The sequence below is a fragment of the Eumetopias jubatus genome, unplaced genomic scaffold, assembly GCF_037043125.1.
Source record: "Eumetopias jubatus isolate StellerSeaLion01/CBP00866 unplaced genomic scaffold, mEumJub1_p1.0 scaffold_9, whole genome shotgun sequence".
In the NCBI taxonomy this organism is placed as follows: Eukaryota; Metazoa; Chordata; class Mammalia; order Carnivora; family Otariidae; genus Eumetopias; species Eumetopias jubatus.
The window spans coordinates 49,474,016-50,622,335 of record NW_028274815.1 but is presented as its reverse complement, the minus strand read 5'-3'; the positions used below and the strand labels follow the sequence as shown (position 1 = coordinate 50,622,335).

The 1,148,320-nt window shown below is 45.3% G+C and overlaps 24 protein-coding genes, 2 long non-coding RNA genes and 2 pseudogenes across 66 annotated transcripts in view; 15 read left to right on the top strand and 13 right to left on the bottom strand.

Moving 5' to 3' along the window:
- Positions 1 to 6,195, bottom strand: part of EXOC6B (exocyst complex component 6B) — a 609,012-nt gene extending 602,817 nt beyond the window's left edge. For all 4 annotated transcript variants that reach the window (XM_028116269.2, XM_088026464.1, XM_028116270.2 and 1 more), the window contains exon 1: positions 5,982 to 6,195. In XM_028116269.2, the coding sequence (XP_027972070.1) occupies positions 5,982 to 6,094 (113 nt within the window). In that variant the 5' untranslated portion in view covers positions 6,095 to 6,195. The remainder of the gene's footprint in view (positions 1 to 5,981) is intronic.
- Positions 6,196 to 41,093: 34,898 nt separating this feature from the next.
- On the top strand, positions 41,094 to 46,531 carry SPR (sepiapterin reductase). Of its 2 annotated transcripts, XM_028116356.2 has the most exons (4): positions 41,094 to 41,493; positions 42,079 to 42,369; positions 42,684 to 42,728; positions 45,753 to 45,832. In XM_028116356.2, the coding sequence occupies exons 1-3, from the start codon at positions 41,172 to 41,174 to the stop codon at positions 42,725 to 42,727; spliced, it is 657 nt and encodes a 218-aa protein (XP_027972157.1). In that variant the 5' UTR covers positions 41,094 to 41,171; the 3' UTR covers position 42,728; positions 45,753 to 45,832. The 2 variants fall into 2 exon arrangements, with proteins under 2 accessions (XP_027972157.1, XP_027972156.1); XM_028116355.2 differs by lacking the exon at positions 42,684 to 42,728 and having other exon boundaries at positions 41,103 to 41,493; positions 45,753 to 46,531.
- Positions 46,532 to 74,157: 27,626 nt separating this feature from the next.
- Positions 74,158 to 90,085, top strand: EMX1 (empty spiracles homeobox 1). Of its 2 annotated transcripts, none has more exons than XM_028116371.1 (3): positions 74,158 to 74,692; positions 80,440 to 80,624; positions 89,918 to 90,085. In XM_028116371.1, the coding sequence occupies exons 1-3, from the start codon at positions 74,158 to 74,160 to the stop codon at positions 90,083 to 90,085; spliced, it is 888 nt and encodes a 295-aa protein (XP_027972172.1). The 2 variants fall into 2 exon arrangements, with proteins under 2 accessions (XP_027972172.1, XP_027972173.1); XM_028116372.1 differs by having other exon boundaries at positions 74,257 to 74,696; positions 80,444 to 80,624.
- Positions 90,086 to 95,660: 5,575 nt separating this feature from the next.
- SFXN5 (sideroflexin 5) lies at positions 95,661 to 210,640 on the bottom strand. 12 transcript variants are annotated; one of them, XM_028116166.2, is made up of 16 exons: positions 210,538 to 210,639; positions 199,174 to 199,242; positions 198,963 to 199,062; positions 187,516 to 187,593; positions 174,046 to 174,072; positions 173,487 to 173,541; positions 171,592 to 171,617; positions 153,193 to 153,246; positions 152,306 to 152,362; positions 150,863 to 150,928; positions 139,624 to 139,714; positions 125,253 to 125,368; positions 123,147 to 123,232; positions 117,194 to 117,311; positions 97,417 to 97,537; positions 95,690 to 97,302 (listed from the first exon to the last, which is right to left on the bottom strand). In XM_028116166.2, exons 1-16 carry the CDS (start codon positions 210,576 to 210,578, stop codon positions 97,295 to 97,297), a joined length of 1,113 nt encoding a protein of 370 aa, XP_027971967.1. In that variant the 5' UTR covers positions 210,579 to 210,639; the 3' UTR covers positions 95,690 to 97,294. The 12 variants fall into 12 exon arrangements, with proteins under 12 accessions (XP_027971977.1, XP_027971967.1, XP_027971965.1 ...); XM_028116167.2 differs by having other exon boundaries at positions 95,701 to 95,782; XM_028116176.2 differs by lacking the exon at positions 97,417 to 97,537 and having other exon boundaries at positions 95,661 to 95,782.
- Positions 210,641 to 212,275: 1,635 nt separating this feature from the next.
- Positions 212,276 to 248,585, bottom strand: RAB11FIP5 (RAB11 family interacting protein 5). 2 transcript variants are annotated; one of them, XM_028116275.2, is made up of 6 exons: positions 248,059 to 248,585; positions 228,265 to 228,701; positions 227,450 to 228,149; positions 218,372 to 220,048; positions 214,794 to 214,983; positions 212,276 to 214,533 (listed from the first exon to the last, which is right to left on the bottom strand). In XM_028116275.2, exons 1-6 carry the CDS (start codon positions 248,487 to 248,489, stop codon positions 214,330 to 214,332), a joined length of 3,639 nt encoding a protein of 1,212 aa, XP_027972076.1. In that variant the 5' UTR covers positions 248,490 to 248,585; the 3' UTR covers positions 212,276 to 214,329. The 2 variants fall into 2 exon arrangements, with proteins under 2 accessions (XP_027972076.1, XP_027972077.1); XM_028116276.2 differs by lacking the exon at positions 218,372 to 220,048.
- Positions 248,586 to 325,909: 77,324 nt separating this feature from the next.
- On the top strand, positions 325,910 to 329,889 carry NOTO (notochord homeobox). Its single transcript, XM_028116137.1, has 3 exons — positions 325,910 to 326,288; positions 327,561 to 327,775; positions 329,731 to 329,889. Exons 1-3 carry the CDS (start codon positions 325,910 to 325,912, stop codon positions 329,887 to 329,889), a joined length of 753 nt encoding a protein of 250 aa, XP_027971938.1.
- Positions 329,890 to 331,921: 2,032 nt separating this feature from the next.
- On the top strand, positions 331,922 to 344,969 carry SMYD5 (SMYD family member 5). Its single transcript, XM_028116331.2, has 13 exons — positions 331,922 to 332,023; positions 336,870 to 336,978; positions 337,726 to 337,865; positions 338,321 to 338,442; positions 338,816 to 338,885; positions 339,479 to 339,583; positions 340,607 to 340,669; positions 340,887 to 340,957; positions 341,273 to 341,379; positions 341,748 to 341,804; positions 342,605 to 342,699; positions 343,314 to 343,384; positions 343,490 to 344,969. The coding sequence occupies exons 1-13, from the start codon at positions 331,928 to 331,930 to the stop codon at positions 343,638 to 343,640; spliced, it is 1,257 nt and encodes a 418-aa protein (XP_027972132.1). The 5' UTR covers positions 331,922 to 331,927; the 3' UTR covers positions 343,641 to 344,969.
- A 509-nt stretch (positions 344,970 to 345,478) lies between these two features.
- Positions 345,479 to 349,597, bottom strand: PRADC1 (protease associated domain containing 1). Its single transcript, XM_028116330.2, has 5 exons — positions 349,423 to 349,597; positions 347,345 to 347,445; positions 346,699 to 346,808; positions 346,280 to 346,447; positions 345,479 to 346,023 (listed from the first exon to the last, which is right to left on the bottom strand). Exons 1-5 carry the CDS (start codon positions 349,487 to 349,489, stop codon positions 345,903 to 345,905), a joined length of 567 nt encoding a protein of 188 aa, XP_027972131.1. The 5' UTR covers positions 349,490 to 349,597; the 3' UTR covers positions 345,479 to 345,902.
- Positions 349,598 to 350,638: 1,041 nt separating this feature from the next.
- CCT7 (chaperonin containing TCP1 subunit 7) lies at positions 350,639 to 367,738 on the top strand. Its single transcript, XM_028116299.2, has 12 exons — positions 350,639 to 350,775; positions 356,024 to 356,177; positions 356,803 to 356,909; positions 358,483 to 358,608; positions 359,587 to 359,639; positions 359,994 to 360,165; positions 363,406 to 363,570; positions 364,386 to 364,574; positions 365,196 to 365,293; positions 365,674 to 365,806; positions 366,255 to 366,461; positions 367,365 to 367,738. The coding sequence occupies exons 1-12, from the start codon at positions 350,770 to 350,772 to the stop codon at positions 367,584 to 367,586; spliced, it is 1,632 nt and encodes a 543-aa protein (XP_027972100.2). The 5' UTR covers positions 350,639 to 350,769; the 3' UTR covers positions 367,587 to 367,738.
- Positions 367,739 to 373,316: 5,578 nt separating this feature from the next.
- FBXO41 (F-box protein 41) lies at positions 373,317 to 382,766 on the bottom strand. The gene is made up of 12 exons (XM_028116104.2): positions 381,862 to 382,766; positions 380,040 to 380,265; positions 379,489 to 379,562; positions 378,865 to 379,223; positions 377,789 to 378,030; positions 377,477 to 377,592; positions 377,191 to 377,343; positions 376,937 to 377,032; positions 375,433 to 375,551; positions 375,096 to 375,254; positions 373,513 to 373,628; positions 373,317 to 373,379 (listed from the first exon to the last, which is right to left on the bottom strand). The coding sequence occupies exons 1-12, from the start codon at positions 382,764 to 382,766 to the stop codon at positions 373,317 to 373,319; spliced, it is 2,628 nt and encodes an 875-aa protein (XP_027971905.1).
- A 20,181-nt stretch (positions 382,767 to 402,947) lies between these two features.
- EGR4 (early growth response 4) lies at positions 402,948 to 405,112 on the bottom strand. Of its 2 annotated transcripts, none has more exons than XM_028116105.2 (2): positions 404,668 to 405,112; positions 402,948 to 404,266 (listed from the first exon to the last, which is right to left on the bottom strand). In XM_028116105.2, the coding sequence occupies exons 1-2, from the start codon at positions 405,110 to 405,112 to the stop codon at positions 402,948 to 402,950; spliced, it is 1,764 nt and encodes a 587-aa protein (XP_027971906.2). The 2 variants fall into 2 exon arrangements, with proteins under 2 accessions (XP_027971906.2, XP_027971907.2); XM_028116106.2 differs by having other exon boundaries at positions 402,948 to 404,263.
- A 61,414-nt stretch (positions 405,113 to 466,526) lies between these two features.
- Positions 466,527 to 675,151, top strand: ALMS1 (ALMS1 centrosome and basal body associated protein). 4 transcript variants are annotated; one of them, XM_028116263.2, is made up of 23 exons: positions 466,527 to 466,836; positions 493,371 to 493,496; positions 502,542 to 502,737; positions 512,900 to 513,017; positions 514,016 to 516,158; positions 516,277 to 516,426; positions 521,590 to 521,749; positions 530,530 to 536,820; positions 538,061 to 538,194; positions 571,679 to 573,522; positions 595,085 to 595,326; positions 599,733 to 599,858; positions 615,011 to 615,181; positions 618,043 to 618,180; positions 621,363 to 621,533; positions 636,666 to 637,828; positions 665,557 to 665,677; positions 667,802 to 668,005; positions 668,298 to 668,524; positions 669,234 to 669,417; positions 670,347 to 670,410; positions 673,828 to 673,927; positions 674,998 to 675,151. In XM_028116263.2, exons 1-23 carry the CDS (start codon positions 466,537 to 466,539, stop codon positions 675,040 to 675,042), a joined length of 14,418 nt encoding a protein of 4,805 aa, XP_027972064.2. In that variant the 5' UTR covers positions 466,527 to 466,536; the 3' UTR covers positions 675,043 to 675,151. The 4 variants fall into 4 exon arrangements, with proteins under 4 accessions (XP_027972064.2, XP_087882585.1, XP_087882584.1 ...); XM_088026459.1 differs by lacking the exon at positions 615,011 to 615,181; XM_088026458.1 differs by lacking the exon at positions 674,998 to 675,151 and having other exon boundaries at positions 673,628 to 673,920.
- On the bottom strand, positions 619,645 to 620,438 carry LOC114218967 (aurora kinase A pseudogene; annotated as a pseudogene).
- A 15,889-nt stretch (positions 675,152 to 691,040) lies between the features above and the next one.
- NAT8 (N-acetyltransferase 8 (putative)) lies at positions 691,041 to 692,005 on the bottom strand. The gene has a single exon (XM_028116342.2). The coding sequence runs from the start codon at positions 691,961 to 691,963 to the stop codon at positions 691,421 to 691,423; it is 543 nt and encodes a 180-aa protein (XP_027972143.2). The 5' UTR covers positions 691,964 to 692,005; the 3' UTR covers positions 691,041 to 691,420.
- Positions 692,006 to 693,768: 1,763 nt separating this feature from the next.
- On the top strand, positions 693,769 to 702,869 carry LOC114218896 (uncharacterized). 3 transcript variants are annotated; one of them, XR_003611263.2, is made up of 5 exons: positions 693,769 to 693,946; positions 695,556 to 695,690; positions 697,211 to 697,279; positions 701,738 to 701,811; positions 701,902 to 702,869. It is a non-coding gene; the product is annotated as an uncharacterized LOC114218896 (long non-coding RNA). The 3 variants fall into 3 exon arrangements; XR_003611262.2 differs by lacking the exon at positions 693,769 to 693,946 and having other exon boundaries at positions 694,435 to 695,690; XR_003611264.2 differs by lacking the exons at positions 693,769 to 693,946; positions 697,211 to 697,279 and having other exon boundaries at positions 694,435 to 695,690.
- TPRKB (TP53RK binding protein) lies at positions 699,254 to 705,683 on the bottom strand. Of its 3 annotated transcripts, XM_028116161.2 has the most exons (6): positions 705,444 to 705,521; positions 704,796 to 704,874; positions 703,398 to 703,555; positions 701,836 to 701,958; positions 700,311 to 700,487; positions 699,254 to 699,561 (listed from the first exon to the last, which is right to left on the bottom strand). In XM_028116161.2, exons 3-6 carry the CDS (start codon positions 703,536 to 703,538, stop codon positions 699,475 to 699,477), a joined length of 528 nt encoding a protein of 175 aa, XP_027971962.1. In that variant the 5' UTR covers positions 703,539 to 703,555; positions 704,796 to 704,874; positions 705,444 to 705,521; the 3' UTR covers positions 699,254 to 699,474. The 3 variants fall into 3 exon arrangements, with proteins under 3 accessions (XP_027971962.1, XP_027971961.1, XP_027971964.1); XM_028116160.2 differs by lacking the exon at positions 704,796 to 704,874 and having other exon boundaries at positions 705,444 to 705,683; XM_028116163.2 differs by lacking the exon at positions 704,796 to 704,874 and having other exon boundaries at positions 703,398 to 703,497.
- A 9,152-nt stretch (positions 705,684 to 714,835) lies between these two features.
- DUSP11 (dual specificity phosphatase 11) lies at positions 714,836 to 732,424 on the bottom strand. Its single transcript, XM_028116159.2, has 9 exons — positions 732,222 to 732,424; positions 730,519 to 730,594; positions 726,269 to 726,400; positions 723,115 to 723,238; positions 719,238 to 719,298; positions 716,983 to 717,029; positions 716,632 to 716,707; positions 716,221 to 716,406; positions 714,836 to 715,313 (listed from the first exon to the last, which is right to left on the bottom strand). Exons 1-9 carry the CDS (start codon positions 732,320 to 732,322, stop codon positions 715,118 to 715,120), a joined length of 999 nt encoding a protein of 332 aa, XP_027971960.1. The 5' UTR covers positions 732,323 to 732,424; the 3' UTR covers positions 714,836 to 715,117.
- Positions 732,425 to 735,855: 3,431 nt separating this feature from the next.
- On the top strand, positions 735,856 to 742,982 carry CUNH2orf78 (chromosome unknown C2orf78 homolog). The gene is made up of 3 exons (XM_028116182.1): positions 735,856 to 735,955; positions 739,440 to 740,201; positions 741,073 to 742,982. The coding sequence occupies exons 1-3, from the start codon at positions 735,856 to 735,858 to the stop codon at positions 742,980 to 742,982; spliced, it is 2,772 nt and encodes a 923-aa protein (XP_027971983.1).
- Positions 742,983 to 755,520: 12,538 nt separating this feature from the next.
- On the top strand, positions 755,521 to 798,499 carry STAMBP (STAM binding protein). Of its 7 annotated transcripts, none has more exons than XR_003611258.2 (11): positions 755,521 to 755,583; positions 757,468 to 757,685; positions 767,304 to 767,379; positions 767,667 to 767,762; positions 769,071 to 769,437; positions 771,381 to 771,505; positions 772,382 to 772,519; positions 777,428 to 777,540; positions 778,150 to 778,249; positions 779,597 to 779,762; positions 798,356 to 798,443. XR_003611258.2 is itself a non-coding variant. In XM_028116110.1 (10 exons), the coding sequence occupies exons 2-10, from the start codon at positions 757,483 to 757,485 to the stop codon at positions 779,651 to 779,653; spliced, it is 1,275 nt and encodes a 424-aa protein (XP_027971911.1). In that variant the 5' UTR covers positions 755,521 to 755,583; positions 757,468 to 757,482; the 3' UTR covers positions 779,654 to 780,256. The 7 variants fall into 7 exon arrangements, 5 of the variants coding, with proteins under 5 accessions (XP_027971911.1, XP_087882581.1, XP_027971912.1 ...); XR_003611259.2 differs by lacking the exon at positions 798,356 to 798,443 and adding an exon at positions 785,154 to 785,243; XM_028116110.1 differs by lacking the exon at positions 798,356 to 798,443 and having other exon boundaries at positions 779,597 to 780,256.
- A 39-nt stretch (positions 798,500 to 798,538) lies between these two features.
- On the top strand, positions 798,539 to 831,058 carry ACTG2 (actin gamma 2, smooth muscle). Of its 6 annotated transcripts, XM_028116115.2 has the most exons (11): positions 798,539 to 798,625; positions 804,945 to 807,377; positions 809,802 to 810,039; positions 816,437 to 816,598; positions 817,620 to 817,748; positions 823,159 to 823,269; positions 823,519 to 823,603; positions 825,066 to 825,227; positions 825,995 to 826,186; positions 828,096 to 828,277; positions 830,837 to 831,058. In XM_028116115.2, exons 4-11 carry the CDS (start codon positions 816,473 to 816,475, stop codon positions 830,978 to 830,980), a joined length of 1,131 nt encoding a protein of 376 aa, XP_027971916.1. In that variant the 5' UTR covers positions 798,539 to 798,625; positions 804,945 to 807,377; positions 809,802 to 810,039; positions 816,437 to 816,472; the 3' UTR covers positions 830,981 to 831,058. The 6 variants fall into 6 exon arrangements, with proteins under 6 accessions (XP_027971916.1, XP_087882583.1, XP_027971920.1 ...); XM_088026457.1 differs by lacking the exon at positions 809,802 to 810,039; XM_028116119.2 differs by lacking the exons at positions 798,539 to 798,625; positions 809,802 to 810,039 and having other exon boundaries at positions 805,470 to 805,545; positions 807,270 to 807,377.
- A 4,867-nt stretch (positions 831,059 to 835,925) lies between these two features.
- Positions 835,926 to 864,945, top strand: DGUOK (deoxyguanosine kinase). 3 transcript variants are annotated; one of them, XM_028116287.2, is made up of 7 exons: positions 835,926 to 836,132; positions 847,024 to 847,136; positions 855,522 to 855,709; positions 858,889 to 859,036; positions 863,477 to 863,592; positions 864,172 to 864,271; positions 864,703 to 864,945. In XM_028116287.2, the coding sequence occupies exons 1-7, from the start codon at positions 835,949 to 835,951 to the stop codon at positions 864,727 to 864,729; spliced, it is 876 nt and encodes a 291-aa protein (XP_027972088.1). In that variant the 5' UTR covers positions 835,926 to 835,948; the 3' UTR covers positions 864,730 to 864,945. The 3 variants fall into 3 exon arrangements, with proteins under 3 accessions (XP_027972088.1, XP_087882580.1, XP_027972089.1); XM_088026454.1 differs by lacking the exon at positions 863,477 to 863,592 and having other exon boundaries at positions 858,905 to 859,036; XM_028116288.2 differs by lacking the exon at positions 847,024 to 847,136 and having other exon boundaries at positions 836,051 to 836,132.
- Positions 864,946 to 879,026: 14,081 nt separating this feature from the next.
- Positions 879,027 to 882,853, top strand: LOC114218976 (uncharacterized). 2 transcript variants are annotated; one of them, XR_003611281.2, is made up of 2 exons: positions 879,027 to 880,677; positions 882,588 to 882,853. It is a non-coding gene; the product is annotated as an uncharacterized LOC114218976 (long non-coding RNA). The 2 variants fall into 2 exon arrangements; XR_003611282.2 differs by having other exon boundaries at positions 879,027 to 880,699.
- A 4,958-nt stretch (positions 882,854 to 887,811) lies between these two features.
- Positions 887,812 to 986,692, top strand: TET3 (tet methylcytosine dioxygenase 3). 2 transcript variants are annotated; one of them, XM_088026452.1, is made up of 12 exons: positions 887,812 to 887,930; positions 888,781 to 889,497; positions 903,685 to 903,741; positions 938,831 to 940,964; positions 957,091 to 957,181; positions 963,433 to 963,526; positions 968,760 to 968,968; positions 970,266 to 970,416; positions 972,987 to 973,076; positions 973,562 to 973,699; positions 978,042 to 978,378; positions 978,908 to 986,692. In XM_088026452.1, the coding sequence occupies exons 2-12, from the start codon at positions 889,195 to 889,197 to the stop codon at positions 980,683 to 980,685; spliced, it is 5,382 nt and encodes a 1,793-aa protein (XP_087882578.1). In that variant the 5' UTR covers positions 887,812 to 887,930; positions 888,781 to 889,194; the 3' UTR covers positions 980,686 to 986,692. The 2 variants fall into 2 exon arrangements, with proteins under 2 accessions (XP_087882578.1, XP_087882579.1); XM_088026453.1 differs by lacking the exons at positions 887,812 to 887,930; positions 888,781 to 889,497 and having other exon boundaries at positions 903,688 to 903,741; positions 938,835 to 940,964.
- Positions 986,693 to 993,362: 6,670 nt separating this feature from the next.
- On the top strand, positions 993,363 to 1,005,773 carry LOC114218879 (formin-binding protein 1-like; annotated as a pseudogene).
- A 2,032-nt stretch (positions 1,005,774 to 1,007,805) lies between these two features.
- Positions 1,007,806 to 1,017,455, bottom strand: BOLA3 (bolA family member 3). Its single transcript, XM_028116126.2, has 4 exons — positions 1,017,364 to 1,017,455; positions 1,014,878 to 1,015,001; positions 1,013,000 to 1,013,088; positions 1,007,806 to 1,008,051 (listed from the first exon to the last, which is right to left on the bottom strand). The coding sequence occupies exons 1-4, from the start codon at positions 1,017,415 to 1,017,417 to the stop codon at positions 1,007,986 to 1,007,988; spliced, it is 333 nt and encodes a 110-aa protein (XP_027971927.1). The 5' UTR covers positions 1,017,418 to 1,017,455; the 3' UTR covers positions 1,007,806 to 1,007,985.
- Positions 1,017,456 to 1,025,290: 7,835 nt separating this feature from the next.
- On the bottom strand, positions 1,025,291 to 1,043,373 carry MOB1A (MOB kinase activator 1A). The gene is made up of 6 exons (XM_028116122.2): positions 1,043,153 to 1,043,373; positions 1,038,655 to 1,038,821; positions 1,034,805 to 1,034,898; positions 1,032,994 to 1,033,127; positions 1,028,726 to 1,028,889; positions 1,025,291 to 1,027,451 (listed from the first exon to the last, which is right to left on the bottom strand). The coding sequence occupies exons 1-6, from the start codon at positions 1,043,164 to 1,043,166 to the stop codon at positions 1,027,374 to 1,027,376; spliced, it is 651 nt and encodes a 216-aa protein (XP_027971923.1). The 5' UTR covers positions 1,043,167 to 1,043,373; the 3' UTR covers positions 1,025,291 to 1,027,373.
- Positions 1,043,374 to 1,056,464: 13,091 nt separating this feature from the next.
- MTHFD2 (methylenetetrahydrofolate dehydrogenase (NADP+ dependent) 2, methenyltetrahydrofolate cyclohydrolase) lies at positions 1,056,465 to 1,069,539 on the top strand. Its single transcript, XM_028116313.2, has 8 exons — positions 1,056,465 to 1,056,601; positions 1,062,326 to 1,062,510; positions 1,063,843 to 1,063,965; positions 1,064,406 to 1,064,558; positions 1,065,000 to 1,065,107; positions 1,066,548 to 1,066,640; positions 1,067,046 to 1,067,171; positions 1,068,341 to 1,069,539. Exons 1-8 carry the CDS (start codon positions 1,056,501 to 1,056,503, stop codon positions 1,068,502 to 1,068,504), a joined length of 1,053 nt encoding a protein of 350 aa, XP_027972114.1. The 5' UTR covers positions 1,056,465 to 1,056,500; the 3' UTR covers positions 1,068,505 to 1,069,539.
- An 871-nt stretch (positions 1,069,540 to 1,070,410) lies between these two features.
- Positions 1,070,411 to 1,147,928, bottom strand: SLC4A5 (solute carrier family 4 member 5). The gene is made up of 25 exons (XM_088026451.1): positions 1,147,850 to 1,147,928; positions 1,141,667 to 1,141,858; positions 1,129,786 to 1,129,915; positions 1,108,297 to 1,108,457; positions 1,107,409 to 1,107,564; positions 1,106,024 to 1,106,119; positions 1,103,972 to 1,104,027; positions 1,103,150 to 1,103,307; positions 1,102,622 to 1,102,709; positions 1,101,527 to 1,101,681; positions 1,100,848 to 1,101,036; positions 1,099,028 to 1,099,202; positions 1,098,185 to 1,098,318; positions 1,097,225 to 1,097,496; positions 1,094,167 to 1,094,225; positions 1,091,604 to 1,091,804; positions 1,088,435 to 1,088,548; positions 1,086,990 to 1,087,151; positions 1,086,024 to 1,086,202; positions 1,084,711 to 1,084,783; positions 1,080,000 to 1,080,068; positions 1,079,155 to 1,079,328; positions 1,077,058 to 1,077,210; positions 1,074,081 to 1,074,148; positions 1,070,411 to 1,072,161 (listed from the first exon to the last, which is right to left on the bottom strand). Exons 1-25 carry the CDS (start codon positions 1,147,926 to 1,147,928, stop codon positions 1,071,996 to 1,071,998), a joined length of 3,459 nt encoding a protein of 1,152 aa, XP_087882577.1. The 3' UTR covers positions 1,070,411 to 1,071,995.
- Between the last annotated feature and the right edge of the window lie 392 nt (positions 1,147,929 to 1,148,320).

The window sequence follows — 1,148,320 nt, the reverse complement described above, 5'->3', positions numbered from 1 at the left end:
TGCAGCTCTGCCTACTTGTGCTCTCTATCTCTCTCTTTCAAATAAATAAATAAAATCTTTTTTAAAAAAGGGGGGAGCTCTTGTTAAAAATAAGCAATCAGCAATGAGAGATCATTTCTTTCCCTTCCTTGATTGTCAAGGAGGATTATATCAGAATCACTGGAGGGGCTTTTATAACTGTGTCCTAATCTCCTCCATTCTCCACTCCATCCCAAAATAATTATTTGATAGGTCTGACTACTGATGAATATTATATCCCTCAAATAGGTGAGTAAAGAAAAAAACAAAAACAAAAAAAAAAGGTGAAGAACCACTAAACCAACATAACTCCCAAAACAGAAATATTTAAGTCCACAGAGCAAACTCAAAGGTAACAGGGCAGAAGACGACTCACACTGAGTAACTACTACACAGCAGGTACCGTGAAGAATGCTTTGTCTCTCTTTTTTTTAAATACTGTTCCTATAACGTACATGGTATCATCCCCATTTTAACAGAAGAGAAAAATTTGCCCACTCAAGTGCTAAGTTCCTTATAAAAATAATTAATAGCTTAAAGAGGTCCACGCATGTGCCAATAATGACAACGTCATGAACCAAGGATTCTGCTTAACTGGTTTCTGTACAACTTAGGTAATAGGGGACGCAGAGGATGGAAAACAAAGCCATGTGGCCAAAGGCACAAAAGTAATAAATGCAGAAAACAGATCCCTATATTTAATTATCAAATGACATTGCACAAAACAGCAATTGAAAACATCCCAATTTGTTTTCTGTAAGAGACAGCTTTACAAACAACTTAGTTAAATAAGCAAGATAAAAAACCGTCCCTACACCAATAGTACAGGTTTGTAACAACAAAATATATAAAGCAACAGTCTAAAAGGAAAGCACAAGCAAAAAAAATATTTTTAAGACAGACTGGACTACAAAAAATTAAACTTCTGTGCAGAAAATGATACCATCAATAAAATGAAAAAACAACTCACAGAATGGAAGAAACGATTTGCAAATCATATATCAGGTAAGAGACTTATATCCAGAATATGTAAAGAACTCCTACAACTCAACAATAGAAAGACAACCCAATTAAAAATTGAGCAAAGGATCTGAATAGACTTTTCTCCAAAGAAGATAAACAAATGACTAATAAGCACGTGAAAAGATTAGCCATTAGAGAAATGCAAATCAACACTACAGTGAATTGCAGCTTCAAACCCACTAAGATAGGTAATATTAAAAAAAAAATCATAAGCAGTGATGACAAGAATGTGGAGAAACTGGAACCCTCAGGCATTGCTGGTGGGAACGTAAAATGGTGCTGACATTTTAGAAAACAGTTTGGCAGGGGCGCCTGGGTGGCTCAGTTGGTTAAGCGTTCAACTCTTGGTTTCACCTCAGGACATGATCTCAGGGTCATGAGACCGAGCCCGTAGTGGGCTCCATGCTAGATGGAAACTGGTTGCTTACCTAGAAATTCTACTCCTATGTATATACCCAAGAGAAATGAATACATATGTCCACACAAAAATTAGTACAATCATGTTCATAGAAGCAGTGTTCTAACAACCCCAAATGGTAACAACCCAAATGTCAATCAACTCATGAATAAATAAAATGTGGTATATCCATACAATGGAATACTACACAACAATAAAAAGAATTGAAGTACTGACACAAGCTACCACATGGATGAGCCCTGAAAATATTATGCTAAGTCAAACACACACACACACACACACACACACACACACACACACACAACCCCACACTGTACAGTTCCGTTTATATGAAATGTCCAAAAGAGGCAACTGCATAAAGACAGAAAGTTGTGATTGCCTGGGGAGTAGACTACTAATGGATGCTGAAGTGACAAAAATGTTCTCAAATTAAATTATGATAATGGTTATACAATTCTGTGAATATACTAAAAACCAGTGAATTATATACTTTAAAGGGGTGAACTGTTTGGTGTATTAATTATATCTCAATAAAGCTATATTTTTTTAAGAATTTTATTTTTTATTATTTTTAAGATTTTATTCATTTATTTGAGAGAGAGAGAATGAGAAACAGAGAGCATAAGAGGGAGGAAGGTCAAAGGGAGAAGCAGACTCCCTACTGAGCAGGGAGCCCAATGCAGGGCTCGATCCCAGGACTCCAAGACCATGACCTGAGCCGAAGGCAGTCGCTTAACCAACTGAGCCACCCAGGCACCCCTCAATAAAGCTATATTTTTAAAGGCTGTATATTTCACTGTTAAATTTAAAAGCTTAAAAACAAAGTCTTCAATAGCATAAAAGACTGAATGTTAATTGCTAGTACCCAAAGAGCAAAATGAGGAAATGACTTCTACTGAATAGTGATATGAAAGACCAGAAATAAGTGATGGGATTTGAAAAATGAAAATATGGAGCTATTGTTCATGAGTGATTTCTGATCAATATTTTACTATTAGCATTACAGAGCAAGAATCAATATTATTTTAAAAACAAGACAGGCCCTGGGGTGCATGGGTAGCGCAGTCGATTGAGTGTCCAACTCTTGATTTCGGCTCAGGTCATGATCTCGGTTGTGAGATCGAGCTCCGTGATGGGCTTAGCACTCAGCACAGAGTCTGCCTGAGTTTCTCTCCCTCTGCCACCCCCTGCTCATGCATGCGTTCTCTCTCAAATAAATAAATAAATCTTTTTCAAAAAGAAATTAAAAATAAAAATTAAAAAAAAAGACAGGCCCTAATATCTTATGGGTCTCTTTCCTCATCTGCAAAATTAGGACTTGCAGCTAACAAAATAATTTTTAAGATGAAGACAGAGAAGAAAGAGATGGCTGCTTTCCCAAAAGAATTTGTTAGGCAACAGCCTCTATATGCGTGGATATGCTTGGGCCTTTCAGAATACAGTGAAACAGGAGAGGCACTCCCTTTTGATATATGGCAATTGACTACCATTGCATGCACTGTTCAAGATTAAAATAAGGAGAGCTATACAATGAAAAAGTCAAGCCACTGTGGCTCCTCAAACAAAAAGGGGTAAGACTGGAAGACTAATTTGGTATCCCAGAAGGGAAAGAAAGCAAGTAATGATTCACAAGCAACAGCCGGCAAAGGAAAGACTGGTTAGGCAATAAGAGCAGATATTGTGGGGATGGGTATACTACTCTTACATTTACCACAACTTACTGTTCTCTTCTTTAGTTCCTCTTCAGTTACAAAACCCAGCTCAGGAACAGCTAAGAATCTGGTGCTTTAGAAATGCTACTTCAAAAGATGGAAGAAACAAAAAGGACTATGAAGAGCGGTAGAGGATTTGAGATTTACAGTTGAGGGGAAAGTTAAGGAAGAGAGCCTAATGCCTTAATCAAACCTATGTAATGACTGTGATGGAAAAACAGAGGGGATAGTAATGATGGAGGGGCATCCAGGGTAAGGCGTGGGCTCTGAAACATCAAGTCTGCGCAAGCTGCTGCCTCTGAATGGGATAAGGGAAAACGGTGAGATCATCCCCTATGAATATGGGCAGAAACCACCTAGACGAAAGACCAAAACAGTGGGTACTAGTACTTGCATTATAGGATGTTCAAGTGCTTGAATCTTGGGGATGATAGTAAGATTTAGGGTTACCTGCTAAACACAGGATGAGGCCAAAAATTAAGAGCCCCTAATAATGATCCAGGGAGTCAAGAAAAGCAATTAAAACTGGTAGGATAGGGGCAGTAGTTCTCAAACCCTTTTTTTTTTTTAACCATGTCCCCTTAGGGCAAAAGATCCCATAATCTACCTACCCCTACAAAACCCCACCTTCTAGGGAAAAAAGAACTCGGTGACAACAATGAAGCAAATTTTAGGGAGAATGGGTAACATATTTTAACCATAATGCATATATCCTAAGTCAAGACACTAGAAAATTATAGGCCAAAATTCAGTTGAACAGATATGCATTATGATTCAATGGAGGGTTAACATAATAAATCACAACAAACTACACTGATAACACTAAACTGAAGTCACTTATCATATAAACCAAGAACGATAGCAATTGAAAACCACAACCAACTCAAGACAATATTGATGGTGTTCTGATAAAGAATCCTTCCTAGGGCGCCTGGGTAGCTCAGTTGGTCAAGCAACTGCCTTCGGCTCAGGTCATGATCCTGGAGTCCCGGGATCGAGTCCCCGGTCGGGCTCCCTGCTGAGCAGGGAGTCTGCTTCTCCCTCTGACCCTCCCCCTCTCATGCTCTCTCTATCTCATTCTCTCTCCCAAATAAATAAATAAAATCTTTTAAAAAAAAAAAAGAATCTTTCCTAAAAACTGGTAATCCCAACTGCTCTAGTGGGAACTTTGCTTGACTGCGAACTGCAGCTCAGTAGCCAAATTTCTTAGTAAAATACTGAAACAGCAACCTCAGTAACTCCAGTAACATTTTGTGCTATAAAAACCCAATGTTAATAACCATTAATAATGCACTTAGACTACTAGTAAGTAGTCTGTAGTTTTTATAAAAGATAATGAAATAAGGATCATTCACCCTTTAAAGCTCAAGAAAATGGGAAAAGAAAGGAGTATGACGGTCATGATCCCAATACAATAAAGGGACAAAGGCAGACTACTCAGGATGGTCATGACCAGAGAGGGCACAGAGGGAAGTAGGCTAACAATGTGCCCGAGAGACGAAAGATGTGTAGGTGGAGATGAGGAATAAAGCCTCCAGCCTGCTCCTCCTTCATTCAAACACTCTTTCATAAGGCAACTCTCCCTATGGGGGGAAAAAAAAAGTAGTGAGTAATAACTCCTTTTTTGAAGGGAGGAACAGTGTCCCAAGACTGTACAAGGTGGGTAGGAGAATTATCTATCTACTGACTGCATGGAGATCAGGAGGTACAAGAGAAAGAATGAAGATGAGTTAGTTCCAGGGCACTAGTAAACAGAGGGGAAAGGGAAAGGTGACTCGAAATTGAATTTGGTGAGTAATTAACAGGACGTACAGAGAGATGATAATCACCAATTGAGACATAACAGAGATTAAGAATGCAGACCCTGGATCCAGGCAGCCTGAGGAGGAAACACCACTCCCCCACTTTCTGTGTGACCTTGGGCAAGTCACTTAACATCTCTGTGCCTCATCTGTAAAATGAGGGGAATAATAATACCCACCTAATAGGATTGTTCTGCGATTGAAATAAGTTTCATTTGTAAATTGCTTAATACAATGTCTTGCACTGTACATAGTAAGTGGTGCCTGAGTTTTGATAAATACACGAAGTTGAGGTAGGTGGAGGTTTGTTTTGACATCTACAAATAAAATGGGGGTGAGGGAGCAAAGTAAGAGTATAAGGGGGTAGGCAGAAGGGGTAATAACTTTTTCTCAACGATGAGACTACCATGAGGCTGCACCTTTGGAAAAGGTCTTCCTACTAACAGGATTCAGCAAGTACCCGGTCCCAGGAGAGGGGCGCGGGTTGGAAACTTCCTTCCTTCCAGGCCTAAGATTTTCAGAAACTCGTTTCTGAGAAGTGGCTGTGATTTTAAGGAGGCACGAGTTTAACTTCCGATCATCAGACCGTGGGTGAATTTGTTTTGTCTGTTAAGCAGGACTTATGTCTAGGACAGGATGGGGTTTGAGTCGGAGGGAAAGGGTGATGTCCCCAAGGGGAAAATCTGCTAAGAGCCACCATCTGCCGGGCGCGCTCTAGTCGCCCAGCTCCGTGCTAGCCTCGGAGGGAGAACCAAGACTGCCCCAGCCTGGAGGAAAGCAAGAGCCTCCAGAGTAACTGGGAGGTGGGCGCCGGCGGTCGAGGAGGGACCCATGTCCGGGCTGTGGAGGGAGACCCGCCTCGCCGAGGGTGGAGGTCGCTCGCTGGGATACTCGAAGGGAGGGGCCGTTGCTGGCGCTGCGGGCGGCCGGCCGAGCGCACAGCCCTAAAGGAGCCTGGCCCCTGTCCCGCCCGTGCCCGCCCATCGGTGGCCCCGGTCCCCGGGGTACCTGAGGGTGGGCCCGATGCAGGCCGTGTCGGTGCTCTCGATCTCTCGCAGGATCCGCTCGTGCTCCGCGGCTGTCTCCAGGCTCTCCGCCTCCGCCATCTTACCCCGCTCCATAGACTGGGGGCGCCCGGCAGCGCGTCCCCTCCTTCAGCTCCCCTCACCTTTCGCTCCTTCTCTCACCCTAGGTTCCAGAGCCTCCCCAGCCTCCGGCTACCCGCAGGACAACCCCTCCCTCGGGCTCGGCACGCCCCCTTGCATCACCGCGTCCGCCGACGTTCCGCGCAACGCCTGCTGGGACCTGTAGTTCTCTGGGCAATGACCGACTGGGTCCTGCTCATTTATTTTTTGAATCCACAAATGCGTGTAGAAAACGCCACTATAAGCCAGGAACAGTTAACGACACCGCATGTGCAACGGTAACCAAGTCAGGCAATGGCACTGATTCCACAAATTCTTGTTTAAGACCCTTGCCACAAAGTGCACAAGGCTCTGTACACGCAAAAAATAAGAAAGGACAAACTGGGTTTCTGCAGATAGTGATCTTCCAAGCTCTCAGGGGGAGAAAGCTGGAGAATCCCCAAACTAAGAAATAAGACAGAATATGGCTGTGAGCCAGTTCTGAGAACAGAGTTCAGGGATCACTTCTGGCTGTGAAGGATTCATAGAAAGACGGCCTGGTAGTTTAAAAGGTGTGATTGGAAGGTGTTAGGAGCGTCCAGAAAGCCAACAAAAACTTCATATGCGCTGGCGTGTAGAGAAGTAGTAGTAAAAGATGGGGCTGCAAAGGTACCCTGAAGAGAAATACTGGGCTGAGAAATTTGTATTTGATTCTAATGGTTCCACTGGTCCAACAACTGACTGCATCAGAAGCACTTGGAAACGTTTTTTTAATGCAGACTAAAGGTCCTAAACCATCTAGACTTTCTGATCCAGGCATTTGCATTTCCCCAAATTAGAATTTCAAAATCATATTTATTGATCATTGCTTGAGTTTTTACATAATACAGTGAATGGAAATCCACTGGAGGTTTTTAAGAGTGACACAATCAGAACCTTGGCATAAAACTTGATCAAGAGCAAGTATCTGACATCTGCAGAGATAGAAAATTTGGAGACGGCTGAACGCTATAAGAATTTTAAGGCCTAAACCAGGAAAGGAGCAATGAGAATGAAAGAGAATGGAGAAATGGAAAAAAGCAGAATTGGCATGACTTACTAGATATGGGAATGGAGGACCTTGGGTATCCCTCCAAGGTTGGTTCAGAGTGACTGGGAGAATAATTTGCCATCAACAAAAAGGCGTGTAAGAACCAAACTGGAAGTTGAGGGTGAATCATTTCTGCTCCAGCCACATACCATGGATTATTTATTACACAATCATTAAAGAGAAAAAGAAAACACTCTATATTCAGATACGAAACCGTCTCCAAATTGTAGGGTTGAGCGGGAAAAAGCAAGGCATGAAACAGTAGACAGAATATGTTTTCGTTTTTTTTAAAGAATATTTATATATATGCTTATATATACTTGAAATATAACATAGAATATTTCTGAAAAGATACCCAAGGGGCGCCTGGGTGGCTAAGCGTCTGACTCTTGCTTTTGGCTGAGGTCATGATCTCAGGGTCCTGGGATCGAGCCCCGCATTGGGCTTTAGGCTCAGCATAGAGTCTGCTTGAGATTCTCTTTCCCTCTCCCTCAGCCCCTCCCGTTCATGCTCTCTCTCTCTCTCTCTCTCTCTCTTAAATAAATAAATAAATCTTAAAAATATATATATAGATAGCCAAGAAATTGTTAACAGTAGTGGCAGCCAGAAGCAGGATTGGAAGGAAGGGACCTGAAGTAAGAGAAAGGTCATTTTTAATTATGTATGCACTTTTGGAATTCTTTCCCTTGTGCATATACTGCTTTTTTCAATAAAAATAGTAGTTATTAACTGAAAACACATTTTAAAAATAAACAAACCAACAGTGAGGAGAATGAGTTACAAGTCCTGGTGTTTGCCAAGAACTGAGTAAGTTGCTAAACCTGTTTCTCGATAATCTCTGGCTGTCCTCATTTTATTTAATTACTCATGCTTAAACAATCCCAGACAGATGTAGGAGAGGCAGGGAAAGTATGGAGCCTTTCATATTTCTAAAGATCTCTTGAAATACATGACAGAGGGTCCCTTCAGACATGCATTTTAACATCTCACTCAGCAAAAAACTTTTTGTCCATTACAGGAAGCAGACTGATATGTAGATCAGATATGTATAGTAGTGATTAAAGTAGCTTCTGCTGCTGTCAGCAGCTTTTCTGAGCTCTCGCAGAATCCAGAAATCTCATACATTACCAACAAGGGTGTCTGGAGTGATGAGTGTACAAAGCTACAGTGAAGACAGCCTGCCTAATGTGAATGCCCTCTAAATAGAGAGAACGTTAGGACAGTGTGGAATGACCAGACAAGCACTCAACTAAGAGTCAGGGGGCCTTTAATTCAGTTCCAGCACTGTAGCTAAACTGCATCGAGCACTTTCTGTGTGCCAGGCACAATACACAAAGTAAGTGCTTCACGTACATCATTGAATTCTTACATTAATCCTTTGCAGTAGATACTGTGTATCCCATTTTATAGATGAGAAAGCTGGGAAATTATAAAGCTGAGGTAATACCTCAAGTCTCACAGCTAGTAAATGATGAAACTGATATTTGAACTGAGGTCCATCAGATTCTACTGCCCATTTCCTGACCATTCGGCCATACCATCCCACCCATACCCTCCACTGCCGTGAATTGACTGTGAGAGCTTACACGAATCATTCTGTCTCTCCGCATCTGCGTCCATGTTACTGTCATGGATTATGTAATTTCTCAGCCCCCTTCCAAATCACCTTAAAGACCTCTTCACAGAGCTACCTCCAGGGAAATGCAAATCAACCATTACATGGCTTGGCTGAGAGTTTTCTCAAATCGTCACAGAACAGCAGACCTCTCCTAATAAATGTATTGAAAAACATCCGCAGAGAAGTGGACCTGCAAGGTTCAAAGCCATGTTGTTCAAGGGTCTACCGTGTTAATACATGACTCTACCTTGTTTCCGTCACACGGTGTGATCTTGAGCAGTAGCAGTAATGACCCTACTGGTCATTAAATGCCTGCGGGGCTCCAGGATAGGCTTTCCCTCACTCAGGCTTCACCATCATCCTGCTGTGAGACAAAAATGGTTTTCTCCATTTTAATGATGAAAAACTGAGGCCCGTTGTGGTCCAGTAACTTGTTAAAGGTCAGATGGCAAATAGCTTGACAGACTGAGCTCAGTAGCCAGGCCCAACCTCAAAGCTCATACACTTTCTTTGACTGTTTTGACTGTTCAAGTCTGTCTCTCCAGCTGTACCGTGAGCTCCTTGGGGGCAGGGGCTTGCCCCAGCAGAGGGCTGGCCCAGTAAGACCCGACCTGTCCTAGGTGCAGAGAATCATGCTCCTTCCATAGTCTCTCTCCATAGTCCTGAGGTAGGATTCCATGCTGGCGGGAGGGTGAAGGAGAAGAACAATCATTGAACAGCACATGAAAGCAGCTCAGCCCCCAGGGTTCTCTTTGTCACGTTTGCTGCTCCAGCCTCTTTAGGGCCTGTGAGGAGGCCTCCCTGGAGTCTGAGCTCACTGGGTCCCCTGGGCGGTGATGTCAGCCTCCTGCTCTGTCAGACCCTTGAGGCCACAATCACACTGACATCACCCATGTTTCCGTGGCACTTAGTAAGGAACTGAGACCCCGTCCACAGGCCCCTGCCTGAGACAACTTCTGTAATCATGATTTTGGGGGTCCTTTCCTCTGCCCAGAGGCCTCATTTCATGTGTGAGCAGTTTCTCTTGCCATCTCTCACCCTAATTTGCCAGTCCCTGAAAACGGTAAGCTTCGCTCATTACTTCACTCTACACATACACTGCCTGGAATCTCTGACACACCAACATAAATCAGGAAACACAGGGAATTAAAAAAAAAAAAAATCTCCCTCAATGATCTGGTCAGACTGGAGAAGGGAGAAGTGAAGCAAGAGGAAATTAGGACAACTTGTCAACTTTTCCAGGACCTGACCGTCGCAGGGCTGCTCCACTTTAAAATGGTTGGGAGGGCGCCTGGGTGGCTCAGTTGGCTAAGCGACTGCCGTCGGCTCAGGTCATGATCCTGGAGTTCCAGGATCGAGTCCCGCATCGGGCTCCCTGCTCAGCAGGGAGTCTGCTTCTCCCTCTGACCCTCTCTCCTCTCATGTGCGCTCTCTCTCTCTCTCAAATAAATAAATAAATAAACTTTAAAATGGTTGGGAACTTGTAAGGGCTTCAGCCCTGCACTTTTGGGTTTTTAACTTGTCAGTCTTTGTTAGCCATAAAGAAGCCATCTCTATAGATGGCTTCTCCGCTCCATTTTGGCAAAGTAGTCATCAAACAACCAAATAGTCGCTTACCCAAATACCTGGCACTATGGGATATGGCTGAAAATACAAATTAGACAGATATTCCTCAGCTTAAAATCCTCACATCATTCCCATTGCACTTAGAACAAAATCCAAACTTCAACCATGGTCCTGTGCACCTTCCCCCCCGACCACCCCGGCTTCATCTCGCACCGCTCTTCCTGGGTTGGCCCCCTCTGGCCACATCAGCCATCTTACAGACCGGCAAACACACCAAAATCTTGACCACTTTAGGCTTCACAATTTACGTTTCTGTTGAGGGCTGCAGGATGAATGGGAGTTAGTAGGTCTTAGGTGAGTTAGGTCAGTTATCCCCTGAGAGACAGTGACAAACAGAACGTGACTGATGTGACTAATGACTTGAGCATGGTGTTTGAAGTATTAAAAGTCCACATTGAAAAGACCTGGCAGGGGGTGCCTAGGTGACTCGGTTGGGTACTTGCCTTTGGCTCAGGTCATGATCCTAGGGTACTGGGATGGAGCCCCGCGTCGGGCTCCCTGCTCAGCAAGGGGTCTGCTTCTCCCTTTCCTCTGCCCCTCACCCTCCCCCTGCTCCTTCTCTCTCTGTCTCTAGCAATCTCTCTCTCTAATAAATAAATAAAATCTTAACAAAGAAAGAAGGAAAGAAGAAAGAAAAAAGAAAGAAAGAAAGAAAGGAAGAAAGAAAGAGAAAAAAAGAAAGAAAGAAAGAAAGAAAGAAAGAAAGAGAAAGAAAGAAAGAAAAGGAAGGAAGGAAGGAAGGAAGGAAGGAAGGAAGGAAGGAAGGAAGGAAGGAAGGAAGGAAGGAAGAAAGAAAGAAAGAAAGAAAGAAAGAAAGAAAGAAAGAAAGAAAGAAAGAAAGAAAGAAAGAAAGAAAGAAAGAAAGAAAGAAAAAGAAAGAAAGAAAGAAAAAAAGAAAGAAAAGGTCTGGCAGGCCTGACCATAAGAGAAGTAATGATCAAGCCAGGGACCTTGGGGGGCACCTGGGTGGCTCAGTTGTTAAGCGTCTGCCTTTGGCTCAGGTCGTGATCCCGGGGTTCTGGAGCCCCACATCGGGCTCCCTGCTCAGCGGGAAGCCTGCCTCTCCTGCTCCCACTCCCTCTACTTGTGTTCCCTCTCTTGCTGTGTCTCTCTCTGTCATATAAATAAAATCTTAAAAAAAAAAAAGCCAGGGACCTTGGGATTTGGTCAAGGTGCTGCTCCCATAGAGGAGGGAAGACAGGGGCTGAGTTAGTGCACTAAGTTCCTCTGCGGTCACAGCACTGGCTTAGGGTGAGAAACTTGGCTGCGAAGATGAAGACCCCATTCTCTTCCTTCATAGCATTCATCCCAACTTATAATCATATACTTGTTGTTTGTTTCTTTGTTTCTTTCTCCCTCACTGTAAATCTAATGGTGCAGGGACCATGTCTGAGTTGTTTAAAATATACCCAGTATCTAGATCAGTGCCTGGTATACAGTAGGTCCTTAATAAATCTTTATTGACCAAATGAGTAATAAAGAGTGATCCCTGCATTTAGAGAGTGTCTTGTCTCATCTAGGGAAGCCAACTAGCACACACAAAGCAGTTATAAATTTTGCTTTATAAACTGGAAATGCAAGAAATGGTGCATTACTTTAATTCTCTTCAATCAAATTGAATCTATCTCAACCTTCTGGTGAGCAGAGATTTAGTCTCAATCCAGGCTTGGGCAAAGGCCCAGAGGGCTTTCCTGAAGCACAACATTCGAGGGGTGCTCTTCAGCTATCATGTTCATTGAACCAGCCCTGGGCGGGGGGTGGGGGTTGGGGGGGGTCCACAGCCTCCAAACCACCCTTCCCCTTAGGAAGCATTGTGGGGTCGGTAACCCTGGTGTCTGGGGTGCATTAATTGGCCATTCCTTTCTCCTGTCTCACCATTTCCATAGGGCATCCCAAGGGGACAGGCCAGGGTTCCCACATGCTTGAGAACCCCTAAATCACCCCCAAATCTTGGAGAACTCTTCCCTCCCTTTACCCTCTCCACTTCAGCCTTATCCCTTCAGACACTGGCATGTTCTCTCTCCCGATACCCTAGGGTGAACCCACTGAGGAACTCAGACTTCCCTGAGTTCTGACTACTTTCATTTCTGTCTTGCTATTGCAAATGGCTCTGAGACAATGGTATCCGAAGCCAGACTGCCTCCCTGGAATGGGGGAAGGAAATCAGGAGAGTGAAAGACAATGTAGAAGCTCAAGACATTATTCTGCTCTACACCAAATAGGAAACGTCACAAAGACAATACAATCAAGTGCTCCATTGAAAACAGCCAAGTCCCAAAGTATATGGTGTGATCACAGGTGTTTGGGATTAGTTTTTCCTTCATCTCCCCAAGTCTGTCTTAAACTCCCTCTCACAACCCGTGTGCCCATCCTAGACAATCTCATTTTCCTGTACCCTAGAGAGACATTCCTGAATACACATTTACACCATGAAGTCTTGTCAATGATTCTCCTTCCACGGTGTCTTGGATTTCCCCACCCTTGGTCTAGCACCACAGCTACCATCAGAAGTTAAGGTTTAACATCCTGTGCTGGGACTTCTATAATAGTCTACCAACTCATTTTCCTAAAATCCTCCTTCCCCATCATTCATTCCTTTGCTCTTCTATTCCAAAATCATTTTTTGAGCAACCACAATGACACTCACTGTGTAACCCTATGCAAATTTCCCAGGCCTCAATTACCTGTAAATCAGGATGATAATGGTAATAAGAATACCTCTCTTCTAGGATTGGTATATTGTTATAAAACAGTGCCTGGGGGGCACCTGGGTGGCTCAGTCATTAAGCATCATGGTCCCAGGGTCCTGGGATCGAGCCCCGCATCGGGTTCCCTGCTCTGCGGGAAACCTGCTTCTCCCTCTCCCACTCCCCCTGCTTGTGTTCCCTCTCTCACTGTATCTCTCTGTTAAATAAATAAATAAAATCTTAAAAAAAAAAAAAAACAGTGCCTGGCACATAATAAGTGCTGGATCGATGTTGGCTATTATACTGTGGCTACTGTCATTACGGTTGTTGTGGCTTGCTAGGCACTCTCAGGTGCTAGAGACATAGTGGTAACAAGAGAGACAAAAATCCCCATCCTGGGGCACCTGGGTGGCTCAGTCAGTTAAGCATCCCACTCAATTTCGGCTCAGGTCATGATCTCAGGGTTTTGAGATCAAGCCCTGCATGGGACTGCATACTGGGTGTGGAGTTTCTTAAGATTTTCTCTCTCCCGGGGCGCCTGGGTGGCTCAGTTGGTTAATCGACTGCCTTCGGCTCAGGTCATGATCCTGGAGTCCCGGGATCGAGTCCCACATCGGGCTCCCTGCTGAGCAGGGAGTCTGCTTCTCCCTCTGAACCTCTTGCCTCTCATGCTCTCTATCTCATTCTCTCTCTCTCTCTCTCAAATAAATAAATAAATAAATAAATAAATAAATAAAGATTTTCTCTCTCCCGGGCGCCTGGGTGGCTCAGTTGGTTAAGCGACTGCCATCGGCTCAGGTCATGATCCTGGAGTCCTAGGATCGAGTCCCACATCGGGCTCCCTGCTCAGCGGGGAGTCTGCTTCTCCCTCTGACCCTCTTCCCTCTCATGCTCTCTGTCATTCTCTCTTTCTCAAATAGGTGAATAAAATCTTTAAAAAGAAAAAAAGATTTTATTAAAAAAAATTTTTCTCTCTCCCTCTTCTTCTCCCTCTGTTATTCCCCCACCTCCCTCTCTTAAAAAAAAAAAAAAAATTCGTGTTCTTACAGAGCTTACAGCATAGGTGGAGAACAATAAAAATGTGTGTGTTTGTGTTTGTGTATGTGTGTGTCTGTGTGTGTTTAAAAATCTCAGCTAGTTACAGGGGTTATTTACAGAATTAAAATGGAGTTTATTTCACCCATTAGGATAGTTATTACAAAAAATTTTAAAAAAAGCCCAGAAAATAGCAAGGGGTTGGTGTGGATATGGAGAAATTAGAACACTAATGACTACTGGGTGCAGCCACTGTGGAAACCAGTATGGCAGTTCCTCAAAAAATTAAGCACTGAATCATCATATGATCCAGCAATTCCACTCCTGGGTATATACCCAAAAGAACTGAAACCAGGGACTCGAACAGATACTTGTACCCCAGTATTCATTATAGCGTTATTCACAATAGCCAAAAGATGGAAACTAGCCAAAAGATGGAAACTACCCAAATGTCCATTCATCTGTATGTATGAGTGTGTGTATATATTATAATATATAATATGGTAATGTATATTACATATATGTGAATATTATTCAGCCTTAAAAAGAATGGACTTCTGACTAAAGACATAATGCTAAAATAAGCTAGATACAGGGCACCTGGGTGGCTCAGTTGGTTAAGCAACTGCCTTCGGCTCAGGTCATGATCCTGCAGTCCCAGGATCGAGTCCCACCATCGGGTTCCCTGCTCGGCAGGGAGTCTGCTTCTCCCTCTGACCCTCCCCCCTCTCATGTGCTCTCTTTCTCTCAAATAAATAAATAAAATCTTTTAAAAAATAAAAAATAAAATAAGCTAGATGCAAAAGGACAAATATTGTGTGACTCCACTTCTGTGAGGTACCTTGAAGAGACAAATTCTTAAAGTCAGAAATTAAATAATGGTTGGCAGGGGCTGGAGGTGCAGAGGAGATGAGAGGTGTTGTTCAATGGATATATACAGTCTAAGTTTGGAAAGATGGAAAAGTTCTGGAGATGGGTGGTGGTGATGGTTACACAACACTGTGAATGTACTCAATGCCACTGAATTATACACTTGAAATTATTAAGATGGTAAATTTTGTGCTATGTATATTTTGCCACAATAAAAATACATAAACACTTTTTTAAAAAGCAGAGTGACATAATAGTGCCTGCACATGTAATTTCTAGGTTGATGATCAGAGAAGATGTCTCTCTGAATGACAAGAAGAAGCCAGCCATGTGAAGATGGCAGGTGAAGGGGAAGCAGTCAAGACAAAGGGTAGAGACAGTGCAAAGCCCTGAGGCAGAAACACGTTTGAAGTGTTCTGGAAACCTAAAGAAGGCTCATGTAGTAGGAGCATATGGGGCAACGGGGGTGGGGGGAGAATGGCTGGAGTGGAAGGTAAAGGGTGAATCCAATAACCACTGACAACTCTCTCAAGAAGTTTTTCTATAAAGGGAAACAGAAATGGGGGAGATGTTAAAGGGGCCTGTGGGGAGATTTTTAGTTTAGTTTAGTTTTTAAGATGGAATGATCCAGCAGAGAGAAAGAATTGACAAGGCTAAAAGAGAGAGGCAACGTTGTAGGACATTCTTGAGTAAAGAGAAGGAACCAGGTCCAGACCACTAAGTAGAGTTTCTGGTGAATGGCGATGCCAGCCTAAGTCCCCAATCCTGTATTTCTCAATTCTGGAACTGGGCATACCTTCCTGTCCTTGTGTTAAACAATACTGAAATCCAGTAATGGTAATTTAGCTGGTGGCTCCAGGAAAGACCTGCTCCTGGGAGAGAAGACTGTGACCCAACTAAAATGACTTACTCATCAAGACTCCTTTAGACCTTCACCTCACTGAAGACTTCACCTCATGCTCACCATTCCAAAAGTGTTATACACTTGCTCAATCCTACCCAGCTCTCCTCCTGGCAGGAGGCACCTTAAAATCACCCAGCCCTAGCCCTACGACACCCTGTCCTCATGACACCCTTGGAGACACTGCTAAGACTCCAGCAAGTGCTGTTCTCCCTTTTTTCAGCAAGTCTAACAAACTAAGCTTACCTTGATGAACAAATTTTACTGTTGGTCTTTGGGGAGTTAACACTGGCTTTTGATGGGGGCTGGGGTGTTCATCCATTGGAAAAGGAAGGAGGGTATAGATGCAAGTGCTTGGAGGGTTAGGTGGTGGAGAGGTGATGGAGCCATCTTTCTAAAATACAGAAATTATACCACGACTACCATGTATTAGTTCCCTATTGCTGCTGTCACAAATTCCCACATAGTGGCCTAAAACAGTACAAATGTATCATCTTACAGTTCTGTAGGTCAGAAGTCTGAAGGGGGTCTCACTGGGCTAAAATCAAGGTGTCCACAGGGCTGCGTTCCTTCCGGAGGATCCAGGGGAGAATCCATCTCCTTGTCTTGCACAGTTTCTCCCTGCTAATTGTGGTCCTTTTAAAGCCACCACTTCTGTCACTCTGCCCTCTACTTCTGTCATTACGACTCCTTTTCTCACCCAGACATTCCTGGACCCCTCCTTAACTCAGAAAGGCCCTTATAAGCCTGCTCACGTTGGGCCCACCTAGAACATTCTGGACAAACCCAAATCAAGATCCTAAATCACATCTGCAAAGTCCCTTTTGTCAGGTAACATATTCATCATTTCTAGAGATTGGAACACAGAATTCTTTGGGGGCCACTATTCTGCCTACCACATACTATTATAAACCTATGATAGTGTCGTTTATAAGAAATATATATGTTTTGTCTTCAACCATAGTTCCTGGCTCACAGCTCCCAAAACCCTTGGAATTTCCCAAGGGATGAGAGCGATGGGATCATCTTTTGTTATAACATTTTAACTTTTATCCTCAGTTCCTGAGTGGAAAAGATAAAATGGGTGTCTTGTTATTCATAACAAGCCCCCTCAACCACACATAAGTTGATGTTAATAAGGTTACTTTTGCAAAGCCCCTAGGCAACCTAAGGACAGAAGCTGGTTGCCAGGGAAACCAGCCAGGTGATTAGAGGTTTGGAACTTTCAGCTCCATCCTCTAAACTCCAGGCAGGAAAGAGGGGCTAGAGATTGAGTTCTTCTGTTTGTTTGTTTGTTTTATTTGTTTGAGAGTGAGAGAGAGCACAAACAGGGGTCGGTGGGGAGAGGCAGAGGGAGAAACAGACTCCCCTCCAAGGGGGGAGCCTAATGCAGGACTCGATCCCGGGACTCTGGGATCATGACCCAGACCAAAGGCAGACACTTAACTGACTGAGCCACCCAGGCGACACCAGATTGAATTCAATGGGTCAATGAAGTTCACTAGGTCAATGGTTTTGGTTTTGGTTTTTAATTTTATTTATTTATTCATGAGAGACAGAGAGAGAGAAGCAGAGGCAGAGGGAGAAGCAGACTCCCTGCTGAGCAGGGAGCCCAATGCAGGACTCGATCCCAGGACCCCGGGATCATGGCCTGAGCCGAAGGCAGATGCTTAACCGACTGAGCCACCCAGGTACCCTAGTGGTCAATGGTTTAACCAGTCATACCTACATAATGAGGCTCCACAAAAATCCTTGAGTCTGGGGTTTGGAGAGCTTCCAGGTTGTGAAACCAGAATGCATCCTGTGCCAGGAAGGGGGTGCCCCCCCAAATGCACTGGGAGAGAAGCTCCTGCATTCAGATCCCTTCCAGACAAACCCTGATAGATCTCTTTGTCTGGCTGTCCATTTTGTCTGGCTGTCCATTTGCACCCTTTAATATCCTTTGTATAAACTGGTAACCTAATAAGCAAACTGCTTTCCTTAGTTCTGTGAGCTCCCTAGCAAATTAACCAAACCCAAAGAGGGGTGCATTGGGTCTATAGATGGTTTGATTATAACCGATGCTCGAAGGGTGTGGGGAAAGAGTCATTTCCTACGTGGCTGGTGGAAGTATAAATTGGTTCAACCTCTAGGGAAGGCAATTTGGCAGTACTGGTCAAAATAAGTGTCAATATTTTTTAATCCAACTGTACTTCCAGAAATTTATTCTACAGATATTCTTGCACATGTATAAATGACATCATCCATGCACCACTGTTTGTAATAGCGAAAAGATTGGAAACAACCTAAATATCCATCAGTAGAGAAATGGTTCAATAAATTACAGGCATACCATGGAGATATTGTAGGTTCAGTTCCAGGCCACTGCAATAAAGCAAGTATTACAATAAAGTGAGTTAAATGAGTTTTTTTGTTTCCCAGTACATATCAAAGTTGTTTAAACTACACTGTAGTCTATTAAGTGTGCAACAGCATTATGTCAAAAAACCTACAATGTTTATATCTTAATTAAAAAAAACTTTATTGCTAAAAAATGCTAACCATCATCTGAGCTTTCAGTGAGTTGTAATCACTGACCACAGATTGTATAACAAATACAACAGTGAAAAAGTTTGAAATATTATGAGAATTACCAAAATGTGACCTAGAGACATGAGGTGAAAAAATGCTGTTGGAAAAACAATGCTGATATACTCACGTGCCAGATGCTTGCCAGAAACTTTCAATTTGTAAAAAAAAAAAAAAAACAGTACCTGTGAAGCACAAGAAAGTGAAGTGCAGTAAAATGAGGTATGTCTGAATGGTAAATCCATACAATGAAGTAAGACACTGTGGTAGAACAAATAGGAAAGCTCCCTGTGTACTGAATCAATGATCTCCTAGATATGTTATTTTTTGTTAAGATTTTTTTTTTTTTACTTACTTGACAGAGAGAGACACAGCGAGAGAGGGAACACAAGTGGGGGAGAGGGAGAAGCAGGCCTCCCACCGAGCACGGAGCCCGAAGCGGGGCTCGATCCCAAGACCTGGGGATCATGACCTGAGCCGAAGGCAGACACTTAACGATTGAGCCACCCAGGCACCCCTAGATATGTTATTTTTAATAAGCCTGTTATTTGGCATAATTTTAGATTTAGAGAAAAATTGTGAAAATAGTATAGTACAGAGACTTCCTGTACACCCGTCAGCCAGTTCAGTCTCCCCTTATCCGCTTATATTACATGTGTGAAAGGGACCCGATCTAAAATGGAACTGGAGGACATGAACTGGAGAATCTCTTGCATGTACCCTCAAAGGAATGGAACTTAAGAACTGAAAGACTGGGGCGTCTGGGTGGCTCGGTCGGTTAAGCATCTGCCTTTGGCTCAGGTCAGGATCCTGGAGTCCCCGGATGGAGGCCTGCACTGGGCTCCTGGCTCAGTGGGGAGCCTGCTTCTCCCTCTCCTCCCAGCTCATGCGCTCTCTTGCTATCTCTGTCTCTCTCAAATAAATAAAATCTTAAAAAAAATTTCCTATAAATGCCCAATTTACAGAAGACTGAGACTTATCTCCTGACCAATGAACATCTGCCAAGAAGTTCTCCCCAGTCCCAAGCTAGTGAACTTACTGCTTGGACTCTGGCTGGACTTGCCCCTCTCTGCACTCCTCACCCATAAATCAGCCTGCCCCAAACCCTCAGAAGACCCGCCTGAGGCTTGCTATAGCACTCATTTCCCAAAATGCAATCCCTCCGCTATTTTCTGACTGAACCCAGTTTCTGGTAGTTTCAGCTTGCCTCGGTTTACCTCTTTATTTAGGTCTACACGTGATACATTGTCAAAACTAAAAAAACAAATATGGGGACATTTCTGCTAAATAAACTCTAGACTTCATTCGAATTTCACTGGATTTTTCCATTAATGTCCTCTTTCTCCTCCAGGATCCAATCCAGGATCTCCAGTCTGTGGCAACTTTTTAGGTTTTCCTTGTTTTTCACAACTTTAGTGAATTCCTTGAGCCATACTGGCCAGGTATTTCATAGGATACCACTCAATTTTGGTTTGACTGACACTTTTCTCAGGACTAGACTGGGGCCCTGAGTTTCTGGAAAGAATACCACCGCAGTGGGGCGCCTGGGTGGCTCAGTTGGTTCAGCGACTGCCTTCGGCTCAGGTCATGATCCTGGAGTCCCGGGATCGAGTCCCGCATCGGGCTCCCTGCTCAGCGGGGAGTCTGCTTCTCTCTCTGACCCTCCCCCCTCTCGTGCTCTCTCTCTCTCACTCTCTCTCTCTCAAATAAATAAATAAAATCTTTAAAAAAAAAAAAGAATACCACCACGGTGAAGTGGCTTCTCCTGGAGTCATAGTAGGTGACATGCAAATCCATACTCATCACTGGTAACGCTTACCTTGATCACATGGTTAAGGTGCTGTTTGCCAGGTTTCTCCACTGCAATATTACTATTTATGCCTTTCCAAACTCTATTCTTTGGAATCCAGCCACTAGGGCAAGTCTATTCTCATGTGTAAAAAGGAAACTAAGTTCCACCTCTTAGAGGGAATATCTACGTACGTTAAATGAAATTTGGGGGAAAGGAAGATCCCCCCCCACCACCACCATTTATTTACTTACTTATTCAAATGTCAATTTTTATTTTATGTTTTGGATAATAATGCAATACTACATTATTTTATTGCTCAAATTGTTCCAGCTTTGGGAGCTCCTTCAGGTTGGTTCCTGCTTCCTTCCCATAGGCTTCAATCCTGTCATTTCTTTGAGCATTTCCTCACTTTTGATTATTGCCTGGAGGCCAGCCGTTACCCCTCTCTCTCAGCACCTGCTCCTTCCTCTGTGGCTTCTGGTATTTCCTCCCCTGAGGCCTGGAGCCCCGCTATGCTTTCGCTTGGCCTGGGCTACACTAGCCCTTTGTGGAGGGCTGAAGTCAGAAACACCACACCTCAGCTGCATCTGTCCTCAAGACAATTAAGAGGCCCTGCGTGAAAGCCCAGGGGTCCCGCTCCCAAACCTCCTTCCACCTGTGGTGCACTGAGTCCTCGGGGCATGGAGGTGGGGGCCACGTCTCTCATGGGACCACCATCACCATGGCACTGTGGTGCAGCTTCTCCAGGGACCAGGACCCAGGGAGCCAGGTCTGCAGGGGAGTAGCCTTTCTCCAGAGTTCTCAGGGAGTACCTGGTGAGATGAAGTCACAGCTTTGTTGAGCTCCAGTGACCCACGCCTTGGGATCTCACTCTTCTCCGCTCTCCTATCCAAAGTTTATCCCCTAATACAAAGGTACTGAGTCCGAGTTTTCCTTCTGAGATGACTGACAGAGAAAACTTTCCCTCCGAGGATACGGACAGAGAAAGAACTGCAGGGATGTGGGCCTCTGTTGGTATCCGTGCATTCCGCTAAGCACCAAGGGGCAGGGGAAGGTGGGGTGCAAGTGTGAACGGAGGTGTGAGTGGGCACAGAAGGGTGAGCGTGACCTCACCCTTGAGCTGTAGGTGCATCTTTCATTCCTTGCTCCCAGATTCTAAATAGGTCTTCTCTCCATGCCCATTGCCAATACCCTCATGCTGCCATCCCCTCTCACTTAGACCCTAGCTATACCCTAGTAATACCATGCTTATCAGGGCGCCTGGGTGGCTCAGTCGTTAAACGTCTGCCTTCAGCTCAGGTCATGATCCCAGAGTCCTGGGATCGAGCCCCGCATCGGGCTCCCTGCTCGGCGGGAAGCCTGCTTCTCCCTCTCCCACTCCCCCTGCTTGTGTTCCCTCTCTCCCTGTGTCTCTCTCTGTCGAAATAAATAAATAAAATCTTTAAAAAAAAAAAAATAAAGACCATGCTTATTCTGCTCCAAGTCATAGCACAGACAGATTTGTTTTAGAACACAGATCACGGGGCGCCTGGGTGGCTCAGTCAGTTAAGCGTCTGCCTTCGACTCATGTCATGATCCCAGGGTCCTGGGATAGAGCCCCACTTCAGGCTCCTGGCTTAGTGGGGAGCCTGCTTCTTCCCTCTCCCTGTTGCTCCCCCTGCTTGTGTTCCCTCTTTTCCTGTATCTCTGTGTCTCAAATGGATAAATAAACTCTTAAAAAAAAAAAACACAGATCACGTTATATCACTAACCTGTTTCAAAGGCCTTGAATGGCTCTTCATTGCTATCATGATAAAGACCGTCAACCCCTCACTTTACCTTGTACCACTCCCCCCTCACCATCCAAAGTGCAGCCACCTTGGCTGTCTTTGACACTGGCCCTTTACCCTGGGTCCTCTTCCCTCCCCTGCAAACCCCATCCCTTCACTCCCATTCCCCTTCATCCTTCAGACATAGGGGTCTGGTAAGTGAATGTTACTCTTTGGGGTCATTTCCCTCAACTGCCAAATACAGAGGTGAAAAACCCTAAAGGCTTGTCAGGGTGTGGGACACCTGGCTATAGGGAGATGATGGGGGGGCAGAGGCCATCTCAGCGGTGGCCCCCAACCTTCACAGTGGGGTCTCCGGGTGCCAAGGCAGGTCACATCCTCTCTCTAGCTCGTACTGCAAGAGCAGAAGTTCCCAAATGTCTGAGACTTCATGAGACAGCAGCTGTAGCGACAACAAGGACCTTTGTGAGGTGGGGGCTTCACCCGGCTGTGGTCGCACAGCTTGGTCAGAAGCACGGACCCAAGGGAGCCCTGGTCAGTAAGACCACCACAGAAGAGAAGGAGCCACAAGGAGACTCCCCATCCCCCTCAGTCATGACTGAACATAAGAGAAGCGGACAGAATTTTCTGAGGCAGTCTAGATCACCTTTCTGGCTTTCTTCCTCCGGGGCTACACTCCTGCGAGTCTTTTCCAGAGCCACAGACACTGATTACCTAGCCAGACCTCCCTTGCTTTCCTAAGAAGGATGAGACGTGAGCGTGGTGGCAAGGGATGGAAGGAGAGGGAAGGTTTCCACTGCCCCGGGGCCAGCTCCAGGAACCTCCAAATTCAGTAACTGGTTGTTCCACAGGACTTTCACAGATTCACCCCAACCGTGTTTTGAGAGGATGTTCTGGCTAACAGTCCTCAACGCAACTCCTTTCACCTTCCCAGCAAAGCGCCCACACAACACAGAACAAAAAGGAAAGGCAAAAACCATGGCAAGCGTACACCAGAACTCAGAAAAGCTGCTGATAATAATTGTAGGCAGACAGAGCCAGGTCAAGCAAACCTTAGTGACACCGAGGCAGTTTTAGGAATTTTAGTCTTCTCACCCTTGGGATGCTCTCCCAATGCTTGGATTTAGCAAGGTCTAGGGAGTTCATGGATTTTGCTTAAGACTGGATGCCAAAATGGGGGGGGGGGGGAACTGATGATGTGGCAGATCAGGAAAACCTTATAGTATTAACAAATCAAAACAAATGCTCTGTGAAAAAATAACTAAATTTCAATAACAGTCTAAGGTAGTCATTTTATATGTTATATCTTGAATCGGACTCAAGAACAGAAAAATCACTGCGTATTAGCAACTGTGGTGTTTTAATGCCGGCCAGCACCATGTTTGCTCATTTGTGAGAAGCAGCATGGGAGAAGGACGAAAAGCAGATTCTGAGGCCAAACTAGAGACCGAGGGATTATGAGAACAAGGAGGTCTTCCCACTGGGGCAGATTCTTGCAGGGCAAAGGGTCTGGACTTTATGCACATGAAAAACCTACAAATTCTGCAGCCACCTTTCGGAGGTCATATCACAGTACAGTGTCCCACGCTCTGGCTGTACGGGGACCCCTGATTCGGGTCACACCTACGGCGGAAAAAGACGAAGGCAGACATGCATACTATGTTTTATATGCATCCAACAAGAGTGGAGAAAAAATACTTTTCAAAGCATCGGGGAAAAATACTTTAAAAATAATTTTAAAATACCTTTATTATAAAAAAAGTATTATACTTTTTATAGCAAAATGATAAGACCAGCATCTTGGGAGCCATACAAACCTTACTGAGGGTCAGCATTGGGATAGGTGTGTGATGCAGGGCAAATCACTTTAACCCTTCTGAGCCCTAGCTATCTCTTGGTGGGAATGATAATAGCATGTCCTACATAATGAAAGGTTAACTGAGATAATGACTGTTTGGCACTGAGTCCCTGGTATACAGTGCTGATATTACAGATGATTGATACAGGTGGACAAGAAAATCAAAGTAGTTCCCTTCTGGTTGTTCCTTTGGGGTGGGGTGCACAATTTGAATTCATTGAAATCCTTGGTTTATAATACATGCCTATCAGTGGTTGTAGAGCACATAAAAAATGTACTTCTGTGTTGGGATTGGATGCTTAGAGAACATCTGGATTCAACAATTCAGAATAATTCAAGGACTGAAAGAAAACAACATACCTCCCACACTTGTACACACCCCCCACACTTGCATGTACCCACGCCACACTTGTATACACACACACTTGTACACACCCCCCACACTTGCACACCCATACTTGAACACACATACCTATGTGCAGCCTTACACTTGTACGTACACACATACACACACACAAGTATAAGCACTTTACAACTGGCCAGTGACTCATACCAACCTATCATCCTCAAAAGGGACATTCCCAATCTCGCCCTGGCCATGTAAGTGTGGGAACTTCAGGATTTTGAAGGTTATGTCAGATCTTATAGCAGGGGGCTCTAACCTTCGAGGGAGGGTGTATAGTGACTCTCCTTAGAGGGGCACGGTGGGCAAATTGGGGGGAAGGTAGGGCCCACTGCTCAGACAGATGGCTAAGTACTTTCTGAAGGACAAGGTAAGTAAGAGATGTATATTTTGCATTTTCTCTTAGTGTAATTTGTCTATTCATTTTTTAAAAATAACTAGCTCTACTCTCTTTTCTAATTAATTTATCTCTGCAGTTATTTCTTTACTCCTATCTTAAGGATTTGTTGTTTCTCGGGGCACCTGGGTGGCTCAGTCAGTTAAGCGTCTGCCTTAGGTTCAGGTCATGATCCTGGAGTCCTGGGATTGAGCCCTGCATCGGGCTCCCTGCCAGAAGAGTCTGTTTCTCCCTTTCCCTCTGCTCCTCCCCACCCCGTCCCCTGGCTTATGCTCAATTTCTCTGTCTCCCTTTCAAATAAATAAATAAATATCTTTTTTTTAAAAAAAGATTTTTTTTTCCTAAAATTCTAAGTGAAGTATTCGGTTGATTAAATTCTCTTTGTCTCAGTTAACAAAAGCATTTAAAGCTATGAGTTTATATCTGAAAACACATCTTTGTCCATATACCTGAGCATTGATATGTTGTGTTTTCTTATTTATTCTTTTTCTAAAGATTCTGGTATTCTAATCTTGATTTCTCTGACTCTAGCGCTATTTAGAATACTCCGCCCCCGACTTTATGATTTCCAAGTGGCTGGGTTTTCTTGCTTTGACATATTTATTGGTTATAATGTGGCTACACAATATAGTCAGTACAATTTCTACTTTTTGGAATTTATTAAGGTTTCTTATATGCAATCAATTTTTACAAATATTTGTAGCTGATGTGCATTTCACAGGCCAAGATCTAAGGTTTGGTAAAACAAAATGTAACTCCTACTGTACATTAAAACAATAAAACCCATCAGCCACCCACAAATACTAGTTACTTCCAGGCAAACTTAGCTATTTCTGTTTTTTCAGGAGTTTTCCAGTCAGTTGGGGTTTCCCCCTTCCCACCTTCCCACAGCGGGTTGCATCTAAGTTGGGGGGACCTTTTTTTTTTAAAGATTTTATTTATTTATTTGAGAGAGAGAATGTGAGAGAGAGCACATGAGGGGGGGAGGGTCAGAGGGAGAAGCAGACTCCCCGCTGAGCAGGGAGCCCGATGTGGGACTCGATCCCAGGACTCCAGGATCATGACCTGAGCCAAAGGCAGTCGCTTAACCAACTGAGCCACCCAGGCACCCTTGGGGGGACCTTTGTAGCATTAAGGGAAGGTCATCTGAATGCTCTGTGGTCCTTTCCTGCCCACCGTGGCATCCCTGGAGATCATCTTCTACCCCCAGGCCTGTCCCCTGCCAGGGCGTACGTATGCAGACATTAGCTTTGTGGCCTGTCTCCCTCACTTCCTGGCTTGGGACTCCAAGGCCACTTCCACTCTCCCACCCTCTTCCGCCCACCTTTGTGAAAACTTCCCATCCTCAGGTCCTCCAGTCCTGGTACAATCCTGACACCTCTCCAGGCTGCCTGCCTGTCCTCCCCAGAGAATCTCCACTTTTGGGCCTCACGTCCCTAACTGGGGTTAGGTAGGGGGCAGAGGGCAGGGCCCCTTCTCAAGAGTCGCATGCAGGGGCTGATCCTCAGGCTTCCACAGCTTCTCCAGGCTGAGGCGACAGGACGCCAATCCCCCGGGTCTCGGCTGCGCTTTGGCGCCACCTGGTGGCGACTGGACTGCTCGGGCGTAAACCCGGCCTGGGGTCCTGGTGCTGTTGCAGGTGATCCTCCACCCTGCCACGACTCCCAAGAGAGCCCCCCCTTTGCAGAGTCCTGCCTTGTTAGGTGACTGGAGGATACTGGGCAGCGCCTGGTTTGTTCGGTCATCTGGGGATACCGGGCAGCGAGAATACCGAGGACAACACTTTCTGCGGCCTGGTTTCTAAAAATAAGGTGACCTGTGTTTTCACTGCTCGGCCTCCCCACCGCCCCCCCAACCCCCCCACCCCCGCCAACAAAAACGAGTAACTTTAATTCTCACCTCAGCCCGTAGAGAATAGAAAACAGTCACCACGAGCGGCAGCGGAATTCATAGGGTAGTGCAGGTCTGTTTCTGGCAGTTTTGACTCATTATCCCTCCCCATGTGTTATGAGCACTTGAAAGGCGGTAATAACCCCACTCTGTAAATGTCTGATTCCCCCTTCCCTGACAAGTGAGGATCGGGGATGCTGAGTGCTGGGGTCAGACGGGGCGGGAACCAAGGCGGCAGCAGAGGAGGGAGACCCAGTCCCAAACCAGCCCACCCAGCCAGGACACCAAAGCAAAGGGAAGGAGGTGGGAGAGGGGAATCGATTCCCTACTTTCTGAAAGTATAGTTTGTGCATTCCTAGAACCCCTTTCCTAAACCGAAATGGCATAAAGTAAAGAAGCAATGACTAGGTCCTAAAAGCAAAAATCCTCTTCAGATTTCCTTCCATCAGCAAAAATAGGTACTGATGTGGGTCATTTGTAAAAGTGAAATGGGATAAAGCAAACTACCAGATTGGAGGGCAAGGAGACACCCACACCTGAAGGAGGTAGAAAGAACCCTCAAGAGCGGGGGCATTCAAAGTAGCCAGCAAACAGGAGACACAGCTGGAGGGGTTTCCTGAGTTGCAGTGGCTAGCATTCTGGCCCCAAACTGCCTGTGAGAATATGGACACATTTAAATTTTTTTTTTTTTTGCTTAAATTTTATTTTGTCTGACATTAAATTTACTAGCCTTACTAACCTGAGCAGAAGGCAGACGCTTAACGACTGAGTCACCCAGGCGCCCTGTAGACCCACATTTTTAAACAGTAAGCTTTGTTGTGAGAAAATAAGGTAATTTTGGGAAAATAAACTTTATATATTGGCTCTATCCATCTACCTATAGAGATTGCTCTTATTTGTGTGTGTGTATATATATATACACACAGACATATATATAAATATTTCTGTTGTTTTAAGCCACCTAGTTTGTGATAATTTGTTACAAACTAGGTGGCTTAAAACAACATAAATTTGGGTGCCTGGGTGGCTCAGTCGTTAGGCGTCTGCCTTCGGCTCAGGTCATGATCCCAGAGTCCTGGGATCGAGCCCCGCATCGGGCTCCCTGCTCAGCAGGAGGCCTGCTTCTCCCTCTCCCACTCCCCCTGCTTGTGTTCCCTCTCTCACTGTGTCTCTCTCTGTCAAATAAATAAAATCTTAAAAAAAAACCCACAAATTTATTCTCTCACAGTTATGGTGAGCAAAAGTCTAAAATCAAGCTGTCAGGAGGGCTACATTCCCGTCAAAGCCTCTAGAAGAGATTCATTTCTTGCCTCTTCCAGCTTCTGGTGGCTTTAGACATTCCTTGGCTTGTGGCTTCTTTCTCTGTCTTCATATGGCTGTGGCCTTCTCAGCAGTTTGTGTCTTCTCTCCTGCCTCTTACAAGGACACTGGTCATTGGATTTAGGACCCATGAGGATAATAGAGGATGATCTCATTTCAAGATCATTAATTACTTTTACATCTACAAATATCTCTTTTCCAAATAAGGTCATATTAACAAGTTCAGGTGTTAGGATGTAGATACACACATACTACATTTTTGTGCATTCTCTTCAGGTGTTGGTTATATGCATAAATAAAACTTTTAAAACTAAATTTAATTCTACATCAAAAACTAATGATGTAATGTATGGTGATTAACATAACAATAAAAATTTAAAGAAGAAAACTAGATTTAATTCATAGACTCTATACAGTTTATATTCAATTTTTCCATAGACAGTTTCTCAACCTTTAAATATCGATCCAAAACACAATTAGTAATGGCTGCATCATAGACCATCTTAAACGTGCTATATTTTATTTAACTGTTCAGTTAGTACTGAGCACTTATAATTTTTGGTACTATAGGTAAATGCTATAGCGAACAGCCTCACAAAAATCTAGCTTCTAAAGGTGTGTAACGGATGATTTGTTGTTTTTGCCAGTCTGTATCCATTGACCCTTCTTCTTATAAATTACCCCAGTTTTTCCTGTGGAACTAACACTTCCCTATTGGCCAGGGGTTTGGTGAAACCATCAATGAAGAAGCACGAAACTTTTCTAGATTAAAAAATAGACATGAAACCTGACCTAGGTTAATTTTATGCTCTCTCCATGGCAACTAAATCTTAAGCAAAATAATAAGACCTAAAGGAGCTGTAGCTGATTCATCCTGTAGCTGATTCATTGCTTTCTGTGACCTGGTTCAGAAAGCAACCCCAGAGCCACCTGGGGCTTCTGCCCTTTTTGGACCTGTTTTCACCTTCCTCTTTCAGGGATGTAAATCAAATCAAAAATATATTTTTTTCTGTTTTATCTTGTCTGAATTGATTTCTGGTTTTTGTAAATATCCTTAACACATATAAGGTGGACACTTGATTCATTTCTGTCTTTTTTGCTTTCTAATAATAAATATTTTATAATATAAATTTTCCTCAGAGCAGAGTTCCGTTGGTGTATAAAGTAGTGCTCTCCCCATTATTACTTCATGAATGGATTTATAGTTCTTCTTTGAACTGAGTTATTTGGAAATGTGGTTTCAGAATTTCAAGTGTTTTTTTAGAAAATCATTGCTTTTTTTTCATTTTGTTAAGAGAATTTTGGAGATTTATAGAGATCACTATGTAAAGATGAATTTTTGTAAGTGTTCTTTAGGTCATTAAAAAATAGATATTGTCTATTTGTGGATAAAAAATACCCCCCTTTCTCTCTTTTCACACACACACACACACACACACACGTACACATACGCACATACACGTACACATACGCACAAATGTTATAGCTAAAAACTGAATTCAGCAAAGTTGCAGGATACAAAATCAACAGATTTTGTACTAAAAGCTACAAAACATCGCTGAAAGAAATTCAAGGAGACCTAAGTAAATGGGGAAATATCCCATGTTCATAGATTGGAAATATACAGATTCAATGCAATCCCTATCAAAATCCCAATGGCATTTTTTTTTGGTCTTTTTTCTATCCCGAAATGTTAAAGCTCATCCTAAAATTTATATGATGTTTCAAAGGACTCTGAATAGCCAAAACAATCTTGAGAAAAAAGAACAAAGTTGAAGGACTCACAATTCCCAATTTAAAAACCTTACTACAAAGCTATAGTCACAAAAACAGTGTAGTATTGGCATTAGGATAGACATATAGATCAACAGAATAAAATCAAAAACCCAGAAATAAATCCTCACATCTCTGGTCAATTGATTTTTGACAGGTCAATGAGGAAAAGGTCAGTCTACTCAACAAAGTATTTTAAGAAAACAGGATATCCACAGGCAAAAATAGTTGGACCTTTACCTCATACCATATACAAATTAATCCAGAATGGATCAAAAACTTAATTTAAGAGCAAAAACTATAAAACGCAGCTGTGCAATGATCATCACAATCATTTTAGAACACTTCTATCACCCCCAAATAGTTCCCTCATGCCTACTGGCAGCTAATTCTTGCTTCCATTCTTGGTCTTGAATAACCATTGATTTGCATTGTCTCTATTGTTTTGGTCTTTTTAAAAATGTCATACAAATAGAATCATACAAAATGTAGTCATTTGTGTCTGGCTGCTTTCATGAGGTTCACCTATGTTGTAGCATGGATCAGGACTTTGTTCCTTTTCATTGCTGAGTAGTATTCCATTGTGTAGATATACCACATTTATGTTATCCATTCACCAGTTGCTGGACACTGAAATTGCTTCTAGCTTTGGGTATTGTGAATAATGCTACTATGAACGTTTGCAAACAAGTCATTATGGAGACACAGGTTTTCATTTCTCTCGGATAGATACCTAGGAGTGGAAGTGCTGGGTCGACCACCTAGATTTTACTATTGACAACTACTATATTTGCTTTAGCATATGTCTATCCACCTAGTCAGCCCTCTATTCTTCCATTAACTCATCTAATTTTTTGGATGCATTTTTTTTAAGATTTATTTATTTGAGAGAAAGAGAGAGAGCACGAGCAGGGGGAAGGGCAAAGGGAGAGGGAGAGAACCTCAAGCAGACTCCCCGCTGAGCATGTAGCCTATCTCAGGGCTCAATCCCACAACCCTGAGATCATGACCTGAACCAAAACCAAGAGCCAGATGCTCAACTGACTGAGCTACCCAGGTGTCCCTTTTTGGATACATTTTAAAGTAAACTCAGAAATAAGAACATATCTATCTAAATTCAGGTAATTCTTTAAAAGAAATTATGGGTTAATAAGTGGATCATTATTTTTTTAGAATAGTTTTAGATTTACAGAAAAACTGTGGGCTGTGAAGCCCACATCCAGCTTCCCCTATTATCAATATTTTACATTAATGTGGTACATTTGCTTACAGCTAGTGAACAAATTATCACTATTTCCTAAAGTCAACACTTTATTCAGATTTCTTTAGTTTTTACCTAATAATCATTTTCTGTCCCAGGATCCCATCCAAGATCCCATATTAGTCACTACATCTCCTTAGTGTCCTTTTGACAATGACAGCTCCTCAGGCTTTCCTTATTTTTGATAACCTTGCCATTTTTAAGGAGTACTGACCCAGTATTTGGTAGAATGTCTTCAATTTGGGTTTGCCCGATGTCTTTCTCCTGATTATACTGGGATATGGGTTTTGGAGAGGAAGACCACAGAGTAAAGTGACATTCCTATCACATCATATCAAAGGTACATGGTATCAACGTGATTCATCAGTGTTGATGTTGACCTTGATCTCCAGGCTGAGGTAGTTTTTGTCAGGTTTCTCCACTATAATGTTACTTTTTCACCCCTTTACATACCATACAATTTGGGAGGAATTCACTACGCCCAGCCTACACATAAGAAGTGAGGAGTTATGCTCCGCCATCTTGAGGTGAAGCATAAGATGGAGCACAAATACTCCCTTGAGGTATGTACGTAAATTGTTTAGAGTTCTTCTGTATGGGAGATTTGTCTATTCTGCTCCATATATTCTTTTATTTACTTAATCATTTATTTATAGCTTGTGGACTCATGGATAATTATTTTATACTTTGGGTTATAATCCAATACTACTTGGTTTTATTGCTCAATTTGCCCTGCTTTGGCCACTGGGAGCACTTTCAGTTGCATCTTGTGTCTCTTTGACATACTCCTATCATTTTAGGTGTTTTATTTTTTAAGCATTTTTTTACTTTCAGGCACTACAAGTTGCTCCAGGTTATTTTCTATACCAGTTTTAGAATCAGCCATTTTCCAAGGAGCCCTGGTTCTTTTTATTGGAGAATGGTATGAGAAATGAAGATCTGGGCACTGGGTATGCTCATTGCTACTGGGGTGTCTGCTTCTTGACCCTCTCAAAGGGCAGAGCTTGGAAATATATGTAGACACTATCTATAATTATTTGTCTATTTATCTCTCTGGATCTATATTAAGCTAAATGAGTTCATATTGATGTCTGCAATGTGAATCCATCATCACATGATTTATTCTAGCCTCCTCCCTGGTCTTGTTTATCTGTAAATTCCCATTCCCACTCCCACAACAAGTTTCACGAATGGAAGTGAACACTGAGTTGATTACTTCTTCAGCAGTTTCCAGCAAATAAACTTTACCCAAGCTCCCGTGACTGTTAGAAAATCCTGCTCTGCTGCTATTGTTCTCTGCAAAGTAAAATGTCAAGGCTTTCTTCTGGTCAACCAGCCCTCTTAATGCTAAAACTGCTATTATTACCTTGTTTGAACATCTTGGGTAAGTACATGACAATGCAGTTCCAAAGTACCATGTGTATCATATAGTGTGCTTTGGTTGGAGAATATGGAAAAGGTCTACAGTTTATTGCCAACAATCCATGATGTTGTCTTATTTTTAAAAAGACTTCTGCTTGGGGAGCCTGGGTGGCTCAGATGGTTGATCGTCTGTCTTTGGCTCAGGTCATGATCCTGGGGTCCTGGGATCGAGTCCCACATCAGGCTTCTGGCTCAGCGGGGAGCCTGCTTCTCCCTCTCCCTCTGCCTCTCCCCCTGCTCATGTTCTCTCTCTCTCTGTATCTCTGTGTCTCAAATGAATAAATAAAATCTTAAAAAAAAAAAAAGACTTCTGCTTGCTTCTGCATATTCAAGTGTCTGAGGTACAGAATACAGAAGTAGCATATTTAATAATATTATTAAACTTCATATACAGCAGACTTTAACTGTAAAAACTGTTTTTAGTAACATATTTTATAGAAGGAAATTTGTATCTTCATCAGATGTCAAAAATCCTTCATCTTCTACCACTAAAAATAGTTGGCAGTCCATGGTAATAATTTTGTCAAGCTTTCTGTTCCAATTTTTTTTTTTAAAGATTTTTATTTATTGGGGCACCTGGGTGGCTCAGTCGTTAAGCGTCTGCCTTCAGCTCAGGTCATGATCCCAGGGTCCTGGGATCGAGCCCCGCATCGGGCTCTCTGCTCCGCGGGAAGCCTGCTTCTCCCTCTCCCACTCTCCCTGCTTGTGTTCCCTCTCTCGCTGTGTCTCTCTCTGTCAAACAAATAAATAAAATCTTAAAAAAAAAGATTTTTATTTATTGAGAGAGAGAGAGAGAATGGTAGAGAGAGAGCATGAGAGGGAAGAAGGTCAGAGGGAGAGGCAGACTCCCTGCTGAGCAGGGAGCCCGATGCGGGACTCGATCCTGGGACTCCAGGATCATGACCTGAGCCGAAGGCAGTCGCTTAACCAACTGAGCCACCCAGGCACCCTCTGTTCCAATTTTTTGTCTCAAAAGTAGAAGAGACTATACTCCTGAAATATTTTTATAAAGTCTGTTGTTGTGTAATTTGATTCGTAAGAACAGAAAGGGTTTAGGGTGTCTCATTTTTCTCTGAAACTTTCTCCTTTTATTCATAGTCTGTATTCTTAGTTATATGTGGGTCAAAGTTGTTTCAGCATGGATGTTCTTTACAAAATTTTAGAGTTTTCCACCTCATGAACTTTTGGGGTTGCAGAGTTGATGTTCTCCTTGCAAGTTATCCTTGCAAGATGTGAAGAATTCCCAAAGGGAACTTTTTCTTGAAAGACTCAAAGCTAAATACAATTAAATAGCAAAAATTAAATATAGTTCTTTTTTTAATTTTTTTCTTTTTAGATTTTATTTATTTATTTGAGAGAGACAGAGATAGTGAGAGAGTGCACAAGTGGGGAGGAGAGGGAAAAAGCAGGCTCCCCGCAGAGCAAGGAGCCCGATGCGGGGCTTGATCCCAGGACCCTGGGATCATGACCTGAGCCGAAGGCAGACGCTTAACCAACTGAGTCACCCAGGCGCCCTTAAATATAGTTCTTAAACATCAATTTGTTTAATGTTATGAACGCTAAAATGCCCAGCAAGTCTACAATGATTAAAATTCTGATATAATCTGTCCTTATTTTTTCCTAGTACATTTATGTATTCATTTAAGAATCTATTTTATTGGGCACCTGGGTGGCTCAGTTGGTTAAGTGACTGCCTCCGGCTCGGGTCATGATCCTGGAGTCCCAGGATCCAGGCCCGCATCAGGCTCTCTGCTCAGCAGGGAGTCTGCTTCTCCCTCTAACCCTCCCCCCTCTCATGCTCTCTCTCTCTCTCTCTCATTCTCTCTCAAATAAAATCTTTTTTAAAAAGAATCTATTTTATTTATTTTTGCATAGAGAATACATTGACATGGCTTTGAAAAGTCAAAATAATACAAATACAAGTGTGTACATTCACTTCCACCCCAATCCCCTCTCCCTCCTCTATAGAGTTAACAAGTTTTATAATTTATTGGGGATTTTTCTAGTATTTAATATGTGAGTGTAAGAAAATTTAAGTATATATATATTTTATGCCCCCTTTTTACTGTGCAAAGGTAACAGTATATAATTTTTTCCTATTCTTCACTTTGCCATTTTCATTCAATTTTTCACATCAGTATACAGAGAAATTTTCATTCACTTTTACATTGAAATAGATGTACCACAGTGTATTTAACCAGGTCCCTCTTTCAAAAGCAAAACACAGGTAGGACTACACCCAACTACATGGTCAATTAATCTTTGACAAAGCAGGAAAGAATATCCAATGGGAAAAAGGCAGTCTGTCTCTTCAACAAATGGTGTTGGGAAAACTGGACAGCAACATGCAAAAGAAACTGGACCATTTTCTTACAGCATACAAAAAAAACAAACTCAAAATGGATTAAAGACCTAAATGTGAGACCTGAAACCATAAAAATCCTAGAAGAGAACACAGGCAGTAACCTCTTCGACATTGGCCATAGCAACTTTTTTCTAGATCTTTCCTGAGGCAAGGGAAACAAAAGCAAAAATAAACCATTGGGATCACATCAAAATGAAAAGCTTCTGCACAGTGAAGGAAACAATCAACAAAAGTAAAACACATCCTATGGAATGGGAGAAGATATATGCTAATGACATATCTGATAAAGGGTTAATATCCAAAAGACATAAAGAACTTCTAAAACTCAATACCCGAAACCAAATAATCCAATTTAAAAATGGGCAGAAGACATAAACAGACATTCTTCCAAAGAGGACATACAGATGGCTAACAGACACATGAAAAGATGCTCAACATCACTGGTCATCAGGGAAATGCAAATCAAAACCACAATGAGTTTTTACCTCACACCTATCAGAATGGACAAAATCAACAACACAGGAAAAAACAGGTATTGGTGAGGATGTGGAAAAAAAGGTACAATTGTGCACTGCTGGTTAGGAATGCAAACGGGCACAGCCACTGTGGAAAAAAGTACGGAAGTTCCTCAAAAAGTTAAAGATAGAACTACCCTATGATCCAGCCATTGCACTACTGGGTATTTACCCAAAGAATACAAAAACACTAATTCAAAGGGATATATGCACCTTTATGTTATAGCAGCATTATTACAATAGCCAAGATATGAAAGCAGCCCAAGTGTCCATCAATTGATGAACGGATAAAGAAGATGTGGTATGTATACACCATGGAATGAAATATTGCCATTTGCAAGAAAATGGATGGAGCTAGAGAGTATAATGCTAAACGAAGTAAGTCAGAGAAAGAAATATACCACATGATTTCACTCACATTTGGAATTTAAGAAACAAAACAAATGAGCAAAGGGATAAAAGAGAGAGAGACAAATCAAAAAACAGACTCTAAATTATAGAGAACAAACTGATGGTTCCCAGAGGGCAGGTGGGTGAGGAATGGGTTAAATAGGCAATGGGGATCAAGGAGTGCACGTGCCATGATGAGCACTGGATGTTGTATGGAAGTGTTGAATCACTATATTGTACACCTGAAACTAATATAACACAGTATGTTAACTAACTGAATTAAAATAAAAACTTGAAAAGCCAAAGACAAAAAACAAAACGGGTAGCACTATATCAAACCAAGAAGCTTCTACACAGCAAAGAAAAGGCAACCTAGTGAGTGGGAGAAAATAGTTGCAAATCATATATCTGATAAGGGGTTAATATCCAAAATATATGAAGAAATCATACAACTCAATAGCAAAACAAAAAAACAAAAAAACAAAAACAAAAACAAACAAAACAAAACCAAAACAAAACATCAAAACAATCTAATTTAAAAATGGGCAGGAGACCTGAATAGGCATTTTTCTAAAGAAGACATATAGATGGCCAACAGGTACAAGAAAAGATGCTCCGTGTCATTAATCATCAGGGAAATGCAAATCAAAACCACAATGAGCTATCACCTCACACCCGTCAGAATGGCTATCATCAAAAGACAAGAAATAGCAGGTGTTAATAACAAGAGTGAGGATGTGGAGAAAAGAGAACCCTGTGCACTGCTGGTGGGAATGTAAATTGGTGCAACCACTATGGAAAACAGTGTGGGGGTTCCTCAAAAAATTAAAAATAAAACTACCATATCATCCAGTAATTCCACTTCTGGGTATTTATGCAAAGAAAACAAAAATACCAACTGGAATAGATATCTGCACCCCCATGTTCACTGCAACATTATTTACAATAGCCAAGATACGGTAACAACCTAAATGTCCATAGATGAATGAATGGATAAATATTATTCAACCATAAAAAAAAAGAATGAAATCTTTCCATTTGCAACAACATGAATGGACCTCAAGGACGCTATGCTAAGTGAAGTAAGTCAGACCGAGAAGATAAATACGGTATGATCTCTCTTATATGTGAAATCTAAACAAACAAACAAACAAAAATAAACAGAACAGATTGGTGGTTACAAGAGATGGAGGTTGGGAGAAATGGGTGAATTCTTTTCTTCTCTCTCTCTCTCTTTTTTTAGTTTAAGTAACTTGAACAAAAATTTAATTACAAAATTCCTAAGTCCAGGCCTGTGGGACACAGGCATCAAGTGTTTTTGTAGTTCTGCAGTGACTCCAATGTACACACAAATTTGGGAACCATTGTGCTATTATAAAGGGATTCTATGGGTTGTGTTGCCCCTGAAATATTGCTTGAAATAAGACTGGTAGGGGCGCCTGGGTGGCTCAGTCGGTTAAGCGTCTGCCTTCGGCTCAGGTCATGATCTCAGGGTCCTGGGATCGAGCCCCACATCACGCACCCCACTCAGTGGGGAGTCTGCTTCTCTCTCTCCCTCTTCCTCTCCCTTTGCCTTCCCCCTGCTCATGCTCTCCCTCTCTTTCTCAAATAAATAAATAAATAAAATCTTAAAAAAAAAAAAAAAGACTGGCAGTGTGCGTGTCAGGGCGGCAGATAATCAACTTTGTTAGAAAAGGAAGATTTTTCCAGGCCTTCTCCTAGTCCAGGTAAACCACACTGTCCTTGGGGGCTGTTTTCAAACAGGTCCTTCTGGAACAGCTAGGTTTAGAAGAAGCGAGGTCTGAAGATATTGGGGAGCCTCAAGGTACTGTTAGCTGTGGCAGAGTCTCCGTTACGTGAATGGATTCCCCATGGAAGAGTCACGTGAGGATCCGCACTCAGACACAGCCGGGAGGAAGGTAGCAGGCACAAAGCCGTTTATTAAGGAGAGGACACTGTCAAGAAGGGAGCGTGCGCAGGCCCAGAGGAAGCAACTGCACAGGGATTAGGGGCGTCTTTTCGTTTTATGTTTGCATAGGTTATTGGTCAACCTCTGACTGAGGTTGTTTCCCATCATCTAAGGGATGCCTCCTACCGGTTGGGAGGGGTAGTTTTGGCCCTACAAGATTCCTCTGGAACTGTAATGGCCCTCTTCCCCTACAGGGCCTGTAACTATAACGTAAATATATTACAGTGAAGCTAGAGGTTACCCTGAGGCAGAGGTAGAAGAGGAGAGGGCATACTCTGCACCTGTGGTTCTTGGTCTGTTGGTCTTGGAAGCCACAAAGTCAGGATGTTGTGCCCCCGGCCTTCTAAGACTTCTAATGTGTAACCTCTTTATCACCATCCTTGCCTCCAGCTCACTTCTAACTAATTGCTTACTTTATCGATAACACTTAAAATAGGCATCCCATTCTTTTTTTTTTTTTTCTTTTAAGGAGCAATGGCTTTCTAATTTAATTTTGAGTAAAATAGGCTTAGGGAGATCAAAAGTTCCCCATTATGGCCATTGGAGGTCTAAATTACTTTTGGTTAAGTCAGTCCATTTAGTTATAAATGTGTAGGCAGAGGGACCATAGTTTTTAAACACAAAGCCAGCCAGAGTCCCAGTAAGGGCGGGGAGGGGGGCAGTACCCTCAAAGCATTTTGATGACTGTGATCCCATTTTATAGAGGTTTTACTCTAGGGCAAAGAGAAAAATTCCTGAACAGCACAGTTGCATCGGGAACAGCCTGGTTCCAGAAGGAATCAGACTAAAGGCCAGCACAGTTCCAACAGGAACAGTCTGGTTCCAGACAGGAGTCTGATGGAAGGCTAGTGCTGGTCCAACAGGCACAGTTCCAAAAGGAACAGGAACAGTCCCCAAAAGAAGTCTGACCAAAAGCCAAATGAGCACTCTCAGAGAAAAAAACAAAAAAACAAACAGCAAGGCCTTTTAAAACATCCTAATAAAGCCTGGAGAGTGCAAACACAAAGCACGGAGCTCAAAATCCAGGAGAAAACTTACCTCAAACTCCAGGGTCAGCCAGAAAGCAGTAGGCGCCCAGTTGGCTCTGTGGGTGCTGACATGTTTCTTCACCAGCCTCTGAGTTGTTGGGGGTCTTCTTTGCATCCCACTTCTGATCACCAAGTAACATTAACCTTAAAAAACAAAACTGCCAGTTATTTTACCAGCAAAAATGGGTTTATTTGGGAATAGCAGAGAATCACAACCCAGAGGATGCATTCCCCCACAGAAGAGAGGAATTCTTTTTTTATAGAGGAAAAGGGGAAGTTGGGAAGTTATACATAGAAAGTCCATTGGAGTAGACTGGGAGTTCAAAGTATATAGTGGCCATGACAGTTCCAGCAAGAACTTTGTAGGGCCAATGGCTTTTCATTGACTGAGTTGTTGCAGTCTCTCATTGGCTGGGCTGTTGCCACAGCAGGAGAAAAGCCTTTCTTCCTCCTGCTGGAATAGTAAAGCAGTATCCATGTGTGAGGTCCCTCTCTTCCCTTGGATCTGTGTGTAACTGATAAGTGATAGGGCATGAGAGCTCACCCTGAGGCCCTCCCAATTCCATTCTAAAGGAGATTTTCTTTTTTTTTTCTTTAAAGGAGATTTCCTTTTATTAATTTTCACAGGGCATCCTCTAATCTCTGCCATTATTGCAGGAAGAAGTCTTAAAAAGGTTAGTCATAGATACTGGAGAACCAACATACCCAGAAGAGGAAAAACATGGTTTTAGTGTTATCGAATAATAGTAAAAGTAGTTGCAATAAATATACAATTTTCTGGCTTCCAATTCAAATTCAATTTTACAGACTTTTCCCTTAATTTCCTTCAATTTACACCTGGTCTCTTTAACACTGAAAATTTGGGCTCCTAACAACATTAGCATAACTACTTTTTTTTTTTTTGGTCCTACTTTTCATCAAATACTTTCAAAATAATACTGTGCATATTGACAATAAATCTACTAAATGATGTTTAAGATTTCTTTGCAGTTTCATTTGTTGTTAGAGTATGTTCCATGGTGCAATCTGAACTGCACATTTTACAAAAAGTTTGCAGTAAGGAAACCCACGCTGACCAGTAAAAACCTTCCCAAGTTGTTTTGGTGTTGATATGATAGCCCACACAGCAGAAGGAAGCAAAACACATTTTTTTCCTGGAGCCTGTAAAGGCAACTTTGCAGTCTGTCCACTCGGAGAGAGAGAACAGCCCTGTGAGGACTTGGGCTGAGTTATCAGAAGTTACTTACCACCCTTGCTAAACTCTGAAGTCTCCATGTTCAGATTTGAAGCTGTCTCCCCGACCTTATCTTCCCTCTCTCCTTGAAAAAAATCGGAAATGTGGGTTTTCTGAAGTACAGGTCTGGATTTACAGATTCAGCTGATTGCGTAAACTTGAAGTGTAGCCAGGGCACAGGGGTGCAAGGACACTTGGCTCAGAGGGTCCCAAACAGACCAGGTTTGGCCATTCACAGCTGACAAAATCCAAAGGCAGAGAGCAGAGTGGCAGTGAAACCAGAAAGGAATTTATTTCACTGGGAAGACAGCAGACTAACGTCTCAAAGACTGCCTTCAAATTGCCACAAATACTTCCAGGTTTATATTAGGGAAATGTGGGACACAGGTCGGTGGGTACTGCAGATAGGCAGTGAAGGTCAAACCAACCATTGTATCACACCGGGTCTTGCTGGCGTGGGAGCAGTCCCTATTGCTTGAGGGGTTGCTTGAGGGGATAGGTTCGGTGGCCTGAGTTCAGAGATAAGCTAGAAAGAACTTAAATCAGAAAGTTGAAAGACAAAATGGAAGTAATTGCAGTCCTCTTTCAGAAGTTGGGAGTAGGTGCAACTGACCGCTCGGAAACGTGTAGCGTTGAGTGGGTGCAGAAATCGGGGTAACACAGACCTGTAAAAGCAGGAGACCCCAAAATCTCAGAGGAAGGGGAACTGGCTGGAGCACAGCGTTGCCCTGAGTCTAGAAAGGGAGAAGAGGTTTTTACACCACTTGGAGGAGCCACTGTGGTGCTCCCAGAGGTAGCTCCCGTTAAGCTGAGAGCGATGAGTTCCCAGAGCCCTAAAGTGGCATGCGCCGCATTCTGGGCTTTTGCTGGCCGCTTACAGGGATGCCCAGCACGGAGCCGGATGGCCTGGCCTGGAGGAGGTCTCTTGTGCGAGGAGGTGGGGTGTGAACTTGGGAGGCGGATGCGGCCCTGCGGGGGAATGAACGTGCGGAAGTGCGGGGAGGGGTGCGGTTGTGGTGGTGGTAGTAGAATGAGGCCAGGCCCAGAACTGGGTTAGGATTCCGGGTGGAGGCGGTTCCTCCCGGCCCCTTAGGTGTAGCCCCTTCCCGCAGACTGGGACCGCGCAGGCGCCTGCACTTGCGCCCGCCGCGGCCAGGAAAAGCGGCGCCTCTCAGTCGCGGCCGAAGCTTTCGGTTCCGCCCCCTCTGGCCAGGCCTCCGCCTACTCCAACCGCGGCCGCCCCGCCCCCCTGCCACTCCCGGGTCGCCGCGCGATAGGTTGCGGGTCGCCGGCATGCAGGGTGGCAGGGACAGGGACGGCGGCCTGGGACGCGCCGTGTGCGTGCTGACCGGGGCCTCCCGTGGCTTCGGCCGGGCCTTGGCTCCGCTCCTGGCCCGGCTGCTGTCGCCCGGCTCCGTGTTGGTCCTAAGCGCCCGCAACGACGAGGCGCTGCGGCAGCTGGAGGCGGAGCTGGACGCTGGGCGGCCCGGCCTGCGCGTGGTGCGGGTGCCCGCCGACTTGGGCGTCGAGGCCGGTTTGCAGCAGCTGCTCGGGGCCCTGCGCGAGCTCCCCAGGCCCGAGGGCTTGCAGCGGGTGCTGCTCATCAACAATGCGGGTAAGGCGCCCGCCGGCGGCGGCGGACTCCCCGTGGGAGCCCTAGGAATACTGCTTAGCGCCCCTAGCTCTTCTTCCTCCTTCTCACTTTCCCCACCCCTAGGAACTTTAAAGGTCACTCTTAGGAGTCAGAAAAGATGCCTGAAAATCCGAGCTGTTTCAGCAAGGTACGGAGGGAGACTCGCTGCCATCGGTGCGGCTCATTCTTCCCCTACCCCCGCCCCCCCATTTCTGGGCAAATTTTCCAAAATACCTGTAGAACTTTCCCGATCGCCTAGCTCCGCGCCCTCTGGCGGAGGCCTGAGGTCTTCCAGCAAAAGTAAATACCGTCTTTTCCAAATGGCCTCCTGCGTTCTCCCCCCAGGCCCAGAGCAGGACATGCACACTTTCAGTTTGCAACTTGGGATGAGTGAACAACCCCAGGTGTGTCTGTCTGTCTGCAGAGCTGGGAAGAGGGAGGCGTCTTCAGAAGCGCTAGAGATACTCCTCTAGGTTTGAATGGGAAGGGGGTGTCTAGAAATTGGAGAGGGCTGGGGGAAGAGAAAACCCATCTGCACAGAGTGATTCTTCAGGTCTGGTTTTTCAGGCACTCTTGGGGACGTGTCCAAAGGCTTCGTGGACCTGGCCGACCCAGCTGAAGTGAACAACTACTGGGCTCTCAACTTGACCTCCATGCTCTGTCTGACTTCTAGTATCCTGAAGGCCTTTCCAGACAGTCCTGGCCTCAGCAGGACTGTGGTTAACATCTCCTCCCTCTGTGCTCTGCAGCCCTTCAAGGGCTGGGGATTGTACTGTGCAGGGAAGGCTGCCCGTGACATGATGTTCCAGGTTCTAGCCGCAGAGGAACCTAGTGTTAGGGTGCTGAGCTATGCCCCAGGTAGGTGGGACTTTACTGCCATCCCTGTCACCCAGAACTGGCTGGTTCCCCTCTGGGGGTGGGGAAAGGGCCTAGTCTGTCCCCTCCAAGAAAGAAGCCACAGAGTTTATTGTCCCTCAATCATTAACCATCACTCCTTTAGGGAAATACAGGCTCCAGAAGTCAGAGCTGCCTGGGATAGGGAGTGTAGTTAGAAGATAAGGGGAGAGACGGGGGAGTTGCCAGGCCTGGAGGGTGGGGCCAGAAAGTCTGAGATACTAGAGTTGAGAGGGTTTGAATTTCAGGCCTGTACCATATTTCCTTATGTGAACCAGGGAAGATGCGACCTGTCTACGGTGCAGTTGGGAGGACTGAATGAGGTAATATACATGAAAATGATCCCTAGCTGTGAAGTGCTATCTGACTGCTAGCACTTCTTAATGTTAGATAGAACTTACCACACTGTATCCTCTTCAAATCTGTGTTTCTTTCTCCTGGTAGGAAAACCCTGAAGGCAGGAACTGTGCACTGTGCACCCGTATGTCCCCAGCACCTAGCGAAGCACCTCACTTGGTCAGTCCTCAGGAAACGTTAGTTGAAGGAAGAGCAGAGAGACATTGTGAAGTGCTGGCCACCCCAGGCTAAGTTGTGCCAGAACACCGTGGGGATGCTGGGGTAAATAAGAGAGAGCCCTGTCTTCACAAAAGTTAAACAGTAAGGGGTCTTGTGACACTTGGTCTGCTAACATGTCCGTACTACCCAAATCTATCTATAGATTCAGTGCAATCCCTATCAAAACTCCAATGGCATTTTTCATAGAAATGGAACAAACAATCCTAAAATTTGTATGAAACCTCAAAAGATTCGCAAATAACCAAAGCAATTTTGAGAAAGGAAAACAAACCTGGAAGCATCACGCTCCCTGATTTCAAACTACATCACAAAGGAATAGTAATGAAAACACACACAGTTTACCAGTGAAATCTCATAGGCCTGGTGTCTTGAAGAAGATAACTTTGGGTTGAAATTTTGCCGTGACCTATTAGCTCCATGAGCTTGGATATACAAATCTTTCCGCAGATTTGGGAAGTTCTCAGCCATTATTTCTCTGGGGTTCCAATAATGTGTAGATTATCTCTTCTGATGGTATCCCTCAAATCATCTAGTCTTTTTTGTTCTTTTTTCTTTTTGCTCTTCTGACTAGATGATGTCTAATGACCTGTCTTCTGATTCACTCATTTCTTCTGTTTGGTTGAGTCTGCTGTTGACTTCTCTTGAATTCTTTAGTTTAGTAATTTTATTCTTCAAGTCTAGGATTTCGGTTTGTTGTGTTTTTTTTAAAGTGGTTTCTATTTCTTTGTTGAACTTCTCATTCTGTTCATGCACTGTTTTCCTAATTTCATTTAGTTGTCTATCTGCATTTTTTTTAAGATTTTATTTATTTTATTTATTTTATTTTTTTTAAGATTTTATTTATTTATTTGAGAGAGAGAGAATGAGAGATAGCACGAGAGGGAAGAGGGTCAGAGGGAGAAGCAGACTCCCTGCCGAGCAGGGAGCCTGATGCGGGACTCGATCCCGGGACTCCAGGATCATGACCTGAGCCGAAGGCAGTCGCTTAACCAACTGAGCCACCCAGGCGCCCAAGATTTTATTTATTTTAGAGAGAGAGAGAGCACATGTGAGTGGGGAGAAGGGGAAAAGGGCAGAGGGGGAGAGAGAGGGAAAGGGAGGGAATCTCAAGCAGACTCCACGCTGAGCACAGAGCCTGATGTGGGGCTTAATCCCATGACCCTGAGATCCTGACCTGAGCTGAAACCCGGAGTCAGATGCTTAACCAACTGAGCCACCTGGGCACCCCATCTATCTGCATTTTCTTACAGTTCACTGAATTTCTTTAAGAGGATTATTTTGAATTATTCATACATCTTATTTCTTTAGGGTCAGTCATTGGAGTTTTATAGGTTTCCTTTGGTGGTGTCACATGTCCTTGATTATTCATGATCCTTGTGGCCCCCTGTTGGTGTCTGTGCATGGAGGAAGGAGGCACCTCTCCCAGTCTTTACAGGCTGACTTCAGTAGGCAAAACCCTTTACCAGTCAACCCATGCAGTGATTCTGGGTGAACCATCTGGTGATGTCTGTAGCAGGCTTGCTGCAGGAGTCTATGGACAGCCTGTTGCTGGGGTGGGTTGAAAGCCTGGGTCCATGGTAGTGAGTCTGGTGCTGGGCCTGGCGGGGAGCCTGGGTTTACAGGCACTGATTGCAAGCTTGGAGGCATCTAGGGCCACAGGAGCTGGCTGGAATGTGCCAGGTACCTATGTTCATGGGAGCTTGTCAGGAGCCTGATGCCATGGGAGCAACCCCAGGCCACAAGGGCCAGCTGATACTGGAATGGATTGGGGGCCTGGGTTTTTGGGGCTTTCTGGGAGCTTGGAGCTGGCTGGAACCAGCAGGCACGAGAGTGACCCTGGGGCCTAGGTTTGTGGGAACCTGTGCCATAGGAGCTGCCTGGGGCTGCTGAGGCACTGGATCTGGCAGGCAGTGGGGTTAGCTGGGGGCCTGGGTTCATGGGGGCCCAGAGGGAGACACCTAGGGCCATGGAAGTTGGCCTGGTGCTAGGGTGGGCTGGCTCTGGGATCCCCTGTGAAGTCGGGTGCTTACTTCACTCTCTTCCCACGGGGAGGGTGTCTCTACACTGGGATGCCCAGGCTTGGGGGCAGATGATAAGGGTAATACACATCTATATTTCCTACCTTCCTCAATGCATCCTTTCTTATTTCTGTGCTTCACCCAGGCAGTGTAATCCCTTACCCGGAATCCTTGGCTTTTGTGAAGGTAATTTCATGGGCAGCTAATAGTTCATATTGATATTTCTTCAGAAAAGTGCTAGAAACTCCTATGCCACCCCTTTGCCGACCCCAATGATATTTTAGCAAGATGCATTTAGCAGAGGGCTACAGAAGGAGCTGAAGCAGAGAGAGAACCAGGGCTGTATAAAGGGCCGCATCGTCAGGGTATGTAGAAGCAGAAAGGTCCGTCCTACTTGATGACTCGTTGGTTGTGGTAAGAGAGTGGAGAGGGAAGAGCCGGGGATGGAAGTTTTGAGTTTGGGAGAAGAGTATTTCATTAATAGAAATGGAAAAGTCAGGAGGAGGAGGTACCAGTTGGACTGGACAGGAGGTGAAAAGCTTGGTTCTAGATACAGTGGTCTGGAGATACCATGTTCACTGGGGCATCGGGATTTGAGTCTGGAGCTCAAAAGTGACAGAATGACCCTGACCACACTTGTCAGCCAGGGTGAGGTATTGCCAGTGGCCAGACCTGCCTCCACCATACTCCACACACACATCAGGGGCTCTGCCTTGGCCCATGTCCCCTCAACTTCAGCTCTTCATGTCCTAGGTCCCCTGGACACAGACATGCAGCAGTTGGCCCGGGAGACCTCGATGGACCCAGACTTACGAAAAAGGCTGCAGGACCTGAAGACAAAAGGGGAGCTTGTGGATTGTAAGATGTCAGCCCAGAAACTGCTAAGCTTGGTGCAAAAGGACACGTTCAAGTCTGGAGCCCATGTTGACTTCTATGATAATTAAGCCAGTGTCCTTGGCTTTCTGGGGCTTTCTTCCCCCCTCTCTCAGGCACACCCAGGAGCCCTGTGCCACCCCCCATTCTGCCACAGGGGCACCGCCAACCTTGCCTTACCCAGATAAGCACTCATACCTACTGTCCTGCCCTCAGAACCAGCCGGCAGTGAGGGCTTCGGGTCACTGGAATCCCAGTTCTCAGGAGTCTGTTGACTGCCCTGAGTTAGGGGGAACTTGGAAGAGAGAAATTATGGCTGTTGGTAGTCTGTTTCCCCAGAAATAGAATTTTAGGGATGGGATAATCAGAACAAGAAGCTGCAACCCTGAAGAGAAGAGGTTGGGGGCTCTCATGGCCAGTCCCTGGCTGAGCTAATGTCAAACAGGAGGGCCCATGTAGATTCACAGCCCACAGGGGAGGGAGGACAGTGCAAGTATGGCACACAAGGATGCCCCATGCTCATGGTAGCAGGACCTTGCATTGAACTTCGTGTCCTTATTCAGATGCCTCCTCCCTCCAGAACCTACCATCTGTCCCCCAGATGGGGGGGAGGGGCCCCTGAGAATTTATGTACAAATAAAAAGCAGATACAAATAAAATGTAGATTGTCCTTTATTCACCCCTGCCTTCTCTGACACAGGGCCCATGACTCCTGACTCGCTGGGTCCAGAGGTGTTCCTTAATGCAATTAACCCAAACTTGGGGAGTTACCCATATTTCCAGGGGTGTTATCTTGGGGTTGTCTGCCTTTTCTCACAGAGCCCTACCCAGTGGCAAGCTCGGGTTCAGAGTTGGCCAAGATGGACATACCCAGCTGCCTGTTCCTCCAGATGCCTATGCTGACCCCAGTCTTTATTACCCTTTCCCCATCCTTGACCTATTCAAAGAGTATTTAGGCTTCAGAGCCTGACTCCCAGCCTCCCTGGCCTGCTTGGACTCCCAATTCTACCCTTTGCCCACATGGCAGTGTTCTGGATGCTTCTCCTCAAGGGACAGTCTGTCATGGGCCCCCCTGATAAAGTCCATGTGGCACATGGTCCTGGTCCTCAGTGGGGTAGGCTCAGGACCAACATGCCTTTGGGGGAGGTGGACAATATTCCAAGAGAAGGAAGCCCCAAGAATCCAGGTATGTAAACAAACTCATCCTTCTGCTGTCGGCAGATTCGGCAGAGCTGGGAGCTCCACAGTGGTGGTGGTCTGCAGCTAGTCAACCGGCCCTTTGCCCCTGTGCCTTATTTAGGAGGAGAGACCATGGTCCCTGCTAGCCAACTCTCCAGGACTCAGCCTTGCATCTGAGCGTATAGGAGGGAACTCTTTGTTCCTTCTCATGCACAGCAGAGGGCGCACTGAGGCCGTTCTGGGGAGAACCCGGGGCTGCTCAGCTCCGGAGGCAGGCTCTGGGTTGGAGCTGCCCCCAGGAAGGAGCAAGTAATTCATGCTCTTTCGTTACCCAGCAGAGCATTTACCCTCACTGGAGTCAGAAGCACTGCACTCATATCCCGGCTCTGCCATTTGCCAGCTCGTAACCCAGCGTAAATTGCTTCTCTGTGTTTCGGTTTCCTTATCTGAAAAATGGAACCTCCCTCTGAGGGTCATTGGGGGCATTAAGTGACCTAATGTTTGTAAATGTTTAGCACAGTCCTAGTATTGCAGTAGGTGCCCAGAGATTCAGATATTATTGCCTTTTAATATCAAGATCCAGATCAACCTGGAGCCCCACTTGCAGCCCAGATGCCCTCCCCGCTTGCTGACCTACAGCAAGAACTCTTCACTCTGCCACTCCTACTTGGGGCCTCAGGGGGACTGGAGTTCAGTCTAGACAGATTGTTCTGGATTCACCAGACCCACAGGACAATGCATGAGCCTCGAAGTTGGGAACCCTTGGTTCCACTTACCTCTGTAACAGAGATGTTGTGGGGTCTTGCACAGGGCCCTCCTCCCTCTGGGCTCAGTTTCCTTAGAACTTAGAGGAGCTCTGAGATTCCTTCCTGCAGGTGGGGCTGGGCCAGGGGGGCTGCCCCTTGTGTCTGGTGAGTGTTAGGTGGATTTCCTCACCTGGCCTCCTGCCCCAGCAGGAGTGTGAGAGAAGTCTGAGCCAGTACAACCCCAGGCTGGCTGGTCAGGATTGTTTTCCTCTCCCTGCCAGGCTGGTTGGCCAGGACTTAGTGAGGAGTACCACATGTCCCCACCAGGTGGCGAGGCCCTCCCATGCCTGACACCTGTCCTCTCCGGAGCCGAGGGATTGAAGAGCCATGGAAACAACCCCCGTCTTTTTTCTCTCTGCACTCTAGGATTGAGAACCCTCGGGAGCTCCCCAGGGAGCTGGAGAGGACCAAAGGGCTGGGATTACTCTCCCTGACAGGCCCAAGGCCTCCTTAGTGACCCCTGGGCTCGGGCCACAAGGATTTTCCAGACCTTGCTCCTTGGCCGGGACTCAGCCTCCCCAGGTCCCCTACCACTGGGGCAGGGAGATTTTCTTGCTAACCATCTGTGTTCCCAGGGTGCACGGCCCGGCGTTGGCCACCACACACATGAACACACGTGAGCACATACACAATACATGCCTGCACATGCCCAGAGTCCAGCTGCAGGGTCGAGCAGGGCCTCAGATTAGCCAAAAGACAAACAAGGTTTCTCTTTGTCTTTGATGAGAGCAAGTTGGGCAGTTTTTTGGTTTTGTGTTTAATACCCTGAGCTGGAGGCCAGCAGCTGGCCTGTAAGGAGCAGGGGAGGGGAATATTCCAGGCCCACCCCAGGGACATCCAGCACCTCTGTCCATGAACATGACCAGCTGGGACTAGGCTGTTTAGGAGCATCCTCCCGAACCCCCCCCCCCCGCCAATTCTTGTCCTTCATCCCCTTAGTACAATGCAGGCTGTTGCCTGAGTCCACTGTTAGCCAAGCCTGGAGGTGCCTGGTGGCTCCTACCTCCCATTCAGAACCAAAACGGGGGGACATGCGCCATCTGAGCATCTCCCCATGTCTCACTTTAGGGGCTGGGCTCTGGGATACTGCCTCTGGTCTCCTTCACCCACAGTCTCTCCCCACGGAACATGGCCTCCTGTGCCAACGTGTGTTTGCCGTAATTCACACTCACGTACACGGGTACACACCCCTGCTTACCAGGGTGGCCGGCATGTTCCTTCACCATTGGGGTCCTGTGTGGTGACAGAGAGGTGAGTGGAGAGCACTTCCAGGCTCTGGAGTGGAGATCCCACAGGGTGACACCTCTCCAGCTCCCACAGCATCTCTGCCACCCAGGGTTTCAGGGAAGAGCCACTAGGCAGCAGGCTAGGAAGGTAGCTGAGGATACACTCTGAGACCCTGAGACCAGCTGGGGGGAGGGTTAAAGGGTGGCTGAGGAGCCATTCTTGCTCTGCCAGCCCAGTCCTGAGCTCTTCTGCCTACAGGGCTGGGAGGTAGGGTTGAAGCTGGATGTTCCCTCAGACTTTTAAAGTAGGGCCCACCTCCCCATTCTCACCCTAGAATGATTGTTCTTCCCAGCAAGACTTCCTTACCTCACCCTTTTCCCCCACATTTTATCCATCATGCACTCCCCTTCGGCCCTTACTGTGAACTGAGAGAGCCCTGGATTTCTATTTTCAGGGAGAGGTTGGGGAAAAGGAGGCAGGGAGAAAGGGAGGGAGAAGGAAGTTCCTTCTTTTTCTTTGGGAGATCCACGTCTCAGGTCCACCCACCAGCTGACCCCAGAGACTCAGCATGATTCCTCAGTTGACTAACCTGGAAGCTACCCGGTGGTCTCTTAGCCCTCAGGCCCATGTCCCCTGTCCCCAACCCAAGGGGAAGGGAAGAGAGGGGCCTGTCTCCCACTCCCCAGGCCTGGTGTCTCCTCTTAGAGCTGTAGGAATCTATCTGGCCCATACTCTGGTTCAGGTCTTTGTCCCCCTGCTGCAGAGGCCTTTCCTGCCCCCACCCTGCCCTTCCAAACCCTAGCTTGACCCCAGGGATCAGTCTCAAAAGGCTGTGTGTAGGGGCACCTGGGTGGCTCAGTCATTAAACATCTGCCTTCGGCTCGGGTCATGATCTCGGGGTCCTGCGATCAAGCCCCGCATCAGGCTCCCTGCTCCTTGGGAAGCCTGCTTCTCCCTGCCCCACTCCCCCTGCTTGTGTTCCCTCTCTTGCTGTGTCTCTCTCTGTCAAATAAATAATAAAATCTTTAAAAAAAAAAAAAAAAAAGGCTGTGTGTATTCTGCAGACCTTACCCAGACCTAACCCAGTGATGCCTTTTAGAGTGAGGAATGAATGAATGAATGAATGAATGAATGAGTGAGTGAGTGAAGAGAGTGAGCAAGCAAGTGAGCCGGTGAATGCTGGAGTGGCTCACTGCCAGGTGTACAGTGAAGCATTTGAAATGGCTCAGGTGTGTTGATGGTGCCTGCGAGTCAGGTCTCTGCAGACCAACTCCCACCAGCCCAGGCATCCCTATGTGGGGGTTCAAACCCACCTTGGATTCCTCCTTGGAATCCCTAAAGGAAAGCCCAAGGGTGTGTATTATGAAGTGGGTGGGGCTGTCCTATGTCAGAATCCACCTGGGCAGTTTAAAAAAAAAAAGGCCTTTCCCATTGCTCCTCCTTCACCCCAGATTCCAATTCACTGGCTCTGGGTGTGTCCCCACATGCCCTAGAACACTGAAGAGTGAGCTGTGAGAAATGGCTAATTCATGAATTTAAAAAGCGTGCTGTGAACCTCGCAAACCCACGTGGCATTAGCAGAGATCAAAGAAGACTGCTGCCCAGAGAAAGGAAGTTTAGGGGACAGAGTCAGGGTTAGGGGTTGGGGCTAGTCTGAGCTCAGAATTAAGGACCAGTATATGGCCAGGTCAGGGTCACTGTGAGTCCAGATTTGGGCTCAGCACAGGGCCAGGGCTAGGCTTAGTCTGTGTTGGGGGTTGGGACTGTCAGGGTGAGCTGGCTCATTAGGAAAAGAAGGCCAGGCCCAAAGACCAAGGTTGAGGGGCTGCTCTCTCCAGCCCAGGAGAGCCCCAGATCTGCCCACCCTGTCCCCCTGTGCAGGAGCCCTGTGCACAGGGCAGAGACATTATCTGGAACAAAATGGGCTTTAAGAGTCCATCCTTGTGGCCAGCCTAGGTGGGATGGGAAAAGGAGCCGGGGCAAAGGGAAGAACTTGAGAAGAGGAGAGCCTTCTGTCCTCTCTGGAGCATCCAGGCCACAAGAATAGACACAGCAGGGCACGGCGAGACTGAGGTAGGGTGAGCAGGACCGTGACAGGGAGCCGAGCAATGCGGAGAGGAGCACAGACACAGAAAGACTTGAAAACATAGTGAGATTTAGATGGAGGGAGAGAGATTGAGAGAAGCTTCGCACTCACACACACTCATACGCTCTCTCTCATACACACACTCACACACTCACACACACTGGGCCGTGTGCTCACGTAGCCACCCTGAGCCTTACTGGAAATAATCCCACTCGCGACGCCGGGGCCTCAGCTGCACAGGCGGTGCCGAGCTGTTACCTTGCACATCTGTCAGCTCCAAATGTAGAAGCTGTCATAGGGGTGTGTGTGTGTGAGAAAGAGAGAGAGAGAGTGCGTGTGTGTGTGCTGGTTTCTCCCAGAGAGTTCTGAGGGCTTACTTACCCCAGCAGAGGGAGATTCCCCAAGGGCCCAGAGGCTCTCCTGGAGGTCCACACCTCAGGAAGCAAGGCTGCCTCTCTTCCCATCCCGCCCAGGGAGAGGCCTGCGGGCTGCCCAGCTTTAGGCCATAGCCCCCTGGACTTGGCTCCTGTGGCCTGGGGTGGCCACTTACAGCCATGAGGTCCCGGGCAATCAAAGCAGCTGGGTCTCCTCGTCTGTCAGGTGGGCCTGTAAAGTAGCCAAGCCCTCTGGATCGTGGAGGGGCAGTGATGAGCGCCTGGCCTCCTGTGCACCCACTCCTGGGTCACATCCCCCACTCCCTGGGACTTCAGGGATGCTTTTCAGCCTGTTTGTTATAACTGGGAATTCCTTCTGTGGCTGATTCCCGACTTCCAGGGATGTACCTAGCACACAGGTTCCTTGGGGGGGCACTAAGGACATGTCCCTGCTCCGGCCTGCTCCTCTCCCAGCTGTTTCCCAGGCTCAGACCCGAGGATGCGCCTAGAGCACCAACTCTGGACTGCAGAGGGCTGAGAACCTCTGACCCAAAGCCTCCAGGAGCAGAGAGTGTTGGCACAAAACCCAGGGACATGGGGATACTTAACCCTTTCTTATAATGATCCTTAGGCAGAATCATGTGCTCTTTCTCTCTGGCGACACTTTCCAGGTTTTTGCCGCCCCCCCCCCGCCCCCTTTCCCCATGTGTCAGAAAGTTCTTTTTTGTGTCTGCACTCTGCCCCGCTTATCATAAACGGATTTTACAGCAATGAGGAAAAGGCCCCAGACACCATCCAGAAGGCAGGGCAGCCTTTTCACTTTTTTTTTTTTTTAAGATTTTATTTATTTATTTGACAGAGAGAGAGAGAGTGAGCACAAATGGGGGGAGCTGCAGAGGGAGAGGGAGAAGCGGGCTCTGGATCCCAGGACCTCGGGATCATGACCTGAGCTGAAGGCAGACGCCCCAGCCTTTTCATTCTTAGTAGAAGAAAACAGGGCCGTTGGCTGCAGGGCCCAGTCCCTGTGTCAGAGCTCTTCCAAAGTGCGATGCCCACTCAGGCTAGACCTCCCCAGTCCCACAGGACTGACACTCTGGAGAGAGAGAGAGAATACACAGCCCAGCCACTCCTCCCACCAGCTGGCAGCCTTACTGTTGACCTGCCCCATCAAAGCCCACCCTGACCCCTGGGGCCTTATCTCCCTCTTTCCTCAGATCCACCATCCTTTCTGCCCAAAGTTTGGATGGAACATCATAGGTAGGCTGTGGGTGCTCATGTTGCTCAAGCTGGGGCTTCTGAGAGAAGACCGAGTCTAAGGCTTTGTATCCGTGGCTCTAGCCCTGTTTTTTCAGGAAGTCGAGAGGCCATTATCTGGGGTGTGTTCTCTCCCGGGGCCAGGGTGTCTGTGTGCAGGTATCTGAAGTCATATGAACCACACGTGGGCCTGCTCTGGGCCCCGGCCACGTGTGTGGAACTGTTTGCCACCTTAGTGTTAATATTAGTCGTACAGGCGCTTGAACATTTGGCTTTGCTTCTGCGTGCTGCGGGGCTGTGTAATTGTGTGTGTACCTGTATACAAGCGCTTTGCTATAAAACTTGCCAGAGAACAGCGTATGCGCGCCAGTGTAGGTTCGGGTGTGGGACCATATGCACACCCCTGGGAGGCGACCGCGAGTGTACGTGTGAACTACTGGCAGCGCACACCCGCATTTATACCTGGATGACAGTGGGTTTGTATGTTTAAAGCATGCGTGCGTACTGGGGTGTGCACACACACGTAGGCACACATGCGGTTGCCTGCGATCGTGGGAGGGCCCATGTTGTGTCCCTGGGTTGCTCTCGGCGTACAAGGGGGCGCACATGCGTACACGTGCGACAGGGTGTGACCTTGCCGGCAGGAACCTGTGCGAAGCCGAGGGTGAGATTTAACCGGCACGTGTGTATGCGTGCGCGTGCCTGGGTGTGACTCTGACATGGTGCAGGCGGTCCCGGAGACGTGGGTGTGTTCCGGCCTGTGACTGAGGAACAACAATTGTGTGTTGACAAACTCCAGCCACCCCTTAAGCCATGTCCAGTGAGAAGGAAACGTGTAAATGTGCTTGTTAAATACAAAACAGAGCAGCCACAAAAGGCCAGGTCCGCCGTGGTAGGAGTGAATCGGGAAGTCGCTCTCCCTCTCCCTCCCTCGCCCGCTTCTCGCCCCTCGCCCCTCGCCGGCGCTGGCGCTGGCGTCCTTCCCTCACACCTAAGCCCAGTGGTGTTTTGCAGTCTTTCAGCTGTTACCTCAGTCCCTCCTCGCCTCATTCCCGATTCACTCCGTTGCTATAGGTATGTTTGAAACCCCAGCGTGGTAGATTTTAATTAGTCTTCCTACAGATGGCCAATTAACATTCATTACTTTTGCCTTGAGCGATTAATTATGAGTTTGGATAGAAAAGGAGAGAAGAGGAGAGAAGATGGGCAGGTGAATGAAAGGAGAAAAGAGAAGGGGTTTGATTGGAGTCTGGGATTTTTACACAGAGCAGGCTGCTGGGGGAGAGGGTGGGAAAGAGCTGTTTGAATCCCCTCACTCCCAGCGGCCTCCCTCGGCCCACAGCTGCTCCGGGGGCCCCTAATCGGCTTGGCTGGCCCAGCCCTCCAGGAAAATAGAGCTCACACCCTTGTTGGGCGTCCCTAAGCCTTTGGTGTTCCCTGACCCCAGCCCCTTTCATAATACCGGCCCTCTTGTCTTTCGCGCCAGAGCTGGGTGGGAACTATGTCAGGAATTGTCTAAAATGCAGCAGATGACCCAGAAGCAAGGCTCCGCTGACAATCACCCGGTCCTAGAATTGTAGCAGCTCATTGTACAGATGAGGAAACTGAGGCTGGACAGGAAATGACCCCCACCTCACGCATCTCAGGAGGAGAGTCCAGCTCTGTTGACCCCCGGCCCCGTTCTCATTCTGCTGCAACCAGGGTGTTCATAAAGACTCTGAGCACCGTTTGATGCTACCATCTGGAACATACTCCCTGCATTAGACAGCAGCGTTCTTCAAGGTTGCGAACGTAACTCACATCCTCCAGTGTGCACCCAACTGCCGAATGCTCATGTGATTTCCCAGCTCATTAAAACACCTCCTGGGTGATGTTGCCCAATTTAAGAGCCGTGGCCATGTTCCTAATCCTAAATTCATTCCAGGAATGGAGGAGAGACTCCTAAATGTAAACATTGGCTTTTTGGGTGGTAGGATTACAAATGGCTTTTTTTTCCCCCCCCTCTTTAAAATCATCTGTACTTTTCACTTTCTCTAGCCCAAATATATCACTTGAACAATATTAGGTATATAAAGTACGAATACATGTTACTTGAAATTTTCCCAAAATATATTTGTAGAAAGAAGCAAAAAAGGAGTCCATGTTACTTTATGATCTTCTTTAAAAGACCATAAAGATCATACAGCAAAATTTTAACACTGGCTGAACTTGAGTTAGTTATCACCTGCCTGGATTCAAGTTGCAATTCTGCCACTTGCTTAAATTGTGTCTCAGTTTCCTCATCTGTCAGGTGGAGTAAAAAGAGTACCCATCTCACAGGGTTGAGAAGATTAAATAACATCATGCATGGAAAATCTTAGAACAGTGTGTTGTGACTAGAAAGAGCTCAGTAAATATTAGCTATTATTAATATTAATAACAGTATGATTTTCAAACATGATCTCTGGGGTTAGGATTTTGAAGAATTTTTTTTGCCCTTTTTGCTTTTCTTTACTTTCAAATTTTTCCATAGTGAATGCACATTACCTTGGCAATAAGAAGAAAGTAATAAGAAAAAGAGAGAAGTAAAGAAAGAGAGAAGGAAGGAAAGGAAGGAAGGAAGAAGGAAAGAAGGGAGGAAGGAAGGAAAGGCAGTTGTATTTATTCTGCTCAAAGCAAATGTATTTCTGCTATTTTAAATTTCAATTAAATTTGTCCTGTCTGACTCATGCTGTGGCGAATGCAACTGTATGGCCTGTGTCCCCTGGAGGTCTCACTCACACAGTGACAAACCCTTCCCTCCAAGAAAGGCCCTCCTTCACCTCTCCTGGGTAGCTAAGTCTTCCTCATCCCCCCATTCCTGGCAACCTTTCTTGGCCTATCCCTCTCCTTGCTCAAGCCTGGCCCAGGGGTCTGTCTGATTGGGTCTCCTTTGTTTGGGGATTGTGTGGGTCCCCTGTCCAGGTGCCTGGTGAGCAGGAATGGGAGCCCCTCGCCTTCCCCTCAGGGACCCACCGTGTGTGTCTGCCGGTCAGCCCCCTCCTCCCTGTCTTTGTTCCCTTGGGACTTCAGCAGCGAGCACATAGCAACTTCCCTCTGCATCTCTTACTCACATTTCTGAGGGTGAGCCCCTTTATAGGTCGCTGGCCAGGACATGGATGGGGCCCTGCGGATTGCATGTCCATCCTTGATCCAACAAACTGTGGAGCGGTGGGCCCTGGACAGCAGGTTCTGCCAGAATATATCTGTTTGGGCCAGAGTTTCCTAAGATGGAGGTTTGGGTGGAACAAGAGATGGTTGTCATCTTTGATATTGTACTCCTGCCAAAGGCTCCCCAAAACGGCTCCTGCCACCACATGACACCATTCACACGATACCATCAATGTCTGGTCACTTGTGCTACTCCACCATGCCCCATGCTAAGCTCCAAGAGAGGGGCAACCATGTTTGTCTTGCTCACTGCTTTGTCCTCAGCACTGAGTACAATGCTTGGCACATAGTAAGTGTTTTGTTAAATACTTGTTGAATACTGAGAAAGTACATCATATAATCACACCATTCTATATATTTATAAAGGTCTTATAGAAATGCAAAAGGTGAACACATGTTATAGAATCATTTGTGAGCTTTAGACTTCTCTGGAGAGACTTGGCAGGGCCAGGTGATTTAAATTTAGTGTAGTCAGGGAAGGCTTCCTGGAGGAAAAGCAAATTGCACTGAAGGAAGTGAGATGGAGCTTCCACTGCAGCAAGAGAAAGCTTGGCTAAGCATGCTCGAGCCTTTCTTGTTATTCATGTCTGAACTGCCAATCACAGTGTCAACACTGAGGACATGAGACCAGTCAGGGCCTGGCGTTGGGCTCCCAGAAAACAGGGAACGGGAGCAGCACGACTGAGGCCTGAGCTGCAGGTGACAACAGGGTGGAAAGGGCGAAACAAATCCATCAGTGCAACGGAGGGGACAAAGTCTGATCTCTGGAGAAAGAAGACGATCTCCAGAAAAGCTGCCAGGCAGCTCATTAGGATAACGAGAGACTTGCCCCAGCTTACCGAGAATCCCGGGCTCACCACACCTGAGCACTAATGTGCTCATTAAAGTATAGTTGGCTACCAGGGGCTGGGCTGGGGGCCCCGGCTGATGCTGCAGCATGGGGCAGAGACAGGGGTGTCCCTCGGCTGGGTAGGGGTGAATGGGAGGGCTGCAGCCTGGGAGAAGCATCTCTGTGCCTTTGTGGAGGCTGGAGAGAGAACAGCTAAAACCAGAGGTCCCCTGGACACAAGACGAGGAGTTCTGGAAACCTGGACAGGGTGTGGGAGAAAGGAACCTCTCCTGGCTCTCCTTTCTCTTTGGGGCCATGGAGTGAGGCAAAACGGGGGTGATGGGGGGCCAGAATTTCTGGTGTGGGAACCAAGGGCAGAGGCTGCCTTGTTCTTGTCATGCCATAGTCCCAGAGAGTCCTAGGCTCCTGCGGCAGCCTTTCCTAAGCTACACAAATGCAAGTGTAAGTGGTGGTCTGAAGACGCCAAAGGGCAATCTTTAGGGGAGGGAACGCGGGGAGGGCTGCCTGGAAGAAGTGAGACCAGAACAGGCCTTGCAGGTTGCACAGGATTGGCACTGGTGGTGAGGAAGAAGTCATGCTATGTGGCAGAAGTCTCATAAGCAAAAGCAAGGAGGGGGACGGGGGATGAGCGTGAGCATGGTGTGGGGGACAAGGACACAAATTGGCTGGGTGGCCCATGGTCTATTAGAGGGAAGTGGATGAGGCCAGGTGACAGATGTCTTGGAGGTACCCCAGCTGAGAATTTGGTGCTTACATGAGCTGCCCTCCTGGGGATGACTATCCATATTATCGGGCCCCATCCTCAACACCAAGCTCCTGAGTCTTCCCAGGGCTCTCTCGCGCTCTTCCTCCAGGCCTCTCCCCAGCAACTACCACCACCTACATACTCTGGCCACCTTCCAGGGGGTCCAGTAAGAGGCTGACAGTCCTCTCTTGCACTGCCTTCCACACTCATTACATCTGGCCGATTTCCTACCTGTCCTTTTATCTTACTGAATCCGTTTCTTGAGGCCTGGTGAACATGTACTGTGGGGAAAAATGACATAACAGACATAAGGAAAGCTCTCAAGCACTTAAGAGCTGCTCAGGGGAGACAGACATGGGTCAACCAGTTCCACGATAAAGGCTGTGCTCTGGACTTTCAGCATAACAGGCCTTTGGATTGACACCAGGGTGTGGCCTCTCCACAGGGACTGAGCCCGGGGCTCCCACTGAGGCCCAGCCCTCAGGGGGGTTCCAGGCCCTGTTCCCACCTCCCTGGTTTGCTCTACTCTCTGCCTCTCTGCCCACTACCAAGTGTCATTGCCCTCTGGGTCACTTAGTTCAAAGGCCTGAGGAAGAAGCTCATTGTTTAAGCCCGCCCCAAATCAAGGTTCCCAGCAAACTCACAGTGACCACCTCAATCCAATCAGCTGTGGTCAGCAGGATGGCCATGCAGTTCACCAGGGACAGTCGGGTGTGTGTGGAGGCGTGGGCCATGGTAGGCAGGCACATGGAAAATTCTGGCACGTGTTCTGCTGTTTTTTCATGGATTATACTGTTCCACAAAACAGTGTTTCTGAAACTTCTGTCATGTTGCTGTGACTGGCTTTTGAAAACACAAATTTAGTAATATGGTTACTATTTATTGGAAAAATGTTTGTTTCCAGTATGTATTATAAATTGCTTTTCTGATGTAGTAGGGGAAAGATACTACCTGAATTATTATGAACTTTTTTCCTTCAATTTTCTTTTTTTTTTTAAGATTTTATTTATTTATTTGAGAGAGAGACAGAGAGAGTGAGAGAGAGAGAACACAAGTGGGGGTGAGGGGCAGAGGGAGAAGCAAGAGTCCCCGCTGAGCAGGGAGCCCGATGCGGGGCTTGATCCCAGTACTCGGGGATCATGACCTGGGCCGAAGGCAGACGCTCAACCGATTGAGCCACCCAGGCACCCCAAACAATTTTTTTTTCTACTTAGGAAACTTTGGGGATTACTTTTTGGCATAATTTCTCTGTTCTGTCCCAAACGGCTTTGAAATATCTATCACTTCTCTCAAATGATAAACCATGAAATTTTGCTTCTAATTTTGATGGCAAAGAGAAAAACGTCTGCTAGAAGCTCTTTAGGGGGAAAAAAAATGCCCACAATGCTTTGCCCATTGTTTAAAATTTGTGAAAATTTGTAAACAAAAGGTGAATTCAAACTTGGAAACCAAAGTCAGCCAAAGACCTCCTTGCACCAGCCACCCTCGCCTTTCAAGAATAGCTTGACACAACTTCCCATGTTTGAGTAATCTGTAGAAGTTCCTCAGTCGCAACCAACAATCCAACATGTTTTCAACAACCTTGGAGCTTCCTGTATGTTATGCCTTCACTCAGCTTACAAATGTTTTGAAAATTTGCCAGCTTTTCAGAGATGCATGAATAATGTCATACAAAGAATTGACAGGACTGAGATCACTGTGGAGCTCTTTCAGATCCCAACAAATTCCAACACCATTAAACCCCCAAGACATGCGTGACAATGTGTATATAAAGCTCTTGGCTCATCCTCGGTAAACGTTGTAGCAACAACATTAAATCTTTCACTCGTGTCAAGCTCCTGTGTAGACATAACTCTGCATTTTATTCAAATCAGCTTTCATAATAATTCGGTACAAGAGCCTCCAGGTGATCTTAACCATACCGATGGCACCCATGAGTATCTGCTTAATTAAGACAGTTTGGGACGTTTTCTGTAGGAACCTTGCACAAGCTGAGAACACCATCATCTTTATCGTATCTCATAAGTCATTCATGGAAACATCGTCCACCTTTATGATTTTATTTATAATTCTAAGTGATTACTATGTGCCAGGCACTATTTTAAGCACTTTACTCATTGAGTAAATATGCTCATTGAGTCCTCTCAACTAACTATACAGTAAGTTCTATGATTTATTCCTATTTTTCAGAAAAGGAAATTGGCACGAAAAGGTTAAGTAACTGGCCCAAGTTTCACAGAATGTTCGCATTATTTGTAAAAACCAATTTAGAATTAGTTGTAAGTTCTCTTTCTATTTCTCTTTGAGTTCCAATTCAAAATACATACCCTTGGGCGCCTGGGTGGCTCAGTCGGTTAAGCGACTGTCTTCGGCTCAGGTCATGATCCTGGAGTCCCGTCGGGCTCCCTGCTCAGCAGGGAGTCTCCTTCTCCCTCTGACCCTCCCCCCTCTTATGTGCTCTCTCTCTCTCTCATTCTCGCTCTCTCAGATAAATAAATAAAAATCTTAAAATAAAAAAACAAAAACAAAAACAAAATACGTACCCTTGGTCACACATTAGATTCCCTATGCCCTTGGTAGACACGGTTTTTCCAGAAATAAAATATTTTCAACTTTAGGTACATTCTACTTTATTCTTTAGGATTTTCAAGTAATCAGATAATAGGTTTTTTTGAATTTTTTTTAAAGATTTTATTTATTTGAGAGAGAGAGAAAGAGAGAAACAGCATGAGAGGGGAGAGGGTCAGAGGGAGAAGCAGGCTCCCCAGTGAGCTGGGAGCCCGGTGTGGGACTCGATCCTGGGACTCTGGGATCATGACCTGAGCTGAAGGCAGTCACTTAACCAACTGAGCCACCCAGGTGCCCCCAGATGATAGTTTATAAAAGACAATGACACCAAAACATAGATATTTATGACAAAACTACACCAATGCAAAAGTATGCATTTCCCATTTTTGTGGTTTCCTGAAATTTTCTAGTAACTTTTTTCAAGTTTTAGTTGTTTTTTCATTCCTGAATTTTTTGTTAGCAGAACAGCTGGGATGGGCACCAGAATAAAACATCTTTTATAATGCTTTGTTCCATCCGTCGACAATCGGACTGCAATGGTTTTAAAAGAATATTTTAATTCCTTTGAAGTTTTCATACTTTGAGGGTAGCTTTGGATCCATAAGGCCTCTTGCTTTCTTTCATAAATTTCAAACCATGTACAGAATCTTGGCTTAAAAAGTGTTACTGCCTGCATCAACCCATCAACCCTGATTAACTCTTGAGACTGAAATACTCGATTACCCCTCACAATACTATTGGCATCATAATCTGATGGGAAACTCTTAGAAATTTTTGTGAAAAACAGAAAATCAAACTTTTGTTTTGACATCACTTTTTGAATTCCTGTGATTTCAGTATTTATTTAGAATTGCTCAGTGATTGTGCTCCATCTCCAAGAAGAGAATGCCAGTGACAGATTCTCTAACACTTCTTGTTATGACACTTTCCATGTTCTCTCAGTTATTTTCCAACAGGATTAATGTCCCAAAGCAGGGCTCTTGCAGCCTCGTGGCGTACCACCGTTAGAGCCTAGAAACCACAGATTTCAGACTTTTCTACTGACGACAGTTCTTATTAAGAAACTGCTTTATTGTTATTTAATTATCTTTCATCCTGAATTTTTAAAAATTCTATTTTTTTTCCTCTTTTACTAATTTGGAAGTAATACTCTGTTCCTATTCCTTTGGTGATTACCCTAGACATTTTATCAGGCATATTTAATTTCCAAAACCTAAAGTTAATCACTATCTTTACCTTCCTTCAGAAAAATACATCATCCAAATATGCTTTAAATTGGTCACCACTCCGCCCCATTTATGTGCTACTGTTGTGCAGTATTTAGTTCTATGTTTTTAGTCCTACAAATTATATGGGAAGCTTAAGGTTTTATACAGTCGATATTTATATTTGGGAGAGGGGGTGTCGCTGTTTATATTTTGCCAAAAAGATGTATTTTAAGAGACACACACTACTTGCTACTGTCAGTGTTTTGTTTATTTATGTGTTTATTTTTTAACTTATTTTTTTATTGTGTAAAATACACATAACATAAAATTTACTGTCTTAATGATGTTTAAAATTTTTTTAAGATTTTATTTATTTATTAGAGAGAGAGAGCACGAGCCAGGGGAGGGGTAGACAAAGAAGGAGAAGCAGACTCCCCGCAGAGCAGGGAGCCTGATGCGGGGCTCGATCCCAGGACCCCGGGATCATGACCTGAGCCTAAGGCAGCCACTTGACTGACTAAGCCACCCAGGCGCCCCTATCTTAATGATTTTTAAACATATATTTCAGTGGTATTAAGTACATCCATATTGTTAAGCAACCATCACCTATCCAGTTCTAGAATTCTTTTCATCTTGCAAAACTAAAACTCTATATCCACTAAACAGTAAGTCCCCATTTCCCTTTCCCCCACAGCCCCTGGTGACCACCATTCTATATTCTGTCTTTATGATTTTCACTATTCTAAGTACATCATGTAAGTGGAATCATACAGTATTTGTCTTTTTGTGATTGGTTTGTTTAGCACAATGTCCTCAAGATTCATCCATATTGTAGCATAGTGCAAAATTCCCTCCCTTTTTAAGGCTGAATAAAATTCCACTGTATGCTTATACCACATTCTGCTTATCCATTCGTCTGTTGATGGATACTTGGATTGCTTCCACATTTTAGCTATTGTGGAAAATGCTGCAATGACCATAACATGGATGTACAAAAATCTCCTCAAAACTCTGCTTTCAGTTCTTTTGAGTATATATCCAGAAGTGGAATTGCTGGATCATGTGGTACTTCTAGTTTGAAGTTTTTGAGGTGTCCCTATGCTGTTTTCCACAGTGGCGGCACCATCTTACATTCTCGCCAACAGTGCACAAGGGCTCCAGTTTCTTTACATCCTTGCCAACACTTGTTATTTTCTGTTTTGCTGATAGTAGCCATATTAATGGGTGTGAGGGGTGTCTCACTGTAATTTTGATGTGCCTTTCCCCAGTGATTAGTGATATTAAGCATCTGTTCATGTGCTCATTGGCCATTTCTGTATCTTCAAAGAAGTGTCCATTTGAGTCTCTGCCCATTTTGAATCAGTCAGTACTCATCAACTTTACCCACCATTCATCCTTTCATCTCAGACTTTCCTTCCGCAATCATTTTCCTTCTGCCTGAAATTCCTTCAGCGAGTGTTGGTTGGTAGAAATGTTCATTTTTTGCTTGCCTTATTCTGTCGTTATTTCACTCTTATTCTTGAAAGACCATTTTTGCTAGAGATACAGTTCTGGGTTGTAAGCGATTTTCTCTCAGTGCTTTGAAGATATATATCCCATTCTCGCCTGGCATCCATTGTTTAAGAGCCTACAGTCACCAGTTTGTGTCTGACTTTTTTTGTCTAATCTGTCTTCTCTCTCTCTGGCTACTTTTAAGATCCCCTTTCCTTAGGTGTTCTGCAATTCCATTGTCTATGTGCAGATTTCTTTTATTGATCATGCTGGAATTCGATGGGCATCCCTAATCCAAGGATTGGTGTCACTCATCAATTTTGAAAAATTCTTAGCCATTAGCTCTTCAAATGAAGCCTCTGTGCATTACCACTATTCCCTGTTTCTAGAATCCTGATAAGATATAATCTTTTTTTTTTTTTAAGTAGGCTCCATGCCCAACATGGGGCCCAGTTAGGAGCTTGAACTCACGACCCTGAAATCAAGACCTGAGCTGAGATCAAGAGTCGGTCGCTTAATGGACCGAGCCACCCAGGTGCCCTTAGAAATAATTTTTTATACACAACCCTCCATATCACTTGCTAAGCCTCTCCATCATTTTTACGTCTGTTGTCTCTCCTTGTGCTGCATTTCTTCAACTCTTCAGATCTTTCAGTTCATAAGTTCTCTCTTCTGCTATGTCTAATCTGATAATTTCTTACAAATTGAGTTTCTAATTTTAGTGATTATAGTTTAGATTTCTCTTTGGTACCTTTCCAAATTGGCTGGGTCCTATATATATATATCCTATATATACATATATATATGTACATATATATATGTACTGAAGTATAATTTACATATTGTGAAATACATCGATCTTAATTGTACATCACAATGAATTTTTACATATGTGTACATCTGTGATAACACCACCCATGTCAAAATATAGAACATCTCTAAGATTTCAGAACTTCCATTATGCCACTTTCCAGTCAATAATCCCTCAGAGGTAATGATTATTCTGACATCTGTCAACCCAATAATGTATCTGATATCTACCCATGGTGTTACATGCATCCATTATTCATTTTTATTGCTTTCCGTTGTATGAATCTAATAATTTACTTGTCCTACTGTTGATGGGCATGCATATTGTTTCAAGATTTTGGTGATTATGAATAAAGTCTTTGTGTGGACATATGCACTCATTTCTCTTGAATATATACTCAGGAGTAGAATGACTGAATGGGTATATTTTAACTTTATTTAAAACTGTCAAATTATTTTCCAAAGTTGTATCACTTTCCACGTGCATGCTAGGTTCTTTTAAATACTATTTTTTTGGTTTTAAAATACAGTAAATATAAGTATTTTATATTCTACATGTGATAATTCTAATACATGCTGTCTCTGCAGGTCTGATTCTGCAGTTTGTAGTTTCTACTAATTCTCATGGTGGTTTATATCCCTGTGTATTTTGTGATTTTTGATTGTGAGTTCATCTTCCTTGGAACTTTGGGGAAGTTATTTGAAGTTTGGCTTTCAAGTACATTCCTCTAAAAAAGGAGGATAAATATACTTATTTGCTTCTGCCAGTGGATACTAAATTCTCAGCTTGGAATCTTTTAGGGCCTCCTGAAATTTCTGGCCCTAAATCCAAGTAAAGTGAGGCTGTGGTTAGGAACTCTCAAGAAAATATGTTTTCTTTTTCTCCCTTCCACACAGAGCCAAAGCTAAGCCAGACACATATGTCCACCACCTCCCTTTGTAGGGCTGGAATTTTTTTCTCATTCACTCAGAAAAGATGTCACTTTTCAGGGGTCTCTGATGGGACTTCCTGTCTCAAACTTTGTCCCCTGTCCCTCTCACTTGTGGCCCTTTAAAACCCAAGCTCTGTGCCACCACCGAACTGGAGTTTGTTCCAACACAAACTCCAGCTTCACAATCCACTTCCTTGTCTCAGTTCAAGCTTTCTATAATTTCTGGGCATTTGAGGATTTTTCCTTATTTTTGTGCCAGCTCAGCCATCATTCAAAAAGATGTTTTTAAGACTGGCAAAAGATTGATCATTGAAGCTGAGCGATAAACATGTGGAGATTCATTATACCATTCTCTCTGCAAAGCATGTTTGGAATTTCACATAATAAAAAGTCCTGGGTTGCTTTTTTTTTAAAGATATTTATTTGTGTGTGTGTGTGTGTGTGTGTGTGTGTGTGTGAGAGAGAGAGAGAGAGAGAGAGAGAGAGAGAGATAGAGAGAGAGAGAGAGCACGAGCTGGGGGAGGGGCGAGGGAGAGGGACAAGCCCACTCCCTGCTAAGTGCAGAGACCATCACAGGCTGATCTCAGGATCCTGAGATCATGACCTGAGCTGAGATCAGTTGCTTAACCTACTGAGCCACTCAGGTGCCCCCCAAAGTCCTGTTTTTTAAAAAAAGAATTCTCCATAGAGATTCAAAATGAGATATTTAGGGATAAAATATCACAATGGTTGTAGTTCACTTTAAAGTACTTCAGAAAGGGGACGCCTGGGTGGCTCAGTCGGTTGTCTGCCTTCAGCTCAGGTCATGATCCCAGGGTCCTGGGATTGAGCCCTGTGTCAGGCCCCCTGCTCAACGGGAAGCCTGCTTCTCCCTCTCCCACTCCCCCTGCTTGTGTTCACTCTCTTGCTGTCTCTCTCTGTCAAATAAATAAATAAATAAAATCTTTAAAAAAATAAAATACTTCAGAAGGAAAGGGATAAGGCAAAATGGAAAAATGTTAATACTTATAAAGGTTTTGGTGATTATGGTGACAGGTGTGACAGGGTATATGGGTTTTCATCATACTATTTTGTCTACTTTTAATTATGCTTTCATCATACTATTTTGTCTACTTTTAATTATGCTTTTAATTTATAATACAAAGTCAAAATATGATAAAAAGAATTCTTAGGTGTTCTGTACTGGGTGGGGTCCCTGGACATCTAGTCTACCACATTATTAGAAACAAATATGACATCATATTCAATGATTGTACTTAAAAAGAAAGAATCCACAAATGACCCCGGCCAGATCGTTGAACAACTGAAGGAAAGGAAGAAATGTATGTGCAGTGTTGCAAAGCTGTTCAGATCCAAATTTGAACAAACTTGTGTGAGTGGACACCTAGGGAAGCAGGAAGGTGAACAGGTTGGCAGAACACCAATCAAGTAGGGATGGGCCTGCCAATATGTCTTCACATTGAGCTATACCACAGGGCTTAGTTTTCATAAGTTATCTGCTAGTTGATAGCCCCATCCAATTCATAGCAGGACCTAGCTTACCCTTCCCATGGGTCTAGCCTCCCTGGTTTGGGGGAGGAGGGATTGTCACCCAGCTCCAGCCCAAATCTCACCTGCTCTCTAAGTGCCCCCATTCTAGCCCATTCTTCTGCCTTACAGGATGCCTATGAATCATCATGTCCATTCCAAAACTCCCAGGGGCTGGTCTTGTCTGGAGCCCCACTGGGACAATCCACTACTACATAATCATCTGACATGAGTACATTTCCCAAAGCCTGGGAACTCCTTCTGGACTGAAACCCTAAGTGAGCATTCAGCAGAATAAATACCTCAGGGTGGCTTTGGCAACTCTGGTCAAGACCCCTTGACCAGTGGGAAGTAAAGATAGAGGCACTGCTCCCTTCATTTTCCACTTCTATGGAGAACTATTTGAATGAGAACACATCCGCACTGTCAAGAAAGAGCCCCAATTTTCAGGGACAGAGCAGCCTAAACCCATATGTTGAAAAGAAACATTTCCTTCAAGTAATAGTAATCTGCAAAGATAACATCTCATTATAGAGAAGACATTGATATTGTTATGCAAAACACTGAGACACTGAGCCAGGGGCTCTTTAATTGCTCCATTTAGGAATTAAGTCTTTGATTTATCTTTGCAAAAACAAGGCATCCATTGATCCAGAGGAAAGAGATATTTGCTCCAGTTCACACATCTTACTGTGTAGAGAGACAGTGGAAAGTTTTAGAGTTCTCCCCACCCAAGAGTTTAGCCAATTACTGGATGGGGGTTCAACTTCAAAGTGTGTGGGTTTCCTTTCCCATCAATCAGAGGCTCTGCCAGAGAAATCCTTCAAGGTGAGGCCTAGCTCCAATTCTTCTTTCATGGCAAACCTCACAGGGCATGGACAGTCTCTTTTTTGTATCCTATTGTGATGCAATTTTACATTATTACACTGTCTCAGAACAATCTTTTAAAAAATTTTTTTTAATATTTATTTATTTTGAGAGAGAGAGAGAAGGAGCAGACCTGCTTGTGAGCAGAGGGAGGGGCAGAGGGAGAGGAGAAAGAGAATCTCCAGCAGACTCTGCCCTGAGCACAGAGCCCGACCTGGGCCTCCATCCCAAGACCCTGAGATCATGACCTGAGCCAAAATCAAGAGCCAGTTGCTCAACTGACTGAGCCACACAGGCACCCCAGAACAAACATAATTTTAAATCATGTCTCTTACATTCATATGTCAATTGACAAATCTTTAATGAGCAGCTATTATATGCCAGGCAATTATGCCAGTGTTGGGAACACAGCAGCAAAAAAAATGAAGTTCTCATGATGTTAGCATTCTATGTAGTTGACTTCGTGTGCTTCTGCCATGTAATTTTGCCAATTTCCTTCCTCTCCGAAGTTGGACTGACACATGCTGTAATGTTTTTGAGCAAGGTTTGAAGGGGAAGTGTGTAGGGCATGCACAGAGAGGCACAGAGTGCTAGGAATCTCTGGATGAACAGCCTGGGTGGTGGCAGTGTTGCTACAGTGGGGGCTACCCACGGGTGAGTAGAGGACATGAGGCTAGAAAGGTAGGCACTTGCTCATGGAAGGCCTCGAATGTCAAGATGAGAGTTTGAACTTTACTGGAAATAGTGACTCTAACAGAGCTTACTGAGTTCGCACTCTATGCACTAAGAGCTATTAACGAATCGCCTCATTTCAGGTCTCTCAACGACTCTCCAGGTACTATTATTATCTCCAGATTACAGATGAAAAACTGAGTCACAGAGAGGTGAAGAAACTGCCCCTGGGTCCCACAGTTGTGTGAAAACATTTTTACATGGAGCTGTGTTGTGGAAATCTGGCAGCTGCAAGTCAGATGAATTGCAGAGAGGAGAGACCACAAATGGTTATGATAAGAGAGGCACCAGAGAAAGGTAACAAGAGCCTGAAGTCGAATACCAGCAGAGGGAATGGCAAGAAAGGAATGGATCTGAAGACTGAGTGGATGTGCTGGGCAGTGGCAGAGGGGAAGGTATCACAGATGCCTCTCAGCTACTGAGACCAGATGTCCTGGGTGGGTAGGTCTGTCCTCAGAAGACGCTGAGCCAGGGAGAGGCACGGATTTGGGGGGAAGATGTGGAGCTCAGTTTTGGGGTATAGTGAATGCCTAAGGAGACTGTGGGGACCCACCCCCCCAGGAAGGTTATCTCACAAGCACTGAAAACTAGCGACTTGATCTGTGGAAAAATAGTTAAGAGTTTGCATCTAGGTATTGCTTGAAACTGTGGGAGTAAAGATAGATGATGGATGATTAGATAGATAGATAGATAGATAGATAGATAGATAGATAGATAGGAAGGGTAGACTAGACAAAGGTGCTTAGTAGACATCCACGTTAGGAAAAGAAAGGGGAGCCCATGGAGGAGCAATTCTCAGAGGTGGCAGAGCCAGGTAGGTACCTTGTTAAGAAAAAGAAGGGAAGAGAGAGTTTCCAAGCAAAGGGAGTTGAAGTCAAATGCTGAAAAACCCACAGACAATTATGACTTAAAAAACCAGGAATTTCAAAATAAGAGTCCTGATGAGCATTTCAGAGAATGAAGGGAACCCCTTAAACTCTGCTCATGGGGGAGTACATGGGTACATTTCCAGAGACCAAACTGGCAATATGGATCAGAAGAGTTAAATACTGCATATCTGGAAATTATACTTCTAGAAATTATACCTCTAGAAATGTATATAGAAAAGGAATACTCTTGAAGATGCAGTAAGATGGAGCTATGGGGCTGTTGGTCAAAATTTTGTTTAAAATAGTGAAGGGGCGTCTGGGTGCTCAGTCAGTTAAGCATCTGCCTTGGGCTCAAGGCAGGTTGTGATCCTGCGGTCCAGGGAGCCTGTGTCAGGCTCCCTGCTCAGCAGGGAGTCTGCTTCTCCCTCTGCCCCTTCCCCTTCCCCTGCTCATGCTCTTTCCCTCAAATAAACAAATGAAATCTTAAAAAAATAAAATAGTGCAAATTTGTCAACAGCACAAATGTCCGACAATAGGGAATATTTAATGTGTACAAAGAGGACTGTGATTGGTAATAAAGGTAAAGAAGCAGGTTACAAAAACTGTGTATGTTTCTCCCACTGCACCCCACCCCACCCCTTTTAAAGGAAGGCAATATAGAGAAAGAACTGGAAGAATATAGTGCAAGAATCTCATGATGGTTGTTTCTGGATGGTAGGATATGATAATTATAAGATCTCTGTTTTTCCTTTCTGCACACCCATTTACCCTCCCTCCCTCCTTTGGATTACCTGTGTCTTCTATACTGACCCTGTCCAATAGAAATATAATGTGAGCCACATATATAATTTTAAACATTCTAGGAACTACATTTAAAAAATAAACAGATAAAATAACCTTAATAATATATTTTTAACCCCAATATTTCAATGTTATCATTATAATATGTAATCAACACAAGAAAATATTAATGATATCCTAGATTTTTCAAAACACTCAGCCTTCCAAATCTGGTATGTATTTTACATTTACAGAATATTTCAGTTTGGGCCATCCACATTTTAAGCACCCAATGGCCATATGGCTTCCGTATTGGACAGCAAAGCTGTATAAAATTAATAGCTAACATTTATCAAGTGCTTACTATGTGCTAGGCACTCTGTAAACCCATTGGGTGGGGATTATAACTCTTTCAATCTCACGGTAACTCCTTAAGGTTGTTATGATTATTATTGCCTCCATAAGCGCATGTTGCTATTGTAATAACACCATGGTAAAAGTTTTGGAGCTTTTTTGCAAGTCATTTCCCCGATGGGATGGGGGTGGAAGCCGAGTTGCAAAGGTTTATTGATTCAAGGGGAACTGAGGGAGTTAGAGATTAAACCTTATTCAAAACGTTTGATGGTGAAGAGAAGTTAGCAGAAACATGAGGACCAAAGGCTTTTTGTGGGGTGGGGAGACCTGAAGGTGAAGTGGGCTAAAGAGGAGGGAGGAGGATGAGAGGTAAAAGGGAAATGGCCAGAGATGTCCTCAGACCCAGCGCTCAAGGAGGACAACAAGGGCTCCGTTGGATAAACATGGCCTGGCCAGTGCTGGGGGGCATGATGGAGGCCACCGCTCCCCAGCTGGGGGTGGAGGTGGGGGTCATAGCGTGGGAGGCGGGGGGGGGGGGGCAGACACAGGTGACTCCATCCTGCACGTGAATGCTGGGACAGAGTGGGGGTGGGGGGGTGGGGGGGGAGTTGAACTGAGTGGTGAAGAATGAAGTTAGCCAGCAAAGAATCAAAAAGGGAGGGGATATAGGCTTGAGAAGTACTTGATTACAAGACCAGATGACTGGATGAGGAAGATGAGAGAGCGAGGATCTGAGGACAATTCCCAAGTTTCCTGCATGAGCCAAGTCAGAGACCGTAAGGTTTACTGAGCGCCTCCCTGGAGTCACACATTGGTCCTGTGCACCACATACTAATCTCACTCATCCTCACAGAGGACCCACATAATGCTTCCCCTTCCACAGATGTGCAAGCTGAGGCAAGATTATTGGCCCCACGTCTCACCATTAGTAAGTGGAAGAGTCAGGATTTGAGCCCAGAGTATTCCAGAGATGGAGGGAAGGAGGAGAAAAATGTCGAGGGTCCAGAGCTAGGATCGGGGATCCAGGGGGGTGGGGGGTGGGGTGCAAGCAGGCGCTGAATGAAAAGGAAGCAGCTGTGTGCGATGGGAGGGCCCTCCAGCCTGAGGAAAGCAGGATCAGTCTTTGGGCAGAACTCAGCAACCTGGAAGGGAGGACAGGCAGGTGGAAAGGCAGGGTTGGGGAACAGAGGTGAGAGAAGGGGCAACAGGTTTGGTGTAAGGTGGGCTGCTGTCCACTGGTGAAGAAGAGGAGGCATTTGTGTACCCGATCAGCTGGGGGGCGGCAGAGGCAGAGACTGGCTGAGTGAAAAGGCCCAGGAAGAGATGGGGGCCAGGTGGGGAGCACTGATGCTAGATCCAGAACACAGTGGCAGGCTTAGAGGTGACAAGTTCTTCTATTAACCTACTGCAGAAAAAGTGACAATAGAGGAAGAGGCCCTAAGAGGAGCAGAAATAGAGGAAACTGGGTAAGGGATCAATATCTATAGAGGGAGGGAAAGGATGGAGAGAGGTTAGAGAGTCACAGGAGAGGAAAGCCAGAGAAAGGAGGCTGGGGAGAGGGAAAGGGGAGGGAGGATGAAGGTAGAACCACCATCACCTGGAGTACCCAGTGCTCCCAGCACCCTAACCCTGTGACTGCCTGTCTGGAGAGTTAGCTGCAGCTGCGGGGGGGGGGGGGGGGGTGCGGGTGGAATGAGGATGGAACCTGAGCCAGACCAGGATCACTGAGCTGTCCCAGCTCAATCCAGACTGCGACCAGACTCAAGTCACGGGTCCTGTGGACTCTGTTTCTTCATGACAGCTAGATGTCAAAGTATTTCGCACGCACCACCACAAGGGAAGGTGTTATTATAAAGATCTATCAAGTTAATACGAATATGTATCCCCAGAACCACGCAGATGAAAACAGATGTGGCTGGTGTAGATGCAAGTCCAGAAATGGCCCGGTAGGTGGCCGGCTCTTCTACCTGCCCAGTTTAGCGAGTTCGTGGCCAATGTTCAGCCTCGCGGTGGGGTAGGAGGTGAGGGCCTGCGGCTGGACAGATGGTTCATCTCCGGCTGGGGGCGCAAGGCCCTGGGCAGGGTTAAACTTGCTCGGGCTCCTGTCTTCTCCGTGGCAGCCCCCTGTCGCCGCTGAGCACAGGCCCAGGCAATACTTATCCAACTGAATCCGCGTCCCCGTGGGGATCTTGCTCCAACAAAATACCCAGTCATCTCCTTCTATATAAAGCGAAAATCTCAAGCTGTGCCTTTGCCCAGCTCCGCACCCTCGCCCCCTTAGTGCTGTGGCCTGCTTAGGTCTCCACTCGGAGGAGCTCTCCCTTTCCAGGACTGAGGCTGAAGCAAAGGAGGAGGGGGAAGAAATAAATGAAAAGTCGGGGTGGGGGGTGGAGCAGCGAGACAGGGAGGGGGAACAGCCAGCCTGAGACGGAAACCGGGGGGAGAGAAAGACAGAGAGAGAGAGAGAGAGAGAGAGAGGCCAGCCAGTATAGAGAGCCAAAAAGAGCCGGAGAGGTCGCAAAAGAGGCACAGGCGCTGGCCGCGGATTCGGTAACGATTCCTTCCGCAGGCGTTTCTGCCGCGGCTCCGCAGCGCTCGGCCCCGGGCTGCCCTGGACGCGCAGGGCTGCAGGGTGCGGTCGCCTCACCTCCCCCCTCTCACCGCCCCCTCCCCACCTCGCCCAAGGGGGCCGGAACGGCGTCGGCGCGCGGGGGCTTTTCGGAGCAGTCGAGTGGAAAATAGACTTTAACCCGCTTTGTGGCGACGAGGGCGCCCGAAGCGCTCTCCCGGACCAGGGCTCCCGGCGCTCAGGCGGGCCACTCCCAAGACCCGGCCTGGAGTCCCTGCAGAGTCACGCGGCACGCGGAACCCCTGGCCTCGGGGCGCCGGCAGGCCCGGCCCGGATCTGCGCACCCGGCCGCGGCCGGGCCGCCCCAACTGACCCCGGCGGCGGCGAGGAAGCGGAGCGCGCTGCGGTCCCCTCCTTGCAGTGCGCTGGCAGGGTCCGTGTCTCAGCCTCCCCACCACCGCCCAGCGCCCTCCTAGGCCTCGGTGCGGTGTTTCCTGCGGCCTGGAAGGCCCGGGTGAAAAAGTTTGCGGAGTACTGGTTCTCCTCACCCTCTCACCCCCAGGAAATTATTGCAAGAAATGGAAACCTGACGGAGCAGAGTCGTCCGCTGCTCCGCGGTCGCAGGTGGAAGGTGAGGGTCAGGGGAAGCCAGGCGGCCGCTGCGTTCCCGGGATGGCTGGTGTGTGTATTCTTGGAGGAAGGGTCGACTTGCTCGGCCAGCTCCAAGTTAGGGCCCGAGGCCCGGGCCCGGCCTGGCCCGCCTGCACCTGACCCCCACGACGAGAGAAGGCGAGGAAAGCAGCAAATCGCCCTGCGCTGAGGCCCGCCGTCCCGGTGCGAGGAGAGCGCGGCCGCCGTGGCTGGGCCAAGGAGGTGCTTCCGAACCCGGATTTGCGGCTTGAGGTCTGCAAAGTGACCACTCCGGCGGCTCCTCTCGCGCTGTCCCCGGCCTGGCCCCTTGTGCAAAGAACTGGGCGTCCCCTTTCTGGAGCTGCCCCTCGCAACACTCAGAAAACGCGAAACCTCACGAACAAGGCCGCGGCCCAGGAGACAGACGGTGGGTGAGCGGGAGGGCCCGGGAGGCCAGGGGAGCAGTGCCCTGGTTATCGGAGAACGTATTTACTAGGCAAAAAACACCCTCCCTCCACTCGGATCCAAGTTGTCTGAGAACTGAAACGACATCCCAGGATGAATTGGAGAGGGTTCAACTGAGTTACACATCGGGAAGTGGGGCTGGAGTTTCTTCCAAGCCCCAGGCCCCTCGGACGCCTTCTTCGGCTCCCGCGTGGGCTGAGACGGTTGGGGAGGTCGCCAGACTCAGCTAAAAGGGCAGAGACGCGAAGAGAAGCCTGTGGCGAGGGGCGGGTGGGGGGTGGGGGGGAGGCCTAGATAGCCCGGCAAAGGCTCCAGTCCGCTTTTTGCCTCCGACTGCTGGCTCCTTCCCCACCCGCCGTCCCTCGCCCCGCCCCGCCCCGCCCCCCACCTTGGGGCAGGTGAGCGGCGGCCAATGGGCGAGCGCGGGGCAGGTGCCGGCTAACTCGCGCCTCGCAGCGCAGCGGCCGAGGCTGAGCTGGGCAGTGCTGGGAGGACCAGGGGCGGGGGTCTGTCCTGGCTGGACTCGGGAGGGAGGGGGCCGGGCTCAGCCCCCAGGCCGTAGAGGCAGCTCGCAGCATCGCACGGAACCCGCGCCAGTGCCCGCGCCCGGAGCTGCCCGCTCGGCCCCAGAGGCCGGCGCGCCTAGCTGCGCGCCGTGGCCCGACTCAGCGTTCTCTAGCTCTCACGCCCCTCGCCTCTCCGCGCCTGGCTCGCCGGCAGGGTCTGAGCGCGGGCGGGCGGGCGGGGGAGGTGAGGGGTGCTGGTGTGTGTGCATGTGCCTGGCTGGGTGCACACCCCGCACGGCGGCGGCGCCAGGACGCGGAGCGCTCCCCGGAGCCCGGCTGCCTCGCTCGGCTCTGGCGACCGCGACCATGTTCCAGCCCACAGCCAAGCGCGGCTTTACCATCGAGTCCTTGGTAGCCAAGGACGGCGGCACCGGCGGGGGCTCTGGCGGCGGGGGCGCCGGCTCCCATCCCCTGGCGGCGGCCGCCTCGGAGGAGCCACTCCGGCCCACGGCGCTCAATTACCCTCACCCCGGCGCGGCCGAGGCGGCCTTCGTGAGCGGCTTCCCCGCCGCCGCCGCCGCCGCCGCCGCCGCCGCGGGCGCCGGTCGCTCGCTATACGGTGGGCCCGAGCTTGTGTTCCCCGAGGCCATGAACCACCCCGCGCTGACCGTGCACCCGGCGCACCAGCTGGGTGCCTCCCCGCTGCAGCCCCCGCACTCCTTCTTCGGCGCCCAGCACCGGGACCCTCTGCACTTCTACCCCTGGGTCCTGCGGAACCGCTTCTTCGGCCACCGCTTCCAGGGTGAGTGCCCATGCTGTGCCCGCTTAGGCGGCCGGCGAGCGCCGGCGCTGCCGTGGCGCGTGGGAGGCTCGGGGGAGTGCGGGGCTGTTCAGAAGTTGTTGAAAGAAGGCTGTGGGGTCCGCAGAGGCCGACTCCCAAACCGGGAAGAGCCGCGCCGGATCCATATGCGCTTCTGGGGCGTTGGGTTCGCTCGCAGAGAGCCAGGTTGGGACCGCCAGGCTTGCCCAGAAACGGTGCGGGTTCGGACGCCAAGCCCGGGCGCCTCCATGGATCCTCCCCGCGGCCTGCCAGAATCTCTCTGGGCTGAGCCAGTCCCAGCCCAGGGAGCGCAGCGCCCGCCGCCCCCTCCCTCTGCCGGGACTGGACCTGAGACCCTACTTCGCTCGCACATCCACCACCAATTCCCAGATATCCGCCCTCGCTGGCGCGTCCGAGCAGGGCAAAGTCCACCCGCGTGCCCCGGGTCTGCGGAGAGAAGGGGCAGCAGGAAGGGCAAACTGGAGAGTTAATGTTCAGTTTGGAGTGCTCCACCGTCTTGGGGTGTTTCTCACCAACCTCGACCCGACTTCTTCAAGTCACAAGTGCCTCTCGGACCCAGGGCCGGGAAGGGTTGCAATAGCAACCGGCTTCCTTCGCCTTGCGCCTACCCGGCTGCTGCGGGACCGACGGCAGTCCTCCCAGGCAGGGGGCGGGGGCAAAGGGCTTATAAGGTCGTAGGCTAACCGAGCTCCCACGTCTTCACTGGGCAATAGGTTTGCTAATGAAGATCCCCCACTGGCCTTACAAACGCACACACATGTTTCAATTATCTGACTTTCCTGAAGGAAAGAGAGTTGCATTTGCTGGAGTTCGTTTTCTTCCTTGAATTTGTTAAAGTTTGTTTCTCTTTTCTTGTCTTTTTTTTTTTTAAGAGTGGCCTTAATTTATGCAGTAATTGCTTTAGTTTCCAGTTTTATTTTGTTAGTGTAGACGGGACTGGACCTCAGCCTTTTGAGGTTCCATAACTCAGAGCAAGGTAACCCGGCTTTTAGTGAAACAAATGAAAAGGATATGGCTAGAGCTTCGGCTGCCAACCTAATCTGAGAATAAACCGCGGTCTACACAAAGTAAACCAGATGCTTGGTACCATTATTTAGATAACAGAAGAAAAATGATCTTTTGAAGCTTTGGCTATAGCTACTGAGCTGTTTCACGGAAAGCCACTTTCCTGGTCCAGTTTGTCAATTTGCTTAGTCCCATCTGACCAGTAGATACTGACCCAGCAGATCCCACAATATAAAAGACTGTAATTGCTTGAATAAGAATTTTTGTGGGCAGACTTGTCTCCCCTGCGATTTCAAAGATTTGCCCAAATCATGGGGTGAGGGAGGGAGCCTATGGTGTCAGCTGCTTTGGGCATGAGACCTGTCAATTATAACCATTGTTTACTGCTATAAATGAATGAAGTTTTATTCAAAACTGAGTAAACCGCCTCGGTGCTCCTTGGGCCCGGCCCAGCCTGGGTCTCAAAACCTGGCACCCATGAGCCGACCTGAGAGTCTCGGCTATTTCTGAACCGTCGGACCCGGGCAGTAGGGGGACCCGTGGTTAAGAGGCTGGTGCAGAGACAGGGGCTCTGAGGAGAGGGCAGAGCCGGTCCTAAGCCCTGCGGTCTCTGCTTATCCGGGGATGGCCTCCCTGGCGGCCCCGGCGGCGCCCTCGGCTTCGGACCCGGCGCCCCACGCCCTCCTCGCTGCTTTTCCCGCCTCTGGCCTCGTCCCCGCGGGCGCGGGCGCCGAGGGCCGGGGACACCTCGCGACAGATCCAGCTCCGGCTCTGAGCATTCCCAGCCAAGCGAGGCCAGATGAATTCTCCGAAAAAACCTTCTCAGAAATTGCCGCCGTTCTCTGAGCCATCAGTCCCGGCGGGCACGTTGTCGAGTTGCAAAAACGGTTGGATTTTTCTCTCAAGAGCCGTGTCTGGACGCGGAGATGGAGCCATGTGTGGCCGCATTTTTGAACTCGGAAATCCGTTGGACACGGAAGCACTTTTCCGACCCTGAGACGTTTCGGCTTTGGGTCCGGTCTTCGTCGCCGGTGGGGGACGGTGCGCGCCCCGGCAGCTGTGAGCCTGGCGGTCGCAGCGGGGCCTCGGGGCTGCGGGCCGAGCCGTCCCAGGCCCTCCGGCGCCGCGTTTTCTAGAGAACCGGGTCTCTGCGATGCTCATTTCAGCCCCGTTTTAATGCAAGAAACGAAACCCTACACGAACGAAAAGGAACATGTCTGCGCTCCGTGCGCAGCGCCCTCCGGCAGCGCGGGCCGGCGGGTGGGGAAGCGGCTTCTCCGCTGAGCTAGGCGGTGGAAGAGGAAGAGCCCACGCGGGAGGGTCTGGATCAGGCGGCGGCGTCCTGAAGCCGGTGGCCTTCGAGGCCTGAAGGGGAGGAGCCGGCGGAGACCGGGAGTTAGCCGCACTTCGGTGCCATTTCCCGGACTCAGGAACTTTCCAGACCGGGAACGGCGTCTGGAGGGGGCCCGCGAAGCCCCAACCCTCAGGGATCCGCGCTGGTAATGGGCCGGTGCTTCAAAGGGCGCCTTTGTTCCAGCAGGAGGAGGGGGAATGAGGTTACCTCCGCAGCTCGGCCAGCCTCGCCCACTCGTCGCCCCAGGCTCCTCCGCCCAGCCGGCCGGCCGTGGCCTCTCCAGAAGGGAGTGCAGGGGAGAGCGCCCGCACTCGGGATCGCTAGCTCCCACCTCCGGCCACCTCAGTCCTGGGAGTCTGTACTGCCAGTCTTTGCCTTGAAAGGGCCTGCATCGCGAGGCTGGAGGAAAACGGGGTGGGGTTCAGTTCCTCCCGGCTCCCGGGAAGGCTAAGTCAGCCTCCTTCCACTTTCCCACCTCTCCTTGTCTGAAACGGACAGCCCACTGCCCCAGGCGAGAACTACTGCATAGAAACAGGCCACACTGGCCCCAGCCCCAAGCTTGTTCCCCTCTTGTGGTCCAGTTAAGGGAACCTGAAGCTGTGGTAGGGATGCTGAGGCCCCCTACCCATAATGAGAGGGGCGCAGGAATATCGGCCCCCAAAGCATCACCCTGTCCTTACAGAAAGGTAGAGCTATCGATCAGTTTGTCCGGATAGTTAGTTTTGCACTAAACCCCCTCTTTCTTACAGGAAAAAAAAGCCTTGCTTCTTTTGAAATTCTATCTGTGATCACTTTTCAGTATCTTGAGTCATTTTCCTGCCCCTCGCTTCTTCATGGTTGGGTCAGAAGGACCCCTATATTTCTGCCCCTACATGTAGACATAGACTGAAGGATACATTCTATCTGCCCCAACAGGACATGACAGTAAACCAAGCAACCTAGCTTTTTCTAAAATAGCCAGACTTGAGGCAAAGGGATGTGTGTATGTCAGAAGGACAGAGTAAGCTTGTTGCTTCCATCCTCCAGTTTAGGTTTATAAAGACAAACACAGAGAACACCACGCAAGGGACCAACACATACTCTCGGAATTACAAAAGAGCCATCAAGTCATACACACCAAGGCAGACTGCAGTCCTGCTTTCTCAGCCACAGACTATCCTTGACACCCCTGCACCCCATTCACTCCCATCTACAGGGTCTCTCCAGGCTGCCACCTCACTTTTGACCAGCCTGGGCCAGTTGAGCTGCTGAGGCCAACCCTGTGAACTCTGGGATAAGCGAGGCCTTCTCCCTGTCCAGCTCACCTGTCCAGAGGAAAAACCACTGTTGGGACTTCACCCAGGCTCAGAGTAATGCCATTTTTTGAAGCAGTTTAACATCAGCAAGAAGTGTCTGCTTCCCACCTACCTCTCCCACCTTTCTGTGGCCTATCACACTGGTACCCACCTGAGACTTTCTCATTCCTACTTGGATCAGGCTCCTCTTTTCATTCCTTCTTTCCCTTCTCTGCCAGACCACCTCCCCTGATCATCTATTACCTCCATCACCAGCAGTTAAACTTCCTCCAGTCAGGCCTAACAGCCCTGGGCCTGCCTCCACCTTGAAGGGCACTGGGCAGAGTGTCCCCCTCCATCTCCCCAGGATGTGATGTCACTCCCTTTTGTAGCTGCACAGATCCAGCCACCTTTGAAACGGGAAAGTGATTGTCAGGGGACTTTACCTCCCCTCTGGTAACCTTGTTCCAGAGAAGACCCCAGCAATACAGTTCACCTGTGTAAACCTCCAAAGCCCAAGGACTTGGCAAAAGAAATGCCAGTCAGTTTCCACCAGCAGAGGGACATGAACAGTTACCTGGAGAGTTTTAGCAATAGCATCTCAATTATGCGCCCTTACTTCACTTACAGAGGTTATTTCCAGAGATGGAAGATGTCACTTGAGATCCAAACAATTGCCTTAAACAAAACAACAGGTCAAATTGGGTAGAACCAGTGGGCCATTTCTGAAGAAATTAAGTGGATCAGTCAATCTCAACAGCTAACTGTGTGAAAACATTCCTTCTAGGGCTCTTCCTTGTCAGTGGGTCAGGGGTACTGATATGTGCCACTGCATGAGAATCCACGGGTGATGTCAGGGCCTGTTTCACATCTGAGAGCATGTGTAACCAAGCCAGAGATTGTGTGAAGGCCTACTGGGGGGGAGGGGGTATTGAGCATGGGGCTGTGGGTGGAAGTTTATTTTGGCTTTTGTAGTTCCTGACCTCACCACCCTGGCCTTGTCCAACCCAGTGTCAACCCCTCCTCCTGCATGTAGGAGCTGAGTTCCCATGATGGCCAACATTTGCCAAGGGACAATCACACTCTTTGAAAATCCTGTATGGTAGATGGGAGAAAAAGACAGTAGGGAGGCTGGAGCATATATTTACACACGCCCATGCAGAAACCAATATATCTATATCTATATATATTAGAGAGAAAGATGACATCTAGATATTTATACACGTGTTTCTTCAGCACGGGACTATTCAGGGATGAAGCAAGGCCTTTTCCCACCAGAGAGCAGTAGGAGTCTCCTGGGGGGAGTGGGCTTTACCTGAAGGCCTGGGGGAGAGGCCCCGGGAAGGGGGAGGAAGAAGCCTGACCTTGGACCTTCAGGTGTTGCCTGGACACTGACTTAGTGGCTAGCCTATTTTTACCACTTGCAAGGTAGAGCCTGGGCCTGTTGGCAGGAATTTTCAAAGGGCTAGCAGCCTGAGCATTTTTAGCTGCATGGGTGGTTTTAACAGGTGTGAAAAGAGAGTGCCTTGGGTCCCTTCTAGTTCCTGAAAATGTTTGGCATGAGGGTGCTTAGCAGCCTCACTGTTCCCCTTATCACCTTCCTGACACTCAGCTCTGTCCCTACTCTTGTTGAGGGAGATAAGACAGGGTCAGGGGACAAAGAGAGCTAGGGGACTTCTCACATCTCCCGGCCCCGTCCGCTGCTCCAGGCGGTGTGGATTTGGGCCGGCTGGCGCCTCGCTAGGCCGGGGCCCTCCTCCTGGCCCAAAGAGTGATCCGCTGCTCGGCTCCTCCAGGCCTCCGGCGACCGACGGGGTAGCTCTGGAACCCTAGGGAAGTATTGGGGGAGGCGAGAGGAGTGGACTTAAGGAAGGAGCGGCACAAGGGAAAGGGGAGAAGTGGGGGTGGGAGTCCAGGATTGGAGAGGGTAACGGAGCGCCGAGGGCGTTTGCGAGCGGGGCCAGAGGGCCGAGCTTGGCCGGCTCCCGCGGGCGGCCCGGCGGCCGGGCTGCGGCTCACGGCGCCCCTTCTCTCTGTCTGTACCTGATGTGTTGCCGTCGGCGGCGCGGCCGCAGCGAGCGACGTGCCCCAGGACGGGCTGCTGCTGCACGGCCCCTTCGCGCGCAAGCCCAAGCGGATCCGCACGGCCTTCTCGCCCTCGCAGCTCCTGCGGCTGGAGCGCGCCTTCGAGAAGAACCACTACGTGGTGGGCGCCGAGCGGAAGCAGCTGGCCGGCAGCCTCAGCCTCTCGGAGACGCAGGTAATAATCACCCGGCCGGCGCGCGCTCGGCCCGCGAGCCCAGGTGGAGGTGGGGGCGGGCAGGTGCAGAGGGGCCCAGTCTCACGCCCCCGCCTTCCCCGGAGCCCTGTCCCACCCGGTTCCACAAGCCACCCTCCCCGCCCCCCCCCCCCCCCGCCGCGGCCCTCCCGCAAAGCCCATCTGGAGAGCCCCTTCCCACCCTCTGCGTTTGGCCTCATGGAGGCCGCAGGACTTCTGTCAAGCTCTAAGGACCCACCAGGAGGTTGGAAGCAAACCCCAACCCAGCGTGCTCTCAAAGCCCATGGGAGGTGCCAGGTTCTCAGGAGGAGGCAGGGCGTGGAGGCCCACGCCGCAGTCACTCCCGAGCTGTCCCGGTGTCCACTGGAGCCGTCTCAGCCCTGTGGTGGCGGCCGCTCTTCTCCCGCCACTCCTCGGGGGTGCCCACGGCTCTGCGGGAGGCCCGGGCCTTTCCCCGCCCCGGCTTTGCGGCTGTTCATGGGCAGAGTTGGCGGGGGCCTCGGCTGCCCACCAGCGGATGTGGTGTGGGGAGAAAGCCCGCGTGCCGTCAGGCTATGAACATCAGAAGCAGAGGAATTAGCCAGACAGGGGCCAGCCCTGCTTGGGGTCCGTGGGTGGCGCTGATCTCTGCGCAGGCAGACTGGTGGGGCTCTGGAAACTGGTGTTTGGGGCACGCAGACATGTGAGGCACCTGGGAATGGTGGGAAAGTAGATGCAGGGACTCAGGGACTGTGTTCACACGCTTGAAGGGCTGTTGAGTTGGGGAGGGAACGAACTCTAATGGCGTTGGAGAGGTTTTGACCTGGGTGAAATTACAGTAACCGAGTAGTATTTTTGTAATTGATAATTAAGAAAAGAAAATTTTAAAGAACTAGATTGGAGTTATAGGGAGGCAGATTTGGGTTTATTGTAAAGACTGCCATAAATAATTGCTGCCTGGAAACACCACCTAAGCTCCTGGTCCCTGGGAGTAGCCGCCACGCGCTGTAGGGGCCGGTTGCTGCCCTGGAGGCCGATTTCCGTGTCTGGATGGGCCTCGGGAGACCTTCTTCCCTCAAGTCCCTCACAGCTCCCAGATGTGCAAATGAGGGGGTTCTGCTCGCTGCCCAGCGGCTCCCACCCCGCCGGCTTTTTATCACCCTCTCCCCTTTCTTGCTGCTCTGGCCCCTACTACCTGCCATCCTAGTCCCGTGAGGAAGCGTCTGGGGGGAAGGGGGCAGCCTGGGGTCTCTGGGGATTAGTGAAGCTAGGAAGGGGGCCCAGTGGGGGAGTCCAGACCCTAAGTGCCTCCCCAGCTCCCCCAGCAGACATCACTCGCTGGTCCTCGCATCCTCTTTTGGTTTCTATTGTCAAGACGTCTTATCTGTCCAATGCCCCATTTAATCACATATTGCTCTCCTCTCCACTGTAGGACCCATGCTTTTTGGGCTGTTTTAACTGCAGAGATAAAGCGTACAAAACAACAGAGTTAATTTTTAAAATGTTTTAAAGAAATACATACTAAAAAAACAAGTTAATAAAATAATACCCTCGTTCCCTCCTGGCAAACAGTGTTTTAAAATTGTTGTCTAAAACAAGGTGTCAATTTAAGAATCGTGTTTATAGTTAATATCATTTAAAAAGTATTAGGTATTAAATTTTAATTGCAGAAGTGTAAGAAAACAAAATGGTTTATAATCCTCCCACCCACAGATTTAACACTTGTTGAAATAATGTCATTGTTTTTTAAACTTTCAATTTTTTAGCTCAGCGAGAGCATTTTTAATTAACTTTCTTTCAAACTGAATCTAGCTGCCTATTTGCTCCCAACAATGCCAGTTAGTAAATGTAATGATTGTTTCCTTCATTTTTATTATGTTTCAAACATATTTAAAACAAAACCAAATAGAATAATATAGTATATCCAGCTCAACTATCAAAACTCATGTCTAATCTTGTTCTATCTATAGATGAGCTGGTTTTAGCATATGGAACAAGAAAAAAAAAACACAATAGAACTATGGGAGGTTTGAGCCTGAGAAACCATCCTGTAGAGGCTCGTCTTTTCAGGTGAGGACTCTGAGATGGAGAGATGGACTGGGCAGAGCTCCCTAGGCGAGCAGATTGGATTTCATTATCTGCCTCCTTGCTGATTGACTGTGTGACCTTGTGTGAGTTACCCAACCTCTCTGAGCTCTGATTTTCTCATCTGGAAAATAGATTGTTTAAGGACTAAAGGCACCTAATAGGAACTGAAATAATATTAATTCTCATCCCCAGTCCTTCCCTTCCCTCTGTTTAAAGTAGTATGTATATCAAGTTAGTGTTACAGTAAGCCCCTCACCTGGGAGTCCTGACTTGGCCTAGTGTTTCTTCTGCCATAGCTGGTCTCCTCCATCACAGCTGTCTTTCTGTCCCTCGTGTAACTTACCATTAATTATCCATCTGTCAGTACTTACTGGGCAAGCCTACCTGTCATTTCCAACTATTGGCTATTTGTCAGGCGTCTGTCTCTACCATCAGTCCCCTACCATCTATTTCTGTCAGTATCTACATTTGTCTCACAGAGCTCTCCAGTCCGTCCTGCACAGATAGCTGTTTTGTATCTAGCCACGTACTTCTGTCTGATCTCATTCAACTGCCTCTCCAAAGCTGGTTGACTTATATTTCCTATTTTCTATTAATTACGGTCTTCTTCTTCCTAACAATAGCTCTCAGTTACCCAACTGCTGATTATTTCCTTATTCTCTATTCTGTTTCGTCTTCTGTGTATCTACCATCCATCTCAAGTCTCCATCTCTCTAGATCTAGGTAGCTACCGACAGATAGCATATTCGTATGCCTGCAAGTGCTTGCCTATCATGTCATCAGCTCTGCCTTTGTCTTCTTTCTGGGCCTCCATTGCTGTATCTGTAAGATTTGATGAAATGAACTCTGTGGTTCTTCCCAGCTCCGAGTTTCTGGCTCATCTATATTCTGCTTCTCTGTGTTTCTATATGATGCTTCCTCCAAGTTCTCAGAGCTCATAGTACATCTCCCGTATATCATAATACACATAGGACTTTGCTGCTGTGAAATTATCCACCGTGTCCACATGTCACTCTGTAGACTGGCTAGATGGATCTCTCAAGAAAATCTTAAAATACAGATTCCCAGGCCCCATTCGGGAGATTCTCTTAGGAGTTCCAGGATAGGTTCCAGGAAGTGTTTTTAAAACAGCTCTCTGGGTGATTCTGATGAACAACAGGCCAGCTTGGGAGCCAGAGGTCAAGCCTTCCTGTTTCCCTCTATACCCTAAGGTCCAGCTCAGTGACGAGCAAGGAGTCGATACCCCGTAAACACGTATTGAATGAATAGGCAAATTTCTTTTGATTGTACACATATCCATGTGTTAACTTTATCAGTCATTTCCCTTGCTTTCTGTAGTCACTGACCCCTCCCTGTCCCTCTGTTTTCTATTTTTCCCTTGCACTTTATTTTAGATGATCTAGTTTTATCCACCAGTTCATGGATAAAACTCCTGGTAGGGTTAAGGAAATCAGTGTGTGGGTCTTCATCCAGGGCCCAGGGGTCTCTGTATGCTCAAAGCTTTAGTATGGAGTGTTGGGAGGTGGGCCACCCAAACTTCTTTGTTGGGGCAGGTTAGTATGTTTGGTTGAGAGTTGGGTATTTATGCTGGGATGGCCACAGGTCAATCCAGGAAGTGGAGGGAGTGGTCCCGGGAAAGGGTTAGTTCTCCTTTCTGGCTCTGATTACTTTCTCCTCACTGCTATGGTGCAGCCTCAGAGTCTGACCCGGATGACTGGATGATGCCCATCTAAGCTTCAGTCCTGGTGGGGCAGACCCGGATTTGGGTCAGATCAGAGCTGTGAGTGGAAGTGTGAATGTGTGTGTGTGTGTGTGTGTGTGTGTGTGTGTGTAATGGGTGTGTGTAACATGTATGTACTACAATGTGGGGCACGTACAGACAGTGTGATTGATGCCCAAAGGTCAGGTGATATCATATATACACATGGCGTAGAATGCAGCTCGGGTGCTTCTGTGCATGCGTGGGGGTGGCACATTAGTGTTATGGGGAATGAGAGAAAGCATTTGGTTGCTCCAGGCTGATCAATTGGTCAGTGTTTCCAGCTGCCCGTTCTGCTCTGAACAGTTTAGCAGGTGTTTCTTCACCTTCTCTGGCTTTGAGTTCAGTTGAGCCGTGAGGGAAAGGGGTGTGGAAATGGAGTCCTTAGCCTTGGAGATTCCTCCTTTAGTGATGGGGGCAAAATGTAAAGTGTGCACACTTGTAGAATATGCACAATGAGTGACTGGAGTCTCCTTGAAGTCACAGCTGTGGGCTGAGGGAAGTGAGGGGAGACCTGCATGGGTGGAAGTTTCCCAGAAGACTTCAGGCCCAGAAGGCTTGGAGGGATGCATAGGATTCTAGGTTGGTGGGAAGGAAGGGGAGGGTTTGAAGTAGGTGGATTAAGACAGAGCAGGAGGTGTCAAGTCTGGCCACCATCTTGGGGCCCAAGAACAGGTGGGGAGGTCTTAGAAGGAAGGAGTGTATTGTTACCTGCCTATGGGTTCCCCCCCACAGGGGAATTGATAAGGAGACTTCTTGGGGTCCATTCCTGCTCTGAAAAACTCTGTTTTTTAAGGGATAGATGAGAAGGAGATATCCAAATGACTTGAATTTTAGGGAAAGGTCAAGAGGCCTTTGTTACTAGCTCGCTGTCGGTTCTGAGATGGACTCATCTCTTCTCCAAGCCTTGGCTCTTCTCCAAGAATTTCTGCATCACTTAAGGTCCAGAGTCCAGTGGGAAGCAGGACAGGGCAGGGGAGGTAGGGAGACTGGAGTGGGTCCCTAGGGCCTAGTCCTGAAGAGGCAGATGACTCTGTGATGTCTCTCTGAGAGTGAGGGCAAGCATCCAGGATGGCCTGGTAGAGGAGGAGACAAGGCTTAGGATGAGTTGGGCTATAGTTGATGGGGAGTCAGAGGTGGCCTCCGTTTGGTGGGTCTAGCATGGCATTGGGCTTGACCCTGAGAGTGGGAGGAGCTCATATGATCAAGTAATAAGAAATAGATCCCCAGCAGAGGGGGGTATTACCTTGATAGGGTGTTTGAACTCCTTGAGGACAAGTATTCTCCTGAAAGTATGCAGGCAGGAGCTATAGACTCTTCCATTTGGGATGGGCTAAACTTGGGGACCAGTGGAAATGAAGGGATCCAAATCTGGGTCATTCAAATAGCAGGTTATTCAAAAGTAAAGTCTGAAATAATTGGCTGGAGCTGTAGTTTGCTTGTGTGTTAGTTCCTTTGTCCATTCATTTGCCCATTAATACGTGCACACCTTCATTAATGTATACATGCATCAGTCAGTCCTCTAATGCATTAACGCATGCATGCATTCATTCATTCATCCACAACACCTTCCTCATCCTGTTTGATTCATGCTGACCCTTGTGCCTCCCAACAATAAGTCTCCCTCCCTGCCCCAGATTCTCCCTAGGAGTGGTTAATCCAATCCACAACATGGAGAATTAAGAATTGACCCTTTTGGAGAAGTGTCCACTGGACTATGCCTAAAATCTCTCCAGCAATTGCACTTCCCAAACCCCTTTTCTGATTAGACCTCAATCCCTCCATTGTTGATTATCTTGGGCTCTCCAGTTCTGGCCTAGGCACCTCTTACCAATAGCACAGTGCGAGGTACTTCACCTGTGCCCAACTTGCTGAACAGAGTGGAACATGCCCACTGGGACTCCAGCGTAGACTACTACACTGCTTTGGTTCTCCAGGTTCCCACGGCCTGATGAGGAGACAGAGGTTCGAGCAGTAAATGAACCCACTGCTCGGGTCACTGTTGCTGAGACAGGGAAAACTAAGGAAGCACAGACAGGCAGTGGGGCACGTCCAGCCCAGGTACATCTGAGCAGGATTCTAAAGGCTAAGTAAGAGTACTCCAGGTGGGGTAACTCAGGCAAAAGTGGAGAATCTTGGAAGGATCTGGCTTTTCTGAAAAACTGAGACATTCAGTGAGGCGGGGACTTGGGAGGCCACAAGGAACCTCTCTCCAAACCCAGAGGAGTCACAGATGGGGGAGGGGTTCCTTCAGCCAATATCCCAGCTGTGCCTTCGGGGGCTAGTGTGCAGGTATGGTGGAGAGGCAGGTGCAGAATAAAGACAGCCTCGCAAAGCTAGCTCCCACAGAGCTGGGAGCCACTGCATGACCTGGTTCCTTTCTAGGGCCTCTGTCCTCCAGGGAAAGGGCTCTGGGGTGACCCCAGATTGCCCTGCTGGGTTCCGGAGGTGTCACTCTTGCCTCTTACTACACTCAGAGCCCAATTCTTTTTCTTTTTTCTAAATAAAAAATAACTATTAATTGTTATCAGTGATGCATTAAAGAAAAGTGGAAAGAAGAAAGAAAGGTCACCCCACACGTTAAGTACATTTCCTTCTAGTCTTTTTTCCCCATGCATAGATTTTGTTTTCCCATGGTTGTGATCACACTGTGCCCAAACTGTATCCTGCCCTTTTCACTGATATCATTAAGTCATAAGCATCCCCCTGTTATTACAGTCTTTGTAAACAGCATCTGGTCATTCAGCCTAAGGCTGTTCACAAGATAGCCAGTCTGCTTAGGGAGACAGTTTACCTCCCTGTTTCTAGAAAGCTGCCTCCTTGACCCCGGTTGTTTTCATGAAGAAAATATTCAGGATCACCTTTCATTTGGGTGTGCCAGGAAAGCTGGCCCTTGCCTGAAAACATAACCTGTGCCTGGAGCTCCACCACTGATAACTTTCCTTCTTTGGGCCAGTGTTGTGGGGCAGGGTAGCAGGCTGGGTCCATCCCACTGTAGATAAGTCTCCTTCCTGAAAGGAGACTTGGAGTGTGTGTGAGAGGGAGAAGGTGCAGAAAGGGGCCAGCTGTCCTGGTGTTGCCCAGAGCTTCCCGGGGTTGCCCCATCACTAGGCTGGGCACTTAGGCCAGCCCCTTGGCCTCTGAAGAATGCTGCTCCAGCCCTGTATCCAGGCCTGAGTCACACACATGCCTTGCATAGGCACTCACCCACCGACTGGCTGGCATAGTGTCAGTGGGCTCTAGGATAAGGGGCCGGGGCTGGGCAGGGGCCAGACGTGGTTGTGCTGAGAACCACCCAGAGCCCAGCCTGCCCTGTACCCAAGGAAAGATGGTTATGGGATCTAGAAGTTTTGAACCCAGAGTATCTACCGTTTTCCTTTGTCTGTCTGAGGTGAGACATGCAGGCGATGGGTTTGCACCCTGCCTTAGAGAAGAGGGAAGAAGATCCTCCTCTTACACCATCCACTGAGGCCAGGTGCCTCATTTCTTCCTGTCTCTGGATGGCTGCCCCCACCATCCAGTGCTCTAAAATTAAGGGCAGGGCAGACCCTGGGGAGGAGGTGCTATTAGGGGAAGCCTTGGATTGGGTGGGCTCCATGAAGCGGACAGGGGGTGGTGTCTGGGAAGGCAAAGGTAGAGCGCCCTGGGCAGGAAAGTGCTCCCTGGGCCCTGATGCTGGGCCTGCTTTTGGCCGCCACTGCCTAGCTCTATGGCTACGGCCTGTGCCTTTCCGCCATTCTCAGGGACTAGCAGCTGCACTAAGGGTTGTCTTCCGAGGACTGCCCCTGGCCCCACCCAGGGTTCAAGGATCTTCCCTCAGCAGTCACTGATGCTGCCAAAACCAAGGTGCTCACCGTCATTCCACACACACAACTTCCCACTCACCACTGGCAAGGACACCAGGGGTCACCCAGCAGCAGCCGACAGCACCTACTGGCTTTGCAAATGAGCTGTCGATTTCAGGAAACCATCCACGTCTCGTAACCCTGCCATCTCTGTGTCACCTGCCCCAGGGACCCTCTGGAGCAAAAGCCCAGGAGGTGCCCCGGAGCTGCAAGGCCCCCAGAAAACATCTCTCCTACAGATGAAGGACTTAAGCAGAGCAGGGAAGGAACTTAGCAAAGGATCAGCACCCAGGCCCACTTTTACCAACTCTGAGGATGGGGTGGGGCGATGGCCTGGCTTTGCAAGGCCAAGTAAAGAACCGCAAGGTCAGGAGGAGCTGACAGATGAGTGAGGCTTCCTCCACAGTCCTCGAACACTAAGTCTAGTTAGGGAGCAGGGATAGCCCTCCTTGATCATGCATAAGAGGACATTTTAAAGGCTGTATCCTGGACACGGAGCAAATGCTGGGGGAGGCGGGAGAAGTGAGGGGTGATGAGAGATACGGCTAAATCTGGGGAGGCTTCCTGGAGGAGGTGAGCTTAGCATTGTTGACCTGTCCCTCCAAGCCCCCACCACCCATCACAGAAGACAGTTGTCTGCTTTTGAACCCTCCCCTTGTCAGGACTCTCACTGCCTGACACAGAAGCAGGGAGCCCTCTCTGTTTAAAGAGGAGCTCACTGCGATTTCTCCTATGGAACCTGTTCCCATATCTGGATGGGCTGTAGAGGCCAGCACTTTGGGGGCAGGAAGTTTAGAGCACTGCTCCAGGTGGGGCTGCAGACACCCCTCTGTCTGAGAAGGAGGAGGCCTCACTGGTGGGTTTCAGACTACCCTGAGTAGCTGCCCCCTGAGGGACCAGCCTTCCCACCTGCCCAGCTCAACCTCTGATGTGGGATGGGGGGAATTCCACCTGCTCACAGGGTCCCCTGGAGAAAAACTGACTGACCTGGATGGTGTGTGAGTTGGAACCTTGAGTGGTACGGGTCTGTGACCCTAGGAGTGCTCTGGCTGTCCTGGGCAGTGCTCTTGGTGTGGAGGGTTAGGTAGCCATGCCCGCTCTGCCTCTTTGGGCTGCAAAGAGCATAGGGTGGCCGGGGGTGGGCGGCACATCAGGCCCACAGGGTGCTCATCAGGACTCATGCGATGGCTTTTCATACGTTCGCCTACTTACTGTTTACCTCACCTCGTGAAGGAGAGCTTATTATCTCTTCTCTAGAAGGCGGTAGGGACCTGGGTCTGCTGGGCTCCTGAGCCTGTATGCCTCCCCTCTACTGTGCTGTGGCTACAGGATGCTCGGCAGCTCCGTGATGGCTCCCTTTCCTCTCTGAGAGGGACTGGAAGATGGCCCCTCTTGGCCCTCACTCTGCCCTCTCCCTGCCCCACCTCACTGACATCTGGAAGAGTAGTCTTTCAGACCCAGCAGGTGTCGCGTGGCCAGAGGAGAGGCCCTTGGCCTTGGTTTCCCCATCTGGCTCCCAGCTCAGCCTGGGTGCTGAGACCCCAGTAGCTGCTCTGGGGGCCTCCTGGGTGTTTCTTACTTCTGCCCCTCCCTCCCCGGCCCAGGTGAAGGTGTGGTTCCAGAACCGGAGGACAAAGTACAAGCGGCAGAAGCTGGAAGAAGAGGGGCCTGAGTCCGAGCAGAAGAAGAAGGGCTCCCACCACATCAATCGGTGGCGCATTGCCACGAAGCAGGCCAATGGGGAGGACATCGATGTCACCTCCAATGACTAGGGTGGGCAGCCACGGATCCACGAGGGCAGAGCATCTGCTCGCTGCTGGCCAGGACCCCGGGTGGGCCCTGCTGGACTCTGGCCGCTCCCCCGCCAGGCTTTGGGGAGGCCTCGAGTCACGGCCCCACAGGGCTCGGAGCCTGGGGCCACCACTGACAGAGGGACAAGAAATGGGCTGGCTGAGGCCTGGGACTCCTCCACCTTTTCCTCAGAGAGCCCGCCTGCGTGGGCAGGCCGCCCGCCACAGCCACTCTCCACTTCTCTTATCTCCTGCGTTTCTGTTTTAATTTATTTTCCAGGCACCCGCTGTAGTTCTTAGTGATCCCCCTGTATCTCCCTTCCCTATGGGAATAATAAAAGTCTCTCTCTTAATGACATGGGCATCCAGCTCCACCCCTGGAGCCTGTGAGCCCCGGGGTGGGGGTGGGGTATTCCGGCTCTGGGGACCAGAGGGGACTGGCAGAGCAAGCTTGTACAGCGCCTGGGAGCCTGGGGTGGGGCCTGGGAGACTCAACTCTGTTGGTGGTCCACCCTGGTCTCTAGCTCCAGCTCTAGAGCAAGGGAAACAGGCTAGACATGGGGAAGGACCACCCTGTGTCTTAAGGGAGGCTATCTATGCTCTGGTCTTTCCAAGCTTATTGAGCGGTGGGAAACGCCCATGTGGGTCAGGGGAGAGACCGAACATGCCCACTTCTGCATGCTGAGAGACTCTGGTGGCTCCTCTTGGCCCTCACTCTGAGGAGAATTGAGGAGAAACTAGAAGAAAAAGGGAGTATTGGGAGCTGGGGGCAGAGCACCATTCACAGAAGTTGACCATCCCAGCCCCAGGTCCTGGCCCCACCGGGATGCTCATCCATCCCCGGAGAACCCCCCCGCCCCGTGCAGATGAAAACTTCTGAGTTGGGGTGTAAGGCTGGAGCCTACAACCGGTCCCCAAGGACGCAAGGCCTCTAGCCGGGAAAGAATAACAAGGCAGGGCTCGACTGAGCTCTTTAGTTCATCTGCCCTTCTGCTCATCCACTTGCCTTTCCTGCTGTCACACATCAAGGTTTCCTTCATCCTTAAAAAGCAAGACCTGTCTTCCTAACGTTTCTCTTACGACGTCCAGACCTGTCTCCACTTCTTCACCTCCCATGTGCTCCCCAACCCTCTCACCAATCACCAATTCCCGCCACCCGTGGGGGCCAAACTCAGCTGCTGCCCGTTTGGCTTCACCTATAGCCCGCTCTTCCGGCCATTCCCTCCTTGACTCCCACACCCCCCTCTTCCTTCATTCCGGTGCCTCTGACACCGTCACCTGCCTCTCCAGGTCTTCCCGTCTTATCCTGGCCTCGTCGCCCCTGTCCACTGCAGGGCCAGCCCTTGCGCCTCCTGCCTCTTCACTGTGCCCTCCACCTGGGGCTTCACATCCATGTGCAGGACTTCTCCTGGCGCCCTGGGCTCCCTGCAGGCAACCTCTGCCAAGCTGCAGACCCACGAAGCCCGCCGCCCACATCTGCTGCACTCCAGGCCTCCCGGCACCTCGAACCCAACACGTTCACAGCTGACTCATCTCCCCACCTGTTCTCCTCCAGGATTGCCCACCTCGGCAAATGGCCAAGATTTCTTCTACCTTGGGAAGCAGTGTACATGGCTCCTGGGGGGTGGGGAGGGGAGGGAAGGGAAGGAGTGGTATGTGTAATAATGTGTGGATGTCAGAGATGAGGCCCCTCCATACTGTGGCTAGGGTTCTCTTCCTTGAGCCCACAAGGACTGTGTCACACTCATCCTAAGCCCCCCACCCTACCCCCATTTCTTTCCCAGCCTTGGCCTCTGCTACCTCACTCCTGGTGCCCTCTGCTTCAGTCTCGCCCATGTCATCCCTGACCCCCTGTGAGCCATGGGTTTTGCCTGTGCTGTGCCTTTACTCATGTTTCTCTTGGCTCCTGGAATGTGCTGGGGGCTTGATCCACGTTGACGTCAATGTTGAAGACTTGCCTGGGGCACGTGCAGGGATCCAAGCACGGAAGGTCCTTTTGCTGGGACCGTCAGCATCTCACTTGGGTCCGGTCAATGCTAGAAACCAAAGGGCTTTTTCCCATCCCAATGGCCCTCCCCACCCCATCAACCAGGAAACACATTCCCCACATCTTGAAAGTCCTAACCTCAAAGCGCATTGTCTCACTGCCAAGCAGGTGGATAACCTCTGGGGAGCATGTACCCACAAGTGGGCTGAGGTGGAGAAGGGGAGGTGTCCTTCTGGCACTGGTGGGGGCAGAGGAACGGGTGAGCTGTTCCTCTCAAGAGTCTCTCACTTGGTGGGGGAGGGGGCGCAGGAGGATCCCAACAGAGTAGCCCCTGTCATCCAGATAAAGGGCTGGAAAGGACCCAAGGAAACCTGCCAGTCTTCCTAGGCCAGGCCTGCGTGGGGCGGGGCGGGAGTCCCCACTGCACTCCCTCCACCCCCCCCCCCCCGTGTTGTGCCTCTCCCTGCAGACGGTAAATATTGGTGTTGTGACTTCATTAATAAAGGCTTCTGTGAGCCTGAAAAACATGGAATCAGGATGAACTATTTTCTGAGCTGCCGGCTTGCCAGGTTTGCTAATTTGGGAGTTTTTGGGCCCTCTCCAGGGAACAAACCAAAGTTTCTCTTGAAGAGACACAGATGCAGCCGGGAAGGGGAGAAGAAGCTGAGGAATGATGCTCCCGTCCCTCCTTTGACTGCTCCTTCCTCTTGGAGATCGGGGCCCTGCAGGTGGACGGGTGGACAAGGGCTGCTTGGCCAGGCGTTCCCCAAATGAGCCTGGCGATGTCATGTCCCCCCCCCCGCCCCCCCAGCTGGGCTGGCCTCCCAGGCCCTGCAGAGTCAGACGGCTGCGGTACTGATGACAAGAGACAACCCCACGCTGCATGTGGCTTAAGTGGAGGGAACACGGTACGGGGCAGCTGTTCTTAACTCCCGTGGCCCAAGCCATGTGCCTTAGCTTCGGGGAATGATCTTCATGCTCCTCTCGTCCATGGAACTTCCTGAGATTAGTCCCCACAACTCTGTAGCTGCATGGCTTGTGATCTTAGCATCTCTGCACTTGGTTTTCACCAACTCCTCCTCAGGGGTGCTGTGACTGCTTCCCATGGGGCTTCACGGAACCCGTGCCTAGTGAACTGGGTTCCGCCCAGGAGGGAGCCAGGTGGGGGCCGGCAGGCCTCTGCTGGAGCCCCTGCTCCCGGGCAGCCATGCAGGGGGAGGGGCAGGGAGGCCAGCAGGCTGAGTGGTGCAGGCCCAGCCAGCTTTCCTGTCAGACAGGCGCTGCCAATGCGGAGCCAGACATCGGGAACAGGTTTAACCAATTACCCGAGCGCCCCATCTGCTGTCTGGGGTGTGTGTGAGGGTGAGTGCATGTGAGGGTGTCTGGGAGTGTCTGGGAGGGCTGTGGGCGTGTGCGCGCGACTGTGACTGTGTGGGTGTGTGTGGGCGTGCGGCGGGGCACGTGGGCGGGGTGTGCCGCCTGTCCCCGTCATACCCCCTCATTTGTCAGGCTGTGGCCACCAGCTTAGGGTCTTCCTGTCTCCCCAAGACCCGGGGGTCTCCATGAACAACCCACCCAGCGTCCCAGGCCCCCATTCCCCACTCCCCTCCTCACCACTCTCACCCCCAGGGCTTAACGAGAGCCCGGAATCACGCCTTCTTCCAAATCGCACATTCAGATGTCTTTTCCTATCAGACCACACGTTCTTCCCGCTCACTCGCTCAATTTCCTGCTACATCCACGCTTTGACCTCCTCACAGGCTGCTCCTGGCCACAGGCCCCTCTGTTCTCTCTCCCACATCCCCTGGTCCCACTGCTCCTTGGTTGCACCTGCCCGGCAAAATCACAAACTTGCTCGAACCTGTTTCCTCATCTGCCCTTGCAGCTGAGTCTGTGAGGACATCAGACAAGCGTGCTGGATGGCACCCCTTGAAGTCCAAGGTCCCAGCCTCAGTTTAGGTTGATAAATCCACTCCTGTTCTCCACAGGGGATGTCTCAAACAGTCACCCTTCTCCCCAAACCGCTTTCCCTGCTTACCCGCAACAGAAGACCTTATTTCCATCTCCAGAGGGAAATGAGAAGCTCTGGAAGAGAACACCTTCATATCAACCGGGGGACGGGAAGAAAGAGATAGTTTCTTCAAATGGGGCAGTCTGAGGAGGGTTGGATAAAGGAGCAGTTCACAAATTTTGGGACCCCAAGAAGAGCTGTTGTAGTGCCCCAAGCTAACAACAGTGGCCCACAGCCCTGGGGCCTGAAGAGGCAGGGGCAGGAGCAGTTACCAGAACCTGAGAGGACAGATGGATGGAGATGGCCCCAGATAGGAGCTGTGGCCTTCAGTAGCAGGGGGCCCAAGGAGGCAGGGGAGGCCAGGGGAATGAATCGGCCAGTGTCACTCTCCTCAAATCCTTCACTGGAGACTCCCAATCCCAGGAGCCAGACGGCAAGTCCATACGAGTCAGCCTCCCGGGACAGAGAGCGGGTAGAGAATGGTGCAGAATGGATCTGGGGGCCCCAGGCAAGCTAGCCTCTCACCCTCCCAACCTCCCACCCTCAAACCCACACCACCTCCGTCCTGTTACCCCGAGACCCTCCTCTCCTTCTGGCCTGCCCCTCTCCTCTCTGGGGACCTCACTTCTCTTTCCTGCCTCCTCAGGCTCCTCCCTCTCACCCGTTACTGTCCACATGCCCGAGTGTTCCTTCTGACGCCTTCCCTTAGCCCCACATGGTGCTGCAGCCATTGTCATGTCCCAACGCCCAGCTCACAACCCAATGTCTTGGAAACTCTTTGTTTTACAAGTTAAGGTACACGGGCGGCCAGTCAGAGTCCTACTAACTTCCCAGCCCATGGAGATCTGGCTTTTGCCTGACCACACTCCACTGAGACTATTCTCTCCAGGTCCTTCCAGGGGACATGCTGTGTGTCCCATCTTCCTCACCTCCCAGCACCTGTTCAGTATGTGGACAACCTCCCCTACCGGAAGCATCCTCGTCTCTTGTCTACCCCGTTCTCCTCATCTTCCTCTTACCCCTGGCATTAAAGTGCTGGGGCCGTCAGGACAAACACCACAGACGGGGCAGCTTAAGCGACAGGGATTTATTTTCTCACAGTTCCGGAGGCTAGACGTCCGAGCTCAAAGTGCCAGCAGGGCTGATCTCTCCTGAAGCTTCTCTTCGTGGCTTGAAGGTGGCTGTCTTCATGTTCACATGGTGTTTCCCCTCTATGGATGTCTGTGTCCAAATTTCCACTTCTTATACGGTGACCAGTCATACTGGATGAAGACCTGCCCTCATGAGCTTGTTTTACCTTAATGACCTCTTTAAAGACCCTACCTCCGAATACAGTTGCATTCTGAGGTCCTGGGGGTTGGGACTTCAACATTTGAATTTAGGGGGACACAGTTCAGCCCATAATACCCTTCTTGTGGCGGAGCTTCTTAGTAGCCTCCTGTCTCTGGCCAGGCCTCAGAGATGGGGGCTCCTAGAGGTTCCATCCCAGGTCTCCCTCTTCTCACCCCACAGACTCCCCCTGGGTGGTGGCTGCCGGTCCTTTAGCGCCAGGTGCTCTCAATAAATGGATAACACGCCAAGCTCCGTATCTAGTTCCCACCCGCCTCCTGAGCTCCCGACAAGCACACCCAGTCGTCCCCTGACATCATGACTTGGGTCTCTCACAGGAACCTCTAATAACCTGTAAAACAGAATGCATTACCTTCTCTGTAGATTTGTTCTTCCTTTTCTGTCCCTTAGCCCTGAGAGATGGCACCACCATCTCTGTCCTCAGCTGCCCAAGCCAGGAACCTGGGGCCATCTCTTGACCTCCCTTTGCCACCTCTCCACCATCAATCACCAGGAGCTGAGCAGTCCCGATCTCTTCGTTCTCTCCATCCCCATTCCACCACCTGGTCTAGGCGCCGTCTTCCCCCAACTTGACTCTCTCCTGGTCTCCCCAGCAGTCTTGCCTGTGTCCACCATACACTCTACTCTGTTGCCAGATGAATCCACTTCCCTACTTAAAGCTTCCGGTGGCTGCCAGCTGAGCCACTTCCATCTCCGGTGTCTCGTCTTGCCCCCTATTCCCTAACACTGAGCTTCTTGCCGTTCACCCCTGGACTGAGTGAGGGCCCTGATGTGCTGTCCCTCCCTCTGCCACTCTTACCTGTGGAGAGGAGGGGAACCAGCGCAGGTGGCCAGGGACTGATAGCAGCCTCCTTCCCTCACTTCCTCATTGGATGTGTATGGGGTCCTTGAGGGGGGGCACCTGGTGCCTCTGTCACCCATTTGTCTACCTTCTCTTTCTCTTTCCTTCTCTTTACCCTCCCACAAGTCCCAGGGAACTGGGGTGAGGTGGGGCCCCAGACTCTGAGAAGATGTCCTTGTCAGGAAGGAGCCAGGCTCTGAGCTTAGACAAGGTTGCCAACAGCTACGTTGGAGTGGGGCGTGAGAAGTGAATGAACATTTTTCAGCCACTGCCCTGAGAGACACCTGGTACTGCAGGGAAGCAAGGGCACATGGGGGTTAGGCCTTTTGGGAGTGGCTGAGACCTTGCTGTTTAAGGGGCTAATCAGCAGCAGGGCTTGTGGGTGAGATGGCAGGAGCGGCAGCAGCTCTGGGAGGCTGAGGGAGCTCCATTCTGAAAATGACCCCGGGCCTTGAGAAAGGGTCACTCATCACTGTCTTCATCCCCTAGCATTCTGACCCTCCTTCTAACCATGGCCTGAGTGGGAGGAGGGAGGCCTTAGGGGCCAGTGGGTGGGGATGGGGCCAGGGGAAGCCACATTCCTGGAGTGTTAATGATCTCCGGGCTGGGCAGGAGCTGAGCCCCCAAACCAGCTAAAAACAACAAACAGCTCCTAGGAGGGATTTGTGTCTGTCCTGAGAGTCAAAGATTTCCGCCCGGATGGGGGCTGTGGCCAGTGGGGCTCTTCCACAAAGAAATTCCCCCGAGACCAGAAGCCCCATGACCTAGAAGTATCGCTTGAGAACAGACCCCATCCCCATCCTTTTTCCTCCCCCCACTCTCCTAGGGAGGCCCAGTGCCCAGGTAAGGGGAGGCAGCAGCCCTCCTGACACATGGGAGGCATGAGAAGAGTCTGTGTGCTCCTCACCTGGTCTCTCCAGTCCTCACACCAGCCCAGCAAGTGATGCTGCTCTTGACATTTTATAGCTAAAGACACCATGGCCCTGCTAGAGAAGGTGCTCCTTAAACATCTGAGGGAATTAAGGGGTGCATAAAGGAAATGACTGGCTGGAAGTCACAGAGTCATGCTGGGGCCAAGCTGGGACTGGAACCCGGGTTGGCCTGACCCCAACCATGGACCTCACCTCTACTACGTGGTCTCCCTGGCAATGGGAGGCCATCAGCTGCTCCCTGCAGGGGTGGAAGAGGCTTGGAGGTCCGGGAGAAGAGTTTAGGCCTCACTCCCTCAGGAATTCTGGGGGCTGCCTAGAGGAAGAAGAGCCAGCATTGTCAGAAGGTGGCTGAGGCCTGGCCGAGGGACTGTGGAGCAGCTAGGAAGGGGCAGAGTTCCTGGGGCTAGTACCATGCACCGCTGCAGACATGGCAACCTTTCCACTTGGCTCAAACCTTGCCTCCCTATGAAGCCTCTCTGGGCTCCCAGGCAGTCCAGAACTACCCTCCCCCTGCACTCCCCCTCCCAGTCCCCTGGAGATCAACAGTACGAGGATCTACCCAAATCCCTGTCTGCTCAAGTTCCTTGCAGTGGGGCCCTTAGTAAAGGGGAGGGGCCTTCTGCAGAGTTCAGCCCACCCCTCTGTCCCGCTTCCTGCCCTCACATGCTCTTCCATCCTTTCCTCTCCCTTTCCTTCTGGGCCTCCCGGTGAGCCTGACTCCTCCCGGAGCCCCGGTCTGCCCCTTCCTCGGGGGCCTTCCCACAAAACCCTCAGGCAGCCCTGGCTTGTCCTCACTGTGCTTCCGTACCCCTCTCGCTCCCACCCACAATCCACAAAGCCAAGCCCCGAGGCTTTAAATCCATCATTTATTGCCCACAGCTCATTAGTATTACATAAATCAGAGACTGAGAAATTTTCTGAGAAGGTTAAAAAGACACTGCAAAGTCTCCTTGGTGTGGCTAAGGCACGTGTGCTGGTGCCTCACTCACACCCAGCCCGGGGCTGGAAAACCACCTTGCCTCTGGTCTTTCTTCTCTCAGGGACCCCCCACCCTGCTCCCAGGCCAGGGGCTCAGGACGGAAAACAAGCCAGCTCACAATCAGGAAGTAGAAAGGGGCTGTCAGGCACCTTGCCCCAGCCGCCGTCTAGACATCTTGGGCTTCTGGTCCCCGCACCATCGGATTGTTCTCTGGAAATGGGAGAAGTGTGTCCCCGAGTCTGAGGGAATGTCTGAAGTGACCAGGAGAAGGTGGACCAGTACACCAGGCCTAGAGAACCGGGGTGGCAGGGGTGCCCTGTGTTCTGACACAGCTGGGCCAGCTACCCCCTAACTGTGGGGCCCGGCTCAGCCTCCTCCCCAGTCATGAGCCAGTCTGTCCGCCATGTCCCTTCCTCTGGCCTCGGCTGAGTGGGGGATGGATGTTGGCAGAAAGTTTTCCCTCGTGGTGTTTTCCACAGCCAAGCCAGGGCTTATCTTAGCAGCATGGCCCACTGGACCCCCACCATCACCCTGAGCTATACAGATCCTTTGCCAATCCCCTCCCCAAAGAGGAGTCCCCCTAGCTCACCTGGAATTGCATTTGGGGGCATGACCAGAAATCATCCAGGAGACAAAGTAAGTCGGTTATGAGATGCCAAGGCCGCAGGGCCGGGGCTGGGGTGGGGCTGGGCGAGGGCAGCCAGCACAGAGACGGAGTCGGAGAGACCCCATCTCTTCCAGGCCTCCAGAGGGGGTGGGAGTGGGGCTGGGGTGTGCAGTTTTGGTCTCAAGGTAAAGTGAAAGAAGAAGACAAGAACAAGACCCATAGAGAGGTGGGGCAGGGTGAGCTAGAAGAGAGCTTTTCAAAAGGGGACCCAGACGTGCCCAGCCTGTCATTGGCACAGTCATATTATGGCAGGATTAGCTCAAAAATACTTGACCCTCTCACACTGTGGCAACCTTTCCCTCCACTGTTTTGTTCTCCCTACTTGCTCTGCTTTCACCCTTTCCTGATTGGTCAGGGGCAGGGGGTGCCGCTCCTGAGGGCACTGGGAGGGGGTCCCTCAGGGCAGCATCCTGCAGAAATAGCAGGGCCTGGCTGGCAAGTGAGGGCAGCAGGGGCTTCTGAGGGGGCGCCTGGTGTCCATGCCTGTGGAAGACCCACGTTACCACAAGCACCCCTGCACTGAGGATGGTGAAAGCCGCCCGTGGCCACACCCTCGCTGCCCTGCACTAGCCTTCTCCTGCACCTGTGTCACCACCAGCCACGTGTCTCCCAGCTGGCGTGTCTCCCCAGGTGGAGTCACCAGGGGAAGGGAGGCCCTGAGGCTGCAATGTTGAGGACTCCAGTCCAGTTGGGGCCAGGAGAGGGGTCCAATGAGGCCCACGCTTCCTCTTTGTTTGCCCCGTTCCCCCTCCCTCTGCAGAGCCCCTGCCGACCTCTCCTCTTCCCAGCCCACAGGTGGGAGAAGACAGGAGCCAGCAGCACGTGGCCCCGGAGGCCAGTGCACGGTAAGAGGTGGCATGTGGGTGTGGGGCCCCACATAGGCACAGCCACCCACGCTATCTCCTCCTTCAGAACTGCAAAGTGTCTGGCAAAGGTCAAGTGTTCCCGGGATGTGGGCTCACATACAGAAAGGCAAGGTCCAGGTTCTGAGGCCAACTGCTGGCTGTTCCCAGAGGGGCCTGCCCCTTTCCCAGTCCAGTGTCCACACTGGGGGATGTGCCTGGGCTGGCCAGCATCCGAGCAGGACAGGCGAAGACGAGGTCCTGCTGGAAGAGCCTGTGGGAACCCCTTGCTCCAGTCCTCTGGTTCCGGACAGGGAGTAGAGGCTCAGAGAGGGGAGTGGACTTCTCCAAGGTCACACAGCCCCTTTGTACTACAGCCAGGGCCTGCAGTTTCTGGCTCGAGGCTGACTCTCAGAGTCAGGTGCCTGGAAACCTGGCCTCCGCCCTCAGGCAGAAGACCCTCCCACTCGGGAAGCGGTAGGATGGGGCAGACAGCCCCAGGGGGCCTGGAGAGGCGCCCCCCAGATGGCAGTCAGCCCTGCTCCAGCTCCAGCCCCACCCTTGGCCCAACTTCCAGCCTGGTAACTACAAGGAGGATCTTCCTGTAGAGGTCAGAAGTGCAGGCCCACAATTCCAACCAAACATCATTCCTTCTTGGGGCTTCTTGCCTGGAGCTGGGGTCATTTCAGGGGCCTCGAATGGATCAGCAGGGTTCCATGAAGGGTGACCCCAGCCCCAGGCACTGGGCTTCATGCAGAGGGATTGGTTCTGCAGCTTGTGCGTGGATGAGGGCCAGCCACGCTAAGAGCCAACTGCCCACAAAATCTTTCAGAGGCTGCCAGTGCTCCTGACTCCCTGGGCCCCCTCCTGAGGACCTTGGTCATAGCTGCTGGTTCATCCTGTGAGATGTAGACTGCCCCCCCAGCCCCCGCCCCCGCCCCAGCCCAGCCCAGCCCAGCCTGGGGAGCCACTGGGCCTGGCCACCAGAATATCCTGAATCTATCAGGCCCGCTGCCAAACCCACCAGCCCCCAGGCCCACTCGTATGGCCACCGCCGGCAGCTGCTGCATCTGGGCAGCGGCAACCAAGGCTCAGACTTGATTCTGATAAAAAAGAAAAAGAAAAAAGAAAAGCAAAGTATAAAAGGATCCTAATTCTACCCTGTGGGCACTGTACAAATATTCAGCTTCACACATAATTGTGCTGAGTAGAGTTCTGACAACCCCACCTAAGGCCCAGAAATGCACTTGATTATTTTTTATAGGAAATGTGTCAGAATTCCTCTCCCGTATGTTAACATGTGAATAGATTAGTCTCCCTTCCTCTGCGGGGGGGGGGGGGGGGGGGGCTCAGGACCGGTGGGGTTAGCTTGCCCCTCCCCGCAGGTGCAGCCCCAGAGACTCCGTCCCCTCCCCCAACTGCCCGGCCTGGATCAAGCTCCAGCCCCAGGCCGGCGGGCCACCACTCACAGCCCCTTGTTGTACACCACTGTCCGACTACTTGTGGCCTGGGCAATCTCAGGCTCTAACTGGGATGTCTCAATCTGCGGAGAGAGCAAGAACAGAGAAGACAGGTTGTGGGGGGCAGGAGGGAAGGGGTGAGCGTGGAAGCTGGGAATAGCATTAGGAGCACCCTAGTGCCCACAGTTCTCCCTCTCCGCCACCTATGGACACATCCTTCTTTACCACCCTCCTGCCAAGGGGCTCAGAGTATCCCTTCCTGTCTAGGTCTTGTCTCTTCCTCTGGCGGCATGTCTGTGTGGGTGAGCATCCTATACTCTGACCTCCGAGTTGTGTCTTCCTCATCTCCAAGGGCCTTGTCCGCTGCACCGCACCACAGCCTGGGCCTGGTCACCACCCAAGGCTGCCTCACCCACACTCCGGAAATCCCAACTCCACCCTCTTGGACTCCACAGTCCCCTAGCCTTCCAGTACCCACCCCCCAACTCTCCCTATCCGTTTTTAGACCACGAAGACCTCAGGCCCCAGACTCCTGACAGCTCAGTCTTCACTCCCTCCCCCTCCTACCCGGACTCCAGGGGCCATCACTCCAGCTAATCCCTAGCCCAAAAAGTCCTTCCAGCCCCAAATGGCAGAAGCCCAGCTTTGGAGGAACTCCAACAGGCATCCACCTTCTCTCCACTTGAACTTTGACCACCTGTTGGAGACCACTCAACATTCACAGCTGGACCCCCACAGTGACCAGCAAACTTCTCCCTGCCGACCACTTCACCCAGTCGGCTCCTTCTCCCATTCTCCACAGACAGCCACCTTAAACCATCTCCACCCTCCTCAGCCACCCCACCCTCAGCCCCCCACTTATCCTGAGCATAAGAGCCTTCCTTCTACTTCAGAGAAAAAGCCAAAGACAACAGAAGGAGCCTCCCAGCATCCCACCATCAAACCCTACCTGTCCACAATCGGTCCACACGGCTCCACGCCTGCCCTCCGGCCACCCCTCCCCTCAGAAGGCAGCACCTCCTGGGGCCCACCGCCCCCCACGCCCACTCTGGGAGCCCCCTCCCGGTCTGTCCTCCTCGTCCCCCACCTTTGCAGCCCACTGACTCTTGACCATCAGCATTTCAACACTGACAAGAACCTCCCATCTGATAAGACGTCCCGTTAACCCCATGTCACGCTCCAGCTACCGCCTGGTCTCTCTCCTCCTCAGCAACCGCATTTCTCTAAAGCACTGTCTCAACTGGCCTTTTCCACCTCCTCACCTCCCACTGACTTTTCAACCCACAGCAAATCTGGCTTCTCTTCCCACCATACTCCACAAAAATCCTTCTCTCCAAGTTCACTGCCGCCCCCAGGCTTTGTGACATCCATTGGACACTTGTCAGGGTCGCTGGGGCCCAGCTTGGCTGGGCCCTCTTCCCTGCACAACCCCCCGGGGGTGAGTCAACCCTCCCGGGGACTCCCAGATCTGAGGGGGCTCCCGCCATGTTTCTGCCCTGAGTCATGGGCCTGCAGGGACTGCCTACTAGACCTTCTCATGGACATCTCACAGGCACTTGAACTCAACCCTAAAATCTAAATCACAGCTGAGGTCACCGTCTCCCCCTGCCCCACCCCAGCTCCCCACACCACCACCCAGTGGTGCCCTGGGCCTGCTTCGCCTCCTCTTTGCTTCCTTTCCCCTCGAGTCCCAGCCGCCCCAGTCCACCCCTACCTCAGACACTGTGAACCTTCCCAACCACAAGCTGGGCCACCCCTCTGTTCCCTATAAAGTGGATCAATGACCCCACTGCCCTCAGGGACCCAGTCTAGACTCCCGGGCTGTCTGTCCCCTGCCTAGCTCTACCCTGCCCCTTGGACCGAAGACACCACACGCACCTACTTATTTCAGGGCCTCAGATCCACTGGGCTTTCCCCAGCCTGACTCTTTGCCTGAGCCAGCCCCTCTGTCACCACCTCTCCTCCTCCCCCTCCCCACTCTCCCTGTTCTTCCTGGGGGCTTATGGTCCAGGAGGTCCAGGAGGCAGCTTTAGACATCTTCCCTCCTCCGGCCTGGGTGTGGCCACTTCCCTGGGCCCCCAAAGCTCCTGGCACTTCTTAATCCCAGTTGTATCACTTGTTGCTGAGGTTGACTGTCCACTCGTCTGCCCCTCTCCACTTTAAACAAGCTCCATGAGGCAGCAAACATGATGTGCGATCGATGGTGTTCATCCCTGCATCCTCGAGGCCTAGGGCCAATACACAGGAGGTATTCAGTAAGTGTTGAATAAATGAATGGGAAGAAGGGAGGCAGAAGGCGCCGGGAGGAGAGCATTCCCCTGGAGGCTCTATGGCAGCCCAGGTGTTGGTTTGCAGCTCCAGGGACTAAGCCGGTAGGGATGCCTGAGCCCCTCCCCCGCCCCCCCCCCCCCCCCCCCCCGCCGCCCGAGGGAGCTGGAAAGGGAGGTGCTACCTCAGTGAGGGGGGCCTGGGCCTGATCTCCACCCTAGGTAGCGTCAAGGAAGTGCGGGGCCTTTGTGGCTTAGTTCAGCTGACCCTGCTCCCAGGTACGTGCTCTATGTCAAGGCAGGGCAGCCCCGAAGAGTAAGGCAGAAGGTGCCATAGACCAGCCCTGCCTTCAAAGAGCTCAGTCACGCCCGGGGCCTGGCACATCAGAAGCCAGGCAAGAGGGAGCACAGTGTGGACCGGAGCTGCTGGGCCTGGTGGAGTTCCGGGGCAAGGGGGACCCTTCCCCTGTAGTCCATGGTTCCCTGATACCCAGGCTCTAGCCACTGGAGAGGGCCAAAGAGCCAAGAGCTAGGCTCAGGGCCCAGGCCTCTTCCCCACCCCCTCTCCTCCAGCCACCTCTTCCCTCCCCACCCCTGCCGGCCTCTGAGTCCCCTCCACCCTACCAGTTCCCCTCGTCCCCATGCTGCCACTGACACAATGCACAGCGCCCACGCTTAAAAATCTAAATGCTTTTGAAAATGTTTAACCTAGTTAGACAAATTAGCAAAAATTTGTGCAAAACAATTTAGGTATTTAAAATATTCAATGTTTTTAAAAAACTGGAAAACTGTTCTTAGCTTTCAGCTGCAAAAACCAACAAAATATAACATCCCAGCAATCTTACCATGAGGTGTAACATAACCCTTCGGGAAAGCTGTTAAACAGCTACTGAGGCATCCTGGGAAATAGCACTTCATTTATTCAAATGCACATATGTCAGGCTTTTGCACCATATGTCATTCCAAGCTATTTACAGTAATAATTAAATCTTAATCAACGTTTAACCTCTGTAAAATGTTTGAAGAATCCTAATCACCCTTCAGACTGCACTAATGAAGGAGAAATATATAAACATAAAAGGAAAATGATGCACAGATATCACACTGGAAAGAACAGTAATTGCAAAATTGTATTTCTTTTAAATATAATCAGTAAATGATGTAAAGTAAGCCAAGGAGTATTTTAAGTTAAGACATCTTGGATGTCAGAGGTGTGAGCAGCTAATTTTGTTCTGCTACCCATAACAGATGTAGCATATTTTATTTTAGTGCCATTATTAGCAACTTCCCATCCCGGCTTTCACCGAAGCACTGAGGCCCGCATTAAAATCGGAGAGGCTGCTCACCACCATGGTGGAGGACCACAGGCCAGGGCCACGGCCCACTTGACCCACTCGACCCACTCCCTGGAGAGTGCTGGCCCGGGTGCAGACTGAGGTCTCATCCTCCCAGCGGGGCGCTGTCACAGACCCAGCCCCCGCCCCCCCCCTCCAGGCTCCCCGTGGTGCTGAGGGCAGCAGGTAGGAGGGAGGCAGGGGGGAGATTCTGGCAGAGGAAAGGCTCTGGGGAGGGGAAGGTGGCTGAGGTACTCAGAAGCAGAGGCTTGGGGACAGAGTGGCATTCAAGGCTTTTTCTCTCGTTTCAATTTAATCAGCCCTCAAGTCAGATGTTTATGGCTGCCAACGCCATCCACCAGGGCTGGGCACACAGAGATGGACAGGGGATCTCCTCCACGCCCTTGAGAAGCTCAGAGTCTAGGGGAGGAGTCACACATGAAAGCACATGGATCCCAGAGAGACGAGGTGCCATGGAAACTGGGGAGGGGGTGGGGGTTACCATGTATTGATGAAGGAACAGGGAAGAAAGACTTCTCAGAGGAGGTAGGCCAGGAAGAAAATGGAGGATTTTGATTCGAGAGGGCAGGAAAAGCTGGGTGGATGAAGGGAGAAGCATCGGCTGGCCAGCATTGTTTGGCGCATGTGGGGAACGTGGCAGGAAATGGAGGTGGGGTTAGGACAGGCAGGCCCCTGTAGGCCACACGAATGTGTCAGTGGGGGCCATGGGGAGCCATGGGAGGATTCGGAGCAGGGGCGGGCCATGATCCAGACTCTGCTTTAGAAATGTTTCTCCGGTGGCAGTGGATGTGGAGGATGGACTGGAGGGTAAGTGGGGGAGCAGCTGTGGGAATGAGAGGTGCCAGGTCCTGCCCTATGATGCTGCCCGGGGGGCTGTGGGGACGGTGGCACTGGGATCCTCTCTGGAGAGAAATCCATAGGAGCTGATGACCAATCCCATGTGGGGGTGAGAGGGAGGTGTCGAGGATGACTGTGCGTTGGATGACTCCTAATTCTAGCTCAGGAGCTGGGGTGGCTGGTGACGCTGTTCTGAGGCAGGGAATGCGGGAGGGGGCGGCTCAGGCTGGGCCATGTTGAGACCCCGGGGTGCAGAGGCCTGGGAGGCAGACAGGGCGTGGGTTCTGGAGCTCTGGGCAGGGGTCTGGGTGGGAGAGGGAGCCTGGGATGTGTAAGCACAGCCGGAGCCCCCAGAGTGGGGGAGCTTGCCCAGGAGAGCAGATGGAAAGGGAGGGCGCCAGGCCTGGAGAACAGGCACATTTGAGGGGTGGGTGAAGGGAACAAACCCATGATGGTGGCCTTGAGGGACCAGCCCAGGAAGCAGGAGCAGTGACAGAGGGTGCCACAGCATCAGGCAACATGGATGCCAGGCCAACAGTTTTCTGAGTGGTCCCAATGAGGACTGAAAGGCTTCGGCCTTCGCAACGGGATTTGGTGACCTCCGGAGTCCAGATTTCTTACCCCCAACTCAGCGCCGGCCCTAGGCACAGACCCTGGCCTCCATCCTGGGCCAACAACTGGCTGTTCATTTAGACTCCTCTAGCCTTGGCTGGGGCTTGGGCAATGGCGGCTCTCATGGGTGTCGGGACCATTGGGGGAGGACCCCAGGCTGCTTGAAGATCACCCCTCTGAGGTGTGGGGGTGCTGGGTCTCCCCCACAGAAATCACATCTGGGCTCTGCTGATAAATGGATGTGATTCAGCTACTGGGTAAGGGCACCAGAACACCCTGCTGCTGCCTCAACCAGGGACAGAGACAGACGGCTGTGCTGTTGTCCTGGGGCACCCCTGCTGCTACGGGGGCTGACGGATAAGCAGCAGAAGCTGGCTTTATGTGCCATGGAGGCCGCAGAACACATGGCGTGGTGGTCACAGAAGCTCATGGGTGGCTTGTGGAGTGAGGGAGGTGCCAAGACCCAGTAAGCGGAGTGGGTGCAGCAAGCGGGGATGGGGGGGCACCAGTAGCAGCCCAGTAAAGGCTAGAGGCCCCCAGGTAGTGGGCTGAGGGCAGGGGCTTGGTTCTGACTGCAGACAAGCTCTGACGGGCCTCCTCTAGGGAGAGAGTGATGAGGAGAGAGGGGGCTGGGCAAGGAGTGGCCACAGGCGCAAGGGGTGACCCAGCCCCGGGTGGGCAGCGGTGGGTAGGCGGGAACCCATAGGTCCCTCCGTTCACCTGGCAGACACCTCCCCAGGCACCTGACAGTCGGTCAGCAGGGGATGGGGAGCCAGAGCCCCAGAGAGTGGGGGCTACTGGGCCCAGTGAGGAAGCTGTGGGCCTGCTGGGGACATGTGTCCCCCCCGCCACCATGAGAAAAGCAGTGTCGCCCAGCTAACATTTCCTGCCCCCCCCACATCCAAGCCCCAACCCCGTCCTCCACACTCAGCCAGACACTGCTGCCCCTCACAGCAGACAAACCCCAACTTTTGGTTGCTTCTCAGTTGGTTAAGCAGCTGCCTTCGGCTCAGGTCATGATCCTGGAGTCCCGGGATCGAGTGCCGCATCGGGCTCCCTGCTCAGCAGGGAGCCTGCTTCTCCCTCTCCCTCTGCCTGCCTCTCTGCCTACTTGTTCTTTCTCTCTCTCTCTGTCAAATAAATAAATAAAATCTTAAAAAAAAAAAGAACATAGAAGCTATTTGCAATCCTAGTAAAAAGACAACCTAATTTAAAGAAATAAATAAATAAAGTCAGTGGCAGAAAACACAAAGCACCATGTCCAGTAATCGCAGCCTCCCCCGAGCGCCCCAAGGCCCAGCTGGCCCCAGAGTCCCCTACAGCAAGGCCTTCCTTGGTGGTGTGGGAAGGGTTAACCCCGGGCTAGCCTCCTCGCGGGCTCATTAGGGTGGGGGGCCAGAGTCAGGAATGCCTGTGGGGCCTCCTCTGCCCCCCAGCCTGGGAGCACACACACCTGCAGCCAGCGGCCAGTGGATAGTTTACATATTTGAACCTGGAGCTAAGGTGCCGAGACATAAACAGGAAACTGGATCCCTGGCCTGTGCCCCAATCTCAGGGGCTTTTACCTACTACAAAGAACTTCCTCCTCTTTGCCTTTCTTCTGGTGGCTTTTCTGCCTCCTTTTCAAAGGCATAGGGCTGGGGGGGGGGCGGGTGTGGGCTGTTCAGTGTGACCCTGTGACATGGCTCAAAGCAGCCTCCTGCTCCTGGCCAGGGTTCTGCACTTCTGAGCATCTGCAGGTGGTGGTGACATTGACATGGGGTCCAAGGCCCAGGCCGGCACCTGACAGACCCTGTGGGCCTGAGGCCCCTTTCAGGCCTGGAACCTGCTGGGCAGCACTCCCCACCCTCTCTCTCTGGGGCTGAGCCGGCCTCAGGTCCTGCTCAGACACGTAAGTCCAGGCCCCATCTTTGGGGAAGCCGTCCCAAGGGTCCTGGAGGGCAGGGGTGTTAGGACAGGGCTGGGGAGCAGCTGAGGCCTGAGCCCGGTCCCCCTGGGTCAGGCCTCTGATGCCGGCTCTGGGCTCCCACTGCCTTCCCGATGAATGTCAGATTCCTTGGCTGGACCCCTAAGGCCTTCTGGGACCTTCTCCAGGTTCCTCACCTACTGGCGGCTCTCCATTTCCAGTACATTGTATGTTTAGCCTTTGAGGCCTGAGTCCACCGATAGCCTAATCTCTAAGGCTGCCTCCTCCAGGAAGTCCCCCCTGACCTTCTCAAACCAAATCCACTGCTACTGCCTCTGGTGCCCCTGGCACTGATTTCCATCTCCTTCACATCCCGAGTCCCAGGCAATTCGTTCACTAACCGTCTGTTAATATAGCAGTCCCCCACCTCACCCCATTTCAAGCCGGTAGGTCCTTGATAAAAGTCTAATCAAATTGAACCAAAGCTCCCCAAGTGCAGGAATCCCGTCTTACACTCTTCCACCTCCCCTGTGCAATGTGCACCCAGGGAAGGCTCAGACCCCCTCCCCATTTTGGAGCTTTGTACTGCTCCTGGGTGCCCCCTGGTGGACCAATCTCAGAATCATTCTCTGTCCTCCATCTTTTGGGCTTCGAGGCCTCAGTTTCCCTGTATGTGCGGTGGGAAGATTTTCTACTTCTGGGGCCTGAGATGAGGATAATATCAAGAAACCGGTGAGAGGGCCCCGTGGAAGCTTGGAAAACCTGTGTGACGCTGCATAAGGAAGGCCGGACTCCCATGGCTATCTTAGGGCCCAGGTACGGTCTTGCTCGCCGGCATCTCCTCAGGGTTCACAAGGCTGAGCCCTTGCTTGTGGGCCAGGCCTGTCCTATGCTGCTTCGCACATACTGATGCTTTTAATCCTCTCAGCAGGAGCTTTGCAAAACCAAGCCTCCTCCCTCCCTGTCCTGAATTCAGCGAGGCTTTCAAGAAGGTCCTGAAAAGAACCAGGAGGGACAGGCTGAGAGGTGGCCCCGCTGAGGCCTGTCACTAGGGCATGTGTGGGCCTGTGTGCACGCGCAGGTTTGGGCCGGGGGTGTGGGGAACAGGCAACATGACAGGTGGCGTTGGTGTTCCTGGGCTCTGAGTGGCTCTGCCATTCCCATCCATCCCTCCTGGGGGGTCCTGTGGGCAAACTCCAAGAAAGCAGCGGGCGGGGAGGCGGCAGATTTCTGACGGCAAAAATAGCCCGCTTTGGAGTTCAGTAGAGACTGATTAAACCAGTAAATGAGAAAAACCCCAAACAAACATCTCCAAGCAAAGTGGGAGATGGATTTGAGATTAGAGGGGAAGAGGCCCCTGCTCTGGGAGAAGGTGAACATCTGTGGACTCAGGAGGGACACAATGCCCTCTAGACTTTGCCTCTGGCCTCACATCAGGACTGGAAGAGCAGGAGAAGCGGGAACCAACAAATACAACCAACATGCTCTGGACTAGGTGTTGATAAGAGTGCTAATTCTCAGCCTTAGGGACACCTATGCACTGAGGGAGGGAGAAAGGACTATTGACCCGAGGAGGTAGATGGGACATAGGAAACACACATCACCAGAGTCTACATGTGTGAGGTGAGACAGATCCTAGTGGGGCTCATCAGAGAGGACTTCCTGGAGGAGGAGTCATTTCTAGAACAGCTTGAATGTAGAACTGAGCTCATTCCCAACTCTTCCCCATTCTTGGTTGGGAGTTCAAATGCCTTCTCAGAGAAAGAGAGCCTCTCACAGCTTCCAGCCAAGCTGGCTCATCAAAGCTACCATTTTCCTCAGAGCTGGTGATGGGGAGTGAGATGGAAGAGGTTCTGGTGCCCACTGAGGTTACCCATATTCTTTTCCCATAGAGGGAGGACATGCCTCTTTGTTTCTTAACTCTTAAAGCTGGAAGGGGGACCAAGGATGGGTAGGGGGTAGGGAATGAGAAGGGGGTGGCTGAACTTGACCCTCAGGTACCTCATCTACAGCATGGATGTGGCCTCTAAGAGCCACCCTCTGGGGCCAGGGTGAAATGTGGCTTGTGGGTAGGTGTGAGGACGTGATGAGGGCCTTGGTCTTCTTCCAATCATGCTTTCTAGTGCCCTGGACCCTGTAAGGCTGAGGTGAGGAGATGCTAGGCTGGGGTGTGGGGTGGGGTTGGCAGGGTTGACACGGGAGGCTCTGAGCAGGAAGCCCTGGGGGCCTCTGATGATGTCTTTTCTTCCAGTCAAGGTATTTGGCAGAAGCTGGAGGGGCAGAGGGAGGGTGAGGGAGGGGGTCCCCAGCTGAGTTGTCAGGGAAGGCCAACAAACCAACAGCTGCAGGGCAGACCAACAGAGCAAACAGGCCCGACAGGATACAGCCCTAGCTACCAGTGAACCTGACTCCTTGCCTCCCACTTGGCACCTGCAAAGCCAGTGCAGAGAGGAGGGACACATACACTTAGACAGCCCCTAGCCCTATAGAAGCAGCCCAGAGCTCTCTCCTCCACCTGCAGCCAGCCAGAGCACAGAGCCCCTCTTTCCTGTGCCCCCATTCCAGTCCCTATTGCTGCTGGGAGGCCAGAAGAGCAGAGGGAGGGTCCAGGGGCTACCAGGCATGTCCCCAGGAAGGTGAGGCTCTGCCCATTAACGGTTTGGCAGCATTCTCAAGTCATGCCAGACCCCAGGAGGTGGCTCTCAGAGGGCATACCCCTGCTGCAGACAAGACACCTGAAGGTCAGCATCTGACTTAAGATCACACAGCCTGCTGTCAGCCCTTCCAACTCTAGAACTCGGCCCTGGTCTTGCGGTTTCACTTCTAGAATCCTAACGGGCAGAGCCAGGAAGAAACGTAGTTCTACCACCTTAAGGCGGGGGAAACTGAGGTCTCTGAGGTTAAGACCAAGTCACATGGATAGCTGAGGCTGAGGGATGCCAGCCAGAGGGGAGGAGGGTGGGCCTGGGGGATGAGGGGTGACCCCAGCCCCAATCCCACCTTCGGACAGGGCAGAGCCCTCAGTGGCCCCCTCTCTCTCTCCCCTCACCCACGCCTCCCTCATCCACAGAAAAGCCCCACCTTCTCCTGTGGACACATTTCAACCTCACCAAATCAGCTAATTATTGACAGTTGGTGAAGAGGAGATTTCACTTTTTCCTCCTGTTAAACTGCTCCTAATTAGTTCCCTGTTACCGCGGCTGGCTCGCCCGCCCGCCCGCCGCCGCCCGTTCGCGCAGTAATCCCGCTGCACAGTGCCTCATTAACCTTTCGCTCCTCTCCTGCCGCCTGCCAACAAGATGAAGACAAAAACAGATTGTCAAACAATGGCTCCGGCTTGTATGTGCAGCCCTGTTCCCCAGCCCCAGAGCTCCCGGGGGGATAGTGGGGAAAACAGAGGGGGAGCCCGAGAGGAATCAAGGAAGGGAGAAAGAGGCACAAAGACAGACAGAAGCAGGGAGGGACACGGGCAGAGGACTTGGCCAAGGTGCTGCTTCTTGCTCCAAGGAGACATGAGGTTCATTAGACGGGACTGGAAGCGCTCCCAGGTGGGGAACGCTGCTGTCAAGAGTTGGAGGGACATTCGCCATCCCCTGGTCCAGCCTCCCGTGGCAGCCAAGCCTGTGAGCATGAAGACTGGACCCTGGACATCTCCCTCCAGGGACCTGGAGCGCAGTGTGTGTGTGTGTGTGTGTGTGTGTGTGTGTGTGTGTCCGTGTCCGTGTGTATCTGGGGGAGGACAGAGATGACCACATTTGCTGGAACCCAGGGCCCCAATCTCCAGAGAGAGCATGGCCAGAAAGGCCACTACAAATCAGGTCCCACATGCCACGGAGGCCTCCACAATCCATGAATCACCCCTGGGCAAACCCCAGCACAGCCCTCCACTTTATTTTCATGTTACTACACCAGCACCTGACATTTCTTGTTCATTGGGTTTCTGTCCATCCCCTCAGAACGGAGGCTCTCTGAGACCAGGGGCTGTGACATGGCCCTCCCAGGTACAAGAAGGGGAAAGCAACCCAGCATCCCTGGGGTGGGGAACAGAATCTAGTTGTGGATGGGTCCGTGCCTGGGCCCAGCCTGACTGAGCCGGCCTTGGCCAATGCCCCCACAGCCTTAACCTGCAGGTCACACAGGGTCTGCTAGGGCAGACCCGACGCTCCCTGCATGGTGACGGGCCTGGGGTCTGGAAGAAGGCCAGCCCATACGCCCCTGTTCTCACACCCAACATCCTAAGGAGCTTCCCTGCCCCACCTGCTGGCCCACTAGACAACACCTCCCCCACCCCCAGCTCTGGGTTATAGATTAAAGGCACAGACACCTACTCCAGAAGGTCCCTGTGAACAATGGTCTCCCTGAAGGGCAGGAGGGCTGGCTGAAGGTGCTGGAATGTTCCTATGGATACATCAGCAGGGAGCCATCTGGGGCTCAGACCCAGGCCTTCTCATTTTATAGTGAGGTGGAGGTGGGCTGGGGAGAGGTATAAAATCCTTCTATGATTATAGAGCCGACTCCATCATTACCAACTTTGGACCTTGGGCAAAACATGCCTCATTTGTTTCCTCATTTGTAAATAGGGAATAATATTGGTGCCTATTTCATAGGACGGTCATGTTCTGGACCCCCATTTCCCTTCCCCAAACAAGTGGGCTGCTCTACTTACTGGACCAGGGCCATGCCTTTCTGTCCTGAGCTATGTGCATCCCTTCCTGTGCATTCATCTCCATACTGCCCCTCTCCAGGCTCCCATCCCCATTTCATGGAACACCCAGGGAGTGAAACTTTCTTTGCTGTTCTCTAGCGGTTTCCCATCCATGAGCTTACTTCCCTGAACACAGAGAAACTTGACTACCATACGCCTCCTAGACTGCTTTGCCTACTACACCCACCCCCGGCTGCTAATCTCAGCTCCTGGTCCCCCTTACGGTAGCTCACTCTGTAGAGAGCCCCTCCTCCTTGAAACGCCCTTGTCCTCAGGGTCCATGAAGGCACTCCATCAGCGTCCTCCCCCTGCCCCTGTCTGCTCCTGTCTTTTCCTGATGCCTTTCCTTCCTCCCACAATGACCTCATCCCTCCCTTGGCTTCAGTTCCCCCCATGCACCAAAGGTTCCACATCTCCAGCCAAAACCTCTCCCCCGAGTCTGAGATGCAGACATCTAACGGTTTAGGTAACATCCATTAAGAGTCACTGACACCTTGGACGTGAAGGGCATGGGGAGGACTTAATACAACAAGGCACACACAGTCACCAGCACACTGGCTGGCCCAGGAGACGCTTAGCAAGTGGTCGCTAGTGTTATTATTTGCAATTTTCATTTTAAAATTAGCACCCTTTTAATAGGCAGAAATACGAATTTGAAAAGAGCAAACAAAACTCTCTCCCGGGGATTGAAGGGAGGATGGCAGTTCTTTCCTCAACCTCTGGGGTTAGTGGGTTGGAAACTCCACACCGATCACTGTAGGCCAGCCATTCTAGAAACAAGTTCCTAAACTCTATCTCCAAGTCCCCTAGTTAATTAATTCGTGTTCCAGCTATTATTCCTGTTGACAACCTTGGTGGCTCTTGGCAAGGATGGGTCAGCCCAAGCAAGTCCAGACGTATTGTGGCAAATCCCACTGGCTTCTGGGATGTGAGACAGGATCCCCATAAGGCAGGAGCAGTACCTCGTTAGAGAGGATCAACTGGGAGGATGAACGGGGGAATGAGGTCCTCTCAGCCAACTGGCCGATGGCCTTGGTGCCGTAGGTCACAGATAGGCCTCAAAACACCCCTATGGGCCAGGCCGGCCCGCATCCTGGTGGGGGCTGACGCAGGTGGGGAGGGGGCACTGAAGGCCACGTCCTTACCCTCCTTTCTCAGAGAACACACTTCTCATGCAATGATGACATTCTTCCCAGCCTAGAAAAAAGCCTTGGGTTTCAATGACAGGGACTTTGGTTAGACACTCGGAAGAACTAATTTCCATGCCTATCTGAGGTAGGCATGAGGGAAGAGAGGCGCCTGGACCTTGACAGGGAGCCTCGGTGAGGCCAGGCCCGCTCACGGAGACCACCTCCTGCAGCTACAGCCAGAGGCTCAGGTGGGTGGACTGTGGTCAGCTCTCCACTGTTTGCCCCAGAGCGACACCTGCTGAAGGCCCACAGCACTCCAAGACCCTTCCTCCCCGGCCCCCACAGGAGCCTCCACCCCCCTCCTCTCTCCACTAGCCCAGGGCAGGCAAAGTGGTTGAGGGAGGAGAGAAAATCCTGTAGAACAAACAGATGCAGCATTTCCCGGGAGCTCTGGCCTGGGAGTGAGCCTCTGGGGTTTCCTCTCATATCGGCATCTGGCTTCTGTGACTTTGGGCTGGTGCCTGGGCTGCTCTGGGCCTCCGTTTCCCCAGCAGAGCCTGGAGGATGGTAAACTGGATGACCCTGAGCGATCCTTCCAACACGTCAGTCCCCGATTCTGTACCGTGAGGCTTCTCCGCCCTGGGTCCCTCCCCCCGCAGACGGGTAGAGCTTCTGAACACGGTGGTGCCTCCAGGCACCTCTGACCCTCACCTAGAGCTGCACACTTAGCCTGACTGTACAGAGAGATGCCGCCGCTTTGGGGAGTGCTGGGCGCAGCCCTTCCAAGACGGGGATGCCAAGACCACCAGGAAGTGCCCTCCCTCCCATCCTCACAACTTCCAGGCAATCTGGAGCCCTTGGCTCCATTCAGAGTCCCCAGACATCAGGTAACAGCTCTTCAGCTTTCGTGGGGGGAGAGGTACCCCTGGCTTCCCGGGAAGGCTGGGCACCGTGGGCAGGAGGGATCTCCCGGCACATATCACACACCAGGTTCCCCACCCCAGTGTGCCTTGGCCCCCCAAGACAGCAGCCCCTCCCGGCCCCCGTTTCCTGCTAAATCTCTGGGGCTCCATGGAGGGAAGTGACTCCAGTCCTCACATTCCCAGGATCTTGGGGCCTGGAGGCTGGCTCACCACCTCCTACTTAGGACCCTGTGTCTTCCTACTTAGGACCCTGCGTCTTCAGTCCCCACAGTCCAGGCCCCTCCTTTTCACATTTCCGACTTCCCTCCAGGAACGTGCCCCCCATCAAACCTTGCTATCCCCACTCAGCTCACTCGTCCATCTTCATCCCCACCCAGCTAAGATTCTGGGGCTCCCTGCTCCTCCCAATGGCTTACTCCCCGAATGCCCCATCCAGCCGGATAAAACCTGCTGGGTGAACCCTATGACTCTTGCAGCCCCAAGAACCTCTAGAGAGCCGGGCCCTGGCCACGCCCACAGAGCTGTGTCCTCCCGCAGCCACCCCCTCCGCAGACCCCCTTCCACTGCCCACCAGGCTCCTCTGACTTCCTTGGTCAGCTGTCTCTCCCATTCTCCCCTCTGAATGGCTCCACGGTCCTCAAACCTCTCACCTCCCCCTCCTGCACCCTCCTCCTTCTTCTCTGCTTGATCATGAGCTCACAGAAGCCATCAGAACAGCTTCCTTAACCTCCCCACCCCCAAACACCATCCCCAACTGCATCTGCCTCCCTGCTGCTGAAGTGGGGAAGCAGGCTCTCTGCAGCCAAGGCGAATCCCTAGAATCTCGGGTCTGTGCTCTGCCTCGTGCCCATGTCCCGGACTTTGCTCTCCCCGTCTTCCTCCTCCCTGTGTCCTCGCCTTCTCCCCTGGTGCCTTCCCTTTTGCATTTTCACAAGCTCCAGCCTCTCTCATTTAAAAAAGGCAAAAATAAGCAAATAAAAGCCTCTCTTGATCCCACCTCTTGTTCCGGATGCAGGTCTATTTCTCTGTTTTCTCTTGGGGCACCAAGCCTCTGGCCAGAGTGGTCAGTCCTGCCTCCCCATTTCCTCACCCCTCAGCTGTGTCCACCCCTGGGGAGAGGGTTTGCCTTCACTGCCGGGGACCCCAGTGGACACTCTTCAGCTTTGTGGAGTTCAGCCTATCAGGAGTGTCTGCCCTGTGCATGGCCCCCCTCCTCCTGGCCCCACTTGGCTCTGTCCTCGCCACCCTGGCCTCCGGTCTGCGGACACCACCCCACTGCGGGACCTCTTTTCTCCACATGCTCCCTGGCTGCCACGACTGTTTTTATACTGGTGACCTTACTTCTGTCCCTCTAGCTGAGGCCTCTCTCCTGGATTCCAGCCCCAGAGCCCACTTCCCACAGGACGGCCCCATTCGCACATTCCACAGGCTCCTCGGACCCCGCCCCACGTGTCTGTCAAACTCCACACTGCACGCCATCCGCCCTCAAACCGCCCCTCCTCAGGTCTCCATCTTGCTCAGTAGCGCCTCCATCTGCCTGGTTGCTCAAAAGCAGCAAGCTGGGTGCACAGCGTGCCGGCTCCCTCCCCCACCTGCAGTTCCTCATAATCCTAACTCTCCCTTAAAGGACCCACTTCTCGATGCCCACTGCCAGGAGCCTGGTCCAAGCTGCCACCATCTCTTGCTGGACACCCGCCACCACCTCCTGATGGCTCCTTCTCCTCCAGAGCTCCAGACAGGCTCACAGTCAGGAATCTGCAGTCCTCCATTGCCTAGCCCTTCGGAGGATACCTACCCTCTCTGCTTTGGCCTCCCAGTTCCCAGCTCCACCTGCCCTGGCCTACCTCACTCTGCTCATTCTCTGCTTGTGATGCGGATTTTCCTCAGCTCCATTGCTGTGTGATCCCTCTCCTGAGAACCTTTACCCCGGGTGACCACAGCCCGACGTGTCCCCTCAGGCCAGGTCCAGCTCCTCCTCCAGGCCCCATGAAATGCCACTTCCCTCTAGGCTGGGTCTGGGGCCCTCTACTGCCTCGTCCCACATCCAGCTGCACTCCTCCGCTCCTTGGCCTCGCCCTTCAGTTGCTGGTCCCTGTTTAATTGTCACGCTCACTGCTCGGCCCTCAGCTCAGGAGAGGTCAGAGCCTGGACCTGTCTCATTCATGGTTCTAACCCCAATGCCTAGCTCCGGGCTAAGAGGCTGGCCCTGAATAAGTGTTTGTTAATAAACGGCCAAGCCGCACCCCTCCCTGCCCTGCCCCCCACACCGACCCTCCCCACACTGACCTCTGACATCTGCGGGAAGAGGCTGATGGCCAGTGGCAGGGCCAGGCCGAAGGCCGCCAGGCATACAAGGCTTTGCACTGGGAGGAGGAGCCGGGGACGTGCCTGCAGGAGAGCCGTCCTGTAGGAGGGAGGAGGGAGCTCCATGAGACCAGAAGACAGGCTGAGCTGGCTGCCAGCCACCATGCGGTGTCCCACCCAGAGTCCCAGGACCCGGGCAGCGTGGTCCTGGGCCACAGCGTGGTCCTGGGCCACGGCCAGCCCACAGCTAAATAGTTGTGGTGGCATTCTGTCTTTGGGGCCTTCCCCAGTTGGCACCCTTTCCCCCAGGCCCTGCCCTGAAGGACAGTGCTGCTTGAATCCTCAATCACACATCACAAGTGAGTACTTGGGGGCACCCATCCCACCCTGTGTCCAGCCTTGTGCAACGAAGGCCACATGTGGGGGAGACACAAAAGGTGGCTGTCGGCCCCCGCCCCTGGGGAGACACACAGCAGAGAAGGATGGTCCTCAAAGGCAGCACATAAGAAAATACTGAACAAACCAGAGTAGAAGCCAGGTCCAGGGGAGGAGACAAATGGCACCCACACACACGCACGCACGCACGCACACACGCATACGCACAGCCGAGTACGGGAACAGAACACACCCTGCTGACCACCTGGTCTGCTTTGATCCAAGAGCCACAGAGGGCAGGGACTTGCCCCAGGCCACAGCCACGTCTGCAGGAGGCAGGCCGGACTGCGGTCTGCAAGTGCCACCGCCCCGCGCCGCTCCCAGCTCCTGTCTTCAGAACCCTTTGCCAGTGTTGACACCCACCCCCCTTGACAGGATTCCTGGGCAGGAGAAGTACACGAAGAGACTCCCTCCAGGCCCTGGGCCCCTCAGCTCCATGATAAAGCAGCTCTCCAGACAGAGTGGGGCCGTGCCCACTGGCGAATATACCTTCACTGTGTTGCCCATCAGAGCTTTATGTTTTGTGTACTTCAGCAGGCCCCGTGGCGGAGACCACCAAGCATTCTACCTGGGGAGGCCTGGGGTAGCCGTGCCAGCAGGATGGGCGACTGGACGATTTGCCAGAGGATGTTGGGTGGGCACCAAGTCTGACCTCAGTAACTGTGTCGGCCCCCTCATGAGTGGGACTGGCTCCTGGGATGAAGAGGATATCATCAGGCTCCGGCCCCTCCTGCTGGAACCGGGCTGGCTGTGGCCACCGGCAGGTGAGAGGCCCTTTTGGGGGCAGGGCCTCAGTGTGGGCGACAGGCAAACCCCACCCCACCTTCACCTCCCGGGACAAGAATCCCAAGAGCACCTGGCCCTGCGCAGACAGCAAAATTGGGAGCCACAGTTCTCAAATTTTGGTGTCTAGGCATCTGCTTCCCAAGGCAGACCCCCAAGGGCCCCTTACCCCAGTGAGATCCCCGTTCGGTTGGTACTATGACTGGGACTCTGCATTTCAAACAAGCCTCCGTGAGTCTAAAACAGGTGATCCCCAGACCACACTTCTGAGAAACCCTGGCCCAGGAGGTTCCTGCTAGGGTACCAAAAAAGCTCCAATTATTTATAAATTCTATGCAAATAAAAGGCCTGGAGCACAGTAAGTGCTCCGTAATTGTGGGTTACTGTTGCTGTTTTTGCTCTTGTTAGTGCAAGAAGGAGGGAGGATCCTGGTGACACTGTCCTCTAGCCCTTCCCATGGCCCAGACCCCAGGACCTGGCCGGCTGTTGAATTAAGCCTGGAGAGGGCAGTGTCACAGGATTAAGAGCAGCAGGGCAAAGGTGCCTAGACCAAGCTCGAACCCATCTGACCTTCCCCTCAGCCTAGTCCAGTGCCCCCACCCTCTTCCCATCCTCCAGGTGAGCCTCACCTCCCCCCCCCCCCCCCCCCCGCCAGCCCCAGGGCCTCCTGGCTTCCCTGGGAGTCACAGATGCTTGAAATGGGCTCTGAGACCTTTTCACCTGAGATCAACTTCTCCGGCAGGGCAAGGAGGTGGGGTATCCAGCCTCACTCTCCAGACCTTCCTAGGAGTCCCCCTGCCCTCAAGAGGCTGTGGAGGGCGGGGCTACCCTCCTGGTCGGTTGTGGCAGTGACTGAGCCCTCAGTCCCTGGTGGGGAATCAGAGGAGGGGAATGGGATAGGAGGGTGTGAAGTCCCGAGCACTACAGACTGGAGGGTCACCAAGGGCAAAGAGGGGGACAGGGAGAAAGAGTGAAGCTCCCTCCCTAGCAGGGGAGGGGCGGGCCACGGGCTCCATCCTTGGTCGCTCCTGGGAGGAACCACGGACAGCCTCCTTCCCCGTGGGGCTGTGACCCTGGCCCCTCTCTCAGGGGTGGCTGGCCAGAATCTGCACTGGAAAAGGGGTCCAGGAAGCCCCAGGCCTGTGCCCCTGACTCAGGCAGCAGGCAGCCCCAAGACTTCAGCCAAACAGGAACCCCTGAAGTCCCAGCCCTGAGCAGGGAGAGTGAACACAGCAGGACGGGGGAGGGGAGGAGGAGAGGGAAATGGCAGGGAGGGATCGGAAAGGCAGCTGGGGGAGTTGAAATATGCAGATGGAGAGATGTGCGTGTGCAAATGCCTGGAGAAAGGAAAGACCCGGAGCCCAGGGAAGGAGGGAGGCTGGGGAGCGGCCTCAGGAACCACGGGGGGGGGGGGGGGGGGGCGGGGGGGGGAGGATGTGGCCCGAAGCCCTGCCCCGCTGAGACCCCACAGGCTGGAAGGCGCTGGAAGGTGACCTCCAGGGCGAGGGATGCAGGGCTGGGGGGGGGGGGGCGCGGGGAGAGAGCCGATGCACCTGCCTCTGAGTTGGAGGCATTATGGGGAGGATGGATCTCCCAGGCCCGGGACCAACACCAGCTTCCTCCTTAGGAGGGTAAAGCTGGAGGGGGAGCCCTCAGCCCCAGGGAAGGTGCAGTGTGTGTGCTGGAGGGGGGGTACACCCTCCGTGTTCCCCCAGGGCTCTGGGCTGGGGGTGGAGGCTCCTCTGCTTCTGACTTGAGACTCTTTCCATTTCGGTCTCGGGGACGGGGACACCTGGACATGCTGGGCTCCCTCCCACCTCTCTTCTGCTAGCAGGGACCCCAGGGACCGTGTCTCCCAGTGCTCCCTCCATGAGGAGCTGAGGCCAGAGGCAGAGCCAGGCGGCTGCTGCACCGCACAACAGCTTGTCTCCCCACGGCCGCGCATTCCCTCAGCACTTGGTGCAATCTTAGTTGGCACTCCATTAATTTGCAAGTAGGCTGCTTTGTACGTGTTCTTTTGTCTTTTCCCCCTGGCTGTCCTGACTCCCTCACCCGACTGGGCTCTCAGAGGGGAGGAGCGGCCACCCCCATCAGCCATCTCGGCAGAGGCCCTGCCACCAGCACCCCTGCGGGGAAGGCTGAAAGGTGCTCGGTGGAGCCCCAGCAAGGCAGAGACTCCTCCTGGAGGGCGCGAAATGCAAAGGCCTGCCGAAAGAGCCGGTGAAGAGGGCTGTGTCCCCGTTCCCCAGGGGGGAAACTGAGGCCGAGGGAGTCTCCTCGACTACCCTGGCCTAAAAAGTGCTGGAGCGGGAACCCTGGGTTCGTGTTCTTACCAGGAGTCTCAGCTGGCGCTGCTACACGACCCTGCCCCTCCCGTCACCCAGTCGCGCGTTCCTGGACAGACGTGAGGTTAGTAAGTCTTCGAGGGCACAGATTGGGTCTCGAGAGTACTCAGGCATCCTGACCTGGGCTCCTTCTCTTCCTCAGAGACCCTCTCAGGCACGTCAGACAAGGACTGACCGAATACCGGGCGGCCAGAACCAAATGGCCCACCTGTCTCCGCCTACCTGAGGGCCTTCTTCAGACTCTGAGCTGAGCCAGACACATGGCAGCCGAGACTCTGGGCAGATCCCAGGCCGGGAGGTTCAGAACTAGAACAATCCCACACAACTTCCCCAAGCTATTTAAGTCCCCAAACTAACCATCACTCCACGCCACTTTCGGCAAACCCAACTCCGATGCCAACTGGAAAGGCATCACAGCAAACTCCAGGCCCAGAATTCAGTAGCCTTGAAGACAGAAGCCCTACCTTCCTCATTTGCCTGGTGGTCTCCTCATGTGTACTTGCAGTCACTGGTGTTTGGGGAAAGCCTCAGTTCACGAGGCAGCTACGGACACAAGGGCCGGGACCACCAAAACAATTTCTCCCCCAGGATCTCCCACATGAGATTGGTTTTCCTGAATCCTGGTACTCAACATGCCACACCGTTGCTCAGGTCCCTCCCATGACCCCGCCTTTTCCGTGGTGAGGAAGGGACCATCTCCTTGGCTGGACTCAGGGCCCCTCATCCGCCGGCCCCAGTGAGCACACTTTGCTTCTGTCTGGCTAGATTCCTCAATTCCCCACACGATGGACCCACACCCTGCCCAGAGAGCCGGCCTTCCACAGAAATCCTCCCTTGCTCTCAGAGTCAGCGGCAGCCCTTCTCCAGTCTAGTGTTCCCTCCCCTCAAGGTCACCTTGGGCCTGTTTACATACTGCCCAGTCCCACCTGCAGCTGACTCATGTATGGGTCATGCCCATCTCTCTTATCAAAATACAGGCTTCCTGAAACCAGGACCCCAAGTCTGCTCCTGTCTTGTCTCCATGCAGGCCAAGACCCAAAGACATGCTGATTACGTGATGTGATCTGAAGACCTGAGGCAGTCTGCGTGGTAGGAAGAGCCCAGCTTTGCAGCTCCTGGCTCACTCCTGGCTCTGATATTTCCTACTGGCTTACTATAGGCAGAAGATATAACCTCTTTTTGCCTTGTTTTCCTCATCTGTGAAACGGGAATATTATACTTACCTCACCATGCTGTTGTGATGGTTAAATGAGATCACTTATTCAACCAACAAACACTACGCATCTACTATGTGCCAGGAATTGTGCTAGATGCTGTGCAGGGCAAGAGATAAAAAGAATGTACTTGCCTCCATGGAGATGGCATTCTAGTGGACCAGACGGATAACAGACAACTAGATAGAGTCTCTGATGTTGCTAAGTGCTACGAATACAAATAAGGCAATGGAGGGAAGAGGGAGTCATGGGGTTATCTCGATGGGGTGGTCAGGGAGGGACTCTCTGAAGGGCTGGCATTTGGGCAGAGACCCGGCTGACAGAGGACTGGCAGGTAGTAAGCGCTTAATAAATGTTAGCTGTTATTATAATTTGTACTGTGGGAATAAGAAAGTCCCACTTCCGAGCCTCAGGTGGAGCGCCCCTGACCTTGTCCTTATGCCTTGAGGTGCCCCCTCCCAGGCTGGGCCGCCAGGAGGGAGGGAGCGCTCACCGCCTGCCCAAACCTACATGAAGGTCAGCTCTGGTTCCTCCCTTTGGCCCCTCACCTGCCCTTCTAGCAGCATGTCTTCTTCATGTTTCAACCTCACGCTCACTAATTAACAGGATCACTCCATCGTCATTCTTACTATTGTGTTCCCTTCCATCTTTACAGTCATGACAAATATGCGTTCTCAGAACATGCTTCGGAGGAAGGCAGGGAGGTGAGTACCGCTTGTATGTTATAATTGAGAAACTGAGGCTCAGTGAGGTAGTGGGTTGCCTCGTGGCTGGATGCCTGAAGAGGGTGGCCCTGGCCCCCAATCTAGTCTTCCTACTATAATCCTCACACTTTCTCTTCACAACAGGTCTTGCTCTGTGCGCTAGTAGAGAACACGCGTGCACACCCACACGCACACCCCGGCACTGTCAGCCCCTCCGGGCAGGGCCCGCGCTGTCCGTCTGGATACCCTTCCTAGCACCTTGCACGGGATCCTGCTTAGTACAAGTCTGGGATTACTCACAGCACCGTTCCAGTAACACTGCCTGGAGTGTCTGAACAAGAGTAGGGCAGGCTCCCAGCCGCTCCCCCGTCCCCTGCCCTGGGCCGGCTGGTCCCCCCTCCCTCCAACCCCCCTCCCCAGCAGTGGCCCCTCTCTCCCGGCTGCCCCAACTCACTTCTCCAGCATGGACATGACGATAGGGGGGAGCACCAGGATGGGCATGGGGAGGACCACCCGCGTCAGCGCCGTCTCGAGCAGGGCCTGAGGGGCAAGCAGAGGCTGTGATGAGCAGAGCTCCCAGGGTTGGGGGGCAGCCACCTGGCAGTGAACCCCTCTCTGGAGCCCCTAGGTGTGCGTACTGCTGCTAAGCACATCTGGCGGAATGGAATTAATTCATGGAATTGCTCATGAAGCCTTATTCCAAACACCAGAAAAAAGCCACCCCCATCTTCCCACCACACAGATTTGAAAAGAGCAGATCCCTGTCACCTGCCACGTGTGGGGGAGGGGTGGCAACACAGAAGCGGCCCCAGGAAGGGGCTTGTGCCCAGGGACATGCCTGGGTGGCGGGCGCAGGGTCTGGGGAGGAAGCATATGGAGGACTCGAGATGCTCTAAAAACAAAGCAGGCTCTGGGAGGACCGGAGCAAACAGCTGGGGCCTGCTGAGCCGCGTGAGGCTCTTGGTGCTGAAGGAAGACAGAGATTCTGGGATTTACTTTTTTTTTTTTTCCTTTTTGACACCCCTTAAAGACAACGATTTAGAAGATCTTGCATCTCCTGGCTCTGGATGAGAGCCTTTCTTAGTGACAAGAGGTCGGCTTTGTAAGCAGGAAATGCTTCTGCTCAGTGTTTGCTGTGTCTCCATATGGGGTTGCCTGGGTCCTTGCTCTGGGAGCTCCCTCAGGATTCCTAGGGAGTGGGGGCATGGTGAAGGCACAGCTCAGAGGCTGTTCTGCACTCTGATGGTCACTGTGGGGAGTTCCTTCAAGTCCATGGGCTCCTGGCCCTCAGAGAAGGCTTGAGGAATGGCTCATAGCTCCCAGGCCCCGCCAAGAGCCTTCCCCTAGACAGCAAGGGGCTGACCCGGCCAAGCTGAGGGAAGCCCAGGGCTGCAAAAGAGCCTGGGGATCCCTGCTGTTGGCACCATAAGGAGAGTTACTATGATTGGCCTCCTTCTCAGCACATCAGGGGCAACACTAGGGTTGGATGCGAGGTTAGGATCGGGTAGGAAATTGAGACTGAATCGCCTTCAAGGATAGATAGGTTCAGAGCTGAAAATTTCTCCCAGGAACGTGGGTCCTTCATGATCAGACTCTGGAAGGCCTGGGAGAAGGTCCCTCCAGTCTGCTAAACAGGCGTGGGAATGATGGGGGTGCCCAGAGCCAGCACAGGAAGCAGAAGACGCAGCACGGGCCCTGGTGTCCCCAAGCCCCTCACAAGCCTTGGATGGGCACCCACTTTCTCTGAGACCAGTGGGGTGGGGAGTGCTGGCTCCCCCCAGCAGGGGGTTACAGAGAAGTCCTTGCTGACGGAGGTGAGGCTTGGGGCGCGTCATGGGAGCCGATGATGGACAGTGGCTGGGGCAGCAGTGAATGCTCAGCTATCACGGCTGACCCCCCATGCCAGCACTCAGAGGCCAGAGAAGGACAAGCCACTCATCACCACTTGGGCAAAGGCTGGGAAAGCATGGGGAGATATGCCAACGGACTAGAATTTTCTAAAAAAATTACGGTTGCTGGAGCGGGCGAGGCCAATGAAATGAGAGGTGAAAGGGGGCCTTCTTGCAGCAAGCCGTTCTTCCCCAGACACCCCCTCAGCCACACGGGGTCCCTCATGAAGTAGCACCTGCAGAAGCGCCTATTAGCACCAGATGGCAAGCCACCCGTTCCAACGCTTCCTCCTCTGGCCCAAGAGGCCGTGAAGGCCCAGGGAACAGTGCCCTAGGTCCCGGGGTGGGGGAAAGAAAGCTCTGGGCGTCTCCTCTGCCCTTTCCAATTAACAGATCGGAGAAGTCAGGTCCTGAGGGGCTGGGACAAGAGATGGGATGTCTTGCAGTGGCGATGCGGGATGGAGAGAAGGGAGGACTATGCAGGGACAGGTGTGGCTGGGGCCAGACCTGGAGGCCCAGGGCTCATGCAGATGGGAGGCAGGGTGGCGCAAGGAGGGCGGAAGCAGAGGACAAACAAAGCAAAGGCGCTGTGCACAGAAGCCCCTGAGGAATGAACCCCTCTCCTAGCTGCTGGCCTCCCCACTGGGCCCCTGAGCCCCCAGATGACCCACATGTCTGGCTGCAATCTTGGAGGAGCCCACGAGGTTGCCATCACCATCCAGGACATCGATGCCTTCCTCCAGCTCCCCATACCGCATCAGGACCACGTTGCAGATGTTGGCACTGGCTGGAGAGAGGGGAGGGGGGGAGTCAGGGGGCACAAATATGAGGGGAGGATGCCGTTCTAGCTGGTGGAGAAAGCCACTGGGCTGCACCCAAGCCTCCCTGCCTCCTCTAGCAGCAACGGTCCCAGCAGCAAGCGTCGAGTCTGCGTTCAGACGCAGTGGGTGAAGGTATGGTTCTGCTGCCCATCTGCCCCCCAGCCTGCTGAAGGATTCGGGCGCCCTGGAGAACCTGGTGAGCAAAGGCGGAAAATAACCAGTGCGAGGGAGGAAGGGGACAGGGTTCAGGAGCTAGAGAGCGACCAGTTATCAAGGGAGCTGCTTGCCTGTCCCCGGGGGCTGGGCCTGGCAGGCAGGCGAAGTGAACGCCCATCTGCCAGGGCTCCCTGGCTTGAAGACGCCCCGGCAGTGCCCCATGTTCCGTCATCAGCAACTCAGTCCCTCGGGCTGCCTTTCTGGGCATTTTCCCGAGGTGGCAGCCCCTCACATTCAGCCCTTTGCTCCTCAGAGCCACTCAAGTTCCCAGAGATTTGCTTCTCTGACAGCAGGTGCCAGAGCAGGCAGGAACCTCAGTGCTCACCCAGCATCGCCCCCTCATCATATGGATGGAAAAGTGAGGCTCAGGGGAGGGGGGTGACTTATCTGAGGTCACACAGTGAAGTGGAACAGAGCCAGCCCTTTGGGTACCTGGGAGATGGGAGGGTTCGGGGATGGGGGTCAGGGGGAGGGCTCAGGCAGAGCTAAAGGCCAACCTTCTACAGTCTCACTTCAGATGGTTGGGTTCCCTCCCTTGACTATGAGATCATGACAGATCCTGGCTCCTTAGTTAAACACTGGATGCCAGAGTTTGGGGGGCCACCCATCAGCTGGTGGCTAGCCCCAGTAGTCTCCCTCTGCTTCTCTCACCTGGATCCGGCGGGACTGGGTCCGGGGCCTGGGGCAGGGTGGCTGCAGCGCTGACCTCCCCCGACCTCCTCCAACCTTGCTCCAGGATAAAAGTGGGGGGACTTGAGGGTGGTGGGCGGGTGGGGAGTGGGGGGGGTGACAAATGTGGAGGCCGCCTGCTTCACTCCTCCCCCAAAAGCGCCTTGCTGTGTTTAAAGTTTTAATTTTTGCTAATTAATGTCAATTAATTTTGTATAATGAGTGTTTAATTTTGGGGAGTGTGTGAGCCTGGGAGCGACTGCAGTTCTGGGCTGCGAACGCTGATTAGCATCAACACCTGCTGCTTCCCCACTCCCTCCAGTGGGGGGGCACTAGGGTTTGGGGAGCTGCAGGGCTGCAGGGCCTAGTGGGCAGGTGGAGTGGGAGGAGGGCCACAGATGCTCCTGGTGCCTGAGCCAAGGCTGGGGTGCAGGCGGCGAGGGCGCCTGCAGCTGGGGGACGGGGGGCTGCAGGTGAGGGGTGGCTTGAGACCCTGGGGGTCTCTGAGCCTCAGTCTCCCATTTCAATACAGTGGAGAGAGAGGTGGAATGAACAGAGGGGAAGACCAAGACGCTCTGCAGTCTTTGGAGAAGAAAAGCAGGAGACCAAATACAGTGCTAAAATGTATTTACAGCACATACGCCATCTTTGAGTAGCTCTTGTGTTTCCACACGACACTCAGCCGCCGTGGTAGCCATAGGCAGACCTCTTTGGCACCGGATCCCTCCTGCCCTCACAGCAGCCGCTCACCTGCCTTACACAGCCAGGGGCGAGCTTGTGAGGCATCTGGCAAGGTTTGGAGACATTTTTGATGATCACAACCTGGCGTGGGGGAGTGGGTGGGGGGTGGCCACTGTCATCTAGTGTGGAGAGACCAGAGGTGCTGCTAAACAACCTACAAGGCACAGCCCCCACCACAAAGAATTATCTGGTCCAAAATGTAAGTAGTGCTGACGTTGAGAAACCCTTGTATTCCACAGAGACTGACAGAAGGCGGAAGGTGAAGCTGAGGTAAGAAAGGAGAGGTTGGGAGCCCGGATTTGGGGTCAGCTGGGCTTGAGTCACAGTCCTGGCTCTGAATCTCCCCCTCTTCATCCCCAGAGGTGAGCTCCTGCCAGCCCTGGGCGCCTGCCGCCCAGGGTTTAGGGTCCAGAAGGGCCCCCAGAGTGGCCTTGGGTCGTGGACACCTGGCCTGCGTGTTAGTGCCTCGCCCTCTAGTGGCGGCAGGACCACTCTGCATCCCTCACACCTCGGGGGCTGCCAGGCCCTTGGTTCCCAGGAGACCCAACAAAACCACTGGAGAGGGTATTGGGGTTTTCTGCCCTGAAAGGCATTGATCTCTGCCCTCTGAGAACCCCTTACATCACTGCCACACCAGCACCACACCAGCACCCCTGCTGCAGGAAAGGCAAAGCTAAAGGAATGTGGTCCAGGTGATGAGCATCTGCCTGAAGTCAGGAGTCACCAGCTCATTCTGCAACCCAAAGCATCCACCCTTACCAGGCTTCTCTGGATATAAAAGGAGGGGCTGCATTTAGCATCTCTATGGGCTCTCTGGGCACTGGCTGAGCTCACATGGAATGTCAGCTTCTGCACCCAAGCCCCCACCAGGTTAGGGAAAGCCAGGGACAACTGAAACATCTCTCGCCCTGTGTTGCATGCACATGTGTGTGTGTGCACACACAGGTGCAAGAGACAAAGAAGAGAGTATTTAGAGGTGGTGGTCAACCAGTCCCAGACTCATGATGGCATCTTGCTTGCTCTCTGCAATTTCCAAATGTAAAATGTAGCCACAGCAGACAGAGTAGGACTTTGGTTCAAACACAAAACCACTTGGGATGAAACACACAGCAGGAAAAGAAGTGAAAACCCAGAGTCCTTCCCCTCAGCCCCTCCAGGACAATTTAGGCATGAGAAAGCCCTCTCCTCATCTAGCTGCCTGGATGGAAAAAAAGACAGAAGAACCCTAAAAGCCACCCTAAAATGATGGCACTCCCCCCCAGCTCCCTCCCTCAGAACGCCCCCAGTTCTTCCTGCCTACTCAAACGGCACACGCCCTGTAATATCTTCTGTTGGCCGTATACACTGGTGGTCCACTTTATTGAGCACCTGCTGGATGCACAGGTTCCTAGCCATCCCTGTCTTTGAGCAGTGAGAACATGAGATGGTTTCCATGATTTCATTTCCATGATCTCCTCCAGAACATTCATTTCTGCCATATTCCTTTCAAGCCTCCCTGGTCCCTCCTAGCCCACTCCTGGCAAGTCCAGCTCCCAAGTCACGAGCACTGAGAGCCTCAGCAAATGAAAAAGAGAGAGAGAAAGAGAGACCAACTGTGGGCCATGGGTCTCCTTTCTAGCACACCAGCAAGATCTATTATTGACAGTATCAGCAGGTTAATTAAGCAGTCTGTTAGTGATCATGTTAAGAAAGCTGGCACATTTTCAACTCGGATTGACGCCATTCAAGATTCAGGCACAACTGATGTTAGAGAAGCTATGCTGAGATGTCACAAGATGAGAGAGGGAGATCGCTTCACACTGATGGCAAGCTCAGTGTCAAGTCCTGAGGAAAATATGCTCTTGACTGCTGCAGATGTTCTCACATCAGACCCATCATGATGCAAAATCATGCAGATTGTGAACAGCTAATGAAGCACCCCGTGTAAAAGGGACAGTGTGGGGAAGAAGAAAGAGCAGTAGACAGAAAGGCAAATGTGCAAAAAGAGTCCTCAAGAAGAAGGCGACGGGGGAGCTTGCCCCCTGATCCACCACAGGAACCGACGTGCAGACCGGCGGAGTTAGGAGTCCAGAAACACACCCACCCGTAGGGGGAAAGGAGTCTGTGGTAAAGCAGTGACATCAGCTCCCAGGAAAGGACCATTCAAACGCGAAAGCAAAGCGATGGGCTATGGGGCTATTCCTTTGGGGAAAACAAAATATCTTCACTCCTTGGTTCTAAGATGCATTTCCCCACATTTTAATGTTTCAAAAGTCATGATGTGCCTAACAACGGACGGCGGGGGGGTAGAGGAAACCTGTGCATGTGTAAACTTTGCCACGTGTAGAGGTTCATTCAAGTGTCACCTCAGCTACCCAGAGCAGTCTGCACAGAATCTGAACTTAAACTTAGATTCCTAATTGTTGCCTAAAACATCTTTTTAGAACTTACACTATAATGGAGCACGGACATGAAAAGTTATTGTACATGCAGGAGATCGTCTGCCAGATACCAGGCAATGCAATTAAAGACAGCAGAAATTGCCAAACCATAGATAGCTACCCTAAAGAAATGCTTGCCCATATGCACAAAGAGACATTTACAAGGATGTTAATTATAGCACTGTTTGTAAGAGCAAATAATTAGAAACAACCTAAATGTCCACCATTAGGGACTCACATGGGAAGATCTCCAAAACAAACTTATATGAAAAAAGCTACTGAGTATGTACAGGATGATTTACTACATGTAAAACCCCATAACTGGGAGGCACATACTGTGGGCCCATAAATCCACAGGTAACGTTTTGGAAGGTTCACACCTCATGCAGTGATCCCCTTGGGAAGGGAACTAAATTTAGGAATTAGGGGTTGTTGAAAGACTTCTACGTTTTTTTACCCTATTTTTCTAAATACCGTTTGAATTTTTACAATGAGAATATAATCGTGCTTTACTTGTCTAAGAAGTGAAAAGAAATTGCCAAACTTCCTAAAGTAGATCATAAACATTTGAAAGCCAGCAGGGATTGCTATGACCTTCTCACGGTTCCTACATATCTGTGGCTATAGGTGGGAAACTTCCTAAAGAAGCTGATTAACTTCAGGAATAGTTTTTCCTTCAGGTGAAGAAAAAAATGAAACCACAAATATAACCAAGTAGGAAATGCAGACAAAAAGAAAAATTCCCAAATTCTTTTATATGCTTTGAAATTATACTGTTGGTTTTAAAGGGGCCAAAAGGGTCAAGACTAGAAACAGGGTGACAGAAAGCAGTGGTGGGCCGTGATGCTGTGTTTAACAACCGAAGTCCAAAAGAGAAGTGGAAAAGGTAAGCAGGACTCAGACTCAAACTCCATGATCTTGAAGAAAGTGGCTCAGATTGGATGTGTAGTGAAGGCTTGTTTACTCCTTCGCGTGAGCAGGAAATACAGTCCTCTCCCCTTCTGAAAGGCTACTGTATTGATGCCCCTTTTAACTGAGGCATCTGAGCATTGAGAAATATGGCATCTGAATCTGTGAATCATATTTTAAGACATGGGGAGCTGGGAAAATATATTTTATGTGACAAAGAGCCGCTACTACTCATCAGCAGAGGGTCATGGTGACTGACTCCCAACAGCTATGCTACCCCCAGAGGATGAGTCTTAACTAATTGTAACAAATCCCTCCCTTGCCAGTGATGGACTGAGGAGGGGACATGTGACCAGCCCAAGCCAACGAGGGATGTCTGCAGGGGACTTCTGGAAAAGGTCTCCTCTCATTGAAGGAGCAGGTGCAGGCAGACGTCTGGGCAGGTGGTGGGTCTGCTTGTGGTGCTTGGAGGTGCTGCTGCCATTTTGGGACATAAAAGGGGCCAGTCTGCAGCTGAAGCCCCTGGCAGACCACAGAGGTGGAAGGAAAGGCCCCGGGTGCCTCACTCGGCACTTGACCTTTGTGAAGTAATACATTCATTTCTTACTTAAGCCAGTGTGAGTCTGGTACTTTTGGCCAAAAACATTCATAAAATGTATAAAGAGCTTTAACAGTTATTAAGAAAAAGGTACAGTTATCAAAATCACCAAAATATTCGAGTAGGAATTCTTAAAAGAAATAGTAAAAATTCAATGAATATGAACTCAATCTTACTAAAAGTCAAGGATAGAGTTTTTAATCTAGAGAAAAATCTATCTGCAGGTGTTCTTTCGATGTGTTGGAGACTGATCCTCATTGGTTAAGTGGTTTACGAATAGTGTGTGGCTCGTTTTCTCACTTTGTTGATGGAGACTTCTGGCATATGGTGTAACATGTCATCAAATAAGCAATCCTTTCCCCTCTGGTATGCACTTTTTGTGTCATCAAGAAACTCTGCCCCTCCCCAGTGTTCATCTCTATTTTCTTCTAGAAGCTTTAACATTGTACTTTTCATATTTAGGTCTTTAATCTCTCTGGAATTTATTTTTGTGTATGGTATGAAATAGGGATCTCCTTCTCTCTCTCTCTTTTTTAAGATTTTATTTATTTATTTGACAGAGAGAGAGAGAGAGAGTACAAGCAAGGGGAGCAGCAGGCAGAGGGAGAGGGAGCCCAACACAGGGCTTGATCCCAGGACCCTGGGATCATGACCTGAGCCAAAGGCAGATGCTTAACAGACTGAGCCACCCATGTGCCCCCTTTTTCTCTCTTTTCTATTTGAAAACCCAAAAGCCCAATAAAGTTAAGAAAAATTTCTCAACCATTCTGGGAATTGGAAAAATGCAAATTAAAAAGAGAAAAGAACCATTTCAGATAGACAAAAATTTTTCAAGATTGATAACACCAAATGTGGGGAAACCAAAATGTAACCCTTGCAGGCGGAGTAAAAAGCCAGTATGCTCATTTGGCAATACTTAGCAAAGCTAGATGTCCATGTGCCCTCTTACGTGGCCATTCCATTTCTAGGTACCAAGGCTCAACTGGTGACCCTCAACACTGGCTGCACACCTGAAATGAAATCTGAGGGATGGTCCAGATTTCTGCATTTTTTAAAGCCCCCCTAGGGGGCTGTTTGAAAACCTCCACCCTGGAGAAGCTCCTACTTATGTGCACAGGGACACACATACAAGGTTGTGTAGTATGGTACTATTGCAGCTCTTAGAATACATTAAGATTTGGGGCACCTGGGTGGCTCAGTCGTTGAGTGTCTGCCTTCAGCTCAGGTCATGGTCCCAGGGTCCTGGGATCGAGCCCCACGTCGGGCTCCCTGCTCAGCAGGAAGCCTGCTTCTCCCTCTCCCACTCCACTCCCCCTGCTTATGTTCCCTCTCTCGCTGTGTCTCTATCAAATAAATAAATAAAATCTTTAAAAAAAAAAGATACATTGAAATTTTAGGACAGCCCTATAAAGGCATCTAAAACTTATTGAGGTTAAAATGCAGTTTACAGAACAGTACACATGGTATGATCTCACTTACATTAAATATCTATTTATATAGGCATATTTATGTTATGTAGAGATACAATAAATAGAGATTGCTACATTTTTAGATGTTTACTCAAATTTGGAGGGATATACACAGACTTACCCTGGAGAGCAAAGTAGGATTGTTACTTTAGAAAACAATCATATTATCAGGAGAAAAAAATAGAACCATTTTTATTAAAACAAAAAAACATTCCAATGGCAACCAGGAGACAAGCTCCCATCTTGGGTCCTGAGTGACACTGGACAAAGTTATCCGCAAAGTAGTTCTCTACTTCCTCTCTTTCTCTCTCTCTCTCTCTCTCCTATTTGGTGGGTTGTATGTGCACACAGTAAATAATTCAAATTGTGTAGAAGGGTAAATAATAAAACCAGTCTCCTTCCAACCTTTGACCCTTAGCTTCCCCCACACCCTCTCCAGAGGCAACCACTCTAGCCAGGCTCTCATGTCCCTGCCAGACACAGTCGATGTATTTACAAGTGGACACGGGGGGACATCACCACCTGAAACACACATACACACACACTCACGTGAGTCACACCGGAATACAGCCCCAGCCCTGCCTTTAGAGGAGGGATGATTATCAAATAGGGACGTGCACCCTAACATTTGCGTGATGTCATGATATTCCCTAATATTCCACCCAAAAGGCAGTGGTATATGACACAGATTTTCTTTTAAATAGCTTGAGAATTGGGAGAGTTTCACAACCCATACTAAAGTGTCACAAACTCAGGACTGGTAATTTCGGGACTGAAAAATCAGCCAGTAAATTTAGGTGTAGGCTGACTCTGAAGTTCAGGATCTCTTCATAAAAGATTCCTGCTAACACATTCATCTTCTGGAAAACTCCCTTTTATCACAGCTGCTCCTGAGCTTAAAATTCAGCAGTTCCCTATTAACCATAGGATAAAGCTCCAACTCCAAGCTAACGCCCAAGGCCCCAGTGGCCCTCTGCCCTGGCTCTTCCCCCACAGGCCCGGCCCATCCCGGCCCCCCTATTCTTCCTGCATTTATAACCCCGTCCCCTGCCTTGGGCTTCCCACCTTCTCTGCTTCTGGATTTGTCTGCTATCTGGATTTCGGTCATTATAAAATCTCTGACCCGGAAGGCCATTCATTCAATAAGCATTCACTGAGCGCCTACTGTATGCCAGGTCCTGGGCCTGGAACAGGTGCCTAGGAACAGGTGACTTGATCACACGGGAGTGCCCCTCACAGCTTTTTGGACCAGGCTGCTACTTGGATGCTTCCCTAACTGGGGGGTCAGGCAGCTCACTGCAATAACAGGCTGTCAGTTTTTCAGAAGATCCTGCTGCTACTGCTGGGCTCCTACTTATGTGTGGAGCATCTCTTGAGGGGTGGAGTCCAGAACTAAACAGACTCCTTTGTTCTGGGGTCTCTGTTTCTAGTAATACAGCTGAAGTCAGAGTGAGCCTCCTCAGAGCCATACACCACACTGCAGACCTATTCTGAGCACACAGTCCACAAAATCCCTGGATCTTCATCCTAAGCACTCTGGCCAAGTCAGGTCTCGGGCAAGCCTACACTTGTGTAGCTACATTTTTTTTGAACAGCAAGCCTTACATCAAAACTTGCAATCTTAGATCCTGCACCTCTTGCCCACGAATTCACAATCACTGCCAAGTTGCTGTGCCTGTTCCTTGAATGTGACCAATGCAGTTCTAACGGAAAGGGACAAGACTGAAGACAGAGCCCTAGGACACACCACTAGAGACTCCCCTCTGGCTAACGTGGCCTTCCTACCCACGGGCTCTTGGGCCCTGACACCATGGGCCCGGACCCCATACCTGGGGTCCATGTCAGCTCTAGGGCTGCTGATGCTTACAACACCCAGCCCAGCCCACCGATCCTTCCAGATCCAACCCAGAAAGGTTGGAGAATGTGACCTGGATGACCTGGTAAAGTAGCTCATTGGTCATCCACCCTAGGCTTGCCAACTGAAAGTGTGAATGATGGTGTTAGAGAAAACTTACATAAGAAAATAGAACAGTCAAAAAAAAATTTTTTTAATGAAAAAAAAAAAAAAACCCAGAATGAATGTCCAAGCAGCCATAGAATGTGGCCACCAATGTCATCATGGTGGGGTTTCACGATGAGTACCCAACTTCAAAGCGTTTCTGCCCAAGCACTCATTTCATCACTGAACAAACCCACACTGAACACTGTGTTTCAAGCACAGGGTGAGCCTGGGGGTTGGGGATGAATGAGAGCCAGTCCTTGTCTTGGGGAGCTCACAGGCTGATGAAGGAGGCAAACTCAGGAACAAAATGGGCAGGTCTGGGTTACACACAGGCACACACAGGGTGCTGTGGCCTAACCCTAACTGGGGCTACCAGGGAGGGCTTCTTGGAGGAGGTGGTGTCTGAGCTGAGAAACAAAGGCCTGACAGTCAAGAGAAGGCAGAAGATGGGGCTGAGGTAATGGGAAGAGCAAGGATTCCAGACAAACAGGGCACATGTGCAAAGGTCAAGGAAGGGACCAAGGAGCCTCAGGGCTGTGGACGCCACATTATCACTGACCTGGATGGAAGGAACGCATGTCATGAGGCCCAGCTGATACAGGTGCACGCTGCTGTCCTCTAACCACAGGGAATGAGGGATGGAGGGGGTCAGGACTAACCCTTGCGGCTTGGACACACAGCCATGGCTACCTCCCAGACAAGGCAAGCCAGGCGGCTTGAAAACCAAGCGAGGAGCCGGGAAGGGGAAATCAATGGTGACGCCGGCTGCCTGGGGATGAAGGGAGCAAGCAGATGCGGTGGGTCAGATGTATGGACAGAAGACCTTCTCCCAAAGACTGCCCAGACATCCTGAGGAGCGGACCCCCTGGTGAATGCAGAGATTTTTTTTTCCTGGTGATGAAATAAGCGGTGACATTTAATGTAAGGGCCTGCTGCGGACAGCGCAGGAAGAAGTCATTTCCCGGCAAAGGGAAGATGAGGCTGGCATTTTGGCCCATTCAGGAAGGTTAGTCCCTGTGCAGGGAGCCAGCTGGCTGGGGCTGAGGCTCAGGCCTCCCCTGAGGGAGCTCAAAGCCCACATGGGGGTCTTTCTTAGCACCCGATACAGCCTGTCCCCTGCTTGGTATGGATGCGCCAGGCAGCCGGGGGTGGGGGTGACCTTCAGGGCTTCCTTCCTTCCCTCACCCCTGCGTGCACATACGCAGAGCCTGGTTCAGAGATGTGCTGGCCTGGGGACACCTGGGGATCCCCACCTCTGGGCCTCTGGCTAAAGGCCCTGCCCCATGCATGCCTCTCCCTCTCACCAGTGCCCCTTCATGGCACCTGCGACCTCGCATTCCTCCCGCTGGTCACTCCTGCCAGCTCCCAGCCCAAGGCCTCACGAGAAGGCTGTTTGCGGGGCCTGTCTCTCCCGGAATGGACTCTTGCTCGTGGAGACTGGCAGTTGGACCTGGGGAGGGGAGGGTGTTTTTCCAATGCCTCCTCGACTGACCTTTCATTACACTGTTTGCCCAGCTCCCCAAACCATTAACTCCCACCTCACAGCACCCATCAATTAATGGAGGGCCTGCTCTGAGCTCAAGCTCCTGAACACAATTAAGCGTGACAGTCCACAAATAAGAAAGAACTGGAGAATTAATTAAGGTCTAAACAAATTAATTACCAGTCCCCAATCGATTCTGATGCCAGCACACATGCTCCTGGGCTCACCGTCTTTCCTAACATCCATGTATAAATAGAAACGAAGATTTCCCACATGATTGCTGCTCTGGACCAGGGCACAGCAAGGCTCTGAAACCACCATGAGGGACAGAAGGGCTCAGTGAGCGTCCTCAGGGCTTCTCAGTACTCAGCACACGTGTGTGCATGCACATACATAGAACCCCGGCTGAAAAACCAGGGGCAGCCTGGAGGTGGGGTGCCCCTCGTGGGGCGCCTCTGGACCACATCCCTCAGTTTCTCAGCTACGTGGGTGAGGGGTTATCCACGTGGGCTGGAAGTAGTCTGGGCCGGGCCTTTGAGGCCCAGGCTGTAGCCAACGCAGGATAACTTTCAGTCTGAAAATGTTTATTCTTCTATAAAATGGGGATGCCTCGCCGCCCTGCCTTGGGTCATCCCAGAGAGACAATGTGGGGAATGAGGGGGAACGAAGGCCTGCTGGGGAAAACATGGAGAGCGGTGGGGCCCCTGCAGACCCAGGGGAGGCCTGCAGTCTGTCACAGACATCCCAGTGGGGAGGGGCTGAACTGGGGTCTGGTCCAAGGCCAGAGAGGGGGTAAAGGCAGTGGAGTGAGGTGGGGGAACGAGGTGTCCTGAGCCCAGAGTCTCAGATCTCTCTCTTGGGCAGCATGTGGGGCCCAGTGAAGGGAGGTGTCCTCCTATCTCCCAGACTGCAGGCTGGAGCAGGGCAGAACTCGCTGGGCAGGGCAGAGGGAAGAAGCAACAGACCCTGGGAGCCTCCTCCTTCCCTGAACCTGAGTTCCCAGTCTGGCCAGGAGGGAGGGAGTGGGGAGGCCCTTTCAGGGCCCTTGCCTAACTAAGATCCCCTTCTGCTCTACACTCACCCCCCACCCTGAGCCCCCACACACATCCCAACAACTAGGGCTTAATCCTATCACTTCAACCTACTCCCTGTGAGCATGCATGGCTCCGTGAGTCCTGTCTCCCCATCATGCCAGGGGTCTGAAGGGACAACGGACCCTCTACCAGCCAGAGCAAGTCCTGGGCAAGCTTCTTGGTGGCCCTGATGTTGGCGTGGCGTGGCGTGGCCTGGTCTAGCCTGCCATGGAAAGCAAGGTGAATGCCTGGAGGGACCGAGGCCCTGCCAGCATGCAGTGAGGCCTAGAGAAGCTGTCTAAGCCTGAGAACAAGGTGAAGGGTAGCCAAGTGCAGGGGCTATATGACAGCCTGAGAGAACAAGGGGCCCCAAAGCGGGTGGGGGGCATGCTTGTTCATCCTGCACACCACTGTGTTGGCATCTACCAGGGGAGTCAGCAGGTGCTATTTGCAGACGGGCCTGGGAGGACATCAAGGGCCCGGGAGGTAGAAGCCTCCATGTGGGTGAGGAGAGACCGGGGCTAGGGGTGGAAGGGAGGCAGGCACACAGCCAGGACTCGGGCAGCAGGCCTGAGGAAGCAGCCAAAGAGGATCTGCTGCTCTCAGGATCCTGGCAAACCAGGACTATCAGGACTACAAACCACATTGTGTGCAACCTGTGCAACTGGCTAGGATATGTGGGATCTCGAGACCCCTCAGCAGTGGCTGGACCTGCAGGTTCCTCTCGGATAAGACAGGAGGAGGATCAGGCTGGAGACCAAAGAGGGACAGGTCAGAAAGTCTCAGGTGGGGATGGCAGACAGGGTCAAACCTGAAGGCGGGGCCTTTCCTCCTGAAGGAGCTCCAGAGGTTAGGACAAGCCCCAAGGTCATACAGCAAGACAGCCGGCAGAGCAAGGCTAGAACGGACCCCCCTGGCAAAGTCCTTGTCTGCATAGCTTGTCTCAAGGACAGATTACATCTCAGCCAAGTCCCAGATCCAGTCCAGTGCAGCTAAGAGCTGCCACCTTCTGAGGCTGCAACTGACCCTCCAGCCCAGGAGAGTGAGGAACGCAGGATCGGCAGCCTTGTTCGCTCAATTAGGTCCCTTAACAAAGTCAGATCTAAAGAGTTATTCCATTAGTGGCCCATGCCAGAAATAGCTGAGAGTTCATTAAAAGTGTGGAGTTGCTATAGCAATTATCTGGGTCAGCTGAGGCTCACCCAGGCAGCTGGTCCTGGGAGTTCATTAGCCTCTGGCCATTAAGGAGGTGGGGCTGCCAGGTAATGATCTCCCACCTTCTCGCAGGGGCTTTGCAGGTGCTCCCAAGCACTATCCTATGAATGGAATCCAGTCTGTGGTCTCGTTTGATCCTCCCATGGCTCTGGGTTGTAGGAAGGTAGGTACCCGAGCTCCCATTTTACAGGTGGGGAAGTTGAGCCCTAAAGGTGAAGCATGAGATTGGGACCAGGAACCTGGATCTGACTCTGGCTCTTCAGACTGAGCCTTGGCACACGGGAGGTCACAGGACCTCACACCGCTCCTGGGCTGGCCCCCATCTTTGTCCTCTGGCATCAAATGGGGAGCTTGGTGTCATGGTTCAAGTGTATACTTCTCTTTTGATGACCAATCACGTACTGCCTCATGCTTCTGTCAATGTTGTTTCTTTTTCAGTTTAAAAACTTTTACTGCAGCGCCCTCTTCCCAAGCAAGGTGGGGGGTTCTCAAGAGCCAGGCTGGGCTTGATGGGATGCCTCAAGGCATCTCCTGGGAGCTCAGAGGCTCCAAGACCAGCAAAGTCTCGGCTGAAGGCAGCGAAATCCCCCCCCCAACACACACACGCATGCACATGCTCCACAATTACCTGACTATGAATGGAGGCCTCCAGAACCTCAACGGTCCACAATACCTAAGGGCTCGGAACACTAGACTAGAAGGAGCTTTGGGCCTTCTTTTGTGCCAGGAATCCCTGTGATGGTCACAGGCCAGGAGATACCTATGAGCCCCCCTCCAAATAATGTCCCCAAATGCGTGAAACAAAACATACAGGATTATAAAGGGATTATATTGGAATACATGATCAAAATATTTTTTCATTGTGGTATAGTAACAGGTGTTCTCTTTAATTAACGAATTAAAAAACAAGACCTACCAGTGGATTGAATAAATATCCTAATTTTGAGTTAGTGTTGCATATAAACAATATTTTAGAATCCCTGTAACAACTGTAATGAGATGTGAAAATATCTATGATTTCTATGGGTGAAAAAGCCACGGCTCTTGCTTGTTACTGGGCTTGCTGCCTACATTCACAATGGAAGGATATGTTAAATTTCAGGTAGAGGCTAGTGTAGACATTTTCCCCAGCCAAGTTCACAGGATCCACTGCATTCTATCTACTAGCCTTTGGGTGGCCGGGGGCTAATGCCACTGCTAAAAGCAGGATCTTGGTCACAGGGCTTGTCAGCAGGGGCCCCCGTCACCCTTACTTCTGTCCACCCATGTTTTGCTCTAGTCGCCCACACCAGGAGACCCCCGATGTCAGAAGCGGTCTGGAAAGGCAGTCTAGCTCCCCAAGAGCCCTGCAACCCCGCACACGCAGGTGTGACACTCACATGCCTGTCCACGTGCAGGGGCACCTCGGCGCAGGTGCAGGTCTTACCTACAGCGGGGAACGGCACAAATCTCTGGACAAGAAGGCGGGTGGCCGGGGTGAACTTGTTGGCTTTCTGAACCAGGACATTAAGGCCCACCTTAGGAAGAGAGAAGAGAACGTGCATGCGTGGTGCTGCAGGGGCCTGGCAGGCTGGGGCAGGAGCAGAGTGAGCGGCACCGTCTGCCCCAGACCCCAAATCCTCAGCGTCGCCTGTTCCAGTGCCACTATGCACAGCATAACACGGCCCAGTCATCCCAGTTAGCCAGCCCGTGAGGGAGGCGGAGGGGAAAGCCTCAGCCACACACATACCCGCACACACACACACACACAACCTGTCTGAGGAGGGGAAAAAGGAAAGGCCGCTGTTAGAAGAACACAGAATCGGCAAGTAAATGAAGCGTGGGAACCCTCACTCCCACCTCAGCCTCTAAGCACCCCCTTTCTCAGGCCCCACTGTGGGCTCAGGCACAGGCCTAACCACCAGGGCTCAGGAGGAGATCCACACACCTGCCCACAGGTGACCACCGAGCTAAGCAGAGCAGCCCAGAGCAGGACAGGGGGTGCAGTGCACATCCTGGGCTCACGTCCTCTTCTCTTAGACCCCAGCCCCCCTCACTTGGCCTGGGACACTGGGGCCCCCTTGCCTTTACCTTGGGCACTCCCTACTCCATTCCGTCCCCCATGCTGTCTCTTGTCCTTCTAGAACACAGGTCCAACCACGTCTACCACGACCAGCTCCTCCCATGACTTGTGTGAAAAGGTGCAATCTCCTTCACGTGGCTCCCCTACTCCCCTAACACCCTACCTTCTCCTTCCTTCCAGGAATCCACCTGACTGCTCACCAGATGCTATGGGAGCTTTCCCACCTTGGGGCCTTTGCCCATGCTGGTCCCGATGCCCCAAATGCCTTCCTTCTCTACCCAGTCCACAGCTGTTCTGTAAGGCCCACCTCTGAGCTCTCCCTCCAGTGACTTTCTAAGAGTGGGAGTCACTGAACCTTGCCCTGCCTCAGTTTCCTTATCTGTAAAAAGGGACGGTAATATCTACAGCATCCCAGGGCTGCTATAAGAACGTATGTAAAGTGTTTAGCATGAGCTTGGGGCGTAAGAGACCTCAGTAAATGAAGCTACATACGAATGTCGCCTCTCCCAGGCAGGAAGCTGCTTCCTCACACGTCCCCAGTCCCTCCTCCCCAGCACTCAGTTCACCGCTCATGATCTGATGCCCCTGCAGGACTGGGAGGCAGGACCACGCCTTTCTCCTCTTTGTATGACTGGCACTCAGGACAGTGGATGGCATGTTTACTTGCTCAGTAAACTGGGGACTGAGGAATCCGTGCATGGACCAACAAACAGATGAATGGATGGAGATCCGCAAAGGCTGGAAAGGGAGTTTCTTGGAGGAGGGAAAGGTGGGGTTAGGCAGGGCAGAAGAAAAAGAATCGTGGCGGGGAACACAGCACAGGCACAGGCGTAGAGGGAGAAAAGGCGAGGCTGCATGTGGCCAGACCGGAGACGGGGGTAGAGAGGCCACCACTCCCCCAGACGGAGGCCGGAGCCAGCCCCTGCCCCATAGATCCTTCCTGGGAGGAGGGGCAGCAGGGGCCACTGCAGGACTGCTGGCCTACGGGGGCCTGGGGCAGCCTGCTCTCGGCTCTGGCTCACCTGGTAGCTAGCAGGCCACCCTGCACCTGCAGCCCCGCCTCTGGCCTCGACCTTCTGGGTCGATGGAGAAGATGCAGAGCCTGGGGAAGGCCTCTGGGGTGTCAGGGCGACTGCAGCAGTCAAAGTAAGAATGGTGCTGCGACCTGGGCAGACAGGAAGTGCCACCCTGTCAGGCCCTGGGCAGCCCAGGGCCCCACGGAGTCACAGTGAGGCCAGGCAAACCCAGCGTGGGCTCTTGGGGGTTTGGTCTAGATTGGAAGCCTCAAGCTGATCCTCAGAGTCCAATTCTTGTTCTTTCTGCTTGCTCCAGGGAAGGCTGGGAGGCAGGGACATGTGTGGCGGCTCCGACACACTTCACTGGGACGGCAGGGCAGGCCAGGGAGCTGCCAGCCCGCACTAGGTCCTGCTGCCCTGCTTCCAGGCTGCCCTGACTCACAGATGGAGCTCATCGAGTCCCGAGCTCCCCAGCTCTCGGCAGCCAGTGACTGCCTATTTCTGTGGCCCCCTCCCCCAGATGCCAGGGCACATGCTCCTACAGAGTGCAGAGAAGGCAAGTACAGAGAGAGGCAGGAGGACACACAGGCAGGTGTTGGTGGTGGGAGGAGAGGAGGAAAGGGGCACGGGGAGGTGCTAGGCCATGAGCTGAGCACGTCACATTAAATGTCTGAATTAAATCCCCACTACTACAAGACTTCTAGATAGGGCATGTTGCTCTTTTTTACAGATTCAAAGAAGTTCAGACAGGTTCAGAGAAGTTAAGGAACTTTACCTAAGGACACACAGCTATTATGAGGCATGTAAAGTTAGGGTTTGAACCCAGGGGTCTGCTAATTCCAAAGGTTTGCTCTTAACTGTTGCTATTTACTTTCCAAGTGCCTTCCATCTCAATGAGGGATGCTTTAATGTCTAATGTGCCATTTAAAACTGGCTGTTTGCATAACAAAGCTGCCCTGAAAAGACCAGCTTGAGGCTGTGGCCCAGATGAATGGAAAGCAGTCCCAGTCAGGGTAGATAGGGCCCTTGATCCAGCCCTGCCTGCATCCCACCCCAGCTATAAAACAGAAGATCTGGGTTCAAACCCCAGCCCCACCCCCTACATTCTTTTAGAAAAAGCAGGAGCCCTCCAGGGGGCCAGCAGGCAGCTGGGACTTTCCCCTGGCAGCCTCTTGGGGATGAGCAGGGCTGGAGTGTAATGGAAGGACGAGGAACAGTGGCCGCTGGTTGTAGCAAATACTCAGACTTGTCCTCAAGCCTCCCTGACTGGCTGTTCTTCCCTCTGGCTAGGACTAGCACAGTCCACAGTGAGTGTCCCAGCCTGTCTCCCCAACTCTGGGTGGGAGGCCATGGTAGGGGGGAGGAAAGAAGAGAAAACAATGCCCAGGTCCCAGATCTCCTCTGGCCCGCCCTTCCCTGAAGCCCACTGGGGTCCTCCCAACATGCTCATTCCTGAGCATGGCCAGCATGCCTGAGCCAGGGAAGGGGCTGGGGACCAGCAAAGTGGGGAGACTAGGAGCTGGTGAGGTCACCCTGCCCACCCAACTGATGATGAGCCAGAGAGCAGGAAGGTGCAAATACAGGGGAGGCAGATGGCCACGTCCCCCACTCCTGCCACAGCCCCGAACTTGGGCCTTCCTGTCCCAGCGGCTAGGGCGGCTGCAGCCTGGGAAGGCACTGGGCTGGGCGGCAGAGCGGGGTTGGGAGCCCGTCTGTGCTGATTCCTCAGGGGCCCTTTGGCCTGGAACATTTGGTGGAGCCCATTAAAATTAAAACGCCAAGTGGCTGGTGGCTCCGAATGCCGGCCCATTTTCCCTGGCACGGAGGGTCCTGTTTAAGGGAACCAGCTGGCATTAATGGCACACAGCTCATCGCCAACAGCAGCTAGCGATCAGAAAAATCTGAGCTAATAATCGGGTTCGGGAAAGATAATGAGATATGGAACAATCACCGCTGAGGGTCCCCCAGGGTCTGTTTTAACAGCCTCCAAATAAGCCACAAAATAGAAATTAATCAAACAGGGGCTCCATTTTGGCGGAGAGGAAAACAAACAGGGTGTGGATTTTGCACACGATAGTCCCCTTGTGGTCTGCAGACAGGGGTCCTGGGAGAAGCAAGGGCCCAGGACTCATGGGACATCAGCAGTGGCCTGAGGAAGCAGTGGACCCTCTCTGGCCACTTCTCTCCAAGCTCCGGCTCCCAGGCCAGTGAATTTGCCATGGGCAGTGGACAGGAGCAGAGGAGGAAAGATAGCTTCCTGAGAATCCCCGAGGTGGGGTAAGTGCTGACCAGCACCAAGAACCAGGCTGGGGAGGGGGCTTAGTGACACAAGGTCTCCAGGGTCACGAGCTAGCTAATAGCTGTCTCCTTAGGCACCAAGGTCCCTCCCAGGCCAACAGCAGCCTCCCTTCTGTGAGGCCAGCGAGGAGACACGGGATGGGGCTTGAGCAAAGCATGCAGGCTGCATCCTCAACTTCAGCTCATACCTGCAAACCCCTGCAGGATGCCTTTATCTGGAGCGGCTTCGGGCACTCCACCTTCACACTCCCCAAATCAAGGTTGCCTTGCTCTTCCTCACCCACCCCCTGTCCTCTCCCACTCCCAGGAGCTCCTCATGCCCGAAACCCAGGAGTCTTCCTGGACAGGAGCCTCTCCCTCCCCACCTGCAGCCCAGCATGCAGAGCTACCTGTCCTGTCCCCCAGGTATTCTGAATGTGACAACTTCTCTCTGCTCTGGCCGCTTACCTTCAAGCACACCCATCTCTTCTCCGTGGACAACTGCCCACTTCCTAACTTGGCTCCCCGATTCCGCTCTTGCTCCCTCCAGTCCACTCCCTACACAGCAGCCAGAACGATCTTCTAAAGATGGGTATCAGTTTGCTTTAGACTTCCAGGGGCTTCTCACTGCACTTAGAGATCTGCAGCGCCCTGCCTGCAAGGCTCCAGCCACCTTGCCTGGCCCCACTCCCCCCATGAGCCAATTCTCTCTCTCCTTCCCTCCCTCCCTCCCCCCCTCCCTCCCTCGCACCCCCCATCGCCTCTCCTCCCAGGGCCTTCAAGCATTGCCCCCCTTGGCCTCCTCACTTTTCAGTTTAAATATCAGAGAGACCCCCTCTTCACTCGGGGCTCCCTTTTCAGTTTCTCACAGAACCCAGACCTCTTCGTTCCCTGTCCCTATGACAGTCTCGAAGTATATATTTATTTACCTCCTCAAAATGCTGGGAGTAATATGTGTATATTATTTAAAAAAACTGAATAGTGCAGAAATATTTTTACCTGTGGCCTCTTTACTAAATATCCATCCCTCCCAGTAGGCCCTAAGCGCTGGGCGCAGGGCCCGTGGCTCTCTTACTCCTCCCTTAATTCCTGGTGCTTGGGGAAATGAGTCGGTGCTTAATACATATTCTAGAATAAGTCAAGTGCATGATTTCTGAGACAGGAGAAAAAGGGCCACAAAGATCTATCTTGTGCACCCCCAGCTGTCCACCTTAGCAAACACAGCTCTACGGGGCTAGACGCTGCACACACAGGTCCAACTCCACCTGTGAGCGGACGTCGCATCCCTCTGCCTTGAGGGGGCGGCCCCAAGGCTATGAAGGGTTCCGAGAAAGGGCAAGCCTGACTGAGTCCTGAAGGGTAAATGGGAGGTGTAGCCGGATAAGAAGGCTCAGTAGAACTTCCGAAGCGTGAAATACCAGGGAGTCTGTAGCCAGCTGTGGACTTCACTAGCACCTGTAATGAGGGGATCCGAGGGGCCCTGGAGAACAATGGGGAAGGGAACATGCCTGAAAGGAGAGATGGCATGAGGTTCAGAAATTAGAGCTACTCTTGGGTGGTGGGTAATAATGGAAGCAGATGGTTAGGAGTTTGTGTGAGCCTTGGTGGGGCAAAGGCTGGGGCAGTTCGAAGAATCTTTGAGGTGCCAAAAATGCCCAGCAGATGGCGCCAGTTGTAGAATAAACTCTTCGTAATCAAGGGGACCCCATGACCCTCTGTGGAGGTCAATTGTCCTCCACAGGCAAAGGGCCAAGGTGGCTGGGACAGAGTCATATACAGGCTAAAATGCCAATCAGCTTCAGCTGCAGATGAGTGTCCTGTTAGCTAGCAACAGTGACCAATTCTGACCCCTGAACCATGTCCTGCAGGGACCTGCTGGCCACCTGCTAGAAAACCAGTTACATCAGACTCCTTGCATGTAGGAGGGGACAACTTGTCCTCCCCAGAATAGATGTAGAACCGATATTCATGTCAGACTCACCACTGCCAATATCACCATCTGCAGGCTTCTGGAAAACTTCAGATTCTGCTACAGGGTCCATGCAATGGGCCCTCCAACCCGAAAGCCAATCATAGTGAAAGCAGCGAGACAACAGTTTGGCCTGAGATTCTCAGGCTAATGGCTCCTACCTCCATTAGGCCCAGAGAAGGACAGCAGGGCCAGAAGTACACCCTTGATCACAGAGAGCACTCTGAAGTACACCTTGGATCACAGAAAACACTCAAGGTACACCCTCAACCACAGAGAACACTCTGAGATACACCTTGGATAACAGAGAACACCCTGAGGAACACCTCTATGCTTCTGCTTCTATGCTTCCTAGATCACAGAGAACATTCAAGGTACACCTTCAACCACAGAGAACACTCCTAGGTATACCTTGGGTCACAGGGTATACTCTGAGGTACACCCTCAACCACAGAGAACACCCTGAGGTATACCCTTGACCACAGAGAATACTCTGAAGAACATCTTTGATCACAAAGAACACCTTGAGGTATACCCTTGAACACAGAGAACACCCTGAGGTACACCCTGGATCACAGAGAACACCCTGAGGTACACCCTCAACCACAGAGAACACCCTGAGGTACACCTTGGATAACAGAGAACGCCCTGTGGTACACCCTAGATCACAGAGAACACTCAAGGTACACCTTCAACCACAGAGAACACTCTGAGATATACCTTGGGTCACAGGGTATACTCTGAGGTACACCCTCAACCACAGAGAACACCCTGAGGTATACCCTTGACCACAGAGAACACTCTGAGGAACACCCTTGATCACAAAGAACACCCTGAGGTATACCCTTGAACTCAGAGAACACCCTGGATCACAGAGAACACCATGAGGTACACCTTCAACCACAGAGAACACTCTGAGGTACACCCTCAACCATAGAGAACACTCTGAGGTACACCTTAGATCACAGGGAACACTCTGAGGTACACCCTGGATCACAGAGAACACCCTGAGGTACCACAGAACCACCCTCGACCACAGAACCAGCCAGACATGGTCTTGCAGGAGGCAGGGCATGCTCCAGACCAGGGACAAATATACGCTGCTGACCCAACCTTAGCCAGAAAACACAGGTGCAGAAACCAAGTATGAAGTTGGATAGAGGGTCTAACCCCATTACACCTAAAGAGCCTCTCAAAAGTTTCCTTTCCCCGCTGTTCTCAGGGTACCTGGGGGCTGACTTAACTGCCAGGAGGCATGGTAACAGTTCCTCTAAACTGGAAGCCAAGAACACTGTTTAGCTTTTCCCTCCTCCTCAGGCCACAGTGGGAGCAGGAAGAAAAAGGGGTCTTTGTATTAGCAGAATAGCATGTGATCAAGCCTGTGTTTGAATCCCAGTTCTGGGATTTCACCTCTATGCTTCTGTTTCCTCATCTGTAAAAATCAAGAGGAGCACCTGAGCAGTACCTGGCACACTGAAGACACTCCAGAAATGTTAGCCCTTATGATTATTGTGATTATTTGCTACTTTAATACTGGGACTTGGAGTGGCCAGTGGGCAATGAGAACTGGGAGGGGTAGGGGTTCAAGCCCAGGGACCCCCCGGGACACCTCCTTGTACTCCAGTATCTAGTAAAGGTTAACAGACAATCACTGTATCCTATACAGAAAGGACCCCTCAGGGCCCAGACCCTTTGGGAATGGAGATCAGCAATGCCCCAACGGGGAAAGACCTCAGCCACCTACGACCTGGCTGCACGTGAGGGGTCTGAGGATCAGGTATAAAGTGTCTCTCATACTCTGGATCCACCAACCAGCTCCTGACCAGCATGTAGGACTTTAGTCCTGAGCCTTTCTCTGCAGCCACAGGTCCATTCTCATCCAGGACCTGGTGTCCATGAGGGAGGTCATCTGCTGGGCCTGCCACCCCACCATGACTTCTCCCCCAGCCCACTCTGCCTGCACCCCCTGTGACGCCCCCGCTCCCTGAGTTGAGACAGGGTGGCTGGCGTGGCCCCCTAACTCCTGGGTAGGCCCTGTGAGTGCTTCACGAGCGGCCCTGCTCCTCCCCAGTTCCCCATCACCTCATCCCCATCACTCGTCCCACGGTGGCCGCACTCATTTCCCCACCACTCTGGAGTCTGTCACATTCTCTTGCGGGCCTCTCCACGTGCTGTGCCCCCTCTACCTGGATCCCCCAATCCAGCTCTCTCTGCTCTATCCTGGAAGAGTTGGCCCCGTGTGACTGAGGGGCCCCTTCCCTAGTTCCCACCACACCCAAGGGTCACCTTCATCATGATTCTGGTTCTACCACAGAGAATCCTCAGCTTTTCCTCTCTGCATCTTGAAGGACACACCAATCTGTGTGACCCACCCCCCCAGTACCTGCCAAATGCCTGGCACAAACACACCCCTGAAGGGAGGGCATGGGTCTCACGCTTGGGTAGCCAGGGCCTAGGGAGGCTGACCACAGAAGTGCTCAACATTAACCCCCAAACTCAAATACACTGAGGACTGACAGAGGCTTCCTTTGTTAAAAGACAGCAAACTGTTAGATTTCAAAAATAACTTAAGACAAAATTTCTTTTTTATTCTTGAGCAAGAAGCCAGACATTGCCAAATCTATTTAGAGAGTTCACCAAAAGGCTGCTACCCCTGCACTGGGGGTCCCGGGCCACCGTGAGACTTCATTCAGGGGGCCAGGCAAACTGGGGGTCCTTGATTCTGGGGGTGGCTGGCCAAGGTCAGGGCTCTGGCTTTTCTGAGGGAGAGAAAAGGTCCAGGGAGAAGGCTGGCCTCTCAGGGCCTGGCCTCCAGGCCAGCTTGTCCCCAGTCCCTGAGATTTGCCCTCAGCCTGTCAGCCCCCCGCCCCATCCACACCGCCTGCTTGTAGGGACTCGTTTAATTAATGCCAGAGCTGGGCCAACCACTGGGGCCGTGACACTTGTTTGCAGGTCATCTCTTCCTAACAGGTTCTCCCTGGGAGGGGATTTGTCACTAATTGAAGCAGAGATCAGTTAATGAGGCCGCGGGCCCAGGGTTCCAGAGAACAAGGGAAAGGAAAATAAAATAAAGCCTCTTTCTTTGGAGGTTTTGTGATTTACACACACAAAAGAAAAGCAAGCAAGCTGCAGATTTTCCAAGTCAGAAACTCCGCTCCATCTGCCAGAGTTAGACCCTCACTGTGTGAAGACGTCAGGCAGAGGGACGCCGCCACCGCTGAGCCCGAGGATCGAGGCGGAGAGGGGCCTCCTGAGGCCGGCAATCTATCAGCAACCTAATTAACAAGTATTTATGGAGCAGTGCTTGCGCCCCCTCTGTGGGGGAGAAGACACAGGGCCTGTCCCTGGTTAACTTGTAATCCAGTGGAACAATGACAGGACAGGACACAGGGTGTAACTGAATGTGTGGGAAGGACAGAAGTTTCTAGGACTTGGGGGTGGGGGACAGTTTGGGCTGGTGTGGTCAGGAAAAGTCTCTGAGCGCTCTGCAGCTAGGCAGGGAGTTGGAAGGAGAGTGTCCCCAGCACAGGCACAGTCCCTGAGGGCTGTGGCAGCCCAGCGTGAGGCCCCCAGTCCTTGAGGGTAAGACCCTGGCTCTGAGGGCCCGGAGGGTCCCCAGTAACTGCGGCTTGCGCATCAGAGCCCCCACCCCACAACCTGGGCTAGCTCTGATCCTAGGAAGTGGTAGGGATGGAATGACCAAGGGCCCCTTGCGTGGGACAGTGAGGAATGGGGGTGCAGAGAGCCTGGAGCGCCATGCCTGCAGGAGGAGGACGTCCCAGCAGGACGGTGGTCCCCTTCACTCAAGCCCCTCCCAGTCAGGGCTGCTCAGTGTTATCCGTCGGGGCTTCCTCCTCCCAGCTCCGCCCCACCTCACCCTTCATCTCCAAGAAGGAAAATGGGATTTTCAAGCTGCTGAACCAGGTAGGGCCATCAGCTCCTCTTGTCAGGAAGAGCAAGGAGGAGGCAACAGAGCCCCTTTCCCTCCCTCACAAGAGCCCTGACCTCTGCCAGTAGCCCCCCAGAATCAGGGACTGCCAATTTGTATGACCCCAAATGAAGTCTCTGCTGGGTTGAGGACCACCAGGGTGGGGTCTGCAGTCTCTTGGCAAGTCATCTGAATAGACTTGGCAATGTCCGGCTTCTTGCTTGGGGTAAGACAAGGATTCAGGGAGGGAGCTCGATCTTGGGCACGAAATGGGGATCACTCCCCAACAGGGCATTTGGAGAGGATGTGGTCTACATGGGAGCGGAGTAAATGAAGCCATCTCAAAACAATCCCAAATCCCTACCTTCCCAGAACAGTGAAATCAATGATGGTGTGTGGTACAGTGGTTTAGAACATAGTTGTGAACAATTATTATACTTAACGACATGAGAAAGATGAGGAAAGCGGGACTTACAAAAAGATTATTATATGTGAATTCTTTCATTATATGTGAATTTCTAAATTTGAATTTTCTAAGTGTTTTCTTACCAACTGCGTGTATTTATTGTGTGATGAATAAAATAACGAAGTTGTGAAGTGACTCTTACCCTCTGGAGTCAGCTATAGGAGACCACCCAGCCAGGATCTAGACAGTACAGACGGAGGTGCAAGGAGGGTTCCAGAGTGGGATGAGTGTACCCAAGGTCCTGGGAACTTGAGCTTCCACTCTGGTTCTGGCCCAGGCCCCTCGCTGTGTCACCTGCACTCAGCCCTCATCTGGGATCCAGCCTTATGCTCACATAGGCAGTTTACAAACCTAGCCTACTTCTATTCTGCTCTATTCTCAAAGTCCTGTGGGATTCAAATGAACCTATCGCCCCCATCCTGAGGAGCTTATCGGCCTCCGGGAGGAAGTGGACATGTGACCACTTGACCAAGGCCTCCGAGGGGGGACAACAGTGCCCTGGGAGCTCAGGCAGAGAGCAAAGGGGAGCCAGCATGTGGCCCAGCTTTACCACTGTTCCTGAGCCCCTTGCTTCCTGCATCAGCCCCATTACCGAGAGTGAAGAGCGGCTCCTCCGGGGAGGGTGCTAGGTAAACACAGACCCCTCTAGCAACAGACCCCCTGCCCTCAGCTGGAGTATGCAGCCCTTTGTGTCACTCATGGGCACCACCTCCCCTCCCCACCTGCTCTCCAAAATCTGCAGCACTGTCTCTATTCAAGTTCATGCCTATTAAAGCATCACCAGAATCTTCTCTGCCTAGAAAGCCTGCCCTGGCGGCCCACCCACACGACCCTCTGTCTCCCACACCCTCACCTGGCCCTGATCTCAGACAGGTCTGGCCAGAGCTGCTGAGGAGGGGGGCAGCCGCAGAGCAGCAGGACAGAAAAGTAGGGATAGAGTTACTCACGGCGATGGAGACGGCACTGATGACAGCTCCCAGGTAGCCCTGGATGAACTTGGACGCAGGAGAAGGCTGGAAGGCAGAGAGACAGAGTTCCAGGCCCACTGGGTGCCCAAAGCTGCCATACCCCGCCCTTGCCAACAGCCCCAGCCTGCAAGAGACGTTCCCGCCCACCACCAGGTGAGAAGGCAAAGGTCCCTCTGGAAGCCAAAGGGATCCGGGCCTCCCTCAGCACAGCTCCAGACATGGAAATACAGGGCAGCAATGTCCCAGGAGAAGCCAATGGGCCTGCTGTACTTTCGTCCTGTTCTCTAGAGCTCACTGGCAGACCCTGCTGGCTGAAGGTAGACAACGGCAAGGGCCAAAATGGGTCATTCATGGCTAGGGCAAGCAGAGCCAGGGGAGGAGGACCGAATGCTGGACGTGGGCTGCTGGTACCTGGAGGACCACCCAGGTGGAAATGGCTGGCTACACCTGGCTGGCTCTCCCGCGCCTTGTCAACCCGGGCGGCAACCGGGCTGCCAGGCCAACAGATGATAGTTGCTCAGCGTTTCTACAGAGACATGCAACCCAGGTTGCAACGGATAGCAAGAGAAGGAGCTGAGGAACTTGCCTTTAACTGTGCTCTGACGGCAGTTTTGGAGATGTTTGGTTTAAGGCAAACAGGAGCCATCCAAGCAGGGGTATACACATGTGGGTCGCATGCGCGAGATGCAGATGGAAGCGGGGCGTCCTCAGAGTTTCAGGCCAGGAAGTTTCTACCACCCAGGCCAGCCCCTAGCTCTCCCCTCTCTGCCCCAGGGTTAGAGAATGCCCACACCTTCCCCTCCCCAAGCGACAGCCCCCCAAGGGGACCTGGACTCCTCCTCCCCTCTCCCTGCCTTGGGACAGAAGTGCAGGACAGACAGCCTTGCCAGTGAAGCAGGGACCCAGCTGCTTCCTAGAAGAGGGAAGGGCGACAGGGCCTCCACCGAGAGCTTGTCCCAGGAGCGCAGGGGACTTGGGGGGAGGGGGGCCGGTCCCCTCAGACCCCTCACCCCTCAAGAGCAGCCCTTCAGCTCTACAGCCGATCGTGTGGGGGCACCAAGACAGCTCCCAGGCAAGCTTGGAGGAAGCTTTAGGGGAATTTGGTCCCCATGTGGCTGATGCCATCCTAATCCAAGATCTGGGGATAAGAGCTGCCCAAGGAGGATGCTGAAGCCAACAGAGCTCCTCCCTCTCACCGCCTCCACTCTATTTCCATTTTATGGGCCTTCTTCACTTCATGTGAGCAGCCCCTCCCCAGCGGGGCCGTTCTAGAAGGGTTGGCAGTTTAAATCAGGTGCTTAAAGGAGCACAAGACTTAACTCAGAGGAAGCAGCCCCCGATGGTGGCATGCCACACTGAAGGGAGGATGAGGGTGCCCCCCGGCCTGCTCCCCACCACTGCACAGTGGTCTGTGGTGCTCACCTTGGTAGCGTTGCGGTTTGCATAGTTGACACAAGCGTTATGGCTCTGGTTCAGCCACTGAAAGGCAACGGGGCCGGGGGGGGGGGCGGGAGGGAAGAGACATCAGGGAAGGGGAGGATGCCGGGCCTGGACCCCAGGTGGCCACAGCCTCCAGAAGGACACGGGATGCTGTCTCCAGCTCACAGGTGGTTCTGTCCATCCCACGGGTCAGCAGGACCAACTGTTCCCGTTTGCCCGGCATTGCGCCAGTGGCAGCATGGAAACCCCAGGAAACCCCTCCGTTGCTGGCAAACCAGGACAGGGGTCCTGCCCCTGCGGGCAGTTCTTCCCAACCTGGGGACCGTCCCCTCTCCCAGAATCATGGTGCTCACGGCCCCAAACGGGCCTCACTGCCTTTGACATCATCCTTGTTATATTACTTATTGGACAGAAAGTGGACATTTAGCCCCTGGAATTACGAACAGCCCTGAACCTCTTTCAAAAATATCCCAGCCCAGTGTCTTGCACCAAACACTCACTACCTTGGGGTTGGTGATGGATTTACCTTCCCCGCAGATCTAAGTGAGGCTTATATCGAAACAAGGCTGAGGGCCTCGAGGTCACAGGCCTTGGGACAAACAGCCAAGGAGCAGGAGGGAGCACAAACAAGCCCTCATCCCCTTGTGCAAAAATGAGAGTCACATAAAATGGCCTAGGTGTGGGCTGCTGGGACCTGCTCAGCAGAATCCGAAGTCCTGGGCTTCCCCCAGTGGCTACAGGGCAGGGAGGGGCGGAAAGTGGGGTGACTTTCCCTGAGCGGCCTGGAGGGGAGACACTGAGACAGGGAGTTCTAACGAGCACGTGTTGGGTCCTTCCTTCAGGAGCCCTCTGTTGCCAGGGACTGTTACCTGCCAGAAGACAGTGGATGCCAGTGTCTGGTTGGGCAAGAGAAGACCAACTACCTGCGAGAGAGAAAGAGAGGAAAGCCTGGATAAAGCAAAAGAAACATCCTACACGTTTGCCAAGAAAAATGACACAGCCACGAACCAAAGTAAACTGGATCTGTACAAACTGAGGTGGATGATGTATACATATAAACTGTTGGCCACAGTGGGATGGTGCCCGATGCACGTGAACCAGGCTGCGGAATTCTATCACAGCACAATCCCACTTTTGTAAAGAAATCACATCGTATGTATAACCATATACACAAACATAGGCATATACCTCTCTCCAAGCAAAAGCCTATAGCCCAGCATGTAGATGTCTCTGGAGGTCAGGTGACACAGTACTTTCTCAGTCTTCTCAAATATTCCTATATTCTTTTAAACATTGGACATGTATCATTTCCAAAACTGGGGGCAGGGGACAATACAAAGAAGCAAACCAAAGGAACATCTTTACTTCCACTCAGCTAACCCGGGTCTTTCATGTCCTGGCCACCCCATAGGATTTTTTGTGAGGATTAAAATATGATGATGGGGGGGCGCCTGGGTGGCTCAGTCGTTAAGCATCTGCCTTCAGCTCAGGTCATGATCCCAGGGTCCTGGGATCGAGCCCCGCATCAGGCTCCCTGCTCCGCGGGATGCCTGCTTCTCCCTCCCCCACTCCCCCTGCTTGTGTTCCTGCTCTTGCTATCTCTCTCTGTCAAATAAATAAAATCTTTAAAAAAAAATATGATGATAGGGATGCCTGGGTGGCTCAGTTAGTGAAGCAGCTGCCTTCGGCTCAGGTCATGACCCCAGGGTCCTGGGATGGAGCTCCTGCTGTGGGCTCCCTGATCAGTGGGGAGTCTGTTTCTCCCTCTGCCCCTCCCCCAGCTCATGCTCTCTCTCTCTCAAATAAATAAATAAAACCTTTAAAAAAAGTAAAATAAAATGATGATAAAAATTATTTTTTAAAAAGATTTTATTTATTTTTCAGAGAGAGTGAGAGAGCGAGCACAGGCAGGGGGGAGCGGCAGAGGCAGAGGGAGAAGCAGTCTCCCCACTGAGCAAGGAGCCCGATGTGGGATTCAATCCCAGGACTCTGGGATCATGACCTGGGTGGAAGGCCGACGCTTAACCGGCTGAGACACCCAGGCATCCCAGATAAAAATCATTTTGAGTACCAGTAGCTAGGTGTGAATTCATTATTCCCAAAACCCAAATGTCACCTAAGAGCTAGACTTGCTGACTTTGTTTTTTTGGTTTAAGTCAAGATTAACTGTCTCATCTTGACAACTGGCCAAACTTTGGACTTCAGGGATCCATGTGTCTCTCTCAAGTTTACCTTTTGAATGCTGTGTGCAAAATAATGTCTACCAAATACCACTGCATATGGGAAAAATGTGCACAACCATCCACATATTGACTTATTTATTATTCCTGTAGATAAAATGGCTCTTTGGCAAGAATTTCTGTAAGGAGTAAGTATAAACATTCAATACTATGCAGTAAATCAAATTCTAGACATCCTCAGCAGCATTTGTAAATCATGTTTTAAACATTAAAATGTTTTAAGACAGCAAACACACACACACATTTATATTTATTGGCCCATATCAGTTTGAATAAAATTATGTAATGTAAAGCCATTCCATCGCTCCAATGAGGAATTATCTTATGAGATTTTTCTCCCCAAAATGAGATCCCAGCTTGATTTTTCTCTGCAGCAACAGCTTAGGGCACTGGAGTGAGAATCAGGAGAGCTTAGAGCTCAGCCTCAGCCCCATGCCTGTGTGATCTCCGGCCAACAGTGTCTCCAACAGAATACAGTGCCCTTGGGGCTCTAGCTTTCTTACCAATAGAGTGAAGGGGTTAAGCTTGGAGGTCCTACCTTGGTTTAAAATTCTATTCTTGGGTTCCAAGTAGCAGGTATGAAGTCAACTGAGATTGCCCCATTGCCTGTAAAGGGAATCCCTCCTCACCCAGCCCAGAAGAGAAATATCGCTGGGAACCCAGGGTCTCCTCCTAGTCAGGCTCCAGCCACCAGGAGCCAGACCACAGAGAGGAAGCTGAGTCTAGAGAGGCCTGAAATTGGGAGGCGACAATGCGATCCAGCAAGTGTGTGTGTGCACGCGTGCATACACGTGTGGATGTCTGTGTACCCTTGTGCATGTCTGACCGCCTCCCAAAGCCTGGAGAGATAAAAGCTGTTCTTCACTGTTGGGAACTCAGCAATTCATTCCCCTAATCTGTTGGTTTATAGAGCATGGGTATATTATGGACCACATTGTCCTCTCCTCCTCAATCCCCCTTACACCCCCTGCACTGAGCTTGGGCCATCAGAAGTGTCATAAGATACAGCCCCTTGGGACTCGCTGTATTTACCAGACAACCATTGTCCAGGACACTCATTGCTCCTTCCATCGCAGAGTCCCGTTTATGAATCCTCCTGGAGGAAATTTTTCTACTCTCGGGCTCAGAAATTTATACTTCTGAGCATCCGGTTTGCATCTGTCTTGCAGACATTGAGCATTTAACCATGTCTCTCTTTGCACTGACTGTCAAGGAGGTCAGGCCAGATCTCCATGGCTCACATCTGTCCAGTGCACAGACCCTCACTGAATGCATTTTGTGCCCAAACTTTACTCCTAGCTTCTTCCCCTTCCTAAACTTCTCTCTCATTTTTGTCTTCACTTGTATTTTCTGGTGTCAGGCATTTTTTTTTAATGTGACATCAAGTCTCTTTCAGAATAAACCACAGCCTAAACTAAACTGAAATAGTACCTAGGCTGTGTAACACACACACACACACACACACACACACACACACACACACACACACACACACACACCTTGTAACCTGTGAGCTTTTCTCCTTGTTGCCCAAAGCTGGCCAGCTTCCTGTCCCAACCTCCTGCTCTAACCATGCTGGGCACCTCTGACTCCTTATGTGTTCATAAAGAGATTGATTGATTGATTTTGCTAACCATTTCCCCTGTGTCACTTACCATGATCCTTATCAGAACTCTGGGGCTCAGACAAAATAAAGATTACTTTCTATATTTTACAAATGGGGAAACTGAGGCTTAGAGAAATTCCGTGATTTGCCCGAGGCTTCCCAGCAAGCTAGAGAGTCAGAAAGGTCTCCTGATTCCTGGTTTGAGGGCCCCAACTCTCTGATTTGAGGGGTTCCTTTTCCAGCTCATTCACCTGAGCACAAAGGAAGAATCACACTCCATCATCCCACGCCCATTTCCAAGCATCTTCTATGCACCAGGTTCCATGGTGCTCTCAACGGAGAGAATACGGGAAGAGAGGAATATACGGCATCTAACCACAATAAACACAAAGACCAAACAGGAAAATGTATAAGAAGATCCATAATATCCGGACATGGAAATGACCAGACGGTTTAATCAGGTACTTGGGTATGTCAAGTTGATAAATGCGAACACCCAAACCAGCGCTCCGGAAGGAGAGATCAGTGTGCTCTGACTGCGGAAGGAGGTGGTGGGATGGAGCTGAGATGTGCGTGCACGTGCGTGGAGCGGGGCAAGAGTGCACGCTCATGGGAGCAGGAACAGTCAGGAGACTGGTCTCATTAAAGGAGGAGGTTTGAAGAATCAGCAGACCTGCGGAGGGTGAGGTTAGAGGCAGCGGAAAGCCATGCTGCATTCTGCCCCCAAACGGGGCCCAAGGGAACCATCTGAGGCTGAGGCAAGGGGAACAGGGATCCCACTTTGCAGGTCCTACAGTCAGGCTGCTGGGGCCAGGAGCACATGGGTGCCAGCCCCATTCCCTATTAGGCAACACGCAGCACCATCTGCACAGTCCCAGGAGCAAGAGCAGATATTTTATAACTTCCTTTTTTCTTTTTAAGTCGAAATTAAAAATAAATGTTCCTTCAGTTCTCAGATGTATATCTCTGGTGCAACCTGCCCACATTCCCCCACGCTGCCCTTTCCAGAACATGGCAGGGGAAAGGAGGAAAGAGATGGATAGAGAGAGGGAGCCAGTCCACCCGGCTTCAATGCCAGTGGATTGCACCTCTTCCAAGAGGGAAACGCTTCAGGCGTGGCCGCGCAGACGGGTGGAGAGAGCCCAGAAAGCGGCTGGTACCAGGGAGAGTGGAAGGAGAGCCAACAGCCAGAATTTCCAGCCCAGCCTCCACCCTCTCTTGCTGCAGGACCTTGGCCAAATCGCACATCCTATCTTTGCTCCCATTTATAGTTCATAACACGGCTGGGGTCCCCTCCGCAGCTCCCACCCCCTGGCAGCTGTCCTCTTCACACATCTGTCCACTTTTGCTGCCCACTTCCCCTCAAGTCGCCGGCCATGGGTCCTGGTGATTAACCAGAGCCTTCTGGTCACAGGAAGAGCTGCACCCAAATCCTGGTTCTAGTATTTACCAACCATGTGACCGCGCACAAATCGCTTGAGCTCTTTGTGCCTCCATTTTTTTTTTCCTTGTCTGTTAAATGGCGACACCCCTGGGACCTCTCTGGATGGCCATGGGGGAGGCAGGGCATGGAAAGAATCTGGTCCAGTGTCTGGCTGGCAGCAAGTACTCATTAGGTGTAAAGTGTCAGTATCGTTCCTCTCCTCCTATCTCACTCTCTTCTAGTTTTTGCTGGTCTCTCCTTTCTCTGAACTCTACAATCTGCATTACATAATTGAGCATCATCTTGCCCCCATCTTGTCTTTGAGCACAGGCCTCATGCCTCAAAGGATAGCGAGCTCCTGAAGGTAGAATCAGGGCTTATCTCTCTGATGTCGCCCAGAGTACTCAGCACAAAGCTGCACCCACACTGTATTGTATGTCCTAGAAGAATATTGCTAATTCATTATTAAGAACATTAAATCTTGGGGGCGCCTGGATGGCTCAGTCGGTTAAGAATCCGACTCTTGATTTCAGCTCAGGTCATGACCTCAGGGTCCTGGGATGGAGCCCCTCATCGGGCTCCATGCTCAGTGTGGAGTCGGCTTCTCCCTCTCCCTCTTCCTGTCCTGCCCCCACTTCTAAAATAAACAAATAAAATCTTAAAAAGAGAGAGAGAGAACATGAATTCTTGGTCAGAGAAAAGATCTACGATGGACCAAGACCATGACCACCACCGCCCGTTTCTTCCTTACTCCTTTTACTAAGGTCCAAATTGCACGGGAGGGGGGGGTGGGCCTTTGGAGAGAGGGGCAGATTGAGTGTTTGGTCCCGATTCTTCACTCCTCCCTGCATTCAGACCCTTGCCATGGGAAGAATGTATTTCCATGCTCTGGGCGTTGCTTGGCTAGACATCTTGCCATGGCCAGGTGCCTGTGGGATGAGGTGGCAGTGTGCCAGCCCAGAGCCCAGGCCTCAGAGGGCATACGTGTTTCTGCTGGCCATCCTGTGCATCTACCATGGCCATGAGGGGATGCGCCCTGACTGGCGTCCCTGTCCAAGGAGGGTGAGAGGCACAGGAAGCAAAGGACAGCCTGTGGCGGCTGACTCCCAGCTGACCCCAGACCCGCAGTGAGATGCAGGACTGCCTCGATCAAGCACAGTGTAGACCACCTGAACTCCAGTTAATCACAGACCCCTAAGACCAAATGCTTATGGCTGCCATGGAAATGCTGTGGGTGTTTGTTACACAGCACTGTCTTAGCAATAGCTGTTTCAGACAGGGGTTGCCATATATGAAGAGTGACTATGCTGTGCTTTGTGGTCCAAAATTCTGCACCATTACAGTGCACCTGAACTGTCTTCACTAGTGATGTTGGTTCCGGAGCAGCCTAGCTTGTCATTCCACCTGGTGACCAACAGCCCAACTCTGGGGCTGCCCCAGCCAGTCTAGGAAGAAGGGCACTTTGTGCCCGAGCCTCATCTCAGGACAGAATCCAGAATGGGGCCAATGGCACCCATATGGCAATTAGCCCACAAGAAAAATCACATCTTCCCTTCGAGACTCGTCCTTTGGAGTATTCTAACCTCTGCAGAGAGATAAGGTCTCGATCGGGGAGAGGGCCACCACCAAATACCCCGAGCTGCTTGGCCAGAGGTGGGCTGTGAACAGCAGAAGATGAGGACAGGGGAGCAAGGCTGCTGGTCACAATCCTATGTCCTATGATACTGGGGATCAGAAAGAGAGAACTGAGCAGCCCCCACTTCCCTGACGGCCGCCCATGCAAAACCGATTCAAGGGATAGGAGAAAGATGTTTTAAAAGTATAGAAAATCCAGAGGAAACAGTGTGTGTCAGAAAAATGGGGTGCTGAAACCCAAGTCAGGGGATGAGTACAGAGTACAGCACAGGGTCCAGCAACTGTCCCTGTCTCTTCCACCCCAGCTCCACGTGGCTAATCCCTCCTCATCCTCCAGGTTTCAGCTTAGTTGTCATTTCCTCCAGGAAGCTCTCCCTGGCCCTCAAGATGAGTTAGGTCCCCTGTCCCACGCTCCCCCAGCACCCTGCCTGCCTTCTTTGCTAAGTATTCATCTCAGTAGTACAAACCTGCTGAAAGTCTTTCTCGAGAGCTCCCAGAAGCTTCGGAGGGGTGAGAACCTCAGCATTCACTTACCACATACCTGGGAGTCCTCAGTGGTACAGCGACACTCCCCTGGCTCATACCCGCTTCCTCCACACTGACTCACTCAATTCTAAAATGCTCCTCTTCATTTTTCAAAGACCTGCCACGGGCCCCAGGACTCAACAATTTGCCTGTTTTTTTCCTTCTACTTTGTCTCCATCTTCTGATTTATGTGGCTAACGATCTGAAAAGTAACACTTCAGTGCATGAGGGGTGCTATTTAAAGGATCCCAACCAGTTAAAGAGAGTATCTTTTGTCAAATAAATGTTTGTCCCTGACCGCTCGATTCTAGCTTAACCGAGCAACACCTCTTGTAGGGTATAAACCGGGCCCAACTGACTGGTGGCAGGTTACAATGGAGGTAGGCCAGGAAGAAATTGTGACTGGCATTTAAATGTGTGAAAAAGCAGAGTCTGGGATGAGGAGGGTTGGGAGACACCAGGAAGGCTCTGGGACACAGCCAAATCCTCACTTGAAGTGAACCCTCTGTGGGCTACCCCCCCGCCCCCCGAGACGAAGTGACCCACACCAGCACCTTCTGAGGTTTCTAAGTCCACGCACACACCTGCGGTGTTAAAACCCACAGGGTTCAGCATGGAGAATCCCAGCTCTGAATGTCCCAGGACAGGGATCCGGTTTGGATGTAATGCAGGGCCCCCGGATTCACTGACGGGATGCTCCAGTCTGCCATCCTCGGTCTCCCAGCTGGATATGGGGGTTTGGGGCCTTGAGTTTTGACGGTTCAAAAATGTCAGGGGCAAGGGAGAGGAGGACAGCAGTGTCACAGGGAGCTCAGGGCAGAGGAGGGAGGCGCAAGAGCACCTGGGAGCAGCTCAGGCCCACAAGAGAAACCCAGTTCCTGGCATGTGAGACATTCTGGTAGCCAAGGGTGCAGGGTCCAGGCTGGCTGGCGGGGAAATGCAGAGACGATAGGACGGGGACCACCACAGTGGCCCTGCCTCCCCCCAGCCACGTGTGCATGGAAGGGACAGCGCTGCACACCGCTTAGTGGAAACCTGGGAACAGAACTGCCAGTTACAAGCAACCACGGTTGGCGGGGTTCTTTTGGGAAGGTACCCGAAGAAGAGGTGCCATGAACCGCACTCGCCTCAGGAACAGCCTCGGTGCACTGGCTTAGCCACCATGCTTATGTATAAATTGGGATCTCTTTGCCACACACCGAAGGGGGAAAAGTTCCCATCTTCAAATGTTAAGCTTAAAATAAGACACTACATGGGTGCCAGTGGATCTGTGAAATCTGCTGACTAAACTGGCACCAGCCTCTGGGAGAAAACCAGCTCGTTTCTCCTGAGCTCTGGAGAGTGAGCAGGGTGGGGGCGGGGTTACTCTCAGGCAAGGCGGGAACCACAGGGGGGTCGCGCCCGGGATGCTCACCTAGGCAGGAAGCGGGGATGTTGTTTCCAGAAGCATCTCAGTTGCGGCATCTGCCAGACTTAATCACCTCTTCCCTTCATCACTCAGGGACCCAGTTCCTAGCACATTCGCCAGCACCCCATTTCTATTTTGGTAAGCACTTTAGTGGCTTCTGCATGTATATAATTCTTACGCACTCTATCACACCAGGGGCTTCCCTAAGGTGTGGACTGGAACCTTCAGTCCCCTTCAGACCAGGCTTTTGCTGAGATGTTCAGTGCTACCAGGCGACGGCGGGGGCCTTAGGGGAGCTGATGTGGCCAGTGGGAGCCAGGCTCTGGTAGAAGGACTAGAACAGCCACGGTGCTCCTTCCATGCGAGGCCAGGCCGTGGCCCAGGAAGGAATGGGACCATGAGCCCTCTGATTGCTTATCTGAGTCAAAGTGCCAAGATAGAAGGCCACCGGTTCTCTTTGTCCAATGACTCCTCGCAGGCCCTGGCCTCTGGGCCAGCTATTCTGAAACCTGGAATATGAATATTTGGGACTAGGAAGTGGGGTTAGGTGAGCATTGTCATTTTGGCTCCAGCCACCACTGAGACCTGCTCGGAGATGTCCCAGCTCATGCTGCCCATTCTCCGCCGTCAAGTGTTCATACAGGATCTCAGGGCCAGCGCACCCTATTTTCATACCTTACACATTTATTCACAGAGGGATATTTGCTCCAGGCTGGGAGAGGATTGGTCCTCAGAGGACATTCACAGCATCTGTTTCAGCAGTAAACCCCTGAACCACACACAAGTGGAGAGCACCCAAGTTCCCAGGATGCCTGCAAGGCTCGAGTGACCTTGGAATAACTGACTCGTCTTGGGTAGGAAGAAGAGAGTAGAAAATGATGGGGTGTCATTAAAAAAAAAAAAATAACACCTTGTGAACCAGAGACAGTGCTGGTGTCCCTTGGGTTAGCTACTTCATCCCAGTTAATGGTAGCCATTAATTGTATAAGTAAGGGTCCACTGGGCCTCTTATGGGGAAATGAGCCCCGAATTCAACTTCTCTGGTTTGGTAAAGAGATGATATTGCTAAATGATATATCTTTCTTTCTCAAGTGTTGATGGAATATTTATTAAAATTATTATGGCACATTCTTTTTGCCTATATATTAACCATTCTTCCCTTCTTTCTTAGTAACAGAATCCCTATAGTTGGGGGATTCTACACGAAATGTGAACAGAACTGTTGTGTGAGACTTTGAAGAAGTCTCCTTAAAGGGAACTGACCCACTGGGAAGTACATCCTTTTACTCCTCCCATCTTTCTCCTCCCTGTAATATAGATGTGATGGCTGGAACTCTGACAACCATACTGGGTTATGAGGTAATTTTGATGACAGAAGCCAACACTGAGAATGGTGTAGAAAAATGAAAGTCTAGGTTCCTGGTAGCATTATGGGGATCCACCTATCTCTAAACTTCTTTGACATAAGAGAGTTATAAATTATTTTATTTAAGCCACTGTTATTTTGAACTTTTTAATATGCAGATGGTCCTAATCCCAGCTGGTCTAATCATATAGTATGCTACAATGAAAACCAAGATACATCTCAAATGGCAGAACTGTAGAGGTCATAACAAAATACAACAAAGTAGAAAATAATGACAAAAGAATACATCTTAAAGAGGCCAATCACTTGTGATTAAAAATGTGTTCTTCTGGGGGCACCTGGATGGCTCCGTCAGTTAAGCGTCTGACTCCTGATTTTGGCTCAGGTCATGATCTCAGGTTCGTGAGATCGAGCCCCATGTCTGGCTCTGCGCTCAGCCTGCAGTCTGCTTGAGAGTCTCTCTCTCCCTCTCCCTCTGCCCCTCCCCACTGCTCTCGCTCGCTCTCTAAATAAATAAATAAAATCTTTTAAAAAATAAAATGAAATGTGTTCTTCTGACTATCTAACTGATTAAAGATGATTCAAAACCATAATTTCAAACTCATTTAGAAAATAAAAACAGATCACCCTATACTACCACATATTAGATACAGCCAGGTATTAGATATACTCAGAAGCAAATTCACAGCCCTAAGCACTTTTTGTTTTTTTAAGATTTTATTTATTTATTTGACAGAGAGAGACACAGAGAGAGAAGGAACACAAGCAGGGGGAGTGGGAGAGGGAGAAGCAGGCTTCCCGCGGAGCAGGGAGCCCGATGCGGGGCTTGATCCCAGGACCCTGGGATCATGACCTGAGCTGAAGGCAGACGCTTAAGGACTGAGCCACCCAGGCGCCCCGCCCTAAGCACTTTTATTAGAAAGAAAGAATGAGAATAAATATTCAAGGTAAAAAAACCAAACCAAAACAACAACAACAAAAAACCCCCACAAACACACCAAAGAGGAAAAAAAAGGATATTATAAAAACAAAAGCAGAAATGAATAAATTAGAAAATGGAAACAGAAGAATTGATAAATGCATCCAAGAGCTGATTCCTGGACATGACTCTCACAAATCTGCTTATTTTAATAAAGGAGATGGAGGTGAAAAGGTGGACCAGGACTCAAACCCAACCCAAGGCAAGGTCATTATATATTTTTAAGAGATCTTCTTTATTTATTTTCTTTAATTTTTTCAAAGATTTTATTTATTTGTCAGAGAGAGCGTGCACAAGCATGGGGAGCGGCAGGCAGAAGGAGAAGCAGACACCCCGCTGCTCAAGGAGCCCAATGTGGAACTGGATCCCAGGATGCTGGGATCCTGACTTGAGCAGAAGGCAGACAATTAACCAACTGAGCCACCCAGGCATCCCTTATTTATTTATTTTAGAGAAAAAGAGAGAGCATGGGGAGCGGCAGAGGGAGAGAGAGAACGCCAAGCAAACTCTGAGCTGAGCTCGGAGTCCGACGTGGGGCTCAATCTCAGGACCCTGAAATCATGACAGGAGCTGAAATCGAGTCAGACGCTCAACTGACTGAGCCACCCAGGTGCCCCAAAAAGATCATTATATTTAAAAACATCAATATTTAAAACTTTCCACAACAAAGACACCAAAGAGTGAAGGGGAAATAGCTGGGAGAAGAGATTTGCAATGTATATAATTCAAAGGATTATTATCCAAATTTATAAAGAACTCTTACAAATCAATTAGGAAAATACAACTAATGGAAGAATGGACAAAGAATGTAAACAGGTAAGTCACAGAAGAGGAAATATAAATGGTAAATAAATAGATGAAAAGAAGCACAATCTTTTTGGTATTCCGGGAAATAAAAATTAAAACCATAGTGAGATGCTACCTTTCTCCCATCAGGTTGGTGTACAAAAAAGTCTAAAAATAGGAATACCAATGTTACTAAGGTGTAGTGAAATATAGCCTTCCTGAAAGGTAATTTGGCAATAGCTGTCAAAAATGCAAATGGTCATAGCCATTTACACAGCAAATTCACTTTCTAGAATGGGCCTCTGAGCAGTCTTCATACTTGTACAAAAAGAAGTTCACAAGGATTTTTCACACAAGCACTATTATTTCCAATAGCAAATAATCAGAAACAACCGAAATCCATCACTAGGGGAGAGAATACTACTCAGCAGGAAGAAACAAATGAATGAAGCAGATCTTTATGTAGGCAAACTGCTAAGTGTAATAAGGTATTGCAGATAATTAAGTACACTGTTATATTTTTAATGGAAAAAATACAAAACAGAAAAGAATGTTTAAATGATTATTCCTATATATGCAAATGCCTAGAAAAAAGCCTGAAAGTTCACATCAAAGTTCTAGCAGAGATTACTTCTGGGAGCAGATTTGGGGTTGAGCTTCGTCAGGGGAATTTCTACGTTTTTTGTATTGTTTGAATTCTGAGCTGAGAGAACATATTCATGTATTACTTGTATAACTTTTAAAATATTCTTTAAAAAAGTCTTGGTGGTATTTTTGAATTCCAAAGAACATATTCATGTATTACTTGTATAATTTTATAAAATATACAGAGAAGATTTTTTTTTTTTAATCCTGAGGATATTTCAGAACTCCAAAGATAAAAGAGAAAAAAATACCAAAGGATCCCAAGGGGAGTGGGGGAGGTTTACCTACAAAGGAAAAGAGAATCAGGCCAACTATTGTTCATGTATGAGAGAGAAAAAAAAGACATTTCCAGATATGCAAGGACTCAAAAAGTATATTGCCCACACACTCTGAATATTATTCAAAGAAGTGCTCCGGCCAAACATAGAATACACACACACACACACACACACACACACACACACACACACACACACACACACAGCCTAAGTAATTGAGAAGTTTCATACAGGTGTTAATTAAGCAAGGATTCAAAAAATCTGATGAAATTTCAAATTATTTCCAGAATCTTGGCAGGTGTGTATGGGTAAAATGGTAGCGGGTGGAGTAAAATGGTATGTTAAAAGTCTCTTCCTGGGGCACCCGGGTGGCTCAGTCAGTTAAGCATCCAGCTCAGGTCATGATCTCATGGGTTATGGGAATGCACCCTGAGTAGCACTCTGCACTCAGCGGGGAGTCTGCTTGAAGTTTCTCTCCCTCCACCCCTCCCCCGACGCACGTGCGCACGCTCTCTCTAAAATAAACAAATGACTCTTTTAAAAAAAGTCTCTTCTTATATGGGGAGGGTTGAGAAGGTCATATTTATTATTCAATTATTGATATTGATAGGGTAAATATAATGGAACCAGTATGTAAAATATTACAGATGAATAGTAATTAGAGAAAAGTAGGCGGTTTCCCTTTCCAAACTACTTAAGAAACCAAAGGACAACTGAAAAGATCATTCTAGCACAAATCAGGAAAAGAAGTGGAAACAACAGCAAAGTTTAGTGAACCAACCAACCAACCAACCAACCAACTGCCTGATGTCTGGGATAAGTGGTCACAATAACCAGTGGCAGAAAAAATATGAACTTATTATTAAAATTAAAGACCGTGTTTCTCAAACTGGGCGAAGAAGTAAAATTCAGCTATAGTTTGTCAGGAGCCATATAATACAAAACGACACAGAAATTAAATGTCACTCATACAAAGGTGTAGGCAATGACTTACAGGGCAAATAAAACGAGAATAGAAATATTGATATGAGATGAAGTAGAATTCAAGACAGTATTCACTGAAACAGGGATACTTTGTGCATGTGTGAGAGAGAGAGATGCTACTATTTGTCACCATCAACACTATGACAATACCATTGACTATATTCCCTATGCTGTACCTTTTATTCCCATGACTTACTCATTCCATAACTGGAAGCCTGAATCTCCCACTCCCCTTCACCCCATTTTGTCCATTCCCCTACACCCCTCCCCTCTGGTTAATAATCAGTTTGTTCTCTATATTTATAGGTCTGCTTCTGCTGTTTGATTATTCATTTGTTTTGTTTTTTAGATTCCACATATAAGTGAAATCGTATGGTATTTGTCTTTCTCTGTCTGACTTATTTCACTTAGCATAATACTTTCTAGGTCCATCCATATTGTCACAAATGGCAAGATCTCATCCTTTTTATGGCTGAGTAATGTTCCATGGTATACATATATACCACATCTTCCTGACCCATTCATCATCTATGGATGGACCCTTGAATCGCTCCTATATCTTGGCTATTGTAAATAATGCTGCAATAAACATAGGACTGCATGTATCTTTTTGAATTAGTGTTTTCATTTTCTTTGGGTAAATAGAATTCCTGGATCATATGCTAATTCTATCTCTAATTTTTTGAGGAACCTCCACACCGATTTCTGCACTGGCTGTACCAGTCTACATTCCCACCAACAGTGCATGAGGGTTCCTTTTTTTCCACATCCTCGCCAACACTTGTTATTTCATCTTTTTGATTCTAGCCATTCTGACAGGTGTGAGGTGATATCTCATTGTGGTTTTGATTTGCATTTCCCTGATGATGAGTGATGTTGAGCATCTTTTCACGCGTCTGTTGGCCATCTGCATGTCTTCTTTAGAAAAATGTCTATTCAGGTCCTCTGCCCATTTTTTAATTGGATTATTTGGTTTTTGGTGTTGCGTCATGTAAGTGCTTTATATATTTTGGATATTAACACCTTATCGGATGTATCATTTACAAATATCTTCTCCCATTTGGTAGTTTTGTCAATTTTAGTTTTGTTGATTTCCTCCACTGTGCAGAAGCTTTTTATTTTGATGTAGTCCCAGTGGTTTATTTTCGCTTGTTTCCCTTGTCTCAGGAGACATACCTAGAAAAATGCTGCCACTGTACCTTATAGTTTTAAGGGCTATTATAAATGCTATCTTTTTAAAAAATATATCATATTCTAAATGTTTTTTATAGGTTCATGGGCCTCCAACAATTTTTTTATACTGGTCTTACAACCAGACATCTTCTAAAAATAGTAGCTCCAATAGTTTGTCTATCTTCATGAATGATTTTGTTTCCTCCTTTCCAATCCTATTACTACTTATTTATTTTTTCATATCTTATTGTACTTGCTGGTCTTCTAGGAAAGACTAGCAACATCTCCTTCCAGGAAAATGTTGGATATCAGGTATTCTTACCCTGTTCCAGACATTAAGAATTTACCTTTACCTGTTTCATCTTTAGGAATGGTGCTTGCTTTGGGGTTGGGATTTTATTTTATTTTATTTTACAGATTTTATTTATTTATTTGACAGAGAGAGACACAGCAAGAGAGGGAACACAAGCAGGGGGAGTGGGAGAGGGAGAAGCAGGCTTCCTGCAGAGCAAGGAGCCCGATGAGGGGCTCGATCCTAGGACCCCGGGATCATGACCTGAGCCGAAGGCAGACGTCCAACAACTGAGCCACCTAGGCGCCCTGGGATTTTATTTTTTTGATAGACTTCAATAAGTTAACAAACTTCCCTTCTGAATCTAATCCACTTTTTTTTTTAAAAGTCATAAATGGAGTTGTTTCATTTTATCAAATGATTTTTCTAAATCTACCAAGATTATCACATTTCTCCTTCAATTTGTTAATGTGATGAACTATATTAATACATTCTCTATGTTACGATTCTTGGTAAAAATTATTTGGTGATGACATGTTTTAATGCATTGCTGGATTCAACTTATTATTTCACTTAGACTTCTAGATGTAATTTCCTAAGTGATATTAGCCTATAATTTTTCTTTCTTCCATTTACTTCTTGGTATTTGTCTCAAAGTGTCTCATGGATGAATTGGGGGACATTTCCTCTTTTTTATTCTCTTTTAGGAGTTAAGCGAAAATTGAGTTTGGTTATTCTCTTGAGAGTAGTCACCTGGAAGACTGTGGGAGTCTAGGGGCGCCTGGGTGGCTCAGAGGGTTAAGCGTCTGCCTTCGGCTCAGGTCATGATCCCAGGTCCTGGGATCAAGCCCCACATTGGGCTCCTGGCTCAGTGGGGAGCCTGCTTCTCCCTCTGCCTCTCTCCCTGCTTATGCTCTCTCTCTCTCTCTCTCTCTCTCTGTATCTCTGTGTCTCAAATGAATAAATAAAATCTTTAAAAAAAAAAAGATTGTGGGAGTCTATTGGTGATGTTTTGTTTCTTTGTTCTTTGGTGCATATATTTGAAAAACTGATTTAATTTCTCTCTATTCATAGTCTATTCAAATTCTATATGTCCTCTTGGCGATCTCTGGGAAGCTGTACTTTCTCAGAAATGTGTCCTGTTCTTCCAGGTCTTCAAATTTATTACCCCAGATCGTTCAATGTACTCTGATCTTTTAAACTTCTTATTGTATCTATAATTATGGTACCTTTTATTCCTACTATGTGTATCTGCATCTTTTTTCTTGCTCAGTGTTTCCAGAAATGTCTATTTAATTAGCCTTTCACAGAAGTTAGAAATTTACCCTCAAGATACATCTCTAACAGTATCAAAACAACATGCATAGGATTACCCATTCTGGCGTTCTTCATAATAGCAAAACAGTGGAAATAGTCTAAATGCCCACATGCAGGAAATTAGCTGAATAAATTATGATACTTCTACACAGCAGACTACCATATAGCTATTAAAAAGAAAGAATGAGGAAGACCTCTGTAAACTGATGGGCCATGATTTCCAGAATATGTCATTAAGTGGAAAAAAACATTGTGCAAAGAGTATATGTAGAATGCGACCTTTTGTATAAGAAAAAAAGGGAAATATGTTTGTATTTGCTTATTTTTACAAAAAGAAATAAGAAAGATAAAATTGTTTACCTACAGAGGATGGGTGGGCAGGACATAGAAGGGATACGGAGGGGAATGGGATTTGTATCGTGCCTTTTTTATAGAGCTTTGACTTCTGAACGATGTTAACATTTTACAAGTTTCAAAAAACAAGTCAATAAGAACGGGGAAGCAACTAAAACTGAATGCCAACAACGACAAATAAACCTAACTGTATATCAAACAAATAACAACTACACATTAATTCAAATAACTTTTGAACACAATTCTCTGCATACTCTCAGTAGGATATATTCTAAGAACTTCAAAGAAATCTTGAGTTTCACTTAATACACTTATGCGGAGTAGGGCTGATGTAGTAATTCTGAAATTCTTTCATTCATGTATAAGATTTGGTAAGAGAGTACGTATATGGCTATTGGATTCTCATTCAGGGAGAAGGGAGATATAAATATGAAATGCGAGGAGTGCAAGACCTCTAAGATGCTGGATTGGAATTATTGGCATGAACCCATCATTCTGAAGTTGTATCTCCTAGCTCTGAATGCTAAAAGGGCCTAGAAACAATGACTCTCTAGTAACAGTGAGCACACCTCGCATTCAGATCTTGGTATCCAAATACCATTCTCTGAACGGAATGAGAGCTCTTTGGAGAAATGCACGATTCCAGGACTGGGGCACAGAAACTACAAGATGAGTCTGGAATATCCATATATTGTGCCCAAAAGTTTTGAAGTTCTCAAAGGATACGGAGGACACATCAGATGGACAGAGAAACTGCTTTAAAGGGTTCCTCTTCATCACATTTGGCACAATTTATATATCAAAATGAATAATAACAGAAGTAAATTGTTACTGAATACAAAAAATGCACTGACCATACTGATCATTTAAAAAACATTAAAGGGGGAGGCAGAAGGGGGAAAAGCTCTTATTCACAGGAGGGGGCCTGCAAATAAATATAAAAAGGAATGATATCTATGAAATACATAGGAAACTTTGAGAGTGGGTAATGACTCTGTTCCCAATCAGGTTTTCACTCATGGTTTTAGCATCTGTTGGTCACTCTTTTCTTTTTTTCAGTTTTAGGCTAATATGAAGAAAGCGACTATAAACATTTGTGAATGTATTCATTTCTCTTGAAGTAAGTGCCTAAAAGCACAGTTGCTGGCTCACACTGGATGTAAGTGTATGTTTCACTTTACAAGAGACCACATACCATTTCACACACACCCATCCCGATCCTGGCTCTAGGATCACGCGCTGCCTTTCATTGTTCTCTCTTTAACCTTGGGTTATCAGCCAGGAGAAATGAGGGGAAACATCCTCTAAAGGACTTGTACAATCATGTGCAAAGCCACACTGTTTTTTGTGAACTCCAAACCAGAACCAGCCCAAATGTTCACCAAAAGTAGGATGGATAAATAAATTTTGATACAGTTATAACAATGGGGATATGATGCAGTCAGCAAGGAGAAAAGAACCAATTAATACCACATGCAACAATATGGATGAGTCTCACCAACAATTTTGAGTGAAAGAAGCCAGACCAAAACAGGTACATCCTGATGATTCCATTCATATAAAATTCAGTAATAGGCCAAACTGGAACACAGTGAAGGAAGTCAGAAAAGTGATTTCCTGTAGGACTGAGGTGTGCAGGAGAGGTTCCTGACATGCTGCCAATACTCTAAATCTACCTAAGTGTGCATTACTTGGATGTGCTTGCTTTGTGAAAACTTACCAGGCTGTACATTTATGATGAATGTGCCTTTCTGTACATTAGTTTTGCTCATATATATATATATTTTTTAAATATATATAAAAATAAATTTATATTTATATATATATATATATTTTTTTTTAAAAGAGCCAACTTAACCCTGATGCCAAAACTAAGCAAAAAGAATAATGAATCCTTTCTGAATTCATTTTAAACTTTAGGTTTCAGAAGGTGTGCTTATTTTCTGACTTCCTAAGCTTTTGGGGAAAACTTCCCTGTGACTAGCACATCCTAGTGACAATACTCGGGAGGGGAGCGTACAGGGAGAAAGGCACTCCGAGGCTCCGTGTTGGGTGCACATCGGCCCGCACGTCTTTATGGAAAGAAATTTGACAATACACATCTAGAGAATTAAAAAGACTTACACACCACTTTATCTGATAATTCCCCTCCAGGAATGCATCCTAAATCAACATCTCAAATATTTATGAACAATGATGTAAAGTTATACAATAAAAAATGTTTTAGAAAAGAAAAACCTTTGAAGGTAATACTTACAATTGGCGTTCCAAAAGGAATGTAACCTGCGAGGCGAGAGAAGAGGGTCAGGTCTTCCAGTCCCACCCCACTCCACCCCAACCACCTCTCAACAGAGACAGTGGGAGAGACCTCCGGGTTTTGTCTTGTCAATGGCCCTGATGGGGCACCTCCACCCGCAGACCTTTTCCTGACTCAGCCCTCCAGGATAGAAGGCTCCCCTGTGTCCCTCCACCGCCCTCTCTCTGTCCCCCTTTAGCCAGACACTTCTCACTTGCCTCCAAAACTCCGAGGCCCATTGCTGAGGGCAGGGCTGCCCACTGCTGGGGGGCCACCATGCTACACTCAGCGCTCCTCCCATGATTTCCTCCATGAGGTACGACGTCCCCAGCCCACACTCACTACACACACTACGCTGTCTTCACAGGCCCTGAAATGCCCTCCTTCTCTCACCTTGCCTTTCGAGCACACATCTTTACTTCCCCGGCATCATGACCGATTCTGGAAAGGGAACTCCCCACGCACTTGAGATGTGTACCTCGACGTGCCACAGGTCCTCTGTAACTTTCTCGTACCCTGGCTGGACATCCTCAGTAGGGCAGGAGAGAGCACCCCACCCTGCTGTCAGTGGGCGGCCTTGTGTCCCTGACTCTGACTTACGGCAGCCAGTCAGACGGTGGTGGGACAGTGGACAACCACGCTTATCTGAGTTCTCTAAAGCAAAGGTTCATGTCCAGAGTGTGTAACTGTGCATGCACATGAGCCGTCATGTCACTCTACCGCCCACATTCCTCTGGAGACAGACCCAAGGTTTGCCTGGACAGTGACAAGAGAATCCAGGCCCCAAGTGAGAACCTGCTGTGGCCACGTGCAGGGACTGGGAGCACCTACAGCCATGGCTACAAGACGATCCGGCCTTTGTGCCTGGGAGTTCCTCACGGCCAAGCAAGGAGGATCCCCGGGCACGCAGGGCCTCAGTTGGCACAGCGATGAAACATGGTTGTTTTTTCTCTCACCCACATGAGGTCAGGCTCTCTAGGGGTGGGGATCCTGACTGACCCAGCTGGGAACAGCCCCCGACAGAGACCCTTTCTCCCCTCCCCTGAGGACCTTCCAAGGCAGTAGCCAGGAGCCCTCCACCCAACCCTGCAAGAGTGCCCCAGTGCACTGAGAAATGGCAGGGAGGAGGCATCAGCACTCTGCCGTGGGACTCTGCACAAGGCCTGCAACCTCTCAGAACTACAGGTAGGACAGACACACTAGCCCCAGGCACGGTGCGTGCAAGCGCTTTCTAGGCTACTAAGCTCATGCATACAGAGCTATCCCTCCAGTGACCACAGGGCAGGGACTTCCTGGCCGCAGGGATCTTATGGCCACTCTCCCACCCCACCTCCTCTGCCACTGGTCTCCACAGAATGGGGATCCACCTCCCATGTGGGCACTCATGCAAATGCAGTGCATGCTTTCTGGAGTAGAGGGGAGCCTGGGGCTTAATTGCCTTTAAGGGAACATGGTTTGGAAGGAAAAAGCAGAGTGTGCACAGGTAGGTAAGGGAGGAGTGACTCACAGAAGGCAGGGCTTGCCCGAATCCGGGAGTCACCCCTGAGGCTGCCGCTCAGTGAGTACTGTATAACCGGGCGGGGAGCGCCACATTCCCCTGTGGAGGCCTCCGCCCCACCCCCACTGCTCAGGCAGAAAAAGCAGACAGGCACATTTTTTCTAAAGCCACATAGGTGATTCTGAGGCCTGGCCAGAGGTCTGTCAGGTTGAGCCAAGGTGAATATGCAGGTGCAAATGTGGCCACGTGTGTCACAGGTTCTGCCCTTCCTCAGCTTGCTGCATCTGGATGCTCCCGGAGCTGTGACCATGGTAAGTGCCTGAGGCTAGGCAGAATCAGAAGGGTCCCACCGGCTTACCTGACATTCTAAAGGGCATGAAGATCTTCTCATTGGTATCTGGGTGTAGAATAGCCTGGCAAGAGCAGGAAACAAGGCACAGGGTGACTGTGGGGAGCGGTGGGGGAGCCGACAAGGGGACAGGAGAGGGAGGAAGGAGGGAAAGGAGAGCTCCTCCAGAAGGACTGGGCAGTCAATCCTTTCCCATCATTCCAGGCAAGAGAAAACCAAAACATGGGCCACCAACAGGGCTTTCCCTGACTCACGCTTAAAGCTGAACGCAGGGGAATGGGACTGCATCTACCTTGCAGGTCCTCTGTCCCCCATGCCTGGTATTTAGTAGGCATGTAAGAAGGATTTCGTAGAAGGACCCCACAGGGAAGGAGCTCAGGGGCCCAGGGAAAGGCAAGGGGCCGAGCTCCGGCAGTCAGAAACTCAGGCCCCGGTATTAGGGAGGAAGGAAGGGTGAGGCAGCTGGGCTGGCAGCTGGGGGCTAATGGGAGGGGAAAGGCTGAGCCGCACAGCCGTGAATCCCGACAGGGCAGGGCGAAGGAAGGAAACAAATCCAAAACTGAATTACCTGCTTGATTTTCTGTGCACTCCAGAGCTGCAAGGAAGGAAGGATGGGAGAGAGAGGAAAAAGAAAAAGAAAAGAAACAAAAATTAAAAGCATTTATCAATTTAAGATCTCATAAGCCACATTTTTTTAACCAAGAGACCCAGCTCCAAAGGGCGTTAAGAGGCTCAGGTTGTCCTGGTGCCCCCAGGCCTGGTAGCTTCCCTGGGACTGTGGCATCAGGCATCCCAGGACAGCAGAACCAGGGGATCTCATGCAGACCATCCAAACCAGGGGTTCTCTATTCTGGCTACGCTGTAAAATTACTTGAAAAATTCTTCCAGCAATTTTCTAGTTAATTCTAAGGTTTCAGTGAAGACACTTGAGTACGTCTCCCGGAATCACTAGAAGCAGCAAAGCATGGATTTTTCAAAGCTGGACAGACTGCCTGGATTCCTGGCTTTGCCCCTCCTTCCTCTGAACCTCCATTTCCTCACTTGTACAATGCGGGTAATAGCAGTGTCTCCACCATCGTGGAAGAGGTGTAGGAAAGGTGCCTGGAGCAGTGCTGGGCACAGAGTAGGTGCTTCACCGCTGCTGACTGCTGTGGGTATTATTATCCCTATTGTTGTAGTTGTTATAAGAAGGTTACAAGGAGAAGAAAGTTGCTTTCAAATAAGCGGTGAGGTTTTCTCTCCAGCACAGTGTGGGAGACAGGCTGGACGGACAGAACCATTGCCAATTCCTTCAAATGATATAAACACTGCATCTCATTGAGTCTAAGATATCAGCGACCCTAAGATGCACTATCATGTGCCACCAAGAAGGAAAACTATAACATAATCCCAAGACCTCCGTCCATTAAAAGACTCATCCCATTTGAGAGACGTTAAAATGTGGTAAGAGAAACTTTTGGAACCAAGAAAACATAGTAAATAAAAATGTACATGTGGGCAAAGCAAAGGCAGTGCGTTTTTAAAGGAGCAAGAAAGTATGAGGTGAGAGGGGGAGGTGGCCAGCAGTTGATGTTAGTTTTACAACAGAATGGTTCAGTTATGCTTCAGTTATGTGGCACTGTTGTCATCTGGAACATAAATTAGGCTGCAGGGGGCGCCTGGCTGGCTCAGTCATTGGCGGGTCTGCCTTCGGCTCAGGTTATGATCCTGGGGTCCTGGGATCGAGCCCCACATTGGGGGCTCCCTGCTTAGCAGGAAGCCTGCTTCTCTCTCCCCCACTCCCCCTGCTTGTGTTCCCTCTCTCTCTGTCTCTCTCTCTGTCAAATAAATAAATAAATAATCTTAAAAAATAAAAAATAAATAAATTAGGCTGCAGAAGGCCATCAGGTAGCAGAAACAGAAGCATAAGATTGATGAATTCACATTTATGCATTTTACTCACATCAGAGTCCTTCAACCCTTAATTCACAGCCTAATTACCCTTATTTTAGATACATTTCACATATTTGATTGTTTGCGATTCCAGACCCACAAAGATTGAAGTGGTCGATTTTTTTAAAATAATAATTATGGGAAAAGGGGACTGAAGGGAGAAAAACCAAATGCAGAATTGCTGTTGGCCAAAGAAGGTAAGTCAGAGCGTAACAGCAAAGAGGTAAAACAAAGTGATAAAAGGCTGATCCCCTTTGCTCAGAAAGTGCCTCCAATCCCAGCACCAACTTCGGTGCGACCCCAGGCCCTGTGCACAGACTCCTGACACCCCGTATTTCCCACCCAGGATCAGAATCTCCTATTTCTAGGTCCAGCTCCTTGGAGGCAGGAGCTTGTCTTCCAAGGCTGTCACCCAGCATCTCCCACAGTGCTCGGCACACAGAAAATCCAAAGCTATTCTAAAATTAAATTTTATTTAAAAAAACCATGCAGATCTCTTCATACAATTCAGAAGGAAGGAAGGAAGGAAAGAAGGAAGGAAGGAAGGAAGGCAGGATCCAGTGGAGGCTGGTGGGGCAGCAAAGCCATGAGGTGAAGGAGCCCAGGCCCTGGACGATGGCCTGTGCCCAGTTCCCGAGCAGCACTGGACTCAGACATGAGAAAGAAACAGACCTTAGTGTGTAAGTTCCTGAAATCTGGGGTTGTTTGTTACAGTGCTTGGCTCACCCTGACTAACACAGAGGTTTAAATGAGATGTGTATATCTAAAATACTCAGCCTATAGAACATGCTCCATGAATGCCTAAAACAGAGAAGTCATTCAAATGAGCAATATATTTTTTAACAGACTTGATTATTTTTCAAAGCAACTTCATCTCTATTGTCTTACTGCTACAACACGCCTGTGAGGTGGACAGATTATTTTCAGACAAGCAAACTCATCTCAGAGAGACTAAGTAATTCAGCAGGGTCCTAGGAGCTGGTGGCAGGATGGAGATGGGCCGCCAGGCCTCCTGGCCTCCAGGCTCGTGTTCTCCCTACTCTCCAGGGGCCTCTGAAGCAGATCGATGTCTGGTCTGGCTGGAGTGACTGCCAGGCCTGAGGCGCGAGAAGAGGAAGAGGGTTAGCTGACATCTTCCTGGGGTCCCAGAAACTCCTCCTTGCAGCCCAGGGGCTAATGCCCCTCGCCAGTACCTGCTGCTCCCCTCCTGCCCAAGTCCAGCTGAATAGCACAGTGCTGGCAACCCATGGGCACATCCAAGCCCCTCAGGTTGAAGGACTGCCCCCTCCACCCCCACCCCCCAGGAGCAGGGATGGGAAAAGTAGGCGGATGCTGCTCATCCGCAAAGGCAGAAGTTCAGCAAGGGTGTCACCAGGCCAGGCCAGGGACCCAGAGCTACAGAGGTGTTCCCCACCCTGCAATGACACCACCACACCCACGGCCCCGGGCAGGCCCGTGCCACGGAGACAAGGCGACGACAAAGCCTCACACGCTAATTCCATGCTTCTCCCTTTGGCTGAGCACCTTTCCGCCCATTATCTGATTTTCACCCTCGGAAACCTGTTCTACAGGCCAGATGAGGAAACCACAGCTCAGAGTTACCTCCAAGGTGTCAGGCAGAGCCAGAACGAGAGCTCATGACCTCTCGGATTCATTCATCCTCACTCATTCATTCACATTTAGCGAACAAGCGCCGTGTGTCGGACGTCCTTCTGAGGGCTTTGTACATACTGACTTATCTAATCTCCTCAACAACCCCATGAGGCAGGAGATAGTCTATCCCCCACTTTGTTGATACGGAGACTGAGGCACAGACAACGGACATGACTTGCCCACAGTCCCACAGCAGCACTGGGATCTGAACCCTAGCAGTCTGGTTCCCGAATCCCCACTCTCGACCGCCACCTGCACCTGTCTCTAAATGTTAGCACACTGGTGCTGGTTGGTCTGTCCCTTTAGGCATCTACATGTTGTAGAGATCTTTCCATATCGGGGGGCAGAGAGCAGCCCTCTGCTTCCTAACAGAAACCTTGAATGAATATATTGTAAACTGTACCCTATGAGTGGACTTTTAGGCTATTCTCCATCTTTTTTTTTTCTTGTGGAAAAATATACATAACTGAACATTTACCATCCTAACCATTTTTAAGTGGCAGCTCCATGGCATTAAGTACACTCACACCAGTGTACCGCCATCCATCATCCACCTCCTTTTCACACACCCCATCTGGAACTCCGTACCCAATAAGTCCTAACACTTTATTCCTCCCTCCCCCAGCTCCCCGCACCCACCATCCTCCTCTCTGTGAATCTGACCGCTCTAGCTATTTCCTATAAGTAGAATCATCTGGCATTTGTCCTTTAGTGACTGTCCCATCTTTTACTATTATGACCATGCTCCAGTGACTTTCCCTGAACTTGTCATTATCATACCATCAGCATATAAAGAAAAAGGATAAATGTATGCAGATATCTCTGGCAGGATACAGAAGAAACTAAAGGTTACTCTAGGGAGAGGAAGGGGAGCAATTGGGGAAACTTATTTTTTATCCTCTACTCGTTTTATAGCTTAGAAGTTTATAGATTGTTCGTATGTTCACCATTCAAAATAATCGGTAAAAAATTAAGAGTAATCACTAGAAAAAGGGAAATAGGGTGCACAACTTCTAAACTCTTTATTGACCTCTATGGCACAGACTGTTAAGTGTCCAACAAAATCTATGTCCCCTTCTTCCAAAATAATAGAACAGTGGTGGGCAGGTGGCCGACCTACCGCGCTGTATTTCCCAGCCTCCTCTGCAGTTAGGCTCATCCATGTGCCTGAGTCGCCCAGTGGCATCTGAGGGGAAGAAAGATGGGCTTCTCCCTGGCCAGCACCTGCCACCCCCCAACCATGCTTTTTGCCCCCTTCCTGCGAGCCAGAGCACGTGCGTGGCTGCAGCCTGGGCTGGAAAGACAGCCCAAGGAGATGGGGGAGAAACATGATGGAAGGAGGCTGGGGTCCCTGAGTGATCCTGTGGAGCTGAGCCATCTGCCCACCTGGAACTTGAACTGTTTGATGGGAGAGAAAGAAACTTCCTAACTTACTTGAGCTGGTACATTTTGAGATCTTTTTGTTACAGCAGTTAGTATAACCCTAACTAAGATAAGCCATTTGGGATTATAGGAAATCGCCTCCCATGATACAGAAGAAGGAATGAAACCAAAAGTAGTGTCTGTGACATCCAGCAATGCTCCCAGCTCAGCAGGCAGGTGAGATGGGAGGAACATCTCCATTTTAAACTAAAATTCCTAGTCATGACCTGATCTTGTTTGGGCTCATCCATCTCTAGGCTGCAACAACAACAGTTAGTCATGGATTTCGGTTTTGGCTCAGCCACTAATGTGCATGGTCTCCTGTGCAAGCCATTGCACACCTTAGGCTTAGGTTTTTTTTTTTTTTTTTTTAATTAATCAGGCAGGAAAAAGGGGAGGAAGGGCCCGTTCCTGTGTGATGATGCCAGACCCAGCCCTTACAGAGAACAGGACAAGGACTCAGGTCTGACACCTTGGGTCTGGGCTTTTCCCTGGAACCCACTGGACCTATGAGTCAGATGCTGGAGGCAGGAATGGCAGCAGAACCCCAAGCCAAGAGCTGCTTGCTAGCTTGACGTTTCACAAGCCAGTCCTGCACACAGGTTACAGGAGAGGATCATCCTGGGCTGTAAAGCATTTGATGGGAAGCAAAACAGGGGCAGTGGACAGTCCAATCACACTGAGAATCTAGGACAGAGTCCTGGCATCTCTTCAGCCTGGGAAGCAGCTGCACTTTAACCTGCAAATTCCTCGACATGGCATGTCTCCTCTGGGCTCAGCCCATGTCCCTCCGTGCCCCTTGCGGAACATAAAAATGTGTGGCCCCAATCCTTTGGACCTTACTCACTGCAGCAACAAACCAGTGTGGACGTGAGATGTTGGACCTTGCTTGGTTTCTCAGCGTGGGCAATGAGGACAGAGTGGGGGCAGGGGGAGCAGTCTGGGTGAGAGGTTACTGGAACAATGCAGAAGTTGGCTGCTTTCAGAAATGGCCAGTGCTTCAGCAGAGCTGCCATCTCAACCTATTAGAACCCCAGTGTAGAGGCCAGGGGAGGGGCAGAGGCTGGGCCCCAAACATGCTACAGAAGGAAAAGCCCCGCCTTCTGGGGGCGGAGCAGGGCATACCCCCAGCACCCAGACCCCAGATGGAGGAGCAACCGCCCCCAGTCTGGCTCACTCCCCTTCCCCTCTGCCTCCTTCCAAGCTGCTTCTCCAAACCTCTAAAGGCAGCAGAGACAGAGCCTATTTAAAACAACCTCCAGAAGGTAATTAAACGGAGCCCGAAGGGGATCCTTCTGTAAAGCAAAGGATGCCTCCATAAAACAAACAAAAAAAAAAACCTTCCTAATTTATCATTTGGGCCAATCCCATTACTCCTTACCATTAATTTTGTTGCCATGGTGACTCCCAGGTAATACGTACATATGCAAGTCTATGTGGGGTGAAGGCACCCCTCCAATCCTACAGATTCCTAAAAGGAGAAAGAACATTTCCCCCCTAGTTCAGCAGCACTCATTTCTCCTGTATATATGCAGCTTCTCTAAGAGGGCAGACCTGGGAGTCAACCCCTCGTTTGAATTCCAGATCCCCCACTTACTGGCCATGTGATTTGGGGTGATTTGGGGATTTACTTAATCCTTTTGCAACTCCACTTCCTCATTTGTAATATGGGAATATGAATACTTACTTTCAAGGTTACTGTGAATATTAAAGAAAATTCATTCACTTATTCAACAAATATTTACTGAGCACCTATTATGTGCTGGGCTCTACTCTAGGCACTAAGAACCCATCAACGTACAAAAAAGACCAAAAATCTCTGCTTTCATGGAGCTTATATTCTAGTGGCAACAGACAATAAACTAAAAATAATATAAATACTAGGTAAATTCTCTGCTATGTTAGAAGGGTGGGTGCTTCAGGAAACATGGGAAAGTGGAACAGGGCAAAGATAGAGGATGCATGTGTGGTGGCAGTGGAGAGGAGGGTACAGCAGCAGGGAAGGGGGTCAGGGTAGTTTTCATTCAGGTAACACTGGAGGAAATACTTGAAGGACAGAGTGAGTCATGCAGATATCTGGTGGGAGACTGTTCTGGCAGCCAGAACAGCCAGTGCAAAGGCCATGAGGCAGCAGTGGGCATGCCCAGGATGTTTGAGGGATAGCACAGGAGGCCAGTGTTGACTGGCATGGACTGAATACAGGGAGAGTAGTAGGAGATAAGATCACAGAGGAATGGCCCTTCTAAGGACTGTGGCTTTTACTCTGAGTGGAAAGCAGGGACACTACATAGTTTCTGGAGCAGTGGTTCTTACAGAAGGGTGATTTTGCACCCAGGGGACATTTGGCAATGTGTGGTTGTCATGACTTGGGGGGTGGGGTGCTACTGACATCTAGTTCGTAGAAGCCATGGATGGTGCTAACCATCCTAGGGCACAGAATAGCCCCTACAACAAAGCATTATCGGGCTCCAGATGCCAATAGTACCAAGGCTGAGAAACCCTGGAACCAAGGAGCAAATAAAATAATGTATATGTTCACAGATGACTCTGGGTGCTATACTGGAAGTACATAGAGGGGCCCAGGTAAAATAGGGAGACCCCCCAGGAGGCCACCGCAGTGCACTGGCCCAGAGATGCATCCACAGCACCCGGTGCAACATCTAGCACATCCTACACATGCTTCAGCTACGATTGCCCACTGGCCTGTCCTATGCTGACCATAAGGGCCAGAATGTGGCTAGCCCAGAGGGGTGGGTTCCTGACCAGGATCCCAGAAGCCTGAGGCCAGGGGTCAGGGTAAGGAAGGGGAGATGTCAGCCAAGCCTTCCTTTCAGCCAGCTGCTGGCACCCAGAGAAGATTTGGGGGTGCAAGTATTTTTAACTCTTTGGTATTTTCTCTGCTATTTTCAGCAAAGCCCAAACACAGCTGACCCCACTTCCACTCTGCCAGAGGAGGAGATTGCAGGATCTCTGACACTACCTGCCCTTTCTCCTTGGCAGGTTGTTGGCAGAATCCACCCTTCGTGGGGCCCCTGGGCGACCAATAGGTTATGCTGGGTGCAGAGTAGGCACTTAATAAGGTGAGCTGGCCCCCGGCTCCTGGGGAATGTGAAATGATGGGCAAGAACTGCACTCAGAAGCCTACAGGGGCTCCCAGAGACCTGCTCAACACATTCGTGCCCACTCCAGGAGTTCCCAAGCTGATTTCCCTAACGGCACTTACCCTCCTGCAACCAGCTGGCCCTCAGACCAGTGCAATCCCAGGACGCATTCAGGCTACTCCCTTGCTCAAGAGCTTCCCGTAGCTTCCCCTTGCCCCATACAGCACATCGAGCAACTCTACCTGGGTCTCAAACACTTTTGCAATCTGTAACTTCCCAATTGCCTCTCCAGCTTCCTCTCTCTGGTCCCATCTGCCCTCCCTGCTTCTCTCCCTTCCCCGACCCCATCTCTCTCTCCACTCCACTCCACTTCTCCCTCTGGTCCCATTCACTGCAGCAGGTCTCTGTCTACACACTATACCAACCACTTGTGTCCCCTCCATGAGGCCTTCCTCACCCCCTGCATTCTCAAGACTCTCTCCCTGCTGGACTCCTACCTGCCTCGGCATGAACTTCACACGGCCTACCCTCCAGCCTAGCCCCTAGCGCCCACCTCTGTGTGGTGACCTCATCTGTGCTGGGAGCTGGCTGCGGGAGGGCAGCAACGGGGTATGCTCATCTCCCCCTCGGGCTCACCACCCGCAGCACCTACTACATACAGGATGCTCAGCAGATGCCCGGGGTGTGCACTGTGTATGAACCGCACAGGTGTAACTGGGCTACAGACCTTCACAAATGCCAAGCTCCTCTGCCTCCCGGTTTGCACATATTAGTCCACTCCACAGAGTATTCCCTTCCCTTCCAAATCCACCTTCAAGTACTAGGTAAAAGATGGGCATTGGATCTACCTGGCTATGGGAACTTAGATAAGAAATGTAACCTCTCTGAGACTCAGTTTTCTTTCCTGTAAAATGGGGTTAATACAGGCACCTACCAAAGAGAGTTCCTGTGAATATTAACTGAAATACGTGTAAAGCATTAATACTTAGGGCAATGCCTGGAACTCGGTAAGCACCAAGTGAGTGGTGGCTCGTTACCGTAAGGGGGTCTCTCACCTTTAACCCCACCCATCTCCATGCACACCCAACCATCGCAGCAAAACTCCGGTGTATAAAGCCCACAGCAGAGTCAATATCCAGAAATCTAGTCCAGCTGCCTATGCTTACACTTTTGCTCTCATCTATGGCTTTGTCGTATAACTGAGAGCTACAGTCTTTATTGGGGATCCCAGCACATCAAATTTCTACTTGTCAAGCCCAAAGGGTAAATTCTACTTATTTTTATTTTATCCTAAGGACAATTTTTCACTAGTATAGCAACCTTTTAACAAGTTAACAGTCTCTGGAGGAGATATCAGCCACCCACTAACAGAAGACCAAACAAAGGCCATCAGGTGTGAACAGACTAGCAATCCACTTGTGTATACCCGCTGGTGAGATGGCATAACCGGAGGCTGGGTTAGATAACAAACTGGTAGGCAGGTTATCCAGTGCTGCCCGTGACATGGGGACAGGCCCGCAGGCATCAGGAGGCAGCCACAGGCTTCTGATCCACACGCCTGCAAAAGGACGTCGGAGCAGGCACAGAGCCCAGGGTAGATGAGGCAGCTGTCCAGGCTGAGATCAAGAGCTACCCTGGGCCTGGACATGACTCGTGAGCAGGGCCAGCCTGGATCAGGAATGGGGGGACCACCGTTAACTCTAGACTGCTGAGGCTTCCCCAAACCCTCGGCTTAAATGCCATCACCCACCCATCCGGTTCCTGTCTGTGGAGGCCAGAGGGGGTGCAGCTTTGTAGAGGAGGCCCAAGTGGGGGAAGCATTGTAATCCGAGTCCATATAGTCCAATCCCTGATGATCTGGAGAGCCAGGAGGACCAGAAAGGGAGGGAGAGGGAGGATCTGATTAGTAAGGGGGCCGAGCAGCAGGCTCACACCTAGAGCACTGTGCTACCCACCCACCAGATGGACACTGCAGGCATCACCAACAGGAGCCAGAATTGGGAAGCACGGCTAGTGCCAAGATCCGCCCCCCCCAACCGCCCCTCCTCCCAGCTCCCTGGAGGCACATAGGGGCTTTCAGCACAAAAAACAAAAGAGGCCCAGGAAACAGGACAGGCAACTTTAAGCTACTGAAGGGAGTAGAGAGGAGAAACGTGGCCTCATTTGCCAAACTCTGGATGCTGGAGGGAGTCCCAAGAGGCCAACCTCAGCTAGAGGGAGCTTGGGTTGGGAGCCGCCGCAGGGTGAAGGGCCGGGGGGCTGAACTCACCCCTGACAGGTCCAAGAGGAACTGCAGAGGTTTGAGCACCACTTTGGTCTAAGGAGGGCATGTCAGGTCATGCCATCCAGGCTCCTCAGTGCCAATGCCAGAGGGAAGTACTGTGCTCAGGGATGATTTGGTCACAGCCTGTCCTTCCTAATGGCAGCACAGATGCCTAAAGACAGACGCTGTCTAGCCAGCACTGTCCCATCTCCCATCACCCCCCAGGGCCCTGCACAAGGACGTCTGGCCAAGGTGCTCCATCAGCTCACACATTTGCCCTCCTTTCAAGTGGCCAAGTCGAGCACATTCATCTGGACTTCCCCTGGAGGGGCCTGCTGTCTCTGCTCATGATGTGCCTCCTCACTGGACAGCTCCTATCCACGGCGTCTCCTGGCCAGCCCCTTCTCATCCCTCAAATCTCAGGCAAGAATCTCTTCCAAACAGTTTGGGCAGGTTACACCTTCCTCTGCTCTCCTACAGTATCATGGCTTTTCACAATCATTCCCTAGATTCTGGGGGTCCATGAAGCAAGATTCTCGTCTACTTTGTTCCTTGTTCTCTCCCCCAGGCTCCAGCACCAAAACTGGCCTGCAGGTGCTCCATAAATACATAAATACATATTAAATGAATTGGGCTGGGGAGAGCTGATGGCTAAGCCACTTACTCCAGGAACATCCAGCCAAGCACTACTAGTGTGTCATGTTGGCAGCCCAGAGCCTCAGCATGGGCTTTGCACCTAAGGGTGTTAGAAGGCAAGGGAAGTGCCTCATAGAGTTACCAAAAGAATGGAAGAGGAGACAACAGCAGAGGAAGGACAACAACATGGTTTTGGATGGAAAATAAGTAGAGTTTTAGTAACTGATCCAGTAGAGAGGAAGAAACCATCCCCTAAGTGCCTGCAGAGCCCATGCTTAAAGAACCAGTCAACTGCCCTCAAAACACCAGCAGAGCTCAAGACTTAGAGGGACCAGGTACCTTAGGAAAAAGGGCTAATCATAAGGCTAAACACAGGGAATTGGTTAAAAGTCTGTCCTCAAAGCAGTAAGATCCCAAGGTCTTTGCTATATAGCAAGGTGACTTTTACCACTCTCACCTGTGTTCCCCAGATACTGGAGGTTTATCAACCTTCTGGAGAAACTGAACCCAAGTGATCTCAGACTTGGGAACACCAGCACAGTGGAGGATGGGAGTAGGTGAGATTCAAAGCAGGGAAATTAATGAAAGTCTGCAAAGCGAATATTGGGACTCCAGCCTCCTCTCCCTACGTGGCTTCCAGAATGCAGAGAGATAAGATGGCTACTGTATTCACAAAACAGGAAAAGAATTCTATTAAGAATAATTTTAAAAATAAACAATCAAAGAGCTCTTAGAAATTAAAATTATACTAGCTGAAGTTAAAATTTTAGTCAATATGCTGAAAATAAACTCAGGGAAATTTCTTTTAAAGCCACACAGAATGACAAAGTGATGGAAGAGAAGAGAAAAAAATATAAGACAATCTAAGTATCAATCTAAAATGTTGAATATTTGACTAATAGGAACTGCAGAATAAGAAGAAATTATCAAAGAAACAGTATAAGAAAATTTGCCAGAACTGACAGTAGGGGGTCTTCAGATTAAAAGGGGTCACCAGGAACCCAAAATAGTGAATTTTAAAAGAGATGGCATTGTGGAATTTCTGAAATAAATTTAATAGAAAACATACTAAAGATTTCCAAAGAGGGAAAATGGGTTACTTGCAAAGAATCAGAAATGAAATGTATCAGATTTCCAAAAGCTATACTGACGTGAGAGACAATAGAGCAATGTCTTCAAAATTCTGAAAGAAAATATCTGTCAACCTAGAATTTTCTTCTCAGCCAAATGTCAATTAAGACTGAGTGCAGTGGTGCCTGGGTGGCTCAGTCGGTTGGCGTCTGCCTCTTTATTTCTGCTCAGGTCATGAACTCGGGATTGTGGGATCAAGCCCCGCATCGGGCTCTGTACTGGGCATGGAACCTGTTTAAGATTCTCTCTCTACCCCTTCCCCATTCTCTCTCTCTCTCCCCCCCCCAAAAAAAAGCCTTAAAAAGAAAAACACTGAGTGCAGAATTAATTTTCAGACATAAAAGGACTCACAATTTTCTTCCCATTTACTCTTTTTTTAGGAAGCTACTAAAAGAGGTCATCCACCAAAATGAAAGTGTACACCAACAGGAAGGCCTGGAGCTGGAGGAGCTGGATACCAGAAAGGAAAATTTCGGAGGGGAAAAGGGAACTGAAGGACAGGAGTCTTCAGATTGAAAGGAGGCACTGAAAATATCGAAAGGCTGCTAGAGGATGTAGTAAGAGGTAGAGACGGTATAAAGAAAACCATGCCATTGTGAAAAACTAAGGCAATCATTAACTCCAGGTAAAACATAAAGTTGAACAAGAGAGAAAACAAAAATTAGTAAATGCTATTTATATCATTGTAATAATGTGACTTGTGAATACCCATAAACCCCCAAATCCATAATAACTATTTTGGGAGAGTGAGGAGGATGGGGAAGAGATGTGTGTTTTTTAATGGGGGTAAATAACAAGACAGTTGAATCCAGCTGAATACAAAATAACTAGGTGAAAAATAGGACTATAGATAAGCATATTAGTTTGACATCGATTTCTGTCTGAAGAAGTGGCTAAAAGTATTTGTTTCTGGAGAAAAGGAATGGGAATTGAGGAGGGATGGGGGCAGCATACTATTTTTCCTTCAGATATTTTAGTACTATTTGATTTTTTGAACTATGCACACATATTACTTTTGTGGGTTTTTTTAAAGATTTTATGTATTGAATTATTTGAGAGAGAGAGCAAGCAAGAGAGCACAAGCAGGGGGTTCCCTGTTGAACAGGGAGCCCAACTCAGGGCTCAATCCCAGGACCCTGGGATCATGACCTGAGCCAAAGGCAAATGCTTAACCGACTGAGCCACCCAGGTGCCCCTGAGCACATATTATTTTGAAAAAAAAAAAAAAAAAAGTACGAAATTAATTTTTTAAAAGATTTTGAAATAAAATTTGTAAACAAAAAGAAAAACTTTGGCATGTTAAACCTCAGTCCCTATAATCATTAAAGTAGCCCTACAGTCCATCCCTCTACCTTTCCTTCAAACCAAACACAACCATTAACATTTCACTTAGCTCTAATTCAGGTTCCTACCTGATATAAAAAAAGAAAAATGAAATTAGTGTTCTAGCCTAATCCCCACTAATCCTCCCCTGTCTTTCCCATCCTCAACCTGAACTTTTGAGTAGTGGTATACTAGTAAATGTTTAAAAATCAGTTCTTTTGGGAAGAAAGTCCTGATTTGATGCATTTGCTAATTTCCATGGTAGAAATATTCCCACATGGCTGATTTCAAGCTACCACTGTGATGTCACTGAATGTGGAAGTGGGAAGAGATATACACATCAGCTCCAGGAAACTACTGCCTTTGGGTCTCACTTGCCTTATCAGCCTCCATGCTTCCCACGAGACCCAGGGTATGGGAGAGAACTGAATGTCTCCTCCAAAAAGCCAGAAGTCCACATGGCTATGTAATAGCATAGAAGTGGATAATGAAGGAAAGAGAGTGGTTCTGGCTGCAGGGAAGGGGATGTGACTTTGCTGCCTTCCTGCCCCCTCCCCCCCACTTCCAGCAGAATTACCTGTTCATTGGTGACGCCTGGGCGCAGGGTCCCATGCTTGTAGTCCTCCAGCAGCTGCACAGCCTCTCTGAGACGTCTCTGCAGAGGAAAGAAAAAAGACATCGAGGGGCACAGATCCAGGGCTCCTGCAACTTTTTCCCTTGCAAACAATAAAGGATACAATTTAAGTGTCCTTCTATAGGAAAATGGTTAAATGACAGTGGTCTGATAATACTGTGGAATATTATTGGGCAGTTTAAAAAGTGAAATAGATCTGCATGTGATTCCATCTCCAACATATTTTTTTGAGTGAGAAAGTAAATTGCAGAGCCGTATGATGCCATTCATTATACCAAACAAAGCCCACACACACATAGAAAACAATATTTTCTATGAGAATATTTATGTGTATAAATGCATCAAAAAACCTCTAGAAGGAGATGCACCAAATTAGTGACAGGAGTTACCTTGGGGTAGGAGGAAAGGGTCCAGATTTGGCAAGGGGTGTCAGGAGGAAATTTAATCTTAATTGTAATATTGAAAGTTTTTATAAAGATAACATATTTCTGTAATACTCATATAATTTTTTTTCAACATTTTAAAAACACTAGCAGAGATTTACATACTAAAGTGCATATGGTTACAGTAACTGATGGGGAGAGAGAGGGAAAAGAAGAAGATAGAATTGTATCATGTGTAAAATCTTAAAAGCTAAAGAGACAGCAACAGTGACAGAAGGCAGCCTTTGTCCACCAAAATATTTGTATAAGAATATTTATAGCAGCACATTCAGTGGGGCCTGGGTGGCTCAGTCAGTTAGGTGTCTGCCTTTGGCTCAGGTCATGAACCCAGGGTCCTGGGATCAAGCCCCACATCAGGCTCCCTGTTCTGCAGGGAGCCTGCTTCTCCCTCTCCCTCTGCTGCTCCCCCTGCTTGTGCTCTCTCTCTCTCTGTCAAATAAATAAATAAAATCTTTAAAAAAAAAAAAGAATATTCATAGCAGCACTATTCAAATAGCTGCAAAGTGCAAACAATCCAAATGTCCATAGTGGACTGGATAGGTAAATCGTAGTATATGTACACAATGAAATATTACACAACAACTTAAAAAACAAACTACAAAGACACGTTATAACATGGATGAATCTCACAGACATAATGTGGCAAAATGTATTTTCCAAAGATGGACACTCCAATATCTGCCATGCCCCATTCTCTTCTAGAACATTCCTACATCCCCCTCAAGAGGTAGAGTCCATGTGTCCTCCCGCTGATCCTGGGCAGGCCTTCATGACTGTCTCAACAAATAGAGTACAGCTGAAGTGAGGCTATGTGACCTCTGAGGCTATGTCACAAAAATGCCTTGCATTTCCACCTTGTTCTCTTGGGATGGTCACTCTTTTGGAACTCAGCCATCATACTGTAAGGAAGCCCAAGCAGCATATGGAGAGACCCACCTGGACAGGAACCGAGGCGCTGGCCCATGGCTACAGTTGCGCTATCAGCTGACAGTCCGTACCAACTCGCCCACCATGCAAGTGAGCTATCTTGAAATGGACTTTCCCTGCCCCCCATCAAACCACCCTAGCAGACACCGCATGAAACAGCAATGAACCATCCCCTATGAGCCCTGCCCAAACTGAAAACCAGTGAGCAAAAGAACTGAATAGTGTTTGAAGCCTCTATATTTCGGGGTGATCTGTTACATAGCAATGAAAGGCTGATATACATAATGAAGTCAGATGCCAAAGAGTATGTATAAAGTTCAAAAACAGGCAAAGCTAATCTAACTAACATGGTGGAGGTCATGATAGTGTTACTTTGTGGGGGGGTGGAGCAGAGTGCTGACTTGGAAAGGGCATGAGGGAACCCTTTGAGGTAATGGAAATGTCCAATGTCTTCATCTGAGTGGTGGTTACATGGGTATAACATAAGTCAAAATGTATTAAGCCATAAACTTGGGATTTGTGCATTTTATCGTATGTATGCTATACCTCAAAAAATTAACAAGAAACAGACAACAGCCATAGAAGGCAGCCTATGTCAAGGTTAGACGAGGGACCCAGACATCAGTGTTGTCCGGTGTGGGTAAAGAAACCCAGTGAAGCTGCCCTGTTCCCCCCTCTTTTTTTTTTTTTCCCCTTTTGATAGAAGGACAAGGCTAGCTGAGGATGGAAATGCAGAGACCTCAACAGAAGCCCCCTGGTCTGAAGGCAGGATGCAACACCAGGAAGGGCTTCCAGGGGGCAGACAGGGTGTTTGCTGAGCCCGCGGATGGGGCAGTCCGGTAGGATGGGAAGGAACAGCCGGACTCTCTGCAGGCCCAGACAAGCCAGTCAGACCACGTGACCCATCAGGCCAGCAGGTGAAGTACCTGTGGACACTGGTTTAATCTAGCGCATCAGGGAGCAGAGAAACTTCTTACTTACGAGCAGCCTGACTGCAGGAGAGTACTGCCCCTCCCCCTTCAAAGGTTTGCATATCAATTCCAAAATTCCAGAGTCTCTTCCCAGAATCTGTTTCCAAAGTGGAGATAGCTTGGTGGGATTTTTTTGGCAGGGGTGGGGTGGGGGTGGGGCAACTAACCCATGCTGTTTAGAGAGAATGTCAGAAAACAATAGATAAGCACAAAAGATTGTTTTAAATCCCTCAGCAACACACTACTGAGATAACCACCGCAGAAGTGAGAATGGTTTAAACAGAGTGAGGATGATTTTCCTCCTGGATTTAATGCATTTGTTTTTCAACAAAATGGGATCGTGTTGATTGTTTTAACTTCTTTAAGGTCACATGGCCACAACATGAGAAGTTTAGTTTTTGTACCCAGAGTTTAGTCAGACCCTTGCTGTGTGCCCCCAGCCCGCCCCCCCCGCCCCCCTAAGGCCTCGCAGTGATGCGGCAAGCTCCCCACCCCAAGCCTGCTTCCTCCCACGCCACAGCCTCTGCCATGGGACAATGAATGCTCTACTTTCCAGCGCTGAATGGTGAATGGCCCCGTGTTCTCATTATTTTCCCACTCCAGGGATTCTCCCGAGTTCCTATAACAACCTGGCCAGGCTCCATCTCATTTGACACAGTCATCAAAGGGAGGCCTCCTGCCACAAGAATAAGTTCCAAAGAGCCTGATCTTGGCATGGGTTGAGGGAGAACTAAATCCAAAGTTCCTGAAGACAAGTCTGAGAAATTAGGACTGGAGGAAGCTAGAACATGCTTTTCTGTTGCTGGGCCTTACTAAGCCTCAGCCAGGCCCCTCTGTCAGAGGCAGAGCGGCTGGGGCTCCAGGCCCCTCTGTGGGACAGCCAAAGCCCCAGGACACTCGCTTTAAGAGGTCCCTAAGACCTGACTGCTCTGGGGGCTGGGCTCTTAACATCAGAGAACGGGGTCATTACCGGGGAGCCCTGAGGGATGGGAGGAGGGTTTCCCTGCTTTAAATCCTTCTCTCAATCCTGTGCATTGTGAGGCTTGATGGAAGAGCCCTCGGCACTGGAGAGGTCCAGACAGCTGGAGGTCCATGGCAGTGAACTTTGCAGGAAGTCTTTTCAACCAGGAACAAACAGGCAGCCAGGCCCTGAATGCAAAGGCAGCAAGGAGCGGATGAAAGGCTCCTCTTAGAGCCTTGGGCCAGGAGGAGAGTCGGCCCATGTTGCTTCCCAGACTCCCTCATTGGCTTGCCTGTCTCTAGCTCACCTGCCAGAAAGTGTCACCTTGAGGTTATCTCCTGTATTTGATGGGGGCATGGTCTCTAGAAGGTCCTTCTGGAAACACTGGCACCTGGGAGGTCTGCTCCAGGGCAGAGAATTTGAACAGAGGAGAAGCCTGGCCTCAAGGGTCCTGCCCCAAAGCCCTGAGGGGTAGGAGAAGGAAGCAAAGGGGCAGACATGGAGTGTTAGGGTGGTGGCCAGAGAGGGCGGGAGACCATGCTGGACAGGAACAGGGACAGAGGGACCCAGAAAGGGAAGGACACAAAAAGGAAATCTGGAGAAAGAGTCATCAAAAAGTCCCTCGATGGTGATGCTCGTCTGACAATCCCAGAATTACAAGAGACTGCCCTATTCACACAGGATGTGGATAAGAACACCCCTTTGCGGGTATCTATCATAGAACCATCTAGGCCACGCCCTCTCTGAACTAACTGCGGCCAGAAAAGGAAGGGCATTTCCATGCCCAGGGTCCCAAAGTGGGTGGGAGGCAACCCAGAAATCCCCTCAATCCCAGTTCTGGGCCATTTCCACAAAACATCAGCATGGAAGACCGTCCTGTCCTCGTAACAGTAACTGAAAGGGTGGTCTCCCGGTGATTTCAAAGCAATGCCTACATCCCCCAAAGCTGATGCCTACGGTACAGGGCACCTCGGGTAAGAAAAGGAAGGGTCTTCTTTACCCTCATTCAAAGCCAGGACTTACCTGACACAGAAACTGGAGCATTCAAACTTTAGGCAAAGTGGAGAATTTGGGAGTCCCAAAGCTTGCAGAACTTAAAAAAGAGAGAGAAAGAAAAGCAGCACCAGAGGCAGGGAGAATGAATTGGCAATGGAGTGTTCGTGAGAGAACGAAGCAGGGATGGCTGATGGGAGGCAGGGGGAGGGGAGGGCAGCCGCCTAGGTCACATCATGCCTTGATTGCTCAGTATCTGATTGTTCTCACCTGGGTCAGTTTTGTACCTGCCCAAGGCACAGCCGTGCACTCTCACCTTGCCCACAATGCCTGCTTGAGCCATTTTTACTGTGGCCCCAAACGCTGGGACTTGGGGCTAGAGGATAACGATATATATGCAGAGTCCCAAGCCCTTCTCTTGTCTTCCCTCAGCCTTCTTAAGCCCCCTTCTTGTTCCCTCTCAGCAGTCCTGGGACCCCCAGGATTAAACGTCTGTGCTGAGATTGGTCCTTGGCTCCCTGAAGCCCCAGGCCACCGGAGGCCCCAAGGGAAGAGGAAACCAGGGACACATGGGGAGGGTCCTTCCCTGTGGCTGACCTCTGGTCACCTTCAGGGGGCCCACGCGAGGCAAACAGAACTCGGGCAGCATGACAGGAAGTCCAACCCTTTAGAAAAGAAATCTGTCCAGCTAGCCCAAGAACTTTAGAAACATTCAGCCCTCCAGCCTGGATAGCCTACTCTTGAGAATTTATTCTAGAAAATAAATGTAGCAGAAGTGAAAAGTGATAGGTCCAACACTATGTTTCTTAGAAAAGCAAAAGATAGGAAACCACCTATGTGTTAGATCTAAGCATCTAACTTTTAGACTTTAAAACTTGACTTTAGGGCGCGTGGGTGGCTCAGTTGGTTAAGTGACTGCCTTCGGCTCAGGTCATGATCCTGGAGTCCCGGGATAGAGTCCCACATTGGGCTCCCTGCTCAGCGGGGCGTCTGCTTCTCCCTCTGACCCTCCCCCCTCTCATGCTCTCTCTCTCTCTCTCTCTCTCATTCTCTCTCTCAAATAAATAAATAATAAAATCTTTAAAAAAATAAAATAAAATAAAACTTGACTTTAAAAAAGTATAAAGGGGGAGCCTGGGTGGCACATTTGGTTAAGCATCTGACTCTTGGTTTCAGCTCAGGTCGTGATCACAGGCTCCTGGGATAGAGCTCCACATCGGGCTCCTCGCTCAGCGGGTAGTCTGCTTGGGGACTCTCTCTCCCTCTCTCTCTGCCCCTCCTGCTCATGCTCTCTCTCTCTTTAAAAAATAAATTAAAAATTATAAAGACCTGGATGGGGTGGCTGGGTGATGGACATTGGGGAGGGTATGTGCTATGGTCAGTGCTGTGAATTGTGTAAGACTATTGAATCACAGACCTGTATCCCTGAAACAAATAATACATTATATGTTATCAAGTTAAAAAAAATTATAAAGACTTGGAAATGAATGAAAAAAGCAAACAAAAAGTGTTCAGTGTAAAAGTACGCCAATAATGCATGCAGATAGACAAGAACTTGAAGTGTATAAAGCTACTGACATTTGAGTATTTTATGTTAAAAATTCCATTAAAGATTTTAAAATTAGAATATCAGATGCTGTCTAGAAGGCATTTAAATGGACATTCTCAAAGGGATTAAGAGTATATTTATCATGATGAGCACTGAGTAATGTATAGAATTGCTGAATTGCTATATTGTATACCTGAAACTAAGATGTATATTGATTATACTGAAATTTTTTAAAAGTGTAGAGAAACATTATAATTAAAAAGTATTTAGTTGAGGGGTACCTGGGTGGCTCAGTTGGTTAAGCATCTGACTCTTGATCTTGGCTCAGGTCTTGATCTCAGGATCGTGAGTTCAAGCCCCATGTTGAGCTCCATGCCCAGCATGAAGCCTACTTAAAAAAAAGTTTAGTCAATGAAAAATTAAAAAATAAAAATAAATAGGACATCCTCACTCACTATTACTGAGACTATAAACTGATATAATCTTGATACAGGTTGGTATAATCTACAGGGCAATTTGGCAATATATATCAAATGCCTTAAAATGTCTTTCATTCAGAAATTCCACTTCTAGGAATTTATCCAAAGAAAATAAAGAGAAATATGGGGAGATTTAACATACTATCTATAATGGCAAAAGATGTAAACCACCCAAGTGGGTCACAATAGAGAAAATTATTTGGTACATTATAGAATAATCATATGATGGATTACTATGTAGTTATTAAATATATCTTGAAATAACATTTAATAACAAGGAAAAATGCTCATAATATGCTACATGGAAAAAAGTATATATCATGTATACATGTTATGTAAATGTAAACATATATCATATGATTCTCTCTGTACATATTCTATATAAAGAGATAGGTATATATATATTATACATATTCTATAAATCATCCCAATTTTGGATATATCCATACACCAAAATGTCAATGGTGACTATTTCTGGCAGGTGGGATTATGGGTTGCTTTTTTTTTTTTTTAAGATTTTATTTATTTATTTGACAGAGAGAGCAAGACAGCAAGAGAGGGAACACAAGCAGGGCAGCAGGAGAGGGAGAAGCAGGCTTCCCGCTGAGCAGGGAGCCCGATGCGGGGCTCAATCCCAGGACCCTGAATCATGACCTGAGCTGAAGGCAGACGCTTAATGACTGTGCTACCCAGGCGCCCCTATGGGTTGCTTTTATTTTCTTCTTTAGGCTTTCATATATTCCAGTATTTAGGGATTACTACCAGAATCATATCACATCAGAAGGCACACAAAGTCAGGTTTTTTTTTTTTTTATGGCTAGTGATGCTAAGTTTGGCCACCTGGTTAAAGTGGGTTCCTCCAAGCTCTTCACTCTAAAGGGAACTTTTCCCCTTTGCTAACTAATCTTTAGGGTGAGGCTTATTTGAGAGAAGATGCATCTCCTATTTCCCTACAACTTGTTACTCTATGCAAGCAGCATCCACTATGATCCTGCCAGAGGCAGTTAGTTCATTGAGGGTTACACCATGGTTATTTTCTTCTACATTTATCAGCTGACATTCTTCGGTGAAGATGAGCTTCCCTCTCCCACACTTTTAGTATTACTATGGATTCATGGATTTCTCTTCCTCCTTCATGTTACCGCTATTATTGACTCGCAGATGTATTATTATTACTATTATGATTATTTAGTGTGTTACAACCATTGCCTGTACTCTTCTTAATGTTCAAACTCTCCCAAATATGACTGCTGGGTTTCCCTTCAAGCCAGTTACTGTGTCTCCATCACTCTTTGAACACCCTCCTACTTTCTGTAGCAGCTCGCCTTGTCCCAGATGTGGATTTGGCCACCTCTCCAAGAAGTTCCAGTTTCTTTTAGCAGGTTGTGGTATATAGAAACCAAGATCTGAGTGCTAAGTGTGTTCACTGTCACCAGGTTCATTGCTTCTAGGTCCTTTCAATGAACAGAGTCAGGAAACTGGGAAATATAAACATAAATGCGCGCGCGCGTGCGTGCGTGCGTGCGTGTGTGTGTGTGTGACGAGCTCATATCCATACCTCCAATTCAATACAATATCACGTAGTTCTTTGTCCTTTCCCCTACTCCAGATCTGTATCCACCTACCTCCATGGTGAGAACCCTGGTTCCCAACTTCAATATAATTCCTTATCTATTCTATCCTATAATACACCCCAAACAGTTTCAGATTATGACACCAATACTCATATGGAGTCTCTGTTATTAACACTAATATTTCAGCTAGTTTTCTCTGCCCTTCAGGCTGATAACCTGTCAACCATTCATTTCCTTAAATAATTATTGAATTTAGAAGAGCAAATTCCTTTCATCTTCAGTCCATAATTAAAAGTAACTTCGATGTCAGCTGGTACAACTTTGCCCTTAGAGATCTAGATCTAATTCCATGACCTAGGTGCAAAGCCAAAGCTGGGACTTCTGCCAACTCCTGGTGGTTTGCTTCCTCAGGTCTGATCCTGCACACACTGCACCGTGACAGGAGACTTACAGCCTCTCAAGATCCGCCCCCCAAATAGTCTACTCTTGCAGAGATTTCAAGAACCAGGCGGACTTTACTGGCAACTTGCCAGGAATGATGGCGAAGGGGACAACAGTACAACACGTCAACTTTCACAACTCAGTAGGCATGACCAGTCTCAAGAAAGCCCCAGCCACTGGCCTCTCAGCTCTTCCCAGATGCTTGCTCTCCTTCCCACTGTTACTCCCTCTTCCTTTTCTCTCCTCTCGGCAGGATCAAAAAGCACCATTCTTCCCCCTCTCTCAAGCAGACCAACCTCCTCCCCTGAAGCCTTGCTCAAGACATTCTTATGACAAAGACAGCCTTCCTCCTAAGAGAAATTACAGTGAATGAAATTTCCTCCACCTCTTTACACATACAAGGGTTGGAATCTTTTTAAAGCTTGGTCAGTTATAAATGACAAACAAATTGCTGCAAAACTCTCTCAAGATGAGCCTATCCATCGACTCAGTGAATGCCTCTCAGAACCAGGTCCCCACCAGATGGCTCAAGCTGCCCAGCATCTTTCGACCTCAAGAACCTCCGGCTTCCAGACCCACCTCCTCATGTCTCCACAAACCTATCCCCCACACAGGCAAAATGGGCTGTCCAGATCTCTTCCAGTGGGATGTCCACCACCCCACACTCCCTCCCAGAATACCAGCCAAGGACCCTGAGAGAGACACAGTGCTCTATAGACATGAGTCTGCAGTCTCAGTCTGTGGACTGAGCCCAGCAGAAGGGGAACCCGGCCCTCCTGGCAGTGCCACAGTTCACTGGGGAGAGCCTCAGGTAACAGACTCTCTTCTCCACTTCTAATTTCTCCTTGCTTCCCCGCCGATGGCCTTGCTAAGTAACCTGCCTGGACTAGAACCAGTGAGTCATGGCCCTTCCTGAGTTTTTAGGGCTCAGATGATGATCTTCTATGGGCAAAAACTTTCCAAAAGGCCAGCATGTAGCGCTGGAAACAATCCCCAACCAGGGTGCGGGGCGGGGGCGGGGGGGGAAGGTATGGGTCTTTCCAGGAAGCCTATCCAAATCACTGATGAGGGGAGGGGACATGAGAAATTTGAAAAATATTCCAAAATTGCTGTTGTATTGGTGATTTTTCTAGCCAGTGTATCGTTCAGGTGCTTTGACGTGTCAATTGCCGGTAGGAGACACAGGTCAAAATGGTTTAGTGATGTACAAGAATATTGGGGCCATTCAAAATGCAAGAGAGATGTGGTACAAGGAGAATAGGAAATGAAAGGGTCTGGGAATGAGAAGAGGGTGGACGAGGGAGGCCCCCTGGGACCACTGGCGCACTGCCCTGTAGCTGCCCATCCATCCTCAAAGCCCCTGCCTGCTCGTGGTAATCTGGGGAGCACTGAAGTACCTCCCGACCCTCTGTCCCCCTCCATCATTTCCCAACATGCCTCAAAACCACCATCTGCACCTATCCTCTGAGTTAAGCACTGGCTTCTGTGGTCTTCTCCATCAAGCAGGTGGCATTTCTGTTGGGATTGATGTTACAATTTTATCTAGTTTTGCACCATTCTGGAGCTTTCTTTAAAAAGATACATAACCTAGGCTAGGTAAGTAGTTTCTCTAGCGTGGTGCTTTTCCAAATTTTTATGCAGTCACATTGATTACTCCTCAGGAGAATCCAGAGCCCAGAGCACAGCAGCCTTGCCCTTAAGAGGTGGTAGACCCAGAGGGACAGGTGAAGTCGGCCAGTACAACACCTGTGCCCTTTGTCCTCGCTGAGATGCGGTAGGAAGCCACATATCAGGGTAATTCCGACATTTCCCATCACTGGGCTGCTCTCCCATGCCCAGTGGGGATTGTTCTCGGCCCAGGCGCCCAGAAGGCCTTGTGCTTCTTTCCATCATGGCTCAATGACTTTCCTTGGGATAGGTGGGGGCCCAGCACAGGAGCTCAGGCCCTCTGCCCGCTGAGTAATCTTGGGATTGTTACCTGAACAGGATGCAAACTGGCTAAGAACAAGGGTTCTGGAAACAAGCTTACCTGCGTCACACAGACTCCACCCCTGGCCAGCACCATGTGCATGAGACTTACGTTCTGTCTGTTTCCTCGTCTGTAAGACGGAGCTTAGAATAATCTCTACCTCGTAGGGTTGCTTTGAGTTAATCTGATGAGCTAATGCATGTAAAATGCTTACGACACTGCCTTGCTCACAGAAGGTGCTTAATAAAGATCTGCGATTTTATACGTGCATGCATTGCTCTACACATACAAAGGCTATCAAGACATACTTCTTAGGATGGCTGAAATAAGTTTGGCAATAAAGTTAAATGTGACGATACCACATGTTGGTGAGGATGTGGAGCAACTAGAACACTGCAGATGGGAATGTTAAATGGAGAGCCACTCTGAACAATGGTTTGGCAGCTTCCAATGAAGTTAAACACACTTTACCACAGTTACCATATGAGCTAGTGATCCATTCCTAGTTATTTACTCAAGAGAAATGAAAACATACGTCCACACAAAGAATGCTCATAGCGTTTTATTTATCATAACCCCAAACTGGAAACAGTCCAGGTGTTCATCGACAAGTAGAGGGAAAAACAAATTCTGGAACATCCTTTCAACGGAATACGACTCAGCAGAGAGAAGTCACCAACTCCCGATACATGCAGCAACATGGATGAATCTCAAAAGCATAATGCTAAGGAAAAGAAGCCAGATGCACAAGACCACGTACTGTAGGATTCCATTTCTATGACATTTCAACCAGGAGAACAGGAGGGGCAGAGAACGGATGAGTGGTGGCCAGCGGCTGGCAGGAGCAGGGAAGGAACTGTCTAACTGAGCCTGAGCGAACACTGTAGGGTGATGGATGGAAGTGTCCTACAGCCTCGTGGTGCTGGTGGCTACATGACCGCATATGTTTGTCAGAACTCGGAACAGCACACGTACCAAAGGTAAACTCTACCTTAGGAAATCTAATATTACCTACGAGAGGAGGGAATTGGGTAGGGGGAGTATATAAAGGATACTTTTTTATTCCACTTAAACACACCGTACCACTTGAACTTTTGTCGTGAGTGTGTCATTCAGGTCCTGGGTAATAACTTCATTAGAGTATGAAGTCATAATGATGCTATATATCCACTTTGAAGGGATGCTGTAAGATGCAAATGGAATGAGATAATGTGTATACAGCATGTGCACAGACGACCCATGAATCTTCTAAAGTGACAAGGGGCCTCCACTGAGAGTGACACCCACAACTTACCTCAGTGACAAAGAGTGTACGAGGATCGATAATATCCAAGAAGTGCCTGAATCGACCGTAGAAGGATGTCTGGAGAAGGGGGTGGGAGAGGAGAGCAGATCAGCTGCTGTAGACCATCCTCCAGCCCCCGTGGACCACACCCCACAGCTTACCCTTTTCACTGGGGTCCCACCACCCCCAGGACTCCCCACGTGATGAATGCCAGTGAGGCCTCGCTTCTCAGTCACCTGAGGGCAGCTTTCCAAGGTCTGAAGTCTTCTTAAAGTCAACTCATAAAGACCATTAAGATACTCGGTGACTGTCCCGGGTCCTCTTCAGGCTGCCTCCCATTTTCCTCCTTCTTCCCCCAATTCCCCGAGACCCCCTCCAGCCTTCCACAGTGCCCCAGCACCAGTGAGCACACAGGCTGAAGGAGAGGCCTGGGCCCAGCCCTCTCCCAGCCTTCCTTGTGCACCACAGCCTCCCTTGCCTTGCTTTGGACCTCTCAAGTATAGGGAGGGCCCGCCTCCAAGGTCCAGCTCAAGCATGACGGCACCCAGCTCACAGCCCTCAAGCCCTCCTTTACCCATAGCCCTGGAGCGGCTGTGAGGCTCAGTACAGGGGCCTGCTTGCCCTGGCCTTGCCAGGGTCCCCAGAAAAGGAGGGCTTTGTGCAAAGCAGGCCACAGGCATTAGCCCACAATGAAGGGAAATGGAGCAATGAGCAACACTGCTACTGGGCCCTCTGCCCTAGGGAAAAAGCCAAGCTCAAGGAGGTAAGAAGGTGCCAAGCTAGAGGACAAAGGGGAAGCTGCACACACTGGGGGTTCATGCCTCGCTACACTCCGGGCTTTGCCCCAAGTCCTCCCTAGAGCCCCACAGCTCTCCCCGCACCATCCTCTGCACAGGGAAGGAAGCAGAAGCCTCCACACTGCCCCCACCCCCCCGGCCCCTTGCTCATTAGGACGCCAGACCCTACAGCCACGGTCTGCTGCTTTCTCTTCCCAATAACGACCCTGCAATAGTTCCCTGAAAGCCCCCTGTGCATACCAGGCCCCATGCTGCTCTGCTCACCAGGACACCCCCTGCATGGAGCACCCACCCTCTCCACCCCTCCCTCCACCCCTTGAGGTACTGCCATTCACAGACCAGATCAAGCTTCGGCACTATTCCTTAACTAAAACTGTTGCTTCTCTAAGTGCTTGTAACTCAAAGGGCCTAAACCATTTCCCCACTTATACATAATGCTCACACTGCTGTCCTGGCAAAATTTCCCCTCTAAGTATTTAGTCTAAGGAAGCAACCAGAGACGTTCAGAGGTGTGGTCAGATGTACATGCTGATGATGCTCACCGCTGCATTATTTACGAAGGTGGATGGTTCGGTAAATAATGGTCCACTCATATGACTGAACACTATGCATCCATCTAAAATCATGTTTTCAGACATTTATGACATGAAAAAATGCTTATGATTTTGTGAAATGCATACTTACAGGGTAATGCCAACTTAAAAAAAACGAGATAGATGGACAGTAAGTGGATAGCAAAGACACACAATGACATCCAGACCCTGGTCTACTAGAACGAACTGGGGGTCCTTAGAGAAGTGGCTGATTCCAGGGCTGGGGAAGGGAAAGGACAAGACGAAACTGGTCCACCTTGTTAGGACAGAAAGTAATGAAGCTGCCAGCCCACAGAATGATGGGGACATGTTAAAGGGACTGATGAGGGGCAGATGGACATGGTGTGCCTCTGGATGGGACACCCTGAGAAATTCATGGCATCACTCAAATAGTATTCTGGAGGGACTGACGCTAATCATGAGTAGACATCGGCACACCCAAACTAAGGTGCGTTCCATAAAATGACCAGCCTTGTTCATCGAAGATGTCAACGTCATCAAGACAAAAACTGAGGAATGGGGCCGCATGAAAGGAAGCTAAAGAAACAAGACAACTACACATATCTGTGATTCTGGACTGTCTCATGGAAGGATGCTCTCAAGGACATTACTGAGAGAACTGACAAAACTGGAATAGGGATCATGGATTAATAAAAGTCTTCGATCCGTTAGATTTCTGAGGGTCATAACTATACTTGAGGTTATTCCTAGACACTGAATGTGGGTGCCCCTCCCCAAATTCACATGTTAACCTGACACCCCATGTAGTGGTATTTCGAGGTGGGGCCTTCTGGAAAGCAGTTAGATGAAGGCAGAATGACATCAGTGCCCTTGTAAGAGTCCCCGGAGGGCCCCTGGTCCTTCCACCATGTAAGAACCCAGAAGACGGATGTCCATGAACCAGGAATCAAGCTGTCACCAGACAGTGAATCTGCCAGGGCCTTGAGCTTAGACTGCCCAGGCTCCTGAACTGTGAGAAATTCATTTTTGTTGTTTATAAGCCACCTAAGTCTATGGGATTTTTGTTATAGCGGCCCAAATGGACGAAGACAGAAATGTCAGAATGCCCTCGTTCTTATGATACACGAAAGTAGTCAAGGGATAAATGAATATAACCTACTCTCAAATGGCTGAGAAAAAATAACATGTGTAAATACAGAGGGCAACGATGCAATCTGGAAATGTGGGTACTTCTGGTTTCTTTACAGACTGAAGACGTCCTTGGTGATATCATGTATATTTGCTACGTTCCTGGACGTGTGTGTGTGTGTGTGTGTGTGTGTGTGTGTGTGTGTGTGTGTGTGTGTGTGTGTGTGTGTGTGTGTGTGTGTTTCTGGGCTTTCTGATCCCCTGTAGACAAAAAGAATAATAAAGGAAGTGCGACAAAAATGTTAAAAACCAGTGGATCTAGACAAAGGGTATATGAAAGTTCTCTTTATTCTTTTTTTAAAAAAGATTTTATTTATTCATTTAAGAGAGAGACAGAGCACAAGCAGGAGCAGAGGGAGAAGGAAAAGCAGATTCCTTTCTGAGCAGGGAGCCCGACATGGGGCTTGATCCCAGGACCCCAAGATCACGACCTGAGCCAAAGGCAGACACTTAACCATCTGAGTCACCCAGGTACCTCAAGGTCTCTTTATTCTTATTGCAACTTTTCTGTAAGATTGAAACTGCTTCAAAATAGAAAGTACAAAATTATTTCTTTTAAGTTAGATGAAAATATATTAAAATGTTAACAGAGATTGACTCTGGGTAATAAGAATATGGGTGATTTTTATTTCTTTTTAAAATGAAAAAAAAAAAAGAACAAGCGTTCTGTGTAATACACAGAAGTAATATTCTATTTTAAAAATAACTTAATTTAAAATACTATCTAATATAGTACTTGATTACAAGCTCCTGAAGGAGGTAGGCTGTTGGGTGTTCCTTCCATAGCCTCACCCTCCCTGGCTCCTAGTTTCCTGTCTCACACCTAGAAGGGTCCCCAGCAACATCCCTGCCACAAGAATGAATGAGTGGGCAGGTGAGCAGCCTATGGCCTGGAGGGGATGGAGCCCAGGCAGGGCTTCCAAGGGAGACTAGGACTTGAAAGGGACAATAGCGTGGCAGTTAGTGGCCCAAGGAGGGAAGAGGAGCGGCAGGGGCAGAGATGGGGGCCTGGAAAGAGAAAAGTCCCCTTTGTCATTTGACACCACGGCCACTGAGAGAGTGGGCCTTGGTGAAACACGTTGTTCCATAGTTACTTACCCTCACCCACTTCTGAGCTGGGCTCAGGGAACACCACAGTGAACAAGCGTTAGAGAAGCCGAGTCCATCAAGAAAGACAAGTAAACAAGTAACTACAAAATACGGTGATCAGAGCTTAAATGAAGCATCATGAAGCACAGTGAGGACACAGATGATTTCTTCCTAGTGAGTCAAGGAGGCTTCCCAGAGGCACTGGGATGGGTGGATGGATGAGTTTACCAAGCAGAGAGGGGTATCCACAAGGACTCTGATGCATGAAGGCTGGACTCAGAAACTGCACCACTGTCAGCCAAAGGAGGGACTGAAGTATGACAAAAGACATTTTAGAAAAAAAGGCCAAGAACAGATAGGGTCTGCCTGGAATACTCTGATAATTTTTTAAAAACGACTTATTAGTGCCCTGGGGAACTAGTTGTATTACTATATTCAGGCAATCTATATGCATTAAATACCTACTATGTCCAAATAACTGAAATGAGAAGGGCAAGGCAAACACGATAAAGATCCATCCCCAGCCCTACACAATCTTATCACCTAGTAGAAAATTTCAAAAATTAAAAGAAGAGCAACTGCACCAGACTTCTGCGGTTTTATTCATTCATTCACGAAATAGCTACTGAGGACCTACTGTGTGCCGACCACTGCGCTGGGTCCTGGGGTACAGCAAGGGGCTGCCTGACAGGGGGAATGAGGAAGAACAGAATGTGGATAATGCCTTGATTTCTAGTTAGATCCTAAGGCCTATTTATCGGGACAGGGCCAGGGGAAACAAGAAGTATACGACTTAGTGGCAGGGAAGACAAAAGTTCTGGATTGGTCATGTGAGTTTGAAATACTTAAAGGGCCTTGCAGATGTAACATTTCAATAAGCACTGCAAACAGAGACCTGAGATTCAAGAAAGGGGTTCTGAGTTGTAAATGCTAAGCATAGATGATAGTGTACTAATCCAATCAGCCTAAGACCCCCCCCCCCCCGGGGGACAAAGTCACGTCTACTGACTCACTACAGTGAGGGAGGCCACACAACAGAGGAACTGTGGGGCACATCACCAAACAAAGGGAAAATTCAAGTTAGTATAGAATTCTGGGCAAACTTCGGCTCAGGTCATGATCCCGGGGTCCTGGGATCGAGCCCCGCATCGGGCTCCCTGCTCAGTGGGGAGCCTGCTTCTCCCTCTCCCACTCCCCCTGCTTGTGTTCCCTCTCTCGCTGTGTCTCTCTCTGTCAAATAAATAAATAAAATCTTTTAAAAAAAATATTCTGGGCAAAGTTGGAGGAAAATTTAAATGACGTGATGCTTTAATAGGCTCAAAGCAAAGCTATGAGGCAAAGGAGTCCATCTAGGTCTGGACTGAGAAATAGCCACAGGGTCTTGTTTCCTTAGAAACTATAAGATTAAGATCAATGTGGAAGGTTGTGTCCAGAAACTGCTTATTTGAAGCACTGCACTTGGGTTAATCTCTGAGTCAAAGTGACTTTAGGCCCACCTCTCAAGAGGGGGATGTTTCATTCCTACTGATATTATTTTAAACAGCAAAGTTTCTGGCAGCCTATGGTCTTGGAGAATGTGACTTCTCAGTGTGTACGGAGGAGTGGTCACTCAAAGAAGTCACTGGGACACTTCGCAGCTGCAGGGGGTCCTTGGGAGAACCACTGATTCTTTGTAGGGAGGGGGTTTCTCTGTCATTCCAGACTGAAAAATGGCAAAGAAGGGTTTCACTTTTTCAGTTTGGGTTAATTTTTGTTTTCTCAAAAGTTTTAAGTGTATGGCCTTCCCCCCCCCTCCAAAATTCAGCCCCCATCTTTACCCATCAAAGAGTGAGTCAGCCAAGTGATTCCTACCCTTTCCCTTCACAAGAAAGGTGAGTCAGCTCATTCTCAGCAGGACCTGCAGCACAATAGTCCCACCTCAACAGCCCCTGGGGAGAGCAGGTCTTGGGAGCAGCCGCCAAGGGCCAAGGCCTGAAAGAAACTGGCAGCCCTCCAATAAATATATACCTGTACCAGACCTCTAAGTCACGGCTCTTCCAGATCAAGAATAAAATATGCCCTGAACCTATAGCCTGAAGGCAGAAAGGCTGGGCCAGCTCCGTAGTCCTTAGCCAGTCTGTACAAGGAAACACCTGGGCATCCCCAAATGAGGTCTTCCACCCAGGGATTCAAATTCTGTTGGCTGGGGTGGGCTCCAGGCAGCACTGTCCATGTAAAACCCTGCCTGAGTGATAGTAATGTGCAGCAGGGGTTGAAAGCCACTGGACTAGAAGGTGTTGACCTTGTCCACAGCACAAACTAGCTCCAGGACCAGCCTGGGAAACAGTCACTCTCCAGCCTATGGGATGTGAATGATTAAAACACGTAACACATAATGCAGGGCATTTTCATTCTGGAACTTGAGTTCAGGCAAACTATATAAGAAACCTCCCTACCACAGCCTCCCAACTCTGAGCCCACACACAGCTTCATCCTGGGAGTGAAGAGTGCACTTTCCTGTTCCAGCCAGCTCCCCCTCCCCCAAGGGAGCCCCGTGCAACCCACCTGTTCTGCTGTCTCAGTTGGTTTCAGAACTTGCCATGCATACACAAAGCACACCCACACCCCCAGTTAGCCTCGCAGCTAAGTAAGTGACTCTCCCGAAGGAACAAGGAAGTTTAAAAACAAAACAAAACAACTTATTTCTCGGTAGACTGAAACACAAATGGGAAGAAACACATGTGTTTGCTCCCTGTCCTGGGATCCAACTTGCCAAAAATGGTGTCTGGGCCCAAAGCTAGTTCAGGAGAGCAAATGAGCAAAAAGGAGGAAAAGGAGTACAGTCGGGTCACAGAGCTTCCCCAGGAGCTCCCTCAAATAAATAAATAAATCTTTAAAAAAAAGTATGGACTTAAAGTCTATAGGAACCACAGGGGACAGAAGAACATGTTAAATAATACCACAAAATTGCCATTGGCCATATTCGGAATGAGGGAAACAAACAACACAGCTTCTTCAACAAATAGAGAAAAAAAAAGAGAGTAGGAGGACCAATAGATTAGAAGAGACTTATCAGTCAAATATAACATGTGGGACCTCCGGGTTCCTGATTCAAACAAACCAATTATTTAAAAAATGATGTGATGGGGCGCCTGGGTGGCTCAGATGGTCAAGTGTCTGCCTTTGGCTCAGGTCATGATCTCCAGGTCCTGGGATCGAACCCCATGTCCAGCTCCCAGCTCAGCAGGGAGTCTGATTCTCCCTCTCTCTCTGCCTTTCCCCCTGCTTGTGCTTTCTCTGTCTCTGTCTCTGTCTCTCAAATGAATAAATAAAATCTTAAAAAAAAAAATATGACAATCATGGAAATGTGAATAGTGCAATGGACTGGATGTTTGTGTCCCCCCCAAAGTCATATGTTGACTCTTAACTTCCAGTGTGAGGTTAAGTGATGGTATTCGGTGGTGGGGCCTTTGGAAGGTACCCTCATGAATGGGATTAGTGCCCTTATAAAAGAGAGCCCAGAAAGATCTTTCCACTCTTCTGCCATGTGATGCTATAGCTAGAAGGCGTAGTCTATGAACCAGAAAGCTGGCTTTCATCACAGTTTGCCAGCACCTTGATCTTAAACTTCCAGCTTCCAGAACCATGAAAAGTAAATTTCTGTTATTCGTATGCTACCCCATCTATGGTGTTCTGTTATAGCAGCCCAAACAGACTAAGACAAATTGTGACTGGTTTGATGATATTAAGAAATAATTATTTTAGGTGTGTTAATGGTATCGTGGTTATATTAAAACAAATCAAAAAACCCTCTGATACCATGTGAGAAAGAAGGCACTTCACCTCTGTGATATTCTTCCCCCAAAATGCATAACCCCAATCTAACCATGAGAGACACTAGACAAACCCAAATTGAGAGATATCCTACAAAATACCCGACCAGTACCCCTCAAAACTGTCAAGGTCATCAAAAACAAGGGAAGTCTGAGAAGCTGTCACAGACCGGAGGAGGCTAAGGAGACATGACAACTAAATATAACGTGGGATCATGGATGGGATCCTGGAACAGAAAAAGAACATTCGTATAAAAAATAGTGAAATCCAATAAAGTCTGGATGTATAGTTAATAGTAATGTTCCAACGTTGGTTTCTTAGTTTTGACAACTGTACCAGGGTCATATGAAATGATACTATTCGGGGAAACAGGGTGAGGGTTACATAGGAATTCTGTTATCTTTTTGTCTTCTGTAAGTCAAGTAAAAAAATTTATTTTAAAAAAGTCCTTATTTTCTAGAGATACCTACTAGCAGGTACAACAAAATGATGGGCTGTCTGGGCATTGTTTTAAAATAATTATTTGGTTGGAGGCACCTGGGTGGCTCAGGTTATGATGTCAGGTTTGGGCTCAGGTTATGATCTCAGGTTCCTGGGTTGGACACCTGCATGGGGCAACCTGCTCAGGGCTCCCTGCTCCGCGGGAAATCTGCTTCTCCCTCTCCCTCTGCCCCACCCCGCTTATGCTCTCTCTCTCTCTCAAATAAATAAAATCTTAAAAAGATAAATAAAATAATTCATTGGTTGGGATTGGGGGCATACAGATGAAATGAAGCTGGTCTCACAGTGGCAAATGTTGATGCTCGGCTGGATCTTTCTTTGACAACTGTCTCCACTTCTGAATGTCTGAAAACCTTAATAAAACAAACAAGAACCCTGGAGCCATACTGACTAGGAAGTGAGTTAATCTGTCTGTGTGCTACAGGTTCCTCATCTATCATATATGGTGTAATTGTATCTGCCTCACAGAGTTGTTGTGAAAATTCAGTAAGTCAATATGCCAAAGGCTGGAACAATGCTTGGCTATTATCATCATCGTATGGAAAGAAAGATGGTCACAGACCAAAGCCCAGCAAGGCAAGTCATCTTTCTCCACCCTCTGACACTGCTCATTGTCCTTTCTCCCCCAGCCTTCCTGCACAGAGATCCATGAAGGATGGAAGGAAGAAGGGCTCTAGGGCAACACTAGGGAGTAAGGAAAGACCTCTGCTCCCAGTCTTGCAGAAAGTGATGAGATGTTGGGGCCTGAGGGTGGTGTCCCTGGCGTGGGCTCTGGGAATTGGACCCTGGATTATGAGACACTCAGGGTTCAAGTGGCTGAAGGCAGCTAGCGTGGTGGAAAGGAGGGTTGGGGGAGGGGGTCTGATTTCAGGAAGTAGAGGTCAGCAGGGCTGGGCTCTGTGGGCCTTTGAGGCCCCTCCAAAAGTGAGGTCCTTATCTCAGAAGCAGGGTAAGCCACTGGAGAGTGTTCAAGTGTGTGGTGGGGGTGGGGAGAGGAAGGAGTCACCTGATCAGACCTGCATTGTTGAGAAAACCAAGTGGAAGAAGGAAGCATTGGAAGGGGGCCAGAGTGGAAGCAGGGAGACCTGTTAGGCTTCCACAGTGGCTCGGGACATAGATCACGGGGGCTTGGTCTAGGATTCCAGCAGGGGAGATCAGTGGATTTGAGAGCTGCTGTGAGAGATGAGCACACTGGGCCTCTGGTTGTATTTGGAGGGTGAGGGAGAGAAAGAGAAGTCTGCAGGGGACTTGCAGGTTTCTTGGGAGTCAACTGGGTGGAAGTTGGGCTGCCGGCACAGCAGGGAGTGGTGTGGGAGGAGCAGGAGGTGGGGGCAGGGAGCGGAGAGAAGTTCCTTAACAGGGACAATCACCTCCACTGTGCTTTATGCAAGTCACTATGCCGGAGAAGGGAAGCTTCCAAAGCAAACAAACACTTTCACCGCCCTCAAGAGCGGTGCCAGAAAGAATACCAGCAAGGGCTGAGTGGAGGAATCTCAAATGTGCGTTTATGGCTCCGGCAGTGATCACAGCAAAGGCCTCAGGCATTAAAGCCACTGAGAAGTCCTCAGTAAATGTGTGTGTGACTGAATGTCCCAGCACAGGTACCAGAAAAAAGGACAACCCACAAACCTTTATTCAGCACATTACCATGTGTCTAGCCCCACCTCGGGGTAAGATGGAGACGAGGAAGGGCAAGATCAGCCCCTTCTCTCAAAAGATGCACACAAGGGTTGAGGAGAACAAGTAACCACACAGAAGTGTTAGAGGAAAATAGGACAGACGGTCACTAAAGGCTGACCTAAAAGGATCCCTCTTGGGGTGGCCAAAGAGGGGCTTAGGAGAGAATCGGTGACCTGGTCTAACCAGGGTAATATCACACGGAAGAAGGGAATTCAGGGGGGTGGTGCCTGATCCTTGAAGAGTGAGTTGAATGTGTGTGGAGGGCTGGGAAAGGGGGACAGCCAATAAAGGGTCACTCGAGTCCAGGGAGAGGCACCCCTAACAGTCTCACCCTAGGTGGCACCCTCCACTGGCAGGAAGATGCCAGTCTTGCCTCGGACATCTACATGCTGAGATGGTTTATTTTTTTAAAGTACTTAAAAGTCCTGTTTTAAAACAGTGAGGACATTCTCTCAGAAGGCTCAGGGGGGCAGTTCCTTAATTATCAGCGAAGCTCGGTGCACCACTTTCCTGGAACCAGTCCCTCTCCCACACAAGCACCACCACCAAGAAAACAAAAACACAAAACACAAAAAACCACCGCACCGACCTTTGTACAATTTCCTTTCTTCCTGCAAACTTCTTTCTGTCCGCCTCCGCTGCCCCCCACCCAAGGCAAGCCCGGTTCGCTTCAGCGGAGCCTCTCGGCCCTTTTCCTAATAAAGTCCACCTCCTCGGCGCTGGAGGCAGTAGAGGACGGAGGGTACGAGGCGGCCCGAAGCGTGGGTACGGCCCCTCCAAGCCTTCAGCCCTCGCCGCACGTCCGGGCTGTGGGTTCGATCCCCGTCTCCGCGGCCGAGGGCGAGTTAGCGACGCCCTGTCGGGGGTCCCCGAGTAAAAGGGCCACTGTCACCGTGCTCCGAAGAGACCGACCGGGTCGGACAGAGCCGAGAGCTCGGTCGCGCCAGGGCCCGGGTGCCAGAGACCCGTCTCGGAGGTCGCACCGGGGGAGGGGGCTGAGGCGGGCTCCCGGGGACGCGGACTCTCTCTACAGCCCGCGGCCCCAGGAGATGACACAGCGTTTCCTCCGCACCCCGGCTCTCCCCGCATGTCCTCGTTCCATCCCCGGCAAGGCACCAGCCGGCGACTCGCTGCGTCAGCGAATCCCCCGCTGGAAGGGACAGGGGTCGCCGGGCTGCGAGAACCCCTCGGCTCGTGGCCCTAAACCATCGCGCACTGCGGACCCGGCTTGGGGGTCGAGGGCTGGGAGCATGACCGCGGGGTGCGGACGCTGCCCGGGAGCCCCGCCAGCAGCTCGCAAGGAATGTCAGTCCCCACCCAGGGAAAGTTAGAAGGCATCTCCGTCACGCCAACTTGTCATCCAGAGCCGAAGTCGAACTTTCCGCCGGGAGTGGCTGGCTGCACAGCCCAAAGCGACCCTGCAGAAGCCGCTGGGACCCGGGCACCCCAGATCCCCGGCCGCGACCGACCGTGACCAATCATCAAGCGCCTCAGGCGGGAAAGGCTGGAGGGCGCGGGCAGCCGAGGAGTGACGGCACCGGCGGCCAATAGGGAGCCAAGGTGGGAGTCCACGCCCATCCTGCTCACCAATGGGAGAGGGTTGGCTGGGGCCGCGGTCCCCGAGGCAATAGCTGCAAGGCTCCCCAGTGGCCGCGGGTCGCAGACCCTAGGACTAAAGGGGATTTTGGAGAAGAGTTTGCTCGCCCACCCTGTGCTACCCGCCGACCCTCAGACCATAGCCCGGTCCTCACCTGCTGGAAGCGGGGTTTACCCAGCTGGAAAGGAGGTGCATCGGTCGAGGTGTTAGCGGCACTAGCCGCCGCCGCCGATGCTGTAGTCGCTGTATCCGCCATAGCCACTGACGCCTGCAATCTCCGGCCCTTTTAAAATGTCCCTCCTCGGCCCCCGCCACAGCTGCTTCTCCCGATTGGCCATAAGCAACCGCAGCGAGCCCGAGGCGCAAGGGGTTGTGGGGAGCGTAGTTTTTCTAGTCACGGCGCTTGACAACCCTAGACTGCGGAGAGTTGCACCGACTCAGACCCGGTCTCGGTTCCTGCCGCCAGCTCTGCAAGGCTCGGCAGTGTGGGAAGAGTGTGCGTGTACGACTCTAAGGTCCCAACAGTGGGCCATCGGGCTACCCCTCGCCGGTTACCCTAGAAGTTTGAGTTGCTGCGGAGGGCATCGCTCCTGGGGCTCTAGCCCAGAAGAGCCCTACTCAAGCGGGCCTGACCTGGGACTAGATGGGCAAGGACTCCAGGAGGGATAGGGTTAATCCCGGAAAGCTTTCTGCAAGGACTGGCACTGCGGAATCTTCATGCGGTTTCTTCTGTCGCTACCCTGCCCCTCCCCTTGTGCTCTCCAGCCCTCCTGACGCTCGGTTCCAAGAGCACGCTGGGCGCTCCTCGCCCCTGACCCTTGAACTTTCCATACCCAGAAAACTCCGTAACTTTTTATCTTTACCTGACTCTGGATCTCCTGACCTCAGCCTACACATTGCATTTCCCGATCCATCACCCTACTTCCACAAAATCCACTTATGCTCCTATAGTACCCAGTACCTTTTCTGCAGCCCGCGCGTACTTACAGTTATTATGGTTTTGCATGTGTTTCCTACTGTAAGGTCCACGGGACAAGAGGTGTTTTACTGCTAAGTCCTCAGTGCCAGGCTTGGCAGGGCTCGCAACAAGGACTCAGATATTTGCTGACTGTGTGAGGTAAACAGTGGGAGCTTCAGAGCCTCGGTGGGTTCCACTTCCTTTGTCCAACTAAGGAAGATCCCTCCCCAGCCTAATTCCCCAGCAGGAAGAGAACTGGGAGTGGGGTTCAGTCGTGTTTATTAAGCACTACAAGGACTTTAGGTGAGAGAGAGGAGCGTATATCATAGAGCAAGACACCAGCAAGGATAATAAACACACTTGTGCAGTACAGAGTAGAAGGTTCCCCAGCTGAATTATCTGGTCAGTGAGCCAGGCTCGGGGGAGGGGAGGGAAGCTGCCTGTTTCACCCAAAAGGACAGGAGAAATAATTCTGACCTTAGGGAGCCCCACTTTAGGTCTCCTTCGTCTCACTGTGAGATGCAGTGTTGGCTCACGCCTGCTCATGTCCTTCTGGACAATGCATGATCTATAGCCGTCAGTTCCTCATCCATCAACAAGAACCACAAGAAACAGACTATTCCTAAAGCCAGAGAAGAGGTGCTAACTAGCCATGAAGAATCATTTGTATCCTGGATTTGTATCTTTCCCAACTAGACTAAGCGGTTTCAGAGTAAGAATCAGGTCTTTTACCCTCTGTATTCTCCCACAGTACTCAATGAATGTGGGTCTATTGGCAAAGAAAAGACTGAGTCCAGGCCACTGGGCAATGCTGTGCTGCTGCCCCTGGTGTTAGGACAGAGGCAGTGACATCCCAAAACCCCATCATCTGCCTTCTCCCCGCTGGAAGCCTCCTTTCATACATTTATCAAGACAGGAACACCATAGAGCCACCTGCAGTATGTGAACTTTTTATTCTTCATAAAGTGCTCAAAACATGAAGAACAAGCTCTTTATAAACAGGAGTAACAACTAGGAAGACAAACAGCAAAGCAAAACTGTGCCTGCTCTCTGCCCACCCCACCTGCAACTCTCCAAGTTGTGGCCAGGAGCAGAAACATCCAACGGGAACCTTGGGCTTCAACTCAAAACTCTTCTGAAGACATCCTTGCCCTGGGCATTTTGAAGGCCCAGTCAAGAACGAGCAGAAGATCAGGGTCAGGGCTGGTAATGAGTAGAGCCCAGAAGAATATGTAGTGGAAGAGTGCTCCCCTTCCCCCAGAAGAGATACCTACCCAACCCCCAATGACCCCCAAAAAACATGACCCAAGACCTGGATACCTGTGGACACTCCTCAGCTTTGATGAGTGATCCTTAGGGTAGATAACATTACAGGGGCTTTCCCCTCGTGCGTGGGGCTCCTCTGCTTCATCCTGGCAGAAGACATCACCCATAGAGCACATCTCCTTCCAGGGCTTTTAGAGAGATCCCACAGGCCCCCTCAGGAAGAAGAGGAGGTCCCAGAGGAGCTCTCACCTCCTTGCTGGGCCAAAAGTATCCTCCTTCAGCACCTCACCCCAAAACCTTTGCTAAAGCAGGGTACCCCAAGTCACTAAAGGTTCCCTGCAGATGCCATGGGAAGCCTGCCATGTTTTCTGCAAGCAAACCAGGGGCTGGGCCAAAGGACAGACACTTCATTTCAAAGTGCACTGCAGCCAAGCCAGGCAAGGCCATGGGGCCGAAGGGACAGGCTGAGAGAGCAGCTAGTAGATGACAGGAGGGCAACAAAGGCTTTTTCCTAAGTATAGGCAGAACGGGACCTCCTACTTCCCGAATGTAGTTGTTATCCCAGGAAGCCTCTCGGTTGGGGTTGAGGGAGGAGGAGAAGGTGGCAGGAAAGTTAAAGGAGCAGTGCCAGCTTCACCAAACCCTTAACTGAAATTAACTCTAGGGGAGGGGTACAGGAGCACAGCAAGGCTGACCCATCCTCCTTTCCCATTTCCAGGGCCTGACAGATCAGGCCCCATGTGCTCAACAGGGAGGGAGGGGGACACCAAACAGAGGGAGAGGTCTACATCCAGAGGCTCTTGACCCCACCCACAAAAGGCACATTTTAATTGGTTTCCAAAAGTTCAAACCCCACAGCAGCACAGAGTTTTGGCATCTGGACAGGCAACAAAAACAAAGATGGAGGCTTGATCCCCAAACATAAGCAGCCCAAAGCCCTGAGGCCTGTGGAGGGGCCCACAGCTTGGAGGTGCGCAAAGAGGTGCTCTCCTCACCCTTGCCCCAGCTCTCCACACATTCACACGTGACGCTCAATGGGAAGATCAGAGGAGGAGGGCACGGGGGGGGGCGGGGGGAGAGAACACACATCTCCCTCCATCCACATGGCCCTCGCTTTGCAAACTGCTGGAAACACACAAAATCAGGACACAGCACAGAGAAGACCAAACCATACAGGCTCCTTGCTCTCAAGGGAACAGACATGAGGCTCAGTTACCCATAACTGCAGACCAGGCAGCTTGGTTCTTGCCACAGCCCCAGGGATGCTAGGAGCCCTCTAGGGGCTGGAGACAGATGAGGGGGACAAGGGTTTAGCCTTGGATGAAATGACTGACAGTTGTTGTGGGGTAATAAAGTATGTCCCAGATACCACATCAAATTGCAGCTCACCCTTGCTCTGACTTGAGGGCTGAATTCTTTGTTTCAATTCTCTGGAGCCCCCAAAACTAAGGGATACAAAAACAGGCAGGTGGGAAAGACCCAGGGAGGGCTCCCAAAGACACACAAGTTGTACATGGAACCTGATGCCTCCAATGGGAGTCCCAAGGGCCCCCCTTCCAGCAACCCCCATGGAGGCAGGAGGGAGGGGGAGCAGGGAGTGACAACGGAGGACAGACAGCAGCCTGCCCAGCTGAGAGTGAGTACAGCGGGAAGGAGGGCAGCGCAGGCCCAGTTTGGGCAGTGGGCTCACGCCCACCCTCCCGGGGGCAGGGGCGAGGAGGGCTACTTGGAGGGGTCCGGGGGGATCTGCAGCAGTGTGGGTGAGGTCTCCATGATCCGCACCAGCAGCCGGTCAATGTAGCTCTCCAGCTCCCGCACGTGCTCATCCCGCTGGCTCAGCTCCCGCTCCCGCTGCAAGAGCAGGCTGATGAGCTCGTCGTGGGTCAGGTGGTAGTACTTGGCCGACTGGTCCAGCACACCTGAGTCCTGAGGCCAGGAATGAGAGTGAGCAGGGCGGTCTCAGGCCTACCTGCCCATCCGCCCACCAACACCCAGATTTCACCCCTACCGGCCCCTGGAGCGGCCTCCGTCTCCAATGCAAGAGACCGCCTAACCGGCTTCAGGGGCCTGGCGTGGGGGGATCGGGCCTGCCCTTTGGTCCACCCTGCCCAGCACCCCGCTCCTGACCTCGGGGCGCCTGACCTCTCTCCACAGCACCACACGTCTGGCATCCTGTCGGGCCTCACCTTCAGCCTCTTGGTGTCCAGAGTCTGGCCAACTTGGGGGGCTGGAGCCACAGGCTGCACGCTGCCCGATGTGACAGTTTTGAGCTTCTCCAGCCCACTGCTCAGAGCTGTGCTCAGACTGGAGCGGGACTGCTTCCTGTCTGGGCTGCCCTCCACAGGGGCAGCACTAAGTGGCTTCACAGGGTGGGGACTGTGGAGACAGAAAGGAGATGCGTTATGGTGGGGGGGGGAGCGCCACGAAAACACGGGGCCACCTTGTCTGCCGGACCAGCAGCTCTGCTGGCCAGGAATCAGCACTTGGTGGTGGCTGCCCCTGCACAGCCAAGGCCTTGGGGTGGCTGCAACCAGCGCTCCTCAGCAAGCCTTCCCTCCTCCTCCCTCGCTGCTCTCCTCACTCCTCAATCCCACCGCCTGCCCCCTCTCCATTTTACTCCCTCAGAAGGCCTGCCCCTTCACAGGAACAGCAGAGGCCGGCCCACAACCTTCTCTGCACCTACAGCCAGTCGTTACCAGGGCCACCCCCTCCTTCTTCCCTCCCGCTTCTATACTGTAACCTTTCTCTGGGGGACTGACTGACCCTCCCAGTGTCCCCATTTTCCCAGGACTGGGGACTCCCGGGCTGTGAGGCTTTCAGTGCTAAAACCAGGAAAGACCCGGGCAAACTGGGACACTTTGCCCACCTCTCTAACTGGTTGCTTCCCATCAGCATTTACACCAGCCTGAGAAACCCACCCAGCTATCCGCCCTCAGTCATGCTCCAGCTCCCCTTCCTCCTCACCCAGCCCCACCAGAGCATGCAGACTGCATTCTGTCCCTAGAAGTTCTTACCTTTCATTGATTCCTCAACCCATCAGAATGGGGATGTTGGCCCTGTCAGCCCATCACAAGTGCTCCTGCTGAGTCCTCCAACCCCTCAGCCCTCAACTCACTGACCTCTCTGTGGAGTTGACTCTTGGACCTCTCCGTCCTTTGGCCTGCTCTCCCTCATCCCCTGCCCCCGAGACCTCCCTCTGGTTTTCTGACCTCTGGCAGTCTCTTCTCAGTCTTAACTGCTAGCCTGCCCTTGGATCCCTCCCTTCCCCGCCTGGGCCCCCACCCCCCCTAATGTCCATCTCCAGCCTGGACCTCAGCCCTGAGCTCTGGGCCCACACAGACTTGGAGGCTGGCTCGCTCCACTCCGGGTCCAGCTTGGGCGCATCACACTCACCTCCACACCTATCCTCTCCTGCGCCCCTCCCAGCAGTGTATGGCTCCAGCCAGACCCCTGGGAATCCTTCTGATTCCTGTGCCTCAGCTCCAGGGCTAACAAACATCAAACCCTGTTGCCTCTCACCTTCTCTCCCACCGTCCCCTTCTCTCCAAGCCAGTGCTAGCTAAACTGCCTTCAGCTATACCTGCTAACTCATCTCCTCAGAGGGAGTCTTGCCCACCTCCATCCACCCGTCTGTTCTGCTATGGGATGGTGATCTCAGCCTCTCCAATATTTAAGCTCTTTACTGGCTCCCTATCAGATTAGAAAACACAGTCTCTAACAGAATTGGGCCCTACCCTTTCTTCCTGGGCCTCTACTCCACACACTGCAGCAAACCAGGAAAAGTGCTCTTTCTCACCTTGCAGGCTCTCACAAAAGCTGTCCCTCTGCAGAACACACTGGCCCTTCACCTGCTGGCCTGCTAACTCCTACTCATGTTTCAAAGCCGTGCAAGGCCACTTCCTCTAGGATAAATTTCCCTGATTCCCCTAAGCTGACTACAGTGACCCCGCTCTGGGATCCCTCAGCACCCTGGACCTGTGACAGCTATGCAAACTGCAAGCATCAGGCCCCCGAATCAATTAGCCTTTCCCCAAGGGACCTCTTAAAAATCTATGCTTACTTCACAGAGGATTTGGACCATTCAGAAGTAAGGAGCAAAATGGTTTAGCCCAAGGCCCTGAACTCCATCGGAGGAGGGCTAGCCCAGACCCAGAGAAGCCAGCTCTGTTACTCAGGATAGGGCCGTGGATTCAGTCCCACAACCTGGAAAGACTGGCAGAGAGCCCAGGCAGGGGGACAGGCAACAGGGAAAACAACTTATTTCTCCCACCTAGGAGTTTGCATTAGGGATGGGAGCTTGAAACCTGCTCTGATGCTGCCCACGGACTGTGCCTGGGGAGGGGAGGAATAGCCGGGGGGCATAAAGGAACCCTGAACGGGGCCTGGGCTCTCAATCTGATTGCCCCCCATACATCGGAGGGACTCTGGACCCCAGAGCTCTCAAGACCCCCATTTCCTCCTCTGAGAAATGGGGATAGCTCTATTTGGCCCATCTACTTCAAGATGTAAGGGACATGCTGAATTCAGACATGAAGCCAACTCTGAAGGGAATAAAGCTTCCCAAAGGGAGTGAGTATAATCGGAAGTGAGGCTGGAATGCAGCAGGGCCAGCTGAGGACGCTGTCCTCACAGCAAGGAAGCTGTAACCACCTCCTCTCCCTCCCCTCTGGGAACGGCTTCACCCCCCCACCCCCCCACTGGCACAGCAGCCTCGGGTAGCCTGACTCCTTCCCTCCCACTTCTCATGTATCAGCACGGGCGCCCTGGGCCAGCTCCCCATGGGTGCACTTCTGTCTTCCTCACTGGACTGGGAACTGTCCAGGCATACCTACCGCGGGGACAATGTCCTTCCTCTCTATGCGGCACCTGACACACAGTGGATGTGCAGTGAATCTGGATGACTACATGGATGAGCTGGTGGGTGGAGGCTCCAATCCAGAATCCTCACCCTGCCCTGCTCAGCAGAAAAAGCAGCCCCCTCTGCTCCCCCCACTTCTTCACTCAGGGCTCCTAGGGTACTGCATCCTTCTGGACTTCACTGCCCCCATCAACCCCAAGTGACCTGTGTCTCCTGACCTCAGCTCTGGTCAGCCCTCACCAGTCAACCCGGTGAGGTCACAGCCTCATCATTCTTCCCAAACAGACCAATGCCACGCTGACCATAATCACAGAGGCATCCAGCTCCCAGCCACAGTCCTAAGCACCTCGGGACCACCCCCTGAAAAGGCGCAGACGCAAACCAATGAGGCGCCGGATGGGGCTACAGACCCTTTTTTCTGGGGGCAGGGGCGAAGTCATTTCATTTTTCTTTTTGTCCTCTAAACAGCTCTTGGGCTTTCTCTCCCACTGACCTCAGTACCAGTCCCTCCTCTGGCTCTCTGCCTTCCACAGCCCACTCCCCTGTGGCCCCCACACTGCCCCCGGCACCCAACGCCCCTTGCAGCTGAGTGCCTGAGCTCTCCTCCCCCCTCCCCTGCCAACCTACACCGGCTCTGTCCACTCCATTCCTCACTCCCTTCACCTCAAACCCCTGGTTTGTGGGGCACTCTGCTTGTCCAAGGGCCCAAAGAGGACACAGTTTCAGGGCCAGTACCACAGAAGGGCTCCTTTCTTCAAAGCCTCCCCTCTCCTGCCTCAGGGGGAAGGAGCCCTTCATCTGCCCCTGGAAGGGCTGAGGCTGGAATGTGAACACCTCAGCCCCTGGGCTGCTTTGCCCCCCTCCTCCCACCTCCTCCTGCAGAGTATTCTCAGGGTGACAGCTCACCTGGCACTGGACTGTGGCTCCTCAGCTGGTCGTGTCTCCAAGGGCAGAAGCACAAGCGGGGAGGCTGGGGTGGTTGCAGCGTGGTCCTCCCCAGGTGGGGCAGGGGAGCCCCCAGGGGAGGCAGCTGGCTCCCCAGGGGTTGGGGAGGAAGAAATCAGGGGCTGAGCTCCAGGCAGAGAACATGGAGGGCTGGGGCCCCCATGGCGGTGGCTGGCCCAGGGCGGGAGAGGGGGTGGTGGAAAAGCAGGCTCTGGGGGAGTGGGCAGCTCTTCTGGACCAGAGAGGATGGAAGATTCCCTGGACCCTGGAGGGGATGTGGACGGGAGACTGGGGGGGTCCTGGCTCCCCTGAGACAAGAAGGGGTTCAGGGCATCCTCCTCTGAGGCCCAGAGGTCAGTGTGTTGGGAGCCATCTGGCAGGGGCCCAAGCCCCTCTCCTACTGGTCCCTGGCTCTGGGCCTCAGGACCCTCAGGGCTTTCTCCTTTCTCCGGAGCCCCCCAGATCTGCTGACTCTGAGGAGCCAAGCTCTTTGAGTAACAGGTTATGGGTGTAGGACCCTCAGGGCAGCTGGTGGGCAGGGATAAGGAGGGCCCAGATACAGGAGGGCTGGCACCCTCCACTACATCTTCCAGGCCTGGCCCACCCAGCAGGGTTCCAGAAGAATGGCTGTCAGACTCTGACCCAGGTGTCTCGCCCTCCTCCTCGGCCTCCTGTGGCCCAGCAACCAGCGAACTTGGCAGGTTGTCTTCTCCTCCTGTCTCCGCCCCCTTGCTTCTCAGCCCCCCTGCAGCCGCCGCCATAGCTGCTGCCTCCTCCTCCTTCTCCTGGGAATCTGAGGGCGTGAAGAGGCGTGGTGGCTTGGGAGGTGGCCTGCTGGGCTCTGGTCCCTGGTCCGACACCTGCTCAGGTTTGGGCTCTGGCTCAGGCTCCGGCTCCAGGTCCAGGTGGGGAGGCTCCTCACTCCCCCCGGGGCTCACAGGTTCTGGTGACTCTGGCTGCATCTGGGGAGGAGGCAGCTCATCAGACTCTCCCCGCAGGACTGGTGAGGACGTCTCAGCTGCAGGAGAAATGGTGACCACATCCCAAGGCCATGAGTCGTCGACTGTATTGAGCTCGTGCAAAAGCTGGCCTTTGCCTTGGGAGGCCGCCTCCTGGCCCTCAGGGGTGTCGTCTGGGCCAGGCAGCCTTTCCCACACACTGATCACTTCAGGGGAGCTAAACAGAGACGTCGCGCTGTCTGCCGGACTCTGCCCTGCTTCCCCTCCTGGGGCTGGCGACCCCCTGTCTGCTTCAGAGTCTGAGGCTCTCAGGTGCAGCTGGGTGGATGTAGAGGGCAGGCCGGCCCCTACCGACCCCAGGGGACCCGGGTCAGCCACACTGGTGCTCTGGCGGTCCAGTCCCAAGTCCAGAGGAACCCTGGGCTCCAGCCACATGCCGCTCCCGCCTCTTCCTCCTCCCCCAGGGGCCCCCCGGGGCTCAGCTGCCTTCACTGTCATGGCCCCGCGGCCTTGCTCTTGCAGCCCAGTCACCTCCAGCCCCACTCCTCCTGCAGGGGCCAGGCTCTTGCTTCTGGCCTCTGGACGCAGCCTGCTGGCAGCAAAGACGTTGAAGGTGTCGTCCCACTCAGGCGGGGCTTTCCCAGGGGAGGCCAGGGGAGTGGGGCTGTCCCTCGAGGCACTGGGGAGAGAGGGAGCAGGTGAAGGACAGTTTAGTGCTATGTCGGCTATGAGTTCCTCGAAGAAAGGGTTGCTCTGCATGGAGGTGAGGAACGGGTTGGTGAGACCCAAGAATCCAGATGGGGCGGCTTCAGGGGCGGCTGAGGCAGCAGTGACAGAGGCGGGGGAGGCGGCTGCAAAAAGGTTAGTGCTTAGCATGGGAGCAGCGGTGGGAGCAGGAGTGGGGAGGGCCGGAGCACAGGGGGAGCAGGGGAGGTGCTGAGGAAGAGCAGCTGGGTCAGGTTCTACCTGAGGAGACACGTCCAGGCTGTGGAGGGAGACAAAACCGTGAGCCTCCTGGTTAATGCCAAGACCGGAAACGGCCCTGCTGAACATCACTCGCCTGCCCCCCACCTGCCTGGGGCCAGGTACCACAGGCCACACTCACACGGGCTGCGTTCAGGCCGCTGGGCCAGGGGGCCAAGGGACGACCCCAACACGTAATATCATTAGGGGCTGCCCAAGGAGGAAGATTCTGGACAGAGCTCATTTAATCCCATTTACAGGCAGGATCCCAGCCCAAGCCAAGTGTTCTTCCACGGGCCCAGAGGCTGAAGACCTCTACTCAACAGCAGACTTACGTCCACAGAACCAATCAGAAAGTCTCTTATATCCCTTTAAGGACCAAGAGAGGAAAGAAATACTAGCTGCTGGGAGGGGATAGAGGCCAGAGAAAGGCCAGGCCCAGAGATCCAGCTGGGCAAAGCCAGCGCGAATAGAACCCAGCAGGGCCCCTGGGATTCTGACCACAGGAACAGATGGGTTCTACCGACCCCTTGCAGAAACACGAGGTAAGGACTGGGCAGGCATCAGACACGACAAGGTGTCAAACAAAAAGAACCCACCTCTCTAGTTTCTTGGAGGGAGTACCATCACATGCCCAGATGGACAGCAAGACCCTGCCGAAGCTATCTCCTGCCAGGCGCCCACCAGAGGGTGCCCCTCCCCCAGGGCACCCGCGGGCCAGCCTCGAAAGCAGCCCTGCGTGGGAGACGAAGCCTGGAGTGTATCAGCAGCGGCGACTCCGGAGGTCACCAGGGGCCTCTTGGGCCCCCCCGACAGACTGACCGCTGGCTCCCCTGGGAAAGCCATCCCATGGCAGTGGACCCACACTCCCACAGACACTGGAGAACACTCACTGACCGCTGGGGGAGGGGGCATCCCCTGCGCTTACACCTCAACTATGGGGCACAGCTGACTTGTGGGCATGAGCAGACTCTGAAACTAGAGCTCTTGGCTTCCCCAGGACAACCCCAGGAGACAGAAAACCGGGAAGACAGTGCAGGTAAAAAGAGGGACCCCATGCCCCAGTTTTAGCACTCTGGCAGTGGTTGGCAGCTGTCTTGAGGCTGAGCCCACCTGTCAGGCCCAGACCTGGGTGGCCTCACCTGCTGCCTGCTTCACATCTTCCAGCCCCCACTCTACGCCAGGAGACCCACATTCCTTGATCCCTGCCCAGGTGAGCGTCCTGACGACTCCTATGCCTTCATCTTCTCCACTCAAGCTCAAGCTGCTGCGTCTCACAGGGAAACACCAGGGGCAAGCCCAGGGGTGGCAGAAGCCAGGCTTTATAGCCAGCCAGTGAGGAATGCAGATTTGGGTTGTGGCGGGTGGGGGGGGGGGGCACCTATGGAAGGAGACCAGGAAGGCTGGAGCTCACCAGGATTTTTCTGGGTACCAGGGCCCAGACAGAGCAGGCCACACACAGAGCTGGGCAGAGTCTGGGCTAGCTTGTCTAGAAACACTGGGGGCGGGGGGGGGGGGTTGGAGGGAGGGGCAGGCAACGGGAAGGGGTCCAGTTCAACCAGCGGCAAAGGTGGGCTTCCCAAGATAGTCTCTGAGTCAGTGATCCCAGCCTCACAGGCAGGGCACAGCCAGGTCCCAAAGCCTGGGTTTCTCTTAAGAATCCAGCTTCCCAGAGACTCTCCTGACTCTTTTGCCATATGACTCCCCATCCAAGGGTGACTTCTCAGCCTCATACTACCTCCTAGAGATTGTGGTGTGGGGGTGGGCGAGAAGGTAAGAGAGTCCTGTTGACTCCTACTCCACCAGGCTTCCCAGCATTTCTCTGCCTCTGTGGTCCTAACATGGTGAAGATACCGAAAGAGGTCAAATCCTGGGCCCAGAGTCCCAACCCCCCCAAACATCCCTTCCCCCTTTACTCCAAGTTGGCTACAGGCAGACCCAGGCATACGTGCCTACCTCGGGAACCAAGGAGAGCAATGGACCACCACCACGTGGGTCAAGGCCCTGCCCCCGGCCTGCCCCCCCAACCCCACTGGAGCACCCATACCGGACCACAGCTCAACCCTGCCAGCAGGACTCAGCCCCCAGGAACAGGGCTACTCTGAGCCACCTCTCTCTCCAGTTCCCTTTGTGACAAGTGACCAGAGGGGTCTGAAGGAAGAGAACTCCATCAACATTAAACAGCACCTGGCTTAGCTCTGCACACTCCCCCCTCCCTGCTTAGCCTTGGCCTGGCCCCACTCACCCTTGTGGTCAGACAACAATCTGGCTGGCCGTCAGGACGGCAGGGCAGGAGAGCGGCAGGGAAGTAGGCCGGGAGCCCCAGGCAAGGCTAGCACCCTCCCCTCCACTGGCTCCCCAGAGGTACACACAAACCCGTTGGTATGCAACCAGCCAAGGGCTCTCCCTAGAGGAAGACATTCCAGGTTCCAGGCCCTGCAGACTCCCACCTCTGAGAGCATCCTGCCCATCCCTCCGACCCAGTGACATCCCCCCCACCCCTGCCTCCCCCCACACCTCCCCTGCCCTGGCTCCACACCAGGCGCACACTTGAAGGTTCTCACTTTAAAATATCCCCTACCTACCAGTCCATCTGGCACAGATCAGAGACCATTCCCATATGGGGATATTTTACCATCTGCAGGTTATGCTCGGAGGACAGGGCCCACTGTGCCAGCTAGCACAGTGCCATCCCCCCACCATGCAGAGGGGACTTTAGCATATACGGACTTGGCTTCTCTTTTAGGAACAAAGTTGGGGGAAGAAATGAGAAGTCCAAATGTCTCTGCCCCTGCAACCTGACGGAATAAAACTTTAGGGCCTGCAGGAACCTTAGGACAACTGGTAGGACCTGCCCCTTAATGCAGGAATCACCCCTTCTCTCTGACAGCCCCCACCGCTTAAACATTGCCATGGCTGGGCGACTGACAGCATCACACCAGGCTACCTCTGTAGCTGGAAGCCAGGTTCCACTGGTGGACAGCTCTTCCTTAGGCTGACATGAGCTGTGTGTCCTTGTCATTCCCATGCACTGGTCCCAGAGGTGGCATGTGGATCTGCAAAGGCTCTCCACGAGGCAGTCCCCCAAGAGGCCAAAGCCAGCCTTTGAGGCCTACGCCCCCAGCCAACATGCCCTTCAGCCAACCCTCCAAAGGCAGGAGCTCCGGCTGCCCTCCTGAGATGGGCCTGACGCCCAGGAAAGGTGTCCAGGAAACTGGACATATCCTCCCCCATCATCTGGGCACAATGAGGTGACAGAGAGGGGCCCAGGAAGCTCTAAGTAGGGATACCACATAATTTACCTTCCAAACCAGGATATTTTTAATATGGTAAAAGGGCAATATTAACTATAGCAGGAAAATAGGCACAAACAGGATGGATGGCCACACTAACTCGAGGTCACCGGGCATATGTCATGTCCCTCATTGACCCCACGGGGAATGCCACTGAGACTCTGAGCTTTCAGCAGCCACTGCACAGTCCAGGCTCCGTGGGACCTCGATGTCCTACTTCTGGTGAGGGGCTGGGATAGATGCACAGACCACCAAAGGCCACCACAATACACCCGCCCCCATGTTGTACCACACTTACCCCAATTAAAAAATATTTGCATCCCACACTTGGTCCCCTATTGTACAGGGTTCTATGGTTAGCGTGAAGAGGATGTGGCAGGCAAGCTCTGGTGGCCTGCCCGCAGGGAGCTTCTTCTCCAAAAGGGTCAGAGAGGGATAGACACAAAGGTAACCCTGTTTGGCTCTGGTGGGGTTAACACGCTTGGTCTTGACAGTCCTCACACAGTACGTAGCTCGTGCTGCAGCTCAGGATGCATGGCTCACAGTGGGCTGGTGAGCAGGGCCGAGTCCCGGGGCCCAGACCCTAGTCTCAACTACAGCCGCCCCTCCCCCACCCAGGCACACACACAGCCATGGGACGCAGCCGACAAGGGCCAGGTCAGGACGAAAATAAGGACCATCTTTTCTGCCCTGCATACCCTGGTTCCTTGTCTCCCAGCCACTGGCTTCTCCAAAAGCAGCAGCTTTTTTTCTGGATACCGCGCACCCAACACATAGTGCTTCAGGCCTCTCTGTGGGGTACCAGTGCCATGTGGGAGCACTAGAGGGCGCCGCTGCCCTTTCCAGTGAGGAACACCCAGCAATCCACACTGGTAGCCCCGGGGGGCACAGGCACCCAGAACCTCTGGCCTGTGGACAGATGCTGGAGCCCCAGCAGGGGCCTGCAACTACCTTCAGTCACTCCGGTTCTGGGTGTCTGACCTACAGCTTCCTGCCGTGAATTAGCTCACTTCTCTTTCTCGCCTCAAAAGCCCAGAGCATGCCTTCTGGGCCAGGACCAACAGTCATTTGTTCTTGGCCATCTTCCTGGCTCTGTCAAGGCCCAGCGCCTGGGCGATGCCAACGGGATCAATGACCAGGTCTCACGCCTGTCTAGGCCGCCCACTTTACCCCAAGAACTCTTGCCCCTGCGGCCTACGCCCTCAGATGAACCCCAGGGAGGGCAGAGATCCCTGGATGCCCTCCATCCTGCTGAGGACAAGCTCAGAATTCAAGGAGAAGGGCAAAAACCTCAGCTTCCTTATGTCCCTCAGTGACCCAGCCTGACTCTGAAGGGCAGCTGGGAGATATGGAGACACAGGAGAGGAAAACAGGAGCTGTAAGCAGGAATGAGGACAGTCCCAACATCACTCAAAGTAATGGCTCACCGGGGTCTGAGCCCAGAGCCTGCGCACATGCACAGAAATGACCCCACGAGAGATGTCCCCCAGCGTCTGTCTGTCCTGGAGAAGGCCCTGAGATGATCCCTAGACAACAGCCCTGAGCCCGTGGTCTGCATTCCACCTGACCCAGGCCCCCCAGCTCCTCCCAGCAAATGCCCTATCCAGGTCTCCTGCCACCTCCCTCCATAGCACTACCCACAAATCTCAACTGTCACAGGGCCACGGGCCCATCCCCTCTCCCCCCATCTTCCCTCGGCTGCAGGTGGCCAGCAGTTCCCCTGGGGTCTGGCGAGTAGGGGCAGGGCGGCAGGGACAGAAGCTGGTGTACCTAGCCAGGGAGGCAGAGGGCGGCATCACCCGGAGGCTGACCCGCCCCCCCTGCCCATCTGTGAGGTGTAGGGGCAGGAGAGGGCTGCCAGGTGGCCCAGCCTGAACCCAGAAAGGCCTGGCATTTCTCTCCCCAAACGCTCTCAGTGGATTCGAATTCCACAGGGAAAGAGAAGAACCAGGACCACGGGATCCTCTCCGCTCTCCTGGGGAGGGGCTGTAGGAGCCTCTCTCGGCTCTTCTGCACCGTGCCCGGCCTCCGTACCCCACCTCCTGCCCACAGACCCGTCAACAGGGGAGGGGCAGGCTCACTGAGAGCAGAAACTGTCACCCGGCCAAACCGGCAAGGGCCGCCACAGACACTGCCTGTCCACTGCCGGCCCCAGGCCCTTGGGAAGCAGGGACATCTGCTCCTAGGACCTACACCTGGTGGCCCTCCCTGCACCCTGCTGGACAATGCAGCAGCCTCCGATGGTCAGAGTTAGGAGGAGACCAAGGGCCAGGGTGGGGGGCCAGGGCTGCGATACTGCGATTCGGTCATCTGAAAGACCAAAGGTATATTTCTCGTATGTATGTGGTCTTCGTCCACAGTTTCTGGCTCACAGGTTCCAAAACCCTTGGAATTTCCTGAGCAATAAGAGCATCTTTTAATATTTGGTCTCTTGTCCTCACTTCCTGAAATGCTTCAGAGCCAGAAAAGTGAAATGGGCATCTTGTTATTCATAACAAGCCCCTTCCCACCACAATTGGGGTTTGTGTTGATGAGGTGACTTTTTAAAAAGCCCCAAATGACCTGAAGGATGGAGGCTGGTTGCCAGGGGAACCAACCGTGAATAGAAGAGTGGAACTTTCAGTCCCACCCTGATTTCTGCAGAGGAGACGGGCTGGAAGTTGAACCGACCACCAATGGCCAATGATTTAATCACTCGTACCTGTGTGAGGAAGTCTCCATAAGAACTCCCAAGGATGGGGTCTGGGAGCTTCGGGGTTGATGAACACGTGGAGATACAGGGGGAGTGGAGTGCCTGGAGAGAGTACGGAAGCCCTGTGCCCTTTTCCCAGACCTTGTCCTGTGCATCTCTTCCATCAGGCTGTTCCTGAGTTACAGACTTTTATAATAAACCAGCGTAAGCAAAATGTTTCCAAGTTCTATGAGCCACGCTAGCAAATGAATCAAACTCAAGGAAGGAGGGGGGTCACCGGAACCTCCACTCTATAGCCGGTTGGTCAGTAGCAATGTGACGACCTGACTTCCGGTAGGCATCTGAAGTGGCCGGTGGGGTTGGGGCTCAATCCTGTAGCCCTGAGCCTATGTGGGGTCTGATGCATCTCTGGGTCAATGGGTCAGCATTGAGTTGAATTGTACGGCATCCAGCTGGTGTCAGAGAACGGCTTGGGCATGTGGGAAACCAATCCCCACAGTGGAACTGGGTGCAGAATCCTAATTAGTATCAGAACTCTCTTGAGAACTTTCCCAGGGCCTGAGAGCTCCAGGACTCCTGCACCCCTTCCGTGGGTGGGACTCAGCACATGAAGAGAGGGGTGGGGGCATCAATGACTTGACGGCCATCTCTCAGGGGAAAGAGGTCACAGAGCCAGCTGGGGCAGCTGGGGTGGGGATGGAGGGTTTGAGGTAGAGGCCCCATCCCACCTCCCCACCTGCCAAGGCTTCCTGACCTTGAGGCCAGAGGGCAAGGGGTGGAGCTGGGAAGCAAAGAATTCACACAAATGGCCTTCCCTGCTTTTCTCCCCTTCCTCTCCCTCCCTCAGGGGATAGGCGTGCCAACTCAGGAAGGGAAACCTATGAGGAGACTGGACTCCTCAATCCACAGGGCCCCCAGAGCGCCGCGCCCTTGCAACTTACCTGTGTCCATGTGCCAACAACGAGCCTTGCCTTGGGGAAGTAGTACCCCCCACCATTCAACCATGCAAAGCCAGAGCCCCAGCAGCCTGCCCAAGGGCCCCATCTGCTCCATCCTCTCTGCCCCAGGATCCAGGCTGCAAATGCCCCAGCATGCTCCCCGGGGAGCAAAGCTGGTTCGGCCAGGGACGTACCTGGGTTTCTGAGTTGGTTCCTTGGCTTCTCTCAAGCCAAACCAGCTACTCTTGGCCTTTTCCTCCCCGCTGGATGGGTGGTGCGGGGAGGCCCCCAGGGCGGGACCCCCCTTCTCCCCCAGAGAGCCGCGGCGCCCCAACTCGCTCCGACTCAGTCCCTGGTGGTGATGGTGGAAGAGGCCCATCCGGGGCTTCCGCTCCTCCTTCCGGGCTCCCTCCTTCTCGGCCACAGCCTCAGAGGAGGCCACCATGGGTGTGGCGATCTGTACCGGCTTGGCCTCGGGGAGCCGGGCCCCCTCCTCCTCTCCAGAGCGGCTGGCGCCAGGGACCAACACTTGGGCCTGAGAGCTGGGCTCCTCCTGTCCGGGCGGCACCTCTGAGCTGCTGGTGCTGCGGCTGCCTCCGCCCCCCGAGTCATCTGCGGCCCGAGGCCCCTCCTCGGCAGGCCTGGAAGACCCGCCGTGCAGGGAGCCGGAGGGTGGAAATGGGCCCGAGATGGAGCTGCGGTGCCGCAGGGGGGCCTGGGGCTCCTCATTGTAAATGTGGCTCCCATTGACGCAGAGTGAGGAGCGGGAGGCAGTTTCCAGGTGGCCCTGGAGGTCCAGAAGGGATCGGGGTGGAGCCACTCGCATCTGGCTGGCCTCATCGCTGTAGGTCCTTTTGTGGGTCAGCAACTTGGGGGACTGGGTGGAGTCCCTGCCTGAAAAGGAAGCACCCATGGAGTTAGCAGCAGGAAGAGCAGCCTGTTTCCAAGGCCCAGGGCCACCCCCAACCCCCGTCTGCCCCCCAGGGGGGCAGGGCCCTCACTCACTCACCCCCTTCGCTGGACAACCAGCTGCTGCGGCTAGGCGAGCGAGTAAGGAGCTCAGCGCCCGGGCCCTGGTAGGCCAGGCTCCCACTGGCCGAGGACAGTGTGCTGTCCGAGCCCAGTGAGGTGTTGGACTGCGTCAGAGAGGACTTGCGCAGCTTGTTGCGGAGGAAGAAGCCTTTGGCTTTGCCCATCTTGCCCAGGCTGCCCAGCTCGGGGTCCTCCAGGGCGCTGCTTGGCAGGATGGCGGAGGCAGATTCCAGCTCAAACTTCTTCTTGCCCTTCATCTTGTCCTTGATCTTGCTGAAAGGGGACCGCGGCTTGTCCTTCATGGACAGGTCAAACATGCTGGCGCTCAAGTTGTTGCGAGTGAACTGGATTGTGACTTGGATCTCCCCACGTTCTTTCTCCTTCTTGCCGGCCTTGGAGTGCAGCTTGTACCACCTGCGAGAAGGGGGGTGGGGTGGAGCTCCGGCCACAGGCCCGGGGAGCCCGCCATCCCCTGGTACGGGGCACCTCCCACAGCCTCTCCCACAGGTTGCTGCCCTGACCTGACACACAGGCCCAGCCCTCCGAGCCACAGGCATAGCCCAGAAACTATCTACAACTTGTCCATTGGGATGAAAACCACATCCTGAGTAGGGGAGTCCCCTCGGTGCTACCGAGCAGGGCAGCAGTTACCACTCATGCCACCTTCCCATCCCCCTTCCCGGGAGCTCGCAGACCTCCCCTCTGCCCCTCCCCACTCCGTCTGAAACTCTGAGGCCCAACGGGGTGAGGCTGGGTGTGGGAGGAGCTCATAACCATCCAGGCCCCTGGGGCACACAGACCTACCCACATTTCTCCTCGGGCTTGTCCCAGCCAAAGCTCTGCTCTGAGCCACCAGCAAGCCCAGAAAAGAACAGCTCATCCAGAGGCCCAGGGCCAGGAACACGAGGACACACACGTACACACACCTCACTCCCTGACTCATCCAGACCCCACCAGAACACCTCTGCACACAATGGCACACAGGGGCCTCAAGCCCGAGACCCAAGGGAGGGCAAGAGCGCTAGCATCCGTTGAGCTGCTCATGTGTGGCACAATGGACTACACGGGTTTTCAGCTCACTCCCATGTACACCTTACAACAAGACTGGGGTGTCGGGGCCACTACCCTGATTTTATACAACAGGAGGTCAAGGCTCAGAGGTAAAGTAACTCATCCACAAACAAGCAGACAGGAAGGAGAGAGGAAACAGACAGCTGGTTTTCATCACTCCAGAGGCCATGTTCTTCCCACTACACACTCCCAGAAAGACCCCTAACACACACGACCACTGCACAGAGTGGCTGGAGCCCGCCCTCCAGGGGAGGCGTGTGCACGGAGCTCTTCTTTCCTCTGCTGCCTGACCAGACTCCTGGCCAGCAGCAGCATACAGCGTCTGTGTGGAGCAGCTAGACACCCCCCACCCGGGTCCCCTCCCATTCTATTCAGCAGGCCACACCCCACCCCATCTCCTACAGATGTGAGCACAGAGATTCCGCAGAGAAACTGAACCAGAAGTGGCTGAAAATTGGTCCCCTTTCTCACACCAACACCCAGAATGTGTAACCTCCCTTGCACGTTAGAGCTTAATAAAACACTCAAAGGATGTGTTGGAGGAAATCCCCCAGAAAGTAGAAGGGCAAAGATGAGGTGATGATAGGAGGTCAGTCCAAGGAGGTCTATCACCAAATAACTGGAAAGTCAAGAAAGAGAAAGGAGTCTGCTCCCATGTGTGAGGGACTTGGGAGGCTCTCTCCCATCCACAAAACAAGAAAAAAGCTGAGCAAAGCTGAAAATCAACAACTCACAGGGGATTTTTAGGGCAGTGAAACTATTCTGTAGGATACTGTAATAGTAAATACGTGCCATTATATACTTGGCAGTACCCACAGAATATAAAACACAAGGAGTGAACTCTAATATAAACTATATGCTCTAATTAATAATGATGCATTGGGATTGGTTCATCAGTTGTAACCAATGTGCCACACTAATGTGAGATGTTAATAAAAAAAGAAAAGATGGGGTGGGGGGAAGGAGGAGGGCCAGAGCTAGGGAGTATATGTGAACTCTCTGTACCTTCCATTTGTTTTTCTGTTAACCTAAAGCTGCTCTTTAAAAAAATAAATAAATAAATAAATAAATAAATAAATAAATAAATAAATAAAACCTCTATTAATTTAAAAATAGGAGAGGGGATAGGGGAGAGGGAAGGGAACAGAGAGCACCAGGAGGAAGAAACTGGGCAAGAAATAATACAAGAAAGTTTTCCTGACCTGAAGGACATGAGCACCAGCCCAGAAGGGCCACATGCATTGCAGCACAAGGGACAAAGAAAGACCCGGCCAACAGGTCTCACTCTCAGGTTCCAGAATACCAGGCAGAAGAAGGAGACCCGAAAGCTTCCAAACAGGGGACACAGGTTCGTAAGTTCAGGAATTAGAATAACATTGGATCTTCACTCACAACACTGGGTACCCTATGGAGTCATGCCTTCAAAATTGTGAGGGAAAAGTTTTCCGGCCTAGAATTCTAGACCCAGCCAATAAAGAATGCAGGTGGAACAAGGCCTGGTGGAGATGGTCAGATTGGTCACTGAAGGGCTCAAAGTCCCTCAGTACATACACACACCACACCCACATATACCCCCTACTACCCACCCTCCCACACACAACCACCCCCAGCACTGCACACTATACCACACACACACACACACACACACACACACACACACCCCCCCCACACACGCTACACCACACCTCCCACACACTACACCACGCCCCCACATGCCTCAGTCTGTGCTATGGTGGTCACTGCCCAACCCTGAGATCTGCCCACCCCACAGCACCGGCTCCCTGAGCTTCCCAGGTGTAAACAGATTGGGAGTGGGAGATCTTTTGTATGAAAAAAAGTCTTCCCAGGGGCACATGCAGTTGCACCCATTTGGGAGTGTCCATCAAGACTGCACCCTCATGTGCCCATTATGGGCTATGCGCCTGGCCTCTCCTGGGCGACCCACATCATGGCCCGAGAGAGCGAGCCAGGGCTGCTGGTTTTCCCTCCTAGACCTGAGAGACCATCTACTGGGCAGGCTGCGGCAGGACAGACAGCACAACCAGGGAGGGTGAAGGGCCGTGCTCCAAGTGTGGGTGCACTTCTCTGTGGCTCTCATAGTAAGCAGGGGCAGGGGGAGGGTGGGAAGAGTGCAGGGAGAAGAGAGAGAGCTAAGAGAGACAGATTGAAGGCATGGGTGAGAGGATGTGTCACATGGGGGGGGAAGGGAAGAAGGAGGGGAGATTTACTAGAAAAACGAACCAGCTTGCATCGACATCCTCACACCCCTACTTTCTCAAGCCAATGCCCACCCTGGGCCTGACACTCAACTCTTTAAAGGCCGAGCCCTAGTCACTTTCCCCAAACCTAGACTAGGCCCTATGTAGCACAGGAAAATCCTGGGAGGTGGAGAAAAAGAGAAGTGTATGGATTCCACCCCAGCCCACTAGGCTCTGGGTAACTGGAATGGGCAAGCACACACATCCTTTGCTGGGGCATGAAGGTCAGGGGCCCTCAGTTCCCAGCTGCTCACTTCGCACGTCACAGCATTAACAGTCACTATCTGGGGGACTGGGGGGGGGGGCGGTGAAGCTGCAGGGAACAATGACTGCCTACATAGAATATTTCTGTCCAGTCTGAATTTTTTATAAGGAGCACACATTTCTGTCGCAATAGGGAAAAGAGACAAAAGAAAACGCCTGCTCCTATCTTATCTCCTCAGTTGCTTGAGCCACAGAATAGGCTGCTGGCCTCTCCCTCCCACCCCCTCAGCTGAAGGGAGGGTGCATCATTAGCCCACGGTGACACTCAGGTCCTCTGCCCAGAGGATCCTTGCCCCCTCCCCCTCCCCACGCTCTTCCCTATAAGGCCTTCTCTGTTTCTCTGCTTCTCCTGCTCTTCCCCAGGGAATTTGGGTCTGTCTGTCTGTCTCTCTCTCTCTCTCTGACCTGCTTTTCAGGAAGGCTGGAGTGAAGAGAAAAGACTTTCCTTACCATTTTCTGATACTCCCCTATCCAGAGCAGAGTTAGGCTTAGAATGGCATCTGGACCCCAGCCGCTGTCACCTATCTACCTCCCTACCAGTCGAGGGCAGGACTGAACTGGACCCTGCTAGGCACCTCGGGTGCCCTAGGACTCAACCAGAGCAGGCCTTCTCCCAGGAGTGTGACCCACACAGGCTGGGATGGCAAGGCCCCACAACCACCAGCTCCCAGACAAAGGCTACAACCCTCCCCTCGACCCTTTGCTCCTGCTTCCTCCCGCCTGTCTAGATGGCCCCCTAAGAGATCTGGGACCTGCCAGGCACTGTAGCACACTGGAGTCCACTGGAGGCTAGAAAGCCACAGACATGGCCGGCGTGGGCTGATGATCCCTCCGTGAAGCGATGGAGACTTTCTCTTTACAGAGCCCCACGTGCAGCAGATTCCAGAGCAAATAGGCACTGGGCATCCCATCCCCACAAACTGGGGCTCCCACGGGGAATGTGACTGCAGTATCCTATAGCCCAGCCCAAGTCCCACTTCCTCTGGGAAGATCTCACAGCAGCACCATCCTGGCCTGGCCCAATCCCTCCTTCTGACCAGGCACACGCACTCTGAACCAGACTCACTCTACAACCAGACCTGGCTGCACTCTGCTCCATGGTGGCCACCTGGGACTGTCATTCTCTGGGTGCCCAGGGTCTCCCTAGCTGGACTGGGTTTCCTACAGATGCTTACTGAGTATCCCCCAGGGTACAGAGCTACAAAATAAATGAACAGTGCATGGCAGGAAATCCTGGGATGTTACAAGGCCTCCATGACTCCCTGCCCGCATTCCCTCTCGCTTCCCTCTTGCTCTGCCCATTCCTTGTTTGGAGCTCCCATCCAGATGCCCGTGGCAGCAAAGCACGGTGACTAAGAGCTGGGCTCTGCATCCTGAGTGCACACCCTGGCCCCGTCACTTACCAGGTTACTTCCCTAAACCTCTGTTTCCTCAGCCATCCAGTGGGAAACCATCCTCTTGGGGCCTCTGGTCAGCACAGCGCCAACACTTCCTATTTCCTCTCAGATGGTGTGAGAGTCGTGGTAGGTGGGGCACCTGAACGCTCCAAGGCGCAGGCAGCACGCACTCAGGAGACAAGGGTTTGACAAAGAAGATTATTATCTGGGACTTGTCCCAGGTGTGTCGGCAATCAAGCCAAGATGGGCACCAACAGGAAAGGAGGAGTAAGAGAAAATCCCTTGCTCCTGAAGAGGTATGCACAGCTTTGGAGGCTGCTCTTCCCAAGTGTCTCCCAAACTGCAAAGCGCAAAAGGGTCACTGGATCTGGTTAAAATGCAGATCTGCGGCCGTGGGCATCTAAGAGGCTCCATTTCCACCCAGCTTCCAGGGGATGCCTGCCCTGCTGCGGACCACACATGGGGGCGGGGGGGGGGGGGGCACGTGATGGGGCTAGAGAACTGGCAGAGCTAGCCTTCCGGCACACTCGCGTCCCAGGCTCTGTACCCCCTTTACTATCCACACAGTCCAGGAGGTCAGGCCCACTATCCCCATTCTGTGCTTGAGGAAACTAACCTACAAAGGTTTGTCACTTACCCAAGTCACCTTTAAAAAAAAAAAAAGATGTAGCATTTCTCATATGGCTGAATGCAAACACCCAGGCCTCTGGACACCCCGAGGGTACAGAGGCTGGAAAAGGCCTAGATGTACACCACAGATGCTGACAAAATCCCAGGAAGATGCAGCCCTGAAAGGTCACTGAGGGAACCCTGGGGTTTTGTCCTGTTCCCAGGCCATTAAAACCTTGTCTGAGGGCAGCCCAGCCTTCCCCAGTGGCCATCAGAGTCAGAATTCCTGGGGGCGCAGAACCATGGAGAAGCCTTCATGGCCACCTGTTCATCAGCCAAACCTCCCCCAAGCTCCCAAGGCAGCTGACAAAAGTTCAGCAGGCCCAGCTTGGACTTAGGACTCAGCCCTTAGCCTCTTCCCCTGCTAGACACCCCCCTATACCCCGAGGGCAGAGGACAAAGGCAGGATGGAAGGGGTGGGGGGCTAGGTGACCCACCTGTTACCAAGATTACGGCCTTAGATACTCCTCCGCCCACCACCTCCACCTGTCTCTCAGGGAACAACGCAGCTGGGCTAACAGATGCCACACACCATAACTGACCTAGGGCCCGAGGTCAAACTCACATGTGCCAGAGCCAGAGTGGCTCCCATAAGAGACCAGGGGCAGTAGGGGCTGTGACACACGGGCCGGGGCACACCTGGCTCATCCCCAATTTTTTACCAGTCCCAAATTCAGCCTATGATCCAAATAATGGCGCCCCTTCTTAGCCCCCACACACCATTTGTTTCAGTCCCCAAACCCAGGAACCATCTTTGTCTCTTTTCCCTGCATCTAAACTTTGAACTCTGTTGGCTTTATGTGCAAATTCTATCTGGAATTCTCCCCCTTTCACCCCTGTCACCCTACAGTCCAGTCCACCACCATCTCCCTTCTGGATGTGACAATCCCCTGCTTCCCTGCTCCACCAGCAAACAGGAACACCACACCCTGCTCCTCAGAATGGTGGCAGGGTCCCATCTTTTGAGTCCCGGCTCTTCTGACTCTCTGAGTCACTCACCCCACTTCTTGATGTCCCTGAACCTGTCAGGCTTGTTGCCACCCCAAAGCCACCACACTTGCTTCTCCCTCTGCCTGACACACAGGCCCGGATCTCACTCACTCACTCACATCAGGTGTCAGTTCATCTGAACCTCCTCAGTCTTTCCTGAGTCCCTCCACTGCCAGTGTTCCTTGCCTTATTTTGTTTCTTCAGCATGCTTAACACTACTTGACATTGTGTGTGTGTGCGCACGCACATCCTACATAGGACAACGATGTATGGCTTATTCATGGCTATGTGACGTCTGTCTTCCCCTGCTCTACAGGCAGCAACTGCATTCTGCTCCTCTCTGCATCCCCAGCACTTAAAATAGCAGACCCTCAAACATTTGTTCAATGAACTAACAAACTAATCTAGAAATTGACTCAGGAATTTGTCCATCCCTGTTCACAACTCAACAACTGTATAACGTTTCTCTCATTACAAACCCCCATGAGACCAGGAGCTCCCAAAAAGCAAAGAGAATGCCCCTAGCTTACCACCCCCAACAGGAACCCTCTGAGGGCAGGAGCCCCAAGTGCCAGGCTTAAAGAGGACAGTTCCAAAAGGGGGCCTTCTTTAATCCTGACAGCCTCATCTCCCATCTCTGACTAAAGAGTCTCACTCACTTCCCTGAGAGAGAAGGCACCCAGCCAGATCTGGGAAGTGCCCAGCCCGGTGAATGGAGGTCGATGAAGGGAGGTTAGGTGTTGACCCCACTCTAGCCCATCACTAGGACACGAATCTTTTTTTTTTTTAAGATTTTATTTATTTATTTGACAGAGAGAGTGCGTGTGCATGTGCGCGTGCACACAACGGGGGGGGGGGTTTGAGGGAGAAGCAGGCTCCTGCTGAGCAGGGAGCCCGATGCAGGGCTCAATTCCAGGACTGCGGGATCATGACCTGAGCCTAAGGCAGACTCTTAACCAATGGAGTCACCCAGGCGCCCCCAAATCTTATCACCATTAACAGCTACATCTCTCCTTTATCACTTATTATATGCTGGGCACTATACGAAGCACTCACCACACCGGGTATCTTACTAATCCTCGTAACAACCCTGTGAGGTGGGTGTGGGAGGCAGACCTTGAGGGTGGCTACAGCATGGACTCTGGAGCCAGGCTGCCTGGTTTAAGCCCCAGCCCCACCACCTGTATGACCTTGGGCAGGTCACTTAACCTCTCTGTACCTCTGTTTCCACCCCTATCTATAATGGGGGGGGGGGACACGTGTCCACTCTCCTCACAGGACCACTATGAGGACGAAGTGGGCTATCTGTGTTGCACTCAGAGAAGGGGGCCCGGCACACGAGAAATGCCACACGAGTGTCAGCTCACATATTTTTGCCGAAGCAGACTCAGGGGCACAGAGAAGTCGGCTGCGTTAAGTCACACACTTCTTATCAGTAAGCAGGAAAGCCAGGATGTGAACTCAAGCTCCCTGACTCCAGAGCCCCTGACCTTCATCACTGCACTAGACTGCCCCTCTCTGCAAGTACAACACACACATACACACACACACACACACACACACACACACAGGCAAGAAACCCCATGTCCCTGCCCAACCAAGGAATCCAAAGTCACCCCTTTATTTCTCTAGGGCAGGAGTATGTGTTAGATGGAAGACAAGTTACATCTTTATTTCTCCTAACCTCTAACTGAAATTTAGCATTTCTGCCAATTATGAGTTTCTGCAACAGTGACAGTATGGCAGAAGTACCTGTGTGTCACTAAGAGAATCCAGACAGCTTCATATCCTATTACAGCTGTGGCAGATGTCACAGAATATGGTTTCTACTCAGCAGTACTCTGAACTTTAACGTTATTAGACAACCCCTGGACTGCATCACTTAGTACAGGGATAAGGACATGTTACTGTAGCAAATGTTTTCATGTATCGATAAATGAACTTCAATGCCATTGGTGTACTTTGTAATCCTACACATCTAAAGATCTTCTTCTGAGAAGGGGCCTACAGGCTTCAACCAGAGACCAAAGCGGTCCACGGCACAAAAAGCGCTAAGAATATCTGCTCTAGAGTAGGGAGGGAACAAAGGCAGCAGCAGAAAGGCAGGTCTCCTCCTCCCGCCCCACCGCATGGCACCCAGGCTGAGATTTCAAAGCAGAGGAGAGGCACTGCTCCCCACTTCCTACCCAGGGGCATGGGAGGGCCTGGCCAGGGGCCAGAAGCTGGCTCAAGGCCCTGAGTCTCGCCTGCGTCACGCTACAGTGCTCAGTCTAACCCTCAGATACCCTGCATGCCAGTGAAGGTGACTCCAGAAAAACAAAAACAGGCAAGTGAGCCTGCTAGCTAGGGAGCAGGCAAGTGTGTTTTGCTCATACCCCAAAACCCCAATCTCTCACGTCCCGGGGGTGGCTCCTCACCTGATCCTCACCTGCTACAGCTATAACCCATCAGGGGTGCAGTTTCTCCCTGATGGCTACGGATGCCACCCCGGCCTCTCCAGAGACAGGTCCCACCTCAGTCTACTGAACGGCTACCGCCAGGCTGGCGATAAGGGGGCTCTTCAAAGCTGACAGTTGCCGGCATCAGACCCCAACCCCCGAGGCAAATGAAGCTAAGAGGCCTGATGTCCTGGCTGGAGAATCTTCCGGAAGGGAAAGTGAGGAGCCAGCACAAAGGAGAGAAAGATACACTGACCCAGTTCTCCTTCCTGGCCTCACCCTCCCCATCCGGAGTTAGTACGAATGAGGGGCTGCGGGGCTCTGGAGTGAGGAGGAGATGCGACCCAAAAAGTAGATGTTGGGGAAAACTGCAGGAGAAAACACCAAAAGATCTATCCTTCACATTATCTGCCCCCGTATTCCTACTCCAGGCCAGCCATCCGCCATTTCAAGCGACGTTGTACAGAGCATATCATTTGCCCTCAAGATCCCTGCTGCCCCAGAGACGAGTTACCTTTTCCCACGGTCCCCAGGCTCACGAGGCCCTGCGATCTCTGCTCTGGCAGGAAACTCCTGCAGTGTAAAGAACTAGTATCAGGCACACCATCATGGGGCAAGGTGGATTTTTAATTTGAAAGTCATCACTAATGGAAAAATAATGGCAAAGAACTGCCATTCCTGGTATTCCTCAGTGAACGGCACCATCCTGCCCATTCCTACACAGAGTGACCAAAGAGTTGAGCAGGAGAGCTCTTCCTTCGGCCAGGTTCCTGACAGATACGGAGGAAAAGGCAGAACTGGGGACCACGGCAGCGCTCATCCGTGAATGCTAAAACCACGGTGATGGCCAACTTCACAATGGCTGCATTGGGGCAACAGGACCCGCTGCTCCACCTGGCCTCACTGACAGCGAGGCCGGGGAGCGGCATCGGCTGCCCTGCCCCGCCCCACACGGAAAGACTCTTGCCTGCAGGCGGGGTGTGGGGACCCGGCCTTGCAGACCCAGCAACTGGTGCTCAGGGGCTGGAGAACCGGGGTGAGGAGCAGCAGAAGGAGCTCCTCAGCCTGGGCCACAGTGTCAGACAGCCTCAAGGACAAGTGACCCAGCTCCTCCATCCAGGGGGTAGGGGTCTGAGACAAAGACTGTCATCCTGGGAGGCCTAACCAGGCACAGGATGGGCGCCCTGTCCGGATGCTGCCTCAACAAACCACCTATGAAGAGAGAGTTCTGGTATCAGGGGAAACTGCATGTGGACTGGACACTGGAGGATTATTAAGGAACTGTTGATTTTGTGTGTGATAAGGACATTATGGTTATGTTAGGGAGCACTGACTCATTGACACTCTCCTTCTGGTCCCACTTGGGACTAACAGTGCAGTTTCCATTAGACCCCAGAGGTCGGGGCGGGGGGGTAGCCTTAGGCCAGGACACAGGCTTTTTCTCCTTGTCCTAGGACTGAGCCCTGGTCTCTGAACCTTGTGCTGACTGGTGAGTTCAGTCCTGCCCACTCATCGCCACACCCCAGCACAGGGCCTGGCGCTCGATGCCAACACCATCCCTCTTAGAGGCACAGGGCTCTCGCCCATGAAATCCACCCAACCATGGGAGGCCTCGACTAGGCCTCCACTCAAAACATTTCCCAAGTATGTGCCAGGAATAAGAAGGGAGAGTCCTTGAGAAGCTCACATCTTGGTGGGGAAATAAGATAGCCACACAAATCAGGAAAGCGATTGACACCGCAACAATGCACAAACTGCGTAAGCGAATTAAAGTAGTAAGATGATTTCGGAATGGGTGGTGAAGGACACGACATTGATACCGGGCCTTGAGCAAAGCTGAGCGAAGAGGCAAGAAGTTGGGTAGGAAGCCATTCCAGGTGGAAGGAATAAAATATGCAGATGCGAGGGCTGACAGGGAAAGGCAGGCAGAAAGGTGCCCTGGGGCGGGTAGGAGCCGGCCTCAAACACTATTCTGGGCCCCAAAGAGCGCTACAGGGTACAAACAGGGACAGGGCCTGCTGGACAGGAAGAGCGCAGGACAGCAGGGAGAGGGACAGCTCCAAGGTAAGGCAGGGTGACAGGCATGAGCCGACACAAGCCAGGGAAAGTCCCCTGGCTGGGCCGGCCTGAACAATTCCTTACGCCTCTGCAGGTATAATAATTTCTCATCATAAATTAATAAACTGGCATTCTGGTTTAAAAAAAGGCAGCAGCAGTTATGATAAGAGTCCAGAACAGGAATTTAAAAAAAAAAAAAAAAAAAAGAATCCTAAATGAGGACAGGAGCAACGGGGCAGGTGGGAGGGGCCCCTTTCCTCCAGCAGCGACCTCGGCCCTGCACTCTCCCTCCTTAGCGACAGCAGGGACTGCGACTCACCTTTTCTCCCCCAAACCCAGGGGCGGGGCCTGATATATGGAACACCTTCCAATACCTGCTGGATAAAGGAGATGGCATTGGCAAGGGCTCAGCGAGTCCCAAAAATAAGTTGAAAAAAAATTATTTTAAGGGCATAGCGGGAAGACAAGAGACCAGGTTCTAGTTCATGGATCTGACTTACTAAGAGGGTTTAAAGCCGCCATTTCAGCCCTGGAAAAGTGGGGCGATAAGACAAGCCAGTGAGGGGCAGGGAGAAGTGACAACGAAGACTGTGAGCACTCAGGGATCAGGGGGGACAGCTGGAAAACCCCCTCCCCAGAGTCTCCTCCATCGGACACCTTCACTCCTCTCCAAATCCCCACCCAAGCCTTCCTCCTAGTGCGCTATCAGACAGGAGGCCTGCGGGGCCTCAGGCCAATCTTCTTCTGGCTCCCCACACCCACAATCAAACCCACCCTTTGATTTGGTCTCTACAGCAAAACTGCAAGCCAGACCCAGTCCTCGGGCAAGATATTGCCTCTTATCTGGCCAGGAGATGCCTGTTATCACCTACTCGAGCATCATCGTTGGAGCCCAGAACCAGCACTTCATGAGCCACCCCAGCCTCTGTGAGCATGGCTTGCTTAACTCACCTCAGAACCCAGCCAGGTCCAGCTTCCCTCCCTCCTAGGCACAAACACCTCAGCCAATCCTCCTGCCCCCTCCTGCCCCCTCCTGCTGTGGGCTCCGAAGGCCTGTCGCTGTCAGCTGGCCCCAGACTGGCCGGCGACCATACTCACTCAGCAGAGATAAAGCTATTAAAATGCCTAGAGACAAGTCTAACCACCCTCATAGCAGCAGAAAATATGTAACAGCCAAAAGCACGAAGTAGGGGAAAAAGCACGGCACTTAGGAGTCAGAAATCTGGCTGCAGGAGCTGGTCACATAAGTCATGTGATCTTGGACAAGTCATTTCACCTCCTGAGACCCCAGTCTCCACATCTGTAAAAAATGGGGGTCACCTTGTCTGCCCTCAGGGAAGAATGAAATGAGGTGATGCCAGGAAAGCACTCTGAAAAATAGGCCAAACCACACATACAGATTTGGGTTCACTGTCTATCAAGGGCCTTTTATAAGCTGTCATCAGCCCCATGGGAGCACAGTGGCCCAGGACCAACCAGTGACGACCCTGCCCAGGGAGAAGGAACCAGCAAGATGACCTCTCCCAGGTGGTCTTGGTGAGATGGGGTGTGGGGAGTAGGAGGAAAGTCTACTTAATCGCATCCCCTCCCCAGTTTGCTCCTAACCCCACATTTACCCAAAACAAGAGTCTTGGGTCACAGAGGACAAAACTAAGTAGTGCCTGGCCCCTCAGCCAAGGTCTCGGTTTAGACACACAACAGGCAGAGACAAACAATAAACGAGCATCCTGTGTGGGAAAGTCAAGCTGATCAGAGGTATAACCTATGCACAGAGAACACTGCATTTCTGCAAACCAACGCTAAATGCGTAGAATAACTTTGGATGGATACCCAAGAACTGGCAATACTGGTTCCCTCTGAAGAGAGGAGCTGGATGGTCAGGGCAAGGGAGATTTTTCGTTGCATACCTTCTGTACCTTAAGAAGTTGAACCAGGTGAACTACTCAAAAAAAAAAAAAAAAAAAAGTCAAGTCAGGCTGTTTTGCTGAGAGAGGCATAGGGGAATGTAAGATTGGCTCCCCTCCACTCCCTCTCCTGGCCCAGCCCCAAAACACTCACTTCCCCTTCCGGAGACAGTCTCCCTCTCTGAACCTCTCCCAGTCTCCATCACAGCTTTGGCTGTGGATCCAGGACCTGCTTCCCCCAGGATGCCCACCCTGATCACTCCAACCCTGCTGAGTTTTCTCCTGATCCTTTCCTTCTCTCACACTTATATAAGCTGTTCTGTAGGTTAATCATCCTTCCTGGATAAGTCTTGTCTCAGACATATTTTTGCCCTTCTAGGGAAAGGGCTATACGTTTCTTTCTCTTGTTTTCTCCAAAGCCCTGACCTAGGCACAGTGGTTGCCTCCTAATTGCTTCCTAGATATTGAAGAAAAGGAAAAAAAAAAAAAAAAAGCAAATGACGGCATCACTGTAAGGCCCTAGATGGCTCAGAGCATTCTGTCACAGTAAAACAAGCATGTGATTCTTGAGAAAGGTCAGGAAGTCTTGTATCTGCTGATGCTACCAAGCTCTGCTCTACTGCACAAGCCAATGGGAGCAAATCTCCCCCCGGGGGAGGGGGTGCCCAGGGCCAAGGTAGAGCTTCCCAGGCCTCCCCCCAGCTCCTGAGACACACTCTGGTGGCACTGATACCCTCCTTCCCCAAGTACCCTGCAACAACCCCCTCCCCAGGAGACAGACATGACGGGATTCGGGGCTGCAGCTCAAACACATTTACCCCAGTCAGCCAAGGCCTCACAGGAGAAGCCGGCCATGCTTACAGAGCCATGGGGCTAACCACAGAGATGGGCTTTGGGGAGGACAGCGGAACCCTCAGGAGGGCAGCGGCCGAGCCCTGGTCCTATGCAGAGCTAGCTCATGGAAGAAGATATGGGGGGAAACTGAGGTTGGGCAGCCCAGAGTGGTGGTGAAGAGCACTGAATCTGAAGCTCGGGTGGCTGGGTCCAAATCCTGACTCTGCCTTCTACTGTGTGCCTTTAGAAAAGTCACTTCACCCCTCTGTGCCTTTGTTTCTCCATCCGTTAAACCCAGTAACAGTACCTATACCTCAAGGGGTTCCCGTGAGCTAAGGTAAGTCCTTAGGACAGTGGCAGCACAGAAAAAGGGCTTCATCGATGGTATGCCTCGCTAACGAGGCAATAACAGCCCCCCAAGACAGAGTGCTACGTGCTGCCAGGGTGGTGTATGTCTCTTCCTCAAGGAGGCGCCCCTGACCACAGCTAAGCCCGGTAGCTCTGTCTGTTCTGAACCTCTCCAGGGCTCCCTGGCAAGGCCTGAAATTACAGCACTTGCCTACGGCCCTTCCTCCAAATGTGGGGTTCACCCTCCTAGCAAAGCCACACCTTCTGGGCATGCAGGGTGGGATATCCACGTTCTCCCCTCCTCTGAACCCACCCCACCCAGTGACCCCTGTAGGCCTCTGCCCAGGCTCCCCAGAAAAGCCTTTGGATGAGACTGCCCCTCCAGGTCCACAGACAAGCCCCAAGGCCCACTCCCCTATCCCAGCAGAAACGTCCCTCTCTCTAAAACCCCACAGGCACTTCCACAGAAACCCGGGGATGCACACAGGGCCCCAAATGCCATCTCTCCCTTACCCTAAATCCTACAGCGTTGTGGGCTGCCAGGGCCTAACAGAGACCACACAGAGCCCCACCCCTCTCCAGCCTCAGTCCCCACAGGGCTAAGTTCTCTGCTAGCTCGGACATTAGAATTCCATGAGCAAGGGCTGTGCTACCCCCTCCACCAACCCCCACCCCAACCCCTGGGTCAGCTGAAGGTCGAGGTGGCCTGTGACAAAGCCCCTCCCCTGAGCAGCTCCTCTGGTTCTTGCGGAGTCCCTGCTTGAGTCCCGGCTTGCTTACCGCTCACTAGGGAGAGGCCTGGGCCCAGCCCCACAGCCAGGCCTCAGCCCAACCTGCCACACTCAGCTCCCCTCACTGGCTGCCATCCTTCCTGAGGGAAGAAATAACCTAAGGGGTTCTTGGCCAGCTCAGGAAGAGCAAAGCCATTAGACTCTTTCCCTGGCAGGACTGCCAGGTGTATAAAGGACCCACAGTGTGGACTTTTTTTTTTTTTTTTTACTTGGCTGTTGGTAAAGGGCAAAGCTTCTTCATGACGATACCATTTTGCAGAGGATTGGCCGTGTACAAGGAAAAAATAGATCCTAATTCCCAGAGAGCACAGAGAGCTCCTGTCATTGTGTTAATTATCTGTCCCAGCGCAGGGTGGGAAGGGCAGGGGAAACATCTGGACAAGGCCAGACTAGTCATTTGGCATCGGCAAGAGCGTCACAGCACCTGGGAAGCAGCAATAACAAGTGGAGCAGGCAGCCCCCATCAGAGGAAAGGACAGCCCTCGTGGTCACCTGGGGCAGGATCTGCTGAGGTAGGCCTATTCCTGGCTGGCTACAGGGAGAGGAGACTAGGGCAGAGATGGGGTTCCCACCAGGGAAAGATGCAGAGGGAAGACGAAGCTGCTGTGCCAACCAGGAGCCGCCCTGTCTGACTGAGGAGTCACTTCCTACCCCTCCCCTCTCCCCCAGCCACTGCTGCTCAAGCAACCCCAAATAAAAACTACCTCATAACTAAGGGAGTTGGAGCCTCCTGCATCCTAATGACTGACTTTTAAATATGGCCACACCCTCCCCCCCCCCCCCGCCCCCAACACATACAGCCAAAGCAGACTTCCCCAGCAGCCCCACAGGTCTGGGGTTGGAGCCGGAGCCGAACCTTAGGGTTGGAACGAGGACCCTTATAGCCTCAGCTGCTTCCTGAGGAGCAGTCACATCTGGAAACCAGCAGAGAGAGGGTGTGGGGGTCACATGCACAGGAATGTACACACTGTCTGGAGGCTGAGAGATGAATGGAAACCCTCAAAAACCATCCCAAACTTAAGCCAGGAGGCCGCATTTTCCCTCAGGTGCCTCTCCCAGTGCCCCCAAACCCAACATCCTCCAGGGGATCTCAGGCCACCATGATGAGTCAGGCAGAAGACTACAGTCTCAAACCTCAGTGGTCCTGGGCCACAGGCCTCCTGGAAGCCCTCCATAAAATCAATGGCACAGCTGTGATCGGGGTCGACAAAGCCTCTCAGGATGCCACAGTTAGCAGCCTGCCCGACAGCTTTACTCTTTGGGATGGCAAAAGACAAACTGGTCCCGATCCAAATTAAGCCCAGACTCAGGCTTCCCGAGGGCTCTAACCATCAACCTGATGGGCCCAGGATGGGGGTTCTTTACAGCAGGGACTCTTTTACCCACACATAACACCCCCTCCACACAAAGTACCCACCAAGGGTACTACTGGAGATAAAAACCAGAAAGGAAATAGTGGAGAAAGAAGCATCTTGGGATTTTCAGACCCATGATGATCCATATATGGCTTAACTGAGGGGAGACGGTTATAATGAGTTTCTTCATGTATTATGTTAAGTTTTGTTTTGAGAATTTCCTCTTCACTAATTTGGAAGCCTCTGGTGAAATCCCTCACCTCAAAGAGCACCCCTTGACAAAGGAGTATCAGGGGCTGTTGAAGTGCCTCGCACCATCCACCCCACCACCATCATCGTGCAAAGCAGGGTCCTCAGAGTAACCACAGCACCCACACTTTGAAGGCTTGCTCTAGGTCTGGAACTATACTAAGGCCTTTACAGACACGGTCTTATTTAATCTTATAATTCCATAATTATTATTGGTGGCCTTTGTAGAAAGGAGGAAACAGGTTAAGTAACTTGCCTGCTAGTAAGTCACAGAACTGGGAATGAAAGCCATCTCCACTTTCAGAGACACTGGGCGGTCCTGCGTTCCCAAGAGGGCAGGGGCAGCTCCAGCCCAAGCTGCTGCAGAGGGCTGCAAGCTGACCCAAGCCTGGCTTGAGCACTGAGAGGCCTCCCAAGCCCAGCCCTAGCTCTCAAACCTCTAGCAGCCAAGAGAATGGAGGCCTGCAAAGGGCCGGCCTATTTTGTCAGGAGCTCTCCTACTCCTGCATGTACTTTGCCACCCACAGTCCTGGGGCTTTCCCAGACTCAGGCTCTAAGTTCTGTATTGTCTCCCCCCGCCCCCCCCCCCCCATCACATGAGAGGCTCTTCAAGGGTAGGGGACATCTTCCTGACCAGAGCTACCAGACACTGTTACCAAAACCTCCCTCCGCTATCACTGCTATTCAGTGACCAGCAGCCATGCCTAGGTGCTTTAACTGCATTCTCATTTCAGGCCTTACATCAATCTTGTAACACTAGCCCCATTTGACAGATGAGAAAACTGAGGCACCAAGAGTTTACCTGACTCACCACAAGGTGGCAAGTTTGAGACCGGAATCTATTTCTTGCAACTCCACAGCCCCCTCCTCGTAACCATGAAGCTGCCCTTCCCCAGTCAGATTCTGTCTTGGTGACATAGGGCTGCCATCTGTCTTCCCAGAGACCACCACAGCTGGCTCCTGGCATTAGAGTGAATACTGTTCTTTTCCACCATTATCCAAAGCTGAGGCGGGTACACCCTGGTCCTCTCCATCTTGCCCTCTCTCCACTGGGTAATGTGTAGACTCACTATCTTAGTAGCTCACACCAGGGTGCTCCCAGGAAATATCACCAGGAGTGGCCATTAAAATCAGAGGTGGGAGGTGGGGACCCATGTGGGAGCAGCAGCCCCCACCCTCTGCCAGTTGGTACACTGTGAGGTCCTGAAAGATCAGGCAGATTTCACCGACTTTTCCTCTGCCCACCAGGAGTGCCCCTCTCCTCTCCTGCCCCCTCCAGATTCTAGAAATTACCCAGGTCAATGAAACAGAGGAAAGTAGCGGGTAGGTGCGGAAACATCCTGGTGGGAAAGATGACTTCTATAAAGTAAATTAAGGCTCCCCTTCAAATCAAGGGGTGGCAAGTCAAATTCTCCAAGAGGGACTGTTCTTGGCTGAAAATAGGCCCACCTGAGCCTACAAGCACTGACAGTTCAACTAAGTAAGATCCAAAGGCCAAGAAGAAAGCAAGGGCAGAAACTGAAAAAAAAAATCAGAGCTCCCCGCCACCCTAAGTCACTGACTTCACAGAGGCCTTTCCCCACAAGCCTAGAGACTCTCTGTCTTCCCCATCCCTCAGCCACCAGGGGTGTCATCTACCAGTCTGGGCAGATTGGCTGAGTGGTGGAGACTGGAGAACTAGGAAGGAAAGGGGTGGGATAAATTTGGGGACAGGAGCCGCTCTGGGAAAAGAAAGGGCTAATAGACCCAGAGGAGAGCTTTCTGCCCCACCCCCAGCCCCTTGGCTTCCCTCAGCCAGAAAGGAAGGAGAGGACAGAAAAGGGGAGGGGAAAAAAACAAAACAAGGGCCAAACTATACCACAGGATTCCACACCCAGCAACCAAACAGCAAGTCAGGAAACGAGAAGAGGAGAAGGCCAGGGGAGGGGGAGATGGAGACAGGTCACAGCCCTGCCTGGAACCTGCCCTGCGCTAACCAGCTTCTCACTCCAGGCAGCAGAGCCACCAAGGCCCTTTTCAACACATGTTTTGAAAAATGTTCAAGGTCAGATCCTTTCTAACCAAATCCTGCTCTCTTATGGGTCTGCACCAGGCTCACCCTTCTCCTCCAACAAGCCTTCCTAGATTTATTCAGATGCCATTCCACATGGGCAAACATTTCCAGCACCTGTCCCCACCTAGGGCATGCCCTTGCCCCCATCCCCTTACCCTTCCCATCCTGGGCCCACTGGGTCCAGGGGAGGTGTCACCCCAGTTAACCCCTTAAATGATCCACAGCAGGTGGTCAGCCCTGGGGACTGGCTTTCAGATCCTGCCCAAGTCCAAACAGGAAATGGGGCTCCAAGTCTGAAACCTTGATCTTAACACCAGCAAGGTTAAACACTGCCAAGATAAATGATTAAAAAACGCACCAGCCCCTCAAGGTGGAAGTGGCTGGGAGATTATCCCCTGCTGTGCATTAACCATGACCGCTGCCTTCACCTCAAGCAGGACAGGCAGGACACTTGAAGGCTGACTGAAGGGTTTCCTTCCTTTAGTTAGGAGGCTCTCCTGCTTTCAGAACAGGGACACAGAGGGGCAGGGTTCCAGAGGCGTCTGTCTCTAGGTGGCAGAGGGCATCCAAATACCAGGCAAGAAGCAGATGCTCTCTGCAGTCTCCAGATTTGGTGGGGCATCTCCGGTCAATCTCGCCCTCAAGTAGAACACTGCACCTTCCTTCCCCCACTCCCCTGCGGCCCATCTTGGGGCAGGCGGCTGCAGTGCCCCTCCCCTTCCAGGAAAGGGAGACACGCCCGGAGGCCCTAAGAATGGCCCCAAAATTTTCCTTCTTGAGGTTTCCACAGTCCAAGGGCCTCTGGATCCCACTCCTAACTTTACTTGGCAATCCACTCCTAAAGCTAGGCCACCAATCATACCTCCCCCTAGGCTTCTCAAGGACACACCAGCAACCAAGCACAGACCGTCGCAAGGAAGGCGATCAGAAGGGGACCCAAAATGCAAAAGAGCAACTGGTCGGTTTACGCCCTTGAGCTCGCGGCAAAGGGCGCACCGCCCCAGCCAGAGGTTCGGGGTCCCGCTCCCCCGCCAGCCCCGCCCAGCGAGCTCTCCTTTAACCGTTTCCGCGCCCTCGGCGCCCCTCACTCACTGCGTATGCTGGGCGCGGCCTGCGCCGAAGACCTCGTCCAGCGCCACCGTGGCCTGGCCCAGGAACTTGTCAACGCCGATGAGCGAGCGGTGCATGGTGGTGAGCACCAGCTGGCAGGCGGCGGCGGAGCCCGCGGCCCAGGGAGCTGGGCCCGCATCGGCCTCCTGCGCCCGCAGCAGGCCGTCCAGGGCACCCGGCGGCAGCTCGAAAGAGCACTCCTCGCGCCACTCCGGGCAGCCCGGCGTCTTCTCCACCACCGACGTGCTGTACTTCTCGCGGCCCACCTGGATCACCGTGTACGCGTCGCTGGTGCTGCCCGCTCCCGAGCTCTTGCCCCGCAGCCCGCGGGCCCGCAGCACAGTCACCTGGACGTGCGTGGGTAGCCAGCGGGAGGGCCCCGCCGCGGGCTCGGCGCCCCGCACCAGGGCCATGGCGGAGGAGGCGGCGGCGGACGAGCCGGCAGACGCGGGCACAGACCCGGGGACCGTGAGAGGAGCCGGGCAGCGGCGGAGGGCGGTCAGGAGCCGGCTCCGAGCGCCGCCGCCGCCGCCGCCGCCACCGGGCCGCCGCAGCTGCGGGCTGGGCAGGGCCGAGCTGGCAGCCACCTCCCCGCCTCCCCGGCCACCGGCCGCGCCGCGACGTCAGCGCCCCGCCTCCAGCCCTGCCCCGCCCCGCGACCCAGCCCCGCGAGGCGGTGCAGCAGTGCGGCGGGGGCGCTAGCTGTCGCGCCCCGGTACCCGCCTCCGCACACCCGCCTGCAGCTGGAGAGGGCGACGGGGACCAAGGGGTGGGGCGTGCGGCCTCCGCAGAGGGGTGGGCGGGGCTCCGGCGTTGGCCCCGCCCCGGGCTGGGGGCGCCCGCAGAACCCCGCCTCGCTTGCGGGAGCTCTGCACCCTCTCCCGGGTATGAAAAGCCCGCTCCGCGTCTCCTGGCCAATCCCACGTCTTTCTTCGAGATGTCCCTGCTCCGAAAGCCCTGCCCTAAAACTGTCCCGACCCGCCCCTCCTGGGATGGCCATCCCCTTGGCGCGGGCAAGTGGGTGTGGGACGGGGCCCCGCTACCCCCCTCATCTCGAGCCGCGCTCCGGGTCCTCCAGGCCGCCCCTGCCCGGGAAGATGCTGCGTGAAACCAGAACTGAGTCCCCCTCCGGCACGTGACAGTCCCGCATCAGCGAGCTGGAAGCCGGTGAGCTGCCGCCTCTTCCAACCTCCGCGCGCTTCAGGGTCCCAATGATGTGGTGAGACCGCGGCCGCGGGAGGCCGGAGGGCTGGGCTCGCCCTCAGCGGACACTGCGGTGGAGAGCCGGGTGATGAATAAATAAGTAACCACAACATTTAAGCTGGGGCTCCTGCGTCACCGGTTGGCGGAAATTATAGGCTCAGGAGGGAGGGTTTTGAAACAATCCCTTCCACCCATTAAGTGCCTACTATGTGCCTGTCTGCAAAGCGCAGGGTCTTATTTGAATGCTTGGTTTATTATTAATAATGATAGCAATGTTTAGTAGTTATAGATGCTGAATTTCGGCCAGTGCTGGTCCATGTACTTTATATACATTACCTCACTTTATCCTCAGAGCAACCCTCTGGGTGAGTGTGATTTTTATTCCTGCTTTCCGGAAGATTAAATTGCAGCTTAGAGAGGCTAAACTGCCCAAGATCCAAAATTGGCAAAGGTTGTATGGGAATCCACGCAGATGACCCCATAGCCTGTACTTTTAAAATCATAATTTTTAAATAAAATATAACACATACAGCTAAAAATATTCAAATAGGACAGAAGCACTTATGATGAAAAGCAAAAGTCTCCCTCTCATCCCTGGATCCAAAGAAAATCCACTTATGGCCATTGGTGTTTTCAAGTCGGGTGGGTACCTCCATCACTCTACCTAAAATGCTTACATAGATGGATTTAGCAGGACGGCCATTATCTATTGCCTTCCTGCTATGATAGATGGTATGTCTCACACCCACTTCCCTCCCTCCATCTTGTGTGGTTATCCTATTATTTTTACTTCCTCTATTGGATACCTTTGTGGTGGCAACCTGTGTTTCTTCTTGGGAAGATTCTCTGCAGTACCCCCCTTGACTTCCTGTGCAGTGAGAGAGGAAAAATCCCAATTCTGCTGGCCATGTTCTCCAGCAGAATATGGATGGAGGGAACCAGTCACTGGGGATCCAGGGGTACACACCCACCACAGGCCCAATTCTGACAGCCTGCCACCTTGCCCCTGCTTTCTGAAAACTGGGGTGGAGGGGTCCTGGGCACTGAGCCCCACGGTCCAACAGGCCTGTGCACGGCACCTATCTTTAAGACGGCCAGATCTGCCTATGGACCGTGGCTGTCTGCCACTTAGCAGCAATAAGACCTGAAGATTAAACCAGTTCTCTAATCTCTACCAGCCTCATTTCCTCATCTAGAAAATAGGGATAATGATGCCTACTTCAAGCAGTGGCTGAAAAGATTGTGTGAGAAAATATGGTCAAAGATTTTAATGCAGTGGAGACCATCACAAATGATCTCAAGGCATGTGAACATCATACACAGCTTTTCTTTTGATTATAAAAGTAACTTGGAAAAGACAGAAAAATATAAAGGAAAAACAAATAGATCATAACCTCGCCATCCAGAAATAAACACTGTTAACAGTTTGTTGTGTTTCTATCGAACCTTTTCCCTACACTCTGCTGTTGATTTGTATGCATTATGGTTGTGAGTCAACTGTGATGGGCTTTGGAGTCCTGGTTCTACCGTTTACATGTATTGTTTCATTGACCCCTAAAGACAAACATTTAAGGCAAGTGCTATTGCTACCCTCATTTTCACTGATGAAGAAACTAAAGTGGAGAGAGCTTGGGTGACTTCCTCCAAGTTTCTAACTGGCAAATCACAGAGCATGGACTTAAGTCTGAATGATTACTGCCTGTGGCTCTCTGCTCTCACACTAGCTTTGTTGGTCGTATAGGCACTACATCATTTGGGGTTGATAAAGCAGGAAATGTTGTCATACCTTCACAGATGAAGAAATTGAGATATAAAAAATGTTAACTGACTTAACCAGGGTTGCACTCAGGCTGAAGCCCCAACTTTAAGAACGGATTCCCCAAGGGCTGTGCAAATGAAGACATCCTTACCAAACTGCAACTAACATATATTAGTCACCCTTCTTTAATGGTTCCATTTCATCTGCTTCCTAGTTTTCTAACATGACTCGGCGACTAGGCGGCTGCCTCCTCCCCCCTCCCCCCCACCTCCCCCATGGAGTAGCAAGGCTTCAGGAAAGGGCAAAAGAGAACTCAGATGGGCTACTCCCGCTGGCCTTCCTCCTGCCCTGGCCCACACAGTTTGGCAAGCTCAGGCTTCCTGCTGGCCTGGGATTGCAGCCATAGGAGGGCAGTGAAGCCAGGCAGGGCTCCCCTGCAGGTCACTTGGCCCTAGGAGGAAGGGGCAGGGTCTTTTAGCTATCTGTGGTTGAGAAAAGAGCAGAAAACTCTGAAGACACTAAAGTATTGACCACCCAGGGGTGTTTCCTCCTCAAAAAATGAGACCACCAACACCCCCATCCCCTGCAGCCTGCCATGAGGGTTAGTCAGAGGACCCTTTGGCTTCCTCTGTCTCCCTAGGGCTGGGTGTGCTCATGCTTTCCTGGGCCTCTCTAGTCCATTAGGGATAGTTCTTGCTATAAAAAAAAAATGCTCCTTTGTGTAATTTCCACTTGTTGCTTCTCTCTGCAGTACCATAAAAGTCCATTCACCCTTCCACATAGGTACTTCAAATATCTTTGCCTGGCTCTTCAGGCTACATTTCTTCCCATTCTTTACCTCTCCTTTCCAGCATCTGTTTTCTAGGCCCCTCATCATAATAGAGTCACACAACCCAGGTTCAGATTCTAATGCCACCACTCCCCAGCATTATAAACTTAGGAAAATCACTAAACTCCACTGAGTCTCAGTTTCCACATCTATACAATGGGCCTAATAACAGAAGTCGACTCATAGGGTTAATATGAGAGCCATCTCAACACACACTAAGCAGTAATGAGTATTATCACCATAGAAATCTCGGCCGAAAGCAAAAGCTTGTACATCCTTGTTTCTTTTGCATTCCTCTGATTGCCAATGAGATTGAACATTTTTTCAGTTATTAGTCATTTATATTTCCTTTTACTGAATTATCTGTTCTCTGGATTGTCTATCTTCCATGCTCATTTTTCTTTGAAGTCTTAATTTCCTATTAATTTATATTAATTTATATTAACGCTTTCTATGTTAAGAATAACACTTTGTCTTGGGCGCCTGGGTGGCTCAGTCAGTTAAGTGTCTGCCTTCGGCTCAGGTCATGGTCTCAGGGTCCTAGGATCAAGCCCCGCATTATCCGGCTCCCTGCTCAGCGGGGAGTCTGCTTCTCCCTCTGGCTCCGCCTCTCCCCCTGCTCACGCTGTCTCTCTCAAATAAATAAATAAATATCTTTTTTTAAAGAAATGAGTAACACTTTGTCTTTTATATTTTTTGCAAATAAGTTTGACAAAGTAAATTATGTCGTCAAATCCTTGAATTTCCTCTATTGTTTCAAGGTTAAGTTCTTCCACACTCACCGGTCCAATAATATCCACTCATATTTTCTCTCGCTTTTAAGTTGTTTGTCTTTTTCTTTGTTCTTTCATTATCTTTAAATTTTTCTACATACTATTTTAGTGAAGGAGTTGAAAATCTAACCCTCCCTCCCTCAACAACAGTCCATGCCTCCCAATACTTATTGCAAAGCACTATCCCTTTGCCATTGGTTTTTCTCATATACATTCATATATATATTTTAGACAGAGTCTGAACTTTGTATTCTATTCCACTGAGATTTCTATCTCGCTGCCAGTGCCATTCTGTTTTAATTGTCATTGCCTTTTTAATGCATTATTACAATAGAAGAGCAAATCTTCACTCATTTCTTTTTTTCAAAGATTTTATTGCTACTTTCACACATCTTAGGTGGATGTGTATTCATCCACCTAAGATCTAAAGCTTTTTGGAATTGTAAGAGAAATTGTTATGAGAAAAATTGGCATCGTTACAAACAGTAACCATTTAAAATCATGGTATACTCCCTAAAATTTGGAATAAGATAAGGATGTCCTCTCTCCACTTCTATTCAACATTATGCTAGAGGTTGTAGCGAGGACAACTAGGCAAGAAAAATAAATAAAAGCTATCCAGATTGGAAAGGAAGGATAAAGCTATCTCTATTTGCAGATTATCTTATAAATAGACAATCCTAAGGAATCCGCTAAGAAACTATTAGAACTAATAAATGGGCTCAGCAAGGTGACAGGATACTGGGTGAAAATATTAAAATCAATTGTATTTCTACACACTAGCAATAAATAATTGAAAATAAAACTAAGAAAACAATTCCAGGGGTTTCTGGGTAGCATATTCAGTTAAGCCTCTGACTCTTGGTTTCAGCTCAGGTAGTGATGTCAGGGTCCTGGGATTGAGCCCCACATAGTGCTCCACACCTAGCATGGAGTCTGCTTGGGGTTCTCTCTCCCCTCTCCCTCTGCCCCTCCCCCCCCACCCCTGCCATGGCGCTCTCCCTCTCTCTAAATCTTTTAAAAAAATCCATTTATAAGAGCATCAAAAAATAAAATACTAAAAAATGAATTTAACAAAAGAAGTGTAAAACTTGTACACTGAAAACTATAAAACATCATTGAAAGAAATTAACAAATAAATGGAAAGACATTCCATGTTCATGGATGGAAGGCAACATTGTTAAGATAGCAATACTCCTCCAAATGATCTACAGATTCAACACATTCCCCAACAAAACCCCAGTTGCTATTTTTGTAGAAAGTGACAAGCTGGTCCTAAAAAACATATGGAAATGCAAGGTACCCAGAATTGCCAAATAAATCTTGAAAAAGTTGGGGGATTCATACTTCCTGATTTCAACACTTAATTATAAATCAGGACAGTATGGTACTGGCATAAGGATAGACATATAGAGTAGTGGAATAGAATTGAGATTCCAGGGCGCCTGGGTGGCTCAGTCATTAAGCGACTGCCTTCGGCTCAGGTCACGATCCCGGAGCGCTGGGATGGAGCCCCGCATCAGGCTCCTGGCTCAGCAGGGAGCCTGCTTCTCCCTCTCCCACTCCCCCTGCTTGTGTTCCCTCTCTCGCTGTCTCTCTGTCAAAAAATAAATTAAAAAATTAAAAAAAAAAAAAAAGAATTGAGAGTCCAGAAATAAACCCTTACATTTATGGCCGATTCATTTTTCAACAAAGGTGCCAAGACCTTTGATGAGCCTTTTCAACAACTGGTGCTGGGACAGCTAGAAATTCACATGCAAAAGAATTAAGTTGAACCCCTTCCTTACACCATACACAAAAATTAACTCAAAATAGATCATAGACCTAAATGGAAGCACTAAAACAATAAAACCCTCAGAAGAAAAAGAAGTAAATCTTCATGACCTTGGGTTAGGCAAAGCCTTCTTAGAGAGAACACCAAAAGCACAAGCGACCAAAGAAAAAAAATAGATAGAAAATAAAAAACTACACTTCATCAAAACTAAAAGCTTTTGTGCTTCAAAGAGCACCATTAAGAAAGTAAAAAGACAATTTGCGGGATGGGAGAAAATATTTGTAAATCATACATCTGATAAGAGACTAGTATCCGGAATATATAAAGAAGTCTCACAGTTCAACAATAGAAAGATAACCCAACTTAAAAAAAGGGCAAATGATTTGAATAGACATTCCCTAAAGAGGATGGACAAATGGCCAATATGCGTATGAAAAGAAACCAAAAACATTAGCCAGGAGGAAATGTAAATTAAAACCTCAATGAGATACCACTTCATACCCACTAGAATGGATATAACAAAAAGGACAGATAATAACAAGTGTTGTCAGGATGTGGAGACACTGGAGCCCTCATACACTGCTGGTGGGAATGCAAAAGGTTGTAGCTGCTTTGCAAAACAGTTTGGCGGTTCCTCGAATAGTTAAATATGGGAGTTATCATATGACCCAGCAATTTCAACAGAATAGAAATACACAGATACACACCCAGCAGAAATGAAAACAGGTATCCACATAAAAAGTTGTGCATGAATGTTCATTCCCAGATTCCTACCCCAAACCTACAAACCAATCACCACCTATATTTCTCCCATCTCGGAGGAAGAGGTGTTCCTATGTGCTTACTTTCCCTCTCTCCACCTTGGGGCAGTCCAGTTTCCATTTCCTCCTTCCTTTTGGTATTTCTCATCCAGTGGCTCCTTCCTCTCATCATATAAATATGCTCAAGTCCCTCCCAAGAAAAACAGAGAAAACTCCCTCTCACTATCAGCCTCTGTCATGTCCTCCTCTCCATCAGGTTTCCGGGAGATGATTTACCCTCCTAGTCTCTCTCCCCTCACTTCTCCATTCACACCCCAAACCACTGCAGCTGCCTATCCATGCTACCACCCATTCCTAACTGCAAAATCCCAAGGCCTTCCTTCAGTCCTTATCTTACTTAACCTCTCTTTGGCATTCAGTAGTCAAGCACTGCCTTCTCCAAACTCCCTCAACCCCACTCTCTGCCTCAGGCTCCATTCTTCCATGCTTTTGCTCCTGCCTCCCGCTCAACCCACTACCTCTGGGTCTCCTTCAAGGGCTTCTCTTCCCCACTTCTTAACGCTGGTTTATTTCTCAGCCTTCCCTTTCTTCACTCTTCAGACTCTCCCTGGAGATTCACCTCTACACACATGGTTTTATCCACCCTGTATGTGTTCCCAACTCCCACATGTCTATTTCCAGCCCAGTCCTCTTTCCTGAACCCCAGATCCACACTTACAACTGCCAAGCAACATCCACAGATGCTTCCAACTCAACAAGTTCAGATGAATTTGGTGAGGCTGCCATAACAAAATGCCACAGACTGGGTGGTTTAAACCACACAAACTGGGACGCCTGGGTGGCTCAGTTGTTAAGCGTCTGCCTTCGGCTCAGGTCATGGTCCCAGGGTCCTGGGATCGAGCCCCACATCGGGCTCCCTGCTCAGCGGGAAGCCTGCTTCTCCCTCTCCCACTCCCCCTGCTTGTGTTCCCTCTCTCGCTGTGTCTCTCTCTGTCAAATAAATAAATAAAAATCTTTAGAAATAAACAAATAAATAAAAATAAACCACACAAACTTATTTTCTCACAATTCTGGAGGCTAGAAGTCCGAGATCAAGGTGCTGACAAGTTAGTTTCTTCCAAGACCTCTCTCCTTGGCGTGCAGGTGGCCGTTTCCTTGCTGCATTCTCACATGGCTGTCCGTCCGTTGGTCTATGTGTTGTCTGTGTCCTAATCTTCTACACTCATAAAGGACACCAGTCACTTTGGATTTGGTAGGACCCATCCATATGACTTCATTTTCACCTTAATTACCTCTGTAAAGGCCCTATCTCCAAATACAGTCACAATCTGAGGTACTGGGAGTAAGGACTTCAACATAGGAATTTGTGAGGAACACAATTCAGCTCACGACAAAGTTAAAAGTTGTACTCATCATCTTCCCCGCCTCCAGCAGTTCCTTCTTCTGTAGTCCCTATTTGGTGAACCCCTCAAGGCTTTAACCAGAAACCTAGAAAGTACAGTGTTTCCTCTTCAAAGGTGGGCCTAAGCAGAGGTGCTCTCACCAAACCTAGAGGCTGCAGAGGGCATCTGCCTCTTGCCTGCTTCCCAGATGCCATATGGGAGGAAAGCCATTAAATACTACTAGGATTGTCAGAAAGGACTCAGAAGCCAACTTGAGAAGCTGCCACTGGCCAAAGGTACAATAAATAGAGCGAGGGTACAAAGGTACAATAAACGACCAAGGATAATAATCCATGGATTGAAATATATTAAATATATTTAAATCCACGATTTCATGATGATTTTTTAAAGTTAAATCTCTCATCATGAGAAGATGCTAAGAAAAAATTTTTGGAGGTTCTAGCACAGCTATTCACACAGCCTTGACAGAAGGATGGTCCTTCTCTGTCAGGGAAGGTTATCCTCTTCTACTGAGGGACCAAGTGCACGGCTTCAGAAGGCACACACAGGAGTGGTCTGGGAGGAAGGGGACACCCATCTAGCTGGCCAGATTAGACAAATCAACCCTGGTGATCAATGGGGTGACAAATGTTGCTTTATTTTGAAAACTGCTAAATAAAGGGAAAGAATCCTGCCCCTTCCGTAGGAACTGTAACATTAGGTAACAAAATAGTAAAGGAGAAGCCTCTCTTTATAGAAGTGTTCCAGCAAATGAATGAAGAAGAAATGATTGAATTGGAGTGTCACCATCTCCAGCCCCTAATGAATAAATAGATCCAGGCAGTGATTATCAATGGCCGCTGAATCACACCAAAAGAAATAACCAGGAATTATATGCCTCCTAATAGAAGAACACACCACCAACTATGAAGTAGTCTTGTCCAAAAAGTCTAACCAGAATCTGATCAAGCCTCTTTACAGGAACTATATGGACAGAGAAAAATGTGAACGACTCAGAGGTACAATCAGCAAAAACCAGGCTGCTGGAAACCACAGGATAAACAATCCAGTCTTTTCAAAAAGAACATTGCAAGGAAAAAAGAGCTAGAAGAGGAACCTAGAAACAAGAAAAATACATTTTAAAAAATAAGTAAACATGGGGCGCCTGGGTGCCCCAGTCAGTTAAGCATCCGGCTCTTGGTTTCGGCTCAGGTCATGATCTCGGGGTTGTGAGATAGAGCCCCGCGTCGGGCTCTGTGCTCAGCACGGAGTCTGCTTGTCCCTCTCCCTCTGCTCCTCCCCCTGCTCGATCTCTCTCTCTCAAAAATAAATAAATAAAATCTTTAAAAAAAATTAGTAAACACACCAATAGCAATGAGCACATCCACCACCCAGATCATGGTTTCTAAGTATGATTGTTTAGGAAAAAGAACAAGACTCCTTTGAGAAATGATTCCGGGACTAGGGCAATTAAAAATCATGAAGGTGGTACATGCATGAGAACAGTTTGCTTATTTTACAGAAGACTAAAACCAAGGCAAGGAAGAGTTTTGCTCAAGGGCCTACAGCTTGAGAGTGGCCAAGCATGAATGAAGCCTCTGACCACCTTGGCCTCCTGCTGGAGAAATTCCTAGGTTTCATTCCTAGCTCCTGGTGGCTAGAGAGAACAGACTAGATCGTAGGAATTTGGATGTGGGCACCAGGTGGCCTGTTTGGAGTCATAGAGGAGTGTGGGAAAGAAGGAAGAAACCAAATGGAACAGAGAAGCCTGGAGTGTGATAATAAGCCTTCAATTCAGTCTGGGCTGCCAATGGCTTAAAATTTGGTTTTAAATTTTGGGATAATACCAGATTTTACAGAAAAGTTGCAAAGATAAACCAGAGAGTTCCCGTACACTCTTCACCTAGCTTCCATTAATGTTAACATTTTACAAATACATTTGTCCAAATTAAGAAACCAATAGAAACCAACAATATCATTAACTAGGCTACAAACTTTATTCAGATTTCACCAATTTTTCCGTTAACATAATTTCTTCTGTCCCAGGTTCTAGTCCAGGATCCCACACTGCATTTGGTCATCATGTTTCATTCATCTCCTCCCTCCTGTGATGTTTACTTGATAGTAATTCATTAAAAGGTATATTTGCTTTATTTGATTTTCAGAATTTGTGTTATATTTAATAATAATAAATTAAAAATAAAACAAAACAAAATTGTAATGGTTTCTCATTGCTTTTCGAACAAGGGCAGCCATCCTCAGTCTGGCCAGCAAGACCCACATGAGCTGATGCCAACCCACAGCCTCTCCTTGCTTCATAGTGGTCTAGTCAAGCAGTCCTCCTTCCAGTCTCTTGTATTTTACCTTGCTCCCTTCTGCCACAGGGCCTTTGCAACTGCTGTTTCTTCTGCCTGGCACACTCTCCTCTCCTCTTTGCCAAAGTAGCTCCTACTCTTCTGTTGATATCATTCCAGCATCCCTCCGTCAATCCAGCTTTGCCTGGCCTCCCTAGCTGGGTAGAATCTCCTTACCACAGGCTCTCATTATTGTCCCCAAGGGCAACGCTATACTGGTTTGGGTGGCTATTTGCTTTCACATCTCTCTCCCTGCTTGACCATAAGGTCCATGAGAGCAGGAACCACACTGTCTAATTCATCTCCATCCTCAGCTTCCTCCACAGTGCCTGACATGTAGTAGGTGCTCGATAATATTTGTTGATTTCAAAATGAACAAAAAGCATAAAACATGCCCAAGAGGTAGGGGAGTAAGGGAGAGACAAAAGGGGAATTTCCACAGTATTTGTAGCTTACTTATTTCTTTTTCATGGAGATGGGCATGAAAGCCAATAGATGGTGGTTGTGTGTGAAGTTGCCACTAAAAACTTCTTAGAAGGGCAGATCCCAGTTAAGTCAGAAGATGACCCTTTTGTTTCTGCTGGGTACCTGGAGGAGTTCCAGATGAAGAAGTTGGCCTAGGAGCTAAGTTTTTTAGGAGACCCGGAGAACCTGAATTGCTGTGTAGAGTGAGAATTTCAAGTTTCCCAGAGTCATCTACCAATCCAGGAGGGAAGGGCAGGTAGGACAGATCTGAGGGGGACAGCAGAGTGAGCAAAATTGCAAGAGGCATGTGCTTTTAAGCCTTACTTTTGTTATTAATTTATAATTTTGTGCATTACGGGCAGATGACATTACCGGTATGTAATTATTCTGTGAAATTTATTACAGCTCCTATTATGGCCAGTGCAAATGTTCTTCCTGTGCTCAAAAAGAATATGAATTCTCTCTTGGGTGTGGAATTGCATTATACCTAATACATCAAATGTAGTAGTTATATTTTTAGATCCTCAATATCTCTATTTTTTGTCTGCTTGCTGTCTTGGTTTCTGAGAGGAGTGACTCTCCTCTCCTCTTTGCAGTTATACAGGCTTAAGGATATTTATTTAAAAGTTAAAAAATGAAGATTAATATTTAAAAGTTATATATTTTTCAAATTTTGAGGGGTAGGGAGAAACAATAAAGAAAACAGACCAGAAAGCAAATGATGGAAAGCAGCAAGGGCATATTAAAAAACAATCTGAAATTATAAAAGATGACAAGAGAAAATCTATCTATCTTTATAACAATAGCTGAATAGGAGAAACTGGCCGACTCAAAGAAATACTTTCAGATACGGTTTAAAAATGCAAAAATATACTATCAATAAAAGATATACCTAAAACAAAGTTGCTCAAGGAGTTTGAGAGTAGAAGAAACGAAAATCTCAGTCAGTTTTAAAATAACATTATTGACTCTAAAGTATATTCAAAAGAATAGATGTAGAGTAACAAGTATTTGTTGAGAGCCTACCAGGTACCAGGCATGTGTTATAAAGCTGCAATGATTAAGACAATGTGGGGTGGAGCCAGAAGCAGGCAAATGGTCAGCAGGAACAGAATAGAGTCTGGAAACAGTCTTACACTTGTGTAAAGAATTTAATCTGTGATAAAGATGGTATTTCAAATATGTAGGAAAAGGACAACTTTAATTTCCATCTGTAAAAAACAATAGTAATAGGGGCACCTGGCTGGCTCAGTCGGTAGAGCATGCAACTCTTGATCTTGGGGTTGTGAGTTCAAGTCCCACATTGGGTATAGAGATTACTTAAAAATAAAGAAGTATATAAACTTTAAAAAATAATAGTAATAAATATTAAACACAAAGTTAGAGTTCCAATTCATAAAAAAAATGATGCTTGATAGGTTAAAGATCCGGACATTAAAACCTCACTCAAGTAATAGAATAAAATATAGGAGTTTTTTTGTTTTTTGTTTTTTGTTTTTTTATGTTCAGGGCTCTAGCTGAACTGCTCATAGAATTTGAATAAACAGTTCACAGGGGAAATACAAAGGGCAACTAAACATATGAAAAAACACTTAACCTCACTACTAGTTTAAAATTACAAATTAGCACAACAGTGGTATCCAGCGTGGGGGGCCAAAGGACACCCTTGGTGTGAGTCTGAACTGGTACAGACTTCTTGAGGATCAGTTCAGCAGTACCCATCAACAATTTAAAATGGGTCATCCCTTTAATCTGGCAATTCCATTTCTAGGAATTTACCCTGTGGAAATCCTCACACAAGTGTTCAAAGATCTGGGGTGCCTGGATGGCTCAGTCGGTTAAGCATCTGACTCTCAGTTTCGGTTGGGGTCATGATCTCAGGGTCATGAGATCCAGCCCCATGTCAGGCTGCACACTCAGCGCAGAGTCTGCTCGAGAGTCTCTCTCTCTCTCCCTCTGCCCCTCCCCCTGCTCTCTCTCTCTGTCCCTAAAATAAATAAATTAAAAACAAAAAAAAACAAAAAACAAGTGTTCAAAGATCTTTGTATAAGGATGTTCATTTCCGGATGATTAAAAACAGCAAACCACTTGGGGTGGAGCCGGAATACCCATTAACAGAGATGAAGAGGTCATATAGCACATGAGAGAAGGCCAGGAATTCTGTGGGTTGCTGAGGAAAGGGGAGCTGTGTGTTCAGCGTCCCTCATCTCAGAGCCGGCCTCCCCACCCTGGGCCCTGTGCTGAGGAAAACTTCCCTCTGCAGAGACCTTAGCCTCAGAGTCCCAGAGGACTCAGCCCGTCAGTCCCCATCCGGAAGGAGCTATGGGACTTCCTTGTGTTCCTGGACATCACCTCTGCTGACTGACTTCACCTTTATTTTGAGAAAAACCCTTAAGCCTTGGGCCTTTTGGTTTGGCAAATTATAAAGATACGTCCAACATCCTATTTTAAATACAAAGGTTCAAAACAGTAAGAAGCCCTTCGTATTTTAAATTGTTGGGAATGGAGGGGGAGAAAGCATCTTTGTAAATGGTTCCCTTTTGTTCATTTATTGATTCAACAAATGTGGGACAGACGACACAGCCTCTCAGGAAGCTCCTCCCGTGAGGAGAGGAACTCTCAGGAGGGAGACAATAACTACATAACACCAAACATATAAAACTGCAAATGACAAGGGACAGCAGAGGATTATGGGAGTCTGTAGTATAGGGTTCTATGTGGGGAACTATACAGGGGAACTTCAGTCAGGTTGGGAGGTCAGGGAAGGATTCCCTGAGGAAATTACATTAGGCAAGACCAGAGAAAGACGAGAAGAGGAAAAGAATCCCAGGAGAATTTGCATAAAGAAGAAAGGGTTTGTGCAAAGGCCCAAGACAGGGAATAGCTGGAGTGTTTATGCCATTATGAGTATTAAGGCTGGTGTGGCCTGAGCACTGAGTGGGACGGCAAGAGAGAAAGGCAGAAGCTACCCTGCCAGGATCTGTAGGCCACTTTAATGACATGGAATTTTCTATGAAGGGCAATACAAAACTATTTATGGATTAGGAAAATGTTTCTTTTTAACAAATAATATTCACACCGGGCAGGGTCTGCAGCCATGTTTTGGGCAAGGGGGTGGCTATACCCTGGTCAAAGCAGTTACCACAGGACATTGGGAGGAGAGCCAGGGAGGCAGCCAAAGTGTCCTGAGGCGAATTTCCTCTTCAGAATGGAGACCCCTGAGCGGCCTCCACTGGAGGTGCCGAAGCCTTTGTGGGGTGGTTTTACGAGGCTGTGCACAAGCTACAGTCCAGATGCTGGGAAGTGCTCTGACGAGGCCTAGGGTGTTCTTGGGTAGGGCAGGGGTGTGGCAGATGGGTAGGTTTCTGGAAAGCTGTGAGTCTTTCTGGAAGGGGCCAGGTCAGAGTGTGGAAAGACCGACATTAGCATCTGACCTGAGAAAGGTCTGCCTGAGCCCAGGCCTTCATGGTGTTGGGCTTTGCTGTCCGTCTCACCTTCTGGAGGGATAGGAGAGCGGGAGTGCCCAGAAAGGAGCTCAAGTGGAGGCACTTGGCTTTTGAATACTGGAGCATTCTAATACCCACTTTTAAGATTTCTTTCTCATGCCTTGTAATTCACCCAGGATTTCAGCGGAGTCTGCCAACCTCTCACCTGTGCAGAAGTGAATCACCAAAAGGGTCTGTGTTCACATCTCAGACTCAAGAACAGCTTCCCCAGTGGCCCCCTCCTGCCTCCCTTCAGAGGCCTCTAAGATGCTAACGGCACCTTTCAAGAGAGGGTAAATCGATCAGTGGAAAAAACAAGCCAAGTGTGAATGTGAGAGACTCCCCCACCCTTTCTATTCTAGAAAGGCCCGAAGCTTGACAGACAAAACGAGTCCTTGTGATAATGCGAACAAGGGCTTTTCAGTCAGCAGATGCTCTAAGTGACACAGGATGAACTAATTAGGCAGCTTCATAAGTGACCCCTCTTTCCTTCTTGACCTTCTCAAAAAGGAGATCATTCTAATCTATGCTAGTGAGGAAGATGCTGCATTCAGGGCCATGTCCTCAGATGCAGAAAGCTATGGTAACCAGTCCGAAGTAGGAGGCACCACTCTCCTATGCCTATAGGAGCCAGGCAGACAGAGGGGCAAGCAGATCATGGGAAGACAGCGAAGCCGATGGAACATGACCCAGTTCGGGGGGATCACTATTACGTTGATGGGGAAGATCTATGCTGCCTCATTTTCCCATTAAAAAAAAACACACACACACATAAATCCAGATATAATGTGAAATTTAAAAGTTTTTGTTTTTCCGACTAATTCAAAATTTATAAAATATATACTAAATCCGTTTGAGGTTGGCTATCATATGGTTTCCTATGGCACTGTAACAATTTACCACAAACGTGGGGGCCTGAAGCAGCACAAACGTATTCCCTTACTGTTCTCGAGGCCAGGAGTTCACCATCAGTTTCACTGGCTAAAGTCAGGGCGTCAGCAGGGCTGTACTCCTTCTGGAGGCCCTAGGGGAGAATCCACTTCCTTGCATTTCCTAACTTCTGGAGGAAGCTTGCGTTCCGGGGCTCATGACTCCTTCCTCGGCCTCTTGCTTCCAAATTCTCAGCTCTTACGTCCCCATACCTCCATCTTACAAGGGCACTTGTGATTACATGGAGGGCCTACTGATGTGGATAATCCAGAACCTTCCCATTTCTAGACCTTTAACTTAATCATACCTGCAAAGTCTCTTTTGCCATTTAAGATTATACTCACAGGTTCCAGGGATCAGGGTCTGAATATCTTTGGAGTCATTGTTCAGCCCATCACAGGTTTGCAGGTGGGTATAACCCTCAGATTTGAACCTACCACAGGGTTTCCCCCAGCTAGAATAAAATATCCTAAATTTTCCTGATCCTCTGGTACCTGAACCTATGAGCCTTTTTTTTTTTTAAATAGCTTTATTGGAGTTTATTTTTTTTAATTAACATATAATGTATTATTTGTTTTAGGGGTACAGGTCTGTGAGTCATCGGTCTTATATAACACCCAGGGCTCATTTTACAACAAGTGCCCTCCCCAGTGTCCGTCAGCCAGCCACCTCATCCCTCGAACCCCCTCCCCTCCAGCAACCCTCAGTTTGTTTCCTGAGATTAAGAGTCTCTTATGGTTTGTCTCCCTCTCTGGTTTCACTTTGTTTCATTTTTTTCCTCTCTTCCCCTATGATCCTCTGCCTTGTTTCTTAAATTCCACATATCAATGAGGTCATATGATACTTGTCTTTCTCTGATTGACTTATTTCCCTTAGCATAATACCCTCTAGTTCCATCCACATCGTTGCAAATGGCAAGATTTCATTTTTGATGGCTGCGTAATATTCCAGTGTGTATATGTGTGTGTGTGTGTACACACATACCACATCTTGTTTATCCATTCACCTGTCGACGGACATCTGGGCTCTTTCCACAGTTTGGCTATTGTGGACATTGCTGCTATAAACATTGGGGTGCAGGTGCCCCTTCAGATCACTACATTTGTATCTTTGTGGTAAATACCCAGTGGTACAACTGCTGGGCCGTGTGGTAGTTCTATCTTCAACTTTTTGAGGAACCTCCATACTGTTTTCCAGAGTGGCTGCACCAGCTTGCATTCCCACCAACGGTGTAGGAGGGTTCCCCTTTCTCCGCATCCTCACCAACATCTGTTGTTTCCAGACTTTGCCATTCTGACTGGTGTGAGGTGGTATCTCATTGTGGTTTTGATTTGTACTTCCCTGACGCTGAGCAGTGTTGAGCACTTTTTCATGTGTCTGTTGCCCATCTGTATGTCTTCTTTGCAGAAATGTCTGTTCGTGTCTTCTGCCCATTTCTTGCTTGGATTATTTGTTCTTTGGGTGTTGAGTTTAATAAATTCTTTATAGATTTTGGATACTAGCCCTTTATCTGATATGTCATTTGCAAATACCTTCTCCCATTCTGTCGGTTGTCTTTTGATTTTGTTGACTTTCTTTTGCTGTGCAAAAGCTTTTTATCTTGATGAAGTCCCAGTAGTTCATTTTTGTCTTTGTTTCCCTTGCCTTTAGAGACATGTTTTGCGAGAAGTTGCTGCAGCCGAAGTTGAAGAAGTTGCTGCCTGTGTTCTCCTCAAGGATTTTGATGGATTCCTGTCTCACATTTAGGTCTTTCATACATTTTGAGTCTATTTTTGTGTGTGGTGTAAGTTTCATTCTTCTGCATATGGTTGTCCCATTTTCCCAACACCATTTGTTGAAGAGACTGTCTTTTTTCCGTCGGATATTCCTTCCTGCTTTATCAAAGATTAGTTGACCATAGAGTTGAGGGCCCATTTCTGGGCTCTCTATTCTGTTCCATTGATCTATGTGTCTGTTTTTGTGCCAGTACCAGACCGTCTTGATGATGACAGCTTCGTAATAGAGCTTGAAATCCAGAATTATGATGCCAGCAGGTTTGGTTTTCTTTTTCAACATTCTTTTGGCTATTTGGGGTCTTTTCTGTTTCCATACAAATTTTAGGGTTATTTGTTCCAGCTCTGTGAAAAAAGTTGATGGTATTTTGATGGGGATTGCATTGAATGTGTAGATTGCTCTAGGTAGCATAGACATTTTCACAATATTTGTTCTTCTAATCCATGAGCACGGAACTTTTTTTTTCATTTCTTTGTGTCTTCCTCAATTTCTTTCATGAGTATTCTATAGTTTTTTTAAGTACAGATCGTTTGTCTCTTTGGTTAGGTTTATTTCTAGGTATCTTATGGTTTTGGGTGCAACTGTAAACGGGTTGGACTCCTTAATTTCACTTTCTCTGTCTCATTGTTGGTGTATAGAAATGCAACTGATTTCTGTGCATTGATTTTATATCCTGCCACTTTGCTGAATTCCTATATGAGTTCTAACAATTTTGGGGTGGAGTCTTTTGGGTTTTCCACATAGAGTATCATGTCATCTGCAGAGTGAGAGTTTGACTCCTTCTTTGCCAATTTGGATGCCTTTTATTTCTTTTTGTTGTCTGATTGCTGAGGCTAGGACTTCTAGTACTATGATCAAAAGCACTGGTGGTCGTGCACATCCCTGCCGTGTTCCCGACCTCAGGGGAAAAGTTTTGTTTTTCCCCATTGAGAATGATATTCACTGTGGGCTTTTTGTATAAGGCTTTTATGTTATTGAGGTATGTTCCCTCTACCCCTACACTGTGAAGAGTTTTAATCAAGAAAGGATGCTGCACTTTGTCAAATGCTTTTTCTGCATCTATTGAGAGGATTACATGGTTCTTGTCCTTTCTTTTATTAATATAGTGCATCACGTTGATTGATTTGTAGGTGTTGAACCACCTTTGCAGCCCAGGAATAAATCCCACCTGGTCATGGTGAATAATCCTTGTAATGTACTATTGGATCCTTTTGGCTAGCATTTTGGTGAGAATTTTTGCATCCATGTTCATCAGGGAAATTGGTCTGTAATTCTCCTTTTTGATGGGGTCTTTGATTTTGGGATCAAGTAATGCTGGCTTCATAGAAAGAGTTTGGAAGTTTTCCTTCCATTTCGATTTTTTGTTGGAACAGCTTCAGAATTAATTCTTCTTTAAATGTTTGGTAGAATTCCTCTGGGAAGCCATCTGGACCTGGGCTCTTGTTCGTTGGGAGATTTTCAATTACAGCTTCAATTTCCTTGCTGGTTATGGGTCTGTTCAGCTTTTATATTTCTTCCTGGTTCAGTCTTGGTAGTTTATATGTCTCTAGAAATGCATCCATTTCTTCCAGATTGCCTAATTTGTTGGCATATAGTGGCTCATAATATGTTCTTTTAATTGTATTTCTTCTGTGTTGTTGGTTGTGATCTCTCCCCTTTCATTTATGATTTTATTTATTTGGGTCCTTTCTCTTTTCTTTTTGATAAGTCTCACCAGGGGTTTATCAATCTTATTAATTCTTTCAAAGAACCAGCTCCTAATTTCGTTGATCTGTTCTGCTGTTTTTTGGTTTCTATTTAATTGATTTCTGTTCTAATCTTTATTAATTCTCTTCTCCTGCTGGGTTAGGCTTTATTTGCTGTTCTTTCTCCAGCTTCTTTAGGTGTAGGGTTAGGTTGTATATTTGAGATCTTTCTTGTTTCTTGAGAAAGAGTTGTGATGCTATATACTTCTCTCTTAAGACCCCCTTTGCTACATCCCAAAGATTTTGAACAGTTGTATTTTCATTTTCATTTGTTTCCATAAATTTTTTTTTCAAGATTTCATTTATTTATTTGACAGAGAGAGACACAGCAAGAGAGGGAACACAAGCAAAGGGAGTGGGAGAGGGAGAAGCAGGCTTCCTGCTGAGCAGGGAGCCCAATGCGGGGCTTGATCCCAGGACCCTGGGATCATGACCTGAGCCGAAGGCAGATGCTTAACAACCGAACCACCCAGGTGCCCCTCCATGAATTTTTTAAATTCTTCTTTAATTTCCTGATTAACCCATTCATTCTTTAGTAGGATACTCTTTAGCCTCCATGTGTTTGAGGTCTTTCCAACTTTCCTCTTGTGATTGAGTTCTAGTTTCAAAGCATTGTGGTCTGAAAATATGCCAGGAAAGATCCCAATCTTTTGGTACCAGTTGAGACCTGATTCGTGACCCAGTATGTGATCTATTCTGGAGAATGTTCCATGTACACTCTAAAAGAATGTGTATTCTGTTGCTTTGGGATGGGAATGTTCTGAATATATCTGTAAAGTCCATCTGGTCCAGTATGTCATTCAAAGCCCTTATTTCTTTGTTGATCTTCCTCTTAGATGATCTGTCCATTGCAATGCGGGGGGTGTTAAAGTTTCCTCTTATTATTCTATTATATCAAGATGTTTCTTTGATTTTGTTATTAACTGGCTTATAATTCGCTGCTCGCTTTATTGGAGTTTAATGTATATATCAAAAAATAACATATTCACCTATTGCAAGTATACAATTCAATCATTTTTAGTAAATTTATAGAGTTGTGCAATTATCCAACAATACAGATTTAGAACATTTCCATCATCCCCAAAACTCCCTTGTGCTCATTTGCAGTCAGTTCCTACTCCCAGATCCAGATCAGGCAACTGCTGATCTACTTCTATCTGTATAGATTTGCCTTTTCTGTGTATTTCATATAAATGGGATTATACAATATATAGTCTTTTGTGTCTAGCTTTCATTTAGTATAATGTTTTTGAGGTTCATCTAGGTCATGTGTGTATCAGTACTCAGTAATTATTCCTTTTTATTGCTGAGTAGTGTTCCAGTGTGAATACACCACATCTGGTTTATCCATTAACCTGTTGATGGACATTTGGATTGATTCCTGGTTTTGGTATGATGAATAATGCTGCTATGAATATTCATGTACAAGTCTTTGTGTGGACATGTTTTCATTTCTCTCAGTAGATACCTAGGAATGGAATTGCTAGGTCAAAGGGTAGATTTATTTTTAACTTTTTTAGAAACTGCCCAACTGTTCTCCAAAGTGGCTGTACCATTTTACACTCCTATCAGGAATGTATGAGGGATCCAGTTTCTCCACATCCTTGCCAGTACTTGTATAGAACATCTTTCCCATTGAATATCCTTGTCACCTCTACCAAAAATAAATTAACCTTACATGTGAGGGCTTATTTCTGACTCTCAATTCTAGTCCATTGGTCTATACATCCATCTTACTACCCACACCACATTGTTTTGATTACTGTAGTTTTGTAGTAAGTTTTGCACTCAGAAAGTGTGAGTCCTCCAACTTAGTTCTTTTTCAAAAATTTTTTAGCTATTCTGGATCCTTTGTATTTACACATTGGTTATAGAATTAGTTTGTCAATTTCTACAAAAAAGGCAGCTGGGACTTCGTTAGGGATTGCGTTAAATTTGTAGATCAATGTGGGCAGTATTACCATCCTAACAATTGTAGTTTTTTGTGAATTTCTTAGGATTTTCTATATACAGGACCATGTCATCTGTGAATATAGTTTTATTTCTTTTCCAATGTGGATAACTTTTTTTTATTTTTTTACTTTTTGGCCTTGCCACACTGTCTAAAACCTCCGGTATAATGTTGATAAAAGTGGCAAAAGCACACATCCTTGCCTTGTTCCTATGGAGAAACATTCAGTCTTTCACCATTATATATAATGTTGACTGTAGGTTTTGGTTAGATATACTTTATCAAGTTGAGAAAGTCCTCTTTCATTCCTAGCTTAAGAGCTTTTATCATTAATGGATGTTGGACTTTGTCGAATGTTTTTTTCTACATCTATTGAGATGATCATATGGTTTTTGTCCCTTATTTTATTAATATGGTGATTTACCAGGGCGCCTGGGTGGCTCAGTTGTTCAGCGTCTGCCTTTGGCCCGGGTCATGGTCCTGGGGTCCTGGGATCGAGCCCCGCATCGGGCTCCCTGCTCCATGGGAGGCCTTCTTCTCCCTCTTCTGCTCCCCCTGATTGTGTTCCCTCTCTTGCTGTGTCTCTCTCTGTCAAGTAAGTAAATAAAATCTTTTAAAAAAAATTGTGATTTACCTTAATTGATTTTCAGATGTTAAACGGACCTTACACTCTTGGGATAAAGGCCACTTGGTCATGATATAGAATTCTTTTTATATATTCCTGAATTTTATTTGCTAATATTGTGTTAAAGACTTTTGTATCTACATTCATAAGGAACATACAGTTTCATACAGTGAGTTGGGAAGTATTTTCTTCTGCTCCACTTTATAAAAGAATTTGTGAAAGATGGGTACTATGTCATCTTTAAATATCTGATAGAATTCACCAGTGAAATATTCTGGAAATGATCTTTTTTTAACAGGAAGATTTTAAGTACGTACTATTCTTTACTTGCTATAGATCTATTCAGATTTTCTATTTCTTCTTGATTCAATTTTCATAATCTATATCTTGCTAGGAATTTGTCCATTTCAACCAAGTTATTGAATTTGTAATGTTCCCTTACATTATTTTTATTTCTGTAGGATCAGTAATGATTTTGTAATTTATATTTTCTTCTTTTTTTTATCTTGGTCAGCCTAACTAAAGATCTGTCAATTTTGTTAATCTTTTTCAAAAAATCCCAACTTTTTGTTTTATCGATTTTTGTCTCTGTTGTTTTTCTGTTTCACTTATTTATACTCTAATCTTTATTTTCCTCGTTCTCCTTGCTTTGGATTTAATTGGCTCCTTTTTTCCAGGTTCTTAAAGTGGAAGCTTAAGTTATTGATATGAGACCATTTTTCTTTTCGAATATAGGTGTTTAAAGCTATACATTTCCCTATAAATGCTTCTTTTGCTGCATCTCATAAATTTTGTTCGATATGTCAAATTTTCTTTTTTATTCAGCTCAGAAGATTAATAATTTTCCTTGTGGTTTCCTCTTTGACCCATGGGTTATATCAAAACGTGTTGTTTAATTTCCAAGTACTTGAGGATTTTCCAAATTTCTAGCTATACTTCCAATCCACTATCAATTCAGTGTTGTCTAGAATATTAATTTGGGACTATCGTGAATGTACTTCCTCTTTTTCCTTTTTTTAATCTTAAGTTGTTGTTGTTGCTATTGTTTAGATGACAGAAAATTTTACCAATGTATCAAATCACTCTTACTCTATATATTTCTTGCAAAGTCTCCTGGATTTGTGTCTCTTCTTATTTGTGTATTGCCTCCAAAATGTTTTAAACCTTTTTTTACTATGAAAGTTTCCAAATTTCCAGAAAAGTAGAAACGATAGTACAATGAACAGCAATATATCCCTCCACTTACATTTAACAATTGTTAATGTCTTTTGAACAGTTTGCTTTATATATTAGTTTAAACCATCGGAAATCACTCCATTTATCTTTTCATGTGTCCTTGCGCCCCCCCCCCCCCCGCGTTGTTTTTTGATGTGGGTCTTCTTATGGTGAGCATTTTGAGGTCTGGCTGCCTGAGAATTTTTTTCACATATGAATGACAACATGGCTGGATGTAAAACTGTAAGTTCAAAATTATTTTATTTGAGTACTTAAATATTATTCCACACTCTTCTTACACCTCGTGTTGCTGCTGAGAGATCTAATGTCAATCTAATACTTTTAGAGTTTTCTCTTTGGTGTTTTTAGATTTTACCATCTGGTATCTTGTGTGGGTTTTCCCTTCTCTCCTTTATTTTCCACTCTACAGCCCTTTCAACCTGAGGTCATTCATCCTTTTTATTTTTTTTAATTGTATTTATTTATTTGATCATTTGTCCTTTTTAAACCTGAAAAATGTGCCTGTTGTTTCTTCAAATATACTCTTCTATCCCTTTTCATTTTTTTCCTTCTGAATTCCTGCTATGGATGTAGGCTTTCTACCTCTACCTTCCTTATCCTAACTTTCAGTTTTTATCTCCTCAGTCTTTAATGCATCCTTCTTGGAGTGTTTCTCAATATGATAATCTCAAAATAATTTAGTTTTCATCTGTTATATATCTCACTTATTGTGTTCTTTATTTCATTATTATCTTCTTCATACCTAATATTTTCACTTAGTTCTTTTAAATTTTTCTTGTTTTTGTTTTATACTGCTAATCTTACTTTTGTATATTTATAGAGCTGATACGAAATCCTTGGTCCACGTGTACTAACACTCCTGCCTTCATCCTCCTGTTTCTGATGTTACACCTGGTGCATTTTATTTTCCTTTGGTTTAATTTTATGCTTTGAGTGTCCCACTAGTTAGGCTTGTGAGCCCTTATTCCCTGAGGGTATTGTCTACTCGGCTCCATACTGCCTTTTGGGGAAGGACAGAAGGCCACTCAGTATCTGTTAGGCTGTCAAGTTCAAGGAGAGAACAGGGACTCAGATCTGGAGTGAAGCACCGCAGGTATCACGCAATCACATGGCATCCCTTCTGCTTGTCTTCACCTGGCCAAAAACTCCTTGGGTCTTGCTTTTACTTTCCACCCTGCCCTGGAAGGAAGCTGCCTCCAGGGTTTGGAAGGGCCAGCCTGGATATTTAGAAGGCAAAGGGTGAAGGAGTGAGGATATACTCAAAAACAGTTGTTCCCCTAATTTATCAATTCTTGACCCTGACCGGGCTTTCATGCGGCTCTGAGTTCCTCCCCATGGACACCCTGACCAGTGGCCTAAGCCACTGCCTCTGCAGTTCTGCAGTGAAAGGCAAGCCATGTCTGTCCAATGCAAAGGTGTGGGAGAAGCAAGAGGTGAAAGTCCATCATTTTTCTTCTATCCTTATGATCACTGTCACCGCTGCCTCAGGCTGCAGCTACTCTACACACACACACACACACACACACACGCAGACACACACACAAACCACAAACACATGCAATCTAGTTCTAAACAGCCTTTTAGCTCCCCAGGCATTTCGTCTTTGTTGTTACTATTTCCTGGATTTCGCATTGCCCTCTATAATTCCTCCTGTGTTTAGTTTGGGGAGGAAGCCAGCAGCCTAAATGAATTCTCATTTTGGCAGGAACTGGAGCAGCCAAGAGATGCCTATTAGTCAACTCAAAGGAGAGATAAACTAGACCTTTGGATAGATAAGGAAGAGAATAGACTGGGCCTAGAGATACATATTTGAGAGTCGTCAGGGCATATGTGCTTTTTCAAGCCATGAGCCTGGATGAGATCTCCTGGGGAAGGATTGTAGATATACGAGGCACCTTTTGAAAAATATACCCCTTACTGTAAATAAAAATTTAGATCTGGCTTGTGTATCAATCTCTTATCAGTGTGGTCAGTGTGAATCAGTCCTGGTGAGACTGTTCACTTTGGGGACCCCACAAAATTCAAGTGTCTGGTCCAGCAAATCTAAAGCTCAGACTCTGACCTCTAGGGTCTCCATGGTCATGTACCATCTCCTGTCTCCACCACCAGACTCCCTCTGCTGATATTTCCTGTAAAATTTTAACTTCCTGAGATAATGTGAGTAGAAAAAAGGGTGTTTATGAAAAAGTTTTGGCAAGTCACAGGTTCTAAACAACTGTAAAATACTAATCATTCTAACTCTCTCTCTGAGCAGGGGAATAGGTGCTCCCATCATCACAAGAAACTCAAGGACTTCAGGAACAGCCCACTCACAGGCTGAAGAGCTAGGAATCCGGGGATGGCAGACGGAGGAGCAGTGCCTGTGTGTTCTAAGTGATTGGGGGTGGGGGTGCCCAGGAGTTCAGGCACTCTCCAACTCAGCCAGGAAGTTAACCGAAGGGTGAGGGAAGGCAGAGGGAAAGGAGAATGTACAAAGACCAGTGAGTAGGGAGGCCAGAGACAAAAGCCGAGAATAGCTGAGACCTGGTAGGAAAGGGAGGACACTCCAAATCTTAAGATCTCCCAACATAAACCTTCACTACTCTGTGATTTCCTAAACAGACCTTGTCCCCCAACCCACACCATCAAGCCCTAGCTGAGTTTTGGTCATGATCAAAACCAACCCACTGTTGAAATCACAACCTCTCAATATCCCACTTGACCTCCTACCCCTCCAGTTTTTACACCCTTTGTCTCACAACACTTGCTCTTCAATCTTACTGAGGCTTCTAACCCCTTGATGACAGTGCACAAGTACTGATAGAGCATCTACTATGTGCCAGGCATGGTATCAGGTGCTTTCTTTCCTCATTCCCTCCCTTATTCAACTAGACTCAACTGGACTCCAAGTGGCATCACTTTACCTGTCTCTGCCCACCCTCTCAACCTGGCCCCTCAACCTCCTCTGCACCTGCCCCAAACAAGGGAGCAACATTCAACCACAACGATCCTGCACTGCAAGGCTCATTTACCAACACACACAAGGCATCACACATAAGCACACACACTCAGATAAATGAGCCACTAATGTCCTGGAAGAATATTCACAGGCTGCTTCCTGAACAAATCATCCTGACCCATCTACCGTTCTCAACCTGTTCCTGATCCTTCAGACTCTGTCTCTAGTTTCCTGTTTTCCTGTTCAGAACCACAACTCACCCTTCACACCTGGTTCAGGCAGATAGCTTCACTCCAAAACACCATCTTATTTAGAACCTTTACTCACCTGCTCCTATTTGCTGTCTTCTCTGCCCACCTGCCCCTCTTCACAGGTGCCCTTCCCATCTCGATGCTCCTTCTGGCCCTCTCCTCACCCCTGTAGCCTGCCATCCACCTCACCAGCAGCTCTTCCTAAAGTCACCAATAGCCTCTGGTTGCCAAATTCAGTGGACTCTGCAGTCCTGCTGTGGCCTCTCTGAGGCATTTGACACTGTAGACAACTTCCTTTTTAACAGGGAATTTACAGAAGTCATATGTAAGTATATTCTCATTGTACCAGAAAAAAAGAAGAAATCAAACCATACCAATGTATATAAAGAGTAAAACTCAGCCTTAGCCCTCACCCCTACTTGAGCTTCCTCCTGCCCCCAGACGTTAACTATTATTAACAGATTGCTGGGGACTCTTTAAGGCCTGTTTCTATTTATTTGCCTCCATATATATTGACTTGGACTATTTCTTTTCTTTTTTTTTTTTAAAGATTTTATTTATTTATTCATTTTAGAGAGCGCACGAGCACACCAGCGGGTTGGGGAGCTGGCGGGGGCGGGGAGGGAGAGGGAGAATCTCAAGCAGACTCCCTGCTGAGCGCAGATCCCAATGCAGGCTTGATCCTACAACCATGAGATCATGACCTGAGCCGAAACCAAGAGTCGGACGCTCAACTGAGTCACCCAGGCACCCCTTGACTTGGACTTTTTCTAACATATAAATTGGATCGTGCCACATAGAGTTCTAGCTTGCTGTATTCATTTAACTGTAGTAGCAATTTTCCATGTCATTACACGTAGATCCATCTGTTCTTGATTTAAACTATTCCATAGTGTGCCATTGTACCGATAATCCATCGTTCATTAAATTGTTGCCCTACCAATGAACATTCAAGTTGTTCCACATCTGAATTCTACAAATTGTGCTGCAGGCTCCCACTTGCAGGAGTATAGCCTCCTAGATACTGAAGAAGGGCCCTCCCACTACTAAATAATGAGAGGCCACACAAGACATGATGTTTTTGCTGGGCTCACCGGAAAGGAGAAAAATCTCGAAAAAGAAAAAAGAAAACAAATAGAAATATCAGTTATATACATACTCTTCTCTCAATTACATATAAATTAGGCACAGAAATAAAAGTGTAATCCAGTGTCAGTGGAAGAGATCAGAAAAATAGAGAAGACTGCAGCCCATGCAACACACTTGAGCAGGGAGAAGCAAGCCATAGAGCTACCACAAACCAGCATGAACAAATCTCATGACTGTGAAAAAGCAAACTGCAGAAAAACACCTTCAGTGTGACTTATAGAAAAGTCAAAATTAAATAAAACAACATATTGCTTAGGAATGGGTACCAGGTTGGACCATATGAAACCACTTAATACGTATATGGTAAACTCTAAAGAAAAGTAAAGAAGTGAAAACACAAAAGCCCAAACACCTTAATGTCCTTGGGAATGAAAGGGGCTGGGATCTGGAAAGAGCAGCAAGGATTTCAAAAGCTGTGCTTTACTAACTGGGTGGTGGATCCTCTGATGTTCATTTTGCTTTTATTCCTTGCATTTTACACATATGTAATACATATTCTTCTGTATTTAGTCAGTATTTAATAAGGCCATATATTTAAAAGAATGAAAGGAAATATATTTCAGTGATATTCGGTGCTGCATTATGGGCATTTTGACTAAATGTGATTTTTCTCCCTCGTCTATATTTTTATACGTCATAAACGTTTTGTACAGTGAACATACATCACTGTTATCACATATATCAGAAAAATGTCTCCTAGCCGAGTTGGAAAGTTGGCAGCAAAAGGATTAATGTTTTCAGAAATGAGCCTCATATTGGAATATTAAAAAAAAAGAAAATTTAGGTGAGATGTTTTACTAGCCTTCATATAGAAGAAGGCAGCATGTTTTGTTTTGTTTTGTGTGAGGGTGATGATATCTACTACCTACATTATTGCAGTGATCCCAAAGTGATGACGCTTTGAAAATCTTACATAGTATTTATAAGTATTGATTATTACTATGAGAAATGAATAAAAAAGACTAAGCAAAAATTGTTCAGACAGAATTTATTGAGCATTCTATAACAGTAAGACTTGGGAGATTTTGTAGATATTAACAGGATATAGTATAATACCCTCCTCTAAAGACTTAAAAATAATTTATTATGGACAATTTCAAACATACCCACAGAGCACATGGGTGGCTCAGTCATGAAGCGTCTGCCTTTGGCTCAGGTCATGATCCCAGGGTCCTGGGATCGAGAGCCGCATTAGGTTCCCTGCTCTGCCGGAGGCCTGCTTCTCCCTCTCCCTCTCCCCCTGCTTGTGCTCCCTCTCTTGCTGTGTCTCTCTCTGTCAAATAAATAAAATCTTAAAAAAAAAACAACCCAAAAAGTGGGGAGAACAGTTTAATGAATTCCCATATGACTATTACCCAGATTCAACAATTACCAAAATTTTGTCAAACTTGCATCATCTTTTCCTTGTGTGTGTGGTATATTTTGCTGCTGCTGAAGTATTTTAAATAAATTCTACACTTAATGCATTCTAAAATATGTAATGTTTTCTTATATAGACATAATTCCATTATCACATTTAACAAAATTAACAATAATTCCTTGGAATTCCCTAATACTAGAGTCATATTCAAATTTTCCCAGTTGTCTCAAAAAGTCTTTTGGGAGGGGCACCTGGGTGGCTCAGTCAGTTAAGCATCTGACTCTTAATTTCGGCTCAGGTCATGATCTCAGGGTTGTGAGATTGAGCCCTACATTGGGTTCCACGCTCAGCAGGGAGCCTGCTTAAGACCCTCTCTTCCTCCCCATCTGCCTCTTCCCCCACTTCCTCTCTTTAAAAAAATGTATTTTTTGGTAGTTGGTCTATTTGCATTAGGACCCACATAATGCATTTGGTAATTGTGTCTCTTAAATTTCTCTTAGTGTGGAGCAATCTCTCTTTTTTTTGTTGTTTTTGTTTATACATTGGTTTTTAAAAAAGATTTTATTTATTTATTTGTCAGAGAGAGAGAAAGAGCACAAACACAAGCAGGGCGGGAGTGGCAGGCAGAGGGAGAAGCAGACTCCCCGCTGAGCAAGGAGCTTGATGTGGGACTCGATCCCAGCACCCTGGGATCATAACCTGGGCCAAAGGCAGATGCTTAGCTGACTGAGCCACCCAGGTGTCCCTGTGCATTATTTTTTTAACTTTATAAATACCATGAGAAAGACTTCATCGTATTCATTTTATGTGCATAAAATAATTTACTTAAGCATTCAGGGTATGATGAAGTGTAATCTTCCTCCAGTTTTTCATTGATAAACACCGCAATAAAAAAGACACTTCATTGAGTACATTGAATATTAAACACAGATTAGAAACAGCTTAAAAGAGAAATAGTAAAGAAAGAGCTGAAGGAATTACTTTAAACACAGCAAAGAGAAACAGGAGAAGAAAAATGTGGCAGAAGATGTAAGAGCTATGGAGCACAGAATCAAAGAGCCTGTCATTTGTCTAATTGAAATCGCAGGGGGGCATTATGCAAAGAATGCAGTAGAAGCAATATATGAAGAGAAAAAGGAAGAGTATTTCAGAACTGATGAAATAAATGAACTCACAATACAGGATGTACCATATAATAGCAAACAGGATAAATAAAAAGAAGTCTGCCCCAAATGCTTATAAGGAAACTGAAGAATACTAAAGACAAAGGGAGAGTTGTAAAAAGCAGCCAGAGATTAAAAATTCTTTTAAGTTCAGTTAAAAACCTTTGTAATCTTAAAATTAAATTGGAAACATCAATATGAACTCATGGCTTACTTTTCTTTCTAAATAATAGGTATAATAAGTATTTTCTAGCTCTGTTCTCTGTAGAAATGACAACCCAGTAGCAATAAGTACCCTCAACAACCAAAGTTTGCTCTTTAAATACCATTTCTCACTAAAAGGAACGAGGGCTCCCTGGAGAAATGGCTGATGCCAGTTCTAGGACAGGAAATATACAAGATGAACCTGGGAGATTTCACTAACTTATAAAGTAATAAAGTTGTCAATGACTAGCAGAGTAATGTTAAAAGGACACAGGAGCCAACCTGAAGGAATACTGGCTAAAGATGGGATAATCTCAGCATCAAAAATAATAATAAATAATAATGACTGCATATTAAGCACATGAAATATACAAACTTCCATAATTTGATAATCTCACACACACCCCCTCATTAATTACCTTGATACATCAACTGCATTTCAATCAAGCAGTTGATGAAAAGTTTCTAACAGGTTAATTCCATCTAGTAAATGGAGGAGGAATGATAGAATTAGAAGGAAATCACAATTTCACACCCTCTAATTCAGTAATGGATGCATTTAACATCAAAGCTCAATAACCCAAACACATGTGCCTCTTAGCATAATGCAATAGGAGTGCCAGCTATGACAGCATTTTGCCAAAATAATTTAACCTAAATCTAATCAAGGATCTAGATAGAACTACCAATTTATGGGAAATACAGGAGCTAGAGGAACAAGTGAGATGACATCATGAGGAAACAATCAGATAAATCCTGACTCTTGGGATATTCCAGAACACAAGTGGCCTATTTTTATCAGCAAATGAACGGCACAAAAAAGGAGGTGGAGTGGGGCTGTGATCAATGAAAAGAGACTTAGCAGACATACCAACCAAATGCACAGTGTGGATTTTGTTTGGATGCTGAGTCAAACAAACCAACTGTAAAAAGACCTTTCTGGAACCATCAGAGAAATTTGAACATGCCCCCCGTGAGGAATTAGATGATATTAAGAGATTAACATAGAAATAAAGCAAAAGGTCCTTAGCTATCAATGACACAATATGATCTGTATATATATCTGGAATTTGCTTTCTTTTTTTAACTTTTTTAAGTAATCTCTACACCCAACGTGGTGCTTGAACTCACAACCCTGAAATCAAGAGTAACATGTTCTACCAGCTGAGCCAGCCAGGCACCCATGGAATTTGCTTTAACCAGCTGAGCCACCCAGGCGCCCTATTTTTTTTTTTTTAAAGACATGGAATTTGCTTTAAAGGCTCCAGCAAAAACAAAACCAAAAAATGCCCCAGGGAAGGGGAGGTAGACTAGAGGAAACACTGTTGACAAAATATTGTTAACTGTTGATGCCAGGTGCTGGGAATGTGGAAGTTCATTAAACTCTTTTCTCTACTTTGGGGTACGTTTGAAATTCTCCATAAAAAAAAAAAAACTTTTTAAAGGCCATCAGAAAGGAAAGTCATATCACCTACAAATAAACAACAATTAAGCTGACAAAGTTTTGTCAACAGCGAGAGTGGAATAGAGAAGATAGCAAAATAATATACTAAAGGATTAAGAGGAAATAACGGTCACGATAGAATTATATATTCAGCAAAACTACCTTTGAAGAACTAGGTGAATATAACAAAAACTGAGTTTAGCACTAGTAAATCTGTACTGTGGGACTGCTAAAGAATGTTCTTTCAGGAAGAAGGAAAATAATCCTAGAAGGAAATCCAGAGACTCAAGAAGGAAAGGTGAACAGAGAAATTGGTAAACATGTAGGTAATGGGGCCTGTATAAAATAATTCTAGTAATGCCTAGTTCATGGGGTGTAAAAACAGACTTAAAATACCGAACAATTAACAGCATCTGGGAACATGGGGTGTCTCTTCATTTATTTTGCTTTTCTTCTTTTCTTCTTTTAAGCATTGCTTAAGAGTTGTCTTCATATGGGTGGTGCACTTTTTTTTTAAGATTTTATTTATTTATTTGAGAGATAGAGAGAGAGAGAATGAGAGATAGAGAGCACGAGAGGGAAGAGGGTCAGAGGGAGAAGCCGACTCCCTGCTGAGCAGGGAGCCGATGCGGAACTCGAACCCGGGACTCCAGGATCATGACCTGAGCCGAAGGCAGTCGCTTAACCAACTGAGCCACCCAGGCGCCCCAGGGTGGTGCACTTTTCAAAAACTTAATTTAAATCCTATAGTATTTCTTATTTTTTATTGTATAAAATATACACAACATAAAATACCATTTTAACTATTTTAAGTGTAAAAGTACTGTATTTTATAGTTTCTAGTTGCTATTGGAAATAGCATATTTTGATTGACATTTATGTTTTTAATCACTTACTACTGGTATGTGGGAGAACTGTTGATTTTTGTATGTTGATTTTACATTAGCCACTTAATTCTCTTGTTATAACAGTTTTTCAGGGACATCTCTTTTCTAGCGACATAATAACAACAACTGCAAATAATGATATTCCGGTTTCTTCCTTTCCAAAAATTACACTTTCTTTTTGTCTTGTCAAAGTAGCACAACAATGCTGAAAAATGGCAGCAATAAAGGACATTTTTGTCTTGGTCTTATATTTTATAGGACTGCCTTCAACATTTTACCATTAAGTTTGCTGTTGATTTCTGGGAATTTCCTTTTGTTAAGGAAGTTTGGGTTTTTTTTTTTTTAATGTGTTGTCTTTCTTTCTTTCTTTCTTTCTTTCTTTCTTTCTTTCTTTCTTTCTTTCTTTTCTTTTCTTTTTTTAAGATTTTGTTTATTTATTTGACAGAGAGAGACACAGCGAGAGAGGGAACACAAGCAGGGGGAGTGGGAGAGGGAGAAGCAGGCTTCCCGTGGAGCAGGGAGCCCGATGCGGGGCTCGATCCCAGGACCCTGGGACCATGACCTGAGCCGAAGGCAGGCGCTTAACGACTGAACCACCCAGGCGCCACCTTGTGTTGTTTCTATTAAGTACTTATTAGCACCTCTCTAGCTAAGGGCCCCACCGTCCCCCCAGCCTCTTGGTTTTGTCTCTCTTTTCCCACTCTCTGGACCATACATCATAAAGATCCTGGGACCAGGCTGGCAAAGTCTCTTCTTTAGAGGGTTGGCAACAGGGACACTCCTACACTTTAAAATTCCCCCATCCCTTGCATCCACCACACTGTCCCTTGGTTATTCTACAATCTCTCTGAATATGTCCACTCTCTCTTTTCCCAGCCCCTTAAAAAACCCTGACCCTCCCCAGACCTCTGCCTTTGGTCTGCCTCTTGCTCGTGCTCTCTGGACAATCTCAGCTACTTCAGGCATTTGCACCATTGCGATGTGACCCCAGATCTGCGTATTTAACCCCAATCTTCCCCATAGCTCCAGAACTGTATACTACTAGTTGCCCAGTCAGTACACATCTCCCGCAGGATGTCCCTCCGACCTCACAATCCACAGGTTCAAACTCCACTCGCTTTCCCTGACCATCACCGCACCTCTCCTCTCCTGTATTCCTGAGTTTGGGATGTCATACATGAGAGAAGCGTGGAAGTCAGCTCATTTCTCCCTCATACTTGCTCCCCACATTCTGTAGCTTCTGCGAACCTTCCCCTCAGAGCTTACTTCACACTCCCCGCCCCGCACGGAGCAGAGCCGAGCTGAGCGCGCCCCCTGCCGGTAATTTTCAGAACTACAAGCCCTTCTAGCGGCTGCTCTCCCAGAGTGGCTGGCCTGAACAGGGCTTCTTGGACTCTAGTGTTTCGGCGGGATAAGGTAGATTTGCCCCAATCAGCAAGGCTGCCCTTTGGGGAGGTCGGCGAGCAGCGAGGATATTAGTCATCCCCTCCTCTCCCAGACGCTGGCCATCCTCATTGCCCCCATATTTCCACACAGCCCCTCCACCCCTTTCCCTCCACTACTCTTCCCTCCTGTCCGGGTTCACAGCCAGGATGGGATCTCAGGAAGGCAGGAGCCCCTCTTCTCTTGGGCTCAGCTGTCCCGAGCCAATGTAAGGTAGACGTGCATCCTGCTGGACCAGACACTGGACAGGGATGGATCTCATCTTGCTTTTCAGTGTTTACAAAGAAGTGCCCCTTCCAATGCAGCCCTGAGGATATGCAGCTTCAAAGGCACCCCTTCCCCCTGAATGGAGGAGGGTGGGGCTGCAGCTCTGAGAGGGGAAGCCCTGTGCCAGTTTGAGAGCAGGCTGGACTTCAGGCTCCCTAGCATGTTGTTAAGGTGTCCTGGGTTCACAGCTCTACCGCCTCCGAGGTCCCACAGAGTAATGGAGAAACAGAAATAACAGATAACAGAAGCTGGTGGAGGGAGGCCAACAGTTTGAGTATCGTTCAGAAAGTGGGATCAACCGGGCACGGTGGTTGGTTAAAGTCATTAAATTAACATGAATTGAATGCTCCCGAGTGTCCAGCACTTTGCAGAGTCCGAGGAAGAGAGGGAAGTAACTCCCAAGTTCTTCATGTGTGAGAAACTGCAGTGGGGACAGGGAAGAAGAGACTGAAGGGACTAGGGGAGGGAGATGATGGGCCTTGCGTGGACAAGCCGGGGGGAGCGAATGCGTCATCCAAGTGAGAGGCCCGGAAGGGAGCTGACACGCGCGTGGGAGCTCAGGCTCAGCCTCAGACAGCTGAGGAGACCTGGTGGGAGCCCTCAACATACAGGGGTAACTGCAGCCGAGGGTTGCGTGAGCGCCTCAGGGAGGGGGTGTCGAGTGAGGAGAGAAGAGGACCAAGGAGAGAGAAGCCCCAGGAGCACTGGCTCTGAAGGGGCCACAGAGGAGCAGGCAGACGGGGAGAAGGGGAGGAAGTGTGTGGAAACCCAGAAGAGAGAGGGAAGGGGCACCAGCAGGAAGTCCTAGGGCAATAAAGGACCCAAGAAGTGTCTACTAGACTTAGCCACAGGAGATGGGCAACACTTTTGCTGAACGGACGCCAGCAGAAGGTGTACTACAGTGGACCAAGAGTTTGGGGGTGAGGAAAGGGAAGCTATAAATGTAGGCATTGTTGGGGAAAGAAGAGGGTTGTTTGTTTTAATGGGAAAAACCAGAGCAAGGTTTGGGAAGGACTCAAGGAGTAGAGGTTGAAGATAAAGCACAACAGGGAGGGATAGAATAGGAAAGATAACAGGTGGCCCCAAACAATTTGAGCAAAAGTAATCTGGCTTGAGATGGGATGGAATCACTTAAATAATCAAAAAAAGGATTGGTTATGTCATATAAATGTCTAACAATATGGGATTTATTGCAAAATAATTGTCCAATAATAGGTAACTAATTGGAACAAACACAACCTTTAACAACATAATTTTAAATGTTTTGTTGTGTTTTCTTATCATAAAGTAATACATACTTATTTCAGGAGAAATCAGAATATACCACCAAATAAAGGCTCTTAAAAAACACCCATAATTCCACTCACCCAAAGTCACTTATACTGGTATTTTTGGTCCCAAATCCTTTTCTATGCACATATCATCATTCTGCAAGAACTCGGATCATAGCATGCGTATTAGGGTGTTTTATATATCTCCTGCTGTGGAGCAAATTATCCCAGTTCTTAGTGGCCTAAAACAACAGATATTTACAGTTAATCCTCATTATTCATGTATTCTGTATTTGTGAACTTACCCACTTGCTAAAATTAATTTATAAGCCCAAAATCAATACTTCAAATGCTTTTGTGGTCATTTGCAGACAGGTGCAGAGCAAGGAGAAATTTAAGTTGCCCTATACTCACGTTCCCAGCTGAGACTGAACAAGGTGATGCTCCCCCTTCTTGTTTCAGCTCTCATACTGTAAACAGGTATCCTGTCACAGTCTGTTTAGTGCCATGTTTGTCACATTTTTGTACTCTTTATTGATTTCCAACAAAATAGCCCCCAAGTGCAGTGCTTAAGTGCCACCTAATGGTCTTCAGCACAGGAAAGCTTATAGAGAAAATATATGTTAGATAACCTTCGTTCAGACATAAGTTATAGTGCCGTTGGCCATGAATTCAATATTAACAAATCAACAATGTATATTAATGTATATTAAATATGGTGTTCTTACACATAAAACAAGGTTATGTACTGATCAGTTAAAAATGTGCCCAGAGGCTAGCAAGAACCTAACTGTGTATGTCCCCTGGGAGTAAAAGTTTCACTATTTGAGAAGTCAGTGTTCTTGGTGACTTCATGGAACCTAACTGCTGGGAAAACAAGCATCAACTGTGTTATCTCACAATTTCTTTAGGCCAGAATTTGAGAAGAGCTCAGTGGGGGAGGTTTTGGCTCCTGGTAACTCACGAGGTTGCAGTCAAATGTCAGTGGGCACTGTGATTTATCTGAAGGCTTGTCTGAGCCTGGAGGCTCTGCTTCCAGGATGGCTCCCTCGCGTGGCTCCTGGTAGGAGGCCTCAGTTCCTTGTCTCTCCAGAGGGCTACTTGAGTGTCCTTGTGACGTGGCAGCTCGATTGCACCATGAGAGCGGGGGGGGGGGGGTGGCCTGCAATGCCATTTATGCCCTAGTCCTGGAAGTCTACCCAACACCACAAGCAAGTCCCAAAGTCCAACCCACACTCAAGGGAGAAGAAAGTCCCACCACAAAATAGATCTGAAAAAAATACAGAAGACACTAATAGTGTTCGTTTCCGGTGAGGACAAGAACTGGGTGGCTGGGAGATGGGAAGTGGAGGGGGGGTTTACTTTGTATCCTTTTTATCCTTAGAATGTTTAACAATGTAAACCTATTCATTACGCAAACACAAAGAAATTGAATTTTAAATGAATTCTGGACTATTCTTTTTTTTTTTTAATAAAATAGTTATTCTGTTCAGCTTGATTTTGGCCAAACTGGTTTCAGTCGAGCATAGTTTCTACAATGAGGTCTCTGGGAAGACAGGACTAGCCGGAGTGAGAGCAGAGGCTGAAATTCATGCTAAAGAGGAGGGAAGAAGTTTTGGGGCAAGCGTTGAGGGTATTCCCTTTTTAAGGTAGTATTTTCTCTGCGATGTGGAGGACTTTGGAGGAGGTGGCATTTACCTTAGCCATAGAGGACGGGATAGATGTGCCATGGTTGAGATAAGGGGCGATGGCACCCCCAGCAAGGGAATGTGTGAGCCAAGACGGACATGTGGGAATGAGAAGACACACCAGAACAGCTGGAGGTTTGCGTGCACATGGGGTGGGGAGGGGATGGGCACGTTGGGCCCAGTGTGTGGAGGGCCTTGAATGGCAAGCCTGGCATCAGGCTCTATGTAGAGGCAATGAAGTCATTTGTTTGATCAGAGCTGTGGTGTAATTAGAGCAATATTTTAGGAAGATCAGTCTGTGAGCTGAGTGACAGTTGGATTTGGTAAGGTCTGGGGGCCAGATGATCTATAATAAGACAATCTCAGTGAGTAAGGAGGTATAGTGGTGCAGTCACAAGCACAGACTCTAGACTGCTGGGGACCAAACCCTGGGTCCACCACTTCCTAGACGTGTTACTGAATCTGAGCTTTAAAAGGCTAATGGCATCTTTCTTATAAGGCTGTGCGAGGTGTACACTGGATCGGTAATTCTTGCACAATGCCTGGCACATTGCTATGGGAAGCACAGACCTGGGGCATGATTGATCTTGAGCTTAGAAGAGGAAGAACGATGAGAAGGGCAACTTTTGGTGACTAATTAATGGAAGAAAAGAGTGAGGGGATACCGTGTATGTCTGTGCATGAGAGGGGGACACAAGGTCTCCCAGTTTCCTAGCAGCATGGCAGACCCATAAATAAAGCCAGGGCAGGCAGGTGAGGACAAGCTTTGGAGGGTAGTGAGATGCTATGTTAGGTTTGGGGTGTCGGTTTCACAGTGTGGGCAGGATTTGACAACTGAGAACAGAGGTCAGGACCGCAGATGTAAAGAGGGAGCCACCTGGAAGCAAGTGCGGCTGAAGATGTTGGGGGGCAGGAGAGAGCCAAGTGGATCCTGCTGAATGACTGCAGCAGGGCCGGGTGGGGGTGGGGAGTGGAAAGAGGAAAGAGACCATGGGAGAGGTGGGGAACCAAGAGAGACCAGAAGCCCTGGAAAGGAATATTTCAAACAGAAAGATGGGGGTCAGGAACACTGCCCGTCTTAGAGAATCTGGGAGGATGAGGGGTGAAGGGCCAGTGGTGGCCTTGGGGAGAGCAATTTCCCTGGTGGGGTGGGGGCACAAGCCATAATGCTATGGGTCAAGGAGGAGGGGAGGAAGGGAGCAACCAGTGATTGGGGTGCATAGTATTCTTTTAAGAACCCCACCTGGGAGTTATCCTGTAGTTGCGCTCAACACTGGCACAAGAAGCATAATCATGGATGTTCATGACAACATGGTAATTTCAAGAAAATCAGAAGTCCATATGTGTTTGCTAAAAAAAAAGTATGGTACATCCATGTATGGAATGCTATGTAGCTACAGAAGAGAATGAGGCAGAAGTATATGAATTAAGAGGGTATAATCCTCAAGATCCATTAAACAAAAAAGGCAAAAGCAAATTATGTGTATTATCTGATCATTTGTGTTTTTTTTTTAAGATTATATGTTCTCTCTCTCTCTCTCTCTCTCTCTCTCTCTCTCATACATGCACTCACACGCACACACACACACACCCTTTCGGAAAAACACAAAGAAAAAGGTAAGGGAGGTTGCCCGGAGAGCCCGAAGACTGGGAAGGAGATTTGCTGTCTTTATTTTTAAATAAATTGCATATGACCTAGCAACCCCACTCCTAGGTATTTACCCAAGAGAAGTGAAAATTTATGCTTTTGCAAAAACCTGTACACAGATGTCCAAATAGCAACTTTTTAAATTATAGCCACCAGCCAGAGAGTGTCCAAATATCTATCAACCTCTAAGGGATATGCAAGCTGTGGTCCACCCATGCGGTAGAATTCGACTTAATGGTCAAAAGGAAAAAACTGTTAACACATGCAACAACATGAATGAACCTCCCATGCATTCTGCTGAGTGCAAGAACACAGATTTCAAAGGCTACGCATGCTCTAGCATTCTAAATACACAACATTTCTGGAAAAGGTAAAACTTCAGGGAAGAAGTACAAAGGAGTGATTATTAAGGGGTTGGGTGTAGGGGAAGCTGATTAAAAAGAGACAGGAGGAAATTTTGTAGGGTGATGGGAGTGTTCTATATCTTGGCTTTGGTGGTGGTTACAGGGCTCTCTGCATTTGTCAAAACTCATAAAACTATATACCAAAAAGTATCAATTTACTGTATACTGTATTTGTTCTGCCCTTTTGTTTGTCTCAACTGACCTAATTCCAAAAGAAGAAACACGGCCATTCAGGTTACTTTTAATACTTCTGGATGCATTTTCAGGTTTCTAAATAGACAGCACCATGCCCTGGTATTTGGCATCGGCCCAGTGGTGGCTGAGATAGGCCTGGCTTGGGGTGTGCGTAGGAATGCAGGTCACAGAAAGGGCTTTCGGGAGGGACAGGGGTGCATCAAGGGGCCTTTAGCTGCGCTGGAGAGGGGAGGAGGGAGGCTGGCCAGAGCCCCACACCCGCTGCAGGGGAGGAGGGCCCAGGTGCGGACGGACGAGGCGAGAGGCGGGAGCCCCACTTTCACGGGGGGGGGGGGGGGGGCGGGGTGTTTGAGAGGGCAGGGTGAGCTGTTCTGGAATCCACTGCGGGTGTGTCTCCCACCCCGCCCATTGAGGTCAGGGGGCGGGTGGGCCTGGCTTGGGGGCCCATGATGGCACAGATAGGCCTGGCTCTGGGGGTGTGTGGGAGTGGGGAGTCGGGGGCAGCGGCCAAGGCCCCAGGGCACAGTCACAAGGGAGTGGGAGTCGTGGCTTATCAGCCCCATCAGAGCCCTCCACATTCCAACTCCCCTCACCCCCACTGCTCCAGCTCACTGCCCCCCAAGGGGAGAGGGTGGAAATGGGCTCTCCCAGATTTCATTCATTTCTGCAGGCAATTGACCTCTAAAGCACTTCCCACTGGCCCCACCTCCATAGCGGGAGCAGTCAAGAGGGAAAGCGGAATAGTAAAAGCCTACACTTAACCACTGGCACTGTTCTTAGGGCTCTGTAGGTATTAAACCATTTGATCTTTACAGTTTGAGGGAAGGAGGTATTTTTATCTATGCCCATTTTACAGATGAAGAGACTGAAAGGCAGAGAGATTAAGAAACTTGTCCAAGGCCACACAGCTAGCCGTGAGGACTTGGGTTTTGAACTTGGGTAGGATTTGATTTCCATCTTTAAGATTGGCTTATTCCAGTGGAGGAGGTCTCGCTTGTGGAATTTTTTGGTTCTCCCTTCCCTTCCTTCCTCCCTCCCTCCCTTCCCTTCCTTCCTCCCTCCCGCCCTTATTTCTTCCTGTTTTTCTTGGGTGGGTAGTAGGCAATGGTTCAGTTCTGGTTCATAATGGTTCAGTTCTGGTTCATAATGGTTTAATTCTGGTTCATAATGGTTCCAAGACAGAACTGTGGGCTGGTAGCAAGTGCGGCCAATGCTGCCTTCCCATGGTCCTGCCAGTGAAGAAAATCTCTCCCTGGGGGAAGCGGTGCCTGAGGGCTTGATGGCCAAGCCTTTCCTAAGAGACCCATCAGTTTAGGCAGTGTTTTCCAAACTAGCTTGGAACCCATTAATACTCATGAAACCTATTTGGAGGATCACAACTAGTATTTTTAAAGGAAAATTAGAAAAGAATAGAAAATACTAAGGTGCAGGATATGTACCAAATGCAAATATCATTTTGTGGAATTTCTATTTCAAATATATATACATGTACTGGGATCTGCTGAAAATCAACTTCTCATTATGACAGGAAGCCAAAATGATTGGAAAATACTGACTCAAGAATCTATTCCCTAGGGTTAAGAATCTATTTTCTTCAATTTATCATAACTCCTACATCCCCCTCTGTGCCATTTCTTTAAACATAGCTATTTTTTTAATTTCTAACAGTATTCACTACATTTTTTTGTTTTATTTTTATTATAGAAGTGATAGAAGAATACATTCTGGTTGTCCAGCATTTCAGGAGTGCAGAGTAATAGAACACTCGCCTCTCCTCACTCCACTCGGGGCACAGGGCTCACCCCTGGGAGCAGTCTGGTGTGCTTCCTTCTGGTCTTCTTTCATAGATGTGCAGGTACATGCATTCACGTGCATGTTATTTTCACTTATACTAAGTTAAACTATATGCACTGGTATTGGCATTTTTTTTCCACTTATCATATCTTGGAGATCTTTTGCTGTCCATTCCACATAAACTTATTTCATTTCTTTTAAGGACTGAGTGATATCCCACAGTATGAATGAACCATAACATACTTAGCCTCTCCCCTGTAGGCACCTTACTCCATGGCCTACCGCCCCTCCTATGAGCTTCAACTTCCCTATTATATGCACCCTCCTGTCCTTCCCTCCCCAGGGCACGTGTCTCCCTCATCCGGGCCTGGAAACACGGGGCAGCACCCCCAGCCTCCTGGTTCCTCCCTCCAGCCCCTTCTGTGTGGGTATTGGCCAGGCCCCGGCTGGCAGCAGCCACGGCCTGGCATGAGGAAGCCTCCAGGACTGGAAGACATTTGCTAAGGATGCTTAGCAACACTCTGAGTTAATTATTTAATTGGGTGAAACATCCATTAGGGAGGATTCTCACTTTCCAGACAGCCTGTGAGTAAACATGTCGAGAAGAGAAGAGAAGAGTGAGGTGTTGGCGAAAGCTGCCATTCACCCTGGCTCCTCCCCCACCCCCCACTCCCCAGCGGGGGAACGGGACCCTGAAGGACTCTGCCCAGATGTTTCCCCTGGCTGGGCCAGGGCAGGCTGGCCTCTGAGACAGCCTGTGTCCATTAGGAGGGAAGATGTGGCTCAGGGCCCCACTACTGGCACGGCCCGTATGGGGAAGGTAGTGTCTGGAAACCCACTCACACCAGGTAGCTCCGTCCACTGGGGATTTAATTTGAGAACCCAGTTACAGGAATGTTGGGAGAACGGAAAAGGGGAAGGTGAGGCAACTTCAAGGCAAATACTTGCAAGAAGCTTCTCCCCCCCGACCCCGGAGCCGGGCAGTGGACCTCCAGGTCAGAGCTATCACTTGGAGGGGCCAACAGCTGGGAGCTGGGGCCATCTGTGGGCAGTGTCTGGCAGAAGCCAGTGGCACAGATTAGATGCCACTGTGAGCAAAGAGAGAGAAGACAAGGAGAAATACTCTGGCCTTTCCTTCTTCCTGCCCTCCAGTGCCTTGCCCTGGCTGAACCCCACAGGAAACCAGTGGGCAGGGCAGCCTGAGACATATGACCCACAGCGGGGGCTCCCTGCATGCAGAACAGAGAAGGGGAAGGGCAGGAAGTGAGTGCCAGTGCAAACAGGCAGTGACCGGCACAGGAGCTGGGCAGCTCAGAGGCCGATCGTGGTGCTGGCTCTGCTGGTGTGAAGAAGCTTTCTTTAGGAGAAGGAGATGTAGGTTAGGGGCTACGCTGTGGGTGTCTAGGAGAAAAAGAAGGCCTGGCTTGCACTGGTGCCCATCAAGGCTCTGTGTAGAAAACCCCTCTGGGCATTTTAACCAAGGAGATATCCAATACAGAGAATCAGGCGCTTTCAAAATTGTTGGAGGGGCCAGAATAGCAGGCTCTAACCTGAACATCCAGGAATGATTTCCAGAAGGATTCTGAACTGACCCCGGTGGCACTACCCCCTCTGAAACCATCCCTTGAACTATGGATTTGAAGCCACTGTATCTGCAATACAGAGATCACAAAGCCAGAGTTGAGCCACTACTGCCATTGTCACCCCTGTCTTTGCCTTGTGACACCCAGAAGCTAGAGGATGGATCCTGGGAAGTTGCTGCAGAAAACAAACAAACAAAGAACTAGAAACAACCAGAGGCAGGAAATAGCCTCGGCCTCATACCTCCCTTCCAAATATCATGGTATAACTGACGGGTGGAATCCTTTTCACGTCCAGAACCCTAGCTGCAAGGGATTCTGGGAAATGCAGTTTTTCATTTTCCAACCTCTCCAGCCAAAAAGGAGGTGGCGTGGGAGGCTGAGGGAGCCCATCATCAGCGTCCACCACACCACTTGGGGAAAACTCAGCCAGGTGGAAGAAATGGTAGAAGACTGTGGGGCCCCATACATGTTGGGGACTCCAAATGGCACAACAGTTCTGAGAGGGACAGCTCACCCTTTGGGCTCCCAGAGTGGTAAGCTAACACATGCACATTTTAGAGGGCTGGCCGCCTGTGCCAGATCATTCTGCCCTCCCATGCACCTCAGGGGACAGGGCTGAGTACGTCCCCATTAACTCACAGAGAAACGGAGGCTCAGAAATAACCTGCTCAAGAGCACACGCCCGTAAAGGGCAGAGCTGGGCAGAGAGCCAGGCTGCTTGACAGCAAAGCTCTTTGGCTGGGTATGAAGAGAGGGATGGAAACAGAGTAGATGGGGGGGGAAATGGGGGGGTGGCAGGAGGGGGCTGAAGGAAGAGCCTCCAGGTGAGGATCCCAGCACGAACAGACACACTGAAGGGTTTGGGCATAGTGAACATGGCCCACTGGGAGCAGGCGGTGTGGTGGCGAGTGGGTATTTTGAGGAGGAGGGCAGAGAAGGGACAGGCCATGTGTGGGAGGAGGCTTCCTGCTGCATAACACCATGAGGGACACTCAGTGGCCACAGAGGGAAGGGGAGCTGCAGGGCCTGGTACAGGGGCAGGAGCCCATGGGAAAGGGGCCGGAATGCGGAGGCAGGCACTGGTGAAGGAAAGAGCAAGGCCAAGGCCAGAGGAGAAAGCTGAGGCTCAGGTGAGCACCAGAGCACGGAGGGTCCCTTGTCCAGCTGGGAGCTGTTTTCTCCACCACCAAGTAAACATCATTTCTGGGCTGGAGAACAGCCACCATCAAGGGGGAGCACCGCTGTGCCGACAGCTATCCAGGAACTGAGGGTTCCTGCCTCATTCCTCCTCCAGAAAGCCTGCTTAGATTACCTCCACCCCGCAGTCCTGGAACCAGGGCCAGTGGTATGGGTGTATGGCCTGCACAGTTGCCCAGGCCCCATGCTCAGAAGGCTCTCATGTTTGGTTTAATGCTCTGCCATCCCCATCTGGAAATTCTCAAAAATTTTTTAACCAGGGGCCCTGCATTTTCATTTTGCACTGGTCCCTGCAAACTATGAAGTTAGTCCTGCCTGGAATGAAGAATAATTTAAGAAAGGTGTCCATGCATGATTCCTGGGGATGGGCAGTAGGAAGCTCCCTCTGGACCTTGCAGGGAGGGTGGGTTGAAGGCCTTGAAAGGAATTCCTCCTGTTGTTTGGATTTCATGTCTATACCCGATTCCTGCACCTCACACACACCAGGCATAATCCTTTATAAACCTGTGTGATTTCCCCATATCCTGGGCCCAGCCCTGCTGTAAGCTCTGAGAAGCAGGGCCTGTGTCATCCATCTGTTTAGTGGGTGTCGCCCCCACCCTTGACCCCTCTGACTCCGCAAAGGGCCATGCACATAGTGGGTGCTCCATGGGGCTTGCTGAGCTGATCGGAAGGCCAGGCTGGGATCCCGGGTGGACAGACAGGCCATCTCCCATGGTCCTCTTCAGCAGCCTAGGCAGGAGCACAGGGAAGTAGGGAGGGAGAGTGTGTGTGTGTGTGTGTGTGTGTGTGTGAGAGAGAGAGAGAGAGAGAGAGAGAAGGAGGGGGCGCATAAAACAGAAACAAATAAAGAGTTCAAATGTGAAACGATTAAAAAAAAATAAATCGAAGGGAGTGAGATAAGGCAGTGGAGCCCCTGCTCCCTAGTTAACATTCATTGGATTGAATAATCAGCCTTCATTATCTCAAATTGTCTGCATATTTGCCCTCAAAATGCTAATTTACAGTTGGCTGGGAGCAGTCTCGGCCTATTTTGACTAAAATATTATTTCACTTTATTGAGCATTGTTCTTAGCTGTCGGGCATCTTGCTTTGCGAGGGAAAGGAGGGGAAGAAATAGAGGGAGAGAGGAAAACATTTTCTATCAAAGCTCTGCCCCGCTCAAGTCTGATTATGGGCTCCCTGTTTTGCGTAGAAATGGCATTTCTAAGCCTCCAAGTAAAATTAGAGTCTTTATCATTTTCTTTTAGGGGACAGACAGTTTATCACTAATCTCAGAGAAGGAAATAGGAGAAATAATTTTTTTGTTTGTTTTACTGAAGGGGTGAAAACTCCTGCTCATCACTCCCCCGCCCCCCGCCCCCTCCCCCCCCCCGCCGCCCAGTGCTGAGGCAGCCACGTCCTCCTCCATGTTCTTCTGACCTCCAAAGGCCTGAATTCTCTGCCTCTTGCCCTTCTCTATCCTCCAGGCCCCAGGGACCAAAACAATGGTCACAGGCTACTCCTCACAACAGCTCTGGAGTTTGGCTGGAGTTTCCCAGAATCTCAGCTCTGAAAGTCTATAGATGTCAGCTCCATATTTAATTCTAGAATTTAGTTAGAAAGGCATAGGCTTCCTTGGAGCTAAAAGTCCATAATAGTCCTTTCAAGTCTTTGTTCACACACGAGCACAGTGTTCCAGACGGCAAGATGGGGCTCTGGGCTGGGTTTTCAGTGTAGGGATGGGCTGCACTGAGCCATCCACATTCTCCACCCCCACCCCCACCCCAGTGTCCCTGTGAATGGGGACAGGAACTAGCATGACCCTCATCTGGGTCAGCCCAAGGCTGGGCCAGTTCTGTGTTAGAGTCATGGGGAAAAGAACCTTAAAATCATTTTATCCCAACCCCCTGAATTGGATGACAAAACTGAGACCAGGAAGAAGTTAGTAGTCAGAGGTTACAAATCTAGTTCTGGGTCATCTTGGTGACTCGGATTACTGTTTGGAGGCTTCTCTCCTCTACCAGACTCCTTTCTGAATGCTCTTTTTGGTCAGCCATCTTTCTACTTTTTTTTGTAGTCTCTTCCCTGTCATAGTTCTTCTGTGGGCAGTGAATGGCCATTCTGGCACTCTGTGAAGCGATAAGTTTACAGATTGCTGGTACCTTCTACCCTGCTTTCACTGTGAAGGCTAGCCCAGAAGACAGTATGCCCAGCCAGCAGGCCTCCAGCTATCCTGCTCCAAAGCCATCCCCACCCCAGTCAGTCAAGCCTTCCCTCTCCTCCAAAGCCCAAGGAGGACATCCTCTTTTTAGCCCCTGAAGAAGCAGAAGTTGCAGGTTCCCAGGCCAAGGCCCAGGGTCACTGTGTACAGTTGGGCAGGTTGTACATTGCACAAGGGTACCTGGCCAGGTGGGGAGAGGGGCTGAGATCCAGCTCTTGCTTTCTTTACTGAGTCCTGCACCCAGCAAGACATGGAGCTGACTCTGCCCGGAAGGATGCCAGTGGGGCCAGCCATAGAGAGCTGGCTCACTTCTCTGCCCCGCCTGCCCAACCAGCTGAGCTCAGCCTTCTCCCAGCACTCTCTCCTTCTGAATTGTGCTGAGACTGAATGTGTTGCCTGGATTGAGATCCAGACTTGACATGTCCTGTCCCCTCCCCTGCCTGGGATCTGTGTGGTGCAGGGGGCCTTGCCCTCTGTGTTCAATAGGATTGAGACGTCCAGGCGCTGCCTCTGTCCACTCACGGCAGCCAGCACTTGTCCCAGTCTGGGTTTCCCCGCGCCCTGGTCATAACAGTTACTGCTGTCCTTCGGCTTCCTGACCTCCTGAGTCACTGGACTCCCAGGCCCTCCGTGCATGTCTCCCTAGCCAGCCCACGCATGGGACAGCAGCCTCTGCCCAGGCATAGGTTAACTGGTCAGGGAATATCATCAGGCATTTTACACAGAAGTTTTCGGAAGGCAGCATCACAATACAGCCTACAGGCACAACAGCCACCCACATGCACACAGAGCAGACATCACATACATACATCCCAGCCGGCACTGCACACACTGTGCAGACACACCCCACAGATACCACTTACCCTCACCCTTAGCAAACACTACAAACACACAGACAGAACCCAAGAGATACTACTTACACGCCCACACTCAGCAGACACACACAGCCAACACCCCCCGCCATACCAACCTACACTCATATCCAACAGAATCCACACACACCCTCCACTGACACCACATACACACACCTCCCCAGGCACACACACATCCATACACAGCAGACTCCACACACGCACCCCCAGCAGATATCACATACACGCCCACCCATTCGCACGTGCTCTGTCACATTCACTGGAGTTGGTGGCCATGCACCTGGTATGATATGAGAAAGCTGAGAAGCCCCCCCAGCCTACACCTACACGCACGAGGCAGGACTGCACCCTCATAATTTGCCTGATGCGGTTACTAACCATGAGGAGGAGAGTCCCCTGCTTCCAGGACGCAGGCCCCGGGCTTCAGCCCAGCTCTATCACGGTAGAGACATGTGACCTGGATCACCCTCGCCTCAACCAGAAATAAGGCATGAGGACTTGTCCAGTCTTCAGACGGGCGTGAGGGCCCCGGGTGCTCACCGTATCACATACATTGGGTGCCACCCTGGGCTGAGTGCTGCAGGCCAGATAAGGAATTCCAGGCCAGCCTTGCGCCCTGTCCTCAGGGAGACCGCGTCTGGCTGGAGAGAGACGCAGGGCTTAGTAACAGAGGATGTGAGAACAAACATACACCAGTTGTGCAAATTCACGCTCAGACAGAAGGCCGGAGGATTAAATGGGGTTCAAGGTAAAGCAAGCAACCCCGGGGTGGCCACTGCAGCTGGCCATGTCCAGAGGGAAAAATACGGACTTGGGGGGAGGAGGGTGGAAGATCCTGGGTCATTTATTCATTCATCAGCAAATTATTTATTCCGCATACACTGTCTACCTGGGCACTGTCTTGGAGGAGTGAGATCCCTGCCTTGGGCAGCTCTATCCCAGCTGGGAGAGAGTTGGGACCAACCAGGCAACGAGTGAGGGTGATGTCAAGGTGGTGTCAGGCTAGGAGGCAAATCAGCAGGTAATGGGCAGTGACTGGGGCTCCCTTTGGCCGGGGCAGGGCTCCCTTAGGGCAATGAGGGCAGGCATGAGTCCAGGGTGAGGCAAGGAGGCCCTCCCTCTTGGGTGCTGACCCTGCTTTTGAACAACGTTGAGAGGGAGCGTCTCCTTAAATCTGTACCCTCTGTGGTGGTGCTTCACTTGCCTCACCCCAGTCGCAGCCCTGTGCAAGGGTGTTAACAGGAGGGGAGGCATGTAGGCATGAGGTGCTAGGTCACTGTCCAGCCCTCTTACCCTGATTTCTCTCCTCCATCTCTGCTTCTGTGTTCATTCCTGCAGCCCTCTATTTACCCTGGCCTGGCCTCTGCCGGCAGCCCTAGCTTTCCCTCCCTGGGCCTCAGGGTGTGGAGGAGGCCCCGCTCCCTGAATCCCCTAAGGACTACAGCAGCAAGACTTGCCCCCACACAGAGAAGCCAAGCTTTGAACTGTCAGCTTAGGTCCAGGGAAGTCACTCAGAAGGCCAAGCCTCAGTTTTCCTGGCCTGGAGTGGCTGTTCTGGGAGAGAAAGAGGTGCATCCTGGAGGCCTGCATGGGAGGCTGGGAAGTGAAAGGGAAGAAAACTCACCCCAGCTGAGAACAGTCTTTCCCTGGGGGGGGCCATCACGCAGGCTTCAGTGGGTTGCCCCCAAAGGCTCCCATATTACCCTATTTCTCTCTTCCCCTGCACTGGCCTTTCTCATTAGGGATTTGTAGAATAGGCCATGTCTATTTCAGCTTGGAGCACTTGGGGCTCTGCACTCCATCTCTACCACCATGTTCAGTGAATGAATGACGGAATGAAGCCACTGCGGGGCCCCGGCCCCTGTGGACGAACCACAGAAAGCGGGCCCTGGCCCCCGCAGAAGCACTGGGAACCTGACAGTGGTTTGGGGTACATAGGGACTTCCCAACTCCCAGCTCCACAGCGGGCTCTCAGGGGGTCAAGTCCAGCCAGTCCCCTGTGGATCCTCCCTCACCAAGCTTAGAACAGGATGGTCTGGGGGTCTCGCTTCCCCAGCCTGGGGTGTGCCTGGGCAAGTTTGCAGCTGTTCCCCTCCTCTCTCTCTCTCCCCTGGCAACCATCGATGCCCTTTCCAGGGACGTTCTCCGCCTCCAATCCAGACGGCCCCGCTGGAGAGGGGCTCCGGGGATGCGGGGAGGGACGGGCGGGGAGAGGGTCCTGACTGCCTCCTAGGCCCAGGGTGCGGAGCGGGGCGCCCCTCCCGGGACTGGGCTGAGCCCTGGGCTTCGGCGCTAATCAATGGGCCGCAGCCGGCGGGAGGGGCTGGGCAGGAGGATTAGGGGCGGAGAAGGGCAATTACCCCCGATAGGCCGCGCTCCGGCTTTCCTCCCGCGGTGCGGCTCAAATGCCACATTTCGGATGCAGCGCCGCGCTCGGCCTGTTTGCTCGGGTAGCCGGGGCCCCGGGGCAGGAAACCAACTCGCAAGTGTATCGGAGATTAGGGCCCGCGGCGGCGGGGGCGGACGCTGGGCAAACACGCGGCGGCCGCCTCAATCCCCCGTCCTCGATTCCGCCCGCGGCAGTGCCGGCCGGGCCGTGACTCGGCTGCGTGCGGCTGGGTGGCGGAGAGGAGGTGGGGAGACCTTTGCGCCCGCCCCAGGAGAGGCCTCGCCGCTCCGAGGAGACGGGCACCGGGCGAGGGAGCAAGGCATTTTTTTCTTCCTTCCAATGTTAAGAATTTTGCACCCTTTCCTTAATGAGCGCACACGTGGAGGACCAACTCCCGTAAAAGCTGGCTTGGTACAAAAGGTCATGGTGCGAGGAAGGAGAGAGAGGGCACGGGAGGGAGAGCAGGCCGGAGAGGGGTCACGAGGCAAGGAAAGGGCGGAGGAAGGGGAAGAGGGAAGGCGAGAGGGGGAAACCTAGGCACGGACGCCTTTAGTCCCTCTGACCCTCCTCGATTAGCCTCCCAGGACCGGTTCTGACCCTCCCCTCTCCCTGCACCCCTAGTTCACCGTCTGCTTGCTGGGGTGAGGAACCCCTGGTTGGGTTTGGGGAAGGAAAAAGAGCCAAAGGTGGGGTTGTGAAGACGAGAGTGATGGGCCCCTCACCCGGGGGCTGGCCGCTTGGCGGCAGTGCCAGTGGTCCCAGGGCGGAGCAGCCCGGGGCCCGCGCAGGGCGGGACGGCGCCCCCTGGTGTCCAGGGGACGGCGCTGCTTGGCGGTGACCGCCGCCCCAACAGGCTTCCAGCAGCCCCAGGGGACATGTCCAGAATCTTAAGCCAGATCTTCCGGGGCCGCAGAGGTTGGAAGGACAATCTAGGACTCCCGAGCAAATCCTCTCCTGGGGTCCATAGGACACCCCCACACCAGCCTCTGCTACATCCCCAGCTAGAGCTCCTCCTGCCCTGCCCACCCAACTCACCCTCAATCTGTACTCTTTCCTGTTGCCTGAACAGACTGATCATTCCTACAAATGCCTTTGCTCAGGCTTCTCAGAGGGTCCAAATCCTGCCCACTTACCAAGGCGCGAGTATGTTCCAACCCTTTCCTCCAGAAAGCCCTCCAGGGCTTCTCCAGCTCAGAGGCTCTTTGAACCAGTTCAGCATCTGATTTGGTCTTAGGATCCCTCTGTGAGGGCCCTTAGCCATCTGTCTTCTCCTTGAAAGACAGGTTATACGTTCTGTTGGAACTGGGGATAGAATTTCCCTCCACCTCCAGACAGATGCTGGAGCTTGAAAAAACAGTGGACAGTCCCTGAGGCATCTGTGTCCACATGGGCCACCTGCCCTCAAGAGTGACACAGTTCCCCTCCCAGGAACCCTCACTGGTGCCTCACTCCAATGACTGGCTCCTCTGCCTCCAGGCCCAAACTGCTTTGGAATCGCTGCTCTTCTTGGAGGTTATGAAGTCCTTTCTCATGCCGTTGACATTTCTGAATCGAACAAACAAATCCTCTTCCCTGACCTATGTGCCCCTTTCTCTTCACCCTCCCCTAAGGTTTCTTAGTGACCTGCTGGGACCTCCAGAAGTGACCAGTCAGGCAACTACCAGTTCCAAGAGTTGAAGTGTTCTAGCCTCACCTCCAGAGAGGCTGTGGCTAAACCCACCAGGAACTAGCCCTCACTGTGGGTGGACATTCCAGCCAGGTAATCAACTTGTGGAGTGCAGTGCAGCAACATCAGCCAACATTCACATGAGCCTCTCTCTCATCCCAGAAGGTGCACATTTAAGAATCTCTCCTAACGAGTAACTTGCAGGGAGCACAGCGCCCGTAAGGATGCTTGTCATGAGGTGAAATGGAAAACCATTGTAAGGTCCATCAGTGGTGGGCTGGCTCAGTTAAGTATCTCAGTACGCTGTACAATCATTTATTAAAAGTGGGCCAGAGCTGGGGCACCTGGGTGGCTCATTCGGTTGAGCATCCAACTTTTTTTTTTTTAAAGATTTTATTTATTTATTTGAGAGAGAGAATGAGATAGAGAGCATGAGAGGGGGGAGGGTCAGAGGGAGAAGCAGACTCCCTGCCGAGCAGGGAGCCTGATGTGGGACTCAATCCCGGGACTCCAGGATCATGACCCGAGCCGAAGGCAGTAGCCCAACCAACTGAGCCACCCAGGCACCCCGAGCAACCAACTCTTGATTCAGCTCAGGTCATGATCTCAGGGTCATGAGATCGAGACAGCATCAGGTTTTTCACTGGGTGTGGAGCCTGCTTAAGATTCTCTCTCTCCCTCTGCCCCTCCCCCGGCGTTCTCTATCATAATAAATAAATAAGGCAGAGTTTTATATATTATATATGTATATATATATATGGACACTTAGTATGTCCAATGCATACTAAGTGAGAAATAAAGTAAGTTGAAGAATAGTGCTATTGTTTGAGTCAATGATTTCTGTAAAGTCATTGTAATAAATATGTGTGTTAGTTTATGTACAGAATAGAAATAAACTTGAAAAGTGATTATGGGAGGGCTTTCATTTTCTTAATGGTAATTTCAGTATTGCTTTTTTTTATGCAACATGTATATATTAGTTTTAGAATCAGAAGAGAACCTATACTGTCAGGACAGAGGGACCTTGGACACTTGAGGCTGGCAAGGGTTGTGGTCTGGGAGCAGGAAAATGGGTCCCCTATGGGGCACTGCCACTTCCCAGCTGGGACTGTGTAGGGTAGGGGGAGGGTTGCTTTCCCTGTCTGCACCCCTCCAGAGTCCAGAGAGGAATAAGACGAAAAATGAGGTCTTTTTCTTGACATTTGGGGATCTCCTGCAGTTGACTATACATTACACTCTTTCGCCTGGGAGGTGGGGGATGCTTGTTTCTCCCCCGCAGTTAGAAAGTGTTGCCGCCACCAGCAAGAGAGCAGCGGTGGTCGGCGCCCACACTGCATCCCTTCTTCCCCTCCCCACCCATACTCTACTGCCCCAGCGGGACACAGAGCCGTGCCCCTCCTCCTCGACTCAGGCTTCATTTCCTGGAGCTTCTGAGGGGTCTGCAGACCAAACTGATCCTAACGTTTAGGCTCCTATATAAGGGGCCTTGCCGCGTCCCGCGCCCTTTCCCCGGCTGCCCAGACACCAGAGGTCGGGGTGCCACTGGCAGCCAAGGCACTGGCCGTCCGCATCACACGGTCTGCGCGCGCCCCCTGCTGCCTGCCGCGAGAGACGACACTTTCCGTCTGCCCCGCCCTTCAGTCCGTAGGTTCCAGGAGCCCCCCACTCTCTCACGTCGTGGGGCGTTCTCGAAGCCTCGCTGGGACCATGCCCAGGAGGGACAGGCACTTAAAAAGCAAAATGGTGCCTCCATGAATGGGATCAGCACCCCCTGAGGCTATCATCTCATTTCACAAGAGGCCTAAGTGACTTTCCTGGGTCTTGTCACACAGCAAGTTAGATATAGGACCTGACCAGAGTCTAGGTTTCCTGACAGCAAGTCCAGGCCCCTACAAGCTACTGCCGGGACGGAGAGCTTAAATTCTCCAGGGCACTGTACGAGGAGCTCCGCAGAGACTGAGAAAACTGGGTCCTGCTTCCCACGAGCCTCTAGCCCCAGAGTAGGTGCAGGTGCACAAACAGCCCAGTGACCAGCATCGTGCACCTATCTGTTCTGTCTCTGGGCTGAGCCTACTCAGGCAGTGAGCATTGACAGGACCCTCCCCAGCACCAAGTCCAGGTGTGGTCCCAGCCCGCAGAAACACCAGCCCAAGAAAGCTCTAGACACACCCCCAACCCCAGGACTGAGGCTGTGAGTTACCTGAGGTCAAGGCCAGAGGAGCTTGGAGGCAGGAAAGAGCGCCCCTCTCTTCGGTCATGTACTAGCTGCATCATCTGGATAAGTGGCTTACCCTCCTTTCTGAGCCTTGTGTTCCCTATTTGTAAAGAAGTATTGATTTTTCACGGGTTGTGATAAGGATTCCCTGCTATGATTTTGCCATATCCAGCACATAGCAGATGCTCCATACATCCCTGAAGGATCTCCAGTCAGTCCCCAGAATGACCTCAGTGTGGCCATTAACCCAGAACAGCAGTCCTTTGCAGGACTGTTTGAATAACCAAAAACTGGACACAACCCAAATGTCCTTCAACAGTATAAATGGAAAAATTGTAGTACCTTCGTCTTTGGAATACTCTACAGCAATGAAGAGTAACAAACCAGGGCTACATACACAAAACTTACAACCATAGTGCTGCGTGAAAGGGACAAGCTGAAGAATGATAAGTACGGTATGATGCTACATATCTTAAGTTTAGAAGCATGCAAAACACCTCATGCTATATGTTGCTTACATATAGCAACACTTACATAAGTAACTGTGGAGCAACTGCATGAGACCATGAATGGAAACGATAACCCCAACTGGAATGGTAGTTAACTCCAGGGAATGGGACTGGAGAGAGGCTCAAAGGGGTTGTGTATGTGTCTACAGACACATGTGCTTTAAAAAAGAAAAACTGAAGTAAGTGTGGCAGGAGCTACAGTAAAAAAAGTTGGATGGTGGCCTCTTAGGTATTTATCGTGTTTTTATCCATAATTTTCTTAGAGTTTGAAATATTTTATTATAATTTTGTAAATGGAGGGGAGGAAAACAATTGCTTACCTAAAATTAAGCCCTCTGATAACCTGCTTTCAGGAGCTCAGCCTGCTCATCTCCGCACTTGACCGTTCTCCTCCATCTTTCATCTCATGCACTGATGTTTTTCTTTTCCAACTAGAATCCACATGCATGTGACCCCCAAATCTACGTCCAGCCCAGGCACCTTCTTCGATCCAACACATTGTCCGGTGTCTCCACTGGCCTGTGTTTCTCAGACACCTCATTTTCAAGACATCCAAAACTCTCCCCTCCAATTGCAGGTTGCCCCACAGCTATAAAGACATGTGGAGAGAAAATACACACCCAAGCATCTTGTTGAGACTTTTGAATGCTGATGATAAGGAAACAATCTTCCAAGCTTTTTCAACAACAGAGGTTTTCTACAAATAAAAATTAACCTGACAACAGACTTTCATCCACAATGTGAAATTCTAGAAAACGGCTATTAGAAACAATGAAACTTCTGCACATACAGCACCAAAGAGAGACCTTTAAAATAGTTTTGAGTAGAAAAAGAAGAAAAGGAAGGGAGGGAGGGAGGGAGGAATATATACACAACACTCTTTATATAAATTTAAAACATATATACAAAACCACCCTACATGTTTCACATGGATCCATAAATAATAACAAATAGCAAATACATGAGAGAGAGGCTGATCGGGGTGGGGGGGAGCTGGCAAGAGACAAAAAGAGGAATGGGGTCTGGATGGACCTCTGAGGGTAATGGCCATGAAGGAGTAGGAGAGTCAGCTCTCTGCTTCTGAGGTCTAAAAGCAAAAAAGAATCATTAAAAAAATATTTTTTGAAAAATGATATTAAATGCAGAAAAAAGATTGAGAATCATTGGATTAAATGATAATGCGAAGTGACAGTAGGGAGAGCTTGTAAGAACTTGAATTCAGGTACGTAATTTTGCTTAGAAAAGTGATGTTTCAAGTGATATGTGATGTGTTTGGCCCAAATCAATCCCTACCCAGAATTCCCAAGGAAAAAGCTGACACCCTGGTGATCTTGAACCAGAAACTCAAGCTCATGGCAGCCTACCTGGCTCCTTTTTTTGTTCTTTTTTTTTTTTTTTTAAGATTTTATTTATTTATTTGAGAGAGAAAGATAGTGAAAAAGAGAGAGAGCGGGGGGGGGGCGGCATGGAGGAGCAGAGGGAGAGGGACAAGAAGACTCCACACTGAGCACGGAGCCCCATCCCACAAACCCGAGATCATGACCCCCGCTGAAATCAAGAGTCGAATGCTTAACCAACTGAGCCACCCAGGTGCCCCTACCTGGTTCCTTAGGGGCCCTGAGAGGAGCACCTAGCCAACGGGGAAGACACTAATCAGGCTGATGAGCTGTTTCTTGCCCTGCTCACATCTCCTTCCTGATACCCAACGTATGTGTGCACAAGCCTCTGTTCTATGCCAGGAGCTGTATCTTTATTACTCATTTTAGATTTCACTAAATCCAACAAAGTGGGCTGTATTAGGTGAAGCTGATATCAGTTACATTCATTCATTTGGTTTATTCATTTAACAAATATTTGTGGACTGATCATTCTGTGCCAAGCTCAGTTTCAGGCACAAAGAGAAAAAGCAGTAAACAAAGCAGATAATCTGTGTCCTTGAAGAGCTTATATTCTTGTTGAGAGAGATAATAAAAATAAGTTAGTAAAATACACGTTTGCTGGATGGTGATAAGTACTACAAAGAAAAATCAAGCAGTACAAGGAAATAAGGAATATAGGACAAGGCAGAGAGAGTCAGGTCAGGGAAGACCTCATTAAAAAGGTGACATTTCAGCAAGGACCTTAAGAAGATAGGGAATGGGGACGCCTGGGTGGCTCAGTCATTAAGCGTCTGCCTTCAGCTCAGGTCATGATCCCAGGGTCCTGGGATCAAGCCCCGCATCCGGCTCCCTACTCCGCGGGAAGCCTGCTTCTCCCTCTCCCACTCCCCCTGCTTGTGTTCCCTCTCTCGCTGTGTCTCTCTCTGTCAAATTAATAAAATCTTAAAAAAAAAAAAAAAAAGGAAGATGGGGAATGCGCCCTACAGATATCTGGAGGACAAGTGTTCCAGGCAGAGAGAACAGAAGTGCAAAGGCCCTGAGGCAGGAGTATATTTGGCCAAGGGAAAGCCAGAGGCCGGTGTGGTTGGAGCAGAGTGTGTGCGTGCATATGGGGAGGGGGGTATTGAAGAGTAGTGGATGAGATTAGAGAAGTAAGAGTTGTCAAGGGCCTTGTCAGCCCCTACCTGGAATGACCTGGGGAGTCACTGGAGGATACTGAGCAAAGAAGTGACATACTCTAACCCGATTTACCAGAACTACGCTAGCTGCTGGGTTGAAGACTGGAGAGGGGCAAGAAAACAGCCAGGTAGCTACTGTAGTGATCCTAGCCAGAAACATGAAGCTTGGCCCACTGTAGCATCAGTGAAGGTGGTTGGATAAAGTCAGACTCCGGGTCTATTTGGAAGGTAGAGTCTTATGAGAATGACGCTGATGGATTGGATGTGAGGATGAGAGAAAGACTGGACCCAAAGCTGGCTGCATTTTTTCGCCTGAGCAGCTAGAAGGAAGAAGTTGCCACTTTCAGGGATGGGAAAAGCCACAAGGGGAGCAGGATGAGAACAGATGAGGAGGCTCCCTCTGTGACTGTGCACATGCCTGATGGACGCCTAGGTCTGTCTGACTTGCAAGCCCTTTCTTCTTTTGCTCCCCCACACTGCCTCCCCTGAGAAAAGGCAAAGCAAGCAGGGTCTGTCCTTGCCTCCTCTGCCTTCCCCCAGGTCAGCATATTCTGGGGAAATCATGCCTTCAAACACTGGGCTGTAGTTAGTTTTTAACCTGCTGTGGTCTGTAAGTTGGCTGCATCGTCAAAGATTCGTCCATTTAGTGAACAAGCATTATGAGCTGTCATTGTTCTTAGCCCGAAGTCTGGCCTGCCACTCCCCTCCCGTCACAGCTCTCCCATCCTGAGAAAGAGGCCACGGGATGTGTTTTGTCATCTGCTGTCATGTAGCTAACCACTCCCAAACTTGGTGGTTCAAAACAACAACTACTGTATTTGCTCACAACGCTGGGGGTCGGGAATTTGGGCAGAGCCCAGCTGTGATGTTCTGCTTCATGTGGTGTCAGCTAGGATTTCTTAGGAGGTTGCAATCGGGCTGGCTCCACAAGCGTAGGACCTAGGCAGCTGCACCAGGCCCCACACTCAGAGAGGCCCTGGGGTTGATCTAATGCTCTGCTGTTGCTATTCTTGAAATTCATAATCGTTTTTGAACAAGGGACCCTATGTTTTCATTTTACAGTGGGCTTCACAAATTGTGAAGCTGGTCTGGATTGCTATCAGATGCCTGGGACTGGAGCATTCTGGATAGCTCCATTCACAAATCTAGGGTCTTGGCAGGATTGGCTGGAAGGCTGGAACCTCTCTAAAACTCTCCACATGGCTAGTTTGGACTTCTTCAATGGAAGCTGGATCCCACAAGTGAGCATCCCGAATGGCAACGGGAAGACTTCAGATCATAAGGCCCAACCTCAGAAGTTCCACAGTCACTTTCCCCACATTCTATAGGCCAAAACAAGCCAGAGGGCTAGCCTCGATCCAAGAAGAGTGGCTGGGGACATGGCAAGGCCTCCTTATAACAGATTATGTGGGAAGAAAGTATTATGACACCCATCTTTAGGAATATACCCTACCATAAGATATGTGTGTCCTGTCTGCCCAACAGGCCAGAGGAGGATGTGTTTTCTGCTTCCGCTCCTGCCCTCTCCCTCCCTGTGCCACACTCCCAACTGGAGCTAGCTGAATTGGTTTGTCTTAGATAGGGCAGGGATCTGTTTGGTCCACTTAGACCCTGAAAATGACTAGAGGACTGGCCTGGGCCAGAGAGTCTTTGAGGCCTGTTGATTACTTACCAAGTAAGGTAGTGGGAAAACGGTGGGCTGGGTGAACAGGTGCAGGAAGCTTGGGTTCATGGTTCTACCCCTTTCCCTCTGAGCAATGAGGACAATTGGAAGGAGGAGTCCAAAGCAAGTATAGAGTCTTGCTACTCCAAATATGGTCCCCAGACCAGCAGCACGAGCTTCACCTGGGGGTGTGTTAGAAACGCAGAAGCTAAGGAACCAACTCGGGCCTACTGAGTCAGATCTACAATTTAACGAGACCCCAAGGTGACCTGTATACATGTTAAGGTGTGAGGAGCTGATAGACTCTGGAACAGCAGTTCTCACCTTGGCTGCCCAGTTGGAATCGCCTGGGAAGGTTTTATAAGTCCTGATGGCCTGGCCGCACCCCAGACCAACTAAATCAGCATCTCAAAGTGGAACCTGCATTAAGATGTTTTGCTCCTCACTAGACAGTTTCCGTGGGGAGTGAGGAAGCCAAACTCCAAGCCCTTCCTGAGTCAGGACTCCGATATGCCTCTTCTCTGGAAAGCAAGAAGTCAGGGCTGAGCTTCCTGTGAGGTCCAACCCTCCCTCTCCTCACCAGGAGCTGTAGACGTTCATTTTCCCAGATTATACTCCAGACCCTGCAGGCTCTGGGTTCTGCCCATGTTCCCCCTTCCCACGGCTATCCCTATGTGTGAAGCCAGGACTCTAAGGGGCAGCTCTCCATGTAAGTGTGAACAGCAAACAAATCAGTCTGGACACAAACAAGGCACTTCCTAACAGGAACCTCAGTTCAGTGCTGAACAAACAGGCAACCAGAGCCCCCGCCCCACTCCCAGACCTCCAGCTGGCAGCAAGGCTCAGCCTCTGCACCTGGCCTGGAACGTGAGCTTTCCTGGGACTTCCAATGCTCCCTCCCACCCAGTTCTCTCCCAACCTGTCCCCAACCCTGGACTCAACCTCCCCCAGCCTTAGTAGGGTGTGGCAAAAGCTTGATGACAACCCCAGAAACCCACCTGTATGGATGAGGGGAGATCTGGGCTGGTACTGCAGAGCCTGTGACAAGTCTGTTTTCTCCCTGCCCGACACCACCCAACATCTACCTGAAGACTCACACCATCACATCTCCATTTTCCTTTCTTCTGAGCACAGAAACCTCTTTCTAGATGGTTCTCTCATCCTCTCCCCTCTCCAACTGCATTGGCTTACAAGACACTTGGAGAGGTCACACACACTATAATCCAGTTCTTTTTATGTCTTTCCATTTCAACAATGCCCCTGAGTTTCTCCATCCTCAGATTGGGTTCTAATGCCCATGATGCAGAGAGGCGCTAAAGACATGGGCGGTGACTTTAAGAAAAAGAACCAATACCTTTGTTTGGTGTTGGAAGTTCCATCAGTTATGAGCAGTTAAAGCAAGGTAGTCCTTAAAAGAATTTATCCTCTTTCACACTCTTCCACTACAACGCTATCCCCCATTCACCCCAAAGGAAAAAGAAAAAAATCTCACCCCAAGGGCTATGGGCAGGGAACAGAAATCAATTCAATGAAACTTGATTTCAACCATTTACATTGACACCCTCATCACGGAATTTAGAGTCAGATGGACCTGGGTTTGAGTTCAGGCAGTTCACTAGCTGTAAAACAGACCACCTAACTCTCCAAGATGCAGTTTCCTCCTCTGTAAAGTGGGAATAACAGCATGGCTGTGGGGATCAAGAAGGCAGCATCAAGGGGCGCCTGGGTGGCTCAGTTGTTAAGTGTCTGTGTCTGCCTTTGGCTCAGGTCATGATCCCAGGGTCCTGGGATGGAGCCCCACATCGGGCTCCCTGCTCCGCGGGAAGCCTGCTTCTCCCTCTTCCACTCCCCATGCTTGTGTTCCCTCTCTCGCTGTGTCTCTCTCTGTCAAAGAAATAAAAACCTTGAAAGAAGAAAGAAAGAAAGAAAGAAAGAAAGAAAGAAAGAAAGAAAGAAAGAAAGAAAGAAAGAAAGAAAGAGAAAGAAAAAGAAAGAAAGAAAGAAAGAAAGAAAGAAAGAAAGAAAGAAAGAAAGAAAGAAAGAAAGAAAGGAAAGAAAGACAGCATCAATATGCACCCTGCACAGAGCCTGTGGTAGCACAAGATCTGATAGAGGACCATCCCTCTTTCTTGGCCATTTCTTCAGAAACTGGAGGAATAAGGAAGATACAGAATTCAGTTCAGCAAATAGGTTTGTGCTTACTACGTGCTAGGCACTGTGGCAGGCATGGCTGCTGGCCAGAATGGCAGTGGAGATGCTGACTTGGGTCTTGGGTTGTCACGGGGGGTCACAGGGGCATGGTGTAGCACGAGCTGGAGCCTGAGTCCTGGACCCAGTTTTCCCTTTTGTGCAAATCACTTCCCCCTTGTTTGGGCCTCACTGTCCTTCCTTTTCAGTACAAGAAAGGGCTTTGGCTAGTTTGCTGCTAAGCGCCCAGCTCTAAAGTACTCTAAGCGGGTAGAAAACATACTAGTATCACCGCATGAGGCTTGTTTGCCCCAGTCCTCATCCTTCCTCTCTGATAGTTCCTTCTTCCCTCTGTCTTCACCCATCCTTAAAGCTGGGAGGCCCCAAGAGGCCCCTACTAGCTAGCCCTTCTCTCTTCTCTCCCAGCATTTTCTGTCTGCCTAATCTCACCTACTCCTTGCCTTCATAAGCTTCCCTCTCTTTGAAGGTTATCTGCAGAGGAAAGTTTCCTCCAAGGAGCCTTCCTGGATCTCTGAAGTTATAACTACTCTCCATCCTTCCTACTCCCATAGAATCTGCCCCTTTAGTCTGACGGTTGTGAATCACCCCGCCCCCCGCCCCCGTCATGAGATTGTGAGTTCCCAATGGGAAGAAACTGCATTCTTCATTCCTTTGTACCCCTCATTAACCCAGCACATAAAAAAGGCCTCAAACAAATAGATGTTTGTTAACTTCAGTCTAATTGAAGAGCCTAGGATTTCAGAGAAAGTCTTAAAAGCAGCATACATAAGAAAAAGTTAGGAAACAGTAGGTAACTGCAAAGTGCAATGTGTGCTGTCCGCATACACAGCGCCTCCCCTGTGTCACTGTGCATCCCGGCGAGAGAGGAACAAACAACCTTGTTTGCTCTTGATCTGTCAGGAGCAAGGGGATGCAGGAGGGGCAGAACAGGTGTGGGCTGGAGGGGAGGCAGCGGGGCAGGGGGAGGGGGTGTGGGGTTTCCCTACGGTAGCCCCAGGCCCTCTCATCCTGTGGGCTGGGCTTCCCTCGGGCCTGATGTGCGCGGGCCCTGCATCGCAGCTCCAAAGACCTGCGCTTGCCCCACTTAGCACCTTTCTCCGGGATGCAAAAGCCACGCTTCGGAAAGATAAGAGAGGTGGAGAGACACCCTGCAGAAGAGAGGGCAAAAAGGAGAAAAGGAACAAGAATTCTTGAGGGTGTTGGGAGAAAGGGCAGCAAAGGGGCCCCCACAACACATCTTCTCCAACTTCCTAGGTGCCAGTGGCTCTAGGACCCTGACTAGGGTGCAGAATGTTGGTGTCTACAACTGTGCTTTCCCCCTCAATCCGGAGCAAGAAACCTGTTCTCTACCTAAGTGACATAATCCAAGGGCCAAGCCTAGCGGTCAGTAAACATCAGCAATTAGTGTTATTACCCTTTTCCCTCCTTTTCCTCCTTCTACACTTCAAACCTATAGGCAAGTATAGAGAATAACAAAAAGAATATCCATATGCCCACCACTGCATACTTTATCAAACATCTATACTACAGTTGTTTTAAGAAATTAAATGTCACAGGGGTGCCTGGGTGGCTCCATCAGTTAAGTGTCTGACTCTTGATCTCAACTCAGGTCTTGATCTCAGGGTCATGAGTTCAAGCCCTGAGTTGGGCTCTGCGCTGGGGAGAGAGAAAAAGAGAGAAAGAGAGAAAGAGAGAAAGAGAAAGAAAGAGAGAAAGAGAAAGAAAGAGAAAGAAAGAAAGAAAGAAAGAAAGAAAGAAAGAAAGAAAGAAAGAAAGAAAGAAAGAAAGAAAGAAAGGAAGGAAGGAAGGAAGGAAGGAAGGAAGGAAGGAAGGAAGGAAGGAAGGAAGAAAGAAAGAAAGAAAGAAAGGCGGGCAGGAGGAAGGAAGGAAGGAAGGAGAGAAAGAAAGGAAAGGAGACAAAGGAAAGAGAGAAAAGAAAAAAGAAATAAACTGTCATAGAAAATGGGCAGCCTATGTGCCCTTCCTAGTCCTTTTCCCTTCTTCCTCCTCAGAGCTCATCCTTATTTTTTTAAGATTTTTATTTATTTGAGAGACAGAGACAGGGAGAGAGGGCGAGCACAAGCAAGGAGCAGCAGAAGGAGAGGGAGAAGCAGACTCTCCGCTGAGCAGGGAGCCCGATGTGGGGTCAATCCCAGGACCCTGGGATCATGACCTGAGCCGAAGGCAGACGCCCAACACAGAGCCGCCCAGGCGCCCCTCATCCTTATTTTAATTGCCATAGTTTTCCTGCTCAGCAATCTTTATATGCTTATATCACATATTTATGCCTTAGGTTATCCATGTTTTAAACCTTTTTATGAAGAGTGTAGTGGCTTTGTAGTGTGTCAGCTTAGCTAAGCTAGGACTACATTTCCTGGAATTTCCTTCGGTGCATGGCTGTGGGCTAGGGCTGGCCACAGGAGAAATCTGCAGGATACTTGGCAACAGGAGTGAAGCCGCAGCTGCCTAGCTGCCTGTTTACACCGCGTAAGGCAGGCCCTGGGGTGGCTCGTGCATCATGACAGGTTTGCTGGCTCACCTTGCTGATGGGGGAGGTGGGGGGAAAGCAGCTGGGCACAAAGCTCCTTTATTTCCCATCAGAGCCTCTTCAGTTTCCCCAACTCGGGCGCGAGGTGCGGATTTAGTTCTAAAACAAAGGACCAGACTCTTCTGCAGGTCACCTGCATGAACAAAGCTAGAGGCTTACAGATAGTGTGAGACTGAGGCAGTTTCCAGCTCTCTCTTGCTCTTGCTCCTGGGTTCCAATTTGTCCTTGCTCCCCCACTTCACATCCATCCTTCCTTGCCAACTGCCTGTCCCTGGATTTAGTCCCCAGCCCCAGACAAAGAAGTAACAATCTTATATAACCAGCTCCCATAATTGGGTACAAATTCCCATGATAAAGTCCTTATTCTTTGTCATTCCTAGTCATCCTGCTTCTCAGATCAGATCCTGACTAATCCAGAATATGCTCCCAGACATGGTTTCCAAGAAGAACAGAACCTTAGTGAGTGGTGGGTTCTCTGAATTTGGTCTGGATTATAGAATTGATTCTGTGATCTAAATAGATTTAAAGGCATAAATGAGGGCGCCTGGGAGGCTCAGTCAGTTAAGTGTCTGCCTTCGGCTCAGGTCATGATCCCAGGGTCCTGGGATCGAGCCCCACATCAGGTACCCTGCTCAGCAGGGAGTCTGCTTCTCCCTCTCCCTCTGCCCCTCCCCCTTGTTCGTACGCACTCTCTCCCTCTCTCAAAATAAATAAATATTTTTTAAAAAATAAAGGCATAAATGACCCCTTACCAAGGATTACCAAGGGTTACCAGGGGTACAGGGATCATTGGTACTCCATGTCATAGAACGGGAGAAAAATGTTCTTTAAGTGATCACCTGTAGACAATTGTAATTTGGTGCATATTGAAGTCAGTGTTTTGATTGACTATTTGCTTGAATATAATTACAATAAGATTGGTGGATTGTTAAAATGCCCTGAAGAATTTGGGGAAAGAATATGATGAGTCAGGGCTTTAAATTCCCATCTCAAGGTCTGTGTAAGGGACCTGAAAGTTTCTATGGCTCACCAAAGAATTCCTTTTACAGCAAATGAGGAGCAACAATGGGCTCAGGCTCGTGGAATTTACTGGTCTTACCATGTTCCTCATCACCCTGAAGCAGCTGGCCTGAGGGAACAGTAGAATGGCCTTTTGAAGCCTCGGTTATGGTACCACCTGGGTGGCAACACCTTGCAGGGCTTGGGTCATGTCCTTCGAGATGCAAGATATTCTCTCAGTCAGCAACTGACATATGTTGCTGTTTTCCCCAAAACAGGGATTCATGGATCAGGAAGCAGAGGTTAGAAATGAGAACAGCTTCCCTCAATATAACACGTGGGAAAAAATGCTGCTGTCTCTGAAATGTTGGGTTCTGCTGATCTAGAGGTATTAGTTCCCCAAAAAGAAATATTTCCACGGGGAACACAGAAGTGGTTCCACTGAGCTGGACGTTGACACTGGACTTGCTACTTTGGACTTGTCTTGCCAGTGAATCAACAGGCAAAGAAGGTTATTATCCTGCCTGGAGTGACTGTCTTGACTTCCAAAGGGGAGAATGGGGAGTCTCTTGGTATTCCCATTCCTGTGATTAAAGTCAATAGCAAAACTACCACAACGCAATATAGGAAGAAGTGTTAGGGGTCCAGACCAGAAGCCAAGGTCACCTCACCAGGCAGGGAGTATGAAATGGGAAGCGGAAGAGTATTTATAAATACCAGCTAAAACAGTTGCGGAAGTGAGGATGAAACTTTCCTTCTTATTTCAATGTAAATATTTTTCTGTTTTAATAAAAATATGTCCTTCCCCTCCCCATTCTTCTTAAAAATAATTTTTTAAGATTATTTGTCAGTAATTAAGTTACAGGATATCACAGCAGAAATGTGACTCAGCTAGAAGAGAAATGAACATCACCAAAGTGTGAATCAAGAGACTTTGTAAAAAAAAAAAAAAGAGAGAGGGAGAGACTTTGTATCTTCTCTGGGTGGGGAGCATTAAGAATACTTTTTCTTTCTCCATATGGATAACCAGTTGATCTCACACGTTTTCATTGTGCAAGGGATAGATGCATCATGTTAAGCAGAAGTGCAAGTTTGCTATTGTTTGCTTTCAAACTTTATTTCAAAGTTAAGCATAGTGAAAACGGGTATTTGTGGATGCCAAGTTGACCAAGGATGGACTATGGTGGCTTTGTATAGTGTCAACTTAGCTAAGTTGAATCTCACTTCCTAGAATTCCCTTTCCTGTATGGTTCTGGGCTAGAGTTGGCCACAGAAGAAATTTGCGTGACATTTGAAAAGTAGAAGTGAAGCAGCCATGTTTATTCTTGGAAGGTAACTATAGGGTCAGGGCTCTCCATTCTGTTCCACTGACCCATTAATAATCTATCATTATTCTGATATCACACCATGTTTATCACTCTAGCTTTATAAGAAGTGTTGATATTGGGTAAGGAGAGTTTCTTCATCTTAATTCATTTTATTCATACTGTCCTAGATATTCTTGGTGCTTCAGTATATAGTTTTTGAATCAGTTTGCCAAGTTGTGCAATTCCATAAATTTTAAAAATTCTACTTGCATTTAATTTTAAGATAATTTTGGGAAGAACTGTCATCTTTTGACATTGAGTCTTCCCATCCATATATTCAGATCTTATTCTAAGTCCTTCAATATTGCTAATCTTCTCTTTAAGCATTTTACACATCTCTTAAGTGTATTCCTGTGTATTTTATAGTTTATGATGCAGTTACAAAAGAGAGATATTTTCAATTACATTTGTTAATAATATTTACCTTTACCAATTCTTATATATTGATCACATTTCCAGAAATCTTTCTCTGTGGATTTGCTTAATTTCTCTGTAGATAATCATATTGTCTACAAATTCTTCCAACTCTTATATCTTTCTTTTTGTGGCTTATTGTATTGGCTAAGATTACCAGTACAATGATAAATAGACACTGTGGTAATGGATATACATGTCTTATTCCTGACTTTAATTGGCACTGCTTCTGAAGTCTTATTTTTTTTTAAAGATTTTGTTTTTATTTATGAGAGAGAGAGAGAACACAAGCAGGAGGAGGGGCAGAGGGAGAAGCAGACTCCCCGCTGAGCAGGGAGCCCGATGTGGGGCTCGATCCCAGGACCCCGGGATCATGACCTGAGCTGAAGGCAGATGCTTAACGACTGAGCCACTCAGACGCCCCTGAAGTCTTATTTTTAAATATGATCCTTGCTATAGGTTTTTCTTTTTTTTTAAGATTTCTTTATTTATTTGACAGAGAGAGACAGAGAGAGCACAGGTAGGGGGAGTGGCAGGCAGAGGGAGAGGAAGAAGCAGGCTCCCAACAGAGCAGGGAGCCCAACATGGGGCTCAATCCCAGGAACCTGGGATCATGACCTGAGCTGAAGGCAGACGCTTAACCGACTGAGCCACCCAGGCGCCCCTTGCTATAGGTTTTTTATGACTATCCTTTACCCTTTAGTTTGGTAAAAGGTGTACTTTTTAAATGAGTTGAATTTTATAAAATGTTTTCTGTACCTATTTAGATTATTATATTTTTTCTTCAATTGTTTATACAGAATACTACTTTGATGACTACCTTTACCCTTAAATTTACTAAAACTTTACTTTTTTTTAAAGATAAAACTTTACATTTTTAAATTATTGTAGAAATTGATCAAATGTTTCTTCTGTATCTATTTTTTTCCTTCTGTAGCTATTAAAAGTGTTATATATTTTTCTTTAATCTGTTAATATGGTATATTCCTTAAAAGATTTTATGATGTTGGGGTGCCTGGGTGGCTCAGTCATTAAGCGTCTGCCTTCCGCTCAGGTGGTGGTCCCAGGGTCCTGGGATCGAGCTCCACATTGGGCTCCCTGCTCCACAGGAAGCCTGCTAAGCAATCCGTCTCCCACTCCCCCTGCTTGTGTTCCCTCTCTTGCTGTGTCTCTGTCAAATAAATAAAATCTTAAAAAAAAAAAAAAAGACTTTATGATGTTGAAGTTCCTTACCTTTCCAGGACAAACCCTATTTGAACATGACTAATTATTTTTATATAAACTGCCAAATTTGAATTGCTAACATTTTATTTAGCATTTTAGCACCTTAGTATTTTGGATAATTGGTTTATGATTTTAATCTTGTAAACCATTTTTTCTGGTTTGAATATCAAACTTAACACTATCCTTAAAAATGATTTAAGTTAAAAAAATGATTTGGGTAGCCTTCCCTTTTTTCAACTCTCTGAAAGAGCATAAAATCAGGACTACTTGTTTTATAAAACTATTGGAACTGGATTATTTTTTGGGAGGAGGGGAAGTGGTTCATAAAATGTTAATTACTAATGAACAGTTAGTGGTATATTGTTTTCTATTTTTTCTAAAGTCAATTTTGACAATTTATATTTTTTTAGAAAATTACCTTTTTCATATAAGTTTTCAAGTGTATTGACAATGCTATTCATAATTGCTTACAATGAAATAATCTTTGTTTACCACCTTACGTCATCATTCCTTATAATTTTTATTATGCCTTTTCTCTTTTTACTCTTGATAAATCTTGATAGTGGTTTGCTGATTATATTATCTTTTCCAAAGAACCATTTTGGATTTTGTTCATCTTCTCCACTCTACTGTCTTTTTCTATTAACTGTATCAATTTTTTCTATTTCATTACTTTTTGTTTTTATCTGCATTTTTCTTCTATTTTTTTAAAGATTTTATTTATTTATTTGAGAGAGAATGAGATAGAGAGAGAGCATGAGAGGGGAGAGGGTCAGAGGGAGAAGCAGACTCCTTGCTGAGCAGGGAGCCCAATGCGGGACTCGATCCCGGGACTCCAGGATCATGACCTGAGCCGAAGGCAGTCGCTTAACCAACTGAGCCACCCAGGCACCCTTTCTTCTATTTTCTTTAACTTTTTCCCCTCTTGGTTTTTTCCCCACCTACTTATGTTGAACAGAATTCATTTTTTGCTACTCATTATTTTTATTGTTGCTTTTTGTTACAGAAAATTTTTTTAAAGATTTTTATTTATTTATTTGACAGAGAGAGACACAGTGAGAGAGGGAACACAGGCAGGCTTTCCGCGGAGGGAGAAGCAGGTTTCCCCCAGAGCAGGGAGCCCCATGCAAGGCTCAATCCCAGGATGCTGGGATCATGACCTTAGTGGAAGGCAGACTATTAACAACTGAGTCATCCAGGTGCCCTGTTACAGAAATTTTTAAATATAAACAAAAGCATAAAAGAGTACTATAATGAAACTCCATGCACTCATCAGCCAACTTCAACAATTTCGATTCATTGTCAGTTTTGTGTTGGTCAATCACCCACCCCAGATTATTTTGAAGCAAATTCTGACACCCTATATTTTCATGTATAAATAGTACAGCAGGTTTTTCTAAAACATATGGTATTATATTTAACCTAAAAAATCATTATCATACCTTAAAAAAATACCATTATAATGCCTAAAAAAATACACCAATAGTCTTTATTTTTTTTTAAAGATTTTATTTATTTATTTGAGAGAGAGAGCACATGAGAGGGGGGAGGGTCAGAGGGTGAAGCCGACTCCCCACCGAGCAGGGAGCCTGATGCGGGACTCGATCCAGGGACTCCAGGATCATGACCTGAGCCAAAGGCAGTCGCCCAACCAACGGAGCCACCCAGGCGCCCACACCAATAGTCTTTAATGTCATTCAGTTTCCAAGACTCAAATTTCCTCAATTACCTCATAAATACTTATGAAGAGACATAAATAATATGTCTCTTATGACCCTTAAACTATAGGTTCTCTCTTCATCTTTGTTTTCCTTCCACTTTATTTATTGATGAAGATGGACAGTATGTCAAACGGACTGTCCCATGGTCTGGATTCAGCTGATTGCATCCCCGCGGGGTTTAACATGCTGCTCCGGCCACCATATTTCCTGTGAATTGGGAGTTAGAGCTAAAGACTTGATCAGATTGAGATTTGTGATGTTAAGGACCACAGATGATCAGGGCCACTATACCTTATGTGGTTGCTCTCTGTCCTGTCATTTTGGTTGTCTGAAGTTTTTTCTCTAGCAGATTCTTCAAGCAGAGATTGTGGGAACAGTATTTTCGTATTTTTTTTTCAGCCCGTCACGAAAACATCTTTAAGAGCAAATTCAAGAACCACGAAGTTGGGAAAGCTAACCTGGCCTACCATCCCCTTCTGGTTTAGAAGCACTCATCTCATTTAAACATTGGCTAAGGTTCACTTCTATGTCTACAGAAATGATAAAACTTTCCACATATATACTGCCCCCCTTTTAAAATCCTTTGCTGGTTTGGGGGCGCCTGGGTGGCTCAGTCAGTTAAGTATATGACCCTTGATTTGGGCTCAGGTCATGAGCTCAGGGTTGTGAGATCGAGCCCCACATCAGGCTCCATGCTGGGTGTGGAGCCTGCTTGGGATTCTCTCCCTCCCTTTCCCTCTACCCACCCATCCCTGTCTAAAAAAAAAAAAAAATAAAACCACAAAAAAATAAAACACAAAAAAACTTTGCTGGTTTGGAAGCATGGATCGTATTAGTCTTTGTCCATGAACTTTTAAAAAGATTTTATTTTATTTGAGAGAGACAGAGAGAGCATGAACGGGAGAAGCAGATTCCCCACTGAGCAGGGAGTCCGATGCGGGGCTCAATCCCAGGACCCCAAGATCATGACCTGAGACAAAGACAGAGGCTTAACCAACTGAGCCACCCAGGTGCCCCCATAAATTTTTAATATACAATCTTAACTGTTATTTTTGCCTACTAATAAATAAAATTAGTCAATCACCTTAACAGGCCGCTGTTTAATATGCTCAATTTTATTATTGCTGTTGAAAGTTTAGTTTTCTAATTTAAAAAAATAATAATTGATAGTTGATGAAAATTTATTGCCAAATTAATAGATCTCTATGCTTATTTTTCTTGTGCCTCCTGAATTTTGTTTTTTCTTGCTAACCTACTCTTTAATATGCCTCTTATAAGGAAGGGTCTTTGGGTAGCCAACCAAGGCTGAATACTATTCCACTGTGTGTGTATAACCACATTTTGCTAATCCATTCATCCATTGATGGGTACCTGAGTTGTTTCCATGCTTTAGCTATTGTGAATAACACTGCTGTGAACACAGATGTACAAATCTCTCTTCCAGACTCTGCTGTCAGTTCTTTTGGGCATAAACCCAGAAGTGGAATTGCTAGGTCATATGGTAATTCTATTTTTGAATTTTTGAGGAACTGCCATACCGTTTTCCACAGCAGCTTTACCTTTTACATTCCCATCAATGGGGCACAAGGGTTCCAATGTGTTGACATTCTTGCCAGCACTTACTGTTTTCTGGTTTTTTTGGTAGTAGCCATCCTACTGGGTATGAGGTAGTATCTCATTGTAGTTTTGATTTGCATTTCCCTAATGTTTAATGATGTTGAACATCTTTTCATGTGGTAATTGGCCATTTGTACATCTATGGTGAAATGTCTATTCAGATCCTTTGCCTATTTTTTAACGGGGTTGTCTTTTTATTATTGAATTGTAATAGTTCTTTATATATTCTGGCTATAATTGGCTTATCAGATATGTGATTTGCAAATATTTTCTCCCATTCTGTGGGTTGTCTTTTTACTGTGTTGATAGTGTCTTTTTTTTTAAGTTTTCATTTACATTCCTGTTAGTTAAAATACAGTGTAATATTAGTTTCAGGTGTACAACATAGTGATTCAGTACTTCCATACAATACCCGGTGCTCATCATGACAAGTGCATGTTGATAGTGTCTTTTAATGTGCAAAAATTTTTTAATTTTTAAATTTTAAAGTCCAATTTGTCTATTTTTCCTTTTGTCACCTGTACCTGTAGTGTTATATCCAGGAAGTCACTGCCAAATCCAATGTTGTGAAGCTTTTGAATCATGTTTTCTTTTTTTTTTTTTAAGATTTTATTTATTTATTTGACAGAGAGAGAGAGAGTACAAGCGGGGGAGCGCCAGGCAGGGGGAGAGGGAGAAGCAGGTTCCCCGCTGAGCAGGGAGCTCAACATGGGGCCTGATTCCAGGACTCTGGGATCATGACCTGAGCTGAAGGCAGACGCTTAATGACTGAGCCACCCAGGTGCCCCATAAATAACATGTTTAAAACAAAAACAAAACAAAATCAAGAGTTGGATACTTAACCAACTGTACCACCTAAGTACCCCAGAGAGCTTTCTTGTTCCTGAACGTAAGTGTTATATAACTATAAATTTTCCCCTTAGTAGCATTTTCACTGAGTCCCATGAGGTTTGGTATGTTGTGTTTCATTTTTTTCATCTCTAAGTATATTCTTATATCCCTTGTGATTTCCTTTTTGATCTATTGTTTGTTTAAAAGTCTGTTACTTAGTTTCCACAATTTTGTGAATTTTCCAGTTTCCCTTTTGTTATTGATTTCTAATTTCATCCAATTGTCGTTGGAAGAGATGATTTGTTAGGGATCTATCTTTTAAAATTCATTGAGACTTAATTTGTGGCCTAACATACGGTCTAACCTAGAAAATGTCCCATGTGCATTTGAGGGAAAAAAAATGTGTATTCTGTTGTTGGGTAGAATGTTCTGTATATGTCTGTTAGATCTAGTAGTTTTATTGTGTTGAGTCCTCTGTTTCCCTACTTATCTTCTGTCTGGTTGTTCTATCCATTATTGTGACTGGGGTACTGAAATCTCCAACATTTATTGTAAAACTGTGTATTTCTCCTTTCATTTCTATCAGTTTTTGCTTCATATATTTTGATGGTCATTAGGTAAATAACTGTTTGCATTAAAATTCTTGCCATATTGAAATTTGTATTAATTTAGAATGTCCTTCTTTGTCTCTTGTAACCTTTTTTGATTTAAAATCTATTTTGCCTGATATTAGTATAGCCACACCTGCTCTCTTGGTTAATATTTGCATGGAATATCTTTTTCCATTGTTTCACTTCCAATCTGTTTGTGTCTTTGGATCTCCAGTGATTGTCTTATAAACATAATATATTTGGATAATTTGCTTTTATCCATTTGTAAACCTCTGCCCTTTTTTCCCCTACATATACAGTAATACTTTAATCTTCAGGCACCAGGCCAAAGTGAAGAGGAGTTTTGCAAAAGACTAGGCACTTCTATTCCCCTACCCTTTGGGATAACAAATATGAGAACCATCCTTGTGAGGTGGTATCTCCTGATGGAGGGGACAGAAGTTGCTTTCACCTCTACTTTCAGCAAAGGGTACTTGTAGCTTCGGATGGCAGGTGTCAAATTCTGTAATACTTAACTTTATTTTATAAATACAACAAATGTAAAACTAAATAATGATGATATGGTATTTTAACCCAACCCAAATAGAAATTTCACAATTTGATAAGTCTGACTGAAATAAATGTTCAATACAGATAATACAAACTAATAAAAAGATCTGCCAGCAGTGAAATGGATAATAATAGAACAGAACATTACATTTATTTACACTGAAATCAAAGGACAGCAAATTTACAAAGGATACAGAGAATATGTAGATCTCACCTCTACAAAGAAGTAAACTAAGACTCAAATGATTAAGTGATGGAAATAGCTTAACGCAGAGAAAAGCTTGTGTCAAACCCTAGTTTTGTCTTTTCCCAGCTGCATGATCTTGGCTCTTGTTAATTAACTTCTCAGAGTTTTAATTTCTTCACCTGTACAAGGTAAATGTATTATCTAATTTACAAAGTGGCTATTAAGATTAAATATGATAAAATACCCAGCTCAATTTCTCAAAGCCTAATAACTGCTCAGTAATTATTATAATCTTATCCAAAGTCACAAAACCTACTGGTAGAGCTGGTACTAGAACCCAGGTGTCCTGTTGGTTAATGTGCTGCCTTTTCCAAGGTTGCACTGTTTCAGGGCTTACATTTAAGTCATTTTATTTTTTTTTAATTTATTTATTCATCTGAGAGAAAGAGCTCTTGTGGTGGGGAGGGACAGAGGGAGAGGGAGAGAATCTCAAACAGACTCTGTGCCAAGTGCATAGCCTGAAGCAGGGCTCCATCCCATGGCCAGGAGATCATGACCTGAGCCAAAACCAAGAGTTGGTCGCTTACCCCACTAAGCCACCCAGGCATCCTTAAGTCATTTTAATTTTTTTTTAAGATTTTTATTTATTTGACAGAGACACAGCGAGAGAGGGAACACAAGCAGGGGGGCAGTGGGAGAGGGAGAAGCAGGCTTCCCACCGAGCAGGGAGCTCGATGCTGTGGTTGATCCCAGGACCTTGGGATCATGACCTGAGCTGAAGGCAGACGCTTAACAACTGAGCCACCCAAGCGCCCCATCCCTAAGTCATTTTAAAACTAAGGTTCAATTCCATTGGTATACATATGGATGGACACATGCATATGACTTCAACCTATTTGTATTCTCTCTGGAGGACATAACTAGATTAATTTCAAAGTTGACCTTTGATAATTAGTATTATGTTCATACATGAAGTACAGCACATTAATAGATCATTATATCAGTGAATTTGTGAGTCTCAAACAAGAAGTAAGGGAGATCCTATGAAGAAATGCTCATGTGGTGCTCTCCTCCCTACATAGTACCCACCCCCCCTTAATAAAAAAAAAAAAAGTTGCTTTTCTCCAGTTAGACATGGTAGACCATATTCAGTGGAGTATGTCTGACTATCCTTGGGGTAAAAACAAAGAAGTTCTTTCTCATTGGATGGGATACACTCTCTGTCTTTTGGTTGGAGAGTTTAATCCATTTATATTTAAAGTAATCACCAATAAGGAGGGACTGAGGTCTGTCATTGTGCTATGTGCTTTCTATATGCCTTATAGCTTTTTTGCCCTCATTTCCATCACTACTGTCTTATTTTATGTTTGGTTTTTTTGGTTAGTGAAATGTTTAAATTCATTTCTCATTTCCTTTGATGTATATTTTATAACTATTTTCTTTATGGTTACCATAAGGATTACATTTATTTATTTATTTATTTTTAGATTTTTTATTTATTTATTTGAGAGAGAGAGAGAGAGAGAGCACAAGCAAGGGGAATGGCAGGCAGAAGCAGAAGGAGAAGCAGGCTCCCTACAGAGCAGGGGGAGCCTGATGCGGGACTTGATCCCGGGACCCCGGGATCATGACCTGAGCCAAAGGCAGTCGCTCAACCAACTGAGCCACCCAGGCGCCCGAGGATTACATTTAACATCCTAAAGTTATAACATTCTAATTTGAATTTATACCAGCTTAACTTCAATAGTATAACAAAAACTCTGCTCCTTTACAACTTCATCTCTTTCAGTTGTTGTCACAAAATTACATCTTTATGCGTTGTGTGCCCAAAAACATATTTTATTTTATTTTATTTTTTTAAAGATTTTATTTATTTGAGAGAGAGAGAATGAGAGATAAAGAGCACGAGAGGGAGGAGGGTGAGAGGAAGAAGCAGACTCCCTGCTGAGTGGGGAGCCCGGTGGGGGACTTGATCCCGGGATTCCAGGATCATGACCTGAGCCGAAGGCAGTCGCTTAACCAACTGAGCCACCCAGGCGCCCCCAAAACATAAATATTTTAAATACATTAGTTTCTTAAGTTATGTAGAAAGCAAGATTTGGAGTTGCAAACCAAAATTACAAAAATACTAGCTTTTACATAAAATAATTGTTTTTTCTTTAAATGTATCTATCTCTTAAATCGTGTAGAAAACAAAAAGTACAGGTACAAACCATTGTTACAATTAATTTTTAAATTTTTCTGTTTTTTAATCAATCAATACTTTCCTTTATAGCTTCAGATTTTGACTCATCCTTTAAATATCTTTTCCCTAACACCTACACAAAAATAAATTCCAGACCTAAATGGAAAAGCTAAAATAACAAAGAATTAAAAAAATAATAACAGAATATCTTCATAACTGGGGCAGGCAAAAGTTTCTTTTTAAAGGACCAAAAACAGATCATTAAACTTAATTAAAATTAGTAATTTCTGTTCATAAAAAAACCCAGCAACAAAGAATGAAAAGGCAGGCCACAGAATGGGAGAAGATATTTGCTTCTCTGTATATTGCAACAAGGAACTTGATCCCAAAATATCTATATCTATCTATATGTAAGTCATCTTACAAATAAAAGATAGTAACCCAACACAAAAATAAGCAAACTACTTGAACAGGCACTTCACATAAAAGAGGATATCCAAGTGGTTGATAAGTTTATGAAAAGATGCTGAACATAAATAGTATTCAGGGAAATAAATTCAAATTAAAACCACATTTTGCTAAACTCACAAAGCTAGCAACTTTGCTAACCTCTCTTGCTCTATTTACTTATGTTTAAATTGGGAATATTAATGTCTATCCTCAGGAATTTACAGTCTGAGGAGGAATAAGTGAAATAACAGAAAACAGATAACTATGTACTGAAATACAGTGAATCATGGACTGAAAATCCAGAGCTAGAGGGGTGCCTGGGTGGCTTAGTCAGTTAAGCATCTGCCTTCGACTCAGGTCATGATCCCAGGGTCCTGGGATTGAGCCCTCTGTCAGGCTCCCTGCTCAGCAGGGGAGTCTGCTTCTCCCTCTGCCTCTCCCTCTGCCCCTGCTCATGTGCTCTCTCTCACTCACTCTCCCAAATAAGTAAATAAAATCTTAAAAAAAAAAAAAGAAAATCCAGAGCTAGAGATACAGCGACTATATTCTTTACCAAAAAATCAACACAAATAGACTTAAAATGTTCTTAAGCCTTCCATCTTAAAAGTTTTATCTTATTCTTTGTCAACTCCCCCTAATTCCAGGGTGCTTGCTCCTGCCAGATTAGCGCATTGCGAGTCTCAGTGCATAAAGTGACATAGCACTTTATCTTGGCCTTATAAATCTGTTCCCATCCTTTCACCTAACCCTTTTAAGAAGCTTAGCCCAGCTCATCTACTAATGTAAATAGCCTCTCTCCTCCTCGTAATGGTTACCATTTAGCTAAAAACACCATCTCATTTACAATCCCATCAGGTGAGTATTATTTTCTCACCGGAGAGATCATTCCCATTTTACAAGACATTGGAGGCTTGGAGTGAATAATCCACTTATCTGAAGTTACAGAAATGTTCAGTGACAAAGCTGAGATTTAAAGACAGGTTTATCCAACTTCAAAATCTACGTTTTCTATCAGTGTGCTCCACTGACCTCCAACAGCATGAGCTGTTACTGTCTTTGTAAGTCTGAAGAGGTGGGTCCTCGCATCCCTCCTAAGAGGCATGCTGTTGGCACCTAGGCACTGCCATCTGCAGCAGGGGGTCCTCGGGGTGGCACAGCCCCACCCTCTTAGAGGAAAAGCTCCTTAAAAAGAAATATGTTGGGGTGCCTGGGGGGCTCAGTTGGTTAGGTGTCTGCCTTTGGCTGGGGTCATGGTCTCGGGGTCCTGGGATCGAGCCCTGCATTGGGCACCCTGCTCCGTGGGGAGTCTGCTTCTCCTTCTGCCTGCCGCTCCCCCTGCTTGTGCTCTCTCTCACACTCTCGCTCTCAAATAAGTGGGAAAGGAAAGGGAAAGGAAAGGAAAGGAAAAGGAAAGGGAAATATGTTGAGAAATGGAGTGGTGTGTGTAGGATTTGGGAGTCAACTTTCACTTGATCCCCCCAGTGGCTCCTCTTCTGAGTTTGCATCCCACCCACACCCGTTCCCCAGAGCTGTCACTGGTGTCTCCTCATCTCTGACCCAGCACCCCCTGGGCAGACCATAGTAATCCTAGACCTAGGACTAGCTGGGCCACCCACTGATGATTTCACCCACAATCTCAGGTTCCAGGCTGCCTGGGGGGTTTGTCCAGAAGGTGGGGCCAGTATTTGTTGAAGTGGGAAGGAAGGCAGGGCAGGAGGCTGCTTTACCTCAGCCAGATTCCTCTAGTCCCTACCTGGCAGAGCAGACAGGGGCATGTTGTGTCCCAAACAGCTGATGCCTATTGACAATGGCATGGAACTGCCCTCGACCCGATTGAGTAGTTTCAATGTTAGCAATTAATGTGACGAGGCAGAATGCAATAGGAGCCTGGGAAGCAAGAATCCCTCTGAGCGCCACAACCACAGCACAAGGCTCACCATGCACCAGGCTAATTATAAAGGCTTTACATGCGTTAACTCACGTAATCTAATCCGCACAGCAACTCCACGAGGTAGCTACTAGTATCACCCACTTAACCGGTAGGGAAATACAAACAGTAACTTGTAGTTTGCCCAAGAACAGCTAGTAAGTACTAATTATTCATCTGTAAAACAGGGATACAAATGCCGGCCCTAAACCTACACAACTCAAGTTTTGTACACAACTCCTATGCATTGGTAATAAAGAGTATTTCTTAATCTGGAACCGTTACTGTTTTTCCCCCTTCCACCTTTTGGGATATAGGAAAGATTTTTTTCCAGTGGGGCCCAGGTAACGTGGGTGCAGAAAGTTCCTGTAAAAAATCCAAAAGAAATTGGTAACCATGTTGGTGTCTCCAGGCAGGGGAAACTGAGTGGCTGGGCGGGGGAAATTTACTTTTCACTGTATTTATCAAGATATTTGATAATTAAATAATACATTTTTTTTTTAAAAAAAAAAGGTCTGCTTAGTCCCAGGTGCATCTGGCCGGGGCTTCTGCTTCAAAGATGGCGCAAGGATAAGGCCAGGCCTGACGGCGCCCAGTGGTGGCGTAGCTCGCCCAAGATCACCAGCGAGCCACAGCGAGCTCAGGATCCTTTCCTGACCGCACCAGGGTGGGCATTTTAAACGCGGAGGGACGAAGGGAGGGAGAGAGTGCCCACCTTGACTTGGTGGCGCACACGGGCTCTGGAGGGTCGGGGCCCAGCCGCACGCCGGAGGCCCCCCTCTGCGCGGCTGGAATGAAAGGCCGGCCCCCCGCCCCGCCCCTCCGCTCCCCGCCAAATTTAAGAGCCCTCGCCCAGCGCTGGGGCTGTTCCTGGCCAACAAGTCTCTCTCCCTTAGTGCGGGGTGCTCCCCCTCGCCTCTCGCGCTCCCCGCACGGCTGCCCACAGGCCCTGGCTCCTCTCCCTGGGCCCGTCCGGGCGGGGGCCGAGCCATGCCCAGCCCGGCGCCGCGAGGCCGCCGGCCGCCCACTCCCCCTGGCGCTCGGGACCAGCCCCCGCGCTCAGGCGGTTACCCCGCGCCCCAGCACCGCCCGGCCGGCCCAGGCACACCCCGCGCTCCCGGGCGCCTCGAGTCGTCCTTCTCCGTCGAGGCCATCCTGGCCAGACCCGCCCGCCCCGCGCCCGCCGTCGCCGCCCCGCTGTCGGTTCCGGCCGGCGCCGCGGTAAGGCTCGGCACGGCTCCCTCCCGGTTTCCCGCGACGTGGCTGCCAGCCTACCTGGGCGTGGGTCTCTACCAGCCGTGCCCCCAGCCGCCCGGGCCGGGGCTCCGCGTGGCTCACTTCTGCGGCCTCCAGGGCCTCGGTGTCACAGGTACGAGGTGCCCGGGCGCACACGACCTGGGAACTGGGCGGGGCGGCTGTAGCGTGCGGCAGTGGGTACAGGGTAGAGAAGTCCCTGAGTTTGAGAACCACGCACGGTCGGAGTGGGAAGGGGCCCTATGACCCTTGACCTTGCCGTGGAATCCGAGGCCGGAGGGGGACTGGCAGAGACCAGACCGCCGCCGCACGAGGCTTCCGCCGCACGAGGCTTCCCCCGCACGCACGCTGCGGAGGACGGCCGAGGTGTGTGTGAGCGCGGGTGCGGAGCGGGACGTGCGGGTCGGTCAGAGGGGGCTTCGGTAGGCCCGGCCCGGGGGCTGGGGCTGCAGCGCGTCCCCTCAGAAGGGATTTATAGAGTCTCTCGCCCCCTCCACACCCGATTCGGATAACGCTTGGTAGCGCAGACTCCTCGCCAAAGCAGCTCTCTTCCCAAACGAATGGCCCCGTCTTAGCTGGGAGAAGCGGCTCCTGCGGTGGTGAGGCTCAGCGAGGAGCCGTTAAGGAGCTGACAAATGCCCAGACCCCGGTGCCGCCCGCACGGCTCACGTCCGTGGAGCTTAGGCTCCACACTGAACTGCTCTGAGCCTGCTTGCATATAGCGCTCTTAGAAGGGGAACCTCGGGCTGTGGGGCGCAGGCACTTAAATCCCAATGAGAATTTAACTGTTGACCTAACCTCCTCTAGCATTAACACCCACCTACGGGAGTTTTGGCCATTTTTGGCAATCTGATTCATGCTTCCCCACCTCCCCTTGAGGAAAACAGGAGCAAAGTTAGTGCAAGCCTCCAAGATCGATGTAGCACAGTCTTACTTGGTGCTTACTCCCTGGGCTCTCTCCCTTCTGCATTTCCATCCCTTTCTGCTGGGCATTCTCCACCCCACCCCACCCCCATTCTAGGCTCTCAACCCCATCTGAATTCTGCCCACTGCATCTGAGCGATATGCGCATAGCTCCAAGCCAATTTTCCCTAACTTCCTCAGACAGCTGAGCTCTGAATTGCAGTTTACTGCTTTATATTACAGTGATCTCATTTTCAAGTTAGTTTTTGCATAGTTATTACATTCATACAGTTGAAACTTCAAAATGTTTATGAAGTTAGATGGAGAAGAGTTTCCCATAACATTCCTGTCTCCCAGTCACCTGGTTAACCCCATCCCCCAAGCAGCCAATGATACCAGTCTCTTTATTCTTGCAGAGATATTTTATGCATTTGTGTGTGTGTGTGTGTGTGTGTGTGTGTGTGTGTACACATATGCTCTTTAGGCTTAGAGCTGGCTCACTGCTCAGGCCTCTGGGGCATCTCAGACTGGGCTCCAGCAGAGGAACTTCAGGACACTGAGAGACCCCAAAAGAGGGTTCGGACTATGTTTAACTTGAAGCAGCTGGAAGAGTTGGAGAACGTGTTTACAAAGCAGCACAATCTTGTGGGGAAGAAGAGAGCTCAGCTGGCGGCCCAGCTCAACCTTACGGAGAATCAGGTGGGAGCAGGGACTCCTGTGGGACTAGGGCTATACGTGGGGGCCAACGCTGCTCTCCAGAAGGCCCTGGGTGAGGTTGGGGGGAAGACATGGGCCTTCTTCCTCTGTGCCAGGCCACTGGGGGAGACAAGCCCTAATCACTAACACACTCCCTACATGAATGAGGAAAATAGTCCCATTTGAAACCACATTATGGGAACAACACACATTAATCCAGATATTAATCTAGAACTTTGTTTGCATGTTAAAAAAGGAGGTGATGAAATTCTGTTCAAGGGACTAAATTTTTTTTTAAGATTTTATTTATTTGACAGAGATAGCAAGAGCAGGAACGCAAGCAGGGGGAGTGGGAGAGGGAGAAGCAGGCTTCCTGCTGAGCAGGGAGCCCAATGTGGGGCTCGATCCCAGGACCCCAAGATCATGACCTGAGCCAAAGACAGATGCTTAATGACTGAGCCACGCAGGCGCCCCTAAATATTAAAAATAATAAACATTCACTTGACCTCCATATTCTCCTCCAGCCACTACACCACTTTTCTGCTCTTTTCATGGGCAGACTTCCCAAGAACTTGTTATAGCCCCTGTCTCCATGTCCTCACTTTCCATCTATGTACTCATTCCAATATGAATTCTTTCCCTCCCATTCCATCAGAACTTCTCAGGATCTCTTAATGACCTCCATGTTTGCCAAAGTCAGCAGATGCTTTCCTTTCCTTATCTTACTCCCCACTTAGTACAGTTGACTACTCCTTCTCTTATTGACACGCACTTCTCTTGGCTTCTGGACACTGCATTCTTGGTTTTCCAGCTCTCTGGCCACTTCTTTGTCACCTCTGTTGTAGGGTACTCTTTGTGACCTCATATTTGTCCACCCCTCCAGCTGATCTCATTTAATCCCATGGTTTTAAATACCATTTATAAGCCAACAACTCCCAGGTTTGTACCTTAGCTCACTCCCTTTTTTTTTTTCCTCCCCTCTCTCACATGTACATCTACCTAACTTCTTGAGGTCTCCACTTGGATGTCTTCTGGGTAGGCATTTCAAACTTAAGTCTAAACCTCAGTTCTTGACTTTTTTTCTCTCTAGATCTGTTCCTTTCCCTACTCACAGCCCCACCATCCGTCCGGTTGCTCAAAATACCAAGTCATCCTAGATTCCTCCTCTCCCACTTCCAATCCATCACCAAGCCTTGTCACTTGTACTCAAATACAGCTGGGATCGCTTCATTTTTCTCCATTGCCCCTAGTTCATCCCGGTCCCAGCTCTTTTTGGATCATCGCAATAACCTCCCAGCTGTCTCTCTGCATCCCCTTTCATCCATTCTTCACAAAGCAGCCTGGTACGCAATTCACTTGAGGTGCAAACAGGACTATGTCACATCCCACTTAAGAGCCTCAAAGCTGATACTCCTTACCCATAGCCTCCATGGTCCTGGGTGATCTGGCCCCTGCTGACTTCTGTCCCTTTCTTCCCCATCTCACTCTCAGATACCTCAGCCTCTTTTCTGGTCCTCAAACACCCCAAGCTTTCCTACAAGTTGTCTCCTGATCCAGCCTGCTTTTCTCTGTCCGCATTAAACTGGTCTCTTACCCTTTGAGCCTCAGCTTAAGTGCTGGTTCCTCAGGGAGGTTCAAACCCCCATTTGTGTTTTTGTTTCCATGTTTGTTATTTGTCTCTCTCTTATTTGTAAGTTCCATGAGGTCAGGGACCATACCTCTACTGCTCACCCCGTATCACCATCACCTAGGATGGTGCCTAGTACATAATAGGAGCTCAATAAATATTTGGGTGAACAAATGGTGTCTGAAATTCTAGGGAAGGGTGTCTTGGAGGAGATGCTTCTTTTAGAAGAAAGAACAAATGTGGGCCCACAGAGCAGTGGGCACTGTGGAATAGGGGAAACCGTGGGACTGCTGGTCACATTCTAATCTCTGATCATTGCCTCTGATTGTAGGTGAGGGTCTGGTTCCAAAACCGCAGGGTCAAGTATCAGAAGCAGCAACGGCTGAAGCTGCCAGCTGTGTCTGCCATGGCTGCCTTCCAGGATGAGCCCTCCAGGAGCTCTGACGACAGCATCCAGAGAGAAGACACTGAGTCAGGAGTGGACAGCTAAGGACTGGGACAGAGGCTCAACCTAGGCTGTCTGGGAGCTAGTTCTTCTTGGGGGACTCACTAAAACTGAGCCTTTTTTCTTCATCTGTATAATGGGTGCACTGACAACTTCGTCCTCCCAGAGCTGACAGGATGTCTGTAAAGTTGTTACAGTGTGCCAGGCCCAGGCCTAAGTGTTCAGCAAGTGTTAAGGTTTGTAGGACTCACCTAGAGGTGGGTCCTGTGGGTGTGGTGCTTGCACCAGCACTGGCCTCTCCAGGGATTAATCTTTTCCTGGTCTGTGGAGAAGAGGCCTCCTTGAATCAGTGTCTGGACCTAGAAGCCTCCTCCCCACCAGAGATGGTGAAGTTGAGAGCAAAGAGGGGGGAAAGGTAAACCAGTTAGCCTCCTACCCCTCAGAGTTTCCCAAAGTTTTGTTTTGTCTGAACTGTTACCATTTTCAGGAGCTCAGCCCCAGCTGCCTACTTAGGAGCAGAGATGCTACCCTGACTACCATCTTTTTCCCTCTAGCTACCCACCTTGGCACCTCTCCATCATTACATAAAATAGAGCACTTTGGCTCTGTCTTTGTCAAGGCAGGCATTTTGTCACAGACTCCTGTATTTCCATGAGATAGTTATAATTTCTCCCCCTTCAAGACCCTAACTCATGGTTCCCTTTCCTTCCCAGGAAGCTGCTCAGTTTCTAAGAAGCCTGCTGATAGCCTACTCCTGTGAGGCCAGTCACCAGCAATTCCAGAGCTGATTTTCTTTAATGCTCTACATTCCTGGGCAGGCCTCTGTTGACGGTATTGATAATCTAGAATGGCTTCTGGGTACTGAAGTGAGCTAGTGAAAGAGGTCTGCCCTGCCACCTGGTGGTGGGAAAAGGCACGGTCCCCACTGCTGTCTGCAGTGTTCTGAGGGAGAGAAAGGCAGGGAGCAGAGGTGGCCTTGGAAAAACCACATGCCTCCAAGTGGTGGTAGACCATCCTCTCCCAGACACTAGGCCACGGGCTTGAGGGAGGGCGGGGTCCAGCTTCAAGAGCCCTTCTCTCTCCCAGTCTTCAGGGAAATCCTTCCTAATGCTGGACCCAAAGTCAACTGTTAATCAAAGGGATCCAGCTGCATCTGCCTCTTCCAGCACCTGCCTCTTCAATTGACTCACTTTTTAAAAATAAAACAGTTAAGCTATTCAGCAGTTACTGGACTCTACCCAATCCCCCGATGTCTCCGTGAGACCATAACAGAAGCAGATACATGTCCTTTTTCAAGTAGCACAAAATCCATTGGCGGGCAAGGAAGCAAGGCATGGTGGTCAGGCTTGGCTGTGGGGACAGATGCTAAAAGTCAGTGGTTTCAGCTATGTGGGGTCCTGAATGAACAAGCCCCTCTCCTGTTCCCAGGACAATGTACACATGCACACTCCTGCATACAATTTCAGGGGTCCTCAGACTTGAGGTCCACCGTGTACCCCCTAACACCACCCCTAGGCTGCAAGGTCCCTATGCCCCTGAAGGGTCTGAGAGAAGCACAAGTCCAGCTTGAAGGCCCAAGGAAAGGGGAATTCTTGCACCCGACCGAGAAGGATGGATAGGTGCAGTAAGCTAGTCCCTCCTTTCTGGTAGATCAGAGAGGGTAGAAGTCGGCCGGCTGCTGTCCCCACCCCAACCTCCGCCCCGACACACACACACCCCGCCCCCGCCTCGGCTGGGTCCAAAGAGTGCTTGACTCAAAACGGGCCAATGGGTGGACAGAGACAACAGGGCACATAAACACGAAGTGGACAAAGATACATCAAAACTATACACACACCCATAGGCTATGATACACAGGTATGTACGAAGACACGAAAAACCGCACAGATGTAAAAACACAAAGGCAGACCCAGCTGCATCCAGCCACCGAACCAATCGACCTAAACATGTAGATTAGATTCGGACTCGCTAGGGCGCAAACCCTCAAAACCTCAGACACACACGCCGGGGGCGGGGCCGGGAAGGGGCGGGGCCTCCTGGGTCGAGGCGGGGTCAAGGGTCAAAAGGCGGAGGCGTGCCCAAGATGGCGGCCTCCATGTGCGACGTGTTCTCCTTCTGCGTGGGCGTGGCGGGCAGGGCCCGGGTCGCCGTGGAAGTCCGCTTCGTAAACAGCTCTAAGGTGAGGCTAAGGCGGACCCGCCGGGAGCCCCCTACCCTGTCCGGCCTTGGAGACAGCCCCACGGGATCCCAGGCCCGAAGCCTAGAAACTCCTCTGCAGCTCGGACTCTGCGGCTCGGTCCCTACTCGCGGCCCGGGGGCTCCCTGTCTGTCCCCGCGCGCAGGCTTCCGGGGAGGTCACGCGGTGGACCGGGGGCTCCGAAGTCTCCGTGCGCGCGCCCCCTTCCCGCGGGACCCGGCGCGGCAGCCGGGAGCCCTGCACCCGTTGCTCCAGGCGGGGCCGGGGCGGGGCCGAGGGGAGGGTGGTGCCGGGCTTTTCGGGCGGTGCTGGGGGACTTTGCTGCGGGGCCGCAGGTATGGTGGGCGGGGATACGCTGAGCAGAGGGAACTGAGGTACAAAAAGGCCTGGGTCCTCAGGGAACTTTCGGAGTGAGATTTGGAAATGGGGTGTGGAGAGAGGCTAGGACCCTTCACGAAAGGCCTCGGAATGGTAAGGAATTTGAAACAGAGCTCGAAGCCCGTGGGAGCATTTGAAGCGTTTGAACAGAGGAGTGACATGATTTTGTCGTTATACTATTTTTGTTTTGTTTTGTTTTGGGTTTTTTTGTCGTTATAGTATTATGTTTTAAAAGTTAATTGTAGAAAAATGCTAAAAATGCATGTAAGGAAAGAGAAGGTAAGAATCACTCATAATCCTATACTTATGCAAATATGTGGACATTAAAATTACAATTTTAGAAATCGCTGTTTGATGCAGCAGTAAATCAACGTCAATAAACCTATTTCTAAATATTTTTAAGAGCTGTTTCAGGGGATGGCCACAGCGCATTCAACCAACTGCTTATTTATGGACTTTTATGTTGTATTTTATTTTTCATCCCTGAGGTAAAAGGTCTTGGAGCTCAATTTCTGTGCACACATCCTTTTGTTCTCTCCAGCAGAGTATTTTTTTTCCTAGTTCGCTTTGCCAAATTATATGTGCAAAATGGTATTGCTTTGTTTTCATTTACATTTCTTTGTTTCCTGAGGAGTTTGAATAATTTATCATGTGTAATGGCTGTGTGTATCCCTGGTCCCCCCCACAAGATGTCAGCCTTCTAGTCAGTCATCTGCTTCCTGCTCTCCCCAACCCAAGCCTTCTTTCCACTCCAGACACATCTGGAGCATTCCTCTCCTTCCATGATAAAGCAGCTCCCCTTTATCCTTGGCCTCCTCAGCCGCTCACATCTCTATCTGCACACAGGCCTCTGGTGTTCTTGATCTGCTCATAGTTTGATGGTGTCGGGGTTCCATCACTCCTAGCACGCAGAGATAGTCACCTTCCCATGCACTGCACCCCCTATCTCTCAGCCCCTCCTCTCTTCCCTTCTTCCTCTCACTTCATCCCTTCAGCCCCTCTGCTTGCCCAATTGTCCTGTCCCAGCCTTCTATCAAACCCCACCTCTGGAAGAACGAGCTGGCCAGCCTCTCCATGCCCACATCTGATCTGAAGCTGGAGAAGATCACATACCCACTTAGACATGGTGACAAGATGGATTGTCCCAGGCTTTTTGCATCTGTATTCATCAAGTGAGACTGGGTCTGTAGGTTTTTTCTTTGTGCTATCTTCCTCAGGTTACCACATCAGAATTATGCTTGTTTTTTGGTAAAATGGAGAAGCTTTCCATTTTTTTCTCTGTTACTGAATAGTTTAAATAGCATGAGAATTACTTATTCTTTGGCTTGAGAGAGGTGGCTCATGAACCATATGGACTAGGGGCCTCACATGGTTGTTTGGACTATTTTCTCTATTGCTTCTCTGGATATTGGCAGGAGTGATCTTTCAAAAATTTACCAACTACTGTGCCAGGGACAGGACCAATCAGAACATGATAGTGTCTGACCAAAGAGGATGGATGCCAACCAGAATGCCATACTGGTGTGGGTCAGGCATATATCGGCACTGCTTCTTTCTCTAGGCTTTCTTCCTTTTGAATTCAGTTCTGGTAATTTATATTTTCCTAGAAAATCATCCATTTAGTAAAGCTTTTAAAATTTACTACATAGTCTTAGAATTTTGCACAAACTTTTTTCTAAAACTTATTTTTCAAGTTGGAACTATCTTTGCAAGTTTATGCCCTTTGCATTCAGGTTCACTTCTTTCCAAGCCTCTTGGTAATATTAATGAGAGCTGCTCTTCTTGAAACACTCTTATGTTTGGGGGATGAGTGGTTTTATAAAGGAACCAGCTCTGATTCTGTTCCCTTTGTTTTTGATTACTAAATATTTTCTGCATTTCGTCCTCTGGAAAGAGAAAGACATCGTTGTTTACCCAGCGTTGAGATTTGAGATTGTCCGGGATAATGTGGGTCCATGATCATCTCCCTTTGTCCCATAGAGGAAGGCTATCTTTTCGTTTTGCTAGATTGGGTCCAGTGCTAAAAGGCATGGAGGTGGGGTTCCAAGAAGACACCCAAGGGTACATCAACGGCTCTGCCCAGGGGTTTTGTTCCAGCTGTCCCACTCTGTGGTTGGAGCTCCCAAAGTTGTTCAGGGTTGAGATCTGTAGCTCATGGGTTGCTCAGGGCCATCCTGGTCTACACATCGCTGCTTCTCTGACTTTGGGAGGTGCTGCTATCTAGCCACAGTGCCAGTGCTAGAAGGAAACAGGGAGCTACCTGAGAGGCCACATGACGGGATGATTTACCGCTGTGTCAATCAATCCATCCCTCCCTCCCTCTCCTTCCTTCCTCTTTCTTTCTTTCTCTTCTTTCTTTCTTCTTCTTTCTTTCTTTCTTTCTTTCTTTCTTTCTTTCTTTCTTTCTTATTCTTCTTTTCTTTCTTTCTTTCTTTCTTTCTTTCCTTTCTTTCTTTCTTTCTTTCTTTCTTTCTTTCTTTCTTTCTTTTCTTTCTTTTCTTTCTTTCTTTCTCTCTTTCTTTCTTTCTTTCTTTCTTTCTTTCTCTCTTTCTTTCTTTCTTTCTTTCTTTCTTTCTTTCTTTCTTTCTTTCTTTCTTTTCTCTCTTTCTTTCTTTCTTTCTTTCTTTCTTTTCTCTCTTTCTTTCTTTCTTTCTTTCTTTCTTTCTTTCTTTCTTTCTTTCTTTCTTTCTTTCTTTCTTTCTTTCTTCTTTCTTTCTTTCTTTCTTTCTTTCTTTCTTTCTTTCTTTCTTTCTTTCTTTCTTTCTTTCTTTCTTTCTTTCTTTCTTTCTTTCTTTCTTTCTTTCTTTCTTTCTTTCTTTCTTTCTTTCTTTCTTTCTTTCTTTCTTTCTTTCTTTCTTTCTTTCTTTCTTTCTTTCTTTCTTTCTTTCTTTCTTTCTTTCTTTCTTTCTTTCTTTCTTTCTTTCTTTCTTTCTTTCTTTCTTTCTTTCTTTCTTTCTTTCTTTCTTTCTTTCTTTTTCTTTCTTTCTTTCTTTCTTTCTTTCTTTCTTTCTTTCTTTCTTTTCTTTCTTTCTTTCTTTCTTTCTTTCTTTCTTTCTTTCTTTCTTTCTTTCTTTCTTTCTTTCTTTCTTTCTTTCTTTCTTTCTTTCTTTCTTTCTTTCTTTCTTTCTTTCTTTCTTTCTTTCTTTCTTTCTTTCTTTCTTTCTTTCTTTCTTTCTTTCTTTCTTTCTTTCTTTCTTTCTTTCTTTCTTTCTTTCTTTCTTTCTTTCTTTCTTTCTTTCTTTCTTTCTTTCTTTCTTTCTTTCTTTCTTTCTTTCTTTCTTTCTTTCTTTCTTTCTTTCTTTCTTTCTTTCTTTCTTTCTTTCTTTCTTTCTTTCTTTCTTTCTTTCTTTCTTTCTTTCTTTCTTTCTTTCTTTCTTTCTTTCTTTCTTTCTTTCTTTTCTTTTCTTTTCTTTCTCCTTTTGTGACAGTTCAGTGCTTGCAAGGGCAGCAACCCTCTTCTCTAAGTGAACCGTGGGAGTAAGTGCCCCAGAGGGCCAGTAACTGCCTGGGTCCTGAAGCTGTCTCCTGAGTCCCTCTGCACCTCTTCATGTCTTATGTGATGTGTACAGTGCTTTAGACCAGAGCTCCTCAGACTTTAATGTGCATGTGAATCACCTGGGCATCTTGTTAAAATGCACATTCTGCTTCAGCAGGTCTGTTTGAGGGGGGTGGGGAAGGGGGGCTGAGATTCTGCATTTCTAACAGTCTTCCAGATGATGCCCATGCTGCCCATCCATCACGTCATTTTGAGTAGTAAGGAGCTAAAGCTCATAAGGTACATTCACCTGGGCTGAGGTGCATCCTGGAAACTACCTGGTAGGTATTACGATAATATTTTTCATATACAAAACAGATGCAAAGAAACAATTGGCTCCAAGGTCACAGCAGGTAGTATTAGGGTTGGTGCTAGGATTCGTCATTCCTTTCAGTCATTCCTTTCCCTAACACTGAAAACTGGCTGGGTCCTGTGAGTACCCCACGGACCAGAGAAATACGGCACGTTCTCCCCCAAATTAGGCCTCCCTCTTCTGTGGTACAGGAGCCTTCTGCAACCCTGAGCAGCAGCCTCACTGCCAGGATCTTGGAGGGGCACATGGGTGACACCAAGAAGACTGCCCTGTCGTTACCAGCTCCCGGTACAGGAGCCTCGGCGCTCCTGCGGCCATTCCAAAAATTCTGCTCCTCTGGCTGACAATGGTGGCTCCCTCCCCATCCCAGTCCCTCTGCTCTGAACAGGCTGAAAGAAGTGTGGCTGAAAGTAGGTCAGAGCTGCACTTCCAGAGGAGGCAGTTATGGAGGGTGCTGACTTTGCTCCATGAACCCTCCCAAGGCAGAGGCCTCTCCTGAGAGGGAGGCGTGTGGGGGGTGATGCTGGGCAGCCCTCCGGGAGCCCTTGGAACTGGGTCCTTTCTCCCCTTATGGCCATCCTGTTCCTTCTGTGCCCTGGTAGGGAAAAGGGCTGTTTGCCACACAGCTGATCCGGAAGGGGGACACCGTCTTTGTAGAACGGCCCGTGGTGGCTGCGCAGTTTCTCTGGAATGCACTTTATCGCTACCGAGGTAAGCACATCTCATCCACTCCTCTGGCTGCTGGGCCCAGCTGCCTTTGTGCATGGAAGACAGTTACATTAGCTGATGGCCCTGGGACTTCAGGTGTTGGGAGAAAAGTTCATCTTCCCTTGGAGAACCATGCCTGAGAACCATGCTTCTCTCTAGTCTCAAGGCATTTGGGGCTGGGAGTGAGCGGTAGAGGGGCTCTTCCAGCCTGCTCCCTCGGGGGGCTGTCGCTCAGGTGGAACTCAGTCTGAGCCAGAGTATAAGGGCCTGGGTGTCATGCTGAAGGGCTCTGTGCCGAAGTGCAGCCCTCCACCAAGAGGAGGCCACGTGGGGTCAGAAGCAAGTAGGATGCCCTTAGCTTTTCCAGCCGCATGCTTTTTTCACACAAGCTTAAGGCTAGAGACAAATATGAAAGGAGGGTCATTTGGCTGCAGAATGTGGGGAAAGTGCAGTCTGGGGGCTAGGAGAGAAGCCCCACAGACTAAGCCCCACTGGGAAAGGGGGGAGTGCCTGACAGAAGGGGTGGGACTCCAGAGAGGGAAGAAAACCAGTCTGCCTTGGAATGCATGTGAAATCATTCACTCATTCTCTTCTTTAACACAGTCGTTCATTCACTTACTTCCCAAATGTTCGTTGAGCACCTGTGTGCCAGCCACTATTTTTAGCCCTGGGGATACTGCTGCGAACAAGACAAAACATGGCCCCTTCTCTAAAGACACTCACATTGTCCTGTGTGGCTCTCTCCCTCAGCCTGTGATCACTGCCTTCGGGCACTGGAGAAGGCAGAGGAGAATGCCCAGAGGCTGACTGGGAAGCCAGGCCAGGTTCTGCCTCACCCTGAGCTGTGTGCCGTGCGCAAGGACCTCCACCAGAACTGTCCCCAGTGTCAGGTGAGCATCCCTGGGGAGTGCACCTGGAAGGGGGCAGGGGGAGGGGTCTTAGCCGAAGTTCTCTGTGAGGAGACGGGAATGACAACAGACCTGCTCATGGCCCCTGTGAGCCATGATGGAGGGGAAGACACTCAGAAGGCTCCGTTACTGTTCCGTTGTTCTGTCCTTCCTGTCCCAGTCCCACTGTCTAGAAAATAGGTCTGGTGGGAACTTACCCTCTTCCCGGGAGCCTGGCAGGGGCTCTTCCCTCTACCTGAAAGCTCTCTCCATCCCATAGTTTAACAAGGCTGGGTGCCCCTCTCACCTGGTGCACTGTGTGCCTTCTGCTTTCGTGATGCCACTGAGCTACTGCTCAGAGAGGGAACGCAGTTAGCGGAGGCGAGCACCACTGAGGGACATCTGCGCCTGCCCCCATGGCCAGATCCTAGGGTGCTGACCTCCACCCACTCCACCAGGTGGTGTACTGCAGTGCAGAATGTCGACTGGCAGCTGCTGAGCAATACCATCAGGTCCTGTGCCCAGGGCCCTCCCAGGATGACCCCCTGCATCCTCTCAATAAGCTGCAGGAGGCCTGGAGGTAGGTACCATTTCATTTCTTCTTCCCTTTATCTTCCCTCTCTGCCTGCCTGCCTGAGACCAGCAGACGCAGTCATCTTTCTGAAATTGCCGTCCCGCAGGTTTTTCCTCCATCTTAGGGTTAAACAGAGGTCACATCACCTTCAGTGTGAGCCGCCAGTCCCACCACCCTCAGCATTTTACACACTCCCAGGAAGAGCCCCATTGCGCCCATAGGGATGTAAAGGCCTAACCACGTCCTTGCCAATGACTTCCTCTCTTTGGTTATGAAGGGAGTGGGCTGGAAGGATTCTCTGTAGCAGTCAGACTGGGCTTCCCTGAACGCAGCTACTAGGGAGGGAATTTCTAGGCGAAATCTTTTTCTTTCTCCCCAGGAGTGTTCACTACCCCCCTGAGACGGCAAGCATCATGTTGATGGCCCGGATGGTGGCCACGGTGAAGCAGGTGAGCCCACCCGGCCCTGCCAGGGAGGCCGGTTCTGACTTCGTCTGCCCCTTGGCCTCAGTCTCCCCCTCACCTCGAGAGGGAGTATTGCTTGGATGCAGAGCTCCCCCTGGACTGTGGAAATATCAGTAGCAGCTAACCATAGGTCTGGCAGGAGACTCTGATCTAGGAGAGGGCGTCCTGTGCGGTAGCAGGTCACGCACTCAGCTTCCAGGTGCCACTTTCTCAGGATCGTGCCTCGTGTGTCAAGTGAGAGGAACCGCTCCAACCCCTTCTATTAACATTGAAGCTCCGCAGCCTCATCCTCCTGTTTCTGCGAGTGGTGTTGAACCGGCTAGCCTGGCCCAGCTGGGGAGATGGTTGGGTGCGGGTTTGGGGGGCGGGAGGGAGTCTCCAGGCCGAGGAAGGGTCTATCGAGAAGCTCATGTGTGCTGGTGTTTCCCTGATGGCCGGGGCTTCAGAATCACAGGCTATCCTCCCACCTGGGCACAAGGGGCAGCAAGGAGGCGGGTGTCCCTGAGTCCACGCGTGCACATGTATGCACGCACGGGCATAAATGAATGTGACTTTGAAGTATATTTGTTCTGCTGCAGGCCAAGGATAAAGATCGTTGGATCAGGCTCTTCTCCCAGTTCTGTAATAAAACAGCCAATGAGGAGGAGGAAATTGTCCACAAACTCCTGGGGGACAAATTCAAGGTTAGGCTTCTCCTGTGATTCCCCCACCCCCAACAGCCTTGGATGTTCTGTGGCTGCCTGACAGGAGCTCCACATTTGGTCCCTTCCCACCACAGGAAGAGGTTAGAGCCTGGGGCCAAAAATCTATTCAGAGGGCCTATATTCCTGCCACTGTTTAACTTAGTGACCTAATATGGACCAAGAGTTGAGAAGTGGGGTGATGACAGAGGAAGGAGAGGTTGGGTGCCCTGACATGGTAAGGCGGAATCTCATGATAGGATAGCAACGGGCAAGTCAGTTATAATGGAAAACAGAGGGCTGGGGGTCCACAGGGTGAGGGAGCAGCGTGAAACAGGATTTTAGCTGCCAATGTGCTGAGTACCCGCTCCCACCCAAAGATAACACGTTCTCACTGAAGACAGCAGACTTCCATGCAGAAGCTGCCTGAAGGTACAGGCAGGGTTTTCAGGGCAGCTGGGGTGGGCCTTCCTACATTCATTCTGAGGAGAGGAGGCGGGGGGTCAAGCTGGTCCAGAGGCCAGGTCAGGGAGCCTAGAAGATGGCGGTGAGGACAGACCTTTCAAGCCACATTGCCTCAGCCCTCCTGGTACAAGCGCTGGAAAATAGGGAGCAGGGGCGCCTGGGTGGCTCAGTCCTGAGGCGTCTGCCTTCAGCTCGGGTCGTGATCCCAGGGTCGTGGGGTCGGGCCCCGCATCGGGCTCCCTCCTCCGCGGGAAGCCTGCTTCTCCCTCTCCCACTCCCCCTGCTTGTGTTCCCTCTCTCGCTGTGTCTCTCTCTGTCAAATAAATAAATAAAATCTTTAAAAAAAAAACAGGGAGGAATTTGGGGTTCGCCACCCTGGGTTGGAACAATCCACCAGAGTGCTAAGGTTCTTTGGAAATAAAGACTCTGTGGGCTTCCTTTGCCTTCAGGGAAAGTTCTTCTACAGAGCTGGCCCTTTTTCCTTCCCTCACCTGGTCTTCTGGGCCCTGCCTGGGTGCTAATGGCAAACCCCCACGTCTCTCCCTGCTTCCCCTAAACTAGGGCCAGCTGGAACTTCTGCGGAGACTCTTCACAGAGGCCCTTTATGAGGAGGCGCTTAGCCAGGTAAGTGTGGGGAAGGTGGGACCAATGGCCTTCTACTCATTCCAGTTCTCCAGGAGCAAGCAGGTCAGCACCTCCTACTTGGAGAACTGAGCCAGAGCTGACTTGGTATGAAGTTTGGATGGGACTGACTCACAGAAGACTTCCCGAACAGAGAGTTGTATCAGGAAGAAAAGCGAGTGGTTATAACCCGAGCACTCATTTTTCTTTCTCCCCACAGTGGTTCACACCAGATGGATTCCGGTCTCTCTTTGCTCTTGTTGGGACCAATGGCCAAGGAATTGGGACCAGGTTAGGAGAGAATGTTCCAAAGCTATTGAACTTGTCCCTCAGGGCTGGGGTGGGAGATTGACAGAGGAAGGTAGCACACCTCCTTTCAGGATTAGGATGGGGTAAGGTATGATTCTGTGGCCAGAGAGCTGGACTGGACACAGTGGTGGGAGTCAGAAGGACTGAGGTGGTAGAATTTGCTCTTGGGAGCCCTTGGTCTTTTGGGGAAGATGGGCCCCTTCCCTGGAGAAAGACGTGGGCGTAACTTGCCTGGAGGTGGAGAGCCCTGTGAGCCAGGCCTCCTCCTCTCCACCCATGGATGCCTGGGACCCCCAGCTCCCTGAGCCAGTGGGTCCATGCCTGTGACGCTCTGGAGCTGAAGCCTCGGGACCGAGAGCAGCTGGACGCCTTCATTGACCAGCTGTACAAGGACATCGAGGCAGGTTGGTGAGATGGAGCCTTGGTCTCACCCAACCTCGGATGCCCCCCAGTCAGACACACGGTCTTCCCCTGAGGGAGTTCTGACCTAATGGATGGGGAAGATAATCTCTCTGGACCTATGGGAAGCTTCAGATCTATCCACAGGACATGTAGATAAGCCATGACCCTGAGATCCATACAGAGGCTCGATGCTGGGGGTGGGGGTGCTGGATGAGTAGGGTAATATCATGTACAGAAAAGCTCGTGCCTCCAAGAAGCGAGTTCAGGTGAACTGGTAGTGACCAGGTGGCAAGACAATAGAGCCAGTGCTACCCTCATAAGCCTAGGTTCCTTTGCCCCCCAATAACATCTGCATATTACTGTCTTACAGCAACTGGCGAGTTTCTTAACTGTGAAGGATCTGGCCTCTTTGTGCTTCAGAGCTGCTGTGAGTCCCGGTATTGAGGAGGGGTGGCCCCTTGTAGGCTGATGGAGAGGAGTCTGGGAGCAGGATTAGGTCTGAGCTTCCTTGGGGATTCTCCTGGTCCTTTTCGTGCCATCATTTTCTCATTCATTCATTCACTGGACTTAATATATGTGTATACCTAAAACCTTCTAGTGGGCCAGGCCCTGTGCTAAGGCAGGACACAGAGTTTTGATTATTGCAAACGGAAGCCTTGGTTTTGCACCACCATTGCCCTGTCAGGTTTGGGAGGGGAGCGTTGTGAGGGCCTGGGAGGGCTAGAAGGCAAGTCTCCTTAGCACCTGACAGGGAGGGGCAGAGCCAGCTCACACCATTGTCTTTTCCAGATCTCAGCCTCTCCCACTCTGGTTTCCTCACTGTAAGCCCCCCTCCCAGGCCATGGGGCCACTCTGCCCCTCCCAAACTGGGCTTGCAAAGGGCCTGGCTCAGCTGTGGCAGGACTGAGTTCAGTGGTCAGGCATGGCCATTCCTTTCACAGCCCCATCCCTCCCTTTGTGGGATACTGGAAACAATGGAGAATCAAGTTGCCCAGGGCCAAGGACAGCAGGGGCAGGGATGGCAGGTGGGAGGGGGTGGGAAGAGGGAGTGCATTTGTGCCTGTGGTCTTCAGGAAAGAGCACTGGACGGGGAGTTGGGAAACTTGGGGCCAGGACCTGCATGGCCCTAGCAGGGGTCAGAGAACAAGGAAGGATGGGAGCCGGTGCTCTGCAAGGCTGTTATTTTTGTTAGTCAACAGTCCTTATGACTTGCCTCTCATGACCCAGGTAACCACAGCTGTGTCCCCAATGCAGAGACCTCCTTCCCAGAAAACAACTTCCTTTTGCATGTCACTGCCTTGGAGGATATCAAGCCAGGAGAGGTGAGGGGGCTAGGACCTGTGGGGGGTGGGGGGGCGCTGGGAGCAGCAGTGGCTAGAGCCCCAAGTTCTGGCTGTTTGGTTGATCCCCACGTGCCCCAGGGCAGGCATCTTTTTACCCATGATTATGCTCTAGCCCCACCCTACCCCCCAGTTCTTCAAAAAATAACCAGAAAGCCTCAGAGCAGTGATAGAGAGACTATATGCCCAGCTTCTTCTTCCTAGCCACCTTTCAATAAATCCACAGCTTCTAAGAAAGCAAGAGATGGCTCTTTGTGGCTTAGGCTATGGTGTATGTGCGTGTTTGGGGGCTGTTAGCACAGTGCACAGAGCCTTGGTTGACTCTTCTTCCAGGGCAGGTAGCACCCTGTCAAGATAACCTCTGACCCCAGCCACAGACCTTGGCCATTGACTGCCTGTAACCATGGCCTGAGGCTACCCACAGTCCCCTCTCCGTCTCAGACACAAGTGGTTTGAGCCTCTTGGCGGTGTGCTGAGGGCACAGGGAAATGGATGAGGGCCTGGCTCCTGGGAGGTGGGGCAGCAGGTGGGGAGACCCTATTCCCATGTAAGGGAGAGCACAGGCCATCAGACCCCACCTCTTCTGTGCCCCCCAGGAAATCTGCATCAGCTACTTAGACTGCTGTCAGCGCGAGCGCAGCCGTCACAGCCGCCACAGGATCCTCAGGTGCCGGCCGGGGCTGCGGTGGGCGGCTGGGCGGCTGGGCTCCCGGAGGCTCCATCCTTGTGGCTGCCTGACTTCGCCCTCCCCACCCTCTCCTGTCCCCTGCAGAGAGAACTATCTGTTTGTCTGTTCCTGCCCCAAATGCCTGGCAGAGGCTGATGAGCCCAATGTGACCTCGGAGGAGGAGGAGGAGGATGAAGAGGAGGAGGAAGGAGAGCCAGAAGATGCAGAGCTGGGGGATGAGATGACTGATGTGTGATGTCACCCTGCCTGGAAGGGGCCCCTGCCCCAGACCCTGCAGGAAAAGGGGGCCTCCCCGCAGAGAGGAGGCTCGGAAGGAACTCCCCACTCCCCTTGCCTGCTTTCTCCACACCCCCCTCCCCCACCCCCCGTTCCAGCTCTGTTTCTGCCGGAGAGTAGGACGGAGGCTGGACCCTAGGCCCTAGGCACTCACCTCCCACCAGACCTCATGCCCTGGACACTGCTGCTGAGTGGCTCAGGCCCTGCGCTGTCCCCGAGCCTCTCAGAACTGCCCCCGCACAACACGCGTGCGCGCACACACACACACTCCAGGTGTGAGCAGCTGCAGCCAAGGTCAGGCCCTAAGAGCGTTTCTTCCCCTTGGCCCCATGGCCATGCTTACCTGTCCACCTGAGGCTTCACCCCTTTCAGCCTGCTACAGACGGGATAACAAAAGGGCAATCTGAGGACAGCCTGCCCGCACTGAAGTGAAAGGAGGGGGGTGACCTGCCTCTACCTTCTTCCCCGCCTCCCACCGTTGCAGCTGCTAAGGCAGCTGCCTCCTGCTAGCACTGCTGGGAGAGGCAGGAAGGAGCAACCTGGCCTCCAGAGCACCTCTCCTGAGGCTCTGTGCCAGGGACACTGAACCAAGGGGATACTTCCTTCTGCCCACCTCCTCCCCCCCACTATTTGGACATCTGGGGGAGCGGAGATTAACCCCTTCCCCAGACTCCAGAATCTCTGTACCTTGTGCCTTGCCTCTCAGGCCCTGGCACAGTGGCTGGCCACATGGGGTGTGAAGAGGCCTCTGCCTCCCTCAGGAGGGGTATGTGGGGGATCATCATCCCTTCCTCAACACTTTCCCACCGAGGACTCCAGCAGCTTGGCTGACACTGGGGCATGACAAGCCTGCGCTCCTTGTTTGGATGCTCAAAAGGCTTCCCTGGGACCAGTTTAACATAGGACAGTGAGGGGCTCTCCTGGCCTCAATCTCCATCTTTAGGGTCTCCAGAGAGGAACATTGAAGTCTTCCAGAAACCTAGAGGAGCTGGGCTGGATATTTTGACTTAAGCCCTGACTGTGTCACCCTCACTCCCCCCACCCCGCCCCCGATTAGCACCACCCCCCACTCTTGGGTTGGATGCTATGAGAATTAAAGCCCATCACTTGCAATTTCGTCGCCTACCTTCCCTGGGGGGGGGGGCGCCGCATCCCCCTGCTGAGGGATCTCTGGGAGGGCAGGTGCCCAGCCCATAGGCTGTCTTAGATCATGATTGGGTGGCGCCCCACCTGTGCGAGGCCTATCCCGGGTTCTTACTCCTTCACAGCAGTCAGCACCCCCTCCCACCCCCGCCTGCCCACTGTCCTCAATAAAGTGTGAGTGGTGATAGGCCTCTGCGGGAATGCTTTGTGGAGAAGGATTCGACAAGCTGCCTGGGGCCTGCAATAGTCACGTAGGTGGTGCAGAGGCACGTAGTTTTAGACCAGGTGATGGCAGGAGATGGGAGCTGCAGCTCCTCAGTTTGGGCTCCTCTCTGCACTCTGTGCCTACATTCTGCTGCGCAAATGTTTCTAAATGCCAGGAGCAAGGGTCTTTTGCAGTCTAGTGTGGATCCCCAGGAGCCGGCTATCAGAGGAGTCTTCTCGGGACTGACCCATGGCTTCCTGAGTTCTTGAGCAGGAAGCAGGCTGTACTGGGATCCAAGATTAGCAGCAGCCCAAGCACTGGTCCTAAAGGACCTTGGGTAAGTCATTTACCCTCTGTGGGCCTCAGTTTCCTCCCCCTCAAAATAAGGGCATAGGACCAGATGAGTATGAAGGCCCCTCCCACCCATGTGCTCTTATTCTAGGACACAGTTGTGACCCTGATGAGAGGCTTTATTGCTAAAAAATCAGTGAGGGTTTATTAATTCCTCAAACACCAGCAACTGCTGTGAAGTACACTGAGGAGACCCTGGGAAGGGGAAGCTGGAGCAGGTGGGAATGTGACAGGTCACAGGTGGCTCTCAGGCCACCTGCCTTTAGCCCCTTTTGTTCCAGATTCTAGCCAAGAAGCTCTGGGGCCTCTTACTCTTCCCATAGCATGAGATGTTTGGGGGCCCTGAGGAAGGGAAGGCCCATGCATGGCGTGGCTTTTAGCATAGCCAAGGCCTAAGCCTTTTTCCTCTACCCAGCTCCACCTGTCCCCAAGTGCTCTCCCCAAATCCCAAAGAGCAGAATTCCTGGATTTTCCTTTCCCAGCCCAGAGTTGTTTTAAGGCTGGTATGTGGGACCAACTCTTCTACCAGAAGGTCCAGGGTGGTTGCAGCAGCTCAAAGGTGGGGATGCTGGTGACATTGACTGGGATGGAAATGATGGCCCATGGCAGCCCATGCTGTTCCAGGGAGCGGCGGATCATGTAGCTGGGAGGGCATGAAGAGAGGTAGGTGGTGATGGTCACTTTCTCAGCACCCCATCATGCCCCACTGTCCCCATCACTCTGGGAGTTCTAGAGCCCAAGGACTAGGCCCTCCAGCTGGGGCCCTCCAACTTGTTTGGCCCAAGGACTCTTGGCCCTCCAACTGAGGCTTGTGGGAAGGGACTGGTGATTTCCCTTGACCTCCCCAAGTCATGGCACCCAGCCTGGTGCTGATACAGCCAGAGACAAGGAGCCCTCACCCATCTCGGCCGAGCAGGAAGAGGGCAGGGATGTCAGCTGTGCGCTGGGTACTGTCCTGGATCATCTCCACGTAGAAGCTGTCATTGTCAACTGCATTGTCAGAGATGATCACTGCCCGCCCGCCGTGCTCCTGCACCACTCGCGTCTTGGAGAGGAAGGAGCAGCCCCTGGAAGAGGTGATGATGAGAACAAAGGAAAGGCAAGGTGCTAGCTAGCCCTCCTCCAGACTGTCAACACTGGAAGGATGAAAGAAGGACCAAGGAGAATTTCTGATAAATGGCCAAAAGGCATGGATCATCTTAAGACGTTTCTTAAAGACCATTAATAACAGCTATTTCAGAGCACCACCACCAACACTGATCTCAGAATCTGCCCTATACCTGCCCTCCTCTGGTGCCTGTCTCTGTCCGCTCCTTACCCTCTCTCCACCAGAGCGATCTGGTCCTGGATGAAGAAACCGTTGCTGAGCTCCCCACAGGCCTCCGAAGGTTCTGCAGGGACAAGGTGAATCTGCTCATACCTTGTGTGCTGAAAGACATTTAGATAAGTCAGAGTGAGGAGACATGCCAGTTTTAAGACTAGGCTGATAGCCCCATTCTCTTGGTTCCTCACAAAGTGTGAAGGGAACACGGAGTGGTTTCTGTATGCTGGGCACTGAGGTATTTTTTACTAAATTCTCACAAAGCCTTATCTAGTTGTCCCCCTCTACCCTTCCTTTCTATGAGATACGTAGGGGAGTTGCTACGGACCCAGAAAGGGGAAGTAACCTGCCTTAAGTCACATAGTGCAGACAGAGCTACCCCTTGGTTTCTCACTGTTTCATGACCCCAAAGAAGACAGTTAGTCTCCCTGTCTGGTGCCCAAGTCTGTATTACATCCAGAAGGGTAGCTAGCTGGAAACCCTTTCTCCCTGCACAGCAGCCCCAGGACAGAGCTGCATTCTGCACCCTTCCCTGTCCCAGCACTCAAGTATTGGTTGAAGGGAGGAGAGGGTCACCTTACTTAGTCGGATGGAGGTGGAGACGGAGACAAGATCAGAGAGAAAAGGGTCTCCCTGAACTTACAAAGATACCACCAAAGTCCTTGGCAGGTGTGGCTGTGAATATGTATCGAATGTCTCCAGGACTCAGCACTTGGAAGTACAAATAATCATGGATGCGTAAGCCTGAAAGATAAAGAGTACAGGTGAGAAGCTTCCAGGGAACAAGCTGGTTCAAGTTCAAATCATGGACCCCTTGTCTTCAATGGGGCTGGCTATAGTCTGGCCTCAGGGACCTAGCTTCAGCCAAGTGAGTCCTCCAGGTGGGTGAGACAGATGGTCTCTGCCCTGGGGAGGACAGAGCTGATGCAGAGAGAGTTAGTAACCCCAGAGAGATCAGCTGCAGCTGCTGCTGCACAGGGGGGCCAGGAAGATGACAGCCTTTGTGTTCTCTCTCTCAGGATGAATCCATCTTTGCTCTGAAGTGGACCTGAGAGTTTCAAGGTGGAGCTGTGGTGGCTTGAGTATAAAACGATTCTCACTAGAACTTCAAAAGTTCACTCCGGTTCCATTGCCATGCCCCCTGTCCAGCCACTATCATTTCTTGTCTTCACAGGTCCAGCTTCTTAACTGGTCTATCTGCCTCCATTCTTGCTCTCTACCATCCATTCCCCCAAACAACAGCCAGGGGGCTTCTTAAAATATCGTAAAGCAAATATGACGAGGTCACCAGGCTCCAGTACCCTTCAACAACTACCCTTTGTGCTAAAAATAAAATCTGAAGTTTTAACTGTGGCCTGCAGGATCCTCTTCCATCTGGCCCTTGGCTGCTACAAGCTCATCTACTCCTCCCTGGCCTCCTTTCAGTTTCTTCACTTCTCTGAGTCTTCTTGCAACTGTTCCCTCTACGTGGGAGGCCTCTTCCCCTTACCCCACCCCAGCTCTACCCCTTCACCTGGCTCACTCCTACTCATTGGTTAGACCTAGCTGACATGTCACTTCCTAGAGAAACCTTCTGCCCTGTCACTGCTCTCCCCCATGCCCCTTCAAAATCAGCTTTTTCTCCATTGACACTTTCAACATAATTTGTAATTATACAGTATGCGTAATTTTTTTTAATGTCTGTCTCCTCCACTAAGGCAAGAACCACAGTTTTGTAGCTTAGTTTAATGCTGTATCCACATTATGTAACAGAGGCTAGGATATGTGGGTGCTCAATAAAGGTTGTTGAAGGAATGAACAACTATTTTCAGCTCCATTGCACTGAGGAAGAGAATTTTCAGAACAACCAGATTTTTCTGGGGTTTGAGATCTTCTCTTCAGCACCAAAGTTTAATATTTACCTGGATTTGAATCCCTGGTTTCCTTCAGCCCAGAGAGATTGAGGAATGTGGAAGTGTGGAAGCTGCTGCCACAGGTCAAGCAGTCAGTCAACAAACTATCAAGCCGCTACTGTGTGTCAGGGTTAGGACTGCCTGTGGCTTTAGCTGTCCTTGTCTCTTGCCCAAACACAGCCACCATATAGAGTCCCACTGGCTTGGCACTGGACTCTATAGCCTTTTATCCTGGGAGTGGGGACTTCCCATCAGATTCAGATACGTTCCCAAGAAGCCTTAACACTAAAATCCTCCTCCTTCCCACACACTTCTTTGCCTGGCCTTTGCATCTGCTGATCTGTGTAAACCAAGTGTGGGTATACCTATGTGCCCATGTGTGTGTATGGGTGTGTATGTTTATGTGCCCCTTCAGGTGCAAACAAGTTGTGTGTGTACGTGTGTGCCTGTACATGTGAGCCCACGTGTAAGAATGTGTGCTCCTGTATGCGTACGTGAGTGCTCACATACGTATCTCCAGCTTGTAATATCTCTAGCTGTCCCTTGTTCCTTCTGGTCGCTCCTTCAGCCATCTGGGTCGGCGCTACTGGGGGCGTGGAGAGGAGTCTTGCTTCGACGTGGGGAGCTGAGGACTGAGTCCAGCGTCAGGCCATGCCCTGCTCATGTCGCTGGGGACCAGCAACACACGCAGTCCAGTCGCCTATCCCCAGACCTGCCCTGCCCCGAACTCGCGGGGTCCCCAAGGTGACCCGTGACTCCCGGCCCAACACGAGAGCGAGCTAGAGGGCCAGCCCCGCCCCGCCCCGCAGCCCCGCCCGTTGCCGCTCACCGTGGGCCGCGACGCACGCGGGGAGCCAGAGCACGAGACAACACCAGCCCGCGGCGCCGGGGACCATCTCCAGGACCCGGCCCGGCGCTGCGCTTCCTCCAGCCGCCCCACCGCGCTGGCTCGCTGGACTTCAGCCTGACAGCTGCTCCGGCCTCCAGCCCCCAGACCCGCTCTTACCGCTGGTTGGCGGACGGGACCGAGGCCCATGGCTGATTGGCTCTGATGCCTGTTCGTGTAGCTACACTTTCCGCCTCTGCGCCTTAGCCCACTTCCTATTGGTCGAGAGAAGTGGGGCCGAGGGCTGATTGGTCTAAACTCTTAACAGCAACTGCCGCCCCTTCCCCCCCACCCCGCCGGCAACCCAGCCCCAGCATTTCTTAGTTTGGATTCGATTGCAGGGTCGCGCGGGCTGGGGGGCGGGCGGGGGAGGAAAGCGAACTGGAAGTGGGCACCCCTCTGGACTCGCTTCAGCCGCTGCAAGTCGGGGCCGTCAGCTGATGCGATCTCGGCCGGATCTTCCCTGCGGCCGCCTAGCAAGACGACGATTTGCTTCTCCCAACTGTGCTTTACTCTTCCTCACCACCTCTTTGGGAAGGGCGTTCGTCTGGCGCCCAGGTGGTCTCCCGCGACCTCCGCTCCTCTCGTCCTCTGCCCGGTTCCACAGTGCCTGCACGCTCTCTGTCGGTAGGCGCTGGGGACGCGGCTTAGTGATCCCCTCCCTCGAGGAGGCTGTGGCCAGCGCAAAGCCAGAAAACGGGCATTGGGGCCAGGTGTCGGGTGTCCACGCCGGCTTCTCTACTACTTAGCGTACAACTGTGACCTTGGACACCTTCGTAACCTCTCAGCCTCAGTTGCTTCATCTATAAAATGGGGATGATAACAGTACCAACTCGATAGAATTGGAAGGGCTTATGAGATCTCTCACCAGGTGCTTATTTAACGTAAGCCTATCCCATCGTCAGCGTTTAATAAATGCTTGTTTATTGTATTCCTCGGTCTGGCGTTCGGGGTGAGGGGGGATGGAATGAGGGTTAGTGGGTAACGCGGGCTCAACAAGGATTCTACATATTCAAAGAGGAAAGCACAACCAAAATCCGGCAACCCTTAGGTAACCAACACTTATCGCTAGAGCGCCCTACGACGCCCAGCCTCTGGTCCTTCTAGCCGTGTCGACTTTGTGGTAGCAAGCCATAGAGTGGCGGAAGTGGCTCCTCCCCTTCCTCTCTCGAGCCAACGGCTTGGCGAAGCTTCTGGGGACTTCTGTGGCGCGGGGGATTGTGGGGCTGCTGGGCCGCCCGGACGCGGAGAAGGCAGGAGGAGTGGCCGGCCGCTGAATAAGCTTTCAAGATGATGGTGAGTGGCGTTTCGCCTATCTGTCGCCATCCGCTGCTATCCGGTCCGTCGCTGGCGCCGCCCGGCCGGGGTCGGTCCCATAGGGCCCTCCGCTGCTTATTGACTCTGTCTTTGCCTGGACCTCCTGTCTACGGACGACCCCGGCCCGCAGCGGCCTGGCTCGGCCCCAGCACGGAACTGGGGCCCTGGGCGAGGGCTTCGTGGGGCCGGAGAGAAGGCTTTGGTCTGGCCGGCTGGGGACTACAAGTCCCAGGCTGCTTCGGGTCCGCGAGCCTGCTTAGGGGACCGGATATTTGGAGCCCCCCACAATCATAACCTGTGTTAAACGAGTGCGACTTGAGCGTGCATGCATACTGGTCAGCGGGTGCGTTGGGAAGCGTGGGATGTAAAAACGTGTGTTTCGTAGAACGGGCTGAGGCAGCATGGGGCTCAGCCATGGTTGCTCGCGGGTCCCCCAGCCCGCCTGCTGTTGCGTACTGGAAACAGACTTGGCTTGTACTTTAACACTCAGTCGTTCATTCCTTAAGGAATGCCTACTGAATGTCATGTAATGCCAGCTGGTTGTTGGGGGTGCAGCTCCTCAGCCGGGAGAGTGGACAGGGCACATGGGGACACTACTTCAGAGGTGGGAAGACCCGGGCTCTGACTCCGACCTTGTCTGCCCTTCCGGATTTGGCAGCAGACCAGGCTTTTCTAGTTGGCCATCTAACTCTGGGTCTCCTTCTCTTGAATTAGGGGTGTTGATGAATCCCGGAGGCCCCCTGTAGCCCTTCTGCATTATCCCTTTCTGCCACCTCAGAGCTGTAGATGCCTTCCATAGATCCCAAGCCTGTTGCTGTCTCTTGAGTTGCTGTTGAACAGGGCCAGCTTTTAAGGGGGTGTCTGAGGCAAGACCCTGACTAAGATACTGCTCCCGGTGGTGCACTTGGCAGTTCACTCATTCATTTCGGTCTGTCAATCGGAGGAAGTCCTCTGTTCTTTTCTGGTCTTCTGCTGCTGCTTCCTGTCCCAGTAGATGTCAAACTGACACCTATGAGGTGTTCATTCTGTTACCAGATGCCCCGTGAATCCAATGGTACCCACGATAGAAGGAACCTAGAATTTATCTGTACTCTTTCTCCCCTTCACACCTCTAGTACTGCCCTTTATTCAGTCCCTCTTCGGCATTACCTATTCTTGAAGTCGCCTTCATCTTCTGTTTAGAGGCAGCAGAGCCCTTGAGGGTAAGGGCTCTGGAGCACACTGGATGCCTAGGTTTGTAAATAAGCTGGGCCACCTACTAGGTGTGTGACTTTGAGCACGTTATTAAATGTCCCGCCCTCTGTATTAAGGGGATTCTTTGCGCTAATACATATAAAGCGTCCAGCATGTAGTAAGCACTCAGCAAATGTTAGCTGTTCTGCTAGGTGGTGGTTGTTTGCTTCCTTTCCTCCCTGTAATCTGTCATGCTGACAAGGCTACCTAAGAGTTTTGGTGGGTATTCAAAGAACTGAGGATCACAACCAAGGTTCTTCTGTCTGGTGATAAAACCCTTCACCGAGGGGCTCCACCACACTTGGGTTTTTCCTTAACTGACCCCTGCTCTGTTTCCTTGCTGTGTAAGTTTTTAGGGAGGATGAAGATGAAGATCATTAAGCTGAAATTCCAGAGCCTTCCATGAAACCCTTGGCAGATTACTGGTTCCACTATTGTTTCTTTACTTGAGTAAAAATGAGTGAGATTGAAAAGTAACTTAGAAAAGAAGCTGGACTTTCCATGGCAATGCATGCCCTTTGGGAGCTAATAGAAGAGGACCCATCCTGCTTGACCGGGCTTGGCTCAGTCCAGCTCTGCCACCTTTCCCTTCCTTTAGGATCCCTCCTCTATTCAGCCTGCCATCTCTATAAGGCCTGCAAAGCATAGGGAACGTGGGGACTATGATCAGCTGCTTCTGAGCCCTACTTTGTACTGAAGAATTCTCTGTGGATTTAGTGTGACCATACTGCGAGTACTTTTCCAAAAATTGGAAGCCAGTGCTATATCATGGCTTGTATCAGACACTTACAAGTATATATAAAGTTGAATTTTCAGTATCAAAAGCATATTGCATATTGCTTCATATGTGGCCAAAGCTAGGCACTCCACAAATTGAGACAACTATAATCCTTACCTTTGGGAAGCTCATACTTCAAGATGGCTGGTGGTATAAAAGTTGTACACAAGAGGAAGCAGAGGGAATTATGGAATCCTCTGTTCAGGGTGCCCCTAGTAGCTGCTGTTGAAAAACATCTTGGAAGAATTGGGGCTTTGATGAATTGCTCTTCTGGTAAGAAAGTGTTTTGTTTTGTTTTTTACTTTTTTAAAATATCTTCATACACACACACACACACACATTTCATTAAGTAAACTCTGCAGCCAACATAAGACTCAAACTCATGACCTTGAGATCAAGAGACACATGCTCTACCATCTGAGCCATGGTAGGGGCACTTGAGTGGCTCAGCCATTTGGGCATCTGACTCTTGGTTTCAGCTCAGGTCATGATCTCAGGGTCCTAAGAGAGCTCTCTGTCTGCTCCCCCGGCCCCTGTGTACACGCGCGTGCATTCTCTCTCTCTCTCTCTCTCTCTCTCATGTAAATAAATAAAATCTTAGAAAAAAAAATGGGGCGCCTGGGTGGCTCAGTCAGTTAAGCCTCTGCCTTTGGCTCAGGTCATGATCCCAGGGTCCTGGGATGGGTGCCCTCCCCCCACCGTGGGGATCCCCACTCAGCGGAGAGTCTGCTTCTCTCTCTGCCCCTCCCTCTGCTCATGCGCATGCTATCTCTCTCAAATAAATAAAATCTTTAAAGAAAAAAAAAAAAGGAAAGTGCCAGGGTAGCTCTTGGAAATAAGCATACAGTTTGTGGAGGTGGAGGTAAGAACAAGCCTTCACAAGCATTGTTAAGTTATCCTACCCTGGTGGTAGGAGAGGTTGGAGAGGTAGGAGGTTTGAGAGGTCAAAATTTGTTGAAGGCAACAGGAAGAGCTTGAGATCCCAAAGTTAGTTTTTGGTTTGAAGTGTAAGACTATCCATGGCAAGGATGAACCGAAGAAGCTTGGGGGCTGCCATGAGGAATAATTTAGCAGGACTGGGAGAGTGTGGGGCCTTTGGCGGGACACCTTTTTCCTTACAGAAGGTGTAGGAGGCCTGAAAGAATGCTGGGAGTGTAAAGAAGCCATTTCTTGCTGCCAGACCTGGGACACTTCTGTGAAAGGGAAGGAATTTTCCCTCTGGCCCATGCCTAACCCCGGATTTAGGGGGTTACCTGACAGGTATTCTTTTTTTTTTAAAAGATTTTATTTATTTATTTGAGAGAGAGAGAATGAGAGAGAGAGAGCATGAGAGGGAAGAGGGTCGGAGGGAGAAGCAGACTCCCTGCCGAGCAGGGAGCCCGATGCGGGACTCGATCCCGGGACTCTGACCTGAGCCGAAGGCAGTTGCCCAACCAACTGAGCCACCCAGGCGCCCTGACAGGTATTCTTAAAAAAAAAAAAAAAAAAAAAAAGTAACGTATATGTTTATTGGGAAAACATTGAAACAATATAGAAAATACACAGTACAAAGCATCAAAACCCCCTTTACTCCCACTCTCTTATTCATTAGAGTTTGTTGCGCATCTTTCCAGCCCCCTTTTATGCATTTACATATTATATCCTGCCTCCTGCTTTCTCTCTCTTTATATTTTACCTAGATAAAGTGTGAATCAGAACATGCCATTCCTCTGCTAAAAGTTTTTCCAGGGCTTCCTTTTGTAGGAATAAAATCCAAACTCCTTACCATGGTCTACAATTGAGTATGCGATCTGGTTCTTGCCTGCCTCTTCAGCTCTATTCCAATCTTCCTCCTGCCCACTACCGTCCAGCCTCACTGGCCAAAGGCGTTGCCTTTATCAGGAATTGCCCAGCAAATACGGAGTCAGCCTCATGGGTCGCTAGACTTTCTGGTGTGTGAATCCTTGACTCCTTATTGTTGGATCGAGATCTCCCTGTGCTTTTGTTTCCTTTGTCTTTCCTGCTCAGACACCTGTAGTACCTGTAGGGGTGGACTGGGGCAGTGGCTTTCAAACTTCATATTGCAATCCGGGGTAAGAAATAAATTTGAAGTCATAGCCTAATAGTGCACACATAGCATAACAAGTTTTGAAACAGCACCCTTACCATATTCAGTTTCACACATACAAAATAAACTCACAAACACAGGGAAGACTGATTCTGGTTTATGAGCTCATCTCTGAAGGCACAGGTTTTGATGGAAACTCTGGTTTGCTAACATGAAGAATTACTGTCTGCTAATAATGGTCACTGAAGCAAAGGTCTCTAAGCAGGCTTTTAAAATAGGCAAGGATCCCTGTTTTCCCAGAGGTTCTAAGGCAGGTCTGCAAATTAAGCCTCTGTAGGAATAGTGACTGTTCTGGAGGCTAGCATGCAAAATAGAGAAAAATTTCTGTGGGACATTTGATTGGAGACTGGTCACAGGGAAGCGCTCTGGAACTAGCATGAGAGATGGAAACACTGTTGTATGAATCAGATTTGTTGTCATTTTGTGAAAAGGCTGTTTCTTGGCCTGGCTCCTTCCATACACTCCAGCTAAGCATAGTTAGTAAGGCTGCTTGCCTGGGCATCTCCAGGACACCACCTGAAGCTGTTGGTGCCTCGTGTTTTGCATCAGTGCTCCATCAACTTCTCTAGGATTGAGTTGTAATGCAGATAAGTGGTGGTTTTGCTGGAGGGTGAACACTGAGCTTCTTCCTCCTGTGCTGTGACCTAATTCTTCAACACAGGGAATAGTGTCAGAAGTTGAAAAGGGTATGCTTATTCCGCTGAGCACTGGAGAACACAGTATTTGATTTGTTCTTTTAGACTAAATCATGCTCCTCATACCATTTTCTAGCACACCTGCAGGGTATGCTGTGGTCTTGGCAGTATCTCTGGATATAGGGGCTGGTTAAGGAATCAGTGTGGTAGATAGTGGGAATATGGTTTTAAAAAGCCTCCAGAGGGTTGTGAGATCAAGCCCTGCATCAGGCTCCGTGCTCAGCAGGGGGTCTGCTTCTCTCCCTCTGTACCCCTCCTCAGGTGCATGTGCGCACTTGGCGCTCACTCTCTCTTTCCAGTCTTTAAAAGACTTACATATATTTCTGTTATGGGAAAGTATCCTTTCTCCTCCCTCCTTGAAATTCATTGTAATAGATGATTATTAAAAGCGGTCCATTGCTCTTTCTTCTCCAGCCCACACCAGTTATCCTGTTGAAAGAGGGGACTGACAGTTCCCAAGGCATCCCCCAGCTTGTAAGTAACATCAGTGCCTGCCAGGTGATTGCGGAGGCTGTAAGAACCACCCTGGGCCCTCGTGGCATGGACAAGCTGATTGTAGATGGCCGAGGTAAGTCTGCAGGGTTCCTCAGGCCACGGTGCAGGAGAGGAGACTCCTGGGGAATGTTTGGGGCTAGCAGAGGTTGGCATCACAAATGCCACTGCTTTTAAGATCTCTGAGGGATTGTTCGCTGTGAAACAGTTCCATTTCATACTTTGTCCTGAATGCTGAACCCTATGGGAATATATGGGAGAAGTTGGGCTCAGGAGTCTGTTGCTTCTTAGAGGCAGCCTGGAAACATGAAATAGAACCATATGAGTTGCCTGTGGTCGTTCCCATTGTATCATGTCCCCAAGACAGAATTCCCCCTCATGTTGCAGTGTATTAGCTGACATGTGAGATGTTAGGGTATCAACTGTGTCAAGAATATCTAAACGGTTTCTCATTCTCATTTAATTAATAGTTCCTACGTTCAGTTTGAGGTGTGCTAAATGCAGTTCAGAGAAAATCAGGAGCTCGTGATCTTTGGAAGCTTGTGATTTTAGGTGGCCCTTTGTGCACAGAGCTAAGTCTATAAAAAGATCAGTTCGCATGTGCCATGATCTCTCTCCCACCCCCATAAAGTATGCGTGGGCTCCCAAGTCCAGCTGGGAAAGGGGTCTTTAAATTTTTACTTTTTGTTTTTCCTTTTAAGGCAAAGCAACAATTTCTAATGATGGGGCCACAATTCTGAAACTCCTTGATGTTGTCCATCCTGCAGCAAAGACTTTAGTGGACATTGCCAAATCCCAAGATGCTGAGGTGGGAAAATCAAGCATATGTGTTTAAATAAAGGTTGAAATACATGCTTGCTTGCTCCTTTGCTTTTCTGTCTTAAATTTTTTTTATTTTAACTCTGAAATTATGATTTCACAAGTAATACATACTTGTAAAATATTTAGATGGAATTGACAGTCTTAAAATTTATACTATTTCACTGCATGTAGCTGAGATCTTAGGACCAGGCTCATGTACTGTCATTCATATCACTGACACAGTAAATAATTTAATCTCTCATGTGTTAGTCACCTTATGAGATGGGCCTGGAAACTGTAACGTTTCCAGTTTACCTGTTGTTGTTTTTTCCATGCTGGTAAAATATAGATAACATAAAAATTTATCACCTCAGCCATTTTCAAGTGTACAATAGGATGGCATTAATCAGTCTGTCTTAAAACATTTCTAACATTAGGGGTGCCTGGGTGGCTCAGTCCATTAAGCATCTGCCTTCGGCGGGTCATGATCCCAGGGTCCTAGGGTTGATCCCTGCATCAGGCTCCTTACTCAGTGGGAAGCCTGCTTCTCCCTCTCCCTCTGCCTGATTCTGCCTGTCACTCGTCCACTTGTGCACTTTCTCTCACTATATTTCTCTCTGTCAAATAAATAAAATCTCCTAACACTAGAATCTTGATAATAAATGTTGAGAGGAAACAGGCTTGCATTTTAGAGTATTACAAAGATGTTCTGAAGTTATATAAAAAGGTTTATTAGGACCCAGTAATGTATGGAACAGTATTGCTTGTATAAAATTAAAGTGAGAGTAGTCTGGATTTGACCTGTTACTGTCTTCAACAAGGGACTAATACCTTTCTGGCCAGGAATTTGGCAGCTTAAACCTTTTACCACAGTAACACTTTTCCCCCCTTGAAAATCCCTCACATTACACAATGGACATAAGTGAGTTGAAAGTAAATTTCTGCCAAATCAGAGGTGAGCTGGTTTTAGCTCTTATTCTTTTTCTCCCTCATTAAAAATAGGGTTTAGATCCCATTGTAGAAAATGACTATGTTAGAAAGGTTAGCATACTAGTGATCTGCCTATTCCAAACTGTTTAAAATGTAAAGGACTTTGGCTGGTCCTGGAAGGTTTGTTTTAGTGGGATTTGGCTGGAAATTATCTTTTTGTAAACTCTTATAGTACTTTGTACTCCTTAAAGAATATTTGTCTCATGTCTCTTACTACCATGGTTACTTAAGACGTGTAAGCATTTTATTATAAGTGTGACTGAGACTATCTTATTCATCACGCCTATGTGCAATAAATAAGTTCTTGGTTAATCTGCTTATGTGATTTATATCCTGAGGAACTTTGAGTGTCCAAATCAGCCCTCTTTGAAGAATGGGCCTGGCTGGGGAATTAATACCGTAGCCCAAAGCCATTTGATGGGATGGATACCTAACTACCATCACCTTCCTTGTACTTGTTGCCATCACCTCTGCTTCCAAAAAACACATTTCACACCCGTTTAAACAGTCCCGTAGGTTGCCTAAAAATGGCGTTTCAGGCTTTATCTCTAAACATGAGAAAATGTGAATTTCCTGTCATCCTCTTCCAGGTCGGTGATGGTACCACCTCAGTGACCCTGCTGGCTGCAGAGTTTCTGAAGCAAGTGAAACCCTACGTGGAGGAAGGTTTGCACCCACAGATCATCATCCGAGCTTTCCGCACTGCCACCCAGTTGGTATGGGAATATTGGCTACCTTGGCCTTGTGCCTGGGTACCTTCATGTTTCTCTTAGGATACCTTTAGCGGGGTATAGGGAGACTGGTAATACGGTTTCTTGGACGTTTTCTGACTTCTCCCTACGAATCTCAGTTCTACCATTCAGTAGCTATCTCTTTAAGCCTCAGGTTTCCTGATGGGCTCAGTAAGTGAGAGCTGGTGTTGATTTTTTTATCAAGTTCCTCATGGCACACATCTTGAGACCCTGCTTTTATTGATCTTTGACCTTCATTCTGTGATCTTGGGCAAGTCAATCCCTCTAGGCTTCACTTTCTCCCTTTACTGTCTCTGTTTCGGGGGCATGTGGGTGCCTCAGTTAAGTGTCAGACTCATGATTTCAGCTCAAGTCATGATCTCGGGTTTGTGGGATCAAGCACTGGGTCAGGCTCCACGCTCAGTGGGGGGGTCTGCTTGAGATTCTCTGCCCCCCCCCCCCCAAAAAGTTATTTACTATCTATTTCAGGTTGGTAACTTTAAAATGAGATCATATATGAGAAGTGCTTTTGAAAAGATACTAAGTTTAACATACAAATATGTTGCATAACACATCTAATTAATATATAAAGCGCTAGAAGTTGTCATGGGTGTTTTCCATAAGCCAGAAGGTTTGGCCCAATCTAGCGTCCTAGGTTGTTTCCACTCATTTAATTTAGTGTGTTCCCTGCATATTCAGAATTAAATCCTGGAAATACCCTGAGGATTCTTCAGAACTATACTATACCATACCTCTGCCTATACCTGTTTGTCACTGGGAGTTTTCTAAACTGTAAAGATGTGTGTTTCCGGGCAGCTACAAGACTTAGAAGTGTTGTTTCAGCTGCAGAATGGGAATGTTTAAGATTTGGGAGTAAACAATAGAGAGTGGCATGAGAGACTGGGACCACCTCTCCAGTTTGCCTCTGACACCAGAGACTTACTCGGCTTCTATTGTTGGCAGGCAGTTAACAAGATCAAAGAGATCGCTGTGACCGTGAAGAAGGAAGATAAAGTGTAAGTTTTCGGTGGGCTTTGTCAACCTTGACTTTCTGTGGCCAAATTGGACGTAGAAGTGTGTTGCCACCCTGTATGGGCCTGGGGCTGTTTGGCTCTTGCCAGACCCTTGGTTGTGCCCCAGCTCACATAGCACAAAAGGGGCTGTACACTGTAGTTTTAAAGTTGTCACACATGAGGTCTCTGACTGCAGTCACCATCTGTCAGAGAGAATCTGTCCTAAAGATGTGGAAGATGAAGTTGGTGTGGGCTGAGTTTAGAGACCAGAACAGACACCTGCTCCACATTGCAGTAGACTCAGACAAGAGGGGCTTTCCGGGCCTGACGCAGGTCCCACCCGTCCTTATGTCCCAGGGAGCAGAGGAAGCTGCTGGAGAAGTGTGCCATGACCGCTCTGAGCTCCAAGCTGATTTCTCAGCAGAAAGCCTTCTTCGCTAAGATGGTGGTGGATGCGGTGATAATGCTCGACGATTTGTTGCAGCTTAAAATGATTGGAATCAAGAAGGTGCAAGGTGGTGCCCTAGAGGTAAGCCTGCTGCCGCCTCCCTAGGGAGGCTCCTGCTTTCACATGGATTCTCCAGACAGGTTGGTATAGGAGGTAAACACACGTTCCAGGTGTTGAGAGAATGCATGTTGGGCTGGAAGTCAGACTTGAGTTGTAGTCCCCATGCTTTCGCTACAGCCTGTCACTACATACATTTTGTAATTTCTCTGGACCTCTGTTTACTTGGCACAAGAGCAGATTGAACTCGTTGATTTTTAGGATCTCAGTGTGATGTGGAAGGGGGTAGCGCTAGCTCCACCTGATAAATTACTTATGACCCTCTCAGTTAATCAATCTGAGAAGTACTTCTCAGTCCACTCTTTTCCAAGGGACGCGCCAAGCTCTCCTTTTTATTCATTTATTTTGAATAGGTGATACATAGTTCTAAATGTATAAAGGGGCCTAAAGATAAAAATAAATGTCCCCTGTATGGTTCCTGCCCCAGATACAACCACTATTAAGTGCGTGTGTGCGCGCACGCGCGTGTGTGTACACACATAGCGTGCAGGTGCTTCCCGAGTTATTCTATGAATTTCTAAGTATATATGTAAATAGTGCTTTTCTAAACACAAGCATTCATTTATAATACACAGTGTTGTAACTCACTTTTGTCCATTGAACAACATATTTTAGAATTTGATCCATATTAGCATGTGGGGCTTTTAATTCAGTGCTGCATGATAGAACTGTCTGCGATGGTGGGACTGTTAGATGTCTGTGCTGTCCATTTTATGGTAGCCATTAGCCATATGTAGCTACCAAGCCCTTGAAATGCAATTAGTACAACTGAGGAACTAAGTTTTTAATTTAACTTTTATTTATTTAAATGGAAGTAGCTTTTATTTATTTAAATGGCTCATGGCTACTGCATTGCCCAGCATAACTGTAACTTGTTCTTTTGTAACACAGTGGTATCTGTCTGGAAGCCTTTTTTGATGTTGTTATCTCCGTGCCCTTTTGGCCCTTCTCCACTCTGGCCTGCCCTACTTCTTTACTCCACCTTCGTGACCTGTGATATAGACAGGGCAAGACCGGCCTGAAATATTATATGCTGGCCTGGCCCTTCAGTTTTTTTCTTTGACTTTTACCCTTCCAGATTACATCCCCACTCTGTTCTCCTTCCTCCTGTCTTGGCACATGTCAGTAGACTGAGGTTCTCTCTCTTCTGTAATAAAGCTGTGAGAAATCTGAAGGTCATCTGAGCAACTCCCTTGTCTTTGGCTCCTGTACTGCTCCTTTCTCAGCCCACCATGGTTTACTGACTTTGTCTCTACCCACTGCTTTGGTAGCAGTCGCCCATCTTCTCATGGGCCTTCCTATTCCCCTAGACTTTTGAGATTAGATTGGCATTCACTCAACTAAGGATCAAAATAATAATTTTATCTGGTGAGAAAGCCAAGGGCTCCAGCCTACTTTTTCCTTAGGCTGTCCCATATTTCTTAAGTGCATATAAAACCTGACACACAGAATTCAATAAATGGTGGTAGTAATTATTTACTTATTCTCAGGATTAACTGAGAACTTCCTGATCTGTATCTTCAGTCCTTACCTCCCCTTTGAGCCTCATGCTCTTGTATCCAACTGGTGCTGAATGCCTCATCTCAGTGCCCCAGACCTGTAGCACTTTCTGTGTTCCTTGACATAGTTGGTGTCTCCACCATTGACTCAGTCACTCACACACCAGAAATCCAGGGTCATCTTTACAACTCCTCAAAAAATAAAAATGAAAAAACTTTCTCCGAAAATCTTTACAACTCCTCACAACCTGTCAGTCACCATTGTCTCATCTTGCCTGCCAGTTTACTATTTACTTCTGCGAACTCTCTTTCACTTACTCTCAAGACCATTGTCCTGGCAGTGGCCACCCTTCTTCCAGTCTTGGATCCCCTCAGTCAGCCCTATTTTCTGTTATTAAGGTGAAGTTCCACAATTTACTACCCTGTGGAAAGCCTGTTGGGGTTCCACATTGTATACAGGATGAGAGGCAGGCTTTAGCAGAGCCTGTAAGATTCTCCTGCACTGACCCCTGCCCTCTGCTTTATATTCCTGCAGCTGCCAATGGCTTTGCATTCTCTGACATCACCACACTGCCTCTGTGGAACATCTTTCCCTTTTTCTGTTTGATTTCTGCTTATCCATCTTTTTTTTTTTTTAAAGATTTTATTTATTTATTTGAGAGAGAGAATGAGATAGAGAGCATGAGAGGGGAGAGGGTCAGAGGGAGAAGCAGACTCCTTGCTGAGCAGGGAGCCCGATGCCGGACTTGATCCCAGGACTACAGGATCATGACCTGAGCTGAAGGCAGTCGCTTAACCAACTCAGCCACCCAGGCGCCCTTCTGCTTATCCATCTTGATTAAGCTGAGGCATCACCCCCGTTAGGATGCTGTGGATTTAAGTGATGCACAAACATGTTCACTGGTTACTGCAGTATTAGAGATTAGCGCTGGCAGAGAACAGAGAGGTCACTGAGCTGAATATACTCTTTTTTATCTAGTGGGAAATGACTTGGTCGTTTAGTAAGAAAGAGATCTGGGTTCTGAACCCAAGTCTTTTGATAGTGCTGAAGTCAGTCCCAAGTGCAGCATGCTTTCTTGCTATTCCCTACTATTAAATCCAACCCACAGGAAGCTCATGTTCTGAGGGACTGAAATGTAGGACGCCACAGTTGTAGCTAGGGAACTGTACAGGGAGTTTCTGACCCTTTGCATCCTGGGAAGTGGAAGCACCTAGGCTCCTGCACACAGGTCCCAGTGTGTGTGCGCGCGTATGCAGGGCAGATACAGAGGGCTGTGGGGAGGGCGTCCAGTAGAAGACTGGGTGGGGGGTTGAGTTGGGATTGAAGGGGGAGGCATCGGGCAGCCTGTGCCTTATTCATAAACGCCCAGTCCCATTCCTGGCACTGGAGGCTTGCATTCAGCATTCTCGCTTGGCTCCTGCTTTGGAGGTCAGGCTCAGAGGATGGCCCATACAGCCCTTTACCATGCTTAGTCTCTGCAAAGGATTGATTTCTTTCTACTGGAGGGACAACCAAAATACGTTTTGAATTTTTCCCAGCTTTTATGTAAATGAAAAGGCTTTGTTGTAACAGCAAAGTAAAGACACATGGTTAACTCTTTCAGGTTCAGGGGAATGGACACACGTTAGCCTAGTACACCACTGGCTTGATTTCCTTTCATGCCAGTACCGAACTGTTGACTGTTTGTTTGTTTTTTTTAAACAGGAGTCCCAGCTGGTAGCTGGCGTCGCATTCAAGAAGACTTTCTCTTATGCTGGGTTTGAAATGCAGCCCAAAAAGTACAATAATCCAATGATTGCCCTTTTAAATGTTGAGCTTGAGCTGAAAGCTGAGAAAGATAATGCTGAAATCAGAGTCCACACGGTTGAGGTAGGCCCCATCAGTTGGCAGTGGCTGGGGAACGGTCAGCTTTCTGGGCTAAAGCCTTGGGTCTTTGTGGCCATCTTGGGCCCAGCTCTGTTTCTCAGGCTCCCTGTGAACTCCATTCTCCTCCTGGCCCCCTGAATATGCTGCTGTCCAAGTACCAGGCCCACTTCTTTTCCCACTCTACTCTCAGAGTGACCTGAACCTGAAGAGATTTGGATAGGGAAGGCCTGCTGAAATATTGTTCTCTGGCCCCAGGGAAGGGGCTGGCGGTGGCCTTCCACCTGTACACCGAGCCCAGGATTTTGAGTCCTCTTATTTGAGCAGATAAAGGCTCTCCTTCTACACTGGGTCCCACGCTATAGGGACAGGTGTGTTCCCATCACTGATAATACCAAGGCTGTCTCTGGAAGTAGCCATGTCACCCAGCTATAAGCAGGTGCTATTAGGTAATGTGCCCCCAACACGGAATGGCCTCTGGGGGAAGGGGTCTTGTCGTTGGGAATTCCATGGGAACAGCTTCTCAGAGGAATCTAGAACTCTGTGAAGCTAAACTATTTCTTAAACCTTGGCATGCCGGCTCTGGAGGAACGCCCGGTCCTGGGGTTATTTTCTGTTTTGGTGTTTGAAAGTTTTAGGTGGTTCCTAAGTTACCGTATGGGGTCCTTGTTTAGTTGGACTGAGGAGAGGCGATTCTGGTTACCCTTGTTAATTCCCAGATAAATCAGCATATTTGACTTCTGCGGGGAGGTATAGTTTAGCCTACCATCTATGCTAATCTCTCTCCAAAAGCATCCTCATCCTTTCCTGGGTCTCTTCAGGATTATCAGGCAATTGTTGATGCTGAATGGAACATTCTCTATGACAAGTTAGAGAGGATCCATCATTCTGGAGCCAAAGTCGTGTTGTCCAAACTCCCAATCGGGGACGTGGCCACCCAGTACTTTGCCGACAGGGACATGTTCTGTGCTGGTCGAGTGCCGGAGGAGGATCTGAAGAGGACGATGATGGTAACCAAACATTCGTGTGCTGCTCCTTGCCCTTTGTGGGCCCAGAGGGGTTTTCATTTACTCCCGGTATACTGGAGTGCACTCTCAGGTTGGCATGTGACTCTAGGCCTGTCTTTGCTTTTTTTGGCCTTGAAGCACTCCAGTCCCCGTGTGTCACGTGCTCAGTGTAACTGAAACGAGTCAGGAAATCTAATTTGTGAGGGTACCTAGTAGTAATGCCATGATCAGCCATATAAACTCAAGTATTGGTGTTTCCAGCCAGGTTTCCTCCTTTCCTTTTTGAGCATCTCACCAAAGACGTGTTAGGTCCAAAGCACCGATCCTAACTAGTTGTTCAGCCCAAGGCACGCTAGTTTGGGGGAGTGGGTTTTGGGTGAAGTAAAGGGTCCTCATCTCCTTTTAACTAGGCCTGCTTGCCTGTCATTTGTCTTTGTTCTGTTTTATTTTCCCCTCTTCCAGGGGGTAAGGGTGAGAGTGGGTTATCCAGGGCAGGGGGCTCTGGGGCACTGTGGCAGGATTTAGCATGAGAATTGGCTTTTGAGGCTAGATGGCACAAAGCTCTCTTCAGGCTTCACGTGAGCCTTAACTGCCAGATGATCTCACCGCCTTGTGCTCATTCAGGCCTGCGGAGGCTCCATCCAAACAAGTGTGAATGCTCTGTCGTCAGATGTGCTGGGCCACTGCCAGGTTTTTGAAGAGACCCAGATTGGAGGCGAGAGGTAAGCCATAGGCCTGAGCTGCCTCTTGGCCGAGCTCACGGGACCTGCCTGAGTCTGGCCTTCTGCCATCTTTTGGGGGGTGGTAGACAGCATGTGCTACTCTTTTTTGAGGTCTCACCTTTTGGGGTATAAATAACTCAGATACGAAGTATTTCGAGAGGGAAGGAGGTCAAGTTGGGTGTAAAGTCTGACTCCACATTATTTTATGCCCCAGGGTTACAGCCCCAAACCTTCCCCAAAACATGTCTATGAGAGTGGGATTAGAAAGCCCTAGGGAGGAACAGAAGAGCAGCTACTGAGCTGGGAGGATGTGGTGAGGTCAGATGCAGCAGGTTGGCAGCAGAAAGAAGTTGACATGTATGATTTGATCCTGGGTGTAGGTACAATTTCTTCACTGGCTGCCCCAAGGCCAAGACTTGCACGATCATCCTTCGTGGTGGTGCTGAGCAGTTTATGGAGGAGACAGAGCGGTCCCTGCATGACGCCATCATGATTGTCAGGAGGGCCATCAAGGTACTAGGCTGGGGGTGTCCTGCCTCCCCAGCTGATAAGACCCTGGATTTGTGTGGTGATTTCTTCCCTGTATAACCTGTCTTCCCTAAGTTGCCTCACAAGTCATAAGGAAATAGCCTCTCAAAATAGGTCAGGCCACCTTAAAGGCTATGACTTGTGAGCCAGCGGGGAAGCTGCTGTTGTCAGCCATCCCAGGGACTGTACCAGTGCCCTCAAACTACAAGGTGACCTCAAAGATGGTGAGGAACCAGAAGGTTCACTGGATTGTAGTTGGGATGTGCTAGATGAGAGCTGCATCTAGGCTTCCTGGGTTTTGGGATGTGGGAGGAATGAGGAATCACTCCGTTTCTGTGCTAGAGGGCCTGCTGACTGGCTGGTCCAGCTTGGCTGTGGCTGGAGCTTGGACCAGGGGCCTCTTAGCACTGAGAGGTGGGTCTGGTCTCTGCAGAACGATTCAGTGGTGGCTGGTGGCGGGGCCATTGAGATGGAGCTCTCCAAGTACCTGCGGGATTACTCAAGGACCATTCCAGGAAAACAGCAGCTGTTGATTGGGGCATATGCCAAGGCCTTGGAAATTATCCCACGCCAGCTGTGTGACAACGCTGGCTTTGATGCCACAAACATCCTCAACAAGCTGCGGGCTCGGCATGCGCAGGTGAGTCCCTCTCCTTGGGGTCCAGGGATGGGGTGCGTGGGGATAAATGTTCGGTGTGTGCCGCGCCTACTCAAGCTCTGCGTGTTGGGCCCCAGTGACAGGGCTGGAAATGAACCCCGTACCAGCTAACTGGGCCTCTGAGGGCAGAGAGAAAGCTGCGGTGCCAGGACTGGAGCTTCCAGGGCTTTCTTCAGTGCCTGTACCGAGAGTATGGTCCCGCTCCTCGCAGTGCCATAGGAGGAACCAGGGGGACCCTGCTGCCGCCTCCCTGGAAGCACACGCTGACCCCATGTATGGCTTCCCCAGGGTGGGGGTGAAGCGGGCCGGAGCCCTGCCAACCAGCGGCCCAGCCACAGCTCTACCGCCTCTAGGTTGGGCTCTCTCTGCGAGCTTAATTTGTTATTTGCTGCTTAGCAAGTATTTGTTGAGAGGGATTTGTTAAGTGCTCGGCACTGTGACAAAAGCACTCAGTGAGTGATCTTGTTTGTGACTTGTGTGTGAGGGCTTGAAGCACCTCCATTTCCTCATCTGAAATGGAGACTGACGGAAGCAGTGAGCTTAGTAAGGGATTAGAAAGTGTTCCTCTTGAGAAATACACAGTCCTTAGGGTGACCTGAGGACGGGGCCTCCCCAAAACACAGCACATTGCCCGGAAGAGGGCCCAGAGCTCTTTTGTGAGCAGCATGTTTAGGGTTTGAAGGGGTGGGTGTGAGGGGCATGGGTGGGAAGACGCACACGCCCAGGTTCCTGGTGTGACACCAGGCAGACGCCATCTTCCTTGGGGAAACGCAGGCAAGTTCAGGAGAGTGAGGTTTCCTAACGCCCGGAGTCTTTTGGAGGATACGCGAGAAGAAATTTGAGAGCAGTTGCCTATTAACCTCCCCTCTTTTCCTGTTCTGTCAGGGGGGCGTGTGGTACGGAGTGGACATCAACAACGAGGACATTGCTGACAACTTCGGGGCCTTCGTGTGGGAGCCAGCCATGGTGCGCATCAATGCCCTGACCGCAGCCTCTGAGGCCGCCTGCCTTATCGTGTCAGTAGATGAAACCATCAGAAACCCTCGCTCAACCGTGGACGCTCCCCCAGCTGCGGGCCGGGGCCGGGGCCGGGGCCGCCCACATTGAGAGGCATCTGCCCCTCATGCGAGTGGCTGGCAGGCTGGCCGCAGGGTACACTTACTTTCCCTGTCTTGGTCCGTTGGTATTACGAGGAAAGGGTAGTGATTGGTCCACTCTGTTCTCATTGGAGGTTATTTAAATAAACGTAAGACTTAGAATTCACTTTGCAAATTACTTGGGCACGGGAGTTCTACTTGGAAATGCCTTGACTCCAGCTCAGGATTTTACTTTTGTATGTACTCACCCACAGATAGAAAAATTTTCTTCTTTTCTGTTGGGCTCAGTCATCAACAGCCTCTGGTTGTTATGGCAGAGTATGGGTCTGCTCTGCAGGTGGGGAGCTCCACTTGAGGGGCCTCCATCCAGAAGTTTCAGTTTGGGGGTTTTCTTTGTCCCAGAAGTGGCTAGGAGATGTGGAGTTCCTTCTTTTTCTGATGTCATCTTATTTAGCCCTGGCCTCACCAGGCACTGCTTCCAGGGTTTCTATGGGTTTGAGTAGATGTGTTACATTACCTTGTTTGCTCCTTCCACTTCCATACTCTTGGCTCAGTCTTTGGTCTCTTCTTTTTCAGGATCTCATGGTTGAGGGCTCTTGGAGGAATGTTCTAAAGAGGTCACATCCTCTTGAAATTCTGTGGTGATTCCTTAGAAGTCCATTGAGGAGGTGGCTGAAGGAGCACCCACCTGGTCTTGGTTCAACCACTAATGGTCTTGGGGGTTCCTTTTGCTTTCTTCTGACCAGTGGAGGTTTGGAGTGGCCAGCACAGATAAAGTGGAAGTCAGCAGGATCTGACTGCCATCTCGTTCACACTAGTCCTGAGAGCCGGCCTGTAGCTAGCTATCGTTAGTAATTGTTGAAGCTGGAGGTGTGACTTTCTGACCTTCAGCCATGGAAGCTTTAGTTGCTTGACACTGGGAGGTGATTAAAAAGAAAATGTCTTGAGTTTGGCCCACTCTTGGTTAGAGGGACTCAAGCAGGATGGGGTGGTGGGCAGGTCCAGACTGTGGAGTCTGGCATCCCTTCTAACTTGACAGTCTCTGGGTAAACTAACTTTTCTGAACCTCAGCTGCCCTGCCTGTGTGGGGAACATAAGAACAGTTGGCTCAGAGTTGTGGGGATGAATATTCATCTTTTTGATGCTAAAACCACATGCAATTTAAGCCCAAGCATCTGGTCTTTTTTCCAGACCTGAGTAATCTAAACAACAGGGCAACCTCATTTGGCAAAATGGGGGAGTTGAGGCCAGAAAGAGCTTCCTACGGAGGTAGCCAAGCCACTGAGGGGCCAGGCAGTGCCTGGTGCTCCTGCTGGACTTGCCCTGGGGTTGTCCTTAAAGATGGCCTCCCTGGTTGAGAGTCAAAAATGACAACCTAAGGCTTTTTTGTCTTTGTGCAGACACCAAAAGAGTGAGCTCTGGCAGGGACAGCGATGTCTACAGCCCTGAGACAGGTCTTCCTAATGCTTTATTCACTGTTGATGCCGTTGAGGTCATCCACCCACTTCCTGCCTCAGTGCACTTGAACTGCAGAAAGGCTTGGTGACACAGACAGACAAAAATATGGCCATCTACCATTTACTTCCCTGGCAGATAATCCAGTTTCACCATCTTTTATTGGATACAAAGTCATAAATTCTCTGATGCCCATGTGAGTCCTTTTAAATACATACACTCAGGTACATTCGGCAGAGGGCATCTATGGGTGAGGTGGAGCAAAGTGCTGGGATGGTGACGCCTGGTTGGGGGGGAGAGAAGTGGGGCCAGGGAAGGCCCCCTGGGGGCTGGAGGTACAGGCACCACTTCAGAAACAAAACCAAAAAAAAAACGCTCTCCACCCCTCCGCCTGCTGTGCTTGGGGTGGGGGAAGCTACCCTCACGGCTCAGGCCCATTGCAGCCTGGCTGTGCAGGGAAGGCAGGCCTAGGGGCCGGTTGAGGAGGTCCCTACTAGCAGTGCCCACGAGAGCCAAGCCTCCTGGTGCCAGTCATGAGGCAAGCCTCAAGGTTGCCTCGGGCCTCTGCACTTGAATGCAAGACCCCGCCAGGGCAGAGTTGAGGCCAGGCCAAGCCCCACTGGAACTATGCCAGCAACGGCAGACAAGGCTTGGGCTTGTGGTGGGGAAGCCTGCCTGATTGTCAGGGCAGTCTTGGGACTGGCCAGGGTCCCGGGGGGTTAGGGAAGGAATAGGAGCTGGTTGCCCTGGTATTCCGGTCTTCACCCAATCCTAAACCTTACCCTCAGGCAAAAGCTGCAGATGAATACACTTGTCCGGGAATAAATACATACACACGATACACAGCAGTATATACAGAAATGCAGGCCTGGAACAAGGCTGGGTGAGAAAGCATAACTACCAGGGTTAAAGAGAGAAGTGCCAGGCCCCTGGAGGAGGGACTGATAGGCTGGACAGATCAGTTTGAGTTAACTCCTCTGGGCAGGGGAGGACCTGCCCCCACTCGCCATCTCTGCTGTCTTCATCCCAAGCCCCCAAGGAATTGGGTCTTTGGCACCAATAGTCCCTCTGGGAAGGTCTTCAGCCTAGCACCTTAAAGGGACTAGGGCCTGGGCCGCTTCCCACCCGTGGCCCAAAGGACCAGGGCAATAGGCGGGACCCAACGGCAAAGGATGGAGCCAAACCTTGGAGCAGCAGGCCTTGGGAGGGAAGTGGCTTTTTGTTTTTGAAGCGCTTCTTGAGGGGCTGGCTCAAACCGCTCTCACGGGACCAGGAAGTCCTGGGCTGCCTTGGTCCCTAGGTGGTTTCTTGGCCAGTGGAAAGCCACAGTTCTGGGCAGCACCCTTCCTCTCTCCCAGGGGTCAGATGTATACAGCGTCTCCTTCGTTCCCTGCTAGTGCCATGGGGAAGCAGCCCAAAGCCTGATGAAGTGCTCAAGCTGAGTGTGCCAAGCCTCCCAGATGCTGGGTCCAGGCCATATTGCCGGGAGAGGTGTAGGGACACCCGAGTGCTGGTGCCCATGGGACCTCTACATGTGCCTGGGACCCCTAGAGCAGGGCCTGCTTCGATTTGCTCTCAGATACTCCTCTCCTTCGCATCTTACTAGGTGTGAGATACAGAGGTGGAAGCTCCTTTGAGTGAATGAAGGATCAGGTGCTTCAGGAATGGCCAGACCCTCCATCCCCGTTACCCATCCTCAGCCATGCTCTGTGGTTGCCAGAGAAGTGAACAAATGGAGCATCCCTGCAAACAAGCTCCCTGTACAGCAGCAGGGCTCATCCCCCTGTGAGTCAAAAAATAGCTTCGAGTTGGGGGACAAGGGGCCCACACCCTGCCACTTCTAGGCATGCATGAAGTCCAGCCTGCGTGAGTCTGTGAGTCCCCGTCAGCAGGGGCTGGGGCCGATGCCATATGTACTCCTACACATCCTTCACACACTCAGCTGGGAGGTACAGGGTGGGGACTTCTGGCCAAACTTCCTACCAGTGGGGGGGGGGGGTGGCCTGTTCACTCTTCTGCCCTCAGTGCTGGTGGTGCTCAGGGCTGTTGCACCAATGAATGACTGAATGAATGAATGACTGGGTGAATGAACCTACTCCTAGAATCAGTCCTTTCAGCACTGCCTTTCTCCCACTCTAGCTCACTGCCCGTGCACCCTGACCTCCTTTTCCAGGACTGATGCCAGACATTCCAGTGGGTACCCACCCAGGGAGAAATTGCCCAAAGTCTTGTGTTTAGGGATGGAAGCTTTCTGGGGCAAAAATCCCTCAGTAAGGCAGGCTCAGGCCAAGCAGGGCATCCCTTTGTGCTTTGTCCAGGAGATGGGGAGGGCAGCACCTCTGATCCTAGGGTCTTGAGCAGGAGCTGTAGAGGGTATAGTTGGCAAGGCAAGACAGATGTACCCAGGGCACCCCCATATCCCTTCCAGGCCCCTGGAGGACAGAGAGAAGTTGTGCTTCTTCCTGCAACTCCTGGGGACAGGGCCAGGGAGGTGGAAGCCAGTGGGGCCAGCTGCTCTGTGGGGGGGGGGTGCCACTCAGCCAAAGCTTTGTGCAGGACTGGACAGGGAGTTGCCAACAGGACACCCTTGGTATTTGGGGTCTTCAAAGGGCGAGGCCAGAAGGAGCTGGGACAGAGCTGCATGTGGAGTTAGGGGAGCTGGATACTGAGCCTGTGGGGTCTCAGTCTGAAGGACTCATTACAGGGTAACCCAGGGCTGGGTCTTGATGTCCAGGATGTAGCAGAAAGGTCCCTGGAAAGGGCTGAGAAACGAGAAGTCCAGCCCCAGCCAGGACCAGCAGCCTAATGGTTAGGGCAGAACTGGCCCCTGTATAGGAAATTAGGAAACCCTAAGATGGATCAAGGTTAATGTTTGAAAGAATTTTCCAAGTGAATGTTAGTGGGACCCAAGGCCTCTACACCACTATGGGAGTTCTGAGAGGAGGAACTGCAGAGACCTGAGTCTTTGGAGCCTTAGTGCCAGAACCTGGTTTTACCAGAACTGTGCAAGAGTCAGTGAAAAACCCCATTTGCATTCTGTGGTTTCTAAGCCAAGTGGCTCTGGCTCAGGCCCCAGCACCGTGCCTAGGCAGAAGCACTCCAGCAGAGCCCACAGCCCATGGGGCCCGTGAAGACTGAGGAGGGAGGCAAGTCTGATGAGGCTGCTCTTCCTCTTCTTTGGCTTCATGGGTGTGGTTCCCTACCAAGACCACGTTCTTCAAGCAAGCTAGCCAGACAAGGAAGCAAACCAAATTCCCTCCTGGCTTCCTCCAGGCCCCAGCACAGAAGGCAGTGACTCCCTGCCACCCACAGTCCTAGGGACCCAGAGGCCATTAGATTCCTGCCCAAGCACCAGAAAGACATTTCTTGAGGACAGGAACTGCTGCTCACTGCTGCTAAGGTTTCCCAGAGCTAGGACCTTACCCCTCCAGAGGCTCAGGATCGGTGGAAGGTATAGAAACATGCACCTTTTACCTCTGAACTTAGCTCTGGTGTGTCATGAGGGTTGTGGTGGCTGAGAGGAAGGGTCTTGTTTCTACAGCAATAAAAACTAGGTTTTCTCTACTTGGCAATTTCCCCCCTTTGAGAGTGGTGGTTTCAATATCCTGGGGAAAAGTTCTGGATGAATGTTTTGCCATTCCAAGCCCATTCCCACTACCTTGCTGCACCCCCGCCCCCCACTTTTGGCTGACCACATTCCCAGACCCATAGGCTTATCTGTGTTACCTCTGGGGAACGTGGACCCAGAGCCTAGGCAGGATGTCTGAAGGGGATGCCCCACAGAGGGCTGGAACAGGGCAGGAGGAAAAGAGCCCTCCTTGCCAAGTCTGAGCTGCTTTGGGGAGCCCCCTCTGGCTGGGGCCTAGCAGAGGCCCCTGACCGGGAGGCTGGGCCTCAGGAAGGGGGGGCCGGCCCCGGTAGCCTGAGCAACCGAGGAGCCACTCCGTGGTTGCAGGTCCTGAGGGCGATGACACCAGGTGCTGGTGGTGACTCAGCTCCTTGCTGGCGGTGCCCAGAAGGATGCTCCAGTGGGGGTGGGGTGGGGGGTGTGGAGTGGGGGTCGGAGGGCAGCTTCTGTCCAAGCCCCTGCCCTGAAGAGGCAGTGCCCAGGGTCAGGCCTGTTGCTCCACGGTCCCAGGAGGAGGACAGGAAACTCAACCCTTCCCTGGAAACCAGGGATAACACTAGGCCTCTGAAGGTCTAGTCCAAATCAGGGTCCCTCTGGAGGTCCAAAGAGAGTGCCCTGGTGTGGGGCTGGCAGGGGCCCTGCCGCCCCCCGCCCGGGTTAGCAGCCGCCGTCCACCTTGATGTGCAGGATCTTAGAGAAGCCGGGCCTCCGTCGTAGGGCCTGTAGACCGAACCCTGGGTTAGTTCCCCTTGGGGTCAGGCAAGTGGGGCCCTCCCATTACACACCCAGGTCACCAACTCCAGCCTAGGGATGTCACCTAGGGTCTTGGGTGGCCTAAGAGCCAACTCCTCACCTGGAGTTTTGTCACCATATCCTCAAACAGCTTCTGGGCCTCGGGACTGCTGGGCTCTTTGAAATAATCAGCAATCCCAATCTGGACCACAATGGACTTGAGGTTCCGGCAAATGCCTGAGAAAAGGTGGGTAATAAGGTGATGGCTGGGCAATGGGACTGCTGCTTCTCCTATTACTACTTAATGAAACCAGAACCCTACAGAGAGATGGCCACGTGCCAGGCACTGGGCACCACGTAGAGGAGAGCAGGCCTGTGGCACCCAGAGGGTCAACCAGATGGGGGTTGGGGCCGGGGGAGGAGGGCAAGGTCATACAGCAGAGGCTGCAGTGGACTCTGGGACGATGAGTGGGCAACAGCCAATTGTGCAGAGGCTCTAGGAGCTTCCCTGGCAGAGGGGACAGTTGTACCATGGCCTGGCCATCTGGAAATGAATTCAAGGACAGAGTGGCTGGAGTGAGGCTATTGGGTCTTCTCTGGAACATGGAATAGGGGAGACAGGCAGCAAACAAGTTGGGAGCAGAGGGCTTAAGGGACCAGATGTTGCCATGAAGGCAGTGGAGGAGGAGGAAAGTCAGGAGGCTGAGAGGGTTCTGGAGGTCATGATTTTGGAGGCTGAGCAGTTAGTCTGGTGGTCAGTCCAGGGCCAGGCCATGAGGCTGAAGGGGAGGGAAGAAGAGGGTCCTGGAAACAATGAGATTGTCAAGGAATCTGCAGGGCTCAGGACTTAGGTGTGACCAGGGCCTCAGGAAGGGGGGGCCTGCCCCAGTAGCCTGAGCAACTGAGGAGCCACTCTGTGGTTACTGCAGGTCCTGAGGGCGATGACACCAGGTGCTGGTGGTGACTCAGCTCCTTGCTGGCTGTGCCCAGAAGGATGCTCCAGTTGGGGGGGTGGAGCGGGGTTCGGAGGGCAGCTTCCTGAAGGAGTGTGAGCAGCCCCAGCTGGGCGCCCATGTCCTCAGGGAAGGTGGAAGAATGGTCAGGAGTGGGGCAGGTGGCTAGGGGTTGGTGGGGTCAGAGGAGGCATGTTGGAGTCTACAGTAGCACGGAGAGAGGGGTCTTCACCCTGAGAATGGTCCTGGCAGGGCTCATATACATTATCTCATTTAACCCTCCCACCCATTCCAGAAGGTCCGCTTAGAAGATGGGGATACAGAAGCCAGAGAAGTAGAGTAACTTGCCCAGTCACACAGCTAATAAGCAGTAGAGCCAACATCGAGACCTACATCAGTCCAGCTCCAGGACCTGTATTCCTAACCCGTCTGTTCTGCCCCTGCCCTTGGCCAGAGGCTCACGAGGAACAGGTCATATCTCGTATCTCCCATGGGGGTTGAGCAAAGGGCAATAAAGATCTGTGGAACTGAACCATTTGGACCAGTGCTAGCAGGCCTCGAATGCCACACTGGCCTCAGAAGACCCTGGTGGCGAGGCTAGGATTAGCACCCTGGTCAGTCTGTCCCCCACGTCCACCCATGCTGGTGCTTGCTGACGAGAACAGGGAATTGCATATGCTACTTGCTGACAAGGCATGGTAAGAGGGGACAGTGGACACCCCCCCCCGCCGGCCGCATTCCCATTGCTCACTGTTGAAATGCAGCAGGGCCTTGGGGGTGACGGGGGTGGCCGTGAGCACCAACATCTCCAGTCCCTTCAGACCTTCCCGGCAGACCTCAGCTGCCACCTCCTGGGTGATCTCCGACACATGGTCCAGCTCCAGGACCTGCAGCCGCATGCAGTTTCTTGCTAGGAAGAGAAGGAAGAGGGGAGGTCCTGCTGACAAACTCCCCAGGTCGCCTCCGGCCCGGTGCCTCCGAGCTCCTGCCACCACCCAGGCCGCAGCCTCAAGCCCCTCTGGGATTCCGGTGTCGCACCCACGCCTGCTTCCCACCACCCTCCGCCCCAGTCCCAAGGAAAGACTCACCAAGTGACGCCAGGCCCTGCACCCCACAGCCAGCACCCCCAACCCCCAGGGCCCGAAGGTGCGGCCAACAGCGACCAATCATCTGCAGGCAGCGGTTACTGAAGCGCGTGGGCTGCTGGCTGGAGAATGGGGCAGAGAGAGGGCTGTCAAGGAAGCTTCTGGTTGCACGGCACCCCGAACCTGCTCCTCTTTCATGTCCCTTGCTCAGGCTGGGGCCCCACCAACCACCCAGCTGCTCAAGTTAGAAACCTGGGATCATCCCTGACCCTTCCTTACCACCTGCCGAGACCTACAGATTCTGATTCCTGAATAAGTTCAAAGCACAGTTCACACCACCATCCATATTCATGTGGATTCATCTAGTCTCTGTGCCAATTCAACCGGCACGGTGCTGACAGCGAGCCACTCATTCTATGTTCTCTCCCTCAGTCATTCAACAAATGGGCCTCAAGTGTCTACTAGCGCCAAGAATAACCGAGCTGGGCCCCGGGGACACAGTGGTGACAGTATAGACGTGGTCCGTGCCCTCAACGAGGGGGGCGGGGGAGGACACAACATAACCAGTCTGATGTGATCCTGTCTTTAAGATCAGAAATACTGCAAAGGCTTCCCGAGCACTTCCTAAGTAAAATGCAAAAATCTGACCCCCTTACGCAGGACCTTCCTAACCTTGCCCCCACCTTCCTCTCCACACTCATTGCTCCACCCTGCCCATCACTCACACCAACCCGGCCATTTCCCTGAACACCTCGTTCCTCAACATTCGCCCAGGCAGTGGGTTCCTGGTGTCTGCCACGCACCTGGTACCAGGGATATGGGAACGGACATTCACAGCCCCAACATGGAGAACTGCTAGTACCGCGGAGACTCAGATATTATTGCAAAACAAACTACAGCAGGTGTCAAAAAGAGCGGAGGCACCACAGGAATGGGGGCAGGGGAGCAGGGACAGATTCCGCCAGGTGGCAGGGAAGGACATGGGATGCCCCGAGAGGAGCTGTCGTGCGGAGAGAGGGCTTGGAGGACAGAGTGCAGGGACAAAGAAGTCTGGTTTGAGGAACACCAAGTTGTGAATGAATGATCTGGATTCTCCGACAACCAGCTCTTTTGTGTATGCTACATCGACCTCCCTGAACGGCCTTTCACGTGCCAAACAAACGTGGCTATTTCTAGCTAGTGTTGACTGAACACTTATATATACTCTTTATAGACACATCTCATCTGAGCCAGCTACGGTCCCACTAAGGCTGAAAAATCTCGAATATCACCTTCACTTTGCAGTAGAGAAACTGAGGCATGACTGGATTGCTCTCCGTCACACTGCCAGTGAGCCAGGACATCACCCCAAGCCTGATTTTGAAGCTCTGCTCCCAACAGCTAAATACACAGACTGATGAATGTGAATCTGTCTCCCCAGCCAGCTTTTGGAATGGCCCAGATCTGCTCAGTCCTCAGCCAGCCCCGGCTCAACCCCTGGCCCCTCCCAACCCCTGCTGGGGCTCACCAAGGGTGAAGTGGCGCCACCTGGAGGGAGACAATCTCTCTGCAGCCTGCGCCCAGGGCCCAAATGACCTCATGGCCCACGGGGTCTGTGGCGCTCCTGTTGAAAAGAAAGAGCTGGGACCGCCCACCCTGGTGGCTTCTGCTCCCTGCCCTTGGACCAGAGGACTCTTAGGTCCCCTTGCCTGAGAGCCCTGGGGGAAAAGTATGCAGACCCCAGGGACCCGCTCGGCCGGAGGTCCAGAGGGTGTGGACTACCTGTAGGTGACCGCCTGCAGGGCGCGGCAGTAGCAGCTGGCCAGCCAGAGGGAGCGGTCGGTGAGAATGTTGGGACAGTGGGAGATGCGCAGGATCAGCAGATTCCCCCCCGCCGCCTTCAACAGGGACTCCAGCCCCGCCTCGAGGCAGCCCCTGGGGATGGCCAAGAGGTCAGGGCACCGCTTGTGGCCACTCCCTCCCCGGGGAAGCACCGTCCCCCCCAGAACTCCAGGTGTGCACGCAGTAAGACCCCCCCCCCCCCCCGGCCCACCCACCACCGCCTCACCGGGTGCTCCGCGCGTACTCTTCCTTGCTCTCCTTCTTGCCCCGCTGCCGGGGCTTCAAGTTCTGCAGGGTCAGCGAGTGCGCCTGGGTGCACCACTGAGCCAGCATGGCCAGGAACTGCAGGGAAAGAGGGGTTGCCTGCCGATGAAGGGGCCTGAGCTTGGCTGGCTGGAGGGAGACCCCATGAGAGCATTTGGGGGAGCGAGGCTGAAGCTAGGGTGTTGGAAGGGGCGCAAGGGCCAGACCTCGAGGGCCCAGATTCTGCTGGGAGAAAGGTGGGTTCACAGCAGGGGCGGTGGGCGGGGACAGGCACCTTGGAACAGACGCGGGCGTTCTCGAGCAGCACCCGTGTCCAGACCGCGGGGTGGCGAGCCACGAAGCGCCAGTCCCGGCAGACCTCGGCCGCGTGCAGCAGCGTGCGTGTGTCCAGGTAGGTGAAGATGCAGAACAGGGCGGCTCGCATCTTGAGGATCTCCGGGCTGATGACCTCGTTGGAGCAGGAGGGGCTGCCCCTCTCCGCTCGCCGACCCCGCCCACTGCCTCCCTCAGGGCGGGCTGCACGGTACCAGAGGGTCAGAGATCAGTGTGGAGGGTCAAAGGCCAATGTGGGGGTGTGGGTGGGGAGGTGGGGTGGGGTAGGAGCCACAGAAGGGACAAGTATGAAAGACCCATGCTGGGGGACTGGTGACTTGGGAGGAAGGACAAGGGGCCTTTGCTTCCCCCTCCTCTGCACACCCCATCTCTAATTATACACATTAGAAAAAGGTGAGCCTTCCTCAAGTAAACTGTCTTTTTAAGATCATACATCCTCACATTGTCCAAACTCAGCCCCTAGGCAAAGCAACTGAGTCAAGTCTAGGAAAGGCAAGGGTTTGGAGGGTGAGGGTACAGATGGATAGAAACCCAGCCTCTGTGAAGAGAAGGCCAGGGCGAGGCTGCCCAGAACGGTCACTCAAGAGCAGCCATGCACCTGACCTGAGCCCTCTAACCTCCTGACCCTGACCCACCCACATATGCACATGGCCTTGTGCATATACAGAAGGGGGCTCTCCCTGCTGTTCCAGGGACTTCAGTCTGCAGTTAACACTCAGCTACTCTCCCGTAAATGTCAACAACGAGCCATGTGAATGGACCCCCTGAGATGTGGCATCCTTGTGCAGTCCCCACCATGAGCACCCCTGTGCTGCAGCACTGCTCTGTCTCATGAGTTCCTTGCCCAGGCTCCCAGGGCACTTGTAGGAGAGTTTGTCATCCTCACAGCAGGAAGTCTGGGACAAGGGGAAACAGGTGCAGGAGCCCAAGAGATCTACTGCCCCAGCCCTGTGTCCCCTTAGAGGGCCCAGCGCCAAAGAAAGACTGGCCCCTCTGGCCTACCCTTCCAGGACTCACCTGAGAGCCGGCAGCTGCTCAGTGGCCCAGCCAGAGCAGGCCCAGGGCGGGGGGCATCTGAGGGGCCCTCAGCCTCTGACTCCGTGGTTCGGGAGCCCACGTCCGAGACATCACCCTCCTCCCCCTCCGTGCTGTGTCGGCGGGGTCTGCGCTGCCAGTTCTGGATGGCCTGGCGCCGCAGGCCTGAGCTGCGAGGGGCCTGGGTGCGCTCCGAGCCACCGTTGGCAGCCTGGGCCCGTGTGCCCAAGCCCCCAGGGCCACTGTCCTCGGGGGCCCCCTCTTCTGGCCGGGGTAGCTCCAGACTGTCACTGTCATAGCAGCCTGAGCTCTGGGATGCAGCGGGGACACGGCTGGAGGCCCTGGGGTGGGGTGGACCAGACGGTGAGGAGTGAGGGGCACCAGGTCTGCCCAAAGTCCCCAGGCCACCCCTACCGAGGGCAACCCCCCCGCCCTACTTTCCAAGAGCCCCCTTCCAAGAGTGTGGAAAGGCAGACGGAGGTGACCCGAGGAGTATGGGGAAAGGAGAAGGAGCCAAGGCCCCAGATGGGCCAGCCGTCCAGGGGGCCGGTGGGTCTTTCCAAGGTGAGGGTGGGCTGTGTGGGACGGGCCAGGCCCGAGGCTTACCCTGTGCTGGGAGAGGAGCCATGCCTCGACACGGCGTATGTGCTAGGCATGGCCAGGCCCGCGTGGTGTTCTCGCTGTGGGCCCCCAGAGCGGGAGGGAAAGGCGGGGCATGGGGGGCAGCAGAGGAAGCAAGAAGATGAGAAGGAGCAGGAGAAACAGGGCACAAGATGGAGAGAAGAGAGGAGGGAGAGGAGAGAGAAGGAAAAAAGTTGGGAAAGATGGACAAATAGACAGACAGACAGCCCAGAAAGGCAGGCTCACCAGCCCCCTCCCCACACCCACCCAGCACCCCAGACCCTGGCCTGTGGCTCCTGGGCTCTCATTTGGGCAGAGAAGGGCCCCTGAGCACCAGGGGGGCTGGATCACACCTCACTGGCTCACGGCCTCAGGGGCCCTTCTGCCCAATCAGAGGGGCACCCCTGTTCCTGGACCCCTCCTTCAGGCCCAGAGTCTGCTCGTGGGGAAGAGCCAAAGAAGGGAAGCATGGAGCATAACAGGGGGACGCTAGGCCGTGTGCGCGGTGGGACTGGAGGGGGCAGGTGGGCGCTCACCATTCTGCCGGGGCCCCGGGTAACAGGCCCAGCGCCACTTCCTCCCCCTCCGCGGCCCAGGCTGGCACTCGGGGTGCTGCCACAGCTGCTGCTGATGACCTGCAGCTGCCGCTCGGCGCGGTCCGCACGCTCCAGCAGCTCCTCGATGAACTGCTGCAGCCGCAGCTTGGCACTGGCCTCCCGCGCCGCCGTCTCCTTCAGGAACTGGTCAATCTGCACCACCTCCCTGGGCCCGGAGCAGTCTTTCAGCCCCGTGCCTGGCTGCCCACCCACCCTCTGGAGGAAACCCTGAGCGGGAGGGAGAGACACGGGCACAGCTGCCCGGGCTGTCTGCTCACGCCCACGTGGGTGCCCGCAGATGTACAGGCCCGGGCACAAGGCCCCCCACCAAGGCACACACAGAAATGCAACCGTACACCCACCCCGAGTCACACACTCATGCCCCACTGACCCAGGCCCGACGCTCCTGCCAGGCACCTGTACTCCCCATGGAAACACTCTGTCATACGCAGTCACACTCAGAGCCGCCTTCTCCGTCCAGATACACTCTTGGGCACACAGCCACACACACTCATGTACACGTGCTCATGTCATGTTCACTTGCAGGCATACACACAGTCTGAGCCAGGTACAGTTCTGCTCACACATTCCAACACACACACACACACACACACACACACACACTTTCAGAAACATTCTCAGATGCAGAAATCTCAGGGAAGTACACACAGCACACTTCAGAGTCACTTGAGCATTTACTCCCAAATGTATTCACATTCAACATTCACTGAGCACCTTCCAGGTGTCAGGCACTGTTCTAGGGATTTAGGGATACAGCTGTGGATAGACTGAGGAAAGCTCCTGCCCCCATGGAGCCTATATCACAATAGGGGGTAGATAAATACCATCCATATATTTCACCATTCTACATTTAAAGACCAGGGAAATAAGAAGCCAGCAAAGAACGCTGAGAAGGAGCAGACAAAAAGGAGAGTGTCCTGGAAGTCAAGTGAAGAAAGTGTTTCAGGGATCAGCTGTGTCAAATGCTGCTGATAGGCTGAGGTGATGATGAGTGGGCCTTGGTGACATGAAGGTCATTGGTGACGTGGAGGACAGTGGTGGTGGTGGACATCTCTCTAATCAGAGGGGATTCAAGAGAGAAAGTGGAGAAAGAAATTGGAGACAAGGAGTATAAATTTTCATAGAGTTGTTCTGGAAGGAGAGAAAAGAGGCAGTAGCCCAAGGGGGCACTGGGGTTATGGTGGATGGGAGAAACAACCTCCTGTTTGGTGGCTTTCAGGAATGATACAGTTGGGGCGCCTGGGTGGCTCGGTTCTGCTTCTCCCTCTCCCACTCCCCCTGCTTGTGTTCCCTCTCTCGCTGTGTCTCTCTCTGTCAAATAAATAAAATCTTAAAAAAAAAAAAAGGAATGATACAGATGACAAGGAAAATCTGATGATGGCAAAGAGGAGAGCAGAATTGTGCCACGTCTTTGAGTAGGCAAAAGAGCAGAGGATCTGCTGCCACAATGCAGGGGCTGGCCTTGGCTAGGGAAAGAGTTTTCACCGGCAGGCATGCGAGCATACTTGCATGTCTTCACAGTCCCAAACACATACCGTCATGACGCTCTTGGCCCCACACACACCACCATCACATGCTTTTGGCCACAGATGCCACAGTACAAAGCCACGGCCACACAGACACACACACACAGCCACACTCAGTCCCACTCAAGGTGGGGGCAGCGGCAGCGACACACACGGTCACTCAATCGGGAACATTCACGGGCACACCCGCCCACAGGGCCCTGCGGGCCACTCACTGCTGCTTGCGGCTCAGCTCCTGTTCCTTGTGCACCAGGTCCTGCTTGAGCGAGGCCAGCAGCTCCACGCTCACGTCCACCTGGCGCGAGAGCTCGGATGCCCGCTCCTCCAGCTCCTCCTTCTCGCGCCCCAGGCGGGCGCTCTCCTGCCGCGCCGTCTCCAGCTCCGCCGCCTTGCGCTCCAGCTCGGCCTGCAGCCGACCCACCTGGCCCGCGATCTTCTGCTCCACCTCCTCGCTCAGCCGCTCCAGCCGCCGGTCCACCTCCAGCTTCTCCAGCGCGCGGATCTTGAGGCGCGCCAGGCCCTCCTCGTAAGCCACATCGGCCGGCGAGGGGGACGCGGGCGAGGCGGAGGCGGGCCCGGGGCCCGGCCCCGGCGGCGGCGTCGAGCAAGCCGAGGAGGCCACGGACTTGCGCGCGAACAGCTCCCCCAGCGGGATCTCGATCTCGCGCAGCGCGTAGCGCGCGGCGGCGGCGGCGGCGGCTGCTGGCACGAGGCCCGGCTCGGCCAGCTCCTCGCACGGCAGGCTGGCGGGCACGAGGTCGCCGGCGAAGTGGGCGAGGGGCGCGTGGTGGTGATGGTGGTGCAGCAGGTGCGGCGCGGCGGGCGATGGGCCGGCCGCCTGCTCCTTGCCCTGGAAGGACGTGCTCTCGAAGACCTCGCGCCGAGCGCCGGGCACGGCCAGCAGGGCGGCGGGCTCGGGCGTCAGCGGGAAGCCCGAGGCGGCGGCGGCGGCGGCGGCCGCGGCCGCGGCGCCGTCGCAGATGCTGTTGGTCTTGGAGAGGATGTAGAGCGTCTCGTACGTGTGGCTGTACTCCAGGTGAGCACGCAGCGACGACAGGCTCCGGAAGCGCTTGTGCTCCCCGCAGCGGGGGCAGCGGTATGGCAGGTCCAGCGAGGCCATGGCCCCGCCGCCCCCGCGGCGCCCCGGCTCCACCGCGGCCGACCCCGCCGGTCAGCCGGGCGCGCTCATGGGGGGCCGCGGGCGAGCCCCCCTGCGCGGTCAGGAAGGCTCAGGGCGCCGGCGGCCAGAGGCGAGGAGGCTGGAAGAGAGGGAGTAAGCCTTAGGAGGGTGGTCTCCCCCGCGCGTGAGGAAACTGAGTTCCCCAGGAAACTCGCGCCCATAATGGAGGGGCGAGGGGATCCCAGTGGCTTGACCTCCCAGAGGGGGCTGGCCTGCTCTGGTACCTGCGGGAGGGCCTGTACATGTACGACAATGAGAAAGAATGAGAATTCTTTAAGGGGGGAAAAAGCATTCATTATACTTATAATACTTCCAACCTATATTCCAACTAGACATAACCCAAGTGCCCATCACCAGTAGACTGGATGAATTGTGATATGTCCGTAGTGGAATTTTATCCAGCAATAAGGAAAGGAAGCACTGGGACATGCAACAACATGGATGAATCCATTCAATATTACGCTGCATAAAAGAAGCCAGAGCAGAGTGCACACTGTAGGATTCCATACATACGGAGTTCAAGAACAGACTAAATTGATCATGACATAAGTCAGAATAGAGGTTACCCCCTGGAGACTATAAACTGAGAAGGGACAGGAGGGAACCTTTTGTGATGCTGAAAATGTTCTAGATCTTGATCCGAGTGGTGGTTATACATGTGAATACATATGTAAACAATCAAGCGATATATGTAAGGCTAGTGTACCATATGTATTTGGCTGTATGTATCTTACATCTGAAAAAAATCCTTAAAGGAAGATGCTTACTTCCATGTCATGCAAACCATACCCATCAGACAGACTGGACTGTTGGTACCATGTTGCAGTGACTAAATTGTCACCTCACCAGATGATACCCGTGTGCGTGTCACTGTTTATTCCTGTCCTGCTTCTGTACCTTCCCATCACTGCCACTCTAGGCAGGTAGGTCCTTTTTTAGAGTCCTTTGCTAGGTCGATCTCCAGTAAGCGCCCTGCCCCTTTGTTCCAAGGGCCACCATATTTGTCCTCTTCAGGCCCCTTCTAGCACAAACTACCACCCTTCCTGACATCCTACCCCCAGTCACCCTCAACTTCCACTGCCCCTCCTCCCTCATCTCTGGCTTCTGGTCACACCTCCTCTGCCTCGTGGAATCTCTACCCCATTCATCCCTACCCTCCTCCTCCTAACTGCCAGCCACCCTCCGCTGTCACGGTGCTCCTCTGGGTCACAGACCACCTGCTTATCAATCCAGTTGTCATCAAGACTCTTCACCCAGTTGGTCCCTTGGCTGATACTACTGACCACTCCATCTTCCCAGGCTGCCATGAAGCCGCCTGTTTGGGTTCTCCAACCTCGTCTTCCTACTGCCTTCTGAATCTTCCCGATGAGAGGTCCACCCTGACACCCTCTTTGCGTCTGCCCTCTCCCTGGCAGTCTGGTTTGCTCCCACATGTTCACTCCCAGCTTTAAGCCATTGACTCTCAGCTCTGCCTCACCATCCTGACCTGCTCTGGAGTTTCCTTTGCCTTCAGGCATTTCCACGTGGAGGTATGGGTGACTGTTCCCTTTACCAGCCCAGCACCCAGTCCTTCTCCTGGTAAAATCACTCTGCTTTGACCTTGGAGAACCATTCTTCCTTCCCCACTTTCTCAGTCCACATGGCCTGAGTGGGGGTTGATGGTCCACCCCGGCTCTAGGGGTAAGAAAGTGATACAGACCTGACCAAACAGAGTCCTGGGATGGGCAGAGATCACCCAAGTTGAGTCCGTGAGGCATTCCTCCCTCCAGGACTTCTCTGAACCACTGGGGAAAAGCATCCTCTTTGGGCTCAGGTTCTAAGCTAATGGGGCAGGCTAGAGCTGCAAGTGCTATCTTTGCCTCTTTGGGGAGGAACCTCCTGGGAATGAAGCCAATGCAGAGAAGCAGAACTGATATGGAGACAGAGATTTCTCACAGACACTGTTTGAGATCCTGGTCTAGTGCGTGAACCAATCCATTCTCTTCATTGCTTAAGCCATTTGGAGTTGGGTCTGTGGTACCTGCACTAGAAAAAAGTCCTAACCCAGAAATTAGAATAAGAAATGGACTTTTTTAAAAGGAATAGACCCTAAGGAGGAATAAGCTAAACTAGGAGGGGAAGTAAGATGGTACCACCTCCCCCCTCAGAAGTTGGTGAGCCCTGCTACCCAGCAGCAAAGCAGCCGATGAAACTCTCCCCCGGTCTCTGGAGCTCAGATGATGTTCCTACCTGGAACTTTAGGGGGCCTGTAGAAAAATGTCACCATGTTGGGGTGTGGCGTCCCCCATGGCCTCAGTAAGGCCCAACAAGAAAGAGACACACTCCGGCTGAAAGGGGCACCTCTGAAAGCAGAGAGGAAGAAAATGCTGCTTTGCTTAGAGAGGCGCTTTCTGCCTGAGGCCAGTAATCCAATATGGCTGAGAGATAATTAAGAGCCAGTTCTCTGCTTCCAGCTAAAGTCAGCTCAAGCAAAGACAGGGAGGCTGGAAACACAGAGAGAGACAAACCTGGGCCTTGACAGGCTCTTGACTCCTCAGGCCCTTCAAGAACCCCTCCTGCTGTGCCCTCCCAGCTCGACAGAAGCAACCATTGCTTTCACCAAAACAGCCTTCCACTGCCTTCCACTGGGGTGCAGCTTGAGTGGGAGGGGGCAATGAACTCTGCCTCCCACCCTAGACGAAGGGTTTGCATTGCCCTGCGGCAGAAGCCTAGCCAGAAGCAACAGAACCATGGGCTCCTGGGATGGGCAGAGCACCAAGGGCTGCTGCTAAGAGACAACCCCTGCTCCCCCCCGCCCCCCCCCCCAGCCCCGAACACTGTCACCAGGGACTTGATTCAAGAATTACAACTTCCAATGAGGTCTCTAGTTTGGTTAATGGCTCTGGGGATAACTGAACGTAAATTGACTGAAAGCTTCCTAATGATTAAGGGGATCGTATTGCCAGAAAAACCCACAAACCTGGAAAACAAAGGCCAGGGATTACTCAGGATTACTCATTACTCCTAATGTTCCCCACCCCTTAAACCTGCACCAGTGGGAGGTGAGCCCCCAATGCCCCTTTTCTGCATGGCACAGAGCATGAAGGACAAGGGAGGCTCTTGGAAATGGCAGAACCAAAGCAGCCAGAAACAGGAGTCAGGGAACCCCGTCCTCACCAACTAGTCAAGCATGTGGACCACATATGGGTCTGTGACCACTGACTGTTTCTCCTCATCTCCCCTCTTCACCTGGGAGGGTTTTGTACGTTCAGCTATCCGATCTTTCCTCCATCATAGTGTGGCCATAAGCTGAAAGACCATGAGGGGCTAGCTCAGTACCCTCCCAAAGAGACAGCCCATCACCAAGATCTTGAATTGGGGCTGGACGTGCTAAGTGGATGAGAAGTTGGAACATCTCCTTCGGGAGATGGGACAAGTGTATTTTAAGTTTTGTGAGGGACAGTTGTGTTATGATAAACAGAAGCACTTTAAAAATTGTACAAGCAGCAGGATCTGTGTAGATCTTGTTCAGGGGTGGGATGCAGTAGACATTTATTCATTTTTGCTGTTCAGCTCCAGTCCCCCTTTGTGGCTAGACCCGGTTTTCCTTTGGAGAACTATTCCCCCCACTTTGGGTTGGGCTCGGAGGGGAGTGCCTATAACCTCAGCCTGTTCATCAGTCACAGCGATCACTCATCCTGGGCACATTTCCCACTCGAGGCCGGTACAGCCCCTCCAGGACCTGTGCCCAGCTGGTAGAATGTGAGCCTGGAGCGGCTCGTGGCCATTTCTGTCCTCCTTGGGCAAGAAGAACACAAAGACTCCTGATGACCTCTCTTGAACATCCAGATCCAGATGTGCCTGAAACTTCAATCCAGGACTTGTCACTTGTGAGAGGCAGCAAATTCTTTTTGTAGCCCAAATCGTTTGACTTGGTTGCCAGTCACCAGTAATGCAACTCTAGACTAACACAATGACCGCCGGTGTCAAAAAGCAAATCTTGGACTCGCCCTCACCCACTCCCTCCCCAGGATCCATCCCTGTTTTCCTTCAACGGTGCCACTGTCCTCCCAGTCACACCACACCACTGGCCATCCGGACTTCGCTCTCCGCTCACCAGCAAGGCCTGTTGACTTTTTTCTTCAGCGGTTCTCCTCTCCTGCTCTGTGCTCTTCCTCACACCCAGAGAGCTGGCCCGGGCTTCAGCTCGGGGCCCTCTTCTGTCCCCTATTAGGCACCAGACTCCTCTGTCTACAGACCACTCCTGCTCCTGCTCTTTCAGTGGCTCCCAGCATCTCCCAACTGCAGCCCAACTCAGCCTCACCTTTGGCCTCACTGGACTCTTGCCAAGTTGAGAGTAAAACGTGTCCTGGCTGTTTTACTGGCCTTTCTCTGATTACTATAGCTGGATATATTTTTTACACATTTAGCAGTCGTTTACATTTCTTTGGTGACTTTGCCTATGCACTATTTTGCTCACTTTTATATTGAACATTCATATTTTCTGAGTGACTTTCAAAGGCTTTTCCTAATATCGATCCCTTGTCATTTATATGCTACAAATGGTGTTCTCCAGTGTGTTGATTGGCTTATTTACAGTCTTTACTGGTACAATAAAGCTGATAGTTTGCTTCAGTAAAAATCTTTAGGATTTCTGATTTTGTTATCATGCTTAGTAAGTCCAGCCCTACCTGAAGACTATATAAACAGTTATATATGTTTTCTTTTTGTACCTTGCGATTACCTTTTTTTAAAAGTCTAGAACAATTTTTTAAATTAAGGGCCTTAAACAAATAACCATAACACCATAAAGTGACAGTGACTTGGTAGCATGCAAATACTTCAAGCTGTATGGTTTCCTTTTATACGGTGGAGTTTTAAAATCCAAAAATTTTTGGTATGCATGGTGAGACAAGGATTTAAAAAAACACAACTTTTTGTTATGGACATTTTCACACATATTCAGAAATACAATATGATGCTAAACTCCTATGTACCCATGATCCAACTTCAGCAGTGACCAACTTACGACAATTCTGTTTCATCTGTACACCTGACCCCCTGCCTTGCACTTCCCCCACCCCCACCACTGGATAATTTCAAGCAAATCCAAAATTTTGTATTATTTTACCCAAAAAGTACTTTAGTACCTATAAGAAAGGACTTAAATTTCTTTTTAAAAAAATACTTAGTCACTATTTTAACATCACCATCATTTAGGTATATTAAAACCAAAAAGTAGCCTCAAGAGGTAAATCCAGAAGACAGTTCTCTGAAAAGACCAACAAAATAAATTCTGGCAAATCTGTTCAAAGTGCAAAAAAAAAAGAAAGAAAACAAATACATAACACTATGAATGAGAAAAGGGATACAACCACTCACAGAGATTTTTTTTTTTAATTACTAAAATGCGACCAGGTACAACTCTTGGCCCAAATTTTTGAAAATCTGGATGAACTGAATATTTTTCTAGGAAAATATGAATTATCAAAATTGACTCAAGAAGAAAGGGAAAACCTGAATAGATTAATAACTATAGATAAAATTGAAGAAGTTGGCAAAGTAACCAGAGATGTTATAAATAGAATTCAGCTCACACACACATAACTGTTCAGGAACTGTTCTGTAACGTACGGTCAGCCTGGTATCAGGGCACCTGTGTGTACCTACCCATTCCAACTAAGTGCTGGTCCCTTCTGTGGGGGCACTTTCAGGGCATCAGAACTGGCCAGCCTTTCCCCTCCACATAATACTTTTGAAGCATCTTTTTCCTGCCCAGCACCCTGCTAGCCAGGCTCTGAGAAAGGGGAAAGTCTGTGTGTGGATGTGCAAGGTAGAAGAAGGAAGGGGCTTCTCAGGTCCAGGTGGCTCTTCACCTGAAGCCAGCCTGCCCCACAGTTTCCCTCCATAGGCTGGAGCAGAGGAATGACTATGATTCATTCTTAGGAATATTTTTGCCTAGATGTATACACTTACTCAGCATGAGCATAAGCTTTGCTCGAATGCAGGCAAGAAGGTGATAGAGGGAGGGGGAGGCAGAAGAGGAAGAAAAAGAAAAATAGAAGTGTTGCCTGTTCAAATTCGATCACAGTCCTGTATTATTAGTATCATGATAAAACAGTTGGTGATTTTCCTTTGCATTCTAGTCTCCCCAAATCAGCAACCTCTAAGACCAGCCCTAAGACCAGCTTCCTTTTTCAGCCAGGACCTTCCCTCTTCTGAAATGCCTATCTCATGTCTCCTTTCTTCTAAGTCCAGCTGAAGGTTTTCATTGGGTAGAAGGATTCTCCAGGCTGAACCAGAGGTATTGACTTTTTTTTTTTTTTTAAGGTTTTCAGGTCTGTGAGTCTCATCTCCTCAAACAAGGCCAACCATCTCAAGATGTGTGTCTTCTCTGGCTCCTGTCTACTGTCACATTCTCATGGACTCTGCCAGAAACACAGAGAATCTTGCGCTTTCATGGCTTCCACTACCACATAGGCCCTGAGAATTCCTGCAGTGGACATTCGTATTTTTATCTGCTCGGCAAGCCTTCTTCACCTTCCAGTGATACAACATCTCATTCTTTCTCTGGTAAGCTGCCCCTCTCCACTCCCTGTTTCTGACAGGGCTGCATGACCCAAGCCTGGCCAGTCCTGGCGCCCCCATCTCTTTGGCCACAATGAATGACCCCAGAAGGGACACATTCCTCAAGCTGAGCCAACAGAGAATGTAAGTGAAAGATTGAGGAGTCTCTTGTTCCTCTGGGATCCCATGCTAGGATGATGAAGCTGTCTATGGCTTTGTGTACCCTCCACCTACCACATGGAGAAAGCCCATGTGTGGTGGGGGAAAAATTATGGCAATAGAGTGAAGCTGAGCCAAGAGCTGGAAAGAGTCCTCACCACATTTTTGAGAACCCAAGTATGGTCATGTCCCCAACCCACTCATCCCCCTTCTTTCCAATTATTTAAGTTGGTATACATCCCTTTTTGCAGGAAGTAATTTGAATGGGATTTCTGTCCCTTGTGAGCAAAAGTCCTAACATTCTCGCAAATTGGTATTTCTAGCCTAGAATTCTCCCGAGCTTTACTAAAGCATGAATTCATTCATGTTACATTTATTGAGTCCCTGCTCTGTGCCATGAACTGTATCAGGTGCCATGCTGGGTATGTTGAGGACACGCAGACCAACAAGATCCAGATCTTGCCTTCAAACAGCTTGTGGTCTCCCGGGACAGACTGAGGTATTAGATGATACAGTCATGAAATTAATGCTATGTAAGAACATGGGATTCGACACTCAGCTTGAGGAATTGCGGGACTGGGGAGCCCCCAGAGGTGGTAGCATCTAGGATGACTCTGGAAGAGCAAAGTAGAGTCAGGGGAGGACGTGTAATTATGAGGTTGGGGGAGGGGAAGAAAGGAGAGTATCATGATAAAACAGTTGGTGATTTTCTGAGCATGGAGAACAGGATCCACAAGGACAAAAAAGCATGCCCCCCTCTGGGAACTAAAACATAAGCTCTGTCCCAGTCACTGCTACTTTCCCAGCATTTCCAACACTGTGTGGCATGGGGTAGCTGCTCAGGTAAGTGTTTGCGGAATGAAGGAACTGCCAGGACTTAATCAGAGGTACAACTGAGAGAACAGCCTACCGAGGGTCAAGGTCAGGAAGAAGGCTGTTGGAAGTAGAAACTGTTAGCCAAGGCAGTGGGAGCTCAATGAGGAGAAGAATGGATATGGGAGCAGCATAGGAAGGGGAGTCGAGAAGGCGTGGTGACAGAATGATTGTGGCTGGTATTAAGTGGAGTGAGGATCAAACTCAGGTTTGGGTTTTGAGCATCTAAGTAGATGGGGCTGTGGTTCAGTTAGGAGGAAAAGTGAAGCAAGGCAAGTTTGGGGGAGAGATCAATTTGGTTGTAGATTCCATGAGTTTGAGGTTCCAGTGGGCCCTGGAAGTAGAGACAGTCAGTACATAGTTTGTGACACGGAGCCAAAAATACAGTTTTGGCACCTTAAGCATAAAAGTGGATGAGTAGGATCAGGGAGAGGGTGCAGAGAAAGGAGAGCAGCGGAGAGGTGAATCCTCAGAGAGGTGGAGGAAGGAGAAAGAACCAAGAAGTTCCTAAGAACCAGCAGAAGCAATGGCAATTGTGGCGGGAAACCTTTGGGAAGAGGGGATGTCAAGGAGGGAAGGAGTGGGCCGTAGCGTAAACAACAGGAGTTGACAACACAAGTCAGAGAAGAGGAGCAAAGAGTCCACTGGGGACTTCAGGGAGCCCCGCTTTGATGAGCCTGGCCGATGGGGTTGAGGGGAGAGTGAGGCAGAGACAGTGAGTGGACACAGGAAGCTCAACTGTGAAGTGGGAAGAGGCAGTGTGAGAGATTCCAAAAGGAGCGTTCAAGATGAGAGACACCTGAACACATTTAAATGCTGCTTAGAGATAACCTAATTCTAATCTATACCGTCACTTCCACTAGCTCGAGGCACACATAACCCAATGCCTTAGACCTGACATTTAGAGCAATTCTTTTTTTTTTTTTCTTTTTTAAGTGCTCCTAACAAGCAGCCTGTAGAGAGGGAGAGGATGAAAAGGTTGATATTTTAATGTAGGTGGCTCAGAGCTTAATATGGCTAATAATGAACTCACAATACCACGATATTCACCTTCAAGACTGCTTCTTTCTCCTGTTTCCCATCTTAACCAACATCTTCATTATCTACTCTGCACCTTGGATGCAACCCCCCAAGGCATCTCTGAATTCTCAAAGTCCCCCTCAGACCTCATCAATCACTACTTTTTGTAATATTGCCTTCTAAATATTTGATTCTATTGCCTCTAGTCCCTACCCCAGACCATAATTACCCCCTTCTATCTGGTCTGCTGACATTATTGCTAACTGTAGTCTCTAACTCCGCCAGCTTTCAATTCTCATGTTTTCTGCAAATACAGATCCAGTCTTACCACTCTTCTTCTCAAATAAATCTCTGAGGGCAGGCCATTTTCTGGGAGGTAAAGTCCACCGTGCTTTGACTGCCCCCAAGGTGGGCCAGGACCCAACCACCACTCAGCCTTGCCAGCCTAGCGTTTGCATCTGCTTCCCATGTGCATCCTTAATGGGCGCTGTGGGGCTTAGCTTCCCCGAGAAGTGCCATGTGCTGTCACACTCTTAAGTCTTGGCTCATGCTGGTCCCTCTTACTGGGATTCCTTTCTCCGAACTGTGAATTCTGCAGGCCCAGCTCAAATGCTAGCCATTCCATGAAGCCTTCTTCTACTCCCTCCTTCAGCTCAAATCACATCCCAGCATGAATCACTCCTTATCACAGCTCTTCACATATGGTAACAGGTGTCACATGCTGGATGGTCATGGACCTGTTTGCACATCAGATCCCACCCTATGCAGACACTGGAGGGCAAGGACAATGTAAATGATTCACCTTCACACCTTCCTCCCACACAGAAGACATCAGTATATCATTCTTAGAGGAATCACACTGAATAATGGATGAACTGATTGATTTCATGTAGCCAAAGTGATTTCTACCACTCATTGTCATGGAACTGGATGAATCTGGTTATAATTAAGTCAATCTAAGAATCACCTGGAATAACAAGTGCTTCCCTGGCTCTGCTTACTTCCCACCCACTGGGAAGTAAGAACCTGCTGTGTCTTCTTGACTCTGTCACTCTAGCAGAGCTCCACAGTTTAGGGCTTCTCTGCTTCATTCTAGTTTATCCAACCAGCAGAAAGATGTCAAACAGGGGCACCTGGGTGGCTCAGTCGGTTACGACTTGATTTTGGCACAGGTCATGATGTCAGGGTCGTGAGACCAAGCCCCTCTATGGGCTCCACTCAGCGGGGAGTCTGCTTGAGATTCTCTCCCTCTCCCTCTGCTGCTCCCCCTGCTTGTGTGTGCTCGCTCTCTTCTCTCACAAATAAATAAAATCTTAAAAAAAAAAAAAAGATGTCAAACACAAGGGTCATGCCAGCCACTGGAGACACAAAGATGAATAAGGCAGTCACACCCTCAAGATGCTTACAGTCTAATAATCTGAACAGTGAACATTTACCTACTAATTATTCTGGTCAGATACCACGTTTCTCGTTTAATCCTCAGTGCTGCCACGTAGGTGGTATTGTCTCTATTTTAGAAGGAGGAAAGTGAGGCTCAGAGTGGCCAAATCACTTGCCCAAGGCCAGGAAGTGACTGTAACAGACTGTTGCTTTGATGGCGTCCCTGGAACCATGCCTCCCAGGATTCTTGCCCTTATGGGGTCCCCTCCCATACTGACTCAGAGCTTGGCCGTGTGACTTGTTTTGGCCAATGGGACATTAGCAAGCCTGATGCAGGCAGAGGCTTGATAAGCAATTGTACCAGAGGGCTTGTCCTCTTGGAATACTTCCATTTGGGATTCAGCTGCCATATAAAAAACAGGCTAAATTACTGACTGATTAGATGCCACATGTAGAGAGACCCTGGAGGTTGAAAGGCCATCCTGACGTTCCCTTTCAGCCAGTCCCTCAACTGAATGCTGCTGAGAGGTGCCGTGTGAGCCCACAGCCACAGCCACAGTCATGGCCAACCCACAGACCATGAAAAATAATACATCACTGTTGTCTTAAGCCCCTAAATTCTGGGGTGGTTTGTTACACACCAGTGAATGAGTGGATAGGCTAGGATTTGAACCAAGTACTACCTGACTGACTTCAAAACCCATGCTCTCAGTCTTAACATATGTTCCTTCTGATTGGGAGTAGAATGTCACACCGACTCTACTCTCTGGCCCACAGTAGCGCTCAATAAATACTTGTTGAATGAATGAATGAAGGTAGTGGTGGGCTTCCAGAGAGGCAGGAAAAGTCCAGGGAACTCAAAGGCAGGATGGTAATTACCTTTCAACAACCATAACCCCCTTCCAGCCACAAATATTCCAAAAACAAAAATATGCTAGGCATCCCTAAATCTAGAAACAAGTGTGTGGATATCACAAAACTTCCTCTCTGTCTCTCTGTCTCTTTCTCTATTAAATTCAGGTCAGGCAAAATTGAGAAGTTAGCAGAGTTTGGTTTTTGATGGTCATTCTCCCTGCCTCTCAGGTCCTCCTCTACCTCTCACTTGGCCTTCTGGGACCAACAGCTCTTTCTCCCTCTTTGCATAAAAAACCACATGCAGGAAAGAAGCAGAGAAGGTGGAACTTACAGAAATGGGGTAGAAAGATTTGGTTGTTAATAGATGGCTTTACAGGCAAAAGAAATGAAGCTCTAAGCTTGGTGCTTTCAGGAGACATCTGCCAGCAGGTGGAGGAGGTGTTCTAAGGATAGGGAGACAGCTGGAAGTGTCCCTGTGGATGGAGAATAAAGGAATGCCCCCTGACTCTCTAAATCCCTCCAAATCCCCCAAGAAGGAGGGGCTTCTGGCTCTCCGCACCTGGGGTTGTGGCCACATGTGTACCTCCCAGAGCAGTCACTATAGCCTATAGCTTATAGTGAAGACCCTACAGGGGTCAGTGCATCCAGTTCCCTGCTTCCTGGCAGCCCTGACTGCCTTTTCTGTTCTAAGCTCCCCTTCACTCTTGTGCTCCTGCAAACGCGCACACACCTCCCAAGGTCACACACACATGGCTCCAGCACCTGGATCCCACACCCAGAAAACCATCTGGGCCCCTCCTCACCGCACATTCAACCTAAGGAGAGAGCAGGCCCCACTCCTACTCACAGGCACACCATGGCAAGTGCACACAGGCGCCGTGTCACACACCCATGCAAAGCAATGCAGTGAGGAGCACACATCCAGACCACTGTGGACAGTCACCAACGGAGGCACTGGGAGATGAGGAGAGAGAAACATGCGTGCACACACATGCACACCTCCTGATCGTCCAGACTATCACACGTGCACACCGGCACGCACACAGACACCCAAAGCCTCCCACCCTCAGACTCCCGCACAGGTGCCCAGCCAGGCCTCAACACCAAGCCCCTCCCCCACCCCTTTTCAGAAGCAGGTGGAGAGGGCTGGGTTTTAGGGCTCTCCCCTTCCTCCTCCCTCCCTCTGGCCCTGCTCTCTAAGGTCCAGAGTCCCAGGGGGGTCTGGAGCCCGCCCCCGCCCTCCAACCTGGCTCGGGGAGCGACTGGCGAGAAGAGGGGGATGGGAAGCCTGGTCTCCAAAACGTTCTGATTTTAATTCCTTAAATTAACCCCTTCCTTGCCTCTGGCCTGGCCTGCCCAGAATCCCTCCCGGTCCGGCAGCGTCGTGGGCCTCCCGAGGGCTGTGGGGGAGAAGCAAGAGGAGGAGGCAGCGGCTGGGGTCCTCCCTGCCTTCTCTCTCCAGGAGCGGTCCCGCAGCGCGCCCATGACTCTGCCCTTACCTCCTCCACCCCGCGGCGAGGCCAGGCCCCGCAGCCCTCGGCTGGGGGTGCACAGGCAGCCCCCGCGTGCCGGGTCCAGATGCAGGGCCGCCCTGGGGCCTCGGATCTCGTTCCCCTCCGCAGCCTCGGGTGGCCGCCGCGGCTTGCGCCCCCGCCTCCCTCTCGGGGCGGGGGCGGCCGAGCCTCCCAGCCAGTCGCAGCGGGAGGGGCACACAAACCGGGTGGGGGAAGGATGGAGGAGGAGGAGGAGGGAGGAGGAGGGGGCTCGCGGCCCGAGGAAAGGAAGAGAAGGGGGAGGGAGGCAGCGAGGAGGTGGGGCGGAGCCGGCCCCTCCTTCGGGGCGGGCTCTCCTGCGAGCTGGGGAGCGGCAGATGCCGCCAGAAGCGGCTGCGCCGGGACCCCACGTTTTCCGCTGAAGGTGGCTTCGATGGGGGAGGGGTCCGCGGCGCCGTCCTGGGGGTGCAGGGACCGCTGGGCCGCACTCCTCCTGGGTCCGGGTCTTCCAGACTCCCGGCACCGCCCAGTGCACTCTCCCTGCCCCAGGCACCTCTTCTGCCCACCTTTAATTCAAATCTCTCAGCCCTAGCCCTACCACCCCGACTGGGCCTGCTTCCACTCAGGGCAGATCCCGGGGGCGTTGCGGGGGGGCGCTTCTGTGGGTCAGGAAGAGGGCGGGGGCGCTGCACTGCTCCTGGGATATGCGCCACGGTCACTAAACAGCCTCATGGGCCGCGCCCTAGGTTGTGCACTCAGCGACCTGGATCCAGCCAGATGCTTGGTCTCCGCCAAGACTGCTTGAGTCAATACCCTCTGGGCATCCCTAGGGAACCAGGAAAGCTGAGAGTGGTTGCTTTGCCAGGACTCAATTTTGCCCTTGAGGATACCATCGAGGAGAACTTGTCCCCATCACAAATCCCATCCCGGACCTAGAGCGGGAGAAAAGAGGCAGAGAGACAGTGGCCTGTGGCTTTGGTTCCTTCCCACCCCCACCCCCCACCACACCCCGACTCCCACCTCCCAACCCCCCTACCCTGCCTTGAACTTGGTTAGGAGAGAAGCCCAGCTCCCTATGACTTGAGCATCTAGAGGGCTAGAGGGCCCTTGGCTTAAGGCCTATCTAGCCACTGAAGCAGGAACAATCTAGCTGTCCTAGGCTTGGAGGAAGTTCACAGGGCTGCAGTGGGGCCTGAGAAATCAGATATGGCCTTAGGGCTATCAAGCCCAGGGCTGCGCTGGGCTTTGGAGGAGGAAAAGGGGAGATGGAATTTCAGGCTGTGGATAGTACTTGGGCAAAGGCACAGAGATGAGCTCCCGCAAGGCCTGAGCACCAAGGCTATGAGGGGCAGTCTGGCTGCCACAGCACAGAAATCCAACATAACCCGAGGATTCTCCAATAAATGAGGCTGACAGGGACTTTTCTTGACCCCATCCTTCTCCTACTAATACAAAGGCATTGAACATTTACTATCAGGAAAGATAATTTGTAGACTTGTCTGGTGGCTTTGGGGGACAGGCAAATTTAATAAGGACTGAGGCGGGCACCTGGGTGGCTCAGTTGGTTAAGTGACTGCCTTTAGCTCAGATCATGATCCCGGGGTCCTGGGATCGAGTCCCACATCAGGCTCCCCCTGCTCTGCGGGGAGCCTGCTTCTCCCTCTGCCTCTGCCTGCCACTCCCCCTGCTTGTGCTCTCTCTCTGTCAAATAAATAAATAAAATCTTAAAAAAAAAAAAATAAGGACTGAGGCAAAATAAGCCAGTCAGGTCAAACTACCCTTCTCCCAACATCTTCTCTTCTGTCCCTGAGCTCCTGAATTTTTTTCCTCCTCCGGAAAGTCTTCTTTGATTGAGCAAGTGAGAAATCAATTCCTCTAAGACCTAAATGATAACAGCTTCTATTAGCCAAGTGCCAAGCATCATACTAATCATTTAATGTATATCATTCAGTTGTCCTAATAAATCTATCAAGTAATATTATGATTATTCCTACTTTGCAGATGAGGAAGCTAAAGTTCAGAGCCCAGTGAATGGCACAGTCAGGATGTGAACTCAAGTCAATGAACTCCGAAGTCTGCACTTAAACACAGTGCCCTCCTGCAGCCCCTTTGCTGTATTAAGCCTACTGAACCCTCACAGATTCTCCAAATCCACCTGCTTTTGCAGAGAACCAAAAATGTCCATATATTGTCTGGATTCTACCTTTGTTCAGATGATGTTTGTCTGTCCTCACTCTGTGCTTCCTATGAATATGCAAAAACAACCCAGGGCATGCCTGTGTGTGTGTGTGTGTGTATGTATGTATGTGCTTTTGTGCATACGTGTATGCATGCAGGTACATAGCTGTGCATGCGCACATGTGTGCGTGTGTGTGAGCCCATGCATAGGTGAATGCATGCGTGTACACATGTGGGCATACAGTGTGCATGTGTGAATGTGTCTATTAGTGAATACACGTGTATGTATGTGGGTGTGTATACATGTGTGGGGGGATATGCACGTGTATGTGCACATGCGCATATGTGTATATGCACGTGTGCATGTGCGCATGTGTGCTCATGCTACATCTCACAGACAACAGTTCCTGCTTGGTTGTTATGGGAACCACAGTTCTAAAAATGTTAAACTGAATCCCACTCCATGTGGGCCAGAGAAACCAAAAGAGAGAGAGAACTGAGTGGCAGACACATCTGGGGGCCCAGAGCTGAGGTACAGAATCATGGGCTCAGCAAGAATTGGACAGGCACAGACCAGCCAGACGTGTGGTCCCACTCAGGAGACCCCCATGGCTTGGATCAGGACCTCAGTCCTGCTTCTGCCCATCTCTCCCTCCTGATCTTTTCTCAGCTTCATGCTCTCCAAATACCTTCCTTCCTTCCTCGTTCCCCCTTTCTTTTCCTTTCTCCTTTTAGCACTTTAGACCTTTATGGGGGGCCAACCAGTCCACACAATAATTAAGCACTTAAGTGTGCTGGGTAGTAGGCATGATGATATGGAGTCCACACACATGGATCAGACATGGTCTCTGCTCTTCAAGGAGCTCAAGGGTGGGAGGATTTGGATAATACACAAGGGGAGAGGAGAGGAGAGGAGAGAGCCGAGGGAGAGAAGGCAGAGGAGGGTGGAAGATGAATCTGGATCAGATATGGAAGGCTTTAACGGCAGTGCGTATTTTTTTGTAGGAAAGTGGAAGCTGTGGTCATTTTGGGATACGACACCATGAATAATGTTTTAGGGAAGTTGTATCAGTAGTGAGGCACAATGTGGAATGGAGGGAGAGAGACCACAGGAAGCAGTTTGGTACAGTGCAGGCTTGTCTCAAACAGGGCACAGGGGCTGGGGGGATGAGGGAAGAAATAGCAGGCATTCTGGGTTGCTTTGTCAAACTCTCCCCTGTATCCCACTTCATCAAGATTCTTACTACTCTTCCCTGTATCTCCATGGTCAAAGTCAGGACTAGAGTGACCTTTGTTACTGATGTACGTATTGAATTCTTCAAGTATACTGGAAAGGAAACAAGTTGGGAACCACCGGCCTAGCATATGGTAGGTGCTCAATAATACTTGTGGAACAACTAGATATGGGGATACATGCTGGTCTTGGAACTGGAAGGCCCAGGTTCAAGGCCCACTTGAGTCTCTCATTCTCCGTGTGCCCTTAAGAAAATCCCCAAATCTCTTGGGCCTCAGTTTCTTTCTCTATACATTGAGGGGTCAGAAAGGATGTCCTTATAAATTCCTTCCAACCACATGTTACGTGATTCTACGTGATCATCATAGCCACGGGGTTAGTGTATGTGCGGGCAGTGACACGGACCGAGAGGTGCTGGCAATAGGCACAGAGAAGATAAGCATGGGAAATATTTTAAGAGAGGAACCAACGTGTTCTAACTTAATTTTTTTAAAAAGATTTTTATTTATTTATTTGACCAAGAGAGACACAGTGAGAGAGGGAACACAAGCAGGGGAGTGGGAGAGGGAGAAGCAGGCTTCCCGCTGAGCAGAGAGCCCGATGTGGGGCTCGATCCCAGGACCCTGGGACCATGACCTGAGCCGAAGGCAGATGCTTAACGACTGAGCCACCCAGGCGCCCCATTCTGGCTTCATTTTTAATTAGTATTGTGGAATAGATAAACCAAAGACCTTCCTGCTACAGAATATGTGCACTGACTCACAACATATAACAGACCTCTGAAATGCTTAACCAAAAATGCAATAAAGGAAAGAAAACCTGGGGCACCTGGGTGGCTCAGTCGTTAAGCATCTGCCTTCGGCTCAGGTCATGATCCCAGGGTTCTGAGATCGAGCCCCGCATTGGGCTCCCTGCTCAGCTGGAAGCCTGCTTCTCCCTCTCCCACTCCCCCTGCTTGTGTTCCCTCTCTCACTGTCTCTCTCTCTCTCTCGGTCAATAAATAAATAAAATCTTTAACAACAACAAAAAAAAGGAAAAAAAATCTATATGGGCCAAAACTGGGCATAGAACTGGGAGACCAAGAAATGTAAGCATGGGATGTGCTGTGACTAACCCCAGGAGGTATGGGGAGGGAGGCTTATTGCTTGTCTGTGTTGACCTGGGCCCTGGTTGGGTGAGTTCCCTTGAGAATGTATAACTATATGAGTTAGAGTTTGAACTACATGATACAGGAAACCCAGGTTAAGAAATTAACATCGAGACTGATCTCCATTAGTTGGTACTCTTGAGATGCACGGCATGAGCAAACACAAAACTGCTCAGGAAAAACATACCCTCAACCCAGGCCACAGAGTATTATTGCCCAGGTAAACCCCCACTGAAGTTGAGATCACAGGCTAAAAATTACAATACATAAAAGGAAACAATGTACCATAGATGAGAGTAGATAAGATCCTGAAGAACTTCAGTAAGATCCAACCATTCTGAGTGAAGCCTGGATATAGGGGAAGGAAGGGTCAAGGGTGAATCCCACAGAAGAACTGTAAGTTATTTAGTGAGTCTAGGGGCCCAAACAAATGATAGTCATCATTAGCAGAAATTGAGCATATAGAAGAATGATACGGTTTTAGACAGATATATTTTATATGGCAGTGAGACACCCACATGGAGCTGTTCATTTATCTGACCAAGGAAGGAGCTACAGCTGGGGCAGATACTCGGGCTGGCTGGCTTAGAAGTCATTTATGCAGCAGTGATCGCTAAAGGCCTGGAAATGAATGTGCTTTCCAAGAAGAGTGTTGAAATGGGGAAGGTGAGAGCTAGGAACCATGTCTGGGAAAACACCCCCATTTCGAGGGCCAGATGAAAAAGAGGAGCAAGTAAGGAAGGAGCTCTCTCTTTGTCCCTGATTCTGCATGGGTCTTGGGTTTGGGTAGATTTTCTGATTATTTGATTTAAATTCTTCCCATCTCTGGCCTAACATTCTCTTCCCTCACAATCCCTAGGGGAAGCTCCAGGAAATGGAACAATTTCCCTTGGGAGTACTACGAGGGACTTTTCAGCTGTGAATTTTAGAACTAGGCTGGGCTCTGGCACCAGCACCACGACTAAGTCACTTCTGTTCAATTTTCCCGTCTGTGATATTTAGGCCGAGGTGTGTGTGTGAGGACAAGATGGGGCACAATAGAGCTGACAGTAGTTGATAGAATGATGTTAAAGGGGGTAAGGGTGGCATGGTTATACAGCACCTACCCACAGCTGTCTGCCCTTCTTTCTTTGCTTAGGTTGTATGGTTTGCAGCCAGTTGCTTGAAATCTGGGCCTTTGTGCTCTTTCTTACCCTACTCTGCATGAAAAGTGAAGTCAGGTGGTTCATGCCTATAAATGAAAGGTGTGGTCATTTAAATAGTAAGCTAATGAAAATCATCATTATCTTGTGTCTCTGTGAATCTACTGCTTACCTATTATGCCTGATGGTCCGGCATTTGAGCCTTTTTACAGGGTTAAACATTGCCCTCTGCAGGCTACTTTGAAAAGGTTAACTCTTCTAGAAGAGGTAATGTGGAGTCCTTTACCACAAATTGGTTTATTAGATAGAAGATACTCAGTCACATGAAAGCACTTAACACCTGGGGAGAGAAATGGGTGGAATTCTCTGACTTGATAATTTTGTCTCTGGTCAATTGGACTGTAGGGTGGAGGGTGAGCCTGTCTGACAATGAAGGAACAAAGAAGCCAAAGGATCAGAAGCCAGGTTGATCTGGCATCACAGGGCTGTAAGGCACTCTTAGCTCAAGAACAGCTCAGCCTGAAAGCGAAAAGAATGAAGCCTACAGACAGGCCCTATCCTTTCCTTAGCAGAGAGAAGTTACTGGGGAGGAGAGAGATAGGGTGCACAGCAGTTGGCTTGAGTCTGCTCAAGGTGGCCAGAAAAGCTTTTGAGTTGGGAGTTCAGGGAGTAAAGGGGGACCAAGTTGCATCCATTCCCCATCTTCCCCATCACAAGATCATGCTTTCTTCCCTTCTAGCTCCAAACCCCCTCCCCAAGCCATGAAGGGTTCACCTGGAAGGAGAGCTAGGGAAAAGCGACTGTGGCAGGTGCATGGCTGGATAGTAAATGGGCTGCTGCCATCTGAACAAGATCCTTTGTGGGCAACTAACACGACTGTGAGAATCTGGCAAGCACCTTGCGTGGCTTGGCTCTGTCCATCCATGGTCTAGCTGAATGTTGAGTCCCATTTGGCCATGACAGCTTGTGCTTCTCATAAGGATGCATGGGCACTGGCTGGAGCCTCTGTGATACCCAGTACTCTGGGTGTTCCACAAACAGCACTGCCATACTTCAGTCTTCTGTTGCCGTGGCTACCGCCTGGGGCTCCCTCTAGTTGCCGAACCTATTTCACTTCTTGATAGGAAGCTTTTCCAAACGGTGCTATTAAGCTGAGGTGCCACCATTCTGGGGTTGGTAAAAGAGTACTGGCTTTGAAGCCAGACAGATCTGAGTTTGACCCTGTCTGTTCCTAGTCAGGTTATCCAATAAGTTACCTATTTTGCTCCCTCATCTTTGGAAATGGAATATACGCTGCTATTTAGGATTGTGAGGATTAAGGATAATATACGCCCAATGTTTAACACTTAATCATCTCAGTCACTCTCAAGTTTCAGAAACACTTTGAGCTTTTAGGTCAGTTGTGATTAAATGCATTTGTTAATTCAGTACATATTTATTGAATGCCTACTATGTGCCACAGTGCCTGACAGTAGCTGCCTAGTGATTTCTTCTGGCACATATTCCCCTGGGGGAGTGGCTGGGGGGAATGGGTCAGAAGCTTATAATGGCAGATTCAGTAAGCTTTTAGCACAATAATTTTAATTGCAAAAATAAACAGTTTTGTCAACTGCTCGAGAGTAGCGTCTGCTTTACAAAAATTAACAACAACAAAAGGAAATAACCCCAAAGCAAAACGTTACATCCAATGGCTGCTGGAAACGACATTGCTGTACAAAATCCCGCGCGAGACCGGCTCGGCGCTGCCCCAGCCTGCCTCTGGGGGGAGGGGGTCTAATGAGGGGCATGGGGCGTGCGCCAAGCCAGTTACAAAAGACTACCTTGAGTCCCAAGGAAGGGCCTACTCAGTGGGTGGCCTGAGAGGACTTCCCTCAAAGCGCGGCTGACGCGGGAGTCAGCGCCGGGGAACCGCAGGAGCTGTCCACGGAGCTGGTGCTGAACGAGGCGTGAACGGCGGGCACTTCAAGGGAACTGGAAGCCGGACCAGAAGCCGGCCCCGGGACGTGCCGGGAAGGGGGGTGGGGTGGGGGGGCGGGCCAGGTCGCCTCTTTCGTGCCGGGCGGCGGCGCCTCAATCTACAAACGCATTTCCCTCTCACAGGGCTGCGAAAGAGAGGCCCAAAGAGTAAAAGCCAAGGCCCTTGAGCCGCTCCTCGGCGCGCGCCTTCTGCTTGAGGTGCACCTTGCTGTGCCTTTTCTTCTCGTCACTGCGCGCGAAGCGGCGGCCGCACACGTCGCAGGCAAAGGGTTTCTCACCCGTGTGAGTGCGCACGTGTGTGGTAAGGTGGTCGCTTCGGCTGAAGTTGCGGAGGCAGATGCGGCACTGGAAGGGCTTGTGGCCCGTGTGGATGCGCAGGTGGCGGTTGAGCTCGTCGGAGCGCGCAAAGCTGCGCACACAGCTCTCCACTGGGCAAGCAAAGGCCTTGGCATGCGGCCGCGGGCAGAAGCAACGCGCGCTGCACTTGCCACCCCGGCGCCCCTTGCGCCGCGCCTTAGTGGGGGGGAATGGGGCCGGCGGCGGTGGCCCAGGAGGCTCAGGCACGCCACTGCTCCCAGGGATGTCTGCCACCAGAGGTTTCGGGAAGTCCGCCGCGGTGCTGCGGAGGCCCAGGGGAGAAACCTGAGCCTGAGTACCCGCCAGAAACTCTCTGCCGTCGCCGCTACTCCCCCCATCCCCACTAGGAGGGGTCAGGAGACCCGGGAGGCCCTCGGCCACCTCCCCTAAGTCACCTGCGGCCAGCGGGAAAGCGTCGTAAGACCCCGTGGGGTAGAGTCTGTTGGCGGGACCGGCCGGCAGCTCCGCTGGGCAGCTGATGGACAGCAGGTCTTCAATCTTGGCCCCCATCGAGGGGAAACGGGCGTCGGGGGCGGCCTGGTAACCTCCCTGTGACCCACAGCTCCCTGGGGCTCCAGCTGAGAGCAGCTCCCAGGAAGCGTAGGGGCCTTTGAAGGCCGAGGCAGTGTCCAGCGCGGGAGAGGCCGGAGGCGCCCGGAGGCCTGGCTTGACGTCGGGCGGGGAGAGCTGAGGCTCATACAGGCACTGTGAGGGGGCGCCTGCCGAGGGTGAGACCTCCCAGAACGCGTCTGGGAAGGCGGCAGCGCCCAGATCCGGGGAGTAAAGGTCCGGTGGACCCGGCAGCAAGGCGTCGGGGCCTGCGGGAAAAGAGGCGTCCAGCGGAGACCGGGATGCTGCCGCCTCAGGGCCGGGGAAAGGTGCCAGACCCAGGATGCCCGACATGAGGTTGAAGAGTGCCTCCGGGTCGTGCGGGTGTTCGGGTACTGCTTGGATGAAGAAGCTACCGCTGTAGCTGAGGCCAGGAGGGGGCGTGGGTGCAGGCCCCTCCAGGAAGCAGGAATCGGCTAAGTCCCCCCCGGCGCCGCAGCTGCTCAAAGCCCAGCTCAAGAAGTCGCCTGCTGAGGAGGGAGCAGGAATCAGCTCCGGGCACATCAAAGGGCGCGCCTCTGGAGTCTGCAAGCCCCTACCCACGAAACCCTTGGGGCGCACTGACACATAAAAGGTGCCTTTTGCACATTCTGATCCAGCCGGAGCCCGCATACGCCCCAAGACACACACACAAACATGCACACGCAAAACACACGTGCACAGGCAAAAGGACGCCCTGATAAACCCACAGGTTCCTGCGGAGGCGCTGGCGGCACAGTAGGGCTGGGGATGGGGGTGCGCACCCCAGGACCCCCAAGCCTCCTACCACCCCTACCCCCACAGCTCTATCGTCCCAGTCCCTGCCTGTTCTCAGGCACCATGCGCCCCCGCGCTGCGCCGCCGTCTGAGGACCCTCCGCCGCTCTCCTTACCTCCGGGGTAGCCGGCGGTAGCCGGCGCGTCCCTGCCGGGCAGCCGGGACAATTCGGTGCTGGGTTCCGCGCAACAGCCCTCGGTGGACTTGACCAGGAGCGCGTCGGGGCCGGAAAACTCGCTAAGGTGGAGCATGGCGCGGCGGCGGCTGCGGGGCGCCGGGGGCCTCGCCCGCTGAGCTTGGCTGCGAGCGGGTGACGGGGAGGCCAGCAGTTGGGGTGCCCTGCGCCTCACAGACCCAAGCACCCGGGCTCCTGGCTCCAGGCGCTCGCCACTGGGAAATGGGTCCGGGGGCCGAGGCGCCCTTGCTCGCCGGGACCGGCCTCGGGCGGCGGCTCCTCGCTTCTCCAAAGCGCAGCCGGGCTCCCCCGCTCCGCGGCCCCCCCACTTATATAGCAGCGTCCGCGCTGGCTCCGGGCTTCCGACTCCCCGGGCCACTGCCATTTCGGGAGGCCCCGGCCCTGCCGCCGTGACGTAAATGCCCAAACATGGACACAGGATGTGTGCCGGGGACTCCCGAAAAGGAAAGCTCGGGCTGTGACGTCGCCGCCGCCGCCGCCGGGCCCGCGCCGCTGCGTGCGCGCGCGCTCCCCGAGCGTGGAACCCCGTGCGCGCCGGAGCCGCCGGTGCGCCTAGCTGGGGTGCTGCGCTGCGTGGCGCCCGGCGTTCGGTTAGCGCCCTTCCCGCCTGCAGGCAGAGGCCCGCGGTCGGCGAGGAAAAGCCGCGCGGGCGTTGGGGGTCCACAGTGAGGGATTCGAATCCGCTCTGGGCCACTTCCTACCTGTGTCACTTAATCTCCCTGAATGGTCAATTTCCTCACCTGTGAAATGGAGCCACGTATATCTAACTTCATAAGTTTACTGTAAAGAGTAATTGGGTTAGCGCACATTAAATTCTATGCATGAGCACACAGTAAACTACAGAGATTCTTGCCATTATTCACTATTTGCTCCCACTTGTGTGGGGTTTTTTTTCTCCATTTTCTTAATAGTTTTTTTTCTTTAGTTTGTTCTAGGAAAAATAACTTAATTCAATAAAAAAAGACCATAACACTTGCTACTGATGAGAGAAAAAGTCAGTACAGAAGGGTATATTCTAAACCGAAAGTAGGTTTCTTTTTCCTACCCCTCTACGTCTTGAGGTAGCAACATCTAAGTTTCTTGTGTATTCTTTCAGAAAAATAATGCATATGCAAGCATACACTCTGTCTTGCAATATAATTTTTTCCCATTTATAATAGTTGAGAGATTGCTCCATGTCTGAACATAAAGAGCTGGGCCATTCTTTTCTAAGGCTACATAGTACTCCACTGTGAGGAAGGTCAGTTTGTCCTCTATCCATGAGCATGTAGAAAGCTTCCAACCTCTGGTTTTTACCAATGTTGTACTCAGCGTTCTTAATTATATAAATGTGATTATATCTGTGGGATAAATTCCACTGAGTGTAATTCTCGGTCAAGGGTATGTAAAATTTTGAGAGGCAACTGGCAAATTGTCCTCCATAGAAGTAGGGCCAATTCCTGCTCCTTTCTCCCTCGCCTACAGGGTATGAGATGCTTCTGTAGACTTTCTTTCTGCCTTTATATAAATGGCTTTTACTCTAAGGATGTTGCTCCCAGCAACACACAGAGAATCCACAGGATATATTTCCCTGGAATCAGCACCTGGAATAATTGGGCTTCTTATGGGGGGGAAAAAAATCCCTATTCTTAAGGAGGCTGTGAATCTTGGCTGCAGCAGGTCAGTCGACTCCAGCAAAGAAGACTGCCTGCTCTCCTGATCTCATCTCCCTTCCGCTGTGGTTTTCATTCTGTCTTATTTTCTTATTCTCTTTAAAAATCTTCCATTTAATTTTGTGTTATAGCTCATTTGCTTCCTTTCTGGAACAAAATTAGGGGATTAAATAAATACATGGGATAGCACGTTTTTCTTTACAAAGAGCATCAATTCTTGGGAGCTGGAAAGTGGGGAGGGCAGAGCTGGGGTTCCCTTTTCTTCCTCTGCTTTTGTGGGAATGGAAACAAAGCCATTCAGGGGTGATGGGCTACAGCATGATTTGCAGTGTATCTCCCAGCCTCCCTTGCCCACTGGTACTCTCCTTTTAGAGAGAGTGCCAAGAATGTCCCAACCCCACCAAATTCTCAGTTCTTTTACCCTGTGTTCATTATCCAAAAATTCATTCATTGACTTTCTCAGTGTTCATTCACACAGTATTCATTCCTTAAGTGCTTACTAAAGGCCAGAAGGTAGATTTTGGTTTTGAGTCTACCAGGACCCTAAGACCCATCTCCATCCCTAGCTGTCCCAACCCCACCCTACAATGACCCTGTAAGTGTGTTTACAGAATATGTCATCACATAATCACCTGCAAAACCTGTGCTGATACGCTTGCGTTCATCTTCTCCCCACGTCTGGAAATCATACAAAACTTTTCAAGAGTCATGCATGTGCAGCATTTCCTAACAAATGCCACAGATATAATAATTCTGTGTTCACTACACATATGTTTACATGTAGGAAATGAAGAAACCCAGCACATGTCTGTAAGGATGAAGCACACAGAGCACTATTTCCATTATACTCTAATTCAGAACTGGGGATTGATTGTAATCCAAATGCATTGCCAAGGCCAGGTGAGCCCACACCAGACACACAGGGCACACATGTCTCAAATCCATTCTGGCATCTTGCTGCCTGGGAGGGAGGAGGAGTGGAGGGGTTTGGCTAGGCTGGTGTCCAGGGCTCCCCATGTTGCCCCGTCGGGCCAGATTGGCCAGCCCCAGGTTCCCCATCCCTTCTGCTGTTCTTCCCTCTGCCACAGCATTCCTCCTCCTTCTTAGTCATAGATAATTCCCCTACTCCTTTGGCAAGTACCCAGGCCTTTGTTACACTCTGCCAAGGGCTATTGGGCTAGGTCTGTGTTAAGATGAGGGTCCAAGTCACCCCAACTTCTTGTTACAGGCCAGGCCTGGGGGCAGAGCTGCAGAGGGAAGACTGAGTAGGAGAGGAAATGGGGAACACAGCTTGTGCTCTGGGTGTGGGCTGACCCACACCCCCATCTCTGAGCCACTCACCTTCACTAGACACACATACACACACTCTCCCATGTGGGATGGTTACCTCTGGAGGGTAATTGCATCTGCATTTGGTTCCTTGAGGAGGGGGAGGGAATATAAAGAGAAAGGGCATTTTGTAGCCCTTCCCAGCTCAATCCCTCTTACCCCTAAATTTTAATAGCTCTAAGAGAGATTCTGGGCCCAGATCGAATAAAGGTCTTTGGGAGGGGATGGAAGAAAGAGGAGCTTAGACCTGTGAGTTCTATTTTAATTCATGCTTTAAATATAAAAACACAAACAGGACGGGAAAAAAGGAAAATCGCACACTTTGAGTACTTTACAAACTTATCATTTAATCATCCCGAAGCTCTATGGAATAAGGAATTGGAGACCTATTTCACAGATGAAAAAACAGACTAGATAAGGTTAAATAACTTGCTCAAGACCACACTTTTTTTTTTAAAGATTTGGTTTATTCTTTTTTTTTTTCTGAGATTTATTTATTTGACAGAGAGAGCGCACAAGCAGGGGGAGTGGCAGGCAGAGGGAGAGGGAGAAGCAGGCTTCCCACGGAGCAGGGAGCCCGATGCGGGGCTCCATCCCAGGACCCTGGGATCATGACCTGAGCCAAAGGCAGATGCTTAACGACTGAGCCACCCAGGTGTCTCTAAGGGCCACACTTCTATTCAGTGGTAAGACTGAGAGGCAAGCCCAGTCTAGTCTACTCCACAAGATAACTTAGGAAAACATTATTCATTTTACAAAAGGATTCCATCTGGGATTCCAAAATCCTTCCAAAAGGATTCCATCCTCCATCTGGGATAGCCTAGATGGAGGATCTCCCTCCAGCTTTTCAAGGAGGGTAGGAAGTATAAGTTTGATCTGGCTGGTGTCCTTCCCTGCAAGGGTTCCCTGGAGGGACCATCGTGGACAGAAACACTGTGGGTCACATCAGACATGTGCTCAGAAGGAGCACATGCAAGGTCCTTGGGAATTATTGTGGAAGTTGGTGGTGGTTGTGGGAGTGTGTGTGTGTGTGTGTGTGTGTGTGTCCACGCACACATGTGGCCTTGGGGAAGGTGAGAAGAAATTTCCGATTTCCATGGGAAAAAGCTGGGGAAGGAGAGTTTACCTTCTGGATAAGCATGGAACAGACAATTACTGAATGAATTAATGAATGAAAAAATTCATTCATCAAATGTTCATTGAGCACAGCCCTGTGCCAGGCGCTGCGCAGGCCCTCGGGACACTGATGCTGATGCTGCAGTGGGGAAGACTGGAAGCTCTGGATCCAGGGCAGGAGGAGGGAGGAGAGGGGGGTAGGGAGGAGTAAGCCTCCCTTTTCTCTCTTCTGGGAAGGGCCCAGCCCCGGTCATCATTTTGGCAATGCTACTGCCCCCTCCTCCACCCCCACCTTGATCTTTCTGCTCTAAATATCATTGTGTTCAAATAATAGTGTATATATTTAAAAAGACTCCAAGAAGACAGCTGCCTCAGAGTATTAATCATGAAGAGGCCAGCACTCAGTCTCCATGGCGACTCCTGACAGAGCTGAGGAGCAGCTCCACGTCCCACTTCCTGGGGCCATGGAGATGCGGGGACACAGCATCTCTCACCCTTCCCTTTCCTCTCTGCCTCTCCTCTCTCCCTCCTTCCTCCCCTTTCTTCTCTCCTCACCCTCCCTCTCCACTCACTCCCTTTTTCTCTTCCTAAAAGATTTATTTAAAAGCTGGGACAGAAGCAGGATCCAGCCATCAGACTAACAAGGAACAAGGCCAATGAGGCTGCAGCGGAGATGAACTTTGCCTCCAACTACCACCTCTGCAGAACACATGTCCCCTCCCCAAGGCCCCTGCAGCGCCCCTTAAGCTACACTGACCACAAGGACAGAAGGAGTCTGGTCATCTGTCCCTGAGGCAAGGGACCCACTGTCAGGGTCCTTCTCTGTCCCCCCCCTTCCCTGCCCTTGGCCAGTCATTGGTTTATGGTTTCTGTCTTTACTATTTTTTTAATGCCCACAAAATAACATAGGCTCATTGTAAAAAGATAAACATGTTAAAATGAAAGTATCTCTCCCAATTCTATACCCGGATATATACATTTAAAGAGTTTCAAGTTGATTCCTATAGATTTTTCTTCATCCGACATTCGTCTATTCAACCGTAGCACTACAGTCATCATCATCATTTGTACCAATGTTGTCACACTAACATACTCTTGTAATTAACATTATCCCTTGAATGGTTTTTCTTTTCCCCATCATGATACAGATTAATCTGTAGTGTTGTTAACAACTGCTCCAGGGTATTCCATCATGTACATGTGTGTAAGCTTTTAACTCTATAGTTTCCTGTTTTTCACTATGATATAAGGAATCTGGCTGTGTGCAGCCTTGTATGTGTGCCTTGTGCACTGATGGGGCTAATAATAATAAGAATGCTAGTTAACATTTGTACAGCACTGACTATGGGAACTATTCATAAGGTATTGAGAGTTTTACACACACTCACCATTTAATCCTCACAACTTGATGAGCACTATTATTATCTCTGTTTCATAGATGGGGAAATTGAGGCCCCCATGCTTCACCCCAAGGTCAAGAAACTTGCCCAAGCTTACAAGGCTAGTATATGATGGTGCCAGAGTCTGAACCTACGATAAAACCATAGGGTAGATTCCAAAGCCTGGAATCCCTAGGTCAAAGGTACAAACATTCAAAATTATATAATGTCAAATGTTCCTCTAAGAAAATTGTTTCGATTTTGGAGCCAGACAGCAGCATGAGAGTCAACTGGTAAGCACAAAGAGGCATCCCAGTGACATTTTAATTTTCATTGTAAATTTGATTTGCATTGTAAACATTATCAGAATCTTTCCGTGATCCAGGGGAACCTTCCTAATATTCTTCACATCCTCACAGTGGGCAGTGGAGATGAGGCTGTTCCGTTCTGACATTGACCAGAGTAGGGTGTGGGGTGTGGGGGCTTCTGTACCCTCCTTCCTTTTGTTCTTTCTAGTTTGGGTCATGGGGGAGGTAGAGAAGAGGAGAACAAGGTGACTGTGAACCATTTAGGGAAAGCTTCCTAACTCTTCCAAGGCAGCTTCTAGCTGTTCTCTCATGGGAGAGAGGGAGGTTATTCTTTCTCCTGTCTTCCATTCTACATCCTTCCTTAGGCGAAGTCAACTTTGGACAGAGCTGAGAGGTAGATGATCACAGAAGAGGTGTGACTGGGATGGGTTCCAGGAGGGTCAGAGGCAAGGCGGGGGGCACTCAGTGACTTCTCCACACTGCTACCCACCTTGGGATTTGGAATCATCCTTCCACCACCCCTTTATATCTAAGTCTGGTCCCCCCTTTGTGGGTACTGATGGCCTTGAACCTTGATAGATGTTTTTATTTGATTAGGTAATGGTGTTCAGAGCATTGATTTTCAATTTATGAGTCAAGAAGGTGAAAAAGAGGCTGACAGCGTGGCCTGAGAGATTGTAGCTCTAGAACAGAATTAGAATCAGAAACAGGCCTGCAACACCTTCCTGGTGTATTTCTCTCCTCCCTGGCCTTTCCTGATTCCTCTCCCCTGACTTCATCTCATTGTCTTCTATCCTCTCTCCTCCCCCATCTCACAATAGTTCTCTTTAAAGTAGCTTGGTCAATGTACCGGGATCTGACAGCAAAACTCCAAAATACCCAGGCAGTTTAGCCACAGATGGGCCACTGAGTCATAGCCCTAGTCCTCTGTGTGTCCCCAAACCCTGACGACCACCAGTAGGCCAGGCTTCTGGTTGCAAGTGACAGAAATGCAACCTGACTTAGTTTAGGCCAAATAAATTAATTACCCCCCAAATTGAAATTTATCAGCTCACAGAATCCAAAGAAGTATCAATCAACCAACCAACTAACCAACTGACAAGGGGGTAGAGATACAGCTGCATATCATGAACTAGTGGAATCAGGGGCTAAGAATTCTTCAAAAGCTCTCAGCTCTTTTTCCTTTCTCTCACTGATGACTGAAAACCTGGCCATGAGCAAATCTGGTGTTCTCCATGTGAGCCTGCTGTGATAAATGGATTCTTGTTCTCAGTCCCAGGTAAGAAATCCCAGGAAAGACCTCTGCTATCCTCCCTAGGAAAATTATCTGGCTAGGGGGCAGGGTAATAGATGGCTGATAAGACCACAAGGAGCTTGTGCTTGTGTTTTGAGGGCCTTTTCCAAAAAAGAGGAAACCACTGGGACCCAGAAAGCCTTCCGAGAGACCTCTGCCTCAGGCCCTGAGGGCAGGAGCAAGGCAGCAATGGGCTCTGGCATGTTCTTATAACAGGGGCAGAAATGGATGGTTCCCTCGGCTTCACAGTGCCCCTGGAGCAAGTCGCCTACTCCATCTGTCTGCCGGCTCCAAGGAACACTGCCCAAAATAAAAATCCCTAATTAGCAATTCCTGCAATCCAGAGCAAAACAATGTATTTATTTCCTAGAATAATCCGGAGCCATATTCGGCTTGGCAACCAGTGGGTCCCACACATTCATGCGGTGCGCCATGTGAAGACTCCAGCAGGGGCCTGTACTCAGTCAGGGTCTGAGGGGGAGGGCTGCAGGGGTCCCCTGCCCAGGCAGCAGCAAACAGGGGCCCAGAACAGAACTGGCTTTGTAATGATCTACAGCAGGTTTCTGGTACAGGGTAGGTAGGGAATGAAAGGAGCTTCAACAGGATTTCTAAACACCAGTTCCCATAAAGGGCAGACTGGGGACACATGTCTTACAGGGTCACAGAGAATCCCATTATGGAGTAGTGACCTCAAGCCTGGGAGTTTGGGGAACCGATTCCAACCCAGCTCTGCCATTAGCTTGTCCTGTGACTTTGAGCAAATTACCAATGCCTTCTGTGCTTGCATTTTTCTCACCTGTGAAATGGGGTATGTTATTTGCTCACCTACAGTCTGAGGATTAAGATCTAGAATCAACAAATTTGGCAGTTGAAGGATGAGCACTTACTATAAAATTGAGAGATATCCAGTTAAGAAATAGTGGATAACCCTGCCCACCCCAAATGTGCTCCCTGTTTTCTAAGGACCTCTTCATATGGGGGTGGGATTGGTCACCGTGACCAGAATTTTGTGACTAGCTTCCCACCCCCAGTCTTCGCTCTCATTCATTCACTTATTTGTTCATTTAAATCTTTATTGAGGAATTAATGAATCAGCCACTTCAAGAAATTATTACAGAAAGGTGTGATGCACGTGACAGGGGGAAGGACAGGATGGTTTGAGATCATACAATGAGGCAGCAGATAGTTATCTAGTTAAGAATTTCAGGGGACAGGCAGCTGGGTGGCTCAGCTGGTTAAGCATCTGACTCCTGATTTCAGCTCAGGTCATGATCTCAGAATTGTAGGATAGAGCCGCACATCAGGCTCCATGCTCAGTGGGGAGCCTGCTTGTCCCTCTCCCTCTGTTCTTCCCCCTGTTTTTGCACATGCGTGCTCTCTCAAATAAATAAATAAATAAAGTCTTAAATAAATTTTAAAAAACCCAGAATTTCGGGGAGGCTTCCCTCGAGGAAGCAACATTTCATGCAAGACCAGAAGGTTGAGTAAAAGCCATGAAGAAAGGACAGGTTGAGTGGGGAGAATGTTCTAGGCTGGAAAGAGAGAGAGAGGGAGGACTGGGGGAGAGAGGATTCAGGGAACTGCAGGAAGTCCATGATGGCTGGAGCATAAGGAATAAAAGAAGCTAGAAAGGAAGGAGAAGTGGAGTCAAGCGGGTGAGAAGGGCAAGCTCAGGGTCACAGAGGACCTTTTAAAGCATGTTCAGGCATCTGGACTGTATCCTTAGGGTGGCAATAAGATGTCTTTGAAGAGGTTTAAGCTGTGTAGGACGTGCAGTTTTTAATTTAGGAAGACCAGTCTGTCTACTGTATGGAAGGTGACCCTGAGGGGAGATCAGTTAGGATACTGCAGCAAATCAGGTGAGAGAAGCTCCTGAGGCCTGAGCCCCCATGGTAGTAATGGGAAAGGAGAAGCTTTCAGAGTCAACAGCCAGTTAGGAGCGAGTATATAATGGACATACATGGGTGATTAGCTATGCATGGGGCAGAAGGGAGAGAAGGAATCAGGGTTGACTCTCAGACTCTGGGTTTGACATTGGGGTAATCATTTATTTAGGTGGAGAACCAGCAGGAAAAGCAGAGTCCTCCAACCAAACACACTGTGTTTTATTTCTGGAGCTATAATTTGCATACAGTAAAAGGAGCAAATCTTAAGTGTACAGTTTGATGACTTTTTACCCAAATCAAGATAGAGAACATTTACATCCCCCGGAAAGTTCCCTTGTGCCCATTTCTAGTCAACAGACACCCCTCTTTGAAGCAACTACTTTTCTTTTTTAACTAATTAAGTTAATTAAGTAGAGAGACAGAGTGAGGAGGGTGAGAGAGAGGAAGGGGGAAAGAATCCCAAGCAGACTCCACACTGAGCAGGAAGCCCCATGCGGGGTTCAATCTCACAACCCTGAGTTAATGACCTGAGCCGAAACCAAGAGTAGGATGCCCAACGAACTGAGCCTCCCAGGCACCCCTAGGTAACCACATTTTTCAGTGTTATCCCTATTGATTAGTTTTGCCTGTTTTTGAACTTCATATACCTGGAATAATTCGGTATGTAGTTTTTGTGTTTGGCTTCTTTGGCTCAACATAAAGTCTATAAGTTTATTCACTCCATATTTTGCATGTGTCAGTAGTTTGTTCTTTTTTTTAAATCACTGATTAATATTCCATTGTTTGAATATACCATAGTTTATTTATCCATTCTCCTAGTGGTGGAAGTAGGTTTTTGTTGTTGTTGTTTGCCTTTATGTTTGTTTGTTTTGAGAAAGCCAAAAGAAAAATGATTAAGGGGCACCTGGGTGGTGCAGTTGTTTAAGCGTCTGACTCTTGGTTTTGGCTCAGGTCGTGATCTCAGGGTTGTGAGATCCAGCTCTGCGTCAGGTTCCACGCTCAGTGCAGAATCTGCTTAAGATTCTCTTCTCCCTCTGCCCCTTCCCCCCACTCTCTCTCTCACTCTCTCTCTCTAAGATAAAACCTTAAAAAAAGAAAAATGACTTAGAAATGAATGATAATGAAAAGATGTAACAGTTATAAATCCTTATGACCTACTACATAGTTTTAAAATATATAGAGTATAAATAAGAGCTCTCATTTACTTAAGCAAAAAAAAGAAAAACTTTAAACAATTTAGAATACTGAAAACTGTGCAAGATGAATAAGAAGAAAACTATAACATTTTCCTGAAGAACATTAAAAAATATGACTAAGTGAGGAGATATGTTTTCTTGGATGGAAAGGCTCACTACTATAAATATGTCAATGTTTCAGTGTCAGTGGATTTTCTGTGAAGCAGACATTGAGATGGAGTCAGGGGTATAAGGGGCTTATTTGGGAGTGATACATGCGAGAGATAAAAGCAGGATTGGGCAGGAGAGCCTTAGCCTGCAATGCATATCTGATAAAGTCTCAGGCAACCCAGTGATGAATTTTAGAGCAAAAATTGCCCATTAGAAAAATCTTGTACTGAGAAGAAATGGCCTGTCCCATAGTACCCCCTCTGTACTCAGTCATTGGTAAGGGCTTTCCTGGAAAAAACATGGCATTGGCTTGAAAGCTGAGGTGAGCCTGAAGGGTGCTAACAGCTGGAGGCTCTGCTCTAACTGCATGCCTTGCAGCTGGATGGCACTTCCTGTCTTGAAGCGGGGCTCCACAGCTGCTAGTCAGTTCTCTCCAAATTAATCTGGAAATTTAATGTAATTCCAATAAAAATGCACAGATGATATGATTATGTACAGAGAAAAATCTAAAGGAAGAAACAGATTATGAGAAATCATGAGAGAGTTTGTAAAAGTTTCTTGATGCTAAGTCAACATATAAAAATCGATTTTTTCTATGTATCAGCAACAATGAGTCAGAAAATGAAATATAAAAGAAAAAGAAAACAAAGCAGAATCTTAAAAATTCTATCATTTTGGGGCACCTGGGTGGTGCAGTGGGTTAAGCGTCTGACTCTTGATTTTGGCTCAGGTCATGATCTCAGGGTCATGAGATCCAGGCCTGCGTTGGGCTCGGTCCTCAGTGGGGGGTCTGCTTTGGCTTCTCTTCCTCTCCCTCCTCCCTCTGTCCCTCCCCCTGCTCACGAGGATGCTTGTGTTCTCTCTCTCTCTCGCAAATAAATAAATAAAACCTTTTTAAAAAAGATTGGCAAGTTTGTCTATGTAAAAATTTTAAATGTTTTTTTTTTTGAGGTTTTATTTATTTATTTGACTGAGAGAGAGACACAGAGAGAGAGGGAACACAAGCAGGGGGAGCAAGAGAGGGAGATGCAGGCTTCCTGTTGAGCAGGGAGCCCAATGTGGGGCTCGATCCCAGGACCCTGGGATCATGACCTGAGCTGAAGGCAGATGCTTAATGACTGAGCCACCCAGGCACCCCAAAAATTTTAAATGTTTTTTTAAGATTTTATTTTATTTTATTTTATTTTATTTATTTGACATAGAGAGCACAAACAAGGGGAGCAGCAGAAGGAGAGGGAGAAGTAGGCTTCCCTCTGAAGCGCTGGATCCCAGGACCCCAGGATCATGACCTGAGCTGCATGCAGAGGCTTAACCCACTGAGCCACCCAGGCACCCCTTAAATGTTGTTTGACAAAAGCCATAATAAAATTTAAAACAAAGTACAATTTAGGAGAAAAAATAAATCTCTCTACATATAATAGACATGGCTTAATATGGAAAGAGTACAAATAACTTGAGAAAAGAGTTGTTTATGATAATGCTTATTATTACACATTTTATTTTATTATACTGTTAGGTTTAAAAGCGACACAGAACAATAAACATAAAATGATCCCATTTTTTGAAAAAAAAATTATATATGTACTTGTCTATGTATAGATGAAGGCCTTGAAGGACATACATTAAACTGTTGAATGTTTAATTCTGGGGAAGTGTATGTGGAGGGATTTCTGTATTTCACTTTACATAACCCCTTGTTTGAATTTTTAAACAATATGAATGCATTTAAACATAAAGAAAAACAAGAATTCCCTTTGATTCAACAGCTACACTTCCAGAATCTGTTCCAAAAAACTTCCCACAATTTGGCTGTGAATGAAGATTCCTTATAGCATTGATTATAATAGAAAAACATTTGAAACAAATTATATGTCAATCAGGAGAAGATTAGTTAAATAATTACAGTAATTCTTGCCATTGAAAAAACTTGTAGCTGTTAAAAATGAGATAGTATAGCTCATATATATACTGTTATATATAATACATATCTCATATATACTGTTAGGTGTTTTGATACATTACAACATAACAAAAATTGCAGAACAGTATAGATGCCGAGCCCATTACATTTTTGTGAGTATAAAAATATTGATGTTATTAATTAGGAGAGGCCAGACGGGTCCTGTAAGGGCACCTGGGTGCAGAAGGCTCAGATCGCCCCTGTGTGGAGGATGCACACTCCTCAGTGCGATCATTATTTAAATCCATTAACTCTGCTAGCCAATATAAAAACAAATAATGAAGAGCAAGGTAATAAAGATGGAGAAGAGAAGAAAAGGAGATGAAAATGAAGTAAAAAGTTTGAAGAGATAAACATTGTCGTCCTCATTTGGGCAGGTGGTCCACAAGGCTACCTTGGGCTGATTCCTCAGTCTCTACTTGCCCTTGTTTCTAAGGGCTTCCCTATATTGCAGAGGCTACAAAGCTGAAAACTAGTTCTGAGACTCCTTTGCAGCTAGAATTCAGAAAGCAAGTTAGGTACTGCCAAGTAGTGTTGTGAGATTTGGAAGGCGGGAATGTGGCAGAGGACATCTTCCTGCCTCTTTGGGTTGCTTCTCTGCTGCCAAGTCACGTCAAGGAGACACAAGGTTTTCCCACAACAGTGCTCTAGGGTCCGCTCCCTCCCTGGCCTCTCAGGTGTTGAAAGGGGGTTGTGTTGGCCAGTTGACACTTCCTAGTTCCTTCCTAGATTCCATCTATTGCAGTGTGCTTTGGAGCTCAATAATTTACATTCTGAGGCTCATTCCAACCCTTCTCAACATCTTGTTAAGTACCCAATACCCTCTAATAAGCCTCTTCCTCTTTAAAATCCGTAAGGTCATTTCCATTTCTTTGTTTTGGTTATTTTATTGCTACATAACAAACCACCCAAAACTTAGTGGTTTAAAATGGCAACAATCATTTATTTGGCTCACAGATCTGTGATTCGGGCAAGGCTGGGCAGGGACAGCTCATCTCTGTTCCATACCTTACAAATTGGAGGGGCTCTCTTGAAGGCTGGATGTCTAGTTCCAGAAGGGCAAAGTGATGCTGGCTGTCAGCTGAGTTGCTTGCTTCCCAGCCTCTCCTCACTGCATAGTGGCTGGGTTCCAAGGTCGAGTTTGTGTGTGTGTGTGTGTGTGTGTGTGTGTGTGTGTGTGTGTGTGTGTGTGTGTGTATGATCATCTTTATTACTTCCCTTCAGAAGTCCGGTATCATCACTTCTACCATACTACCATAGACAGTCACAAAGACTCAGCCGGGTTCAAGGAAAGGGGACTTAGATGCCTCCTCTTGATGGAAGAGCAGCAAAGTTCTGGAAGAGCATGTGGGATGAAAATATTGTGGCCTTTTTTAGGAAGTACAATCTGCCACATTCCTGCTCTGAAACATAATTGATACAGTTAATAATAGCTTTTTTAAAAAAGCTTTAAGAATAAAACATTTGGCTAAAACTAAATGCAATAGAAAGTATTAAATCTGTAAATATCTAAATAAGTAATGTTTTAAAGGAATATACAAAAAATAAAGAAAAGGCAGATTTTTTAAAGATTCAAAAGTGTGCATAGAAAAGCTACAATATAGAAGCAAATAATTTTCTAAAGAATAAAGTGTAGTACCTAGGATGTGAAGGTAAGGGGAAGTAATAGAGAGAAGGTAGAATGAGAAGACTGAAAATTAGAAAAAGAAGCAATAAAATAAGGATAAGGATAGAAAAAGAAGAACCCACATCAAGACAACAAAATATGTTTAAATAGCACTGACACAAAGGTCTATTAAATCAAATATATCTTTGTTAAAATGAGAAGAAAAAAAAGTGACTGGAGGTCAGTTCAAGGTGGGTTTTGGCCCTAGACAGAAAGAGTCTCTCTCTCCAGAGCCCCCTTGTGACCAGGATTACTTTTCAGGGCTGGCGCTGAATCCCTGCCCCATCCTGGCTTTGGAGGTCCCATCTCTTTGGCCAATCTCTCTCTCTTGTTCCCCCTCTCTCTCTCTCTCTTTCTCTTGATGGGTCTCTCTTAACCATTTCTTTTTCATGTTAATTTTAGACTTCTTTCAAAGCAAATCTTTTTGGACTTGGCTGCCTATATCCAGGTCTTTCCTGGTTCTTGTGGCCATCACAACAGGGTCATCATCCTGGAGAGGAGAGAACAGAGCCCCATTGAGGTACTTCTTGTGGGCAAGTTTTCGTGAGGACCCGGCAGCCCAGTGTATCTTTGTAAATGCATCCTGTCAGTACATGCATTCCTTAATTGATCTTGTTTAAGCTACCATTTGTCTTATGATTGCTTTGTTTTAATGACAGTGATTAAGAGGAGAGCCAGTCCTCATCCCAAGCGCACGTTTTCCATTTCCATATGGGATAATCTGGGCTGATTCACTTCCCTGGATGGTGCTTTTGTGCTGTCTCCTTCCACTCTCATGTCCCTGTCTCCGCTGGGTGGCTATTATTTCCACCACCCTCCACCCCCGTGGAAGACCCAGGTTTCCTCCAGGGCTGTTTGCGAAACACACGTGAGCAGAATTCACCCAGCTATTGGGCACCAGCCACAAATCCTCCAAAGCAGCCCCACACCGAGCAGGAGCCGGGCTGGGGGTGGAGGTGTGAGAGGTGAGCCTGGCAGGCTTCAATTACGTTGCTAAGTTCTGAGTTGCTCGTTTCCTGCACGGCTGTGTCAGCTCACCCTGGAAACAGTCATTTCCCTGGCAGCTCCATATTTAGGCTGCAGGCTGCCTGCTGCCGGCACCTTTGCCTCAGAGCTCCTGAGCTGCCCGGTGACTCTGCTGCCTTCGAGAAGAGCCTTGTGTCTCTTGTGTTATCAGAGGCTGAGCCTTTCTCCAGAGCAGTAGGAGTGTCAAGACTCTCTTCTTTGGGGTGTCAGATTTCTGGGAGGGGAGGGAGGAGATGGGAAGGTGGGTGGGAAAAAGAGGGACTGAAACCTGTGATTGAAAGTATTTCCTCTCTCCCTATCTTAGAGAATTAAAGAATGGTGGGAATGGTGAGGTCCAGAGTGATTGTTTTCAATGGGGAGATAAGGTCCCTGCTCACTCCTGCTCTCCTTACAGGGTCCCTGATGACAAAGGGCACCTGCTTTCCAATGGCTGACCCTGGCCACCTGCCAGGATGGGGTCAGTGCTGGGAAGTGCTTCATCTTTCGTATAGAACTAAGAAGCATCATTAATGGATCCATAGAGAGAGACTGAGCTCCAGGCTCTCCACTGGCCTCAGTAGTCCACATTTTGGCCAATTGAATGAATTGGCCCTGAATTAAAATGGAATGGATTTTTGAAAAAAAAAATCATTAAGGATAGAGAAGATAAGGTGGGCACTCATGTCAAATGACTAGAGAATAATCCTAACTAACATCAATGATTGCTAACTATGTGCTATTCTTTATACTTGTCAACTCATTTCCTGCTCATCACAGCTTTAAGAGGTGGGTGATTTCATCATGCACATTTTACAGATGAGCAATCTGAGGAACAGGGTTTATGTTTTTTTAAATTTTTAAAAAGATTTTATTTATTAAAGAAAGAGAGGGTGCAGGGGGAGGGGCAGAGGGAGAGGGAGAGGGAGAGAGAATCCCAAGCAGATTCCATGCCTAGCACAAAGCCAGAGGCAGGTCTAGATCCAATGACCCGGAGACCAGACCCGGAGACCAGAGCCAAGCCAAAAATCTAAGAATCTGCATCCCAACTGACTGAGCCACGGAGGTGCCCCAAGTGTTTATGTTTCAACCCAATATTAAGGGACTAAGAAGTGGGGATCTACCCTTCCTTGTGCCCTTTGTCCTTGCTCCTTCTCACCCCCCCTTTCTGAGCCGTCAAGCATACAGTATCCCTGTCTCTTCTCTAAGCCTGTTGTCACTGAGCGATGTGTCCAGGGATGCTCTGCCTGGCTCTTCCTCCAGGTCCCAGCACAAGGTGACACAAAGTCCCAGACTATTCAAATCTTCCCTTTCTTACTCGACATTCTTGGCTCACCCCTTTCCCCTGCTATTTTTGAAATCTAAGTCAGATTTTGTGTTTTTGTATAAAATAGCTACTGGCATACAGGCCTATCTCCCCGAGGAGACTCCCAACTCCTTGAGGGCAGGCACTGGTCCTTACTCCTTTGTGCAGCCCTTTAAGCAGCCGGGCCAGGGCTCGGTGCTTAATGCACAGGGACGCAGCGTGTGTCTGTCCACACCACCTGCAGGCGGGGCCCAGATTACGTCTGGCCCCACAGTTTACTCACCACCCATTAAATGTTCTTCACCTTTTTCTTTCTTTTTTCTTTTCTTTTCTTTTCTCTTCTCTTCTTTTCCTTTTCTTTTCATTTATTCTTTCTCCTTTCCTTCTTTTTTTAAAAAAAGATATTTATTTATTTCTTTATTTGAGAGAGAGCAAGAGACATGACAGGGGGAGAGGGAGAAGCAGACTCCCCACTGAGCAGGGAGCCTGACACAGGACTCAATCCCCGGACTCCGAGATCATGACCTGAGCCAAAGGCAGATGCTTAACCGACTGAACCAGGTGCCCATCTTTTTACTTACTTACTTTCTTTCTTTCTTTCGCTTGAACCAAATGAAAGTGACCTTCTTTACCTCCATGTATTTATTTAATAACTGGTGTTCCAGTCTTTCCTAATCATATCTAGATTGCAAGTTCATGGAAGTTCCAGATTCTGGGTCTGTTCACTTTGATCATCACTTAAATTCATACCATGGCAAGTCTATATGTATAAACACTTTTTAAAATTTTAAAGGGAGGGGCACCTGGGTGGCTCAGTTGTTAAGCGTCTGCCTTCGGCTCAGGTCATGATCCCGGGGTCCCGGGATCGAGCCCCACATTGGGCTCCCTGCTCCGCGGGAAGCCTGCTTCTCCCTCTCTCACTCCTCCTGCTTGTGTTCCCTCTCTCGCTATCTCTCTCTCTGCCAAATAAATAAATAAAATCTTAAAAAAAAAAGATTTTAAAGGGAGGGCGCCCGGCTGGCTCAGTTGGCAGAGCATGTGACGTTTGATCTTGGGGTTGTGGGTTTGAGCCCCACGTTGGGTTGTAGAGATTACTTAAAAATAAAATCTTTAAAAAAGAGAGATTTTATTTTATTTTATTTTTAAAGATTTTTAAAGATTTTATTTATTCATTTGAGAGAAAGACACACAGAGAGAGAACATGAGCAGGGGGAGCGGCAGGCAGAGGGAGAAGCAGGCTCCCGGCTGAGCCAAGAGCCCGATGAGGGGCCTGATCCCAGGACCCTGGGATCATGACCCGAGCTGAAGGCAGACGCTCAACCATCTGAGCCACCCAGGTGCCCCAAAAGAGAGAGATTTTAAGGAGATATTTTCACCAAGTGGACTGACAGAGTTGAGGAAGCTGAAGATCTCCCTATTATATGGTCATTCTGTAAGTTAGGAAGTACCTGCCCCAAACCTACTGAGAACTCCCGGACTTGCAGGGGTGGGGGAGAGACATTTATAATCTCCATATACGAAACATGATAAGATTATGGAGATATTTATTCTTTTGTGAATCCAGTATTTTCTTTTTTTTTTTTAAGATTTTATTTATTTATTTGATAGAGAGTGAGAGAGCACAAGCAGGGGGAGCAGTAGAGGGAGAGGGAGAAGCAGACTCCCCGCGGAGCAGGGAGCCCGATGTGGGGCTTGATCCCAGGACCCTGGGATCACTACCCGAGCCGAAGGCAGACGCTTAACCATCTGAGCCACCCAGGCGCCCCTGAATCCAGTATTTTCTAAGCCTTAAAAAAATATCCTACTTAAAAGATAGGAACCTGGAGCTGCTGAGGACTCTTCTGTCCCACCCCCATCCTCATTTATAACTTACTTTTATTTAGTTGCTTTTAATAATGTAATAGCACCCACAAACTCACCACTCAGAACAAAACTAGGCCCTTGGCAGTAATTCATATTTAATTGTGTGGTCCCCCGTGTCATCCCTTCATCTTGCTCCCCCCAAGATGACTTTCCATGCTGTACCCATATCAGGTTTGGAGTCAGAAGCCTGTCCTGTTATAACACTTTCTCATCTGCCCTCATTGTCACTGATAGGGCCAATCTGCGTTGGTGGGCTTAACATTTTCCAAAACATCCTTAAATGGCCTCAGTTGGCAGAGACTAAAGCTGAGATTAAATGCTATTTCTTGCAGCATAACTTTCTATGTTTAAGAGGAGCTCAAATATAGCTGAGATATTATTCATCTTGAAGCCATCCCCCACCAATTTGGATATAACTTCCTTTGTCACCTTACAGAATTTCTTTCTTCTAGGATAGGATCAGGGTGGCTGACTAAGAGATCCCCACCCCACACTCCCTACCCACCTCCTCTCCAATACTGATTAGTGTTTTTCCCTCAGCCTCTGCCATGAAGCAGAATGGCTGGTGAGTGACATTCTCCTTTGAGGCTCATAATTTAGAGGCTGCTGCGTGGAGTGACACATGCTGCCATGAGTCACTCCTCCCAGTGGAGTTGGTATCTGTGTCTCCCAGTTCCAGATAGCAAGTAGGAGTCATAAGATACTTGCCCAGACTTGGAGATAAAAAGCGATATGTGCTGTGGAAACCCCTTAGTCCCTGTCCCCCCTTGTTGGGGAGAAGGTCCCTAGAATAAAAATGAATTGTGGGAAGCAAGTTGAATTAGCAGAACAAAGGTCTGTCTTGTAAATGTTTTACTCTGAAGAATCTGCAAGATCTATAATTATCTGGACTTCAAGTACTATAAGAAGGCTTTACCTGTCACCAAGACAATGTAGTCTCTAAGACACTGACCACCAGTGCCTCTGTCAGAACGGAACCTGAAGTCTGAAGCCTCGGGTAGGGTGAAGGCATGGACGGGGTGGGTAGGTGTGAGCAGAAGAGCAGAAATGAGGAGGCAGCCAAGGGAAGAAGGACTTGGGACTTCTCACCAAAGGCTGATTTGGTCTATAGGAGGAGACCTGGTCCAGGCTGGGCCAGTTGTATTCTGTCTTCTAGGAGGGTCTAGAATATGGAACCAAAAGAATATGGGTCATTCAGTTGGTTAAGCATCTGCCTTTGGCTTGGGTCCTGGGATGGAGTCCCACATCAGGCTCCATGCTCAGCGGGGAGTCTGTCCCTCCCTCTCCCTCTGCCCCTCCCCACTGCTCAGGCTCTCTCTCTCTCTCAAGTAAATAAATAAAATCTTTTAATAAATAAATAAATAAACAAATAAATTATGGAACCAAAACACACATGGACTGGAGTCCCTAGAATGGAGTCTTATCAATGTTGATGTTCTGGAGGGAAGTGGACCCTCCAGCCTCAGTCAGGCTTTCAGGCCAACATCTTGACTCTAACTTCATGAGGCTTTCACCAGAGCCAGAACTACCCACTTAAGCTGGATTCCCAACCCATAGAAACTGCATGAGATAAATGTTTTTTTGTTGTTGTTGTTTTAAGTTGCTAAGTTTTGGGAGTTATTTGTTATACAGCAATAAATAACTAACACTAACATATATACATCTCAGGGATAGCAATTAGCAATGTTTTTGGCAGTAAGCAACAGAACACCTGGCCACAGTCATAGATCTTGAGGACAGTTAATGCTATATTAGTTTCCTAAGGCTGCCATCACAAAGTGGAGGCCAGAGTCTGAAATCGAGGTGTCAGCAGGGCCATACTCCCTCTGAAGGAAGTAGGGAAGGATCTGTCCAGGCCTTTCTTCTAGCTTCTGGTAGCCTCAGGCATCCCTTGGCTTGTAGGGGGCTGTATTCTCCCTGTGTTCTCCTCCTATTGTCTTACCCCTAGGCATGTGTCTGTCTCTATGTCCAAATTTTCCCTTTTTATAAGGACAACAGTCAAATTGGATTAGGGCTCACCCTGATGACCTGACAGTCTCCTAAGAACTAAGTATTTGTACCTGCTTTCCAGATGAGAAATGGACTCAGAGAAGTTAAGGATTTAAGGTCCCCTGGCTGGTGAGTTAGGAGCAGAGCTGGGGCAAGAATCCAGGGCACCTGACTTCCAGGCAAGGGCTATTTACTTAGAAATGGAGAGGGTTCTGGAGGAGAAGATAGTGTGGCTCAAAGGGGGAAGGAGAATACGGAAGGAAGGACTCTTGAAGTAGAACTCAAAGGAGGAGAGAAGAGGTGGTTTCCCTGCCCTGCCTCTCATTCACTGCTGCCCAATCGGAAAATGGGCCTCTTTTTTTCCAATCACATCCTTTTTATGGTCAGAGCCGCATGGGCTCATCATAACTGATTTAATCAGAGAGTAACATGAAAACTCCCCTGCTCTGGCCCATCTCAAGAACTCTCTCAGAATGTCTCAAGAGTTTCTGGATTAGTGCTGTCATCCTTTCCATAGTCCCTAGCAGGGATCATATAGTCTTAAAATGCTTGTGAGGGTAGGCCCCATATCCCCTATTTCAATTCGGGGTGTCTGAATTATAGTTTGTGTTCCCTGTCTATTTTGAGGTTCCCTCAGCTATACACAGAAGTGGGAAATACAGCATCACGTAATTAATAGTGCACAAATAGAGGTCACCTGCCAAAGGTAGGGTTTCTCTGGGCTGGAGCATGAGGCTTAGTTCTGAAAGTCTAGGAGATGTTTCCTATGCCATCTCTTCCGAACTGAGGATAACTCCCGCAGAGTCTACACACACCCCTCCGCCCCATAGGTCCAGGCAGGGAAGACAGAACAAGGGAGTTGACCAGAAGGACAGTCAAACCTGCTCTACTCAGTGCAGGGAGGCAGGGAGTAAAAGAACAGAGCTCAAACTCTTACCTGGTACAAGTTCCAGTGGCTCTATCCACCCGTGCAACATGGTTCAGGAATGTTCTAGGCTTTGAGCAACTCCTCCTCTCTCAGAAAGGACCAATAATGTGGTATTCCCTTCCTTAGGGGGAAAAATGGACATATGAGTAAAGTAGTAGAAATATCCCTGCCTTACGTATAACTGAAGTGTCCCTGATTAGAATCACACCCTTCGTTTAGGGCACAGTCCTTCCAACAGCCCCACTTAAACATACAAATACCCTTTGAGGAGAATGGATTAATACCTACTGAGTTAGGGATTGGGGCTCAGAGATGACAAAGCTGTGGTCCCTGCTCTCAAGGAGCTTACCATACAGCATGGCAGACAGACCCCCACCCAACAGTGGAAATGAAGTTCTATTAGAATAACAACGACGATAGCTACACGTCCACGGAACAATGACTATGTGCAGGTGTGACCCCGACCATGGGAGTACTTTACCTTGTTTAGTCCTCCCGACCGTCAGGCTCGGGTAATTTTAGTATTCCTCATTTTCAGATGAGGGGGCTGAGGCTTAGAGGGGTTAAGTGCCCAGCCTGAGGTCACACAGAGCAAGAGGCAGAGCCCGGAGCTGCACCGAATCTGCCTGAAGTCTCCGTGTGTGGCCGCTACATTCTCTTCCTGCAATGGGGGACAACATGGGGTGCCAAGGGGAGCCCAGAGCAGGGCAGTCACCCAGACCGCCGAGGTCAGGGCGGGATCACAAAGAAGCTCACACACCACCGTGCCAGTGCTTGATCACATATTAGGGGCCAGCCAGGTAAATGGGGGAAGAAAGCGGGAGCATTAGTAGGTCAGGTCCTCACAGGACACCTCAGTGGGGGAGGGAGGGGGGAGGCTGCTGAAAGGGGCAAGGGGCACCTGCAAAGGGGAGAAATGAGGCTGCACCCCACGAGTGTACATGACTGAGCTCATTCACCTCCGGGGTAACACGGAAATGTTCAATAATGACCACAATTGAGGCTGGTTGACATAAAAATATTTATCTCTGAGGAGAACACAAATGAAAATATCTAAGAGGGGAGGGAGGGGGAGACATCAGGGCATCAGGAGCCGGAATCTCAACCATCTGGAATCCTACTGAGATTTGGCGGCCCATTCCAGAGTCTCAGGTATCTTGCCAAGATATTTTTTAAAGGAGAAAAAAACAATAATGTTGCCTGCTATAATAATGCACCAGAAACTCCTCACATTGACATTTACAGATTTCCTGCCAATGGCCCGGAGAGCATGTAATGGATGGATAGCAAAGGCAGCTGGGGGTGGGGGAGAAAAGCAACTGAGTGATTGAGCTGTGCCTCCTTGGGTTTTTATTATTCACTGCTGCCTTTAGCCATATGCTTTTCAAAGGCACTGACAAGCCTGGACCAATTTCAAAGGAATTCCTAAACCCAGATTTCAAAATCGTCATTACATCTCCGGATTGTCAGTGCTCTGTACAGGAAACACAAATTTATGGAAGTTCCTAAATGTTTTTCCATAAATGTTGGTCAACCTCTCCTGTCGTTACATGAGATGCCTGGGATGTTAAAATAGATGCTAATAAATTGCCAATCCAGCTTATCACCAAGTAATGAAAAGCATTTCTCTTCCTTGGAATAGGATGTCTTACCACTTGAGTGGGTTCCAGAAGCTGCATAAAAAAGAGAATAAGATGGTTTCTTTTTTAGTCTGTTTGCTTGTTCCTTACCACCCTCACCCCCATTGCCACTTTTCAAAACTGAATATAAACAGATTCAATCTGCTGGGAACGCTGGGTTTTATGTACAGTGTGGACCCTGGTTGTGCTGCACCTGTCATCCAAGACTTTTGTCATTCTTTGACACCACTGGATATCCCGTACTCTTCTGACTCTCCACCCATTCCAGGTCTTTCCCCAACCTTTCTCTTGGCCTCTTCCACAAAGCAACCTTGTTCAATTTCACAAGCAGAAAAAACTAAGCCAGAGGCTGGTAAGTCAGGTGGCTGATGAATCAGGAACAGAGCCTGGGAGCCCCCACAACCAAATGGGGCTCTGGAACTCTGCAGTGTCCCTGACTCCATCTCCATTCCAAAGGACAGTATGCTGCTTTGTAAGAATGATGGCATCATACCAAAGGCTCTGGAGAACTAAAAGCCACAAGTACACAGGGTACTTTGTGAAGTTTCCCGTGAAGGGAGCAAAGCAAAGAGCTAATTCTGTGAAATACAAGAGCCTTCCACTCTAGAGAAATTATCGGATGGTTGGAGTGTGAAAAGATCTGGGGTATGTTGGGATACTCCATCCAAAATGAAAGGCAAGTTGTTTCACCTTGTGCCTCGTCACTACGAATAATACCAATGTTTCAAGGACACCTTTGAATGCTGGAGGCAGTATAACATATTTAAGGGTCTGTTCCATACTGCTAATTGGAAAACATGAAATGCTTCCCAGGAACCAATACATAGTCATATTCGGCACCTTGAGATAAAAGCATGGGACCATTAATTTTTTTCTTGAGCACATACTGTGTGGCAGGCATTTTTCTAAGTACATTAGATGTATTAACTTAATCCTCACAGCGGTGCCTAGGTTGTATGGCAGAGCCTGCATTTGAACCTGAGCTTGTGGCTCCCAAGTCCATTGTTCTTAATCACCATGCTTTACTGTTTTCATTTTAGGATTGTTAGTTAGTCTTGGAGATTGCAATTTCCAGGTGGTGCCCATTCCTCATCCAGTCTATCATCATTCCAGTATTCTTCGACCTATGGAGTGAATGATGAATTTAACTACCACCTACACACCCACTTACAATAGTGAGAGGTGGGAATGAGTAAGAGGAAGAACTTTGCCATAACTAGTATTTTAAAGAAAAGTAAAAGGAGAAGGTAATTATCCAATCTTCCAATATCCCAGAAGCAGTACAGAAAGATGCAATTAATTAAGAATATGGCAATACACACAAGTGAATTTTGTGCCTGTTTCTTCACTACCACAACTGGGGAAGTATATAAGTTCCTGGATTTGGAGATGATTCCAATTACCAATAATTTTTAAAACAATATTTTTTTAGCCTTTTCCTTCAGAATTGCAACTTCAGATAAAACAATCCTTGTTCATTGCTCACCCAGACTTGAGTACTTTAAAGTTCTAGTACGATCTTCCTTTGGCTACACTGATATCCTACCCATGTAAGAAAACACCTTACTTCCAGCCCTGAGCTACTCCTCAAGCCTTCCTTTCACTCTTCAGTAAATGGAGGGTCTCAAAAGTCAGCTTTTCAGGGCTTATTTTGTGGAACTCCCAAGTGTGCTAGAACAAAATTTTGCTATTGTTAAAAAAAATTGGCGCCTGGGTGGCTCAGTTGGTTCAGCAACTGCCTTTGGCTCAGGTCATGATCCTGAAGTCCCGGGATTGAGCCCCGCATCCGGCTCCCTGTTCAGTGGGGAGTCTGCTTCTCCCTCTGACCCTCCCCCCTCTCATGTGCTCTCTCTCTCGCATTCTCGCTCTCTCAAATAAATAAATAAATAAAATCTTTTTAAAAAAAATTTCTATTATCGGGCACCTGGGTGGCTCAGTCGGTTAAGCAACTGCCTTCCGCTCAGGTCATGATCCTGGAGTCCCGGATCAAGTCCTGCATCAGGCTCCCTGCTCAGCGGGGAGTCTGCTTCTCCCTCTAACCCTCCCCCATCTCATGTACTCTATCTCTCTCTTATTCTCACTCTCTCAAAATAAATAAATAAATCTTAAAAAAAATTGCTATTATCTTTAATCTCCCACTGCCCTCTAAGGATGAAGGGGTCTTTTGTTTGCCAAATTCAAATGAAGACATTGTCCTTGGTATAATAACCTTCTATATTCTTGACGATAGAATTTAAATGCTGGGGTGGTGGGGTGTAGATAATCAATTTTATTTTATTATTTTTTAAAAGATTTTATTTATTTATTTGACAGAGACACAGCGAGAGAGGGAACACAAGCAGGGGGAGTGGGAGAGGGAGAAGCAGGCTTCCCGCCGAGCAGGGAGCCTGATGCGGGGATCGATCCCAGGACCCTGGGGTCATGACCTGAGTCGAAGGCAGACGCTTAACGACTGAGCCACCCAGGCGCCCCTAGATAAGCAATTTTAGATACAGAAGCTAGAAGAGAGCAAAATTACTGTGTTTAAGGAATAAGTAACTATAAAATAGAGAGAATAATAGTTTCAAGACAGGGTTGTTTTGAGGGCTAAATGAGATCATTTAAAGTATCTGGGCACAGTTCTCAGCACATAGCGAGGGCTGAACCAATGTTAAAATTGTTTTGCACTGCCGACTCTGTTGTTGTAGCTGTTGTTATATAAGCTTTTCTTGAAAAAAGTATTTTAATGATAGAAATAAAATCAAGAAGAGAATCAAAATAAAGAACTAGAAATGATGTTTGGAAGTGTTATTTGCAATACCAATTCAAACATAGAGCTAGGAATAAACACTAGGGAAATGAATGTTATAGAACGAAATGTCTATGTTATAAACTTCCACAATGGAAAATAAAATAGCATCCACTAAAAGTCAGGCAATGTGAGGAAGTATGAGAGTGCTAATTTGTTTTGGGTGTGTCTCTAGACTGTAACACCTAGTTGCCTTTTGCTTTGTGAGCCAATTTGAAAGTCTTTTTGTCTGAAAATCTAAATCTTGCTCATTTACATTAATTAATATGAAGGTTCGGGCTCTATTTCTGTAATATTTTGGGTCTTTACTGCTTTTTAGCTTTAAAATATTTTTGCACTGTTTGCTTTGCTGTCTTTTTCATTGTAATTTTAATTGAGTAATTGCAGGCACATGTACTTATAAGACATAATACAGAGAAATCTGGCATACACTTTACCCAGTTTCCCCGAATTGGTAACATTTCACAAAACTCTAGTACAGTGTTACAACCAGGATATTGTCATTGATACAACTACCAATCTTATTTAGATTTCTCCAGCTGTTTGTTTTGTTTTGAGTGTGGGTTTCTTCTAATAATTTGGAAATTTTAAATTTGTATTCTAATTTTTAGCTTTGTAATTTTTTGTAACTATCTTTTTTAAAATGAGATACAATGGATATATAACATTTTATTAGTTTTAGGTGCACAACATAATTTGATTTGATAGATGCATATATTGCTAAATGATTATCAGAATAAGTTTAGTTAATATCCATCACCACACATAACTTTTTAAAAGATTTATCTATTTGAGAAGAGAGAGAGAGAGCGTGAGCAAGCATGGGGGGAGGGGCTGATGGAGAGGGAGAGAGAGTCTTAAGCCGACTCTGTGCTGAGCATGGAGCCCAACCCCGGGCTAAATCTCATGACCCTGAGATCACAATCTGAGCAGAAACCAAGAGTCTGATGCTCAACCAACTGCATCACCCAACTGCTGCCATCACCACATATAATGACAAATTTATTTTTCTTGCGATGATAACTTTTAAGATCTAACTCTCCTAGCAACTTTCAAACATACAATACAATATTGTTAACTATAGTCACCATGCTTTGCATTATATCCCCAGGACTTATTCATCTTATAACTGGAAGTTTATACCTTTTGACCACCTTCACCCATTTGCCCCCCCCCCCCGCCGCCGCTCAGCAACCACCAGTCTGTTCTCTGTATCTAGGAGTTTCATTTTTTAGAGTCCACATATAAATGAGATCATATAGTATTTGTCCTCTGTCTGACTTACTTTGTTTAGCATAATGCCCTCAAGGCCCAGCGATATTGTTATAAGTGACAAGATTTCTTCTTTTTTATGACCAGATAATATTCCATTACACACACACACACACACACACACACATTTTCTTTATCTATTCCTCCATTAATGGACACATGTTGTTTCTATATCTTGGCTATTGTAAATAATGCTTCAACGAACATGGGGGTGTAGATATCTATCTTTCTGAGATAGATAGTGATTTCATTTCCTTTGGATAAATACCCAGAAGTGGAATAGCTGGATCATATGCTAGATCATACACTAGTTCTATTTTTAATTGGTGGAGGAAACCCCATACTGTTTTCCATAATGATCGTACCAATTTATATTATACCAACCATGCAAAAGGGTCTCCTTTTTCCCACATCCTCACCAACACTTGTTATTTCTTGTTGTTTTTTTTTTTGATATTTATGTAACTATCTTAATCTTGTATTTCTTCAGGTAGAGTCTATGAATTCCCCACTATGGGCCATGATAAAATTAGAATATTTCTACTTCCTTCCCCTTTTCTTTACCCTCACTTAATTTTAATTGATAGTTTTATTTTCTTAGAGTTAAACTTTGCATTATTAAATATCTTTCTCTCACTTGATTTGGCAGCTCTGTAGACCAAGCTATTGAAGATGAGGAAACACGTTTACGCCACAACGTATTTATACTTTATCCTGTCTTTGTGCCCCTTTCCCCTCTGAATTTTTGTCAGTTATGTCCTTTCTAGATCATTTCTAATCTCTTCTTCCACCACAGTCACTGCATGTGCTTGGTCTTGGTTCTGTGGTAATGTGCATCCAACACTCTCTGCCAGTTCTTTTGTTGCAGCTTCTCCAGTCATCTTCAGGTAGGCCTAAATTTATCTTCTAGTAGAATCCTCCATTTGAACTCATAAGAATTCTCAGAATTCTTTTGTGTCCCAAGCTGCTTATCTGTTGCCTATGTATTTGAATGACAGTGTGGCTTGGAATAAAATATCATGTTTATTTCCCCTGAGGTTTTTGTGGTTCTTTCTTCAGTATCTTACAGCATTTATAAAGTTGCTATGATTATTTTTAATGGCAATAAAGTTATTATTTTCAAGGAGACAGGGAGAAGAGATGAGGAAAGAAGGACTGAGAAAAATAGAAGAGATTATTACTATGAATAAAGAAAAAGGATTCATTAAAAAGAATACGATGGAAAAGCTGTAAAAACATACTTGAAATAACAGATGGGATATAATATATATAATATATAGTTGAATTATATTTATATTTATGTATAAAAATAGCTGGGAGAAATAGCAGCATGGATTCACCCAAGGGACAAATTAGTGACTCAAAAGATCACATTAAAAACTTTTACCAGGAGATAGCAGAAAATGTAACATAAAATGCAAGCTAGGAGAGATGAATCATTGAGGTAGAAATGTTAACATCCAGATAGCCGGAGTCCCAGAATAAGAGAAGAATAAAATTATTGGTAAGTTATGTTTGAAACAATAATGATGATAAAGTTCTCAGAATTGAAAAGTTTTGTTACATGTCAAGCCAGGTAGGTGAGAAAAAAAAATCACATTTATACCCAAAGAATCTCCAGAGTAAATGAGCTACGAAGGAACAAGAATAATATTGACATCACCTTTTCCCACGGAAAAAGTGAATCCATGTCAATGGGATAATAATTTTAAAGTATTAAAGGAAAAAAGCTACTATGTATTATAATCTAAATGTGAGACTGTATTAAAGATATTCTCTGGCACAAAAGGCCTGAGAAGTTACCACATAAAGGACACTGGAAATACTCTTAAGGGAAGTGTTTAAATAAGAGGAGAAATAAACCAAGAGAATGCTGCCAGGTATATGGGAGGTACAAGGGCAATTAAATAACTTAGCAAATGTTATCATTGTCTGAAACCTAAATGACCAAAGAGGAAAAAGAGAAAAAGTATATCTATAACAACCCAGAATGAATTTTCTAGACAATATCAAATTGGTCATGGTCCCAACGGGCATAAAAGTATGTTAAAGTCATCACTTTGTTTGGAAGATAATATGTTGGTAAATTAAATAAATTAATAGGAGTAAATAAATGTAAGTGCCAAATTGAAGGGTAATCATATAACAAAAATAAAAAGCATTAAATTTTATTCCTCCAGTAGAAAACAAGAAATCTTAAATTCTACTCTTAAAATTGATTGTACTTAATTTGTTTTTGTTGCACTTTATGACTAAACGACATGAGCTCCTATTAAAGATCTGAAATCCATCCGTAGCAAATGAAACTGTTCTTGAGAATTCTTTAAAAATAGATTTGTCTCAAGGGGCGCCTGGGTGGCTCAGTCGTTAAGCGTCTGCCTTTGGCTCAGGTCATGATCCCAGGCTCCTGGAATCAAGCCCCGCATCGGGCTCTCTGCTTCTGCGGGAAGCCTCCCTCTCCCTCTCCCACACCCCCTGCGTGTGTTCCCTCTCTCGCTGTGTCTCTCTCTGTCAGATAAATAAGTAAAATCTTAAAAAAAAAAAAAATAGATTTGTCTCGGAAGTTGAACTTACTACCTATCCCAGCCTCGGGGAAAGGATATCAGATTTATAGGGCAAATACCATAAAACAAGTACTATGTACATGTTATTTCCTCTTTAAAAAGTTTTTAATTCTAGTTAACATACTGTGTCATCTGAGTTTCAGGTGTACAGTATAGTGATTCAACACTTCCATACATCACCCAGTGCTCAATTTATATGTGTTATTCCAAGTGATCCTTATAAGTCTTTTTTTTTTTTAAAGATTTATCTATTTATTTTAGAGAGGTGGGAGAGGTTGGGAAGGGCAGAGGGAAAGAATCTCAAGCTGACTCCCAGCTGAGTGTGGAGCCTGAGGTGGAACTGGATCTCATGACCCTGAGATCATGACCTGAGACGCAATCAAGAGTCAGCAGCTTAACTGACTGAGCCACCCGTTAGCCCCCTTACAAGTCTTTAAAGTAGGCAGTATAATCCCATTTTACAGATGGAAAAACTAAGGTTCAGATAAAACAAGTAATTTGCCCAAGGTCTCATAGCTAGTAAGGGGTGGTGTTAGAATCTAATAATTGATTCCATGTATATATGTCCAGAATAGGCAAATCCATAGAGACAGGAAGTAGATTTATGGTTTCCGGGGGCTGGAGGTAGAGGGAAGTGGAGAGTGATTGCTAATGGGTATCAGGTTTCTTTCTGGGGTGATGAAGATGTTCTAAAATTAGATAGTTGTAGTGATTGCACAATTCTGTCAAAATACTAAAAATGACAATTTGTACACTTAGAAAGGGTGAATTGTATGGCCTGTGAGTTATATTTTCATAAAACCGTTATGAAAACCTGCATATATTCATAGAAATCAATCTAGAATGATGTTCACCAAATGTGTGCAATGTAGGGTAATTTGTTGCTTTTATATATTACTCAGGGATTTAAAAGTAAGGAACATTACTTTTATAAAAGTAAATCATTGAGGGGCGCCTGGGTGGCTCAGTCGGTTAAGTGGCCGACTCTTGATTGCAGCGCAGACCATGATCTCGGGGTCATGAGATGGAACCCCAGGTCCGGCTTTGAGCTCAGCATAGAGTCTGCTTGAGATTCTCTCTTTCCCTCTCCCTCTGCCCCTCCCACTTGTGCCCGCTCTCCCTCCAAAGTAAATTAATTAAAACATAAATAAATTAATTAAAAAAATAAAAATGTATCATTGCTTTCAAGGAAATAACGGGACAAATGAATCCAGATGGAGTGGTCTCAGAACTAATGGAAGTTCCGTGGTAAAAGGAGCAGATTTTGGAGAGAAAAATCTTGTTTTCAGTGGCTCTTACCTGCTGTGCCTATATGCTTGCTGAAGAAATGCAAACTGCCTTAGTGTGATGACAATTACTAACACAACTTCATTTTTAGGTTCTCTGAAGCTGAGTAATTTTCAAAAAAAAAAAAAAACTCCTCATGATGCAGTTTTACTGAACTCACAGAGAGTCTCTTGGGACAGATAATTTAGGGACAGAAAAGCCACTTTCAAAGAGGCAAGAACAGAAATCTCTCCTTTCCATGGTGTGCCTCTGATTTAAGCATGGAAAAGTGTGCCTACGAGCATTATCTCAGCAGGCCAATGCATAATTAGAGCTCTAATTTTCCTCCGGGCGCTTTCTCTTCAATTGTCCAAGGGACCCAACGAGAGGTGCCCATGAAACCATGAAAATAGTTCTAAAGATTTTCAGTGCCAGCACTACTACAGAGCTGGTGCGTGGGAAGTGGGAAGTTGCATTATGCTATAGTAGAAAAGCAACCGTATGACCATAAATAAGGCTTACATCCAGAGTCTCCCTTCTCACAAAGGTTAGCTGGGAAGACCCACAGATCTCCCATAATCACTTTCTTTGAAGACACTTTTCTCTGAAGCACCCATTCTAGAGTGGGTCCCCAGTGTATCAGTAGAATCAAACGTGACCTGAGCAGCTTTGGGAAACTTCATTTGCTACAAGAATGATAGAAGCTAGGAACCAGTGACAGGTCAAAGTACAGATGTCTAAATATCAGTCATCATTGGCTTCTGTGCACCTGCAACATCTTGATTTCAAGCACCTCTTTCTTTGACTACCCCCTCTCATCCTTACACTGCGCTTGCTCTGGTAACCCGTTCCAGCGATTCTTGACCCCATGGACACTGGAATCCTTCAATTCTCACTATTGATCAACCCCTTCATGATCTCACTGTAGTTCTTACCCAGCTCGTAAGCATATAAGACACAGGGAAGTTATGAATCTAGATGTTTACTTATTTTTAGTTGATTCCTTAGAATTCACCTACTTCCAAAACCAGTTTGAGATGGATTGAAATAGCAAAACACTTATGACAGAACAGAGTACAGATTTAGAAAAGGAAATAAAAATTATTTAAAATGTCAATCAAGAAGAAATTGGTTATGTAATTTGAAGAGGAAACACCCTTTCTCACCCTCTCTTCCACTGTCAGAGAGGGAAGATAGGTCTTGGCTGATAATTTGATTTGGTTGAAGGTTAAGAGAAAGGGCAAGTCCAAAGACAGTTCTTTGTGTAGCTAAGCAGTGGCTAGGAAGAGGCATAGAGTTTAATAATGGGCCCTAATCTTGGGCCCAGCACACTAGCGGTTTGCAGAGAGAGAGGAAAGGTTGAGGGAGGGAGAGTGCTCAGGTACTCTCGAGCCAAGGGCTGTCATTCATTGTATGTGGCATTAAGGAAAATTTTTTTCTTCTGCAATATAAATTTAGGCTGTGCTATCTCCAAGAAATTAATACTTGTCTTTGGTAAATGTGTGTGTGTGTATGTGTGTGTGTGTGTGTGTGTGTGTTTGATCAATACTTATCTGTTGGACATCAGGAAGACAAAAAAGAATAGCTACAACCCTCTCCATGTGGTTCCCATGATTTCCACCTCTTGGCAGGACTGTCCTGGCCTTTCCTCTGCCCTGTCTGAACCAGTTCAGCGCCCCTAAAATCTCCCTCCTCCTTCTGGCCATGAAGGAAAGGGCTGCCATTATGAGCTAAGAAAACCATACCGCTGTGGTCTAGTGTACCAATCTCTTTGGCCGATGGTTCTCGAAGTATGGTCCTGTGTGCTCGCTTCGGCAGCACATACACTAAAATCAGAGTGTGGTCCTGGACCAGCTGCCTCAATATCAGCTGGGAACTTGTGAAAATGTAAATCACTGGGTCCCACCTCAGACCTACTGAATCAGAAACTGTTGGGATAAAGGTCAGCAAACTGTGTTTTACCAAGTTCTCCAAATGCTTCTGATGCAAGCTCAAGTTTGAGACCCATTACCGTAGGCCTCTGACTTCTAGCTTGCCATTCCCGATTAAAGTAACCATTTAACATGTGGTGACCTCTCTGGGGGTACTTCCAACTCATATTTGAATGGCTCTGCCACAGTGCCTAAATGTTTAGGCAAAGCCTTGGACATTTTCTGGCACTTACTGGTCAGCATGAATGTCCCTGGTACTGTGGATGATAGCCTGATGCAGTCATCCAAACTGACATCTTAGTCCTCACTGCCTGCTAAATGCTCCCTCTGGACCAACCCAGAGGAAGGAGAAATGGGAGGCTGGCAAGTAGTAGTTAAAGTGGGGGGGGCGCTGTCTTGGTAGTTCAAAGCAGAGTTTTCAGGGTCTCATCCTGTCCAGTCAAGAGGTGGGCACCCTTTGATGTGGAGTGGGGCCTCCAGTGTCAAAGACAACTAGAGACTCCCAGAGATTCCAGATTCTTCTGATGATTCATTCCTGACATTTTTACCCTCACTGTCCCAATATCGGATTTATTTCCATAGGAAGGGACTGTCAGGTGCTGAAGATTTGTACAGCCAAGGTGTTCACTATGAGTCTCTACCCTGGACAGTTTTACAGATCCATCCTCCTCATGGCCTTCACCCTTTTGGATCTTGTCTTTGCCCCTTACTAACCAGGTGACCTTGGCCAAGTTGCTTAACATTTTTTAGCTTCAGTTACTTCATCTGTAAAATAGATATAAAGAAACCTACTTCTTAGGGTTGTAAGGATTCGTTCATGTTAAACATTCAGCACTGTATCTAACAAATAGTAGGTACTTCATACATGAGGTCTAGTGTGATTATTATTACTTTTTTAAGAATAGGCCACCTACCCTGGTTTATGTCTGGAGATTTTGTTGGCTGTGTTTCTAATAGAAAAAAAGCAAAAATCCAAACACTGAGAAAATATGCCCAGAAATGGAAAGATTTTATTTAGTTTTAAGATTTTATTTATTTGAGAGAGAGACAGAGAGAGCGAGCAAAAGCATGAATGGGGGGTAGGAGGGAGGCAGAGGGAGAGAGAGAAGCAGGCTCCCCACTGAGCAGGGAGCCCAACTCGGGGCTGGATCCCAGGACCCTGACATCACAACCTGAGTCGAAGGCAGACGCTTAACCGACTGAGCCACCCAGGCGCCCCCAAACAGAACAATTTTAAATCTAAGTTCCAGCAGGACACTGGGAGGAGAGTATTGAATTTGGAAAGATTAGGTGGGAGAAACAAGATCATACAACAGGAAAGTTCTAACCGAAGCCATTCCAGACTTTTAGTTTAATGTTTTACGTAGCAGATTGATTTTGCCATTCTGCCTGATTCAGATACCATAGGGAGAATAAAAGATTACTTTGATAGAATCAGGGAATATACAAAAGAATATTTAATGGAATGCAAACAAAGCTCTGAATAGATTTTTTTATTTTTAAAAAACATTTTAAAATCATTAGTAGAACATGTTTATTGTAGAAAAGTCAAAGAATTCAGCAAGTTAAAAAAAAACCTTGTAATTTCACTACTCAGAGACAACTGTTATTAATATTTTGGAGTGCATCCTTCCAGGATTTAGTTTGAGAGTGCACACACACATACACCAGAAACACGTATACATACATTTTTTTAAACAAATGGATATGTACTGAATATACTTTTTTGTAACCTGCTTTTTTCACTGAGCAGAATGTCTGAAAATCTTCCATAGACATTATTTTATCTTATTTATTTTTTTAAAAATTTTATTTATTCATTTGAGACACAGAGATACAGAGAGAGAGAGAGCGTGAAGGGGGGAGAGGCAGAGGGAGAGGGAGAAGCAGGCTTCCCGCGGAGCAGGGAGCCCGATGTGGGGCTCGATCCCAGGACCCTGGGATCACGACCTGAGCCGAAGGCAGACGCTTAACCATCTGGGCCACCCAGGCGCCCCATAGACATTATTTTAAATGACAACAAAGTATTTCATTTCATGGATGTACCCTAATTTATGTAACTAATGCCATAATTGATGAATCCAATAACATTATGGACGATGCAATGATGAACATTGTTGCACATACATGTTTTTCATTAAGAAGATTGTAACTGAGGTAAAACATACATACAAAATGCAGAAATTATAAATATATAGCTTGATAAAAAAATAAATATCCCCAGGAAATACTTCCCACCTCAAGAAACAGAACAATAGCAGCATCCCCGAAACCCACTTTTGTCCCTCCAATCACCACTACTCTTTCCCTCTTCTCCAGTCTTAATGGCTGTTCTGATATCTAGCACCATAGAGTATTATTGCCTGTGTTTGCACTTTATATTCATGGAATCCTACAGTATGTATTATTTTATTTTTTTAAAAGATTTTATTTATTTATTTGAGAGAGAGAGAGAATGAGAGACAGAGAGTACGAGAGGGAAGAGGGTCAGAGGGAGAAGCAGACTCCCCGCCGAGCAGGGAGCCCGATGTGGGACTCGATCCCGGCACTCCGGGATCATGACCTGAGCCGAAGGCAGTCGCCTAACCAACTGAGCCACCCAGGCGCCCTATTTTTTTTTTTCTATCTTGATTTTTTTAATTTTATTATGTTATGTTAATCACCATACATTACATCTTTAGTTTTTGATGCAGTGTTCCATGATTCATTGTTTGCGTATAACACCCAGTGCTCCACGCAGAACGTGCCCTCTTTAATACCCATCACCAGGCTAACCCATCCCCCCACCCCCTCCCCTCTAGAACCCTCAGTTTGCCTCTCAGAGTCCATCGTCTCTCATGGTTTGTCTCCCCCTCCGATTCCCCCCTTCATTCTTCCCTTCCTGCTATCTTCTTCTTCTTCTTCTTTTTTTTTTTTTTAACATATAATGTATTATTTGTTTCAGAGGTACAGGTCTGTGATTCAGTATGTATTATTTTATGGATGACTTCATTCAACATTATGAGATTGAGTCATTGTTGTAGTGTTGGTTTGTTCATATTAATTGTGTACTATTCCATTGCACGAGTATACCATAACTTATTTGTTGATTTTATTAATGGACAGTTGAGTTATTTCCATTCTTGTCTATTAAGAAAAATAGTGCTCATGAACATTCTTTGACATGTTTTTTGGAGCACAGATGTATGCATTTCTGGAATATAGGCATAGGAGTAAAATTGCTGAGTCATGGTATATTTTCAACTTTCAATTTATTTTCACTTCTAAAGGGATTGTATCAATTTATATGTGTGAGAGTTCTCATTGCTCCATATTCTCTCCAACCCTATATTGTCAGTCATTTTAATTTTATCCATGCTGGTGGGTGTGAGGTAATATCTCATTGTTATATTTTGTAAGAGATTGTGCCCTTTTTAACATTTGAATATTTTTGACTATTTGGCCATTTTCTTTTGTGAAGTGCTTATTCAAGTCTCTTGATCAATGTCCCACCGGATTGTTATCTTCTTCATTCTAAGGGTTCTTTCTGTAACCCGGATAAGAGTCCTTTGTCAGTTATATGTGTGTTATGACCTGAATATTTGTGTCCTCCCTAAATTTATATGTGGAAATCCTAACCCCCAACATGATGGTGGAGCCTCTGGAGGTGAATAGGTCATGAGGAAGGCGCTGTCATGAATAGGATTCGAGTACTTATAAAAGAAGCCCCAGAGAGTTCTCTCCCCCACTTCTGCCAAATGAAGACACAGCAAGAAGATATGGAGCACTGGGTGTTATATGCAAACAATGAATCATGGAGCACTACATCAAAAAAAAATTAATTAAAAAAAAAAAAAGAAGAAGACATGCAGTGTGTTAACCAGGAAGCGGACCATCACCAGACAGCAAATCTGCAGTTACCTTGATCTTGGACTACCCACTCTCCAGAACTGTGAGAAATAAATGTTTACTGTTTAAGCCTTCTAGTCTATGGTATTCTGTTACAGCAGTCTGAGCTGAGACAATGTGTTACAAGTATCTTTGCTAGTATTTTTTAGTGTGTCATTTAGTGAACAACAATCCCCAATTTTAATGGAATCCAATTTATTAATATTTTCCTTCTTAGCAAAGGTGCTTTTTGTGTCCTGTTCAAGAATTTGCCCAAGGTCATGAAGATATTCTCCCTTTGCTTTCTTTTCAATCTTTATTGTCTCACCTTTCACATGTACCTCGGCAAGCCACCTGGAAATGATTCTTGGGTATGGTGTGAGGTGGGGTCAAGTTTCTTTTCCTGGGCAGGTACATTCCACTGACTCAGTATCATCTACTGAAAAGACTCCCTCTTTTCTACTGCTCTGCAGTGCTACCTTCATCATTAATTCAGTGTTTTAAATATACGTGTGGGACGTTTCTAGACTCTCTACTCTTCTCATTGGTTGACTTATCTATCCTTTCACCAAGACCACACTGTCTCAATCACCATAGTTTTATAATAAATGCTTATATCTAATTGTATAGATCCTCCCACTTTGTCTTTCTTCTTTAGCAGATGCTGATGAGACTGTGGAGCAAAAGGAATTTTTACATACTGTTAGTAAGAATGTAAATTGGTACCTGCACTTTGAAAAAGAGTTTGGCAGTCCACGTTGAAGATTCATATGTGCTACGACCCAGCAATTCCACTCCTACATATATATTCAACAGAAAGGCATGTATATGTTCATCAAGAAGCATGTCTGAGAATATTCTTAGCAACAATATTTATGAGAACGAAAATTTGCAAATAACTCAAGTAACAGTAGAATGGACAAATGCATTGTGGTCTAGTCATCTAGACAGCTATACAAGAGAACGGACCCAGGGTCAATGGCTGTACCCTCAGAAAACAACAGCTCCAGCTCTTGCTGGGCTCCAGTAAGAGCTTTATTCTTCTTGTTCTTCAGCTTCGGTGTGGTGGGGTCACAGCTCTTCACTGCTGTGAGTCTGAGTACTGTAATCCTGCCCACACCTCTGTGTATCACTCCTTCATTAAATCTCTTCATTAAACCATCTATGGTGAATTCTTTCTCATGCCAGGACTCTAAACACACTCACACACACACGCACACATCCACACATGCACACGCACACACGTGCGCACACACCCGTTTTTCATATGGATGCATAGGTGAAAGCATATCATATACACAACTGTTAGAAGGTTTATACCATTAAATGGTTCAAATACAATTTCTGTTTCTTTTTATTTAGATTATCAGGCTCTAGAACTCAAAGGGACTTAAAAAATCAGCCTGTCCAATCCTGATTTTTGGTAAGTAAACTGTGTTCACCATACAACATACAGACAAGCTCCTATGGTCCAGAGAGTTTAGAAGACTTGCTCCAGTTCACACCACTGTATTGGTGGCTATGTGGAGACTGGAACCCAGGCCCCTGGTACTGAGCACAGTGAAGTGCCATTCCTTTTACACACTGGTTTTCAAACTTGGCTACATTTTAGAATCACCAGGGAGCTTTAAAGAATACTGATGCCTGGGTCTCACCTCCAGAGTACGTGATTCAATTGGTCTGAGGTGTGACTGGGGTATAAGAAATTTTTTAAATATATATTTTTATTGTAAGATAAAACATCATTGCAGGACACCACACAAATAAAACACATAACTTACTGAATTATTCAAAGGTGAACACCATCCAGATTAAAAAAGAGAGCTTTGCCAGTTATTCTAGAAGCCCCTTCCATGCACCCCATCCCAATCACATGTGCCCTCCTCTCCCAAGTAACCGCTTGTTAGACCCGACCTTTTTTTCTAAGATTTTATTTATTTATTTGAGATAGAGTGAGAGCAAGCGAGAGAGCAAAAGTAGGGGAGAGAACAGAGGGAGAGGGAGGAGCAGACTCCCCACTGAGCAGGGAGCCTGATGCAGGGCTCTATCCCAGGACCCTGAGATCATGACCTGAGCTGAAGGTAGACACTTAACTGACTGAGCCACCCAGGCGCCGCATAGACCTGACTTTTATAGTGACTACTTCCTTGCATTTTTCTTCTTTATAGTTTTATTACCCAAATGTGCATTCCTAGACACCATAGTTTACTCTTACCCATTTAAGCATATATCATGTAAGTATCTTTTAATCTCTAGGCTCTTCCTGCATCCTTATTTTTGCTTATAGGCTTTTTGAGCCACAGGCTGGATTTTGTTACTTAAATAGTCTTGGTGCAGTTCAGTGTGTTCCTCTGTGTTCTGTAGTTCTTGCAAATAGACAGCTGATCCAGATGATGGATCAAACAACAGGTACAATCTCTTTGGCAAAACACTAAATATTATATAGCAAGACGATGGGAAGTACACATTGTCTGGTTGCCATTTTTTTGTGATCTTAGCAGATGCATAATGACATACCTATTATTCACGGGGGAGTTGCCAAATGCTGATATTCTACCATGATATTGTATCATTTCTATTTCATTTTTTGTGGGAATACTTTATAAAAACACATTTCCTCCTCACCCACTGTTTTGTTATACAGCAGTGAAGTTCATATGAAAGGCAGGATGAATGTTATAGTCATTCCATTTATTTATAAGTTTCAAGATAATAAATTGGTTTCCTATGATACTCTCAAAGTGACCAATTCTTGTTTTTATTTTATTTTTTTATTTTTATTTTTAAGATTTTATTTATTTATTTGACAGAGAGAGACACAGTGAGAGAGGGAACACAAGCAGGGGGAGTGCGAGAGGGAGAACCAGGCTTCCCACGGAGGAGGGAGCCCGATGCGGGGCTCGATCCCAGGACCCTGGGACCATGACCTGAGCTGAAGGCAGACGCTTAATGACTGAGCCACCCAGGCGCCCCAAATTCTTGTTTTTAAAAGTATCATTACGAACTCCTAGATTTAGACATATTTGATGAGCTTCAAATTGTTGCAATTACTCTCATTATTGAAGCTCACATAGTCCTATGGCCAGTGGGAGCCTCCTCAAGTTAGCTCCTGACTCCTTTTGACATCATCCTAGTCGTCTTCAGTAGCTACCTTGCAAGCTTCCTTGCTTCCTTGCAATCCTTCCTTAGGATGCTCTGGGTTCATCTTGTGCATTTCTTGCGCCAGACTTGGGATCAGCCATTTTGTCAAAAATACTGTTTTCTTTTCTTTCTTTTTTTTAAATTTTTTATTGTTATGTTAATCACCATATATTACATCATTAGTTTTTGATGTAGTGTTCCATGATTCATTGTTTGTTCATAACACCCAGTGCTCCATGCAGAATGTGCCCTCTTTAATACCCATCACCAGGCTAACCCATCCCCCCACCCCCCTCCCCTCTAGAACCCTCAGTTTGTTTTTCAGAGTCCATCATCTCTCATGGTTCGTCCCCCCCTCTGACTTACTCCCCTTCATTCTTCCTCTCCTGCTATCTTCTTTTTCTTTTTTCTTAAAATATGTTGCGTTATTTGTTTCAGAAGTACAGATTTGTGATTCAACAGTCTTGCACAATTCACAGCGCTCACCGTAGCACATACCCTCCCCAATGTCTATCACCCAGCCACCCCATCCCTCCCACCCCCAACCACTCCAGTAACACTCAGTTTGTTTCCTGAGATTAAGAATTCCTCATATCAGTGAGGTCATATGATACATGTCTTTCTCTGATTGACTTATTTCACCATGTTCATCAAGGATATTGGTCTGTAATTCTCTTTTTTGATGGGGTCTTTGTCTGGTTTTGGGATCAAGGTAATGCTGGCCTCACAAAATGAGTTTGGAAGTTTTCCTTCCATTTCTATTTTTTGGAACAGTTTCAGGAGAATAGGTATTAATTCTTCTTTAAATGTCTGATAGAATTCCCCTGGGAAGACATCTGGCCCTGGGCTTTTGTTTCTTGGGAGATTTTTGATGACTGCTTCAATTTCCTTAGTGGTTATAGGTCTGTTCAGGTTTTCTATTTCTTCCTGGTTCAATTTTGGTAGTTGATACATCTCTAGGAATGCACCCATTTCTTCCAGGTTATCTAATTTGCTGGCATAGAGTTGCTCATAATATGTTCTTATAATTGTTTGTATTTCTTTGGTGTTGGTTGTGATCTCTCCTCTTTCATTCACGATTTTGTTGATTTGGGTCATTTCTCTTTTCTTTTTGATAAGTCTGGCCAGGGGTTTATCAATCTTGTTAATTCTTTCAAAGAACCAGCTCCTAGTTTCGTTGATCTTTTCTACTGTTCTTTTGGTTTCTAGTTCATTGATTTCTGCTCTGATCTTTATTATTTCTCTTCTCCTGCTGGGTTTAGGCTTTATTTGCTGTTCTTTCTCCAGCTCCTTTAGGTGTAGGGTTAGGTTGTGCATTTGAGACCTTTCTTGTTTCTTGAGAAAGGCTTATATTGCTATATACTTTCCTCTCAGGACTGCCTTTGCTGTATCCCAAAGATTTTGAACAGTTGTGTTTTCATTTTCATTGGTTTCCATGAATTTTTTTAATTCTTCTTTAATTTCCTGGCTGACCCATTCATTCTTTAGTAGGATGCTCTTTAGCCTCCATGTATTTGAGTTCTTTCCGACTTTCCTCTTGTGATTGAGTTCTAGTTTCAAAGCACTGTGGTCTGAAAATATGCAGGGAATGATCCCAATCTTTTGGTACCGGTTGAGACCTGATTTATGACCTAGGATGTGATCAATTCTGGAGAATGTTCCATGGGCACTAGAGAAGAATGTGTATTCCATTGCTTTGGGATGCAATGTTCTGAATATGTCTGTGAAGTCCATTTGGTCCAGTGTGTCATTTAAAGTCTTTATTTCCTTGTTGATCTTTTGCTTAGATGATCTGTCCATTTCAGTCAGGGGGGTGTTAAAGTCCCCGACTATTATTGTATTGTTGTCAATGTGTTTCTTTGCTTTTGTTATTAATTGCCTTATATAAATGGCTGCTCCCATGTTCGGGGCATAGATATTTACAATTGTTAGATCTTCTTGTTGGATAGACCCTTTAAGTAGGATATAGTGTCCTTCCTCATCTCTTATTACAGTCTTTGTTTTAAAATCTAGTTTGTCTGTTATAAGGATTGCCACCCCAGCTTTCTTTTGGTGTCCATTAGCATGGTAAATTGTTTTCCACCCCCCTCACTTTCAATCTGGGGGTGTCTTTGGGTCTAAAATGAGTCTCTTGCAGACAACATATTGATGGGTCTTGTTTTTTAATCCAATCTGATAGCCTGTGTCTTTTGATTGGGGCATTTAGCCCATTTACATTCAGGGTAACTACTGAAAGGTATGAATTTAGTGCCATTGTATTGCCTGTAAGGTGACTGTTACTGTATGTTGTCTGTGTTCCTTTCTGATCTTTGCTGCTTTTAGGCTCTCTCTTTGCTTAGAGGACCCCTTTCAATATTTCTTGGAGGGCTGGTTTCGTGTTTGCAAATTCCTTTAGTTTTTGTTTGTTCTGGAAGCTTTTTATCTCTCCTTCTATTTTCAATGACAGCCTAGCTGGATATAGTATTCTTGGCTGCATATTTTTCTTGTTTAGTGCTCTGAAGATATCTTGCCAGTCCTTTCTGGCCTGCCAGGTCTCTGTGGGTAGGTCTGTTGCCAATCTAATGTTTCTACCATTGTAGGTTACATATCTCTTCTCCCGAGCTGCTTTCAGGATTTTCTCTTTGTCTCTGAGACTCGTAAGTTTTACTATGAGATGTCGGGGTGTTGACCTATTATTATTGATTTTGAGAGGGATTCTCTGTGCCTCCTGGATTTTGATGCCTGTTTCCTTCCTCACATTAGGGAAGTTCTCTGCTATATTTGCTCCAATATACCTTCTGCCCCTCTCTCTCTCTCTTCTTCTTCTGGGATCCCAATTATTCTAATGTTGTTTCGTCTTATCGTATCACTTATCTCTCAAATTCTGCCCTGGTGATCTTGTAGTTGTTTCTCTCTCTTTTTCTCAGCCTCTTTATTTTCCATCATTTGGTCTTCCATATCACTGATTCCTGCTTCTGCCTCATTTATCCTAGCATTTAGTGCCCCCATTTTTGATTGCACCTCATCAATAGCCTTTTTGATTTCGACTTGGTTAGATTTTAGTTCTTTTGTTTCTCCAGAAAGTGTTTCTCTAATAACTTCCACGCTTTTTTTCAAGCCCAGCTAGTATCTTTAAAGTCGTGATTCTGAACTCTAGGTCCGACATCGTACTAATGTCCGTATTGAGTAGGTCCCTGGCTGACGGTACTACCTCTTGTTCTTTTTGCTGAGGTGATTTTTTTCGTCTTGTCATTTTGTCCAGAGGAGAATAGATGAATGAGAGAACAAAATGCTAACAGGTTTACAACGTCCCCAGCAAATATACTGTATACAAATCAGAAAAGACCTGAAACCAGGGGAAAAGAAAGGGAAAGAAGGAAAAAAGAAAGAGGGAAAAAAAAAAGAAAAAAAAGATAAAAACAAAAACAGAACAATACAAAAAAAGCAGAATATGATCAAATATGATGAGGCTAGTGCATAGATCAGTGCCACACACTAGATTTTGGGCGTATTTTGGTCTGTTAGAAAAAAGTGCCTCCTAAAATTTTAAAGGAAGAAAGACATATATGTACAAAATAAGGGTTGATACAATGAAGGGATGGAAAATGACTGTAAAGATGAAAATTATAAAAGATTTTATAAAAGGACTTGATAAGATAAGAAGTTGTTTGAAAAAAGAAAGAAGAAGATTTAAGAAGAAAAAAAAAGGAAAAAGGGAGAGAATGTGATCAGGCAGGAGACTAAAACAAAGCCATACACTAGTGATTTAGGGTATATTTTGATCTGTTAGAAGAAACTGTATCTCCAAATTTTAAAGAGAGAACAACTTATATATATATGCCAAAAATAAGGGTAACTACTATGAAGTGATAAAATATGACTCTAAAAATGAAAAATAAAAAATGTTTTTTTTTTTAAAAAAGGGATTGATAAGATGTTGGTTGAAAAAGGGAAAAATAAAAATAAAAAAAACAGTTAACAAAAATTAACTTTGATGAACTAATGAATCATGGTAAAAAAAAGCCATGAATTCTTATGTGCAGTATTCCCCTAGCGCTGGAGTTCTCCCGTTCTCCTTGATCGGTAAACTTGGTCTTGGCTTGCTGGCTGTTCATGCTGATCTTCTGGGGGAGGGGCCTGTTGCTGTGGTTTCCAAATGTCTTTGCCGGAGGCTGAATTGCCCCGCCCTTGTCCGTCCGGGCTAAGCAAGCTGCTCGGGTTTGCTCTCAGGAGCTTTTGTTCCCTGCAAGCTCTCGGTACAGCTTTGGAGGACCAGGGCAAAAATGGTGGCCTCCCAATCTCCACCCGGAGGAGCTGAGAACTCGGGGCCCCGCTCCTCAGTGCGCCCCCAGAGAAAAGCAGTCACTCCCGTCTCCCTGGTCTCCGGCCGCACTCCGTGCTCACCCGGCCTGTGACCGAGTGTTGCTATCTCTGGCACCTGACCCCGTGTGGAGTCTCCAAACTCAGCAGATCCCTGCGGTGCATTCCCGTGCCGCTCCTCCCCGGGAAGGAAGGGGAGTCTCCCCAGCTCTGCCGCTTGTTGGGTCCCTGCTGGAGGAGCAGTGGCCCGACTGGGCCGCGGATCACAGTTTATGGCCACCCCGAGCTGCGAGCCCACGCCTCGGCTCCGTCTCTGCAGCCGGCTTCCCCGCTCTGATACCTGGGAGCTCTGGCGCACTCAGGCACCCCCGGTCTTTCTGTGACCCCAAGGGTCCTGAGACCACACTGTCCCGGGAGGATTCCACCCCCCACTTAGCCACTGCAGCGACGTCCCTCAGCCGAGCCAACTTCTAAAAGGTCCGATTTTGTGCTCCGCGGCTCTATCACTTGCCAGCAGCGGCCGACGGAGGCCCCCTCCCCCGCCGTCTATCCTCCCGAATATCGCCTCGGATTCACTTCTCCGCACGTCCTACCTTCCAGTAAGTGGTCGCTTCTCTGTTCAGAGAGTTGTTGCTACTCTCCTCTTCGATCTCCTGTTGAGTTCGTAGGTGTTCAGAATGGTTTGATCCCTATTCAGCTGAATTCCTGAGACCAGACGAAATCTAGGTCTCCTACTCCTCCGCCATCTTGCTCTCTTTCTTTTTTTTTTAAGATTTTATTTATTTATTTGACAGAGAGAGACAGCGAGAGAGGGAACACAAGCAGAAGGAGGAGTGGGAGAGGGAGAAGCAGTCTTCCCGCTGAGCAGGGAGCCTGATGTGGGGCTCGATCCCAGGACCCTGGGATCATGACCCGAGCCGAAGGCAGACGCCTAACGACTGAACCACCCAGGCACCCCATAAATACTGTTTTCTTTTAGTGAGAAAGGATATTTCAAGACCACAGTCTGGGTGCTAAGGGGTACTCATTGCTACATAGTTGGTCATTGTCTTTAGTTTTTTTCCAGTGGCTAGAGCTAAATAATTATGAGTTAATATTAATATTTATAACTCTAATCCAGGACTACAGAACATTTACTTAACCTCTTCTCTATTATGACTGCCTTCTTTATTTTATGTTGAGAATCTGGTTTTCAAAAGATACGGGTGATGAAAATTACTCATTTGTTTTATCCTCTATTATACATCAAAAGAGTCAGAATAGCAATTTTAATACTACCACCAATATTATTGCTGAAAACGTAAAAATTTGCCCATGCTTTCTCGGTTCTCTCTCACCATCTAAAAACAACAGTTGTGCTGTCAGGACGACTGGATATCCACATGCAAAGCAATGAGGTTGGACCCTTACTTTACACCATTTTTGAAAATTAACTCCACACAATTCAAAGACCAAAGTGTAAAAGCTAAAATAGTTAAACTCTTAGAAGAAAATATGGGTACAAATCTTTGTGAACTTGGATTGGGCAACAGTTTCTTAGATACAACATCAAGAGTACAAGCAACAAAAGAAAAATATAAACTGGACATCATAAAAATGGAAAACTTTTGTGTTTCATAGAATACCATCAAAAAAGTGAAAAGAGAATCCACAGGATGGGAGAAAATATATGCAAATCATATATTTGATAAGGGACTTGTATCTAGAATATATAAAGAACAATTACAACTCATGATAGGAAGACAATCCAATTTAAAAATAGACAAAAGATGAATAGACATTTCTCCAAAGAAGGTCTGTAAATGGAGGGGCACCTGGGTGGCTCAGTCAGTTAAGCAGCTGCCTTCGGCTCAGGTCATGATCTCAGGGTCCTGGGATCGAGCCCCACATCGGGCTCCTGCTCGGCAGATAGCCTGCTTCTCCCTCTCCCTCTGCCTGCCGCTCTGCCTAATTGTGCTCTCTATCTCTCTGTCAAGTAAATAAATAAAATCTTTAAAATATGTATATATATTTTAGAAGATCTTATAAATGGAGAATAAGCACCTGAAAAATGTTCAACATCATTAGCCATCAGAGAAATGGAAATGAAAATCACAGTGGGCTATCACTTCACACCTGCTAGGATGGCTATTATCAAAGAGGTTGTGGACAAATTGGAACTCACATACGTTGCTAGTGGGATCACATATTGTGTAATTCCATTTATATGAAATACAGATTAGGCAAATCTATAGAGTCAGAAAGCAGATCAGTAGATACCTAGGGCTGGGGGTGGGGAAGATAGAAATGACAGCTAAGGGTATGGGATTTCATTTGGGGGATAACGAAAATGTTCTAAAACTAAGTGTGGTGATAGATGCATATTTTTGTAAATATACTAAAAGCCACTGAATTGTACACTTTAAATGAATGAACTATATGGCCTGTGAATTATATCCCAACAAAGCTGTTTTTAAAAAATAAAGTAAAAATAAAGAAGATAGTTGTACCATATTTATTTGTTGGAGTACATATCCAATATATATAATATTCTATCTCTTAGCTCTCATTTATTTGTAGTCTGACAGGTAATTATATATTGAATGCTCACCACCTGTCCTTATATCAATGTCTCTCTAGCTATTTTGGTGGCCTGAAGCTGATTTCTCTCTGATAGATTTTTCAGGAAGGGCTCATGAGAATAATATTCCTCAGTTTTTATATGTTGTTAATAGTTTGTTGGTGTCCTTTATATTTGAAAGTTATTTTTGCTGGATATAAAATCCTTGTTTCATACTTGCTTTTCCTTGCTTATATTATTACTTTTCTCTTTTTTTCCTGGCATAAAGTGTTTTTATCAAAAATTCTGATGATATAAGAAACAAACTGAGGGCGGCTGGAAGGGAGGAGGTGGGGGGATGGGGTAACTGGGTGATGGGCATTAAGGAGGGCATGTGATGGAATGAGCACTGGGTGTTTCATAAGACTGATGAATCACTGACCTCTACCTCTGAAACTAATAATTCACTATATGTTAATTAATCGAACTTAAATAAAAAATAAAAATAAAAAAATTCTGATGATAATCGAATTTTCTTTTCCTTGAAAGTCACATGCTTTTTTTTCCCTGGATGTCAGAGAATTTTAACTTTTCTTTTAAGACCAATAATGTTACTAGAATATGTTGGGGTCTTCATTGTTCTAGGTCAATAATCTCAGCTGCTATGTGGTATGCTTTTTCAATATGCAGTTTTAAGTCTTTTCAGGAAATTTTCAGGAAAATTTTGGTTTTTGCTGTTTGTTTTGTTTGATTTTTAATCTATAGGGTGTAGCATTCGTTCTATGTCCTTGCTTTGATTTTCTTCCTTAAGCGTTCCCATTACCTTTGTGTTTGATCTCCTTTACCTTTCTTCCTTCCTTTTTATTTCTCTTCATTTCTTGTTGATTTTAAATTTTTTCTTCTTTTTTACTTTCTATTTTTCTTTAGCAGCATTGACTTGCTCGTGTATTCTTTGTAGTTTAGCCTTCATTTCTGAAATGATTTCTTCCTTTTGATTCTTGTTCTTTATTGAATTCCGTAACCTCATTTCTGAATTTTTCTAATTCTGATTTAAATTGGACTTTTTCTGGTGTGTGTGTGGTTTCTTTTTCTTTTCTTTTTAAGTAGGCTCCACAGTCATTGTGGAGCCCAGTGAGGGGCTTGAACTCACCACCCTGAGATTGAAACCTGAGCTGAGATAAGGAGTTGGATGCTTGACTGACTGAACTACCCAGGCACCCCTATGTGTGTGTTTTCTATCATTTTCTTCATGATTTTCATTTTGAAGTAGTAGGTTACAATTTTTACCTGTTTTGCACCTTTTTGGCAGGATTTCATTGTCTTTTGGGATGTTATTCTGCTCCTTATTATCTTTTTTCTTATAGTAATTTTGTGTGGGATTTGACCTTGATACTATTCCCTTTCTTATTTTTATGCGAAATTAGTTTTCCTGGTCTTAAAAAAAAAATGGAGTTCAGGAAAGCTTTTCTAATTTCATAGAGCTCCCTCTTCTGTTGTTTTTGTATAGTGTTCAAAAACATGGTGGCTTGCTTTCTGGGATTTTTCTGGCACAGTTCCCCTCCCCCATTTAGGTCTCGTCTGTTTATTTTTTTATGCCATATTTGGGACATGCTTATACTAAAAAAAATTATTCATTGTTTATCTGAAATTCAAATTTAATTGGGAATTCTGCATTTTCATTTGCCAAATCCGGCAAATCCAAACCTTAGTTTAGAATATTTTCCATGTGCTTTGGTTTTGCTATCTAGTTGTTCTGCTGCTTTTATGTGGAGATTTGTAGAGATTGAATAACTTTGCTGCCGCTGCTATGGCCACCTTCCCAGAATCCATCCCATAAATTTCAAATGTAGTCTTCTTTCTTTTTTTCTTCCCTCTCTTGGTATAGTCCTTCCTTCCCTCACACATATATCACTCCATATCTCTCCAGATAACCCATGTTCTAAACCTGGTGTATATTTCTTCTATGGTTTTTTTATTATATTCATATAATCATATACACATATGCATTATATATAGTTTCTTTTAGTTTTCTAAACAAAAACAAGATCACATAATATACATTTGTCTCTATCTTGTTTTTCTCAGTCAAAATCATCCTGAGGAAATCCCTCCCAGTCACCTTATGGAACTCTATTTCTTGGGGCGCCTGGGTGGCTCCGTCGTTAAGTGTCTGCCTTCAGCTCAGGTCATGATCCAGGGTCCTGGGATCGAGCCCCCACATCGAGCCCCCACATCGGGCTCCCTGCTCAGCAGGAAAGCTGCTTCTCCCTTTCCCACTCCCCCTGCCTGTGTTCCCTCTCTCGCTGTGTCTCTCTCTGTCAAATAAATAAATAAAATCTTAAAAAAAAAGAACTCTACTTCTTCTTTATAATAATAGCACTCAGAGATCTACATGCACTGTAATGAATTCAACCATGTTCTTAGTGTTGGGCCTTCACTTTGTTTACGGATTTTTGTTGCTTACAAAAGTATCTGTAATAAACATTCTTACATAGATCTTTACATGTGAGTGCTTTTGTTTCTGTGAGATAGACTTCCAGGAGTACATTTGCTGGACAAAAGGTGTTTCTGATTGTTGCAGGAATGAAGATGGAGTCATTCAATATCCATAGCCTCCCACTTCTAGCCTTTCTCATAAAAGAGAGGTTGGAAAATTAAAACAACAAAATTCCAGGCTTTGAACAATTCATCCAAGTAAATACACCTGTGCAGTATTAGATGCTAGAAGTGAGCAGTATAGGAAGTAGCCATACATATCAGGCGGTGGAAGCATTTGATTCTTTTGGGGGAAGCTGTATTGGAGATCTCTCCTGCTGTCTTCTTTTTTTTTTTTTTTAAGATTTATTTACCTGACAGAGAGAGACACAGCAAGAGAGGGAACACAAGCAGGGGGAGTGGGAGAGGGAGAAGCAGGCTTCCTGCAGAGCAGGGAGCCTGATGCGGGACTTGATCCCAGGACACTGGGATCATGACCCGAGCCAAAGGCAGACGCTAAACAACTGAGCCACCCAGGTGCCCCTCCTTCCTGCTGTCTTGTCCCTAGCCTCATACATGTCTGTCAAAGGTAGTGGTAGCTGTAGGCTTTCCATTGGGACCTTCCATGTGAGGTTGGGTGTTTCTCCTGGCTGCATTATCACCCAAAATTTCTTGTCTATTCTTATAGATAATATTCTACAATAAATCTCTCTCCATTGAAACATGCTGGAGTATATTCTGTTGGCTGAAACAAATAACTCTGACCGGTGCTGGCTGTGATTGCGGGCAATAATACCTTACTAAGATGGAAAGGTGAGATTGGTTATCTGACCTGGCTGTAGTTGAAAGCTGTGATGATCTGTTTAACATCAGAAGATGGGTTGCTGGCATGGTACATGGTACACAGTGGTGAGCCATTACTTTAACTGTCATCTGTGGTTATATGGAGTGACGTCCATATTGAAGACAATGCCTTAATGATCAAAGTGGTTACTGTGATCCATGTGAAAGGCATATGGAATATAAAGGCTATGGCTTAGTCTGGCTATTTTTTTAACTGGGCTTAAAGAAAGAAAATGAAAGTCTTAGGGTTTTCAATTCTTGCCTCAAGCTATGGTTAGAGAACCAGGGAGTTCCCGTGACTGCCCTAAAAGAATCTCTTCATGTGGTCCCACGTGGCTGAGGTTAACTGGGTTGCTGGATTAACATAGGTTGAACCCACAGTCTTGTCTAATCTTTTAGATAAAAGTTAGGGCATAGAATGGGAAAGAGTGGTAACATGAAATTTGGAATGGGGAAATTTGGGATCTGGCTGATACCAAGTACCTCAAACCTCACTGAGCCTATCTTGATAGCAAAAGAATACTACTGTCTCCTTGCCTTTGTCTGATGCTTGAAGTCTTTCTTATGACCTCACATGAGATAGTTTCCTTGCAAGTGGATGCCAATTCTCCTCATACCCTTTCCACCCCTCTCATTACATCCAGACATATATGAGTCATGGTGGCTTATGTTCCACAGGACCAATTGAAGTCAGATGTTACTTAGTAAAAGAATTGCAACATTTTGCTAATTTATTTCAGTAGGACATGGCTAATATATGTGGACATGGAGTTCAAGAGATTAGGGACACAATTTTACGATGGCCTAAATTTGCTTAGTTTTAGAGGATCTATCTGCTTGGTCAGCTGTTGGAAGCCTGGTGTGGTGTATGATATATGAAGTTGAGATACCAGAAACTCTTTGATTTGATATAGAAAAATCCAAAGACTTTAGTAGTTTGGAATTTTTGAGTAGATTTATTAAATGTGGATTTATCATTCACTCACCTTTCCTGAGCCAAAAAGGCTCAGAGAACATTCCCTTCATTATGGCATAGAAATATATACTGGTGAGAAGAGCCCTATATTTTTATGAGGTACAAGTAATTGTCCTCTGTAGACTGAGGATGAAGGGGGATATTCGGCTACTGAAATGTACTCCTTGATTTCAATGGAGATAATCATATCCCAGAATGGTGGAGGCCATAGAGTGGCACTTACCCAACAAAGAAATGTGAGCATGGCTACCATAAAAGGCAGCAGGGCTAGAGTGGTAATCAGAATAGTTTGACCTATAGGAAATTTTGATGGTGGCCAACATGGGATACTCAGGGCCAAAACAGACAGCTCAGTAAGGTTCTACTTAAACCGTGTAACTGGGGGAAAAAAACACCTTTTGGTGTACAAAAAGAATCCTGACTTAAGCCATCACAATGAAGAGTCATGGCCTCTTACCCTTTTTCCATTTTCTGAGTCAATTCAATGTCCCAGGGCCCCTTGATGGATGGAGAGATCAGGAACTCTTGAGGAAGGACTGTGTGATAACTGTTATTCCTAGACTTCCCTGGAAAGACTTGTGCCTATTTACCATGGTAACTTAGCCTGATGAAAGAGAAATATATCCAGACCTCCCAGGAATTATTAGTTACTGCCTATGAGCCAGAATTAATCCCTAAGGAACCTGAATTCCACTGTGGTCCACCAGTCAAGACAGGGCTTATAAGAGCTAGGAGATGAAGGTTTGGCTACCATTCTTCTCATAGGGGTCAAGTGGATCTTCAAATCCTTCCTGTTTATTTTCCTAGTTCCTGAGTTTATAGTTGGAGTAGAAATACTCAGGTACTGGGAGGAGAATATACATATACATTGCTCTCTGACCCATGAAATCTTTTTTTTTTTTTTAAAGATTTTATTTATTTATTTGAGAGAGAAAGAGAGAATGAGAGATAGAAAGCACGAGAGGGAAAGAGGGTCAGCGGGAGAAGCAGACTCCCTGCTGAGCAGGAAGCCCGATGCGGGACTCGATCCCGGGACTCCAGGATCATGACCTGAGCCGAAGGCAGTCGCTTAACCAACTGAGCCACCCAGGCGCCCTCTGACCCATGAAATCTTGTCTACTATGGTAGAAAGGACCAAATGGAAGTTCCTGGAGATTGCCTTCCCTATCCAAATTATAAACTAAACACAATATCATATCACTTGGGGGAATTTCTATAATTAGGCATCATCAAAGACTTGAAATATTTGTAAGTGATGACTCTTATTACATCACTTCACTCATCTGTTCGAAGTGTGTCTTGGATAATGTTATTGGATGACTATAAGCTTAATCAAGTGTAACTTCAATTGTAGCTGCTGATTCAAATGTGATCTCTTTGCTGGAGGAAAAATCAACTCAGCTCCTGGTACCTGGTAGGCTGCTATTGATCTTTTTTCTATCACCCAATAAGCAGAGACTAGGAGAGGAAATTGCTTTCACCTGGAAGGTCCGTTGTATATTCTCTTGGCTCAGTGCTACTTCAGTGTAGCATTGGATCATAATTTGGTCTTTATGCTTACTCACCATCCTATTGGATATTGCTTTGATCCAATAAATTTATGACATTCATTCTGATAGGACTAGGGAGCAGGATGTAGCAGTTATCCTCAGTTCTCTGATTAAATATATATATATATACTAGAAAGTGGGAAATCCCACAAAAATTCCAAGGTATCACTTCAAGGAAGTGTCCGGGAATCCAGTGGCCTGAGGAATGTGGAGATGTTACCTTCAAAATAAAAAAAATAAGTAGCAAGAAAAACAAACAACAACAACAAAAACAATCCATCTTGCATCTGTACCTTTAAGAAAAATGTATGCTATAAAGCAGATCATTCCGGATTTTTGAGACAAGATATGCCACATTTACTGAGTAACCTGTACTCCAACCCGTTGACAAAGTAACCTGGAAGGGTTACATGATTTGAGTCAAGTCCGGAATAAGAAAAAAACTTCAGCTTCTTGAAACTGCTCTGGCATCTAGCTTCTTATGACCCAAAGTATCCAGTGGTGCTCAAATTATCTGTGGCCAATTGAGATGTTGTTTAAAGTTTGTGAAAAGCCCAGATAGAGGATTCACAGTGTAGCAACCATCAAGGGGATCAGTGAGTTGACATAGAAATTTTGTACTCACGGGAATAGAAATGTATTGCATAGTCCAAGTTATCCTCACTGGTTTATCATATATAAATTTCTTTTATATGTATACACATGTAGACAAACATATGCATATATAAAACAGAATTTCTGTCTACCTATGCCACGTATTAACATTTGTAATTTCTTTTTCTGATTATAAAAGCACCATGAAAATGAAGCTATTAGTGGATTAATTTAACCATCAGTGGAAATGACTCATCCTAAAGGAGAATTTGCCACCAGGAGTCAACTGCAGGTTATAGTTAGCTTCCAGAAGCCAGCTGAGAAAGGAAATTAAAGGTTCTCCAGTAGGCAGACATCTTTATCAGCTCCAGTGAAACCAAATTTATTCTGAAGTTCTATTCAGAATCTTTTGACCAGCCAGTTCAATGCAATCTCCATTGATTTTGTTCAACAATGTTTACCAAGCACCACCTTATATGCCAGATGCTGTTTTAGGCACTAGGCACAGAGTGGTGTGCAAAACAGATAAAATCCATTCTCTCATGCAGCTTGTATCCTAGTGGGGGGAGACAATAAACAAACAAATGTTGAGTGGTGATAAGTTGTAAGAAGTAAAAGAAAGCATTGGTGATTATACTAGGTTATCAGAGAAGGGCTCTCTGATAAAGCAAGCAGACTCTGTGGAAGTGTGTTCCAGGCCCTGGGAACAGCAGCAGATGCTAGGGCTCTGAGGTGGGTGTGGGCTTGCGTATTGAGGAACAGTGAGGAGGCCAGCGTGGCTTAAGTAGGTGAGGAAGAGGGATGGGCAGGAGTTTAAATCTAGAGGTATCTGGGCAGGAGCCAGATCATGAGGCTTTTGTAGACCATGGTTAGGACTTTGGATTTTATTCTGAATGAGACTGAAAGTCCTTGTAGGACTTTGAATAAAGACATGAAATACTCTGATTAATTATTTAACTGGACTGATCACTCTTGTTCCCCTGTAGAGAATGGTCTATCATGGAAACTCGTTCCATATCTTTTAAGTTTCATCCTCAGCCACATAAAAGAATGCAAACTCTTTTAATTTCCCTTTGCTACAAGGCTTTCATCTGCACATTTCTGCACGTCTTCTTTGGCTAGAGGCGCCTGGGTGTCTCAGTTGGTTAAGTGTCTGCCTTTGGCTCAGGGCATGGTCCCAGAGTCCTGGGATCGAGCCCTGCATTGGGCTCCCTGCTGAGCAGGGAGCCTGCTTCTCCCTCTCCCTCTGCCGTTCCCCCTGCTTGTGCTCTCTCACACTCTGTCAAATAAATAAATTAAAAAAACATTTTTTAAAGTCTTCTTTGGCTTGTCCTTCAATGCTGACCTCCTTCCTCCAAACCTGTGCTAAAATTGTAGACAAACTTCCCTGCCCCCACAGCCTCTTACCTCAACCTATCCTTAACTGACACATAGCTTGCTCCTGAGGATACAGCTGTCCTTGCAGCTTCTGCAAGGGAAGTTGAGTTTCCTATGTTCCACTTAAAAGAGGGCTAGGATTTGTGTTGTGCCTGCTCATACTACTCCACTGGAAGCTTCTGCACTGTATGGTTCAACAGGAAGGATCATGGACCATGTAGTCAGACAAACTGGGCTTAAAGCTACATTGCACCCCCTCTTACTGGCTGGGTTATATTGGGAAAATGATTTAACTTATCTGAACCTTGATGTCCTCATCTGTAAAATGCTTTGCTGAATTGTTGTGAAGATTAGAAGAGACAATTATTATAAAATACCCATCACAGTGCTTGGTGCTCAACAAGCCTTAGGCTTCCTTTCCTTCCGGCCCCTCCCCTCCTTTTTTTTTTTTTTTTTAAGATTTTCTTTATTTATTTGACAGAAAAAGAGAGAGAGAGAGGGCACAAGTAGGGGGAGTGGCAGGCAGAGGGGGAGGCAGAAGCAGGCTCCCTGCTGAGCAGAGAGTCAGACGTGAGGTTTGATCCCAGGACCCTGGGATCTTGATCTGAGCTGAAGGCAGACGCTTAACTGACTGAGCCACCCAGGCGCTGCCGCTCCTTTTTAAAAAAATATTTTATTTATTTGAGAGAGAGAGTGAGTGGGAGTGGGAGGGAGAGGAAGAGAGAATCCCAAGCCAACTCCCTGCTGAGCACAGAGGCTGACACAGAGCTCTATCTCAGGACTGAGAGATCATGACTTGAGCTGAGATCGAGACTCAGCTGCTCAACCAGCTGAGCTACCCAGGAACCCCTCTCTGTCCCTTTGATGTCCACATGGTCCTCCTTGTGACTTATCTGGATAATGTGCAGAAAGAATGTGGCACCTGACTCACCTTCTTTGTCATTCAGCTCTGTTTCTATCCCAGGGGTTTTTAATAAATACACGGGGAGACTTATTTCAGGAACTTTCTCCTGTAGCCACACCTTGGGCATTTTAAACTCCTGTAGCCAAATCTTGGACCTTTACAACTGCAATATTTTGGTCTCCAGCCAAGACCTCCTATTTCTCTATTCATCCCTTTATTTGTCTAACCATCTTGTGCATATAGTCTCTCAGTGCTTTTTCTCTGAGTCTGACAGCTGCATCCTGGGGCTCTCTACCTTCTCCCCTATTTGGCCTACATTTCCTTCTGTGGATCAGTGACAGGTTTTGGTCTCAACTGACAGAAGCTGATGCTGGCTAACTTCAGCAGAAAAGGAACTTACTAGAAGGATATTGTGGGACCCATAGAACCAGTGGGGAAGCTGGAAACGAGGCTTAGGCTTTGAAAAGGGGTGGTATTGTATGTTAGGTTCATCATTCAGTAAATATTTATTTCCTGTATTCCATCAACCTCCATAGGAGAGATAAGATGTCAAATTTAGCCATGTGAGGTGCTTTGGGCAATGATGTATGGGAGAAAGTGACAATGTGACTGTGGCCTTAAGAGGCATTTGTGTTTCCACTCACTTTTGAGAGCTTCTTCCTACCTCCCTCACGGAAGGAGCATTCTTTGAGTAATGGGCTGGTCCCCAAAGAATGGAAGACTTGTGGACTATAGTCACCCCAACTAACTCATACACTGCAGCCTGAAACAGATTATCTCCAGACAACCAGCTGGTGCATGAGCAAGAAACAGCACTTTTTATTATAAATTGCTGAGATTTTGTGATTTTTACCTGCACTAAGTATGAGTAGCTGACCAAGAAAGGCAAGAACCAAGGAACACTGGAGAACAGAACCCATGACTGAGGTCATGTTCCCTTGTTTGTTGCTACTGCTGAACTTTCTGGTTAATTTTTATTTATTTATTTGAGAGGGAGGGAGCACGAGCAGGGAGAAGGGCAAGAGAGAGGCAGAGAGAGAATCTCAAGCTGACTCGTGCTGAGCATGGAGCCTGACGTGGGGCGCGATCTCATGACCCTGAGATCATAACCTGAGCTGAAATCGAGAGTTAGCTGCCTAACTGACCAAGTCACTCAGGTGCCCCAACCCAACCCATTTCTTTACCCTGCAGTTCAGGGAGACAAGAACCTCTTGAAATTTCTATCATTTTGGGGCTTTCATGTGCCTCTGAGCCATCTGGGTATTTTGTTAAAGTACAGGTTTGGAGGTCCGAACAGGGCCTGAGAGTTCACATTTCTAAGAACTTCTCAGGTGATGCTACCAGTCCCCAGACTATGCTTTTGAGTAGTACAGTTCTGAATTGCTTCTGTTTCACTCCCTTAAGTGTCAGAGTCACGCATGGGAACATCCACAGGTGTCAATCTAGGCCACATGTCCATGCCTTGGCTGCTAGGTGGCAGGTAGGGGGAAGATTTTCTATAGTTGGTGGAGAAGCACTGTATTGTCCTTGATATTGCACAGAGAAAAGAAAGGAGTGGTTCTCAACCATTATGGTGCATCAACATTACTTGGGGGTCAGAGGTATCAAGTGCTAGTTTAAAGATCAGATTCCTGGGCACCAACCCAGACTTCCTAAGTCTTATTCTCTGGGTGATAGCAGCTGGGATTCTTCATAAAACATATACTTCAGGTGACTCTAATGAAGATGGTCTGCAGACCACATTTTGATTAACATGAATAAAAACCAGGGAACATGAATTCAGTCAACTTCTTCCTCCAGTTGCCCGAGCAAAAGATCTTTGTTGATACCTGTCTTCTCTCTCCTCTATGAGAAAGCCATACTTCTATTTGAGGGTAATCCTTCCACTTGAATCCCCTGTCATCCTCTCTGCTTGTATCAATTATCTTTTTGTTTTCTAGCTTCAATGTCCTTTTTTCCTTTGGGTCAATCTTCTCAGCATAGTAATAAACTCAGTTGTATTCCATATCAAAAAACAAAACAAAACTCTTGTCATGGTTTCTTTCCTGTTCTAGCTACTACCTTATTCCTTTTTTTTTCTTTTCATGACCAAAATCCTCCTTTCTAGACTCAATGTCTTACCTTCCTCACCTCCAATCATTTCCCGACTGTTGCATCTGGAGTCCACCATTCCAGCAAAATAATTTCTTGTGCAAGTTACCAATAATTCTTTAATGTCAATTTCATTAGGTGCTTTTCAGTTCTTATTTTGTCTTTCTGTTGCATTTGATGCTTTTGGCCTCTTCTGTCTTAAAACTATAGTTGACCCTGGAACAATGCTGGGATTAGGGGAGCCTCCCCACCACGCAGTTGAAAATCAATATATGACTTGACTCCTCAAAAACTTAACTACTTATAGCCTACTGCTGATCAGAAGGAGTGTTATTGATAACCTAGTCAGTTAACACATATTTTGGGGATACCTGGGTGGCTCAGTTGGTTAAGCGTCCTGGGATAGAGTAGCATATAGGGCTCCTTGCTTGGCGGGGAGCCTGCTTCTCCCTCTGCCTCTCTGCCTGCCACTCCTCCTGCTTGTGCTCTCTCTCTCTCTGACAAATAAATAAAATCTTAAAAAAAATCAACACGTATTTTTTATGTTCTATGTATTATGTATTGTATTCTTACAATGAAGTAAGCTGGCGAATAGAAAGTGTTATCAAGAAAATCATAAAGAAGAGAAAGTACTTTTATAGTACTGTACTGTATTTACCCCCCCAAAATCCGTGTATAAGTGGATCTGTGCAGTCCAGACCTGTGTTGCTTCAGAGTCAACTGTATTTGATTTCCCATACTCTATCTTACCACTCTTGTGTTCTCTTCCTATCTCTCTGGTAGTTTCTTCTCAGTCTGTGCTCTCCTCTTCCTCTTTTGGAATGTGCATATTATTCAGGGTTCCATCCTTGGCCCATTTCTGTTTTATACGGAGTTGCGACTTTCTCTAACACCTATGTGCTTGCTGTCAGCCACCCACACCTCCCTCTTCCCCGAATCCCAGACCTGTATCTACGACTGCTACCTGAACATCCTGAACTGGATATCTTTCAGGCAACTAAAATTCAATATGCTAAGGATTGAACTCATGACCTTTCCCTAAAGACCTGCATGTTTCTACTTCTGTATTTCCTTCATCAGCTTGGCTGCCCAAACTAAAATGGGGGATTTATCTTACTCTTTCCTCCTACCCCTCCTCCCCACACCCAGTCACCAGGTCCTACTGATGTCATCTCCATGTGGCTTTTGCATCTGTCCTCTCCTATCTCCACGCCACTATCTGCATCCTGTCATTCATCATCTAAAGTATTGTTGTCATTTCCTTATTGATCTCCTTTTCTCTACCAGGGCCATCCTCCACACCATCCTGTGTCTTGGGTCCTAAGGAGAGTGGGTGAAAAGATATAGGGACATATTGGTGTAACTCAAGGATACAGCCATTTGTTTAAAGGATGGTGTAGTTGAAGGAGAACTCCAGTTTGTTCTCTGCTTAGAGTCAGGAGACATCAGTTTGTCTTTCAGACTGTCAACTTGGAATGTGGAAGCTGCTGAAAAGACTTATATATTTCAGCTGTAAAATTAAGAGCAGTAGCCAGGGTTTGAGAAAAACACACCAGAGAGTATTGTTTTCCTTCCCTCTCCTTTTCTTTTCTTTCTTTTTTATTTTATTTATTTACTTGAGAAAGCACAAGTAGAGGGAGCAGCAGAGAGAGAGAGAGGGAGAAGCCTCAAATCGTGGGGCTCTGGGCGCCTGGGTGGCTCAGATGGTTAAGCGTCTGCCTTCGGCTCAGGTCATGATCCCAGGGTCCTGGGATCGAGTCCCGTGTCAGGCTCCCTGCTCCTTGAGAGCCTGCTTCTCTCTCTGCCTCTCTCTCTCTCTCTCTCTCTTTCATGAATAAATAAATAAAATCTTTAAAAAAAAATCATGGGGCTCGATTCAGGACCCTGGGATCAGAGCTGAGCTGAAGGCAGACACTTAACTGACTGAGCCACCCAGGCGCCCCCTTTCTTTCTTTTTTATTTTTTTAAAGATTGTATTTATTTATTTATTTGTCAGAGAGCGAGCTCAAGCAGGGGGAGGGGCAGAGGGAGAAGCAGACTCCCCGCTGAGTAGGGAAACCGATGCAGGACTGGGACTTTATCCCAGGACCCCGGGAATATGACCCGACAAGCCAAAGGCAGATGCTTAATCGACTGAGCCACCCAGGTGTCCCTCTTTCTTTTTTAAAATTGTTTTTTCTTAAGTGGCAGAAGGGCATAGGGAGTCAAAAGTGACAGTGTGAAGATAAGGGAGATCATATAGAGAAATCATTCTGTAGTTAATAAAGGTTGTTGTCCAAAACCATAATAGGCAAGATTAGTGGTAGGACAGAGGATGCTGAAGAATCAGAAAATTAATCTTGTTCTGTTGTAATGGGCATAAGCTATCCATTTCTGTAGTCTGCAGCTTCTGGAGAATTCCCAAGAATCTTCAGTTTGAGGTCTTCCAATGGATTAGACATCCAATATCTCAGAAAAAAATGATGCATGTATTTTTAGTTGGGTAACATGAATCCAAGGATCAATGCCTTTGGAGTTTCACTGTTGGTTTGTTGTTAACTGTGCCTGATGAGGTTTTTCCACTGAGGATCAATGGAAATTTTTTTCTGATTCTTTTTCAGAAGACCGAATCTCTAGATTTCCGATCATGCAGAAGCTGCTTAGGTGGGTGCTTTGTTGCTTTATTGTTGATAAAACAGGAGTTATAGTGTGGGTCCTCTGCAGTAATTAGTCATATCAACTTGTATTAAGGTGGAATCTAGTATTGGAAAGGATTCCCAAATACACGAGGGAATCTGTTATTAACTCAGAAGGAGATAACTTGTGGGTCTTACAATAGATTGATGTCATTGCTATCAAGACAAATGGAACTACTTTGGGCCTTGGAAATTTGAGAGTTTCTGAGAGCTTCGGTAATTAGTTTCAGAATTCCATTAGTTCCCTTTAATTTTCCTGAAATTTGTGGATGATAAGGATAGTGGAGTTTCTAAGTAAATGGTAAAGTTTTACAGAATTATTTAACAACAGTATCACTGAAATGTATGTACCTGTTACTGGAGAGGTACCCTGGGATTTCTCAAGTCAGGAATACAAAATCAAACAATTTTTTTCTATCATTACATCCATAGCTCTCCAGTAAGGAAAAGCCTCAACCTGTCATAAGAAGAGTTGTATTTGAATGTACTCAGTCCATTTAGAGGTGTTCATAGGAGGCCTGAGGCTTTGGGCTCCAGTCTACGTTCTATCTTTATAGTTTTGCTAGAATTGGGTCATTGGCAGATAGGACATACATCGTTGGCGATACCCCTAAAAATTACCCCACCCATGTTGGTTCGATATCATTGTCAGTTTATCTTTGCTATTGTGGATAGATACCATGAGAATTTTCACTGGACTCTAATTATGGCTATCTCCTTAGGTAATAGCAAAGCTTCTCAAGATTCTTTAATTTGCTATTCATTTTACAGGAGTTCCTGAAATAGTCAGGAAATCTCTGTTTCTAAAGCATTTCAAAGTCACTGACTAACCTAAAAATATATGTACTATCAGTACAAATACTTGCCCTTTATCAGCTGATAGGTCTGGGCCAAGGTAATTTACTGGATCTACAGAAGACTTGGGATGGCACTAACTCAGCCAGCCAATTACTAGGTAAGAGACTTTCGGCAAGTTATTTCTCTGAGCATTAGAGTTCTTCAAATATGAAATGGTAATAATACTCATCTCACCGAACTGTGAGCATTTAATGAGTTACTGCACAATAATCAATGAATAATACCTACCACCAAGTCCTCCACGTTGGTTATCTGCTTTAGTCATCACAACCATCCTGTGTGATGGCCTCTTATCATTTTATAGAGGCTCAGTCACACAGCTTTAAGTGGCAATGTCAGGATTCAAACTTCTACTTTTTTCTGATTCCAAGCGTCCGGTTCTTTTTTTTTTTCCTTTTAAGATTTTATTTATTTATTTGACAGAGAGAGAGACACAGGGAGAGAGGGAACACAAGCAGGGGGAGTGGGAGAGGGAGAAGCAGGCCTCTCGCCGAGCAGAGAGCGCGATGCGGGGCTCGATCCCAGGACGCTGGGATCATGACCAGAGCGGAAGGCAGACGTTTAACGACTGAGTCACCGAGGCGCCCCAAGCGTGGGGTTCTTAACCTCTCTACCGCCCCAGACATTTTTCACTGCTGGGTTCAAGTGCCCATCATACAGCCTGTCGCCTAGCAGGCACTCAACCTTTAAAAATTAAGTTTGCAAGTTTGATTATCATAGGTTTGTCCTAGGGTCTGATCTCCCCTCGGTGCATGGGCAAAATTCAGCTTTGGCCTTGCTCAGTCGAACACTAAATTCTCCCCTCCCTCGAGAGGAGCCCAGTCCGGGTTTATTGTGAGCTTTCAGTACTGTGAGCGAGATCCCAGCGAGTGACGAGGGTGACGCCCCTCCCTCGCCAGCCCCCGCCACACCTCCGGCCTCCGCGGGGCGTCCTTAGCAACGCGCGCTTTCACTCCCTGCCCCGCCCAGTTCGTTCTGCGCCGAGCCCCGCGCGAGGCGGTGGCGGTCTTTGCGCCTGCGCGCGGCTGCAACCGCCTGTCAGCTCTCCTCCCCTCCCCTCCCTCCCCTTTCCCCTCTCCCCCTCCTCCTCTGCCTCCTAGAGCGAGACACCAATATGGAGCCTGAAGACCTACCATGGCCCGGCGAGCTCGAGGAGGAGGAGGAGACGGAAGAGGCGGAGGAGCGGGAGAACCTGGACTCTGACGAGGTGGTGATGGTGGAGGAGGTGGAGGAAGAGGAGAGGCGGGAACTGGATTCGCACTTTAACTACGAGAGCCAGCCTCGGGAGAGTACGGACGAAGAGGACGACGAAGAGGCCAAGGCCTGGCTGCAGGCGCACCCCGAACGTCCTTTGCGTCCGTCGTCGCTCTCGAGGCACCGCTACTCGGAGGACAAGCGGACCCGCCCGGAGAAGGTGAGCCGGGCCGGGGAGAGATGGGGGCTGCAGTCGGGCAACGGTGACGGGGCGTCTTTGCGCGCTCAGCCTGCTCTCTGCCCCGCTGCCTCCTGCTCGCTGCAGCCCACGGTGCCGGACAGATAATAAGCGCGCTTTTAAAGGCTTGTTGGGGCCGTCTCGCGTCCTGGGCCTCCACTCTTTCCCAGGTTCTGGCAGACTACGCCAAGTCTCCCATTCTTTATGGCAAAGACCTTTCTTGTTTCCCCCTCTCTGTGGGTCCCGGGCCTTTTGAATTACACCAGCTGTTCCGAGAGTCCTTATTCCCAGCGGGTGTGGGTTAAGCAACGCTTTGGGGAGGAGGTGGAGCTCCTCGTACCCGGCTGGAGGGGAAAAGGGCGTTTGTAGGAGTGGAGAGAGTGGTTCTCCAGGGACTCCCTTGGGGAGACAGATTAGTATGCCTGAAGGGCAGGACTCTCCTTGAGGGACTACAGTGGATTATGGACAGTACATGATTAGTCTCCAGAGGCTCCTCACCTGTATTACCTCTCCGGACCCTTGTTTGTAGCAATAAAGGGGAGTCCCCCGTAGGTAGCAGAAGGCTTATGCTGCAGCTCCAGTCTGGAAAACTAGAAAGCACAAGGTAGTACACAAGGGAGAAAGAGTTGATTTTATGGTCAGCTCCTGAAGACCATTTTGAAAATAACTACATTTAATTCATTAGCTTTTCAGGGAGGAAAAAAAAAAAAGGTTTGCTATTCAATTTGAATATCAAATCATCAGACATTTATTAAGTTTCTGTTTTGTGCAGGGCACGTCGTGGGGACCAAAAGAAGCCTAGTGTTTATTGTCTAGGACTGCTCTATAGACAAGATATAAACTGTGCAGAGTGAACAAAGTACAAGTGAAAAGACAGAGAAGAGACTTTTTTTTTTTAAAGATTTTATTTATTTATTTGAGAGAGAGAGAGAATGAGAGGGAAGAGGGTCAGAGGGAGAAGCAGACTCCCTCCTGAGCAGGGAGCCCGATGCGGGACTCGATCCCGGGACTCCATCCCGGGACTCCAGGATCATGACCTGAGCCGAAGGCAGTCGCTTAACCAACTGAGCCACCCAGGCGCCCGAGAAGAGACTTTTTATAGACCTGTGCTGTTCAGCACAGCCATCACTAGCCACATGTGGCTCTTTGCATCTTATTTAGTTAAAATGAAATAAAATTAAAAATTCAGTGCCTCTGTTGTACTAACCACTTTTTTTTTTTTTAGAGATTTTATTTATTTGACAGAGAAAGACACAACGAGAGAGGGAACACAAGCAGGGGGAGTGGGAGAGGGAGAAGCAGGCTTCCCGCCCAGCAGGGGGCCTGACGCAGGGCTTGATCCCAGGACCCCAGGATCATGACCTGAGCCGAAGGCAGACGCCCAACGACTGAGCCACCCAGGCGCCCCTGTACTAACCACTTTTTAAGTGCTCAGTAGCCACACTTGACTAGTGGCATTATTGGACAGTGCAGATATAGAATAGTTCTATCATCACAGAAAGTTCTTTTGGACTTTAATCCTATAGACTGTTGATCATTAAAGAGTAATAGTTATTGTTTTGCCTGGTAAATATTCCATTGGGCACTTAATTCATTGAACATTCACCATGGGCATTCACAGTGTCATGCTGGATGCTGAGGAATCTTGGTGAACCCAAACATTTTTTTTTTTAACCTCTGCCTTTCTAGTGTTCAGGTAAGAAGAAGGCAGACAAAATTTAGTTGGCCACATAAATAAGAGTAAAACTGATATGTGCTAATATACTTTGAAAGCATACGGTAAGGGAATCTGACCTTGTTAGCGAAGCTGGCAAAAGCTTCCCAGTGGAAGTTCTGATAGAGCTAACGTCTGACGAAAAAGGTTAACTAGACAAAGGGAAGAGAAAATCTCCCAGTTGAGGGAAAGGCACGTGGAAAGGTGCTGTTGGAGAGAACATGGCATTTCCAGGGAACCAAAGGCCAATGGATAAAGGCTTTATCTCTGGAGCTTTGGAACTGTTTAAATGGAATTGTTAAATTTGGGAAATGTTTAAAACATTTTCAATGATAAGATGTGTGTTTCAAAAAGATCACTTTGTTGCAGAGTGGAGAACAGCTTTGACAGCAGGATGGGGTGGGAAGTAGCAGTAAGTCAGGGATGCTAATTATTAAGCCATTGCAGCATTGCCAGGCAAAAGATGGTAATATTTTGGAACCAGAAAGTGTTGGTGGATATAGAAAAAAGTAGACTGATTCAAGAAATATTTAAGAGGTAGGGGCACCTGGGTGGTTCAGTTGCTTAAGCGTCAGCCTTCGGCCCAGGTCATGATCTCCAGGTCCTGGGATTGAGCCCCATGTCCGGGGAGGGGGTGGGGATGGGGGGGTGGGTATCTACTCAGCAGGGAGTCTGCTTCTCTGTCTCTCCCTCCCCCTCTGCTCCTCCTCCCTGCTCATTCTCGTTCTCTCTAATAAATTAAAAACATATATAAGAGGTGAAATCATCACACTTATACATTAATTTTACATTATTACTACACTAATGGATTAAATGTGGAACATGAAGGCAACAACGTGTCTGGGTGTTAGATTATTCAGTGAATGGTTGTGTCAAACATTGAGATATGGCCAGGATAATGGTGGGAGCGATGGAGAGAGGGGTTGATGGGATTGGCTGAGATGAGTGTGAAGATTATAAGATTGGTTCTGGAGATAAGAGGAGAAGTCTAGGTTTGGAAATTTCAAGTTGTAAGTTATCTGCATAGAGACCATAATTAAAGCCATGCTTGTGGGTGAGGTCTCCTTTTATTTTGTTCTATGACTTCTTGTTTGAATAACTATTAGTATTTTAAATTTATATCTCTAAGCCTAGAGGAAGAGCATATTAAACCACTTTAACTCTTATTAGAGCCAATGTGAAAAATTATTATCCTATTTTTTCCCCCCTTGGTTAAATGATTTTATTTAAAAGGCACTTACCACAGGAAAACAGCACCATAATTCCACCTAATTGAACTCTAAATCTAAAATAAAGCAATGTAAGAGAAGGAATGATTCAAGACAAATGATCAAATCAAATTAAATAGCAGTTTATTTAAATTAAATTAATTAACATACAGTACATTATCAGTTTCCGAGGTAGAGGTCAGTGATTCATCAGTCTTATATAACATCCAGTGCTCATTACATCACTGGCCCTCTGTAATGTCCATCACCCAGTTGCCCCATCCCTTCAACTCCCTCCCCTCCAGCAACCCTCAGTTTGTTTCCTATGATTAAGAATCTCTTATGGTTTGTCTCCCTATTATCCCATTTTTTTTTAAAGATTTTTTTTTAACTATTTATTTGACAGAGAGAGAGACAGACAGTGAGAGAGAGAACACAAGCAGGGGGAGTGGGAGACGGAGAAGTAGCCCCCCCCCATGCGGGCCTCGATCCCAGGACCCTGGGATCATGACCTGAGCCGCCCAGGCGCCCCTCCCTATTATCCCATTTAACAGTAATCTATGTGTAATAAAAACCTTGCTTCTTAGAGCCCAGTGTTTTTTCCCCCCAGAAGTGTGGGGTGGTTTTTTTTTTTGTTTGTTTTGTTTTGTTTTCTACTTTTATTTATTTATTTTTAAAGATTTATTTATTTGACAGAGAGAGACACAGCGAGAGAGGGAACACAAGCAGGGGAAGTGGGAGAGGGAGAAGCAGGCTTCCGCCGAACAGGGCGCCCGATGTGGGGCTTGATCCCAGGACCCTGGGACCATGACCCAAGCCGAAGGCAGACGCTTAACGACTGAGCCACCCAGGCACCCCTTGTTTTGTTTTTTTTTTAAGAGAAATGAGATATGATATTTTCCCTGTTTACCTTGGAGAATACATGAAGGTGTTCTGTAGTGAAGGTAGTTTTTTTTTTTTTTTTTAAGATTTTATTTATTTATTCATGAGAGACATAGAGAGAGAGAGAGGCAGAGGGAGAAGCAGGCTCCCAAGGAGCAGGGAGCCTGATGCGGGACTCGATCCCAGGACTCTGGGATCATGACCTGAGCCGAAGGCAGACGCTTAACCATCTGAGCCACCCAGGCGCCCTGTAGTGAAGGTAGTTTTAAGATGATAATAAAGAGTATTAAGATTTTTTTGCTTTAGTTCACTGACATTAAAATTTACTGGCATAAGTTGGAAAGTGTTTAAAGGAGAAACTTTAATATGTGTCTTGCTAGACGTTTATGTACTATAAAATCTTATTTTTTTTAAAGATTTCTCTATTCATTTGAGAGCGAGAGTGCATTTGAGAGAGAGAGCATGCAAAAGCGCACTTACACAAGTGCAGGGAGGGACAGAGGGAGAGGGAGAGAGTCTTAGACTCCACAGTGAGCATGGAGCCTGACCTGGGGCTGGATCTCAGGATCCTGAGATCATGATCTGAGCTGAAACCAAGAGTCCTTCCATTGCTTAACCAACTGCACCATTTAAAGATGAGAGACGATGGACTCTGAAAAACAAACTGAGGGTTCTAGAGGGAGGGGGTGGGGAGATGGGTTAACCTGGTGATGGGTATTAAAGAGGGCACGTTCTGCGTGGAGCACTGGGTGTTACACGCAAACAATGAATCATGGAACACTACATCAAAAACTAATGATGTGGGCGCCTGGGTGGCTCAGATGGTTAAGCATCTGCCTTCGGCTCAGGTCATGATCCCAGGGTCCTGGGATCGAGTCCCACATCGGGCTCCCTGCTCAGCGGGGAGCCTGCTTCTCCCTCTGCTTCTCTCTCTCTCTCTCTCTCTCTCATGAATAAATAAAATCTTTAAAAAAAAAAAACTAATGATGTAATGTATGGTGATTAACATAACATAAAAAAAAAAGATGAGTTTGTTGTGTAGTATTTAAGGCAGTGTATTAAAAGGATGAGACCAAGTGATAGGAAACATTAATTCAGTCTAGTCTCAAGTTAAATGACAAAATAGTAAGAATTTGCTTCACTCATGTTATCTTGTACTAGATCATAAGGATGTACTAATGGTAATGTATAAGATAGTGATTAAGTTTGTAGTCCTGTTCCTGAGACTGAGCTAAGGCATGGGACTGTGTAAGTTCAGAGCAAAATGTGCCCAGCCTTACAACCAAGTCTTAATTTTAAGAGTTCAGGGAAGTGAGTGGTTCAGTCTTTACTGTGTTGGCCTTAACACTGGTCCCTGCAGACCATTCAACATGGATCATTTCAAACACCTCTTAAAATTCCTGAATTTAAATTTCTGAGCTGTGCTAGGGAAAATAATTTGGTTATGTGGATTGGTATTACCAGAAATTCTTGGTCTCCAACTTTTAACTGTGTCATCAACAGTCTTTGGAAATCTTTGTATGTTTCTTCCTTCAGCTTCTTACACATCTTCACTCTTTTATCTTCTAGCCCTTGCGGATGTTCAACACCCTCCCATCAGCTTATCATTTCATAGAAGAGAACACAGGCCTGAACCCCTTCTTCACCTTTCTGCCCCATCTCCAAATTTGTCCACAGTGTATACTTTATCTTTTTTGAACTGTTAATACAAATTTTATTCTTAATATTAATCCTTTCTTGTTTTCCTAGGATAAAAACTATGCCGTAGTGTGTTTTTCTCTTAAGGAATTACTGGGTTTTAGTTGCAGATATTTTATAAATGATTATGGTTTTAAGTTTAAAAACATTGTTTTCTTAACCTGTCTTTGTCAAATTTAGCATCATTATTATACCATTTTCATACAAAGTACTGGAAGGATTTTTATTTTTCTATACCCTGAAACAGTTTGAGTAATATAAGAATTTTTCTTGCATGTTTGAAAAATAATCACTAATGAAACTACTTTGCCTTTGGGTTCCTTTTAGGGTTTGGTTTATATAGACTTACTTTTCTTGGTTAATTTTGGTCATTTATGATTTTTGTAGAAAATTATTTCAGCAAGAATTTCCTGTTAATTATAATGGAGTGCTACACAGTATTCTTTACTTTTTCCATTGCATCTGTAGTTATTTCCATTTCTCATTCTTGATTTTATGCAATTATGTTTTATTTTTCTCTTGATCTAAGGATTTATTTATTTTGCTTTTTCAATGAAGGAAACAGCTCTTGGATTTAAGTTTAATTCTATTGCTTTTCATCATTTAATACATTAATTTCAGTTTTCATCTTTTACTGTTTCCGTATATTTTTATTTTCCTTAAATGCTTTGTTTAAATGCTTAGTTGGCTTATTTAAAAACATTTTCAACAGGTTTATTGAGATATAATTCATATACAATTTATCCTTAATTTAAAGTACATAATTCAGTGGTTTTCAGTATATTAATAGATATGTGCAACCATCATTACAGTCAATTTTAGAACATTTTTGTCATCTCAAAAAATACCTCCAAACCCTGGACATTTTAGGTATCCCCTCATCTTCCATTCCCCTAATCAACTGTTAATCTAATCAACTTTTTTTCTCTGTTTAGATTTGCCTGTTCTGGGCATTTAATATAAAAGGAATAATATGTCTTTTTTGACCAGCTTCTTTCACTTAGCATAAAGTTTTCAGGAAACATCCATGTATATAGCATGGATCAGTACTTTATTCCTTTTTGTGGCTGAATAATATTCCATTGTATGGATATATTTTATTTGTTTATTAATTCATCAGTTGAATATTTGGGTTTTTTCTACCTTTTGGCTATTATGAATAATGTTGTAAACATTTGTGTACAAGTTTTTGCATACATGTTTTCATTTCTATTGGGTGTATATCTAGGAGTGGAATTGCTGGACATGTAGTTTAACCTTTGAGGAACTGCCAGACTGTTTCCCAAAATGGCTGCACTATTTTACATTCCTACAATCAGTGTATGAAAGTTCCAATTTCTTTACATCTTTGTCAGCACTTATTATCTTTTTTTTTAAGATTTTATTTATTTATTTGTCAGAAAGTGAGAGAGAGAGAACGAGCAGGGGGAGCAGCAGGCAGAGGGAGAAGCAGGCTCCCCGCTGAGCAAGGAGCCTGATGCGGGACTTGATCCCAGGACTCTGGGATCATGACCTGAGCTGATGGCAGACGGTTAACCCACTGAGCCACCCAGGTGTCCCTGACTTTTTTTTTTTAATATTTTATTTATTTGAGAGAGAGAGAGAGAGAGAGTGTGTGTGCAAGTGAGTGCACGAACAGTGGGGAGGAGCAGAGGGAGGGGGAGAAGCAGACTCCCTGCTGAGCAGGGAGCCAGTTGGGGGGGTGACCCATCCCAGGACCCTGAGATCATGACCTGAGCAGAAGGCAGATGCTCAACTGCCTGAGCCACCCAGGTGCTGCATAATTATCTAACTTTTTGACTGTAGCCATCCTGGTGGATGTGACATGGTATCTCATTGTGGTTTTGATTTGCATTTCCCTGATGGCTTGTGATACTGAGCATCTTTTCTTGTGCTTATTGGCCATTTGTATATCTTCTTTGGTGAAATGTCCATTCAGGTCCTTTGCTCATTTTTATTTCAGTCATTTGTCTATTTGCTGTTGAGTTGTAAGAATTCCTTATATAGTCTTCATATTTTCCACAGTGTGAATTTAAAATTCCCTTATAAGGTGTCTGATTTGCAGTATTTTCTCCCAGTCTGTGGGTTGTCTTTTCACATTCTTGATAGTGTTCTTTGAAGCACAAAAGTTTTTATTTTTGATGAAGTCTAATTTATCTTTTTGTTGTTGTTGTCGTTGTTTATCTTGTCTTAGAAACTGTTGCTGAATGTGAAGTCATAAAAATTTACCCCTCTGTTTTCTCTAATAGTTGTATAGCTTTTGCTCTTACATTTAGATTTTTGATCAGTTTTGAGTTATTTTTGTATGTGGTGTGAGGAAAGTGTTCAGCTTCATTCTTTGATGTTGCTACTCAGTTGTCCCAGCACCATTTGTTGAGGACGCTATTCTTTCCAATTGAAAGGTCTTAGCACGCTTGTTGAAAATCAGTTGGCAGTTGATGTATGGGTTTACTTCTGGACTCTCAGTTCTATTCCATTATCCTATATGTCCAGCTTTATGCCGTGGTACACTTTTTTGATTACCATTGCTTTGTAGTAAGTTTTGAAATGAGGATGTGTGAGTCCTCCAACTTTGTTCTTCTTTTTCAAGATTTTTTAGCTATTCTAGGTCCCTTGCAGTTCTATATGAATTTTAGGATCAGTTTGTCAGTTTCAACAAAGAAGCCAGCTGGTATTTTGATAGGAATTGCATTGAATCTATAGATCAGTTTTGGAGTATTGCCATCTTAGCAACACTTGGTCTTCTGATCCATGAACATAGGATATCTTTCCATTTATTTAGATCTTTTGAAAATAAATTCAGTACTGTTTTGTACTTTACAGGGTATAAGTTTGACACTTTTTTCCTTAAATTCTAAGTTTTTTATTCTTTTTGGTGCTATTGTAAGTAGATTTTTTTTTTAATTTCATTTTTGGATTGTTCATTGCAAGTGTATAAAAAGACAATTGATTTTTGTATGTTCATTTTGTCTCCTGCAATTTTGCTGAACTTGTTTATTAGTCCTAATAGATTGTTAGTGGACTTCATAGGATTTTCTATATATAAGACCATGTCACATGTGAATACATAGAGTTTCATTCTTCTTTTCCAATCTGAATGCTTTTTACTTTTTCTTGCCTAATTTCCTTGGATAGAATTTCCAGCATAATGTTGAATAGAATTAGTAAAAATGGATATCCTCGTCTTATTCCTGACCTTGGGGGAAAGCATCCAATTTTTTCACTGAAAGTAGGATGTTAGTTGTAGGTTTTTCATAGGTTACCTTATCAGACTGATGAAATTTCTTTCTGTTCCTAGTTTATGGAGTATTGTTTATCATGAAAGGTATTAGATTTTGTCGAATTATTCTATTATTTGGCATATTAATTGATATTAGATTGTTAAGCCAAGCATGCATTCTGAGGATAATTTACTTCATCATGGTGTATAAATATTTTACATGTAGTAGGATACAGGAACATAAACACACACACACACACACACACACACACACACACACTAATTTACTAGTATTTTTTTAAAAGAATTTTTGCATCTATAGTCCCAAGATAATGGTGTATAGTTTTTTTTGTGATGTTTTTGTCTGGTTTAGTATCCAGGTAATACTGGCTTCATAAAATGAGTTGAAAGTGTTCTTTCTGTTTGTTAAGGATTGGCATTATTAATTTTTTGACTGTTTAATAGATTATACCATATTGGTCTGGGCTTTTCTTTTGGGAAAGTATTTTAATTACTAATTGACTCTTTCCTTGCTATATGTCTCTTCAGATTTTCTGTTTCTTCTTGGATCAGTTTCAGTAATTTGTGTTTTCTAGGTGTTTGTCCATTTTTTCCAAGTTATCAAATTTCCTAACATATAGTTTTTCATAGTATTTCCTTATAATTATTTGTATTTCTTTAAGATTGGTAATGAAGTTCCCCTTTAATTTCTGATTTTAAGTAATATGAGTACTGTCTTTTTTCTTTGGTGAGTCTGGCTAAAGGATTTTCAATTTTGGGAATATTTTCAAAGACCCAACTTTTGGTTTCATTGATTTTTCATTATTCTCTATTTCATTTCTTTCTTTTTTTTTTAAGATTTTTATTTATTTGTCAGAGAGCGCGAGCACAAGCAGGGGGAGCGGCAGAGGGAGAGGCAGAAGCAGGCTCCCCGCTGAGAAAGGAGCCCCATGTGGGACTCGATCCCAGGACCCCAGGGACCATGGCCTGAGCCGAAGGCAGATGCTTAACTGAGCCACCCCAGCGTCCCTATTTCATTTATTTCTATTTTAGTCTTATTTTCTTCCTTCTGCTTTCTTTGGGTTTAGGTTTCTCTTTTTTAGTTTAAGGTGCATGGGTAGGCTATTGATTGAGATCTTTGTTCTATTTGTAATGTACACATTTGTAGCTATAGCTTTTCCTCTCAGCACTGCTTTAGCTGCAGTCCATAATTTTGGTATGTAGTATTTTTGTTATCAGCAAAATATTTGAAAATTCTCTTTGCGAGTTCTTTTTTTGACTTGTTGATTATTTAAGAGTCTGTTGCTTAATTTCCACCCATTTGTGAATTTACTCAATTTCCTTTTGTTACCAATTTCTGCCTTTATTCTGTTTTATTTGGAGAATAAACTTTTCATGTTTTCAATTATTAAAAAATCTCAAGGCTTGTTTTATGGCCCAACATATGGTCTATCCTGGAGAATGTTCCATGGGTGCTTGAGAGGAATGCATATTCTGCTGCTCTGGGAGGGAAATGTCCTATTATATTTGTAGATCTATTTTGTTTATGGTGGCATTCACATCTTATATTTCCTTGTTGGTCTTTTGTCAAGTTGGCTATCCCTTTTTTATTTATTTTTCATTTATTTTTTTATTTTTTAAAGATTTTATTTATTTATTTGAGAGAGAGAATGAGAGAGAGCACGAGAGGGAAGAGGGTCAGAGGGAGAAGCAGACTCCCCGCTGAGCAGGGAGCCCGATGTGGGACTCGATCCTGGGACTCCAGGATCATGACCTGAGCCGAAGGCAGTCGCTTAAACAACTGAGCAACCCAGGCGCCCTATCCTTTTTTTAAAGTAGACTTTTTGGGAGCAGTTTTTTTACAGAAAAATTAAGCAGAAGATACAGAATTCCTATATATTCCCTCCCCCTCCCCATTTTTCCTATTATTAACATGTCATACTAGTGTGGTACATTTGTTACAATTAGTAAGCCAATATTGATACATTATTTTTAATTAACGTCCATAGTTCACATTAGGGTTCACTCTTGATATGTTCTATGGATTTTGACAAAAGTATAATGTCATATATCCACTATTACAGTATCGTACACGATAGTTTCACTGCTTTAAAAATCCCCTGTGCTGTACCACTTTATCCTTCCCTCTCTTCCTCTGAAACCCTAGTAACGACTGATATTTTTACTGTCTCCATAGTTTTTGCCTTTTCCAGAAAATCATGTAGTTAGAATCATACAGTATGTAGCCTTTTCAGAATGACTTCTTTCACTTAGCAATATGCATTTAAGTTTCCTCCATGTCTTTTTACAGTTTGATAGCTCTTTTTTTTCTCCTTGACTTTTTTTTTTTATTGTGGTAAAATAGCATAACATAAAATTTACCATTTTAACCACTTTTAAGTGGCATTACACATTTATTGTGTAACCACCACCATCATCCATCTCCAGAACTTTTTTTATCTTTCCAAACTGAAATTTCAACATCTCTGCCATATCTGAGTCTGGTTCTCATGCTTGGTCTGTCCCATCAGACTGATTTTGTTTGTTTTTGCCTTTTAGTATGTCTTTTAATTTTTTGTTCAAAGTCAGATATTTACTGAATGAATATGATATGAAAGGAACTGAAGTAAATAGGCCTTTAGTGTGAAGTTTTATATTTATCTGGCTAGAGGTAAGATTGTGTTTGCTGTTTGCTGTAGCTTTACTAGTTAGGGGCTAAAATTTCCTCTGATGACTTGTTTTTGTCTTCTGTGTTACCTTTGTGTTTCTCTAAGGATTTATTCTTAAATAAGATCTGAGATGTGCTTTCAGTTCTATTCCCCTATTATTATCAGGAGCCCTATTGATGCAGCAAGGTGTGTGTGGGGGGGAAGTGTTCTGTAGTCCTATTATTAGGTCTCAGTCTCCCCCCTCCTCCCTGGCTGCGATATTATTAGGTCTCAGTCTCCCCCCTCCTCCCTGGCTGCGATTTTCACTGGGGTTTTCATTGTCTGCCTCTTAAGTGAGACAGGAAGGCTAAAAGGGGGCTGGAGTTGGATATTTATTTATGCCCATGTTGAAGGCCAGAGCAAGCTGGAGTTAGTTATTTCCCTTCCCCTAGGTCTCTTAGTTTCTGGTAAAACCCAAGTAGGTTAGGCTGTGGTAAAATAGTTTCTTTTGAGGGCAGGCCTTATTAAGAACAGAACAGAATGCTCATGTATATTTCAGAATGGCTACTTTCCCTCTGCCCCCTGCAGATTCTGGTTCTAGACCATTACAATAAATTGAATATTTCAGTAAAGCAAGTTGAAAGGAATTTTTTGTTTGCGCAGTACACATAAAAGTTATGTTTACATTACACTGTAGTCTGTTATGTGTGCAATAGCATTATGTCTAAAACAACAATGTATACACCTTAATTAAATACTTTAGTGCTAAAAAATGCTAACCATCATCTGAGCTTCTAGCAAGTTGTAATCTTTGCTGGTAGAGAGTCTTGCCGTGATGTTGATAACTGCTGACTGATCAGGGTGGTGGTTGCTTAAGGCTGGTGTGGCTGTGGCAATTCCTTAAAATAAGACAACAGTGAAGTTTCCGACATTGATTGTTGGCTTCATGAACAATTTCTCTGTAGCATGTGATGGTATTTCATAGCATTTTACCCACAGTAGAACTTTTTTTTAAAAGATTTATTTATTTTGAGAGAGAGAGGGAGAGCGAGAGAAGGGGGGAGGGGCAGAGCGAAAGGGGAAGAGAGAACCTCAAGTAGATTCCCTGCTGAGTTCAGATCCCAATGCGGGGTTCCATCTCATGACCCTGAGATCATGACCTGAGCCGAAATCAAGAGTTGAATGCTTAACCAACTGAGCCACCCAGGCACCCCTCCACAGTAGAATTTCTTTCAGAATTGAAGTCAGTCCTCTCAAACCCTTGCCATTACAAGGTTATATAATATTTTAAATCCTTTGTTGTCATTCCAACAGTCTTCATCAGCATCATCACAAAGAGTAAATTCCATCTCAAGAATTTTCTTTTCCTGTTCATAAGAATCAACTCCTCATCCATTAAAGTTTTATCATGAGATTGTAGCAATTTGGTCACATCTTCAGGCTCTACTTCTAATTCTAGTTCTTTGACTATTTGCATCATATCTGCAGTTACTTCTTCCACTGGTCTTGAACCCTCACAGTCATGCATGAGGGTTGGAATCAACTTCTTTCAAACTCCTGTTCATGTTGAAAATTTGACCTCTTCCCGTGAATCATGAATGTTCTTAATGTCATCTAGAATGATGAATCCTTTCCAGAAGGTTTTCAATTTAGTTTTTCCAGATCCATCAGAGGAATCTCTATCTATGGCAGCTATAGTCTTATGAAATGTGTTTCTTTAATAATAAGACTTGAAAGTCCAAATGATTCCTTGATCCATGGGCTGCAGAATGGATGTTGTGCTAGTAGGCATGAAAACATTAGTCTTATTGTACATCTTCATCAAGGGTCTTGGGTGAGCAGGTGCAATGTCAATGAGTGGTAATATTTTGAAAGGAATCTTTTTTTTTTCCCTGAGCAGTAAGTGCCAACAGTGGGCTTAAAATATTTATTAAACCATGTTGTAAATAGATGTACTGTCATCCAGGCTTTGTGTTTTCACTTATAGAGTCCAGGCAGAGGAGATTTAGCATAATTCTTTTTTTTTTTAAGATTTGATTTATTTATTTGTCAGAGAGAGGGAGAGAGAGAGAGAGAGAGAGTACAAGCATGGGGAGCGGCAGGCAGAGGGAGAAGCAGGCTCCCTGCTGAGGAAGGAGCCCGATGTAGGACCCGATCCCAGGACCCTGGGATCATGATCTGAGCCGAAGGCAGACACTTAACCGACTGAGCCACCCAGGCATCCCAGACTTAGCATAATTGTTAAAGGCCCTAGGATTTTCAAAATGATAAATGAGCATTGGCTTCAACTTAAAGTCACCAGCTGCATTAGTCCCTAACTAGAGTCAGCCTGTCCTTTGAAGCTTTGAAGCCAGGTGTTGACTTCTTTCTAGCTATGAAAGTCCTAGATAGCATCTTTTCCAACATAAGGCTGCTTTGTCTACATTGAAAATCTGCTGTTTAGTATAGCTGCCTTCATTAATTATCTTAGCTAGGTCTTCTGGATAACTTGCTGCACCTTCTACATCAGAACTTGCTGCTTTACCTTACACTTTTGTTATGGAGATGGCTTTTTTCCTTAAATCTCATGAACCATCCTCTGCTAGTGTCAGACTTTTCTGCAGCATTCTCACCTCTCTCAACCTTCATACAATTGAAGAGTTAATGCCTTGCTCTGGATTAGTCTCTGGCTTATGGGAATGCTAGATTGTATGCTAAGAGTATGTTTAGTTTTGTAAGAAACTGTCAAACTGTCTTCCAAAGTGACTGTACCCTTTTGCATTCCCATCATCATTCAGTAATGAATCAGAGTTCCTGTTACTCTGTACTCTGAGCCACATTTGGTGTCGTCAGTGTTTGGGATTTTGGTCATTCTAGTAGGTGTATAGTGATGATCTCATTATTTTAATTTACAGTTCCCTAGTGATAATATGATGTTGAGCATCTTCTCATGTTCTTGTTTTCCAGAAGTATATCTCTTTTGATGAAGTATCTGTTTAGATCTATTGACCGTTTTCTAATTGGGTTGTTTGTTTTTTGTATCATTGAATTTTAAGGGTTGTATATTTTGGTTTATAGTCCTTTATCAAATGTCTTTTACAAATATTTTTTCCTAGTCTGGCTTGTTTTTTCATTCTTTTGACATTGTCTTTCATAGAACAGAAGTTTTTAATTTTAATGAGTCCAATTTATTATTTCTTTCAAGGATTGTTCCTTTGGTGTTGTGCCTAAAAATTCATCATCATACCCAAGATCATCTAGGTTTTCTCCTATATTATCTTCTATGAGTTTTATAGTTTTTATAATTTCCAAGTTTGTGTTTACATCTATGATTGATTTTGAGTTAAATTTTGTGAAGCATGTGAAATCGGTATCTAGATTCATTTCTTTGCTTGCGAATGTCTAGTTGTTCCAGCACCATTTGTTAAAAAGACTGTTTTTGTTCCATTATATTGCCTTTGTTCTCTGTCAAAGATTAGTTGACCATATTTATCTGGGTCTATTTATGAGCTTTGTTGTGTTACGGTGATCTATTTGTTCTTTTGCCAATACTACACTGTCTTTTTTTTTTTAAGATTTTATTTATTTATTTGACAGAGAGAGAGAGAGACAGGGAGAGAGGGAACACAAGCAGGGGGCGTGGGAGAGGGAGAAGCAGGCTCCCCGCAGAGCACGGAGCCAGATGTGGGACTCGATCCCAGGACCCGGGGATCGTGACCTGAGCTGAAAGCAGATGCTTAATGACTGAGCCACCCAGGCGCCCAATACTACATGATCTTGATTGCTATAGCTTTATAGTGAGTCATGAAGTCAGGTAATATCAGCTCTCCCACCTTGTCTTTAATTTTGTGTTGGCTGTTCTGGGTCTTTTGCCTTTCCTTATAAACTTTAAATCAGTTTGTCAATACCCACAACATAATTTGCTTAGAATTTTGGTTGTGATTGGAATTGTGTTGAATCTATACATCATGTTGAGAGGAATTGACCAGTATTGAGTCTTCCAAACCATGGACATGGTAATTAGTTCCTCCTTGATTTCTTTCATCAGAGTTTTATAGTTTGCCTCATATAGAGTTTGTACGTATTTGGTTAAATTTATACCTAAGTGCTTTAATTTGGGGGATGCTAATGTAAATCGTATTTTTTTTTAAATTTCAGATTCCGGTTGTTCATTGTTGGTATATAGGAAAAGTGATTGACTTTTGCTCTGTTTTTTTAATGCCCAAGAATCATTCGTAGGGGACGCCTGGATGGCTCAGTTGGTTAAGCAGCTGCCTTCGGCTTGGATCATGATCCTGGGGTCCTGGGATTGAGTCCTGCGTCAGGCTCCCCACTCAGCAGGGAGTCTGCTTCTCCCTCTGCCTGCCACTCCTGCTTATGCTCTCTCTCTGACAAATAAATAAATAAAATCTTTAAAAAAATCATTTATAGAATATCCACTTTTTTGAAAATGGAGTATTGGAGTCTAATTGTTGAATTGTCCATTTTCCTTCATTTCTTTCAGTTTTTACTGGGGGCTCTGGTGTGAGGTGCATATGGGTTTTTAATATGCATTCTTGGTAGATTGTTTTATCATTGTGAAATGTTCCTGTTTATCTTGAGTACTTTTTTTTAATATGTTTTTTAAAAAAATATTTTAAAATTTTAATTCCAGTATAGTTAATATACAGTATTACACCTGTTTTAGGTGTACAGTATAATGATTCAACAATTCTATACATTACTCAGTGCTCTTCACGATTAGTATGCTCTTAATCCCCTTCCCCTATTTCATACACTATTTGTGGATGGTGTAAGAAAGTGGTCCAGTTTCATTCTTTTGCATGTAGCTGTCCAGTTTTCCCAACACCTTTGTTGATATTCTTGCCTCCTTTGTCAAACATTAACTGATCATATAATCGATTTATATTTTTATTAATATTATATTATTTCTGGTGTCTCTGTTTTGTTCCATTGATCTATGTATTGTTTTTTTTTGTTGTTGGTTTTTTGTTTTTTGGTCTTTTTGGTGCCAGTACCATACTGTTTTGATTTTTATAGCTTTGCAGTATATCTTGAAATCTGGGATTGTGATACCTCCAGTTTTGTTTTTCTTTTTCAAGATTGCTTTGGCTGTTTGGGGTCTTTTGTGGTTCCATACAAATTTTAGGATTATTTGTTCTAGTTCTGTGAAAGATGTTGCTGATATTTTGATGGGGAGTGCATTAAATCTGTAGATTTCTTTGGGTAGTATGGACATTTTAACAGTACTGGTTCTTCTAATCCATGAGCATGGAATATCTTTCCATTTGTGTTGTCTTCAATTTCTTTCATCAGTGTTTTTTTTTTTTAAGTTTTTTTTTTAATTTTTTTTGACAGAGACAGTGAGAGAGAGAGAACACAAGCAGGGGGAGTGGGAGAGGGAGAAGCTGGTTTCCTGGGGATCAGGGAGCCCGATGCAGGGCTCGATCCCAGGACCCTGGGATTATGACCTGAGCCCAAGGCAAACGCTTAAGGACTGAGCCACCCAGGCGCCCCCAGTGTTTTATAGTTTTCAGAGTACCAAGTCTTTTACCTCCTTGGTTAAATTTATTCTTAGGCATTTTATTATGTTTTAATATGTTTCATCTTGATATTACTATAGCCACTTTACCTCTTTTTTATTATTTGCAGAGTAAATCTTTTTTATCTATCCTTTAATTTTCAGCCTGTTTGTCTTTTTGGGCCTAAAGTGTGTCTCCTATAGACAGCATACAGTTGAATCTTCTTTTTCATGAAGTCTAACACAACATATGCCTTTGATTGGATTATTTAGTTCACTCACATTTAGTGTTATTGATATGTTTGGATTTATTTCTATTTAACTTTTTATTTTCTGTATGTCTCATGTCTGTTTTGTTCCTTTAGTCCTTCTTGTATTGCCACCTTTTGTATTAAGTAGATAATTTTCTCTTATTCTAATTTTTTAAAATTACAATTCTTGAGTTATTTTTAGGGCTGACAGTATGCATATTAACTTATCAGAATCTGCTTCAGATTCATTAGGACTTAGTTCCAATAACATATAGAAACTTTATGCCCATATAGGTCCATTCTCTATCCCTTTTAAATGCTATTACTGTGAGGCATGGGTCTATATGTGTTACATACTCAACAATACATTGTTATAGTTAAAACTTCAAGAAGAATCTGGCAGAAGGGAGAATAACAATTATATATTTGTAGAGACTGATATATATTATCCTTATTTTCCCTTTTTTACACTCATTTCTTCCCTTTTGTGTTATTATCTGGTGTCATTTCCTTACTCCATTGTGACTCTATTCCTGTTATCTCCTTTGTGCTGTCATTATCAAATGTATTTCTGTCTTATAGCCCAACAATACAATTATATATATGTATTGTTTCATATGGTTGCTTTTTATTTTTATTTTTTTGAAGATTTTATTTATTTATGTGAGACAGAGAGAGCACAAGTGGGGAGGAAGATCAGAGGGAGAGGGAGAAGCAGATTCCCCGCTGAGCAGGGAACCTGACACAGGACTCTGTCCCAGGACCCTGAGATAATGATCTGAGCCGAAGGCAGACTCCCAGCTGATTGAGCCACTCAGGTGCCCATACAGTTGCTTTTTTAAATCAGTGAAAGGAAGAAGGGAAAAAAAATACACAGTTGTACTGTCTTTTGCAATTATCTGTAAAATTACTTTGATTGGCTCTTTTTGTTGTTTTCCATAAATTTGAATTACTCACTGGTGTCACTTGCTTTCATCCTGAAGAACTTCCCTTAGTATTTCCTGTAAAACCAGATTGTGATCAACAAATCTGTTTTATCTGGGGCTTCAATTTTTTTCTTTTTCTTTTTTTTTTAACTTTTATTATTTATTTATTTTTAAGTTAACATATAATGTATTATTGGTTTTGTTGACTGTTTCCTTTGCTGTGCAAAAGCTTTTTATCTTGATGAAGTCCCAGTAGTTCATTTTTGCCTTTGTTTCCCTTGCCTTTGGAGACGTGTCTAGCAAGAAGTTGCTGCGGTCAAGGTCAAGAGGTTGCTGCCTGTGTTCTCCACTAGGATTTTGGTGGATTCCTTTCTTACATTTAGGTCTTTCATTCATTTTGAGTCTATTTTTGTGTATGATGTAAGGAAATGGTCCAGTTTCATTCTTCTGCATATGGCTCTCCAATTTTCCCAACACCATTTGTTGAAAAGACTGTCTTTTTTCCATTGGACATTCTTTCCTGCCTTGTCGAAGATTTGTTGACCATAGAGTTGAGGGTCCATTTCTGGGCTCTCTATTCTGTTCCATTGATCTATGTGTCTCTTTTTGTGCCCGTACCATACTGTCTTGATGATTACAGCTTTGTAATAGAGCTTGAAGACCGGGATTATGATACCATCAGCTTTGGCTTTCTTTTTCAATATTCCTTTGGCTATTCAGGGTCTTTTCTGGTTCCACACAAATTTTAGGACTATTTGTTCCAGCTCTGTGATGAAAGTTGATGGTATTTTGATAGGGATTGCATTGAATGTATAGATTGCTCTAGGTAGCATAGACATATTCACAATATTTGTTCTTCCAGTCATTGAACATGGAACATTTTTCCATTTCTTTGTGTCTTCCTCAATTTTTCATGAGTGTTCTGTAGTTTTCTGAGTACAGATCCTTTGCCTCTTTGATTAGGTTTATTCCTAGATACCCTATGGTTTTGGGTGCAATTGTAAATGGGATCAACTCCTTAATTTCTCTTTCTTCTGTTTCATTGTTAGTGTATAGAAATGCAACTGAGTTGTAGCAATTTTGGAATGGAGTCTTTTGGGTTTTCCACATAGAGTATCATGTCATTTGCGAAGAGTGAGAGTTTGACTTCTTCTTTGCCAATTTGGATGCCTTTTATTTCTTTTTGTTGTCTGATTGCTGAGGCTAGGACTTCTAGCACTATGTTGAACAGCAGTGGTGATTGTAGACATCCCTGCTGTGCTTCTGACCTTAGGGGAAAAGCTCTGTTTTTCCCCATTGAGAATGATATTCGCTGTGGGCTTTTTGTAAATGGCTTTTATGATATTGAGGTATGTTCCCGCTACCCCTACACTGTGAAGAGTTTTAATCAAGAAAGGAAGCTGTACTTTGTCAAATGCTTTTTCAGCATCTACTAAGAGGATTATATGGCTCTTGTCCTTTCTTTTATTAATGTAATGTATCACATTGATTGATTTGTGGATGTTGAACCACCCTTCCAGCCCAGGAATAAATCCCACTTTTTTCGTGGTGAATAATCCTTTTAATGTACTGTTGGATCCCACTGGCTAGTATCTTGGTGAGAATTTTTGCATCCATGTTCATCAGGGAAATTGGTTTGTAATGTTCCTTTTTTCGTGGGATCTTTGTCTGGTTTTGGGATCAAGGTAATGCTGGACTCATGGAAAGAGTTTGGAAGTTTTCCTTCCATTTTGATTTTTTGGAACAGTTTCAGAATTAATTCTTCTTTAAATGTTTGTTAGAATTCCCTTGGGAAGCCATCTGCCCTGGGCTCTTGTTTGTTGGGAGATTTTTGATTACTACTTCAGTTTCCTTGCTGGTTATGAGTCTGTTCAGGTTTTCTTTTTCTTCCTGTTTCAGTTTGAGTAGTTTATACGTCTCTAGGAATGCATCAATTTCTTCCAGATTGCCTAATTTGTTGGCATATCCTTCCTCATAATATATTCTTATAATTGTTTGTATTTCTTCTGTGTTGTTGGTTGCGATCCCTCCTCTTTCATTTATAATTTTTTTTTTTAATTTGGGTCCTTTTTCTTTTTGATAAGTCTCACCAGGGGTTTATCAATCTAAATTCTTTCAAAAACCAGCTTCTAGTTTCGTTGATCTGTTCTGCTGTTCTTTTGTTTCTGTTTCATTGATTTCTGCTCTAATCTTTATTATTTCTCTTCTCCTGCTGGGTTTAGGCTTTATTTGCTGTTCTTTCTCCAGCTCCTTTAGGTGTAGGGTTAAGTTGTGTATTTGAGACTTTTCTTGTTTCTTGAGAAAGGCTTGTATTGCTGTATACTTCCCTCTTAGGACCATGTTTGCTGCATCCCAGAGATTTTGAACAGTTGTGTTTTCATTTTCATTTGTTTCCATGAATTTTTAAAGTTATTCTTTAATTTCCTGGTTGACCCATTCATTCTTTAGTAGGATGCTCTTTAGTTTCCATGTATTTGAGTTGTTTCCAAATTTCCTCTTGTGATTGAGTTCAGGTTTCAAAGCATTGTGGTCTGAAAATATGCAGGGAATGATCCCAGTCTTTTGGTACCGGTTGAGACCTGATTTGTGATCCAGGATGTGATCTATTCTGGAGAATGTTCCATGTGCACTAGAGAAGAATGTGTATTCTGTTGCTTTAGGTTGGAATGCTCTGAATATTTCTGTGAAGTCCATCTGGTCCAGTGTGTCACTGAAAGCCCTTGTTTCCTTGTTGATCTTCTGCTTAGATGATCTATCTATTGCAGTGAGTAGGGTGTTAAAGTCCCCTATTATTATTCTATCAGTGTGTTTCTTTAATTTTGTTATTAATTGGTTTATATAATTGGCTGCTCCCATGTTAGGGACATAAATATTTACAATTGCTAGATCTTCTTTTTGGATAGACCCTTTAATTATGATATAACGTCTTTCCTCATTTTTTATTACAGTCTTTGGCTTAAAATCTAATTTGTCTGCTATAAGGATTGCTACCCCAGCTTTCTTTTGGTGTCCATTAACATGGTAAATGGTTTTCCACCCTCTCACTTTGAATCTGGAGGTGTCTTTGGGTCTAAAATGAGTCTCTTGCAGACAGGATATTGATGAGTCTTGTTTTTTATCCAGTCTGATACCCTGTGTCTTTTGATTGGGACTTTTAGCCTATTTACATTCAGAATAACTATTGAAAGATAAGAATTTAGTGCCATTGTATTACCTTTAAAGTCACTGTTTCTGTATATTATCTCTGTTCCTTTCTGGTCTTTGTTACTTTTGGGTTCTCTCTTTGCTTAAAGGATCCCCTTTAATATTTCTTGCAGGGCAGGTTTAGTGGTCACAAATTATTTTATTTTATTTTTTTCATTACATCATGTGCCCTCCTTTATTAACATATAATGTACTATTTGTTTCATGAGTACAGGTCTGTGATTCATCAGTCTTACACAATACACAGCGCTCACTACAACATATACCCTCCCCAGTCTCCATCACTTAGCCACCCTATTCCCTCCAGCCCCCTCCACTCCAGCGACCCTCAGTTTGTTTCCTGAGATTAAGAGTCTCGTATGGTTTCTCTCCCTCTCTGGTTTCATCTTATTTCATTTTTCCTTCTCTTCCCCTATGATCCTCTGCTTGTTTCTCAAGTTCCACATATCCGTGAGATCATATGATAATTGTCTTTCTCTGACTTATTTTGCTTCACATGATATCCTCTAGTTCTATTCACGTTGTTGGTTTTTTTTTTGATGGCTGCATAATATTCCATTGTGTGTGTGTGTGTGTGTGTGTGTGTGTGTGTGTGTGTGTGTGTGTGTATCTTTATCCATTCATCTGTCGATGAACGTCTGGGTTCTTTCCATAGTTTGACTATTGTGGACATTGTTGCTATAAACATTCGGGTGCAGGTGCCCCTTTGGATTAGTACATTTGTATCTTTGGGGTAAATCTCTAGTAGTGCAATTGCTGGGTCGTAGGGTAGCTCTGTTTTCAACTTTTTGAGGAACCTCCATACTGTTTTCCTGAGTGGCTGCACCAGCTTGCATTCTCACACAAATTCTTTTAGTTTCTGTTTGTCCTGGAAGCTTTTTTAACTCTCCTTCTATTTTGAATGACTCCTAGCTGGATAAAGTATTCTTGGATGCATATTTTTCTCATTTAGCACTCTGAGTATATCATGCCAGTCCTTTCTGGCCTGGCACATCTCTGTGGATAGGTCTGCTGCCAGTCTGGTGTTTCTACCCTTATAGGTTATTGTCCCAAGCTGCTTTCGGGATTTTCGCTTTGTCTCTGAGATTTGCACGTTTCACTGTTATATGTCAAGGTGTTGAGCTATTTTTATTGATGTCGAGGGGGGTTCTCTGTGCCTCCTGGAGTTGAATGCCTGTTTCCTTCCCCAGGTTAGGGAAGTTCTCTACTATACTTTTTTCCAATATACCTCCTACCCCGTCCTTCTTTTCTCTTCTTCTGGGATCCCAATTCTAGTATTATTTTCCTTTATGGTATCACTTATCTCTCGAATTCTACCTTCGTGATCCAGTAGTTTATCTTTTCCTCAGCTTCTTTATTCTCCATCATTTGGTCTTCTATATCACTAATTCTTTCTTCTGCCTCATTTATCCTAGCAGTTAGAGCCTCCATTTTTTATTGCACCTCATTAATAGCCTTTTTGATTTTGACTTGATTAGATTTTAGTTCTTTAGTTTCTCCAGAAAGGGATTCTGTCTTCTATGCTCTTTTTCAAGCCCAGGTAGTATCTTTTTTTTGTTTTTTTTTAAAGATTTTATTTATTTGACAGAGAGAGACACAGCGAGAGAGGGAACACAAGCAGGGGGAGTGGGAGAGGGAGAAGCAGGCTTCCCGCCAAGCAGAGAGCCCGATGTGGGGCTCGATCCCAGGACCCTGGGACTATGACCTGAGCCGAAGGCAGATGCTTAATGACTGAGCCACCCAGGCGCCCCCCAGGTAGTATCTTTATAATCATTATTCTGAACTCTAGTTCTGACATCTTACTTATATCTTTACTGATTAGGTCCCTGGCAGTCAGTACTGCCTCTTGTTCTCTTTTTTGAGATGAGTTTTTTCCATTTTGTCTTTCTGTCTTGTAGAAAGTGGACTCGTTTCTATTTGTAGAGTTGCAGCTATTCTTTTTTTAGATCTCTGGTTGAGTTTGCAGGTGTTCAGAATGATATGATAGCTGTCTAGCTGAATTCCTGGGACCAGACGAAGCTAAGGTCTCCTACTCCTCCACCGCCTTGGACTATCTCTTGCTTTTTTTTTTTTTTTTTAATGTATGCCTTTACAGCTGTAAATTTCCCTTTAGCACTGCTTTTGCTGCATCCCATAAGTTCTGTTATTTTATATCTTCATATTCATTTGTGTCAAAGTTTTTTTTTATTTTCCCTTGTTTGTCGTATTGGTTTTTTAAAGAGTGTGGTGTTTAATTTCTGTGTATTTGTGGAAATTTCCAGTTTTTTCTGTGCTATTGATTTCTGGTTTCATTCCATTGTGATTGGAAAAGGCACTGCATGTCAGTCTTCTTGAGTTTGTTAAGACTTTTGTGGCCTAACATGTTCAAAATAAATAAATAAATCTAGCCTAAAGAATGTTCCATATGTACTTAAAAAAATGTATATTTTGCTGTTTTTAGGTGGATTGTTCTATACATATGTGTTAGGTCCAGTTGTTCTTTTTTTTTTTTTAAAGATTTTATTTATTTGAGAGAGAGAGAGAATGAGAGATAGAGAGCACGAGAGGGAAGAGGGTCAGAGGGAGAAGCAGACTCCCCGCTGAGCGGGGAGCCCGATGCGGGACTCAATCCTGGGACTCTAGGATCATGACCTGAGCCGAAGGCAGTCGCTTAACCAACTGAGCCACCCAGGCGCCCAGGTCCAGTTGTTCTATAGAGTTGTTCAGTTCCTCTATTTTCTTATTGTTCTTCTGTATGGTGGTTTTATGCATTATTGAAAGTTAGGTATTGAATCTTTTAATATATTGTGTTGCTGTGTATTTTTTCTCCCAGTCTTTAAAAATTTGCCTCATTGATTTGGGAGCTCTGGGGTTGTGTGTATAAATAGTTGTAATTGTTATATCTTCTTGGTGATTTGACCCTTTTGTGATTTTAATCTTTTTCGTCTGAATTTGTAATAGCTACTCCTGTGCTCTTTTGGTTACTATTTGCATGGAATATCCTTTTCCACCCTTTTTCTTTCAGCCTATATGTGTTCTTAGATCTTAAGTGTTTATCTCATAGGCAGCTTATATTTGGAAGACTACTGACCTTTAATATTAAAAACTTACTCAGGGAAGGGCTCTTTCAAACTGTTAATTTATACCAAAAAACATTTAATTTCAGATGAAGAGCTGATGACACCTGCTTAGTTTTGAAGCATTCATCTTAAGAATCCTTCTTCAAGTATTTGGGTTATATTCAGAGGCAATAGTGGAAAAGTTGATCAGACATATGGGAATGTATTAGAAATTAGTTTTCTTGATGACGTCTAAACAGGTGATAAAAATAGGAAGTCTGGGGAATGGATTTTTTAATAAGAATTTTTCTTTTAACATTTAATTTTAATTTTTAGGTTTTCTTTAAACTGATAAAAGTGAGGGGTAATGTTCGTTTTCTCACACATTGGGTTAGTTCTCAAAGTGCTAGTTTCTTAATATTTTATCATTCATTAGTTTCCTACAAATATTCTAATGAATTGAACTCTCTTTTTTATAAGCTGCTGTGAAGCATCTCTTCAAAGGCAAGACCCCTTGGTCCACAACCAACATTATTTAGCTGCAGTGACTAGCCATTTTGAACATTTATGTTGGCATTCTTTCCTGGAGGGCTCAAAGTAGACTGTGCCAGAACATTGGCTGTACTGTTACATATTTAAGGATTTCAGATTGCCAGAATGCATTTGAAAAACCTCTTGGAAGAATTGATATCTTAGAACTCTCTTTAGTTATTGAATAGATTTTAAATGAGCTGGCCTTTCTGTGACCAAAAACATATTGTTATAAGTTCTCTCAGTAAAAATGTTTTGTTAGTGTAGTGACAGTATTTTAAATCTGTAAAAAATCTGATGGCCTTGGATTTCCTTCAGAGGCTCTTTCACATTTGTGGTTATTAATATTTTGTTAGCGTTCGTCTTTTCTTGGCTTATAACTGCCTGTTTTACTTTTATAACTTCCCTTTTAATGGACATTGTGGGTTTATATCTTTGAGGATCTGAGATACTCATTTTAAAGTTTTTTCAAAGTATAGTTTGTAATTGCATTTTTAGTAGGAGTTTTTTTTTGTTTTCTCTTTTGATGTATCCTTCACTACCTGGTGTTTCTGTGGTTGTCTTTACTTTGCTCCTTGTGGCTGCTTGTTAAAAAAGAGGTCTTATATTGAAGCTTTGGATTTTTATTGTCCAGGAATATTGAAGAAAATCTCAGGAACCAGTCCCTGAACCAGTGGGTGACTTGACCTAGCTCATTTTTGTTTGATTACCTTGGATCTTTTCCATTTGCATTGCTTCAGCCTTGAGCTGTAGTCACAGCTTTTATTGCTGCCTTTCACAGTTGAGGGAGCCCTGCTCTAACCCTTGACCTCACGGAATGAGCCTGATGTTTGTTCCCACTGTCCCCACTATGAGTTGATTTTAGTCCCTATTATTAGAGTTCATTTCTTAGGTGTCTCAAATAGTAAGATTTTAAAATAAGTAACTTGCTTGTTTCTGCTTGCTTTTATTTTTTGAGGTTAAGGAACTGCCATGGTTTATTGGAAAGTACGTTGAGTTCTAACTGGATAACCTTAAGACTCTTTTTTTATTTTTTTAAAGATTTATTTATTTTGGAGAGAGAGCATGCATGCGCGAGGGCAGCTGGAGGGGGTGGGCAGAGGGAGAGAGAGAATCCCAAGCAGACCCTGCGCTAAGCACAGAGCCTGACACCAGACTGGATCTTACGACCCCAAGGTCATGACCTGAGCTGAAAGGAAGAGTCGGATTCTTAACCAACTGAGTCACAGGCGCTCCTGTTTTTTTATTTTTAAGTGAAGGTAGAAATTTGGAAAGTGCTTGTGGAGTTGAAATGTTTTATATATATTTGGGCAGTGGTTGTGGAGTTGAAATGTTTTATATATATACACATATGTATATATGTATGTATATATTTATGAAAGTGCTTTAGAAACTGAGAACTATAAGCTAAAGTTTAGATGTTTACTATTATTTAATAACAGTGATTTTGTTACTATTTTTTTTTAAAGATTTTATTTATTTATTTGACAGAGAGAGAGAGAGAGCACGAGAGCGGGAACACAAGCAGGGGGAGTGGAAGAGGGAGAAGCAGGCTTCCTGCCGAGCAGGGAGCCCAATATGGGACTCGATCCCAGGACCCTGGGATCATGACCTGAGCCGAAGGCAGAGGCTTAATGACTGAGCCACCCAGGCGCCCATTGTTACTACTCTATTTAAATCTGCTTTTGATTTTCAGGTTTTTCCATTGACCTGTCATGTATGGCAACAGCCACTATATCAAGGCAATAGTGGGACACAGATTTCTGATACTACTGTGGTCTCTGTGGAAAAAACAGCTCGGTGGAGGTCTAAGGCTGATCAGGTATGTCTTGTGTAACTGGCAAACTTACTTTTCTTTTCATAAGCAGCATGAGAAATTCTGATTTAGCTGTCAAAAATAGTTAGAGGTGTATTACTTTAATATTCCATTTTTTCTAATAGATCTTTAACAATTTTAATTATAGAGAATAGTATTTCAGTTTCTTTTTTGTCTCAGGACTCATTTACATTCTTCATAGGTATTTTAAGCATTTTTTGTTCATATGGATTATCTATATTGATATTTAGCTTACTAGAAATTAAAACATTTAAAAATATTAAAATAATAAATATATTAGCATAAATAATGTATTTTTAAAATGAAAAATAACTATTTTCCAAGACAAAAAAATTAGTTGAAAGAGTGGCATTGTTTTACATTTTTGTGTATCTCTTTAATGTCAGGCGGCGTAATAAAAGATGGTATATTAGACAGGGTTCTCCAGAAAAACAGAACCAAGAGGAGACTTATACACACACACACACACACACACACACACACACACTAAGGAATTTGCTCTTGTGATTGCTGAGAATTCTAAGATCTGCCGCCTGGATACCCAGGAGAGCTGATAGTATAGTTGTAGTCTGAATCCAAAGGCCTGAGAACCACGAGAACTAATGGTGTAAGTTCTATTCTGAATCCAAGTCTAAAGGCAGGAGAAGACCTATGTACCAGCCTTAAGACCATCAGGCAGAGAGAGTGAATTCTGTTTTGCTCAGCTTTTTGTTCCATTCAGGCCTTTAATGGAGTGGATGAGGCTTGCCCACAGTGGAAAGGGCAATCTGCTTTACTCAGTCTGTGGATCAAATGTTAATCAGATGTTAATCTAGACATACAGAATAATGTTTAACCAAATATCTGGGCACCTGGTGGCTCAGCCAAGTTGACACATAAAATTAACCATCACAATTGGATTCTCATATCTGCTTCTGCATTTAGTCTGTTGGGATACACTGAAGTATGTGAAAAAAAAATCTGGCCTTATTTAGATACATAGAAAAGGGAGCTGCACATAGATTTCCTGAAAGAGTGTCTTTGATTGCCAGGGAAATTTGGGCCACACTTTGAGAACCACTAATCTAGAGTATAGTCATAAATTTAGAAGAGATGGAAAACTTGTGAGCAGATAGGAAAGAAGCTTACATGTGTTTGTTGGAGGAAAAATGCAGCCTTATTCATAATGGTTAAATATTTAAGGTTGATTATCTAATAACTTGGTTATCAGATTTCTTCTGGTACCTTCAATTCTCTCTAAATTGCAGTGATTATCCATTTGTTACAAGATATGGATGAAGGAGATTTGCTATCATCAAGGGAAAGAAAGGGGTTAAAAGAAACCTTGACCAGAAAGTGCATAGTACTCTGGGACCATTAAATGAAAGGGGGATTGCAATAGATTGAATTGTATGCCCCAAAATTTGTTGAAGTCCTAATCCCCAGTACTTTAGAATGTGTCCTTATTTGGAAATAGGGTGATTGCAGATACAACTTAGATGAGATCATACTGTAGTATGGTAGGCCTTTAATCCAATATAACTGATATCCTTGTAAGAGAGGAGAACAGCATGTGTAGAGAGACACACACAGGAAGAAGTCAGCCTTGTGAAGACAGAGGCAGAGATTGGAGATATACTGCCACAAGCCAAGGAATGCCTGGGGCTACCTGCGGGTAGAAGAGGTAAGGAAGGATCCTCCCCTAGAGGCTTTGGGTGGAGTGTGGCCCTGCCAACACCCTGATTCCAGACTTCTAACCTCCAAACCTCTAACCTGTGAGAAAATAAATTTCTGTTGTTTTGAGCCCCCCAATTTGTGTAACTTTGTTATGGCAGTCCTAGGAAATGAATATATGGATATATCCCAAAATAGTTTTATATTCTCTGAGGACATACTTATGGTAGAGCATGGTCCAAAAATAGGTGTCTTCCTTTTTGTCCCTGTCTTATGATATATATGCCATGAAAAAAAATAAAATATATGTCATGGATCGATCCTGTAGCTCTTTATTTCTGCCTTTATGCCTAGGTTCCTCAGCATAGCTGGAGCATTATGCCACTTTCTTATTTCCTCCCCTCTTTTCTCCTTGTTATTCTGTTCATTCATCTTTGTTGCTGTTGTCTGAGTTACCTCTCTTTATTCATTGAAAACTATGGCTTTTGCTACAGTGTTCTGTTTCTTTCACTTCAGCTTATATTACCCATGTAGTGCCTAAAACGCCTGGATCTTTGATCTAACCTTCACAGATCTTTTCCTCCATTTCTCCTCCTAAATTGCTACCCCCTACTAGGTTACTCATCCCATGGTCACAGTCTAGACCATGTCACCTCCAGCAGCTTGAGTACAAATGTCTCTTCCTTTCTTCCCCTCCAGCTACTGTTTGGTTTAATATTCTGCTCCCTGTTAAATGAAATTTTCAAGAATTTTCTCTCTCCATTTCCTGCTATGTTAACCTCATTGATGTAGAATTTAAATACAGCAATCCTTACTCTTTTAGGTATACAGTTTGATGAGCTTTGACAAATATATACAGTTACATAACCACTACCACATTTGAGATATACAAGATTGCCATGACCCCAGAAAAGTTCCCTTGTGCCTCACTATAATCAGTCATCTCCCCATCCTTAGTCCCTGGCAACCACTGATCTGATTTTTGTCCTTATAGTTTTGCCCTTTCAGAATTAAAGTGTATAGGTTTTCGAATCTGGCTTCTTTCACTAAGCACGTGCTTTTGAGATTTATCCATATTGTTGTATGAATCAATAGTTGGTTCTTTTTAATTTTTTATTGCTGAGTAGTATTCCATACAGGTGAAGGTTTTTGGTAGACAAGTGGTTTCATCCTCTTGGTAAATACTTAGGAATGAGATTGCTGGATGATTAAAGTAATTGTATGTTTAATGTTATGAGAAAGTACTAAACTGTTTTCCAAAGTGGCTGTGCCATTTTGCCTTCCCTCATAATATATGAGAGTTCTAGTTGATTTGCATCCTTGCCAGTTCTTGGTATTGCCAGTTGTTTTGTTTTAAAATTTTTAGCCATTTTACACATAGGAGTATTATGGTGTCTCATTGTGGTTTTACTATGCATTTTCCTAATGACTAATGATATTGTACATCTTTTTGTGTGCTTATTTGCCATCCGTGTTTCTTCTTTAGGGTCTTTTAAAATCTCTCCCCCATTTTTAATGGCTTATTTATTCTGTTTGTTGAGTTTGGAAGTTCTTTATCAGTTCTAGATGCAAGTCCTTTATCAAATGCATATTTTGCAAGTACTTTTTCCCACTCTGTGGTTTTTCTTTGAATTCTATATATCGGGATGCGTGGGTGGCTCAGTTGGTTAAATGTCTGCCTTCAGCTCAAGTCATGATCCCAGGGTCCTGAGATTGAGACCCGCATCCGGCTCCCTGCTCAGTGGGGTGTCTGCTTCTCCCCCTGCCTGCCACTCCCCCTGCTTGTGCTCTCTCTCTCCGACAAACAAATGAATAAAATCTTAAAAAAAAAAACCCACATAAAAATGAATATTATGTATCTTTTGAAGAACAGAAGCTTTGATTTTGATGAAGTTGGTGTATAGATTTTGGATTTTTTTTATGGTTTGTATTCTGGTGTTCTGAGAAATTTTTTCCTAATCCTATGCCACAAAGATTTTATCTTATATATTTTTCTAGAACAAGGTTTCTCAACCTTGGCACTTTTGACATTTTGGCCTAGATAGTTCCTTATTGTGTGGAGCTGTCCTGTGTGTTGTAGTGGTTAGCAGCCTCCTTGACCTTTCCCCACTAGATATCAGTAGTAATCCTCCGTGTTGTAACCATGAAACATGTCTCCAAACATTGCCGAATGTCCTGTGGTTGAGGGCAAAGGGAGTGTCAAAATTTTACCCAGTTGTGAACCACTGTTTCTGAAGTTTTATAGTTCTAGTTTTACATTTATTATCTGTGATCCATTTTGAGTTGGTTTTTATATATGATGTGAAGTAAGGGTCCAGCTTTATTTTTTTACATATGAATATTTGTCATTCCCACACTATTTGCTGAAAATACTCTTTTTGTTTAGTGCTTCCTTGGCATCTTTATCAAAAACAGATTAACTGTATATGTGTTGGTCTATTTCTGGACTCTATTCCATTGATTTATATGTCTGTCATGCCAGTCCCACACTCTTAATCATTAATACTGTCTTGAAATCAGGTAGTGTGAGTTCTCACACTTTGTTCCTCTTTTGAAAAATGGTTTTGTTTATGTTAGATTCTTTTAATTTCTGTAGAAATCTTAGAATCAGCTTGTCTATTAAAAAAGCCTGCTGGAATTTTGATTAAGATTGCCTTGAGTCTATACATCAATTTGGAGAGAATTGACATCTTAATAATATTTGAGTTCTCTAACCCACAAACACTGCGGTTCTTTCAGTTTCATTTAGGTGTTTAATTTTTTCATCAGTGTTTTGTTGTCTTCGGTGTACCAAACTTAACACATGTTTCTGTTAAACTGACCTTTTTCTTTTATTTAAAAAACATTGCTTTTATTAAGGTGTGATTAATTTTATTGATGTTTTTAAAAATTTCAATTTCCTATTGATTGCAAGTATATGGAGATATAAATGACTATATTGAACTTGTATCCTGTGACCTTGCTAATCACATTTACTGATTTTAGTAGTAGCTCTTTTGTAGATGTTTTTTAGGACTTATTTATTTATTTATTTATTTATTTTGAGAGAGGGAGAGAGAGCAGAGAGGGGCAGAGGGAGAGAGAAAACCAAACAGGCTCCACACCCAGCAGAGAGTCTGCTGGGGCTCGGATCACATGACTGTGAGATCATGACCTGAACTGAAATCAAGAGTCAGACGCTTCATCAGCTGAGTCACCCAGGTGCCCCTAGGACTTTCTAAGTAGACAATTATATCAACTGTATTTTTTTCCTTTTTAATATATGTACCTTATATCACCGGTTAGGATCTACTTATTATTTTACTTAATCTGCTTTGTGTTCTGACCTCAACTCTGTGAAAGCAAGTTTTGCCAACATTTGTATAGCTGAATACAGTGAGCACTTTTCTGTCCTCATTTTAGCTGCAGTAAATAGCATTTGACACTGTTAACCATTGCATAACTTCTTAAAATCATTTCCTTTCTTAGCTTCTACTAGTTTTCTTTCTACTCTTCTGCTATTCTTAGTTTCCTTTGCTGCTTTATCTTCCGCCGTGTGCCTTCGGCTCAGGTCATGATCCCAGGGTCCTGGGATCGAGTCCCACATCGGGCTCCCTGCTCGGCAGGAAGCCTGCTTCTCCCTTTCCCACTCCCCCTGCTTGTGTTCCCTCTCTTGCTGTGTCTTTCTCTGTCAAATAAATAAATAAAATCTTTAAAAAAAAACAACTTTGAAATCAAAGGTTGCAAGCTGTGGGCCTGAATAATGGCCAAATGTGGTTTTCAGGGGAAAAAAATTTTTTTTTGGCAGTGTTTTTAAAATTTTGAAATAAAACACTTTAAAGTGTGTATGCAGTGCATATTTGGCCACAGGTCCCATCACTCTAATTTCAGGTGGATTTACTCATTTCTGTTACCTCCTTGGCCCTGTACACATTTGAGTTTTTGACTTCTGCTTGAAGTATTGGGATGTTTTAGTTCTCATCTAGATCTGGGGGGTTAAATATATTTGTATACTTAAAAATCCAAATTTATATCTCTAATCTTTTTTCTCCCTCAAAATGTGTTTATGTCAAAAACATTAGAGATTTGAGGGCCTTTTTATATTGATTAAAAAGGTATAACACAAGCAACCATTGTGTGTTAGAAACAGCAACAAAATTATACAAACTTGTGACCAGCACCAGGTGTTGTATGTATTAAATCACTAAATTCAGGTACACCTGAAACTAATATTACACTGTATGTTAACTGAGTTTTTTTTTAAGATTTTATTTATTTATTCATGAGAGACAGAGACAGAGAGAGAGAGAGGCAGAGGCAGACAGAAAAGTAGGCTCCCCACAGAGCATGGAGCCCAATGTGGGACTCGATCCCAGGACCCTGGGATCATGACCTGAGCTGAAGGCAGACGCTCAACCGACTGAGCCACCCAGGTGTCCCTGTTAACTGAGATTTAAATAAAAACTAAAAACTTAAAAAAAAAAAGAAAAAAAACCCCAAGAGAAAATGTTGAACAGGGATGTTTTATAACTTTATTTTATGATGGGAAATTATAAATGTGTTTGCTTGGGGAGAGAAATGATTTAGTAGAGAGGGAAAATGGATGAAAGCAGGAGAATCATATAGGATGGCAGTCGTTGAAAAGAATGGAATGAGATGGGAAGGCCTTTGGTAGGTACAGAGACTTTTTCAAGTCACAAGATAAAAATGGGATTGTAGATCTGGTGATAGGAAGATAAGGAAGTTCCATCTCCTGCTCTTCACTTAATTGAAGTAGGAGATGAGGTCATCAGTTGAAAATGAGGAAGGAGAGTTCAGTAGTTCTGAGGAGAGAGAGTGTAGTCATTTTAGCAAGTCAGTTTACCAGGAAAATATAGTAGGATTTCTAGGCAATGCTGAGTGCCCTTGAGGTTTAATGTCATCAATTTAAGGGAAAAACCATTTGGGTTTGTGCTTTATTCAGCAATGTGCTGCTGTTTAGATTCAGATAAGGAGAAGGTTCGACTAGAGAACTGAGCTTTTACCAGGCAAATAGGATAGTGGGAGAAAAGGGCAGGGAAGTTAAAGATGTTTGCAAGGCAGTGGTTATAAGGATGGCTATGAACTCTCCGAGTGGTAAAGAGGGAAATACAGGAAAGAAAGGAATTATGAAAAGTGTTAATGTGATAGGATAATTGTCTTAATGAGGTTAAAGAATTACTGAAGTTGAGCTACAGTAGAGTGATCTGATGAGGCCAGAGGATGGGCAGGAGAGCCAACAGATACCTGTCTCTTTGGAGTGAGGAATAAACTATGGGACCAGGCTCAAACCATCCTCACGGAGGCTGAGAGATGAGTTGGGGACTAGAGATTTTTCTGTAGTGAGAGTCACACAATGACTGGAATTCCCCTGCTTTAAAACACTTCTTTGGCTTGCTATGCTCTACAGAATCGAGTACTCTCAAAAGAAAAAATTTAAAATCAATCACCTTTTATTTCCAAGTATTAAAAACATAAAAAACATGTTTCAAGTAGTGATTTTGATGCTCTAGGTTGGACTAATTTATCCAACATAGCAGGGATTGAGATATTTTGGAATGGCAAAGGTCTACTGTTCTGTAATCCCACAAGCTGTAGATGAGTAGTGTTACTGTTTTAGAATATTACTCCAGTTCTTTTTTCTGCATATATTTATATAACTGATAATAGGTAGTGGATAGTTAGTTAACTTACTAAAAGAATATTTAATTAATGAATTTTAAGTAATGGTAATTTTAACTAATAACTTCAAAGATGAAAGTGAGAAAATCATTCTAAATTATAATATATCTTTTTATAGATTTTGGGTTATTTGGGAATAAAAAATTTATATTCTCTTAAGAAAACATTTGAATTGGTTAAGAAAGAAAAGTTCGGTAATAGACTATTTACAAACAATGAAAATCAATAGGTTGGGGTGCCTAGGTGGCTCAGTTTGTCAATCATCTGCCTTTGGCTCAGGTCATGATCTCAGGGTCCTGGGATCAAGCCCCACATTGGGCTTTGCACTCGGTGGGGAGTCTGCTTCTCCCTTTCCCTCTGCCCCTCCCCCTGCTCATGCTCGCTCTCTCTCTCTCTCTCTCTCTCTCTCTGTCTCAAATAAATAAAATCTTAAACAAATATGGAATAAAGTTATGGAATAAGGTTAGAAAACAAAGCAAGGCATTCAAAAATCCTGATTAATCTTAAGACTATATATGAGTGAAAATGTTAAAGAGTATGCTAACAAATATGATTAAAAGTCTGATCTACCACTGCCAAGTAAGGAATGTTGCACTAGAAAGAAATTTATTACATTATCAGACTTAATTGGGGAAAAAATACTGTATTATAGTTTGATCAAATTTAGAGTTCATTTCTAATCAGATTAAATATGAAAATAAAAGTGTACTTTCATAGCATGATAGGAAGAATATCTTTATTAACCAATACCAAATTTAAAAGGAAAATGCTGATAAAATTGTTTACCATTAGTCTTTTTTTAAATTTAAATTCAATTAGCCAACATATAGAACATCATTAGTTTCAGATAGTCTTTAATTCAACATTGCTACTTAGCGTGGTCTGTGGATTGGTGCCAGTTCATGAATTGGTTGTTAAGAGATAAGTACAAGAATATAGAAGTATTTAGAAACGTTTATAAATTTGACAGAGTAATTTTGTTTTTTAGAACTAAAAATCGGACATTTGGCTTTGTGTTTTATATTTTGGGCTTATATATCTTTTAAATTTAATTTTCTAGTTTTTATTTTTTATTAGTTGGTTTATTATTTTTACGGACTTATTGATTACTAATTTTTATTAGTATTTTAATAAAATGTTAGAGTTGGAAGTAGGAAAAATTGTTTTTTCCCATAGATAACTTGAGAAGCTTTGCTCTGAATCTTGCCACTAATGTAAGAGTAAACATTTTGTATCATTATTCATGAATGATGTGATAATCTTACATAATGAGAAGAGCCAAGCCCACTAGAAACCAGTATTGCTAATTAAGAATTCAGTAAAGTGGTCACATGTAGAGCATCTTATAGCTTTAGGTTTGGAAAATCTTTTTCAGTCTTGTAATCAAATTGTAAGATTTCATCATGTAGAACCAAATGTATTGTTATAGTGAAGAGAACTGTTAATGAATAGCAGAAATCCTAGTGATATCACACGTTAAAAGATGGGTAGTGATGAGAAGAGGTCTAAAATGTAGTTAATATTGCAAAAAACATACAGAAAGAACAGTTTTGCTTTCTCCAAAAACACCGTGATGAGAATGTGATTATATAGAAGCTAAATGCTACATGAGTGGATGGATATTTAAATCTAAATATTAACGTATGTGGTAACTCAGTTAATGACTTAGCATATTTTCCTTCAAAATTATTGTTTTAGAGAACAGAATCTTGGCATTATCTTCCTCAAGAAATGGACTCTTCCCACACCTTGGATATAACCCAGACCAGGTTTAATATGCGAGAGGAAGGGACCGAAGTGACAGACTTCACCTCTGTGGAGGAAGGTATATTGACCCAACCAGAAAATCAAGTAAAGGAAGCCAAGAGAGGTCTCTTATGTTCGCCGCTGCTAGGTAATGCCTCTTTATTTTTAACTGGTAGTAATAACTCATATTTGTAAAATACTTTGGGGGACTTTAGGTCTTGCATCTGAATCTCTTCCTTCCCTTCTTTTCATTTCTCTTCCTTCCTTCCTTTCAAGATTATTTATTTATTTTAGAGAGAGAGCATATGAGCGAGCAGGGGGTGGGGAGAAGCAGAGGGAAGAGGGAGAGAGAATCTGAAGCAGACTCTGCAGTGATCGTGGAGGCCGACGCAAGGCTCAATCTCTCCACTGAGAGATCATGACCTGAGTCAAAACGAAGAGTCAGATGTTTAACTGACTGAGCAACCTAGGTGCCCCTAAATCCTTTCATGAGTTGAGGAGCTCTGTAGAGCCATCCTCAAAGGTATTAGCTTATTTCTGGTTTTCTACACTGGCCAGCTGGTCTAGTTATGTTAAATGTGCACCTGCCCTTCATTATGTCCTATACCTCGCAGAAGGCAGAAAAGTAATAACTTCCTCTCTAGTGGGTATACCTCCTCAGCCGTGAATTTGTGGATTTTTTCTTGGGGTATACTATATATTATCCTTTGACAGCTTCTCTCAGCAATGGAGCCTCCATGATCCTTAAAAAACAAAACAAATGTTTAAGCTTACTTCATTAGATTCTTAGTATTAGTTAAGGCATGGTATTCTCAGTTTTCAGACTCCAAAAGTGAGATAAAGAGGTTGAATAACTTGTCTGAGGTAGATCTTACTGGTTTCCTCTGCTTAATATGGAACTGATTTAATAGCTCTTTACTAAAGGTAAACTTGAAGTACCTCTCAGATTATCAGAGTAGGAGATAGAATTGTGCTATTACTACTTTGGATAGTGTGGATATAGAAGAGTGCTTAACCATTATGGTAATTTCAATTTTTTATGCCTAAATGATAATTAAGGCAATATTATTATTATTTTTTGGATACATTTAACCATGTATTTAATGATACAGCATAGTGGTACAACTCGTCCTGGAAAAGGTACAGATGTAGACAGCACAAAATACTCTACAGCTTCCTATGAGCAATCGCACTGTTCCATTTTTCTTTTTGTTTTTCAAACTAAAGATCACAAAGCAACTTAAATAGCCCTAAGTGTCCCCGAAGAGCTACTGTGTGTTGTATAAAGGCTGAGTAATCCCGGCAGTGTCAAGGGGTTACTGTTCAGCTGTTGGAGATCACGAGATGATATCTCAGCACTCATAAAACAGGATTCAAAACCCAGGGGTGTACACGGAAGTACAGAGCATTAGGACAGTCCTGGAAGTTATCCAGAAGGAATGTTAACACCCTGGTGGCCAAAATAGCACGACCGAATCAATATTTACAATTCTTGTTCAAGATTCAATCCAATATGTGGGGAAAATTCACCTGGAAACACACATGCTAATCTAATGATCATTTTCTATTTGGCTCATTCCAAAAATATGGAAGACTTCAAAAATCTCTGGGATCTCTTTTCTTAAACATTTTCAATGCGTATTTATTCTGTACGAAACACAATGACTATCCTGAATTAGCTATTTCCTAGAAGTATTCCTAAAATGTCAATCCATTTAGTAAGGCACAGTAACAGAAACATAGAGCTTTCTTTAAGGTTGCACATTTCAATTCAGAAGAATGAGGGGGAAATTTTGGCCCCTGGGATTTGAAAATATCTTCCAGTTGTAATCTTTGGTCTGGATATTTACATGGTGTTCTCTTCCCATTTAAGCTCAACATCACCTTCCATGGCATCCCAAGAGTCCATCTTCTGAAGTGCTGAATAGTTAACAGAACAGATGGGCTGATTACTTCCTTTACTTGATAAGAGATCCAGAATGCATTGGTATAAAAAGATATACTGTGCCAGGTTCTGGACCATGCATATTCTTTCACTTCTCAATTCAGCTACTAATCCATATATATATCCACAAAATCGTGGTCATTTATATGTTCTGTTAAGTGGTCCAGAGCAATAAAAACTCCAGTTCTTCCAACTCCAGCACTGCAGTGAACAATCATGGGTGTGGTGTCATGTGCTCTGCTTGTTTGAACCAGTTTTACAAAGTGAACTAGAGGGGCACTGTTTTCCGGGACCCCATGCTCAGGCCAAGCAGTAAAGTTACACTGTTGAACAGTCATGTAATCTCCATGCCTTTCAATTTTCAGATCCCTGATGGTCCAAACTATCTGAACATCCTCCATTAGCTTTGTAATCACTATATCTCCAAAGACAGTAACTGGTTTGTTGTCCTCTGGCCAATAATGATGGCACCTGACCTGCCCTTTTTCAAAACACTGTGTTAGCATTACTAATGTTTTCTCTCTGGTTTCCCACACCATTCTCCAGAAATCCCCAACAGTTCCTGGTAATGGACCTTGAGTGGCAATAAATTCATTTGGATATAAGTAGCCCTCTCATTATAGTTCTCCCTTCTTCCTCTAGCACCCTGAGATGTTCCATTTGTAGATGGCCTCTGTCTTCTGCTCCTGGAACAAGTGTGCATGAACTTTCAGATGGAGGTGCCATGGAACAAAACTGGGAAGGCAGAGGGAATTGATGCATCAGACTTCTTTCTTTTTTTTTTTTTGTTATTATTATGTTATGTTAATTACCATATATTACATCATTAGTTTTTGATATAGTGTTCCATATTCATTGTTTGTGTATAACACCCACTGCTCCATGCAGAACGTGCCCTCTTTAAGACCCATCACCAGGCTAACCCATCCTCCCACCCCCCTTCCCTCTAGAACCCTCAGTTTGTTTTTCAGAGTCCATCGTCTCTCATGGTTCATCTCCCCTTCCAATTTCCCCCCCTTCGTTCTTTCCCTCCTGCTATCTTCTTTTTTGCTTTTTTTAACATATAATGTATTATTTGTTTCAGAGGTACAGATCTGTGATTCAACAGTCTTGCACAATTCATAGCGCTCACTGTCCCCAGTGTCTGTCACCCAGCCACCCCATCCCTCCCACCCTCCCCCCACTCCAGCAACCCTCATTTTGTTTCCTGAGATTAAGAATTCTTCATATCAGTCAGGTCATATGATACATGTCTTTCTCTGAATGACTTATTTCTCTCAGCTTAACACTCTCCAGTTCTATCCACGTCATTGCAAATGGCAAGATTTCATTTCTTTTGATGGCTGCATAATATTCCACTGTATATATATACCACTTCTTCTTTATCCGTTCATCTGTTGATGGACATCTTAGCTCTTTCCACAGTTTGGCTATTGTGGACATTGCTGCTATAAACATCAGGGTGCATGTACCCCTTCGGATCCCTACATTTGTATCTTTGGGGTAAATACCCAGTAGTGCAATTGCTGGATTGTATGGTAGCTCTATTTTCAACTTTTTGAAGAACCTTCATACTGTTTCCCAGAGTGGCTGCAGCAGCTTGCATTCCCACCAACAGTGTAGGAGGGTTCCCCTTTCTCCGCATCCCCGCCAACATCTGTCGTTTCCTGACTTGTTAATTTTAGCCATTCTGACTGGTGTGAGGTGATATCTCATTGAGGTTTTGATTTGGATTTCCCTGATGCCGAGCAATGTTGAGCACTTTTTCATGAGTCTGTTGGCCATTTGGATGTCTTCTTTGGAAAAATGTCTGTTCATGTCTTCTGCCCATTTCTTGATTGGATCATTTGTTCTTTCGGTGTTGAGTTTAAGAAGTTCTTTATAGATTTTGAATACTAGCCCTTTATCTGATATGTCATTTGCAAATATCTTCTCCCATTCTGTCGGTTGTCTTTTGGTTTTGTGGACTGTTTCTTTTGCTGCACAAAACCTTTTTATCTTGATGAGGTCCCAATAGTTCATTTTTGCCCTTATTTCCCTTGCCTTTGGCGATGTTTCTAGGAAGAAGTTGCTGTGGCTGAGGTCAAAGAGGTTGCTGCCTGTGTTTTCCTTTAGCATTTGGATAGACTCCTGTCTCACATTTAGGTCTTTCAACCATTTTGAGTCTGTTTGTGTTTGTGGTGTAAGGAAATGGTCCAGTTTCATTCTTCTGCATGTGGCTGTCCAATTTTCCCAACACCATTTGTTAAAGAGACTGTCTTTTTTCCCTTGGACATTCTTTCCTGCTTTGTCAAAGATTAGTTGACCATAGAGTTGAGGGTCCATTTCTGGGCTCTCTATTCTGTTCCATTGATCTATGTGTCTGTGTTTGTGCCAGTACCATACTGTCTTGATGATGACAGCTTTGTAATAGAGCTGGAGGTCCGGAATTGTGTTGCCACCAGCTTTGCTTTTCTTTTTCAACATTCCTCTGGCTATTCGGGGTCTTTTCTGGTTCCATACAAATTTTAGGATTATTCCATTTCTTTGAAAAAAGTGGATGGCATTTTGATGGGGATTGCATTGAATGTGTAGATTGCTCTAGGTAGCATTGACATCTTCACGATACTTGTTTGTTCTTCCAATCCATGAGCATGGAACGGTTTTCCATTTCTTTGTGTCTTCCTCAATTTCTTTCATGAGTATTTTATAGTTTTCTGAGTACAGATCCTTTGCCTCTTTGGTTAGATTTATTCCTAGGTATCTTATGGTTTTGGGTGCAATTGTAAATGGGATCGACTCCTTAATTTCTCATTCTTTTGTCTTGGTGGTGGTGTATAGGAATGCCACTGATTTCTATGCATTGATTTTATATCCTGCCACTTTACTGAATTCCTGTATGAGTTCTGGCAGTTTTGGGGTGGAGTCTTGGGCTTTCCAGATAAAGTATCATATCATCTGCAAACATGAGAGTTTGACTTCTTTGCCGATTTGGATGCCTTTGATTTCTTTTTGTTGTCTGATTGCTGTGGTTAGGACTTCTAATACTATGTTGAATAGCAGTGGTGATAGTGGACATCCCTGCCACGTTCCTGACCTTAGGGGGAAGGCTCTCAGTTTTTCCCCATTGAGAATGATATTCGCTGTAGGTTTTTCATATATGCCTTTTATGATATTGAGGTATGTACTCTCTGTCCCTATACTCTGAAGAGTTTTGATCAAGAAAGGATCCTGTACTTTGTCAAATGCATTTCTGCATCTATTGAGAGGATCATATGGTTTTTGTTCTTTCTTTTATTAATGTTTGTATCACATTGATTGATTTGCGGATGTTGAACCAACCTTGCAGCCCAGGGATAAATCCCACTTGGTCGTGGTGAATAATCCTTTTAATGTACTGTTGGATCCTATTGGCTAGTATTTTGGTGAGAATTTTTGCATCCATGTTCATCCTTGATGAAAGTCTGTGATCTCCTTTTCCATGGGGTCTTTGTCTGCTTTTGGGATTGAGCTCATGGTGGCCTTATAAATGAGTTTGGAAGTTTTCTTTCCATTTCTATTTTTTGGAACAGTTTCAGAAGAATAGGTATTAATTCTTCTTTAAATGTTTGGTAGAATTCCTCTGGGAATCCATCTGGCCCTGGGTTTTTGTTTGTTGGGAGATTTTTGATAACTGCTTCAATTTCCTTAGTGGTTATAGGTCTGTTCAGGTTTTCTATTTCTTCCTGGCTCAGTTTTGGTAGTGATACATCTCTAGGAATGCATCCATTTCTTCCAGATTTTCTAGTCTGCTGGCATATAGTTGCTCATAATATGTTCTTATAATTGTTTGTATTTCTTTGGTGTTGGTTGTGATCTCTCCTCTTTCACTCATGATTTTGTTGATTTGGGTCATTTCTCTTTTCTTTTTGATAAGTCTGGCCAGGGGTTTATCAATCTTGTTAATTCTTTCGAAGAACCAGCTCCTAGTTTCGTTGATCTGTTCTACTGTTCGTTTGGTTTCTATTTCATTGATTTCTGCTCTGATCTTTATTATGTCTCTTCTCCTGCTGGGTTTAGGCTTTATTTGCTGTTCTTTCTCCAGCTCCTTTAGGTGTAGGGTTAGGTTGTGTATTTGAGACCTTTCTTGTTTCTTGAGAAAGGCTTATATTGCTATATACTTTCCTCTCAGGACTGCCTTTGCTGTATCCCAAAGATTTTGAACAGTTATGTTTTCATTTTCATGAATTTTTTAAATTCTTTAATTTCCTGGTTGACTCATTCATTCTTTAGTAGGATGCTCTTTAGCCTCCATGTATTTGAGTTCTTTCCGACTTTCCTCTTGTGATTGAGTTCTAGTTTCAAAGCATTGTGGTCTGAAAATATACAGGGAATGATCCCAGTCTTTTGGTACCAGTTGAGACCTGATTTGTGACCTAGGATGTGATCAATTCTGGAGAATGTTCCATGGGCACTAGAGAAGAATATGTATTCTGTTGCTTTAGGATGGAATGTTCTGAATATATCTGTGAAGTCCATTTGGTCCAGTGTGTCATTTAAAGTCTTTATCTCCTTGTTGATCTTTTGCTTAGATGATCTGTCCATTTCGGTGAGTGGGTGTTAAAGTCTCCCACTATTATTGTATTGTCGTCGATCTATTTCTTTTGCTTTTGTTATTAATTGGCTTATGTAATTGGCTGCTCCCATGTTAGGGGCATAGATATTTACAACTGTTAGATCTTGTTGGATAGACCCTTTAAGTAGGATATAGTATCCTTCCTCATCTCTTATTACAGTCTTTGGTTTAAAATCTAATTTGTCTGATATAAGGATTGCCACCCCAGCTTTCTTTTGGTGTCCATTAGCATGGTAAATGGTTTTCCACCCCCTCACTTTCAATCTGGGGGTGTCTTTGGGTCTAAAATGAGTCTCTTGCAGACAGCATATCGATGGGTCTTGTTTTTTAATCCAATCTGATAGCCTGTGTCTTTTGATTGGGGCATTTAGCCCATTTACATTCAGGGTAACTATTGAAAGATATGAATTTAGTGCCGTTGTATTGCCTGTGAGGTGACTGTTACTGTAAATTGTCTGTGTTCCTTTCTGGTCTTTGTTGCTTTTAGGCTCTCTCTTTGCTTAGAGGACCCCTTTCAATATTTCTTGTAGGGCTGGTTTTGTGTTCGCAAATTCCTTTAGTTTTTGTTTGTCCTGGAAGCTTTTTATCTCTCCTTCTATTTTCAAAGGCAATTTTATTTTTTTCTTTCTGTTTTATTCAGGTTTTTTTTTTCCCCCAAATTGAAAAATATGCAACAACCACATATTTTAGAATTAGCCTTTCACAGGGGAATGAGATTTAACCACGATGTTATCTTGTCAGAGTTTTGTAGAGGAGTACCAATAGGAGTTAATTCAACAAGTTTTTTTCAAACATAAGCCAAGGCTGTCCAAATCAAAATATTGGCACCAATGTATTTTATGATGTAGATCATCAAAGTTTGTTTTAGTTTCACTTTTTAACAAAGATGTCAACAGCGGGGTGCCTGAGTGGCTCAGGCGGTTGAGCCTCCGACTCTTGGTTTTGGCTCCGGTCCTGGGATCAGGCTCCATGCTTAGTGGAGACTGTTTGGGATTCTCTGCCTCTCCCTCTGCCCCTCCCCACTCTCACATGCTCTCTCTCTCTCTCTCTCTTTAAAATAAATGAATAAAATCTTTAAAAAAAAAGATGTTGACAGCATAGGAGTTCTTTTGTGAGAGGAGATGATTGTGCAGTAGATGAAACAGAAGAGTTTGCTATGATCAGGTGTTTGAGGGGCTGGCAAGCTAAAGAGGAAGGAGCTTACCTTTCATTTATTCATTCATTTGCTTAACAAATATCTAAGTGCTTATGGTGTGTTTGATGCTAGGGATATATAGATGAAAGCTATTCCACTTTTGGGAAGACAGTCTAGTAAACAGAAAAATAACAGTACCATCGATCGGTATTATAAAGGTCTAGTGCAAGGGTCTGATTTGTACCAACCCTGAACTAAGAGTGGTTTTTTCATTTTTAAATGATTGCAAAAACAAACAAAAAAGGAAGTACATGTGATAGAGACCATATGTGGCCAACAAAGTGTAAAATATTTATTAGCTGGCCTTTTAAAAAATGTTTGCTGGTTCCTAGTCTAGAGGTTAAAATGAGAATACACAGCTTATAGGGAGGCTGTTTTCAATTTGATAAAAGAAAGAACTTTCTAGGGGTGCCTGGGTGGCTCAGTCGTTAAGCATCTGCCTTCGGCTCAGGTCCTGATCCTAGGCTGAGATCGAGCCCCACATCAGGCTCCCTGCTCGGTGGGAAACCTGCTTCTCCCTCTCCCACTCCCCCTGCTTGTGTTCCCTCTCTCGCTGTGTCTCTCTCTGTCACATAACTAAATAAAATCTTTAAAAAAAAAAAGAGCTTTCTAATAGAGCCATTTAATAGTAGAAAGACCATATAACAACAGAAAAACTGAGCTTTACATCACTGCAAAATGTCAAGCAAAATTCTCTAATAGAATTTCAACATTGGTTAGGAGATTGTGCAATGTGGCTTCTAAAATGTTTTCTATGTAAGGTTTTAGAACTCTAGTTTCTCATTTACTATGGATAAAGTAGAACATTTTTAATTATTAGAGCAGATCCCTGGATCTGATAGCTAAAGGAAATTTCATCATTGCTGTTTTGTTATGCATGAATACAGTCATTGAGGGATGTATTGGTCTCACCAGTGGCAAATGTCATGATGATGACTGGTGGGGGAACAGTTAATTATCTCAAAAAAGAGTGATCCAAGCCATCAGCAGTTGTCTAAATGTGAAGAAATGTGGGATCTTTGTTAAAAACCTTCATGATTCTTAGAAGGATGAAGGACTTTTCTGTTATGAAGGTTTAAGACTGAGTCTGTAAGCCAAGGTCAAAGAGGAATCATACCAAGTAGTCCTTGGTCGTCAAGGTTATCATTTTCATTCTGCTTCATTTTTAATAAATTCATTCAGTAAATAAATAATTCTGTTTTGAGTGACTAAGTATAGCAAGTACTTTGGTAGGCATTGCAGATATAGCTGTAAATAAAGTGGATGTGGAGCCAGCTGGAAGATTCTACAAGCATCAGAATGATAACAGCAGCAGCAGCAACTCCCATTTATCTAGGTGGGAAGCAGCCACACCAAAGATTAAAACAAGGGTATGACAGTTATGATAGGGAAGGTGTACCACGCAGAAGCATAGGCGTTCTGAAATCCAGAAGTGTACTGTAGCAATGGTATTACATTCATAATGAAAGAACGTTTGGCTCTAGCAAAACATCACCTATCCAGTTAAATTAATCTTAGAGTACTGATCGTTTTATAGTTTTAGTTCTATTAAAATTTTGTTTTTGTTTTTATGGTTATATAAATGGTATAAGTAATAAGGAGTTTATACCTAGTTTGTACATTTTTAGGCACATATAATAAGAATTATTTAAGTTGACATTCAGGAATCCAGAAGACTTATTTTTCCTTTAAATCAGCAGTTCTCAAACTTTTTGGTCACAGGACTCCTTTACATACTTTAAAATTACCAAGGACTTCAAAGAGCTTTTGTTTATGTGGATTGTTGAATACTTCCCATGTTAGAAATTAAAACTTAGAAATTTCTAAAATATTTATTAACTCATTAAAAAATAATTCCATTGCATGTTAACATGAATTACATATTTTTTAAGAAAAGTATTTTCCAAAACAAAAATATTTAGAAGAGTAGCATTGTTTTATTTAAGAAAAAAAAAAAATCTCTGTAATGTTTAACCTCAGAGAAGAGAGGTAGATTCTGGTATCTGCTTTTGCATTCAATATGTTGCTAATATAGATGATGTAGCTTCTGGAAAATTCTACCATACTCTTGTGAGAGAATGAGAATGAATAAGGCAAATGACATCTTAATATTATTTTGAATATAATTTTGACTCTAGGCACCTCCTAAGAATGTCTTAGGGATGCCCAGGAACCTATGGACTACACTTTGATTTAAGACGGAAGGAAACACTCATAATGGTTAAGAGCACTTGCTAAGAGATTAGAGTGTTTAGGTTCAGTTCTCATTCTGACACTTAAAGCTATTTGAATGTGGGCAAATTAATATTTCTTAAATTTTATAATCCTGTTTCCTCAGCTGTAAAATGGGTATAGTAATACCTATCCCTCAAGGTTATCATTGAAATTTTGTGCGTTAAGTGCCTGAAACTTTTCAGGTGATGAATAAATGGGAGTTGCTGCTGCTGCTGTTATCATTCTGATGCTTGTAGAATCTTCCAGCTGGCTGCGTATTTAGGTTCTTTAAAGTAGTACGTGAGGAAGCTAAGCAGTTAACTTTCAGCATTCCCAACATTTTTATACTTGAAACTTTGCAGTCATTCAAGACAACTTTGCTTCTCCTGATTTGCCTTTGCTGACATGTTTGACGCAAGATCAAGAGTTTGGGTCTGATTCCTTATTTCAACAGAGTGAACTAGATTTTGCACCTCTGAGGTAGGGTGATTTATTTTTTTATTTGCATGTAAACTTTCTACTCTTTCTTTTCTTGTTCTAAGTTGTTGCTAATATTAATGACTTCAGGCTAAGGTGAGACTTTGGAGTGGGGGTTAGATATTTTCAGCACACACTTGGAAGGTAATAAGGCCCTAAGTTAAGGCATGATGTGTATTAATTTGGTATAGTAATACATGTGTAAAAATGAGCCAGGCAACTGTAGTTTATTTAATTTTTAATGTATTTTAGCATTTCAGGCATAGTTTATTTTTAAATTTTTATTATTGAAGTATAGTTGACACAGAACGTTATGTTAGTTTCAGGTGCACGACTTAGTGTTTTGACAGTTCTATTCATTCTGCAGTGCTTATCATGACATGTGTTGTACACCTGAAACTAATGTAATAATTTGTGTCAACTATTCTCAAATAAAAGTGTTTAAAAAAAAAAAAACACCTGAAGATGTTTATGGAGTAAAAACCTTTGTCCTTCTGCTATGTATTACCTTAAAATTAATTATGAAAAAGTGTTCTGTATATAATAGTCACCCAATAATTAGGTTACTGCTGTGTTTTAGGAGTAGATCATTTCTTAAGGGGTTTTCAAGAGCACAGTAAATGGCTAGTGAAAGAATTAATGAAAGTTAAGTGAGTATTAAATTATGGTAGGTGATAAACATTTTAAATAGTAAAGTTTGAATTTTTAATTTAATCTTTTTTTGGTAGTATGAAAATATTCCTATTTGTGATAATATTGTTTTAGGAGAAGGCTGAGAAAATATCAGGGTCATAGGATGGGAGTTCATATTCTGTTTACAAAAAATTTGCCTTGTTCAGTCACTAACTGCTTTAAGGGAATTTGAAATTAGAACTTTGTTTTTTCAACACACTTTTCAAATCTTAATTTCAGTGACATAACAGTTTTGTATTTTTCATGTTAGTATTTTAAAAAAATGTTTTTAATGTGTTATTTATTTGTTTTTAACTGTATACTTACAGGGGAATTCCTGGTAAGTCTGAAGATGCTGAATGGTTTTCTCGACCGTCGGAAGTTAGTGAAGCTTTATTCCAGGCAGCCTCAGAAGTAGCTTCAGATTTAGTTAACAGTTGCATTAGTGTATCTCAGCACTCGCTTATAGCTAGTACAGCTGTTGACTGTCAGCGCTCTTTTTTACCTTTTGAACAAGGGACTAAAGAAGATACTATTTCGTCTGATACAGTTGATGAACTGAAAAGTCCCAAAGACTTCCATAGTTATGATGCTCTTTGTTCCTATATGGCATGGAAGACACAAGAAGTTCAGGAGCCAGAAACCAGTTTAGCTGAGAAAGGTCAAGTTTCTGTTTCAACCTCATCTTATACAAGTGATGACTACATGACTCCTGAAGGAAATGACAGTTTTGACGCTTCTTGTTCGCATATGCAGTATTGGAAACAGAAAGCTTTACAGCAGTCAGAAAATTATTTAACCAGTAGGGATCATGATTCTTATTCAGATTCATCTGACACAATTGATAAAAATAAAATTCCTAAGGGAAGAGACAATTTTCGTGCCCCTTTTTCATGTACGCCGTGGAGCAAACAGGAACCTTCACACCATCCAGAAACATATGTGATCAGTAAGGACTGTGTTTCTTTTCCACATGAAGTTGCTCCTCATTTTAATAACAAAATGCCACATTCTTTCTTGCATTGTCTGTTGGAAAGAAGAGGAAAGGGCATTCCCTTGACAGCTCACAGTCATTATTTTGAGAGTGTTTATTTAAGGGCTCCAGCTGAGAATGAGGTGAAAGGAATGATGGATTCTTTGGAGGGGTATGAAAGAAATGAAGAAGGTCTGGGGAAAGAATTATCTCAAGGTTTTGAACTAAAGGAGAATAGAAGTACTTTAGTATTTTCAGAGATGCATCCCAGATCTTCAGATATACAGTTTATTGAGAATGTTGTAGTTCCTGATAATTCTGTAAAAGTTTCAGAAATACATATACACTCTAGGCAACATGGTACCTCTAAGATGGAGGTTTCTGGTGGTCCTCTTCAGACTATTAAGCCCAACTTGGATGAGACATCAGAACAACTGTATTTACAAGAGGAAAGAAACCAAAGGGTAACTTCTGCTTTGGGTGGAAAAAGTATTGATGCTTCTGAAAATGTAGCCTTTGAGGTAGTTATTGCCTCTATTGAGCCTTCCAAGAAAGAGAGTACAGTAAATGAAATCCAAACTGACAGCAGTAAGTCTTTAATAAATGACAACCAAGAAAGTGAACCAAAAAATCCACATCTTTCCCTATTAAATTATAATGATGAAAACTCTTTCTTTGATGAGTTTAGTCATCCACGTTATCAATCTACTCCTGGGATGTTTGAATTAGCGGCTTCAAAACCATTGTTGCATAAAAAAGATAATGATGATAGCTCCCTGTATTGGCATCTTGATTTAAAATCACTCCCCAGTACTCCTCAGGAAATGTTCATTAAGCCACTTTCTCTTATTCCAGAGCTTAAGTCATCTGCTTCTTTAAGTGAAAAATCTCACAGCCAGGCTGTTGGTCTTGGCAAAGCACAGTCAGCTTTATTTCAGTGTGATCTAGACAATGAACCATTTCTTCCTATTGGGAAGATAAAGTCTGTTCCTGATCTTGACCTTGCAGAAAAGGTAGGATCTTCAAACATTTTTTATCCAATGAAAGTATCGACTTCAGATTCTTTGGTTTTACAAGATTTAAGAAGATTTGAAGAAGTTGCAGATTCCTCAAACTATATTTTGGTTAAGAATGTAAACTCTAGTAACATCATTGGAGGTCCATCTGCAACTGTAGGAAGCAGCTTTTCAGCAAACTTGGTGACATGTGATGCTAAGTCACAAGGTGCTTTACCAATGACCAGTAATGCATCATTAATTGCAGTTGGCCAAGAGTCATTGCTGAAAGCTGATGTAGGCCAAGGTAAAATTCCTCGGCCTATGGGAGCCAAATCCTGTTTTACTGTACATACAATTATGCAAAATGACTCCTATTTTGTAGAGGGCCTGCAGGGGAAGGCTGAATCTGACACCTCTACTCTGGATGATGATACTGAATGCTGGAACCTAGATGAAAATGCTATTGTGTGCAGTACAAGAGTTGCTGATCTACAAAGAGAGGTGAGACACAATAAAATGATAGTTGGGGGAAACATGGTGTTTTCCAGTACTATTTCAGGAAATGGTATTGTTACTTGTTTTTATTTTACTTTCTTTTTTTTTTAAATTTTATGAACAGGTACATGAACAAGGTGACTTGGCTGCTGAGTGCATTGAGCTAGCAGGTTTTAAAAATGTGCTTGATGATCTAGAGGTTTGTGACAGCTCCCTGCACAGGCAGTCTGCCTTAGAACTGCCATCTAAGGAAGAGAGTGATTTTGAAGAGCCTGTAAGTTATTCTATTTGACATTTATTGTGGGGTAGGGAAAGAATACTTTAATTGAAAAATGAGGGTGAAAGTAAAGGGCCCTTTTATATCCTCTAGTACCAAAATGTGACTTACAATCTGGTTTTCATCTGATATCCAAGAATATGCTCCATTAATTTGTTAGAGGTTGGCATAAAAGAAATGTTTGTGTTTCATAGACCGTAAGAGTTAGTGAGTTTTACGGTGTCTTGGAAAAGTTTTGTGTCAACCTTTCTTTTATACAAGACTTCATTTGCCTGGATCCTTGCGTCTCTTGGTTTTAACGTTCCTTTGGTCCCATTGCCCATTCTTTTGTCTGATACTGTCAGCTTCTTTCTAATATATCCTTATATCTTATTAGCCATTAAATATAGCTATACAAAGATGTTGTGTACTTAATGTTACTTTCCTTTTCCTGTTTTTCCACGTATAAGATTAGTATGTCATTGGAAAGCTGCTAGTTTGGGTTGCAATCATTTTTAGACCTTTTGATTAGAGAAAATGAACAAAGATATTGAGGTAAACTTTTCCTTTCATTTACAATTACTGAATATATTAAAAATTGAAATACAGAGAACTGTGAGGTTAATTTTATTTTCTTCAACATTCTAAAGTAGACATTGTTTGGGCACTTGGGTGGCTTAGTCGGTTAAGCATCTGCCTTTAGCTCAGGTCATGATCCCAGTGTTCTGGGATCGAGCCCCACATCGGGCTTCTTGCTCATATGGGAGCCTGCTTCTCCCTTTCCCGCTCCCCCTGCTTGTGCTCTCTCACTCCTTCTCTGTCAAATAAATAAAATAAAATAAAGTAGACATTATTTAATTCTAATTTTCAGTCTCTTAATGGGGATGAAAATGATAGCTAACACTGTGTGCTCAAATACTACGCCAAGAGATTTATTTATATACATCAATTCATTTAGTCCTTTGGTCAGTCCTACCAGGTAAGATTATTGGGGGTTATTATCATCCTCATTTTATAATTGATATTTAGAGGGTTAAGGAACTTGCTCATTATTATTGAGCAAGTAGGGGAGCTAGTATTTGAAACTAACCTTATCTTTTTTTTCCAAGATTTTATTTATTTATTTGACAGAGAGAGACAAAGCGAGAGAGGGAACACAAGCAGGGGGAGTGGGAGAGGGAGAAGCAGGCTTCCCACCGAACAGGGAGCCCGATGTGGGGCTCGATCCCAGGACCCTGTGATCATGACCTGAGCCGAAGGCAGATGCTTAACAACTGAGCCACCCAGGTGCCCCTTTCCAAGATTTTTTAAATTTATTTGTGAGAGAGAGCACGAGCAGTGGGGAGAGGGAGAAACAAGGTCTTTACTGAGCTGGGAACTTGACATGGGGCTTGATCCTACGACCCTGGGATCATGACCTAAGCCAAAGGCAGACGCTTAACTGACTGAGCCACCCAGGCGCCCTGAAACTAACCTTATCTGTGTATTTAACCACTATACCATACACTGCCTTCCCATTTAACTATTCTTCAGTGAAACCAAAACCAAGATTTTGCATTATTTTGATAAGAGTGAAGGTTTTGAAGGGGATTGGTCAAAGTGAATTTCAATAAGAATGAGAAACAAATATGATCAATTTTAAACTTAGAGTTTCTAATTTTTTTTATAGTACTGCTTAATGTAACTTACATCAACTTTTTATACACTTTTTATAAATATATATTTAAAGAAATGTAGATATGGGCACCTGGGTGGCTCAGTCAGTTAAGCGTCTGCCTTTGGCTCAGGCCATGATCCCAGGGTTCTGGGATTGAGTCCCCCATTGGACTGCCTGCTCAGTGGGGAGTTTGCTTTTCCCTCTACCCCTCCCTACTGGTTGTGATCTGTCTTTCACGCTCTCTCTTTCTCAAATAAATAAATAAAATCTTTAAAAAAACCCCACAATTTAAAAAAAAGTCTAGATATATAATCAGTTAATAGTGATATGCTAAGATTAATTCTGACCACTATTCCAGATTTTATTTGCCCCCAGCTGTAGCCTTAAGTATATTTTTTTTAGTTTAGGGAGGATGTTCCCTGTATTCTCTTTTGCTCTTAGCTCCATTCTATGGTCTGGGAGTTATAATGCCAATATTACGGAAATAAGGAGCCAGATATGGTAGTAATTTTCCTGCATGGCTCAGCTTGCTCTCAGAGGGCTTGCCTGCTCCTTGGTTCCTTTCTTATTCTCATCTGTGTCTCTATAAGAAGAATCATTCATACTTGTTTGCCTAACTTTGATACCTAACCATCATTTCTTTAAATGAGTGTTTAGGCATCCACTTGTATATGACTTAGCTTGGGGCTGTGAAAAGAGTGGAAATTTGGAGTCAAAACCTTGTTCAGTTATTTGTTAGCCTCATGCCTTGGGCAGATGACTTTGGAGGATCATTCTGCTCATCTACATAAAGAAATAGGAATAGTAACAAACCGCCTCATGCATTGTTATATTGAATGGGGTCAGATATGTAGCACTGCCTGGCTGTTAGTTCCCTTCATTTCACTGAAACCAGATTACTAGACCCTCACAAGGGGTTTTCTCCTGTCTATCATTATTCCTCCTGTCTTTTTTTCTCCTTGTTCCTGGTAGCAGCCTATTATATACTTTTAGCTTCTGTGATAAAATACTGTTTTAGTATTCCTTATCTTGGCCATGTAACTAAATATTATTTGAAGTTTACTTTTTTAGAGTTCTTTTTGTTTTCTTGGTTCTACCTCTTCCACCAAGTATCTAATTTCCTCTCAAGGTTTAAATGCTTTTCTCTGTGTGATGGTTATTACCTCCGTTTTTAGATCCTAATATTTCTACTGAGGTAGACCTGAATGCTGTCTTGCATGAAATTTTCTTGTGAACATTCCCATCACCTCAAATGCAACTTGCCTATATCAAAAGAACTCAGACGTTTTTATGAAATCAGATTGACTTGTAGATTTTCTTAGTTCTTCCAGAGAAGTTAACATGTCTTGGTTTCTTCATCATCTTTGATTCTTTCTTTATTATTGATTAAAGACTGGGAGATAAACCACTTTTTTTTTCTTCTTGATTTCTTCCATTTTCAATTAGTAGTGAAGATCTGCTGATCTCTTAAATAAATTCTTCTCATCTTTTTTATTCTACATCTTTTTTTTTCCTTAAGATTTTATTTATTTGAGAGAGAGAACAAGAGAGAGAGAGCATAAGCAGGAGGGAGGGGAAGAGGGAGAGGAAGAAGCAGGCTCCCTGCTGACCAGGGAGCCCAATGCAGGGTTCAGTCCCAGGACCCTGAGATCGTGACCTGAGATCAGGACTGAAGGCAGACACTTAACAGACTGAGCCACCCAGGCACCCTACATATTCTTTTGCATTACCTACTCTAATATCTGTATGTTTTGAAGCTTTGATAATAATGAAATTTTATTTATTTAGTAAATGTTAATGCCAGTATCGTTAACATAGTGTTATATTTGTTTCAGGTGTAAAATATTGTGTACATTAACGATTCTGTACATTATTCAGTGCTCATCGTGATAAGTGTACTCTTACGGAATACTCCTCTTCACCTGTTTCACCTGTCTCCTCCCCTCCCCCTGTAACCATCAGTTTGTTCTTTATAGTTAAGAGTTTGGTTTTTTTTTATTTGTCTCTTTTTCTCTTTGTTCATTTGTTTTGTTTCTTAAATTCCACATAAGTGAAATCACATGGTATTTGTCTTTCTCTGTCTTATTTCACATGGCATTATACCTTCTGGATCTGTCCGTGGTGTTGCAAATGGCCAAATTTCATTCCTTTTTATGACTGAGTAATATTTATGAAATTGTACTGAAGCCGAGATTGGAATAGAAATTTTTTTTCTTCCTGCATTTGAAAGCTCTAGAGAAAAACTATTAAATACACATATGTGCCTGGGGACACACACACAAAGTCTCTATCATATATGTGATACATGTTAATGAGCTATACTTCAAAAAAGTCTCCTTTAGGAGTGGGACAATTGAAAACTTAGAACTTTGTGCTTTGTTTAGAGCAGGTTTTCTCTGTACTACTGTCTTTTTGGGTATGATAATTCTTTGTTGTGGGGGCTTTTCTGTGCATTCTAGGATGCTGAGCAACATCCCTGGCTTCCACTCCCTAGATGCCAATAGCCACACACACACACACACACCCTTCCCATGCCCAAAGTTATGACAGTGAAAAATGTCTCCAGACATTGCCAGATGTTTCTTGGTCAGGGAGAGATGGGTGGGGGCAAAATCTCCCACAACTGAGAACCACTGGTGTAGAGAAACCTAGACCAGAGCAGTAGAAGTAGAATATTTATTCTTACAACCTGCCAGCTTTCTAAGATTGTTCATTACTACACAATTAAAAAACCTTGATAAAAGAGGATCGAACAAAATTCATCCTTATGTACATTTTTAGACTCTCCTGAGAGGGCATCCAACAGAGGGAATAATATTTTTAGGAAAATAAACCTAGAAGTGGTATATTGTTTTTATATGAGAATTTGGTGAAAAGTTATATATGTTTGTGTACAGACATCACCAATATTGGTTTCTAACTTCTTTTCTAGTAGGACTTGCTGGGATCTGATGAAACTTTGAGAACTTCTTTTTCAGCATTTAACCTTTACTTCACTGTCAGTTTGTATTTCCCACTACATTTGTTTAAAGAAATTTGAGGACTTATATTTTTTGGTAATTGATCATAGATCCAGTTCTTTGATGCTTTAATTTTTTTCCTAAACATTTGTGGATTTCTTGAAAATATTCCTGTTCTCTTTCCTTTTTTCCTCTTTCCTTTTTACAACATAACCTCTCCTTTAAAAAAAAAAAAATCCTTGAGCTTGGAGCTTGTCAAGAGTAATACCAAAGTCAGATTTTTCAGTGATCATATTATTATGTGGAACAAACTTCTAGGCTTCCTATCTGTAATATTCTATATAGGCAGACTTCCAGACCCTCAGAATAATTTGTAGAGCCTTCTTGGAATTGACCAAACAAGAAATAACTTGTATATGAATTTAGGAGGGTTGAGAATATGAGCTTAAGGAACTGGTATAACTGCGTAGTACTCATTTTCATAAAAATTAGGTTTGTTTGTTTTTTTTTCAGGTGAAGCCTAAAATTAATCCTATTTTCTTAATTTTTTATCTCTTTTTATAGGTAGGTTGTTCTAATATGGACATTAATCAGACTTTTTCATCCGTATTGCCTCCATTTATTCCTCATGAGCCAACCATAGAGTTGGAGTATCACTCTTCAGATCTCAGGATGTTGAGGGTATCTCCTGACACTGTGCAAAAGACTCTGAAACATATAGCAGGTATGTAGAAAAGGAGATATTAGGTGTTCTTATGACTAGCTTGTTAAAAATACCTTGCTATGGCTAACTAATTTTTTATTTTTGAACTCTTGCAATAATGTTAATTTTGGATTAGGTGTACTTATAAATCCCCAGATCTTTTATTAGGTGAATCATTTGATTTTTCATTGCCTTCTCTGTGGCAGTGTTTAGAACTGAATTATGTGGAGAGTCTGATATTAGAGTCAGTATTATTTCTGTATTCCATTCTGTGATTTGAAGGGAAAAAAGAAATTAATGGAGCACAAGAGGAGAAGAGTAGATCCAAATAAGTTTGTAGAGAGGAGACTGAGAGATCAGTTCTGAGGTAGAAAGCAAGATTATCTGCTAAGGGAGGTAGTGGTAAAGGAGGGTACCTTGGTGCAGGCTCAGAATTTATGTTAAAGTGAATAGGAGTTGCAGCTGACCAAGAACAAGCAAAAGAATTGGCAGGTAGTTCTGAGAAGCCAGCTGAGGTTGGAGATGATTTTGTAATGTTGTCAGCCTTAATAGAATCTCTGGTTTTTTCTCTACTAAATGCAGAAAATGAGTTATAGGTTGATTCTTGGTTGAGGGATTTGTTGAGTGGATAGTTGTGGTGGATGGAAAGCAGTGGAGGGGAATCAGAAAATATTAAATATTTAGATCTGTGAACATGGGTTGTTTTTCCTTTGAGAAATGTCATTCTTTATTAAATACTTTGATCTATAAATATGGGACATCTTTCCATTATTTAGGTTTTCTTTATTTCTTTCAACAATATTTTGTAGTTTTCAGTGTATAAGTCTTGCTCTCCTTTGTTAAATTAATTCTAAGTATTTTAATTTTTTTGTTGAAAAAAATTGTTTTCTTAATTTCACTTTTGGAATATTCATTGCTAGTGTATGGAAATACAGTTGAATTTTGTATGTTAATTTTATAGCTGCAATCTTCTTGAACTACTTGTTTATTATCTCTAACATTTTTTGTGTGGATTTCTTATAACTTTTATATGCAAGACCATGTCATCTTCAAATATAGTCTTCTTTCTTTCCAATATGGATGCCTTTTATATATTTCAGTTCCCTAACTGCCCTGACTGGAACCTTCAGTGCAATGTTGCATAAAAGTGGCAAGAACGAACAGATATCCTTGTCTTGTCCTGGTCTTTGTAGAAAGATATGAAGTCTTTTATCATTAAGTATGATGTTAGCTGTGGGATTTTTGTAGACGATCTTTATCAGGTTGAGGAAGTTCCCCTTTATCTGTAGTTTTTAGAGCATATTTATACATGTTATCATATAAGGGTGTTAGATTTTGTCACATGTTTTTTCTGCCTCTTTTATGATATATGGTTTTTGTCTTATATTCTAATAATATAGTGCATTATTAATTTTCATATAACAAACCTTGCAGTCTTAGTTATATATGCTATTTGGTTATGGCATACAATCCTTTTTGTATGTTGTTGGATTTGTTTTGTCAGTAATTTTTTGAGGACTTTTGTGTTTATATTAATAGTAGGTATTGGTGTGTAGATTTGTTGTGATTTTTGTTATTATTGGGTTTTGGTACAAGGATAATGCTAATGTTACAAGTTGAGGTGAGAAGCATTATCTCTTCTAGTTTTGCTGATGTCACTAGTTGAGATGAGAAGCATTATCTTCTAGTTTTTGGAAGAGTTTGTAAAGGATTCGTATCAGTTTTTATTGGGTGAAACTCAACTGTAAAGCTGCCTGCCTCTTTGTAGAAGTTTTAAATTACTAATTTCATGTCTCTACTTGCTATAAGTCTATTTATATTTTATGTTTTTCATGAATCAGTTTTCATAATTTGTAACCATTGCAGAATTCGTCCATGCCAGCTAGGTTATCTAATTTGTTGGCATATAGTTGTTCATGGTATTCCCATATAATCCTTTTTATTTTGGAAGATTGGTAGTAATACCTCTTCTTTCATTCCTGATTTTGATCATTTGAGTTTTCTTTTTTTTTTTTAAGATTATTTATTTATTTATTTACTTGAGAGAGAGAGAGAGAGAATGAGAGAGCACGAGAGGGGGGAAGGTCAGAGGGAGAAGCACACTCCCCGCTGAGCAGGGAGCCCCCTGTGGGACTCGATCCTGGGACTCCAAGATCATAACCTGAGCTGAAGGCAGTCGCTTAACCATCTGAGCCACCTAGGTGCCCCAATAATTTGAGCTTTCTATCTCTCTTTTTTGGTAAGTCTAGCTAAATTTTGTCAATTATGTTCATCTTTTCAAAGAAATAAACTTTGGTTTCTCTACTTTTTCTGATCTCTGTTTCTCTACTTTTAAATCTCTATTTTATTCCCATTTTAGTCTTTACTTTTTCCTTCCTTGCACACTTCAGTTTTAGATTGTGCTTTTTACTGTTTCTTGAGATGAAAGAATAGGTTATTAATTTGAGACTTTTTTTTTTAGGATTTTTCATCTATTTATTTGAGAGAGAGAGAGTGAGCACGAGCTGTGGGGAGGGGCAAAGGGAGAGAGAGAAGCAGAATCCTTGCTGAGCAGGGAGCCTGATATGGGGCTTGATCCCAGGACACTGAGACCTGAGCTGAAGGCATATGCTTAACCGACTTGAGCATCCAGGCACCCCGAGACTTTATTTTTGATATAGGTGTTTCAATTGATAAATTTCCTATAAGCACTACTTTAATGGCATGCTCAGAGTTTTGGTTTGTTGTGTTTTTGTTTTAATTCATCTAAAATATTTTTAAGTTTCCATTGCAGTTTATTTTCATTGACCCTGTGGTTATTTGGGAATGTCTTGTTTAATTTCCACAGATTTTTTTACTTTTCTTTTGTTATTAATATCTCATTTGATTCCATTTTTGTTGGAGAACACCTACTTTGTATGATTTTAGTTCATTTAAATTTTATTGAGGCTTGCTCTTATGTCCTAGTGTATAGTTTATTCTGTAGAATGTATGGTTTATGTTTGAGAAGAATGTGCATTCTGCTATTGTTAGGTGGTGTGTTCTATACGTGTCTCTTAGTTCTAGTGGGTTTATAGTGTTCAACTCTTCTGTATCCTTGTTGATCTTCTGCCTAGTTTTCTCTGTTTTTGAAAGTAAGCTGGTGAAATATTCAACTATTATTGTTTAATTGTCTGTTTTATCATTTTTCTGTCATATTTGCTTCATATCTTTTGAGACTATGATATTAAGTGCATTTATGTTTATAATTGTTATATATTCCTGATGAATTGACCTTTTTGTTGTTATAAATGGTCTCCTTTTAATTCTAGTAATGTTTTTTGTTTTAAGGTCTATTTTCTCTTGCATCAGTATAGTCACTTCAGTTCTTATGGTTGCTGCTTGTATGGCATATGTTTTTCATCCTTTTACTTTCAACCTATTTATTTTTTTTAATCTAAAGTGTATCTCTTGTAAACAACTTATAGTTGGATCTTGTGGTTTGTTGTTGTTTTTTTTTAAGTCCAGACTGACAGTCTTTACCTTTTGATGTGACTGTTTAATCAATTCATGTTCAGTGTCATTATTGATTACGATTGGATATATATTTCCTGGGTTTACTTTTTGTTTTCCATGTTTCATGTTTTTTTGTTATGTTCCTCCTTCACTGCTTTTTACTGGACTTAATGAATATTTTCTAGTGTCACATTTTAATTTCTTTAATTATTTTCTAGTTAATTTTTAAAGTTATATTCTAGTGGTTGCTCTAGGGCTTACAAAATTTATCTTATTTAGAGTACATACCTGATTTATACTAACTTAATTGTAGTGTGATACAGAGACATTGCTCCTATATAGCTCTCTTCTCTTTTGTGTGTGCTATTATTGCTATGCATATTATACCTGTATGTGTTACAAACACACAAGAATACGTTGTTACATTATTATACTTATTTTTATAATTTTTGTATTTTTTAAGAAGCTGAGAGAAGTAAGGAGAGTAAGTATTTGGAGTTTATTATCTTAATCTTCTAATTTACCATTTTTTATTCTCTTTATTTGTTCCTGTGGATTTGTTACCATCCAGTGTCTTTTCCTTACTCCACTCCAGCTTTGCTCCCACTTGCCTCCTTTTGATGTTTATTGTCAAATATGTTTCATTTCTATATGTTCTAGCCCCACTAATATAGTTAATACATATTGCTTTGTGTAAAATTGCTTTTATAATCAGTTAATAGAAGAAAGGAAAAGAAATATGTAAATATTCTCTCTTTTTGTAATTACCTACATAATTATCTTTACTAGCACTGTTTGTTTGGTTTTGTAAATTCAAATTAGTGTCTGGTGTCACTTGCTTTCAACCTGAATAGAATTTGTTTAGTATTTCTTGTATGATGGTTCTGCTACCAATAGATTCTCTTAGTTTTTATTTACCTGGAATGTTTTTATTTCATCCTTTTGAAAGATAGGTTTGTTGAGTTTGGAATGCTTGGTTGATAATCTTTTTGTTTTAGCACTCTGAATATGTCTTTCCATATGGTCTTCTGGCCTTTATTGTTTCTGATGAGAAGTCAACTATTGATCTTATTAGCATTCCCTTGTATGTGATTTGTTTTCTCCTGCTGCTTTGAGGATATTCAGTCTTTCAACATTTTGATTATGATGTATTTGTGTGGATCTCTGTGTTTATCCTACATTGAGTTCATTGAGCTTCTCAGATGTGTAGATTATCTTTCCATTTATTTGAGTCTTTTCCACTTCTTTCATCTATGTCTTGTAGTTTGCAATGTACAGATCTTTCACCCCCTTGGTTAAATTTATTCTTAGGTGGTTTTTTTTTTTTTATGTAATTGTAAATGGGATTGTGTTCTTGACTTCTCTAATAGTTCTTTATTAGTGTATAAAAACATAACTGATTCTTATATGTTAATTTTGTATCCTGCAACTTTACTTGAATTTATTAGTTCTAACAGTTTTTTGGTGGAGTCTTTAGGAGTCTCCATATGTAATACCATGTCATCTATAAATAGAGACAGTTTTACTTCTTCCTTGCCTATTTGGATGCCTACCCCCCACCTTTTTTCTTGCCTAATTGCTCTGGCTAGGATTCCCAATACTATGTTGAATAAAAGTGGTGAGAATGGGAACCCTTATCTTGTTCTTGATCTTAGAGGAAAAGCTTTCAGCTTTTCACTGTTGAGTGTGGTGTTAGCTCTGGGCTTTTATATATGGCCTTTGTAATGTTGAGGTATGTTCCCTTGACATCCCCTTTATTGAGAGTTTTTATCATGAATGGATGTTGAGTTTTGTTAGTTGCTTTTTCTGAATCCATGATTTTTATCCTTCATTTTGTTAATATTGGTGTATCATATTGATTGATTTGCAGATATTGAGCCATCCTTGCATTCCTGGAATAAAGCCCACTTAATCATGTTGTATGATTCTTTTAATGTATTGTTGAATTCATTCTGCTATTTTGTTGAGGATTTTTACATCTATGTTCATTAGGAGGATTGGCTTATAATTTTACTTTTTTGTAATTTCCTTGTCTGGTTTGGTATCAGAGTATGCTGAATTTATAAAATGAGTTTAGAAGTGTTCCCTTTTATTTTTTGGAAGAATTTGAGATGTTTTGGTATTAATTATTTGAATGTTTAGTAGAATTCACCATTGAAGCCATCTGGTTCTGGAGTTTCATTTGTTGGGACACTTTTGATTACTGATTCAATCTCCTTACTAGTAATCGGTCTATTCACATTTCTACTTCTTCATGATTCAGTCTTGGTAGGTTATATGTTTCTTCTAGGTTGTCAAACTTGTTGTTGTAAAATTATTTGTAGAAAGTCTTTTATGATCTTTTATAGTTCTGTGATATCAGTTGTAGTATTTCCTTTTCCATTTTTGTATTTTATTATTTGAGTCCTCCTTGGGTTTTTTTGGGTGGGGGTGGGGGTGATTTTAGCTAAAGATTTGTCAGTTTGTTTATCTTTTAAAAGAACCAGATCTTTAGTTCATTGATTTTTTTTTTTATTGTCTTTTTAGTCTGTACTTCATTTATTTTTGCTCTGGTTTATGTTTTCTTCCTTCTACTGGCTTTGGGCTTTGTTTGTTCTTTTTCTGGTTCTTTAAGATGTAAAGTTAGGTTGTTTATGAGATTTTCTTATTTCTTGATGTAGGCATTTATCACTGAACTTCCCTCTTACAACTGCTATAACTGTACCCCATAAGTTTTGGTATATTGTATTTCCATTTTCATTTATTTCGAGGTATTTTTTTATTTCTCTTTTGATTTCCGCTGTGAGCCATTGGTTGTTCACTTTGTTAATCTGTTTTGCTTTATTAATTTCTTGAGTCTTTTTTTCTCATAAAACTTTCCATAACTTCTATTCCTTTTCAAGTTACTATGCAGATTACATTCATCCCTTCTCTTTAGTTTTCCTGAAGAGTTAATACTTGGTAATGTACTTCCTTACCTTATAATTCACTCCTCAACTCATTTAATTCTATATTTAATTGCTTTTTTGAAGTTCACCATTGGGTTTAGAATAGCAGTCACTAATAATTTAGTGAAAAGAGTTCAGAATTTGGAGTTAGAATTCAAAGGTTAAAGTACCTGTTTTTGTCATTTACTGTAGAAGTTATATTTCTTTATCAATCAAAATGTGGTCTGAGTGGGGTGCCTGGGTGGCTCAGTCGTTAAGCATCTGCCTTTGGCTGAGGTCATGATCCCAGGGTGCTGGGATCGAGCCCCGCATCAGGCTCCCTGTTCGGCAGGAAGCCTGCTTCTGCCTCTCCCACTCCCCCTGCTTGTGTTCCCTCTCTCCCTGTGTCTCTCTCTGTGTCAAATAAATAAATAAAATCTTAAAGAAAAAATGTGGTCTGAGGGCCAAAAGTATGGGACATCACTAGGGGTTTTGTTAGAAATGCAAAATTTCAGATCCTACCCTAGGCCTATTGAATCAGAATCTGCAAGTTAATAAGATCTCCATATTGAGAAGCAATCTTATATCTTCCATCTTTGAAACTTAATTTCTTTATATGTAAAGTGCAGACAGTCCCCCACTTAGGATGCTTTGACTTAGGATTTTCATCTTTATGATATGCATTCAGTAGAAACCATACTCCAAATTATGAATTTTGCTATTTTCTTAGACTAGCCATATGTGGTATGATATTCTTTTGTGATGTTGGACAGCAGCAATGAGCCACAGCTCCCAACCACGATTATAAGGGTAAAAACCTGATACACTTACAGTCATTCTCTACCCATACAACCATTCTGTTTTTCACTTTTAGTACAGTGTTCAGTAACAAGATATTCAACACTTTATTATAAAATAGTTTTTGTGTTAGGGAATTTTGCCCAATTTTTGGTCAGTGTAAATGTTCTAAGCATGTTTAAGTTAGGCTAGGCTAAGCTGTGATGTTTGGTATGTTAGATTATTCTATGTATTTTTGACTTACTATGTTTTCATCTTTTGATGGGCTTATCGGGATGTAACCCCATTGTAAGTTGAGGAAGATCTGTATAGATAGTACTTGTTGTATATATCAACCATCTTGCCATCATCTAACATCCCATATGTTTTACCAATTTATTTTTTGTCTGCTTCCTACTATTAGAATGTAAGCTTTGTAAGGCAGAATTAGAGTGTAAACTTTGTTTATTGCCCTATTTCCTATATCTAGAACTGTGACTAGCACATAGTAAACATTAATTTTTTTAAATTTAATTTTATTTATTTGCCAGAGAGAGAGAGAGAGAGAGAGAGCACAAGCAGAGAGAGCTGCAGGCAGAGGGAGAAACAGGCTCCCCACTGAGCAAGGAGCCCGATGCAGGGCTCAATCCCAGGACCCTGGGATCATGACCTGATCTGAAGGCAGACACTTAACTGACTGAGCCACTCAGGCATCCCACATTATTTTCTTTTTGAATGAACAAATGAATGAATGCATATCTTGTCAAATTTTGTCATTTCTATTGCAGTCATTTACTTCCCACTGCCATTTAGAATTAGAAGTACTGGATTAGACAGTACAAATACAGAAATTTCTGTTGCAGAAAGTTCTGTTAGATAGTACTACTTACACTTTTGCATTCTGGTCCCACTCATCCAAACTATATTTCTGCAGTGTAGTTCTGATCAAATTTATCAACAACTCCCCATGCCATTTAGAACTAAGTTCGAAATCCTTAGTGTAATTTTCAGACACTTTATAGTTTCATATAGTTAAAAAATATATATGTTCCTCAGGGTGCATTTATTAGAAGAATCATTTAAACCCACTGCATGCATAGCATCCATTTGGGCCATAGGGCATTGCCCTCGTGGGACTTGAGGGATAGGGGAAATCATGAAAATAAGTTGAAGATCCTTTGCTATGCCGTGGAATAAAGTATTTTGTCTCTGATTGAGGAGTCGCATGTCTTTTAATGGCATACAAGACACAATAACAGGCTAACATATTAGGTATAACTAGGTCTGAAAATAAAGCCCAGACTGGATAGCATTTTCCCATCATGTTAAAAATTCTTTAAAAATCCAAATTTTAATAAAGATCCACATAATATATCAAATGGATATGCTGCTATTTTTAAACATTATTGTTGAATATTTAAATTATGTCTGCATTAGTTTGCTGTTGTAAATGGCTTTGTAATTAATATCTTTGTAAATATTTGTCTCCTTTGATGACTATCAAACTATTTCCTTAGGATTCCTTACTGGAAGTGTAAAGGTCAAAGGAAGGAAAGCTTGCTTTATTTTTTTTATGCATAAAAGAAATATTTCTTAATTAAAAAACATATAATAATATTAGTATTAATAAATCTGTTTTTCTAGGAGGTACTTCTAAAGGAGGCATAGCTGAAGTTATTCAGTCCAGCTTGAAACCAGGCATCACTGCTACTCCTGGAGATTCAGATACTGGATCTCATTTATTCTTATGTCCTCAGTTGGCTTCAAGGTCTCCTCAAGAGAATACTGTTGGTCAACATACTGATACCCACAACCAATGGGCATCGGTAGTTAGTGATATAAGTGAAGAGACTCTAAAAGTTTCACCTGTTAGTGAACTAGCTGACCAGAAGACTGGGATATCAACAGTACCCTCTAGTTTCTACTCACAAAGAGGGAAGCCCAATATTTTCTACCCACAGGCCTTGCCAGATGGTCATCTAACTGAAGAGGCTCTAAAAGTTTCACCTGTTCCTGGTCCTACTGTCCAGAAGAGTGGCATACCTACAGTCCTTCCAAGTTCCTGCTCCTGTGGAGAGAAGCATAATATCTTCTGCCAACAGACCCTGCCAGACAGTCATCTAACTGAAGAGACTCTAAAAGTTTCAGCTGTTCCTGGTTCTGCTGACCAGAAGACTAGCATACCTACAGTCCTTCCAAGTTCCTACTCACGTGGAGAGACGCGTGTTATTTTCCACCCTCAGGCCTTGCCACACAGTCATCTAACTGAAGAGGCTCTAAAAGTTTCAGCTGTTCCTGGTCCTCCTGTCCAGAAGAGTGGCATACCTACAGTCCTTCCAAGTTCCTGCTCCTGTGGAGAGAAGCATAATATCTTCTACCAACAGACCCTGCCAGGCAGTCATCTAACTGAAGAGGCTCTAAAAGTTTCAGCTGTTCCTGGTTCTGCTGACCAGAGGACTAGCATATCTACAGTCCTTCCAAGTTCCTACTCATGTGGAGAGAAGCATAGTATCTTCTACCCACAGGCCTTGCCAGACAGTCATCTAACTGAAGAGACTCTGAAAATTTCAGCTGTTCCTGTAGCTACTGACCAGAGGACTGAGAAAACAATAGTACCTTCTACTTCCTATTCACAAAGAGAGAAGCACATTATTTTCTCCCAGCAGCATTTGTCAGATGGTCATCTAACTAAACAGGTTCTGAAAGTTTCATTTGTTCCTGAACCAGCTGATCAGAACACTGGGATACCTACATTATCTTCACATTCCTACTCACTTGGAGAAAAGCCCAGTATCTTTTACCAACAGGTCTTGCCAGATAGACATTTAATTGAACAGACTCAGAAAGTTGCAGCTCTTCCTGGACCAGCTGATCAGAAGACTAGGATACCTGCAGTATCCTCTACTTCTTACTCACATAGAGAGAGGCCCCATATTTTCTATCAACAAACATTTCCAGAAAGTTGTCTAACTGAACAGGCTCGGAAATGTTCTGCACCTGAATCCACTGAGCAGAAGACTGGGATACCAACGGTGACCTCTACTTCCTCCTCACATAGAGAGAAGTCCAGTATTTTCTGCCAAGAGGAGTTGCTAGATAGTCATCTAACTGAACAGGCTCAGAAAGTTCCAGCTGTTCCTGGACCAGCTGACCAGGATACTGGGATACCAATAGTGCCCTCTAGGCCCTACTCTCTTAGAGAGAAGCCCAATATTTTCTATCAGCAGGTCTCACCAGATAGTCATCTATCTGAAGAGACTCTGAAAGTTTCAGTTGCTTCTGGACCAGCTGAAAAAAAGAGTGGGTTACTATCAGAAGCTTCTAATTTCTACTCACATAGAGAGAAGCACAATATTTTCTACCAACAGGAGTTGCCAGACAGTTCTCTAATTGAACAGGCTCAGAAAGTTTCACCTGTTCCTGAACCTACTGACCAGAAGACCAAAATATCAACAGTAACTTCTACTTCTTACCCAGATATAGAAAAGCCCTTTATTTCCTACCCACAGGGCTTGCCAGAGAGACATCTACCTGAAGAAGCTCTAAAAGTTACAGCTGTTTCTGATCCAGCTGACCAGAAGATTGGAATACCAGTAGTTCCCTCTACTTCCTCCTCACATAGAGAGAAACCCATTATTTTCTCCCCTCAGGACTTGACAGACACTCATCTCACTGAAGAGGCTCTGAAAGCTTCAGCCACATCTGGATCAGCTGACTGGAAGACTGGAATATCAACAGTATCCTCTCCTTCCTACTCACCTAGAGAGAAGCCCATTATTTTTTCCCCTCAGGCCTTGCCAGGCAGTCATTTACTTGAAGAGGCTCTGAAAGTTTCAGCTGTTCCTGAATCAGCTGACCAGAAGACTGGGTTGCCATCAGATCCTTCTAGTTCCTACTCACATAGAGAGAAGCCCATTACTTTCTACCCAGAGGGTTTGACAGACAGCCAGGTACCTCAGGAGGCTCTGAAAGTTCCAGCTGTTTCTGGACCAACTGACCAGAAGACTGAGTTGCCACCAGAACCTTCTAGTTCCTACTCATCTAGAGAGAAGCCCATTATTTTTCCCCCTCAGGCCTTGCCAGGCAGTCATTTACTTGGAGAGGCTCTGAAAGTTTCAGCTGTTCCTGAATCAGCTGACCAGAAGACTGGGTTGCCATCAGAACCTTCTAGTTCCTACTCACATAGAGAGAAACCCATTATTTTCAACCCAGAGTGTTTGACAGACGGCCAGGTACCTCAGGAGGCTCTGAAAGGTTCAACTGTTTCTGGACCAACTGACCAGAAGGCTGAGTTGTCACCAGAACCTTCTAGTTCCTACTCACCTAGAGAGAAGCCCATTATTTTTCCCCCTCAGGCCTTGCCAGGCAGTCATTTACTTGAAGAAGCTCTGAAAATTTCAGCTATTCCTGGATCAGCTGACCAGAAGACTGGGTTGCCATCAGGACCTTCTAGTTCCTACTCACATAGAGAGAAGCCCATTATATTCTACCCAGAGGGTTTGACAGATGGCCAGGTACCTCAGGAGGCTCTGAAAGTTTCAGCTGTTCCTGGACCAACTGACCAGAAGAGTGGGTTGCCATCAGAACCTTCTAGTTCCTACTCATATAGGGAGAAGCCCATTATTTTCTACCCAGAGGGCTTGATAAACAGCCAGGTACCTCAGGAGGCTCTGAAAGTTTCAGCTGTTCCTGGACCAACTGACCAGAAGACTAGGTTGCCATCAGAACCTTCCAGTTCCTACTCATATAGGGAGAAACCCATTATTTTCTACCCTCAGGGCTTGACAGACAGTCACGTATCTCAGGAGGCTCTGAAAGTTTCAGCGATTCCTGGACCAGCTGACCAGAAGACTGGGTTGCCATCAGAACCTTCTAGTTCCTACTCACATAGAGAGAAGCCCCTTACTTTCTACCCACAGGGCTTGACAGATGGCCAGGTGCCTCAGGAGGCTCTGAAAGTTTCAGCTGTTCCTGGACCAGCTGACCAGAAGACTGGGTTGCCATCAGAACCTTCCAGTTCCCACTCATATAGAGAGAAGCCCATTATTTTCTACTCACAGGGCTTGACAGACAGTCGGGTGCCTCAGGAGGCTCTGAAAGTTTCAGCTATTCCTGGACCAGCTGCCCAGAAGACTGGATTGCCATTAGAACCTTCCAGTTCCTACTCATATAGGGAGAAGCCCCTTATTTTCTACCCTCAGGGCTTGACAGACAGTCAGGTATCTCAGGAGGCTCTGAAAGTTGCAGCTGTTCCTGGACCAGCTGCCCAGAAGACTGGATGGCCATCAGAACCTTCCAGTTCTTACTCATACAGAGAGAAGCCCATTATTTTCCACTCACAGGGCTTGACAGACAGTCGGGTGCCTCAGGAGGCTCTGAAAGTTTCAGCTATTCCTGGACCAATTGACCAGAAGATTGGGTTGCCATCAGAACCTTCTAGTTCCTACTCACACAGAGAGAAGTCTAACATTTTTTACCAACAGGAGTTATCAGACAGTCATCTAACTGAAGAGACTCTGAAAGTTTCAGCTGTTTCTGCAACAGGTGATCAGAAGACTGGGATACCTTCAAGTTCTTACTCACTTGGAGGGAAGCCCATTATTTTCTGTCAGCAGGCCTTATCGGATAGGCATCTCACTGAAGAGGCTCTGAATGTTTCAGCTTCTCCTGAACCAGCTGACCAGGAGACTGGGATACCAACAGTACCTTCTGTTTCTTACTCTCATAGAGAGAAGCCCAGTATTTTGTACCAACAGCCCTTGTCAGACAATCAGCTGCCTGTAGAAGCTCTGAAAATTTCACCTATTTCTGGGCCAGGTGATGAGAAGACCAGAAAACCAACAATTACCTCGGGTTCTTACTCAAATAGAGAGAAGCCCATCATTTATCAGCAAGAGTTGCCAGATCTTACTCAAGCAGCTTTAAGTGTTTTCAGGGTTCCTGGACTAGGTGACCAGAAGACTGGAATACCAGTAGTAACCTCTACTCCTTACTCACATAGAGAGAAGCCCATCATTTCTTACCAGCAGGAGTTGCCAGATCCTAATGAAGGTGCTTTAAAAGTTTTAGGGGCTCCTGGGTCAGCTGACCAGAAGACTGGGATACGATTTGGGTCTTTTGCTTCCTATTCACATAGAGAGAGCCCCATCTTTTCTTGTCAGAGGGAGTTGCCAGATATTACTGAAGAAACTCTCAAAGTTTCAGCTGTTTCTGGACCAGGTGACCAGAAGACTGGGATACATATAATTCCCTCTAGTTCCTACTCATACAGAGAGAAGGACAGTATTTTTTACCAGCAGGAGTTGCCAGATGGTTCTGAAGAAGCTTTAAAAATTTTTGCTCTTCCTGGACCTGCTGATCAGAAGACTGAGATACCAACAGGATCTTCTAGCTCTTACTCACATAAAGAGAAACTCAAGATTTCACCTGTGATTTTACCAGATGACCAGAAGACTGAGTTGCTAACAACTCCCCTTAGTTCCTACTCACAAAGAGAAAAGCCCAAAATTTCAACTGTGATTGGACCAGATAACCAGACGACTCCGTTACTGACAGTTCTTCATAATTCCTATTCTCAGAGAGTGAAGCCCTTTCAACAGGAGCTGCCAGATAGACATCATAGTGAGGATATTTTGAAAATTTCACCTGTCTCTGAACCAACTGATGTGAACTCTGGGATACCGATACCTCTTTCTAGTTCCTATTCCCACAGAGAGAAATCGAATATTTTCTACCCACAGGAATTGCCAGACAAACATCTAGCTGAAGATGCACTGAAGGTTTCAACAATTCCTGTACCAGCTGACCAGAAAAGTCTGTTACCAACAGTTCCTCCTAATTCCTTTTCACACAGAGAGAAACCAAATATATTCTATCAACAGAATTTTCCAGATAGACGTATAACACAAGATGCTCTGATGTTCTCAAGGGGTGTTGGGCAAGTTGATCAGATTACTGGGTTATCAACAGTTACTCCTGGTACTTATTCACATGAGAAGCAGAAACTTGTTTCAGACCATGTTCAAATGCTAATAGATAATTTGGATTCTTCTAACTCCAGTGTTATCTCAAACAGTGTACCTTTAAGTTCTCAGGCTGATGGTAGAGTTGTAATAAGTAAGCCAGAATCTTCAGGTTTTGAAGATGTTGGGTCTGAGGAAAATCAAGATACAAGCAGTGGTTCCAAAACTCTTAGAGAGATTCGGACTCTTTTAATGGAGGCAGAAAATATAGCACTGAAACGATGCAATTTTCCTGCTCCCCTGGTCCCTTTCAGAGATGTTAGTGATATTTCATTTATACAATCTAAGAAGGTGGTTTGCTTCAAAGAACCCCTCACAGCTGATGAATCTAATGGTGATTTGCCTCAAAGACAGCCATTTACAGAGGAAAGCCCAAGCAACAAGTGCATACAGAAGGATATTAGCACACAGACAAATCTGAAATGCCAGAGAGGCATTGAGAATTGGGAGTTTATTAGTTCAACTACAGTTAGAAGTCCTCTACAGGAAGCAGAAAGCAAAGCCAGAGTGACAGTAGACGAAACCCTTCGGCAATATAGAGCAGACAAATCTGTAATGAGATCTGAACCTGAAGGGTATAGTGGAACCACTGGGAATAAAATTGTTATACCTGTGATGACTATCATTAAAAGTGATTCAAGTAGTGATGCCAGTTCCTGCTCATGGGACAGTAATTCATTGGAGTCAGTTTCTGATGTTCTTCTAAACCTCATTCCATATGCTTCACCCAAGACAAGCTTGACAGATAGTAGAGAAGAAGAAGCTGTGTTGGAGAGTGATGATGCTGGTGGTAGCAGTGTAGATTCACTGGCTGCACATGTCAGAAACCTTCTGAAATGTGAATCCTCATTGAATCATGCTAAACAAATTCTCAGAAATGCAGAGGAAGAGGAATGTCGAGTACGAGCACGAGGTAGGAACTGATAATTTGTTATAAAGGTCGGTCAAGCTTATAAACATTATACTTTAATAATTTGTTTAAAGTTAAGTGTTTGGAGTCTAAATTTATTGTCTTGTAGGGCTGTTAGAATGATTACATTTTCCACCATAATCCAGAGTAAGTCCATTTAACCAATAATGTAACTAAGTCACAGTATTAATAGTGCTAGTTTAAGTTTAGGGTCTTAGGTAGGTTCTAAAGCCTGAAGGAGAATAAGGAGATGGCTTGGGTTTTCATATTCCTAAAGTTCTCCTGTTTCCTTAATCCTCCTAGGATAGTATTCTATTTTGGAGGGAGAAAAAAAAAATGAAAACAATTTGCTCTGCTCTAAATCACACTGTATCATAAAACTATATATACATTTCCCATTTTCTAATAAAATTCTTAGAGCATATTTTAGACATTAGAAAAAAGTATTTCACACTAAAACTTGGGTTAGAGCTTTGAAAGAGGATGTTTACTAATCCCATTAATCTCTAATAGTAGAATGCCATTAAAAAAGAAAAAAAAATTAAGACAAAATGGGGAATATGTTAGCAACTTATAAACAATTCAGGCCTCCCTGATTTGTTTATAAGTTTTCCCTTGAGAAAACTTACCTTTTATCACTTATGCATATTCTGATTCCAGAAAACTCCAAGTTTTATTGATTATTATTAAATATCAGCTCTCCTGGAAGCGACAGTAACTGTAGCAGGAACTAATAGGGGAGGCAAAGGGACCATCCTGATTGGAAGGAAGATTAAGATAAAAATAATTGAAAATTGGGGCATGTGGGTGGCTCAGTCAGTTAAGCTGCTGCCTTTGGCTCGGGTCATGATCCCAGGGTCATGGGATCGAGCCCCACATCAGGCTCCCTGCTCAGCGGGGAGCCTGCTTCTCCCTCTCCCTCTGCCTGCTGCTCTTCCTACTTGTGCTCTCTCTGTCAAATAAATAAATAAAAATCTTTTAAAAAAATTGAAAATCATAGTTAAAGTGGCCGTTTTGGAGAAATACCTGTAGAATGTAGTTTTTAAAAATCACACTTTTCAGTGAAATGATTGCTCTTAAGAACTTATAATAGTTTATCATATAATTGAGAACACATATTTTTTGCTAAGTATTGTGGTAGCATTTAGCTGGATATATTGATGGTTTTCTGTGCTCTTATAATCACTGAAAATTACCATTTTTGCATTGCATTATCTCACGTGTTTTTATGTTTTCTTTTCAGCCTGGAATCTGAAATTTAATCTGGCTCATGAATGTGGCTACTCCATTTCAGAATTAAATGAAGATGACAGGAGAAAAGTAGAAGAGATCAAAGCAAAGTTGTTTGGTCATGAGAGAACAACTGACTTGTCCAAGGTATAAAAGAAACCTAGAAATGAAGAGAGAAAATGTGAAAGAAAGGGCAGTAGAGTTTGTATCTCTTTAGTTGGGCATTGATGACACGAGCTGAGTCATTGATAGTCTTCAGATAAAGTGTTAAGAGTCTTATTTCTTCAAAGTTAGTATTTAAGGATTAGATTCAGTAGGTTTTGATTAATTCCAAACTCATCTATTGAAAAAAAATTATCTCCTTAGGAAAATAAGGATAGATTTGCTTTGTCATTTGACTTCCTATCCTGACATGTATTGATTTTCTCTTGCTGTTCAGTATAGTTTTGAATTCTTTAATAGATGGAATCAACATGGTATATATTTTGAGAATTACATTTTTCACACAGAGTTGGGTTTTTGAGATTCTTCTGTGTAGATGTATATAGTTTTAGTTTATTCATTTTTAGTACTGTAAGTATTCTATGTGAGAATATATGATAGTTTGTCCATTCTCTTGTGGATAGGGCATTTGGTCTGCTTTCATGAATGGGTATGGTAATGGGGCGCCTGGGTGGCTCAGTCGTTAGGCGTCTGCCTTCGGCTCAGGTCATGATCCCAGGGTCCTGGGATCAAGCCCCACATCGGGCTCCCTACTCAGCAGGAAGCCTGCTTCTCCCTTTCCTACTCCTGCTGCTTCGGTTCCCTCTCTCGCTGTGTCTCTCTCTGTCAAATAAATAAATAAAATCTTTAAAAAAAACAAAACAACAACAACAACAAAAAAAACAAAGTGTCTGTACCATTTTTTATTTCTACCAACAGTGATTCAGAGTTCCTATTTCTCCACGTCCTTGTCAGCATTTGGTATTGTTAGTGTTCTGGATTTTGGCCATTGTCATAGGTGTGGAGTGAAGTCTTGTTGTTTTGTTTTACTTTTTAAATTTTTTTAATTTATAGATTTTATTTACTTATTTATTTGAGAGAGAGAGAGAGTGCATAAGCAGGGGGAGGGGCAGAGCGGGGGGGAGAGGAACAAAGAGACTCGTGCTGAGCGTGGAACCTGACATGGGGCTTGATCTCATGACCCTGAGATCATGACCCTGAGATCACACCTGAGCCGAAACCAAGAGTAGGATGCTCAACTGACTGAATCACCCAGGTGCCTAGGAGTTTCATTTTAATTTGCATTTCCCTGATGACATATGATGTGGAATATCCTTTCATATGCTTATTTTCCAGCTGTATGTCTTCTTTGGTGAAATGTCTATTAATGTCTTTGGCCCATTTCTAAATTGGGTTGATTTTTATTGATTCTTTAGAGTTCTTTGTATATCTTAGATAATAGTCCTTTATCAGGTGTCTCTTTTGCAAATATTTTCTTCCAATCTGTGACTTGTCTTTTCATTCTGGACATTGTCTGTCACAGTACAGAAGTTTTAATTATAATGAGTTTAACTTATCACTTACTCTTTCAAGGATTGTACCTTTGAGGTTATATCTAAAAAGTAATCATTGTATCCAAGGTCATTGAGGTTTTCTCCTTTGTTATATTCTAGGCTTTGCATTTTACATTTAGGTCTATGATCCATTTTGAGTTAATTTTTGTGAGGAGTTTTAAATTGGTGTCTAGATTCATTTTTTTGCATGTGGATGGTCAGTTCCAACACCATTTGTAGGAAAGACTGTCTTTGCTCCATGCCTTTGTCCCTTTGTCAAAGGGACAGATCAGTTGACTGTATTTACATGGATCTATTTCTTGGGTTTGTTCTGTTCTTCGATCTGTTTGTTTATTCTTTGACCAGTACCACACTGTCTTAATTACGGTAGCTTAATTGTAAATCTTTTAGTGTCAGTCCTCCCAACTTGTTCTTCTTCAGTATTGTGTTGGGTATTCTGAGTCTTTAACTTTCCCATATAAACTTTGGAAACAGTATGTCAGTATACACAAAATAACTTGCTGGGATTATGATTAAGATTGCAGTGAATCTATAGGTCAGGTTAAGAGGAACAGTGTCAAATTGGGAGGTCTTGAGAACACTGATTCTTTCTATCCATAAACATGGAATATCTCCATTTATTTGATTCTTTGACTTTTTTTTTTTTAAGATTTTACTTATTTATTTGACAGAGAGAGACACAGCAAGAGAGGGAACACAAGCAGGGGGAGTGGGAGAGGGAGAAGTAGGCCTCCCGCGGAGCAGGGAGCCCGATGTGGGGCTCAATCCCAGGGTCCTGGGATCATGACCTGAGCCGAAGGCAGATGGTTAATGACTGAGCCACCCAGGAGCCCCTCTTTGACTTCTTTTATCAGGATTTTACAGTTTTCTTCATAGAGAGCTTATAGATATTTTGTTAGGTTTAATATAACCATTTCATTTTTTGGGGTGCTAATATAAATGGTATTGTGTTTTTTGTTTCGAGCTCCACTTATTCATTGCTGGTATATAAGAAAGCAATTGACTTTTGTATATTAACTTGTATCCTGCCATTTGCTATAATCGCTTATTAGTTCCAGGAGTTTGTTAATTCTTTTAGATTTTCTGCGTAGATGATCATATCATCTACAAACAAAGACAGTTTTTTTTCTTCCTTCTCAATCTGTGTACCTTTATTTCCTTTAGTTGTTTTATCACATTAGCTAGAAATTCCACTTTGATGTTGGAAAGGAGTGGTGAGATGGGATATCGTTAACTTGTTCCTGGTCTTTGTGGGAAAGCTTCTAGTTTCTTACCATGAAGTATGAGGTTAGCTGGGAGGTTTTCTGCCAATACTCTTTATCATGTTGAGGAAGTTTCCTTCTACTCCTAGTTTACTGATAGTTTTTTTTATCATGAATAGGTGTTGGATTTTGTTAAATTATTTTTCTGCATCTAATAAAAAATGGTCATTTTTCTTTTTTTAGCCTGTTGATGTGATCATATTAATTGATTTTTGAATGATAATCCCACTTGGTCATGGTGTATAATTATTTTTATACTATGTTGTATTTGATTTGGTAATATTTTTTTGAGGATTTTTGCATCTATTTATGAGAGATACTGGTCTGTGTTTTGTTTTTTGTTTTTTTCTTTTTTTCTTGTAATGTCTTTGTCTGGTTGTGGTATTCATAGAATGGATTAGGAAGTGTTTCTTCTGCTTCTGTCCTCTGAAAGAGATTGTAAGGAATTCGTATAATTTTTTCTTTAAATGTTTGGTAGAATTCACCACTGAAGCCAGCTGGGCCTAGCATTTTCCCTTTTGAAAGATTATTGATTCAATTTCTTTAATAAATAGATGCCTATTCAGAATGTCTGTTCCTTTTTGTGTGAGTTTTGGCACATTGTGTCTTTCAAGAAATTCATCCATTCCATCTAGGTTATCAAATTTGTGATCATATGGTTGTTCATTCTATTCCTTTATTATCCTTTTAATGTCCATGGGATTTGTAGTGATGTCACCTCTTTCCTTTTTGGTATTAGTAATTTGTGTCTTCTTTCTTTTTTACTTTCTGGCTAGAGGCTTATTGATTTTATTGGTCTTTAAAAGAAACAGCTTTTTTGTTTTGTTCATTTTTCTGTTTTTTTTGTTTGCAATATCACTGATTTCTGCTCTAAATCTTATACTTTTTCTGTTTGCTTTGGACTTAATTTGCTATTCTTTTTCTAGTTACCTAATGTAGAAACTTGGGTTATTGATTTTAGATGTTACTTCTTTTCTAATATATACGTTTAATGCTAAAAATTTCCTCTGTGCCATGTTTTCCCTGCATCCCACATGTTTTCATAAGTTGTGTTTTCATTTTAAGTTAATGTTTTTAAATATTAGGTTAATTTGTTTTTAAATTTTTCTTGAGATTTATTCTTTGATCCATGCTTTATTTAGAAGTGCCTTGTTTGATCTCCATGTATTTAGGGATTTTCTTGTTATCTTGCTTTGATTTCTAGTTTAATTTCATTGTGACCTAAGAGCAGACATTATGTGATTTTTATTCTTTTAAATTTGTTAAGGTGTGTTTGATGGCTCAGAATGTGACCTGTCTTAGTGAATATTCCATGGGAGCTTTTAAGAAATTGTGTATTCTATTGTTTTGGGCTGAAGTAGTCTATAGTTGATTTATGGTGTTGTTGAGTTATGTCCTTACTGATTTACTGCCTAATAGATAAGTTCATTCTGATGAGGATGTTGAAGGCTCCATCTATAATAATGGATTCATCTATTTCTCCTTGTAGTTTTATTAGTTTTTGCTTCATGTAGGTTAACACTCTTTTGTTAGGCACATATACGTTATGAATCATTATGTCTCAGAGAATTGACCCCTTTATCATTATGTAATGGCCTTCTTTATCCCTGATAACTTTCTTCGCTTTGAAGTCTGTTTGGTTTGAAATTAATACAGTATTCCTACTTTCTTTTGATTAGTTTTAGAATGGTATATTTTTTTCCATACATCTACTTTTTTTTTTTTTTAAAGATTTTATTTGTTTCTTCGTTAGAGAGAGAGAGAGCACAAGCAGGGGGGAGTGGCAGGGAGAGGGAGAATCAGGCTCTCCCTGAGCAGAGAGCCCGATGCGGGGCTTTGACCGAAGCCAAAGGCAGATGCTTAATTGACTGAGCCACCCAGGTGCCCCATCCATCTATTTACTTTTAATCTATATGTGTCTTTATACTTAAAGTGGCTTCCTTGGGATGCCTGGGTGGCTCAGTTGGTTAAGCGTCTGCTTTCAGCTCAGGTCATGATCCCAGCGTCCTATGATCGAGTCCTGCATTGGGCTCCTGGCTCAGTGGGAGCCTGCTCCTCCCTCTGCCTGCTGCTCCCCTGCTTGTGTTCCCTCTCTTTCTCTGATAAATAAATAAAATCTTTAAAAAAAATAAAGTGGCTTCTTGGGGCACCTGGGTGGCTCAGTCTGTTAAGCGTCCAACTCTTAATATTGGCTCAAGTCATGATCTCAGGGTTGTGAGATTGAGCCCCACATGGGACTCCGTGCTGGGTATGGAGCCTGCTTAAGATTCTCTCTCCCTCTCTTCATCTGACCTTCCCTCAACCCGTCTCTCTCTTAAAAATTTAAATAAATAAAGTGGCTTTCTTTCTTTCTTTCTTTCTTTCTTTCTTTTTTTGGGGGAGTTGTTTTTCCATTTATTAGATAACCCTGGGCCTGTTCACTTGAAATCTCCTTTCTAGTGATATAGACACACATATGCATATCCATCCATACATAAACATATGCATATGTGTGTACATGTGTGTATGTATATATATTATAATTTCACCTCCTTTATTGAGTTTGTTCAGCAGAGGGGGTAAAATTGAAAATTCACTCTAGGCTAAAAGCCAATAAACAAAAGTAGTACTTTTGTTTGAGGCTCTGGTGTTGGATTCTTGGCTCCATCAAAAACTCATTTTTAAGTCTTAGAAATGTTACCTAACCTTTATCTTGTTCTTAGATTCAACATCTATAAAATGGAAATGTTAATGACATCTACCTTCTAAGATTTTGCTAAGTATTAAGTCAAATTATGCACATAAAATGATTAGCAGTTCTGTATATAACACATAGTAACACTCCCAAAATTATTTACTGTTGTTACTATTCTCATTGAAAAGCTCAGTGAGATAGGAACTATTGTCCCACTTACTAAAATGATATTTTAACTTTATCTTCAAGCTTTGTTATGTCACCACTACTCCTAATCATGGACTGAATATTTAATTATAAATGTTATTTTATTTTTATTTTTTATAAGTGTAATTTTATTTAAATTCAGTTAATTAACATATAATGTATTATTTGTTTCAGGGGTACAGGTCTGTGATTCATCAGTCTTATATAATACCCAGTCCTCATTACAACACATGCCCTCCCCAATGTCCATCACCCAGTTACCCCATCCCTATAACCCCCTCTCTTCCAGCACCCCTCAGTTTCCTATGATTAAGAGTCTCTTATTGTTTGTCTCCCTCTCTGGTTTCATCTTGTTTTATTTTTTTCCTTTCTTCCCTATGATCCTCTGTTTTGTTTCTAAATTCCACATATGAGTGAGATCATATGATAATTGTCTTTCTGTTATTGACTTATTTCGCTTAGCATAATACCCTCTAGTTTCATCCACGTCATTGCAAATAAAGTGGCTTTCTCATAAATAGCATGTAGTTAGATCTTGTTTTTGATTCACTCTGACAATCTTTGTCTTTTAATTAGTGTACTTAGATAATTGATTTTCAAAGTGATTATCAGTGGTATAGCTGGAGTAATATCTACCATATTCACTACTGTTTTTTATTTTTGCCCTTGTTCTTCATTCCAATTTTTGTCTCCCACTTTGTTTCTTTGTCTTTTGTGTTTTATTATTTATTTATTTTTAAAGATTTTATTTATTTATTTGAGAGAGAGAGAATGAGAGATAGAGAGCACGAAAGGGAAGAGGGTCGGAGGGAGAAGCAGACTCCCTGCTGAGCAGGGAGCCCGATGTGGGACTCGATCCCGGGACTCCGGGATCATGACCTGAGCCGAAGGCAGTCGCTTAACCAACTGAGCCACCCAGGCGCCCTGTCTTTTGTGTTTTAATTAAGCATTTTATATCATTATATTTTCTCTCATTTCTTAGCATATCAGTTACACTTAAAAAAATTTTTTTTGAACTTTTTTTAGTGGTTGCCCTAGAATTTGTAGAATATTCACAACTAATCCAAGTTTATTTTCAAATAACACTATACCACTTCAGGTAGTGTGAGTACCTTCTACAGTTGATCCTTTTTTTTTTTTTTTTTAAAGATTTTATTTATTTGAGAGAGAGAGAATGAGAGATAGAGGGCACAAGAGGGAAGAGGGTCAGAGGGAGAAGCAGACCTCCTGCTGAGCAGGGAGCCCGATATGGGACTCGATCCTGGGACTCCAGGATCATGACCTGAGCCGAAGGCAGTCGCTTAACCATCTGAGCCACCCAGGCACCCTACAGTTGAGGGGAACCAACTCCCCACACAGTTGAAATTCTGCATATAACTTCTGACTCTCTCAAAGCTACTAATAGCCTGTGCTAACTGATTATGATAACATAATCAGTTAACGTATTTTGTACATTATGTATATTATATACTACATTTTTATAAAAAACATCTAGAGAAAAGAAAAATGTTACCATCATAAGGAAGAGAAAATACATTTACAGTACTGTATTTATCAAAAAAATAAGTGTTTAAGTGGATTCATGCTGTTCAAACCTCTGTTGTTCAAGGGTCAACTGTAATCCTGATTTCTTCCTCCCGTCCCTTGTATCATTGCTGTCATTCATTCATACACATATATACACACACACAAGCAATAGTTTGAACAAATTATTATCTATTAGATCAATTAAAAATAAGAAGAAAGTGTGTGTGTGGTTTTTCTTTTAACCATCACTTATTCCTTCTTTGATGTTCTTCGTTTTATGTAGATCCGAGTTTCTGACTCTATTTTTCTTTTCTCTAAAGTCCTTCTGCTAACATCTGTTGCATAGCAAATCTACTGGCAACAAATTCCCTCAATTTTTGTCTCTGTTTGGGAAGCCTTCATTTCTCCTTCAGTTTCAAGGATAATTTCATAGGCTAGAGAATTCCAAATTTGTATTTTTATTTTCCTCTGCACTTCAAATATTTCATTCTGTTCTTCTCTTGTTTGCATAGGTTCTGAGGAGAAATTGGATGCAATTCTTTGTTCCTCTGTAGATAAGGCGTTTTTACCCTGTTACTTCCTTCAGTATTTTTTCTTTCTTTATTTTTTTTTAAGATTTTATTTATTTGTCAGAGAGAGAGGGAGAGATAGAGCACAAACAGGGGGAGTGGCAGGCAGAGGGAGAAGCAGACTCCTCGCTGAGCAAGGAGCCTGATGTGGGACTTGATCCCAGGACTCTGGAATCGTGACCTGAGCCGAAGGCAGGTGGTTAACCAACTGAACCACCTAGATGTCTATTTTTTTTCTTTATGTTTGATTTTCTGTACTTTGAAAATGTTATGCCTAAGTGTAATTTTGGGGGGCATTCATCCTGCTTTGTGTTTTGTGAACTTCCTGGATCTGTGGTGTCTGACATTAATTTGTGGGAAATTTTTAGTCATTTTTTAAGATGTTTTATTTATTTATTTGTCAGAGAGAGAGCGAGCACACATGGGTGGGGGAAGGGGAGAGGGCGGCAGGCAGAGGGAGAAGCAGGCTTTCCACTGAGCAAGGAGCCTGATGCAGGACTCAGGTCCCACAACCCTGGGATCATGACCTGAGCTGAAGGCAGATGCTTAAACAACTGAGCCACCCAGGCATTCCTAGTCATTGTTATTTCAAATATTTCTTCCATTCCTTTCTTTCTTCTCTTTTTGGTATTTCCATTGCTCATACGTTACACCTGTTGTAGTTGTCCCAGAGTCCTTTGATGTCCTGTTCTTTTGTTTGTTTTTCCAGTCTTTGTTCTCTTCACTTTTCAGTTTGGGAGGTTTTTGTTGAGATACCTTTATGCTCAAGATTCTTTCTTTAGCCATGTCTGGTCTAGTAATAAGCCCATCAAAGGCATTCTTCATTTCTATTGAAGGTTTAATCTCTAGCATTTCTTTTTCATTCTTTCTTAGGATTTCCATCTCCTTGCTTATACTGTCCTTGTACCTGCTGTTCATTTTATCCATCAGAGCTCTTAGCATATTTATCATCGTTTTAAGTTTCTCATCTCTTCATATCAGCATCTTGACATGTCTAGTTTTGATGCTCTCTCTTTTCAACTAGTTTTTTTGCTTTGTAGTATCCTATGTAGTATTCTATGTAGTACCCTATGGGGCCTGTAGCTGGTATATTACCTTATGACTATGCAGATTTTAGCCCACTGAATAAGGAGACATTAGCTGTGCTCACAGGACTGGCAGATCAGTTCCTCAGCATCCAAACTCCCACTTTGGGGGAGTGAAAACCCCACGATCATTTTGAGTGAAGATGCAGTTTCAGTATACTCACACAGTGGAAGTTAGGTTACAACATTTATTACTTATAGATCCCAGAAGCAGGGGTAGCGGTGGGTAGGATGGGTCTGAGTAGGGGCAAGGGGCACTCAGTGAGCTGAGGGAAAGGCAGTCCTCTCCCAGGTCATGAGCAAGCAGAAGATAGAGAATAGGGTAGCAAACACCTATTACCTATAAGGTGGTTGGGCAGAGGTCACTAACTTTTCATAATCTTAACTCTAAGTAGTTGTTTTAAAAGCTGCCTGAGGGAAACAAAGTGGAGACTTCTGGCGGGGAATCCTAAGCTCAGGTCCTTATCAAACTGTCCAGATTGTGAGTGTGAGCAGGGTTGTCATACTGTAAAATGCCTAGGCAGCAACTCAAAATAGCTTTTTTCTCATCACAATTGACCCTGTGATGCCTAGGCATTAGTCTTTAGGGAAAACCATGGGCACTGTCCAGATGGTGGAGATGTTAAAAGCCACTGGCAGGGTTTTGGTCACCTAGCTCATGAAACATTTAAGCAAAGCAAAAATGCCAGTGAACAATATCAATAGAGAAATGGTAGTTTAAAATCCTGTCTGTAACCATCCCTCCATTTGTCGGGGTCCAGCCAAGAAAATAAAGCCCATGGATAAGGTTAAGGTAAGTATCTAATTAAAAACTTGGGTAAGATTATGGAATATTTGTACCTCTTAGGCCACCTTTTGTAAATTTGTCTGAATTTGTCCAGAATTACTAATATATATATGCAGCAGGTGATGCACTCCACAGTGTGTATACCTTCTTCCTTGACCAATAAGGAATCTAAAGCACTTATCCAAAACTAGCTGCCCTAAAGAATCATGTTATTGTATAAAGTCTATGCTTTGGGGTAGCAGTCCAGTGTATTCAGCCAGGGTGGCTGACAGGTTAATGTTTGCCTTAATAATTTGTTGTTGTGTGCCTAGTGTGGTGGTGTTCCCGCCAGGAATAGTAGCAGACCTATTTTCAACATAATGAGGATGAATTCTGAATGCTTTTGACATGAGGGAACAGAAAGACAGACTGGGGTTCCTGTTTATTAGATTGTAAGGGTCATGCCAGGGTACTGAAGTACATTAGTATGAACAGACAGGACTCCCTGGGGACCAGCAAGGAGGCAAATGTGTTGGAATTTGAGGAAGAAGTGCATATATCGAGAACTATGTATGTGTGATGGCCCCAGGGCACTGGACTCATAGTGAACACTGTTTTATTGTGGAAGCCAGAGTAAGCTGGAGTTCCCCTGGGTGACTAAGCTGCAAGGCTCAAGACCGTGGGGTTTGTGTTCTTTGGGGCAAGGTATATGTTATAGTCATTTTTGTGGTGTTGGTGCCTGTGTAGATATGGGGAATTACAAAGAGCATGTGGGGTCTCCTGCCAGGTGCCATGTACTGTACTGCAAAGTGTCCCGCATGGGAGCAGTTGAACACCATAGAGAGTGGTCAGGCAAACTGCAGAGATGTGTGGGATGCCTTTTGTTGGGCAAAGGAGGGCAGGCTAGGCTAAGCCTTTGCTGAGTTCATTAACATTCCCAGCAATTACAGTGGCTCAAAAAAGGAGCCCTGGTTCCTGCCCATGGGATAGAAATAGACTATTGGAGAGCTTGAATGGGAGAACTGTGGAAAGCTGAGGGGTGACAGTTGGAAAGGGTCTCCTTGGGGTTGTGAGGGAGGTGACCCTACGGCTGTAGTCCTGTGAGAGTGTTTGGGGGGGTGCTCTGGTGGCAGCATCCACAGCCAGAGAGGAGTTCTTTGAGCAGAAATTAAATTTACTAACCCCCAGTAAGAAGCATGGGCCAATTTAATGGGTATGGTGAGGGCAAGCAATTAAGTGAAGTGTTTAAAGGAGCCTCTGTAAGTTTATGAGACTTGACAGATACCTTGGCCTTTCAAAGCTCAAAAGTGCAATGGAGACCAGCCTGGCAGTCCTAGACTGCTTCACACTCCAGCAGCAAGCATTGTAGTAAGCAAGGGGGCCTTGAGGTAAACACATAATTTAACTTGACAAAATACCACTCAAGGGGGGTCATCTTCCCAGTTGTCATCTCTGCTATTGTGGAAGGTTTTGGAGGCAGCATTTGGGATGAAGTTTTGTCCCATGCCGTCATGGGCTGGGGTATTGTCATCTCCAGTGTTGTTGCAGTGAGAGAGCCATCCCAGAGGAGGGTGGTTCTTCCAGGTATCCACCCAGGAGGGGAACTGATGGGCCCAGGAGCCTAACAGGGTCACATAGATTTGAGTGCCCTAGTTAAGGTTTGCTTGCATCATCATAAACACCTACTGGTTCACATTTCTTAGTAAACTTTGTAAACTCTGTAAACTTAGTAAACTCTGAGTAAACTAGAAACTGAGGTTCTTGGGGAAATATACCTCAAATGACTGGGCAGTGCTGTCCTCGGAGGCATAGCACGTCTCCATCCATAAATAGTAAAGGTTGGAGGCATATGTGTAGCCTTGGTATAAAGAAAACTTAGGTATATGTTTCTGACTGTTTAATGTTTGGCCCTGTATTACTGGGGATGGGTCTGAACTGCATAAACCTATCAGCCAGTTAGGATTGAAATTAGGGCAGTGTTACAGCTGGTGGCCTTAAGCATTTATGCCATTGATTCTACTTAAGATCGTGGGCTTGAATCTCCTAGCTAGTTTCCACACCTGATGCAGCCACTCTAGGGCTGACTTCAGCACACGCCATCTGCCCATCCTGGGGTACAGTTGTGACCGAGTACTGTTTGCTTCCAGCAGCTTTCTAGTGTTGTCTTTCTGGGGTCAAGGAGGAGCTTCATGACCCACATGGTACAAAAGGCATAGAGTTAGGCCAATAGTAGCAAGCATCTGCATTTTATGGTTTTGTCCTTCTGACTGCCTCATGAGAAGATTTATTATGGGGCCATTGTGGATCAGCAGCTCATTGGTGGCCTCCTCTAAAGTGGGGTAGGGCTGGGGCGCCTGGGTGGCTCAGTCATTAAGCTTCTGCCTTTGGCTCGGGTCATGATCCCAGGGTCCTGGGATCGAGTCCCGCATTGGGCTCCCTGCTCAGCGGGAAACCTGCTTCTCCCTCCCCACTCCCCCTACTTGTGTTCCCTCTCTCGCTGTGTCTCTCTGTCAAATAAATAAAATCTTTTAAGAAAATAAAGTGAGGTCGGGCCAAGTGTTATGATCATGTCACCAAGATGTCATCCAATAGTGTTGGTATCAACCAGCCAGAGTGCCTCTTCCCTACTTTGAGGGGGTCTAGGTACAATTACTTCTACTTCCTATGGGGAGGTATGGTTAGGAGAAATGAGCCATCCACTGAAGCCACTATACATTGGAATTTCAATTGGAATTTACATATCAAGTGAGTAAGTGTGGTCCAGCAGCAGCATAGTGTGTGTTCTTCTGGGCCAGGACTGTCTATGACTAGGGGAGGTAACCATCTGTCCTCAATCAGGTTGTCAGGGAATACTGGAAGGTGAGATGATTGACATTTTAAATCTGTAATGTTGGGGAAAATGTAAATACTACTGTTCTGTAAGATAAAAGCATCAGATTACCCCATGATAACAGCCATAGACAGCATGGCCAGATAAGCCTAGTTGATATGAGGAGAGTGGTGTCCATATGTCCTAGAGTTTAAAATGTTTTAAAGTGCCCCTAGTAGCAAGGAAGTCCATTTAGGAGTCCATTTGCTGCCTTCTAACTTAAGGAGCAAGGAATTTAAAAGAATTCCTTTGTGATATTGAATAATGCCAGAAGTCTGTAGCTGCTATGGGAGATGAAAGTTTCATCAGATACCCTGTTGGGAAGTCCAGTGCTATGTTGTGTGAGCAGTAAAATGAGATCCTTGATCTGAATCACTGGTGCCTAGAGGGCTGAATGGTGGGGGCAGGATATACTTAGAAAAGAAGGAGCTTACTTGTTCCACAGAGCTGTTCCTGATGGGTGTAGCAGACAGCAGGCTGGTAAAAGTATCTACACGTACAGTAGTGAAGTGGGTAGTGCCTGCTGACAGAGGATGTGGCCCAGTGAATTCAACCTGCCAGAAGCTTATGGGGCTATCTCCTTGCAGAAATTAAGCATGGCAGGGCAGTTTCCAGTGTTTGATTTGGGAGCATAATTTGCAGTTAAAAACAGTGTGTTTTGCAGGGGCGGTGGGCCCAAACCATTGTGGCTGCAGTTCCCTCATGACCCAAAGAGATATGGAACCATTCAGACAGGGAATAAGGAGTATGAAGTAGTGACTAAGAGAGGCTGGAATGGTTGACAATGGGGAAACTGGTTTTGTGGCAGTGGGTAGAGCTGACAGTTATTGGTAAAGAGTCAGTGGTTGAGAGCCCCAAACCTGTGGTGACCTGAATTTGGTCAAGGGTATCTGCCTTGGAGTTAGACTCTGGTGTGGTAGCATTTGTATGTGCTAAAACATGGGTAACTTCATTTGTGACTGGTGTCAGGGCATTGCCTCTCCAAATTTGGGGCATCCCAAATGGGATAGCCTTGAATGTGAAAATCATCCTATTGCAATTGGTCTGACCAAACTGCTGGCCTGGTAGCAACTGTCCACTAGTCAGTGAAAATATGAGCAAGAGGCTTGTCTGGGCAACTGCACTCCATACAGCCATTTGTACCACCACAAGTTCAAGCTAGCCAACCTTCACTTAACCATCTTTGATAAGCATGGCACCCCTGACAGGCTGGTATATTGCCACTCTCCCAACAGCCTCCACTGCATCCATGAAGAATACAGAATCCCTTTCTTGTTCTATCAGCTCTTCCCAGGGACTACCCCAGGTCACCAGAGGCTTAAGCAGTGGGAGCACTGTCAGCAGTTCCTCAAGGTCCATTGGCAGTGGGCTAAGGATCCAGGAAGCCACATCCTCCAGTAATGTGAAAAGATCTGCCATGTCAGGTTTGGCCAAGTCTAGAAGCTACCATTTCCATTTTAGCAAAGAGGCATTTGTGGCTGTGCTAAGTCATTATTGGGTGGCATCCCTTATGCATGATGTAATAGGAATGTGGGTACACAGGAGAACAGGGTCTGTTCCTGTCCAGTTGTCTCTGTAACAAAACCCAATAAACAGCCAGAATTTGATGTTTTAAGGGGTGTAGCAGGTGGCTATAAAGGGCAGCCATCTGGTCTAGAAGCCAAGAGGCAACCAGGAAAGGTGTTTAGTCCATAGACTCCAGGCTGCATAGTACATGGTGGCCAGTGCCTCAACCTGGAAGGAAGAGCCAGAAGGAACCATGGATAGGGCTTGATGAGTTGACTTTTGTGTGAACTGTAAAGCTTGTTGTAGGGCTTCTCCCTGTTAAAATGTAGAGGATTTGTGTGTAACTGCATAAATGGTGCTAAGTATGGTGGATAGGTGTGGCATGTGTGCCTCCAAAATGTGAAGAGAGCTAAGACATGTTGGGCTAGGAGTGGAATTCTTGGCCTTCAGAGGGCCAGTTAATGCCAAGATATTTAACAGTTGTAGCTGGACCTTGAATTTTATGTGGTGCAGTAGCCCAATCTCTATGTTGTAGGTGGGTTATCAGCTGTGTTAAGGCCTTGCACACCATATCCTCCAAGGAATCTGGGATTAGAATGTCATCAATATAGTGCCAGACAGTGCAAGAGGACACTGTAAGGGCATCCATGTCTGGCTGGCAAAGATTATATGTAATGGCTGGGCTGTTAAGATAGCTAGCTCATAGGCAGCTGGGTAAAGATATATTGGGTCCCTGTGGCTGATATTTCTTAGCGATTGATACCAAATAAGACATATTAGCTAGATGTCTCTACTACGGGTTAGAGCTGGCTTTCTAAGATCAACACTCTAACCACCGACATACTGGACCCAGCAGCTAGTCTCCCCTACTGGCACGAATGTAGGGGAATTCTCCTTGGCTTCCAGGACCTGATAGCCTATACCTCTAGTATCTGTTTGTGGAAAAGAGGCAGAACCCTGTCTTCCTGGTTAGCTCACCTTGGCTCAATTCTGAGACTTTTTGCATGTGATTGTAGTGGAGCACATCCAGACCTGACACCCAATGGACTCTCCTTTAGAGACTAATGGGAAACTTACCACCTCAGACTAGGGCCTGCTGGTCAGTCTCTGCAGGAGAGTCTGACCTTTTATAGGCACTGACAGTTTAGGGTGGGGATCCACAGCAACAACCTGCAGCAGCATAAAGCAATGCCACAGACTACCAGCAAGCAGTTGTTCCTTCCCAGAGAGGCTGAACAGTCTGGGAGAGGAAGTTAGTGACCAAGTCACACGTAAAAAGCTTTATATGGAGGTACAAACTGCACCCACACTCCCATCCTGGTCCCCAATTGTGTTGTGGGCCCGTAGCTATTGTATTAAATTAAGAATATGCAGATTATAACCTGCTAAATGAGGAGGGACAAAACACCTACACAGGGCTGGCAGGTAGCTTCCTTAGCATTCAAGGGTTTTGACTTTGGGGAAGTGAAAATCCCAGGGTCATTTTGATTGAAGATGCAGCTTTACCGTCACACAAAAGAAGTAAGGTTATAAGATCTCTTATTACTTACAGATCCCAGAAGTGGGGGTGAGAGTAGGGAAGGCATTCAGTGAGCCAGGGGAAGGGCAGTCCTCCATCCTAGATCATGAGTGAGCAGGAGATAGAGAGCAGGGTAGCAAACACCTACTACTTATAAGGTAGTTGGGGCAGAGGTCACTAACTTTTCATGGACTCAACCATAAATGGTTATTATAAAAGAAGTCCGAGGGAAACAGTGGGGATGTCTGGTGGGGAATCCTAAAGGTCCTTGTCTAACTGTCCAGACTCTGGTTGTGAGCAGGGTTGTCATACTGTAAAGTGCTGAGGCAGCAAGTCATAGTAGCTATTTTCCATCACATATGCCTTGTAATTTTTTATTCATAGGGAGACATAATGTATCAGGTAAAAGGAACTGTTGTAAATAGGCCTTGAGTAATGTGGTGGTAAGGTATGTGGAGAAGGAAAGCATTCTATATAGTCCTATGATTAGATCTCAGTCTTTTAGTGAGCCTATACTTCTGAACTGTGACTTAAATATTTCTCAGCTTTTTTTCTCCCCTCTTATGTGGAACAGAATGGCTAGAGTGGTGTGGAAGGTGTATTTCCCTTCTCGCATATGGAATACTTGAGTTTACTAGACCTGGGAATTTTCTTTCACCCATGCCAGTTAGGCTCTGATAATTCCCCAGCAGATTAGGCTATGGTTTATTAGTCTCTCCTGAGTGCAGGCCTTGTTAACAACAGAATGGTCTGGCCTATTTCAGAATAGTTCCTTTTCTCCTCTCAAAAGCAGGTGGGGATTTTTCTCCAGTATTTATTGTGAGAACCTGGTTAGTCTCCTGGAGGTAAAACTCACAGAAGTGTTAGGGTACCCCTATGACTGGGTTTCCCCTGGAGTTTTTAATTTTCAGACTTATCCACACTGAGCCTCCAGCAATTTTCTTAACCAACACTGGTTCCCACAGTGGTTTCTGTTCAGTGGTCTCTGCTCCTGTAAGCCTGAACTCCCTGTATTTGTCTTTCTTTCTGGGGACAGTGATTTTCCCTATGTCCTTACTTTCCTTGTGGATCCAAGAAGAGTTTTTCGTTTTTCAGTCTGTTGTTAGGACATAGTGGCAACTTCCAAGGTTCATACACGAGGAACCAGAAAGCAGAAGTCCCTGAGATAGCCCTCTACCAACCTTTTGGTACATTCATAACAAAAAGTTGGGGAAATGGGGACCCTGGGTGGCTCAGTCGTTAAGCGTCTGCCTTCGGCTCAGGTCATGATCTCAGGATCCTGGGATGGAGCCCCACATCAGGTTCCCTGCTTGGCGGGAGTCTGCTTCTCCTTCTTCCACTCCCCCTACTTGTGTTCCTGTTCTCACTATCTCTCTGTCAAATAAATAAATAAAATCTTAAAAAAAAAAGTTGGGGAAAAACATACCTGATTCAGATGTTTATATGGGTGAGTCTTTGAAACTGTTGAATAATGGATAAGTCCCATGCTATCTAAATATTTCTCTAATGCATAAAAGAAAATAAAAATTTTAGTTTACTTGAGAATACTGATACTTGAGAATGTTGATACAAAAATTTCAGATTCTTCAAAAAAGAAAATTATGAAAGTCTTTGATAGCAGTTGTAATGTCTCTTTTTATTTTTGAGATTCTTTTTAATTTATTAAGGAATACGGATTTTTCTCACCTAATGAATTCCTAGAGATGAAGATTTCCTGCCCAACATTTTAATAATTTTAATAATTTTCCCACAGTCCATTTTCAGTGGCCTCACATCAGTGGCTTCTTTTCATTTTCTGTCTTACCAGTTAGAAAATGGGGTAGTTTTTCTAGACCAGATTTTAGGGATAATATTATGGGAATTATTTGACCTGATTGAACAGCGATTTTTATGTCTGGATATATTATACACCTCCATACAGAAAGGAAAATCCATTCTACATAAAAAGGTCAAGTAAATATTCACACTATGGTCTCATTACAGGCAATAGGTTTTCATCAAAAATGAAGGATTCAGGCACATGGGTAGTTACATATGTGTGGCCATTCGTTTTCTAATGGCCAGAGTTCTGTGCTTTCTGCCTGATTGATGAGTAGTTAGGACATGTTGGTAGGTAGGAAGTAATGTCTCCTCTTTCGTTTCCGATCTTATTTGAGTCTTCTTTCTTTTCTGTAGTCTAGCTAAAGGTTTGCCAATTTTGTTTATCTTTTCAAATAGCCAACTGTTAGTTTCTTTAATTTTTTATTTTGTTTTTATGCTATTTGGTTTATTTCTGCTCTAATTTTTATTAGTTTTATCCTTCTGCTAACTTTGCGCTTTTTTTTTTTTCTAGTTCCTTGAGGTATTAAGTCATGTTCTTTATTAGGTATCTCTTTTTTTTAAATGTAGGCATATAACTATAAACTTCCCTCTTAGTACTGCTTTTGCTACATCCCATTAGTTTTAGTGTGTTGTATTTTTGTTACTTGTCTCAAGATATTTTCTAATTTCTCTTTTGATTTCTTCTTTGACCCATCAGTTGTTCAAGAGTATGTTGTTTAATTTCTACATATTTGTGAATTTTCTGTTTTCCTTCTATCACTGAGTTCTGGTTTCATTCCATTGTGGTCAGGAAAGATAGTTGGTATGATATCAGTCCTCTTGAATTAGTTAAGAATTGTTATTTGAGCACACATGTGAGGTGTGAATTTGACCACACAAATTCCTAACCGGAGGAATGTTCCATGTGCACTTGAAAAATAAGTATATTTTGCTTTGGGTTTAATTATCTATATATATCTGTTCGGACCATTTGGTCTGTAATATTGTTCAGGTCCACTGTTTCTTTACTGAATTTTCTGTCTGGATATTCTATCCGTTATTGAAAGTAGGGTATTGAAGTTTGCTACTATTTTTGCTACTATTTTTATTGCTGTGTGTTTCTCCCTTCATTTCTTATATTTGCTTTATATATTTAGGTGCTCTGATGTTGGGTGTGTGTATATACATAATTGTTATTTCTTCTGGATGAATTGACCCTTTATCATTATATAATGACCTTCTTTGTCTCTTATGACAATTTTTGACTTAAACTCTATTTTGTCTGATAATTAGTATTGCCACTTTTGTGCTCTTTTGGTTACCATTTGCATGGAGTATCTCTCTCTCTTTTTTTAAAGATTTTATTTATTTATTTATTTATTTATTTATTTGAGAGAGAGAGAGAGAGAGCACAAGCATGGGGGAGGGGGAGAGAGAGGCAGACTCCCCGCTGAGTGGGGAGCCTGATGGCGGAACTCAATTCCAGGACGCTGGGATCATGACCTGAGCTGAAGGCAGACACCTAATGGACTGAGCCACTCAGACACCTCTACATGGAGTATCTTTTTGCATCCTTTCACTTTCAGCCTATGTGTGTCCTTAAAACTAAAGTAAATCTGTTGTAGACAGCATGTAGTTGGATGTGCTTTTTCATCCATTCAGCCACTCTATGTCTTTTGATTGGGGGGGGAGTTTAATCCATTTACATTTTAAGTAATTATTGATAGGGAAGGACTTACTCTTACCATTTTGTTAATTGTTTTCTGTCTGTCTTGTAGTTCTTTTGTCCCTTTTTTCTTCCCTGGTTGTCTTTGTGATTCGTAAATTTTTTGCAGGGTTGGGCTTCGGTTGCTTTCTTTCTTTTTTTTTTTTTTTCCTTCTTCTTTATCTTCTGTAGGTTATTTCTTTGTGGCTACCATGAAAGCTTACACATAACACCTTATAGTTATAGCATAGACAACAGAAGCAAAAATGGACAACTGTGACTACCTCAAATTAAAAAGCTTCTGCACAGCAAAGAAAACAGTCAGTAGGGTGAAAAGGCAAACTACGGAATGGGAGAAAATATTTACAAACCACACATCTTTAAACATCCAAAATACATAAGGAACTCTTACACCATGATAGCAAAACGAAACCTGATTTAAAAAAAAATAGGCAAAGGCCTTGAATAGACATTTCTCCAAAGAAGAAGATATACAGCTGTCCACAAGTACATGAAAGCTTGTTTAACATCACTAATTATCAGGGAAATGCAAATGAAAACCACAACAAAATATTACCTCACACACATCAGGATGACTACTATCAAAAAATCAAAAGGTAACAAGGGTTGGAGAGGATGTGGAGAAATCAGAACCCTTGTGCTTTGTTGGAGGGGGTGTAAAATAGTGCAGCCACTATAGAAAACAGAATGGAGGTTCCTCAAAAATTTAAAAATGAATTATTATATGATCCGGCAAATCCTACTTCTGTGTATATATCCAAAAGAATTGAAATCGGGATCTTGAAGAGATATCTACACTTCTATATTCATTGTAGCATTAGTACAGTTATCACATCACATCCCAATAGTCAAGTTAAGGAAACAACTTCTTTGTTTATTGATGGGTGAGTGGATAAAGAATATGTGGTATATACATCCAAAGCGATGTTATTCAGTCTTAGAAAAGAAGGAAATCCTGCCATATGCAAGAACATGGGTGAACATGGAGGACGTCATGTTAAGTAAAATAAACTAGTCAGAGAAGAACAACTGTATGATTCTACTTATATGAGATTTCTAAAATAGTTGAACTCATGGAAAGAGTAGAATGGTAATTGCCAGGGCTGTGGGGCAGAGGAAATGGGAATTGCTGTTCAACTGGTATATTGTTTCAGTTATGCAAGATGAGCAAGTTCTAGAGATCTAGTTCACAACATGGTGCCTATAGTTAACAATACTTTATTGCACACTTAAAAAAAGGATGTACCTTTGTCAAGAGGGCACATCTCATATTAAGTGTTCTTACCACAATAGAACGTATATATATTAAGAAAAATCTTGTGACAAATAAAGATGCAAAAATGTTTAAAATAAGTATTAATATTTGGTATTTGGTATCATATTTTTTTAAAAAAAAACTTATATTGGGCAAGTAGGGCTTGATATAGCAAAGCAGTAATAGGTAATTTATAAATATATATTTTACATTAGTAGCAAAACCACAGTTATTTCAATAGGCTCCAAATAGGTATTTGGGAATAAAAGTAAAGAATGAAAATCTTTTCCCAATTAAAAATATTTCTTTAAATTAGAGTAGAAGAACAATGCCCCAGTATGATAAAGAATATGTATTTGAAATTAGCAGTTAACATAATCAAAAATCAAATACTTTTTTATGCATATAAAACATTCGTAAGTGATGTTACCAAAAATGGTGAATTAGGAACTCTAGGGCTCCATTCCCACACAAAAAAAGTCTAATAGGCTAGCAAAATCTGTCAGAATCAACTTCTGCAAAACTCTGGAATCTAGTCAGAACTTTAGAAGTAAACCAGAAACCATTACTGAAGTAAAGAGGTGTTGCACTCAGTAAGTGAGTTCTGTGACATCCTAAGTTGCCCGCCTACCATCCCTCAATTTATGGTAGCTTTGAAGATGACAGATCACACTTCTGGTATAGGTTAGTGTTTACAAAGGACACAGTGCAAACCTTTTTTCTTTTTTAATTTAATTTAGTTTTATTTTATTTTATTATGTTAGTCACCATACAGTATATCATTAGTTTTTGATGTAGTGATCCATGCTTCATTGTTTTTGTATAACACCCAGTGCTCCATGCAAACCTTTTTCTTAACACATTGTTGTGGCATGTTTTAACCTGTCTGGCAGCTCCCACAAGGAGTTAAGGGAGAGTTTCCCCAGGGCTGGGACAGCTTCCCTGCCAGTGTTTGTTAAAAACATTTAATGGCCAAAATACCGGCCCATAGCAGCCTGAGCCTAGGGTTATCAGAATAAACAATAAACACACTGAAAAGTTTGGGAAGGAAGCAGTTGAGAAAGGGGAATACCTGGGGGGAGGAAGGGACTTTCAAAGGCTCCTGCTTATATTGAGGAATTGAGAAGGCCAGGTGTATGCCCAGGGCTGGACTCATTCTCAGAAAGGCCTGAGAAGACCCTGAACTTCACTTTGGCTAACCTTTCAGGCTTTGTGTTGCACAAGTGAGAAGTGGAGTGTGAAGCAGTATTGTAAATAATATGGCTAAGTATTGAAGAAGTACCCTAACTTGGGGAAAATTAGAAAAGACTAGTAGGATTTTTTTTCCCTCCTTCCCTCCTTTCCTTTTTCCCTTTTCCTTTCCTTTTCCTTTCCTTCCCTTTCCTTTTCCTTTCTTCTTTTTGGCTGCATATTTTAAAGAAACTCAAAACAGTAGCCAATTATTAAGCTAAGAACACATAGATTTCAGTGCTACACACAAAAAAGAATACAAACCTTTCACAAAAATAGTTTAGAAAAGTATCCAACAAACAACAGTCTACAAGTAAAAATAAACCCTAGGTAGGGAGGAGAATCTGATATCCAGAGTTGCCATGTCCATTTTTACCAAATTATGAAGTACTTAAACAAAGCGGCCATTCTCAGGGAAAAAAGTAATCAATAAAAACTGTGCCTGAGGAAGCCCAGGAATTATACTTATTAGAAAAAGATTTTAAATCAACCATGTTAAATATGCTCAGAGAGCTAAAGAAAGCCATGGTTAAAGAACTAAAGAAAACCAAAAAATGATGTTTCATCAAATAGAGACATCAAAAGGATAGAAATCCACTTGAAGGGGCGCCTGGGTGGCTCAGTCGTTAAGCGTCTGCCTTCGGCTCAGGTCATGATCCCGGGGTCCTGCGATCGAGCCCCGCATCCAGGCTCCCTGCTCCGCGGGAAACCTGCTTCTCCCTCCCCCACTCCCCCTGCTTGTGTTCCCGCTCTCGCTGTCTCTTTCTCTGTCATATAAATTTAAAAAAATCCACTTGAAGGTTTCAGTAGCAGATTTGAGTAGGCAGAACAAAGAATCCATGAACTTAAAGATCAATTGAGATTAAAAAGTCTGAGTCCCCAAAAGAGAAAAGAATGAAGAACAATTAACAGAGCCATGAGATATAATCAGTTGCTCCTCACAACCCGAGTTCAGTTCTTTCTGCCCACCGGTCCTGTCCCCGCGCTTTAATAAAACCACCTTTTTGCACCAAAAACAAAAACAAAAAAACAGGACCATGAGATACCATCAAGCATACCAACATATGTAATAATGAAAATCCTGGGAGGAGAGAGAAAAGAGAAAGGGGCAGAGGCGGTATTTGATGTAGCTATTGAAAACTCCCAAATTTGATGGAAATCATATATCTATACATCTAAAAAGCTTAATGAACTCCAAGCAGGATTAAGTGAAAGAGTTCCTCACTGAGACTCATTATAGTCAAATTGTCAAAAACCAAAGACAGGAGATCTTTTAAGCAGCAGTAAAGAAGTAATATCACTTACAAAGGAATCTTCAGTAAGAGTAATGGTTAACTTCTCTTTAGAAACTATGGAGGCCTATAGGGAGTGGGGTGATGTATTTAAAGTATTTAAAAAAAAAAAAAAAAACCTTGCCAACCAAGAATTCTACATCTAACTAAGCTATCTTTCAAAATGTGTAAGAATTTAAGACTAGATAAACATTGATTTAGGGAATTTGTCATGTGAGAAATGCTCCAGGAAGTCATTCAGGGGAGATGAAAGGACACTGGATAGCAACTCAAAGCCATATGAAGAAATAAAGGACAGTGATAACCACTTCAAACCTATCACGGTAGCTGCATTTTAAGTAAATGGAAAATAAAAAGTCTTGGCAAGGATATGGAGAAATTGGAACCCTTGTACTTTGCTGGTGGGAATGAAAAGTAGTGTAGCCACTGTGAAAACCAGCTTTGTGGTTCCTCAGGTAAACAGGATAGCCAATAATAATAATAGTAATAATAATAAGTCCTGGCAATTCCACTACTAGGTATGTATCCAAAACAGTTGGAAACAGATGTTCAAGCAAAAATTGTACATAAGTTTTCATAGCAGCACTGTTTACAAAATAATGTTCATCAGTGATGATTAGGTGAAGGAAGGATGGCATATTCAATACAATGGAATATTATTCAACCATAAATAAGTACAAAATTTTTTGAAACATGCTACAGTATAGGTGAACCTTGAAAACATGCAAAGTAGAATGTAGATATGACACATATCATTCCATTTATAGGAGTAGGTAAATTCATAGAGACAAAAAGCTTTTTAGTTAGTTGCCAAATGCTGAATGCTGAATGAGGAGAAAAGAGGTAGAGATTGCTTCATGGATATGGGTTTCCTCTGAGGTTGATAAAAATGTTTTAGAACTAGATAGAAGTGATGGTTACACTGGATAAAAGTGTTCAAAATGCTACCGAATTATACACACTAAAGTGGTTAACTTCATGTAATGTGAATTTTGCTTCAAGAAGACATTTGCATATAAATTGATTAATATATTCTATATTGGGTCTCATATTTTGCTTATGTTCATTTCTCCATTAAACATTCTTCTAAAAGAATATATTTTAAAAGCTTTATATATATATAAAGCTATATATATATAAATATATATAAAGAATATATTTTAAAGTTACACACATACATACACAGTATTATTGCATAGACTCACTGTTGTATATTTAGGTTGTTTTGAATGTAAATGAAATTCTCATCCCAGTAGGTTTAATAAGGTTGATTTTAAATGTATAGCAAGATGAAATTTCAAGTTTTTCCAAAAAACATTTAAAAATAACATTTTAGCTGGCGCCTGGGCAGCTCAGTTGGTTAAGCATCTGCTTTCAGCTCAGGTCATGGTCTCAGGGTCCTGGGATCGAGCCCTGCATCTGGCTCCTTGCTCAGTGGGGAACCTGCTTCTCCCTCCCTCTCTGCCTGCTGCTCCCCCTGCTTGTGCTCTCTCTGTCTCTCTCTCTGTCAAATAAATAAATAAAATCTTAAAAAAAAAAAAACACTTAGCATACTTGTTGGTTCTAATACAAGTAGAAATTTTTTAACTATTTTTAAAAATTTTTGGTTTCAAGGTCTTAAAACATAAAACTATGAACAACTTACAAAATTATCCCTCTTAAATAACTCTTTGGTAATTTAGAAATTTTTCTAAAATTTTATGCTCAACCTTATAGTAACCCTTTTGTATTTTTTTTAAAAACATTTGTTTCCCTAAGTTTGATTTTCAAGGAAGTTTTGCATGACTAGTAATCCAGGTTTCATTTCTTTGTAGGGAGTACATTTTTGCTTTTAGTGCTAGGTGACTGTGTGTCTGCATACGTGCATGTATGTGTTTAGTTTTATGTGACATGGGAGAACTTTATTTCTTTTCTGGTTTGTGACATTGAAGTCTGTGACTTCTGATAGTAAACTGAGCAGTGAGAATAATATAAGCTGATAAACTCTAACATCTTGTAAGTGAAATTTGTAATTGAGAAATTATCTCTGAAAATTAATAAAGGATATGTATCAGCTAAACAGTACTTTTGTAACCTCAGTACAATTTATATACTGTAAGGTTCACCCATTTAAAGTATGTAATTCAGTGTTTTTTACTTCATTTACAGAAACATACACTAATTGATTTTAGAACATTTTTATCATCCTCTCTCCTCCCCTTAATTCTCCTAGCCCTAGGTAAAAACTAATCCACTTTCTCCCTCTGTGGATTTGCCTCTTCTGGAAATTTGATATAAATGGAATCATATGTGATCTTTTATGACTACCTTTTTGTATTCAGTATAATGTATTTAATATTCACCCATGTTATATAGCAGCATGAATGAGTATTTTTTATTGCCAAATATTGCTTTGTATAGATATTATTTATCCATTCACCAGTTGATAGACATTTGCTTTTTCCCACTTTCTTGCTCTTGTGAATGGTGCTGCCATGAGCATAAGTACACAGGTTTTTGAATGGTCATGTTTTCATATCTTTTGTGTACATACCTAAGAGTGGAACTTCTGGGATGAATGTTTAGCATTTTAAGGCACCAATGAATAGTTTTCCAATGTAACTGCACCGTTTTACATTCCCATTAGCAGTGTGTGAGGGTTCCAGCTTCTTCACATTCTTTCCAACTTGTTATTTTCTTTTTGATTATAGTAGTTCTATGGGATGTAAAGTAGCATTGTGTTTTTTATTTCTAAAATGTAGAACATCTTCTCATTCATCTTTGCAGAAATGTCTCTATCCCAATTCTTTCCCATTTTATTTTAATTTAATTTATTTTAATTTAATATAGTTTTGTTTTTATTTTATTTTGTTTTATTTTGTGTTTTTATTTAAATTTGAGTTAATTAACATACAATGTAATATCAGTTTCAGGTGTGCAATATACTGATTCAGCACTTCCATACAACCGGTGCTTGTCACAAGTGTACTTTTCCTCCCTTCGTTTGTTCATTGTAAATTTGTTGTCTTTTTTACTGTTGAAAATTAAGAGTTCTTTATTTATTCTGAAATTAGTCCCTTAACAGATACACTGTTTGCAAATATTTTCTCCCATTCTGTGTGCTGTCATTCTACTTTCTTGATGGTGACCTTTGAAGCACAAATTTTTTATTTTGATGAAGTCCAACTTACACTTCTCCTTTATTGCTTATGCTTTTGGTGTTAGAGTAAGAAATCATGGCATAACTCAGAATTACAGATTTATCTTTTTTGAAAGATACTTAGTTTTAGTTCTTATATTTACGTCTGTGATCCGTTTTGAGGCAATATAAAATTTATCTTTGAAAATTCTGTAAAATATATAAAACAAAATTTACCATCTTAACTATTTTTTAATTAGATTTTATTTATTAGAGATTTTATTTATTAGAGAGAGAGAGAGAGAGAGAGCAAAAGCAAGGGGAGGGGCAGAAGGGGAAGGAGAAGCAGACCCCCCATTAAGCAGGGAGCCTGATGCGGGACTCGATCCCAGGATCCTGGGACCATGACCTGAGCTGAAGGCAGACACTTAATCGATTGAGCCACCCAGGCACCCCCATCTTAACTATTATTAAGTATGCAATTCAGTTGTGTTAACAATATTCACACTGTTGTACAACTGATCTCCAGAACTCTTCTTGTAAAACTGAAACTATATCCATTAAACCATAACTCCTCACTTCCCTTTCTCCCCAACCACTGGCAACCACCATTCTAATTTCTGCTTCTATGAATTTGACTCCTTTAGGTATCTCATAAAAGTATGATCATACAGTATTTGTTTGTGACTGTCTTATTTCACTTAACATTATGTCCTCAAGGTTCATCCATGTTGTAGCCTGTGTCAGTTTCTTTTCTTTTTAAGGCTGAATAATATTCCATTGTATGTATATACCACATTTTGTTTATCCATTCATCCATCAGTGGACACTTGAGTTGCTTCCACCTTTTGGTTGTTTGTGAATAGTGCTACTATGAACATGAGCATACAAATATCTCCTTGAGACCCTACTTTTTAATTTTTGGGGGTATAGACTCACAAGTGGAATTGCTAGAGGGGGCACCTGGGTAGCTCAGGTGTTAAGCGTCTGTCTTTGGCTCAGGTCATGATCCCCAAGGTCCTAGGATCGAACCCCGCATCGGGCTCCCTGCTCCGCAGGGAGGCCTGCTTCTCCCTCTCCCACTCCCCCTGCTTGTGTTCCCTCTTTCGCTATGTTTCTCTCTGTCAAATAAATAAATAAAATATTTTTTTTTAAAAAAAGGTGGAATTGCTAGATTATATGGTCATTCTATTTTTAAGTTTTTGTGGAACTGTCATACTGTTTTTCCACAACAGCTACACCATTTTACATTCCTACCAGCAGTGCACAAGGATTCTAATTTCTCCACGTCCTCTCCAACCCTTGTTATTTTCTGCTTTTTTTGATAATAGCCATCCTACAGGTGTGAAGTGGTATCTCATTGTGCTTTTGATTTACACTTCCCTGATGATTAGTGATGTTAACCATCTTTTCATGTACTTGTTGGCCAGTTGTACATCTTCGTTGGAGTAATGTCTATTTAAGATGTTTGCCCATTTTTTAATTGGTTTTAATTTTTTTTGAGTCGTAAGAGTTCTTTATACAGTCCAGATATTAACCCTTTATCAGATACATGATTTGCAAATATTTTATCCCACTCTGTAGGTTGCCATTTTACACTGTTGGTTGTATATTTTGATGCACAGAAGTTTTAAATTTAATATATATTTATATATTATAATTATATTTTATGTATTTATATATTTTATATATATGTATACACAATTGTATATATTATACAGTTTTATATACTTGTGCTGCCTATACCCACAGAGGCAATTTTTATGTGGAATGCAAATTCATTCTTTTACACCTGGATAATCAGTTGTCCTAGCATTGTTTATTGAAAAGACTATTCTTTTCCCATGGATTTTCTTGGCTCCTTCGTTGAAAATCAAGTCACCATAAATGTTAGTGTTTATTTATGGACTGTCGGTTCTGTTCCCTTGATCTATATGTTTATCCTGTGCCAGTACTACCCTGTTTCAATTACGCTAGCTGTTTAGTAAGTTTTGACATCAGAAAGTGAGACCTCCAACTTTGTTCATCATTTTAAGGTTGGTTTGGCTACTATGGGTCCCTTGAATTTCTATATGAACTTTAGGATATGTTTGTCAAATTTTGGGGGGGAAAAAAAAAAAAGCCAGGTAGGATTTTGATAGGAATTGCCTTGAACCAATAGATCAATATGGGGAGTATTGCCATTTTAACAGTATTGTCTTCAAGTCCACTGGGTCAGTTTTCCATTTGTTTTGATTATCCATAATTTTTTTCAACAGTGTTTTGTAGTGTGCTAGTTTTATATTTATTTTGGTAAATGTATTCTTATGTATTTTATTTTTTGTGCTATTGTAAATAGAATTGTTTTCTTAAGTTTTGTTTTTGGATTGTTTACTGTGTGTTGAAATACAGTTGAGTTTTGTATATTGAGCTTGAATCCTGCAACTTTCCTGAGCTAGTTTCTTAACAAGCTGGTTGGTTTTGTGTGGTTTCCTTGGAATTTTCTTTATGAAGATCATGTCATTTATAAATATAGTTTTACTTCTTCCTTTCCAATCTGGATTTTAATTTCTTTCCAGATTGCCCTGGCTAGGACCTACAGTATGATATTGAAGATAGGAGGAAGAATGGACATGCTTGTCTTGTTCTTGTCCTAGGGGAAAAGCATCTAGTCTTTGACTATTTAGTATCATTTAACAATATTGGTTCTTCAAATCCATGAACATGGAATATCTTTCCATTTGTTTGTGTCATCTTCAGTTTCTTTCAGTGTTTTTACAGCTTTTGGAGTTCAGGTTTTAAACCTCCTTGGTTAATTTTAGTCTTAGGACTTTATTATTATTGGTTCAGTTGTAAATAGGATTATTTTCTTAATATCTCTTTCTGCTACTTCATTATTAGCATATAGAAATGCAACAGATCTCTGTATATTAATTTTGTGTTTGTGTCCTTCTACTTTACTGAATTCATTTGTCAGTTCTAGTAGTTTTTTGGTGGAGTAATTAGGATTTTCTATATATAGTATTATGTCATCTACAAATAGTGAAAGTTTTACTTTTTCCTTATCAACTGGATGCCTTTTATTTCTTTTCCTTGTCTTATTGCTGTGGCTTGGACTTCCAGTACTATGCTGAATTAAACTGGTGAGAGTGGATATCCTTACCTTGTTCCTGACGGGAAAAGCTCTCAGTTTTTCACCACTGAGTATGATGTTAGCTGTGAGATTTTCATATACGGCTTTTATTATGTTGAGGTATGTTCTCTCTAAATCTACTTTGTTGAGAGTTTTTATCATGAGTGGATGTTGTACTTTGTCAAATGCTTTTTGTGCATTTATTGAGACGATCTTACTGGTTTTATTCTTTCTCTTAATAATGTGATGTTACAGACAATGAATGGGAAATCAAAGAAGAAATCAGAGAATACAGGGAGACAAATGAAAATGAAAACACAATGACTCAGAATCTTTGGGATACAGTGAAAACAGTTCTCAGAGGGAAGATTACAGCAATACAGGCCTACTTCAGGAAGCAAAAAAAATCTCAAAGAACCTAACCTTACACCTAAAGGATCTAGAAAAAGAACAACGTCCAGAGCCAGTGGAATGAAGGAAATAATAGCAATTAGAGCAGACGTAAATGAAATAGAGACTAAAAAAAAAAAAAAAAAAAAATAGACCTGATCAATGAAACCAGGAGCTAGTTCTTTGAAAAGATTAACAAAATTGATAAACCTTTAGTAAGACTTATCAAAAAAAAAAGGATTCAAATAAATAAAATCAGAAATGGAGGAGAAATACCAACTAATACCACAGAAATACAAAGGATTATAAGAATATTATTAAAACTATATGACAAAAAATTGGGCAACCAAGAAGAAATGGATAAATTCCTTAGAAACATATCACCTTCCAAAACTGAATTAGGAAAAAACAGAAAATTTGAACAGACCAATTATTAGCAATGAAATTGAATCAGTAATAAACTCCCAACAAACAAAAGTCCAGGACCTGGTGGCTTCACAGGTAAATTCTACCAAGCATTTAAAGAAGAGTTAATACCTATTCTCGAACTATTCCAAAAAATAGAAGAGGAAGGAAACTTCCAGATTCCTTCTACAATGCCAGCATTACCCTGATACCAAAATCGTTTAAAGACATTACAGAAAAAGGGGCACCTGCGTGGCTCAGTCATTGGCCATCTGCCTTCGGCTCAAGTCGTGATCCTAAGAGTCCTGGGATTGAGTCCCACATCAGGCTCCCTGCTCGGCGGGAGGCCTGTTTCTCCCTCTCCCACTCCCCCTGCTTATGTTCCCTCTTTCCTGTGTCTCTCCCTGTCAAATAAATAAATAAAATCTTTAAAAAAGAAAAAAAAAGACATTACAGAAAAAAAGAATACTGTAGGCCAGTATATCTAATGAGCACAGATGCAGAAATCTTCAACAAAATATTAACAAACTCAATCTAATAATACATTAAAAAAATCATTCACCACGATCAAGTGGGATTTATTCCTGGGATGCAAATAAATTTATTTGCAAATAAATCAATGTGATACATCACATTAACATGCAAAAGGATAAAAACCATATGATCATCTCAGTAGATGCAGAAGAATCATTATAGTTTTCTTTAAAATTTATTTTTATTTTACATTTAAATTCAATTAACATATAATGTATTACTGATTTCAGAAGTAGAGGTCAGTGATTGATCAGTCTTATATAATATCCAGTGCTCATTACATCCTGTGCCCTCCTTAATGTCCATCAGCCAGTTACCCCATCCCTCCATCCCTACCCCTCTCCAGCAACCCTCAGTTTGTTTCCTATGATAAGAGTCTCTTACAGTTTGTCTGCATCTCTGGTTTCATCTTGTTTTATTTTTTCCTCTCTTCCTCTATGATACTCTGTTTTGTTTCTTAAATTCCACGTATGAATGAGAGCATATGATAATTGTCTTTCTGTTACTGACTTATTTCGCTTAGCATAATACCCTCTAGTTCTACCATGTTGTTGCAAATGGCAAGATTTCATTTTTTTGATGGCTGAGTAATATTCGGGTGTGTGTGTGCGCACGCGCCACATCTTTATCCATTCATTTGTCGATGGACATCTGGACTCTTTCCATAGTTTGGCTATTGTGGACATTGCTGCTATACACATTGGGGTGCAGATGCCCCTTCAGATCAATACATTTGTTTCTTTGGGGTAAATCCCTAGTAGTGCAATTGCTGGGTTGTAGCGTAGCTCTCTTTTCAACTTTCTGAGGAACCTCCATACTGTTTTCCAGAGTGACTCCACCAGCTTGCATTCCCACCAACTGTGTAGGAGGGTTCCCCTTTCTCCGCATCCTTGCCAACATCTGTCATTTCCTGAGTGGTTAATTTTAGCCATTCTGACTGGTGTGAAGTGGTATCTCATTGTGGTTTTGATTTGTATTTCCCTGGTGCTGAGTGATGTTGAGCACTTTTTCATGCATCTGTTGGCCATTTGTATGTCTTCTTTGGAAAAATGTCTGTTCATGTCTTCTGCCCATTTATTGACTGGATTATTTGTTCTTTAGGTGTTGAGTTTGATAAGTTCTTTTTTTTTTTTTTTGATAAATATTTTATTTATTTATTTGGCAGAGGGAGACACAGCGAGAGAAGGAACACAAGCAAGGGGGAGTGGGAGAGCGAGAAGCAGGCTTCCCGCGGAGCAGGGAGCCCAATGTGGGGCTTGATCCCAGGGTCCTGGGATCATGACCTGAGCCGAAGGCAGATGCTTAATGACTGAGCCACCCAGGTGCCCCATGATAAGTTCTTTATAGATTTTGGATACTAGCCCTTTATCTGATATGTCATTTGCAAATATCTTCTATTCTGTCAGTTGTCTTTTGGTTTTGTCTACTGTTTCCTTTCTTGTACAGAAGCAATCGTTGTAGTTTTAATTTTCATTTCCTTAATGTTAATCGTGTTGAACATGTTATTATGCCCCTATGTCCCATCTCTATTCTAGTCAGTGAAATGTTGGTTTTTTTGCCCATTTTTCTAATTGGGTTGTCTTTTTTTTTTTTAAGCTGTTAAGGTTTGGGATATCTTTATATATGTTAGATACAAGTCTTTTATTGGATATAAGGTTTACAAAATTTTCTTCCAGCCTATAGCTGGGGGAGAGGGGGGCCTGTCATTGCTGCTGAATGGAAAAGTCCAGTTTCCCTCTGTGGTCTCCACTGATACCACAGCAAGGGGTAGCTCCTTACCAGCCATCAAGGGCAAAAATACGTCCTGGGCCCCTACTTGGCCATCTCTAATACTTTGGCTTGGATGTTGGGGTGTCTTGTAATCATTTAGCAAGGGTAGAGGTTTAGGCTCCTCATTTAGCCTTTGCTGATATGAGAAAAGCAGTTTTTTTTTTTTTCCTGTGGTGTTTGGCTGGAATAGAGCAGTTACGGTCTAAAAGTTTTCTGTCTTGCTAGACTTCACTTTTACTGGTTTTTTTTTTTTTTTTTTTTTTTTTTTTAGCTAATGAGAGTGGGTTTTTATTAGAGCCTTTGTCTATGCCCTTTTTCCTGTGTTGCTGGCTTCTTTAGCTCCCAAATCTGGAATATATGACGTAAAAAGAAAACCCAGGGATTTCACTACCATATCATTCCTCAGGTCCCAAAATCCCTAGCCAGCCTGCCTTCTCTAGATCTTTCAGATAATTCTTATGTTTGTTTTATTTATAATGTCTAGGACTTTTAGTTATACTTATCAGACAGATAGGAGAAAGTACAACTACTCCTACACAACTACTATCAGAAGTGATAGCATAATTTTAGGTATTTTTATTTGAAATCGAATGTGGCTGTTATCATCAAATAGGTAAAACAGAAATCTCAGAAAAGTTTTATATTTATGGTAGCTTTAGGTTCTGATCCATTACCCCAGGAAGAAGTACTCATTCTTTTTCCTATTCTTTGGAATATTCCTTTCTGTCATTCTTCATCACAATTATTGGTAAAATATTAGGGTATAGGCCAAGCTTCTATAACAAAGAGACCCCAAAATACAATGGCTCAAATATGGTAGAATTTTCTTTTTCTTTTTTATTGTAGTCTAAGGCAGGAAAGGGAGCTCTTTTCCTTGAAGTTATCCAAAGACCCAAGCAGGCTTGGCAGCTAAGCCATTATTACACATGGCTTCTGAGATTGTTCTAGATATTACCATTTTCAGCTGGCAAGATAATGGTGATGGTAGTGATGGTGGTAGTAGGGGAACATGGAGGCCAAGAATTTGATTTTCTAAGGACATGAAGCAGAACTTATACTTACTGCTTTTGCTCATAACCCATTGGCCTAAACCTAGTCATATGGTCACACCTAGGTACAAAGGAACCTAGAAAGGTCTCCAGCTTTGTGGCCATGTGACCAGCAAAGGTTAGAGTAAGGGACCTCTGTTACTAAAAGAAAAAAGGTGAGAATACTGGGGGACCAAAGTAGTCTTTACTTTTGTTTGTTTAGTGAAACATTTTTAGAAGAAATTAACTGTGTGGTCTTAGTTATCATGACCCATTTTATCCTATAATTAACTGTCCTTTTTGTTATGTTCTTATCTGTTTTATTGTAAAAGATCAACAGGACCTTTGTGGTCAATTCTTAGCCTGGATTATAAAACTGGTTTTTATATAATTATTTGGACTACAAGTAAGAACTTGTTTATGTCTTCTAGGGTTTACAGAGTCCACGGGGAATAGGATACAAGCCAGAAGCTGTATGTAGTCACATTATTATTGAGAGCCATGAAAAAGGATGTTTCAGGACCCTAACTGCTGAACAACCACAATTGGATAGTCACCCTTGTGTTTTCAGATCTGCTGACCCCTCAGAAATGATCAGAGGACAACGGAGTCCATCATCATGGAGAACCAGACACATCAACCTTTCCAAATCACTAGACCAAAGTAACCCCCATTTCAAAGTTTGGAATTCCTTGCAGTTACGAAGTCATTCCCCATTTCAAAACTTTACAACTGATGACTTCAGAATTAGCCAGGGTCTTCGAATGCCATTCCATGAAAAGATAGACCCTTGGCTGTCAGAATTAGTAGAACCTGCTTATCTGCCAAATGAAGAAATGGATTGTCATTCTTCATCACAAATGCTGCCCCCAGAACCCATGAAAAAGTATACTACTTCCATCACTTTTTCATCTCACCGACATTCTAAATGCTTTTCAGATTCCTCTGTTCTTAAGGTTGGTGTTACTGAAGGTAGCCAGTGTACTGGAGCATCTGTGGGGGTATTTAATTCTCATTTCACTGAAGAGCAAAATCCTCCCAGAGATCTAGAACAGAGAACCTCTTCCCCTTCATCATTTAAAATTGTTAGTCATTCACCAGATAAAGCTGTGACTATTTTAGCAGAAAGTAGTAGGCAAAGCCAAAAATTACCTGTTGAACATTCTCAGCAAGAAGAAAAACTCTTAGAAAGATCAGATTTTAAAGGCAGTGATTCTGAGCCCAGTACCAGTGCAAAGTGTAGCAATGCCAAGGAAGTTCATTTTTCTGATAACCATACCTTCATTAACATGAGCAGACCAAGTTCCACACTAGGAGTAAAAGAGAAGAATATAACTATAACTCCAGATCTTGCTTCGCACATTATTCTTAAACAACGAGAGCTCTTTGAACCAAGCAAAGCCTCACATGCAGATCACCATGTGAGAAAATACCATTCTTCCCCTCCTCAACATCAGGATTACGTAGCTCCAAACCTTCCTTGTCGCATTTTTCTTGAAAAACAAGAACTCTTTGAACAAAGCAAAGCCCCACATTTAGATCATCAGATGAAAGAAAACCACTCTCCCTTTCCTCAAGGTCAGGATTATATAGCTTCAGACCTTCCTTCTTCCATTTTTCTTGAACAACGTCAGCTCTTTGAACAAAGCAAAGCCCCAGATGTAGATCACATGGGAAAATACCATTCCCCTCTTCCTCCAGGTCAGGATTATGTAGTAGAAAAGAATAACCAACATAAGTTTAAATCATACATTTCCAATATGATAAATGTTGAAGCCAAGTTCGATAACGTGGTCTCCCAATCAGCCCCAAATCAGTGTACATTAGTAACATCTGCATGTACTCCACCCTCAAATAGAAAAGCACTTTCTTGTGTTCGTATAACTCTTTATCCCAAGACTCCTTCCAAGTTGGATAGTGGAACCTTAGATGAAAGATTTCACTCATTGGATCCTGCTTCTAAAACAAGGATGAATAGTGAGTTTAACTCTGACCTACAAACTATATCTTCAAGATCATTGGAACCAGCCTCCCAGTTATTGACCGGTAAACCTGTAGCACAGAATCAAGAATCTTTAGGTTTTCTAGGACCTAAATCTTCACCGGACTTCCAAGTTGTACAGTCTCCTCTTCCAGATAGTAATACTATTTCTCAGGACTTGAAAACCATACTTTTTCAGAATAGCCAGATAGTAACCTCAAGGCAAACACAAGTGAACATTTCAGATTTGGAAGGCTATTCCAGTCCAGAAGGGACTCCGGTATCTGCAGATCGGTGAGTCTCAATGTGATGACAAGCAAGCTGATGGAATTTGTGATAAAAGGTTTTAAATACTTAAGCAAATGTGAGGTCTTGGGGGAAAGGAGTACGATTTCTCTTCAGGGAGGTTGTATCTGACTAGTCTTCTAGAAGTCTTTCAAGGCATAAATGCCTAAGAGAGAACATCTGAAAGTAATGTATTTATAATTTCAGAAGGCTTTTGACAAGACTTGGCACCGAGTATTTCAAAACATCGAATTACTTTGGGAAGAGTCTTTGATCATCCCATGGTGCAATTTACTAATTGTTTATTGTATTGGAAATACACTGAAGGCCAGGATTTGGGTTGTGTGCACGTGCTCACTCTCTTGTTTGCTCATATTCTCTCTCTCTCCCTTCTCTCTTAGTTTCCATTTCATGATTCTTCTCAAATATTTAGTATTTACAATGAAAAAAAGGTAACTTTCCAGCAGAGAATCCTGACAGACATGACTTTAGCCAGGTTATCAAGGCTAACCTCCCTGGTAATGCACATCAGTATAATGTGCTCTCTGCTGCGGTGCCCCATTTTGCAGTGTATTATAGGAAAGGAAACCCAGGTGAGGACTAAATGCATTAGGTTTATACTATTCAGCCTAATTTTAAGACTATCATTAATTCAGTTTTACATTTTGAATCCTTTAAAATACAGCTAAAACAGAATTACCGTGTGTGTTTCACATACCACCTTATAGTTGAGAAGGTAGCATATGGTAGCGAAGAGCCCTGGGCTTGGAAAGAAGGAAGGGAAAAAAATGTTTATTCAGCATCCACACGTGGTAGTTATGGCAGTGAGGGGCTTACATACGTTATCTCATTTAAGGCTTATGATAACCCTAGGAGCCATGTCGTGATATCCTTATTTACCCTCTGGGAAACCGAGACGCTGATACTGCTGCTTTGTCAGCAGACAGCATCGTCTCACATAATGCTCTTTTGCTTTTGTTTTGTTTTTTTCTTTAAGATTTATTTCTTTTATTGAGGGTGTGGGGGGCAGAGGGAGAGGGAGAGAGAATCTCAAGCAGGCTTCCTGCTGAGCACAGAGCCTGACAGGCTCAATCTCACAACCCTGAGATCATGTCCTGAGCTGAAACCAAGAGTCAAATGCTCAACCAAGCCACCCAGGTGCCCCCACACATAATGCTGTTTGTAAGCAAGAGAATGGGCATTCTCGTGCAATCTGTTTAAAGCAAGAGCTCATTCACTGCATGGTAGTGTCTCCCTGAATCTTGAGCCCTGCTTTCAGCTCCTCAGTCAGCTATCCTCCTGGACAAGTCATTTAATATCTTTGGTACTCCTATGTGGATGATGGTGGGAGGAAAGGCTTGAAAAGCTGCAAGGTCCCTTATAGCTCTAAAACTGAGTGATTGAGAATTGGATTGGGCCTAAAACATAGGGTCAGTCTCTGCTTTCAGTATTATAATACTGAATTAGAGTTGAATTCCTTGAATGAGAAGAAAATAAAAAATGACTATAAATATGAACTAATAATAATGCCATTTGTCTAGAATGTACTAAATGCCATCTGTTATAGTAGATGCAGATACCATTTTATACTTAGTATAATCATCAGGATTTTAAAATCCTAATACTTAGAGAAATTAGATGTTTTGCCCAACATCACATGGCTATTATTAAGTGATAAGAGGTGGCATTTGAGGGACGCCTGGGTGGCTCAGTTGTTAAGGTTAAGCATCTGCCTTCAGCTCAGGTCATGATCTCAGGGTCCTGGGATCGAGCCCCACATCGGGTTCCCTGCCCAGCGGGAAGCCTGCTTCTCCCTCTCCCATTTCCCCTGCTTGTTTCTCTCTCTCGCTGTGTCTCTCTCTGTCAAATAAATAAAATCTTTAAAAAATAAAAAAATAAAAAAAAGAGGTGGCATTTGAATCTAGGTTTGTTTGACTCCAGAGTCCATAGTAATTCAAGGGGTGCCTGGGTGACTCAGTCGGTTAAGCATCTGCCTTCGGCTTGGGTCATGATCCCAGAGTCTCAGGATCGAGCCCTGCTTTGGGCTCCCCGCTCAGCAGGGAGTCTGCTTCTTCCTCTGACCCTCCGCCCTCTCGTGCTCTCTCTCTCACCACTTCTGCCACTTTCTCTTCAGTAGAAATGAATCACTATTTCCTCAAGACTTAGGGGTCACACAAGGGCGTGAATACCAGGAATCAGAGATCATTGGAGAATATCTTAGAGGTTACCAATATGTCCTTTACCAAAGATTCCTTTATGTTTACATCTTACCATAACACATTTACCAAAACTAAGAAATTATCCTTCATATAAAATTATAACTAAAATATAGACTGATTTGTATTTGGATTTCACCTGATTTTTCCACAATTGAACTTTTTTTGCTCCAGATCCATTCCAAGACCCCACCACGATTCTACCTTGTGTTTTAGTTGTCATGTCTACTTTATTTCCTCCAATCTGTGGCTCTCTTGTTTTTTATGATATCGACACTTTGAAGAGAAATGATTAGTTGTTTTGGAGAAAGTTTTTATTTAGTTTTCCCTTATGTCTCAGGAGTATATTGAGGTTATGCATTTTCAGTGCATCTCATTAGGGAGCACATTAAGTTGATATGCATTACTGGTGATGTTAACCTTGATCACTTGACTACAGTGGTGTCTACCAAGATTCTCCACGGTACAGTTACTGTTTTTCCTTTGTAAATACTAGATATTTGAGGGAGAAACTGGTAGACTATGTAAACATCCTGTTTCTGCTTAAACTTTGATCACTTATTTTAGCATCCATCACTGGATCTTGCCTGTAGCAATTATTACTCTAGTGTTCTAATGGAGTTTTTATATTTCTTCATTCCTGTTAAGTGGAATTTTTCTGTAAGCAAGAGCTGTTGTTCCTTCCCCATTTATTTATTCCTTTATTCATGTACATCAGTATGGATTCAGAGGCATTTATTTCATTCTTTGGATTATAATCTAATACTACTCAAATTATTCCAGTTTTAGCTATTGAGAACACTTTCATGTTGGCTCCTGTACCCTGCACTAGCCCACTCTGCTGCCCCCATCAACCATTTCTCCCAAGAACCCTTGTTTTCTGTTTCCCTTCCTCCCTCCCCTCCCCTTCCTTTTTTTACCTTTCCTTTCCTTTCTTTTTTTTCTTGAAAAAAGGATTTTTTTTTAGCTTTTTTGAGATATAATTGACATAAAACATTGTATAAATTTATTAAGGTTTGTAGTGTGTTGATTTGATAGACTTATATATTGCAAAATAATTACCACTATAGCATTAACTAATACCTCTGCCCTGTCACATAATTGCCTTTACTTTTTGTGGTGAGAGCATTTAAGATCTTCTCTTTTAACAACTTTCAAGTGTATGGTATTATTGTTAGCTGTCATTACAATGCTGTGCATAGATCCCCAGAACATCTTCATCTTCTGGTTGGAAGTCTGTACCCTTTGACCACGGTCTCCCCATTTCTCTCACCCTCCAGTCTTTGATAACTACCCTTCTACTCTCTGTTTCCATGAGTTTGGCTGTTTTAGATTCCACATATGTATCATACAGTTTTTGTCTTTCTCTGTCTGACTTTTTTCATTTAGCATAATGCCCTAAAGGTCCATCTATGTGTGTTTCAAATGACAGGATTTCCTTCTTTCTAATGGCTGAATAATATTATATATATATATATATATATGTATATATATATATGAATGGATAATATTATATAATGATATACATGTATATATGAATGGATAATATCATATAGATATAGATATGTATAAATATCACTTCTTTATCCCTTCGTATATTGATGGACACTTAGGTTGTTTCCATATCTTGGCTATTATGAATAATGACATGGGAGTGTAGATCTCTCTTCAGTATTCTGTTTTCATTTCCTTTGAATATATACCCAGAAGTGTAATTGCTGGCTCATATGGTAGTTCTGTTTTTAAGTTTTTGAAGACTCTCCATAGTGTTTTCTATAGTGGCTGTATCAATTACATTTCCATCAACCAGTAGTGCACAAGGGTTACCTTCACTCTGTATCCTCACCAACATTTATTTCTTGTCTTTTTTTTTTTTAAGATTTTATTTATTTATTTGAGAGAGCATAAGCTGTGGGGAGGGGCAGAGGGAAAGGGAGAAGCAGACTCCCCATGAAGCAGGGAGCCCTATGCGGGGCTCAATTCCAGGACTCCAGGATCAGGACCTGAGGTGAAGGCAGACGCTTAACCGACTGAGCCACCCAGGCGCCTCTATCTCTTTCTGATAATGGCCATGCTAACAGGTGTCAGGTGATCTATCTCATGGATTGCATTTCCCTGATGATTAGTGAGCTAGAAGTTTGCATTTCCTTGATGATTAGTGATGTTGAGCACCTTTTCATGTACCCGTTGGCCATTTGTATGTCTTCTTTGGAAAAAAGTCTGTTCAATTCCTCTGCCCAGTTTTATTTTTTAAGTTTTTATTTGAATTCCAGTTAGTTTACATACAGTGCGATATCAGTTTCAGTTATACAAAATAGTGATTCAGCACCTCCGTACAACACCTGGTGCTCATCACAACAAGTGCACTTCCCAATTTCCCTAACCTACCCAACCCATTACCTCCACCCACCTGGCAACCATCAGTTCTCTATAGTTAAAAGTCTGTTTCTCGGTTTCCGTCTCTTTTTTTCCCCCTTTGCTCATTTGTTTTGTTTCTTAAATTCCACATATGAGTGAGATCAACTGGTATTTGTCTTTCTATGACTAACTTATGTATAATACTCTCTAGTTCCATCCATGTTGTTGCAAATGTCAAGATTTCATTCTTTTTATGGCTGAGTAATATTCTATTGTGTGTATGTGTACCACATGTTCTTTATCCATTCATCAATTGTTGGACAATTGGGCTGTTTCCCTAATTTGGCTATTGTAGATAATGCTGCTATAAACATCAGGGTGCATGTATCCCTTCGACTTAGTGTTTTTATTTTGGGGGGTAAATACCCAGTAATACAATTGCTGGATGGTAGGGTAGTTCTATTTTTCACTTTTTGAGGAACCTTCGTATGATTTTCCACAGTGGCTGTACCAGTTTGCATTCTCGCCAACAGTGTAAGAGGGTTCCCCTTTCTCCACATCCTCAACAACATCTGTTGTTTCTTGTGTTGTTCACTTTAGCCATTCTGACAGGTGTGAGGTGATCTCTCATTGTAGTTTTGGCTTGCATTTCCCTGATAATCAGTGACATTGAGCATCTTTTCATGTGTCTGTTGGCCATCCATAGGTGGTCTTTGGAAAAATGTCTGTTCATGTCTTCAGCCCATTGTTTAATTGGATTCATTTTGGGGATGTCAGCTTGTTTGTTCTTTGTTACTGAGTTCTAAGAGTTCTTTATATATTTTGGATATTAATCCCTTATCAGATCTGTGGTTTGCAAGTATTTTCTCCCATTCTGTAGGTTGCCTTTTTATTTTGTTGATTGTCTCTTTTGATGTACAGAAGATTTTTGGTTGATACAGTCCCACCTATTGAGTTTTATTTTTGTTGCTTGTGCCTTTGGTGTCACATTAAAAAAAGTCATTGCCAAGATCAGTGTCAAGGAGTTTTTCCCATATGTTTTTCTCTAGGAATTTTCAGGTTTTATGTTTAACTCAACCCATTTCAAGTTAACTTTTGTGAATGGTATAAGATAGGGGTCCAATTTCGTTTTTCTGCACTTGGTTATTCAGTTTTTACAGGACCATTTATTAAAGAGGCTATCTTTTCCTCATTGAGTATTCTTGGATCCCTTGTCAAATATTAGTTGACTGTATGTGCAGGGAAATATTTCTGTGCTCTCTATTCGGTTCATTTGTCTGTTTCTATTTTAATGCAAGTACCATGCTCTTCTGATCACTGTAACTTTGTAGTGTAGTTTAAAATCTGGAAGTGTGATGCCTCCAGTTTGTTCTTACTCAGAATTTCTTTGCCTGTTTGGGGTCTTTTATGGCTCCATACAAATTTAAGAATTTTTTTTCTCTTTGTGTGAAAAATGCCAGCGAGTGTTGATGGGGATTGCATTGACTCTGTAGGTGGCTTTGGGTAATGTGGACTTTTTAACAATATTAATTCTTCTGGTGAACATAGGACATCTTTCCATTTTTTGGTGTCTTCCTCAGTTTCTGTCATCAAAGTCTTGTAGTTGTCAGGGTATAAATCTTTCATGTCCTTGATTAAATTTGTTCCTAGGTGTTTTATTGCTTTTGATACTAGTGTAAATTTGCATTGTTTTCTAATTTTTTTTTCAGATATCTTGTCATTAGTGTATAGAAACACTCTAAAACTAAATGACTTTTTTTTAAGCAAATATTTCCCATTAAAGTCATCTAGGCTTAGTTCTTTAAACTCTGTTGATAACAGCTGTATGTTTTTATTTTTTATTTTTTTAAAAGATTTTATTTATTTACTTGACAGAGAGACAGAGAGAGAGCACAGTTAGGCAGAGCAGCAGGCAGAGGGAGAGGGAGAAGCAGACTCTCTGCTGACCAAAGAGCCCGATGCGGGCTAGTGTATAGAAACACTAATCATTGGTGAAGTATTTAAGATTTTCCATATATAAGATTATATCATTTGTAAACAAAGACAGTGTTATTTCTTCTCTGATTTGGATGCCTTTTACTTCTTTTTCTTTCCTGGTTGCTCTGGCTAGGACTTCCAATACTATGTTAAATAAGAATGGTGAGAGTGGACACTTTTATCTTGTTCTTGATATTAAAGGGAAACCTTTTAACCAATCACCACTGAGGATGATAGAAGCTGAGGGTTTGTCATATATGATGTTTATTATGTTGAGGTACCCAATTTGTTGATAGTTTTTATTTATCATGAATGAATGTTGTGTTTTGTCAAATGCTTTTTCTTGATTTTTATCTTTTACTTTTTAATGTTGTATATCACATTTGTTGATTTGCATATGTTGAACTGTCCTTGCCTGCCAGGGATAAATCTGAACTGATCATAGTGTAGGATTCTTTAAATGTACTGTTGAATTTGATTTGCTCATATTTTGTTGGGGATTTTTGTGTCTGTATTCAGGGATAGTGGTTTGCAGTTTTCTAGAAATGTCCTTATCTGGTTTTGGATCAGGGTAATGCTCACCTTGTAAAATGAATTTGAAAGTGTTCCTTCCTCTTCAATTTTTGGTTGAGTTTCATGAAGATTGGTGTTATTTCTTCTTTAAATGTTTGGTAGAATTCACCAGTAAAACCTTCTGGTCCTGGACTTTTTGTTTGTTTGGAGGATTTTGATTACTATTCAATCTCCTTACTCATTATTGATCTGTTCATGTTTTCTATTTCTTCATGATTCAGTCTTGGGAAGTTGTATGTTTCTAAGAATTTATCCTTTTTTCTCCTAGGTTCTCCAATTTGTTGGCATATAATTGTTCATAATAGTCTCATGATTCTGTGTATTTCTCTGGTATCAGCTGTAATGTCTTCTCTCCTTTTCTTTTCTATTCTTTTATTTCTTTTTGAGAGAGAGAGTGTGTGTACATGAACAGGAGGGAGGGGCAGAGGGAAGGGGGGAGAGACAACCTTAAGCAGTCTCCAGGCCCGGCATGGAGCCTGACATGGGGCTCCATCTCACAACCCTGAGATCATGACCATGACCTGAGTCAGACGCTTAACTGACTGAGCCAACCAGGCACCTCAAGACCTTTCTTTTTTCTTAATATAATCATTCATCACCATAAATTTCCCTCTTTGAACTGCTTTTGCTTCATCCCATTGATTTTTGTATGTTGTGTATCCATTTTCATTTGTTTCAAGATTTTTTTTTTGCTTTCTCTTTTGATTTTTTTTTTTTCTTTAACATATTGGTTGTTCAGGACTATGTTGTTTAATTTCCACATATTTTAAAATTTCCTGCTTTCCTACTGGTATTGATTTCTAGTTTCATATTTGGTTGGGAAAGGTACTAGGTATGATTTCAGTCCTCTTAAATCTGCTAAGACTTGTTTTGTGGCCTATCATATGACCTATCCTGCAAAATGTTCTGTGTGTGCTTAATAAGAATGTGTGTTCAGGAACTGTTGGATGGAATATTCTATATGTCTGTTAAAGTCCATTTGGTCTAAATTATAGTTCAAGTCCAACATTTCCATGTTGATTTTCCTGCCTAGAAGATCTGTCCATTGTTGAATTTAGGGCATTTAAAAACATAAACGTGCAGGGAGTAAAATGGTAGTGTTTTTGTATGTGATCAAAGTTGTTACTATATAAAATAGGTTGTTATAGCTATAAGAAGTTTTATATAAGCCTCATGGTAACTACAAGGCAAAAACATAGTAGATTCATGAAAAATAGAAGGGAATCAGAACATAATCTTATGGAAATCAACAGTTCACAAAAGAAGGCAACAAGAGTGGAAGAAAGAAACAAGGAAACTACAAAACAGCCAGAAAACAAATGAGATGGCATTAGTAAGTCCTTACCTATAATTACTCTAAATATGAATGGATTGAATTCTCCAATTAAAAGACATAGAATGACTGGATGAATAAAAAAACCCACACAACTATATGCTGCCTACAAGAGACTCATTAGCTTAAAGACACACAAGTTTAAAGTGAAGAAATGGAAAACGATACTCCATGCGGATGGTAACCAAGAGAGAGCAGGAGTAGCTGTATTTATACTTATATCAGACAAAATAGACATTAAGCCAAAAGCAGTAACAAGAGACAACCACTAGTCAGTATTGATACCTTCAGCTGATCTAGAACCACAGGGTTGATTCAAGCCTCTTACCCTTATTTTTAACTTATTTCTTTAGTGATGATAAACCTGGCTCTCATTATCTACAGTATATTTACCTTAGTATATAAATTAGATAGTTTCAGAATTCTCTAACTTGAGTTCAATGTTTATATATGCTTTTCTCTTGAATTTAACATTACAGTATCTAGTCAACACACTGCTGACATTTCTTCGTTTTTTTCTTCTTTTTTTCTATACCCTTCAGTGTGATTCATTTATAATACAGTTATTTTTATTTGTCATATCCTGCATTCCATCTTTGTCCTTACATTGTGGTTCATTTTTAAAAAAAATATGCATAGTGTAAAACTTACGTGGTGTACAACTCTACCATTTATGATAAATTCACCATCACAGTTCCATACAATGTATTTCCATCAGTCCCAAAATTTCTGCATGCTTTCTCTTTGTAGACAGATCCCTCCCTTGACACCTGATAATTCCTGGTTTGTTCTTTCCTCTAATTTTGCCTTTCTAGAATGTCATATAAATGAAATAATAAAATGTGTAACAGCCTTTAGGTTTAGTTTCTTTTACTTTGTAAAGCACATTTAAGATCCATCCCTCTTTTTTTGGCTTTTATTTTTTTATTTTTTTTATTAACATATAACGTATTATTTGTTTCAGGGGTACAGGTCCGTGATTCATCAGTCTTACACAGTTCACAGCGCTCACCATAACACATACCCTCGCCGATGTCCATCATCCAGCCACCTCATCCCTCCCACCCCCCTCCACTCCAACAACCCTCAGTTTGTTTCCTGAGATTAAGAGTCTCTTATGGTTTGTCTCCCTTCTGGCTTCATCTTGTTTCATTTTTCCATCCCTTCCCCTATGATCCTCTGTCTTGTTTCTCAAATTCCTCATATCAGTGAGATCATATGATACTTGTCTTTCTCTGACTTATTTTGCTTAGTATAATACTGTCTAGTTCCATCCACGTCATTGCAAATGGCAAGATTTCGTTTCTTTGATGGCTGCATACTGTTCCATTTGTGTGTGTGTGTGTGTGTGTGTGTGTGTGTGTGTGTGTGTGTATCACATTTTCTTTTTCCGTTCATCTGTTGATGGACATCTAGGCTCTTTCCGTAGTTTGGCTATTGTGGACATTGCTGCTATAAACATTGGGGTGCATGTGCCCCTTCCAATCACTACATTTGTATCTTTGGGGTAAATACCCAGTAGAGCAGTTGCTGGGTCATAGGGTAGTTCTGTTTTCAACTTTTTGAGGAACCTCCATATAATTTTCCAGAGTGGCTGCACCAGCTTGCATTCCCACCAACAGTGTAGGAGGGTTCCCCTTTCTCTGCATCCCCGCCAACATCTGTCGTTTCCTGACTTGTTAATTTTAGCCATTCTGACTGGTGTGAGGTGGTATCTCATTGAGGTTTTGATTTGTATTTCCCTGATGCTGAGTGATGTTGAGCACTTTTTCATGCGTCTGTTGGCCATTTGTATGTCTTCTTTGGAAAAATGTCTGTTCATGTCTTCTGCCCATTTATTGACTGGATTATTCTTTGGGTGTTGAGTTTGATAAGTTCTTTAGAGATTTTGGATACTAGCCCTTTATCTGATACGTCATTTGCAAATATCTTCTCCCATTCGATGGGTTGTCTTTTGGTTTTGTGGACTGTTTCCTTTGCTGTGCAAAAGCTTTTTATCTTGATGAAGTCTGAGTAGTTCATTTTTTTCCCTTGCTTCCCTTGCCTTCAGCGATGTTTCTAGAAGAAGTTGCTGCAGCTGAGGTCAAAGAGGTTGCTACCTGTGTTCTTCTCAAGGATTTTGATGGACTCTGTCTCACATTTAGGTCTTTCATCCATTTTGAGTCTGTTTGTGTTTGTGGTGTAAGGAAATGGTCCAGTTTCATTCTTCTGCATGTGGCTGTCCAGTTCTCCCGACTACATTTGTTGAGGAGACTGTCTTTCTTCCATTGGACATTCTTTCCTGCTTTGTCGAAGATTCGTTGACCATATAGTTGAGGGTCCATTTCTGGGCTCTCTATTCTGTTCCATTGATCTATGTGTCTGTGTTTGTGCCAGTACCATACTGTCTTGATGATGACAGCTTTGTAATAGAGCTTGAAGTCCGGAATTGTGATGCCGCCAGCTTTGCTTTTCTTTTTCAAAATTCCTCTGGCTATTCGGGGTCTTTTCGGGTTCCATACAAATTTTAGGACTATTTGTTCTTTGAAAAAAGTTGATGGTATTTTGATAGGGATTGCATTAAATGTTTAGATTGCTCTAGGTAGCATCGACATTTTCACAATATTTGTTCTTCCAGTCCATGAGCATGGAACGTTTTTCCATTTCTTTGTGTCTTCCTCCATTTCTTTCATGAGTATTCTATAGTTTTCTGAGTACAGATTCTTTGCCTCTTTGGTTAGATTTATTCCTAGGTATCTTATGGTTTTGGGTGCAGTTGTAAATGGGATCGACTCCTTAATTTCTCATTCTTCTGTCTTGTTGTTGGTGTATAGGAATGCCACTGATTTCTGTGTATTGATTTTATATCCTGTCACTTTACTGAATTCCTGTATGAGTTCTAGCAGTTTTGGGGTGGAGTCTTTTGAGTTTTCCACATAAAATATCATATCATCTGCAAAAAGTGAGAGTTTCACTTCCTCTTTGCTGATTCGGTTGCCTTTTAGTTCCTTTTATTGTCTGATTGCTGTGGCTAGGACTTCTAGTACTATGTTGAACAGCAGTGGTGATAGTGGACATCTCTGCCATGTTCCTGACCTTAGGGGGAAAGCTCTCAGTTTTTCCCCATTGAGTATGATATTCGCTATGGATTTTTCATAGACGGCTTTTATGATATTGAGGTATGTACCCTCTACCCCTACACTGTGAAGAGTTTTGATCAGGAAAGGATGCTGTACTTTGTCAAATGCTTTTTCTGCATCTATTGAGAGGATCATATGGTTCTTGTTCTTTCTTTTATTAATGTATTGTATCACACTGATTGATTTGCAGATGTCGAACCAACCTTGTAGCCCAGGAATAAATCCCACTTAGTCGTGGTGAAAGAGTCATCCTTCGTTTTTGTGAAGCAGATTTTTTACTTTTTATTGCTTTATTAAAAGCAATAATCTTTTATTATTCCTTTATATTGCAATTCTCTTGTACAGATTACTATAGTTTGTTTATCCATGCATTCATTTTTTGGAGTGATTACACTTTGGGGTGATTACAGTTAGAGCTATAAACATTTGTGTGCCACTTTCTTGTTTCTGTAGGGTAAATCCTCAGGAGTGGGATTGCTGAGTCATGTGGTGTATGTGTGTGTTTAACCTTGCAAGAACTGCTTTATCTTTGCATTCCCACTAACAATGATATTTGTTCCAGTTACTCTACATCTTTGCCAGCCTGTGGTATTGTCCATATATTTTAGCCATTTTTATAGGTGTACAATGATAGTTCAACATGGTTTTCAGTTGTATTTCCCTAAGGGGTTTTCTTCATTTCATGTGATTTTTTACCATCCTCTTCGGTGAAATGATTTTTTAATAGCGTTTTATTTTCTTACTGTTGAGTTCTGAGAGTTTTGGATATAAGATCTTTGCTGGATATGTTATTGGCAAATATCTTCTTGTAGTATGTGACTTATCTTTTCATCTGCTCATTGGATCTTTCACACAACAAGGTTTTTTAATTTCAGTGAAGTCCAAGTTTACTCATTATTTTATGGCTCATGCAATTAGGTTGACAGTCCTTTTCTTTCAGTATTTTAAAAACAGTCTGCTTCCTTCTAAATTCCATGGTTTCTGATGAGAAATCTACAGTTTTGGAATCATTATTACCCTATAAGGTAGAAGCAATGTGTCATTTTTCCCAGGTTGCTTTTACTTTTCTTTTGTTTTGCTTTGAGTCAATTGGTTATGATGTATCTAGGCATGGATTTCTTTAGTGCATCGTGTTTGATGTTTGCTGAGCTTCTAAGGGTTTATATTTTTCATCATATATAGGGAGTTTTAGCCCTTACTGCTTCAAATATTTTTTCTTACCACATACTTTCTCTTCTCTTTCTACATCTCTGACACACAAATGTTAGACCTTTTGATATTATAAGTCCCTGAAGTTCTGTTCTTTTTTTTTTTCTATCTTTTTTTCCCTCTGTTGTTCAACTTGAATAATTTCTATTGATCTGTCTTGGAGTTCACTAAGTCTTTCCTCCAACATTTCCATTCTTATATTGAGCTCATCCAGTGAGTATTTTATTTCAGTTATATCATTTTTTAGTTTTAAAATTTCTGCCATTTCTTCTCTATACCTTCTGTTTCTTTGCTGAGACTTTGTCTTTCCATTTGTTTCAAAGGTACCCACCCTAACTTGTTGGAGGATTTTATAATAGCTTCCTTAAAGTTTTTGTCAGATAATTCCAACATTTCTTTCATCCCAGCATTGGTGTCTATTGATTCTCTTTTCCCAAGTGAATTGAGAAATTCTGGTTCTTCATATGCTGAGTAATTTTGGTTTGTATTTCATAATATTATGAGATAACTAGTCTCATTTAAATCCTATAGAAAATTTTGATATTTTTGTTTTACCAGGCAATCAACCCATTCACATTCATATTACAAATTCTAACCCACCTTCTGTGGGTTATAGTTCCATGTGAGTTCAGTTTTCAGAGCTTTTGCACTGCTGTTCAGATCTGACCTGCATGTGTGTGTACCAGTGGCCAGTCTGAGATTTGGTAGTAATCTGTCTCATATATCTGTGCTCAAAGTGTAGGTATGCTGTTTAGGTTCAGATCTACACACACAAATGGCTCAGGGATAGGCCCAGGAGTTTATAAATATATGTTAAGGAGTTGCTTTTCTCTTCACAGTTTCTCCTTGAGCTCCCCTTTCCTGACTCTCAGGATAGAAAGCAGGAGCTTAACTTAGTCCTCTCTTCTATACTGCCTGTGACTACTTTGTGTCAGTTGCAGGTGGCTTAGTACAAGAGGGGACCAAACCTCCTCTTTTGGAAGAGGAAAGTTTTCCTTCTGTAATTTATGTAATTGAGAATCATTTTCTTAGATATTCCAGCACCATTTTTTGAAATTTTGATTATTTCCATTTTGAATTTAGTCTTTGTCAGAAATCAGTTGGTGTCATATGTGTGGGTAAAAATAATTTTACTCTGTTCCTTTAATCTGTTTATTTTCATACTAATACCATGGTGTCTTTTTTTTGTTTTTAACCATGATTTCCTGATTACTGTAGCTTGATAGTAAGTCTTGAAATCAGGTTATGTCCTCCAACCTTGTTTTTTATTTTCAACATTACTTTTGCTATTTTAAGTCCTTTGCATTTCAATATAAATTTTATTTTTATTCTTTTTAAGTTTCATTTTTTTTAAAGATTTTATTTATTTTTTTTTGACAGAGAGACACAGTGAGAGAGGGGACACAGGGAGAGGGAGAGGCAGAGGGAGAAGCAGGCTTCCCGCTGAGCAGGGAGCCCGATGTGGGGCTTGATCCCAGGACCCCAGGATCATGACGTGAGCCGAAGGCAGACACTTAATGACTGGGTGGCTCATTTAAAGAAGTTTTTATTTATTTATTATTTATTCTAAATTTTAGAATAAGCTTCCTAATTTCTCTATTAAAGCTTCTTGTGATTTTGTTTAGTATTACACTGACTCTATAGATCATTTTGTGAATGATTGATATCTTAATAATATTGAGTCTTCCCATGCATGAACATTTTTTCTGCATATTAGTGTCTCTCAGTAATAAGTAATTTTCAGTGTAGGCTTTGCACATCTTTTGTTAGGTTTATTCCTAAATATTTTGTGTGTTTTGATACTGTTTTATATGGTATTTCAAAATTTGTATTTTCTAGTTATTTGTTGCTTGTATGTAGAAATACTGTTGTCAAGCCAATTTATATATGTCAACAAGTTTTAATTTTTATTTTAATTTCTTACTTATTGGATCAGAGCTTCCTATGGGCTAATTTAGGGCAATGGTTACTATGGCCACAGAGAATTTAGGTAAGCTAATACTTCCAGTGGTTAAGTTGAGGCATACCTGCTGTCCTCTATTTTATGTTCAGTAACTCCCCTAAGATTTAGGGAGTGTCTTGTTTAAATTTAATGACATCTGCAAGTATGTTATTTATTCTTCATAGACAATCCTGTTGTCAGGGAACAAGCAGAGCAGTTTTACTTCTTCCTTTGTAATCTTCATGGCTTCATTTCTTTTTCTTACCTAATGCACTGGCTAAGACATTCAATATAATATCAAGTAGAAGTAGTAAGAGCAGACATCTTGCCTTATTCTCTGTTTTGGGAGGGTGGGGGAGTAGATTTCGTTTTTCATCACGTGAGATAGTACCTGTAAATTTTTTTTTTGAGGATTTATTTATTTGAGAGAGACAGTGGGGGAGGGGCAGAGGAAAAGAGAGAGAGAGTCCTAAGCAGAGCGCAGAGCCCAAGGCAGGGCTCCATCTCACCACCCAGAGATCACTGCTGCCACCTAAGCACCCCTAATAGATGCCCTTTATCAGATTAAAGATGTCCTCTTTTATGGCCTGCTGTGAGTTTTTATCATGAGTGGGTATTGAATTTTGCCAAATGCTTTTCGTGCTTTATTGAGGTAATCATATGTATTTTCTCACTTTTTTTTTAAATCATTGTGGTGAATTACATTTGTTAGATATGTTAAACTTATCTTGCATTATTGGGATAAACTCCACTTGCTTATGATATATTGTCCTTTTTTTATATTTATTACTGAATATAGTTTGCTAATATTGATCTATAATCTTTTTGAAGTGTCCTTATATCCATTGTGGCCTGGAGTTTTTAGTACAGATTCAGTCTTTAATGGATATGACTATGCAGATTTTCTTTTTTTCTCATGTCAGCTTTGAAAGTGTTTTTCAATGAATTTTTTTCTATTCTAACTTGTCAGAACTTGTTGACATGAGTTATTTTCATAATATCTTCTTATCCTTTCAATTTCTGAATCTCTAGTGATATTAGCTTTTTTATGTCTGATATTGGTAATTATGAATTATGGTGGCTTCAAAAAAGAACTGGAAATATTCACTCTTTCATCATTATCTGAAAGAATTTGTGTTAGATAGGTATTATTTGATTTAAATCTACCATATCACATTTTGCTTTCTGTTTGTGTCATCTGGATTTTGTCCCTTCTTTCCTGCCATCTTTTTTTTTTTATTAATCATGCATCTTTTATTATTCTGCCTTATTCTCCTTATTGGCTTTTTATATACATCTTTATTCTTTAATGAAGAAATGGGATGATCCCCACCCAAAATTTGGTTCAGATATGTTGGCTTATGACATTTCTCATACCATGAGAATTTGAGAGGAAGTTTATTACTCACACAGGGACTTCTGGGGTGAGCTGGGTGAACACAAACAGATGCAGGCCAGCTTTGGCAAAGCAGAGTGAGTAGATTGGGCTTATAGTGACTAGGAAGTAGAACTAGGAAAAGGGTTTTATGTGTGGGAGGTTTAAATTTTCTTTTGGTGCCAATGAAGGAGGTATTCACATTCAGACTTTCTTACCAGCCTGTCCAGATGTAGGGCCAAAGGAGATGCTTAAAAAGAAGTCATTAGTGAAACATCAAAAATGGAGTCAGACTTTATTACAGTACATATTGTAGAAATTACCCTAGTCATCCTTAATTTCTATATTGTCCTTTGTTGCTAGACACAATTTGCCTAATATTTTATTTAGGATTTTTACATCTATGTTCTTGGGGGATATTCACCTCTAATTTTCTTTTCTTGTAATATCTTTGTCTGATTTTGGTATGAGCATTAGGCTGACCTCAGAAATATATTAGGATGCTCTGAACGAGTTTGTTTAAGATTGGTATTCTTTCTTTCTTGGATATTTGGCAGAATTTACCAGTGAAGCCATTGTGGCCTGGAGTTTTTAGTACAGATTCAATCTTTAATGGATATGACTATGCAGATTTTCTTTTTTTTTCTCATGTCAGCTTTGAAAGTGTTTTTCAATGAATTTTTTTCTATTCTAACTTGTCAGAACTTATTGATATGAGTTATTTTCATAATATCTTCTTATCCTTTCAATTTCTGAATCTCTAGTGATATTAGCTTTTTTATGTCTGATATTGGTAATTTTTGTTTTCTCTTTTTTTACTTGATTGCTTTTCCTAGGTGTTAAGCAGTTTGGGTTTTGTTGATCCTCTAGTATGTGTTTTCTGTTTATTTTTAAAGATTTTATTTATTTCACAGAGACATAACGAGAGAGGGAACACAAGCAGGGGGAGTGGGAGAGGGAAAAGCAGGCTTCCCGCGGAGCAGGGAGCCCAACACGGGGCTCGATCCCAGGACACTAGGATCATGACATGAGCCGAAGGCAGACACTTAATGACTGAGCCACCCAGGTGCCCCACGCTCTCTGTTTTTAAGGTTTCTGCTTATATGTTTATTTTTTCCCTTCTGTTTTGGGTTTTAACTTGATGGTCTTTTCGTACATTTCTGAGAATAAATACTTAATTTTTTTCATATTCATTAATTTTCATTAATATTTAGCCTTTTCTGATATACACAGATTTTTATGTACTTTCTCATCACCATCTTTGCTCTAAATATTTTCTCATTTCTGTTATAATTTGTTGTTGTTCCATGGGCTATGTAGAGATGTGTTTCTTAATTTCCAATTGTATGAGAACTTTCTAATTATTATTCATTTCTAGTTAATTCTATTGTGGTTATTGAGATTATATTCTAAATGATTTCAACATATTTAAATTTCTTAGAATTGCTTCACATTACAGTATATTTTTATTTTGATCAATGTGCAGTTGAGGGAGTATGCATTCTGCACTTCCTTAATGTAATATCTGTATATGTCAGTTTGGTCCACTTGATCAACTGTTACGTTGAAATCTTCATTTTTACTGAATTTTTGTCTGTTTAATCAACATTTGAGAATATTATGTTAATATCTCCTTATTTTCCTTAACCATTTGGGAGTAAGTTGTTGACATGCTGCCCCATGGCATGCTGATACATCACTGTATCATTTCCTATAAAAAGAACATAATCCTACATAACCCCAGTAAAGTCATGAAAATCAGGAAAATCAGTGCTCCATTACAGACAGTATTCAGTATTCAGATTTTCTGGTTGTTCCAGTAAGGATTTTTATAATAAAAGGAGGCAGTTCAAAAATCACATGTTGCATTTAGTTGTCATGACTCTAATTTTCTTTGGTCTGGAATATTTCTTCAGTCTTTCCTTGACTTTCTTGACCTTTTGAAGATAACAGATCATTTACTTTGTAGAATGTTTTTCAATTTGGGTTTCTCTGATGTTTCTCATGATTAGGTTTGGGTTAGGAATATCACAGAAGGGACATTGAATTCTCATCATATGTTATCAGATGTTGCACAATTTTCATTTGTCCCCCTGCTGACAATTATGACATTAATTACTTAAGGTTATGACTGCTAGGTTCCTTCACTGAAAATTACTCTTTTTCCCTTTGTAATTACATATTTTGTGGGAGGTACTTTGAAACTATGTGAGTATCTCATTCCTTTGCAAATTTTTAGTTTGTTTATTATATTCATACAGAATCATGCTTTCTTATTTTATTCATGGGTCTATTACTTTTTTCTTCACTTTTTACTTTAAAAATATATAGACTCACAAGAGATTACAAAAATAGTTTAGAGAGTCCCAGGTTCCCATCACTCAGCTTCTCCATTGGTAATATCTTACGTAACTTTAGTACATTATCAAAACCAGGAAATTGATACTGATACAATGCAGATAACTAGACTACAGACTTTCATCAGATTTCACCAATTTTTGCATGCAGTTGGTTTTTTTTAAATGTATATGTGTATAATTCTATGAAATTTAATCATATAGATTGGTGTAACTACTACCATAATCAAAATATAGAAGTGTTCTGTCATCACAAAGGAATTCCTTGTACCTGTCTGTTTATAGTCACAGTCCTTCTCCCTGTCCCCTGCCTTCTTTAAGCCCTGGAAACCAGTGATCTGTTTCTTTACTGTATGATTTCATCTTTTGGAGAATGTTCTATAAATAGAATCATATAGCATGTAACCTTTGGAATTAACTCTTTTTACTCAGCCTGATGACCTGGAGATTCATCTGAGTTATTATGTGTATCAATAGTTGTTTCTTTTTATTGCTAAGTAGTATTCTAATGTATGAATATATCACAGTTTATCCTGTAGAAGAACATTTTGGTTGTTACCAATTATTTACTATTACTAATATGTACTATGCTGTGAAATTCATGTACTTATGTTTACATGAACATAATTACTTCTCTAAGTCAGTGATTCTCAACCAGGTGAGACTTTGGCCCCAAGGTGACATTTGGTAATATTAGAAGACACTTTTGATTGTCACAACTAGGAAAGAATTTTCTCTTGGCATCAGGACTGCTGATGAATATCCTAGAATACAGAGGACAGTCCGCACAAAGAAGAATTTGGTTCAAAATGTCAGAAATGCCAAGGTTGAGAATCTCTGCTCTAGGATACATGCCCAGGAGTGTGATTGATGTGTTATATAGTATGTATATATATATTTTATAAGAAACTTCCAAGCTAGTTTTCACAGTGGTTGTATCATTTTACATTTCTACTAGCAAAGTATGAGGGATCCAGTTACTCTACATCCTTCTCAACAATTGGTACTCTCAACATTTTTTATTTTAGCCGTTCTAACAAGTATATAGGGGGATTCATTGCCATTATAATTTGCATTTCCCTAAATAGCTAATGATGATGAACATTTTTTTCATGTGCTTATTTGCCATCTGTGTGTTTTCTTTGATGAAGTGTGTGTTCAAGTTGTTTTGCCAATTTTTTTTTAAGATTTTTATTTATTTGAGGGAGAGAGAAAAAGCATGAGCTGGGGAGGGGCTGAGGGAGAGGGAGAAGCAGACTCTCCACTGAGCAGGGAGCCTCATGTGGGGCTCAATCTCAGGACTCTGGGATCATGACCTGAGCCTAAGGTAAATGCTTAACCGACTGCACCACCCAGGTGCCCCTCAGGTTGTTTTGCCATTTTCTAATTGCACTGTTTTTTTAACTATTGAATTTAAAGTTTTTATTTATTCTGGATACATGGTTTTGTTGGATGTGAGATTTGCAAATATTTTACATCTTAAAAAATCATATTTTCTTATTATGTTCAATGTTACTATTGTACTTTGTTTTCATTCTGAAAATTTGGTGGCCAGTGGCAGTCCCTTCAAGCTGTCTTCTGTATCCATTTTACATGTCTCTGTTATCTTTTGAACGTGTCTTTGCTTTCTGGGATAAGAAGACATTTCAGACTCTTGTAGTTTTCCATCCTCTGGAATTGGCTGTTTCTCCAAGGAGCCTGGTTATTTCTAGTGGAAGGAGATATTTAGAAGCCAAGATTTGAGCACTAGGTGTACACATTTCTATTGGGTTTTTCCCAGCCCTCTTGGTGGCGTTCTGTAGACACACACATACACACACACACACGTGCACTTGTTTTACATTTATTTCTTCTCTATGTATTCCTCTCTACCCAGGCAGAGAGGCCCACTATTAGAAATTAAAAGCCCAAGTATTTATTTATTTGATCAATCTCTCATTGTATAACTAATGTCCCATCTCTCTTGCCATCCTCTCCCCAGCCAGGATTCTGACTCACCACTTGGATTCTGACTCTCCACTCAGGCTACCTCTTTGTGTGGATGAACCTCTCACCCTGCTTGGGCTTTGACACTCCATGCTAGGCTACCCCTCAACATGGATAACTTCCCTGCAGCGTGATCTCTGACTTCCACCCCCCAATGTTTTTTGTTCCAGGACCCAATGTATATCACATTCCCTTTAGTTAGCTGTCATATCTCTTTAGTCTTCTTTTGTCAATGGCAGTTCCTTGTTCCTTGTTTTTCATGATTTTGACAGTTTTGAGGAATAATGGTTAATCTGTGTTCGGCTGATATTTTTGGATGATTAGACTGGAATTATGGGTTTTGGCAAAAAATACCATAGAAGGGAAGTCCCCATCTCTTCATATCATAGCAGAGAGTATACGACATCCACATGACAGTGTTGGTGATGTGAACCATCATCACTTGAATAATATGGTGTTTGTTATGTTTCTCCACTGTAAGATTACTATTTATCCCTTTTTATTACTCTGTTCTTTGGAATCCAATGAATAAGTCCAGCCTATACCCAAGGGAGAAGGGAGAGATTAATGTTCATCTCTTTGGATGGGGAGGTATCTGCCTATATTTTTCTGGAATTCTTCTATAAACAAGATTTGTCTCCTCTCATTTTTTTAAATCATTTATTTGCTCTATTCTGTTTTAATATTAATTCTCTAAAATCTTAGTACATAATTACAATCTTAAAAACCTCTGGTTCCCCCACTGACAATAAACTTCTTGAGGCAAGTCTTTATTTCTTATTTATTTTTGTACACTCTATGCATTTAGCACAGTCCCTTAATTTATAGTAGACTTTAATTTTTTAAAAATGATTATATTTTTACTTCAACTGAAAAGTACCATTTCCTCAGCTAAATTATATAATAGTATTCTAAGTTGAAATTTAAAGTAGATTTTTAAATGAATAAACTCATGCATCATTGCGTTATAGTAAGTATTTAAGATAGCAAAGGGTACTGCTGAAATAACCATTTGAGGTTGATGTATCTCCACAAAATATTCCTTGAATCTACCTTTGGGAAAAAAATTACAGTATTTGATAAGCCACGGATATTACCTTCTGTGTCCTTTTTCTTTTTTGTTCAGACCATCAGAGGTGATTAAGACCCCATTTTCTGCCTTCCCTGGAAAATTGTCATCTGATGCAGTCACTCAGATAACAACAGAAAGTCCAGGAAAAACCATGTTTTCATCTGAGATTTTTATTAATGCGGATGATCATGGACTTGAAATTCCAGAGCCCAGTGCCCAGAAGCTGGGCAAAGTTCCTACCAGATTTGCTTCATCATCTTCAGTCCAACAGATTACTCGTCCTCATGGCACAGATGGTAAGAGAATGTGATTACATTTTAGGTCATATTACCAACTTCTGTAGGAAATGATCCCAGAAATTTGTGAGGGGGTCTTTGTAGTCAGAAAACCTAATTTTAATTTTAAACATTAGGCTCCACATGATTCTATCCATCTTTTATTTACAGAGCTATGAAAGGAGTGTGATTATGTTTTTGCCTTAATTTCTAGAGGAGTTAACAACTTATGTGGGACTCATGCTGCTTGTAGTTGACTTATTTTTATCTCATGATACTTAAAATTTAAAGACTGGAGGTCTTGTTTTAGGTGGGCAGGTGAATTACTGCCATTTTGTATTATATTAAATGTTACATACTGTAATAAATAGATGAAAATACATGTAATAGTGCAAACATAATACCAGTCTGTTTCTTGCTTATAAAACAATGACCAGGGACCCAGGCTGACTGTGGCCCTGCTGTCTTTAAAACACAGAATCCATAATTACCTTAGATTCACCATCACAGTCAACTAGAAGGGACAAAACATGGAGAAGCACATGTGCTAGGCCTGGAAGTGGCTCAGATCACTTTCTCCTAGCTAGGAAATGGTTTAGCTGTGATTTTGAGGATAAAGAAGTGGATTTTGGAGCGCCTGGGTGGCTCAGTTGGTTAAGTGTTTGCCTTCGGCTCAGGTCATAATCCTGGAGTCTGGAATCAAGTCCTGCATCAGGCTCCCTGGTCAGTGAGAAGCCTGCTTCTCCCTCTGCTTGTCTCTCTCTCTCTCTCTCTCTCTCTCTCACTCTCACTCTATCTCGAATAAATAAATAAAATCTAAAAAAGAAAAAAAAGGTAGATTTTGATGAACAGCTAGCAATCTCTACCCAAAGGTCTATATTTAGAGTGTTCATATGCTGTGACAGTGGTATTTCAGTAGTGCTTATACTATAAAACATTGAAAATAGAGCATGTTTTTTCTTTTCCAGACCAATAACAGGAAAATTAATAATTAAGTTCCCATTCTTCCCTCAAGTGAGAGTGGGAACTTTAAGTTACTAATTTAAGGGCGCCTGGGTGGCTCAGTTGGTTAAGCGACTGCCTTCGGCTCAGGTCATGATCCTGGAGTCCCGGGATCGAGTCCCGCGTCAGGCTCCCTGCTCGGCGGGGAGTCTGCTTCTCCCTCTGACCCTCCCCCCCTCATGCTCTCTCTCTCTCTCTCTCTCTCTCTCTCTCTCTCATTCTCTCTCTCTCTCAGATAAATAAATAAAATCTTAAAAAAAAAGTTACTAATTTAAGAATTTAATAGTTTGCACAAGTCTACTGAAAATATTATTTTAAGTTTTCCTCATGCAAAAAGGTTATCTGTCTATAGATAAAGATGGGATATGCCTAAATATATAAAGAAAATTTCTTGGTTCAGCATTCAACTTTGAATGAATTTAATTTAAACAAGTACACTTATATGTTAAGATGGTTTTAATTCTTAAACATTTTTAAGGTAAAATAACGTACCCCCAAATCTACAGTTTAATAAATATCACAAAGAACATCTTTGTATGTCAGTTACCTAGTGCCACAGTGATACTGGAAAACAACCTCACAAATCTCTGTGCTTTATAAAACAAACATTTGCTTTTTTCACTCATGGGTTTTGTGATTCAGTTCAAGTTTGGCTTTAGGCTACAGAAATGGTTTGGGTCTGTTCCATATGCCTTGTTCTTAAACCCAACCTAATGGAACAATACCTACCCTGGGTTATATTGTTCTCATGGTGATGCCAGAAGCGCAAGAGGGGAAATCCAACTGTGAAAGTGTGTTTTAAACCCCTACTCACATCAAATGCATCAATTTATATAGCGGCCATAATTTATGTTTTCACCTTTGCATACAGGACCTGGGAGAAAGGATTCCTTTAAATGGTTAATGTCATTTGGCTTACTGATAAAATATTATTTTTAATACTGTGTATTTAAAAGTAAAATTTTGTGAGGGTTTTTTTGTATGAAAACAACTTACAAAGAATAGTATGTTAAACACATGACTTTGCTCAATACTCTAACAAATTCAGAATAATATACTATATGTGTATATTTGGTTTTATTTTCCAAGTTTTTGAAAAAATAAATTTTATAGTTGAATTTTCTTCTTTACCCTTCTCTAATCTTTTCTTTTTCTTTCCTAAGAGCAACCATTATTTGCCATGTAGTCACTTCTTCCCCCATAGGCAGCCAGGCCAAAGTAACCTTAAAACTATTGCATCCAAACATAAAGTTGTCAAGAATTTTGAAAAGCCACTTATCTGTCTCATAATTCTCCAGCTCTGTATGACAGCCATTCTTGCTCTGTGCCCATTGTAATCCTGCCCACGTGTTGTTATTCATTTTTTTTGTAGCCTTTCAACTAGTAAATTTAACCATCACTATCAAGTTTTATATACACTGGTAGAGGAAGAAAATTAATAAATCAGTATTCTAACAATGACTACAGTAATGACCAAATAGAAGTGGAGGCTATAGCCTATTTTTTCTGTTTAAAATTTCCCCTCATGTATGCACTTTTTTGTTTCCCCTGACTTCAGAGAGACAAAAACAAGTGTGTGTGTGTGTGTGTGTGTGTGTGTGTGTGTGTGTGTGTATCTCCTCTATAATAATCAAATTATTAGACGTTTTAGAAAATATTTTAGCAGTTAGTGTTTTTAAAAACAAACTTTATAAATGGTGTAATTTTTCACTCTCTAATCAGAGAATTTACCTGAGCTGGGGCAGCAGGGGAAAATGGATATGCTATAAATAGGAAAATCTTTATTCACAGAATTCTTTATAATTGAAAATTTAACTCAGCTTAAATTTTCAACATTAGGAGAAGTGTTAAATACATTTAATCTGTAATATAGCCATATAAATGTAAAGATAGGAAATAAAATGAATGTTTTATTATAAATGCTAAGTAGAAACACTGAATTCCGTATTGTACAAAGTATATGCAGACAACTGTGTATACTCATAAGACAGAGAGAAAGGATACATAGGAAATATATTAAAATGTTAATAACAGTTATCTTTGAGTGGTAGGACTTTGTCTTTTTTACTTTTAGGTATTCCTTTTTTTTAATGTTGGGGTAATTAGCATGTCTACACTATTGAGTATTTTAATTCATAAGCATGGTATATCTACTCATCTGTTTTTAATTTTACTCATCAACATTTTGCAGTTTTCAGTGAAGAAATCTTTTCTTACATTTATTCATTAGATATTTGATGTTATATTTTTTATGACATTGTATATGGTATTTTTTCCTGTGTGGTTTTACTGGTATATAGAAATATAATTGTATTTCTTTATACCAATATCATGTGCAGTGACTGTGCTAAATTCACTGTTATTCCTACTGGTTTATATTTGATGGCAATAACTACTTAAAAAGGTTCTAATCATAATTATTAGGGCAATGCAAATTTTTACCATAATGATATGCCAGTACACACCCTTTAGAAAGCTAAAATTTAGTAACAACAACACAGCTAACTGTACCAAGTATTACTTTTATGTATTTTCTTAATGTCGAGAATTTATACTTCTATAATGGAAACTTTATTTTAAAAAAAAAAGAAACTTTATTTTGAAGATCTGAATGTAGAAGAGAATTTGACTTATTTTCTGACTCTTGGGACAGAATAAGACCATAAGACTGGTAGTAAGGGGTTAACGAGTTTGAGTTCAGTATAAGATAAAGTGGTTTTTAGTTAAAGCCATCTGTACATGGAATAGATTGCTAAAATACTCATCTAATGAGGCCTACCCTACCACCCTGTTTAAATTGCATCCTGCCCCGATTTCCCCCGTAGTCCTACCCCTCAACATTTTCTAATTGTCTTTTTTATATAACTTGTAATTTATTAAAATACTAAATAATTTATTTAATATGTTTGTTGTTTACCTCCTTCCTCTAGAAGGAGGAATATGACCAAATAGAAGTGGAGGCTATAACCTATTTTTTCTGTTTAAAATTTCCCCTCCTCTATACACTTTTTGTTTCCCTTGACTTCAGAGAGACAAAAACAAGTGTATATGTGTGTGTGTGTGTGTGTATAAATATATATATAAATCTCTATAATAATCAAATTATTACTTTGGCACAGATGTATACCTCCTCCCTCTAGAATGCTAGCTCTTCTTGAAGGCAGAGATATTTTTCTGTTTTAGTCCACTGATACATCCTAAGAATCTTTTTTTTAAGTTTATTTAGGTAATCTCTACACTCCATGTGGAGCTTGAACTCACAACCCCGAGATCAAGAGTTACATGCTCTTCCGACTGAGCCAGTGAGGCACCCTGATATATCCCAAGAATCTTGTATACTGCTTGGCACATGAAAGGCACTCAATATTTATTCAGTGAATTAATAAATATTTTCTTATTAATTGTTCTGATCTTTATCTCCTTAGCCCAACCTTCACTGTTGCCATATAAGCCTCCTGGTATTACGAGGATGTACTATGTTCCACAATTAAAACAAATTCCTTCATCTCTGGATTCCAGATCAGATACCACCATTGAGAGCTCACACTCAGGTATTATGCATAAATTATTTAGAATTTTATTTTTTGAAATTTTACTTGGGGATTGGTTGGTTAATTCTAGAATGACATATGAAAGCTCAATGATATTTAATCCTTCAGTGAAATACGGAGATTTTCATGTCTCAGTCTCTGGTTCAGAAAAGTGAGTTATTTGGTGAGATGTATTATGTATATGAAAACATTTAATAAGTATTTAATGAAGAAATTTTTATGGGTAAATTGTTTGGGTTAGTGGACTTCATTTCAGACAAAGGTTTCCAAGCTTTTTCTGTTCACAGTGCCCTTAGTATTTTGGTAATTTTTTTGTTCTCATCATTATGTAGAACACATATAAACACAAGAAGTATTTTTTCAAACAGCTGTAAGTTATTAAGACATAAATACTTATTTTGATCTAACAATAAACAAAAATATTAGGTATTTCCTTTTAGTTTTGGGTTTTGAAAGAAAATATTTTACTTTGTTTATAAATAACCACAGTTACTTACTAATGCGATATGTGCAGCTGTTAGAACACTGTACAGCTTCTCAAACCTTGAGATGAAATTTTACACAGCCACGGTTATTTGCTGCTTTTACTACAGAAACTGTCAAAAATCTAGTGTAAAGATACAACAGCTTGAAAGGAATGTGGCATTATCTAATATTGAAACTTTACTTTGAACTAGTAGCTTGTGCACTGTATACTAGATACCAGTTATCACTGTTGTTTCCTTAAAATCTTAAAATATCCCAACCACCCCTATGAGATCACCACAGGGGAACTGCAGATTTAGAAAATGAATAGCACCCCCTGCAGCAATTCAATAAATATTTCCTGTGGGGATTTTAAGATAAGAATACTGAGTTGGTGTGGTGTGGGGTTTTGATTGATGGAATAACATTTAGAGTGGTTCATGGGAGATGACTCGGTTCAGTTTAGATATAAATTTTTTTTCATGATTTGTCAGTAGACATCTTTATATGTGTAGAAATTACACACAAATGAGAAATTTTCCCTAGTCTTAGGCAGATTTTTTTGGGTTAACTTTAAAGAGGACCAAGCAAGTATCTAATGGTAACTAAGTTAAAGTGCCTGGTACAGCTGCTTCTAATTCTCCACTATGATGCTGCTGAAAAAAAGAACCATAAAAATGCTCATATTACCAAATGATAGGATTAATTAGTAAGCCTATAACCAGGAACTAGTAATAAATGGTGTTGCGAAAACTGGACAGCAGCATGCAAAAGAATGAAACTGGAACACCTTACACCATATACAAAAATAAATTCAAAATAGATTAAGACCTTAATGTGAGACATGAAACCATAAAAATCCTAGAACGGAACATAGGCAGTAATTTTTTTGACATCAGCTGTACCACCTTCTTTCTAGATATGTCTCCTGAGGCAAGGGAAACAAAATAAAAAATAAACTATTGGGACTCTTATCAAAATAAAAAGCTTCTGCACAGGGAAGGAAACAATCACCAAAACTAAAAGGCAACCTATGGAATGGAAAAAGATATTTGCAGATGACATATCTTCATAAATATATATATATAAAGAACTTATAAAACTCAACACCCCAAAAATAAATAATCCTATTAAAAATGGGCAGAAGACACGAATAGACATTTTTCCAAAGAGGATATGCAGATGACCAACAGACACATGGAAAGATGCTTACATCACTGATCATCAGGGAAATGCAAATCAAAACCACAATGAGAGATCACCTCACACCTGTCAGAATAGCTAAATTCAACAACAAGAAACAATAGGTGTTGATGAGAATGTAGAGAAAGGGGAACCCTTTTGCACTTTTGGTGGGAATGCAAACTGGTGCAGCTACTCTGGAAAGCTCTATGGAGGTTCATCAAAAAGTTAAAAATAGTACTGTCCTATGATCCAGCAATCACACTAGTGGGTATTTACTCAAAGAATACAAAAATACTAACTTAAATGGATATATGCACCCTGCTATTTATAGCAGCATTATCTGTAATAGCCAAATTAGGGAAACAGCCCAAGTGTCCATTGATTGATGAATGAATGAATAAAGAAGACGTAGTACGGGGTGCCTGGGTGGCTCAGTTGGGTAAGCATCTGCCTTTGGCTCAGGTCATGATCTCGGGTTCCTGGATGAAGCCCCGTTTTGGGCACCCTGCTCAGTGGGGAGTCTGCTTCTCCCTCTGCCCCTATCTCTGCTCATGCTCTCTCTTTCAAATAAATAAATAAAATCTTTAAAAAAGTGTATATATACAACAGAACATTACTTAGCCATAAAAAAAGAATGCTATCTTGCCATTTGCAACAACATGGTTGGAGCTAGAGAGTATTATGCTAAGCAAATTAAGTTAGAGAAAGACAAATACCATATGATCTCACTCATGTGGAATTTAAGAGACAGAACAAATGAGCAAAGGGATTAAAGGGGGGACAAACCAAGAAACAGACTCTTAACTAAAGAGAACAAACTGATGGTTACCAGAGGGGAGGTGGGTGGGGGGATGGATTAGATAGGTGATGGAGATTAAGGAGGGCACTTGTGATGAGCACTGGTGAGGTATGGAAGTGTTGAATCGCTATATTGTATACCTGAAAGTAATATTACACTGCATATGAACTGGAATTTAAATAAAAACACACTTAATGGGGAAAAAAGACACAATCATTTAATGGCTACCAGAAAGGAAACTTTGATCACTCTTCCACTTTCAACCCCCAGTTCAGAAGACAGAAAGAATGCCTGTAGCAGTAAAAATGTGATCAGATGTCTCAATAGTTTTTGAGGCCTCTATTGTCCTACTATATGTTTATGTCCCTAACTCTCATCTAGTTGGAGACATTAATTTTGAGAAAAATTGGACAGTGGTGGAAAGAGAAAATAATTCAGGGATGGTACATTGTATCCTGAGAAATAGTGTCCCTGTAAATAAAGTACTGAATATATCAGTAAGACAGAAGTAGATCCAATAACTACACACACACATACACACACACACACACACTTCAGATTGTAGTTTTCATGTTCTCTGTCTATTCTGAGAGTGGGGGAGTTGACCATAGTAAGATCCTTTCTTAAACCAGTAGAGCTACTCTAGATGAAAACCTAGGAATTGTTCTAATAGCTGTTAATTAATATATCGTGCATCTATAGATATGAGAAGGATCCAATTAACGTTTGGGGCCAAGGGTAAGTCATATACCATTAGTAGCAAATATTTGGGCCAAATAGATTTTTCCTCAACTGAGAATGCATAAACATTTAAATTAATGAAATCCCTAAAATATAAACAAGGCAAAAGTAACAGCCCCCCAAAGAAAGAGATCAATGTTAGAAATTTATGTATCATGCCCAGTAACATTAAGTAGAACAAGACTCTATATTAGATAGTAAGTTCTGAGACATGTCTTTTTTTTTTTTTTTTGGTAAGTCATTTTATACCTCATACCAGTATTCATTTTAGACATTCAAATATTTATACATTGATAATCACTGTATAGAAGCGAAAAGCCAGAGGGAGAGAACTGGCTGGATCGTTTAAAGGAAGTGGGGCATTACAGCAGAGAAAATGGTGGAGTAAAGACCTAAGATTTCGCCCCTTGGTAAAAGCAACAAAAATTGGCAAAACTTCAGAAAATTTTTCCAAAATTCTGGAAATTAACCAAAGGCTTACAGCAGCCCAATGAACACTTATTCAAGAGAAATGATTGTATCTTGGTAAGAACAGTAAGTTTTGTGGCATTTAACATCCCCTAGTCCCATCCTCACACTCAGCTCAGTAATAACCTTGAAAAATATCAGCCTGCTTTCCCAGGACTGGAGGGAATAGAACAGAGCCACACCAGTTTCAAAACTTCATTCCCAAAGAATTGTCAGTACTTGATCTGTCTGGTGGTTCCCTGGAAGATGCCATTCAAAAGACCTGTCTTTGTTTAATCTCATTCAGAGCTATCCAGTGTTAAAAGCCTGTGTGTGTGTGTGCATGTGTGTGGGTGTGCATGGGGTGTTTGTCAAGAACATTTACAGGCAAATGTTTTAGTGTTATAATGCCTGAGGTGATAGGCAACAACTGAGGCAAACAATAGACTAACCCAAAGCTTAAAGGTAAAAACCAAGGATGAGATGTCCATAGATGTTTTGAAAAGCTTTGACAGGGGTGCCTGGGTGGCTCAGTTGGTTAAGCATCTGCCTTTGGCTCAGATCATGATCTCAGGGTCCTGGGATCAAGCCCTGCATTGGGTTCCCTGCTCGGCAGGGAGCCTGCTTCTCTCTCTCCCTCTGCTGCTCCCCCTGCTTGTGCTTTCTCACCTGCTCTCTCTCTCTCTCTGTCAAATAAAATCTTTAAAAAAAGAAAAGAAAAGCTTTGACATATTCCTGGGACTCTAGAAGACTGTTTACATGGATAAGCCTACGTGTATTCTCAGGGAAGACCTGAAAAGACCCTACCCTTTATCTCAGGTTGTGCTTGAGTCTCTCTCTAAGAAGAAAAAGAAGGCTAAGGCAGAGTTGACAACTGCCTGGCTCAAAGTTGAAGGCATGCCGTGATATGCACGAAAAACCCATTTGCAAATCTTCCTGATTTACTGGTTCTAGGTGTTTAAGGAAATCTTTGTTTAGGCATTAACTGACCACTAAACTAGTTGAGTAGAAACTTGAATAGTTTTACAGAATTCATTCAGAGAAGTTACTTTAAAAAATAACATAAAGCAACAACAGCAAACTTTGGGGAGTGGATGGAATCTGATTTCTGATATTACCATATTTTATTATTTAAGATGTTAAGTTTCAACAAAAAAATTACAAGCTATGAAATTAAAAACCAAAAAATAGGATTCATAGGCAAGAAAATAACAGTTTAGGAATTGTCTCTAGGAAATTCCGGATGTTAGACTTACTAAACAAAGACTTAATTAGCTATTTAAAATATGTTCAAAGAACTAAATGAAACCATATCTAAAGAACTAAAGAGGGGCACCTGGGTGGCTCAGTTGGTTAAGCATCTGACTCTTGATTTTGACTCAAGTCATGTTCTCAGGGTCGTGAGATTGAGCCCCACATTGGGCTCTGCACTGGGCGTGGACCCTGCTTAAGATTCTTTCTCTTACTCTCCCTCTGCCCCCCCTGCTCCTGCTCATGTGCTTGCACACTCGCTCACGCTCTCAAAAAATAAATAAATAAAAATAAAGAACTAAAGTATGAGAACGGTGTCTTAACCAAATAGATAATATCAATTAAAAGTTGCAAATTACAAAAAGAGATCCAAAGAGAAATTCTGGAGTTGAAAACACAATAAATAGAATTTAAAATTCACTAGGAAAGCTCAGTATCAGATTTGAACAGGCAGAAGAAAGGATCAGTGAATGTGAGGATAGGCCAATTGAGATTATTCAGTGTGAGAAACAACAACAACAAAAAAAAAAAATGAAGAAGGAGCAGAATCTCAGAATCCTGTGGGACACCATCAAGAGTACTATTTTACATAGAATGGGAGTTCCAGAAGGAGAGACGATGAGACTGAAAGAATGTTTGGAGGAATAATGACAAAAACTGCCCAAATTTTATAGCTACTATTAATCTATACATCTGATAAGCTGAAGGAAACCCAAACAGGATAAACTTAAAGAGATCCACAATTAAACACATCATAATTAAACTGTTAAAAGACAAAGATAAAGAGAATGTTGAAACCAGCAGGAGTACAAGGGATCTTCAATAAGATCAATAGCTGATTTCTCATCAGAAAACCTTGGAGGACAGAAGGCATCGCAATGACATATTCAAAGAGCTGAAAGAAAAACTATCAACCAACAACTCTCTATCTAGCGGAACTACCCTTCAAAAAATGAAGGAGAAATTAAGACATTCTCAGATAAACTGAGTTTATTGGTAACAAACTGACCTATAGGAAATACTAAGGGGATTCTTCAGTGGACACTACCAGTAATTTGAATCCATATTAAAAATAAAGAGCACTGGGAGCGCCTGGGTGGCTCAGTCATTAAACGTCTGCCTTCGGTTCAGGTCATGATCCCAGGGTCCTGGGATCGAGCCCCACATCAGGCTCCCTGCTCCGCGGGAAGCCTGCTTCTCCCTCTCTCACTCCCCCCTGCTTGTGTTCCCTCTCTCACTGTGTCTCTCTCTGTCAAATAAATAAACAAAATCTTTAAAAAGTAAAAAAAAAAAAATAAAGAACACTGGTAAAGATAACTACACAGGTAAATAATAAAAGACAGTATAAATAAATGTATCTTTGCTTATAATCCCATTTTCTTTCATACGACTTTAAAGACAAATACATAAAACAATAGTAATAAATCTCTGTTGTACAAAAATGTATAGCGATATTACTTATGAAAATAATAGCATAAAGAAGGGAGGAGACAGAGCTGTACAAGAGAAAAGTTTTTGTATACTGTTGAAATCGGTATTAATCCAAAAAGATTGTTAATTTATACTAAAATATGAGTGGTAATTCCTGAACAACCACTAAGAATATAACTAAAAAATATATAATAAAAGACTCACCATAGGAATTAAAATGCTATACTAGTAAATATCTATTTGGCATGGAAGAAGACTCCACACCAGGCACCCCAGACATGCCCCGCACTGGGAAAATAAATCCCCATAACATTTAGCTTTGAAGACCAGAGGGGCTTAACTTCTCGAGTTTTGACAATCACTGGGGCTTAACACCGTGAACTTTAAAAACAAGCAGGTTCTGCTTTGGGATAGCCAGAGGGCAATAGGAAACTGAGTCCCCACTTTTGAAGGGACAGCACAACAGCCCTTCTGAGATACAGTATAGAAGCAGTAGTTTGGAAAATGCCTAGAGGATATGGGAAGATCTATTTACTAATCTCAGGTGTGCTGTAGGAGCAAGGATGTTTAGATTTCTCCAAGAACAAAAGAGCTAGTGCCATTTCTCTTCCCCATCTGCAATCCTAGATACATGCACATTTGCTGGAAGAAGCACGAACACTCTCCACCCAGTTTTGTTAATAGGATGCCCCACTCCCATGTTGTAACCCCATGGATCTGCCCCATCCAAACTGCTCTCAGCAGAAGTTCTCCAAAAGGTTCCAGGTCGTCTCCCACAAGCATACCAACACATACCTGACTTTGCTAACAGTGTGTCCTGCCCCCACATTCTCCTGCGGATTTGCTCCATCTGACCCACCTTTGGCAAGAGTCCATCCAAAGTGGCACCAGACAGAAGTATGGCATTATGCAAGTAGCCCCAACAGTGACCAGGACAACTTCAAGGTGACTCCTGCCCTGGGTAGAAACGAAGATAAATACACACACCAGTTCAACTGGGCTGGGAGCAAACATCTGGTCTGACTGCAGGCCTTGCTCACCAACAAAAGCCTCTCAGGGGACAACACAAGGAGAGCACCCTGCAGTTCAGTGCAACTGCAGCTCTAACAAACATCTGGTCTTACCCAACTCAACCACGAGGCAGCCCCAAACTGGCCTGTAACAACATAGAAACTAAACCTGCCCACTACAAGGAAAGAGACCCATTGCAGCTGACCAGACTGAAGGCAAACATGGCTTAACCACAATAGCAGGACCCATGCAATACATGTAGGAGACACCCCTGAAGTGCCAGTTTCTGGTGAACAGGGAACATTGCATTGCATGGCACTACAGGACCTCTTCTTCATAAGGCCACTCACTACTTTCAAGAGCAGAAGATGTAGCTGGCTCTTCTAACACAGAGAAACAGAGTTAGAAAAAGTGAGATAGAGGAATATGTCCCAAATGAAAGAACAGGACAAAATCACAGCAAGAGAGCTAAACAAAATGGAGATAAGCAATATGCCTGATAGAAAATATAAAGTAATGGTAATAAAGATATTCACTGGACTTGAGAAAAGAGTGGCAAAATATAAAAAAGAATCAATCATTGATGAAGAACTCAAAAATACACTAGAGAGAATAAATAGTAACCTAGAGAACACAGAAGAATGGATCAGTGAGCAATGGAAGACAGAGTAATAGAAAGCAATCAAGCTGAACAGAAGATAGAAAAAATAATTATAATGAGAATAGGTTAGGGGAACTTAATGATGCTGTTAAGCATGACGTTCACGTTATAAGGTCTCAGAAAGAAAAGAAAGGGAGCAGAAAATTTATTCAAAGAAATAATAGCTGAAAACTTCTCAAACCTGGGGAAGAAAACAGAAATCCAGATCCTAAATGTAAGAAATAAATGGAAGAAAATATGTATTTATTGGGAGAAATTATATAATTCAAGGATTTATGGACCCAAGTGTATAGTTAAGTAATATGGCAACAAAGAGATTTTCACAAATATACAGGAGCTTGAAATCATACTCTACCTTCATACTTTCTTTTTTTTTAAATTAAGTTTTAATTTTTAATTCCAGTTTAGTTAACATACAGTGTTAATATTAGTTTCAGGTGTACAACATAGTGATTCAACAATTTTATACATCATTACTCAGTGCTTATCATAATAAGTATACTCTTAATCCCCTTCATTTATTTCTCCCATCCCCCGACCCACTTCCCCTCTTACATGCTTTATTTTAAATGAGTACCCTCAGTTAAAGTTATTTTTTTCAACAAGAACATTTTTTGCTTGAAGCATACTTCAGAATACATGGTTCTAAAAGATATATATAAAATGTTCCATCCAAGAAAAATAGAATACACATTTTCTTCCAAGTACACACAAAAGAATTCCCTGGTTAAATCACTTGAAAAGAAATATAACAAATATTACAGATTTAAGAAGACTGAAATATAGCAAGTATATTTTCCAACTGTGATGATATAAAACTAAAGATAGCGGGGCACCTGGGTGGCTCAGTTGTTAAGCTTCTGCCTTCGACTCAGGTCTTAATCCCAGGGTCCTGGGATCAAGCCCCACATCGCGGGCTCCCTGCTTGGTGAGAAGCCTGCTTCTCCCTCTCCCACTCCCCCTGCTTGTGTTCCCTCTCTCGCTGTGTCTCTGTCAAATAAATAAACAAAATCATTAAAAAACAAAAAAGCCCTAAAGATCAACAATAAAACAAAGCTGGAAAATCTACAATATAAATATGAAATATTGAATATGTAAATATTAACACACTATTGCCCCAGCAATGGGCCAAACAAAAAATCAAATGGCAAATCAAAATTTGTCTCAAAACAAAAGAAAAAGAAAACACAATATTCCAAAACCTATGGGATGCAGCAAAAGCAGATGTTAAGAGTGAAATTTATGCCATAAATGCTTGAAATATTAAGGGAAAAAGTTCAAATTAACAACATCACACCCCAGGGAACTAGAAAAAGAAGAAATGTAGCTGCAATTTAGTAGAGGAAGGAAACAACAAAGAAAAAATCAGAGATAAGTAAAATAGAGACCAGAATAAACAACATAGATTGAAAGTAATGACCAGATTTTCATAAACAAACAAACAAAATTAGCAGTGCTTTAACTACATCAACTAAGAAAAAAAAAAGACTCAAAAACCAAAATGAGAAATGGAAGGGAAAATAAAACAATAGATAACCACAGAAATATAGTGTGAAAGCAGATTATAAACAATTATATACTAACAAATCGGATAACTTAGAAAAATACAACCAGATAATTCCTAAAAATGCAGAAATTACCAAGATTGCATCATGAATCTTGAATCCAAGAAGTTTCGAGGAAATCTGCTTAGACCAATAACAAGAATGTAAGTTACATTAGGAATCAAAAATCTCCCAGCACAGGGGCGCCTGGGTGGCTTAGTCCTTACGCGTCTGCCTGCGGCTCAGGTCATGATCCCAGAGTCCTGGGATCAAGCCCCGCATCGGGCTCCCTGCTCAGCGGGAGGCCTGCTTCTCCCTCTCCCACTCCCCCTGCTTGTGTTCCCTCTCTCGCTGTATCTCTCTCTGTCAAATAAATAAAATCTTAAAAAAAAAAATCTCCCAGCACAGAAAAGCCCAAGGACCCCATGGTTAATTGGTGAATTCTACCAAACATTTAAAAAAAAAATAATGACAATCTTTATCAAAATCTTAAAATAATGGAGGAGAGGGAACACATTCAGAATCATTCCATGAGGCCAGTACTACCCTGATACCAAAGCAGGATAAAAACAATATAAGAACAAAAAGTCTAGTTTGTCCAACATAAGTTTTGCTGCTCCAACTTTCTTTTGACATCCGTTTGTGTGGTAAAGATTTCTCCACCCCCTCACTTTCATTCAGCAGGTGTCTTTAGGTCTAAAATGAGTCTCTTTGTAGGCAAGTTTCATACTTTCTTGAAAAATTAATTTGAAGACTCATCCAGCTGAAGAGGTGGCTCTAAATGAAGAGTTCTGGGGCGCCTGGGTGGCTCAGTTGGTTAAGCGTCTGCCTTCAGCTCAGGTCATGATCCCAGGATCCTGGGATCGAGCCCTGCATCGGGCTCCTTACTCAGCAGAGAGCCTGTTTCTCCCTCTCTGCCTACTTGTGCTCTCTATCTCTCCGTCAAATAAATAACTAAAATCTTTAAAAAAATAAATAAATAAATAAATGAAGAGTTCCAGAAAGAATAATGAAGCAGTGGTGAACTTTGAAGTCAGTTTAACATAACACTGGTCTAAATACAAATTTTAGTTACAAGATGAATAGAAAATGTCAGAAGTTAATTTCGGGATGAAAAGCATGAAAACAAAAACCAATTTAATTATATTCTTTGTGTTTAATAGAAGAAACCAAAGAAGTTGTATTTTATTCATGATTTGGTGATCAGATAGGTTAAAGAAGTTCCTAAAAAACTAATGTTATCAAAAGCACAGGCAACAAAAGAAATTGGAGTTTATGAAAAATTAAAACTTTTGTATATCAAAAAAACTATCAACAGTTAAAAGGTAATTCACAGAATTAGAACAAAATGCAAATCATATATTTGATTAGGGATTAATATTCAGAATATATGAAGAACTCTTACAACTCAACAACAGCCAAAAGTCTAATTTTAAAATGGGCACAGGATCTGAATAGACATTTTTCCAAGAAAGACACACAAATGGCCAAAAAGAACATTAAAAAGATGCTGTACATTATTAGTTCTAAGGCAGATTGAAACCACAGTGAGATACCACTCCATATCCATTAGGATGGAGCTGTTACCAAATAGAAAATAACAAGGTTTGGTGGGGGTATGGAGAAATTGCAACCCCTGTGTATTGCTGGTGGGAATTTAAAAGGATGTAGCCACTACAGAGAGCAATGTAGTGGTTACTGAAGAAGTCAAACATAGAAAAGTGCCTGGGTGGCTCAGTCATTTAAGTGTCAGACTCTTGATTTCGACTCAGGTCATGATCTCAGGATCATGCGATTGAGCCCCACATCGGGCTCCATGCTGGGCATGGAGCCTGCTTAAGATTCTCTCTCTCCATCTCCTTCTGCCCCCCTCCCCCACTGTGCACATGCTCTCTCTCTCTCTCTAAAAAAATAAATAAAAAATATTAAACATGGAATTACTATATGATCTAACATATACCCAAAAGAATTGAAAACAGGGATTTGAACAGATATTTGTATGCTCATGTTCATAGCAACATCATTCACAATAGCCAAAAGGTGGATACAACTCTTATATCTAGCTAATGAATAAATACATAAAGTGTGATACATATATGCAGTGGAATATTATTCAGCCTTAAAAAGTGAAATTTGGCACATGCTACATTGTTGATGAACCCTGAAGATATTGTGCTAAGTGAATAAGCTAATCACAAAGGGACAAATATTCTAAGATTCCACTTATATGAGGTACCTAGAGTAGTCAAATTCATAGAGACAAAGTAAAGTAGAACAGTGGTTACCAAGGGTTGAGGGGAGGAGAAAAAGGGAGTTATCATTTAATAGGTCCAGTTTTGGTTTGTGAAAATGTGTGAGTTCTGGAGATGAATGATATGATGGTTGCACATCAGTGTGAATATATACTTAAAAATGGTTAGAATGGCAAATTGTATATTTTACCACACTAAAAAAATGCTAGGGCCTCCTGGGTGGCTCAGTTGTTAAGCATTTGCATTCAGCTCAGGTCGTGATCCCAGGGTTCTGGGATCGAGCCCCACCTCAGGCTCCCTGCTCTGCAGGAAGCCTGCTTCTCCTTCTCCCACTCCCCCTGCTTGTGTTCCCTCTCTTGCTGTGTCTCTCTGTCAAATAATTAAAATCTTTAAAAAAATTTTTTAAATGCTAAAAAAAAAAAATACTACCGGAAAAATTCTAATAGAATTTTTTTAAATTTTATTTATTTGAGAGAGAGAGCACAAGAGAGGGGAGGGTCAGAGGGAGAAGCCGACTCCCGCCAAGCAGGTGGTCCAGTGAGGGATGCGGGACACAGGACTTGATCCTTGGACTCCGGGATCATGACCTGAGCCGAAGGCAGTTGCTGAACCAACTGAGCCACCCAGGTGCCCCTCTAATAGAACTTTAAAACTTGATATCTATCTTCCAAATTACTGTTGAGTGTACAAAATTAGCAAAATAGCATAGAACAAGAACCCGAGGGACGCCTGGGTGGCTCAATCTGTTGAATGTCTGCCTTCAGCTCAGGTCATGATCCCAGGGTCCTGGGGTCGAGTCCTGCATCAGACTCCTTGCTCAGTGAGGAGCCTGCTTCTCCCTCTGCTAGCCACTCCCCCTGCTTGTGTGCTCTCTCTCTCTCTCTCTCTGACAAAAAATAAATAAAATCCTAAAATAAAAAAAACAAGAACAGGAAACAAGAAAATTTAAGAAAATGTAAAGTCAAATGAATGGATTACAATGAAATTTTTTAGCTATGATAAATTTAGCATACATTGCCATTTTATCATATATGCATTTAATTTAAGCATGTTCAATTACATATACTTAACAAAAAAGAGAAAGTATATGTCTTTTAGCAAGTGCAAGAGTTGGGGTGCCTGGGTGGCACAGTCAGTGGAGCGTGCAGCTCTTGATCTCTGGGTTGTGGGTTCAAGCCCCACACTGGGTATAGAGATTACTTAAAAATAAAATCTTAAAAAGGGTGCAAGAGTTGTGTGCAGTCTATATACTCTATGAACATATTATGATGGAATTTGAAATGGGTGATGGGAAACCTCTCTTCTCAAAGTTTACTGTCCTCGTTTGCCTTTTATAATAGTTTAAACAGCTTATCTTGAGTCCCTGAGAATGATTCTAGAGTTAAAGTGTCTTTTTTTTTAAATTTATTTTATTATGTTACGTTAATCACCATACATTACAGCATTAGTTTTTGACGTAGTGTTCCATGATTCATTGTTTGGGTATAACACCCAGTGTCTTTTTGTTACAACATGGCCTCTAAACACAAGCCAGGTACTTCATCAGGTGCTCAGAAGCAGGCACAGTGATTTGTTACAAGCCAAAAGGAAAAAGTACTCTCTGGTGGCTTTGTTGAGCCCATGGGATGTCAGTTGCAACATGGTGCCTTCTTTAAGGAACCTTCTGGAATAATTTCAACCCTGTATGGTTTTTCATTTTAATATACTGACTTTACACTCTAGATTCCATTTAAAATTTATCTTGAATTGAGTGAAAAAAAAAAAGATACGAAAGTACATATATTGCATTCCCTGTATATATTCATTCCAAAGCATATAAAACCAAAGTTTGGTTGTTTGTTTTGTTTTTCTTAAGGTGGCAAAAGCTTTCAGTTCATGTTCTTTTTTTCTTCAACCCAAAAGTATTAAAGCTCTTACTGTGTTCCTGGCAGATACTATACTAGGTGCTACATTTACAGAGGCAAAATAAACATGGTCCCAAGTTTATGGAGTATGTGGAATGTTGTTACAGAAAGTAAACAAATAGACCACAAATAAATACATAATTACAAATGATAAGTGTTAAGAAAATAAACTAGAACTGGATGAGAATAATAAGAGTACCCAGTTAATTTAAGGAGCTCCTGAAGGACTTTCAAGGAAAAAACTTTAGAGATGAGGTCTATAGGATAAAGATGGGTTAGGTAGGCAAAGAGTAGAGAATGACAAAATGGGCAGAGCTCCTGAAACAAATGCACTTGATGCATTTGACAAATGAGAATGCAGTGTGAAAAAGCAGTTGAGGAAAAGCCCAATTTAATCTGTACATATGACCGAGCAGCTTAGTAGGATCCTTGCAATCTGTCCCAAAAAATCCTTCATGACTTACTTATATTTGCACTATACTAATGAGACTGATACTCAGCTCTTATTGCCATATATATTTTAGGTGCTCAGAAATGTTCTTCACCTCTTTTTTATGGCATGGATAAACTTCTCTTATCAGTGGACATAGGAATATTGAAATGTTTTTTAAAAGAAAATAAAATTATTTTGCCATCTTGTATTTCTTTATCACATAAGATTTTCCTTTCAGTGTTTTGTGTCTTGTATTATTGTCAGATTAATCTTCCTAAAACATAGCTGATTACATTTTCCCTTTATTAAAATTTTCTGCAAGCTCTGCTTTTTATTTTTTTATTTTTTATTTATTTTATTATGTTATGTTAGTCACCATACAGTATATCATTAGTTTTTGATGTAGTGTTCCCTGATTCATTGTTTGCATATAACACCCAGTGCTCCATGCAGCACGTGCCCTCCTTAATGTTACATTTCATGTACAATAAAATTTGTACTCTTTAGCTTAGCTTGGGTTTCCATGCTCTGCTGAATTTTGCCTCAAACAGTTATTTTTTAATATTTCCCACCACTTTCTTTAATGTATTCTGTGATCTGGCTTGACCACAGAGTGACTGCTGTTCTTACAGACTTTTTGCTTTCCTGCCTCCTTGTCTTTGCTCATGCTTCACCTCTGCCTAAAATGTCTTTCTTCCTTCTTCTGCATATTTCAAAAAGCCTACTTATTTTCCGAGTTACAGTCTGTATTCTCCTTTCTTTGAAAACCTTCCTGAACTGGAAATTGTCTTTCTTCTGAACTGATACTCTATATATTTTCTGTCATTTGCTTCTCTACCGTGTATTGTTGCAATTTATTGTACATGTCTGACAGCTTCAATTTGAGTGACATCACCTTCTGATCACATTACAACACTCCTATTGCAGTACCTTTTTAATAGAAGCAGTTTAAGAGGTCAGTTTTTTGTCTTTCTTCAACTTCATGTCTACATTTGTGTTAATTGTACTACTTTGCCACTTTTATGTAGGATCCAATGATGCCATTGCTCCAGACTTCCCAGCGGAGGTGCTAGGCACGAGGGATGATGACCTACCAGTCACTGATAACATTAAACATAAAGAGGGGATCTACAGTAAGAGGGCGGTGGCTAAGCCAACCTTGCCAATGGGGGGGAAACCCCCTCAGAAAGATAATGCAGGTAACTGAATTGGCTTTGTATATTTTGTGGCCCTTTTTTTCCCCCTGGTTATCCTAAATGAGAATATTGTCCAGTCTTTATCTTATTTCTGGTGTTATACGAACTTTTCTGTTAGCTGTTTTATTGGGTATAAACAAGGTAAAATAGTTATGAAATCTTTTAAAATGCTTCACAGATTTCTTAAACCTATTTTATTTTCACTATGGGAAATAAAATATACTGCAACTTTTGAAGTGGAATATTATCTAATCGGCTATGTTTTAGAAACATAGGAAATCTTGATTAAAGTTGCTTCATGAATTTATCTGATGGTACAAACTAATATTTTCATAGATTGGATTTTGCAAGAAAGTATATGGCTCACATAGTGTTTTAAAGTTTCTTTTCATTTTGCTGCCAACATTTAAAAATAAGATTTTGGACTTCCCTTGAAAAATGAGAATGTCTGGTTACACTCAGCTTACATTCCCCCATGGCAGTAATCACCTGCCCCTGATGCTTGGCTGTTCCCTGCAGAGAAGATGTACATTCTCATGTGTGCTTCAAGTCCCCTCGCTTCTCAGAGCCAGTCTGCTTCATTCGTCCACCTTATCTGTCTGGTCACTATGGGTATTTGAGTTTTCAACCCTATCCCCAGATACAGGCCCCACTATTTTATGAAACTTTTTAATCTTTAAAGACCTGCTTGATTTTTTTCCTCTGCATTCCCGACATTGTACTTCCCTAGTTGATACATGGTTGTATTTATTAAATGGAGACTCCAGTGGCCACTGAAAATTCTACATGCATAATTCTCTGTGTTGCTTTATTCCATTTACTGTTTTTAATCCTGTGCATAGCTATTAGCTAAATAGGTACTGCTGATCCCAGGGCAATTTTTAAACATAGTATAGCTCTGTGTTCCAGTCTGGGTACATATTGTTGATTAATACATGCAATAAAGTAAAAAAATTCAGAAACATCCTTGAAATTGATAAACTCTAAATTCAGCATAAAGGTTACTACTGAAAAGACAGAGAATGGCATCTCTGAGGCTTTACACAGGGAATCATATCTGTAATGTTTTATTTCTTAAACTCTTTGGTAGACACATTATGTTATGTCTTTAGTACTCTATTGCTTTTCCGATTTCTTTGTTGAAAAATATTCATACTTAGCGATGAGCTGAACCTCTTTTTGACCCATTATAAAAACATAACCATTATTGTTATCCTAGTTCTTTTATTGGTGATTTTTAATATATTTAGTAACACTTTACACTTGAGTTTTCTCATATAATAAGAAAGAAAAGAGCTGATTTAAAAAAAAACAATAGGGGCGCCTGAGTGGCTCAGTCATTAAGCGTCAGCCTTCAGCTCAAGTCGTGATCCCCGGGTCCTGGGATCGAGCCCCGCATCAGGCTCTCAGCTCTGCAGAAAGCCTGCTTCTCCCTCTCCCACTCCCCCTGCTTGTGTTCCCTCTCTCGCTGTGTCTCTCTCTGTCAAATAAATAAATAAAATCTTTAAAAAAAAAAAAAAGATAAAAAAATTTAAAAAACCAATAAGGTAAATAAATCTTTAGTAAATATGACCAAGAAAAACAGAAAGAAAGTAGAAAATATTAAGCAATTTTAAAAGGATATAAGTTCAGGAGGTTTTTAAAAATCATAAGAGTACTATATATAAAATCTAGATGGTACAGATACTTTTCTAGGATGATATGAAATATCAAAATTGGCTCAATAAGTGACAAAAACTTTGAATAAACCAAAGAACTCAAAAGAGTTGTTCACATCCACTTTTATACTTTGAAAAAGACAACTGATTTTTTTTTTAACTTTTGTGTCAAACCAGTGAAGAACAGATTTCATTTAAAGTGGTATTTTAGGCTAAAATTAACAAGTTAGGAAACGACAGATGTTGGTGAGGATGCGGAGAAAGGGGAACCCTCCTACACTGTTGGTGGGAATGCAAGCTGGTGCAGCCACTCTGGAAAACAGTATGGAGGTTCCTCAGAAAGTTGCAAAGAGAGCTACCCTACGACTCAGCAATTGCAGTACTGGGTATTTACCCCAAAGACACAAATGTAATGATCTGAAGGGGCACCTGCACCCCAGTGTTTATAGAAGCAATATGCACAATAGCCCAACTATGGAAAGAGCCCAGATGTCCATCAATAGATGAATGCATAAAGATGTGGTATATATAGAGAATGGAATATTACTCAGCCATCAAAAAATGAAATCTTGCCATTTGCAACGACATGGATGGAACTAGACGGTGTTATGCTAAGCAAAATAAGCCAATCAGAGAAAGACAATTATCACATGATCTCACTCATATGTGGAATTTAAGAAACAAAACAGAGGATCATAGGGGAAGAGAGGAAAAAAACCAAACAAGACAAAACCAGAGAAGGAGATAAACCATAAGAGACTCTTAATCGTAGGAAACAAACTGAGGGTTGCTTGAGGGGGTGGAGGGGGGAGGGATGGGATAATTGGGTGATGGGCATTAAGGGGGCATGTGATATAATGAGCATTGGATATTATATAAGACTGATGAATCACAGGCCTGTACCTCTGAAACCAATAATACATTCTATGTTAATTAATTGAATTTAAATTTTAAAATGTTTTAAAAAGTAAAGTATTTTATTTAAACCATTGTTGTACACAGAAAAATAGGAAAAGCTTTTCAATTCATGTTGTAAACCCACCATAATTGTCACAACTTAAAAGCTGTGATGGGGCCTAGGAGATGCTTTTTTTTCTTAATATATAAAGAGGTTTGGGATTTTGTTTGGACTTTTTGGGGGGGACTTGCCTCTTGTGTTTATTGTCTTTTCCTTCTTTATGGAATTACATGATGTCATTATTCCAGATGCCCAAGTTCAAGTTTCCATCATTGGGGATGAGGACGTCTCAGATAAAAACCAGAAAAAGGAGATCTACAATAAAAAGGCAGTGACTAACGCTGCCCAACCTGAAGAAAAAGAATCCTTGCAGAAAACCACTGAAGGTAACTGAACTGGATTATCTGTATATTATTTTATTCTGGCCTTCTAAAATGAGTATAAACAGAAAAGTTTCTCTGTTCCCTTACTGTCTTCAACCTTTCTCTGTCTTGCTCATATGTGAAATAGAATATTAGCTGCAATTTTTTGGTATAGATTGGCAGGTAAAATTAACATTTTTAAAGCTCTTAAGACATTTCTGGACAACTTTGTGACTATAGTACACAAGTTAATCTCATTGCCAGAAATTCACATAATGGACTTTACTGATAAAAAATGCAGTTCCACAAGATGCTCTCTCTTTAATACTATTGTTGTACATAAACCTTTTTCTTTAGGAATTCAGCTTGTTTACTTCTTAAGTACATATCCAGTTAATTTACTTCAGTGGGATTATGCTGATTAAAAATGACTATAATAGTGTGTTAAAGTTAGGATTTGTTTTGGCTCTGAGAGATAAAAACAAAAACAAAGTAACATTGGCTTAAAGAAGACAGGAAATTATTTCTCTTTCTTGTAAAAATCTAGATGTGGACTCCACTGTATCAAGGAACAAAGCTCTTTCTCTCCTGTTGCTCCAACATTTGTAGCCTCCATTCTCCTGCATTAGCCAGCAGTCCTGTATTCTAGCCAGCAGAAAGGAAGAAAGGGAAAGAAAAAAGTATATTCCTTCTTTAAATACTTCTCAAATGTTGCATGTACCATTCCCCTTCCATTCTGTTGGCCGGACTTAGTCACACGTTCATACCAAGCTGTGTTGCCAGGAGGCTGGGAAATATAATCTTTATTCTGGTAACCATATGCCCAGTGAAGTCAAGGTTCTAAATTTTTTTTTTAATACAAAAATCTTCATTTTCACATGTGAAAGAAAGAATCACATGTTCATTCTGACAACTTTACCAGGCTTGGCCACCCAGTAGGTAACACACACCCTTAGTTACTTGGAAGGTTAAAGTGCATGGCTCTTTAAGTGATCAAGTTGGAGCAAAGTGGTCAATTTCCCCCCAGTTGGACCCCGGCTTCATCTTCCACAAGGACACCTTACTCAGAAGAAGCTGTGGGGTGGCTGCAATTGAACCTTGTCTCCAGATTATGAAACCAGTGAAGTTAGCAGGAGTCTTGTGGCTTCTTTCATTTCAGATTGTCATGTTTACTGAAGTGAAATTTTCTGAGTAGGGAGACCAAAGTACTGCCTGCTGAGTAAAACAAACAAACAAACAAGAAAACAACTCTGTAGTGTTCTAGATTGCAGGCAGGCAGCAGTAAGATAAATGTCAGTAGCCTGTTCCTGACGGATTATACAGCAGCCCTGGCTCAGAGATTTCTCTCCCTGCAAGGTTTTTTTGTTTTGTTTTTTTTAAGATTTTATTTTTTTTAAGTCATCTCTATACCCAGTGTGCAGCTGGAACTTACAACCTTGAGATCAAGAGTCGCATGCTCTACCGACTGAGCCAGCCAGGCATTCCTCCCTACAAGGTTCTTAAGGTTGAAAGATTCTCTGGCTTAATGTTTCCATGAATAACTCTCTTTGAATGACAGTAAGACAGGGCATTTGCCAGTCCTGTTATAGAAGAGTAGCAGTCCTCTGCTTATCAGACTGACAGTTGTGAAGTTCTCCATAGACAGATCCAAGGGGTGCCTGTTCTAGAATTAGGTAAACAAGTAGCATCATAGAAGTAACCGTACAGTCTGAAAATATTTGGATGTCTAAAGTGGGATTTGATTTCTGCTTCTCTTCTCAGCTGATGCTTACCTCTTATTTTCTCCAGTTGAGTTTTAAGTAATACTTTAAGAGCTTGGATATACTTGCTTTGTTTTTCTCTCCCCAAATAAACATTATCAAAATTTCTTTTACCCAGCAGGCCACCAAATCAAAATCTTCCAAAGCCCATTGTTTTTTTTTTTGTTGTTGTTGTTGTTTTGATTCTTCATTTTACTGTTTTGACATGAGTTCCTTTTTCAGAATTCTTTCCAAGGGCTGATGGCTAGGGCTGCTCTTGGGGGTATTATTCAGGGACCTAGGGATAGGACTAGGGACACTGGTTGCCTGTAGTTGCTTCTGTTTCAGATCTGAACTAGTTAATGGCTGGAAACAAGCTTTTGTGCTCATGAAGGAATGCACTTGGAGGAATTTGAAGGACACAAGATCCCCTCAACCTGTCCACTCTATTGTCAGGGTTTTATTTTAGAGGAAAGGAAAATGGATTTCAGAGGACAGCTGGTACTCTCTGCCAATATTATAAATAGAAACATTTTGGAGCATAATTAGCCACTTCTCTTTTTTTGTGTATTGCTTGTTCTCACAAGTTATGTTATATTCTGGGCAACATTTCAAAATTTTACCCCCCTTTTTTTCTGTTGCTTAATGAATGTTCTAGTAACAGATCCTGTTAATCTCACAATCAGAAAGTTTTTATTGCCCTTAAGAATAAAACCTAAACTCTTTTAGTACCGTCTTTCAGAATAGTAAAATCAGCTCCCAAACAACTTTTTAGATACCTCTTTTCCTTATAAATTCTATATTCAAATAATATACTTGCTCTATTTCTTAGATGTTCAGTTGCTTTCCTGACTTTCTTGTTTTTATATGTAGTTACCTTTGCCTAAAATACCTTTCTCTTTCTTTCTCAGTGTGTATCCCAGGTTAGCTATCTTCTAACACCCAAATCAGTTGTTATTTTACTCTAGAATTCTTTCATGATCCTCCTAGCTAGAAGTAGTTTCTCCCCTTTTGAGTACATACACTTCTTTCTCTTATGCAGTAATTCTTTTATTTTGTATGACATCTGTTTATGTATATCTTTTATTTATTTTAGAGAGAGAGAGAGAGTGCATGCACATGAGATTGGGGGAGGGACAGAGGGAGAGAATCTTTAAGCCGACTCCCCTGCTGAGCACAGAGCCTGACGGCAGGGCTCAGTCCCACGACCCTGAGATCATGACCTGAGCCGAAATCAAGAGTTGGATGCTTAACCAACCATGCCTGAGCCACTCAGGCACCCCATGTTTTTATATATTTTTTAACTCCAATATGGATTAATAGTTTCTAAACACATTTCTAAATGATCTTTTTTTTTTCTTCAATACCAGTAATAGTGCCTTTCACATATTAGATGCTTGAGAGGTATTTTAAAATATTTTTTTGTCAACTTCTTGTCTAGATACTGTGCTAATTTACCTCTCTTAGGTTCCAGTGGTCCTGCTGCTGCAGAGCACTCAGCTCGGCTACAAGACCTAAAGACGGAAAGTCTACCAGACACTAAAGCCATTAAACAGAAAGAGGAGATCCACAGCAAGAGGACAGTTCCTAAGGAAGCTTGGACAAAAGAAAAAGAATCCTTGCAGATAGATATTGCAGGTAATGGGATTGGGGCAGGGGGGTGGGGTGGGGAGTACAAGAGGAGTGACAGAGAGTGAGAGAGAGACAAGGCCTGTGTTTGTGTGTTTCCATTTTTTTCTTCTTTTTTTAAGATTTATTTATTTGAGAGAGAGAAAGCATGAGCAGTGGGAGGGGCAGAGGGAGAGGGAGAGAGAATCCTCAAGCAGATTCCCCACTGAACGTGGAACCCAATGTGGGGCTCAATCCCAGGACCCTGAGATCATGTCCCACGCCAAAAATCAAGAGTCGGATGCTCAACTAACTGATCCACCCAGGCGCTCCCCATTTTATTCTGATAATAACATTGCCTCACAATTTAAATAGAGATCCATTTTTCTTTTTCTTCTATTTTTTTCTTTCTCATGCAAATCACTTCATTATGTAAAATAATTACCACCTCTGGGAAAAGATACTGTGAACTTAGAAACAGGATTACAAATAAATACTTAAGGCGGATAATAATAGAAGTATCATGTCTCAGTACTGAAACTGGGGAAAGCCTAAAATCTGAAGGCATTGCAGAAGACCGTGATAAAGACAGAAAGAGCCTCAATACAAACTTTTAAAAAATAATAGTAAAAGCCAAGTAAAAGGCCATGTTTACCCATGGCCCCCTATTTCTAACATAAAAGAACATATAGAACATAACTCATTACTACCTAGCTGTCAGACTTTACCTCTAGAGGGAGATAGAACATACCTAGATAAGAAAAGAAAGAAGTCAAAGAGCTGATCTATCCATATTGTATTTTGCAAAGAGTCCAGATGCAGATGCTCACATCAAGATCAATAGATAAGATAATGTATAAGATAAATGATTTTCCACAGGATACCAAGATTACACAGTGGAGAAAGTACACTTTAACAAATGGTGTTAGAAAACTGGATATCCACATGCAAAAGAATGAAGTTGAACCCTTACTTTTTACCATATACAAAAATTAACTCAAAATGGATCAAAGATCCAAATATAAGAGCTAAATTAAAAAACTTTTAGAAGAAAACAAGGGAAAAGCTTCATGACATTTGATTTGGCAAGGATTTCTTGGATATGACACAGAAGCGCAGGCAACAAAAGCAAAAATAAATAAATTATACTACTCAGTTAAAAACTGCATTAAAGGACACAACAGGGTGAAAAGGCAACCTAGGGAATGGGGAGAAAATATTTGCAAATCATGGTAACTGGTTAATATCCAGACTATATACATGGAACTATTATAATTCAATAACAAAGAAACACAATTGAAAAATGGGCAAAGGACTTGAATAGACAGTTTTCCTAAGAAGATATATGACTAGCCAACAAGCATATTAAAAAATCCTTGAAATCACTGATCACCAGAGAAATGGAAATCACAAACCACAATGAGATACCACTCCACACCCATTAGGATGTTAACAAAAGGAACAGAAAGTAACTCTTATCCCAGCAATGCAGAGAAATTGGAAACCTTGTGCACTGTTGGTGTGAATATAAAATGTTGCGGCCATTATGGAAAATAGTATCAAGTTTCCCCAAAGAATTAGAAATAGAATTACCATGATTCAGCAATCCCACATCTGGGTATATATCCAAAATAATTCAAAGCAACATCTCAGAGATATCTGCATACTTATGTTCATCACAGTATTACTTACAATTAATCAAGTTACAGAAACAACCCATATGTCCATCAACAGATGAATGGATAAAGAAAATGTGGTACTGGGGCGCCTGGGTGGCTCAGTTGGTTAAGGGTCTGCCTTCGGCTCAGGTCATGATCCCAGGGTCCTGGGATCGAGCCCTGCATCAGGCTCCTTGCTCAGAGGAGAGCTGTTTCTCCCTCTCCCTCTGCTGCTCCCCTTGCTTGTGCTCTCTCTCTCTGTATCAAATAAATAAATAAAATCTTAAAAAATTAATTTAAAAAATGTGGTACATACATCTAATAGAATATTATGTAACCTTAAAAATGAAGGCAGTCCTGTCACATGCTACAACATAGATGAACTCACGGACTTTGTGCTCAGTGAAATAAGCCAGTTGAAAAATGACAATACCGTATATTTCACATATATGAAGTATCTAAAGTAATTGGAATTATAAAAACATAATATAGAAAAGTATTTGCGCAGGGCTGGTAGAAAGGGTGGAGGGAGAATTGGTGTTTAATGGATATGGTGTTTAATGTTGCAAGATGAAGATGTTCTAGAGTTCTGTGGCACAACAATGTGAATATACTTAACACTACTGAACTGTATACTTAAAAATGGTTAAGATGGTAAATTTAATGTTGTATGTTTTTTACCACAATAAAAAAAATGTATAAGATGAAGAAACAAAATTGCAACTCAGCAGTGGGTAGTGTAGGAGACATAGTTTGGAAAAGAAAGGTGGGACTACAATCTGTAAAAGCATGTTCTAGAAAACAAATTTTTTCCTAAATGTTTTACACTATGAATAATTATAGAAGACATGAAATGTATTAAATAAAGTTTAGATAATAACAAGAGGTAAAGAGATTCAGGGGATCAGAGAACAAATTGAAGGAAAAGAATTGTAACAAAAAAAGGAGATGAAAGCCATTAGAAAAAATAATTTGAGGAATGACAGTGGAGATCTAACACAGTGATAACTGTTAGTGTCTCTAAAGAAGATAACAAAAAATAATAACATAAATAAGGAAAACTGAACCTACAATTTAAAAGGACCTACCCCAGTCCTAGGGGAAAATTTGTGTGTAATAATCAACACACAGACTTATGTTGATGATAGTATTGAACGTTAAAGAAAAAGAGCACATTGTACCAGCATCCACACTGAAAAAGCAAGGCAAAAAAACAAAAAAATCAGCAAGGAGACAGGCAGAAGAAAGGCAGGCTAAAAGAAGTATAAGTGAACTATTTTCATCTTTTAAGTTGATAAATCAAGAAATAAGTGTGTAAGTTGTATTTAAAATTGTAAGTTATTTCTAAAAGAATTAAACTATAAAACATCTAAAACATTTAGAAAAATGGTAGGAGTAACGGGAGAGTAAAGGGAAGGGAAATGAAAAAAAATAAATTTGTAACAAAAGAAAAAATACCGGGTGCCTGGGTGGCTCAGTCAGATAAGCCTCTGCCTTCCGCTCAGGTCCTGATCCCAGAGACCTGGGATCAAGCCTCGAATCCGGCTTCCTGCTCAGTGGAGAATCTGCTCCCTCTTCCCCTCCCCCTGCTCGTGCTCCCTCTCTCTCTCTCTCTCTCTCTCTCAAATAAATCTAAAAAGGAAAAAATACATAAAATAGAGAATGGAAAACATATAAGACTGTATAAACATTGGCACGCTTGGGTGGCTCAGTCGGTTAAGCCTCCCACCCTTGATCTCAGCTCAGGTCTTGATCTCACGGTTGAGAATTTGAGCTGCACATTGGGCTCCGCTGGGTGTGGAGCCTACTAGAAAGAAAAAACAAAACAAAACAACACTACATATATTTATGGACTAAATTCATCAATTAAAAAAACTCAGGTTAAAAAACAAACTCAGTTCCATGCTATATAGCAGACACCTTAAAAACAAAGTGACTCAGAATGGTTTCCTTTTAGAAAACTAGAGACTTATCAAAAGGAAATTTGGAAAAATGATATTGATATAGACAACCAAAGTGTTGTAGGAATCAAGGAGGAATATTTTTATACTGATTTGCAATCCACAATAAGGCTATAACACATACGTCTTCAACCATGAATTAGCATAAAAATATATATAAAATGAAAATGAAAACATTCTTAAGTGGGGAGAGGGAACTTTCCTTTGGGATGGGAGGAATGCAGAACAGACTATAAACTAACAAAACTCTAGAGACCTCTCAAGGAGAAATGGACAATACAGAATAATAGTAGAGAGGTTGAGTACCCATGCTTACATCATGAGAGATCATAGAAATGAAATTTTTTATGAAAAGCATAGTTAAAAATACATCTGGGAATAATGCAAGTAATGAGGGTGATCTAATAGATATGTATAAATGTTTGTATGCTTTAAAAAATCTTTAAATAAAACTTTTCAGATGCCCATAGAACATTTCTAAAGAGCTTTATTGATATATAATGCACATACTATACAATTCACCCGTTTAAAATGTACAGTTCAATGGTTTTTACCCTATTCATAGGTATGTGCAGCCATCAACACAGTTGATTTTAGAATGTTTTCATCACCTCAAGAACAAACCCTATACCCTTAGCTATCACCCCTCCTACCCCCTCATCACTGCCTCCTGATCTACTTTGTCTTTATAGATTTCTCTATTCTGGACCTTAATACAATAATTAATTAATATGGAATCATATAAAATGTAGACTTTTGTGACTGGCTTTTTTTTTTTAAAGATTTATTTATTTATTTGAGAGAGAGAGTACATGAGAGAGGGGAGGGCCAGAGTGAGAAGCAGGCTCCCCGCCGAGCAGGGAGCCTGATGCGGGACTCAATCCCGGGACTCCGGGATCATGACCTGAGCCAAAGGCAGTTGCTTAACCAACTGAGCCACCCAGGCGCCCAGTGACTGGCTTCTTTTAACTCAGCATGATGTTTTCAGATTCATATAAGTTATAACACATATCAATATTTTATTCATTTTAATGGCTAACTAATATTCCATCATATGTATATGCCACATTTTATCCATTTGCCCATTAATGGACATTTGGGTTGTTTCTACCTTTTGACTATGATAAATAATGCTTCTGTATAAATATTCATATACAAGTTTTTGTGTGGACATATGTTTTCATTTCTCTTGGGTATATACCTAGGAGTAGAATTGCTGGGTTATATGATAACTTTAAATTTAATCGTTTAAGGGGCGCCTGGGTGGCTCAGTCGGTTAAGCGGCTGCCTTCGGCTCAAGTCATGATCCCAGGGTCCTGGGATCGAGCCCCGCGTCGGGCTCCCTGCTCAGCAGAGAGCTTGCTTCTCCCTTTCCCTCTGCCTGCCGCTCTGCCTACTTGTGCTCTCTCTCTGTCTGTCAAATAAATACATTTTTAAAAAATCTTTTAAAAAAATTAATCATTCTAGGAACTCTCAGACTGTTTGCCAAAGTTGCTGCATTATTTTACATTCCCACTAGCAGTATGTGAGGATTCCAGGTTCTCAACAACCTCAGTAAGACGTCTTATTATCTGACTTTTTTAAAGATTTATTTATTTATTTGAGAGAGAGAGAGCAAGTGTGGGGAGGAAGGGCAGAGGGAGAGGGAGGGGGAGAGAAAATCTCAAGCTGAGCATGGAGCCTGACGCGGAGCTTGATCCCACGACCCTGAGCTGAAACCAAGAGTTGGTTGCTTAACTGACTGCGCCACCCAAGTGCCCCCTGACTTTTTGATTGTACCTATTCTAGTGGGTATCAACTGGTATCTCATTTTGCTCTTGATTTGCATTTCCCTTATGACTAATGATGTTAAACATCTTTTTGTGTGCTTATTGGTCAATTGTACATCTTTGAGAAATATCTATTCAGAACCTGCTGTGGTTGTTACTTGGGTTATTTCTCTTTTTATTGAGTTCTAAGAGTTATTTATGTATTCTAGATACATTTTTTCTATCAAAATCTATCTATCTATCTATCTATCTATCATTAGTTTCCACTCTGATCTTTATAATTTCCTTCCTTCTGTTTGCTTTAGTTTTAGTATGCTCTTTTTCTAACGCTTAAGGTGGAAGTTTAGGGTTTTTATCTGAGATCTTTCTGCTTTATTGTTATAGGCATTTACAACCATAAATTTTCTTCTTAAGATTTAGCTGTATCTGGGCACCTGGGTAGCTCAGTTGGTTAAGTGTCCAACTCTTGGTTTCTGTTCAGGTTGAGACCTAGGGGTCATGGGATCAAGCCCTGCATCGGACTTCTTTCTCAGATATTATTTATTTGTCAGAGAGAGAGCACAAGCAAGGGGAGCGGAAGGCAGAAGCAGGCTCCCCGCTGAGCAAGGAGCCTGATGTAGGATTCGATCCCAGGACCCTGGGATCATGACCTGAGCTGAAGTCAGATGCTTAACCCATTGAACCACCCAGGTATCCCTCAAAACTATCTTCTAACACTTATCAGAGTTTACATGACAGTTAAGCGTCTTCAGGTCCCAAAAATAGAGTGAAAGCAGGAACCCACCATACAGATAATTAAGCACTAAAGCAGACTATCACCTTAAGGGTTTCAGCTGAATTCTGTAGATGTGGGATTTTCTTTCTTTCTTTCTTTCTTTCTTTCTTTCTTTCTTTCTTTCTTTCTTTCTTTCTTTCTTTCTTTCTTTCTTTCCTTCCTTCCTTCCTTCCTTCCTTCCTTCCTTCCTTCCTTCCTTCCTTCTTTTTTTTTTCTTTTTCTGTGGTGAGCAGCAAAGCAGTTTATTGAGTGATAGTAAAGTTTATTGAGTGATAGTACAAAGCGCCCAAAGAGGGAGGGGACCCGAGAGTGTTGCCGTGGGATTTATTTTTAATGTCTACATGAAGTCGGGAACAAAATATAGAACTAAGGGCACACCCATAGTGAAAAAGTCCTGCTTGGGTTTCCAGTAGGCTCCAATCTAAGTAAAAGAATAAATAAGAAAGAAACACATCCGTGCAAAAGAATAAAGCAAGGAAATTCGCCTGTCTCAACCTTGGTAATGAGTTCGGGGAAAGAAGGCAGTGGCAAATTTATCCTGAAATTTGTAACTACACACCAACTCTCACACAGGTTTATAGTTGTGAATTTTGCACTGGTACAATCTATTGGTGCAGTGAACTACATGTTATCTGAAAATTCGCCAGCCCAGAATTTTATTTAAAATAGCTGTAGCAGGGCGCCTGGGTGGCTCAGTCGTTATGCATCTGCCTTCAACTCAGGTCATGGTCCCAGGGTCCTGGGATGGAGCCCCGCATCGGGCTCCCTGCTCGGCAGGAAGCCTGCTTCTCCCTCTCCCACTCCCCTTGCTTATGTTCCCTCTCTCGCTGTGTCTCTCTCTGTCAAATAAATAAATAAAATCTTTAATAAATAAAATAAATTAATTAAATAAGTAAATAAAATAGCTGTAGCTTGGTAGTGCCAACTCCTATGCCTGAAGGCTGAAGCAGATGCACATCTCTAAAGAAATTTCAAGTGAAACCTCAAAATATTCCCCCAAATACCAAACTTGTAGGCACCATTAGTGAAAAGGCATAAAAAATAAAAAGGAGAAATGAGACCCACAAAGACATATTTTTAGGGCTCCTGGGAAAAATGACTGATTCTATGGTTGGATCAAGAAATATAGAAGATGAGCCAGGAACATCTTGTAGTGCTGAAAATAAAGAGAAAACCTTGCAGTGATAAGTATGTCAAAGGGACACAAGGGCCAAGTAAAAGAGCTCCCAGTGACCAAAGTTGCAGCAAGTTGAGCAATATAGTAGTATTGAATTATAACCAAAGTGTAAATATCCATGAGTCCATATTGATATAAATAAATGATTAAATAAATAAACAGGAGCAAATAGACAATTCTGTGCAGAATTCCAAATGTATGAGTATGTATGGAGTATGTAGACACTCTACCCTTAAGGAGACAGAGCATAACTCCTTACTCTTTAAGAGTATATTGCTCATAGTAACTTCCTTCTAAGGAGTTTAGTATAGGAAGGGGAAAGAGTGAGTTTATAGTGAAGAACGCTGACAGGAACCTCAGCCAGGTAGTCAAAGTTAACACCAACAGAGATGAGTCATGCTGATGGTATCTACCCTTAATATGTGATGAGAATGGTACTTTAAAGTCTTCCTCCCCAAAACCTATAACGTTAGTCTAGTCATGAGAAAAACATCAAAAACCCAAATGAACATTCTACAAAATATTTGATCAGCACTTCTCAAAACTGTCAGGGCCATGAGAAGCCTGGTTGGCTCCGTCGGTTAAGTGGCTGCCTTCAGTTCAGGTCATAATCCCAGGGTCCTGGGATTGAGTCCTGCATTGGGCTCCTTGCTCAGCAGGGAGCCTGCTTGTACTCCCGCTCACTCGCTCTCTCGTGCACACTCTCTCTCTAGCAAGTAAGTAAATAAAATCTTAAAAAAAAAAAAAAAAGGAAGAAACTGTCAGGACCATGAAAAACAAAAATCTGGGGAACTGTCACAGACCAGAATAACCTAAGGAGATATGATAACTAAATGTAATGCAGTATTTGTATATGGGATCCTGGAACAGAAAAGAACATATACTAAGGAAATCAGATAGAGTGTAGACTTTGGTTAATAATAATGCATCTTTATTGGTTCATTAAATGTAATAAATGTACTATATTGATGTAAGGTGTTAATAATAGAAGAAACTAGGAACGAAGTATAGGGAAGTATTTGTACTATCTTTACAGTTTTTCTGAGACTATTCTAAATCAAAAGGTTTATATGAAAAAATTCATGCATTAAAAAACAACTCATGCATGTTGTGATGAACACTGGGTGTTATACACAACTAATGAATCATTGAACACTACATCTAAAACTAATGTACTATATGTTGGCTAACCATAATAAAAAATAATATAAATAAAAAACTCATGCATCCATACTGATTTTAAAACAGATAGATAAGATTCGTTGAGTAGATAGATAAGAAAAGGGGCAGCTCCTCTTTATAGTACAATGCCAACTAAACATAGGAGGAAAAATAGAGTCGGAAAATCTCTGTACTCTAACCCTCATAGTAATAATAGATTTAAGCAAGAATCATCCGTGGATGATAAAACCAGTGAGTGAAAATTTATGGGGGAGAATATTTATTCAGCCTCAAAATATCCCACAGTATCTTCCCACATTGCTCATTAATCTCAAAGGGGAAACAGTTAACCTTTACAGTAGAGAACTCCGGATATCAAAATTAACATCCACCAGTAATAGGACACGCTGAAGTTAATAACGTACTTCACGTGTGATGTACTTAGAAGGACACATTACTCCTATAGAACTGTTCAAAATGCATAACATTCATCACAGTGAAACAGGAAATTCAATCTGAAGGACATTCTACAAATAACTGGTCTGTCCTCTTCAAATATGTAGGTGTCATGAAGGACAAAAGCTGAGAAACTATTCTAGGTTAAAGGATACTAAAGAGACATGGCAGCTAAATGTAGTCATGATCCTAGATTGGACTTTAGCCCAAGGGGAAAAATTCTACAAAGGACAGTTTGGGGAAAATTGCTGAAATTTGAACATAAACTTCACATTAGTATCATGTCAATGTTAAATTAGATGTGTTTGATAATGGTATGTAAGAGACTACCTTTCTTTCTAGGGTATACATCCTATAGTATGTGAAAAGGCAGAGTGAAAAAGACATGACGTTTATAACTTATTCCCTGGTGGTTCAGATAAAATATTAATAATATATGTACATATATGTTTATAGTTGTGAGAGATAAAGCCACTATAGCAAAATGTTAATAATTGATGAATCTAAGAGAAATATATGTAAGTTCATTATACTGTTTTGCAGCTTTTTGGTAGGATTGGAATTTGTTTTTTGTTTTTTTTTTTTTTACAAAATAAAGTTCCTCTTTACCAGAAAGAGTCTGAAAAAGATGATGGAGATGGTATAGGGTTTAGCCATACAAGGTATTAAACTGAACTATAGAACAGTAATAGTTAAAAGGATGCTATTGGGGCAAGAGACTGAGAGTGGGCTCATTAATGGAAATAAACTTAAAAACAGCGAGAATCTATTCCATGATAAAAGTGCCATTTCACATCAGTTTGGAATAGATGGATTATTCAACAAATCATGCCAAGATGCTTACGTAGCATTTAGGGACGTGAAGTACAGACTTAAGTTGTAGTCCTATTTTCTCTAACCAAAATTCATATATATCAGAGATGTAAGTGTTTAAGTGCATGAGATCATAAAAGTTCTAGATGAAGGTATGGATTATTATTAATAAGGTGAGGTGACAAAATCTAAAAGTCATAAAGGCAAAGATCTGATAAATTTGTCTACATTTTTAAATTTAAGTTTCTGTATGGTGAAAAAATACCATATGCAAGGTCAATTTATAAGTGGAAAGTAGGAAAACAATTTTAAACTGATATTGAGAAAAGGGAGCTAATTTTCTTAATATGCAAAGAACTTTTATAAATCAAAGACAGTCTAACAGACAATCAAAGGACATGAGCAGGAATTTTATGGTAAAAGAAATACAAATGGCCATTAAAGATATGAAATAATACTTAGCCTTTTTAATTATTAAAGAAATATACTAAATCACAGATTTTTTTCTAAGCCCTTTAGATGAAAAAATTTGATGCCAATAAAAAGTATTGTTGGGGTATGGGGAAACGTACATACATTTTCACAATACTATTGTTAGAAGTCCAAATTTATGGCAAATTTTTCGAGGAGTAGGGCAGTTTGGCAATATCTAACTGTTGTGAGTTTATTAAATTAACATTTGTTAACAAGTAGAGCTCTGGGATGTTCAATGGCTCAACAAAAGAGCACAGGGAAATTGAATTAGAGAAGTTTATTATTCACAGGTCCTAGAGGAGGTACATGGCATGCTTTGGGGGGCTACACAGGGAGGTCAAGGCAGGGTGCAGGCAGAGAGAGTACATGCTTTTATTGGGGTCTACAGGTGGAGCTGTTTGGGGTTCCTAGGCTAAGGCTGGATTGGTCAGTTCAAAATCAGAAATAACAGTATTTTGGTAAGCTTGGCAGGGGTTTTGTCTAAGTGGGGGTGCATATGAAAAGGCCCTGGGAGGTGGGGGAGACTGCTTATCACAAGGATTTCTGGGGAAATCATATAGGGAACTAAATTTACTTTTGACTCTGCAGGTTGTTCTCTAGGGCATGCATTCAAGGGAGGGACTAGTATCAGTTCAAAGCCCCTGCAGGTCACTTGCCCCCACAAAATGGATGCTGAGGCAGTAATATTATGGACCACTTTATCTAAACTCTCAACACTGACTAAAACTGAAATAAATGTCCCTTTCACCCAGCATTTCCACTCGCAGGAGTTAGACACATAAAATTGTACCAAACGTATAAAATCATACATACACACACCACACATAAAGACATTCACTGCAGCATTCTTCAGAATAAACCATTGGAAATAACCTAAATATCTAGTTAAATTATGGTATGTCAAATCAATTAGTATAAAATGTTTGCATTTACATAAAATATTTTTTTCATTGAACAAATATTTTTGCATTACTTAGCAGGATTTTATCTAAATGGATATACAAAACCTGCTTAATAGTTGCTATTACTGGAAACTGGGCCGGGGGCTTAGGAATAGCAGGGAGACCTTTTTCACCTTAAATTCTCTGCATTATTTGAATATTTTACAATGAACATGTTTAACTTTAATTTTTAAAAAGTGGCATATCATATTTTTAATATATTTGGATATATTTGGGGGAATTTTGTGAGTGCTATGTATAAAACTAATGCATTATCAGAAGTAATCAGATAACCACTTCAACTGATTTGACCTTTACTCTTAAAGAAGTGCCATAAGGGGTCCCTGGGTAGCTCAGTTGGTTAAGCATATGACTTTTGATCTCAGCTCAGGTCTTGATCTCAGGGTCATGAGTTCAAGCCCACACTGGGGCTTTAAAAAAAAGGGGGGGGTGCCATGAGATAATGATTATCTAGTCTCATCATTCATTGAGTCCATTATACTCAGTGAACTCAGCTTGCTCATTTTCTACTCTTTACTATATATTTTACTTCAGCCCCCAGTCAGTGGGACTGTGTTGATTAAAAATACTGATATTAGAAAACAAATATATGTTACAGTAATGTTACCTGTTTCCTCATTCTTTTACTTTTGCTTTTTTTTAAAAAAAAAAAAGATTATTTGAGAGAGAGCGCGAGAGTGAGCATGAGCTGGGGGGGAGGGACAGAAAGAGAGGGAGAGAGGATCTCAAGCAGACTCCTTGCTGAGTGCGAGCCCGACGCATGGCTGGATCTCATAACCCTGAGATCATGACCTGAGACAAGATTGTGACCTGAGCCGAAATCAAGAGTTGGTCACTTAACCAACTGAGCCACCCAGGCACTCCATATTTTTGCTTTATTTTTTAATGTATTCTATCTGGCCCTTCGAAATTTTGCTTCTTTTATCCTGTTCCTATGGTATCCTTCTTGAAATACAGCCATAATCATGTTACTCCTCTACTCAAAATGGTATAGTGGGTCTTAATTTCCATTAAGAATAAAGTTAAGGTCCTTAGGCTAGTGTTCCAGGCTCCACATAATTTGTCCCCAAATATCTACCTACCTACCTACCTACCGTTCGTTCATTCGTTCTTTCTTTCTTTCTTTCTTTCTTTCTTTCTTTCTTTCTTTCTTTTGGCCATTTATGTCTTCTTTGAGGAAATGTCTGTTCAAGTCCTTTGCCCAGTTTTTCTGCTGGATTATTATTTTACTACTGAGTTATATGAATTCTTTATATATTTTGGAGATTAACCTCATCTCAGATATACAGTATGCACATATTTTCCCATTCCATATGTTGCCCTTTCACTTTGTTTATTTTTTCCTTTTCTGTGTAGAACCTTTTTATTTTGAGGTAGTCCTGCTTGTTTATTTTTGTTTTTGTTGCCTGTGCTTTTGGGGTCACATCCATGAAATCATTCCCAAGATCAGTGTCGTGAAACTTTTCCCCTTTGTTTTCTTCTAGGAGTTTTATAGTTTCAGGTCTTACATTTAAGCCTGTAATCCATTTTGAGTTGATTTTTTTTTTAAGATTTTGAGAGACAGAGCATGAGCAGGGGAGGGTCAGAGAAAGAGTAAGAAGCAGACTCCCTGCTGAGCAGGTAGCCTGACCCAGGACTCGATCCCAGAACCCTGAGATCATGACCCTAGCTGATGGCAGATGCCTAACCAGCTGAGCCACCCAGGTACCCCTTGAGTTGATTTTTGTGTATGGTGTAAGGTAAGGGTCCATTTCATTCTTTTGCCTATGGATATCTAGTTTTCTAACACGATTTGTTCAAGAGCCTGTTCTTTCCCCTCTGGGTATTCTAAGCACTCTTATTGAAGGTCAGTTGACCATATGTGGGTGGATTTATTTCTGGGCTCTCTGTTCTGTTGGTCCCAAGTAACCTTTCCTACCTTATTTTATCTGTTGCCTTTACTTGTAAGTTGTATAGCCACATAAACTGAATGTTTACATTCAACTATTTGCTTAATGCTTTCCCACTTTTATGCCTTTGCTTATGCTACTTAATGAAACAAGGGGAAAGGCCAGCATAATTGGAATATAATTATCAAGGAGGAGAGTAATGCATAGTGAGGTACATGTACACCTCATTAAGGAGTTTGAGTTTTGTTCTAAGAGTAAGAGAAAGTTGTTAAACAGAAAATGATAGGTCCAGTTTACATTTTTGAAGATTACTGTTTGAAGAACAGATTGGAAGAGGACAAGAATGGGTGACTCCCCCCCGCCCCCAGCCTTTTTCTTGCTTAATTACTCTGGCCAGGGCTTCCAGTAGCATGTTGAATAAAAGTGGCAAGAGTAGGTATCCTTGTCTTGTTCCTGATCTTAAAGGAAAGGCTTTCAGTTTTTTACCATTGAGTATGATGTCAGCTATGGTCTTGTCATATATGACCTGCATTATGTTGAGGTACATTCCTTCTATACCTATTTTGTTGAGAGTTTTTGTCATGAATGGATATTGAATTTTCTCAAATACTTTTTCGGCATCTGTTGAGATGATATATGATTTTTATCCTTCATTTTGTTAGTTTGGTATATCACATTGATTGAATTGTGGATGTTAAACCATCCTTGAATCCCTGCAATAAATCCCACTTGATCATGATGTATGATCCTTTTTATATATATGCTAATATTTTGTTGAGGATTTTTGCTCCTGTGTTCATTAAGGATATTGGCTTGTAATTTTCTTGTCTTGTAGTGTCCTTGTCAGGGTAATAGTGGCCTCATAAAATGAGTTTGGAAGTGTTCCCTCCTCTTGTACGTTTTGGAAGACTTTGAGAAGATTTTGTATTCTTTAAATGTTGATAGAATTTACCAGTGAAGCTATCTGGTCCTGGACTTTTGTTTGTTCGGAGGTTTGAGAGTCTTTATACTTTAGGTATAAAAGCAGATCCATGTATCTTACTGTAGTCTGGGGAAATGTCTTAGGGATTCTCAGAGTAATGAAAATTCTGGTTGCCACTAATCTATAGTGTGGGCAAAAAGGATCCCATAGTCACAAGTGTTACTTTGTTGCATGTATATATCTTTGTTTCTACACATGACTTGGAACTCCAGAAATGTGTATATTATTGTTTACAGTTAGGGTTTATAATTGTAAGATGTTCTTATATCTAAAAATGCCTGTTTTGACATTAGAATAATGACTGTCAAAAACTGAAGATGAAGATGGTAAGTTTTTTTAAAGGTTTTATTTATTTATTTATTTGAAAGAGAGAATGAGATAGAGAGCATGAGAGGGGGGAGGGTCAGAGGGAGAAGCGGGACTCGATCCCGGGACTCCAGGATCATGACCAGAGCCGAAGGCAGTCGTTTAACCAACTGAGCCACCCAGGCACCCACAGATGGTAAATTTTATGTTAGGTGTATTTTACCACAATAAAAAAAATTGGGGGGAAATGTGAAGATGGTTCAGAGAAAGGAATTTTAAAAGCCTCTAAGGCACATGAAGAGTTTTTTTTAATCCCACCTGTTTAATTACTGATGATGAAAATGAAATCTCAGGTTTCTTAGCTGAAAATAAGGTTAACAGTACCTCCTTCTGTTTTATCAACAAGATGAAAGGAAAAAAGATAGAGCGCACATATCGTAATATTCCACATGTAGCAGGCAGTGAATATATAACAGTTGCTGTTATAATCCAGAGAACTAAAGTACCTTCCTAAGGTCACACAGCCAGTCTATGGCAGAATCTAACCTAGAATCCAAGTCTTTTGACCCTTAGTCCTTTAAAGTTTTATTGTGTCATCTGGCCTGTAGGCACATGGCTAGAATCCTTTGTGTAGGCAGTGAATTCCTGAAACTTTAGCTAAAACTGTTCTTTCCTTAGGTCTTTGTTCTCTATCTAGAGAATTAAGTGTGGATATCATTTCTAAACGGAATGCAAATATTTTGAAAGTCCTTTAAAATCTTTTTCTTTCTCCTTTTCAGAGTCCAAATGTCATTCAGAATTTGAAAATACTACCCATTCTGTCTTCAGGTCGGCCAAGTTTTACTTTCATCATCCAGTGCACCTACCAAGTGATCAAGATTTTTGCCATGAATCCTTAGGGAGGAGTGTTTTCATGAGACATTCTTGGAAAGATGTCTTTCAGCATCATCCAGACAAACAAAGAGAACACACTCGTCTTCCTTCCCCTCATCAAAACATGGAAAAGACAAAGGCAGATTATACCAGAATAGAGAGCCTCAGTATCAATGTAAACTTGGAAAACGAAGTGATGCATACTGCTAAAAGTCGGGCTAGAGATTATCCAAAAAGTGACAAACAAATTAATGATCAAAAAAAGGATCATAATGTCACCCCACAGCCAACAGCTCAGCACACTGTGAGTTTGAATGAACTCTGGAACAAGTATCAGGAACGAAAGAGGCAACAGAAACCTCCTGAGTTCAGTGACAGGAAAGAACTATCCTTGGTGGAGCGACTTGATCGTTTGGCTAAACTTCTTCAGAATCCCATCACATACTCTCTCCGGACCTCTGAAAGCACACAGGATGACAGCAAAGGGGAACGAGATGTTAAGGAATGGAGTGGTAGACAGCAACAGCAGAAAAACAAGCTTCAGAAAAAGAAGCGGTATAAGAGCCTAGAGAAATTCCATAAAACTGCAGGAGAGCTTAAAAAAAGCAAGGTGCTTTCTACTCATCAAGCTGGGAAACCCAATCAGATTAAAATTGAACAGATTAAATTTGATAAGTATATCCTGAGAAAACAGCCAAGTTTTCATTATAAAAACAATACTTCTTCAGATTCTAGACCCTCAGAGGAGAGTGAGCTGCTTACAGACACCCCCACCAACATCGTTTCCACCACCACTTCTCCTGTGGAATCAGACATATTGACCCAAACAGATAGAGAGGTGGCTTTGCATGAGAGGAGCAGCTCTATTTCTACCATTGACACAGCCCGACTGATCCAAGCTTTTGGCCAGGAAAGAGTTTGTCTGTCACCCAGGCGAATTAAATTATACAGCAGCCTCACCGACCATCAGAGAAGATACTTTGAGAGGCGGAACAAGAAGAACAAGAAAGCATTGAATACGGGTCATCCCCAAATGACTTCTGAGCACACCAGAAGGAAACACATCCAGGTACATGGCTACAAATTCCATCTGGCATTGTGACTGCCTTTTTCATGGACTTTTTAGTTAAGCTTTGCACACAGGTGAACAAAAAGCCAATTGCCCTTTCCTCACTTTAACATTTCTTACCAACTGGAAAAGAGTGAGAAAGTGTAGTACAGTGCTATTGTGAGTTGTCATTCTTTTCATCAAAACTCAGTTACGAATTGCCCTTTGGACGAAGGGCTTTGCTGCTAAATGCTTCAGAATCTGCAAAGTGTACCCCTGGCACAGGGGAGCTTCCAATTTAGGATGATCTCCATTCTGAACAATAGTGCCTGGCTTTTTTTGTTTATTCGTTCCTCCCTGTCTTTCAAGAAATTTTGAGGTGCTTTTAAACACATACATAGATATACACATACACATATATATATACACACACACATATATAAGTAATAAAATAATGATTTTTTTTTTTAGTAAATGAAGAATTAGAACAATAGAAAATTAAATTGAAGCCAGGGAGGGGTGAGCTACAACATGATTTTTAAAAATAAATAAATGAAGGGTTGTGAGTGATGGGAAGACAAGTTGGGAGAGCAATATACATGTGGGTATGGTTGCTAGAAGTGAGCCACAAATTTCGCTCTATTTTCTAGCAGTTGGTGTTGCTAGAATTTTGTGATCAATTACGTAAGTCTGTAATATAAAAACAAACTAAATTTTCAAAAGCATTATAGATATTTCTGATACTAAGACCTACGAGAAATTTCTCTTATCTATCCTCATAAAGAAGGCACACGGTGTATATAAGAGTCTTCAACAGCATCCTTACAAGAGATTCGGTAACAACACCCGTAAGGTTAATATGACCTTAGGTTAGGGAGTTCAGTAAAGGTAGATTTCAAGGGGTCAGCGAGTGCGGACTATTACTTTAACCCAAGAATAAAATTTAGGGTATCTAAAGGAGTGCTCTCCAAAGAAGGATGCTTGCAGAATGGGTCATTAGGGTATAGAAAGAAAGGTGTTAAAAAAAAAAGTTAGATTTATATTTATTTTTCTCAACCTTTTAAAATTTATATTTCTGTATATCTTTTATAATATATGAGTACAGTCATAATTTAAAACTTTATAAATAAATATCTGCTTCAGTGATTTGTGCTCAAAAATACTTTATCAGTAGGACTGCATGATCAAAAAATTTAGAGACCACTTGTCTAGAGGAAAGGAGACACAAGACATTCAGACAATTTGCCATAAATATTTCTCATAATTGAGTTTTTGGTAGGTATTAAATGATAATGATTACATGTATAAATAGTACAATATGACTTTTTTTCTTTAAAGTAGGTGAAGAATCGGGAATGATACAGATGAAGGCTTTTTGTTCCATAGAGGAGATAGGGAAAAAAGATCTTGATAGAGGGTTTTTTTGTGTGTGGTGAAACACACACTTTACATAAAGTTTACAGTTTTAACCATTTTAAAGTATACGGTTCAGTGACACTGAGTTTTACAGTGTTTTACATCAGCACCACTATCTGGTTTGTGTACTTTTTCATCCCTCTGGTAGACACTTCATAATCGTTAAGCACTCACTCTCTGGTGCCTAGTCTGTATATTTCATATAAATGGAATCATACAATATATGACCTTTATGTCAGACTTCTATCACTTTAGCATATTTTTGAGATTCATCCATGTCCTAGCATGTATCAGTACTTTATTGCTTTTTATGGCTGAATAATACTTCATTGCGAGTATATACTGCATTTTATTTATCCATTCATCTGTTCATGGACATTTAGGTTGTTTCCATCTTTTGGCTACTGTATACCACTTTTTATTTAAACACCTGTGTACAGTTCTTTTGGGTATATACTTAGGAGTGGAAGTACTGGGTCATATGGTAATTCTGTGTTTAGTTTATTGAGTAATTATCAAACTGTTTTCCGTAGAGGATACACCATTTTATATTCCCACCAGCAATGTCTGAGGGTTCCAATTTCTCCACATTCACCAGCACTTTTTATTTACTTTGTTTTGTGGCGTTTTTTTGCCATGCTAGTAGGTGTGAAGTGGTATCTCATACTCATTGTCATTTTGATTGTGGTTTTGATTTGCCTTTCCCTTTCCTAATGGCTAATGACATTAAACATCTTTTTGTGTGCTTGTTGGCCATATATATATATGTGTTCTTTGGAGAAACATCTATTCAAGTCTTTGCCCACTTATAATTAAGTTGTTTGTCTTTTTGTTTTTGAGCAAGAGTTCTTTATATATTCTGGATTGTAGATTCTTATTGAATATATAATTTGCAAATATTTGCTCCCACTCTCTGGGAGAGCTTATTACTGTCCTTGATACATAACCGTTTACTTTTGGTGAAATCCTATTTTTTCTTTTGTTATTTGTGCTTTTGTTGTCATATCTAAGAAACCATTGCCAAATCCAAAGTCTTGAAGATTTAGCTCTATATTTTCTTTTAAGACTTTTATACTTGTTAGCTCTTTCCTTTGCATATTTGATGTATATTGGGTTAATTTTTGTGTATGATATGACATCATTCTTTTCCACATGGATATCCAGTTGTCTTAGCACCAGTAGTTAAAAAGACTATTCTTTCCCCATCGAATGGTCTTGGCACTCTTGTCAAAAATCAATTGACAATAGATGTGAAGGTTTATTTCTGGGCCCTCCATTGTATTCCTTTGATCTACATGCTTAGCTGTATTCCATTACCGTAATGTTTTTGGTAACTGTATCTTTGTAGTAAGTTTTAAAATTGAGATGCATGAGTTCTCCAGTTTTGTTCTTTTTCAAGACTACTTTGGCTGTTCAGCCCCTTTGTATTTCCAAATGAATTTTAAGATCAGCTTTTCCATTTCTGCCCAAAGGTCATTGGGATTTTGATGTTAATTGGTTCAAATCTGTAGGTTGGTTTGGAGTTTATTGCCATCTTAACATTAAGTCTTCCAGTCTGTGAACACAGAATGTCTATCAATTTATTTAGGTTTTTAATTTCTTCCAGCAATGTTTTGTAGTTTTCATTGTCCAAGTCTTGCACCTTCATGGTTAAATTTATTCTTATTTGATTTTCTTGTTCTCTTTCTTTTTTTATTCTTAATTGTGGTAAAATACATATAACAAAATTTATCATCTTATCCATTTTTAAGTGTGCACCTTGGTGGTACTAGGTACATTCCTGTCACTGTGCAAACATTACCATCCTCCATCTCCAGAACTCTTTTTTATCTTGCAGAACTGAAACTCTATACCCACTCAAACTCCTCGTTCCACCTTATGCTCAACCCCTTGCAACCACCATTCTGCTTTCTGTCTTTATGAATTGGACTACTCTAGGTACCTCATATAAATGGAATCATATTATTTGTCTTTTAGTAATAGGCTGATTTCATTTAGTAAAATATCTTGAAGGTTCATCCATGCTGTAGCATGTAACAGGATTTTCTTATTTTCTAAGGGTAAATGGTAATATGTATATAGCACATTTTGTTTATCCATTCAGCTGTCTATAGGCAGTTGGGTTACTCCATCTTTTGACTATTGTGAATAATGTTGCTGCGGATATGGGTGTGCAAATATCTATTCAAGAGCCTCCTTTCAGTTTAGGGGTATATAGCCAGAAGTGGAATGGCTGAATCATATAATTCTGTTTTTAATTATTTGAGGAGTCACCATACTATTTTCCATAGCAGCTGCACCATTTTACAGTCCCACCAACAGTGCACAAGGGTTCCAATTTCTCCACATCCTTGCCAACACTTGTTTTGTTTTTTTATAGTAGCCATCCTAATGGGCGTGAAGTGGTATGTCATTGTATTTCAATTTGCAGTTCTCTAATGATTAGTGATGTTGAACATTTTTATGTGCTTATTGGTTATTTGTATATCATTTCTGGACAAATACCTATTCAAGTCCTTTGCCTGGTTTTTACTCAAGTTTGTTGTTGAGTTGTAGGAGTTCTTTATATATTCTGGGTATTAGCCTCTTCTACCTAATTTGTAATATTCTTTCTTACTCCGTGGATTGCCTTTTCACTCTGTTGATTTTGTCCTTGGATGCACAGGCATTTTTAATTTTGGTATAGTCCAAATTGTCTATTTTTGCTTTTGGTGCCTATGCTTTTGGTGTCATATCCAGGAAATCATTGCCAAATGCAATGTCATTAAGGTTTTATTCTGTTTTCTTCTAAGAGGTTATGGTTTTAGGTCTCATGTTTAGGTTTTTAATCCATTTTGAGGCAATTTTTTGTATATGGTGCAAAGTAAGTCTCCAACTCATTCTTCTGCATGTGGATATCTACATGTCCCAGCACCATTTGTTGAAAAAACACTCTTTTCCCCATTGAATGGTCTTGGCACCCTTATCAAAAATCATTTGACCATATATGTGAGGGCTTATTTCTGGGCTTTCTGTCCTATTCTGTTGGTCGTTATGTCTTTCTTTATGCCAATACCATGCTGGTTTCAGTTTATTGTATCTTTGTAATTAATTTTGAAATCAGAAAGTGTAGGACCTACAACTTTTTCTTCTTTTTTAAGACTGTTTTGGCTATTCAGAGTCCCTTGAAATTCCATATTAATTTTAGTAAGTTTTCTTTTTGATGCTATTTTAAGTGTAATTGTTTTCTTAATTTCATGTTTGCATTACTTATTGCTACTATATAGATACATAATTAATTTTTGCATGTTGGTTTTGTACCCTGTAACTTTACTGAATTCATTTGTTAACTCCTAACAGTTCTCTTGTGGATTCTTTAGGATTTTCTACATATAAGATCATGTCATCTGTAAATAGAGATAGTCTTACTTCCTCCTTTCCAATTTGGGTGCCCATTATTTATTTTTCTTGCCTAATTAGTCTGGCTAGAACTTCCAGACCCAACAGTGTCACATAGAAGTGGCAAAAGTGGACGTCATAGTCTTGTTCATGATCTTAGAAGGAAAGCATTTAGTCTTTCACCCTTGAAAATGATGTTAGCTTTGAGTTTTCATATATGACTTTTATCATGTTAAGGAAGTGCCCTTTTTTTTTTTTTCTTTTTTGATGAGTAATTTTACCATAAAAGGGTTGTGGCTTTTGCCAGATGCATCAGCATCTACTGGGATGATCACATGTGTCTTTTTTTTTTCTTTTATTCTATTAATATGGTATATATTGATAATCATTTAATGAATCAACCTTGCATTCCTGCGATAAGTCCTTAAATATTCCTTTGTCTTGATGTGTAATTCTTGTCATCTGCTGCTGGATTCACTTTGCTAGAATTTTGAAGAGGACTTTTGCATCTCTATTTCTAAGGGATATTGACCTATGGTTTTCTTAAGATACCTTTGTCTGCCGCCTCATAAAATGAGTTAGGACATTGTCCCTCATCTTCTATTTTTTGGATGAGTTTGGGAAGAACTAGTGTTAATGATTGATACTTTCTTTAAATGTTTGGTAGAATTCATCAGTGAAGCCACTAGTCGTGTTTTTCTTTGGGGAAATGTTTATTGCTGATTCAATATCTTTGTTGTAAGTCTACTCAGATTTTGTTTCTTCTTGAGTCAGTTTTTGTAGTGTATGTGTTTATAAGAATTTATCCATCTCTATTGTTTTTCTAGTCACAATTTCATTTATCTCCACTCTAATCTTTATGATTTACTTCTGCTTGCTTTGGGTTTAGTTTGCTCTTTTTATTCTCTTTCCTTACAGTTTAAAGTTAGATTATTGATTTAAAATTATTATTCTATGTAAGTGATGAATCACTAAATCCTACACCTGAAACTGTATGTTAACTAATGGGAATTTAAATAAAAACCTGGAAGAAAAAAATTATGAAATTATTATTATTTTTTTGGAATAGGTGTTTACCATTACAAATTTCCTCTGAGCACTGCTTGTGTAGATACTAATTTTTTTCTGAATTCAGCCTTCACTGCCTTCCAAAGTTTTGGTATGTTTTGTTTTCATTTTCATTCATCTCAGAGTATTTTCTAATTTCCCTTGTAGTTTCTTTTTTGGCCATTAATAGTTTGACTATTTAATTACCACATTTTTGTTTATTTTCCAAATTTCTTTCTGGTGTTGATTTCTAGTTTCAGTCCACTGTGGTCAAAGAATAAACTTTGTATTATTTCAGTCCCTTTAAATTTATTATGACTTATTTTATAGCCTAGCATATGGTCTCTTGTGGAGAATTTTCATGTGCACTTGAGAGGATCATGCTGCTGTTGGTTAGAGTGTTTTGTATATGTCTATTAGGTCTAGTTGGTTTATAGTGTTATTCAAGTCCCCTGTTTCCTTACTGGTCTTTTATCTAGTTTTTCTATTATATTGAAGTCTGCCGCTATTAATGTGGAACTGTTTCTCCATTCAGTTCTGTCCATTTTTGCTTCATATATTTTGAAGTTCTGTTGTCAGTATGTATATGTCCATAATTGTTATATCTTCTTCATGGGTTGACCCCTTATCAATAAATAATCCCCTTCTTTATCTTTTGTAATGATTTTTAACTCAAAGTTTCTTTTTTCTTGTATTTGTAGAGCCTCCCCAGCTTTCTTTTCATTACCACTCTTTGCATGGGATATCTTTTCCATCCTTTTACTTTCAAATACTGTGTCTTTGGATCTAAAGTAAGTCTTTTTCAAAATGGAGGGGGGGGATGGGGGACAGCAAGGGGATGGCAGTTTGGGCTGTATATTTTCTATGGGGTTGGTTGAGGACCCTGTCCTTTTCTGGTGGGTGCTGTGGAGGGGACCAGAGCGGAATGACTTCATTCCATTAATAACATCTGGTAAAAATGGTATGGCACCTATAACATTCCCAGTATAGGCTGCCACACACTGACAGTTTGCAGGATGGACTTGTGATAAAGACAGGACTGAGGGTCAGCCTTTCCTGAGTGTGGATTTCTTTCTCACCCAAAAGTCCTGACTAAATGGGTTCTGGAAGTAGTGGCCTGGGATTGTAGGGTATTGCCAGACTAACACACATATCAGACCCCTTCTGATGAAAGGAACTACTAGGGTAGCAGCAACAACAAATCCTATTCTTAAGAATATGATATTTAGTCTAATTGAAATGGGCTAAAGCACCAATCCTGCTCTATGTCATTTTATTATAGTTGAGCCTTGAACAGCATGGATGTGAGCAACATAGGTGTGAAATATCTACTTATATGTAGATTTTTTTCGATACAGTGCTATACTGCAAATGTATTTTCTCTTATGACTCTCTTAATAATAATAACATTTTCTTTTCTCTAGCTTTATTATAAGAATACAGTTTGTAATATATCTAACATATAGAAAATGTAGGTTAAACAACTGTTTATGTTATCATAAGGCTTCTCATCAGTAGTAGGCTATTAGTTAATGTAGGTGGAGTCAAAAGTTAGACGTGGATTTACTGCTACCTTCAGGGGTCAGTACCCCTTTTTCCTGTGTTGTTCAAGGATCAGCTGTATAAGAAAACAGCCTCAGTGCATGTGTCTGTATGATCTTACTGAATTGCCTTAGTTGGGGAGCCTGGGTGGCTCAGTCAGTTGAGCATCCGACTCTTGATTTCGGCTCAGGTTGTGATCTCAGCGTCGTGAGATCGAGCCCCTGCCTGGGTCCACACTCAGCAGAGAGTGCTTGAGATTCTCTCCCTCTGCCCCTCCCCTCCCAAAACAAACAAATAAATCTTTAAAAATATTTTGCCTCAGTTTTTTAAATGAATGAATTAATGAAGTCTTTTTTAGACAACACATAAGTGGCTCATGTTTTTTAAAATCCATTTTGCCATCTCTCCCGTCTAACTGGAGAGTTCAGTCTATTTACATTTAAAATAATTACTGATAGGAAAGGACTTACTTTGGCAATTTTGCCATTTGTTTATATCTTCTATAAATTTTTTCTTTTTCAATTCCTCTATTCCTGCCTTTGTATTTAACTGATTTCCTATAATGAACCATTTTGGTTCCTGTCTCATTTCCTTTCCTTTATATTTATTTTCATAGTGCTTACCTTGGGGATACAATTAACATCTTACATCTATAACATAATATGTAACATGAAATGATACCAGTCTAGCTTAAATAATACACAAAAACTCCCACTTCGATATTTCTCTGCCTCTCACCCTTTTATTTATTTTTTAGGATTTTATTTTTTAAGATTTTATTTCTTAATTTTATTTATGTATTTATTATTTATTTACTTGAGAGAGCATGAGCAGGGGGAGGGGCAAAGGGAGAGGGAGAAGCAGGCTCCCCACTGAGCAGGGAGCCCGATGGAGGGCTCAATCCCAGGACCACAGGCATCATAACCTGAGCCGAAAGAGGACACTTAACTGACTGAGCCACCCAGGCACCCATGCCTCTCACCCTTTTAATTGTTATAATCACAGATTACATCTTTAGACTTTCTGTGTAGCCATTAACATAGATTTATAATTATTTTTTATGCATTCGTCTTTTGTTGGTTTTTTTTTAGAGAAAGAGAACATTTGTGCACTTGAGTCAGGGAGGGGCAGAGGGAGAGAATCCCAAGCCGACTCCACAGCCAACCTGGAGCCCGAGATGGGGCTCAATCTCATGACCTGAGCCAAAATCAAGAGTGGGACACTTAACCAACTGAGGCACCCAGGCGCCCCTATGCATTTGTCTTTTAAATCTTACAGGAAAAGAGAGGGGAGTTACAAACCAGAAATACAATATTACTGACTTTTATATTTACCTATGTATTACATTTACCAGTGTTATTTCTTCATATGGCATCATATGGTTTTATTGCTTCACATGGCTTCACATGTTGCCTCTTGTTTTTTCATTTCAGCCTGAAGGAGTCCCTTTAGCATTTCTTGTAGGGCAAGTCTTCCAGCAATGAATCCTTTCAACCTTTGTTTTTTTTCTGGGAGGGTCTGAGTTTCACCTTCATTTTTGCCAGATACATCTTCACCTTTGCCAGGTACAGATTTCTTTTTTCAGTTCTCGCCTCGCTTTAAATGCCATCCTGCTCCCTGTTGGCTTCTATCATTTCTTAGGAGAAGGTGGCAGTTAAACTTACCGATGATCCCTTCTAGGTTACGCGTCTCTTCACTTACTGCTTCAAGATTCTTTCTTTATCCCTGACTTTTAAGAGTTTGATTATTATGTGTCTTGGTGTGGAGAGCTTCTCCTACTGGGAGTTCATTGAACTTCAATTTTAGATCCATGTCTCTTACCAACCACTATTTCTTCAAATATTCTTTCTGACTCTTCTCCTTTTGGCTCTCCCACCTTCCATGTGGCATGTAAGCTTGATGGTGTTCTGTAAGTCTCTTAGACTCTGTTCATTTTTCTTTATTCTGTTTTCATTCTGTCCCTCAGACTGGATATTTTCATTTATTCTGCCTTCAACTTCACAGATTCATCTGTCTGTTCAAATACACTGTTGAACTGCTCTGGTGAATTTTTCATTTCAGTTATTTTACTTTTCAGCTTCATAATTTCTATTTGTTTCCTTTTTATTTTTCTTTATTGATAATCTCTATTTGGTGAGACATCATTCTCCTTGTTTATTTGTCCATGGTTTCCTTTAGCTCTTCAAGCATATTTAGGACAGTTGATATAATGTCTTTGTAGAGTTAAAAAAAAAAAAAGTCTTTGTAGGGTAAGTTCAATGTCTCTGCTTCCTGATGGGCAGTTTCTGTTCATTTTGTTTTTCTTATAAATGTCCCATACTTTCTTGGTTGGATGCCTTGTAACTTTTGGTTGAAAACTTGACATTTTGAATATTGTGATGTGATAACTCTGGAAATCAGATTATCCTCCCCACTCCCTAGGGTTTGTTGTTACTGCTTGTTATGGGTTAAAGTTGTTGGTATGTTTAGTGATTTTTCTAAACTATTTTTATACAGACTGTATTTTTGGTCTCTGATGTCTCTGTTTCTTTAGCTCATTAGTCAGCTAGTTGTTTGACAGATAGCCTTAAGTGCCTGGAATCAAGAGAAAGCAAAAAAAGAAAAGGAAGGAAAGGGGAAAAAATTTCGCCAGTTTTTTGTAGATTATCTTTGTATTAGGGACTCTAGTGCTTAGATAGGCCATTTACAACTCTGCCTTAGCCAAATTTCGAGCTTGCACTGAACCTACAGATCAGCCAGTTGTGAAACTGTATGGTCTTCTCAGGTCTTTTCTGCCCATGCATTCTGCCCTGTGCATGCACTTTCTAGTTTCCCTGGGGTTCATGGGAGATTTTCAAAACCCCATTTCCCCAGAATTCCTGCTTTTCTACCTGGCTTTCAGTGTGCCTAGTGTTTCAACCAACTTTTATTTATTTGTTTGTTTATTCATTCATCCATTTTATTTATTTATTTATTGCATGCTTCCTTGCTTTCCCTTTGCAGTAATGCCTTTTTCATTTAGTTTTCAAGGAAATTCCATCCTTTAAAATGCCCCAAAAGAATTCCAAGCTTAGTGAAACAAAGATATGCCCCCTTGTGTGAATCCTTTAGGGAGTACTCAGGAAGGTTCAGAGAAACAATTCCGTGGGAACAACATACTCTCTGTGCTTCCTTTGGAAGCAAGTATCTACACTGTGAATGCAGGCTGCTGTCTTCAGTGCCATGCCTGAGAAGGCTAAGCTAATAGCCACAAAGCTCTCGTATCTTGTTTAGGTGGCCTTGCTCTTGCTCAGGTTTTCACTTAGTTGCCATAAACCTTTGACTATCTTCTAGAATTCTGATGAAGTTGATTTTTTGACAGTTCTTGCCAGGTTTTTTGGTGACAGGTCCCTGGAAGTCCTTATTCTACTGATTTTGCTAACATCCCTCCAAGGTAGAGTTTTGTAACCCGTCCCACAACAGCTACTCTTCCTGTTTCCTGGGTCTGCACTATAATAGACACTTGAATAAACTCTTCTTTTTCCTGGTGGAGTTTATAGAAGAATAGCAAGAAGGTGCAGACTCCCCCAATTTCTGTAGCTCCCAAGGGCTTCACATTCTTGCCAGTGTATACTTGGTCTCTACCTAATCCAGTCTCCATCCTTCTTAATATTGTCCACTTGTATCTCCTCCAGTTGATCTGGTGCTCGTGTCTCATATCTCCCTGCAGGCAACAATTTCTCCTTAGATTTTGGGCCAAGGTTGACCTGTGATCTCAACTTTCTGATAGCTTCAAGAAAAGTCACGAACTTAAAATTGATACACTTCTGGTAGTGGTGGTGGTGGTGGTGATGGTGGTGATGATGGTGGTGATGGTGGTGATGGTGGGGGTGTTATAAGGATGGAGGGCTGCTTTATCTGACTCTTTAGATCCCTAAATGGAAACTATATATATATATATATATATATATATATATAGTAGATTTAAGTTTGTGGTATTTTTATTAGTAGTATTTTCTAGATGTTCTATAGTTGTACCTTTGGATTTCCTGTTTGATCCAAGAGGAAAGTTTAGGGGATAATTAAAAAAAAAAAAGATTCTTAAAGCTGGATTTATTGTCACTACATATGAACTTATAATTTTAAAGTATTGTGATCAGAGATTGTATTCAGTTCCATTTCTGTTTTAAGAATATTATAGAGATTTTCTTTGTGGCTTGATGTATGAACACGTACTCCAAGGGTATTATAAAGGAGGTAGAGTCTCCATATAGAGTATGACATTCCAGTTATACCCGGTCATTCACCTTTATTAATTATATTTTTCCCAAATATTGGTTTCCTTGGTCTGTTAAGGACTTCAAAGAATGTACTTAGGGGTGCCGGGCTGGCTCAGTCGGCAGAGCATGTGACTCTTGATCCTGGGGTTGTGAGTTCAAGCCCCACATTGGGTGTAGAGCTTACTTTAAAAAAGCTACAGTGTTGTCATGCACAAGAGTTGGCTAGACACACAAGCTTAAAATATTGATGGTAAATAAATGGGAGATGGCAAAGAAGTTTTTTTAAAAAAAAGTATATTTGAAGGTTGATTTATCTTTGTGGCAGTTAATGGTCTATATGTATATTTATTTTTATGTCTGGCACATAAACATTCATGATACTTTTTTATTCACTGTGAATTATACCATAAATCATACAAAGTAAGTTTTATTTTCCATTTTTAATGTTTTGTCTTTGATTCCACTTCAGTGCAATTTTTAAAACTTTACATTTGCACAGTTTCTCTTTGCCTATCCTTCTACTTTTAGCCTTTCTGGTCACTTTGCTCAAGTCTAGGTAGCATCTAGTTAAATTTAACTTTTTTTCCCCAACGAAATTTGAGCATTTTTCTTTTGGGGTGAATTTATTCTGCTTAACTGTGAGGTTATAATAAATATGTTTGGTTTAAATTTTAATATCCTTATTATTTTTCCTGTTCTGTTTATTATGCAAAATTCCATTGCAGACTGAGGCAAGGGAACTTTTTAATGTGGTTAAAAAAAAAACACATGACAAAAAATTTATCATCTTAACCATTTTTAAATGTAAAATTCAGTAGTGTTAAATATATTCACATTGTCATGAAACAGTTCTCCAGAACTTTTTCATATTATAATATGGAAAATCTCTACCCATTAAACAGCAACTCCCCTTTTCCCTCTGCCCTGAGCCCCTGGTTTTACTTGATTTTAGATAACTTCATGTAAGTGGACTCATAGAGTATTGTCTTTTAGTAACAGGCTTACTTTACTTAGCATAATGTCTTCAAGATTCATCTATATTGTACCATGTGACAGGATTTTCTTACTTTTTAAGGCTGAATAATATTCCATTGTATGTATATACCACATTTTGTTTATCCATTCATCCCTTAGTGGACATTTGGGTTGCTTCCACCTCTTGGTTATTGTGAATAATGCTGCTGTGAGCATGGTCATGCAAATATGTCTTCAAGACCTTGCTTTCAATTCTTTAGGACATATATCTACAAGTGGAATGGTTGGATCATATGGTAATTCTATTTTTAATTTTTTGAGGAACCACCATACTTTTCCACAGCAGCTACACCATTTTATAGTCCCACCAAACAGTTCACAAGAGTTTCAGTTTCTCCATATCCTTGCCAACATTTATTTCCTGGTTGTTTTGTTGTTGTTTCTGTTCTTGTTGTTGTCATTGTTTGGTAGTAGCCATGGGTATGCAGTGGTATTTCATTGTGTTTTTGATTTGCATTTCTGATAATGTTGGACATCTTTTCCTATGCTTGTTGGCCATTTGTACATCATTGTTGGAGAAATGTCTATTCAAGTCCTTTGCCTATTCTTGAATTGGGTTACTTTTTTTTGATTATTGAGTTGTAGTTCTTTATATATTCTGGATATTAACTGCTTATCAGATATATAATTTATAAGTTTTTCCTCCCTTTTTACTTTATTGATTGTGTCCTTTGATATATTTAATATTAACGTAGTCCCTGTAGTCTATTTTTACTTTTGTTGCCTATAATTTTGGCTAACATATCCAAGAAATCATTACCAAGTCCAGTGCCATGAAATTTTTCCCGTATGTGTTCTTCTAAGAGTTTTATGGTTTTATATCTATGTTTAGGCCTTCAATCCATTTTGAGTTAATTTTTCTAGATGGTGTAAAATAAGATTAACTTCATTCTTTGCAAATGGATAGCTAGTTTTCCCCACACCATTTGTTGAAAAGAAATTTCCCCTTTGAGTAGTCTTGGCATCGAGAGTCAAAGATCCTTTGATGATAGATCATTTGACCATATACATGAGGATTTCTTTCTAGGCTATTCTAGTCCATTGAAGTATTTGTCTGTTTTTATGCCAGTACTGTTATATTGCTGTACCATACTGTACTGTAATATGTTTTGAAATCAAGACGTGTGAGTCCTTCAGCTTTGTTCTCCTTTTTCAAAATTATTTCGGTTATTTAGGGTATTTTATCATTTTTAATGATTTCCTACTGTTTCCAGTCTTCTTTTGTTCATTGCTGTATGATTTTCTTTGAGTTGAATTGTTTTTCTTTTTTTTCATTAGTTTCAGAGGTAGAATTTAGTGATTCATCAGTTTCATATAACACCCAGTGCTCATTACATCAAGTGCCCTTCTTAATGCCCATCACCCAGTAATCCCTTCCCCCCCATCCACCTCCCCTCCAGCAACCCTCAGTTTCCTAGAGTTCAGTGTCTGTTGAATTGTTTTTCTGATAACTTGGCAGCCATGTAATCTCATTAAATACCATGCTTAAGCCACTTTCTCATCACCCTCAGATATAAAACAGTATCTATTGACTCCACCATATGAAAACTTAAGAAACTGGTTGTACTTGTCCTGTTTCTTCCCACCCACTAACACACACACGTACTTCCCCCCCAACCTACCAAAATTTTGTGAATTTTGTCTTAGTTCATTATTGTAATATTGCTACTATGTTGACTTGCTTTATTTTCAAGAATTATAACATATTACTTCCATATTGCAAGCAAAATAACCATTTTATATTAATTAAGTTTTAAAATACCAGGGCCTTTTCATATAACTATTTATGAGTCTGTTAATTTAAATAATTCTGTCTGGCTAGATTTTTATTTATTTATTTATTTTAAGATTTTATTTATTTATTTGACAGAGAGAGACACAGCGAGAGAGGGAACACAAGCAGGGGGAGTGGGAGAGGGAGAAGCAGGCTTCCCGCCCAGCAGGGAGCCCAATGCGGGGCTCCATCCCAGGACCCTGGGACCATGACCTGAGCCGAAGGCAGATGCTTAACCATCTGAGCCATCCAGGCGCCCCCATTTGGCTAGATTTTTAAACAGTTATTCAGGAGTGTGCATCTCTTCAGTTCTTACAATTTGAAACTATCTTTCTCTTATCTTTATGTAAGAACAACAACTTGGTTGGATATAAAACTTACAGATAATCCTTAATTCAAAATTCTGTCAATTTTACTCCCCTTTTCTGGGCACAATCATGTAATATTTCTATATCAGAGGCAACCCTGATATATTTTTCCCTGTGGTGTCCTGGATTTTCATTCCTATATTCTTGTCATATTTTTTAATGTAAGTTATTTTCCCATAGTATGTCTCAGTATTGGTCAATCTCTATTAATTTTTTAAATAAAATTCACACACTATGCAATTTACTCTTTTAAATATATAATTCACTGCTTTTTATCATATTCCTTGAAGGCTATACAACCATCACCACTAAATCCAGCGTATATTTGTCACACCAGAAAGAAACCCTATGTCCATTAATGGTCATTTGTCAGCCCCTCCTACCTCTCCCCACTCTGCAGCCATTAATCTACTTTCTGTCTCTGTGGATTTACCTTTTCAGTACGTTTCATATAAATGAATCATAGGGTATATGGCCTTTTGTGTCTGGTTTCTTTCACTAAATATTTTCAAGGTTCATCCATTTTGTTGCATGAATCAATACGCATTGCTTCTTACAAGTGAACAGTATTCCATATACATATACAACATTTTGTTTATTCATGAGTTGATGGATATTTAGATTGTTTCTGATTTTTTACCATTATGAAAAATGCTGCTATAAGCATTAATATACAAATTTTTTTAAGATTTTATTTATTTATTTGAGAGAGAGAGAGAAAACAGAAGCAGGAGGAGGGCAGAGGGAGAGGCAGGCTCCCTGCTCAGGGAGCCTGACGTGACGCAGGACTCAATCCCAGGACCCTGGGATCGTGACCTGAGCTGAGGGCAGATGCCTAGCCAACTGAGCCACCCAGGCACCCCAATATACAACTATTTGTGTGGACATATTTTTTCAATGTTCTTAGGTATATAACTAGTAATAGAATTGTTGGACCATATGGGAGCTCCCTGTTTAAACTTTTGAGTGGCTGCACCATTTTACATTCCCACTAGGATCATATTCCAATCCAATTTCTCTATATCCTTGTCAACACTTGTTATTGTCTGTCTTTTGATTATAACCATCCTAATGACTATGAAATGGTATCTCATTGTGGTTTTAATTTGCATTTCCCTAATGACTATTGATTTTTGAACATCTTTTTGTTCAACTTATTGGCCACTTGTATATCTTTATAGCTTCTTTAGAGAAATGTCTATTCAGATCTTTAAAAGGATTATTTGGGTTTTAAAATTGGGTTGTCATTTTATTCCTGAGTTATATTTCTTTATACTTTTTTTTCTGTTAGTTTTTATTTAAATTCCAGTTAACATACAGCGTACTATTAGTTTCAGGTGTACAATATAGTGATCAGCACTTCCGTACATCACCCAGTGCTCATCACGACAAGTGCCCTGCTTCATCCCCATCACCTACTTCACCCATCCCCCCCCCCCTCCCTGCCCACCTCCCCTCTGGTAGCCATCAGTTTGTTCTCTATAGTTTCTATATAGTTTGTATAGAGTCTGTTTCTTGGTTTACCTCTCTTTTTCTTTTCCCTTTGCTCCTTTTGTTTCTTAAATTCCACACGTGAATGAGATCATATGGTATTTGTCTTTCTCTGACTGACTTATTTCACTTAGCATAATACGCTCTGGCTCCATCCATGTCATTGCAAATGGCAAGATTTCATTATTTTTCGTGGTTAAATAATATTCTCTTATATATATGTGTGTACACACACACACACACACACACACACACACACACACACACACCACATCTTTATCCATTCTTCAGTCAGTGGACACTTGGGCTGTTTCCGTACTCTGGCTATTGTTAGTAATGCTGCTATAAACATCAAGGTGCATATATCCTTTTGAATTAGTGTTTTTCTATTTTGGGGGGTAAATAGTGCAATTACTGGATCTTAGGGTACTTCTTTTTTAACTCTTTGAGGAGCCTTCATACTATTTTCCACAGTGGCCGCATCAGTTTGCATTCCCACCAACAGTGCAGGAGAGTTCCTCTTTCTCTGCATCTTCACCACCTATTATTTCTTGTGTTGTTTTTAGCCATTCTGATAGGTGTAGGGTGATCTCTCATTGTAGTTTTGATTTGCATTTCCCTAATGATCAGTGATCTTGCAAATGGCAACATGTGTCTTTTCATGTGTCTGTTGGCTGTCCATAAGTCTTCTTTGGAAATATGTCTATTCATGTTTCTGCTTTGCATTTTAAGAGACTTTTTCAATTTGTAATCTACCCCCCACTGGCTAAGTTTTCTTTATTTTTTTATAAAACGTCTGTTTTCTATTGCAGTGGTATACTACTATTATTTTTGTCTTCAGTTTTTTTTCTTTAGTGACTGCCCTTGGTTCTCCAACACAGAGGAGATACTAATTAATTTTTTGATGAATTGTGTTAGTTTTGTCAACTGTCTTTTAATCTTCTATTGTCTTAGTTTATCTTGGATCTATTTCATTAGGTCCATATTCTTTTTTAATTTTCTCTAGAGTGAGAGTACAAATTATTTATTGGCTGAAATGGGTAAACCTTCTTGCAAAATAAATTTTCTTTTTTTTTCCCTTTCTGCTTTAATGCTATAAAATATTTACATATATTTTTGTCTTTTGTTTTCAGATTACTTGTCTCTGAACAATTCTATGGAAACCGTTTATTTACCCACAAGGAACGTGGTTGAATTCTCTATGCTGTTTTATTACCTGTTTGCAAGATACTGCTTTGAATTCTCTTCCCAGGACATGCACTGGAAGGCTAATTGTGTATTTCTTATATTTCTTTTGCCCCTCAGCATTTGGGAAAGGCAGGAAGATAGTAGATAATTCTAGGACTCTGCCTAGCTACAGTAGGTGACATTTTTCTTTGCCATTGTTACGAAAGTCAGAAACCGCGGCCACCTTACCAAGTGTGGAAATAAGGAAACTATCAGTTTCTGTGGGACATGCCCTTGGAGTTTTGTTATTGTACTGTTTTAGGGTCAGCTGATGACTGCTTTCATGGCATTGTCATGTAGGCAATGATATAGCTAGGGCCTTATTTTTTTCTAGCAAATGTTAGTAATGCAGCTAAGATATTTAGACTGAAGCGATTATTTCCCAGATCTTTTTCTGACTTCTTGGCCAAAAGAGGGTATATAACAAATCATTCTGGCTATGGCAGAAGGTGCTGTTTTTTTCACTAAGAACATGTGTCCAGTTGGGATATTTTTCTTTCTTCTGAGCCACTTATTGCCTCAGTCCTTCTCTGAGCCATCAGTGCAGTATTGTGAATTGAATTGACTTCTCTCACCCTTCTGCGTGACCCTTTGTGTTGGAAGAGCTTTGTGACGGCTCCTTAAGTTTGGTCTGCTTTTTTCTCCAGTGTTTCTGGAATTTTGTGGTTTGAGTTCTTTTCCCTAGATTCTGAATATTCTTTTCACTTTTTGTTCCTATCTTTCAGTTATGGAAAAGAGGTTCATTAAACCTATCTCTGTGCTGTCATGTTTTCTAAAATCCATTCATCTCTTTTCTCAGTGTTTCTCTGTCTCATATTCAGTTTCTTCCTTTCCTGTAGGCTCCTTCCTCTCAACTAGAACCATGCTTTATGTCTTTCCTCATCACAGAGTGTGGAGGACTTGCCTATCAGGATAGTTTCTGTTGATGTTCCTACTACTTTACTTCCTTCTCTTTAACACCAAATATTTTGTCAAAAATGTTCTTTTTTGTCAAAAATATTTATTTTGAGCATAAAGGTAAAAAGCTTACTAAATATAAAGAGTTCAGATAATACAAAGACCTTGGAAATCACCCATAATTCTCATCATCCTGAAATAGTCATGATTAACATTTTCACCAGTGAGCTTCCAGGTGTCTATTTTATGATTCACACACCTACTGCTGATCTTGGATATATTTCATTAGGTCCTTGTTCTAATGTAGCCAAATACCATGTTTCCAGCAGCTGGGCAAATGCACAACACATAACTACCAAACAAAGGGGTCTCCATGAGAGAATAAAATGAGAGCTTTAGTAATATTTAATAAATGTTTACCAGTGATTCTTAGATTTTTATAAAACAAGCTGATTTCATATCAGTCGTTACAATCACACTCCTATATGGAAAGAAACAACAATCAAAAGTAGTATCTTGGAACCTGAAAGATACGTGTCATTATATGTTAAGAGATAAAAAGCAAGATGTAAACCATATATGTCATATATACATCTGTGTATATTGACTGGAACAAATATTAACTAATTATCTTAAAATTATGGGTTTATAATTTTTTTCCTTTATAATGTGTCTTTTGATTTTTTTTACAAGAAGCGTGTGTTTTCTAATAAGATACCATTAAAGTTGTTTTTGTTTGACATTAATAAAAAAGTGAGGTAAGCCAGACTGATCAAACACAGAATGTTAATTATAAGCTGGAAAGGGAGATTCTCAAGCTTTTCATGGTGTTCTAGTTTCTGCCTAAAATACCTATTTGTATCTCCAATCTAGTCATAATAAATCCTTCTAGAAGCAGAGTGAAAGAATAGGAGTAGAAAAGTATTATACACAGTTTCTATGCCAAGATAAAGTAAAAAAAAAAAAATTTTTAACTTCGGGTGCTGAGGGTTGAGTTAAATGTACTCCTAGGTTCATGGCCTCTCTTTAAAATTTTATCCCCACATTGCATCCTCATTCCTACTTTTCCGTAGGTGGCTGGTCTTGTTATGTAAAAATCTTTTGGCTTACAAGACTTCTTACAAAATGTGTATTCTGTGTGTGCCTGTGTTTTCAATTTATATAAAAGGTACATCCGTTTTTTTCTTATTTTCAGTAGGCATTGTGTTTTTAACATCTATCTACATTGCTAGACATATATATAGAATCAGGTTTCTGATTGTCATATAGTACTCCACTGAGTGCATCTACCAGTTCACCGACGTACTTTTCCCTGTAGTAGGCACCCAGGTTGCTGTTAGCTCCCATCACCACAAACAATGGGAGTGCACACCCTTGTCCATACCCCTCATTGGATCTGTGTGAACTGTCTTTGCCATATATACCCAGAAGTGGAATTCTTGGATCATAAGCTATATAAGTTTCCTACATTCGTACCAAATTGCTTTCCAGTCTGTATCCTAACTGCAATGCATGGAAATTCCTATATTTCCACTTTCTGCCAATAATTTCTAGTTCGGCCAGAAGATTAGAAATACAAATTTCTATACCAAGGGTTGGTTGGTTGTAGAGAGAGAGAGCGTGCATGTGTGTGCAAGCGGGGGAGGGAGGGTGCAGATGGAGAGGGAGAAAGAATCTTAAGCAGGCTCCATGCCCAGTGCGGAGCCCCATGCGGGGCTCGTCTCACGACCCTGAGATGAACTGAGCCTATATCAAGAGTCGGACACTTAACCCACTGTGCCACCTAGGTACCCCCCTTTTTTTTCATTTTTAGTTAAATGTTATTTGTCTTGAGAATCTATCTATCCTATCCCCACTGTAATGTCAAAAGGAGGGAAGAGTCTTTTAGAGACTTTCAAAATTACTGCTGTGCTTTCAACCAGAATGCATTCATTTTCCATTCATCCAGATGCAGTTATAATATAGAATGTGATAAGTACAAGAGTAAGCTACTTTAATTGATTTTTTCAGATTTTAACATGTAACAGATAAAAGATATGGAAGATTTTGCTAGCAATATTAATAAGATTGATTTAAAATATCTACATAAAACTTAATTCCAAAAACACAGCATCCACGCTTGTTCCAAATGCCCATGGAATATTTACAAAAATTAATTGTACTTAAGCAAAATGTTGACAAAACCCCAAAGTAGAAGATTTATAACTAAGCTTATATTTTCTAACCACAATGCAATAAAGTTGGAATTTAACAACTATAATTTTTTTTTCATTAAGTAGATAAAATTTTTAAAAACCTCATTCTAAACTTTTGGGTTATAGAAGGACTAAAAATTGAAAATACACTTTTTTTTTTTCAATAAAGACAGTAAAGGCACATATCCAAAACTTATGGGATGTGACTAAATCTATATTTGGAGAGAAATGTATAGCCTTAAATAAATGGCATATTTGAACAAGTTCAATAAGGTAATAATTGAAATTTTTTTTTAAGATTTTATTTATTTGAGAGAGAGAATGAGAGACAGCGCATGAGAGGGGGGAGGGTCAGAGGGAGAAGCAGACTCCCGCGGAGCGGGGAGCCCTATGCGGGACTTGATCCCGGGACTCCAGGATCATGACCTGAGCTGAAGGCAGTCACTTAACCGACTGAGCCACCGGTAATAATTGAAATTAAGTCTTCCGGTCTGAAGATTAACAAAATAAAAGAAATTTTCTGAGGACCTATTATGCAGGCACAATGCCTTTTTAATGTTCTGAGGAGGATTTTTCATAGTTCTCATCTACCAGACTTGCAGAAAAAAATACCCAGTTCTGATTCTTTAAAGGTGAATAACAGTTACCACCTGAGCTTCTGTAAACTTTAATCTATATCAAGTTTTTGATATAAAAATTTTTGATAGAATCAGGTTTCTGATCAATAAATCTATATCAAAATCTCTATCAAACAAATACTGTCCGTACAATCTATATCAAAATTTTGTGTTTGGGGAATTAAATCTGTATCAAAATTTTATTGAAACTACAGTTGACACGTGATCTGCTTATATCTAAAAATTCTTCACAAGAACAGACTGTCCTATGGTTACCATAGACTATAGTTCTTATTTTGACACTGTCTTATCAATGTGTATCTCTGGTCCTAAACTTCAGTGGTTATAAGTGAACCAGCATAAACCCATTCCTCTGAAAGAAAAGCATCTCCCAGCAGGCATCTGAGTGGCAGAAGGTGGAAATAACACATTTCCTATATGAAGAATAGCTATATAGAGTCATGTAAGGAAACGTGGCCTTTCTCCTTTATTGGATATATTTTCCTAAGCTCAATTTCTACCTAAAAAAGTAATTTTTTAATTGAAAAGCTTTTGGGGGGTGGGGTCTATTTGAAGGTATCTCTGATCAATAAATGTGGGAATTGAGTCTCACCTAGATTTTAATTAAACTAAAAAGTACTGAAAAAGCCCGATATATCTCTGAGATGGTAGGAGTTAATTTTCTTTCTTTTCCCATTGTGGAATAAGGCATCAGCAGGTGAGTTTGCGCTCATAATAATAGAAATTAAAACAGAAGCAGGCAGCCAGCCAGCATGTGTCTTCTTCCAAGACTGTGCAACAGAAAACTTGAAACCATGATGGCTAATGTCAGTTGATTCGTAGTCACTTAAATCTTTTCATGTAAGCCTCATTGAAGAGGACTGAGTGAGCTGATTCATACCCAGGCCCTAAGGGATGATGAGATCGTCTGAGGAGATGCCTGGGACTCTCCCATGGACTAAGGAGAGTAACTGTTTTGGTTTACCAACAGCATCCATAAATGAATTCAGCAAAACTGATGTGCTGTCTCTTGGGGGGTCATCGGCACAGCCTGTCAGACACAGTGAGGCCTAATGTGTTCTGATGATTGTTGTGACTCTATGGCTGTCATCATGGCCCTCATCACAGTGTGGGTAGTGTTGCGTCAATCCGACAACATCCAGTGCCCACGTTTTTGTTGGGATTGTTCACACTTTATTATATGAAAATGACACCGTTGGTCCCCTTCCATTGTTCTTATGTCAGTTAACAGGAGATAGAGGACCACAGAACATCAGCCTTGTTCTCCAAATAAGCTTCATAATCTACATTATTTCGGTTTGCATAATAAATAAATATATTTTTACAGCTTTTTTGAGATTTTTCACATACCATAAAATTCGCCTAAAGTGTACAGTTTAGTGGGTTTTAGTATTATTCACAGACTTGTGCAACCATCACCCCAATCTAATTGTAAAACTTTCCACACCCGCTAAGAACACCCTGTACACACTAGCGAAGTCATTCTGCACTTTCCCAACCTCTCACCCCTGCCCCGGCCCCTGGTTGTGGTTACTAATCTACTTTCTGTTTCTATAGATTTGCTGCTTCTGGACATTTCGTATACATGGAATCCTATGATACATGATCTTTTGTGACGGGCTTCTTTCACTTAATGTTTTCAGGGTTCATCTACTTTGTAGCAGTGTATTCATTCCTTTTTATTGCCAAATAATATTCCATTACATAGTTTATTTATCCACTCAGCAGTAAACGGACATTTGGATTTCTTCTACTTTTTGGCTATTATTAACAAGGCTGCTGGGAACATTCATTACAAGTTTTGTGTGGGTGTATGTTCTCATTTCTTTGGGCATATGCCTGGGAGCGGATATATACTGGAGCATATGGTAACTCTACATTTAACCATTTGAGGAACTGCTGCGCTGTTACCCAAAGTACTGTCACCATTTTGCATTCCCACTAGCCAGTCTGTGAGGGCTCCAGCTTCTGCACATCCTTGAAAACACTTTTTTTGTTCTTTGGTTTTTCACCGTCCTAGAGGTCTAACTAAATATATTGTGAGGGAATTTATTTTTAGACTGTTTTCTGTTTTTAAATGTTTGACTTTTTATAGGCAGGAATTATTCTGAAAGATTTGAACTAGAAACAGAAACACACACCAAGGCTCCTCCTTGAATCAGATGTAAATGTGTATTTCACACCCAGTGGTGCATACCATGACTGGTTGTACCCTTGGGATGTTCAGGAGACTCAGGCTTGGAAGGGACCATCATTTCTGCTGCATCTGCACCACAAGGCACTGGAGCTTCTGCTTGCAGAGAGCTCCACCACTCCCTCACTGTGCATGGGCAGCTCATTCAGGTGTCTAAGACTCCATTATCGAAGGTCTTACCTTCTAGAGATCAAAATCTGCAATCATTGCACTCCTGACTGTGTTCCCAGCTCTGCTCCCAAAATGCACAGGAAATAGGTCCAGTGTTCCTCTTGGGTTCCCGCTTTCTTCCCGGAAGTGTTTCCTCTCAGGTCTTCACTCTGAACAATTTTTCACAGATCATGCTTTCTACTCCCATTGCCTATAAATTGGCAGCTTTCCTGGGTCTCTTAAGTTTGCTGATATCTTATTTTTAAACATGTCTCTTTGAACTAAGCATGTTGTGCTTCAGATGATGAGAGCATGTTGACAGAGCAGATTTATCACCTTCCTTTCTGTGGCTAGAATGTTTCTTTGGCCTAACATATATTTTACTTCTGTTGAGCTCACCAGAGCCATGAAACTTCTATAGCTACACTCTTCTCTGTATGTTTTTGTTTTGTTTTCACTTCTTAAACTGGAATTCAATTACATGGTACAAAATTTTAAATGTATAAAAGAATATTTGATAGTGTCCTTCCCACTTCTGCGCCCCAGGCATGTAGCTCTCCGTTCTAGAGCTACTCAGTGTTACTAGTTCCTGCACATCTTCACAGAGGTTTTTTTTTTCTTTTTTTTTTTTTAAGATTTTATTTGACAGAGACATAGCAAGAGAGGGAACACAAGCAGGGGGAGTGGGAGAGAAGCAAGCTTCCCACCGAGCAGGGAGCCTGATGTGGGGCTCGATCCCAGGACCCTGGGACTGTGACCTGAGCCGAAGGCAGACGCTTAATGACTGAGCCACCCAGGTGCCCCTTCACAGAGATTTTTAAAACAGCTTTGAAGTATAATTCGTATACCATAGAATTCATACTTTTTTTTTTTTTTTTTTTAAGAGCAGGGGGTAGGTTCAGAGGGAGACGGAGAGAGAGAATCTTAAGCAGACTCCCTGCCCAGCGCAGAGCCTGACATGGGGATCAGTCCCAGGACTTTTGAAAATATGACCTGAGCCGAAATCAAGAGTCGGACATTTAACCGACTGAGCCACCCAGGCACCCCTTAAGCCCATTTTTTAAATTACGTACGTGGAATGTCTGAGTATTTATTTAAATCTTTAATTTCTCCCACCAGTGTTTTGTAGTTTTCAGTGTGCAAGCCTTGCACTTCTCTTGTTAAATTTATTCCTAATTATTTCATTCTTTTTGATGCTGTTATGAATTGTTGCCTTAATTTTATTTTCAGATTGTTTATTGCTAGAATATAGAAATGCAATTGATTTTGGGGGGGGCACCTGGGTGGCTCAGTCAGTTAAGCATCTGACTCTTGCTTTCGGCTCAGGTCATGATCTCAGGGTCCTGGGTCAGTCAGGCTCCATGCTCAGCGGGGAATCTTTCTCCCTCTACCCCTACCTCCTGCTCATGCACGTACTCTCTCCTCCCTCTCGCTCGCAAATAAATAAAATCTTAAAAAAAAAAATACAATTGATATTTTTTTATCTTCTTGATTTTATATCCGCAATCTGGCTAAATTTACTAGTTCTAAGACTTCTTTTAATGGATTCCTTAGTATTTTCTATGGACAGGATCATGTCATTTGCAAATAAAAACAGTTGTACTTCTTCCTTTCCAATCTGGGTCCTTTTCTTGCACAGGTATTTTATCCATAAAAAAGCAAATACCTGCATATATTTTCTTTTTCTCACAAACCTGACAGCTTTGCTTTTTATACTTAACAATCTAGCCTGAAAGTCAGTCCCTTTCAGCACCTAGCAAGCTTTCTCCTCTTACAGCTGCAGAGGAGGTATAAGTATATTGCCAGTCAGGCCTATCTTCCTCACCACCCTTTCTATCCTCATACATTTTGGGTTTTTTAACATCACAGTAGTCTCTTGGTTTTTTGTTAGTTTTCTGCAGTTTGTGACCTAAATCATTTGTTCTTTCTAACACTTCTGTACTTTCAGAAATGCAGGTGCTCCCTTACTGAGCTGGGAAAACTGACACAGAGAGTGCTCTCGAGTAGAGACAGCTAGTCAAGGGAGGATGTCTTCCGACTCCAGACACAGAGCTTTTTCTACTGTATCAAAGTGTTTTTTTTTTTAACTTTTATTTGAGAGAGAGAGTGAGAGAGAGCACGAGAGGGGGTAGGGTCAGAGGGAGAAGCAGGCTCCCTTCCTCCTGCCCAATGTGTAGGGCTTTACAATTACCCCTTGTTTGATTTGGCATCATTCCTGTTTATTATTTTGGATCTTGACAGTCATTTAGGCCCTCTCAGATATGCATCATACAAGAAATCACCTACTCCCCCTATCTCCAAGACACTGATATATAAAATGTTAAGAAGGAATAGCCAGAGCTAACCAAGTAACTGGACGCGAATGGTACTTAGTAAGTACTTGCTGTTGAATCAAGGAAAACATTCATTAAAAGCCTTTCTGTGTTAATAATAACATTTGGGTAAGAGTGGTTCAACCAACTTATTTTATCATTTAACCCACATAACTCCATCTTGCCCTCAAATATGTCACGACAAGTTTTGTCATTGTATTGAAACCTAATTGTACTCAACTCCTCATTCTTTTGGCTTACCAGTTAGTGACCATATCTACTAGAAAAAAACAGGCTCACCTGGCAGGGCTCATTCTGCCTGTCTTCCTGAGCACTAGCTGAAATGTGCTCATCTTTTCTTTGACCTCCAAATGCTTGCAAATTATTAAATTGGTGATCCGTTCTAGAATTTTACATGTCATCATTGTTAAATCCACCAGTTTGCAAGCTTATCTTTTTGAAAATTAAAACTTTTTTTTTTTAGATTTTATTTATTTGACAGAGAGAGACACAGTGAGAGAGGGAACACAAGCAGGGGGAGTGGGAGAGGGAGAAGCAGGCTTCCCGCGGAGCAGGGAGTGTGATGTGAGGCTCGATCCCAGGACCCTGGGACCATGACCTGAGCCAAAGACAGACGCTCAACGACAGCCACCAAGGCGCACCATGAAAATTAAAACATTTCTTTTTTTTTTTTTAAAGATTTTATTTATTTATTTGTCAGAGAGAGAGCGCACAAGCAGGGAGAGTGGCAGGCAGAGGGAGAAGCAGGGTCCCCGCTGAGCAGGGAGCCCGATGTGCGACTTGATCCCAGGACCCTGGGATCATGACCTGAGCTGAAGAAAATTAAAACATTTCTTGTCCCCAGATATCTAACATTGCTCCTCTGTTTCAAGTTTCTAAAAGAAACTGTTTCAATTTCTTAAGGGCCCTGGAATACAGTTTATTAGTTCAGGGAGCAGACATTCTCAGTTTCCTTTCCTAACCTGGCCTTCAGTTCACCTTTACCAAACTTGCTTAAGTAGGTAAGTACCTGGCATTTATGAAAAATATAAATGCCCAGACCCCTCCCCTAGAGACACTACCTCATTGTTCTGGATTAGGACCCATTACCCCAGGAGACTGTTGTGATGAACAAGTTTAAGAAACACTGTTTTATACATTTTGGTCATCTTTTTGTCATTCACTAACATCCCACCATCGACTTCAATCCATGAAGTTGCCCTTCTTTGCTCTAGTTTCTCTGAACATAATTATAAAGGCCTTTTTGGGTTCTTTAATAATTTTTGCAATACTCCAGTCATTTGGGACTTTTCATGGGGTCTTTTAGCTCTTTGTATTTACCTGTGTATGAGTATCTGAGTCTGATCTTACTGGAGAGCACCCTCTGCAGCTCCCCACCCTCTTTAGTCATTCCTAGCCCTCTTTATCTCTCATCAAAATTTTAGAATTTCATTCTGAAGACCCACCAGCCTAATCTTTGGCTAACACCTTCTTCAGAGTTTTTTCAAGTGCTGTGAACATTCCCAGTCTTGATGTCTTCCCTTCTTTTTATTTTTATTTTTTTGAGTTTTCAGAGTCATTGTTTGTTTGTTTTTATTATGTTCAGTTAGCCAACATGTCTTCCCTTCTTAAAACAGCTCAGGCAGTTATCCAACCACAGCAGCTTTCCCCTCCCTGTTATAAACAGTGCGGGAACATGTTCCCATTGTCACAAGCTTTCTGGCAACTTGATCTCAACAACTGGAATCAAATGAGAAAGAGCTTTTGGTGGCTTATATGTTTTCTTATCCTGTAGGTGACTGTGCCATTGACTGCAGGTAGTAACAGGGTCTCTTTTGGTTTTCCAGGTGGCAAACAATGTGATTTCTTCTGATTCTGTTTCATCTTCTACCAGTAGTTTCTGTAGCTCAAGCTCTACCGTTGGCAACAAGCAAAATGTACAAATGTTAAACAAGAGCGTACAAGCAGGTAAGTTACCTGAATTTAAACATTTCCATTGAAATACAAGTAGATCTTTAACATATGTTAAGATACTCAACCTCACAATAAAATGAAGATTAAAACTATACTCAAATGCGGGGCGCCTGGGTGGCTCAGTCGTTGGGCGGCTGCCTTCGGCTCAGGTCATGATCCCAGGGTCCTGGGATCGAGCCCCACATCGGGCTCCCTGCTCCGCAGGAAGCCTGCTTCTCCCTCTCCCACTCCCCCTGCTTGTGTTCCCTCTCTCGCTGTGTCTCTCTCTGTCAAAGAAATAAATACAAGTCTTAAAAAAAAAAAAAAGTAAACCTCTCTAAAAAAAAAAAAAAAACTATACTCAAATGCCATTTTTCACCTATCAGACTGGCAGAAATCTAGGTCTGATAATAAGTTTGTGGGCACAAGTGTAAAGAAGTAGGTGCTCTCATAATTCAGGCTGGAAATGCAATCCCTAAGACAAGCAATTTGGCAGTTTCAATCAAAATTACTTTGACCTGGCACTTTTATTTTTGGAATTTAGCCTATAGATATGTTGTGCATATGTGCAAAATGACAAGTGTACAGAATTAATCATTGAAGTAGTGTTTATTATAGCCAAAATTAATTTTAATTTAATTTTATTATGTTAGTCACCATACAGTACATCATTAGTTTTTGATGTAGTGTTCCATGATTGTTTTCATATAACACCCAGTGCTCCATGCAATACGTGCCCTCCTTAATAGCCGTCACCAGGCTAACCCATCCCCCCACCACCCTCCCCTCTAAAACCTTCAGTTTGTTTCTTGGAGTCCATAGTCTCTCATGGTTCGTCTCCCCCTCCAGTTTCCCCCCTTTCATTTTCCCTTTCCTTCCCCTAATGTCCTCCATGCTGTTCCTTATGTTCCACAAATAAGTGAAACCATATGATAATTGACTTTTTCTGCTTGACTTATTTCACTTAGCGTAATCTCCTCCAGTCCCATCCATGTTGATGTACAAGTTGGGTAGTCATCCTTTCTGATGGCTGAGTAATATTCCATTGTATTATAACTAAAAGTTAAATCAACTTAAGATACCCATCAATAGCCAAATGCTTAAATAAATTATCATACATCCATATAATGAAACACAGGGTGAGGAAACTCTCTCTACTAATATGACAGGATCTCCAACATTGATAATTAAAAAGAAAAAGCAAAATACTTTAAAAAATAAAAGAAGATAGCTGCTTGAATGTGTGCAAAAAATTCTGGGGTTACAAACTGAATGAATGGAGAACAGGAGTGTGAAGGAGGCTTTTCATTTACGTTTTTCTATATCTTTTGATTTTATGTAACAAAAATAAATGTTGCCCTTGATTCCCCCCCCCCCCTTAGGTCTTGTCTTTGTATCTGTCAACCTCTTCCTTACCTGGGTGACTGCCAGGACTATAAGCATTAACTGTCTTTCTCATTTGGGGTCAGAACTGAAATCCTGGGGCCCCTGGGTGGTTCAGTTGGTTAAGCATCTGCCCTCATCTTGGGTCATGATCCCAGGGTCCTGGGATCGAGTCCGCAGGGATCCTGCTTCTCCGTCTCCCACTCCCCCTACTTACTGTCTCTCTCTCTGTCAAATAAATAAATAAAATCTTTTTTTTTTTAAAGATTTTATTTATTCATGAGAGACAGAGAGAGAGAGAGAGAGGCAGAGGGAGAAGCAGGCTCCCAAGGAGCAGGGAGCCCGATGCGGGACTCGATCCCAGGACCCTTGGATCATGACCTGAGCCGAAGGCAGATGCTTAACCATCTGAGCCACCCAGGCGCCCAATAAATAAAATCTTTAAAAAAAAAAAAAAAAAAACAACTGAAATCCTTTACCCATTGAATCCATGTTAGTTGTTTTTTTCCCTTTAATATCTAAATTGACTTAGAAATAAAAACCTTCTTTCTTTCTTCTTCCCTCCCTCTCTCTCCCTCCCTGCCTCTGTCTCTCTGTCTCACACCCCTCCACACCACCCAGAGGAGGCAGTAGCCTGCATTTTCGAAGGCTTACAGTTTTCATTTACTGAATTGAATACACATGCTAACTAAGTCGCAAGGCTACTCCCAGGATATCTGTGCTACTCCCAGGATATCTGTGGATCTTTCTCCTCAGGTAATTTGGAGATTGTGAACGGTGTCAGAAAACACACTCGAGATGTTGGAATGACTTTCCCAACTCCAAGTTCTAGCGAGACTAGAATAGAAGAGGACAGTGATGTGACTTCTTGGTCAGAAGAAAAAATAGAAGAGAAAAGACTTCTCGCCAGCTATCTTGGGGACAAAAAGTTAAGGAAGAACAGACACAGTTGCTGTGAAGGTCAGTTTCTAATTCCAGTTTTGTAGCCAAAGAACTAATGAATTTCAAGTCTCTCGCAATGCTAAGATTCTTTATTTCTAAATGACTCTATGTTGACCCCATTTCCCTGAGCACTACCTTGGCACATTTTCAAAGTATCTAGCACTGTAATTACAGTCATGCCTGCAGTTTAGCAAACTCCGGGGCATCCTGGTGGCCTCTGACAGCTGAGTGCCCTGAGAGCCTATATTACACACATCTTTGATGAGAAGAATGAAAAATCTTTTTTCTTTCTTAAAAATATTTCCCATAGGGGTTTCATGGTTTGTTCCCGTGGAAAATGTGAAGTCTGGTCCTAAGGAAAACCTGCCCAAGCATCATGGCCCTGGTATCTGCTGGTTTGCACCAATAACCAACACCAAACCGTGGAGGGAACCGCTGCGGGAACAGAACCGGCAGGGACAGCACGTGGACAACCACGGGTCACTAGCAAGCCCAGGGAGAGACCCACTGAAGCCGTTTGTGAGAGCAACCCTACAGGTGTGGTGACCCTGAGTTAATTTTAGCCGCGTGTTGAAGAAGGTCAAAAGGGGAAATACAAAGAAGTTAAGACTGTGACTAGGCCTTCCAAAGAACAGTCCCGTAACCCTCATTTCTAGCCCTTTCGCAGTTCGTCTGTTCCCACTCTCATCGTCAATCAAAGTCTGCCTCACTGTTAACTCTTGTAAATTGGGCGTTGCCCTCTGTACCTGGGACAAGGCAGGAGAAGGGAGGATGTTGTGACGCTGCTCACTGGGGTCGTGGATACCTGCACGTGGAGTGCTCCAGAGAGTGTCAGCCGTATGCGTGTTCCTCCATTTACATAAGTCCTGTTCCTGCATAGCACAAAGTCCCGTCTTTATATGGACCTTGGGCGCTGAAAGAAATGTCATTTAATAATGTGTTTGTTTGAAGGGAAACTTAAAATAGCACAGTAGGCTGAGCTCTAGCCCATCGATATTTGGGCGAGTTGTAATTGCCACAGTCTTACTTCTTGGCTTACTCCGGAGGCATTCTTTGATCCCTTTGATTTTCCTCCTGGAGCTCTCCCCCACAGAGAGTTGTTAGATTGTTCTTCAACTCTGGGTATTTTCTGCAACTCTAGAAACAGGCTCTTCAAACCACGGTGGGGCCAGTGCTGTTTTCCAAGCCCGTGGAGAACAGATTGCATCATTAACGTGAGGTCGGGGGGCCTTTTTTCCCCCGTCAGGAATCCCTTCAGTTTCACAGACCTGACTTCATCTCCCGCTCTGGGGAGCGAATAAAGCGTCTGAAGCTAATAGTCCAGGAGAGGAAGCTGCAGAACATGTTGCAGAGTGAGCGGGAGGCCCTGTTCGACACCGCGGGGGAGCGGCAGGGCTGCCGGGACGCCACGCGCCCGCTCCTGAAGAGAGGTACTCTCTGCCTCTTCACTTGCCTCTCATGGCTGCAGAGGGCACGGCCTGCTTCCCAACCCGGGGGGGGGGGGGGGGGCGGGCGCTGCTCGGTGCCATCCCAGTCACAGGGACAGAAAGGGCCTGCCTTCTTGCTGAGACTCCACTCTCCCTGGGCAGCAGAACCTGCCCCGTGCGGCTCTCAGTGCTCTCGTGGTCCACACAAGCCCAAGGCTTCCTGCCCTGTCCCTGCATCTTAGAAACCAGAGTGTGCGGTGAGAATGGTGTATTCATAAGGCAGCTGTGGGTCTGTGAGCACGTTCCAGGATTGCCTGCCTCATAGGGTGGTGGTGGTTGTGGTGAGAGTGATGATGATGGTAATGGTATTGATGATAATAATAATAATAATATGTAACCTTTACATGTTTGGCCCAGGCACGGTTCTTGTTCAGTGCTTAGAACACCTCTCTGAGGCAGATGCTATTTAATATCCCTATTTTACAGATGAGAAAACAGAAACAATGAGAGCTTAAGTCCCTTGCCCAAGATCATACACCTGCTAAGCTGGGATTTGAACCCTGATGGGCTCGCTTTAGATTCTGTGCTCCTAAGAATTCCGCTAGGTGTAAGATCTCCATAAAACAATATGTGAACGCTGTGAAAACTACCAAGTGCTACCTACTGCTTTCATCACAGCCTTACTGTAAACCGGCCAGTGTTTCTGTTCACACTGTCTGGTCTGTGCTGCAGCGTGTTGTGTCTTCAGGAGCCTGCTGTCACAGGCCCCATAGTCTAACCCTGGCCTTGGTCTTGGGCAGTGCTCACCACCTAGTACTGTCAGCTCAAGGTAGGGACACCAAGTCCTAGCAGCTCCTCCTCACAGTTCTTGAGCGACACACCCTTCCCTGTTAAGACAGTAGCCACTGAAAACCCCTTCTTCTCATGCTTAGGCTTCCTGGATGCCCGAAAGAACAGGCCTGTTGGGAAGAAGGAAATGATTCAGAGGTCTAAACGGTAAGGCCAAAAGAATAAGAGTAATTATAAAAGTATAAATAAGGCCACCAAGTGATCAGGAGCTCTGGCTTGCCCCTAGAATAAAGACGTTATGCTCAAGTTAAAACGTTATGAGAAAATTAGTTGTGAAAGAAGTTTCTTATTTATAGCACTAAAAAAGGAAAGAAAAATAGATAGCAGATTGTGGTATGGATGAGTCAGATAAAAAGATGCAAAGAATTCCCACTAATTTGCATGCCTTAGTCAGGCTTCTCTTTGTTAGAAACCTAAATATAAATAAAGATACCTAAAATATAAGATATGAATATTTTGAAATAAGTGTTTATTTCGGGCATTACCCTTTATCCACACAATCACATTTCCAGGAATTTATGCAATACAGTGAGAAATAATGAAATACTAAGACATATGAAGCTTCACAAAAAGTCAAGTTTGGGGCGCCTGGGTGGCCCAGTGGGTTGAGCGTCTGCCTTCGGCTCAGGTCCTAGGATCGACCCCCGTGTCGGCTTCCTGCTCAGCGGGGGGTCTGCTTGTCCTTCTCCCTCTGCCGCTCTGCTTGCTTGTGCTCTTGCTCTCTCAAATAAATAAAATCTTAAAAAGAAAAAGAAAAAGTCAAGTTTCAAGCAGTGTGCACTGCTACCATGTGCAGTGTTTAAAACATATTTGTGCCTATATAGATGCATTTACTTTTATATGCATAGAATATCTCTGGAAGGATACCCCAGGAAACGGTAATAGCACTTGCCTTTGGGAAGAAGGACTGAATGACTAACATATAGAAGTAGGACAGAGACTAATTTTTTGCCTTTTTATCCTTGCTGAATTTTGTGCCATTGCATGCATTAGCGATTAATTAGCAGTATGCATGTATCGGTCATGAGAATCCCATGGATTTAATTGACATATAACATTGTGTAAGTTTAAGATACACAATGGGATGATTTGATGTATGTATATGCAATATGTTTAGCACACTAAGGTTAGTTAACGTCTCCTTTACCTCACATAATTACCATTTTGTTGGTGGTAGTAGTATTGGTGGGGTGCTGGGGGTGTTCTCACTGTTATGGTGAGAACATTAAAGGTCTAGCAGAGTTCAAGCACACACTGCAGTATTGCTAACTAGAGTCACCACGCTGGACCTTAGATCCCCAGAACTTTTTCCTCTTATAACTGGAATTTTGTGCCCTTTGGCCAACATCTCGTTATCCCCATCCCCCGCCCCTGGCAACCACCATTCTATTGTCCATTTCAGTGAGTTTGATGTTTTTAGAATCCACATATAAGTGTGATCATACAGTTTTGCCTTTCTCTATCTGACTTATTTCACCTAGCATAATATCCTCAAAGTCCATTCACATTGTTGCAAATGGAAAGATTTCCTTCTTTTTTATGACTGAATGATAATATAATAATATATTATATTTTCTTTATCCATTCATCTGTTGATGAACACTTAGGTTACTTATGGTAGTTCTATTTGTAATTGTTTGAGGAACCTCCACTGTTTTCCCACAGGGGCTGAACCAATTTACATTCCCAACTAGCAGTGCGTGAGGGTTCCCCTTTCTCTACATCCTTACGGACACTTGTTATCTCTTGCTTTTTTTTTTTTTTTTTTTTAAGATTTTATTTATTTGACAGAGAGAGAGCACAAGCAGGGGAAGCAGCAGAGGCAGAGGGAGAGGGAGAAGCAGCCTCTCCTCTCTTGCTTTTTAAATAATAACCATTCTAACAGGGGCACCTGTGTGGCTCAGTCGTTAAGCGTCTGCCTTCAGCTCAGGTCATGATCCCGGGGTCCTGGGATCGAGCCCCGCATGGGCTCCCTGCTCCTCGGGAAGCCTGCTTCTCCCTCTCCCACTCCCCCTGCTTGTGTTCCCTCTCTCCCTGACTCTCTGTCAAATAAATAAATAAATAAATAAATAAATCTTTAAAAATAAATAAATAACCATTCTAACAGGTGTGAGGTGATATCACACGTGGTTTTCATGAACAGCAACTTTTAAAAAATGTAGGTATGTTCCTCTTTGGTCTCGTTCCTGCCCTCCACTGTAGTGTTTTCAGTTAGTGATCATCTCCTCCATATCCAAAACCGACCTCCCCGTTCTCTACTCCCACACTTGCTTGGGCCACCCCCTCATCCAGCTAGAGAGCTGGGGAGCAGTCACCTCTAGCCATGTGACCCCCCGCTACACATGGGGCCAGCTAGCACATCCTGGACACTCGGCTTCTTGATTGCTCTGGAACCTGCTCTCACCACCTTGGTGCAGCCTGGCCCCCACTCTCAGAGGACGCTGTTCTTCCTGGTTCTGCTCTTTATTTTTTTCTCATTTATTTTCCACAGAGCCTCTATGTCATTTTCAATGATTTTTTTTTTCAAATTATAGAAGCTTTGGAAAATATAGAGAAAATGAGAAGAAAATAAATGTCACTGATCATCCTTCCATCTAAACTGAACTAACACTAGTCCTGTTTCTGGCAGGAGTGGGGGTTTTGCAGGGACCTGTATTCACACACACTTACTTTTTCTCAAGTTGTTGATCATACTATATATACAGGTTTGTAGCCTGCTTTATTTTGCTCAACATATATATTGTGACATTTTCCCATATCATTAAAAATTCTCAGATTCTTTGAAATATCTTTTTTATGCTTTGTAATAATTCCATTATATTCCATAATCTGTTTAACTTTTCTTTTGTGGGAAATTTAGATCATTTCCAATTAGAGTATATTTATCAAATGCATGTTTGATCATGTTCCTCCCTACTTAAAATCAGTGGCACCCAATCCTTGATAGGACAGAGCCCAAGGTTTTCACATGGCTACAAGGCCCTCCACAGCCCACGTCACCTTCATCTCATCTGCTTCCCGCAGGACCCCCTGCAGGCCTCTCTTTGAGGCCTTGACTCTTTCTTACCATACTCCCTTCTCCTCCCATCCCCTCTGCTCCTGTCTGTAAGACCCACCTTTCATTTCTTGGAGCTCTGTGTAGCATTTTGTACATAGGGCCATTATTGTACTTTTCTTTCTGTTATTTTCTGTGTGTTTAAAAATATACTAATTAATACATGCTATTATTTTGTATTGAAACTGTCCATTTTTGCATATAGAGTAAAAAGCTGTTATCTCCACCCATTTATCCCACTCCTTTCTCAGAAGTAACCACTATAAGCAGGATTTCTTAATGTTTTTATTCATCTGTCTGCCCTCCCAGATCATGAGCACCCCAGGCCAGCGTTCTTTGTGTCCATCCGTCTAACAGGAAGCAGACCCACGACAGAGGCCCCAGGCCGTGTTTGAGATCTAAATGCCCTGACAGCAGGAGACCTTAGGGACGTGGGGAAAAGAGATCATGTCCCTCTGTGTTTGGGTAACCTCACTGCTTTTTGTTTTCCTGCTGGCACCATTCCTAAGGATTTATGAGCAGCTTCCAGAAGTTCAGAGAAAGAGAGACGAGGAGAAGAGGAGACTGGAATATAAGTCATACCGGCTGCGAGCTCAGCTATTCAAGAAGGTCAGTCAGCCCTTGAGCAGGATCCATCAGGTTTATCAGGGGAAAGAGAAATTGAGAGAAACACATCTGACCTGTTTGAATTAACCATATCTGGGAAGTAAACTTAAGCTTATAATGCATTGTACCACTGCTGAAATTTGGAAGATAAAGGCACCTTCATTTGACTAGACTTCAAATAAAAAAATCTAAAAGGTGAATCTAGACAAGCCACCTTCCAGGCATACATTTGGAACAAAACCAAATTCTATACTTAGGAGTCATGGTGGAAACGTCCAAATCTATCATAACTGTTGGATTTTCATTCTAGAGTCCCAAATGGTAGTGTTGTGCCCCTTATTGGTAAGTCAAATACCTCTAGAGCTTGTAAAATAAACTGGAAAGTGTCTGAGTGTAGCGTAAGAGTTGGCAGCTTGGGGACTCAGAGCCTCAAAGCCACCACCATTTCCTGCCTGTAGCCCAGTGGAATCAGTGGTGCCGCAAGACCCAGACCCTCCGAGGCCAGGGAACTTGCTACCAGTATATTCCTTGAGAAGCCAGGCAGGCTACCATGCCTGAAGGTCCATATCCTTCACTGTTCTCATTTCCTTCCCAACCCCTTCACTTCACCACCAGAGGACTCTGAAAGTCAGAATCCAAAAGACAAGTTTATACCAGACCGATGTGGGATTGGAGAACTGCTTCTGGAGCACACCTGGAGCTGGGCTGGGCCGGGCCCTTCGAGGAGGGGGTCCCCAGGCGCCACATGGCCTGTCCAGTGGGTCAGCGTCACAGGCCAGGCCTCTTGTTGTGCTCGTATGTTTGAACTGATGGATGGATGGGCCTATCCAGATCATAAGTGATCCGTATCTGTACAGAAATAATAGATAGTGACTATATAGATCATCTTTCCTAAACACTTCAGGAAGAATTTTTTTGCATAATTACCATAGTTTCTGTAACTAGGGAAAATAAACAAGATTTGGGTAGAACCCCACTGGTCTCTTCAGCAACACGTCTGGGGTGAGGATTGGCTGCCTGCCTCTGATGGCAAGAATATCTAACTTTTTTCCTGTCTTTCTTTTCTTCCACAGAAAGTGACCAATCAGCTCTTGGGGAGAAAAGTTCCCTGGAACTGATATAAGATTATTTTCCTCACAGTCTTGGAATTATATTTTATCAACCTGAAGAAGCACAATCCTTTTATGAGTCTGGTTTAATAAAACTTAACTCCTCGTCTATGTTTAATTTAGAAGTAGTAAGTAAGTAGTCTGAGGCAGAGTGGTGATTAGGATTATTAATGGTTTGGGAGCAATACTTTCTCCACAGCGGCCTTGCCCACAGGAATGTTTGTCACAATGATATCATTTCTGAAGTCTAGCCACGAGTGAGTCCCTTTTTTGTATGTGTTTTTATACTTTTAGAAAATAAATAACTTCTGATTGATTCATAGTAAAGCAAGCAGCAGAGGGTCATTTCTTTACCATCTGGAGATGTTCAGGGAGCTATGTGATGTCTCTCCTGAGGTGTATGGGGAGCCTCTATCTAAAAGCATCAGTCAAGGGAAATGGGCTGTGGGAATGAAATATGGCCTTTTTTTTTCTTTAAGATTTTATTTATTTATTTGTCAGAGAGAGTGCGCACGCACAAGCAGGGGGAGTTGCAGGCAGAGGGAGAAGCAGGCTCCCCGCTGAACAAGGAGCCTGATATGGGACTCGATTCTAGGGTCCTGGGATCATGACCTGAGCCAAAGGCAGACGTTTAATCAACTGAGCCACCCAGACGTCCCAAAGTATGGCCTTTCTTTACAAACACAGCAGGCCATGATGACAGCTCGGCCTTGGGCTTTGTGGAGATGGGGTCTGGTTAGAGTTGCTGTTGGGCATGCCCGGACACTCCCAGCAGACCAGGCACCTTGGGTTGAGAGCCTTCTCTTAGCTTCATTCCAGCTTGCCAGGGCCCTCTAGCCTTTGGTGGATTTTCCTCTGGCTACCCTCTCTTCAAGATTGAAGCCTCAGAGCATTTATCATCACACAATGGAACCAACATTTTATAACCCGGATAACCACTTCTGAAAAGTATGAATTAATAAACTTAATAATGTACGTAAAGCATTTAATTAATCCTGTAGCCTGGAATGACAGCTAAAGCCCAGAGTTGAGCGGGGGGGAAGGTGCTAATCGGCCTCATTCAAAATTCAGGGAAGCCCCAGCAATATAGTAAGGGACCAGCTGCCTCCCCAGCAGGTTTCCGCAGAGGCCAAGTTAAACAGCAGACCCTGCCTCCAAGCACAGCTCAGAGGGTGCCGCCAAGGCTCCCTTCCTAACCCAGAAGGAGGCTATGAAGAAGGCTCAGACACTGACTGAGCCAGCCAGGCACCCCTGCCTGATCCCTTTGTTTTGCCAGGCCTAACACAATGTGTAGCATGTGTTTGACTCAATAAGGGTTTGTTGAATGACACACAGAGGGTCATCAGTCCAGATTGGAGGCCAGAGGTTCTGGGAAAGACTTCAGGGAGATCTAATTGATAGATTCTCTAAGGCACCGTAATGGTGCTGAATAAGTGACAGCTATATAGGAAAAAAAAGAAAAGAAAACTAAACAACAACCCCAAAAAAGATAATTCCAAGGAAAACAAAAATCTACATAAAAGAATAAGCAATCATAGTTTTACTATGTAGCTTAGCTTAAAATAAACACAGAATATTGATGTTCCCCAACCAGTGGTCTAATCTCTTTGGGAAGCTGGGGAGTGGGAAGGATGCACATGTGTGATGTAGACATGGCCTCGACTCCCAAAAAGTAGTCCACAGACAAGCTTAAAACAGGATTAGGAAGAAGCCACACAAGTCCCTTAAAGACATGGAAATAAGTGAGACCTGAAACTTGAAAAATCCTAGAAGAGAGCACAGGCAATAATTTCTCTAACATCAGCCATAGCAGCATTTTTCTAGATAGGTCTGAGGCAAAGGAAATAAAAGCAAAAGTAAACTATTGGGACTACATCAAAATTAAAAGCTGCACAACAAAGGAAACAACAAAACAAAAAGACAACCTGCTGATGGGAGAAGATGTTTGCAAATGACATCCCATAAGGGGTTTTACAACTCAATACAAACACACACACACACACACACACACACACACACACACACACAAATAATGCAATTAAAAATCAGCAGAGGACATGAACAGGCATTTCTCCAAAGACATCCAGATGGCCAACAGATGACATAAAAAGATGCTCAACATCAGTCATCATCAGGAAAATGCAAATCAAAACCACAATGAGATATCCCTTCACACATGTCAGAATGGCTAAAATCAAAAACAAAGGAAACAAGTGTTCGCAAGGATGTGGAGAAAAAAGAACCCTCTTGCACTGTTGGTGGGAATACAAACTGGTGCAGCCACTCTGGAAAACAATATGGAGGTTCCTCAAAAAAATTAAAAATAGAATTATCATATGATCCAGTAATTCCACTAGTAGGTATTTACCTAGAGAATATGAAAACACTTATTCGAAAAGATAAATGCACCCCTACGTTTATTGCAGCATTATTTACAGTAGCCAAGATATGGAAGCAACCCAAATGTCCATCAATAGATGAATGGATAAAGACAATGTGGTACATACACAGACACACACAGTGGAATATTACTCAGCCATAAAAAAGAAATCTTGTCACTTGCAATGACATGGATGGATCTAAAGTATAAGGCTAAGCTGAATAAGAAAAAGAAAAATACCATATGATTTCACTCATGTGGAATTTAAGAAAACAGACAAAAAAGAAACCAAGAACCTGTCTCGTAACTATACAGAACAAATTAAGGTTTACCAGAAGGGAGGTGGGTTGGGGGATGGGTTAAGAAGGTGATGGAGATTAAGGGGTACACTTATGATGAGCACTGGGTAAGGTATGGAAGTGTTGAATCACTATATTATACACCTGAAACTAATAACACTATGTTAATTATACTGGAATTTTTTTAAAAGCATTTTAAAGATACGGAAGTTGAGTGTGCACAGGGAAGTGTGGAGCTGCTCTTACACATCACAAATCTATAGAACTCTGACTCTTGAAAACAGGGCACATACATAATTTTGAGAGAAATAAAAACAAAACTAAAGAAATGTGAAGGGCAAAACAAAAAATTTAGAAGTAAATATAGGAAAGTGTCTCTAAAGAAAAAATGTCTAAGGAACAAAGCACAAACCATAAAGAAAAAGATTGATAAATTCAATTAATGAAATGTAAAAATTCTGTATTAAAAGACACCATAGGGGCGCCTGGGTGTCTCAGTTAAGCATCCAGCTCTTCATTTCAGCTCAGGTCACGATCTCAGTTTTGTTAGAAGCCAGGAGTTTATAAATTAAGGTAGTATACATATAACATTTTAGAAGGGGGAAAATAAAAATGGTCAGGAAGCCTAAGAGCAGATCAATTAAGCTAAAACAATGCAATAGACAAACTACATACTGTCAACAGTAAGGACAAAATACACTTTAAATCATTTGAAAGGAAAACAAGGTAGCAGTTTGAAAGTATGCGATGAGAAAGAAAACGAAGGGCATGCTGTGTAGGCGAGCAGCTGGAGAGACAGGGTGACCTCCCAGATAGGAATCTGTGTGGTGGGCAGCACCCAGCCCCCAGCGGCTTTGTCCTGTTTACCATCCTCCCCTCACCAGGCAGGTGTCAGCCACAGTTCAGCTTCCCATGCCCACTCTGGAGTCCCTCATATCCAACTGGAGCTCAAGTTCAAAGATTCCCCAGGTTATCCAACATCATCAAGGATCCAGACTCCATGCCTTCAGTGGTTGGGGGAAAGGGCCCCTCCCCCATGTCGCACCCAACAGAGGACAGACCCCACTCCTCCTCCCCTCCCACTTCTCAGAATGCCCCACGGAGAGAGCTCTGCTGGCACCCACTGTCCTGCCTAACCTCGCTCCCCTGACCCCTCCCAGGCTTGGGTAGGATCTGGGCTCTGTCCCAGCCTCCTCTTAGGGCGCTCTGCCCTCCTGTTCCCTAGACCCACATGCCATGAGGGTTCTCACTTTTTCCCTCGGGCACTTCTCTACCTCATTGGGCATCTGCGTCAAACAGCTGGTGCCCCTCTCCTCTGGTTCACGCCCCAGTGAGTGAAAATGCCCCCAGAGGGGAGATGTTGGCTGCAGAGAGGAACCTTTAGGTCCTGCTCTCCCCTATGAGTTTTCTCTAGCCGTAGCTCTAGGTGGCTTGGCCCGCAGGGGCAGTGCCCCTGTTTAATTTCCTCTAATGCTCAAAGTAGATGCTGTCTTTCCCAGTCAGCCGCTAGCTTTATTTTTTTAATTAAGATTTTATTTATTTATTTGACAGAGCCAGAGAGTACAGGCAGGGGGTGTGGCAGAGGGAGAGGGAGAAGCAGACTCCCCGCTGAGCAGGGAGCCCAATGCAAGGCTCTATCCCAGCACCCTGGGATCATGACCTGAGCCTAAGGCAGGCGCTTAACTGACTGAGCCACTCAGGCACCCCAACCACAAGCTTTAGAACCCCGGTCTGCCACCTGGTCCATATTTCCTGCATAGTTGTTCCTAAAATAAACTTCGTATAATAAGACTCATATTTAGCAAAATCTAAACTAGGTTATCCCCAGGATATAGAGCTGAGCGTTTTCACACTGATTTTGTTCAGAAGGTAACCACCTGGTTTATGATACATGGAAAATTTATTCGTTAACCTCCCTAATAATGTCACCCCATTAAAAATTCACTATGTTCCCACTGTATCTTAAATGTTTATTTTTTTCTGAATGGTTTTTAAAAAAATTTTACTCTGCCCAAAAGGTGGAAACAGCCGTAATGTCCATCAAGAGATAAATGGATGAACCAAATGTGTGAGTGTGTAATATATCATATTACTCAGCCTTCCAAAGGTAATGAAATTCTGATATATTCTACAATACGGATGAACCTTAAAAAACATTGGTAAGTGAAATAAGCCACACACAGAGGACAAATACTGTATGACTCCACTTAAACGAGATACCTAGAGTAGGCAAATTCCTAAAAAGGTGGAATAGTGGCTGCCGGAGGCTGGGAGGAGGGGGTGAGGAGGGATTATTGCTTCACGAGTACAGAGTTTCTCTTTGGGGTATTGAAAAAGTTCGGGAAATAGATAGTGATGATAGTTGCACAACATTTTGAATGTAGTTAATGCTACTGAACTATACATTTAAAATTTGTTAATATGGTCAATTTTATGTAATGTATATGTTATCACAATATTAAAAATGTGAGGAGGAGGAAGAAGAGGCACGGCAGAGCGAGGGAGCATAGACCTTCCTGCAGGTACCCACTTACACGCGCACACACGTGTGCCAGACGGAAGAGGCATGTGCCCGCAGGCAAAACCAAAACAAGCTTACCCTAGTTTAACCAGCACACTGTTACATAAAAGGAAACTGGGTGTTCTTAAAATTTTACCAAGTTCAGAATAAAACCTCATCTTTGAAATTGAACAAATTACTTATTAGCGGAAGAAAGGTAAAAAGGAAGTTTGGAGTCAGTATTCTAGGGTTTTTTAGAGCTGGGTCCAAGTCACTGACTTCTAAAATTATCTTGGACCACACCCTCCCTCCTTCTTACTTTCTGGAAAACTATCAGTCCCCTACACTTGCCCAAAGGGGTCCTTGCACAAGTCACAGAGCTGCACTTTGCCATTCCCTGCAAGCCACCACCTCGCCTGTCTGCATTCCCCAAGCCCAGTTCAGGAAAAGCACTTTCTCTTCCAATTCCACCCCCTTCTCTCAAACACACACACAAAGCCAACAACATCCCACCTCTGCCAGAGTTCCGGGCCCACAGGCACTGACTGTGACTCAGATTCCCAGGAAAGCGTCAACCATCAGCTCTTGCTCCACAGAAGTGTACGTAGGTGTCCTCAAGACTTCTCTATCAGTGGCCTTGGGGTTGAAGGTGGCACCTCGCCCATCCTTTGCTTGGCTGGGGCAGACTCATGGCCAGCTGTAACTCCCATAACAATTTCTCACCATCTCTGCTGTCTCCAACCTTTTGTATCCTCCCTTTGGGTTTTAGAGCCATCTGAGCTCTTCCTTTTTTATCTCTAAAAACTTTTTACCGGTGAATTTCATATAACATAAAGTTAACAGTTTTAAAGTGTACCCTTCGGTGGCATTTAGTACATTCACAATGTTGTGAAACCACCACCTATATCAGGACTTGAAACATTTCCATTGCCCCAAAAGAAAACCTGCAGCCATCACTCTCCATTTCTCCTCCCCCCCAACACCCCTGGTAACCCCCTAAACTGTCTTGGTCACCTCCTTTGGAATTACCACATTTCGGTCTCAGATCTTACCTCTTATCTCTCATACCTGGTGCATGGTCTGAAGCTCTGGTTTAACTCCCCGTTATCCTTAGCCCACTATCTTGACCTAAATACCCTCCCTCCAATTCACCAACACAAACACATTCACTTGTCTGGCCTTGGGCCCCTTTCCTGAACTCTGCAGGGAAGCACTGCTTCAAACTCCACTGATCAAGAGTGTGGATTTGGTCTGGAGGATATGAGCAAAGGAGTAGCATCCAGGACAGGCCTGGCCTCTGTCCCTGGCTGTTAGAGCACCCTCTGTGGATCAGGCAATAGGGAGCAGTGGGGTCCACTGACTTCCTCTGCCTGAGGTGGGGCCAGAGGCTCATGGGAAGCCGTCCACTAGTCAGCGGGGTGCTCTTTTGATGTTCTTTGTCCAGTACTCCCACCATCTCCACACTTATGACAATATATCACCCCTTGCTGCCTCCTTGGTTTCTCAGCCCCCTCTGGCCTGTTAGCCCCTGGAGGGCATGGACCACATCTACGTGGGATTAGCAATACCAATTAATTGTCACTTAAGAAAACTCTCAAAGCATTGGGACCACTGTGGGCCTCCCTCATCTCTAGCACCAGCTGATGCCCACTTGGGAATTCCTCCTGAGGGGTGGCCTGGTAGGCCGAGGACAGCTGGTGGGAACCTCCTCTTCCTCTACTTCTCAGAGAGGCTGGGCCTAAGCCCCTGCCATTAACTAGAAGCTGGAGCTGGGAGGTACCAGGAGCTTGATTTAAAACTGGGGGTGGAAGTTGGGGGCACAGTGTAACAGGAGATTTAGATGGTCCAGTCTTCTGAGGAGCACGCAGGGAAGGTGCAAAGGCTGCAGGCGTGGAGGAGGTAGAATGCCTGGCAGAAGGGGCCGTGGGTCATCCGAGGCTAGGGAGAAAAGAGACCCAATGGAGCGAGGCATAGTTCAGGCCCATGGTCTTGGGTAACAAAACACGAATGTTTTGTTAAACATTTCATTTGATCAAAGTCCCCATTTAGGGGAAATGTCCCTGTGGCAATGCCAGTTGGCAGATTCGGGCCTGGTTTGTGACCTGACTGACCCTTCACAAGGGATAAGCTATGAGCGGGCATACTGCCAGGATGGGAGTATGTCACAAGACCCAGACTGAAAGGCTGCCTGGGCTTCCTGGGTCCAGGGGACTCACTGGATCCTGGGACTCAGCCTCTGGGTCAGGAGACCCGGTGCCAGTGATGACCTAGCTGGACAAGGTGCACAGTGGGGCACACACCACTTTGCCTCTGTATCAGAGGCTTAGGGACAAAAGGGTCAGGCCTGAGGCTGCTGTAAAAATCTGGAATCTCTGAGCACTTGGGGACAAGAGGCAGGGTCCCAGGCGTGGCAGGTCTGGGAAACTCACCAATCCCATTTCCTCTTCCCGGACACACACATTCTCAGCCTCCCTTCAGGCGTATTAGGGCCATGTGACTGGGGCCTGGCCAGTGGGGTGGGGGCTGCATCACTTCTCAGTCTAGCCCGTGTTAAAATCCCACTCCCTGTCCCGGGCTGCCTCCTTCCCTTTCAGTGGAGACGGTGGGTTGGGGGCCAAAGCAGGCTGATGGCATTGTGGGCCCTAGCCCTTCTCCCAGGATTCTTCTCCATCTCTGTCTCGGCACCCCTTGCCGTGTGACTTCAGCTCCTCTCACTAAAGAGGCTGGGCCCAGGTTCCTGCGAGCACGACCAGAGGCAGAGGGAGTGCTACGCCCTGATTCCCAGAAGCCGGGATCTTCCACTGCGGCCGCCTTTGCAGAGATAATCACAGGGGGCGGAGCAAGATGGCGGAGGAGCGGGAGACCTGGATTTCGTCTGGTCCCAGGAATTCAGCTGGGTAGGGATCAAACCATTCTGAACACCTACGAACTCAACAGGAGATCGAAGAAAAGAATAGCAACAACTCTCTGAACAGAGAAGCGACCACTTACTGGAAGGTAGGACGTGCGGAGAAGTGAATCCGAGGCGATATTCGGGAGGATAGACGGCGGGGGAGGGGGCCTCCGGCGGCCGCTTCTGGCAAGTGGTAGAGCCGCGGAGCACAAAATCGGACCTTTTAGAAGCCGGTTCCGCTGAGGGACGTCGCTCTAGTGGCTAAGCAGGGGGTGGAACCCTCGCGGGACAGTGTGGTCTCAGGACCCTCGGGGTCACAGAAAGACCGGGGGTGCCTGAGTGCGCCAGAGCTCCCGGGTGTCGGAGCAGGGAAGCCGGCTGCAGAGACGGAGCCGAGGCGTGGGCTCTCAGCTTGGGGTTGCCATAAACTGTGATCCGCGGCCCAGTCGAGCCACTGCTCCTCCAGCAGGGACCCAACAAGCGGCAGAGCTGGGGAGACTCCCCTTCCTCCCCCGGGAGGAGCGGCGCGGGAGCGCACCGCAGGGATCTGCTAGGTTTGGAGACTACACACGGGGTCGGGTGCCAGAGATAGAAACGCTCGGTCACAGGCCGGGTGAGCACGGAGTGCGGCCGGAGACCGGGGACACGGAAGTGACTGCTTTTCTCTGGGGGCACACTGAGGAGCGGGGCCCCGAGTTCTCAGCTCCTCTGGGGCGGAGATTGGGAGGCCGCTGTTTTCACTCTCGTCCTCCAAAGCTGTACGGAAAGCCTGCAGGGAACAAAAGCTCCTGAGAGCAAACCCGAGCAGATTGCTTAGCCGGGACTGACAAGGGCGGGGCGATTCCACCTCCGGCAAAGACATTTGGGAACCACCGCAACAGGCCCCTCCCCCAGAAGATCAGCACGAACAGCCAGCAAGCCAAGACCGAGTTTACCGATCAAGGAGAACGGGAGAACTCCAGCACTAGGGTAATACTGCACATAGAATTCATGGCCTTTTTACCATGATTCATTCGTTTTTCAAAGTTAATATTTTTTTAGCTGTTTTTTTTTATGTTTCTTTTTCCCTTTTTCAACCAACATCTTATCAATCCATTTTTAAAAAAACATTTTTATTTTTCATTTTTAGAGTCATATTCTATCCCTTCATAGTAGTTACCCTTATTTTTGGCATATATATATATAAGTTGTTCTCTCTTTAAAATTTTGAGATACAGTTTCTTCTAACAGATCAAAATATACCCTAAATCTCTAGTGTATGGCTTTGTTCTAGTCTCCTGCCTGATCACAGTCTCTCCCGTTTTTTTTCTTTTTTTTAAAATCCTCTTCTTTCTTTTTTCAAACAACTTATCAATTCCTTTTATAAAATTTTTTATAATTTTCATCTTTACAGTCATATTCCATCCCTTCATCATATCAACCCTTATTTTTGTCCATATATAAGTTTTTCGTTCTTTAAAATTTTGGGAGGCACTTTCTTCTAACACACCAAAATACACCCAAAATCTAGTGTGTGTCACTTATCTATGCACCACCCTGATCATATTTGATCATATTCTTGTTTTGTTTTGTTTTGTTCGGTTTTTGTTTTTATCTTTTTCTTTTTCTTTTTTTTTTCCGCTTTCTTTTTTCTTTCTTTCCCTTTCTTTTCCTCCAGCTTCAGGTCTTTTCTGATTTGTTTAGAGTATATCTTCTGGGGACGTTGTTACCCTATTAGCATTTTGTTCTCTCATTCATCTATTCTCCTCTGGACAAAATGACAAGACAGAAAAAAATCACCAACAAAAAGAACAAGAGGTAGTACCGTCTGCCAGGGACCTACTCAATATGGATATTAGTACGGTGTCGGACCTAGAGTTCAGAATCATGATTTTAAAGATACTAGCTGGGCTTGAAAAAACCATGGAAGTTATTAGAGAAACACTTTCTGGAGAAATAAAAGAACTAAAATCTAACCAAGTCGAAATCAAAAAGGCTATTAATGAGGTGCAATAAAAAATGAGGGCACTAACTGCTAGGATAAATGAGGCAGAAGAGAGAATCAGTGATATAGAAGACCAAATGATGGAAAATAAAGAGGCTGAGAAAAAGAGAGGTAAACAACTACAGGATCACGAGGGCAGAATTCGAGAGATAAGTGATACCATAAGACGAAACAACATTAGAATAATTGGGATCCCAGAAGAAGAAGAGAGAGGGGGGCAGAAGGTATATTGGAGCAAATTATAGCAGAGAACTTCCCTAATTTGGGGAAGGAAAGAGGCATCAAAATCCAGGAGGCACATAGAACCCCTTTCAAAATCAATAAAAATAGATCAACACCCCGACATCTACTAGTAAACTTATGAGTCTCAGAGACAAAGAGAAAATCCTGAAAGCAGCTCAGGAGAAGAGATCTGTAACCTACAATGGTAGAAACATTAGATTGGCAACAGACCTATCCACAGAGACCTGGCAAGCCAGAAAGGACTGGCATGATATCTTCAGAGCACTAAACGAGAAAAATATACAGCCAAGAATACTATATCCAGCTAGGCTGTCACTGATAGAAGGAGACATAAAAAGCTTCCAGGACAAACAAAAACTAAGGGAATTTGCAAACACGAAACCAGCCCTACAAGAAATATTGAAGGGGGTCCTCTAAGCAAAGAGAGAGCATAAAAGCAACATAGACCAGAAAGGAACACAGACAATATACAGTAACAGTCACCTTATAGGCAATACAATGGCACTAAATTCATATCTTTCAATAGTTGCCCTGAATGTAAATGGGCTAAATGCCCCAATCAAAAGACACAGGCTATCAGATTGGATTAAAAAACAAGACCCATCGATATGCTGTCTGCAAGAGACTCATTTTAGACCCAAAGACACCCCCAGATTGAAAGTGAGGGGGGTGGAAAACCATTTACCATGCTAATGGACACCAAAAGAAAGCTGGGGTGGCAATCCTTATATCAGACAAATTAGATTTTAAACAAAAGACTGTAATAAGAGATGAGGAAGGACACTATATCCTACTTAAAGGGTCTATCCAAAGAGAAGATCTAACAGTTGTAAATATCTATGCCCCTAACATGGGAGCAGCCAATTATATAAGCCAATTAAAAACAAAAGCAAAGAAATACTTTGACAACAATACAATAATAGTGGGGGACTTTAACACCCCCCTCATTGAAATGGACAGATCATCTAAGCAAAAGATCAACAAGGAAATAAAGACTTTAAATGACACACTGGACCAAATGTGTCAGACATATTCAGAACATTGCATCCCAAAGCAATGGAATACACATTCTTCTCTAGTGCCCATGGAGCATTCTCCAGAATAGATCACATCCTAGGTCACAAATCAGGTATCAACTGGTACCAAAAGATTGGGATCATTCCCTGCATATTTTCAGACCACAACGCTTTGAAATTGAACTCAATCACAAGAGGAAAGTTGGGAAGAACTCAAATACATGGAGGCTAAAGAGCATCCTACTAAAGAATGAATGGGTCAACCAGGAAATTAAAGAACAATTTTAAAAAATTCATGGAAACCAATGAAAATGAAAACACAACTGCTCAAAATCTTTGGGACGCAGCAAAGGCAGTCCTAAGAGGAAAGGATATAGCAATACAAGCCTTTCTCAAGAAACAAGAAAAGTCTCAAATACATAACCTAACCCTACACCTAAAGGAGCTAGAGAAAAAACAGCAAATGAAGCCTAAACCCAGCAGGAGAAGAGAAATTATAATAAAGATCAGAGCAGAAATCAATGAAATAGAAACCAAAAGAAGTAGAACAGATCAACGAAACTAGGAGCTGGTTCTTCGAAAGAATTAACAAGATTGATAAACCCCTGGCCAGACTTATCAAAAAGAAAAGAGAAATGACCCAAATCAACAAAATCGTGAATGAAAGAGGAGAGATCACAACCAACACCAAAGAAATACAAACAATTATAAGAACATATTATGAGCAACTCTATGCCAGCAAATTAGATAACCTGGAAGAAATGGATGCAGTCCTAGAGATGTATCAACTACCAAAATTGAACCAGGAAGAAATAGAAAACATGAACAGACCTGTAACCACGAAGGAAATTGAAGCAGTCATCAAAAATCTCCCAACAAACAAAACCCCAGGGCCAGATGGCTTCCCAGGGGAATTCTGCCAAACATTTAAAGAATTAATACCTATTCTTCTGAAACTGTTCCAAAAAATAGAAATGGAAGGAAAACTTCCAAACTCATTTCATGAGGCCACAATTACCTTGATCCCAAAACCAGACAAACACCCCATGAAAAAGGAGAATTACAGACCAATATCCTTGATGAACATGGATGCAAAAATTCTCACCAAAATACTAGCCAATAGGATCCAACAGTACATTAAAAGGATTATTCACCACCACCAAGTGGGATTTATCCCTGGGCTGCAAGGTTGGTTCAACATCCGCAAATCAATCAATGTGATACAATACATTAACAAAAGAAAGAACAAGAATCATAGGATCCTCTCAAAAGATGCAGAAAAAGCATTTGACAAAGTACAGCATCCTTTCTTGATCAAAACTCTTCAGAGTATGGGACGCCTGGGTGGCTCAGTCAGTTAAGCGTCTGTCTTCCGCTCAGGTCATGATCCCAGAGTCCTGGGATCGAGTCCCGCATTGGGCTCCCTGTTCAGCAGGGAGCCTGTTTCACCCTCTGCTGCTCTTCCTGCTTGTGCTCTCTCTTGCTATGTCAAATAAATAAATAAAATCTTAAAAAAAAAAGAAAACTCTTCAGAGTATAGGGATAGAGGGTACATAACTCAATATCATAAAAGCCATCTATGAAAAACCTACAGCGAATATCATTCTCAATGAGGAAAAACTGAGAGCTTTTCCCCTAAGGTCAGGAACGTGGCAGGGATGTCCACTATCACCACTGCTATTCAACATAGTATTGGAAGTCCTAGCCAGAGCAATCAGACAACAAAAAAGAAATAAAAGGCATCCAAATCGACAAGTCAAATTCTCATGTTTGCAGATGATATGATACTTTATGTGGAAAACCCAAAAGACTCCACCCCAAAACTGCTAGAACTCATACAGGAATTCAGTAAAGTGGCAGGATATAAAATCAATGCACAGAAATCAGTGGCATTCCTATACACCAACAAGACAGAAGAAAGAGAAATTAAGGAGTCGATCCCATTTACAATTGCACCCAAAACCATAAGATACCTAGGAATAAATCTAACCAAAGAGGCAAAGGATCTATACTCAGAAAACTATAGAATACTCATGAAAGAAGTTGAGGAAGACACAAAGAAATGGAAAAACGTTCCACGCTCATGGATTGGAAGAACAAATATTGTGAAGATGTCAATGCTACCTAGAGCAATCTACACATTCAATGCAATCCCCATCAAAATACCATCCACTTTTTTCAAAGAAATGGAACAAATAATCCTAAAATTTGTATGGAACCAGAAAAGACCCCGAATAGCCAGAGGAATGTTGAAAAAGAAAAGCAAAGCTGGTGGCAACACAATTCCGGACTTCCAGTTCTATTACAAAGCTATCATCATCAAGACAGTATGGTACTGGCACAAAAACAGACACATAGATCGATGGAACAGAATAGAGAGCCCAGAAATGGGCCCTCGACTCTATGGTCAACTAATCTTTGACAAAGCAGGAAAGAATGTCCAGTGGAAAAAAGACAGTCTTTTCAACAAATGGTGTTGGGAAAATTGGACAGCCACATACAGAAGAATGAAACTGGACCATTTCCTTACACCACACACAAAAATAGACTCCAAATGGTTGAAAGACCTAAACGTGAGACAGGAGTCCATCCAAATCCTAAAGGAGAACACAGACAGCAACCTCTTCGACCTCAGCCGCAGCAACTTCTTCCTAGAAACATGGCCAAAAGGCAAGGGAAGTAAGGGCAAAAATGAACTATGGGGACTTCATCAAGATAAAAAGCTTTCGCACAGCAAAAGAAACAGTCCACAAAACCAAAAGACAACCGACAGAATGGGAGAAGATATTTGCAAATGACATATCAGATAAAGGGCTAGTATCCAAAATCTATAAAGAACTTATCAAACTCAACACCCAAAGAACAAATGATCCAATCAAGAAATGGGCAGAAGACATGAACAGACATTTTTCCAAAGAAGACATCCAAATGGCCAACAGACACATGAAAAGGTGCTCAACATCGCTGGGCATCAGGGAAATCCACATCAAAACCTCAATGAGATACCACCTCACACCCATCAGAATGGCTAAAATTAACAAGTCAGGAAAGACAGATGTTGGCGGGGATGTGGAGAAAGGGGAACCCCCCCTACACTGTTGGTGGGAATGCAAGCTGATGCAGCCACTCTGGAAAACAGTATGGAGGTTCCTCAAAAAGTTGAAAATAGAGCTACCATACGATCCAGCAACTGCACTACTGGGTAGTTTCTTACCCCAAAGATACAAATGTAGGGATCCGAAGGGGTACGTGCATCCCGATGTTTATAGCAGCAATGTCCACAATAGCCAAACTGTGGAAAGAGCGAAGATGTCCATTGACAGATGAATGGATAAAGAAGAATTGGTGTGTGTGTGTATACACACACACACACACACACACACACACACAAACGGAATATTATGCAGCCATCAAAAGGAATGCAATCTTGCCATTTGCAATGACGTGGATGGAACTGGAGGGTGTTATGCTGAGTGAAATAAGTCAATCAGAGAAAGACATGTATCATATGACCTCACTGATATGAGGAATTCTTAATCTCAGGAAACAAACTGAGGGTTGCTGGAGTGGGGGCATTGGGAGGGATGGGGTGGCTGGGTAATAGACATTGGGGAGGGTATGTGCTATGGTGAGCGCTGTGAATTGTGCAAGACTGTTGAATCACAGATCAGTACTTCTGAAACAAATAATGCAATAGATGTTAAGGAAAAAAAAAGGAGGGGAAGAATGAAGGGGGGGAAATCGGAGGGGGAGACGAACCATGAGAGACGATGAACTCTGAAAAACAAACTGAGGGTTCTAGAGGGGAGAGGGGTAGGAGGATGGGTTAGCCTGGTGATGGGTGTTTAAGAGGGCATGTCCTGCATGGAGCAGTGGGTGTTATATGCAAACAATGAATCATGGAACACTACATCAAAAACTAATGATGTTGGGGCACCTGGGTGACTCAGTTGGTTAAGCGACTGCCTTTGGCTCAGGTCATGATCCTGGAGTCCTGGGATCGAGTCCCACATCGGGCTCCCTGCTCAGCAGGGAGTCTGCTTCTCCCTCTGACCCTCCTCCCTCTCATGCTCTCTGTCTCTCATTCTCTCTCTCTCAAATAAATAAATAAAATCTTAAAAATTAAAAAAAAAACTAATGATGTGATGTATGGTGATTAACATAACAATAAAAAATTTTTAAAAAGAGGCAGGGCCCATTTCTCTTACTGAGTCCGGAATGTCAGCAGATGTGACACCTGAGAAGCTTGAAAAAGCATTTGCTTGTTTCTGCTTCATTTTTTGGTCCCCTGCAATTATCTTAAAACCATCGCTGAGTTGCGTGCTGGAAAATGAGCTGGTCTAGTAGCCCTGTCACTCCAGCCAATCCCACAATGATATGTGAAGTGGGCTGTTTGAGACCAAAAGGGCTGCCAGCCAAATCCAGGCTAAATTGTGGATGGCAGACACGTGAACTAAAGAAATGTTTATTTGGGGATGCCTAGGTGGCTCGGTTGTCAAGCATCTGCCTTCGGCTCAGGTCAGGATACCAAAGTCCTGGGATCAAGCCCCACATCGGGCTCCCTGCTCAGTGGGAGGCCTGCTTCTCCCTCTCCCACTCCCCCTGCTTGTGTTCCTGCTCTCGCTGTCTCTCTGTCAAATAAATAAATAAAATCTTTAAAAATATAAAATAAATGTTTATTCGTGTGTGTTTATTAGTTTGTTTTAACTCAGCCTTCTCGTGGCACTGGATAAATGAAACAGTGGCCACCCCAAAAGACAGAAAGGAGCAGAGCTCTCCCCGCCCCCCCCACCGGGTCTTCCCACAGAAGGAACAGTGAGCTCTCTCTGTGCTGTCACACTGAGACTTCGGGGTTTGCTTCCTACCTCAGCAGAGCCAGCCCTCTCCTGACTAAGCCACCAGGAACTGGATCATGGGCCCCCTTCCTACTCCTGTGCCTGAGAGGCCTGAGCAGAGGGCAGGTGGTAGACAAACATAACCGAAGGAAAAGCAACTAGACTCCAGCTCCGGGAGAAGAAGAACTGGTTTGTCTTCTGGAAGCCCATGTGCTGGTAGAGGGCCAAGGCCGAATGCTACAGCACGCTGGTGTTGAGGACGACTTGGCGGTATCCCTGGTTGCGTGCGAACTGGAGGACAGTCCTGACCAGGGCTTTCGCTATACCCTGACGCCGGTGCACCGAGGCTACGCACAGGTGAAACAGCTGCAACTGCTCCTTCGGCAGGGGGCGCTCCTTGATGGGCAGCAGGCCCGCAGTGCCCACCACCTGCCCCTCAGTCTCGACCACCCAGAAGCAGGAGCCGGGCTCACTCAGGTAGGACTTGCTGATGTCGGACATGTCTGTGCGCAAGCACATGACTTTAAACTTGGTCCAGGGGTATTTGGAGAGGAATCTCAGAGCAGTGAGGAGGGTGAGGCTGGCTACCAGGGCCAGGAGCCAGGAGCCAGAGACCAGGAAGAAGGCGAGGGACACCCCCAGCAAGAGCACCAGGGTTCGGGGCAGCTTCAGGATGTGGTGGAAGGTGGTGGAGATGTACTCTTCCATTGCCTGGGAGAACAAGTCCAGGACCCGCGTGCGGTGGCTCTCCGGGTATTTGCAGATGTGGTAAGGAGCCATGGAGATCTGCTGTGTCTGAACCTCAAAGTCCACGAGGGGGTGAGGTAGGTGTCCCTGCACACCTTCCTAGCAGCCCTGGGGAAGACAAAAGAAGCCAGGTAAGTGCCCCATCTCTGCCACCTCCCAGGAGTGGGGGAGACCCTGCACAAGGGCATTTCTGCTTTTGCCCTAGACGATGTAGGCAACAGCCACTGGGAGAAGGTGTAGGGTCAGAATGATTTGTGTATGATCTTGGCTCCATCCCTTTCTAGCTGTGTAACCTTGGTATGTCATCTAACTTCTCTGAACCTCTGTTTCTTCATCTGTAGAACAGGGTAAAATACAAACCTGCCTTCTGGGATTGTTTCGAGGATTTAATAAAATAACACATACAGGAGCACCTGGGTGGCTCAGTTGGTTCAGCGTCTGCCTTTGGCCCCAGTCATGATCTCAGGGTCCTGGGATCGAGCCCTGGGTTGGTCTCCCTGCTCAGCGAGGAGTCTGCTTCTCTCTCTCTCTCTCTCTCTGCCCCTCCCCCTGCTCATGTTCACACTCTCTTTCAAATAAATAAATAAATAAATAATCTTTTAAAAAATAAAATAAAGGGGTGCCTGGGTGGCTCAGTCGGTTAAGGGTCTGCCTTCCGCTCAGGGCATGATCCCAGGGTCCTGGGGTAGAGTCTCATGTCAGGCTCCCCACTCAGTGGGGAGTCTGCTTCTCCCTCTCCCTCTGCCTCTCCCCTGCTTGTGCTCTCTGTCAAATAAGTAAGTAAGTAAGTAAGTAAGTAAGTAAATAAATAAATAAATAAATAAATAAATAAAATCTTAAAAAAAAAATAAGAGTCAAACATCAAAAAAGTCCCAGGCTTGATACCCAGAGGAGTGTCCGAGGCTCCAGGCCTCTCTCAAGACACTGTCCTTCAACCTGAGTCCTCTCACCTGCTACCACAACAGACTTGAATGTCCAGGGCAGTGACAGGATGGCCTCTGCTCTCAGCCTCTGCCTGACATCCAGGAGAGACTGCCCAGGGCTCAGTCTGCCACCAGGAAGCACGCCCTCCCTGGACGGCCACCTCATTGGCTGGCTTCTGCACACTGGATAATCATAAACCCCAGGATCAAAAGGCTGGGCTATTATGGAGGAGAAGCCCATTCCCCACTGACCTCTGTGATCGCCAGGGAATTAGCCTGGGGGGGGGGTGTTAGCAGGGTCTGGCACATCTCAGGGGATCCTTGCCCTCGCAGATGGCCTACACTCTTCCTCCCACAGTGGTTCGGGCTTGGAGCATCTCCCAGCTGGCATCTTGATGTGCTGTGGTGTCCACCCTCGGCCCCTTCACACAGCTTCTAGGAGCCCGGGGATTGCACGCCTCGCCTTGTGCTGTCGTCGCAGGCTACAGTCCAGACCCGCGGCGCAGCACGCAAGGGACCCTCTCCCTGCCTACGCTCTACCCGGTCTGAGGCAAACTGATCGTTTGCAGCTCGCCGCCCTCATCTCACTAGGCTCCATCTTCATTCGTTCGTTGGTTCGTTCGTTCAAGGCTCTGTCGTGTAGGATGCGGCGACTGCGCGCTCGGCTGCCTTGCCGCTCTGAGCAACAGCGACGTGCGGCTGACGGGCACGAGCACGGCGTGCAGCTGGTGTGTGTTCTGGTCGTTAGTCAGGGCCTGTGCCATAACAGCTGTTAAATATTTTGCGCTGAGATGCACTGAAGCAGGGAAAAGCAAAACAGGAAATCCCTTCTCCGTGGCACGTAGATGCCGTCGAGGGGGGTGCTTCCGTCCCAAAACGTCGCGCGCGCCTCTCCCCTCGCCGCGCAGTCAAGCCCCGACGCTCGGGTCTCACGGCTCCTGAAGCCAGACTCTCCTCGTCCGCAAGATGTGTGTGAAGTGTTACAAACGCTTGTCTGGCGCCATGTGGGAGACGGGGCCAGAGCAGAGGGCCTGGCGCGCCCAGGTTTTCGGTGCTAGGAGCTCCTCGGGAGTTGCCGGCAATGGGCAGACCGGTGAGGCGCGCGGCGCGGAGAGGGGCCGGCTGCCCTAGAGGGTGACAGGGCCTCCGGGAGAGGACCCTCAGGTAGACAGCCGAAGGAGAGGTGGATGTGAGCAGGGCTGAGTGAAGGAGAGCGTCTGGGGCTGAGGGAACAGAGGCGCGGAGACCCTGAGGCAGGACAAAGGCAAGGTTTTCAGGGAAAGGGGGCCGACGTGGCCGCGGAGGGAGGGAGGGAGGGAGTGGTGACGGCAGCTGGGGCCTGGGCTTGTAGAGCCTGTCGTCCCAGTTGTGGAGTTTGGACCCTACTCCAGAAGTGACGGGAAGCCATCGATAGACTTTTACCTGGGGAGTAACACAGGCAGGGGTGCGTGCATGTGCGTTGCTCTGGCTACAGCTGGAGAGTGAATGGGAGGAGACAGTAGTGGAAGCACATATTTCCCACCCCACAGGCTAGTGTAGCAGTCCAGGTGAAAAAAGAGCCCCCAGGGACAGATATGCAGGTTGCTCACTGTTCAAGAGCAGCTGGCCGAGGAGGGCTAGTCAGAACAAGAATAGAGGCCCACTCCACTCACCAAGCCATGAGCCCTGGCACAGAGCTGAGTCTGGCCCAAGGAAAAGGTGACCTTTTCCTTATTTGCTCAAAGGCATCGCTGCCCACTGGGCTGTGCATCGAATGGGCTGCATCTTTGTGAAAGGGGTACCTTGTTCTATGTTCACTAAGGAGCCACATGGGCTAGCAGAGGCCCTACAAGGGTAAGTGGTGGCTTGGACCAGAGTGAGGTGATCCAGATGGTGAGAACCAGCCCACCTGTAGGTGCATTTTGGGGGCAGAAATGGCAGGAGTTTGTAATGACCCAAATGGGAATGAGGACGAGAAAAGGGTCAGAGATGAAAGCCACATTTCTGGCAAGAACCTCTAGAGGATGCAGGAGGGACAGACTTGGAGAGAAAGATCATGACTGCCCCTAGTGGTACCATCTTGTGGCCTTCTGGTTAGAAACCATAGGCTGGCAGCTGGGGCCCAGGCCCAGTGGACAGAGACTGATCACATTCCAAGTCTTTGGCACCCAACAAGGCCACAAGGGTAGAGTTTAACATGAAATCTGAGGGGTGAGCCATGGGTATTTGCTCCATTGGTTTCATACATTTTAATATTTAAACATTTCAGTGTTAACCAAAAAAAAATGAACTAGGAATCAAAAGGGGCTCTAAAGTACAATTGAGTTTGCCTAGAGAGTCTATTATTAACCAGTCAAAAACCTAATAGTCAAGCTGAAGAGCCAGAGGTCTGCGATCTGTCCCCATGCCCTCCTTCACTGTATTCTCACTGGCTTCTGTGGTCTCCTCAGAACTCAGTGGTCTTGGTTTCCATTCAGGCTTTTCATCCTTCCTCACAGCCATAAACAATGATAATGAGAATTTATTGACATGAAAAAAGTCAAAATACAGCTCCAAGAAATAAAAAACTATAAAACAGGTTTTAACTCATTTTTGGAAAAATATAACTTGAAACTAATGTACAGACATAAGCATGCAGAGAGAAAAGTCTGAGCGATCATACCAAATGCTGGCAGCAGCTGTCTCTGGATGGAGGACTTAACGGGTCATTCTCTGTGCAAAAGATGGAGCTTGGAGTGTGCTGAGGCTTCAGGCTCTTACCTTCAGATGGTGAAAAAGAGGCTTGGGAATCTACCTGGCTCTGCTCAGCTGGATCTAAGAGTCCAAAGGCACCTAGCTAAGATCACGAACTCCTAAAGGTAAGGCAGATGTGTTTATTCTGTTATTTCATGTTTTAACTATTATAGTGTGTACAATCCAGCACACTCACTATGTTGTGCAACCACCACCTCTGCCTGGTTCCAAGGCATGTTCACACTCCAAAAGGAACTCCCTGGCCCCTACACAGTCACTCTCTTCCTCCTCTCACCAGACCCTGGCAACAACTAACCTGCTTTCTGGATGTTTCATTTAAACGGAATCATGGGATAAACGAACTTCTATGTTCAGCTTCTTTCACTTTTTTAAGACTCACCCATGTTGTAGCATGTATCAGTAGGTCATGGCTTTTTATGGCTGCATAATATTCCATGGTAGGGCTATCCCCCTTTTGTTTATCCATTCATCCATTGAGGGACACTTGGGTTTTCTCCACATTTTGGCTGTTGTGAATTGTGCTGTTATGAACATTGGTGTCCACGTTTTGGGTTGAGCACCTGTTTTCAGTTCTACTGGGTATATACCTAGGAGTAGAATTTCTGGGTCGTATGGTGATTTTATGTTTAACATTTTGAGGAACAGCCATACTGTTGTCCAAAGTGGCTGAACTGTTCTACTTTCCCACCAGCAACGAGTCCTATTTTATTTTCCTATCTGCCTCAGCACTAGTCCCTGGTACATAAAGAGAAATCAGATGCCTGGCACTGTGAGGAATCTCTTTGCCTAGGCTCTGTTTGATATTCATGCCAACCTAAGTACTAAGGTTGATATTAATGTCCCCATTTTACAAAAGAGAAACCAAGGCCAGAAAAGCTGAGATCTCCTACCCAAGGCCTCATAGAATCACCATTATTCCAAAGGTTGTGGATTTGAGAGGAACATGTCACTAAAACCCCACACTTATATTTATGAAAAATATTCCCTACTACACCAGCGCAGCCCAGAAATGAGCCAGCGAGATGGACAGTTCATAAATGGCATTACATTTTGGAAGTCTCAGGGAGAAGAGAACATCAATTCAGCTTCATTTAACTTAAGTTCCCAGAAAAAAATCTCCCCTAACCTCTCCTCAGGGTTCCCGTTAACCCATCAGATCAATGCCCTGAACTTCTACTGAGAACTCATCATTTAAAGGAGATGAGTGGAAGAAAATCATGGCAAATCATTTCAAGGGGAAAGAAGTAGGTGGTTGGGTCATCCTTAGTAAGGTGTTCAGGAATCCTAGGACAATGACTCCAGCTCTACAGAAATGTTCTGTAACCTTACAACTAATTGTCTGAGAAAGTGAGCCAGTATCAGGGCGTGATACTCGAATGAGGGTAACTCCCGCAGATTTTATGCAGATGATCCAAGGGGCTAATTCTGAAGGTGTGGGTGGGTAGAGGGGGACCAAGAACGAGGTGTATTATTGCCCGGAGGCCTGAAGCGAGGTGGGAGGGAGAGGTGACAGGAACCTGACCTAGGAGTTGAAAGGTTCAGGGACAAAGCCAGCCCACATGACCTTGCAGGGAGGGGTCAGGAGAATAAATATGTTGGCCTCACACTCTGTTCCCCTTTCCAGTCTACTGCAGGCCTCCCCCTGGCCAAACCCAAGCAGAAGCCAAGGAGGAGTCCTCTTGCTGCCATACAAGTCAGTCTCCCAGAACAGGGGGTAAAGAGTGATCTGGAGGGGAACACGGGAGGTCAGTGGCACAAAGGACTATGAAAACATAGTAACAGGCAAATTTGATGAATACAGACTGCTCAGAGACCAAACAAACTAGGTTATGCTTTCCTCGATATTGTGATGTGAGCACAGGGTGGCTGCTGTCAGCAAACCGGAAGCAGGGAAGCAGCTGCAGTAGGGAGAGCAGAATGGCACCTTTCGGCTCTGAAAAGGCTCTAATGAGTTCAACTCCTCATCCCCAAGAATTCTACTTCAGAGAATCTGTCCCAAAGGAGAAACATGTACACAGATTTATTTGCAGAAGTGAAACATTGAAAGCAGTATAAGTGTGTAAAAATAGGAGACTAAGTAGGTATGTGACATATCAGCATCAATACAAAGAATGTGAGTGACGGCACGCGAGGGGCAGTGCAACGGAGGTGTTCAGAGCATGGAGCCTGGGGGGCTATTCGGCTCAGACTGTTAGTCTGGGGCAGCTGAAACACTGTCAGGGGAAGAGATGCCTTTGTAATGGAGACGTCTGGGGGAGGCACCACCTTAACCAAGGGATCAAACTTTGTATCACCAATGATGGGGTCAACGGACACATGCCTCCTGGTGACACGCAATGGCAAGGACACATTTACCTACTGTTACTCCCAAAAATATTTAACCTGACTTAAACCATAAACAAATCCAGACAGTGTGGAATTCTGAAAGATACCTAGGGTGCTCTTCAAAAAATGTTAACATCATTCTTAAGAGGTTTGCTTTAGATGAAAGGAGATGAGATATGACAACTAAACACTGTGTAGGCTGAAGTGCCAGGTCTACAACTTACTTTCAAATCATTCAGCAAGTGTGTGTTCGCATGTGGGTATGTACACACCTGAGCACAGATAGGAAAGCAAGAGGCAAGAGCAAACAAATGTAGCAAAATGTTAAGAATGATAGTGAATTCACATGAAAGGTACATGGACTTTTATTGTATTATTGTTGATTGTTCTGTAGGTTTGAAACTTTCTGAAATAGACTTCAGAGACTAGATCTGTTTCCTTGCTGGTAAAAATCTCTTGGGATTGTAGTAAGCACTAAATGAGGTAGTGCATATAAAATGCCAAGCACACTGCACACAAGAAATGTTAGTGATGTCTGTATGTGCTTTGTTATTTATGATCATGATAGAAATCACTAAGTATTTCCACCTCCCTGCTTTCCACCACGTGGCAGGATCACATTTCTCTGTCCCTTGTTAGGTTGGCAAGGTTACGTGACTGGCTTTGGACAGTGAAACATGAGATAAGCAGACTGGGTTTGAGTCACTGCCCCATGTGTTTACTGCTTCACACTGGCTGTGCAGACCAGCACGACACGGACTTTTGTCGTGTGAAGCCAATGAGCTTTAGAGACTGCAACTGAAGCCTAACCGAAACCAGAAGTCCACAAAGAATGGACCTCAGGTCGAATCCTGCCCACCATTTTTGTCAATTGAGTTTCACTGAAACACAGCCATACTCATCATTATGGCCTGTGGATACTATGACAGCAAGAGTTAAGTAGGTGCAACAGAGACCTTATGGCCTGCAAAGCTGAAAATATTTACTATCTGGCCCTTCACAGAAGTTTGCAACCCTTGACCAAGGCTGTCTTAACTACTACAATCAAAACAAGATAAAGTGAAAAAGAAAACCCAAACCATTTATAAAACATGACTTTATACTAGCTGTATGACCTTGAGCAAGTTACTTATTATTTGTATAATCTTTTAGTTGCCCTGTATGTAAAATGGTGGTTATACTAGTATTTACCTCCTCATGAATGAATTCTTGTATGTAAAACCCTTGGAACCAGGAGGCTTGGAAGGGAAATGCCAGAGTAGCCAGAAGTAAAGGCAGGGATATGAGCTGATGAATATAAAATCACTAAGGCAAAAACCTAGTAAACACCCAATTATTCCAATTACATAAAGATGAAATATATTTGAAGAGAAACAGAAGACTAGAAGACAAGAACACATAATAGCAACAGTGGCTATCTTTTAAAATATTAAGAGAGACTAGTGGTGGCTTTTTTTCTTTGTTGTACCACTCCGCGTTTTCTATGATTGAACATATTATAATCAACAAAGAAAAATCCATGTTTTTTTATAAATGCTGAAAATTTTTAAGACTTCTGTCATTTCACAAAACATCTTTTGTTGACATTCTACAAATGATACCATCCAATAATGTTCCAATACTTTCTTCTTGTGAAGATAGTTTATATATCTGTAAAAATAGAAGACAAATTATGGCATGCTAATATATTCATGCACTACTCATTTTCATCATACAAACATGTATAAGTGAAATTATCATTCAACTACTGGGATAATGGTATGAAATCAAATGTGATTAAAATATGCAAAGTAGATGGCAACTCATCACTTATGTCAAAAAAAAAGTTCCCTTTACATTGCAGTTATGGTGATAACCCTCTAAACACAGACACCAAATCTGTACCAATTTTAAAAGCATACATCTAGACATTAAAGATCAAGCTGACACAGGGCCACCTGTGTGGCTCAGTCAGTTAAGCATTTGCCTTCAGCTCAGGTCATGATCCCAGGCTCCTGGGATCAAGCCCTACATTTGCATTGGCATCAGGCTCCCTGCTCAGCGGGGAGTCTGCTTCTCCCTCTGGCACCCCCCCATGCTCTCTCTCTTGCTCTGCGCGCTCTCTCAAATAAGTAAAATCTTCAAAAAAAGATCAAATTTACACAGTGCATTTCAAATGTAAAATATAGAATGTATTTATTCTTAAAGAATGCTTTTACCACCAAATTTCTAACTATATTTTATATAAACCACCTTCTAATTCTTAGCTACTGTAATTATTTTCAAATAATTTTAATTACATTACACTTTCTTAAAAGTTAAAAAAAAAAAAACCAACCCAGAAGCATTGGTGATCAATAGGCAAACAGCATCAGTATTATTCTTCATCACACTTTTTCTAAAAATACAGATTTACAAACCTTTTTGACTTCTGTAATATTTGTTATGTCAGGAAGGTTTTTTAGAGAAACTTGATGACCTTCAACCTGAGATATTAGGTCTTCTTGATTTATTTGTTTTTCTCCCTCTTCAATGTAAACAATAAGAATTGAAGTGTCATTTGCTGAGATACCAAATTTTTTCAAAGCTTCTGAAATCTAAGAAAAAAAAAGTAAAGACAATAAACCAGTAGTTTTTATGTCTATCCCCATCAGCCTCCTTCTCTGGCTGGGTTATTTTACATTTCCTAATGGTTCTCTCCACCTAGTGTTTCTCTTCAACAGCCCTTCCTAACACCCTCCAGCTCTGCCTCTGGAGCAGTCTGCTCACAGCTGCACCTCCTTACTGCAGTCAAGCCCATTCTTGGCATGGCACACAAACACCCCCTCCTTCTGATCCCCACTGATCCTCCAGCCATGCGCACCTACCTTCTAGCCAGCCTGGACTGTGTGGGGGTCCCATCATTTCACACTTTTTTTCCTCATCCTCTGCCTGGAGTGCCCTCATCCTTCACTGCCCAGTACACATGGCATTCCCCACTGCACCCTCCTCCTTACAGGAGTTGCTTCCTTGCTGTTCCCGTAGGTTTGAATTATTATTCCCACTATATCATTTATCTTAGAGCAGTTAGATTTCTGTCATTTCCCTGCCTTCCTCAGGAGTGTATTTGTTTCTCCTGCCCTGGAACTGTAGCCAAAAGAGGAACCAGCCCAACAGATGCTTACTGAATGGAATAGTTTCTCAAGTTATTTCAAATGATCTCAAAGAAATAATTATCTGGTAACTTTTTCTCTAGGTACCAAGAAATTCTATTATCCTGCATTTTATAAACTTTATAAAATTTCAAACGTTATTTTAAATCATGCTACAGGTTTCCCAGTTATCCTCTGGATGATACTAGTACCTGGCTGTGTTATTAACAGTAGTGGTGATACTCAAACTTCATCAGCAAAATTTCAGGTTTTTTTGTTTTTTATGTGCCACAGATGGAATGTCTTTGGCTCAGTAACTTTGATTACTACCAGTATCTCAAACCCAAACTTCCTCACACCTGGGGGTGTGAGTGAGTCAGTGTTAAGGGCTGTTCCAGGTAACCGGCAGGCTTCTAGATATGGAAAAGACATGGATTCTATCCTCAAGGAGTTTATCGGGAGAGTAGATGTGCATGATAACACACAAATATCCATGCTTAGTGTTTTACCATTTAAATGTATATATCATGTAGAGGGATCTTCCTATTATATGGTAAGAAGGACAGATAAAACTATCCTCATTTCATGTAGCTAAACTTTTGTTTACTCATATGTGAAATGACTGCTAAGCTTATTTGTCTAGTAAGAGGCAGTGCTAAACCTCAACTCTGTCCAGAACTCTCTTAACTATTATTTTGCTTTGTTAAAAATAACAGGCATACAGGAATTTAGCCTCCAACCCAACACTAGGGAATACAAGGTGTATCATGACAAGGTCAACAGAAATAAAGTAAGTGAAATCCCTATTAATTACACTGTTATTTGGGGAAAGGTTGAAAATAATTTCAGTTGATAGAGTTCTTGTCTTCATTTTTCCCAGTTTGTAGAGATGAACTGCTTTGTTTGCTGCCACAAGTATCTGAAATGGATCAACAATCTACCAAAAAGAACAGAAAGAATTACACGTGGAGCATCTAGAGATGCATGCCTTATCTCTTGGTAACTCCAATGTCAGGCTGTTTTTACTTCATCACAACTTCTATGGACTATATTTTCAAAATTGCTGGGTGCTCAGAAAATCACAGAATTTTAAAGCTGCAAGAAACTTAAATAGTAAACATTTTTAAAAAGAATGTTACAGGAAAAGCTATATTCTAAACATTTTACGTGTATTATTTTAATCCTTAAAACTACCCTGTGAAATCGGTGTTATTCATATGCAGTGGATGAGGAAACCAAAGCAAAGAATGTCTGGATTTGAATCCCAGCTCTGTCACTTACCACTGAGGGGACTTGGGCAATTCCTTAGGTTTACCTGTTAGATGCAGATAATCATAGTAGTTACTTCATAGGGTTGTTGTGAAGATTGAGTTGGTATATGGAAAGGAACAGAGTAAGCACTCTCTAAAGGTTGTCCACCACTTGCTCGAAGTCCTAATGGCAGAGCTGGGATTAAATCCTACTGCCATGGTTCCATGGTGTGTGCTCTTAACCACTATGCACGCCCCCTGTGCAGAGATTTTTTTTTTTCCAACTAACAGCTTTCTAAAATTTCTTACTTATTTTTAAAATTCTTTCTTTAAATTCAGTTTACATATAGTGTATTATTAGTTTCAGGGGTAGAATTTAGTGATTCATCACTTGCATATAACACCCAGTGCTCATTTCATCAAATGCCCTCCTTAATGCCCATTACTCAGTTACCCCATTTCCCCCACCCACCTCCCCTCCTGCAACCCTGTTTGTTTCCTAGAGGTCAGCCTCTCTTATGGTTTGCCTCCCTATTTTCATATTTTTTATTTTTCCTTCCATTCCCCTATGTTCATCTGTTTTGTTTCTTAAATTCTACATGAGTAAAATCATATGGTATGTCTTTCTCTGACAGAATTCTTTCGCTTAGCATAATACCCTCTGGTTCCACCCACGTCACTGCAAATGGCAAGATTTCATTCTTTTTTGATGGCTGAGTAGTATTCCATTGTATATATATATATATATATACACATCTTCTGTATCTGTTGAAGGACATCTGGGCTCTTTCCATATTTGGGCTATTGTGGACATTGCTGCTATAAACATTGGGGTGCATGTGCCTCTTTGAATCCTGTGCGGAGATTTTTCTAGTTCAGATGAGATGAAGATCCAGGCATTTGCCATTATGTCAGAACCAGACCACAACCCTTATCTCCTGGGGAAGTTCCCAGCACTTTGGCTTCTATTCACTGTTAAATTCAAGGTTGGCCCAGTCTGACTCCACAGCTTGGACAAAAACTCTTTACCCAAAGATGACAATTTTAGGCTAACCTATAACATCATGAAAAATAAACAATCGCTTCAATGCCCTGTTATAGCTTATCTATTCTCACTTATACTTACCACCTTAGGGTTTATTAATGAACCCTCAATAGCACCTTCCATGGCCTTTTTTCTCAAGTCTCCAGCATTTTTTACATCTTTAAATAACAGAAGGGTCACCCTGCATTCGGGAAATAGGTCCAGCTGATGTGTTAACTGCATTTCAGACAAGCAGGATTCTATTTGCATAAAACCAAAAAGACCAAAAGACTTCATTTATTTAAAAGTTAACGTTATAATTCACTAAAAAATATCCTTAACAAATAAATTAATTTTAATAATAAGATGACAGAACTGTTAAACTAGAAGAATCCATCCCAAAAGCACATTTGGCATCCTCATGAGATGTCTTCCCACCCCCGCTGAGTTGTTTCTAGCTTCCTTTATCATTCCTCGGAAAGGATCAAGGTTGCTCCCTGGTTCCAGGATCTGATGCATGGCTGAGGGGAAGCTTCTCTAACTAACAAGTAGGAGTAGAATGTCAGGAATTTGTTAGACCAGAGGTTACTTATGGTATTAGTGAAACCTCACTCCAACTTAGCCTTTTTAGCTTTCTGGGCTTACCATTTTATGTATATTTTAGCAGAACCTAGACACAAATATTAAGAAAATAATTTTATTGAAGAAAGTATGACACCTGACTCAAAGATACTCATTTCACACATGACATTTAAGCAGAAAGGGTTCAATGACTAAAAAATCAATACTGGCCCCTTCTTAGACATAAGTTTAATAAGGAAAGCACAAAGACATAAAAGAAAAATGAAAGACAAGAACTTGAGTAACTAGAAAGACAACCATATCCTTGAATTGAAAAAGTATTGCAAAAATTTGATATTTAAAACAATTTCAATCAAAGTCTTAGTGAGATATTTGGGTGTGGCAATTTGATAAATTCATTTTATTCTTTTACATGGTAGGTTCCATTTGTAGGACTCTTTACAAGGAATAAATTAAAAACCTATAAACTGATGGAAATTAGATGTCCTTCTCATCATTCTAATAGCAAAAAGTTGAAAACAAACTATCTAGCTAATAACGGGATTTGTGACTAAACCATTAAAAACTGTAGTCTTTAAGAGCAGTTAAGGATGTGTGAAAACAGCAATAACAATGAGTAAAAACATCTGATTGAAAAACAAAACATAAAACGTAGCATAAATAGTGGGCTTCTCAAAAAATGCATAAAAAATACTGAAAGGAAAATACACCAAAAAGTTCTGACTCGGTGGAATTACATCTGACTTTTTGTTAGGAAAAAACAGTATGTGTGAATAATGTCCTGGGCACACCGCAGTTCAATCTTTATTGTCACGGTAATGTCCAATGGGGGGGGGGGGAAGATACAGGAAAACCTAACGAATATATTCCCAACTACACAATAAAGATACACACAGAAAACAAAAACATGAAACATACCAAAATACGGCCATCTCGGGTGGTAGGATTATTGGTAATTTTTATTGTCTTCTATTTAAAAAATGTATTTCTGAATTTTCTACAGTGAGCACACAAAATAGGAATACATATAATCAGCAAGGAAAATAACTCTTCGCTGTTTATGTTTTCACACTAGGGGAAAAAGGACCCCTGGCAAAAGTCAAAATATAATTCCCTCACTTAAGCCAGAAACAGAATCATCGCTGGACACCTGCCTCTCGCTCAACAGTCTTGACGATTTTACCTCTTAGGTATCACTGTGACCCTTACACTTCTCGCCCATACCCACCGCCCCCAAGCAACCTCGCTCGCTCATCTACAGCTGTGGCCTCCCAGGGGCGGTCGCCTCGCAGTTCCTGCCCTCCCATCATCCAACCTCCACCCGGCAAGATGAGCGATCCTCTCCAAAAGTAAGCCACAGCTGGTCCTTCCGCTGCTCGTGTGACAAAGCCCCCAGCCCCTCCAATCCGGGCCGTCTCTCCCTCCTCCGCTCGCAGGCGCGTCGGACCCGCGCTCTTTCCGCCACCGCCGCAGCGGCCTCCCCGGCTTCTGGTCCCCGGGCTCTCGCCCCCGCTCTGACCTCCGACAGGCAGAACCCCGACTCCTTCCTCCCTCCCTTCAACTCACCGTTAAGAGTCCATTTACCAGGGCGCCCGGGGTCCAGGTCCCTCTGAGACGCGCTCCTCGGACCTCTCACGACGTCAGGGAGCCGGCGCCCGGCCCCGCCGTGAGGCGTGCCCAGGGCTGGCACTCCGGGCCCCGCCCCCAGCCCTCTCCGTCCGGCCCCGGGAGGACCCACACGCGCGCGCTCCTGGTCCGCCCGGAAGACCTTCCCCTCGGAAACAAAGCCCTCACTTTCCGGAAGCCGGGCCGTAGTCGCGTCCGCCCCTCCCTACACGCTTCTTCCCTAGCCTGAGCCGTCAGCGGACGCGAAGGAGAGCTGGGGCCCCGTCCGTCACTTCCGGCTACCGGGACGGTAAGGACATGGGGACTGGACGCCGAGTTCTCAGTGCTGGGTCTCAGCCTTGTCTCCGACGCATGTTGGGCGAGACGTCGGTTTCTTCCAGTTCAAAGAACAATGTTGGCCAGGATGAGCTCCACCTTCGTTTCCGCTACAGTTCTTTGCGGGCCAGGCGGGACTTGTTCCCCTCTTGCTCTCGATGCGGTCGGTCATTTAGGGAGGATCTCCTGGAGTGGACTGCGGCTTGTCTCCGGTACCTAAAGTGACACGACACTGATGAAATCAGCCTCTTCCTGCATCTAGCAGGCTCAGAAATTTCTCATCCCTAAGTGTATCAGCCTCCAAGAGAGGAAGTAATCCCCTAAACGGGTTGCAGAGAATTATTTTCCATGTTCTATATGGTTGGAGCTCATCTTGGACAGTACTTTTCTTTAAACAGGTAAATTTACACAGGTAAATAACAGATATAGCTGTCGGGTGGATATGTGCTATAGAGAAAAAAGCAAGGAAAAGGGAGGAATGCCTGGCCGTGGGTATTACTATTTCAAATAAGATGGTTAAGATCTCACCAGAGAGGGCCCTTATAACTGTGACTGGAGGAGGTCTGAAAGCAAGCTGTGTGATCTGGGAGAACAGCATTCCAGGCAACAAAGAATTCAAAGGCTCTGAGTCACATAAGGCCTTCCCTAGGCCTTCCCCTATTTAAGGGATAGCAAAGAGTACCGTGGGCTTGAACACAGTGGGAATATATATGTGAAAAAGATATTCTGACCAAAGATTGGTATCCAGACTATATAAAGAACGCCTATAACTCGATAAGAGAAAACAACGTAATTATGAATGGGTGACATATTTGAACACTTTACAAAAGATATAGGAATCAGGCCAATAAACACATAAGATGCTCAACATCATAGCAGAGTAATGCAAATTTAAAACATAATGAGCTACTACTACACACCCACATAACTAAAATTTTAAAAACTGATAGTATAAGTGTTGTCAAACACAATTGGTATTGCTGGTTTGAGTTTTATAAAATAGTATAACCACTTTAGAAAAGAGTGGCAGTTTCTTAATAAATCAAATGTGTATTTACTCAGCAATTTCATTCCTTGGCATTTACCAGGAGAAATGAAAACATGTACATACAAAGGCCTGTACATGAATGTTCACAGCAAGTTTACTCTTAATACAAAAGACTGGAAACAACCCAATGCCCAACAACATGTCAATGGATAAACAAATTGTGGTAAATTCATACAACGAAGTACTACTCAGAAACAAAAAGGATACTTGACAATACTTGCAACATGGATGAATCTAAAAAACATGCTCAGCAAAAAAAGTAAGAAACTAGAATTTAATATATTACCATATGATCCCGTTTCTACAAAACTCTAGGAATTACAAATTTATTTTAGAGTGACTGGAAAGCAAAAGAGTGATCGCTGGGAATGGAGGGGTGGGAGACAAGGACTGGAAAGGACCCCAAGGGAATCTTTGCTGTGAAGCCAATGTTCTAGATCTTGATGTGGTGTTAGTTACATAGGGAGTAGGACTTTGTCAAAATTCATCATACTATGCACTATAAAAGTATATCTTATAGACTATAAATTATGCCTCAAAGTTGATTAAAAATAGACATTAATAAAAAGCGGCTTAGTTTTTAGCAGCTTATTTGTAACCACCCAGAGCTGGAAACAACCACAATGTTCATCAAGTGAATGGATAAGCACATCATATATCCATACAATGGACTACAACTTGGCAATAAAAAGGAACCAACTATTGTGACACAGAATAACATGGATGAATCTCAAAATAATCACACTGAAAAAAAAAAGCCAGATGTAAAAATAGTACATACTGTATGATTCCACTAACATTAAGACTGCAGTCACACAAAGCAGATCAGTGGTTGCTTAGGTAAAGGGCCTTGGGTAGAAAAAGGGAATTACAAAACAACACAAGGAAACCTTGGGGGTAATAGATACGTTCTGTCTTAATTGTGGCAATGGTTTCATGATTGTATACATGTCAAAAGTATCAAATTGTACATTTAAAAGCATACAGTATATCATGTCAGTTATATCTCAAACTTTATTTATTTTTTGGAGAGGAAGGTGGGGAGGGGCAGGAGAAGGAGAGAGGATCTTAAGCAGGCTGCACACCCAGCATGGAGCCTGACACAGGGCTTGATTTCACGACCCTGAGACCATGACCTGAGCCAAAATCAAGAGTCAGATGCTTAACTGACTGAGCTATGAGGGCGCCCCCTCAAACTTTTAAAAATCACAATGAGAAAATAATACATCCGTATTAGAATAAGGTACAATAAAAAAAATTGACAACACTAAGTGCTAGTAAGGATGTGAGCGATTGGAACTCCTATACCCTGTTGATGGGGATGTAAACTAGTACAGCCATTTTGGAAACATTTGGCAGTTTCTTATAAAATTATCTAACAATTACCTCATAGCAGCAATCTCACTCCAAGGGAAATGAACACATATATTCACACAAAAACCTGTATACAAATGTTTATAGCAACTTTGTTCAAAAGTCAAAAACTGGAAGTCTGTCAACTGGTAGATGGATAAACAAACTGTGATATATCCATACAATAGAATACTAACTCAGCAACAAAAAGGGAATCAACTATTGATCCCCCTCATGGATGCATCTCAAAAGCATTATGCTAGAGAAATCACATCCAAAAGGCTATATACTGTATGATTAAACTCACATGACATTCTAAAAACAAAAATAGAGACCAAAAACCAAGAAGAAACAATGAATCATGGAACACTACACCAAAAACTAATGATGTAATGTATGGTGATTAACATAACATAATAAAATTTAAAAAAAAAAGCTATCTCAGGGATGCCTGGGTGGCTAAGTCGTTAAGCATCTGTCTGCACTTCAGGTCATGAGCCCAGGGTTCTGGGATCGAGCCCCATGTCTCTGCTCAGCAGGGAGCCTGCTTCTCTCTCTCCCTCTGCCTGCCACTCTGCCTGATTGTGTGCTCTCTCGCTCTCTGTCAAATAAATAAATACAGTCTTTAAAAAATTTTTTAAAAAAGTCATCTCAGAGGTAAAGATGATCCCTTTACTACAGTTGCAGAGGAAGAGATCACTATGCATCATAAAATTAGTTTAAGAGTTAAATGAGAATTTTCACAAGAGTATCAACCTTGTTCTCTGCAATATATTAACTTGCATAAATATGCATAACTGTTACCATCTGATAAAGTGAGTTTAACCTGGAAGTGTTACCTGAACAAATGGGTCATGGAAGATACCAAGACTCCAAAAACTATTCCCAAGCCATGTGAAATAACCCCCAGAATAAATGCCTACCTACAAGTCTACGGCCTATACTTCTTGGTAAATTGTTACCTTGAATATAATTGACGTTTCTGTATTCCTAAAGGTATAAACATTTGTAGGATCTCAATGTCAGATCAGGAAGAGCTCTGGTACTTCCCACTCTCCTATACATGGTTGAACAATTAAAAACCTATGACTGCCAAATTTATTAACAAGTGCTTAAGTGTCTTACCTAGGTCCTCTGGAAAGCAGAGCCTGAGGCAAGGATTAAAGTACTGGTGTTTTATTTGGGAAATGTGCAAACAGACTGGTGAGGGTGAGGAAAAAAGGGAAGTGAAGCAAGAAAAGCTGCAAAGCAATGTGAGGTAATGGATTACCTCATAGGCAGGCTCCACAATGAGCCAGGAAGACAAAGGGGTCGTTTGGCACGTGTTTGCTCAGTGGGCTAAACTTTCTCTGGAAGGCTTGAAAGGAAAAACCTTTCCTGACAGTCTTCCACAGAAGGGAGCAAGGAGGGGGGAGAATTTGCCTGCCAGGCTCCCTCCTGTCCTGTGTTTCATTAATTAAGCCTCCCCAAAGTGGGAGCTTACTCCTCCACATTTCTGATCATCCCTTCATTGGCAGCTCAGGAAGTCTGATCCTGTGGCTGTCAGTAGAGCATCTCCTCCAACTCCAAAGTGGAGAAATGACAGAAGAGAGAGGACTTGGTGTGGAGGCTTTAAGGGCCTTGTTTAACCTGGACTCTAGTAAGCTCGGGGAATGCTAAGTAAGGTTTGCTGGCAAGGCAGAAAACGGGACTGTGGGCCGGGTGACAGATGGCGCCTTTGTGAAGGAAGAGGAGGTTGAGGGAATCTGAGACTGTGCTTGGAACTTTTCATGTAATAGGAGATATAAATGAAAGAAATGCTAGTGACACAAGGTACCTTGTAGGAAAAGGAATGATTCAATAGGGGGTAGAGTTGGGAGAGAAGGCTTTACTGAGATGGGCTTCAAGAATGGGAATGATTTGCTCACAGAGACCACAGTGCCATTATAGCCAAGGGAACAACCTGGAAGACAAAGACGTGTGGCATAAATATGTACAACACAGTGTACTCAGGGAATGGCCTGCACACTGAAGAATGGAGTATAGTAGACACTTTGAAAAGTCAGCTGGGAGTCAGATCACGGGAAGGCCTAGACAAGGAGTTGGAAGTGGACTCCGAAGGCCATAAGCCATCCAAAATTTCCAAGAGGGGAATGCCACAAATGAGCTTGTTTTCAGGACATAATTCTGGGGCGGTTGTTGGAATTACATTAGAAAGGTGGTTCACACAGTTCCTACATGGGGCCTCCCGCCACAGCAGGAGAGTTTGTGACTGACATTGCAAGACCAAATCATGACGGAGGACACTCAAAGGCCTACACTTCTGGGACACAATGTATAAAAATCAAGCTTGCCAGACTGAGGATAAATCCCCAACTCAATTTTGTTGGCAGGAGAGGCTCATCACACTGGCTGAACTGAACCAATACTTGTATCTATACTTCTACCCAAAACGCCAATAAAGGAATTTTTACAGATTAAAAATTCACAAGATAATGGGGAGAGATACCAAATGGTAGATGAGAGAGAGCACAATAAAATTATCAAAGACAGCAACCATCAGAATAGAGAAAAATAAAACCTAAATGCGTGCAACAAGGGGAAGTAAACAAAAAGCAAACTTACAACATTATTATTACAAATCTACCAGGAGACAACCAGAGCTTCCATCAGTTTTGAGGGCCTCAATCTTAAGTATGAAAAGATGGACAAAGGTCACCAGATATCTCAAGAATACCACTAACAGGAGAGACAGGCATCAAACAAACAAACAAAAAAGAAGAAGGAAAACAGTTGATGTAGGGAACAGAAGAAACCTAAAAATAATTGGTAACTTTGGAGAGAAGAGAATACATTCATTAAAAAAAAAAAAAGTACTTGAAAAAAATGCAATTCAGAAAATAATATATGGAAGGTAGAAAATAAAGCTGAGGAAATTCTCCTGATTTTAAAAAAAGAAAGGGCAAAAAGGTTAAAAATGGAAAATAAGAGAAAAATACATAATTAACTTAGAGATACATTTCAAAAAATCCAATATTCAACTAATAGAGGTTCCTGAACTAGGTTAAAAAAGAAAGAAAATTTCCCAGGACTGATAGACACAACTTGCCAGGCTGAAAGGGCTAAGTATACAGCACTGCAAATAAAATACTCAACACTTTTAAACATAACATGAAATTTCAGGACATTTGAGATAAAGATCCTAAAGCTTTCAGAGAGAAAAACTGCAGGTCCCAAATAAAAGCTCAAGAATCAAAATAGCACAGGATTTCAAGAGCAACAACAAAATGTGGAAAACAATGAGTAAATGCATTTAAAAAGTGCCTACCTACAAGTCTACAGCTTAGCAAATTATCAGTGGAGTGAAACAATAAACTACCCATTTCACACATGCAAAAGTCTCGAAAAATTTACATCCTGTTAACCCTCCCTGGGAAGCTAAGGAAGCATATACTCCACCAAACAGGGAAGTACACCATGAAAGCAGCAGCTATGGGATCCAGGAAACAGAAGAGGGGTATAAGAAATGACCAGGGTGACAGGGAAGAGAAATCCCAGGGTAACAGCTATGCTCCAGGCATAGAGAACGATCAAGGTCCCTGTCATGGGCCAAGTTATGCTACCCTCCACCCCTGACAAATTCATATGTTGAAGTCACCTTAACCCCCAGAACCTCAGAATGTGATTATATTTGGAGATAGGGTCTTTATTTATTTTTTTTTAATTTTTTTTAAGATTTTTATTTATTTGACAGAGAGAGTGAGAGCAGGAACACAAGCAGGGGGAGTGGGAGAGGGAGAAGCAGGCTTCCCGCCAAGCAGGGAGCCCGATGCAGTGCTCAATCCCAGGACCCTGGGATCCTGACCTGAGCCGAAAGCAGACGCTTAACGACTGAGCCACCCAGGCACCCCTGGAGATATGGTCTTTAAAGAGATAATACATTTAAACAAGGTCATAAGGGTTGGCACTAATCCAATATGACTGGTGTCCTCCTAAGAGGGAATCTGAACACAGTCACAACTGGAAGACCATGTAAGGACAAAAGGGAGAAGACAGCCATCTCTAAACACGGAAGAGACCAGCCTGCCGACACCTTCAGCTCAGACACCTAGCCTCCAGAACTGTGAGAACCTAAGTTTCTGTTGTTTAAGCCACCCGGTCTGGTGCTTCTAGCACACTGACACAGCGCCCAACCGGGAAAAGGCCAAGAGGGCTCCAAGGAAGATTTCAAACGAAAAAGGATCTGTGTCTATCCTATCCATACGAAGAGAAATGTTACAGTGGTGTCGGGATCTGGGGGATGAACCGGTGATAGGTGCAGGGAAAAGCAGCCAACAAACGAGGCAAAATGAGGACAAAGGCAGTATAAGGAGCATAATCTCGGCATACTATGGCTCAGTATACCTAGGCAACAACATGAACTGAGAATACTGACTGAACCAGAAGTTGGGAAATAACTATACTGAGGGGTGAGAACAGAAGTGTGCATGTGGGTAAATGATGTGCACGAGCTAAATCTGCATCCTCCACAGCAGGTCAACTGGTAATATCGCAAATAAAAAATCAGTAAGCAAAATAAACATAGTATTTAAACATGGAGGCAAATACTAGACGATAACCCAAAAATATTTAGTGTTGGGGCACCTGGGTGGCTCAGTCGGTTAAGTGTCCAACTCTTGATTTGGGTTTAGGTCATTATCTCAGGGTTGTGAGATGGAGCTTTGCATCAGGCTCTGAGTTCAGCGTGGAGTCTGCTTAATATTCATTGTCTCTTTCCCTCTCCCTCTGCCCCTCTCCCCCCATAAACTATTTAGTGTTTGCCTTTAAGGAGTGATAGGGATAGGGTGGGGCAGGGGGAGGGGCTATTCTTTTCCACTATAATCTCAGTAGAACTATTTGAATTTTTTTTTTTAAGATTTTATTTGACAGAGACACAGCGAGAGAGGGAACACAAGCAGGCGGAGTGGGAGAGGGAGAAGCAGGCTTCCTGCTGAGCAGGGAGCCCGATGTGGGGCTCGATCCCAGGACCTTGGGACCATGACCCGAGCCAAAGACAGCATCTGAGCCACCCAGGTGCCCCGAACTATTTGAATTTTAAACTACTCATATGTGTTTTTTAAATAAAAGTGAAAACTTTAAAAGCTTAAAAGGCTACTGAAGACCTTTAAAAAAACGGAAGTCACTGGTCCCTTTAGCCAGAGGACTCAGTGGGTACGGTACTAGCAGAAGCCAGAGCTCTAGGGTGGTGAAGAATAAATGAGACCTGAGAGAGCAAGAGGAGCCTAGTTTGTTTTGTTTTTAAGGAGTCTAGTTTTTTAACAAACCATGTTGACGACTGAAATGGGAAGGGGACAGAGGGGACGATAGGGTCACATCTTCTGAAGGTAGCAGTACCTCTGATGATGGCACTTCTGCTGGCAATGTCCTCCTCAGAAACTGCTTGCCAAGGAAAACTATCAGAGTAGCTGGAATCCCATGCCTGCCCCTGCTTGTTCTTTTATGGCCCACCAGTTAGCTGTCCGGCTCCAGTTTCAGTCCACGTGAGCCTTCACGGTATATCCTGGGCAACACTTGCACAAGAGCAGCCTTTCAGCAAGGACTTCTGTACCTCTGTCACATGTGGCAGGCAGAGGAACACTTCATGCCTGAGCTATCGCTCAGATGAGGAGGAGCGGTGTGACTGGGCTAATGACTCACAGGCCAGGGGCCTGGTTGAGCTAGAGCACTTCCCTACGGTCCACATGTTGTTCGTATGTTCATATGGAAAAGAGGATAAAGAAAATGCCGGTCGCGTGCAGTAGGAGACAGTCTAGGATACAAATCTGCAAAGTCAGAGGCCTTAAAAAAATGAAGCCACGCTGCCCCAGTATTCATTGAATATCTACTGAGGCTTATGATGTCATGCTGGTGAGACACTTTCTGGAGCAAACTTAAGGTCTCTGGCTTCCTCTGCAGCTAAAAATATTTAACACCTCCCAAGTGATCCATCTATATGTTCCAGAGGTATACCAGCAGAAAAGATAACTTAGAGAAAGTCAAGGTCGAGGCACCACTCCACCATGAGGCACGTGGAAAAAGATCCCAGCAGGTTCAACAGAGAAGCAATAAAACAAGGAGCCATCCTTGTCCACAAGTCTTCCAGATATCCCAGGCTTTACGTGTTGTAGCCTATTCTGTTCATTAAAGAACTTTTGTAGTCTATAGAAGTTTTCAAGTTTTCTGAATAGTTCTACCCAGTTGACAACAATTACCCTGTCAGGTAAATTAACCAGCATTCTGGTTTATCAGTTCCTCTTGCCCATATGACCGTCAATTTACCTAAAAGTTTATCCATTCTTGTGTTAGATGGCATATCTGACAATTCAGTGAAAGAAGTTGGTCAAGTCCCACAACAGACTGCCAAAGAAAGAAACGTCTAATCACAAAAATACCATCACTAATTTCATATAGATTTTAAAGAGATTGTCTCTTAGGTAGGTTTTTAATAGAAATCTTGAACAGTTAGGGGGAAAAAACGATAGCCTTAATGATTGGGTAATAGAACACGACAAAAACACCAGAAATTTCCGCACATACACTATCACAAGTCTAGTCAGAAAGAAATACATCGATAAGGAAGACAGAATTTTTAAGAAAATAATTTACAAGGGAAATTCTTTATTACTTTCTCAGTTCTAAAATACCATCTTCCTTTTAAAAAATTTAAGACTGAGTGACAGATTATTTCCTTTACTGTTGCAAATACCGCAAGTTTATCAGCCAAGAGGTAAGTATCAATGTAATTTTCCTTTAAGTTTGAACACATGAGGGAGCAATAAAACAGATCATAAACCTCATTTGACCTGATCTTATAAAAAGTCACTCCAGCTGGTCTTCAGTCCTGCTCTATCTGCAGAGCGATTTCCAGGACAGGTTTGTGTCATTCGGTCCATCCACAATAGGTCGGACACGGCAGTCTGAAGTAAGTGCCAGGGTACCACACTGTATTCTGAGCTGCTTGACTGGCGTTCGGCTTTCTATTCCAAGAGTACCGCCTTTGTGAGTAGTCCTCTCCAGGGGGACCAGGAGGAGGGACATGGCCTCTCTGGTAAACGTTCTGGTTCTGTGAAAATTTTCTTAAAAGAAAAAGTAATGAATTATTATTAGTTTTAGTAAAATATATTAAAAAGCTTCATAAAATAATACAGACACTCTGGTTCTACTGTCTTCTGCTTGTACAACCTTAGATAAATTGCTTCATCTCTGGATTACTTACTTCTTTATAAAATGGAGGTAATACCTTCCATTTTCATGGCTTGTTTTCAAGGTAAATTAAGACAACATATTTAAATTACCTACCACAACACCTTGGCACACAGTAGGTTCCCAGGAGCTATTCCAACCTTTCCCTACAGAGATAAATGCCCACACTTTTCTAATCAAATACTTTCTCCCCAAGTCTTACAGTTGGGGAGATGTGAGACAGTATTAAGGTATTTATTTTTAAAAAACAGAAAGCTGCTTTCACTTTATAAATACATATATAAATTAACTATAAAGTGTAGAAATTCTAATTATTAACTACACATGCAACAAATTTGGAAAATTAAGACTGAAATTTAACTGCTTCAAAAGCAAGATCGGTAAATTTATTACATCATACTGGAATTTTACTACTTTTTCCTATAATTTTTATTTACTCTTTAAATAAGAACCTTCTTTATTCTGCAAACTATACTATTAATAGAGCCTAAGAATGCAAGATCCTTTTTGGTAATCACATCAAATTGTTGGCTTAAACTAAGTTTAGAATCAATGCAATTTTCTAGGTCCTTTTCCCAACTGCCTCTGAAAAGTCACATATTCCTCCCCATCCTATACTTTATTTTCCAGCCCTGAATGCAAAATATGGAGCAAATGATACCTCTAATCAGCTGACAGTGATCAGCTAGAAAACATCAATTCTCACCATTCTCAAGTGTTTGCAATAATTTACAATATAAATTTCTATTTCAATTCTAGAAAAGGGAACAGCAGAGATACCTTACTGACTGCTGCAAATCCTGGGTCTGGGTGTGGAAATGCCGAGAAGGTACTGGGTAACCTTGGGTCTGATGTAGGTTATACCAATGTCCTTGGTTAACAGACTTAATAGTGGTGTGGACTGGTTCCATCATATGTGTTGCATCTTCAAAACCACTTGATCTGGATACACTGGAATCCCAATTCCTCAAAGAGAACATTCCCACACAGTATTACTGGTTTCCAAATTCTGTAGCCAATTTAGTTAAGGATATTTCGGCCCATGAAAATAACAATCCATCCTCCCCTCCCTGTTTCTTTAGGGTTCCCCGAGCAAGTAAATAAGCTACAAGAAGAATGGATATGTGCAGCTTAAATGATATAAAAAAAGATCTCCCTAACCAGAGATCTCACATAAAAAATGCAACTTACTTTCTGATGGGACCTTTCTGAAGGTCTTCAATGTAGTTTTGTCTTTCCAAGCAATGTCCGCGGCACCTATTGAATACTGAAGAGTGGATGAACTGTTAGAAATCACTGTACAAATAGCAAATCTTTCCCAGAGAAAGCAGATCAAAGCTGAAATCCACTGACTAATTATTCAGGCAGTTATACCTCACCATTTCCAGATACATCCCTTTATAAACTTTTGGCAAAAGAATGCATTGTGTCAGAGCAAATGAATTACAAACATTTCTTTTTTCTAAAATTTGAGAAATTCATCTACATTTCCACCTTCAACTTTTATAAAGAGGAAAAAATAGTGACAACCCTCATACTTACATTCAATTGCATCATCTGGCCTCATGCCTTGTACATCAATCAAATATCTAATAAAACAACATAATTCAAGTCATTTATATACACGAAAAGAAAAAAATCAAGTGTTTTCAAAAAAGGTCCAATTTCACTTACAAATATAGATCTAAAAATCCTAAGAAAATATTAGCACATCTAATCCAATAATTATTAAAGAATGATATATCATGACCACAAAAAGACTTTATTCCAAGGATGACCCAACTTTAGCAAATCTATTAATATAATTATTTACATTAACACAATTTAATTAATAAATGAAAAAGAAAATACAGGACCAAACTGGCAGACGTTAAAAAGGTATCTGATAAAAAATACAAGTCATTTTTGTTTTTTTGGTTTTGTTTTTAATTTATTCATTTGAGAGAGAGCGAGCAGAGCAGGGGGGAGGGGCAGAGGAAGAGAGAGCAGCAGACTCCTCGGTGAGCAGGGAGCCCAACATGGGGCTCAATCCTGGGGCCCCGGGATCATGACCTGAGCTGAAGGCAGACGCTTAACCCACTGAGCCACCCAGGTGCCCCACAACAGTCATTTTTATCAAAGTGTTTTGTATACTAGAAACAGGAGACAATATGACAGAGTATTTATCAGGAACCAACAATAGCAAAAAACAAATTGGGAAAAATATTAACATCAAATCTAAGTACCATCTAACCAACTGTATGGGCCAGAAGCAGCTTAGGAGTCACTCTCACTGCCAGCCATTTTCTCCCTCACCCTCATCTGCAACATACTACCAAGTCCTAACAATGTGCATCTCTAGAATATGTCCACATCCTTCTACCCAAATGACCACCACACCCTGGTCCAAGCCACCATCATGCCTTGATTTCTACAAAAGCCTAACTTTTCTCCTTGCTTCCATTCTTCCCCCAGCCCCTGCAGCATATTCCCCAGTTAGCAGCAAAACAATGGCTTGAAAATGCAAATTTGATTATGTTCTATATACTCACCCTTAACACAAAAAGTTCAGTGGTTTTCAGTTACTCTTAAGATAAAGTCTAAACACAGACCCGCATGATCTAGCTCTTCCCCATACTTCCAGCTCCATTTTAAACTTTTTTTAAAGTAATCTTTATGCCCCATATGGGGCTTGAACTCAAGACCCCAAGATCAAGAGTCACATGCCCTTCTGACTGAGTCAGCCTGGTGCCCCTCCAGCTCATTTTAAACTTTTTTTTTAAACTGATCTCAAAAAAAAAAAAGTAATCTACACACCCAACACGGGTCTCAAACTCATGACCCTGAGATCAAGAGTCACATGCTTTCCCGACTGAGCCACCCAGGCACTCCCACCTCCAACCTTTTTTTTTTTTTTTTAACTTTTCAGCTCCATTTTAACACCGTCTTTCCCATGGCCCAGCCTCCCTGGCTCGTTCCAACACAGCATATGCTTTCCTATTATTAGTCTTTGCTGTTCCTTATGCCCAGAATTCTCTCCCCAGTGTCTAACAGGTTAATACCTTAACATCCTTCAGATATCAGCCCAAACATCCCCAAAGAAACATTCTGTATTCTCCATGCCAAGGTCAAATCCCTCCTATTAACATGCTCTTATGTACTATGTCCCTCTCCTTGGCATTTGTCAGAGCTCTAATTCCACATGCATTCATGTGATTCCTGAACGTCTACTCTCTCTAGACTGTTAAAGAGTTCTCAAAAAGCAAGTCAAGTCTCTGAAGTCTTTCTGCTAGCACCCAGCATGGTGCTTACAGAGAACAGATGCTCAGTCTTTCCTGAATGAACAAATGTATAAATTCTTTGATTCAGAGATTCCATTCTGAGTGAAATTATCTGAGAAAATAGCATATATATTCAAATCTGTTCATACAAGAATGTTCACCGATTCAGTGTTTTAAAATATTAAAAACTTCTGACTTTTACGTTCATCAGGAAGCAAAGGAACAATGCAGCTTCTAAAAAATAATAAGGTTTCCAAATACTTTCACAGGAAGATGCCCACGATATATTAAATTATAAAACAGGGTATCTAAAATATTACACCATTAAATTACACGTATATACTTGTACCTCTCTGCATTTTTAAGTCTGAAAAAATACGTACTAAATTATTACTGGTGGTAATCTTTGGGTGAGGAGCAAGACTGCTTTCTACTTCATACCTTTCAATACCGACTGCATTTTTTGCAACTAGCTTATGCTACTATTGTAAACAAAACAACTTATACGTGGTCTGTCTTTTGGGGTTGGCAACTCACCTGCAGATGAGATAGCCAGTCCTGTTTAAACCATGGGTACAATGAACACCAATGAGTTTGTCTACAAAACAAGGAATAGAGAGTTTAAGTAAGTGAAGTAGATACACTTAAAACAAATTCTACAATTTTCTTTAGAGTACCATTTATTAGTTGCCACAACACTACCACTCCCCTGAAGAGGAATAACTGATAAAGAGTGTGTTATTTTAGGAATACACTATAAAGAATTATCTAACATAAAGCAGAAATTCACTGCCTCTGAGAAATTCTGCATAGCCCCTCTTGGCTGCAATCGTGTAAACTGGAGAAGGCCTGGTCAGGTACTAACAGCTAAAAGGGCATTGAGAGGAACCCAGCTTCTTAATATAGAATGTCCATCAGCAACTGATTTAATTATAGAAAATGAGAGCAAAAAGAAAAAAAAAACAGGCTAGAAGAATGAAACTTGTTTTTGAGTGAGACAAATCAAATGCCTTTTCTTTGGATACTGAATATGAAAAAGAACAGTTTCTGCGGGACTCACGAATCCCCAAAGCGCTTCCGTCCCTTCTCTCATTTGCTGCTTCTCACACACCACAGTCTGTGTGCTGGTGAAGCACCCGGGGAAGCAGCACTGTTCATATTTTATGATGAAAAAGTGAGAATTGGAGATGTAAGCCCAAGCTGCACAGCAGGCAGACAGAACAAAGACTAGAATCAAGTCTAAGATTTTTCCAACCTGTGCCATAGTATTTCTTAGTCCATCATTAAAAAAAAATTACGCAAGGGGCGCCTGGGTGGCTCAGATGGGGAAGTGTCTGCCTTCGGCTCAGGGGCTCAGGTCATGATCTCCGGGTCCTGGGATTGAGCTCCATGTTGGGCTCCTGGCTCAGCAGGGAGCCTACTTCTCCCTCTCTCTCTGCCTCTCCCCTTGCTCATGTTCTCTCTCTGCCATCTCTCTGTCTTAAATGAATAAACAAAATCTTAAAAAATAAAATAAATTAAAAAATTATGTGAGAAATTAAATAAAAAACGATCAGGTGTAGTTGATCTCTGCAAAATGTGTATCTGTGACTAGGAGGTGTCTGGTAGGAAAGCACTCACCATCTCCTGCCCAGGTTACTATCTCCCTACCTCTAAATTTTGTCTATTTCAAGTGACCCTTCATATAGAAGATGTGATCTTCCTAAAATATAAACTCGTAGGGTTGCTCCCTTGCTTAAAAATCTCCACTTAGCACAGCATTTAGAACTCTTTATAAACGGTATCATCAATCTCTCCAACTGAACTATAAGACTACAATGATTCAAACTAGGACTTAGAGGGACCTCCTCCTGCCCTCTGCCAGCCTCTCAGATCCCATTTTCTACACCCTGACCACACACACGTTCCCCACTCCAGCTACACTGGCCTCCTTACTCAAACATGCCAGCATAGTCATGCCTCAGGGGCTCTGCACCTACTATTACCTCTGCTTTAGAACAGTGTCCCCCCAAACTCCCCAGATAGCCAATGGTTCCTCACTTCTTTTAAGGCTCTACTCAAATGACATCTTAATAGAGAGGCCTTCCCTGATCACCCAACACACACCGTCACTTCTGAATCCTGTTTGCTAATTCTCCAAAGCACCTTATCACCATCTGACATTTCATATAGTTACTTATCCCCCTCCCCCACTAGAATGCAGAGTATAAAAGGGCAAGAACTTTCTTCTGTTCCTGCTTCCTAGAACAGTGCCTTTAGCTTAAAAAGTGTCCTGTAAATGTTTGTTGAAAATGAACATGTGAATTCTACACCCTTTCACACTATCCTCTGGTCATTCCAGAGGCTGCTACTCCCGGGCACAAGGTCAAGGCCTATGCCTTTTGCACCTGTTCCCCAAACCAGGACATTCCTTTTCTCATGCTGGCAAAATCCTCTTCCCCACAGCCCAGCTCAAATGCTGTCTCCTCAGTCAGGCCTCCCTCAAGTGCAATATTCCTGTTGCACTTAATTCTTTTATTATAATTAACCCACTGTTTTTTTGTTTTTTTTGTTTTTTTTAAAAGATTTATTTATTTATTTGAGAGAGAGAGAATGAGAGAGAGAGAGAGTACATGAGAGGGGGGAGGGTCAGAGGGAGAAGCAGGCTCCCTTACTGAGCAGGGAGCCCGATGTGGGACTCGATCCCGGGACTCCGGGATCATGACCTGAGCCGAAGGCAGTCGCTTAACCAACTGAGCCACCCAGGCGCCCTATAATTAACCCACTGTCTTATAGGTGCCACCCATTTAACTTCCCAGGTAACTGTTAGTTTCTAATGAACAGAGACCACTATCACCTCTGTATCCCCGTGCCCTACCCACAAATCTAAAAGGCTCTCGGCATGTACCGAATCAACATATTTTCTGAGTCTCTACCAGTTCTAGGGAGTGGACAGTCTAGTGTCCTCCTCTTCATCGGGGACCCTGGTATCTGTGGGAGGGGCCTAGAGCAGAGGTAGCCAACACGGATCCTAAGCAAGCTCCCGAGACCGCCAGGGCAGAGAGCACAGCGAAGTCAGCACAACACAGGCAGACGACCAGCACGGGGCAGCACGGCAACAAACAGGATCTGCAGAGCCGTTCACGCGGCCTCGGACGGGCCTCTAGCCCTCGCAGAACAGAAGGGGTACCGGAGGGCAGCTGCACGCGAGGGAGCCGGGATGCCGCAGGCAGGACGGCAGTTGCTCCCTAACGCCTCCCGTCTCACGAGGTAATGTTTCTGAGACACGGTAACACCAATCACAGAATCGACCTCCTCCTTAGACGACGTGGTTGTCAGAGGCAGGGCCGAGCCTCTCAAGTTTTAAAGTATGGGCAAGATCTGGAAACAGGCCCTAAGATACTTAAGACCTAGTGCCTGCGTTAGGCAACAAGGTTATAGTTTGAAAAATTACCTTAAAATTCCCATCTCTTTCTCTCTCACCTCCCACCCCCTATTTTCCCACCTCCATCTCTATTTTTTCTCCCCTACTCCGTTTATGTGTGTATGTGTATATATGGAATATTTACTCTGTCATACTTATTTAACAAAACATACACTCCTCAAGCTAAAGTTAGAAAAAGAACAAAATGAGCACTTGGTCCTGTAAGTCAGTGGCTTTCCAAAGACAAAGGATTCCTCAGTCTTAAAATATGGCAAATACCACATTCTTTCTGATAGCCAGATGCCAGAAACAGGTAGGTGGATCCTTAAAATTCAGAAGCTAATAGCTTACTAAGATCTATTTCCCACACAGTAAGGTAGATCTTAAGGCAGGAACAAGAAACACCAGCTTTTTAAAGCCCTTCTGTCTGAATGAGAGGTGGTCGTGTACCCCTGCGTCTGTGCCCAAAAGGGAAAACCGGCAGGAATATCTGAAATGTGCACGATGGGGACGCTGCCCCACTGGCGCGCCTTGCTTTGCTCTGCTTCCAGGGCTCCGTCTCCAAACTTTTCCTTTTGTTGTCTTTCTTATATACCCTAAGACACTGACATCGTTTCTCCTTGTTTTCAGCAGAGGGTCACACAAGCCATGCTCCCCATACCTCTGACCCAATACCCTGACACCCTTGACCTTTTCCCCCCCGCCTCTCACCTCTGAACCAATAAATAAGACAAAAGAATGTTTTTATTTTAGTATATATTTCCCAGTCACATATTTTAGAGAGAGAGGAGGAAGCTAGTTCATTCACATTTCTCATTAAAACCACTTCTCAAACTAATTTGTGACTATAAAAGGAAAAACACCTCACTCTACCTGCACCATCTGACACTTCTACCTTAACATTATCATATACAACAGGCCTAATGGTAAAACTATTAAAAATAGTAAAAATCCCAAACCTATTCAAAATGCATACCAAAGTTCAGGTAAGAGAAAAAAAACCAAACTCACCGTTATCTGTATTTTCTTTTAAAAACTCATTAACAGCACATTTGAATTTAAAAATAGTGTCATCATCAGGCACCTGATGCCCAATTGTATAAATTTTTATGTAAGGAATAGTTTCTGGTAAGTCCTGTAAGGCAAAACCATGAAAATGTGTATTATTTCATTTGTAAGGAAAGAAGTAAAAAATAATCAGAGAAGCCAGACTATAAACCAAGAGATTATTAATATAGTCTGTCAGTAATTCTGATAAAAGAGCCATTTTTTCCCCAGGCTGTTCCAACCAGGAAGTATCATCTGACTTTCATTAAAACTACAGAATGGAAAAAAACAAAAAACAAAAAAGCCCCTACAGAATGGATAGGCAATAGGCATACAAGCCTGAAAGCCAAGTCCATGTGAATGAATGCATATAAAATGATGAATTATATAGGTAGTTCTACTTATTGTTTTATATTTTAAGGGTCATAAAGCAGCTGTGATTTAAGCAGAACAGTAGAAGAGCATCAGAAAAACTTGGATTTGAATTGTAAGATAAAGCAAATTGCAGGCACTGTTGAGAACCGGTATTCTTGGGGTGGGAGAAATTAGACACCAATAAAAGTGGTTAAGTGAAAATCCTATAGTTCTGAATTTAAATGGAAAGTACCAGTATGAACCTATATTTATTTTATATTAAAAATAAACATATACATTTCCTAGCCCTGACGACAGAAAAAGCCTAGAAACAACTAAGGTCATGTCTAAAAGACTCAGGAGCACTGAGTTTCTAATGAGAAACACTGAGAAGCAACTGGGCAAAGACAGGGCCTCCATTTGTGCCTTAATGAGAATAATAACTGCAATGAAGTACACAGTGATACAAAAAGTAAATAAATAAAATTTATTGGTCACCACTGGAGGATATTAGTGAATCAACTCATTATTTTGATACCTGTTAAATAAAAGGAAAGAACCATGCCTCTGTAACTGGTCAACCAAATAGATGATGAGGGGAAGCTTCTCTTGATAGAAATACCCAGCTAATAAATGAAAAAGGAATAGAATTCACTATTTTCTGAAGTCCCAAATGAATTAACGGGTGTAGATATCAATCATCAGTGACTACTAGTATCACAAAAAGAGATAATCACTTTATGTCTCCACAGAAGACATCATCACCTCTGAAACTGTCTTGCAAAAAAAAAAAAAAATTCAAGCCTGAATCTGATCAAGCCTCTACGTCCAACTACCAATTTACAGGAAATAAAAGGATTGAAGAATATGTTAACAACACATGCAGAGGGAATCATCAAATCAGAATGAACTACCTGGTTTCTTCAAAAAATAAAATTCACCAGGGGAAAAAAAAGAAAGTAAGAGAGACATGGAAGGAGAATCTACAGACTAAATAGAACTTCGGGGACCTAATTATCAAAGGCAAAGTGTGGACCTTATTTGGATTTAATTCAAACTCTTAAAAAACCTTTTTTATGACATTTAGAAGACAATAAAAAATTTGAGTACTGACTGGATAATGTTAAATAATGACAGTAAAAAATAAAAGTCCTATATTTTAAATATATATACCAAAAATGTACAGGTGAAATTATATGATATATGGTATCTGCTTCAAAATAATATGGAATGGGGTGAAACCAGTAGATAGGGCGAAACATGATAGCCATCAATTAATAAAGATTAAAGCTGGATGAGTTCATGGGTATACAATGTTTACCCACAGTATTATGTCTACTTCTGTGTATGTTTAAAATTTGTGATAATTGTTTAAAAACAAAATGACACTGGAAAACAGCTTGATGGTTTCTCAAAGGTTTCTAAACATTGAACCACCATATGATCCAGGAACTTCCACTCCTATGTATACATTTAGAAGAGCTGAAAGCAGGGATCTGACTCAATACTGGTATACCATCATTCACAGCAGCATTATTCACAATAGCCAAAAAGTGGAAAAAACTGAAGTGTCCATCAAAGGTTAACGGATAAACAAAATATGGAATGTATACATAATGGAGTATTTATTAGCCATAAAAAGCAATGACATTTTGTTACATGGATGAACCTTGAAAACATTATGTTTAATGAAGTCAGTCAGACACAGAAGGACAAATACTGTAGGATTCCGCTCATATGAAGTACCTAGAATAGTCAAATTCACAGAGACAGAAACTAGCATAGAGGTTACTGCTGTAGGGAGAGGAAGTGGAATTATTTGTTTAATGGGTGTAGTTTTTGTTTAGAATGATGAAAAACTTTTGGTTATAGACAGTGATGATGGTTACACAACATTGTGAATGTATTTAATGCCACTGAATTGTATGTTTATGACTGGTTAAGATGATAATTATTTACGTATATTTGACCACAATAAAAAAAAAGAGGAATAACTGAATTCAAGTGTCAAATCTTCCTGTTTTGAGACTCAAGTTTTATCATCTATAAAATTAGCAACTGTAATAATCCTCTATCCCCTGAGCTTAGCGCAGAGTAAGCACTCAGGAGATACCAGTACTCCTACTACTTCATCAGCAAAGGACTGTTGTGAGGATTAACTAGGTTAATGCATGTAAAAGTACCTTTTAAATAGCAAACTGATTTACAAATATTAATAAACATTGGGTGTTACTGTTGTCCAAGGCCATGAAATTGAAATCGGTCAGAAGGATAATTCCATCCCATTGATATGCCACATAGGCCAACAGATCATATGGGCTTCTGTCTTTTATCAAGAGATATTAGGAAAAGAAAAGCATGAAATTTAGAGAGCAGTTGTCTTTTACCATGATACTCACATGCTCAGGCAACTGCTTAAAATAAGTGCTAAAGACATAATGGTTATTCATTTCTTTCCTTTTAGGGCTGCTACTATTCTTACTGAAAGTTTATTTCATTTTCAAAATATGGAACATGGAAGCTTATAAAATTTCTTCAGCACATAGCCTACTGTCCTATATTGCAGTTTAATTCATGTCTTTAATCTCATTTTGAGACACCAATTAGAAATACGTACTTAAGGAAACCACCAAGTTCCCTTTTTGAATTATTACCCATGGAATAAAGCCAGGATTCACCTTAGCATAAGATGATAATTCCTGAATTACTATGCATTATTACAGTATCAGAAAGTAGGTTCTTTTCAATGAAGGGTTCCATTTACCTCTGGTTTATAATAGCGGTGAGTATAAGTTAAATCAATAATTAGTCCAAGTTCTTCATTCTGTTTTTGGATTTTGTTAAAAAGATCCAAGGGTGAAAAACGTTCTTCTGGAGCAAGGTTCTTTTCAAAACTCTGTTAGAGAGAATGAAATAAGAAAGAGCAAACATGTGCTTAAAATCCTTTTCCATTTATTCAAGCCTTGTGATGCCAACACACAATGAGATTCAAGGCAAAGTTTCCATTCCGCTGAAATTTACAAGCTATGTTACAATCCTTTCTTCTAGAGAGGAGAGGGAAGAAAATAAGCTCACTTCTAACCTATTTATTTCTGTGTTTGTTTTATGTTGATCTCCTAACCAGACTTTAACTCCCAGAAGGCTGGGACTGCATCAATTTTGCCCACCACTGTATCTCCAGCTCCATGGGGAACACCTATAAATAGGTACTTCCTTTTTTTTTTAAGATTTTATTTATTTATTTTGACAGAGAAAGACACAGCGAGAGAGGGAACACAAGCAGGGGGAGTGGGAGAGGGAGAAGCAGGCTCTCTGCTGAGCAAGGAGCCCAATGTGGGGCTCAATCCCAGGACCCTGGGATCATGATCCGAGCCAAAGGCAGACGCTTAACGACTGAGCCACCCAGGTGCCCCTAAATAGGTACTCCTAAATACTTCTTGAATACTCATATATACGAAGGGTGGCTTTTATTGCTAAATATTCTTTTATGTATTTGGCTTATTTATGTACTCTACTCATGGATCTGTTTGGTTATTCAAATGCGAGCAACATGCTTTGGGGGGGGAATTAATAAACTAGTTTTTAGAGCAGTTCTAGGTTCAAAGCAAAACTGAGCAGAAAGCAGAGTTCCCTCTTATACCCTCTCTCCTTTACCCCACACAGCTTTCCCCCATCAACATTCCAAACCACTGTGGTCCATTTGTTAGAATCAATGAACCAACACTGACATGTCATTTTCAAAGTCCACAGTTCATGTTACAAATCACTAGTAAAGTCCACAGTTTATGTTACAAATCACTACCTATTGTACATTCCATGGGTTTTGATCAATGTATGACACGTATTTACCCTTATAGTATCACACAGAATAGTTTCACTGCCCTAAAAATCCCCTATGCTCTACCAACACTTTTAATACAGCCTTAATACCTGACAGGGCTACATGATCTACTTCCACCATTATTCTTCTTTTTCAGAATTTTCCTGGCTATTTAGGTTTACTTTTCTTTATGAGTTGTAGAATCGGCCTATTTGAGATGATGTTAAATTTATAACAAACTTAGGAAAATTTGACAGATTGATGATGTTGAGTCTTCCACATAATACTGTGAAAGTTTTGAAGAGTAAATTACAACAAGGCATACATACAATCTCTCCATAAGCTGCTTGCAGACTTGGAGCTGATGGATCATATATCATCTCTAGCCACGTGAACAACTAACTTTAGGTAACTAATTTAAGTCACAAACCCTGTAGGAAGCCTTCCTGTCTGTTATCATTTCCCCCTCCTTTGAATTCCTTGGTATTTCTTGCCATGGCATTTATGTGACACCTAACATACTCTATTTTAAATTCCAATGTGCATGAGAAGTGACAGTCAAGTATTGGGGCTGCTTTTCTTTGGCTGACTTCCATAAAACACACAGGAAACCAATGTGACATTTTACTCCCTGACTCTAAGCATGAATAAGACCTGCACTGGGGTGATTATGCAGCTCTGTAATTCCCTTTACAGTGCCTAAATAATCCCAAGGCTGAATACAGATAACCTGAGTCTACAGAGTGAGGAGGAGGCTTTTTATCACTCTCTCATACAGGAAAGATTTGTGGCTGTGTGGAGGAAGGGAAACCGCAGAGTCTTCCTATCTTCTATCTTGCTGATGCACTTTTAGGCAAGGGGCTAAGCAGGGACCCTGGTAGAACTCAGGAATCCACTTTTAGAGGCCATGGAGTAGGGAGTTAGGGAATTAGGACAGTCTCACAGAGAAAAGAAGAAATACAGGAGATAATTCACAGTAACCACAAATGGGGGAGGGTGTCATTCCACACATATTTGCTCATATTTATTATATGCCAAACACTATTCAACTTATTCAACAGCACCACACTTGGTGTTGATGGATGTGAATCAGAACCATATGTTTAGCTATATGAAAAGATTAGTTTTTAAGTCCAGATGCAGAAGAACTGACATAATAGGTAAGAATGGAACTCTGACCTATGAGTCACAAATTAAATAAATTCCCAATACACTCAAAGTGGGCTTTTTCAGATACCAATCCATTCTATGCTGGGCAGTTCAATGAGACATGAGTCTCTTCTCACCTTTTTTATACTGGCCAAATGCTTTTCCCACCTATTCCTTCCTTAGTTCAAACAAAAACACAATTTTCAGAATTTCCATGCTGAAATCCTGACTTACTAATCCAGGGCACTGGGGTTCTTTTTTGGGGGCGGACGGTTTGGTTATGATGGGAGTGAAGAGGTCTTATTAGCATTTAGTCAATGCGGATCATGGATGCTAGAAATCTTGCCGAATTCATACAATCCTACAAATGTGTCTCACACCTTTTTTTCTTCTTTTTAAGATAAGAGACTTTATTGCCCTACAATTAAAAGTATTCAAACAGGGGCAACTGGGTGGCTCAATCGGTTAAGCATCTGCCTTCGGCTCAGGTCATGATTCCAGGGTCCTGGGATCGAGCCCCACATCGGGCTCCCTACTCAGCGGGGAGTCTGCTTCTCCCTCTCCCTCTGCTCCTCCCCCTGCTTGTGCTCTCTTGCTCTCTCTCTCAAATAAATAAGTAAAATTGTTAAAAAAAAAATGATAATAAAATAAAAGTATTCCAACACTTATTTTTCTACATAACTTACTGTGAATGATCAGTGTTAAATAAAAATATCAATTTTCATCATCTGCTTCACTTCATGTCTTCTTAACCAATTCTTCATTTTTCATTCCAATTGCATGCGTTTGAGATAATGAAGAATTTTCTACCACCTTAGTTATGGACTGGAACATTCACCTGCAGCTACCTAAATGCTCATTTCATGCAGTTGTGCTCCTAGTGGTTTTATCGCAGCCATCCTCGGAGAGTTTTCAGAAAACGTCAGGACGATCTTCATTCATCTTCACCTCACAGGCTCTGTTGCACCTCCCAGAGCCCAGTGACCGGCCTGTAGGTGCTGTTGCCCCCCACATCGTGCCTCGGCGGCCACGCAGAGAATGACTTTTGAATATCCTATTCAATGCTCATACAGGTGAAAAACTGTTTCATAATTATCTAAGCCTTAAAATCTAACTTCATATCACAAATACAAGAGTTTTTTTGCCTGGTTTTAAAGTGCTTTGAATTTTCCAAGATAGTAATCACAGTATCAGCCAAGTAAAGGTCATATACTTTGTTTTATTTGAAAATCTACTAAGAGCTGTTCACTATCATGGAAATTCCTGCCAGTAAGGCAAGAAAATCCACCTAGTTCAATCTGCATTTGCAGTTTTTGTATTCATGGTGCAAGTTAAATGACTATGTTTTTATTTCTAATATAGTCATGCCCAAATATTTACATATTGAAATTAATACATATTACTTTATTGTAAGTTACTTTATTTATTGTTTATATTATTGGTTTCAGCATTACATTGATTTTTTTTCTTTAAAATTAAGTATGGAAGTAGTATTTATCGATGAATTTTATTTCAGAAGAGTAAAGGGGATATAACAAAGTATTTGCTATTAAAAAGGGAAAATGGAGGGCTGCCTGGCTGGCTCAGTTGGTAGAGCATGTGACTCTTTTTTATTTATTTATCTGACACAGAGAGAGAACGCACAAGCAGGAAGAACAGCAGGCAGAAGGAGAAGCAGGCTCCCGATGAGCAGAGAGCCCGACATGGACTCGATCCCAGGACCCCGAGGTCATGACCTGAGCCAAAGGCAGATGCTTAACCAATTGAACCACCCAGGCGCCCCCACTTTTTTTTTGACCCCGAGATCAAGATGTGAGCTGAGATCAAGAGTCAGACACTTAACCAACTGAGCTACCCAGGCGCCCCTGAGCATGGGACTCTTGACCGTTGGGTCGTGAGTTCAAGCCCCACATTGTGTACAGAGATTACTATAAAAAATAAAAACTTAAGGAAAAAGGGGGGGGGATGGAGTGTGACATGGTCGAGCACCAGTGTTCTACATCATGAATTCGGATTTGTGAAATACTGAATCAACTTTTGCTCACCTTTTTCAAAGGAACTTTGAAAGCAATGAAACGAGTCCCAGGCATCCGTTGTCCAACTGGGAGGTAGTCTTTCCACCTATTAATACATTTTTTGTTAGCCAAACTTTATGTTAGCCCATCTCCCTGCATAGAATGAAGGCTCCTTGTAAATGGAAACCACAGCCCACACAATAGGTGCCCTCTTCTCTTTGCTTTGAATTCTGTTGTTCCACTTATTCAACCCCACCTAGTAACAACTTCTACTGTCCTAGATACAAGGCAACAGAAAGCAGAGTTCCCTCTCATACCCTCTCTCCTTTACCCCACACAGCTTTCCCCCATCAACATTCCAAACCACTGTGGTCCATTTGTTAGAATCAATGAACCAACACTGACATGTCATTTTCATACAGGATATGGAATGAAAGTTCCATACAGGATATGGAATGAAAGTTAAGTGAAAAGGTCTCAACAAATAGGGCAGATCTAAAACCAGAGTTGGCCAGTACTTTTGTATCCCTGATAAAACCTAAACTAATCCTGATTACTAAGACGTCATTAATACATAACCTGTTGAGTGAAATAATTTAAATTCAATTCTTTCACTTCACAGTTTATTTTTAGTCCTTATACAAGTGATGCCATCAAAATCAGTCAATAGGGAACTTCAAGTTCATATTTTAAAAGACAACCTGATAGAAAAGGGACCGTGAACTTCACTTTGTAATGTTAGGAGTCACAGTGAAAAGTGATATTTGAGATGATGTCTTAGGATGAGTTAGTTAACTAAGGTTGTTGATTCAGTATAGCTGAAGCACAGAAAGTGATGACAAAAGTGGCACAAGATGGGGCTGGAGAAGCAAGAGAGGAGTCTAGAATATGCAGAGTCTTAAAGACCATGTGTAAAGAGTTTCTTTTTATTCTTAAAACAATGTTTTTGGTATATGTTTATGAGCAATATTCGGACTAGTCTATTAAAAGGACTTCTGGTGGGAAGAATGGATTGGAAGGCAACAAGAGTAGACACGCGTACACTAGTTAGGACCTAACCGCCAACAGATCAGGCAAATTCTGTCTTAGGATGCTGACAGAGAGAAGCTGACAGAATAAACATACTCAGAAGATAAAATGAAGGGGACTTGATGTAGGAAATAGGAGGAAAGGAAAGTCTCAAGGAATACAAGAGTTCAATGCACACACGAGCAAGGTCTCAAAATTAATCCTTTGTACAGAAGCAGCAGTCTCAAATGAGACGTGTTAGGAAGCAACAGTATGTGATCCCTGTGATTCCTGGAAACAATATAAAATCAACTTTTTCGGTGGAAAGTTCGGACGTCCTGGCGGGTTTTTTTCACTTGAACTTGGTTTTTATTAGTCACGTTTGCTATGCCAAAATAACACGGCTCGAGGAATTGTGGGAGACTCCAATTTGCTAATTAAGGGGTGTCCCCAACACTGGCAGCCCCATCTTAAAAAGCCGTCCCTCTGCATTTTACCGGAAAAGCAATGGCCAGAGCCTCGCTTTTAACAGAATGGGGAGAAATCAGAACCTCAAAGATGATCAGATACTGTGGGCGGAGCAGCGAGAGCATCAGTGCCTCCCAGCTAGGGCGGACCGGCCAAGCGCTCGGCGGGGACTGGGGCAGATAGACACCACAGGAGATGGAGCCCAGGCCCGGGAGCTCCGAGCTGGAGGGCCACGCCCAGGGGCCAAGGCGGATTACCTTTCCGGGACGTGGTTTCCGCGCTTCTTCTTGGCTGAGCTACGTCCAGAGAACGCCCGTCCCTGGCCCCAGGCGCCGCGGGCATGATGCCACTGGCTCATCTGGGCCCCAAGATGCCGCCCACCCAACGGCAAGAGCGACAGAGCCGCCAGGCCGGGGCCCTCGGTGCCAAAACAAGATCCCGGACCGGAAGCGAATAGGCAGCAACCCACGCAGTTCCCAGGCCCTTTACTACTGCGCACGCGCCACCGACAGTCGTGATGACGTCACCACGCTGGCTGGCCGACTGTAGTTTGATTACTAAACAAGAGTCAGGGAACCACAGTGCCCTCCTAAGCTGGGGGCCGGTAGCGCAGGTTCGATGAGCGTGTAGGTACACTTAAGAATTCAAATAGTACAGGGTATGGAATGAAAGTTAAGTCCCACTTCTCCAGTGCCTTGCGTGGTTCTTCCAGATATTTTCCAACTGCTCACATTCATACTTATTGTGTGTGTGGGTGTTTATACACTTGTACATACATGGATATCTCCTATTTTATACAAAAGCAGTTAGTATATGTATCCTACAATCTATCTTGGGTACTGATTTTCCCAGTCAATTTATGCATACATCCGTTCTATTCTTTTTAATGCCTGGTATGCATAGTATTTCATTGATTATAAGAAACATAATCTATATATCCAGTCGAATATTGATGGACTTTTAGTTATTTTCAGGTTTTTGTTCTCTGTTACAGACGGGCTGCAATGTAAACGCCCTGAAATATGTATACGTCTATATCTAAATCCCTAGAGATACAACTGTTGGAGTGAAGGATATGTAGACTTAAAATTTTGAAAGATACTGCCTCACTACCCTCCAAAAATACTGTACCAGCCTGCACTCCCACTCACGGTGAAACTATTATTGGATTGTTATCATGCACCAGGTTTCACATTAGAGGTTGACAGTAGGTATTTAGGTTATAGACAAAACAAAAAAATAACTGAGAGAGATAAGAGTAAAAGCTCAAGTCTAAGGTTGCCACACAGTATCAGGCATAGGGATCTATACCTGTTAGAAAAACTCTGAATTTCTGCTATACGTGGAACAGCAAAGGATAGCATGTCCTGTAGTAGGTCTGAAGGCAGAATAGAGTACTGAATTCCAGCTATAATAGCTGGGGTTTTTTGTCATTTGTATTTTTTAGTTTCTAATATCTGAAAGTATTTTATATACACGGTTCGTCTTCACAACCGCTTGAGATCTGGACAAACTGAGGGTCAGGAAGATCAGAGTTATTGAATAAATGATTAAATGAATGGGTAAAAAGATCACCAGCTTTAACATTTCTGGGACAGTCATATTCTAACCAAGTTTAAGTCCATAAGCATTTACAATTCTGAAAACTTACACATAATGTAAAACAGGTCAGTATTATCACATTGCTATTTGGAAAAAGAAAAGATTTAAGATAGCACAGCACATTTGTAAACTTACAATTAGGTACATTCAAATTTGGTGCTCAATCATAAAATATTTTTTTGGAATTTATGAAAAAATATTCAATAGGCATAGAATGGCCAAAAAGTATGAATGGTACATACATCTACGAATATGATAATATATAAAAGGTGACTTAAATCTATCAGAAACTACAAAAGGTATATTGGTCTTGCACTTCCAATGTGCTAAAAAACACAACAAACTCAGTTATAATTGACACAAGAAAATCCAGACCTAGGCAGGGAGCCGGCTTCTCCCTCTGCCTGCAGCTCCCCCTGCTTGTGCTCTCTCTCTCTCTCTCTCTCTCTGACAAATAAGTAAGATCTTTAAAAAAAAACTATATTCTACAAACATACCAATCAACGATATAAATGAGGTAATATGACAAAAAAAGTGAAAAAATATATTTAAGATTATTCTCTTTAGTGTAGAGAGTTCATGGCAGTTGCTGCACTATCTAGTTGCATAAATAACTTAATGACTATAAGATATTAAATACTAAAATATGTTATATAAGTTACATTATAATCAATGTTATATATGAATTAATATTATAATTGTTATGTAAGTGTTATGCTCATATGTATATGTAAATTTACATTTATATGTATATGAACATGTATATAATTGTATGTTCTGTTAATACAAAATGAGGCCAAAATGTGTCAACTTACTTTTTTTTTAAGAGTTTATTTACTTGTCAGAGAGAGAGAGTGAGAGAGCGCACAAGCAGTGGCAGTGGCAGTGGCAGGCAGAGGGAGAAGCAGGCTCCCCGCGGAGCAGGGAGCCCGATGCGGGGCTCGATCCCAGGACCCTGGGATCATGACCTGAGCCAAAGGCAGACACTGATTGACTGAGCCACCCAGGCGTCCCAGTGTCAATTTATTTCTCACAGAAAGCAAAAATCCACAGGAATCTCTTTTTTCCTGTACTCTCCACACACATGTTCCCTAGCCTCAAAGAATGTCCTCTTCTTTCTCTAACTATTCTCCTCTTCATGTTGCCTGATCTTGCGCCCAAGCATGGCAGGCAAAGAATCCTAAAGGCCCAAGATTCTACAGTGGCTGTTTGCAAGGGGGGTGGAGGCTACAGTAACTGCCACACTGGATACACTTAAGTGAGAAGGAAAAAGGGAAAGTATCCCGAATGCCATCAATGCCTTTTACCTATAAAAGAACGGGATGGCAGGATGCCCATGTGGCCCAAAGAGTCAGAGGTAGCGAATTATGGGCAAAAGAATTGCAACCAAATGCTGGAAAAAGAAAGGTCTGCAATCAGCTGCGTTCTCCAGCTCTCTGGTATTTGCTTCTAATGGGCAGAATTCATTTTGGGAAGCATCAGACACTGAAAAGAAGACTCCTGCTGCTGGAAGTTGACCAGAAGTAACATCCAGGAGTGTTAAGAATGCAAGATCAAGGCTTGTCCCAGAAACAGTGCCCATGATGAAAGAGAGAAGAGAGATCTAAGTCCAACCTGGCCCAGCCCAGCACAGTCCAAGAAAGTTAGGATTCAAGGAGAAGAATGAAAGAGAAGAGCCTGCACCGCATCATTCCCCGCAAGGTGCATTCAACGAACTTCACGCTATTCTTTAACCAAATTACCAAAGGACCTCTTTAATCCCTTCCTTTGCTCCTTAAAAGCTGCAGTAAGTTCACTAATCAGATTGACTATTATTTCAGAACACCTGTAATTGTTCAACCTAGATGTGCCTTTCCTTTGCCTCTAAGGGTGTTAATTAATTGTATATATAATTATAAATGTAGAATACACAAGATAAAATATGATATATAGAATATAAATAACTATTAGGTAATTATATCAATGAACATCTCTAAGAAACGTTGAGATGACTCCCCTAACATAAGATCCTGGGGAAAGTGAGATTATCACATCTGTCTTGTCGGATTAGGTACCACTTAGGTGTTGCCTTAGCTCTCCTACCACTCCTTCCACCCAATCCCGTCTTCTTTTTGGGAATCTGACCTCCCCATTGGTTCCCTCATACCTTTAAACTGCCTGCTTTGTGACATCATTCTCCCACCAAACCTACCACCACCTGGTAGAATCTTGGGGTTTCCATGGAGTTGTCTGTAAATAAATTTGGATCATCGCAAGTGACCAGTGACCGGTGACCTTCATACTGGACACATGCACTCCTTGGCTTCAGCTGCTCCGACACCCTCTAGTATCGGCTCCGCATCCCTTGTTTCTGCAGCGGATGTTTCCTCTTCTTCTCTGACCATGTCTGGTAGGGAAAGAAACTTTTAAAAGTTTCTCATTGGATTTTTTTTTTTTTTACCCTAAATGTAGTTGTAGATTCAAAATAGCACGGACTAATGGGGGGAAGTATTGAACTAAAAATCTGAGACCTCATTTCAGTTTTGACGTTGGCATTTACTAGCTGTGTGACTTTGGATGAGTCATTGACTCACAGAATCTGTTTTTTCCTCGTCTGTTATGTTAGGATGTTAGATTGGTTGTTCTCTCTGGTCCCTTTATTTTCTAATATTGAGTCTTAAAGGGCACCCAGGGAGAAAATGAAATCAGAGACTTCTTGAGAGTGTTTCAACAGAAAGAGAGAAAACCTTGGTTACGTAGAAAACTAGCAATATTTGCCAAGATGTTTCATGTGAAATGGTCCCTCCACTAATATTTCAAATGTAGTATTTTAAATTTCGTGCTGTTCAGAAAGTCAGAGTCACATGATTTGAAGTTTTCTACCTGGTGTGGGTGAAAAGGGAAATCAGGGAAGGAGGATGGAGAAGAGTGGGCTCTGGGGAGGCAAGTCTCAAAAGGTGAGGAAGTTCAGGATTGTTTCCCTCAACACAGGCCAACGGGAACCAAGGGGGAGGAGAAAATACTAAGAACGAAGGGGATGCAGGGCGCCTGGATGGCTCCGTCGGTTGAGCAGCCTAAGTATCTGCCTTCAGCTCAGGTCATGATCTCCTGAGATGGAGCCCTGCGTCAGGCTCCCTGCGTGTTCAGAGGGAAGTCTGTTTCTCTCTCTCTCTCTCCCTCTCTTTTTCCAAAATAAATACATAAATCTTAAAAAAAAAAAAAAAAAGAGTGAAGGGGAAGTGTAGAGGAGCTTTCAAGAAAAAAAGAGGTAGTTTAGGATGGAATGTTGAAGGGAACCAAAGATTTTAAATTAAAGCAGAAAGAGCATAAAGTGAAATTTGCTTAGAGCAGGGCAAAACAAAGTTGATTTTAGCAAACACTTCCATTAATAGACAAGGCAGGAAAGGAAGGGCAGAATAGGGCCTCACCAGGAAAAGCAGCTTACAGAAAAGTCATACTCAGCTGTTTAGGTTTTGTTATTGGCCCCCTGAACACAGATGGCACTTAACAGTTTAAAATGTAAACATTTTAGAAATACAATTTAGAAAAGATGCTTCTTATCAACAAGCAACTAATAAAAGTAGCTATCGAAGGGGGGATGGAAGAAACAGAATTTTCAGTTTTATTTCTTTTTTCTTTAAGATTTTGTTTATTTATTTGACAGAGAGAGACACAATGAGAGAGGGGGAGCACGAGCAGGGGGAGTGGGAGAGGGAGAAGCAGGCTTCCCGCGGAGCAGGGAGGCCGATGTGGGGCTCGATCCCAGGACCCTGGGATCATACCTGAGCCGAAGGCAAATGCTTAACGACTGAGCCACCCAGGCACCCCTCAGTTTTATTTCATTTTGACTTTTAAGCTATGTAGATGTTTTGCCTATTAAAGATCAGACTAAGTTTGTTTTAAAATTGGCATCTCCTAGATTGAATCATAAGGCTGCTTCTCATCTCTACAGTTATTTTCTTCCCAACAGAGGGCACACATCTGTTTTTAGATCTTAGTTAGCAACTTAACAAGAAAAGAAAAAGTCAAGTCCCACATCTCTAATTCCACATTCATCTAAAACAATTTTGTGGAGTCCTTTGGGTTTTTCCACATTAAAAATTTTTTAATTTGATTTTAGTGATGATGGCTTTTTTAGGCTTTGAAGGTGACATTTTCCTGGATGTTGAAGATGACTAAAATAAATTTTTGGATGAATATAAAAACCTCCATGATGTTTTTTAAGTGTTCGCTTTTGTTATACGATTATATTGAAATATATATGTCTTTTTTATTGTTTTCTTCTGATTTTATTTATTTTTTAACTTAAATTCAGTTAACTAACATAGTATAATATTAGTTTCAGAGGTAGAGTTCAGTTGAAACATATATTTCTACTAGACCTAGTACCTGTTACTTGCTGGGTAATATTCAGAAAAAATGTGAACGAACCCATAATGGAATTCCTTTAAACTTACTATTTCCCTCTCTGCTTTGTACCAGATTTTATTGAAATATTTGTCTACAAAACTTGTGGCTACCTCTACATTCACATTTATGGCATTTGCTGCTTGTTAGGCAATTTTTACTGATATATCTTCTCTGTCTACATGCACTGGCTAGGAACTCATTCTATTGTGGGGCTGTGTTTTGGTTAGTAGTATTCATCAAAATAGGGTATGCAATATTCACTTCCATCATATTGCATATATGATACAGAATTTCATTTATTAGTGAACTTATTATGCTCTGATGCTTGCTACATATCCCAGTTTTCGCTAGTATCTATATATTTCTTCTTAGTTCTGTAATATATGTTTTTCATGATTTTTCTGTCTTTCCAGAACATAACATATCTTCCTTCATATAAATATAAAAAGTGTAATGTACCACTTTCATTCATGTAAGAATGATTATTCCATTATTAGCATTGTTATTATAACCACTTTATAGATGAGTAATCTGAAGCTCAGAGAGAGTTTAAATAACTTTTTTCTTTCAAAAAGCACTTCCTGAGAAACTTACTCTGAGGTAGTCATTTTGAGGTAGGATCAGAAACCAGATTTAAAAGAATAAGAATGACCCTTTTTTCTTTTAAAAAAGATTTTATTTTCAAGTAGTCTCTATACCCACCGTGGGGTTCGAACTCACAACCCCGAGATCAAGAGTCACACGCCCCTCTGACTGAGCCAGACAGGCGCCCCAAGAGGGACCCTTTACATTTACCAATGGACTGAGCTGTACATGAACTCTAGGAAATAGCGCGTGAACTGCACAAGCAAAACGAGACCCTGAAGTTACAATATGGTCATAGCTGTACTGTTCTCTAATGGGGGGAGAAAAGGTCTATACTAGTTGCATTTCTCCTGGTTTCTGACAGTGTTATGCTCAGAGCAGGGTCCTGGCAAGAAGTCATGATACTTAGGCTCTGTAACATGGTAATGAGACCTAACATCAGGGGAGAACTTGAACAAGTCCATGTGACCTCCCTGAGCCTCAGTTTTGTCCCTTGGAGAATGAGAACGTGAGAACAGAGGCTCTCTGAGGCCCTCCGAGTACTGAAATGCTTCAATCTAGAACAAAGTGGTATGCGAGTGGCTGCTGGGGCAGGCTCCAGGCAAAGCTAGGGCAGGAAGAAGGCTGCTTCTCGCCTAAAGAACGATGCATGAAGCACACCACCTAGGTCTTTTGCACACCACCTAGGTCTTCTGCACACCCGGGCCCAAGCTGGGAGCTCGGGCGGTGACTATAGACGAGTAACGACCACCATCCTACATGGTTTGGGCTTTGGTATCTCAGCAAGCGTTGGTTCAGAGGCTTCCTGGTAGCAACAACTTTAAGATAATGCTGTTCCTCAAACATAGTGAGAATTGATCCATCCCCCTGATTTTTCATCACCCTCTTTTTCCCTACAGAAAATTTCCAAAATCCATCTTTACTTGGAACTCCAAACTCTCTGCAGTTCTCTCTCCCCATGGTGAGCAATGCGGCTTCCCTGACAGGAAGTGTCTGCAACTTCTCCCGAGTCTCCGCTCCAGCAGTCAGTTCAGCATGGCTAGTGCCATCAGTTGCTGGCACCTCCTTCCAGCCACTTGTGGGGAGTGCCTACCTTTACCAACATTGCAGTACAACCATGTTGTCTGGAGTTACTCGCCAGAGCCAGATCTCCACATCAGCTGCTTCCTATCCCGGGATTTTTGAGTGGGATGTCACAGGAAGTACTGAAAAGAAGTCCTCTTTGCTCAGAGACTTCACTGTGACTGTCATTGACCAGGACACAGCTGTGTCTTCCATGTCTATGGCAACCCCGTATGATAAAACTTCAGAGGCCAATAACATGGTCCCTCTGTATCCATCGCTTTCTGCCAGCCTTGTTCAGGGAACACCATCTCAGATGCCAAATCAAGGACATAGCCTAGCACTTCCCTACCAGGAAGGAAGCCAGGTATATTACTATAATCAAGGCACACTGGGTCCTCTACTGTCTGGAGAACTTGGCCCCTGCCTGCAATCCTATGGCTCAGTGTCATACACCGGAAGTAGGGCCTCTGCCCCTCAGCCAGAAATGGTGATGGTACTAAAGGAGGTTCAGCCCGCAAACGTCCTACCACCAGCCTCCACCTCTGGAATCTACTACTCTGTGTCTGCCCAACCCCTCACAGAAACAAGTTTTCAAGGTGAGTAGAGATAGCAAGAGGGAGAGAAATAAGGTCAGCATTCAAAAAGAGGGTCAAATCTGCAGCTGAGAGGTAGTGAGTCCCCAGATGGGCAGAATGTAAGTCCTGAGAGGTTAATAACCACGATCTTGCTCGGTGCTCTCCACTTTCAGACTCTGTTCAAGAACACTGCGCAGAGGTGGGAAGGTGGTACACTGTAATGGCCAGCTATGCTACAAGTGCAGGAACCCCAAGAGCATAGCAAGGGCTCCCACACTTTTCACTGCCCTAGCCGATCACCCTCCCTGTACTACCACATGGTAATGAACTCCCTTCCCCGAGCTATTGCTTCAGTCTCTTTGGAAAGCATTTCGGAACTCTTGTTGTGATGGAGACAGTTTAACTCTGCCTCACTTCCTTAATTTACACCAGGATTTAAGACCTTGCATTCCGAGATCCTGTCCAAAGCAAGCAGGCTAAGAATTTACCCTCGTTTACATATTTTATCAGGAAGAGCTCCATTCCCTCTCCCAGTCCACGGTGTGAAGTAGTTTTATTCTTTAAGGAAAGGGGGAGAGACTTGAAGTGACTCTATATGAGAATGCTAGGCTTTGTTAAACATTTCATAATACAAACCACTTCTACTTCTTATTTGACTTAAAACAACCCTACAAAATACAAAGAAAACCAAGAACCAATGACATCAAATGATCACCTGTAAGAACTAGAAGTCACCTCCTATACCTCCTAGCGCATGGTGCTGTCCTTGATCCTTAAGAAAAGCTGGTAGAACTGCCCTGCCCATTGCTGGGAGGTGCATGATTTCTGTATTAGTGTCTAGGGGGAGCATCTCACTTACCAGATAATGACTTTTTCCTTGATTCCTTTGTAGTGATGGAGACTTCCCTGGGGATGGAGACTTCCCTGGGATTGCAACCTTCAAGTCAGACATTTTGTCTGCCGCAAACTCCAGAATTCCCCAAGTCCTACAGTAGCAGAAATATCCAGATGCTTGAAAGTAACCCACCACCTGAGCTTGGAGACATCTCAATGATAGCTCCAGTCCAGAGTTCTAGTAATGTGCTGGCACTGCCTCCAGCTCCAAGCCAGGAACAAACAGAGAACAAGAATTTGGATGATATTAAAACCAAGCTTTCAAAGCCTCTGGACGCCTACCAGATCCCAATAGAAAACCAAGATCCTCCACTACTTCCTTTAGACATTCCTGATATTCACCAGCTCCTGGCGTGCATTGATCCCCTGGGCCAGGAGGAGCAGCCTCGTTCTGAAAACACCAATCTGGGAAAAAATACCCTGAGTCTTGAAGACCAAGTGACCCTTGGAAATGGGATTGAATCTAGTGGTGATTTTGCAGACATCGCTACACTGGTAGAGGACATTCATCTTCCCCAGCTCTTTAATTCCTTGAAAGACCTTGATCAAGCCAAAGGTCCCAAGGTGATCAAAGCCAAAGATACCAGAGTCATCAAGTTGAATCAGGTGCAAGAAAAGTCAAGTGTCATAAAGGCTCCCTCTAATCAGGTCAGGAAGAACAAGCATAAAGCCACTGAGCCTATCAATGGCACTCCCAAGACCAAAATCCAGGTGAAGAACCCAGAGTGCCTCTTAGGGGGAGAAGTGGTTATTTGCAATGCTGTAGACAGTAACAGTGCTCCTGTGAACATGGCCAAGCATTCCAGCAGCAAATCTCAGAAAGCTGCATCCAGCAGGACCAGCAAAACAAAGAGCCATGGGCAGGAAAAGACCAAAAGGACCAGAGAAAACAACCCCAAGAAAGCTGAAGAGAGTAAGCAGCCAGGGAACAAAGTCAAGGCAGAGGAGAAGCCAACCATTCCCAAGATGAAGCAGAAGAAAAATCAACCCGAGCTTAGCCAAGAGACCTTTAAGAAGCCTCGAAGCTGCCTAGGCATGCACATGTTGGAGTCTGTGCAGGTTTTTCATGCACTGGGGAAGAAGAGTGATAAGAAAACTGGACTGTCTTCCTCCCGGGCCCTGGTAAGCTCCAGGAACCTGAAAGATGCCCAGCCATCCTCAGCCATCAAACGATGGCTTGATACCCCACGTGAGGGTAAAGGTCCTGAGAAAAATCAAGTCAAAGCCCAGAAACGAGACAGAGGTGAGGACAAAGAGTGTCCCTCTCCATCCCAGTATGAGCTGCCACCTCCTGGGAAGGTCAAGTTGGTGCCTTTGCCTTTTCCAACCTTGGAGAAGCCTCAGGCTCGACCTGTTCCTAGGAGGCCACAGTCTCTGGCCTCACGTCGGTCTTACCCTGCCCGGCCTGGTTCTACTAGCTCAGCTCAGCCTGTTGCAGTCAATTCATCCCGGCCGACTCCTGCCTCCTTGACAGGTCCTGCCAGACCAGCTTGGCCAACTTCAACCAATCCGACCCGACCAGGTTTGACCAACCCTACCCGGCCTAGTGTCCCACAGTCTGCTGCCTCTAGGCCTGCACCCTACAAAACATCATCTTGTACTTCTCTCCAGTGGGAGCCTGCTCCCACGGCTGTGACCAAGCTCCAGCCCCCATCCAAACCTCCAAGTCAATTTCTACTCCAAGACTTCTGCCTTCAACCAATTCCATGGAGGAAACCCAATGTCCCTGAGCCAGTAATGTCAAAGCCCATCACAAAAGAGCAGAGACCAGAGCGGGAGGCCATGAAGAGGCAGGCTCAGCAAGAGCGTGAGAATGCTGCCAAATACACCTCTTTGGGGAAAGTGCAGTTTTTCATTGAGAGGGAAAAGGATATGGAAATTGCTCGATATCATGGCTATGCAATATAAGAGGTGCTAGGATTGTTGGTACCAATCTGGGTACCAGCTGTTTATTCATATATAGATAGATAGATATAAATTTATTTATTTGCATATATTTTAAGACTTAATAAAACGTAATAAATATAATTAGTCGATTAGAAATAAAGAAGTCTTTTTGAGTTCTGAGGTGCTGTTAACTGTGGTTTTTCTTTGGTGCGGGTGGGAATCAAAGGCTGCATGAGAAAGAAAGAACTGGAAGTTGGATGAGAGAATGAGAGAAAGAGATAAGAAAAGAAAAAGGAACTTGGTCCAAGCCTAGAAAGGCCAAAAGAGGAGAGATTTTATGGGTTTATGAAAAGCAGGAGTGGGGGAAATGGCAGAATCAGGGTCTGAGGTTAGGCTTAAAAGAATACATTTTGTATAGACTTGAAGCTGACAGCAGATGAGTCTTGGTTGACTAGGAAAAATTAAAACCTTTCATGGACACCGGCCCTATGTCCCATGTCCACCAGATAGGGATTTTTGAAAACAAGAGACTCAGGACACACCTCCAGAAGGTTTGGGTTGCCTTATCCATGTAGGACTATGGTTGGGTAAGGAAAGTATAAATCATAGGGGAATCTACCAGAAGGATTGCAAGGGCTCACATTTATCCTGGGGGCAGCTGATAACAGGAGCCTAGCCAACTGCGGCAGCAGGAGGGCCACGCAGAACCGGGCCTGGGATACAAATCACCGCTTCCTAAACACCTATGCCCCAGGCCTGCGAATGCACTACTCCGGTGAACGTGCACAATAACGTGCAAGGCTAGTCCCGCTGTGCCACTTGACTAGCGAGATTCGGCAATGGGTTTAGGTCACGCTGCAGGCGGAGCACAAGGCTTCCATTTGAGGCTTATATGGCTCCATATTCAGTATTTGCAAGCGCCGGTAGGCGGCCAACCTGGCTTTCAGAGCACAGCGTCCGGAGTTTACTGGTGGTCGAGATCAAACTTCTGTAGGAACCTAAATATTAACTTGAGGGGCCTGTCAGGTCGTCCTCCATCGACCCTGGCACATGCCGGCTTCTCTAAACGTGACCAACCGAAGCGCACAAGAAAAATCCGCCAGTCCCTCTCCGCAGGGTAAGAGCTGCGGGCGCCCGGCGCCGGAGCGCACCGGGTAGCGCACCCACCGCGGCAGCACGCGGGCGCCACGGGTCTAACTGTGCTCCTCCGGACCTCGTGGGGCGGCTGGAGGGAGGGAGGGAGGGAGGGAGGAAGGGAGGGGGGGAGAGGAGGGGCGGGGCCCGAAAGGGAATGGAGTGGGGGGAGGGGAGAGATGGGGACAGCGAAAGTCACCACGGGAAAACTGGTAATTTGCATTTTAAAAATTATTTTGTTTGCGATATAATTATCAATCCATAAAAGTCACCTTTTGAGATGGTAAATTCGGTGTCATTTAGTACATTCACAAGCTTGTGCAACCATCGCGATTATCTAACCCCTAACATTTTCATCACCCCAAAAAGAAACGCTCTTAAGCATTAGCAGTCACTTCTCATTCCCTCTTCCCTCCAGTCCCTGGCAACCGGGGATCTGCTTTCTATCTGTCTGGATTTACCTTCTCTGGACATTTCATATGTATGAAATAATACAATACATGACCTTTGTGTCTGACCTCTTAGCATAATGTTTTCAAAGTTCCTCCATGTTGTAGTGTGTCTACATCATTGCTTTTTAGGAGTGTGATATTCTATTGCATGACTCTACCACATTTGTTTAATCATTCATCGGTTGGTGGACATTTGGGTTGTTTCCGATAATATTTTACATTTTTCAAGAGTTTATTCACTCCATTTCACAGATAATGAGATAGGCTTGGAGACTGTCAAGAATTTACCCAAGATTAAGAGCTAGCAGTTGGGGGAGCTGGGGTTTGAACTCAGGCAGTCAGACTTCAGAGGTAATAAATTCACATGATGGGACAAGGTACAAAAGGTATTCAACAGAAATACCCAGCTGCCCACTTCCCTGCCCCCTGAGAGACATCTACTCTTGCCACGCTGTGACTCCTTCCAGAGAAATTATTTATGTCTCAACATGTATATATCACAGTGTTTTGACTAATTTGTCCCACTGATTTGTAATGTCACTTTTATAGCATACTAAATTCTTATATGTATTTGTATTACTCTTTTCAGAGTTGTCCTGGCTTTTTTGCCAATCTTTTCTATTTGCCATTTCTCTAGAATTCTTTTTATCTTCTTTTTGATTTTTAAAAATTTCCTACTTTTCTTGTTTGTTTCTCTTAAAGCCTTATCCATTGTGTTCGTTAACTCTTTTTTTTTTTAAAGATTTATTTATTTGACAGAGACACAGCGAGAGAGGGAACACAGCAGTGTAGGAGAGGGAGAAGCAGGCTTCCCGCCGAGCAGGGAGCCCGATGCGAGGCTCAATCCCAGGACCCTGGGACCATGACCTGAGCCGAAGGCAGACGCTTAACGACTGAGCCACCCAGGTGCCCCCATTATGTTCATTAACTCTTATGTTATTTTTAATTTAAGTCTTCATTTCTGAAATTTTTAATTTTAGTTTTAATTCTGTCCAGAGCTCTTTCTTCTCGCCAAATTCTGATTTATGTTGTTCTTTCATGGTTTTTTGTTTTGTTTTGTTATGGTAAAATATACATAACACAAAATTGACTGTTTAACCATCTTTTTTTTAAGATTTTATTTATTTATTTGACAGAGAGAGTGGGAGAAGGAACACAAACAGGGGGAGTGGGAGAGGGAGAAGCAGGCTTCCCGCGGAGCAGGGAGCCCGATGCGGGGCTCGATCCCAGGACCCTGGGACCATGACCTGAGCAGACGCTTAATGACTGAGCCACCCAGGCGCCCAACCGTTTAACCATTTTAAGTCTAGAATTCAGCGGCATTAAGTACATCCCTAATGTGGTGCAACCATCAGCACCGTCCACATTTAAAATAATTATGTCCAAAAACTGAGCAGGACTCCAGAAAGGCGGAGCCAGCAGTCTAGTTTTTGAATCTCCCCAACCTTCTCACGGAAATAGATCAACAAAACCCAAAATGCCATTTCCCATTTCCAGAGCTTTTTCATCACCGCAAAGAGAAACTCTGGAGCCGTTAGATATTAACCTCCCCTTCCCTCCCTCACCCCCTATTCTTTCATCTCTTGCACTGCGTCTTCAAATGTCTTTTAGCTTGTTTTGAAATAGCGTGTTCGATTTTGATCTGCTTTGTGGGCCTGTCTTTTCGGACTTGCTTTCCTTGCCTGAAGGGATGCCATTCGGCTCCTTATTCTCATTTCCTGATGCTACCTGTCGAGGCTGCTTTTAGGCAGACAGGTTGGAGCGGGGGAAGGCGGAAAGGGCCACAGCGGCCACGTGGCTGGACACAGCCGGCCCTGCGGGCGCCCACCTCAAAATATCCATAGGCCCTTACTAGCCAACGGGCTACTTACAACCCAGGCACAGTTAGCATAAAAGGGAGAATTCCGTGCGTCCCCTCCCCCCTCCCCTTCCCGCGTTAAGTACAGCGCCACCCGCTGTCTCCTCGCCGACAGCTTCCGTCTTCCGTCCTGCTCCCCGCTCCCTTGCGGTGGATTCAATAAACTCTCTCCTTTGTTCGTCCTCCCGCGCCACCAGCTTCCACCGGATCGTCGCCCCACATTTGGGGGCCCACCATCCGATCCCATGGAGACAGACCCCACACTACCTTTGTGTGGGACTAGATCTCAATCCTTTGTTTGTTGTCCACGTTTTAAGTGAAATCAGCGTTCGTACACTTTGGAAAAGGAGTTGTGGTTGAGGACCACGTTTCTAACTGCACAGAATTTGTTTTTTTCGGTCGTCGTTGTTGTTGGTCAAATGTAGTATTCAAAAACGCGGCAGCTTGCTCTCTGAGGTTTCCTGGCTCCGTTGCCTTCCCCAGACTTTTATCAAGACATTTCCCTTTGTGTCTGATGTTCTGTGAGAAGCTTCTCCTCTGGGCCACATCCTGGAACAGCGCTCTGGCTGCTCAGTGTCAGAACAGAGGGGGCAAGAGCACCCCAGTCCTTTAGACACTCTCTGGGGCACCTTGTATGTAGCCACTAGGTGGGTGGGCAACACCCCTCCGGGTCTCAGCTGCTGTTCTCACCTTGACCCACCTGCTGAGTGAATACCTGTGGGCAGTTTGAAGTCCTCCTGCCCTCCAGGCCATCAGATGGGTCTTCTGACTACCCCTGCCTCTCGTGCAGACAGGGGAACCAGGCAGGTCTGGGCCTGTGGCTGGTGCTCTGCCCCACTGTTTTGTGCAGGGCTCAGCCCATCAATAACCAAGGTGGTTGGAGCAGCCCTCTGGTTCTTACTATAATTTCAAGTCCTTTAGCAACAACCATCAGGGAAGTTTGAAAAAATAGAGGTTTATTACTTACAAGACTTGGAAATTACACGGCATACCTGGGGCCCCACAGCAAGGTGGCAGGTAGAGACAGAGCGCTGGGACCAGGGGTTCTGCTTTTATTGTGGTCAAGGGTGGGGGCCTAGGGTTTCAAGGGCTTACTCCTTAGTGGTGAATTTAAAACATAGTGGGAATTTAAGGGAAAAGAAAAGACAAGTGGCCCAAAAGGTCAGTTATTGAAATCGACCAAGATTTCTAAATCAAAGGAGCCTCAGTTGGGGGAAGCCTCAGGTGGCTATTTCCCCCTCATGTAGCTAGCACTGTGTTTATTGGAGATAGCCATCTTTGAAGGGGTTGCTGAAATGGATAACTCAGCAATCAAAGCTCATGTCAGGCACTTGCGTTACAAAAAAACCCAAAAACCAAAAAACACACAAAACAACTGTTAGGGCTTACATTACACCCAGCCCCTTGTTGGGGTGGGGTGGGGGGGCTGGTAAATGCTACCCTTGGGCATTTGGTTTTGGTTGGTCTATTTCTGTGAGAGGTTTTGGGGAGAATCAAAAACGATGCTGCTGCCTCCATCCGTCTGAAATTCCACTCCAAGGACGCCTGGGTGGCTCACTTGTTAAGTGTCTGCCTTCAGCTCAGGTCATGATCCCAGCGTCCTGGGATCGAGTCCTGCATGGGGCTCCTTCCTCAGAGAGGAGCCTACTTTTCCCTCTGCCTGCCACTCCCCCCTGCTTGTGCTTTCTCTCTCTCTCTGACAAATAAATAAAATATTAAAAATTTTTTTCATTAAAAAAATGAAATTCCACTCCACCATTTGACATAATTATTTTAAATTTGGGGGTTCTGTAATTTTCAGTGCCTGAAAGCAGAGCCCCATTTGCCCTATCTTCTTTGGAACTCTGGCTTAGATGAAGTTTTTTGAGTCTCTCCTGTCTGTATTTGCTCAGTCCATGTTTGGAATAAGAAGTCAAAACAATAACTTCTAAGAGGCTCCTGGGTGGAGGGACATTTGACCACCATGAGAGGTGGAGGGTCCAGAGGCAGGCCCTGGTCAGGAATGTACATCTTTTCTTTCCTTTTTTTTCTTCTCTTTGTATCTACGTCTCTAAACACGGGCAACATGGAACCGCCAATCTGCCCTCCTCTTCGCAAAATATCTGGTCCATGCAGCGCTTTCTTCATCTCAGGTCATAGCAATACTTTTTCCAGAAAAAGTGTAAGGAGGCTTTGCAGTCATTTGACTCTTCTCTTTCCCAACCAACCACATATCTCAACCACACATCTGGAACATCAGCAAATTCCATCTGCCTTACCTTCAAATTGTACCTAGAGCTTGTCACTTCTGACCACTTTTCTCCCCTTCTACTCAAGTCCAAGCTCCTGTCATTTCCTGCCTGGGTATTGGCAGAGCCTCCTAACTCAGTGGTTCCCAAACTTTCTCTATTCATCGAACCCTTGGTGTCTCACCTATAGGCTCAAAGAAATGCCTCACAATCCCGTTTATTAAGTAGTTAGGTGCCAAAAATGTAGTAAGTATTTATGCCTGTAGTAGGCTGGATAATGGCCATCCGAAGAGATCAGGTCCTAATCCCTGAAACCTGTATATCTTACTACCTTATTTAGAAAAAAAGATCCTTGGGTATGTGATTAATTAAGGATCTTGATATGGAGAAGTTATCCCAGCTTAGCAATCACATATGTCCTTTTACTTGTTTATTAAGTACTCTCTATGCCCAGCGTGGGGCTCAAACAACCCCCAGATCAAGAGTCCCATGGTGCACCGACTGAGCCAGCCAGGGGCCCCTCACAGGCGTCCTTATAAGACTGAGGCAGAAGGAGATTTGATACAGACAGCAGAGGAGAAAGCAAGGTGATCATGGAAGCAAAGATTGGAGTGTGGCAGGCAGAAACCACCAGATCTGTAAGAGGAAAGGAACAAAATCTTCCCCCAGAGCCTCTGGAGGGAGTATAGCCTTCCTTACACCTTAATTTTGTCCCAGTGACACTGATTTCAGACTCTGGCCTCCAGAACTGTGAAAAAAGGAATTTCTGCTTCTTTTACAGCCACCAGATTTTGGCATTTCATTAGAGCAGCTGCAGGAGAAAAATGCTCCAGTCACAGAATACATTGTACAATAATACAATGCTCCAACGACTAAGTAGACATTTGAAAAATAATACCTATAAATGAAAAGAAAAAATATTTTTATTTCACTCTTAAATAACCACAATTACTTGCTAATGGAGAGTGTGTGAGTTGGGCACTGTACAACATCTCAAACCTTGGAGTGAAATTGGACACTGCCAGCCTCATTTCCTGCCCCACATTGATTTTCAAAGAGTACTGACTTTTTAGCACAGGGGCTGCCAAGAACCCAGCTTCACAAAGATATGGCAGCACTGGAAGGAAAGTAGCATGACCTAATGTTGAAACTGTGAACCACCTACTAGATGGAAGCTCACACGGTATCTGACAGATGTCAATATTGCTGTGGATCCTTTAAAAGTTTAAAATATCCTGCTACACCCTGATGAATTTGCCATGGTATGCTGGGGGCACCCCGGTGTAACACAATCCAAACTGACTTCTCAGCTCCCACCCTTGCCTCTCTAAAATTTGTCAACATGATCACTATAATGATCCTTTCAAAACACAAGTCAGATCCTCTCTTCCTTCTGTTAAAACCCTCTCATGGCTCCTCATTTTTCTCCAAGTCAAACCCAATATCCCTACAATGGCTTCTACGGTCTTACCTACATCAAGGGTCAGGAACATTTTCTGTAAAGAGCCAGACAGTAAATATGTTTGTCTTTGTGAGCCAGATGGTCTCTGTCTCAACTACTCAACTCTGCAGTTGTGGCATGAAAGCAGCCACAGAAATTACGTGAGCAAATGGGCATGTCTGTGTCTCAATAAAACTTTATTAACAAAGACAGGTCACACTGTAGTTTGCTGACCCGCACCCTACATAACCTACTGCTATAGTCCCTTTTGCTCATCTCTTTTCCAGTCACTCTGAGTCCTCATTGTTCCTTAAGTACACGAGCAAGCTCCTGGCTCAGGGCCTTTGCACTTGCTGTTTCTTGCCTGGAATGCTCTTCTTACCACCAAGTCTTCACTCAAATTTTTTTCAGTGAGGGTTTACCTGATCACACTATTTGGAATTGCAACTGCCTCTTATACTTCTCCTTTCCTTCAATCTGTTCCCTTTTCTCCATAGCACTTAGAATCTTCTAATATGCTATGTAATTTACTTGTTTAATGTGATAATTGTTTATAATCCATCACTCCTTCACCCATCACTAACATGTAAGATCTTTGAGGGCACAGTTTTTTTTTTTTTAAAGATTTTATTTATTTATTTGAGAGAGAGAGAGTGAGAGACAGCATGAGAGGGAAGAGGGTCAGAGGGAGAAGCAGACTCCCCGCTGAGCAGGGAGCCCAATGTGGGACTCAATCCCGGGACTCCAGGATCATGACCTGAGCTGAAGGCAGTCGCTTAACCAACTGAGCCACGCAGGCACCCACAGTTTTTTGGTTTTTGTCTGCTTTGCTCACTGATACATGCCCAAGGCCTTGAGCAATGTTTGACACATGGTAAGTACACAATAAATATTAGCTGATTGACTGAATGAACGAATATTTTTCAAAGTATAATTATAGTGGCATGCAATTTTTTTTATCTCCCATTCAAATGTATGGTGCCTAGTCATATGGCAGTATTTTCGCAAAGAAATCTGGAAACTGAATGTAAAATTATAAAATCCCTCAACCTAAAGTGTCCAATTCAAATAACCCTAAAGTTTCTTATCTCATTTAACCCTTGTTGAAATTTACAATCTTCAGAATGTCAATCTTAGCTAAAACAAAAGGCTTTGACTCACGGCTAACTAGCAAGTAACAAAGGAATAAAATATGTCTAAAATTAAATTGACCCCTTGTGTATACATTTAAGCATTAATTGTAACATTACACACACATTAAAAACCTTTCCAAGCATACGTAAGAACTAATTTTCCCAACTAGAAATTTTTCTTGGCATTGGAGTTACTAGTCTTCAAACAAACTGTAGGTGGAGCTCCAAACCTCAGATTCATCTTGATGTTACCAATTTTACTGTCTCAAGGAACAACTTCATCAGGTAACTCCAACTTCAACTGAAAAGGAACATAATTTGCATGCATGTGCAATGTTGCATATGTTGCAATATGTCAGCATTAAAGATCCCAGTACACTTGCTGCATCCCCTCCCCGTTTTTTTGAACAGCTCATTCCACATCTTTTTTTTTTTAAGATTTTATTTATTTGAGAGAGAGAGAATGAGAGATAGAGAGCACGAGAGGGGAGAGGGTCAGAGGGAGAAGCAGACTCCCTGCTGAGCAGGGAGCCCGATGCGGGACTCGATCCCGGGACTCCAGGATCATGACCTGAGCCGAAGGCAGTCGCCCAACCAACTGAGCCACCCAGGCGCCCCCACATCTTTTTTAAAGTATTTATTTTCAAAATTCTATTTGTCATTTTATATTCCCAATGGATTCACAGCAAGAATTTTAACAATGTGAACAATTTGTCTTTAGTACACATTCCATTTCTGCTTTCAGAGCATTCCCATTCCATAGCAATGTTCAAAATAGGCTGTTTCAGTGTTTGGGGCATGGAGCTCACCTAGCCTCTACTTGAGAAACTTAATCATCTTTTAAAGAACTTTTTCCCTTCTAATGGTCCCAAGCTCTCATCCGTGAGGGCCTTATAACAACAGAAACTAAGTTTTCCTTTGTTATCATTGTAGACCCATTGCCTGACATAGAGTCCTGAACATGATACATACACAATAAATATTTGCTCAATTAATGAAGGTGTCTAGCCTTGGAGGTTTCCTGCTCCTAACTCTAACTGCCTTGTAGAGAAGACCTGGTCCCAAGAGTATAATGAACACTGTTTTTCATTGTTCATTTCAGTTATCACCATAATTGGCTAGCCATCCTTGTAATTAATTTTGGGGACAGTGAGACAACATTTATTTTAACAACATTTGAACATTCAACAATATTGAGTGTTTTCTGGGGTCCCAAGCTATCCTAGGTACTGCGGATACACCTGTGAACAAGTCAAACAAAGTTCCTATCTTCCTATCTTATGGGGGAATGAAAGACAATAATCAATCCAGACCTTAAAAGACCAAAGCAGACAGTGGTAAGGACTATGAAAAGAATTCAAGTAAGGCTGAGTGATAGAGGGTGACTGGGTGGCTACTTAGAGTGTGTGGTCAGAGCAGGTGACATGTAAACTGATATGTGAATGACAACAGGGAGCCAGCCAAGTGAAGACCAGGGTAAGAGCATCTCAGGAAGAGGAAACATCTGTGCAAAGGTCTAGAATGAAATAGTAGATGTTCAGACAGTGTGGTGGAGACTAGTAAGCAACAGGGAGAGTAGGAGATGAAGTCAGAGAGACAGCAGGGACCAAGTCACTCTTATAAGCCACAGTGAGGAATTTGGATTTTTTAATTCCAAGCGCCATGGGAAGTAATTGGAGGGTTTTAAACCCAGGAGCAATAGGACCTGATTTTTGTTTTAAAAAGAATATTAGGGGCGCCTGGGTAGGTCAGTCGGTTAAGCGTCTGCCTTCGGCTCAGGTCATGATCCCAGGGTCCTGGGTTCGAGCCCTGCGTTGGGCTCCCTGCTCATCGGGGAGTCTGCTTCTTCCTTTTCTTCTGCCCTTCCTCCTCATTTGTACACTTGCTCTCTCAAATAAATAAGTACAATCTTAAAAAAATAAAAAGAATATTAGCTGCTGTTGTAAGATCGCACTGAAGTAGGTAAGAATGGATGTCATCCCTGTACTAATGAGATTGCCTTGTCCCTGTAGGTATGTCTCTCACCACAGGAGTAACAAGGAGGCAAGTGATATGGGCCTGGAGTCTTCCTTGTTTTTAGCTTCCCCACAAAGCCCATCTGGGCATTTTCTCTCTACCCTGATGCTATATATGGAGGTAAGAATTTTGCCTTTTAGGAGTCCTTTGCTGCTGCCCAGGAATGAGCAGGTAGAAATAAGCCTACAGGAGTGCAGTAGTCTGTGACACTGAACTTTGCAAGAGGTCATTTGGAGACTGTTATATTCAGGGAAAATGTACTGACTAGGTGTGGGCACCAGAAAGAAAGAGCACCTCAATTCCTAGCTTAGCTTAGCTTCGACCCACCAGGTGAGCTGCTGAAGCCTGTCTGCTGACAGAATACCTTGATGCTTAGTTTCCAACCTTTGAGGTGGGAGTAAGTAGAATATTCTCTTCAGTTATGCTAAGAGCCAACAGAATTCTTAATTTCCTGGTTGCACATACAAAAGTGTCCAGTTTTCAACTTTCCCAATTAATTAGGAAATGAAGAGTGTCAGATGTTCACCTTGGCCAGTGTTTTCTTGCTTGTTGTTTCTAGTCCCTATAAAGCCAAGAGTGCTGATCACTTGCCCCAAAGGCCAAAAACTCTCCAATATTTACAAATTCCCTCCCTGAATGAACCAGATCCTGCTTACTATATCCTCTTAGCCATTATCTTAAGAACTGCCATCACCTGGGCATATCTCCTTTCTAATATCGAGGACAGCCTGTGTGTGATGGTTGCTGTGTTTGTGATTATTCACACCCCTCTTTTATGTGTTTCCCATTCATAGCTTCTTAAAGGCTTCTCATCATGGTCTTAACTTCTAGCATGTTTGTAAATTCTGTTAACTTGTTATATTAAACATTACAAAGAAGAGCTACTTTTTGGAAACTGTGCTTAATGGGAGCAGGTGACTCTGTTCCCCCCACCAGCTCTGTTTCTGCCTGTACTTGCAGAATAACAGTATCTACCTGCTGGATTTGTTCACGGCTCTATCCCTAACACCTAGAACAGAAACTGGCACATAATAGATGCTCAACAAATATTTACTGAGAGGTTGGATGGGTTGGATTTTGTCCTGTGTTGACTTCTGCCAGGACTTCGACTGCATTGTATGACTTCCCTATGACCAGCATCCCAGTGCCTCAATTCTTCAGGCGCTACCCACTATTTTTACATTCTGAAGGGAGAGAGTCAGTAGAGAAATATTGTGAAGACTCAGTAGGGTGCCCTTTACAACTGTCTTGCCAGGGTTCTCTGCATGGGATCCAGGATAATTGATAGTGGATCCTTGTACTGACATACATATTTATGCTTGTAGGGGAGAAAGAATCTGGTAAGTGCTTTCAGCCGCAAGTCTGAAAAGCCAATGACCACATAGACTCACTTTGGGAAAATCCCAAAGACAGATACACAACAGAGAGTCAGAAAAATTAGAGATCTGGTGGAAGGGGTAACACCAGTGCAGGGGCTTTAAGCAAGACCTTGAAGGATAGGTCATGTCATCACGCTAAGGAACTTACAGGGAGAGTCCCCAAGTTTGGTGGGTAAAGTATCCCCGGAGCGCAGAAAGTTTCAGAGTGGTGATACACAAAATCTCCTGAGATAGAATTAATAGCAGGCTTGAAAGACCTTTTTGGAAAGAGGCTGTGCATATATTCATACACACACCCATACACAGAATATGCCACTGTTTGTACTTGGTGTAAATAACCGCCTGTCCTGGCTGCAGGGACAGGAACCGCATCATACAGATTTTTATGTCTCCATAGCTTTGCACAACGGCCCTTAGAAATTAAACACTCATTTTTAACAAATTGTATTGGTGTTCTAACATTAAAAGTTAGTCTTAAGTTCTTTTCTAGGCAATAGAAGCGATTGCCGAATACCTCAGGCTATCAATTTTGTGTGGAAGTGACATAAACAAGCTGAAATTTTCAGGAGGTTTTTTTTCACGGATTTAGAAACCCTGGTTAGTTCAGTCAGGTACTTGCATCACCAATCCCTTCTTGAATGTTGATTTGTGGATTTGTGTGAGTGTGGTATAGGGGCTCTCTGGCAGGAAACTCGACCCCAAATCAAATTAATTCTAAAAATGTAAGTTAGCTTGATCATTGGTTCCTTTAACTCCTTGCTTCCCCTTCTCCTTGTTGCTTTTCCTTTACCAAGATGGCCGCCGTGGAGCTCTCTCCTCATTGGTCGGTTTTTTCGCAGGTCGAGGTTCTAACCCCGCCCACCAGCTTGCCAGCCCGGGTCCTGTGTTCTTGAGAGTGAAAGGGGTAGACCAGCTGGAGTGGGCGGGGCGCCCACCGGATGTGACGTTTCCGGAAGCTACGAGGGTCGTCCGCGGGGACAGGTGGGGAAGGGTCCTGGGAATGTGGTGGGCCTGGGGCCCTGAGCGTGGTCGGACTCTGAAGGCGATCGGCCGCCGTGAGTGTGGGGCCTGCGGTCTTGTCCTCCCCCGCGCCCCTTGCCCGGCCCGCCGCGCGCGAGGCCATTGACGGCTCCGGTCCCAGCCAGGCCCAGCGCGTCCCCGCCTCCTGCTCTCTAAAGACCCGAAAACCTTGGATAATTTTGCTCTGGGTTGGCAACTTGGGCTTGAGGGCCTTCAAGAAGGGGGCCTGAAGCAGGTGTCAGGAGGTCCCTCTCCAACTGAATACACCCCCTCCGCTCATTCCTGCAACTTCCTTTGACCTCCTCCTCATCGTTCCTCCTCAGTCCTTTAGGCCACCTTCTCCCTTTTTTGCGGATGCCACATCTCCTCGGGAGTCTTGCTCAGCCCTCTAGTAGCAGGCACCGCTCGCTGGCCTTGGGAGGGGGTTCCGTTCTCGACCCTACAGATCCTCTCCCCAGAGGTACTGAGGCGCAACAAGCTTCTGTTAGCTTTAATGGGCGCTAGATCGAGTTTACTAATTAGGCAACCTGGGGAAGTTTTAGATTTGCTGAGCGGCTTTCTGAGCCTCTAAAACGGCTTTGGGGGAGATGGAATGCTTCTGCATCCCTTGTAGTCCGCACAGCTTTTGTACTATTCGTGAGGGTGTTTAGAGAGGAAGCTTGGGAGAAGGGTGACCTAGAGATAGAATTGGCCAAGAGAAGCCTCTCTGAGGGAGGGCTTGGAGTGAAAAACAGAAAAACAGTGGATAGACAAATGAAACACATGTGAGGATTTCTGAGCAGATCAGAATCCTGACTGAAGCAAAAGATCTCTATTGGGAAGGAGTAAGGTTTAAGACTAAAAAGACAAAATGGGACCAGTTGACATGGGGCTTGAATTCCAAAATGGATTCTACTCTAGTTTGTATATTTTAGAGCATGCTGGCCAGGGTGTGCTGTAATTCGATGTGTAACAGATACCCAGATTGTTTTTAAAAATGATGTAGAGTGATATCCGATTGGGAGTTGGAATCTGATTCTAGCAGCGACAGTATCTAGGAAGATTGTAGAATTACTGCAGTTTGAAACACAGGGAGGGAAAACTCTTAGGCTTTTTGTTGGTCTGTTTTTTTGCGTTTCAGCTTACCTTTGTGCCCTTTTGTTATTTGAAGAGTGCCTAATCTTTGAAGGTAGATTTGAGTAAGTTTTTTTAAGATCTAAATTCTTTACCCTGACGTGATGAATGATGTTGTGGATTGACTGGAAGAGTGGTTTAGTGAGCAGAACTGGGACTGTGAACATTTATTCCCAGACCAGTTCCCCTCACCTTGTGATCAGAGGTGAAAAAGTATACCACAGAAAAATGTCATTTACTCTCACTATTAAATAAAAATGACCAAACTTGAAATCGGTTTACAATCATCAAGAAAGTTCATTGAGTATACTATGCCACGTACTGGGATAAATGGAAGTGGGTAGCTGGTAGGAGAAATAATGCAAAAAATATAAGATACCATCCATCCTTTTATGGTGCTGAGGGCAGGGCCACCTAATGATAGGGAATGATTAATATGAAAGGTAGAACTGAACCCCCATTATAGTTTTCCTCCCTGTACCACCTAATTATGGCACAGGTATTGTGGGCTTTTGAGTCAGCCAATGCTTTTATCTTTGTGAAATGGGCTTACTCGAGGGTCTCAGCCTTATTGTGGGAAAGAGACCTTATTTGTTACAAGCCACAGCCTATGGTATTTCTCTCTTAATTTCTTCATAAGGTAAAAGTTCAGGGATAAACCATACTGTGTGCTAGGCTGTGCTAGGGTGATGGGGACCATAGTGCTGATGCCACCTGTTTTTTCTATCTCAGAATTTCTTGGTCCTGATGTCTGACCACGGAGATGTGAGCCTTCCACCCGAAGACCGGGTGAGGGCCCTCTCCCAGATGGGTAGCGCAGTGGAGATAAATGAAGACATTCCACCCCGACGGTACTTCCGCTCTGGAGTCGAGATTATCCGAATGGCATCCATTTACTCTGAGGAAGGCAACATTGAACATGCCTTCATCCTCTATAACAAGTATATCACGTAAGACACCTCCAGTTTCCTTTTTCTTTTCCGGTGACTGATGGCTCACTCATTCTGCTCTTGTGCTCATTTATGCTGCTCAGAATTGCTAAAACTAGAGAACTTTACAACATCATTAGCATTAATCATTTTTGTAGGCAGTTCCTACATACTGACTGTCCTTGACATTCAAAGTCATGAGTACTGAAAGTGTTATTTTCATGACTCAGTGATTTCATGAGTAAGAGACCTAGCTTTTTGGCCTGTGCCCACGTGGCCCAGCTGTTAAGCAAGAGAGAGGATGGTTAAACTACACGTTTTGTATTGATGAATGTTTTTCCTGTCATCTCTTTATTAAGGAAGCTAATCATAGGATTATTGTTGAGGTTTAGCAGAGCCAAAATTCCTCACCTCTACTTCTTTTGTCACAAATTGAGTGATTCAGGAAAAAGGTTTTTCTTCTTAACCTTTATCATAATCATGCAAATCATCAAATAAGTATTGACCACCTACAGTTTGTGTGGCTCACCATAAGACCTTTCCCTTGAGTTATTTAGCATCTTAGGGTAGGCAGCATAAATAGAAGATGGCAGTGCATCATACAGGGAACAACTTCTAAAGCCCCAATGATAATGAAATGATGTGTAATTTAGGAAGGGAATAATGTTAAAGGGTCTCATTTATAATCTCTAGCCTTGTTCTTTCATAATACCAGGACCTTTAGAAAAATAATGACTATAATGTGTTTGTATGACTCTTAATAGTTCAGAGTATTTCACCGACATTGTTTCATTTGATCTTCATAGTTCTAAGTACATGAAGTAGGTCATATTGTCTTTCCATTCTACATGTGAGGAAGCAGGCTTTGGGTTTAGTGATATGCTTTGTTCCACACTTTAGAGTGAGAAAACTCAGATCTAACTTTTTTTTTTTAAGTAGGCTCCACACGGGGCTTGAACTCCAGACCTTGAGATCAAGACCTGAGCTGAGATCAAGAGTCGGATGCTCAACCAACTGAGTCACCCAGGCACCCCTAGATTTTCTGACTCTTAATTCAGGGTTCATCTACAACATAGGTCTTGTTTTTTGTTTGTTTTCTTTTTGGTAATGTTCTGTACATTGAAGCTAGAGTTGAGACCATAGTTTTGAGCCACACTGACTATTTTTTGGTTATTTTTTATTATTTTTTGAATAGGTAATGTGTACATATGGTAGAGAATTCAGAAGGTATGAAAAGGTATATATATTTAAAAAACTAAGTCTCCTTATCCCTCCCTTTTCCCCAAACTCTCAGTGCCCTTCCCCAGAGGCAGTCCTCTTATTAGTTTCCTACATGTTCTCCCAGAAATGATAAATGCATTTCAGTTGTATCACATTCAGTTTTTGATCACATACTGCTCTGCAGCAGAGTTTGTCAACCTTACATTTGGGGCAGAATAGTTCTTTGTTGTGGGTACTGTCCTGTGCCTTGTAGAGTGTTTAGTAGCATCCCTGGTCTCTATCCACTAGATGCTAGTAGCACCCCTTACCCCCTCCCTGAGTTGTGACAACCAGAAATGTCTCCAGACATTACCCGATGGCCTCTGAGGGGCAAAATTGCCCCAGTTGAAAACCAGTGTTCTAGAGAAAAGTAGCCTAGAAGTGGACTTCCTGGGATTCGTACTGTGATTTTAGAGTCCCTTCAGTAGAAAAGGGACTGCTGTTGTCTCTTTAAGTTTAAAAGTAGTGCCTGTTTCCTCAGATCATCCAGTCCATCCATGCCATCATGCCTTGTTATGTGACCTCAGTGTTGATAAAGTTCCATAGAATTATAGTTACATTTTTGCTTCTCTTTGCTGTTATGAGTTTTTCATTCCTCGGCACAGTGGGCACAAAACTTACTTTCCTGAGAGGTTTCTTTGACTACTGTCCCTTTCTTCTGCTGCTGGTAGAAATAATATTCTGGTATATTTCCAGTAATCTTGTGGAGAGTTCCAGAATGAGCCCGCAGGGCACAGTTCTTCAAAGAATCATGGTTGAGAGTATTAAATAGAATCATGGAATCACTCTATCAAGTATTTTCTGGAGGACCTTCTGGGTTCTGTTGCCCCTCATAGAAAGTGCTTTGAGGGCAAGGACCATATTCATTCAACAAATATATATTGCGTACATCTGCTGTCTATTTGGCACTGCTCTAGGTCCTGGATGTATAGGAAGTAAACTGGCCCCTGCCCTTCTTGGTGTACCTTTCTAGTTATGAGAGAAGACAATAAACAGGTAAGCAAATAAATGTCACAGAGTAAGGCAAATGCTAGGAAAGCAAGCAATAAAGAGAGTGCTGTGACAGAGAATAACCAAGGGTATCAAATAGAGTAAGGTCTGTCTGAGCAGGTAAAATTTAAACTGAAACTTGAAGGATGCCACCAAGTTGGTCATTCCAAGAGCCTGGAGCAAAGTGTTTAAAACAGGTGTTACAAAAAAAAATAAAAAACAAAACAAAACAGGTGTTATTGTGTGTTCAGAAGCTCTCAAGTAGGAAATACCTTAGTGTGTTCTGAGGATTAAAAGAACATCATTGTGTTTAGAGTGTAGCAAGTGAGGAGGGGGAAGGAAATGAGGTTGGAGAGGCAAGTGGGGCCGAATCATGCAGGTCACAATTAGGAGTTTGCATTTTATCTTGACAGCATTAGAAAGCCATTGCAGAGTTTTAGGTGAGGTAATGACTTAATTTTACTTATATTCAAAAAATATAAATTTGGGCTACTATGTGTTAAATGGTGGAGGGTCTGTTAAGAGAAGGCAGGGAGATTAGTTAGGAAACTCTTATGGCAATTCAAGGGAGAGACTGATGGCAATGGCATGAAGGAGTGTGGCAGCATGGAAAGAAGCAGGTAGGTGGATTGGGCATTCTGGAGGTAGAGTCCATGGGACTGACTGATAGTTTGGGAAGGATGATGGTGTCAAGGTTGACCTCAGGTTTCTGCCCTGAGTAACTTTAAGATGTGCTGGCCCATTTACTGAGATGGGGAGAATGGTATAGAAAAGGGGTTGAGTAGGGAGGAGATTCAAGAATTCAGGCCTGGTTTCTTTGACATGTTAAGGTGTTAAGTTTAAGATGCCTGTGAGATATCCAGTAGGAAGTTGGACGTACCAGTCTGAATTGAGGAGAGGTCTGGGTTGGAGATACAAACCCAGAAGTCCTTGGCATATGGGTGGTTCTGAAGCCACGAGAGCTGCTGAGATCTTCTGGCAGATAGGTCTTAAGTGGGGGTCCAGGAACCCCACAGGGATTCACTGATGGAATGTAGGCTCCATGAACTCGGTTGGGAAAAACTTTTCTTGTTTACTAACCTCTAACTGAAATTTAGCATTTTCTTCCATTTTGCACAGTAGTAGTAATAATATTTGTAATGTCGTCACCAACAGAAATCGATATTTTTATATCGCATTATGATTGATGCTGATATCCCAAAATAGCATTTACACTTACCTCTACTTCTGAATTACAGTACAGTTATTAAAGCCACAATTAGATCCTGTTGTGTAGTGTATTAACAATATATCAGTAAAGAAGCACATAGTACAGTTTTTATATTTTGAAAACTGTATTTCAGGAGTATTGGTTTCTTTGGTAATCCTTCATATTTTATATTATATCTTTAAAAAATTATTCTGAGGAGTCCATAGGCTTCATCAGGTGCTGGGAGGATTCATGACACATTCAAAGATCAAGAAACCTTGATAATAAGACTGTAGAATGAAAAGAGCCTCCCGGTTGGTTAGGTAGGGAGGGCCAGCAGACGAGACTTGAAGGGAGATTTGAGAGTCAGGAGGAAATCCATGCGAGAATGTTGTCGTGGGAGCCAAAGGAGGCCAGTATTTGCAGGAGAGTGGCCAGATGCGTCAGAATGGGTCAGATGGGGGCCGGGGGTGAGGTTTTGAGGTTGGTGGTGTGATGTCACTGGTGATCTTGGTAAACAGTTTCACTAGAAGGACTAAGAAGACATTAGATTGGAGCGGGCTGAAAGGTGAATGGACAATAAGAAAGCAGAGACCCATAAGTATCGTCTGGGGGTTGGCAAATTTTTTCTATAAAGGGCCAGATAGTAAACATTTCTGGCATTGCAGGCCATTTGATCTCTGTTACAACCTCTGTAGTGTGATAACACACAAATGAGTGTGGCTGTGTTCCAACGAAACTTCATTTATAGATACAGATGGCAAGCCAGACTTGACCTACTAGTTGTACTTTGCCAAGCTCTGGCATAGATAACTCTTTGGAGGAATTTGGGCAGAGAAATAAAGTAGAAAAATGAGGGAGTAATTGAAAGGGGACAAGGAGTGCATGAATGTGTGGTGTGTATTTTGAGATGGGAGATTCTAGAGCATATTTTTTGCTGATGGAAAGGAAGCTGTGGAGAAGGAGAAGCTGATGGTACAGCACAAAAAGAGAGAGCTTAACTGTAGCAATAAACTCTTGAATAGGCAAGAGGGGGTAGGATTAAGAGTACACAGATACTTAAATCGATTTTGTTCTGTGATTTGGGGTTACTTTGAGTGACACGAATATCCATGTTCACAGGGAGATCAGTATGGTAATCTGTCCCCATATGGGGGCCCACTGATGGGACCTTTTAATACGATGAAGTGGGCCTGGAGAAGAGCTCAGTGAGAAGGGGGTGGGATGTAGCAGCTCATTTATTTACTTTGTTAGATTTGGAATTTAATTTGGGACTTTGTTGGATTGGCTTGACCTGAAGCAATAAATGTAGTTACTTCCATTTTTTCTCGCAGGTATCTTTAAGACCCTAATTCTGATTTTGTGAACTGACAAGCCGTAGGAGTTGCAAAAAAGTTCTGGCTTAATATTCTCAGTCTGTTTTTCCACCGCATTTTCCTTGGTATATTCTTGTCAGTAACAGTGGCTCACTTAGGCAATTATTACAACTGAGGAGAGAGGAGGGAGGGGAGCAGGCATCTACCTCACCACTCCTCTGCCTCCCCCACTATTGCAAGTCATTGTTCTAGACCTTTTGTGGATACTTTAATTCCGGATTTTAAAAGGCATGTTTGTTCTTTTCCTGAGGCAGTTCAGGCATCTTAATGATCTGAAGCACATTTCCCTCTCAGAGGTTTTCCCTCCTGTAGGAATGCTTTGCCTTTTGCAGACCCCAGTATAGCAGGATCTTCAGCATATTAAATCAGTACATATTTTCATGATGAGCACAGACAATAATCCAGGCGGTGAATTCTTTCACAGCTTTTTATGGTCATTGACTAGGCTACATAGAAGGGAGTTACAGAGGACTTAGGCAATTCTTGTCTGCTGTGTGAGCCTCCTATAACACAGACCTGCTTTCTGAAAATGGTCTGTCACCTGTATCAAAAATGTTTTCCTTGGGGCGCCTGGGTGGCTCAGTCTTTAAGCGTCTGCCTTTGGCTCAGGTCAGAATCCCAGGGTCCTGGGATCGAGCCCTGCATCGGGCTCCCTGCTCCGCTGGAAGCCTGCTTCTCCCTCTGCTTGTGTTCCCTCTCTCGCTGTGTCTCTCTGTCAAATAAATAAATAAAATCTTAAAAAAAAAAATGTTTTCCTCTGGGATTGGGGCTTATAGACTAGGATCTGTGATCATGCTCACTTTGATGATTAATTTCCAAGGTTGGAAGAAATGAGAGGAGAGTCCTTCATCCATCCATGTTAGAGAATTTCTGCTTGACTCTTTGAATTAGTTATTTGTATAGAAAATTAATATTCATGGTTAAAACAATTTTTTTTCAAACCATCCAGCAAGGGAAATACTAAAGTGAAAAGAAGAATCACATCCACCAGAGATAACCACTGTTAATTTCTTGTGTGTACAGGAAAATGTTTATGTCCGTGCAAGCACATAGGCTCATGTGTTTATTCTTTTTTTTCTTAAAGCCTGAATGAGATCATACAATATATTCTGTTCTACAACTTGCTTCCTTAACAGTCATATCCTTCCATATCAGGACATAGTGATCCATCTCCTTCTCCTCAGGGCCATTTCTTTTGCCTGGAACAGTGTTGTTCCAGATCTCTTCATGGTTTCCTCTCTTCCCGTCCTCAGTTAAATGCTATCTTCTCGGCGATGCTTTCCTTAGCTGCCCGATCTAAAATCTCATTCCCTCCACTGTCACTTCCTGTTCCCCTTCCCTATGAATGTCTTTCTTCTAGTACTGATTATATTTTTTCTTTTATTTTCTTTCCCCCCGCCACTATAACGCATATCCTATGGGGTAGGATTTATGACTGTTGTTCACTGCCCAATCCCCAGCCTTTACAAGAATACCTGATTCCATAGTAGATGCTCAGTAAATATCTGTTGAATGAATGAGGGAATGATTATGTTGTTTTTCGCATTTGGGTGCAACATAATTTTTTAAATAATCCCCTGTTGATGGACATTTAACTATTTAGTTTTCTCTATTTTTATGACTAATGCTGTATTGAATAGTCTTATACACATGTCTTTGTATTACTGTGTAGGATAAATTCCTAGAGGTGGACTTGTGAGTTTAAAGGACATACAGATTTTAAAATTTGAATAGTTGTCTCTCCTCCCCACCCCCAGCAAAACTACAGTCCTGTGATAGTACAATGTATTACCAAATTACAGTCCTGTTAAAAGTGTATAAGGACACCCATTTCCTACACCCCTGTGTACATTGGTTATAATTAACCTTTAAGCCTTTGCCAGTCTGATAATATGGAAATGGTACCTCATCTTAATTTGAATTTCTTTTATTGTAAGTAAAGTTGAATACCATTTCGTATATTTACCTTTTGTATTTCCTTTTCTGTGTATCCCTTTTTATCCCCATTGTCCTAAAAGATTGTTTTGCTTGTGTTTTTCCCAATACATCTTTGCTCTGATACATTTACCCTAAGTTGCAACGAGATCTAACCCCAGAGAACAGTATACCTCTGGGCCATGGGTATTCTGTGCCTACAACGCTTCTAGCCCTGGTGTTAACATCTTCATCTGTTCTTGCTCACACTTTTTTATTTATTAGTAAAAACAGTCATATAGCATACATAGCAGTCGTAGCAGATGGTTATGTGCTAGGCACTGTGCTCAGCACTTTTTTTTTCTTTTTCTTATTTATTTATTTATTTATTTGTTAACCTATAATGTATTATTAGTTTCAGAGGTAGAGGTCAGTGATTCATCAGTCTTACATAACACCCAGTGCTCATTAAGCACTTTTTAAAAAAATCTCTTTAAGTGTCCCAGCAACCTTATCAGGTAGTACTAGTTTGTCTCCATATATATAATATATATATGGAAATTGAAGGGTAATGAGACTGAGTAACTTGCTGGAGTTCACACAGCTAGTCATGGCCAAGCTAGGATTTGAGTCCAGGCAGGGTGGCTCCAGAGCCTGCCTCCTCACTGCTGAGTACTTGCCTCCAGTACGGACAGTGGGTTATGTTGCCTGTTCTGGTTTCAAGAGACCCTTCTGCCCATATGTTCCCCATTCAGAATATTGACTACAGCTGCTGAAACAAGAGAAAGGTATTCATGTACACATCTAGAAGTTTTCCCTGTACTTAAAACTAGATTCCATTCCATGGCTCAAAATCAAAATAATAGAAAGAAGTGTATGATGAGAGGTTTCCCTCCCACACTTGTCCCATCTACTGTTATTTCCCCTGCCCTCTACTTTCCTTGGTTTCCTGTATTACTGTGTACTTAAAAGTAAAAGTGTATGGGGTGCCTGGGTGGCTCAGTCGTTAAGCATCTGCCTTCGGCTCGGGTCATGCTCCCAGGGTCCTGGGATCGAGCCCCACATCGGGCTCCCTACTCCGCGGGAAGCCTGCTTCTCCCTCTCCCACCTCCCCTGCTTGTGTTCCTGCTCTCGCTGTGTCCCTCTGTCAAATAAATAAAATCTTTAAAAATAAATAAATAAATAAATAAATAAAAAGAAAGGTAAAAGTGTATGTACACATCGAATTGTCCCCCTTTCTTACATATCAGGTGGCATACTATACGCACTTTTGTATACTTTGGGGGTTTTTTTTACTCAGCTCATCTGAAGGTTTTAAGACCATTTTATTCCTCAAATATTTATTGAGTGCCTCTTCATACAGGCACTATGCTGGCTTTAGAGGGACTTGCAAAGAAGCACAAGACACAGGAATCTCTGGCCTCAGGGACTTCACAGTTCTTCAGGTTGAGAGCACAAGTGAATATAAAGTGTGGTGGTCATGTGACATGGTACTCTCTTGGCTGATTCAGGCTTCCATACAAAGCACACTCAGCCTGCTAAAGTTACGAACAGGTACCTTGGTCTTATAGAGCCAAGAGAGAGTTACTGAATTATGGGTCTCTTGAACATTAAGAACTAGTCTTACTTATCTTAATATCTTCTCCAGGGCTTGATGGGTGGACAAATGAATCTGTATTTTAAATATAGACTTCAAGGAAACTGTTTTCTTTTTTCGTGAACCCAAAGGGAAGAGGTTTAGAATCATTTTGACTTAAGAATTCATCCCTGCCTGAAGGGTCTTGTCAAATTGGATTGAAATGAAAATTTCATGTGCCTAATATAGAACCAAGGGAGGAGGCTCATTTAAAAAGAGTTTGCTTTGGTGGGGGTCGGCTTCTTTCCCCTTACTGAGGCTTCCTCCTCCGTTTACTCCTACCCATGGGCAGAAAGTGGAAAAGAGTCAGTTAGTCCCAGTTATGGTATGGTATTTTAGAGCTGTGGGTAAGCTCCCCTCAGTTGATTTGTTTTGGGTCTCAGCTTGTATTTATTACAACTTAATTCTATTGAAAGACATCTTTGTTTGGTACCCTTCCAACAGTCTGGGGGCATTCCAGGAGCCATGTAGAGGCAGAATGATACAGTGGTGAGAAGAGTAGACTCTGGAACTGGCGTGCTGAATCTGCCACTTTGGGCTGTGACAAGTTACTGAACTTCTGTTTGTTTTCACTGTTCCCAAGTAGACATCATAAACGTTAAGAGATCTGTGAATTGATTCAGTTTATTTTTCCCACTGAGCTTTACAGCCACAGATGAAACTGAAAGAGAAAATCTAGCACTTAGTTTCTCTAAGAACTTTTCATCAGGACCATAATGCACATCACACATGTAACACACACATACAACACATATACTGTCTAAGCATCTCAGTGTTTAGTATGATGCAAGGAATAATCTGCTTTGAAGGCACATGAATCCCAAAGAAAGAGAAGCCAAAGTTAAGGTCACAGGGCTAGAGTAGTCCTGGAACATGGGTTTTCTCAGCCTCCTGCCCTTGGTTCCCAAACCGTTATTTGAATAAGAATTTGTGACTGAGGCCCTTTCCTTTGGAAGCCTGTCATGGTCATAACAAGAAAAGAATCACTTTGGAGGAATATTTTTGGGCACAGGGTAGGTTTGCTTTTTTTCCCCCCCTCATCTTTTTAGTTGTGGGAGTCTAGTACTTCCTGCACACCAGATTTGGGCGGGGAGGGAAACATACGGTTAGAGGTGGGTGGGGAACATGGTCACTGGGTGTGTGTGACCCCTCCCCTGCATGTCTGGAAACCTGTCTTGTGGTGGCTGCAGGGCAAGGTAGTTGCTTTTCTTCAGAGTCTGTTGGACATTTGGACATTGTCTTTGCATGATAATGACTCTGATCCATTCTTTTAGGCTCTTTATTGAGAAACTCCCAAAGCATCGAGATTACAAATCGGCTGTCATTCCTGAAAAGAAAGACACAGTAAAGGTGGGTCTTCACTTTCACTGTTGCCCATCTAAAAGCTTCAAAGCAGCACAGACTAACTTCAAGGTAAAAGTAGTGGTGTCCGCATCTGAGCTTCAAATCCTGCACCGGGAGATAAGGCCATTTCACCAGATCAGTTATGAAGTAGCAGGTATGGTACAGTAGGGGGTATTTTACATTGTTTTTAGAAACATTGTTGCCATTGCCAAGTTGACTTAAGTCTTTTTTACTTCTCTACTTAATTAGCTGGGAATTGTTCTAATTCTCGGTTTTCTACTTTTGTGTCTCAGAAGTTAAAGGAGATTGCATTTCCCAAAGCAGAAGAGCTGAAGGAAGAGCTATTAAAACGATATACCAAAGAATATATAGAATATAATGAAGAAAAGGTAAGTATATAACAGCAGAAAAGAAAGAAAAATTATTTTGGTTTCTTAGGCTACGCCCTGGTATTGCAATACAGTATTTTAGCAGATCCTGTGATTTTAGTGTCATATTTTACTTTTTTCAGCAAAGGCCAGAAACTCAAAAGAGTAGAACACAAGTGTTTAGGCTGAGGATTCTTTTTTTTTTTTAAGATTTTATTTCTTTATTTGACAGAGAGAGACACAGCGAGAGAGGGAACACAAGCAGGGGGAGTGGGAGAGGGAGAAGCAGGTTTCCCGTGGAGCAGGGAGCCCGATATGGGGCTCGATCCTAGGACCCTGGGGATCATGACCTGAGCCGAAGGCAGACGCCCAACGACTGAGCCACCCAGGTGCCCCTAGGCTGAGGATTCTAACACAGATTTAGCCTACTTGTCTTACAAGGTGACTTGAGGGACAGAAAATCTTGTTTGCTATCTCTAGAGTGAGAACCTAAGAACAGTGAAAATTGTCACTAAAACATAAGTTTTTAGGTCAGCTGATTTTGGGGTGTTGACTCACATTTGGTTATACCTGTTTATAATAACTGATTGCTCTTCAATCTGTTTTCAAATGGTTCTTGTCAGGGAGAGTTAGTTAAAGCACGTGGAGAAACTCCCAAGGCATGTCTGTGGTCTGTGTCAGATGTGAATACTCACTGCAGGTTGCGGACCCTCCCACATTATTTTGTAGTGCTCTGTTGAGTGCCGTTCTGAACTCTGATGCTGAAAATCCGCAGAGAGGTAAACAGCTATGAGGTGTCCATTTCTAAGGGACTGAGTGAGTGAAAACCTTATTGAAGGAGATGATTGCTTGATATTTCTTGTTAGTTTAAAATGTCACTGTGTTTTGAACTAATGACCAGGACAATTTTGGAGGCTTCCTTTTGGGTTAAAATTCAGTAAAGATGCCCAATACAGCAGGGTCAAATTTGGATTTGGTCCTATCTTGCAGCCTTACCTGGGATAAAGAATGTATGCACAGCGCAGTTAGAGAGTAAAACTGTAGGGTACAGATTGTGAGGTGCAGACGGTAAGTTGCATCAAGATTTCGGTAAAGACGAAAATGCATTAGTAAGAGCCATCAGGGAAGGGTGGTGAGGGGATTGGGACCTTCACTGTCCCCGCAGAGTCAGGCTGCGGTGGCCGGCTAGACATAGGCGGTGAGGGAAGCGTGAGGGCCGTGTCGGGAAATGGGGCCTGAGCAGTCACTCAGCTGCAGAGCCTTGTCCTCCGGAGGTGGGAAGTAGCCCAAGTGTCATGTGTAAGCCTGACTCCTCTTCTTTCTTTGTAGAAGAGGGAAGCAGAAGAGCTGGCCCGGAGCGTGGCCATCCAGCAGGAGCTGGAGAAGGAGCGGCAGAGGGTGGCCCAGCAGAAGCAGCAGCAGCTGGAGCAAGAACAGTTCCATGCCTTTGAGGAGATGATCCGGAACCAGGAGCTGGAAAAGGAGCGACGGAAAATCGTGCAGAAGTTTGGGAAGGTGGACCCTGGCCTCGGTGGCCCCCTGGTGCCAGACTTGGAGAAGCCCTCCCCAGACGCGTTCCCCCCAGCCCCCGTGGCATCCGCGCAGTCTCCGGATTGTAATACGGCCGTGAGGCCTGCCAAGCCGCCCGTAGTGGACAGGTCCTTGAAACCTGGAGCATTGAGCAACTCAGAAAGTAGTGAGTCTGCTTGCTCCTGTCCTCTTCTGTCTCGGTGCCAGCCAAGCAGAGTGTCATTCTGGGGGCTTCAGCCCAAGATCACCTCCATGGTCCCACTCATTAGACCCTGGTCACAGAAGCCCCTTTGGTCAGTATTATTATGCTGGGTCCTGTCATACTGGCTATCGTGTGAAAGTGGCCGTTGCTTAGCCATATAATTTACCTGGCACAGGTCGCTTTTCTGAAGAGCTCATAATATCCTTGAAAGTCAGACTGTCAACTTTTAAGGATTATACAGAGATTCGAAATGTTCAGTGAACTAGAGCCCACTGTTGGCCCATCTGAAATTCATAGTACCATTTTACAATTCACCAGTTGACTTTTAACTGAAAACGGGCTACTGAGTTGCGCTTGCCTTGAAAATGTTCCCAATCCTTAAGGAACTTGGTCAAGGTAAATACTATATGCAGTCGGTGATGATTCAGGCTAGCCATAAAAACTATTGGCAGTCTTTCCTCCTCTCACCACTGATAGGCTATGAGACAGTAACAGTAGCAGCAAAGTGATGCATATACCTCGATTAGTAGAATAGATCATTTTGGGAAGGAACTGGCTTTCAGGTAGCATTTAAGGAAGTCAGCTTTGCAAAAGATCCACCTACAAGGACAACATAAGAGTGGGTAGGGGGTGCCAGACTCTGAAGCCTGGCCTTTAGGATATCTCCCCATGGACTTGGCAGGCTTGTCTCCCACTGCTCTTCCTTCATCCATATTCTGTGTTCCGGTCAGATTGGGCTGTCACGTTCCCAGAGCAGCCCCTGGATTATCCTATCCAGGAGGTTTGTTAACATTTGCCCTGAACCTAAAACCTCTTTTCTCTATCTCTGCCTTCCCCTGCTTTTCTTAAAGTTTTGCCAGATCCCTTTCCTTTCATTTAGATTGATGCTGTTCTCCCTAAGACTCCCAGAGCCCTTAGTATCTGTAATGCAGTTGAGATCATTTCCCTGATAGTGTAGTCATTTACGAATAACTAGATTTTAACTTTTTCCTGTTTGGGGCTTGAGTCTTACTCATATTTGTGTTTCCTGTTATCTGAGCACGGTGTGCACACTGGTGTGCACTCGGGGAGTGGTTGTGGATTGCAAAGAAAGACTGTGCTGAGCCTTCCTTCAGAATCCTCAGATACCGCCATTAGACCGCCATGTGACTGCCTGCTCCCCAGTCTGTTACCTCCCCAGCAATACAGAGCTTGCTGTTAAATGTGCAGAAACAGAACATCCTTTTCCATTTTTTTTTTATGAAAATGTGACCACGAAAGACACCCCCTAACTTGAGCCTGTGGTCTCTCTTACAGGGCTTCTCCCTGGTGTCCAGCAACTGGGCCCATTCTTGGCATTCTGAACCAGGCTTATTAGCTGTTCTGTGCATTCATGCCTCTTTTGAGGACCAGAATGTGGGGTTTTTGTTTTGTTTTGGCATTTTAATGTTCTTCTAAATGACTAAATTCAGAATGAGTTACCCAAAGTATTTTCCGTTACCCAGAATATATCTGGTGTATTTCTTTGAAAGTCCTACTCTCCAATTATCTCGGATTCTTATCCGAGATAAAAGAGAGATTTAAAATAAAAATAAAACTCAGTTGAATGAGGAGGTTACTTTTTTTTTTATTCTTTGTATTAGATTGTGATAGAGAATTCCCGAATAGCTCAGGAACTTGTTTTAAGTAGTAGTTTACCCCTGTCTTAACTTGAATGGTTAAAGCCTCTTTTCTTAAAGTAATGTACTTGCAGTGGCTCTGGCCACAGCCCTCCTCCTTCTCATCCATTAGGATGAGATTCCCCACTCACTGTCCCTAGTTTGGGAACCCCAGGGACTTGGCATTGCTCTCCGAGGGCTGCCAGCTCTGGGGTCTGCTTGGGAAGGCTCTCCCCGTGGTCTCAGACTTCTCTCCTTTCTCCACGACAGCTCCTACAATCGATGGACTGCGCCATGTGGCGGTGCCCGAGAGGCTGTGCCCGCAGTTTCTCCAGCTAGCCAGTGCCAACACAGCCCGAGGAGTAGAGACATGTGGAATTCTCTGTGGAAAACTGGTAAAAAACAAACGCTTTCCTTAGCTGAGACTGTTCCTTCTCCCTTGGATTCCTGTGACTCTCAGAGAAGATATCCAGGGTCAGTTACTGTTGGCGACGATCCCTCTGCAGAGGGAACCAGGGATAGCATAATGCAAAGTTACTTTGAGTTTGGTGACCTTGCATTTTGTTGATTTTCACAGTCCCTTGAATTGAACGGATTATTTTCATGCTAGTAGTAAGAAATAAGTAATTGTAAACTTGGTAGGAAGAGCCAGCATTACCTGTATGTCAGTTTTTGAGTACCTGCTTTATGGTAGGCCTGGGAATGTACAATATGTAAGGCACGTAGCATGTGTCCACAAAACATACCCAAGCATTTTGGAGAGATGCGAAATATACCCCCAAAGATAAATAACACGCTGAATGGTATATGCGGTCGAGCGCTAGGAATTCAGAGGAAGGAAAGGTCATTGAATAGAGGTACTTGAAGAACCCATTGCTAACTGCTAAAGGCAGAAATGAGTGAAATGTAATAGACTGAAACTGAGCCTTAGAGAATGAGAAGGGCTAATAGAAGCAGTAAGAGGGAAACTACCTTAGACTTGAGCAAAGGAAGAGAAATGGTACTATCCCAGAGCTTCTTGGTTTGGCTGCAGCTGGAAATGAAATTCCCACAGGGCTGTGGGTGCCAGTGGCTTTGCAGAGCGCTCCCTGAGTGTGCATGAGCAGCCGAGGTTGTGAAGCACTGAGTGAGGGATTCGGGGCACAAGTCCTCGTGCTGGCAAGGGAGGGGCCTTTGTTGTATAGATGTTTACCTTACCACTGCTGTGACGGAGTGGGGTTGCGCAAGTGCCAGGCAGTGGTGACAAGCTGTTCTGTTTTCTCCTTTGACAGATGAGGAATGAGTTTACCATTACCCATGTTCTCATCCCCAAGCAAAGTGCTGGGTCTGATTATTGCCACACCGAAAACGAAGAAGAGCTCTTCCTCATACAGGATCAGCAGGGTCTCATCACACTGGGCTGGATCCATGTAAGCAATCCCGAGCTCCCCGAGGGCCAGGCTCCTCCTCTCTCCCCATGTTATAAACACACTGCTTATTTCTTTCTTCGGGCAAAGTGAACTATATCCCGATTATTTAGGTGATTGTTTTTCCCTCTGTCGGATACACACCCGACTTCCCTAGCATACTCGACTGCTTCTACTCTGGTATTGATTTCTGGGAACTACTTAGGGCTTTTTAATTTTTTTAATTTTAAAAAACATTTTAATCAAAATGAACTTATTTCCCTGAAGTCCCACTTTCCCTGTGAGTGTGAATGGTGATAGGATGCTGGCCTAGAGTATATGTGGATATTGACTGTACAGGCTCTGCCTACTTCATACAAATGATATTCCTGAAAGGTATATAAATCAAAATGTTTTAATGAGCCAAGGAAGTTAATTCAGATGCTTGCATTTGGTCTTTGTTAAAGCAGCATACACCTTTATGTAAACCAGTTGGGTCACCAATCTGGCGAATTTTCAAGTGTTTACTTATTGTGCGTAACCTTCTGGTGATATTTAGGTAAAATGTAATTCCATCTCTAAAGATCATTTCTACATTTTTTTCTTTCTATTCCTTTTCGACCCCTCACTCCACAGACAAAGCTACTTTTCGTGTTGTATGAGAGGCTTACATACAGACGAGTCCACTCATTTCTGGATTTGGGGAGATTAAACATACTTGTATGTTAGACTCAGGAAATACTTACCCAGGAGGCAGTCCCATGTGCCTCTCCTGTCTGCATTCCATGACCTAAATATTTGCCGTCTATTGGGTACCCCCTGTTATATAGTATGTGGGAGGTAGAAAACTTGTTTCTGATCTGCTAGAGGATACAAATTTGAGTAAGATATGGTTTTAGTCTCATAAGGGAGATTAGACAAAGGGACAAGTAATCACTCTTCACATGAGGCAGAATGTGCCAAGTGCCTCCAGAGGTGCGAACAGCACTATGGAATTCAGAGGAGGGAAGGATTGCACCTGGCTTGATTTACTAGAATTTTGACAAGATAGGCTAAGGGAGAATTCCATATGCAGGGGGCAGCATTGGAATAAGCAGACTGTGTTCCTGAGACATTGAGAGGTCTGGTTTGTTGGGGTTTATGGTTCATATCAGGAAACCGTTGTCGATAAGCTTTAACGTGAGATATTGGAGCAATGTTCTGGGGGGGTCTTGGGTGGATAGGCAAAATAGTTCTGCTTTTTAGTAAGTGGAGAGCTTTTAAAGGTTTTTGAATAGAGATTGATATGATCAAAGTCATTCTTAGAATATCTAAAATAAAGGCAGTTTTAAAGTAGGTTGAGGCAGGGAGATCATATAAGAAGTTAGGGTGGTGATAGAATCTACTGATGAGAGCTAGGGTGATGACATTGCATTTGGGAAGGAGATGAGTGTAGGATTTCAGAGGATGTGGGGAATGAGTAAGAGGAACATGAGTAAAAGCCACTGGTGACTTAGAGAGCAGGCCTGACTCATGGGGGTGGCAGTGATCATCCCATAAGCAGAAACAGGGGCTTCAGGAGGATAACCTCCTTTAAAAGTGGGGTAAATTGTGGGTTCAGTTTTGAGCATGTTGAATTTAAAGTATGTATGAGCATTCTGGTGGTGGAGGTAGTTATCAGGAAGTTGGAAACGTGGCTGGGACTTGGGAGCAAGGTCAGGGTGGGAAAGGGATTTGGGAGACCTCTGGATAGAGCTGACCTGGGGGGCCTTGGGCCTGGAGGAGAATGGAGAGCAAGAAGAGATTCACCAGTAGTTGGGGGCAGGCTGCCCAGGGAAGCATAGGGAATAGTTGGTCATGAAGCAAAGAGGTGGAAGAGCAGGGGGAGGGCAGCGTTACGGCACAGAAGCCAGAGGAGGAACACTGTAGGGATTGAAGAACTAATGGGGATTGAGATTATGCTGATGGTGAAATGTACACTATTTTTGGAAGAGTTTAGTTCATGGGGAAAGGGAAAAAAAAAATGGGACGGTGATTTAAGGAGTAGCCTGGTTGAGAGAGTATTTGCTTGATTTATGGCTTAGCATGAAAGGTTTGAACACGTGTTTTGTTTCGATTTTGGCTTTTCTGAAACCTTTATATTGGAAATATATCACATAAGAAAGGACATAAAGGTAAATGTACACTTCAGTGAATCATGAAGCAAACATCTGTGTGCATGCATGACCCATGTGAAGAACGAGAACATTGTGAGAGGTGTGCTCCCACCCTGATGGTCTTGCCCTGTCACACTTCCCCTCTGATAGAGGTAATCTCTCTCTTTCCTGGCTTTTCTGGAAATCCTTTGCTTTCTTTACAGTTTTACTACCTACATGTATATCCCTGAGGTAGGAAAGTATTCAGTCAAAAGTACAAAAAGGGGGCTCATCTTCATATGTGGTAGAAAACACTCATCCTTCTGAGACAGAATCGAAGGAAGAATTCAGAAAGATACAGAGAGATTTTGGAGGTTCTGTGTGGAGGGGTTGTTGAAATTCATTTGATTCAACAGGGTTGCCATCTCGATGCACTGCCTGGCCAGAGGGGAGACAGGTGGTTTTAGGAACTGGAAGGGATGGGGTAATGTTTGGGGAATTACTGTTTAGACTGCAGGTAGAACTCAGCCCCAAATGAATAAAAGGATTTCTAAAACTGTGAGGTCCAGCTGGGAACAAATTTAGAGCTGAAGTTGATGGTATTTCAGCTTTTTTCCCCCTGTGATACTGCTGTACCATTCCTTCCTAACTGGGGATTAAAAACAGAAAAAAGCAGAGGTTTGCTCAGATCCTAAACTTGGCAAGAGGATTATGCAGAACAGTTCTTCCTTCTGTACTTTGCCAGCTATAAGTCAGGTTCCCTGGTCCAAAAGTTTATATGGTCATGTATTGCTCACCAGCTACCGGGTGACCCTCCAGCCCAGTATTCGAGGCCATCCTTGAGCTTTGCCTCAGCCCTGCCTTAGCCCTCATTGCTGTCCCGTGGCTGGTCCGCTCCCATCCAGGCGCCGAGGCTGCCCCCAGCATTCAGTCTCCTTGTTCACTTCTGCTCCTTTGGTTTATTGTTTTCTCTTCATAAAAATGCCTTCCTCTGTCTCCAGCAAGACAGACACAACTGTTTTTTCAAGAAATTCAATTGTGAAGGGAAGGAGAAAGAGAAAGCACAATAGAAGGGAATAGAGGCTCAAGACAAGGTTTTTTGATTTCGTTTAACAATTATTTATTGAGCATCTGCTGTGTGTCTCTGTGTTGTCTTTCTAGCTAAGCCACCTTTAAATCAGAGGCCTAGATCAGCTTGTGTAGGCCTCGTTTGTTCCCAGTTAAAATTCCTTGTTTTAACTGTGGGATGAAAGGTGTTGGCACAGGCCGTTTGTCCTGTAGGATCCCATAATTAGGTAGACACTATTTTTCCCTTGTGGTCACCAAATTTGTACTTGTCCTGTGAGGACCTGTGTGTGCATTTGCTGTCAGCACTCAGCTAACATGTTCCTGGCCTGCAGACCTCTTCCACCGTGAGCTGGCCACAGCTTTCTATGGAGGGGTGCTTCTCAGATGAGGCTGCATATAAAAGAACCATTGAATCAACTTTATTTCTAATATTATTATTATTATTGGTGGAGAGAGGGGCAGAAGGAGAGAAAGAATCCCAAGCAGGTTCCACGCCCAGCATGGAGCCCAGTGTGGGGCTTGATCTCACAACCCTGAGATCATGACCTGAGCCGAAATCAAGAGTCGGATGCTTAACTGATTGAGCCACCCAGGTGCCCCTGTCTGAGCTTTTAAAAAAAAAAAGTGTCTCAGGATGGATATTTCTAGGGGTGGGGCCCAGGAGCCAATGCTTTTGATAGGCTTCCCGGGAGCTTCATTTTGTACACAGCAGGTTTGAGAACGCTGATCAAGTACACTTATTTATGTTCTGGCCTTTTGGTCAGTGAAGCCTGGTAGTCTTTTTGAGTCCTACTGGGGCTTTTTCCATTCTTGTTATCGGTACTTAACACTCCTCTAAGATGAACATAAGGCATTATGCGACTCTTCATTTGTGTACAAACAGTGGTGTGCTCAATAAAACATTAAATGATTGAAAACAAAAACATTAAATGATTGAAAACAAATGAGATAAATTGAATGCACATTTCGATGGTACTATAACGGATTACCCTCAGATTTCACTATCTTGGTCCTTTCCCCAAACAAGATAGGGTCTTTTGTGTGATTTAACTACCACTGTGCCCCCCTGCTTCTTACATCCTTGGATGGTATGCTTTAGCCATAGGACAACGTTTGCCATTTTTGCCTATAGAGCTGCACACTCATGCTTGACTTTTTTTTTTTAAGATTTTATGTATTTATTTGACAGAGAGAGACACAGCAAGAGAGTGAACACAAACAGGGGGAGTGGGAGAGGGAGAAGCAGGCTTCCCGCGGAGCAGGGAGCCCGATGTGGGGCTGGATCCCAGGACCCTGGGATCATGACCTGAGCCGAAGGTAGATGCTTAACGACTGAGCCACCCAGGTGCCCCTCATGCTTGACCTTTTAACACCTCTCAGGAAGAAGAATCATTCACCCAACTGTGGTTTAAGTCCTTGACTTCCACCATGTTGAAGTATTGGACAGCATCTACTGTCTGTTGCAGAATGGATGACTCTCCATTGCAGAAAGAGAGCTTGTGAGGGGCCAAGAAAATCTTGATGGTCAATTAGAAATTATCATTTCTTCAAATACTCCTGTTAAGCTATACTTGTTTACAGTGCTCAAAAGTAATGACCTTCAGGCGTACCCCGTCGTGACTGCCAATGGCTTTGTGCTGGAGAAGAGGATTGTGGCCAGCTGTTGAGAACTCTTTGGCTCTGTTTCCTTCATGGGCCAGGCTTGGCTGTCTCCCTGAGGGGGATCTCAGACGTGTTTTCCTCTTCTCAGACTCATCCCACACAGACTGCGTTCCTCTCCAGCGTTGACCTACACACTCATTGCTCCTACCAGATGATGTTGCCGGAGTCAATAGCCATTGTTTGCTCCCCCAAGTTCCAGGAGTAAGTCCATAGATGCGGTTCGGGCCAGTACACGGGGCTAATGGGGAAAAGCCTCTGAGGAAAAGGTCTCTGTTTGGAAGACCTTGTTCTCGGTAGAACATGTAGATTGTGGTATTCATTGGCTGTTTTAAAAGGTTACCTTTTAAGCACCATATCCTGATACACCTACTATGCTTGTTTAACAAAGATAATCGGAGCAACAATTTCAATGCTTTTCTAAGAAAAGGACATAGGAAATTTGAAGTCTTTGACTTGAAGCAATAGGAATTTTAAGACTGATGTCAGATTAAAGAATTTCAAAGTCAGATTATCTCAGCTAACTTCTTTTTCATTCTAAGTCCTGTTATTTACTATGAATTCTCCCAGCACAGCTAGTGTGGTGGCAGTGATGAGTCATTCTCTAACTCTGATTCATTCATCAGAGAAGAGACCCATGTGCCAGCATACTTTTGAAGCTGTCTCAAAATGAACTCCGTGTGTGTGTGTGTGTGTGTGTGTGTGTGTGTGTGTGTGTGTGTGTGTGTAAGTGCATGCGCATATGCATGCATGTGTGTTTGGGACTAGGGAAACACCTTTGCTTGGTTCTGGTCTTGCTTTTTCTTATTGCAGAACTGGATTCTTTAAACTAACTGACCACGGACTAGAGGAGATTTCTTCCTGTCGCCAGAAAGGATTTCATCCACACAGCAAGGATCCACCTCTCTTCTGTGTATGTATCTAGATAGAAGAAACTGGGGCTCTGCTTCAAGCAGGGAAGACAGTCTGAGCTGATGAGGTACATTGTCCTTTCTGACCCACATAGAGGATCAGCCTTGTCACTTACCTTTGCAAATCTTCCTAAAAAGGACATACGTGGGAAGCAGTGTGGGATAGGAATGGATTTGAGTCGTAGCTCTGCCATTTAAGGACTATCTTGGATTAGACTTAATCTTCCTGGGCCTCAGCCTACTCATCTGGAAAGGGGGATGATGATGATAATACCTACTTTATAGCGTTAATGAGAGGCTTAATTGAAGGAATATACAGAAAGTACCTGGCTTATTAAATGTTGGTATTTTTCCTTCATCAACACCAGTTGCTAAGCCTGTACTTCAATAAGAGATTTGAATTCAAAGGAAAAAAGCCACTTAAGTTTGATAAGGTATATTTGATTCTGAAATTCTACTTAAATAATAAGGATTTATTTTTATGACTGTCTTAGGAAGTTTTTTTTTCCTAAGTTGTATTCCATGAATAAAAAGTTTGTTGCTGATAAAATCAGTATGTTTCAATTTACCCCTCAGATCTAGTAGATTTTTTCACTCCATGCTGGCCATGGAGTGTTATTTTGGGTTCACCAAAAAGTGACCAGTATAGAAAAGGGACTCAGAACCTTGTCACATGAAAGGAACTGGGGATGTTTAGAGGAGAAACCTCAGGGAGGATCTGAAAACCGACTTTAGGTGTTAGAGGAATTATTGTATGAAAACGTATCGAGTGCATTTCATAGGACTCCCAGAACTAAAACTAAGTCCTCATGGAATGACAGTTTTCAGCTGAGTTTGAGAAAGAACTTCCTGACAGATCTGTTCAAAAAAAGGTCAGTCTGCCTTGGAATGTAATAAATGTCTAGGTACCAGGATGTTGAAATAGAGGCTGCAAAAGAGTGCCCGTGTTTTCAGTTTTTCAGTTATAAAGGCCCCTTTTGCATGCCAAAACTGAGCATTCCCCAAGTGACAGTGGGTGCACTGTATTAGCTGGTTGACACAGTGAACTCTCCCAAAAAACTAATGAATCCAGCAATTCTTTCAAATAAATGTAAATTTCGTGACTGACTCTAGGATATATATCCAACTGAAAAGTAAATGAAGCTATGTGGGCCCACATTGATTGAGACTACAGGTAGGGAATGGGGAGTCACTGATTCCCAGGCCCCTCACCGTAACTGCCATGTAAGTAGCAGTCTGGCTTCCAAACTAGAAACCACTAGCCAGAATAAGCATGCTAAATAAGGTTTAAAAAGTGACTTCTTAGAATTTTCCAGGACTTTCCCTTTCTTTCTTTTTCCCTGTTGTAGAGCTGCAGCCATGTGACCGTTGTGGACAGAGCAGTGACCATCACAGACCTTCGATGAGAATTTGACTCGAACACTTCCCAAGAACTATAAAACCATATCAGTGTACTGTAGCCCCTTAATTTAAACTTTGCGAAAGCTCTGGAAGCTTTTTTAGACAGAATTGAAAGTGAGTATCACCTGGGGGGGAACTGATTTTATATTTCTGGTTTAAAAAGGAATAATTAGCTGTATTTTTTAGGCAAGTGTGGAAAATAGCATGATCATGCTAGACAACTTTTCAGTCTGTCTGCAATTACAACTTGAAAGAATGGTATAATGAACACTTAATCTATACCCTTTGTTCTAGATTCACCAGTTGTTAACATTTTTTTTCCTCTAAACTCTCCTTCTAATTTCTCCACCAATTTGTTTATTGTTTACCTCTGGAATTATTAAGGGCATCTATGCAGAAATTTGGAAGCCATTTAGAAAATCTTTGGGTTTTCCTGTGGTTTATGACAATATTAATGAAGCTTATTACAAGGGTGAGGGATAGCTCACTGTGTCTGACCAGATGGTGAGGCCCGAAAACCCTAAAGAATGATTTTGTCAGGAAGTATTGTTATTTAACAAGTATTTCAGAATATTTTTTTCCTCTACAATAAAATAACAATTAACATATTTTGTGTGTGTATGCTCTAGAGTGATCTGTTTGATCAAGTATTGTGGAAACAGGCTAACTAAAAGGTCTGGTTGTTTGGGGAAAGGTGAGGGAAAATGGAATTTGAGCTGGGCTGACATTGAAGGTGTGTCCCAGTTCACTGTTAACTGCTCAGTGTCATTTGTCTGCTTGTTGCCATCTTCCAGGGCTGTGAAGTTCTCTGTTCTTTTGGTGTTGTCTCAAGTGGGTCATCCCATTCACTTCCTCCTTATGCCCTAAAAGCTTTCAGCTAATGATAATAGAGCCTTTATTTGCAGTGCCAGGTTACGCTCCAGATGAGTGATTACATTCCCTTGCCACCCCACCCTACCAATGTTATTATGTTGACTATGTTTTTCTGACTCAGGCAACATCTAGGAAGGTGTTTGAAGCTGCAGTTGGTTCTATATTTCTCTTTCTATGAGCTGAGCCTAGCATTCTAAGGTGGCCTGGAAATAATGGTATTGTTAGTAACCCCTCAGGTGAGGGCAGGAGAGTAAATACTTTGTATAGAAGAATGAGTTTTTATATAAAAATTCTATGGGAAAAAGTCTGCAAATGTATGAAGTTTTGCTTCATTTTAAAGTTTTGTGTCCTTGAACATATTATGTTCTTTATCACTTAGGTTAGTGTCCTTGAACTTTTCCCCTGGAAGAACCAAGTCTCTATTCTTCTCCTCTTGGGTTATTAACCCCCAAAATATCAGAAATTCTTTCTTCTGCAGTTCTGGTGTAGGGAATGTGGGGCCAGGGGAGTCTGGGGAGGAGTCTGGGGAGGAGTCTGGGCAAGAGTGCCTCTCCTCTCACTGCCTTCCTTTCCCTACTGTGGCACCAGAGGCAGCCGGGACTGTCCCACCTCGCCTTAATAGTCGTATAACTGCCCCAGTCTGGGACTTTCCAGGAAATGCATCCTTTCATCCCATGCTCAGGGCTACTGCTTAGTGTAGGGCCTTAATACCCCTTACTTGGACTAGTGCAATAATAGGCTTTTACCAGGTCTCTCTCTCTCTCTCTCTCTCTCTCTCTCTTTTTTTCAGTATTTCTTGACTCCAGTCTGTTCTGCCTTGTACAGTGAGGAGAAGCTTCCCACATTACAGCCATGCTCATGTTTCCTCTCTTGCTCCAAAACGTTTGCATCACCTAAAACCTAAATTTAGCCTTTATTCAGAACTTTCTGCATATGACCACATAACGCTCTTGCCCCTGGCTACACATTCAAATGCCTGGGGAGCATTTAAAAAAAAAAAAATACTGATACTTGTGCTCTACCCCACACTGATGAATTCTGAATCTCTGGAGTAGGGCCCCAGACAGTGTTTTTGTTTTGTTTTCGTCTTTGTTTCCAAAGCTGCTAGGGTGCCACCAGGGTTGAAAAGCACTGCATGGAGTCAGAGTTCAGGGACCACTATGCCTAAGAATTGTGAGCTCTCTCATCCATCTCTGCACTTCAGAGACATTTTGCAAATGTTTGTCGAACCAGAGTGAACTGAATATGCCATGTGTCACAACCATATCGGTCATTTACTTTTTACCAAATGGCCACACCTTTTCTGCCTCTGCACCTGTGTGCAAGGAATCCCAGAGGCTGGCGGGGGGGTGGGGAAGGGCAGGAAACCAGTCTGCAAATGCTCTCTTTGCACCTGCTGCAGAGGCCCCTCTGCACGGGGCAGTTTCAGTGTCTCTTTCCCCGCCTACCTCTGGGGGGAAAGCTGTGGTAGCAAGCCAGCCCACAAGGAAGCAGGGAGATGGGGCAGATCCATGAAAGAGAAAAGGAGCCAGAGTTGTAGGGAAAGGAGGGAAGCATTCCATATTGTGAATAAAAGGGAATCAGACCATGAAACATGAAGCAGCTTATACTGAAAGAGTAGCAACTGCTCAGTAAAGAGACTGATTCCTGGGCTCCTGAAAGCCTTTCTGCCTTCACAAGCCACAGGAGCACCATGCTTACTGGTCTGGGCTGAGTGGGGAGAGAGGCTTACTCGTCTGGCTGCATCCCAGTTGGCTTCAGGGGCACAAACTTTCCAAAGTGCCATGGGCCGGGTACAGAGAGACTCTGGGGCAGCTGCTGGGTTTCTTCAGATGATCACTTTCACATACTCCAGTTAAATGCCACCAGAGAGGAAGAAGAAACCACATAAGCCTTTATTTTGCTTTCTCAGGTAACAGACACTTTAAAAGGCAGCATGGGGAGAAGCATTCCCTAGTGGGGCTAGTGTGGTGGATATTTGTTGCTTGAGAGGCGAGGGTTTCAACTCTCATTCTGGCACCCCTGATTTTAAAATCATGGTGCCTATCCCCTTTGCCTGCTGATCACTTCTTCTGGGTTTCAGTTGCCCCAGGGGAAGGAAAAATTTTTCGTGTGGGGGTTGGGAGGAACGGAGACCCAAGAGCAAAGCATGAATGACGTGAAAGCCCAGTGAATCCCACAACGTTGGAACAGACCAGTTGTCGTTCCCTAGAAAACAGTTTGTCAGTTGGTACTGTGCCTCCTGACCCCTCTCCCCTGACCCCCGTATCTCAGTGTTTTAACCCCACCTGGGTTTGGAGACCAGTTTGTGACCACGGGTGGAACTTCTGAGTCAAGGCTCACTTTGTTTTGTGAGGAGATTTGCCTGGGGCACTGAGAAAGCCTGTTTGGATCAGGACCACAGGAACATTATCCTCTAGAGAGGAAGTACCAGATTGAACATGTAAGACTTTGCTTTTAGGCCCAGCTGTTTATTCACCCACAAGTCACTTAACTTCCCAAACTTCTTTAAAAATCTATAAAATGGGATCTGTCTGATATGCCTACCTCAAATGAGGACAAAATGAAATCCATGTGCAACTGTGAGAGTTGTAAAATGCTATAAAGATTGAAGGCACCTGTTATTTGTATCTCTGGAAATGCTAGAGATGAGGTGTCATTGCTCCTACCTACTAGACTTTTACCGCACCCACCTTCTGGCTACAAGACTCTTGAGGCAGATCCACTTTCTTTATCACTAGCTGGGCCTCAACTCCAAATATCTTACCTGGTCTGTTCTGATATCCTGAGCTGGAAAACTGAGAATCTCAAGAACCAGAAGAAACAGTCCAAATTTCTATTCCTCCCCTAAGCCCGAGAGCAGAGCCAGGATCCAAGGAGGTTGCACCATATCTTTTATCTCTTGATTCCATCCCACTCCTCTTTGAACCTCCCACTCTTGTTGTTCCAACTACTTTTTGAGATGAGAGGAAGAGAACTTTGACCCTCTTCACAAAGTCGCCACTCCTTAACCCAGGGTTGAGTTTTTTGTTAACCTTAGCCTACTTGGGGTTAGAAGCAGGCCATATGCTTAATGGGGTGTGTCCAGTATCATTCACTGTGCCTGTTAGATCCCGGATCCAGCCCGGTTGCAGTGCACAACCACAGGCCCTTGTGTCCTTCTTTGGTGACCACACCTGCTTCCCTTAGGGCTTAGCTCAAGTTTCACCTCCTCTGGTGCCTTCTCTCACTGGTAAGTTCACTCTGGGGGCTTTCTTCTTTGAACTCCAGTGCACTTTTAGGCAGTTTCCCACAGCTCGATGAGTTGTTTTTTGCCATTTTGCAGTGTTTTCTCATTGTGTTCTTACGTGGGTCGGATCTGAACAATCATGTAAATTCTGTAAGGGTAGGACTCTTGTTTTGTGCTGTTTTCCAACACTATGTTGAGTGCCTTTCAGTCAGCATGGCACTTCCTTACTTTCTTCGGCTTAGCCCTTCTTGAAATTGAGTCCTTGGTGTTGAATTGTGTGTAAGGAGGCCAGCTGGACCTGTGCCCTGATTGAGAAGCTCTATCTCCACTTTGTGGGAAGCCATCTTAACGCCTTGCCTCAGATGTTGCTCTTTGGGCCCGTGCTGCCACCGCAGTGTCACCTTGTGCCAAAGGTCTGAATGTGAGCAAGCGCTCCCAGCAGAGGGAGCCAGCAGTTGGGCTCTCTTCCAGCTGCCAGGACAGATGGTTATCCTGCCGAACAGGCTCATTCAATGGATAGTCAAGAGAAGATGTGATGGAGGCTGAAAGGAGGAAGGTCAGAGAGGCAGGAGGAGACCAGGGGACAGTGGTACCACTATCTTATCACAGAAGCCAAGGAAGGCAACAGTTTAAAACAAGGGGAGAGGAGTGGTGCCAAATGGCTCGGGAGAGGTATTCTGGGCTAATGACCAAGATGAGTTCATGGGAGGTAGCCGCTGACAGTGGTCTTCCCTGACACCCCATCACTCTGCCACACCTCCTTCTTACTCTCCAAATAACACTGTCATTAGCTAAAATCATCCTGTTTCGTCCCAGCTTCTGTATCCAAAGTATACTCCTTGAAAACAACAACTTGGTCTTGTTCACTCTTGTGTTCTCAGCTCCCAGAATAGTGCCTGACACTCAAAAAGATAGGAATAAAGGCACAGACTTGTCCAAAGTCATCCAGCTAATAAGTGGGAAATCTCTGGGGTTCTGGGCGAGGGGGGGGAATAGAATAGTAAATGCACACACGTTTTGAATAATGATTTTAAAGAGTGTACAATTTAAAAATTAACAAGTTAGTCATAGACAATTACTCTTAGAAGGTAAAAGAAGGAAAGCGTATGAGAAGCTAAAAACTTCCTATTTACTTATTCAGAGATGAATGATAGTACAATATCACAGACTAAACATCTGGAATTTCTACAAGCTGTACAAAGAAGGAAATTTAGAACTCTAAATGCTTCAACTATTTAATGAGAAAGACTAAAAAATAAATTAAGCATTTGACTCAAAGTAGAAAAAAAAAGAACAAAATATATAGTAGGAAAGCCAGGAGGAAAGAAACGTATTAAAGTAGAAATTATTGAATTTTAAAATAGAGTTGGTAGATAAATTCATAATATCATTTTTTGAAAAAGGAATAAAGTGGTTGAAGAGGAAAAAGAAAAACATATCCGAAATTAGAAATGAACAAGGGGATACAACAAATGTATAAGAAAGTACTACATGTAAGTAGGCTAATGAATTTGCTCCTCGGTGAAATAGATTTTCTGGGAAAAAAAATTATATGTGTGAATGAAACCAAAATTCTCTTAATTATCTTAAGCTAAGTGGAAGACCTGAAAGATCAATAATCAATGAAGAAATGGAAAAAAGCATATGAGTGTTATCTCCATATGCTTTTCTAAATGAGTTCTTTCAAACTTTCAAGGAACAGGTAATTCTCATGCCATTTTCTTTATCATATCACCATTCTGATTGTATGTAAGTGTGTGTGTACGTATTTATATTGAGTATAATTGACATATAACATTATATTTCAGGTGTACCACATAATTATTTGATATTTGTATATATTGCCGAATGATCACAATAAGTGTAGTTAACATCCAGCACTATATACAGTATGATTAATTATAGTTGCCAGATTGTACATTATATCCCCATGACTTATTTATTTTGGAAGTTTATACATGTTGATCCCCTTTACCCATTTCACCCACCCCTGTCCTCCTCTGGCAGCCACCAATCTATTCTCTGTACCTATGAGCTTGTTCTGTTTATTAAGATTCTACATATAAGTGAGATCATATGGTATTTGTCTCTCTGTCAGACTTATTCCCCTTAGCATAATGCCCTCAAGGTCCATCCATGTTGTTAAATGGCAAGATTTCATTCTTTTTAATGGCTGAAAAATAATCCATTGTGTGCATGTGCACGCACATGCGTACCTCACAACATGTATGTGATTGTATATATATATATATAAACAATTTTAAAATTCTGTCTTATGGTTGAATAATATCCCATTGCCTGCATATATATATACATATATCACAATATATGTGTGATAGATATGTATCTATCACAATTTTTTAATCTATTCATCCATCAGTGGACATTTAGGTTGTTTCCATATGTTGGCTATTGTAAATAACGCTGCAGTGAACATGGTGGGTGCATATATCTTTTTGAGCTAGTGTTTTCATTTTCTTCAGAAGTGGCTGCACCAATTTATATTCCCTCCAACAGTGCATAAGGGTTCCATTTTCTTAACATCCCTGGAATAAATCCTACTTGATTTATGGTGTATCATCCTTTTAATGTATTGTTGAATTCACTTTGATAATATTTTGTTTAGGATTTTTGCATCTATGTTTATCAGGAAATTGGCCTCTAATTTTCTTTTCTTGTGGTGTCCTTGTCTGGTTTTGATATCAGGTAATGCTGGCCTTTGTAAAATAAGTTTGAAAATGTTCCCTCCTATTCTGTTTTTTTTGGAAGAATTTGAAAAGAACTGGTATTAATTCTTTGAATGTTTGGTAGAACTTACCAGTGAAGCTGTTTTATCCTGGAATTTTGATGTAGGTAGTGTTTAAATTACTGATTCAATCTCCTTACTAGTAATTAGTCTGTTGAGATTTTCTATTCATGATTCAGTCTTTGAAGAGTGTATGTTTCTAGGAATTTATCCATTTCTTTTACTTTGTCCAATTTGTTGATAGGTAATTGTAGTAGTCTCTTGTGATCATTTGTATTTCTGTGGTATCAGTTGTAACATCTCCTCTTTCAATTCTGATTTTATTTATTTGAGCCTTTTCTCTTTTTTTCTTGATGACTCTAGCTAGGGGTTTGTCAGTTTTGTTTACCTTTTTTTAAAAAAAGCTCTTGGTTTCATTGATTTTTTTTCCCCTGTATCTTTTTATTTTCTATTTCTGCTCTGACCTTTATTTTCTTTTTTCTAGTGACTTTGGACTTCATTTGTCTTCTTTTTCTAGTTCCTTGAGGTCTAAAGTTAGGTTGTGTGAGATTTTTCTTGTTTCTTAACATAGGCGTTTTACCACTGTGAACTTCCCTCTAATAACTGCTTTTGCTGCATCCCGTAAGTTTTGGTATGGTGTATTTCCGTTTGTCTCAAGGTGTATTTTGATTTTGCTTTTGATTTCTTCATTGACCCATTGGTTTTTCAGTAGCATGTTGTTTAATCTCCATGTGTTTGTGAATTTTCTTGTTGTCTTCTTGTAATTGATTTCTAGTTTCATACCATTGTGGTTGGAAAAGATGCTTGGTATGATTTCAGTCTTTTTAAATTTGTGAAGACTTGTTTTGTGGCCTAACATATGATCTATCCTGGAGAGTATTCCGTATACACTTGAGAAGAATGTGTATTCTGTTGCTCTGGGATGGAATGCTCTGTGTATATCTGTTAAGTTCATCTGGTCTAAGTTTTGTTTAAAGCTGTTGTTTTCTTATTGATATTCTGTCTGGATTTTATGTGAGTATGTATTAAAGTCCTCTACTATTATTGTATTTACTACTATTCTCCTTGTAGGTGTGTTAATATTTGCTTTATATATTTAGATGCTCCCATGTTGCCGACATGAATATTTACATATGTTATAGCCTCTTGTTGGATTGACCCCTTTATCATTATGTAATGCCCTTCTTTATCTCTTATTACAGTCTTTTTTTTTTTAAATCTTTGTTTTAAAGTCATTTTGTCAGATATAAGTATCGCTACCCCAGCTTTCTTTTGGTTTCCATTTGCATAGCACATCTCTTTTTATCCCTTCATTTTCAATCTGTGTATGCCCTTACATCTGAAGTGAGTCTGTTGTAGACAGCATATAGAAGGATCTTGTCTTTTTATCCATTCAGCCACTCTATGTCTTTTGACTGGAGAATTTTGTCCATTTACATTTAAAGTAATTATTATTGTGGCAAAAAAATCACATAACATAAAATTTGCCATCTTAACCCTTTTTAAGTGTACAGTTGAGTAGTGTTAAGTATACTCATATTCTTGTGAAACAGATCTCCAGAACTTTTACATCTTCAAAACTAAAACTCTGTACCCATTGAACGTCTCTCCTTTCCCCCACCCCCCACCCCAGGGTCACCACCCTTCTATTTTCTGTCTTAATGCATTTGACTTGTTTTGATACCTCATATAGATGGAATCATACAATATTTGTCTTTTTTGTAACCGGTTTGTTTTAGTTACCGTAACATTCTCAAGGTTCATTTATGTTGTAGCATGTGTCAGAATTTCCTTCCTTTTTGCGGCTGAATAATATTCCATTGTATGTATATATCACATTTTGTTTATCTACTCATCCATTGATCGGCACTTAGGTTGCCTCCTTTCTTAGTTCTTGTGAGTAGTGCTGCTGTGGACTTTGGTCTATAAATACCTCTTACTATTTTAACTGTTGTAGAGCGTAGGAAAATAAGAAAACAACATAACTCATTTTTATGAACACAACCTAATAAATCATGTGGACACACACATACGCTTCACACCAAGCTCAGTAATAGAGATGCATAAATCCTAAAAGAAGCACTAACAAATTTATCAATATAGTAAAGGAACATTAACTACCAACATTTGTTGTCCATCCCATGATGCATTAGAACTTAGAACGTATTAGTACTTTCGGGGCACCTGGGTGGCTTAGTTGTTAAGCATCTGCCTTAGGCTCAGGACATGGTCGTGGGGTCCTGGGATCAAGCCCTGCATTGGGCTCCCTGCTCAGCGGGAAGTCTGCTTCTCCCTCTCCCTCTCCCTCTGCTGTGTTCCCTCTCTCGCTGTATCTCTCTCTGTCAAATAAATAAATAAAATCTTTAAAAAAAAAAAAACATATTAGTACTTGCTCATGATGCTCAGGTAGTAAGTGGTAGGCTAGGATGGCAACCCATGTCTGCCCAGCTCCAGGGCCCTGATGCATTTGGTGAGTTTGTTGAGAATGTAACAATGGCCCCATAAAAGAAATCCACTAATATCATATTTCGCAGAAGTAGGTCAAAGGAAAAAAACAGACCTAAGAGTCTCTCGTGGATAATAAAATATTTGAAGATGAAATTCAACATTTGTTCTTTATTTTTGAAACTCCCCTAATAAATTGGGAAAAAGAAGCTTAATTAACATGATAAATCTGAAAGGACACCCAGCATCATTCTTTTTTTTTTTTTTATTCTGTTGGCGTTAACATACAGTGTTACATTATTTTCAGGTGTACAATATTGTGTACAATAGTGATTCAACGCACTCAGCATGCATCATTCTTTTTTTTTTTTAAGATTTTATTTATTTGAGAGAGAGTATGAGTGAGCAGGGGAGGGGAGGAGCAGAGGGAGAGGAAGAAGCAGACTCCCCACTGAGCAGGGAGCCCGATGCAGGCTGATCCCAGGACCCCAGGATCACGACCTGAGCCAAAGGCAGGTGCTTAACCAACTGAGCCACCCAAGCGCCCCCAACATGCATCATTCTTAACAAAGAAATAATGTCAGGGGTAAGGCAGACCCTTTCTAACCACTATTATCTCAGTGTCCTGAAAGAATAATCTAGCCAACGTAATGAAGTAGGATAAAGAGTTTACTGTTGGAAAGGAGACACAGTTTTTGGCTGCAAACTAAGTATCTACCTAGAAATCTAGAGATAATCAGTCCTGAAAAATGGGTAGACCTAATAAAGAGCAGCAGTTGTCCACTAAAAGACATATATAAAACTTCTGAAATAGCTTTCCTAGTTCAAGAAACAACCAGTTAGGGGCGCCTGGGTGGCTCAGTTGGTTGAGTGTGTGCCTTCAGCTCAGGTCATGATCTCAGGGACCTGGGATCGCCCTGTGTCGGGCTCCCTGCTTAGCAGGGAGTTTGCTTCTCCCTCTCTCTCTCTATCCCTCTTCCTCTTCCTCCCACTTATGCCTCATGCTCGCTCGCTCTCTCTCTCTCAAATAAATCTTAAAAAAAAAGAAAGAAACAAAGAAACAACCAGTTGCAGTTGGGAGAGAAAAATCTCATTCATCCTAGCAACCAAAACTATAAAATACCTTGGAACAAAATGAACAGGAAATGTGCAAGACTTAACAGGAAGAAAACTACTGAGCTTTACAGAAGGACATGAAGAAAATAAACGGATAGGCAGATATGCGATATTCCATGAGGGGAAGACTTAGTGCTTTAAAGATGTTAATTCTTTTTTACTTGATCCATAAATTTAAATGCAAGTCTACAAAAATCTCATTTTTTTAAAGCAGGCTCCACGCCCAGCATGGACCTCAATGCAGGGCTTGAACTCACCACCCTGAGGTCAAGACCTGAGCTGAGATCAAGAGTCAGATGCTTAACCGACTGGGCCATCCAGGCACCCCTCATTTTTTTTAACTTGGAAATATTATTCTAAAACTAATCTGGAATAAGTGAAATAACCATTTTTTAAAAATTGAAAGAAGATGAATGTTGGGGGAAATTTTATTACCAGATAGCTCTTATTATAAACCTATAAGTTAAAATATCATCATAGTGGTGCTACACTAATTTAAAAATTAGCAAACTTTATTGTTGAAGGAGTTAAGACTTGAAGAGATGAGTTGCCAAAGACCACAGAACTCTAAATGAGTGGTGTCAGATTTCCAAACCCACACTCTTACCACAGTGCAACACTGCCTTCCTGAAATATACGTAGATACATGTATTCATAAAACTATGAGAAAGAAGCACACCTAAATATGAGTATTAGTTATCTGCAGATGATGGAATTATGGCGTGATTATTCTTTTTTTTCCCCTTCTATACTTTTTTTGAATTTTCCAAATATTCTACAGAGAACAATACTGCTTTTATAATGGGACAAAAGGACAATGCCTGCTATTTTCAGAACCCAAAGCTCCACTGCCCCTTCAATGTGGGAATTTGGCCAAGATCTTATTCTTGGACAGCATCAGTGAAAGGGCCTTGGGAATGCTCTTGGGCGCAGCCGCAGAGGCATGTCATATATGGAAACCTTCCATTAGGATGACCTCACCACTGGAACCCATTCAACATAAACCTTGCCTGCAAGAGCTAGCAGAGATCTTTGGACAAAACCTGGAGGGTGGAGAGCCGAGAAAGAACTGACCTAAAGAAGAGAGAACTGGGCTCTTGGCCTGTAGAAGTCCTCTGTATCCATCTGGGCTTAGCAGGTCTCTGTGATCAGTTCCTAGGGAAGGATTACTTTCCCCATCTCACTCTCCTCCAAAAAAGAACTCCCACGATGGCCAGACAGTTATTTCTGTCTTTTTCCTGGGGCCTGAGTGAGACCTAGGTTGTTACTTGTGTTGGAGAAATAGTAATGGGTTATTAGTGGGTGAAAGAAGTGGAAACATCACCTAGACTAAAGGAAGTAAGACTGTTCTTAGATATTCCTCAGTTGGTCCCTGTAGTTAGTTTCCTGATTCCTGGCAGTCTCCTCTCTTTACCTCACTTTGCCTTAAGAACAGCACTGGCCCCTTTACCACCTTGAACAGCTCTTAACAGCCCTGCTTGCCATGCTTAAACATCTGTGTCTAGAACTCCTCTCACTCAGCTTAGTGTTCTATACTTCCCCCTTGGCTTTGGAGTTTTATTTTTTTTTTTAAAGATTTTATTTATTTATTCGAGAGAGCTTGAATGAGAGAGAGAGAGAGAGAATGAGAGAGAGAGCACATGAGAGGGGGAAGGGTCAGAGGGAGAAGCAGACTCCCCACTGAGCAGGGAGCCCGATGCGGGACTTGATCCCGGGACTCCAGGATCATGACCTGAGCTGAAGGCAGTCACTTAACCGACTGAGCCACCCAGGCGCCCCGGCTTTGGAGTTTTAAATTATTCTTAATTGAATCGTGGTAGACTTGGGATAAGTTTACACAAATATTTTAGCTCCCAGTCCTAGTGTTGTTCTGTAAGCGCAAAGCCTCTGATTATGACCCTTAGAACTTAAACGTGGCCTAGGAAGAGACCATATAATGAGAATAGAATGCTGTGTTAGTTTGAACTATTTTCATTGCACTGACAGAAAATTCAATTCAGACTGGTGTTCAGGCACAGCTGGATCCAGTGCCCACTGTCATCAAGACTCGTTTTGTTTTAAAGATTTTATTTTTGAGTAATCTCTACAATCCACGTGGGACTCAAACTCACAATCCTGAGATCAAGAGTTGCATGCTCCACTGACTGAGCCAGCCAGGTGCCCCAAGACACATTTTGTATTCCTCTCTTGGCTCCTATATACTCAGTGTTTGTTCATTTATATTTTGTGTGTGTGTGTGTGTGTTCATTTAAATAAGTTTTTCCAATAGAGTAGTTTTTTTTTAAAGATTTTTATTTATTTGAGAGAGAGAGAATGAGAGACAGAGAGCATGAGAGGGTAGAGGGTCAGAGGGAGAAGCAGACTCCCTGCTGAGATGTGGGACTCGATCCCGGGACTCCAGGATCATGACCTGAGCCGAAGGCAGTCGCTTAACCAACTGAGCCACCCAGGCGCCCCTGATAGAGTAGTTTTGATGGCTAGAGGTTTATATCCTATTGTCTTGGTAAGTCCAACAAGAAAAAGAGAACTTCTGTGTCCAACAGTTCCAAAACAAATTCCTGGAATTGAGTTGTTCAGTCATGGCTTTGGTCATGACTTGATCCTAGGACCAGTCACTGTGGCCAGGGGGATAGACTGCTCTGATTGGCCAGGCCTGGGCCTTGTGCCTATACACCAACTGAACCACATGCACTGCGAGTGGGGGAGAATTCATTCTCCAAAGAAAAATCATGATGGCATTAAGAGCAGAAGGAGGAGTGGATGCTGGGCAAGCAAAAGGAACAGATGTCTACAACAGGTGCCGAGGAGGAAAAAGCAAGGTCTTACCATCGCCGCTGTGGGCAGTATGACCTAAGGTGAGCAAGCTATTAAGATAGAAATGATACACCAAGTACTGTTGGCTCTAGATAATAACACCGCATTATGGGGTAATGACCCCTTCATCCCCAAAACATGGGTCACACATCCAGGCCAGGGTCATTCATTCATTTAATTTGCATTTATTGAGCACCTATTGTGTGCAGAGCACTGTTCAAAGTACACAGAAGTAAATGCTGTGCTTTCTGTCTTCAAGGAGTGAATAGTGGAATTAGATAAAGGAGCCATGCTCTCATGAAAGATCACAAGAGCAGTTTCTTCCTAAATGATGAGTGTACACAGGATGAGCAACAACTTTACATATGAGTGTTGAGGGAACCCAAGTAAGGGAGAAATGAATGTTTTCACTCCACGTTTATAATTTCACTTATACCCTTTACAGTTATAATTTATTTGTACTCCACTTTAAATTCTTTAGACAAATATTTGTGTCCACTAAGTGTCAAGACCCTGGACTCTGGATACCTAGTAGAAAGGTTTTCCAGGATATGTGAAATATTAGAAAGAGAAGATAAATTGATTGAATGTGAGGGCAGATGAATCTAGAATACATTCCCACTATGGATGAGCCACATGACGTGTGATGTCATAAATAATACAAACATGTATATAATGAACCCAAACAACACATATATATAGTAAAATATGTATATATTATATATAACATATATAATATAGTGAAGTACAATATGTAGTAAAGCCCAATATATAGTAATAGTAATTCTGCTGGAACTCAGGTGGGTGCAGGCGATGGGGCAGTATCTAGTTCAGCTCAGACAGCTAGCTGTCTGCTAATCCAGCTTAACCTAGATGCTGGACCACATGGATTTTAAACAACTCCAAGTTCCTTTTCAGTGACATTTTAATAAATATTTAATGACAGTGAACTTGGAATTGTAATTTTTGGCAAGTGCTTGGGGTACAGCTGCCAATCTTTATTGGTGGCTGAGTAAGGTCCGAGGCTCTCAACTTTCAAACTGTTTTTGTTTTGTTTTAACACAGCTCACCAAAGTTTAGTAAGAGAGCCTGTGGGCCACTTACTACATCGATTCCCACTTCACAGCAGAAAAGGAACTTGCAGTAACCACAAAGGGTTTCTGTACAAGCACATTTGGAGAGTCAAATTTTGGACAATGTGGTTGTCTCCTTATTTATGAGCTTGGGAATAACATGGGAATACCTACCCAGGTAATCATTTCAGTGTTAGAGGTTTTGATCTTGTAGCCCTTCTTTCTGTCCATAATTGGCTAGCAGAGTCTGTTGTATATACAAACCATGCTTTGTCCAGGAAAATAAAGCCCTATCATCAGAGTAAAAAAGAATATCTTCCTTCCTTTTTTGTTTTTTTTAATAGCAAGGGGCTATGCAGCCAGCCCATCCAAAGATAGTATCAGATTTTTTTTTTTTTTTTTTTTTTTTAATGAGTGGAAAAGTACTGGTGTCAGAATTCAGCCTGGATCAGCCCTCAGGAAAGCTGCACCGCCCCCCCACTGCCCCTCTCTGGCCCATGAAGTAGAATAGCAGCACCAAAATCAATTCGTCCATGGCCCAGACTGAGGAAAGGTCAATAGAAGTTGCAGACAATTTGATATTCTTGCCACTGCAGGGCAGAAATTATGGCAGTGACCTGTGGTGGAATTGCTTTTGAAAGCCCATCTGTTCCTTATGTCAAATGTTCATCTGAGAATCCGGGGTTTTCACAACTTGTTAAAGAGCTGGCATAGAATCGGGGTAGAACAATCAATAAACAGACTTTTAATTTGAGTTAGAGGAGGCACAGGTTGTTCTTACTCAAGGAAGATAAACTGGATTCTGGGTCTAGCTGAACAGAGCTAAGTCCAAAGAATAAAAACACAAATCATAAACTCAATCAATAAACAAAACCAGGGATGGGAGCCCACCATTCAGGAGAAGCATTAACAACTTCAGAGGCAAAAAGTCGCCCCTGGGTGCTTTATTTAGATCAAGTTTTAAAATTGGGCAGTGAGTTGGGCTCTAGTCAGAGATCGGCCTCAAATTTATAAAAATTGGGGCAGTTGACCTTGTTTTGTGAGAGCCAGAGGAAGAGAACTTCCTAGGGGTTTGGTCCCACACAAACTCACTTTCCAGGATAACAGCTCAAAAGCCTCTTCCCGGAGTCTGCTCTTGCTGCCAGATTCCATTCTCACCACAAGGTGTTATTGAAGTAAAGTATTTTTAAGACGGTGAAAAAATGTATTCTAAACTTTAACTTTTATGAGGTCTTGAGTGGCTTTTTTCTATTTTGGGCTTTCACAGTTTCTTCAGTTGATGTGTTCAAGGTTATTTTGGCGAGCCAAGACTTCTTAAACCAAATGTAGGGAAAGAAGGACCTGCATTTGCTGTAACATTTTGAAATTAAGACTCATTCTAAATTATTTGCACTATGTTGTTATGGGAGAACCTCACTTTCAGACACTGCAAGTGATACTTCTGGTAGTTCTCAGCTGATCCCAAGTTGCAAGTATATTTTTCCCCTCAGCACTAGGGGAGGGCATAATGCTGAGGTTACGAGTGGGCTCCAGAGCCAGACTGACCTGGGATGGATTCCTGGCTTCCTCACTTACCGGCTATGTCACTTAACTAAGTGCCTTTACCCTCTGCAGCTTCAAAGTCCTCAATTTCATAAAATGTGAATACCAGGAGTAAATAAGTGAATGCGTACACAGGGCTTAGTACAATTTGTGGCACATAGATACAACTCAGTAAGTGGCAGTATTGATAAGAGCAATCATAGTAATAACAATGAGGCCTAAGGCCAGTAGTTTGCTGTGAATCACCCTTTGGGGACTCTAGCTCTGCAGGGGAAACATCCTTCTCTTGCCTAGAGAGATGGACAGAGGATCCTAACAGCCCAGGGAGACCACAGTCCCTACTCACAAAATGAAGGTAGATGGTTCCTGCTTTCATTTAAAAGCCACCCTTCTGAGGACACCTGGGTGTCTTAGTTGGTTAAGCATCTGCCTTTGGCTCAGGTCATGATCTCAGGGTCCTGGGGTCGATCCCCACGTCCAGCCCCACGTTGTAGGGCTCCCTGCTCAGCAGGGAGTCTGCTTCTCCCTCTCCTTCCCCTCCCCCCCCACTTATTTTTTTTCTCTCTCTCTCAAATAAATAAAATCTTAAAAAAAATGCCACCCTTCTGGGTGGGCAGGCCCAAGTGTCAGGTGGATCTTGACTTTTAAAATAACCATCTAGGGCGACTGGGTGGCTCAGTTGGTTAAGCGACTGCCTTCGGCTCAGGTCATGATCCTGGAGTCCAAGATCGAGTCCCACATCGGGCTCCCTGCTCAGCGGGGAGTCTGCTTCTCCCTCTGACTCTCCCCCCTCTCATGTGCTCTCTCTCTCTCATTCTCTCTCTCAAATAAATAAATAAAATCTTTAAATAAATAAAATAAAATAACCATCCAGCAGGGAGGCTATCAACCCTGCTTTTAAAGCCCTCTAGCCCCCCTTTCCCCTGTTATTCTCTGCCAGCTTTTCCTGTCTGGGGATGAGGGTAGGGATTGATGGGAAGGACAGGATGACTGTGGGAGTTGAGGGAGGGCACTGCCTGAAAATAAGGGAAAGAATAGGGATCCTGGGATATGTCCCAGGCCAGCCCAAGGTTTGGGACACTTAGAAAGTGGAAAGGGGTGTCATCTGTTTCTATCTCCTCCAGGATCAGGGTCATCTCAGAGGGCTGGAGGGAAAAGGAAGGACATGTGTCTTTTTACTTAGATGTATGGTAGATTTCAAAGTTCTCCCCCTTTGGCTGTTACTTCATTTAGCACTGACTGTCAAATGCTGGCTCTCTTGTGGCGATCACATGTGTTTTCTGTGGGTCCCATGCAAACCGCACCTCCCTACGCAAGCTCACACTTCCTTGATATGGGAAGTCTGGCCTGGTTCAAACACTTTCATCCTCCCTTGTCCCCACCCTCTTCAGTGGTACAATCACAGCCTTTCTCTTGGGTGGAGTATTAGCAAGAAGGCTCCAGCCCAACCACATTCCCTGTGCCCATTGGTCCTATGAGGACACCCCAAAACTGGGGGTGTCCAGTCTGCTCCACAGACTTCCCCACTGCCTACTGTATTACTGTCGTCCCCGCAGCACCTTCGGGTGGGCTCAGGGCAGTCCAGCACAGCCACTGCACGAGCAGACAGCCAAATGGAGACCGAAAACTCTTCTGGGCACCTGGATCTTCCAAACTGTCTTCTTGGAATCCCCCCTTACTTGGCGGGGATGCAGCCCTCTCTGCAGAGTAATAGGAGAATCCCCTCTCATTACAACACTGCTCTCCCCCAAGACTGAGGACTCGGCTGGGAAGACTCCCTCTCCCTCTCTTTCTGGCTTTCCCACATAGACACCTGTGGGGAACGAAACCAGAAAGGTGGCTGAGCTGCCTCTCAGTAAGGCCTGGGAGAGGGGTTGTGCTCCAGTTTTGGCCATCTCCTAGAGCCTGTTATTTGCAGTTGGGGCCATAGCGACGATTTCAGGGAAACTAAAATGTTCACTCAACATTCTGTACCGGATAAGATTTAATCCTGTTCAAATACTCTACATCTTTCTTGTTTTTTGTGCCTCCTTGTTCTATCAGTTACTGAGAAAATTGTGTTACTCCCAGTATGATTGCAGATATATCTATTTCTCCTTTTTGTTTAGTTAATTTTTTCTCTCTCTCTGTCCATATATATATATATGCTATTGGGTGCATACAAATGTGGAATTGTTATATCCTCTGGTGGGCCGACCCTTTTATATTATAAAATGTCTCTTTCCTTTAGGACTGCTCCTTGCCTTAAAACATACTCTGTCTGATGTTGGTATAACTTTGTTTTGACTAGTGCTTCTTACTTTCAGTTTTACTGAATCTTTGTATGTAAGGTGTATCTCTTACAAGTAGTGAACTGGCAATTTAATATCATCAAATATCCAGTTAAACAATCTTTATCTTAAGTAGGGGTATTTACTCAGTTTAAATTTAGTGTAATTACTGATATATTTGTGTATAAGCTCACCACCTTACAATTTGTTTTCTACTTTTCCCTCTTCTTCCAAGAAGATCAGTCTTTTCTGTTAAGGTCATTGCTGATTGGCTGGGACCCACCCCTATTGTGGAGGATAATCTGCATTACTTGAAATCTACTGATTTAAACAGTAGTTTCATCTTAAGAATTCCTCCAGAGAAACACCTACACTAATGTTTGGCCAAATATCTGGGTACTGTGGTCTAGCCTAGTTGATACATAAAGGTGACCATCAGGTCCCAGTGGACCCAGAGTGTTTGACAGGCCCCTCCCCAAAGTGGCTCTGATTTCCAGTGGTTTTCTCCCTTGCCCCAAAAGTCTGCCAAAAGCACTGGTAAGCTTCTTAGTCTCTTAGTTACTGCTTCTTGCTCAACTTCTTCTTCTTTTTTTTTTAAGATTTTATTTTTAAGTCATCTCTACACCCCACATGGGGCTCGAAATCACAGCCCCGAGATCAAGAGTTGCATGCTCCACCGACTGAGCCAGCCCAGGGCCCCACTGCTTGATCAACTTCTTGGTCTCTGCCCTGTGCTGCTATAGTATGGGAAGATGTCTCAAGAGGAAGATGGCACAGAATATCAGATTTACCCAAATGAGTTTCCTTTCTCTAGAAACCTGGCTTCTTATGTCCTACCTGCTTTGGTAGTTCTGGGTGCCTTCAAACAGGTACGCTTTCATATTTTATTCTAGTGGGAGGGTCACTGAGATGCTGAAATGGACATTTTAGGAAACCCAACTCCCAATGAATAACTCTTAAACGTAGAATGGAGCAATACTTCCTCAAGATGAAAAATAATGCAAATTATATTGAATAATACTGGAGTGGGGTCCTCAGTGGTATATTGGGAAAGAACATGCTTCAGTATTATCTGTGTAGCTAACAAAGCACAGTCACCTGGATTCCCCTGAGATTTAAAGAATGTGGAGGTTAGCGGAGATGGGTTGAGAATACCGAACTAGACGCATTTTCATTAAACACAAGGATGCCTTTTGTAACAAGGGCAAAATGTTAAACATTGTTCTGGAAGTTCTAAATAGTGTAATAAAAATAAGAAAATAAATACAATGTAGAAATATTGGTTGAAATAAATATTTTCAGATGATACATTATCTAGAAAAAAACTTCAAACTAATGAGTTTAGTAAGATGACTAGATATATGTGTATAATAATATACATGCATATATTATAAAATGTATATATTTCCTATACATCACTAATGAGTTAGAAAATATAACAAAAATGTCAATATAGCAGCAATAAAAAATATTAAAAAAAACCTCGTTAAGAAAACAGAACTCTGCAGAATCTATGTGATGAAATCTTCATGATGTTATTGAGGACGATAAAATTTTGAATAAGTGGAAAGACATAAATGAAAAGCCAAACAGCACAAAGATATAAACATTTTATCAATTAGTATATAAATTCAATGTAAGTCCAGTTAGGGGTCTCAATTTTTTCAGGGGATTTGGTGCAAGAATTTCACAAAATGATTTTGAAGTTTTTTGGAAGAATAAATGAACAGTAACAACCAAGAAATGTTTGAAAGAGAGTAACAATACAATATTTATTTTGCAGATATTAAAACCTAGTGCTATAATTAAAATGGTGAGATACTGCTACAGAAGTAAGTAGGCAGATAAAGGAAGAGAGCAGAGTACAGAAAGAGAGAACATTCAAATCATGGAGATGGTGTTGACGGTTTATAAGTGATATTGTTTAGTTAACAAATAGTGTTTGGGTAGTAGCTCTTGGGGGAACAGGGAAGACGGGGAACCTTGAACCTATCTCATAGTTTACATTAAAATAGATTTCTGCTGGATTCAATAAAGATTTCAATATAAGAAATGAAATAACAAAAGTGCCAGAATAAAATGTAGGTGAATATTTACATAATTATGAGTTGAGGAATGACTTCTTTAAACATGGCCCAAAAATACATACCATGAAGGGTAAGACAGATATTTTTATGTCAAAAGTTAAAACTTTATCAGAGTAGCATTTACCTTGGGAAGATTATTGACTAGGAGAAGTTACATGGAAAGTGGTTATGTGGGTGTAAAGACACAGTGCACACTTACAATTTGTTTACTTGTCTGTATGTGTGTTATTCTTCAATTTAAAAAAAAATTTCAATAGAACTTCCAGTTGGAAAAAGATACCAAGAAAATAATTTTTGAAAAAATAACAGACTAGGAATAAAAATTTCAACATTCACAACATATAAAAGGTTAATTAATATCTTTACTATATCAACAGTTATCGTAAATCAGTAAGAAAAGATTAAACACCCTAATAACAGTGAAAAATGCACAAAATTAATACATATTGATAATAAACAAGAAAAGACGTGTAATGCACTAATAACCAAATAAATGCAAATTTAAACCCAGTATAACAATACTTTTTACCTATTAGATTACAAAGATTAAAAAGTTTGATGCTCTCTAGCTAGGTTGTAAGGAAAGTAGCAATCTTGTACTTGAGTGGAAGAATAAATTGCAATTACATTCTGGAGGTCTGGCTTAGCGAAATGATTTATAATTAAAATGTGCATTCTACTTGACCAAGAGATTTCTCTTTTTGGAATGATCTAAGGAGAGATAATCCCAGAGGTTCACAAACATAAGTGAAAACATATTCATTACAGTATTGTTTATAATAGTGACAAACTGGAAGCCAGTTAGATAGCCAGTCAGTAAAGCACTGGTTCAATAAATACATTGAAATATATGCAATCCTGGGCACCTGGGTGGCTCAGTCAGTTAAGCATCTGCCTTTGGCTCAGGTCGTGATCCCAGGGTCCTAGGGTCCTAGGTCCTGTGTCCTGGGATTGAGCCCTGAGAGGGGCTGCCTGATCAGCAGCGTGTTTGCTTCTCCCTCTGCCCTTCCCCCCACCCTGCTCTCTCTCTTAAATAAATGAACAGAATCTTTTTAAAAAGTTTAAAATGAAAAAAAATGAAATATATGCGACCAATAAAATAGATGTTGGTGAAAATATATATTTATGGACTCAGAAAAAAGAAATTCCAAGACATTGTGTTAGGTGATAAAAATGGGATTTCTTGATTTCTTCATGTAACTGATATTGAGTGCCCACATATGTCAGGGCCTCCCCTAGTCACAAAGGGATACAGCAGTGAGGGGAAAAAAAAGTAAAAGCAACTCCTGCCTTCCTGGAGCTAACGTTCTAGTGGTAAATGAAAGATAATAAAGTGAAATAAATTATGTAGTTATAAAGCTGTGTATGCAGGACAATACCATTTTTCTAAATGTGTATTTGTATTGAAAGTGTCTGCAGAGTTTAATCCATAGTGACTTTCTGCATGCTGGGGATTTTTATTTTCCACTTCATACTTTTTTTCCTGAAGTGTTTTGAGTGAGTATTCCTTTTAAATCAGAAGAAAATAACTGAATTTCTATTTTGTCAAAAATAAAATGGCAAAAAGAGTGAATAAATGATATTAGCTGTTGCCTTCCCTCAAAGAAATTAAAAGATCAACTGTCAAGTGGAAAAGATTTTTTGACATTAAAAAGAAATGCTCGGGGGCCCTGGGTGGCTCAGTCCGTTAAGCCTCTGACTCTTGATTTCAGCTCAGGTCATGATCTCAGGGTCATGAGATCCAACCCCACCTCGGGCTCCACGTGGGCTGTGGAGCCTGCTTAAAATTCTCTCTCTCCCTCTCCCTCTGTCCCCCATCCTGCTCGCATGTGCTCTCTATCTCTCTCTATATATATAAAATAAATAAATAAAAATAAAAATAAGCACACAAATACAAATCAAAACCACAGTGATGTGGAGTAGCATTGCTGGTGGAAATGCAAGATGGTACACCAATTTTGGAAGCCAGTTTGGAGGTTTCTTGCAAAACGAAGCATACCCTCACATATTACCCAGCAGTCACACTCTTTGGTATATACATGGGTTGAAAATTCACATCTACACAGATACCTGCTCAAGGATGTTTGGAGAAGCTTTATTCATAATTGTCAAAACTTGGAAGCAGTGGGTGAATGGATACATAAACTGGTACATCCAGACAATGGACTATTTTTCAGGACTAAAAAGAAATGAGCTATCAAACCATAAAAAGACACGAAAGGAAACTTAAATGCATATGACTAAGTGAAAAAAAGCCAATCTAAAAAGCCTACAAAAAGTAAAAATAAAAAGGCTACATACTGTGTGATGCCAACTATATGACATTCTGGAAAATCAACATTATGGAGACAGTGACAAAATCAGTGATTGCCAGGAGTTGGAGTGGGTGGAGAGAGATGAATGGATGGAGTACAGAGGATTTTTAGGACAGAAAAACTATCCTGACACTGTAATGTAAACAGTGATCTTTGGGTTATAATGACATGTCAGCGTAGGTTCATTGATTGTAAAAAATGTGCCTGTCTGGTTGGAGATGCTGATTGTGAGGGAGGATATTCGTTGGGGGGAGGGGTAAGGTGCGTATGGTAAATCTCTGTACTTTTGCTCAGTTTTTCTGTGAACCTAAATCTACTCCAAAAAATAAAGTCTATTTAATTTTTTTTTTTTTTTGGAACACACGGAGCTACCACCTCACACCCATTAGGATGGCTACTATCAAAAAATGTCAGTGAGGATGTAGAGAAAAAAACACTTATACACTGAATGTGTAGCTGCTGTGGAAAACAGTGTGGTGGTTCCTAAAAAACTTAAAATAGAATTACCATGTGATCCACGAAAGCCACTTCTGAGTATATACCCAAAAGATTTGAAAGCAGTGTCTTGAGGAGGTATTTGTTCGTATTCGTTCGCAGCAGTATTCACAGCAGACAAGAAGTAGAAATAACCCAGGTGTCCTTCTGTGGATGAATGAATAAATATGGCAAATGCCTGCAGTGGAATATTATTCAGACTTAAAAGGGAAGGAAAGTCTGACACATGCTACCACATGCATGAATTTCAAGGACATGATGCTAAGTGAAATGAGCCAGACACACAAAGACAAATACTGTATGATCCCACTTACAGGAGGTGCCCAGGATTGTCAAAGTCACACAGACAGAAAATCGGGGGTTGCCAGAGGCTGGGGAAAGTTGTTGTTTAATGGATACAGAGTTTTATTTTTGCAAGATGAAAACATTCTGGACATTGTTTGCACGGTAAAGTGAATATACTTAACATTAGTAAACTGTACACTTAAAAATGGTTAAGATGGTACATGTTATGTTATGTGTAGTTTACCACAATTAAAGATAAAATAAAGAATAAAAAAATAAGTGCTTAGCATTCCTAAGAATGTTTTGAAACACAGACACCAAAAAAGAAAGACCTTTGATTAAACTTCAATAAGGCAAATGCTCCCAGACAAAATCAAAAGGCAGATGTTAAACTGGGAGGAAAATACATATTTGCAACCGTTGGGATAGGCAAAAGTCTAATAGTATCACTAACGGAACATACCAAGAACTCTTATAATTCAAGAAGATTAAAATGAACCATCCAGTGGAAAAATAGACATGAGCCAGCCATTCTCAGAGAAAGACAAAAAAAAAAAGTTAATAAATGCCAAATGTGTTCATTCTCATTGGTTACCAAATAATTTTACATTTTAATTAAATTTTATTTTTTTTCTAAGTAGGCACCATGCCCAGCGTGGAGTCCAACGTAGGGCTTGAACTCACGACCTTGAGATCAAGACCTGAGCTGAGATCAAAAGTTGGATGCTTAACTGACTGAGCCCCGCAGCTTCCCCTGAATTTTAATTTAAGGTACTAGGTACCTGGCTGGCTCAGTCAGTAAAGCATATGACTCTTGATCTCAGGGTCATGAGTTCAAGCCCCACATTGGGCATGGAACCTAATTAGAAAAAATAAAAAATAAAACGAGAAGGTGCTAAGTTTCTCCTTTTGAATTAGGAAAAAGTTAAAAGATGGCTAATTGCCACATGGTTCTTTTGGGCACAAGGAGAGCCAGACGGCTCAGTTGGGCAACTGCCCACTGAAGCAAACAACTCAAGATGCAAACACCTATTTCTAATTTTTCTTTTTTTTTAACCATTGTGTGTATTACTTTTATAATCAGGGAAAAAATGAGTCATATGAAAATTAGCATGTTTCCAAATGTAATAAAGAAATGTAATGGACAAAAAAATTGAAAAAAATCATTACTAAAAAATCATAAGTGTGTGAGGGAGGAGGTGGTCTCATACACTATTGGCAGGAGTGTAAACTTGTACAGCCTTTTCAGAAGACAATTTTGCAGTTTCCACCAATGTCTCAAATGTTCTTGCTTGATCAAACAATTCTGCTTTAAGAAAATTATCATATAGACACACTCACACATGCACACAAAAGCACATATATAAAGTTTTATTAATTACAGCAATGTTTACATATGTAAAAAAATTGGAAATGACCCAAGAGTCCATCAATAGGATATAGTTTAAATAATTTATCATATATCCCAACTATGGAAAACTATGCAAGGGTTCAAAAAATGATATGAACTGGTTTGGAAAGACATCCAAGAATATTATTAAGAGGACATGGCAACTTTCAGAACAGTTGTAAAAACATATGTTATAATTCCATTTTTATAAAGTAATATAAAAATGGTAGAAAAATCTGGAAAAAATCGGAAAGAATACACATCATACTGTTAACAATGGCCATCTCCGATTGAGGTTTGTGTGAGACTGCAGGAGATGTTTGCTTTCTAAAATACACATTTTTGTACTCTTGAGGTTTTTTTTGGATTGATTTTTGAAACAGGGTGGAGGGGGAGACAAATCTTAAGGGTGGGTTTCCTCATAGTATAAAAGATTGAGTACCTCTGGTACCTGGTTTTGCCACCTGCCTCCCCCACCCTCCTTCTCTCTGTTATAGTCAAGGTAGACTGCATCTCCTAAGAATTTCCTAAGAGCTTCACTTTATTCAGATAGCTTTCCTCTCTGATTTCTGGGCTCCTTGGACCCTGACTCAGGACCAAACCCCTTTGATTACAGGCTCTTTATTGTTTATCAGCTGACTGTGCCAACAAGGTGTGAACCTCCTGGCCTCAGTGCTGAATGCTTGGAAGGAAATGGAGCCAACCCCACGCTGTGAAGGGAAAGAATGCCCCCTTTATTTTATTTTATTTTTTTAAAGATTTTATTTATTTATTTGTCAGAGAGAGAGAGAGAGCACAAGCAGGGGGAGGGGCAGAGGGAGAGGGAGAAGCAGACTCCCCACTGAGCAGGGAGCCCGATGCGGGGCTCGATCCCAGGACCCTGGGATCATGACCTGAGCCAAAGGCAGATGCTTAACCGACTGAGCCACCCAGGCGTCCCACGATGCCCCTTTAGATTCCTGATCTGGGTGAGAGAGACTGGCACCCTATCCCCACCCGTGGAGGGAGACTCAGAGGAAGAGCACAAGGCCCCGGGCACTAGCTCTTCGTTGCCTTGGCCAGTGAGGACTGACAGCATTCTGTCCCTGCTGGACAGCTCCCACTTTATCCGCGGCTTTGCATGCCCCACCAGCTAGTGAGGGCTTTCTCAGGGACCTGAAAGGCTCCGGGAAGCTTCCCACGAGGCCTGGAATTTAGACTTCACACTAAGCACTCAGGTCAGTTGTCAAAAGGTAAGTATACCCCACGATGGCTACAGTGTCCCTTCCCCAGGGGGACGATCACAAGTCCTCGCCTGAAGCCTTCCCTAACCTATCCTCCGGTTTCTCTCACTCCTTATCCGTACTCCTGGTAATCCCCATTTCATGAGGAAGACGGCCCCGCACCAGGCCATTGCACCGGGACACCAAAACCATGTAGAACTCCCATGCAGGGTCCCCAGTGTGGGTGCAGTTGTGCCTGTGTGGATAGCTCAAAGCTGAAGGGAAATACCATTTATACCTAGAAAAGAAATCCCACATGCCCTGTTCACCTGCTGCCCCCCCCACAAGCTCCTTAGTCTTGGGCTGAATCACGGGTGGAGGTGGGGGTTTCCCAGGACACCTTAAGCAGATATTCAATGCATGCTTCTTCTGGTGAAGGGTAGGTATCCTGGGCACCCCCGGAGTTTCTGATTCCATCCACCTGGGTGAAGCATGAGAATGTGCATTCTTCACCAGAATGAAGCATGTGGGTGCTGCATTCCGCTCAGGCTGGGGACCACACTTGGGAATCACTGGATGGGGCAGAGTCAGAAAGGTCAGTCAGGAAGCCGTGTCAGGACCAGAGTCTGAAGCAGAGTGGGGCTAGCCGGGGTGGAAGGGAGGCTGCAGAGCTGAGGGGCATCTCGGAGGGGAGGGCCACCAGGAAGGGAGCCCAGCTGGTTGCAGAGCATGAGGGAGAGGGAGGGGTCTAGACTGACTTGGGGTTTCTAGCCTGAAAGGCCAAAGGGAAAGACTCTCAGGTAGGGAACCCAGGAGGCACAGTAGCGTTGAGGGGAGGGGACAAAGGTTCAGGTTTGGAGGGTCATCTGGGTGGAGATGTCCAAAAGGCACTTGACTTGGTAATTTCAGTCTGGATTAGGCATCAGGTGTGAGGACTGTGGGAATGTGGAGCTGAGAGTACTTGCCACAGAGCCGGTGGCTGATAGTGTGGGAAATGAAACAGTAGCCCAGAGAGAGTGCACGAATTATGAAAAGAAGAGCAAGAACCACAGGACTGTGGAACACTCTACAAGCTTGTGAGTCTTGTTAGGTGTGTTAAGGCAGCTCCCTTGGTCTGTAATTCCCAAAAATTAGGAACTGGCAGAGGGAATCCAGTAAGGAAAGGAAAACGGCAGGGGACAGTGAAGTTCCAGAGGTGGCTTAAGGTGTCCAGGTTGGACTCGGCCCAGCATTTAGAAGCTTGTGTGAGGGGCAGCGGGTGAGTGGGGCACATGGGATTTCTTTCTCAGCTATAGATGGCAATTTCCCTTCAGCTTTTAGCTGTCCTGGGCTGGTACCAGCCCAGGCACAATGGCACCCACTTTGGGGCACAGCGTGGTTGTCCCAGGCCGACCCCAGGGTGAGGGGGGGGCTGCAGGCAGCAGGGCCTGAGGAGGGAGGTGTGGAGGGAGGCGGCCCACTGCCATTCTTGGTATGGTTCTCTCTCCAGGAGCAGAGCTGCATCTGGCCTCACTCTGGGCAGCTTATAAGGCCTGGTGTGAGTTTTGTTGATGCAAGTGCAGCAAAAAAGGAACAAATCCTCCAGCACCAGGGCTGTTGCCACTGGAGTCCTTTTGCATACATTTTTCAAATGATAATTCACTCTACCCAGCCCCCTTCCCCACCCCCCAAGGCCGATTTATTGAAAAAACCACCTTATATGGTAATATTGTTAACACACCGTCAGCTGGCCTTTTTAGGGACTCTGTTTAAAGAAGATCCGCCTCTGGGGTTTTATATTGCTCTGGTATTTGTGCCAAAGACACAGCAGCCCTCAGTCCCTGGGAGAAGGACTTCTCGTACACTCGGTGAGTACTGCACCGCTTCTGACAGCCCTTCCTTTCCGAGGCCGCCTGGCCCCCTGGGTGCGGGAGGCGCCTCCAGATTGGCCTGGCTTCTGTGACGCTGGCCCAGACCACGCGTGAAGGCATCGGTGGGCAGTGGTGCCTGCAAGCACGCTGCTGCCTTCCGGGAAAAGGCACTTCTGGCCATGGGGCATCCTGGACAGCCCTTTGCTCGGGGGGCGGGTGGGATATAACACCCGTGGTCTCCTTCACCCAGATCACCAGGGCCAGTGCCGATCTCTGCGCTCATGTCCTTTGTCATGACTCCGAATGTCTGGGAGGCTGTTTTAGGGGAGCAGATGCTTTGCGGGGTAAAGAGCTTCTTCGCGGGGTTTTTGAATCAAAGCCAATAATGGTCCCAGTGTCTGTGAGATGTCTGTGTTGGGAGTAGGAGCATCTTTTCTTCAGTCCCCTTGTGGGTCTCACCGTCCTCTGCTCCATGCTCGGCTGAGATGGAGAATTTTTTCAATCCCTGAAGGCTCCAGGGTCACTGGGGGATGTGGAAAGTCGGGGCTGGAGCAGGGGCAAGTGTCCTGTGGCATCCAGTAGTTTTAGCTCTGGCAGGAACGAATGAACAAATTTGAGAGCCATCTAATTCATTCTGAAGACACTGAAGCCTAGAGAAGTTAAGTATTGCCCAAAAGGCTCACAGGCAACTGTGAGACCGTCCGCCAATGCCCTCGTCCACCCTTCCCATCCCTCCAACACACACACACACACACACACACACACACACACACACACACACACAATTAAGAGGGAAATGAGACCAAGGGGCTGTTTCCACTCTTGTGACGAGAGTCTGCTAACATCTGTTTATGGCTGAGGCAGCTTAGTGCAGTGGTGGAGGCCTTGGAGGCAGACTGCCCAGCTGCCAGGGTTACTGAGTGACCTCCGTTTTCTTACTTGGGAGTACTCATAATAACATCTACTCGGCAGTGCTGTTGTGGGGATTAAATGAGATGATACATTTACAGGGTGCTCAGCTCAACACTGTCAGGACCCCGGCCCTGAGTGCTCAAACTTTAAGAATCACCTGGAGGACTTGTTAAAACATAGATTGTCCTACCTTCCGACCCAGATTCTGATTCAGTAGGCTGGAGTGGGGCCGGATAATTTACATTCCTGATAAGTTCCCAGGTGATGCTGAGGCTGCAGGTCTGGGACCACGCTTTGTACATGGAGGCTCTAAGAGCTTGCTTTTACTATTTGAACAAGTTTAAAGTTTGCGGCTAGCCCTTAGGGCCGAAAAGAGACGGAGCTTCCTCTGGCGGAGAGGGATGGGCACTGGAGAAATTGCAATGAGCAGTGGACAGGTCCGGGACAGGTCTGGGAAACCAAATAGGCAGTATGACATCATGACTTGAGGCTAGAGTTCTTTGCTCCTTCCCTTTGTTCATTCCACCAACATTTCTTGAGTACTTACTGTGTGCCAGGCACTGTTCCTACTCCTTAGGGACAGCGAAGGAGCTTCTGCCATCACTGGGGAAGATGAACAAACAAACACACAAAGCCCAGGAGGAGCCCTCACCTAGCCCAGGAGTTATCAGGGAAGGCTTCCTGGAGGAAGGGGTACCTGAGCTGGGTCCTGAAGTAGGACTAGTCTCGGTGTCAGGGAAGCATGGTCTTTGGACTGTTTCAGTGTCTCAATTCCATTGAATTTAGATTTCAAGGCAGAAAGCATGGAGAACTAAGATCAGAGGGGCAGTTAGGGCGGGATCATGAGGGCTTCATACACTAAAGGATTAAGCAATGGGGGACCACAGGAGGGTGACCGCGAGAGACCGGCCCTTCGAAAAGGACTACTCTCTGGCAGCTGTGAGGAGAGTGGACTGGAACCGGACGAGAGTGCTCCCGCGGTGCGCTGGCGGGGGGGGGGGGGGGGGGGGGCCTGAGTGGCGGGCCAGGGGTGGCACCTAGGTAGAAATAAGAGAGCCTGACGATTGGTTGGGAGGGAGGTGGGAGGAGTCGGGTGTTGGGCGTGGCCTCCAGGGTGGGCGGTGCGATTCCAGGTGGAGGCTGGTGATGAGGAAGTACGAGAGGTGGAGTGGAGGTACCACGGGGTCTGGGGTGCGGATGCCCCGCAGGCAGTTGGTTCTAAGGGTCTGGAGCTCAAGAGAGGGGGTCTGGACTGGAGCGGAGCCGGGAGAGCGAGTGAGAGGCCCAGGTAAAAGACAACAGGCCCAGATTCCCGAGGATCAGAAATACTACTAAACAGAAGTCATTTTTAATTTAATTAATTGTATATCAACCAAGTCAAGATAACATGAAGTTGATTAGAGATGCTGCTAGAATTTTTCCACCGCGGGAGTGTTTTTCGTTAAATTATTTTCTCTATGCCAAGCTTTCTTGTTGTGTGAATATCTGTGTGTATGCGGATTATTATAGGCGGCTGCTTAATGTCATTTGAAGCCCTCACTCCAACATATTTCTCCAACTATTGTTTGAAGTCTCACCATCTGAGAGGCCTTCCTTTTAGGGCTTAAACTTTGCACTGAAATGAAAATGTCTTGAAGCTGGCATAAATTCAATCATCCCTTCAATAAGCATTGATTTGTGAAGTGGATGGTTCATCTCCTTCCAATATGACAGACTTCATCCTGGGAACAAGTTCTGATGGAGAAGGGTAAGAGAGATCATAAGAACTATTACTTTTGCAGTCCTTTACAGCAGGGGTTGGCAAACTTTTTCTGAGGAGGGCCAGATAGTAAATATTTTAGGCTTTGTAAGTCTAAAGGTTTCTGTGGCAACTTACTCGAGGCTGCCATCATAGAAACAGCAGCCATAGACAGTCTGTACATGAACAGGTGTGGCTGTGTTCCAATAAAACTTTATTTATAGGCATTGAAATCTGAATTTCATGTAGTTTTCTTCAGTCATAGAATATTATTCTTTGGCTTTTTTTGCAACCACTGAAAAATGTCAAGGGGTGCCTGGCTGGTTCAGTCAGTAGAGCACACGACTCTTGATCTCAGGATCCTGAGTTTGAGCCCCATATTGGGGATGGAGTTTACTTAAAAAAATAATAAAAATTTAAGAAAAATGTCAAAATCATTCTTAGCTGGTGGGGCGCACAAAAACCAGCATTAGTTTGCCGGCCCCGATTTACAATTTATGGAGCATTTCCATTTCATTTCCATTACTTCATTTGCTCCATCATTCCAGGAGATAGATGTTACCCTTTCCATTTTCCACCTGAGGAAACTGAAGTCCAGAGGGAGACAGGGGACTGGGCCATGGGAAGGGGGTGCCCTGAGAGAGGAGAAGGGCAAAGAAAGGGGAGCTGGAGGGAACTCTGAAGTCAAATCCTTATCTCCTTCAGAAGGACAGGTTGGGGAGCTAACATCTCTGCGCTCATATTTGCCTGAGGGTGGCCAGGGAGATGAGCAAGTGAACAAATTCCTTGCACTCATTATGTCTTTGGGTTTTGGCCACCTTGAGGGGCGGAGGTAGAGCTGTGTTTGTAACTCTGTGAAGTCTTCTGTGAGGACCAGATGTAGTACGTGCTGAAAGAGCCAGAACAATTTGATTGAACTTCTCAGAGCAGAAAGTGGTTGTGACCCCAGGAAACCACAGTGACTTTGGCTCTGGTTCAGCTGACACGCTCAAGCCTAGCCACAGATTATCAGCAAGCAGCTGAGGAAGGTCTAGAATTTCTCCTGGCAGGGACATTCCAGGAGAGCCTGGCTCCACAGTAGAAGTCTTCTTCCCAGCCAGCGTGGGGACCCATGGAGGCCCCACTCCGGGCCAGCAGCCCCACCCCTGCCTTCACCTCTGTCACTTCTCATTTCGTTCTGACTCCAAAAAAGCAGATTTAAATCCACCTAAAGTGCTGCAGAACAGCATTGTTGACTTGACAGCTTCAAGTTGCTTTGTGGCTTGTCTCAGCCGCTGCTCTGCTTGGGAAACAAAGTCCAACCCCCTCTTTCTGTGTGGGGGGATCTCAGGGGGAGACAAAAGGGTTCATTGAGAAGCCAGGCAGGCTTGAACTATAAATCACACCAGAGAGAGATGCTGAGGGGACCCTCGAGGGAGACAGTCCCAGAGGAGCAGCTTCGCCTCTTGGCTACCTTCTAGCTTTTGAGGTTGTTTTCCCCTCACTGCAGACCACCTGCTAGAACAGGGAAGCACAACAGTCTGCTGAGCAGCTTGTGAAGAGAAAGAAAACTGTCCCCGTGTGATTCTAAATCAGGTCCGTGTGAGCGAGCTGTCATGAGACTGGACTGTGGGGACACAGGGATCCCAGGGGCAGAGCAGACCAGGTCGGGAGGGGGCCACTCAAGTGGTGGGATTGTCACGCAGCATTTACTGAGCACCTACTATGTGCTAGACACCAAGTTAGGTTTGGGGGCTATAAACATAAATCACAGACTATCCACATAAAACACAGACTCAGTCCTGGCATAGGAGGGGTGCAGAGGCTCAGAGGGAGAAATGAACACAGACCCTTTTGTTTAGGGCTTTTGCTGCCAACAGCTCTAGAGAGACAGAGAGGCAGAGGCAAAAACACCAAACATGGAACAGTTAGGGCAGCTTCACTAAGGTGGTGAGGAAGGTGTAAGCTTCAGGCTTTGGAACCTGTCCTGGTTGATGCCGGCCCTGCCTCTTCCAAGTTCTTCCACTTCTCTGAGACTGGGTTTCCAAATCTGCAAAATAGAAATAAATATATCTTCCCTTGGGTGGTGTGTGTGTGTGTGTGTGTGTGTGTGTGTGTGTGTGTGTGAACTAAATAGATAATCTATGTGAAGGGCCCTACATTTTTCAAATTTAAAAATCATTTTTCCAAAAATGGAAAGATGGGATATTCTGCTATGTTTCACCTAGCGATGTACCTTGCACCTTTTCTGTTGCATTAAATATTCTGCTCTCTCTATTGTATGAGGGCTTCTGGCAGTTAGTTTACAAACCAATTTATTATGCAACAACTTCTTCTGTTTCAAATTTTGGTTATTTTAAGCTGTGATAAACTAGCTCTTAGCCAAATCTCTGTACTCGCCCGTGAGTATTCCCCAAGGATGAAGAGGGTCCTGGAAGTGACTTTGTGGAGTCAAAAGACATGTACATTTTTAAGACTTTTGATAAGTTTTCTCGAGTTCTCCTTCTGAAAAGTAGTACAGTTTGACACTCACGAATGCAAACCCACCTCCCCACACCTTTGCCAGCAAGGGTGGCCCCAAGCACCGGACACAGTAGTCCAGCCAGAGGTGAGGTTAGCTTTTATGCTGGTCAGCAGAGTACTGCTAATCGCCCACAAGACCGCAGGTCCTGCTCACAGAGGCTGAACAAGAGCTTTCACAGTTTGCTCATTTAGACTCAACGTACAGAACCTTGTATTTACCCTGTTCAATTTAATACTATTTGATTTGGTTCATTGTCTCTGTTTCTTGAGATCTTCTTGGGTTTTGATTCTTCCATGCAACATATTTAATATTACATTCTCTTCCAGCTCTGGAAATTTGATGGGCATGTGCTCCATATTCTCATCCAACGTTTTTATAAAAACGTGTGACAAAGGACCAAAAATGGAGCCCTGAGGCCTATCACTGCCTCCAGGTTGATGATGACCCATTAATTGACACCTTTCAGTGACAGTAACTCAGACAGCTGTAAATGTGCCTAACTGATTGATTGTTCAGTGCACATGGCTTTATCAATATGGATATCACAGGAGACCTTGTCCGATGCCATGATCGAGTTAAGCTCGATGTCTCCTACCCTCTTCTGCATTCCCAGCCCACAGCGGGAAGGAAAGGGGAGGCTGTCACTCTGCCAACATTTGTTCTTGGTAAACCCTTACTGATTAGAAGAAATCACTGCTTCTTTAATAATGCTTTCTTTAACAGTGCCTTCCGGAAACCTGCCTAACTTGCATATCAAGAGTATCTGAGGTTTTAGAAATCTGCTTTCTTTCCCTTTTTGAACACTGGAACAAATTTGCCCATCTTCAGTCTTCTGATATCCCTTCATCTTCTACTCTTCTAACATGGTAGGAAGTTAGGGATCTTCTCTGCCATCCAGAAACTGCTCAGACCAGAAACAATACTGTTTTAAGCAGCTAGGTAATGGTGCTTTCTTTCAGTCTCCACCTGGTCACAGACCTTGATTTCCCCTTACCCATGTTTGCTCTGTTTTTGTTCTTCTGCAAGTCCTTCTCCTCGAGACCCATTGATTAATTCACGCATTCATTTTGATGACAAAGGTGTTTTTTTTCCAAAGATTTTATTTATTTATTTGACAGAGAGAGACACAGTGAGAGAGGGAACACAAGCAGGGGGAGTGGGAGAGGGAGAAGCAGACTTCCCGCCGGACAGGGAGCCCGATGTGGGGCTCGATCCCAGGATCCCGGGATCATGACCTGAGCCGAACGCAGATGCTTAACAACTGAGCAACCCAGGCGCCCAATTGATGACAAAGGTTTAAGAGCCCACTCTGTGCCAGACATTGTGTCGGGCACACTGAGGAATCACTGAGGAACAGGACAGACCCAGCTCCAGCCTTTGAAGAGCTGCAAACGAGCCGGGATATGCAGAGTTGATCATGGCTTGTGCAAGTCCAAGGTGCTGTGGGGCAAAGAAGAGGGGCCGCTGACAGACAGGTGGGCCAGAGGGGCCCCATGAAAATGCAGTGTCCATGCAGAGGCCGGGCAGGTGATAGGAGTTAGAGCAGCAAGCAGGTGGGGGGAGGGTGCTCCAGACCCTGCGTCTATAAGCCCAGCAGGGAGAGAAGAGGACACAGTTCAGAGAATGGAGAGAAAAGTCCACATAGGCAGAGTGAGAAAGTCAAGAGGGGGCAAGGGGGAAGGTGAGCCTGGGAGACACGCTGGGCCAGACCCTGGGGGGGCCCTGTGGCCTGAGTCGGAGAGCTGGGACTTGGATCCACGGCCATGGGGAGTCCTGGGGGGAACAGGGACAGAGGCAGAGCTGGATTCAGGAAGTCTTCCTGGTGTACACTCCGCTTTGAACATAACAGGGAGAGCTCCCTTTGAGCCTTAAAGTTGTGTCATGAAGCTTCTGCTCAGCCTCGACTTGGCCTTTCTGACCTTGTATTCACAGGCCTGTGGCTGTCTCCTCTTCGCTCTGTCCACTTTCAGCGTGAGGCCACGGAGGGGCCAGGGTCACAGGTCTCTGTAGTGCTTATCTCCTTCCCACCTGTGGTCGAATATTCTGAATGAAGCTTCCGCATGCCTTCCTCCTCGGCAGCCACCTTCCCCTTCCTCTGGACTGCTGAAAGTTGGCCTCCCTGCGTCCTTGGCCAGCGCCTTTCCCATTTCCACCCTGTCTGCCCACCCCCACCCCTGGGCTCCCCAGGCTAGGAGGCTTCTGTTTTCCCCGTGGGGAGAGGGTTCTTGTCTCCTCCTCTCGGCCTGCCCTTCCTCCCCGAGGCGCTTCTGCCCTTAGGGTTGAACATTTCACCTGTAACTACTGCATCATTTGTCCCTTAATGACATGTTATATTGCTGATTTTTATTATAAACTATACGTGAGTGCAGTGTCCTTGGGAAAAATGAAAACATCACAGCTCTAAAACCCGGCACTCCTGTCCCAGGCCCCTGCCTCCTCCCGAGGGGACCAGGGTGATCAGCCGGAGACTTGGTTTTTCAGAACTTTTTGCTATGAGTTCATGTCCACAGAAAGAAAATGATGAAAAATACACAATATTGTTTTGTGCTTTAAAAAGAATTCAGCGTAGGGGCGCCTGGGTGGCTCAGTCGGTTAAGCGTCTGCCTTCGGCTCAGGTCATGATCCCAGGGTCCTGGGATCAAGCCCCGCATCGGGCTCCCTGCTCGGCGGGGAGCCTGCTTCTCCCTCTGCCTCTCCCCACTTTTTTTTCTTTGTGCACTCTCTCTGTCAAATAAATAAATACAATCTTTAAAAAAATAAAAAGAACTCACATAAATTGTTTTATGTTATACATTCTACTCTGCAACTTGTTTTGTTCATTCAGTAGAATGGTTTAGAAACCTATCCACCTTAATCCCTATAGATCTGCCTGGCTCTTCTCTTGACTTCAGTGCAGAATCCCATAATTCGGAATAGTTCCAAAGTGTAAGTTTGTGTGTTTCTTGAGTCAGAGTGTCAGTTTCCCCCACCTTTGCCAACCCCTATTGAATCTCAACAGTATGATGGGTGAAAATGGTCTTATTTCACTTGTATTTCTCTGATAACTAGTGAGGCTGAGCATCTTTACATAGAGTTGCGGGGTATTTTTATTTCCTTTTCTGTCAATTAGGTGTTCATACCCCTTGTTTTTCTTTGGGCTGCTTACTTCTTTCTTATTGATTTGTAAGTGTTCATTTATTTTGTAAATAACCCTTTGCTATATATACTGCAAATTTTTTCAACTCCTTTCCTAAATTTTATGTCTTTAGAGATTCTTTCCGTTGGATTAAAGCTTCATAGTCATTTCAGGCCCCTAAGAGACGGGTGAATTCATTTGCTAAGGGCTGCCATAACAAAGTACCATAGAGTGGGTGGCTTAAACAACACACATTTGTATTTTCACAGTTCTGGGGGTTAGAAGTCCGAGTTCAAGGTGCTGGCAGGGTTGGCTTCCTCTGAGGCCTCTCTCCTTGGCCTGCAGATGGCTGCCCTCTTGCTGTGAATTCACACGGTCTCCCTCTGTGCGTGTCTGTGTCCTTATTTCCTCATCCCATAAAGATAGCCATCCTATTAGATTAGTCATATTGATCACCAGTCATGTTAGATTAATGACTTCATTTTACCTTAATTACCTCTCTAAAGACCCTATCGCCAAATACAGTCACACTCTGACATACTGGGGGCTAAGACGTCAACATATGAATGTGGGGAATGGGGTGGGGAGGACACAATTCAGCTCGTGACAACAGGGTAGAGGGAAGGAGTCCACCTGCCAGGGAGTGGGAGTCCAGGTCCATGTCTGTCCCTCGTGGAACTGGGCCCTGGCTGGAGGTAGACTGGACTCAAGCTCCCAAACCAAGAATCCTGTCTCCAACATGATTTTGACAAGTGGCTGACTACTTCTCTTCTCGCCCTGCTCCCAAGGTGCTCCAGCCCCTGGTTCACTTGGCCACACTCACCATGTGTGAAGAGGAGACCACTGCACTCGTGTGTGACAATGGCTCTGGCCTGTGCAAGGCTGGCTTCGCAGGAGATGATGCGCCCCGGGCCGTCTTCCCCTCTATCGTGGGCCGCCCTCGCCACCAGGTATGTGCTCATCTGGACCCAAGGCTTTGAGCCACTAGGAGAAAGCGCCGCATAGTGGACACTGGACTGAGCTCTGTGTGTGTGCTGAGTATGTGTGTGTGTGTGAGTTGTATGAGTGTGTGTGTTGGGGGTGGGGACTCTCTTCTGATTAACTAACAGAGCAAGACCTTTCAAATAGCAATATCCGGGACCAAACCCAACACACTCCAGGCATGCAGGGATGGTATTATATCTGGCTTAAGTCTGTGAGATTGCTAGGTTTGGAAGAAACTTGTTTTTTTTAAAGATTTTATTTATTTATTGGAGATAGAGAGAGAGAGAAGCAAGAGCAGGGGAGCAGGGAGCCTGATGCAGGGCTTGATCCCAGGACCCTGGGATCATGACCTGAACTGAAGGCAGATGCTCAACCGACTGAGCCACCCAGGCATCCCTGGAGGAAACTTTTTTAAAAATACATGCAAGTAAACAAGACCCTTGCCTTTAAGAAATGTATACTCTGTGAACCAACTTGAGATCACAGTCTAGCATAGAGACAAAAGACTTCACTATGGGGAGTGCAAAGGAGGGAGAGATTAAGCCTGAGTGGAAGGACCAGGGAAGGAGAGGCTTTGTAGAAAGGGCATACCTGAGGATGAGGATCTCCACATATGGTGGGGAGGGGAGAGCAAGAGCCAAGATTTGGAGACATAAAAATGCGAGCAGAGGGTATTTTCGGAGGACAAGTACAAGTCCTGTGTGTGTGAAGTAAGGAAGAAGTGAATGGAAGGCCCCGCTCTCTCAGAAAATGATGTCGTCTTAGGAGAGAGAAGAGAGCCAAGCCCAGAGGAAAGTTTCCACCTTCTCTCCCCGCTGCCTCCACAGTCATGGGTGTCTGCCTCACCCTTGTCTCTTTCTGTCCTGTCTCTAGGGAAGACGGATATCTGTCCTTTCTGTACCCTTCTCCAGAGACCCTCTAATTCCTGGATTCCGCTAAGTGGAGCCCTCAGCTAACTCACTTCTCCTTCCTTGTCTTGCTTTGCAGGGTGTCATGGTGGGAATGGGCCAGAAAGACAGCTACGTCGGGGATGAGGCTCAGAGCAAGCGAGGGATCCTAACTCTCAAGTACCCCATTGAGCACGGCATCATCACCAACTGGGACGACATGGAGAAGGTATTGGTGGACCCCCTTTTGAGTATAATCATGCATCCTCATGACCCACATCTTCACCAGGCCTCTGCCCTGTCAACTGCCTCTAAAATGTGTCTCACATCCTTCTTTGCTTCCTGTCCATCTGCATGGCTACTCTCCGTGGGGCTGCCAACAGCTCTCATTGGACAGTTGCAATGGCGTCCTGATTTCCTTGTCTCCCACCTCACCATCCAGTGAATTCTCTATGCTGCCGCAAAGCTTGTCTTTCTAGAAACAGATTGTGTCACTCACCTCCTTGGGAATCTTCCGTAGCTCCTCATTAGCTGACAGTAGGTCCCTAACTCCCTGTCTGGCATCGGAGGGCCTGTCCCACCCAATGCCCAGCTGCATCCTCACAAGCAGCTCCCGCCGGAGAAGGGCCTGAGGCCATGGCTGCCTCTACAGGTGCAAACAGCTTCTCTCCTTCTCTCCACTTCCCCTGTCAGGACCTCAGGTAGATGCATCGATGCCAAGTTGTTATGCTGATTCTCTAATGAAAATTCTAAGTAGGACTCTCTAGGGGTTTCTAGAAGCTTGTGTGTGTGTGTGTGTGTGTGTGTGTGTGTGTGTGTGTGCAAGAAAATGCAGAGGTGGGGGGCAATTTTTAAATGGCCCCTTTGTGATCAACAAAATGATGTGTGTGCTAATAGAGCCCTCCTAATATTCTTTTGCTAAATTCTGCTGACGTTTGTCTGAGAATCCTTGTTTCTGCAAGGAGTGCCTTTTGAAGTATAATAGAGTGCTTATCGAACAGACTGCAACCAGAAATAAAGAATATTGCTGTGAAACCTTTAATGCACCCTGCTTTTCTCTAAATCCCAGACTCAGTCACTCTGGGTGAGACAGACACAATACCATAGCTTTCGCTTCGCACCATGGAGTGGTTAAGAGCACAGACCCCCGAGTCAGGGGCACGGAGATCTGGGAGTGAGACCTTCCTTCTGAGCCATTTGTGCAGATAAAAATACTTTTTTCATTAGGTTGCTTTGGAAATTGAACTAGGTACTCAGTATAATCCCAAGGCGTGCCACATACTTCATGCTCAATAAATAGCATATATTATTCATATAGATCTAACAGTATTTAATTCAAAAACATAATAGACAAAATATTTTAGTATATAGTTTAGCACAGTAGTAACAATGTGTGAACTCTTTATTTTTTAAAATATATTTTATTTATTTACTTGAGAGAGAGGGAGAAAAAGCATGGGCTGGGGGAGGGGCAAAGGGAGAAACAGACCACCTCCTCCCCCCCACAGCAGAGCGGGGAGCTGGATGTGGGACTTGATCCCAGGACCCCGGGATTATGACTAGAGCTGAAGGCAGACGCCTAATGGACTGAGCCACCCAGGTGCCCCATGTGTGAACTCTTTAAAGAAATTCCTAAAAATATATTATGTGCCTATGGTACCTGGGTGGCTCAGGCAGTTAAGCATCTGACTCTTCATCTCCACTCAGGTCAGGATCTCAGGTCATGATCTCAGGGTCATGAGATCGAGCCCTGCCTGGGGCTCCACGCTGGGTGTGGAGCCTGCTTAAGATTCTGTCTCTCCCTCTGCCCCTTCCCCCACCTCAAGTGCTCAAATGTGTGCGCACTCTCTCTCTCTCTAAATATATATATATATGTATCTGTATATATACACACACATATATATTTGTGTGTACTATGTGCTCTAAAGAAAAACGCTATAGGGGAAAGCTGTCAAATCTTTTCAAATTAATTGCCATTCCAGTAAAAGAACTCACAATTTTTAAAGTTGTATATATTTAAGGTGTGACCTGATGACCTGATATACATTTATATGTGTAAGAGTCACCACATTCAAGCTCATTAATATATCTATCACCTCACATAGTTACTTTTTTTCTTGTACTGAGAACACGTAAGATTTACCCTCTTAGCAAATTTCAAATACACGATGCTATACATTAAATCACCAGAATATATTCATTCTGCATAACTGAGACTTTGTATCCCTTGACCAATACCTAACTATTTCCCCTCCCCCCAGGTCTTGGTAAATACCATCCTATTTTCTGCTTCGGTGAATTTGAATTTAAAAAAAATCACACTTTTTAATTCTGCAAAATAATCATAAGGTATGTCTGGAGAAATAAATAAGGCAGAATTTATGAGAACAAAATGAGTGAAAAAAACTATGAGAGGAGACTTGCCATACCCACATATTAAAATATAATATACTTATAAAAATTAAAATAGGTTGGGGGTGCCTGGATAGCTCAGTCGTTGGGCATCTGCCTTCGGCTCAGGTCATGATCCCAGGGTCCTGGGATGGAGCCCCACATTGGGCTCCCTGCTCGGCGGGAAGCTTGCTTCCCCCTCTCCCACTTCCCCTGCTTGTGTCTCCTCTCTCTCTGTGTCCCTCTCTGTCAAATAAATAAATAAAAATCTTAAAAAAAATTAAAACAGTTTGGTACCAGCACAAAAGTAAAGAGGAAATACATGATAAATGAAACTTTGAACACCAATGGGAGAAAAGGATTATTCAGTGAATTATTCCAGGACAACTGATGAGTTATTTTAGGGTTGGGGAGTCTTCATTGCCTTTACCTCATACCATTCACCAAACACATATCAGCTGAATATAAAAGTTAAATATAAAAATTCAAATGGTAAAAAAAATACAATATAGTAAGCATGAGCATTCATCAAATTTCTGGTGAAAGAAGTCTTAAAGGAAAAGATGACAAATGTGATTTCTTAAAAATCATGACTTCTAGTATGTGAAAAAAATAACCAAATTCAAAAGACAAAACAACAAATTGCAAAAAAATTCATGAGTGCAATGAAGGTTAACATAAATAGCTAGTGTAAATTGATCATTAAAAATACAAAGTCTTCACCAGACAAATAAACAAAGGATATGATCAGATAATTTGCCAAATGGAAATTATAAAAAGTTGCAAATCTGAAAAAACTTAAACTCATCTGAAAGAAATGCAAATTTTCAAAGTGAAGCAATGTTTCCCTATCAAATTATTTCATATATTAAGAGCAAGAGCCCTGAATGCAGGTACGGGTAACACAGGCTTTCTTATTCTGGAGTAAAGAGTAATTTAACCTCTTTGTCGGTGATAGAAATCGGAAAGTCTTCCAATTGCCATGCTCTTTAGCCTCGTAATTCCACTTCAAAAATTATTTTCTTTGGAAACGTCCTAAATAGAAAAAAGAAAATGTAATATGCACAAAGATAACTGTGACAGGATTATTTATAAACAAAAATCGAAGATACTGTGAATAGTAATATGAGTAAATACATGTTGGAATATGATGAAATGTGTAGCATTAAAAATAAATGTTCAATTTATTAAACATAAATATTTACTATGGAAAAGGAATTTTTTTTTAAAGACTTTCTTTATTTGAGAGAGAGAGAGTGAACGAGAGAGCACAAGTGGAGGGATGGGGAGAGGGAGAAGCAGACTCCCTGCTGAGCAGGGAGCCCAACGCAGTACTCGATCCCAGGACCCTGGGGTCATGATCTGAGCTGAACGCAGATGCTTAACTGATTGAGCCACCCAGGCGCCCTGGAAAAGGAAATCACTTATGTTACACTAACTGAAAAGTGGCAGGAAACAAAATTGAATGTAAAAGTATAAAAATAGCATAGTAAATAAATACAAGCATCTGAAATAATAAATGGTGATAGAAATAAATTTGAAAATACTTAAAGGTGAAAGGTTAGTAAGAAGAAAAAGCCAAAATGTTAACTATTTATTACTAGGTGATGGAAATGTGGGAGAGTTTTACTCCTCTTAAAAATATTTTTCTAATTTTAAAATTATCAACACCTTTCACTTTTAAAGTACTTTATAAAAGCTCTAAAAAGTGAAATGAAATGAAGTGCAGGTGTTTGGGCCCAACGCCCAAGATTCTGGTTCACGGGTCTGGGATACAGCCTGGGGGCCTGCACCTATGACAGTCATCTCAGGTGATTCTGGTACAAAGCATCTGGGGCCCACATTTGAAGAAGTTCTGCCATCACTCAATTAGGATTAATTGCCATTCATATCTCCTGTGAAACTTTCACAGACCGGACCTCTGCTTGTGCCATTTTCTCTGCCTCCGATGCCCTTCTCAGCTGCTGGAGACCTTCCTTTGCCTGCAGAGCCCACTCAAACCCCCCAGATAATGAACTGCCTCTTCTTTTACTCAAAATGTGAATGTGTCCTTGTATGTTGTCCTCTTGGATGTTTTTCTCTCCTCTGGACTTTGAAAACCAGGAGCAAGGGGCCGTATCTGATTTATACCTGCCCTCACCACAGTTAGCACCATCCTAGCCCAAAGCCAGGAGCCCACAAATATATGGGTACAACGGAAGCAGATGATCCTATGCCCCACCTCTGAGGAAATCAGAGCCCTATGTCCCTGCCACTTTGCTGAATCCCTCTGAAATAAAGACTCCTGTTGGGTCATCTTGGATCACTGGACACAGTGAGAAGAAATTACTTCCTCTAAAGCAGTGATTCTCAACAGGAGCAATTTTGCCTCCTGAGGGGGGAGGAGTTGGCAATGTCTGGGGACATTTTTGCTTGTCATTGCTGGAGAGGTGCTACTGGCATCTAGTGGGTCGAGGCCAGGAACGCCGAACATCCTAGAATGCACAGGACAGCCCCCCACATTGCAGAATTATCCAACTTAAAAGTGTCAAAGTGCTGAGGTTGGGAAACCCTGCTCTAAAGCACCAGTCCGGCCAGTAATAAACAGCGACAGTTCAAGCATACCTGTCGGGTTCCCAGCAGGAGATGGTATACACTCGGCGGGTGTTTTGAAATTAAGAAAGGACTACTTAGAGAGGTGTGAGCAGGGTTATGGAACCAGAAAGGGATGCTGAGGTACCCAAGTACTAGGAACAGCCTGAAGGATGGGGGTGAGGCGGCGTCACTACAGCTGGAAGAGGGACCATCCAGTAGGAGCGGGGCTCACTGAGGGCCACACCATTGCTTGGAGAATTGCTTGACCTCTCTCCCTCTTCCCACCCTCCAGCCTCTTGCTGGTGACTTCCATCAGCCAAACACAGCCAGAAGCCAGGAAGCAAGGAAATACTGAGAGATACAACTGGCCTGGCCCCGCAGGGCAGAAAGTGGGGAGAGACAGAAAAAGAGAAAAGATGGGGGAAGTTCAAGTAGAAGTAATCAATATGCTAAGTATATCGGCCCCAGGTCTGAGTCCTGTCTGGGGCCCTGTTGAAAAGGAACATAATCTGTAAAGGTCAAGCAGAAATTCCCACGACTCCACTCCGGAGGAGGTCTCTTCTCTAGAACCCAGCCTGTGCTGTGGACATTGTGTCATGATTCCCCCATCATGAGCATGCCAATTGGAATTTTCTAGGAATCTCCTTGGCTCATTTGACTTTTGTCTCAACCAGATCTGGCACCACTCATTCTATAATGAGCTGCGGGTAGCACCTGAGGAACACCCCACCCTGCTGACAGAGGCCCCCCTAAATCCCAAGGCCAACAGGGAGAAGATGACCCAGGTAAGAGACCAGGAACTCTTAAACATGGGTACAAGAATGCAGCATGGATCCCTTCTCTCTTTCATGCATCAGTACAACAACAATTTTTGAGGACATGCTATGTATGTAGTCTATGTCAGGCCCTATGGGAGGTGGGAGCGGGGTAAAAAGGCACAGCCCTTGCCCTTAATAAGGTTACAAACCATCCTGGGGGCCCAGAGGTGCTGTGATTTTTGCCAGATCATCCTTTATCCTGCATTGTCCTTTCAGATCATGTTTGAGACCTTCAATGTCCCTGCCATGTACGTCGCCATTCAAGCTGTGCTCTCTCTCTATGCTTCTGGCCGCACAACTGGTGAGCAGCCTATAATCTGGTCCCTTCCTGACTCTGGGGGGCAGAAGGGAAAGCTGGACTCCTGCAGAGGTTCCCGCTTAGGAGAAGCAAAGGGATGGCCAAAGTCCACGGAAAACCCTGCATAGGGGTAACAGAAGGGAAGTCCATGTGGAATGCATTCAGGTCTACCTGGTAGAGCTGGCAAGAACTGATATGAACAAAGCATGACTGGTACATCCAGCAGGGACCGTTTTCCTCACAGCAGTCAGCCCCCAAGCTTACACACACTTTCCAACAATACTGGAATGTTTCTGCTCATGAACCTGTGATAGTGGCTATATATGCACCCTTGGTATGGAAAGGTGCTCAGGGAAACAGAGGGAACTTCAAGATAAAGCAGTTTCTAATGGGGACTTGACAGCTTCCATGAACATAGTTCAACATTCATTCATTCAAGTATTCATTATTCATTCATTCATCAGATATTTTTCCATTACTCCCTACATGTGCCAAAGACTGCACCAGGCCATGGGCACACACTGACAAGCAAGACAACCCTACCATCAGAGAGTTAACAGTCTAGTGGGCGGGGGCAAATGCAAAAGGTAATTTCACTGCTGATGACAGGACAGTGATGAGGAATGTATGATGGTTCTATAATTTACTTATTTGTTTTACCATTTCTCTACTGCTGGACTTTATGGTTGTCTCCAGTTTTTTATTTTTTATTATAAAATATGCTGTGATCAGCATCCTTGTACAAGTATAAGCTACTGGTCCCTGGATATTTATTTTGCATCTGGCCTTTACTAAGCCATGTCTCAGTTGATTCTCTTGGGTCTTCTAGGTATATGGCCTCATCATCTGCAAACAAGGACAATTCTATTTCTTTTGATAATAACTCTTTTTCTATTTTCTGTCATATTGCATTGGCTAGAACATCTAGGACAATATTAAATAATAATACAATAATATTATAGTGTTTCTCCATCAATTATGGTATGGCTGTTGGATTGAGAGAGATTTATCATCATGTTGAAAACCTCATTTCCCTCCATGGTTTAAGTTTCATCAGTAGAGAATGTTAATTTTTTTTTCAAATTGGCTGGTTTTTATAGTCCCTTCCAGATCTAACATTCTCCATGCATGTGCATATATGTTAGTTTAATGCCAGAAGGATATGCAAATTATCCAGTCTCCCTTAAAGAATGGGCAACTGAGATGCACATTGACAAATATGCAGTACTGTGAAAGTGTTTTAAGGAGTACAAGAGGGGAAGATGTTTTACTTGCCTTCCAGAAGGCTACAGTCTCATTTGGGAGAATAAATGATGTACACAAAAAATATTAGTGATGATCCTTATGGTGGGTGAATTTTCTCAGCTGCTAGAGAAAAATATGGTGGTTGAAGACCATTTGGCAACTGGTCCCAGAAAGATGAAAGACAAGAAGTTTTCATAGGTCCTATCCCCTCTCTCCATAGGCATCGTGCTGGATTCAGGGGATGGCGTCACCCACAATGTCCCCATCTATGAGGGCTACGCACTGCCCCATGCCATCATGCGCCTTGACCTGGCTGGCCGTGACCTCACTGACTACCTCATGAAGATCCTCACAGAGAGAGGCTATTCCTTTGTGACCACAGGTATCCAGCCCCTTTCCTGATTCTGAATTGAGCTCAAACCAAATCTGCTAGGACCAGATGTTCTCTGATGAAAAGTCTGTGGCCCCCTGTCCTCAAACTCTCTTGAGATAGATGGGGAGGATTTGGGGCTGGGGCTGGGCCTCGGGACAAGACCAGATGGTCAAGGCTGCCTTACTTATGGAGGAAGTTTCCCAACTGAGATGCTCTCGGGAAGGGGACAAGGCCTCCTTAAGTGCCCTTTCACAGCATTCCCTCCTTCCCCAGGGACCTGCTATCTCTGTCCGTGTCTGCACCAGGATCCGAGCTGATTTTTACAGGGTTGAATGGTAGTAAAAATCTGATGATGCATTTTGTAACTGAAGGGCATTTATGGTTTGTCTGAGGACACATGGAATAAATAAGGTCTGAATTTCTAAGGAGAAGTTGTCGTACCTCAGTGCCCACCCCGGGCAAGAGATTTTAGGCAGGGGCTTTCCTAGATTCTGTAAGATCACAACAAATCCTCCATCTATACCAGAAATGTGTCCTGTAAGGCCCTCAGGAAGGCCGGTAGCTTTGTCAGGGCAGAGTAAAGACAGCAAGGAGAAAAACCCATGCAGAGTTTTGCCTGGGAATCAAGATTTTGAACTTGCACTTTAGGAAGAGGAATGAAAAATTAACATTTGTCCTAAAAATGAACCCAGAATAGAAGAGGTTTTCATGGAGATCAAAATAGGACAAACTAACAGAACAGAGTATCTACTTTCTGTCATTTCTACTCTTTCTAGCTGAGCGAGAAATCGTGCGAGACATCAAGGAGAAGCTGTGCTATGTGGCCCTGGACTTTGAGAATGAGATGGCCACGGCAGCCTCTTCTTCTTCCCTGGAGAAGAGTTATGAGCTGCCAGATGGGCAGGTCATCACCATTGGCAACGAGCGCTTCCGCTGCCCCGAGACCCTCTTCCAGCCTTCCTTCATTGGTGAGGTGCTGCCTACTGTCCCTGCTAATTGGGCGGGGAGGGGAGAGCTATGGAGGGAGAAACACCAGGAGTCACGCACACTTTGTTTATAATTTATACACAGCCCATATTTTTCCAGGAAGGGCCAAAAACACATCAACAATACAACCAGATAAAATTTATTTATTTTTAAGATTTTTTTTTTTTAAGTAAGCTCTACACCCAGCGTGGGGCTTGAACTCACAACCCCAAGATTAAGTGTCACATGGTCTACTGACTGAGCCAGCCGGGCGCCCCCGGTAAAATCTAATTTTAAATAAAAGGATACGGAAACCAAAATAAAAGAAAAGCAGAAGAGGGAATATAACATAAACTAAGAATAAGGTTAATGCACAAAACACTTCTTGGATCACTCAACATTTAGGTCACTGGGGCCAAAACCCACAGCAATAAGCAGGATGGGTATGGGGTCAGACCTGGCCTCAGGTCCTGATTCTTCCCCTTTAAAGCCTGTCACTTTGGACGTGTTGTCTTCTTCAAACCTCAGTTTTCTCATCTATAAAGTGGGAATAATGATTAGTGCCAACTAGATAGAGTTGCAACAAAGGTCAAGTAAGAGAATATTTAGTACAAGGACAACTGCTTTCTTGAGGAGTATATAGGTATAGCTGGGCCTGCAAACCAACGTTAATAGACAGTGTAGTAGTTCATAGCAGCTGAGCAAAGTGATATAAGCCTAAGAAATCGGGAAAGGCTTCTTAGGGAAGGCCAACATTTGAACAGAATCTTGAAGAATGAGTACCATTTGAGGGCATCTGGGGACGGAAGGAGTGCAAGATAGGGAACGACATATGGGGCGGATGGAAGGGTCCATGCAAAGACATGGAGGTGTGAGAGGCCGTGGTCTACTTGGGACATGGTGGCAGAAATGTGGGGGGTGTGTGTGTGTGTGTGTGTGCGCACGCGCGCAGGGGAAACTGGAGAGAGTGGCTGGACCACACCAAGAGCATAGTGGTTAATCATATCAGCAACGAGATCCCTGAAAGTTTTTAGGCAGTAGTGTAGCAAGGTCAGGTTTGTATTTTAGGAAGGTTCCTCTAACCTCAGTGTGAAATTATGTCACGTGGAGGAAAGGCTAGAGGTGGGGGAGGCCAGGAAGGCGGGCATGAGCTGGTTCGGCATGCAGGCCTTTCACTATGGAGGGCCCCGGAGCGGGGCCAGGCTAAGGTAGGTAGATGTAACCTGTAGATAAAGGGGGGGGGCTGTCAAAGATGACGTGGTGGGTAGATCCATGCAATAGAATATTTTTTGACAATAAAAGAGATTAACGCATCGACACACGCTCTAACGTTAATGGACTTTAAGAACATTAGGTGAAATGTGAACATTAACATACCATTAAGTGAAAGGCACCAGACACAAAAGGCTACATATTGTAGGATTCCATTTATATGAAATGTGTCCAGAACAGGCCAATCTATAGAGATAGAAAATAAATTAGTGGTCACCTTGGGCTGGGGAAGGGCTGGGGAAGGGGAAGTTCGCAGTGTCTGCTAACCAGTACAGAGTTTCTTTTTGGGGTGTTACAAATGTTCTAAAATTAGATTTTGGCAACGGTTGCAGAATCCATGAAACTACTAAAAATTACTGGACTTTAATAGGATGAATATTATGATACATGAATTATAACTCAATAAAGCTTGGAAAAAGATGACTCATTGAAAGTGTTCCCTTAGAAATATACCCTCGCCGATCAGTGTGAAAGATCAATCAGAACAGGAGGAACCAAAAGCCAGTTAGAGGTCTGATCCTATAATCCGTTTGGGAGGTGATTAAGGTTCTGCACTAAGACAGAAGGATCACTTGAGGAGCTGGAGGTGTGGGTATTTATGAATTAACGGGTGTTGATTGATACTATGACCTGCGCTAGGCATGGAGTCTGCCGGGATTCATGAAACCACCTACAATTCCATCATGAAGTGTGACATCGACATCCGCAAGGACTTATATGCCAACAATGTCCTCTCGGGGGGTACTACCATGTACCCTGGCATTGCTGACAGGATGCAGAAGGAGATCACAGCCCTGGCCCCCAGCACCATGAAGATCAAGGTGGGTCCTGCCCCAGTTCCCTCCATCCTGTTCTTTGGACAAATACCTGCCTATTCGGGAGATGCTCCAAGTCAGTCTGCCAGGCCCGTAGATTGGTGGTCTCCTGGGCTCAGCATTGTTCTGGTCTGGGACAGATTCCATCTCGGGGGATTATGTTCCTTGGGCACTGATGAGCTGGAGACATGTTTAGCATGAGATCTCAAATGTAATCATATGATGTCCTATGAGAAGGGAGTGAAAGAATTTGGGATGAAGAGAATATTGAGGGGGTTGAGGATGCAATCAGGAGGAGGGAAAGAGAGGGGAAGAAAAGAAGGAAGCAACGCTACAGCATCTTTAGACTTTAAAATGAATATAGGTGTTACCTCAGAGGAGGATGAAAGTTCCAGAGAGAAACTTTGGCATGGGGCAGGCTGCTGGTTCAAACTCACAGGGATATCACTTGATTCCTGGACAACCTGTGATCTGTTGTCTGCTCTTGGTTCACGTCCTCCCCACGCAGCTGCTCACCAAGGCAGCTCACCTCACAAGCCTCATCAGAGTGGAGGCCCACTTGTCTTCTGCCTCTCTCCAGCCTCTGGTCCCCAAGCAACCGTACAGAGCTTTTTTTTAAAAAAAGATTTTATTCATTCATTTGACAGAGAGAGAGCACAAGGGGAATGGCAGGCAGAGGGAGAAGCAGGCTCCCCATTGAGCAGGGAGCCCAACGTGGGGTTCGATCCCAGGACCCCGGGATCATGACCGGAGCCGAAGGCACAAGCCCAACCTACTGAGCCACACAGGCGTCCCCATACAGAGCTTTTTAGGGCTTCTAAGAATTTTGCTGCTAGCAGGTTTAGAAAAGGAGTTGGGAATCGAATAGAGATAACAAATAGGTTGAAAGTTACAAAGTCTCACAATAAAGTTGGTCTCTGGGAGTTGGCTTCATCTGAGGGAGTGTATCATAAGAAACTTTTTCACAAAGGAAGACTGCCCCGGGCCTTCCCCCTGCCTAGCAGATGGTGCTCAGCAAAGGTAAGCAGAGCCGGTTACCAGAAAACAGGTGGGAGCCTGCAGGCCCTTCTCACCCAGATCCCCTGGAGCAGCATGGCGGGGCCTGGCGCCAGGCCCGAGGCAGGGGATTTTTACCAGGGCCATTTACCACATCTCGCCTCACCCCCAGATTCTGGCTCACCAGATCCGGGGTGCCCCCCTCACCTATACTGATAAATAAACACCAGCGTTTTGATGCATATCCCAATTTGTGAGCCACTGCCCTGAGTTTAACAACGTGTGCCAGCCTTCAAGGAGTTTAGAATCTCATCAGTAGACTTGCTCACTGAGAGGGCTACGTAAATAAGACACGAGGAGGGGAAAGGGCACTTGTGGCAGGGGAAATAGAGCGAGCAAAGGTGCCCCAGTGGGTATGTGTGTGCAGGCACGAACGGGCCAGCCGGATTCGTGTAGGGGAGCTGGGGAGATAAGACGGGCGCCGAAGGTCTGGAAGAAGAGAGGTGAGGCAGGGTGGCGCTGAGGCGGGGGACCCCAGCCCGGGGAAGCCCAGACTCCTCTCACAACCAGAGCTGGGCAGCAGTAACGTGGCTGTGCTGGTCCTTGAGGTATCAGTCCAAAGAGTGACCGAGTGCCTTTGTCTGACTGAATAATACAATAACTTCTTAAGACTCTTCTTCTTCTGCAATTCCATGATCTCCACAATTTAGGAAAGATGTAGAGAGGGTCTAAGGAGACAAAAACAATCAATTCAGCGTCTGGTTTATTCTGGCCCTGAATCCTTAGACCCTTTAGTAGCTGTCCCTCTGGATCCACTTGTAGGTGGAGTTCAAAGTTGTTTGACAGGACAACCAATTTCTAGAGGCTAAGCTCAGGACTTGTCAGCTACCAGTGGCTATTGACAGATGAAGCTCAATACAGGGTCTGAGTGTGCTGGCTGACTCAGGGTTGGGAGAAGCCCAGCCTCAGCTGCACGTGCATCCAAACTCCAGGCAAGAACAGAGTGGCGCTTTCCCTGTAGATGTTTGTATTGGTCATCCATCGCTGAGGAACAAGCAACTGTGAAATCTCAGGGACATAACAATCAGTATTTATTGCGTGTGCGTCTGCGGGTCAGCTAATCTAAGTCAGGCCCGGCTCAGCAGCTCTGCAGGTCTAGCCAGCTCAGGTCAGGTCTGTAGCTTTCATGCTGGGGCCCAGGCTGAAGGGCCAGCAGCTTCTCCAGGGAAGCCCTTCTCATCAGGATGGCAGAGGCACAGCTGCAGGCCTGAGGCCCATGTCAAGCTCCTGTTTGTGCCACGTCTGCTAACGTCCCATCAGTCAAAGCAAATACAGGGCCCAGCCCAAAGTCACAGGGCGAAACAGTGCACCCTTCCCACGCGGGGAGGACGAGGGCGGGAGTAAAGATTTGAGCAACAGTCTAATCTAACACAAGGTTTACCCTGTTTGTTTCTGACCTGGAGGCCGTCCTTACCTGGGGCAGCCTGGCACTGTGATGAGATGATCTCCTGGACCACCTCCCTATTCCCTTGGGTGCTAATTACGATTCACCACATTTATTCTTTGCAGATTATTGCTCCCCCAGAGCGGAAGTACTCGGTCTGGATTGGAGGCTCCATCCTGGCTTCTCTCTCCACCTTTCAGCAGATGTGGATCAGCAAGCCTGAGTATGATGAGGCAGGGCCCTCCATTGTCCACAGGAAGTGCTTCTAAAGTCAGAACAGATTCTCTGGGGATCCCCTGGAGACTGCTCTGCTACCAATCATGAAACATTAAAACCTGCAAGCCTTACTTCTCTGTGTGGGGCTTTTTTTCCGCCCTGGGCTTTTACACAGTGCTAAGGGCTTTTCACACCTTATTTCTCATCCACACAATGATCCTGTGAGATGCATATATTCCCACATTACAGAAGAGGAAATTGAGGCTCAGAGAAGTTAAGAACGTGCTGAAGACCACAGGATCAAGATTAAAAACCAAGTCTGTCTGACTCTAAAGCTAGTACTCCTACCGTACTACCCTGTTTCCCTGTCCTTGAACGTGAGTAAGAATGAGGGCTAGATGGCGCTTGGTGGGGGCGGCAGGTTAGGAAGCAAGGGCTTTCAGAGATCTAAGTCCTTGTACTTGAGGGCAATGCACAGAGAACGTGACCAGAAAGAGAAACACAAGGTTTATAGGCTGTGACATGTGAGTGGCTCAAACGCAATGTTTGAATTCGGGTGGTGGAAGGTCACAGTGGGCTCAAGATCTCTATGAGGGCTTTTGTTATTGAGGATTGGGCTGTATCTTTCCCCAAAACTAACCCAGAAAGGAGCAGCACCTTTAGGAAGAATTTTTTTTTTCTTTCCCTCCTCTCGTCCTCCTTCCTCTTCTTCTTCTTCTCCCTTCTCCCCCTTTTGTTCTTGCTCTTCCTCCTGCTACTTCTTTTATTTTTTAAAGATTTTATTTATTTATTTGGCAGAGAGAGACACAGCGAGAGAGGGAACACAAGCAGGGGGAGTGGGAGAGGGAGAAGCAGGCTTCCCGCGGAGCAGGGAGCCCGATGCGGGGCTCGATCCCAGGACCCTGGGACCATGACCTGAGCTGAAGGCAGACGCTTAACGACTGAGCCACCCAGGCGCCCCACCTCCTGCTTCTATCTCCCTCTCAGTCTCTCTCTTGTTATTTGCTCCCTACTCTCTGCCCTTGGTCAATTCTGTTAAATTTCACAAGTATTTGCTGAATTTTTGGCATCCATTATTACTGGGTAAGGTCACATGGGATTTACATATCCAGTAAAGATGATTCCTGCCCATCAAAGTCTCACTGCATAAAGCGGGGGGAAGACACATGCAAGACAATGATTTGAGGTGAAATAGAAGCACCCACAAAATATGATGAGAAAACAAAGGGTAGTAATAATAGCTAGCATTGGTCGAATGCTTACAATATGTGAGGCCTTAGGTTAAGAGTTTTCCATGGATTTCCCCACTTAATCCTCACCATAACCCTATTAGCAGATACTAGTATCATTTCCATTTTATAGCTAGTTTACAAGTTAACTCACTCGCTCACCCAGCTAGCTAATAGCAGAAGATTCCTACTTTTGCCTGGCATACCCTTTACTCTCTCTACCTACTCAAGTCCCAACCCTGATGCTCCCGAGCAGATCCCGCTTGGCTATGAGCCTTCCCAGACACACCTATCTGGAGACAGTGGACCCCAGTGGAAGTGCACAGACCTTAATGTCAAACATACTTCCTCTGCCATCCCGGCACTTGCCCTTGGGGGTAGGGTGGAGAAGCATGTTTTACAAAAATCTCTAGTGGACTTATGTCTTAAGATGGGTTTCCCAGAAGCAGACCCTGAAGTGAGGATACACAGGCAAGTGATTCAAGGAAGTGCTTGCAGGGGAGACCAGAGAGCAGAGTAAGAGAAGCAGAACAAGAAAGGGGAGGAAGCCCAGCAGGGGACCTCTCCGATAGAGTCCCACAAAGGGTGGTTTCACCCTGGTGCCCAGGCAGCTCTGGTGTAAAAGCCTGACTGGATGCAACTGGGCTTTCATGCTGACCTATCAGTGATTGGAGAAGGCACACTCTGGGGGGAGGTAAAGTCCCATGCTTTCCACAGGGGCTGGGAAAGTGCTCCAGTAGGCCAAGGGCAGTCTTGCAAAGAAGAGCTTCAGTCACAGGCTGTTGGAAGAGAAAGCATGGGGAGGAGGCCAGAGGACAGCTCCCCCCCGCACAAACACACACACACAGGATGGGAGGAAATGTGGAGCACTGACAAATCCCTGCTGTAGAGGGGTGCATCAGAGTCTCCAGGTGGGGGAAGATGGGGAGGCTGACCCATTGTTCCTTGCCCTGCCCCCACCCAGTCTTACCCCATTTTAAGAAGTGCAGTCCTTGAAGTCTTCAGGGGAAGTCAGGTCATACGCTGATAGTGGGGGGAGGGGGGGAACATGGGTAGGTTACAGTAGCTTGAGGAGAGAGGAAATACAACAGGCAGTCAACTCAAGATAAATGGCAAAAATGTCCCGGGCACTGAGGGTCAAGCTGAAGGCAGCCATTACTGATGATAGAAAGTGTACTGGGTGGTAGCTGTGTGGCAGGTGGTAAGTGCTACTTGTGGGTTATCTTTCTCAACCCTCACCCCGGGCTCTCAGGAGCCCACACTCTTAACTACTCCTTAAATGCTTCCCTTCATGATTAGGTGCATCAGTCAGAATGCATTCAGGGAACCTCTTTAAAACAGAGTTTCCCGAAATAGCCAGTAAACATATGAAAAAGTGTTTTGCTTCATTAATCATCAGGAAAATGCAGATTAAAACTACATATGGCATCCTGGACAAAATGAATAGCTGACAATACCAACTGTTGTTAAGAATGTGGGACAACCACAGTGCCCACTCATGATGGTGGCAGTGTCAATTGGTACAAACACTGTAAAACTATCTACTGTTTGGGAATGTTTTACTAAAGCTGAACATACAAATAACTAATCACATAATTCCACTCACAGGTATTACCCAAGAGAACTGCATGCATAACTTTACCAAAAGACATATTCAAGAATATTCATGGCCACCCTCTTCGTAATAGCCCCAATTTAGAAACTCTTAAATATCCAGCAATAGTGCAACAGATAAAATACATTGTGGTATAGCAATGTATTGGAACACTATATGACAACGAGGATGAATTACAGCTATGTATATATATAGCCTGGATAAATTTCATAGATATAATATTGAATGAAAGAAGTACCTACTATGTGATTCCATTTATATAAAGAACAGGCAAAACGATTGCTGTTAGAAGTCAGGCTATTGATGACTTCTGGTGGGTAGTAACTGGCAGGACAAATGGATGCTGGAGATGCCAGCAATGGTCTATATCTTTATCTGAATCCAAGTAAGGTACAGTTTGTCAAAATTTCATTAACCTGCATACTTATGATGCAAGTTCTTTTCTTCACTGCATACTACACTTTACTATAAAGTCTAAAAAAAAATAATAACTTTTAGTAACTCTAACTTTAAGGAGAAGTTTAGTTGCCTGTCTGCACCTAACCTTCCTAACAACTTCCTCATTTAACCTTCACAATGACCCTGATGGCAGCAAAGGCAGAGAGGCCTTCTGGGTGCTGAGAGACTCTTTCAATTTTTTTTTTTAAGATTTTATTTATTTATTTGACAGAGAGAGACACAAGCAGGGGGAGTGGGAGAGGGAGAAGCAGGCTTCCTGCCGAGCAGGGAGCCCAATGCGGGGCTCCATTCCAGGATTCTGGGACCATGACCTGAGCCAAAGGCAGACGGTTAACGACTGAGCCACCCAGGCGCCCCATCTCTCAAACTTTTTCTTGATGAATATTTTCCAAGTCTGAGTTCACATTGATAAAGGAATGTAGGCAGTATTTTGACACGGAGGTGGCTGTGAGAATGGGAGCAGAAGATGGGACAGACTTTAGCTGTTCCAATATCCATTGGTGCTGCATCTAGGTTATCCTAAATAAAGTTATAACCTATATTTTTTAAGAATGTGCTTAAAATACGAACATCACTTCAGCCATCCCATATAAACATCAGTATTAGAAAAAGGTCTTGTGCTTTTTATACAAGATTGATGTCCCAGCCACCTACCCCTCCCCAACCCCTTGCAAACAGGTCCCTGTTTCCTAAAACCTCCCACCTCTAAGAGTGCTGCCTGAAGGCCGGTTTGACTGTTGGACTCCTGCTTTGACTCTTGCGTTTTCAACAGTGGAAGGTGGAAATACCTTCTAACAACACTTCATAAAGCGTTAGTTCTGAGGTCGTTATGACAATGAGGTGTGGCAGGACAAAGCCAGTCAGGGCCTCACCCGGGGGCAGCAGCTCAGAACTGTCCCTGCCCCTCGGCAGAGCGGAGCGCAGCTCTCCACCGACAGGGGGACTCCAGTTTTAAACACCAGCAAGTCTCTACCCGGGTTCTGCTCAGCCTTTGACAAATCCCATTCAGAAACCTCACCGCCCCACACTGGCCCGCTCCTCACCCCCGCCGTTGTTCACGCCCACAGGACCCCATCTATCTGGTTTAAACGAGTTCCACTCATATCCTGGGCCTCCACCCACTTTAGCCTAATGGGATTTTTGGCTACTACGCAAATCGAGCGAACGTTTACTTATTCATTCAAAAGACAAAATAAGAGGTGGAGTGTAATGAACTAATTTGATTTATTCAGTAATGTGCCAGCATTGTGCTGCGCGTCGCAAGTGAATGGGAAAAAGTTAATGTGTACATCATCAGATTGTGTCATTTTCCTCCTTAAAATAGTCCAGTTGCTACCCATATTAGAAAAGCAGACAAACACCAGGAAAAGCCTCGCTTACAATTACAATTATTTTGATTTGTCTTTAGTTAATGACTTAAAAGTTACACAAAAATACAAAGGTTATGAGATTAGTGAGTTTATGTCTCTTTTACGATGCTGCTGTTCGACAAAAACCGAGAGGCTAAGCCGCAGTAACTGCTGCAGGTACTAACTCTCACGCACCCGCCACACCGGAAGTCTTTCCTATCTAGCTTCGGTCATCCACAAACATCGCGAGAACAGAGCCGTCCCTTTGGCCCCACCCCCAGCCGGCTCAACCCCACCCGCTTCTTGCCCAGCGATCTCCTGACGTCATAGGCGCGCCGCAGCGCTGGAACGGCTGTACCGAGGGCGGAAATGCTCTCGGCGGAAGTGGTAGCTGCGCAAGTTGTGGGTGGAATGACCGCGGGCCGGCTCCTTCGAAGGCTGTTGCGAGCACCTTCCAGGTCCATGGCCCAGAGCGCAGTCGGTGGCGTGTACCCCTCCAGGGGCTTGCACGCGGAGCGCGGGCCTCGAAGGCTCTCCATCGAAGGAAATATTGGTAAGGGCCAGAAAGTGGCTGCAAGCCTGAGAGGCTGAGAAAGGGAGATGGGCCCAGACCCCCCCCTTCCCCGCGGTCTGATGCCGCGAGGCCTTTCCCCTCCCAAAGAGGCCTTTGCTTCTTTGATTTTTTAGGATGTCAGGCCTCAGTACTCCTCCACAGCCACGAAGGCTGTAGCTAGGACAAGAGTTCTAACAGCTTGTTCTGATCGAAATGGATGCGAACAAGGAGCAGGGTGTAATTTCTTTGTTCTCCTAAGATAGGGTTGCCAGATTTAGGGGGGGAAAAGGTGCTCATTTAAAATAGGATTTCAGATAACGAATACCGTTTTAGTGTGTGTCCTATGCAATATTTGGGACATAAACTAGAAAAAAATTATTTACAATTAAAATTTAACTGGTGTCCTGTATTTTCTCTGGCAGCCCTACCCTAAGAGTTCTTAAAGTTCAGTCATTCAAATACCACTTAACACTAATTTTACCGTGTCTCTCTTCTAGTCCCATATCATTTCTTAACGTTTTTCTTAGAAGAAACTCACTTTTTAAACTTAAAACGTATTAAAAGTAACTTAGTAGAGACCCAGTATCTTAAGTAAAAAGTAATAAAACGAACGCAAAACACTTCAGTTTAATGTTACCAAATTCTGACTTGATGGTTTTACTAGCTAAGGTGCTGAGCCCTAAAGAGATTAGCAAGTGTTGAGTATTGAAGACATTCTAGCAGCAAATTAAGAATTTCTCATTTTATTCATTCAACAAATAACCCTTTGAGCAACTTCTGTTTGCCAGCACTGTTCTTGGCCCTGAGGATACAGCACTGAACAGAACAAATAAAAATCTCTCATGGCACTCTAGTAGTGATAAATAATAAACAATATAAATTAAGTAAACAATGTATTAGATAGTAATGAGTGTGACGGGGAAAATTCAGGGATGAGCGATTGAGGGAAATGGCAATTTTAAATAGGGTAGTCAAGACAGGCATCACCGAGAAGGTGACATTGGAACAAAAACCAGAAGAAAATGAGAGAATGAAACCATGTAGGTAACTGGGAGAAGAATCTTCCAGGCAGAGGGAAGACCTGAGGTGGAGGGTGTGTTCCGGGAACAGGAGGAAAGCTGTTGTGGCTGGAGCAGAGTGAGCAAGGGGGAGAATGGAAGGAGATGAGGTGTGAAGGTAAGGAATGGCTGGATTGTATAGGCGTTTAGCCCGTGGTGGATTTTTACTTACCATTGGAAAAGGTTTGAGCTGTCAAGGGACATGATTTGACTTAAATTATGAAAAGGTGATTCTGGCTGATATGTTGAAAGTAGAAGGTGTCAGGAGGTTATTGCAATGATGAGTTGCCGTGAGTTGGAGCAGAGTGGTAATGGTGATGGTAAGAGGCAGTTGGGTTCCAGTTACAGTTTAAGGCAGGGCAAACTGGATTTGGTAACAGATGTGTGAATGTGAGATAAAGAGATCAATCATTTTGGCCTGAGCAACTTGAAAAATGGGAATTCCAAATTTTCTTAAATAGGGAAGCATGAGAAAAGAGACTAGGGGCAAGGGATGGTTTCAAGATTCTGTCTTTAGGCATTTTAGGTTTCTATGTGCTTATTAGATATCTAAGTGGAGATGGTGAAGAGACAGTTGGATATATAAGTCTGGAGTTCAGAGTCTCCCCGGACTGGAAGTATAAATGTAGATGGTATTTGAAGGCAGGAGACCTTGTGTGTTGATGGAAAGGAGATTGGGGAAGGAACTAGGCAAAAGAAACTGAAAGGGAATGACCATTGAGGTCGGAGCAAAACCAAAAGAGAATGATAACTTGGAAGCCAAATGAAGAAGGTGTTCAAGGGGTGGGAATGTTCAACTGTGTAATGCTGTTTAAATAACAGAGCTTTTTGGTGAACTTGAGAAGAACAGTTTTTAGGGACAGTAGGGGTGAACATCTGATCGGCATAGGTTCAGGGAAATGAGGAACCGGAGACAGTGGATTAAGACAACTGTTTGGAAGTTTTCCTAAAAAGGGAAGACAGAGGGTGGTAACTGAAATGGGGAGGGTTTGAGGGAGTTGTTTCCAGTTTTTTCTTTTTGTAAGAGGTATTAGATGATGTTTGTAAGCTGGTGAAAATGGTCTAGAAGAGAGGGAAAAAAATTGGTGGAGCAGGAGACAGGATATAATTCCTGGAGTGATTTTAGTAAGCAAGAAGGAATGGAGTCTGTTGCCGAAGTGGAGAGAGGTTAGCCTAAGCTAGGAGCGCGGTCTATCACTAGTTAACAGTGTGAATGGCAACAGAAATGAGTACTGACTCGAGTAGGCGTGGTGGGAACGTGGGGAAGGTCTTTTGGTTGTTTTCTCAGTGAAATAGGGAGAAGGCTCAGCTAAGCAGAATGAGCATGAAGAGAGAGGAAAGACATGAATTAGTCTAGCGAGTGAGCAAGAGAAATGTAGAGCTGCCAGTTAGCATTAAGGACCCACTTGGACTTAGTGGTCATGAATTTAAAGTGAGACCAGTCACCACATTCGTGGTGAAACATCAAAAAGGTTGAAAAGGGAGGGTCCTGCTCCCTGCCTCATGGTGTTAAAGATGTTCTTTGGGAAACATGCCTCTAAAGGAAGCTCTGTTCTCAGAGCCCAGAGAAGTACCAAAGTACTTCACACAGTAAGTACTTAGGCGATCAGGTGAAGTTTGAGCTCCCTCTCCCAATTTTCCTGACTTTTGCTTCTTAACCTTTCTAGATGGATATACTTCTTCCTTGCTTTTACTCAAATCAAGACTTACTGAGAGTACCTGCTATGAGGGTAGACTCCCCTGTGGTACAGTTCCTGTCCTTTAAGGAGCTCATAACCAGATGGGAGGAGCAGACTTCTAAATACAATTCCTATACCATGTGATGAGTGCCATGGTTGTTTGGGTATGGGAACTCAGAATCTCTGGGGTAGGAATTCTCAAGGGGGAGATGACGAAGGAATGTTCCAGTACAGGAAGTCACATTTGCCAAGGCAAAAGCCTGAAGAAACATGCAGTTCTAAGAACAGGGGTGTGCCTGGATGGCAGAACAAGAGGCTGGAAGGGTAGACTTGCCAGATGTTGAACAGCCTGTGCAGCATGCTAGGAGTTTGTTGTGTAGGTGGTGAGAGGTTACTGAAGACTTGAGGCCAGCATGTGCCATGACCAAATTCATTTTTTTTTAAGATTTTATTTATTTATTTGAGAGAGAACATGAGCAGGGTGAAGGGCGGAGGGAGAAGCAGACTCCCCGCTGAGCAGGGAGCCCGATGTGGGACTTGATCCCAGGACTCCAGGATCATGACCCGAGCCGAAGGCAGACGCTTAACGACTGAGCCACCCAGATTTATTTTAAAAAAGAAATTGGCCAGAAGGAACAAACAGAAAGCTTCAAAAGCAGGCACTTTCTTTTTTTTTTTTTTAAAGATTTATTTATTTATTTATTTGAGAGAAAGAATGAGAGAGAGAGAGAGAGTATGAGAGGGGGGAGGGTCAGAGGAAGAAGCAGACTCCCTGCCGAGCAAGGAGCCTGATGCGGGACTCGATCCCGGGACTCCAGGATCATGACCTGAGCCGAAGGCAGACGCTTAATGACTGAGCCACCCAGGCGCCCCAGGCACTTTCTTTTTATATGTCTTGTTTGCTGCAGTACTCATAGTGCCATGCATCTGTTGTGTGGAGTGAATGAGCAGGAACAGAATTGGGAGTAGATAGACTAGTTTTGTGGCTTTCGTAGTTGGAATGTGGGAAGCTGCAGGGCTGGACAGAGGGAATGGAAGGACAGAGAAGAATGGAAGTTTGAGAGGGATTTTAGAAGAGGGATTGACTAGGCCTAGGTGGCCACTTGGAGGTGAGGAGTGGAGGCGTAGAGGATGGCAGTGAGGTTATAGTTTGGACGCATACTGGAAACAGGATGGGAATAAAGGAAGAAGGCTGGGGAGGTAAGAGTGACGGATTTGGTTGTCAGGTGCCTCTGAGACATACATAGATGTTCTGAGGTAGATTAGGACATGTGCCTGAAATTGAGAGAGATGGGACTGAGATTTCAGATATGGAAGTTGTCGATTGTGGGGGTAGTTGTTGAAGCCTTGGAAGTGAATGCACTTGCTCAAGGAAAATGTGACTAATGGCAAGTGGACTGGGGGCCCCTAATCTGGCTGTTTCTAGTTTTACCTCCTACTGCTCTCCATCACCCCACACACCGTGATGCCTGTCCTCAGGCAGAATTAGTCACTGCCTCCTCTGTGTGCTCTTCTAACATTTTGTACCCACAACTGCTACAGCACTTGAGTTCTGTGAGGATTGTTTGCACATTGAACACCTTCCCTGGGTTGGCCACTTAGTGTCTTGCTCATGTGTGCATCAGCAGCACCTAACCCCCTGCCTGACCTGTTGTATTTTTTCGGTGTTTACCAGATGCTTGACTCCTGTGCTGTGATACCATGTGGAAGTTAGTCATTGGTGCCCACGGAGGGAATATTTTAAGCTGCTTTAAAATCAAGGCAGGAGTGATCTTGTTCTCTAATCACAGGTGGCATCCCCAAACAAATCAGTACCCTTCCAGGACACCTGAATAAGGGAAGGTAAACCCCTGTCCTAACTCAGGTTAGATATGTTTAGAGGGGCTTTTCTTGTAGTCATGCAGTTCTGAGTACTGTTGATCTGATCCTGTAAGTGCAGACCACAACCCATAAGGAAAATGGGTCAGTGAAGTAGCACCCAGTGGCGCCCAGTATGAGTTAAGAAGTCATATGCCATGTGTGATGGAAAATGAAAAGTTTGGTGCCTAGAATTCCTTAAGATCTAAGAAATAAAATACTTAGTCTGTCTTCTAAGTGTATTCATGGCTACAGTGTGTTATTGCCTCCCCAAACCAGTTATTTTATAATTACAGACCTCAGTTGAAGAAAGGATTGCTGTATGAGATACTGGCAGTGAGTCATCTCAGACCATTCTCACTTTGATTTTCAAAGACCCAACCAAAAAAGAGGAAACTTTGTCACTTTTACAGCCTAGAGACTTCTACATAAAGCAGAGGAGAGAGCTTCCCTAATAGTATGTTCCATATAGTCTAACGTTACTAATGTGCATCTATTGCTTTTATTGCATATAAACAATTGGGTGAAGAATCTTAGGGAAAAAAGGCCTATTTATTCTCAATGTTGTATATTGGAGTCTTTGTTTCTGTGATTCACCTCGTTCCATCCATCTCCTTTCCTGGTATCTGGCTGGATACTCAGGATGCAAAGGGAACAAGGTCAGTTTGTATCTTCAAAAAGCAAGTGGAGAGAGTGACGGGGTCACAGATAATTATAATGTAATACCTTGGTAAGTTGGGGCAGGCAGTGGTTAGCTTTGCCCCCCCCGCCCCCGCCCCGGGGTGAAGTGGACCAGAGAGGGTTCAAGAAGGCTTCACTGAGAAGGAGATAGTGAAAGGATGAATCGTATGCTGGGAGCTGAGAGCAACTTTTGTTGTTGTTGTGAAGCATAGTTTCCCATGGGAAAAAGAGTAAGAGGAATCAGAGCAAAAAGGTATTAAGTTTCTTTTAAGCCTGCTGAGTGATTTTTGTTAAGTTTGCCCAGAATGCTTTTGGGCTCAGAGCCTTTCTGATCCTGGGTACTTTGTTTCAGGGTTGGAGTATAAGCTCCTTGAGGGCAGGGTCTCCGCCTAGTTCATTGCTTTAAATACAGTACCTAGCACCTGGTAGCTCTTCCATAAACATCCAGTAAGTGAATGAGTAGATGGATACAGCATCAAATGTAAAGCCTAAAATACAGGCTTTACATGTTCTTTGGAAGACTTCTTTTTTTTTTTTTTTTTTTTTTTAAAGATAGTTTTACATTTACTGTCTTAGTTTGCTTTTTGGTACAAGGTTTCAGAATTGGATTTTTGCCATGTTTTAAATTTTGTTCAGGATAGGAAAATGCCTGGAGGTGATGGTATGTTTAAAAGGCTCACACAAAATACAGCTGTATTACATTGAAGGTAATATGTTATTCGGGGTGTTACATCAGATACTATCTAATTGCTAGATTTTAGCAGAATGTAGCAATAGCAGGCATCATAGTTTATAGAAAAATTTGTGGAGAGAAAAAAATCATGACTTAGGAAAGGATGGAAATTAGCAGCAGAACTCTTTGATGTAGCTTGTGGAATGACAGTCCTAGTGCTAATAAAAATCAACATGTTGTACTAATATACTCTAAGAAAGTACCTCCTGCCCTTTTCCAAGTCATGGCACATATAATAAAGTTCAGTAAGAGCTAAGATCTGAAAGGAAGGTTTGATTCTGAGATTGGATACCTCCCAAATCTCATGATATTAAAAAGTATATTGAGAGATAACAGTGAACCTGAGATCTAACTAAATTGTGATAATGATACCATAAGCAGCTGGTGCTCTGCCGAGAGACCAAAGGGAGGACTTTGTCTTGTTCGCCCAGTGCTTCATGAAGAGGAGTGGCTTTTGGTGGACATGAGTGTTCTGCTCCCTAGGAGGAGGCCAGTGTAGCAGGAAAGAAGCAGACAGGAATGCCTGGGTGGCTCAGTCGTTAAGCGTCTGCCTTTGGCCTAGGTCATGATTCCAGGGTCCTGGGATCAGGTCCCACATCAGGCTCCTTGCTCAGCGGGGAGCCTGCTTCTCCCTCTGCCTGCCGCTCCCCCTGCTTGTGCTCTCACGCTGTCTTTCTGGCAAATAAAGTCTTAAAAAAAAAAAGGAAAAAAGCAGACAACATTACTCTTATGAAGCCCCTGGGAACACTTTACAACATATGTCTTAAAAAATAAAACAAAAAAACAGGGACGCCTGGGTGGCTCGGATAGTTAAGTGTCTGACTCTTGATTTTGGCTCAGGTCATGGTCTCAGAGTTGTGAGACGGAGCCCTGCATTGGGCTCTGTTCTCTGGAGAGTCAGCTTGAGATTTTCTCTCCGCTCCCCCCCCGCTCCTCCCCCCTCAAATAAATAAGTAAATCTTGAACAACAACAACAATCAAAACCCAAGCAGGAAGAAAAAACTTACGCTTAGGTATTATAGCACTAAAAAATGTTATGCTGTGTGCAGTTTTAATATGAGTATATAACTTTGAATTATCTTTTAAAATTATTCCATATTTGTGGCTGGTGCCTGGCACAGCTGAGTTCCATTGGAATACAGCTTAAGAAATACTGCCCTATGGCAAATGACCCAGGCTCTCCGAGCGCAAGAGCAACCTGGATGGCACAGCACTTAGGACCTGCCACCACCATTTACTGTCATTCTTTGCTGAAACCGGCTCCTGATTACTAAACTGGCTTTCCAGAAGCTTTTGAATGGGCAGTGGGGTGCAGGGTAGAAGTATTGTCCTGGTGTAATTGTTCCAGTAATTGGAACTGTATATTTCCCATTACATCAAATTTGTTGGCATTCCGGGTTTTGTGTGTTTAAAAGGCATGAGTCGGTTCCTCAGAGTCCTGGCTGCTTTTAGATGAACTAATAGTGTCTGATCTCAGAGGTGAAGCTGGAATTCCCCAACCCTCAGGGCCCTTCCTTTCCATCTGCAGTAGTTTCTTAGATTGTTTTTAACTTCTAAAAATGTAATTCTAACGATCATTCAATCCCAGCAATCTCAATTGCCTTAATCTTTCCCTATTAATTAAAATAGCTTTTTGACTGGTAGGCAGGGACCACGTTTTAGATTTAATCAACAACCTGCAGTCTAAATTTTGCCCATCTATGTCAAATATTTTAAAATAGGGGCTACTCAGAGCAGGCAGGCATCTGATAATATATAAACTCAACCAATTTGTAATTCCTGTCAGTCTGTTAGGTACTTCATGGCAAGCCTGTAGGCTTTTATTCAGTAGTCTGGTATGTGGTTTTAGAACCTATATATATTTTTTAAAAAACTACCTCTGTTGATTTTGATCAGATTGTTCCGGATAGCAACCTCAAATAGAAGTATGCATTAGGGGGAGCGCCTGGGTGGCTCAGTCGTTAAGTGTCTGCCTTCAGCTCAGGTCATGATCCCAGGGTCCTGGGATCGAGCCCCCAGTCGGGCTCCCTGCTCAGCCGGAAGCCTGCTTCTTTCTCTCCTGCTCCCCCTGCTTGTGTTCCCTCTCTCGCTGTTTCTCTCTCTCTCTCTCTGTCAAACAAATAAAGAAAATCTTAAAAAAAAAAAAAGTATGCATTAGGATCACTTGGGGCATACTTACAAATGTGGATTCCTGAGTCCCAAACCCAGAGAGTCAGATCCTATTAAGAAACCAAAATTAAGACCCATGAAGCAATCAAAACACTTAAATGCTAAACATGTCATAAGCAGTTAATAAATATTGTTTGATTCAATTGCCCAGTGTGGTAGGTCTTCCATGTGAGCTAGAGACATTCTAAACTTCATGGAAGAGGTGGGGCCTTAGGCTTGGTAGGGGGAAAGGGTTTAGATGCAGGCCAGGAAGAGCAGGGGAAGGCATTTATTCACCGATATGTGGGAAGAGCAGAGGCTGGACAGATATGCAAAGGCACACATGGGCTGGGTAGAGATGGAACTGAGAGAGGAGCATGACTGTACAGAACACACAGATTCATGTTGTTTGTTCTTAGCTTGTGTTGTTCAGACAGGAGCTGGAGTGCTGTGTAATCAGTGGCGCACATTGGATGTGTGGGCTCTTCTGTGACATCCCCTCATTCCTGATGAGTAGCTGTGAGTGGCTGATAGAACTGACTTGAAAGGTTCTTCCCTTCCTTCTTTTGGTTCCATTTGGGTTCCTCCTCAGGGTAGAACTTGCTTGAGAAAGACCATCTCTCATAGAAGGGATTGAACTCCAAACATACTCTTAAGTCATTTTTTTATTTTTAACAAATGTCAGTTTCAGAGGGAACCAAAATTAGTAGTGTATTAAGTGTTTTATTCAGTCAGGTCATTGCACTGGGCTCTGATTCCACCCTGTGTACCCTAGAGGAGCCCCATCTTCTACCTGGAGAAACAGAATTACAATTGCAGTGATGAATTCTTACCCAGAAAGCCAGGCCAAGTATAAAGGATGATTAGCTGATCCAGCTCAGAGGCATCAGGACCTGGAAAAGCTTTATACAGGGAGCACATCTGAGCAGAATCTTGAAGATTGAGTAGGAGTTGACCAGGTGAGGAGAGGAGGTGCTCCAGGAAACGGGAATGCATAGGCAAAATCACATTTGCGGGAAAGAACATGGCATGATTGGAGTTGGAAGGAATTTGGTCAGCAGGAATTTGGTGTCTAAAAGAAGCTGAGGCTGGAGAGGTACACGCAGGGGCCAGATCTTGCTGTGTCTCATAGACCATGTCAAAGGTTGGATTTTTCGTGAAGGCAATAGGGTTTTAAGCAGTGTTATTTTGTGTTCACTGTGGCTGCAGTATGAGTGATGGATTAAAGAGGGCAAAGCCAGAGTCAGAGAGGCAAGAGGTGAGAGCTTGATCTTGAGCTTGGAGGTGGGAATGGAGAGAAGAGGACAGATGGGGGAAATTTAGAAGGCAGGTGCAAAAGGACTTGGTGGCTACTTGAGGTTTGGCAGAGGAGGGAGAAGTTCTGACAGTGAGTGATGCTGCTGCCGTCCCGTGAGGTCTGGGGTATGGGAGGACGTTCAGTTTGCTGGGGACGATGATGACTTCATTTATGTAGGGAGCAGATTGATTTTGAGGTGGTTGTGGGACATCCAAGTGGTGGTGTCTGGAGAGCTCTTAGATAGTGAGTCTGGAGCTCATGGAAGGTAATGGGCCAGACACTGGCGTAAATGGGAAGAGATCATTTGTTGTACTAGATTGGTTTCATCTCCAAAATATTCCTCAAAGCAACCACTACTTTCCACCTCCTCTGCCATCCCTTGGTTCAGGCTGCAATTATCTTCTAATTGCTTTGCCTGCTTCTGTGTCAGTCTGTTCTTACACAGCTGGCAGAGTGATCTTTTAAAAATGAGATGGAATCTTATTTCCCTGCTTAAAATCCATTGCCACTGACTTCCCATTACTCTTAGAATAGATTCAAACTTCTTACCATGCTATGAGGTCGTGCCTGATCTGGCCTGGCCTGCCTACCTGCCTCTACACACATCTTAGAGCCACTCTTCTCCCTCACTTGACCATGCCTCTTCTAGGCCCAGGCTTTTCTTCTGTCTCCTCCTACACCAGGTTCTTTCTCTTTTCCTTGCCTTTGTTTATGCGGCTCCCTCTGCCTGGATTACCCTTACCCCTCGTCTGGCCTGGTTATCTCCTCACCTTTCAGATCTTACCTCAGATAGCATTTTCTCCAGAGGAAACTTCCCCAGTCTCCTGAGCTGTATTAGAGCCGTCCTGCATTTTTCTTTCCTAGCACTTAACAGTTTGTTATTAGTTATTCCATGTTTGTTTAGTATCTCCCATACAAGCTCCGTGAGGGCAAAATCTGTCCTGTGTTTGGTTTGCCATTGTACCCCCAGTGCCGGACAGTCCTGAGCCCATAGTAAGCACTCCAATAAGTAGTGGTTAGGTTTGTTGAATGAATGAGGGTCATAATCTCAATTTTCTTTCCTGAAAAACTTGCGGTTTTTATACTCCCACGGAATAAATATGATTCAAGCCTTACAACTTAAGTAGCTGACTTCCTCTACATTGGGTAGTCCTCTTACATTTTCAGCTCTCATTAAATACTTGGCCTCTGGGAGGTTAGGGCATTAACATTGCAAGTTAGATCTTAAGGGTATTTTTCCTCACTGTTGCCTGTGTTCATTACGGTGACTGGTTAGCATGGCCTGCCCCATCATCATTCGGACACTGGTCTGGTGCTGAGTGCGGAAATTGGGAAAACTGGTACTTGTTGCCTTCAGTTGGGCCCCCGAATTTAGTAGCAGCTTTCTCCTGCAGCCCTGATGTGGGAAGGGTCCCAATACATGCTATTTGCATTGCAGCCGTGGGAAAGTCCACCTTTGTGAAGTTACTCACGAAAACTTACCCAGAGTGGCACATAGCTACAGAACCTATAGCAACATGGCAGAGTGTCCAGGCTGTTGGCACCCAAAAAGTAAGTTTTCAGTTGTGGTGGGTAGTTGGCCAGCATGGGTGAATAAACTAATTGTAATAATCCAATTTGCTCTGAGTAGGTGAAACAGCCCAGTTTGAGTTTCTTTTTTTAAAATCCTTTCATTCCAGAAAGCAGACCACATATGCCAGAGAGGATATGACTTGTTTGAATATGTTTAGTTTTGATTTTTGTGGTTTTTACATGTCTACATAAGTGACTGCCTCTGTTCTTTGTGGTTTCCCAAAGTATGTCCAGCTGTCCTGGCTTTGTCATTCCTACCCTTGAGTATATTACTGAAGCTGACCTTCAGGATTAAGAGCTAATTATAGTGATTTTAACTTATTTATGAAGTTTTAGAAATTGGAAGGGACTTCGCGAACATCTTGTCACACTCTGAGTCAATGCAAAAATAATAGCTAACGTTTATAAAGCGCACACTTTGCCACATACTGTGCCAAGTGCTGTACATTTCACTTCTGCCTCATGGCATAGGACCTAGTGTCAGGTCTACTGCTTTGGGAAGGGCCATAGCGTTGGTTTCAAAATCAGCCATAATCCATGTGAGTAGGGAAGGACCAGTTTGGACGTGAACCTTAGGGGTAGCTGAGGAAATGGCACTACGTTGCCTCAGTCTCCACACTCTCCTCCCGCAGCCACCAAGAACAGTCCACTAAGTGGCTTGTTCTAGTTTTTAACAAAACTCTAATTGTTAGAAAGTTCTTGTATGAGCCACTTTGCGTCCCTGTGACTCTGAGTCATTGGTTCAAGTTCTGCTTCTTAAGTTTTTAACTTCTCTACATGACAACCCTTCATATAGTTGAAGATAATTCATGATTTGTTTGCTCTTTCTCCTCCTTGCGTCTTCTTTCAAGCCACACACCATTTTCCCCCAGACTGTTCCTCATTCTGAAGTAACTTTGTCTAGGTGATAAGCTCCAGTTGGTTAGTTTTCCACTTAGACTAAGAGTGGTACTCTAAATGGTAAAGAGTATCATAGAACTTGTTCTAGGTGGCATTTTTCTGTTATTCCTCCTCAAAATTGTGTTACCTCTTTTGGCAGGCACATCATGCTTATTGTGGACATATGTTTTTTTAAATTGTTTCTGTGTGTGTATGTATGTTTGTGAAGTTAATTTTCCATTTAGAAAATAAATTACATATCTTTTTCTGAGTATGCCACAGGTCACCTATTGTGGGATTTAAAAATATTTCCACAGATTGTTGAGCTTTCCTTTAAGAGGTAGACCCTAATTCTCTTATTGAGTGGCTAGACTTAGCGACTTGATTCTGATGAATAGAATGTAGCAGGAATAACAGTAGGACTTGCTAGGGTAGGCCAAAAAAGACATTGTATCTTCTACCTTGATCTGTCTTGATCACTTTTGGCTCTGGGGATGCCAGCTGCCATGTCATGAAGCATCCTTGTCTGTGAAGAGGCCCATGAAGCAAGCAATTGAGTCCTCCTACCAACAGCAGTGTGAGTCTTTTTGGAAGTGGATCCTTTGGCCCCACTCAAGTCTTCAGATGACTGACCTCAGCCAATATCCTGACTGAAACTTCATGAGAAACCCTGAGGCAGAATGAGCTGGCTAAGCTGTGTCCCGATTCCTCGCCCATAGAAACTGAGATAATGAACATTTTTTGTTTAAGCCACTAAACTTTGGCACAATTTGTTATGCAGCGGTAGATAGCTAATACTCCCGTAGTCCCGTTATCCAGAGGTAGTTAACATTTTTGTTCTTTTGGATTTCCTTCTACTTAGGAGAAAATGTATATATTTATATACACCTATACGAATGTATAAAACATATACATTTACTTTTTTTTAAACAAAAATTGTAATTGTTACCTGCATGGCCTTTGATATACAAGGTCTTCCTTTCATAGTAATTTTAATGATTGCAGTATTGCATAATATGATCCTTTAATTAATGTAGTTGATATATTTAATTTAATTAATGTATAATGTTACATGTACTATATGAATTTCTTCCTGTTATAAACAATGTTACAATGATGAATATCCTTGTAGCTACATCTTTTTTCTTGTTAACAGCTAAATTTTGTGTACTTTTGTATTTTCTTAGGATAATCTACAGTTGGAGTTTTAATGTCCAAAAATTACACATCTTGTAGATTGCTGACACCTGTTAAACTTCACAAACATTTCCTTCAGAAAAGTTGTACCACTTTCCCCATACTTTTGGCAACACTGTTTTTCATTGTTGCTAATATGAGGGGCAAGAAAACAGTGCGTTATTTTGTTTTACATATCTTTGATTACCAGTGAATTCAACATCTTTTTTATATTTATCAGCCATTTATTAGTATTCTTTAGTGAATTGCCTATTAAGACCTCTTGTATTTTTCTCCCCGCTACTGAGATCTTCAAATTTTTGTAATGGCTTTATAAGAGCTCATTGTATGTTAAGTATCTTAAGTCTTTATCACATATTGCTGATCCTTTCCCCAGTTTGTCATTTTTCTTTTGTCTCTCTATATGATATATTTTGCAATATAATACATTCAAGTTTTTATGTAGTCAAATCTGTCTTTTTCTTCATAATTACTGCCTTTGGTATTAAAGTTTTAAAAAGACTCTCACAATCCAAAATTATAAAAACATGCGCCTACATTTCTTTCTCTTGCTTTTATGGTTTTATTTTGCTCTTTATGTGACTTTAAAAGTTATAGGAGGCTAATTTTCCCCAAGTCATTATTTACTTTTCGTAGTAGTATTCTTGTTTAGTTTATTCCTGAGTGGTTATTTAATTCTTATTGTGAGTGGGATCCGTTTTCCCATCATCTTTTCCAAACTGGTTGTTATTGTTTTAAAGGAAAGCAGTTAATTGTATGTTTGTCTTGTAATATTACTGTTATTTTTTTTGTTTTATTTGCTTGAGGTTTCAGAACATAATGGTTTTCCCTAAATACTTATAATTTGTAAGAGTTTTCCAATATCCATACTTCACTTCTATTTTCTTGTTTTATTGGGTGGAAGTTCCAGAGCAATACTAACTATAATAGCACTGATGGTAGTCAGTCTTATCTTGTTCTGTCTTTAATGAAACTACCTCTAATGTATCAGTATAAGTTCTGTGATTGTTAATCGTTTCAATAGATCATGTGGAGGAAGTACCCTTCTAATTACTAGGATAGGAACTGTTTTCCTCAGGATCAGATGTTGAATTTTCATCAAAAGCCTTTTTAGTATCTAGTGAGATAACCATGTGGTTTTTCTCTTTTAATCTCTTAGTATCTTAGTCAGTAGATTTGATAATGGCGCCATCTGTACATTCTGGAATGAACCCTTTTGATCATGGTACACTATTCCATTAATTTGCTAATAGATTGTTTGAAATTTTGCATGTATATTTATTTAATTGGTATTACTATTTTTTGACAGGTTTTTACCATCGGGGTATAAAATGAATTGAGAAGTTTTGCACTGTTTTAGTGTAGGAATTATCTATTCTTTGAAGTTAGGATAGAAATCATTTTTTAAATAATACGGATTCAGTGCTGTTTGGGTGGAATAGTTGCTGGACAACTGTTACTTCCTCAGCTATTGTTCAGGGTTTGTGTTTTGTTGTTGTTGTTGTTTTACACCTTCTTGAATCAATTTTGATAATCTTGTTTTCTTAGAAAATTGCCCTTCTATTGAGATTTTCAAATTTAATTGTATAAAAGTAGTACCTGTATTTTTTAATAGTTTAATCCAGAATTACTGTGTCTTTTGTCTGATGTTGCTTGTTTGTGTTAATATTTGGGGAGGGATAGACTTGATAGATGATTGTTCTTTTTTAAAGACCCAGTTAATGGATTTTATTAATTCTGTGGGGACTTGCATTCTAATTCATTAATTTTGGCCTTTAAATTTACTCATTTCTTTCTAAGAACCTCTGTATTTTTAAAGCTCTTTAGGTTGGATGATTAGTTTGTGTATTTTTCTTTTTTTCTTTCCTTAATAATGGAAGTATTTGCAACTGAAAGTTTTCTTCATGGAATAAGCTTTGGCCTTGTCTTTTAGAGTTCGACATATAAGATTTTAACTGAAATACCGAATTTGTAATTGTAGTTTTTGATTTATTCTTTGCCCTGGAATTATTTTTAAGGTATTTTACATTTTCTTTTTTTTTTTTTAAGATCTTATTTATTTATTTGACAGAGAGAGACACAGCGAGAGAGGGAACACAAGCAGGGGGGAGTGGGAGAGGGAGAAGCAGGCTTCCTGCGGAGCAAGGAGCCTGATGCGGGGCTCGATCCCAGGACCCTGGGATCATGACCTGAGCCGAAGGCAGCCGCTTAACCAACTGAGCCACCCAGGCACCCCAATTTTACATTTTCTGAGTAGATTTTGTGTGTGCATTATTTTTTTACTCTAATTTTATTTTGTTATGGTCAGACAACATGGCTTATACAATTTTAATTGGGGGAACTTACTGAGGTATTCTTCATGGCTTACATATGATCGATTTTTATGTATGACCAATTTTGGTAAATGTGCCATGGACTTTTAAGAAGAATATATATTATCTCTAAGGTATGGAATTTGATGTGACATATATTATAAATTCTAAGATGCCATTGATCGTAAGACACGTAATCAATTTAATAATACTTCTAAGGAATAATAAAAATGTCTATTAAAGTTTAACTTAAACATTGTAAGATGTACATCAATTTCAGATATGTGAAAAATAATGACTTAATAACAATTTGAAATAAGCTCTCATTATTGGGGTCTACTTTTTATATTAAATTATGAGAAAAGTGTGTTAAAGTTTGTGCTTTTTGTCCATTTCTCCTTGTATTTTTAATCGGCTCTGCTCTTATATTTCTGAATTTCAGGGCTTTATTACTGTACGTAAAAAGGTTCATGACTCCTTTGTGTAGTCTTTTTTGGTTTATTAGTATAAAAAAAACCCTCTTGTAGCATATAATGCTTTTTTTAAAATACAGTTTTGCCACATCTGCTTTCTTTTTATTTGCATCTATTTGGTGGATTTCACTGTCCCTTTGTCCTTAACTAATACATGGCATTTTGTTTTAGGTATTTTTCTTACAGGATTTTTAGTTTTTACCCAGTGTTAGGGTTTGCCTTTCTTGGGAATTTTTCTCTTTTATTATAATTGTGTTTAACTTATTTCTATCACCTTATTTTGTGCTTTCATTTCCTTTTTTTTCCTTTTTTGCTATATTTAATATTTTTTTTCATTTTTCTCCCCTTTCCTTATATGGGAAACTTACTATTTTTATCCTAACAGGGGAAACCTGTAAATTAAAAATGTACATGTTTAAACCTATCTTTCAATGTTAATGGAGCCTCTGTGAAAGAGAAAAAGAAGCCAAAACCTTTTTATTACCTTCTTTGCCAGGTATATTGAAATTATCTGAAATTTTGTAGATCCAGAATGTTTTTACATTGTGAAATTTCTTTTTTAACAACGGAAATGTGGCACTCAATTTCATAGCCACATAAATAATAGTTCCTTAGTTACACCCTTAATTATACTTAACTCTGTTCTCCTGGTTGATCACTGACCACTGTTTTCTCATTTCCACATCTTCCTGTTTCTTAATTTTTCAGTTGGTTGTAATGTATTTTAGAGAATTTTTTCAGAAAGGGCATGTAGGTGGTATAATTTGAGTGATTGCTTGTCTAAAAATGTCTTCCTTTTGCTCTGTAATATAAAAGGTAGTTTTTGTTGTAGAGAAGTATTATATGGTTCTGATCTTTTTTTTTTTAAATAAGTAATTCATGTGATTTCCCTGCCATTAGATTTTTGTTTTGTTTTTTTGAATTGTTGGTATTTTGGTAGGATAGGTCCAGTTTTGGGTTCTTGTGTGTGCCTGTGTGTGTGTGTGTGTGTGTGTATGAAAGCTGTATATATAAATATATATGAAATCTTTTCTGGTACTCTGAATTTTTCTGGTTGAAAGTCTCGCATCTCAGAAATTTTCTTTAATTTTTTTCTTTTGTTTTAGCTTTTCTATCAGATCAATTCCTTCTTACTATAGCTTCTAGTTTTAAACTTTGTTCTTAAATACTTAGAGCTACTACATGGTTCTGTTAGTGATTCTCAGTGATAATGAAATTTGGTGAGGAGACACACGCCTTAATAGTAATGGTCTTCCCCTGCTCATCTCTTTGCTGCGGGTGGCATTTCCCCTCTCTGTATTGGACTTTTGTCTCATGAGAAGGAACATCATTTCCTTAGGTAGCTTTGTCTGAACTACAGGTACTGTGGAGTTGTGGATCATTTTAGGTCTTGTTTGGAAAGTTGTTTGTGATGCAAAATTATATTATTACTGTGAGGTGGAACACAAGTGACATTACATCTTGATTTATCTTTCCAGAGGAAAGAAAGGAAAGGCAAAAAATACCTTAGCACGATACTACAGTGTACATTGGATCTCCTCCTTCTAACCTGTATGTTTTCATTTCTGTCCTAATTTTCTGTTTTTTTTTTCCTCTTAGTTTAAGGAAAATTTCTTGAGCTGATGTTCTGTATGACATTCACTAATTAGGTTTACTGCAGTGTACAATCTGCTAGTTACTGTCTTCATAGGGTGCTTTGTTTTGGCAGTTGCATTTTTTTCTCCTCTAAGAATGTTCTTTTCATATTATTCCTGTTTTTATGACAGCCTGTTCTTATCAATGTGGCAGTCTCTTGAATCTCATTGATTTTCTGTTTTCTTTTGTTTCTGGCAACAGCTCTGTCTCTTAAGGGGCTGCTTGTCCTGAGCAGATGCATTGGTTTTCTCCCTTTGAATTGCTGAATATTACTGTATCCAGTCATTGTCCCTCTCTTTGCTTATATGTTTGAAGGGATGTTTGCATTTGTTCTGTAGCTGAGATGGGTTCTTTCAGAAATTGTGTAGGCCCTGTACAGAGTTTTGTTCCAGAACAGTTTCCCTTTGGTAGCCCAAAGGCCGCTGATAGAATAGCTCCTACCCAGTCAACCTAGTACATCTGTACACATAGCACCTCACTCCCTTCATTGGGCTTCCATGCAGTCTCATAACTATGCTGCACCCCAAGGGCTCTCTACTGTCTCTAGTGACGCCATCAGAGACTCAAGTGGATTCAGATTTGTCCCCCTGCCTCTACTTCCAACTCTTAACCGGGGGTCATTTGTGAGACTGCTGTGTGTGTGCAGGTTGGAGAATTGGAAGGAGGGAAAACATCTTGTGATCCATTCTGCTCTACCTGCATTGCTCCCCGTGAAGCCTTTCAAAGGGCTGGGATCCTTCTTTGGAATCTATGGTTGATACTTAGCCAAACTGGACCACTTGTGGTTGTCTAACCTAGTTCCCCCTCTATTTTTTTCTCCACCCCAAATGTGCTCTTAGTCCCCATTTCTATCTGTGGAAATTCTATGTATCATTTACTTCCCAGCTTGTCTTTATATGGAGAAGCATTAGAATGAAGTTAGAGGAAGCCAGGTTTGAGTCCCTGTTCTGCATTTACTCATCTTGAAACCTTGGACAAGTAAGTTACTTAACCTGTATGAGTGGATTTGCCCCTCAGGAAAATGAGCATGCAGTAGTGCCCTCTTCATGAAGCTGTTTTGAAGATTAAATGACATAACAGCACAGTGAACACTGAAAATAAATCTTAGTTTGTTTTCTCTACCCCTTACAGCATCGAGCCTATGTAGCGCCTCATCCGTGTAGGCCCTTCAGTTAATGGAGATTGAATGAATTCACTTTTGTGCTGAGTCAGTGGCAGAGCCCAGGAAAGAGTCCAGGGCTCCTGAGTATCTCACACATGTTCCCACCTGCACATGCTGAGTAAATGGGTCTTGAGATACATTTCATAAAGTCTCCAGAATGGAGGAGGAAGGTTTTGTTTGTTTGTTTTAATCCCTTCTGTGAGAGAGAGAGAGAATTCTATTTGTTTGGTTAGTTGGATTTTCAAATAATCCATTGCTTTCTTCTCTGGGTTGAAGTTTTGTAAAGAAATAGCCACAGATGGAAGTTCAAAAGAGAGGCAACATAGTGTTAAAATGGGAAGATTTGATTCCAAGTAGTCTTAGATGGTCGTTGGTTTACTCCTCGTCAGACAGACTCCACAGACAGACTCCACAAACCAGTCAGTGAATGTGTTGATTGTATGGGTGGTTCTTCCTATGCTCTTCTCTGGTGTGTTGAAGATGGCGTGTCCTCTCCCTCTCAAATTCTCATTTTATCAGGTAGGAAAATCTCTTCCTTGATTATACAGCTTTGACTAAACTGGGGGATATGATTATATCTTTTTAGTAAAAGGCAACTTTTGTAATTGCTTCCCTCATTGATTGTTAAACCATGGTGTTGGGGACTAAACACCATGGGGTAAATACACCTTCTAGGAAATGCTCCTCTTTTGTAATTTCCTTGTAGGCCTTCACTGCCCAAAGTCTTGGAAACTTGCTGGATATGATGTACCAGGAACCAGCACGATGGTCCTACACATTCCAGACATTTTCTTTTATGAGCCGCCTGAAAGTACAGCTGGAGCCTTTCCCTGAGAAACTGTTACAGGCCGAGAATGCAATACAGATCTTTGAGAGGTCCGTGTACAGTGACAGGTAAGACCCTGAGCCCTTCACTGGCCACAAGCCCCATGCTCAGTGCTGCATATTTTCCCTTCTTGCTCCACTGTGGTTATTTATTTATTTATTTATTTTATTTATTTGAGGGAGAGCATGAGAGTGGGGGAAGGTCAGGGAGAAGCAGACTCCCCGCTGAGCAGGGAGCCGGATGCGGGACTTGATCCCAGGACTCCAGGATTATGACCTGAGCTGAAGGCAGTTGCTTAACCAACTGAGCCACTCAGGGGCCCTCCACTGTGGTTATTGATAATTGTACTTTTTCATCGTCCGTTTACTTCTGAAGATGCTAAGTTGGTTACCCATTTACTTTCAAATTAGACAACCTAGTTCTACTTCTTAGTGTTCCATAAAACTTCCTGGAGGGAAAAAAGAAGGGTACACTTGTAAGTATCATGTAATTTTTTTTAACATTATCTCAAAATCATGCAAGATACATAGAACAAATCCTATAGGCTACATATTTCTTCTCTACCCCAAGACAGAGTTTACTCTTTATAAAAGCTAAATATGTGAATTACAAGTGATTGAGCTGTAGATTTTGATTCTTTTACAGTTGTTGGGTATACTACTGCATATTTTTCTCTTTGCTTTCCCTGGCCATGCCTCCTGGACTAGGAAGATGAATTACATATAACTGTGCTGGTTACTTGGAAATATATTCACCATGGGTTTTTTGATTTCCAGCCCTTTAGTGAAGTAGACATGTGAGAGACCCCTCAGAAAAAGAAATACTTCGCTTAGAAGCTACAAGATCTTAACATTTTCTTGTAAAGGAAGAGATGAGAATTGATTTTGCTATAGGCAGCTACACATTCTAGATGTTTTCTTCAGAAGGGGCATTTTAGAGATAGAAAGGATAATTCATTATACATTCTAATCATGATGGTAATTTAGACCGTTTCCCTTCTTTAAAAAATTCATTCATTCATTCCTTTGTTCAGCACAGATTTATTAAATCCCCATATGTTCAGGTACCGGGCTAGACCCTGGGGCTGCAGCAGTGAGCAAGGCAGACCCAGTTCCTGCTTTCAGGTCAACCCTAGTGTAATGGGGACTCAGACCGCACACGTGCTCATGTGTGTGATGTGTGTCCCAGAGGAGGAACACAAGTTGTTTGGGAGAGTGGATGACTGGGAGGAAGAAATCTAAATCTTTTCTGGTGGAGTTAAAAGAAACAATAGTATGTGGTTTTAGAACAGGAGCCCTGATGCCTGGGTCCGTAAGCTCATTTTCTGCAGCATCAGCACGCAGTCTGCGGTTGTTCCCTCCCCGTAGTCCTCTGCACCCCAGCTTTCTCCCACCCCGTCACCACCAGCTGTGGGGAAATAAGTGCTTATCCTCAAGAAAGGGGAGGGCCCCTCTTAAAGGGCTTCTTAAAAGATCTGTCATTTTTCTTTATAATATTTTAATTTCTTTTTTTTTTTAAGATTTTATTTGTTTATTTGACAGAGAGACACAGCGAGAGAGGGAACACAAGCAGGGGGAATGGGAGAGGGAGAAGCAGGCTTTCCGCTGAGCAGAGAGCCCGATGTGGGGCTCGATCCCAGGACCCTGGGATCATGACCTGAGCTGAAGGCAGACGCTTAACGACTGAGCCACCTAGGTGCCCCAAGATTTTAATTTCTAAGTTGCCTGTGAAGAAGCTGAAATACTTTTCAGAAATTGAGTTGTAAAAGTCATCTTTCCATGTTGCCTTCAGCTAGACGATAGCTAACCCATTCCAGACTGAGAAAGTTGACTTCGGGAGCTCCTAGTAGATTAATTTCTTCACAGCCTAGCAAAGAAGTAGGTATAGTAACAAAGATGTCTTGAATACTTTGCACCAGTCACTCTTCCAAGCACCTTGTGAGTACTACATACAGTCCTTACAACAATGCTATGAGTCCAGTTCTACTGTTACCTCTTTGTACAGAGGAAGAAATGGGCTGAGGGAGTTGGGTGACTTGCCCATGGCAACACAGTTTGTGAATTTGGGGGCCGGGCTCACACTCAGGAATGTGACACTGCCACCCATTCTCTTAATCGCAACACTTGCAGCCTTGTGGTGTATACTTCCCTGGGCAATTTGTACACAAGGATTCTGAATTTCATTTTCCCAGAAGTGGCCAGTTGCTAAGCGTTGCCTTAGAAACTGGAATTCATTGTTTAGGATGTAAATTGTGTTTTGTATCAAGATGCCTTAGGTTTGAAAGCAGAATTGACCCTTCTGAAGCAATGGGTTCTTGTTAGCTCTGATTTCCTATTTACCAGATGCTCCTTTAGTTGTGAAAGTAAGCAAGGGGCAAGCTCGTTTGATTTTTAGATTGAGCTTTCTTGCACCTGGATTAGAAGCTCAGTAGCAGACGAAGCAAGTGAATAAGGGCTCCTATGTGCTTTGGGGGAGGGTCTGCTTTCTTGGTAACGCTGCATTGAATAAGAAAGGCATCCCCTGCTCTGTAGGTGACACCACTTCAGTACATTTCCTTTTCCACTTATTAACCACACGAGAAGATGGATCAGCAGCCTGGAGACTGGGAAGCCCTCATAAGCCCGAGATGGTTTTTTGGGTTAGGGGATGGCTGCAATAATAAAGAAATCTCAGAAGTGTGAGTTTGCATACACCGAATGCTGTCTGTTCTCACTGGCCTCCAGCAGGGAGAATCGCTGGTGACCGAAGATCGTCTTTTCCACTGCCCCTGTTCTTCCAGTAGATTAATCCAGTTGGAGAGCTGTGATTTTGGCTTCTAGAGTCGACATGCTATTTCCCATCTTACTGTTGAACAAGAAAGGAGATACAGGTTAAGAATTCAGATTTCTTGGGGCGCCTGGGTGGCTCAGTTGGTTAAGCGACTGCCTTCGGCTCAGGTCATGATCTCAGGGTCCTGGGATTGAGCCCCGCATCGGGCTCCCTGCCCCGCGGGAAGCCTGCTTCTCCCTCTCCCGCTCCCCCTGCCTGCATTCCTGCTCTCACTGTGTCTCTGTCAAATAAATAAATAAAATCTTTCAAAAAAAAAAAGAATTCAGATTTCTTAAAGATTGATGAGCTAGAAAGTTTAAGTGGCTTGAACAGTCATGGAACAAGTTGGTTATTGATTTTTCTGCTTCTCTTCCTTTTGCTTTTCATTCCATTTCCCATTCTGATCCCCTCCCCCAATCCCACCTATATTTCCAACCAGGTATATCTTTGCGAAGAATCTTTTTGAAAATGGTTCCCTCAGTGACATCGAATGGCATATCTATCAAGACTGGCATTCTTTTCTCCTGCAGGAGTTTGCCAGCCAGCTCAGATTACATGGCTTCATTTACCTCCAGGCTACTCCCCAGGTAATGTGGAACATCAAGCCTTAATCTTCAGGGCTGTCTGAAACCTAAGAGGTGACGTTCTCCAACACCCGATTTTCTGGTTGAAGAAAGGAGATTGCGGGTATTATGTGGAGCATGGAGAGCAGTGTGGGTCACACCCTCCCGTTCTGGCATTGAGCACCCCATTTCCCACAGGCTTTCTGCGGCAGAGGGCTAAAGCGGATGACTGATAGAAAGGGTCCCTCTCGATGTAACAACAACAGAGAGAAAATCGGGCATTGTCTTTTTCAGCCAGGGTTTGCAGATTGGCTCCTCTGGCCAGGTCACCTGTAGCCAACTGCCTCGGCTTTCCCTTTCCTCCAGCTGGGTCCTCGGAGTCTGATGGTCTTGATGGTTTCCTGCATAGGATGCCGGGAGGAAGTGGAGAGTTTCCTTACCTCACCCTGATACTAGCATAATTTACAGCTAGCTGTCTTTTGAGCCTTAAGGGTGCCACTGGTAAGTCAAGATGGACTACAGAAGTTACATTCCTTGACTTTTTGACTTGGACCCTGGAGCCAGCCTCGTACACAATAGGGTGATGTCGCGGAAGAAGTCTCTGACTGGCAGTGACCATGGACAGCCCCTAGCAGCCTTTCCCCTGGAAGGGTCCTTGCTATCAAATCCAGTGGCTCACACTAGTAGTCTCTAAGGGCTCCTCTGGAGTGGGATTCTGAGTCAAGGCTGGAGGTATATTTTGAGAGGTGTGTTGCTCTTGGCTTTTGAGACATGTAATGGGTGGTCACGTGTCAGGTATACTGCATACTCTTGGGAGGAAAGCTCCCTTCTGACGGGAGGCCACACTTTTTAGAGACAGGCCTGAGCCTTGTGGATGGAGAGGCCTGAGAGCAGCCCGAGCAGGGCTAAAAGATAGTGGGGAGCCCAGCTCGTGGGCTTATAGTAGCTGGAGAGGGGAAGGCCGGCAAGAAAGTCTTCCTCACTTTTTTGTGCACTTGGCATGACTGTGGGAAGGGGACAATGATGATAGCAGTGGTGGCGATTATGACGATGATGAGGATGTGACTGATGTGTCTTCACGGAGAGACTAGCCGCGGTCTTTCAGCTGAGGTAGAATGAGGGAGTTTGAAGGGTTCTTGCAACTTAATGGTAGAAAAAGCAAAAAAGCTTTAAGATTGGATGGGGATTTTGATGCACTTTTGACGGTTTTAGAGCCAGAGACCCAGGAATGCTGATATCCTTCCCCAGAGTCACCCCGACCCCTTCTGTGAGATTCAGAGGTGATGATATCCAAGGGAAGAGCAGAACAGAAGTGAACCACATCTCTGAAAAGCCATGCAGTTGCCTGCATATTCTAATACAGAGCCCTGGGAAATACTGAGTTTAGAGCTTGTGAGATGGACCTAAGGAGGGCGTTTTGCTCCTTTCTACCTCCTCTTCCCTAAGTTCTAAAAAGCAAGCAAACCAACATAAAAAAAAATCAGTCAAAAGAGAGATGTCTGGGCCTCGGTGTCCCCACCCAGCCGCACGGAATCAGGAAGACTGCACAGCCAGCCAGGCCTTGCTGGGGACTGTTGGCGGCATGGAGACGGCGTGCCGGGGATGCCTGGCCCAAATGGCACCTGGATTTGGGCTTGGGAAGCACAGTGGCCAGACCCACCAGCAGAGTTGCAGTCCAGTTGCCATCCCAGCAGCCACTCCTCCTGGGCTGGTTGGTGAAGGGGGCAGGTCAGCAGGAGGGTCCCCCCTTACCCTTCATAGGCCCATTGTCTTTCTTAGTCACATTCAGGTGTGTCCTCCCCATGACGACTGATCGCAGCACACACAGGACTAGAGCACTGCTTGCACAGGACTTGTTAAAGAATTTGTTGTAACCCTGCCAGTAAAACAAGAATTTTGCCAAGTGCTCAAAACAGGACCTTACCTATTAATCCTGCTCCTTGGAATTTACTCCATAAATATGCTCCCACATGGGCAAAGTGGCTCCTGTGCAAGCCAGCACTGTTTGTAATAGCAGCTCATTGGAACACCCCAGGCGGTCACCAGTAGGGCTGGTTGATTGTATTATGCTCTGTCCATATACTGGAAAACTCTGAAGCCGTAAAAATGGGAAAACACTATACTAACAGAACAGTCTCTGAGGCATTATTAAGTGAAGAAAAGCTGGCACAGTGTGTGTGGTGGGACACCTTTTACAAGTATGGTGTTTTTTTAAAAGGTGGGGGGTAAGGTGTATACGCATGAAATATTTCTGAAGGCATGCAAGAAGTTCCCATCGGTGGCGGGTGACATGGAGGACTGCACCTCCAGAAGTTGGGGCTGGAGGGCCGCGTGGTGAGGGAGGGAGGCAAACAACGGACAATGTTTTGAAGCCCTCAGCAGTGAAGGTGGGGTGTGGGGGCAGAAAGAGAGGGAAGAGAAAGCAGGTTCATGGTGAGGGAAAGTAGAAAAGGAAAAGATGAAAGCAGGAGGCAAAGGTGAATGGAGCTGGGGGACAAGGTCAGAACTGCAAGCCACAAATGAAGGCGGGCAACAGGTACTTACTGACCAGCCTAGTGCTCAGCCCTGAACAAGACAGACTGTGGCCCCCAGCCGCTGTGCCCCCTGTGCACGCCTCCCTCTGTCTCCTGCTACAGTGGAAATGCCACCGGTGGCCTGTGTTTCCCCAGGGCCTACTGAGGTGCTGGGGAGCTGGTACCAGAGATAAAGGGGGAGCTCCTGCCTCCTCCGGGGAACGCCTCTCTCACTGCTGGGGCCCAATGGCTCCCTCCCTTGTCTGGACTGCTGCCCTGAAGGTCTAGACCTCACAGTTTAGCACTTGATGCACTGTTTTGCATACTGTTTTATTTATTATCTAACTAAATTGTAAAGTCCCAAGGATAAGGACTTGATCTAAGTTTGGGATGATAAATGATTAGGGGAAAAGATTGGTGAGGAGTTAAGTGCTAAAGTATTAACTTGTTAGATCTGTCTCAGTTAATCAATCTGAAAAGTTGGACATAAGCTCATAAATGAAATTTGTTTACATGATTTTGTCTTCTTAGAGGAAAGGTGGGATGCACAGCACAGACTGCATCTTCGGGAATATTGTGTGCTTCATTTGGGGCTAAAGTTTACATTGGGAATAAAGTTAAGTGTTTGCAAGAGGGTAGTCCTAGATCAGTGGATTAATCCACCTGTTCTTCCCAGGACAGATGACACTGAATGATGAAATGTTTGCCAGTTAGAGAGAGGAAGGGAAAGCAGTCAGGCAAAACAAACATTGGGAGCAGAAGTCTCAAGGCGGGAAAGAGGTTGGCCTGTGCCACGGGTCCGATCTGGCTGCCGCCCTGAGTCCAGGCAGGTGCTAAGGAAGTTGAGGGTGGAGGGGTAGGAGAGGTGGCCAGAATCCTGGACAGCCTTGTGTGGCAGGTAAAGGAAAAGATGACATTCTCTGAGCCAGCGTGCTTCAGACTTTTCTACCAGGTGAAGGCAGAATGGAATGATGCCCTCTTTGGAAAGGGGGAGGGAAGGAGAGTTAGTCTTAAGCCTCACTTTTTTTACTTCTTGGTTTTATCTTTGACCTGTGCAGAGTTTGCCTTCTGCTCCAGAGTCAGTGAGTGACAGGCTATGAAAGACATGTTTCAGATTACTTACCATTTTGTAAACATGATGCTCCTCATACTTCCTTAAACCTGGGGCTTTATGGCTACAGGCTAGGGAGCCTGGGAGGTGTTTTCAGCAAGGAGAGTGCTGCACTTCTCTTGCATCGCTGTGGAAGGGTGGGTGGAGGCGGCTCACTGGGAGGGGAGAGCTGCTGTGGCCAGGAACATGACACACCTTAACCTTGGTGAGTCCTCTCAGCTTCCCGCGGGGTGAGTGGAGGGGAAAAATGGGAAGCCCATAAAGATTGCATCACTAGTACATGGTGAAGACAGGAAGTGAATTGTGGATTTTTTTTTTAAGATTTTATTTATTTATTTGACAGAGAGAGACACAGCGAGAAAGGGAACACAAGCGGGGAGTGGGAGAGGGAGAAGCAGGCTTCCCGCGGAGCAGGGAGCCCGATGCGGGGCTCAATCCCAGGACCTTGGGATCATGACCTGAGCTGAAGGCAGACGCTTAACAACTGAGCCACCCAGACGCCCCGAATTGTGGATTTTTTTAAGGCCTGTGCTAACCCCAGACACTCACCGCTTCCAGAAAGAGAGCCAGAGGCTCTTGCCATGGTCTAGGTGAGAGGTGATGAGGACCCGAGGAAGGCAGAGGTGAGAGAGATTAAAAGCAGGGTAATTACAGCTTCCCAGGGTGGATGAAGTTTGCAGTTAACCTGTGATTGAATAAGGAAACAAGACCGGAGAAGCAAGGTCATGGCTTATCATTCCCAGATTCGATGTCACGAGTGGGTTCCCGAGCCCCCAAGGACCACATCGTCACAGCCAGGATAACACATGAGCTCAGTGTGGCCTGGGGATTGTCTTTTAGGTTTGTTTGAAGAGACTCCACCAGAGGGCCAGGGAAGAGGAGAAGGGAGTTGAGCTGGAATATCTCGAGCAGCTTCACAGTCAGCACGAAGCCTGGCTTGTTCACAAGACAACCGAGTAAGTGGAGAAGACAGTACCACACGGACACCTGCCTCCCTACAGCCAGGCGCTCAGACACCAGCTCAACAGGCAGCCCCGTAAGAAGGTTCAGATGTACCAAGTGGTTAGAAATCCAACTGAGAAACTCAATGAGATACAATGTGTATATTCTAAGAGGCATTTTATTAGATTCTGTTTCTCCAGCTTTTTTGTTTTTTAATGTTTCCCTAGATTGAACATTGTGATTGATGATGGTGATAGAGTTGACCCAGGGTGAAGGGCTGAAAAATTTTAGAGAAATTGTCCATTTTACTAAGTTGACAGTCCTGGTTTTGGCCTTTCCTCCCTTTGGGCTTGGTATGTAGTCCACTTAAAATGTTTGGGGCTCTGACCTTCAGTGTCCATCTCAAGGCTAAAGAGAAATTTCAGCCTTCCTCTTTTATTAAGTTCTTTTTTTTTAAAACTAATTTATATGCAATTTCATTGAGAAGCCATGTGACTTTAGATCTGCTCTATGGATTATTAAGATGTGGTGAATATGTGAAGGTTGATTCAGCTTTCTTTTTTCTGTACCCTAAACTTTCATGCTTCTTACAGGCTCCACTTTGAGGCTCTGCTGAACATTCCAGTGCTGGTATTGGATGTCAATGAAGATTTTTCTGAAGAAGTAACCAAACAAGAAGAACTCATGAAAAAGGTGGAGGGGGAGGACTTTAACTCCTGCTTCTAGTGATTTTCCTTTATTGCACTTTTATTTTTGCTTCAGACTTCAATGTAATGGGTCTTGTGCTTTGTGCTTCAAATTGCATTTCACACTCCAGAGCCCGCGGGACCTTGTACAAGTTACAAATATCCCTATTCTCTAAAGCATTTTGGACTAATAACTGTTAAATAATTGACTTCCCAGCCAACTTCTCCTCAAAGGTATTTTTGAACTGGGAAAATGCAATTTCTGGATTCTCTTCCCAGCTCAGCCACTTCCACAATATGACCCTGCGCAGGCCCCATTTCCTCCCAATTTTTCCTAACTCATAACACCTGGGCATGGCTGTGTACCAGTGTGGGTGGACCATTACAGAGTCTGCTGAAAATGTGAAATTTAACTTTTGGTTTTTCTCTTTCCCACAGGTAAACACCTTTGTAAAGAATCTGTAGCCAGTACTGGGATGTTCTTGCCGTGATCTGGATTCTCTGACTTTCCAAAGCTGGAAAAATCCTGAGTCATGCACCTTGCCATCTTATTTTACCCCTGGAGTCCTCTCTGACACTCAGGTCCATGGTTTGTGTTAGCCTTCGACTTTACAATTATTGTCTTTTATATCTCAAGGACTTCTAAAATAAAGTGGAAGTTTTGCTTCCTTTCCTAATCCATTTGTTGATCTCTTGGTCCCTGCTCTGAATTCCCCTCTAGACAAGCCATTTTCACCTGAGGACAGCCATAGCTTTTCTTCTTGACTCCTTCGCCACCCAGACTTCCTGTGTGCTCACTTGTTCCCTCTGACACGCCCGGGCAGGAATTGTCCCCAGGATTCCCAGCCAAGCCCTGCCCTGGGCATGAAAGGGAAGTACAGTGGCTCAGGAGAGGGTGGACACTCAGTGCGAGCCCCCAGAACTAGGGAATGGAACCTGAACTCTAGGATGTTCCTTTCTCTCTTCCCATCCAGCACTCTTGCCAGGGGGCATGGAGCACTCAGACCTTTGTGCTAGAGCTGAAGAATCTGGACGAAAGGGAGAAAACAAATCAGGATCCCCATAGTCCAGCATCTCGCGTTTAGGGTTCGGTCATCCTGGCACTCTGGCCTGCCCTAAGTACCGTATCCAGTGAGTGTCAGGTGATCTCAATGGAGTGACTGCTGGAAAGAGAATTTTTCGTGCTGCACTTCAGGCTCCAAGGACAATTCATTGTTATGAGAGAAAAATGCATGGCTCTATAGAATTGAAGTGCTCCATTGCAAGAAGCCTGCAGGTCCATGATTCCCCAGGAGTGGGATTCCTGCACTGTGCCCTTGACAGTTGTGCAAGCACACAGGAAAATGAATCAGCTTGGGTGTCAGTGTCCCGGAAGACAGAAACCTGTGTCTTTCTTTATGTTTGGGAAAATGAGTGTGAGACTGGCTTCTGACAAATGCATGTCGTCGTGAAATAGAAGCACGGCATTTCTTTACTACTTAAATTTTTAACAGCTTTATTGAGACATAATTCACGTACCATACAGTTCACCTAATTAAAGTGTACAGTTCAGTGGTTTTTAGTATAGTCCATAGAGTTGTGCAACCATGACCACAATCAGTTCCAGAATGTCTTCAGCACCCCAAGAAAAACTGCCACCCAACTAGCGGTCATCCCCGTCCCCTGTCACCCCCACTTCTCCCACCCCCAGTCCTGCTCGAGGCAGCCACCAATCTATTTTCTGTCTCTAGAATTGCTTCTTCTGGATATTTTATATAAATGGATCACGTAAGATGTGACCTCTTATGAATGATTTCTTTCACTTTCAAGGGTTTCAAGGTTCAGCCATGTTGTACCATGCATCAGTACATCATTCTTTTTTATGACTATTTCATTGTATGGATATACCACATTTTGTTCATCCATTCACCTACTGATAGACATGTGGAGTCTACTTTTTGGCTATTATGAATAATGCTATGAAAATTCATATATAAGTTTTTAGATTTTAATTTTTCTTGGGTATATACCAACGGATGGAATTACTGGGTCAAATGGTAACTCCATGTTTAACTTTTGGAGGAACTGCTAAACTTTTCCAAAGTCACTGCACCATTTTACATTCTCTGGAGCAATATATGAGGGCTCCAGTTTCCCCAGGTCCTTGCCAACACTTGCTCTCATTTTGATTATAGCCATCCTAGTATCCTGTCATGTTTTGATTTACATTCCCTGATGGCTAATGATGAGCATCTTTTCATGTTCTTACTGGTCATTTGTATTCCTTCTTTGGAAAAATACCTCTTCAAATCCTTTGTCCTTTTTTCACTTAGGTTCTTTGGCTTTTTACTGTTGAGTTGTAAGAGACTTTAGATATTCTGGATACAAGTTTTTAGCAGAGACATGATTTAGAAATATTTTCTCCCATTCTGTGGGGTGTAGTTTGATAATGTGCTTTGAAGCACAAAAGTTTGTAATTTTGACGAGGTCTAGTTTACTCACTTGTGCTTTTGGTGTCATGTCTAAGAAAGTTTTGAACAACCCAAGGTGACAAACATTTGTTCCTGTGTTTTCTTCTGAGAGTTGTATGGTTTTGGCTCTTAACATTAGGTCTGTGATTGATTTTGAGTTAATTTTGGTGTGTGGTGTAAGGAAGGGTTCAGTTTCATTCTTTTGCATGTGCGTATCCAGTTGGGACCATTAGTTGGAAAGAATATTCTCTTTTCCCACTGAATTATCTTGTTACTCTTGTCGAAAATCTGACCCACTTGTTCTTGTGTCTGTTGGCTGCTTCAGGCTTCAGATAAGACCACGGACGAACATAGGATGTTAGGTATGTTTTAGAAACTCAGTGGTTTTGGTTCTTTAGCTTTGAGGGGCCCAAATGTTTAATTCCCATTTACATTTCCAGGAACCACTAATGTAGAAATCACCTGTAGACCCAGGATAAGAGCACAAGGCCCCCACGCTTCACTCAGTTAATCGGCCATCAAACACTTGTATCTGCTGTCTGATGGAGACTGAGGAGGTAACAGTGAGCACCACAGAAGGCAGACCTTGTCCTTACCCTACAGAATTCATCATCTAATGGTGAAGGTGAAAGACACTGAACAAATAATTGCAGGTGTGGTGGGTGGTCCAAAAGGAGAAGTACAGGTGTTGGCGGGGCGTGGCCTAGGACAGAAGGAACCAACATAACCTGGGACAGCCCCCCTAAGCAAGTGACAGTTCTGAATTCTGAGAAATGAATGGGGCAGGGCATTCAGGCGGAGGGAAAAAGTCACATGCCAAGGCCTTCGTGTGAGAATGAGGCATTAGGCCCAGGTTGTCAAAACCATATGAGTCTGGCAGTTTATAATTTAGGAATATACTGCTATCCTTCACACTCTCCACTTGGCCTGAAAACCCGGAAATCCAGTGTTTCTTTCCCTGTGTACACTTAGCCCTTTAGAATGTTCTGTAAGATAGTGCCATCAACAGTCCCACCTGGGTGAAATAATTTGCCATTTTCCAGATTGGTAGCTGAGAAAGTGGTTTAGCAATGAGCTGTAGTTCTGGACCTTAAGCATCCGAGGAAGGGGTGGGTCTGGGAGGGGTGTTTAAACACAGAGACCAGGGCGCCTGGGTGGCTCAGTCGTTAAGCGTCTGCCTTCAGCTCAGGTCATGACCCCAGGGTCCTGGGATCGAGCCCCACATCGGGCTCCCTGCTCCGCGGGAAGCCTGCTTCTCCCTCTCCCACTCCCCCTGCTTGTGTTCCCTCTCTCACTGTGTCTCTCTCTGTCAAATAAATAAAAAATAAACACGGAGACCAGCTCTGCACGGTCAGGCCGGTCTGGTGGCTGTCCCCCTCCTCTTTTAGGGTGTCCTCCAATGTTACAGAACTTGGATTAACACATAAAAATAGCTAGATTTCATTCTCGTTTATGATGTGGTAAAACCAGCTCTTCTGGAACCAGAATATTACCTTGATGGGTTTATAATGTGAATCGAGATTGTGAAAGTTCTCAAACTCTCAGGCTTTCAACACGAAGGGAGAAGGTGATAGTTCAGGTGGAAAAGGCTCTTTGTTGAATGCAAACACTAGAATCACAGGGACATTGAAGCAAGGGAAGAACAGGCACTTCAAACTGCAAGACTACTCAACCTTCAGCCGTCACTTTAAGGAGTGGGCAGCTTACATTTGGACCACTTTCTCCCTTGTTGGTCTCTTCTGGCTGTTCCATTATGTGGTGTCTCCCTTGGTTCATTTCTGTCTTTACCCACTGTTCTGAGTGATCTCTTACTCATTTATTTTTGCTGCCATATCAAGTTGCCACAACGTGGCTTAAAGTAGCACAAATTTAACTTCTAGTTCCATAGGTCAGAACTCTGCATGAGTCTCATGAGCTAGAATCAGATTATCAGCAGGGCTGCATCCCTTTCTGGAGGTTCTGGAGGAGAACCTGTTTCTTTGCCTTTTCTGTCTTCTCGAGGCTGCCCACGTTCCTTGGCTTATGGCCCCTTCCGTCTTCAAGACCAGCAAAGTCTCTGACCCTTCTTCCATGGTCACAGTTTTCTCTGACCACAGCCAGGAAAGGTTCTCTGCTTTTAAGGACCCACGTGATTATACTGGGGCAGAATACTCTCCCCATCTCAAGATCTTTAGCCTTAGTACCTCTGCGAAGATAACATATTTACAAGTGTTGGGGATCAGGACTTGGATGTCTTTGGAAGGCTGTTATTCACACTTGCAGAGATCTCAATGTCATGGCTCCTACTATTATCATGGGGTGAAGACTTCTGAAGCACTTGCAAACGTTGAAAATGTGAGTCATTTGTGATAGTGGAGGGAATAGTACAAGGAACCCCTGTATCCCTATTACCCATACCCTGGCCCAATCAGCCTAAGATCACCAGGAACAAACGTGTAGTTTGACAAAATCTGATTGACTGATTCATTACGATGAAGGAGACCACACCAGAGGAACTAGGGGTGTCTGACCAAACAGGAAAAGAGAATTACAGGATTTGGGGGAAGGATAGAGTTTAGGTCAAAATGTAAATGAAGCAGTGCTTTGATAGGCTCAAAGCAAAGCAGGTCTGTGTGTACAGGAGTCAACACCTGGTCTGAACTACACATAGACCCAGGTTCATTTCCAGCAAAAATACAAAGTTAAGGTAAATGTGGACTGTTGTGTTGAGAAGCCCCTTATCTGAAGCTCTGAACCAGAATTGCAAATCAAGACCGCTTCTCTCTGTCAAAGTGACTTAGATCCTCCTGGCAGCAGAAGGGGGTTGGTTTCATTTTTACTGATAAAACTTCAAACAGCGAAGTTTCTGATGGTCCATCATTTTAGGGAACAAGGTTTCTCAGTGAGTCAGAAAGCAGTAGTTACGCAAAGAAGGAGGTGGTTCTGACACTAGCCCTTGGGAGGAGTATTGTTCCACGGTAACTTTGTAGCTGGCCTTACCTAGGGTCTGCCCTCCCAGCTTTGGTTTTCCTAGTCTGAGCTAATTTTTACTTTCTCACCCACTTCAGTTATCTATTCAGAGCCAATTTTGTGTCACCTAGGGCCACCTCTCACCCCTCTCAGATTGTTTTGAAGCAAATCCCAGACAGGAGGATGACTTTGAAAGCCAGCTGCGTCTGGACCTCGGCATCATTACCTGGCTATCCCTTCTGCTCAGCATGTGCAAAACAGTTCCCACCTCCAACCCCCTCACCGCCCCCCCACCCCCACAACACCCCCTGGCTTCTCCACTCACATGAGGAATCCTCTTCACCCTCCAGCTCTCTTCCTACACCCTTTCTCGCCAAATTCTGCTTGTTCCTCTCTGAAAGCTCCCAAATCTTCCCTGCACCTTAGCGTCTGCTTCTCTAGAGGCAGGTGTGTAGTGGACGTTGCAGTCCAGTCCCCCGAATTCCTCGACTCCACACCCTCTTCCAGAGCAGTCGCAGGGCCCCCCTCCCCCAGCATGGCCGTGCCCGCCCTGTACTACCACCGGCAAGCCACCTCAACTCAGCCATGTGCAGTCATCCCCCCTTATCCGCGGTTTCACTTCCCCGCAGTCTCAGTTACCAGCCGTCAGCCGTCTTCTGGAAGCAGATGATCCTCCTGATGAGCTGTGGGAAAGTCCACAGTAGCCTAATGCTGCGTCACAGCGCCTACGTCATTGCCCTCACTTCACCTCATCGCGTGGGCATTTTCTCCTCTCAGTGTCACCACGAGAAGGGTGAGCACAGCACAATAAGGTATTTTGAGCGAGAGTGCATTCACAAAACTTACATGGTTATAATTGTTCAGTGTTGTTATTCATGATGAATTTGTTGTTAATCTCTTACTGTGCCTAATTTATAAATTAAACTTTATCAGAGGTATGTACGTGTAGGAGTAAAAATAGTATATGTAGGGTTTGGTACTACCTGTGGTTTCAGGTTTCCACTGGGGGTCTTGGAATGTATCCCCATCAGGTAAGGGGGAGACTACTGTGCAAAGAAAACTGTGGTTTCTCTATAAAAGCACAGCTTCCAGTCAGGTCTTCGGCCAGCCCCTGCCACCCGATGACCGCCTCTCAGCCTTTTCTGTGGAGAAGTATTGGAGCTGCCGTGTTTATATAACCTCACCTGCCACCCTTCCTCCCATAAACCCCACAAGACTACCTATGCTTTCAGAAGACATCTTGTGTTTCCCACATAATGAAATGCTTCTCTCTCATCTTCTCCCACTCTTTTTTACTGAAAGAACTACTGATTCTGTCAGCCCCCAGTCTACTCTCTCTGTGAGGCTCTACCCTGGCCCCACACAGAAGGAGCCAGTGTTTGTGCTCTTGGACACGCTGCTTATTCAACTATGTCCGACTCTATCAGACCTGAATGAAAGTTGTCTGGAGACCTCTCTCCCCTCTTGGGTTTTGCCATTTTTGACACAGACCCTGTCTTGGTGGCTTTAGCACAGTGCCTGGCATTTATCTATTTACTGCTATTTGGCGAGTGCCTAATACAGACTTGCTAAATAAATGAATGAGGTAACTGGAGACATGATCTGCCCTTTCTGGGGTCATTGGGTTTGTGAGCTCTATATTATAATCACCAAATTATGAAGTGCCTTCTGTGTGCTAAGCACTACAAGGAAATGCAAAAAAATTACGAGGCCAGACCCCATCCTCAAGTTGTCAAGGGAGCCGATGATGATTGAATGCCTACGGTGTGCCAGATACCCTGCCAAACACTTTGTAAATGTGATTTCATCTGCTCAGTAATCTTATGAAGGAGGTTTAAGATCCCAGTTTTTACCAGTGAGGAAATAGAAGCTCAGGGAAGTTAGGGAATTCACCTGGGGCTCCTGTACCAAGTGGTGGAGCTGGAGCTCAAACCCAGGTCCACCCTGATTCCAGTCTGTTCTCTTCCCACAACAAACTGCTTGTTAAGGGAGACAAAGCTAGACTTTCAGAAAAGAAGGCCAGCATGCATTTCTTTGGCCCCCTATTTAGATTTATCAGTCCACTTGGGTTGCTCAGGCAGGCAGAACTTCTGGCTTGCTAGCACTGCTAGGTGGGGGCCCCCAGGTACATCCTAAATATGCCTTTGGCCCCGCGGGTCCTGAGCAGGCAGACATGCTTCCAGTGGCCCAGATCGCTTCCTGGCAACTGCGCCTTCAAGGTGCTGAGTCCCTTAAGGCAGCAGGCATTGAGGTGCATTTGGAAACTCAGTGAAGATCCTGGGGTGCCTTTACAAATGCCATTCTACCCAACTTCCTGGTCCAACCTGGATGTTGCTATCAGACAATTCTAAAACAGCTTTAATCATATTCAGTCTTCTCCTTTAAAAAGATTGGCATCTAAATGCAAAGTGGTATCCTGGATTGGAATCTGGAATAGAAAAAGGGCATTAGTGGAAAAACTAGTGGAATCCAAATCAAACCTGGAGTTTAATAAATAATAACATCCCAGTGTCGACTTCTTAGTTTTGGCAAATGTAGCATACAGAGTAAGATGTTAGCGTCAGGGGAAACTGGTGAGGGGTATATGGAAAGTCTCTGTACTATCTTTGCTACTTTTGTCTCAATCTAAAATTATTCTAAAACTGGGGCACCTGGCTGGTTCAGTCAGTAGAGCATGTGACTCTTGATCTTGGGGCTATGGGGTCAAGCCCCACATTGGGCATAGAGCTTACTTAAAAAAATTATTCCAAAATAAAAGTTTATTTAAAAAAGTGTTGGTGCCTCTTACAAGGTGATGACCAAGCTCCTGAACTGAGCTTTTGGGATCCTCCAACCTTAATCTTCCCCTACTCTGTGCAAGAATCCTCTGTTCTAGCTAAATGGTTTTACTCACTGTCCTCTGCACAGTTTGTGCTCCCCTCACCCCTGTGTTGGCCCTAACCATGCACCCTGCTGGACTGATAAACTGCCAAGGAGTCGTCATGGTCCTTAATTGCAAACAAGCTGGTTACGATGGATCTAATGAAGCTCAAGCTTTAAGGCTGTCATTTGCAAGGTCCCAGAGTGTCCAGCGTGGCTGTTAGGAGAATGTGATCTCCCATAACTGCTCCTGCCACACAAAGTTCCTCATGGACCTGAGACTCTGGTAAGTATATCTTAGTTGCAGTCTCAGCCACATGCCCTTGACACGCCAGGTAGCTGCAAGGGAATCTGAGAAAGGCAGTATCTGACTTTTCATCTTCACCGTGCTGAGGCTGGCTCTCCCTCCAACCACAATGGGAAAGTCCCCGAGCACAGGAAGGGGATTCATTCACTGGTTCTCCACAAAGTGGCAGATGTTCACTACAGGTGGGTTTTCTAGAGCGAAAGCTTACACTAGGGACAGTGGGCCCAGCTGACACTTGTGAAACCAGCTTAGTTTGGCCCAGAGGCTGCATGGTCCACATTACACTCTTGCATTTGATTCATTAGGCCAGGGTCAAGGGGACTTCATCTCCCGAGAGCACTTGAATTAAAACCCTTATGGTGGAAAGGGCCCATGTGCACAACTTTGGGAGCAGCAATGGAAAAGAGTAGTACTGGGGAGGTACAGCCTCCTCTGAACCTGGGGGCATTCCCCAAGGCAAGAGAACACCTGTGTTCTCTGTCTCTGTGGTGGCCCCGTCCCCCCTCCAGCCACCGCAGCTAGAAAACTGGGGGCACCTGACTCCTCCCTCTCACTCATCCCCAACAGCTGGCTGATCATCTGGGGCAGGCAGTTGCCCCCTACTATTTCTCAGCTCTGTCACCAGCAAGCACCATCTTCCGTGGCTGACCTCCCCAGCTGGGCCAGGCGCCTTTGTGCTCCTGCCAAGTGCCCTTTGCGTGTTTCTTATGGTTGCGCTTGCCACCATAGCATCCAAATAGTCTATTTCCCCGTCTCTTCAGCAGATCACTGGATATGTCTTATGCATCTTTGTATCTCCAGTGCCTGGCACGTAGGAATGGGCAGCTCAATAACTATTAGAAAGAAGGAAGAAAGGAGAAGAGTAGGCTGAGCTTGAGGAGCTCCCTGGACTAAGCAATGAACTGTCCCTGCCACTCCTACCCCTTTATGCTGCAAGCACCATGCTACATGCCCGCCAGGTCCCAGGCCAGCTCCCAGCCAGGCGCTGAGCAGCCTTTCCGGTGTGACAGGTACAAATAGAAGACAGGCAGGGAGCCCTTTGAATCTGCTCTCGGACTCCCCCGAGCCAGGTGATCCTGGGGCCCCTGGGCACCAGGCAGGGCCTCATGAGGAAGGATTTGCTGGAGGCAGAAGAGGCCCCAGGCCCTGACTGGGTAAAACTGCAACATTAGCCCCAGATTGCCCTCCTCAGACTTCTACACAAGAAAGATTTAAACCTAAGTCACTGTCGTTTGGGGTTTTATCATTGTATATAGCTCAACTAATAATCTGGGGGCTCTAAGCTTGCTGTGACATTCTCTCTTGCCTCGTCTGGGGCCCTGCTTGCAGGACAGGTGTGTGTCAGAGGCCTTGCAACTAGAAACCCCGGAGAATGTTACCTGGCACTGGAGACCCCCTGCCGTGGATAGATGGTTCCGGGGTCCCCGGTGCCAGCACGTGGGAGGAATGAGGAAAGAGCATGGAGAGAAGCCGTGTCACCCTGGGCAAGTCATCAGGCCTAGCTACTCTGGTTCCTTGCTTTGAAAACAAGAACGATGTTCTTCAAAGTTCTTATAGCCTCAAGTTCAAAATATTTGCCTTCCGAAGGAAAAAGTAGTACGGGAGAGATGGAGGGCTTGGGGTTAGGCTTCACACCTGGGCTCCAGTCCCGGCGGGGCTGCTAACCGTTTGTGCAACTTTGACCAGTTCAGGAACCTCTCTGAGCCTCTCTTTTCCTTAAGTCTGAAAGTGAAACTATCTTTGCTCCCACTTTTTTTTATATAAATGTTTGATTTATTTATTCATGAGAGTCAGAGAGGGAGAGAGAGAGAGAGGCAGAGGCAGAGGGAGAAGCAGGCTCCCCGCCTAGCAGGGAGCCCGATGCGGGACTCGATCCCAGGACCCTGGGATCATGACCTGAGCCGAAGGCAGACACTTAACCATCTGAGCCACCCCGGCGCCCCTCTTTGCTCCCACTTTGCAGGGCCGTTCCAGGATTAGAAATACTGTAGACAAACTTCTGGGCACAGAGTAGCCACTCAGTAAGTGGAGCTGGTAGGTCTGTGTGGGTGGAGAGTCTTTCAGAGAGTCTAGCTGAGCTGAGCCCTGGGCGGTGAGGCGTGGAACATGATGGGAGGCAGAACGGTAAGGACAGACCAGGCAGGTAGGCAGTGTGGGCAAAGGAAGGAATACGTATGATGTGATGGTGAAGAGGAGATAGAGTGTGGTGCCAAGTGGGGAGAGACGATGTGTGCCTAAGTGGGATGCAAGACAGACCGTAACCGGTGCTGCTTTCAGCAAAGGGAATGCATGGATCCCATGGCGTGTGAGCTGGGCACCGCACGGGAGGAGGATCTGTAGAGCAGAAGCTGGGATGACAGTGGCTGTGGAGTTAAGGCCATGGACAAAGGCAGGGAGCTAGGAACGTGTCCTGTGTATTCTGGGGGCGGGGAGGGCAACGGTGGATGAGGAATGCTCAAAGGCTTTAAATGGAGCACTTGGGCCCCTCTTCTCTGCAAGGCCACGACAGGCCGGCGAGCCTCCGATGCTCACACTGTCTCCTACCTGCTTCCCCTCAGCACCGCTGTGTGGGCTGTGTCTGTGAGGCCAGAGCCAGAATGCCTGGGTCTGGACTGAGCCTCTGCGGTCCCATGGGAGACCTGGCAAAGGGGCTGATGGAGGACTTGTGTTCAGAAGGTGAAGGGCTTGGAGAGCAAGCAAGCAGGCATTCACTGCAGCTTCCTTCCCGCCTGGCGGCTGGCTGCGTGCCCTGAACTTGACCTCAGATGACCTGTGTGTTCCCTTCCTGGAAACGGTTCCGTGGCCAGAAGCAATCGAGCTTCGGCTTTGGCTTTGGCATTCTTTCTCCTTCGGAGCAGAGACTTTGCCTCAGCCGGGACCAGCTGTGCTGTGGAAGCCTCCCCGTTACCTGAGCAGGACCTTGCTTTCCTCTCCGTCTCCTGCCTCCCAACCTGCCCTCCCTGCCTCATGTCAGCCCGCATGGTTCTCAGTTTTGCATCCGTGACTTTAAGAGTGTGAGATCACTGCATAGATAAGGACATAAAGACCAAGGGGGAAGTGTGAAATGTCTTCCCCAGGCTGCTCAGGCGAGTTGCTGAGTTACTACAGTTACTAGGGCGGAGCCGGGACAGCCTGGAGTTCTGACTCGGGCCAATCTCTCTGTCTGGGCTGTGAGCTGCATAACTCCATACGCCTCAAATTCATTAAGGCAGGAGGTGCGGACCTCAGCTAATGTGCAAATCCAGATTAACATCGGTGTCTCGAAATCCTTGTGTGAAAAAGCGAGTTTTGTTTCAGGCGTTGTCCTTGTTAACAATACCTGATTGGTTGTTTTGTAAATTGGGTTGGCATAAAAAATAATTCCAGAAATGTTTCGATTTGTCCAGTGTCACTGATTAGTGTTGCCTTAGGAAACTAAATCCAGTATTAGCCCCAGTAAGGGGAAGGAACTGCAAAATTTTCTCTTTAGTCAAATGCATAAGGTATATATATAAGAGAGAGAAAGCATACTTACCAAAGAAAGGGACTAATTTCTAATTAGCATACAAACTAGAATTTATTAATCCCAAACAGACTGCTTTGGTCCAAAGCCTTTTCAGACTTACCTTTGGAGCCAGTTTATAGGTCCCAGTAGAGAGCGAGGCTGTGTTCACCATTCAACAGGAATATGTTGAACATCTGGGTCCCAGGCACTGGGCAGGGTGCTGGGAATACACTGGGTAGGAAGACAGGCACACACATGTACTTCACGAGTGACCTCTTCACTTAAAAAAAAAAAGGTCTTATCTAGGCTTGAATACCATCTTGATCAGGTTTGGTTCCGAAAGATATTTTTGACTGTTTTCTAAAATTAAGCTCCTCTTCAAAGGATAGAGAATGAATTCACTGATTGAAACGAAACTACCCAGAAAAAAAAATGTAGCTTAGACAAAGGCAATCTCAAAAGAGGAATTCCCAAGACATTTTAAGCAGTGGCCACGCAACCTCCCAAGGAGACAGTTAAATAGGAGCACGTATTTGGAAGCAATCCTTAAAATGCAAAGGTACTTTTTCATGAGAACAAGGTTTGGGCTTCCGGAAGCCAGGCACCTCTCAAAGCAAGATGACCAAATGGTCTGAACCAACTCAGATCTATTGGCTGCCGTCCACTGGCCATGAGCCCTTAGGCTAGGACTGTCCTGGGCATCCACATCTGACAGCACCTGCCTCCAGAATCTCCAAATCAAGTCAAATTACAAGACCGACAGAGCTTAGAAACAAACCTGCTTATTTGCATGGGTTCCCGTGTTGCCAAGGATATTTCATTGATCAAAGATAATTGTTATCATCTGAGTTTCCAGGTTCTAACAAAGAGCTCATTCTATATGCTTTCTATTTCACACCGACCTTTCGCATTTGCCCTCTCCTGGAAGCCATACCCCAACTCTTGCGGTAGGCACCAAACATCCCCATTTTACGGACAGACAAACTAAGCTTCGGTTAGACGGCTTGCCTAAAGCACACAGATAACAGAGGGCCACTGATGGGGCTTGAAATCAGGTCTTGCAGTTCCCCCACCACCAGACAGGGCCTAAACTTCTGCCTAAAAGTGACATGGCTTGGACAAGCGGTGGTTCCCCGCCTGGCTGCACGTTAGACCACACCCAGGTGTGGTTAGATGTTGCCAAGCACATGAGGCTTGGGGCCGCCACCCAGATCCATTCAACCAAAATCTCTGGGTGTGGGGCCTGGGCACCAGGATTCCTGGAGTTCTCCGGGTCGCTGCAGTGTGCAAAGCCTCAATCATTCTGTTAGTAATCAAGATTGGCTTCCTTCTTTCTAAAGAAACTGCCTTGTATTTGTCTTTTTTCAAAAATAATTTTCTATTTCTTGATTATAAGAATAATACTTTTTGTAGAAATTTTAGAAAAAAGGTATGAAGAGGAAAACAAAAATCATCAAGAGATCCATTGTTAATATTGCAATGTATTCTCTTCCGATCTTTGCGCATATCTCCTTACAAATGTATATGATTTCATATATTTCGTAAATGTTTTCCAATGTTGCCAAATATTTTTCAAAAACACTATTTTAACATTAAAACATAAAAGATGTTTTTAAGATTTATTTATTTATTTTAGTGGGGGCAAGGACTGAGGGACAGAGAGTCTCAAGCAGACTCTGCACCGAGCTCGGAGCCTGATGCAGGGCTTGATCTCACGATCCTGAGATCAGGACCTGAGCTGAAACCAAGAGCAGGTCACTTAACCAACTGCACCACCCAGGCGCCCTACAACATAGGAGATTTTTAAAGATACGGTCCATGACATCAATAATGATTAACATTGGACTGCAGTTTCTTTTCAGATTTTCTTTTTTTTTTAAGATTATTTATTTATTTATTTGACAGAGAGAGACGCAGCGAGCGAGGGAATGCAAGCAGGGGGAGTGGGAGAGGGAGAAGCAGGCTTCCTGCGGAGCAGGGAGCCCGATGCGGGGCTCGATCCCGGGATCCTGGGATCATGACCCGAGCCGAAGGCAGACGCTTAACGACTGAGCCACCCAGGTGCCCCCAGATGTTCTTTTTGCTCATTTGTGTCTTCCTATTTTTCTATAACCTATAACCTATGTTTGTTTAAGTTTTAAATTAATAAAATCATTATAATGGCTGCATCATGATTTAATGTGCTCACATCCTATACCTTAATCGTTCTTTAATGTTGGACATTTAGGTTGTTTCTCATTTTCTGTTCTTACAAGTAAGTCTTACATGACGATCCTTGTACCTAGATTTTTGTGCACCACTTTGTTAAAAGTGAAATTATTGAGCCAAAGGGTATAAACATTTTGAAGGTTATTGATAAACATTGCTAAATTGCTTCCCAGAAGGGTACACAAGGTGATGGTCCCCTCAGTGGCATATGTTGGGAAAGAGAATTGTTACAGTCTTTGCAAAATTGAGTATTTTCATTTTGTGATTTATCAGTTTGCTATGATTATTAATGAGGTTGGGCTTTTTATATCTTTACTGGCCATTTGTATTTCTTCTTTTGTGAATGTTCACATCCTTTGCCTTTCCCCCTCCTTTTGGATATTCATCTTTTTCCTTACACATTAAGAATACTAAGTATAGGGGTGCCTGGGTGACTCAGTTGGATGAGCATCTGCCTTCGGCTCGGGTCCTGATCCCAGGGTCCTGGGATCAAGCCCCGCATCTGGCTCCTTGCTCAGTGGGGAGCCTGCTTCTTCCCCTCCCTCTGCCTGCCGCTCCCCCTGTTTGTGCTCTCTTTCTGTCAAGTAAATAAATAAGATCTTAAAAAAAAGAATACTAAGTATATAACACTTTTCCTGTTCATTTGTTTTGTAAATATTTTCCCTAAATTTATCATTTAATTTATCATTTATCATCTCCTACGGGAACCTGACTTGAAATGATCAAAACTACAACACTTTTTAGTACACATTCCTTGAATTGCCCTACCTGATACATGATAATGTGAGAAATACGTTGGTAGGCCCCACCTTCATAGGACAAAACATTTAAAAGCAAACAATATGGCATAGCCTCTCATAAAAGACTGCCCCACCCCAAAATTAACAAAGCCCATTTTCTCTCAGATTTCAGAAATAGGGTAGGTCTTAGGAAGGTACCATTGGGCTTTAGGTGGCTGCCTAACTCCCAAACTCCCCTGGTCGCAGGCCTTGGGGACAGACTCTAATCCTGAGTAGGGTTGCTCCAGAATGTAGCATTTGGTATATACATATGCTAAAAAATAATATGTTGTTTCTGTGACATTCAAATTTAACTGGATGTCCTGTACTTATATTTGCTAAATCTGACAACCCTAATCCTGAGGTTTTCGTTCAGTGTTAATATTGGGCCCTATGTCCCTGATGTGCCCCTAGGAAGCAGGACACAGACCCTGCATCTCTGGTATATAAGGAATTTACCTGCCTGCCTCCAAGGAGGCTCTCATGGCCAAGGGGCAGCCTCCTCTCTGGGCCCCAGGGATATTTTCCAAAAAACCCATTGCATCAACTTTTCTACACCCATTGGCACGCACTTATAAACCTCAGCTCTTCCCCCAGGCCCTGTGGGTTGCTTCCAGCTTCCTGGGCATCGTTGTTCTTCTCCCTCCTTTTTCTAGCAGCTGTGAGGTTCTCCTGGAGCTGGTGGATCTGGGCGGGCCCCACTGAGTGCCCATCATCCCCTCACTCAGGTGTCCTTTGCCCACTGCACCTTCCTGTTTGAGGGACTAATCTGTTTGTTCCCTGTGGCCTCTCTCTGCCTTCACACCTCTTTTCTGTCTGAAAGGCTTTGATTCACTATAAATAATTGGATTGTTTTCCAAAAGCTAGATGTTCAGATTCATGCTTTATTGTGGTTTGAAATGGCCAAGTGACAGGTGGATGTGGGTCATGGTCTAGTCCTGTCTCCGTTAGGACAACCCTACAGAATGGCAAGAAGAGGGAGGCAGCAGCTCATACCCCGCCTCCCTGGCTTAGCAGGAACGATGCCAGAGTGACCTCGAATGACTCAGTGCATTAGTGCAGGTGTTCCCAAGAATGCCTCTCCTGCTCCGTGGGGAACCGCGGCAGCCTTTCTATCTCTCTCCCATTTATCCCTGAAGACTTCTAAAGCAGAGCTTCTCAGTTTGTAGGGCGCCCAGGAATCACCTGGAAATCTCGTTAGAACAGCAGAGACTGATTCAGCAGCTCTGGGGCCTCCTGAGATTCTGCCCTCCTACCAAGCCTCCGTGCTGCCACTGCTATGGACCCCAGACCACCCTTGGAGCGGCAAGAGTTTGAAACTTCTTCTGCAGCCGCAGGACGGCCCGGGCGCCTGGTCTTTTCAAGTCCAGGGCTCTGGTGAGACTACCAGGCCCAGGAGGTCTGAATCCAAGGCAATGGGGTCCATGTCTGTGAGGAAGGAGCCCGCGGGGTGAGGGCAAGGAGGAGAGCAGGACTGAGAGCCGGGTCGCCACCCGAAGGCTGACAGAGGGGACAAGCTCAGGACCGTTAGAGTGGAGGTGGCAGGCGCTAGGGCTGCTTGAATATGCAGGGAAGGATGAGTCTGGAGGGCTGCCGTCTCCAGGTGGGGAGGCTGCGGAGGGGCTCCCACTCAGTGCCAAGTCTCATCCTGGGCACCTGCACATCATTACCTCCGTTCTCTTAGGTAATACATAATATCCTCCCTGATTATTGTATAAATTTTAACTCTGGTTGTCATGGCTACATGTGGTTAAAATATTGTAAGACCCTTTCTCTGTGAAGGGAGAAGAGGAGGCAGGGGATGGGACAGGATGGAAGGAGGGGACCATCTGAGCGCCTACGACACACCAAGGTCCGAGACGGGACATTGCCGTAGCGTGGCTCCTTTGACCTCCTGCCAAGGACTCTGCAAAGGAGGGAGTATAAGTAGCATTTTGACAGATGGGAAGGAGGCTGGGAGAGGGGAATTACCTCGCCCACAGTCACAAACCGGTACACAGAGGAGCTGGAAATGGAGCCCAAGCACTCAGAGGGAGCATCTCAGGGTTTGGGGAAAGGGAAGGTGTGGGGGAGGGCGCACAAGGGCCAAGCGGAATGACCAGGTTTGGTAGGGGCTCTGAGGGGTGGGTTTGCCTGCACTGCACAGTTCCCGCAAATTGGGGCTGGACCCTCACCCATGAGGGATATGACGAAGGGGAACCTCGAGAATGAAAGGAGTTGATATCAAGTTCAGGTCTCAGATGGGACGGGCTCCTGCTTAGCGGAGATGGAACAGGCTACATATGGAAACAAGGCAATGGGACAAACAGGTTGAAGTTGAAGCTGTCTTGTAAGGATGCTCAACTCTTCCTAAGAAGGCTTTGCAGCGCTCTGGCTGCATTCTTAAGATTTGTAGCTCAGGAATTTCATGATTTTTATACTACACATATTTTCTGTGCTTTCCTCTCCCCAACTCTCCACTTGTTTTTTACAAGTTCTTTTTAGAAAGGCTGACCTTGCTCTTCTGAAAACCTCCTCTGTAAGCCCCCATGTAATTGATCCCTACCCTGTTGACGTGACTCCCTAAGTCTCTCTTCAGTACTTCTCTCCACCCCCACCTCACAATCCTCATAGAGGCCACCATTTTTTTCTCACCTGGGTTCCTGCAACAGCCTTCCCGCTGGGTTCTCTGCCTTCACGCTGAGACTCTAATACCTCCTCCGTAGCGCAGCCAGCACTGAGCAAGATGTGGTCTCTCCATAGCACAGTACACGGGACAGACCCAATGTCTGTCCCTGACAGACAACAATGTGATGGCAGGTTCAGTCTCAAGAGACCTTCAAAGGCTTCCTGGAGTGTCACCTGAGTTAAGCCAGGAAGGATGAGTGGGAGTGAATGGCGAGAAGGCAGGAAATGCTTCTGCCATCATTCTGCTGTTTTAGAATTTTCCTTTAGCAGGCAGGCCCCTGGTGACACATATACCCTGAGTCCTTTCCTCTGCTGGATTCTTTCTCAATTCACACATTTGTTTCTACTGAGTTTGTCCCACTGCCACTCATCTCTTCCACATGCTTCCCTCTGCTCAGATTTCTTTGTCCCGGGTCTGAGTCTTTGAATCCTCTCTAGTGGGAGAAGTGACAACCCAATAGAATGGGAATCTCAGATACACACATCCCCAGGAGGCAGAAGCACTCATGAAATGGGCAGAACTGATTGCACCTCTCAGATATCCACATCCACCTCCCCTGCAGACACTATTCCCTGTGTGTTATTAGTGCTGTTAACCAAATGTTTGCTTCTCCTTCCAGGCACATGGGAGCATTGCACCTACTGCGCTTCCTCGCCACCTTGTGACTTGCTTTGGCCAGTGAAATGAGAGCAGAAATGATGTGAATTGCTTCCAGGCAAACACTTTGGAAATTAGTGGTTGATTTGCCCCATCCTCATTTCCTGCCTTCAGGGTTGAGGAGGCAACATGTCCAGTTGTAGTTGCCCGTGTCCCTGAGTAGCTATGGGAAACAGAGCTCCTATTGACCCCCAATTTCATGATTGAGAAATAAACGTTCATGTCAAACACTGAGACGTGGGGATTGTTATTATAGCGAAACCTAACAGGTCCTGTTACATCTGGTCAAATCAAGGTTTCGGTGGGGGGGTGGGTACCAAGGCCTTTTTCCCTGTTGGGTATTCAGCAGCCTGAGTCTCAGAGTCCATCAAAGTTCCCACCCTCCTGCCCAGCCCCCTTAGGTTAGAAGATTTCCAGGTTATTTCATCTTTTTCCTATTATGGTGGGGGCCTCGCATTCTCCTTGCAAGTTATATAGTCTATTTGATTCAGCCTAAATTCAAAATGAAGTCACAGAAATAAAACATGAAAGCATTTGCTGAGCTACTCAAAAACATAGTCTAGATACCCTACACACATCACACTAACCACTGCATGTCCAAAAGGAATCCACTGATGAATCTCCCTTCTCCCAGGAGCAAAAGGCCAGCTTCTGCCCCGTATCAGCCCTGGCCCTGATAGGAGAATCACAGAGGTCCCAGATTGTAGGCCCAATTGTGCCACCTGGTAGTGAATGACCTTGGACAAATTACCTCTCTGAGTCCCAGTTCCTTTATCTGTAAAATGGTGATAATAAGAAGAAAAGCTATGTCACAGAAAGAAAAGGAAAGTAACACTTGCCCTTGGTGTATTAGCCACTATGCAGACAGAATGATAATGTATGTGGAAGTTCTTTGCAAAGGGAAATCTCTATGCGAACAGTAGCTGATAACATTTTTAACCAATGCATGATCAAAGAAGAAACACGTCCCCAATCAAATAAACCTCCCAATGCCTTCAATCTTGAACACGAAGCCCAGGCATGGACCTGGCTGTCTATTTACATTTCTGCAAAAAGTTCCATAGGACAAAGCTCCTTCTTCAAACAGGACAAATTGCTTATTAGCTAAAGAGAAGGAGCACGGTCAAGCATCTCAGAGGTAAGGGACATGTGATCATTTGCAGGTTCCGCAAAAAAGCAGCAGTACCGATTCCACGAAGTGACTTCCAGAAGAACCACGCGGGCACGTCCAACTCAACTTCCTGTGCTCTTTTGCCGGGTGCTGAAGCCACCGCAGTTCCTCCATGGAGCTGGAAGTCCTCATTATTTCCCAGCCCCACCTCCATCCCCAAGCAGGGCAACGCCCCCTGCCCACCCTGCAGAGCCTGCAGCCCACTGGGGCTTCTTTCCTTCGCGACGGGATTTCCCTTTCTAACCCTTGGGGCAGCTGCGGCAGCCAGGTCCTGACCTCATCGGAGCCCTGGCCTAAAAAGGCTCAGTCTTCGGTCGCTGGGGGGTGGGGCCCGCCACGCTGCTTAATAAAGGGAGCCTCTCTCGGTCTCCCTCCTCTAAGCGCCTCGGGCCCGATCCCGGCCGCCGGCGGGGTGCTGAACTGTCTTCTTCTCAACCACTGGCTTCCACCAGTCCAGTGCTTCTGCAACTTCGGCGTGCATCTCCCAAAGGGCTTGTTAAAACACAGCACTGGGCCCCACCTCCAGTTTCTGCTCGAGTAGGTTTAGGGTGGGGCCCGAGAGCTGGCATTTCTAACAAGTTCCCAGGTGCTGGTGACGCTGCGTCTGGGGACCACGGTTAGCGAACCACTCACTGCCTCTAGCTTAATGTGGCCGCGGGACAGAGAGGCTCTGCCGCCCTGAGTGCGAGGAAGGAGTAAGCCGGCAGCATGAGAGGCTGCAGAGCCCGGAAGGCCCGCTGGAAAAAACCCCTTGGAGGCCTGTGGGTCTTCCGTGTCACTGGGATATGTCATTAATCAGGTTCTACTGACCTCGTTTCTTCATTCAACACATATTGATCCAGCGCTAGGTCTAGGGTTACAAAGGTGGAAAGATGAGGTCCCAGCCCTCCCGGAGCTCATGGTAACTGGGAGGGAAATGTGCAAACAATTACAATGCTGATAAGATAACTGGCAAAGGGAGGGAGCTTCAAACTTCTGGGGTAGGGGTGGGGGTGGGTGGGGCTCTGGAATCCCAGGAGCTGGAAAAAGTTTCACAGAAGAACTGGCATTTATGCGGAGACTTGCAGGATGAGTGGGAATTTGGCAGATAGAAGGAGTAGCTGGAGGGGGTTGGTGGTGAGGGGCGAAGGGGTTTCCCTAGGCACAGGGAATGAGCAAATGAGACTGTCCAAGTGCAGGGTTCCAGAGGGAGAAGCTGCTGGGAAAGCACAGGCAGGTGTCGGGCTGGGCCCAGTTTCTCCCCCACCTCTCGGGTGGCTCCTTCTCAGTCTCTCTGGCTGGCCCCTTGTCAGCCGCTGTTCGTCAGGAGCTGGCGTTCCCTGGGGCTCTGTCCTGGCTGCCTTCTCCTCTCACGCTCCGTGTCCACTACCCGTGAGCCCCTCCACACCTGAGGCCTCACTTACACGGTGCTCAGCAATGGGGCCCACATGTGTGTGTTGCCAGCCCAGGCCCCATCCCTCAGCTCCACACGGATGCCTCCAGGTATCTCTCCTCCCGCACTCTGTCTTGGTGAATGGCACCAGCATCCACCTAGCTAGCTAAGCCAGGGGGTTTTGTGAAACAGCCCCCTCATAGATAGCTGGTGGAGAGTACTTTGGCACAGGAAATTGCTCAGAATACGGGAGGAAAGATGCCAGGCTCAAATTCTGAACCTACCATTTACTAGCTGAGTGACCTTGGGCTAGTTACTTAATCTGTTTCTTTATCTGTAAAATGACTTTCATGATAGTACCTAGTTCACAAGGTTGTTCTACGGATGAGACAGTAACTATTCTCATTTATTAAGCCCTATGAAGAAAAAAAGAAGTAACTGATTTCAAGTAGCGCGGTCCAGAGAGCTGTGGGCCAAGTACTTGGATTCTCTCAGAGATGGTGAGTGCCTTGTCCAAGGTCACTCTGCTCGCAAATGACACAGCCGGGTCTGGAACCCAGAATTTGCTGTCCCTAAGCCACCTGCTTCGCCCCATTGTCACGCTATCTGGAGATTGTGTAACAAATAGGGAAATGCTTATGGCATAATGGTAAGTGAAAAGAAGGCAAGCAAATTGTGTAATCAGAGTGCGTACAACCATGTTATTAAAAAAAAAAGGAACTAATCTACAAATAGAAAAGGCTAGAAGGAAATATACACATGGCTAAATGTGGTTCTATTTGGGTGATGTTTGTCTTCGAATTCTCTGTATGTTTTACATTTTCTTTTATATAATTTTTATTAAAATAAAATTATTTAAAACATTAAACATTTATTACATTGACAACAATTTCAAGTCCACAACCTGTTCTCATATTTGGTTGAAAATTACACTAAGTATCTCCTCTCAGTTCTAGACTTACTTCCCTGAACAGAAACTCTTTAGTCCTCTCACACACCAAGGTAGGAAGTAAGTATTGCAGCCATGTTCCCCACCCACCCACAGCTGACAACCTGACCACTGGCGCACGCTGTCAAAAAAAGGCCTGCGAGGAGGGAAGTTCCAGGCAGAACCCCGGCTTCTCCTGCCGCCTAGGGCTTTCTGGACAGCGCTACTTGAGATCAGTTACTTTTTTTGTTTCTTCTAAATAGCCGGCCGAATGCTCTTTTTCCAGTTCTGGCTGAGTTGTTAGCTTCAGCCGGGCGGGGATGCCTGCCAGGTACCTGGCTCCCTGAGCACCGCCCAAACTGGTCAGGCCAGTCCGCCCCAAGGTTGTTTCTGCCAGGACTTGCCCGCGCGCGAGCGTGTGTATGTGTGTGTGTGTGTGTGTGTGTGTACGTGTGTGTGTTAGAGACCCACCCTTCTCCCCAGCAACCCAGGTAGGTGGAAGGCAGCTGCGGACACCAGCCTGGCAGTCAGGCCAGATGGGTGGAGCTGAATTAATCTAACCTGGAATTTCAATTTGGCCTGCACAACAGGTGAGGGAAAAAAAAAGCAGCAGAGAGAACGGGCAGTTGGGCAACTTGGAAATATTCTTGTGCCTTGCTCCTTGTCCTCTGTCTGGAAAATAGCCCAGGGTGACTTTTCAAAGTGTGTGCACCCGCTAATGGGGCTTGGTTGCGCCACGGCCCCGTCGGAGGTTCTCTGAGCCCCTCCTGAACGCTGTCCTCCTCCGTTACCCTCCGCGACGCGCCCGTTCCCCCTCCTCCGGGAGGCAGGGCGGGGGTATCGGATTAGTCTTTGTTTTCGACGCGAAAGAGCCGAGCGCGGCGCGGGGGAGGCTCGCGATGGCAGGGCGCTGGGGTCCGCCTGAGTACGGCGCTCGGCCGTGACCCCTGCGAGGGTGCCCCGCAGCCGGCCCGCAGCCTCTGTCCCCGGGTACCCCCTCCTTGCCGGCCAGGCTGACTCGGTACGCAAACGCGCGATGTCCCCCATTGTCCTGCCTCGGAATGAGCGAGCGGCAGCCGGGAGAGGGGGGTCAGTCAGGCCCAGAGCTCAGGGCTCCCGGGGGTCCGGGGCCGTCCCAGACCGCTCGGGCCCGTAGGGAGCGGCAGGAAGTGGGGACACCGGGGCCGGCTCGGCCAAGGGCCTAGGCTGGGAGGTCCGCGTGCCCCACCCCGCGCGGCCCGCCTCGCCCGCCCGGGCTGCAGAAGCGCCGGAGGGCGGGGGCCGCTAGCCCGAAGGGGGCAGCCGGGTCCTGGGAGGGCCGACGCGGGGGCGGGGAGGTGCTGCAGGTGCAAAGGCGCGGCGGCCGAGCCGGGCCCTGCCGCCACCCGCTCGCGGGCTGTCCGCTCCGTCCCCTCCCCCTCCGCGGGAACAACCACCCCCCCCATTCAAGCAGCCCCGGGCCGGGCGAAGGAGGCGGCGGGGCCGGCGAGGCCGGCGGGGCCGGCGGGGCTCGGCGGGGCCGCACGTGCGCGCCCTCCCGGGCGGGGGAGTCCCCGGGCGAGCACGTGCCGCGGCGCGCGGGGGGCGGGGAGTCCCGCGGACGCCTTCATTGCTGCTGCTGCTGCCGCCGCGGCCGCCGCTGCCTCTTCCTTCCTCCTGCGCCGTCCCCTCCTCGGCCCGGGCGGGGGGCTCCGCGCGCCGAGCTCGGCCCGGCCAGGCGCTCCGTGAGGCGGGCGCCCCAGGCGGCGGCGGCGGCCGCGACGGTGGTGGCGGCGGCAGCGCGGGCCGGGAAACTTTGCCCCTTTGTGCGCTCCGCCCCGGAGGCGGCGGGCAGGTCGGTGCAGTCGGTGCCTTTCCGGCTCCGGGGTGGGGGAGGGGCGGCGGGGAGGCGTTGGGGGGGGGCCCGGCCCGGGGAGGGGGGAGGAGGAGACGGCCCGGGGGCCAGCCGGGGGGGCTGCTACTTTGTTGCGGGGGACGGGGCGGGGGTGCTACGGGTCACAGTGTAGCGGAGCCGGGCGGGGGCGGCGGGGCGGGGCGGGGGCTGCGGAGCCGCCAGAGCCGAGCGGCCGAGGCCCCAGAACAAAGGAGCCCGAACGGCGGCGCGCGCGCGGCCCGGCCCGAGCTGGAGCGCGCCCCCCCTCCCCGCGCCCCCTCGGCGGAGCGGGCCGCCCTCCCCCGTCTGGCCGGCGGGCGGGAGGGGGGGGCGCGGCAGGGCGGCCGGCGCGGGCTACCCCGGGCGCGCCCCCGTCCAGGCCGCTTCCGTGCCGGGGGCGCTCGGGCAGCCCCGCCGAGTGAAGCTCTCAGCAAACTTTATTTTGAAAGCTCTGCTCCCTCGGGGAGGGCCCAGCGACCTCCAGTGAGGGGTGTGTGTGGGAATTTTGGTGAAACTCTCCCAAGCCCGTGGGGGTGGGGCAGAGGACAACTTTCTTAGAAATCTCACCTTGATCACCCCTTTAAATTCGTCGGGCAGGTTCCCTTAGCACCCCCATCGGGCGCTAGGCCTCCTCCCGCAGGCGGGGAGCGGGTGCTGGTGCGCCCCTGCCAGAGGTTCTGGGCAGGACTTTGTTTGAGCAAGCCCTTTCTCTTCCCCCATTTTCTCTTTTTCCAGAAGCAGGAAGAGGTAACATGTGAAAGTTGTCCCTGAGCCTCGAGTGATGCGCTTCCCCTTTCTGTCTCTGTTTTAGGCAGCGCTGCCTCCTCCATCATCCTGCCCCCGGAGGACAAGTACCAGGAGAAACTCCTCACCCTGCCCAGCCCCCACCACAGACCCACCTGCTCACCTCATGCCTGGGTCCAGGGTGGGTGAGGGTGAAGAACCCACCCAGCCAAGATGATCCTTTCTCTGGGGACCGCTGCTGGTGTCTTGTCCCAGATCCTGGGCCCCAGCAGATGGGAGAGTGGCCCCCAACTGAGCCCTATCAGACTGCTGCAGAGGAGGTGAAGAGGCGCCTATCCTGGAGACTGGAGCTACTTGCCTTCACCCTTGTGCACTCTCGACTGTTTTAGGAAAGAAGGACCTGGTGGGGGCCTTGACAGGCAGGCGGGAAGCTGGACCGTGGCTCTCCTCCGGCACCTATGCCCCTACCTCTGGCAGCATCATGAGCCAGTTTCAGGTGCCCCTGGCAGTCCAGCCGGACCTGCCAGGCCTTTATGACTTCCCTCAGGGCCAGGTGATGGTAGGGGGTTTCCAGGGGCCTGGGCTCCCCATGGCTGGGAGCGAACCCCAACTTCGAGGGGGTGGAGATGGGCGAAAGAAACGAAAACGGTGTGGTACCTGTGAGCCCTGTCGGCGGCTGGAAAACTGTGGGGCCTGCACCAGCTGCACCAACCGCCGCACGCACCAGATCTGCAAGCTGCGAAAGTGTGAGGTGCTGAAGAAGAAAGTGGGGTTTCTCAAGGAGGTAAGCTGGCCCTTGCTTGGCCGCCCTGCCCTTTCCACGAAGCTGATGTACTCTCAGGGTCTTGTCAGATGCTGTTGGGCCCGTTCTTCCATTCTCATCCTTTCAGTCTAACTTTGAATGGGGCCATGGGTCGGAGCCGGCTTGCTCTCCTTTGCCGAGCTGACAGTTGGTAAGAGAGAAACCGGGTAGCAGGGTTCTCTGGCTAGCACTCTCATCTCCGATGTTTGCATTTGATGCATCCAGCCTTATTTCTAGAAGTTTTTTGTCCTGTGTGAAGCCTCAGATGTACTTCCAGGTCACACCAATGCTTGGGTGACGTGGGGGAGTGATGGTGTCAAGTAAGGGGTGGAGATTGAGGGATTTGGAAAGATTTGGGGTGACAGGGTGGTTTTATGCTGCCCTGATGGAATGGGATGTGTCTTTTCCTAAGCCTTTCCTTGGGCACCATCATTCTTCTCAGAAAGACAGCAGGAGTGCCAGTTGGAACTGGGAGTTTGATGACAACCCACGATTTGGGTTCGCCTACTGGACTGAGGTACTTCTGGAGGTCAAAGGCTTTTCTTTATCTCTTGTATTCTCAGGACCTGGCTCAGTTCCTTGACATGTAGTTGGCACTCAGAGACTAGCTGAATGGATGAATGAATGAATGATGTGCTTTCGAGACACTGTCAAGCCCAGGAAAGAGTACTCCCTTTATTTGGAATAGGGGGATGGAGGCAGGAAAGGAGGAGCGGGGATGAGATGAAAGGGGGAAGTGGAGAGGTAGTGACCCTGCACTGGCTATCTTTCCCTTCTATTCTGGTGGCGGGCTGCCAGCACGAGGTTGGTGGCAGCCTGGATAGCGGAGAGTTGGCAGAAGTAGGGACGAGCAAAGCTGAGCAGCTCGGGAGGAGCGTGTAGCAGCTGAGGTCGCTGCAGGCAGCGGAACTGGCGCTGGACAGAGCCGGCGGCCTGCGCGGTCTGCGGGGCTCCTCCGCTCTGCCACTGATTTGTCCAAGGGCTCAGACGCCTCGGGCCCCCTCTCCGGGCCTGTCTTCTCCCCGGGGAAATGGAGGGGTTGTGCTTGATGGCCTTTGAAGCCCTTTCCAGCTGGGCTGGGAGCCGCTGTGCTTCTGAGGGCTAGGGCACCTGTGGCTTCCATGGGCTGGCGGCTGGCGCTCAGGATTTCTCTGACCGCTGAGCGCCCAGCTGTGCCGTGAGCTTGGTGGGGCTGTGGTCCCGTGGCTGGGAAGAAAGCTCCAAGTGTTGGGGGCAGGGAAGTGGGTGTTGGTGGGATGTTTTTTGCTCCTTTTCACCTTCTCTTGTCCACTCCCTGTGGAAGCGGCATGTCATGGCCCAGGACCACAGACTGTGCTCTATTTCCCGGGTCTCTGGTTAAAGCAGGCAGCTCCCCACCCCTGCCTGGGAGACAGTGTCCAGCCCCTGTATGTTGCTGGTGTTGTGGGGAGTTGGCATCCTGCTGGCCCAGGGCCCTGTGGGTCATTTCTGAAAGTGGGGAGAAGAGCAGGGGTAGGCTTCACTCCTGGGCATGAGATTGGTGTTTTGGTGTAAGGAAGACCTGCTCAGTCTACTTTTAAAGCTTGGTTCCATTGCTTGCTTCCTTCAGATGTTCACCAGCCCCTCCCCCCCCACTGCCTCCCACCCCTTATGTTTCACTCCACTTCTCCCGTGATCAAAACCGAGGAGTAGGGGGGTTGATCTTTCTGAGCTGAATGTTCCTGGAACCAGCGGCCCTGGTGAGCCGTGTTTGAGCTTTTCTTAGAGCGGCACCAGTGTAGCATACCTGAGTGAAAGGGGCAGAGAGTGAGGCCAGGGTCCTGTCATCCTTGGGCATAAGCTGCCGGCCTGGGTTGCTTGGTGATCATGGGTAAGATACAGGGATCTGGCTTGGCTGAGGCTTAGAGACAGCCCTGCTGAGAGATCTGTGTCCCTGGGGACGTCGCCATGGCCAGCTGTCCCTCTAGGCCCCCAGGGTCTATGGCTGGTGGCCCGAGGTGTCCCAGGACAGAAGGTCTGCATACTGGCGTGTAGACCAAAGCTGGCCTACAACAGAGTTCTCCCAGTTTCTAGAGAAACAATGGAAAGGGGACAATGGAGTGAGCTAACTTTTTTTGACCTGTTTTAAGGATAGGTCCTTTCTATTTGATGTTCAAAAGGTGCTTTCTTTTACCAAATGAAGGTGCTGGGAGAAAGTAGATCTATTTTTTTTAAGTCTTTACTTGGTAAAATACAAGATGGTAACTACTAGCTCTAGATCTACGACTTTCTTTTTTTATCGGTTTGTGAAAGCTGAAAGCATGGGAACCACTGTCCAGGCCACGCTGCATTTAATGAACACATCTCTCGTGCCGTCACGGAGCTGAGAAATGCCCTGAGAGGCTCTGCTTGAGTGATGGAGCCCGAGAGCCAGCCCAGCATTTACCAGCCCCAGGGCCACTGCTGGGACCTTACACATTAGATCTGAGCAGCCTTGTAGCAGAGGGAATGTGTCCTGGGATTGGGGAGGTTGGGAAAGGGGGAGACATGTTACTGGCATCTGAGGGTGGTTTTTGGTTTGGGCTCAGGAATAGAACTCTGGAGTTGGGCCCTGATTCTTCAGGTGGGGCAAGACGCAGCATCCAGGAGTCTCTTGAGAACCATTCCACCTCCTTGTATCCCTCCCTGGCATTTCTTTTTCTAGGCACCTTTTCCTTCTACCCATCTCCACCTCCCCCTGCCTCCTTTGAGCTGTCTGCTGACAGCTGCCTTGTATCATTCTGTAAGGGGGGAATGTTATCTTGGGTTTCCCATCTTTCTTCCCTGCTCCTCACTCTTTTTTGCTGTGTGTGTGTGTGTGTGTGTGTGTGTAGGGGGAGGTGCCATGGAGCCCCTTCACTCAGAGAAGAAGTTCAGCGTTTTAAGACTAGCAATAGCTCGCAGGGACGGGCCCTCCCACCAGCGCCAGGTGACTGCCTCTCTGGGACTGAAAGTGAGGCCATCCACCTTGACGTGGTTCATTCCTGGACTGTGGTCTTCCTTCCTAATGGCAGGAAGGATTTAGATCCTAGGTTGATGTCTGAAGCTGTTAGTCTTCACATTCTTTTTACCTGAGTGGTGACTTGTAGCATAACGAAGATGCCTAATTAGAAAAGTAGGGTTTGGTGGGTGTGGAGACAAAGTAGGCCTCAGACCCCAAAGCAAGTACTGTACTGCTTACTGTCTTGAGCATTGGTTTCTCTTTCTCTCGTTTTCTCCTTTTTTTTTTTTTTTTTAAGTAGGCTCCATGCCTAGCATGGAGCCCAATGCAGGGCTTGAACTCAAAACTCTGAGATCAAGATCTGAGTTGAGATCAAGAGTCGACACTTAACTGACTGAGCCACCCAGTTTCTCATTTGTCAGATGGAGCATCCATTTCTCATTTGTCAGATGGAGTGACCCTTCTCTGCGGGGTTGTTGTGAGGATTAATGGAGATTAAAATATGCATAATGTCTGGCACATAGTAGGTAATCAATAGACAGTGACACAACAGTCCTAGAACACCTAGAGAAGATGCCTGGGAGTGAACCCCATCTCTGAGTGATGGCAGTGGGTGAAAGACACGGAGATAGCGTGGTATCTTCATGCATAAACAATTGCGTATTAGTCTCTGAGTTGTAATTGTAGAGATATATAATACAAATTAAATGTTTATCTCAAGACATCTTGTAGCTTGCTCACAGAAGAACCATGGAGCCAGGCAAAAGGAGGGAGGAATTTGCAGCCTCCCTGCTAGGGGAGGAGGCTAGACACCCAGGGGTCAGGCACTGCTGAGGTCTTGGTCCTGACTGAGAAGTTGCTCGTGGGTGAAGGCAGTAAACACCTGATAGGCAGGGTAGGAGAATAAGTCTTAATGGAAAAAAACAAACAAACCCTGCTTAGAGAAACATACGTGTAAGGTGGGAAGCTTGACTGAGAACATTGTGGGTGAAAAATGAAGAGAAATGGGAATATATATATATATATAGTGTGAGAACACTGTCTAGCCCTCAGCCAAGTGGATTCAGTGGCTCTCTCTGCCAGTTTTGAGACAAGATACCTCAGAATTGGGGATCCCTCCACAGTATCAGAATACCTATGAATTCTTGCTTCGCCTGTCGGTAGTTCTGTGTTTCTGAAGACAGAGGTTGTGAGGCGGGGTGCTTTCAGGCTGGCGCCGGTTTGCACCAGCGAAGGGAGAATTGGTAAAAGAGAGGTGATCAGATCCTTCATAGAGGAAGGAACCCCATCTTAGCGTTTGGGAAGCCAGAGTGAAGGCTGGGCAAGAACAGGCATTTGCCACAGAATTTAGAAATTGTTTTTCAAAAGCAAACAGTTTTTAACCCCATGGCCACAGACTCTAAAAGGGAAGTTAGCAGGAGGGATAGGATTGCTCTCTAAAAGGAAATGCTGACAGTACAGCCCTGAATGGTGCCCCAAGGAGGAAGGTGGTGGGACTCAGGGAGAACTGAGCCATCTGTGTGGCTACATGAGCTGCTGTTCAGTGAGCGCAGATGGTGGAAGGCCACGCTCCGTATGTGGAAAGGGACTGCGTGTCGCTGAAGGCAGATTCAGGAGTGGCCTGACCCCTGAAGAGGAGTGTCAGGAAGTCCAGCGGCCAGAATGTGCTGAGGCTGGTGGAAAATACTCAAGACAATAAATGTCTTTTATGTATTCCCAGGGCAAGAATGAGAAGGAAGAGTAGGCTTACAACTTTGGGCGCATAACGGGGGACAGAGAACAGCCCCTGGGGCCCTGTGCTGTTGGGAGGTGTGAACTTGGGGAAGACCCCAGCGCGTGTGCTTAGGAAAGGAGGGCCCGTCAGCTGCCTACACCTGAGCGTGAGCCCTTCGCTCGCTATGGTATGGAACCCCGTCACCCATGCTCGCAGAGTGACAATCTTTATGCAGTTATGGTGGTTGAAAGAGGGCTAAAAGACCGGAGACAGGCAAAAAGTCCCAATTTTTCAGAGAGATTTTGGAAATTTTAAGCACATAAGCTTGACATCAGTTTTCCATCTCTTTAGAGGAGGTTGTTAAAAAGGTAGTTTGTGAGACTAGAAAGGCAAGTGGTGAGCTCTGGTGAGGGGGGTGGTCCTTGTAACTCTTTATAAAGCAGCCCAGCCAAATGAATAGATCTGGATTTCTGCAAATAAATGATGGCATCTCCTGCAGCTTCTTGGACAGATCAGAGGGCCAGCTTTTTATTTAAAGTCATCCTGAAGAGAGGCCACTGGTATAACTGCCTGGTTCAATCTTTTTATCAACCGTGTGGATCAGGGATTCCACATTGCGATCCCCTGGGTTCCACTCCCAGGGATTCTGATTTAATTGGTCTGTGGTGAACCCAATTGGGCTGGGGCACCCCAGGTATATCTAATGTGTAGCTAGGGTGGAAATTCTCTGATGCAGATGAGAGACTGAGGTGATGAGTGCCGACCTGGGCTCTTCTAGTGCAGGTTGCTTGCTAGCCGTGAGTCTCAGAGTATCTGAATGGTTCATGACCATGCATCCTTCTTGCCTATCCGCGGACCAGCAGCATCGGCATTACCTGGGAGCTTGTTAGAACTGCAGAATCTTGGGCCCTACCTAGGACGTACTGAATCAGAATCTGTACTTCAACCAGATTCCCAGGTGATTTGTATGTCCATGAGAGTGTGAAGAGCTGATCTACAGCACTTGTGTGACTGAGAAAAGGGGGTGGAGCTTGGAGAAGGGGACAGAAGTAAGTCTGGATGAACAGGTAGAGAACTCCAGTTGCCAACAAGAATAAGGAAGATGACCCAATCCATTTCTTTTCTTTTCTTTCTTTTTTTAAGATTTATTTATTTATTTTAGAGAGCATGCATGTGCATGCACATACACAGGGTTGGGGGAGGGACAGAGGGAGAAGGAAAGAAGCTTCGGCAGACTCCGAGCTGAGCGTGGAGCCCCACGGACACGGGGCTCGATCTCACAACCCTGAGATCACAACCCGAGTAGAAACCAAGAGTCAGACGCTTCACCAGTTGAGCTACTCAGGCGGCCCCACCCCAACCCATTTCTTTACCCTGCAGGTCAGGGAGACATAACCTCTTGAGATTTGCTTCAGGTTTATTCTTGTTCTTCTGGAGCCCATTAGCTTCTAGTCTAGTGAGTTATCGATAAAACCTCTTAAGAACTTGTGGAACTTGTGTGTGTGTTTTGAGAGTAGTCAGGAAAGGGCTCCCAGAAGATGTCTGCTGGTAAAGTAGCCTGACTCAGGATCTTGGAGCCCATGAGAGTAGTAATTGGTGGTGGTTGTGAAGAGGAGGGGTATGTGTTTGTAGAACCTTGGGTCTTATGGGAGGGTTTGGAGACTTATGGAGGGGAAGGCATGTGTACCGTCTTCCTAAGTTGTAGGTAGGGAGTAGGTGTGTCAGATCTGTGGGTGGGGTGGGGTGGTGATGGTGGTGGTGCAAGTATTAAGCTGAATGATAGAACAAGGGGCTAAGGAGATTGGGGTGGTCTGGAGTAGTGGGCCCCAGCCAAACTTGATGGAATTTAATCAGTAAATCCAGAGTCTTGTACTTGTTTAAAAAAAGAAAAACTAATGCACAAGTAAGGAACCCTGGTTTCCTAGCAAGTAGGAAGAGCTGAAACTCTTAAAAGGGTTGTTGACAGCCTATCTCGAGATCTGTCAGAATGGTCACATGCAGGATAATTGAAGGAAACAGGGCTGTTCAACTTGGAAGTGAAGAATGCTAAGATGAGTCTTATGTGAAAGAGGGAGTCAGTTTCTATGTGTAGAGAAGTGTGCAGAACTTTTAGTAGTGGGTGGAAGTTATAAGCAGGGAGATTGAACCTATGTTAGAAAAAAGAATCGTCTAGGGGTGCCTGGCTGGCTCAGTCGGTGAGCATGCGACTCTTGATCTCGGGATTGTGAGTTCAAGCCCCACTTTGGGTGTAAAGCTTACTTTAAAAGAAAAAAATAATTGTCTAGCATTTACAGCTGTTCCAAAAATGAAGAGCCAGCCCTGAGAGGGAGTGTGTCTCCTGTGCCTGCACATGTCTGGGGAGAGGCTGGGTGTTGACTGGTAGGGACATTAGGAGGACATCCTCTATCAGGTGGGGGCTTCCACGCTTGGTGTCTTCTGCTGAGACTGTAAAGTATAACATCAGGTCTGTTTTCATATTACTTAGACAATTACATTGCAGAAGAAACGTCTCTCTTAGGCCATAAAAGTTTTTGGTCAAGTTCTAGATGATCTTAGACCTAGACCTAATCTCAGACCTATGTTGGAATAGAATCTGTGAATTTTCTGAAAATTTCTGCCAAATGATAGGTGAAGGTGCAGGGGTGTGTTTTCTCAGGGGAGAGGGCCCATGGTCTTCAGCAGATTCTCAGTAGTATTCACGGCCTCCCCAAATTTAAGAAATGTTTTCTATCTGAGCTGTCCAGTATGGTAGCCATTAGCCCTGTGTGGCTGTTTAAGTTTAAATTAATTAAAATGAAATAAAACCAAATTCAGTACCTCAGTTGCACCAGCTACCTTTCAGTTGCTCAGTATCCAGATGTGGCCAGTGCCTTGTGTATGGGACAGTGCAGATAGAGAACGTTTCCATTACTATGAAAAGTTCTGTTGAATATGGAACTGCCCTGTGTGGTCTCTGAACCCTCACTGAAACCTGTATCTGGGTTGGGGAAATAGTTGTTTCTGTTGGCTGCTGTCAGAAGAATATTTTGGACTGGGATCCCTGTCCCCACCCCACCCCCAAGGTAAGCGGGGAGGGGTGTGGAGGGTGCTGGTGCTTTCCTAGGCTCTAACACACCCTGAAGCTCCTTGCCTCCCCTTGAAGGCATGGGCTGTGTTTTAATTACCTGCTATGGGGAAGGAATAAGGACAGGAATGAGGCCTGACTCCCCCCCCAAAGGCTGTCTCTGAAGCTCGCTAGGGGGAAGTGGCCTCTCCCACCCCCAGTCTTGACCAGCAGCCTTCGTGAGCCTTGCCTGTGTTTGCATCTAGCCGTGTTGTCTACTCTTTGCCTTGGGCCTCTCATTCTGGAGAAGGCATTGTGGGGACCGACTGGTTGAAAGACCACATCAGGGGTCTCAGGAGTTGTCACTAACCCCGTCCCCATCACTTCTTCACAGCTCCCTTGTGGATCGAAGGCGGGATGCTCAGGAAGAGAGGCACCCCTTCATCTCCCTTGAGCCCTACTTGGGCCTGGCCAGGCGCTCCTGGGGGAGTCGCTGGGGGCTGCAGGGGGCCTCTACCTGAGGGTGGCCGTGCAGGGTAGAGGCTGCTGCCACCTGCGGTGGACACACCCTCTGGGGCCTTGTCTCCTGTCGTTTGCGTAAGAAATCCGGTAACCTAAGTTTTTCTTAGTCTTTGAGGGAGAAGAGAAAGCTGGCAGCCCAGTTGTGGGGTGCCTGGCTGGCCTGCAGGTGACCGCAGGTCTGGGGGTTGCTTGCTGGCTCTTCCTCCACCACCGGCTCTGACCCTGAAGCTCCCAGTCCAGTGTGCCCCACCTGCGCACTCCCAGCCGGGGAGCCTGCGGACAGAGGGTCTACCTGCCGCTGCTGGCAGGGCAGCACCTTGGGATCCTCCAAACGGAAGGGGAGTTGCACACGGAGTGGCTCGCTCTTGTCTCATCTTTTCCTCTATGGGTTGCTCTGCTCTTTAAGGGTATGCATCCATGCCCCCAGCAAGATGTGGGGCATTGGGAAGTCCTGGTGCTAGGACGAGGAAGAGAGGCACATTCCCTGAATGTTTCTTTGGTGCCAGGACGGCAGCGTCCTTGGTGCTGGGGGAGGGCTTTGGCTTCAGTGTCCCTGAGCAGGACGTCATCTGCTTTGACTTGGAGACCTGCGAGTCGCCTTCCCAGCCTCATTCAGCGAATCTCGCCTGGGACTGGCTGTGCGCAAGGCGCGCTCCGAGCCTCAGCGGCGGGGAAAGCGGAGGCGGCGCTTACTCGGTCCTTAATGAGCTCGCAGTCTGGGGAGGGAGACGAGCGTGGAAACAAATAATTACAGTACAGTCTGTCAGGGCTGTAAGGGAGGGACGCCTCGAGGGCAGAGACCAGCCTTACTCACCATTGGGCCCAGTGGGGAAGGGAGAGGACATGTTCTGAGAGTTTCAGTGTAGCCATAGGTGAAGGTCATGAGGGGGCTTCCAGGAGGAAGGGGGCATCTCCCCTGAGTCTGAAGTGTGTGGAGATGCTTCTTGAACGCTCAGGGCTGGTGGCAGGGTGTGGAAGGATGCGAACAGACTGCAGGGGGCCACCCGAGGGTATTCCCAGATCCTCCAGGTGGTGGGGAAGACGCTTTGTGTGAATTGCTCTTGGAAGTTTTCCCTGGGCGCTGTCCCCAGGTTTCTAAACCACTCAGCATTCCTGTCCCACTTCTCAATGACCTCTTAAGGTCCCGTGTTGTTTGCTTGGATCCTGGGACATTTGGTGGCCCAAGGCTGTTGAATTTGGGGTGGGGAAGTAGACTGGAAGACTTTCTCACTAGCTTTGAGGACAGCATGCGGGGTATGGGCAGAGCTCCATCCCCTGCGCACTAGCCTGGGGGTCCCAGGTGCATTCTGTTGGTGAGTTCGGAAGCAGGCGGGCCAGCCGAGTTGTTGGCAGGCTCTGACTACATTCCCTCGGACATTGCTGGGTGCCTGGGTTTAGTCCATCTTCGCTGCGTCTCCAGGAGAAGCACCTTTTCTCCTCCTCCTCCTCCTCCTCCTCCTCCTCCTCCTCCTCCTCCTCCTCCTTCTCCTTGTGATTGCTGTTGACACAGACTTCCGCTGCCAAAGCTAATTGTGAGGCCTGATCAGTGAATGAAGGCAAAGGCAGTTCCCATGACAACCGCAAAGAGTTTCAAATATAGGGGATGATGTGTGTGATGGGCTGCAATTACTTGGGTGGAAATTGATGCGTGGACACCGGGGACTTCAAACATAGGCTCTGAAGGTGGAGGGGGTATTGGGTTTCTTTGGCAGGATCCTTTGTGTGATGGAGAGGGAAGGAGAGGAAGGTATGACTTCTCCCACAGTTGATTTCAGGTGCCTTCCGTGTGTGGTATGTTGGGCAAAACCCTGCAGGGGCTTTGGGAATGCACGACTCCAGCCATTCTGGTGGGGGAGGCAGGATACCCAGACAGACAAATAGCAGTACCGAGTGTCAGATGAGAAACGTTAGAAGTACTGTCAGCTGACAGAGGACTGGGGTAACCCTAGAAGGCTTCCTGGAGGAATCGGGTCTTGAGCTGAGCTTTAAAGTAAAGCTTTGTGGGGAGTGACCTCATTCAGGACACAGCTGTGCCGGAGAAGAGAAGTTTATCTCTGCCAACGCTAGAAGAGGTAGGTTGATACGAAAATCCTAGAACTACACAGAGCAGCCCGACTGTATCAGTGCAAGTGAGGGGGTGGCAAGAGCCCTGCTCAGTCATCAACCTTAGGCAAGGTGCTTAGTCTCCCTGTAAATGGATTTCTGTATCTGTAGAATGGGTGTGAATAATTCCTATTTCACTGGTTTGTTTTGAGGATTAAATAAGATATGCTACGCCATGCTCCAAGTGTGGGGCCCTACATGGGGGTTGATGTTTGGTTGATGTTCCTGCACATGCTCCTGAATCTATGTCTGGATGTGTCCCCATCCCCTAGTCTTTGTATATCTGTCTGGTTTCTGGCCTGTGGGTACCCATGTTACTGAGGTTCTCAGTGTTGGGGTAATTTGTGTGTTCTGAGAGTGAGTGAATCCATCTGCCTCTCCTCAGTGGGGATGGCTGTGGCCCTATTCCTCTTTTGGGAGTATGGTGGGACTGGGGTCATGACAGAAAGTGGGGAGGGGCCCCTCAGCCCCCAGGGGTCACAAGTACCTCTGGGTCAGTCACTGAGAAGTCCAAAATGTTGAAAGAGAGGCCAGTAGAGATGGGAGAGGGTTGGTTGTGGGGCGTGGACAGTGTCTCTGCTAGGAGCATGTACCTCTGTGACTCCTTGGAGCCCTGACATTCCAGGTTCCTCAGGAAAGGGCAGGAGGCCCGTGTGGGACAGAGACGGGGGCAGGTAGACTGCCCTGGGGACCATAGGCTCTGGTGAGCCAGGACCTGTGTGGGTAGGGTAAGACTGAATTAGCAGTGGAGTTCCGGAGGGGGGGGGGGTCAGACAGTCAGGGTGGCTTCTGCAGGCTGTGGAGGAAGACGTGCTGGTTGAACGAGGCTAAGGCTCAGCTGTAGTTCAGTTCGAACAGGTCTGCCCTCTCCAGAGAGCAGGTGTCCCTCTGATCCTTGGGGACCTCAAAGAGAAGGTCAATCAGGAGAGTGGCCTCCATATTTCAGTGCCCAACCCCCTGCCTTTCCACCCTCCTTGCCTAGAAACTTAGCACAGCCTAGTCAAGTGGGGAAGACGGGGGGGGGGGGGGGGGGGGCGCCCACATGGGGAAGACCGCCGTGTAAATAAATAACTGTGCCTGGTTGTGACCGGTGCTCTGGGAGAGGCTGTGAGCTGCGCTGTGAGGCCCCGGAGGAGCGGGGGATGCCCGTGGGGGCTAGAGGAGCTGGGAGAGCAGCAGAGGGAGGGAACAGGCGGAGGAAGCCTAGCACCGGGCGGGGGGAGGGGAATCCAGTCAAGGAGCAGCTTCCCAAAGTCTCTGAGGCATGAAAAACGTTACTATTCTCAGACCCATAGCTTGAAGGGAAGTGGTTAGGTTCAAATGACCCTATCCCTTTTTGCATTTCCCTGGGGTTGGCAGAGAGCGAGGGGGGTGAGAGAACTGGAATGAACAAGGCCTAGATTGGAATTCTAGCTCACTCCTCACCAGCTGTGTGTTGCTGGGCAAGTGACTTAACATCTCTCGTCCGCTTCCCCATGAGAGGCAAGGTTGTGTGTGGAGTAAGTCAGACGCTCAGTCAGATGCTTCTACAGCGTAACTGGCACAGGGCCTGGGACGCAGCAGGGGCTTGATAAACTGTGGCAGCCGCAGCGGCAACAGTGTTAACTGTTACTGTCCAAGCAGTGGGGGGGGGGGGGGGGGCGGCAGGGGTGCTGGGGACCAGAGTAAAGAGGGGACTTCTCTTGGCCTGGCCAAGGTAAGAGCTTTGGGGGTGCAGAAGCCGTTTCCCATCTTGAGCCATGGTGTAGGACCCTGCTCCTTGCCTTGCCTTGTTGCCTACCCTGGAGAGGAGCCAGCAGGGCTGCCCTTTGTCCCCAGGGGTGAGGCAGGTGTGGGCCCTAGTGCTTCTTGGAGTCTCCTCACCAGAGGCCAAGGCAGCTCCTCCCATTCTGAGTATTAGCTTGGGACCCCGTGGAGGGGGCAGCAACTGGGCAGGTCACTGAAACAGAGGCTCCCACACATCCTAACCAGTTCTACCAGTTACCTCTCCTCTGTGGCCTCAGCACCTTCATCTGTGAGATGAGAAGTAGCACATGGTGAGCTCCCCCTCGAAATTCAGAGTGATGGTGGCTTGCTCTGCTCGGTCATGTGGCAGGCGCCATGCTACCTTTCTTTGTAGAATACTCCTGACTGCGCAGGGCTTAGCTGGTGTTTGTAGTTCCATTCTACAGAAGAGCCAAGTGAGGCTAAGAGAGGTAAAGTAACATGACCATGGTGCTGCGGCTGGCTGGTGATGGAGCCAGAAACTCAACCAGACGTGCAAGCACCAGAGTCTGTGGCTGTCCCTTTCCAAGGAGGTAGAAACTTCGGGGGTATTCAGCTACAGGGAGGGGATAGGGTGCAGCAGGGTGTGCCCAGGAATGCCCAGGAAATGAAATCGAGGAGTGGTTTGTAAGACCTTCCTCTCCCCATTCTATTCTTTCCCCTCCTGCCATTCTTCTCTTCTCCTGGGTGTTGTTCAAAGGCTCAGAGTCTGGGAAGTGGAGGCCAGACCTCTTGGGGTCTGGGTCACCTCTTGTCCTCAGCCTTTTCCAGGGATTGGGAGCCCTGAGGTCTGGGGGGCGCCGAGGACCTGGAGGGCCACCTTCTGTGGCCTTTCTAAGAGAGGAGGAAACATCCTAGTGGTGGTGGCGGAGGCTGTGTGGATAGGGTGGGGTGTGTTCAGGCATGAGGGATGAGCGATCTAGGGTGAGGTGTGGGTGTTTGTGTGTATGGGGAGGGCAAGGCTGACTTGGTGGGCTTCAAGCCGTCTGTTTTCCGAGGTGGGCGCAAGAGGGAGGGAGGAGCAGGACTGTGTGTCACGGTTAAGAGTCTGGTCTGTAGAGCCAGATGGATCTGGCTTGGAGTCCCACCCCTGCTGTGTTCCAGCTGTTGTCACCTTGGGTAAGTTCCTTTACTTGTCTCGCCTTGTTTCCTCATCTGCAAAAATGGGGTAAACGTTCATACTGCCAAGACTTTTTTTTTCTCTTTCTCCTTCTTGGAAGATGACGGAGGTTGTCACTCCTCCTGCTCTTATCCTAGCACCTGGCACTGTCCTCGCTGCTGCTAGGATGAGGCAGTATGCTGGTGTCCTGGGGTGACAGAGGGGCTGGAGGGGGAATCCCACCAGTCCCCCCCCAGGTCGACCCCGGGCGCCGTCTGCCCTCTTTGACCCTGGAGATGCAGAGGACGCCCTGGGTATTACCTTCAGGGTCCCCTGCTCAGGAGGAAGCGGGGTGCCCCGGGATCCCCGGCCTGCCGGGGAGCGGCGACAGACCTGGGCCGCAGCCAGCGCAGCTCCGCGGCACCCTTGGCGGCGCCCCCGCCTCCCGGCTGGGCAGGTCCAGCACCCCCCGGCGGCCCTGCCCCCGCCGCCCGGCGGGCCACGGGGATTGGCTGGTGAGCGCGCCGCCCCCTCCACACCAGCCTCGCCGGCGGCGGGGAGGGGAGCCAAGCCGGCAGCTGGCCGCCGCCTCCTCTGCAGTGCCTCCCTCCGTGTGCTCCGGCGGGGATAATGGGAGGCCCGCCGGCCGATGCACCAGAGGAGGCCGGCCGAGGTAGAGCGGGCAGGGCGGGGGGAGACGAGGCCAGACAGGACGCAGGAGGAGGGGCAGTGCCCTCCTGGATCTCGGGAGGGTGGAAAAAGGAGAAATGAAAACAAAAACACAGGAAGGCGAATGAGCCCATCCACCAAGAGTCTGGGCGGCAGCTGGAGGCAGGAAGATGGTCCCTGCTATCCTTTCTTTCCGCGGCCCCCTCCCTCCTGTTCTCCTCCTTCCCCTGCAGTGGTGCTGGGGCTGTGCAGCCGAAGGACTTTGCTTCTTTCCTGGTGTCTGCCTGGCTCATCAGTCTTTCTGGCTTCTTTTGCAGGTGGAAATAAAGGCTGGTGAAGGAGCCGGGCCGTGGGGACAAGGGGCTGCTGTCAAGGTACCGTGTGTGTGTGCGCGCGCGCGCGCGCGTGCGTGTGCGCGTGTGTGGTGGGGGTGAAGTGTTTGACTGGATTGGATAAAAATAAAGGGTCTCCTCTGGTGATCCCTTAATCTCCCACTGTGTGTGTAGCAGCAGCTGAGGGGGAGGGGTGGCGGGGGTGTGGGCGACCAATGAATTCTCAGGCCTGTGTGGGTTTTGTTTGGATTCTTTTTGCTTTCTCAGCTGGATGGTTTGGGTGCTGTTGGGATTGGGTTTGTTGAACTGTTTTTTTTTTTTTTTTTTAAGACATGCAACCCACTCCCCACCCTTGCCTCTGGAAATCTCTAGAGAATGTCCCTGGTGCTGTTAGTTTGCATCCAACCTGCAGAAATCCCGGGGCGCCCTGGGGGGGGGGGTGTTAAAGGGGGATGGGGGGATTGTGCTCCTGAGTCTGAAGCTGATAGGGTGTCATTAGTCATGCTGCTGTCACCATGGAGATGGCTGGAGAGGAGAGGAGGTGGTGGGGGTGAGGATATTTTGGGTAGGGTGGGGGCTGATGCAACATCATGACTGGGAATCCGTCGGGCGGCTGTTGTTACTCTGTGCAGCTTGGTGTCTGGGGGACTGGGAAGGGAATGTTACCAGGTGCGTGGGAAGCAGAGAAGGGGGCACTGTGATCGTCTGAGGGCTGGGACTGGGGTATTTGGGGCAAAGCAGGGCAGAATCTGGTGGGGTCTCAGCCATTACTAGGGAATACAGATGTTCCTCTCACGTTGGCAAGGACCAGGATCGGTAGGTTTCCTTGGGCTTTGCCCCTCTTTTCAGGGCTGGGGACCCGCTGAGTGTTTGGGATTACTCAGCAGTATCCTCTGCTGGCCCAGGGTGGGGAAAACAGAGCGGGAGGCAGCTTCATGTGGCTGCCTCTCAAGTTGAGAGCAGAGAGGCTGGGGAAGGAGTGTGGGGACTATCAGGGCAGGGGCAGGATGGGGGGAGGGAGCCTGTCCCTGCCCCTGCCTCAGCCCTACTTTCCCCTTTGGCCCTTGGAGCCCGTCGGGAGCTATGGGAATCAGGTGGCTTGGATAGCAGGTGGGCAAGCTGCTGAAGTCCCCAGAGGCTTTTAGACTTTGGTCCCTGGCAGTCCTTCTGCCGCTTCCTGGGAAAGCTGTGGGAAGCTCTGTGGAGGTGCTGGAAGTGGCACCCTGCCGCCTCACTGACTGGGTGGGGACGCTGGCGGGGAGGGACTCTGCTTCCCCACGTGGGATGGGGGCTCCTGGGCGAGGCGGCTGCTGGGTGGATCAGGAGCCGGGGTGGTTCCCTGGCCTCCTCCCAAGGAACTTGAGGCAAGGAAGTGCTTGGGGGAGGGCATGAATTTTGCTTCTGAAGCCCCGTTCTGGGGGAAGAAGAAGAGCCAGGTGGCATTAGCTCCCCTGGGGAGCTGGGCAGGCCTTGGTGAGCCTGGGAGCAGTGGGCGGCCCCTGAGGGAAGCAGAGGGTGGTTGATACTGGCGGTGCTGTGGGTGGGGAGGAGAGAGCTGTGAGCTCACTCGCTCCCTTCTCCAGAGCAGAACCCCCGGTTCCACCTCCACTTCCTTTCCTGGCCTCCCACTGCTGACTGGGGGAGCTGTAAGCAGTGTGTGTGCTGTTGAGGGCTGTGGGCACGGAGATCCTGCAGTGCACCTGTTCTGCCCCCCACCCTGGGGAGAACAGGACAAGGGGTTGAGCACAGATGGGCTCAGGGCGGAGGCAGCTCCCTCCCTCCGCTGTGTCTCCGGCCTTGTCAGCCAGAGCTTCCCTCTCTGCTGGAGGAAGGCCTGCTGGCAGGTTTGTTTACTCCCCAAAGCACCCCCCTCCTGCCTAGCGATGGCTTCTCTTCAGTTCTTTCCAAGCGTGTTCTCCGTTTCTCCCTGCCTGCGTTCTGCTGGCTCTGCAGTGCTGCTGGAAGCTCTCAGCCTGATACCTCAACCTTTGGTGTTGTGGGCATGCGGCAGAGGCTCCTTGAAAAAACAGAGGAAGCCTTCCAAGCACATCTTCCTCCTTCCCCCTTCTCAGCGTAGGGCCTGAGCCGGCTGTGCTTTTGAAGTTCCGTGATTGTGTCTGTGCTTGTTTTTATTGTTGAGTTGTCTGTCTGAGAATCCTAGCCTCCTCTTGGCCTGGCTTGGGCATTGCCAACAAGCGCTCAGATCTGACACTCCCCCGTCCCCGCCTGCCCCTCCCCCATTCCTGGTGCCACCTTTCCCTCACATGGAGTTTCCTTAGGTGGCCAATCAGGTGCCGTGTCCCACATACCCCGATGAGGCAGTGTTACCAGATCATCTTCCCTCAGCAGGTCATAGTGTAGGAAGATGTGTCTGGTACGTGAGCTCATTCTGAGATCAGGCCAAGACTCTGGGACACGGGACAAGGGGGCATCACTTGTCCCAGTCTGTGTTCCCACAGGATGGGTGCAAGATGGGTAAACCTCATGGGTGAGTGGTGTGCAGCACGCAGTGGGAATATGCTCATCTGCTGTGTGCAGTCCAGCCAGAGTTTCAGGCACATCCATGCTGTAGGGTTTGTGTAATGCCTAGCACAGGCACAGAGTTGAGTTTGATAAATGCAATTTGTCATTTTGCTGGCTAGTGTGTTATGTGTCTACCCATGATAGCCCAAGGAACATGCCATAGCACACACTGTTGCCACCGCCTCCTTCTTGGCAGCCTGGACAGGAGTGAGTGCCCAGTGCCGAGAGCTCCAGGCCACCCCTGCTTTCGGGCTCCCACGCTGCTCCCACGCTCTGCCCCATGGGAATCCTTGACTGGCTGAGGATGTCTGGAAACTATTTTGGGACTGTGCCCGGGATCTCTGCCTCCTGTCTCTCCTTTGGACCACTGCAGAAATGCCCCTTTGTCGAGGATCTGTGATCCACACACCGTGGGTGACTCCTACTAGTTCTTGCTTGCTTGTTCTTCCTACTCTCCAGTCCTTGATGAGGGTCTAGCAGAAACTCTTTTTCTTCGAGGTAAGTTTTCAAGTAGCAGTGAACTTGGGGAGATAAGGACTCAGGTGAGCGTGTCAGGCTAGAGCAGGAAGGGAACCAAACACAGAGTTGAGTCTGGGAATGCTGAAAGAGAGCGAGCGAGCGAGAGAGAGCTCGTGCTCCCCCCCCCCCCCGCATGTGTGATAAGGACAGTAGTTAGAGTCCCAGAGCTCAGCCCCACCTCCTTAGTGACCCCAGTGCCTTCTGGAACCATTGAGAGGACAGCGCAGGATAGATATGTGAGCGAGCCAAAGGGAGAGAGCCTTCCTGCCTGCCACAGAGTAAGGGCCCAGGAGCCGCCCGCAGGGATCACAGTCAGGGCTCCAGTGGCCCACTTGCTGAGTTTGCTGAGGAGGGGCCTAGGCTCCGGGCTCCCCCCAGCTGCTAGAAATGATCTTTGTGGTCCTGCCAAGTCCCCTCCCATACCCCTGAGGCTGTAGCAAGGGGTTTGGCTCACCGGAGGTGGGGGCGGGGAGCATGGGGAGGGGCTTTGGTTTGGCTCAGCTTCCGGGTCTCCCAGCTCTCTTTCCCACCCTGACCTCTTGGGCTTTTGGCCTCATTTCCTCTCACACTCTTGCATCTGGCAGTCAGCTGAGGACTCCCCCTTGTTCCCAGCATGTGTGCAGCTTCTGAGAAGGAGGTGGCTTCCTTGGGGGTTAGTTTAGGAAGCCTTGGGACAAATAGGGGACCGGCATGGCCCAGATGGTGAAAAGACTGTGGTCCTACTTGTTTTATCGCCCCTTTTCTTTCCCTTTGTCTTTCAACATTTATGAGCATTTACCATGTTCCAAGTACAGTACTAGATCCTGAAAAATAAGTCCTCATTTGTTCTTCACAGTACCACTGAAAGCAAGAGACATTGACAAAATTAGCAAAAATCCTAACTCAGACTGGGAAAACCAGCACTGGCAAGTTTTCTTTTTTATGCAGCGAAGGCTTTTGATCTTTGTGTTTGGGGCTGTGAACTTGCACGTGGCGGACCAAACCCTTTGCCCCCAGCTGTGCCTAGCTCCCTAGCTCTTTATATTCGCTTTCATCACTGGCTCAGTGGACCTCAAGGGACTTTGCAGGAAGAATCCACATGCCAGCCTTGTTTTGAGTAAGTGTTTCTGGAATCTGGTGCTTGCAGATTAGGGTAGTGGGGTCAGGAATGAAATAGTTGGGAAGAAAGCTTAGTTTTGAAAGGAAAAATTGTTGGTTATAGATGTGGTGTGTCTGAGATTCAGGTAAAGCGGGACGGAAACACCATGCCCGGGCGGTCCACCTTGAATCCTGAATCACCTATTCAGTGCGAGTGTGTGGGTCCTGCAGCCCGGCCTGCCTCGGGGTTCCCATGGAGACCACCAGCTAAAAGGAGGAAGCTGGGAAGTGCAATTGTCTGGTTTCTTCTCCTCTCTGTTCCCCACTCTGCTCCTGTGCATTAGGCGTGGGGACACTTAATGTTCCGGGACTTTAGTTTTCTTTGTGAAATGAAGGGGTTACCCAAAGTTAGTTTTTCTCAACTGAAATGTGGCAAAGTGCCAGTTTTCTTTTTTTTTTCCTTCATTCCCAAAATGTTGCAGATGGAAACATAACCTTACTTTGTTTGTACAAGGAGTTTGCAGCTTGTGCCAGGCATGGCTCACCTTGGGAGCTCAGCACCATCCAGACCGGTCTGTGAGCTAGGGGATGAGGCGTGTCCGGCGAACATGCCGTTGCTTGTTGTGGCAGGTGCAAATAGCTGGGATGGCTTTAGAAGTTGCGGTGGACTGGTGATCCACAGTTTATGGGCCATGTCTTGAACTGCATTATTTCTGAACTTTGCTTCTGGGAAAGCAGAGGGTCTCTGTTTTGACTCCCTCCCCCTGCCCCTTTCTGGACAGGACTCCTCTCTTCTGTACCGTCCATCTGGAGGACGTGTGGAAGAGTAGAGATCTTACTGTCCCAGAGATTCTTTCCAAGGACCTCGAAAGATTTACCTGCCTCTCAGCTTCTGTAGATAAGGATGTCTGCAGTTTGCCCTTTCTTCTCTGCGAGTTTCAGATTCTGATGGAGAGGGGTCAGAGCCTGCGGAGCCCCCAAAGGGGCAGAAGTGTGTGTGTGTGTGTGTGTGTGTGTGTGTTTGCGTGTATGTACCGTGTGCCTTAGAGGAAGAGAACAGTTAAGGAGAGGCCAGGTCTCCTGTAGATGCCAGAGTGGACTTGGGCCCTACAAGATGCTAAAGCTCCATTGTCTCAGGCAGGGTACCTTGACTTTTGAGCTTTTTCCATCTGGCGGCTCTCAGTCTTCCAGAGATATAGCTCTTTTCGTCTGGGGGCTGATCACAGACCCTGTGCTGGTTTCTGTAAGGACAGACATCCCAGTATTTTTGATGGCTAAAGTTTGGACATTTCCTTCCTACTTTATCCCGCTTTCCCCCCTACACACTCTGTAAAACTTGTTGTTTTTTTCTGCTGAGGATCTTTGGTCTTTTCATGTAGGATGCTAAAGACTAGACAAAAAATAAAAATAAAAATACTAATTTCCTACTACCACAGCTGCCTCATCCTTGAGGAGAGTAGGGTAAGGGCTAAAGCATAGGTTAACACTGTTCTGCCACAGAAATATTCCTTAAGAGGCAAACATCCCAAGGACAGTAAGATTAGGGTCTGAGCAAATCCTGGTTACCTCTGTGGCCTGGAACTCTTGTGCCCTGGGTGCTTAAGTAATTGGATTTCTCAACCCCGCCTCCAAGCATTTTTCACATGTAATCCTAACCTCATGGGCTTTGCGAAGGAAACAAAGACATTGAAAGGGTTTGCAACTTGTCCCTGACAGTGAGCTCCTAAACTCCCTGCCCTATTGACTGAGTTTTCCTGCTTTGCCTCTTCCGCAGCAGGCACCCACGTCCCCTCCCCCTCAATGTTCTCCTCCCCCAGAGTCTGCTCTTTTAGCCTGTGGGCCTTGGTTCCCAGCCCTGCTACACAGATGGAGTTTACTGAAGGAGCTATTTCTGCCCATCCACCGTCCTGTATCTTAGGAAGTTTTCATCCCTGATTCCTGCTGGTTTTTCTGCATAAGGTGGAGGGTATGGGGAGACCAGTAACTATAGCAGAGGCAGAGACCCTGGAAGGGTTCTGGGCTGAGTCCTCTCTGCATCTCCAGACAGATTCTCTCTGCACCACCTTCTTCCTTGAGTGTGGGCCAAGGCCCAAGTCCCCTGGGCCAAATCATTTCTCTACTGGCTTGAACAAGTTCAAGCTGGGTACAGGGAGCACCCTCTGACCCCCAGGCTCTGCTGGACCCAGAGAGGGGAGGCTGCCTTTCCAAGTGGGATCGTTGTTACCCTACACCCTGAGCTGTGTAGGGGGCACACAGAGATGGATTTTCAGTGGAGTGGGGGAAGCTGTGCCCCAGATATGCCCATTCTGTTTTTCCTGGTGCAACACATCCCTTTCTCTTCTCCTGCTGTGTTCTCCATCCTAGAACACTGTTCATGGCCTCAGCCCATGCCCACTCTCACCCCTTATGCTTTGAGCTTAGCCCTAAGTTCTAGACTGAGCAGAGGGGGCCTTTGAGGGGACTGCTTTGTGGGATATAGGCCAGGGACTCCTTATGTCAGTTATCTAGGAGCTTATAAGATGCTGTGGGGCTGGCTGTTGGGCCACGATAGCCATCTGCTTTGGTCAGACCTGTGTTCCTCTCACACATTTAGGTAGAGTGGATACAAGACGAAGGTGGTATAGGGTCCCAGAGATGAGTGTTGGAAACTTTGGGCAGGTGGTCCGTGTGGCATCCCTGCCTCACTGGCCCTGCCACTTCTCCCTGATGTGATGGTTGAGCTATACGCTGACCTCTGCCCTGTGGCCTTCTCACTGTTATTTTTCCTCGGTTTCCTGGTTTCCAGCTGTGGGTTCCTGGTGGTGTCATTTGGACCCTGAGTAGTAGTTAGGGCTTAGCTCTGGGGTTGTGTGGTTGGAGTGGTACATGTTTTTGGGGCTGTACTGGCAAGTGGTCCAGAGCACTCTGAACACTTGGCTGGGAGCCAGCGCCCAGGGCTCTGTGCCCAACTCTTGGGAAGCTCCTCTCCTACCCTTCCAGAGGCTGCCTCCTTCCTGTGGGGGCATGGATCCCCCCTGGTCTATGCCTGGGGTCTGGGGGTCATAGGACATGGAGGAGGACCTGGGAGGGTGCCAGGGCACTTCAGCCCTAAATGCTCGCTCCCACCCCCATAGCCTCCACCAGGACAAGCACGCTTAAGCTTGCTTGAGAGAGTGCCTGGGGGCCAGTCCCTCCAGTTCAGCTAGTTCAGTGGTTCTCCGTGCCACTGCGTACTAGAATCATCTGGGCAGGTTTTAAAAAAGAAAATATCAGTGCCGGGGCCCAGCCCCTGAGAGGCTGATGTAATTTGTCTGGAGTAGAGCCCGGGTGCTAGCATTTTTCAGGACTACTCAGGTGATGCAAATGTGTGCTGCTTCATCCAGTTTGGCTTTCCTGTGTCTCCCTGACTGCCCCAGAATTTTTTTCTTGTCCATTGATAATTTTAGTAGTAATCAGTCAAGAGTTGGGAAAAATGAAGACAGCGAGACATGTCAGGCAAAATACCGGATTGAATGTTCTGTTCCATGAAACTGGTCCATGAGTTCATATTTATCAAAACCAGAGTTTAAGAGGGAAGCTCTGTGGCAGAGGACAGAAACTGAGTGTTCTCCTCCGAGTTTTTAATTATTAAAAAAAATTTTTTTTATTGATATACAGCATACACACAAAAGGGTACATACTGTATGCAGCTGGGCGAGTAAAGACACCTGCATAATGAGCCCCTGGCTCAAGAAATGTGTACTCTCCCCCCCATTGCCATCGTCCAGGATTTCTCTGTCATTTGCGCAGAGTCAGGTCAGGGTATGCAGTAGTATAGCACTGTGTGCTGGCTTCAGCTCATCCTCCGCCAGGAGCTGGGCTGCACGCTGTGTGGGGTGCCTGACACTGAGGACACAGGGCCCAGGAGGCCCGCAAGCCCCTCCCCTGGCTAACCAGCTCCCCGCTCACCTGTAAAGTTCCTCCGCCACCTTGGCCGTGAGCCTTGCCCAGTCCTCAATCTTGGCTAAATCCAGAACTCTGTTACCATTTTTTGGCTGTTTAGTCTCTTTTTGTATTTTACAGATAATACATGTTCTTTGGAAAAATTAGAAAATAGAAATAGACAGAAGCGGAGGAATTTGCCCATAATTTCACAACCCAGTTAACCACTGTTTAGTAGTGTTCCTCTAGACTTGACTCTGTGTATGCAGTTGACCCTTGAACAATGGGTTTGAACTGTGTGGGTCCACTTTTCCGTGGATTTTTTTTTTCAGTAAATACATTATGGTACTGTCCATGCGTTTTTCTTATGATTTTCTTAACATTTTCTCAGTTGTCTTGTAAGAATACAGTAGGTCATATGTATAATGTGTCAAATTGTGTGGTCATCAGCTGTTTCTGTTATCGGTAAGGCTTCCTGCCAATAGTAGGCTATTAGTAGTTCACTTTTTGGGGAGTCAGAAGCTCTATGCAGATTTTCAACTGCATGGGGGTCAGGGCCCCTAACCTCAGGTTGTTCCAGAGTGAGCTACTAATTTTCTGTTGTTTATAAAAATGGAGTCCTGCTGTGGTATAGCCCGCTTTACCCTACATATTACTAGTTGTAGTGTTGTTGCTTGAGCACTTAACATGTGTGTGGTGCATGGGGCCAAGTTTTCATAGTTCTTATGACAACTTCGAGGCAGGTGGTAGTAGCCCCCACCTTTCAGATAAGAAAACTGAGATTCAGGCCAGTAGTGTGACCAAGGACTGATACTTCTCCAGGAGGTGGAGCTGACTTCAGAGCCGATCCCCTTGTCAGTTGACTACCGCCTCTCTCCTAGGACTGTCCTTCCATGTTAAATTCATTTGGCAAATATTTAGTGAGCAGAGGCCATTGTTCTCCTTAGTGATTCCCCCTCCCTTTTCACTCTAATATGAATGTCTCTAGTGTTTTACCCGTAAGCATGGTATTGCTGATTGTTTGAGGTCTTTATGTCATGTTAGGGAATTTACCTCTTGCTTCATTTTATTAAGAAGTTTTTCCCTATTAGTAGTGGATGCTTCATTTTGTCACATCTATTTAACATGGTTTGAAGGTGGAATATTTCTCCTTTGCCTGTTAATAGGATGAATTCTGTTAATGCATTTCTTAATATTGCACTATCTTTACATTCCTTGAATATTCCATACTTGGTAATGGGGTATTTTTTTTTTTTTAGCATGCTGTTTGATTTGTCAGCGTGGGAGTTTTGCATTTATTTTTGTGAAGGAGATTGACCTATAATTTCTGTGGCTGTTGTTACAAAACATGTACTTTGTGTTTTCTATGAAAGTGATCTTTTCAAATTTAATAGCATCATGGGTATATGGTTATTGCCCTTCAGTTCCCTCAGTAGCTGTGATTTCTTTTCACTTTCTTAATTTCTAACATCGTACATTAATTTCTTTTTTTATGTAACTTAAAAGCACATAGATTTGTCAGTTGTGCTTTCTATTTTCTTTTCTTTCTTTTCTCTTTCCCGCATGCCTGACGTGGGGCTTGAACTCACGACCCTGATCAAGAGTCACATACTCAACCGACAGAGCCAGCCAGGAGCCCCAGCTCTCTGTTTTCTAAAGCATGAATTTCTGCTTTAGTCTTTATTGTCTTCTTTTCCTTAGGTTTATTTGGTATGTGCTTTTTCTAGATTCTCCATTGGATCTGTAAGACACTCTATTTTTTCTTTTTCTACTTTTTTTTTTAATCATCACAGACACATTTAAAAATATGACTTTTTCTCTAAGTTTTCCTGTGGCCTCTTTTGCAGGTTTTGCTATTTCATGTCTGCTTGTGCTCTTGGGGAGAGGCTGATGGCACACCCAATGGGAGAATACCAAGTTCTAGTGCAGCCCAGCTCCCTTTCCTCCCAACAAAGGAGAATCATTGGCTGTGAAACAATGGCAGGGCCAGAGAAGGCACTTGATTACTTTTAGGGGCTTTGTCTCCAAACCGCTGGGCAGGGGACCTAGTAATAGCTTACCAGCTTAGCAGCCAGAACTGTGGGGGGAAAAATTTTTTTTTAACCTAAACAAAATCAGTTTGAATTTACTGCCTAGGACCAGAGAATATCCTAGGCCCATATAGAAGTTTTAGTAGTATTGAGAAAAGCCTCATGCATTAGCAGCAGAGGAAATGAGAAGCTAAGGACAGTGAAGGGGAAGAGGGCAGGGGGAGGGAGATAAAATTTTGATCCAGAGCTCATGGCCTAGCTGAGCTGGTCAAGGCTGCGGGTTCAAGTCTTGCTCTGTGCTTCTTTGATGCAATTCTGGAAGATAAGGCCCAGCTGGTGCCCTGAGGCTGTGAAGAGTGTGCTAGGATGGACAGGACAGTAGGGTAAGAGAGAGGGATTCATAGCACCAGGAAAAACAGCGTGGGCATCTCTGGGAGTCAGTCTCCAGTGCTCCCCTGCAAATCCAATTCTTTATTCCCCCAGAACTCAGGGTGTAGGGCAACAATGATCCCAATGGGGAAGGCGCAGTTTCCCCTCTGCAGGTCCAGCAGAGTCTGGTGTGGTGGGGAGTCCTCTGCACCCCAGCCTGAACTTGTTGAAGCCAGCAGAGAAATGATTTGGCTGAGGGGGTCACACTGGAGGGAGAAGGTGCTGCACATTGGGGGATAGATTTTTTTACCCTTTACCTTGACTCCATGGAGAGCAGTAGTAAAGGCCAGGGACAGAGAGATGGTGGATTTTGAGTTCAACCTAGAAACCACTAGCAATATTATTATTCTTTCTTTTCCCCAAATGGGCAATACATTTTTGGACTTTAAATAAAAATTTAAGTTTAAATAAAAATAAAAATAAAAATAATACATGCTCATTTCACGAACTGAAAAAATATAAAAGTATATAAATTAGAAAAATTAGAAACTGAAAATTGCTATTTCTTCTCCATCCTGGTGTAATCTCTATTACCAATTTATACATATCTTTGCAGACTTTATTTTTTTTAATATTCACACATACACACACACACATGCATGCACGTACTTTTTTTTTTAAAGATTTTATTTATTTGACAGAGAGATACAGTGAGAGAGGGAACACAAGCAGGGGGAGTGGGAGAGGGAGAAGCAGGCTTCCTGCTTGAGTAGGGAGCCTGATGTGGGGCTCGATCCCAGGACCCCAGCGACTGTGCCACCCAGGCACCCCTCTTTGCAGACTTTTAAAGTGAGTATATGAACTTACTTTTCCTGCAGTAATGTGTTTGTACAATCCTTTATTTTGGGTATTCTTTGATTTGCTCATTAATGTGTTGAGGGCATCTTTCCATGTCAGCACATCTAAGCCTTTTAAGGGCTATAGAGTCTTGCATTTTATAGGTTTATTGTAATTAAACTGATTCCCATTGATGGACATGTACAGTTCCAATTTTTTGTAATTATAAATGATGCGGTAATTGACATATTTGTACATATATTTTTTGGCTCTTTGTTCAAGATTTATATTTGTATATGATTTGATAGGGATTGAGTTTTTCCCAGATAGAAAGCCTATTATTTCCAGTCTCTTTATCAGCTATTTATAGTTTCCCAAATGGTTTATAATTCTACCTTAAGCATTTTATAAATACATATTCTTGGGCATCCTAAAGCCTCTCTTCAGTTCCATTGAATTGTCTGATTCTGTGTCAGTATTTTATTGTTTTCTTTTTAAGATTTTATTTATTTGAGAGAGAGAGAGAGAATGCACATGGAGCATGGGGGGGCAGAGGGAGACGCAGACTCCCACTGAGCAGGGAGCTTTACACAGGGTTCAATTCCGGGACCCTGGGATCATGACCTGAGCTGAAGGTAGATGCTTAACCAGCTGAGCCACCAAGGCATCCCAGTACTTTATTGTTTTAATTACAGCAGTTTTTATATAACAGTTGGGTTAAACCCGAAACTCATTTTTTCCACTTTTTTTTTTTTTGGCTTTTGTTTTATATTTCCTTTTCCAAATAAGCTTATAAACAACTTGTCAAATTCTGTGAAAAATGTTGTGATTTTTCAGTTGGAATCACATGGAATTTATAGATTATTTGCGGGAGAATGAGAGCTTTACAGGGAGTCTTCCTATACAGGAAATGGGAAGTACATCTTTCCATCTATTCTAGTCTTCTTTGTGTGTCCACCAGAGTTTTAAAGTTTTGGCTCTTACACATTTCTCATTAGGTTCATTTCTAATGTTGTAGGTCTTGTTATTACAAGTGAATGGGATCTTTTTCTGTTACACTTTTTTTAAGTTTTATTTACTTAAGTAATCTTGACACCCAGCTTGGGGCTCAAACTTACAACCCCCAAGATCAAGAGTCATGCGCGCCCCTGACTGAGCCAGCCAGGCACCCGTGTTACGCTCTTTAACCTGTTCCTGCAGGTATATTGGAAATGCTCTGGGTTTTGTCACCGGCGCTGGGCCCCAGCAGCCCCTCCTTCCCTCATCCCTGTGCATGAAGTCTGCACTTCCGTAGCAGTACTTTAGGGCCTGGTATGAGTTCCTATGGTGAGGTGCTTCCTCCTCTTACTCAATTTCGTTTCCCAGTAGCTGGCACAAGGCCCAGCATGCAGTAAATCCTTTTAATAAATACTGTAGAATCAACCTGATGAGAGACACAGTGAGCTTCACCTCCTCAAAGTGTGACAGCCTAGGCCAGTCTGAGGAGCAAAATCTAAAGCAGGCCTGGCTGCGAGCCTGGAGGCTGTGAGCTGGATAACAGACCAGGGGCACCGGCCTGATCCCCACCGTAGAAAGAAGGTCCTGGGCTGTTTTCCCACAGGCAGACATCTGGGAGGAGCCCTGTGAACCCACACCTTGTTATTACCTGGGGACTAACAGCCCAGTTGTCATTAACTCTCATTAGTACTAACTAGTAGGGAGCGTTGCGTTCTCAGTTCCCAGACATCTGAAGGTGGCCTAAAACACAAACTTACCTGCAACTGCTCTTTGGGGATGAGGATTCATGGAGGCTGGAAGTAGAGCTTACAAAGGCCACTGGTGAAATTGGTTCCACTTCTGTGTGCCCGGTCTCCTTTCTTGAGGCAGCATCTTTGTTCGTTGCCTGGCTATTCTCCAGAGTCTAAGACTCCCACAAGCGTCTTCTTAGGTAGAACCTATCAACGCGTTAATCCTCCCTGTTGTGTTTGCATTTTATTTTTATTTATTTATTTTCTAAGTAGGCTCCATGCCCAGCATGGAGCCCAGCTCGGGGCTTGAACTCACGACCCTGAGATCAAGACCTGAGCTGAGATCGACAGTTGGGCGCTTAACCGACTGAGCCACCCAGGTGCCCCTGCATTTTAAACTTGTAATTGAGGATCAGGAGGCACTAGTTCTCGATGGAGCTGTCCAGTGCAAGCCCCTCTGTCCTGCCCCCCTGCCCCTCACGCCATAACTGCAGGTTCCCAGTCTCTGCTGCCCCAAGAGCTGGGATGGAGATGGAGCTGCCTGCCTGCCTAGGAAGGTTGTGTCTGCTGGGACCCATGAACAAGGGACCCCCCCCCCGACGCTTCCCTGGGAGACGTGGGAACCCTTGCTGCTACTAAGCAAGGGCCAGATGCCTGCCTTTTGCCCTCCCTGAAAAGAAGGTGGGGAGAGGGGTCAACTTGGCTTGGGTTAGAGGTGGGCTGGGATCTGCTTCCCAGTCACCATGAGGTTGTCCCGCATCTGCTTCAGCGTGTCACCAGTTTGTGTTTGCAGCAGCGAACAGTTCTCATTTAGCTGGCGGTCTGTGCTCCTTCTCCGCTTTCACGTTCAGGTGGCATAGCAGACGTGAGGGCTTTCTCCCGCTCCTCTGCTAGTGTATCGAAGTCCCCTGGGAACCAAGAGGTCAAGGAGGGAGGGGAAGATCTGCTCTGGATCCCTACCCCACCCGCACCGTACTCCCTCTGCCCCTGCCCCCCTGGGGGAGGGGAACAGCCCCAGGGCCGAAGGACGTCCCTGTGGGCCCCACCGGCACCAAGTCCTTGGGCCCCTGGTGGCAGACTCCCTGCATCTCTGCCAGCTCTAGAGGAGCTACCCTCTCAAGGTGCCGAGCAGAAACTCTGACAGATGGACCTCTGTGAACTTGCGGAGCGGTTCCAAATGCCTTCTCCTGGAGCAGAGCGCATTCTGGCAGGGAGGCTGGGACACAGGGCTGCTCGGGACTTCAGCTCCCCTGTTGGAGAAAGCCTTTTCCTACCCCTGCCTCCCCTGCCCACCTGTTGCCCTCTTTAAAGAGCAGAAGCACTGACCACTGACTGGTCGAGCCTGCATGTGCACATAGTTGGGGGTGGGTAGAAACAGACGGCTGTCCCCCTGCCAACCTGTAAGACCCCCAGTTCACCCAGTTTCTAAACCACTCAAGACTTCCCTTTTTCTGCACTGACCCTCACTCCCATAGGGTTATCGGCGGGGTGGGGGCTTCTCAAAAGGTAGTTTGGGGACCACCTGGTTCCAGATCCCCTCTGTAGATACATAGGGTTGATCTCTGAGGGTAGGACCTGGGGGTCTGCATCTGCAGCCAGCTTCCTGCAGGTGATTCCTGTGCCAAGTGGAGTTTGAGAACTGCCAGGCTGCAGAGTAAGGTAAAGGGGCTCTGTTTATTTGGGGCTCCAGTACTTTTGACGAGGACTGAAAGGACATGCCTTTAAGACTGATTTGTGGAAAGGCCAAATGTTATGAGAGGGCTTTTGAAAATCCAGGAGAGACTAAGCATCAAAGCTGTTAAATTTCAGATAAGGTCAAACCTGGATATAGTTAAAAACTTTTTTGTTGTTGTCTGTTACAAAGAATGCAAATTCATTGCTGAAAAACTAGGAAGTTCACATAAGCACATAGAATAAAACATCTAGAATTTCACCACTTAGAACTCCTGTTAATATTTGGGTCTTTCTAGAACAATCATTCATATATATATATATGTATATACATATATATATATATGGGTTTTTTTCGTGTTAAATGTCTTTATTGATTTTCCCCCTGATTATCAACAAAATAATACATATTTATTATAAAATCTTTATTTTTAATTGGTATAAAAATTGGCATAACATTTGATTTGCAAATCTCTTATTGCTATGTTTAGTTGGATCTGTACTTCTGTGTCAATATATTTTTATTTTCTTTGCCTATTTGTATGTTTTTATAAATTTGTAAAAGTTTCATATATTAAGGGTATTCTTTATCAGACCTTGATAAATATTACAAATTTCTTTTAATTTTTTTAAAAGAAAAAGTTTTATTTTGCTATGCTTTTTTTGTACATGGTTATATGATCAAATCTCATTCCAGTTGTTCATCGGTTCGTTTGTTTTGGTTGTGCTAGACAGAACAGGCACTGCTTTCGCAAATTTTAAAAGGAATTGAAGGAGATTGGGCAGATAGGTACAGGACAGACCAGAACATTTTAATGTTCATCCATATCACCTGGGGATCTTTTTACAATGCATTTTCTGATTCAGCAGGTCTGGGGTGGGGCCTGAGATTCTGCATTTCTCACAAGCTCTCAGGTGATGCTGCTGCTGCTGGTTATGGGACCAGGCTTTAAGTATCAAGGGCCCAGAAGTTTCTAACCCTGGCTGATCACAAAAGTACTTGAGCATTTTGGAATACAGAATTCTCTGGGCCTCACCCCAGAAATGTCAGGCTGTGGGACTGAGTCCCAGGTTGGCCACGTGTGGCTGGGTGACTTAGAGACACTGCTTGAGCCCCTCTGAGCCCTTGGATTCCTTGTCTGTGAAACAGAGAGATAGTGCTTACTTCATAGGGATCTGGGAGAATTAAATAAAAGAATAAAACCAATCATTTTTATGAACTAGAAAAATAATGTAATAACTTTTGGGCCTGGTGCCCTTTTTGGGGGAGAGGGTAGTTCTCTGATACATTTCTACTTGTCTGGTGATTGATATTTTTAATATTTCTACCCCTTCCTAGAAAATTGTCCTTTCATTAATATTTTCAAAGTTTTTAGTAATGTACTTCATGCCTTATCCACTGATAATAGTTATATTCCTTTTCACATTTCTAATATTGTTTATTTATGTTTTTCTTTTTCAAATGATCAGCCTTGCCAGAAGTTTGTTTATTCTATTGGTCTTTTGGAGAGCCATCTCTTAGATTCCAGTTATAAATACCACTACATTTTGTTTTCTAATCAACTGTTTCAGTCTTTACTGATTCCTTTTTCCTACATTTGTATTTACTTTTTATTTTTTTTAAAGTCTTATTTAAGTCATCTCTACACCCCACATGGGGCTTGAACTCACAACCCTGAGATCAAGAGTTGCATGTTCCTCCGACTGAGCCAGTCAGGCATCCCTTTCCTACATTTTTAAAGTATTTTATTTTCTAGCTTCTTGAATGGAGCCTTAATTTATTTTCCTTCATATTTAGTTAAAAGTATTTATAGAAGCAGCTTTAGAAGAATATAGAAGAATTTTTCCTCTGTTAATAGCTATTATTTTCATATGGATATTACTCCACACTTCAAATCTGTTAAGTGTGACTTTTTTCCACAGAAACAACTCTATTTTTATGCCCAAATCAGTTTACATATCAATGATATTTCAAGTACATACTTACCCTGACACGGACAAGTAGCATACATAAACTGGGAATAAATGTAGTTGTGATTTTGATTTCTATTTTCCCCCTCGACCCTAGAGTTATTTAGGAGACTGACTTAGGATTTCCAGATGTTGTGTTCCTTTTGGTCAGAGAGGGCTGAAGGCTGCCCTCCCAGGGCTGTACTGCGTGTCTAGGCTGTGTTCTGTGTTCCTTGTGGGACTGCGTGTTCTGGTGGAGTCCGTGCACGCGTGTTGCTTGAAGCTTCTGGTTAGCCTCTGGGGTGTGCAGGAGAGAAACCATCTGTGCCCTGTGCATGTGGAGGGAAGGGGACTTAGGAGGAGGAGAACAGGGTGGTCTGTTTTCTGAAGCTTTCCGTTTCTCCTGACAGCCTCCCAGACACTGTCCAGGTGGCCCCTTTCTTACTTGCCTTCTGCTCTGAGGTTCTTGTCCGGTATCTGGAGTGGTGTCTGGGGCTCACTGTCCCTTGCTCTTTGGCAGATCTGGGGTCTGGATGGAGGGAGGACTTGAGTCAGAGACCCTGAGTTCCAGAGCCCTCCTGCTGCTGCCGAGGAGCTGTCCTCTTACTGTTTCCTGTTCCTTTTCTGTAAAATGTGTAGAATGTTAGCTTCTTACAGAGACTAGGAGAGTCTTAGCAATCATCTAGTAACATAATTCTTTTAAAAACTATTTTATTTTTGGCATACTTTCAGAGTTTCAGAAAATTTGCAAGAATAGTACAAGGAATTCTCTTCACTCATATTTCCAAATGTTAACATTTTACTACATGTGTGCTGTTTTCTTTTTCTCTCTAATTTTTATTTGAACCATTTTTGAAAGTAAGTAGCAGACATGATGCCTTTTACTTCTAACCACTTGAGTGTGAATTTTCTTTTTTAAAAATTTTTAAAGATTCTTTTTAAGTAATCTCTACACCCAATGTGGGGCTTGAACTTACAACCCCAAAATCAAGAGTCACATGCTCTACTGACTAAAGCCAGCCAGGTGCCCTGAGTGTGGATTTTCTAAAATCATGTAAATAACTACAGGGCCACAACCAAACTCGGAAAATTAACATACATACAATACTGCTACAAACCTGATCTATACACTTCACGAACACTAACATTATTAATCTACAGGTGTTATTCAGATTTTGCGCATTGTCACAACCCATTTTGGAAGGGGAAAAAAAAACCCCACCAAGTCACACATATTCACTGCTCAGGTTTCTTAGTCTCCTTTATGTATGTATGTATGTATTTAATTTATTAAAGATTTTATTTATTTGACAGAGAACACAAGTAGGGGGAGTGAGAGAGGGAGAAGCAGGCTTCCCGCGGAGCAGGGAGCCCGATTGGGGCTTGATCCCAGGACCCTGGGATCATGACCTAGGCGAAGGCAGACACTTAACGACTGAGCCACCCAGGCGCCCCTCTTAGTCTCCTTTAATCTGGAGCAGATCCTCAGTGTTTCCTGACACTTGTAAAGAATTTTTTAAGAGTAGTTGAGGAATTTGAGGCCCAGAGAGATAAAATGACTTATCCAGGGCTTATAGCAAGACAACCTTAGAAGAGGTGGGGCTGCTGGTCACATTCCCCCCAGCTCCAGGTGAACACCTTGCTGCTAGGTCTTTATCATCAGCCACCTGTCTTCTCCTGCCCTTGCCTTTGCCCCTCTGTCTTGGCAATGCCAGGCCACAGCACCCCCACCCCCAGCACTTTCCTAGCTGATTTGGTGTTGGCCAGAGATCAAGGCCATAGCTGGGGAGAGAGAGAGGGACTTTAACACTGGTCCAGCCTTTCCCTTGAGAACAAGGCTGAGGAGCAAGGATCATGGCCTCGGGTGGGGCACAGCCACTGCTTTCTGAGCACTGACACCCTCAGGTTGGGGATGTGATTTTTTAATCTCCCTCCCCCGGCAGTTTTGGGGTTAGTGGCTAGGACATGTTCATCTCCAGCCAAAAGTGGGAGCCTGGGGTATGTCTTGAGGCTGGGCCTGAGTGTGCAGGACACCAGCTCACCTGCCCCAGGTCCTCTCACGGAGGTTCTAGAGTGGTCTTTTTCATGACAACGTGGACACTTAGCGGGTAGTTGACTATAAGGTTTCTGGAATAGCAGTGCGCTCTTGTGGGTATTGAAAACACGACTGTTTTTCAACAAAATGGTTTGCATTTAACTTTTTAAAGGGTATGCTAATTGCTTAATACATATTCTTTGTCTTATTTGCTTTTATTTTACTGAATCTCTTGCAGACTCCCCTCCCCAATTTTTCTTTTCCCTCTCATCAGTAAGGACGTTTTGCACTGACCTACATTTCGAGACTGTTACCTGCGACCGCCCAGCTGATCACTGGAGTTTATGTCAGTGGTTCTTGGTTTGAGGGACCCTTACCTACGCATCTTCAGAGCACAGCTCTTTCTTTCTCAACCCACAGCTTGTGGCCACACCAGCTTGCTTTCTGCTCCTCACAGGAGGTACCACGCTCCTGCTGTCCTGCGGGGGGGGGGGCTTTTCCCTTCCAAGTGTAGCAGTGGAGTGATAGGTGGTCTCCCCATCCTGACCGCTAGTACTCACCCTGAGATAAGACCTCTCTTATTTTCACTTTCGCTTGTGACCCATTGAGGAAATGAAGGAATTGTCAAACCCTTGTGAGGGAATTAAAAGGAGAGTTTCTACTGGGGTTTTTGGCATTCCTCCGTCCCTTACCCTTCAGCATCAGGGTGGGCTCACCAGCACAGCTCTCTCCTTTTTTTTTTTTTAAAGATTTTTATTTTTTTGACAGAGAGAGACACAGCGAGAGAGGGAACACAAGCAGGCGGAGTGGGAGAGGGAGAAGCAGGCTTCCCGCGGAGCAGGAAGCCTGATGTGGGGCTCGATCCCAGGACCCTGGGACCATGACCTGAGCCGAAGGCAGACGCTTAACGACCGAGCCACCCAGGCGCCCTGCACAGCTATGTTCTCTTGTTTCTGCTTTTATTCTAAAGCTTCTAACACGGATGGAGATACAGGTTTTCTCTAAAGGATTTTTTTAAATTATAATTTTACTGCGATATAATTCACATCACATACTATTCACCCATGTAAAGTGTATGGGAAACATTATGGGAAAATACCTAGGATACAGTCAGGGAAGAAATGAGCATTTAAAAACCCTGAATAGGGGCGCCTGGGCGGCTCAGTCAGTTAGGCGTCTGCCTTCAGCTCAGGTCATGATCCCAGGGTCCTGGGATGGAGCCCGGCAGTGGGCTCCCTGCTTGGCAGGGGGCCTGCTTCTCTCTCTCCCTCTGCCTTTCCCCCAGCTTATGCTCTCGCTCTCTCCCTCAAATAAATAAAATTAAAAAGTCTTAAAAAAATAAAAAACCCGAATATACTCAGTGACCCCAATTTTATAAACTATACGCATATTGCGTGGGGGAGAAAAGGCACCAAATGTAAACTATAGTCCTCTCTGGGAAGTGGGAGCTCTTTGTTTTTACTTCTTTATTTTCCACTTCACAGGGAGAGAGCCTCCTGTTCTTCCATCTCTCGCGGCCTCTCCTATGGAAACTCTTCTTTGCCTTTCTTGTCATTCTATTCTTAGGATCTTGCTTTATTCTTTTGGGTCATCCACCAGGGTTTTCCTTGGCTCTGTAATGAGTTTTAGTGTGCCTGGGATAATTCTATCAGTAGCTGCACAAAGGGCAGCTTCACTCAGAGACAAACTCGTAATTAATATCAGTTTTCATTGCTTTCATCACATACTCAAAGCCACAGAGTCTATAACATAGATTTATGCTGCCGTACACATTTTAGAGATAGTGGTATGGGTCTGTCCTAAAGGAACTTTCCTTTGAGTGAGATCTAAGATGAATCCAAACATCTGTAGTAAAGTCTTTGCTCATGAGGCAGAGACTGCTCATCCACTGTGGCATCCCCAGTGCCTAGAAGTAACATTCATGTAGTAAGTTCTCAATACATGTTTGCTGGAAGCATACCTGAATTAATACATATGTACACTATATATGAAAGGCATGATGGTTATTATGTGCTGATAGCATCATTAGGTGAGATTTTAGTATTCTAGAGGGCCATTCTAGCTCTTTCTGCTTTTTAAACTACCTTCCATCTTTTGTCCTTTGCCTGCATGGTTTTATGTATTTGTAGTCATGACTTTCATACAGTATGGTATTCTGCTGTTTCTGCTGCCCATTTTATCAAACATATTTCCTTGGCGTTCATAATTTATGTTTTTTGAGGACTATCTAATATTCCACTGAGTTGTATTATAATTTACCCAACTGTTCTCCTCATCCGGAGTTTTCAGTTTTCACTAATGTGTAGAAAAGATTTTTTGAAAAAAATGCAGATTTATAAACCTAAGTTCCTAGGAGCAAGATGGCAAGATCTATATTGCCCTTGATACATATATCTGTCTGTTTACCTACCTACCTACCTACTTTTTTGCTTATTTTTGCCATTTGAACCAAAAAAAAGATTGAAGTAGTGAATTAGGCATGCTGGCCTGGGAGCTGGGGGCTGTGGGTTCAAGGCTCAGTGGATTGAATATGACTGAGAGTGCAGGCTGGGGTGAAGGCAGAGGTGTGCTGGCCAGTCAAGGAGCCTTGTACTGCAGTTATCCCAAGAGGGAAGTGAGGAGAAAATGGAAAGAAGGCAGATCTGAACTACTGTCAGGAGGAGCCATTGACAGGACTAGGGTCTGCTTGCATATGGAAACATAAAGGGGACGACATCAAAGGTGATGGGAGGTTTGAGCCAGGATATCCAGGAGAATAACTTTTCACATGAATTTTTAAAAAATCGGTGTTCAGAGTAGGAGTTGCTGGGAAAAAGGGGACAGGTGCTGAGTTAGTTTTTTTTTTTTTTAAGACTTTATTTTTAAGTAATCTCTACATCCAGTGTGGAGCTGTCACTCAAGACCCTGGATCAAGAGTCACATGCCTTTAGACGGAGCCAGCTGGGTGCCCCCTCCCCCCCAACCTGCCCACCAAGTTAGGTTTTAAATGTGTTGAGCTTACATTGCATCCAGGTAGAAATATTTCTTGGAGCTGGAGAGCAGGCTGGGAGCTTGAGGGAACAGTCCAGCAAAAAGGAAGCTTTAGGGTTATTGGTGCAGGCTGAGCTGTGGAACCTTGGGTGGAGGGGAGGTTTCCAGGAGAGCAGAGGGTGGAAGGGTGGAGAGTAGCTCTGTTGAGGGGGTAAAGGAGGAAATGGAGAATGGAGGACCAAGATCTAGCAGCGTCACAGGAACTGGGAGGGAAGTCAGTGGGGGGGTGCCACAGGAAGACGAGCGGGAGGAGGACTCCCACTCATCACCTCTGACCCTCAGAGAGCAGATCACCGATGCGGAGGGCCAGGGTTTCTATGCCCTTCTCTCTAACACTGCAGATAGGACTTCCAGATGAACATGTACAAGAACCCAAATACTGGCATCTTTCAGTTATCCGGGCTAACAGACCAGTAGTGCCTGTGGATAATGAGACTATACTGAGATGTGTGATTTTTTTCCCCCTAGGAGTTTAGCATAAATAGAATTTATTCAATTTATTCGCACTCCCTAATTTCCTGTTACCAGGCTTCCCTAAATGGCAGTTTCTCCCCCATTTCCAGTTCCTAGCCCACCGTGTGAAGTCGGTGGTATGACTGATGTTGGAGGCCCCTCTGCCCCAAATTACTTTTCCTCCAGATTTTTGGGTGCTGGCTTAAAGATTCATTTCTTTGAATGAAAAATATAAGTCTTCTTGAGTCCTTGAGAAAGGAGGAAGGGACGGGGGTAAACTCACCTGACAGGCGTCCAAGGGAGAGGCTGAAATCCATGGTTTGTGAGACTCGCCTGCACGTGTGGGAGCTCATTCTTCAAAAGATGAGAAGCTTGGCAGCTGGGAGGCCGTGAGCATCCACACTCCCCTTCCATGTTCCATTGGCTTTTGCCACTCACCAGTGTTGAGCCTTGGAGTCTGGTTAACTGCCCCTCATTTATGTGCCCATCCACTAAAATGGATATTGGAAGACTCGAAAAGGTTACATTTGAACATGACATTGCTTGTTTAATCCAGGATTTCGCCCTGGCCTCTCAAAACTGTTAGCTGCTCTCCTCCTCAGGGTTGTCCTCTAGCCCTCCTGAGGGGCCAGGAGGTTTTGTGGGCTTTGGACACCTTTAGGGAACGTGCGTGGGGCTGTTGGTCATGGGTGGTGCTCAGTGGGCTGTGGTGGTGGCGGGTTTGCTTTCTCATTTGCTTCGCGGTCAGACTCGGGTGGGAGCTGGGTGGTGAGAAGTGGGTGTGGGCAGTTGGGTGGGTGGAGCCGTGGGAGTGTCCGGCCTCGCTGGGGGGTGATGGGGGGCTCCTCTGGACGTGCACTGCGTGGCTCTGGCGATGGCCCCAGCGGCGTGCGTGCGTGTGTGTGTGTGTGTTTGTGTGTCTTGTTGTCTGGCCAAGGAGCCGCCTCTGCGTCCTGACCTGGTTCTTGTGCGCTGGAGGCTTCGAGGCAGCTGCTGCGCCTTTGGCCAGGCGGCTCGGTTTCCTCCCGGCTGGCCCCCGGCCGGCCGCCCGCCACCGGCTGCTCGAGGCTGGGGCTTCCGTCGGGAGAGCTGGCCGCCTTGGCCGAAGATCAGGAGACGGCGCCCGGCCTAGGCTCCCCCCGACCCCACCCATTGTGCACCCCCTCCGGCTGCCTGCCGGGGTCGCTGGGGGGAGGGTAGAGGGTAGGATCGCGCTGTCGAGAGAGGCGGCTTCTGCACCGTGCGCCTTGCCGGCTTTACCTTGGACTTCAGGTGGAAGCACAGTGAGCCCTAGAGAACTTTTATTGGGTGGGGAACTTCAGCCTCTGCACCCCACTTCAACCAAACCCTGTCTTCCCCTCCCCCTCCCACAGTGCTGCTCATCTCGTAGGATTTTCCCTACTATCTCCGTGTGTGTGTGTTGGGGGGATGGGTAACACAAACAACTATCCAGCAACAGAAATAGCAAAAAGGAACTTCACTCACAAATTCCTCTCCAGGAAGCTCCCGCCTAGTCTAGTCTTTGTTCCGAGGCCTGCAGAGTGTATGCAGAGTTTCAGGTGTGTTGTCCGTACCCTGTTCTTACACCTCCCACTAAGTAAAAATGATGCCTACAATAAAGTCTGGAGACTATGGGGGCGCCTGGGTGGTTCAGTCATTAAGTGTCTGCCTTCAGCTCAGGTCATGATTCCAGGTCCTGGGATCAAGCCCCGCATCGGGCTCCCCACTCTGGGGGAAGATCTTTAAAAAAAAAAAAAGTCTGGAGACTATGAACAAGGAAATATTCCCATTCTATACCACCCTGAGATGAGCATTGTTAACATTTCTGCATATTTTCCTTTGGTGTTTTGTGTGCACAAGCGTGTGTTGTGGATGGAATTGAATTCTTAACTTGGGCAATATTTTTAAGCTTGTTACTTTTCTCCACTTCAAATAGTGTATAAACACTTCCCCTGTCATAAAAACCCTCAGAAAGCATTTATTTATGAGTACAAGTACATTCTTGAGTTTCTTTTTTCATTTAAGACATTTCCCTGTGTTTTTATAAAAATGTTCTTATATTTTATCATTTTCAGCAGTTACACATCTACTGATAAAGTAGTATGTATTGTAATTTTTCTTATGTATTATTTGAAATGCACATTTGACCTAGTATTTTATGTACATTAAACAGATAAAGCATGATAATGCACACGTGAAGTACCTACCGAAGATAAAAATTAGAACATGGCCAATATTGCTGAAACTATCTGGGTGTTTCCCCTAACCCTATACCCTTTCTTCACCTCCAGAGGTTACCACTCCCTTGAATTTTGTGTTTATCATTCCCTTGCATTAAAGAAAAAAGTTTTAATTACATTCATTTAATTAAATCTTTTACAGTACATTTTACTTTTTGATTGATCTTTTTTGAATTGGTAGACTATATATAGCCTTTCAAGGCTTGCTTCTTCTTTTTTTTTTTTTTAGCTCAGTCTAGTCTCAGATTTTTTTGTGTTCCTGTGGTTCATTTGTTTGCACTGATATATAATATTCCATTGTCCCTCTGTGGTTGGTGGGCACTTAGAATATTTCCAGGATTTGGCTTTTATGAGTAATGCTGCAGTGAACGTTTGTGTACATATCTCTGATGCACATTTGCAGAATTTCTCTGGGAGTGGAATTGCAAGACCATAGGGTAAATGTATGTTTAACATTAAAAGAAAGCACCACAGACCTTTCAAAAATATTTCTTCTGTTTTGCCCTCTACCAATGGTATATGAGAAGAAAATTCCTGCTAACCTCCACCAGCACTTGGTATGAAACTAAAGTTTTCATGCCTTACTGTGTACCTGGTACTGTTAAAAGTGTTCTTCATATATTAATTTGTTTAATCATGACAACCTTGTGAGGTTAGGTACTATTATTAACCCCGGATATACAGATGAGGAAACAGAGGCACAGAGAGGTTAATTTTTAACCCCAGATTTACAGATAAAGAAATGAGACACAGAGAGGTTAACTAACTTGTGCAAGGCCACACAACTAGTAAGTGGTAAGGGCAGGATACAAGCTAAACATTCTTTTCTTCTTCGTTTTGAGATCTTGTTCATTTTATTAAAATTAAGTTATTAAAATAATAGAGTAAGCTAGAATCCATTTAACCAAGATTGTATTTCAAATGATATCTTAGCATCCTGCTATACCATGAGTAAAATAAAGAGGTATGTTAATACATGTACAAAATAACACTTAGAATGAAAGAATGCATATTTATATGCTTTATTTTCCAAGGAAAGGTTGCCCATCGAAGAAAAGGCCTGAGACAAGTATTCATAAGAGAAGCAACAATATATGCTGTGGACATCATACCAGTACTTATTTCAAAAATAACCAATTAGGGCGCCTGGGTGGCTCAGTTGGTTGAGCGACTGCCTTCGGCTCAGGTCATGATCCTGGAGTCCAGGATCAAGTCCCACATGGGGCTCCCTGCTCAGCAGGAAGTCTGCTTCTCCCTCTGACCCTCTTCCCTCTCGTGCTCTCTATCTCTCATTCTCTCTCTCTCAAATAAATAAATAAAATCTTTAAAAAAAATTTTCCAAAAATAACCAATTAGATCAGGAATGATTGAACATTGATGATTTTGCTCTAGTGTATACCAGGAGAATCGAACTAAACATTCTTGCTCTTAAATTATATATAGTGGGTATAAAAAGAAATCTCACGGTGATCTTATTTTGTATTTCTCTGATTACTAAGAAGCTGAGTATTTTTTCATATGTTTATTCCCCATTTTCTTAAGAAGTTGAGTACTTTTTCATATGTTTATTCCCATTTTCTTTTCATGAAGAAAAACCAGCATAACATTTTAAAACCATTTCCCTATTGTTGGGACACTTAGGTTATTTGTAATTCTTTATTATTAATGCTTCAGGGGAAATCTTTGGCACATGTAACTTTTTAATTTCTTCTGTTGTCTTATTTTGTTTACATTTCCTGAAGTGAGATTAGGAATACTTAATGGTTAAAAATCACTCTGCTCTTCTGGATTGCTGTGTGATCCTGGGAAAGTTTCTTAGCCTCTCTGTGTTCAGGGTCCTCATCTGTGGAGGTATATCTACCCTGTAGGAGTTTATGATGATTGGAGGAGATAAGTGAGTGTGCAGTTATTAGCATGATACTCTAGGAGTGTTCCATCGAAGTTACTAGACTTTTCCTAGTTCCTCTTCTTTTCCTTTCTTCCTTGAAACCACATCGGTTACTGTTGGGTCAGAAGGCATGAACAGTCACAGCCCTGTGCTTCTGCCAGATATGGTGACCTCAGGAATTCCCTGAGGTCATTGGGTCTAATTCAGCTTTTTCCCAAGCATCACCCCAGCCATTGAGAGATCTGCTACATCTGTATCCAGTTTGTAGTAGGAAAAAAATTAGATTTTAATGTGTTTTATTGATATGTACATACTAACCACAAGAGCCACTACCTCCCCCCACCTCACACAAGAACACTCTTTGCCAATACATGACAGTCTCTAGAAGTTAGACATAGCCCCCCAGGATTTGCTGTCTGCAGAGAGCTTGGGTGTGGAGAGTGTAGACATGGGACAGGGCTAGCCAACATACATACCCCCACACTCAGACACATGCAGGCAAATGAGCACATCCCCTGAAAGGGCTCCCCTAAAAGTCTCTTTCCCCTCTCACAGATTTGTTTCATCAGTAAATCCCAGGAGAGGAGAATCCTCTTAAGAGATGAATAATTGATCACCTCTAGACAGAAGGTGCCATAAATACGGCCCCTGTGTTGAGAGGCAGTGGGGCCATCAGTTGGGGGAGGGGGAGGGGAGGAAGGAATTGGCAGCTGCTCTCTAGGACTGGGGGGAAGGGCGGAGCTGGGAGGTCCAACCCTTGGCACAGCTGCTGGAGGGCAGAGGAGCTGAGCTGCTGGTACGGGCTGCTGGGAAAGCGCTGGGTGGGATCTGTTGGCCAGCTGGGTGGGGAGCAGCCACTACTCTCTTGGAATCCTAGAATTCATTCTTGGAGATTCCACTGTAGAGGATGCACCCCCGACCAGCCCTGCCTCCCAGCCACTGGCCTTCAGTGGAGGTTGACTGCAGACTCATCCATCCTGGCTAGAAACACCTTCCCAGATACGTTTCTTCCAACATGGTGACTGGTCTGCAGAACAGCCCCCGGACTCTGCCTGTTCTGACTTCCCCTTTCTTAGAGGCCCTAAGATGGTGTGGCCAGCGAGGACTTTGATCTCTCAAGATAGTAGTCTTTAACCTCCTTCCTTCTGTTTCCCTTTGATAGGGGATTGCTGATTTGGTTTCAGTGTGCTGATACTCTGAGAGCCAGGAAGGACTTGGGAAATCTGGTGTCTTTTCTGTTCTGCACCCTGTGTTCTAGACAAAAATGAGATGTTTGGTGGTGGAGTTCCACACTTCTCTGGAGCCCCTCAGGTGGGGAGGGTGAACTGCTGTTGTTGAATACCTGCAGATGTCTGGGGGACCAGCTGTGGGGGAGTGGGAGCAGAAAAAGGGAGTTGGCTGTAGAAGAAGAGATGGGTGGGACCTTGGGAGTCCTGAGCAGGCAGGGTGCAGGGACCAATCCCAGTAGAGTTTCCTGGACCCTCAGAGGAAGATCTGGAGTCCCCTTAGGGTGAGAATCATGACTGGGGTTGGTGTGCTGTATGTACATGTTAGCTCTTCATGAAGTGGGGTGGGGCATGGAGTCTCTGCTTGGATCTGAGAAGGGCATTTACTCTGCCTGTCTTCCAGTAACAAGCCCCTGTTGGCCCCCCATTGAGGGGAGAGCACCCCCAGCTTGGACAAGGCTCAGCCTGGGATGGGTCACAGCCTTCCTGGTGACACTGTGAGGCAGGGAACCGACTGGGTAGGGTTGGGAGTGTGGATCCCAGTGAGGCCAAGGTGCGGTTTTGTACCTGGAAAGTGCTGTAAAAAGGGACCCACTTTTGGTGGGCCTGTGCACGGAGGGTGGATTCGGGGCAGGCTGATCTGGGGGTCAGTTGTGAGGTTCTCCAGTCACGTATGGCAGAGGTATTCCCCATGGCTCCGGCAGCTTTGCAGACCTCTGCGGTGCATGCTTTGTGACAGGGGCCAGAGCAGAGTAGCAGCCACCGACTCTGCCCAGAATTTCTCGGGCCCTCTTCTCCGGGTACAGGGCTGAAGAGGTGGGTACCAGCCAGGTCCTGGGAGGAAGAAGCAGCAGATCTTTTTGAACATATACTGAGTACTCGCTGCTAGGTCCTGAAGGTGTGATGGAAGCTTTAGTGTAGGAGCTTACAGTGTAGTTGGTCATACTCACAGGGAAAGATCCCCCACCAGAAGGGAGCTGTGTGTGGTGACTGTAGGATCTGGCTCAGACCCTGTGGTCAGCAGGTCTGGTGAGGGAGGACTTTATCAGGAGGCAGTTGATTCCGTTTCTTGTCTCAGCCCCTACATTTAATCATCTGCTTCCATAACTATGGCTCATTCTGATCTCTCGGCTGTTGCCTTAGTTCAGGCCCTTATCACTGATTTGGACATTCGTCTCCTAACTGGTCTTTAGGGCACCAGCCTTGTAGTCTGCAGTCTGAATTCTACAGGGACATCTGATTGCCCCTTCTAAAAGGTAAATGTGCTCCGTTTTGTTCATGCTGTGAGCCACACACCTGTCCTCCGCATACTTAATACTCAAGCCGTGCTCAGCAGCTTACCTTTCCCTGGGCCCCCACGCCTTCTCATGATTGGATGCTTTTGCATATGCTCTTCCCTCCATCTGGAATTCCTCCACCCCTCCCCCCTCCCAAATACCTGCCCATCTTTCAAGCCTTGTCCCCAAGGTTACTTTGAAGTGAGACTTTTTTTGTTTTGTTAAGTAAACTACCCCCAATGTGGGACTCGACCTCACGAGATGAAGGGTCTCTTGCTCTACCAGCTGAGCCAGCCAGGCGCCCCAAAGTGAGATCTTTCTTGACACACATGTCCACCTGCCCAGATAGAAATGACGCTAACCCTACGCCCTTGTGTAGACTGCTTTCACAGCACTGATAGGCTTTAGGGCATTTGTTTATAGTCTGTCTCTTTTCATTTATTAATGTCTTGATGTTCCTGAAATAGAGTCTGGTCTTTATGCCACCCCAAAATTTAGTGGCATAAAGCAGTCATTTTATTATGGTCATGGAGCCTTTGGATTCAGAAGTCAGGAAGGACACAGCATGGGACGCTTGTCTCTGGGCCTTGATGTTTAGGGCCTCAGCTGGGGAGGCTCAAAACCTGGAGGTAACTCGACCACTGGGCTCGAATCCTTGAAGGGCTCCTTCACACACATTGGGCAGGTGATGGCAGCTGTTGGCTGGGACTTCCATTGGTAATGTCAGCTCAGACACCTGCATGTGGCTTTTGTAAGTGGTCCGGGCTTCCTCACAGCATGGTGACTGAGCCCCAAGAGTGTTCAGCTTTGAAAGCCATGTAGGGCCACTTCCACTGTCCCAAGCCCAGCCAGGTTCAGGAGAGGGAGCATAGGCCCCACCTCTCCATGGGAGAAGTACATGTGGGATGGAGGGGTGTAATGTAGTCTGTCACACGCGCTAAGCACTTTGTGCGTGCAAATGACATTCTTCAATTCTGGAGGCTGAGCGTGGGTGGAATGGGAGGAGGAGTTACGAAGTGGTACTGGGAGCCTTGAGGGAAGGTGAGGCATCATCAACAGAGGTAGTGGGTGGGGTGGGGCTGGGGGCACATAGAGTTGCTTGAAGGAGCCTCTGGCAGATTGACAATTAGAAAGTGTGCACACACACCAAGGCTCAAATTAGGAGGGCAGGCATGGAGAGGGAGGAGATAGAGCAGAGGTGTTCTCATCTAAAATTGTTTGGGGTCACCTGTTTGGGTCTGGTGATCAGGCGAATTGGAAGAACACAGGTGATGCTGGGGTCGGGAACATTGGCGAGTGTAAGAACGCTGTCCAGAATAGGAAATTGGAAAGGGGGCTGTTGCAAATGGGGAGGGGAGTTCAGTTCTGTTTGAGACAAGCTGCTCCTCAGTGGGCTTGTATCATGTCCCAGGGGTTAGAGCTAGCTGGAGGTCAGCTGAGAGGTCCAGACAAAATGCAAACATTGGGGAACATCCTTGGAGTGGCATCTGCTGGAGCCCAGAGGGGATCGAGGATTGAGGGAGATGGCGTGGAGGGGTTTAGAGCTGGCGCATTTCTGAACTGAGACTTTGAAAGGGCCTCCCTCAACTAGCCCCATCCTCTAGCATTGCCAGTAATCACCTGATAACTGCCTTGTTCCTTTTTCAAAGTCTCTTTCCTAAGAACTTGCTGCCTCCTGCTTGTTAGGGGGATAAGGGTCAGTGCGTTAGCATCTCTAAGTGTTAAAAGTGTTCCCTAAATTGAGCCCATGTGTACCTCTCTAAAGCTTTACCCATTTTCCAATTCCATCCCTCAAAATGAATCTAATTCTGTGCCAGACTGACAGACTTCAGTTGTGTAAAGACTTTCACGAATTTTGTCTTCTTCAGAACCTAAAGGGACCTGTTCCTCTATGGTTTTGCACTGTTTTGCTTGCTCTGTGTCCCCTCAGGGGCAGCCCCAAGGGAAGCCCAGGTTCAGGTATGGTCTCTCTGGGCAGAGAGGGGCTGTCGCTGCCTGCCGTCGGTGCCTGTGCTACGGGTCCTGTTCCGGTCAGGTCATGGCTGTGTGTGTGTCCAGCTATGGCTTGGGACCCGTTAGTGGACTATGAAATCAACTTACAAAGTTGCAACCTACAAGAAACAGAGGGAGAGAGGGATTTGTGTATCTAGTAAGGGGAAATAGTATTTTGCCAACTTGTCATATATATAAATACATAACGGATCATGTTGTAAGATATATTTCTTACTGTGGATTATAGTAAAGAAGTTGCAAAAAACTCTGGGTTATAGGACCCTTTGAAGCTGCCAGATCATCATATTGTGTGTATCATCAGCTAGTCTTTCACCTCTCCTGATCCCTAAGACATTTTTATGTGCACTACAGCCATCTTTGATTTGCACATATATGGTTTGGGGACTAAGTATAAGACCCTATTTATCCTGTTAGATTTTTTTCTCTCCAGCTCTTGACCTTTTGGCACCTGGTCCTTTCATTCAACATGACTTTATCCCTCTTATTTTCACCATCTGCCTATTTAATAAGTGTGCCTTGTCTATCAATATTGGTAAATAATAACAGGACAGTTCTGAGGACAGAGCCCTATGGCAGACCACTAAAGACCTCCCCCACCCCCGGGGGCACCTGGGTGGCTCAGATGGTTAAGCGTCTGCCTTCGGCTCAGGTCATGATCTCCAGGCCTTGGGATCGAGCCCCATGTTGGGCTCCCTCCTCAGCCAAGGAGTCTGCTGCTCCCTCTTCCGCTGCCTCTCCGCACTGCTCCTGCTGTCTCTCTCTCTCTCTCTCTCTCTCTCTCTCTCTCTCTGTCTCAAATGAATAAATGAATAAATAAATTCGTTTAAAAAAAAAAAGACTCCTCCCTTCCCCACACCTGGGTTGCTACACCACTTGAGTTTGAACATGGTCATTCCACCAGTGGTGAGCCAGCCTGTCTGGCCTGTAATTCTCTACTGCTGGCCCTCAAAGGGGTCGTAGCAGGCCTTAGGAAATGTAAACATCCATGGCCCAAGTCGCAAATGCAAATGCCTACAAGGGCTTGGCAAGTGACACAAATGAATGAAGTGATAACTAATTCAGGCAATTAATAAGTAATCTCTGACCCCTGGCCTTGGTGTCAAGAAAGCATGGAATGGTGAGGCTGGGGGTGGCCCCGAGCAGTAGCCATGGCATGTCAGCCAGGTGGAAGTGTGGACCTTCAAGACAATCTCGGTTTCATGTAAAATTTGATTTTTTAATATTGGCAAGACAAACGAGAATCTAACACTATGTAGGCCAAACAAAACAGATCTGTGGCTGATTTGGCTTACAGCCCTCGAGTCTGTGATCTATCAGACAGGATGTCTCCCAGTCTGCTGGTCCAATGACCATATGACACAAAACAGTGAGGTTAGTTGGATGTTGATGGGTTGATGGCCTTTGTTGAACCTGGCTCCCTGTGGTTCCCTTAGTTACCCTCTCAGGAATCTTACTGGGGCTGGTCTTGCTTGGTGCACTGGAGTCGGGAACGATGCTTGCTCCTTTCTTGCTGGTGGCACCTTCTCTGGATGGTGTGTTTCTTCCAGGATCCCCGGCACGTGTTGGGGAATGCATCAGTGGGATCCCCTGGCCGAGAAACGGGAATTTAGCATTTCTTAAAATCTCCTCCCACCCATGCCGGCTTCACTTCCCTCATTTTTGTGTCCACTCTTCCCTTTCTTCTCTTTTTGGTCTAAAGAGCATTTTCTTTCCCAGGGAACTCAGAGGCCCAAGCGCCAGCCTAGCCCTTCCTTGTTCTTGTTCACAAACCAAAAATAACTTTTTAAATCCTTTTAGTTGTCTTGACCATTTTGGGGAAGCCTCAGCTCCCACAGCATTAGTCTTCCTGACACTGTTTTTGTAAATCCGCGCTACTCCCTCATGTTTCTTCGGGGTTATGCATGCTCTTTCTATCTTTTACACATAAGCATGTAAAATTTGGCCACTTCAGACTTCGTTGCCTTTGCTGTCACCGTGGTTTAGGTTTCTGAGAAGGAAGGGAAGGGACGACTGGGTGATCAACCACATTCCTAGAGGAAAGGTTTCGTTCCTAGTTCCACGTTTGGAGAGACGGTCAGGGAAAGGCCACCTTGTCCGTGGCCAGTGGGGGATGGGGAGGCCTTTCACTGGCCTGAGAGAGTGTTCGTGCAGCAGGTGTGGGCAGGAGACACGGAAGTGGTTAAGATGCAGACCTTGTCTTGAAGGAGCTCCCATCTGGTCGGGGAGGCAGCTGCTTGAATGATAGCAGGGGCCTGTGAAAAGTGCTGCTAAGGCATGCACAAGGTGCTGTGGGAGCCCAGGGGACAGGAGCCACAGGGCAGTCTGCCAGCCGGGTCAGGGAGGGGGTGCCATTGAGCCGGTGCTTGAAGGATAAGCCAAGGTGGCCCCACAGAGGCTGGGAAGGGCATTCCAGGCAGTGAGCACTGCATGTGCAAAGCTCAGAAAAGCATGTTGGAAAAGCACGAGGGTCCTTTGTGGCCAGAAATGGGCAGCAATGAAGATGAGGTGGGAACCCTAGGCTGGGGTCTCTGCTCACCTTCCACCTCGTTGATCCCAAATCCCACCTTCCCACCGCTACTTTGAAGCCCATGCATGATGGGCACCTTCCACAGTCTGGGGATTAGTATCAATTTAACCATTTGTTTAATCCACTTTGTGCTACACCTTACAGAAAAGTTGCAAAAAGAGTACCTGGGACTCCCACATACTAAAATTGTTCACATTTTGCTTTATTTGCTTTATCATTTTCTCTATATTTTTATATGCATATCATATTTTTCTGAACCACTTGAGGTTAAGTTAGAGATACTATGTTCCTTTATCCTGAATACTTCAGTGTGTGTGTATGTGTGTCCTGAGGACAAAGACATTCTTTTACATAATCAGAGTAAAATGATTCAAGCCAAGAAGACTGAGGTTGACACAGTGTGATCTTATCCACGTCCATATTCAAATTGCATCAGATGTCCCCATGGTGTACCTTACAGCTGTTGTCCTCAGTCCGTGATCTAATGCATGAACATGCATTTCTCTGTCTTGTCTCCTCAGGAAGCCCAAGATGTTTGCAGAGATGTTTGTCTTTCTTGTCTTTGAAATTTTTGAAGACAACAATCCAGGGGCTTTCTAGCATGCCCTCCAGTTTGGGTTTATCTGATGTTTCCTCATAATTAGATTTGGTTTGTACATTTTGGCTAGAGTTCTGTGTGAGTGATGTTCTATCCTTCTCAGTGTATCATATCAAGAGTCTCATGATGTTGGTCACAATATTGGTGATGATGAGTACTCTGATCATTTGGTTCAGGTGGTATCTACCAGATTTCTCTTTAATGTTGTAACTCGGTGATTTTCGAGGAGATATTTTGAGACCGTGTCTATATCCTGTGCCCCATCCAGCTTTCACCTGCTAGTTGTGGCATATCCACCGATGACTTTCCAAATCTGTTGTCCCTTCTATATTTTTGTTGTTGACATTCTACTGTAAGGAAGAGCTTTCCTTTCTAGAGGGATGAATTCTGCAAACTGAACTTCGCATCTTCAGATTAGTTTTTAACTTGCTGGGCTGGACCCCCTGGCTCCTTCCTTTTTTTGCGCTCCCCCGTCTGTGTGTTTTGCTGGACATCAGGTGTATAGTAGTGGTTCTTGGGCTTGAGAAGAGGCCTAGATCTTGGTCCGACTAGCACCTTGCTTGTCACTGGCATGAATGGCTCGGCACGGGGCTGCACGCACGTGGTGTCCGATCATCAGTGTTTCTCTCCAGCCTGGCTGGGGCTGGGAGTGGGAATGTCATCTTGTCACCAGCTCTCGGAGCTCGGCCAGGGCTTAAGTGAGGACGGTAACAGACAGAAAAAACTGTGGGTTCCTTCCCACTGAAAAGCTCTGGCTGACCTCTGGTCCAGGCTGCGTTTGTCCCTCAGAGCTGCTCACCCCCTCCACATATACCACACACTTAACGGCATATTGCTTCTTGGGGTGTTTGGTTAGCTTTCTCCCGACAAACACCGAAATCAGCATGGTCCCGGTGTCACTTTGGTCATTGCGAGTTAAAGATCTTTTTGTGAGTCCTTAATAAATGCTTGGTGTGTGGGGAACCTCGTCCGTATGATCGATCTTAGGCTCTAAAAGGATCTGAGTAACATTCAGAATTCTGGATTAGGACCTCTTAATGATCTGCCTTTCCTTTCTGTTGGTGCAGCTAGCTGGGCAAGGAGACCTGAAGATGAAGATGAGTTCAGGTTCGAGCTGTGTCAGGGACAGAGTGTGCAAGAAATGCAGGGTTTAGGTATGCATCTGCATGGTGTGAAGCAGGACAGTGCTTTTCTACTATCATGGCTCATCTTTTTCCTTTTTTCTCTCTTTCTTTCTTCAGACAGGCTCAGAGCTCAGCCCAGTTGATGGACCTGTTCCAGGTCAGATGGACTCAGGGCCAGTGTACCATGGGGACTCACGGCAGCTAAGCGCCTCAGGGGCGCCGGTCAATGGTGCTAGAGAACCTGCTGGACCCAGTGTGCTGGGGGCTGGGGGTCCTTGGCGAATAGACCAGAAGCCCGACTGGGACGGTGCCCCGGGCCCAGCTCACACTGCTCGCCTGGAAGATGCCCACGATCTGGTGGCCTTTTCGGCTGTGGCCGAAGCCGTGTCCTCTTATGGGGCCCTTAGCACCCGGCTCTATGAAACCTTCAACCGTGAGATGAGTCGCGAGGCTGGGAACAACAGCAGGGGAGCCCGGTCAGGGCCCGAGGGCTGTTCTGCTGGCAGCGAAGACCTGGACACGCTGCAGACGGCCCTGGCCCTCGCTCGGCATGGCATGAAGCCACCCAACTGCAACTGCGATGGCCCGGAGTGCCCTGACTACCTCGAGTGGCTGGAGGGGAAGATCAAGTCTGTGGTCGTGGACGGCGGGGAGGAGCGGCCCAGGCTCCCAGGGACTCTGCCTTCTGCTGAGGCTGGCCTCCCAGCGCCAAGCACCCGGCCAATCCTCAGCTCTGAGGTCCCCCAGATACCTCCCCCCGAGGGCCTGCCCCTGTCCCAGAGTGCCCTGAGCATCGCCAAGGAAAAGAACATCAGCCTGCAGACGGCCATCGCCATCGAGGCCCTCACACAGCTCTCCTCTGCCCTCCCTCAGCCTTCCCACTCCACCTCCCAGGCTTCTTGCCCCCTCCCCGAGGCCTTGTCCCCTCCTGCCCCTTTCCGGTCTGCCCAGTCCTACCTCCGGGCCCCTTCGTGGCCTGTGGTCCCGGCTGAAGAGCACGCGTCCTTTGCTCCTGACGGCCCTGCCTTCCCGCCAGCAACTCCTAGAACAGAGTTTCCTGAAGCCTGGGGCACTGACACCCCACCAGCAACTCCCCGGAGCTCTTGGCCCATGCCCCGCCCAAGCCCTGACCCCATGGCTGAACTGGAGCAGCTGTTGGGCAGCGCCAGTGATTACATCCAGTCAGTATTCAAGCGGCCCGAGGCCCTGCCCACCAAGCCCAAGGTCAAGGTGGAGGTGCCCTCTTCCTCCCCAGCCCCATCCCCATCCCCCATGCTCCAGAGGGAGGCTCCCGCACCATCCACAGAGCCCGACGCCCACCAGAAGGCCCAGACCGCCCTGCAGCAGCACCTTCACCATAAGCGCAGTCTCTTCCTGGACCAGGCCCACGATGCCTCCTTCCCCGCTCCCACGGAGCCTCCTGCTCCAGGCTGGTGGGCCCCACCAAGCTCACCTGCCCCACGGCCTCCAGACAGACCACCCAAGGAGAAGAAGAAGAAGCCCCTGACACCAGCTGGAGGTCCCGTGGGAACCGAGAAGGCCGCCCCTGGGATCAAGCCCAGCATCCGGAAGCCCATTCAGATCAAGAAGTCCAGGCCACGGGAAACGCAGCCTCTCTTCCCACCTCTGCGGCAGATTGTCCTGGAAGGGCGGAGGTCCCCAGCCTCTGAGGATTCGCAGGCACATCCACCTGCCCCTGTCCCCGCCTCACAGGGCTCTGCTGTCCCCCCGCCCCCAGAACCTTCTCTTGCGCTATTTGCACCTAGTCCCTCTGGGGACAGCCTGCTGCCCCCTACTCAGGAAATGAGATCCCCTAGCCCTATGGCGACCCTGCAGCCGGGCTCCGCCGGCCCTCTTCCCCCTGCTGATGACAAGCTGGAAGAGCTCATCCGGCAGTTTGAAGCTGAATTTGGGGATAGCTTTGGGCTTCCTGGCCCCCCATCTGTTCCCATTCAGGACCCCGAGAACCAGCCAACGTGTCTCCCAGCCCCCGAGAGCCCTTTTTCTACCCGCTCCCCCAAGCAAATCAAGATTGAGTCTTCGGGGGCTGTGACTGTGCTCTCAACCACCTGCTTCCATTCAGAGGAGGGGGGCCAGGAGGCCACACCCACCAAGGCCGAGAACCCCCTCACACCCACCCTCAGTGGCTTCCTGGAGTCACCTCTTAAGTACCTGGACACACCCACCAAGAGTCTGCTGGACACACCTGCAAAGAGAGCCCAGGCCGAGTTCCCCACCTGCGATTGTGTTGGTAAGTCTGCCCCGGGGGTCAGGAAAAGCGGAGGCCTGGTGGGCTTGGGTGTCTAGGCTCAATCTCCTGTCTGGCAAACTTTTACTGTGTGCCAACCACCCCCCCCACCGCCCCGGGGCCTGGGGACACTGAAAAGAGCTCACAAGCTAGTGGAAGAGTCCACAAAGGAAGCAGATAGTGAAGCTACGTGGTGTGTAGCACGTCGGCGGAGGGAGGCGCTGGTGCTTTGTCACACACAGGGATGCGAAGGCCTCATGGAGGCCTGCCTGTGCGAGATGGTGCTGGTGTTGAGGCCTGAGCTGGGTGGCTGTGAGAGGGCGGGGCTTATTTGGACTGCTCTTGGTCTAGGGGGAGCAGAAGGGGCAGAGTGCATGTGGGTATGAACCCAAGGTGGCCTGGGGGGCAGGTGGGGGCCAGATCTTGCAGGGGCCCAACAAGTTGGGGTCAAGAGTTTGACTTGATCTTATCGGTATAAGTGAGCTTCTCAGAGTTGTAAAGCAAGGAATGATCTGTCACCTTGTGCTTCTGAAAGACTTTTCTGGCTGGTGGTGGGGAAACCTGTAAGAAAGGTGTCATGAGCCAGGCAAGAAGGAGCGCAGTCCTGACTGAGAGAGCGGGCGGGTGGAGGGACCTCTTGGGAGGGCATGTGGGGTACAGACAGCCCGGGGTCTCTGCCTGGGTGGTGCTGCTCCCCAAGAACGGGCCGAGAGCCCGGAGCTCTGAGTTGTGGGCTTGGACACAATTGGCACCCAGGCCGTGGCTGAGGCTGCGGGTAAGAGAGCGAGGAGTCTTGCCTTCTTGTGAATAATCAGGGCCAAGGCTGTGAGGACTGCTCCTGGGGTCTCCTGTCTTGGGAGGTCACTGAAGCGTTGGGAAGCCCCAGGTCTCCTCTAGGGCTGTGGCTCTCTGCTGTGTATGGTATGTTCCATTAAAGACGTGTTTCATCCCGTGATGCTCAAAAAGTACATTGATGCTAGTGAGGAGCATGTTGAAATTCTTGAGATTTTAGGATACACAAACCAGGCCTTACAAAAAAGCTGTGTTCTCTGCTTGTTAAAATAAATTAATATCGGGTCAATGGTGTGATTTGTTGGGAGACTGCATCCTTGTCAGTAAGGAGGAGCTGGGCTGTCCCGCCCACTCCAGCTACCCCAGACTCCTATACTCCAGACAAGGAATCACTTGGGGAACAAGGAGATGTTGGCCCCAGTGTTTCTGTCTGGGGGTGAACAGAGGTGCAGGGTCCTGCCAAATGCTCCCAGACATGTTCTGGGATCGTGGTTCCCTTTGAGAGCTAACCCTGTTCATTCTTGGATCTTAACAATGAGATGACTTTGAGGGCCTCCTTATTTCTCAGCATTTTGGAGAGGCTTGTTCTGATCATAGGAAGTGGGCCCTTCCCTTTGCCCCTTTCCCTCCTTGCATTAGTATGAATCTGTCCCACCTGCCTTGTCTTTAGTACACTGTCAGGTATTTCTCCACTTGCAGTGTAAGACCTAACCTTACATAGTGCTTAGGCCATAGTTGGTCCTTACTAAATATTTTAGTTGTTGAATTCAATTATTTGGAGGTGATGTTTGATCAAACTAGTTTTTAAAATTTGAATTCTGATTCTGTCACTTCCTCATGCATAAAATGAAAATGATAATGACATCCCCTCACCAGGGCTGTTGGAGGGAATAAATTAGCTAGCATGGGTACAGCCCTTAGACTGGTGTCTGGCACATAGTAAGCACTCCAAGAGTGCTGGCAATCCCGACGCGTATTGAGTGCAGTAAGGCAAGAGAAAGAAGTAAAAACATACGTATTAAAAAGGAAGAAAAGTGTTGGCTATTACTTTATTCATCAATCATTTATTATTACCAGCTCTGTATTAAGTACTGTAAAGGATAAAAATTAGGAGACATGGCTCATCTCTGAAGGACCTTGCAGTGCACTCCAAGCGGCAACTGAAGCCACAAGATACTCAGTCGGTCCTCCGGCAGGCGTCAGCCGGGTGCCTGTGTGGTCACGCGGATGTGGCTGGACGGTAAGAGTGTTCTGAACCCCCAGGCCTGGTTGTCATTACCGAGGGCAATGTTTTCTTTTGGAAACTCTTGTTCCAAGCTGGGTGTTGAAACAGCAGTGCACCCCAAGAGCACGTGCACCATCTAAGTGGCAGCAGGGGCCAGCGGGCAGGGGTGAGGCCGGCAGCCTGGGCCCTCAGCGCTCTGCATTCCCCTGGAGAGGACTAGCGAGGAGAGGAGCGGGCAGAGGAGTGTGGGCATCGCACAAACCCGGCAGTGGGATGCTGGCCTCTGTTGCGGCCTCAGCCAGGGAAGGGCCAGTCCTTTATTGCTCCAGTTTGTGTTTTCTCTGTGTCCAGTCCTAAACAAAGAATTCGAGCCAACCCTACCTCATGTGGTTAAATGTTAACTTACGGGGACTTGCTTAGCGGGAGACAGTAGACACAAGCAGTACATAAATGATCATCTCAGCTATGTTACAGAAGGAAAGGAAGGAAGGAAGAAAGGAAGGAAGGGAAGGAAAGGAGAGGAAAGGAAAGAAAGAAATGGGGAGGGGAAGGAAGGAAAGGAAGGAAGGGAAGAAAGGAAGGAAGGAAAAGACTGGAAGGAAATATGTCAATAGTGGTTGTCTCTCTGGTCAGTGGGTGACTTTTCCCTTATATGTTTTCTGAACTTTCTGTAATGAAATACGTATTTTATAATCAATAAGTGTTTTGAAAGTGTATCCTGGAAGTAGCCTGGAAGACAGATCGGTGAAGGGTGATGACCTTGCGGCAGAAGACTGGTTAGGGAGCTGTTGAGAAGAAGAAAAAGAAGAATTGTAATAATAGTAATAATAATATTTATGAAACACTTGCTCTGCTCCAGGCACTGTGCCAAGTACTCTCCAGTTACCAACTCATTTAATCCTCATAACATCTACATGAGGGGAGTACTGTCAGGAGTTCCATCTTAATGATGAAGGGAGCAAACCTAGATTCAGTAGTTTACCCAGGTCATACATCTAGCACACCATAGAAGTGAGATTTGAATCTAGGCAGTTGGACTCTTAACCAGCACACCATACTGTGATTGAAATTGTTGAGAAGGGAGTCCTAAGTAAAACAGTGGTATTAAGAGTGAAGAGGGCCAAGGAAGAAGGGATTCACATGGAAACAGCTTCTTGAGGTGCTGGGGTTTGTTTTAGGGAGAGCCATCCTGTTTTCCAGAAGTATCTGGAGATCCCACCTCTGGACACTTGCTTCCATCAGTCAGTGTGGCAGAATTTGTCTCTGTGAACTCAGGCTCAGGACAAGGGTTAGGAGTAAAGGCTGCTCACTCTGGGATTAATGTCAGATGGGAACCATCTCATGTTCCAGAAACTCATCCTCTCAACAGTGGCAGGTAGAGAGGTGCAGATTGCAGGTCAGTTTAAGGAAGAATTTTCCATTGAAGTGACAGTGAGACTTGGAGATGCTATTATGCGCTAATAATAAACAACTTTATAAAAGCATAAGAAGGTTTTATAGCATAGCCAAAGAAACTTAATATTCAATATGGTGATTTTTGCCAAATCAGCAATTTTGGCCAACATGCTTCACTAAGGAACCAAAAACCTGTACACCAAGAGCACTGTTTTTCTCTTGTATAAAGACTATGAGTTTCTGAAGGTATGGGTGGCATTCATATGGACTTAGTCTCCAAATCTTGAAATCCTGGAACTAAAGGCACCTCTTGAAGCTTCAAAGAAATAAATTTAGAAGACGTGAAAGGAAATGCCTTTCTCCAAAAGGTAATATGATATGTACAGGTTTGGGAAAACTTAACACAAGTGGAAGTTTTATTTTAGATTATTGGAGGAAGAGAGTATTTATGTATTTCTAATATTTTGTGGCACACGTTAAAGATCCCCTTAACCGTCTTGTAGTACCATTGTCAGAGACAGGACAGTGAGCTGCTATGACTAGGCCCTCTACGTATTTTATCTGTTCCTAGAGATGGGGAGATTCACAAGTGAGCCAGTTTAGGACAGAGAATGAGTTCAGATGACATTTTAGTGGGAAAGCGTCCTTGGAGGTCATCTGCTCATCCCTTTATAGTCAAGGAAACAGGTTTGTGTTAACTTTTGAGTCTTGTCCCCCTGTCTGTGAGGAGCATCCCACAGGCAGCTGTGGACATTAAACCGTAGGAAAAGCAGATGAGACGGATTTTAGGAGGCACCTTCATAGAAATGATGTATTTTTATCCAGTTGATCATTTGCCTTAAAGAAGTAGCCAGAGGCCAGTATAAGAAAAAAACATGTCCTTTTGCCTGGAGCATGGTGACAGTCTGGGTGACAGAAGTGTTGTCCAGCAAATGTGGCTGGTAGCAGTGTCCACTGGGTAACTTCAGTCCGGACCACAATTCTGAATGGGGGACACAGAGACTTACCTCTGTTTACAAGCATGGAAAGTCTATTTCCTGTAGTTTTTATGAGAAGGTATCCCCCCACCCCCGCCTCTCATTCAGTTTGAGATGAAGAGGAACTTCATGTGCTTTTAAATATTTTTTTTAGACAATGGAATATTTGGATACCAGCATAAAGGTGGGGAATCTGGCTCTGGGGAGGGTATCAGAAGTTCCTGGAGGAGGTGATGTTTGAGGTGAGAAGTTTAATGGATTAACAGGAAGAAGATAGAGTGTTCCAGGCAAAATGACATGAAGATTATGGAGATGAAAAATACATGAAAAACCACATGAAGACATAGAGGTGCGAAAACATGGAGACATGCAAGTAGTTCTGGTGGGACTGGTGTATTGGATGAAAGATTGGGAGTGGCCAGAGAGGGGAGCTTCAGGGGAGACAGGGACGATACTGAAGGCAGAGAAGCCGGTTTGCAAGCTCAGGTGTGGTTCAGGCGAGAAATAGCGGGTGCCTAAACTCAGAGAATGACATTGAGTGGGAGGGAGGAGAGAAGTGGATGGATAAGAGAAAGATTAGGAAAAGGAACTAACTGTTGGCTGTAGGAATAAAGGAAGAAGCATGTCAGGTGGCTCCTGAGGTTCCAGGTTGGGTGACCGGGTAGACAGTAGTGCCCTTCACCTAGATTCGGAATCCTGGGAAGGGAGCAAGTTTGGACATCCAGCTTTTGAGATATCTGTTGGACCTGAAGGTGTGCATCCAGGTGGGTCTGTTAGTTGGAGGTTCTAGAGCAAAATGATGGTAGTTGATGTTTCAGTTATGATCATTCCCCCAGGCTGAACATGTAGATCGAGAAGAGGCCCGAGAAGGGAGCATTACTAGCATTTAGAAGGTCCCAAACAGGAGACTGCGAAGGGGGGTGTGGAAGAGATGTGGCAAGGCTAAAAGAACCAGCAGAGAGTTTGGGAGGTTGGGAAGACTGAGAGCCCAGTTCTGAAGAAGGGTCAGGATTTAATGCTGGATTCTTCTTTGTCTCATACGATTTGTTACTATATGTGCACTACTGTTGTTGATTAAACCCCAGGGACTGAATGTTGTATTTCTAAAACATTTAGACTGGTTCTAAGCACTCTGGTAAGTGTGCCTCATATTTTTTTGGTTAGCTGGTCAACCTTATTCTGCCTCCAACTCTACAATGATGTCAGATGAGTTTAGGCATGATCTCCTTCCCTTTAATCTTTGTCCTCAGTGAGTGTGCCTATGTTATAAAGGTATTTGTGTCTACTACCAGCAGGCCTGGCATGCTGCCCATGGACTCAGAGGCAGCTGACCTGTGATTTTAGTTTAAAAAAAAAAACTCATCTAGCACACCTAATCCAGGGTAGGGCCCAATCATCTACCTACCCACTGTGTGGATTTGTGACTGCCAGGAGGCAACGAGCTAGCAGTTGGTGATTGACTGTCATGGAAGTAGAGTCTAATTAGTTATATAAGCTTAAGCTGTTCAGCTTGAAGTCCACTGAAATGATACCAGGAAACTGAGGCATTTATATAGGATTGTTTGGAAAAAGAAGATACTGGTACATAAAACCTTAGTGTGATCTTGACACCTCTGCATTAATTATCCCAGTTATCAGTCGTCTCTATCAATGTCATAACGAGGAGAAATGCCTCAGCTTGTGCTCGCATGTCTTCCGCTGGCCATCATATTTCCCACTGGGAAAGTGTGGGTGCCTTAGTCTCTGTGTAGAGAGGGGTGGGGGGGGATGGGAGGTTCACTTAGAAATTAAGGATCCTTCTTGCCGTTAGGCAGTCATGAGTAGTTTCTTGTGTTTAGTTATCTCTTGCTGATAGCAGGAAGGATACATTTCATTCTTTCCCTAGCCTAGTGCAGAAGTAGAACAGAGCATATTTTTCTATCTTAATGAGCATAAAATTAAGTGCACAGGGCGAAGAAAAGCACCTAGAGCCACATAACCAGCATTTTCTCAAAAATTGGATTTTTCTCTCCTGAGCTCTGCCCCAGAGCTTCCTACCATGTATTTTAGGGAGAAAAAGTCACTTCTGTCTGCTCCAGCTGCTCAAAGCGAGACAATAAAACAGATTTTTCTTCAAGGAGAGTTGAGCCATCCCCTTGCTCTGTCACTTTACCTCTGTAGAGGAGGAAGACACACCCCACTGGGGACTAACAGGAGAATCAGTGACTTAATAGCAAGGTAGCAGAAGAACCCTCTCCTGAAGCCTGGTGAAGGGAACAACAACCAAACAGAAGAGAAAATTCATCTGCTGAAGTTTGGAAATAGCCCCATTCTTAAACCATGAATTCCAGGGGCTGTCTACTAGCTTAAGATCAGTTGAATTAAAATAAAGGATGATATGGGGTATGCAGATTGCAGTGTGGGAAGAAAGGAGAGTGGACTCTCAGAGGGACACTGAAGCTTGGAGAGAGAGGCTGGAGACCATCCCTCTGGAAGGCATGCTCTCTGGAAAGTGGGGAATGCAGACAGGCCCCTTTTCCCTCCCTATTCCAGTTTCTGATGGGGATGAGGTTGAGGACGGTTGGCCTGAGGGCCTGGAAACCATATCCTAGGAGCCAGCTTTGTAGCCGAGGGCCAGCAGCACCAGACAAAGGCCATTGTGCACAGAGAAATATTTGCTGAACCACCAAACAAAAATCCTGCAATCTGTGGGGCTTTATTTTAACTTGATGTTAACTTATCAGAGTGACCAGCTCACTCCCATATGAGGAAATAAACCAAAATCCTAGCATCAGGACAGAGCATAACCCAACCCTCAACACACAAACATACATCCGTATTTAGAGGTGTTGGCCCGGACAGAGTGCCTGAAGATGAAATTTCCTAGTTGTAACAGTCCACAGCCAGCCCCAATTCCTCCCATCCCCCTTCAGGCTGCTGAACTTTTGAACTAATAGTTGAAACCTCTCCACCATCCAGTTCTTCAGCTTAATTTCCAGTGATACACAGGACATTACAACACAGGGTTGTCCAGTCCAAAATGTAGTACCAGAGGGTAGAAACCCTAGAGATAAACTTTTCCGTGGAAAGATTAATTAATAAACAATCCAACATGCAACCCCTTCAGATTCTGTGGGGAAAGTAGAGGGATTGATGTCTAACATTTAGAATGAAAATTTACATTAGAAAAAACAAAAATTTGAAGAACTGATATGTGCCGTCAAGGAAGGTGGGGGGAAAAAAAGGTTCCCTTTAAAACAGGAAATGAAAGATGAGGTGCTAGAATAAAGTTACAAAAAAGCCACACGAGGTACAGATTAAATTCCAGAAGCATGCCATTGCACAAAGCACGCACAGCTGCACCAGAAGCTGGAAAAGGCGGCATCGGAATTACAGGAAAAGCAAATCAGTGAGGAAGAGGGACTTGGAGGTCACTGCAAAACAGGAAAAGAAAACAGAAATGGTCCTAGCCAGAGTGGGGAGATAAGGGGACCAGAAGAGAGGCGGGAGGAGGGGTCCTGGATGCAGATTCACCGTCAGGAATGCTGGCAACATTCACTGGGGAAGAGCCTGGAACAAACTGAGCAAAGGCGAGAGTCAAAGGATAGAAAACTTTTCTGAAATGAAAGAAAGTGAATAAAAATGGACAAATCATGATCCCAACCAACTTACTGAATTTCAAGGATGAAGAATCACCTACAAATATATTAACTGAAAAATTAAGTCACACGTACTCATTTTTTTTATAAAAAAATTTTTTTTAAAGATTTTATTCATTTGAGACACAGCATGAGCAGGGGGAGAGGCAGAGGGAGAGGGAGAAGCAGGCTCCCTGCTAGCCAGGAGCCTGATCTGGGGCTCGATCCCTGGGCCCCGGGATCATGACCTGAGCGGAAGGTGGACGCTTAACAGACTGAGCCACCCAGGCACCCCTGTACTCATTCTTTTTAAACTTAAAAAAGTACTTTTAAAAAACATTCTTTTAACTGAAAGACATATAGGAGGGTATATATACCTGAAGTGTACAGCTCAGTAAGTTCTACAAAGGGCACATACTTTTGTAAGCACGTCTAAATCAAGAAACAGAGCTTTTCCAGCCCCTCAGGAGCCCCACGCCTGGTCACCTACACCTGACTCGCTAAAGCACAGTGTAGCCTGCAGACCAAATCTGGCTCTCATCTGTGAGCTAAAAACAATCTTTATGTTTTTAAATGGTCCCCCCAGAAAATCAAAAGAATAAGATTTCATGACTCATGGAAATTAGATGAAGTCCAAATTTCATCGTCCATAAGTTTTAATGGAACATAGCCATGCTCATTTGTTTATGTGTTATTCGTGGCTGCATTTCACTACATCAGCAAAGATGAGTACTTGCCACAGAGACTACATGCCCTGCAAAGCCTCAAATGCCATCTGGCCCTTCACACAGAAGGTTTGCCAACCCCTGTCCTAACGTAACTACTTTTCTAACTTCTAACCACACTGATCAGTTTGCCTGAATTGCATATGTATCCTATCATAAATATATATGTGTTCCTTTATATTCTGACTTTTTGTTCTGTGTTGTGTTTGTGAGGTTCACCTGTGCGTGTGTAGCAGTACCTATAGTTCCTTTGTTCTCATTGCTACATAGTGTTCTGTTTTATGAATATACCACAGTTTATCCATTTGACCATTGATAATCATTTGGATATTTTCCAGTTTGGGGGTTATTATGAATCATGCTGGTATAAGATACTCTTCTGTATGTCTCTTGGAACATGGGTGTATAGATTTACATATTTACATTTCAGCTTAAGTTGCTACTATTCGTTTTCCAAAGTGGTTGTGACAGCTTAAACTCCTACCAGCGGTGCTCCACATCCTCACCAGCAAATAGTATCAACGGTCTTCCTGCCGTTGTGGTAGGTGTGGCAGGTGTATCTCATCATGGCTTTAATTTGCATTTCCCTCATGACTGATGAGGTTGAGCACCTTTTCATACCTGTTCATACTTTTCTCTAGAGTGCCCATTCAAGCCATTTGCCCATTTCTCTGTGTGTTTGTCTTTTTCTTACTGATTGGCAAGGGTTCTTTATTTATGGTGGATGATTTTTTTGTTGTTGGATATGTGTATTGCAGTTCTTGGAGTATTAGAAGTTTGACCTGAGAATTCTGTACCCAGTTATGTTGCCATTCACATGTAAAAGCTTCACTGAAACATTTCCAAATATATAAGAACTCAAATTTTCTAGCCATGAATCAGATAAGTAATGGATTGGGGAAGTAATATATATGATGGGACTGGTAGTGAACACTAAATGTGTTCAAATGTGAAGTCTGCATTTAAATAACTGTGATAATTGTTTTTCTAAAACAAGAGTAATTTATTTACTTATATTTGAGATTGTTTTATATCAAATACCTCTTTGATAACAGGAAAAAAATATGTTCACCGGGATACCCACAAAAAGCAGGAGACAAGGTGAAGGAGGAGGTGGGAGAAATTGTAAGGGTGCTAATTTCTTTCTCTGCAAAAGTACAATGAGCATTACTAAAGACATACTATAGATTTTTCTAAATTACCAGGGGTGGGGGATGGGGAGTAAAAGAAAATATAAAACCTGTAACAAAAGACAGGAAAGAAAAAAACAAGGACACAGCATGGAAAACATGTCCTAAAATGACAGAAGACCACACATATGTTATGGCAATAAATATAAATAGGGTAAACTCACATATTGAATTTAAGATGAATAGCCTTAAACAGCACCAAAAAGGGTTAATAAACCTTATTTTACTACGAAAAAACAGAAGCATGTATTGCTTACTGATTCAGAGTATGTACTGCATTCTACAGAACATTACCTTACCCCAGCCTTGCAAAGTATTGTCACTTGCCTGGCACCATAACCAAGTACAAACCCATTGCTACAGAGAAGATACACACACACATGTATGTATACACACATGTGTATATACATGTACACATGTATACACACATATAAATATGTATATGTGTGTGTATATATATATAATGAGATGTATTTTCTCATGTCTATGTAAATATATATGAGACATATAACCTTATGGATATATCAACATACATGAGAATAATTAAGTTTGTAAATGTATACTAGTTTTATAACTGAGCATACTTGGTTGTAAGTTTAATTTTTTTCCATAGAATATCCTCTCCCGGATACAGACATATAATCAAGGAAAGGGATCTATCTCTCTTATTTTAAATCTATCTATCTTACATGTTTTTATAGATGTAGAATCAGGAAAAGGGATGTAGTTAAAGGAAACAATGCTTCTGAAGGACTCCTTGGGCTGCCTTGTAAACTGCCAAAAGGGAAAGAATGACTTTGCTTTTGTTTGGCTCTCGGAGCTCCGTCTGCCTTTGCGTTTTAGCGGACTTCCCCAAGAAACCTGACCGTCCATTGTGGAGGCTGGCGTGGTTTTGGATCTGTATCTTTTTTCCTAGCTGCTGGGGTAGAGTGGCCAAGATTTGGTTTGCATCTTCTCTTTGAAAATCTCCTTTCTCTGCCTTTAACTGGGTAAGTTTTGAGCTTTTTCTGATTGGGGGCAGAAGGTAGTCACTAAAAGCTACATTATGTTCCAGTTCCAGTGGAAGATCCTGCAGTCAATCCATTACTTTGACTTTTCTCCAGACAGTAGAAGCTGGAATAGAGCCCAGAAGTTCTGGCATCTTCTTATATTCTATTTTCTATATACCATGTAGTCTCCCAGCGCCTATAAAGAGCTTTCAGACCACTACTTCCAACACCCACTTTCTTACATTTTCTTTCCCTAGCCTCCCCTGGTCTCCCCTCCCTCCCACCCCCACTCCATATGCTTCTTTCTGCAATCCTCTCTGTGTTATGTTCAGAATAGTGTATATTTGGAGCAAGTCATTTTTAATCCTTCAGTTGAGAATATTCATTCATTCATGAAACATTTAAGCATTGATAGGTTGAGAACGGTGCTAGGTGACATCTCATCTCATCCTCAACAATTCTGTAAGGTAGGAACATTATTTTAACTGCTTTTAAGGCTCATAAGGGTTGTGTAACTTGGCCACAGTCACACAATTTGTTTGGCAGAGCCTGGACAGCAGCTGCCTACTGAGTTCGTATGATGCGCCAAGGACTGCACGGAGCCCTGTGTGTAGTTTGCACAGGAAGGCATGAGGCCTGGAGGCTGGGAAGGTAACTCATCGCAGTTCCCCAGGGCTCTGCAAACTCCTTGTTCTTTCTGCTGTGCCATGCTAACAATAAAAGCCTGCTGTGATCCATGCCTTGATGTTTCTGTTGTCTGCAAGGTGCTCTGGGGATCCACAGGGAAAGTGGACCTGAGAAGTGCACTGGCGTTTCAGAGAAGAGGTGCCATTTAAACTAGACCTTAAGAGAGGAGCTTTTCCAAAGAGATAAGTGAGGGAAAGCATTGTTGTCAGTGAGGAAGCCCGTTTGAAGTCACGGAGGGCTTGCCCAGTTGTGTGACAGGAGCTGTGCTGGCCACTGCCGCATACGGGGCTGGGACATGTGCAGGGCTGGCTCCACAGGGGCCTTGTGGACTCTGCTCCGGAATTTGGGTTCTTTCTCTTGTCTGACGTGGGGTCATCAGTGCGAAGTGGGGTGATCAGATTTTGGGGGGGGTGTATAAACTGGTGGAATTGTGTAGGATAACCGAGGAGGGTTGAGATCAGTGAGATCATGCCCATAATTCAGGCAAGAGCCTGACCCAGCACATTAGTGGGGGATGAAGAGCCTCCAGGAGCAGAAGCCAAAAGAGGCAGGCACGCCCCGTCAATTCATCGGCTGAACTGCAACACACCATTGCAAACCTTTTATTGAGGGGCTTCAGGGAAATGTCAGAGGGCTGGGAGTTCAGTGAGATCAACATCCTCAGCCTGGCCGGGACCTCCCCAGCTTCATAGTGGCCTGAAAGCTCTGCAGACCTTTTCTTGTTTTATTTTATTTTATTTATTTTATTTATTTTATTTTATTTTAATTTTATTTTATCTTATTTTGAGAGAAATGGGAGGGCTACGGAGGGAGAGGGAGAGGGAGAATCTTAAGCAGGTTCCACACCCCATGTGGAGCCAAACACGGGGCTCAATCTCACGACCCTGAGGACGTGACCTGAGCCAAAATCAAGAGCCGGATGCTTAAGCAACTGAGCCACACAGGTGCCCCTTCTTGTTTGTTTTTAAAGCCAGGAACACAACTGAACTCATTTTCACAAACTTGCTCTTACACTTACTCTCAGTGTCGGTAGTGGCCCAAACACCGTTTTCCTCGCCTGTAGTGTGTGTGTGTGACGTATGTACACTAACATATGTGTGATTGCATGTGTACACGGACTACAGTGTATTATACGTGCAGTATTGAAATTTGCTTTTGTTCCCCCACTTAAGGTATCTTGGAGGTCATTTTTTGTCAGTAAATCTGGAGCTGCCTAATTCCTTTCGATACTGCTTAGCATTTCATTATATGGATGTGCCATAGTGTCTTTAGAATACATAATGTATCGTGATGGACATTGAGGTTTCTGATATTTTGCCATTACAAATGATGCAGTGAGTATTCTTGTATATACATATCATTTTCACATATCCAAATTTCCAGAAATGAATTCTTAGAAGATTTGAAATTCTTTGAAATTGCTGAGTCAAATGGACTCATGTGCATTTGTAATTTTAACATATTGCTAAATTATTTTCCATTCTGCCTGTTTTCCTATACCCTCACCAACACAGGACATTGATGGTGACTCCTCTGAAAGGGAAAACTGGTACCTTATTGTAGCTTTACAGATGTTTGAGCCATTTGCATTGTCCTTTTTATCCTTTTTAAATTTTTCTCTTGAATTATTGACCTTATTTAGCTATAGGAGCTCTTGATATTTTAAGGAAATTAGCCTCTTGTCTGGCGTGAATTCCAGATATTTCTCCCCAGTATGTTGTCTTTTGATAGTTATTACTATAAATATTTTTTTAGTTAAATTTGTCAGGATTTGTATGTATGTGGGGGGAACTTTAGAATTTCATGTTATACTTAGAGAAGATTTCCCTTTTTTATGATTTTTGAAACTCTCCCTTTTTTTTCTCTCAGAACTTATATAGTTTAAGTTTTTCTGTATTTAAATCTTCCAACTCTTCGGAATACATTTGGGGGTAAAGTATTAAGTATGGATCAGACTTTTCCCCCGTTGTCTCAACACCATGCACTGAAAAATTAATCTTTCCCCATTGATTTGAAATGCCATTAGGTATCTTCTTATGTGTGGATCTTATCTACCCAGGTAGACCATAAACTTTTAAAAGGCAGCAATCAGATATTATCCTATCTTGAATTCACCCCCATAAAGCTGAGCATAATGTTCTGCATAAAAGAGGTATGACAGTGTTTTTACATTTAAAGAATTGTGACATATATATATGTGTATATATATATGTATATATATATATGGGAAAGTACACAAAACATTCACATACAACTCAATGAAAATTTATAAAATGAATGCCTGGGTAACCACAACGTAGATCAAGAAATAGGCCATTTCCAGCTCTTCAGAAGTCCCCTGTGCACCCGTCGCATTCACATTCCTCTTCCATCCCCCAGAGGCAACCACTCTCTTGACTTGTGACAATGATTTTCTTGTTTTTCTTTATCATAAGATTGGACCATACAAAATCACCATTGTTTGTAGGTAAAAAGCCATCGAATGTCTGCAATTTCATATTTCAACCTAGTAATTTTTACCACCTCTGCATGTGTCTTTAAACAGTATAGTTTAGTGGAGCCTACTTTTTTTAATATTACTTAAATGTGACCTTATTGTATTTGTTTTTTGCTATGCTTCTTTCCTTTACTATGATGTTGTGTTCAGCCGTGTTGTGGAAAGTTGTCAGTTCTCGCTGCTAGATAGATCCTATCATACGACTGTGCTGCACTGTATCCATCCCACTGTTGCTGGGTTATAGGTTTCCAGTTTTGACCATTGAAAACAAGGTTACTATGAAAATCTTTGAACATGTGTTTTGATGCATGTAACAAAGATTTCTTCTAGGACAGAACTGGCAAAGTAGGGCCTGCTGCCTAGTTCTTTATTTTTTTAAAGCTTTTAATGTTGAGATGATTTTACATTTATAGAAGAGTTGCAAAATTGGAACAGAGAGTTTTGTATACCCTTTATCAAGCTGCCCCTAATGTAAACATCTTACATGCTTACGGTGCATTTAAAAAAATCAGACATTAATGTTGGTACAATACTGTGAACTGCAGACTTTGGAATTCATCAGTGTTTCCACTAATGTCCTTTTTCTGTTCTAGGACCATTGCAGGATACCACACTGCACTTAGTTGTCACATTTCTTTAGACATAAAACAAGCTCCACTACAGTATTCGTGTGAAGTTCTTTTTGTTTTCAGCCTTATATAGTAGCCAGTCAAAATTGTTTTCCAGAGCTACTATTACATACTATTACATAGTCATTTGGATCTCCTTTCTTTCCCTGAGAAAAATTCATTTAAAATTCATCCAGGTTGTGTGCATCAATAATCTGTTCCTTTTGTAAAAAAAAAAAAAATGCAGCAAACGTCCTATAACATGAAATTAACCATTGGAAAGTAAGCACTTGAGTGGTGGCATTTAGTACATTTACAGTGCACAACCACCACCTCTGTCCGGTTCCAAAACGTGCTCTTCACCCCAGAACAAAACCCCGTACTCGCTCAGCAGTTACCCAGCCTCGGGCAGCTGTCAGTCTGCGTTCTCACCATTCTGGATATTTCCCGCGAGTGGGACCGCACAGTATGCGATGGTTTGTGTCTGGTTCCTTTCACGCATCCTGGTTTTGAGGTTCATCCGCATTGTACCGCATGTCAGTACTTCCCTCCCTTTTGTTTTGTTTAAGTTGCGGTAAAATATATATAACATAACATTTGCCATTTTCACCATTTTTAAATGTACAATTTAGTGGCATTAACTACACTCACAACATCATGCAACCAATCCCCACTACCTATTTCCAAAACGTTTTCATCCCCCCATCCCCACCCTGCGGAAGGGCAGTACCCAGTAAGTCCCCTTTCTCTGCTCCTGCTAGCCCTGGTACTTTCTAGTTTAATTTTTATCTCTAGGAATTTGCCTGTTCTAGGCATCTCATCTAAATGGAATCATGTAGTGGTTGTTCTTTTGTGTCTGGCTCCTTTCACCCAGTATCATTTTTTCCAGGCTCATCCACATTGTAGCAGGTGTCAGAACCTCATTCCTTTTTAGGGTTGGGTAATAGTCCATTGTGTGGCTACCCCACATTTTGTCCATCTGTTGATGGACATTTGTGTTGTTTTCACCCTTTGGTTCTTGTGAATAATGCTGCTGTGAAATTGGCCTACAAGTATCTGCGTGAGTCGTTATTTTTTATTCTTTTGTGTATATCCCTAGGAGTAGAGTGGTTTGCCTACCCCGGTCTAGAACGCGTACAGTGGTAAACTGAATTCTAAAGTGGTTCTACTGCAATCTTGACAACACTTGATTTTACCAGATTCTTCAGTTTTTGCCAGTCTGCCCAATGTGCCATGGTGTTGCACTGTGATTTTAATTTGCATTTCCTGATTCCTGAAGGAGTTGAACACATTTTCACATGTTTATTAGCCATTTGAATTTCCTGTTTGGTAACGTGCCCATTAATGTTCCTATTGGTGGTTTGCCTTTCTAAATTGATGTTGATGAACCGATGCCTCCAAATAATGTTTACTCTGTGTTTCTGCAGAACAAATAGTGGAGAAAGATGAAGGTCCGTATTATACTCACCTGGGATCTGGCCCCACGGTAGCCTCTATCCGGGAGCTCATGGAGGAGCGGTGAGTGACGCCCAGGTGTCCAAGCAGAGGTGGGCAGTTGTTAAGAGAGCATGGCCTTGAAGCGCCTCTCATTGTCATTGCCTCGTACCGGATGATGTACAGGAAGGAGGTCATGATACCCAGACTGTGGAAGGTTGACTACGGGTTTCTCTCTCTCCATAGGTCTGCTCTCTCTGTCTTCCCCTTCCCTGCTCTTCTCTCTCTCTTGAATTATTTTTTATTGATGAAATGTGGTGAAATGACTCTATGTCCCATAGTGTTTCCCGAGGTCTGAATTTTGCTGCTGGCTTTTCTACAGTATTGTTCACTGTGTCCTTCTGCCCTCGCTATGGCCTATAAATTCGCAGCTAGAGCTAAAGACATCATGGGAATCAGACAATTTTTTTTCTTTCTTTTTTTCAAAATGACTTCATAGGTGGTATTTTGTGCCTCCGCTAGGAGGAATAGACTATGTCCTCGTTGGCCAGTGGGTGTCTGTTCAGGTTGTGTCCTGAGTCGTTCTGACGCTGTCCCAGGAGTCTTTGATAGCTTTCTCGATTCCTCGTACGGCATTATGCTCGGGGCGCGCATTCTGCATTTACCCAAGAAGTCCAGGTCCCTTCTATTGGGGGAAGAAGTATTTAGAAAAATTCTGGTACTAGTTGTGCCTGTGGCTTCTAGGCCATTTCAGTAGAAAGAGCTAAGATGTATGGGTCGGGTTTTTATTTTTGGTTATTGATTAGTGATCAAATACATCGGAGGTTACATTGACACTTAGAATTCAAACTCAAGACTACAGGGTTTTTCCTTAACGGCCCTGTTTTGTTTTTTTAAGCAGTTTGTATGGAGACTTTAAAATCTACATATGTGTCCACAGCAGATATTAAATGCCACGAGTTCCAGTGTACAGAAGGGTAAAATAGCTTGGTGATTGAGAGCATGTGGACACTGGAGCTAGACTTCAAGGTCTAATCCTGGCCCTGCCCCTCCCTGCTGAGTCCTTGTGTAAGTTGCTCTACTTCTTTGTGACTCAGTTTTCGTATCTGCAAAATGGAGATGATAGAAGTACACATATGTTGTAGGAGAGTAATGAAGAGAAGCTGAGTCGGTGTCTGGAAAGCACTTAATGCTTACAGGGAAGGACCACATCAGGGGGTCTATCTCAAACACATATGTACTGGTGGAAATTTTATAACAAGCATGAGTATTTTAATAGTAAAGGCAAAGATTATGTAGACAAATATGTTTGCCTGTACATATACATAGAGATGTGTGGAAGACCGAGTGGCTCAGAGTTCCCACAGATTTGGGAACCATATTTTGTCTGATCAGGGGAGCCAAAAGAATCCTGTCATTAATGTAGCAGGGAACGTAATTTTGAACTGAAAAACTGTAATGGCATCCCTCAATAAATAAATGCTAAGATGGATGGAGGACTGTGATCTCCTGTAATGACTCTTAATTGTCCTGTACCATCTGGAAACATTTATATTCAAAGTAGCCCATCAGAAAAGCATTTGATCAAAGACCCGATCTGCACATTTGAGCCTGATGGAAAGGGTACCTTCGAGTCCTTGAGAACGAAACGTTTAAGACAGGGTGTGTTTTTGTACATGCACTGCCCGCATGTGCCAACACACATATGCGTTGCAGCGCCAAGGTTGGGGCAGCCAGCATTTTGGCCAGTGATTTTTTTTTTTTCTTGTAGGAAATCTTGACATTATTGTTTGCAGGTTGAGGGCTGCAGGGGAGTCCAATGTGCACGTTGATCTGGGACAGTTTTTGTTTGTGTTTGTTTCTTGGTAACAATTTGACAAAATTTCTAGACAGCCCTCTAAATAACTTTTAGTTATAGAAGAGTATGTTTTGAAACAAGGATTAGGAGATAGTGATAAAGTTGAGATTTGTCCTTTTTTTTTCCCCTCATTGCTTTAAAAATAACAGCCAACTGTAGATTCTTCAGAAACTGATCCAAGGGAGGAATTCCTGTCAAGACCAGGAATACTTGTGTTTTTCCTCAGCAGCTGGTTTATTTTTATCTTAAGGACCTTGTAAATTATGTAACAGATTGCGTTTCCATCTTCGTTAGCTGCTGGTAAGCTTAGGGCCAGATTTGTGTACCCCTATTAGGAGGAATGTAATTTCTCATCTTTGGCCCATGGGAACCTCAGGTTCACTTCTGAGTCCTTTTGATATGACCCAAAGGAGTCTTCATTAGTTTCCTGGATTTCCTTCATTAGTTTCCTGGATACAATGAAATTTTCTAGGCCCATCTCTCAGAATACACACAAGACCCTACTGCTTGCATTTTACATACCAACGTTATGTCCATCTTTTCCCCCTTTACTCTGATTTCATCACCTGTTATTTTTATCTTATAGACCTCTTTTTTAAAAAGTTTTCTTGTGGAACAAGGAGAGGAATGAATGATCAGTGAACACCACCAGGCTGGGGGTCTAGTTTGTGAATGGTCCAGGCTGTCTCTTTCCCTAGACCTCTCCCCTGACCCTCTCTCTGCAGGACCACTCTACCACCAGAAGTTGGCCAAAGTCAGGAAGGGGAAGCGAACTGAAATCAAGGAGACGTTGGTGCTTTTAGCTTCTCTGGTAAAGATTTGGAAAAAGGAGGGGGAGGTCAAAAGCAAATCCTAAAATATTCTCCCAATTTATTTATGGGTTCCACATGTGGGGAACCCAGGTCCCCATTGACATAGGTAATTGTAGGCAGTTGTTCAAACTCATATCTGAGAAGGGTGTGCTGCAGAGCCCCGTGTCCTCCAACTGGAAGGGGATTCTGTGTAGTCTAGGAGTTCACTCAATGTTTATTTGAAAAACAGAGAACCAGGACTTGCTGGCAAAGCCTCTGAGTTTAGGAGAACTAGTCTCATTATTGTGTGATAAAGGTAACCCCAAAGAAGTCCCACCTTAGATCACTGGTTCTCAAACTTGAGCATGCTTCATAGTCTCCCAGAGGATGCGTGAAAGCTCAGATCCCTGGCCCCACCCCAGGGTTCCTGACCCAGCAGGTCTGGGATGGGACCCGAGAGTCTGCATTCCCTCCCGAGTTCCCAGGTGATGCTGGTCTCAGCACCACTCTTTGAGAACCACTTGCTAAGATGATCAAGTTATCCCTCAGAATAAGGTTTCAGCCTATCCCTTCAGACTTTGCTTAGGGTCTAGGAGATCATCTGTCTATGGTGATGAACATCATCTAGACGTTCTAGAGTATCATCTTAAGGATAGGCCAGCGAGTGAGACATTTAAGAAGAAAAGAGCCAAATCCAGTGTTGATTGGTTGTCTTTAAGCACAGACATAGTTCTGATTAAAAAAAAAAAAAAAAAAAAAAAGTCTAGCTGTTCAGACAGTGCTTGGCCCTTTTATTTGCTCTTGAATATTCAGTTCAGTGCAGGAAGTGTTTCTCACACGGGTGGGATGGTGGGGAAGGTACTGGTCAGAAAGCTTGCGTCAGTGTCCTCAGCTCACCCTCCTGTGGGGAACACGATATCCCGTCTGTTTCGGTGAGAGCAGCATGGACACCTCGGGCTGTTCTTCCCACAGCGACCCCAGGACACATCAAGTTACCCAGGCTTTGCACTTGGGGGTCACTTCCTGATAAATGTTTGTGAAATTGAAAGTTTTCCAGGAACTGAACAAAAGCGGCACTATCTGGTCTTTTCCTCTGGAGCCAGGCCATACCATGTCAACTCCCCAGAGTCCTGTCCCCAGACACGTTCTATAAGGGACTCACATAGCCATAGAATTTTCACGTGCTAATTCTCAGAAACCCTTTCTCTGTTTCACTCAAGATCTCCATGAGCTCAAAGAAACTGTACATCAGTATTTTAAAAAATAATTTGTTTTCTTTCCCAATTACAAAAATAGAACCTGTCTATAAAAGTCTTTCTTTAAAAAGCTAAGAATGAATAAAGCTCTCCAGCAATTATCCACAAGAAACATGCTTACCCTTCAGTTTTTTCTAAGCATTTATAGCTACACATATGTATATAAATTTTAAACCAAATGGGATTACTGTTTGCAGCTGCTTCCCCCCATCGCTTAATTTCTTCCATGTTAGTGCATATAATTATATCAAATCCTTTTTGATGGCTACATGGTTTTCCATTATATGGAAATTTATTATATTTTATTTAGCCAGTCCTATACTGGGTATTCAAGTTTTTCTAATTTTTAAGTTGATGCAACAATGACTATCTTGTTCCTAAGTCTTGGTGTATTTGTACAGTTATTTCAGAGGTGTAGAGAATCCTGGAAGCGGAGCAAGATGACATAAAGAATACAGGTCTCCCCCACTATCCAGAAGTAGAGCATCCCTTGGAAAACTTTCCTAAACCAAAAATGGCAGCAAAGTGAAGAAGCAGTTACTTTTAACTTACATGGAAAAATGTTTGGGCATTCCTGGACCCCCCAAAATAACCTCTCTTAGTCTTCTCTGATACCTTAAGACACATCTGGCTAATGGATGCACAGAATAAATCAAGACAAAGCACAGATGCTCACAGACATAGTTCAGAGCTCTGGCAACTGGGTACTGGGATGTTGAGTGGATTTCCTGGGGAAGGAGCTCAGTGGGGCCACTCTTGCCCCAGTGCTCAGGCCTCGCATTGCCTCCATGAAGGCTCATTGCGAAACAAACGCTGAACGCGATTTTCGCTTTTTGCCTTTCTTCGTAAAAGCAGAAATTCTCTTTGGATTTCTTCCAGTTACCAAAAACTAGGGGCAGATGTAGGTGTTCTGTAAGAGCAAAGTGGTATAACATGAACTTCTGAAAAGTGAGGGATACCTGTATGTGTAACTGTGTGTGCGCGTGTGTAGAGAATATGTAAACTGGAGCAGGTATAACATTGCTCTCTATTTAATAGTATATTAAAAATAATAGGCCATGGCCAACTCGGATTCATTACAGAAATACAAGGATAGTTTGATTTAGACAGTCTGTTAAAATAGCACACCGTATCAGTTGATGAAAGGGGAAAAAAAACCATTCAGGCATCTATGTCCTTTGATGCTAGAAGTGCTTTTGATAAAAGTAATAATTCTTGGTTAAAAATCCTTAGAACAGGAGACCCTTAGTTAACACCTTCTCAAAGTAAGGCAGTCTCTGTCTCTTTCCTGAAGTCAGGAAAGTTACGGCTTCACGCTTAGTAATGAAGAGTCGGCAGCATGTTAGTGGAGACAAGAAATAAGGAAAGGTGCCTGTTAGCACTTCCGGAGCCCTGGCTGGTACAGAGAGACAGGAGCCTGAAACGGGGCGTGAGCAGTGGACAGGAGGAGGTGACAACGGACCCTGCTTGCAGATGATAGGACTTCGTGCCCGAAACTAAAAAGCTATTACAAATAAGACGGTTTGGTCAGATGGCTGCTTACATTGTTGAGAATTAATATTCAGTGAGCCCATCCCTCGTGCCAAGAACTTCAAAGCACCTGAAACTGTGCACCCCCTGGGGACAATCTTTTTTGTTCTCTTTCCAAGTCTAAGAAGTGGGACCTCCATTTTACAGGTTAGGAAACGGAGGCCTAGAGAAGTTCAGTCACGTGGCTACAGTCCTGTAGGCAGAAAGTGGCCGGCCGGCACTGCAGTTGCCGTTGCCCGTGGCAGTGGAGTTGTGTGGCCTTGGGCTGGGCCGCCTGCTCCGGGGCCGTGGTTTCCTCACCTCTGGAGGAGATGGCCTCGGGATCCCTGCGTGCGTGTGCACGTGCGCAGACCGGGGCAAGCGTGTGTGCAGGATGTGCGTGCTGCCTGGGGCCGTGGCGTGGCCACAGCTGGGGCTTGGTAGGCTCCCTTCCCCCGGCCTCAGCTGTCTGTCCTCCTCATGCTCAGATGTCCGCTGGGGATTCTGGAAAGAAAACAAGGCTTTCCCCGTTTACCTTCTTCTGCCTATTGAATTTACAAATCACCAACTCTCAGAGTGACTCAACTAACAGGGCTGGGTACAAAGGCCCATGTTTAGCCACTGGCTTGAGCACCCTCCTGGAGGCTCGGAGGTAATCCTCAGGGACGTTGTGCTTGACGGCCCCCTCTGCCCTGGGCCAGAGCTGGGCCAGAGGGACCAGAGGCCCTGGGAACCCGTAAGTGGTGACTGTGTCTCCAGAGGCTCTCAGCACAGAACAAAACATTTAAACTCTTCTCCTTCTCTGTCGACCCCATGGTAACAAAACCCACGCTGAAGCACACTGAGGCTTGCCTTCTTACCATAAGCTGCTCTCCTCTGGGGCTCCACTGTGCTGATGGTGGCTTCTGTCTCCGTCTCCAGGTACGGAGAGAAGGGGAAAGCCATCCGGATCGAGAAGGTCATCTACACTGGGAAGGAGGGCAAGAGCTCGCGCGGCTGTCCCATTGCCAAGTGGGTGAGTGTCGAGCCCCTGGGGCTAGGGCTGTGCCTCGTTGCCCTCACCACAGGCGAGGCCAGGGGTGTGTAGAGCAAGCAGACACACTTCCTGTCCAGGGGAACCTTGGAGCTGGCACCTGTGCTCGATCAAGGTCATTTTCCCCCAGCCTGAGCTATCTGTCCTCGTTTTGTTTAAATGCCGGCCCCTGGAATCCTGGGCTGGCCTCAGAAATGCTCTAGTCCATATGCTTAGTTCATACTCTCCCCGTGGTTCAGAGACGTGGTTGAGGGAAGGCACAGAGATGTCCTCTCGCTCAAGTCTGGGCCCCACTGTGGACCATTTAACTCCTCTGCCCCTGCACGTGCTACTGGCATTTCCATCTCCTGTCCAGAAGAACTAGGCCTCCAGGCAGGGTCGGAGACAGTCATGCATCTGCGTGACTTCTGAGCCGCTGTTGCCTGTGAGGCAGCCAGAGTGTCTCAGCAGGGGGAACGGCAGTGACAGAGACCCCCACTCCCCCCTCCAACACACACACACACACAGTTTTCTGACCTTGCCTTTCTAGTCCTCCAGGAGATCTTTAGCATCACTGCAGAATCCGTTCTCGAGAGCAGCCACGGGGTCATCAGGTAGCTGTGAGCTCGGCACCGTGCAAGGTGCCCCTTAAAATTTTGAAGAGGGGTAGTGCTGAGTTGTGTGGTGTTCTTTTCTAGCCATCTCCCTTAGTGCAGTGGACTTCTCTGGTTTGCCTAGACAGCCACCAAATACCCTATCTGTTTTGGTGGTAGAGGTCATCTACAGAGTTCTACCTCCCTGGAAGTTGGTGAAGGGACAGGTGTCCCCTTTCCCTGCCCCCTCCCCCGCCACGGAGAGGCGACCCATAAATGCAAAGAAGGGCAGATTGTTCTTGGTGGCAGCATGGCTACGGGCAAGTGGCAGCATCTAGCTGCCTGTGGTGGAGGATGCTTCCCGTGGTTCTCCCTGCCCACTGGCCCCTCTGGTCTTATGTCTAGAGCCTGGGGTTTCCTTCCCAACCAAGTTCATGTCTTTGTTTACCGCCAGAACCCCTAACGAGTACGTTCATCTACAAGTAGTATGCCTGACAAATTCGGGACGTGACTGGCCAGGATCTTGGGGACAGAGTTGAGGCTCACCATGGGTACCTAGTAAATGCGTGTTGAGGGAAGGATCTAAGAAAGCAGTGGGATGACCCAGGGAGCCTACTGGTAACTGTCAGTGTTAAGGTGGCCTGTACAGGGTATGGAAGTCACCAAGCGTGGGAGTTAAGGGAGTGACCCAGGTCTCATTCCTAAGGCTCAGTATAAATGGAGACACGCCAGAAGCAAACACCACGGACAGCAAAAGTGGGCTTTCGGTTGAACCATGACCCACGGAGATGCTGCTTGGGCCAGCCTGTACCGATGACCGGGGGCAGAAGGCAGGTATTCAAAGGCCCATTGAGGGCACGGTGGAACAGACCTCGTGGGGAAACTCAGGGCTCAAAACTAAGTACCAAGAGTGGGAGCTGCAGGAAGACAGGTTTGGGCTTCTGTTGGGTACAGTGACCAGGGAGTTCCTGCACAGAATCTGAGTGGGCGGTCTGTGGTTCTGTGGTGGCTTATGAGCCATTGGTGTTGCCATGCTTAGTGTTGGGTGTCCTCCTGCCCTTCTGTGGGCCTTTCACATTTGCATTTTGTGCGTTCAGTCCTGCTGGCTTCCTTCATAGCACGGGTAGGGAGCGGTCCACTTTAGTTGGTTTTCTAATGGTTTTTTTGAGTGTAGCCATAGGCCCGTGGGGGTGTGGCCACAGAGAGCTGTCTGCTTGTGCTTGTCGCGTTTATGTGTTTGCCACTCGGGAAACCGGAAGGATGTGGCCTCGATGTCCACTTGGACTGGTAAAGTGCGTGCTCTGAACACATCACACGTGGGCGCCATGAGCCAGTGGCCTGCCCTGCGCACTGAGCAGACATTGACAGTGGTGCCTCAGAAACTCCGGTGACAGGACTGCTGTCGTGTGTGTGTGTGTGTGTGTTTAAGAGTTTTATTTATTTATTTGTCAGAGAAAGAGAGAGAGTGCACGCACACACATGCAGGGGGAGCGGCAGGCAGAGGGAGAAGCAGACTCTCCACAGAGCAGGGAGCCCAATGTGGGGCTTGATCCCAGGACCCCGGGCCATGACCTGAGCCGAAGGCAGACTGAGCCACCAGGTGCCCCTAGGGACTGCTATCTTACCAGTACCTGGGCCATGCACAGCTGCTCACGGTATGGTCGGCTCAGTCTGCGGAGGCCGGGCAGTCAGGCAGCGAGTCCTCTCACGGCATGACTTAGTGACGTGGTCATAGGTTACTTTTCCCAAAAAAAATATAAAAAAAAATAAAAAAATAAGGATGTAACCGATGCTTCCCTGGGTTGGCTCAAAGTAGGAACTCGTGGACCAGAGGTGTGTTTTGTTTAGTAGGCAGGGTGCCCCTTAAAATTTTGAAGGAAATTCCGACATCTGCTGCAACATGGATGAACCTCGAGGCTGTTACACTAAGTGAACTAAGCCAGTCCCAAAAGGACAAGTCCCACGTGATTCCACGTGTATGAGGTTCTGCGCATAGTCACAGTCCTCAGAGTGTCAGCGAGTAGAGTGGTTGTTACCACGGGCCAGGGCAGGAGAGAGGGGAGAGAGTGTTACATGGGTACAGAGCTTCTGTTTGAGATGAGAGGACGTCGTGGAGGCAGACGGACTTCTGGTGGCAGCTGCGTACTTAGCCACTGAACTTTACACGGAACGACGGCCACCGAGGTCAATTTTATGTCCTGTATGTTTTACCATGTTTTAAAACATTGAATTAGATGCTCACCTCTTTAAAGGGAGAGATTGCATGTAAAGTCTGGATCTCTGTTTTCTTGTTAAAATTGGGAGAAGTGGTTGTACAAGGCTGAAATTCTCCCCAGGCAGTGGCTGATGGAGAGAAGGCCTGGCTTATTTCTTTTGAAGGGGCAAGTGTGTTTTTCACGTGGCCGTGGTCCACACTGCTCCCCAGCTGTCCGGCGGGCCCACTCTCCGTATTTATCCTGCCTGGGTGGCTGCCTCCTTGGACGTCTCCCTGCACTGACATACTCAGGACCGAGTGTGTCTGCAGCCCAGGCATCTCCTGACCCCCAGACCCAGGCTACTGGGGTCTACGAGAACTGGCCACTCTCAGCCCCGGCACATTCCCAGTGAACTCGCCACGAAACAACCCACAACCTACCCACTCTCCCCTGCCACAAAAGTGGAAATCCATTTAAGACTTTCTCCTCTTCCTCAGCCCCTAGAGTCAGATGGTCCCAAAGCCACCTTTCTCCTCAGTGTGTCTGAATGCATTCCTTTTCCTGTGTCATTCCCCACTGCCCTAGTTCAGCACTTTATCCACTTTTGCTTGTGTCATGTTTGTTAGTGGTCTTCTTGTCACTCTCCCCTGCCCCCAACCACCTGCTCCCCTTCTAGAGCAGGAAGCTACTTAGGAAAGCCCCCTGTGTAGACTCCTTTGTGGAACCCCCACCTTGAGTCCTCGTCACTCAGAGCCCTTCCCAGTCTGCCCTCCTCCTTGCCTCTTCATAGGCCCTCATCAGCTCCCAGAATTCGTTGGGGCTCTTAGGGGAGGTCAGCCACCTCGTCCCCCAGCTCCCAGGCCCTTAGCCGTGCCATATCCTTGTGGGAGCCAGGTCAGAGTTCTGGGAGTGAGTGAGAGTGGGGTGGGGGGAGAGCCTGGCGGAGGAGCCGTGCAGCACGGAGCCCCAGGCCCTTGCTTTTTGTGTTCTTTAAGAGCTTTATTGAGATAACAATTCACATACCATACAATTCATGCATTCAAAGTACACAGCTCACTGGTTTGGGGTATGCTACTAATTTTTAAAAATTGTGTTGAATTATACATAACCTAAAATTGGCCATTTTAACCATTTTTAAGTGCACAGTGGTATCTACATTCACATTCTTATGCAGCCATCATACTAAACAAAACACATCTCTGCAAATACACTCGCAGCAAGACGCCGCGCAAGTTCCGCCTTGCAGGGGACAATCCCAAGGAGGTGAGCAGAGCTCCACAGAGCAGTGGGGCCCTCCCGCCCGTCCCCTTCCACCTAATGCCTTTCATAGTCCGGCGGGGAGGGTGGATTAGCACGCGTGAGACTCAGATGTGCGGGAAGTGCAACTTGCTTTATTTTTTTTTCTTAACTGACCTTATCTTGCTGTGAAGTAAGGTGGGTGGGGTGGGGTGTGGGGTGTGGCGTGGAGGGGTGGGGAGTGAAAACTTAATGACAGGTACCTCAGACTCTTCCAGCTTTAAAACAGTCGCTTTATGGTAAATGTTCAAATTCCTCCTCAGAATGTGACCTCCTTATGCAGCCATCAGCACACTCTATATTTTCAAAACTTTTAGAACCCAGAAACTCTGTACCCTGTTCTCTGCCCCCCAAGCCCCTGACAGCCACCCTCCCACCTGCTGTCTCTGTGAATCTGACTGTTCCAGGCACTCTTTGTAAGCGGGATCTTATACGGTATCTGTTCTTTAGTGTCTGGCTTATTTCACTTAACATGATGTTCTCCGGGTTCATCCACGTTGCCGCATGTGTCCGATGTTCCTTCCTTTTTAAGGTTGACGACTGCTCCGTTGTATGGAGAGGCCACATTTTGTTGATCCGTATCTGTTGATGGACACTTGGGTTGTTTCCACTGTTTGGCTGCTGTGAATAATGATACCCTGAACACAAATGTACAAACCCATGTCCCGGGCCCTGCTCTCAGTCCCCTTGGGTGTATTCCTGGGAGTGGCACTGCCTGGTCATATGGTAATGACATGTTTCGAGAAACTGCCAAAAACTTCCACAGCACCAAAGCCCCTTGCTTTGTAACTAAAATCATACAGATAAGCAGCATTTTCTCGGCAAATATTTTAGGACTATATATAAAAAAAAAAATCTCAATATATTTTGGCTCACAATTTTCTCTCTCTGTATTTAGTGGGCCCATGCAGCCCATCAATAACTTAGATTTTGTAGTAATTGTTTTTTATTTTGCTCTTAAAAAAATAACGTTTGTGTTCATTATTCCCTAATGATAACGGTCTCTGTATGATTGCTGTCGACACTGCCCTAAAGACCTGCGCCCCCTGGTCTGGCCGGCAGAGGTGAGGGGGGTGTGGCGTCCCAGGCAGAGGAGCGTGGGGGCCAGGCTCCGACAGTGAACAGCGCCCACCCTGCCCCGCATCCCTGCAGGTGATCCGCAGGCACACGCTGGAGGAGAAGCTGCTGTGCCTGGTGCGGCACCGGGCGGGCCACCACTGCCAGAACGCGGTGATTGTCATCCTTATCCTGGCCTGGGAAGGCATCCCCCGCAGCCTCGGAGACACCCTCTACCAAGAGCTCACCGACACCCTCCGGAAGTACGGGAACCCCACCAGCCGGAGATGTGGCCTCAACGATGAGTACGTGGGGGGGGGGGGGGAGGTGGTCCCTGCATGCAAGGGTGGGGGTGGCTGGGCCAGGTGGCCATCAGCAGGGCCTTGGGCAGCAGATGCAGGGGACTTTGCCCCCCCTCAACTGGGGCCTGTCTGTCCCGCAGTCAGGACTGTGATGAAAGCAGCTGCCCCACGATCCTGACCTGGGTTCTTCTGGTGCTGGCGGGAGAGGGTCTCTTGCCTTGGCTCGGCTTCGCTGTTGAACCTCACATGGGCTCTGGGGCTCTAATGATGGAGCAACTGTGAAAAAGTATGTGAGTGTCCCGCAAGTGTAAGGTGTCAGTGGTAGTCATGAAACCTGCCCTTCTAGGGTCTCTTCCCATTTTTTAAATTAAGGTATTTTTACTAAAGAAAAAAATTAAAGTAAAAATTCATCCTTTTAGGTATACGGTTTGAAGAGTTTGGTTTTTTTTTAAGCTTTTATTTAAATTCCAGTTAACACACAGTGTAATAGTTTCAGGTGTACAGGTTTGAAGAGGGACAAATGTTTACAGTCCTGTAGCCGCCACCACCACCACCATTAAGATATAGAACGGGTCCATCGTTCCCCCCAATTCCCCCGCACCCCTTTAGAAGCAAGTCCTTCCTTCTGCCCTTGGCAACCACCAATCGTGCTTCATGTCCCCATAGGTTTGCCATTCCAAGAATGTTCTATAAACGGAACCAGACCGAGCGTAGCCCTTTGGGTCTAGCTTCCTTCCCCGAGCATTTATCAGTATTTCTGAGCTCCACCTGTGCTTGTGGGTAGCTCATTCCTTTTTACTGCTGAGTAGTATGCCACTGCTGGGTGCGTCACCGCTCGTTTATCCATTCCCCAGTTGGGAGGCCTCGGATTGTTTCCAGACTTTATTAGTTGTGGAGTTATAATGTCTGTGTTTGTTTAAAGGCCTGAAGCACCTGGGCCTGAAGGAAGCGGGCGTGTTCAAATATGTCCCTGTGTGTGTCGAATGTGTCAGAAGCTGTCATATTAGAGTTAAGACAAAGGATAAACCTTACTGGGGTTTTGATTAGATTCTTCCCACTTACCTCAAACAACCCATGAGCTTCTCCCAACAACAGATTCTTAGACCTACAGGCTCAGGGGGTGGGAGCTGATTCTCTACCCCAGGACATTTGGGAAAGGAGCTGAAGGCAGGGAAGGATGTGGTCCCAGTCACTGGGAGGCCACGGATACTAGGCCTCGCAGGACCTCCCCCTGGGGAGGGAGGCAGATTTCTGAACAAAAAAATGTGTCTGCATGCCTAACATGTGACGTGTGTTGCAGCCGGACCTGCGCTTGCCAAGGCAAAGACCCCAGCACCTGCGGTGCCTCCTTCTCCTTTGGTTGTTCCTGGAGCATGTACTTCAATGGCTGCAAATACGCTCGCAGCAAGACGCCGCGCAAGTTCCGCCTTGCAGGGGACAATCCCAAGGAGGTGAGCAGAGCTCCACAGAGCAGTGGGGCCCTCCCGCTCGTCCCCTTCCACCTAATGCCTTTCATAGTCCGGCGGGGAGGGTGGATTAGCACGCGTGAGACTCAGATGTGCGGGAAGTGCAACTTGCTTTATTTTTTTTTCTTAACTGACCTTATCTTGCTGTGAAGTAAGGTGGGTGGGGTGGGGTGTGGGGTGTGGCGTGGAGGGGTGGGGAGTGAAAACTTAATGACAGGTACCTCAGACTCTTCCAGCTTTAAAACAGTCGCTTTATGGTAAATGTTCAAATTCCTCCTCAGAATGTGACCTCCTTTATAGGTCATTTCTTCTCTTCAGTCTTCCCAAGACATCTTTCAGGGGCTGGGAGGTTTAGCAGGAAGAGGAGCCTTGAGGCCGTGGGCCATTTTCTGGGGCAAGTTTAGACTTCCCAAAGTGGCCCTCGTCCTGCCTGGCTGCCAGGTGACCTCTTTGTGAGGTTGTCCACCTGTCCGGGCCCTTGCTATCTCGTCCTGGGAGCCTGGCCTGGCTCTTAGGCACTGGCCTGGTGTCCACACAGTATGGCCTCTCGGTAGCCTCCTCGTCAGGTCAGGCTGCCTTCTGCCTTGCCCCTTCCCCTCTGTTGTCCTGCTTGTGAAGGCCATCCTGAGAGGTGGGCTCCCCTCTGAGTTTCAAATGCAGAGAAGGTACAGGCCTGTCTGGGCTCCCCATCATTTCCCCTTCAGCCTCCCCCTGCCTCCTGCCTGAGCTCCTGTGAGGTAGGGTACTGGGTCCTTTTGTGGGGGTCTAGGCAACATCTTGATCCCTGGCTCTGCCTTCCACATCTCCTTAAGCTCCTTGTCCAGAGGGTTTCCCTTTTCCACGGGGCGTGGGGACTCCCCTTGGGCCTATGTTTTTCTACTGTACATATAATAAACTCAGAGTTCTCAGCCCTGCTTTTCAGAAGTAAAAGGAAGCATTTTCAAATGTAGAACACTTTTTCCCTCAAAGCTTGGCTTTTATTTTTTTAAGATTTTATTTATTTATTTATTTACGAATGAGAGAGAGAGAGGAAGAGCCGGAGTGGGAGAAAGAACGAGAGCAGAGGGAGGAGAAGCAGGCTCCCCGCTGAGCTCGGCTCAGTCCCACAACCCCCAGATCACGACCCAAGCTAAAATCAAGAGTCAGACGCCCAACTGACTGAGCCACCCCGGCACCCCCAAAGCCTGGCTTTTAGACTATTGCACAAGCTAGTCTAATAGTCTGATTTGACACTGGACTTTTATTTATGGTGGCATCTGCCCTCCCCTGGAAGCAGCAAATGCAGCTATTTCAATAAGAGAGGAGCCCCAGGACCCCAGGAAGTAAGAATTACCAGGAGTGAAAATGCACTGCTTTAATTTCTCTCACCTACTCGCCCTGTTCCCTCAGCTAGCATTCCCGTGAACTTACGTAGTGCTGAGCACACGGGCCAGTACCTCACAGGTGTGCATCTCAGCCAGGCTTATGACACCCCAGGCTCTGGGCATTACTGCTACTCACTTTACAGAGGAGGCAAATGGCTTGCCCAAGGCCATATGGCAGTAATGGTGAAGTCAGGCCTGGGTTCCCCCAGAGCTCACGAGCCTCACCCTGCGCTGTGCTGGCCTTGGGCCCACTGTGTCGGTGGCAGCCTTTGGACTGCAGCCAGAGATTGGGGGTAGCCGCCCAACTGGACGGACAGCTGAGCCATTGGCCGCGATCTAACATTTCCGCTTCTGTAAGTTTGGTTCTTTTTCTCTTCCGTCGTCTTCCTCTTTTTTCTGTGTAAACTCTTCATGTCTGTGCTCAAGGCCTTCTAGGAGGCCCCTGGCCCCACCCCTGCCAGCCCTACTTGCCACCCCTCGAGGGCCAGGCTGTGGCTACCTGAACCCCTAACCAAATGTCGCTGGGGTGCTGCTCTGTGTGGGGCAGCACTGGCCAGTGGACCTTCTGTGAGCAGGCAGATGTTCTCTGTAAAAACACAGCATGGGAGCCACACAGAACCACCAAGCATTTGAAACATCACTAGGAAAACAGGGGGACTGAATTCTTCATTTTAATTAAGATTCATATAAATTTCGATAGCAGCACATGGCTCGTGACTACCACATACAATGGTGCGGGTCTGGGGAGTTCCCAGCACAGACCTTCACCACCCCTCTCCTCTCCATCTTCCTGTCTCTAACACCGGAAGAAAAAGCCACACGTGTTGCTCCTGCTTTCACATGCCTACCACACCACCTTTCTGCCCTAGGATGCTGAGCACTCAAAACCAACAACCTGTTGTATGGGTTGTGAGCGGCACTGAGCTAGAGCCTGGAAGAGCAGTAGCTGAGCAGTCCAGGTGGCTGGACCTTCAGGCCGAGACTTTTCCTGAGCTTCCATGTCTGCAACTTTAAAACGTACATGGCACCACACCCCTCCCAGAGGAAACTCTGTAAAGACACCTGATGGCACCTTACTTCCTACCTTCCCAGCAGCCCCGCGATGGTTCTAGGATGGAGGTTAGCTTCCAGCGTATAGAGTTTGCCAGGTGGGGATGCTCTGGATACGTGTGACTGCTCTTCTCTCCACAGGAAGAAGTGCTCCGGAAGAGTTTCCAGGACCTGGCCACCGAAGTCGCTCCCCTATACAAGAGGCTGGCCCCCCAGGCCTATCAGAACCAGGTACGGGGTCTTGGGCCTTTCTCTGCCCACATGTCATCCACATCTCTGTCCATGCTCCCTGAAGTCGGGAAGTGGGAGACTGAGTTCCTCCCATCGTGTCCCATATGGGAAAAGCTCAGTTAGAGAGTAATGATGTAGGTCTTGAGTAAGATCCTTTCTTTACACTGAGCTAACTGCATCCCAGGCTGTCTGTCCTCTTTCCCTTGCTTTCATGCCTCTCCCGCCTAGTAATCTCCCACCTCCTCTGGTCTGGCTTCTCCTGGGGAGGCTCGAGTTTCTCTGTCCTGTCGCCCCTGCATCTTCCAGATCAGGTGAGAGGGACTTGAGATAACTGAGAAGGAAGTCATTCCTACAGAGGCTCCAGCCAGAAAGCCTCCCTTCTGCAGCCCATGCGCAAGGCAGCCGTGGTCCTTAACCTCCCCAGTGCAGAATCCAGGCCACTGACCTCAGGTAACACAAGCAGTTGTCCTTGGCCGTCCACACAGGTGACCAATGAGGAAATAGCGATTGACTGCCGCCTGGGGCTGAAGGAAGGGCGGCCCTTCTCGGGGGTCACGGCCTGCATGGACTTCTGTGCCCACGCCCACAAGGACCAGCATAACCTCTACAACGGGTGCACCGTGGTAAGGAACCCTGGGCCTGTCACAGTGCCCCCTGTGGGATGATCCTGGGAGGGGGGACTGGTTTGTGCAGACAGATGGCTCAGAGTAGGGAGGGACCTGGAAACAAGAGTCTCAGATCTCTGGTTTGTGCCCTGCCAGACTGCTCCTGCTCACTTCTCTGAGAAATGCATGGATCGGAATGCTTGAGCCAGGCCGGCCTTGTGTCTGTGTCTCAGGTGGATGCTGCAGAGTGCAGTCTCTTGGACACCTGGAGGCCCTCAGTTACCTAAAGAAGGTTCCAGGTCTCCGTGAACACTTGGATTTAAATCCAAACAATCTCTTGACTCACCCATTGAGCAAATGTTTATTGTGCCCCAGGTGCTGGTCTAGATCTTGGGGAATAAAATGGACCAAGTCCTGTCCAAGTATGTGACACAATTCATGTCTGGTAGCGATGAAGATGGAGTCGGGGAAGGGGGAAAGTGAGAACAGATGCTGTTTGAAATGCCGTGGGCAGAGAGGCCTTTCTGAGAAGGGGCAGCTGAGCTGAGACATGAATGAAGCGAGAGAGTAAAGGATTGTATGTCTGGGGGTGGAGCGCTCCAGGCAGAAGGACCAGCACAGGCAAAGGCTCAGAGGCAGGCAGGGATCAGGTCACAGGGAGCTCAGAAGGCAGGCGAGGCTGTGGGCTATGCTCCAAGTGTGATGGGAAGCCCTGGAGAGCTCCTCAGCCGAGAGTAGTAGAATCTCCTCTATGAAGTCAGAAGCATGCTCTTGCTCCTGCAGATGGAGAATAAGTATGTGGAGGTGGGGGGAGGGGTGGATGGGAGAGAACCGGAGGAGGAGGCCAGTTGGAAGGCTGGGCAACGTCGAGGCTAGAGGTGACAGGACTGGGGCAGGAGGGAGGGTGGGGAGGGGGGTAATTGGATGACTTGGGGTGACTTTTAAGGTATAGCCAAGGGGGGTTGCTGATGGACAGATACAGGATAGGAGAGGGAAGGACAAGAGAACCACTCAAGTCGTTTTGCTTGAGCGCCAGGGCAAGTGTTGGGGTGATGTGCTGAGCTGTAGACTAGCAGAGAAGGCCAGTTTGGGGGGAAACTGTTTTGAGAGGCCTGCTAGATGTCCAGGTGGACATGCAGAGCAGGCAGGGGAGGGGGGGGTATCTGGAGAGCCTGTAGCTCCCAGTTACAGCCACAAGGCCGGATGCAGTCACCGGAGGAATGAGTACAGTTGGAGAAGAAGGGAGGTTTGGCCTTGAGTGGGGACCCCCTCAAAGGGATGATGCCAGCTCTCTGCTTTGCTTTTTAACTGGGTCCTGGGCAGGCAGGGCTCCCTGAGGGACTGTGGAAGAGGCAGAGGCCCTGGTGATTCATTTGAAAGGGGGCTCCCAGAGTCTGGGTGTAGCTCAGGCCTGACACAGGGATTGATGGCCCAGCCCTGAGATTTTATTTCTCTGCCTTGTCCTCCTTCCTTATGTCCAAGGCTCGAAGCAAGATGGGGCAGGCGCCTGTCCACACTGCACTGTGAGGGTTTCTAGCTGAAACAGAGAGAAAGGGCAGGAACTCCAGGATTTAGGAGCAGGTCAGGGAAGGAGGAGGAGACACGGGAGGTAGGAGCACAGTGTGGTTATTCCAGTCCCAGAGCTTGTAGAGTTTGGAGTGAAAAACAAACTTTTTTCAAAATGAACAGTATTTTTTCTAATTAAAAAACTGTTCAAAAAGTAAAGAATATAAGGAAGTATAAAGTAAAAATTGCGTGAAATCTCATAGATGTAACGATCGTTCACACTGGGATGACTGTCTTTTCAGGCCCCGATTGTGTGTGTGTGCGTACAGCTGCATGGGTTTTACACAGACGCGGTCACATTATGTGTATGTGCCGCTCTGTGCCCCGCCTTTCTCAAGACTACATGACGGACAGCTTCTGCGTCCCCGCACGTAGACCTACTTGAGCATGTGGTCAGGCTGCATGGATGGCTCTGTCGTCTTTTGTCCCCCTCTGTATGGACAGTGTGTCCAGCCTACCCCTCCAGAAACCAGAGGGAGGGTCCAGCCTGATCACATCTTGGTGCAGTGGTGGAATAATCCCCTTGAGACCTCAGGGTAGGGACATTGAGAGGCTCAGGGTGCTGCTTACTTGCAACATAGGGCATTCTCAATTTCTTGAGTCTTCGCCTGCCTGAGTGGCAAACATATCATCTCACTGCAATTTGTTTCTTTTATTATGAGAGAGGTTGAACATCTTTTTCTATATTTCTTACCCATTTAAATTTTATCTTTGTGACTATCCTTTATGTCCTTAAAAAAAAAAAAAGGATAACCACGTCTGTTGACGTTGGTAAGTTATCTGTGTTAGGGAGAGAAACACCGCTTCTGTCATCTCTCATTCTTTGCTGTTTTGTTTATCACATTGGGTTTTAGGGAATGATTGGAAGCAGGGCTGTGGTCAGTCCAACCCAGCAGGTATGTGGGGGTCTGGTCAGAGCAGATGAAGTCTGAAGAGCCGCACATACGCTGGGAAGAAACATACTTGGTAGAGCATGACACCAAAGGAGAAGCTATAGAGGGGAAGATAAATACAGCCGACTTCATAAAAAAGAACTGTTTCTGTTCAATAATAAAACTCCACGATCAAAACTGAAAGCCCAGTCCAAACTGGAAAACAGTATTTATAACAAGTGACAAAGGGAATAACCTTCACATACAAAGATTGTTTTATATGAATGATTAAAATGAATAGTCCAGTATAAAAATGGGCAAAAGGCATAAAAGTCACGAAAAAAGGAAGACAGAGAGTGGTATTAAAATATACCCCGGCTTTGTTTTCCTCGAGTCTGATAAGACAGACATGAGAGTCGAGAGGACAGAAGCTTGTCCTCAGCCTTCAGAAGCACACGCTGGGCCACGCAGAAGCACTGGCATTGGTCAGAAGGCAGGGTGGAGAAGGGAGAGTGTGGCCCAGAGCTTTTATTGGAGATTCTGTGGGAAGGAGTGGGCAAGGCAAAGTAGAAAGCTGAGTAAGCTGAGGATTGGAGAGTTTGGATAGTTTCTGGGGGCTCTGGGCCATAGGGATGGCCCGCAGTTGTCTTCCCTGGCCCTGGGTGATACAGGGCAGTGGGAATATTGGCTCAGTGTGCAAGAGTTTGGTAAAAGAGAGTTGGCTGTGTGGGCTCTTGATTGGTTGGTTCGTATATCAGAGTGCACCCAAAGGAGGTCATTTGCTATCTCTAGGCATTAGCTAGTCTTTGGGGAAGGACAGCCCCTCCAGGGTCAAGGTCCTGAATGCCAAAACATCAAGAACACAGAAAATAAAATATAGTCAACACAAGAGTAAAGAGTAAACTTGAGAGAAAAAAAAAATCAAACCTCATTAGTAATCAGAGAAATGCAGACCAACAATGAGATACATTTCGATAATAAGCAAAATGTTTTTCAGAAGCGAATGGCAAAATTATAAGCAAAAGTGTAGGAAAATGGAAACTCCCCTTCTGTCACTATGAGTGAAACACTGAGGAGAATCCTTTTGGAGGGCAGTTTGGCAACATGTAGCCCTTTACTTCACAGAGTTTCTTCTAAGGAATTATGTATCTTAGAAAATTTAGCTGAAAGTATAAAAGTATTGTTTATGATAGGAAAAAATTGGAAACAAGTTTTAATGGTGACGGTTTAAAAGAATACATTGATACAGTAGAATAATATGCAAGTTTTTAAATCACATTGGGGGAGAATAATGCATAAGAAAATACTCATACTGTGTTTAAAAATAAGTTATTATAAAGTTGCATGCATAATGTCCTATTTCATTATCAAAAAGCGAGTTTGGGTATGTGTGTATGCAAATATGATCAACGTGTTTATAGTGATTATTTCTGGATGGTGGGATTATGGAGATAATTATTATTTCCTTTGTGCTGGCCTAAATTTTCTACAAGCAGCACATGTAGTTTTTAATACAAGGTATTTTAAGAGCAAAAGGAGGCTGTGTGTTCAGGGCATGGAGGATAAGGGTGTGGGGTCTGAGGTTCGGTGAGGTGATGAGGCGTAATGACAAGAATGCCCCGCTGGAGGGCAGAGCACGGCTGCCAGTCCTGACTGGGCTCCCTCCCAGCCCCCGGAGGGTGGCAGGAGACAAAGTGAATGGATGGCCTCCGAAAGCAGTAGAGCAGATTCTAAATGCTGATGATACTGTTACTCTGTGAACCAGGGGGAACGTGCTTTTAGACACTCTAGAAAGAGTGGCTGGCTGGTGTTGGGACTGTGTGCGGAAGGGGGGGAGGTCTTGTCTGTGGATGTTCAGCCCCTTGCCCCCAGCGCTCGGCGCCCCCAACCCCATTCACCTTCCCTCTCTCTGCTTGGGGCAGGTCTGCACCCTGACCAAGGAAGACAATCGCTGCGTGGGCAAGATTCCCGAGGACGAGCAGCTGCATGTGCTCCCCCTGTACAAGATGGCCAACACGGACGAGTTTGGCAGTGAGGAGAACCAGAACGCCAAGGTGGGCAGCGGGGCCATCCAGGTGCTCACAGCCTTCCCCCGCGAGGTCCGGCGCCTGCCCGAGCCTGCCAAGTCGTGCCGTCAGCGGCAGCTGGAAGCCAGAAAGGCGGCGGCGGAGAAGAAGAAGATTCAGAAGGAGAAGCTGAGCACTCCCGAGAAGATCAAACAGGAGGCCCTCGAGCTGGCCGGTGTCACCACTGACCCAGGTGTGTGGGGAGAGGGTGTCCGCCAGACGTGGCACTGTCGGGGTGGGGGGGGTGTGGCCCTGGACAGCTCCCTCCCTGCCCCTTTTCCTGCCTGGAGATGGAACTCCAGACCAGAGTCCTGGGGCCTCTCTCAGCCCTCTGAACCCCACATTATCTTAGCTTTCAGCCAGTGCAGCATCTGCGGCAGCCCCAGGACACCAGAGCTGGGGGGGTCCCCTCTTCCCATAGAGGAGCTGGGCTTCTCCTGCAGCTTGCCTGAGCATCTGCACACTGTGCCAGGGCCTCAGGCGCGTGGTCTGCAGGGGGGCATGGGCCGCTCTCACGTCGCCTGAGCCAGTGAGGACCCATGGGGTTCGCCAGGGAAGGGAGGAGGAGGAGGGATGCTGCAGGGGGCTCCTCCCGGGGCTTCCGTGGGGCTGGGAACCCCTTAGGGGAAGAGGGAGGTTCCATGCGCAGTCCTCTTGCTCCGGACCACTGTGGGCTAGGGTTCTCTCTGCTCCTTCTTGGTCTTGCCTCCTGTTTTCTCCAGGCCTGGCTCTGAAGGGTGGATTGCCCCAGCAAGGCCTGAAGCCCTCCCTCAAAGTGGAGCCACAGAACCACTTCAGCTCCTTCAAATACAGCGGCAACGCGGTGGTGGAGAGCTACTCGGTGCTGGGCAACTGCCGGCCGTCCGACCCCTACAGCATGAATAGCGTGTACTCCTACCACTCCTACTATGCACAGCCCGGCCTGACCTCCGTCAACGGCTTCCACTCCAAGTACGCTCTTCCGTCGTTCGGCTACTATGGCTTTCCATCCAGCAACCCCGTCTTCCCCTCACAGTTCTTGGGGCCTGGCACGTGGGGACACGGTGGCAGCAGCAGCAGTTTTGAGAAGAAGCCAGACCTCCACACTCTGCACAACAGCCTGAGCCCGGCCTACGGTGGTGCTGAGTTTGCCGAGCTGCCTGGCCAGGCTGTTCCCACGGACACCCACCACCCCACTCCTCACCACCAGCAGCCTGCTTATCCAGGCCCCAAGGAGTATCTGCTTCCCAAGGCTCCCCAGATCCACCCAGCATCCAGGGACCCCTCTCCCTTTGCACAGAGCTCCACCTGCTACAACAGATCCATCAAGCAAGAGCCAGTAGATCCGCTGGTCCAGGCTGAGTCTATACCCAGAGACCCTGGTAAGATGGGCAAAACACCTTTGCCCGAGGCTTCTCAGAATGGGGGACCCAATCACCTATGGGGGCAGTACTCAGGAGGCCCAAGCATGTCCCCCAAGAGGACTAACAGTGTGGGTGGCAGCTGGGGTGTGTTCCATCCTGGGGAGAGCCCTGCCATCATCCCCGACAAGCTCAGTTCTTATGGGGCCAGCTGCCTGACCCCTTCCCACTTCCCGGATGGCCAGTGGGGGCTGTTCCCTAGCGAGGGGCAGCAGCCAGCCCCCCAGCCTGGAGGGCGGCTCCGAGGCAAACCGTGGAGCCCCTGCAAGTTTGGGAACAACACCTCGGCCTTGGCCGGGCCCGGCCTGACTGAGAAGCCGTGGGGAATTGGGGCCGGGGATTTCAACTCTGCCCTGAAAAGCGGTCCTGGGTTCCAAGACAAGTTGTGGAGCCCCCTGAAAGGAGAGGAGGGACGGCTTCCAACCCCGGGGGCAAGCCAGCTGGACAAAGCCTGGCAGTCCTTCAGCATGCCCCTGGGCTCCAGTGAGAAGCTCTTCGGGGCCCTAAAGTCAGAGGAAAAGCTGTGGGATCCCTTCAGCCTGGAGGAGGGGACTGCCGAGGACGCCCCCGACAAGGGGGCGGTGAAGGAGGAGAAGAGTGTCGGGGCAGAGGAGGAGGAGGAGCTCTGGTCTGACAGTGAACACAACTTCCTGGACGAGAACATCGGCGGTGTGGCTGTGGCCCCCGCTCACGGCTCAATCCTCATCGAGTGCGCCCGGCGGGAGCTGCATGCTACCACGCCCCTCAAGAAACCCAACCGCTGCCACCCCACCCGCATCTCGCTGGTCTTCTACCAGCACAAGAACCTCAACCAGCCCAATCACGGGCTGGCCCTCTGGGAGGCCAAGATGAAGCAACTGGCGGAGAGGGCCCGGGCGCGACAGGAGGAGGCCGCCCGGCTGGGCCTGGGCCAGCAGGAGGCCAAGCTCTATGGGAAGAAGCGCAAATGGGGGGGTGCCATGGTGGCCGAGCCCCAGCATAAGGAGAAGAAGGGGATTGTCCCCACTCGGCAGGCGCTGGCCGTGCCCACAGACTCAGCAGTCACCGTGTCCTCCTACGCCTACACGAAGGTCACTGGCCCCTACAGCCGCTGGATCTAGGTGCCAGGGAGCCAGGGAGCCAGCGTACCTCAGCGTCGGGCCCGGCCCGAGCTGCCTCTGTGGTGCTTTTGCCCTCACACCTGGGGGCGGGTTGGGGGTGCAGAAGTCTTTTTATCTATATATACATATATAGATATGCATATATATGTATTTATGGTCCAAACCTCAGAACTGACCCGCCCCTCCCCTCCCCCCTCCCCACTTCCCCAGCACTTTGAAGAAGAAACTACGGCTGTCGGGTGATTTTTTTCGTGATCTTAATATTTATATCTCCACGTTGGTTTTTTTCTCCCCTCCCCCTTGTCTGGGGGGCTTTTATTTCCTCTTGTTTTTAAAACTCTATCCTTGTATATCACAATAATGGAAAGAAAGTTTATAGTGTCCTTTCACAAAGGAGTAGTTTTAAATTCCATTTAAAAATGTGTATTTATTGGATTTTTTAAAAAGCGACAATAGTAATGGTAAAGGAGCGGCAGGAAAGGCCAAAAGCGCTCATTCCTGCCCGGTCTTGCTGGGCCCAGCGAGCCTGGCCCTCTTGGGAGCTGGCAAGGTTCTCTCAGCCATCTGCCCCTCATGAGCCAAGTGTAGACTGTAGCCACCCTGGTCCATCCCTCCTGACAGATATGCCTTCCCTTCAGGGGAGGGAGCCCTCAGGACAGCTTCTGTCCTCTCCAGTAGGATGGGAGAATCTGTAGAAAAACATCTGGGGTCCCTTTTCCAGTCACCGGCTTGGAGTCGGGGACCGGGGAGGCAGGTGCACCCCCAGGCCAGGCAACAGAGATCCTGGCGTAGATTTCCCCCAGAAACCAGGTTGGAAGTAGACAGCTTCAAGCTTGCTAGTCTCCACACTGAATCTTCTCTGTCCGTTACTGATCGAGTCACATGATGTCACGGTTCCCTAGGCAGCACCTCCTTGATGGAGCTGGAGTTGAGAGGCTCTGAGGAGCCATTTCCACCGGGTTGACAAGCCAATGAATACTAGGCTGAAGGAATTCGTCTTAGTGGCAGTTTATTTTTTAAAAAAATGCCCCAAAGCCTATGCTGATATTGAAAAAGGGCTACTGTATCTCGAAAAACAAGAAGTTGAACCCAAGCTGTGAAAAGCCAGCGTCGCCCCGCCACTCGGCGCTGCGCAGAGCCTGGTGCTGTGGTATCGTGCTGGGGCCTCCTCGACTCGGGGGCGGGCCGCGTCCTGGGGGAGCCCGGCACACCGGTGTAACAGCAGTTAACGCATCTCTCTTCCTGGATTTCCACATTGGACAATGGTGCAGGCCTCACCACCCAAGCCCGCCCCCTCCACGCTATCATGGGCAGGGGCGGGCTTGCACTCAGCAATCTTAAAATGCAGGAGTCCAACGTTTTCAGCAGGTAGCTATGATTTCCCTCCCTAATTGGTGCCATTTCTCTAGTTGATCATCTTCTCCTTTCCCCTTCCCCCCACTTTAACTTGCCCATTCTAAAATTCTGGTGCATTTGTTCAGTTCTTCAAAATGAGAATGTGGTGCTTCATTTTTGCAACATTGTGGAGAGCAGTTGGGCCTGACTGGTAGAAGCAACAGTCGTGGACAGCAAGTCAGACTTCCTGGCGTGTTTGTTTTTCCTGTGGTGTGAGTGACACTTCCATCAAGTTGCCCGTGTGGACGTGTGTAGTGAGTGGGAGGCTTCAGCAGGACACACAGAGGGGAATATGGCCACACAGTGAATGACAACCAAGCCCTGAGATAAATGTCAGATATTTATTGAGCAGTTTTATTCAGATGTGGGTCTTCGTAAAACGAGTTTAACAATCAGATGACGATGCTAAAGGCAAGTTCCTGAGCTTCCAGGTGCCTTGTGTAAGAGCTGAGAACCGACCCGCTGGGTGTTTGCCGTAACTGGTCAGAAGCACTGGCGGAGAGTCGCTGTAAGATGTCCTGAGCATTTATGTGGTCTGGTTTTAACTGTACATAGTGAAAGATTTTTTTAAGCACTTTTGCCTAGATTTAAACAGCAACTTGAAAAAAAAATATGTTTTAACATGTAATTGTGGGAGAAATTGTAAATAGTAGCTCAATATTTAACGTGCTTTGTCTATCCTTCACTTTTACCATATTCTGTAAAGTTGCATTTATTTTACAGGACAAAAATGAAATAATATTGCTTTTGAAATAAATACCCAAGAGCTTATCAGGATTTAGAATTATTCAGAACTCAGATTTATAGGAAAACCTCTGACCTTCAGTTTGACAAGCTAAAGGAAGCAGAGTCTTTAATAAGCATGCTAATTTTCTAGTTTTGAGGAAAAGTTGGGTCCTTTAAATGCTATTTTGCTTATCGCATCAGTACTTTTATGCAGGTCTCATTTGACTCCGTGCTTAGGTAGATGCGGGGGTGCCTTGAAAACTTCATTTTAAATGATCTTAAGCAAGAAATACAATATTTTACGAAACATTTGGAGAATGTGACCGTCTGTATGACCCGGGAAAACCCCAGGTTGGCTGTTGGTTTGGAAGGTCCCGAGTGTAACCCAGGTGATTCGGATACTTGGCATGTGTGAATCTTCCTGATGTCTGTTAAATATACTCTTCCCCTCGTCACCCTTTGGTAGCAAAAGCCATTAGATGAAAGGAGAAACCGATAACAAGCTCAAAGCATGTGATGTCTGTCCCGGCAGCCCCAACAGCCTTTGGTCCATAACTTTCTCGACTCGCACGTAGGCTGCTGAGAGGTGAGTCAAGAGGCAGTCTCCATTGGATGCTCCCGTTCCCCTCAGAATGGTGTTTCAGAAATTAGGTGGTGCTGTTGCCATGCTCGAGTCCATGCTGATTTTTACACACTACATGTATAACCTACCTCAAATCTCAGTCATTAAAATTAGCATGCTTTAGACGTAGATTTAAAAAGTAACTATGCACAGCTCCTTATTGCCCCCCCCCTTGCTGCTGAAGGTTTCTTAAAGAGAAAAATCAAATTTTTATTTTTTACTGGTACTATCATTTTTTAAGTCCTAAAGATGATTAACAGACATTTTTATCATGAGAAGAAAAATAAAGCCATTGCAACTAAAGAACCTAACAGCATGACCAAGTTTTAGAGTAATATTATAGCAAGGAGAAACGATGGAGTCCTAGAGCCCTCTCCCCAGTGTGCCCTGTCCACAGACACCATCCACATGCAGTGTGAATATCTGGTTCCCCCTTTGTTTGGTTTCCCCTGCCTTTTGCATGCAAGGGAAGTGCTTGCAAAGTTCTGTGCTAAGAGATTTTTTTTAATAATCGCTTTGTGGCAGGTTCTCACAAAATAACTGGTGCTAGCTCAAGAACCCATTATCAGAAATCTTGACTAAAGTTGTTTCATGGATTTTGAGGTTTTGTTGTTTCTGTTGTCGTTTGGTTTTTTTTTTTTTTTTTTTTTTTTTTTTTTGCCAGGGCCTAAGTTTCCCACACGCTGGCTTCGTGGGTACTGCTTGCCCTCTTGCCGGGGTGACCGTGGTGTGCATGGAAAGAGATCATACCCTGCCCCCTCTTGGTCCTTCCACCAGCCTCTTTTGGAAACGGTAGTTTACAGAGCAAGGGGTTTTTAAAGTGCTAAAACCAGGAAAGGAGCAGAGCTCAAGTGCTTTGTACCAAACAGTGCTAGATGTGTGAGGACGGTTGATGAGGAGATGGTAACCTGATTTCATGGAGAGAAATCCAGCCAGACTTTGTGAAGTTGAACCACCGCCAGATCTCAAAACCAAGGTGATGCTGGTGGAAAATTTAAGTGATATCCCTAACGTGCCTCAACCAATCTCTTTCCTTTTGTTACTGAAGTGTGTTTTATGGACTAGGAAGCATTTTTATGAATTGAAATAGTCTAAATAAAATGGTGCTATGGTGTTTCAATGTGACTGTCCCTGATCCTGTCCTGCTGAGGTGCTATCAAGGTTCTGAAACCACAACCAACCAAAAACAAGGTGGGCTCCGGTCTCTCTTGGCTTCCCCCCATCCCCCGTTTGGTGCTGTCTCCTTAGACCTCTGTTTACCGTGCTAAAACCTGCTCTGAGCAGTTTTTCTGTTTTGTTTTATTCTTCTTCCCTTGGTGGCCGAACACAGAAAGGCAAGTTCTGAAGGCAGCTAGCTCCCTAACCATGACGGGAGTGGGCCGGCCTGGCTTGGCAGGTGCTCTGGTGACACATCTGTCCTCTCAGGCCTGATGAGAAAGGAAGGGGAGTCTGGTACTCCTGCCCCTTCTAACATGGCAGCCATTCTCGTAGCCAAGGACTCACATTTTCCTCCTGCAGCCCAGGGTGCCAAGTAGGCACCTCTGAGGGTCTCAAAGGCGTTCCCCATGGACCTCGTTCCTCCCCTGGCACTGGCCAGGGCCACAGTGGGCAGCAGGCTCGTTCCTGTGCCCCTCACAGCCCTTGCCCCAGCGTTGCTCCTGCCTGTCCCTCCTCATGTTCCAACTGAAGGAGCTTTCTTTGCTCGCTTGATGCCACTGAGGCTGCTTTTTAGTTGGTGCTACTCTACATTTCCTCTTGGGTCCACAAAAGTTAATGTTTGAGAAACGTAACAGGAAGCTCCATTTTGTGTCATCCACTGTCACAATAATTTTTTTTAAATACCTCAAAAACAGGACATTGTGACAACTTCAGTAAAGTAGATTCCGTGAGGGTCTGATAGCTGCAGGTTGTCCCTCTGATGACTGACTTGACCTTGAAGAATCTGGGGTCATTTTATTTTTCACTCTTCAGCAGTTAATCATGGCAGAACATCTAAAGGAAGGAGTGTGGTTGACTTTTTATTTTCTTTGTAAGTTTTGCTTTCGGATAAAATGTGAATCTCCTATGCCCATCTCATTGAGCTTTTTCAGGCATCGTTGCTGTCATTTGAAATGACTTCCTCAAAACCTACTTGGTTAGCCAGCGGCATCTGCTCTAGTACACGGCCAACTTTGACACACCCTGGACCAAAATTTTTGGAGGTGCATACCCCAGTGTAGGTTATACAGCCCCACCCCCGCGTGTGCAGAGCGTGTTTCCACTCGAGACCCCGTCTTGGCGCTCCCGGCCCCTCCTCCCACAGAGCTGCCCACAGAGCCGAGCAATAGGCTTCTCCCCTGAGCAGAGACTGCGGCACAGACGTGCAAGGTCCGAAGTTGCCTCCTGCCTGAGGACCAGTGAGGGACCCGGCCCACTTCCTCCCCCGCTTTTCTTCTGATAATCAGGGATGCTTCTGTAGCGGTACCGTTTGCGCCCTTCTCACTTTGACCACCCGTCGTCATTCAGGGAAAACTCCTCACTATTCACATGGGGATTTAAAAAAAAATACTATTGGGCTCATTTGAACATCCAAATCTTGATTCCAGTACCTTTCTTTTTCTTTCTTTCTTTCTTTCTTTTGAGGGGAAAAAGGAGGAGAAAAACAGGAGTGATGTCATTTCTTTTCCACATATTCTAATTATAAAAAGAAATAAGGGCAGGTCATATTGTGGCATATTAACGCATTAGACTTAATCTAGAACCCCTGTAGCTTTTTGATGTGTTTTATTTCTTCTCTCTTTGAATTCCTGTTTGGTTACTTGGCTTCCGATGGAGGTGAACTTAACAACCATACTTGAATATTCCGTCTTGACTTTGTAACTGTGGCTACTTGAAATGAAGTTTATCTGGGGTTGATGGATGAATGGTAGATTTTTGCAATGTCTCAAGGCAATAGGATGTGTATTATTAAACTGTAGATATTCTTAGTACAGTAAATTTATGCTGATAATTTTATTTTGTATAATTTTTAACTTTTTGTTAATATTTTTTCCTCCCACTTTATTGGTTTGCCTCCTGAGCTACCCCTCCTTACCCTCCCTTCTCCCCCAGTGTTTCAGTAAATTTAATTTAGGGTGCCTAGAAATTGCAAGTATGTATCCTTTTTTGATTTGTATTTTATTATAATTTACACAAACAACTGGGTTTGTGAACTGTATTACTCCTGGTATCTTTAAAATATTGTGGGTGTTTTAATAAATTTTATATTTATTTTTTGCACTCAAATTCAGAGTGGGTCCTTTTTTCCCCCTCCCCCGTTCCCCTCACCTCGAGCCAGGCCCAGATTGTGGTATTTAAGGTTCCCTATAACCCTGCCCTCCCACTCTACGTGTACATGCACCACTGAAGCCCTAACAGCAACAGCAGAGCCTGGCCTGGTCTCCTCCTGCCACCTGCATAGTGTTCAAAGGCCATCAGCTTTTAGAGCTGCATATGCAGGGGCAAAATGGAGATGGCCTTTTTCTCATCTATGTTTCTGCTCCCCCCACTTTTATCTTTTATCCCCTTTTTTCATTCAATTTGGAGACCCCCGCCCCCTCACGATTAAGACTTTTCACTTCTGATGGAATATTTCCTAGAGAACGTCTGAATCTAGCTTCATTCTGATGCCCTGAACACCAGGTCTAGTAGGAAGGGCCAAATATGGAGCCCTAGACCTTGGGGAGAGGAGCATTCCCATAATTCAGATTGCCAGGCCTGCTGCAGCAAACGTGGTTCTAAGAGGGAAGTTGATAGCAATACGGGCCTACCTCAAGAAACAAGAAAAATCTCTAACCTTACAATTAAAGGAGCTAAAAAAAAAAGCAACAAACAAAACCCAAAACCAGCAGAAGGAAAGAAGAAGAGATTAGAGCAGAAAGAAATTATGTAGAAACAAACTAAAGGAACAGATCGATGAAACCAGGAACTGATTCTTTGAAAAGATCAACAAGATTGATAAAGCTCTAGCCAGACTCATTTAAAAAAAGACTCAAAATCACTAGTGAAAGAGGAGAAATAACAACCAATCACAGAAATACAATTGTAACAATATGAAAACTTATAAAGACCAACAATTTGGACAACTTAGAAGAAATGGGTAAATTCCTAGAAACATATAACCTATCATAACTAAAGAAGAAATAGAAGATTTGAACAGAGCAGTTAACCAAAAATGAATCAGTAATCAAAAAACTCCCAACAAACAAGAGTCCAGGACCAGATGGCTTCATAGAATTCTACCAAACATTTAAAGAGTTAATACTTACTCCTTCTCAAACTATTCTTAAAAAAATGGAAGAGGAAGGAAAACTTCCAAATTCATTCTATGAGGCCAGCATTACCCTGATACCAACACCAGATAAAGACACTACCAAAAAAACACACAAGCCCATATCTCACGAATATAGTTGTAAAAACCATCACCAAATGTTAGGAAACCAAATCCAACAATACATTTAAAAAATCATACACCACGATCAAATGGGATTTACTCCCAGGATGCAAGGTTTGTTCAATATTTGCAAAACAATCAACATGATACATCACATCAATAAAAGAAAGGATAGAGGCTCCTGGGTGACTCAGCTAAGTGTCTGCCTTCGGTTCAGGTCATGATCTCAAGGTCCTGGGACCAAGCCCCACGTTGGGCTCTCTGCTCAGCAGGGAGTCTGCTTCTCCCTCTCATTTTCCCTTCGTGCTCTCACTCAAATAAAACCTTAATAAAAGGATAAAAACCATATGATCATTTCAACAGATGCTGAAAAAGCATTTGACAAAGTACAACATCCATTCATGATAAAAGCCCTCTGCAAAGTAGGTCTAGAGGGAATATGCCTCAACATAATAAAGGCCATGTATGACAAACCCACAGCAAACATCATACTCAATGGTGAAAAACCAAGAGCTTCTCCCCCTAAGGTCAGAAACAAGACAAGAATGTTCACTCTCACCATTTTTATTCAACATAGTACTAGAATTTCCAGCCACAAGCAATCAGACAACCTAAATAAAAGGCATCCAAATTGGTAAGGAAGAAGTAAAACTTTCACTGTTTACAGATGACATGATGCTGTATTTAGAAAACCCTAAAGACTCCATCAAAAAACTAAAGAACTGATAAATGAATTCAGTAAAGTCACAGGATACAAAATCAGTGTACAGAAATCTGCTGCATTCCTATACACTAATCATGAAGTGGCAGAAAGAGAAAAAATTCCATTTACAATTGCAACAAAAACAATAAAATACCTAGGAATAAACTTAATCAAGGAGGTGAAAGACCTATACTTTGGAAAATTATAAAACACTGAGGAAAGAAACTGAAGATGATGCAAAGAAATGGAAAGATATTCCATGCTCATGGACTGGGAGAACAGATAGTGTTAAAATACCTGTACTATCCAGAGTAATTTTCAGATTTAGTGCAATCCCTATCAAAATGCCAACAGCATTTTTCACAGATCTAGAACAAATGATCCTAAATTTGGGACCGCAAAAGACCCTGAATAACCAAAGCAATCTTGAAAAAGAAAAACGGGAGGAATAGCAATCCCAGATTTCAAGTTATATTACAAAGTGGCAGTAATCAAAACAGTATGGTACTGGCATAAAAATGGACATATAAATCAATGGAATAGACTAGAAAACCTAGAAATAAACTCATATGGTCAATTAACCTTTGGTAAAGGAGAAAGGAATATATAGTGGGGAAAAAGGCAGTCTCTTCAAACAAATGGTGTTGCAAAAACTGGACGGCTACATGCAAAAGAATGAAACCGGACCACTTTCTTACGCCATACACAAAAATAAACTCAAAATGGATTAAGGACCTAAATGCGAGACCTGGAACAAACAAACAAAATCCTAGAAGAGAGTACAGGTGGTAATTTCTCTGACACTGGCTGTAGCAACATTTCTCTAGATGGGTCTCCTGAGGCAAGGGAAATAAAAGCAAAAACAAACTATTGGAACTACATCAAAATAAAGAGCTTCTGGACAACAGAAGAAACCAAAGACAACAAAACAAAAAGACAACCTACTGAATGGGAGAAGATATTTGCAAATGACATATCCCATAAGGGGTTAGTATCCAAAACAGATAAAGAACTGATACAACTCAACACCAAGAAAATAAATAATCCAATTAAGAATGGGCAGAAGACATGAACAGACATTTCTCCAAAGTCATCCAGATGGTCAGGAGACACATGAAAGGATGCTCAACGTCATTTATCATCAGGGAAATGCAAATCAAAACCACAATGAGATATCACCTCACACCTGTCAGAATGGATAAAATAAAAAACACAAGAAACAAGTGTTGACAAGGATGTGGAGAAAAAGGAACCCCTGTGCACTGTTGGTGGGAGTGTGAACTGGTACAGCCACTGTGGAAGACAGTATGGAGGTTCCTCAAGAAATTAATAATAGAAGTACCATATAATCCAGTAATCATATTACTGGGTATTTACCCAAAAAGAGGAAAACACTAATCTGAAAGGATACATGAACCACAATGTTTATTGCAGCATTTTTTACAATAGCCAAATTACAGAAATAGATTAAGTATCCATCAATAGAAGAATGGATAAAGAAGATATACAATATATATCTGATATATATCTTAGATCTTTACACACACACACACACACACACACACACACACACACACACACACACACAGAGGAATATTACTCAGCCATCAAAAAGAATGAAATCTTGTCATTTGCAACACCAGGGATAGATCTAGAGAGTATAATGCTAAGCAAATTAAGTCAGAAAAAGACAAATACCATATGATTTCATTCATATGTGAAATTCAAGAAACGAATAAAAAAGAGACAAGCCAAAAACAAAATGACTCCTAACCACAGAGAACAAAGAGATGTTTACCATGGGGGAAGCAGGAGGGCAGGAATGGCTGAAATAGGTGAAGGGGATTAAGAGTACATTTATCTTGATGAGCACAGAGTAATGCATAGAATTGCTGAATCACTATACTGTACACTTGAAACTAATTTAACACTGTATGTTTATTGGAATTAAAATAAAACAGGGGCACCTGGGTGGCTCAGTTGGTTGCATGCCCCACTCTTGGTTTCAGCTCAGTTTATGATCTCAGAGTCATGAGATTGAGCCCTGCCTTGGGATCTGTGCTCAGGGGGATGTCTGCTTGAGATTCTCTCCCTCTGCCTTTCCCCCTGCTAATGTGCTCTCTCTCTAAACATAAATAAATCTTGGGACGCCTGGGTGGCTCAGTTGGTTAAGCATCTGCCTTCGGCTCAGGTCATGATCTCAGGGTGCTGGGATTGAGTCCTGCTGGGAGTCTGCTTGTCCCTCTGCCTCTCCCCCACCTCATGCTCTCACTCTCCCTCATTCTCTCTCAAATAAATAAAATCTTCTTTAAAAAATTAAAAAATAAAAATAAATCTTTAAAAAAATAAAATTAAGCAAAATAAACTAAAACAAAGTAGGATAAATACAGATGCTCTTGAGAGGGGCAGTCTCAGTCTTCCCTATGGCCTATAGGCTTTCCTTCTGAGGCCTCAGACAGCCACTTGGTCTCAACTATGACCCCACTATGATGATTTCCAAAATCATGTCTAGCTCTGACCTCCCTCATGAGTTCAGGCTGCTGGGTAGCTCTGGGTAGCCGTTTTGCAGGGCCAAAGCCTTAACACACCAAACACTGACCTCTCTACTTCCTGCCATACCTTCCTTTGGCTGTTGATGGCATCATCATTCTCCTGGTCATATCCTGACACCTACCAAGTCTGGATTTTACCCCCTCAGTGTCCTCAATGCTGCTCCTCCTTGCCAATATTATTAGCAGCTCACACCTTGCAGTTGCACAGGGTGTGCACTGCACAAGTCTGGGCGGGGGTGGGGGGTGAGCACCATTCATATGGACTACCACATGGGCCTCGATCATTGGCATAGAGTCCTCCCACCATGGGCAGGGGCTTGCTGGAAGAGGACCACAGCAGGCCCTTCTAAAGCTGGTGGCGCAGGACAGAGGCCTCTCATAACTTGGTCTAAAAATGAGACCTTTCAGAAGATTGAGTGACTCACCCAAGACCATCCAGCTAGGGAGTGGCAAAACCCAGACTCAAACCCAGGTGTGTCTGACACGAAAGTTTGTGCCCTGTCCAACTATACCCCCCCCCCACTTCTTCTGCACCTTAGGAGCCGTGTACTCAAGGGATACCATTGTTCTACTGGCAAGAACCTACCCCCAAGCAGAGCTTAAGGCATGGCCGGCAGCCCGGGGGCCTGGAGGCATAAGAGGCAGAGGCTGCAACAAGGGGGCTCTGCAGAAAGTTGTGCTCTTGCACCTTTTCAACAAGTGTCAGTTGAAAGCCTGCTGTCCTGTCTCTATTTGATCTCTCTGCCCACCTCACCAAAACCAATCTTACCCAGATAATAGTCATAAAAACCAAATCAGATGATACAATTTCCCTGTAACATCCTCACTGCTCCGCACTTGGTACAGCTCTCAGGATAAGGTGCGCCATCCCGGCTTTGTCGCGGGGCCCTGCAGCCCCCGGCCGGGCTCGCACCTGTAGTACCACCGCAGGCCAGGCGGGGTCTTCTCGCCATCGGATTACTGCCTCAGCGCCTCCCGCTCCTAGTGGCTTCTCAAATACCAAGCGGTTTTCAGGCTAATGGTAGTGCAAGTAATACCACCGAAAACTCATTCCTTTTAAAATCTATTAAAATATTACATAAACTATAAAACTCCAAATAAGTTATCAATAAGAACAAAAAGATCAACAAGATTTTACTCAAAGAAGTCCGAATAAATAGGAAGACAAGTTATCTGAAACAAAACAAAAAAACCTTTTGCCGCACAAAGAACATTAAGAATGCAAAGACAGCAAGTCCTTTGCAAGCAAGACACAAGGTTAGATGGTGACTGCAATCTATTTTCAAAAAGATGAAAAAGAATATCTCACCTACTCAACAAAGTCAAGATTACTTGATAACAGACCAAACAGTGTCTATGCTGAAAGCGTAACTGATATGCAGAGAACAGAATAACCAAAGCAGATGATCCAACAGCTATTTAACGGGAAGGAATATACGGGATGACGCATGAGGCCATAAAAGACCATGGGAAGAGAGTGCTGAAGGGCCTCCTGAGAACATGCAGAGTCTCCGTACAGGACACAGGATACATGGTTCTGAATCAGTAATCCAAGGTCGTTGGGAACAGAAATATTCTGAACGAGGTCAGATGAGAACGGGCACCTCCAAGGCACCACAGGCTGTGGCTCATGCCAGAGAAGTGAGAGTCTCGGAAATTCACTTCCTCCTGATCACCTGAAGACACATTTCTGCAAAGACTTTTAGACTCTTCGGCATGTTCGCATTCAGAACCTGGAGGAAAAGCTGCTGCCCCTTGTCCCAGAGCCGCTCACTCCGTAGCTGGTACAGAGCACCTTGCTCTCGGCAGCTGCTGTCCTGGGTGCTGGGCATATGGGGCCAGGCCCACACAACCAAGCAGTTGCATGGATATTTTAATATTAACGTGGACCGTATATTTTAACAGCTAGTTAAATATATCCTCACTGCTCTTCTCTTTCGGGAGTTTCCTAGCTGTTCTTGCATGTTTATTTTTCTATGTGAACTTTGGAATGAACCTGCCTAGTGCCAGGAAAGAAATACTTGTTGACACTTTTATTTGACTCACATTAAATTTACAAGTTACTTAGAACTGACGTTTTTATGCGGTTGAGTCCTTCTATATAAGAACAAGATTACATTTTCCATTTGTCCAAGTCCACCTCCTGGTCACTTACAAATTAACACACACGGAGTGCAGGGCGGGCATGTAGGTGAGGAGTGATGGGGGGCGGGGGGCTGGAGGAGACCCAGGAGGCAGCCCCTGCATGACGCGTGACAAGGGGATGAGATGGGGGGTGGCCAGGGAGGGACCACAAGGAGCCGTGCCCCTGGGAAGCACCCCTTCCCCCTGCCCTCCCGCACCTGGCCTGGGGCACAGAGGGATCAGTTTGACTTAGAAAACCACACACAGTGAGAAATTGCTATTCTTGAAAAATATATCCCATGCGTCAGGGAAGGGACAGAGATCGACTCAGCTATGCAGAGCAACTCAGGACCGTTTGAAGAAATACCAACCTCAAAAGAAGTTGAAGGAGGAAGAAAAATACAAGCACACATCATGGAAAGCTTTCCCTTCCACCCTGTGAGCCAAATGAGTGATCACACGGGGCATCCCTAATCGAGCCGCCACAACTTGACATCACAGACAACTGTGGAATGTGTGGGCTGTGGCCAAGACCTGTGCGGGTTGGGAATGGCACTCTCGTGAATCACGGAAGACAGATGCTCACCGGAAGCAACTTAAGTCAAAGACGATTTGAGCAAGATTGCAGAAAGACTGGCAGAGCTCAGCAGTGTTTTGAGAAAATGATGCTGACGGGAATGTTTTAAAAGGTAGATGGTGAAAAGGCACACCACCAAGTTCGAAGGCATTGCCAATGGCAGAGGACAGCGATGCAGAATACGCCTCAATTCTCCAAGAAATGCTACCATGTGCTGCGTGAATATTAACATCCTCACAGTTCCAACATGTTGCAGAAAACACAAAGAGTGGAGGCAAGGAGGAGAGTGAGATTGGGAGAATCGATGAAGACGTGCGGAGATTGATCAGCGGGCGATAGCAATCAATGAAAAGTTCTCGGAGAGAACAGGAAAAGCAGCTGAATCAGTGATCTGGAAAATGTCACAGCTTGTAATAGAAACTGTCAGGTCAGAGTTTGAGCCTCGCAGAGACACCTGAGGATGACACTCAGCCAAAGAAGTGTACTGTGTCTGAGAACAGTCTTTCCAATTCCAGAGAAGGCAAACCAGAGGTCAAATCTGTTAGCAAATCCAAAAAGAAGTTATGGCTGTTTATAAGAATAAATAAGTCTCCCAAACAGAAAAAGGAACTCGCTGCTTCGGTGAATTCATGATCTTCAAACTCAAAATTCACTGCTTCAAAAGCCTCAAATGCAGGGGCTACAATGCTAGAGGATTTCAGTAATCTTCCACCTCAACAAAGAAGGAAGAAGCTATAAAAGAAAGTCAGTGAATTAAATAAAGAAATCCAGATGGAGATGGATCAAAGAGATGGCATAACAAAGATAAAGAATGACTCTCTAAAGAATCCTCAAATAGGAGACCCAGCCAGTTTGGGTCAGAGATTAACAGAAGTTGCCCCAAAATATAGAAAAACTGTGACAAAGTCTGGCTGGCTGAGGTTTAAGGCAGGATCCCAGCACCAAGCGAATGGGCCTGACAACAGAGGAAAATGTACAAAACCCCCAAACCCCAAATAATGGTGCACAAGCCTGAGGAGCCACAGAGGAGTCAAGTTGGGAGAGTGAGGTGCAGGTTCTGGGCATGGATTTTAACAGTGAGTTTGAGGACAAGGAACCCCTTCCCACCATGGAAACATGTAAAGCTCTGCATCTGTGAAGGGCAGAATAAACGAGGCATCCCGGCCGCTGGGGCAGAACCACCGGACAGTGGAGAAAGGAAGTGAGCAGGGTTCTGTTCCTACTTTCTTTGTCAGAGTCTGTTTGGACAAAAATGCCAAAGGTGCTAAGACATAGATTTGTATCTCTTTTAAAACTTAAAACAACAACTGGAATTGTCTCTCCCCACAACTGTGATTGTTACAGGCAGTTCTTCAAAACACAGGATGGATGGAGAGCGCCACAGTCTATGTTTTTACAGACCACCATAGTAGGCTTTTAGGCATCGTACACCTGAGTTTCCCTCAGCTACATTTTTGTTCTAGCTAGACAATGATTTCATTGCTTGAATACATGGACAAATTTATGCCACCAGGGCAGAGGCTGTGGATGACTCAAATTTCCAACTGGGGGCGAGGTGGTGGGGGGAAGGACTTGTTCGGTCTTCAAATATCGAGCCGTCCAGTGATTATGGCTCTTGATCAGAATATAGTCCAAATTTAGCATCCTTACCCTTTCTGTTCCTCTCAAGAGGCTTGTAAATAACAACAGCTTTCTTAATCACATGGTAGAGATCCTCAGGAGCATAGGAGAAAGTCCTTTGGCCTTAAGAACTCTCAAGATCGTACTGTCTGTCACAAAACATGCTTGTGAACACCAAGCGAGTCTCTCCGGATCACACCGATTTCCCGGCAGCGTGCACGCGACCCATGGCAGCGACGTCCACATAGCGGAAAAGAGCCCAGCTACTTTGGACTCTAATCCAGTCTCTCTTGCTTCGAGGAAGCTTTACACCGAAAGCTTTACAACTGTGCCTTTCAGAATCTGATACACCTTTTTTCTTTTGGCAGCATCTGTATACAACAACAAAGTTGGATTCTACCTTCTAACCATTATTTCTTAACCAAAAAGGATAGCCTCACGGGGGTGCAGAAGACTTCAGCTCCCTTATGCATATACAGTGTTTGCCATGTAGAATATAATCCACTCACCACAACTTGACATCACAGCGTGTGAGCAGCGTTATGTTCCTACTTTCTTTGTCAGAGTTGACATCAGAATGTTACATTTTATAACTTAATAAATTGACCTAAGCTAGTTTGTTAAATTTTCCCATCATTTACTTAGGGGAAATCAGGAACAAAATAAAGTCTCACCCTTCCTGAGTACAGAAGTAAATGAGAAAATGCACTGGTAATAAACCTTCATATTTTTCCTTAAATGCAGTTAAGATCATGGTCAGTTCATCGTGATTATGCTAACATGTCTATTTTGTCCCACATAACCAGTTGAAATCTGGGAAAGTTTGGACAATCAACCTATTGATTTTTACACATGACATCAGTTGACCTCTCTCCATAGAACTAACACAGTAGATCAGATGTTCTCATGCTGGATAGACATGTTTATGTGCAAATAGTGCTTGTCTACTTCTCAACCACCTCGGTTCTGATTCAGCCGGTTTTGTGGCAAGAGGAGCTGTATTCAGCTCTGACTTCCCTAGGCTGGCCTCCAACTAGAATACAGTGTGGTAGTAGCTACAGTCACACATGGATGCTCAGCATAGTGCTTCTCAAAGGGCGGATTTTTAAAATCATTGGCATCTTTACAACTTCACTTTCAAATTGACTGGGATTATTTAAAAAAACATTTTATTTATTTATTTGATACACAGAGAGCGAGCAGAAGCAGGGGGAGCGGCAGGCAGAGGGAGAGGGAGAAGCAGGCTTCCCGCTGAGCAGGGAGCCCAATGCGGGGCTTGATCCCAGGACCCTGGGACCATGACCTGAGCTGAAGGCAGGCACTTAATCAACTGAGCCACCCAGGCGCCCCTTGACTGGGATTTTTAAAAAGCAATAAAAGTAAAGGCTCATTTTAGAAAATAGTATGATTAGTTTTAGCCAGAATAAAATAAAATTTTCTCACCAACTTTAAAAACCTGCCCACATAGGATTTGCATGCTTAAATTGGCCCTGAAGCACGAGGATGGATAGTGAAACTAGTCACGTGCATAGACAGCTACCAAGCCTAGGGTTTAACCACGCTCAGTAATGAGATCTACCCAGAGATCAGAGAACCAGCTATTAAGTTAAATGGGTCAGAAGAAAGGTGTCAGGTTGAGATGCTCTTCTTCTTCTTCTTCTTTTGAGAAATATTTATTCATGTCCTTCCTACTTTTAGACAGGAAAATTAGCTTCTTGTTTCTACATTATGGGCTCATTTCATAAGGTCAAATCAGAGGATCAGAAAGTGGCAGGAAGGAGTCACGCTTGCTGCTCCGGCTGGCTCATGCTGCAAGGTCCCAGCAGTGAGGTGGCTCACATTTTATAAGGGCTACCAAAGTGAAATGTTGTGGACTTAAAATGACAGCCTGACTTACAACTATACAATTTTCTAAATTTTGTAATTAAAAGCTCTATTGAATTATGCCTTTACTGACATGATATTGGTAACGCCGCTCATCTTGACCCAGACCTCTGCAGGGGAATCCAGTTCTCTTTTTCATGCATTGTAGCAAAAAAATCAGCTGATACTCAAACCATGCGGATTTGTTTTAATGAGCCAGAAATGCTTCTCCTCACTGCAGCACCAGTAGATTCCTAGCTTCAGACATTTAACCAAATGAAGAGGAGAACAAAGATATAAAAAAAATCTGACCTTCCCATCCCAGATGAGGAGCTCATTTCCAAACTGTTAGCTACCAGAGAAGGCAAAATAAACACTGAAAAAGCCTAAAATGGGGCAAGTCAACATTAGCTTCTAAAAAGCCTGCCTTGAAAAACATCCTGTTCTTTGAACCTTTTTTTTTCTTTAGAGTTGTGCAAATTTGATTCAGAAAATAGCTCAGTTTGGTTTGTACAGGCTGGGGCAGGCGGCTGTGTGCATAAATGTATGAGCCTTAGTGTGTGTTGTAAGCCTCAGCTCCAAGAACAGAGGAAGATGTGGGGCAGGGGTGGGGCAGTTTAAGATATTTTGTATTTTCAGTTCCGCTAGTCAATGCCTGAAGTATTAGAAAAAGTACAATTTCCAAGGCGTCAGAATTTTCTACTTCCATCTCAAGTATTCTTTTTCTTCCAACAGTTCTCTGTTAGATAAAAGGACAATCTCAGCTTGTTTATCAAGTTTTCTTCCTTTGTTTCACAAGTTACTAATTACACGGTTACAGGTTAATGATGTGCGTGGAGAAGCCTTTTCTACCTAACCTTGTTTATAAATCTACCAAACCTCACCCAGGACAATGCCCTCCTTTCAACCCATCCTGTCTGAGGGAAACTGCTACTTTCTGATGCCTCTAACTCAGGGCACCTGTTTTATTTTTAATATTGCCGGTGCACTTTTTTGGTGTGGTGTCTAAGATGTGACTATTTCATGTTTGCCAAAATGTCTAGGATAGAGTAACTTTTTTTTTCTTTTTTTTTTTAAAGATTGTATTTATTTATTCGAGAGAGAGAGAGAATGAGTGATAGAGAGCACGAGAGGGAAGAGTGTCAGAGGGAGAAGCAGACTCCCTGCTGAGCAGGGAGCCCGATGCAGGACTTGATCCCGGGACTCGAGGATCATGACCTGAGCTGAAGGCAGTCGCTTAACCAACTGAGCCACCCAGGCGCCCTAGGATAGAGTAACTTTCAATTGGCCATCTGGATGGTGACTTCTTTTGCAGTTTTGTCTTTGTTATAAAAATTGCTTTCTGTAGCAAAAACCAGTAATAGATATGCAAACAATTAAGAGAAAGGAATCCAAGTATATCACTAAAGAAAGCCAGCAAACTGTGAGAGAAGAGAGCAAGAGAAGGAACAGAGAAGAACTACAAAAACAACCATAAAACAAGCAACAAAATGGCAATAAATTCATTCCTATCAATAATTACTTTGAATGTAAATGGACTAAAAACTCCAGTCAAAAGACAAAGTAACAGAATGGATAAAAAAGCAAGACCCATCTATAGGCTGCCTGCCAGAGATTCATTTCAGACCTGAAGACATCTGCAAATTCAAAGTGAAGGGATGGAAAAGCATTTATCACACAAATGGAAGGGAAAAGAAAGCCTGGATAGCAATACTTATTTGGATAAAATAAACTTTAAAACAAAGACTGTAACAAGGGACAATGAAGGACACTACATAATCATAAAGGGAAAAATCCAACAAGAAGATACAACAATTATAAATATTTATGCAACCAACAGGGGAGCACCCAAATACATAAAGCAGTTAAAAACAAATATAAAGGAAGTAATTAATACAATAATATAGGGGACTTTAATACCCCACTTACATCAATGGGCAGATCATCCAAACAGAAAATCAACAAGGAAACATTGCCTTTGAATAACACATTGGGCCAGATGGCTCTAACAGATATTCAAAACATTCCATCCTGAAACAGTGGATTACACATTCTTTTCAAGTGCACACAGAACATTCTCCAGATCACGTCAGGACACAAAACAAGTCTCAACACACTCAAAAAGACTAAAGTCATACCATGCATCTTTTCTGACCACAATGCTATGAAACTAGAAGTCAACCACAAGAAAAAAATATGGAAAGAGCACAACTACATGGAGGTTAAATAACATGCTACTAAATAATGAATGGGTTAACCAAGAAATTAAATTAAATTTAAAAAAATACATGGAAACGAAATGAAAACACAATGATCCAAAACCTTTGGGATGCAGCAAAAGTTGTTCTAAGAGGGAAGTTAATAGCAATCCACGCCTACCTCAAGAAGCAAGAAAAATCTCAAACAATCTAACCTTACACCTACAGGAGCTAGAACAAGAAGAATAAACAAAACCCAAAACCAGTAAAGGAAGGAAATAATAAAGATTGGAACAGAAATAAACAAAATAGAAACCAAAAAACAATAGAACAGATCAATGAAACCAGGAGCTGGTTCTTTGAAAACTGATAAACCTTTGAACACTCATTGAGAGAGAGAGAGAGAGGACTCAAATGAAATCAGAGCGAAACAGGAGTAATAACAATTGACACAACAGAAATTCAAAGAATTATAAAGAATATTATGAAAAATTATATGACAAAAAAACTGGATAATCTAAAAGAAATGGATAAATTCCTAGAAACATACAATCTTCCAAAACGGACCCAGGAAGAAACCGAAAATCTGAACAGATCAATTACTAGTACAAAATTGGATTGGTAATCAAAAAACTACCAAAAAATAAAAGTCCATGGCTTGACTATCTGGTAAATTCTACCAAATTTTTTTTAAATATTTTTATTTTTAAGTAATCTCTACACCCAATGTGGGGCTCAAACTTACAACTGTGAGATCAAGAGTTGCACACTCTACCAACTGAGTCAGCCAGGTACCCCCTCTACCAAACATTTAAAGAAGAGTTAATAACTATACTTCTCAAACTAGTCCAAAAAAATAGAAGGGGAAAGAAAGCTTCCAGATTCATACTATGAGGCCAGCGTTACCCTGATACCAAAACGAGAGAAGACACTACAAAAAAAGAATGACAGGCCACTATCTCAGGTGAACACAGACACAAAAATCCTCGACAAAATATTAGCAAACTGAATCCAACAATACGTTGGAAAAAAATCAATCATTTACCACAATCAACGGGAGTTACTCCTGGGATGCAAGCGTGGTTCAATATATACAAATCAATCAATATGATACATCACATCAACAAGAGAAAGGATAAAAACCATATGATCATTTCAATTGATGCAGAAAAAGCATTTGGCAGTGTACAACATCCATTCATGATAAAAACCCTCTGCAGGGGCACCTGGGTGGCTCAGTCTCTTAAGTGTCTGCCTTCAGCTCAGATCATGATCCCAGGGTCCTGGGATGGAGTCCCACATCTGGCTCCCTGCTCATCAGGGAGCCTGCTTCTTCCTCTCCCTCTGCCACTCCCTCTGCTTGTGCTCTCTCGCACACTCTCTCATCCTCTCAAATAAATAAATGCAATCTTAAAAAAAAAAAACCTCTGAAGAGTAGGTTTAGAGGGAACATACCTCAACATAATAAAAGCCATATATGAAAACCCACAGCTAACATCATATGCAATGGTGAAAAACTGAGAGCTTTTCTCCCAAGATCAGGAATAAGACAAGGATATCCCCTCCCACCACTTTTATTCAACATAGTACTGGAAGTCCTAGCCACAGCAATTAGACAAGAAAAAGGAATAATAGGCATCCAACTTGGCAAGGAAGAAGTAAAACGTTCACTATTTGTAGATGACATGACACCAAATACAGAAAACCCTAAAGACTCCACCAAAAAAAAAAAACAAAACAAAACACTAGAACTGATACATTAATTCAGTGAGGTTGCAGGATACAAAATCAATATATAGAAATCTGATGCATCTCTATACAGTATAATGCAGTAGGAGAAAGGGAAATTTAAAAAACAATCCCATTTACAATTGCACTAAATATAATAAAATACCTAGGAATAAACTCAACCAAGGAGATGAAAAACCTGTACTTTGAAAACTATAAAACATTAATGAAAGAAATTGAAGAGGATGCAAAGAAATGGAAAGACATTCCATGCTCATGGATTGGGAGAACAAATAGTGTTAAAATGCCCATACTACCCAAAGCAATCTACAGATTTAATGCAATTCCCATCAAAATACCAACAGCATTTTTCACAGAACTAGAATTTGAATGCAGCCACAAAAGACCCCAAATAGCCAAAGCAATCCTGAAAAAGAGCACAGCTGGAGGAATTGCAATCCAGATTTCAAGATATACTACCAAAGTATAATGATTAAAACAGTATGGTACTGGCACAAAAACAGACACCTTTAATTAAAAATAATTACCATATGAACCAGCAATTCCACTACTGGGTATTTACCCAAAGAATAGGCAAATACTAATTTGAAAAGATATATGCACCCCTGTGTTTACTGCAGCATTATTTGCAGTAGCCAAATTATGGAAGTAACCCAGGTAACCATGGATAGATGAATGGCTAAAGAAGATGTGGGGGGTGTGTGTGTGTGTATGCACGTGCCTGTGTGCGTGTGCTGGAGTATTACTCAGCCATGAAAAAGAATGAAATCTTGCCATTTGCAACAATGTGAATGAATCTAGGGAATATAATGCTAAGTGAAATAAGTCAATCAGAGAAAGACATACTATATGATTTCACTTGTATGTGGAATTTAAGAAACAAAACAAATGAACAATGGGGAAAAAAGACAAACCAAAAACCAGACTCTTAACTATAGAGAACCGATGGTTACCAGAGAGGAGATGGGGGGCAAATCACAAAATGGGTGATCAGGATTAAAGACTACACATATGATGAGCACCGAGTAATGTATAGAATAACTGAATCACTATATTATACACCTGAAACCAATATAACATTGTATGTTAATTACACTGGAATTAAATTTTTAAATGATCAAATGAAATCAGGGATATGAGAATATTTTTTTAAGATTATTTATTTATTTCACAGAGAGACACACAGCGAGAGAGGGAACACAAGGAGAGGGGATGGGAGAGGGAGAAGCAGGCTTCCCGCTGTGCAGGGAGCCCAATGCGGGGCTCTATCGCAGGACTCTGGGATCATGACCTGAGCCGAAGTCAGACGCTTAATGACTAAGCCACCCAGGCGCCCCGGGATATGAGAATATTATACAAATTGCTTTAAGCTTAAAAAACTAAGCTATTATTTATGCTCAACTCCATTTTTCCCAGAAGGGGAAACACACTGAAAATCTGAAATCCCTACACACCCAAGTGTTTACTAATATGGGTACAGTTCCAGGGTGCCCTGAAAGAAAAGGTTTCCTGTGACCACATGTGGTTGAGGAATATGTTTTTGGCGACTAAGGCACAGTTCTTCTTAAATCTAAGATAAGCAGAGGCTTGTCTCTCTTTTTTTTTTTTTTTTATTTATTTTAAGTACCTCTACACCCAACATGGGGCTGGAACTCACTCTCCAGAGAACAAGAGTCGTATGCTCCTCTGACTGAACCAGCCAGGGGCCCCAAACAGAAGCTTGTCTTTAATGACAAAAAAAAAATTGCTTCTGTCAAACACATCCATGATTTCCCCCCAGAATATATTGGTATGCACTGCTATTTAAAAATTGAAAGGTCATCGAAAGCAAGAAAATTCTGAGAAACCGTCAGGGCCAAGAAGAATTGAAGGAGACAGGACAACGACATGTAATGTGGTGTTGTGGAGGGGGCACTGGGAACTAGATATTAAGGAAAAACTAAGGAGATCTGAACAAACTATGGGCTTTAATTTGTAATATTGTATCAAAATCAGTTCGTTAATTGTAACAAATGTACCACACTAATCTCAACCGTTAAGAGGAGGGGAAACGGTGGGGAATACACCAGGCACTCTGTACTCTCCTGTCCATTTTTCTGTAAATCTAAAATAGTTCTGAAAACAGTTATATAACTGTCCTAAAAACCGTTTACTTAAAAAAAGCTAACATTATTACTTGAACTTCAGTTGTTCTCACTTTTTACTTTTTCATCCATTTGTTTAGCTGGCTATTCGGCTCCCTGAGGACCTCTGTGTTTTTATGACTGCTGGGGAGGTGGCTGAGGCCAAAGACCATTACAGACGCTCCGGTTCTGAACAAACGGCGTTTGAATAAAGGTCAAAGCTGACTGAAGAAACTGGCACCTTTTACTGCCTCCCTAATAAGCATTATATTTTTCTAAAACAAAACAAAATTAAAGTGCATAAATGTTCTTTGAAATTCCCAGTGTCAGGCTATCTCACCACGACCTGAGAAACGCGCTCAATTTCCTGAAAGGAGGTGCCTAATGACAGACTTGATCCTTGACCAGCGTTATTAGAGCAAATGCAAGGAGGAAAGATGGCAGAAGTCGGGCTCTTTCGGTAAGGGGTGAATTGCAAGATACGGATGGCGTGGCTTAAGGCTCTCTGGGTTGCAAGTAAGAAAGAATTCTGCTGACTCAAGCCAAAGGTTTCTGACACGCACGCGGGCACATGCGGGGGCGTCCTACCTTGTGGGCCGGAGGGAGCGCAGGGTAGCGAAGCGGTGCGTGGTGCTGCTCCGGAAAACTCGGGAAACTCCCAGCTGGCAGACGCCTGGCTCCTTTTTCCTCGAATCCACGGGCCGGATTCTGCCTGGGGCAACTGGGGGGCCCCCGGGCTCGCCCCCAGCTCTGGTGGCATGGGCGCTCTCCCACCATTCACCCCGTGGAGTTAGGGGATGCGGGCAGCCCCTCTCCCCCCCCCACCAGCAAGGTGGGTAGGAGATGGAGGGGAGCTGGCAAACTGACGCAGGCGCAACAGCTCCCTGGGAGGAAAGGGGGTGGGCAGGGCAGGCCTCACCCAGGTTTCAGGGCAGAGGTAGGGGGTCTGTCCTGACTCCGGAGGCTCTAAGGCGTGCAGGGTGGCTCACGTCTGTTTTTAACTGCCTGGTCTCTGCCTCGTGGACCTGGGAACGCCCCAGCTGTGAGTATTTTAAACACCCCGGGTGGTTCTCATTTGCAGCAGGATTGAGAATCACTGTCTTTATTCCCCAGTGTCGGCTTCCTCTCAACTCAGATTTGCCAATGCCCCCCTGGCATCTCCCAGGCCACTTTTCCAACTTCCGTTTCTCCTAGACGGATTCTTTCTGTATTTCTTGATTGGAGTGCCCTTATTTGTTTGCGCAGAGCTTTCCACCAGCCATGAGCTGTCCTTGGGTCATTTACTCTCGCATTTCCAGTTTGGATTCCCAAGAAAGACAACTGGATTCCTACGCTCTTTGCCAGCGCCAGCATATGGGTGGGGCTTCGTGGCCCCGGGTCCCCTCCCAGGCTGCAGGCCAGCCGGTGCCCTGGCTGCTCGTTCGGTGGTCTAATCAGGGGAGAGAGGGGCACTACATGAACCCATGGGACCAAAGGGACCTGGGAGAGAGCTGTGCACGGGGCAGTGTCCGTCAGATTGGTTGATCTGGTCAGCAAGCACCTACCTCAAGATGCTTTGGATTTTCCACTGGAAAACTGGACACTGTTTTTAAAAGGACACATGACTCAGAAATTGTACCATCTCATTCCACAAGTAGCACTTAATCAAAAAGCTAAGAGTTGGCTCTATCAGATGCAATGTTATACTCTGGCCACTCCGATTAAATAATTCCTTCTTGTTTAATCAACTAAAAAGAAACTCTGATTCCTCCAACTTTCCTTTTAATTTTGGAGGAAGAACAACAGCAGAGGGGGTAGGGGAGCTACTTGAAAAAGTTCTTGTTGCCAGATTTGGGAACAGACATGTGGCCATGGTAGGGCTGACACATTCCTCTGGACCTGGAGAGTTGCCCAGGGTGGGGAGGCAGCGTGAAGCCAGGGAAGACTCCGAGTTTCCCTGGTGTCCCGGACTCCTAGCAGGCCTGCTAGGCCCCATCACCTTTCCCTCTGCTCAAGAATACTTGTTGTTTGTCCCCAGCCTCTTCTTGGAACAGAACCCCCCACTTTTTAAGGCAATTGCTCCTCCCTACACTCTAACGCCGAGTCCAGAGAGAGGCTGCCGCGTCACATGCCTCCTGGGTGGCTCCTGATTCAAGGCGGGCCGGTCGGAGGCCTTCCCGGGCATTCTTTGGACTGGAACTTGGAAGGAAGGTCTGCCCTTCTCATGGCTTGGACATTAAGTATAAAAAGTAAGAGCCACAGGCAGGACAGTGAGTCATACCCTGGCAGCATATGGTGAACGCCAGTCTACAATAAATATATCTACAATAAAGCTGATCTGCAGAGAGAAGCAGAGAGGAGATGTGGAGACCCAGGGGTGTCGTGAGCTCCTGACGTTGTGCTCCTTTCTGCAGTTCGGCCCTCCCACCTCTCCTCCAATATGTGAAATGCCCCAGTGTCCTGCCCGTACTGCACAAGTGTACCAGTGTACGCAGTTATCTATTGCTCTAGAACTTACCCTGAAACTTAGTGGCTTCAAATAACAAATATTTATTACCTCCCAGTTTCTGTTAGTCAAGAATTGGGAGTAGCCTAGCTGAGTGGTTCTGGCAAGCTGCAGTCAAGATGTCAGCTGGGGCGACAGTTGTCTGAAGGTTCAACGGTGACTGTGACTTGGAAGGACCCACTTCCAAGATGGTTTACCCAAATGGTTCTTGTTTTGGCAGAAGTTTTGGTGCCCTGCTGGCTACTGGCAGGCCTGTGTCATTGGCTGTTGGTAAGAGGCCTCAGTTCCCCACATGGATGTCTCCACAGGCTGCTTGAGTGCCCTCACAACATGGTGGCTACCTTCCCCCAGAGTGAGCAATCTGAGAGAGAGCAAAGAGGAAGCCACAGTGTCTTTTATGACGTAGTCTCTGAAGCGGCCCCTTGTCCTTTCTACTGGATTCTGTTCTTTAGAAGCAGAGGACTACGTCCAGCCCACCCTCAGGACAATTAGACTCCACACAAGTAACCAACATGTGTCTAATTCTGTGATCTCTCTGTCCTCACTGACTGCTACCTTTTTCTGGCCCCTGGGACACCATTCTTCGGTGTTTCCCCACTACGCCACCTAAAAGCTGTCCTCTGGGGCGCTCTTTCAGAGGTGCCTCTGATCCTCAGTTCTGTTTTATCCTGGCTTCTCAGCTCTTATACAACTCAGTGAATCTATTCCATGTAAAAGGCGGCTCTGCCTTGGCAGGACACCAATCCCTCCCCCTTACTGTGGAAATAGAGAATATTTTTAAACCCCAAAATGGGGGCATGATATATGAACAGATTATTTAAAATTTGTGCTGCTCCAAAACTCAGGCCCAAGGTTGTTTTAACCACATACTTTCATTACTTCGGGACGTACTAGGGAATCTCCAGACATGATAGTGACCACCGGTTTCCCTGGTAAGCAGCTCCACTAAAGACAAAGGAGGCATTTGAGGAAGGAGCGGATGGTCAGCCTGGCATCACCATGGTGACTGGGGTGCCGAGGACTGAGAGTGGCAGTGGACACGGTCTCTCAGACAGCTATCCAGGGGGGAAGGGGGGGCAGGAGGGCAGGAGCCCCACTGTGAGGGGCGGGTGAACCCATTAGGGCTCTCGGTTGCAAGCAACAGACACTGACCAGACTGATGTGAACAATAAAGAATTTAGTGAAAGGACATGGAACAATCACAAAATTTCTGGGAAGATTGGCGAACCAGCTTCCGAAAGTGGGCAGGAACAGGAAGGCTGTGTTACCAGAGCCCAGATCGTGCTGCAGACCTAGACCGCCACCGTCACCACGGACTCCACAGAGCCCACGGCTTGTGACACTGACTCCAACACTACCAGGAACCGGAAGGCCGGATCCGCTGCCTCCGCGGCTGGGACGGGTGCACCACCACCCCTCCTTCTCGGGTCACTTGCTCCGCATTCAAAGTCCACATCCGTCTGATGGGCTAAGTCTAGACCGACCCGTGCCCATATGCAAGCGAGCTAGGAAAGCAGACCTTTCCCGCTTCCAGTGCGGGAGATGGGCTGCACCTCCCTCCAAGATGCGGAGGGCGGGGCATCTTCAAGCACGAAGACGACCTTGACCCTGCCATCCCAGACTCCTCAGGGTGCACTCCAGGGAGTCAGAAAGTGAAGGTCTAAGATCACTCTTGTAAAAAGTTTAGAGGGGGAGGGAAAGCCAGGCATTCGACCAAGGAAACAGCAAAACCAAAGGACATATTTTTTCTCTTCTCTTTTTCTCTTTTCTTTTGGGTAAGATTAAGGGGCCTTAATAGCAGTTTCCTAGAGAAGAAGAAACAAGAAAGTCTCTTGACATGACAGAACGAGCTGGTACTCCCCTCCATGTGTGTAGCAACAGGACACAACTGAAAAGGACGGGACACCTTTGGACAGAGGACACTGCCTCCGAAACAGAGGAACCAGACGCATCACCAATGACTCTTCGAAGGTTTCGGTTGTCTGTTGCCTTTAATTAAACTCTAAATAGAGAACATATTCTTCTATGATTATAATATGGAAATGTCTATGAACAAAATAGATAACTTGTTTGGCAAAGGCCTAGGAAAGGATGGTGTCAGCCAAGTTCATCCAAGGCGTCAAGCAGCAGCATCTACGAGGCCAGGACGTGGTCAGTGTTTGGGGACGGAGGTAAATATCCGCAATCCGTGCATCCCTTTGATTTCTTCTTTCAGTGCCTAAGTAAGGAGAAGAGCATCACTGTTTTGCATCTGACACCGAGCACAGTAAGTCTCTCTGAGAGTATCTGTATATAGCTCTGTCTCCGTAGGAGGCGCTGCTCGTGCTTTGTCTGAGCAGTTTTCCCTTTTTTTTAGAAAATAGTTTTTTGTTTTTTTGAATCAATGTCTAATGAGGCTCAAAAATCAAAAGTTATAGAAAGGCATGCAGTGAAGTTTCCCCCCTCCACCTGCCCTGCACCACCTCCCCATTCCCACCTCCATCCCCAAAGGAGAGAAGTGGTGTCAATTTCTTGTATGTCTTTGCAATGACTGAAAAATGCATGTTTAAGCTAACATGAATATATATCCACCCTGCTACCTTTTATTTTTTTTTAAAGATTTTTATTTATTTATTTGACAGAGAGAGACACAGCGAGAGAGGGAACACAAGCAGGGGCAGTGGGAGAGGGAGAAGCAGGCTTTTCGTTGGGGGTGGAGCAGGGAGCCTGAAGCGGGCCTCGATCCCAGGACCCTGAGATCATGACCTGAGCCAAAGGCAGACGTCTAATGACTGAGCCACCCAGGCACCCCCACCCTGCTACCTTTTAATAACATAAATGGTAGCATGTCAAACACATTGTTCTACACCTCCCCTTCTCCACCAGCCCCTGGAGATCTTAACTGTGTACAGCTGGTGGGCCTACCAATTTGCCTGGTCTTTAGGTAGCTATGTGCCTCTGGCCCAGCCTGGTTGGTCCAGGGGTGACACATGACCCAAACTGGGCCAATCAGAATCTCTGCTGGGATTTCTCCCTGTGGAGCCTTGTCTCTTGGGTCACCATACTTGAACAATGTCAACTGGAGGTGGCTGGGGGCCATGTTCTCCAACAAAAAGGGAAAACCCATCTCCAGTAGGAGAAAATGAGGCCAAAACACAGAAGCCAAAAGCTCAGCGAGGGGGAGAGAGAGAGAACATGAAAAAGAGCAAGCAGATGAGCTTAAGACCCTGAATCTAGATATGCCAGAAACCAGATAATTTAACTGCACAGGCCAATTAATCCCCTTTGTTTGCTGTTGCTAGCTTACAACAACAAAAAAATTCCTAACATGTGCAGTCAGTTTATGGGGAAGGATCCTTAGAGATAATCTAGTCCTATCCCTTTCTTTGATAAAAGACACAGAATCTACCCCGTCCAAACCCAGCAAGTGAGGAACAGAATCAGGACCTGACCCCTGATGTTCTGGCGACTCCTCGTTCCCCTTGGGCTCCTGTCCCACCCTGATGCTAGGAGCTGCTGTGTGCTGGGAGCCAATGAACTGCGCTGTCCCTTCCATATTCACCGGCAGCCCCCTCAACTCTGTAGACAACAGAAATACTCTGGGGAAAAAGCCTCATGTCATGTCATGGCGGGGGGGCGGGGAAGGGAACACAGCCCCCTGGGCCCCAAGCTCTCTGCTTTCTGCAGGCACAGAATGCCCCCTAAAGGCTGTCCCTGTCCCTGTGTTTGGGCTGTCACCTGGGCCACAATCCTTAAAGCCTCCTTGGCTAGGCGTGGGCCCAGCCGCCCTTCACGTGGAAAGCCTTGACTCCTCATGCCCCGTGCACACAGCCCTCCCAGTGCCTTCTACCAGCTCTTTCGCAGGCTTCTAAGGGCCTGTGACCCAGGTCACAGTATCTCCCAGCTACAGGGGGCCTTAAAGTTCACGCGGGTCACTTCACAGTTGAGGTCCTGGTAGGGAAGTGACTTAGCCATAGCCCCACAGTTCACAAGATGTAGTTTGGGTAAACATTTCTCAGTGTCCGCTATTGTGGTGGGGTCGCAGGTGCAAAAGGCAAAGGGAAGTAATACAAGGGCACACAAAACGGACATGGCACACGGTGACAGCCATTGCCGGACCATGAGGCCACGAGCGCTGCTGTGGGTGTGGGGAGGGAGCCAGCCTTCACTGGCCGTGCGTGGAGCAGGGCAGCTGGAGTGGGACAGGCAGGGGGACCACGTGCCGGGCCCAGGAGGGAAGGCCAGGGACCTGCCACGATGCACGGGGGGAGGCCTGGCTGTGAGTCAGGAGCGGGCAGTGCGAGACTGAGGCAGGCTCCGGGGGGGGGGTGGGGCTGGACTCCCCGGGCACTCAGGGCACCCGCTGCAGGGCTCCGGGCAGGGGAGGCATGGGCTGAGGCACCCTCAGGGGCAGGTGAACGGGCAACAGGCAGGAAAGGGGCTGGAGAAGGGGAGAGGACGACTGCTATTGGCCGAATGCCTTCCACAGGTGTCACGAGGCTGGGCACGTGGGGCCAACACCTCATGCGATCTTTGCCAACACAGACACTGAGGCTTGGGTCCTGCCGTGAAGCAGCCAGCCAAGAAGAAAACAGCTTCCTCCAACACAAAAGGGAACTCAGGGGCGCCTGGGGGGCTCAGTCGTTGAGCGTCTGCCTTCGGCTCAGGTCATGGTCCCAGCTCCTGGGATCGAGCCCCGCATCGGGCTCCCTGCTCAGTGGAGGGCCTGCTTCTCCCTCTGCCTCCGCCATTCCCTCTGCTTGTGCGCTCATTCTCTCTCTCTCTCTCTGTCAAATTTTCTGAGAGAGCTCATCTTTGTCCCTGGCTGCCTGAAGAGCTGTTCCTCCACTGAACGATCGCAAACAAGTGCCTTGTGGGCGCCTGGGTGGCTCAGTTGGTTAAGCGTCTGCCTTCGGCTCAGGTCATGGTCCCAGGGTTCTGGGATCGAGCCCCGCATCGGGCACCCTGCTCCGCGGGAAGCCTGCTTCTCCCTCTCCCACTCCCCCTGCTTGTGTTCCCTCTCTGGCTGTGTCTCTGTCAAATAAATAAAATCTTAAAAAAAAAAAAAAGCGAACTCAGTGCTCACTCCTCTCCCTGGGGCTGTTCGTCAGGGGCAGGAATAGGATGGATGCCATCCCTGGGGCCGGGCCCAAAGTCAACACCAATGACTATTCCAGAAGAGAAGGCTGATGAACCCTGGGAGCTGAACGAGGCCAGGATACATGTCGGCAGGGTCCCTGAGGAACTGCACATTCCTGCTGAGGGTGGAGCAGGTGTGAGTCGTGACAGCAGGGACGCCCATCCCCAGGCAATCAGGCAGGGACTGTCTGACCAGCAGTGGATTCCAGTATCAGATGGGCCAGGTGGCCTTTTCAGGGCCTTTTGGGCCTGAGAGTCTCAATTCTATTAGGGTGACTAAGCAAGATCGACGAGAAAACTTCACCCAGCCCAGGCCCACCAGGCCCCCACCCGGCTTCTCTCGCTCGGAGGGTGCCGGGGGAAGTCCGAGTTCTGCAGGGGTCCAGAGGAAGCCTTGAGCCCATGACATTCCCCCAAACCCAGGGAATGGCTGCCTTCCCCCCTCCAGCCAACACGGTGCAGGCTCTGCCCAATGCTGTGGACAAGGATGACAACGGTGACGGCCGCTGACGTTTACCGAGGGCTTACGAGCTGTCAGACTGCGTTCTGAGTGCCACGCATGTGCTCTACCACTAATTTGCAAAACAGCCCTTTGAGGCAAGTACTGTTTCTCTCCCTGGTGACAGATTAAAGAACCGAGGCACGGGGAGGTTGAGTAAGTTGCTCAGGATCACACAGCTAGAAAGTAGCAGAGCCCACATACGTAATGTGGGCAGACAGACTCCAGAAACTGCATCCTTAACCACTTGTATCGGTGGCCCCAGGCCAGGGAATGCACTCAAATTCACAGCGCCCCTCAGAGCCCAGGCACACCAGGCAGCCTGAGGAGTTCTAGGGACAAAACCCAAAGTCCTGCTTTTGGGGACAATTTGGGCCCGTCAGGTCCTCCCTGTCTTGCCTTGGCTCCCACCCCTGAGATCACACGGGACTAGAAGTACTTTTGGGGGAGCAGAGTGGCCGTTCTACCCCAGACCTCCCAGCAGACCCTCAGCATGCCATATGGACGAAGGTGTCCGCGTGCAAATGAAGGACTGGGCTCCTTGAGGAAGTCAAAGATGGATCCAAAAGGGAACAGCCCACAGAGGAATGACAGGGCCAAGGGACAGAGAGCAGGGATGTAAGTATCCAGGACACAAGGCAGAGAACGCTGGAGTCAGAAGGTGCGGGGACATTCATGCCCTGCCAGGCAGGTGGACATGGTGGAGGGGGGGCAGCATTTGAGCTGGGTGCCAGAGGAGAGGAAGGGAACCCAGGCAGGAGGGCTGATCTGGGCAAAGGTCCAGAAGCACAGACAGAACAACGGGCAGGGGCCAAGGGAGGCTTCGTTCGGGGAAGGGTGGGGAAAGCCTGGAACAGCAGTCTGGGACACCTGAACTGGATACACAAGGGGCCACAGAGGGACTCTCATGACCAGAGCTGTGCTAGACAAAAATGAAACTAGTTCACAATGTGCAAGACCTTCCAGAATGATGTCAGACACACCTGCTGCAGGAGGGTGACTACAGATACAGGCCAGGGCCCAGGCTGGTATAAATCCCAAGTAAAATAAGCATAGATCATGAATAAACTGGACCTTAGTCTGGTTAAATCTGATGTTCCAGACCCCCATATCCTGTCACTGGGTCTGGGGCAGCTGGAGCAATTCTCAATCATGCCATGCCTCAATTTACCCATCTGTACAAAGCAGTCCAAAGAAACGCTAAAAAAAAAAAATCTTCAAATCTACAAAAACATCTATTTTTTAGTACTTGTATGTTTACAGATATATACAGTAAACATTGGTAGCATTATACAAAAAAATACAGAAGGAAATGCAAAATAACTATTGGGTGGCTTCTTTTCAATTCTGAATAAAATTCCTGTTTGCCCACCGTCTGATTCCAGGTAAGTTCCAGATTGCATTTTGCTCAGGTCCTGAATGCTGTCTGCATGAGCGTGGTATTGCCTTATTCTTTCCCAGGGCTGACAGTTAAAACACCATCCCCGCTTGTCAGGCCCTTTAAGATGCTGGAGACCAATGGCAACGGAGCCGTGTTGCTTCTACTGACCTGATTTACCATCTGGTGCTGCTGGACAGTTCTCTTCTCCTTAAATTCTTCTGACTCGATCCGGATTTCATACATCGCCCCACAGCCTCCTGAAATAAACATGACTCAAAAGTGTTTCAATTATTAACTTACGGTAGCCACGGTCCCATATGTCCTCAAAGTACCGTACAATCCAAAGAAGGTCTGAATATTCTTATTCAGCAGAAAGTTGCTAATACGGTTAGAAAAACCTCACGGCTGACGACCGGACCACATGCTCCCCATGGGGCTGCCTCAATCCAAAATATGCTCTTCCTTTCGCAAGTCAGCTACACTTACCCAGGATTATGCCTTGTGGGGCATGGAAGGTAAGGCACAAAGCACAGAAAGCCTAGGAAATGTTGGTTTGCTTCGTATTTCTGTTGAGTAGACCAAGAAACCCCCTGGAAGAGGAGGGGTGGGAAAGGCTGAATTTCCATGTTCGACCTACCAAAGGAGCAGCAGTCAGTATTTTTAAAAATGCAAAAATACACTAAAGTTTGGTTTGAAAATACCCTGTGTAATAGAGCTGCGTGGGTCTCTCTCTCTCTTTCTTTTTTTTTCTTTTTGGATTTTATTTATTTATTTGAAAGAGAGACCAAACACAAGCAGGGGCAGCAACAGAGGCAGAGGGAGAAGCAGGTTTCCCACAGAGCAGGGAGCCCGACGTGGGGCTCGATCCCAGGACCCCGAGATCAAGACCTGAGCCAAAGGCAGAAGCTTCACCAACTGAGCCAGCCAGGCGGCCCTGCCCAGGGCTCTCTTCAGCCCCTCCTGGTCTGTGAGCAGCCTCAAGGGTCTCATCCCGGGCTCCCTTGGGGAGGGAACAGCTTTCTGGTCAAGCTGTCTGTGGCAGACACATCCACCCACACCCACGTGGCCGGCGAGCTTGTGCCGATGACCGACACAAGTGTGCCGCCCTAGCATGAACCAGCGTGGGCAAGAGAGAACATGTCCCCTGTGCTGGGAGCACCCGGCTAGTTTATGAGAAGTGCAAGTTACTCAGCAGGCTTTATGCGCACCAGGAACCAAGCTGTCCGGCCTCGGTTCCCTTTCCACACTCCGTTCAGGGCGAGGCAGAGCCAGACGGAAGGTCAAGTTCCAGTTCTGCCTGACCTGGGCCTGGGGCAGGTATAGGACTGAGAACGTCATGGCAATGCAGGGTGCCAAAGACACATGTGGATATGGAGAGATGCAGGTGGACGCCCACCTAACTGCCCCCGCTAAGCTGTTCCACACGTGCGTCTGGACAAAGGCCCTGTCCTGGCCTGTGGTTGCAGAACTTGCCTCCCCAGCCCGTTCTTAACATGCAGCCAGTCTGACTTCTGAGGCGCCTGGGGCTGGCAACTGGACTCAGGACAGAGTCCGCCTGTGTCCCCCTGTGTCCTGGTGCTGGTTCCAGTTCTGCCGCGTCCTCCCTGGGAGGGGCTGAGCAGGTTGTTTGGCCTTTCTGAGCTCGGCTCCTCATGGGGAAAGTAAGGCAGTTATTTTCAAAAGGATAAAATCCTTCTGGGATCCGCCCCAGCTCTAACATTCTAGGGTGTCAGGAGAATGTGGCAAAATTAATGTTCATCTGGAAGTCAAATTAAAGGCTGTGGGCCTGAGTCCTAGGGAGACCGAGAGCCGGGCCAGGCTAGCAACCACGAGTCCTCCCAGCTGGGCCTTATCCTCACAAAGTTTCCCTCCGACGCTTCCACATCCCCACCTCCAGCCATCAGCTGGGAGAGACTGAATTCCATCTGTCCAAAAGCCACACGTACCGAGAAGCCGCTGATGGTGAGTGCGCTCTGCCCAGCGCCCCAGCCCTGCGGAGGGCAAAATCCTAGCAGACCCGGTGGGAAAGATGAGAGAAAACCTCACCTGAAATGTCAGTGACTTGGATAGCTGTAGCTCCAGGAAACCTTTCTTTGAGAACTTGGGTCACTCTGAGCTCCCCCTCAGTTTGCGAGGCAAATGTTCGTTGGACACAGTGGAGAAGAGGAAGCTGCCACAGAACAGAGGAGAGTCATGGCCGAGCGAGATGATGGTGCCCGCAGGCCGGGCCTGGTCACTGTGCAGGCCCCACCTGCCACTGCCCCGCCAGCCAGGGCCCAGGCCCCCCGCCAGCATGGCCATGCGCTGCATCCCAGGGACTGCGTGGCATCGCATGTCCACTGAAGCTCCCCAAGGCACAGAATAAACTCCTTGGGGAGTTGGTGAGGGTGGGGAGTGGAATTGTAAATAACTCACTTTGACTTCAGAGCAAGACAAACTTAACAGATCTTGAACTCCTCATGATAATGCTGTCAGAGAGACACCATCGTGGTGTCAGTTTTGGAGGTGAAGAAACGAGGGGACTACGGCATGTGCTAAGGTCGGGTCCACTGGTGAGATGTGGAGCCAGAGGCCAGGCAGCCCGCCTCACACATGCCTCCCCGGGCCAGCGTGCCACTGACCATGTGCTGCTGAGACCAAATGCCACCTGTCCTTTAGGCCTGATTCACATTCCACACCCTCCAGTGGGATGTGGCCTTGTGAGCTACTGCTCACTAAGCAGGCTACACTTTGCTACATGTACTAATTCTTACTGGGGAGAAGCAGCAGAATTCTGTTAAAGGACCTGAAGGAGAAACATTTATTTACCACTGGCAACAACACTCCCTCTGCCCCCAGTGGCTACCATAGGGAACCAGTGCTTCTCGCAGGGACATGTCTCAACCCTTATGGGAGAGAGAGAAAAAAACCAGGTCTGCAGCCCTTTGACTGGGTTGAGCACATGCTAAAAGGGAGACTGAAAAGAGCGCATCGCAGGCCCTGAATGTCAGGCTAAAGATCTTGGGGTTTGTTAGGCCTCTTGGTGCCAAAGTAACCTGCACAAAACAGTGCCTTTTGAAGCTAGTCAGTTAAGATGCCCAGATGAGAGGTATTACAAAGGGAGTAGCCTGGGCATCAGACTGGAGGGGGGTGACAGATGGGACACACAAGCGCTGTTCATCTAGTGCTGGTGCTGAAGGTACCATCCCTTCACCCTTCAGTGCCACCTGTCCTCAGGCTGTCCCTGATGGCCCAGAGCAGGGTCCTGTGTTAGAGACTCTCAAAGTACCTTCTTTTTTTTAAAGTAGGCTCCACACCCAGCATGGAGCCCAGTGCAGGGCTTGAACTCACCACCCTGAGTTCAAGACTTGAGCTGAGATCAAAAGTCCGGTGCTTAACCGACTGAGCCACCCAGGTGCCCCTTGAAGCACCTTCTTTAAAATGACCTGTGCACTGGCTCTTTCACTAGCTGGTTTCAAAGGCCAAGAATGAGTCTATCCTGTTACTGCAGCCTTCCAAAGCTGGGCCAGGACAGGCCCTCTGGGAGACTTGGGTGATGGATGGATGAACGAATGAACACAGTGAGCACACCATTCACGGCATGCCTACTCGCACCTGCAAAGAAATCTCAATTCTAGCAGGCAGTTGAAATGCAGGTCAGAAGAAAGGTCTGGAGTAAGACTGAGTGCCGTGTGGAGGGGCAGAAACTTGATGTTGGGGGCCTGGCTAAAATTGGGATGGAGGAGGGGGGTGTGGAGCCTCCTCTGAGGACAGAGCCTTGGGGAACAAAGGCAGAGGGTAACCAGGTGGCAGGCAGAAGCAGAAATCGCTAAGGGCTGAGGGTACTTAGCATTGCTGATTTCTTGGGAGGTCTTTCCTCCGTTTTAGCTAATCTGTAGGCAGTGGCCTTTACACGAGCAATCTACTGACAAAATCCCTAGAATCCTGACTGTCCCGCTGAAAGTCACCAGCTCTTTATACTCAGTGGAGGCGCGTTCAAGAGCGGCAGGCTAGGAGGAAGAAGGGAAGAGCAAAGTGGATGAAGTGAGGAAAGGATGACTCAGAAACGAGGAGAGAAAATTCAGAGAGCGCGTGGGGAGTGCCCTCTGCTGGGCTTCTACTCAGGGCGTGTGGGGCTTGGAGAGGGCACAGAGGCTGGGAGGACTTGCCCAAAGCCCAGACCCTCGCACTCTCCGGCACCCACGCCAGGACTCCGGGCTGTGACTGCTATGTCTCCGGCTCAGTACATCAACACCGCTTTCTCCACGCCCGCGGGATCACGACGGTTTCTGTGTCTGGTCCCCTCGCCCCCCCACCTCCACCGGCTCGGGAGCTCCGCCAGCGCGCGCCGGGGCCTGCCACTTCTCCGAGCCCCGCCGCCCCTGCCCACTGAAGGACCCAACCCACTAGGAATGAATGAGAGAAAGGAAAGGGAGGCCCCCGGGCCCTGCGCCGCGCTCTACGGGAGCCGGTCCTCGAGCCCCAGCCGCGGCCAGCCCCGCGGCCCCTCGGCAGCTCCCGCCCGGGAAGAGCAGCCCGGCCCCGCTGCTCACCCCGCGGATCCCACGGAGCAGCGGCGCTGCCGTGGCCGGGCTCCACGCCGCCATGCCCGGCCAACGCGGCCCGCCGCCTGAGGTCGCCGCGTCCCCTGAGAGGCGCGGAGCCGGGGACCCGGAGCCGCCGCCGCGGACGAGGCCGCCCCCTGCCGCCCGGAGGCCGCGAGCCGCCCCGCTCGGGCCGCGTCCTCGCCCCGGGGACGCCTCCCCGGAACCTGCTGCCCCGCCCGCTCGCGACCCTACCCGGCCCGGTCAGCGCCGCGCTCCGCCGGCCTCCGGGGGTCGTTCCGCCAGCGGGCCCTTCTTGCGCAGCCTGGGGACGCCCGGGGTTCTCGGCCCCCCGATCTGAGCTGCTCACACGCCAGTGCACCTCGCGCCCTCGGTAGGACATCTCCCTTGCCATCCCCACCGCCCGCAACCTGGCTTCCAAACTGGGGAGTGTGGGTTTCTCCCTCCAGAACAGGCGAGCCGTGGAGGGACATTAAGTAGGGGAGTCGTTTTCAGATTTGAGTTTTAGAAAGACCGTTCGGGCTCCTGCGAAGACGAGGGGCTGTAGGGGGCTGACACTGGAGACGAGGACAGAAGTTCTGAGGCTACCGCAATGGTCCGGGCGAGATTTGAGGTCTCGACGAGAGCTGGGGCCGCAGGGATGGAGGAGTGGATCTGGATACTTGGGAGGGGAAGGGAATGGAGTGACTGGATTGGGCGGCGAGGGTGAGAAAGATGTATGGCGTGGACAGTGCGATGGGTGGAGGAGGGCGAGGTCTGGAGTGAAGGGGGCCGACAAACTCAGTTTTGGTTTTGCCTGAGTTTAAGGTGCCTGCAGGACACGGCCCAGCAGAGAAGTAGCCTGGAATCACAGACCGTGGAGTCCTGAGAATGTAGTGGAAGCTGCCGCCTTAAGGACGGTAAGATTATCCAGCCAACCTGCCCCACCTCTGAACTGATTCAGACAGACGTCAAGGCCGGAATTCGACGAAGCCCATTCTCTCTCTAGCAGTATATTTGGGCAGCATGTGGTCTGGTATACCCTGCAGGCTTCACCAATTCCTTTTGCTATTGCGTTCCCGCCTATGCAATCAGTATGTTCAACATGTTCATCCAAGCCTTGCACTTGGATAAGTTGGACGACCTACAGTTGCTCTTTAAAGTGATCACCTATATATATATGCGTATTCATTCCAGTATTGACTTCTGTGTTTTGGGTCTCATAATTTCTCCTTTGGATTACTCTAATAACCTTTCTCACACTTATTGCTTGATTCCTTAAAACTCATGGTCGGTGGGATTAGGAATAACTTGCTAACTTTCATTTTTCTTCACGGGTGTTAATTAAAACTACCAAAAATATTTTTCCCATTGTGTAGTAGTGAACCACCCTTTGCTCCTTGTACCACACAGTTCAGATAGGGTCGACCTGTCCCCAGCTCCGAGTGTGGTCACATGACCCAGGTCTGGCCCATCAGGCACAGATTGGTTTGGGTTGGTTCACATGGTCTGAGCCAGCCCAGTGAGAGTTGGTCTAGAGACTCGCCCGGCACTAAGGAGAAGAAACGGTCCTTTGCCACTGAGCGCCTGCAGCTGGCTGCCACCTTTGTAATCATGTGCGCAGCACCCATTTTGGAAATGAAATAGATACAGAAGTTGTTGAGAGACAGATGCTTGCCACCGTTTGTCAAATAGTGCCAGAAATGAGCACTAAAGTCCTTTTAGTTGGTTGGGTTTGTTACTTGTAAGAGACCCACCTTAAACTCACTGATTTGTATTTGCCGAATTCCTCTTTTATTGAAAATCAGTACTTTTGCTTATCTTCAACCTTCCTCTCCTTCCTAATTTCACGATCGTTCACATTATTATTATTGTTATTTTGGACCGTCACTCTGCCCTAGTATCCAGTATCCTCCCCTTTGTGTCTCTACACTGCCGTCAGAGCCATCTGAAGTGAAAACCTGTCCATTATTTGCTTATCTAAAATCCTCTGACCCTCCATCACCTACTGGCAAAAATCCAAGTTCTTTCATATGATTTAACCCCTACCTACCTGTCCAACTGGAATCCACCCTTCAGTAATACTGGACGGCTGGTACCTCCCTGTACAAACTATGCTACAAGCTTGCTTATGTGGTTACCCATCTTATAAGCCGGCTCAAGCCTTGTCTTCTCCAGGCAGCTGCCTCTGATGGCCCCACAGTAAGCTTAGGGGCCCACAACTTACGCATAACTTTTATTGCCCCTATGGCAATCAGATAACTCTACCAATTTATGTAGGTGTGTGTTTTTCCCAGTGGTCCCTGAGCTCCACCCCAGTCTCTTGATTTAGTCTTGCCAGCTGCCCAGCTTGGCATAGAACAAAAAGTGCACACACACACACTAGGATTACTGAACAGAGCTGAACAGTGGTTTAGCCATTCTAGCTCCAGAGTGTGAATTTGAACCTTTTTAGGAAAGGATTTGCAGAACAATCTCACCAATCCTGGGCTTCCAAATTAGTTCCAATTTAACATTTCAAGTGTAACTTTTTATGATAGAAGCAAATAAAAGGCCAGTTTTACTTTGTTATGATTAAAAGTATAATAGCTTTAGTCCCAGGAAATGGGTCTATCCCTTCTGCATTTTATTCTTTTTTGCCCTGAATTTGAGATTCTCTTATATTCACTTATATTGGTCCATGGTCACTCATATTTACATCTGAGCTAATCGCAAAATTAGTCGCAAAATCGCAAAATTAATCCTCTTCAGGAGGATCTCTTTGGATACATCTTTTTTTACCTCATAGGTATGAGTATAAATCATGGTCATTTTGTTTTATAGAGCCTCTTAGCACACATGAGCACACAGATTTTACAGATGCATCCCAGAGGAAAAGACTGGTCTCACTATGCAGTAGCTATCTGAAGTCAGAGCATTTGTGCCACCTTCTGAAAAACACCGAAAAATTCTTAACATACCTCTCAGTTACCGCCCCCTTCCTAGGTGGCCGTAAGGATTAAATAAGATAACCTGCTGAAGCCCATTTACAATTGCACCCAAAACCATAAGATACCTAGGAATAAATCTAACCAAAGAGGCAAAGAATCTGTACTCAGAGAACTATAGAATGCTCATGAAAGAAATTGAGGAAGACACAAGGAAATGGAAAAACATTCCATGCTCAGGGATTGGAAGAACAAATATTGTGAAAATGTCTATGCTACCTAGAGCAATGTACACATTTAATGCAATCCCTATCAAAACACCATCCACTTTTTTCAAAGAAATGGGACAAATTAATCCTAAAATTTGTATGGAACCTGAAAAGACCCCGAATAGCCAGAGGAATATTGAAAAAGAAAACCAAAGCTGGTGACATCATAATCCCGGACTTCAAGCTTTATTACAAAGCTGTAATCATCAAGACAGTATGGTACTGGCACAAAAAGAGACACATAGATCAATGGAACAGAATCGAGAGCCCAGAAATGGACCCTCAACTCTATGGTCAACGAATCGACAAAGCCGGAAAGAATGTCCAATGGAAAAAAGACAGTCTCTTCAACAAATGGTGTTGGGAAAATTGGACAGCCACATGCAGAAGAATGAAACTGGACCATTTCTTCACACCACACACAAAAATAGACTCAAAATTGATGAAAGACCTAAATGTGATAGGAATCCATCAAAATCCTAGAGGAGAACACAGGCAGCAACGTCTTCCACCTCAGTCGCAGCAACTTCTTCCTAGAAACTTCGCCAAAGGCAAGGGAAGCAAGGGCAAAAAGGAAGTATTGGGATTTCATCAAGATAAAAAGCTTTTGCACAGCAAAAGAAACAGTCAACAAAACCAAAAGACCCGACAGAATGGGAGAAGATATTTGCAAATGACATATCAGATAAAGGGCTAGTATCCAAAATCTATACAGAACTTATCAAACTCAACACCCAAAGAACAAATAATCCAATCAAGAAATGGGCAGAAGACATGAACAGACATTTCTGCAAAGACATACAAATGGCCAACAGACACATGAAAAAGTGCTCAACAAAGTGCTCAACATTGCTGAGCATCAGGGAAATCCAAACCAAAACCTCAATTAGATACCACCTCACACCTGTCAGAATGGCTAAAATTAACAAGTCAGGAAACAGATGTTGGCGAGGATGTAGAGAAAGGGGAACCCTCCTACACTGTTGGTGGGAATGCAAGCTGGTGCAACCACTCTGGAAAACAGTATGGAGGTTCCTCAGAAAGTTGAAAATAGAGCTACCCTATAACCCAGCAATTGCACTACTGGGTATTTACCCCAAAGATACAAATGTAGTGATCCGAAGGGGTACGTGCACCCTGATGTTTATAGCAGCAATGTCCACAATAGCCGAACTGTGGAAAGAGCCTAGATGTCCATCAACAGATGAATGGATGAAGAAGATGTGGTGTGTGTATATATGTATACACACACACACACACACACACACACGCACGCACGCACAGAATGGAATATTATGCAACCATAAAAAACCCAAAATCTTTCCATTTGCAACAACGTGGATGGATAGAGGGTATTATGCTAAGTGAAATAAGTCAATCAGAGAAAGACAATTATCATATGATCTCACTGATTTGAGGAATTTGAGAAACAAGACAGAGGATCATAGGGGAAGGGAGGGAAAAAATGAAACAAGATGAAACCAGAGAGGGAGACAAACCATAAGAGTTTCTTAATCTCAGGGAACAAACTGAGGGTAACTGGAGTGGTGGGGGGTGGGAGGGATGGGGTGGCTGGGTGATGGACACTGGGGAGGGTATGTGCTATGGTGAGCGCTGTGAATTGTGTAAGACTGATGAATCACAGACCTGTACCCCTGAAACAAATTATACATTATATGTTAATAAAAAAAAGATAACCTGCTGAAGGACTCCCCTAAACAGGTAGGCTCCCCTAAAGAAGTGGTATTCAAAGCGCTCATCAACCACAAGAACTTGACCAGAATCTGAATCAGTAATTGACTTCCTTCACTTAGCAAATACGCTACAAAAAATGTCCGTTGAGCTTAACAGTGTGCTCAGAAACTTACATTCTAGTGAAAACTCCCTTATCTTTTCACAAAGCAGGAACAGAAAGTTCAGGGCAGGAGCCAGTCCCAAGTTTTTCCAACAACCAGCATCAATTTTGCTGTGAACTCTAAACCTCCAAGTAAAATCCAGAAACTTCCCCAGCCTCTCTAGCAGCCAGGACAGGGGTATATGACTTAGGATCTACCAAATCTGAGGTGCCCATTATGTTTTTTGGTTTTTTTTGTCCCCACCCATGTACATTTTTTATTCTAAGACAGGAAAGGAAGACAGTTTTAGGTAAAATTCTTTATTCTGGTCAGCGCTGATGCATCTGGCTTTTGGGAGGCGCTGACGCAGAGACTGACATCTAGTGGCCAGCAATAATGGTGCAGGCGGTAGTGTCCATTCCAAGGCCTTCAGTGTTATTAGCTAGAGGGCCTGAGACATGGTTTAGACACTGTAGCTTTGAAGCCTGACTCCGGCCCTCCCAAAGGTTACTTGGGTTATTCTACTATTCATTTATAAAGTTTAAAATAGCTTTCAAAATTAGACATTAGACATCCTTACATTTTTATGAGCGATTTTAATCCTATTGAAATGTAACAATCAAAAAAAATCCAAAACTGATCAAGTTTATATCTTATACAAAATAGGAGTGTTAACGCATATTATTTAGCCATATTAACTTCTAAATTTTAACTCTAATCAAAAGGTCAAAACAATTCTAGCATTGCTATCTTGAATTAAAATTAGGCACCTGTAATTTGGACCTCTAAAAATAACTCATATTTCTCCTACGGGAACAAAAACTGGCTATTTGGGGTGGGCGGTCTTATGATGAGCATGCAGTTCAAGGTCAGATAATCATGAGTCCATTCTCTCCTCTTCCCTTTTCTCAACCCACAACCAGGAATATGCAAGAAAGAAATCAGCTTGGTTAGTGCAGGAGACTACTAATTTTTTGTCTGGGATGGGTTTTAGCCACTGTAATCGTAGGTCTAGTTTGTTTCTTGAGGGTGGGTCCTTGGTATTATAGAATATTTATTTAGGAACTTCTCTTTCCTCTAAGAGTTAAGGAAACATTTTAGCTACTAAATGATAAGCAAAGACAACCTTCTATAGAAGCAAAAATCTTAAGTTTCACATTTAAATAGAAGTAAGTGTGAGGGGCGCCTAGGTGGCTCAGTCGGCTTTGTGTTTGACTTGGTCTGGGCTCTGGCCGTGGTCTCGGCTCTGGCCGTGGTCTCAGGGTCATGAGATCCAGCCAGTGTTGAGTCTGCTTGCCTCTCTCCCTCCCCTGTGGTCCCTCCCCCTGCCGCTCAGGGGGACATGCATGTGCACTCTCTCTCAAATAAAATCTTAAAAAAAGTGTTGAGACACTTTAATCAGTCATTTCTTTTAATATATTTTATTCTGATGAAGTTACAAAAGTAGATACAAAATACTTTCTTTAAAAGTACAATTAACTGACTTAGAAAAATAGATAAAGCCCCTAAAGGTTTAGAAATACAACATAAATTCTCATGTAAAGAACATTTAAAAATATTTTAGATGGTAACCAAGACTAACTTATGCAAACTACTGTTGATGTAGACCAAACATAGAATGTTCTATAAAAAAACCTACAGCACACTGGTAATCCATTTGGATTTACAGACTACTTGTTTGGAATAGAATCTGAGAATGAGAGAAAACCCAAGTGAATTTCAGTGCAGTTACTTCACTAAAGTCACTGCTATCACATGTAATATCATCCCCCAAAGCCTTTTATAGTCTGAAATATCAAAATCTAATGCAAACACACAGGAAGACTGAGGGACCACTATTTTCCCTCTTTGCCAGAATTCTACAATAGTAAAAATCAAATCCACTTACTGAACTGACTTCAGGAAGAGAGAACGTCCCTGGTGAAGGGGCTCAGTGCTCGGGGTCTTGGCCAGCATCTGTCAGGCCAGGGTTCTCAGCCTCCTGTACCAGGCAGGTAACACCAGCACCAGGTCTGCTGCTGCTCAGGAACAAATTTCTAAGACTTGGACTCTTTAGGGCTGATTTGTTTATGCTGATGAGATAATGGTGTTCTGTTTAGAAGCTCCACTTCTAGTATAACCTCACTGGTCCAAGAGAAAGCCAACGGTATAATCGGAAAACCTCAAAAATGTTTGCAAAAGTTAAAATCACCAGCAGATTGCTCCTCTTGCCTCTGCACTACTAGGAAAGCCTTCCCTGTGTTATCACAGTCTTGATGAATACAGATTTGCATTTCTCAAGAAGGCAGCAGCTTACAGAAGCTAGGGCTCTGCAAGTCTAAGATGAAAGGAAATTTGTTAGCTGGCAGCCCTCTAAAAATCACTTTGTTCACAGTCTGGAGAATAAAGGAGACATTTGGCTATCAAAACAAAAACGGTAGTACGAAGAAGTTTTAATAAACAAAAATCTGCACATCATTCTCTAAGTTTTTTAAAGGCCCAGAAATTAAGCACCTTAGGACTACCTGTGTAATTCAGCAAGCACTCTCCACCCCGTGACTGTACTCAGGGGTGAGGAGCAGCAACCAGACCCTAACAGGAGGTGACCTCTGATTCCGGGGGGGGGGGGGAGGGCAGGGAGGGTTGTGGAACAGGCAGACCCCGGGCACAGGAAGATAAATCACAAGGGAGAAGACTCCAAGACAGACGGATTCCTTCCAACTCTTCTCAAAGACTGGCCCTCTAGCCCAGTCAGGAGGGCCTCACCCTCCCCCCTCCTCCAGTTCTCCTGCTCTCTACTCCCTGGCTTTAGATGTGAACAAGTAGTGTTAATTTAATGGTTAGGTGCATTGTTGGTTAAGCCTGGTTAGCCTGGGAACCTGGTAATGTGTTTATTATTTTAAAAAAGGACATTCTGAGTCTCAAATTACCAAAAAATTTTTTATTTATGTCTAAGCATGTGACCATCTTTGGTTTGTTTTGGGATGCAGTCATGAAGAGAGGGAGGATTTCTATCACTGAAAATAAATAGGAGAAAAGTGAGAACTCCTTTAAAAATCATGTGAAATATGAGAAATGATGGAAAGTACAACCCTAGTTGAGAAATAGAATTTCATTCCTTGAAGACTTAATTAAAGCCAAAGTTGAGAGGCAGTTAACATTCTGGGTGGCATCTAGAAACCTGCTTCCTTGTTCATAAATGATCAACACAAACACACAGAACTGCGGACAGGGACCTTTGGATAAGCTTAAAACACAGATTGTGGAATGTTTCAGAGGGCTTTTCTTTTTTTTTTTTCCATAAGGGATTATCCCGTTTTTTAACTCCTGAAACAAAGATACATGGTTTCAGCCTAAATAAAATAGATGAAAGGTTTTGTTTCCTTTAAAATTCTGTATATCTGGATATGAAACGGAGTTATAAAAATGGAATTCCTAAGCAATTTTTTTCTTTATACTTTAGTGGAATAATAAAAATAAATAACAAAAAACCTAACCAATCTAACCTTTTATCAAAGCCATCAAGGGAGTTGGTGAGCACTCTGCAAAAATCCCAGCTCTGAAATCACAGAGTGCTAATGGACTTTAAGCAATGCTGGTCGGTCAAGTCTTCAGCAGACTTGTGCCCAGTACATTCTTGACAGGCAGCTGGAGTTTATAAATCCTAGAAACCTAATGAAAATTAGACCTTTATTTCACTAAAGGGGAAGATTTTTTTTTTTATCCCAACAGAAGTAGAAGAATTTCAAGTTTTGATACAAAAACAATTAAAACAGGATTAAACCCCCTATCAGGGCTCAATCCATCCTCTGACTACTAACAGAATGAAGTAAGATCTTTTACTTATTCCTCCCATTTAGTTCACACACACACACACACACACACACACACACACACGGTAGCACACCAAACTTTAAGCTGTGTTATAAAATGTGTACACCTTCAAGGTTTTTTATTATGGTCTTCCTTAAGTTTTATCCTTGTTGGGATTAAAGCCTGGGCATTTCGACACTACCCTTAACCAAGTCTCAAGTCACAATAAAAACACATAGAAGTAATTCTTGTTTTTTGTTTTAAAGGACACTCAAAAGAAAATAAAGTACTCTGAGTACTTTCTTCCACTCTCCTCTCCAGGATCTTAGGGGCTCTGAAAAACAACATAAATGAAAATAGTGGTTCTGAGACCTAAATTTGTCATAATTTTTTGGAGTTTTCTTTCTTAGCCAAAAGCTACCTATTAAAATTAATCTGAATGAAGCATTTCAAAATAAAAATGTACAGGACTATCCTTTCATGCCTTAAGAAAATTATTTCTGATATACATACTCCTAAAACTTTAGATAGGTTTATGTGAATAAAATCCCAAATAAAGATTAAAAAATAAAGTCATTTTAGAAATAACTCTGGTTACTCCCATACCACATAGGTCATATGAGGATTTAAACTACAATCATGTATTCTGAAAAAATAAACATATATATATATAGTCTTACCTATAAAAACACTAGCATACAAACTTCAAACTAAAAGGTTATCCAAAGTAACACACAAATGCTCTAAATCTTAAGGAAACTTAAAAATACCTGTTCTATTTGTAAATAAAAACTGATCTGATTGCGTTATTAGGTAATTGGTTCTAGAAACTTGTTAATAAAGTATTGGTGGAAATTCTCAATAGCCATTATGCTATAACCTGAAGCACTCAATCATTTTCTTCAGTAAAAGAATAAGTAAACTAAGAGACTACATGTTAGTCATCCCATATTACAACCAAGTATAACACTGACAATAACAGGAGTGGTCACACAGTGCCTCAGTCGGCTGCCTTTTGAATTTCTCACTGAAGGATCAGGCCAATCTACCTTTGGGACAATTTTATCAGTAGACACCAACAACAGGTGTCTTTTTATCCTGTTTTCTTAAAGTCTGTATCACTAGTCTATAACAAATAGCAGTGAGATAGCTCTAGCAGATGAAGCAAGAGGGTAACTGTGTTCTAGAAGAAACATTTATCTGTCTTTCGATCCAAGCTTCTCAATTAATTCCTGAAGAGGTGCCAACTCACGCCTATCAATCAGATTAAACTCCTAAAAAGAGAAGAAAAGTAAAATTTAAAAATAGGCCTAAAATTAAAACTCCATAAATGTCACTGAAAGAAGGGATTCCCAGCCCTGATTTTCTGAAATCCAAAAAAATGATGAAATGATCTCTGTGAACACTTTAAAATGGGATCATTTTTACTCATTTTTTAAAATATAGGGGATTTACCAAAGAAGCAACTGTATGTATTAGCATGATCCTCACTGTGTAAAACATTAAAATCCAAATTACATATATGTTTGCATTTACATGGAAATGATCTTAAAACTATACAATGAACTTCTGCCAGTGGCCCCCTCCTGGGCAGTGGCCCTTTGTCTTTCATAGAGCTATACTGTGTCTACACCTACCCGCGTCCACGCTACTGCCCTATCTGTCCCGCGTCTGCACCTACCCACGTCCGCGTCCACACTACCACTATGTTACTGCTCTACACTCTCATCTGTGTCTGCATCTACGCACCTGTATCAGCACCTACACTCTGCCGAGCTCTGTGCCATGCACAATCTCAGAAGGAAGACAGAGAAGAGCACAGTACATTATCCTTTGTGTGGCACATATAATTGAAATACACAATATCTACTATAAAACTCCTGGCTTTTCTGCCAAAAAACAGTATCTAGACAGACATATGTGCATTATGCATAGAAACTATGGATCTCTAAAGTCGCTAAAGGAAGTCTCTTTAGTATCTTTTTCAAACAATGCAAATTATTTTGATTTTAAAAAAGTTCCAATTCCGATTAAGGGTCCTTTAGGTAATAGGCCCCATCTTTGAAGGGGGTGGTCCTTTTTGAAGTTTCTAGCTGCTGACTTCATAAGATTTGGCCTGAAATGGGGTTTCTGGAAGCTTAAACTAAGAGAGCAGCTAACAAGTTCTTCCAAAAGTTTCTCTCCCAGCCATAGACATCTCATGAAACAATCCAACTGCAGACATTTTTCCACTGCATCCTTTCACTCAACAGTGGTGATGGAACAGGAGGGTGTGGACAAGCTGTCCTGGAGTCTTGGTGCTCCCTGTCATATCCTAACTGCAGACCCGGCTGCCGCAGCCAGGGGCAAAAGGCCCAAAATGGGGGTGATGCTTTCTATGTTGCTACGCCCGCCAATGAAATAAATAACATGGAAAAGAGAAAAGAGAGAGCTCTGCTTATACTTTGCTCTACATCTATAAATTAGACAACTCTATAAATTACTCTGTATTAAAATTAACAAATGAGCCCAACTCAAAGGACAAAGATGTCAACATGGTTCAACTTACCTGAACAAAGAAAATAAAGTGCTTAAAGGAGGTGTTGAGGTGGGCCTCCTCTTGCAGCTGCATCACAGAATCAAAGTGCTGGTGATAAATATGGGCATAAACCCGGAACAGACGCTTCAGAATGGTCTTTGCCACAGACATAAAGTTTTTGGGAAATGGGACACCTGTAATCAAATACATATATATTAATTGTCTTTTATCTAATTGAATAGCATAAAGTTTAGAAGCTGCCATAAGCAACTCCAACACACAAACACACACATTCACAAATATAAGGCTGTTTTCCATACATATACTTTTTCAAAAGACAAAAGAAAAAAAAACCCAAACACAGATATATGAGGTATCCTCACATACCACACTTTTTCTTATGTTTATAAGGTGCCACTGAATCAAAGTTAAAATAAACATAACTTTAGCTATTTAATACCGGAGAGTTTCTTCCTAAGATTAATGCAACAAGTATTTTGACTATAAATAAAAACCTTCTATTTTTGTAATTCATAACTCTAAAAAGTTTTACACACACTCAACTAGGAATGAATACTAAGCAAGAGAAAAAGGCATTATAATCGACTGTCTATAAATAAAAAGTATTTTATCTTCTGAATTACCCTGAAAAACCAGTTTTCTTTCTTAAATCAAGGAGTCCCCAACTTTTTATCTTTTCAAAGTGCTATTTTCATTTTCCTGTAATACAAGATAGGGACAAACTTCCTGAAAAAGGGAGGAAGAGCACCTCACTATTTTGCAAATAAAATAAACACTTCCTTAGAAAAGAATGGGGAGAGGGTTTGGTAATCTCTCTCTGGTCACGTTCCTGAGAATTCCGGTTGACAAGATCAAAGTCTTCGGAAACAGGGACAGGAGAAAGACAATACAAGTGGCACTGAGTACAGTATATAAACACATTAAGAAGTCATCAGCTTCCAAAATAACCTAGATGAGGCAGCCTTAAAGGCTAGTTCCACAACACTACTCAAGAAACATTTCCTTTTCTTCAGTCTTTCAGAAAACAAAAGGTTAAAACTTTCTCCTTGCCTGCATTTTAATTTATTTCTTAACCAGTCCTTAAAAGCTTGAAATTTAGTGTATTTTGCTCTTGCAAGCTAATTTTTCTGCCCCCCCCCACCCCATCTTGGCTAACAACTGCCATGTGCATTTTTTTAAAAATTTTATTTATTTAAGGGGCACCTGGGTGGCTCAGTCATTGAACATCTGCCTTCGGCTCAGGTCATGATCCCAGAGTCCTGGGATCAAGCCCCGCATCAGGCTCCCTGCTCCGTGGGAGGCCTGTTTCTCCCTCTCCCACTCCCCCTGCTTGTGTTCCCTCTCTTGCTGTGTCTCTCTGTCAAATAAATAAATGAAAAAAATCTTTAAAAAAAAACAAAAAACTTTATTTATTTAAGGTAAGCTCTATGCCCAACGTGGGGCTTGAACTCAAGACCTCTGGAGATCAAGAGCCACATGCTGTACTGACTGAGCCAGCCAGGTGCCCCTAACAACTTGCATTTTCAAACTTTATTCTGGAGCTTGTGGGCATGTTTTTCTGGACTGGGGTCTTGTACTCATATACTGAAAAGCTGGATTTTTAAGTCAAACTCCTTCTCTTAGAATTTACAAATATGCATCTTGCTGATAAGAGGAACAGTAATAATTTAGATGTATTGGTTCAAAATGAGTAACAGTTCTATCTAATAATAAATAACTGGCAGAAGTAAGATGTGGATAATAGCCTAACTGGGGGGGAAAAGGGTTCCAGAACATCAGGCTGGATTACTGAAGAATGGAATGCTGAGAAAAGAGAACAAACTTTTAAGTATTCTTTATCTTCCATAAGCAGAAGACTTTAATGAATAAAGAAATAGAAGTAATTTGTCTTAAACCAAGCATTTTCCAAGCTGAATTGAACAGAAACATCCAAGCACAGTCAATTACAATAAAGAATCTGTGAGAAAGGAAATAAGCGGTTTAGTAATAAAATAGAAAATCTGACCAATAGCAAACAGAGTGTAACATGATACAAGTTTTTCTCCCAAAAGAGCCACCGATTAGACAGCAAAAAGCAATCTGCTATGGTCTGAATATCTGTGTCCCCTCAAAATTCCTATGTTGAAATCCTAACCCCCTAGGTGATGCTATTAGGAGATGCGGCTCTGGGAGGTGATTAGGTCACAAGGGCAGAACCCTCATGAGTGGGATCAATGCCCTTATAAAAGAGGCCCGGGAGAACATCTGCTGGCTCCTTCCACCATGTGAAGACTGAGAAGTCGGCAGTCTGCAACCCAAAAGTGGGCTTTCACAGGCACCTTGATCTCAGACTTCCAGCCTTTAGAACTGAGAAATAAATTTCTGTTGTCATACGCCATCCAATCTCTGGTAGTTTTATTACTAGCAGCCTGAACAGATAAGACAGAATCCAACATATTATTTGTTAAGACTAAACTCTTAAACTGAAAACGAAAAGACTGATCTCATCCATAAATACCGATCTCAAAATCTTAGTCAAAATATTAGCAAATAAAAAATACTCTTCCAGTGAAACATTAAAAAAAAGATACTGGAGAAAACCTTATGGTAACCAACAACAGACACTGGGAAAATATCATAAAACTCAACAACCATACCTGATTTTTAAAAATTTACACACCTCTAACCAAAAGCAAGATTCCTGCTTAATGCTAAAGTACTAGAAGCACTTGCACAGAAGTAAGGAAACAAGAAAAGGAGGTCTGCCACATCATCACCATTACTCAGCACTACTCTGGGGCAATGAGATAAGAGTTACACAAGAGTTAGCCTGGTGATGGGTATTAAAGAGGGCATGTATTGCATGGAGCACTGGGTGTTATATGCAAACAATGAATCATGGAACACTACATCAAAAACTAACGATGTGATGTATGGTGATTAACATAAAGAAAAAAGAATACAGAATAATATCTTTCCATATCAGATAAAAAAAATAGTGTTATACAAGAAGCATCCGTATCAGAAAAAAGGCAAAATTAATATTACCTTAATATGATGTTACTGTATTACTTAAAAAACTCAAGAAAACCAACCCAGAACTGAAACAATCAGAATCTGATGGTCAATTTACACAAAATTTTACAGAAAAATCAATAGCTTTCCTATATACTGAACAATAACCATTTGGAAGCCAGATATCAATTAAAAAAACTACAAAATGTCTAGGAATAAACTTAAACTTGAAGGATTAACATAAACTACAGAATTTTACAAGAGGAAATAAAAAAGAAAGATGAAGAAATGTACCTTGTTCTTGAGTAGACCCAGTACTGTCAAGAGAACGAGACTGCCTATGTTAATCTACAACTTGAATGAAATAATCAAAATCTCAAATATTTTTATTTTACCTTGCCAAAATGGTTCTAAGTTCTTTGGAAGAACAAATATCCCAGAATAGCCGTGAATATTCTGAAAAAGAAGAGCAAGGAAGAGAGACTAGCCCTACAAGATGCTCACAGATATACGGCCATGGTAATTAAAACAGTGTGGAATTCCTATAGGAACAAATAAAGAGACTGAAAGACTCCAAATTATGTGGCAATCGGTGTACACATATGATAACCCAGGGAGAAAAGACACATGTATTCGATAAATGGTACTGGACAAACTGATTAGCATTTATAACTAGAAAAAAAATGAAGGGAGCCTTAAGAAAAAAATTTCTGGCAAGAACAAAGATTTAAATGTAAAAACAAAGCCACAAACGTACTAAATGAAAACAAGGACAAATATTTTAATAATCTTTAAGTAGGGAAAACCTTTCTAATCATTTTATTAAAATCCACACAACATAAAGGAAAATATTAATAGGACAAAATAAGAAAGTCACAGCAAGAATACCTCATGAACAAAATAAGAAAAAAGGCAAGCTGGGGCAAGATACATATTATATGTCAAAGAGCTAATATCCTTACCATACAAAGAAATAGACAAAGGATAGGAACAGAAAATACAAAGATCAATAAACCAAAAAATCTCAATGTCATCAATATTTTTTGAATGTACATTCAAACAAACTTATTTACCCACACTGAAAAGATTAAAAAATGAGTAGCCAACCAGTATTAGTGAAGAAACACAGGCAGACACAAACATGGCTAGAGGGAGTATGCATTTACAATCTTTTTGGAGAGAAATTTGGCAGCCTTTATTACATTTTTTTTTAAGAAACAGAGTATTAAAAAGAATGCAACATATTTATCAGTTAAAAAGGAAAACATTCAACATTAACTCACCGATCTTAGAAGGAAAAAGAGTTTCATCATCAAGCTGATCCTGAACCCAAGTCATCAAATAGTCAATGTATTTTGGTGCAGAACACTTGATTGGCTTTTTAATATTAGTACCATCTGCCCAATGATATTCGTATCTGGAGAGAAAAAGGTTTTACTTACAGAGTTTTCAAAAGCAGTAACAAAGGTACAACTTGTAATAAAAGTAGGTCTACGTTTTGTCAACTGAAGTTATATATAATTTAGTAAATTACCTCAAGTTCTACTGAAGGTTACTAAGAGTTCCCTATAGAATTATCCTGAAATAGGATAGTTATAATTGGAAGAGAAAAGGAGGATAATGTGGCAGCTGACAGTGCCAGAATGGATTTTTTTTTTTTTTTAACACAGCCCTGGGAAAGATAAAGGAACTACACATTCCTGGCAGAGGGTGCTGAGGACTGGGTCAGAGACAGATGGATTCCCCTATATCCTGCAACAGCTGGCCATCAAGGTATCAACAACAGAGTCAAGATAATAAGACTCTGTTTCTTGGGGACGCGTAGGTGGCTCAGTCAACAGCTGCCTTCGGCTCAGGTCACGATCCCAGGATTCTGGGATGGAGACCCGCATCGGGCTCCCTGCTCAGCGGAGTGTCTGTTTCTCCCTCTGCCTCTGCCCCTCCACCTCCCCCGGCTTGTGCTCTCTTGCTCACTTGTGCTCTCTCTCCCGTGCTCTCTCAAACAAATAAAATCTTTTAAAAAATAAATAAATTCAACTGGGAAAAAAAAATCCAAAATCTTAAAAAAGACTGTTTCCTGGAGAGGGTACTAAAGAAACACCCTTAGGCATGCATCTTTTCCTCCCTCCCTTTGCTGAGCTAAAATGCGTAATAAGACTTCTGCAAAACTTCACTGTGTGAAGCATTTAAGCCATAGGTAAGTTTAATTTTCTCATTTATTTTATTTAAATTTCTTTTCAGGAAGTTTGAGGAATAAAACTTAACACAAAATAGAAATACCCCTCCAAAATACTGTAATTAAAAACAGAACTACAAACTCATCGGAGACCTTTTTCCCGTCATACCCTTAGCAAATTCAGGAAAGGCAATGTTTTCCCAAGGGGTAAATATCTTGATACCATGTATCATCACATAAAATTAGTCATTTATTATTGGAAAAAAAGACTGGAAAGAAACACTAAAACATTAATCCCATCATACCTTGACTTAACATTATGGGTGATAAAAGAGTTCCACGTTTCTTTGTATTTCTTAAAATTTGTAATAGTCAAATTTCTTCTTATTTGAGAGAAAGAGAGGGTGCACATGCATGCACAAGCAGGGGGAGGAGGAGAGGGAGAGAGAATCTCAAGCAGACTCCCTGCTGAGCTCAGAGCCTGACGTGGGGCTCCATCCCATGACACTGAGTTCATGACCTGAGCAGAAATCAAGAGTTGGCCACTTAACCAACTAAGCCACCCAGGCGCCGCTGTAGTCAAATTTTTTCAATCTAGCATCTTTAAGCCAGATAATTAAAGCAGCACAATTTGGACATAATTAACACTAAATAAGCACAAGAAAAAAAACTGAACATTCATTATTTAGCATAATACAATTAAATACCATTATTTAGCATAATAAATTAAATACTAAGTACCACATACCAAAGTATTTAATAACTAAAAGCTTATAGGGACGTATTCAAGAACTCATAAAATTGAACTGCTTTTACACAAGCAAACAGATAAGAAAAATAAAAAGGCTTTAATTTATATCAATAGTGATTAGCTTTATTTAGTACTTCAAATACCTATCTAATAGGCAGTGTACGTACCTTGGACCTGCAGACATGACTGGACAGCTTGCTTCAGTGCAGAATTCTGTAATAGTTCCATACAGCATGTTGATCTGGTTGAAGAAATCCACAGCTGGAAACGTAATACCAGAATTGTGTTAAAATGTTTGTGCAAACACAAAAAAAACATCAGACCTCTCAGTTGAAGGAAAAACGGACAATGCCTTCAAGTTCTTGAATAAATCCTTAAGAGATTCAATGATCCAGGGGTACTGCAAATTCCCTTCTCTTTTTTTTTTTCCCCATCCCTGATGCTTTTATTTGTGCTTTTTTTTTAAGTCTTTTTTTAAATTATGTTAATCACCATACATTACATCATTAGTTTTTGATGTGTTCCATTATTCATTGTTTGTGCATAACACCCAGTGCTCCACGCAGAATGTGCCCTCTTTAATACCCATCACCAGGCTAACCCATCCCCCCACCCCCCTCCCCTCTAGAACCCTCAGTTTGTTTTTCAGAGTCATCGTCTCTAATGGTTCGTCTCCCCCTCCAACTTACTCCCCTTCATTCTTCCCCTCCTGCTATCTTCTTCTTTTTTTTTTCTTAACATATATTGCATTGTTTTCCCTTCTCCTTTTAAGCTGTCACACCTAAATTAACTTTTAATATATATTCTCTTTAATATAGTAAGTTTTTAGCCAGCATAGAACAGCAGGAAAATAAAATCTTAGAATAATTCTAACTTATCGGTGACTACTGTATCATTAGAATATATAATTTGATTATATCCAAAGGAATGAAAAAATCCATTGCTTCCTATCAATCTGGACCAGACAATACCATTTGTGCTAGGAAAAAGCAGAAAGCATTGTAGAATAAATATCCTGTGAAGGAGAAGGTGTATTAGCTGTATCAACAGGCACTTAAAAAACATCTTATAAAAAACCTCAAGCCTAATGCATACTGAGGACACAAAAAGGACATGAGATAATGCCCCTTGTCTTGGAGACTCCAGCTATCTGAAGGGACAAAATTGAAAGGAATAATAAATACAACATATAAGAGTTGAGAGAAAAGGCAGCATCTTGAGGGGCTGAGGTAGTCAGGGAGCACTTCCTACAGGAGCTTCAGCTAGATATGGAAGAAAACGGAAGAGGAAGGGGTAAGTAATGAACCTATCTGAGTCAAATGTTCCTCTGCAAAGACACCCACATAAGCCTCGGAAAGTTTTAAGAAATGTTTTAGTTCCCCATCTAAAGGAGTACCTAAAACCCAACTAGGGCTTTTCCACATTTCTTAAAAAACAAAGAGATAAAAAAAGCTCCGTCTTGTCAAAAGGAATTTTATATAAAATTCCCTCACTTATAAACCTTCCTTTTACTTAGTCACGTTGGAGAACAGCCTATCTAAAGCAAAAAGTCTCAAAGAAAATTTGAAGGCTGAAGAAGGCCAACAGATGCCTTCAGATAACAGATGATAATGAGAGTTAAGGTTTAAAAAAAAAACAAACAGGGGAAGGTCTTTTCTGAATACATAATGCTTCACATGGTTCACAAAGATCTATAAACACATATAGTGATAATTCTTAACCCCAACCACTCCAGTTTCCCCCTACAGATAACCACTACATTATTTTATCTCCTGCCCCCTAAGCACCTGTATCCTGTCTTACACAAAAGATTTAACATATCACGGAGTTCTGCACCTTGTTTTCTCTCCTAGTAATACGAATAATGGCTTTTTAATGTGCTGAAAAAAAACAAAAACAACTTTTTTTTTTAAGATTTTATTTATTTTTTGACAGAGACAGCGAGAGAGGGAACACAGGCAGGGGCAGTGGGAGAGGGAGAAGCATGCTTCCCGCTGAGCAGAGAGCCCGATGCGGGGCTCGATCCCAGGAACCCTGGGATCACGACCTGAGCTGAAGGCAGCCGCTTAACGAATGAGCCAGCCACCCAGGTGCCTCCCCCCAAATTTTTTTAATATGGCTACTAGAAAGTTTTAAATTACATTTGTAGCTCACATTATATTTCTATCAAACAGTGCTGATCAAAGGAGTGATTATCAATAGCTGAATAATACCACAAAGAAAGACAGCTAGACACTATGGAGGACATTATGGACACTGTTGGAAGTATATGCCACCACTTATAGTCTTCCAAACAAACAAAATCAAACCTGAATTTGAGCAAAGCTACACATCTGTGCTCATGTGGGAGCCCCTAGCCACATATGGCTACTTACATTAAAATTAAATTTAAAATTCAGTTCCAGTCACACTAGCCACATTTCAGGAGCTAAATGGCCACAGTACAGATACAGAACATTTGCATCATTGCAGAAAGTTCTACTGGACAGTGCTGCTCTAGATCTACATTTACAGGAAATAAAAGGAAGAACAGAACATGATAATGGATGCCTTGGGGACACAATCAACAGAATTCATACTGTGGGAAATAAATGAACTGGTTTCTTCAACAACAAAATAGCAAGGAAAAAAGACTTGCAACGAGCAGAAACCTATGAATTAAGAGAATTAAGAAACATTACATATAGGCCTCATTAGTCCTGTATTAACCCAACCATAAATTTTTTAAAAAAAGAAACATTTGGAAGACAATCAGGGAAAATGTGAACACTGAGTAGATATTTGCTAACATAAAGGAATGGCAGTATTGTCATTATCTTTAAAAGGGGGAGTTCCTGTCTTTTAGAGATACGGAATTTTAGAGATGAAATAATATGTTTGGGATTCACCTCAAAACAATCAGGGTGAGGTGGGCTGGCCAGGTCTCACTGCCAGCATGGAACCAACCAGGGGAGAGACAGGAAGAGTGGGGGAAGATGGAGAGAGGAAGGAGGAATTAAAATATGAAAAGAAAAAAAAAATCAGGGTGAGATATAGAAGCATGAATTGGCCAGGAACCAACTGTTGAAACTGGACAATGGATGCCTGGGAATTCACTATACTAGTTTCTCTACTTTGTATGTTTGAAATTTTCCATTAAGAAGTTTAAAAATTCCTGGAACATCTGAAGTTCCTGACAGATTTAAACCTTATCACCCGGCACTGATCTCAACTCAGAAATGACAGGCTCAAATATTCAAACCTCTAGCCTCAGTATTTTTTTTTTTTTAAGATTTTATTTATTCATTTGCGAGAGAGAGAGAGAGAGAGAGAGAATAAGCGGGGGAGAGGCAGAGGGAGAGGGAGAAGCAGACTCCCTGCTGAGCAAGGAGCCCGATGTGGGACTCGATCCCAGGACCCTGGGATCATGACCTGAGCCGAAGGCAGAGGCTTAACCATCTGAGCCATCCAGGTGCCCCCTAGCCTCAGTATTTATAACTGTCCATGTCATGCCCTCATTTTCTTGAACTCGAGCGACTTTCAGCTCATGGGTCCCTCCCATGTTCTCCCAATCTCTCAATTTCCTTCTGACTACTCCTAAGTCACAACAATCAAGTGACTGCTCATATGAACCACAAGTGACTTCTCTGTAATATGCAGGCAGATGAGAGCTGCTGGGAGAGGGGGATGCAATTGTGAAGATGGGCTCCCTACAAAGTCATGGTCCACTACAGGTAGAATTTTGTATTCTAATCTTTTATTTGACCTTACCCAATAATTCCTACCATTCTATCCTCAGAAATTACCCCAAAGCACTCAACATTTCTCCTCTGGTGTCTCTATCCAGCCACACAAGCTACATAACCAAGTACTCTGAAGGGAACAAAACAGTTTTAGATGTATTTGTACTTATGAATTTCTTTACAGGTAATCCATTACACTACAACAGTTATACCTATAAAAGAAAATTGATTAACAAAAAGATTTTAGCAAATTGTTCCTATAAATCAGCAATGCTGAATATTATTAAAAACTTACTGTTAACAGCAATCCATTCATTGAGGTCCTCTCCCTCTGGCAACATAACAGCTTGTCTCAGATTCCCGCTTCCTAGAGTTGCCTCTGCATGTTTTAAGAGTTCATACTGATGAGAGCCCTCAGGAATATTCTTCTTTGGTTTGAATGTTTTAGAAGAGCGGCTGCTGCTGTAGGTTGAAAGTAAAAGTATATCCATTTTTATTTTAGGACTGAAAGCAGAATGGCATAATTTTAGGCATACAAATTGTTCTGAAAATTTTAAAAAGTGCCCTGAAAAGTGCCAGGATAGGGAGGGGGTGATGATCACAAAAAAAAGAATGCTTTAAATGTTTTTCTTCACACAGATTCAGGATTAGCAACACAATTTCATACAGAACGCAATTTTACTAACCCTCACGAAGTAGTACGGTGTAACAGGATTCTAGTCCTTGATTTGCCACTAATTCTGTGACTGTCTGACAAAACAAACTTCCTTTGGGATTCAATTTCTACTTACAGAAAATGGTGGGGGAGAGAGGTAGCCCTAAGTTTTGAATAGCTCAAAAATCCAGTTTTCTATATCAAAAGATCTGTGATGCCATCAAAGCAAACCACAGAAGTGACATTAACATTTTGAAGTTATTAGCAGGGAGAATAAATGAGAGACAACTGGTTACTGTGAAAAAGCGTTTTTCTGTAAGGAAGCTAACAGGATAAGAAACCCAGAAAAAATGGAGGTATTTCTAACCATAAGAATTAAAATTTCCATAACAGAACAAAGAGACAAGTAACAAAAAAAAGTACTCACAACATGTATTACAAAGTATTAACTAAAAAAAAAAAAAAAGTACTAAATAAAGGGCTTCAATAATCCTGTTAAGAAAAAGGTAAGGAACCCTTTAGAAAAATGGGCTACAGATCAACAGGGAACTCAGAAATAAAAATACAATGGCCAATGGACATATGAAAAACCGTTCAATTAAAATAACTTCCTTTTCCTTAATCTGAACGTCAGATTAAGTTACAACAACTACATTAAGTGTGAGCTAGGGTACAGGGAAATTAGTTTTTAATACACTCAGTGAACGTGTAAAGGGTGGGGCGCCTGGGTGGCTCAGTCGTTAAATGTCTGCCTTCGGCTCAGGTCATGATCCAGGGTCCTGGGATCAAGCCCCGCATCAGGCTCCCTGCTCGGCGGGAAGCCTGCTTCTCCCTCTCCTACTCTCCCTGCTGTATTCCCTCTCTCTCTATCTCTGTCTGCCAAATAAATAAATAAAATCTTAAAAAAAAAAGTGTAAAGGGTATAATATTTTGGGAAGGCAGTATCTATAAACAGTATCTATAAACATCGAGGTGCTCCCAATCCATTCCTTCTACCTTTAGGTATCTCTCCTAGATATAGATAAGGATGTGGTTCCCAAGACTGGTTTTAACAGTGAAAAACTGGGAAATAATCCTAAAACTTATTAGAAGAATAAATAAATTTGATATATCCATAACATGGAATACTACATAGTTAAGAAGAAGTTAGAGCTACATGTATTCACATGCCAAGTTCTCAAGTCATAGTTAAACATACTAAAGGACCAAATGTACAGCAGAAGCCCATCTTGTAAATGCAGAGAATGTGTAGGAAAGGGGGCACCTGGCTGGCTCAGTCGGTAGAGCATGTGCCTCTTGATCTCGGGGTTGAGTTCAAGCCCCACACAGGGTGTAGAAATTACTTAAAAATAAAATCTTAAAAAAAAAAAAAAAGAAAGAAAACCAACATGAAATGATGTCTCAAGATTCAACATGGTCTTCATCTAAATTAATACTTTTGTGGGGTGCCTGGGTGGCTCAGTCGGTTAAGCATCTGCCTTTGGGTCAGGTCATGATTCCCAGGGTCCTAGGATCAAGCCCCGCATCAGGCTCCCTGCTCAGCGGGGGGCCTGCTTCCCCCACTCCCTCTGCCCCTCTCCCCCACTTGCACTTTCTCTATCAGAGAAATAAAATCTTAAAAGAAAACATTTTATATTCTTACAATTCAAAAACAACCCCAAAAAAACCCAATTTAAAAATGATCACAGGATTTGAATAGATATTACTCCAGAGAAGATATACAAATGGCCAAAAGCATACAAAAAGATGCTGACCATCATTAGTCATTAGGAAAATGCAAAGTAAAATCACAATGAGATAACATTTCACATCCATTGGGATGACTATAATCAAAAAGACAATTAACAAGTGCTACCTATGGTGCGGGTAAATTGAAACTCTCATACAGTGCTGGTGGGAATGCAAAATGGTGCAGTGCTCTGAAAAAGTTTGGCAGTTCCTCAAAAGGTTAAACATAGTTAGCATATAACTCAGCAATTCCACTTCATTTCTCCACAAGAGAAATGAACATATGCATCCAATACAAAATCTGAACACAAGCGTTCACAGCCGAATTACTCATAATAGCCAAAAAGTGGAAACTCAAACGCCTGTCAACGAAAGTTTAAAAGAAAAAAACCACCTCACATTTCAATCCAAAAAGTAACTAAGCAACTGAGCATCCACAAACAAACCACTAGCTAAACATTAACTCACAGGAAAAAGACTTTGGGAGTGGAGGGAGAAATTGTTCCAGTAATATGGAGATTTACAATTACAATCTAAATCGTACAAACTCTCAGACATGGTCATCATACTGCGTAGACCATACTTCAAAGAAATAATCGAAAGGCGGGGGAAAAATGATTTGAACAAGGGTATTCTCAGTAGTGCTATTTTATAATAGCAAAATACTAGATAGAATCCAAATTTCTCTGTTGTGTATGGGTTTGGTAAGATTTCAAATCCACTTGTTTATGACTTAAGTGAAATTTGTTTTAATCCACTTGTTTATGACAAAGACAAAAAAAAGTTGTTTTCATGTAAGAATGAAGTAAATTGTGTCAGGATGTCATCATCTCATCTATTCTCACCCATAAGAACTCAGCCGCTCAGCTGCAGAGGGGCCCTGCTGGGGCTTATCAGTGAGAACTTAGGAAGATGCAACTATGGCAAGGAGACATTTTGACTATAAATACCATGAATTTGTGCAGAGTACTGAAGAGTGTTAGGTCTGGGCAAGGTGACACTTTACTGACCTAAACAGCTCTCTGAAAACCTTGGGACAATTGGCCCCTGCCAGGCAAATGCCCAGCGCAGTAGGAAAATCCACTTGCTGGTCAACACCAGCGCCATCGATCCCTGGCAACAAGGACTTTCATTTTAGTGCCGGCAGCTGGACCTCAGCACTGGGTTGGCTAAGCCCAACCCCTCTCCTCAGGACCAACCATAAAGGTAGATCTCAACTAAATTTGGACTTTATTTTTTTCATCTCCCCTTGTCTGGAACAAAAGTGTATTTAATCTATCACTGACTTGGAGTATTTCATTGGTTTAATAAGAAACACTATCCGGTATGCTATTGGCCTATGAAATTCCCACAGCAAACCTGTTAAATACATTGCCGGCAAAGACAAACTCAGGTCTCTGAGCTTAATGTGCCTCTCAAAGCAAAACATTCTCACAATAAGGAACTGGATAAACTCTGGTTAAGGAACATTACGTACTTTAATAAAATTTAATAAAAATGTCAGCTATGTCCTCAATCACACAACATATAAATTTAAGTAATGTACCAGGTAGAGAGAGCCACCTGAAATAAGGTACTGGAGCAATGCTTCCCAAACCTTAACATGCTTAAGAATCATCAGAGAATTCACAAAAGTTTCCATTTAAGCCTCATTTGGGCCCCAGGCCTTATCTCTAAAACAGGATTCTGCCCAGGAAAAGTTAATTACAGAAAGTGAGAGCGGTGCCTGGCTGGCTCAGTCAGGAGAGCATGCTACTCCTGATCTCGGGGTTCTAAGTTTGAGCCCCATGATGGGTGTAGAGATTACCAACTAACTAAAATCTATACAAAGTCACGAAGTGGGCTGAATCCGAATTGGACAGAAGTCTGCATGCAAGGCCGCAGCTTAACTTCGACCTTCTCAAACTGCGGCACTCAACGTCTTCCTGGGGGCAGCATTTTTCCGCGGGGGTAATTTAATACTGAAGATAATAAAACCTGACATACGGTGGAGTAAAAAGTTAAGTCAGCATGGATCGGTACTAGAAAGCTCCAGACTTGAGAGGAATCGGGAGCCCAGCGGCCGGGCTCGGGGCTCCACCCCCAGGTCGTCCCTCCGCCCTCAGGGGCTGTGGGGCGGAAAAGTTTGGAGGCACTGCCGGCCTCGGGGCCTCTCTACTCCGCAACCCTCTCGCTCCGCTTCCTTTGCCTCGACCTTCACCTCCGCCTGCCTGGGCCCACGTCCGGGCCTCTCCCGTGGCCGGCGGGCGGAGGGGGCAGGGGGCGGGGGGCGGGGGGCGGGCAAAGCAAACGTCGGCCGCTCACACTCCGATCCCGGGGCCCGGCCCTTGCCTCAGGCGCCCGCTCGCCCCCTTTCTCCCCCTCGCCCTCGGCCTTCAGCCCTCGGGGCCCTCGGCCCGGCCACACTCACAAGAGGAAGCTCATCTTCTATCCTCGGAGGGGAGGGGCCGCTGGCCCCCGCCGCGGTCTGGATTCGGAGCCCGCGCGGGAACCACGAGGAAGCGGACAGTCCTCAGCTCGCGGCCAGCAGAAGCACCGGGCGCCGGAACTCTGAACCGAGGGTCGAGCCAGTGCCAGTTGCTGCTCTCGCCTCCCCCACCTTGCCGACCCGAAATGCGGAACCAGCAAAATCTCGCGAGCTAAGGCTTCGCCCCGCCCCGCCCCTGCGAGAGGGACTTGACGCACCCCTCTTCGCCCCGCCCTCTCCTACAGCTCAGCCAATCAGCGACCTCCAAGCCGGGACTTCCTCCTCCTGGGGGCGTGGTCAGTTCGTGGTCCCTGGAGGGGAGTGGCTCACCTTGTGCTTGGTCTGGGTTATTGCTGTTGGTTTGCGGGCATCCTCTTTATAAGGCAAGGGGTCTCCAAAAGCGCTGCAATTTTTAAGTATTTATTTTGATTTTTAAGTTGAGATATAGTTCACATAGCATGAAATTCATCCTTTAAAAATTTACACTCCAGTGGTGTTTTTCCTCTATTCGGAATTAGGCAACCATCACCTCTAATTCTAGAACATTTTCATCACCCGGAAAAGAAACCCATTAGCAGTCATTCCCCTTCCTCCCTCCCGGCAACCGCTGGCGACAACTAGTCTACCTTTTTTATATGGACTTGCCTCACCTGGACATTTCACATAAATGGGTTTACACGATATATGGTCTTGTGACTGGCTTCTTTCACTTAGTATAATGTTTTCAAGGTTCATCCACATTGTAGCATGTATAAGTAAGTACTTCATTCCTTTTATGGCTGAATAATATTCCATCATATGAGTATACCTATTTTGTCTGCCCATTCATCGGTTGATGGGCATTGAGTTGTATCTACTTTTTGGCTATTATAATTAATGCTGTTACAAATATTCTTGTAGTGGTTTTTGTATGGACAAATGTATTATACCTAGTAGTGTCTGGGTCATATGGTAACTATATGTTTAACTTTTTGAGGAACTCCCAAACTGTTTTCCGAATTGGCAGCACCATTTTACATTCACACTGGCACATGTCTGAGGGTTCTAGTATTTCCATATCCTTGATGACATTTGCTATTGTCTTCTTTTTCAAGTGTTTTCAGGGGCACCTGGGTGGCTCAGTTGGTTAAGCAACTGCCTTTGGCTCAGGTCATGATCCTGGAGTCCTGGGATCAAGCCCCTCATCAGACTCCCTGCTCGGCAGGGAGTCTGCTCCCTCTGACCCTCCCCCCTCTCATGCTCTCTCTGTCTCATTCTTTCTCTCTCAAATAAATAAATAAAATCTTTAAAATAAAATAAAAATAAAATTGTTTTCAGGTACATTTACCTTTTTTTAAGATTCATTTATTTATTTTAGACAGAGAGTGCATATGCAAGCAGTGGGAAGGGCAAAGAGAATCTGAAGCAGACTCCCCACTGAGGGTGGAGCCCAGTGAGGGGCTCTAGATGGGGCTTGTTGTGGGGTTTAATCCCATGACCCCAAGATCATGACCTGAGCCGAAATAAGGAGTCCACACTCAACTGACTGAGGCACCCAGCCGCCCCACTATTGTCTTTTAATCTCATTGTGACTTTGATTTGAATGTCCCTGTTGGCTGCTGTCGAGATCTTTTCATCTGCTTATTGGCCATATGAAAGAAATTTACTTTTATCTTCCTTTAAAGTTATCTCAGCCCCTCAAAGGATGATACAACAACCTAAAAGGGGTCCCAGTTCAATAATATAGTTCACCGTCTCCATGACATCACCATCCCTTTGTTCCTCAACACCCATCAATCCAGATTCTACACCCCACCTGACCTCCTGAAAAAATTTGTCTCATCAATCTCTCCAGTGTCTTAGCTTCTAAATTCCACGGGTATTTTTCAGTCCTTAACTTACTTGCCACTTAGTTCTATCTGGCCCATTCTACCAGACTCCTCATTTGATCACAGTGATTTCATTTTTCAAGAACCTCTTTCTTAAAAGACAAAAAACCTCTTTATTATTCCCTGTGATCTGGTTTCTATAAAGTGAGATTGGGGGGCACAGAAAAGGGAAGACCATGACCAGAATGTTGTAATAGATTACTTTAGTCACACTTTTTTGGTAGCAAGTGACAGAAACGCACACTGTTTGTATTTCCATCTGACCTGTCTTATATTTTCTTGAAACCTGCCAGTGCTACTTAATAATCATATGATCTTTTAAGTATTTTATACCCTTTGCCTTGGTTTTCTCATCTGTAAAATGGGGAACAACCTCATAGGGTTGTGGGGATTAAATGAGTTCAAATATAGAACTCAACTGAGTCTATTCTTGGAACATATACTGGATTAACTTTTGCTATTTAAAAAAGAAATTTTGACATGTCTTATTGAGACAGAGAAACTGAAGGGACACATGAAAAAAAAAGCTGTTTTTTTTTTTTTCTCTTTGCTTCTCTTCCGGTTCTATTCTTGCTAGGACCTGCACCCCTACCCCACTCTACACACACCTTGTAATGCAATAGCATATGTCCTCCTTGTAAGGGACAAAGAGATAATGATGTCTTTGGAGTCTTCCAGCACAATATATAACATCTAAGGAGTGACTGGGTGAGGTCATCATAAAGGTTCTCTAAGACCACTGACTCCAAATACCTTGATGCCTAGACGCCTGGCTTCAGGGAATGAGTGACTTATGGACACCTGGACCCTGTCCTTGTTCTGACCAGTTCCTGGGTGCCTAAGAGGACACGTGCACTACACCAGACCACAATCACTAATAAAACCCCAGGCCCCAAGCAAAGATGAGACATATACTCTTTTCCCTTCCAAGTCTCCTGGATGCTCTGTCTGTATCTCTCTCACTCTCTCTGTATATATACCTTCAATAAACTCTGCTTTCACCTACTGCTGGCTCAGGTTTGATTTCCATCCTGCATGAAGCCAAGGACTCTCTTCACTAGTCCTGCAGGACCCCCTCTGGGTCCTCGGACTAGGCCTACCCACGTCATTATCGCCTCTATTGGATCGCAAGCTTCCTGGCAGCAAATCCCTAATTTGTTTACTTTTGCATTTTACACGTGTCAACTGTGGGGCCTTGTGTCAGTGTAGATATTTGGAAAATACTTGCTACGTGAATGTGATTGGATAGCTGGCTATATATTATTTATTATTTTTTAAAGATTTATTTATTTATTTTAGAGAGTTGTGGGGGAAGGAGGGGCAGAGGGAGAGGGAGAGAGAGTCTCAAGCAGATTATGTACTAAGCACAAAACCCGACTTGGAACCCAATCCCACGACCCAGAGACCACGACCTGAGCCAAAATCAAGAGTCGGATACCCAACCAACTGAGCCACCCAGGCACCCCCATATATTATTTTAGACTAATTCCTTAATTGACGTAGTCCCTGAATTTCAGTAGTTTTGTATAGCCTGGGAAGTAGTTATATATGTTTGCCCAGAAAGTACATGCTCACCTTTCTTTTTTTTGTCTTTTATCCACCATGGGTTTCCCCAATGAAGAATAATTTTTGATCAACTAACTGGGAAATGACCATATATGGCAGTACATATGTTCTGGGAGGGATGGAAGTGCTTTCCCCAGACACTTCTACAAGGAAGCCATGTGGGAAAACGAGAGAAATAGATCACTAGGATCCTGGAGGGAAAGCTGAGGAAAGTCCTATGCTGGTTCTGTACCCTTAGCTTCTGAGAGAGAACGCAGCCACTAAATGCTAGAGCAGTGGTAAATTGGAAACTAGATCTATGTGTTTTGGATACCCATGTATTTTCTATGAGAATTTTTTATGCGGTATTTTCTGCTTGTTGTACACATGCTCTCTGTCTCTCACACACACACAATTATTCTAGACCATATAGTCTCATAGAATTACAGTGTGAGCCACTTGTATAATTTAAAACTTTCTAAGATATATATATATATACATACATATTTCTAGGATATATATGTATATTATTTATTTAAAGATTTCATTTATTTGAGACAGAGAGCATGAGCTGGAGGGATGGGCAGAGGGAGAGGGAGAAGCAGACACCCTGCTGAGCAGGGAGCCCGATGCCGGGCTCAATCCCAGGATCCTGGGATCATGACCTGAGCTGAAGGCAGATGCTTAACCAACTGAGCGACCCAGGTGCCCCTTTAGGATATATATTTTAAAAAGCAGAAATAAACACAGACAAAAAATCCAGGTGGAATTAATCTTGATAATATATTTTATTTAACTCAATATACCCCAAATAATGTGATTTTAACATGGAATCAATTTTAAAATAGTGAATGAGCCATGTTGCTTTTTTTCATTCTAAGTCATCAAAATATGATATGAGTGTATTTTACACACATGCAGCTTAATCCAGACTATCTACATTTCAAGTGCTCAGTAGCCACATATGGCTAGTGGGGGCCATATGGGACGGTATAGTTCTAGATCAACTGTATGACCCTCTGATGATACAATTTCAGTACCGTGGGTCCATTTGTGCTTGCTCTTGTTGGTACTAAAGTGCCAGGTTGTTATGATCTAATGAAACATTAACAGAAGCAAATGATATGAAAACAGTGCATTAGCACCAAGTGCCAGCTACATGATGCCATGGTCGAATGAAGAAACCAAGGAAAAGGAAAATTGTGGGAGAAGAATCATAGCTCAATAGATGGTGGTACAGGATGCCCTGCGCAAAAGAACTTGCCCCGGACCTGTCACTACGATATTCACGTTGCAGGTGATTTCATTTCACCCAAGTATAACCTGTCACATTAAGTGATGATCGTATTTTGATTTTATTAACTTCAAAATCATGTTTTTTTTTAAGATTTTATTTATTTTTTTGACAGAGAGAGACACAGCGAGAGAGGGAACACAAGCAGGGGGAGTGGGAGAGGGAGAAGCAGGCTTCCCGCCAAGCAGGGAGCCCGATGTGGGGCTCAATCCCAGGACCCTGGGATCATGACCTGAGCCGAAGGCAGACGCTTAACGACTGAGCCACCCAGGCGCCCCATAGCTGTGTTTTTTGATAGTTGTAAAAAGCTATAAACATAAAAACATGTATGGATTTATAGTTTTATAATAATTTATATTATTTAAATAATGTAATTACCATGAAAATATTTCCAAACAGCATGGGGAGAAAGGAATTCATGAAAGTTCTTCCCTCTAATGGGATTGTTCAAGTTGGGCATCTCCCCTGAGGATATGAAAGGCCACCTATTTATTAAAAAAACCTTTCAGGATAGCTAGATTTGGGGGTGGGGAAGTGAGGAGTCTGAGGGATTTGGGGAAAAACCTAGGTCAATATTTGACCAGGATATCAATATTGTTCACTTATGAATCAAAGATAAGATTTCTGAGTTGGGGAAGGGAGATCTTGAGCTAATTACCAATTGCTGCAGGGCAATCACCCCCTTCCGGGGGGCCAACACACACAGCCTATAGTCTACGAAGCCTCCTTGGCTCAGTTGTCTAAAGAGATCATTGCCCACCATCTGTTCACAGCAGATGCTGAAAGCAGAAGCTAAGCAGTAAATTATAAAGTAGCCAGGACTGCCTTTTCCAACCTCTCCCAGCGCCCCCCCCCCCCCATTCATCACTCAGTTCCCCTTTTCAGCTCTCTCGGACAGAATTTGCAACCTTGCGTTTTCATTCTGTTGTAAGCGTCCTGTCTGATCATTCGCAGAACTCCAGCTTTGCCACACCGACCTCACCCACACGCGGGGCCTCTTCCCACGTGGCTCACCGCAAGGTGCCCGCCCCTCCCAGGCTCACCGGTCTCTCCGCAGCAGCTCGCAATTTAGCCCCTGTCACAAGTGAGTGAAAAAAGACAGGCAGTAAAGTTGCTAAGTCGTCCTTGCCTGCTAACTCAGGGCTCAGGTGGCAGATTGTGAAAAGAGAAATCCCAAATATATCAGACACCGCAAACACTCAGCCAAGAAGTGGATGAAAAGTTTCCACTTTGAAAATATCTTAAGTCAAAGGTCAGACCTCTGCCAATCACCTAGACGGGTGAGTAAAATACATGGTCCTTGCCCTCCTGGAGCTTACATTCAGTTGGAGAAGACAGGTATTAATCAAATAACCACATAGCTAATCTTAGGAGGAAAAGCACAGAATGCATTACATTAAGAGACATAAGAGAAACTGGGGAGTCTTAGGAGATACCACTGAAGCTGAGCCTCCAGAACATGAGTTAGCCAACTGAGGACAGAGGGGAGAGGGTCCACGCAGAGTCAGCAGTATTCTCAGAGGCTTTGAAGTGGGTGCTTGCTTTGATCAAGGCTCCAAAAGAAGCCGTCGAATGTGGCAAGCAAGGGGAAAAGGGAAGGGAGCCGAAGGCAATCACCAAGAATCTTGGGTCTTATTTGAAGCAAGGTGGCCAGTCAATGAGAGGTTTTCAGAAGGATGATGCCAGCTACACTGTAAAACGCTGAAGCAGTTAAGAGGTTATTGCCATTGTCTGGGCGGGGAGATGGAGTTGACCTGGACTGGAGCAACGGAGAGAGGTAGATGGAACTGAGCTCTATTCTGGAGAAAGAATGTGCAGGTCTCAGTGTAGAGCTGAATGTGGTCAAGGCTGGATCCTGTGTTTCTGGCACAAACAACTAACTGGTAATTGGTTTGTCCCAATTACTAAGATAGAAAAGACTGGAAGGAAAAGCAGCTTTGGGGGTAGATCAGGAGTTCTGTTCTGAATGCGTTAACTCTGAAATGTTGACAATACAGATACACTCAGGTGTGGAGCTCAGAAAAGAGACCAGGATGGAGCTAAACCTGGGAGTTAGCAGGATGACTGGGTGGCTCAGCCAGTTAAGCATCGGCCTTCGGCTCAGGTCATGATCTCCAGGTCCTGGGATTGAGCCCTGCATCCGCTTCAGCATCAGGCTCCTTGCTCAGTGGGGGGCCTGCTTCTCCCTCTCCCTCTGCCTCTCCCCCTGCTGGTGCTCTCTCTTGCTACCTCTCTCTCAAATAAATAAATAAAATCTTAAAAAATCAAAAAACAACTTGGGAGTTAGCAGCATATAGATATTCACAGCCCTGGCAGAGGATAAAATAGCCGAGGGGAGGGTAGAGAGTGCCAGTATAGAACTGATATTTAAAGGCCACATAGAGGAGAAGTTTGAGAGGAAGCAGCCAGAGAAGTAGAAGGGAAAGTAGGAGGGGATCTTATGAAAGCAAGAGAAGAGTCTTGAAGAATAAGAGAGAAGTCAACCCTATTGAATGATCTCGAAGTTTCCAGTTAAGATGAAGACTAAAGGGAAAGTCTATGAAAGCAGTGACCATGGGGAAATCTGACAGCTTTCCCATCTTCAGGTTCTACCTCAGTGATTCAGGACAGAAGCCTTGTAACCACCATCCGCGTGGGGGGAGGGACCTGGGCACGAACCAGATGTACTGATGAAAACCTCTGTCACCCAGGCATGGCCTTCTCTACTCACTCAAGAGTAGCTTTCTCTGAAAGCATACTCTTTCTTGAGTGAGAAATGGTGAAAAAAATTCGGGTCAAGTTGCCTTTGCCATGGAGACCCCAATGACCCCAAAGTTTTAAATGCCTTTTCTCTCATATTTTTTTCACCATTTTACTTTGCTCTATTAATTCTGCCACTTGACAGCTATACACCGAGGGCGAGTTATTTCACCTCTTTGTGTCTTGCTTTTCCCCATTGGTAAAATAAGGATAATACTACATTAGGTATGAGGATTGGATAATACATGGAAAACACTTAAAACTGTGCCTCGTATATGTTGGCTATTATTAGTCTCAAAAACCAAAGTTTGGGTTGATGACTTCTTTCCTTTTCTCTTAATGTTCAAAAATGAATTTTCTTGCATCTTTCAAAAGGAAAGGAGGAGCACCTGCGTGGCTCAGTTGGTTGAGCAGCCGACTTTTGGTTTCGGCTCAGGTCATGATCTCAGGGTCCTGGGATCGAGCCCCCCACGGTGCTGTGCTCTCTGCTCAGTGAGGGTTCTGCTTGTGGATTCTCTCTCTCTCTCCCTCTCACCCAGCTCTTTCTCTCTCTAATAAATAAATAATCTTAAAAAAAAATAAAAGGAAAGGAAAGGAATTTGAAAATTAGATCCGCTATTTACTAGCCATATGATTTTGGGGAAGTTACTAATCTATCTGTGCCTCAGTTTCTTGATCTATAACATAGGAATATTGTAGTAAACTACTTTATAGGGTTAATGCGAGGACTAAATGAGGTATTAAGCATAAAGCATTTAGAACATAAAGCCTGGCACACAGTAAGTTAAGTGCTACCTGTTAGTTATGTTGTTCTCTGCAGCAAATAATTCCCCTCAATATCTTAAATGGAATAAAATCAGGACAAATAGTAAGTGTGTAGAATTATTTTCATGATAAAATACATGTTGTAATTGATTTATAATTAATTATAAGGAGATAATAAGCAAGAACATCCTGGATTGGCATCCAAGTACTGATGTTTGGGAGACAAGCAATATTTTCCATAACAATTCTTGGTGCTGTTCCCAGAATCATGTATTTTTAACCACTCTGGTAAAGTATCATCTCTATTTTTTAAAATAAGATTTTATTTATTTATCTGAGAGAGAGAAAGAGAGCACAAGCAGGTCGAGGGGCAGAGGGAGAAACATACTGCTGAGCAGTAAACCCGATGTGGGGCTCGATCCCAGGATCCTGGGATCATGACCTGAGCCAAAGGCAGATGCTTAACCCACTGAGCCGCCCAGGCATTCCTATCATCTCTATTTAAAAAAAAAAAAAAAAATCATTTTTGTAAATGGTAAAAATTTAATGAGTTCTTTTTAGCTGGCCATAAAAACAAAAAAGAAAATAAAAAGAAGGAGGAAGAAGAAGACAAAGAAGAAAAGGAAACAAAGGAAGGCTTGTTAGAGTATAAGCTTCCGGGAGAATCATGTCCTTAAATGTTCTGTAACCTTGTCAGGATTCCTTGTTCTACATTCTGGCCACCATATTCTGCCAGATGCCCTGTCTTCTGTCTGACCTAACAAAACAGTGATAGACATGTTTTGTGGAAGGGCATTTGTTCTGGATGAAGACACACCTATGTTTAATCCCGGCACTGCCGTTACTAGCTGGTGATCACGGGCAAATTACATTAAATTTGTAAATTTGTCTCTTCTACAATAGAAATAATAATAGAATGACATCATAGGAATGATAGGATTATGTGAGCAAATGTAGGGGAAGTATCTAGCACAGTTCCTGGCATGTGGCTAATGGTCTATGAATTTAGTTCCCTTTTTCCCCAACCTCTCACTCTCTGTCCCCTTTCCTTTCCTGCCAATAGAGTCAGGTTTACTTACTTCTCCTTGAAATTCTAGGGGCGCCTGGGTGACTCAGATGGTTAAGCATCTGCCTTTGGCTCAAGTCATGCATGGTCTCTAGGTCCTGGGATTGAGTCCTGTGTTGGCCTAACTGCTCAGCAGGGAGTCTGCTCCTCCCTTTCCCTCTGCCTCTCCCCTCTGCTCATGCTCTCTCTCTCTCTCAAATGAATAAATAAAATCTTCAAAAAAAAAAAAGGAAATTAGAAGAAAACTGAGTTGCATCATTTCAGGGTACCACACTGACTCCCCCAGATACAGAGGAATCCCTTAAACTGAAGGACCCCCAGTTCAAAAGACAGGAAAGAGAACTGAAGAAAGAACCTAAATCTTGGAAATTCTGAGGCTGGTATTCTCCAAACACAAGATCCCTTTTTAAAATTATTTTTTATTTTTTATTTATTTACTTTTGAGAGAGAGAGAGCGCAAGCATGAGCAGGGGGAGGGGCAGAGGGAGAGAATCTTTCAAGCAGACTCCCCGCTGAGTGTGGAGCCCCACTCAGGGCTTGATCCCACTACTCATGAGATCATGACCTGAGCTGAAACCAAGAGTCAGGTGCTTAACTGACTGAGCCACCTAGGTGCCCCATTCCCAACTTTTTAGGAGCTAGGATGTACTGCCTGCGAACCTCTAGGGCTCCTTTTCCTTGTTGAAGGCCCTGCTAAAAAGGCTGGACATACTCCTTGGCTTCTTTCTCCCCACCTACACTTTCACTATGGCCACAGAGGCAATTCCAGTCTAAAGGCAAGAAGAGGAATTTGCCATGAATTATGGGTCCCGCTGCTAAGCTCCCAGAGTCCTCTGGGCATACCTCTATCACTTACAACTTAACTGCTAACACAATTTGTCTTCCATCCCACTGGGCTAGAAATCTGGTTAGTCTGAGTTTGCATCTTACTTGACATTTTTATATCCTTACTTCTAAGCACAATACCATTCGTTCACATCTGTTGTCTTGAAGGTTCTCAGTACCACATTTTTTCCCTTACTTTCTTTTCTTGTTCACTGTATATCTGCCTTATCCCCAAGTGCCATGAGGGTAGAAATCTTACGGGTCTTTTTCTTTTTTAACTTGTTCTTTTTTTTTTTTTTAAGATTTATTTATTTATTTGAGAGAGAGAGCATGAGCAAGTGGGGGGAGGGGCAGAGGGAGAGAGAGAATCCTGAAGCAGACTCCCCACTGAGCAGGGAGCCAGACCCTGAGATCATGACCTGAGCCAAAACCAAGAGTCGGTTGCTTCACCTACTAAGCCACCCACGTGCCCCACTGGTCTTTTTCTTTTTTTAATTTGAAATAATTTCAGACCCATAAGTTCAGAGAACGCTCTTCACCCACTTCCTAGTTGTTAATATGTTACATTTGCCATATGGTGTATCAGTTTCTCTTTATGTATATACATTGTTATGGACTGCAGTGTGCCTTTCCCCAAATTCATTTGTTGAATCCCTCACCCCAGTACCTTAGAATGTGACTGTGTTTGGAAATAGAGCCTTTAAAAACATAATGAAGTTAAAATGAGGTGGTTAGGGTAGCTCCAAATCCAATCTGACTGGTGTCTTTATAAGAAGAGGTGATTAAGGTATCCAGAGAGAGACAGCAGAGGTGTACTGCCTTAGGGAAAACCCATGAGAGGACAGCGAGAGGGCAGCCATATGCAAGGCAAGGAGAGAGGCCTCAAGAGAGAAAAAGCCCTGCCAACACCTTGATCATGGACTTCCAGCTTCTAGAACTGGGACAAAATAAATTTCTGTTGTTTAAGCTACCCAGTCTGCGATATTCTGTTATGACACCCTTAACAAATCAGTCTTTATACAGGTGACCCTTGAACCACATGGGTTTGAACTGCTTGGGTCCACCATGTAGAATTTTTTCAATAAATACAGTAGAGTACTAGAAATGTATTTTTCTCTTCCTTGATTTTCTTGATAACATTTTCTTTTCTCTAGCTTAACTTTTTTTTTTTAAGATTTTATTCATTTATTTGTCAGAGAGAGAGAGAGCACAAACAGAGGGAGTGACAGGCAGAGAGGCAGAGGGAGAAGCAGGCTCCCCGATGAACAAGGAGCCCGATGCGGGACTCAATCCCAGGACCCTGGGATCATGACCTGAGCCGAAGGCAGACACTTAGCCAGCTGAGCCACCCAGGGGCCTCTCTCTAGCTTACTGTATTGTAAAAAAATATATGGATATAATACATATAACATAAAATATATGTTAATTGACTGTTTATGTTATCAGTAAGGCTTTTGGTCAACAGTAGGATATTAGTAGTTAAGTTTCTGGGGAGTCAAAAGTGATATGAGGATTTTTGATAGGTGGGGGTGTGCACTCATAACCCCCCTGTTATTCAAAGGTCAACTGTATTATATTACGCTATGTTATATTATATATATATTTTTTTCTGAACCATTTGAAGACATGATGTCTCTAATTCTAAAGCCAAGTACATTCTTTTATGTAACCACAATATGGTTAGGTAAAGCAGTAAATTAACACTCATACCATGCTATTAGCTGATCTACAGGCTTTATTAATATTTTGCCAATTGTCCTGTAATATCCTTTACAGAAAAGAGACAGGAAAAAGAAAAATGAAATAAGGAGGGCACCTGGGTGGCTCAGTCGGTTAAGCAGCTGCCTTTGGCTCAGGTCATGATCCCAGGGTCCTGGGATCTCTTCCCCGCCACCCCCCCATCAGGCTCCCTGCTCAGCATGGAGTCTGCTTCTCCCTCTGCCCCTCACCCCACTCAGGCTCACTCGCTTTCACTTCCTCTCTCTCTCAAATAAACAAATAAAATCTTAACAAAAAAAAGAAAAATGAAATAAAGAGAAAGAAAAATAATTTTTTGGTTCCAAATCACACATTACATTTGTCATGTCTAGACTTCTCTAATCTAGAACAGTTCCTCATGCTTTGTTTTTCATGACTTTGACATTTTTCAAAGAGTACAGGCTGCTTTTCTTGTAGAATGTCTCTCAGTTTGGGCTTGTCTGATACTTCCTTGTGATTAGATTAAAATCCACCAGTATATTCCAAAATTTCAGGAATATGGGTTTTTCCTAGACTGTTTTAATATTCCAGGTCTTTGTTCTCTCCTCTCAGTGTGTAAATGAAAAATCTGTAATAGTTTTTAGGGGACTTAATGGTTTAGGAAAAAATCACTTCATTCAATTTTCAGACTTGTGAAGAGTTAGGAAGTGATGTGCCCTCCTCAATGTGTCATAATGCGTGTCTGTTCCATTACCTATGGTGTTAACTTTGATCACTCGTTTAAGGTCATGACTTTCAGGTTTCCCTGTTGTAAATTTACTATTTTCCCCCTTTACTATTAATAAGTATATTGTGGGAGAGATACTTTGACACTATAAAAAAGGGTAGCCAGATAAAATACAGGAAGCCCGGTTTAATTTTAATCTCAGATGACCATCGAATACTATCCTAATACAAGTATGACCCTCCTCCTAAATTATTTATCTAAAATTCAAATTTAATTGAGTGTCTTGTATTTTTACTTGTAAGATCTGGCAACCCAGTAAGTACATACCTGTTCCTCATCCAGTTGTTTTGACATCCATTGATGATCCGTTTTTACTGTGATTTCGTCAAATAGTTTCTTTCTAACTCCATTATTCTTCTATTTGCCTATCTTTTTTCCATTTTTACGCTGCCTGGCACACAGTAGGCGCTCAGGTATTTCTTCAAGCAATGAATGAACAAACTCTCACTCGTGCTGGCCCGGCCTCCGTGACACCCGCTGCGTCGGGCAGGGGCTTGCCTTCCTCGGCCAATCTCTGCAGGCTACCAGGGCTTCCGAGCCTTCCAGGGCTCCCCTGCTGGCTCTTCTTGCTCCAATCACAAGCAGGGCTTTGCTGGGAAGTGGCCAATGGGTGCGGGCGGAAGGCGGGGCCTGCCACGCGGCCGCGGTATAACTGCACGGCCCGCGCGCGCGCTTCTCTCCTGGCGCGGACCTTGGCGCGGGTGATGGCAGCTGTTTCCGTCGTGTCTACGTTGGCCACCCGGCTCCTCCGGCTCGCTCAGAGCTGCCGCCTCCGTTATCGCCCCTTCCACCTCTCGGTAGTTCGGTAAGAGGGTCCTGGAGCTGGGTCAGCGCCGAAAACCGAGGGGAACCGAGGGTGGGGGGACCGCCCGGGCTCCGAAGGGGCGCCGAGGGACGTTCTACCGAGCATCTCTGTCCCGGGCGGTGACGGGGCGACGTGGCAGCCGAGCGCGGCCGCAGTCTGCGACCTGAGCGCTCGCTCCGTGGGGCGGGCTGATGCCCGGAGCCCGCCTTTCAGAGGGAGCAGGTCTCCGCAGCCCCGGGGCGTCGCCCTCTCTCGGGGCCAGTCCGTAGGCGGGACGGGGCCCACGGTGCGGAGCGAAGGCGCAGGCGGGCTCTGGGGCGCCCGGATTTACGCGGGACCGTACGGAGGTTACCGGCCAGAACCTGCCGGCCGCCCTTGGCGGTGTTGCGGAGCCGCTTGGCCAAGCAGAGGATACGCTTCGGCGAGCGCCGGGAAGGACTCTGAATGAGCAGCTTTCAGTGCGCGTCGGGATCCTAGCGGCGGAGGAGGTTGGTGCAGTCTGACGAAATCCCAGAGCCGGCTTGCTCGCCGGGTACCCGCTCTTCCCTCCTCCTTCGGGAGGTGGATGTGGCTCCCGCAGCTCTCCAAGCTGCCCCTTCCCCTGCCAAGAGAATAAATGTGCTGGGGTCACCAGGGCTTTGATGCGGTCCACCCGGAGCTAGTCACTGCCAGGCTGGTAAATTGAAGGGAAAAATACCCGAGGGGAGGAGGGAAGAGCTCTGTTTGCCTTTTCTTAGGGAGGTAATGGGTTTTTCCTCATCTTTCTAGACCTCAAACTCCCATTCTTAAACCTAGGTTGAAGAGTCTTCTGGGGGCCTGTGCTTTCTCTCCCTAAATCTGCGCACTCTCTCGCCCATCTTTAGAGCCTTTGCGTTGCCAGCGAGCTGAGCCCTGTAACAGCAGCCCCTTCTTTCATCTTGGCACTTGGCTAGGCTGTGTGAATTCAGGGATGATCATAAGTCCTCTTTCCTAGTGGAACTCCCTTAGCTGTCAAGGGGCAGAACACGTGTGTACTTTCCACTCAGTGTAAAAAAAAAATGTTAGAAACATTGCCAAGATGCTGTCGTAGACTGCATCCGTAGAATGAGGGTTAATGCGTTCTTGAAAGAAGACCCGGGACACTCAGGGCTTTTCTTGTTCTGACCCTGACCTGCCTTTCAGCCCCATCCCTCATTACTGTCTGTTCTCTTCCCCGTTGCTCCCTTCCTGAGTTCTGGCCACGTGTGCCTGTGGCTTTCATGATTGAAGAGATCTGTAAAGATCGTCTAATTCATCACTTAGAAAACTGGACCAGTTTGTTCACTCTCCAGTAACAGATGCCCTCCTTTCACTAACGTTTCTGAATGAACAAGTAGACTTCCACATCTCTGAAGGCAATACTATGGTATTTATGGTTTCCTTTTATTGCTTTGATCACTGCTGGCTAGCAAATGTAAGACAATAATATCTTTTATGAGTCTGCATGAATTCCTTTTGATGGGGGAGGGTTTCAGGAACATAAACTCATGGTTGGAGAGAGAGTACTATAGTAGACTGGGGGATAGGGAAAAATGGACTTTGGAGGCAGAGGTTTGTTTGTGTTTGAATCTTGTTTCTACCGTCCTCACTTTCCCCTTCTATAGTATAATAGTATGCTCTTATACTATTATAGTATAATAATAGTATAATAGTATTATAGTTAGTTAGTATAATAACCCCAAGGTAAATGAGAGTAATGTGTGTAAAACTCATAGCAAAATACCTAGTGTTTAATAGATGTTAGTTCCATCCCCCTTTGTATGTAATTAATTAGTAGATAACCGAACCCTTTCCAGAATAACCTGATCATGAACTGTAAAATGCACCTGATAATTGTTTTTATGGAAAATTACAGTGCTGTACGCTATTGAATTAGGAAAGCGAAGATGCTACTGAGCTGGATTTTGAATTTTATTTGAACAGTCCTTGTGGCTTTTTTCGTCTGTTCACTCATTTTATTTTATTCTCATTCATAATTTTAACCCATTATTAAACACATCTGTGAAAAGCATTTAATTCCTACATAAGTGTTAGCTAATATAGTTAATAGTTTTGGATTCCCTGTGGGACTGAGCTGAGCCTCTATTTTTGTTTCTTTTGAGGTAGCAGTTACTTTATCTGCCCTTTGGCAAAAGAGATGATGGGAAATGAGGTAATGACTCACTGGCAGGACTGTTTCACATTTTGCAGAGTTGTATATGCAGAGGAGGGCTAAAACAGCTGATATTACAGAAGATACTCATTGTGTTGTTGCTTTGTTTTTGGTTCTAGTTGCTCTTTGACAGTTTTTTTAAAAGCTAATTGGCGTAACATCCAGAACCTGCCTTTGGGACTTGGAACACTGGGTTTTTCCAGAACCCTGTGTTCTTAACTGTAGTAGATCAGTCTTAGCCCAAATGTGCTGCTACCATTTTGTCTAAGTTCATGGCTTTCAATTTCTTAAAAAATATTTTATTTATTTATTTGAGAGAGTCAGAGAGTGTGGGGTGGGGTGGGGGAGGAGCAGAAGGAGAGAGACAAGGGTGGAGCCTGACAGGGCCCTGCACACAACCCTGAGATCACCACCTGAGCTTAACTCACTAGCCACCTCAAAGGAACTTTTTAATGAAATGCGATTTAAGACTTTACTGAATATTTATATATGTGTATATATATGTTTACACACATATCCTTATGAGTAAGTAAAGATATATGTTATATATTAAGGATGTGTGTGTTTATAAATCTAACCAATGGAAGAGAGTAAGAAATTAATTTCTATTGAATATATATGCCTTGCACTTTATACGTGTTATTTCATTCGTTATAAATCACTGTAGTAAACTCTTTTAAAGTAATCTTTCATTCTACAGCATTGCAGGATTGGGAATATATTTCTGTACTGGGGCTATTTCCCAGGAGTGTTGCCAGAGGTGTTTATGTCCAAAGCCCTTTGAATGAAGTCCCCTTCAAATCTAGTTTTAAAACTGATTTTGAATGTTAACATGTTTTCAGTTCCTTAATATACCATGGGTGTATGTGAAATGCTATTATATATTTTGTGCTATGCTAGTATCATTACATAAAATTTGGGTAAAAGTGCTGTTTGCTATAAAATTTTATCTTTTTAAAACTTCCAAGATACAAATACAAATTAATATAAAGTTTAGATATAAAATTACTGCTTTAGGGCGCCTGGGTGGCTCAGTTGTTAAGCGTCTGCCTTCGGCTCAGGTCATGATCCCAGGGTCCTGGGATCGAGTCCCATATCGGGCTCCCTGCTCGGCGGGAAGCCTGCTTCTCCCTCTGACTCTCTCCCCTGCTTGTGTTCCTGCTCTCGCTGTCTCTCTCTCTCTCTGTCAAATAAATAAATAAAAATCTTTAAAAAAAAATTACTGCTTTATATATAAGACATTTCAATCTGGTTTAAAGCAGGTGTTTAATCTTAATGGAAAAGAAGCATGGAAGGTTTAAAGACTGTTGAAGCTTTAAAATTCCATTTTAGGGGTGCCTGCGTGGCTCATTCGTTGTGTCTGCCTTCGGCTCAGGTCATGATCCCAGAGTCCTGGGATCAAGCCCTGCATCAGGCTCCCTGCTCGGCAGGGAGCCTGCTTCTCCCTCTCCTACTCCCCCTGCTTGTTTTCCCTCTCTCGCTGTCTCTGTCAAATAAATAAATAACATCTTTAAAAAAGATAAAATAAAATTCCATTTTAATTAACAGTGGTCTTTTTTTTTAAAGATGTTATTTATTTATTTGAGAGAGAGAATGAGGGAGAGAGAGCACATGAGGGGGGAAGGGTCAGAGGGAGAAGCAGACTCCCCGCTGAGCAGGGAGCCCCACGCGGGACGCGGGACTCGATCCCGGGACTCCAGGATCATGACCTGAGCTGAAGGCAGTCGCTTAACCAACTGAGCCACCCAGGCGCCCCTAATTAACAGTGGTCTTAAGAATGAATCATACCTGGCTGGCTCAGTCAGTGGAGTGTCCGACTCTTGATCTCGGGTTTGTACGTTCAAGCCCCATGTTGGGCGTAGAGGTTACTTAAAAATAAAATCTCAAAAAAAAAAAAAAAAAAGAATGAATCATATCTGACCATACAGGATATCGAGTACCTTGGTGTTATCCCTGAGAATTAAATATGTGCTATTAGGGGAAATTTTTTCAATATTTCAGACAACTGTGTGTTTCATTGGTCTTGAGATTGAAGCATTCTTCGTGATACTGAAGAAAGAAAGAAAACAAAAGGGAAAGACTTCTTTCCACTAGACCTTTATGCTAAAAGAGCAGTTGCTCATCCTACATTAAGTATTGGGAACTTTATTATAAGGCCATGTATGGAAATAAGAAAACCAGGAATCTTCCACGTTAGAACCCAGGAAGAGCTGCATAAACAGTTCTTATTGGGAAGAAGTGGTCTTTCAGAGATCGGAACATGGTTTTGGGAACTGGAAGTTCTTTTAGACCCTGAGTTTTCTCGTTGCCCATCAGTAGCAGTTTCCGCATCTCTTGCTCTGTCCTACCGTGAGTGTGACTGCTATTCTCTGTCTCTACTTTTTTTCTATGTCTGTCTTCAGCTCCTCCCACCAACAGGTCCTCTGTGGTTCTAGTGTGTGAATGTGTTTCAGGGAGAAGCTCTTACCAGGCTAGTTTACCTGTTGCTCCTGTTGCTCTGAGCTTGTGCACCAACTGGACCACTGGCTGGCCTAGAAATTGTCCTTGGCGTCCAATACTCATTCCTGATCTGTCATCTGTGGGTGGGCCACTGGGGTCCCAGGGTAGAGCAGCTCACCGCCACCCATGGCATGGAACCTCCTTATTCTTACTGGGAAAGTCTTCTCCGGGAGGGGCTGTGGGGAGCAGTGGTAATTTTTAGGTTTGACCTGTCCAAAACATTGTCTGTTCGTTTAATTGCATGACATAATTTATATATTTGAAAGCATCATAGAAATTAAAAGCCAGGGGCGCCTGGGTGGCTCAGTCGGTGAAGCGGCTGCCTTCGGCTCAGGTCATGATCCTAGGGTCCTGGGATCGAGTCCCGTATTGGGCTCCCTGCTCAGTAGGAGGCCTGCTTCTCCCTCTCCCACACTCCCCCTGCTTGTGTTCACTCTCTCGCTGTCTTTCTCTCTGTCAAATAAATAAATAAATAAAATCTTAAAAAAAAAGGAAATTAAAAAGCCAATTGACTTAACTGGGAAATGGTTTGAAACACATGGCTGGATGCTAATAACATAGGCAAAACACAAACTACAAAATGGTATATAAGCATATAGGACACACTAACCTCAGAGTGGTGACGGGTCAGATAAAACAATGCAAATTAAAACAGTGGAAAACTTTTTTTGGGGGGGGAGGGGTCTATCAGTGTGTCAATGATCAGGGGTCCGGATGATGTAGTGGTAAGAGCCTGGACTCTGGATTCAGACTGAGCTGAGTATGAGGGCCAGCTTTGCCAAGTACTAGCTGTCACTCACTTAAGCTCTCCAAGCTTCAGGGTAATGATAGTATTTCAGTCAACGTTATTTCCCCAAACATGTAGCTGGACACAGATTTACCACTCTGAAACTGCCCTTCAGATTTCCGTTGTCCCTCAGCTTAGGCACCATGTGTTTTAATCTACTCTTTAAGTTTGGAGTAGTTTATAACCTTTTTTTTTTTTTGGAGTCAGATCTTTACTTTTCACAAAAATTTAAGCTATTTGGTTTTGTGACTGTTGTTGCCTTCTGCAGAAATGAAGCCGTTGTCATTTCTGGAAGGAAACTGGCCCAGCAGATCAAGCGGGAAGTGTGGCAGGAAGTGGAAGAATGGGTGGCTTCGGGCAACAAGCGGCCGCACCTGAGTGTGGTTCTGGTGGGCGAGAATCCTGCAAGTCATTCCTACGTCCTCAACAAAACCCGGGCCGCTGCAGAAGTGGGTATGTGTCACTCGCAGACCCTGGCTGCCGTCAAATTGCGGCAAACTCCATTGGCACTCATGAGTCTTTATTCTGCTTAGAAGACTCAAGCAGAGGAGGCTGATGGGATTGAACTGTATCCAAAATATGGTCATAAAGAAATTAGGCCTATCTGCTGGGGAGGCTTATAAACTAGGATGGAAGGAATATGGTTGGTATTCTCGGTGTCTTCTGGAATATAAGCTAAATTCCGTCTTTAGTCTTAACATTAGACAAGGGACCTTGAACACATTTTATATTTGCTTTCCTTGACAGACATGAGAGTCTGGCTGAGATGTTTGAGCATTTGGCTGGGGAGGCCTCAGTGATGTGGCCTAGAAAACAGTCCTAGGTTTGAAGGAAATGACTGACTTCTGGGAAATAGCTTTTGGCTTCTCTACCAACTGGGTCCACAGCCAACTGAATGATGCAGTGGGGGGCAACTGGGTGACTCAGTTAAGTGGCTGACTCTTGATTTCAGCTCAGGTCATGGTCTCAGGGTCCTGGGATTGAGCCCCACATCAGGCTCCACACTCAGCGGGGAGTCTGCTTGAGGATTTTCTCTCTCTCTCCCTCTGCCCCTCCCCCTGCTCGCATGCTCTCTCTCTTTGAAATAAATAGAAATAAATCTTAAAAAAAAATTACGCAGTGGTTAGAGTTTGGAATGCAAAAACTGAGGGTCTGGGTGTTGGGAAGTTCGTGTTCGAGGTCTCACTGTACCACTGACTCTGTGTGATGGTAGATCTGGGGTGGGTGGGCTTGGCTCTGCCTCTTCCTGCTCCTCTGCGGGTTGGTGGTATGAGACCTGGGTGCCCTTCCTTCTGAAAGGCTGTGAAACCACTGGGGCGGCTGGGCCATTGACTGGGCCGTGAGTCCTTGGTATCACAGGATTGAGGCCTTCTGCCCTTTTCTTTGAAAAATCTTTAGAAACTCTAGAAAATGGCAAGCTATGGCTTTTTAAGACACTGGCAGGAAGCACAGTGCAGTGGAAAGAACGGACTCCAAAACTGGAAGGATTGCCTTCATCACTAGATGGCTTGTGTTTCAATTTTGCTGAGCCTCTGTCTCCTTTTCTGTAAATTGAGGCTCATGAGGATAGTGTAGAATAATGTAGATAATTGTTGAGCCAACGTTCTCTAGAGTGTATATTTGTGAAGTTAATTTTTTAGGTGCCTTGGGAACTGACTGGGGCTTTTTAGCTACCAGGGTTGGGTATGATATTCTAACTCTATGTTAGAATACCATGGCAGGCAACATAGCATTGCTCATTAAATGCCTCGATATATTTTTTTTAACCTTGGAATTTTCTTATAGGAATCAACAGTGAGACAATTGTGAAACCAGCTTCAATTTCAGAGGAAGAACTGTTGAATTTAGTCAATAAACTAAATAATGATGATAATGTAGATGGCCTCCTTGTTCAGCTGCCTCTTCCAGGTGAGTTTTGGGCTCTATCACTTAGAATGATTTCTGAGGAATAGAGGATTCTTAGCTACTTTATACACCTGGCCCCTTGTGGATCTGACTTAAAGGGGAGGTAAATTCGAGAGAGTGAATATTTTACTAAGTATGCACCGACCTACTCAGAAAACCAATTACTAAAAAAAAAAAAAGAAAACCAATTACTCCTTGACTCGGAAGTGACATCTTGATACAAAATGGCAGTGGAGGGAAGCAGTCATACAAGAGGCTACTGCCTTTGATGCTGGCATTTGGCTTTGCCTGGTGTGTGTTCCTTCTGTGCAGACCAAGAAATCAATCACGGAAGCCAGTCATGGAAGGGGAACGGGTTTGTGCAATAAACCAGCTAAGCTGGAGTCAGGCAGTGCCAACTAGGTGACAGTGACCTCAGGCCGCTGCTCTGATCTCTCTTTCAGAGCACATCGACGAGCGAAAGATCTGCAACGCTGTTTCCCCAGACAAGGATGTTGATGGCTTTCATGTAATTAACGTAGGGCGAATGTGTCTGGACCAGTACTCCATGTTACCGGCTACCCCGTGGGGTGTCTGGGAAATAATTAAGCGAACTGGTAGGTATATCCCATAGTTGTATGTCTGTGTTAGGATCATGAAACCAGTACTTGCCAGTGGTAACAGTGCCTACAGTTGCAGAGTGGACACTTGGGCCCCACGTCCTCCAGTCCTGCCCCCAGAGCCTGCCTCTCCTGTGGTTGCCTCTATTGACTTTGTTGCCACTTAATCCAGAAGCCTCTGCAAAGGAAACTTAAGGTTTCATTGGGTTGATAGTGCACACTCATATAATATTTTGTATCTTCCAGGGTGCTTTCTCTCATGTTCTTTTAGTCTTCAGGATGTGTGTAGCAAGTGATGGGCCCCCTTGACTGTTGAGGTAACAAGCTTAGTAACTCCCTTCCTTATCACCGTTAGATTCATGTCCTAGGCCCTCTGTCTGCCTTCTTTGGTGCTCCTTCTAACATAGTCTGGTACTCCTTATATATATTTCTTCATAGGCATTCCAACCCTAGGGAAGAATGTGGTTGTGGCTGGGAGGTCAAAAAATGTTGGAATGCCCATTGCCATGCTGCTCCACACAGATGGGGCGCACGAACGTCCTGGAGGTAAGGAAATGGCTTTCAGAGGAGTGTTCCCTGCTCCCTTATGTGCGAACCTTTGCAGGGTGTCCTGTGTTTGTTAAACTTTGTATTTGTATTTGTTGTAATTTTGTTAGCAGATATTTGGGGAGTAATCTTTGTAGGAGAAGCTGAACTCCTCCTGGCACCTGAGACTATTTATATTCATTTATTAGGGAACTAGTACAGAAATGGATATGCCTCAGAAATATATTTGAGTTCAGGGGCGCCTGGGTGGCTCAGTCGTTGGGCGTCTGCCTTCGGCTCAGGTCATGATCCCGGGTTCCTGGGATCGAGTCCCGCATCGGGCTCCCTGCTCCGCGGGAAGCCTGCTTCTCCCTCTCCCACTCCCCCTGCTTGTGTTCCTGCTCTCGCTATCTCTGTCAAATAAATAAAATCTTTAAAAAAAAAAAAAAAAAGAAATATATTTGAGTTTTGAATATAAGCATGGTTGTAGGCAAATAGACATTTTCAGTTATGGCTTTGATAGTTTGAACTAAGAAACAGTTCATAGCATCCCATTCTGTGTCACTTGATAGAAAAAAAGTTTTAAATCTTGAATAATTCTAGTGATATTTTGCTTAGGAAAGGTAAGATTCCTGAAAGGCTGCTAAATAGGATAAGGAATAAATTTAATTTTAAATGATTCTAAAGGGTGGAGCTAGGATGAGGGAATAAAAGTTATAAGAAACTGGGTATTTACCCAAAGAATACAAACATAGCGAACCAAAGAGGCACCTGCACCCCAATGTCCACAGTAGCCAAACTGTGGAAAGAGCCCAAATGTCCATTGACAAATGAATGGATAAAGAAGAGGTGGTATATATATACAATGGAATATTACTCAGCCATCAAAAAAGAGATCTTACCATTTGCAACCTTGTGGATGGAACTAGAAGGTATTATACTAAGTGAAATAAGTCAGTCAGAGAAAGACAATTATCTTAAAGAGTTCACTCGTGGAATTTAAGAAACAAAACAGGATCTTAGGGGAAGGGAGGGAAAAATAAAATATGAAATCAGAGAGGGAAACAAACCATAAGAGACTCTTAACTACAGGAAACAAACGGAGGGTTCCTGGAAGGGAGGTCAGTGGGGGGATGGGGTAATTGGGTGATGGGTATCAAGGAGGGCACTTGCAATGAGCACTGGGTGTTATATGTAAGTGATGAATCACTGAACTCTACTTCTGAAACTAATAATACACTCTATGTTAATTAATTGAATTTAGATTAAGAAAAAATAAAAGAAACTAGGTATTAATTGCTGAAAAGTAACTGGTACTTAGCTGTCCAGAAAATATGGTACACGAATTAAGTCAATTACTTCTTCAGAGATGGTGAATTTCTAAAATGGGTTGCCTAGTTGAGACCTAATTCAATCTCAGCTTTGATTCAGAAATCAAGACATGTATTTTTTAATTCCTAGGTGATGCCACTGTTACGATATCTCATCGATACACTCCCAAAGAACAACTGAAGAAACATACAGTTCTTGCAGACATTGTGGTCTCTGCTGCAGGTAAGAACCCCAGGGAGGGGAGGGAAGGGCCTCACCTCAGAAGGGTGAAGATAGACCTCTTATCTTAGAATTTGCCTACCTCTGTGCCAACGCATTCACCATTCTTCTAGCGGTGATATTGTATGCGGCCCATAGAGGTGAGGCAAGAATGGTGCATGCAGCGTTGGTTTCTGGCTTTCCAATCTTCACTTGATGGGTGAATGTTGCTTCAGAAACCTCTGAATATGTCTGTTTACTGTATGGAGTTTCAGTGGTTTCTTGGCTAATGGTTTTTACAGGTTTTCATCAAACAAGCTAATTAGTTCTTCCAGGTCTCTTAAAATTGAAATCAGATAAGACTCTAACAAGTAGAATCTTCCTTTCAGAACTAGTGAACATTCCTCTCATTCCTCTCTCTGTTTGCAGGCATTCCAAATCTGATCACAGCAGATATGATCAAGGAGGGAGCTGCAGTCATCGATGTGGGAATAAATAGAGTTCAAGATCCCATCACTGCTAAACCCAAGTTAGTTGGAGATGTGGACTTTGAAGGTAAATGGTATAATTTTCTTAAAATATAAAATCAGTAAATACTACCTTTAATGGACATTTAGGACAGATCATTTACTTTTAACTTACGTTACTCTGGGGGTACCTGGCTGGCTCAGTCCGTGGAGCATGTGACTCTTGATCTCAGGGTTGTGTGTTGGGGGTAGAAATTACTTAAAAAAAAAAAAAAACCATCTTACATTACTCTGGTAATTCAAAATGCATTCCACATGAATTAAGAGAAACTTAAATTATAGTCATTCTAGAACCATTTTAATTGTTTATATCATAAAATTATGGGGACTGGGTATAAACTTTTCAGGGAGGTGTTTGTTCTTTCCTTAGGGTTACTTCATAATTAAAACAATTTCATCACTTTTAACATGTCTAAAAATTTAATGAGTTGACTTTCCGAAACCATTGAGTCTCCTAGAAGGTGTTACAGATTCATCATTTTCACATTGAGAGGAGAGATCACAGACCTGGAATGTTAAAAATGGTCCAGGAAAGAGCCACATTCCTGGATTTTGAAATATACTAGGAGATTTCTCCTTTCAGTTCTTAAGTTATCATGTTTATCTCAATTTTGGGCTGGTAAACCTATTTCTAGTTTTCTATTTCTAATAAAGCAATCAGACACAAGCCTAGGTATCTTAAGTATTTTTCCTTTAAGATTGGATTAGAAAAAATCTTACTTCTCACTTTCCAGAAAATTACTCGGCTTTGGTGCTTTGGGCAAACAGTATAGTTACATAAATATAGTCAATAAATAGTAAATAAAAGAAAATGTTGTAGGCAGGTATTAATTGGTAATAAATTAATAATACAATAAATAGTTTTACCTCACATATAGTTAACCCATTGAGGTGTTTCTTTTCAAACTGATTTAATATGGAGGAAAAGTATAGATGGTAAGTTATAGGTTATTTAGATGTATAAATATTCATTGAACAACTCTTATTACATGCATGTTCTTTTTTTAGTATGTTCAAAAGACTTTACCCCTGAGTAATGTAGATAGGACTTTTTTTTTTTTTTAATGAGTTTGAGGCTTATGAAGGTGCTTGTGTATATTCTTACTTTTTCTTTGAATGCTTCTTCCACGGTACATTAAGATGCATACATTTCCTTTGCCATAATTAAGGCAGTCTACCCATCTTGTTTCTATGTAGGAGTCAAAAAGAAAGCCGGTTACATCACTCCAGTCCCTGGGGGTGTTGGTCCCATGACAGTGGCAATGCTGATGAAGAATACCATTATTGCCGCAAAAAAGGTGCTGAGGCTTGAAGAGCAGGAAGTATTGAAGCCTAAGGAGCGTGGAGTAGCAACCAATTAACTGTTGTGTCTTCTGTCACGAACACCCCTCCAAGCCGGTCAGAGAGGCGAAACAGGCCAATAGAAATGCAATATTTTTTATTTATTTTACTGAAATGGTTTAAAATGATGCTTTTTGTATTTATTGAAAGCAGAAATGGGGGGGTGTGCCTGTGCGCATGGCTCTGCCGTACCTCAGCACAGAGCATGCTGGCCTCCTGCTGGGTCGTGTGAGCCCGCCAAGAGAAGCCGTTCACCTGGTGATGAACGTGGAGGACATCGTCCCATTAAGAGCAGGTGCTTAACTTGATCAAGCCACTTCAGTTAAAATTTGCCTTTTCTAGGATTGCATTTCCTAAGTGCTATTTCAATAAGAGTTGATACTCACTTTAGGTTCCAAGCCTTTTGAGTTCAGCTGGTCAAACCAAAGGAAAAATGTTGCTAGAGAAAATTAGGGAAAAAGTCAAAAGGAAGAAATGATAATTGAGTAGAAAAAAAACATTACTGTAACTTACATACCTATGGTATGTAAAACTAATTGTGAATGGATGGTGTCCTGAGCTGTCATTCCGTGGCTTAGTCATTGGGAAAATATTTAGGGTAGTTCCACGTCAGTCCTCACCCCACGTGTATTATATTCACGAGGCTTTCCCATTTTCCTCTAGGACTGAAAGGCTTATTTTATTTTATAGATTATTTGTGTGTGTTGTCATATTTGGCTTTTCCTCCATCCTTAAACTTCACTGTTACATCTTTGTACTCTTGGCGGTGCCTGTATGGTTTCCTTGGGATATCTTGAAACCTATTTTTGAAAAACAAAACTTGGGCTTGATAATCATTAGGATTAGGGCAGCTTGTTTAAGTATGAACTTACTTTTCCACCAAAGACTTGTCAGCAGCTGCCTGCTTTTCTCAGATGTATTTGTTGACTTTCCCCAATGGGTTTTTGAGAACTTGAGTTCACATTGAATTTAATCAGACTTTCTGATTAAAAGGGTTTTTTTGTGTGTGTTTGTTTCACTTTTTTTTTAATAAAACACTTCTGACTGGTGTGGAATGAGTTCTCCAAAATACTGTATCTTCCTGCTACTGTCCTGGTTGTGACCTAAACATAGTTAATTTTTCTCATTAGATGTAATGGGTGTCAATATTCCTATATTTGGTAACACCTAATCCTGTGCCTTAAACACACTGATACAAAGCGCAGCTGTGGAGAAACCAGTCTAGTCTTTTCAGTCTGATGTCCCAACAGGCTGTGCCAAGCTGGGAGCTTAATCTGTAAGATTCATTTAAGTGGTTAGGCTTATTCTGGGTGTTTTCTAAACCATGCAGTTGAATTTACACATTGTTAGCTTTGCAAAGGACTTCTTGATGTGCCTGCTGACAACCCCCACCCCTTCAGGCGCCCCACTCTCTATACAATTATTTTTTCAATGTGTGTGTTTTATTTGACAGATTGGAAGGTATTTGCTGTGCATATTTTGAGGCTGGGATAGGCCCCTGTGTATTCTCTGTTCTCTTCCAGCGCTGAGTATTTTGGCTTCCAAGCAGACAGATCCTTCTGCTCCTGCTCCAGCCTGCTTCAGGTAGAAAGAAAAGAACAATGGGGAGCTGACTTCTCCTTGTTCTTCTGCCAGCAGCCTTTATTCTTTGGATAGTTTCCTGGAGATGAAAGAGAATAGTTCGCTGGAGATGTTTTTTTTTGTAAGTTAGGGTTAGCTCATGTCCGTATCCCATGTTTGCTGACTTGACCAAAATTACTAAACATGGAGCAAGGTGAGCAGACAGGATTAAGTTTTATTGAATTACAGTTACAAGTGGAAAGAAATTCTGACCTAGTGCACGGAGAAGTAACAATATGTCCACCTGTTAAAAGTTGTCAAAATTAAAATGTTCATGTATATACAAAATATAAATGACATATAAGGTGAAAATTACAGTGATCAATTTACAATAACAAAAAATTAACATTGTAGTTTCCAACTTGTTTCATTAATCAAGCACATTTACTCGGGAATCCATAACATTTCTACAGTTTAATTTGGACAAAGTGCTATTGGAAATCAGCCAAGTTTTAAAACTGAAATGTTAAGGTTGTTAGCTCCCCCAGGATTGGTGCAGCTGAAAATACAGAATTTATACTTAAATTCAGGTGATCGTTCTGGGTGAGTGAGCAGTTAACGGGAGAGGTTTAGAGCGTTTTACCTCTTGGCAGTATCCCTTGGAGGGAGCACTGAGATTTAACTGAATGAACACGTACAGTTTTCTAGGGACCAGGCACTGTATGAAGCTCTGAGGATTGCAGATGCAGTTAGCTGTCCTCGTGCCCTAGTGTCATTTGTCTTTAAAAAATAGAAAAGGATGAAGAAAAAAAGCACCTGCTTTGGTCATTGTGAGTAAATGTAGTAACTAACCAAAGTGATTTCCTCGAGATTCAAATCCATAGTTGTTCTGGAGAAAGTAAATGTCAGCTGCATTGTGGCTGTCAGGCACATAGTAGGTGTTAAACAAGCAAGGTGGGTGTTTGTTAAGTGGGGACTAAAGACAGACTGATAGTAAGTTTCATGAGGACAGGGTTTGCTTCTTATATTAATGAGTTATTAATCTACCCAACTTGTTTCCAATCATTCCTTTAAAGTACTAATCTAATACTGCAAAGTTATAATCTAATATTTTACATTAGCACTGCCTAACATGCAGTGGTCCTGTGGATGGGAGTTTAACTTTGGGAGCAAGGTCATTGAAAACCTGGAGGCAGGACCTACCCAAGGGTAGAAAGAGGATCATTTTGTTGATGTAATGTGGTTGGAAGTTTCATTTGAACAAGAACAATCTTATTTTGCAAACATTTGCTCGCTCTCATGTATTGGTTCTTTCACCAGCTGACTTTGGGAACTGGCTTTCCAGTCTGGGGAACCTGCAGTCACACGTCTGTGCTGGCCCAGGGTGCACAGCGCATGCAGATGGCGCAGACCTGCCATAGGAGCCTCAGAAAGCTGCACGAGATGGGAGAAGATAGGGCCTTGTACTCATTTCTTACTATGTCAAGTTGCAAAACAAATTTTCCAGCTGTGGTCTACTGAAGTATGAGTGTTTTAATGGTTTTTTTCAAGACCATCTAGATATTTTAAAATCTAAGCTTAAAAAAAAAATCTAACAGATATTTGTTTCAATAAAAATTTACTATTGCCCCCTTTATCTTAGCTATATTTTGGGAGGCAAGCATTGTTTTCATTTCAAGAAACATTATAATTTCTATCCTGGACTGCATTTTAAAATAAGGTATCATGTTTCTGTTGGTTTGCCTAACTGCAGAAAGAAGGAGACAGCTTTGCATGTAAGTAGTACTTTTCACCCACAGATCAGTTTTCTATCAAGTGGAATGACTCCGTCTGTTTGGCAAATAAGGAAACTGTCTCAGAGAAGTTACGGGTCTGGCCCAGACCTCACAGTGAAGATGCAACCATGTCCTCCCACAGTGAAGATGAAGCCCTGTCTGGGCGCAGCTGCATCCTAGAGGGTGGTCTCTCCGTCAGTTTCTCTTCCGTATCTGTCCACATCTGTGAAGTCACAGTCTGACTCCATTTCTATCTTCACCTGTGGCACCATGAACACTGGGCTCTGTGAATAGTTGAAAGCAGGCGAAGCTGGACAGGAAATTTTGAAGTGCAATGTGATGCTAAATAAGAAAAAGAGGGAAGGGAGAGTGATTTATCTAGTAGTTGGTATTTTCCACGCTATCCCCCCGAGGAGGGCTCTAAAGCAAGTAGTTTTGTCCTTGCTTATGAACTCTTAACACGTTATGGCAATGAGCAGCATCCTCTGCACTTGGCCTTCAGCTGTGCTTGCTGAGCTAGTCTCGCCAGAAGTGTCAGCCTGGTCTTCACATTGCTGCCAAGGCGAACTTTCTGGATCACAGATCTGTGATTCCCACCATTCAAGAGATAGAATCCAGGTTCCTTAGTGTGGCCAGACAGGGCCCTTTATGTTTGCACTCCTGATTACTTCTAGTTTGACTGCCCGTCCAGCCCAGCAGTCTTTGCTATTTTCAAATAGTATTTCAGGCGTGTTCCCACTGCCTGAAATGCCCTCCTTTTGTCTCTTTTCTTTATTCTGTACACCTGGCAGGCTCCTATTTATCGTTCTTGGACTCTCCAGATAAGGCAGATCCCTCCCTTAGACACTGTCCTTTCTCTTACATGTGCCCCATTGTTCTCGGCACACACTGTTGTATGTCTTTGTTGGCAGGCCTGTCTTTCTAGACCCCCAGGGATTAAGCATCATGCCTGGTAGATCTCGGATGCTTAAACTAGATCATGTTGCTGAGCCTTTTCCTTCACTGAAATGGAATCCTGTTCAGTGGTCTCTGCTTCCAACTACTTGCACGGAGTTGGTAAAACACCAGTGTAGCTGTCCCATGTTTGTATATGGAAATGCCCCGTCCTGGTCCGTATTCTCTCTCCACGGACTGAGGTTGGGGCAATGAGAGGTTCAATTTGGTGTAGGCTACTTAAAAACGAAAAATCAGGATAGACTGCTCTCCTCCCAGCACCTTTATATATAAAAATCCGTGGCATTCATGTAATGGTGTAGGAACCGACTGGGGAGGTGGGATGAGAAAGCAGGCAGGGATGTAGTTTGGACGCATGACCCTCCTGGGCTGGAGTGGCCTTGGGTCCACTGCTTAGGGGGGCTTGTTACAGTGTCTCTCTTCTCATCCTGGCAAAGTGGTAACAGCTTTGACTTCTAACTCAGACGATCTTGTGCATGTTTTCTAAAATCTCTTGGATGAGTGCTTCTAAGTCTGCAGGTTTATCTACCTGTAGACTTGGGATAGCTTACGCTTTTGCTCATGTGTGATGTAGTACAGTGATTCCCATCCAGTTTAGGGCCCTAGGTAGGAGCACCCTACCATCTTCCCCTGTAATAGCTGAGGCTGACTTTCTTGCCCCTGGATTTCTCTTCTAGTTTTGAGCCTGCCTTGTTTTCAATCATAAAGTTGTCCACTTTTCTCATGGCTTCTCATTAAGAACACTAAGGTATCACAGTTGGCACAGGGGCCCCTGGAAATGGTCTGGAATCCTTTCTTGACTATTCTCTCCATTTTTTTTTTTTTTTAAGTAATCTCTACGCCCAACCTGGGGCTTGAACTCACGGCTTCGAGATCAGAAGTTCCATGCTCCACTTAATCTTTGATATTTAGTTAGGTTTCTGACCTTTGCTAATTAACCATGCTGTTACTTTATTCCACATACTACGGAAGTACCTGGCGTTTTGATCTTTGAGCTCATTTATCCTGGCATTCAATAATATATACTTAAGTCATGTGTAGTTTTTCTCTATGTTGTTTTCCCCCAGTGTTTTCAATTTTACGTATTTTGTAATTTCCTTTTCTAAAGTAGAAGACCTTTGTGTAATCATGTCATGTCAGTAAAAGGACACATTTGTTACTTGACGCTAATAATCAGGTCTGACCACCTGTCTCCCAAGGTGGACCAGCAAAGGCTTTTTACGGAGACACTGGCTAACCTGGGAAATCCTAGTCCCTCCGCCTTCCTGGCCACCTAATACCCAAGGAGTCTACCTCATGGCCATTACCTCCGGTCGAGTTCTGAGTCACTGAAGGAAGAATCAGAATGAGTAACTCCAACTGGAAGATCTTTTTCCTGGCAGGAAAATTAAAACGTCAGTTGTAGAGCAGGTTTGAGGAGGACACTGGAGAAGACCTTTCTCCAGTGCTTCCCTCTTGTCTTCCTGTTCTCTGATCCCCACAGCCAACACTACACAAGAGGAAATCAGGATGGATGGCTTCTGGCTCAGTTACTCCTTCCCCAGAGGGCTCTCAGCCAGGATAGGTGGGTGTTGGGGAGGGCCAGGGCAGAGTAAGGAAGGGTGATGGAAGAATACAAATGGGAAGGGGAAGGAAGGAGAGTTAGCAACTAAAAAAGAAGTACTAATGACGGAGAGTGTGATGGGAAGCCCCTCAAGGGCCCTGGCAGGATCCTAATCTGGGACTTTTAGGAAAGTTGCAAGCCCTACGTTAGGAACACCGAGGTCAGGACTCAAGTGGGATCTTCCTGATTATTCCAAGGATAGGCTGTGGTCTTGATGACAGGACTGTCCTCTGGTAGGGTGCCGAAACTCAGAGGGGGTAAAGGCAGCCATAGAACCCCCCAGGATCTTCGTGAGCAATGCCCAATCCTTCCCAGGCAGCCTTCCTTTCAGCAGGAGGAACTTTTCTACGACCTTCCCTGCTAATTTATGATCCAAATGCTATGCTACCAGTTTCTCTAAAGGGGACAACTCAGCTTGGCGTTGAACCCTCAATCATTTTCAACAACCACTGGAAAGGCTGGGAGGCTCAGCGGGTCATGTTTGGATCCATGTGGTCTGAAACCATTGAAGAGAGGGCCAGGTGGCTCCACAGGCATCAGGAGGCACCAGGGGCAGGGGCAAGGAAGGAATGAGGGGCTCTGCCTAAATGGAAGTGAAACTTGATCACAGGCACCTGCAGGGTTTGATTTGGGGATCCCATTGGTTGAAGTCTGAATCCTTGTGGCCCAGTTCCCACTTAACTCTGCCTACCAGAGGAGTCCTCTAGCATCTAAGACCATTCGGTCCCCCTGAGTTGGAGATGGAAGTTCCTTGGAGGAAGAGGTGGAGAATAAGTAGTAAGTAGGAAGGGAGAGACACCATGTGTTTTACTTACTGGCAATGCAGTGGATACCATTTTGGGGATCTGATTGGACACTTTCCATGGGAATCTTTATAACTGAGGGAGGAGGGAACTGGGGCTGGAGAGAAACAGTGGGAAAAGCTGATAAACACCACCAATTCAACAGCTTTGACTTTCTTGCCAAGATGGAAAATACATGCATCCACAATGTGCCAACCACCATCCTATCTCCAGTCTCAACAGTTACGGGGTGCTGCAAGTACTCTGGGGCTCACTGTGGGCCAATCACAGTTAGCCTGCTGTCCTAAACAGGACAGAACTCTCCCAGGAACATTATTGATCGGAACAGTTTCAACTGTCATAGTAACCAATCAGGAGTGAGTCTCACACAATAGCTGGTGTTGCTGTAAAGACATGTGTAAAGTGGATTTGTGAAAATTGAATGCCATTTTTCCATTGAATATATCATGCTTTTCCCCAACCCTGGAATAGTTCCTGGCACATAGCCACTCACATATTTATTGAATGAATCAATTAAAGAGTATTTGTCTTTAAAAGGCACTTAGACTCTGTTTCTTTGTTCTCAAGGCCTGTCTTTGCAAACCATCTAAATCATCAATGAAAAACATGTGAATGAACGATGGGCCTCTTCCTCCCTGGAAGAGGAAAGCAATTAAGGACCAGGGGAGTTTGGGTCTATCACTACCATCAGAAGATGGTTTGATTGCCACCAGTCAGCAAGGATTTGCCTATGGACAGCTTTGATCTGCAAAAGGCAAAATCACTAGAACAGTTCCAGGTGGATACCAGGGATGTGGGTTCAGGTCAGACCTGGGAGAATGGGAGCCAGGCATGTTGCTAGATGGCATGGGCAGCTTAGCATATTGGAAATGACCAAAGTCAGGAACAGAGGGCACCTGGGTGGCTCAGTTGGTTAAGCATCTGCCTTCAGCTCAGGTCATGATCTCAGGGTCCTGGGATCGAGCCCTACATCGGGCTCCCTGCTCAGTGGGGAGTCTGCTCCCTCTCCCTCTGCCCCTCTCCCCACTCTTGCTCTCTCTCTCAAATGAATAAAATTTAAAAAATTTAAAATTAAAAGTCAGGAAGAGTTTTCTTCATTCCCTTTAGACATTTAGCCATATGTCCATCTTGGGTGAACCACTTCCCTTTTGGAGGATCGTTTCATCACCTGTAATAAGCACTTGAACTAGACAATCTTTCTGTTCACATTTCGTGATTTACTCTTAAGTTGGACTGGCTTCCTGTCTGTTGACTCCCTGAGTGTTTTGGGAGTGGGATGAGGAGGAAGCATGAGAGAAGAGTAGATGGGGCAACCAGGTGGTCCCCAGCATCTGGGGAATGTAGCCACTCTCCTTTCAGTGAGGACATATGCCTCTCTGCCCACCTTCCCTAATACCCCAGAGGCAGGCCAAGCAAACCTTGTTCCCAGTCCTTCCACCTGTCCCGGAGTCTAATCTACTAATTGGTGCCCATCAGACTCTTCCCCCGAGACCTGCTCCATTCTTTGGAGGTCAGTCCTCATAACCTCCCCCATGATGGAGCTGAGTCTTCTGCCCTGTTCCATCAAGGACCTGCACAGCTTGTTGATAACAGCCCCTGGGAGCTCACAGAAATGGGAAAGAATGGGTGTGGCAACCAGCCTTTCCCTGGGTTGGGGGGGGAACTCATTCACTGTGGCCCACCCTGAGGATATTCCCATAAGCAGATGAGCTCTCAGCACCCCACACCAACACAGGCAAAAGCCTCAGCTCATGCCAGACTAGGCCCAGGTGATCATAGCTGGCCACCCAAAGAGCCCACCCTCTCCCTGGCCTGGGCAGAAGTGGAGGGAGGGTTTCTTGATCTCTTCCCTCAGCCCTGGCCTCACATCCTCCCCACCTCCTCATCACTGTCCTCATGGGCCCCTTTCCTTCTCTTCTTCTTATCTGTCTCCTTCTTCTCCTTCTCTGGAAGGATGTTGTCAATCCAGGCCAGATCATGCTGGGAGAAGATGAGGTCCAGAAGCCTTCGAACGATGATGAGGCCTAGGATCTGTAGTGACAGTTCAGAGAAAACCATGGGCTCAAGGCCCCAACTCACACATTGTTTTTTCTTCCTCAGTCAGCTATGTTTAGGGACTTTATCTGGTCTCTTTGGAGCCATCTCAGAGCTCCGACAAATGACCATTGACCACCTGCCCGCTTGGTTCCTCTCATCTGGCCTTTCCTCAGTTGAGTGGCAAAGCCTACCAATGAGCCAGGGAACAGAGCCTGTGACAGCTGGTTGGAAGCCAGGTAGAGACTAAGGGCTATAGAACTCCTACAGTTATTCTTTAAATCAGTGATCCTCAAACTTGAGCTTCCACCAAAACACCTGGAGGGCTTGTTAATACAAATATTGCTGGGGGCTACCCCCAGAGGTTCTGAGTCAGCAGGTCTGGGTCTGGGGCCTGAGAATCTGCATCTCTAACAAGTTTCCCAGGAGATGTTGATACTTCTGGATCAGAGATCACGCTTTGAGACCCACTGTCCCTCTTGTCCTTATTTCTGAGAGCTGCCAATCTCTCTGTTAACAAGTATAAAGTACACTGAATAAAGTGTACTGGGATAGCAGGAATTTTTACAGTAAAGTCTAGAAAGTTTGGTTCTGTTCAGCATACACAAAGGGAAAAATGTGTGCTTTGGGGAAGGATTAAATACTGGCCTTTTAAAAAATTCAATGGGCCCAGGGTAACTAGTTATAAATATTGCCCCTTCACTACCAAGAACTGGCCACTAAATGAGGTCAGGGAGAAAACCAGCCAGCTGGATTTAACTCTGGTTCCTCACTGACCTGCTTCTTGGGAGCAAGTAGAGCTTGAGAGCTGGACAGACCTGGGTTTTAAAAATCCTGGCTCTGAAAACAAATTAGTGGTTGCTAGGGGTAGGGGTGGGAAGAGGAGGCACTGTCTGCATAGAAATGGCAGGGGGTGGGGGGGTGCCTGGCTGGCTCAATCGGTTAAGTGTCCGACTCTTGATTTCCGCCCAGGTGGTGAGATCGAGCCCCCTGTCGGGCTCTGTGCTAGGCATGGAGCCTGCTTAAGATTCTCTCTCTGTCCCTCTCCTACTTGCTCCTGTTGTCGCACATGCGCATGCACGCTCTTTCTCTCTTAAAAAAAAAAAAAAACAGAAATGGCACGAGGGTATTTTAGGCATGATGGAACTGTTCTGTATCATGACTGTGGTTGTGGAACCACTAATCTGTGCATTTGTCCAAACTCACAGAACCAGAGTGAATTTTACTGCATGTAAATTAAAAAAATCAGTAGGGGGAGGGTATGGATCTTGGCTCAGCTCCTTCTGGTTGTGTGGGTTGGGTCACTCACACATGCCCTCTGAGCCTCAGTTTCCTCACCTGTAAAACAGGGTTAGTAGTAGTACTTTAAGGCTGCTGTGGATTAAATGAAACAGCACCCCTTGTTATCGCTAAATCCGATGAGGGCCCTACTGGGGAGGATTCATTTCCCTTTCCTTAGAGTGGTGGTTCTCAACCTTGACTGCACATTTATGCCCACGTGCAGACTTATTACAGACACCAATGCCTGGGTTTCCCCAAGAGATACTGATTTAATTGATCTGGGATGAGGCCTGAGCACACAGTTTTAAAAAGCTCCCAAGTGATTCTAATGGTTCCCCAGGGTTGAGAATCCCAGGTGGGCACATTTCAAATCCTACCTCTGTGTACTCACTTTGGCCCCCAGTCCAGCACTGCAGGCTTTGGGGCCCACCCAGGGCTTTCCCGAAGTATTAGCCCACAGGCTCCCACACCATCCCCCTGCACTGCCCCCCTCTCCCCGCTCTATCTGGCCTGGACTCACGACCCGAATCTTGTTCTGTTCTGTGCTTGCTTCTGTGACCCTGAGAGAGTCAGGCCATCTGCGACTGCAGACCTCCCCCCTAGAGACGCCTGCCCAGGCCCCACCAGCCAAGCAGGATGGAGAGCCCGCGCCCACCTTACCATGACCGGGAAGATGATGGCGGCCATCGTGGACTTGAGGATCCAGAGCACCGCCAGGCAGAGTATCTGCACCAGTGTGAAGAGGTGGATCCGGCGCAAGGGCACGTGCCGCAGGAAGGCGTGGTCCGGCTGGTGCTTGGCCGGCATGAGGAAGAGCTTGCAGCGTTCCCAGAACTGGCAGAGAGCGCGAGGCTCAGCCAGCAGTGGGGACCCCGTGAGGGAGGTGGCCCTGCTGGGGGCTTGGGACTGCAGGAAGGAGTGATGCGGTGGGGTCTCATAGCAGGTAGCCCCTTGTCTGGACTAAGAATGCACAGGAGGGGGCCTGCAGGTCTAGGAGGACACAGAGGGAGCCCTTAGGGGAGGAGGCCTGAACTCTGCCTGCAGGATACAGCCCTGGAGAAGGCCACAAAGGAACACTAACCCCCATTCAAGGAAAATGCAACTAATTGCAACACAAAGGCAGCAAAGACATCTGGTGTATCATGCTAAATAAAGAAAAAACAAAATGTTTTCTTCCGCTGGAGTTGCCTTAGAGAAGAAAAGAGATGTAGTGAAATGCTCATTGGAGTCAGCCCCATCAGGGTTGTGAATCCTGAGCCTGTTTCCTAGTCTGTAAAATAGGGATCATAGCACCTACTTATACAGATTTCATTACAGAACACCTATGAAGGGCCTGCTATAGTGATTTTACTTGATACACAGTAAATGGTAGTATCTTTATCACCATGATTCTCCCACTGAACTGCGGAAGCAAGCATTTGGGGTTTCGGTAATATGGCAGCAGATGTGGAGAGCTGACTCCAGTCAGATCAGCCTGGGGCTCGGTGGGGTGGGGAGAGCCTTACCTGGATGCCATTCAGGGAGGCCACGCCCATGTAGAGGAAGACTCCATACAGCACTGGCATGGGGATGTACTGAAATGAGAGAGGGAAGCAGAGCTTTCGACTGGGTCTCTGCCCAGGGCAGGCTGTTGGCCTCCCTGTTCTGTATGACAGCGTCTGCCAAGTCACAGAGGCAGCCTGGCCTGCCTTAGCTTTCCCCAAGCCATGAAGGAGCTGGATGTTTAGGGGAACTGAGCCTCTGAGAGTAGATCTGGAGCCAGTGTCGGTGGGGAGGGCTGCCCTACCCCCTTCGCTCTGGGCAGTGGCTCCCCTAGCCTGGCCGCCCAGCTTGCATCCCTGCTGAAGCCATTGGGTTTGAATGAAGACACAACTTCTGGAACATGGGAAAGCTGCATAGAAAGCCCCCTGCTTATTCTTGTCAGCTCCTTCCCCCTTCCAGCCCCAGCTGAAGCCCCCCCACAAAGCTTCATTGCTCTGGGGACCTTTATTGAGCTGACCTCCATCAGCATAGAGTAGGTGCTGATTAAAAATTATACACCCTACACAATCGGATTAAAAAAAGCAAAACAGATGTGTATAGATAAACCAACCACCACTAATTGCCAACTAACTGCTAATGATTTGGTGGGCATCTTTCCTTTCTGATCATGCTCACAGGTAGTTTGTTAGCTTTTTCAAAAATGGGACCATATCACTCATACTGTTCTACAATCATCATTATGACTCTTTAGAAGCCTTTTGATGTATTTCTCTACTGTCTAAGCTGTGTTTCTTTCTTTCTTTCTTTTTTTAAGATTTTATTTATTTGACAGAGAGAGATAGCGAGAGCAGGAACACAAGCAGGGGGAGTGGGAGAGGGAGAAGCAAGCTTCCCACTGAGCAGGGAGCCTGATGTGGGGCTCAATCCCAGGACCCTGGGATCGTGACCTGAGCCGAAGGCAGACGCTCAAAGACTGAGCCACCCAGGCGCCCCTCTAAGCTGTGTTTCTGCTTCTTTCATCCTGCCCCCTCCCCCCCCTTTTTTTTGAGAATGTGCATGTGTGAGCGGTGGGGAGGGGGGGGCAGAGGGAGAAGGAGAGAGAGAGAATCTTAAGCAGACTTCATGCCATGCCCAGCATGGAGCCTGATGTGGGGCTCAATCTCACAACCCTGAGATCATGACAGGTGCCGAAATCAAGAATCGGACGCTCAACCGACTGAGCCACCCAGCAGCCCCTCCTCCTTCCCTTTATCTGCCCTTTCGGCTTGCCACTGTGAACAAGGCTCTGCCTCGATTCCAGGGTGGTCATGTTGGAACATGTGGGCAAATACTAAGTCCTGTGCTCAACTTTTAGATGCCACTTAGGATGTCCATAAATCCAACCAAATAACCTTTTTTAACATAAGTTAGACTGGGTTCATTTTTTAAACACAAACCATGATTTGGACCCATATGCTGTAAACCTCAATCCAAGACATTTGATCTTAAAAAAGGGAAATATTGCAGCCTTCCCATATGGTTTGAAGCTGAGACCACGAGAACAACTCATGGGGCTCAGAGGGGGGGCTTCTGATATGGCCAGGGGTACCCCTGAGGCAGAATGCTGAAATCCACAGTCCTGAAGAACAGTGGCAAGGTGCAAGCATAACATGAAACAAAACAGGACAACCCTTCATGGCTCGGGAAGGACAGGGGATCTGCAGAACTGAGTGGGTAAGGTGTTCGTGCCACCCGTCAGATACACGGCCATGTCATCCTCCAATGCCCTCAATTTGACAAGATAACCAAAGATTTGCAAATTGGTGGTGACAGGGCTGAAGATTATCACTGATCCTCTAGCAGTAAAAATCACTGTGTCTAAATCAGGGCAACCATCCATTGAGAGAAAGATTTCATCCCTTACGGCTCAAAGTGTGGTCTTTGGGCCAGCATTATTGGCATTACCTGTGAGCTTGTTAAAAATGCAGAATTTTGGGTCCTACCCAGACCTACTGAATCAGTATCTTTTTTTATTAAGTTTTAATTCTAATTCCAGAATAGTTAACATACAGTGTTATATTAGTATCTTTAATAAGAATCCCAGGTGATTTTTTTCATAGATATATATTTTTTTCACATATATACATATATATAAATTTTATATATATATAAATTGTATATACAAAAAATGTGTGTGTGTCTGTGTATATATACATATACATATATATTTTTTTTTTGAGAGCCCAGTGCAGGTCTTGAACTCATGACCCTGAGATTAAGACCTGAGCTGAGATCAAGAGTTGGATACTTAACCGATTGAGCCACCCGGGTGCCCCTCCGAGGTGATTTTTATGCACATTAAAATTTGAGGGGCGCCTGGGTGGCTCAGTTGGTTAAGCAACTGCCTTCGGCTCAGGTCATGATCCTGGAGTCCCAGGATTGAGTTCCGCATCGGGCTCCCTGCTCAGCAGGGAGTCTGCTTCTCCCCCTGACCCTCTTCCCTCTCGTGCTCTCTCTCTCTCATTCTCTGTCAAATAAATAAATAAAATCTTAAAAAAAATCTTTAAAATTTGAGAAGCCTTAGAGAAGAATTCTACTGGAGGAATTGGACAAAGGTATAGTTAATAATTAATTTAGGAACATTGATAAAAATAAAAACACTAATAATTAGGATCCAATTTGTACCCTCTAAAATTTGTAGCACCAAAGAGATCTCTCCCCTGTTGGCTATATAAACAAGAATTAAAGATCCAAGGTGTCTGGGTGACTCAGTTATGTGTCCAACTCTTGATTTTGGCTCAGATCATGATCTTAGGGTCCTGGGACTGAGCCCTGCGAAGGGCTCCATGTTCAGCAGTGAGTCTGCTTGAGGATTCTCTCTCTTCCTCTCCCTCTGTTCCCCCCCCCAAATAAATAAATCAATCTTAAAAAAACTAAAGATCTCAACTAATGTCTTAGGTAGACAGCTCTCCAATATAAGTTCTCTGAATCTGGTATGTACTCAGCTGTGCCTAATTTGACAGACGTGGGTAAACCTACCGTTGCAAAAAGTTAAATAAGCTGTTTGGAAAAAATTTTTTTTACAATGGATGGTTGTGCTGACTCAGACACAGTGATTTTTACTGCTAGAAGATCAGTGATAATCTTCAGCCATCATCACCAATTTGCAAATCTTTGGTTATCTTGCCGAATTAGCACTAGTGTCAAAATTAGTACTGGTGTCAGCTAGCGATAATGCTTTAATCACTTAACTAAAACAATTTTGAAAGCCAATCTTTTTTTCTGTTGCTGTTGTTAGAAATGATTTTACTTTGCTTGGTTAAGATGGAAGACATCTGGATAGTTGTCAGGTTGTGACGGGGAAGGTCTGCCTCAAGGATACTTGAGCTCTCATTCCCAGGAGCAGTTTTGGGTGGATTCAGTCTCTGAAGAAGTATGTGCAAAGTTGTTGACTTCCTCTGAAAGCCTATCTTTATAAAAAGGTGTAAAAATATAAATTAAACAAATAAAATGAAAATATATACCTTATGTACTTTAATACAATCAAATAAGAAATCCTAAATCTTACGATCAATAAAAATCTAGACAGGTCTTCTCTGTTATAAAATTTATCAAATAGATTAATTGGTGGTGAATAAAATATATTTTTTCTACACTTATTATAAAAGAACATAGGTAGGATTTTTTTTGGGGGGGTAGGATTTTTCAAATCATTTGTCATTGAATACAAAAGCAGTATCAGAGACCTTGGAGCCATGTGGACTCATGGAAATTTTTCCATGATGGCCAGAGTAATAATTAACATTTCCCCATATCTGGCTTCAGAAGAGACCAAAGCTAGCAACGCTCTGATCACAAACTTCCAGGCTCCAGAACTGTAAGAAAGTAAGTGCTGTTGGAGCTGCCCAGTCTGGGCTATTGTATGCGGCAAATGAACACAACAGCTAAGTGGCTGAATTGGAGAGACGGAGAAACCTGAGCAGAAAGAGTATTCGGGGACGCCTACTCTGAATGTACCCTCATTTGATTTCATCTCTTCCATTTGGTCTGGAGGGATGTGAGCCAAAGGATCTTCAAACTCTATGGGGGGGAAAAAGTCAGTTTTGTGCCCAAGACATGCAAGACAGAGGAGCAGAGAACAGGGCACAGGAAAATCTCCAGAAACATTCTCCTCAGAAGTTTGAAACTTCAGAAAACAGGGGAGCGAAGAGATGTGTAGTGAGCCATAAACCACAATGTGGAGACACAACCAGCTCGGGAAGCTCCTGATCTAAGCAAGGATGGAACTTGGCCAAGGACGCCTGGGTGGCTCAGTCAGTTAAAAGTGTCTGCCTTCGGCTCAGGTCATGATCCCAGGGTCCTGGGCTCAAGTCCTGCATCAGGCTCCTTGCTCAGCGGGGAGCCTGCTTCTCCCTCTGCCTGCAGCTCTCCCTGCTTGTGAGCACTCTCGCTCTCTCTCTGACAAATAAATAAAATCTTAAAAAAAACACAACAGGATGGAACTTGGCCAAGCTTTCTGAGGGAGGAGCATCTCCAGAAAGGGGAGGATGGACCGTGGGAGGAGTGGAAAGAGCAGTGAGGATGGCCTGGTGCTAATAAGCGATGCAATGTTCCAGAAAACAAGGACGGTGGTGAAACATCTCTTTGGGTCCTGCCTCTTTAGGGTCCACATGGAGACCCTCTCCCCACCTCTGAGGCATCAGGCCAGTGCTTTCTTAGGTGGATGGCACCCTGGTGGAGGGTGCAGAGCCTCACCTTCAGGACAGGAGCCAGGAAGACGGAGATGCCCGTCAGGATGAAGACAATGGTGCCGGTCACTCTTTGTTCCCTGGCAGACAAGGGCACACGGTCAGGGTAGACTGGGAGATGCCCCCTGACCATTCTAGCCCTCTGGCCCTCTGTGTGCACCTAATGGTTGTGTCCACGCCCTGGCCCTGCCCTGTTCCCCCATTCCAAGAGAGTAAACCTGCTGCCTGAGGCCCAGCTGACCGGCACATGGGAAGAGAGGGAGCCTTGACTGAGGCAGTTGTAGGGGCGTTTGGGAGGCTGTCCAGTGCAGTGACTAATAGTAGAGGTGCTGCCACCAGACTGACCTGGGTGTGGCTCTGCCACTCAGTTGTGTGGCAACAGGCGAGGCCCTAAATGTCTTCAGCCTCAGTAGAAGAAAGATAGTGGCAACTGCCTTGGGAGTTGTGAGGATGAAATGGGTATGTGCACTGCTTATGATCCCTGCCCTTCAACTGCAGGAAGAGCCTTCATCTGTGGGGCATGACTAAGAGGAATCAGAGCGAGGGGGCCCAGCTGCTGGCAGAGTAGCGGGGGAGGGGCGGGAGAGTAGGTATGTTTTCCTGAATGTCCAGGCCCAGGCCCAATCCAGGTGAGAGCTGGGGGGTCAGGGGCAGATTGCTCAGGCCCAGTCCTCTGGGGCTCAGGAGTCCAGGAGGGGACCCTGCCTTGGCCAGAGAAGTTTCATCCAGCGCAGGCTGTGTAGCCCGGGTATCCCAAGGCAGTGAGGAAAAGCTCTCTGGACAGGCAGTGTCTGGTGTGGGCTCGCCTCGGAGGCCCTAAGAGGTAGGAGAGGCATGTGGCTGCCGATAACAGGTGGGGGAGCCGACACGGGCATGAGAGGAGGAGGAAGGCATGGAAGTGACAGGCCATGGGCCACGTCTAGGGATTGGGAGTGGTCCTGGGAAGAGTCTCTGGAAGAATGGAGACTGGGGAGGAGGACCTGCACCCACAGGAGGGGTTGGGGGATGGTGGGGGCAGGGGGTCTGGAAGACGAGGAGACAAAGGGACAGGTGACAGGGGCTGTGGGGACGTTGAGTAGCCCATGCAGGTAAGAGGTCAGTGTGCACGTGGGCCATGGTGGTGGACTGCTTGCAATTCATTACCAAAAAAGCACCACTTAGAACTGATTTTTTGTCTCCCTCCCTCTCCCTCAGGAATATCACTCCTACCCTTGCAGTTCCTGGGCTGTCGGATAACTTGACGGTGAGAAAAACCTGCTTCCCTTCCCCCAACCTAAACACCCCTGCTCAGGTGGTCCCCAGTCACCGCTCCCCACCTACCTGACCCCCAGGAACTGGGGCTGCTCTCCAGGGGCGCTGGTCTCCGTCTCCATCTTGAGGCTGTCGATGTGGGCGATGGAGATGACAGTGGCCGCCACATACCAGGGGAGCCCCGTGAAGGAGCAGAGGGCCATGAGAATGCCCACCCAGAGCAGGTCCAGATGGTAGCCAGCAGCCTTCTGCATGGGGCGGCGGGAGGGGAGGGCTGCCTGGGGAGTCTGCACCTGACCACCTGTTGGTCTTGGGCGGGGGGAGCGCGGACTCTCCCCAGAGCAGCCACTTTGTGGAACATGGCTAAAAGGCTCCCCTCGGCCTTCATTAGGTCTTTGGGCGTCACCACCCTGAGGCGCTCAGGCATCGCCAACCCCAGGGTTTGCTGAGCTAGGGAAGGGAGGTGTTTGGGTCTCGGACAGGTGCTGGGCTTGGGTCCTTGGGAAGAAGGGCTCCTACCAGTGGTGACAATACCTGTGCGATTCTTGAACGTGGAGTCTTGGCCAGGGCGGGCTCTAGACCAAGCTCAGAGTGGTCTAGATCAGTATGGGGGGAGGGCTGCCCGAATCTCCTCCAACCCAGAGGCAGGGAGGGGAGCTACAAGGACCAGAAGGGCTAAGGATTCTCTTCTGCCTCATGGTTCTGGGTCAAAGTCCCAGATTTTCTCGGACTCCCAAGTTCCTGGTCAGGAGGCACACACAGAGCTGGAAGGTCACTTTGGGAGAAGCAAGGAGCCTGTCCTAACGGCACCCTGGGCTTGGTCCTGGTCCTTGGATAATCACCCTGGCCCTGGTGGCCTTACCCACATCTGGAGGTCATATTTCCCCACACATGCACCAGAACTCTAATCTTCTGACCTCACATCTTGCTTTATAAATCGCCCCACACTTTGACAGAAGCACCATCTCCCTTCTTTGTTCCTTCTGACTCTGGGGGAAGAAAGAGGTTGGGCCCTGCTCCTAGCAGCCGCCTTACCCTCAGCTTGTTCTCCTTCCGGTTGACTATGACGGCGGTGATCTGCTGGTCCATGAAGATCAGGATGGTCACCAGCAGGGCGGGCAGGATGCTCGCCAGGTACACCCACCATGGGTTCTTCCCAAAGGGGGCCACGAACCAGCCTCGGTCAGGCCGTGTGGGCTGAGCGGAGCAAACGGAAACGGCCCTTTCCTCTCTCCCTTGTCCCAGTGCACTTGCTGCCCCGGGGCCCCACTCTCCCTGACATCCCACCACTCCCCACCTGGGGTGCTTTTTGAGTGCAATCTTTTCCCTTCAAGACATTAGGCACCTGCAACTGTAAAGAGACCACAGAGGCAGACAGACTCGGGAAGGGCATGGTATCTGCGGCGCTAAGATCATCAGCGGCAGTTGCCCTGGGGTTGATTGGGACCAGGGAGGTGCAGAGCCAGAGGCTGTAAGGAGAGATCTGGCAGTCATTAACTGCAACGTAACAAGAAGCAGGAACGAGGCCCAACAGGCAAGAATAAGGAATCTGATGGGCCCGGTGCCTGACGTTTCTGCCTCTCCTCTGAGTCACCTGTCCGGGGAGCATTACAGGATGGTTTGTAAAACACCGAACAGTAATTCAGACTTGCATATTAAGAACAAGGGATTATCTATGCAGGAGCTAGGCTGAAATCTATCTTTTGTTTTACTTAAGAGAAAGAGGCACTTTTTGTGTTCAAGCTACTTAAGAGAACCCTGAAGTAATCATGAGGAGGTCAAGCCCTCAAAGGCAGGGAGGGTGAGTTCTAGAACCTGTACCTCCACACCCGGTGTAGGTGGTTGGTGCTCCTTGTGAGGGAGCCGGGCCTGAGCTTAGCTACGAGCAAACAGCACCAACTCAGGAATGATGGAGAGTTCCTGCAGCAGTGATTCTCAAGCTTGGCAGGCCCTTTCGGGGGTGTGTGTGGGGGGGTGCTTATTAAAATGCAGAACTCTGGGCCCCATCCCCAGACTTCCTGATTCCACAGGTCTGGGGTGGGGCTGAGAAGATGCATTTCTAACAAGTTCTCAGGTGATGATGTGATGATGTTAGTCTGGGGACCACACTTTGAGAATCAGTGTTCTAGGGGATCATTTTCAACAGACCCCAGATGACCCCACTTAAAGACTGCTGGAGCCAGGGGGTTGTAGCTCCATAAGTGGAAATCAGGGGGCTTCTGCTGGGCTGGAGGGGGCGTTTCAGCACCTTCTCCACTCCGTGACTCCACAGCAGGATTTCACTGTGAATAAGTCCCCAACCTACCATCCCAAGGGACCACCCGCTGGGAGGCTGTGTGGAGGAAGGGTGGCGCATACCCAGAGAAACCCTCAGGTTGCTTGGCTGAGAGTCTATGGACGTTTGATCGGCATAGAGGGGAAAGGAACTGCAGCTGGTGGGCAGGCAGGGCTAATGCCCAGAGCAGGGGCCAGGGGCAAACCTTGATGACACTGGGCACGTGCAGCTTGGGGGTCGCCAGGCCGAAGCAGGCATCGATTCCACAGAACAGCAGGATGGAGAAAATAATGGAAAAGTCGGCTATCAGGGCCCGGACCTGCAGGAAAGAGATGGGCAAGTGAGGGAAGCACCTGCCCTCCTCCTGGAGGGCTCAGTCCTCCCCTGGCAGCACGAGGAGCACGGGTAAGAACTTGGGCTTCAGTGTCAGCAGACCGAGGCTCAAATCCTGGCTCTGCCCTTGCCAGCTGTGCGACCCTGGAGAAGCAGGGCATCTCTTGGAGCCTCAGTTTCTTCGTCTGTAAAATGGACATAATGATAGCACCTACCTCATAGACATAAGTGAGCTATGACACATTCAGAGGGCTTGGCATAGGTTAGTGAATGTGGGAATTGTTATTAGCCAGTGACTAATGGTGCCGCTGCTGAAAACATTTTCTGGTGTGACATACGGAACTGGGTCACCCGTAAAGGGTGGTTGGGGGCAAGGCTGAACTTAGATCTAAAGGAAATCCTACCTCCTGAAAATGTGTGGTGATGGCTGCACTGCCATCTGGGCTGGGAGGGAGGTCCTCGATTCTGCCGGGGACCCCTGTCTGCTCTCAGACCTTCTGTCCACTAGATGGCCTTCACCTCTTGCTCCTGTGTCTCAGGATGCCCATCCTTAGGCCAGGTTCCCCCGCCCTCCCCGGTCAACGTCCAAACTGCCGCCTTTTTATATCTCTTCAAAGAGAGCAGGTTCCAGAGAACAACAGGGAAAGAAGTTAGGAAGGGCAGGGGCAGGTTATGGCACACTGAATGCCATATTCCCGGTACCCCTTACTCCCCTTTAAAATTGTTATTAAAATAACATATATAATTAATTAAAAACTCACATGGTGTAGAAAGCCAAGTTCCCCACCTCACCTTCCCTCACTCCGGATGTACCCCTATGTCTGCTTGATTTTAGTTGTTTTGGTGATTTCTTCCATGTCATTATCTAATATGCTATTCTTTTTTTTTTTAAGATTTTATTTATTTGAGAGAGAGAGAATGAGAGATAGCACGAGAGGGAAGAGGGTCAGAGGGAGAAGCAGACTCCCCGCCGAGCAGGGAGCCCCATGCGGGACTCGATCCCAGGACTCCAGGATCATGACCTGAGCTGAAGGCAGTCGCCCAACCAGCTGAGCCACCCAGGCGCCCTAATATGCTGTACTTTCATATTGTGATTTACTAAATTAAAGCATGATCTACTGACTTGCACTGGCCCTCCTGCCCTTTCCTCAGTCCCAATCTTTGAGAGTTCTTTTTTCTTTCTTTCTTTCTTCTTTTTTCAAGATTTTGTCTATTTATTTGACAAAGAGAGACACAGCGAGAGAGGGAACACAAGCAGGGGGAGTGGGAGAGGGAGAAGCAGGCCTCCCATGGAGCAGGGAGCCTGATGCGGGGCTTGATCCCAGGACCCTGGGATGCTTAAAGACTGAGCCACCCAGGTGCCCCGAGAGTTATTTTCAAACTCTTTCTATGGGTTTCCTTTGTACTTTCAAGTCATACAGTGAAGCCTCTCTTTCTGCTGACTTTGCAATCACTCACATGCTCCGTCACATGAGGCTAGCTGCAGCCCTTCCCCCACCTCCCCTCCCCATCCTGTTGTCTGTGACCCTTCCCTGTGGATCTTTCCATTGTCAAAGCTGAGAACACTCACATTGTGTTCCATCAACACATGTCTTTTGTGGTTTATCTGTAATGTGATTCTCAAAGTTGAAAATCAGTAACTGCTGGGCGCCTGGGTGGCTCAGTTGGTTAAGCGACTGCCTTCGGCTCAGGCCATGATCCTGGAGTCCCGGGATCGAGTCCCACGTCGGGCTCCCTGCTCAGCAGGGAGTCTGCTTCTCCCTCTGACCCTCCTCCCTCTCATGCTCTCTATCTCTCATTCTCTCTCTCTCAAATAAAAAAAAAAAAATCTTTAAAGAAAATCAGTAACTGCTTTATATTACTGTGATCAGGTAAGCCAAGCAGTGTGCAGGTTTACAGTTGTTTTCCTGCAGTATCCCCAGCATCCGGATCAAAAAGTTATTAAGTTAAACCATATGACTTTGCCATTTTTTGGTAGGGCGAAACAGTCCAATGTACTTCATTTCGTATGGTCCGACCTAACATAAAGATGAATATGATAAACAGCTGTGAACTCCCTGTACCTTAAGAAATGAAAATATACGCATTTAGTCAATGCCTCTGTGTGATCCAGTGGCATCCCTGTCCCTGCTCTCTAGAGAGATCCACTGCTCTGAATTTGGACTTTCTTCTTCCCATGAATGTCTTAATACTTTTACTAAATATGTATGTAGCCCTAAACAAAATATGGCATTGTTTTGCACGTTTTAAAATTTTACATAAATGGTTTCATATTATTTGCAACCTTCTGCAATTTGCTTTATTTGCTAACATTATGTTGGTGCTATTCTTCCTTTTGGATATAGTTGTAGTCTACATGTATATGAGCTGCAGCTTAATGTATGATTGTTTCCCATTTGTTTCTTCATTCTCCTGTCGATAGATCAACTTAGATTGTTTTCATTGCTTTCCTCTTAGAATCAATGCTTCTGTGAATATTCTTGCACACATGTGAGGATTTCCCTGGGGTGTATTCCTGGAAGTGGAAATGCCCATTGGAAAATCATATCCATCTTTAGCTCTACCAGAGAGTGCCAATTCTCTGAATTGCTTGTGCTTATTTACACTCCCACCTGCTTTTCACCTCCAACACTTGGTATCCCAAGACCTTCATATCTTTACCAATCTGATGGGTATGGAGTGGTATGGTGTCATTCTTCTCTGCAACACTAAATTCCAGGAGGCAACAGAGCAATTTGTAAGAAATTTAAGGGGGGAAGTGTTGGTGATAAAAGAATTTCCTACTATATGAATTATATTTCATCCTTCAGGAAATAGACATTCTCAGATGCAATCACTGCTCTAGATCTTTTACATAAAAGGTGACTTGGCTACGCTCTGATTGGAAGTAGGGAGGAAGGGGGGAGTTTGTCTTGAGGATGCATTTGTGTTGCAAGCACGCTATTTTTTCCTCAGCTCATACATTGCAAAACTCCCTAAAGAGTCTTTTATTTAGTCTTTATGAAATATTGAGAAAAATTCTCAGGGCAGGGTGAGCTTACCTTGGTCGGGAAATAGCGGCTGAATTTGAACTTCTTCAGGGTCAGGGTCATGGAGTACGTCCCAAAGAAAAGGATGAAGGACATGAGTGCCAGGTCAGGGATGAACTGGCAGGAATTCCCGAGCAGCTGTCCACCGTAGTTCAGACATTCCTTCTTGCTCAGCAGAGACCAGTCCAGTGCTGTGAGGTTAAGGGGGTTGTACTTGGAGACCAAGCACAGGAGAGAAAAGGGTCAGGGCCTTTCCGGGGAGTCAGCTATATCGTTGCCTCTAGAGTCCTTCAGGCAGCCCACACACCCCTCCCAGCCTCCACGGGGCCCAGCAACAGAATTATGTTCCTGGAGACAGGCTGTGTCAAGGAACAACGAACAGAGGGGCCCCTGGGCAGAGCAGGAGCGAACACGTGTTTCTTCAGTGTGTTCTAGATTGCGCTGCTGAGTTATTGAGGAGAAGCAGCTCAGGGGGTGGGATGTCCTCTCCTACAGCACACTTGGCTACCAGCTCAGTCAACTATGGATCTCTTTCCTGGAGTATGTCACATTTATTCTTCCTTTTCCTTCCCCTGTGCACACCTTTTCACATATTGGGGCTTACATCTTACCCTTGTCAGATCTCTCTTGGGTCAGTCACTTCCCCTTTTCATGTCTAGATGCCTAAAGTCCAGGGTACACAAAACAATTACATATATAGAAATATCTATATATGTACATGTATGTATGTATGTATATATATACACATAGATATCTCTAAGTGTATGTATATGAGTGCATATACAGACATACATGTGTATACACACATATATGTTCATATGCATGTTTCTAAGTGTAATAAAAGCAGAGTAATTTATAATAAAATTTAACATAGATTTCAAAAAATTACTGCAAATATTCAGGAACCAGGAAAATGAAGTAAACAGATGTTTGCAACCACGTGTAGTGAATGTTTGGATTAAGAGGAGTGTGGGACTTTGATATAATAGTGGTTTCCAATGAATCATGCCTCCCTGTGTCCACACTCCTCCATGTCACACCAACAGTTCTCCCATCAAAAAATGGTCTATTTCTCCACCCTTCTGAATCTGGCCTGGCCCTGGGTCTGCTCAGACCAGTGGAATGGGGAGGAAGTGGCTTTGAGCAGGGTCTGGAGCCGAGGCCTTGAGGGGCCTTGCCGGATCTGCGCTTACCCTCTTGGCAATGTGAGACTGCCATACTGTGGGAAAGCCTGGGATCAGAAAATACCATGTGAAGAGAGAAATCCAGATTTGCAAGACATCTGCTGCGTGTCAGGGCCTCCCTCAGTCACTGAAGCTAGTAAGGCTGCCCCCTGGCCGGGCAGCATGCCTCCACTGCCCCACCAGGCTGGCCCCACAGCTCTGTCCCCACTCATCTCATCCCTTGGGCTTCCCCTGGGCACCGCCACACCCTCCTGCTGTCTCGGCAGGGCTGGTCCGCTCCCTGTCCTCAGAACAGGTTTTGTGTTTTCCTTATTCGCCCTTCTGTCTGTGTTGGTCCCTGGGCCTGGAAGGTGCTTCTCTCTAGGAAACCCACTTTCCTGACCTTCAAGGCCAAATCACATTCCACTTTCTCTCTGAGGCTTTCCTCTCCAGCTTGTGGGGTGCCTCCTGTCTCCATGGCTGGAAGGACACATTTGGCCTATATTTGGCACATGGCATACTCTGCTTCTGCTGTCCCATTAGCCTTCATGCTCATCTCCTCACGTATATCACATGCAAGTTGGAGGGCAGGCAGGGGCCACGTCTGGTTTTTTATGTCCTTTTAGCCCTCAGAGTGCACATAGCACCTCGCACATAGTAAGTATCCAGCCTCAGGCACTGGCTGATTCCATTCTTCCTCACTCGAAATCAGGTATTTGAAAGACCTTAGGTTAAGTTGCCAACTGAGCAGTCAGCTGCCTCTGCAGGAGTGACTAAAGGAGCAACCTCAGGGACACAGAAAGTCCAAAGATCTCCCTCAAAGCCCACCAGGAGCTGCTCTTCTGCTTTTGGACTTCCCAGCATTGGAGCTGCTCAGGCCGGGCCCCTCTCCTGAGGGCCACTGCTCATCGTTCTGGGGAGGGGCAGACCAGACCTAACGGGGACTCGTGAGCACACAGGACGGATCAGATTCAGCGAGGGGGGTAGCATTAATAACCTTTCTGGGGCTGGGGAGTGGCACTGTTAGGTGGGGAATGGGGGTGCTAGGTTGAGAGGCAAGGAAGAGGGTAAGAAGCCAGCTAGGAAACCGGGTTTATACTGTTGTTTCTGCAGCCCTGTTTACCACTCCTCACCTCTACCTCCCCTTCATGTGTGTGAGCCTGCGTGTGTGATATTTATACACATGGATTTAATAGGATGAGACACATGTAAACGGGGAGGTTTTGACAATATATACTTACAATAAAAGTACGCGTTTACAGAGCTCCATGACCCTGATGTGCAGATGGGACTGACTTCTACAAGTCTGGCTTGCCGTAAAATGGCAAGCCCAGCCTCTGTTTCCCAACTTCTCTCACTCTCCCCACAGACAGAAGCCCTCGAATGTCTGAGTAAGAGGAGAGGACACTTACCAGAGAAGTGTTGGTGTTCGGTGGCAGCAGGGCTGAAGCATTGAACATGGTTGTATTTGCTGTGGATGAGCACAGGACATGGGATGGGTCAGCAGCTGCTGGGTTGGGAGCCTTCAGCCCCCACCAGGCCCCCAGCTTTTCCATCTCCCACCATTGCTCAGAGCCCAGGAGTGGCTTCCCTTGTGAGGGCAGCTCATTGCGCCCTGGCCCCTCTCCATTAAGTAGCTCCAGTGCAGCAGGTTTGGGAAGTGAGGGAGGAGGCCAGCTAGCCAGTTTGCTGACAATAAATCTGAAATGTACTGCAAGCCATTTGGCTCCTGCTGGCTCTCCATGGTTGGTTAGGAAGCCAGAGTGAAGTAGAGGCTATTCTTGAAGCTTCCCTCAACTTCCAACAACCTGACACAGGGTGGATGTGATCACAGGGCCCCTCTGTGTTGCCACTTCTGGGCCAGTTGGGGCTGGGAGCGACTAAGGAATTCAGTCTTGACCCAGGGCAGAATATTCCTAAAATTCTACAAACCAGAGGTTTGTTATAATTATTCTGAAGAAAGCTTCACTTACAGAAATCAGGACATCTGCTGCCTTACTTCACACCACTGACCAAGAGAACACGATGCACAATTAACAACAGAGCAGAGGAAGTGGGCAAGAAGGCTAACTCAGGGCTACCCACACAAACACTAGAGGACTCCCAGCTAATGCTTGAGCCTGGAGAGTCCGGGCGCCTTTCCATTGCCCAAGCTTGTCAGACCAGACACTCCCTTGATGTCTTCTGTTTAGGCTTAGCCATTCTTTTATATTGGGTAGAGTTATCTGAAAGTCACTTTGAGATGAAGAAGGATGAAATATAACATGGAAAAATTCCAGAAAGGGTCCAAGTATCAATATTTTTAAATTCTAGTGTTTACAAAGTGGTACTCACTTGGGATTGAAAGCAGCCCATCAGTGTGTGCAGCATCCATAAATAGAATACAAATCAGTTACAATGGAAACAAGATTAAATTTAAAAAGAGCGCACCCACACAACAAGCTCTTAGGATGAAGAGTGGGTAAGACTGAGAGGGTATCTTGGCCAGACTGGGCTTTGCAGTAAAACTGGGAACGTGGAAACTTTTGTAAGCAAGTGGCCCAGGGACTGGGAAAGAAACCCTCCTCACTTAGTTCTCCCCTCCCCCATCTCCTGTTGTTGAGAACTTTCCTTTCATATTCTAATCAAAACTAACTTGTCCTGATTCCAGTCCCTTTACTCTTGGTGAAGAAACTGAAAATCTAATCTGATCAGGGTTAGTGGCTAATAATGACTACGTATTACTAATTAATAGTTCAATAGAGCAATGGTTCTCAAACCTAAGCATGCGTCAGAATCACCTGGAAGGCTTCTTACTGTACAGCTGGCCCTACCCCAGAGTTTCTGATTAGCAGGTATGGGGTGAGGCCCAAGAATTTGTATTTCTAACAAGTTCCCGGAGGTGCTAAGGCTGCTTCTGGGGACCACGCTTTGAGAACCATGGCAATAGAGTGACCCAAAATAATGAGGTGACATCAGGCACCTGGGCAAGGCCAGAGGGGGCGCTATTTGGAGGCAAGTAGATTTTATTACGGCCGTCAAATCCAACCTTGTATGCTCCTACGTCCCCTGTTCTTAGGGCATGTCTATGTTTGGTTTCTCCTATGGACAGATGGTTCTCAGAATGACCAAAGTGCCACATATGACCCCAGAATTTGGACTGTTTCTAAAAGAGATCAAGGCCGTGTACTTCCAAAAGCCATGTTTGTGGGAACATTTGTGTTCAGTCGGTGCAACAAAGCCACCATCCAGTGGGCACAAGCAGCAAATGGGAGTGCCCTGAGGGGGCCCAGGCCACAGAGGAGAGATTCACTCCAGGGCAGAATGAAAAGGGCCTGCAGGTAGGATCTCTTCCATCCCCTGGGCACCAAACATGTTCTGGCTTGGGACAAACAATAGCTTCACCTATTGTTGGATTTTAATGAAATAACTCTAAATTAATGATAGAAAAAAATTGTCTAGACTTCTTTACAAAACCAGTGCAGTGACAGAGGGAGAGAGGGTATAACCAAAACTATACTCCCTGAGGTCAGGACATCTTCCTCTCCATGAGGCCTAGTCTAAAGCAGGTGCATGGTTGACTGTATAGTAAATATTTTTGATTGACTTATGATCAATCTTTTATCAATAACATGTGTTAGAGTGCTAAACAACATAAAATCTACTTGTGTCAAACTCCAGTCTGATCTGGGTATAGATTCGAAAGCCTCACAAGAGTTCCATGAGACTGGCAGAGCCAGCATTGATATCCCTCTTTCACAGCTAGGGAAACTGAGGTTCAGTGTGACCTTAGGTGGTCTCTGGACCTCAATTTGCTCTCTGTGAGTCCAGCTTGGTGGTGCTCAGAGATATATGGATGGGTCTCTCTCTCTCTAGATCTAGATCTATCTATGGGTGTCCCTGCTCTGCAGCATCCTGGCCACCCCAGGCACAGTCCACTGAAGGCTCTGAGAACATGACTAGGACTGTGAAGGGAGGCCAGTGGTTGCGACTATAGGAAGCCCTAACTATACAGATGACACTTTTTTGGTCAGTTAGGAATTCCACAGGAAAAGCACCAAGTATTATCAGGTTGACCAGTTGGTTGATTCAACCTCCCACCCAGTGCAGGAATTTTTTTTTTTTTTTTTTTTTTTTTCCAGAGAGCAGGCTAGCAGGGATGGTGGGGAGCAGAGGGAGAGGGGGAGGGGGCGAGAGAATCTCAAGCAGGCTCCACCTGCCTGATCCAGGGCTCGATCTTATGACCCTGAGATCATGACCTGAGCCAAAATCAAGAGTTAGTGCTTAACTGACTGAGCCACCGGGTGCCCCAGGAATTCTTTTTACATCACCCTTGGCAGATGGACATCCAGGTAGTGTTCAGGTCACTTGTTACCACCCAAGGGGGCTGATACCTCTCATGGTGGTATCTACTACATTTCAGTAGAGAGCTGTGGTGGGGGGGAGAGTGAGTGGGTGGGGGCCCAGGGCACATCTGGGATTACCGGTCACCTGTGTCGGGGGCAACACACTCGCATCTGTACGTGGTGATGGCGTCAGGCTTAAAGTCCATATTGATGGGGTAGTACTTGAAGGCACCAATCATCTTCTTGATGGCATCATAGATGAAGATGAAGCTGATAAGGGTGGAGAAGCCCTCTTCTGTGAAGCGGGTGATATACTTGATGATAAAGCTGGCATCTGTGGCCACCAGGATAAGGCACTGGATGGCCGAGTGGAGGCCAATCCAGAGGCGGAACTCCATGTAGTCCAGACCATTGCTTCTGGAAGACAGAGGGAAGGAAGGGGCCTTGAGCCCAGGGCTCTTGTATGTGCTTGGCTCCCCAGACCCACTCTTAGTGGCTCACCTGTCCCTCCTGTGGCACAGATGCCCTCCTAGGAAATGTGAGAGGACTAGGGACAGGGACAATTCCTGGGGATGTCTCATCTTCACAAATTCTGGGAAAGAATCTCATGGGGGTGGCAGGAAGGTGCTAAGACATCTCAATTCCTACACATTTGGTAACAAACACCCAGGGTGAATGAACAACAGGGAATATCAGAGTGACAGAGCTGGGGGAGGCCTTTAACTGGCCTCATGTTGTAGATGAGGCAACTGAATCCAGAGTGGTGACAGGAGCTGCCTGGTTCAGGGTATACACTTTGGACCTCCAGCTCAAGACCGCACTGACTTCCAAACGTAATTGTTTAAAAACACCTTAGTGAGAATTGTCTCCTCTTGTCTTGCCTTGATGTCTCCCTATCAGCTATGCTAAAATGCACTAGGATGGCTAAAGGCAGGTAGCTGGAGGGAGTCAGGAGGGACCACCTGACAGTCCTTCCCATAGGTAATAAAGGCAGTTTTGGTACCTCCTCACCCTTGCCTCCCTTTTGGGCCTATTCCCTTGTCCTGGCCTTGGTATACTGCCCCAGGTGTGAGAGCAGGCACCAGGGGCTACCAAGGGCACCTACTTGCTGAAGTCGAAGAGGAGCTTCTCAAAGATGAGGATGGGCCCTGTGCTGCTGAGGATGATGAGAGGCTGTCCCGAGAAGAGGCAGAACAAGGAGCCGGCCATGGCAGTGCCCAGGAAACTCTCCATCACTCCCTGGGGGCATGAAGAGTATGAGGCTCAATGGAAGCAGGAGAAGGGGCCTCTTGGCATAGGCTAGAATCCAACCAAGGGCTTAGGCCACAGTGTCATCTTTTATTTTGGGCCCTCTTCTCCCAAAATCACTATGTTGTATATCTGAAAACTAATATAACATTGCATGTCAACTACTCTTTAATAATAAAAATTAACAAAAAAATATAGTGCAATTAATACTACTTAATACATAAAATAAACGTTGAAAAAGTTTGATCTATTTATGTCATCCTTACATTTGGACTTTAGTAACATGATTTAGCTTTAGGTCTTTTAATACTGTTGGCTTGGGGCGCCTGGGTGGCTCAGTCATTAAGCGTCTGCCTTTGGCTCAGGTCATGATCCCAAGGTCCTGGGATCGAGCCCCACATCTGGCTCCCTGCTCACTGGGAAGCCTGCTTCTCCCTCTCCCACTCCCCTTGCTTGTGTTCCCTCTCTTGCTGTCTCTCTCTCTCTCTCTGTCAAATAAATAAATAAGATCTTTAAAAAAAAATACTGTTGGCTTATTATTTTTTGAAGGGTAAAGGATTACTAAAAATGATAGTCTGAACCCCATGGTGGATGAAACCCAAATCTTGGTTTTGGGATTACGGGATGAAGCTCCTTACCGCCATCTGGTGGCAGAAGATTTTATGGAGGTTTTGCACTCCGGTCCCCAGCTCACACACACCTGATAATTGTCAGTGGCATCCCCCAGAAGCCCACCAAAGGTGATTGCGTTGGTGATGCAGCCGAGGTAGATGAATAGGATGGCAGAGATGGACTGGATGTGGAAGCCGTCGTAGAAGTCACTTGGGAACCAGGGCAGCTTCCTCTTGATATCCAGACACAGGCCACCGAAGAACCTGCTCAAGACAGGCCCAGGGGCTGCTTTCTCCCCACAAACACCAGCAGAGGGGCAGGGCTATTTACAGGAGCCTGCAGAATCTGAGGCGAGGAAGGGAACTTGACTAGAGGGAACTTTCTACCAGAACATTTAAAGGCAGGGAAGGGTTTTTTGCAAGAATGAAAGTTTGTGGTCAGCATCATCCTCACTAGAAAGGTGGTCATGACAGCCTGGGTGTGAGAGAGGGGAGGCCTGAGGGGGACATGTCCTGGAGTAGACCTAACATTCCATGGGGAATGGAAATCGTGGGGTCCACAAAAGTCCTAGACGTCCTCCTCAGAGATGTCCCTGATCATCTGCAGGGCATCTGCCTGTGCTTGGTGAACATAGGTGTGTCCAACTTTAGGAGAGAGACATCCGAGATTCATCAAGGGCAAGTTCTGAATCTTATAACTGGTTTCTTTATTCTCTGGAACAATTGAGTGGGGAATTTCAGGTTTAGGGACAGTGTTTATTGGGTCTACTATTCCCCACAGCTCCTAAGGCAATGCTTGGCATGGAGCAGGGTTTCTTGGCTTTGGTACTACTGACATGTTGGACTGGGTAATCCTTTGTTGTGGGGCTGCCCTGTGCCTCGTAGCATCTGTCCACTAGATGCCAGCAGCATCCCCCCTCTAGTTGTGGCACACAAAAATGTCTCTGGACATTGCCAAATGTCTCCTGGGGGAGGGTGGGGGTGCAGGCAAAGTTACCCCCAATTTGGAACCACTGGCTGGCATAGAGCCAAAGGCATATAAAACATGACTCCATTCTCAAAATCATAATTTACACACAGCTTTGCAGGGCCATGTCCTTTCCTAAATTCAGAGAAACCTGAATTATTCTAAAAGCCCGCAAGGAAACCCAACCCAAAGTCTCTCACCCCCTCTCTCTCTTAAAGAAAGAAAAAAGAAAAAAATTCAAATGGTACTGTTATGAATTGTGTCACCCCCAAAGACACATTGAAATCCTAACCCCAGTACCTGTGAATGTGACCTTATAGGGAAATAGGGTCTTTGCTGATGTAATCAAGTTAAGAGGAGGCCATGGGGGTGGGTCCTAATCCAATATGACTAGTGTCCTCAGAAGAAGAGGAAAGTGCCCCAGGAAGACACACGGGGAGAACACCAAGTGAGGACAGACGCAGAGACTGGAGCCACGCCGCTGCAAGCCAAGGATTATGAGGATCGCCGGCCACTGCCAGAAGCTGGAGAGAGGGAAGGAAGGATGCCACCCAGAGTCTCAGAGGGAGCTGGCCCTGCCAATGCCTTGATTTGGAAATTCTACCCTCCAGAACTGTGAGAGAAAACTTCTATTGCTTAAGCCATCTAGAATGTGACACTTTGTTAGGACAGCCCTAGAAGACTCATACAGGAACAGAGTCTAGAGAAAAGTTCGGGTGCCTCCACTCCTGTGCTGGGCCCCACTTCCCTTCTCCTGCCTCAACCCTTTCGCCAGATCCAGAGGGGTTTTTGAGGGCGTGGGGAGGAAAAGAGCGCAGTGGCCAGACCCCATGGCCAGGAGGGGGCGCTGCAGGCAGAGCTGGGGGAAGGTTCCCGCAGCTGGGTGAGAAGGAGACAAGCCTAAAGGTTGGCTGGCGTCACCGTCAGGCCTGGGGTGGGCACCTTCCCGTCCAGATAAGCTCTTCCCCGATTTCGTGCATGGCTGGCATCTCTCCGTCATCCCCGCTGCTCCCTCCGCCGGCCCCGCCGCCACTGCCAGAGCCTCCGCCGCCGCCTCCTGCAGCCGCCCCGCCGCCTCCCCCTGCAGAGCCATTCATCTGGCCTAGCTCCATCAGCGAGAACACGGATTTCCTGTAAGGAGCAAGGAGGCAGAGGACGGTGGCCCTCCCAATCCTGGGACGAGCTTAGGCCCTCTAGAACTGTCCCGAGAACACCTCTTACTCTCCAACAAAAATCATGAAATATCTTAAAAGACAGAGACAGATGCAGATGATGTCACGGTACCCATGCACAGGTCACCCAGATGTTACAGATGTTCACATGCAGCATATTGCTTGCTTGCTTTTTCTTTCTTCCTTCCTTCCTTCCTTCCTTTCTTTCTTTTTTTCCTTTCTTTCCCTTTCCCTTTCCCTCCCTCCCTTCCTTCTTTCCTTCCTTTCTCTTTCTTTCTTTCTTCCTTCCTTCCTTCCTTTTCTTTCTTCTTTTTTTCTTTCAGAAATAAAATGACACCAGGAGAAGAAATACCACAAACCCGTCTATGCTGACCAGAAAAGCCATGGACAGACTCAGAACTCCCTTTGAACCGCTTCCCTCCTGGCCACCTCTCCATCCACACACACACCTCTTATCAGCAGAGGGCACCTTCTTGGGGGGCTCAATTCGGATATTTGGGTCCCATTCTCCAGGAGGAAGGACGATGACCTCATCCAGAAACTCATCAATCCCTGCTATCAGGTCTTCCCGATTCCGGGCTTTATAGGCCACGTCACTGAAGAGCTGGCAAGGAAAGAGGAAGGGGACATCTTGCTGAGGTCTGCTTCTTAGCCACCTCCTGGGAGCACATCACGTATAGTGTCAGAGAAAATCCCTCTGAACCTTTACTCCTATCAGCTTACTCTCTGTCTGTAGGGAAGGAAGCACAGAGCCCTGCAGGTGAAATTCACAGTGGGGAGCAGCGGGCCTTGGGCGAAGACCTGAAGGCCAGGTCTCTGTGTCCTAGCTGTAGGACTTTGGCTGAATCACCTAACCTTTCTGCTTTCAGTTTGGCATGGAGCAAGCTCATTTGAAAACCTGTTCAGAGCCCAGTCCCAGAATCTCAGATATTTTAGATCTGATTATAACTTTCTAGCGCCTCATCCTTGGAAGGTTAGGCTGCATCCTTCCAGATGTCTCCAGGGCGTTCTTTCTGACGTACAGATCCCGCCTGTGTTGAACATCTTCTAGGCTCCCCATCACTCCTGGGACAGAGAGAGCTCTAGGCTGTGCCTCCAGGCTCTGTGTCATCTCAGGCTCCCCTCCTGCTCTTGAAATTCTTACACTGAGCCTAAGTTGAACCACTTTTATCCAGCTTCTCCATCTCCAAGCTTTGGCTGCTTTTCCCTTCTTCTGGAATGCCTGCCTCTTAGGCTTGTGCAGGGTCGACCTCACTCCTGCTCATCCTTAGTGTAAAGCCCTCTCCTGTGTGAGGCCTCGCTTGGCTGCCGGGACAGTTAGCATGTGGTTCACTTCAGAATTACAGGTCTGTCCCTCCCACTTGATTGGTGCTTCTAAAGGGCAGTGGCGGCCCCCTGATTCTCATGACCCTCAGCGCCCTGCACAAGCCTGGCAACACAGTAGGTGCCCCAATGGGCCTGTTGGATAAGTGAGTGAACGAAGGCCCAGTGCTTGATGCAGGAGCCATGACAGTCAGGAGTACATGCTTCTCGTTACCACTTACATCGTCTACCATGAGGGTTGCTATGGCACGGCCAATTTCATTGTAGGATTTTGCTCTCCCAGAAGGTCCAAGCAGTATGAACAGAAATCTGCAAAGAGGAAGGAGGAGGAGGTGGAGGAAGCGAGAAGGACAAATTGAAGCAGGTGAAGAGAGGGATTCTCTGGCCCTGGACATTATTCATTCTTAACTCATGAATTGACCACACACTTGTCCCTTCCCTCCTTTGAACCCTGTATTTGCTCTGGAAAGACATCTCTTCTTCACTTCCACCAGCTCCCCCTCGAGCATCCTCACCATTGTCTTGTTGTCCAAATCCAGCCAACGGTGTCTGTCTCAGCTCCTTCTTTTTTATGATTATTTTAAATTAACTCTAAAACTCTCTCCTAGTCAGATGATTTCCCTCCCCAACAATTGACTGATTTTCCTTCTATATTTTAGGGATGTTTCCAACAGCCCTTTGTGCCCACTACACGGACAGCTGGTTTCCCTCAGGCAGGTGAGGGGGGGTCAGATTTCAGTGGCCCTCACCTGGTGGGGACAGGCACCTCAGTCACTCCTCCCAGCATGGCTGACTGGATGAGACGCACGAAGGCGATGAACGGCTGGTCCAGGAAGTCCACCTCGCCCACGAGCACGTTGGAGGCTTCTGAGTCCTTGGGGATCTTCTTCATGAATTTGTTTTTCCGCTGGTCAGGGAGGGGGGAAACAAGATGCCCACGGATACTCTCATCAGTGGTTTCAGCTCTCATACAGATTGCTGTGAAGGCCTGACTTTAACAAATTCTGCAAGCATTTCTCAGGAGACTGAAATAACCAAATACTTTGCCCTATTCTCTGGATGAGAAGACTCAAAATGGGTTAACACCAGGACCAAGCGAACATTCATTGATGGGTGGCAACTTTGCTCAACTAAAGTGTGAGTGGAGGGGTCTGACGAGAGAGCCCAGGCTTGCTGGACAGCGGGCCTCATCCCCCAACCCCCTGCGGCCCAAGCAGATGGGAGTCGGCTCTTCCACATTGGGTGTCCGGCCATGGAGGAGGTGAGACTGTGTGCTGGTCTTCTCTGTCCAACAAATCCCAAGCTCAGGGATAGCTGGCCCCTCTTCTGATATGCTTCTCTGTCCCCCACTCCTCCTAGTGCCTGGCATGGCGCCAGCATATGGGGCTTGGTCAGTACCTGACTGATGGGCTGGCTAGTCACCAAGGCAGCCCAGAGCCCCCACCTGGGTCCTTCCTGGGGACTCTTACTCCCTCATGGGAGTGAAGTTCTGTCTGTAGGGCCTCCCTGCCCCTGAAACCAAAGGCACCTTTCTGCCCTGGGCCTTCACTGTAGCCAAGTGCAGGGTCTACCTGGTCTGTGTTTGGGGTGCGAGAAATATCATTCATGCTTCTGCTCTGGGCATGACCTGGGAGAGAAGGAAAAGAAGGGGAAGTCAGGCTCTTGCAGGTCCTTCTCCCTTGGTCCCTACACATGCTTCTCCTGGCTTCACAACCAAAGCAAGACCCCCTCCCCCTCATCCCTCAGCCCCTGGAGCTAGCCTCTCCTCCCTGTTCTTCTCTCTCTTCCCTTCTCACTCCTCAGTCTGCTGCTCGCTACCCCTCCGCCCACCCGCCTTGGGCAGAGACGAGATGTCTGCTCTGCGCCAGGCCCTGAAGGAGGGGAGGGACACAGACACATTATCAGGTGAGGTGCCAGGTGTCGCTGAGCTTGGACTTGGACTCCCCCATGACCTTGACCATGCTGCAAGGTGGTCAAGGATTTGGCTGGCAGAGGGAAGGAAGGCGGGGCTCCCTTGCGCGGAGAACAGTGATGGCAAATTATCTGAACTGCCCAATGGTTCCTTCCCCCGTTGAGGCAGGAGAAAGTCAGCTCTCATTCCCCAGCAGCAGCCGCATCCAATGCGCACTGTCAGACCTGTTACTTCTTGGCTTTCTGTGGCCTGTGGCATCCTCTAGCCAGAACTCTGCCCTCTCTTGGCTCCCTTCTTATTTGTATCCAGGATCCTCTCCTGCTGGGCTCAGGGCCTTGCTTTGCCTTCACTCCCTGCAGAGGCTTCACCCTCTCCATCCCCCATTGCTTCATGCCCACCCTGGGCTGAGGATGTCCAGATTGGGTCTCCACTCTACACCTCTCTCTTGAGCCCCAGAATCCACTGGGCAGCCCCACCTGGCACCTTAAACTCAACGCACCGGGATCATGGTTTGCCTCTGCTTAAACTCAGAGGTCCCCATTACCTTCACAGTAGAGGCAGGGAGGGTCCTTTTGCAGGGCACGTGGGCCCTCTTCAGTTTGACCCTCTTGCCCTCAGGCCCTGCCCTTCTCATGAAGTGAACCTCCCCCTTCACAGTGCCTTCCTTCTGCTGTTCGTTTCCTTTGTTTGGAACACCCCTCTCCTGCATCGCCCCCACCCTACCATGTGCTCCTGGAAAACCCCAATTTATTCTCCAAGACTCAGGCGTGTCTCCTCTTTGAGCCTTCCAGGGGCCACCCCGGGGTGGGGTGGTGTGCACACAGAACCTTTTCTCCGGGCCTCCTTCACCGCAGTGTTGGCCATAAGGGTGACCTCAGACACAATGAACAACTGGGAGGCAGGCTCGCCCCAGAGCCATTCGCTGCCTGCTGCCTCCTGGCATCCCTATGTGGAACAACCAAGGCCAGGAAGACTGGGGACCTGGGGCCACCAACAACGGAGAGAAAAACCTGTAGCTGAACCCTTGGCCAGGGGCCCACACTGCCCTCCAAATCATTCCTTGGGCCTGGTCAGGGCACAGCGGACATAATTTATTCATATCTTGGCCTTTCAGTAAAAGTACTTCAAGGAACATACTCTTCTCACTCTTTTCTTTCCATTTTGCAGATTCTCTCTCTTCTTTGCTTCACAGCTCGCCTGTGTGTTCCCCCTGATGAAGTGCCTGAAAAGCCCCGTCTGTGACCGTGCACCTCACGAGCACCCTCACCCATTCCCGGGACGTGGGGGGCTGTGAACGCCAGCATCCCACGGTCGCGGTGCACAAGGCTGTCACCCAGGCATGGCAGAGGAAAGTCCCTAGCCTGTTTCTAATTCAGTTTCGAGGAAGACTTCTTACCAAAAACGGGACTGATGACCATTCTGGGGGAAACAAAGGTACAGACTAAGACAAAAATGCCTAGCACCATAGGATTAGGTACTGATTATGCCAGCATTTGATTTAGAGTTGCATCTATCAGAGCAATTACCTAGACACTTAGGGTAGTAAGTTAGGCCCCAAAGACAGCCCGGGTTTGGGGTGAAGGTTAGATTTCTCCTGATGCCTGTCCTGGGAATTCTAGACAGGTCCTGGCGTTTATCTCCCCCACCCACGAAAGCTTACGGCAGCTGGCATTCCCCAGCCACCACGGGCAGCTGCTGAGAACACACTCACAGAGCCGGCCGTAACTGGCGCTTTGCCGCATCCTCAGGTCCTCGGTGGAGTGGTGGAGGCTCGGACCAGCCGCTGGGCTCCGGGCCGGGCTGCGATCTGGGAGGTGGAACAGAAGGGATTTGGCGTCAGCAGCCTTGCTGTCAGCATGGCTTACATTTCCAGTCATTCCACCTACACAAAGCTGGGCCTTGAGACGTGTCTCTTCCCCTTTCTGGAAGAAAGCCTATTTTAGTTGTTTTATATTTTGCTTTTGAAATAAGTTAACAGTCTGAACGAGATTACAGAGAAAGTATTTGTACTCTTGAGAATGAGATAGAGACACAATTGTTAAATAGGCAGCAGGTGTCGTAGACAGCTGGGTTCATCCCCGACTCCACCACTTACTAGCTGTGTGATCTTAGGCAAGTAACTCAATCCCTCGGTGCCTCAGGCTGCTCATCTGTAAAATGGGGATAACAAGAACAGTACCTAGCCACAGGGTTATTGTGAAGATGAAGTGAGTTAATATACGCGAAGCACTCAGAATAGTGCCTGGAATATGCTAAGTGCTGATTCTTACACCTGCTGTTATTATCATATGCTAAACACTCCATTTTAAACAATTCATCTAAAGAGATTCCTTAAGATTCCTTCTTTAGCAACCTCATCGACTTTGTTCTGATTGCTGCATTTATCTGGCAGGTCCAGCAAGGCTACTGTCTGGGCATCTCGACTCTGCAGTATCAAGAGTGGAGAGTTGCAGGTTGGAGATGTGTGCTTGGAAAAATCCACTCTCCCTAATGGCCCCAGGCTCTGTCAATCACAGTGACACAGCTGCCGGATTTACAAGCCCTGGCACACTTGAGATGAACCCAGAACCTTCTATCACCTTGATGTGCTTCATTTTCTGCCAAGGCTCTTGGCTCTTCTTGGGGGTTCAGTGGGAGACTTTCAAGCTCTTTCCACATACATGCCATCTCTACCAGCATTTTGCAATCCTAACCACACAAGAGAATCTCCTGGGGAGCTTTCTAAACTCCCTGTTCCCAGGCCATCCCCCAGACCAACTGAATCCAGCTCTCAGGGTGAGGCTGAGGCACTGGGACATGTTTCATACCCCCAGGTGATCGCCATGTGCAGCCCAGGCTGAGAACCAGCTCTCTTCCTAGGACTAGTTCTGTTCTGCTGTTGGGGACAACACTGGGGTATGGCTGGGTTCTCTGCAGGCCTGCCAGAGAAGGAGGTTGAGGGATCCCCAGAACCTCAGAATTTCTCCAGGATCATGAAGATCAGGAAGCCTCCACGTTGCCAAGACTCTCCAGCCACCAAGATGGGCTCACCCAGACCCTGGGACTTGACACCAGCCTCCACATGCCCGCTGCCCACCAGCCTATGGCCCGACTCACTGGTGGTGGAGGAGACAGACTTTCCAATGTCAACCAAGGAGCGGTGGATGGGCTTCTTGGTTTGGTGACGGTGTTTCCTCAGGAGGACATAGCTGACCCTCTCCCGGAGCTCGGGTCGCAGGAGGCCATCCTCAATTTGCTTCCCAATGACGTCATCTAAGTGGGGAACAGACATGCCTCATCCACGTGGGACAGAAGGACCAGGGGTGTGGGGGTCTTCAGTTTCATCTATTATCAGTGGGATTAAAAGTGACTAAAGGAGGCAGGAGGTGTGGAAATAGTCCCAGCTTTGCCACAAACTGTGGAAACACGAGCAGGGCACAGGCCTTTGGGTATGTGCACGCGTGTGCGTCTCTGTGTGTGTGTATACAATTCTAGGCTCTATCGGCGCTATTGAGAAAAGTCAATGAAGTACCCTAAGAAGCACAAAAGTTCTGTGTTCGATGGTTTTCGTCCTAACATGAATTCCTTTTAGAAAGCATCTGGGACAAAATGCTTGTGGCAAATTTGAATGCAGTAGAACAAAATTGGCAAAACGTTTTAGGGACAATAAGGCCAGCCTTATTGTCTTCCTTCACTGCTCCACTAAATGAGAGCTAATTTCCTAAAGATGAATGATGATCCCTTTATTCTGACAAGAAACGGGTTGCCATGGCAATAGGTTATCTCTGACAACGCTAGGAAGCCCCTCTCCCTTTTGCTCCCTTGCTGGATGGCGTTTCAGAGAATGAGCTCTACATGGGCCCCAGACCTGGAGCCACTGTGCCGCTGCCTTGGGAGCGTCAGACCCAGAGCCTGGTGTCCACAGAATCAGGCGGGCGTCAGACAGACCAGGTGTGGGCACAAGGCTGCCATGGCTTTCTGGGGGCCTGGCGGTCCCTGCCTCACCTATGATCTGTGGTAAGGAGCCACTGTCCAAATCCAGCAGCACCGTCCCCGTCTGCAAGCAGGTCCGCAGCTCGAAGAGGCTGTGCAGCGACAGTGTGGACACGTGGGGCTTGCTCCAGCGTTCGCCTCCTTCCTCTACCTTTTCTTCAAACTTTATCCACCTGGAAGGGGTTAGGATGGGGCTCAGCATGGCCACTGTCCTCAGGAGCAGCCCCCATGAGGTGTCCTTGGGGCAAGGGGTGTTAGCCGGCAAGTCATGTGCATGCGCTGCATGTTGTTGGGACATTGGTGCTAGACTCACAGGCAGAGGATCTTGGGAACCCTCCCACTCTCCCCCTCACTTCTCCTGAGGTTGTTGTGCTCAGGGCAAAGTGACATTCCAGAGGAGGACCATAATGGGCATGAGGGGTCTTTTGGGGGGTGGCAGAAATGTTCCCAAACTGGATTTGGTGATGGTTGCACAACTCTACATTCACTAAAAAATCATTTAATTGTACATTTAAAATGAGGGAAGTTGACGATAACCTATAATAATAAAGCTGTTTTTAAAAAAGTATCAACTGGAGCCTGGCTACTCAGGGCCGGTCACACCTGTGTTCAGTGTCTGCCTTGCGGGGTGTGGTTTACGGGTAGCAGAGAAAGCGTTCCTGACAAAAAAGTATTTCCCCACGGCTTCTGCTGCAGGGCCTGGGGATTCTACAGGTCCACTCTGGGTTTTGGTTCTCATAGTTCATATTAAAATCCATATGTCATCTGGGGAAGGAAAGAAATTAAACCAAGGATGTATAGGAATTTGTTCTTTCTAGAGGACAGAGTCAGAGGCTGGGTGGAGGAGACGAGTGGGAAGGCCTGAGACAGCCCAGCAGAGGGCAGCACCAGACAGCCTGGAGAGCTGCCAGGAGCATCCCGCCAGCAGGCTCTGCTTTGCAAGATGTCAACCCCAAGTTAGTGGGTAGCTTCAAGTTATTCCAATCAAAATCCCAAAAGAGTAGTTTTGGACCACGTGACTAATTCTGAAGTTCTTCTGAAAAAGTAAGTGTCCCAAAATGGTTGGGGGATGTCTAAAAAAGAAGAATGGGGACGGTCATGCTGTTAGCAGATAGACAAACTTGCCTAAAAGCTGGAGACTGATTCCAGTCCAGATATAGACAAAGGAATCAATGAACAACAGTCCAGAAGCAGACCTGGGCCCTCATGGGAATTTGGGTTTTGATAGAGGAGTTGTTTAAAGGCGAACAACTTAAAAATAATAATAAAAAAAAAACCTTACCTGCCACCTACTTCTCACCAAACACAATATTAAATTCTACATGAATTAAAGTCTAAACTTCAATCTATGATGGACTATTACTGACTCTTAAAAAGAGAAGAAACTCTGACACATGCTACAACATGGATGAACCTTGAAGACTTTACCCTAGGTGACAGAAGCCAGGCACAAAAGATGAACACTGTGTGATTCCACTTTTGTGGAGACCTGGAGTAACTAAATTCATAGAGACCGGAAGTAGAACGGTGGCTGCCTGGGGCTAAGGGGAGCAGGGAGTAGGAGTTACTGTTTGATGGGTAGAGAGTTTCAGTTTTGCAAGATGAAAAAAGTTCTGGAGATGGACGGTGCTGATGGTCACTCCATCACCTTAGGTGAATGTATCTTAGGTCACCGAACCGTACACTTAACAATGGTTGAAATGGTAAAATTCATGTTATATATATTTTACCACAATTAAAATAATTTAAAATGTATAAACAACACTGCAAAAACACTAGAAGAGAATACAGGAGAGTCTTCTTATACTCTTGGTTGTCTAGAAAGAATTCCTAAACAAGATGTAAAACCACAAGGGAAAAAAAACGGGCAGCTTTTGTTACATAAAAATAAACTAAACTAAAACTTCTGTATGACAAAATAAGACAAAGTTCCAAGAAATGTAACACAGTGGGAAAATATTTACAACACCCAGGGCATCAAAAGACTGGTATTTATAACACAGCTCCTTCACATCAATAAGAAAAACTCAAATTACCCAACTGAAAAAGTGAACAGTTCTGAAAAGAAATGAAGATGGCCAAAAGACTTTCAACTTCACTAGGAATCAAGGACATTTAAATTATTGCAAATGGAATGACATTCTTCTTTTCTCATACTGGCAAAAATGAAAAAGATTGGCGACTTCCCATGCTGGTGAAAACACGGGGACGTGGGTGCAAGATTAGTGGATGTGCGTCCATAGTGTAGCATGTATGTCTACGCTGTATGTGAGAGTGGAGCAGCACAGTCTTGGTGTGGGGAATTGGGCAGCTGCTTTCAACATTTAGTGTGCATGTCTTTTGATGCAGTGGTTCCATTTCTAGGAAATTATCACAGAAATATCGTTACATATTTGCATACAGTAGAATGTAGACAAGGATATTCACTGCAGCTTTGTTCGTGAAGGTGAAAAGCTGGAAACTGCCAGTTGCTAGTAGGGGTATGGTCACAAGCATTCCCTACATCCCTGCTGCAGAATACCCCTCAGGGGTAAACAGTATGAGGGTGAACTATGCATACTGACGGGATAAACAATACCATCCCATTTTATACAAAAAGAAACACACACACCCGTGTGTTTGGCCACATGTGTCTAAAAGTGCCTGGCAGAAGCTTTGGAAGGCTACCCGCCAATGGTTGACAATGAGTCTGGGGAGAGGAGTGGGTCTGCTGGTGGGGGAGGAGCTAAGAGACTCTCACTGTATTTGGGTTTAATTATTGTAGTAACATGGCAGCCTGTAGAGCCAGACAACAAGGTTGTGAGTCCTAGCTCCATCATTTCTCAGCTGTGGACTTTAGCATTTTGTTTTCTTCAGGAATAATAATAGTAGGCAGCAGTTAGAGCAGAGCCCGGCACAAAATGCACATTCTGTTAGCGTCAGCTATTAATGTAAAAATAAAGAATATTGCCTTTGTAATTTTAGAAACAATAAAAAATAACAAAATAGAGGCTTTCAAAATCTCCCAACCAGAGGACACCATGGTTGATATTTCAATGACTATCTTTTTTTTTTTAAGATTTTATTTATTTGACAGAGAGAGACACAGCAAGAGAGGGAACACAGCGGGGGGGGGGGGGGTGGGAGTGGGCGAGGGAGAAGCAGGCCTCCCGCCAAGCAGGGAGCCCGATGCGGGGTTCGATCGCAGAACGCTGGGATCGTGACCTGAGCCGAGGGCAGACACTTAATGACTGAGGCACCCAGGCGCCCCGACTATCATTATTATTATTTTATTTTATTTTATTTTTAGAGAGAGAGCGCGCTTGTGTATTGGAGGGGGGAGGGGCAAAGGAGGAGGGGAAGAGAGACAAGAGACTCTTAAGCAGGCTCCATGCATGCCCAGTGTGAAGCCCAATGCGGGGCTCGATCCCGCGACTCTGAAATGATGACCTGAGTCAAAATCAAAAGTCCAACACTTAACAAACTGAGCCACCCAGGCACCCCTCCATGACTATCATTATAGATCTCTGTGTGCAGGAATGTACATGTATACATGTGCACACACAATTTTACACTAATGACACCATAAGGACATAATACCTATTGGACATTCTTTCATGCCTACTAATGTCTATAAATATATCATTTTAAAGGCTCTTTAGTATTTATTTTATTGCATGAATGGACCACAATTGATATGAATAACCCTCACTTGGTGGACATTTAGGTTATTTCTTACTCTTTTTTTTTTAAGATTTTATTTATTCATTTGAGGGCGCCTGGGTGGCTCAAATGGTTAAGTGTCTGCCTTAGGCTCAGGTCATGATCCCAGGGGCCTGGGATCGAGCCCCACATCATATCAGGCTCCCTATTCAGTAGGGAGCTTCTTCTCCCTCTCCCTCTGCCATTCCCTCTGCTTGTGCTCTCTGCCTCTATCTCTCTGTCAAATAAATAAATAAAATCTTTTAAAAAAAAGATTTTATTTATTCATTTGAGAGAGAGAGAATGAGTATGAATGGGGGGGCAGTTTGCAGAGGAAGAGGGAGAAGCAGACTCCCCACTGAACAGGGAGCCCGACGCGGGACTTGATTCCAGGATCCTGGGATCATGACCTGAGCCTAAGGCAGATGCTTAACCGACTGAGCTACCCAGTCATCCTCCAAGTTTTCTTTTTTTTTTTTTAAAGGTTTATTTATTTATTTGACAGAGAGAGAGAAAAATAGCGAGAGCAGGAACACAAGCAGGGGGAGTGGGAGAGGGAGAAACAGGCATCCCGCTGAGCAAGGAGCCTGATGCGGGGCTCGATCCCAAGACCCTGAGATCATGACCTGAGCAGAAGGTAGATTCTGCTGAGCCACCTGGGTGCCCCCTAATTATTCTTTATATAAATAAGGCTGGCTTGAATATCCTTGGCCCTGCTCAATAATTTCCTTAGGATAAACTCTCAGAGGTGGAATTGCTGTGTCTGTACATTTTTAAGTGTATGATATACATTGCCAAACTGTTCTCCAGAAAGCTTCTGCCAATTGACACTTTCACCAATGTACAGGAAACCTCACATTACTCTGAAGTCTCTCAAGCCCTGGTATTGTCATTCTTTTTCACTTTTGTTCATTTGGTAATTGAAAATTTACACCACATTTGCATTCTTCTGATTACTAGTGAGGTTGGACATTTTTTCCTTTGTCAGATTTCCTCTTTACACAATTGTGTGAGTACTTTGACTTGTGAATGCCTAACTTCCTGATTTAATACATTTATTTGAGACCAGTTAACCAGGTGCCTGGCAGGGCCTTAGGGGCTTGAATGGACACAGGATAGGAGGTTGGATTAAAAGAGGCTTGGGAGGTGAAGACCTACGACATGGGGGCTGGAGCGGAGACCACACACACACACTTGCCTCAGGATTTACCAAAGTGTAGCTGACTTTTTTAAATGGGAAAATCTGTTTGGGGAAACATCAGCTAAATTATGGTAGATCCAAGTCTGAATGAAGTCAATACAAAGTTTTTCTAAAGGTGGTATTAAAGGATGCCTGGGTGGCTCAGTCGGTTAAGTATCTGTCTTTGGCTCTGGTCATGATCCCAGGGTCCTGGGATCGAGTCCCACATCGGGCTCCTTGCTCAGCAGGGAGCCTGCTTCTCCCTCTCTCTCCCTCTGCTTGTGCTCTCTCTGTCAAATAAAAATAAAATCTTAAAAAAAAAATAAAAGTGGTATTGATATAAAGGTTGGTAAAGAAGAGATCAAAGGGTAAGTCCAAATGTTTTGATTGAGAAGATGCTTCCCTTGTCCCTGAGAGTCTTTCTCCCATGCAGGCAATCACATTGCCCTGTTTTTTCTCTAAAATATACAAGATAAATTATGCTGTCACCTTACCACTGAAGACTCTTTGCTACTCTACAGCCTTGCCCTATCCACCCAAAAGTGTGATGTATCTCAGTGCATAGGGCCACTTGGGTTGACTGCTCTCTACACTGTCTCATAAACACCCTGGGTGGACATTCTCGGGCAGCTCTCTGCCATGACATCTGTTCTTCAGTTTTCTGCCTATACAAATGTAACTCTACCCAGGAGTGGGTGAGAGCACACCTTCTCTTTGAAACATCCTCTATTAACTCCAGATAGCAAGGACAATCAGTTCTCTCTGCCTCCCAGAACTTCAACTATTTGTAGTATTAGGTCCCCACAAAACATTAGCTCTACATACAAACAGACAAGAACATCAACCTACCTGAGCATAGTCTGCAGAAAAGCCAAGTTACCTATTTCCAAGTTCAGGGCAATATCAGAGCTAGTCTCCTACTACCAGCATCCCTGGAGAACTTGATTTCAAAAAATTCCAGGATACTCAACAATTTTACTAGGAATAGCTCTCCAGGTCCTCCTTGCAACTACTTTGGGAATCCAGATGTTGGAACAGTGAGCCTGTGCTCTGAAACTTAATTTTGTGTTTTTAATGGCAACTACTAGACATTGAGCTCACTTTTACCTTGAGCGGAACATGGAAACATCAAGGACCCAAGATGTGCAGCAATGGTTTTCAACTTTGGCTGCCGATTAGAATTGCCTGGAGAGATTTTATAAAACATGAATGCCTGGATGGTCATCCCTTCTGGAGGGTGGCCTGGCCATGAAAGTTCCCAGTTTGTGTGACTGTGCCCTGAGGGTTGAGGAGCCCTTGCTCTTGAATCATATAGAACTGTGTCACTCAGGGATAGCTGAACTTGTCTGGGATCCCAGTGCAGATAAGCAGCTCTGTGCACACGGGTCTCACTCTCCTTGTACCAGAGGAAACATGGCTTTGAGGACACCAGCTGAAAGAACAGAACCATATCTCCACAGTCTCCTTCCTAACATGGCCATTTTTTGGTTTTGTCTTTGATTTTTATAATTGGAGTACATACTCTATACCAGAGTGTCTCACTCGAACTTCAATGTACAAACAAATCACGTGGAGATATTGTTAAAATATAGATTCTGATTCAGCAGGTCTGGAGTGGGGTCCCAGATTCTGCATTTCTCACAAGCTCCCAGCTTTTGAGGGTCATGGATCTACACAGTGAAATGGCCTCTTTCCTCTCTGTTTTCCAGGTCTGACCCCTTCCTTCTCTGCTGCCCAGCAAGAGGGTCACTTCCTCTCAGACCTCTCCCAGTCATCCTGTTTATTTCTCCAATAGTAAACACTGAGGGCAGGATTCTCAAACTTAAGCAGACATCGGTATCGCTGGAAGGCTTAGGAAAATACAGATTGCCAGGTCCCACTCCAGAGTGTCTGATTTCATAGGCCTCAGGTAGAGGGGAAGGAGCATCAAGAATTTGGACATTTCTAACAAGTTCCTGGGTGATGCTGATGCTGTGATCTAGGGGCAGCACTTTAAGAACCCCTATCCTAGGATAATGATTCTTAAACTGGGTTGCACAGAAAAAAACCTCAGATGCTTTTAAAGCCTTGATGTCTATCTAGGTCTATCCTAGAGCAATTTACATCAGAATACCTGAGTATTCGGGGGCGGGGGCACCTGGGTGGCTCAGTAGGTTGAGCATCTGCCTTTGGCTCAGGTCAATATCCTAGGGGCTCAGGTCAAGATCCCAGGGTCCTGGGATCGAGCCCTGCATCAGGCTCCCCCTGCTCAGCAGGAGCCTGCTTGTCCCTCTCCCTCTGCTGCTCCCCATGCTTGTGTGCTCTCTCTGCCAAATAAATAAATAAATAAATAAATACGATCTTCAGAACACCTGAATGGGACCTAGGCAACTCTGCTATAGACTGTTCTAGGTAAAGTTCTTGACTTCTGGGGTTCAGAGGCTAAAATAAACAATTAATTGTAGTCAATCGTGTTTCCTGGTTATTTGGATATATACCTGCTTCCCCAAATAGACATCAAGCTTCTTGAGGACAGGGACCACTGTTTCCTCACTGGTATCCCCTTACCATCATTAAATGCTTGCTCCCTCCTGCTTGAGGGTAGTGAGGTCTTACCAATCACTTTGGAAGAAGTCTAGCTAGGAGGAAATGACTGGGGAAAAGAAACAATGGTGGGGCTTAAGTGTGTTTAAAAACACTGAGATCGATCCAAGCAATGACCATCAGAGTCTAGGACCATCACAGACACACACAAAAATCAGTGCGGCCAGAAGGGCCTCCCGATAGAAGCAGATACTGTCCTCTGTGAAATAGTCTTCTGAAAAAGGCAGAAAGTAATCAGACAAGCCTGGACCCCACCATCACTTTATGAGAAATATAGATGTTAAACCCCATCAGAGAGACACGATGCAATCCAGAAGGTGCAAAACCTATGGGACGAATGATGCTGTTTCTTTAGCAATAACAACAACTGTGAGGGAAAAATAGAGGAGGAACCTGTAGAGTAAAAATAACTTCAGAGACCTATCTCCCAAATGCAGTATATGGACCAATTTTATACATATATAAGCCACCTGAGTTACCCAGGTGCCTCTGGACCAATTATATTTTTTAAAAATAGGAGATGATCTGGGAAATATGGACACTGTCTAGATAATTCCATGAAAATAGAATTAGGGACACCAGGGTGGCTCAGTTGGTTAAGCGTCCAACTCTTGATTTCAGCTCAGGTCGTGATCTTGGGCTTCTAGGGTTGAGCCCCATGTTGGGCTCCGTGCTGGGCAAGGAGCCTGCTTAAGATTCTCTCCCTTCCTCTCCCTCTGCCCCTCCCCCACAAAAAAATAAAAAACTTTTTAAAAATGAAGAATTAGTGTCATTTTTTAAAAAGATGTAACAGTGGTATTATGGTTGAAATAATACCCAAATATTTGAAAACAGGGTCTTGAAGATGGTCTGTGGATCAAGATCCATAGTCACAGTAGCATTATTCATAATAGCTAAAATGTGGAAGCAACCAATTGTGCGCCAATGGATGAATGAATAAGCAAAACGTTTTATATGCATACAATGGACTATTACTGAGCCTTAAAAAGGAAGGAAATTCTGGCATATCCTACAACATGGATGAACCTAGAGGACATTATGCAAAGTGAAATAAGCTAATCATGAAAAGACAAATACAATACAGTTCCACTCCTATGAGGTATTTAGAGTCATCAAAATCATGGAGACAGAGGGTAGAATGTGGTTTCCAGGGGCTGGAGGGAGGGGGAGAAAGGAGAGTTATTGTTTCGTGGGTACTGGGTTTCAATTTTAGAAGTTGAAAGAGCTGTGAGGATGAATGATGGTGATGGGTGTACAGCATTTTGAATGTATTTAAAATCATTGCACTGCATGCTTAAAAAATAGCTAAGATGGTAAGCATTAAGTATATTTTACCACGATAAAAAAATAGGAAAGAAAGGAAGAAAGAGGCCTTATCTTTTAGAAGCACACACTGAAATATTTGCAGATGGAATGGTGTGTATCTGGGATTCACGTCAATGTGATCCAGTGTGGGGGGGGGGTCCAATCAGAAACCCTGGAGTGAGACCTGGCAAACAGGGGATAGAGACACAAGACTGGCCATGAGTTAGCTGGTAACCACTGAACCTGGGTGATGGGTATGTGGGGGTTCATTCTACTACATACTACTTTTAAATTTAAATTTTCCATAATAAAATGTGTAACCACTTTTCAGAAGGAATGAAGGCATGGGCTCTTTAAAAGCCCTTTGACCAGAGCCTGGCTTAAAAACTCTCAGAAGCCTGATAAAGTGGTTAATGTGTAATCCCAACGAACTCATTGCAAAGTGACCTTTATACCATGGTTGGCTTCAAAAGAAGTGGGGAATTAGACTTGGAGAAGCAGGTCAAGTGGAAAGAAAATCTTTGGGCTGGAAAAGAACTCGCAGGGATTTTGTCGAGACCTGGGGGAGGGCACCAGGTGCCCCTCTTGTGGCTGCGGTGGAGCCGAACAGAACCTTGAAGAGTCACATGTCCCAGAAAGCAGTTCCCTGTCACGCAAAGAGGGTCTGGAACAGAGGCCTTTTCTGTGACTCGTAACTCGGCCACAGATACAATTAGAGAAGGCACTGTTCGGTTAATACCTAGAGTGGTAGAAAGTGTCACGGGGGCAAGCTACCAAGTACAGCCAAGGCTTTCCAACACTTAAGCCCGGGATGTGAGAAGAAGAGGGGGTTCTCCTTTTAGGCCCTGGAAAGAGCTGAAAACCAGGTGACCTGAATTCTAGCTCTATCCTCAGACAGAGACTTAAATTTTAACCCCACTCACCCTGCCCTAGTCCCTCTTAACCTCAGCTGCATTAGTGTCATCTGGGAGCTTGTGACAAATTCCAACACCTAGGGCTGAACCCCAGAGTAATGACATCAGAATCTTGGGGGCCTGAGAATCGGACATCAGTACTTTTAAAAAAGGAAGACATAGGTCTTTAAGAGGACAATGAGCAGGCCATTAGGTGTGGTTGGCGAAGAGTAAAATCTGGAGAATATAGACACACTTTTTGATTGGAGTGGAGGTCCTTTCTTTCTGTGCGTATTTTGCATATCATTATCATTAGATTACGTCCTGGTTAATTTGTAAAAATTCCCCTAGAACATCCTAAATATAAAGATTAAAAAAATGTAGGGGCGCCTGGCTGGCTCAGTCAGAAGAGCATGCGACTCTTGATCTTGGGGCCATGAGTTTGAGCCCCACGTGGAGTATAGGCATTATTTAAAGAAACTAAAAACTTCAATAAAAAATAAAGATTAAAAAAAGTAATTTCCTATAGAATGCAACCTTTAATGTTAAGGTTATGTTGCCTCTAAACATTTGTTGTAAGACTTCTATTTGTGTGCATTTATTGCTTAGAGGAAGTTATGTTTACTCACCTAAAAGTTAAGAAGTACACACTACACTGTGGTAATTCTCCATCTACATGGCCTCACTGACTTTATTCTGTACCTCTCCCCTCCCTACCCCATCACCCATTGTCCAAAGACTTGACTTCCATGTATCAGTTACAAAGCATCAAGACATGGTATTTCAGCTTGCTGCCTGGGGCCAGCTGGTAATACATTTTGTGACTTTAACAGATTCATTTCTTAAAAGTAACATGAATGTGAGGTTTCCCCCATCATTCAGCTATTTAACTTCGCTTTGAGTCATATCAACACCCTGAATTTTCCAGCAGAAACCAAAGGCCAGTGTTAATTCTCTTATGGGCCAATAAGGAATTTTCCTGGAGATATCTGAGATATCATTAGATATTCCCTACTTTCAGTCTTTGAAAGAGGCACCAAGAGATGATATCTGGAAGAAAAGTTTTTCAAAAGGGCAACTCCTAAGCAAATTCTTGCCCAATTCTACAATTTATTTGGCAGATTTTTACTATATAATGGTAAGTGTGTGCATTAAAATATATATGTGAAATAATACAAAAAGTTATTTCTACAACTGATTAAAATTGCACATGGTTATATGTTCACAAACCAAACTTGACAGTGAATTTGAAAGACTATAAAGTATAGAAGACTGAATGGGCAGGCATGGGTCAAGGGTCAACATGTATATATAGAAGTTTAGAAGGTACCAGAAGGAGAAAAGCCTCATGGGTCTCTTAGGGTATCCACCCCAGACCAGACCAAGAAATTTGTCTTTTTATTGTCCCAGAGATGATTAGGTCCAAGGATACTGACTAATGTTAACCAAGTTCACAAGGATTGATGTATAAACCCAAATTTACAATGAGCTTTCCAACAGTTATGGAGTTAGTTGCTGTCATCTTGCAGCCTTTGCTTTCTCTCCTTATAGGCAGATGCATGAGGAAAGCCAAATTATTATCAGAAAGATATAGAATCAGAATTGAGGCTAAGTGACTCAAATGTTTAAAAGACAGGATAAAATGTCTGGAATCTTCCATCTCTGCAAATGAGATTTGTCTGGGACTGGGACCAGACAAGTGGGCACCTCTGTAGTAAACTGTTCTGGAGTGAACCCCACATGCTTCCATGGCTGACTAACTGCCTGTGATTGAGTCTTTCCTTTTGCTAGCATAGGAGTCTCCTCTAAGGGCCTTTGGTTATGCAGTGCAATTTGGGCGTTACTGGAGAACCACTTCTCCAAAAGTGCACCTAGTGGTTAGCTGGCAGGGATGAGGCAGAGGTGTGTTATTCCAGGAGCTGTGGTAATGGAATGGGGGTGGGCACTCTGCCCCCAAGGTCATGCATTTGGTGAAGGGTCCATCCTGTTGCATATCATGTCTTCACTCAGGGGTAATGGGGAGTCCACAGCTAAGTGAATGCTATCAGACACAGCTACTGGCAAATTCCTACCTGGTTCCTTCAGGGAAAGGCTTCTGGAGCCAAATCTCTCTGGAGGCCACTTGTCTGTGTGTTTCTGTAATGACTTCCAAAGGGCTGTCATTTACCGGCTTGTCAGTGTCCCTCAGAGTCTGCTGGCACCTGCTCCTCCCTGCCTCTCAGGAAAGGCACTCTTCTCTACCTGGGTGGTTCTCTCTCCCACCTCTGCTATTCAGGCCCTAGTTCAAAGGTCACTTCATCCATGCAAAGCCTCCCCAGGGACCCAGCTTGAAGAGACTGCTTCCTCCTCTGACTCCCATCCCATCCTGCACCATTTATCGCAGGGCACTTAATATAACAACAGTGGCTAGAGCTTACTGAGCACATACTATGCGCCAGGTGTTATACCAAGAACTTTACATGTACTATCTCACTTAATCCTCAAATCACCCCCTTGAGGAAGGTCTGTTACTATTCTCATTGTCCAGGTTAGGAGGCCAGAGACTCAGAGGACAAGGAACCTGCTCGAGGTCATGCAGTTTATAAGAGACTGGTTTGCAGGTGAGTCTTTTGACTCCAGAGCTCTGTTCTCTCCATTTCACAGTACACCCCTGGGTTTTAGTTATCTGTGTCTATGAGCCCATGCCTGTCTTTTACACTAGATGGGGGGTTAAAAAACCACATCTTATGTGTTAAAAGTGCCTCACAGTTTGCTTTTGTATGGCCAGATAGCTAAGAATAGTGTTTAAATTTTTAAAGGGTAGTAAGAAAGGAGGAAGAAAAGGAGAAGAAAAAGATGAAGAAGTGATCATATATGAACAGAAAGCCTAAAATACTATCTGTCCCTTAGAAGAATTTTGACACCTGCACTAGATCATAAGCATCTCGAGAACAGATTCATACATGTCTTGTTTTAATTCTCCCACAGAACCCAACACAACATCCCCTAAAATATTTTTAGAATGAAAGGAGAAAGGTGTGGATAAGATAAACTTTCCAAAGTTCTCCTAGACCCACAGATTAGAGCTTCTACTTTTCCACTGCCCTAAGAATTGATACAGAGCAGAGGTGACAGTAGCTATCCACGTAGTGATTGGTGAAGTGCTTGTCCAAGAGGGGGACAGGTTTGCAAAGCTCCCACCTATATGCCAAGTTCTGCTTGGCATTAGAAGCACAACTTCAGCCAAAGAACAGATTACATAAAGTGCATATCTTCACTACTACATATGTGAAAAAGACATATTTGGGGTGTCTGCTCGGCTGCCACTCATGGGGATATGTTCCCCAGGCCATGACTAGCCCACCCCGTAGCTCCCCATAACTGATTTGGGTCACAGTGATGGGACAACCAAAGTTGGGCACATCAGATGCTCTTTGAAGAATTAGGAATTGGGAATGAGAAATAGCTACACATTGTAGGATGGTCCTTTGAGTAGAGTAGATGTAAACTTGGAAGCTAAGGACAGGGACAAATGGGGGGAACCAGCTGCAGAAGAGTGAAGACACTGCTCAGAGAGAGGCAGAGACCAGAAGCAGAGAAAGAGGACAGCCTGGCTTCCTGGGCCCAGGCCTTGACATACCTGGCCATCCCTGGGTACCATGAGGTCATCCCATTTCTGCTGATGCTCTCTCTTTTTGCATAAAGTTAGCTTGAGTGGGCTTCTATTACCTGCAGCCTAAAATGCCCTAACAATGACAGGGGCATTTCTCTCTCCCTTGGCCATCCTACACAGGTCCTGACAGCTCACTCGAGCTTAGGTTGTGGTTGTAGAGCTGGGCATATCAGATGGGGAGGCTCTTGCCTTCAGCACAAACACCTGACAAAGGGTTTCCAGGGAGGTCTATTCCTTCAGCATCTCTGGAGTCTGACAGTTCTAACAAGACAGGAGACATAACCACCAAAATCAACTTGTGGACCTTGTTTTGATTTGAAGTTGTACAAACCAACAGTAAAGGGATGTTTTTGAGAAAATTAGGGACATTTGAATGTAGACTAAATATATTAAGGAATTACTCTCAATTTTGTTAGGTGATATAATGGCATTGTGGTTGTGTTTATAAAAGAAGTTTAATTTCATAAAGTTGTATACTAAAATGTTTATAACATGTGGGATTTTCTTTAAAACATTGTGGCAAAAACAAACAAAAAACAAAATTCCTAAAAGCAAACAAAAAAAAAGTGGTGGAGATAGATCAATATTAATCATTGATGAAACTGGGTAATAGGGATGCCTGGGTGGCTCAGCGTCTGCCTTCGGCTCAGATCATGATCCCATGGTCCTGGGTTCGAGGCCTGCATTGGGCTCCTTGCTCAGCAGGGAGCCTGCTTCTCCCTCTGCCTGCCGCTCCCCCTGCTTGTGCGCGTTCTCTCTCTCTGACAAATAAAAAAAAAATCTTAAAAAAAAACAACTGGGTAATAGATACATGGGGGCTCATTATACTGTCCTACTTTTTGTGTTTGAAACTTTCCATAATAAAAAATTATAGAAACTATTTAGATATTTAAAAGTTACAAAATATATAAATATATATTAATTTGGATTTAGACAAATATAAATATAAATAAATAAATATATATATATATACATATATATATGAATCAACTGGCGTCTTGGCAGGCAAGGTGGTCTGATGATGGGCTTTCTTCCCTCCTGACAACTGCATCTCATGGAGCCACCCAAAGATGTCCTTGGTTGCGGAGAGGTGATCCTTCCTGCAGACCAGCCTCTAGGGGTTCGGAGGAACTGCCAGCCAATCAAGCCACATCCCGGAAGCGTTCTGCTCTCCCCTCACTGAGCTAGCCTTCCTGTCCCACTCACCGGCCAGCTAATCCTACCTATTTTACAGACCTGAGTCCACCAGGTGATGGCGTTGTATCACCACCTGGTTGTCCCCACGAGGTGGACTGGTGCTTCCCCAATCTGATGGCCGGTGCTTTGAAGGCGGCCCCTCCTGGCGTGTTAGGTCTCAGGCAGCCCCCACCCTGAGCTGTGCTGACTAGAAGTGATCACGAAACCCCTGGGGGACACCTGGCTCAGCGCCCCCGTTCTGTGTTTACACAGCTCACAGGTGAGGGTGCTGGCTGCAACCAGGGCCTCAGAGGCCTAGGGGAACGTTGCCTACTTCTACCTGGGCCTTGATCCAAGTTCTGATTTGTGTCAAATCCCTTTTTCCCCACTTACCCGGCATAAGTGTCAGGTATCAGTGTTGGACTAGTGGAAGGAGAGGGAAGCACCATGCTAGCTAGTGGATGTGAAAGCAGCTTGATAAAGACCGTGTGACTATTCAGACCAGGAAATAAGCATCCAGTCAGAGTTAAATAACCTTAAAAACTTTCATCTGACCACAAATCTCCGTACATGGCTCCACTGCAGTCAAACAGGAGGCCCCAGGCCCGCAGCTGTTCACCTGCCTCAGGACCACCTGGCTACCTGCAGCTCCCGCAGTCCACTTTTCCACTCCCCCCTCTCCTCCAACAATCACCAGCCCTCTCCACTCCTGGTAGGAGCTCCCAAGCCTTGCTGCAGCTGCCCTGCCCTCTGCTCCTTCCTTTGGGCCTGTCACACAGAAGGGGTGGGGCCTTCCTAGCTGGGGGCTCAGGGCCCTCCCCCCCCCCCCCCGCCCCCAAGCAGTTCCTCTCTAATTCATGCATCTTTACACCACTCTCCTTCATCTGGCTCCTTTCCATCAGCATTCAGTATGCTCAGATCTCTCATGCTCACAAAGAACAAGAGCCTCCCTTGAGAGACGGAGCTCACTGCCACCTTCCACAGACAAGCATCTTGGAAGAACCGTTCCACTGAACCCACCCTCATCATCCTGACGCTCTTCTCCACCCTCTGCCCCGCGCCACCCCTGAGACTGCTCTCGTCTCTCCATCCTTGGATACTTTTCTGTTCCTCCCCCACTCGGTGGCTATTCCTTCCATCTTGAATGTCTCCCTGCCCCTGGTTTCCAGGACACAGCACTCCTCTTGTTCCCCACCTACCTCTCTGGTGGCACCTTCTCAGTCTCCGTGGCAGATTCCACTCCCTCTGCCCACCCCTCAAATGTTAGTGACCTGGGGGTTCTGACCTGGGAACTCTCTCACTTCACAGATCTCAGGGGCAAACTTACCCTCTTCTATGGGTTTGGTTTCCATCTAGATGCTGAGCACTGACAAATCTAGGCTTCTCCACGGAGCTCCAGACCTCTGTACCTACATGGTGCTGCTGGACACCTCCACTTGCAGTTTCCCCAAACAGAACATGTCCCAGAGGAAACTCATCATCAGCGTCCATCAGAACAAAACAAGATGCCCAACACAACAAGAACTTGCTATTCCTCTGTGTTTCCTAAATTGCTACCACGAGTTACCCGCTTGCACAAGCGGGAAAGCTGGGCATCTCCCTGACTATCCTGGTCCCCAACATGCCACCTGTCACTAAGTCCTGTCAATTCTCCCTGTTAAGACAGGTCTTATATCCTGTAAAAGGAATAGTGGCTGCCAGGGATTATGGAAGAGAGTGATATGAATAAGCAGAGCACAGAAGATTTTTAGGGCAGTAAAACTCCTGTGTAGGATACTATAATGGTGAATACATGTCCTTACACATTTGTCCAAACCCATAGTAGGTCCAACACCAAGAGTGAACCCTCATGTAAACTCTGGGCTCTAGGTGATGATGTGGCAATGTAGGCTCATCAACAGTGACAGATGGACCACGCACATGGAGGATGTCAGCCACAGGGGAGGCTCTGTATGTTCAGGCGCAGGGGGCAAACGGGAACTCTGCACCCTCTGGCTCACTTTTGTTGTGAATCTAAACTGCTCTAAAAAAGAAAGTATATTTAAAAGGAATACATATATTAACACACACACACACACACACACATATATATGAAATTATATGCTTGAAAAAATAGGTCTCAAATCCACCCCTTCTCTCTGTTCCCACTGCTAACTTCTTGGTTCAGGGTCCCATCTTTCACCGAGACCAGCCTCCTAACAGGCCCAGTCTTGCCTCCTTTTAATACATTCTCCACATTGAAGCCAGAGTGGCCTCTCCCAGACCATCCTGCTCCTCTCCCCCCAAGTGGTCCTCTGAAGCTCCCAGCATCAAGTTCAAACTGCAAAAGATGGCCTGCGTAGGCCCTCCATGGCTGGCCCCTCACTCCGCAGCCCAGCCACAGGGCATTTCTGCCCCTTCCTCTGTGGGTCTGGTCTCCTTGTTCCCGGGGCCTCTCCTTTCCCCCTCCATACCCTCTCCTGGCTAACTCTGATCTATCTTTCAGGTCTCGGGGTAAACACCTCTTGCTCTTGTTTGTCTTCCTTAACCCCTCCTGTCTAGGCTGGGTGCCCCCACACTGCTTTCACAGCACCCCATCATCAAATGCCTGTTTAACCACTTTTGTGCCCCATTCGACAGAAAGCCCAAATGAGTCGGGATGGCATCTGCCATGTTCATTTTTGTATCTCCAACAGCTGGCTCAGGTTTACAGACAGTAATACTTTGTAAATCATACTTAAATGAATCAGTGAGGTTTGCTGACTTCCGTGCTAAGAACTCTCAGCTTCCTACTCTGCTTTTATCCATAGAGTTGTCCCAGGTGAGTAGTGAGATAGTGAGACCGAGGGCTGGGGGTGCATTCTGCATGCCCCCCCACCCCTGACAAAGCAGGGAAATGATACTAGGAAGGCATTCTATAAGATCTTAAGTAGGAGAGTTTCAAAGCTGAGACAGAGTTCAGGCTTTCCCCTCTATCACATAGAGAGTAGGCAAGCAACTCCACACGTAAGATGCTTCTGAAAATATACTGGTCTGTTTGACCCAACTAAGCTGACCCACTTTTCCTGCCCTTCTTTCTGCCCTTTCCTGGTCATCACACAAATGTCCTCAGAGCATAGGTGTCTCATAAGAACCTCTGGAAAGTTTACTCTTTTGGTCTGCTCTGAATTGAGATCACAGGCAGCTTGGATTTGGAATTTTCTCTAAGAACTCTTAGAAGGCTCTAAGCTCTGGCTATGTCTGAGTAACCCCAAAGGGCCCTCCACACTTGGGTGGGTTCCAGCCCAGATCATTCTTCTCTTCCTGTCCTTGCAGCCAGGCCAACTTGGGCCTGAGAGAGGACAGCATTCTGGGTAAATTGTTTGCTGGTAGTGAGGGGGTTGTGTGCCCCCACCCACCTGATCCAGCCCTCCCTTCAGGCAAGGTCAGTATCAGCAAATAGCCAGCTGCATTTTCCTCCCGGGAATGCTAAAGAGATCGAATTAGTGAAAATCTATCTTATTAACAGCCTGACCTACCAGCATTGATCACACTAGAAGTCACCCCCCACTCCTCCACACACACAGTCCCCATCATGCGCACAGGGCAAAGCTTCAGTGGAGCTCTAAAAGCCATTTAAATCTGTTCAGGGGTGACTCCTTCTCCAAGGGCTCAAAACATCCCCCAAACTAATAACCCCTGACAAAGCACCACCAGGGAAAATTCCTTGCGGATTTGAGATTTTCACTCTTAATCTCCTAACTCAATAAAGCAAACACTCCTGCAGCAAATTAAATACTTTTATTAAAGGGTCCCCTCCATTCCCTTTGATGTGGGTGTAGGCCTGCAACCCTCCCAGGGCCTGAGTGTCTGTGTGAGGGGTTGTCCACCCCCCACACCATCATCATTTTCTATTACCCCAAGGAGGCCAGAACCCACTAGGATTTGCAGATTCTTGGATTCTGGAAACTTCTAAGATCTCTGGCTTCCGGGAGTAGATCTCACAGCCTGTCAGCTGAGGGAAATGCTTCCCATTCTTTTGTGGGGGTGTGGCCTGGCCCCAAGCACCTCTACTGTTGCAGTTTGCCTGAAGGAGTCTCCAGCACAGCTGTCCAGGCCAAGGTAGACCTGTTGGCCAATGGTCAAGCCCTTCCTCTGACCTTTCTACAGGCTTGTTGGTCAAACCTCCAACAGTGAGCTGGAAACCTGATGCTGTTAGCTGGACAAAAGATTAAAGGAGGCTAAGTAGAGAAAGGGGACTCGAGGTAGGGAGGCCTGAGCTCCTCTCCTCCCACTGTTTCCTGCCCCCAAGTTGGCCTCCAAGCTGCTTCTCCCTCACATCTGTCTGGAATTGGGTTCAGCGATTTTAACTTCTAGTCATCTTTTTTTTTTTTTTAAGTTTTTATTTATTTGTCAGAGAGAGAGAGGAAGAGAGAGAGAGAGCACAAGCAGGGGGAGAAGCAGGCTCCCCGCTGAGCAGGGAGCCCGATGCAGGGCTCAGTCCCAGGACCCTGGGATCATGACCTGAGCTGAAGGCAGACGCTTACCCAACTGAGCCATCCAGGCGTCCCTAGCCATCACTTTCCTCTCACTATTTGTTTGAGGTCTACTCAGGACCCTTTCAGGGTCACCTCAGAAGCTGCCTACCTTGCAGGGAAATCTACCAGCCTGCAGATGGTAACTGTCAGATCAGACCCTTTTCTATTTCAGGAGGAGCCTCCTTCTAGAAATATTATCTCGTACAGTTTATCAGTTTCATTACAGGGTCTAGAGTGCATAAGGCTCAATGGATCCATTCTGAGAGAGACCAGAAACAATATTTTGTCTGTGGTGACAGACAATCAGGTCTCTGAGGGCCCTGAGGCATTCTTAGCAAGGGCTCTGCAGGCATGCGTGATAGGCCCTCACAGAAGGTCTGGTCCTGGCATTTGTTGCCAGGGGTTCTGGATGCAGCACTTGCCCAGTGGAGAGAACACTCTCTTCTTACTGGGTCTCTGAGAAGGCCCTTCTCAACGTTCCTTCTATTTCCCCATCTTGGACAAGAAAGGGAGGGGAAGCACCAGCTCCTCAGAGGCATTAAGCCACCATAACCCAGACTGGGCTCTATTTAAAATGTCCTACCCTCTCTTCTCAGCCCTGAATAGATGCCCTGGTCTCTGTGGCTGTCTCTATTTCTCATCCCAGTGGAATTGCCTCCAGACTCTATTTCCATGGAAACCCAAACTGAGTCCCTGGAAGTTTGAGGAAGGAGAGGAAGGTAGCTGAGAAAACAGAGAAAGCACGACAAAGTGCATAAGCCCTCAAGCTAGGGTCAGACAGGCCTGGGCTAGAATCCAGACTCAGCAGCCTGCACACTCTGACCCTTGCAAGCTATTTCCCCCTCTAAACCTCAGTATCCTCATCTATAAAATGGGGATAGTAATAGCTCCCACCTCCTCAGGGTCATTGTGCAGCTTGTGTGAGATAAGCCTGTAAATTATTTAGCATATAGTAAGGGCTCACTGAATGGCTGGTAAATAGAGGCTCAAGGGCTTCCATACAGGGATTAGGGCAGGCCAGGAGGCTAGAATTCATTCTTTCCCGGAGGCCTGCAGGGGTTTGGTAGTCCACCCAGGGACCTTTCTTCCAGGAGAGATTAGAAGGGGGAGGCTTGGGGATGTCCAAACCTGCTCTTCCTCGCTCTACAGAGTAACTGCCCAGGGGAGTGAGGTTGGTGGGTGAGGGAGGAGCCCAGGCCATGGGTGGAGCAGCTGCAAGGATCTGGGCATCCTGGTGGCCCCCCAGGCAGAGCCAGTCCTGGACACAGGTAGCAGTTAGTCCAGGTATTCTCAACTGGGGCAACAGCAGCCCCAAAGGGGTCTTGGAGGTGCAAAAAGTTTTAGATATTACCATGGTTTATGGCATCCCAAAGTTCAAGCCAGCCTGACAGAACCATGTTCCTTAGTATTTAATTCCTCTCATTAGAAATAAATTAAATCAGGGTGCCTGGGTGACTCAGTTGGTTGGGCGACTGCCTTCAGCTCAGGTCATGATCCTGGAGTCCTGGGATCGAGTCCCGCATTGGGCTCCCTGCTCGGCAGGGAGTCTGCTTCTCCCTCTGACCCTCTTCCCTCTCGTGCTCTCTATCTCTCACTCTCTCTCTCTCAAATAAATAAATAAAATCTTAAAAAAAAGAAATTAAATCAAATACTAGTTTATATAAAGTTAATTTAAATTAAAATTTCTTGGGGGTGGGGGCACACTTAAAAAAAAGAAACAGGTGAGAAACATTGGTATAGCCCACTTTTTGGACTTTCTCAACCTCCTTCCCTCCTCTCTCACCAGCCCTTCTTCCTGCCTCCTACCATAGCCTACTTTTTCCTTAGACTCTTGGCAGCATTTGGTGTTGCTGACCAGTCCAGTTCAGTTAGAAGGCCACCCTGTCCCAGGCACTGAGTATGGCCAGCACTACTCCTTACTCCAATCCTCCCTTGGCTCCATGTCTTTACCACATGGTTCCCCAACAGCCTTCTGACTCTTCTCCTTCGACTGCCCCTGTATACACAGTTCCTCTGTCCCCCACATGCACCTCCAGAGCTCCACTCTGCTTGTCCCACCCCAAACTCTGCTGAGTCTCTTTTTTTCAGAGGCCCACTGGACCACTCCACCTGGATTTTTCATGACATACATTTTCCTTCCTCCAGGAAGCCCTCCCTGCCTACCCTAGCCCCCTTGGTGCTTTTCCTTCTCGTATGGCATTTAGTTTGAACCATTTGACAAGAAAGTATATATGTCCTTGTATTATTCTCTCATGGCCTCATAGGTATCTGTACTACCTTCCCACCTGGATTTTAATTTGAGAATAAAGACAAAGTGGTAAATGTCTGTTTGCTCCTTAGTATCCAGCCCAGTTCTGGACACCAAGGAAGGCAGATGTGGAGGTCTTTAGGGGCCAGGGAGTGTCCCAGCAGAACGCAATGTGCAAGATGCCACTGGTCAATGGTCCTTCCCACCGGGAGAGTCAGCTCAGCTTGGGCCCCAGGCAGACTGCAGTGGGAAGCCACCTTCTCCCTTCCCCTGGGACTCTGCCTCACCTGGCTGACTCCTTCCACTCCATCTGGTCTCCGTCGTGCTGCAGGGTGTCCATCTCTGTGAAGAGGGTGGGGTTGGGAGCCTCATCTTCCTCCCCCAGGATGTCCTGGAGCTGCTCAGCAGCTGGAGACCCTGCGAAAAGAGGGCAGCAGGGTCTGCTGAATGGCCTGGGGGAAGCTAAGGGCTGCATGGCCAATTGAAATGGGGCAGGAGCCAAGCTCAAGGGACAAGGTATTTCCTAATTTAGTAAAACTAAGTCCAGCTTCTGGGTGAAGCTAGACTCACACCTCTGTGGGTTGGTTGTGGGTGAGATATTCTTAGAGATAAAGGGGACGACAGGATTTAGTCTGCATTCAGACTCCAGGGTCTTGCAGCTGACAAGGAAGGAGGACAGAAAATGGCCAAAGCTGGGCAGCAGCAAGAATGGAAAACAGAAAAGCGACGAGTGAGAAAAACTCTGACCCAGCCTCAGCATAACAAACCCAGAGGGACCCCTTTTCCCACTGGGCCCCAACCCAGTCAACTCCCAGTGCTGGCCTTGAAGGGGCAGTCAGCCTGTGAAAGGAGGTGCTTGTACTAGTGTGCCTCAGGAGCCCACCTTCTTCATGGGCACAGGGACACAACCTATTCCTGAGCTCCCACTCTGCTTCGCAACTGCCTACTGCATGTCACCTCCTGGCTGTCTCTGAGGCACCTCAAGTCAGCGTTCCAACACTGAACATGTACCCTTCCCCAAACATGCTTCCCTTCCTGCCTCCTTTTTTTTTTTTTTTAAGATTTTATTTATTTATTTGACAGAGAAAGAGCACAGCAGGGGGAGCGGCAGACAGAGGGAGAGGGAGAAGCAGACTTCCCTACTGAGCAGGCAGCCTGGTGCAGGACTCCATCCCAGGACCCTGGGATTATGACCTGAGCAGAAGGCAGATGCTTAACCAACTGAGCCAGCCAGGCGCCCCTTTTCTTTCCTTTCTCTTACTCAGTATTTCATGAAAGTCTACTATGTGCCAGGCATTGTTCCAGGTGTCAGAAAACAAAGCTGGGAGGAAGGCCCATATATCCCTGCTCTCTTGAATGTCTGTTGTAGTGGCAGAAACAGACCAAAAACAGGTAAATAAAAGCATAAATGATCATTTCAGGTAGTGATAAGCGTTCTGGAAAAAAATAAAATAAAATAAAGCAACAGAACTACATTAGAGAGATTGGTTAAGGAAGACCCCTCTGAGGAGTGTGTGTCTGAACTGTGACTTGGAAGAAGAGAATGAGCCACTTGTACATCTCTGGAAAAAGAGTCCTCCAAGTGTTTCAAAGACCCTGAAGTGAGAATGTGCTGGCCATTGTGTCTACAGCATGGTAAGCAAGAGAGAGGCAGGGCATGATGTGGAAAGCCTTGGTTGAAGGCATGGCCGCCCACCCAACTGTACAGGCTAGACACCCTGCAGTCATCTTCACCTCAACCACTTTCTCTCACCTCCGCCCCCCTATTGAAAGTGTTCAAGAATACTTCCCTCTTCACCAGTCCCTTTGCCCCTGGCCTGGTTCAGTCTCTCACTGATTGTCTCCTGGGCTTCATCCAGTTTTCCCCTTCCTCCAAGCCCCTCTGTCCCCTCAATTTATCATCCCCACTGGCCCTCACTTGTTTCTCCATAGATTCCCAGGGGTCAATAATTTCAACTACTTTGTCATCATGCTCTCCCCCCTTACTCCTTGCCTTCCCAGTAAAACCAGGCAGCCAATGGCCAAACAAGAATTCACTGGCCCAGTCTTTGCCTCTGCAGGAGTGTATGCTGTGGGATGGTGGAAACAAGGCCCACAAGGGGCTTGCAATCCAGCTAGACATGGGTATGAATCCAAGAGGTGCCACTTGCTTACAGGTGTTCAGTCTGAGTAAGCAGGATTGTTGGAAGGAACGAGGAGGTAAGTCAGATCAAGAGAATAGGACACATGTGACAGGTGCTAATGCCCTTCACCAAAAACACAACGCCCAGGCTCATGAGCCCTGCTGGAGAAAACCATCCAAATAGTGCAAATGAAGGGTTTCCACCCTCAGCAGGTCCCAGAAGTGCAGCCACCTCCCACTCATCCTTGTCAGCACCGGGTCCCATGTCCCTCGATGCCATTCCTAACCATTGCTCCTCTCTTCAAGCCTCTTGATCCATCTCCTACCCACCTCACCAAGGAAATAAAGGCCTCCAGACATAAAATCCATCTCTGTCTCCCTTCTTACCACTGTGCTCTTACCACTTACCACTTTGTAGTCCACTTTTGAACAAAGGAGTCCTTCCTCCAGCTTAATCTCTGGCCCCATTTATTTTCTGCTGGGTCCTTATTTTTTCAACTAGCCTTTCCTTACCTTGGTCTTCAACTTCTTCTCTCCACTCTTTTTCTCCCAGCCTATAAACAGTTCTTCCTACCCTAGAACACTCTCCCCTGACCCTGCCTTCCCTTCTAAGCTCTCCTGCTCTCCTTTCCGTCCAGCAGCACCACTTGCTGTCTCCCCTTCCTCCTTACCCAATCACTTTCCAACCTGCTACAACTGGTTCAGCCCCACCTCTCTAAGGGACAGAGATTTCAAACTAGCAGCTCAAAGATAATGTTTAATTTAGCTCTCACAGAGTATAAAAGCTTTTGAAATTGTTGCAAACATAAAGAACTGTGAGATTTCATATAACAATCCAGATTTCTGACTTTTCTTAAAAATTCAGATGCTCTGATGACCGTGCCTACATTCCTGCTTGGCAACAATCAACTAGGGCTGAGTGATGGCTGCTTTCTTCAGGTGGGCATGTACATTTTTTCTTTAAAGTCCTTTTATTTGAATATAGCTGACACACAATGTTATGGGCATATACATTTTAGTCTGCCACAGCCCCCACTGCTCCCTACTCTACCCTGCTAATCTCATTTATGTTATGCATCTGAGTTTATAACCATGCCCTGAGATCGCTTTTGTTATCTTATTCTCAAACCAGTAAGTTAATAAAACCAAGCAAACGAACAGGTCTGGCTTATCTCTTTGGGTCGTCAGTGGTGCCTGACTGCTCCCTCTGAACTGACATGGTACTCTTGGCTCTCATAACACAGTACTTTCTTGATATTTTTTTCCTATCTCTTTGAGGACGCCTCGGTATCTTTCCCTGGCCCCTCTTGCCTGTCTTACTTAAATCTTCATCTTCCCCAAGATCTCTCCTTGGCTTTCTTCTCTTTTCTCTTTCTACACTCTGTACCATCTTGTGTTCTTTATGGTGTCACCTTACAGATGAGGTCACCCATGTCTCCAGACCCTGCCTGTATTGAGCATTTTCAACAGTCACCTGGATTACTCCATCTGGGAGTTCCACAGCCTTCGCAAGTCAACCTCAGTATATTCAAAACGGTTTCCTTATTCCAACACCCCAACCCTGCCCTTCTGTTTTGAATGACAGCACTGCTAGCTACCCAGCCATCCAGATAAGAAACACTGGACTTGGGGCACCTGAGTGGCTCAGTTGGTTAAGTGTCTGCCTTTGGCTCAGGTCATGATCCCAGGGTCCTGGGATCAAGCCCCACGTCGGGCTTCCTGCTCAGTGGGGAGCCTGCTTCTCACTCTCCCTCTGTATGCCACTCTCTCTCTCTGTCAAATAAATAAATAAAATCTTTTAAAAAAAAATCAAAGAAACACTGGACTCACTCCTGAAGCCTCTTTCTCACCATTCATGTCCAATCAGACACTAACCTCTTTCCCTTGCTTACTAAATACTTTTTAGCTCTCTCTTTTTTTTTTTCCATACCCACTGCCACCATCTTAGTTCAGGTTCTCATTATTTCCTGTTCCTATTGCTGTGAGAGCCTCCTACTGCTCCTACCACCTCTGGTTGCATAATCCACCCCTACTCCCTATGTGGCAGCAAAGTTTGCTTCTAAAACATTTCAAACATGCTCACGTGACATACTCCTGAGTGTCATGGTCCTCTTTGGGCAGCACCATAAAATATTTTGCATAGGACTTAGAAATGATTTTACTAGCAGAAAATACTATTTACCTGTATATAGCTCAATCTACCTCATTTATTTAGATGAATTTTATTTCTGAATTTTTCTGTTACTTTAAACATAGTCTTTTCATTGGGTTATTGATTGCTGACACTTGCTAGCAGACACCAAAGGTAAGGAAATTTTATAGAAGAAAAACTAACAATTGAACAAATAACCGTATTTTTTTTTTCTTTAGATTGGGAGAAGACTAGGACTCTGATTCTGAGAGGACACACCAATTCTCCATGGAATCAGAGCTCAAGAACGACTCTTTTAAAATGTAGATTTGATTATGTTACTCTCCAGGTGAAAAACCCTTAATAGGCTCTGTATTACGTAGAGCCTAGGTTCTATGACATGGCTCAAAACATCTCTTGTGATCTGGCCCTCACCTGCATTTTTAGGTTCTACCATGTTCCTCAGCCAGATGCCCTGGAAGCCAGTCACCCTTAACCCCAGATACCCTTGACCCTAGCCACCCCAGGCCCCAGCCACTCCCAGTGCCAGATACCTTTGAGCCCAGCCATCCCTGACCCCAGACACCCCAGACCCCAGGACCCCCAGTCGCAGATAGCCTGGACCCCAGCCAGTTCTCTGAAGAGGGAGGCACCTCACTCCTTGGATCCTAGTGCCGACTGCTCCCTAAGTTTGGAGTTCCCCATCCCTTCAAGGCCAGACAAGAAGACAAATAGACGGAAGAATCATGGAGAGCTGAGACAGGGCAGACAGCAGGATGCCTGAAGCAGCCCTGTCCGGGGCATTACCTGCTCCCTGGAATAGCTGAGCGCTGGGGTCTCCAGCTGTTGGCACCGCCTCGGGCCCCAGCCTGTTTGTGCTGCCGCCCCGGCCACTGCTTCCAAACGTCCTCTTGCCCACCGGGTCACAACAAACTCGCTTCTGTTTCCAGTTACGCACCACGGGAGGCGTGGGAGAGAAGAGGGAGAGGGAGACCGAGACAGAGAGAGAGACAGAGACAGAGACAGGGGAGGAAGATGGGAAAGACTGGGGAGGTGGCGAGAGCGGGCGGTAAGCGGGAGAGAAGAGCGATGTAGGAAGTGTGAGAGAGACTGTAAGACAGCAAGACCGTACTGAGGGTGAATGAAAGATACTGTGAGCCTGACAGAACTGTGTGTGTGAGAGAGAGCAATGTGAGGGGCGGGGGTCCTCAAGCGCCCTGCAGAGGGAAGGGCTCAGTGGCGCCGCAGAGGCCGGAGCAGGCAGCCGGGCCTTCCCAGCAGCAGGGGCGCTGGCAGCGCGGCCTGTGAGAGCACGGGAACTGCCCCGTCCCCTCCCCGCCCCCCTCCCCCATGAGGGCTCCGTGAGAGCCCGGGCACCTCTCTTCGGGCCCCCTTATAAAGGCAGAGGTAGGATTTGCCGGGAGACTCCCCAGGACCTCCTTAAGAGCCGTGGCCGCAGGTGAGCTGGCTGGAGAGTGGCTGTCCTCTCAGCGGCACAGCGCCCCAGGGGAGGTGGGGCGGTTGGGGGTGGGGGCTGCTGTGGGGTCTCGCGTTCCAAAGCAACCACGCCTGGTCAGTAAAGTTCCATGCACCTGGTTTCTCCCTGTCCCCAACTCTAAACCCAAACTCCTGATCCTCTACCTCTTCAGCTACTTCCACGACAAAGTGCCAAATAGCGTCACTCAGACGGTGTTTCCTGAGAGCCCAGAGACAGTGGGAACTGGTCACTGGAGGGTGTGAGGCGAACCCCACTGGGGAATTATTTTGCTCTGCTGAGAAACTCCTAATCTCCTGGGTTCGGTTCAACAAGTGCTTACTGAGCACTTAGAATGTGCCAAGGTTGATTAGAGGTCACTGGGAGGCTGCTGCTCCAAGGGGCGCTGAGCCCTGAATTCTCTAAGTCTCAGGGCTAGGAGGGGGCTTAGCCGCTGTAGAATCCAAGCCCTTTCCTTCACAGATGAGGAACTGGAAACCCAGTTTACGCCACTGAAGGCCCCACCAGGGCAGCCTAGAGGAGAGCAAAGCCTGCTGACGTCCTCCAACTCACACTGCCCACCCGTGGCTGACCCCTACTCATCACATTTTCATACCTGAGGCTCAAGGAACAAGGATGCCTGCTTTCAAGTTGAGGAAACAGCAGCAGAAGGTCAGGGGTGTCTGTTTAGGTGCTGGGCTCCAAGCAAACACCACCATCCAGGAGTTTCTGCCATGGTGGGCTCCTCAGCAGGATAGGATACAGAGGAGACAGGCACCTCCCCAGGGTCCTAGGCTCTACAGGTCATACTGCAATGTGGCTGAAGTCAGCCTGCCTCCTCCTGAGCACCACTGGGCAGCTACTACATGCCACAACGGGTCAGGGGCTGGGGGTGACCCCGAAACACCACAGAAACACCCAAAGAGAGATCACCAAGGATGCCAGAGGATTCTCTTTATTGCTGTGGTGCTTTAAGACCCCAGACCTGGGTTTAACACCTGACTCTGCTAATTACTGGCTGTAGGATGTTGGCAAAGCATGAAGCTCTTGGAGCCTTAGTTTTCCCCCTCTATAAAGTGGGGCTAATCACACCTACCTTACTGGACAGTGGTGGGCATTAAGTGCAATAATATATGTGATATGGATGGCCCAGTGCTTGGTATACACCAGTCACCCAATAAATGCTACAGCTCTGTTATTGCCAACGGGCCCGACGCCTTTCTCCCTTATTACCAGTTACCAGCCTGGCCCTTTTAAACATTGCAAGGGCTCACTCCTTTTCAGCCTCTAAATGCCCACGCTGCTCCCATGCTTCCTCCCTACCCTCCACCCCGAGGCCCTTCCACTCTCTCTGCCCCTCCCTCCTGCGCACAGAAGGTTTAGCGCACCACATGCTGGGCTCCCGGATCAGCGTGACTCTAATGCACTGTGGGCCCCACGTGCATGCAGCACGTCAGAAGTTAATCTCCATAATGAGAAATGCCACAGGTAATAGCCCCTGTGGTTGATAGCACACAGCTGAGAGTCACATAGTGATGGCTGGAGGACTGGACCCCACCAGCAGTTGCTGCATGAAACTAACAGTGCAAGAGCCAGCTTCGGGAAGCACAATAAAAGAAGCAAGCAGAATTGTGCTTTTACTGAGTGGGGACTGTCCAGTCACTGGATGAGCAAAGCACAAAATGATCTAGGGGACTACAAACCAGCAAGGCTTCAACCCCCAGGAAAGACCTGGAAGGCATTTAGGACAGTCAGGAAGTCAAGATGAGGAGTTGGTCCTGGGGCCCTGGGCTCTGGACGAGCCCTTTCAGAGGTTCCCACCCTCTCTCTTGGATTCCACACAGATCTCTAGATAGCCAGCTTTGCGAGGCTGGAGTCTGCCTTGTTCCAATCATGCTGCTGGCCCCCAGCACAGAGCTCACACAGCATGGGCACTCAATAAATATTTGCTGGGTGAATGAATTTCACTGATTAACACTCATGAGCGTATCAGCTGGGATTAGGCTTGGCAAGAAAGGAGCCTAGGACAAGGAAATGCTGCTGGGGGTGGGGCTGGGTGGCAGCTTTGGGTAGCTCAAGGCCACTGAATATTGGGGAGTGGGAGACTGACCTAGAGTTCTAAAGTCATTGTGTGAAGTGGGTCTCAAGAGGCTATGTGAAGGCCCCAAGTCCTAATTTCATGGACAGTAAAGTTCTTTGACTAGGAAGCTGTCCTAAAACTCCAAATGTGCTGAGAGAAGAAGAGAATCTGCCCCCATTCGTGCTTACAGGAATTCCTCCTGTCCTGGGTATTTTAGAGATGTCAGCCCAGGCCATACCCCTCCCCAAAAGGATGACCCTCTGGCAGCTGTGTTGGTGGAAGGTATGACCTGTGCCCCTTGGCTACAGGTCATCAGACCACGAACAGTTCATTGCACAGCTGACCCAAGCCTGGAAACTTTAAATTGGGTCTCTAAGATAGCTGGGGCCTTGCCTGATGGTCTCTGGAAGAGAGAGCATGTAAACTGGAACACAAGGGCACAGAAGATGCAGAAAAGGCTACAGAAGGAGGGGAATGGAGGAGACCCACAGGAGAGGCAGGGAAAGAGGCCATCAGTCCCAGAGAGGGGATTGAGAGGTGCTGTGTCCACTCGCTGAGCCTGGCTATTTATTCTGCTTTGGGACCATGAGAGGCTTCTTTAATCTTAGGATATCAGCCCCCCACCCCGACACACACACATTCTCTCCTTGCCCAAGCCAGCTCAGATAAGTTTCTGTTACTTGTGATCAAATTACCTTCTTAATCACGAGTGCCCCTTATATGAAGTTCTAGGGTATGGAAATTTTCTTCTGTGTACCTTCTTAAAAACTGCAAGTGTAAGAGTTATAAAGAACATTGAGTCACTGTGGTAAGAATAGTTAGAATAAGAAAGAATGGGGAATCTGTGAAAGAGGGGAGTAAAGCAATGGCACAGCAGGCCAAAAGCAAGACAAGAAGGAAGGTCCTGGAAAAAAAACCCTGGTCGTGGCCCTGGCCCGAGGAGCTGTGTCAGGGGACTGAGGACCTGGCAGAGCCTGGCAAGTGCACTGCTGGGTTCCCTACAGGCTCATGGATGGAACCAAGCCTCGAAGATCTTGGTGTGTTGGGCAAGCGGGACTTTTACCCAAATTCAAATAAGAGATCCCTTAGCCTTCCCCGGGAAGGGCATCAACCTCAGTAGGAAATCAGAGGGACCTTGAGCATTTGCAGGAGAACCCCCAGAGAAAAGAGAACAATGACATTCATCTACTGGAGCTCTGGAGGAGGAGGTTCTGACCTTTCTGGGGAGCCAAAAAGTAAAAGGCGATTGATTGTACTATATCCATTATTTATCATTTAAGGTGTGTGAAATGTTACTGAGAGTCTTCAATTAGCATGTGGCTTTTATTGTTTTGTTTTAGTGACTATAAATGCAGTAAAGTGAAGAAATCATGATTTAAAATAAAAAAAGACAGTTGCTGCTTCTCCTGCTAAGGCCATCGGGGATGTGGGGGGCCCCGAGTCACACAGGGAATCCTGACATGGCCTGCAGAGGCCTGTGGGGCGGAAGAAGGGGGAGAAGGCAGTATCAAGCCTCTTTCAAGTCTTCGAGGCTGCTGAAGGGCTAGACTTAAAAGAGACGGTCTCTGTGTTTAGGTCAACCCGTTATGTGGCCTCAGCTGCACAAAAATGGGCCCTGAGTCAAGGAGGGGCGGGAAGAGAAATTAATGTGACTGAAAAGTGAGGGGACTGGGTGTGTGTGTGTGAGGAGGGGGCTCAGCACTGAAAGCAAGGAGATGTGAGGGAACTCGGGAGGGGACAGGGGCTGGGCAGGAGGTCCCCAAAATATGGTAGGAGGCTGGAACTGCAGAGAAAAATGCTCAGTGGGAAATTCCAGTGGCCAGAGGATTTTTAAGAACAGGGATGTCTAGTAACTCATTTTTAAAAATTGTGTATCTCTGCGATGTTAAACTTGGTTAAACTTGGTTCCAAACCTCCAGCAAAGCCTGCCACTCACATGTATGCCATATGTAACCAACTTGGGGGGAACCAAAGAAGGTCTGAACTCCATGCCGGAGCTGGCCAGGAGGTAAAGGCGGAGGACAGGTAAGGAGGTGAAACACAGAGAGATGACAAGCCCACCAGGGAGGGACTTGGAGCCAGGGTGACACTGAGATTGGCAGCCCCTGGGAATACACAGCAATTTCAGCAAAGACATGGACCTCCTCCAGGATGAGGTCATGGAGATTAGAGTCCACTTTAGCTAATTCTCCAGGAATAAGATAAACGTGGCTAATGCATGGTTTATGAAAACTTTCCATTTATTAGGATCCTCATTGGTTCACTTGCAAACGTGGACTCTCAACCCCAAATTCCCCTCAAGGTCTTAAGGTCACTAACTCAGGATTCTCTTCTAATAGGACTTTTTGTTTGTTTTTAGAATAGCTCTCATGGCTGGGGAGGGAATGCTATGTATGTTGATAATTCCAGGAGATCCAGGTTTTAAAGCGTCAAAGTACAAGAAGAAAAAGAAAATACATGCTTCCTTTGGGAAATATATTTTAATTTGCTTTCCTGCCTGACCCCCACCCCAAAGGGGGCATATAAAGTCTAGAACGATCCTCATTCTTTCTCCTTTTCTGTTTTCCTTTCCCTCGCCTCTCTCCAAGCTGTATCCTTCCAAGACACAAATTTGTAAGGTACACAAAGGCAAGGAAGCTACCCCATTTTAAAGCTTCAAACTCTGAAAGAACCCTAACCATCTTTGCACCTATGCTGGAAATTGCCTGTTTCAGGAACTATTCATGGAGGAGACGCTTTAGAGACAAATATGTGTTCTGTCCCAACCCTTGCTCCTTCCTCATCAGAAGTGAGAACGGAAGGCCACATGAAATATATCCTTGATCCTAAGGCCTTGGAATGAGGCTCAATATGAGGCTCAAATGCCTGACTGGAAAACAGTCTTTCTCTCTTTTACTGCTCCTCTTGGGGTGGTTTTGATCTTCTGGTGACTCCAGAGTTAATACTGGGCAAGTAGAAGAAGACCTTAATAATTTTTCACACGCCTCCCACCAAAAGGATCTCATAAGCCCTTGGTACCAATGAGGACATCCAAACCAAACCAATATCCACTTGTAGAGGAAAAAGATTTGGGGTCCTTGCTCTTAAATTGGGTTAATGTGTATTAGTTGAACTAACATCTATTAAGTGCCTACCATACACCTACCATGTTATTTGTTTCTTCTCTGCCTCAGGAGGAATCCAGCAAACTCAATTTTAAAAGGGTACCTTATCCCTAAATGTGGGGGAGGTGGTGGGGTTATAGAAGAATGCCCCAGAAAGGGAGGGTGAGGCATCCAGATCCAACATGGGGAGCAGGAGGTCTTCCCCGCAGGCTTGCTCTTCTCTGGGTCTCTGATGTTCCCACCCCTGAGCTGGCCCAGGTATGCATGCATGGCTTCATCAGTGCTCATCTCTTACGCTAGACAGCTCCAAAGGACTCCCATTAACCCATCTCCCACATAGACACATTTACTCTAGAAAAGCCACAGGACTTGGTAGACTTGGTGCCAAGGAGAGCAGTTGTTCAGGGCAGCTGCAAGACTGGGGGTGACTCAGTTGGCCTTTGGGAGCATGTATATCAGATCTTTTCCTACAGGGATGCTGAGACACTATTACTGCCTCTGACATTCCTTTGAAGGTTTAGATGGTAAAATAACTAATTTTGCCTTGCTCAAGACAGTGGAAATATGTAATAGAGACAAATGAAATACCATTTATTGGGCAGATTTAGAATATGCTGGGGTGAAATCATGTCCCTAGAAACAGAAAAGTCTCAAAAGAATAAAATGTCATAGCTGGGCTCCAAGGACTCCAGTCTTTTCACTTAAGATTGATACTTTTCTTTCCACAGGAAGGAACAAAAGACTGATTTTTTAATCAGCCCAGAACTGATTTCTACAGCAGCAGCAGAAGGCCTCAGGGGATTTGCTGACCTGGGAGAGAGCTTCCCAGGGGTCTGCAAGCTACCATGCAGATGCCTAGACAATTCTGTACCATTCCTTCAAGCTCAGGTGAGGAAAGAGGGTGGAGGTAATGTGATGTGGAATTCAGTTTACTGAGCACAATGCCTCCTGCCAAACTGTCATATTTGTGGTTAGGGCAATGGCTGTGTGGCCCCTAAGAATTTGGAAATGAGGAAAATAATTAAACCATGAAATCAGCTTGGAATGGATCAGAGCAGAAGTCTCAAAGTCCCCAGAGAGAGACGGGGCTCAGCCTGACTAAAGGTGTCCCTGGGCAGGGAGGTCGGTCTGCAGGGGTGGCAGAGCACAGGGTGCTGAGAGCCCTGACCCCAGTCTCCAGAGAATCTCCCTGCCCTGTCACCCCATCTGGGCTCCCCAGCAGATGGCTACCCCCAAATGCACCCCTCAAGAACTCACGGGTCCTGCTGACATGATCCACATTGCTGTCCCTGCTGCTTCCCCTGCTGCCCACGCCAGTCAGCTCCTGCTGTGGTTTGTCTGGCTGCAGGCCCCAGCAGACCTTTTGCAGGCCCGGAAGACGTCCCTGCTGGTCCCTCTTCCTTTGAGGGTAACTGGGGACTGAAAGCCCAATGTGGATGGAACGGCAGTCTGTGGGCAGAGCACAAAAGAGCGGGGGAGGCAAGGATTACCGAAAATGGGCATTTCTCCTTAATATCCTCCAGTTACAAAGAGCTAGGGCCACCAAAGCAGAATGGAAGACATGGGATTCCTGGCCAGGGCCACTGCCCCGAGTCTTGGGTTTGACAGAATTCCATTTCTGAACAACTCAACAGTTGCTGGAAACGATACCCTTGGTGCTGTAGTTAGAACTCAATTAGAGTGAACAGAATTCCCATCACTCTGTTCTTTCTTGTCCAGAATGGCAGTAACTGCATAAGGCTTATGACACATGGCCTGGGAGAGAGTCCCTCTGTGAGTCACAGATTTAGTCCAAAACACCAACGCCCCCTCTTTGGGAAAGCCCTATGTATTTCCATTGAGGGCCACTTTTACTCATAACCAAAGACTACACAAACTACTTACCAGAAAAGTGAGTTACTAAGGATATCTCCAAACTGGTTTTGTATAGTAGAATTTTCAAGAACTAGAATCACCCAGAACCTTAATTTCGAATTCCACTAAGAAGACTGGCTGCTCTGTAAAGCCCCCACTGGGTCTTTGCACACAAAAAGTAGCTGCAATTCTCTCAGCTCTCAGGATGGACGTTCTGCCATCAGTGTTTCATCAGTGTTGGCTTGAATTGGACAACAGTTTTTTAAATAATCAATAGATTTAGTTTTATATTTACAGAATAATTGAGTAGATAGTACATAGGAACTTGGACTTCCATCCTACCCCTACCACACCCCCACTCCACAAACAGTTTCTCCTATTATTTTTTATTGAGGTAGAATTTACATATAACATTGTACTAGTGTAAGGTGTACAACATACTAATTTGATAGATGTATATATTGCAAAATGATTGCCACAAGAAGCTTAGTTAACATCCATCACCCCACATAGCTGCACTTTTTTTCTTGCAATGAGAACTTTTAGGATCTACTCTCTTGGCAACTTTCAAATATACAATACAGATTGCTACCTATACTTACCATGCTGTACATTCCATCCCCAGAATTTATTTATCTTATAACTGGAAGTTTGTAACTTTGATTACTTTCACCCCTTTTGCCCACCCCCAAGCCCCTGCCTCTGGCAACCACTAATCTGTTCTCTGTTTCTATGAGTTTGATTCTTTAGATTCCACATATAAATGAGATCATACAGTATTTGTCTTCTCTGTCATTGCTGAGACTGCCAAGGAGCTAATCCTCTGTGTTTTCTTCTTGGAATGTTGTTTCAGGTGATACATCACACTTTTACCCATTTTGAATTGTGTGTGTGTATGTGTGGTATAAGATAGTAGTCCAATTTTATTCTTATGAGTGTGGCTGTCCAGTTTTCTCATCAGAGGGATCATCCTTTCCCCATTGTATATTCTTGGTTCCTTCGTCATAAATTAAGTGAACTTAAAATTGTGGGTATATTTCTGGCCTCTCTCTTCTTTTCCATTGATCTATGTGTTTGTTTTTATGCCAATACTATACTGTCTTGATTAGTAGAGTTTTGTAATATCTTTTGAATCAGGAAGCATGATGCCTCCAGCTTTGTTCTTTTCCAGGATCACTTTGGCTATTCATGGTCCTCCATGGTTCCATACAAAGTTTAGAATTATTTGTTCTATTTCTGTGAAAAATGCCATTGAAATTTTGATAGGGATTGCACTGAATCTGTAGATTGCTTTGGGTAGCCTGGACACTTTAAAAATATTAATTCATCCAATCCATGAGCATGGAATATCTTTCCATTTGTTTGTGTCTTCTTCAATTTCTTTTAACAATGTCTACAGTTTTCAGTGTACAAGTCTTTCACCTCCCTTGTTGAGTTTATTTATTCCTATGTATATTACACTTTTTGTGGCAATTGTAAATAGAATTGTTTTCTTAATTTCTCCTTCTGTTAGTTCATTATTAGTATATAGAAATGTACCTTTCTGTATTAATTTTTGTATATTGATTTTGTATCCTGCAACTTTACTGAATTTGTTTATTAGTTCTAAAGTGTTTTGGTGGAGTCTTTAGGGTTTTCCATATATATTTATTACATCATCTGCAAATAGAAACAGTTTTACTTCTTCCTTTCTAATTTGAATGCCTTTTATTTCTTTTTCTTGACTAATTGCTCTGGCTAGGACTTCCAGTACAATGTTGAATAAAAGTGGTGAGAGTGGGCATCCTGATCTTAGAGGAAAAACTTGCAGCTTTTCATTGTTGAGTATGATGTTAGCTGTGAGCTTGTCATATATGGCCTTTGTTATGTTGAGGTACATTCCCTCTAAACTCAGTTTGTTGAGATTTTTGATAATGAATAGATGTTGAATTTTGTCAGATACATTTTCTGCACCTATTGAGATGATCATATGATCTTTATCCTTCATTTTGTTAATGGGGGTGTATCACATTGATTGATTTGCAGGTTTTGAACTATCCTTGCACTCCTGAAATAAATCCTACTTGATCACGGAGCAAGACCATTTTAATGTATTGTTGAATTTAGTTTCCCAATATTTTGTTGAGATTTTTTGCACCTTTGGTCATCAGAGATATTGGCATGTAATTTTTTTTTTCTTGTAGCATCCTAGTCTGTTTTTGATATCCAGGTAATGCTAGTATCATAAAATGAATCTGAAAATGTTCCCTTCTCTTCCATTTTTTGGAAGAGTTTGAGAATGACTGGTATGAATTCTTATTTAAATGTTTGGTAGAATTCACCAGGTAAGCCATCTGTTCCTGAACTTTTGTTTGTTGGGAGGTTTTTCATTACTGATTCAATCTCCTTACTAGTAACTGGTCTGTTCAGGTTTTATGTTTCTTCACTATTTAGTTTTGGTAAGTTGTATCTTTAGGAATTCATCCATTTCTTCTAAGTTGTCCAAATTGTTCTCATATAATTGTTCACAGTAGTCTTTTTTGATCTTCTGTATTTGTGTGCTTTCAGTTGTATGTCTTTTCTTTCATTTCTAATTTTATTTATTTGAGTCTTCTCTTTTTTTCCCCTTGATAAGTCTAGCTAAAGACTTGTCTATTTTGTCTTTTTATCTTTTATTTATTTATTTTTAAAGATTTTATTTCTTTATTTGACAGAGCGAAACCAGTTCTTAGTTTCATTGATCTTTTCTATTGTCTGTTTAGTCTCTATTTTGCTTATTTTTTCTCAGATCTTTGTTATTTCTTTCCTCTATTAACTTTGGGCTTAGTTTGTTCTTCTTTTTCTAGTTCCCTGAGATGTAAAATTAGGTTGTTTACTTGGGCTTTTTCTTTTTTCTTAATGTAGGCATTTACTGATATGAATAGATTACCCTATTATTAATAACTTGCATTAGTGTGGTACATTTGTTACAATTATAAACCAATATTGATATGTTATGATTAACTATAGTGTATTGTTTACATTAAGTTTCACTCTTAGTGTTGTATAGTTTTACGGGTTTTGACAAATGCATAATGACATGCATCTACCATTACAGTATCATACAGATTAGTTTCACCAGCCTAAAAATTCCCTGTGCTTCACCTACTCATCGCTCCCCTTCCTGAATACTAAAGCTACGTTCCTCCTGGATCTTTACACTTTGTTCTCTTTTCTTTTTTTCTTTTTTCTGAAGAGAGATGAGAATGGGTGGGGTAAAATGAGTGGGAAGATCTTTTTCTCTGCTTATGTGAACTGCAGCAAGAATGTTTGAGAGCTACTAGTTTAGGATAAGTTTGAGCCTGAAATTCCATGGTGACAATTTTCCAAAGAGTAGACTGGCCAAAAAATATTATTGTAACTATAGTAGTTCCCCCTTTCCACAAGGGATATGCTCCAAGTTCCCTAGTGGAGGCCTGAAACTGCACATAGCACTGAACCCTATATATACCATGCTTTTTCCTACACATACATACCTATGATCAAGTTTAATTTATAAATTAGGCATAGTAAGAGATTAACAATAATAATAATAAAACAGAATAACTGTAACAATATATGATAATAAAAGTTATGTGAATGAGGTCTCTCTCTCTCTTTCTCTCAAGATATCCTATTGTACTGCACTCACCTTTCTTCTTGTGATGGTGTGAGATGATAAAATGCCTTTATGATGAGATGAAGTAAGATAAATGACATAGGCACTGTGACATAGTGTTGGGCTGCTACTGACCTGATGATGATGTGTCAGAAAGAGAATCTACCTGCTTCCAGACCATGGTTGAATATGGGTAACTGAAACTGAAGAGAGTGAAATCACAGATAAGGGGGGACTACTGTATTTTTGAAGCCCAAGGATGGCAACTGAGAGTTGAAAGCTGCTGCAGAATGGGAAATTAGACTCTGTGTTCTTATGGCAAGATCTATATTAACTTGATTTTACTTTCCTTGGAGGGGAGGTCTGCCTCTTGGCTCAAACTCCTGAAATGCAGATGCTAATGTCTGGGCATTCATTGACTGCAGATATCACACAGAAACCACATCAAGCTGAACCATGGAGAATATATCTAACTAAGCCCTTTAGAGATATGTTGAGTGTCTACTCTAGTGAAAAGATTCTATGAGTAATTCCTAGCCATGGGAAAGTGAGTTTATCTGGATGTCAGTGTCCAAATCTCTTTAGAGCCCAGCTCACCCAAGCTTACCTCACTGCTCACTCTTCTGAACCTCCAGTCTTTCTAGGTTGTAACGAGAAATGTGAGGTGGAGATTTTTATGAAGTACAGCCTTGCTTTCTAGTGGACCAATATCAGAATGACTGGTGCTCCTCCTTCCTTCCCTCCACTCCCTCCAGGATGGTGTGACTTCCCTTGCTCAATTCTACCATTTCTTATGCAAGCTGTAATTCAAGTAAGCCATGGACACCAGTAAGAGGTAAGTAGTTTCATCTAAGGGATTAGCAGATGAGTTCCTATTCTCCACTGTTGAGGCCAGGAACAGAAATGAGAAGCAGCTGATATATCAGAAAGGCCTCTGCCAAGAGTCACCTGCCCTGGATGTTCCCTGGCTTGTTCTTCACTTGCTCTATGGCCATGGACATCTGCCTCTCCAGGACCCAGTGTCCTCACCTGTAATGTGGGAATAAAATCCCTTCTCTACTGTCTGGGCAAGGTTTTTGAGAAGATAGAATGGGATGGTATATGGGAACATGATTAGAAAACTGTAAGGGCTATACACATGAAGACTATGCTTATTAAAGAAATTAGGGGAGATAGCTATCAGGAAAATATTTGTCCTGGATCTAACTTGTCCCTTTTCATCCTGGCTCCCATCATAATCCTCAGAATGTGGCTGTGTAGCTGTTGAACTACAGAGAATGGCTAGCCCTCTCCCAAGCTTCCTCCTTCACTCTGCGAGACCTCTCCATTCACTATGAGTATCTTGCAGTTTGGCTCAGGACAATGCCAAGTTCTCCTAGGAACTCCTCAGCTGCATTCTTCTCCACTCACAGCCCCAGAATGGCTCTATACATTCTGAAGCTCAGCAAGCATCCAGCTGGGCAGTGAGATTAGTGTTTCCCTCCAAGTGGGACAGGGGCAGTGGCAGGGCAGTAGCCTGTCTGGTTGCCTTTTCATAAGTCCTGTGGTTGCTTCTCTGTAGAGTGTAGGAACTTAGGGCCTCTGAGTCAGCAATTTTGGAGCAACAGATACCCCCACTCAATATTCTCTTGCACTAGTTTTAACTGAGCTGCCATTTTTAGAATCTATATAATAGTGGCATCTTGTATAATTTGTAGATCTTGTAAAATTAGGTAAGTTTAATTTTGTGTTGGGGATGCTATGCCCTAATTCATAGAAACAAAGCGCCAGTTTCCTCTCTTCTGCCCACTATGTGGTCTCTTTAAGACACAGTGAAGCCTGGTCCCACTGGATCCAGAGAAGACACTGTGGGTAGGTCAGGGAAAGGGATAAGCTCTCCTAGATCCCTCCGCTGGAGGGGTGTTATAAGGATATTTAAGAAATTGGCAGACCCTCCTAGGATTTGCATCAAGTTCTCAGGATGACCTTACCTTCCTGATCCTGACATCTCCTCCTGTAGTTAGCAGGGTCCAGCTTCCCTACCCCAGCCTTCTCTTCTTCCACCTTCATAACTATAAAAGATGAACACAGCCTCAAAATATATACGACACAAAAAGGTAGGATTTCAAGGAGAAATGGCCAAATCCACACCCATAGTAGGAGACCTTAAAGCAGATGAAAAATTTAAGGCAAAAGAATATATAAACAAATTGGAGAAGTTCAAATATCTATCTCTATCTAACAAATAGAGAACAGATCTCTTTTTCAAGTACAAATGGGACATTTATAGAAAGCACATATCTAGGGGCACCTGGGTGGCTCAGTCATTAAGCATCTGCCTTCGGCTCAGGTCACAATCCCAGGGTCCTGGGATTGAGCCCCACATCGGGCTCCCTGCTGAGCCGGAAGCCTGCTTCTCCCCCTCCCACTCCCCCTGCTTGTGTTCCCTCTCTCACTGTGTC

What these genes read in the sequence shown, in the direction of transcription:
- TPRKB (XM_028116160.2), bottom strand. Translation starts at nt 703,538, where the DNA reads ATGCAGTTAACACATCAGCTGGACCTATTTCCCGAATGCAGGGTGACC. An exon ending in ACCTTTCCCCAAATAACAGT is followed by an intron (nt 700,488 to 701,835) that starts GTAATTAATAGG and finishes TTTTTTTCTTAG; the next exon opens with ATTTCAGAAGCTTTGAAAAA. An exon ending in ATATTACAGAAGTCAAAAAG is followed by an intron (nt 699,562 to 700,310) that starts GTTTGTAAATCT and finishes CTATTTTTACAG; the next exon opens with ATATATAAACTATCTTCACA.
- DGUOK (XM_028116287.2), top strand. Translation starts at nt 835,949, where the DNA reads ATGCTCTCGGCGGAAGTGGTAGCTGCGCAAGTTGTGGGTGGAATGACC. An exon ending in ACCTCCAGGCTACTCCCCAG is followed by an intron (nt 859,037 to 863,476) that starts GTAATGTGGAAC and finishes ATTGTCTTTTAG; the next exon opens with GTTTGTTTGAAGAGACTCCA. An exon ending in CTTGTTCACAAGACAACCGA is followed by an intron (nt 863,593 to 864,171) that starts GTAAGTGGAGAA and finishes TGCTTCTTACAG; the next exon opens with GCTCCACTTTGAGGCTCTGC.
- NAT8 (XM_028116342.2), bottom strand. Translation starts at nt 691,963, where the DNA reads ATGGCTCCTTACCACATCTGCAAATACCCGGAGAGCCACCGCACGCGG.
- STAMBP (XM_028116110.1), top strand. Translation starts at nt 757,483, where the DNA reads ATGTCTGACCACGGAGATGTGAGCCTTCCACCCGAAGACCGGGTGAGG. An exon ending in TAGAATATAATGAAGAAAAG is followed by an intron (nt 767,763 to 769,070) that starts GTAAGTATATAA and finishes CTTTCTTTGTAG; the next exon opens with AAGAGGGAAGCAGAAGAGCT. An exon ending in AGGATCCACCTCTCTTCTGT is followed by an intron (nt 778,250 to 779,596) that starts GTATGTATCTAG and finishes TCCCTGTTGTAG; the next exon opens with AGCTGCAGCCATGTGACCGT.
- SFXN5 (XM_028116164.2), bottom strand. Translation starts at nt 210,578, where the DNA reads ATGCACCTCCTTTCCAGCTGGGTAAACCCCGCTTCCAGCAG. An exon ending in GTAAACCCCGCTTCCAGCAG is followed by an intron (nt 199,243 to 210,537) that starts GTGAGGACCGGG and finishes CCCCTTCTCCAG; the next exon opens with ACATCCTTCTACGGTCGATT. An exon ending in CAGGCGTCACCAATGAACAG is followed by an intron (nt 174,073 to 187,515) that starts GTAATTCTGCTG and finishes CCTTCCTTGCAG; the next exon opens with CTCTGGAGTGCACAGAAAAT.
- EMX1 (XM_028116371.1), top strand. Translation starts at nt 74,158, where the DNA reads ATGTGCCTGGCTGGGTGCACACCCCGCACGGCGGCGGCGCCAGGACGC. An exon ending in CTTCGGCCACCGCTTCCAGG is followed by an intron (nt 74,693 to 80,439) that starts GTGAGTGCCCAT and finishes GCGCGGCCGCAG; the next exon opens with CGAGCGACGTGCCCCAGGAC. An exon ending in TCAGCCTCTCGGAGACGCAG is followed by an intron (nt 80,625 to 89,917) that starts GTAATAATCACC and finishes TCCCCGGCCCAG; the next exon opens with GTGAAGGTGTGGTTCCAGAA.
- SLC4A5 (XM_088026451.1), bottom strand. Translation starts at nt 1,147,928, where the DNA reads ATGAAGGTGGAAGAAGAGAAGGCTGGGGTAGGGAAGCTGGACCCTGCT. An exon ending in GTGTGTTGCCCCCGACACAG is followed by an intron (nt 1,094,226 to 1,097,224) that starts GTGACCGGTAAT and finishes GCTCATCCACAG; the next exon opens with CAAATACAACCATGTTCAAT. An exon ending in CGAACACCAACACTTCTCTG is followed by an intron (nt 1,091,805 to 1,094,166) that starts GTAAGTGTCCTC and finishes TTGGTCTCCAAG; the next exon opens with TACAACCCCCTTAACCTCAC.
- BOLA3 (XM_028116126.2), bottom strand. Translation starts at nt 1,017,417, where the DNA reads ATGGCGGCGTGGAGCCCGGCCACGGCAGCGCCGCTGCTCCGTGGGATC. An exon ending in TGCTCCGTGGGATCCGCGGG is followed by an intron (nt 1,015,002 to 1,017,363) that starts GTGAGCAGCGGG and finishes GTTCTGTGGCAG; the next exon opens with CTTCCTCTTCTCCACTGTGT. An exon ending in AGCACCAGATGGTAAATCAG is followed by an intron (nt 1,008,052 to 1,012,999) that starts GTCAGTAGAAGC and finishes CTCCTTACTTAG; the next exon opens with GCACTGAAAGAAGAAATCAA.
- EGR4 (XM_028116105.2), bottom strand. Translation starts at nt 405,112, where the DNA reads ATGGCAGTGGCCCGGGGAGTCGGAAGCCCGGAGCCAGCGCGGACGCTG. An exon ending in TACCGCCGGCTACCCCGGAG is followed by an intron (nt 404,267 to 404,667) that starts GTAAGGAGAGCG and finishes CTCCCTCCTCAG; the next exon opens with CAGGCGACTTCTTGAGCTGG.
- MOB1A (XM_028116122.2), bottom strand. An exon ending in TCTTTTTCCTTCTAAGATCG is followed by an intron (nt 1,028,890 to 1,032,993) that starts GTGAGTTAATGT and finishes ATTTGATTACAG; the next exon opens with GTGTCCCATTTCCCAAAAAC. An exon ending in ACTTTATTTTCTTTGTTCAG is followed by an intron (nt 1,027,452 to 1,028,725) that starts GTAAGTTGAACC and finishes TTCTCTTTTTAG; the next exon opens with GAGTTTAATCTGATTGATAG.
- SMYD5 (XM_028116331.2), top strand. Translation starts at nt 331,928, where the DNA reads ATGGCGGCCTCCATGTGCGACGTGTTCTCCTTCTGCGTGGGCGTGGCG. An exon ending in AAGCTGCAGGAGGCCTGGAG is followed by an intron (nt 338,443 to 338,815) that starts GTAGGTACCATT and finishes CTTTCTCCCCAG; the next exon opens with GAGTGTTCACTACCCCCCTG. An exon ending in GTACAAGGACATCGAGGCAG is followed by an intron (nt 341,380 to 341,747) that starts GTTGGTGAGATG and finishes ACTGTCTTACAG; the next exon opens with CAACTGGCGAGTTTCTTAAC.
- SPR (XM_028116355.2), top strand. Translation starts at nt 41,172, where the DNA reads ATGCAGGGTGGCAGGGACAGGGACGGCGGCCTGGGACGCGCCGTGTGC. An exon ending in GCTGCTCATCAACAATGCGG is followed by an intron (nt 41,494 to 42,078) that starts GTAAGGCGCCCG and finishes CTGGTTTTTCAG; the next exon opens with GCACTCTTGGGGACGTGTCC. An exon ending in GGTGCTGAGCTATGCCCCAG is followed by an intron (nt 42,370 to 45,752) that starts GTAGGTGGGACT and finishes TTCATGTCCTAG; the next exon opens with GTCCCCTGGACACAGACATG.
- ACTG2 (XM_088026457.1), top strand. Translation starts at nt 816,473, where the DNA reads ATGTGTGAAGAGGAGACCACTGCACTCGTGTGTGACAATGGCTCTGGC. An exon ending in CTTCCAGCCTTCCTTCATTG is followed by an intron (nt 826,187 to 828,095) that starts GTGAGGTGCTGC and finishes GACCTGCGCTAG; the next exon opens with GCATGGAGTCTGCCGGGATT. An exon ending in CCAGCACCATGAAGATCAAG is followed by an intron (nt 828,278 to 830,836) that starts GTGGGTCCTGCC and finishes TATTCTTTGCAG; the next exon opens with ATTATTGCTCCCCCAGAGCG.
- PRADC1 (XM_028116330.2), bottom strand. Translation starts at nt 349,489, where the DNA reads ATGGTCCCCGGCGCCGCGGGCTGGTGTTGTCTCGTGCTCTGGCTCCCC. An exon ending in ATCGCTCTGGTGGAGAGAGG is followed by an intron (nt 346,448 to 346,698) that starts GTAAGGAGCGGA and finishes CACCTCTTCCAG; the next exon opens with GGGCTGCTCCTTCCTCTCCA. An exon ending in TTCCTGCTCGGCCGAGATGG is followed by an intron (nt 346,024 to 346,279) that starts GTGAGGGCTCCT and finishes ATGCCCTCCCAG; the next exon opens with CTACATGATCCGCCGCTCCC.
- FBXO41 (XM_028116104.2), bottom strand. Translation starts at nt 382,766, where the DNA reads ATGGCCTCGCTGGACCTGCCATACCGCTGCCCCCGCTGCGGGGAGCAC. An exon ending in CTGCAGGCGGTCACCTACAG is followed by an intron (nt 377,033 to 377,190) that starts GTAGTCCACACC and finishes TCTTTTCAACAG; the next exon opens with GAGCGCCACAGACCCCGTGG. An exon ending in GTGGCGCCACTTCACCCTTG is followed by an intron (nt 375,552 to 376,936) that starts GTGAGCCCCAGC and finishes CCCATTCTCCAG; the next exon opens with CCAGCAGCCCACGCGCTTCA.
- RAB11FIP5 (XM_028116275.2), bottom strand. Translation starts at nt 248,489, where the DNA reads ATGGCCCTGGTGCGGGGCGCCGAGCCCGCGGCGGGGCCCTCCCGCTGG. An exon ending in CTGGTTGTCCAGCGAAGGGG is followed by an intron (nt 228,150 to 228,264) that starts GTGAGTGAGTGA and finishes CTTCCTTTTCAG; the next exon opens with GCAGGGACTCCACCCAGTCC. An exon ending in TGGACACCAAGAGGCTGAAG is followed by an intron (nt 214,534 to 214,793) that starts GTGAGGCCCGAC and finishes TCCTGGCCTCAG; the next exon opens with GACTCAGGTGTGCTGGACCA.
- NOTO (XM_028116137.1), top strand. Translation starts at nt 325,910, where the DNA reads ATGCCCAGCCCGGCGCCGCGAGGCCGCCGGCCGCCCACTCCCCCTGGC. An exon ending in CCAGGGCCTCGGTGTCACAG is followed by an intron (nt 326,289 to 327,560) that starts GTACGAGGTGCC and finishes TATGCTCTTTAG; the next exon opens with GCTTAGAGCTGGCTCACTGC. An exon ending in TCAACCTTACGGAGAATCAG is followed by an intron (nt 327,776 to 329,730) that starts GTGGGAGCAGGG and finishes CTCTGATTGTAG; the next exon opens with GTGAGGGTCTGGTTCCAAAA.
- MTHFD2 (XM_028116313.2), top strand. Translation starts at nt 1,056,501, where the DNA reads ATGGCAGCTGTTTCCGTCGTGTCTACGTTGGCCACCCGGCTCCTCCGG. An exon ending in CCGGGCCGCTGCAGAAGTGG is followed by an intron (nt 1,062,511 to 1,063,842) that starts GTATGTGTCACT and finishes ATTTTCTTATAG; the next exon opens with GAATCAACAGTGAGACAATT. An exon ending in TGGAGATGTGGACTTTGAAG is followed by an intron (nt 1,067,172 to 1,068,340) that starts GTAAATGGTATA and finishes GTTTCTATGTAG; the next exon opens with GAGTCAAAAAGAAAGCCGGT.
- CUNH2orf78 (XM_028116182.1), top strand. Translation starts at nt 735,856, where the DNA reads ATGCACTCCTTGGCTTCAGCTGCTCCGACACCCTCTAGTATCGGCTCC. An exon ending in TTCTTCTCTGACCATGTCTG is followed by an intron (nt 735,956 to 739,439) that starts GTAGGGAAAGAA and finishes TTTTCCCTACAG; the next exon opens with AAAATTTCCAAAATCCATCT. An exon ending in CACAGAAACAAGTTTTCAAG is followed by an intron (nt 740,202 to 741,072) that starts GTGAGTAGAGAT and finishes ATTCCTTTGTAG; the next exon opens with TGATGGAGACTTCCCTGGGG.
- DUSP11 (XM_028116159.2), bottom strand. Translation starts at nt 732,322, where the DNA reads ATGAGCCAGTGGCATCATGCCCGCGGCGCCTGGGGCCAGGGACGGGCG. An exon ending in GGAAACCACGTCCCGGAAAG is followed by an intron (nt 730,595 to 732,221) that starts GTAATCCGCCTT and finishes ATGTATTAATAG; the next exon opens with GTGGAAAGACTACCTCCCAG. An exon ending in TCAAAGTTCCTTTGAAAAAG is followed by an intron (nt 726,401 to 730,518) that starts GTGAGCAAAAGT and finishes TCTCTCTAACAG; the next exon opens with AGTTTTGAAAAGAACCTTGC.
- ALMS1 (XM_028116263.2), top strand. Translation starts at nt 466,537, where the DNA reads ATGGAGCCTGAAGACCTACCATGGCCCGGCGAGCTCGAGGAGGAGGAG. An exon ending in CATTGAGAGCTCACACTCAG is followed by an intron (nt 599,859 to 615,010) that starts GTATTATGCATA and finishes ACTTTTATGTAG; the next exon opens with GATCCAATGATGCCATTGCT. An exon ending in ATGATTCAGAGGTCTAAACG is followed by an intron (nt 670,411 to 673,827) that starts GTAAGGCCAAAA and finishes ACCATTCCTAAG; the next exon opens with GATTTATGAGCAGCTTCCAG.
- TET3 (XM_088026452.1), top strand. Translation starts at nt 889,195, where the DNA reads ATGAGCCAGTTTCAGGTGCCCCTGGCAGTCCAGCCGGACCTGCCAGGC. An exon ending in CCCCACCTGCGATTGTGTTG is followed by an intron (nt 940,965 to 957,090) that starts GTAAGTCTGCCC and finishes GTGTTTCTGCAG; the next exon opens with AACAAATAGTGGAGAAAGAT. An exon ending in CGGTGTCACCACTGACCCAG is followed by an intron (nt 978,379 to 978,907) that starts GTGTGTGGGGAG and finishes TGTTTTCTCCAG; the next exon opens with GCCTGGCTCTGAAGGGTGGA.
- CCT7 (XM_028116299.2), top strand. An exon ending in GCTGATTGTAGATGGCCGAG is followed by an intron (nt 356,178 to 356,802) that starts GTAAGTCTGCAG and finishes TTTCCTTTTAAG; the next exon opens with GCAAAGCAACAATTTCTAAT. An exon ending in GTGAAGAAGGAAGATAAAGT is followed by an intron (nt 359,640 to 359,993) that starts GTAAGTTTTCGG and finishes CTTATGTCCCAG; the next exon opens with GGAGCAGAGGAAGCTGCTGG.